This window comes from Anser brachyrhynchus (genome assembly GCF_964034855.1).
Source record: "Anser brachyrhynchus genome assembly, chromosome: 2".
Lineage (NCBI taxonomy): Eukaryota > Metazoa > Chordata > Aves > Anseriformes > Anatidae > Anser > Anser brachyrhynchus.
The window spans coordinates 79849031-80918017 of record NC_137695.1 but is presented as its reverse complement, the minus strand read 5'-3'; the positions used below and the strand labels follow the sequence as shown (position 1 = coordinate 80918017).

The 1068987-nt window shown below is 41.7% G+C and overlaps 9 protein-coding genes and 3 long non-coding RNA genes across 37 annotated transcripts; 4 read left to right on the top strand and 8 right to left on the bottom strand.

Moving 5' to 3' along the window:
• Positions 1 to 11787: 11787 nt before the first annotated feature.
• On the bottom strand, positions 11788 to 143954 carry PHLPP1 (PH domain and leucine rich repeat protein phosphatase 1). The gene is made up of 17 exons (XM_080578372.1): positions 142515 to 143954; positions 73260 to 73456; positions 70812 to 70937; positions 56445 to 56611; positions 48113 to 48259; positions 47329 to 47559; positions 44540 to 44742; positions 42873 to 42933; positions 41544 to 41639; positions 37566 to 37721; positions 28567 to 28767; positions 27414 to 27576; positions 22956 to 23086; positions 19385 to 19489; positions 18239 to 18433; positions 15782 to 16010; positions 11788 to 13854 (listed from the first exon to the last, which is right to left on the bottom strand). The coding sequence occupies exons 1-17, from the start codon at positions 143749 to 143751 to the stop codon at positions 12730 to 12732; spliced, it is 4770 nt and encodes a 1589-aa protein (XP_080434498.1). The 5' UTR covers positions 143752 to 143954; the 3' UTR covers positions 11788 to 12729.
• Positions 73469 to 105960, top strand: LOC308188879. Its single transcript, XR_013945828.1, has 2 exons — positions 73469 to 79339; positions 80776 to 105960. It is a non-coding gene; the product is annotated as an uncharacterized lncRNA (long non-coding RNA).
• Positions 143955 to 174160: 30206 nt separating the features above from the next.
• On the bottom strand, positions 174161 to 218724 carry ZCCHC2 (zinc finger CCHC-type containing 2). 4 transcript variants are annotated; one of them, XM_080580388.1, is made up of 14 exons: positions 216365 to 218724; positions 204244 to 204355; positions 200278 to 200354; positions 197950 to 198021; positions 194574 to 194686; positions 192579 to 192673; positions 188938 to 189021; positions 187146 to 187203; positions 184309 to 184444; positions 182666 to 182730; positions 181693 to 181787; positions 178940 to 179068; positions 176694 to 178202; positions 174161 to 175676 (listed from the first exon to the last, which is right to left on the bottom strand). In XM_080580388.1, the coding sequence occupies exons 1-14, from the start codon at positions 217328 to 217330 to the stop codon at positions 175609 to 175611; spliced, it is 3579 nt and encodes a 1192-aa protein (XP_080436514.1). In that variant the 5' UTR covers positions 217331 to 218724; the 3' UTR covers positions 174161 to 175608. The 4 variants fall into 4 exon arrangements, with proteins under 4 accessions (XP_080436514.1, XP_080436513.1, XP_080436516.1 ...); XM_080580387.1 differs by having other exon boundaries at positions 184309 to 184447; positions 216365 to 218721; XM_080580390.1 differs by lacking the exon at positions 188938 to 189021.
• A 16241-nt stretch (positions 218725 to 234965) lies between these two features.
• On the bottom strand, positions 234966 to 241264 carry LOC308189845. 2 transcript variants are annotated; one of them, XR_013946638.1, is made up of 3 exons: positions 240996 to 241264; positions 238252 to 238384; positions 234966 to 235829 (listed from the first exon to the last, which is right to left on the bottom strand). It is a non-coding gene; the product is annotated as an uncharacterized lncRNA (long non-coding RNA). The 2 variants fall into 2 exon arrangements; XR_013946639.1 differs by lacking the exon at positions 240996 to 241264 and adding an exon at positions 238704 to 239302.
• Positions 241265 to 251292: 10028 nt separating this feature from the next.
• Positions 251293 to 278082, bottom strand: TNFRSF11A (TNF receptor superfamily member 11a). The gene is made up of 10 exons (XM_080579282.1): positions 277667 to 278082; positions 266515 to 266596; positions 265924 to 266049; positions 265274 to 265417; positions 264086 to 264179; positions 263632 to 263726; positions 262654 to 262761; positions 260771 to 260823; positions 258380 to 259223; positions 251293 to 254177 (listed from the first exon to the last, which is right to left on the bottom strand). Exons 1-10 carry the CDS (start codon positions 277724 to 277726, stop codon positions 253813 to 253815), a joined length of 1971 nt encoding a protein of 656 aa, XP_080435408.1. The 5' UTR covers positions 277727 to 278082; the 3' UTR covers positions 251293 to 253812.
• On the top strand, positions 277782 to 278597 carry LOC308189346. Its single transcript, XR_013946311.1, has 2 exons — positions 277782 to 277978; positions 278113 to 278597. It is a non-coding gene; the product is annotated as an uncharacterized lncRNA (long non-coding RNA).
• Positions 278598 to 284864: 6267 nt separating this feature from the next.
• On the bottom strand, positions 284865 to 360283 carry RELCH (RAB11 binding and LisH domain, coiled-coil and HEAT repeat containing). Of its 2 annotated transcripts, none has more exons than XM_080579275.1 (29): positions 359657 to 360283; positions 343644 to 343733; positions 335529 to 335600; positions 335363 to 335418; positions 335136 to 335249; positions 331409 to 331612; positions 331231 to 331322; positions 329927 to 330235; positions 325619 to 325694; positions 325129 to 325224; positions 317525 to 317637; positions 312511 to 312601; positions 308268 to 308339; positions 307314 to 307454; positions 306455 to 306619; positions 305468 to 305615; positions 303134 to 303290; positions 302608 to 302731; positions 301447 to 301495; positions 300997 to 301076; positions 300012 to 300118; positions 299304 to 299403; positions 294455 to 294537; positions 294206 to 294269; positions 292463 to 292601; positions 291380 to 291496; positions 290858 to 290946; positions 287952 to 288022; positions 284865 to 286647 (listed from the first exon to the last, which is right to left on the bottom strand). In XM_080579275.1, the coding sequence occupies exons 1-29, from the start codon at positions 360150 to 360152 to the stop codon at positions 286527 to 286529; spliced, it is 3636 nt and encodes a 1211-aa protein (XP_080435401.1). In that variant the 5' UTR covers positions 360153 to 360283; the 3' UTR covers positions 284865 to 286526. The 2 variants fall into 2 exon arrangements, with proteins under 2 accessions (XP_080435401.1, XP_080435400.1); XM_080579274.1 differs by lacking the exon at positions 294455 to 294537 and adding an exon at positions 295220 to 295302 and having other exon boundaries at positions 359657 to 360282.
• Positions 360284 to 360432: 149 nt separating this feature from the next.
• PIGN (phosphatidylinositol glycan anchor biosynthesis class N) lies at positions 360433 to 471747 on the top strand. 2 transcript variants are annotated; one of them, XM_080579277.1, is made up of 29 exons: positions 360433 to 360499; positions 375925 to 376184; positions 379919 to 380040; positions 381130 to 381228; positions 385428 to 385534; positions 391565 to 391689; positions 393204 to 393334; positions 398880 to 398996; positions 403619 to 403659; positions 405390 to 405449; positions 406524 to 406616; positions 408520 to 408575; positions 424215 to 424293; positions 430540 to 430722; positions 433948 to 434084; positions 435117 to 435216; positions 435336 to 435428; positions 437039 to 437130; positions 440583 to 440694; positions 446294 to 446402; positions 450039 to 450141; positions 452508 to 452610; positions 454761 to 454847; positions 457309 to 457364; positions 457835 to 457910; positions 459281 to 459354; positions 462129 to 462171; positions 463915 to 463967; positions 471336 to 471747. In XM_080579277.1, exons 2-29 carry the CDS (start codon positions 375958 to 375960, stop codon positions 471457 to 471459), a joined length of 2802 nt encoding a protein of 933 aa, XP_080435403.1. In that variant the 5' UTR covers positions 360433 to 360499; positions 375925 to 375957; the 3' UTR covers positions 471460 to 471747. The 2 variants fall into 2 exon arrangements, with proteins under 2 accessions (XP_080435403.1, XP_080435402.1); XM_080579276.1 differs by lacking the exon at positions 360433 to 360499 and adding an exon at positions 364652 to 373776.
• Positions 424301 to 765709, bottom strand: LOC308190706 (uncharacterized protein; the record flags this gene model as incomplete). The annotated part of the gene is made up of 3 exons (XM_080582360.1): positions 424301 to 429579; positions 738070 to 765394; positions 765663 to 765709. The coding sequence occupies 2 exons, from the start codon at positions 765707 to 765709 to the stop codon at positions 764059 to 764061; spliced, it is 1383 nt and encodes a 460-aa protein (XP_080438486.1). The 3' UTR covers positions 424301 to 429579; positions 738070 to 764058.
• RNF152 (ring finger protein 152) lies at positions 525378 to 567909 on the top strand. 11 transcript variants are annotated; one of them, XR_013946305.1, is made up of 5 exons: positions 527288 to 532286; positions 537380 to 537425; positions 538930 to 539179; positions 549723 to 549815; positions 563316 to 563459. XR_013946305.1 is itself a non-coding variant. In XM_080579284.1 (3 exons), exon 3 carries the CDS (start codon positions 563456 to 563458, stop codon positions 564065 to 564067), a length of 612 nt encoding a protein of 203 aa, XP_080435410.1. In that variant the 5' UTR covers positions 525410 to 525544; positions 549723 to 549815; positions 563316 to 563455; the 3' UTR covers positions 564068 to 567909. The 11 variants fall into 11 exon arrangements, 6 of the variants coding, with proteins under 6 accessions (XP_080435409.1, XP_080435410.1, XP_080435414.1 ...); XR_013946306.1 differs by lacking the exons at positions 527288 to 532286; positions 537380 to 537425; positions 538930 to 539179; positions 563316 to 563459 and adding exons at positions 525378 to 525544; positions 550720 to 554330; XM_080579284.1 differs by lacking the exons at positions 527288 to 532286; positions 537380 to 537425; positions 538930 to 539179 and adding an exon at positions 525410 to 525544 and having other exon boundaries at positions 563316 to 567909.
• On the bottom strand, positions 649710 to 991517 carry CDH20 (cadherin 20). 4 transcript variants are annotated; one of them, XM_080579278.1, is made up of 16 exons: positions 990408 to 991517; positions 937824 to 937973; positions 877349 to 877444; positions 767224 to 767300; positions 702979 to 703104; positions 687351 to 687718; positions 680270 to 680564; positions 678453 to 678572; positions 675085 to 675252; positions 672835 to 673022; positions 667897 to 668150; positions 663709 to 663845; positions 661069 to 661190; positions 659118 to 659235; positions 652442 to 652693; positions 649710 to 651898 (listed from the first exon to the last, which is right to left on the bottom strand). In XM_080579278.1, exons 6-16 carry the CDS (start codon positions 687591 to 687593, stop codon positions 651399 to 651401), a joined length of 2397 nt encoding a protein of 798 aa, XP_080435404.1. In that variant the 5' UTR covers positions 687594 to 687718; positions 702979 to 703104; positions 767224 to 767300; positions 877349 to 877444; positions 937824 to 937973; positions 990408 to 991517; the 3' UTR covers positions 649710 to 651398. The 4 variants fall into 4 exon arrangements, with proteins under 4 accessions (XP_080435404.1, XP_080435407.1, XP_080435406.1 ...); XM_080579281.1 differs by lacking the exons at positions 767224 to 767300; positions 877349 to 877444; positions 937824 to 937973; positions 990408 to 991517 and adding exons at positions 756793 to 756884; positions 765012 to 765086; XM_080579280.1 differs by lacking the exons at positions 767224 to 767300; positions 877349 to 877444; positions 937824 to 937973; positions 990408 to 991517 and adding an exon at positions 765012 to 765097.
• A 5764-nt stretch (positions 991518 to 997281) lies between these two features.
• Positions 997282 to 1051135, bottom strand: LOC308189344 (uncharacterized protein). Of its 7 annotated transcripts, XR_013946309.1 has the most exons (6): positions 1049959 to 1051132; positions 1041653 to 1041686; positions 1029280 to 1029398; positions 1020880 to 1020945; positions 1010099 to 1010229; positions 997282 to 998711 (listed from the first exon to the last, which is right to left on the bottom strand). XR_013946309.1 is itself a non-coding variant. In XM_080579292.1 (5 exons), the coding sequence occupies exons 1-5, from the start codon at positions 1049967 to 1049969 to the stop codon at positions 1010211 to 1010213; spliced, it is 249 nt and encodes an 82-aa protein (XP_080435418.1). In that variant the 5' UTR covers positions 1049970 to 1051132; the 3' UTR covers positions 1008437 to 1010210. The 7 variants fall into 7 exon arrangements, 5 of the variants coding, with proteins under 5 accessions (XP_080435418.1, XP_080435419.1, XP_080435415.1 ...); XM_080579292.1 differs by lacking the exon at positions 997282 to 998711 and having other exon boundaries at positions 1008437 to 1010229; XM_080579293.1 differs by lacking the exons at positions 997282 to 998711; positions 1010099 to 1010229 and adding an exon at positions 1017227 to 1017350 and having other exon boundaries at positions 1049959 to 1051135.
• Between the last annotated feature and the right edge of the window lie 17852 nt (positions 1051136 to 1068987).

Genomic DNA, 1068987 nt, shown 5'->3' with positions numbered 1-1068987 from the left:
CCTACTGACTTAAGCCACAATACTCACAAAGCAGGGGACTTGCAAGTGCCTTTCTGAATCTCAACCTGAGCTACACTTGTGACCTGTTTCTCTTGGCGTAATGAAGCTTTTTATCTGTTGAGTCATGGGGGTCATCACAAGGTAATCACGCACTCCCTGAGGAAAGTTGCTGAGAGGAACTAGCTGCAACTTCAAAACCAGCATCTGGGTCCTGCTCCAGGTCTCTGCTGTTCCGATCTGAGCAGAGATCAGAACCTGAGAGGCAGCACATTTGTCAGCTATCAGCTTAATGAAGATACCTCTTGCTTCTGTAACCATCTCAAGAAGGTTTGGCTGGCTGACTACAGCTGACCGTGAGCAGAACCCAAGTCAGGAACATGCTGGCTGCCACTGATTTTTCATGGGAATGTTGCAACAGTGACAAAGAATACATGCATCCTTCCAGTATCTAAACACGAAAAGCATGGGTGAGCAGCAGTAATTATATGGCCCCAGGGTTGAGAAAATAAATTTAAGAGACCATCTTTTAAGAGTCCTTCGTTTGAGGCAGATGAAATAGGTCACTGGACTTCATCGATGAGAGAATGAGAAGAAAAAGGCTATTAATGAAGTACCTCAGATTTTTCAGCATGTGGGGAGGGAAGAGGCAATTTTGATTCTGGCTGTGGCCTTTCAGCTTTGTCTGCTCAGAATCATTGCCCAGATGAGGCTCTTTTGAACCGTAACAGAGCTTGTTTGTGGTATACTTTATATACCTATATGTAGACACACACACAAAAACATATCTCAAAGGATTATGTTTGAGGTTATATAAGCCTAGCAAGAAAATGTGATTACAATAAGTATTTGGCATTGATATAATACTGTAAACATATCTTTAATAATTTGAACATAAGCTTCAGAGCATTACTGTGCTTATAAGGAGACATGAGTGAAAGTGTTTTCAAAACTTGCTGTGACCCACATTAGCAATAGAGGCTTCAGTTTCCAGGTCTTTGCCCAGAACCAGGCCTTCACTGGTAAGCCCTAACAGGCTGGGAAGTGTGCTACAGGGATGTCTGGCACGCAGCTAGAGCCACAGCTGACCGCTAGCAGCTCAGAATCACGTTAGGTGTTACTGCCTGCACACTTGTTCCTGCACCACTGCCACGTCTCGCACGTGTTGAGTGCAGGCTTAGTTACATGGCAGACTAACTTAAGAACAAAAAAAAAAGCACCGTGAAGTGACGCGTTCAAAAGATTGGAAAAGGCTGCAGAAAAGAATGTATAAATCTTAATTCAGTCCTTAAATGCGTGTATGTTACGAACCTTAATCTTGCGGCTTCTTACTCAGCCCCATTTCATTCATTTTTGAATGCTTGCCTGCCATCTCTGAGCAATAGGAGCAGTCCTCCATGAGCACTGTTGTTTTTTTCTTCTTGTGTACATGATAACGGCTTCATTTGTTGCAAGTTAATTCAGTCTTTAGAAAAAGGTGTGAAGAATTTCCCCAGGGACTCTTCTGTAGTGTCTCCCCCTGGGCCCATTGCGTTCGCCGCAGTCAATCCATTTCACATCCCTTTCCTGTTAATAATAGGAGCAATTTGACACTTTTTATGAAGAGAGTCAGAAAGGAGCTCCTAGCCTGCTTACAGGCGCTGGGTTGGAGGCTCCTGCCTCAAGCATCCCGTTGGTCCCAGTCACGTTTGCTCAGCTCCTCACCCAGCTCCTTCCCCGCACTCACCACTCCCCCATGTTTCAAATCTCAGGACTCAAAACTGCTGCAAGTAGTCCAGCCCCGATGCCTCCTTTAAAAGAGCGAGAGGTGGGAAGTGATAAAGCTTCCTGGGAGCTTCTAGGCCTCCTGCTTAACCTCCTGCTTGAGGCTCCGGCTGCCTCAGGTTCCCATCTGCATCCATCCTCACCTGAACCCTAATCCCAGCTGTTCTGTCAATTTAGCTGTATATCTGTCTTTTCTCCCAGTCCTCACTCTTGTATGTGCACAAACACTTTCTTCCTAAAGCAAAGTTGCTACTGTTTGATTTTTTTTTAACTTTTTTTAATCTGACAAACATCATTCATCCAGCTTTCTGGCCAGAGGTAACAGACCCTTAGTAAAACTCATTTATCCAGACCTACTGAAAACAAGAGTCCAAATGATTTGGCTTGCTAAACTCTTAAACAAATGAGAACCAACTTTTAATAGTTACCTTCAACCTGGTTAGCAATGACTGTCAGCTCTGGCTATACTTCCACTTTCTACGGTAAATTCATTAATGCCACCGTGTGATTGCCTCTTTCTCTAGCCCAGGGAATACCCAGGGTCCCAGATTCCTCCATTTTTCATGGCATTTGCAGGGTCTGGTGACTCCCTTGGATGCAGAACTTGCCTGGGGATGCCTCTCGAGTCTCGGCCCAAATTTCTAGACGCGGTTTGGCCCACTGTGTCCTGTGTCCCAGGACACGCAATCTGTTTTGAGTAGACTTTCTCCACAAAACCTCTATTATCCCTTGTAAGAAGCAGGTTGGGTTGCAGCCAGCAGTGCTGCAGCAAGCAGCGTGCCCTGCAAGCAGCCCCGGCAGTACCTGGTAAGTCACGAACGAGGACGGGTCACTCGGGGCCTCCCAGGCCCCCACGGCAGGAAAGTGCCCCCGACAGAGGCCTGGAGACCGTGGCACCATGAAGAGAGACCCCTATGAAATAATGCCAAAAAGGAAACAAACACCAGCTCTGCTTCCTCCGCTCGCCTTCGTGGAGAGATGCGTGGCAGAGGAAAGTGGAAAATCCCAGAAAGGCTCCTCAGAGGACTATGGCAGGGAAGAGGAAGCTTTCCTTTCCCTCGGGGCGAGCCATATACCACCAGAGGAACCAAACAGCCCTGTCTGCAACAAGCTGAGCCTTGGCGGTCTGTGAGCGCCCTGACAATCCTCACCGTGCAGGCTGGGAAGGTGTCATACGGGAGACGGATTTTCTGCCTGGCACAGATGACAAAGGCTGCAACAGGCTGTCGTCCCCAGCTGCCGCTGCAGGTGGTCGTGTCCTCTGGGTCAGATGAGTGTCCCCACCTCCCGCTGCTTCAGCACAGTGGCTGCCAGCTGGTACAGGACGAGAAGCCGCATGAGCACCAGAAAACAAAGCAGGGCACCCGGCTCCTGCCAGCCCCATCACTTCTTTTAGCCTTTCCCTGCTCTGTGCATGCATGCATGCATGCAAAGCCTGCGTGAAGCTTCCAAGGTCAGCACTGGGGTAAAATCATCCCTTCCCCTTCACTGCTTTGGAGCTGTCCCTGCAGCCAAATTTTGCCTCAAGTAGCCAGGCCTTTAGCAACTCAAGGACCGCACGTGGCCATTGCCCCAAGTCGCTCTGGTATGAGGGGTGTTCAGGGCACATCCAGCCTGCCTGTTGTGACCACCACCAGCTTCTCACCTCCTGCACTGATAGCAAAGGTCAAACCTGCGCTTCTCAGAGGCTGTTGTGACTAAGCAGTACGGCCTCTCTCCACCTAAAAAGCCTTGAGGGCAACACCCCCAATACAGTAGGAGGCCTTCTGGCAAGCCTATTCAGAAGCTTCAGAAAAGAGGATTAAAATAACTGCTATCCCGACCTCTGGAGATGCAGGTGGCAGGGTGAAGTGGAGCTGACCAGCTGGAGAAAAGCCCTGCTGCAGATGGCTGCCAGTGCAAGGTGCTGGGCTGACTTCAGTAGCTCATTTATCTCAGTTACCTGCCGGCCCCTCTTGGGTTTAAACCATCAATTTGCACCTGTCGCTGGTGCGGGAGCAAACAAGCTTCAGTCAGTCCAAGAGCAAAAACTCCAGCTGAGCTCACCAGGCATTCATCATCCACAGAGGAACCCCGTCCTTGCAGACTTGGAGAGAGACTATCTCAATCAAAGCACGGAAATGTGAAGCCTTTTTTTGACAAAATGCCTCTCCATGCCCTAGTTCTGAGGGGAAAATGGAGGGCATAAGGTATTTGGGATTATTATGTTAAAAAGAAAAACTCCACGCCACTGATTCTGCATCCCACTGCTGCATAAACTGCTGTGAAATTTTCATCCTGGTAGGCTTTTGTCTCTTTGAACACACGTTTTCCTGAATGTCTTCTTTTATGAACTATTATTTGAATAAAGTATTTCAGTCTGGGGAAAATCTTTTCCAAAACAGAGCAAATTAGCATCCCAAGATGCAGGCTTCTTCTGTTTCAATATAAAAGGTTAAACTGTGGGGGATAGGGTCAGTGGAGGAAGAACGTATTTACTCCTCCAAATACACGTAACCTTTACATTTACCAATTAGTTCAGTCATCTGGAAGCATAAGGCCACTGCTGGTCATGTTAGGGCGTTACGCTCCTGCTGCTGACCAGCTACACAGAGGAGCAACTTTTGTATCCACCCACAGAAAGGAAATTTTCAGGTACAAACAATGAGTTTTCTTATTTTCTTAGTAAGTTTAAGAAAATGTTCCCAGAATATATTAACTTTTATCATGAATCGGCCTTTTTTCCTCTTTCTGCCTTTCAGAGCAGTTTAAATAGAGCTGATGTGGAGAAAAAAAAAACAAACCTACAAACAGGTTGTACAACAGCAGAAACGGAAGTCAAAGCTTAGTTTTAAGAAAACCTGGGATCTCAGTTTACGTGAGAAACTGCTTCAAAGTGATGAGAATACATATGGGGATTAGAGTACCAAAGAACAGTTTGAAGGGAAATTGTTCTTTCGTAATCCATGTATTTTACTCCCAGTGCAGTTTTGTCTTCATTAAGATTTGCCTTCCTGTAGTTTTCCACTGCAACTTAGATTCACCGTAAGTTGAGCTCTAAATACAAAGCGGACCAGCTGTAACTCTGATCTCTCAGTTACGTTTGCAGAACTTGTACGTCTTCTTTTCTAAGGCCCCGATAAGTTATTAAATGGGACTACAACCACATTGTTTATGACAGCCGTGACACCCGTCATTACTCACCTCTTTCACAACATCCACCTCCGAGAAAAGGTGGCATTCAATACATTACAGCAGCTTAATGCCAGCACAGCATAAAAGTGTCACAGATGCTCACCATCACCCATCATAAATAAAACATTAGGCCCTGTGCAAGGTCTGCAGATCATCAGTGTGTTTGATGTAATTGGTTTTGGCGCGTGACAGTGCAGAACTGGCAAGTCGCAGGATGCCCTTCATTGCTACAAATGGGCTATTGATTTCCAGCCACGCCGTTTGCACCCAGACCTGCACCTGCTACTGGACTTTGTGAAACTCGCAGGACATGTGGAAAAGCTTAAGTGAGAGAAACGCATCCAGCCATTTTACAGGTAATTAGTCTTTCAACACAATGTAAAAAGGCTCAGGAGACAGGTACACCCAGGAAAGGACCATATGTTTTAAACAGGCTTTGAAAAGCTCAGTTATGGTCTGGGTATATTACTTTCAATATTGCAAGACAAACTGTTTAGCAGAGTTGTTCAGACATTTATGCGTATATGAAAACCTTGAATTTTTTTTGCTATCCAATACTGTCTTTGAAGTTAAATATGGACAGTTGAAGTGCAGGAAGAAAAAATTTAAGAGCTTCCATTGCCCAGCTGTTTATTGAAAATTGGAATTTCATTAGCTATGAAGACACTGTGTGCGTTGCATATACATTATTCATAGGCTTCCCACTGTACCCAGATTTATAGTACAAAGCTGTGCCTAAATCTGTCATCTGCACACCCACGACACTTCTCGCCTACACCACAGCAGCCCTTATCTGCAAATGCAAAGGACCCAACACAGTGACTTCCCAATCCTAAATATTTTGGGGCAGGATTCTCAGCACAGAGCGATGGAAGCCACGTGACACTAGGAGAGCTGGTGATGGAAAATTAGCTGCCATGTGTAGTCACCATAGGGGTGCACAGCTGAAAGGGTGTTTTTCCTTCCTTCAGATCACAGAAATAACTCACCCACAAGACAGCCCCGTGTCCTTGGCAACTTGAATTAGATTCAGCTTTTTACACTGTTGCGGATCAGCCCTGGTGGTCAAGATCAGGCAATTTATTAACCCAAACAAAGACGACGCGGTTTTGTTTTGTTTTTTGTTGTTGTTGTTGTTGTTGTTGGTTTTTTTTTTTTTTTTTTTTGTCCTGGATGGTGTGTGCAAGATCACTAATTTCACTTGGGTCGGTGAAAGAGGAGGCTGTGGCCATCGTTTTCCTGGCCTGCGGTAACGCAAGGGGGAGCCCGTGCAGTTTTCAAGTAACAAAGGCAGCAGTAGTACGGGTTTTTCTACCGCAAATGCAAAGGCTCAGTCTCCAATAAGGAAAAAAAAAAAAAAAAAAAAAGAGAGAGAGAGAGAGAGGCCTTAAAGCCATTTCTTACCCTCTTCACAAGGAAACCACTTCTGGTTCGAAAAGGGACAGGCCACAGATCTCCAGGAGAGGGAAGCTGGACTTCTGTCTCATTTTTCCCTGTTCTTACCTCATTTGTTCTTTCAAGGCACTACAAGAGTCTCATAGAAAGACTTCGTTGATACCTGAGTTAACTCTGAGTGGCCTCATGGTCAAATTTTGGCCACTATGAGGGAACGGGATGATCCCTATACCCCTCATGAAATGACTCTACCACAGGAGACTTGTCAACAGGGCTCTGAGCGCGGTATTTCATATACCTTTGCTTGCATTCAAGAAGAGAGTTTTGGCCCCTGGGGCATGAGCATCAATTTGTTTTCATCTTTGAAAAGACACGGCATTTTTTGCTCTCCCTTGCCACCCAGTTTTCAATAGAGTACCCCATTATATATTCTGTGTGTTCAAGTTTTCCAGGATCAAGATAAGCACTGACTGAAACACTGAAACTGTTTTCCCTTTCTCTGCTTCGTAGGGATTACAATGAAAAAGCATCTTACAAGTCACTGACTCGCATACTTCTGCTTCCTCCATAGTTCTGTGTCCTAATTTTAAAGCACTCCACAGCATATATTTAATTAGCGAAAGAGCTCCATCTGCTCTGTGAGTCAGTACTGACAACTTCACTGTTAAAACGCACGGATGTCTCCCAGTGCAGCTGTGCTTAATCTGACAGGAGAGGAGAAGGGCCTGCTGTGCTCAGAGCACCACCTCCCGACAAGCTCCACGGCACCGGGACTGAGACACCAAAGGGGAAGGGGGCAGCAATGGCAGGCACTAGGCCCCAACCTTGGCACTGCCGACTTCAGCCACCCCATAGCCCGAGGCGCGGGAAGCCATGCTCTCCAGTTCCCCTACAGCAGAAAGGCTCAGTGGCTCATAGGATCACAGAACGGTTTGGGTTGGAAGGGACCTTAAAGATCACCCAGTTCCAGCCCCCTGCCATGGGCAGGGACACCTCCCACCAGACCAGGTTGCCCAAGGCCCATCCAGCCTGGCCTTGAGCACCTCCAGGGATGGGGCATCCACAGCTTCTCTGGGCAGCCTGTGCCAGGGCCTCACCACCCTCATCTTCTCTCAGGTGTCCCTGCTGGGGAGCCCTGCCTTGCACCTAACAGGTCTTGGTCCCATCCCATTTACCACACAACAGCTTCCTCAGCACTGCGGTGCCATCAGGCTCCTGACCAGCTCTTGTAATCATCTCCCTCAAGCCCACAGTGTTAAGGTAATACGGAAGACGACAGAATGGCATCCTCCCCATTCAGGTCCTGCCTCAATCATAACCTAGAGGACAGGCTTAGCTGACCACACGAGATAAACACAGAAGAGGTAGGAGGAGGTAGCTGAGTCAACAGAAGGTGAATCTCAACTTTTCAGATTGAGAAAGAAAGGTGCAAAGGATGAACTGTTGAACTCAACAGGAGGGGAAGTATAAACAAAAGACTGGAGAAAAGTAGGGATCAATTATCTAAAGCTGTTTTCCCCGCTGAAGTCCTAGATAAGCAGTATACCAATTCTGACCTGGGGCTGCTGTTAATCGAAATAATGTTTAGGCTTTTTTCCCCTCCACCTTTTGATTGAAATGGTTATGACAGTTTTACTTGCCCTCAGGCAGCAATTTAATTTTAACTTTTATTTCTCCATAGAAGCATCAGTCTTGTTAGGAAGGGCATTTGGACGTTTACACCATCAGCACGGGACGCAGCTCAACCTCCACCAAAGCGCAGGCAAACCAGAGGAAGGCGGGTTCAGGCAGCACCCCACAGGATCCTCACCGCAAGCATGTGCCAGCATGCAGGTAGCAACTAAATCAGTGAGAAACAAATCAGTTAGTCCGGCAATACTGCAATAAATTGGCCCTGAAGCAAGTCGATTCAATTAATGAGGCAGGAGAGTAATGCAGGTTAACCAAGGAAAGCATAAATGCAGTCATTTAACAGACACTTTGAAGTGCTGGTTGCAGCTGCCAGCAAAAGATTTAATTTTTTTGGCCAACTTCTGGCCATGCAGCTCTCCCTCAAGCCAAAGCTCTGAGAGACCTAACTGCAGAGCAGAGCTCAGACCTGCTCAGCTTAAGACTTGAGGGCCTACTCCTCTTAGAAAAGCTCATCTCTTCATCAACTGCAGGCAAATCAGGCTGACTAGGCTGAAGTTACTGTTTTGTTTACTCCTTTAAATCCCTTTGCTCTGCTAGAAATATTTCAGGCCCTGATCTGTAAGCTGGTCACTAGGTTATTCCAAACAACCTACACAAGTGAGCATTTTCAACCTGGACTTGCAAGGCCGAACCCAAAAGACACCATCCATGAGCAGTGCTGAGATGCAGGCAGAGGGGCACAGGGTCACTCAGGGACACTGTATATGTGCTTCTCTGTAACTGCATCTGGAAAGACACCCTCTTACAGAGATGGGTGGATGCCACTGTTCTCCAATGTTATCTTATGTCAGAATCCAGATTTTACTTCGTCTTGGCTTATCCACCATTGCCTTGGTGGGGCTAACTGAAGTCATTCAGGGAACGTGTCTCTCAACACAAAAGAGAGGCAAACTACTTAAATATAACTAAGGGACAGCTGACTGCCAGGGGAGTTCTTAGAAATAACTTCGGAAGTTGGGTGTGATACTCTGTTAACACCTACCCCCACCTGGATGGGCTTCCAAAGTGAAAGTCATACTGCAGAAAATATATAAATACAGTTTGCTAGAAAATTGTGCTTGAGTTAAAAGCACGACAGCTAGTGATCAGGCTGAGATCATTATGAAGGAAATGCTTTAAAGGTAACTTATGGGGCATTACAGTAGCACTGTGACAGCATTCTGGTAATGAGGGAGATGAGCTACACGGATATTTGGCTCATTCTAAAAGCAGTAAGCCACGGGAAGGCAGCAACACTACAGCACTGGTTACCAGAGGAGGTTGTGCCATGCTCTGAATGCACAAGCAGAATGCCAATGGGTTGCTCATGCACAACAAAATGCATTATGTAAGAGCACTAGGGCAGAAAGCAAGGTAAAAAAGCTTTTATGCCACCAAAAAGGCTTGCATTTAAGCATCTGAGTTATTCCTCAATACCATCATAGCTTCCTATTTGAAGTTACCTTCCAGAAAACAATGTAAATACGTTCATTTTTCTGCCACCAGCTATCTACCTCCTCCTGTTCATGCATTTCTGCTAGTCGCAGATATGGCTATCAGCAAGTTTCAAAGGACATGAAAGGTTGGATTATAAAGGTAGTGTGGCTCTTCTTTTTTCTTCAGTTGAAAGCCTTCCTTTCATTTTAGTCCGCAACCTTTGCCCCTGCTACAGCTGCCAAATTCTGCAAACAAATCCACTTCTCTTTTTGAGTTGGATAGTTCCTGGTTGTGCAAAATTGTGTAAAATATACCATGCACTTAATCATAAACTCACATACGATAGTAATGCACCAAAATGAAATCAATGACTTTAGCTTCAGTCCTCGCAAGGTAAGAGCATGCTAACACCCTTTGTGAAAGGATGGAGATGTCCTGAAAAGTCATGAGTTGCAAAAACTGTACCTTGCTTTCCAAGTCCCAGTTTAAAGCGAGAACAAAATAACCTTTACCCTTGGTTTAAAAAATAAATGCTAAACTTTCCAAAGATGCTCCCAGCCAGGCAACCTACTGATCCAGTTCAGTAGGTTATAGGGAACCCAGTAGGGGGAACAAAACATCCCTACGAATGCATCAATCCCTCACATTATGACTCGTAAGGAAGGCTACTAATGCAAACATCTTCAGACAAACCAGAAATCCAAAACGTACAGGTCCTCAGCCAAAGTCCTGTCACTTCGATGCTATGAAAGCTCTGAGTCCAGAATGCAGTTGCTAACTTTATAAAAGGGACCATGCTGAAAGTGGCAGGCTCTGATGGACTCTGAGTTTTGACCATCTACGCTTCAAGGAAAGGCAACAAGGAGCAAAACTGAATTGCTCCCTGTAACCTGTTACTGCCGTGGCTGATGGACTAATCCTTCAAATGAAGGGAGGGGAAATTCTTTATGAAGCCTGCCAATGTACATATATTCCTCTTCAAACAAGGAAGGGGTACAGCAGGGAGTAAGAATTCTCAGTAATTTCTCTGCAGGGGGACAAACTTTAGCTCGCATGACATGGTGCCCCAGAGGCACCACAAATTCAGTACACCAGAGGCACGTTAGCATGAATAGAGACAGCAGCAGCAGCAAGATTACTCCTCTACTAGCAACGGGTGTTACACAGAGAATTTTCCAGCCTGCTTAGGAAATCCTAAACCTGTAATCAGTTGCCTAGGCCATGGTAGTGCCCATGCTAATTATCACCTTCAGTCTCAAAAACAACTGAAAAGAAAAAAAAACACTTCCCATGGACACCAAGGAAAAACAAGTCATTCAACAAAATTAGAAATATAGAAACTGTTACTAAAGAACACCTGAGTTACTTGCCAACAAAACTTTTCTTTCGATACATTATTTAATGATTTTTCTTTAAGAAAGTGGTATTTTGAAGCTCAAATTACAATACGATACAATCTTCTAGCTCTATAGTAGGCAGTACTATAAGCATTTATCAAACTGTGTATTTCTGTATTTGTTCCTCTGTTGTTATTATTTAAGAAGAACCTCAGAATGTCTTATCAATGACAATCCTGCCCTAACTTGGCTGTTGCATCCTGGAACGGAGTAAGGACAACTGCCTGTTACCATAGGCCGCTCCCAAAATACAGACCAAATGTTATGAAGGAACAAGACACTGTTGTGATCAGGCACTAATTCAACTTTTTAGAGACTGACAAGGAGAATGAAGCAATTGGTTGGAGGCAATACTGAGAAAGGGTGTGGGTCCCTTCCCAGAGGAATGAGCAAAACACACCCTTTTGCTACCAAAGTCAAACTGCCATTAAACTCATCTTCATTTAACGTGTTCAACCACATCTTAGTTTATGTAGGTAGCTTTGAGTTCACTTTTCCACCTTCTCTTTACATTTTTCCTCTTCTCTCCAAATCCAATGTTTTCCTTCTCCCTTTTGTTAGTCCACATCATCCCTTCATCATTTCTACCCTCAGTCACTCAGTCCCAGTGGCGGAGTCAGAGCACCGCTCCTCTTCAATCTTCTGGCATTGTCAATACCACCGTGAAGGGCAAATCAATAGTGCTGAATTCACACCGAGAAAGAAAAAAAAGTGTGTTAATTCCTTGGTGTTTAGTATCTTTTAAAGAGCATTTGACATTTTGAGCAACTACTGGGTGAACTGCTTACTAAAAATTCTAAGAGTACACGTGAGCTTCTGTGGTTCTTGTAAAAATGCACACCAAATTGAAGAAGTTTTAACACTTCGCAGTTTAAACAGACTGCAACATGCTGATGAACCACAGCAAGCTATTTGAAAGCTGCTGCTCAGCTATTCAGACAAAAACAGACACTGTTTGTAAATTTCATATTTATTATAACAAAAATTATGACATGTTCATTTGTGCATTCGGCTTTAATATAACTCTTGGTATGTAAATGTTCTACAGCAAATGAGCTCTATACAATCATGCTGGTTGTGGCAGCAATAAGGAACACAAATAAAACATGTCTGCAAAAGTAAGGAAAGAAAGAGACCAGAGGAAAAAGTGGGTTTCTTTCAATGGTCTATACCATCTAAACTCTAGCTAACTTGTACGCAGTCACTCAGTCCGTTATGTTTAATGACCATGGCCCAAAGAGTTGCTTAAGAAAAAGGTCAGTTTTTCACGTTGTGTCCTTAATGCCAAGGCTACAAAACATGTAAGCGTCACTATACAACACTGAGCTATTTACAGTAGTTTCCCAATCAACTGTTCTCTCAGAGAAAATTAGTGAATCTCAGTGACTTAAGTCACCTGAAAGAGTAAAGCAACTCCTAGGAGTTAGTCTCCATATTCTACAAATGTCTATCATTTTCAAGACCAAAAAAAGCCTTTTCTCTCAAAGAAATACAGTATTACAATATTACTTAAATCATTTAGCACTGGCTACTGCCCTGCTTTTCAAACAAAACAAACAAGCCATTTTAAAAAATATTACATCATCATCTGTTTCTCAGCAATATATTAAACCTTTTTATTATTTTTTTGTTTTTGTTTTTTTTTGTTTTTACACTTGATATGTTAAGGGAATATTAACTATTTTAAACTTTACTGGTAAAGCGTCTCTAGAAGAAAGTCCACGAATATTAAACCTAAGAAACCGAAAAGCTGCAGTTATCTGTAGTGGCAGGATAAGGAAAAGGAAGTGTATAAAGGAAAAGGAGAAGGAAAACCCCTGCTGTAGCGTGAGCCCACTGGGTCCTGCACTCAAGTCTCCTTGTTTGTTAGTTTAATTGCGAGCAGTAGAGTGGGTCATAGTGGTGTATCGTAATAGTCTGCCAGGTGGTCCATCTGATACTGCCGCTGCTGCTGCTGCTGTTGCTGCTGCTGCTGCTCCTGGTGCTGTTTCATGATCTCCTTGACCTCTTCTTCAAGCTCTGGGGGGATGATGAACTGGTCATCCGGATCTGGCTGTGCCGGAGCAGCAAAGTATCCCCCTGTTTTTCTGAGAGGTGCATCCGTCGCGACTTCGATCAAGTTATGGCTCCTCTCTTGCGGCGCCACTGAGCCGTTGCCCCGTCGGCGCCCTATTGTGCCCGTGGCAGAATACTCAGCTTTCCTGGGAAGACCGGGCTCATCCTCGTTGGCACTGATGACGATACCTTCATCACTGGCTTCCACAGGCACTTGGAGAAGCTGCTTCTCCTTCGCTCGGCTGCAGTGGATGTCCACCTCCACTTCCACGCGGCTGCCGTTGGTGAACACCCCCTCTATGGGCTCCTCATCATCGCTGTCAAGGCCGTTGTCGGAGAAGGCGCTGGAGAAAGTGGCACTGGAGAGCTGCCGCTGGAAAGAATTGGACAGGCAGACGGGGTGCAGCATGCAGCGCTGCTCCCCAGGGTAGGCTGGGCTGTTCTCGTTCATGGCGACCTGCGGAGGCTCGTCGGAGGCTGTGGACCCCACCTCGCTGCTCATCTCTGAGGTGGAGATCTCGCTGCTGATCTCGGAAGCCATGCCGCTGCTCGAAGACGGCATCCCGAGAGCATCCGCAGGCCTGTCCTTGATGACCACGTTGACGGACTGGGGGAAGATGCCAGGGCTGGGGGGTGGGACCCCATTAAGCTCACAGCAGCAGAAGCTGTCCTCCGTCACATTGAGCTGGACCACAACGGCGCTGATGCTGTCGTTGCAGCCGTAACTCTGGGCCAAAGTGCAAAGCTTCTTCGCAGCTGCCAGCGCATCAGGCACGTTTCTGACTGCTTCCACTGCCTCATCCATCGAGAGGCTGTCCCACAGCCCCTTGCTCCCCAGAATGAAGAACTCATCTTGCGGAGTTAAGGTAATGGACTGGACGTGAGGACGCGGCACAACACTCGGGTGAAGGAACGTGTATCCCAGGATTCTTGTTGAATCCGTCACACCATTCACTTTGCCATCCTGAAATGAGAGAGGAGACAAAATTGAAAACAACACAAAGACACATGGCACTCACATCTCCTCCGTGTGTCTTACCAGTGTCTGTTCCGCAGTACCCCAGACACAGCCATTTACAGGTAAGAATATGGAAAAGAGGTGACTTGCAAGAAAGTGACAGAGCTGGGATCAGAACACAGCAATGGCTGGTTTCCAGCCTTGCACTGAGCCTCCTACACCCTACTGATTTGTCATCAGCATCACCTATCCAGACCAACAAAGCAGAAGCCTGCAACAAAGAAACATCTATTCTGCTTCTGCAGCTGTGGGAGCCAACTGGACTAATGTTTTACCCATGAGTCAGACTTATCCCTCCTCCACCCACGATATCTGGCTTTATGCAGTGCAAAGTCACACACAGCTCCATTTGATATAGGGGCAGGTCATTCAGTTATGACTCTTCTCTTGCAGCTGTAACAATTGTAGGTTTCATCTTGGCTCATCACTCTGGAAACAAAAGTTCGTTTAAAAAAAAGGCTTTAAATGAAGCATGCAAGTCAAATGCAGCAGAGAGCAAGTCTGCATTTCTCAGTCAGCTGCACTGTAGTGAAATGTTTTACATGCCCCAATTACTTACTGTGCTTCCACTTAGATATGACATTTCCAAGGGGAGGCAGAGTAATATCTGAAGGGAAAACACCAGTAAAAATGGGCATATTTGAGAAGTAAATCCCTTGCACGTCCAAATCCCAGGCTCCTGTCCTGGTTAGAATCTGAGCTGCCAGAATAAGCAGAGCAAGCATCTGAAACAGCAGGTCTGGTTATCTGTCAGCCTGTTGGGGATAGCTGCAGCCTACTAATTGTGTGTTGGAGACCAACAACAAAGGTGAGGATTTATGCTCCTTTGGTCCAGATGATGACAGCAGTGGTTATTATACAACAACAAAAAAAAACACAGAAAAGCAAACCAAGAGTAAAAAAGCTTCCCCTTTAAAGCCACTCAAAAGAAAAAAACCTTGTCGGCTTGTTAACTTCCCCATTAGGAGCCTGACAGAAGTGATAAGCCATCAACATGCATGAAATCAGTGAGTCATCTTAAGAGTCTGTGCAGAAATTTCCCTTTTCCTTTACAGAACAGCATAACGAGCATGCCTCAGTGATGCACACTATGTTGGAGTGACTCCCTTCTAACTTGTCACATTTGAGATTCCAATCATCACCTTTTCCTGGCAAGATTAATGGGCACACGATTTATTACACACACACACAAACCTCCTCACGGCTGTACAGCAGTGAGTATTGTGCCCTTTCCTCCCCCATTAAGAGGATACAATATTTCTCTGTTCCTATGCATGTGTCACACAAGGCAAAGCACAGCTGACAGTAGTGGCTTTAAGCTTGTAGAAAGGGAGCAAATAGCTTCCTCCTCTCTCGTGGCTCTTCAGCTGAGCATAGGACGGGTTTTCCTTTGGGGCAATGCTCTCTTCGAGAGCGGTCTGTCAGAGGACAGCTCTGAGAACACAGGAGCTCAGACAGCAAAGTCATCCTGGCAGGATTAAGTCGTCTCCCAAGGGAAGGACAGCATTGTTCTGAGTGCTCAGCCCTCATCTTTCTGGATTGGAGGGGCTCTTCATGACAGCACCAACACAGCACTCCCCCACAACAGGAGGAGGGCCTCGGCTTTCCTGTGTCACCACGACATGCTCACAGCTGCTCAGGCTCTGAAGCTAACTGAAATCTGGCTTGGCAATGGGATGGAAAAACAACTTGATTGCATGATATGAATCACCTTGAAAGGAAAAGTGCTACTCTGGAACCCATGCTATTAACAACACCTCTTAGAGGTTTCTAATACAGATGTGTAATTTCATATACCATCATGCAAATGTCCTCAAAGGAAGCTGCAGCTTGCAGCAGTCCTCCTTTCACATCAACATCCGAGTTCTCTAACCTCTGTGATAATGGCCTTATGCTGCTTAATCCTCTTCAGTTCTTCTTCACAACTCATCACATAACACCTGGACAAAGACAGAGGTTTCCCATTCCGGCAGAGAACAGTTTGGCACTTCCCCACATTTGCTGAGGTTAACGTGAAGCATCCGCCAGGGTCCATGGGATCATGTTTTATATGGCAAAGAACAGCAGAGCCTCCAAGTTTTTGTCCAGCTGTTCCAAGTTTCCTGGAATTTAAACAAAACAATGATTGTTCTTTAATTGAAAAACAAGTGTTATGGGTACTAAGGAGAAACAACTGCTATTCTGCAACCACAAGCACTCAGGGCATTGACTCTACTGGATCACTGGGACAGAAACGAACGTCTTCACTGAAGACGATAGCAACACTGCAGAGTAATCACGTACAACTCTCAGGCAGTGTGCTATTTACAGCAAGATGCAGATACTCAAGTCTACTCAATTTTAGAAAGAAAAATCTTTGCACTTGTAAGAGTCACACAGTCAGCACTCTTTCTCTACATCTTAAAGAAGTCTGATTTAAAGGTCAGCTGCAGGGAAGCAAAGAGGGTTAGAAAAGTATTGAAGGCTACTAAGTGAGTACAGGTAGGGCTTAAAAAGGGGGTCATATTATCCAGACAGAGCTTTGGAATAGTAAAGTCTTTAGCTTCAGGAGACGAACAGTAATTTTAACTCTAGAAATTCCAGTTTTGAGCAAAAATAGATGTTAGAGGTTCATTGTTTTGTGATGCCTTCAGAATAATGCTTTTAAAGTATCAAACAACGACCAAAAAAACCACAGTAGTTGTTAATTCCACTAAAAGAAGGCAGACTTTTCATTTACCACATAAAACAGGTTCTTTGAAATATTTAAGTCTGGTGTTTTAGCAGGGGTCACAGTAAAAACAGAAACAGAACAAAATAGATAAAACTAAAGTTTTCAGAATCTTGTCATTAGAATGTACGCTTATTTTAATACTATTCATTTTACTTGTTTAAATTGAAATACGACTGTGAAGAAAATTCTGTCCTTCCCAGTTGCTTGTTTATCAGGGCCTCCACCTAGAGTAATTAAGAACTAGAACAATTAGAAAGCTGATTACAGAGGCTACTAAAATTTATATTAAGGCTAGGTATAGCTAGCAAGAAGTTTTGATTCAAAATGGTGTGGAAATAATGCACAACTAAACTCGTACCAAGGCTTCAATATGCTTTTCTATTTTTTTTAAAGGCACTTCAAGAATGTTGCATAGTATCTGTAGTAATTCCTCAAGGAATGGTAACATGCAACTAGAATGAGTATTATTTCTGTTTCTCCAAGGGAGTGATTAGCTTATTTTGATTTGAATCTCCCCTCCCACTCCCCTTCAAATGCAGTGGGTTTTTTTTCCAGGAATACCACATTCCTGCGAAAGCCTGCGAGTAGTAAAAAAAACAGCCAACACGGTAAGTACTTTCAATATGTAAATTTATATCATTTTGATGATTTTAAGTATATGGCAACCTTCTTCTCAGCTACTAGTCTAACCAAGGCACTAAGTAATTGTGGGAAATCAGCTTTTTTTTTCCTCTTGTGTTTGTAAGGTTCAATACCATCCTAATGCTTCTCTTTCCCAATATCAGAGTTGGAATGCTTTCCCTTCCAAAACTGCAGCCATTGAACGACTAGTGATCCTACTTTCAACTTGATCCATTTCCTTCATCTCTGAGCTGCTTATTTGCTTTCTCCTTTGTTTCCCTGACCTCTTTGTGCGCTTTTGTTCAGTTCCCTTCATACTCCTTCCTCACTCAGTGTCTCCCCAGGCACAATTTCTTGTTCTGTCAAGAACAGCACGCATACACACAGATCTCCCAACCACCACACATAGCTGCTATTACACTCACAGCTATTGTATCACAATCTCTTCGGATGAGTCGTGCACAAATAATATTCTAAGGTCAAAGGAATGACATGAAACAGACATTTTTCAGGAAGTCAGAATATATATTTTTAAATATTTGCGTGGCCTTAAATAACCTGTATTGGTACAGAAAAAAACAGCAAGGATCAGCCCAGGCTTTGCAGGGAATAGTAATAAGGGAAGTTTAAAAGATGATCAAGAAATTTACACTACTGTCTTGGCTATTGCAAATTTTGAGTCATAAGACTTAAAGAAGATACCAGATAGGAGTGAAACCACTCAGACATAAACATTCAGTGATTTTGAGGGTGTTTTTTTGTTTGTTTGTTTAGATAGGTGGGAAAGGGTTGGGGTTTTTCTCCTCACAGCTGAAAGCAACAGAAGGCAATTTTTCACAAAGCAAGCAATAAAAGAATACACAATTGCCAGATACTAAGTCTTGCCCCCTCCACTCCCATTTTTGAAGCAAGAAAAGAGCAAGTGCTTAACCTGAAAGCTAACTGCTCAGGAAGCATACACGAGGTTAAAAAAAATGCTTCAGATCCAAGACTCACCTCTGCATAACGATGAACGTGTTGATCATGTATTCCTCTTCATTTTTTGTTTTCTGTAGCTCTTCTGCCAAGATGTCACTCATAGTGCATTGCAGGAGATACGGCACTTCCACATTGCGGTCACCGTCAAAAACACCATAAAGTGCCTCCCTGTTGTCGCAGAAGTTATTGGCCGAGAGTGCTGCCACACACAGCCTGGTAAAGGCAAACAGGAGAACATCAAGATTGTTATCCAGTACTAATTTCTCATATTATTCAGAAAAAAAAAGGTGCAGCCCGGTCTGAGAGCCAGTTTTAACCAACTCTGTTCCAAGGTCTTCAAAACTGCTTTCTGAGCTGTGTGGAAGTCAGACCCATCTAGCAGTGTAAAACATGGAGAGAACTGTGCTGGAAATTCAAGCCAAGCCCTAAGGAATCTTCCTCCTTTTCAGCATGCGAACAGATCTCCTATTTGTAGAGAAAGGGGAACAAACTTAGGGGAGAAAAGTATGCCCGAAACAACAGCAGTTGAGGGGCACTTGCCCCTCCAAGAGCCATCTTTATGATTTAACTTGCTGATGACCAAGTTGAGTTAAATTACTTAACAGTAAGCAAAAGTTTGCTGGCACTTGCTAGGGAAACCTAGGTAGCTGAAGATTTCTGAAGAGGTATTTAGGGAACAAAGAAAGATTCATCACATTGCCAGCAACACAGAGACTAGCAGACTCTTGGTACATTATTTGTCAAGTGCTGCCTTAGTCACAGAAGCTTCACATACTATGAATATTCAGAGTTTTGGCCATTCTACCTCTTCCTTTAGTATCTCCGCTTTGCTTGGTAAACATCCTTTAGCTGAAGATAAAGAAGCTTTGCAAAGAGGAAAATGCTTTTAAACACTCAGATCTTTTGCAAGTACTGGAGGCTCGCACAGACAAAATGTGTCGGTTACACTTGTATCTTAGCAACATTCCTAACAAAGAAAAAAGTTGAGAGCCAGGCAGGGGCCCAGTATACAAATATAGAGTCATGGCATGGCCTCTGCCTTTGTGAGGCCCAAAACGTCCCCAAACTTTCACTGAAAAAAAAAAAAAAAGGATTTCTTTGTATCAGCATAGAGGCTCTCTGCTGCTAGGATGCTTGTATAATAAAAACAACGCCAGGTCTTACTTGTTCTTAACTCCTGATGCTTCTGTGTAACCATGACTCCACACTGCTGGAGCTCCTGAAGCATCACCAGCCGAGGGCTGGTCGATCTTGAAACAACGGATATTGCTGTAAAGAGAAACGAAAAGGGAAAGATGCACTGGATTAACATACTGACATGATCCAGCATAAAACAGAGATAGAAAAAAGAGAAGCTTCTTTCCTCCCAGTTCTTTAGCAACACATTCAAAAGCAGGACATCCAAAGTGGTTTACTTTTATGTGCCTGTACACAAAGAACAAAAAAGCAATAAATAACAGCCTCTATGAGGGTGTCAGCTGCACTCTTTTGCTTACCCAGCTTTTCTTCTCCCTTCCCTCACCCCGAGCTATTTATTTTCACCCTGGCCCAGGGCGAATACAAGGCAAATTTGTCACTGACTTGATGGAAGCCGGTATGGGGAGTGATTTTCTAACTTACATCTCTCTCCCACCCATGTTAAGAGTAAGTCTCTGGGCTCTTTTCATTATACTCTAATGAAACCTACTCTGTGAGCCACACCATCCCCTAAATTAAAAAAAAAAGTCTTTAGAAACAGCAACATGTAGTAACAGACTTCCATGAAAATGCCCACGAGTCAGACATCAGCTCTATCCTGGGGCTGCTCTGACTTGCAAGAGCAGGTCTGCAGTCCAGGCAGCAAGCACAGCCCTTCTGCAATTTTGCAGTCCGGTTTTTACCGAGGCCCTTGATCCTCTACCCTCCAATTTACTACCAACATGGCCTTTAGCCTGAATTTCAAATATCTCACATAGCACAGTAAAGACTTAAAAAGGGACCAACCCTATCTGTTTATGTGCTTCTCTTCGTAGCCCTGCTTTGGTAGGGAGAAATGACCTCCCCTGCGCTCCCCACTGCTCTCTTCCAAAGGCAGCAAAAGCAAGCTCCCCACACGCTCCAGAAACTTCAAAGGCACCCAAACCTTTCATGAACTGAATGAATCATAAAAGGACACAGGCAGAAAGGTCTAACTGTTCACTCCGAGGATTCATTTTTTCTCTGTCCAACCCCCCACCTGACCTGAACACACAAGAAAAAGTCTTCTCCGCATTTCACAGCCTTCCTCAAATAACCTGAAGAACTGTCACATCCAGATTGATTTCTTTTAATGCTAATAGTCAGGACATACATCAGCTAGGGCACATTACAAGCAAACAAATTACATAAATAATGTTAGAACCATTGGTGTTTCAAGCCCTTGGTTTTGCAGCCCTCTGTGAGGCAAATATAAGGAAGACACCTCACCAAGAGCATTACAAAAGAAGTTTGATTCAAACTGGAAAACTGGATCTGTTCTAAAGTAGCAGAGATTTTCAATTTGTCATGTAAAACACTGCATGCACAAGCAAAGACACTTTCTTCACAGGCTTCTTGTACAAGGCATTTATCCTCTAGGGCAAAGGAACTTGGATCAAAAGGGTTTTTTCTGTTTCTTTTTTAACTGGGTTGACTGACCCCTTGTTCCTGGGCAGGTCAAGGACCCGGAGATGCCTCAACGCTTCCCAGCAGTGGTGAATAAAGCTACCTCAGCGCATCGCCTTCAGCTTCCTCAGCGGTACAATTACACTACTAGACCATGCGCCCAGAAAGAAATGATATCCAGCAGCACATCCTATACAAGGAAGATGGGCTAGGGCTTCCATACTGCATGGGTTACTTTCCTCCTAATTTATAATTGAACCAGATGCTCTTTCCTCAAAAATTCACAGTAGCTAGCAACCACAGATTTTCCTTTTTTCATTATAATTGCTACTGAAATTCTTACATCCTATAAATCACTTGGCAACATTCTTGTAAGCATGCAAGCCTCCCTTAAGACCTCCACACATATGAAAAAAAGCAAGCATGCACGACAGGACTCTTCTCAGCAGAACAGAGACTACATATTAACCTACTACCAGCTTAAATCCTGCCAGGGCACAGATGGAGAGCTGCCTTTCACATGCAGAAGGAAGATATAAAAAGCACCAAGTGCACAAGTATTTTTGTGCCTGCCACAAAAAGAAATGTACGGAGCATCTCCTTCCTCACATTCCGTTGTGGCAGTACACTGTGGAAGTCACTGTAGTGTATCAATAGAGACAACCACTAAGAAGTCCTGAAGGAGACCTGAAAGTCCTGACCACAGCTAAAGAGTATTTACAAGGATGAGAATAGGCCTGAAATTGTAAGAAGAAATTGTTTATTTAAAAAAAAAAACATATACAAGAAGAAAAAAGTTTTCTGTGAATTAAAGACAATGCACATGTCAGTGAAAATACAGCGTGCCACTGGGCAACACTACTTTTCTACTGCTTAGGACTGAAATTTGTGCAATACTGCTATGAGGCATGAAGCCTGAATATTGAATGGGCAAGAGATTAGTTTGCCTGCCTTGTCTGCTGGTCATACAGCATGAAAAGCTGATCTTTCACTTTAAGTTCAGGTGCCATTCAGTTAGCTTTGATTTTTTATATAAAGACACACACACTCTACAAATCAGAGCAGCATTACACACTGCTTCTTCAGGAAGGTTTCCTACACACAATCAGCAGCTCTTAAAAAAGACAAACACCCCTCCTGCTTTTTTTCCTCCTTGTATGCTGTGAAACAGACTCTTGCTTTCTATCTGTAAAAACTCATTATTCACATTTCCATTTAAATTTTACAATATCCATTGATTCAAGCTAAAAGCAAACTCACACCAAGATTCCCTTGCTTTCACAACAGATGAGATTTAATACTTCAGTGCCAGATCTTAACCATTTAAAAGCAAACCACATGAAGCAACTGCTCAGCCCTTGGAAGGATATCAGCCCTTCTTGGAATCACTCAGTATTTAAGCATCAAAGGGACTCAGAATGAAACTCAGAGCTGGTGCAGTTCCCTACAGGAAATAAGAAAGGCTTAAGGCAGCACCGCTATCCACAGATTATCTGTTTGACTGCAACAATATCACAACACACTACGGGAGGCAGCAGAAGGCACTTGGTGTATTTCAGTTATGGATGGCACTTGAGTCATGGAGCAGGAAACAAACAGGCAGACAGGAAGGAAACAGAGCATCTCAAAGCTAGGTAACTGGCTTTGCTGCAAGCAGAGTGGGAGATGCAAGCCTTCAGGACATGTTTTAATATGCAAAAAAAGAAAAAAGGACAAAAGCAGAGAGGTATGATGGATAACAAAAAATGTTACGTGAAGAGGTAACAAGGATCACAGTGAATGAAGTTCACAGATGAATGTAAGAAAAAAATAAGCAGCTATTGGCATCTCAACAGTGGAACATTTTGGTTGAATCTAATGTCAGAAGTAAAACGGAGATCCAACTGGCCCAACAGACCCCTTCAGGAGTTAGAGCTGAAAGCAACCGCACTGAAGTAGGTTAGTCATGCTCTTTAACAAGGATGAGTGTTAATTTCTGAACTGTACAGTCTTATTTTTTGATCCACTGTCAACAAGGAGTCACATGTCTTGAGCAAAACTACACTTCTGTATATTGTCACATATTAATGACAGGAGTCATTCTGCACCCTCTCTACTCTGTAAATTAACTTACTTCAGCAGCTCCAGGGTTTTGTGATCCAAGGCTAATCTGGGATTTCCAGTCAGGTCCAGCTCTTGCAGTTTTGGAGGCAGGTTTTCAGGCAACGTGATTTCACTCAGTTCGTTGCAGCTTAGATCCACACACTGCAAAAAGAAAGCAACTAAATAAGCAAGAGAATTCAGATGTCATTAAGATCAAACCGTGATTAAATGTAGTAATGCACATTTCATGAATAAGGGAGCCTGCAGCCAAAACCTAAAATTATTCATTTAAGTAAGTGGTTCTTCACTGGCATTTAGCCTTCTTCACAGATGTCTGGGACACCTAGAAGTATGTTCATCCCATTTCCATTTCTAGCCAGGTGTAATCATGCTGCAAAACCAGTAAGGTTTGTCTGCTCTTTGCAGACAGAAAGATGGTCACTACTTTCATTAACAAATAAGTATTAAAGAAAAAATGTTACTGATGAAAACAGTTGCCAGCCTTTTAACAGATAAAGGAAACAAAAATGAGGCTAGGGATTCTAAGGCACTATCACAGCAGTCCCTCCTCTGAAGTCCATATAAGCCAGCACAAGTATAAACACACTCAGGAATTTGATACTTACTGAGGGATATCAAAAATAAGCACTTATAAATGCACAGGGCAGGGAGGAGTAGAGGGAGGAAAAGGAAAGAAATATCAGAGCAGTTTTCAATATGGTTTTAATTTGTATTATCTTAGAAGGATTCATATTTAAATCTGAATTAAAATAAGTAAAAAAACTAAAGCTGAAATATTTCAGAGAAAATGAGATACTAAACCAGCAGAAAAACATGCTGGCTATCCTCCAGCTAAGCACGAATTAGCTAGAACAAGTGCCCTAGAATGACAAAATCCCAAGCCAAACATAGTTAAAGCTGCATATCCAGACGAAAGTCAGTACACAAAACCACGACATTTTAGAGAAAACAACTCTTCAAACCCTATTACAGGACCACAGGTATAGCATATACCAAAAACAGTAAAAAAAATTAGAGCATGAACAGCTTGATATTTAACTGAGGACAGAAGAATTATCCACATACTTCAGAAAGGAGTTTCTTATTTTCAGCCCTGAAAGAAAAGAGACTTCAAAAATTCTAGTAGAACCAAAGTCTGAATAGCTAGGGTAGGTTGCGGGAGGGGGTGGGGGGGGGAACAACTTTCCTAGCTGCATGTTTTGATCAATATGTAATTTCCATTGATACAAGCAAGAGACTTATTTTTCTATGTATATTCAAAGACATAGGGTCCTGAGCTGGAGGAAGACATAAGATAACCTAGTAAAATTTGGAAAAGAAAAATCTAACACTTGATTATATATATGCAATGCAGATAATGACCACATCTTGAATCCTAACATTGTCTGCTATGGAGGCCTCATTATCTAGGAAGAACAAACTGCTGACATTACCTAAGCCTGATAAAGAAATCAGAATTTAAATCCATCATACAAACTAAACAGTAGACAGCTTAACAGAAGAGTTATTCCAGCGAGTTGTTTTTCTTCTGCACTACTTCTTGCTGCTTCCAGAGAGGCAGTAATTACTTCTCAGATTAACAAAGCTAACAGCAGGCCTTGCTGGGTTCAACACCCCAATGCCATTGCAAATTTGATGTAAGAGAATGCTGGAATAAGGAGCACAAAATCAGTAAAATCATCTCATTGCTCTCAGTAGATGCCCAATATGCGGAGGGCAGCAACAGTCTAGAGCAGATCCCTCGGTTCCTAGGTACTAGGGAATACAGCTTATTCATCAGGTCAGGGTTTCTCAGGTTTCATTTGTACCGCTTGAAGAATAGGTTAGCAGGGACTTTCTGTATACCTATGTTAAATTTAGTCCGTATTCTACTCCCCAGGCAAGCAGGAAAGCCTATTTCCTAACCGGTCCTGATTTCCTTGTGCGTCATTTTAATGTAAGCTGGCTAGCCCCACCCAGGCAGCACCAGAAGAAGAACTGCAACTGCACACAGGACACAGACCAGGTGGTGGACAGAGTTTAATATTCAGCATTTGCTTACGCTGCATTTATGGCATTGCAACTGTCCTGTCTGTAGCTGACAGAGGCTTGAGTTATCTCCAGTTGAGACTGAAGGTGGGCGTATCAAAACTCACCGAACTAGGAGAAAAACTATCAAACACTGAGAACTTCAGCCTTAAGATGCTATTGCTACCAGATCTTCTTGGTTCACTTTGTACCCGTAATGATCTTTTAATACACAAGAATGTACACAAAACAGCCTTTTCAAAATTTATTTTTAGGGAAAAATTTTAAAAATGTATCACACAAGTTATCTCAGGGATATCCGCTGGGCTTTTTAACGCACAGAACACCACAAAACTTCTGTAGCCTTAACTGTAGCGTGTAAAATCAGCTCAGAAACAACTGTATCACTAAAATGACCTTGTGCTTAGAAATCCTGAAGTTACTCTAAGTACAAAAGCATCATATCTCTTATATTAGCCTTCCTTCTGAAATTATTTCAGACATCGTAACTGCCACTACTAACTGTTCCAGTATCACTGACTCAAAAAATGTACTATGTCACCCTCTCAGGCTAATTAAATACAAAGCAGAGCAGCTATTACCTCAGGTAACAGTTTACCAAGAAGTTTAGAATATATGAATGCCACCTCAATTAAGATTAATGATCAAGTATGACAATCACTGGCATGAGACTGCAACTCTGTGCTTTGCTACAAGCAAGCTTATTTCACCGAACTACCAACCCCTACCTCAAATTCCAGTTTCTTACCTTGCTTTGGCACATTTTGAATGCTTTCAGACATCCAAGGAGGACCTCCAGTCACGCTTAGTAATGGATAAAGCCAGGCTGTACAAGCTCCAAGCCCTGACCCAGAGAAATCTCCAAGAGGCCAGAAGACGCCCTGTGCCCACCAAGGCTACGGCACAGGTATCTGGCAACGGTATGAACTCCTAAGTTTCACCTAAGTCAAAACCAGACGTGGGTACTGACGAGACATTTTCTTTCCACAAAGGTGAAGCCCTAGAGCACTGCAACCTCTCTGATTAAGACATGCACACTATTCCTCCAGTTGCAAAACAGTTAATGACACCCATGCCTTTTTTCTTTTGCTAGAAAGAACTAAATAACTGTACGGAGCCATTAGGAAGAAAAACCACCAGGTCTTCCATGAACATTTTTCTGCTAAGCTTTGTAGCAGAGAGGCATTCTAAATACTGCTACTTCTAAAAAACACATTCAGCTATCCCCAAGATGTCAGAACAAAAAGGAGAAAGTTGCTTATTCGTTATCCACGTTTACATTATCCTCCTTTTTTGGTTAAAAATGCCCTCATATTTTAAAGAAATGTTTACTGTGCAGAGCCTCAGTCCCCCACCCCAATTCTTCCTCTAAGAAGAAAAGCTTTACTTCTAATCGATTCTAAATGGCCCTCAGTTTCCTCTGGCCATTGTTCCGAAGAGGGAGGAGTATTCAAAAAGCCACAAGTTTGTTTGAGATTTCCTGGCTAAAACCACAAAGCTCATCTTTACGTGTACTCACTGTCCAAAAAAAGTATTCCTCCTGCTGCTCTGCATGACCCCAGACACTGTAGCACAGAGACCAGGCTGGGAACTTAGCCTTTTGACTCTGCAGAGTGTGCAAAGGACACAAGTTGTTTTGATCCCATGAATAGGTAATCAGTTCTCAAACACAGGGAATGAAAGATAGTTTTTTTGATCGTACCACAAGATTCGTACGCTGTGAGTTAACCATCTCCCAGCAGTGGAAATAGCATGCAATCAGAAATATTCTGCATTGTGGCCAGGAGGGACACAAACTTAATTTACAAAAGGTAAGCGGTATTGCTCTCGGCATGGTCAAGCAAAGAACGTGTCTCACAAAAAAGAACTGTCAGGAAAAGCTCAGAATTATTTCTGGTAACACACACAAGAGACGGATTAAGCGTTCCTCCAGTTGTGCAAAATATGACTGCAATTAGGAAAACTGAAGTAGCTTGCCTAACTACTCAAATCCTGCGCTCCTGGAATTTATCTCTGTCCCCAAGGCCTATCCTATTTTGCAGCTTCAGCAGTTTTTAAACACATGCTGAAAACAAAGTCCATTCCTACAGAATTAACCAACTGCCAAGGCAGCAAGAGTTAATTGTGTATAGCTCTTGGCAAATGTTTAAGTCGTATCATAACAGACTGCCACAGGAAGACGATTAGCACTTATTTGGCAAAGAAAATGGGATGTGGTGAAGGTGAGTGTAAAAATCAGATTTTGAGGACCTTCCTCCCTTCCACTATGAGGCAGCACAGGGGTGAATGCTTTACATATGACCTCAGGCAAAAAAGCAGCTGTCAGATCTCCACGATTTTTGAGAATATACTATCCTGCAGCAATGACAGACCTGAGGGGAGAACAGAATTGGTAAAGCATGCATTACTTTGCATCTTTCACAGCACATTCATGTCTTACCTTTATTTCAGACAGCTGCATGACTTCTGGGAAGACTTCGATGCAGTTGGAATGAGCAATTACAGTATGCATGCGTCTACAGTTCATGATGGTTGTTGGAATGGCTTTCAGTTTGTTCCCACTAATATCAATTTCCTCCAACTCTTCCAGCTTGGCCATTTTACTACAAGAGTTTGAGAAATTTGCTGTTAATATGCATACGTGTTTTATTTTGAAATGGTGATAAGAGCAGTGGTTTTCATGATTTTAAGAAAATACAACGGCAGACTTTGGCCCTTGCTCACAGCAGTGCTTGTCACCTCTCCTCCCGTCAGATGCTAACAGCTGTGGAACCAAGATCTGTGTTGCTTCTGCCAATTTTTGTTAATTCTACTTTTGAAGTGACTTATTTTGCCTACATTCTTTCTGCTTACCAGCTCGCTTTCACTTTTTCCTCCTTTCTTCCAACCCTAGCTTTCCACTTCATCCCAGAATTTTCCCTCCACCTTCTGGCATCCTGCTCAGCCCCAGCCCCGTTATTCATCTCCCTCCCTCTCCATCTCTCCTTGCCACTGAAGCCCAGTTGCTCAGAACATCCCACAAGGACAGAGATGTCTCTTCCTTTATTTATTGGCATCTCCTTTCCAAGGTTGTACCCCATCAGCTTTACAGCACATCTTACACTTGAAAGATTTCTGATTAAACCAGAGTGAATTGAAAGTACAGTAGTTCATCTAAATTGCTGCCAAGGGAGAATCTCCTTTGGGAGAGAGAGGATTTTTTCCCAGTGTAGCTTAGTCCACTGCCGAAGGACATTTTCAGACTGTTATGCTTACAAATCTCCTGTAAGGAGAAGTCCATCAGGTGTGAGCAAAGTGACCAAACTGGGAAAAACAGATCTCCTTGATTGACTTCAGAAGCATACTGCAGCCATGCTACATTAGTCTAGCTGAAAAGAATTCCAAGTGCAATCAGAAGGCACCAACAAACGCTGTGCAATGCAAGAGAGGGTAGCAATGTGCAACAGGGCAGAGCAGATGCATCCACCCACTGCAATATCACGACATTCAAAATACAACCTGCGCCGCCAGATTTCTGTGCAACTTAGTTCTCACTGTGAAAATATTTCACACGGCCCACTGGTGGGCCAGCGGCAGTAAAACCAGTTACTTACCTTGCAGGGAAGCTCTGTAGGCGATTGTAGGCCATGTGCAAGATTTTTAGGTGGGGATGGCCTGTTAGCAAGGGTACGCATTTATCTGTGAGGTTGTTATTGGTCAGATACAACTCCTGTAAGATGCTATGGGTCTCTTCGGAAAGAGTGGCTGGAGGGAGCATTTCCAGTTTGTTGGCAGAGGCATTAAGAAATCTCAGGCTGCAAAGAAATGTTGCATAAGGGAGTTCAGTGAAACATCCTGCAGGTTTTGTCTAAAAGTATAAATAAAATTTCTGTTTATAAGATAGTTATAAAGATCAAAAGCACAATGATGGACAGAAAGACCAGAAGTCTAGTATCATACAAACAAAACTTCTGATCCCATTTTTAAATTAACCGATTTCTATGAACATAAAATCAGCAAAATAAGTATGTCAAAATGCCTCTGTCCTTTTATGAAAACCTCATACTGCTGACATTACTACAGAAGTACCTACAGCTAACAGCAATAACAAACCACATCATTTCCGTATTTGTTCCACATAAAAATGAATTCTGAACTCATTATCAATGAACCATGAGAGCATAGCTGCCCTTCAAATAACTAAAAAAAGTCACTGGTAAAAAAGCCAGCCAATTTTTCAGTACTTTAAATACTGGCTAGGATACAGAGAGTTTTTGTTTGTTTGTTTTAACCTGCAGGCCTGAAAACATCTACAAAATATGAAAAAGTTCTCTGTGAATATTTGGACAGCTAAAGACATACCGATCACACACAACAAACCACACCCGGAGACCCAAGCAGTAATTTACCTCTTATGTTTTAAAGAGAAACAGAGCCAATGCTCAATTAAATTGAAGAAGTTAGATGCTTGCTGACCTATGCAGCAAGCTAGCCAGATCTCTCTATAGATCCGGAGTGTCCTTCCCCTAGCAGAAGCCCTTGTCAATATTTTCTGCTACTCCACTACAAGCAGCAAGGACTGAAGATGCATAGAAATGAAGTTACTCTTTCTCCCTCAGAGGATCCTTGCCAGGGTGGGAACAAGACCTGCTGAAGAATAGGCACTGCCCACTCTAGCCGGTGACATTCTGCACAGACGATTCACGTTCCTTTAAGGGAGTTTTGTGACTGCAGAACTTCTGGAAGGATGCACGCTGTTAGCATCTCAAGGGCTAGAACAGGCAATTCCAAAGAAATGGAAAAATAAGGCCATTTAGCCTTTAGTAACCAACTGGCCATGTCTTTTCAAGAGAATTAAGATCTCTCTTCCTTCCTCCCCGTTTCAGAGAAGGCTGCCTTAGAGAACTTGTGGTACAGCAGTAAATGTGTGGCTGCCAGCCTGCAGCGAGCGTGTTGAAATCAGGCTGTACTGCTCCTACCAACCAACAGCAAAAGGCAGCTGCAACAGTCACAGTTGCATTCAAGACACAGGACTCAGAAATGAGCTGGCTGAAACCTGTAACGCCAGCGATCAGGACACAAAAGGTATGTGCGTTCTTGTCATCGATCTTAAGAGAAAGTGATAAAATATTGATGGCTCTTCCCCCGCTTCGCCTAAGTGCACGGGAATTCATGCTGACCTTTAAGGTCTGCTAATGAATGAGATGGATTTGCATGAGTTGCAGCTGGTTGCAACTTGCTCAGCAGCAAATAAGGGTCAGGCATGCTACAGAGAAGTCACATGGGATGTCAAAGGATTTAAAAATATTTCCATTAGAAGCAAAAATCTCTCAGCACTGCACAGAACTGAAACTAGGTTAGCTGTTCTACACAGACCGAGGAGTCCACTACGGAGAAACAGTTTAATCCTGAGGCTCATTCATTATTCACAAGGGTGGTAAAACTCCAGAGGAGGAGGGGAGGAGAGGGAGGATTAATAGAGAAGGGAATAAGCATTTGAAAGGGTTTTTAACATTATTTACTTATTCTAAAAAAGAGGCTGCTCAGTTTTGCCCTTCAGGTATAAACTAAAAATATATTAAGCGCTTTCAAAGTTGGATTATTAAACTGAAGCATACCACATCAACAGTTCCTGTACTTAATTACACACCAGCAAGCACACCTATTGCTAAAGTATAGACAATTATTACTTGGGCAACTTCATTCTAATATCCACGACAATCTCTCTCTCTCCACAAAAAGGCACTTTCATTAACATTAAAGCCACGGTGCCTTTTGTACTGCTCATAGTATAAAATGGTCATCTTCAGCTCAGTCTGGAAAGGTTTAAGTAATAAAAAGGCTTAAGGCTGCAGGGAAGCCTTTCCCAGGAATATGACAGGGATGAGAACGTAACAGCAAAACACCAAAGACATCTTCCACTTGAAGAGGAAATGTGTATTTTCCTTATGTTCCTGTAGGATGCAGCAGAATAAATTGCAGTGGTTCACAGATACCTTCCTTTAATTACCAAATGGAGCCTAACGGATAACCTATAGAGGATCCTATGGCTATGAGGTTCTTAATGCACAAAAGAATTTAGGTTTGCTCAAATACAGCTAGTCCAAAACACAGATGAAGTCTTCAAGAAAATGTATATTGTTCTGATAATGCTGACATTGATACAATCCACTATATGATACAATCTACTATACAGAAGTCATCCTAAATCCAAAAGAAAAATTAATCAAGAAGTGTTCCGTTTCTAATAGATTTTCAACATTGGTAGAATACAACAAGAATTCTTAAGCTGTCCCCTTCACTGGCATTAAAAGTGGTTGAAATTTGCATATTCCTGCCAAAAACAGGTTTTGAACACACATTTTCCAATGGGGAAAGCAGAGAGGTTAGTTGTTGCCCTGTATCCTTCCACCTCCCCACCTTTTGCCAAATCTTCCAGAGAGTGATATGAAAATACAGGAAATAAATCCCCAGCATCCTGACCTACCGTTTAGTGCCGTGATGTTAACAATGCTTAGGTGGCTAGCAACATCTTGCCAGCAGTCTAGGATGGGAACCCTGTGGTAGCAGGGTACCTCACCCTCACCACGCCTAGCAAACACCTCCATGTGCACACTCACAGCCACACAGCACCCAGATTCAGGATAGTCACATAGTAATCTCCATCTGTAGCTTAATTCTAATGATATCAGCTATTTTTTGAGAAAAGAGTATGCTGCTTATTTACATGTTCCTTTTGACCAGCTGTTACATTAAAAATGGTAAAAAAAAAAAACCAACCTTCTCCAAAGATCCTTTTTTCAATATATTCTTTGGATTAAAAAAGAGACACCATTCTTTGGGCACAGAACAGAATGAACTAGCAGATTGCTGCTGCATAAAGCTTTGTTGATTCTGTGCTAGATTCTTCTGTCCAAAAAATCTATACTTGCCCATCAGTTTTTCCCTCTGATTTAACACAAAAGTCCTCCACTGGGTTATTTCCACTCCCCTGTTTCTTCACCCTCATGCACTGTGCCAGCCGCCAGCTCAGAAGGCGCATCTTACAAATGCCCTCTGGAGGAGAGGAAATTTACTTGGGCACAATTGTTCCCATCTCTCTTGTGCATGGACCTTAACTGATTCATGTTCCTTGAAGATATCCCACTCGTATTGCTTATCAGATGGAAGCAGAATGTCAAGTATTAAAGCTCAGTCCAAAATTAATTGTTTCCCCTTCCAATTCCGCCCACACACTATACCACAAGCTCATGAAAAAAGTACAGCATCACTACAAAAACCTGAATTCAGCAGCCCATGCACATACCAGAGTATAATATAGCAAGGGGAGCATGAATTAACAAGTACTAGAAGAGTGTCAGGGATTAAGAAAGAAAGAAAAGCATTGGCAGGAAGATGCCAGAATTCGTCAGCTTTGACAAGGTGCAAATTCTCCTCTGGAGTAATAACATAAACATTGAACTCTGGCTGGAATAAGTCACCTTCAGTTTTACGGGGTATTAAAATAAAATCCCTTGCTAGACTTAACTTCTCCAAGAAGAAAATAAAGACTGTCCCAAAGAATACACTAAAATCAAGGGCATGGATCTAATTCAACAAAACAGACCTAATATGCATGCAGCATTCACATGCCTTCCCTATTTAAATCCAGAGGACTCTGAACTGAATTTGAACTTCCAAAAGCAGAGGAAGAAAATCTATGGTAAATTGCAAAAGGTTCAAAATCTTCTTTTTTCCCTTTAACACCGATGTCTACCTCCAGCACACACAAAGGCTACATATAGCCAATTGTTAGGTCTCACTTATATAGCATCTCCCAATTCCTCAACATCTTCTGAGGTAGCTTGGCAAACTTGGCTTGCCATTAAGGCACAGCCACCACAGGAATAATTTAAGTACTCCAAAATGCTTACAAATGTTCAACTTTAGTAAGAGCAACACAGAAAACTGTATCCAATGACCAAGCAACAGCAAGTCAAAACCACTGAGCTTAGCTTAAAAACATTGATAAATGTTGGAAAGAACGTTGCAGCTGTAAAATAAAATACGTGCAGAAATCAAAATCTTCAGCTTGGCCTGTGCCCCAAGATCTCCATCAGCACAGAGCAATCAAAACAGAAAATTTCTTCTTCAGTCCCTTCTGCAGAGACATGCCCTCAATTTCTCATCGCCTAATCCTGAAATAATTTACGATTGCAGTAGTGTGTGAGAAGAAACCTTGATTGGTGTGTCTGGGGGGAAAAAATGACCAAGGAAGTTTTGCAAACCAATGCAAAGAACTTCTGCTCCTTAAAAAAAAAAAAAGGACAAAAACACTCAAGTGAATCCCCTTCCTGTTGATGAACTGCCAAAAAAGCAAGCCAACTACATTTGACTGCTTTTGCCACCTCAGCTCTTACTTTCTAACCTATCTTCAGCTGTTTCATTAACTGAGACATCCCCAGTTTCTAATATATCTGCTTGCAAACCCTGACCTATCAACAATGAAACAACTGCAGGTAAGCATTTCTGCAACCAAAGTACGTGCGTCAAACACTCTTTGCATTCATTTGAATTTGTTTCCTCTCTCACTTTTGTTGTATCCACGATATGTACGAGTACTTGCATAAAAAGGCAGCAGCCACAGTGGGTGGAAATGGCAAATATCAAACAAGTTTAACTGGGTCACTTTCCAGAACTCCGGCAAAAAAAAAAAACAATAACAAACAAAAACTACAGATCAAAACCACCACCAACAACAAAATCAAAACAGGTAAGAACAGCTGAACAAAGCTGAAAACAAGAATCATGCAGAAAAGAGCCTAGAGGATGGGCTCTGAATACCTGACACTGGCTTAGCCTCCACAGCTAGCCACTGCCAGACACCACAAACCAACAGAAAGCTCAAGATTTAATCCAGGCAGATCACAGTTACAGATCTTCACCATATAACTGCTTTAAATAAGCCAGGGGCTCTTTTAAAGGTCTGCCTATAGCTACAACATTCACAGCAACTGGAAAGGAAGTTTAGGCAAGAAGCAAAACCCTTGACCTTCATCACTGTCTCTCCACTTTTAAACCCACCTGACCCACTGCCACTGTTTTTCTACTGAACTCAGCGAAGCTCTTAAATGCCTGCCCATCTTATCTGAAGGACATTTTGTAGAACTGCTTTCATGGCCTTACACTGTTAGTTTTGCTGCAAGCTGGTCGAGGAAGGCACCAAAAAGGCTGTATGAGAACTGGAGAGGGTGGGAAAGGCATCTGCCAACACAACAAATGAAGCAGCGAGTAGAAACAAAAGGCTGTGGGGTTGCAGGTGTGCAAAAAAAAAAAAAAGAAAGGTTAAGGACTCTGCTTGGGAGTTTTTCCCATCAGCTATAGCACTTGCATGAGTTCTCTATTTTCGCAGCATCTGGTAATGAAAAATGAACAGATTATCTGGCTGTCTCTGTGGCGCTCGTCTTGCCAAGAAAATCCCCACCCAACAGGAGAAATCCTTGCTAACATGATCAAGATGTGCATACTTTCAGCAGAATAAACAGAACCAAGTTCAGTCTTGGTCAGAGCAATGTTTCACAGAACGTCCTCCATTTCTTCTCAAATAACAGTTTAAAACAGAAGAAAAATAAAAAAGCAGACAAAGTAACTGTAAATTATACTCTTCATCAGAGAATCAAACTTTTTAATTGTCTTTGAAGGATTAATAGAGAAAAACTGATGTCCATACATTTTATGAAGAGAACAAAGAGGTTTTTCAGGTTTTTTTTTTGTTGTTGTTTTGGTGAAAGTGATATTCCCTCTATGCGCACCGATGCCCTGGTTTCCCTGCCTTTCTCGGGTCTTCTAGATGTCAAAGCTCACCAGTGTTTGCACTGACATTTGCCCAATGCACTTCAGAGACACATAGTTAAATATTCGGGACTGAGAAGGAGAAAGCGTTTATAATTCACAATGTGAGACTTCATATTGAGACACGATTATCATCTGCCAACTGCATAGACTTGAGTACATTTCCCCCAAAATAAACTAATTTTTTCATGTTGCAGAAGATAAGTCATTTTATGGAGAGATAAGGGTTTTGTAAAGTGATTTGTCCAACATTACACACTGGAAAAAGACCATGGCAGACTGCTCAGGGAACCCAGTTCTCTTCACATGTCTGGCAGCACAGATTATGCTTCCCAGGGAATGCTTTGAGAAGAGAAACATTTTACCTTTCCTAAAAAACAAACAAACAAAAGCCCTAAACACCTTTCCCCAGCCCAGACCCATAGCTCCTGACAGAAGCAAACATTTGAAAGCAAAGTGAAGGAAAAAATGTTTGCTGTAGAAAATTCCAAACTTAAAAACTCTTTCATTGTGGACTGCTATTTTCCTTCACGGGTATCACTTTTGCAGCAGGAATAGGAGCACCAGCATGGACAAACTGTTTTTAAGCCAAGTCTTCCAAAGCAGTAACAGGGTAGGCGACATGGGAAAGCTCCACAAGCTAACTGCTTCTGTTATCATCACAAACGAGGGAGGCTGCAGCCGTGATGAAATCCCAGAATGGGAAGCTGTGTTCACCTCTTGTTTTGTTAACACCTGTAGAAAAGTTTAAACACATTCCCTGCGCTGCTTGGAAGCTGCATCATGTCAAAGGTGGAGATTTTTCCCATCTGCAAGTCGGAAGCAGCCATTTAATACGCTATTCAAAGCAGGTTTTAGATTCTACCTCTTTTCAGCCAACATTTTGCCAACTTCTGAAAGTCTAGCCCCAATTCTAGTTTTAGCCTGTGCTTGTTCCTTTTGGCATCATGAAAAAAGGGGGGAGGGGAGGGGGGAAGAAAAGCTGTCTACAGTTTTGTAGCTCATTTTAAAAAGGTGAGTTGCAGCCCAAGAATTTTTATCCAGGTTCTCTCTGCCAGAATTGCACTAATCTGCATTCAAGACGTACAACTTGTAAATAAATTTACAGAAGTATTGCTCTCTTTGCTTTCTCAGATGCCAGTAGCTTTCTGAATCTTACTTAAGAGTTTCTTTCCTTTCCAAGTTGACAGGAATTTCAACTTAGGACCTGTAAATAGGATTGTTTTATTTTAAATTGACCTAATTTCGCAGCCTTCATGAAAAAACTTCTACAAGGTTTGACTTCTGAAGTTCTTACAATATCTAATGTACAAGAGTTTGAGAAAGTCATCCACAAGACGATTACGGCCGCTGCTGTTAAACATCTTTCCCATACGACTTTCATCACATTTAAACAGAAACATAAGCAGTAACTGCAATTATTACAACAGCAGCATTGCTAAATTTGATCATTTTGACTGCATTTTTATGTAAAGTCCCAACTGTAACGGTAATTAATATCAGAACAACTTTGCTGATGATTTTTTTTTCAAAGGTGGTACCCTACCCACAGCTGAATGCAGACAGGTATGCAATAGTTTAAAACAAAATAAAAATTAAAGTACAAAAACTACTTTAAAGTTTTTTTTAAAGCAAATCAAGACTGAAATGCCATACTGGGAGAATCAAAACCTTGTCCTAATAAAGTCCATGCTTTGGAAGACAATTTTTCAACTAAAAGATAATTTCCTTCTTATTCTTTGACCAAGACACTGTTCAAAAGCCAAGTTTACACAGAAACCATCTCAACCAACCCAATTCTGCAGCTCTGATGCCCTGAATCTCAGGAAGTTTAAACAAAGGTTCACAACAGAATGAACAGTATAAAAGCAGGAGATTTGCACTATTCTTGACTAGGTGATGATCTGTGACAGAGATCACCAGTCCTCTTGCTTCTTCACCTCTCAAGAAACCCAGGGGCTGTGTGTTCCTTTTGTCACCATTAATATTAGAAATAAAACCCCACAGCAGAAAATCTCACTGTTAAGTTATACATGGGTTAGAATATTCAGAAATCCCACAACAATTTGTTGAAGTGCAGAGGTGCAAGGAACACTGACATCAAGCGTGGCAAGCCCATCCACCACCCCAGCGATGCCATGAATCCCTGGTATTTTAATCACAGTCACTTTACAGGATATGTTTAGATCAGGGAAGAAAGATTATGAAGACTTTGAGACTAAAGGAACAGCAGTATAAAAATAAGAAGCCAAAAAATCAGATCAAGCAGTGACACCAGCTAAATTAGCGACAAACCTTTGAAAGGCATAAGAAATTCACAAAGCAAGGACACAGGAATAACTGAGTTATTCTGTCAGCCTTATGCACAGATTTTGTTTTGTTTGACAGGTATAAATAAGTTCTAGCCTATGACTGAAGTGGGGGGGGAGAATTTTTCACACTTCATCAAGCAAACCTAAGAAATATATATTTAAAGAAACTGCCACTAACTCATCTCAGTGTATGTAGTAGAAAATAGCATGTGCTTCACTTTACAGCTAGATTTCAAGAAGTAGGTGTACAGCAGGAGCTTAGTAGGGGAAAAAAAAGTAACCATATAAGGCAACAAAACCAGAATAAAAAGAATTTGTGTTTTGCTGATTTGGGCAGACATCTGTTCTTATCACCCAAGGTTTGACAACTTTCAAATTAGGGGAACCTCAAATTACCCTTTCATCTAGGAAATAAAACACAAAGCAAGGTTCCTCACACACAAGTTGAAGTCAAATTCCTTTACATTTACCTGTCTGCTTTCAAAAGCAGGTTAGATGGCAGTTCAACGAGCTGGTTATGTTGCACATCCAGGACCTCCACTTGTGTTCGTTCAAGCCGATCTGGTAGCCTTCCTAACAAGTTATGTCCCGCCAGCAGCTTACGCAAGCTACTATTGTAAAACAACCTGAGAAAAAGAAAGAGCACCAAAAATAAGAAAAATCTCAGCTGAAGATTTGCTTTGTGAATTTAAGTGTGATATCACAGTTCATTACCAGAAAGTGATTCAGCCAACTGATTAGCAGACATGGTATTAGTTACGCACGGATCTGAGAACATCTTCCCACTCTCCACCAACTTCTTAAAAAGGTTGTTCAGAGACAGGGGAGGAGACTTAAGGATGATTAAGGAGGGAAAGTAGCAAGGAAGGGTTATCTTATTGCAGTGCATAGGACATGAATATTGAAACACGACTATGAAGTAGGTAATTACTAACAATGGCTGCAGAAATGGCACTTGTGGGATCCCTCAAGATAGCTGAAGAACTTAAGAAGTGTGGGTGAAATCACCAGTCACCCCACAAACTTCACTGTACTCTATTCATCACGTGCTGATTCAATCTCCAATGCAATTCCCCACCCCCCATTTTCCTTTTCCCTTAATACCAGACTAACATAAAGCCTCCTTTCCAGTTCTACAGTGAATGAAATTTATCTAATCGGCTTTCCTTTCTTGAGCTTTTACAAATGATAGATGACCCACAGTCCCATCCCCCTGCTCCATTTCTGTATGAGGTAAGGATATAGTGGGAGAGATGGAAGAAGAAAGCAATATAAGGAAAAAGGAAAGAATGGCTATTTTAATCAAATAGTAAAGCTAAAATTTGCAGTACGAAGAACTTAGTAAGGAGTTTAAAAATCTGCACTCAATGACCTCAAAAAAGGAACAAGTCTATTTTGAAGAGAAACCCCTTTCAATAAATTAGGAAAAAAGCTTCATCTGCCACCTGTCTTACATTCTTGCTACTGTACTGTTTAATCCGGCGAGCCTGTGCATATTACTGACCAGTTTCAAAGATTTTTGAATTACTCAGCAGTAATGCAAAAAACCTCCTTCCCTTTGTTACAATGAACTATATACACAAAGAACCCCCCCCCCCCACAATACATCAGAGGTCATTAGATTATTGTGCCAAAATAATCAATGAAGTATGCCGACTATTTTCCCCTTGACAGATACAGTCATACTCTGTATCTGTGTGCCAGCGTTAACAGTTATCTCAGTTGGCTCGATCATCTGCACTATGACCATGGATACAGGTCAACAGCCAGCCATATCATTCCAGAAGACTCAACACAGGGTAAAAAGATTTATCATCCAGTGATAAGCATATCTATTGCATGTTTGGTATTTGACCATTTTTTATTTCTTTCTGCATTTACTTGAAAATCTCTCTCATCTATGGATTTGCTTTTCTCTTCTACTTTCTTTCCGAAAAATCAAGACTGGCCAGTATCATCAAGCCAAACATTAAAGGAAAAAGCAGAGTTAGATGCGAACACCTCCAAAAAAAATAATAATCATATTTAGGGCTTTTTGGATGAGTTGGGGCGGTGACATTTTGAAATCAGAGAAGTACAAATCACGGTGAAGACCTTAACAGGCCACTTTTCTATGGAAATGCATTGTATAAATAATTCAGAAAAACTGAATGAGTCCTTAGGAGGTTGTGTGTTTTTTTTTTCTTCTTGTTTTCCAAGTTACACAAGCACCAGAGGAACTGGGCTCCCTGAAGAAATCTTGAACCACCAGTGTTCAACCAAGCAAGCTCCTGATGAGCCTGGGACACTTGGTTCTCAGGCTGGGTAGGGAACCAGGACACCAGGACTTCTCTTCCCTATGGGCAGCTTTCCCACTTGCCTGACTCCCACTGGAAGCTCTGATGGGATCAAAATTTCTAAGGGCAGGCATGCCACTTAGCATCAGCATCTTGGGAGAAAACATGGGTTAGTGAAAACACCCAACCAATTCCTTCAGTAAGCAACTGTTAAAAAAAGCACCACGTTGCATACAAATAGATCTGTTCAAAAATGGACAAAAAAACAAGAACACATACAAACATCTGCTCATTGGTGGCAGCAAGGTCATTTTGGCAACCTTTAATTGAAGCATTTACGTTTTCTTTGGGGAATTCCCTGGCAATGTCAGTTTTATGATAATGAGTTTACTCTGCATAGCTGAGACTTAAGTACCCTTTTTGTTGTTTTTCAGTACTTTTAAAGCAGAAATGGCTGCATTACAGTCCAACAGTATACACTGTTCCCATTTTCTTTGAGGAAAATATTAGTACACAGTCCTTTATCTAAAAGTGCTTCAGCTTTCGGGCTTCAAGGCTGCTTTTCTGTGTAAGAAGCAAATACAAACAGCTTCAACTGTAGTCTGTTTAGATTAGGTGCAACCTTCAGCCTTCCAGGATACTGCTGGTCAAGGCTTGAACATTTAGTGGTTCAGGTTGCAAGCATTCCCCTAGGAAAGTGCTGTTCATTTACTTGACAGATTTTCAGAGTGCTATTCTATATACAAGTAGAAGCAAGAAACAGTGCATGTGAATCCACTTACTGGGCACTTTTTTTTTTTTGATACTTACAGTAAGTCTGTACGCCTGAGCCATTTGCATTTGAACCCAGACCCAAGTTTCTCTAAAGATTAATGGATGTTCAAAGCCTGTGTTTTGAACTGGGCCCTAAAACTGAGCTGACTTATTAGGAGCTAAGCTATCTAGACACATACTACAAAGAAGGGCTTTCAAAGATAAGCTGTTTCCTGAGGTTAATGATAAGATGGCAGGAGAGACAAGTGGGATGTTGACTGTACCTAATTTCAAGCTAATCATTAATCTCCCAAAGATATCCGGTATGCCTTGATATTCCTTGCTGTTATGAAGTGCAAATGAAAGGCAAATGAACTTTGGCTCCCCCCACTTCTGAGTAGGTGCAAGTTTCATTTTGTGTGGAAAAAACAGAGGGATTAATAGTCTGCATGTTATGCTGTTAACTTGCTTAGTAAGTCTCCTCACATCCTGTTCTGCCCGTATTTCTGAAATCTATTCTCTTCCCATCTCCAACACTAAATCCCCAGACCCAGACAAAACTATTCTTTTTGGTTTCTGATGCTCTTCTGTTCTGTACAGCTTTGGAAGGAAAATATTTAATAGCTCATCATATAGTAGCTGTCCACAATTTTCAATAGCTCTGTACTTCCCCATGTAATTTACCTATTTGTGGCCAGCATGTTCTCCCTCTTTCACAACATGCCTTTTGAAGTGTACGGAGCAGCCAGAAATGACAGCTCTCTTCCACTAAGTCAGGCACTTAAAAATTCTCAATACCACCACCTGACTGGTATTTGGACTGGGTCTCTCTAGACAAAAGTTGCTAACAGCCCTTCATTATTTAAACCCAACTCCTATTTTCCTTCCTACTCACTTGCTTTCCTACCACTTTATCAATTTAAAGTTCAGATTCCTGGAAGGGAGATCATCCTTGTAGTACAGACAATTGCTCTACTTGCAAAAGCTTACTTGTTTCATGCAGCTTTACTTTCTACTCTCAATCCTTTTTCTTATCTGCAACTCAAATGAAGCTCATGAGGCAGAGTACCTAGGCACTGCTGAAACAGAAATAAGTCACAGCTCCTGGATCTCTAAACTGTCGTGCAAAGTTATGGCTGTAAATATTTAATATTCAGTGTTAAAAATGAAGGGCTTTCCTCCTTGAACAGCTTCAAAATTTCCAACCTGAGTTCAAAGGCACTGATTTCTTTGCATAAAAGTAAAAGAAGAAAGGCTGGGTGGAAGCTTGTGGTATAATGACACCCCACAACGTAAAAATAAAATCAAAACAGAAGATAAAAGGGGTCTGATCACTGGAACAAGCTAAACACTGAATCAGCAATTATTTCTGAATTGCTTATCCTGTTCCAAATCTTGCAACTGGTCTGCAAAACTCACCGGGCAGGCAGCTCACGTATCCGATTGTGGCCAACATCCAACACTTCCAGTTTTCTGCTGTCACATACCCACTCAGGTAGGTTTTCCAGGCAATTTCTATGAATAAAGAACACACAAGGTATATACTAAACCATAATCCAGATGTAAAGTTAGCATACACAGATACAAAACTGGGCATCAAATCATGATCAGGCACTTGCAGATTTGAAGTTCATGAATAGGACCCTTGCACAGCATGAACATAAATCAATGTTCTTGCTCATTCGTGTAACTTGTATCCTCTGGATTATTCATACAGTAGGCATCCACCAAAACGTGACAGTAACCAAACCTCTCTCATCCTCAAATAGCTTCCTTTTTAATCTCAAAAACATTTCCCAAATTCCAAGCGAGCCAAGAAGCTAAAGATACCCCATCCATTTAGTTACAATGCCATCAAAGCACAGAAACGGTTTTGTGATCAACATCACACATTCATCACACATTATAACTAAATGGAGAACACAGCTTTACAAAGAACACTTAAACAGCACTTATTTAGTCACACCTGTATGTTACAGTTAGGTGCACAATAAGAGTAACTCATGGTTAATGAAACTTTGAAGCTGTTGGCCACTAACCCAGGTTAACTCAGTAACTGCTACAATCACCTTGGACAGTTAGAGTGCTTTAAGCAGGCTTTTTAATGAATGAAATTACACCACAATATGCAGATGAGTAATTCCTTAAATAAGAGAGACATTAAGCACATGTATAAAACGCTTTCCTAAAAAAAAAAAAGCCACAAATTAAAATAGCTCCTTTTGCATTTTTTCCTTACCCCACCTCCCTTTTGAAGCTGAGAATATGCATACATTCAAATAGCAACTGCAGACAGCCCTGCGACAGCCAGGGCTGTGGACAACGATGCGCTGCAGCAGCCACACAACTAGTAAGCAGACTAACAAACTGTCACCTATGCTGGGACTGATACAGACATGTCCAGAAAGGAACTTCTCTACATGTCTCACATCGGTGCACGGTTGAATAATCCTGTGTAGTCTGTATAAGACAGGGAATCTTTAAAACAGGACAATTATTTTCCGGTAACTACAAAGGCACGTAATGCTTTTAATGCTAAAAATAAAAATAAATAAAAATAAATGAAAAGGAAACAGGGAAGAGCTGGCCAGTAGGAAAAAGCCCAAGGACTGACTTTGAGAATCAGCACTCTCATACATCAAGGTCCATTTCCTGCTTCCACTTCCACTCAGTAAAACACCAGTGAACCTTCTTATTCCATAAACTTCGTATGTTTAAAAAATAAAAATAATAGTAAACAACTCTTACCTAGAAATATCCATATAAGCCAAGTAATTAGGAACTGGATACACATCAAGGTGAGCAAGTTCTAGGGGGCGAAAAATAAACAAACGTGATGATAAAGCTTTTCACTTTTGCTATTCTGTACAAAGTATTTCAAGCAGCTAACACCCATAGATTTCTGAGTCAGTCAGTAAACTAAAAGAGCTTCTCAAGATTTGGGCCTTTTTTTCCTCTTTATTATATATGAGTATGCCAGCTACATCAGGTTGTACTTGCTATGACAGACACTACATAACTGAACAGAAAAGAGAAAATGGAGAATTAAAAAAATTCACAGCAAATTTTTATTTCTCCATTTTTGTCCCAGAGGTGTAACTTCACTTCTGTCACCCTACTTCGTCTTCTTTAGCCAGAACAGTCAGTACTCTGTTTTTTTTGACCAGGTCACCAATAGTACAGACAAAGAAGGAAGATCCCCCACTCTGGAACTACAAGCTACAGAATACCCCAGAGTCCTCCAGGTCATGGCAAGACATGGAGGGTTTTTCAACACACTGTACGAGCCTTTGCATTGCTGTGGAGCTTCTGCACTCAAGTAGCCCTACAGACCTCCCAGAGCTTCTCATCTACAGGTAGTAATAATATGTTTTGATTGCTTCAATAATGTTTCATATCCTAAGCTTTTAGGTAGCTAATGCTTAGCGTTGAGCTTGAAATAAAACCAGCAGACGTGTATTTAAGCCTACAGAAAATTCACCACAGTGAAAATGTAACGAACATCACAGTCCCTATGGATGTTGAGATTAAAACATGGTGGCTGAGGGTGCAAAGAAGAGAGTGCCTTGCTCTTCCTGCCGGCTATCCGACCAAACAGGCTGTTGCTTGCAAGATCCAGGCCGACTTGGGTTCTCAGCTCACATTGCACAGCACATGCTCAGATTATGTTAACTTTTCTTAGCTACAAAGATCCTGGCATGAATACTTAATGAAGGCACAGGCCTGGATATCGTTAGGATGACAGCCTTTTAAAGACAGTGCAGACTGTTCAGCAAATTCACAGCTCTCTGAGCTTGTGTTTTGTTTATTCCACACCAAACTACTCCAAACAATAAAAATGGTGGTGAAAACTGAGTATTTTAAGTAACAGCAGCTTCTACAGACAGATTAAACAAATCCTATTAATGGAACACAGGACTTATTCAACTGGAAAAGGCCACGTAATTTTTATTATACAATACAAATGAAGTTACTCATAGATTTTGTAGCTTTCTGGCCAGAGTAAGTACCTAGAAGTAGTAGCAAAAATATATAGTTTTCATTTGTCTCAAAAACAGCCACTTGTTCAAACTTTATGTCCAGAGAGAAGCAATAAATTCCTTATTATCCTTGGTAAAGCAACATATTAATATAGCCCAAAGAAACAAAAACTTCAAGACCCCTCCCTGCTGACAAAGAGGGGAATTTAGGTCTAAATTTTAAGATTTCACAGTTTTGAGAGCTCCAAATCAGTAGCACAGTGTTATTCAAAAGTCATGACACACCATATGTAAAACTTTTATCCTGGAATCATGTCAAGAGCCTCCTGACTCCTCTCAATTACTTGCATTGTACTCCACAAGCATCCCACTGAGAACCAGTTACAGAAACCCAGAAATTGTCTGAGAAGACAGCTGCCCTGGAAACACACTTACCATTCGAGGAAGCATACAGGGCTTTAAGAAAATATCCGCTGATTTTGAGAGTTACCAGTTGATTTCGTTCACAGTGTAACACTTCAACATTGTTAAAAACTGTCGCATCCAGCTCTCCAAGTTTGTTGTCTCTGAGATCCAATTGGGTCACATGGTGCAGAAAGTCTGTTTCATCAGCCTCCAATCTCCTAATTGAATTTAGTCTTGCAGACAAAAAGGGAGATTAAATGTAGCTACATGACAGGACCCTGCTGACAAACTAATGCTCACTCTACAATTGGTTGCATTGGATTAAACTAGCATGCTTCAAGGTTCTGATCAAGTTTGACCGTACATATTTTTCTCTACATCATGTGATTTTAAAAGCAAGATGGATCAGTTCCGTTGTTTTATCCATCATGACAAACGAACGATGACACTGAGCTCCTTTCTAAACTACTTTGAAAAACATTGATAAAAAGCTCTGCAAGAAGGTAAGTATTATTTTTATTGTGTCTGGAAAAATAAAAGATGATCTGGCTGTTACTTGTGCCTGATACTATGGAAAAGAAAATAAAACTGCAGGTGTATCATGAGCGTCAGCTGGAAAGGTCTGGTAGATATGAGAAATCTGCAAATATTGGTGTCTCCTGCCTTATTAAAAGGCCAAACTGAGATTTATGAATTCCCATACTTGCCTCTTGCTTCACCATGTTCCACAGTGAGCAAATTCAGAGACCTGAAAAAGGGGGTTGAAAGAAAAAGCAAAAACCCAAGACAAGGCCGTCAGAGAGAACAGGTTTTATCATAGCTTCACTGCAGTGCATTAAAGCTGCCAAATAGTCAGCAATTTCTGGGGAAGTTACAAGCGAAATAGTACTATTTGTAACAGCAACATTTGAGATGGCAGAGCACTTCAAAGAGTGCCGTTTCAAATTCTCAGATCTGACCAGAACACTAAAATCAGTCTATCAGCTTCTGTTGGCCCATTATGCCTCCCTAGTGAGGATGAGGGCACCTACCTAGGGTTTTGCTGTTGCTCTTTCTTTCAGAAGTTGTCCTCTGCATAACAGCTTTATAATTTCAAAGTAACTACATTTTTCCATTAAAATAAATCAGGGAATTTGCCCCCTCCACCATCACAGGCTTCTTTTTCTGCTTGCAATTTACAAGGCAGTGCTTACTTCTGATTTCACTAAAGCAAAACACTTCACAGTACAGCAAGTACAGTTTACAAACATATTTGACATGAAATAGCCAGGGCAGCTTTACAAAGAACTAATGTTCTCTGCTTGGTGCAGAAAGGATGCGGCAGACAATGAAAGGGCTCTATAAACTGCACAGCTGGAACTCAAGGCAATCTCAACCACAGCATCTCTACTCCAAGGCCAAAAGCTAACACTATTGAAACCCTGATCAGTACTGCTACATTAACTAAAAGCTGAACCACTGAAATAGCTGGTGTAGATTTCAAGATTCTCTTTGCTTTTTACAACCTTCAGACCTCACACAAATGGGAAGCAGATGATCTTTGAAAAAAGCACCAACACCACAATGCCACAATGGGCCTAGGATGTGAAAGCTTCTGTTTTCCCTTGTGTGATCAGAGGCTTCTTTTCCTGTCCCCTGTTCCTCAAACAACAGCTTGTAAAAAAAAAGTGATTAAAAACACAAGGCGCTTCACAGATGTCTCTGAACGCGTTCAAAATGAACTAAAACATACATGGTTTAATTTTGACTAGAAAGACAACAAAGATAATTTAGGGATAAAAATCAAAGTTTCTTATATTTTTCTTCTATGCTTCTCCTGACCGTTGATATCAGGCTCTAGAATCAGGTGGTTGACACCTTGAAGAAGTCATACACCTGCTTTTATACTTTCACAATATATGGCCTTTGACTGCACAAAGGTGAACTGCATCAATTAAACACTGGACTTTAATGAAGGACACAAGAAAGTGAATCAAAAAAAAGCTAAAACTGTAAGGGAGCTGACTCTGTCTTTTCTTTTAACATACAAGCTCACAGACATGTTTTAACCCTACCAAATACACTTAAGAATTCATTAGTCTATCTCAGCTATTTTCTTAGCTAACACATACTTATGCTGGCCTTTCCTTGAATCCAAAGTCTAACAGCTACGCAACAGTACAGTACACTAAGTTTTAGGTTCAACAGCTTAATTTAACAAAACAGTTCCAAAATACATTATTATTTGGACCTCAGGGTCCAGGCTGAGCCTCACTCAGCTGATTGCAGAATCTGGTTTGTCCAAGGACAGTAAGAAGAAAGAACCAACACAGACCAGAGCCTTTTGCAATAAGGATCTCTTCACAATCTGCTGAAAGCATCGATAAAATACTAATTGTGGACTAGGCTTTGTAACATACCAAGGAGCATTAAGCCATCTATTTTTGTCTTCTCAATTTACCTTTTCATCATCTTACACATCTGTAATATTTCAAATTGAAGCTTTTGGGATCAAGGGCTATCATTTATATTATCCTAATAGTGCACCAACTAGAACTGCAGAAGTCAACAGTGTCCCAGGCTCTGTTTCATTTGAACTTTCAGTGTAAATATTATTTTCCTCCAAAATTCATTTGCCTAACCATCAATTGCCCTAAATATTACCTCTTCCTCAAAGAAGAGGGCTAAGTCTCTGCAAGTACTGTGAGTTAACAGCACAGTCCACGGTTCAATGGATTCACACAACGGATTCATACCCAGGGGATATTATGACATAGGAGAAACTGTTTCAACACCAGTGATTTAGATTCACTTATTCTGCCTCATTTTCAAATACCTACCTTAGGTCCACGTGTTTAATATGAGGCATCCTTTTTAATGCTTGTAAGTTGAGGGTATCCACACAGTTTCCTGACATGCAGAGTTTATCCATGGCAGTCAGCTTTTCTAATACTCCTGGAATGTCAGTGAATTCATTGAAGGACAGACTCACATAGCTGAGCTGATGCATATGCTCCAATTCATCAGGAAGGGACTGGAGAAAGTTACCATCCAGCAAAAATGTCTGCAAGCTATTACAGGCAGGGGAGGGAAAGGGAGAATGAAGGAAGTGAGTGACCTGTTAAATCCCATTTCCTTCCTATAAACACACAAATCTGCTGTGGTTACAGTGAAATAAAATATACAAAAAGGCAGAAGAAATAAAAACAAAGGAATACTGCTTTAACATCTGCTACAGAAAATACTGAGCAATTAAAAGCCTTGGTAACTACAAAATGCAGGCCACGCTAGTAGGAACATCACATCTTCAAACATCTCCACCCACAACTGTGGCCTGTGTGGTGACTGAAGCACATAATCAAGGACATTTAAAGATCCTCTTCACCATGAAAGGTGACACTTGTGTCAAATACTGGGGACTGGAAGAGCTTCAAGACACAAAAGGTGCTTCCTCTCTACCTGCAGCTCACAACTGCTTCAATACAGATCTACAAGACAGTTCGCTGTGACACAACCCAGTTAAGTTTAAATCACTTTTCATAGCAAGATTACATACAGAGTCATGAAAGTGTTGGTTGCCTTTACTATCAGGCAGTGTATGTTAAGTTTTAAGAAAGTACTTGCTTGTGCATCTCGCCTACAGCTGCTGGAACATTTCTAAGGGCATTGCAGGACACGTTGAGTTCAGTCAGGGTTGGGATGCTGCAGACCGCCAGTGGGAAGTCTCCTAAATTATTATTGGAGAGGTTAAGGCTCTTCAACTTAGTGAATCTACAGAGAGATAAGAAAAAAAGAGAAAGAAGTGAAGCATAAAACATACCAAGTTGCCTTACAATAATTAATACAAGGTAAGTTTGGTTATTTAAATAAAAATGACATGCATTTTTAGTTTATGTACTCAGAACAAGCATGGAAACTTCTAGACACTCAAGTTCAATGCCACTTGCAAGAGTTCACTCATGTGAAGCTGGCATGGGAGAAACAGGCCCTCCTGAACTAAATGTCTACAAGTAACACAGAACAGACCCTTGCCATCCTTACTATGTATGTCATTTCCGAAGAGGTCTTCCATTGCATCTGATCCCATACTGAAACACTGCTGTATCTCTGAACACATTCCTTGCTACTAAGACTGTTAACAGTAATTTGCTAGTAAGACAGTAACACTGGTTACAAGGTGCAGGAACTTTTCCACCTATTTCAACAGTACATTTTTGTGGTTCAGTTCAGCTCCATTTGTGCAAATAGATACTGCCTTTCAGCCAAAAATGTCATCAAAATAGGTTGGTCCGAACAGAAATTGAAAGTGTACTGAATTAAAGCAATAGTTAGCAAGACTTCTACAGCAATCGAGTTAAATCCTTAGGGTTTTGATTATGTACTATTCGTTGGGATGGCACACTAATTCCAAAATTTTGTCCTCAATGTGTCTCAGAACTCTTAAAATCCCCTTGATTTATCTAGTAGCAAAGAAGTAACTTGCATGTGCTTGCCTTATTAGAAATGACCAAAAAGACTGTTTGAACCAAAAAAACACACATACAAGAAGAGGACAATCCAATTAGCCAGCCTGAATGTTCAGCAACGTTATTATGGTTGCCTAACAACCACTGGAGGTATGCCTAAAGGCAAGTAAATGGATGAATGAAAAGATCTGTGTCGGGTTCCGATAGATGAGAGGAAGTTTCTTCTCTGGCACGGTTTATGCCAGGACATTTTATTTAGACTTAATTTTCCCTTCATTAACTCTCAAGTCCTTTATTTGTGCGAGCAGGCTTTTATATAACACAGTAATGGAAGCAAAACTGTACCTATGAAGTCTTTTATTTCACGAAAGTGACCTCTGATAGTAGGTGCCAATGCATTCACAGCCTCTGCATTGCCCAACGTATTCTCATCTCAAAACACTTTGCTCTCCCCCAGCCAGAAAACAAGGACAGAAAACGCATCAAGTGTTGAACAGGTTACAAAGTTTTAACACAAGAAGACTCTTAAAAACCCTCACCAGCTATTTCAATTAACTGGTACACAACCTTCGGTATCGGCCAGATCAAACTCATGCCACTAAATAAAACTCAACATGAAAATGTTAATTATTGCCTTTGGATCTCTTATCAATGGGGGCGTGGATTTAACCCCAAAGTACAGACTGTAAATACACTTAATATTTACAAAGCCTTCCAACAAACATGGGAATGCTGTGCTCTCTATTGCTATTTCGGTGCAAAGATGGGAGAAGAAAATAAGGAAAAATCACGGCCAGTTATCACAGATTTTGAACAAGCTGTGCTATGCTGGAGGCAGAAGTTTGGAACAGAGTTAGACGGAAACTAAATGAAATCCTGCAATCAGATTACCGCTGCAGGGAAAAAAATGCTACTGTGCAGAAACAATGACTAATGCATCTCTAGAGGGAGAACTATAAAATAAAAAAAGGAGGCTAGGGTAAGCCAGCTAACGTTAATGAGGGGTACTAGCCAGAAAAAAAAAGAAAGAAAAAGAAACATTTTGAATAAAATACCTTCCTATTCCTCTATTTTAGAGAAGGGGCTTAAAAATCCTGAACCTAGAACTAAAGCTCACAATACTGCATTTATCTTGAAGACAACTGTAGAGTTCAGCCAAAGATGCATCATTGCTCTGAAACCTGGGGTGATTCTGTGACAGAACAGCTGTCCCACAGCTTCCTCAAAGTCAGGCTCAAATACAGTATGAGTGCTCCAAGCAGGAGAAGTGAGGGCCTATAGAAACGACGTTTCAAATGAGAATTTTTCAGTATTCAAGTAAGTGCAAAAGTAGTGGTGAACACGAGGTCAAAAATAAGTAAAAGCTGCTGGAGAAGCCACAAAATGCAAACATTCCAGCTTTCAAGTCAACCATGAAAAAAAGAATTAACTGATTTAATAACCAGCATTGAGACTACAGACTTTACTCGTGCCACTCTGGAGTCTCAAGAACAGTTCAGGGCTTTTGCTCACTAAACAAGTGAAAACCACAAGCTACTAGAAGACTCCAAATACAATCTCGAGATAAAATTACCAAAGATCAAGCTGTGACATAGAGGAAAGAGGATTTGGGGTGGAGAGATAGGAAGGGAGGAGGCTAAAGAAAAAATTTGTTTACATCAAGAAATTCCAATGCAGTGTTCAGCTTCAAGATTTTCTGCATTCTTGTGGAAAATTATCTTATGTCAAAGGAAAAAAATTATTTGTCTGTGTATTACATCTTTACTATCCTAGTGTATGTTTTAACGTGTTTATTAAGGGTCTTTTGTGAGTTAATTTGTTACGTTAAACTTTTAGTTAACCTGATTACTAAGGACATGAACCAGACTGGTCAACTGATCTATATAACATGTAAGGGAGGATGCGCAGTACTGCCAGTACTGGGTATTCACTGAAAATGCACATATAATGCTTCTGTCAAATAATCCACAGAGGTGACTTTAAATGAGGTGATGTTAAATAATATTTAAAGGAAATCTGAAAGACAGACACAAACTTGGTTAGTATTAAATGGCTAATTTAAGACAACTGACAGGACATTTTCTTCTTACTCTGCAAACATGTTCACTTGCAAGATGTTAAAGACACATTTCTTCTCACGGAGCAGTGTCAATTACAAAACTATTCTAAGCAGAACAGGCAGGTACGTGCCCGAAGTTAAAATCTTTAGTCTGCCTCTCATCTCTGGTCACTCACTTCATGCTATCCACACCACAAACAGAACAGTGTAGTCCCATTATGGAGCACTGCCATGCCGCATATTAAAATTCTGAATTGTTTATAGTGCTTATTCTATTTGGATAGATTTATAGTCAGTAGCACCAGTAGCACTTGTAGCTTGGATATAAATAAGGTACGAGAAAAGTATTTTACAGACTCCAGTTTTCTCTTGCTGCTGAGTTTGCAGCGGTGGGCTTCAATCATTTTACAGAACAACATCCCTGCTGTTTTCTCACCCCCAAATCTTGATTCCTCCCAGAAGCAGGGGAACACATCAATGTTGTCCCCACATGTGTTGTTTGTGGGAAAGAATTGCTCATTTGAGGCATGACAGTGTAATCTTCTTCCACCTTCCCTAGTTCTACATTTTGTTAACCTTTAAAAAAAAAAAGCACTGCTTGACATGTTACGTTCAGTTAGCTTGCTAGACCTTCTATTGTAATGACCAGTACAGAAATACTCGCTCCTCTGGCATAAAAGAGTCCTATTTTAAGGCAGAGCAAATTGTTACACGTCAACCTTTTCCTTTAAACATGCAACATGACTGAACACTAATTGCCGTAACTGAGCCCAAAAATGCCCAATAACTTAATCCTGAAGCTGCCACTTCAGGAGTGGCTTTAGTTTGACATATGCAAAATGAGGAAAGGGGCTAACAAGAGCAGTTCCTATCATGGCAAAGCAACACGCTGATACGTCAACTTCAAATTCAGGTCTACTTGGTGTACACAGGAGAGGAAACACACAGTACAGCGCTTGTGTTCCAGTATGCTTGGAGGGGGGAAAAAGTGTATTTGAGATGACCATACACAGTTACTGGAAGACAGCCATAAAAGCCTAGCCTGACAAAACCAGTCTTACCTCACTCTTACCAAAAGCATTTAAACATTGGTGATTACTGCACCCAAAACAGAACACATGGCTCAATAAGGAGCTCAGCCGAAGGAAAGCAATTGCTTTCCCAGTCCTAACTCCAGTATTTAGGGTGTGGTGGCAGTTGAACACCATTTCAAGCAGCAGCACTGTCCCCCAGCTCCAGCATCGCTTACTAGCACAACTATCGCGCTCACTTGCCCAGCAACACCCTGGCAAGCATTGGCACTGAACTACGAGTTTCCACCTTCATAAACACCACATCATTAAACCATTTGACTATTCTGTAACCTCAGTTTCATGCACTAAATGTGATAATCTCAAGCAGCATGTCACTGCACTTTAAGACCAAGCAATTGGCAGGCTGGAAAATTTCTTCCCTACTCCTCAACCTCCAGGGTCGAGCTAGGATTTAACTACATCCCACCCTGACTTACGATAAGCCTAGCTGCTGGGTTCACACCAGTCAGGTCGCTAACACTGCTCCTGCCTCACTGTCTAGGAACATGAATGTTCTCCGAGCGATGACTGCATTTCAAAGCACCTATTTACTGCACTCTGAGTTTGTAAGGAGAGCATGGGGATGCCTAAGTTATGGGTTTTCAGATTAAAAGCAGCTATCTTATGGTTGGAAGTAAGCAGGAATTTCAGAAACACTTGCATTGGTATCTTTAAGTTCTCTAGCCTTCTCATACCCTACGGAAGCAACTTCAAATTATTGCCACTAGCCCAGAAGAATTCCAACTGAGATGCCAGAGAGGACAGATGATTTCTAAAGGGGCTCTAGGAAAGAAAAGGTACCCATTGATCTTGAGATAAAAACCCACATAATCACTGTTAATAATTAACAGCCACAATCAGAAGAATAATTTGTTATTCTGACAAAATTGGCAAGCATCATTTTGTTATTGTTAAAGCAAACTTCTTGGTTTATTACATCCCCCTCTTTTTCTTTATTTTTTATTTTTTAAATCAGTGCTGAAGTCTGTGATAGGCTTATACTGGAAATCCACACACTGGCAACTTCCTTTTCAATATTAGCAAGGAAACAGTACTCTTGATGTAAACGGTCTTTTCCAACAGTGACTGAAACAATTATGTATAAAATGGGCCTAGCCCACTGAAACAGAGCAACAGTAAATAATGACTGCAGTTTATTAACTTGCTTGAAACCTAGAGTGATAGTACTATAGTATATAGTATAGTACTATAGATAGTGCAAAACTACTAATCCTCAATTCTTGTTCACGTTTCAGAAAAGGAAATGTGAAGTTTCGCTGTAGATTAGGGAAAAAAGTTTGGAAACAGTGTACACAACTCTTAACTTCATGGTTAAAATGTATCAACCAGTATAAAAAAGTGTAACCAATAAAGTTTTTGACAACTTAAGACAACAGAATGTCTTCAGTTGTTCCACCTGTAGGATACAGTGGCTAAAACCCCAAGGGCTTTAAGACAAACTCTGACTCTGTTGGGATATTATCACAGAATATGTCATTAACTTCTAGTAAGTCACCAACTGGGGAATCTTTCAACTAAGACCCCTCTTCTACCCCCAAAATCACCATTACTTTATTTAGAAAAAAACTACAGTGAGGGAGAACAAGGATCAAAACTTGCTGTGTTGTTCTTCAAACACACAAATTTTCAGACTACTTTCACATGTAGTATGAAATATGTATTTTCCCTGGTAAGAAAAAAATACAGATGCTGTATATACTTTTCAACATTCAGACAGTTCAGCACAGAAATTCACAGCACCTCACTACTACAACCAAGCTGCTTCTGAGAGTTTACTCAGTGGGTCACTGAAAAGCTGCTATTTTTTTCTTTGACATGCCTTTTGTTTTGACATTTAGCATCCCTGCACATCTACTAAATTACCACCGAAGGTATTTTATTACGAGGAACAGCTAGCACCGAGCGCTGGTTATAGCGAGACAAGTTTTCCTAGACTGCCTTGCCAACCAGATTCTATTAAAAATTGTACCAGGAAGACTAGGTATATGAAATGCCAATACATTTTGTTCACAACATCTAAGCACATGGATATTTCTAGAGCCTTAAATACTTCTGGGCTTGATTCATTGGTGCTGTGCCCTGTGTGTGGCTGCAATTAAAATTGACAATTTTGTATAAAAGCCAACAGTACCAGACCAGAACAACAGAGATTTTACAGTTGCTTTGCAATGGTTTGAGAGAACAAGAGTGAGGAAAAATGATTTTTGGTTTATCCAGTCTACTTTTACCTCATAAAACCCCCAACAGTTTGAATATTATATTATTAAATTAGAGGAAAAAGGGGAAAACGTCAGACAACTAGCAACCTGTGTTTCCATGAATGATTGACTTTCCCTTGTTTTGCACATGCTTTCACTATTAGGACTCACTAATAATTTCAAAGGCAGTGCTCCCTTCTTGCTAGGTATTTGTGGTTTTACTCACTGTTTTAAGGTAGACTTACAGCAGTAGACAAGCTGGCTCAAAACTTTCTTGCAGCACAAGGAAAACTCAAGTTTTTCCACCTCAAAGAGGAAGATAACTGATAGAGCACTGAAAGAACTGGAAAAATCTAACATTCAGCAGGAGCTATCATCTTACAAAATCCTTTCCTCTTGCACAGCAATGGGAACAGCAGCAGCAGCTTCCAGCTACTTACTTCCTGGCTAAGTAGCTTCCAAACTTACTTCCTGCCACCTGTGCTGGATGAAAATAAGGCTGGAGAACATCAGCAGTGGTAAAAGGAAGGTCAGAGCCAAAGGGTAAGAGCTTGTGAGGCATTGCTCTGATCCACTGAAATACTCCCAGCTACCCTTCCTAATCACTCAGACCTTTGCTCCAGAAGTTCATGGATCTTCCAGTGCCTTCTTGGCAAGGTCAAAGCAGTGGAGGTAGAGCAGACTATCAGACACTGACAGAATGGGACCAGTTCTTCTTCAAAAAAAAAAAAGAGGCTTATCTGTTTCATGCTACCTGTTTTGCTATTTCTCCAGAATTTCCTTATGCAGAATCACAGAAAACAGGAGAGGTTTTTTTTTTTTGGTAAACTGAACCCCTTCACACTTTCACATTTAGGCCCACATTACTGATGAAAATTTTAATAATTTATTAATGCTTTCAGCAAGACTTATTTGCTGTTCCTACAATTGCAGCACTAAGAAAATATTAAACAAAGAACATCATCCACCATGTTATTTATAAATGCTTTCAAATCCCAGACAGAATTAGCTGTATATACATGGACAGAAATATTTAAGTATTTACTGTACAATTTCTAATACTTAAAAAAGGAAAATGATAAAAATTAAAATAAAAATATTCATTGTCTTTGTTCACCATCTGACTTCTGCTAAAATTCCACTTCTTATTTGGAGATCTATACCAATATTCACAGAACATTTAATCCAGTATTCCTCTCCAGACTGTTCATAAACTTGGAAGCACTGCCTGCTTTGTTTGTAAAGCAGACCTGCTGGGTTCATTCATCTTCCGTTATGCCAAATTTTTGTTTTTCTAGAAGAAAACTAGAATTATATAAAATACAACAGCCCACATAATTCATCTTGCATTTTTTGGTTCTTTTTCTAAGATGAAGGGATGTAGAAACGTGGTTGAAAACATTTCATTTGAACAGGACTATGCACAAATACAATCCGGAGGTACTCTGCAATTCAGTTACTACTGAAATTAAAATCACAGGCTTATATTTACTATGGAAACATTAATCTTCCAGCATACAGAAAGACTGCTGATTTCACAGTTCTGGGACACACACATTAAATCATTCAGATCACTAGTAGGGCTGCTGTCCATCCATTTCTTACATTCTTGATGAGCTGCAATGGACAGAACACCTGGAAGGTCACAGTTACTAGGAAAAGATGAGGTTTGAACAGAGAAGACAGATGACAGGAATCTGGCTTAATTTATTAAATCAGGGCTTTCTTTGCTTGAGAGAAAAAAACTCTGAAGCGAACTCGCACACAGCATTGTCCCTACCTAGAATGCTGCTGATGGACAACTCAGCAACTCATTCTCTCACATGAGTAACAGATTGAAGGATTACAGCCTAGCCTCAGTAGGTAGGTGTACAGCAACACATTCTGAAAACTGCATTTCTGCATTTTATATCGAAAATAGTTTTCATAAAAAAGAAAAACATTGAGTTTCTTACGAAAGCTGGTCTGTTCCTAGCCAGCACACAGTTAACCGATTTCTGAAGCATTACAGTCTGTCCATTCCTCCACAAGAGGAGGTACTCTTTTTATAAACCAGCATCACTTTGGGAAAGTTCTTGCAGACCAGTGGTTACTTGGCTCCAAGGGCAGAGGAAGACCAGTAGAACCAGTAGACCTTACCTTTGCAATTCATTAAGCACTCTACTTGTAGATGGGCTAGGGTTTAGCCTCAGGAAGTTCTGCTTTAAATTGAGATGAGTGAGGTCTTGGCTATAAAACAGGTTGGCAGGCAGTTGCTCCAGGCTGCAGCATGAAAGATCCACTGAGCTTATGCGCTGTGATGCAACCTGGAAGTCAAGAGGTACACCAATACATTAATACTGTAACAAATCAAGAGCATTTCCTTCAGCCCTACTAGCATGAGATAAACTGGTTTTAACCACAACACAACTCAGTGTCAGCATATGCAGCTAATTCAACCGTTTACATCACTTGTAGAAGTTAACCCACAATCTTGTTCCAACTCGGTGCTAAAACCAGGTCCACAGATGGCCAGCAGGGGGAAAGGACAAAGGTTTGTCAAACTAATATGCAAAAGGAATTTATTTTCATCTATGAAAGTTATGCGATACTCTGTGACCAGAAAAACAGGTAAGAGATTTGACATAAACTTTAGTCCTTTGGTTAGCAAGTAACAGCAGCAAAAATGTACGTGCACTAGTCCTCTATATCGTGCTATGGTTGGTCAGTATATCGAGGCAAAAGGTGAGCAGAGGTAAGGGGATAACAGTCATCAACCTATCTCAGTATTACACGTCAGAAAACAAAACAATTCGTCACATTTACATCTTACTGGGAAAACAGTATCTGACCAGCAGCAAAGCACTGAGCACTCTGTTCTTCTCGCTAAATTAGAAAACTGGCCAAGGGTAACTGATAAAAATGTGATGAGAACAAAACAGATTTGGGAGCTTACCACTCCTCCAGAAAGAAGACAGAAGTCTGCAGATGCCAAAGAAATCATACTACCTAGCACTACGAAAGGGCTAGCGTCATTCCACAGAGATCTATAGGCAGCAAATTCAAACAGGAACTCCGTACCTTACCAAATCTCCAAGATACGACTGAGTGAACTACAACCTGCCACTTTATTTACTTAATTAAAAAAAAACAAACAACAGAACACTGCCATTGAGAATTGTTACTTGTATTTTCTGTCCAATACTATTAAGCAAATCCTTTCAAAGTCTTGGGAGTCATGGAGTTACCTCCATCAGAAAGTATGAAATACAGTACAGTGAGGATGGTGGGCTAGGAGGAGCAATCACGTGCTAGAAGAGTAAGAGATGCTTTTGGAGCAGACATGGCTTAGATCAAAGGAGAGAAAGCAAAGAAGTTCGCTACTATCTTAGACTTGTGGGGCTGCACAACCAGGGCTCAAACAGTGACGCGTTCTGTCGGCTGCTCACTGCAAGAGAAGCAATCATTTTTGCCACTGGCACTTTGATTGGCCTCGCATGCTATGATTCTGGAAGTACAAACACCACATCTAAGGGACAAGAAAGAAAAACAAACAAGAAATCCTCAAACAAAGCCCAGTGGCAGTTTATAAGAGCCTCGGAACTCCAGTAAAGGAGATATCATCTAATCTTGTGGGCAGAGATACAGCCTTTTCCATGAAGGACCCTGAACACAGAAACAAATCATTTTTTTTCTGGCATAAGTGAAGTAGTTTGCCACTGAAAGGAAGGCCAAGGACTTTTTTTCCCCTCTCTAATGCAAGCTACACAGGCCTCAGGATAAGTGGGCTCTATTACAAACACACGGCCATAAGCTTCAAGAGGAACAGACGGTGCAGTGTTTTTCTCTAATGTGACCGTTAATAATTCAGTCCTCCCACATCCATTAAAATGCTTGAATTTCTGTTACTCAATTAGTTCAGTCCTTTTGTCACCGTAGCTACTATTTTTCTTCCTCTTGTAGTATTAGACAAAAATTATTCATAGGCTATTCTCAGCCGTCATTTCTGAAAGGTAGGTATTCGGTCTATTTGCGGTGCCAGAACCTGCCCAGCAGGGCACGCTTCTCCTCACACAGAAAACAACTGATGAAAAAGCACTGACACCCATTAAATTAAAAAGGACAACGTGTAATTTCAGGTGCAATGTTTACACATACTGTTGCTTCAACTGCTTGTTTGGAATGCAGTGTGAACAGTAATAAGCAACCCAGCAGAGCTCAGCAAGGCCTGTCACTCTAAAATGTTTAAAATACCAGAACTGATATCTCCAAGTGAGCCAACAAACCCAAATTCTGCTGTGGTCTCAAAAAAAATTCAAGTACTTTGTTAAAGCCTTCCACCTCTGTGGAAAAAAAAAAAACTGTTAAAAGTAATTTTGTTTTTACAAGTTATAGCTCCTGTTTGTGTGTGGTTTTATTTTTGTTGGTTTTGTTTTTTAAAAGCAGTCACCTTGTTATAAAAAAAATTTCATTAATCATAAAACTGATACATATTCCACGATGGCTCTACCACAGATAATTGTGAAAGTTAAATATATTTTAAAAGGAGTTAGTTCTGAAATCAACTGTAATTTTATTGCAGTCTTTTTTGTTACCAAGGCAGTATGCTAAGAATTAACTTCTGAATCATTACAAGGAACAGTCATATAAACAAATACAGTTATTCTCATAGGCACAGATAAATCTTTACTCTTCTCATTGCTCAGTACTTCTCTGTAACAAATTCCTAGAGAACAGAGGAAAAAGATGAAAAACAAGGAGTGGCAAAGAAAAACAATAAAGGGATATTTCAATCTTGCTTTTCAACTGACTTAAATGCAGTAAGACTGTGCATGCGTTTGCTATCGTTTATTAAGAGCACATGTGTTTGTTTGCTATTGTTTATTGCAAAGCATTCTTCTAAAACACAGTAGAGTGTATAATAAAGCATTGGGTTTCTCCAGCTCACTGTGGGGAATCACTGCAGAGAAATGCTGAAAATAGGTAAGAAATCTCTGGCTAGAATACCCCTCACAGTCAAAGAATAAAGAGCATCCTTAGGAACATTAGGAACATCCTTAGGACATTATCTGCAGCAAGTAGGGTTTCTACCAGAAGAAAGAAAAATGAGACGTTCCACTGTAAACAAATACCCCAACAATTTATCTGGGCTGAGTTCAACAGGCCTGTGCTCTAACAAAAATAGTGGAGTCAGTGTGACAGCACGATGTGAGAGAAGTACTTTCTGGATAGATGGGGAACAAACACAAAGCTCTCATTATGGCTTGTTAGGTGTTTTCTTTGGGAAAAATTTATGAATAGAAGTATAACTGTTTTATACACTTGATGGATGCGTACACATACAGGCACAAAAATAAGTAACACCGACACCAGAAGCACAGTTCATGGCTTCCCCAAGCAGGGTGAAGCCGCTGTCCAGACCAATCCCTCTGGAATGTCTTCTAAACACATCCAAATCTGAATACATCCTTGACACTTGTTTTCACATGAAATCCCTGTTGCATTTCCTATACTAATAAAATGGGGAAGGTGGCTGGGGGAATGACCTTCTTGATGATGGTGTGTGACAGCGTCTCAGCCACTGTGCCAGAGAAGCTGTAGAATCCTTGCCTGTCTTCGCCAGAAAGGGAAGACTTGCAACAGCTTCACAACAGTGTAGCCTAAACACATCACAAGCTCTGTGCTTCTGAAGTACTAGTTTTCTGTTGGTTTTTCATCATTGAAAATACAAAGAAACAGGAGCAAACACGTGGCTCTTCTCCATTTCCTGATTTCCTGATTTTTAAACACTCTACAGTCAATCACTTCATCGTGAAGTCTCCCATTTTAATACTAGAGTAGTAGTAATACGGTATGGCCAAGTGCAACCTCAGTTGTGCAGCCCTGGCCTACAGTATTTGAAGTTCTTTTTTGGGTCTCCATGTGAGTCCAGCATACTGAAATAGAGTTTCAAATTAGTGGTATCAACCTATAGTACCTGTATGACAGAGCCTTGTATCTACACACTGCAACTATCAAGAAAACCTGTTGTCACGATTTTAAATTTTCTCCAGCAGCACTGAAGTACAGCTTTATTCTGCAAACACCACTACAAGTGATGCTGCTGGAGAACTCTGCCCCCTGCATGTGTCCCGCTGCTGCCCATCTGAGATCTGCACAAGTGGATAAGAACTAGGAGTCTCCCAGGTACAAAACCTCATTTTTGAACACATTATTTGTGTCACAATGGTGCTTCCAAGTATGAACAACAACTCATGTTTGCCAACACTACCTTAAAGGAAAAAGGTAGTATCGAGGTATTTATTTTTAAAAATATAAACTATTTTAGAATTAACGAAAACGTAGCGTAGGTTCACTGTGACTCTTTAGCAGCTGGCAATAAAAATACAGACAAATATTTGTATCAACCAATATTCTTGCCTCTTCTGGCTACACAGGGCTAAAAAACTGCTTTGCTTTGTCCAACAGTATAATACTACCTCTGTCACCGAGCTACGCAACACATCTTATTACAGCCTTTGTTTTAAAGCTTTGGCTTTATTACAAAAATGATCTGTCGCTGACAATGGATGTCAGCAATGGATGCAGCTGAACCCAGCTGTATGGACAAACACAAGCCTTGTTTACACAAGCCCATCTTTTGGTGTGACCTGTGGTGCGAATTTAAACCAATGTAATTATGTCTTTTTCCTGTTTACCCTCAGCCCATTCCCTACAGTTCTATTCAGATAAGAAATTACTATTTAGGACTTCAACAGAAGACAATTAAAATAACTAAACAGCCCACACTGTAAAGGCAGCCAAATTCTCAGTCTGTTTGAACTGAGTTGATGATGTTAAATTACACCTGCTATAGACATGCTAATACAGAAGTAGCATAATTTTTATCCTCTAAGATTTGTTTTTAAACAGCTTGATAACCGTCACATCCCACCAACACATGCGTAAGGCTTAACTAAACAGTGGTACATACACTTGAAGTATCTAAGCTAACCACTTAGAGCACACAAGTTCTCCTCAAAACTGACCTTGTTTCAAATCTTAATCCTACTCCCTGCTCAAGTGCCACAGCCCCACTCAGCAGCGGGGCCCCACGGGTCCGACTGCACAGCAAGGGAGCAGATCCATGCCCCGCTGCACCCTCAAGAGCCAAGGGAGCACGCAGACTGGCGAACAAACTAATGCCAAAAAACCTTAACGAGGGGGGGAATAAAAAGGTTTCCTGTTGCTTCAAAGCCTTATACTTCCATTTTTAAAAGACTACTTTGAAAATCGAGGCAGTCCAAAGGGTGAGAAGATTACAGCTTTTCTTGCCTCTCCTTTTTGTTTTCTTTCAGACACCAAACTAGATGCATAACAACTCAAGCTAAGGGCCTTGAAAGGAGAAAATGGAGCTCAGCAGAAGCTTGAGAACCCCTCAGTCATTCACATAACCAACCAACAGGCAATGGCATGGGTAAGAGCAGTAGCTGCCTACCGAGATGGGAGTAGCAGCACAACTCACAGCCCAAAGCCTCTAGCGAACTCCTCGTGCTGACGAGACTCAGGGATACAAAACTCATTCTGCTCGCCCCCGCTCTCCTCTCCCTACCTCTAAACGAAGACATATACAGCATGCGGAAACAGCTTGCTTTGACTTCTGGACATTACACACAGCCGTAGGAACTTAAATGAAAACAGTAGTAACAAGCGTGAGTGTACGTGGAGGGAGGATATATGGAGATAACGAAGCAGAAGCTGCATTCCTTTATCCTGCATGATACAAGCCCAGAAAAAAGGGTTCTTAGATGTGGAAGTCAATGACCCAGGTTAAGCGTCATAACCTTGAAAGTGAGAATTTGTCAGTAAGATGACATTAGCCACCTGTCATTTCAGTATGTTGGAACTATCTGAAGTCATTTATTCCAGAGCACGAGTGGTTTTTTGCTCCCTCACAAGGAAAACTGCTCTTCTTTGAGAGACCCTAATACTGCACAGTGATATCAACACCACCACCTTGGTGGTAAGTCACCCCAGGATGTTCACATTGATAAGACCCCTGCAAGGACAAGGCTTAAGATGCAACTCAGAGTTAAGGGACAGTAATTAGCTGTAGCATTAAGCTTCTTATAACTCAGGCATGTGAATCTCCATTTGGTGGAGCAAGGAATATTAACATCCTTAAAACAGCTTGACTGAAAGCAATCTGTTACTCAACGGAAACATTGAAAAACAGGTCATTCTCACAAAAACTGAGAAATACCTCCTTTTCTTTTGTGTTAGACTAAAGTTTTTAACTGTACAAACAGCCGTACAGAGAGTAAGCAGGCTTTGCAATGAGCAGCTCTCCAGCAAAGGTTTTCTTTCAGTGTTTGCTACAGATTTCAGACTCACCAGTGGGACTGTCAGCATTTCCCATAGGTCTTCACTTGCCCACATCCCCCCCGTCCCGCAAGTAGAGGGCTTTTTCGTTTGCCTTTGGTGGGTTTGTTGTTGGGTTTTGTCTGTCAAGTAAGCCATTATGCTAGGCCGCCATTTTCTGACATAGGTTCTGCTACATAGCTGCAAACACTATCATATGGATTAATTCTACAATAAGATAAACTGTTCTCATGCCATTATTCCATGGCAACTTTTAAAGGCCTTCTGACCCAAGTATTTTGTAATACAAACAAAGAATATAGCTCTATTGGCCCGGGGCCTAAAACTAGTCTGCAGCACTCATTCCCTCTTCTCCGTGGAGACCTTCCTCCTTCTCCCTGAACAACATAAGCCACCTAAAGAGACCAAACATCCTTAAGATTAGTTTTTGCTGGTAATGCCTCTCCTTTCTTTGCCCTCCCTGCTAGACTTTGGTTGGAAAGGCTCTCAGTGCTACAGTCATTCACTTTCAAGACCAACTTAGTTATCACCTTAGAATCATAGAATATCCTGAGTTGGAAGGGACCCTTAAGGATCATCAAGTCCAACTCTTGACACCGCACAGGTCTACCCAAAAGTTCAGACCATGTGACTAAGTGCACAGTCCAATCTCTTCTTAAATTCAGACAGGCTCGGTGCAGTGACCACTTCCCTGGGGAGCCTGTTCCAGTGTGCAACCACCCTCTCTGTGAAGAACCCCCTCCTGATGTCAAGCCTAAATTTCCCCTGCCTCAGCTTAACCCCGTTCCCGCGGGTCCTGTCACTGGTGTTAAAGGAGAAAAGGTCTCCTGCCTCTCGACACCCCCTTACGAGGAAGTTGTAGACTGTAATGAGGTCTCCCCTCAGCCTCCTCTTCTCCAGGCTGAACAGGCCCAGTGACCTCAGCCGTTCCTTGTATGTAAGGAAGTACTGCGCAGTATGCCAGTCCCTGCAGCCTCCCCCAGTCTCATGGGATCTGTCCACCACAGACATTTTGCTCTTAATGAAGCTCCGGGGAACTAAGTTACACTCCCCTGCTCACTCCCACCTCCTACCACAAGAGGCTACTGAAAATAATTTGGGAACCTCCTGAAATGAACATACCTTAAAAGGTAACAACTGCAACACCTCATGGAGCTGCTAGCTGTAAGCCATGGTTAAACTTCCCTGCATTTATGCAGGAACCTCACAAACTCAGCTTCAATATCAGAACCTGATTTAGAGGCTTCAAAGGACATTACTTGAATGATATTTCCATATGTGTGGGCGAAACCTAGTTTTCCGTTCTCACTTGTGGCTGCAAAACTCCAATAGCTACCCTTAACTGAAGGCAACAAGTCCAAAACAAGGACCACAGACTCTAAATTTCAGCACAAAAAAGTGAAGCTACAGCTTGGCTAGAACCAAAATTAAGGGAAAACCTTGGTCACTAGTTATACCTCTTTGGAGTCAGCTGAACAACTCTAATGCGGAAAACTAACCAGCAGAGCCAAAGTACAAAGCTTCCCCCTGAACTATTAAAAGAGATGCTACAATGAACAGAAGTTAACTTCCAAAACACAACTGACCTCTAACAACAAAAGGCACAAAAGGATAGGTTTTGCAGGGAAAGAGGAGGAGGAATACTTTCAAGTGTTATAATCAAAAGAGAAACCAAATTGGCCTCAGGCTTGCATTGCCTCATCTGCTTTCAGGCTTGAGTTGACAAGAAGCCACCTACAGCAAGAATGCCCAGATATCACTGCAGAGCAAAGGTCCCAGATATTGAAGATTTCACACATACACAAAAAAGGAAGTCAAATTCCACACAGAAATGAGAGGTTTGTTTATGACAGTAGTTGTAATCACTGCTAAAAGGAAGCTGTGGTTTTATTTTTAGGGATCTATTTTTAGAGAAGGCATTATCTCAATATTGTCATTTTATGGTATTAGAGGGAAAAATGGTTTCCTTTTTGCAGAGTCACTACATTTCCTATAAGTAAGGGAAAACAAAAGAAAACAACAAAACCCACCAGCCACAGCAAAAAATGAGAAAAAACTCTCAAAGTGAATAAAAAAGATCCCTAAGTTGAACGAACAGTTACAAACATGTTACTAATGCTACTTAGCCTCACAAATTTAAAGAAACCTAGATAGTTGTTCTTAAAACAAGCCTTTTGCAGAGCCTTGGATTTGATGAAAGGCTATTTCCAGACTGGGTCACTGATGTTGGCATTATACTACACTCACTCTTAGGTCATGTGGGTAGAAAGACTCATTTTCAAGCCTCCAAGCACTTCTGGCATAAGAAGCCAGCTACAGCAGTCGCCCTTTCAGTGATTAGCACATCCCTCACCTCCAACCCATCCCCAGCATGCACACGAACATAGTAACCCCAGATCATTATGGCATACTCAAACACATGGAGCAAGACAAAATTATAAAAAAAGTCAGAAAGGAATAACAAGAATAGTGTTTGTTGTGTACAACAGTTCTCTGTAGAGTTTCCCATATATATACACACATCTATATTTAGATGCATATATTCAGAGCTGTTTCTGAACAGTGTTAGAAATGCCTGTCCTTAATACCTCCAGAGAAAATTGAGGTTTGGTAATAAAAATCCCTCCAATGATAGATTCTGTAAGGATGGTACAGCTCCTTAGAGTATCCAGGAACACATATGAAACAGGTCACTCAGAGTAGGCAAGCCAAGGAAGGTACAATGTAGGACTAATTTAACCATGAGACTATTGGCTTCAAGTCTTTAGAGGCTGAAGGCCATATTTCATATGAAAAAGCTCCACAAAGTTTATTTTCCACCCTAAACTTGGAATCCACACTTTAGTCTTTCTGCTGGTTGACCATGCCTATATGAACAAATAATCTGTTAATATCTGGCAGTATCTGAAATAAAGACGGAGCTATATGCACAAGCAGATGTTGCTTATTACACATCACTAATTAATGAGCGGAATCTTCTGCACTGGAGGAAAAGGCAGTCCCACAACTGACTATCTTCCAGTACCTCAAAGGTGGATGAGGGTACATCTCTCAGTAACACTGAATTGCTGCTCATTGCATTCCCTCAGCACCATTCCTGTAAAACACTCGCACAAGCCAATCATTTTGTTCTCCTATTTTGGAAATACATTTGCAGAATTGCAACCAGGCTCAGAGTTATTCTTTATGTTCTATAGAATTTCTTGTTTATATAAATATTGTCTACAGCACCAAGATTGTATGTAGTCAGAACTCAAACCATTTTTCCTCAGCAGAAATAAGATCGTATTACTGGAGTAACAGATCAATTTTGCCTGCATCGCATAGCTCAGACTCACACTGAAAAATGTACTCTCCTATCATGAAACTGTTGTACCAAAAAAATACCTAGAATAATGAGCAAGACAGCTGGTCAGAGCAGGACAACTTTAGAGATAAAAATGCTAAAAAGTTCATTCTGTGCTGCTATTTCAGATAAGTTTCTACAACAAGTTCAAGAAAGATGGATACAACTGCTGCAGGGGCTCCTTCACTACTTATTTGTATAGGATAAATTAAATTGAAATTTGTTTTCTGCCAGTTTCACAGCGCAAATGAATTTATGAACAGCGTGTTCTGCACTGACATGAAAAAAGTAAGACCAATATGGCAGCGTGCCCTTCTCCCTTGAATTTGCTATTCTTAGAACTTTTTAAACATCGTGTACACTGACATCATCATTTACTCTATCCTTTTTAACAGCAGGCTTTGATCATCTGGAACAGCACAGACATTTCCACTGCAGACTTGTAGACAGAGGTGACTGAAACAGAGAAGGGAAAACACAAAGGCTCAGAGGAGAAAACTCATAAATTTGAATCTTTATTAATCAAGGATCGCTTTGGACATTCATAATTTTTTAAGCAGCCTTTTTTTTTGTGTGTGTGTAGGTACAAATCTACCCTGGCATCTAAGCCGTGCACAACAGCTTATTCTCCACTAAATAAGCTGTCACTACAGCAGCTGTTGTACAATTCAGCTTGAGAAGAGCTCAGTAAAGGACCAGTAAAGTGACATGTGCCTACACATCTTGATCTACCTGTATTTCATCTGGCCTTGCACAAGCAGCTTACGTGAAGCAGTCGTGCATTATTTAGTCCTCGTCTCTCATCACCTCTCCTCCCCTACTTGCCCCACTGAGCAGACCACTACATCAGGAAATAATTGTTGCAAGAAGCTGTCAACACACTTCCTGGTCTACCAGAGAAGAGGTGGGGTTAGTTCTGCACAGTCAGATAACCAATCTCAGTGTGCACAGTGGTGCTCACTGTTTCCAAGAAAAGAAAATCCTGTACTATGTCTCTACTTAAGCTATGCAATACTACATTTCCAAGATAGATGTTGATGTCCCCTTTTAATTGTATGCCTTGGAACGTGGAGGACTGATAATCCTTTTTCCACTAGCTAAATAATCCATGTCATTAGTCACGTAGTAGTCAACTCTTACAGAGCAATTTCACATATTGAAAAACGTTAAACTTAGTTTAGCTGTTTTAGTGTCAAACAGCAGGAGCACGTCACCACACCACAAATACAAGCCTTGTGACAGCAAGTTCCACCACTCAATAACACTTTATACAGAAAAAACTTTCTTCTACTACATTAAGGGCATAGATTCTTTCTTTTGTTCAAGCACCCACCTTCAACAATTTTGGAAGTAGCAAATGAGGAAAGCCCTCATCATGTATTCTTCACTGTTAACTGCACATTCTTCTTTTGTCCTTCTGCAGTTTACATTCAAGTAGTAAACAGTGGCAGATCAGAATTACTCTGCAAGTAATTGCGCGAGTTCCAGCACCATCATGCCAACTTTATGCGGAAAAAGGAGTTCTTTAAAGCCATGAAGACGTCCCTTTCTTCCCCTCCACTCCCCCCTGCGGTTGCATAAGCTTATTTTTCAACATTTGGCAACAGAATGAACACATTAGATCACAAAGGACCAAATTTGTTGTTGTTGTTTTCCTTTTGAGCTTCCTTAATTAGGACTCCAGTATTTGGAAGTTAAAAGGAAAGAAAATGCGCTGTGGTACAGAAAACTATCAATATTAACGAACAAGCCACATTTCCAGCTTTTAAAAATATTCTGTTTGAGGATAAATCAGCATATCTAAAAGTGACCTATTTGGAGTAAGTATGTCACCAAGTTCGATATTTAGGTCACTATTTGTGCAATGATTTTAGTCAGTCCTGAAAACAAGAGTTCTGTTCACCTCAAGACACGTACGCATACAAGAGAGCCTATCGAAAAACCTATTCATAAGCCCCATCCTAAAATATACTGGGGCAAACCATCAGATTTCTCTTGGCTAAGATATATTTGACTGTTAGAATGAATCAGACTATACACGAGTGATGTTCATTTTTAATTAAACTAAGCCCAAGTCTCTGCAAACATGAATTCAAATCTTTTCTAGCATACATTTATTTATTGTAGAAGTGATGTGTTAAGAATTGTCTCATTCTGGAACACTCCTAAAAAATCAACACTGCCAATATTCTGTGGGGAGAAAGACTGCAGAGCAAGCATTCTTTGTAAAATCTTTTAAGATTACGCTTGTTATTTAAAAGTTGAAATAACGTCATCTGGCTCTTTTGAGGTATATAAAATACACTTTTTTCATAGTTAAAAACTGAATTGAGAAGTTTTAATGAAACATTTTACCCATGATTGCCTTCTGTATTAAAATTCATATCAAAGCTTTAATTACACTTGTAAGCATCAGCAACCTCAGTTTTCAGCAGCATGTGTCAATCAGGAGCATGAAGGACTGCAGAAAAAGCTATCAACGAACATAACTAAGTTAACGTTAAGTGCCAGTTTCGAGAGAAATGCCATTAAATATGAACTATGTTTAAAATATGCTCGTAGATATGATTCATAGAAGTGCAAGTGTTGCATACAGAACCACAACTAAACAAGAACCTGTATCATGTAACCCAGCCCACAGAAAGCAACTAGAAACTGAAAGTTGGGGAAAAACATTTCCATTCCTAAGTTTACTTCCCTTTAGACATACAACACTTCATGCAGTGTTTTCTTGGTTAGAAAGAAGATTTCCATTTCGCTGAACTCAAGTAGCTTCCACATTCACAACACTCAAAGCAGACTACCTTATATAAATGTCTTTCCCCCCCAACCCCCCGCGTGAGAACTCTACCTTGCCTGAACTACAGAACTGAAAATGAACCTTCCTTATTTGTACGTGAAAATCAGGAATGATTTACCCTACAATTAAAAATTCGGACAGGGATAGATAGCATCAGCTGCAAGAAGTCTGAGTTACTTTGCAGCATTACTAGTTTCTCTGTTTCTATTCTTTAGAAACTGTTACAGCACAGTGCTTCCCACACAACTGCCTTGCATACAATCATGCTCATGTCTGTCTTTCAGTCTAAGGATAGAAAACCCAAACATTAAAAAAGCAACTTGAAGTGGCAACATACAGTCTCAAAATCCACAAATCACAGTTTTGGGGGCTGGAGGAGGGGTGAGTTGGGGAAAATTAGGCTTCATTTTTTCCTTGAAGCATGTCTTACCAGCAAGTAGAGCAAGTTTCCTCAGTTCTGAGGGTCTGAAAAGACACTTTAAACTATGTATTTCCTTTCTACTCTTACATAAGAAAAATAGGAGGATCTCATGAGTGCATGGGGATATGTTCTCATGCTGGCTACCTTCCCAATGCTGTTAGTCATTTGGGTGAACCAGAGAGAAAGAGAGAAGCACAGCATGGCACAGAATAAGCTTATGCTGCCAGTAATTCAGAGGGACTTTCTGGCCATTTATCTCTACTTCTGAAGTTCATTGTTTTACACTGTTTTTCTCACTCGTTAGATTTGCCTTTCATTTATCTAATGTCAAAGCCTCTGGAGATGAAAGGACACTACTCTCCCAGGCAGAACCACAAAGCTGCAAGAACTCAAGAATCTGGCAGACCATACCTTAGTGTCTCATAAAACACGCACTGGCGATTTTTACCTTGAGCCTTAACAGACCCGAGTAGGGATGCCAAAACTGAGTCTTTAAGAAGAATTTAAAACTTAGTAGAGAAAACACAAAGGACATTTTAAATGATGCATGTGTTGGGAGGTGCAGTAGTTATTGCTCAAAGAAAGTTTGACATAATAACCAAACCTCTTAAAAATAAAATAAAAAACATGCAAGCCAGCTGTACCAGCGGCAGTAGGCTGAATAATGCATTATTGCAATCTAAAGAGACAGAACAGCTCTAGTGTGCCATAAATATCTTTGAGTAGTACTATATAAAAACAAGTTGCTTTAACACAGCAAAGAACATGAACAGCCCTGTCAAGTAAAAACTAATGGATAGTTTAGGCACCACTAGAAAATCAGAGTGCTGAAAACACAACAAAAGAACTTGTGCGGTAAAAATCAAAAATCAATGGGTCAAGATATACAAATTACTTAAGAGAGGATTTATCCAGAAGTGGCAGGGATTAAGAGATAAACCAGGTAACTGCAAAAACAGGCTTTCAACAACATATAGGAGAACTGAAAAGTCAAATGAAATAATGCAGGACCTAAATTCCAGTTAAAAAGTGCTCTAAACATGGTATGAAGTTTACTAATTAATCCCTTCCTAAACTAAAATTTTTAATAGCTGACATGTTTGCATATAAAAAAAATAATAAAACTAAAGAGTGATTCTGCAACATTTACCAAGCACGGAAACAACCCCTTAATTCTAGCAACGTAGGCTTTGGGTTCTGTGTAGGGAGCTAATTAAAAAAGATCCGACACGATTTTAGGTTTTATTAACACAGCCTTTTAAATTCTAATTTTGACAGTTATATTTGTCACCATTTCTGTTCTAATGATCTCACTCCATCCGTCCAGCTGGATCAAGATGACAAAAGGGAGAAAGTTTAACACAGAACTTTGCTTACACAACCTCAGTACACAGAAGTTTCAGTATAAACGCAAAAAAAAAATCACCTTGCTATTGTCTGTTATCAAGAACTCCCAAATTGAGCCTTTTTGTGCACTACTAACAGCAGCAGCAGAAGTTCCTAATAATGTGAACCTGGAAGAGGGACTACGTTGCAGCAGAGGACAGAACTGGGGGTAACACTGCCAACATCCCATTCAGGAATTAATATTCTTCTTACCTTTGATGCTTGTCGAAGCCATCGCAAGTATTCAGTGAAGTTATCAAAACAAATGTAGTAGGTCTGGCTTTGAGGTCCAGAGGAGCTAAATGCTAAACAGTGCTGGTGCTTTTTCACTTCTTCCACCTACAATAAAGGCACAAAAACCGTTAGCAAAAAAGAATCTAGAACCTCTCTACAGAACTCCTCAGGGAAAAGATAAAACGTGTCCAAGAGGAGCTCTTCAAGTAGAATTGTACTAACTCCCTCAAGTACTCAGCTAGGTCTTGACTGTCAAACATCCATGAAATCTACACAAGCAAGACATTAGAACAGAACAAGAACCTTTAAGCTTGCTCATCTCCATTTTCCAGAAAAAACTTCTAAAACAAAGAACACATCTGACAAAAATTCCTAGCCACATGACTTAATCTCATGTCATACAAACAAAAGGTATGCAAAAATTGGAGATGCTGCAGGCAGATAAATTTGGCAACAATTCGAGTTTGAACTGAAAGTTGATGGTGATATTGAAATAAAATACGTTGCTGCTATTTTCAGTATTTAAGGTTTCTCTGTGGGTTGCTTCCTTGTAACTTTATTTTTTTTCCCCAGGTATTTACAACCTTCTTCTGGGTAGCTATCTTCAGTATGCAAGATATAAAGAATCCATCAAAGGAGGAAAACACCAAGAACAACAACATTTTAAGAGAGACTGAGCACCATAAAAGGTTTCCTAAGGAAACGTATCTCAGGCTATCTTTAATACAACCTAAAGGAGCACGATTTATACTCATTATTAAAAACAGGCTTAACAAAATGCTTCTCTTACACCCCAATTAATTCTTTGGCATTTCTCAACTTGCTAAAAACTCCCCAGAATACATCATTCTGATACCATACACGCGCAGTCCCACACAACTTATGGTCTCAATGTCTCAGTACTGCATTCTGGAAAGCCTTTCAAACCAGGAAGTGCAGTGTATTTATGGGGTTGAGGAAGAATATTTTTTGAGTGATGATTTAAAAAAACACTTAATTCTGTGCCAAGCATCCTCCACCCAAGCTTTGTCAGCAGAAGCCCTCAGTACATTTTTTTCTCAGCTTGGTTCTCCTTTTCTTTTAAAATTTGCTGTCAACTTTCAGCTTAACAGTCTTCATATTTTATGTTACGTGAGGCGTTTCTTTGAAAAATAATTTAAATTCTATATAAAACAATTTAAAAAAAGAGAATTCTTTTCAATTAAATAAAATCTTGTTCCTCTTAAAGAGAAAGTTAACAGGGAACCTCTCAAGTGCGCTGCAGCCAGGAATACAATTCACTGTCAGAGTTCACACACTACTACTAAAAGAGAGGAAAGTGTCTCTACTTCAGCATGTCCAGGAAAGAGTCAAAGAATCGTGGAATCGTATAGGAGAAAACTCCTAGAAATTACTGCTTTCCACACTACTAGTACAGAATGTTAATGCATCAACTCCAGTCTGCATATATGACCAAGCTTTTTCCTCTCCTAATAATTCTTAAGAATCAAACTTATCAGCATGCAAAGTAAAACAGCAGTATTTCAGGTGTAAATTCATCCTCAGACTAATGGTTCTCTTCCCATTACCTTGGCTAATCAAGCCAATAATAGTGTTCTGAAACACTATTTAAGCTGAAATAGTAATGGTGTAAATCTTAATGTCTTATTAAAGTTCCACAGACCAATGAGCAGTTGAGGTTGGAAGGGATTGCTGGAGGCCATTTGGTCCAAAATCCCTGCACAAGCAGGGCCACCTAGAGCCAGTTGCCCAGGACAACATCCACACAGCTTTTGAAATGAAAATTTCACAGAGTGGAAAAAAAATTCCTTGTGTTCTGACAGAATCTCTTATGTTTCAGACAGAATTAGTCAGAAAAAAAATCTTGTTTCAGCTTTTTGCGATTAAAAACATTTCTTGCTGTTAGGTTACATTAGACCACTACTACTCTTACAGTCCCCTTCTCCCGAAAACAAGAACAAACCACAAACAAGAACAATCCACCAAACAAAAGAAATCAAACCAAACTGATATTCAAAATAAGACCATCCCCTTACTGTTTACTTTTGAGAACAGAGTAACATAGCACAGATAAAAACTGGATGAAGAGGCTTGGTACATTTCATACACAATACAGGTGTGTGTATCCTTCGATTGTGTGCCATTTTGCATATAAGATGCTAATTATGCATATAAAACACTGAACACAAAAGGAAACTGAATGTGTTTCCCCTCACTTTTCCTTAGTATTTCAATCCAAACATTGTAAATCATTAAGTATGGATCTGACTGCAATCAAAAGTCATTTATATACTCTGATTATCTCTTTAACAGAAACAAGATTTGGGGAGGTTAGAAATCATCATAATTGAATGTGATCTCCTCCATGTAAAGAGGCAGGGATTAAGCACACAAATACATAAAATAAAAGTAAAAATCAAATCTTACTTTTCCACCAATTAAAGGGAGGACATGCATCTTTCCAGTCTGGCTTTCTTTTACTGATGAGACAATTAGGCATGTTCCACAAAGGATAGCTTGACGTCTTGTCCATCTGTTGACTGGCAAATGTATTTTCCCTTTTCGAACATTGTACATTCCTGAGAGCTGAATCCGTTCGGAGCTGCCAGTGCTGTGGGGCTTTCCTGAAATGGAAACAAAAGCATCCACTTAATCACAGAAAATCATTGCCTCTTTCACTCAAGCCATCCCAAGACTTTATCAACAAATTCTTAAGGTATGGGTCACACTGAGGCAAATGAAACAGGTTCAGAACCATGCAAGCAGGTAATGGAGTATCAACTTCAGTACGGGTATCTTTCATGGGTAGAAGTATATGACCAGTTGCTATCACAGAGCAGATGACTGCCTTGCAATATGTGAAATAATCCACAATAGTCGCAGAAGTACCAATCAGTGGTATCAGTCTTCTATCCCGGACCTGGAAACATTCATCCTCAACAGTAAGAAACCATGGTTACTGCTGAGTTCAAAGATCACCCTTTGGTAACTGCAAAAGGAGGAAGTACTGCATGCTCACTCACACCTTTGCACTTCCATTTCTCTTCCTGCCATCCTTAAGGTCCTGATTTGAATAGCTTCAGTAGCTGCCCAAAGAATACAGTTCCTACTCCTTTTCCAGCCCACCCTGTTTGGTCCAAACCCCACAGCAGAGGCAGTACCCAACGTAAGCCACAACGTGAACAGATGAAATCTCTCAAAGACCCTGCTTCAGACTGAGTAGAGCTTCAGAAACAGCAAAGTTACTTCTGCCTGTATTACAATGAATTCACTGTAACTCAGATTATTAGCAAGGCTAGCAATTACACCAAATTTGTTAAATGATTTTTCGTCTTTAAGTGGCTCAGACTCTACTAATCTATTAAAAATACTCTGCTCTATAGAAACTGTCATTAACAAGGACAACACAAAGACAAGCACCTCTCGTCTTCATTCTGACAGGACCAAGCCCTGAACAACCCAGCCCAGAACCAACTCATCCAAATATACTAACAGAGACAAAAGGCAATCATGTTCAAGTTAAACCAGTTGAGATTTCTGCAAGAACGCCAGTGCTAGTGAGACTTTGAAAGGGAGTTCCCCTGGATGAAGAACCAAAGGCTATGATAACTTCGGGTAGCTTCCTGATCATGAGGCAAGATAAATCATTCATTTTCCCACACTAATCTTTAACAAATTTCTTCAGAAATCAATGAACTACTAACTGGTTGGGTCTCCACAAAAGCAGGGAGTTGATCCTGTTTTCTAACCCCAATATTTCAGAACAATTTGTCTCAATGAGTCTGCTCTTGCCCCCAGATCACCCAAGTGCAGACAGAAGACACCTACCACGCAGCCTACCCACCGTAGTTCTGTCACCCTCACGCACCTCGCGCCAACTCTTGCCCTTATCTTTAAAAGCAGCCTTCCTGAATCTTCCTGCCAGTTTAATGAGCCAAGACTTGGCATAGTTAGCCTCAAGCCTTGCTCTGCTCTAATAAACACTAGCATTGAGGCTACCAATGCCTGCCAGTTTGGATCTGCAGGAACGTTACTGTTGCTTGAAGCTAAGAGACAAACTTCAGTGCTCACAGGGTATTGGCATCTAGTGAAAAATAGGTGCCCCAAGAAAGCAAGAATTTCACTGCCAAACAAATTCATATCCAACAACAGAAGCTGCAGATAAACACTTCTCTCATGCCCAACAGAACAGAAGGAATAGAGAATACCCATTCCTTACAAAGCCACAGGACTGATAGGGAATACAAGTGAGTAGAATAGAGCAACTCAGCCTTAATTAAGCACAGAAACCCTATCAAACTTTATATTTGGAATATGGAAAGTGTGGTTGCTGAAGTAACTGATTATTTATCTAGTCTGTGCAGAACAATGGACTTCATACCACAAAGCATTGATTAAATAATCAGACAAAAAACCCACACAATCAAATCTCTGTAATGGAGTAAAATGTGCCTGGTATGTATAAAAAGTATGGTTGTATATTAAACAGCTGTCAGGTGTACGGTTTCAACTGAAAAGTGATGTTTTAAATAAGGTTATCTCCCAGCACCTGTTTCTGGCTACCTGCTCCCTAACTTCCTTGGAAAAGCACAACCCATTGCTGATGGAACTCTTTAGGATGGCGAAGCACAATTATCCCTCATAAAGCCAAGTTCATTTAGCAACGTGTATTTCATTACAGCCAAACGCAACCTTACCCATCTAGGAAGAAACAGTAATTCACACTTAATAGGGGCAGACCTATGTCCTGGAAAATACCAGCCCTCAGAAGTTCTTTGGGATTATGGTGGATAAAGAGCGTGAGATCCCACTGCAGCACTGCAGCCAAAAGCCTTGGCATGAAACATGAAAACATTCAGAAGCAATACAAAATTAACGTTACCCTGTCTAATGTACTGGCAAAATGATTACTGGAATACCGTACCAGGTGCCCGCACTTCACAGAGGGTGCAGAAAAATTAGCAAATCTTCAGAAAAGCTAGATGAAAGTAGTCAGGAGCCTGAAAAACCTGCTTCCTTGGACCAGACTGAACAGTTCACTTTCCTGGACTAGCTCCATGAAGTTAGGTACAGCTGGACCTGTAAAACTACCCAGTAATCTCTAAATGGCAGTTCTTCAAACTTCAGGTAAATTCACAGAGATCCTAAGTTGCAAGTCACAGTAAGAATTAGTATCCTTAGTAAACGTGTACTAGAAAAACAAGAACAGAGCTGTCATTTTAAGTCTTCATGCTAGGTATGAACTCTACTTTCTCTCAAACCTCAGATTTGATGGAAAAATTACCAAGGTAAAAATCTTCAGCTATTCCTACAAAGATTTTTTTTAAACAACCCATTCAAATTATAAGGCTTTAAGACATTTTTTCCTAGCAAGTACTGCCCCTTGCTACATGAAAGCTAAAAGATTCCTGATGAGAACATACAACACTAAAATATTGAGCCTACTTTATAAAAGCAAAAGGTTTCTCTTCCTATTCTTCTCTATACCACTAAAAAACTTTAAAAAAATCTACATTTAATGTTGGATCACATTGTTGCCTAAGACACAATCTGCTCACAAATCGTTCAGTTTTCTTCCTGCTAAAGGGTTGTAATTGTTGAGATTTTATAGTATCAAGATGTTTTATCATGCAAAAAAAAACTACAAAAACTGACGACTTATTCCAGTTGTAAGTAAAGGTCCCTAAACCCACTAAAGTTTTGCACATTTTTCAGTGCAAAGACTGTTCGACATGAATCAACCTTGTCTACTGAAAGCTTACCTAAACAGAATGCAGTGTTAAAGAGGTCAGAAATTTGATGACAGAACACCATAAAGGCAAGCAAAGCTGAAACAACACTAAGTTAGGAAGCTACTGCGACAACAGGAGAGAGATATAACTTGAGAAGTGTGCAAAGTGATCCTAATACTCACTGCTCCTCACTTCACTAAGGAGAGCAACAGGTGGCAGAGTCTGTTGCTGCCCCACAGCATGGCTCCTACAAGAGAGTGCATCACTGCCACTGAGGGAGCAGAAAGAAAAAGAAAAGTAAACGTCCCCTACGTATTTTACAACTCGAAAAATAATCAAAGGAAAAGGCATCAGCAATTGGTACAAATGACCTTTTCCTTGAACATTTACAAGGGATGGCACCATCAGAACTTCATCTGAATGTTTTCAGGCAAAGGATCGAAGAGCACAAGTTATGCCATAACTGGAGTGCCACCGCCAAAAATCAATTACTACCTACCAGTGCTGATGAAAATCCTGTTTCCAGTAAAAGGATCAGCAGTTCTGAAATTACCTTCCTCAATCTGTCTCACAGACCTCCCACTTGAGATTCAGTAGATAGTGAGATTCATATTCAGATTTTTCTTCAGTTTTAACTATACCCAGAGGGGGCAGATAAGTTTTCAGTGGGGCCTGTGATATTGCATTGAAGCTGACAGTTGTGCACATAAAAAAGGTAATGATGATCCGTTGTGACTTGAAACACAAATTCAAATCCTGCCAAAAACTTGAAGGTAATTATTGTTGCCTCGATCAGAGTGGAGGCAAATATGCCAGAACATCTAGAAGACTTGCATACCAGAAAATGTTTTTCAAATGCTAAGCCCAACCAGAACAGTTCAAGTGTTTTAGCAAGAAACCATAAAAAGATTATTTTTCATTCTTGTCAGGACTCCAAGACTACAGCAACTCCTAAGCACACCCACAACAGGACTTTTGTTCTGCACAAGGCATTAGAGGAGATGCCCCAAGGAATTATGAACAGACCACTCATTTGGCTATCTTGACATTCATGGTTGAATTCCCCTCGGTTTTAGTTTGTCCAAAGTCCTGGAGGGAAGCTAGTGGTATTTAGAACAAGGACAGAGAAAAGCAAGGAATTTGATTGAAATGGCAGGACTGCTGTCTAGAACCATGAGCCGTTCACAGGAAGCATGTATGGGACACCAGCCGCCCTCCCGTGATCTTAAAACACGAAGTCCTTGCCACGAGCAGCATGAGGAAGCTATGGGTGCATAACGTACTGGACTCCTGCCTAGTGCAAAGACTTCAAACCTTACTAAATACCCACACCCACTTGCTTTGGATGCTGCAGTAAAGCTCTTCATCCTAGCAATAGAAGGCATATGGAATACATTACCATCAGAAGTTATAAAATACCAGCTCATTATGGGACATAAAAGTATCTGGAAGAGAAAGCTCTCTTGAAGCTATATGGCTGATTAAGTTGCAAGTACTTATTATTCCACCCTGTTTGAAAAGTATAGCCAATAAAGTCTGCCTCTAAAGAACTATTTAAGACATTACAAAAATAAGAGTGGGGAAAAGCGTTGACATAAGGAACGCGTTCACTTCTGTGCAGCGGGTTTTATTTTAATTGCTAATACTGGCCTGACAGAACAACAGCTAACAACTCTGGGGTCTGTGCGGCGCAGACAGCCGCCTAACTGGAGGGACCGCCCTCAGGTACGAACAGCAGCCGCTGGTTGTTCAACTGGAACGATGTCCGAGCCCAAGGCATTTCACAAGTGACCAAAGGACTTGGTCTGAGCACCTAATCTGGGGATGTCCTTTCTCAGCTACAGATGGGCCAGCGACAGAGGTCGTCATTCTCATCTGCACACTGCCGGGCCCTTGGCCTGAGGCCAGCGTCGCATCAACCCTACTACATCAACTGTTCGCCATAAGCTGTCCCCAAGCCCTTTCAAGCAAACCCGAGTGCTTTAATTTCTTGTTTCCCTCTGACTGAAAGGCCACAGGGACAGCTCAGGGCGAGCAGCTCAGCACGGAGAACAGAGGAATGGCATGCGGGGGCCAGGCCCGCAACATGGTTGCTGCTGCCGGAGAGGATATGTAATTAAGCCCACCTACGGCTTTCACCAAGCAATTTCAGAAATAAGATACTTCCCACACTGACACTTTATGAACATCAGGACTCATACACACTGGAGATGAGGAAAAAACTGAAGACCAGCAGTCAGATTGAAGAGAAAAGCTGGCTTGTTTCCTGGCAAAGCTGTCAAAAATCATCAGAGCAGTCGGATGCCTTGGTCCCTAGTGGCAGCAGCACCTCAGGCATGCCTCTGATGGGAAATGGGGGAGACCTTGCCCCAGCCCTGCCCACAGGCCCCAGCACGCAACACTGTGGTCAGGTAGCCAAGGCACTCATCTTGATGAGCCGTAAGCACAGACTGGCCCCTCATTAACACACTGAAAGACCTCAGGTGTCTTTATCCACCTTCGGGAGACCTGAACAGGAAGAGATGGTGCTGAGCCCCTGCTGATCCTGCTGCAGAGTTCTGCTTTTGTCCAAAACATTTCACTAAGAACAGAGAATGCTATAGCTTGCAATGGTTTTGAAGCTTTTCAGCCATTTAAGGCTCCTTCCCCTTGCTCTGAAGTTAAAATAAGCACAGCGCAGATGACTTCAGGCAAGGCCCCAGTGCAACAAGATGTGTAAAAATAAAGCAGCAAGTTGGATTGAAAAAAGGAAGAGAGCAAAGGAAGCACAAAAACGTGAGTAAAAAATCCTGAAACTACTGCACTACTCTCATTTTCATTTCAACCTTATGAAGAAAGCCTACTTATATGTGCTTGTTAGAAGTGTTTTTCCTTGCTGAAGGTACCACACATAATTTAAGAACAAAGGTACAAAATTAGCAAGTTTTACATCTAACTAAGACCAAGGATTCATCTAGTAGTCTCTACCAGCAGTCAGAGGATGTTTTTGAAAAGATAACAGACCAAGAATATATAAAGCAAAGTTTTACATAACAAACCATTCGGAAAAGGAGGACTTCAATTTTTGCACTCAAATCTGCTTAGACTCTTATGAATTCCTAAAAGAGTTAACACGCAGCTGTTGACTGATTCTGTATTGCTCTTTGGAACAGAGACTCGGACACCATCATGCTGTTTTTATGGGCACATAACTATTAGCATAGATGCCATTCATTATACTCATTTTGCTGTTCTCTGTATTAATAGGGGGCTGGGGGAAGCTCTGAAGTGGTTATGTTTCTTTTAGATATTAGCAGTTCGAGTTCTCACACTTAAAGACACAACAGTTGAATTTTATCGAACCGCCTTAACTCAGCTTTTTCTTCAAAGAAATATTCACTATGAGACAAAACAGAGTAGAAGACAGACAAGCCTCCAGTTTTTGTGAGGCATATTCCCACTTTACAGGAAGATCATCCTTAAGGAGAGGCATCATCTCTATCACATGATGCAATAAAAGAGTTACTGGTTTTATAGCAATAATCTTGCCTTCCATTTAAATTAAACACTCTCTGGAGGAAAGGTTTGTATGAATTTCATAATGCAGAAAATATTCCTCTTTTTTCCCCACTGAGAGTTCAATTTATGTTCATTCGATCATTCCCTGCATCTTGTTCTCACAAGACTCACCACCTCCACACAAGGGGCCTGAAAACATGGCATCAACACCTGAAAAGATACTGCAGGCAAAATTTAACAGCATTTCTATCAGGTGTTGCATGTTTATCAGTGGAAAATGGTTGCAACAGTGTCAAAAGCTAAATATCAAACTGCATAAGCCAAAATCTTTTGAAGAAAAAAAAGAACAGTGAATCAGCAGAACTCATTTAAGATTCATTGTTAACCTAGCACAATTTCTGTGCTGGGACAACTTAATGAAGGTAACAGGCTATAAAGTAGGACGTGCAATGGTGAATAGGATGCTGCTTGCAATTAAAAGCAAGCAATCATGGAAGTTCATCTGGATTACTGTTTAGAGGCAGCAGACCCCAAGTATTGGACTCCAACTGTTAGTTACCGTAACAAGTGAACTGCAGATCTAGCTGCTCCAATGTATTTTGAGAACTCATACCAGTTAAGTATACCATGTGTAAGCAAAACGCAAAAAACACCCCAAAAACATATTTATAACTCACATGTCCTTAATCTCTTCCTCCCATCTTTTCCTACAGAGTACTCCCCTCTGGTTGAAAAACAGGTCCTTCACATTCAAACTCTCAGCCCAAAGCACTTGCATTCCTCACTTGGAAATTTAAGCAAGTTACATGAAGGCAGGCAGAGCTGTTTGAGAAAAAGAAGTGCTCTTGATATCCTCACTTTCACTTGCATCAGAAACACAATGGTGTGCAAGTTGAATTCTACTGTTATAACAAATATTTGTTTGAAGAAAGCTCATAAAGGGGAGGAGAGTCTCCTAGCCTTCAGCAGTAAAACTCAGTATCAACTCCTTTCAGAAACAACCATAATCCCACCTCTGCAGGGAAAAATAATTGCAGTATCATAAGGAAAAGGAATCATCAAGAGAAAAAATAAGTCATCTCCTTTCTCTTGTTCTTTAACAGGGTTATAAAAAGCTACAGTATTGGTCTAGAAGCTTCCTGGAAGTACCATCTAAAACAACTTTCTCACCTTGAACTTCAGATTCACTGAAGGAAGATGCTGAAGAAGTTCCTTAGTGAGATCTACCAAATTTTCTTGCTTAAAAGTAAATTTTAAACAGAGTAAGTCTAACATTGAGAAGACTTATGCCATTATCTGATCACACCTCAAATATATTTCATAAGAATATTTTAGCAGCATTTCATACTATCCCTTACTAAGATGGAAATTCAACTTTGCACCATTTTACAATCATATGCACTAAAATTAATGAAGTGAAAATTGAACAGATAGGGTGAGAAAGTTATGCTTTACAAATATGCCAGTAGTACTACAACTTGCAAAAGAGCACATACATCTTCAGCAGGATAGGACCCAATGATTGCTCAACTGATCTTTCCCCTTTCTCCCCCAGCTCGGTCATCATAAAGCACAGCTGAACAGAAAACTGGAAATGCACATTTATTTTTGTGAAGTCATGCAAAATTGACTTCTACTTATCACACTCCCAACACACAATAAAGCCACAAGCACAGTAAAATCCCTGGCATCCCAAAGGATACTTATCCTGTCTAATGTAATCGCTGTATTGGCAAAAGCTCTGAGCTAACCAACCGTTTTAGACAAAGCTGGAGTCTTGGTGGAATTCAAGAACAAAATTGCTCGGATGACTCCACTAAAGTTAACAGCAGATTTCAGGTTTTATCAGCGTTAGATGCTCAACATGAAGTGCAGCAATGTAAGCTCAAAATAACTACTTGAACACACACTCCTCTGAGAAGGAACAATGACAGCCCCTGGCAGAAGTTCATCTGTATGCCTTAATACTATGACGGAAAGACGGAAACCTGTGCTCTTTACCAGCAAAACTCCCCATGATCCTGTACCTACCTGCCTGGTCCTGAGGCTGGTAGATGTCAATAGTTAAATGTTTAAAAAAACAAAAGCTACGGAGGAACAAACACACTGTGCACGCTAGATCAATGAACGTTTCATATGAATTTCATGTATAACACATGCTCTTTGTCAATGTATTCTAGACTAAAATGCCATCCACCTCAAAATCATTAAGCTATTTTTGTGCATCAAATGTATTCAGGTTGTAAGTACAGTGATTTTTCTCCTTGCTCTTTCATCAGAAGAAACCAAATCTGGTATTGTACAACATATCTAAAAGAATATGGTAATCTACATTCCTATAAAGGTAAAGCATTTTAAGTATGACATTTCCTACAATAGACTACTGTACTAGCGTTATTGTGTAGATCAAAATCTAAATGTAAGTTTTATTATAGGACCCAGCTGATAAGCAGCTCATGTCAAAACAATTCTGTACAGTATTACAAAGCTATTACTCGCATGGCTTAATTAGGTCTAGTACAAAAATCAAAATTTTGATATGCAACAATACTTAAAGATGTTATACACTGTTTGGTAAACCCCCTTCAAAATTTAGGGCTGTAAAACGAAGGTCAGAAGGCTGAATTTAAAATTGTTAACACCTACAAGCATTACCTAATCAAAAAAAGAAACTAGTAGATTAAAAAAGTGACTACTTCAAGATACAGAAAGACAAAAAAATACAAAACCCAGTAAAAATAGCATGAACACGTTAGAGAGTATCTGTCAGTCTTAAAAACTAAGCATTTCAAATTCAGCTTCGCCAACACAAGATTTCCATGCTATGACTAGAAGGAATTCTGGCTGGGCAATGACCCTATTGACCGATCTTGTTCTAACCTATACTGTTATATCCTATAAGCCAGTCTGCTCAACTGCTATATAAACTTAGTTGGAACATTTTGTATACCGTGGCTTCTTCCCACATAACAGTAGCCAACATTTGTGCATGCACACATTTTTGTAACATGTTTTTACAAACGTTTTCTATTTATTTATTTTTTAAACAGCAAATTTTAAACAGCAAAATTTAAGAGCCTTTTTGGTTGGCAGCTTTCATTTCAGTAAATGGGATGGAGCACACCTTCAGCCAAAAGCAAGACCTGCAGCAGGGCAGGACTTTGGCTGGCCACACGTTTCCCCCTTCTCTCCTATGACTCCACAGCTAGAGATCGCTCCTACTAGCAGCTGTACCAGCCCCTCATTTCCACTTAACCACAACAGCAGCTTTAAAGAGTCGTGCAGAAGTCTAGATGATGGAAATGCAGGGAAAGGATCAAGATACCCTCAGAAAGCTTCACAACCTTGATTTCTGCCTGCTCAGAGCTGACAAGGTGTTTTTCTTCAAGAACGCACCTGTTGATTCTCTCCCAATCAATTTGTCAATTCAAGTGTTTGTTTTTATTTTACATGACAAAGATGGGATTATGTCAACGTACATTAAATTTCTATGTAAACGTATGGAAACATGGACCAATAAAAAGCAACTTAAATAAAAGCCCTGTACTTCAGAGCACATTTCTGAGAAAAAGAAAAAAAGAAAGGAGAGCTGATTTTCTAAAGCACTAGAACAAGGAAACAGTGGGGAGTGGAAGATATGTATCACGAAGAAACATGAAAGGGAACATTTTTCTCAATGCCTTTCTACCCTTGGAAACAGAGGCAGAAAGATTTATCGCATGCCCACAGATATCAGGTTTGACACTTTCTTCTCTTTTCTACCACAGAGACTAGAAGTAACTGGATAGCATATGGGAATTGTCTAGGAGTGCATGTCATACTTTTTTATTACAAAAGGCAGGAAAAAAACCAGAAGAGATCAGCTTTTTCCATTCCTTCTTTAAATTAAAATCAACTATCACACATCTGAGTCATCCCAAACCCATCACTTTTCTGTCCACAGCACTCCAAGGGTCTGTGAAAGGACAATCACAAGTGCTACCTAATAAGGCTGACTACACAGGGATTCTTGTTTCATGTTACACTCCTCTGTTAAAAAAAAAAGTTGAAAATTTCCACGCTCACAGCAAGAGAAGAAAAAGCCTGTGCATGGGTCCAGTTTTACAATTCTGATTTAGAGCTCCTGAAGCCACTTTTAAGTCAGGAAGTTACCTAAGATATATCACAACTAGTTCAAAATTCAGCTTTGACAGGAAAGCGAGTGTGCTAAAAACAACCCCAGGAACTTAAAAAGTCAGAGCATGACTTTAACTCTGGCTCACGATAATTTTAGACAGCAATCCCTAAGTGCTCCCCACAAGTACTTTGCACAACACTTGCAGGATCAATTTGAAGCTGGGGCTACTTGTCTAAGCTTCATCCTCTTGGTGAAAACGCCATCACCCACGAGTCTGAAGTGTCCATTGACATACCTGAGAAACCCGTTCTGAATGTTGAGCACCTTCTTCACTGGCGTTTGAATCCAAGACGTTTCAACACCAAGAGAGAAGAGCAGACCAGTTGGACAATGTTTAGTATGATACAGAGCACAAGTCTGCCTGTTTATGGATATTGATTGCGGTCTGACCGTAATATTTCATTTTTCTGTCACAGAAATGAATGCTTTCTGTACCATTGGAAAAAATATTGTGGCTGAAAAGACACTGTACTTAAATTGTTTACCCAAAAAGCAGAGCAACTTGAACTTTTCCAACCCCCATCCACGTCTAATACTGGCATCTAACCACCACCCACTCCCCACTTCCCAAAAAATCCCCCCCCCAAAAAAGTACAGCATTTTAAGTTCAACATATTTTAATCTTATTAAATCTGTATTGAAGCCTCCACCCTGTAATCAAGGAAAAAAACTAAAATATGCAAGATCTTATTTAAGCAGGCTCTCTATTTTGATCCACCCACTCTGACAGCCCGGTTGTCTTCTTAGTATTTGGGTTCTTACAAAGTAACAGATCATATCACATTTATTTTTCTGAAAGTTGTATTTCATAAGTTATTTCGATGTTGGGGAATGCAAATGGCCTGGATTTTACAGACATATCCTTAACAGCAGAAATCCCCTCCTGTGCTAGCTCTGCAACCCATTTATTAAACTCAGAGAGAAGGAAGTGGCCGTGGATCAGAATCCTCTTCTGTGCCTTGCCTTTCCACAGCTCTGCTGTATTACTGGATACAACAATACAATATAAAGGCATCCTGTAAAGATCACTGCTAGAGCTGATGCCTCTAAAACATGTATGAAGCTCACTGTCAGGAAAAAAACACACAGGAAAAGTTCACGAGGTCATCTCATTCACAGACATACACAGGATTAAGTTTTAAAAGCATTTGGATATATTTTGAAAATAATCCAAAATACTATCTTTGATTTCTCTGCCTAGTCACACTCCTTTAAGACAGAACTGAGACTCCTGAAGATTTTTTTTGACGGAGTCTATGTTCTAAATATTTTCATCTCCACCCCAGCAAAAAAAAAAAAAAAGGAAGAGGTCAAGGATGTATTATGCTAGCAAGCTGGTTTTTTTAATTTCTTTTTTTTTTTTTTTTAATCCTATGGATTGTCAGTGCTTACTTTAATTTATAATACTAGAGAAACAAAAATCTGTTCAGTGAAATTTATTATTGGGGCAAAACAATCACTAAAATTGATTGCAACTGAACTATTTACTTTGCACAAGGGAATTGGTACAAAATGCCAAGCATGTTGCCAATCTCCAAATTGATGCTAATCTATTTTACTTCAGATCAGTAATAACATCTTGCTAATTTATTTATTCTTTTTTTTTTTAATGTAAGGTGTTGCCAGCTGAACTGAGTTAATAGATGATCTAATTGATTTTCAGGCACCTGAAGTAGCAAAAGATTTCCTGGAGCTGTTCACATTTGGCTATGGAAAGGAGACTTGAGCTGAAACACCACAAAATTGTTCAACTGAATGCTTTTACTAGAAATATTGAAAGACTAAAAAAGCAATCACATTTGTTTTTCCTGCATTCATCACTACTCTGGATATGCACAAATGTAAAAATGAAGGAAACGTGCTTGAAAGCACCTTCCCCTAAATCTTAAGCAAAAACAAGCAAGAGAAAAGCAGCTCAGATCATTCACGCTGGCTAGCACACTACATGTGAAGGCATACACAGAATGAGATAGCACACCAAGAAAGGACACTGCAAGAAGAGGAACCAGACAAACTTCTTTTACCAGCAGCAGCTGAACTTCAGCCTGCTCCTCCACTCTTACCAGAAGGTTACCAGAAGGCTGATGCAGCTCGCAGCACTCTGTGGGACACAGGGAACCCAGTAGGTCCCCAGAGCAGCTCCATTACTCTGCCCGCACAGGAATCTCACAAGGCTCAATCGGCACTGGCAAACGCATCTTGTGGCATTGGGAGCAGGCCAAGTTTGCTCAGTCCCCCCCCAGCTCCCTGCCAGTGCCAGTTCCCCGAAGAAAATGGGGAACAGCTGCTCAGGCAGCTACTGCTGCCCAAATAACCAAATCTGTTCTCTGTTATAACTGGGCTGGGAACTGCTGCTGTCATCTTCATGTGCACTTGTGTGCGCGTGTATGGGGAGAAGGATCAGGCCCCAAAAGCATGCTTTCTCTGTTTCAAGGAGGGGGTTGGTGCTGCTGCCACCAGCTGAAGCATCTTTTATGAGAAGCTGGGGAGCCACGTGCTTGACGACACAAGAAAAAGGCAACTATGGACACAGATTCTTGCTTTCAACTTCAAGGGACGCTAGCACTGATATTTTGGCTTTGCCATCAAATCCAGATGACGAGAGGAAGACTTCCAAACATCCATACACCACTGGAAGGTCTGCAAAGATTTAGCAGGAAATACAGCAGGAGGGAGAGATGCCCCTTCACGGCAGAAAAGCCAAACACTTCCCGATTGCCCCAGTTTGTCTTGCTCAAATTCTGACTCACAAATCTGAGTTTTTATACTGGCCTCCTGCTGGTTTTTGAAGCAAAGTAAGCCAATGACCTGGAATGTAATTAAGGGAAAGGAACTGTGTAGTTTACCTCATCCAATTTGCATTTTGCATACTAAATCATAGCATAAAAAGCTGTTTAGACATATTTTGTCTTGCTGCTCCACTGAACTATTTGTCATGAGAATTGCTAAGATAGCGGGAAAATCCATGAGGTGACTTTAAAAACCTTTTGGTTCACATTTACTTTAATTATTTTTCTTTTTCCTATAAAAGCACACACTTGTCTTGACTGTTTACAAATAGAGAGGCTTTGAGCAAGCACTGTAACTGAACTCAACCATTTATACAACTCAGCATTTGAACAAAAATCATTCACACAAGTTTCTTAGCCTCTGTTCTTAGGGAAAATTTTTTCCTATGATTTTTCCTAATTTTTCCTATGATTATGGTTAGTTAATACTTCTATTTTCCTCCCATAAACACTTTCGCTATTCCTCTGTCTCAGGTTTTGTTAGTTTCAGGGATGAATTCACTATTGTCTCCAGAAGCTGACTACGGCAGTCATTCATGTTTTTTACAAGGATGAAATGAACCAACCCAAGTCCTGTAAAGTAAAGCTTATAAAAAACAAGATCACCGTTAATTAACATGGCAGAGATTGTTTTCCTGAAGCTACTGCAAAATTATGAAAAAATGATGCAAAACCCATTATGAATATTAGGCCACTGCTCAGTCAGGAACCTAGAGTGCTGTAATTGTCATCACAAGACAAAAAGGAAGCAGAAATATTTAGCAAAGCTTTGAGGAAAAAAAAGTGCTAACATCCGTAAGACACCTCTGAAAAGTGCACTGCAAACCAACCAGAACTTGCTAAGATGATAAAGCCAACCACTTCTCCAAAAAAAGAGTGGGCATTGCCTGAACGTTTGACTTAGACTTGGAGATTTCAGCTCCAGGGAGGTGATGAGTTAGAAGCTGTCATGAGGTTTTGTCTTACTGAATCATGAGGCAGTTAAGAGTCCAAGGACTTCACAGAGTTTCAAAATCATCTGACCATCTTTGGAAAACAAGCTCATCGATCCACCAGCACCTGATCATTAGAGCAAACACCTAGCTTTTACTGGATTAACTTCTTTGCTTCTTAATCAAGCCACTTTATTCTTCTTCCAAGTCTAAACTGAAAGAGATATTGGTCTTACCAACTCAATTTGAAACAGCCAAATCTACATAACTTAGTCATTTTAAAATAAGAACGTAGACCACTTCTACTCAAAAAAAAATCCCTATACTTTTTTTTTTTTTATCCCGAAGCAGTTACTTTGTAACAAGCACAAAGGTACTCCTTTCCCAAGGCTTCTGAAGCTAATACAAAAAAAGACATTCTGAATCCACAGGTGGTATCAAGTTTTCACCACAGAGGATTCAATGCATGGAAAATAAATTCTCATGTTCCCTTACTAAAGTTTGCTTGTGGAGAGCATGGAAATGATCTGAATGTACTGTGCTAGACCTCAGGATACTGGACTGAAACGCAAACTTCTATCCCCAGCTTTTCTTGCCTTCTAGATTTTATGCTTTATTCATCATTTTACGAAAAAAGAAATCCACATTCAAAATTACTTTTAAAACTTTCTACACAAGCTGCAAGTAGAGCAGCCGTGTTCATCCAACTCTCATTAGGGGAAAACCTGTTTGGGAGCAAAGTAAATATGGTTCAACTCACAGTCAGATTTTCTTCAAAATCTATTTGCAAACTTAATAGTCCTAACTAGGAACTGTCACAGTGATAACCTCAGTACAGTAGCTCAGGATTACTCTTACGTTTCTTGGAAATAGTTGCAACAGATAGTTTCCCCATGACTAAATATAACCTTCCCAGAGATGGATCAGAGAGTCATAACTCTTTCATAAAGGACGTCTGCTGAAAGCTAAAAATGTTACAAGCAGCAGTTTCAGGGACAGATTTGGCCAAAAGATTGCAATAATGAAAAAAAGTGAATTCTGAAAGTCTATCCTTTCAAAGTACAGGACTCCTTATCAAGCCACCTTCAGCTTTACCTACACAACTCTGAAGCAAATAATATTCCTGTTGAGTAAGGCCAAATACACAATATTTGGCGTTCTCTCCTAACTTTCTCCTTATGCGTAAGAAGAGCAATGCTCCAAGAAAACAAAATAGAAACAAAACCACTTACGATTAATTCTCCTACATGTATCACTGACAGATAAAAGATGCTACCAAGTACAGGACTTACATAGCTTCTTGCTGCAGATGTACCCCTGGCAAAAATAAAATAAGAGACGTACCAGACAGGAAAAATTGGGAATGCTGCAGGCTCCTTTGCTGCTGCATGCTTCCACCTAACCAGGAAAAGTCAGCCTCCATCCGGTATGTTGTCTTGTTATGAGGCTTCAGTTTCAAGAGGAATACAAAGCAACAGTACCACTCTTACTGACAAAGAGAACTTCAGTTTAGTAAAATTCTGTAGATATGACTGATGCTCATACTTTTATGCTAAGTTAACTGGTTTTATTGTCTCCTCTACTGAGTCAGCCAGCACTCAGAACGCATCAGAAGTGACATGTTACAGTAGACACACAAACAGTATTACACCAATCTGTGGAGGAAAAAGTGGATTCAGTCTAAGCATTACTCAATCTTCTATGTTACCTATTCTACTAAAGGAGTAGCACCAGCAGTATGCACACAAAAGGTTAAAAAAAGTCGGAATTCACAAAACAGAAAAATACCCAGCCCCTGGATTGCACAGCATGGGACTAACACAAGTTTTCCTAGAGCCTGTGAAAAAGCAAGTGCACTAAAACTTAGGGCTTTTAATTCATTGTTTCTTTAGTAGTTTAAGGGTAAATTATCACAAACCTAAATAATTTCAGGTGAAAGGTGCCAAACTTTCTATATGTGGCCATTAGCAGTTTTATCTATCCCCCAAATACACCTCCTGCATCACCATGCATCCCCAGTGCTATCCTCTCTCTCTCTTCTGTATCCACAGATGATCATCCAAATAACATTTTCCAGCCTGCAATTATAATCAAGTTCAGATGATTTCCCCCCCACTTTTTAAAATTTTTTTTTTAAGCATTGCCCCAAGACTTGACATCCCACTGCTCTGAAACAAAAATAGTACTCTCTTGAAGAGAACCTAGCCACTTGTTCTTATAAAAGAGATTATCATGCCAACACAAAGGTTGTTGTTTCTAACAGAGTTACTCAAGCATCCTGCAATAAGCCATTCAGGAGTTCATCGTTACTTGTCCAAATAGATTAGTCATATTAGTGCTGAAGCAATGGCATTATGTAAAAGGCTGCTTCTCTGATGTGCTTCATTAGCTCCAAATCATATTCGCAAAAACACAACATGCTACTTCAGCACGTCTGTGGCAATCTGCTAAAAACAATTTATTTTACCGTTGTCCATGATATGGGTAGCCAAAGTATAGCCCATGGGTGCCAGGCTGACACAAATACCTGCTCCTTTAGAGCACGAAAGGTGCAGAGCCCACAGAAACCAGGAGCCGCAGTTCTCACCACTTCGTCTCAGTTTTAGTAGCTCTGCACAGAGGGGTAGCTCACAGACAGGCAAAGGCAGCAACAATGTGCTGCTCCATTTTCTAGAAATTGTGGGTCATTTATATCTGCTGATGAAACTGAGCAATTCTCCAGTGGACTGAATTTAGATATTTATTCAACCTGACAGAATCAAGCTATTTAACAATGGGAGGAGAGCAGGGATAAAATAATGGGACTAGGATGTTATTAAGTAGAGAAGAGGTAGAACAAATACTGACATACCCCATTGTCCATCTCAAACGCACAGGATTGAAGTCAGCCTTTGGAAACTAGGACAAGTGACCTGAATCATGAAAAGGGGCTTTCAAATATATACTGTCTGGTCTTTTGTTTGGATTTGAAGAAAGCAAGCAGCTTCCCTTAGCTGGTGAGTACATTCTCAGAGCTCTTCTGTTAAGAAGCATTTCAATTTACCTATTTGAAATGTAAAGTTTTCCACAGAAAACAAGCTACAAGTTAGCGTCTGGACTTGTTTCCTGTGAGAAACCAAGCAGGTTATGATGTGCAGTCAGTACATTGCAGTATGTAGGCCAGACAATGTTTTTTCAGTAAGTCTTTAAATTAAAATGTGGTATTGTTTGTAGGGTGACCATATTCAGGATCCTAACCCTGGGTCCCATAGTTCAGTATATATATTACACAATAAGCAAACTGTCTCTGTGGTTGTTCCCTACCTGATATATAAAGAGGAAAACCTGCTCTTGCAACCAGCTCAGAAAATGTTTGGCTGTGGGCCAAACCACACTGACAAATGTAACCGAGTCATTCCTGTCCTTGCCCATTTGTGAAGCAAACAGTATTTTCAAAGTCACTAAGATTTCTGATTCATAATCCTGTGAACCTAGCTGTCATGAGCCGTGTGGCAGCCTCAGTGCCGATGCCTCCTGCCCCGCCAGCCCTGCATGCTGGCTCACTTGCACTGCTCCCCAAGGAGACTCATAAAGACTACTGGGGCCCCAAGCCTGGCCTAAACCTACTTACCTGCCTACAGGCATTTTTCAACACCATTTATCATTGTAAGAGTTTCCCATACACGTACTGATGCATACTGTGGTTCAAAGATTTGGAAGTTACCATGTTGGTTTGTATTTGAGGAGGAACGCATGCTGCTTATCAGAAAACTCCCTCAAGCCTACTGTGCCGGTTGCACAGGAGTCATCCCTGTCAAGGCTGTGATACGTCTTTGGTCAATGCAATAAACCACACACAAGACTCTGCACTGCCAGTAAAGACTTGCTTTCCCTAACGAATCCCTACTGACTTTAGAGGAGTTAGTTCCTCTCTTGTGCCAGTACTCATGAATAAAATTCCTCCAGCTTCAGTTTTTTACCGGAGAAAGAAAATGCTGTTCAGAAGATAAGGCTAGCAAACAGTTAACATTAAATGACACTGTGGAACAAAGGAGTGCTCTTCCAGGGGGCTCCAGTCCATCCCTTGAAGCACTAAGCACTGCTCCCACCATTATTACCCACACAACAGGACTAGAGCTGCCTAAGTGTGCAAGTCAAAACCTCTAAAACCTTTGAAGTAAGGTTCTACCCTCACTAACTCTATGCAACATCCCAGGGGTTCTCTTTAAAAAGAACCAAATCTATAAGATGCAAGACACGCAGTTTCAGGAATTCCCTTCCTGTGATACTAAAAACCAAAAATAAGGCTCCATATTCAGTGCTTATTCTTTCTGTTCAGGATGAAGAACTTGGGAAGAAAAGGCTTAGCCTCAGAAATTGGTGGACAGTGATTCAAGACTAGATGACTTACTTTATTTCATAACTTGAAGAAATTTTTGATGCTTCAATTAAAGCACGAGACTCCCCAGTTTAAATGCACCCATACACAGCCTCTGTCAATTCAGTAACTTCAGCCAGGATGCCACAAATAAAGCAAAAAAACCCTACTCCAAACCCCCAAACAAACAAAAAAACCCAAAACACGCTATTTTACTTTATTTTTAATTAGTAAAAGAGACAGACATATGCCAGACAAGCATCTTAAATACCGACTCTCTGACCAGCCTGGCCTATTTCTGGATCTCTCCTTTTGGTATGCTCTATTCTCGTAAGCACATGAAACTATTTTCCACATGCCTCAGGACACAGCCCAGCACCTGGAATACAAATGCTGCGTCAGATCACGTGGTACCAAGACAAAAGTAGTAATATCACACCAAAATTAATCACAGTGCAATAGACCTTTCATAAACATGATCTCTTCCCTCTGTTTCCTTTTTTCGCTTTCTTGGCATTACCAGGAATTCCCAAGATCTGCCACCTTGGTGTAACGTTCCATGCCCTTGTTAGGGCTCAATGATGCTATAGGTAGATCTATTATAAGAACATTGCTTCAGATTTACGAGCACTGGTTAAGTTTCTCTGTACATGGTTTACATGAGCTTTGTTTTGCTTCTAAACCCCATATCTTTCAGTACAGCCCAAGTTTTGCTGTTCAAGATCGTGCTGTCACTGTCCCACAGAGATCACCAGGAGGGCACGAAGGAGCCAGCAATCCCCCACCACACACAACGGGAGATGCATGCCATGATGAGAGAAGTGGCACTCAGACAACAGGTAACAACACCCACATGATTTCAGCTATCAGAAAAGCACACAGATCAAGACCTATTTGTAGACTCTACCCTGTGTGGCATACTAACATGTTATCTTGTTCCTCAGGCATATGGAAGTAGATATTAAACTGTTACAAGAAGGTGAGAAAATGAGAAGTCACCTGCTTTGAAATAAAGCTCTCCTCAAGATCGATTGCCTATTTTTTTTGCAAAACCTACACAAAAAGAATTAAACAGAGCCAGAAGGACTAAAGTCATTTTGCACATACTTATTTCTTGACCAAGAATCACAAGGAACAGCTCCTACATCTTACTTGCACACTTTTCTACTTGCTCTAGAAATACCAGTAAAAGACAAGCTCTGAATCAAACAGCTCCATCCTTAGATGAAAGATGCCTTTACTTCAGACCAGACTCCACAGCACACCTTGTGGTTTTGAGGAACAGAGTAAATCTGTCATTTAGAGACAGATAAGCCCGTCTTCCAAAGGGCCCTGACACTGACAAACTTCAGCAGCTAAGAACACAGCTCAGATAAGATTTCTCTTCCTAAAGTATGCTACCTCAAAGCTGAGCATGAAATGTGCTTGCAGCAGAACCTCAAAGTGGCTGTATTAAAGAAAAAACATTTCTGTACCAAAAACAGCCTATGTGTAACTCTTATGCCTGAGTTTAGGGATTATGTAAGAGCACAGTCTCAACATTTGGAGCATGTTATTTTATTAAGGATTAGGAAAATAAAGCTATTTTAGTTCCAACTTAGAAATTGATTTATTCAGTAAAACACAAGAAAAAAGAATCACCTGCAAGTTTAAGTGCTCCAATACCTTTACCTATAGTTTCCTGAAGATAAAGTTCCTCTGTAACATCCACAAACCATTTTGTCCCCAAGTACCTGCACATTGTTAAGCCAGAAGATCAGTAGTGAGCCACAGCCCTAACTGAAAATTCCTAAAACTATGCTGGCAACTTCAAAATGGTGATCAACTTCACCACCTTAAAAGGGAAAAAAGACAAAAGCTGAAGGCTGCTGATGCTCAGTATTTTCAGAGCCAACTCAACTGGCTTCAGCAAACTGGTCACAGCAAAAACAGCTGATCCCCTCTGCAGCAGAGGAAGATGAGTTCACAGCTGAGAAGTGACAACATGACTCCCACACTTGAGTTAACATCTATTGCAGCCAGAGCTTACAAGGACATGAATGCATACAATCCTTATTTACACCCCACCTGAATGCTACAAATCAGGAAACAAAAATACACTGAAGCAAATACAACAAAAATTTTGCCAAGTTTGGGTTGCTGCTGTCCATTTACCTTTACTTTGGAATCCTTCCTCAATGACTCAGGTATTTCCTACCAGCTTCAGCTTAACTTCAACATTGGGCTTGATGTCAAAGGGAAAGAATACAGCTTTCATAGATGGAAAAAGGCAGATTGTTTTCACATGACCTAAAATCCCGCAAGTCCCATAGCCTGTTGTTTCCCTTTTAGAGCCTAAAATCTAACAGAGAAACTCCATGACCAGAGGACATCTTGAAGATATTTTATCTCATAGATTTTTCAGGCTTTGTTATTAAAGCACCATTAATTGTTGATTAAATTAACATGATTATAAATATATAACCATATATATTACACATTTATATGTATATATTGCACTATGATATATATATTATGTCAAAATATAGTTATGTTAATATATAGTTTATATTATATGAAATATATATCTTAGTATAAATTAGCAATTAAATGGCATCAGCATGACTCGGAGGCAAACATCAGGAACAACAGTACTAGTGAGACATGCTTCATGTACAAGGTGAGAAAGTTGGTATATTTATGAACAAGTATCAAAGTCTCAGGAGATTTAACAAGGGTTAGCAAAATCACAAGGGAGAAGAAAAAACACTTTTCCTGAGTTTTAGTTCATCAGTGGCTTCAGAATGATGGGGAAAATAACTGCAGTGCTGCGTTCTTTGTCTAAATGAAAAGGTTTTTCTGCCTTGTCACATGAATTGCAAACTTAACAAAAATGCAGTAAATGGCTACAAGATAAAGAAGTAAAGTATAAATAAGACATTTATTACTCCAAATGCCAAGCCAAAAAAAAATCATGCCAATAGACAGCATTAAACAGTTGCTCTCCTTTGGTACTTACAACTGCTAAACATTTTTAAGTCTCTCAAAAAATACAGGTTACTACTTTTGGCACTCTGCCTGGGCCTTGGGTTTGCCCATTTAATTTCCAAGGGCTGATCAACTTTACCGAAGTCTCACTTCTTCTAGTTAGAACTGCAATAAATCCTGCATGCTCAGTATTTATAGCAACAGTTCTCTACATCCATGTAACAGCTTGCAGGGTGAGCAACAATGCCATCTCCCTTGAACTGAAAATCATTTTCATTAAGGGAGGAAGGGAAGGAATTAAAAAACCTCTGTGTCTGGTAATGAATTACTAATTTAGCAGCTTTTTTTTTTTTCTTTTTTACAGTACAGTCATCCTAATTCATCTTCCTATATAAGGAAGAAGTTATTTTAAAATGACATGCTCTTAACACTCCTGACAACATTTTTTCTGAAGCAGTGAACTAATATTTTAAGTAGTTTCACTTTAATGCAACGTATAGAGAAGCCACTCTTCATCTGCTAGCAGGGATGAGCATTTGATATGTTCAGCTTCAGCTATAGCTGACAGAAAATATGCCAGCAACTCAATACTTTTCATATTCAAAGAAAAAAACTATGTTTATGCTGTTGCATGTATTTGGTAGTCTGGGTTGTTCTATCATTGCTACAGGGCTGTTTTGTCAACATCAATGAAGCATTATATTAATCTTCTAATAATGTTTTAACAGTCAAACATGCAAGCTAGGTCTCTGTAGAGCATCATCAACAATGTTAACAGGAGTTTTGGAAATTGCCGCAGTCACTTGTCTTTATGCCCAGGCAAACAGAGTCACGTGGGCTCTGCAGAGAGGTGACTTGTGTCTGGTTCTCTCGTCCATGCAAGCACTTTTGTTTCGCCACAGGGTTGCCATCTCCCAGACTCACCTCTGAAACACTTGCCCCTTCCCCTCCTGTCCCAAAGGACTGCAAGCAGTGGTTTCACTCCCTACAACATACAACCATGTTACATTGCACGCTGCCACTGCACCCTGAATACATGAGCAACCACTCCCTTTACCTTCCTCCTCAGACCATGGTTTCTTTTAATACACCTTGTGCCCGCTTCAGAAATAGAATTGTCTTAAGGTATTCTCATCCCTTCCACTCCCATTTCTGCAGTGTTCCTTTCCCTGACACCCAGTCACAACAGCACTCTTGTTTGTGGGAATGTGCTGCTGGCCAGACCATGCAATTACCCTGCTGTAAAACAGCTTTTTCTTTTGAGAATTTTCTAAGCCAGTATTGCTTGTAGAATCCTTTATAATCCAACGCTTTGCCCATCTCCTTCCCACCTTGTAATTTCCAAGCTTGAAGCTAACAGGCAACTTCTCCCACACGTAAAAATTCAGATACAAAGCAACAGGTCATGTGGTAAACATATGAACAGAATACTTTTGAACTAAATCCCCAAACAAACCATAATTGCTACACAAGGAGTTTCATTCCACCCTTCCCACCGTACAAAATTATAATGCTGCAATCAGGCTGCAGAAGTGATGGTAATGTGCGGTTTTAAGAGGCAACACTAGGAAAAGATGCAGGAGAGGCTTAACTGGGCATGTAGCAGGAAAAAAGCAGGGCAAGAAATTCTATAGGTACATGCAATTAGTCACACATTCACATGTCAGCATCCAAAGCTGTTTTCCACCATTGAAATCTGTTTTCCACCACTGAAATAACATCATAAAGATCTGGGAACAAGCTCACACAAAAGGTAAAGAGTAACAGCCAGTTGAACGCAGAATACCCAAACCACGTGGGCTACATCTGAACCTATCCCATGGCAAAACACTGCTTGGGACGTGTATAAAGCACACACTGATCTCCAAACTACAGCTAGGGAAACTCCCAAGCACTTCCACAGAAGACGTTTCAGATTAAAATGACTCATCTATACAAGAGGATCACAAAACCTAAGCAACACAGTGTCTCAAAAAGGAAGAAATCAACCACAGCTCTTCATTATCCTATAGGCTGCATTTATTTGAGAAAACTTGTTCAACAAGCTGTTTGCCTATGAAACAAAGCATCAATGAATGCGCGGGCATGAAAACTGGCCCAGCGCATTCCAGGCCTCAGCTCCAGCGTCGCTTCCCTCCTTAGCAAGCGAAGCCTCCCGATCCCTCTCCTCAAACGGCCAACCCCCCCAGCCGATACGCCACACCACAGCTTGCCCATTAAAGCACCTGTCAAAGCATGCTCTGAGGTAAAAAGGTTGCTGAGCTGAGGCCTCTGTGATGAAAACAGCGATACAGAGAGTTACACTGCATGGAAGCGCTAAAAGGAACCCGTGGCCTGCTTTGTCAGTGCTCTGAGGGCTCCCGGCCCAAAGGCTCAGTGCCCTGACGAGTGCTGTGCCTGAGCTGTGTTAATTGGCCAGGAGAAAAAACAACAACAGCTATAAGTCACTGAAAAGCGAGGCTGTGAAAGTTAAACCTAACAGTTTACTGTCTCCAACAGGTAGCTCAGAGTAGCTTGACATCATTTGGCCGTCAGGGAAGTATGAGATGTTTAAACTTTGGTTTATATTCTCAGATAAACAGAAACTTCATATTGTCGATGTAAAAATGATATAAAGGGCAAAGTACTGTCCACGTAAGAATGATATAAAGGGCAGAGTTGCAGATACACTCCCACCATAGCAAAGTGCGTCCTGACGTGGATACTTTCACGCTCCTATAAACAGATGCATTGCATCCCACGTGCAGGGTCATGGGTGGCACCTCCACGCTGCCTTACACATTCGTTTCTGTTCTAGATTTGCTTCAAGCTGGCTTTCGTTCTGAGTATCTTGCAAAGAGTTTAGAGCTCACTGGTCTCAGTTCAGAAACTGATGCGGTAGAAAAGCAGCTGGTTTCACGTAACAGCTCCCAAAATGACTGATACCTTGCACTGTACGCTCAGTATTGTTTTTTGTTTTGTTGTTTTTGTTGTGTTTTGGTTTTTATTTAAGTCACTTAGGAGCAAACTATACAGTCTGCAATTCTGTTTGGCTACCTACCATCAGTTCTGGCTCCAGGCTCCACAGAAGAACAGCGGCAAGCTTGTTACACGTGCTTGAGTGCCCTTTGCACAGTCTGGAGACGCATTAAGCCAGAAAAACTGAAGGGGGCAGGGAAGAGTGTGATACTGTCTGTCCTTTGACAAGGGAAGAAGAAAGGCTAAGAAACACAGCAAAAATACTAAATTCCTTATTTTTCTTGTAGCCTCAAAATGGTTTTCTTAATATCAACTGAGTGGCTAGGTGGTAAGAATTGTCATGGAAATTAAGCACTGATGATACCTTGATGACTTCCTCCACTGGTATACTCACCTTACTTTATTCACTGTTCTGTGTGAATCAGTTTACAGAAGCTTTATAAAAAGATGCCAAAGTCAGTCTCCAATTTTTATTTTTTAACCTTAGAAAGCCTGAAACAAGTGCTTGCTGTCTTCCACACATGGTGCAAAACCATGGAATCTGACCAAGTGCCTTGAAATTCAACCAAAGCTTCTCTCTCCCACCTAGATAATTTCGTTGTCAAATTGCTGGGATTATGAGAAAAAAACTACCAATGAATTCAGATAAAATTCTGAAATGCCAAACCCAATGACATGGTGCCAAACAAAAATTAACGCCAATATCAAGAGAAAAGCTAGGCTTTCATTTATTCTAGCAAGGCTCAAGCATGTAACTCCCTTCCCCCAAGAGTCAAAATTCTTAAAATATCACTTCTCAATTTGCAATTTGTTGTTTGAGCCCCTAAGGCTGCACACTCTCAAACCGCTTTCCAGCTTTAGAATTAATTCAGAAAAGCCAGATGGAACAGCCACAGCTCCCTAGTGGTATATCCCATTCTTAGGGAAGTTTGGGGGCTTATATTTTTTATTGTAATTTAGCCTAGTGCAAGCAGAACAACATAGCAGACTGCTTTACTGTCACACACACTCTTGGGCCAATTACACTCCTGTAACTCCTCCTTCCAAGGGGCTCAGGCTGATCTACAGCAAGCAGGCTGAAGAAAAGCAGAAAAACTCTTATCAGGATTAGTGTTTTCTCTGCCAGAGGCTTGGGTACCCATAACACACAGAAGGCTGACAGCAATGACTTTGAGGCCTTTTCTACCCTGCAGCAAAACTGCCTGAGTAGAGCCACAGCACGCTCCTATGTTGCAAGATAGAGGTGAACCTGCATTAGTACTTTCACTGCAGACATCTCCAAAATGCATACATCTCCAAAAACCCTCTTATGTGACCAGATGTTTGTTTGCTACTCACATGCCTTGCCCTGCCGTCCCCCCCAACCTAAGGTACAAGCATGAGTAATAAAAGGAAAATGCAACATTACTAATACTCTGAGATTCACTGCTTTGTTAGTTAAGACCCTCTGCCTATCCTTGGCACTGCTACCTATAGCACATTTTGGACAACTGCAAGGGGACTGTTTGAAATTCCCTTCTTCCTTCCATAGACTAACCAGGTGCTTCTCAGTCATTTCACAGCTGGAGATATTTAATTACCTCATTGTACTTACACTAAAATCATTCCACAAGATAACTTTAAAATTGGAGTCAATTCCTCTTTAGAGACTAACTCATCACCTTTGCTTTCCAACACCTATGAAATCTGTCCTGAAATCTCACTCTTCCCCACTAGTTTTGGGATGACAGTAAGCCTCGGACACAGAAAAATTACGTCAAACCTAGAGCAGAGGGTGGCAGAACTTACAGAAGGCTCCCTGCATATTGTCTGCCTCACTTCTCAAGAACACAATTCAAATAAGAAATGTCAGTCACGTTCAAGGTAGCTTGCACAAACCAATTTCAAACACTACTTTAAATGCACCCAGTAGTGTAATATCCATCATTTCCCATTCTTGGGGAAATTAAGGGTCAGAAGTATATGCAGTGGGTATTTTGTCATCTCTCAGATATTGCATATTATATCATTACTATTACTGAAGGCAGACCTTGAAATCCTTAGTTTGAGACTTCCTCATCCTTGATTCACAATCTTCTTCTCACCCCGATGATTATAAAAGCTCAAACTTCATCTCCTGTCCCAATTATTCACCTTGGGACTTCACCACCCAAGTAGGTGCATGCCATATTTGCATAAAGACAAAGAAGCTACTACAAACCTACAGAAAAGCAAATGACACTAATTATTCTGGGTACTCTGAACGGTTACCTCTTCAGTTAAATAAAATAGACTTAGGCTGTCCAATGCATTCAGAGTCAGCAGGCTTTGCTCCTCTCAGTTCACAGCATCTGCACTGTCAGCGAGTGATGCTGCATTAACTAGATATATTGTAAATTACAGATGATAAATATTAGCATCACTCAGAATAAATAAGTTAAATAAGAAAATTACCTTAAGACATTTCAGCAGCGATTAGGTAACATTTTAATGACTCATCTTATTATGGTAAACCACAGGAGACCAGTGTTCCATCATTAGCAAGGCAATAATGATTCACAGCCACCACAAGAGGGACAGTTGTGATTCAGACGTAGCCCGCTTAAAGAAGAGATGCTCCAGGGAAATCTCCACATCCTACAGAAGACAGGCACCGCTGGTTCACTGGTGGTACAACGGAGCTAGGCGGGGATGCAGACAACAGGGAGAATTCCATTTTTTTCATCCTTACACACATCACATTGGTCTACCTCTGCCAGTTAATGCATGTGCTTTAGGAACGTCCTAGTCGCAAAGAAACCACTTGTAAAATGAGCAGGGGAGAAGACATTTATTTTTTCAAATTTCAGAGAGTGAGGAAATGGAGAAAGGGTTGCAGGGGATCCACGGGAATAAACAATTGCTTTTAATCACACCAGGAAATGCATACGAACAACTTGTAAGTAGTATAATCGCTGCCTCTGCTTCTCATAAAGGATTAGTTTTTCTAATTACCGCAAATATTTTTATTGCCACAATGCACACTGAAGAGCAAACAAAGCTGGGAGACAGCTCTCGCTGTCCAGAGGACAGAAGGAACACATCTCACAGCGCAGGCATTTCAGACCATAAAGAAGTTGCTGGCCTCATGAGTTAGTCCGACCCTCGCTTCCCTTTCTCCTACTGTGATGGAAGACCACAGCTTGGCTCTTAACTACAGCAGCGATTTCTCCCCAGCTCGTTCCATCAAGCTGATAGCAACATTACTCCCACCCCTCCCTCATGCTCCCCTGCAATTTGCCTTCACCTCTTTCCATTAAGTCAATCCAGACTTAATCAAGGCCAGAAAGTACAGCAGCTGGGAAACAAATATGCCTGCCCCACTACATTACTACTCTGCTTGTTCACGCCTGCTCCAACTACCTTGTTTTTGTCTTGTCTATACAGAGATCTCAAGGGCAGGAATTAATATTTTGCACAATGACTAACATTATAGGAACCCAATTCCAATTACTCAAAAGTACTGCTGTAGCATACATTATTAAATGTCAGCTTGCTTATGCACCGATTTTGTTGCTATTAACGCAAAAGCAACATTCCTGACTGGTTATTGAAAATGCCAACTTACACTGTAAAGCTTCTTGAAAAGACTTTTCTCCTCCAAGTCTTAGATCAATCCCCTTGCTCTAAAGATTCTTCCATTTCTCTCCCATTTTTACAGCTATTGTTTATTTAAATGCTATTGAATTAGAAGAAATTAAAGAAAGAGTCAGGAAAGCTCTGAGTCACTGGAGGAAAGCCACGATTTTACCCACGTGAACCAGGTATTGAAGGCTTTCTAGGCTGAAATCAACAGCTTCCATGCATACTGCTTTGGGACATGGTAAAAATAAGCACGTTCATACAAAATCAACGTGTTTTTAATCAAAATGGATTCAAAATATCAGCATTTCTAGAGGGATAAACTTACAAGAACAGTCGAAGATAATTCTGCTAGTCAAAAAAGATAATTCTGAGGGGAGTCCAGCCAAAGGGAGAGATATGGTGCCTATGGAGGGCTGAGGCAATGAATGAAGGGGGAGGAAACAAACAAAAAAGGTGTTTCTTAGGGGTAAGTTTACCAGTACAGCTGAAAAACAATTCTGCAAAAAGTAACAGATCCTGGCTTCCAGAAAACCATTAAAAGATCTAGACGAAGTTCAGATCTTTTTGCCTAATGAAGGATGGCCAGCCATCAATCAGTAAAATGAACTACTTTGAAGCTTTTCAATTCAGAAAGACCGGGACTTCCATCCCCATCCAGCTGTGGAAAAACTAGCGCAGAACATACTTGCAGTAGCAAACCTCAGGGACACATGGAGGTCGTGACAACAGGTCAGGGGCTCTTACATCCCTGTATAACGATTTTGGCCACATGAGTCTGGCTTGTTTTCCCACCTGAATCAGAAAAGCTCTGTGCTGCTAGGTCAAAGGGGCTGACTTTATCCTTGAGAATATAAATAGACAATACAAATAGGATTAAAAGTGTTGTATTACTGGTGCAACTGCTACTGAAATACTACAGCTAGTTCTGGAATCCACAGCTCAAAGACTGAAATGAGATCTGATTCATGAAAAGATGCAAAAGTAAGAAGATGGAAGATGTACCTTTAAGTTCAATTTAGTATGTTTGTCTTATTTAGGTCCATTAAAAGGTAAAAGGGGCTATTTAGTCTTCAAGTTCTCTCCATAGTGGATGAAAAATTCAAGAACTAGCTTCAAGTTCAGCAAATATGTACCAATTTAAAATAACGGAAGTTGAAACTATGCATATTTAGACTACACAAAGCAAAATACTTGCTTTTTAATAACAAAATTCCTGAAAATCTCTTTATTAATCTCAGAGAGGACAGAGGTACGTTTCTCCACATACACAAGCACTGTAATTTTGAGCGGGTATATAGGTATTAGGTATATTCTTTTCTAAAAGAAGGAAAACATTTAAATCAGTACTACAACTTAAACAAGGTGGACTAGATCATTGTAAATTCTTTCTAGCTTGTAGTTGATCACTTGTTGCAGTGTCATGGCAAAGAACCCTGTTTATCAGCAGGGAGCTGAAAACATGTGAAGTCATGTTAATGCAAATACAAAATTGAAGTCCAGGCACTCTGCAGATCCTCAAAGGAGGGGCTGCCAAGAAAACATCTCAACCTAAAAGTCATTACCAACCAAACCAACGATTGAGGTTGTTGCAACGATTTTTAACACACACTAAAAAGATTCACTGTATGGAGATGTGCATTCTCCCAAGCATATAATGCCTAACAGCCCCAAAACATCCATTTGGCTCTAACAACTTTATTCGCAAAGCACATCTGGATTATCATACCTCTGAACGCTTACTTTCAGGAACCTACACCATTGCAAACTGTGATGGCAACGGTAGCCAGATACCACTTAAAATAACTGAAAGGAAGCAATCTAGGAGGTCACTGAAATTTGGAAACAAGCTGTGATATCTGCCCTACCTGCATGGCTGATTACAATTTTGCACTTCAATTTCCACCCCCCCCCAATCAGATTTGAACTTAATACTCCACTTAAATAAAATGGTGATAGCACAACTCATAACTTCTAGTATTTCCCCTTTCATTTTTTTTTTTCAAATACTGCAATGAAAATCTTTTTGGACAAGATAAAACACACAGGTATGTTGTTAGAATTTAGAAGACTTAATCTCCTTATCAACCTTCTTATCTAAGCAGCATACAGTACCATTTCTGTTTCTTGTTCCAGCAAGCAGAAGATAGCAGTAGCCCCTCTGCTTTCATATCACATTGGTCTGATGCAAGAAAGAACCCAGTGCCTTTCAGTTATCAGCAAAGCATTTTTTTCCTTTATTTTCTAAGTGAAGGACATTGTGGAAAAGCAGGGTCTCACAAACTCCATTTTCTGAGAACCCAGATTAGAAAAGGGAAAACAGTAGTAGCAACCAGGGAAAACCACATAGCACAGACAATTTACAACTAGTACCAAAGCTGCCATAAGAGTCACGGAATACTCCAGGTAAAATTTCATTCAAAATAAATACATCGCCTTCCATTAATGTAACAGAATTTACATTCCATCTCTCTTCCTCAGTGCTTTTCTATCGAGTGTGTTTTAGGTTAAGAGCATGCAAGAATGCCAGGAGCCTAAAAGAAACCCCAAACAGCTCGAGGCAAGTCTCATACCTTTCCATTTGGTTTTGTGAAGCCAAGAAACAATACTCCCTGCCACAGAGACTAAACTCCACTGAGCCACTAATTTTCTTTACATAGATTGTCTGTTTTTGGAAACTGCTGTGATCGTGTACAAAATGACAACAGGGTTTTGGAGGATGCAGTTTCTATATTCAGAATCCCATAGAAGTAAGTAACTTTAAATAATTGCAAACCAGCTCAGAACTCTTCTGATCTCTTTAGCAAAGAAAAAAAACACACACTAGCAAGAAGTTTTAGATATTTCACTACTCTTACCCGCTGCACTCTCACCACATTGCTGATGCCTCCTCTGTTCCCAACAGTTCTCATCTAAGCCATCTGCTTCAACTGTTTCTATGCGTTTATTTCTCTTTGTAACACCTTGGAATCCTAGTCATAGCACTGGAACCCACTAGGCTAGGTGATATCTAAATACAGGCAGAAAACTTACGCCCACAAAGAGAAAAAAAAAACAAGGCCCTTGCACACACACAGCGCAAACCTGTCCCAAACAGCTTGCTTCTCCCATGCGGCCACCCATTCCCCAGAAGGCCTCCTGTGACAAACATGACAAACTTGGATCGTCATGAATGTCAGAACCATCAAATTGTCAGACAAAAACAAGCCTAGTTTGTACTTACTGTTTTTACATCCCCTGACTTCGGTCACACTCTGAACGCATTCTGAGAAATCCAGAACAGCGGGGAAGCAAACACACCATTTCACACTTTTCATCCACTACATTACATTAAAGAGCTGTCCACCTTTCTCAGAAAACAAGGCTTCTTCCCAGCAACTACAACTTTCTAAAGTTGCTGCTGATGAGATCTTGGAACGAGTCAATTGTCATTTTTAGGAGCTGGAATTTGGATTGAGATTAGAAATACACTACAAACCTGGTGTGGCCTACCATCTGCCATCAGTTATGCTTCCTGAGGACAGTTTTGAAAACATTCATTTCAACTTCTGGTCAGAGCAGTGTGATGAGGGTCAAAGCAGCAGTCAGTTAAAAGTTGTTCTTAGAGCAACTCTCTCGATATCAAGGAAAAAAAACTTTCCTACTACCTAGATGTCTGACAGACTTGATATATGCAGAAACAGTAAGGCTCTCACTACGCGCTGAATGTTGCATACAGTTCCTTCCTCTCACAAGGATCATAGCTGTCATCCCCTGTTCTTCAACTTTGTTATGTGCTGCTCAATGAAAGATCACCACAAACTTTGCTAAGTATCAACAGAAGCCACTAGACTTGTAAATAATGCCACAAACACTCAAATTAAAATCACACGCCATACTGAGTAGTGGTTAACACATGGAGGCTGCGTTGCCAGGCCTTCAAAACCCTTACAAATATCAGCTAAAACTTAATGCAAGCACATGAGGGAGAGACTGGAAAAGAAAGGATGCATGGAGAAATTGTTCCACTCTAAAAAAGAGCATTCACACCACTGAAGGAGGGAGCTTACCTGTGTACGGCACTAACTTCAGAAAAGGGAGGTCTTACTCTGGAAATGTGACAAAATTATCTTCCTCCAGATAGCAGCCTCTGCCTTATTTACTCCCCAGATGCACTGAACAGTTCATTTCTCCAATACCACATTAACTCGCACATGCTTGCAATTACCACCACGAGACAAGTATCATCATCATCATCCTGCAGATGGTTAAGATGAGAGACAGCCTTGCCTTAGGCCACAATGAGTCAGCCGTAGAAGTAGGTTCTCATCTCTCATTTCTCAGCTCCTTCCTTCAGACAGCAAAGTTTTCCTACTCCCACTGTCTTAAGAATTGATACTGTAACTTGCTAAAGTGCATCTAATTAAAAAGAAAGATCTAGAAAGCAGGAAACAAACAAGTGTCCATCTGCAAAAACAAACAAAAAAGTGGTTTAAGTAAATCGATAAGTGCCTTAACAGAAAGTAAGGATATAGAAGAATTCATTCCTATTTGATTAACTACAAAACCACTCTCTTCTCTGCAGTCCCAGCTTTAGCTGTCATTGCATCTCTAACCTTTATTAGAAATAAAATATCAGCTCTACAAGCTATCCCCTTGACAATACAGGCCTGATCTGTGCACGGATCCTCTACACTACCTACAGAAGGTGGACAATGATGGAACACGCACACCAAAACCAAAAATTAGTATTTGCTTCCCTTTTAGCTTTCGAAGTGCTGACTGCAACAGTAATATTTTTAGTGCCACTTATATAATAAGTGGAAGAAACCTGAGCATTTCAGCACTCCACGACAGCAACGGTTTCTTTCTGGTGACGATTTAAGTGCAAGTCTGTATACGTCGTTCTTGCACCTCTGTAATTCCTCTGCAGTGGAGAAACAGGGGACTAAAAAACAAAGCAGCAAAGCCTCCCTCTAAACAAACACCGAACATTTCAAATGAAGGTTTTGTTGTCTTTTTAAGATGTAAAATACGCTATTATTGGGAAGACGCTTTCAGCTCTTCAAAGATGGCACCCCAATTCACTCTTTCCAACACACATTAAGACGGCAATTGTTTTGCATATGACTGGGTTGACAAGGCTTGCAGCATTGATGTAGCAGTAAAGCTTTTACCAGCTGATTTACAGCTTTGTCAGGGAAGCTCCTGTAGTCTGAGCCACATCAGAGTGCAACAATGATGTGTCTGCTGACAGAAATAGCAGGAGTCCGTCCCTTCAGCTGCAGACTTTGGCTGGTCCATTCTAAACTGTAGTCTCCATGGTAGGATTTCCTCCTCAGCATTAGACTCTTCTGTTGGCAGCGCGCAGAAAAAGGCTTAAAAGGGATATTATGCACAGTATTTAAAGCGCTGCAAACTGGACTTCTTCCCTCTTTAAATTACAAAGTTGAAAATAAGTACCAACTGTTTTCATTGTCTCTAAAATAAGAGGAGGAAAGCCTGTCAAGCAAAATGCTGCAACTTGGGACAAACAACAAGCTAAATATTTACAGTTGGTTTTGAAGTGTGTGTGGCCCTTGTGCTACAGGAATCGCATACATTTAGTGCAACTGGAGGAAGGGGGGGGAAGAGGTGGCAAGAATTTTCACGCTTACGTCCGTTCCCTTTCATCTTTCCTGTCTGCTCTCTTCCATACCCTTCGTAGCAGTTTTCCTGCTTTTTAGAGTCCCAGCTGCTACGAGAGAAACACCAGAAGTTACCCTAGTCTTCCAGCTATGACTGTCAACCTTTGTTTTCCCCATCTGCTCTCAGTACAACATTGTGTGTGTTAAAAAAACGATGATCATCTTAAACAGAGATCAGGGTTTTAACTCCTGCTACTTCTCAAACAGACGTTTGCTATTTGCAACAGATGAAGTCAAATGATGCACGTTTAAAAGCAAGCAAGCCACACAAGTCAGCTGCATTACTTCAATCCCAACTTGCCTTCATATATGGTCTATTAAGGTTTTCTTCAGTTAAAATCTGCATTACGAGACACGGCAGGCATACCAGTCACAAGTTCCCAGAGGGGTGAAGGCATTTTTAAGGAGCTTGTTTCTTCTCCTTCAACTCTGCCATGACCATACATGTGCTCTCACCCATGACAGGAGTACAAACACACATGGGCACAGAGACATGTCTCCTCCTATTTGCCAAAAAGCCAACCTGGCCCTGCACAGAAAGCCAGTAACAGGGGCAGTGCTCCCCACACTGCTAAATACCACTTGTACTTACTTCACGTTGTGCCTTTAGACACCGGGTGACCGCTCCAGGTCTGCCTGCCACGTGCCAGCAGCCCGTGTAATGGTTATGAAAATCTAAGCTCTATGTGCCTTTAAGAGCAAGTAGGTGACATTCAGACCGAAGCCTTCTACAAAGGGCTGCAGAAGGTTTCCTAGTAAGTGATTTCATGACTTACATGAAAAAAATTTGTCACCCAATCAAGCAATCCAGATGGATTACCAGAGGACAGAAGCCTCTATTAAAAGTTAATATTAGAAGTGTCAGCTAGAGACCCACTGTTGAATAATTCATAGCAAGAAAAGGTCTCTCCCACCTCTCCTCACCTGCTTCAAGCAATCCTTTGTCAAGATGAAACAGCCAGTTCCTGCAATCGATGGCAGGGCTGAACACAGAACAAAAAGGAACATAGAAAATAAAAATAAAATGAAAGAAGGAGAGAGAAGCTTAGTTGCATAAGGCCTATGTCCATGACTGGAAGCAGGGGAAGCTGTTTTTAGCCACTGCGTCTGAGAATCGACTTGTAGAATTGGAAGACTAGCAAACTGCAGTCTTCCACTCCCACAGCGCTCCTCTGCCCTACGAAACAAGGTCAAAGTTTTAGAAATGAGGACTTAAGGTACTTTTTTGGACAAAAGCAGAGTTCGCTTGGAGCTACAAGCAAGCTCCAGAGTAGTCATATTTTCAACATTTCTTCCATCTGTGACTAAGTAAAGTATACTTGCCATTCCTCTTTACAATTCCACTTTACAATTACATCCACCTATTCAAGCCACAACACTTTCAGGCCTAAAAAAGTTATGCTTACAACTTTCCAAGCCTGGTCAGCTCACTATATTTCTTCATTTTCAGTATTAGCAGCCTTCCCAGTAAGTAAAAGATGATAAACCACGAAATGGGTTAAGAATTTGCCCAATATTGGCTTAGTCATCTTTGCAAGTTCTATGAAATCTGGTCTTTATATTATGTCATAACAAAAGCTGAAGCTACTATTTGATACGAAAAAAACTAATCTAACAACAGGGAGAAAATTAGGAGGAGCTCACACAGTTTTTCTACACTCCCTGCTGAAGATTTTGCTGAGACCCATCCAAGTTTCTCTCACCCTGCTCATAAAATACGATCTTTAGGACTCTCTGCATAGCAGTCAATGCGTCATTGTTGGCAAAACTTCATCTTGTACGAGAGAAACCACTATCCCAGCAGCTTGCAGTACTAAAGAGTTCTTTAAGAACATTCAGACATGGCTTTGCAATTAAATTTAAAAACCTGTCATCAGTCTTTGTAAGCCTAAATAGGAAAGGTACCAATTACTAGAACTCCCCATTATTCTGTACACTGCTAACCAAGCACGAGCACGCACTGTAAAAATTCCAATCGACATCAAATACGATTCTTTTCATACCGAAGAGCTGCAGAGAAGCTGAAAGGAGTGATTTTCCCTGCATACCTCTCTTCTCCATGATTTCATGACTCAATTTCTCAAAGCAGTCCCATTCAATTTTCCAAATTATACAAGCTACCTCTGAAAAGAAACCACACAATTATTTAACAAAAACAGAACCATATAATCTGCTCATTTTGTGTGCCAGGGAGAGCGTAGTTACATTCGGAAGTCTAATCCGCTCACTCTGTGGTTAATACGCTAGTATTTTTACAGGTTTGTGTATAAAGAAAATTACTTCTGGAAGCTCCACTGAGTACCACACAATAAACAACACAGAAAAACCACCTATCACCTTCAACGGGACCACCTGTCTTATGGAGGGCTGGAATCAACTGCTCTGTGCTCAAATTATTAAATTTGCTTGAAACATTTCACATAGCAAGACAATTCCTCCCCTTCCCCTAAGATCTCAAGACACTACCACAGCCTAAAAGCTCAAGAGGAGATTTTTAAAACATAAATGAAAGATCTCAATTCGAAACTCCAGCAACAATACAAACCCAAAAATACCCTAAATGAAATAGCCTAACTTAGCAAAAAAAATCTCATTTGAAATTTCTTTAGCTGAAGCCTACACCGACTTCTTTATTTTGTGGTACAGAAAACTAGGCTTAAATTCCAGTCTGATAATAAGTACCAGGGGAACCTCTCTCACAATAAACATGTATCAAGCTCACTCGTTTTGTAACACTGCATTAAGTATTTGGCCAGAAATCACACAGGGACTCCTCCTGTTTTAGGCCGAAGCATCCGTTACTCCACGGAGCCCAACAGCTACAGCAGGAGAAGGAGTTTATCACTTGGACACACTGTTTGAAGCCTGCAAGTAGTGTAAGTCATTTCCTAACCCCAAAATATGCATCACAGTTAATGAGATTCCAATATGGGCAAGGCACAGTACTGCAGACATTTCATCCAAGGAAACTGATTACACCTCAAAGCCTTTGCTGAACACTCAAGTAAACAAAAAAGATGAAAATACAGGGAGAGAATATACACATTTTGGAAACGAAGATGTACAACTGACAGAGTCTTGCAATGGAACACCAGCCATAAAAACACAACACGTGTCAAAAACACCTCTAATTTAGAGGCAATACCAAGATGGTTTCTAATCACCTATTGTAAGCAAGTCAAACTTGTAACCTCTCAATATTGCCTTTGAACAGTTTAAAAAAGAAAAAGAGGATATCCTTGTTTTCACTTCTTGCATCATATACCAAAGCAGCACTTTTTATATCCTGTATGTAGTCAGAGAAATCCTTTTAGTGTCTCAGGGGGCCAGAAGCTCAAATGTTTCACACAGCTGCTATCTTCCAAGAACACAGTTTCCAAGCTACACTTATTCCAAGTATGCACACAGTATGATTTTTAGTTCCTTGAAGGACGAAAGAAATCTGCAGATTTGCACTGAAAGAGTCAGATACATACTGCCCAACAAGTTTTTATTTCCCCAGAATACAGAAGTGCTAAGCTGTTAACGCTCTTCCCCTCACCATATGCACATACAACGCTACCGCTTCCATGGGAGCAAAATTTAATTCCCTTAATATTTCCTAAACGTGATTTAAATATTTTTCTTGAGGTTTTCTGAAAATAATTCAGCATTGAGTAGACACTGTATGGAAATTTTAAGCCCAAACAGTTTGACCGTCTTACCAGCAACTGCATTAGTCTATCTTGTAATAGAATGCTGTCCAAGAAATAAATGCCGGATCTCTAACATTTTTGGCTGTATCATATAAGCCATATAAATGGAAATGTTTTACTCATTTAATTGCTTCAGAGACCCCTGAGTTGGTTTTTTGTTTTTTTGTTTTGTTTTGTTTTTCGTTTTCTTTTTTTTGTCTTTTGTTGTAGAGGATGTAAATCCAGACGTCATGGTCTATGTTTATTAAGAAGCCTTCTTTATTACTTTTTTTCCCTCCTTCTCTTCAACTTACAGAATGAAATCAATCAAAATAGAAAAAAGTACTTATGAATCAGATGACCTAAAGAGAGGATCAGCCCTTAATTACCTAATATAAAAACAGAAGCATCTTCTGAGAGAGCAAATGTAGCTCACAAACAGCGTTACCAGTATGGACATCTCACCATTAACACGAAATGTTAAATGTATATATATATATATATAAACAAAATACCAAACACAAACAACCCACCCACCACCACAAACCTCTTTTACCTCTGAGTTACATGCTAAGTTGCCAAAGCCTGTAATAACTACGATAAAAACCTAAGCACTAAGGTCAAATGCCTCCAGCAACAAAGCAATGCTTTAGAACAAGATCCACAGCTCATCTTGACCATGCCAGACTGGTGAGCAAGAGGCAGATTACTTAAGGTTGCCAGCTGCAGAATCTGAAGCCCTCCCTCAGTTAGATGAGCACTTGGAAACTGTGAAATCTAGAGGAGCTGAGCTACTTGCTGGAAAAGAAAAAAAGCTTCTTAGCAAGCTACACATTATCTTTCGGGAGGCATGATGAAATATTCATTTTCGGTCTGTGCAAGGCATCCATTGTGCCATCTGCATGCCCATTAGTTCTTGCACAGATAACAGCTAAGAAAAAAACCAGAACACTGGGAAGGAGAAAACCAAATTCCCAGCTATTAAATAGCTTTTGTGAATGCTGTCAAAAGCCATTTCCCTCCTCCCCTCATACCACACTCAATACCTTTTTCAACTGAAAGTACAAACGAATGCCTAAGATTTAAGATGAATGCACGCACCCAACACCTTGACTGCTTCTGGGAAGAGAGGTCTGTCACACTGTTTCACAGAGGTACCAAAGATATTCTGACTAGCAACACTCATTGAAGATAATAAGCCCGAAGTCCTGATGCTCACTTCAACTGTCCTGATGCAGAACTCTTGCATCATCATATCTCATTCCTTCAGAGCAGCAAAAGGTTGTCCCGTGCTTGTCTATCATAGACTATCATAGGCTTCCTGCAACTCCAGATGAAACCACACATCGATGTGGAAGACACAGGAACAGAATCACTCAGACAAGAATATTTGTTCAGGTCTAGGCCACAGCAGAAGTTACAAGATAGTTTTCTTACGGGCACATTACATGTAGCTTGCGAGCTAACACACTTCAAAAAATATTGACAAAACACAAACTTCCTTGATTACGTCAAGGTCTCTGCTAGACTAATTGAGCAGAGTAGACCAGAACAAACCTGGATCACACTATTCTGCATGAAGTGACAACACTAGCTCCCTCCACAGCCTGGATGATGTTACCCAGGAAGAGGATGGAAAAGAAAGCAGAAAACGGCTTACTTTTGAGAACTCGAGTGTCCTCTTTTACCCTAGTAATTACAGAACACAGCACCCATTCATCCTGAAGAGCAGAGTACAACAGTTGTTTGTTGTCATCAGTGTTACAATCTAGCATTTATCTAGGCCTATCACAAGCAGAACAGTGCAAAAACGCTTAAGGAAGAACTGGAAGTACTATTAGCCGTAAAAAATTACAGCCAAGAAAACAAGTACCAGGACTGAGGCTCTGTCCACAACTCACGATTTAACCACCTGGGAATCTATTTATTGAGCCTATATTTATCCAAACCTTATCTAAGAAGCAATGGACTTAGCTGGTCAGAGAACGGGCAGCAGAAAAACATTTAAATCATTGTAAATTTACTGCTAGTAAGGAAAGTGTCTGACTGAGGAGAGGCACGGGCTTGGTGAAGAGGAAGAGCATCCAGACACTTATCATCAGAAATGGACTACCGCTATGAACTCAGAAGTCTGAAACCAAAAGAAACAGAGGAACTAGTTTGCATTTACCCAAGTCTTTCCTTCCACTGGGGTACCTCGCCAAGTCCTCCACGCTGAAGTCCAATCTCAAATTTAAAAAGCAACACATTACCTTTCCACACCCTTCCCACCCGAGGGGTTCCCACTCTTAAGTGTCGATGCACCCCAAAGCAGTGCCAATCGAGATTTTCCTAAATTACAGATTTCCACACGTTAGTACAAATTCTCCCAAAGCCCGTGTTGTTTCAAAAGCATCACCAGGTTTACCTATGCTAGAGTTCAAACTGAGCAAACTGTTACCTGACATCACCAGACAGAATTTCAGAAGGCAGACTGATCTTCCAAGAGAGCACATAACATTTTAAGAGACCAAACAGCGCTAGGTAAACCAGCCTGAGCTGCCAGTCCCCTCAAGACTTGCCTGCCTCAGCATCTGCGAAGGAGAGCAGTCCAAAAACACTGAGGTACTGCATGGGAAACATGAAAAAGCAGCACCTATCCCACGCTACAAGGATTCACGTCCCATCTTCAGAGGATGACAGAAACTACAGGATTTCAGAAACACCCCTGGGTAACCTCCCACGTAGACAGTAAGAACCTCAAATAATATCAATAAATACTTCATCCCTCTCCTCTGGTACAGAAACACACGTAATGTTTTTAAGCATTTTTCTAGACCTACTCTGTTCCAAATGATGAGACTAACTGTTCTACTGAATTTACTGTAGTACTACCTTTTTCTTTTTAAAAAAGATATTGCACATTGACTAAAGCAATCAGCTGAATACAGATCCTTGTTTGGACTCCTGCAGAACAGCAACATGTATTTTTCCAAACAGGCACGCTGGTTTGAACACGCAATTACAAGCTCAACTGTAGCAATGCAGACTAAACTAGCACTGTTCAAGTTACTCATGTTCACCTTTGAAAGTTTGACCCCCTGAAGCCAGCATTACATTCACGGAAGAGAAGCCATTTTTTCTACATAGTCAGAAATATAAACAGTTTAGAGCAACCTTACAAATCGTGAAAAATCAAAACCAGAGTACCCTTAGCCAAGGGTAATTTCTCTATCTCAAAAGTTTCAGCTCAGGCACAGAAGTTTTATTTCCCTTCCCAACACTTATACTTCTTAATAGCCTACTGTATCAACTGCACCACTAACGGACAGTTACTCCATTTGCGTCACCAAATATACACTTTATTTTTTATAAAGAAGCTAGACTTCCCCAGTTATAGTTCCCTTCTCCCCAAGAAGGGTCCCGAGATCTTGTAACTCTCCTTGCTCACAGCTTTCTACCAGGGAACGGTCACAGCTTCAGAAGACAACTGTCTGTGTTTTGGTTCTTCCTATAAAGAAATACACTCAGAGCCAAACCACCTGTAGCTACAGCTCTTAAGACCTTATGCAGTGCAGGTACAATTTCCATACTGTACTTTTAGCTAGCACAAGTTACTACTTGCAGCAGCATACACATATAGATCTTTGATCAAAGTCCACTCTCTATACCCTTTATCGTAGGTCCAAAGCAAGCTACTTTTCTATTTAGCAATAATTCAGCTCCAGAGGTTTTATGGGAGAACTCTGACTCCACACTAAATCTGTGCAAGGGTTATCTTCTCAGTGAACCCAAACACTGGTAAAATTAGATGCCCAAGAGAAGAGCTCTGCTATTCCAGAGCCAGTTCGCAGATAACAAAATAAACCTCAAAAAAAAAAGCATCCGAGAAGCTGACCCTGCACTCACATCCTGACTCTATTCTCGGTCAAGACGAGGGTCTGTACAAAGTGGATGGTGTTTGCTGTAGTTTAAGCAAACCCTTTTGTTGGGTCTCCCATAGCATCTTCGATTAGCTTCAATTAGTTTCAGCAGACAAAACAAACTAAGAGCCACATCAGGAGAAAAAAAAAGCACTGTGGAAATGGACAGCTCTGCTTGAAAGATACACAAACCCGTTTTGTTAGATATATGTTTAATATATTTAAACTGTGAAGAAAAAGAAAAAAAAGAGCTCCTGGTTTTCAGTCCAGACCCCCAAAAGCAGAAAGGTCCCAAAACAGATGCATAAAAGAAATCCCTACACACCACCCTTGACTGACTGCATACCCAGAGATAAAATTAAGCATCTTAAAAGGGCACAGATAAAAAGTTTCCATGTTACATTTTAAATTGACAGCAGTGTCTTATCAGGACAGCTAAAACAGAACAGATACCACTCCAGATCCTTCCCCTCCCTGTTTGTATTAATTCCCGCAGAAAAACTCTACCATAAGATATTAAGCACCAGAAGTAAGAGAAGTCATGGCATCATTTGCTGGACAGAGGCCAGGATCTCATATATCCACTCAAGCTTGCATCTCTGGAGACACTGTTTGTTCCTACCATAATTGAGTTATGTTCTGTGCAATGAGAAGGTGAATCAATTACGTTCACCACTAAACAGACAAGCTTAAGTATTCTCTCAAGAGCTCAAGATTTGCGCAATGACACCTCCAAATTACTCCATTTGTTTTTCTCCCCCTCCCTCTTTAAAAAAAATAAATAAGTAAGGGATGCTGATTCAATTCTCTTCCTGGAAATTCCTGAGCTCGCAAACCAAGAACATCCAAGTGTTAACCCATTAGGGTCAGGCAGCTGGGACTCCCTATCTCAAGTCCACAGTAGGCAGCATCAGATACAACTGACATCCAAGCTTTTGCTAAGACTGAACAGAAAGCAAGGAGCAAACAATCATCATCATCTCAGACATTACTTCAGAGCCCCCATCAAATGGAATATTTTCGTGCAGTGTTACTACTGCAGATTCCATAGCAATTCACAGAATTTTAGAGGTTAGTGTTCCATGTTTGCAGTAAAATTGTCTCATTGCTTGGGAGCATGGATACAAATCGAATGAAACCACTGCAGCAGGACGTTGGGGGCTCTCATCAGGTCTTATCCCACTGCACTTCTTCACATGGGATACACGGGTTACCATAACTCACAAAATAAACAAAAACGCCATTAAATTAGAGAGATTTCTGTACTTGATCATGCATCACAATTAAAATTTTTGTCTAGTCACAGAAGTCATCAAGCACCAGTCCTTGAGCATTTCCTGACACAGTCCCACCGATGCAAACTTTGTCATGTATGCAAAGACAACCTATGCAGGTATACATATTTTGAGGCCTTTTTTTTTTTTAAGCTAGAGAAAGAAGGCACACAAGCCCTTCAGTCTGTGAGTTTTCAAGTGTTTTTTGAAAAAAATTAGACTGAATTCACCTATTTTTAGATTAAACATCATTACTATCATATCTATCAAACAATCCAGTACCATTTCTATTGCAGTGAATATGCATTTTCTTTAAACTATTCATCTTATTTATCTAATTACCACAGCTCACACAGGGGACTATGCCGTTCATGCTACCTAAGAGAAATCTTACAGGAAACCTAGCCCTGCTAAAGATTTGATAACCCTTTATTAAGGGTTGTACAAGCTATTCCGAAGAATAGACCAAACATTTGTAAATGAAAAACCAAGGGTAGCTACTTGGAAGGAAACAGATTCTTACACTATATTTGCAGTCCGCATTGATCTCCTTTCCGTTTCTGCTAAGGATCCTTTCCACAGAATTGGAAGTCATTAAAAAAAAATGTTAATTCCCTACGAATCTTATGAATTAAAAGTATCTAAACAGGGTCATCTAGAGCAGCTAAACATCAGTTTCATAAGATGTAGTACTCTCAGAACAGAAGTTACTTGTCTAGGTTCTCCAGTTGAACCTTCTGCTATTTAAACCTACGTCCTGTGTATATTTTTGAGTAATAGAAATGGAGAACAAGGGCTCTACAGGAGATGCTGGTGAACTTCAATATACAAATGACTCACAGCGTTCCTCTCAACTCCCTTACTCCAATAAAACAGCTGCAGAATAAGAGAAGACCTACTATACCTGCGTGCTGGAGAATGAGCCCTGCAGTTCTGCAGCAGATTACTGCTGCAAAAACAGCAAACCCAAATGCCTTTGCAAGGTTTGTCAGTGTTGCACAAACTTATTTCAGATCTCTTCGCGATACTTGCTCTTCAACTCTGAAATAGTTAATTTCTTCCTAAGGCAGAACACCATGTTCTAAAAATACCAAGAAATGAATCCACTGACATAGGCAGTTTTGCTTAAAACAGCTTGAAAGAAATTTTGCACATTCAAACACATACAGACTAACTTGGACAGAAAATATATTTTCATGCAGAAATGCTAATGAATCTTAACTTTTAATTCACGAGAGAGACTTCATTTCCAAATCACCAGTACAAACATGAGTAACACGGCAAAGATTTTTCTCTCTAATATGCAGCTTCCACATTCTCAGTTAAGAGAATTATTTTTTAACATTAGATAGTGTTTACATGTACAAACCAGGTTAGAAGCCCCACCACTAGTCAGTACGACTTAGACCTTTAAGGACACCTCATATCTAGTTTCTTCTCATCTAGCATCCTGTCTTCCCTCAGCTCCACAGATACAAACCATTTTCTTTCCTCTTGCTTTCTATTCTTGGAAGACTCTCAAAACAGTCTGTCCAATTCTGCTTCCAATTCTTCTGGCATTATATTCAGCCAGCTTCCATATACACACACGATTCATTTGTGAGGAGTCAGTTGAAAAGTAAGTCTACTTTCACAAACCCAAGTTATCACGCCCATCTGCTTTCACTGTGCAGGACCCCTTCTTTATAATCTTTCATTACAATTTACTTCCAGCTCTAGAGTTTTTTGTACAGCCTCTACGTAGTAAACTCATCCCCTCAGCTAGCAACATCCACCACTCATATCAATTAGTCTCCTTCCCCTTAAAATAATGTATTTTTAACAGTGATTTAGAATCTAGTTGGAGGTATTTCTGAGTCCACACCTGAACTGATGGCCTCAAGGATGCGTTTGCCCTATCACATTAGTAACAAAGGGTAACCTTTTAAGCACCAAACAAACATAAAATAAAGGAGAAACAAGACAACAGAATATATTTCATTTCATTCCATCTTTGAACAATTAATTCAAGAGCCTCACTAGAGAAAGATACTGTGAGAAACCTTCCAGTTGCAGAACTGTACCTATCCAGAGATCCTCAGAAGCCTATCAGATTTTAATGTTCTATGAGTACAAGACTTGCACTGCATGAAGCCTTTGAGATCAGCAAGAAAGAGCAAAGAGAGCCAGCTAACTCGTAATGAAACAAGCACACAAGTTCGATGCTAATAGCGATGTAGCATCTGAGTAACCTCTGTTCTAAAACTAAAGGCACAGTGGGCCTAGGAAGCAAAGCAGAACTAGTTCAAGAGAACAAGTAAGCTCATAAAGACTCATAAAGACTTCTGTTTTTCCAGTCTCGCTTTCTTGCAGAACACCATTCTCCATATTACAAAGAACCTCTCCAAAGATACATTTCTCCAATCACTGTCTAGAACATCCAGTGTAATGAGAAACACTTCCAGAAGGAAGCATTTTCTCCCTGCCTGGCTTGAAAAGAGAGGCAGAGAATATTCTGCATGATCATACATAAATTCTGGTGCTTTAAGTGCTTGACTCACCACAAAGCATAGCATAGGCAAAGGAGAAAGAAAGGAAAGCGAAAACAAGTCTAGAATGCACTTCCAGCTTTGCAAAACCAGTTTGATGCCACACATTATCTGAATACTCTGGCCTGTCATTGCTTCACTTCCCCCGAGTTAAACCCATTCTCTTCTGCATCAACTTGAGACAGTCAGACCCTCACCTCTGACCCCAAGGGAAATGACTCTGCATCTGTCGAGAAGGTATTTGCCTATGTCACCAAATCTATTACCCTTCACAGATAGTAGACACCTAGATTAAAAAAAGTTAAAAACTAAACAAACCATGGTATAAGCCACAAGAAATATTAATACCTATACAAGTATTATTGGAAGAAAAAAAATAAAAAAAAACTTTGTCCTCCTTTTCCTAAAGAGCTCTAGGTTCCCTCACAGTAAGTCTAATGCCCAGGGTAACCCTAGCTCCTAAGGCATTACTAAGACAACTGAAGATGTTAAAATCAGATAAGCTTATATTTGTATTTTTATTCCTCCATAAGCATGTATATACACAAATTTTTAAAATACGCAGGGTTGCAGGGTGCTACACTACCTCCCTCTATTACTAAGTTTCATGAAGTTCACCCTCCTATCACAGTTCTGGTACATTTTAATGTAATGGCTTCATGTGTTGTACAGGAGACCAAAGCCAGGCTAATACCTGGATACCAATCCAGCAGGGAGCATTTTGCCCCCACAACACTCAACTGTTAAGACATTTTGTACGCTGCCTTCTTCCTCCCTCAATCATTCAAAATAAGAAGACTGAACAAAGTCTTCAAAAGCTAATCAAGATCAATGGGTTTTAAAAAAATACTGTTACACAAGAGGCAAACTACACTGGGGGACAGGGGAAAGGAGTAAGCAAAACATGAAATTAGTTACCAATTAGTGCCTGTAGGAGGGCAAAAAGAAACACAAGTGAACTGCTAAATGTATCTAGCAAATCTACAACAGTAGTAGAATATTTCTGTTCTAAATTCTCACAAGTAAATCTGATATCCAGATGCTTCCAATGCTGTTTCTCCAGAGAGGGGTGGGCATCAGAAATACTTGCAAAGGAACTCAGATATAAAATGTGATGTCCCAAATTCGGTCACTTCAGGGATGCTTCAGTACACGTGTACCTATCACTCACCAGTGTGATTCACTGAAGAAGAGCTGGCAGCAACCAACAGCAACCGTGGTTGTGGTGACCATGAAACGCTTGAGTCCAGGATCCTGAGGGGAGCAAGGAAGGAGAGCAGCGGAGTACAGACCCTCGGCTTCAGGCGAGCAAGCTGACTTATTCAAGAAACCAGCCACAGGAGGCAGAGGAGCTCAGGAAAGCTAGCAGGGCTTTAACAGCTGCACACCCAAGCACAAGCACAGTCCATCCCCATACTCAGGAGAACAAGGAGATTTGTTTAAGCAAGGAAGTCCTAATAAAGCTCCAAAGGAGGAATTTCAAAACACTGCCCAGAGAAGGAATAATCATGGTTATTCTTTCCCAGAAAACACATGTGCAGTGATACAGACTGGGGACAGACTGGCCGAGGAGCAGGTCTGCTGAAAAGGAGCTGGGGACCTTGGCAGACAAACCAAACGAGACAGCAGCACATCCTGGTAGCTGAGATGGCCAGCAACATCCTGCACTGCTTTAACTGGAGTGCAGCCAGCAGATACAATACGCCTGTAATCACAGACAGTTAGATGCAACTGGAATACTACATCCAGTTTTTAGCCCACCAGTAAAGACTGTGAGCTGAAAATTAAAATAAAAGGGGAGAGAGTGTTCAGCAGAGGGCCACCATGAAGGTCATGAGCGTTTGCCCTGTGATGGCAGGGAACAAGCAGCCCACTTGTCTCCAGGACAGACTAATTCTGAAGATCTCATTACAAGACATGGCTGAGAAACTTTAGAAACTTTGAGACAAACGGACTCCTAACAAGCGTTCACTTACACCAGAGTCAAACCATGTTTATTGCTTACGTTTCAGCACAGTTCACAGTTCAGAGATGGCTGAAATGACATGATACTAGATGGGGTGAAAGCTCCAAGCATTTAGGTTTAGATCAAATCTTCCTCAACCTCCATTTTGCTAGCATCTAATGTAACCCCCGACCCAAATTGTATATTCCTTTCTCAACTACCTGAAGCGTTCCTTTCCTCTGACAGTCACCTGCATTCAAGGAAGAGGGCCCACAAGTAGCACTATGTGTAGTACTTCTGCAGGGATCAGTATACTTGTGCCTTTTCCCCTGTTGTACGTGAACACCCTAACCAATACTTTTTTAGGAGGGTGTTTGCTTCCAGACTTCCCAAGTGAGCTTACAATGGAGACAAAGGAAGACGTGACACCTTCCCCCCATCTGCACATCAACAAAACTGCTGCAAAAGAAGTTAATTTTATACAGCAACACCACTTTGTAAATGGTAAGCTTGCACAAAGTGATGAAATTTAAACCTCAGCAAGATAATATTTATCAAGATAAGGCTGTTTTAATCCCTCAAACAGAAAAACCACACAAAACTACACAAAACACCACCACAAATCATAAATATCACAAATATCACCCAAAACATTTATTGGTAAATCTGCACCTTTGTCCAGTTGGACCTTGCAGAGCCATGAAAGTCGACCTTATATCTGTCCTGGAGATCTACAGACAACATCCTAGAAGTCGAATGCTACACCATGCGTGTTTATAGGGAAACAATAGCATATCCTAGGTGAAATATCACATTCCAGAAGATTTAATAGAGACAAATTATCTTTCTACAGAACCATCTACTAGCTGCTCTTTCTTTTTCAGCAAGGCAAGCCTTCTGAAAGGCAAACCTTTCTTTTCCCTGAGACCTGTTGAGGAAGAAAACCCTACAAAGCAAAAGGACTTCTTCAAAACATGGCCATCTGCACAGTGAAGAAACAAAAGTGAAAAATGAGGTACCAGCAGTAGCGTAAAACACTTAATCGGTCTCCTAATTTATCTATTTCTCCTACCTTTGAGTATTTTCTACCAAACTCTAGATCCAGATAACACCAGCAGATATGTAAACACGATACTACCACTACTTTGTAAATTACCCTAAAGCCATTCTCTAATCTGCACCAAGAGTGCTACTTTGGAGAAGAATAGGGTAGGATGGTTTGTTTTGTTTATGCCTGGAGCGTAAGTCTTTAAAAATTATGCAAGTAAGGGTATCCAGGCTTAACCTTCAATTTTTGTGCTTAAAAGCGTAGTCTTCCTTATTTAAAATTCCTCCATGGCACTAGTTCATTTTTAATTGATATTTAAGAATTTTGAAAGTGTCTTCTTAAGCTGTAACACATACTACATTCTGTAGTAAGAAATCCCTCTACAGAGTTGAGTACATTTCAAAATGCTCATCAGACACCTAACAAAACTTCTGTGCAAGGTGACAATACAGCACCTGGAAAGAGAAGGAAAAGATCAGCTTTCTCCTTGATGAGATTTTGTTTGTTTTAGAAACAGGAAGACACTCCTTTACCCAATATACAAATACAGTTCCCTTTGTTTCAGGGAGGGAGCCTCACGTACAGCCTTTACACACATTTTATGATTCCTATGCAAAAAAGGCCTAGTTAACACAGGTGCCTCAAACTTAAGGCAGCAAAAACTTTATGAACAATCAACTTTGTCCCTTGTATCTGATCAGGAGCTAGCCACAGAAGTGCATGCAATTCATTTTTTCAGCATCCAGGCAGTAAAATCAAAGGTGAAGGAACCTGGAGTTGGAAGTTTCTGCTCTTAGTGCAAAAATCACACCATAATAATAATTAATATATAATAAATGCAGAGGTTCAATACATTACTAACTATAGCCTGTAATACATGGGTTGGAAAGTATACAGCAAGAGACATAGGCCACTCACTGAGGAAAGGTATCACAAATATTTACACATTTATTCTGAAGAAGTATTAAGTTAGAACTTGTGAGAGTTCAGCAACTGCTAGAAATAGAGGCAAACTCATTTATGATACTTCAAAAATAAGATTTTAAGATATTTTAAGAACAAGATGTCACATCAGTACCATCAGTGCATTTGCAGTCCCAGAACAACGCACATTATACAGAACCTTTTTAATAAAAAAAAGGTACACGCACAAGAGGGCACTGACACCACCAATCCTTGCTCAGCTATGCAGACGTCCACAGGCACAGGTAATGGTACCGACATGCACTGATCTTATTTTAGGATTTCTCTGTAGCCCTCAAGTACCAATACTGCAAAAAGGAGATGAAGAGAAGCGCTGCCTGCTGAATGCTACACATTTGACCCTCTAAAACGTGCTTTTCAGCCTCAGTGTTTACAAAAACTAGGATATAAGAACTTCAAGACTCCAAGGCTTGAGTGCTGTCCTCTAGTTGAGAGCCTGTAAGAGGCAACCCTACAAGTGGCATGCCCCAGTGAGCAGTGTCGGACCCATGCCAACACGTAAGCTCAACTGCACCAACCTCAATACGAGGCAACACTTCTAGGTGACTCCAGAGCATGGCAGTGTTAAAGACTCCTTGATGCAGAATTCTGGTATCATCCAGAATAAAGACCAACCAATCTTGGAAAAAGAGTATCTCTTGTTAATCCACAGTGAAGAGGAAAAAAGACTACGGTAGCAGAGCACAGAATTTTTACCACAGCAAACATCAAGCAAGCACTGCCACATGCACCCACTCAAAGAGCCTTCTTCCAGAAGGCTTCTCCTGCTCCTGTCTATTTTCTGTGGGCTGAAGAATCTCATTAGTGTTCATTATTTCTTTCAAGTCTCAGCCTAGAGCACAGAAGACAGTGTCCATTTTGTTTTCACGGCTATCCAGAAGAATTGAACAAAAAAGCCCCACCTCAAACCAGGCCTTAGGAAAGCTGCTGCTTCACGAGGTCTTCTAGAAGTGCAACGGCACTGTCTTCAGTACAGAACCCCCTTGGAAAGGAAACAGATTTCGTTCTCATTCAGCACAGACCAGCCCTTTGGCACTCGTGGGTCAGATTTCCCTGAAGCTGTGCAAACACTGACAGGCTCCCTAGGGCCTCCAAGAGCAGCAGGTCAGCACAGTGCATAAGAACTCTTTAGAAATGAAAAAAATAAAATAATCAAGAACCCTTCCCTTGATGGAAAAAACAAGCCGCATTTAAAAAAAAGAGGATGATCTGTTCTTCTAGTTAATTAAAAATTAGTGATTTTTAACAGGCGATACAGCAATCAAGACAGCAGAGCAGTGACTGAGCCACTGCACAACTTCCCCCCCCAGGAAGTCCTGTATTTGCTTTCAGACTACTTCGCATCCCCCTGGGTCTGCCCCAAAAACCACTACAACAGGAACATAGTTGCCTGGGACTATTTTTTTCTTCTGCAGTAGAAAGAACACGCAGCCAAAAACAACTGTGGTAGAACTCCAACAATCACAAATATGTAATCTCAGTAATCTAGATAATTGCCTCTGAGCTTGAAAGCAACACTCTGAAGTCTGATTAAGGTTTAAAGTGTACAAAAATTAGAACAACACACTTTATCAGTATTGTTTACCCAGCTTGTTACGAAAGCTTGGCAAAATAGAGCTTTAAGATAAAGATGTTAGAACAAGACTTATTTTCTTTCTCTTGAATTAGGGTCTTGGACCAATTTCCGCCTTTCAAATCCCTCCCCCCCCTCCATTTTTGAAATTTATAATATTTAAATTCTACGTTTAGAATCTTTAATTTCCTAAATCTAAACTTCCTGTTTTTTATAAAGAAGTGAAGGGAAAGGAAGAGCAGAGTTCTTCCAGCAATAACCTGATTCCTGCACAAATCAGAAGACTCAGGAAAAGGGCTCCAATGAGTTCTCACAGCTAAACACACACTGACTTAGCAGCTAACAGGAGGCTAAGAGTTTTATTAACACAAGCGATTCATGGCCACTGAAGTTTCAGATATTTCCTCCAGCCATCTGCTAATTCAAGCTATTACAAGTTCCAGCACCAGGGGCACCTCAAGTGTCTGCATCAATGCAATGTGAATGCAGCTCGGGACCAAGGTTGGTTAAAATGGAAGGATGTCTGACTGCTTTAGGCAACCATGCCCAACCCATTTTGTCAGAAGGCTTCCTCAGAGGACAGGTGAATGGCTCTTGCTTGCAGCATTGCCCACCTGCATACTGCAGGGACCAAAAGGCAGCCACTCTGAGACAGTGTCATACCACACTGAGGGGTGAAAAATCCTTACACTAGACAGAATGACAGACCGCATACACATCGGGTGAGAAACTTCAGTGCAGAATGAACTTTGCGCTCAAGCACTCTCGGGACAAAGGATTTTGATGCTTATATTTGCAGCAGTCAAAGTTGAGCGGTGTGTGTAACCTAGAGAGACGGCTCTTTCATCGCCGTCACGCTTTACCAATGCCATCTGGAATCCACCTTGCTTGTGGCTGCAACTGCTCGCTCAAGCCATCACGTTCTCTCTTTCACATAAAGCCTTCAGAAAACAATACCTTGTCACCTCACTTTCTCTACTACACAATTGCTCAAGAAGATGACTTTACCTTTTTTGTTTTGGAAGAATGTTTGCTTTTAGAGATGAAATAAAGAAAGGCAACAGAAAAAGCAATTCACCATTTCCCACTGCAGTTTTAAGGTCATAACTGTGAAAGAAATGCATGTCCTAAAACAATGTTATTCACAATTTTCAGCAATTGAGGCGGGGGGGTGGGGGGGAGGACCAGAAGCCACAAATTTTGCCCATCTAGCCAAAAGCTTTCCTACATACTTCCTAACCTCAAGACAGTTAAGCAAAGCATAATTTAATAAAAATAAATAAAAGCAGACAATATGGTCCATCCCCTGGAGCTGCCTACATGATTTTTTCCACAAAAATAAGTAGAACAAAAGAAGAAATGGTACTATTGTATCAGTAAGATTATACAGTTAAATTTTATCCTGCGTGGACTTGATAATCCTAAAACAATTTTGAGTCCCAGCTAGATCAGTGTCTACCATATTCATTAGTCACAAAGGATACCAATTCTGAAGACAAGTAAAAGGAATATATGCTTGCAATGCTGTACTTTCCAACAAGGGTTGAAGGGTATAAATATTAAAAAGTTTTCAAGAAAGATGCTACACAAGTTGTCAAACTTGCACAAAAGTTGAAGAAACGAAGGAAGCTTGCCAGATGCTAGAACATAAGAGCATAGCCTCCAGCTGACTGTCCTGATTTGCACCAACCCAACCATGTAATGGTTTGCACATTACGCTCTTGCAAAGGACAGTGCAACGTTGACATTAAAAGTAAAACAGCAATGGCAGATAACCATTATCACCATAATAAAAGCGTGTCTACGAGTTAACTAAGTTAAACAGGACCAGAGGGAAATTCCAAAGCCTAATTTTATCCTCTTAAGTATCTAGATACATAGACATGTTTGCAGAAATATTTTCCATTCACATGATGGCTACAGCATTAATTACTATCTTACAACATTCTGCTAAACATAAGCACACTGGCAAGTTTAATCTTACAAAGGCATATGCTTGAGCAGAGCAAATCCTACACCGCTGATGGGGAGGAGACAAGTGAAAGTGCTTTCATCAAAAACCAAGACGTCTTTATGCATAAAGCTCATCCACACAGCAAGTCTGTGACTCCTAGTCACCTCTGCAAGGGGTGCCTAGTTCCAGATTAGGAACAGCAGGATCCTATGAAACTTGTATTTACAGGTGGCTGTGCACTGCACCAAGCACCTTGCAGCAAATGCTCACTTACATAAACCAGAAGCTAAACAAAAAAACTTGGCATTACAGGAGATAGGGTAACTTTTGAGCATCAATCAACTCACGTCTCATAGCTAGGCGGAGCCAGAGTATAATTTCAAGTGTTCTAACACCCTATTTTGTAATAGCAGTCATTAACTCACCATGACATACTATATTAAAAAAAATGAAGAGAATTAGACTTTCAGTGTAGTCCAGCTCTCTTCTTACAATAGTCATAGGCTTTCCAAGATAGCTACCTTCCTTTCAATATTGTGTGTTCTGGAAGCAGAAACAAGCTAATTTAAAAGCATTCAAGTTTCTTTCTTTTTCTATTTCTCCATTGTCCACACTGCTCCAACATCAACCCACAATCTACTCTCATTTTCAAGTATTTTCAAGTGATGCCAACTCACTTCTTGGGCTGCCTGGCAACAACAGTTTTATTTAACTTGCAAACCTTCCCTCAATCGACATACTCCCTTCCTCCACTACTCAAGAATGTGTGGAATAGCTGGTGCTATTTATCTTTGTTTTGCTAAAGACTTTCACAAGTTGCTAAAAAAAATTGACCAAAATACAACCTTGAAGCAAACATGTACTTCCATATATTTTTAAGCCTTGTTATGAAATTGGGTTCACAAAGTATGTGCCTCTCAAAGTATGTGTAATGGCCTTCTAAACTCTGAAGAGAACATACAAAATATAATTATATGGAGAGAGAAACAGAAGGCTTTATATATTATATACATGCACATATATGTAAAAAGCCAAGCTGTCACAGTTTAAAATGGTAAATTTAAAATACCTTAAAATGGTAAATATAAAAAACTGCCACCAATATTCAGCACCATTGCTTGTAATAAAAAGCAGAAATCAGAACTCAGAGTTCTAAATTAAAGGCGGAAAAAAAGCAATGAAGACACTATCCAGTGACTGTGATTTCACACTCCTTGTTTCCTTGTTTTTGCTAGAACAGTCCAGACAATTTGGCATCACTTTGGCATCACGTGTGGTAACGTATGCCATGATCCACAAGTACATGTTCTTAACAGACTGGGATTCTAGAAACAACAGCACCATAAGAAACTGTTTAATTCATGACAACTTATCTCAGAAAGAAGACTTCAAACAGATCTCAAAAATACGCAGCTAGAGAATAGAAAGAGAAAAGGTCAAAAAGAGCCCAAGTACTTATTGTGGACAAACAGAACTATACCAGAACCTAAGGGAAATGCCTTCTCGTACAGAAATCACAAAGGAGAGGAACACAGCCTCAACACCCATTTTGGTTTTCAGGAGAACGGGAAGTTGTAGGTCAACATCACAGTGGCAGATTAAGCCTCCTAGCAGAGGGAGTCATTAAGTCCTATGCATGCCAGCATCCCAGTAAAAGCAGAACATTATGAAGGAATTACACTGCCTTAAGATAATCCAAGTTAAAAACATTTTTTCTAAGGGTACACTGGCTGGCAAGTTTTATACCCCAGAACAGAAAGGTGCAATTCAGCACATCCTAAGAGACGAACTTTGGGTTCCTCACCTCCAATTCAGCTTCCAGCAGGAACTCGGTATATACAGCTTGCCTTGTATGCATTAAAAGGTTTCCAGCTGAGGACTTTCCTGCTCATTCACAGCTACTCAGTGCTGTATGCCAACTTTACTGTCAAGCACCTCTCTTTCAAGTGTGGAACAGAGGATCCAGGCACAGAACTTTACAAACGAACACCAAATCTGCAGAGTCTGTATTACTACAATTATGCTTGTTTTGGTGAAAATGCAACCTGCTTGCAGATTATCTGCTGTATTTACCTACCTGCATACTTCCCAAGACCTGTCATTTTCATCAGCAGAAAACCTACACCAAAAAGTCACTTTCCTTTCTGCTATGCACTTTACACATGTCAATTACGTCTATCACTGTGGTATCTGGTTATAAAGATTAGATACCACAGATTAGAGATGTGGGACAGTTCCTGGGAAGTGAAGTGAATGCTTAAGCTTGCAAATCATTTTCTGCTTCCTTTTTGCTTGCTTTGATTTTTTTTCATTGCTTTCTCAGTTTTGTTTTACCTTTTCCTCTCTCTGGCTTTCCTTTGGACAAGGGAAAGGTAATATTCCACCAGCTCTGCTCTCACCGGGCAGCAAATACACTTCCTCACCCTCTCCTCAAGGGAGCATTAGTAGCCGTCTGCAAGAGAACATGAACATATTGGCTAGAGCATTAAGACTCCAGCAGAGAAAGAATTATTTAACTTGAGCAAGCATAAGCAGCCAGCTAGCACATGCCAGAGTAACGTTTTCCTCATCAAACCTAGTACTTCAGAATATATTAGATTACGTGTGCTAACAGAAAAGTACTGGTCTATCCCTGTTCAGACAAATCCTAACATACCAAAGCATTCAGCTATCTTGGGGCTGTGGACTGTGAACTTCTCATGATTCTTTGCTCTTTCTCAAGAGCTGCCAAGTGTATAAACTGTTCCCATTATTTACTCACAGATTAACAGTTGGTAAATTGGTCCCAGGGAATCACTGAAGAATTTTCCTTATAACCATTTCCCTTGCTTTAAGAAAAAAAGAAGTAAAAAAAAAAAGCCAAGCACACAACGCCTCCCACCCACCCCCACCCCCAGTCCTGAATGAATGTGAGAACTTCCTGCACTCAGAACAGCATGAATAGACCTGGCAAGTAGTCAGGGAGATAGTACAGGCCCATGAATGCTCTGAATTCAGCTTCTGTGCTGCCGCTAAATTAAAGGAATTCAGGAGCCTCACAAAGGCTTGGTTATTTAATTATATTATAAAATAAAAGGCTGAATCCATTAGACAGCACGCGAAAGGAGCCCCTTCCCAAGTGCCTGCGCGGAGCACGCAGCCCCGGTGCCTTGGCCCAGCCTTCTCCCTCTCCTCAGGGTGAGCCACCACGGGGCCCTGCCAGCATCCAGAGGAGATGGTGATGGCGTTGGAGTACTGTCCCACCTGCGGAGACCAGTCTTCGCTAGTCAGATTGCTGACAAGCCAGGCTTCCTTACCATGTCCAATTTTCACCTTTGCTCTTCGTTTACTGGGAAACTCGCGACATTTCCAGGCAAAGCTACAACGCCGGCACCGCACCTTCACCCCTGACTAGATTTATGCTGCAGCATTCAACAGATCCTCGTTTCGCCTCAGCAAAAATTAAAGCACACACATGGTAACAGGAATAACTACAGTGAGATTTTAAAACCTCTACTTCTTTCCAACCATGAAAATGGAAGTACTTGCCATCTTCCCTGCCTTTGTAACTAGCAAGGAACAAATCCACTCTGCAATTTGCTTTAGAAGTGACTGGAAAACAAAATCACAGCAGCTTCCCTTACTGAGGGCTCTGCTTCTCACCAAATCTCTCAACAGCCTCACAGAAACAGCCTCACAGAACAGGCTCCTCGGTAGAAGGGATATGGACAAACCACAAGATGAAGGGACTGCAGCACCTCTCCTATGAGCAGACGTGAAAGAGCTGGGGCTGTTCAGCCTGGAGGAGAGGATGCTCGGGATGCGGGTGACTGAGCACTGGTGTAGGTTTCCCAGAGAGGTTGTGGAGTCTCCTCCTTGGAGGTATTCAAATGTTGCCCGGACATGGTTCTGGGCAACCTGCTCTAATTGGCCTTGCTTGAGCAGGGGGCTGGATCAGATGACCTCCAGAGGTCCTTTCCAACCCTCAGCCGTTCTCTGACTGTGATACATATGCAGGAAAATAAGAATGAGACAGGATGAGAACAGCACATGCAGGCAAAGGTTAGGGTGACCCAGAGCACAGCGTACTCATTCTCAAGGTTCAGCAAGCCTTGCTTATGATTCAGGAACTCAGCCTGTTACCTGACATCTCTACTGATAACAGCACCTCGTCCTCATGCCTTACCAGAAAGATGCCAGCCATCCACCGACTCACATCAATTGGAAATGCTCAGACTAGTGGCCATGACGATACTGCTTAATGCGACTTCTAACTATCTATGACCATGCTTTTCATAACCTAGCAAGAAAGAGAAGCAAACAGATATTCACATTCAGAGCAAGAAAGCCAGGCATGCTTGTCTGTGAACAGATACTCACTGGGGTATATTCCTCTGAGCGTGAACTGCCAGAAGGAGCAGAGTAACTCCAGCGCTGAGAAGCAAATGCTCAAGAGAGTCCAACAAGCCAAAACAGGACATTTATGTTAAGACAAGGTCTGCATGATCTTTCATTAGGGAAATAGCATGGTATCATTATCTCCTTGCTACTGAGGATGAAGACACGACAATATTCAGACATTTCTACTACAAAAAGATTAGTGGGCATTAACTTTACGCCATGTCATTTGCTTCGGTATGGGCAGCATCTACATTAGGTAAGGAGGTTAGACAATCTCCGACCATCTTTGGATGCCTACACGTTTTGCTGCAAAGCAGTATAGCCATGTCTACAGAGAAAGGTTCGAAGGATTTTCAAACGAGTATATGCCCTACATGTTTAGAAAAATCAGGGAATATGAGCTACAAAAGAGCTCAGCAAAAGTGCCAGCAACAACACACAGAGTGCCAAGACACAATGGCCAAAGGACCTATGGAAGACAGTCTCCAATAACACCTCTGATTAAGGCTTGTCAATATGAGAAGACTTGAAGGCAGAATACCGTGTCTGGAAAGGCAATTCACCAACTCTTTAAGCGTGATATGCTTAAGAACCTTGCAGAATGAAGACAAAGGCATAAGGAAACAAAATGAAGACGTATAGGCATAAGGACAGGCACCCCTATTGAAATTACAGCTGTTTTTGCATTTAGCATCAAGTACACATACGCAATCTCCTCCTGGACAGAAGTCTGCAGTTCCCAGAACCTGCTTTCCAGGAATACATCCTTTCACAGGGTTACAAGAGGAGACTAGACTTGTTCTGTAGCATATTCCTCAGCAGCACCTTCCTTCACAATTCAGAAAGGACAGCGATTGCTAACTGCATTTTTTAACTTGACCTGTTGAATGTACTCAGCTTAGCTGGTGACAGCAAGTAGGAGAGCATTGCCAAATGCCCAAACTCCTCCCTGGTTGTTGTACACACTCCTAAAAAGTATAAGCATTTCTGAAGTGCTGTATGTAATACCACTGTTTACAAGTCAGTCTGATGTTAAAAATTCAATACACCCAGTTTTAGGTTCAAAGATTTTAACAGCATGAATTCTTCTACTATCAGCCACAATTCTTACTACGCGTGATTAAGCTTTTTTCTTTCTTTCTAACCAGTTTACAAATTCTTCTCATAGAAGAGAACTTTGAGAACAATATGCAGGCTACAGCCTTTGCCTCAAAATCCTATATTTGCAAGAGATGCACTGCTGTGTAAAGAACATACATTTGACACACAATTTTTTTATATTTGAATTTTTCCACATGCTTGTTTCTATAATAAGAGGTCAAATATACCTTAAACTCCTTTAAAGGTCTGTTCTATCTGCTACATCATTGCCAGATCCTACACTGTTAACACACAGACACAGCAATTTTGTTGTAGCTATGTACTGTGACTTTCTGGAGAAAATTTTAGTTGTTTTGGCAGCCCCACATTACCTACGCTATAATGAACGCTCTTCTCCACAATAACTCAGTGGCACTGTTTTTTACATAGACTCATAGATGCATGGAAAAGGGAAAAAAAAAAAAACACAAAGAGCCATACTGATAAGTGGCTATTGCAGAGAAACACCCTAAGATATTTAAGAACTAAAAGTTTTCTTGTACAAAATTAACGAGTTGGTAAATACAGCCAAGAATGCCCCAAAACTTCCTGCAGAAAAAGAGCTAAGCTGCATATTCTGGGCTAAAAGGATCCCTCACTCCCACGGTGCAATATATGCTATTTGCCATCAGTACAAAATATGCTTCCTATTAATGCCAAACTGAAGAAGCAAGAGATGCTGAAACTGCTCACACTCCAGTGGTGCATTACACAAAGAATCACAACACACAGTGTCACAAATTAAATACATATAACATATACCCCAGGCTCTAGTAGACCGTTTTCTCTGGACACTTATTTTGGCACTGACAAAAGGGACATGACTTAGTCCACTGCAGACTACAAAGCCTCTTAATCTTTTTGCTACGATATCTAGCAATACTGATCTGCGTGTTTTCACTCTAGGTTTTATTTATGAAGGAAAAAGCTGGAACCTGATAAATAAACGAGGATCTTTTATCGCATGGATTCAGAAAACAAACATCCCAAAAGATATTTCTTACAAGAGACATTCCCAAGATGGAATCTGCAAATCAAAAGAAAGCAAAATAATGTAGTGTAGTCTTCTCGTATTAGCAGGAATTAAAGTTGTCACTTGATTAAGAAGATTAAAGAGACATGAACCAAGCAGTCCTTAGTGCTATAGTCTAATCTCAAGTGGAATGAAGACACTTATACAGATGATTCCATTGTTCTTGAAGTTATGAAATGGAAAAACTTTCTGTATTTAATAGTCTGAAATGTATCACATTAATCTTCAGTTGATTCACATGGAAGATAGAGACTTTGGATTCTATTTTGGTTGATACAGACAGGAGACATGATTTTCATGCCACCAAAAGAGAAGAGATAAGACACGTCCACAGCCACTTCACAGCGTTTGGACACTTCAAAGAGTTCAGATTCCCATTTTCAGCCAGTCCTTTCTTTTATTAGCTACAACACCCAAGAGGGAAAAAAAAGTTAGCTACTTGCTTGGAAAGGATAAAAGCTCTGGTCTACTTTTAATCTTTAAATTTTAATCGACACAACCACACTCTGAGCTCTACACTTTCACCAAGCCAGTATATTAAAAATCCTCAACTCTGTGACTGAAACAGGAAAAAAAATCCCTGTCATATAATCACAACAGTCTGCTGACGGTATTTCGGAAAACATTAAGTTGCAGCTCCCGCACACATGATTAACTTTACTTTTAGAAGCATCCCATTTGCAACTTGCATATTATTCTGCTTTTGTGTTTGTAACCTTGTGGTATTGGTATAAGAAACCAAAAGCTCCTAGCCTATTAAATTCAGTACATTATACCTGCAAGCCTTCTTCCAGGAGTTTCACACTTCATTCATAACAGGCTTTGTCATTACATTTTGTATTATACCAGGCAAGCTTTACAGCATGAAAGCCAAATACATGTAGATGCAGTAAGCCAATAATGACACACAATATTAGGCTGTCTCAGATATAATTAAGTTTCATAAATAAAATGACTGCTCACTGAGACTGTTGTCCCCTAGAGGTCTGTTTGTCCTAGTAAGTAATATACAATAGAAGGAAAAATATGTTCCTCCATCATTTACAATTTGAGTCAATAAGCATCATAAAATATCTGGTGATAAACAGTCACTTGTAGATCTGACCAACCATCCGACAAATGAGCAGACTGCACATACAGCTAAATTTGCTGCTTGCAGGACTCTCCTCACCAGGCCAGTGCTACTGCCTATTATCTGCTTTTAAAAGGATAGAGAAGATCAGACAAGAGGAAAAAGCAAGCATTTGAGACAACAAAATGTCATCGCTTAGCATTCTGATGAGGAAACTTGCTGTCTAGTTAGAAACTTACTCGTTTCAAGGTAGCTCTAAAACCGAGGAGAGCTCCTTACAGACCCTCCTACGGCTTATACGAAAGCAAAATCACTGCTAGTAGGAACTTCAAGCTTTTCTATACCGTTTATTTTAGAACAAATAATAGGCTGAACTGGGCATAGTTATTGTTTAAAGAAGCATGCAGCTTTTTGAAAGGAAAGGACTTGGTTTTATGCTCATCGGCTGAAGGTGCCTGAATCGCAGGTTTTGTTCTCCTCGAATGCTGCTTCAAAAATTCTCTCCTCACCAGAGCACACATTCAGAAGAGGAGCGGCCTGCTACTTATCTTAATTGCGGGTCTTACTATCTCTTTCTCTTTGGGCACAAAGATTCAAAAATTGAACAAACAGGAAGAGAAACTGCATTCAGATTACATAATTAGGTTTATGTAAATTGCACCTACAGCCTAGGCTCCTGAACTTCAAAGGCATTCCAGCTCCTCATTACTCCCTTGGAACAAGGCCCATTGTTTTGTTTTTATTTAAATAAGTTGGCATGGCACCCCCAGTGCTCGCAGATGAGAGCAACTGGTTAATGCAGCAATTATGTTTTTTCTGAGAATTACGAACACAATTCGGTGGCTGCTGAAGTTGGTTTGAAGATCCCTGTTGCCACTGGACAAGGCAACGAGCAGGTAATGGCCTATGAAGTTCAAAGGGTCAAATGTACCTTTGGCCCACGAAAAATTCGAGTTAAACTTTAAAAGACTTCTCCACTCCAGTTGGATGTTTGCATCTATGTCTCTTACACAACTTCATTTCATTTTCCTTCTGAGAACTAAGCTAGATAAGACTGGACAGAAAAATTCCCCGAAACTTCATATTTTAAATCAATATGTAAATGGTTATTCCTAACTGTCAAATCAAGGAACACACAGTTAGTTCGGCAATGAGTATTTTGAGCATCCCTCCAAATAAGTCAAAGCCAGCTGGAAGAAATTTTACTTCCCCATCAACAGAAAAAGCTTCAAAGACGCTATGCAATGTTGTGAAATTAAATGACTCTTCACTCCAGGAGGTCTTTTTTCTTGATTTAACAGTTGTCATTGGTAAACAAAATGTTCTTCAAAGAATAATTTTTGCCCCTTAAATAATGGGGGGTAGAGGGAAATAACAACAACAACAAAAAAACAGCGCAAGAGATTCTGCAACATTCCCATTCTTCCACATACTTTAACCACAACCACAAGAGCAGAAAGTCTCAGCAGTAAAATTAAAAGGCAGGTCTGTCTAGCTAGCTAGCTAAATAGGGAAGCACGAAGAATCCAGATTGTGGCAACCAACACACAAAAACTGGACTATCGACCTACATAGCTAAAGGATTCTGCATGACAGCGGCAGGGGGTATGGAAGGGGACACCATGCCCATACTATCAGAGAAAAGACACTGAACTATGATCACTGCCAGCGCACACCGAAGTGGGTGTGACAACCAAATACCACAGAACATTGTTTTTACTATTAATTTTGCCTACCTGAAATCCTGATTGGCATTTCAGCTGGACACAATAGCACTACTCATTTGCTACCCACATACGCCTCTCCATGCTGTTAGGACAGCTGCTGCATTTCAAGAGGCAAGTGATGCATATCATAAAAAGTGATGCTTTGCATGTAACATTTTATCACGTAACAGACATAGAAAAGTAAATAAAGAGTCAATTAAAATACACCATAAATAAAAAGATTTAAATCTAAAATTATCTAATACCTAAGATGGCTTCAGTATTTAGCAGCAATTAATTGGAAGACATTCAACAAGAATGTCACTAGTTACTTTTGGAAAAATTAAGATAGCATAATTGGTCAAATGCCAGCCCAACTGGGAAAAATATTCTACAGCAAATAATTTATTTTATAGTGAAAAATATAAAAATTTTTCTCTCCAAAAAGGTAGTGCTACAGCTAACACAACAGAAAACCTATGTGAAGGGCAAAAATTACACAAAGAATAAAACTAGGGGGACTGTTGGGTGAAGCAGAAAGCTAAAAATCTAGAATTTTCACAAGAACATTTTCTGACAAGATTTGCAGTGCTTAACTACCTCAGATCTATACACAATTCAGTCATTACCATGCAGCTGGAATTTCAACTTCAGTTTCCAATCTTACTCATGAGTATCATAAGGAAGAGATTGTTGATTATTTTTAAATGAGGATGTTGTGTCCCTGTGAAGTTTCTTAAATATCTTGTTAAAAGCTAAGTGTTTCAGAACTCCTGTCTTAAAGCCAAATCTAGAAAAAAAAATGTTAAGACATCCACTCTTGAGTTTAAATCTTTTCAGCTTTTTACAAGGGTTGGTTGCATTTCTCTCAAACATCTTTGAGAAGGAAAAAATAAGCCGGAGTTACACAGCCAAGATAGTGATGCTTACAAAACAAACTTTTGTACTTCCGCCCCTTTTACTTTGGTTGGCTTACCCAAACAAACTGCGACTGACTCCAAACATCAAAGTCTATTCCATTTGAATACACAGAAATGCAAAAAAATAAAAATAAAAACAAAACAGACCTCACAAAAAAATATTTAGAGATAAATGCAACATTCAGTGCTCTGGGTCTAAAAATAAAATTATTAGCAGTCTATTTCAGACATACAGCTTCCCATAGTGCAAATCCCCACCTGAGTAAAGGTTCTAAAATACAGCAATAAAATTATGTTGAGGGAAGCTGAAAACAGACACATGCAGAGATTTTACCATGTCACCTAAAATGCCAGCGTGCCACATCCCACAAGCAATGAAATAATGAAACATTGAAGAGTTAGTCAAAGCATCTTTGCATTTACTGTCCAAGGCAAATAGAAAGCTACAAGTCATTTTTGCCTTTTTTTTTGTCTACAAATTGACACACTAATAACTTAAACAATTAATTCACAATGAGAATCCCTTAAGCCCACTGGAAAATACAGCTGTTAGCATTCAAGGTACAGGTTCCCTCCAAATTAAATGGAGGAGTGTAACAAGAAACACTCTAGGATTTCTCTCTAAGCTTCTGTTCTGTGAAACTGCATATGCATATACTCTTACTGGCCTTCTCAGGCATGTTTCCTAGCTCTTCCTCTTCCAGAAGACCACCAGGATAACAAAGAAATCTCTCTTTACATTGTTTTATTAAACCACAAACTAATTTTAAGTAGATCAGAAGCACACACCAGTTTCTAACACTGTTTCAAATTAGCGGTTGCTTTTTTGTTGTTGTTGTTTTGGTTTTTTGTACTATTCAGTAGTACCTTCCAAGAACCATGTAGCGCTTTAGATGCATAGCAGTCTGCCAGTGTCCTAACAGAACAGATGGACGTTCTTAATTGCACAAAGGCTTTTAGGTATATCAACAGTGCCACGATCAAGAGGATGTTTATGTACAGTTTCAGAAAGAAAAAAAAGAAGGAAATAGCTGGTGAGATAGAGGGATAGTATCAAAACACATAAAAAGGATGGGAAAAAAAAAAGAAGGAGAATGCTGCACTCCATGCTGCAGCAGTGAGGAAATGCAGCTCCTGGGTGCACCAGTTTAGGTACCATATATTTAGTACATATAGTAACTTATGCATATGACACTGAAATCTCCCATGTTGATACTTCACAAGTACTTAAGTTATGGATGCTAGCCAGGAGCATGAGAGAATTTAAAAGCCGCGAGACCCATTGTGCTTAACAGGTGTTACATACCAAGGCTCAGCTGCAAGTCCCACCAGCATTCCAGCTTTATCTGCTGGGCTCCTCCCGTGCAGGAGGACGGCCGAGGAGCACTCGCAGCCCCGGAGCCTCAGGAAATCGCCTGCCTTCGAGAGACCCCCTTCCAACTGGGGCTCGATAAGCACAAGGCTATTGCTGCCCACGGGCAGGTGGAGCAAGCCCAGCACCGCAGCCATTTTACGCTTCCCTGCGGAACAGGGCTGGAAATGCCCCCGGTTTGGCCACGCCAAGACTGCCTGCTCGGATTCGATGTCGTTGAAATGAGATGAAAACTTCCCAAAGTGGGAAGTTTTCGGTATTGCTTCCCCTTGCAGGAGATGCAAACACACAAATGATTACACGGTAAACAGGGCGTATACACAAGTCACGCAGGGAAGAAAAAGAAAATCAGGATCATGGCAGCCCCAGGCAGAGGTTATTTTTCCTTTCGGTTTCAGACAGTTCGCACACCAAGACCTCACCTTTCCAATCACAGCTGTAGAAAAAGACATCCAGCCACAATAAGGAGAACTATTTTTTCACTTTAAACAGGATGCTGGATCTCAGAACTACGTCGGAGCTCCAAAGGCAGAAGCTTCTCTGCAGCACAGCTGTTGTCCTACCCCAAGTTAAAAAACACGTCTGTCTTTGGCACGTTTCCCTCCCTTAAACATCAGTCATCTTGAATCGAGTTTACCAATGTATTAAATAGCTGAACTGAGCTATTCACCAAGTAGTGCAGCAAACGGCTGGCGATTCAACAGATGTCATCTTCCAGAGCTCAGCACTGCCTGGCCTTCCGTGTTTTCACTCAACCCTAAGCATCCAAAACCCTGCCTCCATCCATACAGCTGGAAGCCTTCACGTGACCCCAATTGCCAAGCATGCTTTTAAAAAAATTTCTTAGGCCACCACAAATGATCCTGCTGGTAGATCTTCCCACCCTTATCTCCATGCTGGACAGACCAACATTTTATGTAACCAGCTCTAATACAGATCTGGATGGGTTTCTCCTCACAGCTTGAGGAGAGCAAGAAGCCTCTCTTCCGAGAGAGAGCCTGACAGCCAGTTGCAAAATTAACACCCCTAATTACATCTGGCATTCCTTAGTACTCTGCCCATAGGCAAGCACCTCCTGCAAAGTGATATATTTGATGACACCAGCAGGTGCAGAAGCCCTATGTCACTTCAAAGAGCAGACGATTTACTGACGGCCGAGTGCCAGAAGCACAAATAACATCACCTTGAGGTCGTAAAACAAAAAAGCCTCAAACATCCATTGTCCCGCAGCAGTCTTCAAGACCAAGATCAAATTGCTCATGCGGCTCGCCACGTAAATGCTCCGGAGCACAGCACTGAACAGAATTCCCCACTCGCCTCTGACCTGAAGTCTCAAAACAAGCAAGCAGTCCTGCAGTTTTTAAGTGACTAGATTGGTGCATTAGTCTGTTTTTCCTTCGACATGCAAATTACAGAGAAGGCAAGGCCACGGGGAGAAGTTATGTTTTACAAGAATTATTTTTACAGAGCAATAAGGAATACTATAACTTGTTTTCGAGAGGCCTTCTGGATCACAGCCACTCTTATGGTTTTAGGAATAGTTTAGTAAGTCTGACCTAATCGGTCTCCCAGCTACAATATCACGGCTGTAATTGCACTATGGATTCCTACACAGTTCCATAACCAGTCAAGTAGTATCTCAGCAGAAAGCTATTTAACCATATCCTTTTAAATAGAGATTAGGCATTTCAAACTTTGAAGACGGTATATTTTCTTGAGACAGATTTCAACAGAGGGAGAAGTTGACACACACAATTAGCCACTAACGTCCAATCCTGCTCAAACTGATGTTAGAGGGAGCAGAATCAGATCCTGAAATCTGTAAGGAATGTTGTTTCAGCAACAGCATCATCTCAGAGCAAGGCTCAGTCAAGAGACCGAAGAAATCAACCGCACGCTCACAGTAAGAAAAGTAGGGGAGATACCAAAATAAATACGCGCTAACCACATTTTGAAGCGAGTCAAAACAGCATACAAGAAGGACTCTTACATTCCTAGTGTCACATTTTATTTTCTGGGCCGTTTAAATTTGGAATGCTGCGTTTAAAGAACAGGCATTTCATTTACAGAATGTTTGTGAGCAGCTAAACATCAAGAAAGCTATTTTGTCACAGTGAAAACCCTGATGCTCTGCAGTTCTTCTAGTTATTTTTTTCTAAAATGCTTTTTTTTTTAAACAGATGACACAACTAGAGAAATCACCGACATACAGCAATCACTGAAATCATTGGCTGTATCGCATTACCTTGATCGGAATTTTTAACATTACATTTCAGTACTGAAATCTTCCAGTTTTAAAGCTGTCTCTCCCCAGAAATAGAAAAGCCCAGAAGTCACCAACACGCTCTCTCCTCTCCCCACTTCAAGGGGATTAGACAAAAGAATTCTTTCTAGAAGCAGTGCAATAAATCCAGTCTAGGTTTATGCCATTTTACATCAGTACAAGGCCAGAATCACCAAATCCTGCTGAGACAGCCTGCAGGAAATTACAGGGATAGAGATGCTAGTTGTTCTCTATCCATTGGGACAAGCCAGTCTGCTTAAACCAATGAAGTCCGGCGCAAACAGGAAATCACTGTTTGAAAGCATTCCTTAGGGTATTCCTGGAGGATCATTTATCAAAAAGGTACTTCTCCTAACCAAAACACCCTGACTTTGGGGCCAAAACACACTCCCCTTTCCAAGTCTAATTTGATGTGCATTCTTTAAGTCTTCCTCCTTCCCTCCCTTTCATCATCCGGTAGGAAAAAAAAAATTACAATAAGGAAGCCGAGAAGTTGCCAGGACGGTTATAGAAAATCAGTATGATGACACGTCAATAATATTTTCTTAGCTCTTTTTGGCTGGTCTGGCACATTAGATGCTGGAACCACTCTGCTACAAGCACCTGATCACAGGTGTTTTAGATGTTGATCACAGATCCCCCCAAAGAGATAAAGATTTCAAAAAAAACACTGCACTTTTGAAGTGCAGAGACATACTGCTTAGTATATGAAATTGCGTAACAAATTTGCATTCATTTAATTGTATGTGTGCTTACAGATTTAAATTTCTATTTAGAAGCCTTGTACAAGGAAGTCCAGAACGCACGAACTATGTTAGCAGTCAAGTTGAGACACTAAAATAAGACAGTTGGAACAGCTGCATTGAGCAGATAGAATTAATCACTTAATGCATAAAGGCTACATGCAAACAGGCTTAACTGTATAGAAGGCTTAGCAATGTTTTCTGATTGTATTTTCTTTAGCATGCATCCTGTTGGGAAAGGAGGCGCACGGTCGCCCCGTTTTGAAACGTGCCCGTGCATTCCCACTGGGCTGTGGGAATGGAAATAATGGAAGCAGCATTCCTTCCAACACCACCTGCTGAACTCCACCCTCACCAGCACGGCCAAAGCAACACGCAGACCACCCTCAGCACCTGAAAAAAAAGATTTTATCTCCTTTCTGACCCCAGCATACCTAACCTTCTCCTGTCGTTTCCTTGACCGAGCACCGCTTGTGCTGGGGTCGTTAATACAGCTAACCTAGAAAACCGAAGAAAAGAGGAATTGACCGCTCGCCGTCACTCCCACATTCTCTGAATAAGAAGGGGCACTCACGCAGCGTACCGCTCTCCCTCCCGGCCTGCCATTACCGCCTCTATTTTACATCCACAGGAATTCACTAGAGGGAGGAATCTCAGTATTTTTAGCATTAAAGCGCTGAATTCTCACGGTTCAGTGGAGTACCACTCTGTTAAGCCAGCCCTGCGAGGGAATGTCATTCGCTGCTTTACCGGCGGGACCTGATCTTTGGGCACTACGTTGACCTATTCCAGAGGAAAACTCGCTGGGTATTTGAACGCTTTGCTGGACATTAAACACTCCCCTCCTCGGAGGGCTGGGCGAGACGGTTAAAACCCAAGGAGCTCCAAGATGGCAATAGGTATTTTCACCAAGCACTTCAGCCGCCCGGGAAGATATTTTTAAAGCACTACAGAACGGCAACGTTGCGTAACGGCAACGTGGGAGCTAACTTTCCCACCCCACGCTCCCCACGCTCCGTACCCAAAGTCGCCTCGGCGAGGCCGCGTTTGCGAGCTCCTGCCTTTCGCGCTCACGGTTCTGACAGCCCGTTTCCAAAGGCTGCGTCCCGCGTTTGGCACGCTTTCGCTGCTTACAGCCTCGATCCCTGGGTTGAGCCCTGCACCTCTGACAAACAGCGAGCGATGAAACCCAAAGGGCGAGCGACGCGGGAGGCTGAGCAGAGGGCTGCGCTCGCAGGACGGAGCTGCGAGGAGCCTCTTTCCCTAAGCAGCCCAGCTCCGGAGGGCGACGGGGCGATGCAATTCAGGGAGGGCAGGGCTGCACAGCGCTGAAACCCTACAAGCGCGGAACCCCACGGCGGCCTCAGGCCAGCACCTGCAGCCGCCGTTCACCCTCCCAGCCCGGCGTAACCCCGACGGGGCGCCCCGGGCTGCCCCCCCCCCCCCCGGCTCAGTCCCGACGGCGGCGTCTCACCGGCGTAGAAGCGGATGAGGCAGCCGGTCTCCGCGTCCATGCCCTCCTCCTGCACCCGCCACAGGTCCCGGTAGCCCAGCTGGCAGAGGTAGTCGTTCTGGAGCTGCAGCGGCTTCTCGTGGGCCTCCAGCCGCCGGCTGGTCTCCCCGTGCAGCTGCACGTAGAGGGCGGGCGGCCCCGACGGCGGCTCCCGGCCGACGGCTTCGCCCCCCGGAGCCCCCCCGGCCCTCGGCGGCTCCCCCGGCCCCGGGGGGCTCCGTGCCGGCCCCGCGGCCTCCCCCGCGCCGTCGGGGGGCGCCGGCTCCGCTTCCAGCTCCTCCGAGGAGGACGAGCCGCCGCCGCCGCCGCTGCTGTAGGGGTCCAGGCGGTCGGAGACGCTCTCGGCGCTGGGGCTGAAGCTCTCCGTGTCGGAGCCGGCCGGCCCCAGCTCGCCCAGCAGCGACGGGCAGGACAGCGGCGGCCCCGCCAGGTACAGCTCGCCGGCGGGGGGCGGCGCCGCGGGGCTCCGCTCGAAGGGCGCCGGGCTCGGCCTGCCGCCGGCCGCCTCGCTCTCGTCGGCGCTGCCGTCCCCCCCGGCTGCCGGGGCCGGCCCGCTCCGAGCTCCCCGGCGGCTCCTCGGCCTCTCCCCGGCCGCTTCGGGCGGGGGTCTCCGCTGCTGCGGAGGAGCGGGAGGAGGAGGAGGCGGCGGCGGGGGCGTCGCGGCGCCCGGCTTGCCCAGCACCCGCACCACGCCGCTGCCGCCGCGGTGCCCCAGCTGCTGCAGGCGGGCGGCCACCTCGTCGGCCGTGGTGTCCAGCGTGCAGAGCACCGGGCGCAGGTAGCAGGCGGCGTGCCGCTCGTAGACGTGCACGCAGCCCCGCCGCACGTCCCGCCGCACCCAGTCCCGCTCCGGGGGCTGCAGCGGCTGCAGCTGCCGGGGGGGCTTGGGCAGCAGCAGCAGCGCCTTCCTGTCCAGGCTGCGGGTGCCCGCCGGGGCGGCCGAGGACGACGAGGAGGAGGCGGAGAGGTTCCTCTTCAGCCTCCCCCGCCGCAGCAGCAGCGAGTTGGCGGCGCCGGGGGTCGCCAGCACGGCGAGGGGCGCCGAGCCGCCGCCTCCACCGCCGCCTCCGCCGCCGCCGGCCGCTCTCCTCCTCCGCGGGCCGCCGCTCTCCGCCCGGCTGCCGCTGCCCGGCGGGCTCCTGCCGGGCTCTGCCCGCCCGCCGCCGGCCGGCGGGGCGTCTCCGGCTCGCTGCTCCATCGCCTGCTGGAAGGGAGCGGGGGAAGGAGGGACGCCGCGTCCCGGCGGGGCTCAGGGCTCAGGGCGCGGCGGGCAGCGCAGCTCCGCGCAGGGGCCCCCGCGCCGCCCGCCTCAGCCCCAGCCCCGCTCCCCGCCCGGCGCCGCCGCCATTAGGGAGGGAGGGCGGGAGGGAGGGCGGCGGGGAGGGGAGGGGCAAGGGAGGGAGGGAGGGGGAGGCCGCCTCATGAATATTAATCAGCCCGCCCCGGTGACGCCACCGCTGGGGGGGTGGGAAATGGAGTCCGGCGGGGACTACAAGTCCCGGCAGCGCCCGCTGTGGGGGGGGTGGATTGCCGTGACGGAGGGGTGCTCGCCCGCCCGCCGGTTCGAGAAAACATTCCAGGACTTTGTCCTGCTCCCGGTAGCCGCGTTCCCGAACTGTTATCGGGAGGTTTCGCTGGAGCAGCTGAGCTAGGGAATCCGCACGGCCCGGGGGACTGAGGCCGGTGTCAGGTCGCCCTCCGTCGGTGCCGAAGGGTGGCCGTTGGCTAACGGTCCGCCTCGGCGTGCTGAGGGGGTTTCACGGCTTCACCGGCCCTAATGACCCTGTAATTACGTGGTTCTGTGGTTCCGTGACCAGCCGTCCCCTCTCGGTTCAGTCAGAGTGGGCTCAGGAGCCGAGCACCGAGCCTGGGCGATCTCTCCTCACAGATGGGATGCAAGGGGACATAAAAATGCATGGGGCACATTTATACATAAAACACATGCACACACACAGAGAACGGCTTTGTGAGAAGGTTCACAGAGAAAAAGTTTCAGCATTGCTATCCTGTCACTGTATTTCATTGCTAAAACTACTGAAAATGTGTATTTCAGACCCTAAAACTACTGAAAATACTTCCTAAAAATTGTTTAGGAGCAGCGACCAGATACCAACACTTCCCCCCAAATCTGATTTTAAATTAATTACTGAAAAGATAAATTACAATCAGATAAATGAGTTTTCACACCATAAGGACATAACAGTATTTATTCGGAGAATCCTCTTAACGCTCCTGAGGATGTTTTAGCTGAGTAATGTAGGTTGGACAGGGCTGTAACTGCTTGAGATTGTTCCTTTTTAGTACATTTTGTAAAAACACAGCGAAACGTCTTGCCAGATACTCATCAGAAATGCTATGGGCTGCAGCAAAGTGGGAGTTCTGGGCAATTAACCAGTTGCGCCAATGTTAGGGGAGATAAATCTTCATTGCTGAGAACCCCGAGACAAACACTCAGTGTCAATGAAGCAGCACTTTTAGTTGTGTTTTTTTTTAAGTTTTTTTAGTGTATATATATAAATGAACCAGAACCATAATAAAACAAAAGTTTATGTCTCCTAATAAAACGCTCCTCCAGACTTGCACATTATTTTCTTTATACCTCATACAAGCAGGTGAAACAGACCACAGAAAACAGGAATTCCCCGGGAAACTCGCGATGGAAACGTGTCTACCTTTTATAAGGTTTATAACAATGAAGCTGTCGTTTTACCTTTGTATGGAAACCACCCCCTTTTTGAATGGAACAATCTGTAAATTAATTATATTCTGACTGTGCAGTTTGCTGGCCTGTATCTGGATTTGCAGTAACCAGCAAGAACATCACTGGAATTCCTTCTGGGCGAGAGACCCAGGACCAGATCCAGAGCACGCACTAACAGAAGATGACGGCAACGCTTGGCCATTAAAGGCTTAAACCGGTGCCCAAAACCTCCTTTAACAGTAGCAGCGCACAATAAAAGTGCAGCGTTGAGTGTACTGCAGCCTGATTCTGTCTACTTCGTGCATTCCGTTTTAATTATTTCTACTGATTCACACCACCCTCATGCCACCTACTTCATGAAGGTTACTCCAGGTCTCCTGATTTAAATGCGTGAGAGAAATACTTTATGTGCAAACACACACAGACACACTCAGAAGAGGGATTCGGTAAGCTCGAGAGGCATTATTGTTAGCAGTAATACTTGAAATAAAATACTGTTTCTAGAAAACAGCTTGCTACCCTTGAAAGCAGTCTTTCCTTGGAGGGAGGCAGGAAGAGAGGAGCTGTACTCCAATTGTTCAGACAGCTGACTGTTTGTGCACACACACAGAAAAATCCAAACCAGAGATTATCAGATATTTCTTAGGAACGTGAAGCAGGAAGGTAAGTCCCCTGGGACACCAAATTTTCTCCCTTCTGACTGGAGATACCACATCCTATAGCGCTGCGTGCTACTGAGGTCTCCCAAAATAGCTGAACATCAACTGGAAGTGAGTGAGCCGAGTGGATTTGTCCTCAGCTCTCAGTGGAGCAGCACTGCCCTTGTGGTCAGGAACTTTCTTCCAGTTTTCAGTCTACATTTACGGTTGGGTGGTCTACACCCCTGTGTTCACATACACGCCAGCAGTGCCCTTTGACTCAAATCCCCCCTTTTTTTTTTCTTTTTTCACTCCTGATTGTTTACCCCCAGTGTACTTTCAGGCAGCCGTTGTATCCCTGAGCAGTCTTCATATTCTCCCGGCTAGACCAAACAAGCCCTTCTTGTCTCCCGTGGCAAGACAGACACATGGTACAAGAACACACGGTTAAGGCCATTCCAGGAGCCTCGGTGGGGTGAAGCTGGAGCAGCTCCTGCTCCGGCCCCGCAGCCTCCCGGGTCCCGGCGGAGAGCAGCCGCACTGTGCCGCGGTGCTGCGAGCTGGCGAGGCACTGGGCTGACCTCGCTCCTCCTGTTGCTAGGCTGACTTACCACTGCCGGGGGGGCCTCACTGATGAAGGGCTTTATGCAATTATATATATAAAAAAAATTACAACACAACCAAGTAGCAGCACTGAAGTCCCGAGGGTGGAAAATTGCCAGATTTATCACTGCTCTGTGAAATTTGCTCGGGGGCAGGAGGCTGCGGTGAGGCTCCCAGCATCCTGGAAGCCCTGCGTTGTGCCGTGAGGAGAAAAGGCATCACGTTGTAGCTCTTTGCAGTTTCCTGAATATGCAGGCAGTGATTTCTGTGAAGACCCGGCATCTCCAAACGTCGGTGGTACGAAGCCAGGTTGCTTTTGCTTTATGCAGAGAAGTGCATCTGAAGTCTGTAATTATATGCATGTTCAAATTGAACTCTCAGGCTTATGAGAAAACTATGCTGTTCTCTGTTTCCCAGTAACTGATAGATGCTTTTTAACTCTCCTGAAATTGTGAATTTTGCTGTGGATTAACTGCTGCCACGAGACGTGGGAATGGAGCTTATGAAATTCGTTTATGTCGGGAGGAAGTGGAAGGGTGAAATACACATCTTCCTTTTCTAGAGTTTGATTGATGACAGCTATTTGGAAGAACGGTAAAATGAAACAGGAGAGTTTGCAATCTGCAGTTTTCTGACCGGAGTCTGGCAATCTTGAAGAAGAGTGATCTGATTATAGGAGCTTTCCACAAAAAAAAAAAAATAAGGGAATAAAAAGTAATTTATCACAGATTACTGTAAATGATTCCATACCACAACTCTTTATACCGAATGAACGAATTACACGCTCCCACAGCGGCAGGAAAGTGCCAGAAGGCCTTGAAACCCCCAAGGTGGGCAATGTTACACACCCAGTTACCAGAGACCGAGAGACCCCTGGGCAGCAGAGCAGGCCAAAGAGCAGCCGAAGTCCTTGTGGGTGCTGGAGCTGCTGAGGTGGTGCTGGCCACAGCTCCGCCTCGAGCAGCTAGCACAGCTACAGCAGGATGGGTCCAGCTACCACCCGCGTAATCCCTTGTTCTAACCTTAATTAATATTTTGCTGGGCAATTCATAAAATGGTTGAGGACCCCTGGAGACCACCTGGTCCAACCCCCTGCTCAAGCCACCCAGAGCAGGCTGCCCAGGAGCACCACGTCCAGGAGGCTTTTGAAGATCTCCAAGGAGGGAGGCCCCACAGCCCCTCTGGGCAACTAACGCAGGGATGCCTTATTGGTTCTGTCTAATTTTTCTGAGACACCTGCTGCAATGGGACAACACAAACACCATACTGCCTTTGTAGAATCAGTTTTGCCATGAACGGTATTCAAAGAGGATTTTTAAATTGTATCAAATAAGCAATGATTACCCAACTTGGGTTTTGTTTTTAAAGATACCATTTCAAAATAGCATGCCCTCATTAAACGGGAATTACTTAATCCCCAGCCCTCGACTACAGAAAACTTGACTGACAAGTCAGTTCTGGATGAAAAGCTGATGAGCACTGAGAAATGCTAATGTGGGAAAAATTATATTTATACTTTGTCTGTTATAAGTCACCATCAATGGTGCCGTTGAATGTTCATCCGTGTTTTCAGAGGGTATGTATGAATCACCTTAGTGATTCCTGTTAACGTGTGAAGGTGGGGGGGGAGTTTAGAAAGAAGGAATTTAATGCCCTTTAGCCCTGCAACATGTTAGGGATCTTATTCAGCTCTCTTGTTTAGTACCATGTTTTTTCTAGCAAGGGAGATTTCCCCTACAGACAAGGAAGCAAGAGACTAATGTCAATGTCAGAATACTGAAGCAAAAGACAAAACATTTGCCACCGTAAAAATAATTCAAAGAGCAGGAGAAGGATGAGCAAAGGGACTTTTTCAAATTTAACAATATAATAATATCCTTCTTTGTAAAGAGAAATTGAACGTCTTCATACGGAAGCTCTTCTGAAAATAATACCTAATTTTATCAGTAATGATGATTTCCAGCCTTCAAAATGCTAGGTGTGCACCTGTATCCCTCATCCATCCGTGGGCTTGTCACAACTGTAGGAGCAAATTGGGTATGAAGATAACAAGGAACAGAAAATGTACGCTGATTGCTGCTCCAGCTGTGAGCTTAAGCGCAACAATGTCTGCATGTTCTGGGCTGGTTGTGTTCCTCCTGGAGAGTAGGGCCTTTGGCGTAGCAAGGCATTTAAGACGGTGCTTATTCAAGGAAACTCTTAATTATAAATGCGCTTTTAGATTGAGCGTAAAATTAAGAACCATTCTTGAACTGAGAAGTTTCCATTAATTGATGCCTGAAATAGAATTGGGCTGTAAATTATCTAACAGGTCGTGCTTGTGTTTATGTATTCAGGAGCACATTCAGAGTTGCATTGCCTGGAAGGTTATTTGTATTTACATCCCCCTAAAAAATGTTCAGCAAGGGTTGATCTGTATTTCTAACTCCAAAACCAATTCCAGCAAGGTAATATCAATGCTACTAAATGCTCTTTAGCTTTGCACCTCAAAGCACTGTACAGAAGTGGGTAAGTGTGATTATTTCCATGTTACAGAGAGAGGAGAAAAGAGGCAAGTACCTCCCCAGTTGCCCATCAAGCCCCCGTCAAGGCAACGGGGAGAACTTGAGTCCCTGTGTCCTGCATGTGGAGCTTCGGGCTGCGAATCACAGAACCATGGAATGGCTCCGGTTGGAAAGGGCCTTAAAGATCACCCAGCTCCAACCCCCTGCCATGGGCAGGGACACTTCCCACCAGACCAGGTTGCTCAGGGCCCCATCCAGCCTGGCCTTGAACGCTTCCAGGGATGGGACAACCACAACTTCTCTGGGCAGCCTGTGCCGGTGCCTCACCACCCGCTGAGTGAAGCTCCCTCATGGCTGAGTGAGCTGGAGGCCGCCTGAGAGCTGTCTGTGATGGCAGTGATGGCCAGCATTACCTGCCGGCAGCACATGGCCTTCCCTCGCCTGACAAGGGAGGTCTTTACTCTTGCAGCGCCCCTGGTTTCCACTTGAATTTCAGTTTCTTGCAGAGCTGAACACGGTGAGGTTTTCCTACGCAGCCGTCAGCAGCGTGGTGCCGAGATCCTTTGATGACACAAATGCTTTCCGTTGCGGCCTACGCAGGCTGCGGTATGTCAGCATTGCAGTTAAACAGCTCGGAAATGCAGCTTCATTAGCGAACTTTGGAATTTCTTCTCCAGCACAAACTTCTCCTTCCCGGCACGTATGAAGAAGGCAATTTACAGAAGTAAATACCAGCTTCCCCATCGCTGTTCAAGGTAATGAGCAGCTGACGCTGAGCTAGCTGTGCAGCTGAAAACCACGCGCCGAGGAAACAGATTAGAGAAGAAACACCAGCTTCGTTACCAGGATTGATTACAGGTCGATGGTATTTATCTAGTGTCATATTAAATCCTGCATTAAAATTAAAGAAATATTTTACAGATTTTGTTTTTAATTTGTGTTGGTATTAATTGCGAAGCCAGACCTTGTAATTGCTGAGCGGACTCAGTAACCGCTATACACTAATCCTCTTACTGCGTCTTTGGCTCTTCTGTTTTCAGCTGTGTGTTTTGTTTGTTTTTTTTCAAAAGGAAAAGAGCTTCATTTTCTCTTGGATATTAATGCACCAAAAGATTCTCTTCCAGAACCGCAGAAATCCTTCCCTGTAACTATTTCTTTTTATCTTTCGTGTTCACATGGCTTCTTCAACCCATTTTGTTCCAAAACCCTACAGCTCCTGGAGGTATTCATCACTACTGATAGAGATGGATTAATGCGGATTCATTAAGCTGTAACCAACGCAGTGACTTGGAGGCAATGGTTTTACATAATACAGGGCCCTAAATAGCACGACTGGCACATTTGAAGTGACCCAGGAGATCCGAATGTTTTCGGTATCAGTTCTTCATGAGGTTAGTCATCTCTCATTAATTCACTCCTAAGTGTCTCAGCCGAGCACGGCAGTGCCTGTTGTTAAAAGGCCGTACACGAAGGCCTTTCACGCAAGGCTGAGCATGTGTTTCTGCTGTACAGCAGGTTTGGCAACAAGGTTGGCTGGCAGAGTTCATGCCCCTACTCACTGTTATTTGCCCGTTCTGCGTGGTGTGCTGCTCGCACCAGCGCGCCGCTGCGACTCTGGGGCTGCCCTGTCAACCGGGTGATGGAAATGCTCTGCGTTAACGTGAATTATGCCTTAAGAACCTCAGGTATTGCTTCGACACGGTAAGAATCTATCACATAAATACATGTTATTTAGTTGTGAATGAATAAGCACTGACTTGAGAATGGTGTACTGGAAGATAAACTTTCAAAATAGGTATTACTGATGATTTATGCCAGTACAGAATGCTATCAGCAGCTGCATCTACAGCAATTTACTAGTAGTATAAGCAAAGATGCACCTTAACACCCTTTGAAGGAACTATTTAACTTTATTACTTGAACACGAAAGGTGAATCTTGGTAAAAGTAAACATGAAAATCCTCCAAGGAGATTAATAAAGTATACCCTTACACAATTAAAATACTGGCAGGATCAACTTAGAAGTTAATACCAAAATAGTCACTTCGTTTGTGACTGTATGATTCTACATAGCCATATGCCTGTGCACAAAAATAAGAATGCTCTTAGCAATACACCGGGACAACCTGAATGAGCCCAGTATTCACGGATGAGTCTAAACAAAACCTTCAGGAAAACGAGGCCACCATCTAGCCTATGGATAACAGGGCTCTCCAAGGAATGACCCTGGTTGCTGTAAGGCCCTGCTCCATGCTCTCTGTCAGCCTGCAGAGAAGCTGGCCTGGCACTGGCAGGGAGCAAGGTCATAGGAAGAGGGGGATCAGCTGCCCTTTCAGCATCCAGATTTCACTGGGGTGAAAATCTGCATTGTTAGCACTGCAGATGTTGGCCAAGGCACAGCAAACTGCAGCCACAGGTATTTATTTGGCAGCCTAACTGTTACAGAGGCAGCATCATCCTGCTTTCGGCTTTCCAAAGGTGTCCTCTGTTGTTCTGTGAGTGCCAAGAACAGAGCCATGTGCCCTGTGTGACTGCTCTGGCCAGAACAAGGATAACCCAGGTTCTCCAAAGGAACATGAATTCTCCTTGCTAGAGCGAAATAAGGTCTCATTTTTTCCAAGCTTGTAAGTGCCCGGGCACTGTCACCAGTTGCATGCTCTTCCAGGGTACTCAGGACCCATGACCTACCTGTTGCACAAACCAAGACATGCTTTGAGGTTAAAATATTCATTGGCCTCTTGAGACAACAGGTGATGAACTTGTAAAAACCTGTCAATGGCCCCAGCGCAGTTGGGAAATGCCATGCTTTGAAAGTCAGCTAGAGTTTTAGGAACATTGCTTCTGCCAACAGATACTGATAAGCTGTTTTCATAACAGTATCATAAACTTCAGCTTCCACCCACCTGACACATGTCTTTGCCACACCAGACAGGTCAGCCCTGCACTGACAGCAGGTCTGGAATTCAGTGCTGCAGGAACTGAAGCTTTCCAGCATGGATTCTCTGACAGAGGTGTTGCCCAGAGCACATGGTGCAGGTTTTTCTTGCAGATTTGAAAAGGTGGGGAGAGGGAGCTAGCCTGGTACCTGGGGCAGTGAACCATCAGTGTTGTGGTTTTGTTTGTTGTTTGTTTGTTTAAGTGCTGAAGTTTTCTCCATGCAGTTGTTCTGTGTTGTAGCAAATAAGACGTAGCCATGGAGCTCTTCTCCCCAGCATCTGCAGACGGGCTCCTGGCAGCGCTCCCGTCCGTGATGATTTAGCACAGCTGGCCTGCCTGGATTTCTGTGTGATAGCCGAATATTTTGTGCCACACCACTCTTGGCTGCCCCTTTATACATTCTCCATATTAGATACCACAGCGTACAAGGAGCTTTCAGTGGATTCTTGGGTGACTGGCAGAAAACCCTTTGCCACGTCACTCCCCAACACGGTGGCATTGCTTGCAAAAAGCGTCACCTAATTCCTAGTGCATGATGCTTTGTCTTCACTTCCTTTAGCCAGGGCTCTGCTGCCTCAACACCTTCAGGCGTGCCTCCTCTTTGTCACTTACTCTGAGAAGAAAAGCGTTGCACCCGCGGCCTATTACCCGAGCCAGACGGATGGTGCAGCTCTCCAAAACCGGCAGCCAGTCTCAGGAGACCTCCAGGGAGCTGTGCAGGAACATGCAGAAAGCAATGCTCAGAGGCTACGCTGATGCTCCTTCTGTCCTTGGTGGCATGGAGCAGCTTTCGAAGGAGGCGGTCACACTGAGCCAACATGACCAGGAGTGACAGGAGCAAAGACAGGCTGCTCCATGAGCAGCTGTGGAGACCGAACGAAGCCAATTAGTTTGGAAAGCCTCCATGTGAAACTTGCAGCGAACACATTTACCGCAGCGGAGTGATAGGTGATCAGAGCTAGGATGCTCTAAGATGGCTGCAAGCCTTTCCTGTAATGTCCCCACGCAGCCCTGCCTTGAAGAGAGTCATCAAAAAGGTTGGACGGGAAGAGACCTCTGGAGGTCGTCCTTCTTCGAGCAGGGCAAGTGCCAAAGTGAGATCGCATCGCCCGGGGCCTCGTCAGGCAAGACTTTACAGGCTGAAATTAGCAGCCTGACTCACAGGACGAGAAACTGGTTGTCAATGAGATGGCTGTTGAGCGAGTGTAACAGCAGATTGTCAAATACATAACCAACGGCTCCGTTTTTGCAAGAGCTGAGGAACAGAAATCATTTGTAAGACTTCCAACCTACGTTCTGTCGAGAACGTAAAAGTCACCAGAGAGGATTAAACTACTGGTCCTGCCAGACAGCGTCCTGCTGCAGAGCGGCTGCTACCACACACCCCAAGGAATGAGGCAAGGAGCATGGTGGCAGGCAGCCCTAGAAAACTTTTCCCAAAACTGCAGTGGCAGGATGCTGGCTTCTCCCCAGAAGCCGAAGAGCGTAAATCCCTTCCAGAGCCCTTGTTTATTTTTACGCGTGTATTACCGGCCCTCTTTTGAGTCCTGCTAAGCTTCTGGTTGCGACGATACTCGGGAGGAAGGAATTCTGCTGAGTAATTGCACGTTGTGCAAAAATTTATTTCCTTTTTTATCACTTTTAAATGCATCCCTTTTCAACATAATTGAACGTTCCCTCGTGTTTATACAGCGCAAGGGAAAACCAGCAGCATGTATTTTTGAGGGCATTTGCTGGACAGAGGTTGGGACTGGCTTCCCACAGCTTCAAGCCAGGGGAAATCACAACAGAGAAGAATAAGCAAATCAAGGGTTCTGTTTAATCAAACTCAACAGTAATTTGCAACAAAAGGAAAATCTTATCCTTGAGCAATTTCATAGGAAAATTGGACCTTATATCTCACCAAAGATTTTTTTCTATTTCTGTTTCCTATTTTTCATCCAGGAGCGATTTAATACAATTTCTTGCCATAAAGAAAAATCAAGCAAACACCCTCAACACTAACCCTTTGTTCCAGCTGCAAAACATACACAAAAACACCCCTTATTAAAGGGGCTAATTAAGTACGTGATCCTTTTTTTCTTCTCATAAAAGCTGCTGGAAAGCAACCCAAGCAACGTCCTTATTACAGCGGTGCTGGGAAAGTTCCCGCCTTGGCAGGGGAAGGGTACTTGCGATAGCACAATGATTCTGTTTCCAAATTCCCTGATGTGCTGGGGTCGTGTCATGTGTTTACACTCCGCCTTACCAGGAAATAACAACACGGGCAGAAGTGTTTATTTTTGGTGTCACTACATTTCAGCAGATGTTACAGCCTCAATTATCCTGGTACTTCAGCCGTAACATTGCATTACTCTCTAAGCTCCATTTATTTGGCTGAAACTGTTTTGTTGGAAGACACTGCCTTCTGTAAGCTGGAGCTTCAGCATGGTGGAGCTTGACAGATACCTTCGGTAAGCAAATTTATCTTTTTGGATTGATTTTGCAGCCTCGCTACAAATCACGTTCGACATACAGCTGAACAAAACAAGTTTCTGAACGCGGAGGATAAAACATCTGTCCATTCTAGACTATCTAGTGTCTTAACGCAGGCTCATTAGTCAAAAAGAGTCATTGCCGTTTTTCAAATCCTGTATGTTTCAGTCAGTGCCACGCTTCTGTGAGGCGGGGAAATTCTGCCTTCGGCATCCTCACGGTAAAGGTGAGCATCAGTCGCCGCGTGCAGCACCGTCGGGGAACAGAGCGACGCATCCCGCAGCTCCTGAGTCACAGCTGGGAAATGCAGCACGACAATCACCCCCTCCCGAGGCCGACCGCGATGAGCTGCAGCGGAGTGATTTCAAGAAACGGGGATCACTTGACTCGTTTTTGCTTCCTGCCTTTGCCAAGTCTTTAAGCATACCACTGTCACCGCTCATTTACTGCAACGCCTTGCACTGGAGCGACTCGTGAAAGAGGGCCGTGCATTTGTAATTTAAAGATTTTTCCCTTTGCAATAGCACAAGCATTTTACACACTTTCTGAGGAGCACGTGGAATTTAGAACGCACAAATGAAGTTGAAAATAACTGAAAATAATGTGAGTCGAGCAAACAAAACTGGCACAGAAATTGGCCAAACGGTAGCTCAAGCAAGGTAAATGAGATACTTCAGGAAGAACCGAATCAAATCATTTTCTTTTAAAATACTTTTCACACAAATACTTCTCTCTCTCTCTCATAACACATCTGCCATGTCTCCTGCTTTATGAACATGTGTACACTTTGCTTGGTAAAAAAGCAGGAGCTTTCGTTGTACCGCACTGCAATCTATATATAGCAAGACGTGGCAGCTTTGTGCTATTTCTCATCAGAAATTCAGTGGGGCTACAAGGAGAGGGGACTCGTTAAAGTTTTATTATTTCAGTAGCAGTATTCTCCAGAGACAACAGTAATAAATTCCCTATACTGTGACTGTCTAAACAGATTATCCAACAATTATGTATTAATTATTAATCATCCAGTGACTCAGAAGCCACCTCGTGGCTCTCTACTGCAGGAATCCTACGGCTTTTGCAACCTAATGGTATGATTTCCCCAACTGCAATGTTGCAACGCTAAACTATACGGAAGGTTAATAGGAGAGGGAGTGATAAAGTCACATGAATGTCTAAGGTTGCACCTTGACTTGCTGGCAGCAGGCTGTGAAAAAGTAACCTAGGCAAATTTATCAGGGAAATACAGAAAGCTAGTTAGCTTACGGATTACTACTAGAATTGAAATGGGAGTTGAATGTGTTTTAAAGGGTCTGGAGGGGGATCCATGGAAATACCTCCAAATAAGCAAGTAGGTAAGAACATCTTTTTCTCGTCTGTTTCCTCAGAGCACCTTTTCCAACCCAGTGTTTAAGTGGCAGGACTGAGAGCTGTAATTCGCATTATCTATGCGCATCCTTGGCTGCACATGTTTACCGCGCAGGAAAACAAGATTGATTTCTCGTCCTTAAGCACATTTATAATGTCTGTGCAAATGAATGTAGGGCACATCCTGGCAAGATCAATATTTATGCAGCCTACTTTGGAAAGAGCAAGGGAGTTTCTTCAGAGCAGCGGGGAACCCTGTCGTTTGTTTTCCTGCAGTTTCCTCTTTTTCCCCCTTTTAATCAGCAGTGAGCACTGAGCAGGATGCAGGCGAACTGCATGGAAAAGGAGCATTAGCTCAGGGACAGCCCTGGGCCACCTGAAGCACTGAGATGCCCTATGGACATGCAGCCAAATGCAGAGCCTGAGAGCCCCAGTTTGGGAGCCACTGCCACCGAGGAGGGCAAGGATCAGGCCCCACAGCAGGCTGGCAGAAGAGCAGCAATTAGCTATCCTAATTAAACGCAATGATGGAACATCAAATGCTGTGTGGTTTATTTCCTGCTCTAAAGGTTCACGTGTTTTGTGCGTGCGTTCCCCACACTGCTTGTCACAGCTGACCTCGTGCATTTATTTTGTGTGATAAACAGAGGTAGGTATAATAAATCAAAAGGCAGAAAGGAAACAAAACAAGCCAGCCTTCCCGCAGCATGCCAGCGTCGACGTTTAAGAGCATCCTCCCCAACAGCTGTTTCTCAGCAGCCCACCTCTCCTTGTCCTTGCACCCGGGAGGGTGCAGCTTCACCAATCCACCAGCGCAAGGTGGCTGATGTTATCTTTACTCTTCCTTCTGCGCTATTTATTGGAAGCCTTTTTTACCCTGACTTGAACAAAGTCAGAGGCCCCCAAGTGCACTGATGGCAGAGGTTCCCACATAGCTGTGTGTGTCTTTAAAAATAAACTGGAGTTCCAGATCAGTAATTTCACTATGTCCATGCCCTCTGATTCACTGAGTCAGTTTAAGCCTCTGTCTAACAAAACACATTTTAGAGATATAAAACGCATACCCAGCAAGCATTATTTTTTTTCCAAGGGGGCTCCACCACGATTCAAACGTTACAAGCTACAGGTTTTTGATGAGCCTTCATTCCTATGGCTGTGCCACTGAAATGGTGCATTAGCACAAGCAACACACTGAATGCCTCTGCTGTAAATAGTTCAATTTTTCTGAGTAAATAAGTAGGCAATAAGAGCCCTGTCACTTTTATGTTGACAAAGCATCTTAGTTACTAAGTAACTAGAGAGATGTTTCCCTTCTGCTTGACATAATTATAAAATGCCTTTCATTAGCTCGTGAAAACGTTAGGGCTCAAAGCACAGATCCTCGAACACAGGTCCCCGTTTGTAGGGAAACACAATTCACGCTGACCAGCTACAAACATTTCTTTCTTATAGGGGCCCATAGCCCCTCACAACCAGGCTCAGGTATCTGAAGCTGCCTTCCAAGTGCCCAAGGGCCGACGGTGCACGTATGATGTTTTCCCCATGACTAACCTGAAACGTCCTTGCTGCCCCACAGGCAGAGAGGAGGGCAATTCCCTTCCTCTCTGCAGCGTGTTGAAACGCTCCGCTTGCCTCCTCCGGGCGGAATAAACCCCGTGCCCTTGCTCTTGCCTTGTAGGTCATGCTCCCAGGTTGGCATCTGCGCCGCGTCCAGCCGAGGCACGTGCCCAAAACCAACCTCCAGCGTGACCTCCAGGTGCAGGAACAGGCTTCTGCCCGTGTCTTGCGAGCTGCAGCCCTGTCTGTGTGCCCCGGCGTGGCCTTCGCCTTTGTCTCAGAAACAGGCTCAGAGCACAAGCCGGAGCCTGGCCTTGCTGTCTGTGAGCCAAGCTACTGCCTGGTGTGGAAGCAGAAAGGAGCTGGCCCTAACCCAGTCCGTCCTCGTTCATTGTATCGTCAGGTGTGAGCTGCTCTGATCCTTTGCTCCATTTTCTTTTTTTTCCTGGGAGCTGAAGTAGAGCCGGCCGCTCTTTGCCTCCCCGGCTTCTTCTTCACCCCCCTGGCTTAAAGTCAGCTTCACTTGTCCTCCAGCAAGTCTTACAGACAGCTGCTGGTGGCTCAGATTTTGTTAGCCAGGTCTGCAGGCATCCAAGTTTGAAGAACAGCTGCCAACGTGCAAACAACCAGCTTCTGCCCAAACTCCTTCCCCTGTCCCTTCCTTGCAAGGGGCACGCACCTCTCTGCCGCAAACCACTAGTAGCGTCCTGCCACCTGGGGTGCAACCCGCACCCCCCTTTCTCCCTCCTTCCTGCTTATTTGTGGCAAACAAAGCCAGACAAACTCTGAATTAGTATGGTATTTTTAAATTTTGCCATGAGCGGTTTCATATAAAATGAAGTCCCTTCATAAATCTTCCACATATTTGGATCAACAAAACTCAAACGTGTGTGCTTCCCAGGAGGAAACCTGCTTTCTTTTTTAGGGAGGGATAGAAAAATACATGTGGTTCTCCATACATCCCTACACATTGCTATTCGTCCTCCCTGCTGCAAACTTCTCGTAGCGACCTGCCACTCAGTTTGTACCTTCCTTTGCCCCCAGACCATTTTCCTCTTTCTAGGGCTGCCTCTGGTTTACCTTCCTTTTTTTTGCGTCTCTTTCGGTCTTTTATTCCTTAGGCCTAAGTTTACCATTTTTTTTTTGCACGACACCATTGACCCCAAAAAGCACAAATAATACAGAAACATACACTGCTGCTGCAAAGCAGGCTGCTGGCTCTTCCAGAGCACTAAGGAAACACCCCATAAAAGCCAAGGACAGGGACAGGCTGAATGCAGGTGGGCACCACCGAGAGACCACCAAGCGTGAGGGGTCCCCCTTTGTGCACAGCAAGGCCACTCAGGCCCTTTGCTTTCTCCCCGTTTATGGGGGTCCCCACACACTGCGGCTGTCCGCGCACAGAGAGGGTCAATGCGGCTGCATGGGTGCAGCCTGTGCATTCACAAAGCATTCAGCAAGTGTGGTGCCACCAGGCAAATGCAGCCCCCATTTCTCCAATTAATATTTACAAGGGAAAAGTTAGGGGAAAATACTTATCACTGCCCGTGCAAGACATGCTTTTCCCTTTTACTTCGGGCTAAATGTATCAATGGAGTTAAACATTTATTGGCCCTTGCGCAAGCAGGGACAGAGACCTGACTGAAAGCCAAACACTTCCAAAAAGAAGCCAGCTCATGTTGACAAGAAGATGCAGCGCTCCAAGGAAATGAAGATGAGCGAGATTGCAAAACTGGGATGCCTGAGCTTGCAAATTACTTGTAACAGGTCCAGAAATTACCTGTCTGGTGCTGTTGTTTTACCTTTTGCCTACCACTGGGTATGCATCTAAACTCATTAGAGCGCGGTATCGGGACACCTAATTTGTTTGCAGCTAGTTATTGGCCATTATAATAACAATGGCATGATGCATGCAAAAGCACGCCAGCATTTTGGTGGCCGCGTGCGGGCGCGCCGGCTGGCTGCAGCATCGCCCGCCGAGAGCCCGGTTGCAAAACACTCGCCGGTCCCATTAGGAACAATTTGAGGGGCAGAGCGGGGAGCACGAGGCCTCCCTCGGCCACACGCAAACACGCCCGCTTTATGCTTGCTTCCTCCTTAATTGCGGATGAGCAGAGCCCAGGCATTTTTCTTCCCATCCGGACTGGGATATTTGAGAATAACAAAATGAGGGAGAGCGGAGATTACAACAAGCAGGTCTTTACCTCCTTCCCCAGGCGCTGTATGCATCCAGCAAGCACTGTCCAAAATCAATTTTCTAGCCTCCCCCCGTTACCACACATACTATTAAATAGCTTATTTTGTAGCAGGAGCAATTTTTCCCCCCTCCCAGCTGAGCGCTTCCCTCAGATATCAGCGCGGAGAGTTATTGCTGCAGTTTGGCCAGAACCCTCACACCCAGACGGTGCGCGGGGATAACAAAGGCCGTGAATCAGCTCGAAAAAAAAGGATGAAAGGGAAAACAAGAACTGTATCACTGGCTGAACCTCAAGTGCTAATGGGAATTTGGCCTGCATAAGGCAGACTGCAGATTTGGACTAGTACAGTGTAAATCTTGGTAACATCCTCCTCTGGCATTTGGTTCTGCTTCTAAAAAAATTCTCAGGATCTGCAAAGGATTTGCAAGGTTTTTAAGAAAAGTAATATATATATATGCAAGGAAGCTGCAAGGAAGTGAAAATAATTCAAAGCTTTTACAAAAATATGCAGAAAACCATTTCCTTTAACCAGCTTTACCAAGTACAGACAGCTGCTGATTGAGGGACATAAACTCCATAAACTCTTTTTTTTTTCTTTTCCCTCAATAGAAACACTTTTTCTGATGATTTATTGTTCTCTGGGCTTGTCATGAAACAGAACAAGTGTCAGTAGTGTGCCCTGTGAACACAAAAATACCGTGGATAACATCTTAAATCACAAGATTTTGCCTTTCAAATGTTCCTCACTGCAGCGAGCCCTGTGTTTACCAAGAAACAAAAGCTATAAAGAGAACAGGTTTTGTTTGGCACAGTAATATATCTAGAACAATTATTTTGTGGTTATGGAAAAACCCGTGCTGTTTTCCTTGTATGTCTTGAGAAAAAATTTTCTCTCCAAGACGTTTTATGAAAAGCTTGGTCTGCCCCACAAAACCATGCTGTATGCTTAATTCAATAATGGAAATCCGATGTAAAACGCAAGGGCTGCAAACGAGAGGTGAAGCCTCACGAGGCCGTGCGAGCCCTCTCCCGGGACGGAGGACAACTCCCGACTTCAGCCTCTGTTGCAGTAACGCGCCGAGTCCTGACACGCAGCGTAGATTAATATTCATTAATAATAGCTGCTCAAGTTTCGTGCTACAGCCCCAGGGGCAAGCAAACCTCACATCACAACGGCAGGCTTCGCCGTCCTCACGGCCGCCACCTCCTTAGCAGGGCATTTGCTGGCCGATTCCCTAAATCAGTGGCCAGAGGGTTTACCTGGGAGGGTGGCCTCTTCCTTGGCCTTTTCTCCCACCCGAACACAGCTCCAGGCTGTCCCCGATCTATTTTTCCCCACCAGTGCTGCCTTGCAGGGGTACGGCAGCTTCTTCTCTCCCCCCAGAAACAACCAAAGTGCTGCAGGGCATTTCCAGCAGGTCGTGAGGCCCAGATGCGCCTGACGTACCTCAGGGAAGCCAGCTTTGATGGGATTGCATACCCTGGCTGTTCAAGGGGGGGGTAATGTAGGCTTCACCATGAGCACGTGGAGAAGTTGGCTTCAGCACGGTGCCAGCACTGCCTGATGCACCCAGCAGGGCCTTCGCTGCTGTGGTTTTTAACCTGTCGCTCACAAGATGGCACCTCCACCAAGAGCTATCAGGTTCCTCACATTTCCTACCACAGCAGTCGCCAAGTATTAGTTAAGAAGTGTTCCCTGTACTATGACAAGCACATTAATCTCGATGCAGAAGAAATTAAAATGGTTTTGTCTCCGTTGGGGTGGTTTCGGTGGTGCGCATGCATGTAACGTACAAAGTTTCTCGCGGCTAGGCCGCGCTTCGTTACCTGAAATCAATTTGTCAGAGTTCCTTGATCTCCAGCACAGGATCCAGCAGTTGTGCAACTCTGGAAAAACCTTCTGTTGCACAATATTATTTGGTGTCTCCTCTTTCTGAAATACAACTGTGCAATCAAAGCTGTATTGCGAGCACCAGCCTATTTGTACATCACACACACCTCTCCCTGCCTGTCTGTGTACAGATGTACATACCAAACACTGCCTGCCTGTTGGGGCAAACAGTGAGCAACCCTCTTTTCTCCACACAGTGAAAAGCATCAGGAAAACGAGGTCAGAAGCTGAAGGTGGTCCCTGACCACCTTGATTTGTATTTGAACCACCAGTGTGAAGGCTATTTCTCAAATAGGAAAGATGGCCAGCCCGTGCCCCAAACACGTGTTCAACTCCACACATTCCTTGCCCAAAATGAATCTTTCAAAAGAAAATATGAATCATCACACGGCAATTCAACTCCGTATAATGTCCCCTAGTCAACAGAGTGCATCATTTTACAAACATGTATGGACCGGCCCTCATCTCAGAGCTCTTGCAACACCTACGAGATGAGCAGATAGCAAGTGAGAGAGAGAGAACGGAGCAAATGGACCTTCCTGAGGTGTTTAAGTTCTTACTCCCACTGAAACCCGAAGGAAGAAGTCAGCCTGGAAGATTTGGCTTACATGAAACCAGAGATGGTCACACACAACAGGTTGCATAGTGGTGGAGAAGACAGTAACCCTAAAGTCTCCTGAGTCCCAGCCTTCTGCCGTTTATTCCTAGTTTAATGCCAGAATGCTTGATCTTCCAGAAGCTTCTACTAAGATTTCTGCATTTGTTGAAATTTTTAAAATGAAACCTAATCCCCTACAGGGAAGCCTATATTGCCTTTTTTTTTTTTCCTCCCCACTGCCACAGAGGAGATGAAATATGATTTATTTATTTATTTTATATCCCTCATTGATTTTTTTCCTGGGTTTGTGAAGGGTTCACAATTGAGAATGATGGTTCTTCTGGGCATGACCATCCATTTTAAGTGACTTATTTTGCATTAAAGCGTTGGAGGACAGGCTGCAATAAGTACGGTATGGACAGATATGCCTGAGGGCTTATTCCTGCCCTACAGCCCCCCACCAGCTTCACTTAAAAATGAGCTCTCAACACAATTTGGTTACAGCAGCACAGAGGGCTGTGCGGAGCTCGCAGGCATTTTACCCAAGCATGGTGTGGTTCAGGGAGCAGAGACCTCAGAGTGACTGCGCTCTGTGGGCGGTGGAGGGAAGGACCTGCTTCCTTTTGGACCTGCTGTCCCACCCTAGTTTGTGATTGCCCAATTTGCCTTCTTGACACCACGAGGCTGGGCTCTGCCCCAGCTTGTGGATACTGAGACACTGTGTGAGCCACAGGCATCCTCTGGGCACCAAACCCTGGGGACTGGTTTTGGAGAGGGTGTAGCAGGGCTCCCACCAACACCAGCTGGCACTGAGGAACATGTTCATGGCTGTGCCTCCCCCCGGAGAAAAGGCAGTCACGTTTTGACCGCCACGGAAAGGAGACCCAGGAGCTTGGTTCAAGCGTGGACCTTGACCACCTGCATAGCCAGAGCATGAGTCACCTGATGACCCTGCAAGCCACATCTGCTGGAGATGTGTGTTGGTTTCCAAGCCACTTCCCGGCTCTTGGTCATGACTCTTTCAGTAACCTTGCTCTTAGAAATGGTTAGAGCACGTCAACTGTAACAGCAAAAGAAAAAGATGAATGTAACTGAAAGAAAAGATGCAGCGCAAAGGGTGTATCCAACAGCTACAACTTAAACACATGCTGTCTGGTCACCTGCAGCAAGCTGAAAATGGGGTCTTATCGCGGGAGATGTTGGACAACTGTGACTACAGCTGCAGTTACCTGAGCTACAGATACACATGCAAATAAAAAATAAAACCAGGTGTACCTATAAATAAAATACAGAACCACAGAATAGCTGAGGTTGAAAGAGACTGCCTGATCCATTCCCTGCTCAAACAACAGCCAGCTTCAACATCAGGGCAAGGCTTCAATGAGAGCTTGGTATCTGGGTATCTCCATGGGTGGAGAATGGGCAGCCACTATCTGGCTAACAGGCTAATAGTTTGTGTGATTTGGCTATATTCTTACTGATCTTAATAAATTTAAGAGGTTTTGCTTTTCCTATTTAAATATCATAGAATCATAGAATATCCTGAGTTGGAAGGGACCCACAAGGATCATCGAGTCCAAGTCCTGGCACCACACAAATATGCTGTTGACTAGTGTCAGGCCTACGATACTTGGAAGGATCCTTCAGCTGGTCCTACACGGCTACTCCCATCTTCTTATCTGGTTTCTAATACTGAGAGCAACAAGGCTCTGAAACAACCTTTTACCAGGAGAAGGACAAAATCCAGCCTAATTGCCTCTATAAAGGAGCTATGGTAGTCTATAAAAGAAGTTTGTAATGGGAGGTGAGTGATGATAGAAGTTGTAGTCTCTAACCCAAGAAGGCTCTTTAGACCCTGTAAATGTTTCCCTTTGAACAGCTTGACAGCAAAGACTTTTACCCTTGACAAAACTGCATTTGCAGATCATCCTCCTGTGTCACCAGGGTTTGCACACTCATGGTTCAAACCTGGGCTGGGCTTGAAATCAAACACTGGAGGTAGGCGCAGCTGCAGAGGCAGCGTTACTCCTGCCGGGCTTCAACTCCTCAGCCCTCAAGGTCTTCCAGGACAGCCCTGGATATATGGGATGTCTTAGAGCTGAACTGCACCTTGGCAAAGCTGCTTAGTATTCATCCTTTGGGGCCAAATGCTGGCTATCATACAGGGTGAGAGTGATTCATGAGGAAGAAAAGGCAACTTCTGAAAAATAGTGTGGTTTTTTTGGTTTGTTTTGTTTTTTCCAAGGAAGCCTAGAAGGCAGAGTGACAAGATGTATGAAGAGACCATTTATGCAGACAGGCAGCATGGCCTATTTAAGAGGCAAGTGAAAGAGCAATTATTCTGGACTTCCATTCTGATGTTAACCAAAAATGAGAAATGTCAGGATTTGGCAAAAGGACCACACACAGTCAAGGAAGCAGCACTGGCAGCAGGGAGGTTACGCTAGCAAATGGACTCTGAATGGGAAGCAAATGAAAGCTGAATCTCCTGCTCGCAAAATCATCAAGCCGGCACTTCCAGGAGCAATCGACACAAGCAAACGCGCTGAAACACTTCTGTGAGGCAGACTGGGGGGGATACAGAAAGTAAGCCAATTACTGCTGCACTTGCTTCCCCCTTCAGGAAAGTTGCGCACGGTGAGGGCCAGCTCTGTCCTGGATTTCTGTCCGGCCAAGGTCGCGCAGCTGAGGCGGCACTTGGGACCAAGCACAGGGTGGGGTTGCCTGTATCTGCTGTAGCACAACCCCTGAGCTCCTCAGAGGAAATTCTGGAAGAAATTTTATTTCTGTCACCGAAAGGAGCATTTCTTGTTCCATGTTCTGGAGAAGGGAAGAAGGGATGAGGTCTGGGACAGAGGCTACCAGACCAGTGCTACCAGGTCTGGTAAGCTACCAGACCCGCGGTGCAGCGGGTGACACCAGACGTGCTCGTGCTGCCCAGCACTCCAGTCAGGAAGCACCTCAGCATGGGCAGGGTGACCCAGCCCCGCGCTCCGCCCCCTCAGGTGCCACAGGCTGCACTCCTGGACTTCCTCTGACAGAGGGGATTCGTGTTCTTTCCTTAACTCACTCTCGGCATCTAACTCGGGGGCTCTCATCCCACCTGAGGTTTCCCCATGACTACATGCTGCGGCATCACCCCACCAGAGCCAAGCTGCACCCTCCCAGGCATCCCCCGCACACCTCATCTGGGGACACAGACATAGCCCTGGGCTTCTAACACGTCTTCTGCGCTTCCCTCAAAGCAAACCTCTTTGGCAGACAGCATCATTTATGCCTTCCTTCCGCCTCATACCTCTGTTTACAATCAACACAACAGGGGACAAAAGTATCTCTGTGTCTCACAGAGATGGAATTAATTATACAGCAGATTCCTAAGTGCCCAGATAATTTCATTTTTAGGACCACTCGACGTGCTGTGGCTACAGCCTTGAGGCATTGTTTGAAAACTTAGAAGGAAAAAAGCCCCAGATCACAAGTGCTCCTAGAGGAGCGCAGAGCACCGCAAGTTTCCACAGAAGGAGGTACGTGGCTGTACGCACCCCTCACGATGGGCACTTGGTTGTTTTGCCCACGTGAAGGACGTGCGAGGGGCCTGGTAAGGATTTACCGTGATCAGCCCAGCTCAGGAAGGGGACATCCCACAGATCTTGTTTTGTGTGTGTACAGAGGGCACTTGGACACAGCAGTGGTGGGGATGGGAGGTCCCTGAGTGAAGCAGGGGCTGGGACAGGGCAGGAGATGGCTCTGGTCACTGACACGTTCCTGCCTCACCAAGCTCGTAAGGAGCTGCTGAGCTGAACAACAGGAGCTGCAAGGGCTACACGAGCATAAGCCATGGGGCATCTTGAAGGGTAGGTGGGGAAGGAGCAACCTGAGTTGCTGTTCATCTGTGTATGTTCATCTGAAAGCCTTTTACTGCTCTTCTGTTTTCAGCAAGCATCTCAGCATGAGGATGTGAAATATCAGAATAAAGAAGAAATGCTCTCAGACTTTCTTCTAATATAAATGTATATTTTAATATCAGAGAGGAAGCCTGTCGAGGGATGTCACATGAGATTTCTGCCCCAGCTCACGTGTAAGCCTCGTGTTTCTCATTGGTTTAAATGCAGTCAAACTCAGCTGTGCTTTGGCCTCTGGGGCAGCAGTAGCATCTTCAACACACCACATCTCCATCTCGCGTTGTGCTCATTTACAGGTCAGTCATCCTTCTGGCACACGTCTTCAGTCACCACCTTTCCAGCACCCAAGTTTCCTCTGAAATCCTGCTACAGGCAGACACCACATCTATGCTCCCTTTCAATGCCTCCTGCCCCAGTCTGGACTTTGTCTTCCCACCACAGCTGATGGTCAGTGTGCGTGAGAAGACAGGGCCAATCTCTGGGCGTTCAAAAGAAAATGAATCCGGGGAGTGAACTTGTCCCTAATCACGTTGCCTGGACTTCTGAAGCTTTTGGAGCCAAAACATGACATCATCCTAACATGACACGATGATCAAATAAACAATGTAGAATAAAAACGCATAAATGAAAAGCCAGCTCTGAGAAATGACTTACAGCCAAGCTAACCGTGAAATCCAACAGTAGCAGATCCAGAAACAGGGATTTGGAGGTTGACCCCATTACCCCCACTAGAAGTGGGCAGGTAGAAGGAGGAACACGGGAGATGGAAGGGTTTGAGACTGAAAATGAGAAGATAGGACCCCACATAGGCAGCACTATGGAACTGGAGCTGAAGGGGCAAATGACCTTGTCTTTCATGGGGATAATTCTGCCCACCTGAAACCAAGTTGCTTACTCCAGGTGCTATCCATATACCCCACCTGTGAGCACCTGGACAAAGCTGTTGTGCTCTTAACAGATAAAACAAAGGGCAGGCAAAGTCCTGGATTGAGAACAAGCAGCCTGTAGGCTGGAGACATCTCAGCCGATAAAAAAAACCTCACTCAAAACACATTCGCATTAACATTCGTAAGCCAGTGCCACAGAATCATTGCCACTCTTTGTCTCAAAGAGGGGAAAATGACATTTCAGACCCCATGTGGTCTAAAATGCACCATCAAATGAGTTTTCAGCTGAGGCGATTTTATCTGTAAATTAGAGAAATGTAGTTTGCCTTCTCTGATACGGCAATGGCAGTCTGGAGCAAAATCTGCCCTCTTTCACCCGTCCCTGCTGCCTCGGGCTCACTGTGTAATACCTTATTTTAATAGGTCTCAAATGAGCAGCGAAATACATAACCGCACAGTTTAATGGCTTCCACACTGCTGCAAAAATACTTACATAAAAGCGTAGCTGGAAAGCCCTGTTTACATCAGGGGAGAGGCGCAGCCGGCGAAATCAGCACTGCGTTATTTTGGCTTTGCATTTGTTGCATGACTGAAGTTAGTTCAAAAGTATCTGGGACAGAAAGTGGGCCTGAACCAGCTATAAATAAACAATATTTAGTGACCCTAATGGCTACATTTTAGACTATTTTTTTTCCATCTCTTCTCTCCTCAGCTGCATGTTGCTCCTCGTTTAGGTTTTGCTGCAATTATCAAGCATCTTAAATGGTATCTTCTGCAAACTGGATGACCTCCAACCCTTCTACTTGCCACCCCGTCCTTCGGCCCACAGCTAACAAGAACCTGTAGGAAGCAAACCATCACCTGCAGGGGGGTTCATGCACCACAGCACAAGCGAGGTGAAGAGGTGAGCTTCAGGAGATGCTGAAGGCTCGCTGAGGAGCTGCAGGAGGGAGCCCAGGGTGACCTGGCTGTCCCCAGCACCTGAGCAGATCTGGTCCCACCAACAGCCCCAGGCAAGGTGGGTCGGGCCCAGGGTCCATCGCGGGGGCCCAGGCAGGAGCAGGAACGATGCAGGGGGTACCTGCATCACTCGGCCAGGATTAGGCACAGGGGTGAGATGGGGCTGCTGGCCATGGGCAGGGCCAGGCCGTTACGGCCAATTAGTGCTCTCCGGTGGCAGCTGTTCATTTTTTCCCGAGCTTTGGCTTGTATTTTTTTTGTTGTTGTCCTTCATTGGAACCGCTGGTGCTCTGCACGGAGGGTTTGTGAAGCACAGCTCCCCACCTGGGGATAGCGCAAACAGCTGCTGCGGCTCCTCCACCATCTCTCCCTTCCTTCCATCCTTTAAACTCTCGCATTTCCTTGTATCAAAGGCATGGCCAGCTGTACAAATAAAATCCTGGCACAGATAGAACAATTGCCGCACAACATGCAAACACCTAAGCAAAGCAAAGCAGCATTATGTACAGCTTGAGAAAGAGCATTGGAAACAAAATTAATTTTGCTAAAGAACTGAGGGCATTTCCCAGCTTTCAAGTGGCAACAGGAGGAGCCTGGTGTACGCCTCCATCAAAGACAGATAGAGACTGAACGAGCTCACTAACAAAAGGGAAGCAAGCGTATGGAATATGTTACCCGCATCGGTCATGGAAATCAGGAGCTTTAAAGGGTTCAGAAGGAAATTAGATACATTTCTAAACAAAGAAACTTTGAAAACTACGGGGTGGCTGACAATGCCTGGCAATGGAGGGAGAGGCCTCTGTAGCCTTCCCTTTCACCTGAGTAAGTGAAATATTCTGGATGTGAAAGTAGGCTCAAACTGGCCAGCAAAAGCTGGTTAAGGAAGCGCACTGAAGATCTGAAGGATGAAACTTTAAGGCTTCAATCAAACAGTTTTGAAAAACAGGGCCCAGACAACTGGTGAAACTTTCTAGGTACTCACACTCCGGCTGTCTATGCAATTGGTATCGTCAAACGGGCTCGACCTACTCTGTCCTAATCCTCATTGTATGTGCTTGCAAGAAGGTTATTAGTTAGGAAGGTTTCTGTTTTTAAAATTGAGCAAATAAGCATAAACGATTAAAGTCTGGAACTGAAGCTTCTGCAGCGCAGACCAGCACCGATCTCTCGAGCAGTCCTGGTCCCTCCTGTGGCTCCGGATCCCAGCGCCCTCTCCCCTGCCACCGCAAGCAGCATGGTACATGCCTGCGTCCACACACAAACGGGATTTGTGTCCTGTTCTTTGCCTCCTCCACCCGAGAAGTTGCTAGAAATGAGAGATCCTTCCTTAAAAGGGAAGAAAAAATCGGTGGCTTCAAAGTGGAATTTTAAGTCACAGTTCCCACTTTTTCGCAATGGCAGGTACTGGCACAGTCCTATGCCGAAATAGTTACCTCCTTGCACAGGTTATTTTATTTTGGGTTAGTAAGTTTTCAGCATTGTTGTCTGGGAGTTTTGCATACCATTGATTAAAGCATTTCCAACGGCCCTCTATTATGTACATGTTTCCAGTAGGCGTGTAAAAGAAATGCTAAAAGGAAAATCAGGGCATGAGAAAGATGACAAAAAAAAAAAAAAGCTAGCACATTAATGAAAATGGAAAACACATCAAAGGAAAACACCATAAAGGTGCGTTAGCTAGCTGACAACTCTGGATAGCCTTAAGAATTGTGAATGGCACAGTATTTTAAATGTATTATTACAGTCTATTCTATTATTATGCAGTCCACATAAATTAGCCCTATGTAGGTTGCAGGAAGCTCCAATTTCCTCTGTTGCGTGTGTGAGATGGTCAGCTGCACTATGATTAAATGCAGAAGTCATTTGTGTCTGTACCAAACAGATGCAATCACTTCTTCGTTCTTTGCTATGAACTGGATCTGAGCTGAGGTAAGAAATCTGGTGAAATCATCTCGTCTCAAGCACACCCCAATGCCCGCTGGTATTTTGTTGCTGTTGCTTTCCCCTCCCCTCCTCACACATTACTGATCTTTTCATTCAACATTTTTATTTCATAACACTTGCTTGACAGAGACCAAGATTTCCTGGTCTACACGTTCAGTTTGAAATACCTGGAAATCATTTCAATGTGCACCTCAGAGCTGATCTGGTCTTTAAGGAGCAACTAAAGTCTCGTGTCAAGTTTTCATCCAGAAGTCTTGCCACTGCTAAGCTGTCCACTCGTGTGCTGGGGCATGCGTGTATCCTGTAAAAAAAAATCTTTAAAAAAGGCGAATACGGTGTTTTGACAGCAAGAAAATCTTGTTTTACTGACTACTCTATTTAGACACATCATGAGTTTCAAAATTTCATTTCAGTTAAACAACAAAAAAATCCGAAGCTCTTGAAAGTGCCACTAGCTTTCAACCTATCAATGGTGTAAAATAAGAGTATTACAATGTAAACATAGTATTTTATTATGTAAAATACTATTGTTTTTTTCCTAAGGAGTCCCTACTGAGTATCTTAAAACTAAACTTAAAGTAGCAATCCCCATTTTTCATCAATCGCACCAATCAGCATCTTTTGACTTAATTCCTAACTTTATATCAGTAATCAACATCCTCTATCTCTACAAAACAATATACATTAGTAATCAATAAAAAACTGTGACTTTAAATCAAACAGGAGAATTCTAAAATGAATGTACTGATGGTACCTTCCTCGGCATGATGTTAAGAGGCTGTTACTCTATCAGTTTACCAACAATTTTTTTCAGCCCATACTTTCCTAAATCATTTTATTGACCCATTTATACAACAGTGACTCTTTACACCAGTCAGGAAGCATGTACCATTCTCAGAAAGTATGGCTTTATTACGTTCCATCTCTTGGGCAACATGCTCCTGAGCATGAGACACTCCAGACAAGTATATAATTTGAAATTAAATACTGTATTGTGGACCTTCGGACTGTGTATAGAAGACATAAATAAGATTAACTAACCTGAAAGACAGCCAGACTCCCTCAGGAATTATTCTAGTTTGCAAACAAGCTATATGGACTTAAAAAGATACTCTGAAGATACAGCTTTCACACTTGGCTGCAGTTCTCCAGGTTTTCAATACCGTCTATGAGACCTTGCCTATTTTAGCTCTAGGTAGTTAATGCTTCAGATACGCTTTCAGCATGCTTATTTTTTTGAGACGACGACTATGTGCTTCATGCTAGAAAATACATAAACATGAGACATCCCTACAGAAACTAACGTAACAAAAATCACAAGTCAAAAAAATCCCCCAAATAAGCTTACTTTCATGGCTCAAAGATGTTAAAACGAAGTGAAACCGAAGCATCTTACATGGTGTCTCAGAAGCACAAGTATATTCAACTGGTGGAGTTATGCTGCCACCTATTGTGAAGATGAACTCAAGAGATTCACTTCATTTCGCTAGGACAGCGCATATGCGAGAACTGCCATCTCTCCCTCATTAAAAACGCTTTCTTCCTAAATATCTGCTACTGATCATTGCTGCAGACAGGATGCAGGCATAGGTGAACTTTCGGTCAGACCAAATATAGCTGCTTGTATGTTTTGACCTCTAACCTACTCCAATATACAGTTTAAATAAGACTAAGGAACGCGCCTGTCTGCAGCTGTTCGTTCAAAGCCGAGATCAGAACTGGAGCTCTGCTCCTTTGCCCTAAGCAGCAACTGAGACATACAACAGCTAAGCACGGAGGGAGGTACCACTCTCTCCCTGCAATAACACTTTGACATTTGCTTTTCCTTCCCTCCTTCAAAGAGCAGAGGGCTGTTGCTTAGTGCTGGGAGCCCGTCCACGTCACCGAGCCCTAGCATGAGTCCACAGGACAGTAACCTCAGCGTGATTCCCACTGAGCAACTCTGCTCCCTTCGACAAGCTCATGGAGAGACGACACGAGGTCCAAACCAGACAGCATCTGCCTATAGCACCAGAATACACCAGCAGTAGGGGTTTGCTGACTTCTCATACTCGATGAGCAGGTTTGGGATACCAGGGTTTATACAACAAAAGGTGGCCTGACTAGGTGTTCCAGACACCTCTTCCTCCTCGCGACCACTAGTGCGATACACGACCTTTACGTATACTGTGCCAAATTCTGTACGTACCGTGCCTAATTCTGGCAGCCGTAATTATCGATGGCACTTCCACTCCTCTATGATTCAATTCACTTGGCACTGGTCTAGTTCTGCAGTTCGCAGTATGCATTTTTGCACCTTTCACTTTTCCATCTGCCTCGGCACGATGCATATGGCCTCTCTTTCCGAACAAGAGCTCCTTCACCCCCTCAATGGTACCAGCTAAGTCAAGATCGAGGCATTAGGTCATCGCTGCCACCCTAATGTCACTTAGCTGGGAAAATTAGGTCATCTGTTCACTCATAAGCAAGCTATGTGCATCGACGCACTCACCCCCTGATCCTCATCTCGCCAGTCCTGTCCGTGCCCCGCTCATTGTTCGTTTTTCCTCCCAGCTTTGGGGACAAACGCCACACTTCCACATCCGCAGCAAGCCATACAAACCAGGAGCAGCACAGAACTTGGGAGTCGCTCCTGGACAGCCTGAACAGCAGCCAGGGCCAGCCAGAGAGGGGGATTGCCTCACGGATCTTCAGGGCATTCAACTGCTTCCAAGCCACTGAATGGAAGAATCCCTGCAGTTGTAGTTAAACCTGATTGCCCAGGTGAGAGCAGGGTAGCCAGCGAGGACAGCTGGGTGAGAGTATCGTTAGGTCTCCGGCAAAACAAGCAGCAGAATAATGAGGCATTTCATACTGCTTGCAGTGCCAGAGGGCAAGCATTTTTAGATGTTTGGATTGATAGGTGCGCCCGGGATCTGTTAGTCAGGATTGCTCGCAGCATAAACAGACGGTGTCATTCAGGCACACCGGAGCATCAGCATCTCTGATGGCATGATAAGTAGCAGATCCCTTTTTCAAAGCAATATGGTTAACTCACAAATTCCTTGGACATGAGCACGCACTCCGGGAGGGATACGAGATCCTTGCAGAAACGGAATGTTTGCATAATGATGTTTTGTGTGATACCTCATTAAAATACCCGCTATTATGCAAGTTGCCCAAGGAAAAAAGGTTGGGTTTGTGGGCAGCTTTGAGCCTTCTCATGTTGGTTGGTTTCTCATGAAGTAGGTTGCTCTGGGTAGTAAGCTGGGATAAAGATCTAAGACAGTCTGTGGTCCTCAGCTCGGTAGGTAAGCTGCTGCTAAGCACTAGGAATTAGAAGCTCTGGCTGTACAGTAGAGGGAAGGGAAGGTGACAGAGCGATTATTACCCTCCTCTTTTTCAGCACTACTTGAGCACATTCGGGTATTAAACTCCTATCATACCACTCAGCTGTAATCTACACATACATAAGCTGCTTCTCTAGCCCCAAAACTCCTGCTGTCCTTCCACGTATTTTAGCAGACGGAAGAAGATCTCACCTCCCAGTTAGTGCATGACCAGCAAACACGCTGTATCGAGGAGTACAGTGGACTCAAGTTGCACTGCAGTCAAAAAAGCATGTTTAAACTGGGTTTCACCCCAACTCCAGGAGCCATCAGAATAAAACACAGGCTTAACTGCTCTGAAAGAGCTCGGGTCAAAGTCCTGGGTCTATCACAGAAGGCCATCCTCTTTCTCCCAAGAGATCTATCTGCCCTAGAGGAGCTGAAAGCAAGAGACAGTATCCTGACTGTAGTTACAAGACTGATCTTACCTTCAGTCAAATACTCTCAGCTTCATCTTAAAAGTGACAGATTCCAAGCAAAACAGTAGCTTGCCAAAACCTTCCACGTTCCCATCCTCTACCCAGAAGCAAAGTACCACTTTTATTTCATTTTTCTCAGCGATAAAGGACAGTACTTGAACACGGGTACTTTTTTTTTCTTTTTTTATTGCTGTTAAGTCAAGGAAAAAGGTTGCATAAAATCCAATCTCTTCTAGAAATATAAGTGACCTTTCCAGTACATTTCAAATATCAAAGTATATGGTAAACATACAAATAAAGAGAAGGTAACATACCTCCTATTTACAGTACAGTATTTTAAATCATAAAATAAGTTCCATAAAGTACAACTGGCAGGTAATTCACAATACAAGTCCATTGGTGGTTTAACACCCTCACTTCAACTCAAACGCAGTTCATTCATTTCAAGTGGTCCAAAAATACCCAGATCAAATAAAAATTTTAATCAAAATAATTTTCATTTACTACTTAAACTTTTTTTTTTTTTTTAAATTAAAGCTTTCATCTACCTCCCTCCCCGTTTCCCCCCCTCCAAGAAAAAAGTTTCAAAATGTACACTGGTGCTATAAATATAAATGCTACCTATGAAGAAATGTAGTAATCAAGCTTTTTTTCTTCAAGTTTTTTTTTTTTTGTTTAGCAATTTATTAGACGGCTGAACCAAAGATTGATTTTATTTCATCCCTCTACCGGACACTGGGCCTTAGTTTAAGAAAAAAGATTTCTGCCATGAACTGTGAGGAATGCCAAACCCTATGGATATACAGTGGTAGTTGTTCATCGGTGTTGAATGCAGCAGTCAAAAAATACACTCATCTTCCAGATAACCTCAGTGCACTTTAGGAAATCAAATATTACCTGGAAGCAATTTAGTACTTATATTGGCTTTTAAAAATAAAATAAAAAATACAGCAGCATTAAACTTACTTACTCATGATACTGACATGATTAATACCATCTTAACACTCATTTCAGTCTTTCACATTATACTGTAATTACGCATAGTGGTAAATTGTTATAAAATAGTGACTTTGCTATTTGGTAGACAGGTTCTAATACTAATACCTGACTATTTTGTAGAAAACCATAGCTTTTGTTCAGTTTGAAATAAAACATTTACATTCTAAGTACAATGCAACACTAATAGTTTAGGAAAAAAATATTCAATCAAGTAATGTTCATTCTGTGTTGACACGATGTAGAATAGCTTTAAAAAAGGAAAAAATGCTGTCAACTTTCATTACAAATGCAAACACACTGAGTACAACATTCATACCATTTTTTTCACCTTTTTTTTTTTTTGCTGAACATACAGGCTAAAAAGCTACAATGGAAGAAAAATCTGTCAATTTAAGCTTGTTCATTTTTAAAAATCTGTTCAAGTCCACACAGTTTCAGCCACTTCCTGCTCTATGTATTTTCATTATTTGGGACTCTCAAGAGCTGTGTATATGTATTTTTAGTAGATATAGTACACACAGTACGGTGTGTTCCTTTGGATTCTCCTAATAGGACGTTTGAACATCTCCCCTCAATTCATGAGCATTAATTTAGAGTAGGGGCAGGGTCTGTATGAACTGCTAAACACTCATGCAAGTCCAACGAATCCACGTGGACAGACAGGGAAAAGAAAATCAAACAGCAGCATAAAGAGGACAGGGAGTGGGAGGGGGAGAAGATTGTGGTGGGGAACATGACCAAGTTTCTTCTTTCACCATATGGCTGCTCCACCAGTGATGTCAGAGGTCAGAGGACTTTTTTTTTTTTTAAATGCAGTAAACATTGCACATGTCTCAAGTCTTCAGTGCAAAAGCATGGTTCGAATGCTCTTTTTGATTGTTTGGCTGTGTGTGTGAATTACATGCATTACGCAAGCCTTTTGTAGAACCAGAAGGAGACCAGGGACTCAGCTTTCTTCTTTTGTATGGAACAGAGGTGCAAAAGCAATGAAAAATTCCAAAAGAATATAAAACCGGGAATGTCCCAAAACACAAGACCACCCCCCCCTCCCACACACACCTTCCCCCAATTTCCCAAGCTTCAGTTTAAGTAGGCAATGTTTACTTGTTTCAGTCTGCAGAATCCAAGGTATCATTGGAAGGGGGAGGGGGAGGTGCGTATCTCAGTCTGTAAGTGCCTAAAACAGGAAAGAGAACTACTAAGTCACTGCTCACAATTAAAATGGATTACAAAACCACTACAAGGTATCAAAATGGACATGCTCTTCAAAAGGCACTATCATCCTCCAGTCCTTTCAAAGTAGGTCCCAAGATTTTATACTATTTTCTTTCAACTGCTCGCTAAAAATGTCAGTTTTTTTAAAAAAAACACAGACAGCAGATATAGGACTTCACCTTTGTTGGAAAAAACGCAGAGAAAAGAAGACCCCACCAAGGCTCGTCTTTCCTGTTCCAGTCCGACCAAACAAGTCAAGTCAGAGTGGGCACAGGCCAAGAACCAGGAGCAGTTCACGTTCCATGTGAACACTGCCTTTTCTCCACTGTTCTGAATGGAGAAAAAAACGGCGCGCAAGACCGAAGCCTTTGATTTTTGGTTCCAATTGGTTTCTGCCTTTTTGCTGCAACTTGTCTGAAAAGTTGAAGCGTATTTCATTTGTGTATTTCACGATGGGGCACAGAGGATGGCTGGTTGTGCAAATGTAAGCTTTACAAAAGTTAAATTATCAAATGGCCACTTCGTTTGCTTTTTTGAGTTCTCCTAAGTTTTAAGGATTCACGTTCACATTATAGACAGTAATGGATATTTTCTACACTTTTTGCCAATAAATTCTCTCCAAAAAACACTGAACAGGAATGGAAAAATTGGAACAACATGCAAATCTCAACATAAAGCCAAAAACAAACCAGTGAAAGGAATGACAAGTTAGAACAGATACAGTTTGAGTTCCCAGCTCTGAATCGTGCCCATTTTCAGCTTCGCGCTGTGAATCCCATTCCCTTGCTCTGTTCTACAAAAATTTCAGGCAGAGATAAGATACTTTGCAGTTTTAGAGCAGGTCACTAATGCACAACCATTTACACAAAACATACACACGCACGCACACCTTTCTGCAAGACCAGAAACAGCACATTCAGTAAGGTAAAGAGAAACTGCTAAACTCAAAAGCAAGTCCGCTGGGAGTTATCATGATTACCTTGTTGACTGGCCTCCATGGATGACTGCTTACAGTCCTGCGCATAGTGTCCACTTACACCACAATTGTAACATGAAACGTTCCCGTTCTTCTTGGGTCCCGACCCATTTGTGTTGGCAACTACGTTAGGTGCTGGATATACAGGATAGAACCTCCCAAATCCTGCCATCTGCTGCATACCATAGTTGGCTTGGCTCCCCATTACCGGGTCATGCATAAGCCCGTTTGCATATGGAGACTGAGGCAGGAAGAAAGGAAGTTGTGTTCCATTGCTTTGATGTGCTTGATTGAGGTAGCTGCCATTGCAAAGGGATGGCAGAGTGAAGAAAGATGGAACTCTGTAGACTTGTCCATGAAGTGGGTTATGATAAAAATAGCTATTAATCTGAAGGCTTCCGTTGGTCCCACAGCTACACCTCCGTCCGCAAGAACCGCAAGGACCAGATCCCAACTGCTGCGGAGGTAACATTGTCCCATTAGTGTTATTGTTTCCAACAGCGTTTATGTAGGATGTGCTGTCGCTCTGTGCAGTGCTGTGTGTTAAAGCAGGGCTCGGGCTAGGGGCAGGGCCTGGCGTGTGTGTAGGTATTGCGGGAGGAACGGTGGACTGCACCTGGCCAACACCTAAACCAGCGGACTGAGGTGGCGAGGAAGTTGCTACAGTGTTTAGCACGTTTGTATTCTGGTTGGGCAACACACTGGTAGCGTGAGGACTGCCTGGCAAAGCATACGAAGCTGGTGGAGGTGGTGGTGCTGCCGTGGAGAGACCAGCTGCTGGAAGAACTACCTTGAGATTGGTAGGCTGAGGGATCGCTCCTGGGTTTCCCTCAATGTGAGGCACCATTTGATTCAGTCCTACCACCTGGGATGCAGGTTTTGTGATGGGATCTGTCGTAGGAACTGGGGATCCTGGGAAACTACCTGGATTGTGGACTGGGATAAAGGCAGTATTTGGTGATCCAATACTTAAGTTTCCTGTCGGCTGCTGCGGTCCATTAACTGTGCAACTTTCTGACGATCCCTGTGGAGAGGGCATTTTCAATCTGTGTATTGCCAAATGCAAAGCAGGGCTACCAGGCTGGACAGAGTGTGGAAGGAAAGTGGATGGGACTGGCAAAGGGGAAGCCATCAGCTCAAGGCGTTTCTCAGGTTCACCAGAAGTCCCCGGGCCCATTCCACCAGGAGGTGAATTCGCAGACTCTCTCACTGGTGAGACAGCAACAGGCGTGGTAACGAGCATTCCCATCGTTTTACCATCTGCAGATATGGGCGGTGGGACAACTGCTTCAGGCTTTTGGGCAGCGCTGTGCATCACACAGTGTAAGGCAGGCATAAAGGAAATGTGTTGGAACTTTGCGTTCAAAGGATCTTCCGAAAGGCTTCCGTTTTCGTTATTCACCGCAGAGATCTGAGCAGACGATTTGTTCATGTTTGATGAACTGACAGCACTGTAGCCTGTAAACCTGGTTGCGTTTTGATTCCCAGAGTCCTCAGAATTGCTATCCGTATCTGTGGAGAAAACAGCGTTTGTCAGAGTCGGAAGAATGTATATGAAACTACATTAACTCTCACCCTGGACTCATTCACCCACATAAAACTACATTTGCCGACACAAATGATAGTTACATCTTCCTGAATTAGAACAACTTTGAGACTATTTTCATTCATCCAGATCAGGGTAGGTCAATCTCAATCACTCGCCTATACCAAACTGCCTAACAAGCTACCGTGTCTTTGACTTGTGAATATCTGCAAATGGGAACGGTGGTACACAGACCACATTAGGAATTTGCATCTACCTTGAAAGATATTAACACAGTTTACTCAAATTTGGAAGGAGTGGCAAATTCAACGGCCATTAAATACAAAGAGAAGAACCTCCCAGAAATGATGGGCATACTTTGATGTAAAACAAGTCAACTTTATGTCAAACATAAAACATTTTTTCCATATACTGTGCTGCTGAACTTAATCAAGAGACCTACATCACTGAAGTCAGAAAATACTGGTATCTTGTATGACATACATGTACGTAGCAATCTAAAACTCAACAGTATGCAAACAGTCATGCTATTTGCAAGAAGCCTTCAAATCATCCAGCCACAAAACTCACAAAACAAAACGTCATCTGTGGCGAGTTCAGAAATGAGAGCAGCTAATAAAACTGAGAAACCAGTTAAAATTAATGCAAGAAAAAGATTAGTCAAGGAATACAGAAGTTCATGCACACTCTCCACAAATCCAACCTCTGTCTTTTTCTTCTTCACTATCAAAGCTTTCCCTCCCATCATGTCGTGGACTAGAAGGAGAACTGTAACTTTCAGACGATGTTTCTCCACATGTATCATGACCAGATCCAGCGTCCAAATTCAGATCTAAAAATAAAAATTGGCATTTTTATTTTTAATCTTAGTATATCGAAGTGAGATTGTTTTGGTTTGCTGATATCACGCTAGTCCAGATTTTTGTTTGTTATACTGTGTTCCTACTTAATTGCATCTGTCCCTTCTAATGTTTTAACGCCGTGCATCAAGGGCTAGTCTTGTACCCCACATATCTGATGACTGAATCCTTCATGTTAAAGAAGGTGACACTGAAAATTCACATTTATGCAGAATAATCAAAAGAATAACCCTTCAAAAGTTTTGTGATGCTTATAAAAAGTGTACTGTAATAATAATTTCCTCTGCATGGTAGCAGTCAATTGTTTCCATTCAAGTAGGTGAAATACTCCTTGGTCACACCAGCAAAGGCAGAAAGCTAACTCAGCAGGCACAGTCCAAACAATACACCTTTTCATCACGAACTGTTCAAGAACAGGCTTTAAGCCAACTGTATCAACAAAATCAGAAAAAGAGGTGAACTACAGATGCGTAAAATTGCTTTCTAAATTTTGAAAGGGATCGTGGGAAACTCATTTGCTGGAAATGGGATTTCAGGGTGGGTTTGGATCCTATTAGTGAAGTCAAGTCTAAGCCAGAATGCTCCGGCTTTCAGGTTCAGCCTCAGAGGTGAAGTAACAAGAGAGATGTGTGCTCTCACAGAATGTAGGCCAGATGCTAGCAACAAGGAAACCCCGATGCGGCAAAACTCTGTTGGAAAAACTCCAGGACAAAACCAGAACTCTTATTTAGGTTACTATTAATTGTTATAAATTTTTAATTTATTTATAATTATTGATTCATTACTGTTACCGCAAATATAACAGGTTGGGATAAGTCATTATAAAGCTGACATAATGTTTTGATTCTTGAAACCATTTTCCCGGCTAGAGAAAACCTATACTGAAACCTATACTTGGTAAAATTATTACATATTCTAAACACTTGTTAAAATATAATGTGAAGTGGAAGTGTCAACCTCACAATGCTGGCAATTGTTCAAAAAGTCCAAAGCACTTATCACAAAATATCAAGTCTTCTAAGTTACAAGTGTAACTAAATGAGGACTCAAAAGCTAAAAATAGGGAGTGAAAAATGGAAGAAAATACGATGCAATTAAGAGCTGCTGACTCAAAAGAGGACATTTCAAACCATGCTTTCAGATACAACGCTAGGGAGACTCAGACGGCTACATGATTTTTTCTTCTTGTAGACTGCATCTCGAAAAGAGTGTATCAGATGACATTTTTATGTTTGTACGCAAACAGGTAGAAAGCTCATCCCTGAAGACTGAATTGCTTCTAAACTCTCTGGGCTGAAGCTTCTTCTTGGAGCAGCATTAACTAGCCATCTCTATCAAGGAGGCAGTTTCACATCTGTGGATTAGTGCATAGTGGGTGAACGCAAAGCACTCCTTTTTAGCATTGCACTGTATCACACAAAATTGCACAGTCTCTGAAAGTTACCATCAGTTCATAAACACTCAGTGTGTTTTGCTTAACAAGAGCAGTAAGCAATCAAACGTATACAAAAAGCTGTCCTGTATATTATTTTTCCTACTTGTACAGCTCTTACCTATAACCTTTTACAAACGTATTGTTTTTGCTAACTTTGTGAACTGTGAATTCTTAAAGTTTCTGTCAGATTTTAATACACTTTTTAGAAGATAACAAAAGCTGCCCATAAAGCACATGACACTAATTCAGATATGGGATCTACCTGGAACTCTCAAAGGTAAGAAGTGATGAGAAGAAAGAATGAAAACTTGTTCAAGACTGTACCCCAAGGAGAAGCATGAGCAAGACAAGGCACTTTGAAAGAGTGCTTTCAACACTTAGGCCAATTAGGTGGTATAGAAAAAGGTAAATTCTTTTTCAACTTTCTGTTGGGAAAACTAAATATGAGAAAGACAAGGATGCAACTGATATTAGGAGGCTGGAAAACATCAAGACATCAAAGTCAATAGGTAACATAGCCCTTCAGAAAATGATAGTAAAACCTGAAGGCTCAACTTACTAAAACAAAAATGATATTTGTGTTGCTTAACACTGACTGATGTATACAAACTCTGGCCCAGACACTAGATTTTGCTGCGTTACCTAAACTTGAAAACCCTGTTAGGGCAGCGTACGCGGTTCTGTGCTCAGTAGTCACCTGGTTTATGCACTACAGTTCACCAAAGGGTCACACCAGAGGGTTTTTATAACGGGTTCCCCATGTGCCACCCCATAGCACTAGCAATCCATGAAACTAGTGATCTGCAAAGGAAATGCTAATGACAAGACGCTGGACTTCCACACACTCAGACTGCTGAATTCCATACAGAAGAAGCCTAACTCTAACTGTTTCTGCAACTACTACTCAAGGCAATTTACGAAGACTTTACTAGAATGTTTCCAGTTTTGCACAAAAGGAGACATACCCTAATTAATTTTATACAAAATACTGTCTAGCACATTTTATCCAGAAAGTCAAAGCACAGACTAGACAGCCAACATGCTGACTTGCACTGAAAGAAACTTCAAATTTGTGATTTCCTCTTCACTGCAGAACAATGAATAAATGGGCAAAACTGGAAATTCTGTTTCTTACAAAGAGCTTAGGAGAAAACATCTTACCTTTTGCTGTCCCTGTACGTATGTGCTGTGATGCTGCAACTCTAACTCCATTAGTCCTGTTATTCAACCGGCAGTCAGTTTTCTTTGCTTTCTCCCTGTGTAAATAATTTTCACGTTTTTTTTTCCCCAAATGCATGAGCACAGATAACCAACCATGTATGAAAACAGAATGCCACTGTAAACAAAGGCAGTAACTCCAGGCCACAAATGTGTATTTAACAGATTTAACAACAAATGTAGATAATGCACTAATAGCCTTTATTTATTTGTTTAATATACCAGTAATTAAACTACCAACAGTGTTACTGAACACTTTGAATAAAGATCTAAAAGAAAACACACAAGAGTTTAAAAAAAAAAAAAAAAGAGGATGCAGCTGATTCTGCAGCCTTTCCTGAAAGCTAACGAATGTTAGTGAAGCCATACCCTAGACTATGGTAAAAGCATCTGGTTACAGAGTAATAAAATGACAAGAAGTCAAGTTGAAACCTTATTAGATAAGGTTGTAAATTTTTTCACTTCCTTACGGTGGAGGATTGTTAAGCCCACAGGAAGTTCTGAAGCCCTCTGATTCACAAATTATCTTCAATAAAACATTTCAGCAAGTTACCACCCACTGTCTGTCCTTACTTGATCTTCACCATTTTCTGGACAGCTTTTCAATTTTTAACTTTCACATAAATATAAAGGGAAAAAAAGGTAATTCTGTATCACTCAACCTGCTTCTGCTCCTTAGTCTGTTTGCTAAATGACAACTGACAATTTTAGGAAAGGAATGCATACAATTACATTCTGTTTATCGCATTACTTCTTTTCAAAAAATAAAAGGTTTTTTTATATAGCCTAGTCTCACAATATGCCAGCTCTTATTCCACGATAGTAAAACAAAGCAGCTAACTGACTGTACGCTCTGTTTATCAGAGTGAATGCACCACACGTCGTTCCTGGATTACTGGTTACGTTGGAAACCTACTTTTCCAGCTGTGGCTTTCCCTTCTTCTTGCTTACTGCAGAGAGACTTCGTTTTTCCCCTGTATGCTAAACAGAAAATACAATAATGCGAGTCATAAAAGATAATTTGTATCATGAAAACAAACAAAAAACCTTAGACTTAAAGGTCTATGAGCCCATGACTAGTGCTGCTCACAGATGCTACAGCCATACAGACAACTATTTGTATGGTGCAATCAGACCTTCAGAATCATGCATATCATCTTGCGTTTATGCTATTATTAGCAAAGGACACAGCGAATTACTACTTCCAAATATTCAGAAGATATCAGTCAAATTATTGCTATAAGTAAGCTGTAAGTCTTTCCATTTGAGGAGAAAACCAAACACTTTTCATCAAATACTCCCTAACAACTCCTTCCTCGAAAAGAAGTTATCTCATCAGAGTTAATCATAAGGCTTAAGGGGCTACAGAACTTTTGATTTAAGTGGAATTATCTGATTGGGAGGGGGAGAAGAGTACATGTGGCAAATTATTTTTACGTTGCAAGTTATATTCACATCTTGACAAAACAGGTACCTGGCCTTGATTGCTGCTAAACTAAACTCTATAAAATACCACCTAGGAGCGTATTAGAAAAAACACAACATCTGCATTTTTCTGTAAGTATATACTAGTTGCTAGTGATATCTCATATTTGGCAAAGCAGTAAAAACTGTGACAACCCAAAAATAGTCTCTGCCTACGCTGTATTTGGAAATCTTCTAAATGAGAAGTAGCTTTTACTCCTTCAGTACATCAATTTTGTCTTGCCTCAAGCTCGCGTACTTCAAGCTTTGATGCAGTCTACCATTTCTGCTTTGAAAACGAATCTCAATTCATTACCCTAGTTTGTGAAATAAGGAAACTTTGGCTTGCCATTCCCCACATAATAATCAATAGCCTAATTCTGCATGTGGAATGAAATCAATATTAAGCAATTCTAACATTCAGGGTTTTTCAAATGAAAACGTGAGCAACCTTCCTTCCCTCAATTTCAGTACCTGAATTTATTTATGAGTAATTATTCCTCCTGACCACACTCATACCGAAATTGACCACCGGAGACAAAAAAAAATAAAAATCTCACACAATGTGTATATATGCATCCAGCTATTAACTTTTTCAATGAAGATTAATACTTAAGTTACTTAGATAATGGAGGTAAGATAGATGAGGGCATGTCTAACCTGTACTCCCTGCTGCGCCGTTCATATAGTTTACTTATTAATACCACGTTGAGTTTGTTGCTTGCAACAACACAAATTCCTTAGGCCTTCTGAAATTCTCTGTTACAGAGAGTTGTAACTTATTGTACAACACGCTACAATAACAGGAAGTTCCTGCTAAGAAATTAACATTAAGACTTTTCTGATTGCACACGTCCTGTTGGGATGTTTTAGCTATAAATTCAAAACAAAATACTTAAACTTCAACAGAGTGGTAAGTGTAAAAATTATGAGGGGTTTTCTAATCAAGGTAGGTCACCTGCAACTTGAACATGGACAATTATCGCTACAATTTTAGCAGTCTTCTTCGTCTTTTATATCTAAATATAATCATGTGTAGAGGACAGTCTCATTTCAGAGTTTCAGAACATTGCTTTAAATGTAAAAACAACACACCTGGTCAAGTAGGTTTGTACAGTGCTCTGGGTGCTGCTGGGCAATACAGCTTTTTCTTCTCCAGTCCATTACCCCATTTTGCTCAGAGTGCTGTATGTTAAGGCTATCCAGTGAAGAACATTTTGCACTACTAGTGCTGCTGAAAGGAAAAAAACAAAAGCTATGCCAACGTGAACAAACTTGTGGGCTTTTCCTACCAACATACACATTTTTACATTGTGTTGGGAAACAGTTATTTTGCTTTCTGAAAACGCTAGAAATTCAAGACATTTTAAAGACAAATTACAGAAGTTCTTGCACACTAAAGTTATAATAACGACCTGAACATACATGGAGTTCCTTTTGAACGTCTACTAGAATTTGATGCAAAAGTCAGAAAAAAAACATTTGGAGAAAACAGCACTTGAGAGAAGAGTTTTCATGGATATTTCTGCACGCAGTCTTTTTGTTCGCTTATATCATACAAGATGTGGGGAAACTTTCCAGAAAGAAATGTATTCTGAATTCATTCTCTTTCTTCCTTATGATTAATGACAAAATTTGTAATTACTATTTCAGAATTCATAACACATACCAGAAAAGGAGCGCATGCCTACTTACAAATCGTGCTGCAGCTGTGTTTATTTGAATTTCAAACTAGTCCTCTTGTTTTATATGTTAACCTTGAGGGCTGCTAGATTTGAGTAGTGCTGGGAAATGAGATTTGCATTCGACATTTTCTGTGGGCCTTATAATGCCTTGCACTGATGCTTCTCTTAGCAGTTGCCAGCCAGTGGCAAGTTTTAGCTAGGTCTGAGAGCGCTTGTCAGTGAAGACTGCTGGACAAACAGTCAGGGGTCTCACAAGGTCAGTAAGGGCACATGGATCTATATAAACTTGTCATCTACCATTCGAAAACATATCCTACTATTCACTGGATGCAAAAAATAAGGGGAAAAAAAAGGAGTTAATACTTTTAACTTCTTATCAAAATACTCATGCTGGAAATTTAAAGCACCTTTTAATTCAGGGCTTTTGTCAAGGTACATGAAAATTACTGTAATATGAGGTGTTAATCAGTTCCCATGATGGCAGAAATCTACCTCACTCCAAAGCAGAAGACATGCTGAAGTTCCAGCAGCTACTTACCAAACACCTCTGCAAGTAAGTGCTCAAACTAATTTAAAAGACATGCAATAGAATATTTAAAAACAAAACAAAACAAAAAAAGCTCAGACAAACGGTGAGAACCCAAGGTGGTCCCTAAATAGAGACGTGACTCCATAATTGTAGAGATCTAAGCAAGGTCACTTTAGAAACTTCTGCCAAATAGGATTAAGTGAAGCTGCTGCTAAATTTGTTGTCATTTCGTATAAGCTGAAATACTGGTAAATATTTATTTCAGATATTCAATCTCATTCCTCCAAGCAAACTTCTGGACCTTTTCAAGAGTAAGGCTGCCATACTTAAATAACAACAGAAAACAGACGGATATAATGTATAAATTTTCCTGAAATGTACCAATGCTGTCTGAGATGAACCATTATTTACTCTAGAAAATTTTGTATACATTTAAAAGAGAAAAGTATCATTCAATGCCATTTCTTTAGAGCCTATAAATAGCAGGCATAGGTTTTAAGGAAGTCTCAGTGTGAACACAGGAGGATTAACAGGCCTTCAGTAATCAAGTGGTAAACACATTTTCCCCTCTTAAGAAGAAAATAACAGCTAGCAAAAAGATTTTCTATCACGAAGATTTGTGGAAAGACCTGTCCCAGTTCATCAAGCTGCTTCTAAAAAAACCACTTTGAAGAGAGATCCTAAACAACAGTCAGTTCTAGTATACTTTATTATAAGAGTAAGTATACTTAAGTCTATATTATAAGAGTAAGAAAAAAAAAAACTAATTCTTTTGGATTGATAACTGTATGTTAATAAGCTTGGATTGAGCTCTTATGACTTCATAGTAGTTTTCTAACCACTGGCATAATCAAAGATTTTGTTAAGATGCCATTCTCTTCTTGGACAAATTTAAGTTGAGAGTAACTTAGGAGGGTTAAAAACAAAAACAAAATGAAACCAAATCACTAAGTTGTCCAATCAGTAATTTCACAACAATCTTGTTGGTTAAGATTCACAAAACTTTGACAAATGGTTTTGCACTACGATTGTTTGTTAATTATTGTAATTTCAAGTAAATCTTTCCCCTGAGATAAATACATCTTACAGATAACGTAACAGTTAAACACAGAACAAAATTGCAAACCACAAGAAAAACTCTATTCGTTTTTTCCCGTTAATATAGTTAAAATACTGCACAACTATGCGCAAACATCTCCAAAGATTCTGGTTAAGATACATTAACAAGTGAATGGACTTAAATAAACAAGGTATACAAGCTCTAGCTGCTAAACAAGGGAAAGAATGGGCTACCTTCTCCGCTAAGATCATCTTTGAAACTATTGAAGAAAAGCTGAGAATCAACAGCACTGGAAGTTTCCGTATATGCATGTGTGCATGCACAAGGGAAAGAAAATATAAAATATATATTGATATTACCCAGACTATAAACAAAATCAAAATATCAACTTAAACAGAAGACTAACAAAATTTGTGTAAGAAGAGAATTCCAAATGACCTATACCTACAGATTCAGAAACACAATCTTTTATAATATTTTTAGTAGAGTTTTAATACAGAACTTGTCCATGTTACATAGACCTTTCTAATACAGATTAAGCTAATCGGAGAAACAACCAACTGAACAAGCTTTTATCTAGAAGGAAAAATATACTACCAAAGCACTAACAAATGAAGTTCAGAAAGGTAGCATGGGCACATTACATCCTGGTACCTACTTGGCAACAGGACTTTTTCCATTATGTTTCTTGTGGACTGTTGTGTGTTGCATTACATCTGGAAAAAAAAAAAGGCAAAAGGCATGATTCCAATAGCAGTTATTTTCTCGTTTAGATCAATCCAGAAAATTCATCTTTCCATCACTACCCGACACACTGGAAGACATCTCCATTAAATATACTAGACTGAATTTACAGTGGTGAAATTAACAGATGTTGCATAGAGGACAGATCAGTTTGTACAGACAGTAGAATCAAGACTCTTTACCTTCAATTTCACAAAAGAATGAAACAGAGAAATAGGAAGCATTAACAACCCTCTGTTTGCTCACCTCTAGATTTAGTCATAAGGACTAAATGTGTGATTGAGTATTGTCCAGTATGAAAGGGATGAAAAGAAGAAAGTGAATTAAGTCAGAAAAGTTCAGAATTCTGTAATTCTTTTTTTGGCTACTAAAATGAATCTCAAAATTCCATGTCATTCACAAGTTCTGAATAGTGAATGAAGGTAAGTCTTACACAGAAGAATTGCATTCTGACCCTCAGAAATTTCACTGTGCATGTAAAGCTTTACTGATAACATGAGACAGAAAAAGAGATACCGCCTCAAACAAGAAACAAGAACCTTGGATTCGTGGTCTGCCCATTTCTTTAAAACAATGGTTGAACTTTAACAAAAACAAGTTTTTTTTTCAATTGCAACTAGCCTTCTTGGTAGCCATCATTGGGCCTGAACTCCTGTCAATGCAACACAGAAGTCCAAATGACGACTTGAAAAAAAATAATTCAATTTTAAAACTTCTGGTAGCACTTATTAAAATGGCACACAAGGTGTTCTGCATTGCATTTGTAGCTTCATCGGTTGAACAAATTCCTTTTAAGGACAGTATATAAAACTTCTTGAGCTGTTTTTGAATATACTGTAAATTTACTTGGTGTATTCTGAACTCTACAGAAGAATATAACAAAACAATCTTAAATAAGAAAAGTCTGTCTGAACTGCATATGTGGATTACTGATTGCACATAAGATCAACTACAAGCTTATTAGTTATTAGCATGTAAGAGGATAAGAGCGGTGCCTTTCTGCGAAAGCTAGTACATCTGTGCATGTTCACCTATCAGCCCCATTTCTCATCCTTTCCACCTACCAGAAAGTTCTACTTGCTCATTACTCAAAGCAATGTGAAACTGGCTTGACATTCATTACAGAATGAAATTACTGACCAGCCACTAGACTGCTGCTTCCATTTGTGAACTGTTTCCTGAGGTATTTGGAAAACACCAGCTTTGAGACTGTAATCAATATTCACTACAGTCCCAAACAGTTAAAATCCTTATTAACTGGCCAGAGTATAAAAGCAGTGTAAGTTAAGAGGAAAAACTTCAATATCCTTTCTGTGTAAAACTAAAATCTAGACAAATTTGACACATTTATAGCAAAACAAGCTGCTGCATTCAACTTGTAACCCAAATAACTGAAGAATAGGTAAAAACATGAAAAGCTGCAAACAAACTTGGCTCAAGTAAATCGTGGAGTATTTCTTCCTGTTTCCTCAACACAGCCGTGAACTTCTGCCTCCAAGCTGTCTATGAACAATCCCACTTCTTGGATTATATAGCAACCCTCTAAGGAAACTGTAGGATGTATACAACGACTCTTCATTTATATAGCACATTTCATCCAAATCTCTCAGCTTTGTACCAATAAAGAAATTGGTCAACTGCATGATTTCCAGAACTGAGTGTGGTAAATTTTCTCAGAGAAGAACCACCTTTAAGTACACAACTACCTTCCTCCTGACTTGAAGCTTCTGAACTGTCCTCCTTGAAGTGTTCTGGTGCTTTAACCGTCTTCAAAGAGGGTTGTAAGTTACCTGCAGAGAATAAAGTTCACGTAGTAACTTTATAGATCTTGAACAACTAGACAGTTCCTGAGTTCTTGCACTAAACTGGAAGCTAGGGAAATGGAAGACTGAACTTTCTGGTTTGCATGTGGCAATAATTTGAACATCGTCTCCTTCAAAGCAGGCCATCTCCAAGAACAGAGGCTCTATGGAGATGCTTTTATTTTGAAGAAAAATGTGTGCAAAACAATTTTAAAGCTATGGTAAAATTTCAAAAGCTTTGGATTGTGATTAAATTATGAATATTTCTATCGTATTGCACATCAGATTTTTCATAAATAATATTTTCTGTTTCAGCAGGAAATAGCAGGAGACCAACTACAGTTACTAAAATTTTTACACAATAAGTTACACTCCACTGTTAAATCGTTCACCTGTCAAAGGAGACTTAATTTGGGCTGAAATCGTCTAGTGCCCTTAACACAGTCTTGATGCATCATTTTTGCCTTGTTATGCCAGACGAGGTAACAAAAAGTGGCAATAATATTTACAGTTTTGTTGCAAAAATACCAGCGCCCCACTCTGAAAGAAAACTAAGTTCAGCAATGAATTTAACTCTAGGAGTCGACTCTTTTCCTCTCAAAAAGTTCCAAGTTAGCGCAGGTAACAGCATCTGAAAGCTGCTGTTCAAGGTCTTGAAGTATTGATGGGAAGATCTTCCTGAGTATTGTTTGCATTGAACATACTAAACCCCAAGAGATCGTGTTTGAATGAAGTCTACTGGGATCAAAAATTTACCCCAGCCTGAAGAGGTGTCTAAAATAACTGATGTTATGAACCAGAAGAGAGCTAATTGATTCCCTCCTTAATGGAACTGTGACAGCATAGATAATGACGCTTACTGAACATGTTATTCAGTGTGAGATCTCAACTATTATTTAAGGTATAAAGATCCTCCACTGAATTGACAAGTTATTTCCACAAAGGTTTTACTAAAATCATACCTATAGCATTTAAGTACTTCAGAGAGTATTTTTATATTTCTGTGAATGGACATTGTATCCCCAGATCTAAAAAATGACTGAAGACCAATGTAAGCCACAGTAACTTTCTGTAATTCATTCTGCACATTTGAGTTAAGAAAAATCTCATCCCAGTTCTCAAACACATGCTTCTTCCCTCTCCCCCAGCACTGTCACCATACTCAAAATATGCCACCATGGCCTAAATTGTAATTGTAAATACTTAGCAGGATTTCAGGCTTCCCAAACACGAAATTTAGAAAAACACAGTGGCCAGCAATAAAAAACAAACAAAAAACTCAAAAAAGAGCAGGATGAGTACTTCTGTCTTAGCACAGAACGTATTAGTCTGCTCTACAGTAAATGTGATGGTGAACCTGAACCATCCCAGAGGAGTTATCCAGTCTCCCTTATCAACAGATAAACAACTACACTTAAATGTATCATGCTATTTGTCTTCATCAAAGCTTTCCTTACTATCTATCCCAATGTCAGGGCCCTGAACCACACCAGTGATCTTTACAGCCTCTTCTGTCCTCCCAAGGACCACACCTGCCTGCGTTCGAGACCAGCTCTGGTACAGGGCAGTTATGCAATCTCGGGTGAGACTGCTGGGAATGAGCTGGGAGACGCCTCGTGCAGGGCCTCCATCCTTGGGCTCAGGAGCCACATTCAAGCTCAGGTCTTTGCCAGGGCTATGCTGCAGCCGTGCCTGGGCCTAGCCACGTCTCGCTGATCCTGTTCTTAACCCTGACCCACTGACTTTTCTGCCCTGACCTCAGACATGACTCACTGCTACCGACTTCTCTGGTAATCACCAGACTCTTGCCTGTCCCTGAGCCTAATCCTCCTCACAGCAAGTTAAGCCCATTACAAGTTTTCTCTCCTCTCTGCTAAACGATGAAGTTCCTCATCCTTTCTATCTGTCATGCATTTTAGATCTGACAAATCCTCATGACCTTTCATCTAGCCTATATGCACATATATACACATTTTTGTTTGTTTTTATTACAAATTATCTCCCATTTATGATCACACTATAATCTGTAAGGCATTGTCCTGCAGAATTAATGTTTTAATCTACCAACAACCCTGCAGATCATTTCTGTCCTGCACTCATGCAGTTGAGTCTACTATGATGGGACCTAGCACTGGTTCTTTTTCAGTGCATTTCTACAATTTGTGAAGATCATTTTAAATTATAATAATGTACAACAACATACCGACAACTTTTTCCCACCTAGATGTAGCCTATAGACTAATACATGCAAATCCTATGTAGTGTGTCCATCATTAATGTGGATCTTTCTGGACCTTGGAACTTCCTTCCTCCCCATGCAGCTCTTCATTACAAGAGAGTTGTCAGAATTTTTCACAGCAATAAATTCCAGCCAATTTCACAATCATCCTGGACCTCATTAGTTTAACTGATATATGAAACTTACATATAAGAATGTCCTAACTGTTACTAAAAAAAAAAAAAAATTCAAAACCACAAATAACATCTTCAGCTTCTCCCATAATAACAAGGCCCTATCTGATCATAGAAAGAACACATCTGATACACCACATGTATCGTCTCAGATTTGTGTTAACTGTCATCCCTTTATTTTCTTTCGAGTGCTCACAAGCACTCTGTTCAAAAACTCTGACTTATTCCTTACTAAGATCTTCTGCAACTTCTTAGGCTACGGTCTCACAGTCAGTACTGTAACTGTCATGGTGTATAACATGCACTGAAAGAAGAAAAGATTCAATAGAAACAAAGAGCACATCTTAAGGCAGCCATACAGAGAAGCTAAGCTTGGGTCACACCGTTTATAATACAGAAGTGCCAGGTCCACCAAGGAAATATCAGCAACGCAAATGCTCTGAACAAGTTTCTTTAAGATCTGAAGTCAGAGCCATCCTACTATTTACATACTATGTATCCAAACCAAATCTTAGTTTAAATATCAAGACAAACTCTACAAAATCTACAAAAGAAACCAAATAAATAACATGCAGTTTTTTGGGGTCAGTGCAGCAGGCTTTTTGTTCCCATGTTTACAACAGCCTCATCATTCATTTTCACAGGATTCATAAGAAAGGTAGCAGTAGCTTTAATAAAAAAGCATGCTTTTTAAAAACCTGTTTGAAGTCTTGAAGCTTTAAAGAAGTTTTTGAATGGCCAAAAGTATTTGGCTGCATTTCTATTCAATACCACTTGTCCTACTGCTGAAGTGCTAGTGAGGTCAGGGAATTCTGGCCCGTTTTCAGATTTCTTATAAGGATAAAGTCCCAAAGTGTTGCACGTGCTCAATTTATTTTTACCTATTTTAGCAGCATGATGGTACAGAGAAGAAAGAAAGAAAAGAACACAAGCTGATGCTTCACAGCACATTCCCACTGTCAAAAGCGTATGTGTCTGCTGAAAACAACTATTCATTGGCAGTGAGTTCAAGTATGACCAGTAGAATACAATGTAACATGAATACGTAATTAAAAAACATAATTAGGCATGACAGGAAGAATCATTTTTTATAGACTTTTTGTTATATAGAACAGTATTAAGATATTTCTTACTGTGAGTGTGCAAAGATTCTGATGAAATTGATTGGAAGAAGTTGTATACTCTCTGATTCTGCAGAAAAGCTTGTGATGTATTTGAAAATAGCTGCCTGAAATTTAAGTGAAATTTTGTTAAACTGTAAGTAATATTTCATAGGAAGAATAGAAAAGTACCATTTAAGAGCAAATTAGGTAGTTCTTAAAAAGACTAAACACTTTAACTTGCAAACTTGGACACTGAGCATACAGAAGATTAAAGGCTACTTCAGAGCTTTGTTGTTCAGTCCTTGTGTTCAGTCCTAATTGGAGTACAGCCAGTAAAAGAAATTGGTATGATGGATTTTTTTAAAATTAAAAACGTACGTGCTTTTGAGCCACCCTAATTCAAATATTTTCGCCACCTGTAACATTATCAGGCAGGAGCTTGGACAGATTCAAAAAAGCACTGAACCTTAAGTTTTAACTTTTTTCCTCAACTTCTTTTTTTTCCAAAGCAATGCACCTACTTGTTAAATACACTTATTTGATTAAATACAAAGTTGAATTCACTTATAAAGACAGTGTTTGAATTTCATAATTATCTCCAAGAGAAAGGGTGGGATTCTCAAAATTGCTCAGCACTGTTCTGAATCTGTTCCCAAGAGTTCAATGACTTCCTATAGCTTCAGACAAGAAAACAGTCCAAGAATAAATATTTTAAGTCTCACAACAGCTTTCCAGCTTTTGCTTGCCAGCACTACAGTTCTACTATTTTTTTTTTGGAGGGGGGGTAAAGGCAATAAAAAATTTTTTTGGCCAACCAAGCACGTACTTAAGACACCTAAATACACATTTCTGCTTAACTGACACTGTAAGAAATTTTTTTTTTACGAAGTAATGCTATTGTCAAGATTATTCACATGGTCATTTAGCATAGTCACAACTTCATTTATAAATAGTAATTACAACTCCATACTACATCATGGTTCGATATACTGAAAATATATCCTCAGTGTGTTTGTAATTATTCTGCAGTTAGGCTTTACACCTCTTCTGTACTGCAGATACTTACCAATCGACCAATATTTAAAAACATGATGCTTATTACTCAAAACTGACCTAGTTTTTACCTTGAACATCAAGCCAATAAAAGCCAAATAATGGTACAGATCAAAATAAAAGAAAATTGGGAAGGAGAGGGGAAGGGGAAGGTTGAGGCATGCAGCAGCTCTGTATCTTCTGTAGCTAAGCTATTGAGACAAAACCCTGAGATGTAAGAAGCTTGGACTCGAGTACTCATCTGCAGTATTCAGAGCAGGAGCTTGACAAGCAGTGCCTGATTACTTCAGCAAGTGTCTCAAGACACACTTGGCCTAACCTGATTAATAGTTTTAAGTTACTTTGAATAAGGTTGAACAACCCTGACAGAAAAGAACAAACCTAACAAGGTACCTATAGCAAATAAAAAGAACAAGGGAGGCATATTCAAATTCATACTGCTTTTCTGAGGTACAGGATTTAATCAAAATGGTCCACAGCTCAGCAAGCACTCTCATAACTAGATAACAGGTTATGAGGTATCCGCCCTTTTCTTACAAATGTGTAAACTGCATTTTATTTTATAGATACGCTTCATTGTTACTGTTTATTCATTTCCAAATTCTGTTGTGTCACTCTATCGTGATTTAGAATCAGAAAATAGCACTTTGCGTTATTTAGAAAAATTAAAAAGTATGTCTTTGTACAATGGAGATAAGGCCCTCCTCCCTAAAGTACCAATCATTGCTAAACAATGTTGTCCCACACTAATACTTTCTTAATTGGATGATTACTCCTTAATAAGTCCACACCACTGAAGTTTGAAAGTAGACTCTCATTTTCAAGAAAAAAGATATATTTCATCATTGCCTTCCCTTCTTCTTCATAAATTGCATTTACACAGCAGAATTTACACTGTCCCTAGCAGTCATCTAGTTTGATTGCAATCCCTTTTCAGATAATGCATTTCAGGTTATTTGCTAGAATTCTCACCTGATTATGGGCTCAAGATCAGCATGCCTTCGCTCTTCCCTCTTCTGAAAACCCTGATTTAGTGCTCTTAAAATAGTCTTGTCAAATGCTTCAGAAGACAATTCCTTTGGAAGCTGAGAAAAAGGTTAAAAATGTCAATTACTCATTTCTCATCTTAAGATTATCTTTGTTCATCATCAGTCTTTATACTTTTTGTTATCAACAGGAAACTCTACTGTTCCAACTTGAATAAAGTAATTTGCAGACGAAGTACAACAAATTATCATAATTTAATTTTGGTAGAGAAACACTTTGCTGTAAATTCTCCTATCAAGTCTAGGTGTATGAAGCTCTAAAGCTGTCTTTAAAAGAAGATGTAGATTCAGAAATTTACTGATGTTCTTTCTCAGAATAATTTACATCCTTTTTCAATTTCTTTCTTTAAAGGTTTCACACAAAAAAAGTAGGTCTGAAAATAACAACAACAAAAAATACCAGGGAGGACGACGAGCACTGTACTCACTATCATTATTTCACTAGATTAAATTATTTCAAAGAAAGAGTAGAAATGACCATTTAAAGTTACATAATGCACTGGGTTTCAGCAGGCAATACTGAGATCACTCAATAGCAAGTCCTTTTCCAGTTGCTATTACCACCAAAGCTTCTTATGAAAATTCATTCTATTTCCAATGCCAGTATCACAAAGTGATACTTCTGATGTTCTAGTGCAGAATGTAAAATTCTTGCTACCAAGGAGCTGTCAATTTTAAATGAAAAATTTTCCCTAGAACAAAATTTTCTCACATTTGTAACTTCCAGAACGATGTCCTACAGTATATGAAAGGCTGGTGAAATTAGTTAATTTATTTAGAAAAAATAATAAAAGTATTTTTTTTTAATTTTGGTACAGTTAAAAGAAAACAGCCACAGCAGATATGCTTTCTCCTAAACTTAAAAGCTATTGCTGATCTGGTTTACATCTACCATCAGTTTTGATCAACAACACTAAGCAACTTATACTATAGCGGCATCCTCCTCTCATATATCTGTAATATGCCCAATCCAGAGCGCCAGCTGGATATACCATGCTGCTAGTGGTATAACAGCAAAGCACTAAGTAATTCTTTCACTGATTGAAGTGCTACTAATAAACAGACACTATGTCTAATGTAGATAATTGCTGGGTAACATGCAAAAATAGGAACTTCTGGAATTCAGATAGACAGATACTGTTAGTATTAGTACAACGCCATAGCACCTGAAGTGCATTAGATACGAAAACAGACAGAAATGCTTCTGAACAGAAAGTAGGTTTTCTGAACACTTTGGCTTTAATATGTGTTACTGAGTATCTCTGACTGAAGAATTTGTCAGTATTAAACAAATGGTTTACTCATGCTACTCCAAAAGCATGGGGAGGTGCAAACTTCCTGTCACAATGTTCTGTATATAATTTTGCCTCAAGAAACAGCCACAACTTTTTTTTCCTTTAAAGCTTTCATTAAAAGGGATTCAAATCCTCTTGTAGATTAAGATTCAGAGTTATACAAACCAAAGTGTAGGTGCTTACTATCTTAACTCCAGGTAATGAGATAGCCTTGTTACCACAAGCATGTTAGTCCTTCCACATATGTGGGTAACTTCCTACACACAAATAACTTCTTATGCTTATCACCCAAGAGAAGGTGCTCTTCAAATAAAAGGAAAAGTTACCCCATTTACTACACCTCAGCTTTTCTCATCAATGCTGCTACTCTGTAACAAGTTTTATACAATTATCTTACTCCTACCACCCACAAACTTGTAATTTCCTATCAAGTAGTTTGCCCATTCCTTTCTGCCCTAGGAAACAGAGCGTACTACTTAACAATGCTATGCAGACTGGAAATGAGAATAACAGAAAGCCAGAATGCAACGACGGGTGAACTTGACAGCATTCATACTTCCATGGTGCTTTTTAAAGCAAGACAAATTCCTCCTATTGTGTTTAACAATTTCCTTTCTTCTGCTGGCTATCAAACCAATAGAAACCAAAATGCTTTTTCAGCTGCGCACATTCTCCACAGAGCCACCACTGCAAGCTTGTAACAGCTTTTAGTTATCTCCCTCCCGCCCTGCCATCTTCTATATATCCAGACTCCGCCAGAGCCAGAGCAATCAGCCAGCACACGGAACATTCCACGTCTGAAGAGCTGCCCATCAGTCCGACTCAACAGCTCTACAAATGAACATTTTGGATCCTGTTTGCCTGACTCCTCCTTGCAGTGAGTAGGTACTAGAAGGTCCATTTCAGAAGCCGGTGTGTTTCTTTACTTTGCAGGTAGGAGAACATGAGGCATGCAGTTCAGCACTCATCCCATGAGCTGCAGAGGATCTCATACGACAACCCTGCTTTTAAGGTTCTCTTCATGAATAGAGGGATTTCATGGACACGCTGTCCACAACTAGATATTCCACCCATAATTCAAACCCTCACAAATCAAGCTGTGGGAACTCTCAGAACTAGATATCCCAACTGGATTACAGCAGCAGCAAATACTCTCCTTCATTTTTATAACACTAGAAAACACCGTTTTGATAACAAACGGTGAACAAGACTGTGGCCTTTGTACAGTAACAGGTGTTCCACTTGCAATTAACACCGCAGTAAGAGCTTCAGATGCTATCGAAACATGCCTAAAACAGAGCTCTCCTTAGTACCCTGAACGGTGAGGAGTTTAAATATAGAATTTCCCAGAACAGACAGAACCCCAAATATTAGGCACTGACAATGAAACACACAGTTCAAGGTCATCACACTCTGGGGATCCACATGTTGTCTCTGCACACGAATACATTCCCTGCTTTGGGAGGAGGGAGAGGGGCTTAGAGAATATCTACTTCTTGTAAACATACACGTGCACGCATAAGCAGTTTGTAGAGTTTCTCAAGTTTAACTCCTGACAGTAAATATGCCTGCCTTTGTTCTGCTGAAGAATACAACAGTAAGATTAAAAGCTGTTATGCTCGTGGATCTGCATCATTAATTAAAATAAAAAAATATATATTCTTAAGGTTATTCTAATAGGGTACAAATTAGCAAATTAGCAGTGCTTGCCCCTATATATTAATTCTGTGGGTATGTTGTACAGTCAATTTTAAGGCAGCTCAGTTAAAGCTGCCAGACAAGTTTGAGTCATTTGAAACTCCTCAAACTTTCTGTTGAACTTCTTCATCTGTCAAGTTGCTCCACCACAATAAACATAATTTAAATGGTTAATAAAATTCTGTAGTAAAAAAGCCGGTAGCCTGCTTTTGTTTTTGTAATTACATCCTAGAAATCACAGATCTCCTAAACTACATCTGAAGTTACAAATCTGATGTATAAACACTACTTTTGTATTTCAATACATACTTTTAGCAGGAATTCCTGAAGCTCCTGGTGTGTTTTTGTTACACATGTTACCGAAAGATCGGACCAGGTTACCTGAATAATGAAAGAGAAGAGAATGAGTAAAGTTTCTTTTTTCCAAAGATCATACCAGTTAGTCAACTTCAACATTTTTATTGAGATCATCAGACTTCACATTAGCAGCTAAGTAAATACCAGGCAAAATAGAGATAACAGTGTACCTTTTAGAGACGTACACTAATTTTGAGTGCACATTTTGAGATCATTTTAATGTTATTTGTGGCTAAAAGCAATATGAACAAATTCAGGTCAATGCAATCAAGTCCCTGAAGATTACTTAGTGACTCCAAAATAAGCCAGGCAGAAGGCTGTGTAATTACAGGATTTCTATCAAACAGTCGTCATTAACTTCAAAAAACAGAGCGAAGAACTATAGGTCAGATATACTGGATTTTGTTCTTGCTGCCATTATCATTAGTCAATAAATAAATGAACAAAAATCTTTCTGCTTCTCTTGCATATAAAATAATTTTATCTGCCTCAGGTTTGATACTAATATGGTCATACTAAACTTCTCGTAGGATACAATTCATAAAAAATATTGCAAGTTACTAAAGAAGTTACTTGAGTATGACAGCATATTGGTATATGCTATCAAATGTTCAATAGCTTATTGTTCTGACACAACATGCAAGCATTAAAACAGCACCTTCACGTGCATATTTTGAGAAAAAAGCAGCTTGGTTAGATGAGTGCTGCCTGGCTTTTAGTCAACCTCTGTGCTTAAGATTCCCATTACATGCATGGGAAGATTCTGTGTAATGGGAGCAGACAAGGCAATTATAAACATTAATTTACTCCAAAGAGCAGACAGGAAAATGTCAACCACCAACTGCCTTCATCTTAGTCCACTGAAATGCCAGCTACTGTTGGTGACCTTGGTTGGGAAGCCATGACTGTAAATTGCTGTTAAAACCTTAAGAAGCAGTGTCTGGGCAAGCATAAAATGATCCACAGTGAGGAACACGGTATATACCTGCACAGATGAGGAGAGGAAACTGTTTTCTAAAAGAACTGAGGTGGAGGAGATTCAAGCTTACTCAAATACTTCCCAGAATATCTCCAAACATTCCCCCTTTAACAAAGAAATTCAAAACCACTGTCAAATCCATCTACATGCTGAACTTCTAAAATAGTTTTGTGATTTTAAATATTAATAATCCATATGGGCATTCTGTATGAACCTCCTGTATCTACTATTGCATTTTACTTAGTACCTAGTTCACAGACTATTTGGCCAAAATATCAATGACAAGGCTGAAATACTTGGGCAAGTTAATCTAAGAATTGAAGGCTAAATTCTATATTAACGTCCTCTGCAAAAGAAGAGTGTTTTTTTTGTTTTGGTTTCATTTTTTGATTGTTTTTTTCCTCCAAATTTCAGCTTCAGACACGTCCAACATCAAACCTCTTTTTACCTCTTCAAAGAGCTCCCATGACGCACATCAAATGACCAATTACATTAGTTATAATGTTTGATCTACAGCATTCTTTTGTTTGGGGAAAAATGCTAAGACCAAATCTGGTATACCAGATCTGCATCTACTGACCAAATGACTCATGTTAGTCAATCCTTGCTAAGAAAATTATGACTTCGACTCAACCAGAATATCACCGCCAACAGCCTTAGCAGCTATTATTTAAACACCTACAGCCTTTAATAGCAGACTTCAATACTGAAAGCTTCTTTTCCAAAGTAGTGTGAAGTAGTGTTTCAGTTTTGCTTAAAATTCACTTTTGATTGTTTGATATGTTGCCTCTGGTTATTATTATACATGAAGACTATACTAGGAAGGCCTTCAAATTTATTAGCATCATTTTAGTTTGTTTTTTTCAGTAAATGAAAAAACAAACACCCAAGCCACAAAAAAACAGTTTTGTCATTCACGAATGATATCTAAGATGAATATATGACTCCAAGTAATACGTAGCTGCAGACAAGAACTGTACTTCTTTGTCACTCGAGCAAACAATCAGCTAGTTTTAGAATTCTTTGCAACGCTTGCCCCAAAACAGCATAGGCCAAGTTTACTGAAGTAACGTCACACTCAACCGCTGCTGGTGTTTTACACTTTCCCATCTTATGCCCACAATTACATAAAAAAAACCTGCTCTGCACACCGAATCCAAAAGAATTACAGGGTAATACCAGGAATCTCTGAAGAGCCTCATGTAATTAAAAATGGTCTCTGAGCAGGTATTTGAAACAAGCTGTATACCTCTACAATAGATATCATGAAGATACCAACGTTCCAGGGGTTATTTGCTTACTTTGAATGTGTACTCCAAATGTTTGTCAGCCCTTTTTCTTGGTACTCCTTTCAGGGTTATCTTCTCAATGTGCACAGCTGAAAGAAAAACAGTTTATCGTGCATACTAAAATTATAGTTTGAAAACATACCTACTTACCTAGCCACTCTGAGAACTGCCATACATTATTTACTGACTCACATAACCCAGCTCCCTCTCAGAAGCTATTTTACCGTAACTAACTGCAGGGGGCAGGTGGAACCTTGTTCTCTACAAAGCGTTTCTCAGACCTGACCACAACCCTTTAATTGCAGATCACAGGAATCTGGGCATTAACCAAGAGGTTACTTGAACCTAAAGTCACATAAACACACCGTTAACCACTGAGTGAAAAGGCAATGAAAATTGATCAAGTTGCTTCTTTATTCCAAGAAGTAATGAGCGCTGAAAAAGAACAGTGACAGTGTCTTCTACATCTGTTTCTGAAATGTCAAGTAGTAGCGAGAGAAAACTGAATTCCACATTTCTGAAAGGCATTTAGGTGGAAGAAACACTTGGTGAAGGAGTAAAGGAGTCAGAAGTGAGTATCAGCAAACTGGAAATCATAGAATCACAGAATGGTTTGGGTTGGAAGGGACATTAAACCCCCCCTGCCATGGGCAGGGACACCTCCCACCACACCAGGTTGCCCAAAGCCCCAGCCAGCCTGGCCTTGAACACTCCGAGGGATGGGGCATCCACAGCTTCGCTGGGCAGCTTGTGCCAGGGCCTCACCACCCTCTGAGTAAAGAATTTATTCCTAATATCTAATTTAAATCTACCCTATTTTAGTTTAAAGTCATTCCTCCTTGTCCTATCAGTACACCCCCTGGCAAAGAGTCCCTCCCCAGCTCTCCTGAGCCCCCTTTAGGTACTGGAAGGCTGCTGTTAGGTCTCCCTGGAGCCTTCTCTTCTCCAGGCTGAACATCCCCAACTTCCTCTGCCCGTCTTTGTAGGAGAGGTGCTCCAGCCCTCTGATTATCCTCATGGCCCTCCTCTGGACTCGCTCTATTACATCCATGTCCTTTTGTGCTGGGCGCAGCAGAGCTGAGCAGAGGGGGACAATCACCTCCCTCGCCCTGCTGGCCACGCTGCTTTTGATGCAGCCCAGGATACGGTTGGCCTTCTGGGCTGCAAGTGCACATTGCCAAATGAAGAGCAGAAGCAGAAGGCTACTACGATCATACCACACAGAGTATCATTAGATTGAACTGAAAAGGAAGAAGGGTACTTTAAAGTACATACTACTTAAACTTTCCTTCCCCACAGTCTGCTTTGTTCATAGCTGTGACATAGCAGCAGCTATGTATGGCCTTCAGGATCTGGAGATACTCTTCAGAGCACAAAATATTATTCAGGCAATACTGTATATAAAAATCCTCGTAGAGCTGAGATGGGCTTTACACTTTTCCTGCTATGCTGTTCTAACAACTCAACCGAATTTTGTTCCCTTACAAGCATGATCATGACATGTAAAAATTTTTATTCAAAAACAGCTCTGCCAACTCTGCACCATGCATGCTTCTTTTCAGTGCTTTTGAAGCTCTTTTTGAAGGGTATTACCAGTTAACATTTTCCTTTCAATTCTTAACTGCCCTTTTTTTTTTTTTTTTAAAACAGGGGATACGTATTGGGAACTACTCATAACAATTAAAATTACCAACTTCTTACAAGTATGTGTTACAAAGGTTATCCTTGGAATTTAACTAATTACCATTTCATCCAACTTCAACACTTTTAATGAATCCTGTTAGAGTTACAATTAAAGTATCATCCCCATCTGAATATGCCAGTCCTGGGAAAACTAAGTATTAGCAACTTAACAAATCTAAAAATCAGAATAATAAACAGGCATACAAGCCTAGTGATAGTATTCAGCTCCCAATTCTTTTCTTGGGAAGAGTGACAAACGCTGGGTTGGAATGGTGTACATTGGCTGTAACCCTTTACCTGGGAGTTACAAGAACTGGACAACCAGTTCATTTTGATCAATTACTGAAGACTATTTATTGCAAAATCAAAAAAAATCTGAGACGAGCTAAGGATGCCAAATAATAACATACAACTATATATCATGGAAAACTGAATTTTTACCTCTCTGGTATAGATAGAAGCACTGTTAGAAAAAGGGCTATGGCCTAACATCAGTTTTAGTGCATTAAAGTTCCTTAACAGCCAATGTTAAAATCAATACCATCAGCTGGACTGATATTCAGAAGCTAATTAAAAAGTTGATTCCCATAACTGGAATTGAGAATAATGTTTTAAGTTCCATTATTTCACCATACGCATATATTTAATTATGGAAACTAATCAGCATCATTAACATTCACATAGAGACAAGATTTTTTCTAACTAGACTGTGGCTATTTTAAACTATTGAATGTTATCGATGCTAAATAGATTTGTCTTCTAATATAAAGAAATTTTATTACACAATGTAGTACCTTCAACTTCCTTAACTTCTTTTGCTGCTGTTAAACGCTCAATTTTATTAAGTTATACACAACAGATAATTACCGCGTAATTGCCTTACAACCTTAGTTTCACAGATTCAATAGCCTACTTTAAAATCCAGTTTCCACAATCACATTTTAAATACTCTAAATGGCTAGACCAAGATGAAATGTTTGAACATGCAAGCTAACAAGGTGCGTTGCATCTCTAAATCTGTTCTGAATGCAACACACATTCAATTCAATTAAATTAAACCTAAGTGATACTGCTTCCATTTTATTTTAAGTATCAATTGAGATTTCTAAGAATCAAAATCAACAAAGCTGAGAATAAAAAAAAAAAAGTTTTACCGTCAGTGCTATTTCTAACCCAGTTTGGAGATTACTGTAGCTGGCACCCTCTATCATAAATCTAATATAACAAATATCACAAAATTATTCTGATCCTTCCCTGTAGTTTCTAAATACAATACAAATACTGAGAAATATTTAAGTACTTTGCTAGACTCGTTTATTCATCTTTGCTTTGCTTCTGTTATTTAATTCAGGAATGTCACTTATGAGTCTCCCATTTCTGTTTCTAATTTGTGAATACGAACACTTTGTTCTTAAAACTCTGTAAAAGGTTTTCAAATACGTTTGTTGTCTGTAATCTGCCATAATCTTTTTTTTTTTTTTGGTAAGGAATTAAAACTTGCAAATTGCCTGTCTTCAAAGTGTAATTAAATCTCCACAATATAGACAAAAGGATATTTATCAGGACAAAAGAATAGCAATGGTTTTCCCAGATTGCTAGCTCTTCACTAACCGGAAGATAGTGTAAGCTTATTTTGAGTAGACAAGTGATCTGCTAATCTTGTTGGAGAATAAAGAGTAAGAAGAAATCTGTTTTCAATAATGCTCATTTCTTCAAACTGTTCTGGCAATTGTACAAACGAATTCTGTTTGTGCTCTGAAGTCTTATCCTTATTCTTCCCTGTACATCCAAAATACAACCTACTTCTGTATGGAAAGCCTCCCACTTCTCTGAACTACCACTTCTATAAAACCTCCTTTCTTTCTTCTTTTTTTTTTTTTTTTTTTTTTTTAAGGCTAATCAAATACAACTAAATTGATTAGCAAAAGCTATTCATGGCTTCACAGTATGCTTAAATTTGTTTCAAAAAATTAAACAACACTAATACAGTGGCATTAAGTTTTTTTGCCTTCTTCCAAATGCCATAGCACTTTTTTTCAGGAGGACACTCATTTGCAATTGGTTTTCATGCATGCAGTCACAAGCATTTAGCAGCTAACAAGGATGACAACCTGCCATAACAAAGATAAGACCGAGTAGGCAGCAGAGAAGCTATTATACCTACCCACCATTGCAGTTTCTCATTCAGATGAGCAGCAAGAAAAAAGTAAGATTTCTACAACTCCAAGGTGAGTTTAGCCTTAAAAAAAAAACACACCTCAAAATACTCCTGAAAAGAAACTTCAGAATACATACCTTCTCGCTGAGGTCTATGGGAAGCCATCGGTAGTCCGTCATGAGGTGCTGTGGTTCGTTCTAGCAAACTGGTCTCATTACTCGACATGCAGTCACTATGGGAAAAGTCATTCTAAATCGAGAAGGAAAGAAAAACGAAGTATATTAATATAATGCCTACAATCAAAACATACTCTTTACAGCAGAAGATACCCCAAAACAGTTATTTTGTATTCTACAGGAAAAAAATAGAAATAGAGGCTCTTGAGAGGAGTCAAAATGATCACTAGCAATTTCAATTCTTACTTTTTTTTTCCCCCGTCAACTATCACCTCCACTGTAACAATGACTTTATTTTAAAAGCAGAATGATGTGGGGGACAGATCGTGTGCCTTTAGTCTATCTCAGGGTGGACAATTCAAGATGAGTAACTCAGAACTTCAGTGCTAATTTACTATTAGTATGAACTCTTTCGGTTACTAATCTGTGAAGTAATCTACTCACAGCTTTGCAAACATATGCTCCCTAGTTACATTCATGCACTGTATCTTCAGCCTGCCACCTCTTCTGCATAGGAAATCATGAATATCTGTTTGGACAGTCTACCGGGACATACGATCCTAACAGCCAAATCCGTGCACCTCCAGCTAACCAGACATTCAGAACACAACCGGTTGCCATCAACACCCTCTCCTTCACAGAGAAAAGGAAAGGACCCAGAGCTCATTACCCCCCATATCTGCATGCAGACTTCAAAATGATATGCCAAGAATTTTTACTCCTTTAATACACTGCGTAAGGAGGGACAGTACAGCAAGTCATACCGCTCAGATAACGCAGATGGATCTCTCAGAGTAAAAGGACAAACTCCCAGAGTAAAAGAACAAACAATGACACATGGATAACCTAGCAGAAAAGTATCAGATGAGCATGAACTTCAAGTGTTGGTGTTTTTTTGTTTTTAATGGTAACATGAACCTGTATAATTTTTCCCAAATTGAGATAAAATGTTAATGTAACTGTTTACATGCCTTTCAATGACCAGGTCTTGTTATAAACCAAACCAGCTAACCAACATAAAACTCAGAAACACTGTAAACCCTCCAGTTGACCAATGTAATTTTACATTTCAAGGAAAGACACTAAATGAGACCTTAAAAAAGCCATGCGTGTAGAATTAGAAAATGTTAGAAGTTACTAGCGAGTTTCTAGATTTATCTATTAAGTGAGACATCTGGTTTTGCCTGTAGCATGTAGTATAACATATGAGCTTAGTATATGCATGCAAGTACCATCAATATGCAAATATCTTGACCTCTGTGGCATGGTGGATTGGTGTGGGGGGCAGTGGCAGCACACAGAGGGAGAGAAGGTTCTCTGTCTCACACACATCAATGAAATGCTATTTTTGTTTGGTTGTTTTTTACTGAGTACTGGATGCTAGAGCAAAAGTTAGTTTTCTCAGGAAAGCTTTCAGAAGAAGGAAGTTAGATGGGGGCATTCACTGCACCCTGAATCTTAGCAGAACGTCTTAAAACAAATGAAGTTTCTGGGAGAAATGGACACTTTTTGTTGTAGATGTATACTAAAAGTTCAAAGTTTATTCCTCTCATTCAGGATGAAGAGCATTACTCCATTAAAGACCTTCATAAGAGAAAGGCAGAGGGAAAAGATAAATCTTCAGACAGTATTCTTACCATTTTTAAATACAGGAAGCATAAGATATTTGAAAATAAGTACCAGAATGTGAAAGAATCTTTTTTTTTTCCCTGAAGGACTCCTGACGGGACAAACCAGCTGCCAGGACAGACCCAAGACCATCACAAAAAATACACCAGAATGAGGAAGCACAGGCATTGAAATGCATCAAAATTCCCTTACAGAATGAGCTTTTTAAGATTTTGCAGATGTCCCAATTACAGCTTGCTTCATTTTACTAAACCAGCTTTACAGCATCTGTGGCTTGGGTACAAACTGAGGCAACTCCTAACAAAACACATAACTCTTTTAGGACCCAGGTAATCACACTGACATCAAGCCTGCCCCGGGCATACTGTTAATCCAACTTTCATCAGTCTCATCCACAGCGGTACAAAATCAGCAGCTGAACATCTAACGTGCCCTTTAGATTGCACTACAAACGGTCAGAGGAATTGAAAGACATTTCAGCTGTTTCATCCAAAGCAGCGTATGGTTCGTGTTCTGCACTGAATGTCAGTAATTTCAGGTTTCAAAGCAGTCTGCCTTAAAATACAGAGCACTTGTTGTTTCCTCAAGATAAAACTCACACCAATCCCTAGTCACTCAGTAGATGATCTCAGCAAACTTCTTTACTGACCAAAACATCACTTCATGCTTTAAATGTCTAATAAACTGTGAGCATAATGTCAGACCTGGAACAAGAAAGGAAAATAGCTGCATATCTGTGAGATTGCATTTTAACAGCTCTAAGCCAATTTGCAAACTTATTTTACTAAACAGAAATTCACAAGCATGCCCTGGAGAGAGCCACTTTAAGATCTCTTCAAGACTTCCAACGACACCGTTTCACCAGATATTTCGTAATATCCAAGGACAGAGCCAAAAGCAAGCATTTCAGTTTTTAAGTGTTAACTCCTGGTCATGCGTTATTGGCAGAACTGTTGGCATTTGGGAATTAAATTTATCCTGTTAAAACAGTGATTCATTTAAGACTGTCCATGCAAAGCATCACTACTATGATTAAGCAGCTGTATCCAGACTACGTTAAGTTAACAATTTCAGCAAACATTTTAGAATAAGAGTGAATGTCTTCCTGTAGAGATGGTCAGCGTTAATTATCTAAGTAAGGTCCTTCCTTAAACTACATCCACATGCTTTGCCATCATCCACATCCCATGTAGAAGACAACAGACTTTTGGATGAACTCTGACAGTGGATATTAACTCTGCTCTACTTTCAGATGTCTTTTTCCACCTTTGAAATCATGATTGTAAGAGCTGAAGGCAGTGCTCCACTCACTTTAAGGTGTCAGCTAGGATTTCCACCTAATCATCAATTGCCTTTTCTTTAGCTCACAAACAGATCTACTACTGAATTTGAAGTCACACCTTCTCTTGCTTTTCAAGTCAAGCTATTTCTTTTGATTATCAGAAAAATAAACTACAATTCTAATAAGTAACTAATAGCTAAGAAGTCCAAGAAATTGGAAGCACTTTTTAGAAGAGGGGTTTAGAAATAAAATTTGTTTCAAAGATATATTTTGCTCACCTTATATCAGAGAAGCAGTAAACATTATTGCCACACCTCCTATGCTAGACTGCTGCTTTTCACTTACAATATATATGAGTGTTTTAATAGTGTTGAAATATTTTTGCAGAGTCTTATTCTGGAGTGGTTACTTTCCTACACATGGCAGCTTTCTCTGTATGAGGTGAACTACATCCACATTTGAAGGCTCCCTCTACTCTGCAATATATTATGTGGTTCAAGCTTGTATTTAGACAAGTCCTGACACTGATAATTTTATAAATTATCGTAACTGTAAATAGATCATAATTCAATCAAAAAATTCTTCACCTAGCAAGTTGAACCAGTAATATGTACTACATGTATTCGGTGAATGATAGCTTTCACAGCACGTGCTGGAATACAGGAGGTAGACGGTAGGCTATCTAGGGCAGTCATAGCTTTACCTTGCAGCTTACTGTCTGCAAACATTGTTTCTGTGCCAGCTACAGATCCTGTGCTTAAGCTGCATTACAACTCTTCGTTAGCTACTATGAGAGTCCTACATCAAGCACTCACAAGGAAGGAAGACTTAAGTGCCACTGCCAGAGTGGCCTGCGAGTGACTGGAAGGTCCAGGCAGTCCAGAGGGCCAACAAATATTAAATGGCTGCTACCTGCTGCTAGTCACACCACAGCCACAAGCCCTTTAACACTGCCTATGCCGCTCAGGAGTTCCTGTCAATGGTCAGCAAGTTTAGTGCTAGTTGTACTCATCATTTCCTGTTGTATAGGGTTTACTGGCAAGGTTGTGGTAGCAGGGGGGCCGCAAGGGTGGCCTCTGTGAGGAGCCAAGAACGTGCCCCGCGTTAGGTAAAAGCCAGCTCCAGAAGGACCTGCCACTGGCCAATGCTGTTTATGCCTTCACGATAACATATTTAAGAAAGGAGAAAAAATGCTGTGCAGCAGCTGTGAGAAAAAGGAGTGAGAAAAACATGAGAAGCAGCCTGGCAGCCCCCAAGGTCAGTGCAGCAGGAGATGCTCCAGGCACTGGAGCAGCAGTTCCCCTGCAGCCTGTGGAGGAGCCCCCGGTAGAGCAGGGGGACGTGGCCTGGAGGAGGCTGCGGCCCATGGAGAGGCCAGGCACAGAGCCTGCCCTGGCAGCAACTGCAGCCCATGGGGGACCCACACTGGAGCAGAGGCAGAGTGTGAGGAGGAAGGAGCAGCAGAGACGAAGTGTTATGGACTCACCGCAACCCCAATTCCCCATCCCCCTTCACTGCTTTGTGGGAAAAGGGTCAAAGAGTCAAGACTGAAGTTGAGCCTGGTTTGAAGGAGGTGGTGGAATGAAGGTGCTTTTCATTTTGTGGGTTGGGTTTTTTTTTGGTTGCTTTTAGTTCTCAGTGCCTTCCTGTTATCAGCTGGCAATACATCCAAGTGACCTTCCCCAAGCTGAGTCTATTTTGCCCGTAGTGGTAATTTGTGAGCCATCTCCCAGTCCTTATCAGAACCTTAGAAGTTTTTTCATCCGATTTTCTCCCTGCTCTGCCTTGCTGAGGAGGGGGATAGAGAGTGGCTTGAGGGGCACTTGGTGACCAGCAAGGTTAACCCACCACACCTGCTGATGAATAAAATGGATTCACACAACACATGCAAGCATAAGATTAATTCCTGCAAAGGCTTTTATCACTGCAAGGCTTTCACATGCAAGGATTCTGTGCGGTTCGTAGTGCTGCTGATTAAATACAGTGAAGCAAGTAACGTGGGTGGCCCCAAACGAGTTGCCAAATAATTGATCTGATTATCTCACAGATCTTTGTGACAGGCTAGAGCATTAGCTACATTTCTCCTTGAAAGCTAACTGAAATAAAACAGTGCTCTAAGGTATGTCTGCTCTCACTACCTAGACCAGAGTTTTGTAGCTGGAACGTCATTGCTCATATGGCTGAAACCAAGCACCTTATTAAAGAAAACACCTATCACTTGAGATGTCTTTTTAGTCACAGGAAACCAGCATCAGCTGCTCAAAACGGAGAGCCCTGCTCAAAAAGACATTACTCTGCATAGCTAACACATGAGAGCTGAGAAAGTCTCAGCTAATCTACGTGCGGCAAGTGTCCACGCTCTGCCTTCTATTAGTGCAGACTGCCGATGAGAAAGTGTCGTGCTGGTATTCGTTTGGCAATCTGTAATGAAATCTGTTACTGGATAACCTACTAATCATCAAGAGTAATGCACATAAATCTTCTGATGTTTGCGTTGCCCTTTCATAAAAGAGCTATTCATGCATCAGCTCTGATGAGCACTAACAAGGGAAACCTGCTTGCAGCAGTTGGATGGCTTGATTAGTTCTAACCACCCAAAAAGGAAAGCCTATTTTTCTGCAAGATTTCAGTCAACGTGCTGGTAGGGACAGCACTGCTTAGCCTTGCAGGCTGTGCATATGTAAAGCAGCGCAGCTTATCCGTTCACGTACACGTGGGAGTTGGCAAACAAAACCAGATGCCAAGTAACAAACATTGAAGAAAGCATCCTGGAAGAACCAAGGTCTAACTTGTGACCACACTTTCTCAACTGCAGCATCCGTACCTTAGAGAAATTTGTGTAACACCAGAATAATCTTTATTAGATTAGAGACTCACAGAACACCCTGAGTTGGAAGATTTGGTGCCAGTTACAGGACTAAAGCCATGATTTGCTCAACACGATCCTTGCAAGCTACCATCCTCAGTGCTTCACAGCTACGCAGCAGATACACGGCCACGTAGCCATGGTGGCACAGAGGCCGTACCACCTCTTGAGAAGCAAGTCAGGTGAAACTCCACACGCACACATACCTGTATCTGTGCTCTATCGCTTAATTCTTGCTGTAGTTTGCATAGAGGGATAGAACATTTATGCTGTCGTATACTTTAATGGAAATCCAGCACGTGCACTTAATACCAATGCAAAAACACAGGGCAGCAGCAGACCCAATTCTTCCAGATCAGCTAATGTTGACAACTGTTGATGCAACAGATTGTCTCCCATGCAAAAAACCCGCTACTGCCTTGAACGAGCTGCTTGCCAAATGCAAGGTCGAGACTGAAGGCAGCTGCCCAACTGACATTGCTAAGTTACACTTCTGTTTGCCAGCTTTCCCCTAAGCAACTGCACTAACTGCCCTACTGATTTGAGATGCAGAGAGCTGTGGGACAAGTCCAAGAACAGAATCAACCTCAAGATCTAACACCATGAAGATCTACACAATTAACTCTCTTTTGGCCACAGCCAGCAAACAAAGGCTTCCTTCTTAACTCAGTTTTCAGGTGCAGAATCAAGTTACAGAGGAATAATGCTTATCCTACTTATTATCGCAGGCTGGAGACATTGGCTGACACAAGCCTTCATGAAGTTCAGCAACGGGAACTGTGAAGTCCTGCAACCTGGGGAGAAACAAGCACGCTGAGGGGGGCGATCCCTTGATAGGACAAGGGGGAATGGTTTTAAATTCAGTAAAAAATTTGGATTAGATATAAGGAAGATATTCTTCACTCAGAGGGTGGTGAGGCACCCAAACAGGTTGCCCAGAGAAGCTGTGGATGCCCCATCCCTGGAAGCGCTCAAGGCCAGGTTCTTCACTGATGTTTAGAGTGAAACTATTTTAAGAGCTCACCTCCAAGAGGCAGCAATAAAGCATGGTGAGACAGACAAAACTTCTGAAAAATCACCAGTTGATTCACGGTGGAAAAGTACACCGCAGAAAAGCTTCAGCAATCACATACTGATCAACCTGAAGCACTGCGAAGCCATGACAATTTTGAGACAAAGGGTATACCGACCTCTAATGCAGGATTATTAAATCTGGCTGTCAAGGCCTACGACAACTAACCTTGAAGAGCCAGACACGTCAGCTACAGCAGGGATTTACAATGCTGGCAGAAGACTGCACCTTGTGTTTGCTAGAGACACAGCAAGTTCTTGAAGTCTCATCTGCATCACACTTTTTACCTGGATTTAAACCACAGCTTAACCTAGCTAGCCTGTCTCAAAACAGAGATCTTGAAGCTACAGCCAGTAATGCAGCAGTTTAGATGTTACTGCATCTCCAGTCGGTTGCTCATCCCACAGCTTCACGTAGCTTCAGTACTAAGAAAATTACTTGAACATGTTAGTTCAGACTGATACACAAAAGTTATTCTCACGACCACCTAGGGTGACAGAAAGATTCAAAAAAATATTTGCCCCTTAAGACTAGTTCAAGCACAACTAGTTCTGAGAGGAGACAATGCCTTCATGGCCACTGCTAACTACTGACAGAGAATAATACATCTAAGAAGCATGGTTTAAAAGTTTTCTTTCATGTATGTTGTTCAAGTTCTGAACAGAAAGTCTGCCATTTTCTTATCTTCGCTCTTAAGACACTTCCCAGGGCATCAAATCCCCTTTCACAGTTAAATGTGTTTTTACTTTCATCTACCAAAAGGACAAGATTAAGAGGCCAAGGAAAGGCAACAAGCTCACAAAGGAGTGTGATTTCCAGCCAGATCTCGGAGCCTGTACTCTGCAAGCTTCAGTCTCTCCAAGTATAAATGATTAAGACTTGGAAGATACTACAAAAATTTACCCAAATCTTGGAGGAAACGTGGACAAGAAAATGTGGTAACAAACTTAAGTAGAGATAAACCTACAGACTTCCTACGGAAGACTAGAGATAAAGCTACAGACCTTCTATGGAAGAGTGTGCTTCCATAGATACAGCCATCTTACCGCTGCTGTCCGCGTCCTTTTCTTTAGAAAGAACAGAGAGCCCTCAGTACCCCAAGCCCTGGGAGATCCTGCTGTCGACAGGTAAGTCAACCCTGAGTGACACTGGAAACCCAGCCACGGCTTAACAGCAGCAATGCAAGTGTTAGGAAGCCATGGGTACATCTGCAGTCCCCCCGGTGCTTATTTAAGACAACAGAGAAAAAATTGACACGGAAACCAGGGGGAGGCCGATGAAGGCTGGCATAAAGGGACTGGGCAAGGCTACAATCTTGTCTTAATACCTCAAAATTAGAGCTGAACAATGACTAAAGCAACTGAAAGCCATGTAAGTTTTCCATCTGCAGTTTCCTGGAGCATTAACATGTACATTTAAACAGAGGTCTTTCATTTTAGGAGCTGCTTTTATCTATCCATGACTTCCTTCCCAGAAGACTTCCAGTAATGTTTCTGGACATCCCCAACTCCTGTTTCAAGTCAGAGAAATTTCTGCTCAGAGACAAGGATGTTACAGTCACTGAGACAGAATACTTTGTATCTCAATATGCAAAACATGTAAAACTCTAGTAGTTTGCTGGACCATCCACAATTTAAAAGATTCTTGCCAACAATAAAAAGTCATCTTTATCCTTCTGTCTCTTATTTAAACCAGACACCATGATACTTAAAGGAGTATTTGAGTACACTGTAGTTTCGAAATGGGATTGTGTGCATTTTTCTTCTCTCAGAGCTCTCAGGATCTAAAATTAAGTTCTAGTACCTGGTGCTGCTGCAAGTCACTGAAGATCAATCATAAAAGCACTCTTCTAATTTGCAGACAAAATAAACTATAAATAGAAGCCTACTAAACAAAATACCCTGTAAATAGAAACTTTCCCTTTATTTTTAAGTAGGGACTTTTTGTGTGAAGAATCCTCAAGCCAGGTAATTATAAAACTATTCAGCAAGCCATTATCTGCAGGAGACTGCTTATTTCAGTAGAACCTTAGTTCTATTACCATCAAGTATTCCTGATTAAATGCTCCCGCGTATTACGCAAGCCACATTTATCATGTTTGTATGTACTCAGACCTCCTTCGCTATTTCAGCATTCAGACCATAGATCTGGGTTCGAGCAAGATAGGCCATGAACAGGTTTGATCCTGATGGACTTATTAAACATATATAATCAACACCAGAATTAAGCTGTTCTGCTACTTAAACTGATATACGTTAGTGGTATCAGTATACTTTTTGGTCATTAGTAAGGTTGTTTATGACTACAGATGTGAATGCTGCTGCCTTCTTTTTATACACCAACTCCAGATTCAAAGTCCATATTCTGCACAGCTTAATGCGTCGATGACTTTTTTTTCCCTACATCTTCATTTAGAAATCTGCCAATTATATCAGGTGTTTCTACCTTAAATAAACACAGTATTTCAGAACACAAGTTTATGCAATTATAAGGCAATCCTACCTCTGCCCATCCCACTCCAACAGTGCTAACCCTCACAAGTTTTGAGCCTATTATTTCCATCTGAATTTGTAAAAGGGTATCGTTACAAAGCGTTAGGTTCTTAAAGAACCATTAGAATAGGATCGCTGCTCTTCTTGGTCTCCCGTTAGATCCTTGTCAAGAAGCAACTTCCACGTGAGCTCCATGTTACCGGGCAGCGCAGACCCTAACCAGAAAACACAGTCCCAAGCATGAGAAAAAAGTAAGCTACCTGACATCCCTAAAGACCGCCCGGTTCCAGCCCCCTCCCACGGGGGGGGACACCTCCCACCAGCCCAGGCTGCCCAAGGCCCATCCGGCCTGGCCTTGAGCACCCCCGGGGATGGGGATGGGGCACCCACAGCTTCTCTGGGCAGCCTGTGCCAGGGCCTCACCGCACCTAACGCCCCCCCCCCCCCCCCGGGGAGCCGCACGCGCCCCCACGGCGCGCTGCCATTGGCCGCCCGCGAGCCTCCCCGTTACGCAACGCCCCCCCCCCCCGTGCGGGCCGGGGAGGATCCCGCCCTGCGGGCACGTGACGCCGAGCGCAGGCCGCGCCGCCGCCATCTTGGAGGGGGCGGGAAGCGGCGGGGCCGGCGGGCCCGCAGCGCCGCCGGGGGGGCGCCATGATGGGGGCCGGGGGCGGGGGCGGGCCGCAGCCGCGGGGCCCGGCCCTCACAGCCGCCGCGGGGCGGCGGGCACCGACCCTGCGCGGGGTGCGGCGGGGGGAACGAGCACGCGGGCGCCTGACGGGATTTTAAATCCGGCCCCGTGTAACGGAACAGCGGCATTTTGTGAGGGAAGCCTTGAGCCACGCTGACGCCGTCACCTTCCATTTTCACCTGTCAGGGTCCCTGCAAACCTGAACTGAACAGCCTCGGCAGAAACACATCAGTCCCTCTGTGCCCTGTCGGCCGCTGCTTCCCAGAAGAGGCTCTGCTCTATTTACAGTTTAACCAATAAGAAAAAAAAAAACCTTGCACAAGGCATGCAGTTGAGCCCTGCGCAGACCAGGCAGTATGTGACATGCATGTTCAGCCAAGCTGGTTCGGATCTCTCCGTGTTCCCTCTGCAGAAGAAACCACCACAACTTGGAAGCCTGCTTTTACGCCGAAGCCAGAACGCCACACGGAGCAGACTGCAATTCCAGTAGTTCATGGGAGCCTGCTCTCCCAGTGCCTTTGGTGGGGCACGCTGAGCACTTAGAGCTGGTGTGCCAGCTTCAGCCAGGAAGCGTGCTTCTAGTTATTAGCACTTCAAACCCAGCAAGGGCAGCGTCCAGCCTTACCGCTTCCTGTAACCCCATCTTCCCCCCCTCTACAGGGACTTGCAGGACTCATTTTGGGAGAGCTAGACTCGATACAGCTCAGTGAGCCAAAATAAACACTTTTTGGACTTATGCTATGAATTCAGTATGATTTCAGTACCATAACATCCACCCACTAGTTTATGACCTGCCAAATGTGCTTTGGCCTTAAAATGGTACAAGCGTGTACTTAGCATATTGGAAGTCTTAAAAATCCCTGTCTCCTTTCAGTAGTCCTCAAAAGCACATCCTGTCTTTACCAAGCAGATCAAGGGCCATTCCTTTAGAATCACAGCAGTTTTCTGTGAGTGGATGAACTGGACAGCATCAAAAGTAAATTTAAAAAAAAAATGTTTGTACCTTTTTCTGTTAAGCCCCTGACGAATGTGTTGGTTTTAACAGCCTATCTGCATTGTAAGTACCTATCTTCCAGCCCTTTCTTCCTCTTTGCACGAGAGGCCATCTATAGACCAAAAACTGCAGAGCTCCAAGACGATGACTTGGTTGCATAAATATGGGGCGGATTTTTTTTAAAGCAAACATTCACCAAAAGGGCAGCAATGGGTGGCCAGGGGGGAAAAACCCACGTTTAGATATTGCTGCTGCATATGAGAATGCTTCAGTGCCACTCATGGAGAGTCCTCGCTCTATGACAGCCACCTTCCAGCAACAAGTGGCACATCTGCTTTCAAGATGTGCTCTGCTGCTTCCTGACAGCCACCCAGAAATTAAGCTTTTCTCTGAACAGAAGTTGCAGTTGTGACATTTTAATTTGCTCGTTTAGTAAAACGATTACCACCCCTTCCCAAAGGCCTTCAACCACCTCACGGAACGCGGCTTTTGAGAACCAGCCTCGCGGCCGCTGACCCTTGACTACAGCCCTGATCCTTGCCAAGTCTCATTTTTGGGGGGAGAGAGCAGCTTCCACGTGAAAATTGCCCCAACACCTTCTATTGTTTGGAGCCCCTGCAGCAAGCTCTCTCAGGCCGTATGGTTTCGATCTGGCGTTATGATTATTTTTACGAGTTTAGCCAAGCTGCCGCTTGCACTTCTGCATCGTGCAACTTCTTCAGCGGCCTGCAGCGTACGAGGCAGCCACTCGAGCTTTACAGGCACTCTGCATCCTACGCTCTAGCAACACGGGGGCTCAAAAGGCAGCGCACCAGAAAGCATGGCTGGCCAGAAAAAGCCCCCCCCCCCCCACTACGTCATACCGGGCAGTATTACGTCACAGCCCCACATTCGCAGCAGGCACTACAGAGAAGGGGGGGCAGGGCTCTCTGGGTGCCCTTTGCCCATCCCACGGGGGTGGGGGGGCTTCGCCTCGGCTCCTAGAAAATCACGGGGAGGGGGCGAAGAAAGGGGAGGGCGCCCAGCGGGAGGGCAGGGCGCGGGGCACGCCGTTACCTGGGCTCGGGGGCGGCCGAAGCCCTCCTCGTCCTGGTCCCCGCACAGGGCCCTCCGCAGGCGCTCCAGGTGCTCCCTCAGGGTGACCCGCTGGTGGAAGGAGAAGGCCGGGTGCAGCGAGGCCATGGTGAAGAGCAGCAGCAGCTCCTCCTGCGCGCCGAAGCCCAGGCCCTGGGCAGCGGGGAGGGGAGCCTGGCCGTTCTCCCCGGCGCCGTCCATCACCACCACCACGTCGTCGTCGTCGTCGTCCTCCTCCTCCTCGGCCGCCTCCTCCTCGGCAGCGCCCGCCGGGGGCCGCCTTGCCGGGCAGCTCTGCAGGATGGAGTCCACCTGGGGCAGCAGGCGGTGCAGGCGGCCGGCGGCCTCGCGGTTCTCGGAGCCCAGCAGGGCCAGGTAGACGATGAGCTTGGAGCGCACGGCCGGGTCGCGGAAGTCGCCGAGCTGCCCGGGGTCGCTCAGCCCGTTGGCCTTGGCCTCCGAGTCGCGGAGGCAGTGGTAGTCCTTGCGGGCCAGGTCCTCCAGGCACGAGCCGAGGAACCGCAGCTCCAGCGGGTTGCACAGGTCCAGCAGCCCCACCATGAACTCCAGCCGCTGCGCCGAGCCCAGCACCAGCCCGAACCACTCGTACACCGTCTCCTTGTCGGTGCGGGCCGCCGCCGCGCCGGGCCCACCGCCGGCACCGCCACCGGCAGCGCTCGGCGTGGCGGCGGCGGCGGCGGGGGGAGGCGGCGGGCCGGGCCCGGGCCCCGTCCCGGTTCCCAAGCCGTGCAGCTGGCTCGGCCTGTCCGGCCCGCACCCCCTCCCCGCGGCGGCTCCCCCGCGGGCCGGCGGCCGGGGCAGCTGCTGCAGCTGGAGGTGACAGTCCAGGGCCGCGCCGGGCTCCTTCAGCCCCAGCCCCGCGGCCGCCGCCTCTTCCGCCGCCGCCTTGTGGCTCGTCTGCTTGAGGGGCAGCTTCATCTTCAGCATCCTCGGCGAGGGGCGGCCGCCAGCGTCCCGCGGGGCCCGGCTGCGGGGCTGGGCGCGGAGGGGAAGGGGAGGAAGGGGGGTGGCGGCGGCGCTCAGGCGGAGCCGCCGCTCATCGCCGCCGCGGCCCTGCCGGCGCGGGAGAGGCGCGCGCGGGGGCAACGCTCCGGTGCGTGCCGGGAAACGGGGGGGGCCGGAGGGCGGGAGGGAGGGAAGGAGGGCGGCGGCTCCCGCAGCGCCCCCCCGGCCGCCGCCTCCTCCTCCTGCCGCTGCCCCTATCGGCGCCGCCGACGTCAGCGCGCTCGCGACCGCGGGGCGGGGCGGCCGTTGGGGCCGTTAGGGCCGCTGCGGGGGGTGTGTGGCGTGCTGAGGGGGGCGCCGCCAGGAGGAAGGGTTCCCTAAGGGTGGGCGCTGTGAGGGCGCTGCCGCCGCCCTGCTCTGTTCCCAGACCTGCGGGGAGCCCGCAATTATCGGATTGAACAGCCTGAGCAATCTTGCTTCTTGCTCCGGCTCCCGCACGTTTACATAAAGACGGCGTAACTGAAAACAGAATCGCAAAACCCGTCCCATCACGGTGAAGAACAAAATGTGGCCCGCTAATTAGAATTATGCAAAGCAGCGTCCCTAAACAGCTTACAGCAACAAAGTACGAAGGGCCGCTGCTAACCCCCCCCCTTATCTGTCTGTCCGGGAGCTGATTGTGCTGCCATGAAAGAGCCTATTTATTAAACAACCAAGTAAATGTCATGCAGATTGTAATAATCTTGCATGCATCATTCAGATTTGACACAGACCTTCAATGTACTCTTCAGTGGTGGTTACAGACTAAACCATATCCTGATTTCTTATATGTATTCAGTGAGTACATATACTCACATACATACATTCTATTTAAAAATAAACTTTTAGGTAGTATATGTTAGGTTTATACTTTCCTAATGGCTGCTTTGTCCTCTTCTAGTAACACAAATAGACTTGAACCCGATTCAGCTAACTCCACTCTTTCATTACCTTCACAGACCATGGTCACTGCCATCACGGCCTCTTCCAAGGCTTGTGACAGCAGAAATGTAGCAGGGAGCAGGAAGTTCTTCTACTGTTTTCTCCCAGATTGCTAGCAGTTCTTCATCAGTCCCAGAACCAGGAAGGTGAAGAGTAGGTGTAAGAGGTCTCATAAACCCCTTTATTCTTCCATTTTCTCTTCCTATGCTGTTCACTGGTTAGGGCCTGGCTGGACCGATGAATCACTCCAAATACTTACAGTTAATAGAACAGTTATCATAATATCCCAAGATAATATTTTCTTACCATTATGAAGCAATAATTCTTGTCTCATTATTACGAGTTTTCTGTTTTGTTTTGTTTCCAAATAAAATCAGCCATGACTATCACAGCAGATATACTAAGCTGAAATCATGGATTTACTGAAACATGACCAGAGGCCTCTACTTTGAACGGCTGTTTCATCTGAATAGAATTTGCAGGATCAGAATTAAAATTGTATGGGTGTTAGAAATAACATTTCTCATATTTTAACAATATGTGATTCGAATAAAACGTGACATAGTTCCAAACAGATGACACCATGGAGGGGGGAAAATGAATTTAATTTTGGTGGGAGGGAAGAAGGCAATGAGAGAAAGAGAAAGTCCACTGAACCATTCATAAGTCCACAAAGGTATGAAAAATTGCACATGCATGAGGGTAATGGTTGAAAGTACACTCCCCAAGTCCAGAAAATACTTGAGCATGTGCCTACATCCATCCCGATGTGATAGTTCCCAAGCTGATGCTAAGTTTCACAACTAAGCTGAAGAACCTGATTAACTCAGCCCCTTTGTATCTCTGGTTTTCTAATGGTTTAAATTATGATACCTGAGGAAAACAGATTTGCAATATAGGAAAAACAAAACAAAACAAGAAAAAAAAAACCAGGAAAGGGACTGGTGTGAGAAGGCAAAAAGAAAACAAAGATACTCTAAGTGGGCTTAGAAGCATTTCAGTAGCTCAGGGAGTTGGCAGCAAGAAGAAACAGGACAATGTGGAACAAGGACTCTGAGTATCCAGAGGAAATGAAAGTGAAACTCAGGGCTGGGAATGGAAGAAGAAAGCAGCGGGGCAATGCACGAACACTGCTGTGATACGCAGCCCTTGAGATGTTCTAATCTGATTTTCTTAATAGCATGTTAGAGGAGATGGGAGAAAGAACTGCGACTTCTGCATGATGCATGCCATAGACTTGCAGGAAAACAAGGGCAAATCACTCAAAGCAGCTACACACCAGCTAGTTATGGTGCGGTACATATGGAGGGAATAGCCTAACTAGAGCAGCAAGTAAAGATCCCCAATAAAGGTTTGGAGCAGTTTTGCTCACTCATGATTTGCCATTTATCTTATGAGAGTTGGCGTTTTTTTGAGTAGCTTACCTTTTGTGAAACAGGTGATCATTACCTTTTAGTCAGGACTCTCTGGAAGAAAAAAGTCTTGAGAACACGACAATTTGAAATTCACTGAAAACAAAACCTGACAAATCAATATGTTATTACATTGAAAAAAAAAATCTTATTGCTTTAATGGTTTTTGAATATTTGAGCTCATTTATTCTTTCCTTTGTCCTCTTTTTCAGGATGAGCTGAACAAGCTTATATTCCTCTGTGCATAATGGGTGCAGATGGGGTCTAGTGGCTTGGAGCAAGGCAGCCTGATGGTATGTGGAAGGGTTAGGGTGTCAGTATCACCTCTAAGGTTGGATCTCAGTCAAAAACCAAGTCAACTGATAAAATGGCGACATTTACTTAGCCATCTTCCCAAACACATAATTTGCAGCCTGATTATATTTTCAATAACGGAAAAATGTATTTAAGTGCTTGCTTTAATACTGATTTTTAAAATCTGATACCATAACTTCCTCTTCAAGTAAATTTAAAATGGTATTGGCAGGAAGTCTTTATCATTTAAGATTAGACATGATGGATAGATCATTTCATGGTACGTTATTAGACAGTTTTGAAAGCTAAAGCTATGTTTAAGGAATGAGATTTTTTTCAATACGCGTGTGCGGAATGAAGACATGCATTTTTCAGACTTAATGTACCTAGTGAAATTCAGAAGATGACCCATAGTCCTGATTTCATTTGCACCCTGTGCAGGAATAAATATACTGTATTAAACACAGTTTAAATAGTTTACACATAGCTTTGGATTTAAAGTTACTGGAAAATAAGTTCAGTGTAGGCTGAGGGTGTGTCCCTGGGATTAACATCGTTATGAAAGCCTATTTCTAAAGTCAAAGTTGTTGGTTATTCATTTGCAAAGGTCACCTGTCCCAGGACTCTGTGGCAAGCTGGCCAATAAAGACAATGTTACGAAACACGGTTGCAAATTTCAGTTCACCGTTCAAGGGAAGCTGAACTGAGGCCACAACCCTTTTTTTACATTGCTGTCAAAGGTGAATTATTACTATTTTCAGCTGGATGCAGACGAGAAATGTACGAAAGACTGAAACATTACCAAGCTGCTAAGATTTCAGCTTATGTGTGAACAGAGCAGGCTGCCTACCTGCACGGGGTTCCAACCCATGGTACAAATGGCAGTCTGTATTGGTTTGCTCTTATCCGTGTAAAATAGTAAATAACAGTTAGCAAGAGAATTTAGGGAGAGCAAAGAATATACTAGCACTGGGATACTCATATCATTTGCATCTTCTGGCCAGCACTTTCCCTACGCTGATGGAAATTCCACCACCACAGAGGACAGTCTGCATTGATTTGGATCACAGTGATTTGAAGTAAGAATGAATCGTGCTGATGAATTATACATTGTACCTGGAACTGGGATATGCACAGAAAGCTACTGCCTGATCTAGGTGAGAAATCACTTTGGGGAGAACAAAGTGATGGGATTTCCAAAAGCATTCAGCTTTGGGCTTTCGGATATTGCAGAGAGGCCAGTGACTGCAGGGAATTTCAGGTGAACCATTGCTGTGGGCTTTCACAATGAGCCCATGGACATGTGCATACAAGCAATCTGTGTGCACAGTTCTGCCAACACTGGGGTTTTGCTGTCTTGGGAAGTCCTACTTAAGTTAGACCATTGGGCACAAGGCCATTCGAGCATGCCCAAATCAGCCCCTGTTCTGGTTCGCAGTGAAGTACATCCTTAAGCGTAGGGCAGTGAAATTTAAACACCTACACGCAGAAGAAAAGACCTAGGCCACCTTAAACATCTGATTAAAGTTAATTGAAATCTGCTCTTAAACGAGGGCCTGCAGGAGGAATGTAGGTGTGGCTCCGACACGCCAGAGCCCAAGCACCAGGCCTGCCTGGAGTTAGTCATGTACATGATAATTGTGTATGCAACGAGCGCCCGGGAATCAAACTCTCCTGAGAGATTTATTGGCTGGATTATTTCACCATCTCTACATTTATGCCAGCAGGAGAAGAACAAAATCCCGATCAGGCTGTAAGGAGCTACCGTGTGCACCAAACGCCCTTCAGAATAAATACGGACTCAGAGGTGCTTGGCGAAGAAGCTTTACATCCTGACCTTTAAAATGTGCAGTCACGGTTATGGAGACCAAGTGATGCCAGCGTGAGCTGCAGAAGAGTCATGAGTCACTTGTGAAATCTCTGCTGCAGAAGGAACACGTTATCCCTTCACTCTGCTGGTAGTGCCAGTCTCTTGCTGTCTTAAGAGACCCATCTGCTGCTGCCCAAATTAGACACACAGCTCTCGCCATCACCATGCAAAGCAGTCAGTGCTCAGAGCGTAGCATTCTCCTCAGCCTGAGCCTTGCTTAGCATCTTACCTACAGCAAGGGAAACCCCCTCCTGCCAAGCGTGGCTTACGTCCCATGCACGGCCTCCAGAGAGGAACGGCTGCTGTGCAACTGCCAGAGCTGATTTCTCAGCTCTGGGACTCTGCAGGTCTTTGCCAGCAAGCCCCGCTGTAGGACAAAAGGAGAGAGCTTCCTTTGGGGCAGAAGTTGCTATCATGAGCCGATGGATGAGATGGGGGTCTGGTGAAGAACTGAGCACCTCAGCTGCACAGTTCACGGTATTACCTGAGGAATTTGCTACTACTCATTTGTCTTCAGCTCTGCACACTTAGTCTGGCTCACGGCGCACAACATTGCTGTTGAAAAAAAAGCTCAAGCTTCAGCTGACCTCAGTGTGCCATTGCTGCTTGTTTGAATCCACAGTGTGTGCCTTAACCTGAAAATAATGCAGGAAGGCTTACCAGAGCAGATGTTACACTGCCATTCGGTTATTTTAAAGTAGGTTGTGAAAATATGTAAATCCAAAGAAAAAAAACCTTCACTTTAGCCATGCATGTCTCCTGCAGTGTATGTATATATGTTGAGATGCTCTTAGTTCAAATTACCAGTCCTTGGAAGCTTCGACATTTTCCCTTCTGGGATGTCCAGTACTTCGTTCAGGTGTGAAGCCCTGCTCCTAAAGTGGGACTTCTCCATTTGGCAACCCTCTCGAAAATAGAACAAGCAATTGGAAATCTCTTGATGGGTAGGTGTTTCAGACTGGAGATGTTTCTCATTTTCTGCTTCTGAAGAATGAGTAGGTTGCATTGAAATAGTGACATCTGTGGGAGCTTTTTAAGTCTGATATGTATTTATTAGGACTTTATGGCACATAAGTGGGATGTCTTACAATCTGTGATATTTGAGGGAAAGCATCACAGAAATCATTCTGGAAAAAAAAAAGTAATTCAATTAATCAATAGAGTCAATAACTCCTCAGGAAAAAAAAAAAAAAAAAGAATAAATTCCTGGTCCTACTGAAATTAACAGCCCCACTTCAGAGATCTTCAAAGGGCCAAGGCATCAAATTTGGTATTTAGTATCAAGCTCAGGAACCTTGAGCAAACCTGAAGTGGGGATCTGTTGTACAGAAAATATCTACAGCATCTCTGGGCACCGAGCACCAGCATGGCTCCTTGGAGCTACTAAGTGCAGCCCATGGGAAGATGGATGTGTCACCAGCGCTGCCCTCAGCTCAGCCAGTCTCCAGCCTTACCCCTCGGGGCATCGCAAGTTCCCACCTTTCTTCCTTTGGTTGGGTGTTTTGTTTTTGTTTTTTGGTGGCGTCCAGTCTCAGGGGCAGCTGTGCTTCTTTTTCATAAGGAAGAAGAGTAGTTCCTACATGGAAGACATAGGGCACCTTTCACATGTACATGGACACTCAAATCATTCTCACTTAGAGCTCAGCGCCTGCCCCTCCGCTCCCCTCGTGAGGGAGCTGCAGGCCGCCATGAGGCCTCCCCTCAGCCTGCTCTGCTCTGGGCTGAACAAGCCAAGGGACCTCAGCCACTCCTCATGTGTCTTGCCCTCTAGACCTTTCACCATCTTCTTAGTCCTCCTTTGGACACTCTAATAGTTTTATGTCCTTCTCATATTGTGGCACCCAAAATTGTGCACAGAACTTGGGGTGAGGCCGCACCAGGCAGAGCAGAGTGTGCGTTCAGGCATACGTGTAGCTTGAACTTACACGTAAAAGTGACGAGACTTGTGCTTTGCTTAGCAGACAGAGACATTTCACGTGGTTGAAGCCCAAAGCATCATTCATTTTTTTTTTGTCCTCAGTTACAGGCTGTCCTTAATAACTGAAGACAAGTGAAGGGTCACAAAATTACCCCGTTTCACCCTGCTTCCATTTCATCCCTACCTCTAGGGAAGTTTTTAACAGGATATAATTATCATCCATAATCATCTACTAACTCTTGAATATAATAGGCTGGTCATGCCTTGCTTTCTCTAACATGTGTTGAACAAGCAATCAGAATTTCAAAGAGGAATAGCCTTTCTTTCTCAGGAATCTGGAAAATATTACAGGCTCTGAAAAGGAGAGGAGAGAGGAGAGAGGAGAGAGGAGAGAGGAGAGAGGAGAGAGGGGGGAGGGGAGAGGAGAGCGGAGGGGGGAGGGGAGGGGAGGGGAGGGGAGGGGAGGGGAGGGGAGGGGAGGGGAGGGGAGGGGAGGGGAGGGGAGGGGAGAGGAGAGGAGAGGAGAGGAGAGGAGAGGAGAGGAGAGGAGAGGCGAGGCGAGGCGAGGCGAGGCGAGGCGAGGCGAGGCGAGGCGAGGCGAGGCGAGGCGAGGCGAGGAGAAAGAAAAGCCTGGCTGAAGAAGCATTGGTGAAAGGCTGCTTTTTAATGAATAATTTTGAAACTTTTCTGTCAAAAAAACCTCTTAACGTCTTCCTCTACATTAAGTAGTTCCAGATTTACTGAACTGCATTTATCCTGTTTTTCTCCTCTTCATGCCATTTGATTCATAGCCACTCTTATGCCCTAAATACCTACTGTTACATACCAATGGGCATCAGGTGCCTTTTGATGGCCTTTGAAAGGCATGCCTTTAACAAATCTGTTCTTAGCCCAGATGATGTTTTCTTGCTGTGACCCATGTCAGATCTCTTAGTCCCCCCCAGTTCCCACCTCGCTGTAACTCAAGAGCAACCCTGAAGTGGGCTTTAGAAGAGATTTGGAAGTGGTCTGTAAAAGATGACTGCCAGTGGCCCACTTGGTTCTGAGGAGAGCCCAGACCCATGCTTGAAGAGGGCCGGTAGCGTTTATTCGAATGCATGCCTACGCAGAGTGGTGACCAGCCCTTGCAACTCTCAGGGGCCTCCATTGACTCCTATCGCTGTACCCCTTCTGGTCCTGCCACATGGGCCAAACGAGGTTGCTTCATGTCCCTTCCCCAGAGGTCCCAGGATTGCCTGCTGCAAGGGAAGACATCATCTGTAGAAGCCAGGCTGCCTAAAGGACAACATGGATAATGTCTGGAGTGTTTCCAAGATGGGCAGTGATGCTGTTTCCAGAGCTGGTCGGCTCAGGACTCGTGCAGACTAGTGTGTTTGCCTGAGGTCCCCATTCAAGGGCTTCCTTTTCTTCTGCCATACACCTGAGACATCTGTTTACCATCTGTGGGAAACTCGTCCTGCCACGAATGAGCCTTTCTCTGTATTTGTGCAGCAGCCAAGGCATTGATTGAGGCCTCTAGAAAGTAATATAATACATAATAAAATACATAATTAAGAAATCCTCTCTTAGTCAGGGACACGTTTTGCTTTTTATATCTTTAATATTCCTGGTGTACTTTGAGACACTAAATGAATAACAAACTTTAATACTTTGAGTTTGCCTAAAGATGATAAAAAAGCCCTGACGATAGAAGGCTTAAATTGGAAAACGTTGTGAACATGCAGTCCACAGTGCAGCTCTCTTATCTGTCTTGACAACTGGCTTTGTCACCTCCCAGAGAAAAGGTGGAAAAATCAATTAAATCAAATGAATTACACTGTTGAAACCTTTTGTGGGATCCCTAAAAAGGCACTCCAGTTCCTTGGGAAAGGATGTTCTATACCTGGGTTTTAAATCATTTCACCAATTTAACTTTTTACCAATTTAATTACTAATCTGTGTTGGAAGCTAGATGCAAGATAATTTTGCCCAATTCTTTCTTTCTCTTCCTTTCCTGTTTTAAAGGCTCTCCAGGGGTCGCCTTTCTTCAGCTCTGAACATTCTGTTTAAATACTTCAAAAAAAACTTTGAAATGTGAACATCTAGCTTGGATATGTAGCTTAAATCCAGCATCTAATGAATTCCAAGGGGTTCCCAGCTCCCTAAATTTCTCTGAATATCACACTCCGGTTAATTTTAAAATTATATTGCCCTAGGAACTCGTGTTTTTAAGCACTTAGAGAGCATAGTAATGAACATGAGAGAAAAGCCAAAGAAACGTGACAGAGACATGAGTTTCAAACTCCAAGTGCCAGAGACATGAACATCTTTTCCTTTTAAATAAGCTCTCAACCATAAAAGAAAAAAAAAATCTGCTGAAGCTGATTTGAGACATGCAGCCTAACAAGAGGTTTCCTCTCACTAGAGCTCTGAAAATACTTGGACTTTTTTTTTGCCATCTGCCAAGCACTTTTCAAATACTGTTTACTTAATTTTAACCCTCTCCTGAGGGACCAGTAAAAAATTACTGCGTTCTTTTCCAAGGTGCAGAAATTGAAACAAACATGGTTAGACCCTGTTATTTAGGAATTTATTCCCAGCAGATGTAATCTCTTTAGCAATACTGTCTTCAGGATTAATGGTTGGAGGGAGCAACAAGAGAGGACAAGAACTGGGAGATTAGAAGTTTTCCAAAGGAAATGAACAGAGATGAAGGAAGAAGAATACGTAAACTGGAATCATACTCTGGAGTGGGAACAAATATTTATAAGCTCTGTAAAATGCCTGGGAAATAAGGTGAAATCCATAGGCCCAGCATGGTAACAGGAGGTGAAGACGGAGCCTTCAAGCAGCATGTTTGCTCTGGTGGAAGCGAGGGGCAAGACACACTGCCCATGCCAGCCCTGTGTTTCACTCAGCCCATTGCCAGGGCACAAAACCTTCCTTATCTCTATCTTCATTTCTCCTGTCTGCAAATGGACCTCATACCTTGAGCACAGGAGGGTGTTTAATGACAGAACTGAGAAACACGGCTGAACCTCATTGCCTCCAGCTAACCAAATGCTGACACATAACTTTCTACCATCACCACTGCAAGATATATATAATTGGTACATGTTTTAGCACTGTCAGTTCTCTTGTTTTGTCTTACGTCAAAGTATTTGTTGCAGTGGGTAAGTCTTAATTACACATCTGAAGAATACATGCTCATACCATGCACCATACCATGCAACATCATCCAGGCATTCAGAACAGCGGTGGTTTTCTTGTTGGTCATAAGACCCAGTAGCTAAAGCCTAATAGCTTGCTTCCCACTGGCTTTTCTCTCCTGTGGCCATCTCAAAGCTTTAGCCTGAGAAGCATGGTGGAATTGGTCCATAGAGTACAATTAATTGTAGATTATAAATATAGCTTCAGGAACTTTGCCAACGTGATAATATTAGGCAGCGCTCTTAGGCACTCAAGTAGCGTCATTTAACCCTAAGTAGTATCCACATTTCCAAAAATGATTAGAGCTGACACATTTTGACTTAAAAAAAAAAAAGTCAAAAACTATGCTTTTGAAAATTATGCTGCATTGCATTCAGTGTGAATTAGAGAACAATGTCAAACCTGAGAAACATTGCTTTTCATAAAAAAGTATTGTTTGAAATAAATTCTCTATCAACTCATATTGCAAAGAAGGCAGCAGAAACGGGACATTATGTTAGGAGTTCTGTATTTCTAAACTGCATTGCCTGACCCTGCCAACAGTCAACATGAAGATCCATTTTACTGCACCGTACCACTATAAAAAGAAGCTTAAAATGGAAGCAAAATAATTGGAACCAGTCAGAACTTCCAACAAAATGTATTTGCATTGAAAAATGTTGTTTTGCCAAGGCTCAAGTGATATGTTGGGATACATTATTTGTGATTAAATCCTTAATGGTGTCTGAAAACTGGCATTATCTTCCTACTGCCAAGCAGGCATAAGCAGAAATGGGATTTTTCAATCTTGCAATAGATGCTTCAGCACAGTTCTGCTGCATAAATATAGTTTCCAAACCTAATGCAGATTGATAACATTTCCAAACGATGGGAGAAATTCTTGTCCTGAGGCTAGCTACAAATTTTGCTAATGTCTTCTTCAAAGTCCATTTACATGATTAGAAGGGTGCAAAGTTGCTGTTGTATAAATGAGAGTAACTCAGAACATTGGGAATATCATCTCAAATGAAGCTTTCATATACACCCACAGCATAAGTATTTTATAAACTTTGCTGTCACAACCTTCTTGGCACTGAAAGTCACATCTATAAAGGAGACCAGCATAGGTGCCATCAAGGATCAGATAATAAAGCAAGAACCACTGAAAGAAATAGACCTTGTCCCATCCTTTGGATGAGCATTTTACATGTCAGAACTTCTGTCCTTCTTGGAAGTCCAGAAAAGCAGTAAGTTCTGAATACTGTTTATTTTGCAGATGTAATGTGCATGCATATTGTGGTGGAAAATGCTGCCTATTAGCCTCATGCTGTCTAACACAAAGGAGGGGAAAAGTCTTGCGAAGTGCTGCCTTGGACCTTACTGGAGGGAGAAGTAGCAGAAAGGAAAACAGGTTGCAGTGGTTGCAGGAGACAGTTACGGGGAACAGCGTGAACCAAAGCACATGAAGTGTAGTTAACAGGTTTCAGCCACACAGAGGGAGGCAAGACAGAAAGGCTGTGAAGAGGAGAGGGCAAGGTTAAGAAGAAAGTGCAGGCCAACTACTGTCTAGTGCTCAGGAAAGAGGCCTGAAGAGTGCTCCCACACTCAACCTGTCTGGATGTAAGTGTGCTCTGGGACAACAGCGTGAGCTGCTCCAACCCCACTTCGGCATGGCCCCACCTTGTCCTAGGTGGAAGGCTCCCACCTTGTCTTCTCCGTCACCACTGCTGCTTTTCTGATCCCACTGCAAATGGGTTCAGGCAGCTGAGCGTGCAAAAAAAAATAAATTACTGTTTCATTTTATTTTAAACTTGGCAATTATAGTTTTGCATCCATTACTTTTCTGTTTTGATTTTTGAACTCTCTCACCATCAGACAAACTTTATGTTGAGGCAAAGCAAGTGTCTGGCTAGGACTAGAACTGCACTTGTTCCAGCTCCGACTTACACCAGCTTAAACCATCATGGACATGCGTCGTGAATGTATTCCAAGCCTAGCATGAAATCTGCAGGTTTGGGACAATGTTAGTCAATTTAGAGCTATTGCTAGCTATACCCTGGAGATCTCTTCAAGGTCAAAACTAATTCTTTGCAGAGACGACCAAGCAGACATCACTGATATAAGAATAATTAGATACCACATTGCAGTTTACTTTAACTGACAATTTGTTTGGCAAAGAGCACATCTTCTACTATGCATATCTTGAACTACTCAATCTCTGTTTTCAATGTTCTTTGCTTAAATCCAAGCAAAACCAAAGTTTTTTCTGAATCCCAGCCCACCCATAATACTGAACTATCAGAGAAAAATTAAATATTTTCATTTGTGCTCCCTTTTAAGAGAAATAAACAGAAGAGCATAAATATACCATATTTGTATGTGCTGGCACTCAGGGAAGTCATCCTGCTCTACTTAAAGAGCAGCAAAGGCAGGGTTTCTTGGTTTAGATAATTAATGCACGTGTAGCCATCCTTAGAGGTACCCACTACCTTTTGGCTGGCATCATACCTCCCCCTGCATCCCTGTCTGAACCTCCCTTTCCACCTGTTGGCAGGCAGGGACGTGGCAACGGTGGCGCTGCAGTGGGACTTGAGAGCAGGTGATGGGACACCAAAGCCCTTGACGGTGCTCAAGTGATGTGGGTTTTGCATCAGGGACAAGGGTAAACTAACTGAGCAGTTGGACAGAGGTCATGGATATGTCCCATGGGGATAGAGGGTAGAAAACACACAAGGCATGCTGTCACAGACAAAGTTGTTGGGTCCCCTTCACTGGGTTTCCCTCACGTTTAGCTGTGCAATTTGAGCACAAAATGGTTGCCACCATTCACCTTTGCTGACTTCTACACTGGTTATTAACTTGTGTAAATATAAGTGGCTACGAAAACTGCACCGCTAATCCACTAACAACACACAGAAAGAACAGGTACATTCCTGCAAGACCTTAGGATATTCTATGATTCTATGAGTTGGAAGAGACCCACAAGGATCATAAAGTCCAATTCCTGGCTCCACACAGGACCACCCAAAAATCAGACTGTGTGTCTAAGAGCGTTGTCCAAACACTTCTTGAGCTCCAGCAGGCTGGGTGCTGTGACCACTGCCCTGGGGAGCCTGTCCCAGTGCCCGACCACCTTCTGGGTGCAAAACCTTTCCCTAACACCCAGCCTGACCCTTCCCTGTCCCAGCCCCATGCCGTTCCCTCGGGTCCTGTCGCTATCCCCAGAGAGCAGAGCTCAGCGCCTGCCCCTCCGCTCCCCTCGTGAGGGAGCTGCAGGCCGCCATGAGGCCTCCCCTCAGCCTGCTCTGCTCTGGGCTGAACAAACCAAGGGACCTCGGCTGCTCCACATAGGTCTTCCCCTCCAGATCCTTCACCATCTTCATCATCCTCCTTTGGACAAGACTAATGGCTTAAGACTTTGGACAACTCTCTAACTACTTTACGTCCTTCTCATATTGGTGAACCTTCCACTCTAAGATCTTAAAACATTTTACAAACAGCAATATGGTAAAGCCCAGCACATTTTAGTCAGGTCATCCTTTTTTCACCTCCTGCTGCAGACAAAAAGTTGAGGTGCTGAGAGATTGAAGTGCCTTGCTCAAGCTGTAGAGGCACAACCCAAACCAGCAACTCCTAGCCCTCAGACTTCCCAACAGGCACACCCTTCTTCCCTGAAATAATGTCTTGAAATGGGAAGCAAGAAAAGAAAGCTGCTTCAACAAAATTGTAAGCTCAATTTTAAATTGGAGTAAGTAGGTAATGGGAATACTAGGAACTGGGTAACACACATGAAAACAGTGAAGGAAGGTAACTAAAGAAGGGTGGTGGGATTAAACTGGTGAGATGTTCTCCTACTCATTGTACCAATTAACTGTCTGGCAGAAATGTAAAGGGGACAAATATTATATGACATGCACCAGCCAACTCCAATGTGGGTAATAACATCACCAGAAGCGCATGGGTGTGAGCTGAGAATCAGGACTGGCGGGTGGAGACCCGCTGTCCCCGCAGGGCCTGCTGCTGGAGGGTGACACCAGCCCTGGGCAGGAACATGGCGGGGCCTTCATCGCGCAGCCCAGGTGTCCTCACAGAAATGGCGGCCCAGGCCCTGGCTGGAGAAGGACTTCACTGTAGGACAGCCCAGGAAAAAAAAATAATCCAGACCTGCAGGCCAATTGATAAGAGAAATGAGTGTTTTGTTGTTTTTTTTTTTTTCCCTCCCCTATCTTTGAGGGAGGATCCTTGCCTGTCACTTTTAATTAGCCAAATTATGGCTGTCATTGCATTATGCAGCTCATTAAGTTCTAGGAGTCTGCCTCAGATATTATAGGGAAATTACAGAGCCAGACCTGATAAGATTCCTTCTCCTAACCAGAAGAATATGATATTTCCCTGAAGCAAACCTTTGTTTCATCCCAGCTCATTTTTAATCCTGCTTTACATCTTTCTAATAATAACTAAGGACTTCAGTTTAGTGGTGCTGTTCTCAGAAAACAATAAATAAATCAATAGATGGACAGGCCTCTATTACCAAGCATACTGACCTCTCGCTCTTATGGCCAGGATGGTCAAGTACTACATACCTTTGCCTCAAGATACCTTGCACAGAATGTCTTAATATTTTTCTATCAAAGGCATACAACCGTTTACTTCTGCAATGGAAATTCCTCCCCCTTGCTGGGGTTTATGAGGTTTTGCTTATAAATGTGGCACATGTCACTGTTGTAATTCTTTCCCTGTATAACAATTTATCTATCTATTGGAGACAGCTGTCAGACAGGCTCCAGTTCAAATACAGCGTGTTACAGAAACAGGCTATACCTTCCCACAATGACCATATTTTTCCTTACCTCGCTGTTGCTCTAAAGAAATCATAGATCCAAACCTATCTAAACCATTCCTACTGTCGCACACGTTTATACACAAAAAAAATAAAAAATAACCACTGAATAAAAGTGTTTTTTGAATTCTGTATTAAAATCTTATTCCATCCACAAGAGTTGATAATGGATAGCTTTCAGCTACTCTTACTCTCCCTAAGTATTTAATTACAGAAGCCTTTGGGATCTCAGGCAGGTGTGCGGGTCCTGTTGTATTCAGCACAAACACAGAACAAAAGGATGGCGAGTGCGAAGCATGGGTGTAAGGCCAGATGCAATGGACAATCAATGGGTAAATATATGGAGGCAATGAAGTGATATTCATCAGCGCAAGATGTCCTGATCTCAGCGCCCTGGTGGCCTAGCCCTTATAATTTCTTTTTATCAACATCGTAAAAAGGCAGGATGTTTTAAGGTGACCAGTGAAAGCAGTTAATAGAACAGCTGTATACATTCCTTCATTAAACTCCACTACAGTAGGAAGATTGGCATTGGAGAAAATCTGATGGTGTTTATTTAACTAACATTTTCAAAAGTGGAGACAGCAAGGTCTGGGGGACACCAACTTGAGGGGCTTGTCCTTTTCGTAGGGACAGGGATGGTGTGGCTCCCAGCATGAGTGCAGGAGGTGGCAGAGGGAGGGAGGAAGCATTCCTGAACCAAGACTGGGGAGGACGGCCAAGGGGGAGCAGCTGGAAGGGAGGTGGAAGATGGACAACATATGGCAATAATATTGAAGGGGGTGGGAGCGAAGTGCTGTGTAATGCAGGAAAAGGAGCACAGAGGAGAGAGGTCAGGTGGTGCAGACCCTGGGGAGAAGCTCAGCTCGCCCAGCACTTTTCAGTCTGAAGAAAGGATGACACACAAGACGATGGGTGCAAGGACACTGATCAAGGCTGCGTCCACGTTGCATAAGATCAAAGAGCAATACGGCTATACCTGTGAGGGGCATAGTGGCCACCTGTATCTCTGAAGCTTTGCCTGTATTCCAAATGCATTTCCAGGGCTTGCTACTGAAAACAAACATACTGTTTACTTTCTCTTTCCCCTTAGACATACCAAGTCTCCCTGGGAAAATACGGTTAACTTCCCTAAAACCATCAGCATGCTGTTTAGTAATTTTAGTCCCATCCAAGTCCTGCTATGCAGTTAAAAACTGGACCACGTGCTTCCTGTTAAAGCAGAACATCATGTCCCACCTTGGAAAATACACTACATTTGACTGTCCACATTTAGTGGGGCAAACTAATAGGTCTGGCAGGGCAACAAATGTGAGACCGCTACTACACAAGCCACTAATTTACCAGTCTTCTAAATAAGATACAGACCAGTCAATAAAGCACATTTCAATTTAGTTTTCTTCAGGGGAGAAAAATCAAAAGAAGAAACCCAGAAGAAGAAAACAAAAGAAAAAAAAGAGAGATTTTGGCTCCTGGACATCTATCCGTTCATTTTCAAAGTCTGCTTTTATTTATCCTCTGGTTTTCATTGATCTGTGGCGATAAATGTGCCAGCTGAGAGAATTTAGTTTTAACAGACAATTTTTCTTCCCTCTGCCAAAAGTGATCAGGTTTCCTCTGTGAGCAGTGCTCAAGAGTCTTCAGTCAAGTTGAAATATATCTCAGTTCAGAGGATTATAACCAAATTAAATACAGCTTTGCTCTCAAAGATTATTATTATTTTTTTAGGATCTCTAGAATACATTTTCATTCCTTTTCACCCTAAGACATACAGATTTATTGTCAGCATATGAAACCCAGCACAAGTTTTGTACTGCACCTTCACATACTACAAACCCTCCTTCTCCTCTTCCTTCAGCCTGCCTGTGACTTCCTTCCTCACCCTCCTCTGCCAAACACCTCCCGGTCGCCCTGCCCTCACCTTCTGCTGCCATTTCCAGACCCAAGTATTCATCCCCCAGCCTGCTGGCACCGTCACCCTCACGTGCTCATCCCTACAGTTCCCTAGCATGGGACAGGATGAGTCCAGAAGCCTCCACAAGACCCTTATCCTACAGCAGATATCACCTGGGCCCTGCAGGCTGCTGGGTTGCTGCTCAGGAGCCTCCCACCTGACTGGCACGAGGTGAAAATTAGCTACTCACCAATCTGCAAATCAAAAAAAGTGTAAAACTACTGCTTAAAAACAACCCACCTCCTCCTTTCTGCTGCTAGTGAATCACTTTTCCTCTTTCCCCGTTTGTTTGTTTGTTTTTGTTGTGTGCTTTTTTTTTCCCTCCTCAGCCTCTCTCAAGATATATTTGGGTATTTTCTGACTGCAAGCATCTCAGAGCAAGCTTCCTCCCATCCCAAAGCTTTGAAGCTCCCTTTTACAACATAGGAGTTAATTCAGTGGCAAATCCCAAGGAGCAACTGATTTAAACATTGTTTATTGAAGGAAAGTGCTTCTTTTAGCTTAGATTTGATGCATCTGTGTGTAGCCATTCCCACCCACCCCCCCAAAAAAAACCCCGTGCACTCAGTAGTTGAAACAGCACACCACAGCGTGCCACATTTGCAGTGTGGGCACCGGCACTTTTCATCTAAATGCTGCGAAGGGGGAGCCCACGTACTAGAGCTCTGGCATTTGCATACCAGTGCTTTTGGGTTCTCGCACTGGGACTTGTGAATTTCCCACGTGACTGACATATATAAAGTGTAGGTGCATGCAGGAAGGGAAACACTTGCCAGGAACGTATTTCCACGTGGGCTTTCCCCGCTTTGTCTATTTTCTATCCCCTGTAATGAAACCTCCCAACCTGTTTAAATCAGCAGGCTTATGTTTTAGTGGGTCAAGTGGCCCAGTATACAAAGCAATGGGTAAGTTAAGCATTGATTGTGCTTCGGTAAATCAGGAATTAGTTGGGGGTAATTAGCTAAACATCACCTAGTCTTTACTGAAAGGGAGTTGCTAGCTCAGACCACAAAGGGAATGAGGACTTTGTGCAGAAGTGGCTACTTTTGCAGTTCTATTACCGTTATTGCCTGGTTGGTTAATGCAATTAGTAGCATAAATCACATTAATTTCATGTAGCAATGGTGAGTTAATGCATCTGTAAATAATGCTTAATACTGTATGTAAAAATATTTAAAAAAAAAAAAGTATGAAATTAAACTTCCTGCCATTATAGAAATTCAATTTTAGTGTACTGGTGGAAACCTGACAAGAAAAGCTATAAAATTAGTGTGAGCAGGTTACTAAAAAATTCCTATGACACCACCAAATGTTTCAGTTTTAGAAGGAAAACATGTTCAGCTCGCAACTTGACTGTCTCTGCTTCTGGCTGCTTAATACCGCAACCTAAATATCACTTGATCAGGGCTAATTGGGCTTTTTGTATGCAAATTCCCGCAGTTCAAGTAGGAAAGTGCGAGCACTTCATAGCACATGCAGCCAGGAGCACTCAAGCATCAGACATCGCGGGGGCGAGTCGAAGCCACAAGGCTCAACACCAAGCATAGGGGGGTCCCTGGCCCCACAGCCAGGGGGGAGACGAGCAGGGTGCCCCCACCCCAGCCACACATCGGAGGGCTGCTGCTCCCCGCCATCCTCCCGAGGAGGAGGAGGAGGAGGAAGAAGAGGACGACATGGGCCCAGACAGCAGTTGTTTAGCTTGGCCACCCTCACCTCCCGCCGTTTTCCCTGGCAGCATCCAGTCATTCCCACAGTAAGCCCGGTCTGGGCATGAGATGCTGGTGTTCGGCTGCTGCTCTGGGTGTAGCTGAAGTTTTCCTGAGGAGTTCAAGCCCATGTTTCAAAACCCTTTACAGCTTTGGCCAGACAGGAGCAGGTCTCCCTGGCAGGGGGATGGAAGTGGCTGCCCAGCATCCAGCCCTTCTGCTCGCTGAATGGCGAGGGCCGCGTAGGAGAAGGTGCAAGGGCTCTTCACAAAAACCCACAAGAATCTCACAGCGCAAAGTGTTCAGCAGCCGGAAACACAGGACTGGAGCCAGCTCCCCTGGACGCGAAAACCATTACTTAACAATTTCATTCCCTTCTTTATGGAGGTAGACAGAGATGTCCAAAAGCGCAGAGCAAATCAGTCATTCACATAAAAAAAAAAAAAACAACAACAAAAAAAAAATACACAAAACCCTCAAGATTTTAATGAAATCGATAAAACGTAAAAAAAAAAAAAAAAAAAAGGCACATTTGTCTGTAAAAATGTTTTCATAGGATCACTGTGTGAGCCGTGACTCCTGCTGATGTTTTTTAGGTCCATGAGCAGACCGTGGACTTACAGTGAGCCCTCCTTCTCTGAGGAGCCACATCGCGGAGAATCGCTTGGACAGAAGGAAACACAGCTCGGATACTGACAACTTGACCTAAAATGGGTTTCCTCCATTTCTTATTTCTGGGTGACTTAAGCCTTTGAATTTTGACAACAATTGGCTCATAACTTGTTTTACTTAAGTCACCACATCTCCTTTTCGTGTAAGAGATGCAGAAGACAAATCTATGGTCCGCTTTATCATTCCTCAAAGAAATAAAGAGGGGAAAAAAGTATCTTGTTGCATTTCAAAATGCACAGTCTCTTAAAAAAATATTTCAAAAAAGTAAACAATGGGTAGACTCACATCCTTGCTCAAAGCCCATAACAAACAGCACATGTACACACACAAACAAACCTGCAAAATGATGCAGCAACCAAACCAACACAAATTATTACTAGCAGCGGCTCCGAATCATCTGGGGAAATGTATGTCAGGATCGCTCCCAGAGCAAGCATCTGTAGCTGCTCGGCTCTTTTATTATCAGAGAAGAGTTTGATGGCAGTAGAGCGAGCCACACTTTTATTATTTGTTGCACAGATCCCCCGTGGCACCGTTTTATGTAGCCATCCCCGTTAAGTTTACGCACAGAGATACCACGTCACTCAATACCTGCACCCTTGCAGTATCAGAGATAGGCCAGTAGGATGGAAGGCATAACTTCGTTAGCTCAGCCAGCAGAGGGAACTGCTGATCGGCACTAATTGCTTGCACTGGTCTCGTGTACATCCTACCCAGCCCAGTAAACACCTTAAGTTATTGTAGTTTTTGTGTATGTAGCTTATTTCCCTGTGTGCCAGACAGCACGTCACTCAGCCTGTGCCAGCGCCACAGCGCCCCTGGGGCCCTCATCTTCTTTCACCTTCACCCCATGGCTTCCTCCTTGGAGCACAGCAAGCTCCGGAGCCCGTCATGTACCAATGACATTTCTGTGCCTTTCTGACCATTTGAGTATTTTAGCCAGAACTTGAACTTGGCTGAACGTGCAGAGTCCTTTCCCTCACCCCCCTTTTCTTGCCCTCCTGCCCTGCTCCCTGCCCGATGCAATGCAACCAGCACTTACACAGAGAGTTAAATCCGGCAACTCTCGTCCAGCCAAAACGCCACAGAGCCAGTGGCAGGTTTAACCTACACGTACTGCAGCTCTAAGGGACGGGGTTTAGCGATGGGACTCAGTAGGTGAGGCTGATGGATGGACTGGATGATCTTGAAGGTCTTTTCCAACCCAGATGATCCTGTGATACCCGGCATGCAACCAGACTGCGAGCTCCTTCCCCACCTCGCCAACACACTTGACATCTTCCAATAGCACCAAGGGCTTCCCAAGGGTTTTTTGCCACCAATGCTGCTTTCATGGCAGAAGAGCAGGTGGGCTGTGGCCATGTCAGCTACACCTCTTCGATGGAGGGCATGCAGGAACCCTGCAGCAGCTCCCTGCCACCCCATTTCCTGCACCTAGAGCAGAATAACAAAAAGGCATAGGTGGGCAGAGGGCCTGGCCTCCTGCTTTCAAGTAAAGTCAGCAGGGGAGCTCAGTTTGGAATAATAGAATGAATTAGCCTGGAACTGGGCCAGGATTCAAGTTATGCTAATTGTGGGTTTAAAATTAGTGTAATGCTCAACACCTGCTTCCTTCAGTCTTGAGAAAGGTGCCTGGGAAGGGTGTTATGTCTGATTTGTGCTTTTACAGCCTTGAGAGAAAGGTGCTTTTACCACGTGAAATTAATTGCTCGGGAGCTCTCCCTGGGCCCTCGCAAGGAATTGGAGGGAGTTAAAAGGCAACAGCTGTAGAGTGAATAAAGGCAGGAATAAAGCGAATAAAGGTGGAATAAAGGCAGCACCTTGCAGGAGTAGTTTTAATTTTCCTCGTAATGCAGCTGTGCTTAGCCTAGGAGTTTCCCATCTCCTTAACCCTTCCTTTTCCATTACATTTTATGTAAAACAAAAAACCTGCATGTGCCAAAGCCCTTCGAGGGTTTTTGGGGACAGCTCTGTCTGCAGTCTGGTGGCAGCTGCCACCCACCGCGTGGCAGAGCACGCGAGGCTCTCCTACCTGACCCTCCTGCCTTGTAGCCATGGACTGGCTTACGGCTAGTAAATATTACTCACCCAGAGTAGCTGTTCTGGTGCAGGTGTAGTCGTTGTCTTTCTTATTTCTTGCAGCACATTGGTGTGCTTCTGAGCGCCTCCCATGCACTCTTCCACGCCTGAGTTCTTTGCCTTTTGGGGTGGCTTGGAGCAGCTGCCATTTTATAAAGGAAAATAACGAAACCTAAGAAACATTTTTATTTGCTCTTTGCAAGCTTGGCAGGATCCTTGGTCAGGAGGGAACAGGGATTAACAGCCTGGTGTTTTGAGTCTGGCAAGTCTATACCCCAAAACCACAACACGTTAATGTCCTGGAGGCTGTCAGGTAGCCCAATGCTGGACTTTAGGCAGTGGAAACCACCTGACTTGCTGTAAATGCCCCTCACTCACCCCTGCTGCATTAATGGCCTTAAACTGAAAGAGGGTAGCTTCAGATTAGATATAAGGAAGAAATTTTTAACTCAGAATTTTACCTACTAATTCTTTGCTGTTCAGCCTGGCCTTGATCATTTCCGGGGATGGGGCATCCACAACTTCTCGGGGCAACCTGCTCTGTGAGGCCCTGGCACAGGCTGCCCGGAGAAGCTGTGGGTGCCCCATCCCTGGAGGTTTTAAGGCCAGGCTGGCTGGGGCTTTGGGCCATCGTGTTTTGTCAGAGGAGGTGGCACAGGACAGAGCTGGGAGGGAAACTGCCCCCGGTGGCTTAACCCGGGCCAGCTAGTTAAAGCACTTGTGATTTTTACACTTGTTGATGCTATTTCAGTGCTCCGTCTGTAACATCTGGTTGCCTTAGATACACGAGGTAACTACGGCAACTAGATATTACAGGGAGAGGGATGAGAAACGCAACAACACTGCTGAATTTGTCAGGCTCTAAAACAGCTTTTCTGTGAAGCAGGGGCAGGTGCAGAAGGCACGGCAGTGCTGCGGGGCAGCGAGTGGCAAAGGTGTAGTTGTGGCCTGAGGATCTCCAGCACTGGGCTGCGTAAACCTCTGGAGGCATCAGCCCTTGACTCCTGTTTGCAGCCAGACTGCTGGCCAAAGTGAGTTAGCAATGCTGGCAGAGCTCAAAGGGAGGTGCCCAGCATTCATATTGGAGCTATTTCCATGGCAAGAACATCAGTCCCCATCATTCCCCCCAGAAAAGGAAGGAGCTGGGAGCTGCAAATTTTCCTCCCCAGTTTTCTGTCTAAGGGGAGGAAGAGGAGAAGGGAAAGGGTTGTGCTAAATGGAGTCACCGTGAACTTGAACATGCTCACGTCCCAAATACCACTGCTTTAATGATGCCTTGGTGACAACGTAATGCCACAAAACCGATCACAAAATCACGCACAGTTGTCATTTACTGATTATTTTGGTGCTTTTTGGAACAATTAGTTATATGCTAGGAGGCGAGCAGCTCTCAGGGTGCGCCTTGTGTGCTGTCGCCCCTGCAGATGCGGTTGTTAAAGTGCACTGAAACACCCCCGTGGCCTCTCTGCTCTAGACAGTAGGGAGGAGTGGGTGTTCGCAGATTTCAGAGCGAACCACCCAAGATTTCCAGAAAGACGTGTTTATGCCCAAAATGTCTGACTTTTTTTTTCTCTGTCTTGAAGGAAAAGCTTTTTTAATAAATCCATGTGAAAATTTGGATCCACATGCTGCATGAATATCCTTCACCAGGGTTATTCCTACGCAAAAATTTTCCCTGCGTGGTTAGGACAAAACATTTTTTACTTGACTCGATGTTATAGTCATTGGGAAGCAGAAGAAAGCTAGCGCCGTGGCTCCATCTGATGCATTTCACTAAAAGTACCTGTCAGATTAGGGTGTTAAAATAGCTAACCGGCACCAGTTCTGCAAATGAAGTCATCACTCATTAATCCTGGCGACACTGCCTTCAGAGCACAAAGGGCACAGCCTTATTATGTTGCTTACATAGGAAATCCGAGTGTCTAAAACAGACAGCCCCCCACTTTTCACCTCAGCATGCTCCCCGAGTGAAGCTTGAACAGACTCCTGTTTCCCTCATTGCACAGGCTAGCTGGTAACTAACATAGAGCCATACTTTTCCTGGTAAAGTGCTCTCCTGGAATTCTTCGCTATTATCTTCAGAGATGTGAACTAGTTAGATGAGCAGAAATGAAATTCGGTGTCAGTAAATGTAAAGCAATACAGGCTGGAGGTGTAATGAGAGCATTTCAAGCACCTTAAGGGCTCTAAATTAACTGTCTCGATTTCATAAAGTGACCCGGGTGGCATTACAGAACTCAGTGAAAATCATTGCTCAATGTGCAATCAAAAATGTTGACAAGATATAAGGAAGTTTAAAGAATGGGCTGCAAGTTAGAAAAAGGAAAGGATTTTAAGACCATTTCAAATAACCAAGCACAGGGCAGGCCCAGGAATAACACCGTGCATTCACTGGTCAACAGATTTCACAAAAGGTATCATCACAAGGGTCTGGAGGAATTTTGTAAGACAAAGCAAGTACAAAACCTTCCCAATCAAAGCGAGGTTTGAAGGAGTCAGACTGTATTCCCTAGAAAGCAGAAAACTAGGAGGGGACCTTAATACGAGCCTGGGCAATGAGAAATGATGTGAAGAAGAGATCAGGGGCTTCTCTTTTTCCTACTTTGCAAAATGAGGGAATATTCATCAAATTGAAAGATGGGAAGTGCACACATTAAAAAAAAGGAGATACTTTTTCACAGTATAAATCCCTGGAGATGGCTGTGAAGGCAGCCTAGGAGGTTACTGCCCAGACACCCTTCCCTATTTGGTACCTGCAGGTGCTGGCTCCTTGGTCACCCCACATCACCGTCTGACACATTAGCTTAAAACCAGGGTGAAAATGTCCACGTAGCAAGGTGTATGAGGTCTGGCAGCTAGCAGCTGAAGTACACGATCCACTCTGCTTCATTACGGGGTTGAAAGCCACCAGCAGAGGTGTAGTAACAACTACATGGTGATAAAGAGCTGCAGCTGCTGGCTTAATGAATGTAGGTCAGAGCTGCAAAACCTTAATCTACAGAGGAAGTATGAATGTCACAAGCATAATGAGATTCATGCAGGACTGCAAGTTGTGGGGGTAGCCTGCACTCTCAGAGCTCACCAAAATTAACTGACGGCAAATGTATCTATTCTTGTGTAGATGCACACAAACTAAGCAGCAAGACCTTCTGAAAACATGGTGACCTTGTCAGGTGCTGGTGAAAGATTACAAACTTTTCCCACTCAGCTGGCAGCATAGGGCTGGGACCTTTCAACAGACTGCAGCATCACGAGGCCTTGACAAGAGCATTTTTCCTGATATGTGCCAAAACTCCTATGTGATCCAGTCACGTAACCAGTGCTGCTTGGTGAAGAATATCTAGTGAGTTCAATGGGAACATCCTATCTGGGCGGCTTGCAGCATGTGGGAGCCTTGAGCTGCATGCAGTGTCTTTGGTACTGTGTCAGCCTTAGTATGGGATAAGCTGCTCTAATCGGACATCCATTCAGGGAGGGAAAAGAGAGCCTTCAAGACTTGCTCTTTGCAGACACTTGTCTTTCTCACTATTAATCTGAAAAGTGACATCGATTATTTCGTCTGTGTTGGAGCCATGATTACTTCATTTCTATATACTGAGGTCTACAGCAAAAACGTTTTGTGAAAAGAACCATAAATTTCACAGGTGACTTGAAAACTAACACCTGGGTGACTTGAAAACTAACACGGGGACAGGAAGAAGACCCAAGTCTAAAACTCAGCAAACAATTGACATGGTTGTATTCTACTGGGATGAGGGCTTATGAGCTCTCTCTCAAGGAACAGGCTGGAGTAAGGCTGTACCTTGGAGAGCTGTTTTGTCTCTTCATAGAGCCATGCACAGTGGTTTGAACACTGTACCCACCTTTGGTCATTCCCTGATATTCAGGACATTAAACCCTGCTTTGGTCTACAGAAGCGAAAGTAGCCTGGGCTTTGTGTGATGAGACCTGGTTTTTATAGAAATGGGTTATCAAAACTGGTTTCAACACAAAGAAGTCAACTGATTTATTTTTGTTTAACCTACCAGGCAACAGAAACGGAACTGAAAATGCTCCTGATCATCTCCTGTTATACAAGGAAGTGTGGTGGTCTGTGGTGATGAACAAAACAGCCTGGGTGTCAGAGCAGGAGCGTGGTGGTAGCTCAGATGGTTCCCATGCGGACGTGCCCCATTCTAGGAGCCTGTAAATGCTCCAAGGTGTGGCTGGTTCGGTTAGTGATTTAGGTGATCTGGTCATTTAAAATGGGTTGCTGTATGTAAAAGCAGAAGAGGAAGGAATAATCTGCTCCAAACCCAAGTGCTGTGTAACCAAGTCACACCTCCGTGAGCGCTGCCCAGCACGCTCCCTCCTCTCAGAGGACACGCCTGGAGACCCACCTCTGGGCACAGCCACACGGCTGAGAGGATGTGCTGCTATTGCTCCCTCCAGAGAGATTCCTCCTATTTTGGCGTACAAACTTTGGAAATGCTGGTCTTTCTCTAGGAGCACCGATCCTGAGGGCCATACCAGACAGGGGCCTGAACAACCGACAAAGCCTATGACTGATTCACTGAGCCCCATCCAGCCTGGCCTTGAACACCTCCAGGGATGGGGCATCCACAGCTTCTCTGGGCAGCCTGTGCCAGGGCCTCACCACCCTCACAGTGACGAATTTCTTCCTTATATCTAATCTAAACCTACGCTCTTTTACTTTAAAACTGCCATGCCTTGTCCTATCATCTCCTCATCCACATTCAACTACCTCATCTCCTGCTCTGCTTCCCCTGGGTACCTGATATCTTGCTCTCTGCCTTACCATTCCTCCTTCTGTCCTTCCGGACTTCCCCACAGCCCCCCATATTTGTGGCTCCCCGGCTTCCTGTGAGACACCAAACATCTCGTCCATCCTTCCCCAGCCTCCCTGGGCTCTGTCACTTGTCTGCTGCACTCATCTTGCCTGGCTCCATCCGTACCACTACCTCTGGTCTGCCTGCCAAGCCTCAGGCATTTCTCACCCCCAGGCACAGAAGGACCTCGTCCCCTGCACATGGGCCTAGGGGGTGGCTTGAGTTCCTGTCACCCCAGGGTGTCAAGAAGATACTGTGAGAAAAGCCAGGATATATTGCTGATGCCTTCCTCTTTACACTGATATGCATGTAAAGCTGGGGAAAACGGGGAAGAAATTCTTTTAGAATTTCTTTCTTTAGCATTTAGTACTATGTATTTGTTACAAATTATTAATATCAGAACAGCATCACATTACACACTCTTTAACCTACAATATGTAAAGCCGTTGTGTTGTTAAAAGCTATCATAGGCAAAACCAAGTCCTGTTTGCGTTGTTTACAGAGATGTTTCAATCTGAACACGTATTCTACCAGTTTCTGACACTGTGTGGAAGCTACTAGTGCAAAAGAAGTCTATAAGACTTCCAATATTTCCTTAAAAAATACATTTTACAGCAGCTGTATTACATTTACATGCGTTCTTTGTGTGTGTCCCAAGAAGCAATCTTTGTTCACAAACCAAAAATCTTACACTGATGCTTTTTTTAGGCTTTAAATTGTATATACACTTACAGAGAAACTAAGTTTTATGGATATGTTGTATTTTAGAGAAATGTCGATGGGAAAAATACAAGTATATTCCACCTCTAATACTATAAATGTCATAATTCAGACTCTGCAGAAGTTATAGGAGGTATTTCATAAATTGAATTGATTTCCTTGTGTTGAGTGAGAATGCAATTCTTACCCTGCGCTTTGGAGAAGTATGTAAATGTAAGACTCAATAAGCAAAAACTATTTCCGTATTGTAATTTTCAATACATTAAACTTCAGGGATCCTTTTTCTCCTTTAAGGACTTTTTTTTTCCAGAGTACTCTCAAAGGCAGTTCAGAAATGAGAAGACTTCTAGGAAAGGATTGCAAAAGGAGGCAACTCTCGCCGCAGCGCAAGAGTCAGAAAAGAAAGCTTTAATACTAGCACAAAACGGTCTTTGACTTCAAAGGCTTAATTTCTGGCAGGCACAAGATGGATAAAACCAATCATTTCCTCTTCAGATTTTGTTTTCTACTAATTGAATGTCTGTTCTTGTAAAGCGTGCTAGTGAATGGCACATAGTGCTGGCTACAGCCCAGCTCTCTGAGGTCCTGAGTTTATCCATTTGATAAAATACATAATTAAGCTCATTGTGTGCGCACAACCCAAGGTCCCACTGACTTTGACAGCTGATAAGATCGCACTTGGAGACAGTCAGCATCTGTTCGTAAGTTATTATTCCTCCCACTCCAATTTCAGTTGCGTTATTTGTTGCGGCTGTTTATCCGCATTGACTAAGGATTTCACAGCAGCTCCAAGGATTTGGATACATTTTCCATTTTATGTCTGTATTCTTTACATTTCCTTGAATCATCCCAGTTACCCTATTTCTACAGCAGGGCTGTTGTGGTGAGCAGGCTGGACCTTGCTTTGCTCTCCCTGCAGCGGGGCCTCGGTCTTCATCTGCTCGCTCGTTGAGGCGATAGGAAACGAGGCAAGGAGAAATCACGCTTAACGAGGAGTCTTTGGCGAAAGGGGTTTGTAACTAAAAATACAACCCGCTCCTCCCCCCGGCTTCTACAGTTTGTAAAAGCAGCGGAGACAGTATTTGTGCAGGCGCTTCCCCACGGCTCCATCTGGTGGCCTTGGTCCCAGCCGAGGGAGAAGGGATCGGCGGGCAGCGGGCGCACGCCTTCGCTTAACGAAGCCTGCGGAGCACGGGGCAGAAAGGTGCTGGTGGACCTGTACCTACCCCGCGCATACGGGCTGCGATAAACCTGGCAGCCGAACAGTGCGCTACTACATGCTATGCTGAAATCAGAGGAGACGGGGGATTTGTTTTCTTTTGCTTTGCCTTTTGCCTCTTGGCACCGTTCTTCTGCCCTCCGAATCAGCGAAACCCTTTTGTGTGGATGGAGGGTGGGGGAACAGACGGGTGCAGAGCTAGCACGGAAATCTCTCCCGACAGGGTAGGAGCAGTCAAGGGCAGGCTGGACAGGCATTTCTGGTGGCTGCAGGAGCTCCGGATTTGGGTCGTTTTCATAGGGCTGAGTGATTCCCAGTTGGTCTGAGGGTGGTTGTAAAAGGCTGTGGTTCAGTGAGCTGACTTAAGGTCCGTGAGCCTGAAGGATCATTCTGGGCACCTTCACAAACTACAAGGAGAGCCAAAGCAATAGGTGTCACCACAGTAGCTGAGGAGGGATTGCTTGGTTGATCCCAGCCTTGCGGAGCCAGCTAAATACTAGTCATACTCTAATACCCCATGTGTACACATATATGTGGCTGTTAAATGTTATATGTATATACACCCAATGGCGAAAAGTAATCCGCTTATTTTGATACAGCGCTGTCAGGTTAAAAGCATTTTCTTTGATCTAGCACACAGTCAGGAATCCGTAAGCAATCATACGTGATGCTGGCACTGCTCAGGATAGCTGACATCCACAGAGACTTCTTTTCGTGCACGCTGCCTGCAGGGAATACATACCACACTGGGATTTCTCTGTTTCCATTTTGATCACATTGCTCAAACATGAGAATGAGTCATCCACCATACTGAAAACCACGACCTTTGTATTTACACCAAAAAAGGGATGATAAGCTTAGGAGAGGGAAAGAATACTAGGGGAAAAAAAAATAATCCAAGCACGTCTTTGCTGTTTGAAACGTATTCAGCTGCTCTCATCTGGATGTACGTTAAAGAAGTTGTGATTGGGTTTGTTTTCTCTATCTGCATGAACTGTGAGGGACTCATGTCAGCAGCACCGCAGTCCCTGCAGCAGGTGTATCCTGATCTCAGTAAAGCAAAGCAAAGCTTTGTGTGTCCGTCCAGCAAAGGAACCACAGGATAGTTTTATTTAGAAACAGGCTCCATCTTTAACTTAGGGCAATTGTGCTCTTCAGCCACCTCCAGCAGAAAAATGGCGCTGGGAGAGAACAAAATAGTGGCATGGAAGAGTGCTTACTATCAAAGTAAAATCTCAGCGAAACATGGAGATCCAAAATCAATTGAACGTCAACGCTTTTAGAAATATTTACTAGGAAAGAATTCTTGAGTATGTTTTTCTCATATTAAGTCTCCTCCTAAAGAAGAATAAAAATACTTGTCTGATTTCTAGTAGTTTTTATCAAAGAAGCATCAGCTGCAAAATTTACTATAGAGTAGATAAAAGTATAATGCAGTAGATCCAAATGGGACCTGATAAAGAACCTGACTCTGAAAAGAAAAGCCTTAAAGCGCATCAACATTTACATATGGCAGGCTAGCCTGACTGACAAACCTGCGCATTGAAGTGGATTTATTTTTATGTCTCTCTCTATACTGTGCTTGCAGCATCCTTTCAGACAAAGGAGACAACCCCCTTTCAATGATGATTTGTGTAAATGAAGATGATGAACTGGACAAGCTTCTAACGAGCCCGTGAAGCGCTGCCCATTCAGCAGACACGGCGGACCCACGGGGTGAGGATGAAAAGAGCAGGGGTTGCAGGAAGCATTTATGAGAAGCCTGCTGAGAAGATCATTAGAGCCACTTGCATCTATCCCATTCTGCAGCACACTCAAAGGGTGGCCTCAGAAGGAAGTTTGGCTGTGCACCAGTGGGCAGCTGCATTTTTAAGTGGACACCCATGTTAAAGAAACACTTTCCATGTTACAGCATGAGCTCTGCCATCTGTTGCCTAGCTCATTTATCACCAACTAAGCTTGCAAAAAAAAACCCGAGGAACTGAAATGATGCAAAAAGCAAATGTCCTTGGGGAAACAGCATTTTGTATTTCCCACAGGGAGCAAGAACTTCTGTACTTTAGAAGTGCCTGCAACACTAAAAGAGAGAGAATAAATGTTAGAACGGATCAAAACCATAGAAAGTAAAGAAAGCAAGCTGCTTCATAAAGGCTAAGTAATTGAGATTTTTAATGTCAAGCCTGCATGCTGAAAAACACCTCCTAAATCCTCATTTAAGGAGCTTCAAATAATTGAGGCTTTATTTAAATAGCCTGCCATTAAAATCCAGTGAAGATCAATAGGAAAAGCCTATTAGGGCCGTGGATCCTGCATCTGAAATGGTCGGTCCCACTTTGTGATTTGTCTCCCCCATGGCTGCCTACGGCAAATTTCACTTCATTTTTTACACGCCGATTTTTTATTTTTTTTTCAGAGAGACACAGACAGGGCTGGTTTCCTCTGATGGAAACCCTGGACCACCGGCCAGCTGCTCAGCCATCACTCCTTCCCCTGGGGGAGAGAGGGCAGCGGGGTCCCAGCGGGCTGCAGAGCACGGGGGTGGCGAAGCCTCCGGGATGCTGCCGCCTGCCTCGCCGCTGCTGGAGGAGCAGGGTCCCCGCCGGCAGCAACAAGTCGCTGCCGTGCCTCCTGCAGGGCTGTGAGAAGAGGGAACACGCTCTTTTGGACTCTTTGCACCAGCCCCAGACCTTGCCTCTCGCCCTCCCCACCCTACGGTGGGAAATGTGAAGGCCCATCCCCGGGCACAGGACAAAGCTTTCGGTCCTGTAACTGGATGCAGGCACAGCAGTGGGGAGCTAGCTGAAACACCATTTCTTTTTCCGTCATTTTCGAAGCTGACTAAGGAAATAGCTGTGTTAGAGTGAAAGCAACAGCCTGCAAGCTTTTGAGGAAAGGCAGGAAGTGTAGAAGGTGTGGAGGGATTGTGCTCTATGTAAAAGAGCAATGTGAGAACACGGGCATGAGGACAGGTCTGTTGAGCGCCTTTGGGTCAAAATCAGAGGTGTCACCCCCAAGGGAAAGCTCTCGGTGGATTTCTGCTGTGGACCAACTTATCAAGAAAAAGAAATGGGTGAAACCTTCTTCAGACCACTCCGAGACTGACTGCGGCAGCCTTGGCTGCAGTGATGATAAGGGCCCAGAGGTTAACATCCTCAGGGGAGTGACAAAGGTAAGTAGCAGAATCAAGGCCCAGATCTTCAGAAGCGCAGATTTCAGCTTGCTGAGGGTGCTCTTAGGAAGGATCCCAGGAGGGCCTAGGGGCCAAAGGAGTTCAGGAGTGTTGGGAGACTTCTGGACACAGCATTCTCCAAGTACAAGAGCAGTTCATTCACATAAAGTGGAAAAGGAACCAGCACAGAAACCAGTCTGGTTAAATAGTGAGCTACTGAGAGAACGGAACTGAAACAAAACAAAACAAAACAAAACAAAATCAACCAAACAACCAAACAGAAAAACATCTGGAACGCAAACTTCGACGGGATGTCAAGAGCAACAAGAAAGTACTAACATAGTTAGTTACAAATAGAGAAAAACCTGACGGTTTTCCTTCATGCCTTCTTTGCCTTGATCTTCATGAGTAAGGTCAGCCTCCCACGTCTCTATGGAAGCAATGATGAAGCAAATGGTGAACTCCTGACAGTGGAAGAGGGCTGAGTTAGCTGAGGTAGGTATTGGCTTTTCCTGGCTTTCTTCTTGTCCTTCATGCCTGGAAACAGCTTCTAAGAGAACCTGTTCCATAATTTTTCCAGAGACTCATGTGAGGCTGACTCATACGTGCTTTCCCAAATCTTCTTTTTTTTGCACTTTTTGTAGATGGGTGTAATATTTGCCCTTTTCCAGTCATCTGGGACTTCCCCTGAATGCCATGACCTATTAAAAATGTTAAAAGTGTGACTTTGTAGGGATGTTGGCCTCCTAGCAGCCTCAGACACATGCTGCCAAGTCCCATTGACTCGTGTAGTATGTCCAGCTTGTACAGGTCAACCCTGGCACTCCTGAGCTCCTTTGCTCACCTTGGCAGACTTACTTGGGAACCTTACAAACACTTTCCTGGAACTTGAAATTGGGTGCAACTTTGTGTATGATCAGCTGCATATAATGTACAGAAATCCGAGACTGTCAGCAGAGACATACGATGCCACAGACCTGTCAACTTCGAAGCTAGCAAAAGCTAGTGCAACACCCGGACACCAATCAAGTGGTCAAGCAGGCTAAAGAATGTGGTCATCTTCAGCCAAAATAAAGGAACCAAAAGTCAGCTATCCAAAAGAAGAAGAAAAATGCAGTTATAAAACACGTCCAATCAGACACTCTGGGGTACTCAGCCACCGCAACAGGGTCCCTTAATGTTCCTAAGGGCCCTGGAGGATACACACAAAAACTGCCCACTGCCCATCGCCGATTATTAAATTGCTGGGTAGAATGGGCTTGTAGACATAACAAAGGCTGAAAACATTTATTCAGCTTAAGTAAATCTTCCCATATGTGATGAAATTGGAAAGGACATAAGGTATGACAAAAAAAATAAAAGAACAGGAAAAAAGGAAAAAGAGAGAGGAATTTCTCCTGCGCTATCTCCTCGGGTAAGGACACTGTGTGTGATCAGCCACGCCATTTACACAGCAGCAGTTCCTCCTCTTGGCTTGAGGGGGAATTGCTGCTTTTTGATTTGTCCCTCACAATTTTGCTAACGTGGACTCAGCAATCGTACGTAAAGCAGTCTCTTTTAATATGCAATTGGGTTAGACAAACTGGAATTACACGGAGCTGAAGTGTGTTCTCCGCTTCCGCCTTCCCACTCAGCAAGATGACTGACACCGCGGCGCAGCGGCAGAGTGAACTCGTATGGCAGAGCTCTGGGAGAAATAATCTATTGTACAGAAACAATTCACTCTTCGCTCTAGCAATGAGGACAGCACCACGGAAGAGAGGAGAAACACGCTGACGATAATCTTTTAGCCTGAAGCGGTGCTCAGTCCCATCGGCACCTGGCATCCTAAGGCCCCTGCTTCGGCAGCCTTGTGGGTGCTGTCACCGCGAGCGTCACGAGATTATCAGCTTGGGTTTTGCCGGAGATGCTGAGCCAAAGGGAAAGTGAATCGCTGGCATCTAGCACCTCGGGGTGGCAGCGAATCCTCACAGACCAGACCGTGCCAGGCAGAGCTCCCAGGTGCCCACATCTGCGAGCGGGAGCGCTGCAAGGCGCTGCCCTGGGCAGGCTGTGGGGAGGTGGCCCCACACCTGCCTTTGGGGTCCGTGTGGAGGTATCCCCGAGGGACTGCGACAGGCAACAGCCATTGGGAAGGAGGCTTGGAGAACGAACAGGCTTGTAAAGCACAGAGTGGTTCAGCCTTCCTCGCAAAAACCTCAGGAAACTTGGCCGAATACATTTCAATTTTCCAGTGGCTATAATTAAGCGTCTATTAATAATATATATTACATGCTCCAGAAATAACTTCTCCACACAGAGAATTTGCAGCCATTTTACCACGTCCACTGGCATGTGCTGACAGCAAGGAATTCTCCAAATGTTGTAGATGGCTTTTAAGGAGGGTTTGGGGGGGAGACTGCTGCCTAATTTGAGCGGATGTCTCTGAAAAAACTATAGCCCTATTACAACACCCGAGCAGCACAGAGCCATCCTTCAGCAGGGTTCTCTCTTATAAAAGACACAGGGCTGTAGTTGCTCAGGTATCATTGCTATGATAAGAGGAGGGGAACCTCAATGGACAGGTAGAAATTATGATGTTTTAGGGATGCTGCTCCCAGGTATGCTGTAGCCCCGCCAAATGATTTCCAATCTCTGCGTGAATGCGCAGTAAAGCACGCAGATGAGCAGCAGCTATTGTGCATATTGATCTTTAATCCCATACTGGTTTTCATGGGGATAAGAAGGGCTGCTCCAGCACCTTTGAGCAAAAGACTGCTCCTCGTTTTCCCATGGATAGTACACAGAGGTATTGCTGCCTTTCCAGGCCTCAAGTGGCTGCTTTTCAAAAGCACCTAGCATATCTGCCATAGATAATGCATGTTGTGGGCTCCTCAGACTGAAAGACTTTCAAAAATGCATGCTGTGCAGGATGAAACTTCAGGAATAAATTGGAAGGAGTGTCCAGTTCTTAGCAGTAAAACCACATTCGACGTGTGAAAGCTCCTGCTCGATTCCGTGCGTGTGCCTGGCCGCACTTACTCTCTGTTGCAGAACGTACTGGGGAAGGGAGGAGCACTTTTTCTTAAAACGATTCCACACACAAAGAAAGGTTATGAAAATCTAGCCAGGAATGTTTTTATATTCACAATTTATTTATTTGTTTATGTCAAAATGAGCATGGGCATATAATAATGCATTTGATTCTCCCCATTATTTCAAATCTTCACTCTTTCTTCTGTAGATCTTCAAGATTTTTATTGTCATTAATTACATGTATTACTATAGCAGCCAGAAGCCTCCAAATTTTTGCCCAGTGCATAGGGCAGCATTGTACAAACAGGTGTTAAAAACCAGCCCTTGCTCCAAAGTGACAACAAATGAAATCACGAGGGTACAGAAGTCCCTGTGGGGTCCACGTCTACACAGCCAGGCAGAGACCCAGGGAACATGCAGCGTGCTGATGAGGGTGACATGGTTTCTTCGCTTTTGGGTAGGCTCTGGAGGAAGAAGAATCGGATCTACCGTTTCCTAGAAGGGAGTGGCCACAGTGCTGAGATCATGACGACCCTTTTCTTCATGCCTGCTGATGAACCTAGTGTCAAACCCTGCTCAGTAGGATTCTGCAATTTGGGAGGTGAAAAATGTGCCCTTACTGAGAAGTGGTGTCCTGGATTAATTCTTTTCAGGAAAATGTGACTGAAAACATGAAGTGGGAAAACACTTGCACTATCTTGCATGAACCTGATGTGTAGCTCTGCTTCCTTGTCCCTATTGCACCAGGATACAGAAACAGGCCTGAAGAGGCTACAAGGAGGTTGTTACAGGATCCAGCAGGAAAAACAAAACAATACCACAGATAACACAGCCTCAGTTGCACACCTTCTTCAAAGAGGCAGAGGTAGTTTAGGCCGTCACTCAACAGGACAACCTACCTGCCTGGCTGAGTCCAGGGTAGGACGGTCTGGTTCTCTGAAGGCCACAGAGAGGTGAAAAGGAGCCTGGCTGTTTGCACACCCTTTCCCCCAGCCACCCAAGAGACAGTTGCACGTCTGTGCCAAGCTTTACATCCCAGATATACAAATAATGCAGAATTATTTTCCTGAGAGGTGAAGGTGGCTTAGCCCATCCTTCTGTTTCCTGGATGAGTAGTTCATCCAGATGATCTTTTCCAACGTTAATGATTCTATGATTCATCGTGGCACAGTGGTCACCCTGTTAGCTTCCTAATTTCTCTTCACCCCCAGAGCAGTACTACTGCAAACAGGGCAGCTAGGTGATAAACCTCTCAGCTTTAAAACCTTCATGAAGAGGAGCCCTCCCTGCCAGAGATCTTTTCAGTCAGGGCGGATGAGATCACACTCAACAAGAGACCCCTTTGCTGTCTAGTACGAAATACAGCACTGATCCTCCTGAAGGCTCAGGCTGAAGAAAACCTCCTGCAGCACTCACAAAATGCAGGAGAATATCAGAAAATTACGCCATGTCAGGAAAACATTAAAAATATCAACATCTCCTCCTGGGATTTCCCTGAGTCTCTGTTCCCTTCACCTTTCTCTCCATGGTGGCTGGTGGAGGAGGCTGAAGGATACAGGACCTGAACAAAAGCCAACCGAGCAGCTGAGACCCTACTAACGACAGCTACTACTGTTCTTTAAATCCAGCCCCCTGGTCCCATAGCTTGTCAGCGCTTAGTGTGACAGTGGTTATGCTCCGATTTCAGCTCAGACAGGCCAAGCTCTGGAAACAGTTTCGTGCTGCCCAAATAATGTTCTGCTTACTAATTAAAATATCAAGGGGAAAGACAAAATTTGTTTGGGCAGATGACGGAACACGTGTCTGACCCTGACCAAATTCTCCATCTTCAGGCGCTCTCCTGTCACTCAGGAAATGTCTGCAGCTACTTGCCCTAGATCCTTCCCCCACCTGCTAGCAGTTCTGTGGCTTAAACCTCAGTGACATGATTTGTGCTACAGCATGCCAGGCACATGTCGCTCATCTTTAGCTTCAGGGGTCTGAGTTCCTCTGGGGAGATGCAGTAAGGCAGAGGTGAATCAGGGTTCAGAACTATAAATGCTCTTTGCTCAGGATTAATCTGATACGCTTTCAAGGCATATCAGTGCTAATGTGCCTGTTACCGTAACGCGGGCGGCACTACACACAATCACACCCACAAGTTAGCAAGGGGCAGGCACAGATCCTGACTTTTGCACTGGTTTAGGACTGGAGCGCCTGTTCCTTTGGGGAAAGATGGGAAGGGCTGGAGCCACGCACCCGATCCCTGCCAGGAGTAGAGGTGGCTGTCGCTTCCTTCTACCACCAGAGGTATCGAGGAGGACCAAGGCCCCGTGAAACGGTTCACCTGATACAGCTACTAAATTCCTGCCCAGAGGAAAAAAAAAAACAACACCTGGGCAGTGCTTGGGGCCCCTTCCAGCACGCTGCCCCCTCTCCAGGAGGGGACGTCCGGTGATTCACGCTCTCCCCCTGGCCAAGTCCCCCAGCCTGAGGGTTTCCCTCGGCCGTCCTTCGCTGCTGCCCGGGGAGGAACACAGGGGGAGTCCCTCAGCGCTCTCCCAGGGGACCCCAGCGGCCTCCGAAGAAACGAATCCGTCGCAACAACCGGGATTCGGGGTTGACCCCCTTGCGGGCCGTCAGTTCAACACCTTCTCCGAGGAGTGTCCCAGCCTCCCCTCCTCCTGCACGGGCTGCGAGGCCTCATGGCGTAGGCCCGGGCTCGGCACCGTGGCCGTGTGGTGGTGCCGCGGCCCGGCGGCCCCCCCGGCGTGCAGCTCGGCGCACTTCTCCTTGTAGTGCTGCGCGTTGCCGGCGAAGGTCTCGCAGCGGCTGGGGTTCTCCTCCTGCACCGGGCTGCCCACGTTCTCCGAGGCCGCCCCTGACGAGGCCGTTGCCCCCTCCTGGGAGTTTTGGCTAAGGTAGACGACGATGATGTCTCCCTTGAAATTCATTACTTGTCCGCTGGAAATAAACGTGGAGTTACTGTTTCCAGTCACATTTCCTGGGGAAGGAGCGGGGGAGAAAAGAAGACAGGCGTGATTAATATTTTCTCTCATGAGGCGGGTGTTTAGCGCGGTGAATGTAATCCGCCGCGATAGCTTTACTTTTGTTCCATTATTTTTATCCCGTGACATAGGGATGCTCTTATAATCAATGCCTTCCACGGGGCTCTCTCATGATTTCCACTTGTGCCGCCTCGGGACGACGCCTGTCACCCTCGGGGAGCCTGTCTGCAGCATTTGGAAAAGTTTTCTCTCTACACTGCTCTCCTGCAAGCAAGAGCACGCGAGATAACCTCATCTTCCCATGGCCTCTGGATGCTTGAGCTGCTCCCAGGCCGCCTCCACACGCGGTTTGTGAGGAAACAGCTATCATTTCTAATTCTTAGATGCGTTTTAGAGCCCCAGGCATCACATTGCCTTTTCCCCCTTGGTAAGCAATCACTCCTATGGTGAGGGCTAGGCAGCAGGTTTATTGAATAAGTCCTGAATGACTTAATGTCAGGCCTTGCAGTCACAGCGTCCAAATGACACAGAGCTTATACGATTATCTTGTATTGTCCCATCTCCCACGTAGGCACACTCCAGCCCTCATCCAGTGCCCTCATGGATTTAACGGGATATATGTTGGCTACGGGGAAAAGAGAGTCTATAATACAGCAGCCTAACAGAGTTACGGCTTCAGTAAGTCTGCCTGCGGCTAGAGATTTCTCAGTATAAATCCAATCTTTCTCTCACTCAAGGACTGGGTCACTGACTCAAGCGACAGCAGGACCAGGCTCTGGGAATTAATAAACTTCCCTTGGAGTGGAAAGAAAATAACTGAGAACAAAGTTTCAACAACAAACTAACAAACTTCCCTGAAATTAAACAAAGTTGACCAAAACAACCAAATAAATAACTCTTGTAGCCTATGAACACTTCTCCTTAGAAATGTTTTTTTCCTGCTGAGCTTCGCTTAACCATGACTTGCAGATTGACCGTGCCCCTCACAGACATTTTGTGCATTTTCTCAATGCTCTCCTCAACACTTGAGACCTTCACAGTTTGGTTGCAGCTGAGCCCGGAGAAAAGCTGTTTTCCCAGCAGCCGATGGTGCTGTTTACACACCAGCAGTGCACATTGGGTGCCAGCAGTGCCGACTGAAGGCCTCACACAAAGCACTCATAGCTGAGTCTGGGTAGCACTGGAGCATCTAACAGCCCCCCTCAAGCAATCCTATTTATCTGAGCTGAACCACCTCACTGATAGCTCTCTGCCGTCTTTCCAAGTACTGCTGATTACCGTGAGGTGTCAGTAAGAGTGCTCACCGCAGGGACTTCTCCCTGTCTGCCTCTTCCCCTGCGTTCAGGTTGTTTGCTGTCAGCACGGCTCTGTTAGGCACCACGGGAGGACAGCAATAACTTTTTGCTTTCATACGGATTGCCTGCCACTCAGAAAAAGGCACTGCAAAAGTTCACCAGTGCTCGGCACGAGATTCAAAGTTTGGAAATATAAGTGATGGAGTAAAAAAAAAAAAAAAAAAGTGGATAAACACATTTAAATTGTTTAGTTGAATGTTGCTAGCAATTCTTCACTGCTTCCTGTTTATGCTGAAACAAAAGTAAATGTGAAGCACAGAAGCACAGAAAATGGACCTAGGAGCTTCCTGGATTGCACTAAGAAACGTGCTTCCAACCTGAAAAGTATAAGGGACACCTTCAGAGGGTAAGTGAAGGCAGACTTCTCTGCAGAATTTCAGCCTTTCGATCTCTTCGTACTACCTGATGATATTAATTACAATGACAGATTAATTTCTGTGGTAATTATTCACTGGGAACTGGAACGATGTAGGCGATTAATTTCCTCAGAGCCATCTAATGGCATCTGGGTGGTAGGAGCTGGTTGTTGCAGCTGAACCAGGCTGGTTTGGGCTCTGGAAGCAAAAGTCTCCACAAAACCACCCCTAGTCCCCTGTCACATGAATCTTCAACCACTCGTGTTTTATGCTGAAGCCCTACACGAGACGTGAGGTGGCTGTGATCCATGTCCTGACTGCTGCATCTTCTGACTGCCTCCAGGGAGATTTCGGAGGGTGCTTGAAGGCTTCCCTCAATTGCTGTCCATGACCCCTGTAATGGCACCTGTCCAGAGGTTTACTTTGGCCCTCTCAGGTTATTTCACAGTAGGGGCAGAGTCTGCAACTTCTGTTGTCATTCTGAATGCTAAGGAACCAAAACCAAAACTTCATGGAATTACCCATGGCATTTTTCTTCCCATTTCTTCACCCACCCACTTCCAGGCAGTTCTGTCTTAGCACAACTGTGTGCAAAGCCTGGTGGCTACAGCTGCTTTGAGAAGCTTCACAGAAAGTTATTTTCCACATTTGTCCCATCCGGGCACCTCACAGGGCCCAGCAAAACGACTGATGCTGCTACAGCTCCACACACAGCCCCAAATGTGAGCTGGGGCGCTTCAGCGAGGAAGCTACTACTGCTAAGCCCGCTCCCCCTTCTCATGCAACCAGGAGTGACCAGCAGGGCACAGCCACTCCACGGGCTGAAAAACCCTCTGCCAGCAAGGCACCTTAGCTCCCTACCAACTAAACCCATGCTCTCATACTGCCCACTGCTCGGTCAGTGCCTCCACCGTCACGCCGCGGTGACGGCGAATTAGGAACGCTGAATCTGTGCTCAGGTGACAGCAGATGGCACTGTAGCACGTACACACCCGAAGGCACAGATGCAATTAAAATCACACAGAAAGAATTGTGCCGTCGAGTTAAGATGGCACTTCCCAGCATGTCACTTACATCCAAACTCTCCTGCTTGCCTTAACGTTTCTTAATATTTTCTCTTCCTCTTCTTGAGAGATTTAGAAAGAAAAGCAGTACTTCTGCAGGGCCAGATAAGACTTGACTTTCAGTATTACCTCAGAGTCACCTTCCACAAAAATAAAATCTGTCTGCTCTTTACTACTGTTAAGTTTTGTACAGATCAGGGAGCGAAACTGTTTCGAGATTTCAGGAAACTGAAGCAGTAGAAAGAGTATCTGCTCTTAGAAAGATCAACACTGCACGCTTTCAGGTTCTTGCACAGCTTGTATGCTTAGAAGGGAAGGGCCCTCAAAATGTCACTTGCGGGTCTTCAAAGTGTCACTTTTGGGCTTTGGCAGATTGACAAGAAGGTCTGCGTAAGAAGCCTTAAGGCATGATGTGGTTTTAAAGAAGAGCAACCGCTTACGATTGCTGTGTGTATTACAGTAATACTCAGATGTCCCAGTCAAAGCTAAGGTCCCATTACGCCCGGCAGCACATAGATGCAAAAGCAGAGCATCTGTCTTTAAGAGGTTATAATCTAAAATGACTAATAACACATGACAAGACAATTGCAGACTTTTATACTGAAAAGTCTGAGGGAGGAAGGTTTTATCCAGAAAATGCTCATAACTTCCCTTCTGCTAGTTTTGCTTCACTGATTTTTCTCCCTGCTTTCGTTCGACTATTTTGCAATATTCACTCGATTTGTAAATTAGTAGCCAAGTAGTAAACTGGTGACATCAGTGTTTCAGAGCTGTTTTTGGGACAAAGTGCTTGCATGTGAAGAAACAAATGTATGTATGAAATTATCTTTAGGTGAATGTTTATATATTAGCAAATTAAAACAAAGAGAAAGAGCTAAAGGCAAAAAATTGATCACAGTCTCTTAGACCCTACCCTGGCCACCAGGTAACAGCTCCAGCTGGAGTTTTACTGACGGCCACGTGACTGTAACTGGACCTCAACTTAACAGCAAGGACAAAGATGCACGTGCAGGCTGCTGAATGGAAAAACACCCATCAGAGTTACTTGTCCCTTCTCAGCTCAGCCTCTAGGTCACCATTCTCTCCTAAGTTTTCTGTCATACAAAGGCCCGTGCCACAGCAAAGATTACTGAGTTACAGGACTGGCTGGCTTTTGCAGCCACATCAGACGCTGAGTTCTGCATTGCTGGTCAGATCATGGCAGGACAATGACCCCTCACAGTGCTCGCGCTATTTGCAGAATTCACAGTGAACCAAAAGCCTTGCTAGTTCAGTTCTGTCTTTCAGGTTAGCGTCAGGGCAATTAAGCAAAAAGGCACCATGCCATTTTTCTCTACTCCTAGATCAGACCCTCTGGATGATACCAAGCTAGCACGGAGAACAGTCTATACAACTGCGTACAGGTCAAGCCTAATGGACTCACCAGATGCTGGAGGGAGGTCTGAAGTGCTGCTGTTTGTCCCTGAAGTGCTTCTGCTTGTGTTCTGGTACTTCGTGCTGGTACCGTCAGAAGATGCATCTTCCATACCATGGTCACTTGCTAGAGTGCTCTGACCAGCAGAGAGAAAATTCAAGCCACAGGTGCACTGTGCATAGGATCCAGTTTCTGGGGAGGTGGAGGCACTGTCAACTGCAGCACAACAGGGTTTGCTCCACTTTCTGGGAGATTCCCGGTATGAAATGCCACACCTTACACAGATCTTCTCTGAGTCATGGTTCGTTGCAAAACGATCTGTGTCTTTGCTGTCTGTTTCCTTTGGACAACTGTGGACACGTTGGTAAGATTTCTGAAGATATTTGTCCATGGCAGCGTGTGCACCATCTGCATCGGAGAAGGAGTCAGAGCCTTGAGAGATGGACACGTCCTCTGTACTCCCAACCCCCGAAAAGCACTGATTCAAGCTATCGTTCTCCCCGATCTCCACCGGTTCTGAAAACGACGACACAGTTTTACTGTCAGGCCGACTCAGCAAAGATAAATAATCAGCAGCATTGAGATCTTTATCCATATATTCGTCTTCTGTGGGAACAGGTGGGAAATGGTCGTGATCGGTCTCTGTTACCACAGAAAGCTGCTGGAGGTTCCCCCCGGCCTCGCAGGGTGCCGTGCTGGGGCTGCTGTGACTGCACGAGGTGTGAGCGCCGGCACAGGATGAGCTCCCGGGGCCAGGACAGGCAGCAGGGCCCAGGAGACGCATGTCTTCAGAGCCCTGGGGGGCAACGGCGTTCGGTATGTTTACAGCAACGAACGCATCTCTGGGGGGCTCCTGAAAGACACACAAAAGAAAAACGTATTTGATGCAGAAGGTTGTCTTCTGAACAAAGGAGGAATAGGCAATGTCTTGGTGTTTCCTTGGTGTGGAGCTGGTGGGGCTGAGCAGCACTGACGCATTTGAATCTTGAGAAGTGTAATTCTGTTCTGCTGTGAAACTGTGACTGGCTGGCTGAACTCTGCCAGTAATCAGAAAAAAATCTGGGGACAGTAACAATGGTGGGAGAAGACTGTTCCTAGCTTTTAAAGATCACAGAATCATCTAGGTTGGAAAAGACTTTCAAGATCATTGAGTCCATCCATCAACCAGCCATCAAGAGGGCACTTGAGGGTAAATAAACCTAGAAGTTGCTAGATTCTGCTGTTCCTTGTAGACCATCCAAAAGCCCTACGTAACCTAACTGCTTGTAAGGTTTATAACCTCCCTGAACAACCTATGCCTTTCTTGATCTGTGGAGGCCTCTCTGGAAGCAGAATCTTAATTATCAGATTAAAAAAAAAATCACACCAACACAAGGCTGCTTTAACCTGGAAAAGGCTAAGACAACAAATACAAAAGCCCATGACGTTACCTTCCAACTATGTTTCACATGAAGCTATGTTTTTGGTTGGAGATCCACAAAAAAAGGTTTGGGAAATACTTCAAGGGTTCCCTTCAGTTCCTGCCAGTCATGCCGTAATGATGGGTATTTGGGATCTGCTACCTTTCATTTCTAGCATCTGTTTGCTTCTTCCAGGATGGAGGAGAGTAAATGCCACCAGCCACTAATTGCTGTTGATTCACTCCTCTGTCCTGGGGGATCTAAACTGCTGCCAATGCAGGGCGTTACATGAACATTTATGAGAAAAAAGAGGAACTGCCTGCTCAATTTTTTTTTTTTTTTTTTTTGGTAGCAATAGGATTTGAGTGTTGCCACAACTAAGCTAGACAGAGCTCCTAGACTGGCAGGTGGGATGGTGGGGACAGCATGCACCTGGGACACAGGGAACCTCAGTCCACATCCCATGTGGATCAGGCAGCGCATAAGCGTGTGAACAAGGATTTCAGCATGTGCTAGAATAAAAGGGACTCGTGGCCATTTTCTTTAGCTGATGGCTGTGTGCTTAGTACTTTGCATGTCTGGCATTCTTGGCATTGCCTCAGATCCAGGTTTCTCTTTCATGAGGACTCTGGTATGTAAAAAGGTGCAAACACAACTAAAGTTTCTTCTAATCTTAGGAGAGAGCCTTTCTAAATCCTAGGTAGAATCTCAGGGCTCATGTTCAACCTTCTCCTCTTATAAACATTTAATCTTCAAAGAGACTGTTACCGCTGTTAAAGCTGGCTGAAACCAGAGAGCAGGTTCAGAAGCTATATGAGAATGGTGATTTCATAACCCTCACATTTACAGAAAACCAGACTAAAAAAGCCAAAGCTGTGAGTGGTTTTTGAGGAACTCAAAACTTTTTTTCTAGCCAAACATTATCATGGACTCTGAAGTAAGGAGGAGTGTCAGGAATATTGTCAGAAAGCCATAAAAATTTTAATGTCCCTGACTTTACCTTTGTTCCTTTTATTTGGCTGCACACTTCATTAGCCCAATTCTGTAGATCTGCTGTAGGGAAAAGAAAAGAGTAGCTGTAACATATAGCAGGCGCTGAAGCTAGCCACAGACCTAAACACCCACAGTCATGCACTCACAATCCATAATATTACATTAAATAAAACCCAGCAAGACTGTTGTTTTTACTGACTGTTCAAGTGTCCCAGCATCAGTCTAGCTCAGGACTCATTGTAACTGGAACAGAGAGATATTTCTGTGGAATAAATGTTTCCAAGCTCCTAAAATAGACTACGGTTAAACTGTGTTCCACATCAAATGGGGTTTCTTTCCTGGTCATATGTCACCACGCTATGACTAGCCTGATACCGACCCGCTTACAACTGTACAGTCTATTTCAAGAGAAGTCACATGGATGGCCCAAAGACCATTCCCAGAAAGGAGTGAGGAGACTGGAGAGAAGAGGGTAAGCCACTGAAACCACGGGATGGCAGACTGGAATACAGCGTATTCCACTTAATCAAGATGTATTTAATTGGGAAACTCACTTAATCAGAGTATCTCCCAAGGAAAAGCTTCAAGTCTAGTAACACTTTACAGCAGGGACTGCTGCTTAATAGAGTGAGCAACTCTTCTTGTTTTCTATTCATGCTTTCAGGAAATTTTGCAGGGCTCAGGTCTTGTGTACACTTTAGGCTCGTGCTGGTTTTGTATGTCTGAAGATAGATCAGCTACATAGCCACTGGCACTTCCCAGCAATGACTCTGTTCCTCTGAAGTGAGGTCTGCACATTTACCATCAGTCCCCAAGCAGGCAGAGCTTCTTCTCTGGGGCTCTGATCAGCAGGATCTACCACATGAAGGCAATGAAGGACTGCTGCTGCAGAGCAGCACGGTGATAGGAATCTCAAATAAGGAGCATTCCCCCCAACCTGCTCTGCATCGTAAGTATTTGGTTTGCAGGGAGAGTCACCATTTCCTCCAGCCCATCCCAGGAATTCCAGATTTAGCAAAACCCGTGTTTAGTGTGGCAGAGGCAGCCTATTTCTAAAATATGGGTTGAAAAATACTTTACAAGAGAGGATTGCTGTATTCCCTTCCACTGCTCCCAAAACATTTCATGAATTGCTGGGGTTTGGGAAAGGAGATGAAGGGAAAAATACAGTAGGAAAAGCTTTCCATGGGAAAGAGGGGAGAAAATAAAAAATGAAGAGAACGGTAAGCATATGTCCTTCACTGTGAAGACATAGGGCTTAACACAGAGTTGAGTAACTGTTAGAGGTACTTCTGTCATATTCATAATATATTCAATGCCCTCGTGTTATCCAGAATGTCTTTGCTAGATTTTTTTTATTTTTTCTATTTTTATTATTTGTTCTATTCCTTCTACTATTTCTGCAGTCTCTCATCAGAACTTTGTCCTTCAGACAAAACCATTGCCTCCATTATGTTTTGAAACAAACATCGGTTTTGAAATCCATATTTTAACCTACCCAGATGCGGGTTTCAGGGGAGGAAAGGAAGTGGGGAGAAGGAGATGGGAGGTGATGAAGGCCCCGTAAGTCCCTCCCTGCTTCCCTCTGACCACGGGCTCTGCCGTGCCAGGCAGCGCAGAGCAGCCCTGCTGGTACAGAAGACCCAGCACCACCCTCCACCACCCACACCGTGCCCCAGGGGCTGCAGGAGGATGCTGAGCAATATGCACTATGTGTAGGTGTAATATGCTCCCTGCCTACAGGAAAGGTTTAAGCCTGGCTTTGTGCTAGTCAAGACATCCATATGGACAGCACATCCAAAAGTTTCACCTCCTGGTGGTTACCTGCAAAACCAGAGTGCACAAAGAGCCACGTGGCTGTCACATTCATGCATATTAGCTATCATGTACCTGTCAGCTTTTTTCCCTTATTCTTGTAGTACACGATGAAGATGACAATGCCAATTAGTGCCACAAAAAACAAGATGACAATCAACACGTATAAAATCTTGTTTGTTCCTGCAGAATATAAGAAAGATAGTACCATCAACATGCAGCGTGTTCTCAGCAGTATGACAATCCTCGCTCATTCACTTGTTTTACCACAGGAGGGGGATTTTTTTCTTCCTAATTGATTTTCAGTTTCTGTAATAACGACCACAGCTCTAGCGCCCGTGTAGCTCTGTGACAAGCAGCCTCAGCAAAGGTACCTGGTACAGAGCCATCTCAGTAAAAACTGAGCGTCTGCGAGAGGTGTGAGGCAAACATCCTTCTCTGAAAGTCTCCTTGCAATCTGTCAGCTGCCCTGGGCTGGGCTTGCTCTGCCTCCAGATAAGGGGGAAATGCAGATCACAGAGACTATGGACTTCAGCCAGCAGAACTCTGCCTTCATCTCAGATTATGAAGGATCACTGCGTGCCAGCCAAACAGCCTCTCTGGTACCATATCCTCGCTGGAGAGAGAAAAGGGCTGTTGGCAAGAAGGGAGAGCTACATTCATCTGAGACTGTGTCCACTGCTATAAAATAAGCGTGGGGAGAAGCTGGTGGCCTTTAAACAGGAGACATGCATATGGAAACTGGCAGGCTGAAAAATGAAAGAGCAGGAAACGTGATGGAGGTCAGGGGTATAACAGCAGCGCTGCTCACCACGCAGTTTCAGGGAGAGGTGTAAAGCACTGCTTAGTATTGGACATCTGGTCTAGAGCTGCTGGGCTTAAACTAATCTTTAAAAGCAAGATTTTCCAAGAGAAAAAGAGACCAATCTTGGTTTACAGCTGCTTCTCCTAGAGTCAAGTACAAAAGGAATATAGTTAAGCCAGCCAAAAACCCTTGTAAATACATCCCTTCTCGAGGGACTTTCTAATGAATGATTTCTATGAGACACATACCGTCTTCTGGTTGCTCAGGTATCTTCCGTTCTGCACAAACTGCATCTGACTTATCAGTCCCAGGGACTACTTCCGCCATTCCCAGAGCTGTACAGCTGAAAAGGAAAGACAAAGAGGCTAGAATCCCAAAGAGGGAGCTTGTCGGGGCTCCTACACTTCTGCAGAGTGGTACCTTCTGTTGTAAAGTACTCTTGCATTTCTCCACCCTTAAGAAGCTCAGGTGCCTTCTTTATGTTCAGCTACATCAACTCAGCTGATGTTACTGCTCTCTCTTGTTCCCCCCTGGGGAGCAGGACTAGAGCTCCAGCATAAGAAAGCCCTTACCACTGCACAACTAGCCAAGATGCTCTGCGCACTCCGCAGGCAAGAGGACACCCCCCTGAAAAGCGTGCTCGCTCAAGCTTCTCGCTGCCTTGTGGCTATCACAGGCCTTTTGCACGACAAACGGACTTACTTGGTCCAGGCTTTACACTCGTCGGTGGATGAAGCAACCTTTGAGAAGTAACCTCTGGGACATGGCATACACTTCGTGTCCTTGTCCTGTTGCACTGCGAGTAGTGAAGGAAGAAAAAACATTACAGCTGAGTTTCTGTGAGTTCCTCTCATGCGAGGGGAAGGTGACTATGCTCCCCCATCCTCCCACTTCACCCCCCTTCCCAAAAGCTCCCCTGAGGAGAGGATCTAAAATTACATTGGAGCTGCAATGACAGTCACACGTAAGCAGAAAGAAGTGCTCAGGTGAGACCAGCACATTCCTCTGCATGATCAGAATAAGAAATGACCAGGAGCCATTTGCAGCTACTGTGAAGTAACACACAGCTCTTATATCCTTCCACTGCCATGAACTTCCCCATGTCGATGCTATGCCACAGGCAGCGACACCAACTGGTGTTGTCACTTCTTTGAAGCCACAGTGAACACGATGCTGTATAAGGGTTTGCTAGATTGGAGGGAAAACACCACCACTGTGCTCTAGGCAGGCCCATTCAGCATTTCATCCTCTATTGCCCTATTGTGTGCTCCTTTTTTGGAGTTCCTTGCGCTTGGTACAGATGTTCCCAGTGTTCGTTACAAGTCAGAACTTGACTGTCTCTGTTTTCCACCCACAAAACACCAGCATTTTGATCTCAGTCAGAGACCTTGTACTAAATTAAATGTCTGTAATAAATCTTTGCATTACAAGTTGTCTAAAACAAAGAATGCTTGCTCTATCCGAAAGGTGTTTATCACTTTTAACTCATAACATTACAGAATGGCAAACCAAAGCCATCTGGCAAAAACTGATTTCAAATCTGACCTCAGCAACAATCCCCAGTGAACCACTTCTCCGAATCGCGGAGCAATGCACAAACTGGTGATTCACAGACTGGCACCTCAGCAAACATTACAAATGCACCAAAGACCTTGTGATTATTGCCATGCACATGTGAAAGCTTGTAAATGTCACCTCATCCAAGATATTATTTAAACTGCAGAGGCAGAAGCCTTCAAAATACAAATAGTCCTGGAGAGTTACATGCAGCAGCAATGATTTGAGAGTCTACAGTACCTGCTCTTTAACACCACAACCTACATGATGCTGGCCTTATTCTGTAGGCCTGAGCTGGACATTTTACTTTCGTACATCCTCTCTGTATCTTACCAGGGTGCCCAATTCCAAATCCTGGAGCACATATGGTATTTCGTTGACAGCAGTCACAGTCCTCATTCCAGTGGTAACCTGTGGTACAGGCACACTGCCGCTGGAATGTGCTGTTTCCCGGGTTCACTTCTTTCAAGGCTTTCCCTACAGGAGAAAGCAAACAGGAGAAAATATCTCTCTGATAACAGGCCTCGTGTATATGAACCTCCTGTTCTACCTATTTGCTTTGCTTGAAGGCCAGATGCAGAACTATTCACGTTAAAGGAAAAGCTACCTTGGGGGACCCTTGATTAGCATTAGGCACCTCACTGACTGGGCTCCTGAGCATGCTTCTCCTTGTCGCTCCTGGAGAACATAAAGAGAGGGAGTGCACAGTATGCTGGGCAAAAGGACAGCCTTTAAGATCCATCTCACAGGGAGTGAACAGCCCCAGTAAAGATAATCATATCAGCAGCATGGAGACTATGGCCATGGTATTCAGCAGGGCACAGAACCAAAACTTCCTGGTGTCTGGGGACCTCCCTATCCACCAGGTTCTTGCGCCACCTCCGTTACCATGTACCTGAACAAAGCATCTGCCCTAGGTCTGCTTGTTCGTCTTTATGCTTCGCTAATTTGGATTAAAAGGTTTTTCAGTGTGAGCAGCTCACCTTGATCGCATATTTTATGTAGCAAGCATTTGTCTTCTTCATTCCAGACATCCATATACTCGTTTGGGCCACATGGCTGACACACGCTGTCAGAAGTTGCAGTGCATTTAGCAGACATATACTTTCCTGTGAACAAGAGAAGGACAAGCAGGTCATCTGTAAGTTGCACACCAGCTGTCTGAGAAGCACAGGGAAAATAATGAGCCGGGCTAATGCTGCTGTACCACAGGGACAATCATTTCTCCCTCTCCCCCATTCATTTCCTCAGTCTGGCCCCCAGTTAGAGGACTGAAACATCTGTGAAGTTTATGGCATGGGAGCAGTCCCATGAGAATCCACGAGAATCGAGCTGTTTCCATCTCCTGCAGTGGTTAAATGCTATTCCAACACAACAGCTGCTGAGACTTTTGCTGAGGTCAGCAGGACCGCTCCTGCACTACAAGACACTTGAGGGCCTGAGATCATGCATTTGCAAGGGTATGTGCAAACAGATTTGCAGAGTCACAAGAACAAGCTGCCCTACTGACCCCCAGAGCTGTTTCTAGGGAACTTTTTCCTTTACTAAGGAAGCGCAGCCTAGTGCTCACGTACCTGGCTCACACTTGGTGCAGCACCGCCCGGAGTATTCATAGTGTTGTTCGCTGTCACACAGCAGAGTGCTTTGTAGTGACAACTGCAGTGGAGAAGGAGAGAGAGGACATGAGACCCAGCACACCCAGAAAGCTTCAGACCTGCCTTATCACAATGCTGGCAGACAGAAGGAAAACTTCTCTTCAGTGCAGCATTTTGGACAGCAGTAAAACATTACTCAACATTTACGACTTCAAAGACGCTTTGTAGACAGACTAAGAATATGTACGTGATACTGTACACACAGGGACTTGTAATGCAGCCAGGCGATAAACAAATAGCACAATCTTGCAATTTGTCATGAACTTTTAGCCTGCTGTATAATCTTTTCTTACAGTGCTCTATTATTTGAAACTCATGACTTCAAAACAATTGTAAAGAAAATTGTGTTGACATACTTCCGTAGTCTCTTCTACATATATGACCTCAGATCGAGACCTAGGCCACTGACAGTTTTAAAACACAGCATCTGGCTAACAGGTAAAGTGAATGATTTATACCCTTGAAAAATAAGTTCCCATCTTCCCACTGCGATACGCAACACCCCTAGCTAGCACCATAAAATGCTGGCCCTTATTTCTGCAGCTTTCTATGGTTCCCACTATGTTCTGCAGAGGTGACCTCATCTCACTGGGGCAGCCATCCACATGAGGGGACACAAACGAAGCCTTTTTGCTTCTCCAGAACCAAGAAAACAACACACCCGAGCCCCAACCCCACCAAACAAAACGGTTACATGAGAGGCCCCTGCTTTGGCCGCCCCGGAGTCTCCTGGCATTGGTCCTCCGGGCAAACTCAACACCTTACGTCCAGTTGGTGATCTTGTGATAGGTGAAACGACTCCAAATCAGGCCTCTAGCAAGGAACGCCTCACTCCGGTTGAACACTGCTGTTAAAATCTCATTTACAGGACACTGTAATTTTTACTTGGGGAAAGCTGCACAAGAACTTGTATTGCTGCTTAACAGGAGCTTTTGCTGTCTAATAGCATGTAAGAGCCCTGTGCCTGCTGATATCGGCTTCCATTCCTCTACTTAGTGTTCTCCCCTTGCTTCCACCAAGCCCTTGCCTCTCCTCTTTCCTCCTTGTCGTCGTCTCATCAACTGCAATATCTTGAATATAAACTACTTTTCCCTGAGCACCTTGACCTCTTCTAATGCTGGGAAGGGTCTTGCGACTTAAAGATGACCAAAGAGGTTGACATTTTTCTTTAAAACACCACCTCCTGTCTCGGAGTTTGAGCCATTTTTGTCTCGTTATTTCCTTGTCCTTCCCTGTCTTTGCACTTACTAGCAGTGTCTTGTCTGTGATGAGATTACGCATTTTTTGGAACAAAGACTGCGCTTCATGTTTGCACAGCACCTCACGCAAGGGTCACTGTCAGCACGACTGGGATCCCGACCATAACATAAATAAGCACGGACATACTTCCACAAGTTTTCCTTCTGGCTTATTCCTGACACCTTGCTCGTCTTCCCGAATATCAGGACAACGACCAGTGCTGGCAAAGCAGTAAGTGTAATGCCAGGAGCGTGTTTTTGGTGCCGTGCTTCAGCTGGCGTGCGCTGGCCAGGCCGGGGCTGAGACCACACTGCAGGACCCAGCAGCAGGAAGGACTCGAGGGACTGACTCCTATTCCCGGCCGTCCGCACTGGCAGCAAAAGCGACCAGACCAGGACGGGTCCAGTCACTTGCTTTTTATAGCAGACCGCTCTTTCTTCCTCGTTTGCCCCAGTTCGAAAGTTCCTCTTTAGAAGAAAAGGCTAAAAAACGACTGGAGTGTCAAAGAAGGGCAAATCGCCCTTTTTAAGGAAGGATATGCAAATCTGCTGAAGAACTTACCGCTACAGGGTCTGGAATGATTTCCGAAAACCAAAGCTCAGCCTGAACAGAACAAGCACCCCCCGCGCTGAGGCTCGGAGAGCAGGCTAATTGCTCAGCTACCTTTAGGAAATCGATTCGCACCTCCCTGCTTTACAGCATAAAGAGGGCTATTGTTGCAAAATACAGCTGCAGCTACGTAAATCCACGCTCTGTGTCAATAAGTATTCTCTTCTGTGACTGTGTCCTTCCCCTTTTGGGACAAGCCAATGCATTTACCAAGCTGCGATATTCCCTTCTTTGGTTTACACTTGGAGAAATAAAGACAAAGCTATCACTGTCCACGTGCTAACTAACTCCCTCCGCCCGAAGGAGAGGGATTTGGGACAGGTATTTTTTGACCTGCCGAGTGTGAAAGCTGGGTGTGGAGAGGACAGGAAAGGAAACAACAGAAACTTTGTGTTTTCTCAGGGTGGCAGCAGATCCAGCGAGCTGGGGGCCTTTTGTTAGCGGGGCGCGAGAAGCCGGCCCGAAGCACGTGCGCTGCCAGCAGTGACGCCCCGCCAGCGCGAACGCATTCCCAGCCGCAGCGCCGGCCTGAGATAGGGAAGTGCAATTCATGTCACAGAGGAGGAACTCGCACCCAGAGGCCGGACGGCTTCACAAAGGTGACAGGAAATTAGTGGCAAAGCAGGAAAGAGAACCAAGTCTCAAGCTCGCCCTGTAACCCCTAGGGCATCCTTCCTCTCCTTGGCGCTTGCCCGTAAGCAGGAGCGATCTTGACATCTCCAAGCTCATCTCTTGGAGAAAAAGTTATCCATCTCGTCTGAAGTAGCACGACAGAACGAAAAAACAAAGCCTGATCATTCCTTTAACACTCACTGTTGGTAAAGGTTTTCATTAAATCCCACCACCGTACGTGAATGAGTGCTTCAATGAGGTCTAGGTATCCTGTGTGCATTTAATTCGTCACTTAAAATGTACGCAAAGCACATGTTTGCTCCTCTTCCTAAAAAAAAGTTAGCTCTCCTGCTTAATTGGTCCTGGGCAGCCAGCCAGGGCCTTGCTGGAGCAGGAGGACTGGGCCAGGTGACCTCCAGAGGTCCCTTCCCACCTCAGGCATTCCCTGATTTGGTGATTTGTATTTCCTCAAAACAAGAATATCCAAGAGGGGAAGAATCCGGGGAGCGAAGACAAACATCCTCTGGGCTCGGCGGATTGCCACAGGTCCGGTTCGATAAAGCACGCCGACACCTCCTTGCCTTCAAGCTCATGAGTAGCATCGATGAGTTCTTTGGAAAAACAGGCATGCTCACGTCAAGGTTTGCAGGAGGACCGTGTTTTGGTGTCAGGCAACTGCAGGCAGCCTTCTCAGCCTCTTTTTATTTTTTTCCCCCCATTTCTTGCAAAAGGACGCTAAGCAAGAACGTGCTTGTAGGGTTGGAGAACGTCAATGAGTCACAGCTACAAAGCACAACTGTGTTACTCAGACCTTGAAAAAACACGCACGCAGGTGCTTCTGAAGGGGGAACCAGCAGCATTCAGATTCCTGTCCCCAGGCTTAAGGAAATATTTATTCTCGGTGCTGTTGAGCAATCGGATGACAGCAGAAGCTGTGTGTCATAGATGCTAAAATTACTTTCTCGCTCAGATGAATATTCAGACATACATTTCAGAGAAGATAAAGTTGCATGGGCCTCTTTCCTTTAAAAGAAAAAATCTGGAAGAGCAAGCTCGGGGGTTTCCACAGTCTTTTTCCCATGTCACTTCGGAACAAGAACCTGAGGCCTCAATGGGGACTGCTCGTTAGCGAAAATCTGGCTTTTGCAAAAGTTGAGACGTAAAGGGACACGTCAAGGGGTAGCTATCATAAGATGACACCTTCTTGCTCAGTGTAGTTGTTTCTGGAGAGCATTCAAGCCATCCGTCATCGTTTCACTGACCAAAGCACATTTTTTCTGCATTTAGTACTGCAGACCCAAAGCACCTATGGGAGAATGAACTCCAGCACGTCCTGCCTCGCACACCTCTTGCTCTTTGAGCTCTGGTGCCTCCTTTTACTCACACTACTTGCTTTTGAGATCCTTGGCCATGCCTGCTGCAGAAGCATAGTATTTCCATGGCTCCTTGGGCTTTATTTCTCCCTGACAAGAGGACTGAGCTTTGACCAACCAGTCTGAAGTATCCTGTGCAGCCTCAGCACCTTGACCTTCAGCAAGGCAGGCCTCTGGTCACCTGCTGCTGCTCCGGTTTCGGATGCAAGTCACTCCCTCTCCCCTTGCAGGTACCGACTGCATGCCCACAGCCCTTTCAGGCCGACCCGGTGTGGCTCAGCAGTGTTGCTAAGCAAAACCAGATTTCTTCAGCTCACCACCAGCCTCGGTGGCTCGACAAAAAATTATTTCAGAACAAACATAGGATCTGGCTGTAGCGTGGCACTGCTCCACGTGGCTGGCATTCCCAGGAGCTCTGCTGGGGCACGTAACAGTAACACTCACAGTAGACAGCTCTCAATGTTTTTACAACTGCGAGTTGGTGAGGGGGGAAGGGGAATTTTATATTAAAAAGGCTTGATCACAATCACACGGACACCGAATGCAACAGCTCCTTCACAGCCAGGCTTCGCTGCCGACACAAACTCAATCAGGACAGCCCGCAAGTCGCAGCCGCACAATTCCAGTTATTCGCTCGCAGGTCTGTAATTCAACGCAAAAATCTTAGCTTGTGAATGAAATGCTTTTGGTGATGTCAACTTTCCAGTGACCAGTAAACCACATCACAGAACTACCACCACGTGGTCAAATATAGCCGGGAAATGGCAACGGCTAAAAAACTAAATATTATTTCGCTCTTAAAAATAGGCCCTTGAAACCCTGCTAGAGCCTGAATACCTAACGAGGCCAGAAGGAACACGAAGAATAACACAGATAACACAGAGATTAAAAGAAAACCATAACTTGCAAGCAGAAAGTGGACAAACGGGGGTAAAATCCCCATCCTGGCTATTCCCACTGCCCCCCTGTTTCAACACGTGCCGAAAAGCAAACACCTGAGCGGCTGGTGCTGCCCCACCGAGGGGAAGGTCCATCCATCACTGCCAAGCCCGACGGAGCTATTTCTAGCAGGCAGACAACGTGAAGGAGAAGTGCCTCGCTGACCACGCTGGCAGCGGGGCGCGGGGGTAGGGCAGACAGGAACCTCAGGTGCATCAGATGGGAGACGAGGGGGGTGACAGGCGGGGGGGCTGCAAGCGGCCGGCGGAGCGGGGAGTCAGCCAGCTCTCCTCCGCGGGCTGAAAACTCGCCGTCACATGCACAGCACGGGTCACCCGGTGGCAAAGTCATCCCCGCACAGCACGCAGAAAGGCAGACCTCATGTTTTCACCAGCTGGTCAGCAGCATCCACGCATTACTGATAGGGAGGAAGACAGTGGTGTGTGCCGCACAGCAGGTGGCTGCCAGGTAGGGTGATTTGGAAATGGATCAAAGAAATGAAACCCGAAAGCCAACCAAACCAAAATATTTAACCAGGAGGTCTGAAAGCAACACAACGGTCCCTAAAAAGCAGCAATAAGGACTGCGGAGTAGTGACACTACCAAAGCTGCTACCTAGACAGCTTGGAGAAAGACCTGCGAAGGCAAATCCCGTCTGGATGAAGCAGGTGCCGGAGCACCGCTCAGCAGGAAGGCTCTGCAGCCTCACCCCGCCGGGTACAGCCTCGGTGACTCGCTCCCTCCACTCACCCATGCTTAATTAAAGTAATAACAATAAAAGGGCACTAAAGACACATTCACGGGCTGTTCTCTCCTCTCACATTTTAGTCCAACAGAGCATTTTTCCATCCTTCATGACCTGAAGTTGAGGCTTAATGCAGAAATAACCACGAGCGATTTCTTGGGCCTGGCTATTTCTGGATGCCAGATTAGAAGGGCTCAACATAGACTGCGTATGCCAAAAAAACATAGAAAAAACACACGTAAACAAATGTGTTTATGCATCCTTTCCTCCCAGCACGCCACCAGTGCGGAGCGTAGCAGTCTCTGGTGGTGTGGTGTGGACGGCAGGAACGGCGTGGCTGGAGCTGCCCCGTCTCGCCGTGAAGGGACTGCTGTCTGTACGAGGGGGCTCGGGACCGGGCGGAGAAACGGTTCACTGACTCTTCAGGTGCCACCACGAGGAGCCAGCTCTGCCCGTGGGCCATTTCAGCCCGCAGAAATATCCCTCCCCGATCTGGAAAGGCTTTGGCTGATCTCCGCAAGAAGCCTGTTTTACTACACGTGGTATCGCAGGGGAGAACCTTTTTCCTGGGAGGGCAGATTGAAGCAGTCGTCTCCTTGTTCTCGCTACCAGGCGATGAAAGTTAGAGAGAACATGATGCTCGCAAAGGCAGAACTACTCAGTGTGGCAAAATAACAGGCTCAAAATAGATTCCCCTGTATGCTACGTAAGCAATTTTTAGGACTTCATATGAACTTAGCAGCACATTTTCCCTATCGGTATTCCAGATTAATGGCTTGCCTAACAAAACTTCACGGTATTTTTTTTTCCATACAAGATTTTTTTTCCTTTTCCCTCCATTTTGACCACTGGCTAAATATATTCTGCACCGATCTGCAGTCACAAGTGTTGTTCTTTGTCATTCTTGAACAGACCCTATATACTTCTTTTTCTTTTGGAGTAACCACAGAGTGGTGAGGGTGAATGACCTCATTTTTTTCTTTCTTTCTTCATTTTTTATTTTTACCCCTCCTCAGCTAGTTGGCTCTCGCAGGGTGGATTGAACCGGCCAGCTCGGCTCTCTGACCGCACACGAGTGTGCCACGCGGGGATGCGGCGGGGAAGGGGCACGGGGCCAGGGGCTGTGCTCGGCCAAAATTTGTGTGGAGGCCGGAGGGGACCTGGAGAAAGAGGACGAGGGCTGGGAGACGCTGCCTGCATGACGGTAGCCAGCTGGGGGGACAGATTTGCCCCCTTCCCAGCAGACCTCCCCGTGACTTTGGTGGGAAGGGGACAGGGCTCTAACCCACGGTGATTAACGACTCTTCAGCTGTATTTGCAGCCTTGACATCCTAAGCACTGTGCAAACAGCAGGGAAAGCCAAGCCCTGGGCCCAGAGAGCTCACGCCCTGAAAAGACAAACAGAAAGGCAACCACGGGAAGCACTGCGAGGAGCAGCCGAGGTCGGTGCGCAGGCACGGGGCGAGGAGCAGGGCGTCCCGGGGCGCCTGGCGTCAGCCCCCCTGCCCCGGGGTGAGCCCCCAGGGAGCTCCTGTCGCCGATGCCGACACCACGCCGCAGATCCCACTCCCCGGAGCAGCGGCACACGGACGAGGTGACACGCGAACGACAGACCAGGGTGCTGGCGCTTCCCTGGAGGCAAGGCACCACAGCCAGCGCTGCGGCGGAGCGGGCGCGAGGGCAGACTGCCTGCCTGGGGTGCCGGGGCTCGCTCCTGCAGCCCACCCTGCAACCCGGTCCCGTGCCGGTCCGGGAACAGCCCTCCTTCCACTGCGTGAACTTTGGGCCGCGTTCAAAGAAGAGCAAGTCATAAAACGGGGCACGTCCTTGCAGGCAGGCTATTGTGCCGCACAGACCGAGGCCTACCCAAGTCCATAGTGCAACCTGGTTAAACAGCACTCGATTTTTATATCGTGTCTGTAGCACACAAATATTTGCCTTTGCGCTTTCCATCGGTAATAACGAACCGTTCTCGGAGCAGCTGCTTCTCCCTGCGAGCAGCACCCACCAACGCACGCCTCAGCCAGAGGGCGAGCAGCAGCAGCAGCAGCCAGCGGCTCAGCACGCTGGGTTTCCATCGAAAGGAAGGGGGCAGCCAGCGTGAGGAGCACGGCTGCAGCTGAGGAGGTGAAGAACCAGCCTCCCCCTTGCCCTCTCCCCCCCATGCCCACCTCCGGCACGCTAACCCAGCACCCGAAGCACCGCCGCCTCCCACGGGGCAGAGCCGAGGGCTGCATCCCGCAGCAGCAGCAGGAACCCCGCTGGCTTTGGTCGGGTCACGGTCACGGTCCTTGGGGCCACCTTTAATCCCTCTGCTTGACCCGCGTCCTCTTGTTTCCCTGCGGCACAGTGAGAAGAAAGCCCTGTGCCACAGGCGACAGGGGTTAGCACGCCGCAGATGGCAGGCTGATAAGCTCCGAATTCTACTGACTCGTGGAGCGTGGTGAAGGCCCGTTTTGGTCCTCGCTGTGGGAAAGTAGAAATTGCATCAGGAAGATGATGTTAACGTGAAAAGAGAAGCGACAACGGTTTCTTAAACTGTGAATCGGTTCGGTTTTATATGCAAGGCGTTATTCCTTTTATATGAGGTGCTGTAAAACGTTATTTCAGATTTTCACGTGATCCAGGGGGAACCTGCGATGCAACGAAAAGCTTGCCAGTTTCCCTTGCAGGACCCTTTCCTGCAGGGGCATTTTGACAAGTAAACTAACTGAATGGCAGTAACTGTTAAAATTATGCTGTTAACACCAGAATAAATCCAGGGCTTTAAGCTAGATATGATATCGTAAATTTTGCTCTACTGGGTGACTCCTTTGGCCCTGACAAGGGCAGGAACACTGGACTGGGAAAGCCTATGATCTGACAGCACGGACACGTTTATGCTCTGTTTTTCTTTCTCGCCATAAATACTGTGCATCTTAGGAAGTTTAAAGATAATCTACATGTTGGGCAAAATAAAATCCTAGATTATGAGGAATTCTGGATGCTTTCAGTGAGCAAACTTTCCCTGTAAAGTAAATATTACGGAGTAGTGGAAGAATCCATCCTGCTGCCATACAAGAAGAATCCTTGATGTTACACCCGGTAACTGAGTTACCGCATATTTGCGAATGCACGTTCTCACAGGCTTTAACACCCATCCGACAGAAACGATCTTGCTCTTCACCAGTCTGAAGCAAGGAACGGGATGTGAATATTCTGTACAAAGAAGCTGAGCGGATCACATTTGCTTTCAGATCTCAAAAAGCAAAATACTGTGCCCTCTGACATCTGCCCGGGACAAATCACTTGGAAAGATCATCTTGAGGCTGAAGCACAAGGCAAGGAGGGCTGAGCTTTGCTCCCAGTAGTTCTGCTCCATGCTTGGTATGTGACCTACAGCAAGTCACGAATTCTCTGTTCCTGTTTCCTCTTTGGTGAACATGATGACGATGATAATGTCTATTCTCAGCAGCGTTATGAGTACCTACTAACTTACAAGTTAGCAAGTGTTTCTCATTCCTCACAGGAAATGCATTGCACATATTACTGTCCTACCGCCACCCCACCATACTGTTGACTCTAACACCAAGGGCATCAGGCAAATTTCAGCCCTGCCACACTTATTCTCATAGCTTCTTCCATCAGAAAGACCACCCATAAGGGGATTATAAAAGACACAGTTCAAATCAGTCAGGTAAAGGAGAACCTGAAAGGCTGCCTGGGAGCAGCATCTATCCAGGCCTGCCTTGCATTCTCCTGCTTTGCTTTCAGGACTTGCTCACTGTGGCAGAGAAAGTATCAGATCAACCAGATTTTGACGACGTGTGGCTTTTCCCATGTAAACTTAACTACAACTTTCCTAGAGACCCTTACTATTTTGCACTGCTACTAAAACACTGGCACTGGGAAGCTGTACCCTATGCAGCCCCCTGCAGACTCAGAATTAGGCACGTGTTGAAAGCAGTGGAAAGACTTTACACACCAGTCCCAAATAAATACAAGTTCCCTGTTTTGCATCCTCTGAAAGGCTATGAACTGAAAGACAAGAAACAACGAGGGGTAACTACTGGCTCCTACACCAAGGCACCTGAAACATTGAGATGAAAAGCATGGAAATCTGAATTTATAAGGTTTGGTCAAGAGGAGCAGTTTTCAGGCAATGAGGAGATTCCAGGGGAACAACTGCCCCAAGACCAAATAGCTCCAGAAAGAAGTAAATGTCATGGCTAGTGATAACCAGGTCTGCTTGCCATGCTGCACTGAACACAGTCCTGAACACCAGTACAGAAAAACAGGTAGATACAGAAGCTGCTGAGGGACAGGACAAAGTGCCTGAAAGCTGTTATGTAAAAGTGACTTTTGAAACATGCAGGCTCGTTTGTATACATATGGAGGACACCTGGAAAGCAGCAATTTCGGAGAAGCCTAAGGAGTGAGGGTGGACAGAAAGAAACATATATTTTGGCAGGAAAAAAAGGCCTGTGTGGTTTCAGGCAACATATTTAGGAACAGGGATCCAGAAGGAAGGCTCTCAGGACTATGTGGTCAGACATTAAATTGTAAGCTGCAGACAGCAGAGTCTTTTTTTTCTTTCCTCCCTTAATCTTTCTTTCCTTGAAGCTGCACCTTGCTCTCAAGGGACGCTGACATGGCCCATGCAGCAGCACCATGTTTAAGGAGGCACTTAACATGACACTTACGCCTAATCAAGAATAATGAGACAGAGAAATAGTAGAAGTTCAACTGAAAGAAATACAGATGGCAGCGAGGCTGCCAAACATTTGATTAACGGTTGCAATAAAGCGCCTGCAGCATGGGATTAGCAGAAGACCTGCCGGCATATATGGCCCTAAGTAACCTGGAGGGAGAGGAATTATTTTTAAGCGGTCTGATGAGAAATAGCACAGCGAGATCCTGCAGACTCGAGAGGGGCTCCGTCGCGCGGTGCTGACGGGGCTGAGCGACAGCAGGCTGCAGGAGGGGGCTCGGTGGGCGCAGGGAGGCCAGCAGGCACCGCCGCGTGCGGCCGCCGCCATCCCGGGGCGCGAAGCACACACGCTCGGCCGGCGAGCGGCGGCGGGGCCGAACCCGGTGCCATCTTTCTCCTCGAAGCACGAGGGCCCTGCAGCACCTCCAAGGCTCACACGGCCACCGGGCTTGGCGCCTGGGCCACCCCAAGGGCCACGCACCCACCAGGCCCGCGTCCTCCAGCCGTGGGGCTCCCAAGGCGGCTGCGGGGCTGCGGGTGCTGGGGCCTGGCGAGACGCCCCGGGTAGAGCCGCTGGGCAGGGTGGAGCCCGCCTTATTATTTTTTTTTTTAACTCTCCATGCAAATTATACCCCTCGGCAACCTCACTGCTGGTTTCTCACACCCCGCCGCGGGCGGCTTTCCCCGCCGGTTCCCCGGCTTCGTGCGGAGGAGCTGGGCTGGAGGGCGAGGAGGAGCCGCCGAGCCGAGCCGGGCCGGGCCGGGCCGGGCCGGGCCGGGCGGCCAAGGAGGAACCGCCGGAGCGAGCAAACGGGGGAGCCGAGCCGGGAGGGGGGGCAGCGGGCAGGAGGAGGGGTCCCTTACCTGCTGGTGTCCCGCGGCGGCCAGGCAGAGCAGCGCCAGCCAGCCCGGCGGGCCCGGCATGGCTCCGGGGCCCCGCACGGCTCCGGGGCCCGGCACGGCCCGGCCCGGCCCGGCTCCGGGGCCGCGCTACCGCCGGCCAGCCGAGCCCCAGCGCCCCGGCGGCGCGGGCAGGCGCATCGGGCGGCTTACTTCTGCTTCTGCCTTTCCTTCCTCTCAGCTACGCGAGGGGAGAAGAGAGAAGGAGAAGAAGAAGAAAAAAAAAAAAGAGCCTGACTGTAGTTCCCACAGCATTTCCTCAGACTTGACATGCAGGTTTTTTTGGTTTTTGTTTTTTTTTCTTCTTTGATTTGTTGGTATGTTTTTTTTTTTTTTCCCTTCTCGTCCCTCCCTTTCCTTTCTCCACCCCCTTTTAGTCACCATACCCACGTCCCTCCTCCTGCCTCTAGGCACAGCTTTCCCCGTCCTGCCCCGCCGGGCTCCCACCTGCCTCCCGCCACCTTCTGGGCAACATCTTGGGGACGCGTCCTCCCCAAAATCCGCTGCCCACCCAGTCGTCGCCTGCTCCTTCACACCGCTTCTGGCTGTTCCCTCATGCTATCTGAAGACATCTCGGGGCTCAGCCGAGCCTCCAACAGCCTCCAGCCTCCCTCAACCCGCCTGCCTTCGTGCACCCGCGTGGCCCTCGCGCCATGCCAACCCGCACGGCCCCGGGGAGGCAGGGGGACCCTCGCTGGTGCAGCGTGAGGATGGGGCCGAGCCAGCCCTGTCGTCCTAACACCTTCCCCGTGTGCCCGTGCTCATGTTCCAGAGCAAAAAAAAGAAAAGTCAGGAGCATGATTCTGGATTGAATTAAGAAGGAAGTTGTTCTTTCACTTGTGTATTTAGATTTAACCCTTGGCTGGGGAAAAAATAAATATATATATATATATATTCATAAGCTGCTCTACATTTACAAGTAAATACGTGCTAACACCGAAGACAGAGGGTATTTAAAAACTATTCTTTACTTGGTCTGCTGTGGTCTCTTTTCTGCTGGAAGGAGCCAAGGAGAAGTCAAGGCAGGACTGGCCCCAGGATTTCTCTGATAGCTAATGCAAGGCACCTGTCCGGGTGGCAAAACGCAGCTGCCATCTTCTCCCTACCTCTGCATGATTTCTGGAGGCTGTGAAGCCAGACCCGTTTACTCTTTCTAAAGCTCCTTTCTACACTTAATACGTTCTCAGCATCCTCTGCACTGCTCGCCCTGACATGAGCTTGATGCTCCACACCACAGTGTGGTATGGAGCCAAACACGGGGTGATTCTCCGGGCCCAGGGCTGGCGGCTGGTCCTGCTGCCCCTTCACCTCAAGGGCAGTGAGGCCAGGGCTGTGCTGCGGGCTGTTAGGGAGCTGTAAAGCTTGCAATCATAGGATCAGAGCCCAGCTGAGCTGCCAGAAGAGTCAGGGCCTCTACGCACACAGGCTGGCCAGGCCGCAGCTCTTCTGCTGAACAGAACAATACGAGGACGGGGGGAAGGCCATGGCACTGGGTGTGCCCAGAGGGTGACGCACAAAGCCTCCTTCGCCCGGCGCTTCGTAAGGCAGCACGTGAGGCCTCAGTACCACAGGTGCCCAGCTGCTGAGGATGGCTTTTGCTCCTGGGGGGAGACCAGAGGAGATCCTTCTGCCAGAGCCACCTCCCCACCACCAGCAGCTCACAGCCCTGGCGTTTTGAAGTGCTTGTATTTGACGCACAAGGAAATGTTTCTTTTTAAACAGAACAAGCTGTTAAGTCTCTTCCCCTTTTCACATTTAGCACAATACCAAGGCTATGAGCAGTGTTTATTTACCAGCTGCTCACTCTAACCACAGATTTACAGGAGCAAGCTCGCTGTCACCAGCAGTTAGACGCCTTGTCCTCTCTGCCTGGGAAGGTGCTGAGGACAGCCCAGCCCTGCTCAGCGCAGAGCCGCTCCAGGCAGTTCACTGTTACACAGCAGCTTCGTTATTTTCACATTCTGATCCCCAGTCTTGCCTGAAGTATTTGCTGTTCGGGCTGAAATTTCTTCTTTTTTTTTTTTTTTTTTTTCCTTCTCTTTTTCTTTCCACTATCTGAAAACAGCCTCTTTCGGAAAGCTCAGACATTTTCCTCTGAGTTAAATTTTATGTTTCTGAGCCAAAAACCACAGAAGCCACTACTGGGTGCTTTATAGTCTTAATTATGTATTGCAGTAGATTGTTAGAAACTGAAATGCGAATGCTTGGAATTACAAACTAGAGAACATATAGAAGAAAGTGTTATCAATGCTCTTTCGTTTATTGCATTTATAATTCTATGCAGCACAAGTAAAAACCAAAAATTTACACCAAAACTGGTTTGTCAGCTCTTATTTTATAGAAAAGATACATTTTGTATTATCGAATACTGTTTTTTGTTTTTGTTTTCAGCTAGCTTTGCAAAACACATACATTGAATAAAGATGAAATACCTGAAATCTGAAAGTTTTGAACTTCTGATGGCGTCCGGGTGCCTGCTGTTTCTATTCACTACTGTGATGTGTAAGCCTCGACTGGGCTATCCTTTGCAATGCTCTTCCTAAAGAAGAGAGATGGAAAACCACGTGCAGCCTTACAGGTGCGACAGATTCAAAATACCCTATTTGGTATCAGGATCCCTTCCTTTGTGAAGTCTGCCACAGAAACAAACCATCAGAGCAGTCAATAAATTAGCAGTGGTATGGTTTGTTAGTACAGATCTCTTCTTACCTCCTTCCTAGCAAGAGAGAAGTAGAAATTGCATGCCAAAAATACGTCAAAGAAGTACAGCAGTCAATGCTGTATTGTTTTATAACTGTCTGAAAATAAAGCCATTTCAGCATTGGTGTGCAAACGCCTTTTTTCCCAGAGCTTGGATAAACAGTGACTAATTCCCAGACAACCAGCCAACTTGACTCCTGTCATTCAGACATTTTCAACCTGAAAAGCAAAGATAAAGACTGTTTTGGTAGATACAGCGATCGAATGCAAACAACACCTACACACGTGAACAGGCTCACGTTCACATCCCCAGATATGCCTTCTCTGTGTCTTAGAAGAGCCTGGGTCTTCGAAAGGATGGAAAGGAAACCTGAGCAGAGAAGCAAAACTGAAAGGCAGGGGTTTGTTTCAGCCTCTCCGTGCTGCACAGAAATGCTGTGAAGGTGCCTCACATGCAGCAAAGGGACAGAGGAATGGAAGGAGGGATTTTCCTTGGATCTAGGTCAGTGGGTTCCTTCCACTAGACGTAGTAAAGGCTGGTTGGGACTTGAGGTTCTGAACTACATACAGGCTTTGTAAATATGAGCACCCAGCCGGGTCAGGGTGAGCGAGAAACCCAGAGGATCTGCAAAGCTGCTGGGGCAGCAGCAACCCATGCAGAGAGCGTGTTGTGGGCCAGGGAGAGAGGGTGCCCCAGCTGCCTCGCCACCCACCGCAGGGAGAAGCCCCCTGTAAGGTACAGGGTCTGCAGCTTTCTGACAGTGCAAAAGAAAAAAAGACCTATTTGCACATCTTTAGCACAGGGGGCTCTAATTTCAGTTTAGGTCTCCAGCTATTAAAATAAATCCATTAAAAAATTCCATTATTTACCCCCCAAAAAATCTATACAAAAAAAACACTGTCAACTTGAAACTGTCTTCTTCCTCTGAAGTACCCATTTCCACAGCAGACTATTGCCCAATCTGCCTAAGATTTTCAAACGCACACAGTATTTTTCATGACAGAGCAATTATAAGGAAGCTTGTAAGGCACATATGGTGTGGGTTACACCAAACACACTTCTGACAATCCCACAAAAACGTACCAGAGCAGAATGCCTGTCAGAAACCTGAAGTTTGCTGCATTCAAAAGGAGCAAGCGCACAACTAGCCACTGCTAACAAGCTGAATGTTTGAAGTATGTGCAAGCACTCATTGAACTGATACGTTATCACCGACGTTATCACCTGTGGCGATAACCATGCCTACGTACTTGTGGAAGGAAATACAAACGTTGTGGTGAATTTTTAACTTTGAACATTTGTTCACACTGGTGCTGACCTCCGAGACTCAAGTCCTATGTTCATCCTTAGGACAAGAGCAGCAGCGGCAGTCCTGGGAGCTTTCCCTGTGCTGCCCAGAACACCAACCTGTGTGCAGCCTGGAGATGCGTCTTTGGGGCTGGCAAAACACCCAACAGCCCACCCCACCGTGAGGACCGGCACCTTAACACTTCTTTGAAACACTGTGCAGCACCCATCGCCAGTTTGACAGAGCCACCCTGCCACGTTATCTAACCCTGCGTGCTGAACTATCACGAACGTCTTTGAAAATTTACCAGAACGCTCAGGTGACTCATCCTTGGATCAACAGAGGGCATTCATCTCTCAGCAAAGGATCGAGCTGAAATGAAACCTTGCTGCCTAGTAAAAACTACAGCTGCCGCTTCCCTGTCCCCACGCAGCATGCTGAAAGGGAAGGTGTAACAGGCCTGGCAGAACGACACAAGGGATCCTACAGGGCACAGGCTACAGCTGCTGTAACCACTGCAGGACTCCATCATGATGTGTCCACCTCAGCTGGAAAGAAGTTTCTCAGCTTTTGGGAAACGGGAAAAGAATAGCAGCACAAGATCACAATCAACATAATTTTTGGAATGGGCATACTCAAATACACAGCAAACAGCTCTATTTGTATGCGCGAAGGACTTAAACAGTAGAATTCAAAAAGGGCATCTGCCTCTAGGACGGGAATGTTGGAGGATGTCCTGCTGGGGATGCTGATGTCCCAAAGCGTGCCTCTCGCAGGTTAGGGTACAGACCAGCCCCAAGGGCAGAAGATGAGGGAGACTGGGGGGAGTGCATACAATGCAAGTGCTGGGAAAAGAAACAGCCAGGTTCACAAGTCACATTTTCAAGACATTGATTTCTACTGTGTAACTGCTCTTGCTCGAACTTTCTACAAACCGGAAAACTTCAGCCAGAGGAAACTTTCCACTGTATGGAAAGCATGACACAAGTTCAAGCTCAGTACACAGTACAGGCGCCTCCAAAGAACCAGGCTGTTTGCCACTGACCTGCACATCTTTTTACAAACTCTGTAAGCAGAACCACCTTTCTTACAGCTTACCTGCAATACTGGAGAGCATCAAACGTAAAGGCAGAGCACTTTAGAAACAGTTTCCCTGGAAAATGATTACTCATTCGTGGTTACTTGTTGAGATTTGTTAACACCTGAGATATTACCATACACTACTGAAATCCAGGACCTGGCTAGCCAACGTACGGGAAAACAACAATCCTCCATACCTCTGACTAATTTCATTGCCTAAAACAAACTAGCTACTCCTATCTTTTTCATGACCTGAATGTTAGCTACAAATACCAGCCAAATGCACTTAGCAAGCCAACAAACCAGTTTCCTTGACGTGCTGTTGCCTGACACGTTATTGCGATCCTGCAATTCATCAGTTATTCTGTGATTCTGTCTAGGATGAATGCCATGCCAATCAGACCATTATATCAGCATATTAATGGCTTTCTACTCCGTGAAGCTTTTTCATCCTTTACTTCAGTATCAACATCAGCAAGTTTTATACAGAAAAGTACTTAAAACATCTTCAGCGTGATATCCATTTTTAGAAACTGCACTAAAACTCCTAGAACAGAAAAATCCTACTAACACCATCACAACATGGAATACAGAAACATTCCACATTCCTGCTTTTTCTGCACCATTATTAAATCTTATCTGCATGTAGCAACAAATTCCAGTACGTTCCAATAATTCTTCCCCCTTCTTCACCAGAGATATTTCACCTGTAATTTTTATCTTTCAATCTTAACATGTTAATTTGCAGTAATTAGTGTCAGGTTCCCCATTTTCTGTAGCCATGAATCCATGCAAATACTGCTATCAGTTCTCCTAACCAGACCATACTTTTACGCACAACAAGCAGCACCAGCAGGATTTTTTTCCCTCTTCTTGATGGAAAGGGGAGCTGGGAGAGAATGACAGAAGAATGCGTTGCTTTTCTCAAAGAACTCCCTTTATTCTCATTGATTAGAATATAAAGAAAGATTAATTTACCTTACTTAAAGTTTAGAAAACAATCTCTTTCAGAACAGAGTACATGCAAATAATGACTTGTATCTAATCTACACAAAACTTATTTAGATCATGAACGCTCACCCAGGCAGCCATGTGTCCTCCACCCATCAATCATCTTTGCTTAAGAGCACAGGAGTTGATCCTTTAAATTTTGTCTTTCAACATTTTGTCTTTAAACATTTTGTTTTTTTACAGAATCCTTATTTTGGCAAAATCATAAGCGATTGAAGATACATCTTTGAGGATGAATTCCTTTCCATGATGGCTATCCATCTGTCTTGTTTTAATGAAGCATTTTCACCCAAAAGGTTCACTTAACTTGTTTTGTATAATAACAGGAAGGAAAAAAGTTAATCTTAAAGAAAGGAAATACATTTTTAATTTTATTTAAGAGTTCTACCTCTTTTCTATCCCACTCCTGAGTGCTATAGTGCCACTGTTTGGAGGAAAAACAAAACCAAAACAACTACCTTCCCCCCCCTACCCCCCAGGAGAAAAAAAAAAAAAGCCCCCACACAACCTTCTGCAACCAACATACACTAAAATAGACATGAAATTTAGGAGGTTAAACTCCTGGAGACTACCTGCAAGATGTTTTTTCACCTTCACTTTTTTCAGCTCAGTGGTCATGACAATGGAGCTGGTCTTTCTGGGGTTTCTCAGTCAAATTCCTCCTTGGATCAGCTAGTATGGAGTAAAACGCTGACTACCGAAAGCTAAACTTTGCAAGTTTACAGATATTACATTTATACTCATAAACTAAGGAGACTCTCATGCCACAATCACCCATGGTTAAATTGCTGTCACAGCTTTTTGGCTTGTGCTGATCAGCAGGTTTCCAAACTCTGGCTGAAGTTCAGTGGGGGCTATGAACCACTCTCAAAGGCAGGCTGAATGCAGCTGCCCTGCTGTAAAGAGTTCAGCCGTAAAATTATTTCGGTCTCAGGACTACAGTGCTACCTCTGGCACTGCACCTACTTGTACAGATGATGAAAAAAAAAGGCTAAAGGATTTCTGTGTATTTAACATATATATAAGGGCTGTTTTGATGTGATTATCTTCTTGGAGAAGAGAGGAAGTAACAAGACACGGCAGGTATACAAAACTTTTTATTGACAACAGAACAATAGAGAGGAACATCACCACTTCCCATTCCTCAGGAATGTCTCCATTTCACAGTCAGTCTGCTAAAAGTATACTTTCATGGTAACAAGCAACAAGAAGGCATGGAGCTGTCTGTAATCTCAAGAAAAATGGTTCAGTGAAGGGTAAAGGGACTGGCAGTGTGCAAGTGTGCAGCAGGCCCTGTCACAACACAAACACGGCAGGCAACCGTATACGCAGAGCCAACAGGCACCGACACCAAGCAGTCAGAAGCCTCAAATTACCTCTATTATTTCCACCTCAGGGCACTACGTGAAGCGCTGCCATCCATATCCTGTCCCAGGAGACTGCAATTTCTCCCTTCACTCCTTTGCTTCCCTATCCTTAAAGACGTTTATGCTTCCAACTGAATGGTGTCGTCTCAGAGAGTGCCTGATCTTTTATATTTTATCACATCTTACCAGTTTATGCATGCACTTGAGTTTACTTTCAGAAGCTTACGTTGACATAAAGGAAAAAGAAAAGTGCTGCATAAGAATAAACGGATTTAGTTGTTAATGCTTCCTTGCTAAGAAAAACGCTTCATTACAAGATACTCCTTGTAATGTTTTTTCATAAAGTATGTATGCAGTCTACCTAACACTTGAAAGGAACTGCATGTCAAAACTCCTTACTATAATTTCAACTACTCTGAAATGAAATTTGAACTGAGATTCAAGCTAAACAACAAAATCTGTACACAGAACTGCACAATGAATGCAAGACGAAAACAGTCTTTCTCCTGCATAAGGTTACTCTGCCTGCAGAACTGTGTCGGGACCCTGTAGTAGTTTATACATTTGTGAATCTTCATTTATCATGTTTTGCCTTTACTTCAGCAAATGTGCCTCTGGATGTGCAACTAGTTGTTAAAGTGCTTTAAAATAAAACAAAAACTCCAACAAAACAAAACATCCCTCAAAAACCGCAACAGATGTGAGAATTTTATCTGAAGGATTTTGTACAGCATTTACAATGTCAGCATAAAGCATCTGAAACATGAGCATTCCCTGCAGACTGATGCAGTGCAAGCAGTCTTAGACATTAGATGCTGCAATTCCTCTGGATTCAAGATGCACAATACTTACAAAAACAACCCTAGAAGCACAGACAAATGCTGGTGGCTCCTCCTCTTCTTTTTAGAAACATAATAAAAAAATCTGCATTACTCTTTCATAATTTAAATACATAAGTAATCTCCACTTTTATTACTTCATGACAATGACTTCAAATTTACATTATTTTAAGTACCGTCATAATAGCTCCATGTATAATACAGATATTTGCTGATATCCTGTCAGAAAATAATAATAAAAAACAAAAACAGAAAACAAAACCCTTCCACTATATAAAAAAAATTATGCTGGAAAGACAAGAACACAGAACAAGGACTTGGTACAGACTATGATTTCAGTTTTATATCAACCACAGTTAACCCAAAATTAACAGATACACAGCGATATTCAAAAGCAGTGCAAATATCTTTGGAGGTTAGAATAAAATTATACTACAAGAACATAAGACAGAAGAAATAAAAAGGCAAGTACTTCAAGTACAGGAACCAGTCTCTGTGAGGTCCATCTTAGTGTTAGCTGGGAGCTCCTTTTCCCATCTTACTTCTTCCTCTGGAACACATTAGCCAACATTGCACCCGATGTAGTCAGCTGGCCCATTTTGTTCAAAAACTTGGTCTTTGTATCCTCACTCACAAGGCTCGCAGCAATCGACATTGAGCTAGGAAAGACAAAAATTCAGTTACAGAAGACTACAAACAAAAAGAACACCGTGCTGTTCTTTAATAAACATCTAAATTGTCTTTGCATGTTAGTGGTTTCAAGATGACAAAAGATCAGTCTATCATGAGGAATTAAAAAAACATCACCACCAAGCCCAAATACATATAATACCATTCACGTAACACCATAAAGTGAATTATCATGGCCTCTAGAACAGTCCTAGTGAAAAGTAGTAAAACGTTTTCGTGCACACTATTTTTAATTTTATTTTTTACCACCTTTGGAAGTCATCACACTAGCATTGATTAGATATTTGATGATTGCTACAGTGACAAATACCTCTGTGGAAAGATCAGCTTTACCTTCTCACCAGAAATGTCTATCTTTATCCTTCAATATTACATTTGTTTAATACAAGAACAACAGTATTGGATTAGACCAATCTAGCCCATGTATCCTGCCTCTGACAGTGACCATAAGCAGACATGCAGGGAAGAGTAAAAACAAAGAAAGTATAAATGGTGGCCCCTCTCCTTAAAACTCTCTTATTTTCCAACTGCTTCTGCCTAAGCAGAGTTTAGAATTTGCATTGTCTGTCAACTTAGTAACTCCCAAAAGATCTTTATTGCTCAGTCTTCCTTTGATACCCCATACATTTCTTGCAAAACCCACCCTTGGGCACAGCTCTATTGGTTTCACCTGGCAGAGAAGCCTTCTCCTGGTGGCTGCGAATGTGACCCCTACGACCTTTCCTCGAGCGCTCCTACTTCATACATACTGAGGAAGACAATGCAGAGTCCACGAAGTTTTCACAAACCAGACTAGAAAGAGCAACATACTGAACCTACATGATGCTACAGCTGTTCTCATGTGCTGTAGTCACATACAAGCAAAACCAGCAGTCTGGAGCAGGCTTTTAGCACTATGAGAACTTCAGCCTGCAGGCCAGCCCCATGAAAGAGGGATGTGAGATGCATGCCACATGCATTGCCCTCAGCACTTAAGCTAAGTACCTCACGCCTTCTGAGATTCTGGACAGAAGCTCAATTACTATCTTCTATGGATCAAAAACTAAGAACAAAGTCATGTGGAAAACAGGAGCTTCATTACTACGATACAAATAAAAGTGTGTTGCCTTGCGTTTTACACCAGAGAGACAGAAACAACCAAAACTGAATTAAAGTTCCTAAGATGTGCTTCAGTGCAGGATTTCTGGTCACAATCTTGGACACCATTATGGAAGATCCTCCACAGAACATTATGCTGGAGGCACAGAAAAAAAAAGAGACATGAAAGCCTTACCCCTGTGGTTCTTGGACGGTCTTGTTTTCCACTTTCTGTTCACATTCTTTTATCATGGAGCTTAAAATGACCTAAAATGAGTAAGGAAGAGATAGACATGATACTTTTTCTGTTACATCAACACTTCACACTAAATCTGCTCCCCAACTAATTTTGACACTAGCAAAACTGTTTAAAATGAATCTCCTGTGTTTTTCAAGTGCATTTAAGTAGCAACTATCTGATAATGCCCTGAGGTAGAAACAACAAAACCATTCAAAATACTTTAAGGAAGAAAAGATTTCTGAACCAGTTACAAGAGTTCAAGAGTCCCTCCTGCTTCCCTCCTATTTTTTTTTTAAAAGAGAGCCAAACAAAACTCACTTCTGTTACGCATCTCCTTATCTCCATTTTTTTTCAAACCTTACATTTATTAACAGTTAATACAAACGCTCATCTTCCCTGTATTTTCCTTTAGTTTTCAAGTATGTTTTAGAATTCTTGTAATTACCAGCATGATGCATGAAAGAAAAAGCAAGGAAAGAAAAGAAAAAAGCACGGTAGTGTGCAGAGATTACAACTTAATGGAAAGGAAATGTGAAAGCAAACTTAATACATCATTTCACTGATGTCTTCCAGGGTTACTATGGATCAAGTTTTTTTTTTTTTGTTTGTTTGTTTTTTCCTTTTACTTTAGCAATTCCAGCACTAAAGGTTTCTGCAGAATATTTACGACTAAACTTCCCCACTTGAAAGACTGACAATAGAACTGACTGGGTCTTAGAAATCTCTGTCATGGTGCCTACAAGCATCACGTCAAGGCAAGGAGCAAGGCAAGGCAATTCCAGTTCTGCAGTAAAAGCCATAGTGAGTTTTCTAGCACACTGGAGTTGGAGTAAATATTTTAAAGCTTATGTTTCCCTTGGGATAAGAAAATAAAACATTTGGCATCATGCCTGAAGACAATCTGTCATAGTGAGGCAGAATGTGATAAAGATCGCTCTCAATCCTCTGTCATTTATTTATTTATTTAAGCCTACTTCAGCCTTCAGTTCCTTCTCTGGCTACAGGACTCAAACCGAATTACATAAGCTCTTTTGGTTTAATTTAGAACTGAAAGTGTCCTTACACTTTATGAGTTCCACTAATGACTACACAAAAATGAAGTATTAATATTTGTAACAGTTATCTCATTAGTCAATACGACATAAGAAAGAAAATGAAACCCAACTTTTGCCTAGTGCACCTTTCAGGTATGTTCTTGGACTTCACAATACACAACACACCTCCCAGCTCACTCTGAACACAGAGTTGCCTTTGATTGATGCTCAGATCAGTACTGTCCCAATCTGAACGCCCTCTGAAGTCAGATTATTTCCTTATAAGGTTTGAAAGTCCTTCAAATTAATTCACATCCCCCCCAGTTCCACAGATAAATAATATAAAATGATATAATACAGAGCAAACAAGAATTAGACTATAGGTTATTAGACTAAAAATGTAACCAGAATAGATTTTGTTACCAAGTTTAAGAATTCAGGACTCCTAGAAAATATAGTCTAGCTGAATTATCTCACTTGACCAACGTAAAGAACAGTAATTACTTTTCTCAAGTACAAAGCAATCCCTGAAGAACACTATTAACCTTGAGAAAAGACATTCATAAAGACCTTTCTTCACACAGTTAGATTAAATCTTTTCTTCCATCACTTGAAGTGTTCAGACTGTCAAGATTTTCCAGCATGCAACTGAATTATTTCTCTGACTTTCAGCTACTGAATTAATCTCTGTGTATTCCAATCCCTATTAGTGTTCATCCTCTTCAAGTATTTACAAAAAAGACCAAGACACATGGCCAAAACTTTGAAGTTTCTCAAGTCAGCTTCTCTAGCTACCTCTTTGCTTTTGCTACTTTTCTGTGAGCATCCACCATGGAAGATCTTGGTAGCTCTCATGTTGTCCTGTCTACTTATTATAATCTGCTTTTTATGATTCACGGACTCACAGAATGGTTGATGTTGAAAGGGACCTCTGGCGACCATATAGTCCAACCCCACCTTCTTAATCAGGGCCACCTACAGCGTGTTGCCCCAGACCATGTCCGGATAGTTTTTGCACACCTCCAAGGTACAAGACTCCACAATCTCTCTAGGACCAGTGCTTGGTCACCCTCACAGTAAAAAAAAGTGTTTCCTGATGTTCAGATGGCACCTCCTGCGTTCCTGTTTTTTTCCCACTGCCTCTTGTCCTGTCCCTGAGCACTACTGCAAAGAGCCTGGCTCAGCCTCTTTGCAGCTTCCCTTCAAGTGTTTGTACACATGGATGAGATCCCCCTGAGTCTTCTCTTCTCCAGGTTGAACGGTTCCAGCTCTTTCACGCCTCCTCATAGAAGAGATGCTCCGGTCCATTATCTCACTGGCCCTTCATTGGACTCTCCAGTATAACACTCTCTCTTCTCTGCTGGGGAGTCCAGAACTGGAAACCGCGCTCCAGATATGAAGTTCGTCCCACATATTTCAGGACTATGTTTTCTTATCCTTTCTCTCTGCTGAATTTGCTTATCATTTGTCTCCTGAACTCCACCAATTTTCACTTCCATTTCCTTGGACATACTGTGGCCATGGATTTTAGTGTATTAATGTTTTAATGAAAAAACAGATGGTAAAAACATTTCTTTTTATTCAGTCTGTGAACATCTATGACACTAGCTGCAGTTCAATACTCTTCTTCAGGGTACTCAGCCTAAAGATATAATCAATTTTACAGATTTTAAGTTGTGGGACCAATTTCTTTCCCCCCAAATCCTCAATGCTATATACTTTGATACTATTCATGAGTAGCTTTCCTTAACTTCTGGTTTTAAATATCATTACATTTCAGCTCTTGCTGCCACCTGTATCTCATACTCAGTAAATGTTGCTGCTCACCTCATGCTCTGGTGAGAGATGTTCCATGTCATTTCGTAAACACTTAAGTCCTGGTAAAAAGTGATTGACCATTAAATCCTCTGAAATAACTAAAAATCGTGTCGTTAAGGATTGTCTTTTGAAATTATACAATTTTATTCTCTCTTCTGATACTATGCAATTTTGTCTTATCAAACACAAGGACAAGCTACAACAGCAATACACAGGAAACAACATCATTTGCTACCTTACAACTAACAAAAAAAAGTTTGAAACATTTAACTTCATATATTTCATACATCAATACCATTTTCATACATATATATATATGTATTTTTAAAGTTAGTGGTTAAGATCAAGGGATTTTTTTGCAAGTATTTTTAAGTTCCACCTTCCGTGAAAATCTCCTCTTTATACTGAGCAGATCATATTTTAGATCACACATTCAAAGACAAACTTAGTTATTTCTCAAATATTAATCTTCTCCACCCACAATAGAATTAACACCTAAACTTCCCCTAAAAATAAAAAAAAAAAGGATACAACAACAGGAAAGAGCACTGTAGGCTTCGAACAGGTGGGTGGCGATATCCAGTCTCTTAGAATCCACAGACTGCTGGTTGTTGACCAAGGCTAACTTGTGCAAGTGTGGAATAACAACTGCAAAAAGCAAATACTACCATAAGTATTTGAAATTGCTTTCCATAGACTTGCTTAGCATTAAGAGGTTGTTAAGTTACAATCGCAGGCATCTGAAACAGCACGCATCAATGTGGGATAAGAGCTGCAAATAATGGCTTTGATGGGACTGCTCATGCAGATGTAATTGACCAATTCCAATGTGAAATAAAAGTGTAGTAAGAACATCTAAAATGAAAAAGGCCCCTCAGAGTACCACCTTTGGAACAGTAACAATTTACAGAAAATATTTTGTGACATTATTATTCCCCTGTCGCTAAAGCTGTCTAAAGTATATTTCTATTTTATAAATACAGCTCATCAGCTAGCAATACAGATATTGCATGTCATGAGAAAACTTCACTGACTAGAGAGGAAGTCTTATCTGGTGAATTTAGCCTGCTAAACTCAATGCCTACAACCGTTGGTATGATCGCTCCTCATGCTTTGTTTACATCTTTAAGACAATCTAATAATGAACTTTGCTCTTCTATGTGCCTTACCTTTCTGGGCCATGAAAAAGAAACAACAGACCAAACCTCTACCTTGTTAACCTGGGATACACTCACATTTAAGATGTGTGGAATACTTGACATTTATAATGCCAGAGGGATTGGGGTGAAGAAGGGGACGGGGGTAGGGGTGAGAGGAAGGCATTTTACATGCTAAGTAATTCAGAAAAGGCAAATTCATATTTGTTCTTGTGACCAGTCCCCTTCAGCTTTGAAATTATTAAATTTCCACATGCTGATGTGCTGTAGGTACATCAACGCGAGGTCAAGTGAAAATTATATTGGCAAGGTCAAAAAAATATCTAGGGACACATCAAACTCTAAAAAATAGGAGTTTTCATGGATTTTTTTGTAAAGACAGTATCAACACAACCAGCAAACTATTAGCCTCAGGACAAGAAGAGGAAGAATTCATCTTCCCAACACTGCAACTTACATTCATCTCGAAACCTGGGCTCAGCATTAGGTCCAACTCTTCCAAACGTTTTTATGATTTCTGTATGTAGAGAATGTTGGTCTTGATACTGAGGGTCCTCCAGGAAAGATGCCAGCTGCATTTTTACCCTTTCCAGAAGCTTAAAAGTTCCCAGAGAAATAATAAGTTCACCAAAGAATGAAGATGTTAGAAACATTAAGCTCAGAGTACGTCTATAAATCTTCTGTATTTTATATGATAAACTTTGGACCTTCTGCTCACTTACAATCTTTTCTGAAAGGATGTTCCAACCTGTTTAATACAGCTCCGTATTTTAAAGACTTAACAGTGTTTTACTCTGATCTATCTTTAACTATAGGCAGGTGTTTTCACGTAGCCAGTCTCTCCTCCTGAAGTTTGCTCACAATTTTTATCTATTGTAATTTCCCTCATTACTAGTATCTTTGGAGTTTCTCTTTTTAAATACAACTGAGTTCACATTAGTTTCTTTGTAATATATCACCTAAATAAGATGAAAAAATTCCTGCAGATGCATAGATGAGCATCATAAAAGCAATGGAATTAAAAAGATTACTTCAACTAAAGGCTAGAAAAACTGAAACAAAATACAAATATGTCTAAGATGACAAATACTTAATTTGCACTCAAAGTTGTTAAAATAACATTTTCTGATACATTTTGGAAGGAGCTACCACCTTTGTTCTCTAAGGTTTATTATAATTAGTGCAATGAATACAGTCATTTTTGTGTGGTAACAAAACCGTATTCTCTCCAAACTGATTATAGACATGCAATCCAAACTACAAAATTGTAACTTAGCCATCTTCCAAGTACTTGTGAGTCATCACTGACTTCTTACTCACATTTCCTCAAATGCATTCTTTTAGAGTATGTTGAAATTACAGGAAGAATGCAAGCTCTGCAAAAAGTTGCGAGGACTTTACAAAGAAATTTGATTGTACAACTAGTACATGAAATAAAATACAGTATTTCTATAATTAGAGCAGAATCCTAGCTGTCTTGTTCAGAATTCTGATTTACTACCACTGTTTCATCATTTAGAAAACAAGGAGAAATTGCATATCTACATTGTCCTGAAGTATCATTTCATTTACTGCACTTCAATGTCTTCTCATGTCTTCTTGGGTACGACGTGCTGAGACAGTTGCAGAGGACCAGCAACATGAAGGAACTACAAGAGACTTATGCCCTTCTAAAGTAGTTGGAAGCCAACAACGATATCCTAAGCAACCTAAAATGGTGCAATGTATTTATGTGGAGGTAACCAAACCCTAACATGACTTTTTGATCATCATTTTAAAGTAAAGCCACCTATTTAATTTGGAAAAAGTGGATTTGGATTTCTCAACTGTATTAGAAAATGTTTGTTCGTTTTACATATTTTAGCCATGGGTTTCCCATCTTTTAACACAGGCCTCTCCCTTTGCATATCTGTTTTTGTGTTGTTTTTTTTTTTAGTGTTTGGCTTGATATTTAGAAGCAGATGTTTTTCTCAGTTAAAAGAGGGTTTGCTTTTTTGTATAAAAATAGCACGCAAAACAAACAAAAAATCGAAACAAACGAACAAAAAAAATGACTACAGAAAAACTGAAAAGCATTTTAAAAGAGAAAACAACCAATGAAGAAATAATTTAGAAGTTTTTTTTTTTTCCTTTCTTCTCCAAGTTCATTAATAGTAAGTTATTGGATTTATCAAACCAAGTCTGACAATAGGACTCTTACCTCTCTTTGAGTAACAGTTTCCATGATGGTCCCAAAAGCAGGAATTGTTGCAATCCTCACTGAGCTACAAGAGAAAAATGGTGTCTTTAAGATCTATTCAACATTAAGAATATAAATAATTAAAAATAGAGCAAAACTAAAAAAATTAGTACTTTAAATTACGTTAGTTTCTAGCAATGACAAAACAAAAAAAGCAGACCAGGAGAAAAGACAGACAGGATTAACTCAAGGTCTCAATCTGAAACTCACAATTCAGGATCACTGGACAAGGTTACAAGGGCCGGAGCAACCCGCTTGTCAACTAATGCTTCACTCATGCCTCGAAGAGTCAGCTGTAAACCAGTCAACATGCAATAAAAAATGGTTTGGTAAACTGGAAGGAGAACTGGGTTAGCTGTGACTGAGGATGGGCAGGCAGACTCTTGGGGTTTATCTTGTTTTAGTCACCCACACAATATATTAAACTGATTAAGACACTATTCATGCTCTAGCATTTATTGATAATAAACCTGTTAGTAAGATTAGCAAAGCATCCCTCCTTAGCTTGAAAGAAATATCACATCAGAGTATTATATTACATGTAGTCCATTGAATTGAAGTACTATGGTTGTCTACCGGAAATTAGGTACTGCCAAGACTGTTTCACATTTCAATATTGCATATGATACTTAATTTTGCAATAGTAAAGCTGGTAACATTACAGAGCACATTAATATGCAGCTTTCTACTAGAAATGATTTAAGCAAGTGTCAAAACTGAAATTATGATTTAATATAAAAATCAAAAAAGACATCAATTTAGTTTTCTACTTAAAATGTATTCTGCGATTTTATTCTGTTTAGTTCTAGGTGTTCCAATAAACCTTTCTATTTACAGATAGGTGATTTTAAAGTTACATTTGTTCAAAAGTAATACCCTTTTTTTTTTCTCTCAGCTAGAATAACAAACAGAACTGATGGTTATTTCTTCCTATTAAGAGGGATGCTAGATACATAAGACAGTCAGGAAACTTACATTTCAGGGTCACTGGAGAGAGTAATGAGAGCAGGAACAACTCTCTGAGCTACCAGAGTTTCATGTACCCCCTTCACCAACAGCTGAATGGTCGGAGCAGGGGGGTTATCACAGGTGATGCACGGAAATAGCGAGCACAGTATCATGGGAAGAAGAACGGCACAACCAAGAGAGAGAAAGAAAAAAACACAAAAAGCAAACCAAAATTAGAAGCTAAGCAAATACTGCTACACTAGTGCTTCATAAATGCAAAGGCACGAAGAAAGCTGAAGTGGTCTGGCGATCAGCACAAACCTGACAAATTCCATGACACAATGTAGTTTTCTCTATTTTCAGCTATTTTAAAACTCAAACTTTAGAAAGTTTAGGAAGTAATTTATGCATTATCATTCAAATCTTGTAAAACACTAAAATGATGCCAATTTGACAGTCTAATCTAAACAGTGTTCTACCTCAATGGAATGGTGGTTCTTACAGTATGTGACTGTCAAATGCAAAGTAAGATTTCTTTAGTTAGGCCAAATGCATGTGGTTTTCCAGCACTGAATGACACCTCTCAGACTTCTACCAAGGTGACAAACAGCATCTTCCCAGAGGCCACTAAGCTTTCCACAGTCATTATTTATTTTAGATTTAACAGCCTTCTAAGCAGTCTGTATGTGAAACAACCCAAGTTATACTTGCTGGTCTATACAGGTAGAAAATGGGTAATAATCCTTGATTTAACCATGAAATGTATTTCACCAAGTCTTTTTGAGTACTAAAAAATATGTCGCAATACATCCCAAATATTAAAAACTGAGATCACAGTGAAATTTATGTCATTATCCATAAATGTTTAAATTGTTTACACTTAGAAGTGCCTAAGTGATTTTTTTAACATTACTTATGTAGCAAATATATATGTATTTGTATATACTTGTGAAATGTGTGTATGTGTAGCAGATGCCCTCTACATGTTTTCTACATACAAGATGGCCTAATTTTTAGAAAATGTCAGATTCTAAACTTTCCTCCTCAGCGAACAGTTCTGTTTTGTTTTGCTCGTTTGTTTTCATCTGCATTAGTAAAAAAGGAAAAGCCTTGATATTTTCATCCTGCACGTTATATAAGAAAGTCTGCATGTATTTGCTGGTTTTAGGGGATAGGCATAATGGGTTTGGTGAGTAGTTTCTGAGAGAAATTTGAAGTATGTTCTCAATATTTAGCTATATTCTAATTACCCACATTCCAGCATGAACACAAAGTAAATTATCTGCTTTTTCTCCAGAAGTGTCAAAAGAGAACATGTAAGATCCACATGTGCCATGGGGAAAGCAGTACCTGGTAGTATATCATGCAGTGCTAAAATCAGGCAAAAAAATATTTACACTCTCTAATTAGAGAATTTTACCTTCTGCTATTTGATTGAGCATTCCGGTTTTACTGACTCTGAATTTAAAACATGAAGTCAATTATTAAAGACTGGAAGGAACCTGACTTTCCAGAAGCCTTCTACACAAAGGTGTGATTTTTGTTAAGCAATATTTGTGCATGTGCGTGCATGTGTGTACACATGCTGTGAACATATTGTGATTACAGATAATAACTGGAGAAGGAAGCACAGGGGAGAGAATTGTTAAACTGCGTAAGCATTACTGCTGCAAAACACCCGGGGTGGAAAGCTGCAACTTCCTATACTCATAATTTACATAGTACTAGGAGTGCACTAGCAAACTACTACATTTTAATACTAATGCTTTTCATGATTAGTTAGAGTGGCAGCAACTTAAAAAGTGCTGCTGTATTCAGCTTTAGTGGTACTCTTCAAACTGATGTTAACGACATAGCTCACTGTTCAGCCATGGTGACCTTCCTCTCATACAGTTAAGCTACACAATGCTTACTGTTTTCAATTTTGAACAAATAGGTTCTTTACTTTTTTCTTTACTAATCTTAATTTTGAGAAAAATCTGGAGGGAATGTAGCGCTTTGTAATTAGCAAACATTTTAGAATGATCTCAGTTTCATGATTATATGACCTGCTGCACTTCTAATTATGGTAAAGCATGGCAAACAGCATCATTGTCTTACAGAAAACAAAACATGCTTCATAATTCAAGTGTCATTCTGGACTTATGTTCCTAACCTTGCACCTAAACAGACCAACAAAGTTTATAACTCAACTACACACTTGTTCAAACCAGCACAGTCAAATCTGTTTGCATCAACATTTAAATGGGAAACTACTGACAGAAAACATTAACACACAGGAGCAAAAGAAACAGCTGGATGGGCAAAGCCACATAGCAGCACGTAAGGCTACAGTGAGACAGACAACACAGATTCTTAAACCTCTTTTAATTCCTACAGAACAATGTATGTTCATTACTTCAGACATACTACACCTTAGAAATTGTAGCACAAAGCTTCCTGTCCCCAAAGGCGAGCAGAGACACAGACCTCTGCGTCCTTCTTGGCCACAACAGACTATAAGGGTTTGGTAATGCGATTTCGCAGGCATAAATGGCAGAGGTCTCTGTGCTGCTGCAGACCGCTGCACTGGTCAGAATATTTATAGTACACATATAGCTGTCCTGCTGGTGACGCGCTTTTCTGTCTTACTATCAAGTCATTATTATCTACCTTATCAGAGAATTGCTGGGCTTTGCCAGTGAACCACCTCTGAGATGTCAGAAATTCCTTGAATGAAGGAATCTTCAAAAGTAAAACCAACTATTACCATCTCTTTACAGAGCTGACTTACATTGCCATGTATAAATATGTATGCTGTGGCTACTAAGTGGCAACATTATTAAAATCTATCAGTCGAGAAAAGTGTCCGCAATCAAATTGCCTCTGCATTAGTAAAAACTGAAATATATTAGGAAACAAGCAGTCAAGCAGCATGCAGAACTACCTAAAAATAACCAATATGCAGTCAGAGTAGAAAAAACTGCAACTAAGACAACAGCCTGTATTAACTGAAGTCTTTCATGAATTGACCAAAAATTGCCATCTCCTTTTCACAGGGAAAAATGAACAAACATAAAGTTGGATATTTTCAAGTGAAGTCAAACAATAGGTCTTTTCATTGTTTAGTGCTTTATCTGCAATGACTTGCAAAATTGCAGTAGAGAAAACTAATGATTTTGGTTATACTAATTGCTCTTTTTTTTTGTGATTTGTGTTTGCAAATAGCTACAAGATGGCAGATTCAGCTAGAGGTCTACAGCAAAGCTATACAATGAATCGAACTTAACAGAATCCCAAACAAAAGGAAAAGGAATGAAAAGAATAAGAAAAAAGATATTCTCTTTGTTCAGCAAGTAGAATATGTTCCAGTGTTTCTGTATATGCCTTTTTTAATCAAAACTTGATAAAACAAAGGCATGATGTAGAAATAAAATCATACTTATTAACTAAAGGCAACAGTCTATGTTAACGTTTAAAAATCAGAATAAAAAGATGAAGTTGTCAATCTAGTAAATTAAGGAATTGTATATTTAGCCAATTATGTATTTTTTGTAAAAATTAGAATGCTACCATATTTGGCGCCAATGGAAACTAGTTTGAGCTACAATGCAGGTGGACTGTTTGTATACAGAAAAGGTATTGAAAACCATTAACTTGTGAATTAGGCTACTGATGACATGTTAAATAGCAAAAGCAAATGTTACAACTTGGAGAGGGATGCTTGCTTATATTTACATACAGACCTAAGCAAACACATTTGACAATGTATTTAATTCTGGTTTGAACACAATTTTGCAATGAAATGCATTTTCATAATCAGAAAATGTTTTTCAGCATGCAGTGATCAAAATGCAAAAACCAAGTCAGTAGCAGATCAAAGAACACATACACGGTTACTACAGAAACATTTTGAAAGTGGCTAATGACAAATTGCTTAATGAAAGATGTGCTGTTGAATAAAGAACAGATACAGAAACAACTGTACAACTTCCTGCTCCATCACATAGTACACAGCTTATTGAAGCAATGTGTAATTTTTAGGCATGTATCAATTTTATCTGAATCACTACTTTTATATATATACTAAGGTTTCAAATAAGTGATCTAAAAAACTTTGGGTATCACTTACCTCAAACATTCTAGCAGCTGTGCATCGAACAAGAGCAGAAGTATGGACAACTCCATACCATAAGACAGTTAACAGCAACTCGTGATAAGCTGGGTTTGCACTACAAGGTAACAGTTGGGCAATCAAAAGAACAGGACAAAAAATATCCCCAAACCCTGCATAGGTTCTTTGCCTACAAAAAACTGTCTCAAGAATCTATTGCTCAACTAGTCTAAACCTCCAACTCTTATCCTTTATGAAGGATACATTTGCTCCATTCCTAAGAACACGCAACATTTGCTGTCTAGAAAACAGGTTGCATTTTCAAGTTCATTTAAAAAAACACCTTAAGAATATAATTTTCAGTATATTACAACACTGAACTGAATGCAAACACATACGTAGAACATACTGTAATAATATGGAAAATACTAAATGAATTCCTATTTTATCCTTAATAACATTTCTGTAGCTTGCTTTTTTTTTCCTATGTGTGTGAGCGGGTTTGGTGTTTCTTTTTTTAACTTTTTTTGTTGTTGTTGTTTTATCACTACATTTTTAATTTTTGAGATAAAATGTTTACATTTTGTGAAACACCAAGGAAAAATGTAAGGATGCTCTTCATTCATCTGAAGCATCACTGTTGATAAAATTACAGCCAGATTGGGAGCTCTTAATAAAAGCTTCTAATGCATTCAGTTCCAGTCAAATCCAATGTATATTTTTTACCCCAGTTCCACAAAGGAAGCTTTCAGGCTATCAAGAGGAGCATGTGACAGTGAAAGCATGGTCATGACATCTTCCAAGAAGCCAACTAACAGCTTGCGGTCTTCTTCCTAAAGAAATACAACATTAAATGTAGTAGAACTGCTGTCGTTGTGATGACCTACAGCTACAAAAAAGACAAACTATAAGAGAGAGAGAGAAAATTAGATTTAGCATTTAATAATCTTACGAATTTCAAAAATGTCCTTTTAGAACAAGAACCTTTTAAAGTAAACACAAGACTGTATTTTTCTATTTCATCAACTAAGCACATGCTCCTGCACAAATTCCTCTAAGAGTTTTACTAAAGAAACTTAAAGCCAATTACTTGAGCACTTTCATGGCTCCTGACAGTTTGTGATTGCTTACAGCCCACTGTGAGAAATTTAAGTCCATCTGTGAGATGATGTAGGGTTTTGTAAGCCCCATTTTCTTGCAAGCCACGTATATGCCAGTCCATAGCTTCTGCTTACTGGAGGATTAGGGAGTATTATTATGGAGTGTTTATTTTACTACTAGGTAACACTAAAATTTTATGACTCCAAACTGTGCTCAAAACAGCAATTTACCTGCTTATTTATTTCAGAGACTGTTGCAAAATTATGGCTCGCAAGGGACACAGCTAAACAGCCAAGAACCCATTTACCGAACATCACAAATATTTTTGATAAAGGCACATCACAGTTGCCAATGTCTACGAGTTAGACACTAAGGTTTAGTGAATTCAGGTTTTAACACTGGTGACTACTGCCTAAATGTAGCAGACCTACCTAGGAAACTTTAAAATGGACCTACAGCTGCCTACTTGTCTATTATCTTCAAAGCATGAGAGCATTAGAAGTTTTCAGAGAAAGTGGTGTGTTTTTTAATATATATTCTGTTTTTGTCTGGGAGAATAAATGCATAACATTATGTGAAATTTAACAAAGAAACAGAAAACCAAACCTACCTGAATATAGCACGTAAGGACCCCTGTTGCATAGATGGGAACTGTGGCTTTTGTTAGCACTCCGTTGCCTGCTGTGGAATCTAATGGAACATAGTGAAGAATTTAGTTTTCATATGTACATATATAAAGTAAAATATTTTTGCATTGTAAGAGTGTGTGCATATATATATTTTCATCTTTATATATACACATAAAGAATGTATATACATATACACACATGCTAAAATAATGCTCGACTGGTATTTGCATTTGAGATTTTATTTGCAATTTACACACACAGTGTACAACTTCAGTGTTTCATTCAGATTAAGATGAGATTTTTCAACATTTCAGAAAGATGAAAGATTTGAGAACTGTGGTGTGAAAATGTTATTTGAACAGCAGAGTAACGATTTTTTTCCAGCTGCTGCTAAGATCAATTTTTATTCATTTGAATAAAACATTACTCACCTATGTTTTCCTCAGACAGTCTTAAGATTTCTTGGAATTGTGGTTTTACCTACATAAAGGATTATGAAACGCACATTAGAAAACCTGTTGGTAGCGTCAATTAACTTTCAAAAAATTAAGACAACAAATCCAGAAAAGGACATTTTGAAGACACAGAAAGAAAAAATAAAACCTTTAAAAAGCATAGCCTTTTGCCACAATTTGAAGTGTGACATAAAGAGAATAAAAATTTCTACTGAGTACCCACTCAGTAGCTACCTTTGACGTAGCAGCATTTAGCACTCTTGCTGTTAAGAGCTGAAGTCTCTTATCACTTTGCTTAACTGGGCCTTAGGGTTTATGGTTCTACCTAGCTACATGTAAAAGAAATAAATAAAGGAATAATTTTTGTATGTTTATTTCTTTGTTGTCCATGAAGTGCTCTCCTCCAAAATATAGCTGTGGTCAACAATACTGAAGCACTTTTATGTAAGCAAGAATTGCAGAAATAACCTACAGAGGGGACTTTTTGAAGACCAGAGTGATTTTAACTTTCCCTATGGAATCTGCATATTGTAGGTTCACACGGAATGCTATCTTGTTTTTTAATTTTACCTTTAGATAATCTAGTATTTTAGCATTTCCCTTTAAAATATTTTAAATTAATATTCTGAATAAATATTCAGAAGTTATTGTATTGAGAAAAAAAATAACATATTTCCTTGATAAAAAACATTTAGATAAAACCTGTAGAAACTATTTTCAGCAGAGACTATGCATTTTAAATTACTGATCAAGTACAGGACGGAGTATTTATAAGTGCCACAAACAATGGACAGTATGCTGTTCTGAAGAAAGAAAATTGTGAAATCACTAGAATTGGAATGACCTCTCCCATTCTGTATGCCACTCACAAAACAAGTCTGAAGAACCCAGTAAAAAAACCCTTGCACGTTAGGCAAGACGAAAAGGTCATTCTGAAATGCTCATTGGCTAAAAAACATAAAACAAAAGGATGCAAAAGACGGTTTAAAAATATCAGGCTTAAAAGTACTTACAGAAAAGCATCAGTGGGGCATACAAATGTCACATAAAACATGGGTACTCAAACATACTGTAAATATGGATAGTATGTATTATCAAGGTGCTTTTTTGGCAGAGCATTTCAAGGTACTTTCTTACCTTAGTGTTTGTAAAAATTTTCCCAAATGTCCTACAAAGTCTCCAGAAAAATCTAGAGAACTCATGGACACATGCAGTTGATGCTACATTGATCTTGCCAACTATTTCTATAAGCTGTGGTAGCCTAAAAATCAGAAAAAAAAGAATATTAGACACCACTTTGATCTTTTGCTTCTCTCCAGTTATATTTGTATAGATTTACTGTTTATGCTAATAAATACACATATTAAGTGCTGCTGGTTCTAATAAAATTATCTACACGTTCTGTACAATTCCTAACCATTGAAGAAAGCAAGGGTTTAAATGTCAGAAAAATGCATTCTGTCAGGTAGCTGAATTTTCTGATTAAAATCAAAGATAATCCAGAATGCAATAAAAAAAATCTATCCTTTTCTCTTTAAAAATTAATAATTCTTAAACACAATCATACTTGAAACCTTTTTGTTTTGTACCGCTAAACAAAACCATGCTGAAGAACTATCAGTTTTGACCATTTTTAGGAATCGTAAGGTGGAAATGAACTCACAGTTGATTTACTACCCATAGCAGAGTCTCCCAGCCAGTGGTACCCTCGTGTTCTAGCTGGTAGTCGTAAAGTTGCAACAGCACCGCCAGTTGTTCACGGCTTCCAATGATGATGGCCACATCCTGAAGAGGTGATGCAGGTCGGGGAAATCTAGTGACTGTAACAGCAGAGAACAAGCAACCATGAACAAAATAAGATGAAAATACCTTGGCGGTCATCTCAATAAAGATAGACAAGGAAGTCTGAAACTCTTTAGTAACGTCTGTTTAAGTTTATCAAGTTACGTTTTAAAAATCAGTGAGTTAAATATAACTCTAAAGAGATTACACAACCCTCACTTAAGAAAAGAAAACGCAAAGATTGCGGGTGGTTCCAGAGACAACACTGCAGATTTATGGTAGAATGACTACAAGACAAGGTCTCTTGACTTCTTCTGCTAAGCTTTAATCATCAGACTGCTCCATCCTTTATACTTCAAGTAATTTTTGAGGAGATGGGGTAGTGGGTGGGCAGCATCATGTATTTGAATCATCAAAAGAGAGGAATTTACAAAGAAAAAGCAAGACCTCCAAAAATTCTAAACCATTAAAATATGTGGGGCAGAAGGTCTGCTCCACCGACGTTTCTTCTATTTCTCTTAATTTATGCCAAGTATACTTAAAATTATTCAACAATGAAGTGAGAAGTACGTAACCTTTCCTACTGTGGAATTCAAGAAAACAAACTTGCCATTCCAGCAGTGCTACTGGATTAGCGAAAAGTACGTGAGATTTTTTCTTCCTCTTACGTGGAGGAAGCAACTCTCTGACTATGTTGAAGCCTGAAATTTTTGAATTCTTTATTTAAGCACTAGCAACTCAGGGAAAATGTACTCATCTTCAAATGACTCAGGTCAGCTGGCAGAGCTTTACTGTGGCATGTCTAACATTTTTATGTTAATGCACACAACATACCACTTGCTCCTTTCCAAATTCCCTTTTAAATGTAAAGTTGTTACCCATTCTTTGAATCTTGACATATAGCACCATTAACAGCATGTAGCAGGTATTACCAGTAAAATCTTTAGAAAGTATTCACTATAGAAGAAAACATTCTATAGGCTGGGAGTGCTGATCTAAGTGCAACTTCACTAATAGGCCATTCAGTCTGCCAAGGTAATTACATAGACACATAAGAAATGGTGAAGCTCCTGAACTAGGCTGTATTTTTCCCTCTTGGTAAAATCTTTTATTTGTAAGAATTCACTGAATCTGATGACAGCTTTCTTGAACTATTATTGGCTATTTGTGGAAAACAGTTATTCGGAAACCTTTAAGAAGTCCAGTTAAGGGTTGTTTTGCTTCCTCAAAAGTTTCTTTTGAAAAGTAGACAGAAATACTCTGAGATGAAATAAAGAAAACTATTTTTGGCAATAATCAAGTGGCTTAAAGCATAGGAAAGACTGGAAAAAGGAAACATTGCTTAAGGATTTGCTAAGGGAAACCCAAATGTAAAAAAACATACAGAAGGCAAAACCTTATTTCCTTCCCTCCTTCCCCACCAATTCATGTTTTGTATTAGAACAATGAAGTATTTTACTGCAAGATTGTCACAGAATTACATAATATGACGTCACTAGGCACAGAGAAGCCATTTTGCCTATAACGTACACTAAGGAACACTGCTAAGTAACTAAAGAAATTTTAGCCAAAAAAGAGATATAATTTAGTTCTCCTTTCTTCTACTGGCAATCATTTTGTACATATTCATGTCTTACAAATTTCTTCTGTATCAATAAACTGATGTTTGTAATTAGTTAAATAGCTGAGACTTTTTTTTTCTAACACTGACTTATTTCATAGCAATAAAGTAGGAGTGGGGGGATGAGGGAAGGAAGCAGAAAGACTTTTTCCCAAAAAGGGAAAAAACAGAACAAAAAAAGTCATGACAAATCTATGTTGGAATCTAGCTTTTAAAAGAACAATAATTCACTCCATCAACTCAGTCACATTAAAGGAAGTTCATAACACGACAGAGGTTCCCTGAACTTCTTCCTCTGTTCTTGCTACATCTGAAAATACAACAAAAAACAGGTAGAGCAGAAAAAAGGTTTGGGGACAGGAACTTAGACTATCTTATAGACAGAATGAAAAAAAAAAAAACACACTAAAGTTTATGCATAAATTCTGCAGCTTATGTTTTTGTACTAACCCTAAGTATTTGAGAATTCCACGTAAATGTGGACTATGCACTATTTCTGACATTTCTTCTTTGCATTTAACACTGATTTGAGATTTGTCACTGAATTATACTTACGTTTCCCAAAATTCCACGTATCAGAAATTAATCATTTACCTTCTATCTGTGGTACTTCTCCCTGAAGTTTAGCCTTGCTTGCGAAAGGCGCATTCTGTAGCACCAATGCAAACAACGAAGGAATCAGTGACTGTAAAGCAGACAGATACATGTGGAGCTTATGTTCATCCAAGCCATGTTCTCCTTCCTGAAACAGACAGGACATTTAAAGTTTTCAGGTTGAATGCACTTGTGATGAACTACTACATAGAAATGCTAATTATATAGTAATATATTCTGACCACAAGCGTACTTTGTGTCACCATCCAAACACCCTTCTTGCCCTTAGGGTACTTCTCAAAAGAATTAAGCAACATAGCCTTTGGCATTTAGTGGTTCACATCATGGAACATAACAATATTCTGAAAGAATATTTTTCAGCACATTTTGAAAAATAGGACTCTTTCGTCTCGAGGACCAATGCATCTAAAAATTGAATAAACTAGTTACTTTTAGATTACTCTTTAAGTTACTCTTAAAATGGGCAGCCTGGTTAAGAATGTTAAATTGTATGAGATATCCTATTTTCCAGAACTCTCCAGGTATCTACCCCAGCCAACTGTGCAGACAAACAGACTCAAAACTGCAAACCACGTAATTAAACCATTCAATCATCCTTTTTCTGGTGTGCAATAAATACTGCACTTTATTAAAAGCTACACTGTGTGACACTTAAAAACAATGTAAATACAGGACAAATGTATTCAGAAAAACATGCCATCTGGTCACAGACTCAAGTAAGCTTTTTCTGAAATGCACATTGATTCTTGGGCTCTAAAACAAAATGTTAAAGAAACATCTGTTTTGTTTGTTCTTTTTTGTTTGTTTTCTTCCCATTTTGAAGCACAAATAAATGTTAAAAGTTACAAAAAAAACCCTCCAGAAAATTGCTAACATAAGTAGCAATTACTTAAATTTTTAAAAAGTCAGTGTATGTAACAAAGATAAAAAGAAAACTCTCCAGTGCAGAAACAGCTGAACACATACCCTGAGCAGTTTTTCAATTTTATTAAGCAGTGTAGGTATAAGATGGAACTGTAAATTTCCCAGTTCTGTTGTCCAGGCAGCATACGCAGGTAAAAATACCTGATGTGTTGCACTAACTACGCGTTCTGAAGGGTCTCCTAAAGCCGAAAGCAGCAGTTCAAACCCCTGGCAAAAAAAAATTAAATTAAGAATATAATGACTTTTCCTACAATTTATCCTGAAGATAGATACACAAAACATGCACAGACTAGAAAAAAATCACCTATTGTAAAACTTTTACACTAATAAAAAGTAAACCAAAGTAGTATATTGAGGCCTTTCAACAGACATTCCCACTTCATCTGCAAAGGTAAACAACACGTAGTCCAACAACCTTGCTAGCATTTTTTTACCGTCAAGTTATCAGAAATAATACAAACACATTTGACCACCCCACCTTCAAAAACTCATGACAGGAAGAGAAATTCTTTGCTTTCAAGAACTTGAAGTATTATTAGCCAGCATTAATAACAACTACAAGTAGGCTTTGTTGTAGCATATGAATCTTTGTTAGCAAATGATGATTTCAAATTGGCTAATAGTATCAGGTGGGCAATGAAGTGTTATGTTCTTGAAAGTGATTTATGAATTATTAAAGAAGCTTCTGTATGAAGCTTACACCCAAGGTCCTAATGACACTTGTATGTATATGCTTTCTTTTCAGTCTCAGCGATACAATAAAAACCAGCATTCATATAAAACATGAACATTTAAAAGTATCAAGAACTGTTTAATAAAAATATTTAAAATTATGTGTTTCCTACTCAAGAAATAAATATAGAACACATTTCATAGACACAGAACCCAACTCAAACTGTACCTGTTGATATTTGTCTGGATCATCAATATACCCCATAATGATGCCAAGGCTTTTGATCACAGCTTCTCGTACCAGATCTGCCTTATCTTCCATTAGCATTTGTTGCAGCATGGAAAGTACTAATGAACTACGAATTTCCTTCTGTTTGTAAAGAAGAAAAATTCTTGTTAAATCCGATGAAACAAGATATGCTGGTTCATATCAATTTCTATAAATAATTTGCCCTTTTATTAGTGCTCGCAAACAACAATCCCTTCCTCCAACTATGGATCCCCTTCTGAATACTATGCGTTCAGCTGCCAAGATAGCAGATGAATGAAAATAAAGTTTCAGTAGCCTCTTTAGAGAGCCTTTTGTCCTACTAAGCATAGAACTGGAGTCCTTTAACTCATATGGAAGCACGTACCAGAAATAACTGACAGCAAAATACTACTGTAGGCCTAGATTTGGAAGAGTACTTAAAACAGAATCTTTAATCACTTCATTGCTAAATTGGAGAAGCAGGTTTTTAATTTTCATTATTTTCATCTTTGTCTGAAGCTTCAAATTCTAGTTGGCCACTGACCTAATTTTGCTGCCTCTTTTGACTAGCAGCATTCTTCATGTCAAACATTACAGTGTCCAAAGAACTCTGTTACTGGGTATCATTTTTTCAGTGATGATTTACTTAATTGATCTTAACTACCTTTACTTCATGTTTTCTGAAACAAAGACGATTTTATCAGGCTACACTGGTTGTTAAGACATGTTATAGCTACACTGATCTGCTTTCCTCTATAATAATAGATATCCTCTTTATTGAGCCTCCTATGTGTGACAAAGTAGAAGATAACGTGACTGTCTACATGTGACATCCACCCTTGGCTATATTAGAAAAGGCAACATGTTTACATCAAGCAACAGATTTTATCGTTGGTTTCATGAAAAGTATTAAGAGTCATTATTAATACTTACTGGAAGGTAAGGTGCTAGAGCTCCGCAAGACTCTGCTACCAGTAGCCGTCTCTCTGGGTATTTGTGGTTGATCTGGTGAAGAGAAACAGAATGGCTATTTGCTTTGCAGAAACCAGTATTCAAAATGTGGTTAGAATGAACTGCAACACAGGGATATGTGTGCACCTCTTAGATAAACATTGGCTGTGCCTGTAGAAGTTGCATATGGGTATGAAGCTGCCTCAAATTCTTGCACTGATGCATAAAGGCAGGGCAGATATAGCCTTCTCTGTTGTCCTGTAAGTCAGAGCTTACTATAAGAGAAGCTGGGAACTATGTATGTAAACGCAGCAAAAATAAGGGTAGAAAGCAGTGCATGGGTTGCTGGACTCACAGAAAATATTCTCCATAGAATATGAGTAACTTGGGAGCTGGCAGATCCTGGAATATTTTGTCTCGTCCTCTAAGAACTACACAAGTGCCCTCTAGTGATCTGAGCCAACCATTGTAGCATAGCTGCCCAGGTCTTGCCAAGCAGTCAGGGTCAGAAGAGGACATAAATACTAAAAAAATTCTAAGCCTAAAAGTATTTGCATGGTTTTGAAGTTCTGTTCCCAAGTTCAGCATGAACATGTCACGTCTCTAAGATGCGACTGAACACAGTTCCTGTTCTCAAGAGCCTCTTACTCCTGTGCTGCCTACCTCCCCTTTCCAAAGGCCATTTGAAAATTCTGCCATAGAAATTTGATATCAACACTTCCGAAAGAAGTTTGCATTCCAGTGGAATCAGCTTTTATGATCAGTGAGAGAACAGCACTAATGGCTGAGCAATGAAAAACAGTATGTTTCAATACCCCTTGTGAATAAAAAATTTTAGGGCCAAACAATGGCAGGGAAAAGTGAATAGTTTCATCCTGTCAGGTAAAACAGGATATGCACCTGGTGCGACTATTTCTTTTTTCTCTTGCTGTGCAGATGAACAGCTATCTTAACATGGAAAAGACCAAGGTAATGCCGCCATCTGAGTCTTGGCCTTTACTGGGCAGACTTGTCTTCAGCAACCCCAGATCCCTAAAAATCATGGGAAACTTTGGAGCCAGGAAGACTTACCCTTGGGAGAGAATGATCAGGTTAGGAAACATTTAAACAAATTGGACACATGTGAGTCTATGGACCTTGGTGGGATGCACCCCTGAATGCTGAGAGAGCTGGCTGCTGTCATGGCAAGACCATTCTTGACAAACACTGAATGGCTGTTGCAACGGGGGAGGTTCCTGAGCACCGGAAGGAACCAAATGTGACCACTATCTTCAAGAAGGACAAGACAAGATCCAGGGAAATACAGATCAGTCTGCCTTACCTCACTGTCTGGAAAAGCACTGGAGCAATTAATCCCAGAAACCACAAGAACGTGATTGGGAATCATGTTCTTCAAGTCAACATGGATTTGGGTAGGAAAAACCGCACCTGATCAGCCCGATAGCCTTCTAAGATGAGATGACTGGCTCAGAGAACAAGGAGAAAGCAGGGGATTTTGTTTATCTTGACTTCAGGAAGGCTTTTGGTACTGCCTCCCATAACATCTTCACATACAAGCTGACAAAGTCTGGGCTCGACAAGCGCGCAGTGAGGCGGACAGAAAACTGGCTGAACTAATTGCAGGCTCAAACAGTTGTGACCAGAAGCACAAAGTCCAGCAGAGGGGGGTCAGTCCCCAGTGGAATGCCCCAAGAGGTGATTCCAAGGCCAATAATGGAGATGTGTAACAAAGTGTTGCACCCAGGCAGAAATAACTCCCATGCACAGGGCCAGGCTCAGGGCCAACAGGCTGGAAAGCTGCTCAGCAGAGAGTGACCTGGAGGGCCTGGTTGTGGATACCAAGCTGAGCCAGCAATGCACCCTCATAGCCAAGAAAGCATAGGGTATTCTGGGCAGCAGTAGGATGACCATGATGCGTAGGTAAGGAAAATGATGATTCTTCTCCTCTCCTCAGCACTGGTGATACCAAATCTGTGTACAGTTCTGCGTACAGTTCTGGGCTCCCCAGTGAGAGAGACATGGACATATTTTAGCAAGTCCAGCAGAAAGATAAGACGATGATTAAGAGATAGGAGTATCAGATATATGGGGGGAGACTGAGAGAGCTGGGTTTGTTTGGTCTTGAGAAGTGAAATCTCCGAAGATATATCATGCATATGAAGCAAACTTAACCATCAAGCATGAAAGAATTCCTTGAGTGTCTCTGATTTTTTTGTTTTGCATTCATACACCAACAGGGCACCTGTAATATTTTGCAAGCATGGAGATTTAGATTTCATAGATGGCAAACACTATGGGCATACATTAGACTGCTTTTAATACTTGAAACTAATGGTATCTTTGGCTTATGTGGCAGCTTTCTAAACACAAAGTCCCTAGTGGTAATAGACATATACTCCACTTCCTGAACCTTTGCCTACTCAAGGGAAATTGCAAATACTCGTTTCATCTGGTTTAGGTGGAGTGGCAAGGCAATATAAATATTGCCCCTGTTACTTCAGAGACATACTGGCATACTGGAAAGGAAAAAAGAAAAAGACCCAAGTTTCTCTAACGCTTGTTGTTCAGGGAAGATTATTATTCCATGAAAATGTAAACATAACAGTAAATTGATTATCATTTCTTTTCCTTTGTCTTTAATTAGTAGTACTACATTTTTGGAAGCCAGTTAATTGGTCACTAGCTGTTAGGGAACTTTTAGCATCCACAGAGCCTTGATCTAAACTCAGATGAGCAAGCCAGAAAATTCTACGTGTAGAGCTGTGAACAGCAGGTAGAAATATTGCAAAGACTAGCTTGAGATCCAGAGTATGCAGATAAAAATGCTGAATGTTCTGAAAGCCCAGTCCTTTGCATCTGTAAGTACATTTTGGTTGAAGCTCAACTACATTAGCCCCTTCATGATTAAGGGATTAGTGGCATCCACTGAGAAAAGATAGAAAATCATACTGTATGTGTACTTTTGAGGTCTTTCTACAAAATCAGTTTTGTGACAATGAGATTCAGCTAGTATTTTGCTGGAGAAAATGCTGACCTGGGCTCAGTACTGCAAACAAAGCCTGGCAAACTGCATTAAATAAATGCATGATGTCATATGGCTTGGCAGCCTGATATGCTGCACTGTCACAGTTGGACTGGTTTGTCTTGTGCATCAGCAATTATCAGGAAACTGGAACGATGAAGATGGGCTCTTACTGAAGTGAGACTGGTTCCTTTAAACACTGTTTAACTTTCATGAGAAGCACTAAGAAAACAAAACAAGGTTTAAGTTTAACTGCTGTGAATCTTTCCTTTAATCAACAGATAAATTAGTCATACACATAAGCACAAATGCTACATCTAATATGTACTTGCACCGTCAAAAAGCGTTAAGGCAATTAAAGATTGGACTTTATTGTGAAACAGAGATGGCTGAGTTATGCATGTGGAGAAACAGGAGACAATTATCAGACCAGAAAGACGGGGCCATCAAAACAAGCATTACAACTCTTGTCATAGCTTAATTATTCACTGTCTTTTAGGTGATGAAATCCCTTTATTTTTTCTACCATAAAGAAGGAAAGATTTTCACCCAAACTCATCTTGTTCTGTTTCTATGTCTCAGATGAAACAGAAAGAGCATCCAGTTTGGTTGTTCGGTTCTTTCTGTTAATTCAGACTATCTGTAGAAAAGGTCATTGTGATTCTAGAAGTCACACTGTAAGCTTCAGGCTGGTCTTGGAGGTATAAGCCATCTATACTTCTGACAACATTAATCTTTAATTTTCTGTTGAAGAAATGCGTATACTGCTCCAAGGTGCTCCAAGGACTTATTAATTACAATGTAAAAGTCAGCAAATTATATCTTTGAATGCAAATGGATTTCCAACAGTCTGGAAATGACTGTTTGAAATTTATAAACACACCTAGCTGGCAATAGGTTAGACAGCACTGCTGATGAATGTGTGCCTGTCTGCATTTCTATATAACATGCAGGTACGTGATGTACAGATACCTAGAATCTCCAGATACACTTGATGAAATTTTCTGTTTCTGAATTCTTTTCCATGTTCCATAAAGGTATACATAATAATGACAAAGACCATCCAAATACATCTCTGAAAAATTCCTTGAACCGACATTTATTGAAAAAGAAAACTAAAACAACCCCCACGTCAACAAATAAAACCGAACATTTATGAAGTTGCAACTAATTTACTAATGTAAAGCACAAAATAACCATTACCTGTTCCCAACACTGTGGTAAAAGCTCAGCTTCTACACGCGTTGGTCCAACATGTCGGGCAAACGCCACACAACCGGTCAGTATCATCTGTCTGAAAACATAAATTTACAAAACTTAATCTGTTTATAAAGAGAAGCTCTATAACATATGACATCCTAATTCTTTAAGTTAGGAAAAACGTGTATGGTCAGGCAACAGGTAATTATCTACAGTCAGAATCTTACTCCATACACACTGACTGACACTGACTGAAAGGCTAAATCTTAAACTGAAAGCCATTATATTGTTTTCTACTTAATATGCCTTTTCAAGAAACTAGTAGATGCAAAATGCAATGAGCCAGAGCCTGAAAATCGCTGACTGGGGAACCCCTGAGCACTCATTTCCTAATGTCTGAGATTGGGAATCTCTAAATCGCTGATACAAGTCTTAATTCTGAATACCATGACTCACCATGCAATAACAAGATCTAAGTTAATTAACACTACCTACTGCTTTTATTTAGAAGCATCTGTTGGTTTGAATGACCTTTGTTCAAAGTAATTTCATTCTTTCATGAAATGGTCTTGCAACATTCTAATATGCAAGTTACTGTCATCTCTCCCAAAATACTGGACTTTACTCTTGTCAGAAATCTTCAAAAGCCCATTACGGAAGGGACACAATCAATCAGTAGTATATATGATGACCTAATTTCTATTTATATTCTTGCTAAAAAAACCAACAACAACAAAACAAACAATTTAGGAGATTTAAAAATACTTATTCCTAAATAATTATTATTTACTATTAGGATCCAAAAAAACTTAAAGTAAAAATGTCCTTTTGACCAATCCATGCAAGCAGCTGGGTGAGTAACTTCAGGAACTATGTGAGGTCATAAATCCCTCATTATTTTTTCCACTATCTTACCTACATTTAAGACATTTGAAGAACCACCTTCCTCACAAACAGCTATACACAAAATGAGGTTCTACTGTAGGTATAGAAGTAAAATTTAACTTAAAAGTGGATATATAGGGAATGATTGAAGATAGATCACCCTGTTGCAAAATACATAGTAGGGAAGTTTGAAGGGAGGGGCGGATGTTTGTTTTTAAGTCCACTGAGGCAAAAATGAGATTAAACAATTGGCATTTGCAAAACTGTACTCAGCTGTCATTTATAATATTTTAACTTTTATTTGACGAGAGTTTATTTTGCTAGGAATTTTGAGTTTTAGTTATTTCTTCTGTTAACAGGACTGGAATGAAACCAACTTTGCATACAGTTTACCAATTTGATCTAGTTTTAGTGTTTACATCAACACTTAAGATAACCAGTTTCAAATGATAACACACAAACTTGAGACACTCATTTTATCACCTTTACAGTCAGATTAGAATACTACTGAATTTGTTCATTAATACTTTGCAGAAGGCAAGACAGAATTAATCTGATACCATTTCAGTGTAATTTCTGAACTCCTGAATATTTACTGCAGCTAACAGTATGCCCTTAAGGTTGAAAGGCAGAGATTCTGCTGATTATTTCTTAACCAGTAATACAACATACTCCTCCATCAAAAAGAGACGTGTTAACTTTCAGAATATTTTCAAGGAGAAATAGTCTACCTAAAAGATTTTTTCCCAGCATGCTTTAGGCCAAATAATACAAGCTTTTTTTTAAAAAAATATTTTTTTAGTTTCTCTACCACGTACAGTGAACTAGACCTTTGATCAAGGTAGAAGGTTTGGGGGAAAAACAAAAACATGACGATTAGATAAGACTCGAGAAATCAAAAGCTGATATTGTGATACCAATATGGAGACAAAAGACCGTGGCAATTCCAAGTTCTACAACAAACAAGAGAAATTCAAATACCTGTCTGGTTCTTGACCTACATACTGCACCTAATCACAGAACTGGGCAACAGAGCATACTTTCATAATAAATAAATAGCAAATGGCAGGATACAGTAGTCATGTGAAATCTACTGCATCAGAAAAAGGGAAAGACAAACTATTTTATTTTTAACTAAACCTCAAAAAACCTTAATGAAATCTCAAAATTAAGTCAGACTTCCCTTTTGCCTTGGCGATAAAGTTGGGAAATTTCAGATATTGCAAAACTATTCAAAATGTTTGACATATTTTACTATAACCATCCTTCAAGTATGTGACAACAGCTGGTATTTCAGGGAAAGGAAAGGTTGAAAGGAACCCAATGACAAGTTATTGAAACCAAATATGTTAACACTGAACTATTCCAAAAGTTGCTGTCTAAACTAGATATGGGGCAAAATGTATTTCCACTTATTGTCACGATGCTCTCTTTTGTTAACAAGATGTTGAGAAGGCTTTCCACAAACAGCTCTCTTCAGCTTATGTGCTTATGATCCCCTAGACAGGAACATAAAGCCAATAAGTACTACTCAGCTTCATCAGTACAAAAAACAAAGTGAAATCAAGAATCAGACTCAAGGAACACGGCAAGAGTTAGAGCAGAACACATAGCTTAACACTTCTTAGCTCTTCCTAGACGTTTTAGAAAGTGGCTGCATGTACTGGTTAGCAATTTAGTCTCACAATACACAGTTCAGAGTCTTTTGTTACACTTAAAGTTTACATTAAAAACTTGCTTACAAGAGCTTTCCATCATATGTCAACAAGTTACATGAATTCTGCACAAAGTGGCATCATATGACCCAAGAAAACTCATACTAGTCCCACTAAGTGTAATGTATTTTAATTTCTCTTCAGTAAGAGAGCTGTTTCTACATATATTACGCTTGGAGATCTTCTCAAGAGTTTACATTTCAATCTATGTTTTAACCTTGTCCTAAAAGACCCCAACAATAAACTACTTTCTTCATGGCTCCCTGGCTTCCAAAAATGATATAATTGTCCAAAAAGCAGTTTAAGTAAAGCTAACACGTATTTGCTTGCAGAAGAGAATTTGATACACATTTGGAAAAGCCAAATAGTGAATTAATGAGCAGAGCCTTGAGGATAAAAGTGGACTTGTTAAATATGACAAATGTACAAGACTACGGTGATATGTTACGTCTACAAGCACCAAAATGCCTTTCACAGGAGAAAGGACAACACAGGCTTTCTGACTAACTGTTAGCATACTTTACAAGGTCAAATATTTATAGTAAGCAGCAAGTTTATTTTAATGGGTTGTTCAGTATAAATATGATGCCATATTTCAGTCTCCTACATTTAACAAACTAAAAAAGTCAACTTATCTGCTACTTTAATGTATAATGTAGGCCTGTACAGCATAGCAGTAGGTGACTGAGTAACATAAGAGCTAATTAACATGATTGTCCTGGTGATTAAACCTGATTGTCTTTGCTCACTTGATAGCACGCAAGACTGCTAAAACATTATTTAAACTTACTTAGATAAAAATCAAGCATTAATAGTATACTTCCATAAATATATGATATAAAGAAATACTGACTGAAACAAGCTCTGAATAAGTATTTCCCAATTTTTATTCAGAATCTCTTTTCTTTGATGGAGGTTATTCTTCAGTAAGGTGCTGTGGCAACATTAAAATTGATTACAACTTACATGTGTGTAAATAAGTCATGCATACATGGCATGTACCCCTCTGCCCTCCAGGGAATATAGCAGAATACTCTTCCCAAATTTATGATGAAACCAAGTTATCATTTTTAGATATAAATTTCTATTTCACAACAAAGAATGAACAACTTTAAGGAAAAAGCAAGTTGGATTTTCTTCCTTCTTAGCTGCTGGAAATGACATACCCAACAACAGCTAAACAAATGTATGAAAAATCAACTTGACAGGCCACCGGCCTTGTGACAAATCAACTACAAGGGACTAGAATTGAGATGCAGCTTCCTGCCCTCCTCAATCACAAAACAGTTTTAGCTTCACAATCTGCATGGGATATTGAAAACGTTTTAGAGAACTGTAGATTTTTCAGAAGCAATTTTCTGATGTACCAGAAGTAGAACAAGGACTGCTTCTTTATGTCATTTCAACCTGCACAGTGCCACTGTACTACAAGTTAACTTATTTATTCATACTTTTTGTGTCTGTTTTAGTCTCCAAGCCATCTCTTTCAATTACACATCATCACTATGTTTTAACATGGGAACAATTCAAAAAGACACCAGAACACTTGGGTTTCGGAGATTTTTCAAAAGAAACGTGTTTGACTTATTTCATTAAAGCCTATTTTGTCTGAAGACAGCATAGAGAAGCAACAGATACAGATGCTTTATAACAACTCTGAATAAAATAATGGAAGAACAACAGATCACCAAATACGAAAAACTTTCCATAATTAAAGAAAACATACCAGCTAGGATACAGCCTTTCAACCTTAAGGATAATCTAACCCAGACTGGTACAAAGTCAGACATTCTGACTACTAAGAAAGAACTACATTTATAAAGCAAAATAAAAACAATATTTTGTTTCAAAGGCTTAACTAAAATAAAACAAAGCTCTTAATACTTGTCAAAACTAAATAATTTGCTTCAGTCTTCTGAATTTTTATTACTAACGTAGTAGTGAACCACAAACAAAAAGAGTACTACTTTCCTCCAATTGTTTTCCCATGCTAAATAAACACGGTATTTAGCTTACAAACATATGGGTAACTAGAACATGCTAAGACAGGAGTTTAAAAAAGCTGCTTTGATCCCTCTATCTACCACTACTAAGAAGTAGGATCCTAAACTAAGAAGTAGGATCCTAAAGTTTATTTTTACAGAAAATTCCAGTTCATCCTTAAGGAAGAGAGGAACTGAAATGTTACACTGCAGCTAACCAAGCACATTCTTGCATTTCAGTAACTAGAAAGTACAGGTTATAGAAATGGAAAGCCCCAAAGTCCACACAAATTTGTCAACATTATACCAACAAAATATCAGCTTCAGTGAAACTTGGTTAAAATCATCCAGTAATATCCAATTTCTATTAGTTCTGCTTCTCTGACAAAGAAAAAACGTTCCTTCTTGTCCTGCAAGGCACAAACACAAACACACCTTTGCTCATCATCTGGTCGTTTGATCAAATTGAACAGGATGTGTAGAAGCTGATCTCTCTCTTTGGGTTCAGGATGGAGGCAGGCCGTACACAGGATGAGTGGGATCAGTTCCTAAAAAGTTGCAGGTAGGGGAAAACCAAACAAAGTAAAAATGCTTTTGGCAAATTTTCATTAATGGAAAAAGAAACTAAGAAGATAAATCTAGTCACGTAACATCAAAAAAGTTACAGATGTTTCAGTCTTGACCTCTTATAAAAGTGACCTGAAAAAAGTGAAGGCTTACGAAAGTTAGAATTATCTTCCTGCTAGGAAAGATTAGGGGACAACCAGCACAGAAAATAAAAAGCTCAACACAAATTACAATTAACATATGCAGGTCACTTGTAACCAGAGTTACAGGACATATATGGTCTATATTTTTTCCACTACCTACTGAACTAAGAAACCTCCACAGACATCTATGGAACAATCTGTGGAGTTAGAGATAAAATGTCCAATGAAGCACGCACAAAATTTTCATGCACAAATTTGAACGAGCATCATGGAACATACACTGGTAAAGGTGACTGCAGACAAAATACGTTCTATTTTGTGTTGATTGAGAATGACATGGTTCATTAAAAGATTTTTTTCAATAAATAGGCAATATCTGAGTCTGAATTTTATCTTTAGAGCAATTCAATTTCCTTAATGAACAAACTACCAAGAAAATACCATATGAAACATTAACTAAGAGAAAATACAAGATTGTTCACAGCAGCAAAGATTTTCTTATCTATATGCCTTAAAACCTTAATGGTATTCATTCCCAGAAGAAACAAATGTTTGTAAAACACGGACTGGAAGTCCCTTTCCTTCACCCTGATAATAGGAGTCTTTACTCCAACCCAATTTGGAAACGACACAATTTCCAGTTGATTTTAATAATATATGGACGGAAATATCACAATGGGAGTTTGGGGAAGAAAAGCAACACAAACCAAGGCGTCTGCAGAGAAAACAGGCTAGTAGCCAGGAGACTGCCTCTCCCACCTTGCCCACACTTGGGAGCCAATTTCAACAGAAAAGCTCTTTGCAAATTAATAAGAAGTGACAAACAAGCAGATGACACTGGCAAAACACTTTTCATATTACCAGGAAAGATTGTACAACGCCTAGAAAAAACTGTAGTTCTCTCTAACATCGTTGCAGAGAGGTGCCAAATTCTGCTTGCAGACATTCAAAGTGACCTATTCTTGATGTTCTTGAGAAGTAAGCTCAACTTTGATTATCCTGAATAGCCAGAGCTATGTTTATTATAAGCAAAGAACAATGCTCTGTTTTAGAGCATCACCTAAGCTAGTCTCCTCCTGAGAGTTCTTGTTTTCATTAAAAAAAAAAATCTACTCAACATGCTTTTTTCCCCCTGAAGATGGCCAAGACAGGTCCTAGAATGTATTTCAATGTTCTGCGAGTCCCTTTAGCAATATTTAACCCATCAAAAGGTATGGATTAGGAAAATTACAAGACAGATGAGTGCATACAGAAATATCTCACCAACCACTTCAAAAATCTGGAAGTACAGAAAGAGAAATGAAAACTAGATTTGAGTAATTGGACACTTCTTTTTCTCAACATTTTAATATAAACCAATTTTGGATTTTGCTTTTCTATGATTTTAGCACAATGTAAAAAAATGTGAAAACCTGTATTAAAGAGAAATTTTACAAGTGTTATTGCACGAAGAGCTAAACTTTCTTCATTTGAAACCTCCCTTCCCTCTAGAATTTGCACGTTGTATGTTATTCTTTGTATCTTTAACGTTCAGTTTTTGCTCCTATTTGAAGTTCTGAGAAGGGAGGGGACTTAACCTATTTATTTTTTGGTTTTGTACTTCACAGAAGCATTTTCTCTACTGTAAACACTGTTTTAACTCAAAAAGATTCTAAAAAAATTACAATAAAAATGCCACTCTAAATACCAATACTTATACATTAAGGTAAGATCTTTCAAAAAATAAATCCAATTGCATTTTGTATATACAGAACATAATTACTAACTTCACCATAATGATTATAGCTCATGGAAAAACCTTTTTACCAAAAAATAACTACATTACTATGCTGAGACATAACTTTCTGAAGGCTACTCTAAGTTCAAATCATCCTAATAGTCTTGCAAATATTCCTAAGGATTCTTATAAAGATTATTAACATATATGTATCTCCTGTGAAACGGGACACACATAGTTTTAAGGAGGTTTTGTTTCATCTGTTGAAATCATTACACTGACTCCACTTTCTTACTATGTTTGAGTACCTACTCAAAAATCTCAACTGCTCACTCAGAACTACTAGATTTCAAAACAGTGTCATGAGGATTTTTTTTAAAGCTTCCTTTCAAATTAAAGTAAGTTAATAAAGTTGCTTTTTTCCATCTGAGTCTGTATGAAAGGAAAACACCTCTCAATATTCACCTAGACAACTGTTGATGAATTACCTAATACCACTGATATGGGGCAGATACAAGGCTAATTCTTTACCTTGCAGAAAGCTGGTTATTATAGCTGATGGAATTAGCTGTATTTTCTTGTCCATTGGTCATTCTTTCATGCATACTATGGGAGAAGAGAGTGTTCTCTGCATCGCTGCATCAGTGCTGCTACAGTTCCTTCTATTAAGGGGAGTGGAGAAAGAGTGAAAAGTCTTGAACAGTGTTGTGCGTGTTCCCTACAGACTTCATAGAAGGGAAGGTAAAACTGGAGATGAAAGGATCTTTCTCTAAAGAACAAAAACTGCTCTCATAGATGGACAGAACGGGTCAAGTGAGGTCTTCTGAAGATTTAAGAAGGGACAGATTCTTGTCTGAATATTCAAGATGATTAAGAACATAGCCGTACAACACTGACTTACAGGCAGGTTCGGGTTCATTCCTGTTTGCTGATAAAGGACATGCCTTAGACAAATCCCAGATTTTTCATTCTCAAAAAAGCCAGCAGAGGAATGCTGTAGAAAACTGCACATTTTCCAGTAACACAGAACAGAATTGGCATTTGGCTAATCAAGGAGAGGACTTCCAGTGCTAATTGAAACATTCTGCCTTCCTTGGGAAGGAATACCACTTGTGCTGACACTTAGACGTTAAGAACTTAAAATTTAAATGAAACTTCACTTCTCTATTTAATTTTGGATCCTTCCTAAACATCCTGTACATGCCTCGCAGTCGCCTTTCCCTTTTGCCTCTGACTTCAGAAAACTGTGATTAGTTTCTACTGCTGCCAGTAAACGATACCGGAAGGAGTGACTCACATAGTTTTCTCATTCGAGGGCAAGCGGACTGCTATCATATTTTCAGCGCTTGTGATTTGATGAGTGAGTCCAGAGATAAATCACACTGTACTGGAGGTCTCACCTCTACTACTGAAAAGGTAAGTTTCTTTCTGGGGCAGTTTGTATTTGTGAAATGTCCAATTGTAGAAGGGAGAGGAAAAAAAAGTTAATTTGTTTTTACTGTGAAATGAGCCACACACAGGTAAACCATGGACAAGACCACAAAGCTGACCTAGCACACTGCACAGAAGAACTGAAACCACCCAGCTTTTTGTTTTGCTTCTGGGTAACTCTCGTTTTAGGTCTCCCCAAAGAAAAAAAAATCACGTTTTTTCTACAGCATGAAATATACCATAGAACCTTTGCACAACTTCTCCCTAACTTATAACAACATATTCTGTGATCTTTGAACAGGATTCACTATTTGAGCTGACTGAAGTTCTCAATAACAACAACATTTACATAGGCATATGAAGCAGCTCTTCATTATGGTCAAAAGCAGGTGGCTTTTTAACAGGAACTGGTATTACCTCAACTAGAGGCAAAACAGTTCCTCCTACAGGTTTTTATATATATATATATATATATTATATACATATTATAGCAAGCATTTGTCTATTTTGCTGACAACTTTCTTATAAGGTAGCATGTTATTTTCCTATCAGCGTTGTTGGCCATGTTACAAGATTTTTGTTTAATGTTCTGACAAGTCTTGTACAACTGAGTTTCTTTCACTATTCATGTCTTTTGGTCAAAGTGTTCATCAGTAAAATAATCATCTCAAAGAACAAATGAAATTAGTGTTAAGTGCCAAGATTGGTTACTTTAATAGCTTGGCATAGTCACCTTCTTTATTATTTAAAATACTAAAATTAACAACATGGCAAAGAGTTGTAAACATAATTAACCAGGATGACATTATGATAGATCTCATGAATGTGTTCCTTTTATTCTTCTCTGCTAGTCAATGTTTAAGTTGTGATCGAATATTATATTATTATAACATTTTATATGATGTTAAATTATTATATTACATAACATTACAATATTATGTAATCTTTTTTTTGTGATGTAAAGCCTCTGAATATTAGTAAAGCTAACAAAATCTTGATCGAAGCAACTGATACAGCTGCAGGTGCTAGTTAAGTTACAGGTACAGAATCTCTTGTGCAAGGATGTATTTGAAGTTCAGAATTTAGACATCTTTTAGTTTTAAAATGAAAAAAATATTTAATTGTAGTGTTAATACATGACATAAACTGTAAGAGCCTACATCAGACTAAATTGTACTAAGTAGCAGAAAAAAATTAATTGCTCATTTAAATGTTTTTCTTCTCCCCTATTATATTCCTTTATTTCTCCCCTAAAAGAGGAGCAGTCTTTTAGAATACACTGATGGATGACCACTTTCATGCCTGGGAATGGGGGGGGGGGGGGGGGGAAGGGGGGGGAGCTTTTTGTTTTTTTTTTTTTTTACTTTTTGAACAAAGCCTGCATTTTATGACTTTTAAAGGATAAGACTGAGATGAAAATCTGAGGTCACATATGCAGTACAACTGTACTGAGACAGATAGCTATAAAACTAACCACAGACTAAGTGCCTCAGTAATGTCTATGTGTAGTTAACGCATGCTAATGCAAATAACTTCACATCTACAGCATTACTCTCTTCTAGCCAAGAATGGCACTCAGAGCTTGCAGATTCCGCATTATCTTTCCTTCAACTATGAAGAAATAACAGCAGAACTTGGTTCTTAGCATGTTCAACTCTATATAAATAGAAGTTTTCCAACAGAAAAATTTAGTAGAGGACATTCAATAAGCTATTGCTATTATGATTTTGCTAAGTTTGCATTACACTAATGAAAGCTAACAAGATAAACTAATCCTGGAATAACAGGGAATTGAAAGGTACCAACAGTCACGGAAGTGTTTCTTGATTAAGATCAAGTGTAACAAGATCCTGATACTAAGTCAAAAAGTTTACTCTGGCGCAAACTCTGCTCAAAGACTACAGATTGCAGAGTGTGGAAGTTGAACATGTAAGCAAGGTTATTCCTGTTACCTAACAGACACTGATTTTTAGATTTATTAAGTCTGACAAATCAGTTTTGAACTGATTTATTATTGCAAAACAAAATTTAAGTGTCTCTAACTAAAATTTAGCTAAAGGAATCTATTTATTGTATATCTCCTGGCAAACACAAGGTGGTTGATTATGTTTTTATTTTGTTTAAATAAATGTACTTCAGTACATAAAATAAGTAATTTTGGAAATGTGTCAGTCATTCTGACACTAGCTAGTTGTTCAGATGTCAACTATGATATTTAATGGACCGCTTCTTAACATGTCAGGCAGCCTGCTACTAAGGGTGAGAAGCATTCATGAAATGGCCTCTAAAACACTTGTGAAGGACAATACCTATTGAGACCATCATTCTCTACAAACACAGTTTCTCCAGAACAAAAATACACAGCACAATAATTTCAGCTTAAGATTTTGCAACTAAATAGAACGTGATGGATACTTAAGGAACTAAGATGGGGGGACATACTAGAGATTCATTACAAAATTATGTTTAATTCTCATGCTTTATACACTAACAGAGAAAGATCTTAAATACCACCATTATATATTTTCAGAGCAGACTAGTAATCATTTTTTAAGTATCTTGCTTAAGTTGGTGGTCTTTTGATACATTTTTACTTATCAATAAAATCCTGCTACAACTCTCTAACAATACAACTGTTAAGACGAGACCCAAAGCTGTACCTTGTTGAAGAGAGCCTAATTCCTATTTTGGTTTCTGTAATATTGATATTCCAAAATACTAACAGACGGTCTACCCAAGTTTTCCTTCAAATTCCATGACTACACCTGAAAGAACATTACAATAGCTACAGTAGTGGGTGGTAACTGAGAAAAGATATTTTTAAAGAAAATTTCAGTTCTTGGGACATTAAGCATCCCGTGCGATCCAGATACAAAATTCTGAATTGTGAGATCTTCAATCAAATCGAAACACGTGATTCATTTAAGATGAAAATATATGTAATCAAATCTAGCTTCAATTGTAAAACAAAGTAAGTAGGGAATAGCCTGAAAGTCACAAAACTATTAAATGCATTACACAGATTATGCTACAAGCTGTGAAAATAAGCCAAAATACCATATACTGCCAAGCAGAGGGAAGGAGAGGAGTAATTATGAAACCAGAAATTAAGCACTGATCCTGGAACATTCACAGAACTATTTTGAAAGATTATTAACATAATCTTTTCCATTGAAAAATAACAACAAAAAAACACTCACTATAAAAGGATTGGGGGAGGGGGTTACAAATTTTGACACTTTTAATTGGTACATCTCAAATTCAACATATTAACAGCTAATAATTATTTGTTACTAAACTTTAGATTATAGGATCAGTACAAATTTCTTAAGGAGTTTTCAAAGCCTTAAAATAAATTTATGCAATATGCACTAAATCTACCATACTGTAGGTCCCCTTGGCAAGAACTAAAACTTACTCAAACTATACTATTTTAAATCTCTTGTTTTGGTGTTACGTATAGGACTGTTGACTTTTCGCCTTTTTTTTTTTTTTTAACATGCTTTTGGTAACATGCAATATTTACAGTATAGCAAAAAAAAAATTTTTTTTCCCATCTTCAATCACCATCTTCCTTTTCTATATTATACAGTGTGCATGATTATGCAAAACACCAACTTCATTTACAATCAAAATAAACATTGCATTCACTACAAGTTTAAGGAAAATGTATAAGCAAAATTGGTAATTTTCTTATGAAGAGGTGCCTTTGATGAACATTGTCTTGGATGTTACACGGAGCTTCCAAAAAAGACAATAAAATCTTTTTGAAGTACATAGTGCTGTAAAAGAAACTAAACATTAATCTTCTTTGAAATTGATAGACTAAATAAACCAAACGTAGCATCTGAACTTTATATCCTCTGTTCTTTGTAACACATATCCAGCACAGTCTTCTCTAACAAAAACATTTACGCTACCACAAACAAATGGACCTACAGTAACATTTAGTAGTCCTGCTGAAAGCTAATGGGTGCCTTAAGCAAAGGAAGAAATATTAGGATACCATGCAGGTTTACTGAACTCACCTGACAGAGGTGTAAAACCATTTTCTAGGAGCAGAGATGCATGCACAAAAGTAAGAATATGATTGCAAGTAACAGACTTTCATGACAACATCTTCAAAACGAACAAGAAAGCATCCTGGTAAAAATAAAAAGCAAAATTTCAGGGTTCCTCACCTCTCGCTTTGCAAGCAGCACATTAGGAACAATATGAGGCAGGCAGCGTCCCAACATTAACATGACACTTTTTTCACTGTCTGCAATTCGAGATACCTAGAAAACCAAGTATATTAACTTACTTTTTTTTAATTGAAGCACAGGAATAGAAAAACATCTTTTTAGAGGAATAGTAAGAATTGCTGCAGGCTGATCATTTAACCAAAAATATTTAATTCGCTCACATACTAACTCATTAGTTTCTGGTCTTGCAGTTGGTACGCCAACTTCAAAAGCATGAATCCACTTGTTGAGACTCGAAACTTTCCAGTAATTACATAGTTACAGCTAGGTATCATACTTAAGCTAAAATCCCTATTTCTTAAGTTTCATGCACTTAAATTTATCTTTCTATTTACATTACGAAGTCCTGTAACAAAACAATTATTGCTAGTTTTATTGCTACCATGCAGAATAAAGGACACGCTAGTTTATGCCAACTGGAATTTACCTCTGATCCCAAACGGCTGTCTGCTGACATCCGACAGAAGGACAGTAGTGCTTGATGGAAAGCTGGTGACAATTTCCTGAAATACCATCAGAAAGGGAGGGGAAAAAAAAATAACAGATCAGAAGGGTAACTGAACAAGTCCTTTGACTCTGGTTTAACCAGCTAGATAAAATGACATTCAAAAGCTTGTTTTCCATGAAGCACATAGCAGAGCTGTTTAAAATTATCTTTGACTTTTAGGGTTTTTAGTTTGCAGCAAGGCAACAGTGGATGTACTAATTAACAAGTTACTTTTAGCTCCTAAAAAGGAAACATCTTTCAAACTGCTTCACAGACAAAAATAGGACAAAAGAAGAAAGAAAAGGAAGCTTTGGCAATACAAGAGGAAGCAGGCAATTCTGAAAAGCAAGGAAAAAATATCAAGCAAACAGCAGTTTTTGCTCAATGTTCTGATTCTGCACATTGGATAAAAATGTTTGAGTAGTCAGTCATTTATTAGCTTCAGGATTAAATCCATACTGCTAAATGGCCACTCTGAAATCTAAATGTTGGCCTTCAGACGGATAGTGAGAGCATCAAAACTAAACTTGAGTTGCTGCCTCCTCCCTGACGTGTGTCTGTAGAAGTACCACCTCATGGTCACATGCAGCACCAGCACACAGCCCAGCTACTCAAAGCCTCAAGCATATACATAAAACCCCGATAAGAGTCTCAGAACTACCTTGTCCAAGGACAATAATTTGGCAGAAGTGTTCTCAGAAAGCAATTATTGGACTGACCACTACATAAAACAGGCTAGTGTCGGCAGCAGCAGCATCCAACTTTTCCCAGTAATGAAAACTCCCTCTACCTTACCTGAAGCATGTATTTAGATGCTAATCAAACATTGCTTCATGCGCTATGCTTAAAAAGAGAACTTGTCTTCCAGAACACGCACAGAAAATAACTGACCGTCTATCACCATTTTCTGTTTGAATCCTCTAACTGTATCAGATGAGATTAAGGAAGAAGTCCTATTTCTTACGTGCAAAGTGCTTACCACCTTTTCAACTCTTAAAACTGCCATTTTGTGAGCCTAAGTGCACAAAAACCTACATGCATGTGATTGCACATGTATGGACATATATACATTTTTATTTACTGGATTGAAATATTACACTATAATAAATACATCAACCACTCTTTTCTAACAAAAACCAAAAACACCCCACACCAACATTAAGAAGCTATGTTCCTACTTAACATTGTTAGAATGAAAACAGAAGGATTTGGATAAATATACCGGGGCATTTCTCCTCTTCTGACTATTTACAAAATACGATACCTAAGAATTCACATTTATTACTTAAAATCAACTATTTTTTTTGACAATATATATTTTTTAAAAAACATGTTTTCAGTTTTAATGAAGTCAGTTTAATTCAGACCAACTTGATTTAATGAAAGGGTTTACTTTAAAAAAAGAATACTAAAAGACCTAGATGGTAGTCAGTTGTAAAGCATTTTGGTTTGATAATCTGCTAGCCCTTAATATGCAAAAGCATTATTGAATGGTGCATTTACAAACTCTACTCAAAGCCTTACAGTTTATTCACACTGGAAGAATAGGAACAGGTGTTGCAAAGCAGTACTGCAATATTAACAGACTCAGAAAGCCCTAGCCAACCTTTGTCTTGGAGGTCTTTTGTCTCAGCGCTCCATAGAAGGTCAAATCCTTATCTACCTGAAACCTTAATTAAACACCTAAATAAGGGCTAAGCTCTATCCCCATTTTGGAGAGACTGAAAAGCTAAGTGTGACAACGTGTCACTAAATTTCTCTGGGGATTAATTAACAGCAAGCTCTGGGCAACATGGATTCCATCACGCCTTCTGGCTACGTACACTCTAGAAAGCTTCTTGATGAAATCTAGTAAAATCCTTGAAGGCTTTTCCTCACAGAAATGAAGACAAACCCAGGCCTCTTGCACACAAGGCAGTGGAAAGTCTTTTCAAGGACCAATAGATGCCAGTAATGAAGATGTTCAAATACAAGGAAGTATGATGCATACAAAAATCAAGCACCACTACTCTATTCCATACATAATTAGGAAAAAAGAGTCAATTTACTGAAAAAAATAGGACTGAATGTTACATACAGAAAACACCTTGTGTTTGGTTCAAATTGCCAAACACCTAAAATGAGTTGAATAAATATATGCGGTGAAGTCTATTTAAGCTACTGCTAGTGCTTTCTCCTTCAATCTGTTATACAAGGCACTTTTCCAAGGATCTCCATGTCCTCATTTTCGGGCATGCACACACATCTGTTCTCACTGCAGTTACACAAAGCAGGCACACTTGCTCTTCTAGCCTTTCATCCCATCTGAGCAAGATTTTTGCCAAGAATCCATTCTGTAGCTCCTGCAGTAACAATCTTGCCTTTTAGAACCGCGGCTTAGCATTTATTGCAGCTTTTTAATACCCTTTGAATAAACTGTAGTGATTGTCTTCTACAAACAACTGCCCCCAGTCTGAAGGAAATAAATACACAGCACTTGAACAATGCTTCTTCTCCCACAGATCTCAAAATACTTAAGAAAGCATTTAATTCTTAATAGAACATTACTGTATTACAAGCCAAGTTTGTAACCCAGGAAGACAATTCATAGATAAAAATCTATAAAACACTATCAAACATGGCTTCCTTTGACCCTTCAATGACACGTCAAACAGAACTTTCAGTACAAAAATAGCTAAACATTACACACACATTACCTATTTCTGCAGTGAACACTGTATGAGTAGACTTTTGAAGTTAACATTCTCAATGTGAATTCAAGGTTCTCTTCAACTACTTTTCAAATAAATTCACTTGCATATAGATTTTAAAATTTCAGTTTTAACTACTTTATTTTTATTTAACTACTTATTTAGTATTTAACTATTTTTCTAAAGATGTCAGATTCCTCTGGAGATACTCATAGTTCCTTCCTCACTCACTGATCTCCCCCTATTTTGATACCTATCCTCTACTATCCCTAAAACCATCAATCTACCATTCATATTCTTAATTCCTCCTGGCACTCCCAATTACTCTAAACAAAAAAACGTGCAGAAAGTCACAGTTGAAAGTAGGCATACACATTTATAATTCATGTATGACACGTACAAATTTTGACTATTGAGGTTTACTTTCCCATTAAACGCTAGTAAGTTCAGCTAGAATAGATTAAAGTAGTAGTAATACTCTAACCCACTGTATTCAGAAATCAGACATCTTTACTGCTGCTTTATTCTAAAGAGGATATATCACTAAAAAACTGTCTCTATCCACTAGGATTGAGTGAGAGAAGTTTGGTAAATCTAGGGTGAACAGGACTTAGAATTTGCAAGAAAAGTTAATTACTAGCAAGGGTAGCAACTCACTTTTTTTTGAGTGGGTTGGGGAGGAGAGCAGGAGGCAGCGGTAATTTTCAGCCTGTATTGATTTTCCATCTTCACAGAGTATTACAAACGTGGATTTCTGCTTGGTATTATTTTCAGATACATACCTTTAGCTGTATATACTCTTAGTATCTGGGTGGCCCACATTACTTCCAATAGCTACACAGTTACTTATCTATTACTTACTGGACATCTTACTTTCTCTCTTCACTATAATGCTTAAGAAGATTGCATATTGGAGAGATTTTGTTACGAACACCCAGACACAAACCCATTGCTTCCAAGTAAAAACATGAATACTCTATTTTCATTAAAAGAATTAAAGTTACGTAAAGAAGAACTGCCCAGAATTCAAAGCTCAAAAAGCAGAATGTCATTGGTAACCTTTATTGGTTATTAAAATAAATAATAATTTTTAAAAAAAGATATATGGTTGTGTTATATACTGTAAGAATAACAATAAGCACTTGCATCTACATACGAAAAGCAAAAATTTCCCCACCCAGTCTTCAAGTAGAACAGAAGAGATTTCATTACAAAATTAAATTTTAACGGAGAACGGAAACATCCTGTCTTCTCATTCATCATATTGATTTTAGCTTTTTCTGTTGTTGTTGTTGCAAGGAACAGGGCAACTTTTAGAAACAAGTAGGAGGTGAAAATAAAGCCTTAATGTTGATGCTAAAAATTATCTTCCCTAAAACCCATCAGGAACAATATGTGAAAATACCAGCAGTACGCCCTAAAGGTATATTAAGTCTTTCATGTGTATTCAGAACATGAAGTGATCTATGCCTGCTGCAGAATTTTACTGTTAGAAAAATATCTATCCACTTTACAAAAATTTTTAATTAGAGTATTTCAGTTAAAACTTATCACCAACCTATTAGGTTTATCAAAGTGGACTGCAGCTTTAGTTGATGGAGCACAAGAGGACAGTTTCTCTGTTTCTTTACGGGGCACAGAATTTAGCTTATCATCTTTAGAAGTCCTTGAATCCACTTCAGCTGATAAAGAAAGGCTTTTCTCCTCAGTGTTTCCATGTTTATTGTCATTCTCAGAGCTCTTGATATCCAAGTACCGTCCATTGTCCTCTGAGACTGTGAGAGGCACTTGTTTTGAAGAAGGATGGGGAGCTACACCATAAACTGTTGACACAGCAAAGTTTTCATTCTTGAGGAAGTCTATTTCACTAAAAAATTAAAGCAAACAATGAAATATTTTTGTAACTTTCATGAGAAGGTTGTTGGAATCACAAGACAAGCAAGGAAATAAGGACAACATACTGAACAGCTCCCTCTTTATCTCCAGTATGTTCAAAACTTCCATTAATAGACATAATTCTGCATCACACAAGGTCTTCAAATAAGCACCAGTTTACCAGAGTTCTTTAGTCAATAATTAGCAGTAAGAAAAATGCTGCATTCAGAATAAGTGAATCAATTATATAAATGAATAAAAAGAGCTAGCATTACATGCTTCTGGCTGAACTCTAAGCACTGAAACATTGTCAAGAGACAGAAATCCATCTGGGGTGCAAAACTTAAAATGCTATAGCAGGGAATTAATACATACCATCCCACATGGCTTTCAAATGGTATCTGTGCAGATCAATAAAGCCACTGAAAAACTACATGCTTGCCCTTACGTTGTATTGATGCATCTCTTAAGAGAAATTATATTTTATTGCTTACAGAACCATATGTTTTGACCAAACATTTGAAGTCTTTTTGTTTTTGTTAAAGATACTGTCACTTCTACTAGTCTTGCACTGTAGAAGGAAAACCTATATTGAAATAAGTTATTAAAACAAACACCTTTAACAGTGTTTGCAAGCTGTACGCACTGCAGTACTGAGGAGCGAAATACAGCTGACTCAAGAGAAAACTTACACAAAACACATCAGAACTGATTCTGTTTTCAATTAGGTAAATAAAGAAGTTGCCTTGAAAGAACAAAGCTCATTACAGAATTAAATGATGTAGGTAATAAAATGCGACTACTCAGTTTGAAGCCTCGTTTTTTCCTTCAAATCAAATAGCACGTATTAAAAGGGAAGACTGCCCTGTTCCAAAGAACTCCTAGTAATCCCACTGTTATAAATTATGTTGTCATAACTGTTCTAGAAAAACACTGAGAAGTTATTTCAACATTTCTTTCCAGTCAAGCAGATTGATAAGTACATACCTCTCAAGTCTTTGGATTTGTTCCATCAAAGACCATTTCTCACTGTTTAACACACTAATTTGATCTTCTAATTTTTGCACTATTAAACATTGCTAAATACAAGACAGAAACAAAAGAGTTTAGTACAGTAAAGTAGCAATGCGAACAGCTGAAATATTTCTTCTGTACAATCTCTTACTTCTATTGATTGTGGTGTTGTTTCAAATACAGGGATGTTCCCAAGTATAGGAGTGGCAGCCTCCAATTCATCATCATCTACACCAACTGATACATCCACCACATCTCTCGCAGTAACATGATGGTTTCCAAAGTCACGATAGAGTTGTAACAGGTCAGGAGGTTTTGGAATGTTCAATCCTACATCATCCCACAGTTCAAAATCCTTCAAGGGAATAAGAGAAACCAAACTAAACCATACTTCCTCTTAGTATGTTTTTTCTTCCTCATTTAACTGTAGGTCTGTATTTGCTGTAGAACAGCAAAACAGTCGTGTCAAAGTTGCACTGTAGTAACAAGGAAATCTTGAAAGAGGTAACAAGAAACAAAAGTAGAAAAACATCTCATTTCATGAAATAAAGCATTTCACACTAAAGACAGCTCTAGGTTGTGTACTCAACAGAGATCCTTCCAAAACACACAGCACACTTTTTATTTCTTCTGGATGCAAATACTTTTGAGAATCAGATACATTGCTGATCAAACTCCAGCAGAAGTCTGTAAAGTTGGTAGAAGACTGACAGGGCTATCATTTTGTTCCCATCTCATTCACAAGTGCAGGTATAGTCTTCCAGAAGCAGACAGTCAAATAGCTCTGAAGATGACTGACAGCGTGCACGTGCTCAGCAAAATCTAGACATAATGTTATTAACTGTACATGGGTGAAAACAACAGTAGGGCCTCCCATCTCAAACCACTACTACATGACTTTACTTTTTTCATTGACATGTAACCATTCTATTACTACAAGATTATTTCACATTCCTACGTATAAGCAGGTGTACACCTTTCCACAGGAGTTGTAATGCTTGCTTTCAGGGCATTAAATCTCAAATACATATACATAGTCAAGAGTTTTTTTCTACTCTTCAAAATTTTCACTATGTTTTGTCATAGTCTAGTTATATACATGTATTTGAACAAATAATCCTTATTTTGTGAAAGAATGACATTAATCTAGAAAAAACAATGTGCATGCTATACATTAACTTAGTATGTTTATGTTTACTCTCTACAATTGAGAACTTTGTTTTTGTTAGTAACCTTACAACATAAAACATTTCTAGCTGAGAAAATGCAAAAAGCAGGGAGAAGCTATTCATCTTATCTGGTTTTGGGGCTGTACCCTCACAAGTTTATGTATGAAGACCTATTAAACTCCACTTTTAAGTGGGTGATCCAGCAAGTATTTTTAATTATTTTCTTTAGAGATGAAGGTTCGAATTGTAGGAAAAAAACCTAGGGGATTAGTTAGAGAGAGAACTGGTTGAAATTCGCATAGAAAAATATTTAATTCTACTAGAAATATTCCAGTGTTGTGCTACATATATATTGAATGTTGATGACATCACTTTCTTTACCCAGTAAGAGTTATTATGTAACTAGAACCTTCCCAAAAGAGATATAAAACTGATCATCTTAAGAAAAATGCATTAAAGCACAGCTATGTTATGAAATACCTAAGATAAGACCTTATTACAAAGAGACTGGATTCAGCGTCACAGTGTGATTAAATATACACATAAATATACGCTCAGGAGATGACAAAGAATGAGTATAATTAATCATCCCACACAAATCAACTATTTAAGGCCACGTGCTGGAGGACGGCGTTGCAAAGCTCATGGAAGCCCTGCAGTGCGGGGCTGTCTTCCTGAGCCTGCAGGACAGCAGGGCCATGCTGCAGCTGCAAGGGGAGGCCAGGCACGCTACCCTTCATCTCTTCAAGTTTTCTGTTGCTGAGGTGAGGACCCAGCTCCAAGTGCTGATGTCTGGCTTGGTGACTTGCATCAAGAACCTAGAGGAATGTCTCGAAGATCTGTGTGTGGTTGTGCAACAGGGCAAGGGGAGAAAGGAGATCAGCCTCCATCTGCTGCCGTGGTATCATCTCTCTCCCACCAAAGGTTTCCCCAAGTGAGCTGGTTCAGAGAACCACGTGAGGTGGCAGTTAAGAAGCTACGTTTTCACTCTTTGTCCCACACTTCTCTTCATAAGCTCTAGCCAGATTGGCCAGGAGAGATGCAAATGTGTGGGCTGGGCAGCAGAGGTGCTACTTCTCTTTTCCTGCTTGGGCTGGCCTGTTCCCAAAGCTGGCCAGGGCCTTCCCAGACCACCTTGGGCAGAAGAGATCCTGCATGGGACTAGAGAAAGCAGCACTGTGACAGTGTGCAGGAGCACAACTTTGCCCCCCCATGGATGACACCACACCTTCATCTGTGTGTGTGGAAGTTACCTTACGGAGGCAAGTTGCCTTTACTGTGAGGGTGACAGAGCACTGGAACAGGTTGCTGTGGAGTCTCCTTCTCTGGAGATATTCAAAACCCTACTGGATGTGATCCTGTACCACATGCTGTATGTGACCCTGCTTGGCAGGGGGGTTGGACCAGATAATCTCCAGAGGTCCCTTCCAGCCTCAGCCATTCTGTGATTCTGTGACAAAGTCATGTTCAAGATTTTATGACATCCAGATCCTTGAGTTTAACTGGAAGGACGTCCATCAGAATACAGAGAAGTGTAGAAGTACATATAACTCATAGTATAATTAAACAGTTGTAACAAAAAGTTGAAACAAAATGTATGCTTAACTTTAGTTTCAAGAAATAAGTTATTAGTGTTACTATGGCTAACTACTGGAAGCAGCTAGTTATTTGTTGCTCTAAGAACAAAGCAAAGCTATGCAATTAAGTATTATCTTAAGAATGATTACAATATTATATATATTTATTATTAAAATAGTATACGTAAGTTTGATATTAAATATATACAAAAGCCAGCAATGTGCACTTGCAGCAAATAAGCCTAACATATTCTGGACTGCACTAGGCAAAGTGTTGCCAGCAGGTCAAAGGAGGTGATTCCCTCCATTCAGCACTAGTGAGGCCACACTAGAAGTGCCATATGTGAAGTGTGGTGCCCAGTTCTGGGTTCCCCAGTACAAAGGAGACATGCGCATACCGGAGAGACGGTAAGGGCCACAAAGATGATGAAGGGATTGGAGTACCTCTCCTATGAGGAAAGGCTGAGAGAGCTGGGACTGTTCAGCTTGGGCAAGAGAAAAGTCAGGGGGATCTCACCGATGTGTATAAACACCTGACGGGAGGCTGCAAAGCAGATGGAGCCAGGCTCTTCTCAGTGGTGCCCAGTGACAGGACAAGAGTCAATGGGCACAAGTTGAAATGCAGGAGGTGCCATCTGAACAACAGGAAACACTATTTTACTGTGAGGGTGAATGAGTACTGGCACAGATTGACCAGAGAGGTTGTGGAGTCTCCATCCTTGGAAATCTTCAAAAGCCATCTAGACACAATCCTGGACAATCCACTCTACGCCAGCCCTGCTTGAGCAGGGAGCTGGACCAGATTAATTCCAGAGGTCCCTTCCAACCTCAGCCACACTCTGATATTAAGTATTTGACTTTCTAGATATGTAAGCTGAATAGTGAAATACAAATTGAGATAGTTTTCATCATCTTGTTTTGGTTCCTTTACAGAAAGCAAGCATTCTAGTTTCCTTCCTACAAATTCTGAGGATATACTCCTCTAAATGCTGTGTTTTCAGGTGATGCTTTATTTATGAAAATGCTAACATACTTAACTCTTAGAATACTCATCTTAACATTACTTACGTTCACTACAAAATCCGAATATGGGAAGCGGACATGTAAAAAAAAAAAGCACATAAGACCTTACCTGATCATGGTTTTCATCTGAAAATGTTATTGACGTAAGCTTGTAACTATTCTTCAATAAAAATTCATTAACTAGGAAGTTTAGAGCTCTTTTCTCAAGAGGTCTGATTGGCTCCTAGAAAAAAAAAGAAAACAATACACTACTTCTGTGGTTCACTCTCCTGCCATCTACTGAAGGCATGTCTGGATTAATGTCCATGCAAAGCCCAGTTATCACCAACCACCTACCTGAATTTCAGGACTTGATTTATAATTTTTTCGTTCCTGCAAAGGAACTTCATTTTCTGGGGAGGAAAAAAAGAAGTAACTAAATTTTACTCTTTCAGAGAGGATGAGCTCAGCTACTTCTACATTGTTCAAAGTAGAGACTTAAGAAAAGGTTTATGTACACCACCTGCAGCCTGAGTCAGGTTGGCTCGGAGGGCCTGTATGGTCTCCTTGGCTTTCCGTAGTTCAAATTCCAGGACTGGACAGGGATTTGGATTAAACACACACAGGCATCCAACCAAGGCAAGGGAAACAAAAAATAAAATATAAAAAGCAAGGATGGGTGTGAAAAAAAATATACAGTTCGTATTAAACAGAAAGCATGCAATCTTTATGGAACTTATGAACACATGCAGCAGAGTTGGTCTGAAAGCAAACTGGTGAACATTTTCCATAGTTCCATTGGCCTTAAGTTAGCTATATCAAAATTTCAAGCTGTCTGACAAGGACTCGCTGTAGGGTGTTTTGTTTTTGTTTTTAATTTTGTATATTAATTGGATTTTTTTTTTTTTTAATTTCTCCCCCAGTTACAGTCGGTTGATACTGTTAAGCATTTTGATTTCTAGGTGGTGGGGGACTACACGGGTGATCAGAGGACAGATCTAAAAAAAGCAAATACATGCTGGTGGCAGTGTTAGCTGTTTCCATGTAGCAATGCTGAAACCTTAATATAAATGTACTGTCCCACCAAGTATACTTTTTTTTTTTTTGAAAATGCACTTATATACTGAAATTTTACTACCTCAAATGGCAGAATTTGAAACATAGTTCATACTCTTACTAAAAACCCATCTCTTTTTAAAACCTTTTTGTTTTACTATACATTTTCAGGAGTCACAGAATAATTTCTGTTAATTAAATGTATTGAAGGGAATTCAAAACCTAAAGAGATGCACAAGACAAAAAAGCAAAATATGCAGTTCTCTCAATATTTACAGAGAAGCTTACAAAAAAAAAGTATTTGATCCATTATTCTTAAAAGTTTCTGGTGAGCCTTGATCATGCAACACTTTCAATCATCTAAGGTTATTTTAGAGACTCCAAAATACAAAATTCTAGCTGCCACTTCCACCTGCCCTCACTTCCATTACTGTTATGAATTTCTCACATTCCATTATTTCCTCTAAAAAGGGCCAGGAGTGCTTTGTTTGCACTAGAATCTCATGTGTTTTAATTTTAAACCACATCTACACTGCGGTGTCCAATTATAAAGCCTTGTACTTTTGCAAGAAACACAGTACATGCCTTTTTAATAGCCAGTTAGAGCATCTGAAGGAGCCTATTTAGGGAATTGCTAGATGATTTCCATTAATTCCCAGATTACTTTAATTACACTTAAATAAACAGTTATGATAAATAATGAGTCTTGTACTTAAATATACAAGATAAGCACAAAACAGCTACCATACCAAAGTGTTAAGCTGCTTGAAACTATTCTAACAGTTACTTAATTTTGATTCCCACACAAAACTAGAAGTGTTGCAGTTGCTTTTAACAAGAATATATTTGAGTGACTTTTAATCATTCCTGGAAATAATTTACCATGGCATTTTGAAATACTTGCAGAGGACAGTACATGGCAGAAACGCTGAATTGGCTCTTGTTTGTAAGAAATGTTACTGAAGACTACAAAAGGTGGTTTCCTTTTTGGAACATCTGTGACTAAGAATTTTTGGATCACTAAGAATTTTTTGCATGCATGGAAAAAAAGATTCACTCAGTTTGCATTTATCCATAAAAACTGAAGGAGTAACTACGGTACACCACGTTTGCTACATGAAAGGAACTTGTTTGATGCACAGAATTTTACTGCAGCGATATAAAAGCGCAACTGAGGATACAATGAATAAAATGTATAAAATCTCTCTAGTAGTCAGCAATGCTGATCTGCAAATACTTCTGTGCAACAAAGTTAGAAAATGCTCTTGTAGTAAGGTATCTGATCATTTTAGTACTTCCTTACATTTGATTTACTAATTGACAGTTACGATTCTAAGTTGAAAGCTACTAATTTTTTAGTTTTTGAAAATAGTAAAGAATTCAAATTAATTAGTTCTTCTGATGGAAATGACTTTGTGTTAACATTTTATTCTCTGAAATTTTTTTAAATGACCAGAACAGTTGCAGATCAGGAGTGCCCTGCACTAGAATGATATAAATAATAATAAAAAAAATGTTAGAAAAACAACACAAACTAGAAAAACTCAGGAATCTCATCAAGGAAAATAGGAATAAGACATGACTGAAGGCGTAGAAAGCCAAAAAACTCATGTCAGACAAACCCATGTCAGACGGCAAGAATTAATTTTTTAGTTAACTGTGACAATGCTGAAAATTCTTAGAAGCCATTAGGACTTCCCCTATTCAACCTTAAAAGATTACTCTGCTGCATGTTTCTCTTTATACAGTAGAAGATTCGGAACATAACATATTTGTGAAGAACTCACTTCAAAGCCTGTCACAACAGTTATACAATTCCACTACAAAACAGGATTGCTATAGTTGTACCTCATTTCCTTGTCTTAGCAATGTAATCATTATAATTGCCACTGTACAAACCTCAGTGTACCCAGAAGTCAACACACTTGGCTTTTATCCAAAGAAGCTTGTTTCCAAGTTTTTATTTATTTTTTGTAAAGTTACAATCTCAATAAAATTTAATTATGATTAGAAGCTCTATTTTAGAACTTATTCTGAAATACAATCTTCTGCCAAAACACATGACGATTTTTAATTCAATGTCTATACTAGTGAAATCATTTGTTGATGATCTGAGATTCTCTTCTTAAATAAAAATGCAACCCCCTATCCCCTTTCTTTCTAACCTTTTAGAAGTACTGACTTCTTTTAAAAGAAATGAGCTGGTCTCTCTCTTCCCCCTCTCCTCCTGTTGCAATGCTTGCATACCTTTGCAAACTTAACCCTTTAAAAACACTGATAAAGTCTGCTGAAGTTTAACTTCATGCTTGACTGAATTCATAACGTGTAACTAATTACAGTACTTGGTGAAAGGAGTTCACACTCCTTAAGAATGATGCATAGAAGAGCTTTATTGCAGACAGCCTAGGAAAGGAAAGAACTGAATTGATTCTCTTCTCTTCATCAGAAAAGCAGAGAGCAGAAACTGGGAGCTATGAGGTTGGTTAATCCTCCTGTAAGAGTGCATTCCGGATTTAAGTGGCTGTCTTACTTTTCCTTTTTAAAGAACTCAAATCACTACACCTGCTATTCTGAAAAATATTACTTAGCCCTACTTAAGAGTTGAATTTTCAAGCAAGCAACTAAGGATTAGACCAAGAATTAAGTGCTTCAGTTTTCATGTAGCTAATCTAACACTTAAAAAAATAAGTGCATATGAGTAATGGGTGGCTTGTCTGCTCAGCTTAGAAATTTAAAAATGACTTATTTTCAAGGATCTTATTCTATTCATTTACTTAATGACTTCAGAAGTTGTTGAACCATGGATTCATGGTTACATGAACATTAGTTATAAAGAACAACTTGTGGTTTGTGATATTGAACGATTTGAGACGTACGTGAACAGCACTCTTGTTGGGCAAAGGCAAAAAAGCTGAAGGAATAAACAGTATTTCTAAAATTTTTCAGTATTTACTTCTGTTTACATGGTGTGTTTTTTTTAACCCAATTACACATGAATTCTGAATTCTACATTAGAATTATCTTGTCAGACTTTTGCAAACTTCAGTACGAAATACTTCTGACAACACTCGGAATCTAGTTTGACGCTGTGAAGACATTGACGGCATTCCAACATTTTCATTTGAAGTAGACCTCCTCTGAAGCACAGTATCAAGGGCCCCTGTGCTTTACCTAGCTTTCTCTGAATTTGGACTTACTGTTAGAAGTTTTACTGTTGTTCAATTTCCTCCATCAATTCAAAACTATTCCAGAGGTCCTAAATTAAGCCCTCTAAAACGTGTATGACATCCCATTACATTCAATGGATTTGTGCCTACATCTTGTGTCAATGAGAAAAAATTGGTTGTCAGTGAAGCTAGTATCACAGTACACTTCAAGACCTGATGTTTCCTAATTTCCACTTCCCAGATACAAGTCCTAAGAAGAAGTGACCATATTTACTGTCAGCATGAAACATTTCAGGACATAAAACAGGTAGAACCAAAAGGCAAAGTTGTACTAGAGATGGCTATCAAGCTACAAAAATTATGATCATTCAGAGACTTGAGTGCAAGTTAACAGAGAACTTGTTATCATTCTAAGACTGGGAAGCCAACACTTAACTCATTCGCCTCATTAATGTGTCCAAGTTAACAGGACAAGACCAACTACAGAGAAGATCTGATAGAGCAGCCTGATCTTTAGATTCAACCCTTGGAGACTACCAACCTTGAAAGAAATTAAGGAGATGCACAACTGCTAAACAGGGCATAAGACAGAAAATGAGAAGACAGGAACTGGTCCATTTCCACTATGAACAAATTGAACACACAATGGTAGCAAGTGACTACAGACAAGTAGCAGCAAGTCTTACAGACTCCTATTGTGGGCTTTTGTTGTGATTTTTTTTATTTTGTTTTTGTCAATTTTTTCATTTCTGAATTGTGTTCAATATTATTTATTTTTTTAAAAAGGGCTGTACAAAAAGCAGAAACATAAGTCTAGATAACATGAAATCTTCAAAAATAAGTGAGTTTTTGAACTTCTCTTCTCTCCAAGTCCTGACAGTGACAATATTTTATTGCGCTAATCAAAAGATACACATTTTAGCCAGAAATTTACACAGAAAAAAAACAAAGAACACAAATGACTGAAATGGAATTTGATGATTTTTCATTTTATTATCACTGAAATAACAGCATCACATTTCTAAAATTATCAGAACACTAGACGTCAAAGGTAGGTTAGCAATGCTTAATACTTTAAATTACAGAAAGTAGAGTTTTTAGATCACAAATATACATGTGCAGTCAGGCTAAGATGTGGCAGAAGATTCAGTTCAGAATGTCAGATAACCTCTTTACACTGAATACTGGAGGGTATTTGATTTCAAGTTAGGAATTTTTATAGAACAACCAGAGAACAGAAGACCTATTTGGAGGAGGTTTACTAAGCCTAATAAAGCCTTCAGTACTGACCTTATCTTAGTAAGAACTGCTTCAGTACTTAGTCTTATAGAACAAGTTGTTTTTACCTAGTACATTGCAAGATCTAACAATGCATAAATTTTTTGAAACTTTGTGTATTATGAATGCATTATCCAATTAGTTACACAGCACTCTAAATCTATATTAAGATCAGGTAAATGAGAAAGAAAATAGATGTTTTCTGTCCGATTAGTTCTGCAGTGTTGATCCACACCCTGATGGGTCTTTGTGACTTGCATCTGTTCAGACAAGCTGATGATAAGAGACTCACTTCGCTTCCTTTGATCAGATTCTCCAAATGACAAGTTCACACCAACTCTTCAGAATATTTTTGCTTCTAGGCTTTTTAACTTCAGATGGAATGAGGTGGACTAACAGATTTGAAACACTGAAATCCATTTTTACCAAGACTCTGTCTAGTTATTTCCAATATATATATATTTTTTGACAGGTAAAAGAAGTCTGGCAGCTAAGTCTAACACCATCCATCAGGGCAAAAACAGAAACATGAAGGCTTTGGACAGTATACGCAGATATTTTTGATTTGGTGCTTTCCAATACAAAAAAGTATTTGTATGGGATATGTTATAACTTCATTTTTCAAGTTCCTCTGACTCAGGATTCATGTCTTTTAAATGACTGATATGACTTTTATCCTTCATTTGACATTTGACTAGGAAATTGATAATAGAAATCATGGACTGTGTCCAAATGGTTAAAAAAAACCACAAAGATAACAGCATGAGAAATGCATATAAAAAAAAGAAACTACTCAAATCTAACTTTGAGAATTATCAAAAGAACACATGACTATCCGATCATGGCCTCCAGCTTTTGCAATACATTACGATTTTACCTCCTATGGATCAAAGCTCTTTGCTAAGAAGAAAGAATATGAGAAGAAATAAGCAGAATGGACTACTTACATTTCAAAGCACATTTGCAGCTAAGGACAACTTCAAAAATAGAAGTTATTAGCCAGATTTTGTTCAAAGGAGGAGATGGATATAGAAAGGTTTTGAAATCTCTACTGAAATATTTTTAATGTGCATATTAAAAAATTTCAGTGTTCTGAAGGCACTTCCATGCAAGTCAATTTACTGCTTGGAGGCTGCATACAGAATTGATGCATGAGATTGTAAGCAATTATAATTGAACAGAAATAGGATGTTCTAAAAAACTTCCAAGTTTTCACTAACATCCAGAAATCCTATCTAGTATTGCTTTCTTTGGTAAAGTTCTTACATCAGTTTTTAACAACTCATGGAAAAATCTCTCTAAAGGAACACAGAAATGCTATGTAAATATCCTGCCAAATAATTTGCTTGTCTATTACATTAAAGTAGCCAATTAATATACCATAGTCTTCAAAAATCTCTATTTTAGTACATAATAAATTACATTTAATATTTCGTTTTAGGATATATTGATTTCATGCTGGAAACAATCAATATTTGGTAATTAATGTTCCATCGGAAGATGAAAGGTTTTACTAGATGTCAATTCTGCCTGGTCCTCACTTTCCACAAGCACCTCTAATCCAAGTCAGTTATCAAACGCAGCTCCAAGCAAAGATCAAGCCAGTTCTTTCAGTAATACTATTGCCAAGAAAGATTGTGGCATAATGACCACACAGACACCTTGTCGACCCCCATGGCTACACTCCCACAAAAGATTACCTAGAAAGATTACGTACATACTGGAATAATCTACCAAGATGATGAAAAAAAACAGGGAAACGCCTGCTTCTGCACTGTATTACAGAACATGATTCAGAAACACCTGGGTTCCTTAAAGACGTTTTGTTTAGAACAGCAACTGCGTATTTTTAGATTTTTCGCTCCTTGAAACTGACAATATACATCGCAAAAGACAAGAATTCAATCATTGTAAGAATCTGACAGTTTTCACGTAAATCAAAGAACAATAATTACCTATAGATTCAGAACAGAACACCAAAATACATGAGTCTTCATATTTGAGAATTTCACTATTCCTCTACCTCAGCAACAAAGGTCACATAAGAAAAATGACGGTTTCCCGACATCTTTGTTTCTTTTCTGTGGTTCAACACTGGTTGCTATTTCAGACTAATAGAGAGAGGAAATTTCATAACGAAGAACCTTTATAGAATTATGTTTAAGCATCCTCTTCTGTATTTTTGTACTTGCCAGTGTTTCTGCTGGGATAAAGCATGGTGGATAAAGCAGAGATAGTGATATGGAGCAGAGGTATGACAGCTTGCATCACTTCAGGTTTCATAAAGCTAAAAAATGTGAACAAAGGTCACAGCATGGACAATTTTCGGGTGGTTATGATGTTAAGCAGCATTATTTGACAGGAAGAAAAATAAGCAGCATGTTTTAGAGAGATTTTATGATTTTCTCTGGAGAAGCTGTGAATAGCTTAATATCTGGATCTTAGAAAAAAGCATGGATTATAGTAACATAGCTCACATGCAAAAGAGACTACTATAAAAATTTCAGATGTAAAAGAAAAATGTTCTCTGCCTTTGATAGTTGAAAATCCTGAAATTAAAATTCCACAGCCTTAATTTCAGTACTACATGAAGCAAAAAGACCTGTCACTTTGAAAAAATCTTATAGGATCCAGAAATCAAATGGGAAGAGAAGAAAAGCACTACAATTAAGATTTGTAGCAAAAATGACTTGTGGAACTGAGAAACCCCAAATGTTGTGTTTTTTTTTTTTTTTAAAGCATGTTTGATCTAAACATGCACTATGTTTAACCAGATGATTCACTGCAGATCTGTACATCAGAAAGCTGTTACCTAGCTCGTAGTCACAGACTACTACATGGAACACATTGTGTTTCAGCTAAATATTAGAAGGCAGTAGGTTTCTAATGTCAGAAACTGTGTCCAAGTTTCAAGAATATTGCTTGTTTAAGTCATATAGAAATACACCTGCCTGAAAATTTACAATAATTATAGTAGAAACGTCTGAAATCTGATGCATTGTTAAGTGACTAGTTAAACCACCACAGTGTGAAGTCTAGTCATCTTCAGGAATGTTCATTTAAATACACTGCTGCTACAAACAGCAAGGCAAATTGTGAAGTCAACTTCCTATTATTCCTAAATCATAAGAACTTACCTGCTACTCTTTCGTCTGTTTCCCTATTGCCATCATCAGAGTATCTTGCAAAATCTAGGGAATCAAGAGTACTGATGCTTCCAGCGCGATCTTAAGAAAAAAACAGAAAAGAAAAGACATCTTAAAAAGTCCTGAAGAGTTGATTAGCTTTAATGAAGAAAGTCAAAACATCTTATTTCAGATACTATTAATAAAAGGCTACACGTGCTGCATGACTGAAATTTCACTATGTTTTCCAAAAAGTCTGTCTCTAAGCAGGTATAAATAACCAGGATCAGAGTACATCACTAAGTTTTTTAAAATACAGCACTACACCAAGATCAGTGAACAGGCGCTACAACAGATTCCCTTTCCCCACTCCCCAAAAGACAGCCCTTCCGCCCTCCAGACAGTATGTCAAGAACAGCATATAGTAGCTCCTTCCCTTTTCCACAAGGGCCACAGACCTCTTCTTGGACTTAAATGAGTACACATAAGAAACCATGCAGATACAAACTCCTTTGTAACAAGCTGCAAGCAGTTCTGTTCCCCTTTTTAGTATTTTAAGTCACATTAACATAGCCAAACACTTTACAGTACTTCTTTTACTTCACTGTATTTTAATTTATTATATTTTCTATTTACTCAGCATTATCTCCTGACTCTAACCATTAACTCCAGTACAAACTCACTTAATACAACATTTACTAATGAATGCATTATCTAGCAAAATTAAAGCAAAACAAGCACAGTTCTTGGTACTGCAGTCATAATACTCATGTTCTAGAATTTATTTTTTAGATCATTCAAGAAATTTAGAAACTAGCATAAGGTTTTGATATGACCACTAACTTTTCCATTTCAGCAAAAGAAATGCATACTATCTTGAGAATTTCAAGTCCGTTGAAGTACACATTCACCTTTTTGTTAGAAAAAAACGTGCAATGAAATAGCTCAAACAGTGACAGAACCCAAAATAAATAGAATACATTCCTAACACAATTGAACATGCAAAATTATATTAAGTAATCTAAATCTTTCTCCTCCTTTGGAAATTAATTTCTATGTAGCTCTGCAGACATCATTTTAATTACATTAGAATTGTTGTCACTTTAACAAAGAACAAATTCCACATGGCTGTCAAAAATTGCAACTCTCAGAGGGAAGAAAAGCAATTTCATCACTTCTTTGTCACATTCTGTCACGACTAACACTATTGAAAGTATTTAAATCTAAAAGATTTATTCTGCATTGTGTCAGAAATTAAAGAATCTATTATACAGACTGATTGAAAACGTTATGCTTATCTGGAAAACTTCTGAGAATAACAAGTTTGCTAGTTCAAGCAGAGGTATTCTGCTCCAAACTACAGTGCACGGCAATCCTCATTTGTCTATTTGCATCAAGGACGTGGTAGTGTACACTGTATGTATAATAGTATCTAACCACGTTTTTTTTTGCCACAACTATGCTTTGCTACCCAGGCGAAGAAATAGATTGTTCCTCCTGAATACATCCCATTTGGTATTTAGTTTTAAAACTCACTGTTCATTTGCAGGTTCTGATCTTTCTGCAGTTTTTCCAGACGCTAACCTGATTTAAGAATTTCGTTTAGGCTGCTTCACAGTGCTTAGCATCATGAATTTTGAACGCGCGGAGAGAAAGTCTTCTCATCTGACTTTTCTGAACGCCTAACACTGTTTGGAAAGCGCTGCTGCAATTTATTTCGTTTGGGGCTGCACGTTTTCTCAGTTCAGTTTTTTGAAATCAAATTCAAGACTCAAGTTGAACAAAGAAACAGCATACAAATAAAGATCTCAATGCAAAAATGATGTTTAAGGAAAGTGACCCAGTCTCAGATATAGCGCCACTGTGGCAAAGCACAGCTCAATTTTCAATTTCTCTTACAAAGCAGGTAACATCAAAGAAGCAATTCCCAAACTTTCAGGTAAAGTCAATCACATCAGAATTATCCAAGCATCCAAAGCTGGACGCAACAAAACCTTGTTCACATGACTGGCAGCATATTTCAGAGGCAAAGGCTTCCCCAAAACTCGTAAATCAAACCCAGCCACAAAACACAAACTTATTTGCCAAAGCAACAGCCAGAGGCTTCTTGAAAAAGCAGTTGCCTAGAAAACAGCATGGTGTCATCTATGTCAGGTGTCATCCTGTATCAGCATGTATTCAATGGAGGCTATTTAAGATTGTACCAGCAGCTGTAAATCAAACAGTTCCCCGCCACTGAACACGCACCAGTTTTACAATGTTAATAGTACTTGCATAAACCAAATAAAACCATACACTCTGGCGATTTTAACGTCCATAAACTGCCTTAAGCATCATCTGCACGCACACCAGCAATTTGTGGGCTTAAAATTTGTACATTCACTGTTTAGACTTCTCATCGCCATCACAGTATTCATAACAGCAAACATCTGACACTCATATATACAGGTTGGTATACGAATCTCCCTCACATATAACTTTCCTTCTCAAAAACATAATTAAGCTTGGTGCTATCATTACTAAACCAAGTCAATCTTTGTACTTGAAGAACGCGGAGATAACGGGCTTCTATCTGTAGATACGGTTTCCAATGACAAATGACTTTACGTATCATTGTGGTGAAACCTGAAACTACACTAAGGAGTGTGTAGTAGGCCACCCAAAAACATGATGTAGGAAAAGGAACATTAGCAGTATACACACACAGGCTGCACAGGACTTGCTCAATTCAGTGTCCCTCTAGGTAATACACACTGCAGATGTTGGGAAATTACAGCTTCTACAACACAAACTAAATGGTTAGTTTGGGTAACGTAACAAGACTTGTATCACTACGTTGCTGTAGCATAATGCCTTTAAAATATGCGGTGTGGCTACAGCATGGGCTCCTATCACGGTGCCCACACGGACCTCACCGACCTCAGCTAGACCGGCAGCCTCTGCCCCGAGGCACCGACGCTCATGAGCCAAGGGGAAAGTGGGCAGCAAAGGCAGCCCCCTTCCTCCCATCCAGAGCCAAAACACTTCAACATGAAATGCAACCTCGCCCCTTACTACCTCCTTTACAGGCAGTCGTCCGTGGAGACTTACCTCCCAAGACTAATGCCACCATCCAGAAAACTATACAATAACATTTTATAACCTCAAGGTTTATGCTTCCATAAAGCATATACCTGCACAGCAAAGGATCAGATGGGGACGTCGGTACCTTCACTGCAGGCCACACAATGGCCTCATTCACCCAGAAAATTAGCAGGGTTGTTTGAAGGAGAGCAATCGGGATGGGAAGGGTTGTGCTCAGCCCATGCAGCTCACCTAAGGAATGTGAAACATCACCATTTTTCTCAAGTAGAAGTAGTTGCACTCTGAGTGGAAGTATCGCAACTAAAGCATTCGGGAGAGAGAACAACTTTTTGAACCAACTGGGAAAAACACATTTTTTTTTTTTTTTAGGAAAGACAGTATGTTTCTTTAGTTAATGTCTATTTAATGAAAAAGAAAAATCTTAGCTTCATGCTATTTGGCAAGGAAAAAATCAAAGCAGAACCCTGCAAAGTGCTAAAAAAGAGAAATATGCTTTGGCTGACCTCCGTTTCTGTTCTAGCAAAAAAAAAAGCAAGGCAGCAGTGGGAAGCCATTTTGCTGTTATTACATGCACGTTCTCACCAACAATCTTCTGCACATAGATTTTGTATTCCTTTATATGTTTTCTGAACTAAAGCACCTTTATTTTTAATCAGTAATTCCTTCCGAGTAAAAGGAAAACAAACCCTGCTGTCAGTTTCATATTTCAGAAATATCAAAACAACAGGAACAGTGCTGACAAGGAGGTATTAAAAAGCATAGCCCTGTGATGTGGCAAGACAGAGTGCCAGGGATGCACAGAAAGCAAGCAAGAGAGGGGTAGGCTTTTGATACCTCCTGCTAGTGAAACGCCAGGAAATAGACTGGGATAGTAACAGAGAGCCTGCATATGTCTTGTCTCCCACCTGAGCCACTGGAAAGGTATTAAGAAAAATCAAAAAGCAAAGAATCATACTTGATACTCAAAGCTAAGTTTTTTAAACCATCTGTTGAAAAATGGAACCGCTTTCATTTCTTTTGTGAAGTTAAAACTCAGGCTCATCATCATGTTTTGCTCACTGACTTATCTTTTAAAATATTGCTTCATTCCAAAGGAAAAAAAAAAAAATCCAATTCCCTTCTTATTCCCAGACCTGTCACCTGTATTATGTGCAGGTTTCTGCTGACAACTTCTGTTCCTTGGGCGTATTCACCTCTTTCTTTCAATGCAACCTGAGTGTAACTGTCTCAGGGAGGAAAAAACAGACAAACCAAAATCAAAACAAAGTGGTAGCTCCTTGCACTAGCATACATAAAGATAAGGCTAAGTTTTGTTCACTCTGATGGTAAAAACAGTTTATTTCAACTAATTTATCTAAAGGGATGCAACAGGAATCACATTAACCACAAGGTACAAAAATGAAGCATAAATAAATTGCCGTCTTCTACATTAGTACTTAATTAATATTCTTTATGTAAGCATAATATCACGTATCTGCTAAAGACAGACAAACCAAGCAATACTGCTTCTTGATGAAAATGCTCAAGAAATAGTATAGATCTTTTAGAAGCTATTTGCATTTACTTTGACAACAGCTGAATTTTTAAAAATACTTGTTGGTAAAGCAGCCATCAGTAAAGCAGTTGTCACATTTTCTTGATGGCAAGAAATCCTATCACTGCGTACTAGCAATTAACCAAGCAGAGCATGTGAAGACCAAGATCTTTTTCCCTGAAATTCAAGAAGTAATAAAGGTAATACCATTAGAAATTCAAAGAGGATTCGTCTTTTGCAAGCATAAGCGTTCACTTGTACTGAAAAATTTCTGTAGCAAAACTGCTACCATGCTTTAAACTGATGGGGGTAGTAAATGGCTGCTGGCAGTTTGGTTCAGATGAGCATCCATACAAAGCAGGAGGCAATGCAAAGAGAATTCTTCACCATGAAGACCAAAGGTAGCTTTTCACTAGATATTTGATACACTAGGACCAAATCTTTTCCATTTTAAGCCAGGCTTCATGTGCATCTTATGCAAGGAGATACAGCTGTAAGAAGACAGCTCATATACATGACAGGAAGATGCAAATGTTTTCAAGACAGTAAAAGTTCAAAGTTCATTAATCTAGCTTAAAACTTACGCCTATCATGCTATTATGAAACCATCATCTAGACTCTTCAGAAGCCCATCCTCACACATCATTCTTTGGAGAAGGAAAAAAACACTACATTTCACCAGAAAAGGAAACAGAAATGGAAAACAAAGAAAACACTCCTGGAAGACAATAAACCTACATGTTTAATACAGTTCCACTTGTCATTTATCGTAGCCTTACTAAGGCAGGAAGGTGGCCTGGAAACACATCACAGACCTGGAAAAAAAACATTATGGAATGTTGTTCATGCTATCAGATATCAGAAAGTATTTACACAGAATTTTGAGTATTCGAGCTTGCAGAGTTCCAGAAGCTCACCTTCCAAAAGCATGGACTTTTTTTTTTGAAACACTTCAGAGAAGGTCAAAATGCTCTGACATTGGTGTTAGAAGTATTGCACAAGCAACTTGATCTACCAGAAGTAATTTATTTGACAACACGCACTCTTCACTAAATTAAATTTTAATTACATAGGATTTCAACCTTAACGAGGCCTCCTTAACATTAGATTTCCAGGTTATATCTAAAACTGCGGAGAGGTACAAGTTACTCTTCATTCTTGAACTGAAGATAGAAAATTTGTTCTGTAGAAAACAGATAAAGAAACAGGGAATTGCTAAGGTTTATTTTTCTTATGAATTAAAAAAACATAATTCAACCAACAGACATGCTATATAATTTACTGTTATGCTACATATAACAGTAAATTAGACTCCAAATTTTATTAGCTGCAGTATAATGAAAGTAGTTGGGAATTATAAATGTCAGGAAACCATGTAATTACAATTATATTTGAGAGAATCCAAGAAAAAAATTCTGATTACAAGATACTCTCAGATCCATAAGAGATGATAAAGCTACACATGTTGACTACTGCAGCGCTTTTCAACCTACAACCCATGGACTACTATCAAGGCAAGCTTTAGGATACGTAAGGGTGTGATTGCATGCAACTTTAGAAAATATACAGAAGTTTCTCCTGTTATGAAGCTCTTCCTCCTCCTAATCTACACATTAAAGTACAGTCAAATTTTCTATCCCAAGGAAGCTAAGGTCATAAGGAAAACAAAGCTGATTTTTTTGAAGGTGTCTGTAAGTCAAAGACACTGGAAAAAAACACTCCATATCCATCTGAAGAAGCCAACAGTACAACATTTTACAGAGTACAGCTCATCTTTATATTTAGGACACCCAACATAATTTTCAGGTTCCCAAGAAGATATAGGCAAACCAGCAGACTGGCAACAGAACCCAACTGACAAGTTTCCTTAGAAACTATTCAGGTCTGCCACTTTTTTCTTTTTCTTCTGTGCTAGAGGAAAAATAGAAGAATTGCTTATGTTCAGGCCTAAGGAAATACTAGTGTCAGAATATGTATTTTAGATCTCATTCTGTTGGTGGTACAGAAGTCAGCAGACTAGGTATTACACCTACCTTAAACGTTCAAGACCTAGCCTAAACTAGCCCTTTCTGTCACACAACAGCTTGCTTGCTCTCTTCTAGAGCACTGGTCTATAGAAACATGTCCTTGAATTACTCACATCTTCGGCCGTCTTGCACAACATCACAGGCAGAAACAGCAGGAACTGAGGAAACTGGGCATGGACACCACGTGGGAGAAAGAATAAGCACGTGCAAGCGGTAAAAGAGGAAGTTTTAGCTCCAAATTAGTACCAAAATGCAAATATGTGTATGTGAATAAACCAACCGGCAAGAGGGGTACACTCACAGATGTGGAACAAGATAAAAACGCAAACAGCTTGAATGGAGATGTCTCTACACTGAAGAATCTGACATCATTAACACTTTGAAAAGCGATTATCAATTTACAGCTTATATTTGTAGCCACATTATGTAGCAACTGAAATAGGTATTTTGCGTAGTATCTTGTGCAATACATATGAATTGAACAATTTAATTCCCCATGTAGCGGCTTTCTTTACTCTAAATCTTGCCAGACTTGACAAGACGACAGTGGAGCAATATCACTTTGAGAAGTCTTAACTGGCTGCTGCATTTAGAAGTTCTGACATGTTTCAGCTTCTTCCCAGCTTCCCACTGCTGCATCAGCCAGCAGCGCAAACTAGATCCACGGCAGCAGATACGTGATCTAGCATGAAACCTATCAGGAAGGAACAGACTTAGTGGTCAAGTTTTTAAATCAATTTGAAATTTCACAGTGAACATAGCAGATCAACACGCTCCACATTGCTATGCTAACTCTGATAGGGAACTAGGAGCCTTTAAGCCATCTATTGCATCAGGCACTAAATCGTACACACCCAGTCGATGAGCGTCTCTTTTGCCCTTGCCCAGATGTTCTTTCTTTGATGAATTTTCGAAATTGCTACGTGCTCAAAAGAAGTTCTCAGAGCACCGTCAAATTAAAAGGGAAACTAAATTAAGTACAGCTCCTAGAATAAAATTAACTTTGAGCCACCAGAGCAATCCACTTACAAGTCACCTAGAATTTTAACAGGTGTTCAAGATGATCAGATCATGCTAGCCCATGACAGGAAATCCAAACCAGTGTGAAAACAGATGATCAATACATTCACCTACTTCATGCTACGAAAACTCCTGGGAAGCATGAGGGTTAAAGCCCTAAAACTACTTGGAGAACGCTTATCTATGCTTGCTGGCCACGAACAGCAGAAAAAAACAAATCACCAGTTATGTATAACAAATGCTTTGCTATATAGATTGCAATAAAAAGATAATGCTTTCTCTTACGGAAAGGCATGAGCAGAAGCTCCCGTGCAGGAAGCCACACAAGCACAAGATCGATCCCGCAGCCTAGCAGAGAAATAGCACGCTCACGAGCCACTGACTGGGGTTAAGATACAGATCCAGGCACACCCGGGCTGACCTCGCAGAGAGCCTCCCAGCAGCAAACATAGTGCTCTGGTACATCTGCTTACAGCGCAGACAGAACAGGCAGCACCCATGATACTTGAGCCCAAAAGAACTCAGTTGGCCCTGCTAAAAGCCACTGAGTGTTGCTGCAGCGAACACAAAGACCCCAGGGGCAATTTACCTTGGGGAAAGCACCAAGGCTCCAGCTGCCAGAGCCTCCCAAAAGAGAAGAGCTAAGGGAGAAGCATGGTGCTGGGGCACGACTTCCAGCCCCTGATCCCAGCTTCAGCAGAAATTAGGAAAGCATCAACAGAATCAAGTTAGCTCCATATGCTCTGTGTTGCAGCTCTGCCTTTCCCAACGCATACAAATCAGCTTGCAATACAAGGATTTTTCCTTTCTCTGCAGTAACCAGCTTTTAGTGATATTCTCTGATGCCAGGCAAAATTATCTTGCATCAATCCAGTCCTTAAGTGGCTGACTTTGACGAGGAACTACTTAACATGCACAGATGACACCCACCTTAATTCTCAAGCACCGTCTTCACTCAGTTTTCACATTATTTCACCTCCAGCATATTCTCCTTTCCCTGATTTTTACACTTATCTCAGGATAGTAGTAAATTTTCCAATTAAGTTTTAACACGTCTAAACTGATTTTATACAGAATTAAAAAAAATATTAAAAAACTAAAACCGAGAAACTAGAGACTGAAGCATCTCTCCCACAAGGAAAGGCCAAGAGAGCTGGGACTGTTCAGCCTGGAGAAGAAGAGCCTTAAGGTGGGATCTCATCCATGTGTACCAACACCTGGAGGGAGGGTGCAAAGACGAGGGACTTTACTCAGTGGTGTCTGGGGACAGGACAAGAGGCAAAGTGCACAAACTGGAACACAGGAGGTGCCATCTGAACACCAGGAAACACTTTTCTTTTTTTTTTTACTGAGCAGTGTCAGAGGTTGCCCAGCAAGGTTGTGGAACCTCCCTCCCTTCTTGAAGGTATTTGAAAGTCGCCTGTCAAACGAGTATTTGCTCATTTTTACCCTGCCCCACCAACATCAAACCAACATGAAAAAGTACTTGTTATATAAATATTTTTTTTTCCTGTGAGTTTTTATGTAATAGTATTTCCTTCAATTCAAAAGCAAAGTTACATCACCACCGTGCAGAGTTGTACTGCAGGAAGGGAGGAATTAAATTGCCCGTCCCCTGTGGTGCACAGAGGGGAAAGAGTTCGGTATTTCCCAAAGGCTTTTTCAGCTTGGTCCATTTAAAATCAACAACAAAAACAACACCTCTAAAAAAACCCTTCTTGTCCAACAAACTCAACATACACTTTATACCATGTCTTAGTCATCTGTATTGTAACTAAAAATCCAAAGCCTACAAGCTTACCTACAATTTTCAGCCTTTGCCCAAGAGGTATCAAATGCAGTTTTATCAAGCCTACACCTTTACAATATACTAGAAAATCAATGACAAGTCATACATTTAATGTGAATAGTTGTAATGCAGAACACGCAACAAAATCAGGTTTTAAGACATATCTCCATGTGCTGATAGGAAAGATACTTCTGATGCTGTACTTGCACATGACACCAAGTTAGGTGCGTGTGTCGATCTGCTCGAGGGCAGGAAGGCTCTGCAGGAGGATCTGGATAGGCTGGACCGATGGGCTGAGGTCAGCTGTATGAAGTTCAACAAGGCCAAGTGCCGGGTCCTGCACCTGGGGCGCAACAACCCCAAGCAGAGCTACAGGCTGGGAGATGAGTGGTTAGAAAGCTGCCTGGCAGAGAAGGACCTGGGAGTACTGGTTGAGAGTCAGCTGAATATGAGCCAGCAGTGTGCTCAGGTGGCCAAGAAGGCCAACAGCATCCTGGCCTGTATAAGAAGCAGTGTGGCCAGCAGGGCTAGGGAAGTGATTGTGCCCCTGTACTCGGCTCTGGTGAAGCCACACCTTGAGTACTGCGTTCAGTTTTGGGCCCCTCGCTACAAGAAGGACATGGAGGTGCTCGAGCGAGTCCAGAGAAGGGCAACGAAGCTGGTGAGGGGTCTGGAGAACAAGTCTTACGAGGAGCGGCTGAGGGAGCTGGGCTTGTTCAGCCTGGAGAAGAGGAGGCTCAGGGGCGACCTTATCGCTCTCTACAGGTACCTTAGAAGAGGCTGTAGTGAGGTGGGGGGTGGTCTATTCTCCCACGTGCCTGGTGACAGGACGAGGGGGAATGGGCGAAAGTTGCGCCAGGGGAGGTTTAGGTTGGATATTAGGAGGAACTTCTTTACCGAAAGGGTCGTTAGGCATCGGAATGGGCTGCCCAGGGAAGTGGTTGAGTCGCCATCCCGGGAGGTCTTTAAAAGACATTTAGATGTAGAGCTTAGTGATATGGTTTAGTGGAGGACTTGTTAGTGTTAGGACAGAGGTTGGACTCGGTGATCTTGGAGGTCTCTTCCAACCTAGACGATTCTGTGATTTTAAACAGTTCCAAATGTAAGAATGATTTAACTCAGAATTTGTTAGAAATCTTAATTTGGTTTGAAAGTATGAGAACTCTCTGAAACTTCTGTTTTCCATATTTTCATTAATTCTGAGTTTATAGAATACAGTTGTTAGAAACTTTAAATTAATCAGGATGGACTTTGCACGCAAGTCAGCTTCCAACACACTTGGATATCAGTACCTAATTCATCATGGCTTGCCTGCAAATACTAGACAGTTCTTTTAATATCAGGCAATGAATCTTGTGTAAATTTCCAGCAAGCGTGCTCTCGGTAGAACAGAATTTACAAGTTGCATCTTCTGTCGAAAACGACAATTCTCAGAGGAAGAAAAGCTTCAGGAAACTCCATACACTTTGCAGAGAATTGAAATTACACACAGGGAAGCTTTAGAAGCTGCCAACCGCTGGCTCTCAAACGCAATGCTCCCGCTGATGCCCTTGCTCTCCCCCTCCTCTCCACACAACCACCTCTCCCTTCCCCACCAGCAGAACTGATCGAAGGGAACGTGTGCTGCTCCAGCACCCAGTCTGCTCATTGTGATGAAACTTTCACACCAGGCACGGCTCAACTCTCCCGTGACTGCACTAGCTACAGTGCCTACACACAGGTTCACTCTGCTTTCCCCAGCACGGAAAACCAGCAGCAGCTCTGGCATAGGAACAGAAGAGAAAGCCAGGGCTCGTGCAGCTAGATTCCCCAGAGGGTACCCGCAAACATCCTAAGAGTTGAAGGGCGCACAAATAAGTTACTGCAAGGTAACGCCTGGTGTGTCCATAGGAACCCTTGTTACCCAGTGACAACCTGAGCTGTGCCTGCCTCCTCCCAGGGGATATCAGCCTGCCCTGCTTCGCCCATCTCTGCCGGACGTACCTCGTGCTGCCTGGTCGCATCACTTCTTTGTGTCACTGCACCATTACGGGCACGAACCCATCTTCAGATCCACCAAGACACCCCAGAGCGCTCCAATATAGATATCAACCAAAGATTAAACAATTCACTCCTTGGCTGTAGCTATCAAAAATTCAGTTCCTCCTTCCTTCAGCATTACATACAGGTATTTTCTGTCCTTTTGGAGAGACAACATTCAGCGTCTCCCGCCTGTACATAACAGCAGTTTTGACTCCCTCTTCACCTGCACCCTTCAATCCTTTCCTCCACAAGAGGAGGACCTTTCCTAAAACAGGTATTAAACCCACTGTCTCACCCACAAGCCATCAGATCACCATTCATAAAGAAACCAATGAAAGTTTTAAGCTGATAACGAAAGCAAAACAATACAAGGCAGAACCCTAGTCATTAGAACAGCAGATATTACATCTTCTTCTTAATTTCCAATCCTATTTAGATTGCCATTAAAGCTGTGGGAGCTCTTTTGACATAGTCCTCTTCTGAAATACCTTCATTTAAAGCAAAAATCTGATGAAACACAGATCATGACGGGGCGCGTACAGAGTCACAGCATCACTGTGCCTGTAGCTCAGGATTCAGAGCTGTGATGAAGCCTCCCCCTTCTTGTGATAGCATCATCAATGTGCTCTTCCTGCGCCCTTCTTCCAGTAGGACCTAGCTGAATTCCAAAGGCTGTAAGCAAAAACAGAGATACTTCACTGTATCTGAAACACACACACAAATCCCAAACTGCAAGAAAACCCTGCAGTTTACTGCACAGTAGCAGGATCAACTCTCTCTATATTTGTACTCACAGATTAACTTAATGTAACTGGAATCAACCCCCTGGCAAATTACAAACAATTTCACTTTTGAAATATCCAGAAAAAAATCATCCCCTGAAAAATACAAATGCAGCAGACAAGTTTAATCCCTTCATGATTTTCTTTAAAGCCATTTCAAATTTTTAAAATATTTCTCCTTTATAAAGAAGAAAATAGAAGGCAGATTTTGAGACTAAAGCTAACTCTAACAGTGTAAGCTGCATCCCTTCAGGAAACAGCATTCACCAAGCGTAATACTCACAGGGCACCATACCAAACACATAAGAAATGCAAGTCTTCATCACCTGCTATGCTCAAGCCTGAATTATGGCTGTCAAATTAAAGGACTTCTTGGCACAACATTTGAGGCTGGGCAACAAAGATGAGACATTTGAGCCACTGGATTATTTCTAATCTTTAAGTGTCTCAATTTATATGATACAACGGTGATGGGGAAGGGACCGTAATTTTACTTCTAAAACGTAGGTGCTAACCAAAGCCTCCTCAGAGATCTGGAATACCGTGTGAAGCAGGGACTTCCAAACTACACCACTCATATGACTAGCATTAGAAGAGTGGTAGCAAAATGGTCTAGCAGGTTGGTCACCACTGCTATCGAATCCAATGGAAGAAGCAAACATGCAAGTTTGGGAAGACCTAAGCAGAGATGCAGGATATGAAGGATGACTGCACACAAGTGCTTTGCGACTAAAGGAGCAGCGCTGACTCCTTCACAATGACAATTTTTTTAAAATTCCACAAACAAAAGTGTTAGACACCATACACCTTTCCCCGTTTTTCATTACGGTACAGCTTTATCTCTGTTTGCAGCTGTGACATATTGCTGCTGCAAAATGGAGGGGTGTTTTTTTCCAAAAATACAGGAGATCCTAGTCATCTGACTATCAACTGCTTTGTAACCAAGCGCTCTGAAGCACGGTTCAGAGATGAAACAGCTTCTAAGTCACTAGTTGGCCACATGATGCTAGTTCTTTAGCTGCTAGGATACTTCACTAAAACCTCTTTGTAGTAGTCCATAAAGAGAAAAGGGAAAAAAGCCCAAGACTGCATATATTATATATATATATATATATATATGTGGTTAGCACCATATATACATAACCATATAACCATATTTTAGCTTGCCTAAAACACCAAGAGCTGCCGATGAACAGTTGCAGTGAAATTCTCCCATTGTGCATATGAATGCATATACAGTGCAAAGCTGCCCATAGCTCAGTGGAAATCCTCAGGCAGCATTCCAGACATGCTTCACATTCAGTGCCAGTCACCTTTTCCACATCCACTCAGACTACGGAAAACCTCAGCATACAACCAGAGTCACCTAACTTGGGAGTAGGGGATAGCAGGTGCAGGGCCTATGCTGAGAATGAACTCTGACTTTAGGCATCAACACAACTTTTTCACGCTGAACACACGTGTTTTGTTTTTTTTCCCACTGAGGCACAAAATTCAAGTGACCTTGAAATGTCAATCATACCAAATTCTACTACCTTCTACATCAATAGTTTCTACGAAGAAAACTGCAGTTTTATGCTCAAACTCATTTTGGCATATTAACGTGAGAGCAGGTAGCTGGAATACCCACATATGAATTCTCTGCAAGTCTGCACGATTGCAGGAATAACAGACCACCTCTCAACAGCTTAACTTCACAGCTAACTTAGGAAAACACGCACTCACTGCTGGATTAGACCTGTGGTTTATTTATCTGATCAAATACAATACCAGCTGCTGAAGAAGAAAATGAAAAGAATTCCTGCAAGGACCTTACAATTTTCAGCCCATCAATCTTCTGCAATCAGTTTTAACATTTGGATATTGGCTTAAATTCAGAGATATGAGTCCTTCTCAGTTCTCGTTAACATTAAACAGGCTCAGGCTGAACAGCACCGACGCAAATCACCAGCTCTGCACTAGATCTCCACATCTCAACAAATCTGATGACAAAAAAAGTTCGAAAATCTACTTGAGCTACGCAAAAATACATTTTTCTCATTGTTCTGGATCTGACACCTGTCAACGTCAGTCAATGTTAATTGTCTTTTGAAATGCTTTTGAGACAAAAAAAGCACACAACTTCTGTTATAGACACTGGATTTCAAGACACTTCTATGTAACTTTTAACCTAAGGTCTACCATATCTATTTTTACCATGCCTCACTATTGTTACACTGCTCCAAAAATACATTTTAGCCCCTCTCCTCTCCTCACCTCCTTCCCCCCTTGTTTAATAGTTGCATACTGCTGCCGTGCATTCTGCAGGTCAGCACAATGATCATAAAGATGTTCTCACATAAACGTACATTGCTGTAGAATGCCCCAATTTCTGGGGTGTATAACACCACTTACACAGGCTGCTGTTCTCCTAATCCTACTGGAGTATGTACATCATCAACAACTGGAAACAGCATATCATGTTCGCATAGAAAGGAGAATGTTTAGTCAGTTGGATGAATTGCCTGGAAGCCCCGAGAAAGCTGCTTTTAAGGAAACAGAAGTTTTTGCTGGCCCATGGCCTTGAAGCATGAGCTTCTTCCAACGTTCACCAATCTTATCATGAAAGCAACCACACTGAAGCTCTCAGTAGGACAAAGCCAAGTATGAAATTCTAAGCATTTGTAAACAAGACAAGCAGCATATAAACAACACGGCAGGAATTGAAGAAAAATTCCATCCAGTTTTTAAAATACATTGAAAAAAACGATAAAAGCTGAAAGCCTATGTGCCTCCTACAATCCAAGTCATCCAGATACCACCAGTTCTTTCCAATTTTTAAGTCTGACTGCAGGTCTTTGCAACATTAGAAACTTTATTGTAAAGTAAACGGAAGTATAGGACTACGTGCAGAACGCCACTAGGTATCTTGGAATATACGTATAGATAACCCTTTCAACAGTCTGCTGAAAAGAACAGCGTTCATTTCAGCGCTGGCCAAGGGTTCATTAGGACCTCAAAAGTCAGGTGGCTGGGCAACTTCTCTCTCTCAGTGCCACTTCCATTAGCTACCAGGTTTTTAAAACTCTACTGTTCTCAACAGCAGTATCGTTAAATCACACAAGTAATTCTATTCTAAGACATCTGCTCTACTACTAAAACCTAAAAGCTTTTAAGGCCAGCTATGCCACACCTTTCGAAACACCCTCACCGCTTCCAGTAGGTGCGCTAGTCCAGTATACTTCCCCCCACCCCAAGTGGTGATCCCCGAAACGGGGAGCCCAAGACTGCAAGCGCCTGGAAAGCCTGGCAGCACTGGTTATCGGAAACACTGCGCTAGTGGTGTGCGACCAGGCAGTACCCGCGGAACTGAGGCCCACCCTTGGGCGCCTAAGCACCGCGCTGACAGGAACACCGCGCGGGCTCCTGACAGCCCGTTTCTGACAGCTGTTACGTGACCCTGCGCAACGTGCTCTGGGTGACCCTGCCCGAGCAGGCAGCCAGACCAGGTGGTCTCCGGAGATCCCTTCCAACCTCAGCCATCCCGTGAGACTTTAAAGGGATGGGTCGGGGGTTTCGACAGCCCTTTCGCCATGCAGCACACGCGTTCCTTCTTGAGGGGAGGTACTCGGGAGGGCACACGAGGCCCAGGGCAGCCCAGCACCCATCTCAGGAGCCACCTCAGCTCCTGCCCCGTGCCCGGCCTCCGCCGTCAGGCCGAGGCTCCCCGGGACCCGCGAGCAGGAGGGGGGCAGCCCGGCCGCCCGCCCCGTCCCCCCGGCACTTACTGAGCTGCCCGGGGCCGGGCTCCCTGCCGCCGGCCGCCCCCAGCACGCTGCCGGCCAGGCCTCCCCCGGCGCCGGGCGGCGTGCCGCTCTGCCTCTCGAAGTTGCCGGGGTTGGAGAAGAAATCCCGCAGGCGGGGCAGCTCGCGGCCGCTCTCCAGCAGCTCCGTGTGCAGCTCCAGCGCCGTCAGCAGGAACTGGTCCCGCAGCAGCTGCGCCGCCATCGCGTCCATCGACACCCGCGGCGGCTCCCCCGCCGCCCCGGCCCCGGCCCCGGCCCCGCCGCCATCGCCCGGCGCCCCCGCCGCCCGCGGGCCCGCCGGCTCCTCGGGGCTGCCCGGCTCCTCCCGCCGGGGCTCGGCCGGCCCGCCCGGCTCCGTGCTGCTGCTGCTGCCGCCGCCGCCGGGCCGCCCGCCGCCGGGCTCGTCCTCCTCCGAGTCGCTGAGGAAGGGGTTCACGCTGCTGCCGCCGCCGCCGCCCCCGCCCGCCGCCGCCGCCATCTTGCGGCGCGACGAGACCGCGGCGGGGCCCGCGCGGAGCCGCCTCGGCGGGGACGGGACCGGGGACGGACCCGCCCCGGCTGCTGCGGGCGCTGCCGCCGGCGACGCGAGGCGAGGCCCTCCCGCGCGCCCGCCCGCCCGCCGCCCACTGCGCTCCGCAGCCCGCCCCGCGGCCTCTTCCGGCTCGCCGCTCTCGCGAGCGCTGCCCGCCCGACGGCCCCGTCCCCGCCGCCGGTGGGGGCGTGGGCGGGGCTGGGGGCGTGGTTTGCGGGGGTGGGCGGGGCTTCTTGGCAGCGGGGGCCGCGGAAGCGGAAGGGGATCGCGGCCGGGCGCGCGGCGGGAGGCGAGTGAGTTGTGGCGCCTGCGCAGTGCGCGCTGCGGGGAGCGGGGCCGGGGGACAGGGGAGGGGAGGGGAGGGGAGGGGAGGGGAGGGGAGGGGGTCAGGGCAGGGCTGGGCTGGGCTGGGCTCTGGCCGCCGTCAGGGTTGGGAGCTCCGTCCTCACGGCTCATGGAGTCCTTCCCCAGCTCTCCTGGGCCCCCTTTAGGTACTGGAAGGCTGCTGTAAGGTCTCCCCAGAGCCCTCTCTTCTCCAGGCTGAACAACCCCAGCTCCCTCAGCCTGTCCCCGTAGGAGAGGGGCGGCAGCCCTCTGAGCATCCCCACGGCCCTCCTCTGGGCTCGCTCCAACAGCTCCCTGTCCGTCCTGTGCTGGGGCTTGTTCTGCACGTGTCCTGGTACAGACCCGTCAATCACAGAATCATCTAGGTTGGAAGAGACCTCCAGGATCACCTAGTCCAACCTCTGACCTAACACTAACAAGTCCTTCACTAAACCATATCACTAAGGGCTACATCTAAACATCTTTTAAATACCTCCAGGGATGGTGACTCAACCACCTCCCTGGGCAGCCCATTCCAATGCCTAACAACCCTTTCGGTAAAGAAGTTCTTCCTAATATCCAACCTAAACCTCCCCTGGCGCAACTTTAGCCCATTCCCCCTCGTCCTGTCACTAGGCATGTGGGAGAATAGACCAACCCCCACCTCGCCACAGCAGGGACACCACTTGTCACCGCTCTCCTCTTCGACATAGAGCCATTGACCGCAGCTGTCTGAATGCAACCGCCCAGCCAATGCCTTGCCCACCTGGTGGTCTGGGGGACAGAGGATGGGATACAGTTTTTTTAATCTTTTGATCATCCTATGTACCTTGTGAGAAAAATCTCAATAATTCGATGAAGAAACCCTTAGCCAAGTTCAGCTCCAGCAGTGCCTTTGCTTTCGTGATCCCCTCCCAGACCTTATCCCTGTTATCTTCTCTGGATTTGTGTCCCGCCGCCACTGCCTGTGGATTTTGGTTTTGTGTTTCAGTTTGGCTAAGATGTCCCGACTCAGCCGAGTTGGTCTCCTGCCACCCCTGCCCGACTTCTTGCATGTTGGGATTGAGAGCTCTTGTGCCCTTTGAAAAATGTCTTTCAATATTTCTGAGCTCCCATTCATTCCTTTATCTCTGGGGTCATTTTCCCAAGGGATCCTGTGCACTGGTATCCTAAGTAATGAAAAATTTGCCTTTCTGAACTTTGGGGTCTTGATTCTACTTTATGCCTGTCTCATGTCCCTCAAGACTGAGAATTAGTCAGAGTAGTAAAAAGCTTTTTATCTGGAAGTATACCATTCTCATTAAAATGATGTGAAGGTGTTACCTGGGTTGTGCACCTGACAAGGCCATCTTTTATTACGCTCTGCCTTCAATATGTGTTCATACTGAAGGAAGTTCAGCTCACTGGAAATAATGCTGAACAGGGTCAGCATTACTTTCTCTTCTGTTTCTTTGAAAACATCCTCTTTCAGTTCCTGCTACGCTCGTAGGAGTTCTGTTAGTGTCAAGCTGATTCACTGGGAGTTCTGTTGGTTGCTTTACTGAAAGCAAAACTGGGGTTGAAATCTCTAATGGAAGAGTGGCCAAATTTCAGGGAGGCACAAAGACGCGTTTCTGAGTGTTTGGAAGTGACCATTCTGCTAATTAATTGAAACCGTATCAAGACTACCTATAATCTTATTTTACTGGGCCTTACTAGATATAGGAGTACTTAGTACCATAACTGCAAACTGGTTAATTCGTGTTCTATTAGTATGCCATAAAAGAGTGGTACTCCTGTATTTAGTTTACATACATTTTCCTTATAATGCAATCAATCTGTCCTTTAATAAACTTTTTTATTCCAATAATATACTGATTTCATATTGTGTATATCATAGGAAAAGAGTAGGGGAGTGTGAATGGGTTGTAGCATAAAATGAAGCGGCAGTATATTGAAAATGGGATTTTGACTTAGATTACAATAAAAATAAGAAAAGCGTTTTCTCTTGGTACTTTGGTGGAATCAGTGTGGTGGATTTCGTTAAGGAAATCTTGTCGCTTTCCTTTCTGGAGAGTTAAAGGATGCTCAGTGTGAACTTACTAAAAGTTCACCTGCCTGTGGTCTTTTTCCCTTTTTTCCCTTACTGATGTCCTGTAGCAGCCTCTAGTGGTGATCTGCGATGTTTACAAGTGATTTGAAGTTTAAAGATGGTTTAAACAAGTCTCCGCTTCTTTTAAGGTATGCGATGCTTCTGGCTTCTGTGTAGTTTTACAATAAGGACTAAATTTTTCTCTTCTATCCTAAAATAGTGCAAAAATATTCCTCTTTTTCAGTACTTCCTAAGAGGTTTGTTTTGGCTTATTAAACTAATTGAAATATTTACACTGATGTCCCTCAGTTGCTCCAAAATACTTTATTGGCACCTAGGATAAGGTTAACGCAGCTGAAGTACATATTCCAGAGCTGAAGAACGTAGGAAGAAAAGTGTGTTTAAACTGCCTTGTGCAATAACAATATGCTTAAAAATAGTTTATTGCAGTATACAAATAGGTACTCTAAGAGTCTAATTTAAGAGACTTGAGAAGAAAGCCTCATAAGAAACATCCATCACCGTGGAGGATGTGTGAGGCAGAAAAAGATGCTGAAGCTTTGGAAACAAGGCATTAAATAAGTTTACTTGATGGAGACATCTACAAATTCATTTATTTTTCTGCCTCCAAAAGGTGTGCATTGTTTCTTACTGGAATTAAAATTTTCTTTTGCCTTTAAAGGGTGCAAGTTGTTTGTCTGAAGAATAGCTTACCTTAATATGCCTCAGAAAATGAGGTTCCAAAAATAGGTCTGTCAAGCTGGGTATCCAAAATATGGATGGCTTGTATGGAGATAAAAAACCAAACAGCCTTCAGAGGGTTTTCTTGTGTTTTTTGTTTGTTTGTTTTTGTTTTGTTTTGGTTTTTTTTTGGGGGAGGGGAGTGTATAAAACAAAACCCATTTTTTCTGCCTATGCATATTTTCTCATGGATTTTTAAACGTGCACTTCTTGAAGCAGAAAATGAGTAGAAACACATCGGTCTTTACTCTTCTTGTGTTGATTTTTGTAGGGTTGTTGAATCCTGATGTAATATAAGCTATTTTATAAATATTTTTTGTATGTTAAGTATAGCTTTACCCATAGAAACCGACTTTATAATATATCTGAAGTTGGGATCTGAAGTAAAAATAAGACAGAAGTGAGAAGGGACTCTTGGAAATATTTTCAGCCTTTACAAAAATGCGATAATGTCCCACAAAGTAAGAGGAGAACGTGTAAGTTTGCAGACAACACCAAGCTGGGGGGAAGTGTCGATCTGCCGGAGCGTGGGGAGGCCCTGCAGAGGGACCTGGACAGGATGGGTCGATGGGCACAGGCCAGCGGGGTGAGGTTCAACATGGCAGAGTGCCGGGTCCTGCGCTTTGGTCACAACAACCCCATGCAGCGCTGCAGGCCTGGGGCAGAGTGGCTGGAAAGCTGTGCAGAGGAAAAGGATCTGGGGGTGCTGGTTGATGCTTGCCTGAACGTGAGCCGGCAGTGTGCCCAGGTGGCCAAGAAGGCTGACGGCATCCTGGCTTGTGTCAGGAATAGTGCAGCCAGCAGGAGCAGGGAGGTGATCGTCCCCCTGTGCTCTGCTCTGGTGAGGCCGCACCTCAAGTACTGTGCTCAGCGTTGGGCCCCTCACTACAAGAAGGACATCGAGGCCCTGCAGCGTGCCCAGAGAAGGGCTACGAAGCTGGTGAAGGGCCTGGAACACAAGTCCTGTGAGGAGCGGCTGAGGGAACTGGGGTTGTTTGGTCTGGAGAAGAGGAGGCTCAGGGCAGACCTTATTGCTCTCTATAGGTACCTGAAAGGAAGGTGTGGGGAGCTGGGGGTCGGCCTCTTCTCACTGGTAACTAGGGATAGGGCTAGAGGGAATGGCCTCAAGTTGTGCCAGGGGAGGTTTAGGTTGGAAATGAGGAGACATTTCTTCTCAGAAAGAGCAGTCAGGCATTGGGACGGGTTGCCAGGGAAGTGGTGGAGTCACCGTCCCTGGGGGCGTTTAAGGAAAGGTGGGTCTTGTTCAATCACTTTTTTCTCTCTAGATGTGTTGTTTTGAATCATTTCTGTGAACAGTGGATGTTTGAAGAGCCTGCTGTGAGACGCATGGTGAATAAAACATTTACAGCCTGAGAAAAATTTTAGAAATTTCGGAATCAAACTTTGTTCAAATTTCGTGTCATATATTTCATATTTTTGCAAAAATGAATAGAGAGAAATGCCACTGAAGCCACAACTTGGGGATAAGAGATACGACCTTTTATACATCCACAAATCAGAGAATTGAGTCGTTGGTCTTCATTCACTCAAGTTTGGAAACCTGTGGAAGATGGGTGTATTGTCTGTAAATGTGGGCTGTGCAGAAAGAAAGTTGTGGAGGTTAACAGATGGCTGTTAAAGAAGGCATGCCTTACCATGTTGAAGGACAGTTTAGGTGGGAAAGGAAACAGTGGAAATCGAGTATGAAAATGGTCTTTGTAAAGTCATTCAGAGGTTTAAAAGTACTAAACTCACGTGAGAGGCTAGGCTATGCTGCCTGAATTTATTAACGTGTCCGTTATTGAAGCTTTCTGGAGGTGAAAACAAGGCTTGAAATTGAGAAGGTCTTATTTATTCCCGTCACTGCAGAAGCACACTCCACCAACTTGCAAAAAGATTTCTATATGTACTATGTTTTCCTTATTCTGCCTGCTGTTGTTCAGTCGAGTATTGGAGGAAAATGTGATTGAAGATATTTAAGCTAGCCTGTGGAGGAGGTCATGCGATGAAGGCAATGATGTTAATAAATGTGATATAAGTTGGAAAACAAAGTAAGAATCTGAGGACGTGCTTCGAATGTGCTAAGTTAGCACAGCTGGGAGGTGATGCAGTCCTGCCCATCTGGTGCCAACAGAGGTCTATTTTATTAATTAGAATGGGCAACTGTACTAGAGCAAACTTATTTCAGTTTCCTTCCTTTTTTTTTTTTTTCCTTTAGGTTACTTTCAGTGAATTCTCCAGTCTGTCTCGCTATGCAGTTTTACAGGCAGCTGTGCCAGTCCAACGGAGGGCTTGGCATGGGAATATGTGGATGGGAGCAGAGGACAGGACAACTCTCTGCAGCTGTCCTAGCTTGGTTTTTCTTGTGGTATTTGTGACTGTGAGGACCTCTTGTTCTTCTGACATGGCAGTAGCAGTTAGGTATTCGTGTAGCAACACCTGATGAAATATTTCCCTTGCTGGTTTTAATTATTTTGGGAAACAGATGTTTTTAATTACAAGACAGTTCCTACAGATGGTTGGATACAGGTAAATAAGTGCTACACAGATATGAATAATAGACTTTTTCTGTCACCTTAAAACTAGCTGGTTGTTTCCTCCCTGAGAGCAGGTACCTAATGTAGGTAGAACTTGTCTGTGTGTTTTTAACATGAGACTATATTTGATGTCTGTAATAATAGTGTCTGCTCTTTGTAATCTTCTACGTACCAGTGTTGCATCGCTCCGTTGTTTTGTTAGCAGAGAAATCAGTCAATGAAAAATAACTACTTGTGAAAGGAAGGCAATACAACTTCTTTGCTTGAAGAATTCTCAATAAACCTCAACATATCCGTGATCAAATACTATGTACACTTGCATTACTAGTTTAGAAGTTGAATGTTCCCTTGAAGGTCATACAGTCCATCCTTTTAATGTTTCTGTAATCTGGGCCTTGCAACTAGTTATTTCAGCTTCTTGAATCATTTCATTTGGTGATTGGAGCACTTTTCCCCCCTTGTGCTAGTTTCTTTATGATGAACCTGTACATACTGAAAGCCTGTTCTAAGATGGATCCTGCTAGGGTCTTGGTCTGTAACGGTGCCCACGTACAGTTAAAGCAGAGCCAAGATCCTTCTTAATGCTTGCATAGCCCTGAGAAAGACAGATAAGGCATCAGAAAGGGAAATTCCCTTCGGGAGCTGCCAAACAGGCAAGTTTGGGATGAGGGAGCCGGGTGGTAGGCAGGGATTGCTCTATGGGGCGTGCTGTGGGTGCGGGTTCTGTAGGTTAAGAGTTGTACAATAGCAATTACGCTAGCCAGTTGATTATACCTTATGATCAAAAGCAATTCTACTGGCTAGCAGAATTGGTTGAAATAGTACTTTTATCTCACAAGCTCGTGAGTCCTTTCTAAAACACTTTTTTTGAAAGAGCGGGAACCTGTGAAATGATTATTTGACTTACGTGTTTATTTATTATTGAAAGTGTTACTCTGTGCTTAGAAGGTTGTCTTGCAGTCCTTTTTTCCTTCAGCCTGAAACTATTGGCAAATTGACATTCGACAGCCTGTGTGCAGGAAGTAGCTGATAAGTGGCTTCTTCCATTGAAGATATTTCTTGTTTTTTGGTAGCAGTTGATACTGATCAGAAAATGTGACTTAAGACAAAACTCTCTTGTTTCAGCTTTTTTCAGTCTTAAACTAGCTTCTGTAGAGCATACTTTGAACACCATTTTCTTTGTCTAAATGTTTTCTCTGTGTATATACAGGAAAAAAATGCAAGCTGGTTCTTACTGCAAGCTTAATAGAGCTGAAGGTCGTCTTCCATCCTTTTCCCTGTGTGCTCTACCTTAATATTTGCTGTGTGACTTCGAAGAGTTCGATGCTCCCATCTTTTACTGATAAAGGGAAGAACTGTGCTGCTTGTACTGGTGCCTGTGTCTCACTGCCTGTGTTTATTGAAAATGACTTTACAAATATCTCGTGGGCTTTCAGCTTTGGATTGTCAGGGAGGTCTCCAGTGAGACAGCAAGACTGCTGTGGCAAGTGGTCTTCCGTGCGGTTGTGTTCTTGTAAGTACTGCTTCTTTACTGACCATAGCAGTCCTGGAAGCAGGTGTGCTGGGCTCTGTTAGGTGCTCCTAGGCGGAGGTTCTTTGCCCAAAAATAATCCACAAAACTTGTGAAAAATCTGTCTACGAGATCTCCAAACAGGACATGAAGAAATGAAGTCAAAACATCCATTTTCTCTGCAAGAATAGAGGTTATACAGTGTAATGCAAGTCACTTCTGGCAGGAGAAACAACTAAACAGTCTATGTTTATGAAATGATGAATATATGAATGAAATGTCCATGGAATATGATGTTAAGCTGTAGAACAGTGGTGCTCAAAGAAATCTTGCTTATAGAGTATGGCGGTATGACTCCAAAGTCAAGAAATATCCGAAAGGAATCGTGAATACTGCCTGAAAACAGACAGGCTCCCAAAGTGCTGTTGCTGATGAAATAGCTGATTCACAGCAAAAAAAGACACAGCTGTTGGGTTTGAGTTTTGTTTTTTCTGAGATCTGTACTTTTATAACGGCCTGCATGGTGAGCAAAAGTAATGCTGCGTTTCTCCCTTTCCCTTTCTCTGTATGTGGCTGACTAGTGTTTGCAGAGGATGATGCTCTTGTTCTCTTCCACGCCTCAAAGCGTGAGAAAACCACCCTTGTTCCTTCTCAGCGCCATCATCTTGTCATTGTTGTTCCTGAGTATGTTTCTGTACCTGGGAGACTTGTGGGTACTGTTCCCGTGCTCACAGGGTAATTCAGATTGAATTCTGTAGGCTGGCACTGGAGTGACTGATTTGCAGGGAAGTTCAAGTCATTCTGCCTCGTAGGCCACAGTCAGGTTTCTCCTTGGAGTGTTTTCGCAAAGGAGACTTTTCTAGGCAGGCAAAGCAATTTTGATTATCAAGAGATGTTAAAAAGAAAATTAAATATTCCTTGGGCTCTCTGCCTCAGGTTTGGATGTGCTTTACTGAACCACATTTAAAATTTAAAGCAGATGTCATTTGTTATTATAATCCATAAAATGCTCAGTGAAGATGTTGAACATAAAATAATTATAAACAGATGGTTTAAATTACAAAAGCCACTTCAGTGCAAGAGCAAGTAAAAATACTGTCATTACAGTTTCATTGTCTGGCGGAGCATATTATGCCTCAGCAGAGAAAGAAAATGAAATTTGGGAAAGGAGGAAGAGGGACTTGATCATTATCTCACTTACATTCATTGTATGTGTGAAGTCACGATGAGGTTTTTGAGTTTCCAATGTTTTAAGTATTGTGTAAAGATGCAAGTAGGCTTACTGGGAGGCTGGCTGGTAAGTCTGCTGTATAAATTTGTGCAGTCACTAGGCGTGTGCCTTGACGGCAGGAATCACTTGATTGTATTACTTGACAAGTTTAACTCTTTAAAAAAATCTAGACTAGTAAAAGAATAGGGTAAGGGCTGCTAGCGCTATCGTGGATGGAGTATAATTGCCACACCACGAAAAATACTGTCACACAGCAAAACTCCCATTTCGCTCCCCTGCCCTAAACGGAAGGATCATGTTTTATGTATGGACAAATTGTACAGTCACCAATTTGACAGTTTAAATTACATAATACACAACGCCGTTTAGTTGAAAAATGTATTCGTCAGCCAGAAACAGAGCAGACATTCCTGTCTATTTCTTTTTTCCATAAAAGATACTTACCAAGGCCATTGGTGCTTATTGAAAATGCCTTTCCAATGGATTTTCTTCATCTTAACCAACAGACTTGGCAGTATTTAGTGAGGCATGGTCCCTCTAAAAGAACTGATTAATGTGACTACAGCTCCCTCTCTTGACACTTTATTATCCTTAAAAAATATTCCTGCCAGTGAGGCATACTCCATGTAGTGTTTTGTGCTTGTTTTATTGCATATTTAGGAAAAAAAAAAAAGGCAGGGAAAGGAAAAGTTACATTTCTCACAAAGAACTATGTTATATTGCAGCACAAATATGGGTTTCTTTGCCTTATCTGTAATGCTGAGAGATTATAACTTCAGGGAAAAACAGCTTGGATGGGGATTGCTTCAGGGAAACAAGCATTTCCGTAATTATATCAGCTTTCCCGCTCAGCTTTAAGGGAGCTGATCCTTTTGGGGGGGCTGTGGATGCGGGTTGTGCAGCGGCCAGACCTGGCTGCAGGGGAAGTACTGGGCTGTGGTGCAAGGCGAAAAATGTCTTGTTAGCAGGGTATGGCTCAGCTGGAGAGGAGAGCTGATGTGGAACAGGCTGCCTGCTTCTTGTCTTCCATGGGGCTTAGGGGGCCCATCGCAGCTGTCTTGCTCCCCTGCTACTGTCCCAGTCTGGGTGTTGTAGTTCCTGCACTTACACGAGCACTGGTGAGGAACCTGCCTCTAAAGAGGGATTTCTGGGGTGGTTTTGATAGGTTTGAGTACAAAGAAAGAGGAGGCCTTCTCGGTTCCCCGGCTGGTGGCAGGTGTTGTTTTTTCTTTTTCTTAAAAAAGAAAAAAAGACCACCTCTCACGTGATCAAATCACTTTATTCTGGAAAAAAATAATTATCTGCAGCCAGGTGATCCTTGCTGCTTGTCTTTAATCTCCTAGACTTTAGGAAAGGCATCTGCTGACTCCGTCTTGTTGAAGACTCCCTGTGCACGTATGTGGTCTTTTCTCTGATCACGTACAAGATCCAATAAAGTGAGAAGCTGTGAACACAGTCTGCTGAAGCCCACGAGGCAACCCAGAACAGTGCTAATTTTCTATTTGCTCTGCTCATGTGGCCAACTCCTATTTAATGGACAGTGAACAGCTTGGTGGGTCTTTAGTACTTTTCTGTTAAGAATCCGAAACTCTGTTGTTGGCTCCAAATAGTTTAAATACAAATACATAGTTTAGTTTGTGACATACTGGAGGTTGGACAATGTCGTTATTGGCTCCGTATTTAGTTTTAGGTGGTAGTGATAGAAGGAGAGAAAATACAGAAAAAGAATAAATCAGAGCCTGATGCACTGTTTGCTGCTTGGGCTGAGTCTGTGGAGGAGATGAATTGGCTGCCTGAGCTGTATTATTGTAAGTAGCGTCTTTGGATGGACAGTAAGAAACAACAAGTGATAAATGGGTTGAAACATGCTCCTGACTCTCGCTCTATTGTCTGTAAGGCTAGAAGCTGTAATCTTTTCTCTTAGTATGTGATAGGCAGTAGCTAAATGGAATTGAGTAGAGTAATGCAATCAGGATTTGGGCAAAGCTTAAATCTTTGGATTGTGGGAGGCAGTGCACTGAGTCACTTGCTAGGGGGTTGCCTGGGAAAGCATCAGAGGACCCAAAAATGCTGACACATCCTTAACTTAAGTTTTATTGACAGCAAGATGTAAGATACATCTTCAAGGGAGAGTTTGTTTATCCACTTTTTGGGTGGCCAAGCACACGAGGGCAGAGATTTTTGCACTAGAAATAAACTTAGATTCAGTTCCTTGTCCTCCAAAGTTAAAAGGGCTATGTGTCTAATGCATTTCTTTTTTGCTTCTCTTGACAGGCTTTGGCTTTTGCTTTTTCTTATAACTTAATAGTCAATCTACTTTTCTTTTTCTCCTAGTTTTTTCGTCCTTTTAATATGTCTTGTGGGGTTGCCTTGAACCATCAAGCACCAGACTCTACAGAGAAATTTGCTTGCGATGACTCCTACAACAGGAGGAAGGAGAAGAGGAAGGGTCTCTCTCTTCTTTTGTGTGGTGCCCCATAAAAGCTGGATTCCATTTCTGTGTCTCTGAGGATGCAGAGGAACAGTACGTAGAAAAGCGTTTTTCCTGCTAGAGCAGACGTGTGCTCCTGAGAAGCATTACCTGTACTCCTCTGTGCCTGGGGGGCGTGAGGGCAGACTTCACTGGCTTGAGGGATGTCTGAGCGCCTGGAGTGTACTGGGACAGCTGCTCTCTGCTCTTCCCAGACAGACGAGCGTGCTGGAGAGCTGCTGGGCACCAAGGCGTTTGATACCGAGGCTTTGATCTGCAGCTCCTCTTTACGCTGACAGGTGTGTCAGGGCACCTCTGAGATCCTGTTCCACCTCTGGTTCCCACATTGAACCTGCAGGCTGAGACTGGCTTCTGAACAATCCTGTCAAATGGTGATGCAAAAGCACAGAGGGAGAAGAAAAGGGGCGTAGAAGAGATCTCTGTGTTGCAGATGATTCAGCTCAGTGCTCTGAAGACCTGTGCGTTTTCACATTTCGTGGTGCTGTCACCCCATTCTAGTTGTTACTGCACTGGTTGCGTGGAGGCTGTGGACTTGCAGTCCAAGGCTTTCCATTGTGTCTTTGAGAACAAGGTCAAGTTATGATTCCAGCCATCTTGGAAAAGGGGAGAGAGCAGTGTAAATTAGAGCCCATCATAGGCAGAAAAAAACCAGATGTACCAGGAGGCTGACACGGAGGCTTCTTCTGATTACAGAAGGTCACATCCAGATCTTGCAAGAGAAAACATTTTCACCATATATTTGTAGCTTTACTTTTCCACACTGATGGTCCCTGCACAAGAGCGCAGTGGAGGAGATCACCCCAGGGAACCCATTTGTATTTGAAGTGAGACGCGTTCATCTTTTTTCCTGTTTGTGCTACAAATGCTTATATTTGTAATTACACTGCTTGGCATTAGGCCTTCTTTTTCCATGGAGGTCACTTACAAATTCTGGAAGTCCCCTTGTCTTTTAACCTTTGCTTTCTTCCCTGGTGGTCTGCCTTTCATGATTCAGTGATCCATGGTAAATCAACCTTTAATAGTAAGTCCCAGCTGGTAGTGATTAAGCCAAGAAACAAATTAGTGTCAGCCAAGACCTGTTTCTGCATAGCTGTGGATTGTTTAGACAGGCAAGATCTTACTCAAAATGGAAACTGGTTTTTATGTGGAAAGTGGCCATTTCAGTCCATCATTCAACAATCTTCCACCCATGTCTGTCTTAGACTGTGGCACGTAAGTTCAGAGGGCTCTAGCAAAGGCATTTCTTTGTCAGGGTATACTTTACTTCATTAATCTGTAAATGTTCATTTCCATGTGTATTTAAGCCTCTGACAGGTTATTTCATGAGTCAACGTAACCCTGAATGTTATATTTTACCTTGGTTGCTGTTTCCTCTGCAGGTGGGGTGGTTCAGAACCTGGTCCTTATATTTGATGGTTGCAGTTTCTTCTATAGGCAGTGTGCGTATGGGACCCCTCTGACAATCTTCAGTCTCTAGGAAAAGCTTTCTGAAAATTAATTAGCCCATTTTAATTGATGCTTCTGAACCTTTTAGGCAAACTGCTGTTTCAGCATCCTGGAGTGAAAAGGGGTATTTACCTCTCTTTTCAGTCAGGAACCAAATTTTATCCCGAGCATCCTCTCTGAGAGGACTAATGTGCACAGCCCTTCTCTTCAGGTAGTCTCATTGCTCTGCTTTCTCAGATCCTGCCTGCCTGCCTTGGTTAGGTGTTGGAGAAGAGGTTGGGTCAGAGTAGTTCTTCAGCCATGACCGTGCTTAAAAGTATCTGTCACCTTTAGGCGGGTACCTGGAACCGTGCTTTTTGATGAATTAGTGCAAGAGCTGGTGTGCTGCTGAAGGGAGAGCTGCGGAGATGTCTCATTTGCTTGAAGAGCTCTATAGCTGTAATTACGTGATTTCAAGCAGAAAGATACACGGGAGTGGGGCGGACATGTACAGAAACGCTTGAAGATAAGAAAAGCAGAAATATTCAACTGCCAGTAACCAAAGCTCTACAAGAGAGGTCATCTTTGTGCCTGCTTGTTTTTCTTTCTCCTCACTTTGTAGTCAAAGATGTCGTACTGAGGGCTGAGAAGAAATGGGGATGTGCTCCAAGTGTGGTAGTGTGTGTTGAGAAGAGCTGAGAATGAGATGAGAATAGACCCGTGGAAAGCTGGGTCCAAAAAAAACCTGATCTTGGGTGTTTGTCCTGTGGGATAGAACGGGTGCTTTGATTGCTGGGAAGTCTCAAGGAAACCCAAGTTGAAAATCAGTTACTGGAAATCCTAATTCATGTGGTTCCATGATACTTCTTGTGTTTGAAGAAAACGTGTTTCATAAACAGTCTAAACAACTTCAGACACTTCAGAGTAGCAACGACCAAGTTCGGCTGTAACTTGATCAGCACAAAAAGGTGCAGAAGGTCATTGTTGCTTGTCTACAATTGCTTCCTGCTGACTCTTCTTACCAATGCTCTTTGAGCCTTCTCTAGCCACAGACGTGCTCGTTTGCAAGACCTCACAAGGGCTTAGTGGTTCAAAAACAAGACTTCAGTTAGGGCAGGGAGCTGGGTACCCATCTGTGATCCTGCTTGAGATGGTTACACATCTGCTTTGGAGCTTTGCAAGCGCTTCACATGTGTGGGAAAGTATTTGTGTGCCTGAGGAGAGGACGCTCCTCGTGGTGGTAAGTCACTGCAGTGATGCACAAGGCTGTGCATTATGGGAGCGACATAAGCTAAGCCAGAGGCAGAAGGAGCAGCTATAAGGGGTGTGATGAGGGCAGGTGGGTTGGGAGCTGCCTGTAGTGAAATCATCTAATGGTGATGAGCAATTGGATATCTTGTGCCCGGAAGAGTGGCCTACTATAGTATAATTGAACTGTGGTTGCAAATGAAGTCTTTTTTTGGACTTAATTTTGTAGATCACTGTACTCTGATGACATGGTATTAGACTTGAATTGTGTTGATTACACTCTTTTTGCTGCAACCTACGTCTCAGGCCTGGGGAGATTTAAAGCAAAGGGAAATACTTCGTGCTGTAAACAGTTTAGATTACTAATGCTGTAATTGGAAGAACTTAGAAAATGTTAAGCTATAGAATTGTAGTATTGGGAGCACCCAGCAGCAAGTATCTGATTAAAATAATGTGCTCTCATTAAGAGGGTATTTAGTTGCATCGGCTTCTAGGCATGAATAGTTCAGATTCTCTTATCAAACAGCACGACTACATCAGAAGAGAAAGCCCTTTGGAAAACAAGACTGAGTAAAATGAGGTAACGAGGTAAAGACAGAACTGTGCGAGTTCCTGCTTCAGTGATAAAACCTAACTCTGCATTGAGTAGGGCTACTAGATGGTGTCTCTTTGAAATGCCGTAATCTCGATCTTGTTACTTTTTTCTCTGTCTCTGAAGTTGGAAATCATTACTATATTAATTATTTTGATTAGGAAGAAGGCTGTTGCAGCTGTATTTCAGTAGGGAAAATTAGTGGAAATGTAACTTATAGTTAAGCTGCGCATAGGCCTGAATTTTACTTTGACGAGTATTATGACATAGATATAAAAAAAATTTTCAAATCTTGAAATCAAAACTTTCAAAACTTCAAATCTTTTTTCCCTCCCCGTGGTTTTCCTGACCCTTTAAAACTTTTATTTTAAGAAAATCTTTCAGGGTTTTTGTCAGAGTCAATTATGCTGTAGTGAAGCCTTTCTTTCCTTCCTTGATAAAAATAATCGTCTTACCATGTGGTGGCTGTCTGTGCCTGTCCGTGTTCCTGTTTCAAACTATTGGAGTTCTGTAAGTAGCAAGATAAGAAATGTGTGCTTTCTCATTCGGGAGCACTAACTAGATCCGGAATGAAGAGCTGCTTTTGGAGAGAGGTGTGTATTGATACAGACAATTGAATGTCGGCACCTTCCAGGCTATTAGGAAGATCTGTTTCTAAATTAGTGAATGGAGGTGTGGAGGTGCTGTTTGGGTAAAGTTGATAATTAGCTTATGTAAATAATGAAGTTAGTGGTTTGGACAGTGCTAATAGACTCATTCAGGCTAAGTTTCCCATTTTACCTAACTCTGTATGTGTTTGCGTTGCCTTCAGTAGGCATCGTATGAAACCCTCAGTGCATGTGGTGGATGCATGCATTTCCAGTGTATCTATTTTTAAGCATCTTTGTATCCCTAACCTGACTTCAAAGAATGAAGGCAGAAAAAACACGCTGAAAGCAGAGATTATCGTCCAGATGAACCATAATTCTTCACCTGTTGCTATTTTGTCACCTTTCTTAGAAGAGTAATAGCGATCTGCACTCACACAGAGCATCTTTGTTCGTTTAAAACAAGTTTCTAAATGGAGTATAATGAGCCCGGAATTGATGGTAAATTTACAGAAAGCACCTTTGGGTGGATGCGCGCTGTAGGATGGCTTTCCCTAGCTGACTTTGCTCCCTGTCTGCCTCAAAGCTGTCGTGCAGTCGGCCAGTAGAGGGTAGTATGTTCACGGAGACGTCGTGTTGTCCCGTCACTGCTGCAGGTAACAGAAACCGGCTGACTGTCAGAGATGCTGGCTTGATTTAATGGTCTTCTGAAGCCAGCCCGTATCCCAGTAAACGCCAGAGTGGAGGTGGTGTGACATAGCTATCTGACAGGCTGAATCAGCAATGCGATGACTTCTGACCAAAAGCAGTGCATCTGGGAAAAAGCTTCTTGTAAATAAAGTTTGCTTTTGGATCTGGGTAACCGCTCTAGTTACGGTACTCCCATTCTGTAACAAATGAAATAAATACTAATCCTAATAAGTCTCATATGACTAACTATGTTTTTCTTACTCCCTCTCAGTGTTGGACTTTGCCTTGGCAGCCCCCTGTTACCATGGGTATACCAGTCTTCATACTTGCTGGTCTCCTTGTCCATTTTGTGTTCTTGGTCTCCATTTTTGACATCTACTTCAGCTCTCCTCTGGTTCATGGTATGACCCCTCAGCAGACTCCACTGCCACCTCCAGCAAAACGTCTCGTACTCTTTGTTGCCGATGGTCTGCGGGCAGATTCGCTGTATGAATTGGATAGCAACAACACTTCCCATGCACCTTACCTACGGTAAGTCCATCCAAAAACGCTTCTGATCCAGAAGGTTTAGCTTCTGGAGACAGTTCTATGTAATGATGAAAAGTGTTCTCATAGGAACAAGAGAAACAAAGGCAACTGTGGTGGCTTGGTACTGCCTTCCCTCTGCCTTTGAAGTGACAAATTTTTGCAGTTACGCTCTGCATGGCATCAATTTTGAAACCTAAGTCATTTATTTAAGCTGCTTCCTGGATGTTCAGTTTAGCAGGAGTAGTTCATTAACGCACCTGTCTTCCAATTCTAAGCTGCTGATGAGGCTTCTTAAGGAGTGATTAAAAAAGATGGGCTGAACGGATCTAACAGCAAGCTGCCTCTTCCTGTTTGTTCCACCTTTCCTGCGTGCGTGACCCCGCTGTCTCTCTTGTGCTATCTCTAGCATCTCTCATTGCATAATGGCATGATTTGGTTTAAGATCGTGGAAAAATAATGCTGCCAGAAAGGAATGCTAAAAGTCTTGTCTTAGAGTGATTAAAGTTAACGTTCTCCAGCCTTCCTTGTTTCCTTATGTCAAGATAGTTACTTGATCATAAGACAAATAATTGCCTAAACTTGAAAAAAAGGAGACAGTGCTAAATAAGACTGCTTTTGTGTAATAGCTGAGGTCTGGCTGGCATATCAGAGCAAATCCACGTAATCAATCATCTGAAGCTGCTATGGCATTTCCAGTCTGCTATAGAAATCCAGGAAGCCTGTGCTTTAGTGCTTGCCATCCTGTGTGGGAGTACTTGTAACCGTTTCTCTGGCTGAGTTAGGGTTCTTGTAAGGTGTGCTTTATGCTACACCAGTGTGTTTTCCATACCTTCTTTTAGTGGTGGACTTCATGCCTCTTCCAGAGCAGATTCTTCTTCTTAGGACTAGAATTGTTGGTCTTTTGTAGCATCATAAGGTTGTGAATGCCATAGTGCCCCATCTCTAGGAGCAGTGGTGTGTTGGGGCCAAAATAACCTCTTTTCCAGCCATTAAGTGTCTTAAGTTCTTCAGTTTCAGAAATTCAGCAGTATTACACCTTTCTAGTAATAAGGCAAACCATATATTAGCTTGTCCAGTATTGGGAAATTTGTACTTTTCTGTCTTTGCTTTACTTTGTCCTATTCCAAAATTTGTGTAAGTAAAACCTTGTCACCTATGCTGAGAGGACCTGGGTAAGTGGAGGAAAGAGCTGCCTTAGAAGAAAAGATACTGGTAGGTCACCGGAGTAAAATGCCAGTGAGATTTGAGGTGCCATCTGTCTATCTCTAGTTCTTTCATTCTGCCTATAAATAATAAATGCATGTGTGAGCACGTATATGTGAGATGAAAGCATGCAGCGTGCTGTGCCTTCTGAAAGGTGGAAGGCAAGGCAGACCAGGGCATATCAAGTCCACTGTTCTGCACGTTCGTTCTTAAGTGTCAAGTGTGCAGTCCCTTACCTGCTTTAGTGTGCAGCATAATAGGCAGATTACTTGTCTCGTGCAGGTGGAGCACTTTGGGAGCTACTGTTTCGTTAAGGAGGAAAGATTATCTTTAAATGAGCAAGAGTTATTCATGTAGCAATGTGCCATAAATGAAAGCAAGGTGTTTTAGTAGGCATGTAAAGTTAATAAATATCCATTATGGTTGGAACAGATTGCTGGCTGATGTATACCGAGTACTCAGGCTTTTATTCTACAAATATTCTTGAAAAATCTGTTGTGTTCCAACCAAACCAGCAGTGTTCTGGTAGCTACAAGGGACGGCAGGTGGTGTGGTCTGAACTGCTGTGGTGTAGTGCTGATGAGGACTGCGAGGAGGATGTTTTATTCCTTGTCAGTCACGTTTTGTATGTATTACTATATCATATTGATCACTGTTATGGGTAGCTAATGTTTGTCCTGTCAGGGAAATGAATTTTTAAAACAGTTATTCTGAGTAAAAGGCTTTGAAATAATTCAAAATGGCTAAGTGAATTTTGAAAAGGTAAATGATATTCTGACTATATTCCTTATGTTATTGTTCACTTCAGACATATTAATGCAACCCATCAGAAACAAATGTAAAGGATTACTTTCTAACTTTGGCAAAATGGAGTTGGGAAGTAATCCAAGGGGTACAAATCAAAGTCTAATTAAAACAATTTCCTACCTGTTGTTACAGTGAAGTGAGAGGAGAGCCAAAATTGTTTTATCTGTCTTAAGTCTTCCACTAATGCTAGTGCAATATATCTTGATCAGTCTCCGGTAAGAATAAATTAGAAACCTCTTTCGCTGATACTTAAATCCTTTTTTTTCAGAATAGTACTTGTTTTCAATATGAGTTGTCTTAAAAGTTGGCTGAGGTGATAGCTAGAAATAATGTCAGAAAATTGTATTGCCTTTTTCATTTTTCTCTGTAATATTTGGGCTATTCAAAGTAGTCCCGTGAACTTTCAAGTAGGCCTGAGAATGTGAGATCCAAGATGAATATAAGCTATGAATTCCATGAGCACAGTCAAGCCTTAAATATTCTATGTTCTGGCTTGATTCTTATGTCATTCATGAGAGAAATGTGTTTAGTGTACAGAACTTGTAATTAACAACTGTATAAAACCAGATTGGTCTATCTGTTAAAAACCAAGTTACAAAACATGAACTTGGGATCTACATTCGATCACATTCAAACTCAGAGAGTTTTGTAACTTACACCTTGAACAACAAAAGTAACTTCTGGTAGATTTGATTCTTAAAATTGATTTGGATTTGTTGTTCAAAAGAATCTGCTCCTTTTTTCCTGAGCAATAGTATAAGGTACGTCATGTTGTGTTTTAATCTCTTCTCCTTCCACCCACCACCCTGACAGTGGGCAGTGAATGTTTCTCTGCTTCCAGAAGATGGAGACAAGAAAACACTCGATGATAATGCTCGCTTGCTTGCTCTCTGACAGGTTCCAGCTGTTCATATCTTTAGCAGACAAGAACAGTTTGAGCCTGTTTCTTATGCTTGAGCTTTGTCCTCTATTTTCTTTGCTTTTAATCTTACAGCTATTGTATGTGTATAATCCCTAGACAATTTCTTTATTTCTTTATATTTGGTGAGAACCTACTCTCCTTCACTTCAGCGTAACTGCAAAAGATATGAGGTTTGCCTGGATTTTCTCCGTGTTGTTCGAATGATTTGCACATTACGTTCACATTTGGTTTATATCCTCTCGTTGCTGGCTTCCAAGATTAAGCGTAGATAAAGAAGACAGACATGGTCCCAAGAACTAATTATACTTGAGCATATTTAATGAGCAAAGGAAGATTGAACTTTCAAGCTAAATGGAAAGAACAAAGAAAAGCAATGCCAGACAGCAACAATTTGTTGGGCAGGGATGGGGGAGTTAAGCCATATTAGAAAGCAGCAGGAAAAAAAACTCTACGTTACATGTAAGTGCTGTAAAACATCAGCTAAACTAGTCTCTTTGAAGTGTTGGTGGTCAACAATAGCAATGTTATCTATATATTATAATTATATATTATAATATATTGTAATATATATAATAATATATATTATAATTTAATATTATAATATTATGTAATATTATAATACAGAACTACTTTCAGTTAATGTTTGGTTTGAGTTGCTGCACAGCAGGCTAAAGCAAAAAATCTTATTTTTACTCTGGGCTTTCTGTATTCCCTGTGTAGCATCCTACCTGTCACTCTTTTTATCTGCAAAACATTTTACTTGCAAGAAGTCACAAGCATTAACAGCCTTGTATCCTGTTTCCAGGGGCATTCTGGAGAACAGTGGCAGCTGGGGCATCTCTCATACCCGGGTCCCAACAGAATCTAGACCAGGGCATGTTGCACTAATAGCTGGGTTTTATGAAGACGTCAGTGCAGTTGCTAAAGGTATGCCAGTCTTTTTAAAGTTTTAAACACTGTCCTCCAGAATAAGGAATTTTAGTGATTGATATATACTTGCATAGTGGTTTGTATAACAAGATTATATGGAAAAATCTCATTTTGGATAGTTTTCCCAGTGTTAATATTGATAGCTATGAAAATGCGTTACACAAGTTAATATTTTATAACATAGTAAAATTTAGCACCCTAAGTCTAAAAGCAGAAAAGCTTTCTGGATTTACCTTTTCATGTAACATATTTTTTTTAATTATAATTTGGGATATAATGGAAGGTGGTTAAATGTTGCAAACAAAAGTAAACTGCAGTGTTTTAGCTGAACCGTTGTCAGGTGGAGTTGAAGGATCAGTAGCAAAATGGAGTGGAAACTTCAGCTATGGTTTAGCTGGAGATAGCTGCTGTCGGTGAATGCTTGGTGGTTAATAATATGGAACAAACCTTCACATTTCTAACTTGCTGTCTTGTATGCTTCTATGCCTTCCCCCAGGAACACTTGCAATGTTGTATGTTGTTTTTGGAAAGGGGAGGGTAAGAGGAATTACCTGATCTTGTCCAGGCTTCTAGTCAGAAGGTTCTTCCTTCTGACATCTGTTATGAATGCAGGATTGGCTTGAATTGCTGTTAAGAGCATCTCTTTATATTTGTCAGCTGCCTTGTCACAGAAAGTCTTTAAGGTTTTCTTGTGAAAGGGTGGAACATGATTACTGGTAATATAATACGTGTGTGTAACTTAATGCACAATATGTTGAAAGCTGCAATCAGATAACAGGGCATTTAGAATTCAGGAAAATTTTAGCTTTGTAGAAGGTAAACCAGCTGTGTGTTGTTTGTCTGAATCCTTGCATAATGAGATTTGCTTAGGTTTTCAGCTCATTTCTTGATGAATGGGGGACTAATTGCAAATAGAGGTAAAAAGAAGTAAAACTGAGACCTACAGAGTGTGGTTCATTATGAAATAGTAGAAGGGACCTCCCCCATCCCCCACCCCCCAAAAAAAGAAATTTTGCATGGACTATTAGTCTTATAAGTCAAAGAAATCTTTTAGCAATCCAATTGAAATCTATGTATGTTTAATAGGATGGAAGGAGAATCCAGTGGAATTTGACTCTGTTTTCAATGAAAGTAAATATACCTGGAGCTGGGGAAGCCCAGATATTTTGCCAATGTTTGCAAAAGGTAAGGTTTAAATTTTGTGAATCTTTAACACATAGTTATCTGGTAATAAAATAGAAAGACTTGCAATTTTCAAGTTAGAGAAGAAGGTGAATGACATGTTTCCAGTTTATTTTTTGTACATGTGATTTCTAGTTCGTGAATTCAAGACTGGGTGGAGAAACGGTAAGCTTTAAGAAGATATCCCTATTTTATTATCCCTATTTATCATCCATTTAAATTGGCTTTACTTAATTCTGTCACCATCGTAAAGGAGAAACACCCATAACTAAAAGGACTTCATGCTTTTAATTTGGTTTAAAGTTCTTACTTCTTTTTCTGAACTCCAGTCTCTCCTCATTCCCCCCAGTATCTCCTCTGTCACACACACCTCTTTTTTTTTTCCTGTTCCTAGGTTGGTCCATATAAATTTAAGTTTATGAAAAGCTGTAAAAATATATTCTAGTAGTTTACACTTTCCCATGACCTCAGATAACAGCTTGTATTTAGAAATATTTTGATGGTGGCTGGGGAGAGAGGAAAGGTAGTATACTGCCCTTGCACAGATTATTTACATTTCTAGGGATGTATCCTTGGGAAAATATTTGGGGAATTCAAGAATTTTACAAAGCCCTGTCCTTTTGTTAGTTTTCTTTGAGTAAGAAGATAAGCAGGGGACTGGAAGCAGCTTTGATGTTTTCTGCAGGGGTGTGCAAGGGTAATTCCATACAGTTGTCTCGTGTCTCAATATGGCTTCTTCTGAGTGACACCAATGTAGCTGTATAGTTTTTGTTTTGTTTTGTTTTTAGAATCCTCCAGAAATGAACTGTCCTTGAAGGCATGTGGCTGCACTGCTTGAGAAAGGTTTAGTGAAGCACTGTTTGAGAAGTAGATGTTATCTGGGAAGCAGTTTCTTGTGATATAAAGCTGATTTAACTTTTTATTGGAAAAAGTGTTTTTTCCCTTCTTCCTTCTCTCCAATATAAGCTTTATCTATAAACAATCTATTTTTGATCATGTATAGAATAAAGACATTGACCATTTCTTTGTTACGAGTTTCCAAAGAAGAGGTGAAGTGGGAAAGTTTGGCTTCTATAACAAAGAAAGGAATGGAGTCAAGTAGCTGTTAACTTTAGCTTCGCTTTCACATAAAGCTGAAAAGAAGATGAGTGGAGCATAGCTTAAACTCTCTCCTCCTTTCCATATTGAAAATTAGTAAGGTCACATGAGTATTGTATTTTTTTTATCATGCCAAAATATTCAGAATTCTTTTAACTGTTTCACCACTCTCGTTGGATGACAAATGAAGAATATATAGTACCCGCTGGGTTTTGTCAAGGAGTGAAAAATCCTGTTTGCTGGCATTATTTATCTTCAGGTCTTTTTTCTGTCATAAAATAAATATTTCAGTCAGATCAGTGTGGATTCTATAGAGAAGGTAAATAAAATGCTGTTGGATGTCGATATCAAAATACTTCATATGCATGATGTCTGAAGGAGGGAAGTGGTTGGTCCACTTTGTGCTGGTGAGGCCTCACCTCAAGTTCTGTGTACGTTTTTGAGCACCACAATATATCAGGACATAAAACTATTAGAGTGTGAAGGAGGTCTGTGAAGATGGTGAAGGGTCTAGAGAGCAAGACGTGTGAGGAACGGCAGAGGTCCCTTGGTTTGTTCAGCCCCGAGCAGAGCAGGCTGAGGGGAGGCCTCATGGCGGCCTGCAGCTCCCTCACGAGGGGAGCGGAGGGGCAGGCGCTGAGCTCTGCTCTCTGGGGACAGCGACAGGACCCGAGGGAACGGCATGGGGCTGGGACAGGGGAGGGTCAGGCTGGGTGGTAGGGAAAGGCTCTTCACTGAGAAGGTGGTCAGGCACTGGGACAGGCTCCCCAGGGCAGTGGTCACAGCACCCAGCCTGCTGGTGTTCAAGGAGCATTTTTGGACAAGGCTCTCAGGCATATTATTTGGTTTTTGGGTGGTCTTGTGTGGAGCCAAGAGTTGGACTTGATGTTCCTTGTGGATCCCTTCCAATTTGGGGTATGCTATGATTTTAAGAGTACCCTTTCTTGGAAACCAGCTGCAATGCTAGGGTCATTGTTTCTTGGGCCCTGAGAAGGATATCCTCAAGACCATGAGGACAACCCTGTGCCAGGGTTATTGTGAAGAGTTTGTGCCTCCTCAGTATTTACATTCAGATTGAAACAGACCTTTCCATCACCTCCTCTTGTTCCTACAGCACACCAAGGAACTGGAAAAAAGCAGAATTTTTCACATTCCTCACCTGGCTCTGTTTGGTGCCAGTTGTCTGTTGCCTGTGTACTCTATTGGCTCCATATCTGACTGTCCTTGTGCCTTCATTAGCTCTTTGCCTCCTTTGTACATGTAAAATTTGCCAGCCAAAGTCTCCTGCTAGTGTAGGCTCTGGTGTCCCGTGACAGACTTGTCAGACACAGAACTGTCTCGCTAACAGAATGAGAAGTTTGATTTCCAAAGGATGTAATCTTACTGTAGGAGGATAACTCTATTCCTAACCCTACTATTTGAATCTTGATATTAAGGGCTGAGACAACGTGCCAGGCAGAAGTCTGCAGTAAGAACAGCTGGTATCTGGTGTGGGGGTTTCTGGCATCTCCGTGTTATTTCCATTAGTGTAATGGCACCACTAAACACAGTAGAGCTCTGTGCTTCTTAAGGATGTTTTCATCCTTGGCTGTCATCTATTTCTCTGTCACATCTTTGCTTCCTCCTTGCCTTGTCCCCACATTTAAAAGAAGTATCAGGCATACTGTTGCCTATCACCTCTCAAAATACAGAAATATAAAATATTATTAAATAATATTGTATAGCTGGTTGTTTCCTTGTTTCTTAAATCATTTTATATCTTCCCAGCACTCCAAAGCTTTCCTTATGTGGCCTCATTTAGCCACTGTGTTTCTCTTTAACAATGCAGGGTTAGTGTTTTTTTTGCTCTGGTGGAAATTAGAATAGGTAACTAGTAGCATTCCCTTACTCAGTCTGCAAGCTACATGCTTTTTGTGTAGCTTTTTTGGTATTGTACCTCACAAAAACAGGTCTTGTCCGATGTTCTGTAATGCTACAGAAAAAACAGTACAGCACTCTAACCTCTTTGAACATCAGTCGTTCTTACAGTGATCACCAGGGCTTATTTCTTCTTTTGAGCTCCTTTATCCACCAATTTGAACTCCTTAATTCACTTTTAAGTGCCCTGGAGTATTTTGTTCTTTTCTTTCAGACTGAGAAGTGCAGCGTGTGTTCTGGGTTATAAGTAGTAGTAACATCTCCTGAGGGACAGCAGGGGGAACTGCACCAGATCTGTGCCAGCTTTCATCTTTCTGGCCTGAAATACCTGCATCACTTGCGTAGGTTTGGATGTAATCTTGGTTAAACAGCTCCCTTATACTGGGATGTTAGTCCATTCACAAGCCTGGAAGCTTACGAAATGGCGTTATACAATTGACATCCAGAAAATCAGCTACATGCTGACTGGCAATCAACTGATAGAAGAATGTCTCCCCTTTGGGATTTTATGTAGTCAAAGTAGAAATAGCATTCCCAAGCTGTTAACAGCTCAGCCACTGACTGAATAGTTCATTAAACTGCACCTAATTTCAGATCTTTCCAGGACTTCAGAAGTTTACTTTCTTCTAGGTCTTCATTATCTTTCCCCCCCTCTTTTTCTGCTTTGCTTTGTGGACAGTGAATGCAGAATGAAATCATCTTGTTCAGATGCTGTGTGTTTGCATCAGTGGACCTCATGTTTTACCCCATGCTGTTGCCTGCCTTGTATGTAATATATGATGGTTTCCTGTATAAAAGGCCTACATGATATCCTGTTGTCTTGTATGATTCACTTTAACAACCGAAAGCTAAGTACAATTTACTAAACAAATAACAAAAGAAAAAAAACAACTTGTGTGCTAAAATAAGGCTCTAGGTGTCTAGTTTTCTGTTAGAAGTTTTAGTGAAGTTGTTGCTCAACCTCCTCAAAGATGCTGATAAGCTAATGAGATAAAAATGGTATCCAGACTTAAAAACATAAATGGTGGAATAATTTAAGGAGAGATCCTTCTTTGAATTCTCTCAGGATTGTCATTCTTGATGGATTTGTGTTCCTATGCATTAATATTCATGTATTTTTTACTAAGGGAAAAGGATGAAAACTTTTCTTTCTGTTGTCTCTTATTCCATCTATATTGTTTTTGCAGGTGCTTCTGGAGATCATGTCTATACGTTTTGTTACACAGCAGAAAGTGAAGACTTTGGAGCACAAGATGCATCCAAGCTTGATACTTGGGTTTTTGACCATGTTAAGGTGAGCAAAGAATCTTCTTATGCTACCTGTGTATAAAACATAGGTAACGTTTATTTTACTATAGATCTGGAAAATAAGAAATTTTTGAAAGAGATATCAGAGATATCATTTGAGGCAGTAAGTATTAAAAAAAAAAGGCTTGAATTGATTATCATGAGTCATGTAATAGAATAGAGGAAGTGTGTCATTCAATACTAATTAAAATGCTGATAAACGTACCCTTTTAACAAATACTCTTGGCTTTCCTTAGACTTAAATTTGCATTTTATCTGAAACCTATCTTTTTAGAGTACTACAGACTGTTTAAAATTTTGTGTGATTAGTTAAGAATTTCCTAACAAGTATCTGGATATTAGGAAAAATTTCTTTACTGAAAGGGTCTTGCAGCATTGGAACAGGCTGCCCAGGGAAATGGTTGAGTCACCATCCCTGAAGGTCTTCAGGAAACATTTAGAGGTAGAACTTAGTAGGATGGTTTCGTGGTGGACTTGTCAATACTACATTAAAGGCTGGACTTAGATGATATCTTAGAGGTGTTTTCCTACCTGAATGAGGTAGGGAGAAACAGGACTTCGTTATGGAAAAAAAAATGGGCAGTATTATTCGCTTAATTTCTGTCAGGACTCGACCTACACCAAGTATAGTGTTGCTTGTTCTGATGCGTGTAGATGACTCCTGATTATCTGCTGAGGCTGATGCTATGCTGTGACTGCCAGAGGAGCCATGGTTAGTTTTGTTAAAAAGGCAATTTAGGCCCTGAAGCAGGATTACTCATTCACATGATGCTCAGCTCAGCTAGACAGTCTTCTGTGATATTACCATTGTTTGTATTAATATCCAATGCACATAGTACTTAATTTGTGAATTCCTGTGTTCATGTTATGCTGTGCTGCTTCAGTTGTCCTGAATTAAGAAATGCTGTTAGTGGGTGTTGGTGCATAAGTCTGTACGTCAATGGAGTGATTAGGTGGGGTTTGACTTTCTGTGTCTCATAACAATGTTAAATGCAGTTCAAGTCTTAATAAACTTCTTCCACATGATCTTTGGGCTGGATACATTAACATTAGCTGCAGTGTAAATCAAATCAAACCTAAATAAAAAGAAATAAACCGATATATAAACCAAATCAGCATCAGTGGTAGGAAGCCAAGGGTGGGCCTGCTTAAAACGATGATGTAGGGTTGAAAAGTTTATTACAAGTCACCAGTGTTCAAAGGAAGTGATTTTCTGAGTTTGCAAGCAGAAAGATGATTTTTGTTTTGTTTTTTAACCATCGCCCTCTCTGAACTTGCACCTGTGCCAGGTTGTTTGTTGTAATATGTATGAATAATACAAATCAAATTAGGCTGTCAGTTACCCTTGAACAGTTGCCTTAAAGTTACACCCTGCTGTCATTTAGAGTTGCACAGGTATGAGGGTGGTGCTACCTTTCTCTTGTTTTAAAACACACAATGACATTTCTTATTTCAAACTATAATGATATGCTTAACATATGTCATTGCTAATGACTTTTTCCTTGGAACCAGCACCCACCGTTATTGTAAAGGCTTATTTTGCCTTCTGAATTTCATGCTGTGAATGGGTAGGACTTGATTGACTAGTGTAAAATACTTATTTCGTTAATCATCTCTTCAGTTACACATCAGCGATTGCTTCAGAAGCATGAAACTTGAGGCTGCCTGAAACAGGTCACTCTTCTACTATAACTCCAGCATCTGTCTCAGCCATGCTGGTGTGAATATATGGGTAACAAAGATAATGTGCTGAAATCTGAAGTCTACTTCTTCTGCAACGTGTGTTTGAGTTAAAATTAAAGGCAGGAAAATGCTTAACAACATATCATTTGACTTTGTCTTGCATTTCTGGTCCCTGAATTTGTGTCTCCTGCTCTAGGAAGTAAAAGACGAAGGGTGTACCCCCTCTTTGCTGTGTAGTTAGCAGGTCCCAAACATCACGAGGCCTTTTGCGGTTTCCTCTGCCTCCCGAAAAGATGGGGATAAAACGGAGAATGGCCGACTAATGTTATAATGTAATGTTAATGGCTGTTAGCTCTGTCTCTGTGGAATTGCTTATTCTCTTCAAAAGCGCTAAGTAGCAGAAACTCAATTAGTCAGGAGGTATGTAAACTCTGACTAGTATTTGTGTATACGTTGGAAGCAGATTTCTTAAGTCATGAGTGGAGGAAAAAACGTAAGATTCTTTATAGTTCCTACAACGTCTATTTATGGTATAAGGACATCCTAGCCCGTTCCGAGAACAGAGGAAGCGAGGTATAGACTAGATGATGTGAGTGGTTATCTGCAGCTCGATTAAAGCTTTGTGGCATGTTAATGTGTGGTAGTAGTTTGTGGGTGCTACTACCACCCACCTAGGCCACTTAGGTATGGGGTTATTGGACTTCTCCAGAAACCTTCAAAAATAACTAGCAGACCAACTGGAATGTGGCAGGATGTGACCCAACAATTTTCAGTTAATGACCTTTACCTGGATCATACTTTGACTTTGCGCTGAAAAAAAAAAAGGGAACAATTGCTATAAGACTAGGTTAACAGTAATAAATAAATATTTCAAAATGCATTTCTGATTTTTTTAAAAAATGTTGGGGAAAAACGCTTTTATAAGATTGAACCTAATCATATTTAGTATAAAATGATTAAAATATTCCAAGTATTCATACAGTCTCTTGAAGATGAGTCTCAGTAGTGGTCTGACCACAATTTATTATGACCACAGGGTCAAAATACTTTTAAAATATTAAGTTGATGTCTTCTGATTTAAATGGACATGTAGATGCAGATAGCAAGCTTCTCTCTCTTTTCATTTTGCCCATAGTATTTCTTCCTTTGGCCCCTTTCTGCCAGAAACAGGCCACCCAAGCCTTCAGACTGTTCCTTGTATGTTTGCTGGAGGTTGGAGTCCAGAACTGGATCATGTTAACCTTTGAAGTTCTGCAAGCCGTGTGCCGTGACCTGATGTGGATTTCAATACAAATAGCTTTGTTTTAATTAGCAGTATGATGGTTGAATGATTTATTTAAATGTATAACGCTGCTGTGCATAAGCATGCTCTATGGATATAAGCCTGACATACATATTTTTATCCTGCCTTTTTAGTTTGCATCTAAAAATTGGCATAACCATTTAAACTCTCGCATGAGCACACATCAGTGTGCACAACTTTAATCAGCCAATTTAATTAAGTTGTCCTGGATTTGTGTGTGAAGAAGCTTTGTGGCAGGAGGAAGTTTGTTTAGTCTCTTTCTTCTTGTGCATCCATGCAGTCAGCAGCAGTTTATGAACTCTACGAAAGGATTGTGCTTCCAAGGAAGGCTCTGTTTTGGGGGGAACAAGGTAGCCTCAACAACTTGGTAGATATCAGTGAAGTCTATATTTTGTTCAGACATCAGTAAAGCAGGTATTTGCTAGACCTTCTAGGTACACTTCTTTGCTTTTTCCAATACAAGGAGGGGTGTGACACTAACATTTCTTATGATACTAAGATTTACAGATGTTAAAACCCAACTTCTCTTTTAAATGTTATGTTTTAAGCATTATAAACAACTTTTCAGTTTATTGTGAAAGTTTTTAGTGGAAAATTTATTATCAATCTTCCTAAACTGTTCAGTTGTAGCCAGCATATTTATTTACCAGAAAAACAGAAAAGTTAGCTGGATTCTGGGAATGGAATTATCTATTCCTTGTAAAGCTTGTCATTAGTATAACTCAGAATCAAAGGAAAATCAAGTTGGAAGAGAGCTCTAGTGGTATGTAGTCTAGCTCCCTGCATGAAGGAATTCCAGTTACAGCAGGTTGCTCAGGCCTTCCCACTCAAGTTTTGAGCATCTTGGAGGGCAGAAATATTCCAGCCTCTTTAGGTACCTGTTCAAAGATCTGGCTGCACTCATGGTTTTGAAAGTAATAAAAACAAGTAGTAAGTCCCTATCTTACTGGCATTTCCTGTGTTTCAATTTGTCCTTTGCCCTATTGTCAAATGTTTCTGAGAAGTCTGGCTCCATATCCTCTTCAGCTTCCTAGTAAAGAGTTGTAGGCCAAGTTTCTCTCAGCCTCATTGTTTATTCCCACCCCAAAACTTCATGGGGACACTTAGCTTAAATATACAAAGGAGATAATATCACTCAACAGAGCAAATAAAAGCTAAATGAAAAAAATAGAGACAAATATGTAGTTAACGTTCAGTGGTGGCTTGGCAACTAGTGGCCACAGGTTTCAAGTTTTGTGAATGGGTACTAAAACCAGGAGGCATTTAGAAGGCTATGAGGATAGTGTTGGGCACACAGTACAGCAACCACTTGAGCAAGGTTATTTGTTTTTTCCCCAAATGTTTAGTCTCCTGTTTATCAGCTCGTCAGGTTTAGCAGCCTAAGATAATTCCTTGCAGTGAATTTTCTATTTGCTTTTCGGAGCATGCGATTTTAAAAATGTTCCATGGGATAAAAGTTTGCATTTGCTCTTTGAAGAGATGCTGTCTCTCAAGTTACACTCTCCTTCCCTTTGCCATATTCTTAATTAGCCTGAGGTTATGCAAGCAGTTCTGGCTGCTGCTGCTTAGGGTTAAGAGGTGGCTGGTGCTGGGGGAGCGGGGCATTTTTGGAGCATCACAGGAACTTCTCTAAAATAAAGCCTTGTTTTCCTCTTAGAGTTTTCTTTTGCTTTGTTAAGCCTTGATGTAAAGTACCTTTCTTCTAATATTCATCTATGTTTTAAGATATAAGTCCAGTAATTTCCTGTTTCTGTACTGATATTTAATTAAAAATAAAACAGAACTATACAGTATCCTGTAAATTATTGGTGTGTTCTGGGAGGCTTCTTCAGTTTGTGGTCAAATATGTGTAGGTGGACAGACACGTGGGAAATGGAAACACCTATAAAAATAATTATACTGCTTTCAAAACAATGCAATCAGATGGCTTTTTTTTTTTCTCATGTACCTTCATTTGAAACATCTCTGGGCTTGGGTAAGACTTTTTTTGTTTGGAGAAGAGATGGAGCATGCAAATATCAGTCTGTGGCTAGGCTATATTCAGGGGGAAAAAGGGTGGAATTGAGTACTACCATGGTATCCTGACACAGCTTACCATGGTGGTCTTGCTGCCGGCTTGGTTTACTTCTTGGTACAATGACTTTAGTTTACCCAAGGTGTGAGCTTTAATTTTTAGCAGCTGCACCGCCATCACAGGTATGTGATAGGTTGCTTTTCCCTTTGGCGACAGAAATGGTTCGTTGTGTCTACCAGCATTTTCCCTAGGCACCTGTGTGAAATTCAAAGACACTTTTCTCTATGTTCCTGTTACTGAAAGGTCCTCTGGATGCTCTTTGAACTGAAATCCTACCCAACCTTGTTTCCTTGGGCAGTTCTGTTTCTAGGGAGATCATGCTGAAATAGCTGTCGGCCTGCATTTTGCATTGCTGTAATATGGCTGGTCTAACTCTGAATAGCCATGTCAAGACTCATACAATCTCAGGGGAAAATCCCCCCCCCCCGGCATCTGCCTCGGGGATGCTTAAGTAGGACATGTGCAAGGCAGATGTATGTTCTGTAGCGCTTGTATTTGCAAAGCGTGTCTTGTTTTGTTCTGTTTTAATATGGTTTCTGCAAATGTGTTGTAGCTTGGTATCTCAGTCCTGCAGAATCTGCTTCCAAAGCAGCAGTATTGAGAACTTCACTCCCAGCTTAAAAATCGATAGAAATATGAAGCTGTAAGTGGAGCTCACGAATGGTGCGTAGTTGTGTACATGTAGGAGGCAAAGAAGGGTTGATACAGTCATCTGGTATGTCTCCCTACTGAAACTAGGAAAAAAAATACTTAAGTGTTGCCTGTCCTAGATAAGCTGAAACCTTGGACTGACTATATTGATGGTAGTAAGTAAAGTAAGTAAATTGGGAAGCAATTTTTCCTTCATAACTACTGGTATTTTGATGCAAAACCAGCTGCATTTTAGTTTTAATAGGCTTCCTGTCATATTTATCCATTCCTCTCAGATTAACATCTTAATGGCTTATTCCATACAGAGCTTCTTTAATTCTTCAAGAAGTAATCAAACATTGTTCTCTGCACTAAATGAAGAAAAAGTGGTTCTGTTCCTGCATTTGCTAGGCATAGACACGAATGGACATGCTCATCGGCCAAACTCAAGGTAATTGGAGAGGTTAAGTATATCTTTCTAGTGTTGAGTGTATACAGTAACTCCTTCTTTTCTTGACCTTGCTCTTTATCAAGCCCCAAACAAGACTTGCAGTCCTGAGGGTTTCTACAATAGGCCATGTATGTCACCATGATTACTTATGCTCTGAATTTTGAGGGGTTTCTTGTTTTAAGGTCTTCTGTATAGAAGTGTTTTGTTGTCTGTTTTTTGTTTGTTTGTTGTTGGTTTTTGCTATATGCCTTATGCTTGGTTCCAGTTCTCTACTCAGATCTGATTTTTTAGCAGGTCCTTTAATTTATACATGATCTAGAGGATGTGTAGGGACTTGCACTTTCGCATGTAAAATGTAAACAGATTTTGGATTCTGCGTGGCTGAAAGTTTGTAAGGCTGGTTCTGTAGAAAAAAGTAAGATCAGAAATAATGATGCTGAAATTTGTCAGCCATCCTTTACCTTTCCTAGGGCACTTGAATGAAGAGTTTAGATTATTAACAGTATTCATCATCAGTTCACCTTGCAGTAGGGTATTTGAGAGATTTACTTTTGTTTAGACAAATGTTTTGTATATAGGATTTTATATTTTTTCTGTTCTCTTGATCCTTGCAGAATCCTTGTTCTGATTTTCTATGTCGTTCCAAAGTTTATATTTGTTGTATGTCTCATGTTCTTTTCTATTTTGGTGTTTTCAACTTGACTTTAGCAACAGCACAAATAGAAAATCGGTTGGCCAATAGTTAATCTTGGTCACTGTCTCTAAAAAATATATGATTTTTTAGGTTTAGACTCTGACTCAAACTCTGGGATCTGTGCTGATCTATGAATAGTCTCAAAACAGTTCTTGCATTGTGAAGTCTTAGTTACTAGCTTTAAATTAGAAGTTTCAGAAGTTATTTTATGTTTGAATTTTCCAGAATTCCTTAATTATGATTCTTAATTGTTAGAATCACAGAATGGTTTGGGTTGGACCCTTAAGGATCACCTGGTTCCAACCCCCTGCCACGGGCAGGGACACCTCCCACCAGACCAGGCTGCCCAAGGCCCCATCCGGCCTGGCCTTGAGCACCTCCAGGGATGGGGCATCCACAGCTTCTCTGGGCAGCCTGTGCCAGGGCCTCACTGCACTCTGAGTGAAGCGTTTCTTCCTTGTATCTAATCTAAGCCTACCCTTTTCTGGTTTAAAACCATTCCCCCTTGTCCTGTCACTACACTCCCTGGTAAATTTGCTTCATTACTGTGGGTAATAAGCTGTCCACAATCAAGGACCGGTTAGATTTGCAATACAAACAGAAAGCCATTGAGACTGTAGTTCAAGGGACTTTCCAACTGCAATGTGACAATTTAGTATCTCACATTAGACTTAGAGGAGAGGGAGTTTTACATCTAGAATGCCTTTTGTTAGCTTGAGGTTCTGTGAGGAGTAAAGTTGGGCATAATTACTGTGGATAACTTGCTTTATACCAAACGCAAAAGCTACCTTGAATCTAATAACTTTTTTTTTCTCTCCAGGGAATACAAGGAGAATATTAGAAAAGTTGATGAGGGTGTAAAAGAAATTGCTTCAATGCTTGAAAGCTTTTATGGAAATGATGGAAAAACTGCATTTATCTTAACTTCTGACCATGGAATGACAGATTGGGGTGAGCATTTTTAAATGTTGACAGTCAGCTGAGTTTATGGGTGGGAGTTGGGTGTGGGATATATATCTGGAGTGGGATTAGAGCTCTGTCCCATTAGAAGCTTTGGAGCTTCTGCTTTGATCTGATAAGTACTGCTTGTGTATGAACCCCATGTGAATTAGGAAATGGTTAATGGGGACTGCAGGGGCCCTCATCAGTCCTGTGACAGCTGAGTTGCATATCTGAACAGAACAGACAAAAAAAAAAAAAAAAAGGTTAAGCTCAACTCCAATTCTCTTAGTGGCTGCTAAGGGGGAGAAAAAGCCCTGAATACCAATTCTGTCAGTACCTCTTTGAGGAAAATGAGTCCAAACAGGAGACTTATTTGGTTGCCAATAGCAAAGGTGGTCATGTTCAAGTCCAGGTGGGACAGAAAGTCATCACTTTGGTCCTGTGAGTACCTGGGAAAGGTGGTGAATCAGACTGGGAGCTGGCGACCAAGTTTTCTGGGGTGGTCTGTCTTCCCACTTGTGCTTTCAGGTACACCAGAAAGGATGGGACTGCTGCGCGATCTTTTTAGAAGAGGCTGGTGCTGGAGAGTAGGAGGAGCAGCGGTGAGGACAGGAGAGCGAGGCAGGTGGCCAGCCAGGCTGGTACTCACAGAGGGCACTTGTGAAGGGCACAACCATAGCTGCTGAAGGACTGGAGGCAATTCTGATATAACAAGATTTAGGGCAGATGAGGAGAGTTTCCTGAGGTCAACTCCTTTAGACAAATCTTTTCCCCTTTCTTTTTTCCTCCAGTAATATTAAGAACATTGCTGTCCTTGCATGCTACCAACTGGAGGGATAAGTCCGTCTTACTATGCTGTGTGTGCTCATAGCTATTAATTGTGACACTTCTGAATCAAGGTGTGGTCATGCCAAAATTCAGCATCTTATACCATGTGAAATCCTGAACTTTTCTAGCGGACGCTATTCAAGCTTTCTGTTATCAGAGATGACAAAAGCATTCATATCTATTCAAAATCAGCCTAATTGCCATCTGCTCATTTGCAAAATGGTCTGCTTTGAGTATTATTTATTGTTGAGCTGGCTGCCACTTAAAATAAAATTGAAATTTGATTTTTTTGTTTAAAGTAATAATTTTTAAATATATGTATATGCAAGTGTCTGTGTGTATATATACATAAAGACAGATATTGTATGATATATATGATCAGAGGGACCTCAGGAGGTCCAACCACCCACTCAAAGCAGGCTCAGCTTTGGGATCAGATGAGGCTGCTTGGGCTTTATCCAGCAGGGCCTTGAAAACCTCAAAGGATGGAGCCTGCTCATCCCCTTTGGGCAGCCTTTTCCATTCCTTGGCTGTCTTTATGGAGGGGGGGAATACACTTCCATTATCTGCAGTCTGAACATCCTCTGTTTCAACTCATGCCTGTTGTCTCTCATCCTTCTGTCGTATAGCACAGCGTAGACCTGGTTCCATCATCTTGCAAACTCACTGGCACTGCGGTACAAGCAGGCTGCTGTTGTGTGTCCCGCTACAAACACACGCCACACACACACACTGTGGTGGTTTTACTCAGGTGGGCGGCTGAGCTCCACCACAACCGCTCTCTCACTCCCCCTCCTCAAAGAGGAACAGGGAGAAAATACGATGAAAAGGGCTCAAGGGTTGAGATAAGGACAGGGAGATCGCACAGTAATTATTGTGACGGGCAAAACAGACTCAGCGTAGGGAGATAGTGAGATTTATTGCTTATTACTAACAAGCTAGAGAAGTGAGAAACAAAGGAAAGAAACCAAAAGCACCTTCGCTCCCATCCACCCTCTTCCACCTCCTCCCCCCGAGCAGCGCAGCGGAATGGGGGAATAGGGGTTATGGTCAGTCTATAGCGCTTCTTTGCCGCCGCTCCTTCTCGGTTGCTCTTGTCCCCTGTGCTGTGGGGTCCCTCCCACGGGATGCAGTCCTTGGTGAACTGATCCGGCGTGGGCTGCCCACAGGCAGCAGCTCTTCAAGAACTGCTCCAGATATGGGTCCGTACCACGGGGTCCATCCCTCAGGAGCAAACTGCTCCAACCTGGATCCCCTATGGGCAGCAGCTCCTGCCAGGTCACCTGCTCCTGCGTGGGCTCCTCTCCATGGGCTACAGGTCCGGCCTGGAATCTGCTCCGGCAGGGGTCTTCCACAGGCCGCAGCCTCCGTCGGTGCAGGTCCACCTGCTCCACCGTGATCTCCTCCATGGGCTGCAGTGTGGAACCCTGCTCCACCGTGGTACTCCATGGGCTGCAGGGGGACAGCCCGCTTCACCGTGGTCCTCACCACAGGCCGCAGGGGACTTCTGCTCCGGCGCCTGGAGCACCTCTCCCCCTCCTTCTTCACTGACCTTGGCGCCTGCAAGGCTGTTCCTCACTGCTCTCACTCTCCCAGATGCTATGTGGCGCAGCAGTTTTTTTCCCCTTTCTTATATCTGTTCTCACAGAGGCACAAAACAACATCACTTATCGGCTCAGCTCTGGTCAGCAGTGGGGCCCTTCCCAAATATGGGGCAGCTTCTAGATCCTTCTCACAGAAGCCACCCCTATAGCCCCCTGCTACCAAAACCTTGCCACGTAAACCCACTACACGCACACACAAATCTCTTGTCCAGGTTAAACAAATCCCAGCATCTCAGCCTCTCCTCACAAGGCATGTGCTCTTCTGGCCAGTTTGGTGGCCTTTCACTGAACTTGTGCTAGAGGAGGGCCATGAAGATGATCAGAGGGCTGGAGCACCTCTCCTACGAAGAAAGGGCTGAAAGAGCTGGGGCTGTTCAGCCTAAAGAATAGAAGGCTCCTGGGTGACCTCGTTGCAGCTTTTCAATACGTAAAGGGGATGTACAAAAAAGATGGAGAACAACTCTTCGCTCTGTCAAAGACAGGACAAGAGGGAATAAACAGCTTTAAACTAAAAGAGGGGAGATTTAGATTAGATTTTCAGAAGAAATTCTTCACTCAGAGTGCAGTGAGGCGCTGGCACAGGCTGCCCAGAGAAGCTGTGGATGCCCCATCCCTGGAGGTGCTCAAGGCCAGGCTGAATGGGGCTTTGGGCAGCCTGGTCTGGTGGGAGGTGTCCCTGCCCATGGCAGGGGGTTGGAGCTGGGTGATCTTTAAGGTCCTTTCCAACAGAAACCATTCTGTGATTCATTCCAGTTGGTGATGTCTTTCCTCTTCTGGGGGAGTCCAAAATTGGATGCAGTGCCTAGAGGCTATCTCAGAAGGCCTTACTGGGGGAGAGTAATCCCTTGCTTGGATCTATTCCCTGGTAATGCAGCCCAGGGTGCTGTTGGCCTTTCTTGCTGCAAGAGCATGCTGCTGGCTCATCAACAGCTTGCTTTCTACCGAGTGTCCTGTGTACTCTTCAGCAGGTGTGCATGTGAATATAAAATGGATGCCATGTTAAGGTATTCAAAGACCTGTCTTTCATCTGCATTAGCCTGGATTAGTTTTCCAGTTAGTGCATGTGTTTGTTTCAGTAGGTGAAAACAGATCAGCTTTGCTGTTAGTTTGTCTGGAAGAGTAGGTAGTCTTGTTAATAAAATATATTTGTATATATTCGGAGGTGTTCTCATTATGTACTGGAACGTTTGAAGGGGGAATGAAAGGTGACAGGAGTAAGACTTCAGGCTTTGAGAACTACTGGTCTGCCACAGTTTTCTGTCATTCCTTCCTGTCAGAAGTGAAAGCTTGATCTTCAGCCAGAAGTGACAGTAACTTTAAAGCTGACCTGAGTGAATACAAGAACAAACCTAAAGAAGAGGCAGAGGCCCATAGTCAGCCTTCTGAGGCTACTTCAGTAGTTTTTTATTCAAGCTTGTGGTATCCACAACTGCTGCAGTCTTTCAGTGACCATTTGCAGAACAGGATGGGCACCAGATTTAAATAAATAATTAAGAGGGTTGTGAGGATTTCCAGTCGTTGTTAGCAAAGGCTGATAAAAATCACTTGCTTTCTCAGTCTGACTCCATGATCTTGCTTTAAGCTGACCTCAGAGGGGATTCCTGACTGCTAACACAGGTAGTCCCACACCAACCCTCATGGCCTCTTGTTCCTGCTGCCCTCCTGACAAACATACTGCTGTGTGGTATGCTGGACAGGAGAACAGAAACCTAAACCAGCAGTACCATCTCCTTCCCTTTCCCTTGAAAAAAGTGTCTGTTTGGGGGTGCTGATGGGTGGAACAGGGAACTGACCCAGCTGAAATAATTCAGTTTAAGTTTGGATTCGACTGAAACCTGGTCCTTAAAATAGGAAGGGCGGGTACAGCTGCCTCTCTCAGCTACATCTGTCTTGCAGTGTTAATGGAGGCACACTGTCACTAAAATGCTGATAGAGCTGGTGGCTCAGGTAAAATGAAAGCTCACCAAAAACTGTACTTTCCTCCTGTGATACAAGGAAATAGCTGATGCATGGAGGATGGAGGAAGCGTGACCTCCATCTGTTCTTTTCCCAAATTCCGTGAGGAGGAATATTTGCTGCTTTTGAGCCCAGAGAATGCCTTCCAAGGGATTTCTGTATGTCTGAAATCTTATTTGCAGACCAGTGTGGCTATTTAAAGAAAGCAGAGCTGGCTTTTCAGTTCTGCCATAGCAATTGTACAGGCAACCTCAGTGCTATTTCCAAATTTATATCAAATTGTTTTTTTTTTCTTTTAAAAAATCTGCCCTTGAAGCAATGCATTTTTCTCTATCCTCTTGAATGATTAAAATATACGTACAGAGGGGCTGTGTGTCTACACACACATAAAAATAAAGCGTATAGTCTTGTAGCGTGTGCCCTGACCAGCATAGTTTGTATAACCATCTCATTACTTTTGAGACTGGATTGTGTCACTGCTGTTGCACCTCACCCACTGAATCCAATGACCAAAGTTTCTTTCAAGCTTGTGTGGCTTCTGCTTCAGTGCAGCTGTGTTGAGATGTTGCAGTTTTAGTTTTCTCCTTTGGGCAGCTGATATGTTAGTCTGGAGGGAATTCAATTTCTCAGGGAACGACCTGCTGTTTCATCAATTCTTAAACTGTGCTACCAGGCTTTAAAGCCTTAAAAATGAACTTGCATCACTGGGAAAGGATGGCAGATGCTATGTATCTTGTCTCCTGTTTTTGAAATTGAAGTTTAATCCTTATTTGAGTACCACAGAGATCAATTCTGTGTGATTTCTAGGCACATAGCTAACTAACTGCTCAAATCAACCAGCTCTGGTTTCCATGGAGCACTCAGGAACAGGCACGTGCAACAGGATTTGAACAGGTGACTTTCTGTGCCTTAAGGCTTTTGAACGCTTTGGCTTTAGTTTCTGTATTAAGCTGCTTCTTCTTTCTTTTTTTTTTTTCATATTCAACATTGTATTTGTATAGGCTTGACCTAAGTGATACCAGTTTCCCAACTTAATTCAACCTCGAATTTTGTTCCTATAACAGAATCTTAGCATACGTTCAATAATAAAAACTGTGTGTGTAAACATTTATTTATTACACTATGCATGTTAAAGCTTACATTGTTTTTGTTTTGGTGTATTTTAGGTTCCCATGGAGCTGGTCATCCCTCAGAGACTTTAACACCACTGATCGTTTGGGGTGCTGGAGTGAATTATCCACAGAAAGTCACATCTCAGTTCTTTGAAGACAATTTTTTGAAAGGTATGTAAAATGCGAAACTTAAGTGTGAGGTTTTAGTGGAAAGGGCAGTGTTCAACAGTTATATCTGTTAAGCTTCACTGACTTCTGTTCCATTGCAGTAAATGTAACCTGCTTTGTGCGAGAAAGTGTAGAAGGCAAAGGTGACAGGACAAACATATGGGGGATGTAGCAAAACTGGATAGATAATATCAGAGTAATTTCTTCTTGAGTCATGGAACTGAGGACTTTCTCTTTGCATATGGAAGACTATTAACACCCTTAAAATTTAGTTCCAGAGGAGACTTACTTCTTCAGAAGACTCCTAGAGGTTAAAAGTTATCTGTACAGAAACATTAGTTGACATGTCCTGGGACCTCTTTCTAGCTCCACAGTAGAATCCTGGGAACTTGCCTAGAGCATCTTATCTCACATTCATCCTTGTGGCTGTTGAGGAAATGTAAACAGTCTTTCTCAATGAAAAACTGTGACTATTTTACTGTTAATTTTCCCCTTTGTAACTTATTTAAGGAAAGTAAACACTGCTATTAAAAAAAATATATATTTCAAAGCTATAAATACTGGTTTATTGAAATTTCCTTGGGATTTGAAAATCAGATGTGATTAACTGCATAAGCTCTTCCTTTTTCATGTGTTTGACTTCTGTAGCCTGCTCTGTTTCTTAAGATGCCTTGAATCTCTCATGGTGTTTCTTGGGATCAAATGACTTCATATTTTATTGGATTGTTTGTCAAGCTGCATTAGAGAAGAGAAAATGGGCAAAAATGACTTGAGACATGAGGTTTTAACCCCACCCTGCTCTTGAGAAGGTATTTGGTAACAGATTAAACAGGACGTGTCCAGCGTAGACAACGTACATGTTGTGCTCATTATTCCCTGCTGTAAAATTACAACATGTCAGATAAAATTGAAAATTAGTTGTACAATAAACAATGGAAAAAAATGAAAACAACAGAGTTTGGTGTCTGGTGGCTTACGTGCTAGACTTTTAAGGACACTTAGTGTCTTTGTTTATCCATAATAGATGATTTTTACAGCTGTTGCAGTTTTGATTCTTAGCAGCTTTAGTACAAACACCAGCATTTGATTTCAAGTAATGATGAAAATGGTGTGAGAGCACTTCAAAGAAGATGACTGTTGAGCTGACGTCTAGGTACAAAATAGAAAAAGGGGGTGGCTGCTACCAGTTAGGAAATGTTTATTTTCTTAAAGCAGGGAATATGTCTGCACCCTGCTGTGCCTGCTTCATGTTTTCCTTGTAGTGGTGTTTTGTTTGTCTGTTTGTTGATTTAAAAAAAAAAAAAAAAGCCCTTCATTCTGACCTTATTCTGCAGCCTTCCATCTGAAAATCACGGTGCTATTTGGCTTAGGCACTGGTTACAGGTTCTTAATTGTCAGGAATAATCTCTCTTTGAGTTCTGAGTGTCTTTGAATATATTGAGAGTTGTAATCTCTATTTGAGTAATAACTATCTTCTAAAAAGTGAATACGCTCTCTACGGTAGCATATTACATTCTGGCAGTGTATTACAGCTTCCAGTAGGCTGTGCAGCATAAAAGAAAAGAAAAAATTGTTGAAATGGAACTTGACACTTTCTCAGGTCAGTACAGTTCAGCTACTCCATTAAGTTACAAACCCGTATGTTTTCATAAAACTGCGATATGCAAGAAAAAATGATTAAAATAATTTTCTTGAAAAGTTCTCTGAATTTGCCTTTCCTGCTCCATAGAAAAGAAGCTGAAACCATGCGCAGGTAAAGAGAGATTGCTTTATTACTGATGTATGCAGGTGTCAGATTTATACTTGAGTTTGCATGTGCCAGCGTTCAAGTTCTTGCATCTACTGACAAAATCCTTCCTAAGTTCTGAGTTACAAGTTCTTGGAAACAGCACAGTATTTTCAACGCTGGCCTACCTGAGCTCTGTTCAATGCAAGTGGGCTCTAGGCAGCTCAGTGAATTGTCTCTCCTCTCATCGCCATCAAGGGTAGGTGCCCCCAGAGGCAGTGCTGGCAGTCAGGACTCGGTCCATCTAATTTGACACGCGATGATTAGCGTGCTCCCTGGGTACTCTGAAGGACACGACGCCCGCTCCGGATGGGCAGCCTTCTCCTCATCAGTCCATTCACCTGTGCGTTGCCTTCGCTCAAGGCTGCCCGTGCAATCCTTGTGGAAGGATTCACGACGGCAGAGCCCCATCCTGCAGGCAGTGTGTAGTGTTACCAGTTTGGCTGTTGCCTTGGCCCCTCAGGGAAGAGAGAAAATGGAGCTGCTCTCCAGCTCCTCAGCATGCACACACCCTGCCAGGTGGCCTTCAGATGCCCGTCCAGAGAAGCCTGTAAGTGCATGCTAGTGGCTTTCACCCACAGGCTTCCCTTTTTCAAAGGAAGCTCAGCCTGCTTTGCTGCACATGAGGTTTCGCTTCCGTGAGGTTTTATGAGAGGCTTGGTTTGGTCCATGCAGCCTCGTGCTAGTCTCTCTTCAGCTGGCACCTCCCTGCGGTTTCCTCTGGACTGTTTGCAACTGACTGCCCTGCAGGCTGCAGGGCAAGGGAAGGAAAATGTCAAACAAACTGGAAACTGCTGAACGCTGTACAGGAAACTTAAACAGAGAGCTTGAAACACAAAACCAGCTAGGGCAGCATCTAGATTCACCGTGTCTCATTCCCAGGAGTGCAACCCAGCTTGGCCAGTGTGTAGGTGTGTCCTGTTCTTTGGGAACACTTGGATTTCATATCTTACAGTGCCTGGTCCAAGCCTTGTGGCTCAAATTATTCTCCTCTTGAAAATATATAAACAAGGGAAGCAGAGAAGTAAAAGTTTCTAGGTTTGCTAGAAGCTTCTCCAGCAGAGCTACAGTTTCTTCCTTCCCTAGACACGTTGTATGTGTATAGACTGTTTTTCCACGTTTTTGATTGGGAAATGTTATTTAAAAGGGAAAAAACATTGCTTTTATATAATAAAAATATAGGAGAGAATCTGTCTCTAGAAATACAAACCTGCTTCCTGCTCTGGGAAGCAAAAGGAAACAAACTTGCTCATTTTGGTGCAAGTTTAATACAGGATTCATGATAAATGCTGATAATACTTCCCCCGTGTTGCTATGGGAACTCACTGCAACTATTTCTTACTGCTGTTAAGATGCATGGCTGCTGTTCAGGGTGCTCTTAGCACATAAATAACAGTGAACTCGCAATCGGGTCCCTGAAGCTTGCAGTGGTACGAGCTAATTGCTGAAAATAAGTGTGGTACATGCAATATTCAAAATAGGAATGTTTGGGTCTGGTGCTGACAGGGTATAGTGAAAGACGAAAAGGATACAGTCCGGATTTGAATGCTTATTGTTGTTTGGAAAAATAATGAGGTTGAGCCAGAACTTTGAAATACGGCTTACCAGCGCTCTTAACAAAATCTGTTTCTGCTGCCCTTAAACTTTCATTCACTTAAACCCAGAGGATGATTGTAGACAAAGTGCTTATACTGGAAGTGGTGTAAGTGAGGCAGCTGCAATTCGGAGATGCTGGGCAGAGCCCTGCTTGCATCTGTGCTGTTTCTGTGGTGCCGTTTGGGCAAATAGCATTAGCAGGGCAGCGACTGGTCCACTTAGCTTTGTGTGTTTGTTTGGGAAAGGTGGCTGTGTCCCTGTGGCTAACATTACGTTGGGTTCCCCAGTTGAGGATAAGTTGCCCTGAATTCTTTACTGCTGTAATCAAGGTCTGCTCTAGGTACATAGCTGACAGCATTTTAAGTACTGTGAGCAAGCCTTTCTCAGCCCCTACCATTTTTCTCCTGTGTATCTGATTTTTTTTAAACTTGAGTTACCAAAATTGTAGGGTTGGTGGGTTTTTTCTTTCTTTTTTTTTTTTTTTTCTCGTGTTATTGTTGTAGGTATTGGGTGAGCTAATTTAAACACCAGGAGAAGGCATGAAAAAAAACACCTCAACTTTGTTTTGAAATAGCTCTCTACCCCCAGTGAAAACAGAAAATTTCCTCTTCATTTCCTTAGAGGTTAATGGAGAGCAGGAAAATGCTGTTTTCAACCAGATTTTTGTATGATGCACCATAGCTTCAGGGGTTTGTCTCTGTCTCTGTCTTCATTGTAGTTGTTCTGATTACTAAATTGTTGAACTTTTCCCTTGAGCTTGCTTTTAGCCAGTATTGCATATGGCACATATGAAGTATGGTTGTACCACTCTGTACTGGTACAGTAGAAACCTTTGGTTAACCTTAAAAAAAAAAAAAAAGGCACTTGAAGAGATTTAAACAGTCTTCCTAAACCTGAGTTTGATTCTTTTAGTTGGTACAGAAGATAACACATCACTTTCTGTGCTGTGCTGAAAAAAAATAAAAGGCTTGGACTTTCTTCAACTGATCTGGGTCACAATTGCAGGCAGCAATTTATCCTGGTGGATAAAAGAAAATGTGAACTGAAATGAACGCATTTTATTGTTTCTGCCTGTTGTGTTCCATCCATAACCTCTCCTGAGCTAGCATCCTAAAGCCAAATTATAATTTTCTTTAGTAACAACACTGTTCAGAAAATGCCAACAAGACATTAAATGTCATTTGAATTATCCCTTTCAAATCTATTTAGACTATTTGTTCACGTGCTCTGTTATTTCTTGCAGAGTGGAAACTGGAGAACCTGAAGAGGCTGGATGTCAATCAGGTATCAAATATACCTAATTTAAGAACTCATAAGCTTTCAAATGGAGTTTTGTGTGATTTAAACTAATTGAGGGAACTTGAATGAATCATCACACTGACTTGGCATTTCCGTGGAACGTGCAGGAACTGCCCCCATACTGACCATAAGTGATCTAAGCTTCTTCATGTTAACACACAGCAGCTAGGTACGACTTCTTTTCCTGAAGATGCATTTTCACGCCATTTTTAATTGCGATAATATGCCTTTTTGGAAGGAGTGCAGTACAATATGTCAGTTATTCCTTGCAAGCTCAGTGTCAGTTATCTGATTGTAACTGGAATAGCATCTGTTTTCAGAGTGGGATGTTTTTGCAAGCTTTTAGAAATAGCTTGTGATGCCTTCCTTCAACTTTCTGCTTTTTAAAATATTTTGGATCTGAGCTATTGCCTACTCCTATGTAAGGTGCCTGGCTAAACAAAGAAAGTATAGTCTGATGGCCATGCTTCCTAAGCTAGTGAACATCTGCATGCTTTTTGCTACATTGAAGTTAACCAGTTTTATGTTTAGCGTCGTTTTTCAGAGCTATTTTGATGTCTGTATTTTTGTCACTTTTTTCAGAAGTTGCTATCACTTATGAATCAAAACCAATTCTTACTGTACCATTGAACTGTTTTTTTTAACAAAGTCTGTAGTTATGGCCCAGCCACTTGGCTGTTTAGACAAATATGTAGCATTGCACTGTGAAGGAAGAAGAAAAGGACAACTTAACCCTTGATACTAAATCAGCCAATCTTTTATAAATCAAGGAGATAATGTACATCTGTGCAACTTGATTCTTCCTTTATCCCGTCCTATGAAACCCAATGTATGAATAAGACTCCAAACATGATAAAACAATGGAAAGAAACTTTTACTGGAAGGTTAAAGTTGGGAAAGCTTTGGATAAGCTGCTTTCAGCAAAACCCTAGTATGAAATTAGAGATGGATTTCTGCTTATATTATACTACATACTCTCTGACTACAAACAAATGATGTTTTGGAGTCTGCATCTGCACAGTAAACATGAGGCTGCAGCAGTGCCTTTGATTTCAGCATAGCTTCTTCAGATTTATGGTGGAGAAATAAAAAATCTTAGTGTATAGTTATATACTGTAGAAAAATGTAAACCTAGTGAAAATCCAGTGTTTATCATCATAAGTAGAAGGTAATGGTAACTTATTTTCTGAGAAGCCTCGATGTAGGTAAAGGGACCTTCTTGAGGGTTAAGGGCTAAGTGGACACAAGAAAAAATATAGAGCCCCTCTGTGAAGGGGAGAAGTTGAGTAATCCTCACTGTGAAAACTTGGGAGGAGCGTTTTGAAAAGCAAAAATTGTGCAAAAAATTGGTGTATTGCTTAAAACTGTAAATATGAAATGAGTGCTTTCTGTGGTATGTTGTCATAAAGCAGTATGCTTCTGAGCGCAGTGAAGAAGGTACTGAATTCCTGTGAATAAACACCTTTTTTATTTTGCTTTTTAAACTAAATATATAGTCTTGAAACTTTATCAGTAGTGGAGTCTGAACGTTTTGAATCTAATCATTTCATGATGGCTACAGGAAAGAGTAAACGAAATATTATGAAGTAGTGATGTTATAACTTCACAGTTTTATACCATTTACTGTTACAAATGTAGATACGTTAAAATTAAACTGAACTTATTAGTTCTAGAAGCTGGAATTGTGTTAAAACGGGATGTTTCTGTTTGCACAGGCTGATATAGCACCGCTGATGGCTTCCCTTATTGGTGTTCCTTTCCCCCTGAATTCTGTGGTAAGTAGTACAAATGTCTTAACATATTATGGGAATCTGCATGTCTTAAAGGAAGAGATTTTGGGGACGAGATAGAAGGGGAAAGATTACAGTTCTGGGAAATTGCTCGAGGGTATGAGACTGCTTCTAGTTTTAATTTTATGTGCATATATTTTCACTTTGGAGCATAAACTTAATCTTTTTATGTATTATATAGTACTTTAATTTGCAAAGGCAGTCGATCCTTTTATAACCTGCAACCTTACACTGTTGAGCTATGTAAAAGGTTTTTGTTTGTTTTTTAGGGATGGTAAAAATGCAATATGGTTTGAATAACATTTGATTTTGATCAAGAAAGCTGAATATGTAAACAAGATAGTTCTTGCAATCTAATGTTTAATTATTTCTTGTGTAATTTAGTATGATGAGTTTTTTTCAGATGGTATCTTGTGCTTTTAATTTCACGAACAGTGAGAGAACAGTCTTCACTGAGATAGCTTTTTCTTTGAATTTGCTTCCTATGTTTTTGTGTAGCCCAAAGGTTGTCTAATAAATACCTAATTGGCAATTAGCATTGCATCAGCATGCTCTGATGCTTCTCATTTTCCATTTAAAACATCAAAATACAACACACTTTCAAAATATTTCTTCTGCAAGCTCTGCCCCAGTCCCCCTGTCTTGCAGTGATTGCTGGACTTGCAAACCAACCTGAGAAAAGTGTCCTAACACTCATTTTCTCATCCTTAGTACGGGGCAAGTCAGGACCAAGCAAGGGTTTGAATGGAAACCTTCTAGATATTTAAAAAAAAAATGGCATATGATGAGTGGTTGAGGCTTTATTACTATATAATATGTAGTTTAATTAACAGTTTGCATTATGTGCCTTTGTGTTCCTGTGAGAGCTGGGATAATATGAGCAGTCTTTGCAATGCTGAGAAATGATGTAAGAGCATTGTTAAGGTGTTACAGTAGTTATTTAAGTAGTAATTTGAAGCACTCTTACTGCTCATTTGGCCCACCATACAGTTGGAGAAATTCCGTTGTCTCCCCGTAAATTTTTAAGATTTACTTATATATTTATTTATTCTTCCCCAGGGAACCCTGCCTCTGGAATATCTGAACAATAGTGCTCATTTCAAAGCAGAGAGCATGTTTACCAATGCTGTTCAGGTTCTCGAGCAATTTAAGGTAATTAAACATGGTGGAAAAGACAAATATCTCTTTGAATAATAATTATTATTGTTCCGTGTGAAATAATTATAGCGGGCCATGCAGTGTATATGGCACGCTGTGATTCAAAGGACTAAAATTGTACGCACGTACTAGGTGGTGCTAGCTGTGAACTGTATCTGAAGAGGTTTGAAAGACTTCAATAAAACATCTCCTTAGTAAGGAAAATGAGCAACTTTTTCTTGCTTCAGATCTTAATGCTGATGTTTATTGATGTTAGTGTAAACCTGCAGCAGTGTGTAGGTAGGCCTGAAGCTGAGCACTGATTTCTGCTATTGGTAAAGGAAAATTTCCTTTTCAGCAGTGGTTGGGAGCGAAGGCTCTAAGGCAGACCAGTAAACAGATCAAAAAGTAACAGGCACATGTCCATTAAAGAAATTAAATTAGTGTGTTAATTAACCTTTAGATTATGCTTAATATCTGTTGTATGCTTTGTAAGCATTTATCTCTGCTTTCTATCTTGATTCGTCTCATATTGGATATTATAAGAACATATATGTGGTTCAAAAGGGAGGGGTGAAGGATTTTGTTTCACTAGATGCTGTTTAACTGTGGAGTAAAATCCTAAAAAGAAACAAATCCCAGAAGTTTTAGTTTTGGCAAGACATAGAAATGCTTTGAAGGAAATTTATCATCTCCACAGATAGGAAGCAGAGTCATGCAGAACTGTTGGGAAAGCATGTGACGGTGTCAGAGCGAGGAATTCACTTGAGATGACCTGTAACATGATGATTAGTGCCTTCAGCACCTTCTGTCCCTTGAGCGCACAGGTTCCCAAACACAGTTTGTGTGGATATCAAATTGGCCATGTCAACAGCAGAGTTGCTTTCCAGTCTCTGGTGGTGGAGAGCTGGCATGTAGCAGAGGAAGTGACTGGCTGTTGGGATGTGAAGTTGAAGTATGCTGGCAGAGCCTCCACAGTTGGAAGACCTCTGCTCTATGTATTGAACATGTAAATTGTCTCTTTTCAGTTAAATTGTTGTCTCAGGGAATGTTTAAGAAAAAAGTAGTTCTAGTCCTCCTTGTCTTTATTTTTATTCTGTAATTTTGTAGTGTTGAGCTATTTTCTTGTTGGGTAGCTTGTTTCTAGAATTGTTTTGGAAGGTTTGTTTGTGATTTTTGTTTGCATTTCTTTGCTGAAGCAGAAGTAGCACACTGCCTTAGACATGCCAAGTGGGTTTTTACTTTTCCTGTGATGGACTGACCAGACCACAGTTTGTACTCCCTGGAGAGAGGATGTTGTGTTGGATGGATAGGATGAGACATGTGGGTTGCTACTTCAAGCTGTCAGATTCTGGAAGCAGTGTGCTAGAGAGTTCTTTCCTCTGCTTTATGCCAGCAGTCAAACTCAAGTCAAACTGGTGCAGGAGACCTTAAAGATGCTTTGAAGGGCCTTGGGCAAAGTGACTCTGGCATCCAAACCTTCTATTTTTATCCAAGTGCAGGTTAATCGATCTAACAGTATTGCTTCAGCACTGTTGCAGCAGCGTTCCAGTTCCTGTCCAGCATAAATAATGCCACTTTCACAGGAGACTGTCACTAAAGTCTGTTAGGATTTCTAGCCATTTCTTTCCTTTCTCCTGAAAACTGTAGAAGTCCTGTAAAAAAATCACTGCTGTAGAGAGGGAGCTGTATTTTACCTACTTTGGAGCAGCTCCGGCTTCCCGAAAAACACTGATTCAGCACCGAGGAGTTACACAGACAAACGTTTAACACCTGGTTTCTTGGACACTATATTGGCAACTTGATTTAATTCCTTTTCCGTAGTCTTAGAACTTTTCTGTGGCTTAGTTTAATGCCTGACATAATTTTTGTTCTTGTTGCAACTTACATTTAATGGTTTAATTTTTTTCTTATGCAGGTTAAGATGAATCAGAAAAAGGCAACTACATTGTCATTTCTGTTCACACCATTTAAGTAAGTGCGTGTAAAAGCTTACCTTGATTGTTTTAACGCTTTGGTATTTCAGTGAAATCCAGTGACAGAGAAATCTGGCCTCTTCCTTCCTTGTTAAATGATAATGTTTATCTAACTATGAAACTTCGCATTAGAATGAAGATTTTGTGCAATAAATTTCTGTTTAAAAGTTCTGGTTAGAAGTAGATCTAAAAAAATAATAATCCATTCCTTACACTTAATCTTTGGTTAAGGGTTATTTACTTAACTTTTTTGACAATATAGCTATATAGAGACTGCATGGTAACTCTCCCTGATTTCTTTTTTGCTATGTTCTTTTATCATTCCTGATGAAAGGTGCTATAGGGCTAGGAAATACAAACGAGAAAGAGAACAGATTGTATGTATATCAAAGTTGGACTAAGAATTGTTTCTTCTGCAATTTAAATTCTAATGAATAGCCAACAAACAAAACCCCTTGCAGCCAGAAATCAGGCTCAAACTCTTTGTGTTGTCTAGTATTTGTTTCCAAGGCCATGAAGGAATTTTGAAAAAGATTTGTGTATCTGTGAGCTCTGTGTTCCAGTGTACGCAGCCGCTACTGACCTACTCACCCATCAGTCTTATCCAGCTAAAGCTGCTTTATCCTATTGCCCTCTTCCTGCCCCAGAAGTTTTGAGAGAGCTTTGCTATGGGTGCGCATGATCGGTTCTGCCTTTAGTGTGTGGAGTGCTCCAAAAATGCTTTGTCATTGAGCGCAGCTGTTTTCCTTTGGGAAATAAAACCGATGTTAATTAAGATCTTTAAATCATAGGAGCAGTAAAGTACTAGACTCTTTTCCTGTGAAGTACATTTAACTGCTAAATAAGATTGCTGTCTTTCCGAATAGAGATTTATTGTGTGAGTTTTATACCACTAGCTTCTTCAAAGGGCAGGGCTCCAAGACACTTAGTTTCTGAGACCCCAGTTAAGTCAATCACGGGCACATAACAAATGCTTTGATTTAAATTCTGATTGAGAATGAATGACAATTGCATTACCTAATAACTTACTGATCTGTATGGAACAAAAATGCCATATGCAAAGGACAGTCAGTCATCTTTGGTTCTGTGGGGAAAGCTGTTAGATTGTCTTCACAGCTTTTCTTTAAATTTCACCTTTCTGCAAGAAGTGTCTGATTCTGTAAAATAGGGTGTATTTTCTTAACATTGAGGTTACCTGTAAGAGAACTAAGAGCTGCTAATGAATTGGTGTTTTCATCTTTTTTTTTTTTGGGGGGGGGGGGGAGAAGGTGTGTTTTGGGTTGAAATGTTCTTGAAATGCTTGAGACATTTATCACTTTGAAAATATAACTAAAACTTGGTATAAAAATATTGTTACTTTTTAGCATGGCGCATTGCAAAAATACGTTTATTCTACTTTCTCTATATATTCTTAAATAGTTTCTGAATCAGAATTCGGGGTAGTGGTTTCAAGGGAAAGGTGTGTGAAACCAAAACCGTTCCTTGGATGTGTGGATTAGCTTACAGAAGGTGTTAGCATGTTGTGTGTATAAAGACTGGCCTTGGTTCCTCAAGAAGATCTTGTTTCTCTTCGCTCTAGGAAAGCAGGAAAAGATTCATATCACAGACCTTCCCCTGCTTCATGGGGATGTGACTGTGAGAGCAGTGATTGTGAGCCTGAGTGTCAGCTGCCGTTGCTGATCTGATGCGTTGGTGTAAGCCAGCTTTCACCCGTTGTCCAAACAAACTTTGCTTGAACTAGAGTGAGATGCTCGGGGAAAGGCGTGTATCCCCTTTTGCTGGCTTTACTGTGTAGGTCAGGCAGCGTGTGTGTTTGGGGGCAGAGAGGAGATGGGCATTTCAAGTCTTCGCAGCTAGCCTTGTCCGTGTTAACTGTCAGAACCCTCAAATTTGTTAACACATGTAAGTAGTTTTTCTGCTGTGTGCTACCGAGCATGTTTTGAAGGAGAGAAGCCCAGAAGGCAGCAGCATTATTGCCCACATGATCCAGTTTCAAATCCGGCAATACAATACATGTTGTTCCACTGATACCACTACGCTAAATAAAATTGTGTGAAAGGAAGAGTAAGTACAATTTTGTATTAGCAGTCTCTTCAAAGATAGCAAAAATCTCCACAGATACAATACAGGACTAAATTACCCCATCTTTGGGTATCTGAAGCAGGAGATCTCTTGGTATACTGTTTCAAAATAGTTGGTAGTATTATAGAGATTCCATTCCTGCACAGCTATACACTATTTGGACTTGTCAGCATAGGTGTAATGAGAGGTTTGGCCACAAATTTATGTTAATCTATGATTGGCCTGGTGCACTGTTGAGCACAGTTCTGTATTGTTACTTCTGACCACTACTGGCCTTTCATTAAGGTGAGAATAGCTTCTTCCACCACTACTCATTGTTTTGAATTTTGTACAAAGGAGTTATATATCCTTTTTTAATCTTTCTGGTGCATGAAATGTGTAACTTGATGCTCAGAAACTGTAATGCTTTATTCCTCCCTAGTTTGTGGGAGGTTAGTGAAGCATAGTTCATGGCTTTGGGACCATCAACTTTATGTGGAAATTTGAAAAGTAAATAGTCTTGGAATATTACACATTCTGTTTCAGTACCATGATAACCCGAAAGTAAACAAAAATGCCTTAGAATTGCGCTCCTTAAATTACTTAAGTTAAATGGTGTAACTGAATAAATGTTGTTTAAGTCTGTGTAACTGAAATGTGGATGTGAATTCCAGAAGAAATATGAATGTAAAATTTCAGACGGAGACGTTCTATTTCCATAGAAGTTGATACAATTACTATTAAAGCTTTGTTTATACAGAGGGAGATACATTCACAGACAATGCGTTCTGTAGAAAGAAAACTTTCCAGAAAAACTCAGCTTATTTTTTCAGCAAGAAATAGCATAAAAAGGTATTCTTATATTCTAAGGGGAAAATCCTGTTTCTGAGCTTGAATTTTCAAGGTGGATCATTGCCACGTGACTAGAAAACTCTTCATGACCTCTGATGCAATGACTCAAAAACTAGCGTTTGAGTTGCACATTGAATCTCTCACACCAAAAGCATTAAGCTAGTTTATCTATACGACAAGCCTGTTTGTATGCCTTATTTATACAATGCTGGCAACAGAGAGGAAGTCTCTTGAAGTGATAAAAGTCTCCTGATTTCCACAAGGAATCTATCCTCTAGTAGAAACGTGGCTAGCGCAATGGGTGGAGAGTAAAGGAGGCCATTGGAAATGTGCCTTTCTCACTTGGATCCAAATTGCATCTCTGAAATCATCTGTCAAATTTGTAAGGATGGGGAGGATGGATCTGGTCGTTGTTATGCAATGGAAGCTTCCCTAAGTGTCTACTTGACCACCTTTGAGGCCGGTCAGAATTTGGGTAGCTGTATCTATTAATAGGGATGTGTCTGGCTGTTAGTGTCGTTTTCATTTAGTTAAAGTCTCTTCATCAAGGAACAAATCTGTATAAAAGTGTGTCCTGAGGCTACCTGTGAAACTGAGTATACATTTTGGAAGGAGCTCAGCTGCAAGGGTCTGATTCTGCAAGGCAAGGTGCACAACCTGCTCCTAGAGGGGTGAATACACAAGAGCAGAAGCGTCCCCTGCTTATGTGCAAGTCACTTGTGAGGCTTATGTTGAATAATTCTTTAGAATATTTATAGGCAATTCCAGTTGGATATCTGAAGGGATTACTGTCTGAAATGAGTTTTCCTCCCACTTCCTTCCACTCCCTGCATTTTTCTCCAGCTGTGAAAAGCAAGTCGTCAGAGGTTACTTGTGTAACAAAATCTTGCCGCGTTCCTGAGACATAGGCACAGTGCCCTGACCTTTGTAAGTAAGAAAGGCAGGTACCAAAATACCAGATGCTTTGAAGAAAGACAGAGGGAGGACAAATCTGAAGACTGCGGAGAGAAAGACCGATGTCCAGGATAGTGAATTATCTTAGCATTCTGACCACTTGATGTACCTTAAAGCAACTGCAGAGCTGGCACTGTTTGAAGAGGAGTGTGCCAAGGGGCCAGATGCTGCTGTTGCAAAAGCATTCCCAAAGCTAGCATCTCCAGACTCTGCAAGAAATCCTAAAAGGAGTAGCTGGAGGACAGTTGTAGTGAGGTGAGTAGATGGGACATCAGTGTTGCATTGAAATCATCTTAAACCAGTTAAAACAACTTGATTATTCCAACAGGTGCAAGAGATTTAAGATATTAAATTACACAGAAGCACAGGAGTGCATTTTGTGTATGGCTGGCATACGCAATGCTTTCAGGCAAGACTCTGCTTCCAGCTGTTCAGGTTCTGGTTGACCCATGGTAAGACAGCAGGAGCAGTAGGTTAAGAACCACCACGTACAAAGAAGAGATGGGCAGCTGGATTATGAGTGCTTCATTTCCTCTAGCTGTGCTTTTTTGAATGTCTTTGGCAGTTTATATCAACAAGAAAGGTGGTGTTTTTTTCTTCAGGAAACAGCATAACTATTACTCAAGGTCATGGTAGTATCTTCTCATATATGAAAAACCTCATACCACCTTGATGTTGCATTCTTAAAGTAATTTAAGTATTCTTAAGTAATTTCACTGCTTGAATGCTAAATTTTAATAATCCAGGAGTTATTGGTATGTATAATCAAGCTATGACTTCCATAACTATAGTTCTACAGGAAGTCCCTGCATTGTAGTGTGTGCGGTGTTCTGCAGTTAGGACATGTTTCTCCCTCACTGTGCTAAAATGTAACATTTCCTTCCCCCCTACTCTCCCATATAAATTGAGATATGACTGCCTTAAACATTTGTAAGGATTTAATTCAAGGATGCATCAGTCATGTAGACTGAGTCTTTGCACGTAGTTATGCATCGTGTATTTGTGCTCTGCCCTTGTGAGGCCCCACCTGGAGCCCTGCGCTCAGCTCTGGGGCCCCCAGCACAAGAAGGACGTGGGTTTGTTAGAGTGGGTCCAGAGGAGGACCACGAAGTTGCTCAGAGGGCTGGAGCACCTCTCCTATGAAAAAAGGCTGAGAGAGCTGGGGCTGTTCAGCCTAAAGAATAGAAGGCTCCGGGGTGACCTCATTGCAGCTTTTCAGTACTTACCTGGCTTATAAGAAAAGATGGAGAGCACCTTTTTGCTTGGGCAGATAATGACAGGACAAAGGGGAATGGCTGTAGACTAAAAGAGGGGAGATTTAGATTAGGTTTTCAGAAGAAATTCTTCACTCAGAGTGCAGTGAGGCCCTGGCACAGGCTGCCCGGAGAAGCTGTGGGTGCCCCATCCCTGGAGGTGCTCAAGGCCAGGCTGGCTGGGGCCTTGGGCAACCTGCTTTGGTGGGAGGTGTCCCTGCCCAGGGCAGGGGGTGGAACTTTATGGGTTTTAAGGTCCCTTCCAACCCAAACCATTCTGTGATCCTATGTTCTGTGATTTGCCATGGCAATAGAAAATAGCTCTTTCATAATGTGGAGTGTCTGTGAAGATGTACAGCAATTTCAAAGAAAGGCCATATGCACAAATATCTCTTTTCTTCTTCCTTTCTGTGACTGAAGATACAGCACTCCATTGTTCCCTCTGTCTGATGGCCTTTCAAAACTGAACTAAGAAATATTTTGACAAAATTGACATTTGGATCAAAGTGAAATGAGTGATTTCTCCTCCACCATTAGGTGGGGCAGGGTCCCTTAAGGTCAGTAAACACAGTGCATCCTTTAAAGCATCAAGTTCTTGTTTTGTTTAAATAAATGGCATTTATTTAAGTAAATGGCGGTACCTGAGATGCATGTGGTTATATACATTAAGGATTGTTAGATGTATTAGAAATTACTGTCTACTATAAAACGCATGTTCTTTGGCAAAAAAACAAAAAAGGTCAGCTTCTGTTTCACTGAATGTGCTGTGTCTGAATCGCTCTGAACGTTGATCAGGGAGGATGCAGTCCTCTTCGAAAGCAGGCACCCTGCTGGTCGCAGGTTTCAGCACACTCAAAAGCTTTCAGTTTTTACATACAGAGCTTACTGGCGGTGCTTTCTGCACAGAAGGACTGGACATAATTGGATTTATTATCAAGTGGGAAGGAGGTCTTTAGAAGAATCTAAGAGGCTAATGTGTAAGATAAAAGTATCGCAAGATTTGTATGTATTTGCCTGTCGCCTTGTGTAAATCTCATTGGCCTTTTCTGGGAGATTACGAGGCTTCGTGTAATGAGGATGGCGGGGGGTGTGCAGGGCAGGCAGCGGGGTGGGAAAGGCAGAGGATGTTCGTCACTGGGGGAGTCAAGTGGGAAAAAGAGCACAGGGTTCTTTGGATCTCACTAAGAAAGGCACAACAACAAATAGGGTAAAATAGCTGCTTTAATAAGATAAGATTTACTCATTATCTATATTCTTTTTACTTTAAGTCCCTTTGGATGCTGGGCACCCCACCTCATGTTCCTGTAGCATCAGGCAGAGCCCAGATGGATTTTCCCACAGCATTGCACAGATCCTGCCCATGGAGAGGTTCCTTCTCTTTGGTCATTGAAACTGTTATGTGATTTGCTTACAGTAAATCAATTTTATTTATTATTCCTACTGTCAAACAAAACAGAGGTTCACATGAGAACTTCCTGCTGCACTGTGAGATAAAGGCCAGGCTGTGCAGGCAGTATAAGCACTGGGTGCGAGCTGCCCGTGGCTCCTCTGTTACAGCCATCTGGCTGAGCTTGGCCAAGGGGTTTGTGCAGCACCACACAGCCTGAAGGCCATGCTGGACGTGCAGTGCAGGCCTCGGGTGCCTTGATTCAACTCAGCAGCTCGGTGGATCACTGACTCCCCTATGTACGATGGTCTCCAGGTCAGGATTACTGCAGGGAGGCAGGCCCTAGCGAGCAGGGTTACCCAAAAGTGCATTTCTGTGCCCAGGGGACCCTGTTATTAGGTGCCTGCCTCAATCTACGACATGTTGTGTCCACGGCTGCATGCCTCAGATGCAACTGGTAGGAAAAGGGTAGCTGCGGTTTGGGTGTTCGGCACGTGGGACCGTGGAGCAGAAGACCTGTGGCACAACACAGCAGGCCCATAATACTGCAGCTATCTAAATGTAGCTCAGTGCATGACATAAATCCATCGTGCATCTTGCAGAGGAAAGGACTGGCTTGCAGTATAGGTAGGGCATTATCATTTAGTCTGCGTATCCCCTGCACTACCAAAATAGAGGAGATTAAAAATAGTTCATTTTCATTCCTTCGAGCATCTGCATCTTCCCTATTAAGCTGCTTCCTTTTCCGAGGCTGCTGCACTATGTCCCGCTGACTCCTCAAGCAAAACACCCCGTCCCTGTGAGATTCCCGCTCCGGTTCCTCAGTTCCGCTTCGAAGCGTCCGGAGGGACCGCATCCGAGTGGCCTCTGCCTGTCTGCAGCTCTTGCAGTAGTAGTTTGCATGCAAACTCGGGCTGTACGCTGCCCGGTTATCTTAATTGTTTCTGTTCAGTGAATTGGCAGCTGGCAGTTAGCTTGCCTTCTCCTTTTTCTCTCATCTTTGCTATCTAAAGGATTTACATAAATATCCTAAGGCACTTTGCTGTAGAATATTTGAATGCGCTTCATCGGGGATGCTGATTTGTGGAAATAAAGGCTGTTTTAGTTTTTAGCATTTGGTAGCCTAGGATTAAGCCATTAGCAGTCAGACCCCTTCCTGTGGTTTCATTTGTGTCCTATTTCTTCATTTGCACGTTCGTAAATCTGAATGTGAAAGCATAGGTTTTTGAACTTTATCACTAGAGATGCTTTTTGGTATCTTTAGCCTATGGAAGTGTATATTCTGTAATTTCATTATGCTTTACAGCTTAAAAAACTCAGGACTTAGAAGTGTCTTATTACCCTTCTTACTCCTCCTCTTTATTTTTTCAGAGTGCCTGATGTGGTGCTTTTAATATTTATTAAAAGAAAAAAGTTTGCAAAGGCAGCTGATGACAGCCCTACAGCCAGACTGGCTGACTTACTCTAGCACAGTAGTTGGAGAACTCAGAAGCCACAAAAACCTAGCTGAATTGTAGCCACTACAGAGCTGGAACTCCTGGCAGTGGAATAGCAGGAGGCGAGAGGTTGGATCAGGAGGAGGTGGAATATTGAGGGTCCTGGGCCTTTAGCAGCAGCATCAGAGGTACTTAACTCTTTAGTGTGGGTTAACTCTTTAGTGTATCATTTTCTTTAGCACTGCCTTATCACACTAAAATGTTACTGTATTTTTTCCACGTGTAAATTAGTTGCATCTTCTAAACTACCAAAACTAAATTTCCTAGGACTCGCCTCTTTAGTAGCGTAGGCTAAATTTTAACATTTTACTAAAACGTTTTCAGCTGTCTCTACAGATTAAGCATCACAAAGTTGCCCACTGAATCATTTAATCTTTGGTATTTCATTATTTGATCAACACTGAAATAAGTTTCTGTATCTCACAGTATGTGCTTTCTGTCTGTCTTTTGAAGATACAGTAAGACAACTCTTTTTTTTGAACAGGCACATCTAAAGAACTAGAGCAAACGCATTTTAAAAATGGAGAAAATCAGCTTCTGAATGTTAAAATGAATGTGTAATTTGGTAAAGTCCATGAAACTATAACACCCTATTTTTTCCTGATCATTACTTCTAGTAGCATCATGTACTCTGTACTTTACAGCGAGTTCAGTGAAAAGTAAACATCGTGGTTCCAGACTTTGATTTCTGAAATATCTATTTGGTTGATTTCCTCCATGGCCCACTGAATGAACTCACGACTTTGCATCGTTTGCTATTCACTTTCTGATAATTTTCTGCTCTTGATAGGGAATTGTGAGGGCTTTGTATTATGCATTTCATTCTCTTGCTACAAGGGTATGCACCATGCCTTTAAAAGAAATGATAGGATGATAAGGTTAGGCTTGATTCTGATTGCACTATCATTAATATCAAATCTCTGCACTCAGATTGCTTGTTAGTACGAATTTGATGTGAATCAGGAATAGGCATGCAATCACATTTCTTGTGATTGATCCTCATCACGCACTGTAAGTATCTTGCTTTGTCCTTTCCCACCTGATCTCTTCTGAGATGCTCTCTGTTGTACGGTGGGAGTGTTTGAAGGCAGCTCTCGTAGGAGACTGGCTTTGTTTTGGGATCCTCTTGCTGCTCCGAAAAGGCTGTGAAAAAGTGTTGTTCCATTACTTGTACATCTTTTGAATAGCAGCCCTGCAAAAGCACCGGGCTAGTTTTATATCTGCACTTCCAAGATGCCATTTCGTCAGCAGCAGTGGTGTGGATCAAAATAATAATAGTTGGTCCTCTAAGTACTATTTCAGCTGATTGCAGAATTGCTGAACTGGAAGCAATCTGTCCTTCTTAGTATGACTCCCTCACAGTGGGAGAGTTGGTAAACAGTCTGAATATATTCAACTGCTTCTGTTGCTGGCTGTTTTCTCTCCTGGTGAGAGCAGAGAGATGTTAGTGCTGGCCCCACTCAGCATGACGAGAATGCAGGTGTGTGGCAGAGACCTGGGCTGCTCCGTGGGTGGGATGGTGCCAGCGGGAGAATCTGATGATGAGAGGGGCAGCGTTACTCCAGGGGATTCCTTTCAGGTTGCAAATTACCAAAATGCCAGCAATTTTGTTGAGAAGAGGACAAGGATCTGTGACCGCTCAGCCTTTTGAAGGAAGAGGTTGCTGGGACTGTTTGGAAAGCGTCAGTCTGGTGCCTCTTTCATTGCAAACTGTTTGGGAGTTTGAAATTTCGTAGCAAAGCAGGTGAGAAGGTCTGCCGTGTGTGATGTTGCCATATGTGCTGGATCGACATGAGCTGGCAATGTGCGCTTGCAGCCCAGAAAGCCACCTGTATCCTGGGCCGCACCAAAAGCAGCATGGCCAGCAGGGCGAGGGAGGGGATTGTCCCCCTCTGCTCTGCTCTCGTGAGACCCTACCTGGAGACCAGTCTTGAGCTCTGGGGTCTCCAGCACAAGAAGGACAGGGCACCTCTCCTATGGAGACAGGCTGAGGGAGTTGGGGTTGTTCAGCTTGGAGAAGAGAGGGCTCTGGGGAGACCTTACAGCAGCCTTCCAGTGCCTATAGGGGGCCTACAGGAAAGCTGGGGAGGGACTCTGTGTCAGGGATTGTAGTGACAGGACAAGAAGTAATGGCTTTAAACTAAAAGAGGGTATGTTTAGATTAGATATTAGGAAGAAATTCTTTTCTCAGAGGGTGGTGAGGCCCTGGCACAGGCTGCCCAGAGAAGCTGTGGATGCCCCATCCCTGGAGGTGTTCAAGGCCAGGCTGGATGGGGCTTTGGGCAGCCTGGTCTGGTGGGAGGTGTCCCTGCCCATGGCAGGGGGGTGGAACCAGATGGTCCTTAAGGTGCTTTCCAACCCAAACCATCTGTGATTCTGTGTTCAGGAGAAGCTGACACATACAAAATCCTAGTAGGCTTTATTCAGGTGGCCTTTCCACATCTCTTTGGGGTTCATCATGAGGTTCAAGGGATGTATATCCTTACCCTCGAGATTTTTGTTTCCCTTCAATGGAAAAAGTTGGTCTTTTTCCCCATTTCCTAATACCTAATATGCAAAGTTAGATGATGGATGTCTGCTGAGCAGCTATTGCTGCTGGTGGGGTATGGGTTGTAGAAATGTGATCACTGTTTTCTGCAAATCTTGTCATTCTGAAAGTGTTGCAGAATGCACAGGTTTCAGTGTTTGTTTTTGCTAACGGGGAGAGTAAAAAAGGAGTGATGGATGTAATGTGTATGAGCTGATGGTGGTGAGGTACGTGGAGTTTGTCCTGGAGAGATCGAGTTCTCATGTAATAAATTAAGCTCTCAAGCACGAGTAGTCTATTAGTTTTACATACAGGGATGCGTGTGTGTTTGAGGGAACTGAAAACAAATTTGTTTCAACTGCTTGACAGCAAGCTTTAAAAAAGAAAAAAGAAACTCAGCATTTTTCTTCATACATTGCATCTGCCAGTCTGTGATGCTTCCTTGACTTTCATGATGAAATCTGGAGCACTTTAAATGTTAAACTACTACAGATCCTAAGGGCTGTGGGTTTTTTATAGCATAATTCTGGAAAATTTACTGTACGATATAATGACTATAAATCATTATCCAAATAACCAGACATAATAAAATTACCATACTAGTAGTAGAGGGTACAGATGTCATTGTCAGATGTCTCTCTCCGTTCTGTTTCATGGCTTGGCTGTAGCATGCTGTGTATGCTGTTGGGGATGGTAATTCTGTAGCGTGATGATAAATAAGATTCGTTGGCCAAAGAGAGGTCCCCTTGACATTGCTACGGTAGCCTTGCTTCATCACAGTCTTGTTATTAGTGCTGTCAAATAGCTTAGCTTATATGAAGCGTGAATGATGTGTTAGAAAGATTAATCCTGTCAGGTATGCTTATGAGAAGGGTAGCTAACATCTCATAAGGGATAGTTTACAAGCACTTGCACAATTAGCCCAATTGTTTTCTTTCATAATTAACTATGTTTATTCACGGATGAAGCTGTGATTTCTGTCTGGAGCTAGAAAGCTAATTTCAGATAGCCATATTGAAAAACAAAATTACCCTTCTCCTGGTGCCACCATCATTTCCTGTGAAGAATGTGGAGTCCTAATGTTATTGTGAATGCATTTATATTATTTATCATATACAGGACTATTAAGTTCTTAGTTTTTTTGTTCAAGTTAAATCTCAGGGTTCTACACTTCACAGTGTGTGAGCGATGTATTTTGTAACGCTTTTTTGTTCAAAGACAGGAGGAGAGCTGAGTTGACTGACTGCGTTCTCTTTCCTATTACTAGACAAATACAGAGAAAACAAAACTTCTAGGATATTGTGTTACGGAAAAGTTTGACTTTTACTAGTTGTACTTCAAATTTGGTATTTGGTAGAACTGGATGGTGATGGGTAGCCAGAAGGAGCATGTACATTCACAACTTTAAGCTCTCTTTATAGAGTTCAGAATCTTTTTAATGATGATCAGTAAACTCACTTAATTACTATTAATATTAATTGCACATATGTACGTTAAATGACCTTGAGAATACATTAGCATGCTAGTAGTGCCTCTGGGATTGCTGCACACTGAAACACAGGGAAATAACTGGTCTGCTTATCCTTGTCTCTGACACTATCTGTTTTGTATTCCAAACCTTCTGAATGGTTTCAATTAAGTTAAAATTAATCTAACCAGTGCTAAGAATAGTTCAAGATTTAACCTGTCAGATTCACATTTGCCTTGCAGTTTTGTTTTTTGGTCACATCTAAAATGAAAACCTACCAAACAGTTTTTCCAGTTTGTGCTCTGATCATTACTATTAGAATATAGTAGCATCTCATAAATTTTGTCTGTAAAGAATGAAATTCTTGACACCTGATAAATTTTATTCTATTTCTTCTCTTGCACTGAAATCCTGTATGCGTTCAGGTAGTCAAAATTAACCATCGATCATAGTCATCTTTGAATAGATGCAATACTTGTTTAGGTATTACTTTTTCCTCTTCTCCATTCCTTCATTTTTGGGTGGTTCCTTACTGTTTGCCTCAAAAGGGTAGGTTTCAGCAGTTTACAGCTTTGTTTTTTCCTTCTCCAGAGTCTGGTTACCTTTTAATGTATAGTAGTGTACTATGGTGGAACCTCTCATTGCTGAATGCATATGGGTGGAGCTAAGTCCAGTAGTTTTCAACGTTGCCTTGAATTCTTAATACTTCTAAATATTCTTAAATTCCTCCTTTAGGTTTTCTACGGTCAGTTGTGGGATGTTTATTTAAGTCCCTGTCTTCTCCCTTCTCTAGTCAACTTTCCACTTCCGTTCATGTGTAAGCTTTACCTCTTTGATCTTTCTGCTACCTCTGGTGAGGATGCGTATCAAGATCCTTGGTGGATGATAAAGTGCTTATGGTGAACTACATTCAGCCCTTAACTGAGGGATAATCTGCATGCTTAGTAGCTCTTCTCTTCAGTCTGGTGTGAGATGTAAAAATCCTCTCATCACTTATTTTAGTTTTTGTTGAATATGGAGGCAAATAATATCTAAGATGACAATCAAACTTTGTATTCAGGATGAAACTTGCGTTTTGATACAGGTATGTGTGAACAGTCTTTGGTTTCTGGTAGAATTCATTAACTTAACACAAAAGTAATCCATAGATAATTGTAATGTCAGTACTTGAAATCCATGTGTATGGAAGTAAGGTAAAATGTGTGGTACGATGTTAGCGATTGAGAATTAACTGTGCATTTGCTAATGGCAACCCCATTTGACATAATAATTGCATTGCGCATTTGACTTACTGAACCTTTCTGCTTAAAAAAACATTTAGTCTGTTACACCGTTCCATGTGCAGAGATCCCAGGAGCTGTCATCTAAGAAGGAATAGGTAAAGACTGTAACTTGTTCATTAATATTAAAATGATTCATTGAGAGTAAAAAGATAATTAGGGGATTTATAGCTAAATGACTGTAGGAAAGATATAAAGTGAAAGGTAAAAATAAGGCTTTTCTAGCATATTAAACCTTTGCATTAAATATTATACGGATAATTGTCAGAAAGCATACATATAAAACAGTAAAAATGAGACAATGGACATAGGAACCCTTTGGATGAATTTAAGTTCTGAATGAATATTTATTAATATTAATAATTTTAAAATATTAATAATATTAATATTTATTCCAGATTCTTTAAATCCTTACCTAAAAGTTAGCACTTTTTCTTCCTGTTATTCATAAGGTGGAAACTGCCACATGGGTTTGGTTCCTTTGGCAGTTTGCCCTGCCAAAAACGTTAGCAAAACTAGACAGATCAAAGATTTCTCTGAGGCAGTGCTAGCATCTTGTTAGCCTACTTGAAGAATTGATTCCTCCTTGAATTATCACCAGCCTCGGTGCACGCTCTCTGGCTACGTGCTGGTAGCCCTTGGCCTTTGGAGCTGTAGGGTTGACGTCCATAGGGACATACCACAAAGGCGTGGAAACAACCAGCATTCATTCTGCTACTTTTCAAGGCTGTTTTCTGAAGTCTTCTGTCTTCCCCTCCAAAGTTAAGGTGATGAAATGTTCACTGTCACCATGTCATTCATCTTCCTTTCTTCCTCTGTTGCTTTTCTGTTACAGAGTGTATTGAATTCCATGGGACCTCTCACTTCCTGCTCGTTTACAGATACCACCTTTAGATTCTTCTAGATTTAAAACAGCTGAACATTTTAAATGCAGTTAGTTATTTACCTTTTTCAAAAGATAGATAGATTTTTGCTGCTATTATCTTATATGTTTTAGAAGACTCCTGCTCAATACTGCTGTGCTCTGAAATCAAAGCAATCTAGCAAAACATATCAGGGTACTATTAGTAATAAAAAGTAAAATAGTAATAAAAAAAAAAAAATTAGGTTGGTCAATCACAGAATCTTTCACATTGGTTCCATGGCTCAAAAGATAGCGTGTATGTATCATTGATGATGTATCAGCTGCTTCTGGGTGGCAGGCAGAAGTAGTTCCTACAGCTCCTATCAAATGCTCAGAAGTAAGTGTTTCCAGGCAGTGGTTGCATAACATCAAAAACTCCTCCCATGGTTCAACGGAGTGCCCACCCAGGTAATTGCTGCTGATGAAAATAATAGGAATGAGACCCCAAGGCTGGATCTGGATTTGGCACAGCCTGAAACATGAAGTTTGGATTTCTGCGTGTGGAGGAGTGTGCACAAGGGCCAATGGTACACTGCTGGGCCATCGTGCTGGGGATGCTGTGAAGATGATGCTGTGGCTCAGCAGCATTGTGGAGGGTGTGAAGGAAAACTTTCCTGTATCTGTTTATCAGCTATCATGAAGTTGGGACCCATGACAATTTTCCTCTGTGGTGCTGAGAGGGCCAGTGGCTGACAATTTGCCCAGGGGATCCTCTGCCCTGCTGCCATCCTTAACCTGGAACAAAGTGGCAAGGGATTCAGCTCCTTCCTCCTCTGTTTGGTGGGGGTTGGTTGACTGGTTTGTTCTTCCATGGTGCTGTTTCCTGTAAAGGAAGAGTTGTAGAAATGATTTTGGATGACTATCAAACTCATTAAAGTCAGAGATTTTCACCACAGGCCTCAGTGCTGTCAGGTAATTGTGCTATCCCCTGGTATGGGGACTCTGTTAACAGCTTCCTGTGGAAGAGGAGATAAACTCTTTATTTTCCTTTTTTTCTTTTTTTTTTTTTAAATAAAAGATTGTTAGGCGTCATCTATGGCCATTGTGGATCCTGAACAGTTTGTCCTGTGCTGACAGGCTTTCAAACTTCGTATAGCCATGAGTATCATCAAATCAGTTAATTTGCTTAATTCTTGCGTGTGCAGTGCTTTTTGTTCAGGGCAGTGATCAATAATAATGCACAAGGGAGAGAATTTTCACCAGCAGTATTAGGTGGGAATAAAAGATGTGTCTATTAATGCAAAATTCTTGGGGTAAGTTAGACAGCAGCAGTGTTGACTTACATGTGAAAATGAATATAGAGGTGTAGAGCGTTCCCCTAATGAAATTTGGAAAACTTGTTTTGTTTTGTTTCATTCCAGAGTCATTTTTGATTACAAAGTGAAGTTTTTCTGTCTCCTCCTCTGTTCATGAAAAGAAGCATTAATGTTAATATCTGTTTATTTTGTTGTACAGGCCACTTTCTGATTCTGAACAGATCAGCTTTTTAAAGAAAACAAGACTGTATATTCAGCAGCAAAAGTACGATGAAGCGGTAAGTGCGTCTTTGCTATCTATCTTCTAGAAAATTTGAGAACTTCTGCTATATGTAAATATATTTAGATTTGTTTAACTTAAACCAGAAAATATTTGTCCTTCTGATGCACATCTCACTTACCAACACAAATAAAATCCCATTGTAAGTCTCCAAAGTTTTGCATTTCATGACATCAGCTCTATTGAACAATACTGACTTACTCAGTTTTTTCTCATAGTTATTAAACTTTTTGCTACCATTTCACAGTATAGCAGCACACAATGTATGTTTATCTTTTCCGCTGTAAAAAAGGGTAAATTTAAAGAGATACTAAGGCATATAGATCATAATCATCCTTCCTAGGCTGCTAGTTGCATGAAAAAGTATGGTGACTTATTCTGTCGTAGACCCTGCTTTGTTTTGTATTTCTCTTACATGAACCAATTGTTCATGTTTTTAATTTTGCATTTCACTTTGTCAGAAACTGAGAGCCGTATGTGGAATCATTATGTGCTTCGCAAGTCTTGAATACCTTCCTAAGCATTTGCTGCTACTCACTGAGACAGGGTACTTGATGATTGCAATTTGCCAGTGCTTGTATTCTGACATTCACAGAAATAATTTGCAGAGCTCAATGATACAAAGAAGACTTTCATTTTAACAGGTTTAGGTTAGTTACTGACTTTTGTGTGAAAAAGCCCATGAAAAAGTTGAATCTGTACGATTGCATTTAACCTAGCAAATGCATGGAAGAATAATTCTGTTATGTGCTAAGGTTCAGCTCCTTTTTTTTTTCTTAATATGTTTCTCAGGGTTATAAACTACTGTTTCATGCACAGAACAACTAAACCTATTTTATACCTTGTACCTTTTCACTTACATCATTGTAAATTGGAAATAGCTCAGTTGACATCAATGGATTTTTTTGGTGTGAAAACAGACCTTTTTTATTTCCAAATACTACTTGTCTGTTACAGATTTACTTATAGGATGTATTTTAATCATTTTCAGTAGTCAAACCTGCAAGTTTGAGTGTTGGGTCATAGAACAGAATCATAGAAAAATTAAGGTTGGAAAAGACCTTCAAGATCATCTCGTCCAACCATCCCCCTACCACCAATGTCACACACTAAACCATGTCCCTAAGCACCAGGTCCAACCTTTCCTTGAACACCCCCAGGGATAGTGACTCAACCACTTCCCTGCGCAACCCATTACAATGCCTGACTGCTCTTTCTGAGAAGAAATGTCTCCAAATTGTTTTATTGTTGAAGAGTAGTGCTCTTTGTTCAATTCTTTGTTTTAATTGTTGAAGAGTAGGGGCATGACGTTTCCATTTTTCCACTCACCAGGGACATTGCCCAAATGCCAGGACTTTTCAACTCTGATGGAGAGAGGCTTGGTAACTCCATCAGCCAGTTCCCTCAGGACCCTGGGATTCATGTCATCAGGTCCCATAGACTTGTACCCGTTTAGATTCATCAGGTGGTCTCAAACCTCCTCTTCACTGACAGTGGGTGGGACTTTGATCCCCCAGCCTCCATCTACGGGTTCAGGGAAATGAAAGACCTGGGAAGCCCGTCTACCAGTGCAGATGGAGGCAAAGAAGTTGTTGAGTACCTCAGCCTTCTCCATGTCTGTCATTACCAATTACTCAGATATAGAAACTCACTCCTAATGTAAGAAATTAGCCACCTATAATCGCTTACACACTACTATTTTCACCCCTCAGTCTATTTTCACAAATGTTAGAGGCGCATGGTGGCCCTCGGGGACTCCTCCTGTCACCCCAGCACAGCAGCCCGAAGGAAGCTGAGTCCTCTCTTGTGCACTTCCTCAAGGCTCTGTGCAGAAGGGATGCCACCTCTCACACAAGGGCTGGGGGATGGGAAAGGAGCGCTCACACAACCCCTGAGAATCGACAACAGAGTTCTTTATTGCCAGGACATCCTGCAGGTAAGCTTGCGGGATGCCCATGGTGTTTGGTGGCTCCAAGCTAACGCTTGGGATGGAGCCTGTGCGACGAGTAGGGAGTTCGCCGGGCACTCCAGCAACACTGCTGGGGCGCTCTGATGGCACAGAGCAAAGACATGCTGGGGTAGTCGCAGGTCTGATCTGGCCAAGGTGGATCCACTTCCATCAGTTCCTCCACATCTGGTGGATCCATCTCCATGGGCTCCACGGTGTTTGGCAGAAGGCTAAGCCACTCCTTGCCTGGGACTGCCCAAATGGGATGCCTTCTGTCCGGAATGTTTTCAGGCCAGGGTGCCGAAGCAGGGGGTCGTCCAGTTCCACCCCTAGGTCCCATGCCACTGTCTGGTTGATTTTCATGCATAGGTTTGACGCTGCCGTCCATTTTACAGCCATGCCTGGGTCCCGCACTGTGTTCCGGATTTTGGGCATGCCTCTGCTCCCCACGGCTGTCTGTCTGATGCTCCTGACTTTGCCCCACGCCACTGCTGTGCCTATAGTAAGGCCCAGGCCCCCTGTTGCTGGGTGTTTGAGGGGCCGGCCTGTTCCCTGCATCGTTGCGGTACCAATGGTACCGCCTGTATCTGTGGGCTGGGCGCCAGAGGTCCCTTGGGCACTGGTGTCTCTTGTGCTGCCAGCGCTATCCCTCGGCCCACGACACATTTTTTGGTCAGGTGCATTCCTTCTTGGTGCTTCACCGGCCTGCATGGCTGTCCTCGCACACCAAGGAGGCCTGCCGCTCGCCTTGCTCTTCTAGTCTTCTTCCTGCCGCACAAACTGGCAGTCAGAGGGCCTAGATGCTCAGCAAGTGGTGGGCCAGCTGCAGGGGGCCTGTTTTATAGGGCCCAGAGCAAAGGCAGGGCAGTGGTGGCCACAGCAAGCCTCTGTGATGGAGTGGCCCCTGCATGGCCAAAGGTGGCTTTGTTGGGAGCGGCCTGGAAGATGCCCTCACGTGGAAGAAGGAGGAGGATTGGGGGGGTTGAGGGCCCCTTTTCTGGGGCTGGCTCCCCCAGGCCATTTGGCTTGCCAGAGGTTGCCCCTTGGCCACAGGGACTGCCCTTCACGTCCCATCCTGTGCCCTGGGTTTATTTTTAACACTGGTTTTTATGTAATTTCATTCTATTCTTTACAGAAAAGAACAGAAGCAAGGTGTATCTTCAGCCCCAGTGCCCATGTGCACTTTGTGCTCTGAATGAAGAATTTCTTCCTCACATCACATCTAATCTCAATCTCCCCTCCATTTGTTCAAAGCCATTACTCCTTGTTCCATCGCTACACTCCCTGAGAGAGTCCCTCTCCAGCTTTCTTTCATGTGAACTTGGAGTTGCTCAGAGGCCCTAGAGGTCTAGGGACTCAAGTCCTCTTATATACGAACTTTACTCCTTGTTTGCTTCAGGTACCCAATGTGTCCATGATCGCTCTTTTGAGTACTAACAAATTAGGGTTGTGCCTGTGCCTGTGCCCATTCTCAGCTTCCTATATAGCAAGATAGAAAGTTCTGTGCATTACCAGTGCATTCTGTGCTGGGATTTAGGAGTTTCTTTGCATTCTCAACCCTGCAACTCTTTACATTTCAAATATGTATTGATATTTGTTTTCTCAGGAATGGTGTGATTTTGGGGGGAGTTTGCCCCTTGGCAGACTCTTCAATAGTTGATACACTTTTTTCTGTTGATAGAAATTTTGTCCCAACTTTTTGGTTTAATAGGATCTCTGTCACCTGTTTTAACTGATAACAGCAAGCAGATGATATCAGCATACTCTAATTCATTTATTTTGAGGAACTTTCTGCCCTTCCAAGTGTTTTATGTGTAAGACTGCTTCTCAAAGGATTTTGACAGCGAGACAAATGTTAAATATTATTGCCCTTATCCTTGTACTTGACCTCTTATCTGATCAAGGCAGATCTGAACTTCTTTTTTCAAATTTCCTAGTACTTTGTGGGTCATAGGAAGTAATGGCACATTATTGATTGACATTTCCTCAAATTGAGCAGGAACTGGAAATCAAGTGCTCCAAGAGAAGAGAGTATTGTTTCTACTGGGAGATGGATGTGATATGTCCACTACTGTGCCTAGCCTTGAGAACCATATCAGGCGAATTAATGGAGACAATTATAATAATAACAAAGGATTTAATGGATACTTGGGCATATAAAGAAGCATCATTATGTGTGCTTAACTTCTTCTTATACCCTTCCTTAAAGATCTCTCCATCAATCAGAGAATCCTCTGTGACCATAAATTACACAGTTGTTTCCCATCTTTGGGAAAATCACTGGGGTCAGCACACCTGTGTGTAAGGAATGCAACTCACAGTGGGAATACCACCATCTTTATCATGGTGTCTCCCCAGTGGTTACTAAAGGGAAGGAGGTACTGAGCTAGAGCGACTTGTGATTTAACTTAGTACAGCCCAGTATCATCTGTATCCATAGTCATCCTCCTATTTAAATGTGGTGCTCTCAGAAGCTCGTGACTGTTTTTTTTTCAGGGGGTCACCTGTAAAGGTCAAATGCTGATGGAACAAACAAGTGGTGTGCTTTACAGAATCACAGAATCGTCTAGGTAGGAAGAGACCTCCAAGATCACCGAGTCCAACCTCTGACCTAACACAAGTCCTCCACTAAACCATATCACTAAGGGCTACATCTAAACATCTTTTAAAGACCTCCAGGGATGGTGACTCAACCACCTCCCTGGGCAGCCTGTTCCAATGCCTAACAACCCTTTCAGTAAAGAAGTTCTTCCTAATATCCAACCTAAACCTCCCCTGGCGCAACTTTAGCCCATTCCCCCTCGTCCTGTCACCAGGCACGTGGGAGAATAGACCAACCCCCACCTCGCTACAGCCTCCTTTAAGGTACCTGTAGAGTGCGATAAGGTCGCCCCTGAGCCTTCTCTTCTCCAGGCTGAACAAGCCCAGCTCCCTCAGCCGCTACTCGTAAGACTTGTTCTCCAGACCCCTCACCAGCTTCGTTGCCCTTCTCTGAACTCGCTCAAGCACCTCCATGTCCTTCTTGTAGCGAGGGTCCCAAGACTGAACACAGTACTCGAGGTGGGGCCTTACCAGAGCTGAGTACAGGGAGACAATCACTTCCCTAGACCTGCTGGCCACGATGCTTCTTATACAGGCCAGGATGCTGTTGGCCTTCTTGGCCACCTGAGCACGCTGCTGGCTCATATTCAGCCGACTGTCAACCAATACTCCCAGGTCCTTCTCGGCCAGGCAGCTTTCCAACCACTCATCTCCCAGCCTGTAGCGCTGCTTGGGGTTGTTGTGCCCCAGATGCAGGACCCGGCACTTGGCCTTGTTGAACTTCATACAGTTGACCTCAGCCCATCAGTCCAGCCTACCCAGATCCTCCTGCAGAGCCTTCCTTCCCTCGAGCAGATCAACACACGCACCTAACTTGGTGTCGTCTGCCAACTTACTGAGGGTGCACTCAAACCCCTCATCCAGATCATCGATAAAGATGTTCAAGAGAACTGGCCCCAGCACTGAGCCCTGGGGGACTCCACTAGTGACCGTCCTCCAACTGGATTTAACTCCATTCACCACGACTCTTTGGGCCCGGCCATCCAGCCAGTTTTTAACCCAACGAAGCGTACGCCAGTCCAAGCCAAGAGCAGCCAGTTTCTTGAGGAGAAAGCTGTGGGAAACGGTGTCAAAAGCCTTACTGAAGTCAAGGTAGACCACATCCACAGCCTTTCCCTCATCCACCCAGTGTGTCACTTTGTCATAGAAGGAGAGATCAGATTCGTCAAGGAGGACCTACCTTTCATAAACCCATGCTGACTGGGCCTGATCACCTGATTGCCCTGCAAGTGCCGCGTGATGACCCTCAAGATAATCTGCTCCATGAGCTTCCCTGGCACTGAGGTCAAGCTAACAGGCCTATAGTTTCCCGGGTCAATCCTCCGGCCCTTCTTGTAGATGGGCATCACATTTGCTAGCCGCCAGTTGACTGGGACCTCCCCCGATAGCCAGGGCTGCTGATAAATGATGGAAAGTGGCTTGGCCAGCTCTTCCACCGGTTCTTGCAGTATCCTCGGGTGGATCCCATCCGGCCCCATCAACTTGCGTACAGATGGCTGACTTTATGTCCAACAGGAGTCTGAAGCAGTGCACACTCCAGTAGTTGATGTTGGCCAAAACACCGTACCTGGTTGTACAGAGGACACATGCTGGGAATGGCAAAACTGCTTGAGCTGCAGTTGTTGTTTGGGTTGATTTGTGGTATGGAGCTTACGTTACTTCAAACTGTTGCTTGTATGTTTTGTCTGTCTCTAGGTATCTCTGTGCAAAACCCTGATTAACCTTGCTTTGGAAGGCCTGTCGTATTACCATACTTATGACAGATTATTCCTGGGCCTAAGTATTGCAATGGGTTTCGTGGGATGGACGACTTACGTGATTCTGGTGATTGTCAAGACCCATACCAATTTGACTAAGACTGTCCAGAGCAGTAACAAGGTAGGTCAGAAATATGCAGTGATTTCTCCCTGTTTTCAGTGTTATACGTGTGCCTGGTGCCTTTGTGCAGGAGATCAAACTGCACACATTCCACTGTTCAGTTCTTTTGACCACACATGGAAACAGCTGCTATAATCCTGCCTGGTGTTATTGTTTGGACCATTAATTAAGATCAGTATTCCAATGCATTACAAGTCAGAATATGCAATACTGTGTTTTCTGAGTTTCTTTCTTACAGTTGTGCATTTTACTAAACGCTAATGCAAATGTAATGATTTAAAACTATTAGAGAATCTATCTATAACCAGAAGTCAATTTTCAGCATTAAGTGTAATGAAGTCAGCACTCTAGTAATAGTCATTGTTATACAATGAAGAATACAGACTTTTGGCTTCCACAAGCACAGTTGTTGTAAGTTGTTGGCTTCCATTTTGATTTTTGTTTTCTACTGTAGGGACAAAAAAATTTGCATGTAGATTCTTTTGTTCCTGTCCTCAGTAGTGGTGGGTAATCAGTCTTCAGAAGCCTTGCAATTGCATGATGGCATTTTTAAAATGTATAACCTGTTTTAATTGAAAGGTGAACTGTGGTTTCACAGGTCAGCTTGCACTCTTGCCCTTTACAATTTGCAAGAGTAGAGAAGAAAATATCAAAGAGTAAGCTCTTTATAACAAGGTTAAAATGGCTCGATTTTTCACAAAGTTCAAAATCCTAGGAAATTCATTTTTGTTTCAGTCATTCATCAGAATAGAGAGACCTCAAAAAGGTGAACCAGCTAAAAGCTAGCATTTCACTAGGGGAAGATTAAAGCTTTACAGAGAGAAACAAACAAACAGACAAACCCTCCCAGACTTAAGAATTTGTTTCAGAATAAAAGAAATTGTTTAATTTGGTAATGAGTATTCCTGTAGCATCTTTACTGCCTTCAGTATATTATTCTGGGAAAATTCCCATCATGCTATCTTGGTGTTTTTACAACTGGCTGAAATTGAGAGAGTCTTGGCTTTTAATGAAGATGATCAAACAGAATTGAATCAGAAAATATTCGTAAGCGATGTGCTTCATTACTTAGTTTTTCTTTCATCAACTAATTTAGAAGAAATAGTCCAAGATGCTTATGTTAGATATGAACAAAATAATTACAAAAATTAGACTGAATATCGGACATGTTAAAAGCTTAAGCAAAAATGTAGTATTTTTAGTCAACATCAAATTTCACTTCTAAAATAATTTGTTATTTTCAACAGGTAAAATCTCAAAAATGTTATGCAAAACTTAGGCCAGCGACACTGGTGGGGAAAAAAGAGGTTCCATATGTTGCATGTAGAATTTTTCTTTTCACTGTTTTAATAACAGGCCCTTTTCTATAGATTTTTTATTTTTTTTAGTGTTCATATATATTTAGGGAGTCACAGTGTGAGCCTGACGCTTCTTACGTGGAAGTTATTTGGTTTATAGATAGTATCAGAGCTACTTAAAGAATATTGCTGAGAAACCAATCTACCATTGACAAATAGTTTTGTGCAAAGCACAGCCGTGTATATCCAGTAGCAGCCTTTGAATAATGAAACTGCATATCCTGTATATGTCATCTATAAAAGTCAGTGGCTTCTTATGCTGCTTATGAAAAAACATTTTTTTTCTTTTAGAGTGGGGTGTTGTTTCACTTAGAAAGAAGCCTAACCTTTTAATCTAATTCTAAACATTCACAGAAAATGTGAAATCAGTTTCTATCTTCAATGCATGACCAGCTATTGGATTGTATAATCTTTATCTCGATGTGGAATAAAACGTTGATTGTGTGTGTTTACTCATTCGACAATAAATTCCATTGTGTGTATATCCTATCTATACATATTCATTTTGTGTACGTGTCAGCAAATGTAAAATTTAAAACTAATGGAACCAAATTGCATTAGGTCAGCTTTCTGTATGACTTTCTTTTCCTTTAATGGCGTATCTTAGCAGAAATTGTATTTTAAAAATCATTTAGAACTTGCATTTGCTGTCAGCTTAGATCAGGGCAGTTTTATGTCAATTACGGCAGGGAGGAGAACAAAAACTGCTAACCCATCGATGTGGCCTGCTAATTGAGTGTCTTGTCTTCTCAGCATATCTAGCGTAGTCGTGTATCCTTTTAAATAACTCATTCAGAGAAACTGGCATTTCTGTTATAAAAGAAAACAGGTTTTTCAGTCATTACCTACCCATTGTGCTGAGGACTGCTCTGCTACTAAAGCTGCCTTCACAACCTCAAGTTGCAATACCAAAAGATAAAATTGTTCATTTAAAACTTGCATGTAATCTTCCTCTACCTGAATGTTCCTAAAGAAGGAAAAGTAGTTCCATGACCAAGTAAAAGGTGGATGGATTGACTGTTTAATGCTCTTCTTTGTGCAAGTGAGAGACCGCTGCTAACTGCTGATTAGTCCCCATCAGCCTGCGCTGCTTCTTCAGCAGGTGCATCAGTCTTTGCACCAGGAAAAATTGGGTTGGCTCACAGGGCAGCTCCTGCACCACCATCCTTGCTTTCATCTCCACTTTGTTAGCAGCAAATTGAATTTGGGGCTGGCTTAGCTTAATGCCCAAAGGTGGAAACTGCGGGGGATCAGGAGCAACTTAGGGGAACTTAGCTGTGGAAGGCTAGTGGCAAACCTCCTTCGGTAGCTGCCACTAAATCCTGAAGAGCTGATCGCAGTAGGAGTTGATGTCTTGTATTTTAATTTGTTTCTCTTATAAATGCCTCAAGTAGGAGAAGGAAACGTGTGCTAATGGAATTTTCATTAAATGCTTTGACCGTAATGCTGTGAACTTGAACTCAAAAGGTTATGCTTTGAGTCTATTTTTAGAATCTAAATTTAAGAGTTGTTTTTTTCCAAGACTCTTCGTGCTCTGACTTCCACTGGACTTCAAGCATCTGTTGAACTTAAATAGTGTTGCACGCATTAGGCTTCCAGATTGTACAAGTGCACTTTACCTGTGCGGAGTTTACTGCAGGACCCTACGCAGAGCAATATTTAGAAGCAGATCTTCAAATCCTTCTGCAGCTTTTAATTGGGCTGGAAACAGCATCCAGAGTTGTATTCATAGACACGAGGCAGCTTGAGTGGCTGTTCTAACATAGCATTTGCTTTAGGGTGTAACTCACAAGTGGAAAATAGCTTGTAGTTTAAACCATTTCATTGCTGTTTTAGCGTTGTTTGTCTAACAATGTTTGTTTTTCAGGAATCTACAGTGCTCTTGTACAGTTTTACATTTGTTGGGATGATGATAACGTTTTTCCTGTTGATTCAAACGTGTCCTTGGACATACTACATATATTGTCTGTTGCCGGTACCTGTGTGGTATGCAGTTATGAGAGAGTGAGTAAAGAATATGTTTTACAAATTATGTTTTTTAAAACCAGGTTCATGTGTCCTTTTTGTTGATAATTAAATTATTTCTGTAAGTTTGGGAGAAAAATAGATACAACTGTAATTAAATTTGCTGAAATGTTTTCTGAGACATTCCAGAGTACTCTGGTTTATATTTCACTTGACATATAGAAAAGTTTCCAAACAGGCTAATGCAGCTGCCAGTTCTAGCAGATATCTTTTCTTTTAGCAAAAATAAATTCATGTTATTCCAAGATGAGATGTTTTCAGTACTTTGGAACAAACAGGTGCTAAAATCTTGACCAAAAATGGGTAAAATGGAGCGGGTTGTTCCTTTTCTTAAGTTATTCTGAAATGGTCTGATTCTGGAAGTGTTAGGTATGCTGAACTCCAGCTGCTTTTGGAGAAGATGTGCTAGTCATATTGAGGATTGTGCTCTGATACTGAAGTGAACTGGTCTTGTTTGGCTTTAACTTGACTAAATACCTCATGTCCAACAAGACTTCTTCCTTTCTGTTTTCTATTACTTCCATAATCTACTGGCAATTCTGTAGATACCAACTAGGTATTATTCAGGGAAAATGAGACCAACTGCAGTTAGATAATGAGCTGCCTCATAAAACACTGGAAGAGCTAACTGTTTTTTTTTCCCTCTAAAGCATGTGAATGTTTCATCAGTTATGATGGACATTAAACACAGCATAACCAAAGATGTTCATAAACTCAGAGTCAATTTGGATAAAAAGCAATCTGAAGCTTGTCCAAATACTCATGAAGATATGCCAGAAATGGGAGGGAAAAAACTGAAGGGTTTTATTGTAGGTTTTATATCAAATAAAACTGGGCAGAAGGAGCCTCAGGCCATCACCCAATCTTAATTTCTAGCTGCAGACAGGATCTGCAATACCTTGGTCATTTCTTGTGCTCTGACCCCTCACCCCTGCCCTTCAAAGCAGTAAAAATTTATATTATTTCTGTTGTGTTACAATAATGATTATTGTGTTCCATCATTTTGAACAGACTTCATGTTATTCAAAACCTCGCTGCAAATCTCTGGTCACTTCCAATCAGTCAGTCTCTAGGATTCATCTTGATTTCTATAGTGGGAATTGAAATACTAGTAAGTATCTTATTTGTATGTATCAACAGGGTATCTCATTGCTACCATTTCTCTCTGAGGAATTGTAGGTTTTATTAATGTGCTTGGTTTTCAATCTTACGTTGAATTTTCTTTATTAGGTTTTCAGCTTTTTCTACCGCTCTACACTCACTGTGGGTCTTCTTGTGTTTGCTGGCTGGCCAGTGATCACACAGCTGTGGGTTCAAGCAAAGGTACTGTATGGCTTTTCTTGCTTTACTTAGCAACAACAACAACAACAACATTTTAAATGACTGGCAGATGATTGCAACTTAGGATGTTGGGATTCATCTCTTTTGTAATGCTGCTTCTGATTCTTTTTCAGTTATGCTCTAACTCTGATCTTTGTCAGCAGCACGTAGCAAAGCAAGGGAATTTCATGTGATTTGGGTAGAATTCTCATATACAAGACAAGCAATAGGATTGGTTAAGAATCAGAACTGATTTGACAGACATTTTGACTGACAGCTGTCATGCATTCTAGTCTACAGTGATTTTAGGCAAGAACAGTTGTAATCTCTCTAGGTTACAACTTGACAGAATTCTGTTTTTTTTCCTGGAGTCCAGTATCCTGGCTGTCACTGTCATGTATCATGCTTCTGTTCTCATTCCAGGATAGCTATGAGCTAGCTATCAGTTTTCTGTTGTTAGTGACAAAAAGAATGGTTGGTTTAAAGTCATATGAAGTGCACATCATTTATCGAATTGTCGTAGTGACAAAAGCATTGACATACATGACTGGTGAAAATGCCACCATTTAAGAAATATATTTTTTAATTGAAAAAAAAAAAGAAATAACTGAAAAATGCTTGTCATGTCTTTATTGTCCGCAGTCAAATGGCGTGTATTGTTCCTCAGAGGCAGCTTCCTCTACTGCTTTTCACAGGAAAAAAACTCCTCTGCTTCAGTAGATAAGGATGTGAAGTGGCACAATCTTTAATATAAGAGACAGTTGTTCCATTAGTTTGTTGAAACTTCTCTTACCTTGCAGAATACCTAAAACCTAGAGGTCTGGGGTAGCATTAGCATTTTAATTGAAATAAAAATTTGTACCCAAATTGCTAAGTCTTGCTTTGCAAGAACTATTGTGATGTAGGCTTCTCTTCGCTTTCTTTTATTGTATCTCAGTAATCAAGTAACACGTCTTAAAATTGGGTGTACAAAGAAGACACTTTCTAGCCCTGAAAATATGTTTTCTGTGACTAGAATCTGACAAGAGCTTGAAAATTTTAAGTGATGTATCTCTTCCTGACTATTGAAAATAAAACACCTGAGAGTTTTCTTTTTCCTCACAGCAGAGAATTTAGGGAACTAGTTAGGTGATTATGGAAGGTAAATCAAATGACATTCAGATACAAAGACTGGAAAATGTTACCATATTGCTAGAGATTGGCGACTAGTTAGCTGCTGCAATCTTCTGATGAGATTACGGTTTTATTCCTTTCTTCCATAAGGTTACTCAGCAGCTTTCTGGTTACTGCAATGTGCATGAAGGCCACGCTTTGAGAAAGCGCTTTTAAGAATAAAAATTAAAGCTTAGCTTTAATTCTCATTGTCTTTGATGGGATTTTGACAGCTGTGTAAATGAGTTTCTTTTTTGGATTAAATCAAAGCTCTGTAATTCAAATGACCTTGTGGCCTTTTACAGTTAATCTTATTATTGATATATATGTGAGGTTTTTGTCTGTTGGGAGGTGCTTGTAGCTGTTGGTAGTTCACTGAATTTTTTGTTTTTTGTCTGTCCACGTGACGATTGTCTATCCATATGGCCTCCAAAAATCCCATTTGTTTTTGTTTCTTTTAGACAACAACATCGATCTGGACTGTTCTGTGTGCACTCCTGGCAGTATTTCCTTTAATGCCTGTTGTAGGAAGAGAACCGAACATTCCTCTGGTGTAAGAATCTTGTCTTGCTGTTTAAGAGTTTTATTTCCCTCTTTGATATTCAGAATTTAGACCAACTTGATATATGTGAGGAGTTGTGTTATTGAAAGCTGGCTGAGACAGATATTGAAATTCAGAATTTAAGTAATATGATTATAGAGACGTCGGTTAGTCACTAATGTCAATGAGAAGAGACTTTTAATTCTCTTGCAGTACTTCAAAGAATGCCAAATCCATTTGCTTTTTGCATTATTCTGTGATTTCTTGTGGAGGGAAACATTTTTCACAATACCAGAATTGGCAAATTGTACATGAAAATAAAGTCATTAAAGGAGGAGCTTCACTGGGGTACAGACATGGTAAATAGCAGTGACATGTGAATATGAATATTTATTCAAAAGCAGTTTACTTTGACAGCATCTTTCTGAATTTCTCCATCTAATTTTAAATACTTTGTCTTTGAATAACTTCCTGTAACTAATGAGTTATTCAGAGAAATAGAACAAATAGGATCACGAGAGCTCTCCTATTGTGTGCTACTCTTTCATCATAGAGGCATTCTCTTTTATCTGGATGCAGTCCAGTTAGTTGGCCTGAAGGAGTTAGGCTTGTGTTATCCTTGTAGTTACTGCAGAGAGACTTGGATTGACCTGGACTGCAGGGGCTCCTTCTGCTGTCTGACAGAACATACGGTGGCCCATGGGAGTCAGGGTGCCCGATCCTCAGTAAAATATGGGTTGAGGGCAGCAATATATGATTGCAGATAGAATAAAGAGCCCATATATTTTCAAAATTATTTACGTTCTGCCTCAATATTTTTCACTGTAATTTAAATCTATCCATCGAAAACCTTTGGTGCTTGGGCATATTAGAAATATTCAAGACAGATTAGTGATGGCTGTAGTACCACCTCTTGGCTGTATATACAGATCTGTATGTCTGCTGGTTGTGAGCTTTTTTATTCTTTATAACAGTTTAGCACAGTTTAGAAATCAAAATGGAATTAAATTACCTTCAAGTCTTCCTCCCTGACACTTCTTTACATTCACCTTACCCTGGCTGTTCATCTTCCTATTTATTTCTCTAATGAAACATTGTACCTCTAATATAGCTTGTACCTGTCTGAATCTTGTCAAGGGAGTTTTGAAATTGCAAGGCCTTGAAGCAGCAATTAAAAGTATATGTTTATGTGACACTTCATGATATTGAAGATAAGGAGATACTGGAAGAGAAGATACCACAGGATGAAATTAAAGTGCCAGTGAGAAATAGGTGCATTTATTAAATCTGTTCTTGAACACTGGCACTATAGGTCAGGCCAGCGCTTCTTCAGGACATTAATAAAACTTGCACAGTATGATCCTGACTAAACTCCTTCATAAAAAGGAAGCATACAAGAGGTGAATGCGGGGTTGCATGACCCAGGAGGAACGTAGACATGATTGACTCAGTGTGCAGGGTGGGTTAGGATGCCATACAGGAGCCAAAGGAAAACTAGGGAAAATGTGGACTCTGCTGTTCATTGGGACAGGGGACCTGGTGGCAAAGGACTTGGAACAGACTAAAGCCTTCCTTGCCTCTGTTGTTATTGGTAAGACTGACCTTAAGGATCCACAGCCTTCAGGCCCTTGAGACCTGCAGGAAAGTCTGGAGCAAGGACAACTTCCTCTTAGTGGAAGAGGATCAGGTTAGGGAACACTTTATTTGGAGGATCCAGGGAGCTACAGGCTGGTTAGTCTCGCATCAATCACTGGGAAAGGCAATGAAGCAACTAATCCTGGAAACAAACCGTTTCCAAACATATGACGGAAAAGAAGGTGATTGGGAGTGGTCAACATGAATTTACGAAGGGGAAATTGTGCTTGACCAACATGACAGCCTTCAAAGATGAGATGACTGGCTGACTGAACAAGAGGAGAGCAGTGGATACAGTTTATTTTGATTTTAGCAAGCCTTTTAGTATGGTCTTCCATAACATCCTCATACAAAAACTGATAACATACAGGCTAGGTCAGTGGACAGTGAGGCGGACTGAAAACTGGCTGAACTTTCAGGTTCAAAGGGTTGTAATCAGTGACACAAAGTCCAGGTGGAGGCCAATCAGTAGTGGTGTACACTAGGGCTTGGTACTGGAGTCAATTATGTTTTGATATCTACATTATTGACCTGTTTGATGGGATAAAATGTACCCTCAACAAGTTGGCAGGGGATATAAAACTGCGAGAAGTGGTTGATTCACCAGATGGATGTGCTGCCATTCAAAGGAAGCTCAGTAGGCTGGAGAAATGAGCAGACATGTCCCTTGTGAAGTTGAGGAAAGGGAAATGCAAAGTCCTGCACCTGAAGAGTAACAACCGTATGCATCAGGCAGGCTGAGGGCTAACTGGGTTGACCATGAGCTCTCACTGTGCTCCTTGCAGCAAAGAAGGCCAGTGGTGCCCTGGGCTACTTTAGGGCGAGCATTGCCACCAGGTCAGGGATGGTGATTATTGTTCTCTGCCCAGTCCTGGTGAAACACATCTGGATTGCAGAGCCAGTGCTGGAACATCTGTCATATGAGGAGAGATTGGTAGCTGAAACCAGGTATCCTGGAGAAGACTCAGGAGGGTCTTATCCAAGTATGTGTATACTTGAATGGGGGAGAAGAGTAAAGATGACAGATTCAGATTCTTCTCAGTGGTATTCAGTGAAAAGACAAGAAATGGGCACAAATCCAGGTACACAAAATTCCATTTAAACATAAGAAACTTTTTTTTTTTTTTACACTGATTAAAATGGTCAAAGACTGGATCAGGTTGCCCAGACAGGTTGTAGAGGTTTTGTTGTTGGAATTATTCAACACTCAAGTGGACATTGCCCTTAGCAGCCTGTGGAAATTGGCACTGCTTTGAGTAGGGAGTTAGACTAAGTTGCTCTCCAGAGGTGCCTTCCAATCTTCATTCTGTAAGTGAATAGCCTGCAGTTGTGTTACTGTTCTGGCTAGATCATTACCAGAAAATTACTATTGTAATGCAATTAAGCAGACCGATTTTATTGAATATGAGCTATTTGTACTTTTTTTGTTATGCCTGAGACAACACAATGAGTGGAGAAGTCACAAACGGGCATTTTGGTCAGTAGCCTCTACATGGCGATGCCAAAAGACAAATGGTGGTAACTGAAAAACTAAAAATGATGGGTAACAAAGCAGGTATGTGGCCAAAATGGTGATTTTTGTCACTACCCAAAAAGACTGTAAGTCTGTATTTGTGGACGATAAGCTTGTGGAAAAAAAAAAAAAAAAAAAAGTACATGACTCTGAATTTTGTTTTTCCAAAGCTGGATGTTAAAATTCCTTTAATGTATTCTGTCTTGATACTGTAACAAGTTATTTTATCTTAGTGAAGAACACGTCTATGAAAAAGTTCTGATTTGTTAATTTTGGTGCAATTTCTGAGGATTTTATTGTTCTTTTGTTTTTATAGAATAGCAGCTGGTTTGCTGACTCTTTTGATCTCTGGCTTCTCCTTGGCGTCTTCCTGTAAAAGTGAAAATAAGTACAGAAATAATGAAGATATGAAAGTACATTTTTATCAGGTCAGTTGCTACTTTACAGTAATTCTCAATGTTAATGTTTCTATGTGCAATTTTTTTTTTTACTTTAAGAACCTTTTCCTACCAAAGCCACAATTTTCAAAAAGAAATTGGTTGTTGCTGAGTTTTCTCCTTAACTGCTGTCTTCGAGAGGACTGTATGCTCATGGTAATACACATTTTTAAATCTCATAATGTGTTCCCAAAAGCTCTTCCTTTATGTGCATTGGTACCTAAATGTGCATGCACATTGTGATGCTCTGCTCCAAGAATTTGATGCTCTGCTCCTGCCTTCAGTCTGTGTATTTAATTCCCACTGACCTTTGCAGGACTGTCCATGCACACTAAGGACAAGCTTGTTGGTTCAGGGGTTTATTTCCAGTTTCTGGGTGGCTGTTTGAAAAACAACTGCGAGACTGATACTGAGCTGCTTTTCTGTTCATTAAATCTTCTTTCAGATGAAAGATGAGATTTTTCTTCGCAGCTTCATAAAATAGGTAGATCTTTTCATACTTGGTGCTAATTAAGTTCTAGAGAGCTTTTAAGATTTTAATAATACTTTGCATGTCTGCAGTCCTCAATTTTTAAAAAAACTTGTTACAAGATAATGGTTTTATTTTAGGACTAACGGTGTTTCTTGAAAGCTTTATTGGTTATGACTTGTATGCTGGAATTTCCTCTTGAGCTAAGCAATGCATTCGTTATATTTTCTTTTTAGGTATGGAGCTCAAATTGTTTAAGAGGAGGTGGGGAAAGAATACTGAAGTCTTAAAATGCCTTTACCTGAGCATGCGTGTACTTATGATGTGGTGGTGGTTTCTCTTAACTTTTTCAGCTTAACGTAGGAAAGGAAGTATTGGTTCCCATCTTAAACATTTAAGGCAGACATTTCTCGTATATAATCAGCCATGGATTTCTCACTGGAAAGCTCAGAAACAACTTATATTGGGGGAGTGGGAGTGCTCTTAGGTGGGCCAAGGTCAGCCCGCCACACAACTGTGACAGCATCTCAGCAGTGTAACTTTGTGGAGAAACTCACAAACGAGGAGGAGGATGAAATAGATCAGTAGTCAAAGAGTAATGCCAGATGCTTCTTGAGCCAGCTTCAGAGATTCAGGAAATCCTGTGAGCCCTGCGATACTTAATTAGATGAAAAGGGTCTGCCTGCTTGTTCAGGGAGAAACATCTTCCTTTTAGTCCCAAGCTGTAAGAAGATCATAAAGCTCCTCAATTTGCTCCCTAATCAGGGGATATTTTTACAATAATGACATGTCATTACTGTTATCTATTAGGTTTTTATTTCAATAGCTTTCTTAGGAGTGACAAATCTGGGATCCATCATTCACTCTCTGGGTGAGGAAAGGATTGGGAAGGAAGAACATTTAGACTCAGAGGGGGAAAAGAACATTACAGAGCCGTTACATATGTTCCTCGGTTAAGAGCTTGTTTTGCGGTTAAAATTTATTTGGTTGCTCTGAAATGTACAGGAATGCTAAAGGAAAACGTCTGTCAGAACACTGGTGTCATTTCTAGACACTGGAATTCCCTTGTTCTCCCTTTACTTTTTCTTTTGAGTTGGAGTTTTCAGAGGGGCTGGGGTGGGAGGAGTCAAAAATGCTGATCTGGAGCATTTTGAGCTGTCGAGTTCAAGACACAACTCCTGGGCAGTTTTAAGGGTGAGATGCATCTTCTCATCAGACAAGGCCTATTTTATAAAGGCAGCGGTCAGGTTACTGATGCTCCTACACATAAGCACACACAATCAGGTTCTTGCTTTGCATCTGAGAAAGGATTTCTTGAGAACAGTTCCTGCAGCTCCCCCACCTGTGCTGTTTGGAAGCTGTCACTGGAAGTAATGCTTTCCTCTGATATGTGTTACTACTTAGGAGAAAAAGAGTGGTTGCTTGATGATTCTTATTCTTCATTTTGGTGAATGAAAGGATAGATTCATTTGCTATGGTTCGTTCTTCTTGGTGTGCTCCTTTCCTGTCAAGTGTTGATTGAAGTAGAAGGAAAAATATAGTGTCCCTCATGAGCAGTCTTTAAGTTATGCCTTGGGATTCCCTTAGCAACTTCGCCAACCTGTCTTTATAGGTTCAGCTCTGACCAAAAGCCTTTGAACTACCCAAGAGAGAAGGAATAACTGGAGGTTCTAGCTTTACTACTTCTTTCAGCAAAAAAAACCCTGCTGATCTGGCCTAACTTCGCTTACCAGGATCCCTTGACTCCTCTTTTTTCAATCCCTTTCTTCCTTGTTCTGGTACTGTCTGCATGCAAGACCCCTCTTTTGAATCTTTCATTTCAAATTTTCAATCGCTCATCTCAAATTTTTGCATCTGTTCATTTAGGATGAGATGCATTTTCATACAAGAAAGCGGATAATATTTCCTAAAGACTCAAGTAGTTCTTTCCATTTGCCCGAGTTGTTCGCCACAAGTTATTTTGGAATTGCATCTCAATAAAGATGCTTCCCTTTTCAGTTTTCTTCCTATGTCAGAGAAAGAAAGGGGTTCAGCATTGCTTAGGCTTTTTTTGTTGTGCTTATTTTTTTTTTCTTCAGCAGACAGCTTTCTTCTTTCTTGTCCAAGGGAGCTTCCTTTTCCATCTGAGAATTAGCCTGTAGTGAAGATGCCATGTCTGGTAAGGAACAAAGCTTGTTCCATTACGTTAATTGTTCCCCCTTTTGGCAAAAAGAGACCCACAGAGGAGACAAAACTAAAAATAATAATAATAATTTTTTTAAATGGCAGCTTGTATGTAGCCATCCCCAGAGATGATAAATATCTCGGGTCCAGTCCTGAGCTGTATATTTTTTTCTTGGTTTCTCCATGCATGGAACAGAGTATATTTCCTGGCAAATGAGTATGAACTACCTACCTGTATGGATCTGAGAGCCCATTTACAGGCTACGCATTCGTTTACTGGCTTTTGTAGGTATTCATCGTGGATTTCCAACACTGGTCTTAGCCTTAAAGAAACAAAAAAAGACAGACAACCAAACATTGTGATCAAAAAGATTTGTCAACTGAAGTGTTATAAATAAAAGTAAAAATACAGGATTAATTAATTATATGTACATTTACAGTTGTAACAGAATCTTCAGTTTTGTTCAGACCTAGTTTTGTAGTTTTGATATATGTCACTGTCTGCTTGAGGCAGAAGGATACTAATTACTTCCCTATTGTTTCTGAAAATTGTGAAGAGTTTCTTAGGTTTTCTTTTGATATCATTAATGCGGGAATAACACTTTTTCCCGAATTTGGTTTCCTGTGGCAAGGAGAGCGTTGGTTTCTGGTTAATGCCACTTCTGTCTTTTAGAAGGCTTCGGGAGTGCTTAAAAATGAGTTAGTTATAATCCTTCAGCTAGACTGCTGCAGTGCTTACTGTACGACTTCATTTTTTTGGCTGGAGTGAATGTCGGTTTAGCTCTTTGCCAGCAGTTTCATAGCTGAGGTCCAGTTCTGGTTGTACCAAAATCACTGCTGTTCCCACTGGCTGATAAGGCTGGGCCAAGCTGTTATTCCTATGAGACCTGAGCTTCCTGTGGGTCCAGGGTGGGCAGTTGATTGGTTTTCTTCTTTCAATTACTTAAAACCCCAGTAGGAATCCATGTCATATCTATGGAGTTAGGGGACAGGAGGGTATTTTCAGCCAGCCTTGTATGCAGTCCAGCAGATGATGCTGGTTCTTGGACCATCCTCTCTGTGGGCTGTTGTCACATGTGGTGCTCAGGAAAGTTGCTGGCAAGGACATGCAGGGACTGCAGATGTCACTTTTGGTTTCCTCTTTCTGGCTGAGACCCGCAGATGACCATTTCTCAGAGGCCAGCTCTCAGGCTGTTCAAGAAGAATCTCTGAACTAAAAGGAGGTGTGCAGGGGGAAGGAAGACAGGTTCTTAGCTGGAGACCTCTCTTTACATCTCCAAGTTGCTTCTGTGTTGTTCCACAGTCCTGGAGATGTCAATGAAAGCTGGGAGCACTTTGAACATCAGCTAAACTGTGAACACAAATCTCAGAAGCAGACGCTGAGCACCACCCCAGGTCTAGCATAGATCTAGCAGCAGTAAATGGGGTTTTACTGATGTGCCCAGATCATCACTAATCTTACAAGGCACAAGCTATATTATGCGTGATGACTCAAAGTGACTTCACCAGTGACTAGGAGGTAGCAGGGGGGATTACCAGAGCTCATGACACTCAAAGAAGTTGAAAAGATATGTCAAAGGGGAGAGGGGATCTGGCCTTGATGCAGTGAAAAGATCCCAAATAAACATCAGAGGTCTAAATGGGCCAATTATCTGAGCTTTTGAAGGCATAATGGTTTGACCTAGTTTGGTCACATAGAAATACAAGTTACATTTTCATGTGCTCTGAAATTAAGCAGAACCAGCAGATACTGAGCACCTCTGAAACTGGGCCAAGAAAGGGTGCTGACTGCCAAATATATCCTCTGGGCAGGTACCGCTAAATGTCAGGATGGGAAGTGGCAGCTATTCCTATGGTAAAAAGTTAAGGCTGGGAACACTGTTTAGTTGCTTTGCCTTAAAAAAAAAACACAACAGCAATTAGATCTTGCAATGCTATTTTAAAGCACGTTTGCAAAGTGCCGTGTATGCTTGATTTGCCTTTAGTGGAACTGTGGAGTTGTGAACAAATAGCAGTAATTAAAAACTTGGCTCAAACATTTTCTTGAATAATTGTCTGCTTTCAAAAATAACTGACTCATGGGGTAATGTCCCTAAGGGTGTGCTTTATGTTGTTTTTTTTTTGGGGGGGTGCTCCTACCAGATGACTGATTGGCGCCTCCTGAATTAGTCCAAAACAAAAACCCTTTCCATCTTCTGTGTTTTTCCAGAGCAGAGGCAAGTGTGCTGCCCCTGCAAAGCTCTTAACTATCCTTTCCCTTCCCCCTGGGCCTGGTCCTGCAGCAGAGCCAGAAGTTCTGCTGGTTCTTCATGGCTGCCATGCAAGGACAAATGCTCTTCTGCCTATTTGTTCTGTGTTTGGTTGGTTCTTTTTTTCACATTTGCACTTATTTTAAGAAAAATATAGGGGGAGGAGGATGTGGGAAGGTGATAAATGGGGTTAGCTTATAAAAAGGGAATTCCATGTTGAGCTTTGATTCGTTGGAGGATTCTCACAGTATCTAGCAAATACGAAACATATATACCTACGAGTGTGTAAAATATGCGAGGAAATCAGAAGAGGCATTGTTACTTGATGACTTTACAAGATATATAAGGTGTTGGCAAAAAATTGGGGGCATATATTTTGTGTGGTTTATGTGGTTGTTTAAGGAGTTACTGTTTACAGAGGGTATATCACTGCAAATTACTGATCTGGAACACTTAAGCTATTTAAAAATAGCATGAATAAGTTTTAAAATAAATTTAAAAAAAAAGACTAGAAAAGTTTTAAAGGGCATAAATTCTACAAAGGTAGAAATACTCTACTTACATGTCAGAAAGACTTCCTCAGGCTTCCCACTCTTGCATTGATTCAGATGAGGTGTTTATGCAACTCTAAAGCATATTTACATATTTAGTATGAGGTGGCAGAGATCCCTACACTAATTACGCGTTTTATTGATTTTCTTGTTTCTAGATGTTGAGTATTGCACTTTCAACATATGTTGTGAGCAATACCCATAACAGTCTGAAGAACAAACAGGGATTGCCTGTATTCAATCAAGTTATCAGTTGGACCACTCTAGGTAAGAACATCTTGCTTCCCAAACTTGTTTTCTGATAATTTGTAGTGTTAGGGGTTGGTTGGGGTATTGTTAGTATTAACATTTTACTTTTGCACATATTCCTTGATTTGAATCCTTATAGTTTGTAAATGTGTTTACTGTTCTTTTCTATTTTTTTTCTGATGAATGTGTTAGTCTTCTAAAAATTACTAATTCTAAATTAATAATTAAAATTCTAGTAATTCTAAAAATTACTTCTTTTTAAGTTTGTAATAGAATGTGAACAACTGTGACTTATAAGTAGCTTTATCTTTTGTTTTGAATATTCTGAGTATCTTGAAGATCCCTTTAGGGATATAACGGTACAAATGCCGTTTTTGCTTTACTTGAAGCCAGATAAGGGTGATCTGAGATGTTCTACAAGCAAGCCAGTTAAAGCACAGTGAAGTAATGAAAAGATTGTTGCTATATTTCAATAAAAATAAACCTGCAGCCGATGACAGAGATCCCTGGAGTATTGGGTAGGCTTTTCAGAGCTGCCTTACAAAGTACTTGTGAACTAATGATATTAGTATACATTTGATATGTTAGAACCTAACTATTAAAGAAAAAATTTACAAGACTGGATTTTTCACTGCTCTTAAATTAAAATCTTAGGATGATTAAACACAGCAAATGTAATTATCACTGGGGTTATAGACCACAGTAAAGTAATGCCTTTGGTATTTCAGCTATAAAATAATTTCTGTAGGGCTCCATTAGAAAATGTTAGGAAATATTTATCACTGACTCATTTGGAATATGGGACTTCTTTTAAAGCTAAACATATCCCCTTTTAAATTTGAAAGCAGCAGTTTCCTATAAGTCAGGACCAAGAATTTAAATACAGCTTAATGGAAGAATTATGGCTCTTGTTTTCTAGTTGCTGAATGTCAGATACTGTGTGCATTCCTGTATTGGTGACATTGCTGTAACTTAATCAGATTTTGTCTGTTTTGCCATTCTTGCTTCTGTTTGATTGAACTAATTCAAGACTGATACAACTGATTGTGATCACTATGTGTATGAGGAACACTTTTTGTAATGTAGTTCTCTTTGGAGCATTCTCTTTTCCATCATCCTTTCCTACCTCTTCATACCCTACTAAGCTAAGTGCTTGTCTCTGTGTGGATGAATTCCTTGCAGTTTTTAAAGTCAATGAAATCAATGATGTCCTGCTTGGCTTACTGTAGCAGGAATTGAGGTTAAAGGTTATCTTTCTCTCCTGTGTAATGGTGAGAGAAAAATATTTTTCATCAAAGAGATGATTTGGGAAGTCATAGAGGTCTAGAGTTATAAGGAAAAAGTATATTAGAAATTCTCTTTGCTGATGGTGTTGTGTCTATGATAGAAGCAATACTGAAAGTGAAGCAAGCTATGTGCCCTGTTTGCTGCCATGGTGGTATTGAATATTTCAGCAAAATTTTTCAGACTGGAAGTAATCATTTTAAGTGGATGTGATATTCCAGGTAGGAGCCTTATGCATTTGTTGAAGTTGCTTTACATAATTAAACACCTAAGCAGGTAAAAAGCTAAGGCATCCAACAGTATGTCCTCAATACTCCTGTTGTAGAGAGATGCCCTGTCACTTGCATAACCACAACTTAGCATCTGCCTTGTCATTAGCATCTACCATAAATGTGACATCACGTGTTTTCTAGCAAATTGTTCCCACCCCCACCCCCAGCTATTCATTCTGATGAAGTCTACGGTGTTTAAAAAAATAATAATTTTAGGCCTAAATTAAAACTTTAAAGAAAGGCTGGTTGGGGGGTAGGAGGAAATCAGGCAAGAAACTAGTCACAGGTGGGTTCCTGAAGGCCTGCAAAAGGGTCCAGCTGGCTTCAGCTGTTATGCCACGTGGTTGTTGCAGTGTACCTTAACTACAAACATACAGAGTTAAACCCAGGAGGTATAAAGTGAATCCAGCTGCTTCCACATTCTACAGAACCTTCTTTTGTGTGTTAGTAGCTTTCATTGATGGAAATCTACGATAGCAACTAGCCAAATTTTCAGTAACTTCATGCCATAATTTTGTCCTGGGACACAAACAGACTGCATAGGTCAGCCAGAAGTGTGCAGGTCTTTTGATGGCTAATATTTCATGTGACATATCAGAGATGGAAAGGGTGATTATCACCTGCCAGACACTCATCTGTTTTCATGTGTGATTGTGCACGGAAACCAATGCACATCTGATGCGTTGAGCCTAATTTACAGAGGCCCATAGCCACACTGAATTTCTTTCCACCAACTCTGGCTTGCAGTGAGTGTGCCTGGAGTTTCTCCTTGAGCCAAGCTTTCTTTAAGCACAGAAAGCTAAAAGGAATGCTGAAAGGCTGAAGCACCCTTGAAATGAAGTCACTTATTCTCTAACTGTAGCAGTGGCCCAGGCTGAAAGCCAGGAAATAAAACATGCTGACCCACAGTTTGTAGAAACTGCCTCATCTCTCTTTCATTGATATGCTTGCTATAAACACTATTATATGCTATGACAATAAGCACAACAAAACAAATGAGCTTTCCATATATTATAGTTTTATTTCTGTTCCATGATAGAATATGTATTAATTAAGACTCAATGCTGATGCAGCCTTTGAATGTTTCAGCCTAGTGAGGGGACCATAATACAACAAAGAATCACACCAATGTTATTTGTCCACTTCTTTCTTTATAAATGTATTAAATAAAATTGTTTAAAAATTATTTAAAAAAAAAGAAGCAGGTTTAAAGGGAACAGGTCATGAGGTCATGGCAATTCTTTTGCTTCTCCCTTTCCCTGCTTCAAGTGCCTGGCCGTTTTTCCTCTACCTTTCTTCTTCTTTGCTCATTCTCTTCCAGTAGCCCATTTCCACTTTTCTCAGTTTTCCTCACCTCCTGCAAGCCACTGGGACACATCCTTACCTGCAGAAGTTTCCCAGCTAGAAGACTCAGCACTGACTCAGCTAACCAGGGCTGAGCAATGGACTGTGCTAAGGAGCTACATGCAACTCCTTAGACCCTACACCTGCATTATAAAAATGCATTACAGGTTAAAGGCGAGAAGCATGAATCACAACAGATAGGTCCCCTATAGTTCCTTAAATCTTCCTGTTTTAAACCTTTCAAGCAGAGAAGCTAGTAAGTTGATACTTTCTATATCTGTAGTACCAGTATTTTCAGTTGCACCTCAAAATATGGCAGGCTACCTAGTCTCATAAAATGGAGCAGTTGTTCCCTAACTGCAGTCTTAGAGCTGTTGGTGGCCTTCAAGGCCATGGTTAGTGGTTCTCAGACTTGTAGTAAACAGTGAGGTTTGACTGGTTTTTGGGGGGGTAGTTCTTCTGTATTATCTTAAGGGAACAGCAATTCATGAGAAATTATAAAGGCTGTGGGCTAGAAAGCCAGGAGATTGTAGAGAAATGATAGAAAATGACAGCGACCAAAATTACTTTTGATAAATATTGAATGTTCCAAACACCAGTTTTCCTTTACCAGAAGTAACTTCTGAAAATAAGAGGGCATATATGACCAGTATTGAGTTTTCATACATAAATGTCAAGATTTGAAGAACGTTATCTTGTTACTGATGATGAAATGTTTTGCATGCAGTGACTGACCGATCTCTCTTCTTTGCAGTTTCTTCCTCAGTGTTGCCGTTACTGAGCCCCACGTTTCTTTTTCCGCGACTGTTCAGCATACTGCTTTCCCTGATGGCCACCTACCTACTCCTCAGCACAGGGTACTTCTTTCTTACTCTATTGCATTGACCTTGCATATGAGAATTGGGACTAAATGTGAAACTGTCTGCTGAATCTCATGTACGTTCCTTTTAAAGGTGTAAATCTTGCTTGCAGCTGTAGTCTCACTGTTTATCTCTTCGATTAGTTCCCTAAAGAAAATTTCAGGGGAACTTCCGTAGTTCTCCTTGTATTTATTGTAAGCACTCTGTTTTGTTGACATTCCTTTCAGCTAGACCAAGCAGAGGCTGAGAGGATGTGTATTCGAACAGTCTTGCACCAAATAAGAAAATCTGTTTTAGTTTCTTCTGTTGTTTTAGTACATGCTTTTCTCCTCACAAAAAAAAAAAATAACTTTCTTCTCAGTTGCCCAGCACTTGTGTGTAGCTATGGCTTAAATGACATGATGGGAAACAAGTAGCCCTAAAATGAGGGAAAATTTTATTCAGAGATATTTTCGTGGAAGTATCTTTTTTTCAACGGGATGCTAGATCCCCATAAAGAGCAGGGCTTTCTCCTTTTCAGATAAAAGGCAATTCTCCAGAGCTTGTAAAGGAAGAAAACACCATGTCAGCCAACCCACTTTTTGTCCAGAGTCAGTAGCTCTTAAAAGCATAATTAATGGGGAGTGTAGGAACCATCCCTTCTGCCTCCCCTCCCACTTATCCTCTGGATTTAATTTCACTGGAAAATTAAGTGGAATAAAATATCTTGCAGCAGACATTTTGCAATAGCTGCCTCTTGTGGGTACGCTCATTTCAGATGAAACATCTCTTTTTTTATCTCCTGCCTGCCCCTTCCTCCCACTTTCCCATTAGGTTTTTGATCCTAATCTTGCTCCTGTCAACACACGCAGTCTTGAACTCGACCTTCTTAGCCTGTCCTGGTTGCTGGATAAAGCATTAAAATTATTCTGAGGATGACGACCTCCCTCTTTGTATTATGGCCCTTCACCAAATTGCTTAAACGCTTACAGCTCTTTGCTGCCTTCCTACAATGTTCAAATAGACCAACAAATTCTAAAACAATTATTCAAAAAAAAACAAACCAAAAACCAATTGCAGCAAACCCAAGGCTCTCCATACCAAAAGCATTTTCTCCTCAGCATTCTGTTACATTATGTAATGATAGCCTGGTGCCTTACTTGGGTAACTCCAGCACCTTCCTAGGTGTAGTTAGGTGGAAGTATTGAAGCCAGCTGAATAGCATAGCTGCTTACAACAAGTTGTCACTGACTCAGTTGAAGACATTCAGTTTGTAGGCAAGTGTAGATGATTGTGAGGCTTGCAGGTACTTCTGACAACCCAAGCATTGTCATCTTCATGATAAAGTGCTTGCCACTTTGGAAATTAAAACAAATATTCAAAGTTTTTTGATCCAGTTTGAAAGCACTTTGTAGCTGCACTAGTGGGGAGATATAATATGGAGACTATATCAAGATTAACTGTTATCATTTTCTTACTTCTAGACAAATAAGTCTGAGTCTAGTGAAAAAAGGGAAAAAATTCAGTCTTTTCAGTATTAGTGTCAGAGTCATTGTCAGTTTTAGAATGCCATCCTGAAAGAAGAAAAGAAGAAGCACCCAACCTGGGACATAGAAGGCAGGGAAAAACTAGTTTTATATGAAAACAGTCTACACCCCCAAGTTATAAAGGTGTTTTAATTTCTCAAATAAATACATTCATAGTTTCCTGTGCTGGTATGCTGTAGAAGCCAGCAGTCCCCCCTCTGAGACCGGGCATCTAGCTTCTAGAAAAGCTGAGGTGACTTGATTAGAGTGTGGCTTGATGCTACTGTTGGGATGGGTGTTGCTATTGGGGTAGATCGATATGTAGCAAAGAAAAAGGACATTCAGCTTCAGTAAAATGTGATGCTCTTTTAATCATATAGATGCCTCTCTCCTGGCAGCTGGTTTGAGACCATCAGAAAGAGTTTGTGTGATTAGGTCCTAAAGAGACACACCTTCTAGATGCTAAGTTGGACTGTACCTCCTCAGTTTCAAGTAGCTCTTGTTATAAAACTTTCAGTTTTGCAGAAAACAGGTGCTGAATTTGACATTTTTTTTTCTTCCTGTTTCTTTTAAATTTCATTTGCTAGAATTTTGTTAAAATCAGTCGTGATACTGATGGGAACTCAGCCAGTGTTGTGGCAGCCATCAGATAAGGAAATGAGTACAAAACACAACTGACTAAAGCTGAAGCAGTCTGCCTCTCCTAGTTTTATAATTTAATCACTGTGTGGCTTTACAGTTCACCAGCCAACTGTGTGTACTCCTCAGAAATGGTGGGTGAAGAAAAAAAATATTGATGTTTGATGTTAAATAGTTGTTAGTGACTGCACTTACTATGATTATTACGTTGTTACTCAGGTATGAAGCTCTGTTTCCGCTGGTGCTCTCTGGTTTGATGTTTGTGTGGATACACATGGAACAAGAAGCACTGCAGCACTATGGTCTTTCACTCAAACCAAAGGTAACAGCTCCAGATAATTTTATCAAGTTAATTATCAGCTTAATCTTTTACCTTCAGGCATAATAAACAGTTCCAATAAACAATAAAGTTCCGAGTGACTTTCGCAGAGCAAAACTGTGCATTTCCTTTTTTTGAGCTTAGGAGGCCAGTAACAACTGTCTCATGAAATGGGAATGTGACCTTGTAAAAAAGATGTTTCACATCAGAGCTCCTTTCTAGGAATGCAGGAAGTCAATTTGACTTAGTGGTGTGTTCTGTTGGCTACAAGCTGTTCTTCAAATGTAGTGCTAATCAGAGTAAGGTACAGTAACTCTTCAGATCAAGTGCAATGTCACAGTACTTTCTTTCTGATGGCAGTCGTGAGTGTCCGTGTAAAGGCTGAAAAGAAATAATTTCATTTCTGAAATGACCCATAGGAAATACAAGAAATCTTGTGTGACTTTGTCCTGCCCCTCTCTTTCATCAAAGATGGCCCTTTATTTCTGATATGGCAGACAAGGAGTAGGAGACTAAATTGAAGCTGTAACATTCTTGGATTTGCCTGGAGACAGAATTTTGTAATAGGTATCGATGCAATTTCTTTCACCCTAAAATTTTCAAAGCACTTTTTAAAGCCCATGCTGCTCACGCTGCTGTTTAACTTTTAAATTAGGTCCAGGTTTTAGCAGGCTGTGGCTTTGCCATTGATTTGGGTAGAGCCCGGATGCCTGTTACAGAGCTGTCTGGGTGCTCAGAGCTAAGCAGGTGTGCAATGTGGCTCTTCTTCACTTCTCCCAATTGTGCCCTCCTTGGTGCTGGTCAGAGAGAATCTGGGTAGGGATGCACAGAAGTGGCCAGAGACGCTTGTAAGAGAAGTGGTGGCATTTATCTTCCGTGACAAAGCAGTCACTAGAGTGGATCTGACAAATGCTGTGATTTTGTCTCCTCAAGGGAGACAATTTTACAACTTGAAAGAGAACAGGTTTTACCAATTCATTGCTGGATATCGGAAATGAAAATGGGAATCACTTTTTATGTATATTGCATATACTAGCGGTATTTTGTGTGAGCAAGCTTTGTGGCATCTTAAGTGATAGAGATGGAGTCTGAATGCAAAAATGTAAAAGTAACACGCACACAGACAGAAAAAACAAACCATAGTGCAAGGCCATGATAGCGGGAAATTCTTAGCACAGCACAGTTTTCAGTGGGATCTACTTTCTCTTCTGCTCCTGAACCCACTGTACCTTTTGCATCTTGTGACAAGCCACCTGTGATGCTTGCCTGCCTGATGGTGGTCTGATATTCTGTTTGCTTTAAAATGAAATTCTATTAAAGCATTGTATTATGTAGAAGACTTGAACAGTGATGAACACTTTATTAATCAAATATAAACGACAAGAACATAAGTGAGCTATAATTATGGTTTATGTTGTCAGTATCTGTATGTCTTTTGACTTTTCTTTCGGTTTCAAGTGAACGTAACAATAACGCTCACCCCACTTCCCACTTTTAGATTAGAAAAATCATCTCTTGAATGCCTGTTAATACCTGCCATAAAGCAAACGTTGTACTTGAGAATCCACCTCAGTTCTCTGATGTGAGATCATTAATTAAAATGTTGACAGTATTGAATGTCTGTTACTTGACTTTTTTCTTTTCCTCAGTGAAAAGGAGTTCATTGGCCTCTTAAACTCCATGAAGACAGTTTCTCTTCAGGTCAAGTGATTGAGTGAAGGAGATGGAGAATATTTTAGTATTCTCATCCACAGCATAAGTCAATTAAGGATGATTGCGGTCTATTATTTCTGTGGGTCTTTATCCACATGTTCATGTGACCAGTGGAAGTGTGCGTGTGTAGGAGAAATATTTATGATGGAAAAAGAGAAGATGATAAATATAAGTCATAGAAGTTCTTTTTTAGTCTAGATAACAGTGGAAACTCCGCTTGTGTTCACTTACTTGATCATCTCACTAGTACAATCTTTCTGGCAGATTCATTGAAGTATAATGAAAATATGGGTAAGTTTGCAGTTCTCATCATAATGTCACTCTAATAACAGCTGCTAGGGAAGTAGGTTTCTTTCTCATTCATTTCAGTGAAAAATATGGTGTTTCTATTGAAGTACATCCGTTATGTTACGTATTGATTTCTTCTGCTGTCTTCCCAGCTTGCTGTTTTCAACTTCGCCTATGCCACTGATATAACTCAGTTTCGACAGCTCCACCTCGATGACATCCGCAGGTCTTTCTTCTTTGTATCCTTTTGGCTGCTGCTTTCCAGGAGAAAGATGGGTTTGTTTCAGAAGGTCCTACAATCAAAAACTTCTAGTCTGGTAGAGAAACAGAAAGCTAGCGAAGAAAAAACAAAGAAAAAGAAATAAAGAAACGAAAGCTAGTGAAGAAACGAAACAGAAGCTAGTGACGATGATCTGACTCGCGTTGCTCAGAAGACAACAGTCTTCTTGTCCATTGCTTTTTATACAGTAGTAAAAAAATAAATCTATAATGAACTGTACTTTCCTTTGAAATCTGTCTCCTTGGCCACTTTTAAAAGTTTAATCTCTTATAACTATTACAGTTAAACTCAACTTTATTCTAAGGGCACCAATTTTCAGTTTGGCTGTATTTTATTACATTTTGGCTGTAGAGAATTCATTCAGCCTTCACAAATTAGTTGGAAAAGGTGATATTAAAATTATACTTGTTTTGTTTTTTCTCTTATGGCAGTTTATTAGGAAGAAAATGTTGGCTGTGGCCAATCAGATGAGATGAGAAGGAAAGTTCCAGCAGACTCTAATGAAATACGTTGCCAGAGTCTGGCCTAGAATAAAATGTGTCACACATCTTTTCTGCTGCTAGAAAGGATTTGTGCTTGGGGGGAAGGGTTGCTTGTTCACTAGCATAGCAATTATTTTGCATTACTGTAACTGCAACTGCTGATATTTTTTTTCAATACTCTAAAAGCTTGATAAAATTACTGCTTTTCTCTTTCATCCTGGGACTGCAGTTGAAATTATTTGTTTTTACAGTATACCTGAAAACAGCCTGAGATCCTGCAGTGAGTTCATCTATTTCATTTGCTGCTTTGCTGTTTTTAACAACAAAAAAAGCTATTTTTTGTTGAAATTACTTCTGTCAGATCCTAAAAATTAGCCAAAACCAGACCCAAACAATATGATTATATTTTTTAAAGTTTCAGCGTAGTACTTCTTTAATATCAAACACTTAAGATGAGATTAAGTTACTATATTTAATTGAAAACACTTGAATGTATCCTGTTCAGCTCCTGGAAAAAAATACACAGTTTGCTAGTCTCCTTTGCGGAGGCCAGGTGTGACACATACTAGCTCAAAAGGTACTGTTTTGTTTAACTTGGGTATGTGTAACAATTAGAAACTGTGGTGTTAAAAGACTTTTCTACTAGAACAATCACATTGTACCCACAACCCTGTTAGTTGTTTATCTTAAAAAGAATTTTTAAGGTTCCTATATGGGGCACAAAAGTCAGCCTTGCACTGATTGACCTTGTAGCCTGATTTTCCAAAAGCAGATTCAGATTGCATACGCTTAGCATTTTCATTAGACATATGTGCCACTGGTATTTTTTTCTGCTTTATTAGAAAATTGTTGTTGTTATAAATCTCAACTGGCAGATTTGCATTATGCTGTTAGACTGTTGCGTTACTAAACTTGAAATGATGTGATACGCTTGGGAGGCATAATTTCTGTAGTTATGCTGACCTAATCCTTCAGAAATATTGCATACAGAATCGCGATGATTCTGCTGAGTATTTGGTAGCAAGCTGTTTATGCAGAGACTTGAATGATCGGAGGCAGTAGCTGTAACAGGAGTGGAAAGACCCAGAAGGGCCTCTAGCAGCAGGAGCCATTGTCAGTGACCCTCTGCCTGATGGGAAGAGGGGAAAAAAAAAAAAAAAGGCAGTTAAAACCATTTTTTAACCAAAGAGATGAGAGCTAGAAGGGTCCCAATGAGCTCAGGAGGTAGAAGAAATTCATCTTTCATGAACTCCTGTAGCAGCAAGTGTTGTATCTAGATGAATAAGGTAGGTTTATAAAACATTGAGCTATACAGATTGTGCCAGAGTTGTCGTCCCTCCCCGAAGCAAGGAGTAGCTGGGAGTCCTGAGTTGCAGTGGATAGACTCAGCATAATTTTTGGACAGCAAAGCTGCAGAAGGGATAACAACCTTTAGTCTTCTTTCATGGCCAACTACCTCTTCCATGGTTAATTCCTCACTAAAGCAATCTATTTTGTTTGGTGATACACAATGCTATTATTATTATTTTTTTTTTGCAAAAATGTATGTTTGTATTTCTGGGATCGTGGTCCAGGTATGTTCCTGTCTTGTTAGGGACCCAGAAAACAAACTGAAGGTTTCTGGCAGGGGATTAAGACACCCTCTAAAACGTTACATGTGCAGCTTGTCTTTCAAATTTGGTGCAATCAGGTCTGAATTCTTGAGTGGAGCTAGACAATGCTTTGGTTTTCTTAATGCCATGTAAAGCTGTAACAGTAAGTCTGCATCTTGTAGTTTCATGACAGGATTTGGGAATGAAATTGACAGGATTTGGGAATGAAATTGACAGGGTTTGGGAATGAAATTGACAGGGTTTGGGAATTGGAATAAAGGGGGAAAATGCTGGGTTTGTTTTACTACAGCTGTTTCTGCAGTGTGTTTTCCTTAAATACATCTAGGTTTTCTTCATAGTGACAGCCTTTTTTGGCACTGGAAACATAGCTTCCGTTAACAGGTAAATCTTATTCATTGATTTGAGAAACAGTAGGCTACAACAGTTCTTCCTACAGTTGGTATACTGAATATAAATTTGGTTAGCAAGATCAAGGCAGCAGAATTAAAGCAATATTCAGCAATAATAATAATAACTTACTTTTTCTGCTCTCTGTAACCTGTTCCCTAAAAGCCTGCACTGTTTGGTTACGGGGTCATCTCAATTTCCATTAGAAGCTATTGGCAGTATGAGTTGAGAAAGCTCGGCTGCTCATTAGCAGCATGACTCCCCAAAAGACACCAGCAGAGAAAAATTGTAGAGAAAGAAAAGTGTAAACAGTCCTTGCTAATTTAATATTTGAGCAAGAGGAGAGAAGGCTGGAAGCCTTGTTTAAAAATGTATATACACAGGAGTAACTAAATGGTACATTTTTTTTAATGCAAAATGCCATTTTGAGGACATGTTGTAATGTCTTTTTCATGTTTCCCTAGTTTTGATCCTGCGTCTGTCTATTGTTTCTTAACTGTGTTCAGTCCCTTTATGATGGGAGGCTTGCTTGTGCTGAAGGTTAGTAATCCTACCTTAGTGAAATTTTCTCAAAGAGCTGTTTAATAAATGACATATCGTGTACACAGTTGTTACTTTGCAATTTACAAAAACATATATATGTATTTGAGCTTCATTAGCCTTCTCAACCATGTGTGAAGCTTTCAGCCTTTGTATTGTTTCTAGAGATGGATTCTTCTGATTCTCAAAGGAGAGAAGCTAAATAGTATGGAAAGTATAATTTAACTGTATTAGATCAGTTTATTGCATTAAAATGGAAATTTTAAATGTTGAAAAGACTTCTAGATTATTTTTAAAATGGTAAGTTTTCCCTGTAGTATAATATCTACAGAAACATGGATGGAATATATGTATTTTATTAGTTCCATCTATCTACATTACATTAAGTACAGTCTTTGAATGCTCTACTGATTAGGCTGTCATTTTCACAATGAGTGCTATTTTTAATATTTTTTCTAATATCTTAATGGTCTATTAGAGATTGGATTGCACTTCTGGTTTGCAGGCAAGGTGTGGGAGCTCTGTTCTGATACTTGAGAACAGGATCCGCCAGGGGCAGAGGCAAACAGGAAGGGAAACATGGAATTTATGGATTTCTTTTAAAATATGCAGTAGCTCCTGCCTCTGCATCTCTGCTGCTTCTGTCCTTAGGTATATGCACTTAGGTATATGATGTGTAATACTCCAGGACACAAGTCAGTGCAAACTTTCTGGATCCTAGGGAAGAGCTTTTTAGCCTCTAAGAGTTGTGATGTGCTTATACTTCTAACTTAAGAAGTGCAAGTCAACTTTAGAAGGAGCAAAAGACAATGTTAATGTTTCTAACTTTTTTGGGGGCTTTGTTTTGTTCTTAGTTTACTGAACTGCTTTCATTTGCTTTACTTGGCTTTGGAGGAGCAGTGTGATCTTTTTTTTTTTTTTTGCTGAATACATGCTATACTTTAATTTTGATTTTTATTTTTGTGTGCGTGTGAGGCTAAGATAGACCTATTACACTTCACTTGGAGCTCTGCAGCCTGTCACAGGATATTAGATCTGAATAGTTCTGTCTTCTAGCCTTGCTCTAGTATTTATCATCAGTGTTAAAATGGCTAAATGAAGTGAGGATCATTAATGTGTTTTAATTATAGTTTTCCATACTGCTTCATGGTTTATTTCACTGCAGTTCAGCTATGATGATGGAAGGGGTTTTCTATTCATTTACTAAACATGCTTCCTGCAGAATGGGTCTCTACTCTTTCTTGCCAATATTTTGTTTTTGTAACATACACATTTTGTGATAATTTCAGAAGAATGAAACTGTTTCCACAACCTGCCAGGTTGTTGTGTAAATACAGTTATAAACCAAAATGTTGTTTCTGTTTTAACAGGTTGTAATCCCATTTGTTCTGGTATCATGTGCTTTTGAAGCTGTTCAAGTCACAACACAGCTATCTTCTAAGAGGTACAGCAATTGCTGTAGTTCTGCATTAGTAAGGGTTTCAAATCTATTTTGCAAGACTTCAAGATTGTCATATCTAAATTTAAAAGAAAAAAATCAGCCGATGGGTCATACTGTTACTTGTTATTACAGTTTGGTTTTCTTGTTCAGTGATTCTGCAAGCTCAGGAGTTCTTTTTGTGATAAATGATTATAAATGGAGGTGTTGGCTCTGTCTGAAGCAATCAGATATTTAATATTCCTTCTTGACAATACACAGAAGGAGCATTGTTTTCTCCGTAATATAGAAAAATGAGCAGAATCTGAAGTCTGATTTTTGTTTCATATTGCAACTCTGCTTATAGTACAATATTTTAAAAATAATCCATTTATAAGGTAACCAATTCAGAACTGTGTAGCACTGACCTCACCACAAATAACATTAAAAAAAAAAAGTATGTATGCCCTTCTATGGCAGTTTAATGCTGCTCAGGTGTCCTCAATATTATATGTTTTTTGTGGTAGGGCTAGATGGCTGCCAGCCCTTTCTCCATCTCTGAAGACTTTTCAGAGTGAATGTGAGAAGGGTCCCCAGCCTCTGTTCATCATGTGGGATTACAGATGGTGCTGAGATGTAGGAGGTCCACCAGCTAATTTTGAATTTGTCACAGTGGGATCTTGTATGGGGCCAAGGGTCTCACTGGACAGCGGCAGGGGGACCGCAGTGACTTTATCCTGCGTATTGCTCAGCGAAGATGGAGGAAGCTGCCCTTGATCACTGTGGTGTCCTGTGCCTTTCTGTTTGTTTCCACCCTGCCTGTGCTCTGCCTGTTGTCTCCTTCTGCAGTTTCACCTGGTACTTAGAGGGGAATGGCAGCCTGAAACCCAACTTCTTGTTGAAGAGGCAGCACAAGGCTTGCCTTCCCACTTACTTTTCCTGCCTCAGCTGTGCATGCAGTGTGTTGGGGCAGACCCTTGACCCCCCAGGAAGGGAAGGGTATCTGTCTTCCTTACTAAGGTTAATACAGGAGCAGGGCTGCACTGAGGAACTGGCGTTGTTCAGAAAGTCAGCTAGCAATTCACATCTGTAGGGATCAGGCATCACAAAGGTCAGCATTTCCCAACTTCCGAATGCTTTGCAACACTGGAGATATTGCAAGCTTTTGTGTAATGTGCATGTGTGTGTGTGAGAGGGGAAATTGTGTATTTTTAAAGCATGGGACACAAGTACATCTTTGCAGGTTTATGAGGCTGTGGTTGTACCTCAGGCTGGGATTTTTGCTGGCTTCATTTAGCTGCTCAGGTAACAATAGCAGTGATACCGCCACAGCATCGGCTTGGGATCAAGACAGAAACCATAAGATGTGCCCAGGTTCCCTGGAGGGGTTGTGCTCTGATTATCAGCACATCCTGGAGTCTGTGCTGTACTCTCATTATTGCTCTTGCTGCCCCTGCTAGCTAAATTAAGCCATCACAGGGGGCAATTGTGTTTTTGTAGTGTTATAAACATGCTCTGAAATTAGCGTTGTCCTTCCATTGCGAAAGGCTTCCCGCAGTTCAGAAGGGCATAAAGCAGATTTTTGTTGTTCCGTCAAATTGCTCCCAAACTCCCTGTTTATAGATTAAAGAATTATTCTTTCTTTCTTTCTTTTTTTTTTTTCTTTTTTCTGTTCATGGGGAGTATTCTGTCAGAATATGTTCTTATAACTTCCCTGTGAAAACAGCCCTCTGGCTGAGTGCTTCCTAGGCTTCCAAGATTGCAACATCTGATCTGAGCCATAGGTAAGGGGACAGATGCCTTTCAGTGAGCCTGAGACACAGTAGGTTTGTGGCATCCTGATTTACTAACGAAGCACATGCAGACTTTGGCAATACCAGAAACAACTTCTTATTTGAAGACATTGGTATGGGTGTCCTCCCAGAACAGGCTTGTGCAACACTGCTGCAGGACATTTTTTTCCCAGAAAAAGGCTTCATGGATTTACGGCGATAGTACTGATAAATTAACTGTATTATAGTTAAAGACTCCTCTGCTAATGGGTCAGTTCCTTGCTACATTGCTTCAGCATCATTAACTTAGAAACTAGTTTTAAGCAGTTATAGTAATTGCTTTCATGCAATTTAGGATTTACATAGTTTAATGAAAAGAAGAATAGGTTAATGGGGAAAAAAATAGCTCTACGTGCTCCCTTCTGGTTCATTTTATTGGCCGCAGTCTACTTTCCAGAGGTGAACTGCTGCCTGACAGACTCCAGTGAGTCTGCAAGCGTGCCACCAAAATGCTGCACCTTGTTGGAGCAGCTCACAGGTACCCAGGGCTCTGGAAGGGGGAGGCAAGCTCCTCATTCAGCAGGGATGGTTGTAGAGTAGGACTGATCAGCTCAGGTATCCGCCTGCGCAAAACAGTTCTGCTCACTCCCGAGTCCATCCCGAAGCCTCTAAATCAGCTTTCTTTGGCTTAGCTGGCACATGATTTCCCTGTGTAAGGGATGGACAGGCACTGTTTCTAACATGCTCTTGTTCTCTGCTAGTGACTCGTGTTAGGTTTCTCTGTTGCAAAATTGAAGCTGTTAATGTGAAATGTTATTTTCAAGTAGGGTGGGATTAAAAACACCAAACATTCTAGTCATATATTTTAACTGTTCTCTAATACATCGAAAAGTTGCTGAGCGATTGAAAGGCGACCACAAGAATTCACATCTTATTTTCTTTACGGGGGAGAAGGGGAGTTAGTATGCTTTGCAACATCTGTGGCCGTGAAAGAAGGTTGATCTGTTGCTGTTTTATTTTTCTTTGCAGCCTTTTCCTCATTGTTCTTGTGATTTCAGACATCATGGCTTTGGTAAGTTGTTGCACGTTCTCTTCAAATAAGATAAAGCAGAGGGCTCTGCTAACTCCAGCTAGAGATCTGAATTTGCTTCAGACTTCAAAGTTTTTGCAACTAGGGCAGTAAATTGAAATCGTAGCATAATTTAGAAATAACACTCCTGCAATCACCGCTCTTTGAATTTCGTGTAATTAAAGTTTCCAAAGAAGCAATATACTTATAATAACAAGAGACAAAAATGAAGTAACAAGTCATTCTGAGTTTTTCATGTGCTTTTCATGTGCTTTCCAATCAAATTCTTAGGAAGAGTTTAAATGAGAGTATCAGTTTTAGCTGTGTGCTAGGTTTAGTTAATTTTTCAGGAATTTGAACCTTTTCCTCACACCTTCTCCCCCTTCCCACAAAAAAAAAAAAAAGATTAAAAGGAAAAATGTGTTACCATTAGAATGGTTAGAATTATCAGCATCTGGGAGATCTGCAATACATGAAAAGGCACAGTGCCTTTTGTAATAAGCTGTTAGGAAATATATTGAGATAGATTGAATTACCTTGGTTCGTGGACACAAACAACCCAAATCTGAACAATAATAACCCAGTATAATTTTTACAGATTAAAGGTGTGTTTTCATTGTCTCCCTCTAACTGTATCAAGTAATATCAGTTGGTGCCTCTTAATATCATAAATTCAACAGAAATCTTTAAAAGCATCAGGTAGAGCTGGTGTTCTCACTTTTATGTGTTGTTTTCATTTAGTCGCTTCGGAGTTAAGTATTCCAGATGTGATGTCATTGGGCATCATAATGTACAATGCAGTGTGATCTATGGATCTTACCTTATGGGAAAAACACCACAAGTACAAAACCAAATAACGACTAATTTGTCTGTAGAGTAAAAAATGGAGAAGGTATAGTTTTGTGTAATTCCAAACAAGTATTTTGACTAAACTAGTTTTTGATAACCTTCAGAGGAAAAGGATTAAAATATCAGTAAGCCACTCTCTTAGTGTTTCACTAATAAAATAAGTCCTATTTAGACCAAGACAAAAGAGGAATGGGGGTGTGTACAGATACATAGCAAGCCCCAGTATTTTGTATCTCACATGTTCTCGTATTTTGACTTAATGATTTAAAAAAAATTAGCAAATATGTACTTGGTGTAGAAAACAAAACAAGACCAAAAAGGTTTGATATGTAGGAGCTTTGTGTACATCAAGAAATGAGAAAGCTAGCAGGAAAAAAAATGAAACAACGCTGGTTTTCTTGTCTTCCGAAGTATTTAATGTGGCCGTCAGCTATAATTCACTGATAAATAATTGTCTTCCCCTGACTTTATTGCCTTTTTGCAAATGGGAAACTGCCAGACTTGCACTAATAAATTTGTGGCAGAATTCCATGTAAACAATATGTAGTCTCCTTTTTGACATTAGGCATTACTTGGGATCCCATTATTTTGGGCAATAAGGTGAACTGTATTTTCTTATTGAAAAGGTTCTCTGCTGGTAATCTCTGCTTCGTGCAACCAGAAACAGAACTCAGTCTGTCTTTAGCTGTTTGTGTTTGATGCCATGTTAAGTCTATCTCTGGCTCCTAGAGTATTCTTTACTTTTGTCCAAATGAGCATTCCTGGAAAGGTCTTGCCCTTGTTCTACTTGAATTAGAGACTTGGAGTAAACAACCTGAAAATGTTCATTTTAATTTTAGGTTTCAAATTGTGCAATGATGATATACTAATAAAACTTGTTGGTTTTTTTTTTCCTAGCACTTTTTCTTTTTGGTTAAAGATTATGGAAGCTGGCTCGAAATAGGAACAAGGTACAGTATTTTTTTTGCCTCCATTGCATTTTAAGAAGGCTCATAGGTTAATATTGTTGTTTATCTACTCAGAACTCTTGTAATTTTTTCCAATTACTCTCCTTAATCAAATGCTTCGGTGATGTTCCCCATACTTAAAACACATATGAATACATATGTGCACACGTACACCCCAACACATGCATAGATATATCCACAGCTAAAATTACATCTTAAAATCTGTGCCAAAGCAACGTGGAGTAAGTAATTAATCTTGCATGACAAGAAATCCGGTTATTTTTAAAGAACAGTAATTACCCAAAAATATCTTAATTACTGATTTACATTGTAATTAGTTTTAATTACTGTTAAAATAATAATTTATCAAAGTTGTTAATTGTCATGAATCTAGTTAAATTTCCATATAAGATCCCCTGTGAATTCATGAACATTGTGCGAATATGTTGGTGGGTACCAATACCCATGCATTTATCCTACCTGCAGTTGGGGGAGAATAAATCTGTGGCATTTAAGATACAAATCACAATTTCAGCGAGTGAATTTGTTTTGCATTGTGAGCCCTACAGCATACATCATTGAGTAGGTTTTCAACTGTGCATTCTTATTTGTGAGTGGCCCAGAAATAGCAAATCCAAGAAATGCACGTTTCAGACTTACCTTCCCTGAGTTGTGGGAGTAGGTAGTATTCTGTAATAAGCTTAGTAGGGAATGTGGTGTTAATAATCCAGGCAATCTGGTCACTTGAAACTGTTATTTAAACAAAAGTTGAATAGTGACCCGTTGTTAATACTCTGTTTAGTCTACATTTACCCTCTGCTTTGCTGAGCCCTGCACTTCTTTGGGTGCATGCATGCATATATACACACACATTCTGCCTGTTTTCTTTTGGAGGCTGAAACTCCTGCCTACAGCTGTTGAAGGTTCCTAATGGGAGGAGATCGAGTTAGATCAAATAATGGAAACACTGCTTTAACATCACAGTTCCTTGTTGCTGTCAGGTTATGGTAGGTCAGATGGCCTCATCCTTTGGTTTGAATTCCTCTGTAGGTTAATAAGGATTTTAAAGACCTCTAAAGTGGTCTGTTCAGCTGGGCAAGAAGCTTTCTAACTGGGAGTTAGCGAGCAAGAACAAAAATTGCCACAAGTAACCCAAACCTTTGTTTCTCATGTACAGTCTTCACAGCACAGTGATTTACAGCTGGGATAGGTTGTTGGATCTATTTCAGCTGGAGGTAGGCTTTGTTCCAAAGAGCTTGGGGGAGCCTGTTATATACAAATGCAATTCTGCCTCTCATGTGTGTTTTGAACACTGAAGAAGGCATTGAAGAAGTCCTTTTTCAAAGTAATTTGTGATTAATTTTATACATGTCAATGCGTAACGCTCAGGCAGTGTTAAATTTGTCATTACTTCACCTTTGAATGCTTGACTTTACAACCTACATTATTTTATTGCAGTTTCTTTACGTATGTTGTGTGTATATATATGTGTGTGTGTGTGCATGCACATAAGATAAAACTGACTGGGCTGTGTAAGAAAAGAGGTGAAGCTGGAGGGAGAACTGAAGCAGTCCTCTTACCTAGAGTGAACAATCTTTTGACCCCCTGATCCTGAGCAGATTTTTCAACGTGCAGTCCTCAAGCTTGGCAGAATGAGCAGGCAATGGCACAAGATTTTTTTGTTTATTCCTGAAAGATGAGATTCGTGGGGTTTTGGGCAGTTCCCAAAACTGGTGGGAGATACTAATGTGCCTCTTTCCTGTCCTTTTGTTACAGACGCTGTGACAGCTCTGTAGCATTCCTGTTGCAGTGTTGTCTGTTGTTGCTTTGACAGCAAGGTCTGAAAATATCCTCTCTCAGCTGACATTTTAGGTGTTGCCAAAATTTTCCTGAGAAGACTGAGTCAGTTAAGGAAATGATGGTTGGTTTGTTTCCAACCATTTGTATCTCAACAAAACCTGTGCAGAATTTAATGGAACAAAGAATAGGAGCGCCCTTAGGACCAGCTGCTGTCTTTTTGTGTGTGTGTGGTAGTGATAGGAAGTAGTTTGAGGAGGATACAATTTTCTGGTTCATTTTATATTACTAGTTACAAGATCACCGAAATGAAACTGGAAAAGCAGCAATTTAGTTGCCTAGTGAAAAACGAGAGATTCATTCCTTTGAAGTCCTCTGAAGTGGTGTATATCCTGCATTTGGAAAGTTTCTGATGTATATTTCCATTCTTTCATCCTTTTTTGTGGTGATAGATTTCTCTGGATTTTCTAATTACCACACCTTGAAATTTTTGAATGTTCTCTCACTAAGAATATGAAAGTTGAGTAGGAAATGCTCATTAGGCAACAGCTGGGGTTTTCAATACCAGTGCTCAGTACTTTCAAATGTAAGGTCCCTTGAGGAAAAATATGACTTTCATCGCTATTTTATGGTGGTATTGTTTCCTAGTGGATCTCTCGCATCATTCAGAAGTAGCGTTTGTTTGCCTGACTGATGTATTTCCATTTTTTTATTTCACCCCTGACTCCTGCCTCTTACATCTCAGTCTACCATGCCTCAAAGCTGCCGTAACAACATGTCTGTATTCTTCTGGTTGAATACACCGTACCACTTAAGTATTGTCTCTGAATGTAAAGAGATTTTTACTTTTCCCTCTCTTCCAGTTCATTAATGAAGTGCCGAGAAACAACACACCCAACATAAAGTCCTGTAGTATCACATTCAGCAAATTATCAACCCACCATTGATTACCTCCTCTCAGGAAATTACAAATTAGCGTGATTATTTATGGCTGAAAGTTTTGATGCCCCGTTGGTTAATGGTGCTACCAAAATCAGCAGGAACTTATTTTTCAGAGGGTGTTTGCTTTTCATTGTTTTGATATAAGAACAAGGTATAATCTTTCAGTGAATATTGAATTCATAGTGTTGTCTTATGCAAGCTTCTGAGGTCTGCTAACCTTACCCTGTGCGTATATATCTCGAGGTGACCCTGAATTGTATCATGTGCTGTAGAAGAACCCGCCATTACATTTCGTAGATACACTAATGCAGTATTCACAGTATGTCTGATTTATCAGTGTGTAGTACCTGGTCATGAGAAGTTTGTTCTGACAGGTTCTTTTATTTTTGAAGAACAGATGAATAGAATAGATAGCTTTTCAACTTCTTTGTCACTAAAATATATTTCTCTATGGCTTAAAAGCTATGTTTTATCTATCTATCTATAAAAATGGAGATATATAGCCTTTAAAACCTACTATAGCTGTATAGTACGTGCGGTTTGTAAATAGCTGTATAAACAGATGGTCAAGACAGAACCCTGAAACTTCTTTATATGACAGTATTATATAGTTTTATCCAGACACACACTGTACTACTTGCTCTCTTTTTATAACAGTTGCTAGAAGATATAAAGATAGATACAGTCTGAACTGTTCTTCTGCAGTTTCAAAGTTCAGAGGAGATAGATAAAGCATAGATCAAGGGTTTAGGTTTTCATCTGATAGAAACAGTTTTAGTTTGGGGATGGTGGTGTTCTAGGGCTGTTAATTAAAACAAGGGTCTTGTGTCTAGGAGGAAAATGGTGTTTATCAACAATCTCTAAAGCAGGATCTAGAACAATGTGCTTTGTGATTTGCTTCAGATGAAATGGAGAGAGAGATGGTGAAGGATCCTGGCTGAAAATACAGGAGGCTTAAAATTCAAAACCTGTGTCTGGTCTCTGAAGTATTTCTTGGTTGTTGCTGTTTGTTTTGTTTGTTTGTTTGTTTGTTTTTTCCCAAGCACACAGAAAGCAGCATGTCCTGTAGAGATAAGGTCCTTAAACACTTCTGGAAAGAGCTCTTCCAAGTACTTGCATGAGTTACTTTATTCTATTTGTTTTAGTTCAGTCTCTGTTTTTTAATTGCTAAGGTAACTTGCTCCATCTTCCTGCCTTCCCAGTTTCCAGTCAGGTCTGCCATCTTAGCAGTTAGCCTGGCTTGAGAGACCAGGCACAGTTTGGGGCAGGATCAGTTTTTCTTGTTCTCTAGTTATGTTTGATTCCTCTTTTCTTGTTTTAGTACTTCTCCTTGATATCCACTGTCCCAAACAAAACCACGAGAGAGTAGTACCTCGTATGTTCTCCTTCTGGTTACTTGTGACCAAAATGGGTGTTGCCCTGATTCAGATTTTTCCTAGCACTAGCCTTGCCTCTTAACCTTGATCCACAGGTGGGGCAAACACCTTTCTGTTGAGTGGTGCTGCCTTACCTTAGTTTGTCCGTGTTCCCCTACACCAGCTACCTCTTCTCTTACCATTACCTGTCCCTGCCCATCTTGTCCTCCATACTCGTTGCCCCCACTGTAGGCTCACTGTGCCCCACCGTGCTCGGTGCCTTCCCTTCTTCTGCAGGGGTCTGACTTGCCTGGAGCCTGCAATCTCACTCCTTTGTCTTGTTAGCTCAGCTTTGACTTGCGATGGAGGAACCTTGTTCTGAGAATTCCCTGCTTCTCTGTAACTACAGATCCAGCCAAGGGTGTAGTTCTGGGTTGTGCAGGAATCAAGAGCTTTTTCCACTGCTGTTGTGGCACATACCTGTAAGAGTCTCGCTTTGTTTGTTTGTTTAATTACAGCATTACCCCAGCCTGAGAACTAATTTACCAAGCAGAGCTGCCTGCAGGCACTGCAGTACCAGTTGCTGATAGCCCCAGAGATGCTGGCTGTTTGCAATTATGTGACAAATAGACTGAAATTGCTTTTAATTGTGCTCTGTGGCACAATATATATTTTCTTTACTCTGAACATCAGATATTTTAATAAAGGAGCATAGCCATTCAGCCTTATGCAGTATAGCAAGAGAAAAATGTGTGCAGCGCTCTCTTCTTTATAAAAGCATGAAGAATCTAATTCCCAGACCGACAGGTGGCTAAGCAGAGTTTGCAGAGGCTTTTTCCTTTGAGAAAGCCCCTCTCTGTTCCCCCGAATAATGGATGAGCACCCACATCTGGTAAAGCCTCTTTCAGGACAGAGGGCAAGTCAGATGTCTGCTGAAGCACCATGCTGATGGCAGCAAGTCTTCAAGCAAGCCTCAGCTGACTGTCTCTGTCAGGGTGTCTGTAAGAGGAAAGGTAGGGTCCTCATTTGACTTCTCATTTTCAGATTTTGCATTTTCAAGCTTTCTTTTAGAGCTGGAGTAAAAGTATTGCTGCTACTGTACATGAGAAACAACAATTCTGGTGCCAAGTGAGTGGGAAGGCTGAGGTGTTTCCAGTAATACGTGAGACATTAAGCCACGCAGCTGTTCATCAGGGTGGCTGTTCTCTTAATAGCTATGCAAACTGCTGTACCTGGGGTGCTCGTACAAGGACACGTTACACCACAAAAACAACTGCGGCTAGGGTTTGACTTTGGCAGCGTTACGTCCTTTCCCACAGAGCACTGAAACTCGGACAGAGTCTGTAACACACCCAGGTGGACTTCCAAGGGCTGCTCTTGAGGGAGTTGCATAATCTTTGTATCATAAATTCACTGCGGGCCACGAAGTCCGAAGTGCACCGACCAGATGAAAGTGTGCTTTGTGCCTGGTTTCATGCTCTCGTTGTGCAGATTTGTACGTTCCCCACAGAAACAGAGCAGGAGACTGGCTCTGGTAGCTGTGCTGCTCTGCTTAGCTCACGCTAGAGAGGGAGATACTAGTAGGAAAGGGACGTAGGAAATATGTCTCCTGTCTGATAAATTAAACCTTCGTTTGTTCACAGTAGGGAACGTTTTCGGTTACACTGCACACAGGTGGGAGTTACGCAGAAGCAAGCTGCAGGATGTTGGGGTGGGTTATGCTTGCTGAGGCGGGAGCCCATTCGCACCGGTGGATTTTTGTAAATGATTCCTTAAATGTATGTCTTTTGAGCAAGGTATTTGTGAGAAGGTTATAATCAGCCTCAATGGAAACAGAAAAATCTTGTAGCGTGAGTCAGGTCCCTCTCAGTGCTCTCCACCCATTTTGTTCAGATGGGTTCCTTCGGTTGCTTGCATCCTGGCTGTGGGAGAGCTCCTGCTCATTAGTGAACTTTTGGATGACTTTTATTCTCTCACAGTGGTTAGTGGCCAAGCTTTGTTAAGAGCCAGCGCTTCTACGCTTCGCAGAACTAAATTACGGCGTGCCAGTGCCAAGATTGTCACAATCTCGGGGTCGTGAGGATTGATAGCATCAGTTACGAGCTTTACTGCTCTTCCGTGGCTAAACTGTCAAACAGAATGGGTCCTCAGGCAGAAATTCCAGATCATTAAACCTGCAAGTACTCCTTGCAATCCTTTTTTTCTAAATAAACTCAGGCTTCATCAAGCCTGAAGTTACCCCACGCGTCCTAAGGAGCCATCTGCTTTGAAATAGCGGAGATGGGGTTCATCGGGAGATACGAACACCTCTTGTGTCAGAATGTCAGTGTCTTCAATAGTCCTGGGGAAAAAAACAACAAAAAATAATAAAAAAAACAGCTGCACTGGTGACTCGGGATGCTGTGATGCAAACGAGTGCAGCAGTGTTTCATCTGAAACGCTAGGCTGAAATGTCATGATTTAGAAAAATACTAATTTCTTAGTGGTTACATTAACAGCCAGCATGATTCAGACACTGAATGCAGGATGCTGAATCTCCCAGGTCAAATCTCAGTCTGAACCAATAGCTGTCTGTACTGCTGGTGAGCATCAGATACTTGAGGAAGTAATGTGCGAGTTTGAGCAAGTGGAGAACAATCTGTGTGTGTGCTAAGCTTTTACTTATTAGTGACTTGAGGTCTTCCTAACCCAGAAGTTGCATCTTTGTATCATGTCTATTAGCCACTCTTGAACTGATTTGATTAATCTCTTTGAATCCATGTGTTACCACAGCAGTGAAATCTATGATTTCTAGAAACATTGAAAAAAAGTGTGTTTTCTTAAAGCAGCTTATCACTGGAGAAGTGCTTTCTCTAGAAAACTGCAGCTTGACTGACCTAAATATCTCAGTTGTCTTATTATAAAGAAATGTCTACTTCTGGGCAAGGTCTCCCTAAATTCTGCTTGATCAGTCCATAGCAAACTGCTTACAATGGTTTGTTGCATACATTGAATTATCCACTTGGATGAAGAAATACATATTTTTTATATGCATGTGTGTAAACCTAGTGCTTCTTATTCACTTGGTACACATTCAGTTGTGTTTTCTGTTGTCCCCAACTTTTTTGGTTTGCAACAGACCTGACTTTGTTTTTTTTACTTGATAGTGCTGCTGTAATCGTCTTCCTGGAGTAACATAAGTAAAGTAGGTCTAGTTTTAAAAAAATAATCAGGTAAGTCAATTTTTTCTACTCCACAAACTTGCATTTCTCTGTTTTTGTCTGTCTCGTCCTTGCAGCATTAGCCACTACGTGCTGGTGATGTCGCTGACCATATTTATGATGCTGATGAACGGACTGGCCCAGTTGCTAACTACAAAGAGACTTGAACTTTCCAGAAGGACTAAGCACCATGCCACGTGATGAAGCGATAAATGTTCCTGCCCTTCTGCCCACCCTCCAGCTTCCTTTGAACCAACCTCCATTTCTGGAATATAAATATAAATTAACAGACTTCAGTGCCAAAATCCCATCCAGGGATCAGAGGGCGCTGCTGCTGCAGATTAAATGCTGTGACTGATATTTGCGTTTGGAGGTTGCCGTTTAGACATCATGGGGCCAAAACAGCCTTAGCTCTATTCTCCAACTGTACGTATTTCTTGAAAATAAAATAAAACGCAGCAGGTAAGTCCTGTTTAAAGATACAGGAAACCTTTGGTGGTTTTTTTTTTTTTGGCTGCTGTAATTTACTTGCCAGCTGTTTGTCTCACATGCATACTCTCATTAGGAGTCTGCAAAGTCATAGCTTCATTTCATTTCTCACATAAGTATCTCACAGACAAAAGCATAAATCAAATCAGTCTGGGCAGATCACTGATTTATATGTTGCCAATGTGGCATATGCATTTGAGTATCTCTGGAACTGGCTACACTTTTTGCAAGCCGTGTAAACATGAGGCAGACTGTGTGAGGCAGGTTAAGACTGGTACGCTGCGAGGCTGTTTCTGTAAGACAATAGCTTTTAGCTAACCTCGGTGCAATCTGCGGCCTCTGACCATGCTCCCTGCTGCCTCCTCTGCCAGTGCTTGGGCGGGCTGAGCAGTAAGCCAAATGAAGTAATTGATCCAAATGGAAATGAACCTGATTAAAGAACTGTAGAATAGTATCAGACAGGTTTCCTGGTCCGGCTCGTGACAGAGGGCAGGCAGGAAGGATAGGGCTGATTGTTTCGGTGACAGCCTACAGTTAGATCAGCATAAAGAGGTCATGAAGCTGCAGCTGGAGCTGGTGGTTTGCACACAGTGATGCCTATTCTGCTGTGCGGAGGATTTTTTTTTTCCCTTGTTTCTTCATTTTTCTTTCCACTTGTGTTCTGGTCTGAATTGCAAGCGTCAGTTTGGGTAATGGCTATGCTGTGAAAAAAACACAGACACAAATCTCCTGCTTGTATGCTGATTAGAAGTGAGAGCACAAAGAGCCAGGAGACTTAGAGGCTCTGCTGTCATGGGTGCTCCTGGGGACCCAGCAACTGTAAATCCGTTGCGTGAGGCTTTGAGACAGACTTGCAGCTTCGTAGCCTTTCCAACAGCAAGCGTCAGCTTCCCTACCACTAGCCCAAAGTTAATTAAGTAGCTCAAACTGCAGCACCCACCTATACCTCGATGTTTTAGCATTCCCTAAAGTCATCTGTTGTAAGAATTAAACAAAAATGGTATCTCCTGCTCAACAAGAGGCCTGTGCAAAGCTAGGTGCCCTGCCTTTGAAACAGTGTTTTGCATCCACACCGTGGGTGAAACGGCCCATGCAGCAGGGCCCTTTGCACAGGGAAGAAACCGAGGGGAAGAAAAAATTTCTCCGTTCTGCTCCGTTGTGTGATAGCATCACCGACAAGCTGTGCTGTGCAATATCCCTGTGTCACACTCCCAAGCTGCAGCCAGGCCTTCCTGTCTGTGAGCTGATGCATATGGTACGTGGTGCTGGCAGCCAGGGCTAGACGCTCGTCACGAGGGCTGTTTCAGAGCTCTTCCCAGCCATCTGGCATTTGGCCACGGTCACAGGGCTGTTTAACGCTCTTGGAAACTAGTCATCCCCGCAGGAAGTTTGGCTGGGAGGAACCAGTCGCAAAGCTCCATCTGCTTGTTGAGTGCTCGAAAATATCCTGTCGTGGGCCTGCAGTTATCCGTGCAACCTCAGAGTGCCTCGTGAGAGTGTCTGAGCACCGGAGAGGGAGTCATTTTTCCACTAGGTAGTAGCCCGGTGGCCCTCCTGGGCATGTTGCTAGCACAGCTGGCCTCAGTCACGGAAGATATTTCACAGTTATTACAGGCTGTGCACGCAGGCTTGCGTGTTGGAAGGTGGGCATGTGCCTACTGCCAGTAGCCATGCTTTAAGGCGAAGAGCAACCACGAGCGTGTTGACAGTTGCTGCTGCAGCAAAGACAGCGTTCAGACATGGGAATCTGCCACTCTCGTTCTCCGTAAATCCGGTGAGTCTTTGCCGTGGAGAGCCATCCCACCTCAGCCCCAGACTATCAGGTATGCACGCTGGGTGCTGTATCATCAGCTCTGCGTGACCTAACCCATCTCCTGAGACCTCTGTCCACAGCTCTGTCATGTCAGCACGCACAGCTATAGGCAGCTGTGCCACTGAACACCCCAGCCTCCATCACCAGAGCGATTTCTTTGCCAGGCGACTGTTTGCAGAGCAAATTCACTGATGGGAGCAGCTGAACAGCTGGCGTTGGTGTGACATGAAGGAATTGACTCAAAAAGTAGGAACGCTGGGCCCGCAGGGCTGCCACCCTGAAGGCAGGTCTTCTGCAGGCACGTCAGAAACGCTGTCTGTCTCCGACAAGGCCAAGTGGATGTCCTACCTACCCAGTAAAAGCACCGGAGGTACGTTCTGTCTAGTGCTGCAGGCTCCCTGGGACAAGGCACAGAAACTCGAGCTTGATGTCATTTTTTATTATCTTGGGCTATTTATTCTTGGGCTATGATGGTAATACAGTGGCTCACCCCACTGTCCCCAGTGCTGCTAACATGTGGTGGCAGGCATAATCAATATATTCTGGTACGCAGGCGAGTGGAAATGGCTGTGCCAAGTGCGACCTGCATCAGTTACACTTTCTGCTTGTGGCTTCCATTGTGCCTCCTTCCACAAAGTAGGTTTTCTTACCTCCGTTCCTGTAAGAGCAGAACAGAGGCATTGAGGGGGGCATTTACAACGTGCACACTTTTTTATTTTTCCCCCAGTGCTTCTCTGAAAGGGACTGTTCCTGCTTGCCCTTTTTTAATTGGGCCGCAGTGGCAGCAACCTTAGCTCACCTTTCCCTCCCCCCTGCCAGCCCCGTGCATCCCTGTGCCATTTGCAAATTCAGTTTCTAGCGGAGGCCGCGGGAGTGCTGGAGAGCAGCTCTGGTGGAGGGGCAGGGTTGGCTGTGCTGATCCTGCTGATCCTCTTGCTGGAGTCTTGGCCTGCACGTTTGGGTTTACTCCAGCTCAGGGAGGTGTCAAAAATTCTCCCGCTCAGCTACTTTAGGCAGACCCATGGGGTGTGTGACACAGTAGACTCCTGCCTCTTACTGATACGTGTTTCCTTTTCCAAAAACAAACGTCATCTGGAATAAAAAGTCCTCGCCAACCTTAGGAGTTAAGGTAGGGAACGAAGTTCACATTTATCTGAGTTTAGGCTTTCTTCTGCTCTGCTAGTGGGTCTTCAGTCCCTCTTCATGAGCGGGGCTCTGGGCACAGAAGCAGGGACTCTGATGTTGCAGGCATCAGCTGGCTCTTGTGTTTTCAGCCAGGGACATGAAGGCAGAAGTACCCCGAGCCCTCCTGCCTCCCTTCTTTCACCTGCAGCAGAGCTGCAGCCTCTCTGACTCCACAGCAGGTGAGGCTCCAGATGGTGAAAACCTCAGGCAGGGAAAGGCAGGGAGATCGACATTATTTATCCCTGAGGCAGCGCAATTTCTTTTAACTATACTGGTAGAGTAAAAACCTCTGCAAATCTTCTATCTGCTTCCTTTCAGAGACATGGATCCCCAAAGAACAAACTGTAAACCTGGAGTACCCATCAGGTATTGCAATGCGAGGGAAGCTGCAATGTGAGAGCAGCTGATATAAAGCTCTTGTAATCTTTAGTGCTAGGAATTGTTCTCTGCTATTGTGTTATCGAGGCCATACAAAGCTTTTTGATACAAGTCCAGAGAGTGAGCTGTTTCTTCAGTGATGATGAAGCTTAGATTATATCAAAACCTCTTATGACTCAAACCAAATGATTTCCCCTTCCCTCCCCACAGAGTAAATCAGATTTTACAAGCTTTGCCAATTTCAATGCCTGCCGTAGCTGTTACGTGAAGGCTGTAGCTGCCTTACAACTTCGTGAATGACGATGTGAATACGTTCATTCATCAGCTTTGATACTTTGACCCAAACCTTGCTTTCTAGAAAGGCTGACCTCTCCTGTCTGGTTTGGCCGAGCCAAGATACAAGCATCGTTTCACCTCCCACCTCCCAGCTGGTCTGTAAGGGGTTGAAGCTCATCACTTTGCAGAATTTTCTGTCCACGTGAATCCTGCAATCCCTTTCGCCGTGTCTTACGCTTTGGGGTGGCGGGAGTTGCTTCTCAAATGCTTTTGGCAAAGAGGATATGAGCATGGAGGGTGCGCTGGGGTGTGCAGTGCATCGCAGTGGCTGGGCAGCTCTGGGCACCCCCTTCTCCATCCTCCCACAGCTTCGTCCAGCCCGAAGGCAAAAAACTTGGACTTCTGTTGTCTTTGGGCAGCTGCCTTGTGAGCTGCAGTGGCCGGGGGAGGTCTGGGAGCACACCTCGCACTGTGGCAGCAGCGCTTGTGGGACAGCCCCAGGACAGTCCTGGCCATTCAGGGGACAGGACTGGTGGCAAGGGGACATTATTTGCAGAGAGCCTCTTGCTGCAAATCCCTCCTCAGGCAGAAAAGAGTCACCCAGACCAGTTACACTATTAGGGACACCGGGGTTGGATCCAGCTCCAACTTCAGCTGCTTCCTGCAGGAGCATCTTCCTCAGCCCTGGGGCAGGGTGCAGCGTTTTGGCATTTGGGGAGGGCTGAAAAGGGGAAGGAAAATGCCGGAAGCATGGCACTCATCCCGTTCCCGTGACCTTTGAAATCAAGCTTGTCGATATTTTCTTTATTCGTTTATTTATTGACTCGTGCTTGGCAGCAAGCTCCATAACTTTCTAACTGTGACAGTGATAATATCAACTGGAAGTAAAGGAAAATAGATTTCATCTCATTTGCGTTTTATTTTGCAGGCAAGTTATAACAGCAAATGCCCTTTTTCTTTTCATTTCCTTCAGCGTTGCATAAGATGAGGCTGACGTACAGCTTTAGCGTTCGCTCGGGTCCTTACTGCTGACCAGCCTGTGAATGGCCGGACACCAGCCGGTGATTTCTGAGAGCGCCAAGAGGGCAAACCCACATCCCCAACCAAGTGTACCTGCAACGGGAACCGAGCAGCGATGGAGCCCAGCTCTGCTCTGAATTTCGTGTTATCTCGAGGTGCCATCTCTGCCCCCGTGAGGCCCCTCTTACCCGGGATCATCCTGCGATCCAGGCTGCCGAGTGCACGCCCCGTGCTCAGGTCGGTGGCTGAGAGAAGGACAGGAGCGTGCAGAATCAGGCCTGGGGATTTTAAATTTAAATCACCGCGAGTGCAGCCACAGCCGGGTCCAACATTTCTGCCTTGCAGCAAGACGGGAGAAGTACATGAAAGCCGGGCGTCACTACACAGCCCTTTGCTGTCCTCACTGCCTCCTCTTCCTTCTCCTTCCTCCTCCTTAGGGGTCTGCAGTGTGGCTCCAGCAGCGCCTGCCCAAGCCCAACCGAGTTTCATCAGACCTGAGCCGATCCAAAGGACGTGTTCAGTAACAAACGTTGCAAAATTGAACCGCTGACATTTAGGGTAGGGGAAATCTCTGACGGAGGCCTAAACTCCTCTAATTAAACTTAGCACAAACGCTAAAGGACAAGGCACGTCGAGTGCAGCTCTCGTATTGACTTCCCGCGAAGTAACCTTTTATGTGTATCTCAACAGACGTGGCCTTTTGTGCTGGACATCATTATTCTGCTTTTTTGGTGTGTGAGACAGTGCAAGAGGGAAAGCTGCAGAATGATTTCAGCTGGGGTTGAAATTTGGTGGTGTTTGTCTAAGTGAGACATGTGAGCAGAGTCAGGCTTTGAAAATACTGCCCTTTTATTTTTGTATCAATTTCCATATTAAGTTACGGGACACTAGAACTCAGTGTACAAAGAATTGCTATCCAGAGCTATATTTAGCTACTCAGATGTTTGTGTCTCCATCTCACCACAGCTCCAGAAGTGAGTGGATATTTTCCATCACTGGCCTTGAGTAGGAAGCTTGTTGTATCTGACCTGCTGTGAAAGGAAAACAAATGTTTAGCCACCATACATTTTTTCCGTGTAAAGGTACTTTTCTGCATCGCTTGTAACCTACCTTAACACCTTTCTTATAAGATAATGCAAACTTATTTTAACGTAACTTGGCATTTGACTGGTATTTAAAGCAGAAAGCAGAAACAAAGCACACAGGTCATTTTTTGAGAATGAAATCCTGAAGGAAAACCTCCTAGTATTTGGGATGACAGCCAAATCTTTATCCAGGACCTAAATCCAATGCAAGCCTTCCAAAACACTGTCCAAGACTCCTCTATTTCCGGGGGCTTTATTTCACTGCTGGTCCCCAAACAGTCTCGCAGTGAACCCTGCCTAAACTCTGCCCCTGAGTGCGGTGCGTGGCGGTCTCCCCCCTGGCCTCATCCCCACCCTGTGCCTCCTCCTGGCCAGGACCAGCGCCTCCCTGCAGCCCAAGGGGTTTGTTCAGTTCTTTTGTTTGTTTGTTCTGGATTTTTTTTTACATGATTCTTAAATCTTGGGGTTTGATTTTTTTTTTCAATTAATGCTTGGGAGACCAGCTGGCAGCATTCATTCATTTTAATATGACTCACGTCGAGAAGTGCTCAAACTTCCTCTTAGAGAAAGTGGCTGAATGCATTTATTTTTCAGGCAGTTTGCTTGGCAGAGGATAAATTCTTACTGAAATTGCTCTACAGAGCCGGGGAGTGGACTCTGACATTTTTCCTTCACGGTACTCATTTCTCGCAAAAGCGTGTGATGTTTGGGGAAAAGCAGCCTTTTCGTTAGCGGATGCGTGCAAGGCCCCACGGGCGAGAGCGCAGAATAACTGGCTCTGCAATCCACAGAAGTGCAACTGATGGCGTTTTTAAGGCTCTGTATCAGCAAGGCACCACTGCTACCTATCACTCCAACACAATGTATCGGGAGCGAATGGCTTCACCTCTATTTTCTCTCCTCGTGGCGATTTTAATTTGTGAAAAATCATGGGAGCTGCAAGCTTCCTACAGAGGAAGCAAGCCAGCGAAGGTAAGCGGAGGTGACATCCGCCGTGGTTCACAGCAATTAACGTCAGCAACAGAAGGAAAAATTAAAACGGTCGCTGATGTTTGGGAGAATTACCTTGTGATACATCGTGAATACCCTCACTCACAATAAATAAACGTTATTTAACTTAATCTGTGCCACAGTTATGCACATGTGCTCATCATGCATTTGACAGCTTGCTCCCATCCTCACTCTTTCTGGTGGCGGTGTGCGTAAGATGGATTGATGTACATGCTCCTTAAGGTGAAGTGCGTGATGCTCGTCAGGTGAGAGCTAAATGGCATTATTTATTTGTTTATTTTGCAAGCCTGCGAATGCGCCTCGCTATTAAGACTAGGAACGCTGTAATGATTCTGTTTAATTAACGGAGCAGTAACTTCCTTGCCAGCCCTAAGTGCTGTTTGATCTATCTGAGATGTCACAGGACGGGAGAACTCCTGCAAAGGGCTGAGGAAGCATTATTTGTGCTCAGCGCGTGGAGCTTTATGAAAGCAATTTACATATTTGCACGCTGAAGCATGACTACCAGCACATAAGCAAGGTGATAAATGATTAACTATAAAAGATTGACGGTTTCGGCAAAAATCCAGCCGAGCACTTAAGCATGTGCTTACCTTCAAACAACCTGGCTCTGCTGACTGCAGTGGAGCAGAGTCGGGCCCTTTCTTCAGTTCAGGAAACTGCTCGTGCACTTTAATTAGAGCTGTGCTTACGGGACCCGGAGGACCTGAGTCTGGCTAAGGGAGCTTACAAAAGGGAAAAACTTTCGTGTGGAGCATCCGTGTCAGGGTGGCGGCAGTAAGCAAGAGTAATCAGAGCTTGTCGTGGATGGAGCATCCTCAGCTGTCAGTTGGCTGGCTTTCCTCAGGCTAGGGACAAAAAAGGGAGGTATTTCAGCAAAAGGCTAACCTAGCTGCCCGTTTCAGAACAGCGTTTTGTTCTGTTTTGTTTTTAATTTGGGGGAACATAAACATATTAAATATTTTATTGTTATTCAGTGAAAATCTCGTTCTGCTTTGGCCAAATATTGCTTTCACTAAATGGCTTAATTGGAAAGGGAATGAGGCCAAGAAAAACCTAAACCCAACAGCAGCAACAAAATGTTTTTGTTTTGCAGTATCTTTAAACTCCCTTCCACCATTCGTCCTGCACCCACCTTATGCAACCAACCAGAGAACCTCTAACTTTGCTTCATCACAAGCTCCTTTCTGGCAATATTTTTGGAAGTTCCTGGAGCTGCAGGTGAAAAAAGCTGCTCTGAACCATGGGTGTTATTAAAAGCTGAAGGTCTGAATCGGGGTCGTTCTGATGAAGTTGTGTTTGGACTCCGTGTAACAAACTTTCTTCAAGTTTCATGTGCCTAGGTGAAATTTAGCAAGCCAGAACTACAGCTGAAGCCCACTGCTTTCTCCTTTTAACTTTTTTAAAGGAGAATATGTGAGTTTATATCCCTGTCAGAAACATGCTTGTTGAGTTACCGCTTCCCTCTCCAGCAGATACATAAACACAACGGCTACTTTGCATTCTCTCGAGCATGAAACCTTCCCAATGATCCCTGTGCCCTTTTACATTAGCACTAACCTGTGTACACCACTGTTGCATGTTCTTTGCTTTTTGGGATGATTTTTGACCTTTTTTTTCTCTTTATTTCTGCTAATATCATCTCTTAAAATACGTCTGAGGTTGATGCTGGTCAGGTGAAGCTTTATTGAAGCATGGCAAAGTGAAGGTGTCTTTCAGGAGATATGCAGGAAGCCAGTAATCTCCCTTTTTTGAATAAAAATGGAAATGAGTGGATTCAACCCCTAAAACACCAGCCCTGGATGATTAACAAAAAACAGAAAGGGATGTTGAAAAAAAAAATTCTAGGGTCCAAATTCAGATCTAAGAAATAAGATACTGTTCCTGGAGTGTGCATTTTCCGGAGTAACCAGGAGACAGCCAGAAAAAAAAGTTGGAAATAGGATCCCGAGATAATGGCTGAAATGTCTCTCTACAGGCTTGAGTGCTAGCTAGAAAATAATAAGGAAATTATCTCTGAATTGATTCTGTCTTCAAGGCTTTTGTACTTTCTCTCTTTTGTGCAGAATCAACAGGATTGCATAAAAAATACCTGAATCCCTCACCACTTTCTGCTTATAATGGAAACAGCTTAAAAGACAGCGAACAGTGATCAAACAGCATTACATACAACTCCTTATGAAAGTAGCCATATTTTTGTGGTCAGAGGGGAGGGGGGCCTAGAACTTTCTCCATGGCCATTTAATACACCAAAATAGATTTTACGCCCCTGCAATACACACACCTTGGATGTAAGACAGCAACCACCAAAATCTGTAGGATTTTCCCGAAGTCCATGGAAGCCAATAGATGAAGAGGTCTGTTGTAGATAGTGCACCAGAGACAATCTTTTTTTTTTTTTTTTTTTTTCCCACTGCGATGTGCGATGTCTCCGTCTATAAGCGTGGCCTTTGGGGGTGCTTGCCTTTCTGCTGAGAAGTCTCAGGCTTCATCTTCTCTACACGCTCCCAGCAGGCAGCTGGAGGCAGCTGTCAGCTCCACCCCTGAGCCTTCTCCCCTTTGTGCTGACCACGGGAGCTCCCTCAGCCTGCCCCTGTATGCTGTGTGCCCCGGCACCCCACTCCCTCCAGTGCCATCAGCTGGGCCCACTCCACACCCACCAGTACCTTTCCTGTACTGGGGAGACCAGAACAGGATGCAGGAGTCCAGACGCAGTTACTAAATTGTCCCCAAATAAGAGAGGAAAGAGGTTTTCTGGTTTTTTATTTTTTATTTTTATTTTTTATTTTTTTATTACTATTTTTTTATTGCTATTTATTGCCTGGTCTTGGAAGAGGTCCTAATGAAGCTCTTATTCATTCTTCTCTGAATGAACAGTGACGCTGCGCTCCAGCACTTCTTCCCGGCAGACCTGAAGTCTTCTGTTTCTTCAGAGGAGCAGCCGTCTCCCTGACAGTTTTGGCTGATCTGCTGCTCTTCTTTTTGCGTTGCCATGGAAGGTGCGGCTTCCTCTTCAAGCAGCCATGGGGCAGCCTTCTTGTCCTCAGACGGAGACATCGCCGGGCTCCAGGGCCCAAGGCCCACCGTGGCTCTCTGAAGGGTTCCTTCTGCCGCCCTGGTGCAGCATCCCAGAGGAAGCCAAGTCCCCTCGTGCCCACTCCTCGGGACTCCGTGCAGAAGGGATGACACCTCTGGACGAGGTGGGGGTAGGGGATAGAGGATGGGGGACGGGAAAAAGGCCACCCTGCAGGCGAGCCAGCAGGATGGCTGTGGACGGCCTTTCAGCTATTTTGAGGCGCGGAGGCCGGGCCGTGAATACGGAGCAGGTCGGGTGCTCCTGCGATGCTGCCAGTGGGACTTGATGGTAACGAGCCTGGGCACGGTGGTATTGTGCCAGCTCAGCTGGGGTGGAGCATCCACCTCCATTGGCTCATCTGGAGGTGGATCCACCTCCATGGGATCTTCATCTGGAGGTGGATCCACCTCCATGGCCTCCACATCACGAGTCGCAGCACAGGGCACTGCTCTTCTGCCCCAGGCACCGGTCCTCCTCTGCTTCCTCGTCACAAGCTGTGGCCGAGTTCTCTTTAGTTTGAGGAACGAATCCTCTCTAGACCCATGCAAGGATGGGCAGCCTTTGCCCCAGGTCCTCTTCCTGCCATCCATGATGGGTATCGTCAGAGGCCTGGAAGCTCAGCGAGTGGCAGGCCCTGCGCAGGGGCCTTTTATAGGGCTCGGAACAATACGGGGGGCAGGTGCCACTGTGACATCAGGAAGCCTCTGTGATGGTGGCCAACGCATGGCCAAACGCGGCTGTTGTTGGGAGAGGTGTCTGTGGCCTGAAAGACGCCCTCACGAGGAAGGAGGAGGGTCGGGGGGCAGAGGGCCCCTTTCCTGGGGATGGCTCTCCCTGGCCATTTTGACTGCCAGAGAGACAGGCTGCCCCTTGGGCACAGGGCCTGCCCTCCAGCCCCCTCCTCATCCTATGCCTGGGCTCCCTGTGCCACAAGATGGTGGCAGCAGTGTTTCCGGAGGGGCAGGGCCTCCACTACCCCCTGCCACCAACCGGGCTCCCTGCAAGTGGTGCAGCCCCCCATGCTGACTGCAGCTGAGAGGGGGCAAAGCACCCAGACATCCTGCAGATGGGCAATGGAGGCACGGCCAGGCAGCGCCAGGTCTCCCAGCAGTCAATAAGAGCCCTGCTGACGATCAAGTGCTGTGGGAGCCCTTCTCAGGGGCCATCTCCTACACCTACCCCTGTCCCTGGAGCATGAGGAGGTGCCATCACTTGTGCCCCGAGGCATGGGGGAGGAGAGGGCCTGGTCTCTGCACTACTGTGCTGCCACAACACGGGGAGTCTGTGGGAGGGCTGCCGAGGTCCTCGGGGCCTGGAGGTGGTGGGGGTCAGTCTGAGGTTCACCCTTGCTCTCTTCTCTAGTGTTAAGGAGAAACCTTCTCAACATTTTTGGGGCTTCCCTGCTTCCACGTTCAGAGGAAGAGGTCTCCTGTCTGGTTGGAAGAATCACCAGTAGCTCCTGACTGGGAGCCTTCAGGCACATTTCCAGGGGGAAGCTCCTGCCTGCCTGACACCTGGCGCACCCCTCCCTGCTCAAGCAGGGTCACTTACTGCACCTAGCCCAGGACCACGTCCAGGCAGGTTTTGAGTATCTCCACGGAAGGAGACTCCACAACCTTTCTGGGCAACTTATTCCAGTGCTCTGTGCCCCTCACAGTAAAGTTTTTCCTCATATTCAGATGGACCTTCCCTTGTTTCACTTTGTGCCCGCTGCTTCTCATCCTGTAACCGGGCTCCACTGAAAAGGGTCTGGCCCCCATGCTCTTAAAATATCGATATACACTGATAAGATCCCCTCTCAGCCTTCTCCAGGCTCTACAGGCCTAGCCTGTTATCCCTAGGCGCCTTTGCAAAACTACTGTGAAATGAATTCAATTCCATTCTTATTTGTAAACTCCTGCAAGATAATGTTTGCTACGGGTATCATTCGCTATAGCGTTCTTTATTGCGTTGAAGCATCACCCAGGTACGTCGTGACCCAAAATTTTGTTGTTTTCATGTAGTTGCAAGGGTCTGCAGGGTGTCATACGGAGCCATGTGGGAGCAGTTCCTGAAGAGCTGCTGCCTGTGGGCAGCCCCCGCAGGCTCAGTTCGGGAAGGACGGCATCCCGTGGGAGGGACCCCACGGGGAGCAGGGGCAGAGAGGGACCGAGAAGGAGCAGCAGAGATGAAGCGTCAGGGACTGACCGCAGCCCCCACTTCCCATTCCCCTGCGCTGTTTGGGGGGAAGATGTAGAAGAGGGTGGATGGGGGAAGGTGTTTTCAGTTTGCTTTTAGTTCTCACTGCTCTAGCCTGCTAGTGATAGGCAATAAATTTCATTAATCTCCCTATGCTGAGTCTGTTTTGCCCATGACGATAATCATTGAGTGATCTCCCTGTCCTTAGTTCAACCCTCCACCCCTTTCCATCATGCTTTCTCTCCCTTTTCCTTTGAGGTGGAGGAGAGAGGGACTGTGGTAGAGTCCAGCTGCCCGGCTGAGTAAAGGCACCATGCTCTTCCATTAGCATTATCAAATGCTTTGGGTTTGCTTTTTTTACTAAAAGGAAAATATATATTTTTAGTTCCTCTGGAGTCAGACAATTCAGAAATCAGTAAATCACACAGAATCATGCCAGAAGAGGAAGGTATGTTGTTTTCTTTTTCAACCAGTTCTATGTTTTGTCTTGCCTGCAAAATTCTTCCTGCTTCTCACATGCGTGATAATGGAGGCAGCCAGCGTTTCTCATATAAGCCAGAAAAGATGTAATGATAAATGTTTAACTGCAGTTTTCCATTTCATATTCTGAAAGTAAAAATAGGGAAAAAAAATAGACATCTTAATGATGTCCTATCATCATCACAATCTCTTCAGCTAACATGGGAGGAGGACACACAATTACCTGGACAGAGACGAAGTATACTGACTTCAGTTATTCCTCAGCTGAAGCTGCTTTTTAAGTGCGTGAGCACAAAAAGCTTTAAGGAACAATGCATAAAATGCTATTATCTTTGGAAAAAACAATATTCAACTGGCTTGGCCATTATGTAGGTGAAAGCACGATGTGTACCAAGACTGTTGAGTACATTTCCATGAGATTAGTTAAATCATCTAAGCAAAATGTCCCTGCTATCTGTCTCACCCTATGCTCCGATGCTGGGGTACTTGGAAACAAAAGCAGCAATGAGGATGCAGCGCTTCATGAGCAATGCCATTATTTTTCTGATAAAAGAAGAGGCGCAAGGAGGTGGAAAGAGGCAGATTAGTGGTAGGGAAAAGGGCAGCTCTGGACTCTGTTCTGGTTGCTGTCACAGCATGTGACCTCGGGCAACTTGATGAAGTGTCTGGGATCACTTCTTTGCACTTGATTTCATCGTGAACAAAACTTCACGACACCATAATTCCCACTGAAATCCGCAGCCTTTGGTAGGAGGTACAGTACACATCACCACTTCACCTGTGAGATGGGAGTCATTTGACAGGATGACCCACACTTTACCCTTTTTCCGCAAGGTTAATAGCCTGCCTGGACATGAGAGGCAATTTCCTACTGCTGCCTCTGTAATGGGTGCAGTGGGAACCTGATCTCAGCTGGGGTCTTTGGGAAAAGCAGCAATTCCCATAATAACCCCCGCAGCATTGTTTAAAGGATCTTTCCCAGGTTTTGATCGTCTCTGCCGATATTGTGTAATAATAATATTTGCTGGAGCTGAGACAGATGCTGGCCTTTCCAGCATAGCCCTAGGATGAGCCAGCCAGGATGGATGGGGTCTTTCTGTGGGTTGTTTTTGTGTTGTTCCAGAGCTTCGCAGGCAATTTGGAGAATATGTCCCCAGGACATTCTGCTTTGGAAAACAGGCAGAGGGGCTGGGATGTGTTAGCTCAGCTGCAGCTTTATTGGCAATACAGAACACGAAATAACACAAAGTTTTCATCTGGCCATAGAAATGACTAAATAGAAGTACTTTACGACTCTGGGAATGTTACATTCTTGTCATGTTTTAGCATTTGCAGATACAACAGATGAAGCAAATTAAACTATGTGTTCACTAAAAGAATGCATTCTTAGCCACAGTCTTTGTTAACTTGCCTGCAAATAAACACAAATAACTGGAAAATGTATTCTGAAGAGTTGGTAGCCTGGTTTGCGTTATCTTTTTTTTTGGCCTTTGGCTTACACACATGCCTATGTATGTGTGTGTGTGTGTGTGTGTGTGTGTAGCTGTAGGCAACCTATCAGCTGTGCCTGCTAAATTTGTTACCTGGTGGGTTTCTCAGCACAGGAGAAGCCACATGGCTGCACATCCCTCATTTGCATTCCAGTTGGATACAGCTTTGGCAATTTGTTTATGCAACTAAATGTATGCAATCATCAATAACACAGTCCACAATAAGTCCCAATTAACGTTGCCACAGGAACCTTCCTTCATGTTTGTGCTGGCTTCTGTAGATTTAAATGCTCAACCTTAATGATGCATTAATGTTGTTTTCTTTTCTTTTTTCTTTTTTTTTTTTTTCTTAATGCTGTGTTTGCAGTATAAGGACTACAATTTATTTTGTTCTCTTTGCCCAGCAGGGACATTTTTTCTACTGGCTGTTTAATAAGAAGCCTTCATGAGTACAAAAGCCATTTATCTTTATTAGTTGAATATTTTTGCTCATCACCTCTCTTACATTTATGAATTAAATATTTATTGATTTTTTCCACAAAGAAAAATGCCCCGCTGCTCAGTAAGAGCAATTACACCAGCTATGCACAGGAACAAGAACCGTAAGGAAAGCAAACTTACTTATGTAAGTTGTGTCAGAAATGACAGAAACTGCATGTCTTCTAATGGAGGTCCTTACTCACTTGTGGGGTCTGTTTTAATTGAAGAAATCTGTAAAATGGGCTGTGAAAGAAGGGCTTGCATCAGTTTGTTTGCTTTTTTGTTTTTGTTTGGTTTGTTTTTTCCTTCTTTGCTTTGTGATACACAGAAGAAAGATGAAGGATTTTTGTTGTCTTCCCCACTTTTTGTTTGTAATTTCATCAATAGACCTGGAGAACTGGTGAGTCTGCAGGTGTCTGTCAGATACCACATGAAACCTATCTAGTTATAACTGAAAGCGATTAGCTTACTCCCATTTTTTGACTGATGAATTACCTGTAACGCTTGAAGGACTGCTGTGGTCATCTACCCGATATTTCTGCATCAAGTTTACTTAACTACAGCAATGGAATTTGATATCGAGTCTGCATCTCCAGCACGGAAACCAACCCCCCTGGCCAACATGCCAGGTTGTCTCTGTCTCTCTGATAGCTCATGTGAACTATCAACATATTTAAGTGTTTGTGTAAGTACAGGATTGCCTCCTCAGGTTTCAATTGCAAGAAGAAAACAGTCAAGGAAAAAAACTCTAAAAATTGTTTGCCCTCCCCAGCACTTTCTGTACTGTTTGACATTATATTGCTAGGTATTGTATTATCATGAGATCAATTTCTTTTTATTTTCCCCCTATGCATAATTCAAAGATAATCCCATATACTTCAGCTTTGACACATATGGTCTGCAAATGCTACCTTTTACTCCTTTAATTCTCAAGGGTATCGCAATGATGCTTTGGATCACCACATCCTCTCAGGATAGATACCTTTGGGCACGCTGCTACCTAGTCCAAGCCTTTCTCTTCCCTGCACCGTTGAGAAGACTGGACGCCTGGGCTGGCAGCCCTTCCTGGAGGAGGCTGGACTCATCACCCTGACCACCGTATGCATCACCTGGCTGAGGCATTGGCTCTGCACAAAGATGTTTCACACCAAAGCGTGTGGTGGGAGAGACGCTGGGTGCTGTCATCCCTTTTCCGTGTGAGAGCAAGAAAAAGAGAGCAGCTCTCCCACGAGCAGAAGACCCGGTAGGGCCAGGGCTTCTGGGCAAGGCTGTGCCTGTGCCTGATCCCCTGGGAGCCCAGGCAAGGGACAGCAGGCGGGTAGCATCTGCTGACCCACCACGTGGCTGTGCCCACTCTTGGCCACCAGCTCTTTCCTGGGATCTCTTGTTCTCCCGGACCACTGTGTCTCATCAGGCTCGTAGAAATTCAATTATTTCTGGTACTTATACCTCTGAGACTCCTTTGAATTGAGCTGAAGTCACCTTCGAGAGAGAGAAAGGCAGAGTGCAGTGGAGTAGGTCTTTTCTCCTTAGGACATTAGCCTCCTCAGGCTAATGATCCTGGCCTCTGCCTGCCTGACCTTCCCCTCCTGCAGCCCTTGGCAGCTGAGATTAAAGAAAATTGGTGCCCCTGGTATAAATCATCTCCACAAATCACCTTTCCTTAGGCAAATACTGCCTCTGGGGATGCAGCCCTCTGAACCCTGTGGTCCAAATTGGCCAAAACAAAGCCAATCCCGCTCCTCATTACTGACTCCCTTAACATCTGCAGGATGCCCCGAAAACCTGAACTTCAGTTCACGTTTTTGGGATGGAGGGAGCCTGGAAAAGAAAGGGAGCTTCTGTCCCTGGGGTCTGACCTCTGCGAGGGGTTCCCTCAGCCACTTGGGGCCTGCAGTTGGGGCTTGGCTACACGAGTTGCAGGCAGTTCCTCAATGCCCAGCTGTAATTACTTCTTTTCTTCAAGGAGGCCGTGATTAAGAGCTCTTTGGTGTGGACAGCTGCCAGTGGCACCTTCAGTGGGATGAATTCTTTGCTGGTGAAGGCAAAAGTCTAGGCCTTCCTCTCCAAACTCTAACTAAGACATGAGGTTTTCCTTCCTCGCTGGGCAACAACAAACCCTGACAGAAGGACATTGATCCCAGCTGGGCTGACACCACAGGTTACGTGGGACCGCCCCAAGGAAGGACAAGCAAGCAAAAAGGCCCACGGTCCTGTTCTGCTGGGTGGCAGTAGGCCTCGGTTGGGCTCTGTGATGATCTCCTCAGGTGCACCACCAGCAGAGCACGCAGACTCCCTGGGCTTCGCTCTATATGTTTGCCTCCCAGGATAAACCTCTTTTTGGTTTGGCGTTTGCTTTTGCTTTCAACAGAAATGCTGTTTACACAGTTGCAGTTTTCATCATCTGCACTTTTTTTTTTTTTCCTGCAATAGCAGTAATGTCACCTCCCTCCCACTTCTCTGGGCACTTTTGACACGTCTGTCAAATGCCCACAGCACGTTTGTCACAAAATGCCTTTTGACAGGAATGGCAGCTCACGGCCCACAGCTACAAAGGATGTTACGAAGATCAGCATGAGGACAGTACATGGGGCAAATGCTGAGGTAATGTCAGACATCGGGGCTTACATAATATTCTTCAAAATGCTCTTTAATCAGCTCTCCTTGTGGGACTTCTCCACCTTTGGCTCTGATGGACTTGTTTTTCCCCGTGAGCTTGCAGACGTGTTTTTGCTGTTATCTCTTTCTGTTGAAACACTCCTGTAACGATCGTTTGCTCATCACTGGAGCCATGCTTCTTGGGAAACTGAATAGCAGCAGAACTGGAAGAAATTTTCTACGTCTCCTGATAGATAAGATTTAGGTTAACACTTTCTTGTCAGACACAGGCTTGCCACAGCTGTCTTCTGATCAGTTGTACTCCTGTATTTAAGCTCTGCGGATATTTCACCTTCATGTTGTTTCTGTGGCAGGTAATGCCTTTCTTTGTAACGTGCCTTCTAGCTGAGGGTATGTAACCACCCATGGAGGCGACCACGCTGCTGGGATGAGCACACCTGAGGGCCAGGAAGAGGCCAGCTGGAAGCATTGCTGCCTTTTGGTGTTAACAACTGCAGCTCGTCCAGTATTGTGAGCAACACATGTGCAAAGGTGCACGTCTTTTCTCTCTGGAGCTCCTAGAGTAAGGAATTGCAATGGGCAGACCCACTCCCCGGCGTGCTGAGATGCACTCAGGTGTGCAGAAGGTCAGCTCCATACCCACTGCTGCTGCACTCCCCTGGGTGAAAACCCCAAGGTGCCCCTGAGGTGCCCTGCAGCAGGCTCATCACTGTCAAAAACAGCCTGGCTCTGCGTGACAGTGAGTGATATTTTCTCCTGTGGTGTCAGCCAAACCTCGGCTTCACCCATGTCAGGTTCGCGATGAAAGATACTCTCCTCCTTCTCCTCCTCCTCCTCCTCAGGACTGACTCTTTGAAAACCAGGGCTGGCTTTCAAGTGCTGGCAGTTAAAAGAGATAACAACACGCCTGCCCATGAAAGCTAACCGTCCTGAATGAGCTCATGGGAAAATCTGATCTAACCTGCCTGTCTGAACAGTATTTATCAGCACTGCTACCCGAGGATTAGGCAGCCCAGCCTGGCTGCACCGAGGAAAGTCAGCGAAAGCAGATGTTTTTATTTCAAACTTTCCAATGTAGCATTTTTTTTAAAAAGTCACGCCTTCTTTTCTTTTTTTTCTTTTTTTTTTTTTTTTTTGGCAAAGCCTCTAGGGAAACAAGCAGTACTTCAAAATGCTGCTGCCTCCATTTGTTTAAACATTTCAGGATGCTGATGTCATGTCCCTGCCCCCTACCCCAACCTCAGCAAATATGAAGACTTCTGAGCTGCGGGGAAGAACAGGACCAGTGCCTTGCCTGGTGTAAATCCCTACAGTAGCACCGATGTCAGGGGAGCTGAGTTACATAGGCTCACGTGCTTGAACTGCGAGGGCAAGCCAACTCGCGTGCAGGCTTGGGGACTGTGGCCCTGATCCCAGTGCTCTGCACATCCAGCCCTCCAACGTGCCCAGCCTGGCACTAGTGTCTGCTGCTTGTGCTCCACCTGCTGCACACAAGGTGGGGGTTTTCAGCCGGGTCTGGCCAAAATACAGCTGTCATTCCCCCCCTGGGTTGTGAGCAGTTCAAACAGTGCATCCCTGGGCTATAGGCTTCAGGTGGCCTGTTTAGGCACAGGGCTTGGAAGATGATGGGAGGCAGCTGGGGGATGAAGGTCTGCCTCAGAGCTGCCTGCCAGCTGAGCCCAAGAGGTGGGACAGCTGGGACCCTCCTGGTTTCTTTCTCCATGGTGGTAGTGTTCCTCCCGCCCTGGGCTCCCTCAGGTACGTGCCCTGGGCTTGTATCATACGGGGGTTTTGTTATGGGATTTTTATTGTGAGGCAGAAAGGCTTCAAAGCTTTTGCTGGATACCAGTGAGGCTCAGGTTTGTTCCTGCTCTCCTACTGCATGTCAGGCAGGCTCCACGCCTTACTGTTGTTGGAGCAGGATTCCTCCTCTCTGCCCTAGTAGCTATGTGGAAGTCTGTGCTGCTACTTTCATGATACCCCAGGGAGTATCTTTGTCAGCTGTTGTTTATTGCAAAAGCATGCTAATCCTCTGATTCCAGCCCAGTAGGAATGGAAACTCTTGTTGCTTCGCATTACTCAAGAGTCAGCATTTTTTACTAGATGAGACTGAGGGATAAAGGATGTCCACTTAGGAGTGTAGACATGTGATACTAGAATAAAGTTAATAAAAGATAAAATAAAACAATTAAGATTGTACTTAAAAATATATATGTTTTTTCTTTTTAGCTATTCCTGCAACCCAGCTAGCTCTTTAGGGTAGTTCATTAGCTGCTGCTGCGAGGGCTGGCATATTCTGGAGTGCTTTTTGTTGCCTCTTAAAGGTGACTGTTAGAAAAATTACTCTGGTCGCCCTGTTCCTGTTCTCTACACAGGAGAACCTTCTTGTTTGATTGCCCCTTGCCTGTGATTTACCCCCTGGGATCTTTTATGGGTCCGTAAGGACTTACATTGCTTCGTTCTCACCTTTCCACCCTTTCAGGTTACTGAATGTACGTTTCTGTTGAAGAAGTAATTACCTCATTCCTGGATTCAGGCTACATCCGTTTGCTTATGAAAACAGTGTAGTGTGTCTCTATGCACGATGTATTACAAGAAATGTTAACACTACAAACTCTTTCTATGATTGATAATTGGCAGCTTGCCACGAACTTTGCACACAGCCTAAATACATAAACGCAACCAAAGGGTGATCTGAGGACATGGTTTCCAACATGGTGCAATGCTCGGCTCCCATTTTATTAGATTTTCAGGACTCCACCCCAGCCAGCTACAGAGGAGATGCTGAGTTTACCGTAGTTAATAAAAGACAAATCCCATGCTCGTTGTCATGCCCCTTTCAGCAGTATGTTGCTGCTTTTGCAGGGATTTTCCCAGCACCCAGCTGGTGGCCTTGCGGAGAAGTTTCTCCAGCTCTGCTGTGGTCAGAACCCAACAGTCCCCTGCCAAGACGATGGCGTTTTGCTGCCATGAAAAAGAGGGCATAGGCTGACGGGCTCTCCTGAGGCAGCTGGAGGAAAGAGCTTGCTGTATCTGCCAAGCATATTTCTCCCTGAGCTTTGCATGCAGGTAGGTGTGACTTGCACACAAGTTCTCTTCCTGTCCCTCTCACGTGCCCAAAAGTGTCCACAGGACTTGGGTCCTATGGACCCCATCATCCCAAGGATGTGCTGGCTGCCCTTGCTGAAGCTGCAGAGAGTGAACGCTCCCAACTTTGTTGCTTCAATTAATCTCTTGCGCCAGACTGGAAATGTCTAAAATGCATCTCCCTTATTCCCTGTCCTGGTCCCAGAGGAACCAAGTGACAAAAATACTCCTTGACATCAGCAGAGCCCATCTCAGAAATCTTACTGAAAGAACTGAGATCAGGTCTGGGCCCCAGACTGCTGATTAGAAGTAGCAGTTTGGGCTAACTTAAAGCATCTTTTTTTCAAAAATATACTTCTAAGGAGTATGAAGAGCATGGAGACTAGGTTTTTTTTTTTTTTTAATCTCTTTTGAATCAGAAAAAAGATGATAGTGAAGCTACTGGAAGTGTAAAGGATTTTTCTCTGAGAAATTATCAACCTCTTTGTTCTTTTTTAAAAAAAAGAAAATCTAATGAAAAGCCTTTCTCCTCCCCAAAAGCCCAGCCTTTCCAGAGTTCACTTTAAGATCTTTAAAAAAGTAGTTTGGAAGAACAGCTTTAATGAAAAGCAAGGCTAAAGAGAAAATGTTTGTCTGAAAAGTGACTTCTGAAAAAGTAGCTCTCTTTTGCCTAGTTTCTATATTTAAATTCTTATCAGAGAAAAAGCTATTTTTGCAGGAAAGTTTCTGTGGAAAAATGTTTTGATTGGTTCAGTGCAGGAGTCAGAATTCCAACCCAAGGGTAGCTCTTCACTGAGCTGTATTTCAAAAACAAGCCTCCAATTACTTTCCTTTTTACTGAAAAATACTCTCCTTTTCTTGCCAAGCACGTCTGGCAAATCTCAGACTAACCGTGCTGCTGGGGCTAAAGTGGGGCTTTGCATTGGAAGATGATTTGTGACCGCCCGTCCTTTTTCTCCTGCGTCCTTATAACGGATGCAAATCACTTGGATCAATTGTCAAGATGGATATGAAGGACTCGCTTGTCATATCGCTATACGTACATATGTTTGCTCTTTTCAGATAGGTACGATGTTCATGATTTGCAGCCAAGGTTTGATTTGTAGATGGTAATACAGCTCTGCAACGTGTAAGTTTTCCTGGTGTGACCTTTATAAAAAGAATACACTGGATTAGAGAAGTTCTGTCAGAAAGGCAATGAAATGGTAAAACTAATAATCTCTGCCAGGATGCTAGGCATAGGTTGTCATGCAACAAATGGGTTTTGTGGGCCCTTAAGAGCAAACATCTGCAGTACAATTCATGGGTTATTAAAACCATGATGCTCATTAGCAGAATCTTAAAAGCTTGAGGGGTGTGTGTGTGTGAGAGAGAGAAGTTAATCCAAATATCTTTTTGTTATTTACTTGAAAACAAGAGTACCCAGAGTGAACCTTCTTACTGGCCTTGAGGCTTTAAGTTGATTGTGTTAGTATGAATAATAGAGCAGTAGTTTGTGTAATGGTTAAATGCTTTATGAGGGTAACGATGTTTTTCTAATTTATAATTATCAAGCAAATTTCCATTTGAAATCATACAGCACTCCTTCCCCATAATCTCACAATGCGTTTACAATTAAAAAGGCTGAAAATGAACTGCCTTCACCTTGTGAATGAATGGATTCATGTATGCTGGAGCAGCCAGAAAGGCTCACCTTGGGCACAGGGTTTCTCAGCGATGGACAACTCCGTTCGCACTCACTGCAAATTAAAAAGTCTTGAGGGCTGCGAGAAGGCACGGGGCTCTTCATGAGATACAGTTCATGGTACAGGATGGGCTGCAAAGCCTCTCCAGAGTCCCCGCTCCCCTGCAGGATCCAAATGGGATAGAGGACAGTGGTGGCCCTGATGACCTGCAAGCTCAGGCTTTGGGTTATTGGGCAATAACACAAATTCTGCTTTGCCGTCTGGTTGATCGGGTCCAGAGCAGATACCTAGGGTGCTCATATCAGCAAAAGGCACTGTGCTGCATTCTTCCTGGAGCCATCTGGGAGTCCTGACCGGAGATGTTACAGCAGGTGCCCACCTGGCAGGCTGCTTTCGGAGGTGGGACCACAGAAAGGGAGCCCTCTGTTTCTAGCTGCTGTTGCTGTTTGCATTGGCTTTGGGGAGAGACCAAATCTGGAAGCGTGAAAAGACAAAATACAAAAACTCTTCCCCTGGTAGTGAATCAACTTTTCATCATCCAAAATATTAAGAGAGGGAATTTGCTTGTCCTGTCTCTTGATCAAATAGTTTCTTCCTTCATTCCACTTTCTGGATGACAATATTAGTAGTAAATTGTTGCCCTTTCATCCTCGCAGGTCAAAGTCATATAAAGTTTAACTCAAGTACCTGGTAAGGAAGCATGTTTTACTATAGTAGTTCTTACAGGTATTTTCAGAAATATCAGCTCCATGGATATCCACCTACTTGAGTTTTTAAATATATTTTAAATATGTTTTTTAAATCAAAAAGTCTGGACAAACCTCTCTAAAATCAGCTCTAAGTTCAGAGTAAAAAAAAAATAAATCTGAAAATGTATTCAAAGCCTTCATAATTTAACATCTCTCCATTCCTAGTGTAAAGAAAATAAATGGAGCTTACAATTTTTGGTGCTGCAGTCTCAGGGAATAACTTTCAGAAAAGCTAGGAGGAGGGATCTGAAAGCGAGTTTTGGTTTTATTTTTTTTCCCCGTTGCTCATCTTAGCATGAGGTCGCTAGTAGAGGAAGCTATGCAGTTTGTAATCTTTTGGTCTGTTTTCTGTTTGTTTGTTTTTGTGTACTTTTTTCTTAGGAAAACAGTCTTAATAAAGGGCCAGATTTATTACAACACTTGAATGTTACAAATCATGAGTGTATTGTAATACTCCATTTTGATGCAAACGTGAAAACACAAAGGCTTTTGGGGCTGGACCTGACTGCTCTGGATTATTTTCTCTCTCCTTCTCTCTCCCTCTTCCCTTCCAGAATCATTGATGCATCTCTAATAGGAAAAATGCAAAGTGTGCAAGTTGTCTTTGCGATGTGGCTCAACATCTTGTCATGTTGCACTATTATGTTGACTCTTCTGTACAGGGAGAGAGCATGAAAAAATCCCAGAAGTGCTGTTCTGATTCAGGCAACCACAAAAGCAATTCCCCTTTTTTGTTGGCTGTGGGAAAAGATTCTACAGAGATAGGCATCTCGGAGCTAATCAGCTGGTTTGACTTAAAGGGAACTGTGTGGAGGAAAGCCAGTGGCATATTGCGGACCTAACTGCTCAGACTTAGCTATTGTTTTTCTTGCCTGTTTTTTGGATGCAGAAGGGGAAGAGAAGGAGCTGCAGATTATTATGCTTCCAAAAACTGGATGTATTGAATGATCATAATTACATAAAATGTGAGAGGATGAAATGGGGAGACTTTACTCAATCAGTTTCGAGACTTCCGAGGGACGAATTTAATTATTTTGGTATATCGTGTTTATGCCCACTGAAGTACAAACTCCTTCAGCTACATGTGTCTGCCCATGTGTTTTTATTTAAGATATTTATAGAGCTCCACTATTGTGGTAGCTGTGCCTTTCACAGTCCCTAATTCAGCATGTCACTGGCATATTGGTGATGACCCCCTCCTTGCACAAAGGGAGCTGAGACAAAGCATACATGTTTTGTTGAACTCAGAGGGATTTTCTTCCTCATTTAAAGATGTGCTTCGGTATACCTTTTAGCATTATGTTCAATTTATTTGCCCAAGCCTTGAAGAAGCTCAGCACAATGATTCTGAAACATTAAACCCTATCCCAGTTGATGCTCTTATAGCTCCCACCTGCCTCATGCCCCTGTAACTCCCCTAATGCAGTCCTAGCACAGTCTGCTGCAGATAAGAAATGGGACCCAGTCCTTTCCAGAAGCAGGAAGTCCTCTGCAAAAAGGAGATAAAAAGTCTTGGCAATGAAGCAAAGGCCTTCAACTCTCTTCTTTCACTTGGTTACAGAAGGGTTCATAGCATACCTAAGGCTAAATTCTCTGATCAGAGCAAAGGCTTCCAGACTTTTTCTCTTTGGCTGTGTTTTTGTAGCAGTGCTTTATGAAAACGAGAGTGCTCTCTGTTCTACTTAACAAGAGTAGCAGCAAATCACAAGCCTGTTAAGTTGTTGGTTTACTCACATGATGTGTGCCTGCTGAAAATGCTACCCCAGGTCAAAGTAAGACTGAGTAGTAAACCGTCTATTAAAGAGCCGTGTGACTGCTCGTGGGGAGAAAGGGCGTGAAGAACAATGCAGTAGAGTATTAGAAAATACTTGCTACAGGCTTGATTGGAAAAGTGTTGCAGTTAATGGTAAAATTGTCTTCAGCAAGTTTGGATAAAGCTCTTGCAGAACAGCATTCAGGCTCATTCTGTGGTTGCTTTATACCTAGGAGATTTGTGATTTGATGATTGCAGTGGAGGGATGCCTCCAGGGATTCTATGTGAGCTGCTTTGGCATGAGCAGTAGCCTAGTTGCATGCTGTTAGAGCAGGGGCCTGGGATGATGCACTGGGGGGTCGTTCTCTGCTCTTTGCTCTCAAACCTCGCTTCAGCAGTTCTGATACTGCAGTGATTAGGTTCCCTTAGAAATTACCATAGTTACAATTGTTTTAAGCCTTGACACACTTGTTTCACTGTTAAGGTTTGTACTGGAGCAGTCAGCCCTACTTTATCTGAAAGGTCTGTCAGGTAGTTGAAGAGTCTAGATAGTATGGAAACTGGCTCTAAAAGCACTAAGCCTGTCTCTGCACCAATTTGGTGGTACAGAGACTTTGTCGAGCAACCTGCACCATCAAGCAGAAAAGGCCCCTGAAGCCATTCTTGGCTCTGCTGGAAACCATTTGGGTTCAGGAACGTTACTGTTACCTCGTTGGAGGTCTTCGGGCCTTCTGTGCCCCGTTGATCTTCAGGGGCAAATCATTCCCCCAGAGCACCCCACACCTCAGAGTTTTATTCTCCACTATGACAATACTTGTGTTTTAGTACTGGTGTGAATATGTCTGCATGGGCATGTTCTCGTATTTACAGTGTGCTCCCCGGCCTAGCAATAGCTGGGAGGGCCCAGGCCTTTGCTCCTGTCTTTTGCCTGTACTATATAAAGGTGGGACAGATTGCCAGTTTGTTTATTTTTGTGAAGAAAGAAATTTTGTGAAGAGGTTTTTTCACCACCATATTGTTACCTGGGGTCACCTTGCTTCTGCTAGGATCACACCAAGCCATCCATCTTGAGGTAGCATGGTGTTCCTGCAGGGAAGACAGAAGTCCTGAGGGATTTCAGACTACAGGGCCTCATAATGCCACTCCACTCTTGCTTTGTAAAAGGGAAATTCTTCCACATAGTCTGGTAGCTGTTCTTCTGAAATATTCAATTCCCTAATGGGAAGAGCTCGTCCTTGTAGAGATAGCCACCAAATGCAGATAACACAGCTTTGGGGATGTTGAGGGACACGCTGCTGTACAGGAGTGGATCACACCCTGGTGTTGGCAGCCATTTTGGAGCTCTCCAGGGAAGGCACCCTAGATCCATAATTCATAGGATTTAAGGCCAGAAGGGACTATTAGATCATCCAGCCTGACCTGCATAATGCAGGTCATAGCATTATGCTGAGTAATTTCTGCTTCAGCCCTGTAGCTTGTTAGAGCTACAGTGTACCTTGTAGAAAAACATGTAGTTTTAATTAAAAAATTCAGAAATGAAGATATGGTGTAATTCAGTGGTAGTTTGGTCTAGAAGCTAATTGCTCTTAATGCTTTGTGATGAATAAAATAAATTGCATCTTATTTCTAAGCTAAGTTTCCAGTTGTTAGATCTCACTGTGCTTTTGTCCACTTGAAATAAGAGCCATCGACTCTTAGATCTTGATCACTTCATCTGGACGCAATGAAAAAAAGAGAGCCTCTGTGTTCCTTAGATGGATCACACTCTTTTTTCTGTACAAATAAATATGCCCACAGAAGGGACTTGGTATTTGTGAAAATTAACAGAGCAAATCCCTTTTAATACATTAACAAACACAGCTTAAAGCCTTTCTTCAGCCAAGCGGAGGAATCGGCTCCTGCCTTGGAAAAAGATTCAGCTGAAATAAAAAATGATATTACAGCTATGCAAAACATTTGTTTAGACCTCAGATGCAGTTGAACTTGGCCCTGGGCTGGAGGCTGAGTGAATTCATGAAGCTCAGCTCAGGCTCATGATAATTCAGCTGTGAGAAATGCAGCTTCTCCTCCTTCCGCAACTTGCACCCTCTACCATGCTCCCCAAAGCCACCTGTAGAGAGAACACAGTGAGGGAGACGAGCAGGAGGAAGCAGGTTGCATCTCCTGTTACCTCTCATTTTTCCTGGGGAAGGATTTTGTTCCCCTTTCCCATTTTTTTCCTAAGTGCGTGGGGATGCTGGATGGCTGTTGTCCTTAGAAAACTACCTGACATGTCTACATTGTAGACTGTTGCCTCGTATCGTCTCTGAAGGAGTTTCTGGGATGTTGAATAGAGTCTGTCCAGATGAAGAGTAAATAAGCAAGATACTTCTGATCCCATCTGATAATGTTTGCTTGGGGTGGGGTGGAGAAGAAAATGGGGGCTTCTGCTAGAGCAAGACATCTCCATCAGAACCTCTCTGCTAGTAAAATGCTTGAGAAGTGCTCCTTATGTAAAGGCAGTTTGTAAAGAGTCCCCTAAACAAAATATACAATGACTGCAAAATCATGTTGCTGCCTCCCACAACTTCTGTTTTTAAATCATCAACTGGAGCTGCTTACTGCAACTCTGCTGGAAATTTTACATGTGGGCCTGACTTTATTTTGAGAGAATTTCTGTCGAGGTGGTTGGCCTGTCTGGTTAGCCACCATAGCAAGAAGTCAACTGTAGTTAGGCCATTCAACTGTGAGGGAAACTGATTAAGAAGTGTGTCATTTTTTAAATTATTTTTTACAGAAAGCAAATTTGGAAAGGGCAAGGGTTATTCACAGGTGTTATCTCATAAGAAAGGTGCTACATACCTACATAATTTCTGAGGTTGAAGTTTGATGCAGTAGATGGTTATGTATAGTCTTCTTAGATAGCTTTGTTTTTATGGCCACCTGCCCTAATTTCCCGTTTATTTTCCCAGTTCTTTGGCCATGTCTACACTGCAGAAATATGCTCTGATAGATCTGTTCCTGTAATGGACAGTAGAAAAGAAGCTGGTCGGCTGTGGAGCACCTGTGCGTTTCTGGGTCAGCACCAGTAGTTGACCAGCTGTATGAGGGTTTCCACCAGCAGGCCAGACATCATTGCAGCTTCATTCTGCCATGTCCTACTGTTACCATTCTACGGAGCCAAGGGGATGGTGAGAGACCTGTTAAAAACATCCCCTTTAATTGACACGTGCAGCCCTGGAGCAAAGGAACCCTTGTTGACTCTTTTGGACTTGGTCAGCATTCTCTCAGCTGGAGCTTGGTTAGCACGTTAGTCCCCACCTGCAGGTCTTGATGAGCCTGGTTGCTTCTTTTTGTTCCAGCCTAGCCTCTGCTGGCAGGCATAGCCCTTCTGAAAGAAACCAAGCCAAATGGAAGTTAGAAAAGTAGGCACGTGCATGTGTGGTGGTTTCACCTGGCTAGGCAGCTGAGCTCCACCAAAACCTCTCTCTAATTCCCCCACCTCAAAGGGAGAGGGGGAGAAAATACAATGGAAAGGGCTCAAGGGTTGAGATGAGGACAGGGAGATCACTCGGCAATTATCGTGATGGGCAAAACAGACTCAGCATAGGGAGATTAATGAAATTTATTGCCTATCACTAGCAGACTAGAGCAATGAGAAACTAAAAACAAACTACAAACACCTTCCCCCCATCCACTCTTTCTACGTCTTCCACTCAAGCAGCACAAGGGAACAGGGAATGGGGGCTGTGGTCAGTCCCTGACACTTCGTCTCCACCGCTCCTTCAGGGTCCCTCCCTGCCCCTGCTCCCCGTGGGGTCCCTCCCACGGGATGCCGTCCTGCCCGAACTGAGCCTGCGGGGGCTGCCCACAGGCAGCAGCTCTTCAAAAACTGCTCCCACACGGCTCCGTACCATGGGGTCCATCCATCCCCCAGGAGCAAACTGCTCCAGCACGGGTCCCCCACGGGCGGCAGCTCCCCCCAGACCCCCTGCTCCTGCGTGGGCTCCTCTCCACGGGCTGCAGCTCCGGCCCGGGGCCTGCTCCTGCGGGGGCTCTCCATGGGCCGCAGCCTCCTCCAGGCCACATCCACCTGCCCCACCGGGGGCTCCTCCACGGGCTGCAGCGTGGAGATCTGCTCCGTGTGGGACCCATGGGCTGCAGGGGGACAGCCTGCTCCACCAGGGGCCTCTCCACAGGCCGCAGGGGAACTGCTGCTGCCTGCCTGGAGCACCTCCTGCCCTCCTGCTGAGCTCACCTTGGGGGCTGCAGGGCTGCTTCTCACTCCTCTCTCTCAGAGACTGCTTTTGCACAGCGTTTTTTTTTTTTTTCCCTTTCTTAAATTTGCTCTCACAAAGACACATCCAGGGTCGCTCCCTGGCTCAGCTCTGGCCAGCGGCAGGTCCTTTTTGGAGCCGGTGGGAGCTGGCTCTGATCTGCCATGGGACAGCTGCTGGGCTCTGCTCACAGAGGCCACCTCAGCAGCCCCCTGCTACCAAAACCTTGCAACATAAACCCAATACAGGATCTGATACTGGAGTTTATAGGAGTGTTAGGAAGTACCGGGGAATGTGAATAGCAAGCTTGGTTGAAAAGTTTATGCCGTAGTTTTGTGAACAACCCTAAAGTTTCATTAGCCACCACAAAGGAGATATGCCTCTCTTCCTTGCGTGCTTGTTTCTGTTCTCTTCCTTGCTTTGGCACAGAAGATGATGCAGCTGGTGATCTGGGTGCTGATCTGGCTAAAACTAAATACATCAAGCCTTGTGGCTACATGCAGGAAAGCAAACCGAGATACGGAGTCCATAAATGTTTTGATAAACCAGATGGATCCCTTGCCAGGCCATCTGATTTTATTTGGTTTTATCTCCACATTTCTTTTATAGCCAATTTCTATTGCATGTCTAATGAAATGGTATTGCTACTATCTGCTTTGGTAATTGTCTTTCCCGTGCATTGACTGGCATGTTGGCAGCTGATGGATGGCCTCAGGCTGCTGTCTAATAGACTCGACGGTGGCAATACTTGCAGGACTGTAGCAGATGCTTTGATGTTGCTAACATGGGTGCTGGGTTAACATTAAACTGTAATGCACGCAAACAGAAGTGCCACTGACTTCATTGAGATGGCTGGCCTGTAGTCATCGTTCAAATCTGAATGCCTCGTGATATTACATTAGGCATTTCCCTTATCCCACTCGTAACAACTTCTTTGCAATGCGGAAGCCTGTGTAGCACTTACAGAAGGGTGTTTTATGTGGATATTTGTTTTCTATAAGTATATAAAGAGATATCCATCTAGATGTATAATAAACACCCCATAAAGCAGCTTGACTCTGCATGGAGATTTGCAGCTGTGTTTACATAGCCTGACACTGCAATATCAATACATCATCCCTTCCTCAAGGAAGTCTTGTTTCTCTCATTTCTTCTCGCCTTTTAAAGGCTCTGAGTTAGAATTTGTTTTGCTCCCACGTGACTGAAGTTTACCCTCATCATGTTGCATCTGCTTCTTAGCAGATGTTATGGAAACACGACAGCATGATAAAGAGTCGTGCTAACTTGATCTAACTGCACTTGCAAGAGGTATGCTTGAATTTCAGCACCACTGGTGGGAATATGACTTGAATTAATGAACACGTAGGTCAGCTTTAGACCTTGTTTTCCTCACACCAGCAGGCTGCTAGGCTGCTTGGGTGGGAGCCATGCTTATAGGAGATCATCACCGTGCTCTGCCCCAAACCTCTCCAAAGATGCTAGCAAACTAGCGGGAATGCTGTTCTTTGTGCTCTGCCAGTATCCCTTGCTATCAAGGAACAGATTCTGCAGAATTCATCAGTGGAAAGCAGTTCCTTGTCTCTGTAGGTGGCTCAGCACTGACGGCACGGAGCTCTGCCCTTCCAAAGGAGTTCACAGCTTCTGATCTCATTAGCAAACCTTTGACTTGCTGGGGTTTCCTGAAATCACTCCAGAAGCTTGGTTAGGCAGATCTGCGGTTACTCAGCTCTGCTCTCTTGCGTAAGGTCTCCGTAGGGATTGATTTGTTTCTTTGTAGAAATCACACAGGGCCGATGGAGCATCTCACTGTGTGTTTTTCTAGGAATACCTAAATAACACCGTTAGACCACATATGCATACATGCAGCTCAGACTCACACAGAACACATGCGTACTGCTCTAATACCAGAAGTTTCCTGGACATGGTAGGAAACTCCATATCACCACTCATTATGACAATTTGCATTACAGTGGCAGTAGATGGAAGCTCTCATCAACTTCTGTTGGGCATTTTCTGCATACAGCAGCTAAGACGATTTCTCTTTGAATAGCTGGTATGGCATTTCCTCCACGCAGTCCTTCTGCAAGGTCATCTCTTCTCCACTTTGCCACTGCCCGTTTTCCTGGCTGCAGCGAGGCAGAAGAGACCAAGGCACGGAGGAGAGGGCAGGAGCTCCCCGTGTTGGCTGCTGTGCCACAGCCCCGCTCAATGCTTCAAGCAGTGTCCGGTGTCTCCAGCTTGACGTCAGTCATCTGGAGATCCCTGCCTTCTGTACATCTCCCTGGTGGCTCCTGGGGAGGGCAGTGCGAGCCGTGGAAGAGGCTGAAGCACTGCCAGGTTTAGGCAGCGGTAATTTCCAGCAGACCAGCATGGAGCACGTGACCGAGAGCAGACTCTGTACGCCTCTTCCCAACCACCACCCCATGAGCTGTAAAGCCCTGGGTCAGGGTCACACACAGGGCATCTTGGGCTGAAGGATAAGAAAGCAATTGATCTTGGTGTGCCGGATTTTCCTATCCCTTGTACTGCTTGTGCAAACTTAATATACATGCCAAAGGCTTTGAGCGAGTCAGAGAGAAGAGCCATGTTTATTTGTTGGCAACTCTCTGGTGCAGAGCTATGTTGTATGATTCCTCTAGAAATTGCAAAATATCTTACAGGTCTTAATAGACTCATTTTTTTTTTTTTTCGGACAGACCCTGTGGTGAAGGGAAGGAGGTGCTTCCCACACAGGTGGATAAAACAACCTTAGGGGATGTCCAGAAGGAGAGGGCTATTTGTTGAGATTTAAGTCCAAAGCAATGTTTTACAGACTGAAAGCATAAACTTGCCATTAGCCTAATGTAAATAGCTCTTCCATATGTTTGGTCTACTCTTCCAGCATATTTTAAGTTACACCCATCATGCTGCTAATGCTGGGAGATGTTTGTGGAAAAAGCTTGGAGGAAAAGCAGTGCTTCCCTCCTCACCCAGGCCCAGGATATTTTTCACGCTCCTCAGAACTGCTGATAGATCTCTAAGAATTTAACTTTGGTTCCTCATCCTGTTCAGGAAATGCCCTGTCAAAAAGGATTGTCTGCAAAGTGGTTTATATCTCACAGTATGGTCTGCAGGACTTCACTTTCAAATTGCTTTATTCCAAATGTTCAGGCTTGACTTCTGCATTACTAGAACTGATTAAACTTGGATTTTACAATAGTGTGTCCTGCAGATGAGGATTTCTGGGTCCACCCCAAAGCAGCATTGTGAAAGTGGAGCACTTTGGGAAGTAGCTGCCACTACGGTCACTGTAGGCTGTCCTTGCTGGAAGCATGGGATCATGTCCACAGCAGCAAAGTTCTTAACAGTGCTATTTTTCAGTGTGGACAGGTTGCCTTGGTTGTTCAGGGTAATTCATTTATGGCTGCTCTCAAATCTCTGCACGACTGTGTCTCAGAGTATGCATGCTGCTCACGGTTCATGGCCTTTCTCATCCTTGCTGAGGCATTATGGGATGACTGTCCCTGCTTTCCCACAAAGCATCCTTCTAAAGACAACTGGGCAGCATGCAAGTCATGAAAAACATTGCAGAAAATTTCCATGGAGAATTTCCAGCAAAATCTTCCTTCTGTGCTTGCTAGATAACTATAGAGACAATTGCCAGCATAGGGCCAATTTTAGAGTTTTGTTTTTTGGATTTTCTTGTTTGTTTGTTTTTGAAACTACGTGGGCCATGTGGTTGAGTACTTGTCCATGCTGCTTTCTGTAACCAAATCGTGGTTTCTGTGCACATGGATTGGAAGGAGATTCTTCAGTCCTTTGCAATGTGCTCTTCCTTCCTGCCCTTCGGCACCCGCTCAGCAGACCTGTGCGACTCTTCCTTCCCACTCTGGTACATGGTGCAGTGACCCACCAGCCGATCGCCCTGAACTTGCTTGCACTGCTGGGACCTGACTTGCAAATGCCAGCCGTCTTTACTTGGGGAGTGGCAGCCTGGCAGCTCTCCAGTCTTCCTACTGGACCTGGTCCAGCCATTTATTGGGGAACTTTTGCTCCTCCTCTTGGACTTTGCAGCAATTTTTATCCCCCTGGGTGATTTGCCTGGTACCAGGTAGAGAAATCCAATAAAAAGTCCTGGGAATTTGCTCTGTGCTCAGCAACACACAGATGCTACTGAGCTCAATCCTGTTTCTTCTGTAGCAATATACAAGAGACTGTAAAACCAATAAAAGCTACTTTAACCTGTGGAAGTAAATAGTTTGGTGGGACTGTGTGGCAAGGAAAAAAAAAAAAAGCTTCATATACTGGGAATTGAGCCAGGTCCAGATTTGAGGATCAGTAAGAAACATAAGGCAGGTAGAGGAGCGTTAATTTCACTCTGTGCTTCATTTTGGGCCAAGACTCAACTTCTTTCTTTCCTGTGCATTGCTAAGACTCTTCTCCTTTATGCGTTTAATAAAACAAATCAAGCAAACAAAGATTCCCTGTTGTTCAGGCTAATGTCCACTGCTGCACCCTGTGTAAAACCTGCCCCCGCAATGTGGGGCCAAGCAGCATGCTCTTTGCCTACCCTTTATGCCAGTGTAAATGTCTTCAGAGGGGATAATCTCCAAGGCCATGGGAGCCAGCAGTTTAGGTGCATGTCGGTTTAAAAAGTGCCACACACCAGGTTAAAAAACCTTGTTTTCTTTGCACAGAGGGAAACATCCATCTTAATATATAGCGGCTCTGACAGAAGAAGCAGGAGTGCGTACATGCTGCTCCTCAGGATGGAAACTGCTGCTGCTGATCTGTCACCCTCACACAAGCCACCGCTTGCTCATATATATTTTAATGCAGAATGTGGGAAATCAATCAGAGGCTGAGGTAAAACAAAAACCTCTGAAGGCAGCAGGTCAACTGGAAAAACACCCTTCTCCCACGTTTCCCCGTGGCCATTTAAAGAGGTGACCTGCAACAGGGGGAAGGCAGATGGCCCAGCAATTTGACTACACACAACCTTTTGCCTCTGTAAACGTGCCTGATGTTGGAGGTGAGGATTCACCCAGTTCCCACCACTTTGTGGGAATCAGGGATTCAGCCCCTGTGGCCAAACAGCCTAGCAGGGCTGGGGGAGCTGCATCATCTCCTGCTTAGCAGAGGCAGAAGATCAGCTGGAAGGTCAACGCCAGCAGCCGTGCCCCCCATCCTGAGCCAGGGGCTTGCTGAGTGCCCATGCTCAAGGGCACATCCCTGGCTTCACCTCTGCCACACAGACCTGGGGTTGGGTGATCAGGAAGGTTCAGTGCCTATCGTGGCTGTCCTTCTTGGTCATGTCTTGCCGTGACCTTGTATCATCTTAAGCGAACGGTGGCAATTGCCCCTTCCCCATTATCCTTGATAATGTTTTATTAGTAATTGCTGAAATTACTTATAATTGCCTGTGACAACAGAGTGCCATGACTGGCAAGGTTCAGCGTAAGGTTGGTTTCTGCAGTGTGGAATCCTCTGGGTGGGGGAAAAAGTTGTTCAGTAGTTTGTCACTGCTCTCTTTCATGATAATGTGCTTCAAGTTAACTAAAGCCACAGCTTAGGACAGGGTAGTTGCATTTAGAATATTGGACTACATTCACCTTTCTGAATTAGATCTAGTGTCTCTTTTTAAGGCAATTCCAGGCCACAGAGAACTTAAAGTAGTAGCTGGGACCCCCAGGGAGTACATGCTGCATTACCCAACCAGGCTTTGAAGAAGCAGATTGTGTCCAGGAGCATGCCCGTGACTAACTGTGAGCTGAATAATTCATCCAAGTAATATCCAAGTATCAGAAAATTTATCTCACCTGAACAGGGAAGGAGTTGGCTCCTTGGTTTGATGTTCTTAGAGAACCAATGCAATGTTGTCCTAAACCGAGAATTTCTATTTCAGAAATCCTAGGCAGAGAAAGGGGTAGGACACCTGTACAAGAAGCGATTTATCACCAGGCAGGATAGAACTGCCACCCCAAAACCAGGACTCTATGGGTTGGTATGGGTTTCCTGACAGAAAACAGTGCTCCTCCTTTGACCCCAAACAATATGGGAATTGACAGAGTTGCTACTCTGGTATTTATCAGAGGTATTTCTGGACCAAGTCCATGTGTCCAGCTGCTGCAGTCTCCCCTGTGCTCAGGGAGCTTCAGATTCAGACCTCAGTTCTCACCCTTGCATTTTCTCTGCTGGACTGAACCTGGTTCTTTACAACTGCTGGATTTTTGGGATTGTTAGAAGGAGGCTTTCTGGGGAGAGATGAATGTAGAAGCTGTGCAGGAAAGGATTGTGAAAAATTGCATCAATGCAGACGCGTTTTACTGCACGCCTCTGCAGTTCTTCTCTTCAGTCTACATTAGTTTTCTTTATAGACATAAATTTAGGACTTCAGCTTGCAGTAATTTAGTATGTGTGAGGTGTGTCCGTAACGCTACCTCAAAATGCCCTTTCATGGAGTCTGATGGGCACTCGTGCTGTATGCAAACCCATATGCCTTTCAAAGCTCTGCCCCCCAGACTTGCCTCCCAGGTTATTGCAACAGGGTGACTCTGTGGTGGTTTCTGACAGGAGGCGGGTGACTGGCTGACTTGTTGAATGGAGGAGGACACAGCAGACTGACAACTGCCAGAGTGGGACCTGCGAGCAAATAGTTTAGAGCCGTTTTAATTGACACTTTATCTTCTGCCTGAGCTGACGTGGAGATCGTAGCCTGGTGTATCCTGCCAATAATATGCTATATCCTGTCCGGCTGAAGGCTGGAGGCAACTCAAAGCCTTTTGCTCAGGAAGCGGCCCTGTGGAGTCACAATGTAAACACCACAATACACATTATTTTGGGGCAGACATGACGGGCTGAAAAGATTTTTTTTTTTTTGAGAATCTGTTTTCTGGTGCTTTTAGTAATGGCATGACTTACTGCAAACAAAGAAATTGCAGAAGAGTTGAATTCACCATCTTGTATCTGCTGACCTTTTTGTCTGTTTGCTTTTAATTCATTTGGGGGTTACTCAATGAAATGTGGCTTCATTTTCTTTTCTACCTACTCTCTAGTAAGCTTTACATTGAGGACCTAGGACAAAAAAGCAAATTTCAACATTTTCCTTTGTACTGTTTCTTGGGTTTGAGAAAAGAACCACAAGCATTATGGGTATTTTTGTTTTCATGTATATTTGTGTATACAATTGTTGTTTGTATAGTATTTGCATTTTCAAACAAATTTGTCTCCCTGGTGTCTCTCTTCATCCTATTCAGTCAAACCCAGTTGTTCTGGATTCTTTTCATGGGTGTACATGTGTGCGTGGTCAGATATTTGAAGAAATGAGTCCTTCAGTTGGACACATCTGCTGATTTCATGTAACTTCACATGGCTGTGGTAGCTCTGTGTTGATGGGCTCAGTCAAAGCCACTGTAAGTGAGGCTTGAGCAATTTCAGAAAGTGCTGAGGAATCCTCCCGGTGAAAAGCAGACCTTTTATTTAAAGATTGGTCAGATCAGACACTCAGGAACTAATGAATCCCTCACACTGTATATCTCAAAACCTCTGGCTTTCCATTTGTGACACGTGGCTGCCCATAACAACGGGCAGATAAAACCTGAGTTAATGATGTAAGAGGCAATTTAGCTTACAGATTTGTGCATTTTATTTAGGTAACTGTAGGAGATGCAGTATGCTCTCTAAGAAATGTAAAGACAGGTTCGATTTACAGGCATGCCTTATGTTCATGTAAAGGAAAACTTGGAGGAATGGTGTTTAGTTCCCTGGAAACAGGCACATACAAATTGGAAGCTGAAGATCAGAGTAGCTTATAAAGGATCTCCAAACTGAAAGCAAATGCCCTGAGGAACAAATATTCTGCATGGTTTTTTTTTCCTTTTTTCTTTTTTCTTTTTTTTTTTTCCCACCGTAGCTTTTATTTAAGCCTCTCTTTGGATCCTAGCTTATTCACTCAACAGCTCCAGAAGTGGATTTTAAATTGATACTCTTTTATGAAAATGTCTGGCTTAAAATTACTCGGAGCAATTAAAAAAAAAATAATCCCCTGGCATCCTTTGATGTATAAAGCACCAGCCTTTTAGGTAATGTTTCTCCCTTAGGGCAACAGAAGAGTGTAAGAGCCTTTAACTTTAACCAAATCCACTATGGGAAATCCCGCGTGGCAGAGGCCTTTTGCTAGCATGCAGTGGCTCCTCTTGCCCCAGGCTCCCTGAAGGGGGAGGCCACCAGGCAAATGCAACCTTTTCACACTGCCCCAAAAAAACATGGGATTTTTTTTCCCCTGGTTGCCAAATTCCTGGTGAGTGGCGCAGTTTGGACGGGGCAGAAAAGCACATTTGTCCCTGACTGATGCAGGTTTAAGGTGTGCCACCATCACCCCTGGAAGGCCGGGATATGGGTATCGGGGGTATCGCTTAACACCACGAACCACGAGATGGCTATTATGACGTGCTTCGCCTGCCATAAAAAGCTGCTCGTCTCAGTTTATCGAGGTTTATTAGCTAATGGTGCTGTCGTTGGCCACTGTGTGGTTTGCACAATGTTGGCACTGGCAGCCGCGAGGCCCCAGAGGCCTGTGCCGAGGACGGGGCCCTCAGGCACCAAAGTCAGGTGCATCCAGGCCTGGTTTTTGCTGAGGGCAACAGGGTCTCTTAGCAGGGACAGAACCTGTACACCAGCTGTACAAGAGTGCTATCTGAAAGTGTGGTTGCCAGGGATTTCTTTAATCTATGTGCTTTGCGTCTGGACTTGTTTTAGTATCTGTACCATGCCTTCGCTTCTATGTGTGTGCTCTGGGGGTCCTGTAGGAAAGGGCAGTCATGGCATCATCACACCAGCTTTGGGGAGCAGATAAATGTGTTTATTGCCAGCGTGGGGCAGGGACAGGGGCCAGCTGGATGGGTACTACAGGGTTGGGATGGAGGGGGACCCAATGGAGTGCTTTACACCAACAGTAAATCTGTGGTTAGTTGGGTGTATGGAAAGCTTACTGTCCTTAGCAGTGTCTCTTGATTTCCTGAGATGTAAGTGAGCCAGGACAAACTGTAACAGTACAATTATCAGGAACTTTTTTTTTGTTTTTGTCCTACCAACAAATCAGGAGGACACTCATTACTTGCTAAAGCAGACATGAGGGCATTAAGCCATGCCTTTTTGTTGTGCAGTCTAGCCTAGACAAAAGTGCTATGCGTGTTTTCCCAGTCGTCTTACCAAGGCTCTGAGATAACTCTGTCTCCTCTGGAAAGAATAATAATAAATAGTTTTATTGTTGATGGGCACCTTCTCAGTCTCTTAGGCTAAATCTGACTTCAGACACAGTAGTAGTGTTGGTGATTTTTTTTAAGTTTTCTCCTATCAGTTATTTGGATCCAGAGCTTTGGCTCAGAGTACTACACAAGGAAATATGCACAGCAAATAGGGCCAAATAACCATGAAATCTTATCTGTTTATGCAGATTTTGTGGGTAAAGAAACTACGGGAACGAGCTGAGACCCTTCACTTGGATAAAGCCCGGGACTCATAAATACTCTGGCCTTGACACTCTTTAGCCTTGGGCAAATCATTCAGCTTTTTTTGGCTCTGCTTCCTCTAAAGATGTAGTGTGATAACACCTCACTTACCTCTCAGGCCTTTCTGTGAGCTCATTATTAGTGTCCATAAAATACCTTGCAGACGAAAAATGCCATTGACAGCATCTGAGGTTATGACACTGAACCAGCATCATTTCATGGCAATGCTTATCCACAGTTTATTGAAGCTCCAAGGGTGGAATCAGATGTTTTTTGCTGCTAGAGCACCTGCATTCTTCGTCTTTCTTTACTCTCACTCCAAAAGCAGCCCGATGCTTCCTGTAACATCTTCCTTAATTGCAAGCAAGGGCTTGAAACTCACCTATGATCAAAGGCTGCATTTTGACAATTCAAGTGCAATTAAATGTGAGTATCAAGTAGGGTGCTGCAGTTTAATATTAATTCTGTGCTCAAGTGTGGGCATAAAACCAGAGCCATAGCACCTTGATCTTGCAGATCAAGGAGTTAGATGTCTGAATGTGTCCGCTTGCAGACACAGAAGATTGTGCTCAAGCTGCTGGATGCTGGGACCAAGCCCAGCTGACACTGAATAGCCAACCACTCCTATAGAGAGGTTTTTTTTTTGATTGGACACAAACCTCTTAACTTGTAAAAAGGGAGCCAGGGGCAAGAATTCAGCAAAAAAATGTCTTTACTTGTGGACCAAATATAAGGAAGCTAGAAAACCGCTGGCTTAAATGTGGTTTTGAATCAAGAATATTTGCATTATTTTTGTTATTTACACTTAAAGGCTTCTCTCAGAGCAAATAGCTGTGGGAGCATGGAAAAGCAAGAACACATTTGCCTTTGAAATCTGTGCTCTGGAGGACTGGAAATGCAAATGTTTAATCCACTCTTTAAAAAAAAAAAAAAAAAAAGAAGTGGAGAAACTCCATTTAAGTGACATACCCGGTGGGATCCAGACAGGATGAATACCAGAAACCTCTTCAAATGTTTGTTAAGGTGGAAGTGAAAAGCAGGCATTCTTTAGTTTCCCCAACTCCAGGAAAAAAAAAAAGGCATTCTAAGCTTCTCTAATTCTTCTATAAAGGATATTGAGGGATCTTTACCATGCTCAACTACAAAAGAGCAACAGCTCTATTGATGAAAATTCCAAGAATCCAAGTTCAGTATTTCTATGGATTTTATATAGGATGTGCTTGGACATGAGAGCAGCAGGTAAGGTTCCCTCAAGAAACACGTGGTCTGCTCCATGGCTATCCACTATTGTTCCTCCTTGTCTTCCATCAGAAAATAATAATTTGTATTTCTCTCTTGTAAAAATAATGAAAATCTTTCATCTCTTGCTGCCATCTCTTTTCCTGCTGGATCGATGGGTGTTATGGACACAACTGATGTATTGTCTGAGGCTAAAACTCAATAACAAGCTCAAATTAGATTTAAGGAAATGAGTCAATAAGCAGAACAGGAAGGAAATAGGCCAATTTAAACCTAGAAAACCACACACCATAGTGTAGTACAGGAGTTTAATACTTTTCTTTTTACTGCAAAACTGGGGACATGAACTTTCAGGTGCAGTGTCTGTGAGAGGCAGCATTCCTACTCCGTCTCAAGTCAAAGAGTACTAATTACAGAAAAATCAAATTGGGATGAGGCAATTGCTTTTGATGAGGTAAAGATCAGAGAAGGTGGACGAAGGGAAAATTAAATCGGGACTGAGACGTTCAGAGACTGAAATGCCAGCCCCGCACAGAGACCACCCCACTGGAGGAACACGGGAAAGGTGCAATAGGTTTAGTCCTGCACTGGGAGTTTGCATCTGAAGTACCAAAAAAAGAGAACAGTGTGTCCTGGAAGGTTTTAAATACAAATTCCTGCTCAGCCCGTTGCCCAAGTGGTGAGGCATGGCCTGTAAATATCAAAACATCGTTTGTCTGAATGGGCTGGCTGAAGTGCTATCGCCCGAACACTGTGAGCAATGTGTTTGTCAACATTATTGCAGGGGAAAGCAAGCCAAACTAACAACAACTGCCAAAAAGTAGAGTAAAAAAGGTATGCTTTCCCTTGTGTCAAAGGCTGACTCAATGCAAGAGACTGTCAGCATGTGAAGGGAAATGTGCCCAAAGAATCCCCCTGAACCTGCCTTCATTTCCTGCTCTTAGTGCTTTATTGTATTTCTATGTAGCCAAACATAGGGGGCTGTGGTAAGAATGGATCTATTCTTTCATGGAGCATGGCGTAAGATGGAGCTGGTAGGAAAACCTATTAATTTTGATTTGGGGCACGGAGGACATTTCTTCTTCTGGTCTCAGAAGCAGCCACGGGAGCTGGGGGAAGCCTTGCTGCGCTTTCACGCCTCGGTGGTACCATCCGCTCAGGGGGCGAAGAAAGCCTAGAAGCTAATAAACAAATTCTTGAATGTGCCAGGAAGTGGCTTTTATTGTCTTTGGTTTGCATACTGCAAAATCGGGGCACAATTTTGACAGTTTGCTAGTGTTTGACACCTGTGTGAAAGGCCCGAGTTTCAGGCATGCTGCGGGAGCTCAGGAGGAACCAAGGGCACCTGCTCGTTCTCATACCTTTGAATAGCAAGTCACTCCTTAGCTAAATTTGCTGGCATGCAAATGCTGGTGAAAGTCAGCACTGAAGTTGACAGCAGAGTTTTGAATCTGTCTTCTCAGCAATAGATAATACCTCTCATTAGGCAGGGTAAAACCACAATGATAATTACTACACTAGGAATAAATCAGTGACGTGCAAACTGGCACATTTTTTGGCAAGCACAATTGCCCATTAAATTTGTATCATTTTTCTTTTTCTGCCCAGTCTGCCCACTTAACAGTGCTCCTCTTTCCCTAAGAAACTGATCCTTAATTTTGAGAGTCATTTACGGTACTAGCAAATGACTCAAAATAGCATTATGGGCAGAGATGTCTCAAAGGGCCATTTTCATCCCCTGGTCTATGAACAGGAGGCCTGGTTGCTCAGGTTGGTGTTCTGTCTCATGATGTCTCCTGGCGGGGGTGAAGCAGCGTTTCCTTGATCAGTGATTGTGTTGCAATTCGGAGCCACAAAAACTTAGGGCCAGATGTATCCCAGGTATAAACGAGGAGCTGGAGCCATGGTTACTGAAAGGAGCTGGAGGTATGGAATTTCACCTGATGTTTCTGGTAACCTTTTGGAGACAGTGGCCCAAGTTCAGGCACCCCAACAGCTATGTACATATTGCATAAACGTGTATAGCACTCTCTAAATTTTGGACAGCTGCAATACAGCGTGTGCTGCTGCTGTAGCTTTGACAGCGTTAGCTCGATGAAATTACTAATTGCGCTTGAAGTGCTGGAAATAATACAGCCATATGTGTAACTGCTGTGTGTACTTCATAAATGAGATAGTGTCACCATAAACTGTGAAAATAATGCAGCTGTATAAAATTATAGTGACGAATATGCATTGGCCTGCAGTTCTACTAGAGCAAGCCAGTGCTGGTACTAAAGTGTTCTCTCAAAACTCCAGTCATTTGAACGTGCTTTATAGGAGGCAATTGCTTAATGTGCCCTTTGTTTATGTGCAGAATACAACGCTGGTATTTCCTCCTCTCAGTGCTTGTAGATGTTCTTGGATTGTGGTGGAAATGGGAGCGTTAACTACTGACGTTTCTGTCACAGTGGTCATTCTCCAAGCGAGGTGACCTTGGCCTCAGCTGTGGAGAAAATCACCCACACGCCTGGGGATGTGAAGGATCCTCAGGGGAGGGAAGGTGGGAAGAGGAGCAAAGCAGAGCAGTGGGGAGGACGTCTCTGCTGTGTTTCTCCCCTCTTCTGCCAAAGAAAGCTCTCCGTTTAGTGGGTCGTCACCGCCACAGCACATCTGCATGCAACTCCTCGGGGACTCTGGGCAAAGGACAAGCCAGAACAACCAAAAGAAGACTTGAGCCACTAAGAGTTGACAGCAGAAAGACAAGGGGCAGGCTTACAGTCAAAGGGCACCCAAATAAGGAGACAAAGGACTGACTCACAGAGGTGGGACAGGATGGGGAGACAAAGACTGTGATTGCTATCACCTGCTGAAGGCAGCTATCAGCTCCTGAAGATGCATCCCAGGCTATCAGATGGGCACCCCGAGGGGAGAGGCTTTGAAAAAGGTGAGCGACTGTCTTTTGTCCTCCTTGTGACCACAGGGAAACCTGGTAGACTGCTGAGACATTCACACCTTGGTTACCTGGGGAAGACAGTGGTGATACAAGCAGATGAGATCAAAGGTGTTTTAGAATAAAATCCTCTGCAGTTGCTACAGCATTGCAACATTAAAGGTAAGGGTTTAGAAGGAATTAAATCTCTCGCCAGTCTGACTTGGCTGCTGGATGTTTCCCGAAAGAGGCACGTTCGGGATAAGAGTAGTTAAGCCATCTGCAGATAAGCAGAGATTCCTACACTTCCACATCCTGAGCAATCAGCATGCGGGTGTGGGTGCATCACTCGGGAGTGACTGTCACTCTTTATCCACCTTGATAAGCATGCAGAAACCTCTGGGGTTAAACAGCAGGCAAGGCTCTTATCTCCAGGGCCATAAACTGAGATTCTCCTTTTGATATGACTTTAAAAAAAAAAAAAGGCAGACTCCAAAACCGCACCCTAAATACCCCAGAAGGGGGCTTATCAATCAGTGTGCAAGAACCCTGTAGAAAATGCCAGAGTGTGCATGGAGAGCTGGATGTGGTAGTACAGTTCTCTTACCTAACAGGCTGTAAGTGGCTGAATGAGATGAGACATGCATTACGTGCACTCAGCAGATAAAGACCGTGCCTCTTGGATAGCCAGAATAACCCCACTCTTTAAATACTGTTTTTCTTACTCTCATCTTTCATGCTGTGGCAACACCATTGTGGCATCCCCTATGCCTTAAATCGCAGTGCCAACAAGAACCAACCCGCTGGTGAGGCTGCGATGGCGCTTCAGCTGCAGACATGACTACACAGCATCAGCTCCAGAGAGAGAGGTTTGTCATACTGCCATCAGCACTTTCTTGTTATATGGGATGTCTGGACAGGTAGGAGAAATATTAGGCTCTGGCAAGCAGCAACTTGCAACTGCAGCTGTTTTCACGGCTCGAAAATAATACAATGTGAGGCTACACTGAGAGCAGCAGGAGAAAGGGACCAGAGGCGAGCTCTTTCCTCACCTCAGATTTACAGTTTGGTCCTCCTCGTTCATCTGAGCGTTTCCCCCCAGCTGCCTGGCAGTCTCCTGGAGTCACTGTCACATGTCAGAGAAGTTTTCCTCATAAAATAAGAGGCAGAGCAAGCCAACTAGGGCTGGATCTGGCTGGAGCAGGGTGCTGTATTTATAACACAACAAGGATGTAGAAGCTGGTTACAAGAGTTCAGGCCAAGCAATATCCTTCATGGCAGCAGGGAAGGAATTACAGGGCATGAGCTGAAAAGAGGAAAAAAAAAAAAACAACAAAGAACACAAAACCATTCATAGGACTGAGAATGATGCTGCTTGATCTGACTTTGATAAAGCCTAAGTTAAACAAATCAAAACTACCTAGGGCAATGAATCTCGCATGGGGAGCAGCACAGTTTGCTTAATACAGCTGCAATGGGTAGGAAAAGTGAAATCCCAAGCAGGGGAAGGTTTCACTGGAGTTGGTCTGTCTCCCATGATTATGTTTGGCCATGTGCTTAAAGCATGCTGATGAGTTCAGAGCTTGCTGACCAATGGATATTTTCACTTGTGCTGTAGTCTAAAACAGAGCAGAAAATCTGTCTTTTGTCACTAGGAAGAACACAAAAATCAGTGTCAAAACACATGAAGAGAAAGCAAAACTCATGCAACTTTAAGATGCAGTTGAGCTCAGACACACTTAAGCTTTGGAAAGCTCTGTCTATAAATGTTTTCTTCATGTTCATTTACCACATTTGTGTTTTTGTTTTTGTTGTTTTTAGGCACCTGTGCCATGTAATTCAAAAGGGCCAGAGCCTGCAGCTTTCAGCCAAATCATAGTCCGGAGCCCTTCAGCAATGAATTTCTGAGCATGTGTTGACTACTATAGCAGTAACTTACTCAGTAATAGCCTTATTCCCTATAAGCTTTGGGCAGATGTGATCTAAGCGTGGACATATGTTGCTGTCACTTCTCCCATAGAGGACCTGTCACTATGAGGATCTCTGCCTCCTTAGCTGGGTTCCTGAAGTGCCTGGGGAAGAACTTCCCGAAACGGGTAGTGGCGCCTCTGTAGTTTAAGCATAAGCCAAGGGTTTGGAGTCAAAGGCTTCTCTTTGTTAAAATCCAGGAAAATGATGAAAGGAAACATTTGCTTGGAAGAGAATGAAATAAAAGGGCTTGGAGGTCTTCAAAGTGGATTGTGGAGAAATGTTGGGCCAGTTTTAAAACAAATCTGAAAGAGAGACAGAGAAATGAGTAGAAAATTAAGCAATGGAGGAGAAAGACATGCAAATAAGGTGCAAGTAGCAGTGTAGGGCTTAAAGGGAGAGAGACGGAGAGAACAACCTGTGAAGAAAAACTGAAAGTGGACAAGGTGATACGGAATATGGGGAGAATACATGAAGACACTGCAGGAAAGAGAGAATAAGAGGATGGGGGGTGCTGCTTTTCAAAGGAAAAAAAAAAGAGGAGAGGAAAAAGAAAACATAAGAAGTGGTGAAAGCCACAGACAGAGGCTAGTGGAAAAACTGAATGTTTGGAAGGGAATTCAAGTGTTAGAGAGCATGAAGAAAGCCATGTAATATTAAGACTAGCAAAATGTTTCTTATTTATTCATGTTACTCCTGGATTATTTTTCACTGGCAGCTGCTGCGGGTCCAATTGCCATGCCCTCCCCTCCCTCAGTGGAGCGCAGCCAAGCACTTCTCTTTGAGGATGATGAATGGGCAAAGCATTCTTGAGCGCTTCAGCTTTACACAAGGCTCTCCAAAGCCCCCCTCTGTCTTGGGCAGCTTCCCCACAGCCTCCCTGGTGGAAACTTGGCAGCTCTGTTACAACCCACATGTAGGCTCCCAACCTGCAATTTGGTCCATTACTAATGCTGAAATACATGTGTTGGGATAAAATATCTGAGAATCGGGCTAACCTTCCTTGAAAAGGAGATGTCATCTGTTCCCTTTTCTGCATCCTTCCTTGTCACTGGTGTGCAGGGTGTGTGCATGCTCCTCACAGACATTTAGCAACTTATTGATGGGGTAGTCCAAATCCTGTTGCAGTCGATGGAAATTCTTCTGCTAGTTTCAATGGCCTTAAAATGCTCGTCCCGTGAGGCTCACACCCAGCTGTACCCTTTGGACTTGTCAGAGAACTTGATTTGCTGAGCAATTTAATCAGTGGGAAAGTTGGGACGTTTAGAAAGCCGAGATCAGGCCTTTTAACCTTTTCTTTCCTCTCCTGAGCATGGGGAAGCCTTTTCCAAGCCTAGATAGATATTTAAAAGAAAAGCTTTTCTCAGAGGTAATTTTTATCAGTCCGGACAGTGACACAATAATTTTTTTCAAAAGCTTCCTAGTGATTTCAGGGTGTAAGTCCCATCTGACTTCAGAAATGACGCTTGGGCTCTTTTCTTGCCCTTCAGCCATGTCTTCCTGTTCTTCAGCCAGATCTCTAAGGAGAAAGAAGCAAAGAAGGGGTTTTAAACAACTCTCTTTAAATCAGAGGCATGTTTAAGAGCTGACATCTCACAGGATTGACATTAGACACATGGATCGGGCAAGTCTCACAGCCCAGAGGTCTGAACTAGGAATTCTGTACATGTTTTCCGGCAGCAAACTTAAATGTGATATAAGTGGCACTGGGCTACAAAGCATGTGCAAACTTGACAGGAGTATAGGAGCCCTAGGAAAGCAACTATTAATGAGATGGATCTATCAGCTTAGTAAGAAGCTTATTCCCTCTTGGACCATACACAGGTTGTTTGGGAAAACACACGTTAACTAAGCGAGTCGAGGAAAAGGCAGTAACTTAGAGAACACTTGCACCACCACTGCTGTAGATCACGTATAGGCTCTGCCCTGACTGTGGGTGCCCCAGAGGCAGGACCCCTACCAGCAAGGGTGCTCGCACTGCTACAGCCACAATCGCTTTCTAGATGCTTTTCCAAAATGTTCTCAGCATCGAGTTTTCAGCAGGTCAGGAGGCGGAAAGCCCATGAGGACCTGCAGCAGCAACTGTGGGCAACCAGGCTCTGTACACGCTGACACAGGGCTGAATAGCCATGCCTTGGCAGGTCTGGTCCTGAAGACATTTTTTGCATGAATAGCCCTGTTATCTGCAAATTAGACGACGTTGAAATCCCCCGAGCTTCTTTCAGGGGTGCGGGGACTGCAGGGTGAGGCCCTGAATGAGAGACTGCTGTGCAAGGATTGCCTGGGCCAGGAGAGCCTGATGAGAAATCTCTCAGAGGGACAGAAGGGTTTTTAATGCGCTTCCTGCTACAAGCAGTGCCATCCCCTCTGCTGATGCGTATATGGGGTTCTCTACAGTAGCCTCGATTTAAAAAACAAAAACCAAATAAATATTTATATACTTTTACTTCATATTCACATACTTAACTAGCCACTGTCTATCTCAGGAAATCCGTGGGATTTCCTAAGGAGCTTTGTTATCTAATTCATTTTAGATGGCGGTGAATCCACAGCTGCTGTGTTAATTATAAATGATGTCATCTTCAGGAAGTGTCGGGATGAAGTGCCTTCGCTGCTGCCATGATAGCGCTGCGCACATAAACACCCCAGCGTGCTTGTTTTCCCATGCATGCTTCAGCTTCAGCGCTGGCATTCCAGCCCTTGGTCCTAATCCTGTTAACTCTTAACCTCGTGAGCAATGCTACTCAGCTGAGCGTGCTTCCAGCTAGCTGCTCCTGCACGTGAGAGGTGGCACAATCAGGCAAAGGTGTAGTTAAAATAAGTCTGCGTAAACACACAGGCTTCCACATCTCGCTTGAATTTCTCTTCTAAACAAGATGGCAGGGCCGTTCTCACTCCCTTGATGGTTGCTGGACTTTCGTTGTGGGACATGAGCCCGGTGTTCAGCCTGTAGCAACCATGACTTAATAACACCAATCATGAGGCATAAAACACCCTAAATTGGCTGGGTGGTTTGGTGATAATGAACTGGAGTATTTACACAGAGCAATTTCATCTTCTCAAGGCCTGTGATGTGAACTGTGGACTCATACTACCCTAGGGGTAATATATATGGGACTTGCATTAGGTTAGAGAAAAAATAACCTTTCTCCTACTCGGTTTGCTTTAATTATAGTCTGAGTTGAGTTGCACCATTTTTTTCCCCCATATTCTTCAACTTGTTTAAACTGTAACCTTTTAGGCTAACATTTTCCATGCCAGGTGACTACCTCAGTCTGACTCTGGAGGGATGTTTCTAGCTGTTCCTTCTAGGAATGTTTTTCCCAGAACAGTTTCTCATGGAAGATGTAGTGAACTTTGGAAAGCCAGATGTAAGATGTGTGTAAAATCTAGTTTCAAGCATGTGTCTTTTGTACCTCCTGTGAAAAATATCCAGATTCAGCCAAGTTATAAGCCCTTGGAAAATTGCAGTTTGCACACACCTGGTAGAGGCTTGCAAGTTTGGCAGCCGCTTGATGTTTCTTCTGCACAGAGAGTGCTCTGGTCTGTGGCTGCAGGGTCTCAGCAGGAGGTTTCTGCCAATGCTCTTCTTCATGCCTGCTGGCACAGGCACAGAGACATGAGCTCTGCCACATTTAACTCCTTGACACAAAACCGTGAGGAGGAAGTGTTCTGGCCTTGATGTCTGCAGGTGGCATAAATAGGTGGACTAAAACAGCATAGAGAGAAAGATCGGGGCTGGGGACTTGGGGTGGAGAAGAAAGTAAGAAACCTGGTCTGGGAGCTGGGGTGGGAAACTGGTGCTGGAAACAGATGAGGTGAAGTGTGCCAAGGAAAGCACAAAGTGAGCTTGCCAAGGAAAACTGGGGGGATTGTGCCAAAGAGAGGAAAGAGGCCCACCGGGGGTGAGGGCACAAGGAGAGCTGGCGTGGTGGCATATGGGCAGGTCAGCAATGGGGAGCATGGTGGCAGGGTCGTGCTACCGAGGTCCCGCAGAGCAGAAGGGGAGCTCAGCATCATGTGAAAAGCAGCACGCATTCATGTGGTTGAAGAGTATGATTATGTCAGGGGGGATCAGGCTTACTTTGGGCATTTCCAAATTTTGAATGCTTGTGTTTGCTACCTTAACATTCCTTTTAATGGAGCTTTTAGTAAGCAATAGGACGAACTAAAGCAATTCTCTTGCGAGCTGGTGCCAAAGGACTGTCACAATGCTCCAGTATGGAAGTCACGAACAGTGAATGAAATAGTTTTTGCACTTAGTAAATTACGATGAAATATCTCCATGTCATTTATTTGTGTTGCATTCATATATGTATAGCTATTAAACTTACTCAGCTACCTCAGAGGAGGACAGTGAATTAACATGGATGAATGAGGGGCTGTCTGACTAATGGGCTTTCAGTATAGATAATGCCCAGCAACAAATTCAACACTGCTTTGGATAACAGAAGAGGCTTTTTTAAAAAACCATCAAGTTTTGGTAATTGAAATTCACTGATGTGAGAATATTTTTCACACAGATGTTTGCTCTTTTTTTTTTAATATACAGTGCACTATTAATTATTGAGAGGATACAGTCATGATTCTGTATTGATGTATGGTAAGAAACGAAGGATCAAGATTTGATTCATATCAGTGTATTTGTCTAAACATCGCCTAGTGATGGGGCAAGGAGAGATAAAAGCGCAGCTCAGCAGATAATTGCCAGAGCTCCTACACTGTTTTTTTCTCTTTCATTTCTCGACAGCTGCCGCAGCAAAGACAATATCCAGGACTGTAGAGAGTAACCGCTGTGGTAGCACCACTGGTGTGCTTATCCAGCGCTGTGCTCTGGCAGTAAATATTCAAAATCCAGCAGGAGACATCCCTGAGCACCCTGCTGTAGCTGACCCTGCTTTGAGCAGGAGGTTGGACAGGAGGATTTCCAGAGGTCCCTTCTGACCTCAGTCAAGCTCTGCCAATGTGAACTGGTGGCCCCATTGCAGGCACATCCCTGCAGGCTGCCCAGAATCCTGCAGGGAGGCAGCGATGGTGGTGGGACCCAGCATCTGTGGCTCCTGCAAGATGGCTTAGGCAGGGCCATGTCTTTCAGGGAGACCAGGGATGTATCAGCACACCCTCATGGATTGGGAGCCTCAGGGGGCTATTTACACTGCCAGTCTTTGGGCACTTCAATTCAGGAAGCTTTTTCCCCTATCTTGTCTTCGGAGGGAGATTAGTCCAGGCAGAAGGTGACTCAGAGAATCCAGGCTGGCCTCCTGCTCTGAATCACCTCCTGCGACATATCTCCTTTGATTATAAAGGCAGCTGATAGATACTGAAGGAGCAACTTCCCTAAGTTTTGTACCTAAAGATGTCGACGCACCTTCCTTTTTAAGGCTATAGATAATAGATAAGTGTTTACAAACCAGCAGAGGAGTAGACTATTGGTCAAATTTCTGAACGTAAACCGAGGACAAAAACTGGACTGAATGGGATACATCATAAAATCCAAGTTATTTTATGATCCTATGATACAGATGAATACAGAGTTTCTTTGTTTTGTTGCCCTTCTCTGATAAGCAGATTAACCATCTTCTCCAGCTGGAAGCCTTTAGTGTTAGCAGAGGGAAGACTCTACTCTTATCTAGAGAAAATGTATTTTTGAGGGGGTGGGGGAGCTCCAAGCAATTTCTTAAACAGTGTTACTGTGAATATGCAGCCTTTTCACATGCCCGTTTTCAGGTTAGCAGTCTGTAAAAATACTCTCTCTGCTGAATATTTTAAAACATGCAATAAAACAATATTTTATGGAAGAGAACAAGGGAATGTGTACGAGCCTGTCAGATTTTGATGAGTCAAAATATTCATCATGTTTTTATCACAGGGTATCAACGTGAGGAGTGATAATTACCTGTGACCAGTTGGGCCAGAACTGTTTTTACTGATAGATGCATTTTCTTGGTCTTCGTGGGCTGTACTTTTGCCTTGCAGTTTTAGGCAATGCCCTTTAGTGAATCTTTCATGCAAGGTGTGAGGTTTAACAGACCCTGATTCAGCAGTGATTTTATGGCAAGTGCGATTTTTTTTTTCCCCCCATTGGTCCCAGAGGTGTGAGACCATAGAAGTCTGACAAAATTAGCTGAGCAGTGGATGCTATGAAGGTTGGTTACATACTGCTATTCATGCACGTGTGCTTGCTGGCTGCCAGACAGACCGGAGAGCAGCCAAATTCTCTCTGCCTCTTGCTCAGGGGGTGTTCAAAGAAGTTTCTTTCCTATGTCCTGTTGGTGATTAAAAAAAAGAAAAAGAAAAAAAAAGGATGGGGCATTACTGTCCCTGGTTTCTCCTCCTCTGACAGTTTGGCCAACGAGTTCAAAAGCTACTGAAGGAAAACAGGAAGACAGGAAGATACACAGACTGTGATGATATAAACTCTGTTTCTCTAGGAAACTAGGCTTAAAAAAAAAGTTCCTAGGCCTCTAAGTAACAGAATAAACCTTGGGAACATGACTTAAGTCTGCGCTGTGGGCTCAGGAACTAAAAGGAATGAATCCCACATGTATTGATTATTTTTAAAATGCTTGCAAGCTCCGGTTCAGTTTTATGATTATTTGGTGACTTGCTCCTGCCTGGAGCTGAAAGTTTGACATCGAGCTCCTACAAATATATGGCCTATTAGAGGTCCCTCTGGTGATCATAACATAGAAGCCAGGAGTTAGCTGCCTCTGTTATGGGTTCCCAGCACTTCTAGGGATTTGTTCCTGTGAATAATATTTCCTCTGGACCCCACCTCACCAATCTGAGCTGCACTTGAGAGGACACATCTAGAGCAATTTGCCAGAATTGACGGTTCTACATAATCTGTTTATAAAAACTGATAGAAACATGTAGATGGAAAAAAAAAAAAAAGTCCCTCAGTGCCAAATGGGTAAGTGTACCATCTCGCAGCAGAAAACAGCACAGGACTGCTTCCAGTCCTCGTGTGCCCACAGCACTGGATGATCCCCTTTATGCAGTTTTTATGAGGTACATACTGAAAAGGGCAGTGCCAAGGAACTCGCTGCCTTTTACGAATCCGAGTCCTTGTGAACAGAGGTTTATAATAATAAACTGTGTGGAGCAATCTGAAGCTGTGCTATTGCTGAGAACTTTTCAAGATTTCTTCCCTAGAGATTTAAAGACTCTTATTCTCATAACAGGTGCAGCCTGGGGGATGACAGCAGCAACACGAGAATCCTCCTGGGAGTAATTATACTTCCTTTCTCCTTTTCTTTGTCTGTTGTATCTATTTGGCAGCACTTCTGCGAGGAGCTGTGCGCATACGTAAACTTTAATCACGTTCAGCAGAGGGAGTCAGATGATAAAATCTCAGCATGCACACCGGACCCTCCAGGACCAGGAGCACGTGTTTGCGTGCCGGTGCACGAATACTCAGTTCTCTGCTGTGCATTCAACCCGGACGGGGATGTAGGGGGTGTCCCGCTCTCAGCGGGACTGCCCGAACTCTGCTGCAACAATAAAACCACAGTAGCCGCAGCGGTAATGTAATTAACAAAGTCACCGTGCTCTTCAGCACTGCCTCGCGGGTTCCGCCTGGGCTAGGGGGTTATCTTTCTCTACGTCTGTACAGTCCCTGGCCTCTTTGGTGGACATCATTTGCAGCGGTGCTGGCCGGCGATTAGTCAGATGTTTGTTTTCATTTTGTGATGAATTTTCCTTTCCTGTGACCATGGAGATCTGGTACCATGCTACTGCTTTAGAGGCATTAGCTGCCACTTGCTTTCTAAGGAGGAAAGGGGGAACTGGCCTCGGCAAGGGCAGGGACTTGGCACACCGAGGCATGCATGGAGCTGCACCTCCAAAACGTGAAGTGTCTGTTCAAAAACCATGATGTTATACAAATACGTGATGCAAATTTACCCTAAGGATCTCCTGATCTGTGAAAACACGCCCCCCCAGCAGTCCCCTGAGTTGGAAACACGTCTGCAGCCAAGCGCCCAGGCCCAAAGTGAAGCCTGTGCCCCCATGGCCGCCATTTCGCAGGGTGCGTCCTGAGCCGCTGGGCGCAGAGGGGGAACAGCAGGGAAATTTGTGCAGTCCTCCCAGCCTCCTGTGGAGAAATGAAAGCCAGCTGCACGTGCTGAAATGTTTGTGGTGTGAATACGTCGTGAGAAGTCAGAGATGCTAATGACTGATATACTTTGGGGGCAGACGTGATTGGGGGGAATTTGGCCTCCTTGACTTCCCCAGCCTTCTCTCAATTATTTGATGAGAAAGCTTTGATCCAAGAAACACAGTGGGATCTGCAAATCTGCTTTGAACATTCATCCTGAGAGTGGTAATTGAGTTTTCAATATTTATGGCAGGACCTGGAGCTGTACTAGTGAGTGCACTATCATCTCTCCCCTGTGGTAGCCTGGCTTAAGACCCAGCTCAGCCATTAGACCCTTGCAGAGGAGAGCAGGGAGAGAGAAGGGGAGGAAACCTCACGGACTTTGGTGAGTATTGTTTATTTTGCTGATTATGGAGGTTTCTCTCCTTCACAACAAACATATTCAGCGCAGAACCGTGGCACCACGCTGACCTGCAGCTCTGCTCTCACACAATGGGCAGCTGCTTGCCCAGAACAAGGCTGGCTTTTGCAGGAGCTGGTGGTCTGCCCTCACAGTTTGTAGCTCTTTCCATCTGCCAACGCTGGCCTAGTGGGATGCTAGGAGGTACATGCACACTTTTTTTTTTTTTTTTCCTGCTGCTGTTGGAAATAAGTTTGTTTTGTCCACAGGCAGCAGGAGAATGAGTCCATGGTCCTGTGCTCTGTGCTCACAGGCCGTGATGCCCAGCACAAAATGGAAGCCCGGTTCCCTGCGGTGAGGCAGCTTGCTGGATGCACCTATGGCCTCAGGGCAGACCTTATTGCTCTCTACAACTACCTGAAAGGAAAGTGTGGGGAGATGGGGGTCGGCCTCTTCTCACTGGTAACTAGAGGGAATGGCCTCAAGTTGTGCCAGGGGAGGTTCAGGTTGGAAATGAGGAGACATTTCTTCTCAGAAGGAGCAGTCAGGCATTGGGACGGGTCACCCAGGGAGGTGGTGGAGTCACCGTCCCTGGGGGTGTTCAAGGAAAGGTGGGTCTTGGTGCTTAGGGACATGGTTTAGTGGGTGACACTGGTGGTAGGGGGATGGTCGGACCAGAGGATCCTGGAGGTCTTTCCCAACCCCACTGATTCTGTGATTCCACGCGTCCCATCCCCAAGCCCCTCAGGAGCCGTGTCGGGGGCGGCCCAGCCGCGGGGGGGCCCCGCCGCCAGCTCGGGAGCGGGGCCGGGGGGCGGCGCTGTCGGGGCGGGCCGCGGGCAAGGTCGGTGGGGTGGGAGCGAGCCGGGCGCGGGGAGAGCCGGCGGCGGCCGGGGCTGGGCCGGGCCGGGCCGGGCCGGGCAGGGCGGGGTGGGCGCGTCGCCCCCGCCGCTCCTCCCGCTGCCGCCGCTCCGCGGGGCCGGCCGGGGCGTTTCGTAACCGGCCCCGCCGCCGGCAGGACGGGGCTGGCGGCCGCCTCCCGCCGGAGACACCCGCAGCGGCTCGGCGGCAGGTAAAATGCACCGCGGTGGGGCTGAGGTACGGGGGGGGGGGGGCTCAGCCTTGCGCCTCGCCCGCGGGTGGCTTGCGGGCTGCTCCGGGATTTTATCGCCTTTTTTTTTTTTTTTCTCCGTTTTCCTCACGCCGGAGGATAGCGGGGCTGAGCCGCCTTGCCGGGTTTTTAGGAAAAAAAAAAATAAATACGAAAATCACGCTTGGATGTTTCGGTAGGGGCGAGGCGCGGAGCCCGGTCGGCGGCAGCCCGGCAGCGCGGCGGGGCTCGGAGTTTGTAGCAGCCGGGAGGGAGATGCCGCCGCCGCCGCCGCTGCCTCCTGGCCGGGGTCGAGCCGGGGAGATGTGCGGCTCGCGGGGGCTGCCGGTATCCCTCAGCCCGGCGCGTTGTTCCGACATGCCGGCCGCGGGGGAGCCGGCTCCCCCGAGGTGCGGGGCTGCCCGCCCGCCGTGTGCCTGCTCGGCCGGGGAGGCGGCGAGGGCGGGTGTTTGTAGTAGGGGCGTTAGAAAAGCCAACAGAGAGAACAAAGCGCACGGGCTTGTGATAAGGTCCCGCTGGCTCGGCTAGAGACACGGCAGTTCCCCTGTTCGTGTTTCCTCGCTGCAAACTCCTTTCCTCCTTCTCGCAGGTTTGGTCTGCGATTTTTTGCTGTGCTCCCGTTCGGAGGTGTTTTATTTCGATGCGGGTCTGCTTAGATTTTGGGGCTGAGTGAGGCTGTCGGAAAATATCTGCAACCTTCTAACTTCTCGTGCCTGTGAAGGTCTTGCTTCCAGCCTTTCTGCATCCGGGCTGAGGTCACGGGCCTTTCTGAAATGCCCACCGAGTCTGAACTAAGGCAGAACTCGTGGCATGATGATAACAGTAATTTAGAAAAAGTCTTGTGCTGAAAATGCTGTTCTCTGCTATGTAACGGTGTGCGATTGCATCTGAGCTGCTTGTTAATTGCACGAAAGGTGAAATGTAAAACTAACCGTGGCCGAGGCTTATGGGGTCGGGACAATTTGGGACCGTCACTCTCTGTGTCACCGGTGTACCATCAGCACGGGGTTGTGTGGAAAATTCCCTCCGTGCACATGCTTTTGTTGGCAGTAGAGCTAAAAAGCCGAAATCTCTGGTTCAAACCTGTAACGTCTGTCGGAGGTTTTGGACAGCCTGCCAGGTATGCAAAGACAAATGAAGAAAAATGTTTGTTTTCCGCTGCTTGTCTGGGGGAGACGGGGGGAAGTTGTGAGGGGAACACCTGATGGAAGTTTTGTGCACATTGTGAAGTCTCCTTGGAACCGGTGGTGGTGATGAGATTACATCCAGATCAGCAACGCCAGCAGGACAATAGATATTATTTTGGCCTTAGTATAATGCCTTTAAATTACACGTGTAAATGCACTAACTCGGAATGAGCCGCTCGTCCAAAGATGCGCTCTGGCTTAGCAGAGCGCGCAGGGAGCTGGCAGGTAGCTGCTTCTGGGCACTTGTCTCCGTTCCCCAACTGACTCACTCGGGCCTCCAGCTGTGCCAAAATCCCAGGGTATGTTTCTCGCCTGCTTCTGTACCTGATTCTGGCTCCAGTTCAGGGCTCTCGCTTTGACCCTTTGATGAAGCGGAGCAGGATCTCCAGCAGCCACAGCCTGACGGAGGCTTCAGCATGGTTTTACCTCTAGTCATACGTGTTGTCCTGGTGAAATTGAGGGATGTGCATAAGCAAGCTTGCGTGCAAGGGTTTTAAGCCCAGGGCTGCCTACTGCACATCCTTTTTACTTGCATGGTGCTCAGAACAAATGCCATATTGTATTTGGGTTTGGTATGGAGGAGCTGACCTTGCTTGGGACCAATACCTACAAAGTAGGTGCTCCTCTGCTGGAGTTTTATGGAGGATTAGTTTGTGCTGGAGATTTGAGGTCCTTCTGAAAACTAGTGAAGCTTCTACTTTTAAATGCTCAAACCATCATTTCAAGCAGAATTAAGTTTTCTAAGGCAGTAAAATATTTTTCAGACCATGACCTCAATCAGTTGATGGTGCCTGGGGGATACAGGTCTGCAGGGATGCATGTGACATTGATGATCGGTTGGTGTGACTCTACCAAAGACCCAGTGATTTGTATTTTGTCCATACAATGTCCAAAGTCCATTGACTTTGGGGCCTGGCGTAGGGCACCAGCCTTTTCAAAGGGTGGTCTTACACTGCCATCTGTATTTATTTGTCAGTCAGTCCTGCAGCCCTCCTAAGCATCAAGTAGCAGTTACTCAGGCAAGAAGTTCTGCTGGCGTGAGCGTGGTTGTTCAGCTGAGGAAATGGTGTGCATTTTGAGCAAAAGGTTGTGGATTTGGGGCACGAGTGCTCTTTTTTGTGTGTGTGAGGAGCATGTGGGAAATGGATTTCCAAAGCCTGTGATCCTGGCATGCCTTAAATTCTCTCCTGTTCGTAGGCTTTGCCTCTATCCGGTGGGTGGGCTGGGGGCCGGACTTTCCTCCCCTTTACAGTACGCAGAGCTTCTGGAGAAATTCCACAGCTGTTTTGGGGTCTGTCCAGAGCTGCCTGCTTGCTGTGCTGGTGCTGTTTTCTCCACAAATAGGTTTGCTGCTGCTGTGCTGGGCTCTGCGAACTCGGGTCCTAGCCCTCCAGCCCTGACAAGGCATTTCGCCCCCTTCAGGTGCAAACGACCTGGCCACCCCTTCCTTCTGGCTGCGGGAATTACCCCTGCAGGGGAACCTGCGAATGGAAATGAACTCGTAATTTGCCCCTTCCTGCCCCAGAGGCAGGAAAGCTGGGAAGTTACAGGGTCTAGCTGCAGCGCGTGCTGTGCCGCTCGCACGCTTGATGGCGCAGGGCTTCGTTTCCTGGGACAGAACCAAACGTGGAAATGCTGCTCATCGAGTGGATCACAGTTTTCATCTCCCACTCCCCCATATTTTCTTTTCTTTGTGACTTAGTTTCCCCAGGAGACGAGTGCTGTCTGTCTCCTGCCCTTCCCATTTGGCCAGCTTCAGCCAGATCACACCAGAGGCTGGCAGGCTTGAAGATCATTAATTTCCCGCTTGCTGTTGCTGAGGTTAGTGGCTGGGGAGATGGGAAATATTTGAAGCAGTGCTGCCTTTGACAGGAAGGAGGTGGGTTTCAGCCTTTCCCCGTTCTGCCACGCAGTGGTCGGACACGCAGCACCTGGCCATGCCACGAAGCGTGTGGCCCCTAGGGTCGGGGTTGGCATGAAGCGACGTTGGTGGGAGCCGTGGCGGAGGATGTGAGAGTGGAGGACGTGTACCGGAGTTGTCCTGCGTGGATGTGGCTGTGCTGACACATGGGTGTCCTGGGCGGTCTGTGCTGGGGATCTGGGAAAAGCACTGCTGGAAGGAGCAGCCTGACCCTGACCCCAGGCAGTTTTCGGTATGGGTGTGCTGGGTACGTCCCGTCCAGACCCCGACTGAAGGAGCAGAAGGGCATCTGTTGAGGCAGAGGCTATCGCAGGTGCTCTCTGCCCGCTGTGGCTGCTGGTCCTCAGGCCGTACGTCCCTGATGTCCCAGGGTGTCGAGCATAGTGACTGCTCTGCAGAGACCTCCAGCGTCGGGCTCTGATGCTGTAAGCCTCACCTAAGAGGGCTGAGCTGAATCTCAAACGCCCTTCTCAGACAGCTCGTCTGAGCGGCCTCTGTCAAGGTGAGGCGAAGGGAGAAACTGTGTCGCTGATTCCCTGTTACGACCTGTGCAACTGGGGCTGCCGGTCCCTCTTGTGCGCTTCTCCACTGCGCACCAGCAGGTGAGGAGGCACAGCAGGCACCTGTGACAGGGGCAGAGCTTTCTCCGTTATGTTTTCAAGCAGAGTGGCTTCCCTGCCAAAAGCAAGGGAGTGCGATGCTTCCGCCACAACAGATGTTTCCACGGTGGAGCCTGGGCAGAGCGTGTGAGCTGGAGAGAGCTGGGGCGGTCAGAGCGCTGCGGGCTCTGGCTGGCTGAGCCTGTGGGACCCGGCAGCTCCGCGTCCGAGGGCGGGGAAGGATGCAAGCGCAGCTCGCTTTGTTGGGAGCAGCAGCATGCAAAGGTTGTGACAGGAGCTGCCAGCGCCTGTTAGACGAAGCAGAAATACTACTTGAAAGAAAGGGAGGAGGGTGTTTACAAACAGGAGCATACAAAGACAAATAGAGTTTTATTTTTTGAAAGCGCAAAGCCTACACAGGGAGTGTGCCATCAGACACACTGCCTCTTGCCAGCTAATATCATCTGCAAATAAAACAAGTCAGGTTGTTGCTATTGCAGCTGCTTTCCCTCATGAAGCAGGGTGAGCCAGACGCGTCCGACTCTGAGAAACGTGCTGGCAAGTTGCCTGAAGTCTGAGGTGCACAGGGTAATTCACTTAAAAAAAAACAATACAACAATTATCCTCTAGGATGAGCACGTAGGACCATAATGTTTGCTTGCAGTTGTATTTTCTGTGACACACTCTTAGAAGTTGCGTGTTGGCTGCATTCACCAGCAAACACAGCCTGGAGGTGATCGGCTCCTTCCCTGACCTGCAGTTAACAGCGATAATTACCCTTAAACAAGTTTTAATGTGGGAGGTAGGAGGGATTCAGCAGCTTGGAGCTGTCAGCCGGGTTATTTGGGATCCAGGCCTTGGGAGCTTTCGTTCTGACCTTGGGCAATATGCATCAGCTGCCGTGTCCCCTGCTTTTCAAATCTGATCTGTTACGATTCATTTCCACACGATTGATTGATAGCAGTCTTGGTTTCCTCATCTGAAGCAACCCCAAAATCTCCAAATGTTTGTGCATGAAATTGAAGTTCAAGTAAGAAATCTCCCTCTCTCCTCCCTGCTCTTTACCTCTGACAGAGGTGGAAGAAAACGAATCATTCCTAGCCATCTGCTGGAGGCATCCATCACGCTGGGAGTAGTCTGCTAGTTGTTCCACATGTTATTAATGATGAAAAGATATAAACACATGAGCTCATAATTATGTTGCATTTAAATTACTTACAAAATAATGACATTAGGAGAACAATGAGGTTACAAAATCCAGCGGACAAAGGCAAGGAAATGCCAGAACTAACGTTGCACAGCTCCCCTTCGCATCTGCATTATGATACAATCTCTAATTCTACAGTTGCGTCATTTTTTCCCTTTCACGTTTTTTCCCCTCTTTCAGTAATTACTGCATAACTCATTTTCTCTCCCCCGTTTACTTTCTGCATGTGTCTCCACACCTATTCTACACCCCACCCAAGGCTCGAACCGAGCTGTGCTGTTAATTCCTTCCCGGGGGCTTCGCAGGCGGGGAAGCTCTTGCGACATCTCAGATGCTGGCACCGTGCGCGTCTTCAGGAAGGGAGGCAAAGAGCAAATAAAGCTCAAATGAATGAAACTCCTTCGATTTTTGGCTGCCTCGCAGAGATGCTCAGGGGTGATTTTGTTTTTCACTCGCCCCAGAACACCTAGCATGATGTAGCACTTCGCCAGCTGGGGGCACGAGGGCGGTTGGCCTGAGCTGTAAGTCGCAGCACTTGTGCAGGTCAGCCCTGGGTGCCCTGGGTTCGCAGAGGGTGGGGTCTGCCCCGCCAGGGGTCACCTGGAGAAAAACTGCTTTTGGTGGCTTGCTGAGCGTCTTGCAAAGACTGGAGCTGAGAGAGAGGTGAGTGCTGCCCACAGGTGGTATGCCCGACTTCCTCAAACAAGGTGGTTGTCTCCGTTTCTTCCTGCCTTGCCTCACTCACTGACTGATCTTTCTGACCCCCACTGACCAAGGCAGGGGCTGAGAGTGCCAGCCCCTTTATCACACAGCCCTATCCCTTTTTACGGCAGCAGCTGGTTTCCAGGACACAAATGGTTTGTGAGCCTGGAATTAGAGACAGCAAAATCGGTGCAGAGGCGTATGGGAGCTGGGGGGAGGTCATAGAGGCAGTCCTCGTTATGGTTCCTCTTAGCTTCGGGGTGCTCAAGTTTGCAGTCTTTGTGTTAAAAGCTAAAACATGTCGGAGTTTTAATGCACTTTTCTAACTGGAAAAAGGGGGGAGAGATGAAAAAACAGTCCTGTTATGTGAAACTGCAGTGACCCGGGTCGTCCAGAGGGCTCAGACCTTTGGGCTGCAGCATTAATTTCTAACCCCTGAGCTAACAGCCTGCGCTGCCTGGCTCTGGGTGCTGGTAGTCCCCTGAATGGGACACGCACCGTGCTGAGGGGGCTCCCTGCCCAGAGCCAGGACAGCCCCAGATCCCATCTGAGGGTGGGGTGGGCAGAGCTCTGCTGCTTCCTCGCTCATCTGGGGGGTTTCATCTTCCTTACTTCTCGCCTAGAGCTATTGCTGTGGTCATCCTCTGAGCTCAGGCAGTGGGTAAATGGCTGCTTTAGGCCAGCTCTGTAAAGTGGCTTTATTTCTAAAGAAATGCTGCCTTCTGCTCTGTTTCTGTGTTTCTTTGTATGGGGTCTCACCGGATGCCTCCTAGCTTATTCTACAGTCAAGCCTAGGTGAATATGCTGTTTTATGGGGCTGAATATGAGACTTACATTACATCAGTTCACAGCAAAATGAGGAAGACCGACTGGCCAATGACTTTTTTTTGTTGTTGTTGATTTTCTGGGAGTAGGTTCCAGAGGCTGGGATTCCAGCTGAAGTGCAAGTTGGTGCAAACTCAGGCACTTCCCGGAGAAGACGTGTGTGGTCCCAGCAAGCAATTAGATGCTTTTCAGCCTGTGCTTCATTCTTCTGGCCAATTTGCAGTCAGTGTCTTCTGAGAGCTTTGATCAGAGGACAAGGAAGGTTGGTATAAGCCTCACACTGCGGTAACAGAGGAGGATGCAGAAATTCTGATTATGCTCAAATGAACGTAACAATTGGCTTTCTTTACACACTTTGAGATTTGTTTTGTTCATTAAAATAGATGAAGAAAAGTGGATGATACCAGCAAAGAAAATAACAGTTGCCAGCAGAGTCTGGTCTTGGAACAGGCCAGCCTGACCTGCAAAGAAACAAATGGGATGAGAATGGTTTTAAAACAAGACTTGCGTTCTTGGGAATTTGTGATAGTAATCATGGCCATGATAAATATGAACAATGGCAACTTAGAATGGTAAAATAATGACAGAACAGAGAGTCTTACAAAGTTTGGGATGACTCAACAGATTGTACGTCTTTACCGATTAATTGGTAAGCCAGGTACTGAAAACTTGCTTCAGCTAATTCTCCCTGCATTACCGCTGTGCGTGAACAAATCCAAGAACTAGCGTTTCAGAGCTGAACTTCATGTGTTTGGAAAAGAGAAAAGTACACAAAGGAACATGGGATTTGTTTTCCTACATGGTCTGCAGATACTTGGGAGCCATGGATGTTGTGTAAAGAGTCTGTGGGAGATAACGGGGAAGAAATGGGTTGTGTCAAAGGAGAGAGCTACACAACTTTCAGAGGGGTAAAAAAAAAAATGGTACTGTGAATCAAAAGAAGGTTGCACATCACTGACCTGGAAGGCAGCAGTGAGCTTGTGTGCCTGGGATCTGGTCTGGGTGTGGATGGGTCGTGTTGGCTTCAGGTAGGTAATCTCTGAAACAGCCTTGTTCTGGGTAATTTGTGTGTGGGTTTTGCTTCTGAGGTAAACATATTTGGGCAAATCTCCAGGCAGCGTAAGCCATGGTAGCTCCCTGGGGACAGAGGCCGTTGCTTTGCGGGGTGGCCCCATGCTGGATGAGCTTTGCCGGCTTTGCTCTCCCCCTCCAGCTCTGCCTCCCCCTCTCCTCTTCCTCGCAGCATCTGTGGTTGGTTGGATGCTGAAAGGCATGGACAGGAGTTTGAAAAAGCTGGCTCAGCAGAAGAGGTGGAGAGCCAGCTGATGCCAGTATTAATATTCTTTCAAAATTGATGGATGAGACGATTATAAAATTGCAGAGGGAAGTGAAACTTAAAAGGAATCTGTGTTTTAATTGCTGTCTGGATTTTTTTCAGCAGCCAGCTCCTAAGGTGCAGGGCAGATCGAATGTTTTTTGGGTGAGGATGTTACCATAGACTGTACAACATATTGTTTAAAAAAAAAAAAAAAAAGCCTGTGCCAGTCTGTTTTCTTCAGTCTAGTGCTGTCTTCAGTTGCACTGCACGGTAGCTTGCCGTGTCTAGACAGTAAATCAGATCTGAAAAGCTGTCCCGATGCAGCTGGAGGAAAAAGGGATGGCACCAGTAGCTCCCTCCAGCTTCCCCCGTGGTGCTGAGGTGCCCACGCCTGCCGGAGGTACCTAGGTGGTGGACTTGCAGCTTCCCCCGTGTGCCTTACATTTCCGCTGAGAGGAGCGAGGATGCTGGAGCTGTTTGGCTTGTGGGGACGGGTGCGGTGAGTCCCCGTTTCCTCCAGGCTACGTGCCAGCCATCAGCACTGACACCATCTCACCCCTCACCTGGCGCAGAGCCTTGCCCTGCTGACGAAGCCCCTGGCTCAGAGTGCTCCTGAACGGGTGGCCTGCTTTATAATGAGAGCTTTTTGCACTTCAGTTTGTAGCCTTGCTTCTCGTTTTCCTTGCTATGCCCCTTACCGCTGCTAGGGCTGTTGTCAGCATTGGACCCCATGCTCCGAACAGTCCTGGGCTGCTGTGTGAAGGCCCTGCAAGTAGGCAGTGAAGTGTGCTTGCAGCCTCTGAGAGGCAGCGGTTGATTTTATTTGTTTGGTTGGTTTTGGTGACTTTCCCACATGGTGTTCAATAATTCTGGCAGGCTGGCTCGCATGACAGGAATGTCTTTGTGTCATACTTCGTATGGTCCTCATAGCCACTGTGGTCACACATTTTGCTCTAAGCAGCAGCGGTGTATTTAGGTGGTCCGAAAAGAAGCGAGGGAGGCTGTGATGCCAGAGAAACAACAATCACAGTTTTAGGCACGATGGATGTGGCTGAGCTGGAGGCACTAGACAGCTAACTACTGATGAATGCCAGCGTGAAAACACAGCCCAGATGTTTGTGTGCTGTGTGAGACTTTCTCATGGACAGGAGGTTTGCTGGAGTGTGTTTCATCTAGAATTGGGACAAAATGTTCTCCATACAATTCTGATTTTCTTCAGGCTTTAACAAAAGCACGGTTTTCTTGGTAGTAGTTTTCCCTAGCCCTTCTTTCCTCTGGGATTGAAGACTGCAGAATTTCCTAAACCCCAAAGCAATTTGCCCTAATTGCACTTATTTTGAAAAGTACCTGCGTAGGTGAGTTAGTTAAGAGAAGGAAGCATCAGCCTTTTTTTCTTATCTCCTCCTGCTTTCTTCCAAGTCAAAAGCTGGGAGAAGGAGGCACCTTTCAAGAAGCTCCTGACCAGGAGTGGACTCAAGCCTCAATTCAGTTCAAGCCTCAGCCTTGCCAAGTCACGGCATCTTCATCAGACCTCCCATCTGCTGCAGGTGGAGTTGTGTAAGAGGTTTGCTCAGGTGCTTGGAGGGCCGTTTGTAAAAGTGAGTAATTTGAGGCGGAGGCAGTCTTCTGTCTGAGTGCTGTAGCAAGCTGGTTTTGAAACTCCGTGCCCTCTGCCTCTCTTGGGAGGATGTCCTGAGTCCGCTTGAGCTGTGGCGAGCTCCCCCCTTTTTCCCTGCTTATCAGAGTTCCTCTGCCTGCGTTTCCTGCCCTCGTGCAGGTTGGTAGTTCAATGGCTTCAAGCTAAAATTAGGGAGAGGAGCACACCGAAGAGCATTCGGTTCTCAAGGCTGGCGTGGGCGCCAAAGCTGTCGTGTGGATGTGGCCGTGCTCACACATGTCACACGTGTGCTCACACAGGTGCGGGGGCTTCACGCTCAGCACGTGGTGAGCCCTGAAGGTGACAGCAGATCGCTGCAGCCTTCCGGCATCCCAGAGGGCTGCAATCTCTGTGGTGGTTACTCTGCGAACGCTCCTCCAGAAGCGTGCTGTGTACACGTGCGCAGGCGTTATGATTTTGCGGTGTGCTCGCTCGCGGTGGCTGTAATTCAGGCACAGCTGGCAGTGCTGGTAGGGGGATTTCTGCTGTACAAACACACACTGCTTGGAAAGTAAAAACTTGCTGATAGGGGCATTTGACGTCCAGCAACTCTCCCTTCGGCTGAGCGGGCAGCTGCTGGTGGTGGAGCTGCGCTGGCAAGAGCTCACGGCAGCAGGACAGCGGTGCTGAGCCGTTCCTGTTGCCATTCAGAATAAATTCCTCAAGACTTTTCTTCCTTGCGATGCTTTACATATATAAATATTTAGAAATAAGCCTGAGTTGTGCTATTCTGCAAATGCCTGGGAGCCTGTTTTTCTCTGTTCCCCTATGGCAGATCTATTAACATCTGACTGCAGCTACAGGTTGCTTGTCCAGGTGGTGTTTGCCTTTGCTTTTGGGGCATCAGGGTCTGCTCGGTATTTTTGATCTGATTCTGAAAGGATTTTCATTTGTTTGCTGCACTGCTCCGTCTGCCAGTTTCCCCATAAATGTTGTGAGTACTGGCGATACGGACCTGGTGCCAAGGGTGAGGGGCTAGCACAGATTTCAGTGGCGTGTGTGAGGTGTCCTGTTATTTTGGAAGCCCTGGTGACCCCCGCTAACAGGACAGTAGTTAGGTTTCACAGACAAATGCCTTTCTCATCGTGTGGCTTCAAAGCCCTGTAAGAGAGGGTCGGACCGTGGCGTGTGTCCCATTTTGCAGGTCGGTACAGCACGGGGGGGGAAGCGTTTGGTCGTACCATATGCTGCAGATTTGGGGAGCACTGGGATGGCCCCAGGCTGCTCTCACCTCGCGCTGTCCTCCATATCCAGCCCTCCCTTGCCCGGCTGGGGACAGACGGGCTCGTGAGCTGCGCCGGTGGCTGGGGGACGGATGGCCTGGGCTCAAGTACGAGGCTGCGCTGGGCAGAGCAGCCTCTGGGACTTCTGCACGCAGGGCTGTGCGATCTGAGGGCACGTTGTTTAAGCCCGAGAGATGCTTGATGAGAGGCCAAGATGGTTATTTGCATTAGTGATGAGATGATTAGTAGATGGCGTTCGTGGTTCTCATTAGAGACCTGTGGAAGATTGGGATCAAGCAGAAGGGATTTTTTCGCGTGTGTGTAATTAATTCATAAGACCTGCTGCTCAAGCCTCCGTTAATACTCTCATTTATTGTCTTCCAAACTGGCAGCGAAGCTGGAAAATGCTGATTGTATTGTGCGCTGTCAAGTGGAAACAAAGGCAGACGTTGCACAGGGGCAGCTTCGCTTCCCACGGCGGCTCGGACGCTCCTGAATGCTGGTGTCACTGCTGATCAGCAAAGTACTGCAGAGCCAGTGCAGGAAAAGTGCAGAGGGACCTCATTCTCATATCCTCTGAACATCTATTCAGAACTGATGATTAGCTGCCTTTGTATAGAAACATCTTCATTTTTACAGGTGAAATCAAAGGGCTAAGCCCTGTGGTCCAAAGCTGTTTATTCTCAGCCTTTGTCACGTGTTCAGCTGACTGAATTACTTCAAATGTAAAACGGCCTTTTCCAAACCAGAAAGCTTGCACAAAAATGTATTTCGCCCAGTCTTTCATTTAAAAGCAGAATGTGAAAAGACAGCTCTCATCTGCTCCCTTCTCTCGCACTCTTCTGTTTCTCTTAGTGGCAAAATGAGAAAAGTAAAAAGGTTGAAGAAAAAGCTTTGTGTGTATGCTCACACGTGTATGTACAGAGGATAAACTAAAATAAATGAATATTTTTGACTTACCAAAAAAAAAAAGCCAGTGAAAATCAGTGGTTTATGAAAAATTACTGTTATGAAAAAATTGTTTTAGTAGCAACTTGCAGAGCCTTGCAAGCTCTGAAGTCACCGGTGTGATGTGCTACATGCTCTTGAGATGCAGCAGCTTCTCCCTTGCACAAATCAAATCAAGCAGGGTAACATGCAGATCCACTTTGTTTCAGCATATGCCGTGGAGAGGATGCTGAGAAACACATGCAAGCATCTTAGGTGAGTGAAACTATCTTCAAATGCTTCAGTAATGTCAAATGTGACCGAAATAGTGAGCTTCTGTATTAAATAAATGCATGTCTTCCAAGGGAAAAAACCCTTAACAGTACTTACAAAAGCTCAAAAGCTGTCGGGAGATTGTGGGTTAAGTAAGTGTCTCTACGACCACATTATCATTTTATTTTCCGTTCTTGGCACTGATGTGCAGGCTAGAAGAAAAAAAGGTGGGAGGAGGTTGGGGAGAGAAGGGAACAGTTGCTTTGTTTGGGTTTTTGTTTGTTTTACTTTAGTGCATCCATCTTTACATCTGGTTCCTGGCAGTGTTTTATGACCTCCTCTGAGCAGGAGACTGCTGATGAAAGTGATCCAAAACAGCGAATCCCATCGGTGCTCTCTGTTCAGAGCCTCACGAGCAGGCAGAAACCTACTTCCAGTACTGGCCTTATTAAAATACGTTTTTGAAGTTATTGAGGATCAGCTTCATCTGAAAAGAGTACTGTAAATTGGCGGTAGTGCACCTGGGAAATGTGTCAGGATGTATGTGTTCAGGCTCTCTGGAGCTTGAGGAAATATTCTTGAAGTGAGATCTGGGAGTCATCTAGGCATTAGCTGAGGAAGAAAACAGTGTAAGCCACTTGAGGACTGAAAAGAATGAACCGAATAAAATACAAGTTGCAGTTCTATAGTGCCATATAGTAAAAAGAAACTGCTAAACATGTTTCCTTGGTAAGCAAACAAATGTTTGAACTGTATTGTATTACTTTTTCAGCTCCTGTTCTGAGATTGCTGGCACCTTCTGCAACCAGCAAGCTAAAATAAAGCTTTGTAGGAGTAGCAATTTCGGGAGATTGCTTGGAATCTCAAACTGCTTATTTAGGTTTCTTTGATTTATCGGGTGATGTATTTGGTACCTGGTAGTTTGTTTCAGGAGTACATAATGTAAATAAATTTGATTAGCGCCTACGCTTTCCATCAGTCTTTTGGCTGCACTTTCTAGCTTGTTAAAGCACAGAACTCCAGGTATTGGCAAAATCTCTTCCCGTGAAAAGCTGGTGCAAAATAATTGATTTGTAGCAGAGGGAGAGGCCGGCGGGTGTGCTGCACTGCCCAAGTCCGTGTGCCACTGTGAGGATGCACGCATGTGATCGAGCCTTCCCCGCATCGTGGCTCAAACCCCTATTTCAGTGAGCCTCAGCTGCAGCTGTATGGCCCGCTGACAGATCTCACAGCAGCAGCAGAAGGCAAACGTAGCATCAGCCTGCCCTTACTGGTGAGGAGAAGGTGCTCGGCCTCTGGGAGGCACCTGCACTTGTCTGGCAACCCCTGCGCTCCCCAGGAAGGCTGCTGCAAGTCAGGAGAGAGCCAAGAGAAGCAGGGTCTTGCAGCCCACGTATCGTTGGCTTCCTAAGTCTTGAGAGTGCAGTGGATGTTTGGAAGCAATGAAAATAGATGACCATGTGGCCAGTACAAGAAATGATTAACTCCACTGCATTTATTTTTATAGCAAAATTGCATTTTCACATCTCCACGAGGGATACTTTATCAGGATACGAACCCAGCAAAGCATTTGTTTTTGTGGACATAGCGATTTTGGCACAGATGTGATGAAATTAGCTAATCTCTCGATGAAAACACAGTGAGCTGGTAAAGCTGCAATTTTGCAAGTTTGACTGCATCCTCTCTGAGGAAATTTGGCGATGCGGCGGTGGTGGTCTGAGGTCGTATTTCTTCACGCTTCAGATTGACGGGATAAGGTACGTTGAATGGGCATAGATTTAGCAAAATGAAGTCATGGTGATTTTAGAGCAAAGCATGGGATTAATAACCAAGAAGATTGAGCATTATTTGATGGAAATTTGATTTCACTTTTTAGTGACTCAGGACAGTGAGCATTTAAGATCTGAGTCATGCTTTTTAACGGTGTTTTAACAGGACTTTCAAAGTTGTGGGTACACTTCATTGCGTTCAAATTAAAATGCATGTAAAAGCTTGTGAGTACCAAATGTTTGCGCTTGTGAATTGGACAGTTCGTTGCTTGGCCCACCTGCATTTTGTGTGTGCATGCGAAATAATCTGCATTAGCAGTAGAGCATTCTGAGTGCGCATAGATTATGTTACAGCTAATCTGTGTTCAGGCAAAGCAACTGGGAAAAGCAACTGTAGGAGGCCACTTAGGTAAGGCTGGATACTTGCTGGAGGCCATCAGGTTGTGTCTTGCTTTAAAATCAGAATGGGGATGACAACACAAGAGTGAAGAGGTTGGGGGTTACCTGGTTGTTGCAGCTAGACCCAGTCTATTCGGTCAAGGCAGTGCACTGTTTTGATAGAGAATCACACAGGGCTCTGTTTCAACTGGTTTCCACAATGACTCAGTGTAAGAACTGGCAATGAGGTCATGCGGATTTTTTTTTTAAGGACCTGTTGTACTAATTAGGTTATGTTATGTGGCTTAGTATTAGTTAAGCATGCCCAGGGTTACTGGTAGGAGTTCAACCTTTAATTTTCTGCTGGAAGCGACTTCCCTTCAACATTCAGAGATGTACAGCAGTTGTCATAAAGACTGCAACATATTAATCCCCAAAGCACTGTTTGAATTGTGAAGGAAAGGGGGGGAAGGAAACTGCAGAAAGTGGTAGGGGAATTATTGCATTGAGCAATTGCAGGGCTTAACACCAAGTGTCACAGAGAGAAGATGTGTCAATGTTTAGCAAATACTTGTATTGAGTCTGTTCATCTGCACGTAATATGTATATATAAATTAGTGGCAGCTGTGATTACGTGTAATGGCTCATTATGTAATTGTTTGAACAGGGCAACAAAGGAGGTAAGGCTTCCAGACTATTTCTTTTGCTCATAACAAACATCAAGTCCTCTCTCTCCACCTCCAGGCACTCCACACTTTGCTCACACCTTATCTACGTTTGCCCTTGCTTCCTGCTTGTTCCCTGTCCCCATCCACTGCATTTCCTCTTGTTCCTGCCCTGGCCTCTAGCTCCTGTAGGGAGTTCAGTGTTTTTTTCTTTTGCTACTTTCTGAATCCTATCTGCACCCTCCCTAATCTACAGCAACACAGTCCTTCCCTATCACATGTAAATCAGGCAGATTTTTAGCTTTGCCTAAATTTTTGTAGCAGATGTAAGTTAGAAAAGAAAGTGTTTTTTTTTTTTTCTTTCTTTTTAAACATCCTTGTCCAGTGTTAGTTCCCAGATACTGTAAAGGATGGGTGGAGACCTTAAAAACAGAGTAATGCTACAAGGAAACTCTCAGTGCAAACCTTGCTATGGCTGAAAAAAATCTTCATCTCTTGACTTGTAATTCTAGGGGTGTAATTTTACCAGGGTTCAGACTCCAAGTTTTATTTCCTAGAAAGTCTGTGGCTGCTAAGAAAGGCCTTCATCTCTCATGTGCTTTTGGCTGTTTGGAGTCCAGAGGCAAAATTCAAGTCCTGGAGTGTGAGGCCGTGTGCCTGTGGGAGGGCTAGGCCATGGCTCAGCCTGACCCAGGGGTTTGTACCACCAGATGTGTGGCAGGATGATCAGCTCGGGCAGCGCATGGAGCTGGGTGTTTCGTCTGTTTTTTTTGCTGATCATCAGAGGATGGAGGACTCCCTGACTGGGCACAAAGTCTGTTTGTTGAATTAATGTAACCAGTAAGAAGAGTTTGAACCGATGTGCTGCATGCGTTATCCTTGAAGATGCGTTGGATTCCTCAGGACCAGTTTTGCTCTGACTTGGTGATGGTCGTGTGCTAGCAAAGGTTTGGCGGTGGTATCTGTAACTCCATCTGTCCCTGCACAGCATTCAGCCTGGCATTCACCCTCCAGTGCAGGACTGGCGTGTTTTCCTGATTGGTTTTTAATCCAGAAAGAGCACCCCCGTCATCACTGAGCCGCTGGGTAGGTATGGCGTGGGTACGGCTCTTTCCCTTTGAGGCAGTGCCTGGTGTGGGAACAGCCAGAGCTAAACTCACAGTGCCTGAATGCCAGCATAGCTAGCTTGTTATTCTTTGGGACTCTTCAGTCTTCCCAGTCCAGGCAAACACAATTTCTTTCCCTTTCTCCAAAGGCTGTTGCTACTCGTTGCTTTTCTTTCTTTTTTTTTTTTTATTTTTTATTTTCCCCAGGTCTAACGACTCTCGGTGGCACCTCCAATATTGTTTCATTGCCAAGCAAAAGGAGAAAAGCACTTTGTCAGCAGCCTACTTCAGGCAGAGAAATTCATATCTGTGAGAAGCATATGTACAGAACAGCAATTACTCAGATCATCAATATTTATACAGCAGATAATAGTCATCATGGACAAGATGAATGTTGTCACAACAGCAGTAGTTGCTGGGGGGGGGAACATAATTGTTAGGTTTCTTTAACAAGGATAATTATTTAACTTTCAACTGACTCGTGAAAATAGCTTTGAGTCTGGATCAAATGCTCGGTGGAACTTCACCTCCTTCTAGAAATGGAAATGCCCCTCCTGTCTACCCTTGTGTCACACAGGGAGCGCCCTCTGGGAAGCTGGCCTTTACGTGCAGCTTCTGCTGAAGGCAATGCTGGTGCCAGTAGCTGAACAAGGACTAATGAAACAAGCAAACCAAAACCACAGAAGTCTGCAGCTTATTTCGAAAAAGTTTTCGTTATGTCCGCTGCGGACAGACACGTGTTTGTGGACGAGGCGGACGCAGCTGCGCACACTGCGTTTAAAAGCTGTCCTTAGGGCGGGCCCTCTACCAGGCCTACCAGCAGCTGTGGCAGCCTTTCCCTTCCCGTCCCATCGCCATGCCAGGCCTGGAGGCCAGGTGAGTGCCCATCCCAGCTCCTCTCGCCGCCAGGCAGAGGGAAGGCCGAGCTGGTGCCTTTACTGTTTGCATGGCAGATGCAGCTCCTGGTGGCCACAGACAGAGTGTCTCGTGCCACCCACCCTCCTTGGCCTCCCTGTGGTGGCATGGCTGTTTGGAAGAGTCATATCCACTGGCGGGAGGATCTGCTAGGTTGCCCTGCTTTCAAAATCATTAAGTCCAAAACTCTCATGTGTGCATCGTTCGCTGCAGATGATTTACGTGCTGACTTTTTTCTTCTGCTTTTGAAATACAAAAAGCATTTCAAGCATTTGAACCCCCTAGACTTCTTTCAGCTGACTGGGAACAGCGGACAGTAGGGTGCAGTACTTGGTGCTCCAAGTGAAGCTCTGTTGGGCTGGTTGTCATTTGTAACACGAATCACATGGCTTCAAGTTTTTGAAACACCACAGAATGGCTGAGGTTGGAAGGGACCTCTGGAGATCACCTAGTCCAATCCCCCTGTTGAGCAGGATCACCTACAGCACATTGCGCAGGATGGCATCCAGGCGGGTTTTGAATATCTCCAGAGAAGGAGACTCTGCAGCCTCTCTGGGTGACCTGTGTCAGTGCTCTGTCACCCTCACAGTAAAGAAGTGTCCTCTCATATTCAGCTGGAACCTCCTGTGCTTCGGTTTGTGCCCATTGCCTCTCGTCCTGTCACTGGGCACAACTGAAAAGAGACTGGCTCCATCCTCTTGACACCCTCCCCTCAGATATTTATACACCTTGATGAGGTCTCCCCTCAGTCTTCTCTTTTCCAGGCTAAACAGGCCCAGCTCTCTGTCTGTCCTTGTGCGACAGGTGCTCCAGTCCTCTCATCATCCTAGTAGCCCTCCTCTGGACTCGCTCCATGTCCCTCTTGTACTGGGGAGCCCAGAACTGGACACAGTACTCCAGGTGTAGCCTCACCAGGGCTAAGTAGAGGGGGAGGATCACCTCCGTTGACGTGCTGGCAACGCTCTTCCAAATGCACCCCAGGATCCCACTGGCCTTTTTGGCCACAAGGGCCCATTGCTGACTCACAGTCAGCTTGCTGTCCATCAGGACTCCCAGGTTCCACAGAGCTGCTCTTCAGCAGGTCAGCCCCCAGCCCGCACTGGTGCTTGGGGTAACTCCAGAGTAGCCTGAGAACATTCTCAGCAGAGCAGATCCCCCAAAGACCTGACATCCTGCAGCATCAAACTTCCAGGCACCTTCGCCTATGGGAGGGAGATAACGAGGCTCCTGGTGCAATGCCAGGAGAAAAGGAGCCCCAAGAGTAGCATTTACAAAAGCCAGCACCCCAAATGGGGAACCATGTAAGTTGGCTTCAACAAGGGAGAATCAAGAGGAGCTCTTTTAAGTCTGCAGCCCTCTTTCTGTTGCAGGGAAAGATGCTGAACAGGTCTTTTTCATTCTTTTCCAGAGTTAGGTACCTTCTCAGGTGCAAGCAATAGAAGAGAGGGCAGTTGCTCTCTGGGTATGGTCTGGTGCTCACCCACAGGAAGGTAGGGCTGTGCTCCTACCTCTGGCAGCATTTGGTCATGGTTCTTTTTCTCTGTAGGTAAAGGCGTTAGGCTGCCTGGATTCCAGCTCTTCTCCAAATGAATTTTTAATATAAAATAATTAAACATTCATTGGAACAGGGACAGGAACCCAGATCTCTCTCTTCCCCTCATACTCACTTTTCCTTTTTGACCTGAATATTGAATTATGCACTTCAAAGTAGAATGGGTTCAGCAGGAGGCATTGGCAGAGCTCTGCTGAGCTGCTGAAATTGCCGGTACTTAACATTCATCTGGGAGAAGAGTATTATTATTTGGTCAGACTCATCCTTAGTGAATGAAAGTTTCCTTCTGTGATGAGTATACCCAGGTTCTTGTGTGGGTTCGCTGAATCTGCCTGTGGCATGTGGCTTGGGGAAGTCCTGGCTCTGTTGCATGAAGATTAACTTGGACTGGATAAATATTTGACGCTAAATTTAGGCCAGCTTAGATTTTCCTGGTGCAGGTAAAGCAGACATCCAGTAATGGCAGTATTAATACTTCAGATGCTGTTTCCCAGTGTATGACTCTTATTTGAATGCTTGCTGAATTACAGATCGCAGACCCAATATTGTAGCTCTGTGTCTTTAAGCTTTTTCTTTAGTGCCCCCTATTTATTTTTTTTTAACCGATGGTGGTGTAATCTTTGTATAGAATTTAAGCTTGCAAGCAACAGGGTTTCTTAATTACCTTCCCTACATCGCTTTGAGGCAGTCACTGCATGAAGAAATCATTGCTGTTAAGATTGTTGCATGGATTGTCAGAAAGGTGTTGATCCAAATGTATTTTTTGTTTGTATTTTTTGTTGTTGTTTTGTCTGAGGTTCTGCCTTGGGTAAGGCAAGTACTGGCCACCTCTCTTGGAGATAGTGCTGCAGTTTATAAAACAGTCCCTTAAGTGGGTGAGCCAGTCCTGTATCAGCCCCATGCTCGTCACTGATTGCTTCAGTTGTACTGAAGCTCAGAATAGTTTCTTTTTTTTTTTCCTTTTTTTTTTTTTCCCAGAGTGAGGAGAAGAATAATGGACTATTGAAGAGAGCAGGTAGTCGGCACTACTGATGCTTCAGATTATTGAACTGTGTTGAAATAATGAGGTTTCTCATCAGGCTAGGTTGCCGGTACCTAAATCTCTGAACCTTTCTTTCATTGTATTAAGTTGCATTGGGATTTGGAGGTGATGAAAGGGACCACTTCCCTGTGTTTAATGAGGAGCTGCGTTTTGGCCTTCTTGTGTCCTTGCTAAGCCGTGACCCATTTGTATTCTAACTCCAGGATCAGATTTTATCGGTGGAAGGAAATGGGGTGCTTGCAGCATCCAAAAGCCAAGATCCCCTCTAATTTTGTTTCACTTCACTGTCAGGCACTGGGGCAGCTCTCAGGCTGGTGCAACCTAGCTAAAGCCTTTAGGCATTTTGGTGAATAGGGGTTTAAAGATCTCTTCCTGTGTAGAAGCATTCTTTTAATTTAAAAATGGTAAGAGTTGTATGACAAAAGGTAGAGTTAAGGATGTGGTGGTATGTAGCCTCAAGGATGTTCCTGGAGCAGGAAAACCCGTCCTCCTTAGCTTCTGACCAGCAAAAGGGTGAAGCTCTTTGCCTCTTCTGTTAGTTTTACAACTAGTTTGAAGATTTCATCCTGTGTTGCTTTCTGGAAATCTTTACTGCATCCAAATTTTGTCCAAAAGTTCATTGGTTTATTTTATGGAGAGGGGAAAAAAACAAATCTTGAACTGAAAAATCAGACGGAACACTTAGGTTTAGGAATGCTAGCACCATCTCCCACTAATTGGCATGCTTTGTTTTCCCATTCTTCCCTCTGGGCTTGACTTTGTGGCTGACTTCCATCTCTTCTGTTCACACTGAGTTGCCCATTGTGGTTGTGGCAGGTACAATCTAGCTAGGAAATCCACTCTGTGTTGGTGAATGGGGCCGTGGGTCATCCCGTGGGTCATCCCGTATGTAAAGACCTTGAGTTGTTACGGGCAGTGTTTCACAGATCTAAAAATGGGTCGCCAAATTTCCATTGTTTAGTGAAAAGGCAGCGCGTCCCTTTGTACAGGTAACATAGCTATTCATTTCACTTCCTTCAGAAGGCATTCATTTGAAAATCTACATTTCCACTGAAACTCACTTGACTGATCTTGCTTTAAATCAGAATCTTGTCATAATTTTCAAGAGTACAGTACCATTTTTAGGGGCTTGCCTTGCAATAATAAATGTGATACTAGGATATAGGAATTTCATTTAAGGTCAGCGTAGAGCAAGTAGTGATTTGATTTGCCTGAAGAGGCTCCTCTTGCTGGTCTGGCGTAAATGTTTCTGTGTGCGGAATTGAATGAGACTGGCAGAGGGAATGGGCATAAAATATACTTCAGGCTTGAGATTTTGCTTTTAACAAGGTAGATTACCTAGCGAAATAGAAATCAACAGAAATATCGGGGTTGCATCAGTTGCAGCCAACTGATTAAATAGTCGGTCTATTTAATCAGAGTAGGCAGCGTGGCAGTATATGAAGTTTCAGCATCTCTAGAAGATAAAAGCTGGTCAGTAATAGCCAATTGGTAAGAAATTAGTGAAGTAGCATTGCTCCCAAATTTGCCTTTAGTAAGCAGCCAGCTGTTTTTACAAGGACACTTACTACTGTTATGGCTGGCCTATTAGAAACTCCCCTTCAGAAAGATGACCCTCTAGCAAGACTTCAAGTGTGCAGAAACTCAGTCTTTTCATTCTCGCAATTTCACAGTGACTTCTGTCTTTCAGCTTACAACCTCTTGGAAGCTGCCACTCTCTCTGTCTGTGCGACTTCCACAGAAAACACAAGTAATAGTATTAAAAGGGAATTTTAAAATAGATAAGGAAATCTAGGGCATGTCAGGATGATTTTGAGGTGGTCTTAAAAATTCCAGTGGTTGCCTCTTTCGAAAGCTTTTGCTGAATGTTTTGAGATTTAGCCCCCCTGTTCTTTATCTAAAGGTTGGGCAGTGAGACTTTCTTCTCAGACAGAGCCAGTCACATGCATTGCATTTGCTGCAAGTGGGACTGCTTCTGGGCTGACCTGTCCTCCCGTGGAAGGGTCTGTGGAAAAGGCTAGCCTTGAACATATCTGTCCATGAGAACAATTACTGTGAAAGCGGTTTTGCCCAGTGCAGTGCAACTGGCTCATTTGTAGGGGTCACTGGCACAAAGAAATGCTGCCAGGCCTGCATCCAGGCTGTTTTGCAGCTTGAAAGAAAGGAGGCTTCAAAGAAATTGTTAATTTCTGCAAAGTCCACGTGATTACTTGTCATATATAAAGTTGTTATTTTCATATATAAAATAAATGAGTTCATGGTATCATACTGGTGTTCCTGAACATGCATGCAAAGGGGTAAAGTAAGCCATTGAAAAGCCTTTTATATAAGGAAATGTGCATTTTAAGAGGAAATTATGCCTGTACTCAGAAACAGGTTAGGGAGAAATCCTCAAACTGAGTTCCACTTTGGAGTCCTGATTTATAGTCTGTATCATCTCACTTCTGATGCAGCCACGTGCTTGGCGCAAGGAGTGAGATAGAGGGCTGGTTATGGTCTCATCTTGATAATGAGGAGTTATTTAAAGAAAGGTTACGTTTTTGTGATACTGCTTTCTTCCTTATTGTTGTTTGGAGCCAGCATGACCCAAAAATGAGTGGTTGGTGAAGGGCAATGGAAATAAGTCCCCACAACTACAGGAACTTTACTCTTGTAGCCCTTCTAGCTCATATAAGAGAAATCTTTAAGACAAAGCGAACAAAATGACTCCTTCATATTTTGGGGAAAATGATTCTTTTTTTTTCCAATGCTTGCGTTACTTTCCTCTGCTATCCTCTCCTCTCCTATGCTGGCTGAAACTCACTCTGTGGTCAGCCCATTGGAGAATTTCTTATCTTTTTATGTTAATGGGTGGTTATGAAACAAAGACAAAAAAATTAAAGATCATGCACTGGCAATTTAATGAAGCGATAAGAATCTACAACTTTGTCCTTTAATAAGTTTATAGAACTGTTGCTTTTCCAAATGAAGAGAGACACAGAGGTGGCCGTAACCTATACATGCGCAATTTTAAATCAGAATATCATGCTGAGTTGGAATTCTAAAGGTCTCAGTTTCTGGCACCGGTGCTCACTTCCTTTGTGTGATTTTAAACAATATACAACAGCATTTTTTTCCTTCAGTGAGGGCCTGTGCATTTTGGTGACCTTTACTGCATTCTTTAGAGGGGTTATGCAATCAGACATAGGGGAATGAAAAAATGTAATGATTTTTTTTTTAAAAAAAAAAGGTCTTCAGCTTAGGCCCTATTCTTATAGTTGTACTACTCACAGTTAGGCACCTGTTTTTTGCACCTGCACTCTTATTTTGGGGAGCCTGAAAGTCTACTTGCAAAATCTGTGCTTATTTGTGAAAATCAAGCTAAAAAAAGAATATATGTGGATAGGATGATAAACTTTAAGGCAAGACACTTTCTTTCTAATATTCTGTCCCTCCTTGATTCCCTAACTCCTTTAAATACGTGATATTTTCTTCTAAATTTAAATTCAGAACTTTCAAAGGGATTGACTGTTTTCATCTCCATTGACTAGTAAGCACCAGGGAATTTCGTGTGCCTTTCTGAACCCGCTTACCAGCACTTGCCTACACTTTGCTGCTCGGGAACATGAAAGCTCCCAAGAGTCCCCATTAACTGTAGTCTCCTCTATCAAGAGAGGCCACTCATTAGAGAAGGCAGCGTGCTGTACCGAGTAGAGGGGAGAGCAGCAAAGCCTGGGCACCCCTTCGTTCTGCTTCCCAATCGGTGGGTGGAACGTGGAGCAGAAGTTGCATCTGCTCGGGGAGAGCCATGGAAACAGGAGAGCCAAGTAAGTTCTTACAGCAACAACTGCACCGCTTGCTAACTTGGAAATATTTCTGATGTCTCATGATAATCACCAGACAGTTACACGCTTCATTGCTGCTTAGTGTTTAAAATTGGTATGGGTTACAGTTATGCTTCATGACTTGCTTTTCCACATATGAATATTTTATGAACCAAATCCACATCGGGATGGCTGCTAGGAAGGCAGAGTAAGCAAGAACAGTTGTCCCATTCCTCTTTCCGTGCCATCAGCCCGTTGTTGTGTACTAAGAGACACTTGCTTGAAAAACACGTAACAAGCAAACTTTTGTGCAGTGTGTGCGATGCACAGACCTTGAGCTTCTTTGGCTGGGTAATGTTAGCGACCAACAAGAAAAAAGGTATGGCTTATTGCTTGCTTATGGGCAATTGGTTTGGAATTCTAGATGTAAACGATGTCCAAAACCATAATGAATATCAAGTGGCGTTGATGGTGGAGCCTCATCTGCAAGAAGTACACGTTCCTTGTCCTGGATTTGTCTGGTTTGTGCATTGCTCATACCCACAGAGACGACCCTAAACTTTTCCCAGTTTTGTGTCTATTTATATCTGTGGTCAGTTCGTGGGGGAAAATGCCAGTGATCCACTGACATATACAGGAGACGAAGGGTAGTTACTGTCTGAGAGATCTTTCCTGCTATTTCCACATGAGCAGAAGGATCTCATGGTACGAGTTTGCCTTTAAGGAGAGTTTAAGCAGTAACTCATTTTTACATGAGGGCTAGACATTTTCAGTATTTGTATAGTTTTTAGGTAGTTCATAAGGACTTGTGATAAAAATGCAGTCTTTTTTTTTCCACCCAGTTGTATGACCTTTAATGTTTTACACTAAAATTTCCAGGGGAGGGTGGTGTAGAAATTGCATCTTTGTCAACTGCGTTGATTCTTTATGTTTCTAAAAAAACAACTGCAATGCTTGATACCTTGAGATGGGCAAAACAAGTGGCTTCCAATCTGTCTTTAAAATTTCATTTTCTAAGAGAACAGCACAATCTTCTTAGGTTTAAGGGCACCTCCTCCCATCTCCCCCAGGTTGCATGGTGTTTTCTCAGTGGCCTTTTGCAGACAGAGGGACGAGGAGGTTTCCAAACAGGAGCACAGCGAAGCGATTGCTCGTAAAGCCAGGTGAGTGTTGCAAAGACTGGGTGAGCCACAGCTCTTTGAGCTGGATTTATTTCTCGTAGCTGATGAGGCTACCAGGCGGGGGCTTTCCTGCCAGTCAGCGTTTAATTGGAAGAAGTGTCAGCTTGACTGAATCTGCTGCGGGAGGTGAGGCAGAAGGCTCAGAGGAGGGTGGGAAGCGTCAACGGCGCCTCGAGGAGCCATCTGCAGAGATGCCTCCTAGCCATGCGGGAGAGCGCTGGGGCTGTTACGTATGTGTAGGGTATAGCTAAAAATAAACAGAAGGGAAACTGGTTTCTCAGTCTTCAGGGTGTGTTTTTTGTTGGTGGTAGTGTTTTAAAGCAATACAAGGCAACATTATGTCAGCTACGTCCGAGGTTGCTGCTTGTTTGGAGGAGTGCAGGAGAGTGGTAGGAGGCAGTAAAGTGCTGCCACTTTTGCATACACAACACGGGAAAGCAAACTCAGCTTGTCCTGAGGGAGCGCTCCCCTTAGGGAGCAAGTCGTGAGCTCAGCACTTCGGGTGTGCTGCTGCCCTACGCTTCTGGACGTGATGCCTTGCACCAGCGTCGTGTTAGGGTGCTAAAAGGCAAGGCTGTGGGCGTTTGTACCCCCTCTTCGGGAGTGGGGAAGTGGAGATGGTCATCCAAGCCAAACCTCCTGCAGGCTGCTGGAGCAAGGTAGTGGCACAGCTGAGCAGAACGGGGTTTTTGGTCCTGCGAGCCCTGCTGCTTAGTGCTTTGTATTCTGGAGTGCCACCTGCTGGCCCTTGCTCTCTTAGAGCTCTCTTCTTTGGAGGCAGCTGCTCTAGGGGATGAGAGCTCACGCCAAACATCATTGGTGTTAGTAATAATAATGCCATTAACTATTTGTATTGATCATTACATTAATTTTTTCCTTGTCATAGCATTTAAGGACCCTGTTCATTGGCAAAGACCTCGCTCTGGCAGGCATTCTGCAAAGTTAATGCGAAAGAAACCGGCAGCGGTTTCACTGCTTAAAAAAAATAGAGCACAGCATGAAGGAGTGGCTTCAAGAACAGAAAAGGATTTTTCCAATCCATTTTTTTTCTAAATAGGAAATACTTTTTATTTTTGTATTGATTTAATAAAATATTTTGATCATTCCTGTGATTTGGCAAAAAAATAATTTCCTTTTCGTCAAAATGTTTGTTTTTTAAAGGAGTAATCATTAGAATGAAAGATACATGGCAAATAATATCACTTAAACAAAGATAGGACAACACTGACCCAACTCTAAAAAGTAACAATGATGTCAGTAAATTAAATGATACTGAAAATCTTTTGGATGGAAAGCTAAGGTTGTTATAGCTTGTGGCACAGTGCAGATCTGGTCCAGAGCTCATCCTAAATGAGAACTTGTTTTGGCGGTAGAAAAGAGGTATGTCTCTCAGCTGTTTTGTCACATTGATTTCTGTCTCTTGGCCAAATCCTCAAGTGGTGTGAGTCAGCATGGTTCTTCTGGCATCACCTTGGCTGTATGCATTGGTATTTCCTGTGTTTCATGCGCCACTGTAAGGCACACAGACATTGTTTTAATAAAATGGTACAAAGACCTTAGCTGATTGGAATCTGAATCCTGCACAGATATGCCTCCTCTTAGGCTGCATCTTCCAATGCAACACCAGTAGAGTGTCAAAACAGACTTTTGGCCTTTTCCCCTTTCTTTCAACAGTCTCTGTGGCACCTTTTCTTTAGAAGGGCTGTTCTGTATCATGGTACACGTAATATGCATTGGATGCATGTGGTGAAGCTTCTCTGATGTGTTCATAAGCTATTAGTGACTTTGGGATGTACTCTAGAGACCCTTGAGATGAGTGATTTTTTAGAAAGATCTGAACTACCTGCCCTTCCAAAGGATGATCCTCTAGCTCTTCTGCAAAAAACACCTCTAAAAAACAGTAATCCCCTCAAACATATAGTCCTCTTCAGGATTTGATCACATCATGGAAAGTGACTGGTCTGGTGAAAATGCCACATGTTGTGATTTATTTATTTTTGTTAGCCAACAACTAAAAGTCTGAAGGATTCTTTGTAAACATGCTGCTATGAAACTGTTGCTGATAGTTTGGGTGTATTTATCTCCTTTGCTTTCACTAGACTGGGAAAGAAAAAGAAAATGTGGGGTATTGCTATACTTAAGCATTCTGCGTTCAGCAGTAAAGCGGTGCGAGTAAGAGATGCTTCTGGCTTGCACAGTGGTTGGTTGACAACATCAGGAGAAAAGTTATTCCAGAGTCAGCACAGATAGCTTTGTTTGCTTTACCTTTTTATAAATTTCTTCCTCTGAAAGGAAATAGTTGAATTAAAATGAAAGTTGGAATGAGCTGACAATTTAATGGAAATAACCATTTTTGCCTAGGGAGAAAGTATTTGCTTAATTTGACCTGAAACTGCCAATGAATTTGTTTACCTCAAAACTACGTTTCTGTAGTTAGCTCTAATTCAGGTTCAGAGTTCCCTGAGATCATGAGACTGGTTTGCAAGTTAGAGACTAAAGTTCAGGGGCCTACCTAACCAGGATTTGGGGCTTCCAAAGTCGATGTTTTCAAGCTTTTCTTCAGAAAAAGGGGGCCAGAAACCTTTTTAATGAATACTGAGCTGTTTGTAGATAACCATGTGAGCCTAGGGGATTTACCATAGCCATATACTATCAGGATTATGATGAAATCTTGAGCATTAGCAATATTATGCTTGTTATCTTTTCAAAGTCTGTTCTGCTGTTACGTTGCAAGGACTGCAGGGCTAGGCCCAAAATTAAGCAGTTTGCTTCATTTTGATGTTTTTTTGCTCAAATGTAGCATAACACCGTCCTTTCCTAGCATCTGCACTCCCTCATGCAGTAAATGGTGTATGCTGTTGGATCAGTGCTGACAAGCGGAGGGTTTTCCACACCAGGATGTTTCCAGAGCAGCCAGGCTTTGACTGGCAGAAGTACGATGGGTGATGTCTGGCCTGAACTTTGAAACTTACTGTAAGGGATGAAATACAACCTGACAGGGCTTGGCAGGTCTGATAAACTCCTTGCAGCTACAGCCGGTGAGTGGCTCTGGAGTTGAATACCTACTATCTCTGTGAAGGAGAGCATCTGTAGGTTTCAAGTAACATGGGCAAGAATAGTTTATCTTCCCATGCCAGAGCGTTTGAGAGGCCGATTGCTGGTCCCCACCATGACATGGCTGTCGGAGCAGAGAGGCTGGCAGCTCTGCATCTTCACGCTCCGTCTCCGAGGAGCTGTAATTTATCTCAGCCCACCAGAGAAGGTTGAGACATGGCAGTGTGGGCCCAGTTGCTACCTGAGCTGTGGTCATGGGCCTCTGGAAACACCGTATTGCTTAGCTGTGAGGTGTCTTGTCTTGCAAAATGTGCTGGTTCCTGTGGGGGAAAGCGAGACTCAACGCAAATCCCCTCACCTTGTTCTAGGCTTCATCCTAGAAGACCACCCATGGGAGTCTTCTTGTTGCTCCCGTGGGCCTGCCCATGTCTGCGGGCATGAAGGAGAGGGCTGTGAGCGTTTCCTGGCATCGGCCTGTTGCCTCACTGCTAGACTCAGTTTTTCCCTGGTTGTACCAGGGCTTCAAGTCTTTACGTACCACCAGTCTGGTTAGTTGTGGCAGTTTTGGGAAGGTTGTGTCGTGTTTGCCCAGGTCACCCATTTTCAGGGTGACACAAGGTGGGTGAAAGCATCTGCACTTAGAGATTTACTGATCTGCCTGCGGCCGCTGACACTGGTTCTCTGTATTAGTTGTACTGATGGATAGTGTGTTAAATATGTAAATGTGCAACTGACCTCAGGAGCATGTATCATCCCATTAACTTCAGCGGCTAATGTCAGGCCAGGCGCTTCATTACGTGGCTGCACCGGACCTTGCAAAGCGTTGTAGTCATGCGTAGGAACATGTGCTTTGGAAAAGTATTGGAACAAGTTACTTATTCAGTATAGCCTGCTAAATCTTTTGGGGATGATTTGACTGGTGTAAAGACAGTGATATAAATCAGGATACCTGATCGCTTAGGAAGTCATCAGTATGTATGCTGCTCAGGCTCGGTTTACCTCTGCTTGTGATCCATATTTGCAGTGAGAGTTGGACCGTTCCCAAAACTCAGGAAGCGAGCGCGGTATTAATATTACTAGCTGCCAGGAGTGTTACAGGGTGAATGATTAGCTTCCAATAAGAAAGGAGCTTTTGGACTGGTTCCAGTTCCTTTTGGTGTAGTCTGCAAACCAGAATGACCAGTGCCGTGACCTGGAGTAGCTGTAGAGCTTATCAGAGGCTGCAAATGCATGAAGATCACAATTTGTCTGCGTTAGGAAATGACATCGTTAGCGGCTGACCTTGAGGGGCCATGCTAGCTGGCTATCGGCCACTCTTGTGAAGATAAGCTCTTGGAAGTCATTCTTCTGTGTTATGACATCTGTTACACCTTTTCTCTTGATAAACGGGGGACTTTACTCCCCTGTGCTGCCCATATAGTAAATTTCAGGAGAAAGGTAAAAAGATTACGCTGGGGGGGGGGGGGGGGAGCTTTTTAATCTCCCTCAAACCTTACTCTACTTCTTTATGGTCTATGAAAGAAAAGATTTTCCTTCCTTATTATTACGAGGCTTCTAATAAAATGTTTTCCAATTTCTTAATCCCATCCGTTTCAATGTAAAAAGATGTGTTATTTTGATTCCCCTTGGTCTCTTGCTTTTTTCTTTTACATGCTGAAGCAAAAAAAAAGAAACATCCCCTTCCCACACCCAAACAAAACAAAATCCAGCCCAGCCCTTGGGAGCAGCAGTGTGAACGTGGCTGTTGAGTGGTGTGGGTCTCAGCATCGCTTCCTCAGGAAGCCGTGCTTTGTGGGTACGGAGTCCCGTGTGTGAGACAGGAACACAGAACGGAGTTGCAACAATTAAACCTCTCATTTGAAGGACTGCTGTTTCCTGAGGTAAGCGTGAAATGGAGTTTTCAGTTTTTGCATTATATAGGCAATACATGAAATGTGAGTATTGATTCCTTTCTCTCTTTGGGCCAGTATGCAGGCATATTTTGACCTGGTTTATCAAAAACTGCTCAGTGACCTCAGAGAGCTGCAGTGTTTGCTCCTGTAATAATAGTTGGGTATCTTAGTGCGCTACTTCAAGCTGATTCCCAGTCAAGCACCCACTGACCTATATCAGTGAGAGGCATGTGCATTTGAGATTTATTTAAAACTATATATTTGGGGATGGTGGCATTTTGTAAGTCTAATAGCAAATTCTTGGGGGAGGAAGGGAAGAATATTTTAATTAGGTTTCTCTTCAGGTATCAGGCAAATTCAGTCAATGGCAGATGAAGCATAAAGCTGTAATGGGAGAGCAAAATTTGTCACTTCATGGTCTCTCTCAGCATTTTGAATACCACAGAATCCTGTCATGTAGCCATAAATGAAAATCTCTTTTAGAAAGAAGATGCTGCATTGCAAATAAAAGCTTTTACTGAGAGTGAGCTTAATGACCATAGCCTTACTCTTTGCTCGGGCAAAGCTATGAAGATGTGGTATTTTGGCCTTAGTGGCTTAATTTATGACCTCGCTTTAAGTTAGGGAGGCTACTTCTAAATCTGTCTTTGCCAACCATCTGCTCCTTATGTCCTGGCCATCAGTTACTACTGGTGTTGCTTTTATTAAGGGGGTGAGGGGTAGATAGCTCTTCTTATGGCCCCTCACCCCCATTCCTCTTGGTGCCAGCTTGAATGGCAAACAGTTTCGTCACTTGGTAGTGGAGAAACCTGGCTGTTAATTCCTCTCACCCTAGGGTTACAAGTGTGTCAGGCATAATTAAGAGCAGCCAACAGATCTGGAGAAGTGCTAATGGCCGTGTGAGATTTGCAGTGAGAAAGGCTATAAAAATGAGCACAGTCTCTTGGGATCTTTTGAACCCTGGAGATTTTGTTTATTTCCAAATTGAGAGGGAACCTTTTAGAATCCTGTGCGGGGCAGTTCCCAGATTTGGGATGCCTAATAACCACAGTCAGGTCTCTCATCCTGTCAGAGAATCACAGAGTGGTTTGTGTTGGAAGGAACCTGAAAGATCACCTGTTTCCAACCCCATGGGCAGGGACACCTCCCACCAGACCAGGTTGGTCAAAGCCCCATCCAACCTGGCCCTGAACATTTCCAGGCATCCCTGTCAGTGCACCCCTCATTCAGGACAAGAACTGCCAAGACTTATGGACAGCAGAAATGGTGAGGAGCACCATCACACTCCTCCTGTCCTGGGCAGCAAAGCACATGGGGTCTCCTGCACTCCCCCAGGCTGGGGGAAGCCCAGGAGCCTGTGAGATTTAGGGACCTGTAGCTCTGGGGCAGCTTGACAAGTCACCCTGTCAAAAAGCCACAAACCTGGAAGCCCTGGGCTGGTGAGGACCAGGTCAGGCTCCACAGCTTGGGCTCCACATCCAACCATGTGGAGGGCTGTTGAGGGGCTGGATGGGCAGAAGAAATGTGCCTGAAATGGGCATGTTTCTCTGGAATATTTTTATTTGAAATAGCATTTCCCACAGGAAAACACCTCGCTTGAAACTTGCTGGTGAGCATGGTTGTTCTGTTTTGACTCAGCAGTAAGAATCTGTGCCCGTCGTTTGCTGACCAGGCACATTACAGGTGATTAGTAGTGTTTGCTGTTGGAACAAAGTGCAGTTTATCCTGATCACATTTGACCAAAATAAGGTCTTTGGAGCTGGGGAGTGTGGACGTGTCAAAGTTTGCAGATAAAAGGAGGGAGCAGCAGAGCTGGTGAGGTGAGATGGAACAACGTGCAGCCAAGTGAGTCTCTCTCTGTTTTCTATAAACACCGAAGGCTGGTGTTTTCACCGGATCCATTCTTCTCCAAAAATGTAAACTTCTGCGTGTAATTACTTACATTCCTGTGGGGGACCTTTGTTTCTCCGTCTTCTGTTGTTACGGCTGGCTGGTGACGATTTCTGAGGTAAAGGTGGTGGGTTAATACCTTGCACTCAGGCTCCCTTCTCGTGCTTCATGTCTGATTGCATGGCTGCCAGAGAGGCAGGAGGCTGGCCAGCTGTTGTCCTGATTGATCTGTGCCATTGAGATCACCCACAGCAGATTCCCTATCAGCACGGATCCCCTGGCACAGGTTCGTAGGATGTTGTAGGCTCATATTTCAGTTTCACCCAGCTTTATTTTCTGTGGCTTTACACATCTGGGAGTATGTATGCTTGGTTCTCATCTTGCCAAGGGCTGGATTTCTTGGCAAGGGCTGGGCTAAAGCTGAAGGAGCAAGGTCAGCTTGCACTCGCTAAGGATTTGGCCAAATTAAAATGCGTTTTTGCTCTGAAATATTTCTGTGCAATTGTGAATAACCAAATGGAAAGAATAGTGGCTGTAGGCTGTCTGTCTCAGGGGAAGGTGCCCAGAAAATAAGTAATTCTGGAGAGAAGAATGGGTTCACTTTGTCTTATTGTTAGCTTCATGTTCCTCAAAATGCAGACAGTCTCTCAGTTGCAGTTTTCGTGATGGATAAGCTGTGTCTGTGGAGATGCTTTAAAACTTCTGGATCACAGGCTTTCGTGGTTTCATGGTCCATGGAAAAGCTGGTATGTTCGGTGAAAGCCACTGAAAACCTTGGGCAGACCACAGAGATACTGCCACCTTGGAGAGACTGGGAGAAATGCGTGGTTTTGTGAGCATTATTGATTCTCTGTTTGGGAAAAAAAAAGAATCTTTCACCCCTGTCCAGTGGCTCAAGAGGTGAGAAGTGGAGCTGCCACGAAGTTTTCCAGGAGCTTTGAGGCAACCTGGGTGGTGCTTGCATGACCTTGAACCAACTGCTTCATCTCTCAGCACTTCTTTTCTTAGATGATGAAAGGATATAATAATGATAACACTTCTCTCTTAACAAGGGTGTTGTGCTGAATAAATTAATTAATCTTTGTACTGTTTTCAGTTACTATGGTAATTAGTGCTAAAGAACAGCCTAAAAATAAATAGGATCATTTAGTGAAGGATATTCAGGGGAAATCAGGTAGTACGTCCTGCATGTTTGCAACAGCCCCGGTACATTTAGTACAAACAAATCTGTTGAAAACATTAATGGATGGTGAATTTTGTAGCAGAAATGCTCCCAAATATTAGATATGTTTCTTCCTATCCACTATCAGTTTGAAGTGACTGCAGCAGCCATTTCCTTCCATATTTTTGGGCAGATGATTCTTGCAATTAGTTCCCCTATAGAGATGAGTGCCCAGTCTGCGCCACTCCCCCCATCTCCTTTCCAGCCTAAGGGCACCCAAAATGAATGGATCTTTCTTCGTCGTAAGTCATACATACTCGGTAATACCGTCAGAGAATGCTTAATGTGTTTGGGGAGTTTGCGTAATGAACCTTCCTTGAGAAAGGTGAAGTGTCGTCAGTGCACTGCCTTGCTAAAAGTCTGTTATTAACCTTGCCATGCAGTAGGTACAGCATGCCTAAATACGTGCATAAGTCTGTGCAGAGATTTTGAGGCTTCCAGTGAATGCCCTGGAGCCAGTCTGTAAAAATGGGATATGATATTTAATCTTCTGTGAATTGTATTAAATTCCACAGGCATCATTAAAATATATTTTTGTGGCGTTCACGTTGATATCATTTTGGGCCCTAATAAGTTAGGATGTATGTGTGGAGATAGTTCTTCATTCTCCAGTGGAGGCAGCACCCCTTCAAGGCTGTGGCTTCCATTGCTTAGTCACTGGGGCTGTCCTTACGGAGAAGAAATACCATCTTAATAGGCAATGATTTGTCTTTGGTTTGTTGTTGGACTTGTTCAGCTCTCATCGTGGACGTTTAATGTCTGTCTGTGCACAGGGTTCCAAAAATAACTGCCTTTTCTGACCACTTTATAGTTAGTGTTTGTGCAGAATTTTCTCTACATCAAATCTGATTTTAATCTGACCCCTTTTCTTTCTTCTTCCTCGCACTGCATCTAGCTGTGTTATACTATCTGCAGTGCCTTCTATTCACCTCATGCAACACTTCCCTGCGTTGTGTTGGGAAGCCGTGAGTTGCAACAAATACCCTTTCCCCCTTCACCTTCTTGGGGAGCAGTAAGCCAGTGCTTTGGCATGGCGGGCCTCCTGCTCACCTGAAGAAAGAGAGCTTGGGGCCTGCCACAGCCTCTGACAAGGTGTTGACAGAACAGATGGCATGACTGCCGAGCAGCTGAAAGAAGTTGTATTCTCCGGAGCTTACTGTCTTTGTTGTTCTTGAGTTACATGGTATTTTCTCAGATCTTATGAACTCTTCAGAGGAGGGCCTTGTGTCATGCTCTGAGCCATCCAGCTGTACCTTGATCTCCTCCAGTGGATCTCATCAGCTTTGCAGCTTCGTCCCTCCGTCTCCTCTCCCGTGTGTGAATCTCATCTCGCCGACCATCAGCAGTCCTGTGGATGTGGGACAGAGCCACAGCAAGTGTGAAACAGAGAGGCAGAGAGGTTTCCTGATGCTTCTTTGCAGCTCTGTCTCTTCTCACTTCCTCTGCTGCCGCACCTGTCTGACACTTGCATTTTGGAACTCATGGATTTTCATACCCTATTAGTTTTTATTCGTATTACTGGTTAGATCTCAGCCCTGAAAAGCTGTCAGTTGCTGTCAGGTTCAGGCTAGGCAGAGTTATTAATCGCAGCTGCAGTCACCTCTGTGTGTGTGGTTTCACCGTCACGTTCCCCAGCCCTCCCCCCCCCCCCCACATGCCCATATCCACACACACGTATGCTCTCTTACCAGACCTACAGAGATCCCTGACAGTCTTTTCTGTTTTTTTTTTTTTTTCCCCTCTCTTTTCCTGTCAGTAGCCCCCCGTGTCCGTCACTGGGTGACAAGCGCAAACAATGACAAAACGAGGTTTTTGTCTGACACTGAAGTCAGCAGCGCCTTCATCTGCAGCCTGGCTGCCTCTTGGTCGTTGCGCTCGAAGCATGAAGAAGAGTGCAGTTTGAGTCAACTTTGGGCGAGGTGTTCACCTGGGATAGCTCAGTGCCCTCAGTTAGTGTGAGGGGTGTTGATCAACAACTCAGTGAGATCAACAAGTCGATGAGACATTTCAGTCCTCTGTCCACCAGAAGGTCTGCTGCAGCGTTAACTCTTCACTTCTTTATTAAAATGAAGTGATAGAAAAGTACTCAGAGCTCCCATGGCTTTTTCCTTCCTAACCATAGGCAGCAAAATGAAACAAATGGGCACTGTGCAGTTTAGTTCTGACTGTAGATGGTGGCTTGACCTTCTTCTATCTCCCCAAACCAAGCTGTGGCATAGTGCAGGAGTGTTGTGGGGCTTTCAGTATGGTTGGGAGCAAAGTTGCCTTGCTCCCATGAAACTAGATAGCAAACCTTTGGACAAGGTAAGCTCATTAGTGTCAGCAAAGGCCAAGGGGTTAGACGGATGTGGCTACTCTTTAACTTGTCCTTAGATATATTCTGAAGGAATCATTGGAGCCTCTCCGCTTATGGGATGTTAACACTGATCTGCCAAAATATATCTCTGGTTATTATTTGAGACTTACAGGAAAAGTAAGAAATGTCATAATTTGGCATAGGTACAATGCAACCTTGTAATCAAAATAATGTTTATAGTTTTGTGTTTTTTTTTTTTTCAAGGAAAATCATGTAACTTTAAGACACAGTGGAAGCAACTGTTTCCTTTATTCAACACCAGGTCAAAAAGGGGCTTTCACTAGCTTTGTGGCTTCAACAAACACACCTGTACATGCTGAACAGTATATATCATGCAGGTCCCAAGTCCCATCATGACCTCTTAATTTGTTTCCACTTTTTTTTTTCCCTTTTTCTTAGATTGCACTAATGTTTTGTAAGTTTGACCTGTTGGAGGAATGCTTCACACCATTTCTTAGCATTCAAACCCGCCAAGGTCTTCTTGCTAGAATGGATTTTTCTTTTTCCTTGATTTTCTTTGCTTGGAGGTGACTTCTATTTCATTCTTTAGTTCTGAATATCTCACCTCTTTCTTAGCACTGGTCTTCTGCTGTAAGGATGTCACTGGGATGGGGATGAAGGCTTGATAGCATATGAATATGTAGCTCCTGGGGTTGTGAGGTCAGAAAAATGAGCTTGATCCCAGTCACTTTAAAATCAATGGAAACTTGTTTGACTTTAGCACTTTAACTGGAAAGAGGTGGTTATAGGTGACAGCTAAATCAGGTCAGAGAACTTAGACACTCAGTTCCTTGACTCCGAGATCTGGAGTGCAGATCTGTACAGAGATACTGATTTACACCTACAGGAGAACTACGTTCACTCTGTTTCTAAATTAAAGCTTTACCTTCTGAATTTCCAGGCAGTAGGGCTACTTCTCATAGTAATACTGCAATATTATACCTGTTTTCTAACAGATTTGCAGATACCTAGGACTATATCTCCAGGAGATCAGAATTGCATCTTTTATTGTCTGAGCTCATTTGTCACAGGGATGACTATGAAGACTTTGTATGGACACTTCTGTGCAAAATATAAAACTGCTGGATCATGTGTGGTTGATCACTGAAAGCCGGGTATGATGACTTGAGCGATCCCTTCCTGAGTTCCCTTAACTCATTTCTAATCTGGCCTTTGCCTCTTAATGTTTTTCAGCAGGGAGTGGCCTAGCTTTGTGGATGGTGTTCTCATGTTTCTGTCTCAGTTGCATGCCAGTCTTTTGACAGCTCTTTCTGCCAGTCTTCCTTGTGCCTGCCTGTACCATAAAAATGTGAAGATGATAATGCAAAAGAGGATGAAGAAAATAAAACCTTCCCTCACTTTCTGCTGCTCTCTTTTGGTGTGGCCTTATGAATGCAAAGCCCCCTCTGTGGTGGTGCTAGGCCCCAGCTGCACGCAGAGTCTCCCTTAATGCCTTGTGCAATGTGCTGCTGCTGCCTGGGCACCTTGCCCCAGCCACTGTGCGGGTTTTACACTGGTCAGGGCCTCCCCCAGCACTGGTCTTGGGCAAAGCATCCCAGAAGTGACGTTCCCATGGCTGGAACATGCCTTTTTTCATGTGTTCACAAGCTCCCGCTTTCATAACCTCAGCCCCCACTCCCTCCTGAGTCAGGATTGTCACTGTGTATTTGCTGAAGCATCTTGTGAGCCAAAATCTGCTGCTGTTACAAAATCGGCAACAGGGCCGGTGCTGCCAGCCAAGTCGTTAGCGTCTGAAAGGATGGCATGTATTTTGTTTTTCCCAATTCAAATATTGGTACAATATAGGACAGTGTGGTCCAGAGGCCTGTCTCGTATTGCAAACCCCACATTTATGCCTGCTTTTTCTTCTTGAACCGTGGTATTTCTGTTCGACTGATGTCACCTATTGATTAGCATGTTGCAACCTAGTTGCTATGACCTAGAGGGAAGAGCAAGAAATAACTCTATGGAAAGGAAAAAGTCCTCCAACAGCTCTGGTCCTCTAGTGTTAACTCTGTTTTAGGTATAACATTGCAATAAGAGATGATCAAAGATCACCATGCAAATATTGTGGGCTTCCTTTCTTTTATTATCTATATGCAAATTTGAACTGATACTTCTTCAAATACAGCAAGGAAGGCAAAAAGCAAAAAGTTGTAAAAATGTCGCCCCTTCATATTTATCATGCGTTGGAGTGACTGAGATCAAACAGGGCTAAACAACTTGCTGTGGAAGTAAATACAGCTGCCTCTTTTTGCATAGTGGTAAGAAATAAGTGGGGAAACGCAAGGAATCCCTTTTTAATGACTAGTGCGGAACAAGGTCAGGAACAGTTTGCCTTCAGTGCCGTGCATTAACAGATGGTTCTCCATGGCACGCTGCAGTCCTGGGTCTAAGCAGAGCCTCTCACCTTGAGCAATGTCTTCCTCAGTGACAAGGTTTGCGTCAGATGGCCATGTTCAGAAGCTGTTTGTGTAACTGGGCAAACAGTTAATTTAACTGAAAAACTTGCCGTTTCTTTCTGTTGTGCACAGATGTGGGTGTTTCATTGTAAATAGGCGGTTGCTCATTCAGGCATGTATTTTACAGTCATAACGTCGGGAGCTTGTGGAAATGCATCCCTTTAAACATTTTTTTTCCTCCACCTTGCTCACAGAACTACTGGTTGAGCCAAATAGCTAAAAATCCTCAGGGGTTTAAAGGATTAAGTGAGAGCAATTGTTACGGTGCAGAAAGGGCTGCAAAGTTCTGAAAGTACAAGAGGCATATGCCGAAGGACCTGCTTCATGGACCTTTCATGGGTATAAATATGAGTGGAAGTCTGGAACGTTGGTAGTGATTTTATGACTGCACAGAAAGGGAGATCTGCTGATGGCTGACTGGAAAGTTAGACATGAGGGGGCTTGGTGAAGCTGACAAACTCACGTTTGGTTGTTTGGGATTGCAAATTGGTTTCTCCTGCTATCTTACAAAGTCAGTTCTAGTTTTTACTCACCCTTAGCCTCTGGCTCCGTTTCCTCTTGCTCCTGTAATTAATCCACTGATTCACGTTTCTCTGTTTGCCTCAGGTGCTGAAAGATCAGGACCAGAGGTTTCCCTGCGCTCTTCCCAGCCTTCCTGAGGAGAAGTAGTGGAAGGCGGCCGCGGGGTGCCGTGGCCAAACCTCCCTGCCAGGCCGGCGGTGCCTCCCCGCGTCGTGCCGGCCACCATGGAGACACTGTCCCAGGACTCCCTGCTGGAGTGCCAGATTTGCTTCAACTACTACAGCCCGCGCCGGCGGCCCAAGCTGCTGGACTGCAAGCACACGTGCTGCTCGGTGTGCCTGCAGCAGATGAGGACCAGCCAGAAGGACCTGCGGTGTCCCTGGTGCCGCGGCATCACCAAGCTGCCACCGGGCTACTCCGTGTCACAGCTGCCTGATGACCCTGAGGTGATCGCCGTCATCGCCATCCCCCATGCCTCCGAGCACACCCCTGTCTTCATCAAACTCCCCAGCAACGGGTGCTACATGCTGCCCCTTCCTCTCTCCAAGGAGAGGGCCCTGCTGCCGGGAGACATCGGCTGCCGCCTCCTGCCCGGCAGCCAGCAGAAGTCCCTGGCAGTGGTGACGATCCCGGCGGAGCAGCAGCCGCTGCAGGGCGGCCTCCCCGCTGAGGTGGGCACGGAGGAGCCCGACCGCAGAGGCGTGGTGAAGAGCTCCACCTGGTCGGGGGTTTGCACTGTGATCCTGGTGGCCTGCGTCTTGGTCTTTCTCCTGGGCATCGTCCTCCACAACATGTCATGCATTTCCAAGCGCTTCACGGTGATCTCGTGCGGCTGAGGCGTTGTGGAGGACGCCCCGGGGTGCCCACCCAGGGGTTAGGGTGGTGGTGGTGGTGGGATCGAGCAAGACAATTCACTGCAACTTTGGCCGATGGCTGCAGGACGCTTTGCTCCGAGATGGCGGTGCGCCGGCCTGGCCCCAGCTCTTGGCGGCCTGCGGAGAAAACCATGTCCCCTGTCTGATGGTAACAGCACTGAGGAGGACTGCATGCATCACCATAATCATTTATCAAAGGGACTGTAATTTACGGTGATTTTTATCGTGTTACGAGATTAAAGACATCTACATAGCTGGTTATACTGTAAAGTATGCGGTAAGAGCTCTTCTCTAACCACAGTAGATCAAAATCAAAACTGCTCCATGTAGAATTAAAGGAGAACTGGCGTGTGACTCAGTGAAAGGTGTTTGATACCAACCCACATGTGTTATTTTTTAATTGAGGGAGGGAAGGGGGAGACTTGTAGAACTGAGAAATCATTTAGCTGGCAAGGCATTTTATATGTTTTAAACTGCACATTAATTAAACTAAGTTAGGAAGTTGTATAATAGTTTTTAAAAGGAAACATTTTACAAGCAGTTGTTTGGTTCTGTGGTGTGTGTTTTTTGCCTTTCTCTTTCTCTTTGCTTTTCCCCATTGTTTTCGGCTGTAGAGAAGTGGCGCTTCAAGAATCTTCTGTGTGAAGGAGCTTCCGAGCAGGACAGCAAAGTGAGCTAGGAGGAATACCTGAAAATGCAGCCAAAACATTTCTGCCTAACCAGCTTCACGTGAAGGATGGCTTTGAACGGTGAATGTTGGACATGCTGTTTTACCTCTGATCTGGCAACAGGGCTTCCTGCAGACCTGGCCTTCATAGCCATTAGTGAAGAAATGGGTCATGAGAAGTCCTAGGACTCCTTCCTGCAAGGGCATGATAGCAAATTGTCCTTCCTTTTCTTTTTCCAGAGGTTGGGTTCTCTTAATTTTTTAGAAGAATTTAGACCTATTTTGTCTCCCTCTCTCCTAGGAGATAAAGCTTGTGCACCCATGGGTGCTGTAAAAGAGGGGTTGCTCTAAGGAAGCCTCAGCATCCCAACAGACTGAGGACCCTTTTGTGCAATTATTTAATAAGAGCCAGTGACAGAGCTGGGAGAAGAATACAGGATAACCCAACCCTCTTCTGGGTTGCACTGCACCTCCTAAATCACTGTGGATGTCCTAGTGCCAAAATGTCTGGGTGAGCGTGATGGACCTTTCCCCGCATTTCATATAAATGTTGGTGTTCATTAGGACAGAGTTGGGAAGAAACAAAACAAAAAGAAAAAGCACAGGTAATATCCCCCTCCACCTATGAATGTCCTAAAACCCCAGTCATTTGCAGTTCTCTGCTCAGAAAGAGCCAAATTCCCGAACCTGCATTTCAGCAGCACCTTCCTCCATAAAGCAGTCCCACTAGCTTTAGTAATACTGTTTGTAAGTTAAGTAGAAGTCTGTGAATTTGGGTATTTGGCAAGTCTGAAAGCTGAAATTTGTTTGAGGTTTAAGGATCAGATCAAGGGGCACATGGCAGAAAGACCTTTAATAAGGCAGAAAAAGCTATTGATTTGCACTGGTTCTTTTTGCAAGTACAAAGTGTGAGCAATTGCCTAAGCATAACCTCCCTGTAGAGTGAACTCTTGTCCTCCACCTAGTGCTCTTTCTAGTAATTAATTAGAAATTGCTCAATGCTGTATTGTAACACTGGAGAACACAATTTTGTCTATACAGTGCCCAAGTTGGCCTTGTAGATGGTGTTGGCTTTCTGATGTTGTCACAAAATCCAGTATCTGGTTCACAATAAACATTCTCAACTAGAACTTCCGTCAGCATACCTCTGACTTAGTGCTGGATTTCTTCCCCTCCTGGTTCACAACCCACCCTTTTCTTCCTCGATTTCTGTTAACTGCAGAATAGCATAAACATATGGTGCTTAATTGTTATGGTGTATGTAGGGTCATGTGTGGAGAGGAACGATTGTGCTGAATTTTATCTACTGTCATATGTATTCATAGCACAGAAAAAAAACCATAATCCTCAGATAACACATTCAATGCCTTTTTCATGTAGGTCCAAGTGCAGTATGCCTTGAACCTGACTTATAGTATTGTAATACATTGACACCTCTCAGCAGCACATCTTATTTGGTTGCAGCAGGGAACAACAGGAATTCCAAAATGTGTCTTGTAAACGTGTTAGTCCTGTCACCAGTAGGTAGCCAGATTTCTACTGACATCCACGCTATGCTGCTTGGTACGTAAAGGAAAGCCAGTTCACCAAAAAATCTTGCCTTTATAGACTCTTAAGGAAGTGACCAGACACAGGACTTGACCCTCTACTGCCTTATTCCCTGTAGCAAGCGATGCTTATACCAGGAGTGTATAGCATAGCTGGAAGATGCTCCGAGAACAGCGCGGAAGCATTTTGCACCAACTTCTGCATCTGTTTGAGTTGTCGATGGCTGCACAAAAACATGAGGCAGTCAAAGAGCAGGCCTGGGAGGTGACAGTGTTAAGGCTGGCCTCGTGCTGGCCGTACCTGCCCAACTGGAGCTCTTGAGGCCGAGGTTTCTCTGGCGTTGCAGAGAACGGTTGTCTTGAAAACTGCCTCTCTTCATCCCTACGTGGGGAGCGCGGTATGAAGGAACAATCAGAAATTAGGTTAAAATACCACGCTGCATAACACATTATGCAACAGGCAGACGTGGGGTTTATCCGGTATTAATGGAGTAAGTATTATATTAGCAGAATACCATCCTGTATTACGTGATGCAGTACGTTGTTTTGTTAATACGAATTTCCTGTACTTTTTGTGCCTGCTGAAATGCATGTTTGACCTAATTTCTGATCCAGACATTTGCCTGCTCACAGCCTTGTGTAAGAGCAATAAGTAAAACCTCAAGATTTTTGTCTGCGTGCGTGTGCGGTGTGTACGTTAATTCCTTTTTTTAAAGAAATTCTGGAGATGCTTTTTGTTCTGGCTTTAGACTGTGACTATCATTATAAATTTGCAACTGCCATATCATGTTGGATCACCTGGCGCATTTGCTGACTTGTATACAAGTGAACTGAATAGTTTGTTGTAATGTACAGTGTTAAAATGTTTCTCAAGTATGTCGATAGTCATACTACTTCAAAAATGCAGTGCAGTCTATCCCATTCCATGGTCCAGTACCTGGCATTAAAAAGTGATGCTATATACACATCTATTTTTTTTTTCTTTTAAACACACATTTCTTTGTAGGTTTTCTCCGTGGAGACATTTGGACCTGTCTAAAGCCCAGGTTCTGGGCTACTTTTTGTTCCCTGGTGTCCAGTAAGAAGTCAGTCACTGCTCAGTTCCAACAAAAAAAAAAAATAATAATAATAAAAAGACTTATGTGACTCCAGTGCTGTTTGAGCAGCCAAGGCTTAAAAAGTGGTTGTGGGAAGTACAAATGCACCTGCATTTTTAGAACAAATTACTCCATGTGAATGATGTGTATTTATTTGCTTGTTTAATGCGAAGGATGTGTGTACTGGGGTCCAGCTTCTTTATTATCCTGGGAGGTCCCAACTTCCATTTTGGGCTTGTGCTTTCCTGGCAAACAGACTTTAGGGTTCACTCTGTGAAATTTGATTCAGTGAATTTCAAAAATTCAGATATGCAATTTTGTTATGCGGGATTTTTTGGTTTTAGGAAATTGTGTTCAGTGATTCTTCACGCTTAAGCAAGATGTAAAGGAGCCTGGATGTTTTGTAAACATGGAGCAACCGTGAGTCCAAACTTTCATCTTTATTAATGAAGCTCAGCCTGAATAAAACATTAGCAGGAAAAGAATGATATCAAGTGCATTATGGTACCTCTGTTGCTTTGCCATCAAATGAAGAGCATGGATGGGAATTTGGCAGAATTGCTCTGTATTTTACGAGGGGTTGGCGGAAATTTGATTCTTAGTGTTTCAAGGCGAAGTGTTAAGTGTGTGGGATGTGGCAAGTGGTGAAAGGATTTTCACATTTCATTACCTTGGAGTACGAAATTATAGCTGAAGACTACTGAGCCACACAGCAGATTTTGTGTGTGTTTTAATCAGATGATTTACAAGTTTTAAGTAAACCGTTTGTTTATGGAAGTGAGAGATTATTGGCTTTTATTTTAAGCATGTGTTGTACAGACTGGCAGGCTGGCTCCCCCTTCGCAGTCCTGTTAGTGCTGCTGGAGCCCTGGGCAGCCAACCTTTGTAATATGGCAAATGCTTTTCTGGAACGGAGACGGCTGACTTTGTACTGGCTTTGTTACATTCAAAACAGGGCTAAAACGGAACAATTCATACATGATTTGAGCTCTACTGCCAGTGTCCAGGCATCGAAAGCTCCTGGCACCGATCTACTGCATAAACTGGTTCCAGCCTCTCTGCTCCCGGCCTCTTCTCACAGGAATGCCAAGTGGAGGACGTTGCCTCCTCCTGGGCATAGGAAGGGGCCGTGCCCGCCATGCACAGCCAAACATGCCCCCGGGAACGAGGGCTGCTAGCACGGGAGATGCTTCTGTGAGTACTGCAGGAGACATTCACAGGTGCAGTGAACACATCTCAAGTAAATTTTGGCATCGAAACATTTCCTTATCCTAATTGCACATAAAGCGAGGCTTGAAATATGTTTTTTCCCAGACTTTTTCTATGGGTGGATGAGGGCGAGGGAGGGAGGGAAGAAGGAGCTACATGGGAGCAAATGAGTCCCAGCATCGTCCAGGAGGCTGTTGAAGGATCTGCTGGCCCTGAAGGCAAAAGTTTTCATGCAAGAGCTTCAGCAGGGCAAGACTGTCTGGAAATGCTGCAGTGGGTTTACAGCATGTTAGTGACCTTTCTGGTGCTGTACACTGTCCGTGGGCCTGACAGCTGGGGCTGTTCTGTACTTTCTCTTTGTCACTTTGCCTCTTGCATGCTCGTGTCAACAAACAATGCTGCTTGCTTCATCTTCAAGTAGAACGATTTTACAGACGTTTCTCAAGTTGCCTCGAGCATCTCTAATGGAAAAAAAATACCTTCTAAGTTCAGCAAAATTTAATGCTTAATAAATGCATTTTTTCAAGCATTTCCTTATGCTTCAGTAAACTTTTTATTTTAGTTCTAAATAATTCCTACATTTTTGTTTTGTGCAAAGCATGTTCTTGCACATTTGAGGCAATTCTGAGAGATTAGGTAAGATCCACAGACAGAAGGAAATATTTCCTTGTTCCCTCCCACAGTCCCCTTCAGATCTACACAAGTCTGTGTCCTCAGCTATATCATACACCTAAGCATGGTGATGAGATGGGGACTTGTGGGCGTGCATTGAGCCCCTATATGCATTAGCAAAGAGAATTGTTACCATTTTCAGGGGAGGACAGTAAGTGTGCAACGTGCTCTCATGTAGTAGAGAGGCCAAGAGGATTAGTAAAAGGGTGTCGGGCTGTTGTATCTCAGGAAGGTCATGTAACTTTATGGTGCTGAGATGGCACAGTAGCATGAAGTGTAGGCATTGCTACCTGGTTTTCACATGTGGTGAGTTGCCGCTCCCTCTGAGCTGCCTTCTGCAAACCTAGCACCTAGTGCTGTTGCGTGGGACTAACTGCTCCAGAGGGGACACCTGGTCTGGGGCTCAGGTGAGGACCCACATCATTGCTCTGTGCCTCCAGGCTGGGTTGTCCACCTAAAAGAGAACCAAGAGGCGTAGATGTTGGGGTTTTTAGCATATTGGGGTCCTGTGTAAGCTCAAGTGAAGGTCTTTAGAAACAGCTGTATAAAACACTCCTGAAAGCTTGAATGTGACATATGGACTTGGCCTGAACAGGCTTTAAAGAGTGTAGAAGAGGTGCAGAAGAAGAAGGACACCTGGAAATGAACAAGCAATTGGGCAGTAGCCTAGAATTTCAGATTTGTATGTGCAAAACCATCTATTGGGTGCAGTTTGTAGTGGACTGCATGTGTCATTTCTGTCAAATAGTATCTCAAGAATACCTTGGCTGTGAAGCTCCAGATTTTGCTTTTTTCTTCAATATCTTTGAGATTAAAAGCTGCATACTTCAATAGCGTAGTTTTCCACCTAACTGAAAAGCTTGATGGATGGACAGAAATATTGTAGGGTGCTGAAGCATCGCTGAAGCTCAGGACTCAGATAGAGGCTAAACAGGAGTTCAACAGAAAGAAGTTGGGATAAAAAAGGCAAAGTACTGAGTCCTCAGTGTATGCAGATGTGTCCCGTTGTTTAAAATAAGCACTTTTTTATGGCCTTCTCCCAGGACAAATAATGAAGTTCACGAACAAGAGTTGGTAATGCCAAACAGCTAAGGATAGGATTTATTGAATCTGTTAGATCTGAGAAGCTGAAAACAAAAGAAGTGGGTATTTTGTACTGCTAATATCCAATTTACAAGATATAAAACAGGAAGATCAGACTAGAGGTCTGTGGCTTTCTGCTTTAGTTTTCAAGATGTAGTAAATAGAAGAACTGAGAAGCGTGAGTAGCTCCGTGCTTAAGGTTATTTATTTGCCTGTCTTGAGAACTACAAAAGGATGTGTGTGTGCTGTTACTGTGCCGATCAGTTTTGGAAGCATTGCCCCATAGGTCCCTGCATGCACTGCCTAGATCTGGGGTTTGTTTGCTTAGGAGACATCTGACCATGCATCAGCATCTGAAAAAAAACCTCCCTTCCCCTGCAAGATGGCTTGATGCTGTAGAGTATGTGACCTTGCTTTGTAGAATTTAAGAACAGAGATGTATCTTAACAGTGCTTTCAATGCAGCCTGTCATGTGGTAGATGCATGTGGCTGAATAAAAGGAAGCTCAGTTTCTAGGCATGGCCAGTTTGCTGATTGAACTGCAAATGAATAATTTTGTGCTTAAATTATTCGGAAGAATGGTCACAGATGTTTTGCAAAGATTTGCTTAAGAAATGTATTGAAATATTTGGGACGTGACTCAGGAAAATATGTTAACTGAGAAAGCACTAAAGCATTAAATCTAAGGAGGATGGATTTACTCAAACATCTTCTTGAAGAGAGGTGGACTTTACACCTAGGTGCTTGTTTCTTGATAGTAGGCTAATCTGCATGATTCTTAAAGAACATGTGAAGTAATAAGTTGTGCTTTGGGGGAAGATTTTATTTTGATATTTGAAAGCATACTGACTAGTAGAGGCTCTTTAATCCCCCAAGGCAGTTGTTTTCAAGCATTCGAGTGTAGAAACCTGTATTTCTATAACTGCTTTTTTTAATTGCTGATCGCACATAGCTGAGAATTCTTAACTCATGTTGGGGGAGAAAAAAAAGAAAAAGCAGACAGTCCAAACCCACGCCAAAACCCAGAGTGATGATGATTTAAAAAACTCGGGAGAAATAAATTGAATTCTAATCGCTTTTCTCCTTCTGTGTTGAAATGCTGAGGGATTTGCTATAAACCTACAGGTTGATACAACTGAATCCCCGCTTAATGATTATATTTGCTAAACTGGCTAACCGCAATGGTTACATATAGTGCTCGTTCTTTTCCTTACTGACCTCATCTGGTTTAGAGAAGACAAGGTTTGGACAGTTGTAGCTGGATTGAACAGCATGATAACAGTTGTAAAATGTTACCAGCAAGGAGTGTAGTTTTTGTGATAAACAAAGCATTGCAACACTGAATGTCTTTCGGCAGCCATCCAGGCAGAACAAGCATGCAGCAACTCTGACAAACCCCAGGGATCGAGAGAAATGTTGTTGAGGAGTAGTGGATAAATGAGGATATTTTTTAATACCCTAGATAGCGCCTGTGTTTGTTATTGCTGATACCTGACATCTTTGGGTATGGGTTCTTTCTTTTGTCCTTCATAACAAGGAGCCTAAAAAGCACTTTGTACTGCTTCCTTGTGAGACTGCCATCTCCCGTTTCCTTTTCTCCTGCCTATTGTTTCGCCAGCCTGTTTCCTGGCAGATTTGCAAGGAGAAACCCATCTCGGTCTATCTGAGAGACTGCAAATTTCTATGGCATTTTCAGTGATGAAAATGATAACAAGTTTCCACACAAATAGGAACATTTCCAGGGCTTTACACAGTCTTATTTGTAATAGCCCTTTCATCTGCTGTCATTATCAGCAGCCTTCTCTAAATAAATATTTTTTATTGTTATATCTTTCAAAATACTATAGCCCTACTTTTTTTTTTTTTAAGAAAAAAAAAAAAGCAATAGCAAAGTAAGAGGCAAAACAGATTGGAGACTAGAAATTATTCACACAACCTGATTTTAAAAATAAGATAAATCCTTAGTAGCTCCTTTTTGTTGCAGTTCTAGTGCATTAGTGACATTAACTTTCTGATTCCACTCTGGTGGGGGAGGGAGAAAAGGAAGAAGAAAATCCATATTCATGGCTTGGATTAGGTCTGCTGAGTTTCAAATTGTATGTATGTGCTTCTGTTTTGTAATACCTCATAAACCTCCTAACAGCTGAAAACTGCAATAGCACCAAAATCTTAATGAAATGTCACGTGCTGCCTATTAAATTTAAAATGCTTGCTGAAATGTGCAAAGCCTGGACTTTGTGGGGTTTGAGCACAGAGAGCACTACATGTGGAATTAGCTCCGACTGTCAGTTCTCCAAGATCAAACTCGGGTCTCACGCCTCATTTAGAGCAGTTAGTGGGCTCAGCCTGCGAGGATCATCCTCACATGTCCTACACGCAGTGGCAGCCCTTGCTTTGTACATCTACAAAAAGCAGCCTTTCACGAGGAGATATTTACCAATTTTGAAGGCAAATCATCCCTCTCCTTAAGAAACTGTTAAATCCTCGATGGGTTCAGCGACCTGACTTTTGCTAAAGAAGATGAGAATTTGGATAAAATTGCTTCTGTGCAGTCTGTAGCCTCGGCCACGTTTGCTTGCATGGCCCAAGGGGAGAGGGTGCCCCGGGGCAGGTATTGAACCGGCTGGAACATGACCGTGACCTTCCACAGACCTCTGCTGGAACAACAGCTCTGTAAGGACACGCAGGGAATGTTCTCCTTGCTGAAACAGTTGAGCACATCATCTCTGGTTAGACTCCGGGGTCTCATGGTTGCTTTGCTCTGGATGTGATTATTAGGTTTGAGGGGAATGTGAGACCCTTTCTGTAAGATTCCTTCAGCTTTCTGAGTTGTAATAAACACCGAGGTCTCCTGGCCGCTCTGCATCCCGTGAAATGGAAAACCTGTCCTTCTTTTATTCAGCTTCAGGTACGGAAGGTAGTCTCAAGGTGGGCTGCTTGTTGCAGGGTGCTGCATCTGCTGCTGCGCTGAGGTTTAGCACACTGGTCAGGTGCTCTTGTGGTGGGCTCTAAAAAGTGTTTCTCGTCCTTCCACTTCCCCTCCCCAGTCTCACTTTGCTTATAATTGTTTTGGAAAAACAAAAAGCAAAAACAGGCACTAGGAAAAACAAAAAAAGTAAAAGTAAAGCTGTTCTTAATTCAGGCCACGTTTATACCATCTGTTCTGGATCTATTTAAACACTGTTGGGAGAAAGCAGAGGTGCCCCTGAATTTCGGCTATGCTCCCAGTGAATCCCAGTAGGCTTCCCGTTTTGGAGCCTAAAGCTTGCTAAGCAGAAGACCTTTGAGAATAAAAATATCTGTAAGTCCTGGGAGTAAGCAGATGAGTTCCACGGCTGCTGGAAAAGGCGGAGGGAGCAGCGGCAGCCCCTGCGGCCAGGCGCTGGGCCCGATGGTTTGGCACCGGTGGGCTGGTGTGGGGAGGGGAGGGCTGACTGCACGCAGGAACATGTTCCCCAGGGGAGCTGCCTGTCAGCTTCCCAGAGGGTATTTCAGGCTCCCTGTGATTGATATCCGTTCAGGTGACTTCAGCTGCAGCAGCCCAAATCACTCCGAAGGCATTGCGAGTGAGCTGTGATCTACAGCAGCCTAAAAACCCCGTCCCACAGGGCCTGTCTTTGTGCTAGCCCTATTAGCAAAGGTTTCTGCATTACTAAGGGAGGTAGGAAGGATGGTAGGGGTGTCTTTTTTATTTTTTTTCCTTTGGGTGAAGGCAAATAAACTCTGCCAGGTGTTAAAACAGCAAAGAAATGCTGCACAGTTGTTACGTCAGCTGAAGTGTCCTCAGTGCAGCTTGGAAGCGAGAGCTCCAGCGCAGTGCCGACGGGAAGACGTGTGCACGTACTCGTGCACTTGGTCCATTAGTTAAAGCAAGAGCTGAACGAAGGTCTGGCTCTTGTTTCCAGAACAGAAGGCAGACGTGCTCCCATCAGTGGTGCCGATGTCCTCTTCCCTACCGCCCCTTAACAGCTGCACCAGAAGCCGGGAAGGTTGACTCTAGCCTCAGGCACGCAGGTCTTGCACGGCTCTCCTACAGCCCTGCCACCATCTCTGCTCCTTGTTTTACGCTCTGTTTTACATGTTCCTTTGCCCTCTGAAGGCTCCCTCCCCACCCCTTGTTAATTATATTCCAGCTAAGTGAGCGGGCTGGCGCTGTTTGGTGGCTGTGAACTGAAGTCCTTGATGCGTTTCAGAGGCAAGAACACACATAGCATAGCATTAGAAGAATTCCCCCTTTTCTTGCAAAGGGTTACCCAGCCCCTACAGATATATGAGCTGCCGGGCTGCCATGTCAAAACCTTGCCAAATATTGGCTTTATAAAGGTGAAGTTAAAGTGCTGTCAATAAATCTGAATATCTGTGGAAGCAGTCCTTGCTCGCTTTGTCTGTCCTAGAAGATATCTTAAATGTCGCTGTAACCACCCTCTTCCACAGCCCCTTCTCCCCCTCTTTTAATACATAGTATTTTTGTAGACCAATCTCTGGAGTCTTGTCCTTTGTATATGTGGATGTGCTAATTTTATGAGAACTGTTCAGACACATTTGCTATGATTAAAATTCTTTAAAATGATTTTCAATAGACTACTGTGTGATTTTCTTTTTTAATACAAAAAGTAAAATTGGCTGAGACATTCACTCATCGGTTCCACTGAGAGCTTTAATAGAGTAGCGCAGTAATAAAGGAAGAATGAGATCCTCAGCCAAGTTTCAGATGTGTGGAGGTGACTTTCAAGTGGTCCATCAGAAAGGTGCTTTTATGAGCCTGTGAAAGAGAGGGAATATAGTATCGTGTGAATGGCCATTCTTTCCCAGGGGAGCTTTGCCTCTACAAGTTTGCCCTTGACTTGGGTGCAAATCTCCATCCTTTGGGACAGGGGCTGTTGTGACATCTCCCTGTGAGTGCTCTGTGACACCTGAGTGTACGGGTGCTTGTGCACGTGCATGCCTGTGTTCACAGATGTATGTCTAGAGATACTCCCTTACCTCCTTAATGGACACATGAATTATAAACACCAACTTAATGGGCTACTGGTAATAATGAATGTAAACCAATGACTTCTGAGGAGCTCTGAGGATTTATAACACCCAAGGACCAATAGGTACAGCTAATTTTTTATATTCAGAAATCTCTGATGTTTCCAATGAATGTGTTGCTGTGAGTCCAAGTGCAGCTCATTTTCCTTGTAAATCTTCCATTTTTAAGCTTGGTTTCCTATGGCAGTAAGATATGCTCTGTGTCTGTGTGTCCGTTTCCACTGACCTTTCAAACGAAATTTAACATCGTGATAGCCATCTAAAAGATAATTAAATTTCTGTTTTGATGATGTGTAGATAGAAGAGTAAAGGGAAGAGAGAGAGCGAGATTGTGTATGTGCCAAACCAATGAAAAAGGTACAGTGTGGACTTGAATCTTATTAGAAATTAGAAATGGGAGACACTCCCCAATAAATGACTCATCCAAAAGAAAAAAATTAAATTGGAGCTTGCAGTGAACAGTGAGACACCAGTCCATGGGAAATCAGATTTTATTTATGCTTCTCTTCAAGTAATTCCTTTTTTTTTTTTTTTTTCTGTCATGCAGTCTCTCCTAGCATTTTATATATATATATACATTTATTCTTCAGTTGTGAATTTTGGTGGTACTGGCTGCCTGCATATAGCCCAGGGCAAGTAGAGCTTTGCAGCCACAAGAGGCTGAATCCCTTCATTAGCAGCGCTGCACCACAACTTTCATGACATCACTTTCCATTTAGTGACTTTGCACAATTAGGGATGGGTCACACAGTTTCACTGCGATGTGACACATACCAATTGGCAGAACTGTACAGGGTCATCGTCAAAGAAGGGAAATGCCTGAAGATGGTGTATTTGCTTGTTTATTTTAATATCAAAAGCAAAGCAAAACCATGGAGTGCTCTGTCATTTATGATAGCTTAGTAAATATGATTGTTTTAGCTGGGACGAACTACGAGTATAAATTAGGTTTGTCAGGTGAGGGAGCATGTTTTATTAGATGAAGCAATAAGCTGAAGAAAAAAAAAATAAAAAATTTTTTTTGTGCCCACAAGCTCTTCTTCTTCAAGCCTGAAATAAGAGCAGCCTGCATCAAAACTAGATACAGGCAGATGACAGCTGCCCTGAATTTACCTTAGTTATGCCACTTAGATGGAGTACTGAGAGAGTAAGGGAGACGTGATCCATGCAGGAGAGAAGAAATTTTATTGAGAGGCAGGAGAGCTCTTAGCCTCTGCAAAGAGACAGTATCACCAGTGAAAAATTCAGGTGGTTAAGGGAGAAAAGGACTGAGGGAGACTGATAATGTGGCATAAAATACGGCTATTCAGTAGATCCCCGTCTCGCTCGTGAGGAAACCTCAGTCCTGTGTGGCACCATATAACGGGGACAAGCACCTGGTCAGTGGGAACCCGCTCCGCTATTTGTGTCCCAGGCGTTGTGTGGGGCACATAGGCCGTGCTTTGAGGGAGAGCACGATGCGGTACAGGTTTGCTCTGATGATGTGCCTTTCAGTGCAATGCCTCCTTGGCTTCACCTCCCTGTGGCTGGGGTGTGCCGTGCTGTAGGTGCCCAGCTTGGAGGCCTGCTGGGCCCTGGGGCGGCGAGAAGCGCTGGGGCTGTGCCACCAGCACACCTAGCACAGGCCACGCGGCCCGAGGAGCCATCTTGTGCTAGTGCGAGGCTGGGCAGAGCTACCCAGCTCAAAGACGTAAAAGACGTTGTCCCGCCAAAACCACCCCTTCACCACCAGCTGAAGGCATTATAAAAGACTGCTGGTAGCTGAAGTCTTATGGAAGAAGACAGGTTAAATTATCACGCTACTTTTCATGGCCTCCTCAGCAATGAATCTGTGAAGCAGGGAAGTGGGCTGTCGCTTTCAGCGTGGAGGAACTTGTCACTGTAGCCAAATTAATGACTGCTGCTTGAAAGTTTCTCCTGCTACCTGAAGGACTGATTTGCTGCCTGCTTTTTGTTATCTATGGCATTTTTAAGCTTCGCCCAGGTGAGCGTATTTCTGTGTGTATTTAATGTCTGAATACAGCCTTCCTAACCTTGATGCTGCTCATCGCTCCATTTTCTTCTTTTGCTGGGGTTGATGATGGTGTTGTAACAATTTACCTTCCTAAAAGCCTGTTATTTATTTCCCTTGCAGCTATGTTAGAGTGAGTTTCCCCTGCTCCTTTGCATGGGCATGCTTGTATTGACCTTGTGGTAGGAGCAGTAAGGCTGCGATCTTTCACTGGTAGTTTAGGCTGTGCAGTCTCCGTTTGAAGATGCAGTGCAAGGTTCTCTATGGTGCCAGAGAAGGGGGAGTGAAGCAAGCAGGTCAGCTGAGTGGCTGCAAATGAGCTTGTAAAGTCATAACTGCGAGGCATAGTACCGACCAACTGATATGCTTTGCTGTCAGTGTTATGAGAATAAACGCCCTGAGCTGTGTTTAGTCAACACAGATTTTTGCTAGCACTATCCTGATCTGGGCTTATCATCACTTTTTTTTTTTTCTCTTTTTTTTTTTTTTTTCCTATGTGCTTCTATCAGCTATCAGGGGTTGAGAGGTATGGAGCAACAGTAGGGGGGCTGCAAGGCAGGGTCTGATTACAAAAAGTAATGGATTAAATTAATCCTAGAGGAAGCCTTACTGAGTAGAAGGGTGTTAGTTGTGTTCCCTGGCAGCTGTGAAAAATGTATGAGTAGAATAAATACAGTGGCATGGTTGACAATGAATATGCAGTGGTTTTCATTTTGACACTATCTGTTACCACAGAATACCAAGTCTGCTAACTCCTGTGAATTAATTTGAGCTTTTCATCAGCCTTATATACATCTCTTGCTGCTGAGACATCTGAAGATTCAGTATTGCCTTCACATTTGTTATGTCCAGGACAGACCAAAATCCCCAGACCTCAACAAATGAGATGTCTCCATGTTCCAGGCTCCTTGTCCTACCTGCATTTAGGAAGAAAAAGAAATAAAGAGCTGTGATTTAGGACATATTCAGGGGAATCAAAACACAAGAATAAATAAACAAGCCAGTATTTTCATTCCTCACTGCCCTGGTTAGAAGGCCACTACAATAGCCTGTGGCATACTAACAGCTCCCAAGTTACTGCTCAGCTCAGCAGTGTCCCCAGCCTAATTAATTGGTCACAGGTGTGGATGGGCACAATAATTGCACCAATGTATCACTTCTGAGCAGTCCCAGTCCTGCCCGTGTAACGGGAACAATGTAAGTCATGCAGCTGTTTGTGGCGGCCGTATATGGAGGGTGGATAAATCATGAAGGCCCAGTTCTGCCACCTTTTTTCTCATGGAGCAAGATTCCTTGCGAGGAGAGGTGTTTGAAGCACTGGGACTAATGGCGAATAAAATAATCTCAGCATGAGTAAGTATTGCTGAACAGCAGATTAACACACTAGGCCAAGCGCTTATCTAAAATTAAGTGTTTTTTCCTCTGCTTACGCCCTGAGATTCCTGCCTCCGATTATGTTTGTTTTGTTTGCTTTGTGTTTTTTTTTTTTTTCTGTGTGCAGTCAAATATTGATAAGAGAGCAGTCTACACAGAGACCAACGGATGGATAAGGTCTGTGTAGCACAGTAAAATAAAAGCACTTGGGTGGAGTTCAGCTGCCTAAATCTTAAGGCAATACTTAACCTATTATTGTCTTCAGCTGGGTTTGAAGTACTAATGTACCTACGCAAGAAAACAAATTTACAATGGCTTAGTTAGGAGTTCCCTCTCCAGGAAGAGCTAGAATAAGCAAAACATAGCCTGACACAAGGCCAGATTCCCTATGGACATACGGAAAGAGGCCTTGCTGAAATCCAAACAGTTGTGTGCTGTTAAATTAACACACATCCCCTTCGGCACAGGGTTGCTTCAGGCAGACATGTGGTCCCAAGGCTGCATTATGGAGGTCCGCAGCAGAGCACCCCCAGTATCCTCCCCTGTCCCAGGCTGTCTTCTGGGCTATGTTTGCTGGGACCCTGCTCCCTGGTGAAAGCCCCCAGCCTCATCCTGTATCCCTCTCCTCGATCTGCCCTTCCCTGGTGACTATTTCAGTGTTGGGTCCAAGAAGGACGTAACTTCCTGATGCCCTCAGGCCCTCTCCCTGGCTTTCTCCCATTGGTGTCTCTGTGCTGTTCTCCTACCACATTGTTCAAGGGAGGCCCTCACTTACCTTTCCTTCCACAACTGGGAGGCCCTGCATCTTTCCTCCAATGTCTCTGAGGAAAAGGAGCAGGGCTGGAGCACTGGGCTTGGTTTACCAGGAAGAAGCAAAGCAAATAGGGCTGTAGCTCTTTTGCTGTACTTGGCAGCCTGCTGCCCTAAAAAGTTGGTTACTTCAGCTATGCTTAGAGCTGGTTTTGAGAGGAAGGCAAAGGCTTCAAGTTCCTCAGCAGGCCTATTTGGAGGCTGGGAGGTGACTTTGTTAGTCACCTTTGTTGCTGGTGCTTGAACACCGTCGGGAAGCCAGTGGTAGCCCTGCTGTTTGACCCCTCTGAGATGCCTGATGGCTGTGCTCTGTCCACATGCTCTGAGCCATGCTCATCAAGAAACCTAGGGGCAGCAAGAAAATCCCCTCTGGGGTCAGATGGGTATTTATTTTATTTATTTATTTATTTTTCTTATGGGCAGGGAGGTTCAGCTGCTGGGGTCTCTGACACGCATCTGCCAAACAGGCTCAGAGACTGGAGAGCTGCCAGAGGGAGATGATACCACTTCCTTGCTTTCTACAGTCCCATAATTTGGATTTTGGAGGAATGACACATACCTGTAGCATCAGGATATTTGGTTGAAACTGGGAAATGAGAAGGGGTCAGGCTAGTCGCTTTAATGATCCCTGATTAAATTTTTATAATGCTGTATTTTTTGAGTTGTAGCATAGACTACTTCTGCGAGCCTAAGAGGGGAAAAAAAAACAAAACCCAACAACAAAAAACTACCAACCCTCCAGATTTTACTTCTTGCAGCAGATATCCTAAAATACCTCTTCTAAAATATGTTCAGGTCTTGTTTTTAAATGACCTTCATCAGTTGAGAATACATGTCTGAATTCAAAGTGAGCTGCTTAAAGTTTGTTTAAAATATTTCTGTGTATTATGTAATGTAGAAAGACATCTCAGAATGTGATTTGTATGAAAAGCACTACAAAATTTAATTGTATATTAATTTATCAATTATATATATCACTGTACTTAGAACAGCCCTCTCATTGTTTTGGAAATTATGTAGAGGTTGGTAAGTTCAAAGGCAAGCAACAGTAAAAATTTCAGACAAAACATGGTTTTGTCCTTTCCTTTGGTAATGTAGGTATCAGCATTAATGACCTGTTCCTTTTGTGTGCCTGTATAGTTTTAGTCTGACAGCAAGTATGATGGAGGAGAATTGGATCAGTTTGTTAATAACGATTATTCTTCAAAAGGTTTTGTGTGAAATTAAAAATAATTATACAAGTTTTCCTTCTCATTTACCCAGAAATCATTGTAGCTTGAGAACATGTAGTGCAAGCTGAAGCCTGTTTTATAAACGTACATATACATGTATGAATGTGTGCATATATTCATACATATGTGCATGTGTTTAGCAATAGGCATGTTGTAAAATTTCACATGGCATTCCCTGAGAAGCCTTATGAGCATGGAATATAGTTTTGTGACGATATAAAAAACTCATAGGTAAAACCTTGCAAAAATCCTTCATCTAAAATCTGAAGTTGGAGATCTTATTCTTCAGTGCAACTCACCTCAGTGTGGAGCTTTTCAGATTTGCGAGGAATGCTTTCTGCTTTCTCACTCTTTCATGCACACATACATACAGATATACTCCCCTATGATGTGACTCCAAATTACTGGGTGCCGGTACTCTAATTTTAAAAGACCATTCTGTTTCATCTTGTGAATAATGTGAATATTAGATGCAAATCAATAGTTATTATATACTGAGGTAATATGTGCATTCGAAAAACTGCAGTAATGCTTCACAAAAAAAAAAAGGACAAAAGTTACAGCATACAGCATTGCCTGTGAGCACCCCGGTGTACACTCAACTGTACTTTCTTTAGCTCAGCAGTCATCAGAAAATTATTCAGAAGTATGTGAAAGACAAAAGTATGGTGAACTCTGGATTAAACGGAGATCCTGTGCATCAGGTTTCTTTTTGCTGATTGATTTTTTTTAATTCAAAACAAAAAATGCGTTTGTTGCAACTGCACTGTTAAATGGTTGCTTCTGCTGCTCTTCCTTTGATTTGAATATACGAGGAAGCAAACACAAGCAGATGCTTGTGAACTCATCACCCAGTTAACAGAGCAACTATGGGAGTTTCTAGTGAGTTTTCACTGGTGGCTGAATGCAGCCAAGACTCATGCCCATCTCTGGCTGTTCTGTTGACTAAACTGACCTTCCTTTTTTTGGTGCAGCTTTTCTTTTTTCCTCTCATTTTTTTTTTCCTCTCAAGCTTCTCCAAAGTATAGCTGCTGCTAGAGCACCACGTTTTCACACTTACGGTCTGTACCCCTTCAAGAGCAGTGGAAACACTGCAGAGGAATAATTTGTATGGTCAGGTAACTTGCATAACTTGGAGCTGTATCCTGAAAATGTGCAAAATAGCCCATGGGAGACTATATACTGCTGTCTTACTGGATAAAAGAAATCAGGCTGTGGGGCTCGGAGGCGGGGAGGCTGCTGGGGACAAGGGCACCCTTGCGTTACCCATATGTGCACGTAACCTAAACTGTTGCTGAGTTGCGAGGATTTCTTACAGAATAGCAAGTTACTTGTACCTTTCATTATCCCCTCTGTGGGTCTTGCACTTTTTTCTCCTCACCCGCAGTGCCATGTTTCGTTTTTCTGTGCTTATGGTTGCTACCTCATGCAGGAGAAGAAAACATGTCATTTCCAGGGTAATCCTGCCAATGGAGTTTCGGTCACTGTGCAAAATGGTCCAGGTCCCTTGGGCTTCTCCAAAGCACTGCTGTGCTGCAGGGTTTATTTGAGCTGTTATTGCAGCCCGCACAGCTTCACCCCTGCTGCCGGAGCTGGCTGCTGGAGGCAGCACAGCTTATTGCCAGCCACAGGTACCCGAGCTTTGCTCCTTGTGTAGTTTGCACAGAGGAGCTGTGCTAACAGCCCATCCAGAAAGCTGGAGGATCAGATAACACCTCTCTCATTCCACACACGTAAATCATCAGGGAAAGATAGTGTTCCCCTCTGGATTTAAGACCTGTTCTTATTACAGTGTCTGTAGATTGGACTGATTGCAAAACTAAGCTGAATGTGGAAAAACAAAGACATCCCTCTGGCCTTCTGAAGTAAGTAGAGAAGCTGCCACCTAGAAACCATCAGGGATGCGTACCTTTCTCTCCTGCTTTGAGCCAAAGGGCAGTTCCTCTCCTATTAGCTTTTCCATGAGCTGACTTTCAGTGTATTGATTTTATGACCTTTCAGCCACTGTCTGTCAGTCTCCTGCACTGACAGCTTTAAGAGGATCAGTTGTATGGTCAGAGCTCAGAAAATCTTTATATCTTTGGTTCTTTCAGAGTCAGGTGGGTTCACAGAATCCTCCAGGACAGATGCTGATATCATTTCTCACCTCCAGCAGCACTGTGCTTTGCAGGCCAAATCAATGCAGCTGCTCAGTGAGTCTGAAGAATTCAGGCCACAGAATTAAACTTTGGGGTCCACTTCTGCTCTCGGTGAAGTTAGGAAGAAAATCCTCCAGGATCACAGTAGGTACTTGTGTGCGAGCTTTCCTTCATGCACTCCTCTGCTGAACTCTGGCTATATGCCACTTACGTTGAACTCTGCATCTAAATATAGCTTCCTTTGTGGAAATGAGAGGTTTGCTTTGTTCGTGTTTGTTCCTTTATCCCTGAATGATTTTTTCTGTCCCTCAGCAGCAACAAAGCCTCTTTGTTTTGGTGCTCAGAGTGGGACGTGTTAAATGGATCCTATTTTCAGAAACTGCTGAGCCTCCAAGCCCTTGAGACGCCTGCCCATTAGTGTTTCACCTTGGATGGCCCAAAATGGAGGGAGTTGCACCCATTCCCTGTAGTAGAATTGGCCTGGGTTGCAGCCTTCTGCAGCTTGGTAATTTAAGCCCATCTAGTTTGTGAATGTCAGGGAAATGGAGATAGTAGATAGCTCTTCAGATCTTTATCTTGGCTTTTTGCTGAAAATAATGCCACTTCTTTGCCAAGTGATCTCCCACTTTGCTTTGTTTTCATCCTGCTGACCATTCATCCTCCATTCCCCAGGCTTGCAGACAACCTCATTTTTCATTCCTACTTCTCCGTTTGTTGATACTTCAGGCTCCTGCTCGTTGCTCTCCCTCAGCAACAAGCTCATTCGCATTCCATATTCAAAACCCACAACGTGACTCATTGAACAGAGGAGTGCTTTAGCTTTGCACGGTTTGCTTGAGACTGACCTGGAGGATGACATTATAAATGAGCTTTTATATCTGAATTGCTTTGTCCTGCTTAGCAACGTCAGTAGAAAACGGTAAGGAGCTTTTGATTTTGAGATCATCTGCTTCTCCACAGTCAGTATTCCTGCTGATCTCATGTCTTTGCTCCCCTGTTGCTGCACGGGAGGCACCAGTTTCAGTTCTTAGGTTTATGAGGGGGATTTTGAAAAGGGCAGTTCCCTACAGGCAGCTTGCATCAGAAGAAATACAGAGTGGAGGTGGTCTTCAGGTATGAAAAGAGGCGGACAAACTGCTTCAGGCCATAGTAACAGCTAATCTGAAAACAAGCTTTTCTCTGTCTTGAAGTTCAAAGTGCGTCTAATTTTTCAAGTGTCTTTTATCAGTTCTGCTTGCTTCAGCAGCATTGGAAGTGCTGAAGCAGTGTATCACTAGGCAGACCCTCGTCCAAGTGTCTCCACCCAGGACACAGGAAATGTCCTAAACCACAAGACCCCTGCCATGGTAATCTTGCTGATTCGACAGCTTTCAGACTGTGTGCTATTCACATCAATAACGTAAGTGTAAAAGTTTGCTCCTCAGCAGTAAAGTTCAACTTATAAACTGCACATAATTATCCAAATTCTTTGTTTATTCAGACCAATGTTCCAAACCCAGACAGGTAACTGTTTTTAACGCACATCAAATGGGAATAACCTAAGGTCATCCAAATATTAATATGACATCCAAATACTAATGTGACAATATTACCCTGATGTGCTATCTGTTTTTCCGTATTTATTCATCTTTCTTTTAATTTCAGTCATATTCTATATCCATGTAATAAGGTCTCAGTCAAGCATCAAGATTTATAGAGCGGGAAAACAATACTGTGCAGGCTAAAACTTTGAGACACAATGGGTCTCAATAGTTATCTTAATAGAGATTATCGTGTGCTTTAGTACTTACAGTAGTTATTATAGTCATTCAGAACATCCCAGCTCGTGACATAAAAATGGCATTTTTTTAATGTAACATTCAGGAAAAGGATCTTAAATATGAAATCTAGAAGAAAACTCTCCTCAGGAATGGGACTGTAGCCTTCCTAGCACCCAGTGCCAGGAAGGTCATTTCCTATATTTTTATGGGGACCATTTTTGTGTATCCCCAATACTGCTCAGCTCACAGGTGGCTCACCTGACACAGGGAGAACTGCTCATAGAGTCATCACAGTTGTTTCTTACGGTGTGGCTGACAGTCTATGGAGAGGAGAAAGGTGTGAATGGTTAACATGGACAAGAATTTTCTGGAATGACAATTTAAGATAGATTTCTGAAAATATTTAAGAACTGTTGCATTTAAAATGTGCCTAAAAGTTGTGGCCTCAAGTAATTAAATCCTGTGCCCATGTACAAGTGAATATGTCTAGAGTAATGCAATTGGCTGATACATAACAAAATTGGTTCTGCTATTGGGAAAAGAAAAAAAGATGGGAGTAGAAGTGGCTAACAAGCACAGACATAGGTGAATCAGATGTCAAACTTTTGGTGGCTTAGCACCATTGAAATTCAGGACTTCTTAGTAAGTTATAATTACTGCTATAAACTGGCTTTGGTAGAGTGGAGTACTAGTCTCCAAAAATCTACTGGAGTTCAGAAATTTGAATCCCAAAGCAGGCAAAGATACAAAGAGAAAGATGATGTGAAGGCATCAGGAGTTTTTTTTTTCTTTAGTAGAGGTGAAATTTAGATAATACTTGTGACTATTTTACTGGTTAGCTAACAGTTTGTGACCTATGCCATGTATAGCCACAGTGAGACTGTTACTTTCTGGTGCCTGCCTTTTCAAAAGGACTTTGGAAAACTAAGGAAACATAAAGTAGTTGAGAGTGTTTGGGGGGAGGCGGGGAGGATGGCTTAGGAATCTGTTGTTGAAGCAAGACTGAAGAATCTCAGTTTATTTTTTTCAGCAATGAGAATCAAAAGGTGACAGGTTTACAGTGCAGATGTTTTTTCAGGAGGAGAGAGTAATGAGGTCTAGGCAAATGCGTGACACAATATTGTAGCTAGAAGTTAAAATTACACCAGTGGAAACAGCAAATAAAGCACAGATTTTTGAACTAGGAGCTCTGCATAACAACATAACAGGGAAAAAAAAAAGAAAAAGAAAAAAACACAGATCTTCCCTCATCCTTCTGATGTTTTTGTTACCTCTTTGGAAAGCGTACTTTAACAACTGCAGGATACTGGTTCCAATACAAGACTGAGTGGGTGAGCATTAATTGCTGTTAAAATACGGAGACCCATCCTGGATTGATTAATTATTGCTTTTCGTGGCCTTAAGCTCTGCGAATCTATTAGGCTCCCTCCTTTCAATCACAAAGAATTCAGAGATCAGTATCATTTTGTATTATTTGCTCAGATGTGGTATCTTCCCCCTGTGTCACTAATGTAGGATATAAAAGTGATAGATGCTCTCCTGCTTCCTTTAGCATTCAGGTCCCTCTCGCATAAGCTCACAGTTTGAGACTGAGATTGTGGATGCTGCTTTGTCATGCAGTCTGTAATTTCCATTGCTGTCTTATCATTTAGATGTACGGTTTAGTTTCCAGATGTGGATGCTATCACAGGATTTGGACATCATGCCATCATTCCTGTCTGCCTGTTCAATGCAGACATAGGCAGCACGTTAAACAGTGCTTAACTTAGTGCGGGCTTTTTCATGGCTCACACATTTGCTGCCACCTAAATTCTAAACTCCTCAGGCTTGGGTGCTGACCTTCAGACATCACTGTCTTCCGGTTAATGAATGTGTGGTTATTTCAGGCACAAGTCACATTCTGTACAACACAAACTCATTTCTATATTACAATTTCTCTTATGGGGGGAAAAAAGATGTCCTTTCAGACCTGTATTTCCTCCACTGTTATTATCTACTTTTTAATGATGAAGGATGCAGTAAAGACTGGGAAAAAGCATTTGAAATTCCAGACATAAGGTAAGAAGATACAAACATTTGCTAAAAGTACAAAGGAAGCACAAAATAGGTATTACACATATTTAGTTGCTCTTTGGTTTGGAAATTTCGAGTGGAGTCTGGGAAGTTTTCCTCCTAGATGGGTGTGGGATGGAGCTGCGCTTTCCCTGGTACATGGGACATTAATCATAGGGTCAAAGGTGTCCTGGTCTCAAGCTTGGCTGTTTATCATGTGTTTCTACCTATGAAGTGCCCCAAAGTGAATTCTGGTAATTCCATCCTTACAGAGGAAGAATGGGTGGAGGAATTCATGGGTGAGGGTTTTCTGATCAGAGTGCTATAGGGGAAGGATTGGCCAGAAAGAAGTGGAGTAAAACGAAGCATTTTGGCAGCGGGAGGTAAGGAGATGCAAGCCCGTGGAGAAAGATGGGAGGAATGAAGGACAGAGGACAGCTGATCTGAGAGGTGAGGGTATTTCATATGACTGCTTTTTCTTGTCTGCTGGGCTGAACCTAGTGCTGGCCACTCACCAAACAAGCGGTGCCTGTACGAAGGAGGAGCTATGTGAGTTACTGCTCTTGCAGCACTCATGTGCACCTGGAGGTCAAAGCCTTGAGCTGGAAGTGCAGGTACAGGTGGGCAGAGACCTCTGAGCTGCATAGACAGGGCCTGCCCCGCTGAGGGCGCATCACAGCACTTATTGCTTCATGGCACATAATGCTCGAGTCATCCCACTTCCACCTCCCGTCTGTAAAATGTTACGCCGGTAGCTGGAGTAACAGGGCTTGTACATTTCACCCAAAAGATTTTTGCTTCACTGAGGAGGAGGAGGGAATTTGTGAGTGTGTCCTGATATAAAGCCATTTTAAGCCCAAAGGAAAGATTTCTATTTATTATAATGCTGTTTAAATCTGGTCCGTAATGCCTGCTAAACAAATCGTGTTACGTTCTTTTTAAGTTATCCTTGTTATATAAAATCAGCGGAATTATTCCTATTTATTATCTCTTTCACTTAAACCTTTTGGGGGCAACAATGCATTCACTTTTAGTGATAAAGGAAACATGGTGATTAATGGCTTTGGAAAACTGCTACAGAAAAGAGTTTGTGTATGGGATTGACTCTGTTTATATCTTGATAACTAGCTATTGTGGAACAGGAGTAATTTACAGAAAAGATGTGGAGAATACCAGGTCGCAGTAGACTCTTGGTATGTCATAGCTAAATCACAGAGAAAAAGATTTTAAATTAATACAGTGATGCCAGAGGCTTTTTATAGCATGTAGGATTTGCTCCACTAAAACTGAATTTCAGTATAAACACAATTATCTTGGAGTAGACCATGCTGGGGAGTAGAAGGGAAAATCCTTTAGTGTAGAAATTGTCCCAGCTATGGCTTTAGGGAAGCACTCTTCTGGAAAGCTGGAGGTTATTTTTACAGATATTTGCAAAATTGTTGATGGAAGGAAATTAATTGCACTTTAGCTAAGGTTGCAACTTGTTTTTTCCTTAAGACCAGATTTTACTTTCTCCAGTAAGACTGTGATACACTTGAGGCTGGTGCTCTGCAGGATCATTCTTTGTTGTCATCTTGACTGCCTTCAACTGCCTCTAACACTTCAATGAGGGAACAAATCACACAGTAGATTTCCTCATATCTTTCTCTTCTGTCCTATTTTTAGTATATCCTACTACCTGAAATGGCATTACTCACAGAAACAAGTGTTACAGGTAGTGCTCTGTATAGTACATAAACCCTAACCTGTGTATTTTAGAAGAGTAGAATTGTCCTACGGTGTGGAGGCCTTGGTCATTGGTCTTCAGTCTTGCAGGACAGCTTGGGTGTAGATGGCTGCCTGATGGGTTTCTTTTTCAAACAGTGTTGTTTGAAGCTCGTGGGCATCAGAAATATTGAGATTACTGGAGCTAAACTCCCTCTATGGGCCTCATGCCACAGTAGCTAAACATCTTGTCTTTTTTTTCCCAAGAGAACTGTTTTCTCCTAATGGCAGGCTTGGAAGTTGCCTGTTCTCCCTCACGGGGGTTGGGATACTGCATGGAAGTCAGTCTGTGTGAGCTCTGCCAGTCCTGCAGGCTGGTGCAGCTAGCGGAGCAAGAAATGCTTTCCATGATGTAAATGATCCTTCCCTGACCTGTAGAAAGCTAGCACTCATCTCTGATTTTATTTTATTTTATTGGTTCATTAAAGACAGTTTCACTATTATACGCATCCATTTACAGTCTGCATATTGTAAGTCTATTCTTTCGTATGGGCTTATATAATTGGGAAGAGGTCAGGAGGAACAGCACCTCTGCTTTTCTTTTTTTAAAGTGTCTTCTTCCAAAATGCTCTGTGGATAAATGCAAAAGCATTTGTGCTCACACGCTCTGACCAGATTTGGTAGTTACCTCTCGTGGCCACTCAATAGATTGCCAACAGGGGACAGCAGCGCAGCTACTTCTGGAGGGGTTTAAGCCCATGCCACCTTGAGGTGTTGAGTGGTGATTTTGGTGTGCAAATCATCTGTCCTTGGACAAATCCATTTTCCCTAGCAGAAGCTAGTTTAGAGTTCTGAGTGATTACATTTCCAGCAACCCCACACTGTTAGGTGTGTGAACACTCTTTATGCGTTACCTTCCTAAAGAAAGGTTGGAAGTGGTACTTAGGCAAAGCAGAGTCTTACAGTTAGAGTGGAGTTTGTACTCTGACCGTGGAGTTGCTGTTCCCAGACTTGATTTGACATGTAGGTGCAGCCCCAAAATTGCTTTACTTACTCCTTGCTCCTATTTGTACTTCAGAAGGGTACTGGCTCACTGAGTGCCAGATTTTTACTGCCTTAGGAGAGAGTAATATTTCCCCCTTACAATCCAATCTTGAAGGCTTCAAGGCAAAGCTTTTCCTTGACAAAGGCAAAATATTTTATTTTGCAAGACTAAGGGACCTGGACCTTAATATATACAATCTTTTAAGCTGGCTCAGGTTTTAATGCTCACGGAACTGAAGTGCCATATGAATTACAGGCTGACATCTCCTTTATCAAACGAAATGACTAAGTTGGACTCATTCATGGAATGTTTCCCAGCACAAAACTCGCTCTGCTTTACATTTCCATCAGGAGCTGATCCACAGCATTCTGATTTGTACTCACTGCTAGCAATTTAACTCTTATCATAAAAAGAAATTTGCATGTTGCCATGTGTGGTTCAGTAGAAGCATCCTCTCCTGTGCTACAGTGATAGCTTTAGGATAAATGATGGTATTTTCAAAATAGCTTGAATTACGTAGATTCATCTACCATTTTAGCAGTAATGCACAGTGCTTTAAGATATATAAAATCATCTTTAGGCTTGGGGAGGCATGAATACAGAGAATACTCTGAAAACTCATCTGACAGGCAGATTTACTAGCAGCAAGAAAGTAAAGCAGATAAAAACCATCATAAGAAAATCCACCCTTTGATTAAGAAGGTTCATCTTTCAAATCCTTTTGAGAAGATACTTTCTAGAATTTCAGTCCAAAATTCAGCTGATGTAAATTAACATATTTCTGTTGATACACAAGAAGATGTGTGGTTTTATACCTAGTCTATTTCTAGGCTTTCTTCAGGGCATACATATGTGATTACATTAACTTTGAAGAGAGATCCATGCAGCTCAGCATTGGAAATGACAACTCCAAGTTTTTGTTTTAAAATATCACTCATCAGAAGCAATTCTGGTGTAATGTGTTACCTCTTTCCAGTTCATCTAGGGTCACTGAACTGAGTCCTTCCCAATTACAAAATAAATATATGAGGTTGCAACACTCCTAAGATGCATCTTTCTTAGACGCACACGCACATCACCCGACATAGACCTGACGTGGAACCAGGATGCCCATTAGATTTCACTGCATTTGTTTTCCAGAATTTTATTGACAGCGCACCTAATGTCAGCACTCATTTAAAAAAGTAATTTCCTTGCTTTTTGTGTTTTGACGGGGACTAGAAGTGCAACCATCTTGGCACTGATGGTGAAAATTTGTCATTGTGATTCTTCTTTAAAGTCACTCTCTGTAACTTCTACAGCTCACTAGGAAAGGCTCCTGAGGTTTGTGAAACAATCAGTAGCACGAGAAATTTACTGTACAAGTGCAGGTGGAGAAGAGCCCAGCTAGTTCTAAGCTGTGCTTCAGCTTTCCCGTAGCAGCTCATGCATTTTTTTTTTTCAGACCAATTACTTCAGGTCTAGGATTTTTCCACATTTGGACTCCAACCATATACAGTTTTGGGGAAGGCTCACTTCAGCTTGTTTGAATTCTGGGAGCTCATACCCAAACCAAGGAAATAACTCTGCTTTAAATGCCTTTCCCTATCTACACCTCAGATTTTTTTTAAGTATTATTATTTTTTTCCTGCAGACAAAGATAGTTTTCAAAACTGTAGGAGCAATTGTTTTTCTTTTCTTCTCTTATTTTTATTTTTATTGATTTATTTATTTCCCATAGTTGGTGTGTTTTGTGACAACGAGACAGAACCAGAAGGATGCCGTGGGCTGAGCACACTCCTGCTATTCCAAGCACTGGCAGCCACTAGCTCCAATCAGAAAATTTTCAATTTCCATAGTACTCTATTAAGAGATAAGTCCTGAAGTAAATTGGTTCAGCAGATAGCCATTGAAAACTTAAAATTGTCTTAATCCAGCAGTTTCTATTCAATTACAGTGTGAGTTGCTGGGGTACATTTGTATGCTTGTGAAAATTCTCTCAAGCAACAAAACAAAGCAGAGGATTCTTCAGAAATGTCACATGGTTATATTTTGCCTTTTTTGCCTTTCTGAATGCCGGACCACACTGTAATCAGAAGTATTTTTAAAGCAAATAAAAATGTTGCTTCTGCAAACATAGGTGCTTAAATATTAATCGGAGCTCTACCGCAACCCCGCTGAAATGCTTAATGATTTTGTGTCTTTCGCTCACTGTAATTCGGATGGTGGTAATTAAATGCTGGTGGCAGCCGTGCTTGTCAGTGACTTGGGAGACTGCAGCAGGTGTTGTTCCCTTTTTTAGGACAACTACGCACTGGCAACTGATTTCTTCCCATCTGGAAGTGTGGTGAGACGTAAGTAAATGCAAAGAGGGAGATAAAACATGAGCTGTCCTTTGCGGGAGCTGTGAGTGACCCCTCTCTCCCTCTGCACATGGGATCTATGAGGAACAGCGATGCACGGGCAGAAGATGTGTCCAAGCCCCCTGCCACATGAAGAGTCTGATCTGAGAACAGCTGATGCCTGAACTCTGGGATTTTCCCTTTAAAGTAGTGAGAGAGTCACAGACCATACGGCTATTTGTTAACTATGGGATCTGGATCAGAAGTGTTTGTTTTCCATAATTAAATGACATTTGAATGTACCTAATTCTGCAGACTACCTAGATTGATTGCAAAGTGTGTGAAATGTATCTTAGCCCTAAAACTTCATCTAGAGGCCCTTTTTGAAGACTTGTCAGAGTTAAGAAACAAGCAAAAAAATATTTCTCTCTACTTCTGTTTTGTTGTTAGGTCTTGAACACAGAAAGAGGAAGCAAGAATGCCATTTAGGTGCATTACCCTAGCCAAAGGAATACATATAAACAATAAAAATTCCTCAAATGGCAAACCTTTAACCTTTCACAGGGTGGGTACCAACTTCCCCTTTTTTTTTATCCCCTTAGGAAAAAACTCTTCATTTTACCATTCCATTGCCTCATTAATATATTTGGTGCATTTTTGACTATGTTAATGTCAAACAAAATGCATATATAATTGAGCTTCGTATGAATTAAAATTAAATTAAGAAAAAACTATATAAGGATGGATGGCTCTTTCTTTTCAGGTCTTAATGATAAATTTTCTGTGAGAAACACTGCCTTTTGTTGAGAACAATTTCCAGTAAACTAAGATACAAAAATATTGAGGTTTATTTTTCCTTTCTGTCTACAGATTTACTTCTGTCTTAGAGGGTCCCAAACACTTGTATGCATTTAACATATGAGCATTTACTTTCCTTAGCTGCCTCCATTTTGAAAAACGATTTCATTTATTATTATGAACTTGTAGGTACATTTTAAAAGTAATAATGAAACGCTGGCTGGAAGATTGGGTATGCCATCTGTGAGGGTTGTTCTTCTAGAAGAAGGAGATAATATACTAGGTGGTTTAAGTGTGACTGACACAAAGCACTCATGTTTCAATACCGGCACAGCATTCAGAAACTACATTAGTGAACGAGGGCCACTGGCTGTGATGGCATTGACCAGTGAATTCCTCCTTTTTTCCCCACTGACCCTTGCTGGAGGCTGGCCAAGCATGTTCTGAGGCCTCTGGGACTTCCTGCCAGGAGAAATGCAGGCACGGGGAAGCTCCTCTGTGCCCAGCTCTTGCTCAGATATGAAGATGCCACTGTTGTGATGCAGATGCACCTGTTGTCTCTGTATTATAGCAAGGCAAGGGCAATACTACAGAATAACTGAGGTTGGAAGGGCCTTCTGGAGGTCATCCGGACATCTGGATCTGCTCAAGCAGGACACCTAGAGGTGTTTGACCAGGATGATGTCTTTTGAATATCTCCAAAGAAGGAGATTCCACAACTTCTCTGGGCAACCTGTGCCAGTGCTTGGTCACCCTCAGTGAAAAAGCGCTTCCTGATGTTCAGACAGCACCTCCTGCATTTCAACTTGTGCCCATTGCCTCTTGTCCTGTCACTGGGCACCACTGAGAGGAGCCTGGCTCTGTCGTTGTTGTAGCCTCCCTTCAGGTATTTATAGACACTGATGACATGCCCCCCTGAGCCTCCTGTTGTCCTGACCTCGCTCAACTTTTCCTCATGGGAGAGGTGCTTCAGTCCCTTTATCATCTTTGTGGCCCTTTGCCAGACTACCCCCAGTACATCCAAGTCTCTCTTGTACTGGGGGGCCCAGAACTGGACACAGTAGGCCCTCAGTTAGTGTTTCTCCTGTTGCAGCACCTTAGGCCAAAATAGGTTGGAGTGATTCAGACCACCAGGCCTCTGGAGCTACTCAGCCTTCTACTCAGCCTTAGTGCTGGTAAGTCACTGGAGATGAGCCGTGGGGCTGTTTCTCCCCAGTGGTTATGGGAGGCGAAGATGGAGAACAGTTTGAGGAGCTCATGCTGATGGCTGTGTGGGGCAGGATGGCTCACTAAGACCACCCAGCTCATGTTCTGTCCCAGAGGAGATGGAGGCAGGCTCTCCAAGCAGCACATGCTGCCTGGGCAACCCATGGCTGCTCACCACCAGATGGCTCAGTACAGTGCAGGACTTGCTGCTGACATCCTTTCCTAGCAAGGCCATGCCTTGCAGCAGTTTGTCTTTTCCCTCTCTTCTTCCAACCTACAAAGTATCAACAGCAGTTTCGCCCCCCACAGCCCCAGCCATCCTGTGACCTCTCCCATCCCTCTCTCCCTGGGAACCTTGCTTTTTCTTTTTTCTAAGGATGAGAAAGGTGTTATCTGTAATTTAGTTAGCACGTGGATTCTAAATTTATTTATATTTATGAAATAACAAATAATGGTTGAAACAACAAAAAAGTTAATGCAAATGTATGTAGGGTTGTAGATGAAGCTGAGCTGCATGCTAATATATGTGCGTTTTTCTCCCTGCTAATACAGCTCTTAAAACAGCTGAAAAATAAATTGTTGAAATTAGAATTAATGTATCATTACCCTGTAAACAAGATGCTACATAAGCTTAAGGAGAAAGAAATGGTATATAGGCACACGGGAATGATAAAATAAATATATATTTCAGGGGAAAAATCTTTCAAAAATAAATACAACATTGCTATATATATATTATCTTAACAAGCTAGCACAGTATTATGTTGAGGAATGGAAATAATCTTGGATGTATGCTGAAGTTTAACAATTAACAGATGCCTTAGAAAGGATAATTTGCTGATATTAAAATGTCTTGCGTATAAGTTTGTCTGAATTACTTTTTAGTTACATGTGCATTGTAAAGTGCGTATAAGGTATATATATGTTATTAGTTGTAGAAAATATTCCTTCCCCAGTCAATCTGTGAGATACTGTTTCAAATAAAAAGCTTTCTACTTTCAATTAAATCTCAACATTCAGTATTTTTTTCCCATACTACATTTCAGAAAACAAAGGAAAGAGATTTTTCTGAGTAACCCAATTCCTCTTGCCCCTCCCTGCCCCACTCTCTAGATCTGCATCAGGTGGGAGCTATCATGGGTTGCAGCAAGAAGCTGGTGCTCAGGGTGAGTAAATGAGGGTAGGGGAAAAGGTGCAAAGCCTTAAGAGGAGGGAAGCAGAGCATAGCTATTCTGACTTCTTATAAATAGCATCACCTGGCTTTCCAGGATGGTAGGGATGTTAGATCTTTCTGTTCTGTTCATCTACTACAGGCATCCAGTCTTCACCACCCACCAGCACAGGCACTGCTTTCTCTGAGCTTGATGGAAAACATTGCCCTGACTCCCCACCCCTGAGATCTCACAAAAGGATAGAAAAGTCTTAAGGCCTCCTGACTGAGGGGTCAGGCAATGGGTTATCACAAGCAGGCTGCACAGTTGGAGCCATCCTGGTGTTGGAGTATTGCTAGCAGGAGGAGGTAAGGAGGAGCATGGTCTGGTGCTTGCATGGCTTTCTGCAAGAGGGAGAGTAGTGTGTAGAGCAGTACCCACCTGTGGTGGGTGATCTCTGCCTTCTGTAGCGGCTTGCTGCTTTATCTGGGGGTGTGAGTAGCAGAGACAGCAGTGGGGAGGAGAAGGGACCTGCTCCCTATTTGCTATCAAGGAAGGAAAAAACCTACAACAGCGGCTGAAGACCACAGTGAGCAAGAAGGCAGTTTGGGTAATTGGCACTGTGTGCTCTGCTTTTCCAAGAACCGTTTTGCTGCCTTTCAGAAGAGAAGCAGAGTTCATACATTTAAAGAGGAGGAACACAAGAATAAGGCTGATAGATTCATTTCTCAGACCATGTCGTATTTTTGGATGCTGACAGGTTTTAACATGAATTATTGTCATCTAAGTTCACTGGTTGATTGAATTGTTTTGCCTGCCCTAAATGTCCCTCAAATGTACTTGTTCCACAAGGCTTGTCACCTAAGCACCTCTGCAATAACAAAAAATCTCTGTCATATCCTCTTCGTTTGTAGTCAAGACTTGGCACTGCTGTTACTCATCAATTTGGTGGCTTCAGCACAGCTTCTAGGTACGCTCAGGAAGGACTTTTCTCAAGGTGCACCTGAGCCAAGAAATATAACAATGAGAGAAGTTGTTACATAAGTTTGCCTCTCACCTGTAGTGGGGATGTGGTTGCAATGCTCTTGCATTATATTAGTCAATACTTATCTATGGAAAGAATCAAAGCAAAAGAGAGAAGCCTTGCTTGTCTCCTAATCAGTTTATTTCATTAGTTCTGCCTTTGGCCATTTCTGTCTATGTGTGGATGACTATGCGTTATCACAGACTTTCTTAGATTTCTGCTAAGACACCTGTGTTAAGTTTTAAAAACAGTATTTCCTTTCAGTATGAAAGAGATGCCGTGGAGCTGACAGGCTGGCTTTTATAACTCACAAGCATTGAGGATGGTAGGAGGCAAATAAGACTTCCCATTTCCCACTGGATTAGCTTTTCTTTATATGTTTGTTTAGAATGTAATATTAAAGTGGTATTTAGCTTTTAATCTCCTATTGAATCAAACGAGATGTGAGTGCTGATTTTGATTAAATCCATGGTGGCAAGAGCCGTTTGCAGGAAGATATTTCTTTGCAAAAGGGCCATGACTAAATAATTAATTAAACAATGATTCATTATTTTTCTTTTGGGCAACAGCAGGAAGAGCTCAATAGGATAAACATTCAGGGTATTGCTCATTAATTTAGAAGTCCCTTTTATGAGAACAATAAAGAAATCACTTGTCAGAAGATTAGTTAGTTGTTTGCTAGTCCTTGATTCTGTAGCGACGGATTGTGCTGTCTCCAGTGGTTTATATTATGTCTTTAGATTAGAAGCACTTCTGTGTAAAGTTTGGTCTTGGAGCTTGATCGCGTAAGAATTAAACTTCCATTTAAAAAGAAAAAGAAGGGAATTTCTGCAATCTAGAGAAGAGCTCGAGAATGTCTCTTGAGTCCCAACCATGATTAGGATGAGTTTACTTTGTATAATGGGGGATGAAGGTGCCTAAGGAGTATCTGCGAGATGAATAAATCCATTGGCCCCTGCTGGTGGGGGCCAGCACTGTAGTTCAGCACCAGTACCTGCACTGTACCATCCGTGCCTAAATCACTGCCTCCGTTGCCTGGTACTTCCACCACCCCCACAACCCTGATGCAGCTTGCCTTTGTGTGTTGGATGACCATACACTCATGAATCATGGGTGGGCTCCTCTGTGGGCATAGGTCTTATTGTATTAAATTAGCCCTTTAGGTAACCTGGCAGGAAGATATTACAACCTTTGTTCAGTATGGTTGTCCATAAATTACAGCATCCCTTCTGTCTGTTTTGTTTGATGTTGCCAAGCAAGAAGTCTGTCTCAATACTGGGAGTGCAAACTTTGATGCTGTTTTTTTTTTTTATTTTTTTTCCTCCTCCTGAAAAGCTGGCTTTTTCCTAATGGATTGCTAACACGGAATACTTACCATGCTGTAAAACCCTAGTAGAAACAAGATGCCTGTATTTCTTATCCTCTGGTGGCAAGATGAGCTCAGCATTTTATGCCATACCTGTGGGTTACGCTCCTAACTTGCCTAGAAGTGAAAACTACAGGAGCTTTATCTTCACCAGAGTCTTACTGAAGATAACAAATGACAGCTTTTAAACTTCATCTCCTTTAGCAGTGAAGAGATTACCAGTCTGCAAGTACCACATGAATGCCCTGAGTATCTTTTTCCTTCATGGTGACCGTATCCTTACCCAAGCAGTTCTGTGGCAAGTCATCACTCCTGTGCCAATACCACCAGTGTGGGAGAGGGAGAAACTCGAACCTCTAAGGAGACCAGGAGTGTTAATGTCTGTAGAGGAAGTTTTTGAAGACACTGTATCACTTACAATGTGAGGAATATGGGGAGGGGACATAAGCAATGGGATGGAAATCATAGCAGAAGCTGTGACTAGCAGTATTTGCTTAATGAGTCTAGAACAAGAGTAATGAGGAAGCACTGCCTGTGAACATCTTCCCTCCCATGCAAGGAGGTTTTCAGAACAAACACAGCTGAGGCGTGCCCATGAACTGTCATGCCATCATTACTTCAGTGGCGATGTAGCTGTTGGTGGGAGTGGGGATCTGCAAGGATCTTGAGTCCCATGAAGAATGGGAGGTTTTTACCCAAATGCCCTGTTGCTCCCTGCTAACTATATAAACCTGACTTTACACCTCACAAATACCTTGATCTCTAGAGTAAGAAGTTCAGGTTGCTCTCTGCCTTCCCAAGCAGGGCTTTTGTTCAAACATGCAAATAAAAGCTTGCATTCACTCCCACAGAGAGGTAGAAGTGTGATCATCTGGTCCTTATGCTTTTCATCGCATGACTATAAACAAAATAATGAATGTTGAAAAATATTTAGGCAGAGTTTAAATAAAAAAAAATAAGTTAAAAAGATAAACCAACAAATATTTTGAACAGGGATATTTATAGTTAGGTATATATACATATCTAGTGCAGATTGCATGCCATGGAATTCAGTGCAATTATACTCTCTCATATCAGCAGTGAAGATGACTGAAAAACAAAAAGAAAAGAAACAAAAACATTTCTGGTGTGTTTGAATCAGGTTTATTTTGGTGATGGCTTCTTGCTCAGCTGTGCACAACAAAACAAAGCCATTGTTATCCTCTCAGTGAGACTTGTGTTTACATGCCGTGACATTACCAGTACTGAATCATGGTGTTCTTCCACCTCTCCCAAGAACAACAGTCTGCCTACAAGTATTTAAGAAAACACAGCTATTATTGTTTTCTTATGTGTATTCATACAGTGAATATGGGAAGACCAAAAACACAGTCAGAGTCCTGTGGACACTTGTTTTCGTACAAGTGAAACTTACTGTAATTTGCTTAGAAAGGGTGTGTGTGTGTTGTTCTCACATCATGGAAAATCAGAAGCATCTTAGTACCAGTTAAAAATAATCCTCTCTTGTGGTCAGTTGGTGGGTGGAGGGTGCTTTGGGCTTGCTTGTAAAGACATTCAAGGCCGTGATCTGCTATCTGCTGCTCACAGTTAAACAGTTAGTAGCGTGCTGTGTTCCCTGCAGGGCTTTTGCTGAGTTCTGCCTCCACCAGAGCTGTCTCTGGATGCTTTCATCACTGCTTTCGTGTGACCTTATAGCTTCCCTGACTCATCAGAACTTGTTTCATGTCAGGAGACCACTTTCTTTGGCATCTAGCCTGCATCCAAATGACTCCTCTTGAGGCCTTGTCAGAGCACTTTAGGGATATGACATTTTTGCCCATGACCTCCTTTTGGATATGCATGTATCTCTGTTTAACCAGATAAAGGCTGCTCATACTCTTTACATCTAGACAAGTGCCTCTTTCTTACCAGGTGGGCCTTTGAAGACTTTCCTTTCCACTGGGCAGCTATTTCTGCCCACCACACCTGGCCCCCACAGAAGGAACTCATCTCCTATTGCAGTGCCTACAGCTGCAGTTAGGTGTATAATTTGGGGTATATGATGGCTTCTTACTATTGAGTAGGAAGCTACATGGCAGCCTGCCAAGAGTGATAGACGATCACTGAGCAGAAATTGCCTTCTGTTTACAGCAGTCGGTTAATGGTCATAATGCTAATGTAGAAGGAGTGGCTTGACTGAGCCTTTCGTGCTGAAATGAAGCCAAGAAAAGAAGAGGTGGGGTCTGCCCTGATTCCTGTACTTTCTAGGGAATACTAGGCTTCTCCAGTGAGTTTCTTCCCAGTGAGCATCATTCATAAACCAGAGCAGCCCCTGTGGAGGGGTAAGCCCAAAGACCAAATAACTGGTTAAAGGAGAGGGATAGTCTATGCCTTGCTTTTGTCCTGCTTAATGCACTACAAACCCATGCTTACAGCTACAGATCTGTTAAGGATCTCTGACCCAGTGGAGGGTGCTGTTGTCTATGTATCATCCTTTCTCTTCCAGATGAGGGAGAGATGAAGTGCTCATCGCCATTGCTGTGTTGTTTAATATATTGCTTAATGTAGACAGTGAGTATAAAGCAGCCCTTCATTTCATCAGTGTTTGATCCAACAAAGAATGATTCCCAGACCGTCTTCGTAAAGCTGTCCAGGACCTCACCCTGAACGTGGTATGACTTCGCTTCCTTCCAACATTGAATTGTGCTTGTCTGCTTCTCCCAGGATGCACAAGCCCCATGGGTCCTGGGTCCCTCTATTACCTCCAAAACTACCGGTAGATTTTAACCATCCTCTAGCAAATTACTTGAGGAGGAGTCATCTTCCTTTCCCTTCCTGGGTTTCATACTTACAAAACAAAATTACATTACTACGACTAACGAGCCCTAGTTTGGGTCCAGTCTCTGTTGCAATGGTTACACAGAAGAGCCTGATTTTTGCGTAGTATACCTGTGTCAAAGCCTCCTGTTTCCCATCAGTTTCAATGGCTGAGGGCGCAGACTGGAGCACGGGTGTTTGCTGTGCTGGCTGATGCTCTGCACCCATGTTCACCTAGTCTCAGTAGTGCTGAGGTGTAATAGGCTGATGCTCACTAACATCGCTGATAAAATTTCCTAAGTATCTCTAACTTTTGGAGGAAGGTAGCTATACTTTCAAGCCCACGTGAACTGGTGGCACTGAGAGGTACTGCTGAATCAGTACAACACCTGGGTAAACAGGAAATCCAGCCTTAAATTTGCAGTGGATGATAACAATTAAGTCCTCACCTACCCCTGACTCTTACTGCATGTGAGCAGAGTTTTGTAACTGATTAATGGGCCAGAACAGATTGTTTTGGAGGAAACCTGAGCAGATGTGCAGTGGTGGAATATGATCCAGGGGCTTGGTGTATAAATCACCAGTCAAGTGTTGTGAGACGTGTCTGCTTGGTGGGAAATCACTTTTGACATTCTAGGTACTCCGGTTGCTCATACTGAGACACCCAGGTGCCAAAGCAGCATCTAAGTGGAATAGCTGTAGATAACAAATATCAGCCAGAGCTGATATTGTAATATATTTGTTAATCCTTGTTAATCTGTGATTTAGATCCTAAATAGCCAGAGAAAGTGGCAAGAACTTCAATGGCTATGTCTGTAAAGCTCGATAATAAGAGAGCTGTTGTTCTGGGTGTGAGATGCAGCATGCAACAGGTAAGGGTCACAACATGTATAACCCACGGGTATTACCTTTAAATAGTAATAGTTATTGGAGAAATGTAACAGATCACTGTTATGAAAGATAGACGTCGCTTTTCCCATTTGTTCAGCCTTTTATGAGAAGAGATTTATTCTGCCTCAGCTGCCCAGAGAAGCTGTGGATGCCCCATCCCTGGAGGTATTTAAGACCAGGTTGGATGAGGCCCTGGGCAACCTGGTCTGGTGGGAGGTGTCCCTGCCCACGGCAGGGGGTTGGAACTGGGTGGTCTTTAAGGTCCCTTCCAGCCTAAGCCATTCTGCGATTCTGTGATATGATTCTATGATCTGAACAACTTAGTCTTGCTTTGCTCTGGATAAAACATTCTTCTTTCACTGACCATTATAAATACCAGCACACCTTTCTGTCCCTTGTGGAATCCCTCTGGCCCCAGCTGGAAACAGTGGCAAGCTGGCAAGCTACTTACCTTGGGAGTATTTAAAAACCAACAACGCAAATCTAGGCTTTTAGCTTTCTTCTCTGTGTGAAGATGTCACCAACTTTTTCTAAGCTTACTGTTCCCCACAGAGGTCCAGAGAATAGGCTTGTGTTGTTGTACATCTCTCCTGCAGATGTTGATGTATTGTTGACGCTTAGCTGTACATTGTTCTGCTCTCTCTGATAAGTTTTAATTGAATAGCGTGAGAGAGTGATTTAGCAGGGAAAACAAAGAGCCTGTCAGCAAGGTATTTTGCTCAACTCTTTCTGACAAGAAATAGAAATTCTAGCAGCGAATCTCCTGGCATAAGGGTCAGTCCTGTGCGACTGTTTCTGGAGCCTCACCTTCCCAGCAGTGTTCTCCCACCACTCAGCCGCTCCATTACCTCTTCTGAACAGACATAAGTGGAAGGGAGAGCTGAGCTGGACTTAACCTCTTGATCACTGGCAAGTGCATGCCTGAACACAAGTCATCAGTGCCATGCCAGGCATGGTTGTTGGTTTACAGCTCTGCCATAACATAGCTCAAATTCCGTTCCAGTCCCCGTGGCTTAACCTACATAGGATCATAGGAGACTGCCTTCTGCCCCAGGCCATCGAGTCCTGCTTTTGGGGTATGAACACATCTTGGGTTCCTTTCCATGGAGTAATCAATCTCCATTTACAAGTATTTAGATCTTCCTGCTCTCTTTCCTATGTCTCCCATTAGAAAGCTAGTCTGGAATCAAGTTGCATTGACAGGCCTAATTTGCAGGCTAAGTTTATTTGTTGCCTTTCTTTTATCTTCTGGCTCTTGAGTTATTGCTCTTTGGCTTTACTAGTTATTTTCCTTATTTTGTGCTCACAATGTCTTGTGTTGAGATTAAAAAAAAAAAAGAAAAAGCTCTGGTTCTTGCCAACCTCCCACTCCCTTCCCCCTCTCTTCTTTTCTTGGCTAAGTAGGGCAATCTTGGTGTACTCTTGTAACACAGGGCTTCCACTTTCTCTGATTTTGGTATCCCGTATCTTTCTCACACATAACCGATGCTTAGTTGCTTAACCTGTGCCACACTTCCTTCAAAATTCCCCAACCTCAGCTTCTGTTCCTGATCACAACAATCCAGTGGTATTTAAGAACAGTTTAAAGCTGTACAGAAAGCTGGCTGAGTACTGCAGGTTTATCCCTGTGAATGCAAAAAGTCATTCTATGTTTTTTTTTTTTTTTTTTTTTTTTTGGTAAGGTCAATGAATGTCATTTAGAAATCGTAACCCCTGAAGACAGAAGCTTTATTGGTACTGATAGCTAACTGTGAATATAGGTAATACAACTGACCAACACAAATAGCTTACGTTTTTTCAACCAAAAAGCTATTAGAAAGCTGTTAAAGTTTTTTTTTTTTATAATTATTATTATTTATTTTTTTTTAATGTGTCAAGCACACATATGTTCATGAAAAACTTCCATTATTTATATGGGTTATCAGGTGCAGTTTGTAGGCTGATGTCTGAAAATGTGCATGTGGAAATGCTAATTTGAAAACACTAAGTCTTGCATGATAGTCAGTAAAATAACCTGTGGGCTCTCCAAATGTATATTGCCAGTCTGTCCACACGTTGACGTTGCCAGCTGAGACCCCTGGCAGTGTCTCTTTGAAACTGGAGTAAAATCTTAAGTGGAGGGACTTTCTCCTTAATTTGTGTGTAAAGCTTTGTGCAACATTTTGACACCCTTGTAAATAATATAACAGGGCTCTGCTTATTTTCTTCCTTTCTTATAAGTGAGCAGTCTTTGTCACCACAGTAGACGAAGACAAACTCAGTAATATGTGAAGATTAAGGCTGGATGTTGGGGGTTTGTCCGATGCAGATCTTTTATTCTGTGCAAGCTCTATCTGCAAGTTGCAGGTGAAACAGCTATTCTAGACACTAAAAATACTTACCTGTTTATATTTGTTCTTCTCACTCACTGGAAATCATTTAAAAGGGGCTGGCAGATGGAATTCACGCGACAAATATGACTAAAAATAACTACGAAATGAACACAGCTCCTTGAGAAAATACACATGACTCTTATTTAGAGTGGAGGAGAAGATACTGAATGGTAATTGTAGTGTTATCTTTGAAGGTCAATTGTTTTCTCATTGCTGGGCCAGCTGTCCAAGCAGTCTTCCTACAATGGCCTCTTGGCTGGGGACATAAATCTCTCTCTAGAGCTCATGCTGTTCTTAATTTTTTTTTCTTCATTGACAAGAGCAGGATAGCTTACCAACCTTTATTGTTCTTGTCAGCCCAGGAATACTGACTATAGCATTATAGATATCCTCAAGAAACAGAATTTCAGGCTGCTGTGATCTGTTTTCTGCTCTAGTGGCTTCCACCCTTGGGGTAGTTATGATGTATGACGCTGATGTATTGGGCATTAACAGTTACCTCAGCATGGTGCTAGTTATGCTGTGTGTTGAATTCAAGATCCTCTCTCATCTGCAGCATCAGATCAAATCTTCTTTTCTAATGTCTTTGCATTTAGATACTTATCAACCATGAGCCTGTGGTGGAAGAAACTGCAGGGGCACAAGAGTGCTTCTCTGCCTCTGTACTGGTGATTCTCAGCCAGCGTCGTGAGATGAGTTGCTCTATTCTGTTTTTAACTACACAGAATCTGACTACAGGGGTAGGCCGGGCATCCAAGAGGTTTTCTTTTGTGTCATTTATATGGACTTCTAACCTGTTTTTACTCTTTGTGATGTACTGCAGCAGGATGGAAAAGAATGAACGAAAAGGACTGGGTCTGTCTGGCAGGGTGTGGTGTTGTCACAGTTGCTGTCCCAATTTAATAAAGTTTATTGCCCCTGGGGTGAAATGCAGTCTCTCTCCTCAGAAGGAGCACACATCCGTGGGTGGTGCTGTGGTGAGGGCAGGGGAGACAGCCATCATTTTTTTGGACCATCAGAAGCAGCTGTGCTGGATTAGAAGATGAGTCCATGTGGGTCAGCGTCACCATTTCTGGTAGTGACCAGCCACAGACTGTCATGAAAAGACTAAGGATCGGGGCAAGCCCAGAGTGATACGTCCTTGAGAAACCTTCCCCACTTACAGCCATAAGAACTTCCCACGTCAGAGCTTATATTGTTCTCTTTTCTGTTTTATAAGTGATTGAGACATCCTAGTTTTAAGCACAGCAAGAGCAATCACAGATTCTGCAACCAAATTATGTAGGAGATTTATACCAGAGCCTTGTGCCTCCTCCGTGCTCTGTTTTTTGCTTCTGCTCTACAGCAGTTACATGCACTGTCTGTAGGGGTTCCCCTGGTCTCAGGATCTGACTTCTGTCTAGCAGGCAAAATGTACTGAGTGTGCCCAGCCTGTGAGCTATGCTGGCACATTTGCAACACTAACCACATGTCAGATGCTTTCCATAGGGGTTTGTGGGAAGAGGAATTCACTGTGGAGAATGAAAGCCCACAGCAAAGATTAGTGGAAACCTTTTTTTTTTTTTTTTCCCCACAGCTTTGGGCTTCCCTTAGGTGTCTCTTTACGAATTCAGTCGCTACAACCCTTGTAGCAGTGGTTGCTGATGGTACCAGTGCAAGGAAGATAAAAATGGAAGAAGTAACCACAGACTGCTTGGCCCTGTGTGAACTACTTATCTTCAATGGCATGGGGATTTCCCTCCTAAGTAAAAGGAGATGCTCTTAAAAGGGTTATCTGGTCTGAGTGTATATTTGACTACAGCAGTCCAGCTATTGAGGTTCTGCTGCCTTTCCATAACCCCCAGCTGCTAATTTGCAAATATTATCGACATGTGCATTAAAACACACTCTTCGCATGTAGCTGTAAAATCAGAATAGCACCTGCGCTGTGGCATTTAATCCGCAGCAGTCACTTAGCATAGCAACTTAATTGTCATTACATAAGTGAGTCAGGTCATTCCAGGCTGGCACCTAATATTTGGCTGTGTCTTACACAAAGCTGTGTGCTCTGACTGGGATTTTTATGTTCAAATGTTGCAAAAACGAAATCAAAGAGTGATTCTGGTGAATGCTGTGCTGCATTTCCTTTTTCTTCACTGTATTCAAGATGCCCCTTCCCACCCACTGTTTTTTCCCATCAGGATCTGTCACATGATAAATCTACTGAAAGACTTGCATTAATCATGCCCCTGTGAATTATCCAGCAACATATTTCCTCTGTCAGTCAGCCTCCAATTTGAAACGATAAAGCCTGCTTGCTTGTGACTACTGCATTATCACTGGTTGCCTTCTTACTGGCTTTAGTAGCAGAATGAATGGATTTAGACTGGTTCATTTGTAAGTCCACAACGCATATTTCCTCCTTTCACTAATACTTGAAAGTTGGAAGTCCAGATGAAGCACAAGCAAGCTTTTCCAGAGCTGATTTAGAAAAGCCTGCTCTTGGCTACAGCTTTGCAGCAGTGTCCTGCCCTCAGAATCATTAAGGATCCAGATGAAGTTCACCCTTGCAGTATGATGTCAGTACTGTAATATTTGCATTAAAGAATCCAAGATTTTTTTTTTTTTTTTTAAGAATAAACTGTCCTGAATTGATTGAATTAAATCAGAGAACAAACACGCTACCTGTGTTGCATGTGCGGGAAATTTATTTGCTCTTTACAAAAACAAATTAATTGAGCCAACAAGTGGGATGTCAAACCTTTAACTAAAGAGAGGAGTATGATAAGGTAGAGAGAAAAAGGGGGAAAAAAAAAAAGTTAGGTAACAGATTATTTTGATACAAACTCTAATATGTGCGTTAAGGAGACAGTTTAGGTTGCTGGATACCCTGATGCATGGTGCCAGTTTTAAAAAAAATCATACTTCTGTCTGCATGACTGTTCCTATTAATGTTACAGATTATCCAGAAGACTGTAAATTTTTTTTTTGTTACATTCCTTTTGGGTATTTTAAAGCACTTTTGTGCAGAATAATTTCAATCTTTTCCCAGTGTACTGTCAAATGATTCTCTTGTTGTTTATGTGGATTTTTCCCACAGCAATAAAGATGGAAAAATAAAGAGTAGTGTAATTATTAAAACAATAAATGTTGCCAGGGGATATGGAATGGGAGAAGTGCTACTATTGTCTTTTTAATAGATTGCAGACAGTCTGTTTACTGTCCCTTTATATATCCCTTTCCTTTCCCTCCACTTAACCTTATATTTTTCTTGTATGTGAGACTGTTTTGTACTCTCTGAAAGTTCACCTGTTGCTTTCAAAGCAAAAAGCCCTGCAAGTGCTGGTTACAGGCCTGCTTCTGAACGCAGTTAACTTGAGGGAGTGCAGGAATACCTTCATCCTCTGGGGAGTTGCACTGAAATACCATTTACTGTAAAGGTTTTTTGAAAACAATGCCCTTGGACACAGGAAAACCTTTTAGATACCTAGTAGTTTATATTTATAAGGGGCAAAACACAAAACCTCTTAAGAGTCAGCCAGCAGTGCAGCTGTGTGGGGGAAACCCTCCAAGTTTCATTTATCTATTTAGGACCCAACTGTTTAGTGGTAGACACCACAAATTGCTAACAGCTTTTCTTCCTGTTTGAGATCATCTGGAGAGGAGCACCCTGTGGAAGTCTACAGCACCCAATAGCACTGACCTTCAGTATTAAAAAAAAGTATTTAAGAAACGAGTAGTGATACCTTCTGCTAGTCCCACATATTCTGTGAAGCTGGAAGTGTAAAGTATAGTAACACTCACTCAGGACTATTTTCGCATAGAGTTAAGTGAGAATGTTTATTCCCCTTCCCACCAGTATCTTAATGGCAGGCCACCACTTTCTCTTAACCAGTTCATTCCCTTCAAACTTTCAACACAGCAGATCAGTGTTTTTTTTCTCCTCTGGCACTGTTTCCTTGTGCACTTGCCAAAATTTGAAGTTATACGCTTTCTGTTTCTAAATAGGCAACTTCTGTTAATCTCCCATTTCTCTTCAGTTGCTTTGTAGAGAGCACTTAGCAGCAGCATTTCCAGCAGCCACCTTGTCTATGCAGGGTGCGCATTACTACCCCTTTGACTATGATTATGAACTGTTCTAGTTCATAATGTTTTTCACATTCTGGTCCTTGTTTTAGGTTGTACTTTTTGTTACTCTGAAGGTTGTAACTCCAAGTGTTGCAGAACTCCTTTGATTTTTAAAGTTTTCACTGGGTGTCAGGGCCTTGAGGGCACCATCAGGCCTTAGTGTGTCTGAACAGGCTTCCCCTCATGTGGGCTCTACCTGTAGGCCAAGTCTAGGTCCAGCCCTGGGGATGGGGCTGCCCTGGTGCCCTGCTCCTGGCTGGGCTGGTGGGACAGGACCTCCTTGCTAGACCTTGTCCTGACCCACCTAGGGAGGCCCTGGTTCCTGGCCCAAGGAGCTGCAGGCCCATGGCGCCCTGATTCTGAGCCGCGTGTGGCCTTTGTTTTCCAGTTTCATTTTTAAGTCATATCTTGTTATTTCTATCATGCTCACAGTGTGAAACCATTGTCCGTGTTCCCTAAGCTCCGCTTTGCTTTGGGTTGGGTTCGTGTGTTTTGACAACTCCTCCAGAAGTTTGTTTCCCTGTGCTTGGACCTGAGCCACAAGCATGACCAGAGTCCTGTCAGTATTTCAGTCTCCCAAACCTGCCCCTGTTCTTTGCATTAAAATGTGCACAAACCTTTTGGTTTCAGGCCTCTTGCCTGAAAGCATCTCTGCCAGGTATTTATCTGGTGTGCAGGCCTCCTCCAACTCCTATAGTTGCATTTCATAACCTCCTGTACCTGAAATAACTAAAAGCTCTTTAAAATGTCAAATGATCAGAGTCAAAGCCTGTCAGGAATGGAGCTTGTCAGAGACAAAGCTATCTTCTGATTACCTTCCACTTTGCTGGCACCCATTTCTTGCTGATACAGAATGAAACTCTGTTTAAATCCTTGGCAGTAGCCTCTTATCTGTCTTTCCATTTCCCATGAGTTTCATCTCTGGCTGGGGTTTGAATTGCTCTATTCTTATAAGGTATTTTCTGGGTTTGCTTTGTCTGCAGGACCATGTGTTATTCAGCAATCACTTGTGGCCAAGGGAGTCTGCTCCATCCAGGGTGGAGCTAACAATTGTAGGCTTTTTGGGTGGCCTAATACCAGAGCACCTTAAACAGATGGTTCCTCACTAATTGCTTTTGCTTAGGAGCCCAGGCAGTTATTAGGATAGTCACTCAGAAGATCAGCTAGTGGCAAGCTGACCTTAAAGTCTGTTATTTACCCATGTGTGAAGGTTACTTCTGCACCATCCCTGTGACTTATTTTTCTTTCTACTGCTTGGAAGTGAGCAGTCAACTGACCATTTTTAATCCCTGGGGCTCAGTTCTCTAAGTAACATTGGTTTTATAGCAGTACAGTTTCTTTCCTGGTTTACATGTGAATTGCCTAGGTAAGAGAAAGATCGAAGAGCTCCTTTCCACCCATTTCTCTGTGCCTCTGGGGGAGTAACGTCTGGGTCATTCTGAGCACAAAGCCCTTCTGCCTCTGATAAAAGCAAGAGGCAGATTGAGCTCCACGAGATCAAACGAGAGATAACAACTGTTATCAATCACTTTCCTTTTCCTAGAAATAGCAATTCATCTAACCTGTCTGGGGCTTTCTAAAGACAGAAAGGTTGCGAGAAACAAAGCAGCTTCTGTCCAAATCTCAAGGCAAAATATGAATGCTGTTGATAAATGTTTCAAAACTTGGTGTCTCATTGAGGACTGCTCTACTGGCTGTTCCTGTGTAGTGTGATAGTTTTTATACAACTTTGCAGTTTTTTGACTGGGACGTTTTTCTTGACGAAATGTATTGCCCTTTGCAAGCCAAGACTTTGAGAGCGTTTATGTCCCGTTAGTTTAAGCCAGCACTGCCCTCTTCTGGAGGTGACGGCAGGCCATTTCAGCAGGCAGGGTGGTCTTTCTGAACATAAGCTTCATCCAGGACCTGGCATTGACTCAGCAAAATACTTATTCAACTCGTAAAGCACGTGAGTAGTTCTTCTGCTTAGGTGCTTAAAGACGTCAACACACCAAACTGATACCATAATACTCTGACATAATAGCTTCAGTGGAAACACTTGTACATAAAAATCACATGAATTTATACCACAATGAACTGCGTCTCTGAATCTTAAATCCTGAGGGCAGCTTCTTATTTAATACTTGCCAGAGGGTGTCACATTTCATTAGCCTATGACAATTTGCCCACACTGAGCATCTGCTCTTCAGCTGCCTTGTAACCACACTACCTCTAATCCAGTGTCCATAAATGTTTCATAAAACTCACTTCTTTCTGGCAAGGTCCAACTCACAACAGGGAATAGATGCTTGTTGTTGCTGGAGGAGGTGGCTGTGAATCTCAGCTTCCTTGTCAAGAAGAAGCCCAGGCGGCCACAATGTCAGTGCCTGTTACGTGCATGCTGGATGCGCGCTGTAAGGTGCTGCAGTGTCCTGGCCTCCTGATTATGCCCGTGAGTGGTTGAGTGTGCCTGGGACATGCACGTGGACCTGACAGCTAGCGGAAAGTACAGTGAATTGCACAGTTGAAGTCTGCCAATACTTTGTATAGGTTGTGCTTGTGGAGGCTTTGAATTTTAAGTTACCAAACAATTTGCATATATATATATATATATTTTTTTTTTGAGGGCAGTTTATCTTATGCGTTGTGATATGCTCAAGTGGTTGTAGAGTCTGAGCAGCAGAGCTAGGTTAACTTTATGACTGTCACCAAGCCCAGATTTCACTTCGAATATTTTATGTGATGCATTTGCAGCCCAGAGAAATTTGTACCTTTCTGACAGTGCTGACTTTCCTGAAAAATACGGTGTGGGGGGTTGAAAAGGAAACACCAAACTTATTCAACTAAACTGAAAAGTATGGTGCCATATCACTCTATAGCAATTTCAGTCAAGAGCTAGACAGTGCTTTTCAAGAATTAATGACAACTGATTTACAATATCCTCACAAGATCTAATGTACGTTATAATAACACCACCATGCTAAGTGACTTACACTAAGTCATTCAGTACCTCATCTATAATTCAGGTTACCTGATGTCTAATTGCATCAGAAAACATAGTCTTTTTTTGGGTGTGATTGTCTACCAGGATTGCTAAACAAATGAGAAATAAATTTTGTTGATATTTAGTAGAGTTTGAGTTAGACATTTCACATCTTTTCTTTTGATGAACTTCCTAAATTTATCTCATGAATCAAAAAATAGTGGATCTTTTAAACATTATTATGCCACTGACATACGAAAATATTGTGTAAAATACTTTCTTTGTAAGTTTTACTTCCTGATTTTTAACTCTTGGGAATTCTGAGGAATTATGCAGAAGTTTGAAAGTAGATATTTATCCAAATGAGGTTTCCAAGTTCTAAATATTTCAGTCACTTCCATTAATTGTCACTATCACTTTGTTCAACAGTACCTTGACATTGATGTATTCTGATTTTTCTTTTCAGGTTGGCCAAATTTTTCAAAGAGAGGTGTATCTGACAACATGTTTTGGAAATGTTCAGCACATTGTGATAGCCTTTCTGATTTTCCTACAGACAACAAATGTTTATTTGTCTTTGCACTATCTGTTGTGTGAGAAGATGCATACAGGGAAATCTCTCCTGCCAGTGTAAATTAGCAGTAACTCAGTCAAAAGCTGTGACTCTTGACTGGTGTGAAACTGCTCTGAAGAACTGATTCAAGGGTAATAGGAATTAATAGGAATGTTCCCATCGACTTCCACGTGCTTTGAAGTATGTCATGGGCTGATGACGGTGGTGAGCTGTAAGAGGGAGAGGAGAGAAAATTCTCAGAGGTTAATTTTAGAATGCGGAGAGCAGTTATCCTTAGTACTCCTCTAGGGTCGAAAGGGAAAACAGGGCTTCTCCTCTGGGCTTCTCTTCATTGTCACAGCTCTTTGAGTCAATAGTTTGCATTCTGCTTTAGTTCTGGCTTCCTCATGCCCTAAAAACTCCACTGAATCAGTAGTTCCCCACCCTTACTAGCAGTGTTGATCAGTTTAAATTATATTTCAATGGCTTTTGCTGCAATAGTTTAACTGAAACTACTGAAAATCCCATATAAATAGTATCCAAGTATGTTTTTTTATAGGATTAATCATACTGGGGATAATAAGGTACCTATTTCTTTCAATAAGGTCAACAATATTTTCAGAATTTTCAGTATTGAGCAATGTGAAAAAGCTATGAACATGCATAAGGAGTCAAGAACTGTGTCTCTGAGCCCATAGTTTCGTTGCTGAGATACCTGCATAAGCAATAGATTTTTAAATAAAAGTGTAATGTCTTTATGTCTTTCAGACTCAGTGTTTTTTTTTTTTTTTTCCTTAACAGTAGTTGATGTGGAAAAAATCTATAACAAGCTTCAGCAACAAAATGGCAGCTGTTCAACTCCAAGCTAAGACCCCTTGAAAACGAGCGTGGTGATACATCACGGAGCCTGTGTGCTACATGCTGCAGCTATGCTCTGCATAGGCAGGTTTTAGCATTGTGGTTTGTCATGACGTAAGTGTATTTTTCTTTTCATCTGACAGAATAGTGTTAATTTCTCCTGCAGTACCGTGCTGGAAGATGAAAAGTTTTTTGGCTCCCATGTGCTATTTTATAATACAAGTAAAAGCTGTGCAGGTTTTAAAAATTATGTTTGGCCTTCATTATGTCAAGATTTCATAGTGTTTCGTACAGATTTTTATAATATTTCTGTGGTTATTACAAGCAGGTAATTACTATGGAAATTATAGACTGTGCTTGAATGTTTAGAGTGAGAAATTATAGATAATTTCTGGTACGTTGGTCCAGTTTCTATGGTAATCTGAATAAGTGTGAATTAATTGCCTGTTGTTGCCATGGTTCTTTATGGTAATTCCAGACTGTTAATGTTTGAAATATACCAGGTTACATTTTATTCATGTCTTCAGGACTTGTTAACATGCCTCTTAGGACATTCCAAAGATTACTGTCATCTTCTTTCCCCTGTTTTTGACTATCTGAGGATGTTAACACGAGGAGTTGGAAGATAATCTTTAAGAAAAGCCTTCTAGCCACACTGGCTTTTACTTTACAGCTCAAGCAGAAGTCTATTAAGGCCAATTCCCCATTACTACTCTAGGCTCTGGTTGGGGCCCATATTCTTTTATGTGCAGCAGTGATTGGCATGCCATTATTTTTGACTTGCCTTTTTTTCCTGCTGTTGTTAACTGGTGGAACTGCTACTAGCTTCAGAAATGTCTTGGGCAAAGTAATGACCAAATCAGTGCAAAAGCATCGGATCCTGCTAAACAGGAATTTGAAAGAAAAAAAAGAAAACACTGGAAAATGAATGTGTTCACACCGAAAGAAAATAACCCTCACACTGGCATTATCCTCATGTCTGCTGGATCCGTATTCTTGGATGATGACAAAGAATTACTGTACCCTGAATGGAGAGGTATAGCAGTGAAAAATTGCAGTGCTCTTTCTTAGATGGTAATCATTGTGTCCAAGACAAGAATTCATGGGGAATGTAAGAGATCATCAAGGGGTGAAATCTATAGTCCTTTTTGTGTTTGGCAATGTGGCAGATAGGCATGTGCTATTGTGTAAATTACAAGAACATGTAGACTGCTATCCAACATGTTCTTAACTCCTAGCCCTGTGAGATTCAGAACAGACTCAGGCTCTGCTTTATTTATTATTCGGATGAAATTATGTGAAAAACTTGGCTATCTAAGCATCTATCTCTTCCCACCGTGATACTTAGATGATTATGGTTCTGTCATAATAGTCATCATTAGCTACACACAACCCCTAAATTAATTAATGCTATTCAGATTACAAAGTCAAGTATTCAGGAAATGCCAGTTGAGTTTTTATATGACAGAATTAAGGTATTTGCCTGTGCAGGCTTAACTCAATCCCCTTGTGCTTGGGCTTTGTGATCCAGCCTTTGATTACATGATTGCATACTGTTTTTCCCACATTCAGTGCCAGGATGGCCAGTGCTCTCTTTATAAGCCAGCTAATTGATATTTTTCGCTCATACTTTCTTAGTGGGTGGTGCCAGGATTATTTATGATATTCCAGTCAGACACTGTAGATGTGTTAAATTCCCTATTATCTACAAAGACAGTGAGGATGCTTATCACCAGAGCATTCTCAGAAAAATGACATATAAAGAAGAAAAAGGAAATTCAGGAAAGTTGACAGATTCACTATAGTAATCCTTCCAAATCCCCATTGTTCTGAAAAATGCGGAGCAGGGGGAAAATTTTAAATGTTTTTTTTTTTTTTTAAAAAAAAGAAAGAAAGAAAAGAAAATCCCATTTCATTTAACATTTCAAAACAAACCTTTAAATCTTCTTCTTTTGAGAGCAAGATATCTTTAGTAACTGTCTTAAAAACTAACAAGAAAAAATATTGAAATGATTAAATAACACACATACACAGTTGCACCAGACAGTTGTATTAGATTGAACAAAATGTTTTGGGTTAACCTTAAGTAAAATGTGCTCATAATTGGAAAATATCTGTTTTGACTGGATTTGAAACAGTTTTTTATTGACTTCCTCGTTTTAGCTGGTGTGTTCAAAAATCAATTATATTTGCCATAAAATATGAGAGTAACTGATAGTAGCAGTAGCTTCTCCATTCATCAAAAAGATTATGAAGTGGTCTTATCGCTGGGCATAGGTACTTATTGATGGGAAATAGCTTACTTCTGGGTAGGAGAGCTTTTCACCTCCCACAAAGGTGTAAAAAAGATCCAAAGATTAAATGAGGTAAGTTCTATCTTCAAGTAAAAGGCAATTGCTTAGTAGCGAACTTAGAAATTATTATAAAAGCTGCTCAGGGAAGTGGTGGATTCATCACTTCTCAAAGTGAAGTCGTATTTTGTTTTATTTTATATTATCTTTAAATTGAAGTTAAAGCCATTTCTGAGAGGGAAAAACTTATTCAGCTAATCCACATTTTGGGAAGAATGCTGGAGTGCCTGGATGCAGAGCAAGTTTTTCCTAAGCCATTTGGCTGGTGCATTTTGTTTGCCTGATTTGGGGTCATATTGATTGTGGTGTTTTAGGGATGACAATTTATTTGTGTCAGATGTGTTGAGAACTTGGGGGTTCTGGTCTTTCTTCCACATACATGGTCTGATGGGGACACCTTGAATAGATCCCAGGCACAAGTTGTACTTTGACTTAACACTCAAAAACATTATTCTAACTAAAATATTTAGCTTCGGTATGAGAGCTGCTTCTGTGTAGGAGAGAACATAGTGGTCCTCTCTTGCCTTGAGTTCTGTGAAAATCTGCTTTGAGTAACAGTAGGGGAAGATGGGGAAAATACCCTTTGCCAGAAGGTTTCAGAGATATTTGCTAATAGCAGGGCTCAGTAAACTTGGTCTTAGGTGGAGGCATGAATGCTTCAGTGAACAAACTCTTTCTTCCCTTCTTTTCCTGTCTTCTTGTTCCTTCTCCTCAAATCTGCCTCAAAGGGAGCCATTGTATGCTTGATAACACGGAGAATCAAGCAACGAAGTCCTGGGAGTGAAGTGTGAGTTTAAGTTAGGAGATAGGATGCCTGGGGACTATGTGGAAACTTTGGGGTCTGGAGAGATGAATTCTGGATCTGTAGGTCATAAAGACGCGGAGGTGGCTGGCTTTTGCAGCCTGGTGTCTTTCCTCGTGTGACCAGTGTTACAAGGTCTCTCTTGTGTCACTGTACTTCCTTGGCTCTTTCTGATGCTTGGTTCAAAAAGAAAACAAGACTTTAAAATCATTGTCATCTGAGGAATTTGCCCAAATGGTAAAATAAATGCTTGCAGCCAGCATTGCACAATTAACTTCTATTGTATTTCCAGATATTTTCTTAGGTTTGGGTGTTTTAGTGTGAAAGTAGAGATGCATTTTGTGGTAAAAGAATGCAATTATTTTCTTCTTTGTTTCTCATCTCCTAGGTGTCTGCTCTAAGCTTTCCTCTGTCAACCAACTTAAAAGATAATACAAATAAATAGATATTTTGAGATTATAATGCCTTATCACATTACACATCAGCTTGTTATGACACAGCTTACAACGTATCATGTTACGCACCATTTCTACTGACATAATAGAATAAAGCCAAATAAAAGTGAAATGAAGATAGACAAATAGAAAGTTGTATAGGCAAATAACGTAGTATTTTGAAATTCTTTAACAGAAGAGGGAAAAGAAGAGCTCCTAAAGGTACTGATGACTCTGGGAAAGGGTTCACCCAGTTTCACCCAGTGTTTTTATCCCCAAAGACCAGCTGGTGGCAGAAGAGTGCAACACACGGTTTCCAAACTCACTGAAGTTCTTATCTGTAGTGGAGGTGTGTTTGCTACCCCATAAAGAGACAGATGCCTGTTAGGAGATATCTCTGCCTTTCTGGTGGGTGAATTGAGAAGGACAATAAATCTGTTAATGAAAGGGAAATGTGTAAGAGGCCACAGCCATCTCTGGGATTTCCTCCTGCTGTGGACACTGTCTATCATCTGTGAGTTTCTATGAGGCCACCAAGTACAAACCACATTCTCTAGATGGGGTGACCCTGCAGAAATTCATAACTACACCCAACCCTCCTCTGCAAATTAGTTGTCCTTAGCCCTGGCTGCTCCTTTTGATCTTATAAGATAACCAGGATGCATAGTCCTAAAAGTCATCCAGCCCCCCTAACTTCAAGAGGAAAATCAAATGGTTATTTACGATCACTCTAAATAAGAAAATCAACAACAAATTGTGTACCTAATTTCTTGTTTAAATTTGTCTTCAGCTACTGGTTAGTATTTTATACTTCTCTTTTAATGGATTGCCAGTATTTTCTGTTAGGAGTCTCTTCCTCACCAAAGCAGTTACTTCTTGATCTGTTGTTACAGGGATTGAGCTCATTGCCTTTAGCACTGTACAGCTCTTGTTTTTTTTGGCAGGTTTTATTTTTGGGACCCATTTTTCAACATCCTTCAAGAAAGTTGGCCAACAGAACTGCATATGAAATGAAATGCACAGGAAATAGAGGCAATACTACCCCCTTTTCTTCCTAATTACTGTATTCTTTATGGATCAGGGTATCTTATCAACTCCCTTTATTACAGCATGGGAGTCTGCAAGGACTTGTTTGTTCGCTGTGGCCATGAGAAGTTTTTTTTCCCAGTCCTTCAACTGTGTAAGGCATAGATTGCTCTGACAGGAGGGCATGGCACTCTGCGCTTTACCTTACTGTCCCCCTCAACAAATTTAATATGCAGTGACTATTTTATATTTATTTCTGAATAATTGGTAAAAGTATTTGAAAGTAGAGTTTGTAAAAAACTCTAGAAAGTAGAGTATTACAAATGGGATCTTCTTTCAGGGTGGGAAGGGCCAGCTCACCTGCAGGTCTGGAACTTGAAAGGTGTGCATGCTTGGGAGCTCTGGTAGTCTGGGACTGTAAACTACCTATAAAATGCAAATTTGAAACAAATTTGCATTGTAAACAATTACTGTATAACTATATTCAATTGCCCTGTCTTTCAAAAAAGACATTTTGTCTTTCAAAAAATACATCTATCTTTTATTTCAATTTTATATTATTTAATACTTAGGGGAAAGTGAGCCAAATGACTACAGAGTGACTTGAAAATATCCTTAATGTGATACAGTGCCAAACCCATGAGAACTGCAGGTCTTTTGATTCCTAATCTTGGGACCCATTGCCTTGTCTTCCTTGTGTCTGTTTTCTACTTCACACATAATTCAGCTAGAAAGTTCTGTGTGTCCTTTCATCTTCTGCCATCAAAGAGAGGATATCCTGTGATCTGCCCATGAAGTTTGCCATGGACTGTCTGAGGCTCCCTAGTGGATGGTTACAAGATTAAGTGCCAAGTCCAAGTAGCACAAACTCTGTAGAAGGGCTGTCGTCTTCAAGCTGAATTCACTTCTCTCTTCACACGCAGAGTCCCTCAAATGCCCTTTCTCTTTTTTTTAAAGTACATTTTCTGCATTTCCAAGACAGTGTTGAAACATCCTAAAGTATCTGCATCCTTTCTTACAACTAACCCCTTTGGGAACCTCGTGGCTTGAAACATGGGACTTGTATTTGTGCTTGGGAAGTTCCTTTACACGACTCAAAACGGTGCAGGAGAACTACAAGTCCATGAGAACAAGGATCTGTCTGGCTGCAGCTCTCTCTTCATCCTCATGAAACAATTTCTCCTGACATTCAATAAATTAAGTCAGCATCCTTCAGTTCTTTGTCTGAGACTTCACTTTCTTTAACACTTACTTAACAGCTAATGCTACCTTTCTTCTTTCTTAGCATCCTCTGGATAATTTTCATGCCACAAATAGGTGTGGGATTACTGTTGCAAAAAGTCATTAAAAGTCAGTGATTTTGTCACAATAGCGTGCTGTGTGTGAGGATAATGCTGTTCCAGTTTGATGACCCTGAGAGGACCCTGCTCAGCTTTCTGAGCATTGCTTATTCTCGTTGCTAAGCTGAGAGTCTAAGTGACACTCAATATTGAAATCAGAAAAATGATTTACTTGAATAAGAATGACATTCCAAGAATGTACCACATTGTATCCTTACCACAGTTTTAGATAGCTAATTGTTAAGGAAAATCCGGAGAGAAAAATAATCATTTTAAAATGTACTTTTAAAAATACATTAACGCAATAAGAATCATCCAATGTATGTTCTGCAATCTGTCACAGGTGTTTTTCCTAGACATGTTATAGTTCAATCAAATGTTATATATTCAGCTGAGAGATGACATCTTCCTCCTTTCCACAGGCCAGGGCTCACTGGAATCTTCTGATTCTTGTGGTCTTCCAGTCACTTAGATGATGTGTGTCTGCAGGAGAAGCTCAGATTTACCAGAAAGTTGTATTTTTGTCTGTAGAACAACAGCAAAAAATACTGGGAAGAAAAAAAAAAAACACAGTCCATTCTTATTAAAAGACAAATGAGTAAATAAATGTGCACTTCCAACAAACTAACCAAAACTGCAGTGTTAAATGACCAGAGCCTCCCCAGGCTGGTGGAGAGCTTGTGAGCCACAGGCTGCAGACGCTTTGCAGCAGAGCTTGCACCGATGCTAATGGGAATCACATGTCTGGCAGGAGGGCAGGAGTAGTCCTAAAAAACAGTTTCTCAGAGAGATACCATTCTGGCAGTTTCTTTGTGTCGCTGTACAATGTTATGTTATGGTTTGGGGGGATGGAAAAGAGCATCAAAGAGGTTGTACAGAGGTGGAAAATGAGAAACAAGTAAAAAGGTCACAATGAAGGTGAAGACGATAGGATGTTTTAATAACTTTTCTCAGGAGAGAAAAGAAATGTTCTGTCTTGTTTGCCTCACCATGTGTGCAGCCCTGAAAAATACTGGTGCTCTTTTGGAATCAGAAATGAGTGTGCTTGTGGTAGAAAACTCCATACTTCTGAGGGTAAGCAAAAGCTGGAAGTTTTATTTTTATTTTTATTTTTTTGGTTGAAGTGGGCGGATTCTGAAAGTGCATGGAGGCAGGACCTGGTTTAAGACCTAAATGACCATCTGCAATGCCAGCCCTGATGGGTGCTATCACTGCGGTTGGGCTTAGTTCTCCATCACACAGTCTCAGGATTCCCTCTATAACTTTGGATATTTTCAAGGACATTCATGGTGTAGGTTCATGGCTCAAAACTGGGAGGGACTGTGAGCGTAAGGATGGCTAAGAAAGAAGAGAGGTGTGTGTGTGTGTACACACATACACAATCAGAGCACCTCAGAAGCATAGATTAGAAGTAATTAATGAGATAAGGTGATGAGGATGGTGGTTACAGTGACATAAAGACTAATAACAAAATGGATTACTGGAAAAATGCTAAATGAGAGACAGGATGGGAAAATAGTAGAGGGACCTTAATTTTCTTTTAGTAAGTAAACTTTCCTGCATCATTTTTTTTTTTTTTTTGCATTTAATCTGTGGATCAGAATTGTTGCTGCTTTTTTACCTTTGTGAGAAGATGAATCTATGGTGTTCATGCTTCTCTAAGGAAGCTGGCCAAGTTCTGCAGAAACTAGTGGAGAGTCACTGGCTCCAGTTCACTGTCTGAGTGAAGGAAGCAATGAAAGTTGGCTGCTTTGACGAGGAGCTGGGTCTGATGGGACAGTGTGTGTTCCTGGTGCCTGTGTTGTTACTAGCAATTACAAATCAGGCTTTCTGTCACTCTGTGATGTCAGGGTGTTAGGGCTTTTCCCCTTTCCAGTTCTCTTTCAAGCCAATCAATGAACTGAAATGTTTCTTTTCAGGTACTAGTATCCAGCAAGCCCAAAGATGAGAGGCCAGCAACAGCTTTTGCCATGCTTATCTGGATGGCATTTGTGGGCAGCTAGAAGAGAGTCCTTCCAGTTCATCTGACTGGATTTACCTCTTGGACAGCTGTGAAGAAGCTTCATACATTTTTCTATCTATTTCCAGGATATCTCAAAGATGACTTGCAATTTTATGTCAAGGGAGGGACAGAGTGTGTCCAGAGCTCTGTTATTTCTCTGTAAGAACAGGGCAACCGACTTGAAGGGAAAGCTCTCTCATAATGTTGTGCTATTGCAGAACTAATGAGTACAGCACTATCACCCCAGGAGTATAAAGCCACTTTTAAGCAGGTGATAACCTTCTTTATAACTTTCTTGTCCCCCAACTGAATTTCAGCCCTTGCTAACTTGTTCAGTGTTTTGGCTATTTACTCCAGCCACTCTTTAACATCCAAAGATCTCTGGCTTTGGCTTTCTTGCAGAAAGAAAGACAAAAAAATAATTTCATTGTTACCTATTTTTAATTCACCAACACTCGATGCTCTGCATTGCAGGCATTAAAGACTCATCTGCTGTGAGCACAAGGACATCTTTGTGATAAATGTACCCATAATACCTAACAGATGAGAAGGTAGCAAAATGGCATAAAATGATATTAAAAAGATAGTATTAAAAATGCAAAGTCAAGCTTGCGGAAATGAAGAAAGACTGGAATTCATGCTCAGTTGAAGTCTTAGTTTGGTTCCTTTCCATGGAGTATGCATTTCGATTACTATGTGGTCATGTTTTTTTCACAGTCCTCCTGCCTCACCCAGCACACTTGGTGCTCGCTCATTCGCAACGTACCTTCTAAAATACTGCTTTTTCCACTCTTCCTTGATATGGGCTCACATGCTTTCCCAGCAACACGGACTTGTTCGTTCTTCTTGGGCTTTCCTAAGGTGCTTGTGCTGGAATAACCTTATAGATTTCAAACAGTAAGGAATTTACGTCTTTCAAGTTGAGGGGATAATATTATCCACATTCTACTGACTGCTGTCTGAGACCTGAAGATTAAAGCCAGTGGCATCAAAAGCAAATCCAGCAGCAGAGAAACAGGTTGGATACTGTTCTTCAGTTTGACATTGTTTCTTTAGCTGTGAAATCTTTTTGCTCCTCCTTCAGTTTTCTACCTCCTTACCGTTCGAGTTGTCCTATGTCAGTAACAGAGGAGCTGGGCTTTCACAAACAAATGACCTTTCCACCACAAAAACTCAGTTTGTCCCCAGAACAGGTTTATTCTGTATAATTAAAAGACAAAAGGTGAATTGTGAAACTCACATTGTACATTCAAGGAAGATTCCAGCTAGCGACTACTGTGTTTGGAAACCTTGTCTGATGTGGGAGGCATTTCAGGACGCACAGCAACCAGCACAGCTGAGAAGAGTGTCGTGTAGTGCCCTCACATGGTAGCTGTACGGTGAGGAAAGTCAATGAAGACAAGACAAAATCTGCAGAAATAAGATGACAAAAGGGAATAGTGAGAGTTTTGAAACTGCAGAAAACACAGGGAAAATAATTGAAAAGTAAACAGCTAGTAAAAGGCTGGTGTGGGAGATTCAAAGACTGCAGAAAGGGCTTAGCTGTGCATTGGGAATGGACCCAGAAAAGGGGCCTATAGTATACACTCACGTAAAAACAATGAAAAACAAAGGTAATCTTAATTACGTATCAGTGAAAACTGATGTGGAACCAAGACGCTTAGAAACGTACAAAGCAGCAAAATGAGTACCGAGAGAAAACAGATGGTTACTTGCTTCTGAAGCTGGAAACAATCAGGCAGTCACACGGGAAGATGAGAAATGCCCCTGCAATACTTCTGTAGCCCCTTTGTGTAGGTTTGCAGTACTTGAGACCTATCTGGTGCGCTGGAACTTTTAGAGGAGATTTTGGGTAGCACAGTGCGCTGGAACACACTGTAAGTTCTCGTACACTTTGAAATCTACCTGTGGCAGGACAAGTAAAATAGGCTTAATGATCTTGTAGTTCTCTGCAGTCATTTGAGGGGCATAGACTTCTCTGTAAATGTCGTAGGAGTACAGGTGCTGAAGGTGGAAACGAGTTTTCCATTTAAGGGATGGAGAATGGCAGTGCATTTTTATGATGATATCTCATCTCCAAGTTACAAGGAAGCTGTGATGGGCTAAAAAGATACAACTGCTAGATTCTTGGCTGATTTTCACAATTGAAAGCAAATTGCAGCACTTTTACAGATATATGCATGATTTTCCCTTCCTGGGTTTGGTTACTGTGCATCAGGGTGAGTTCTTACAACATTTCTGATGCGAAATTTAGCTCCTCTTTCTTGCCAAAGCCTAGAACTTGTTGAAGAAAACTTTTTTAAACAGAGCACTTAATCTGGAAACTATTCTTTACCGTCACACACATGCATCCATCCTACAAGCACGTATATAACTTTGGACATAGGTTTGGCTTGCCTGTCTTGAAGAATATTCAGAACACATCACTAGGTTTTGCAGAGGGTTACCTTGTAATGAAATGGCACAAAACTATTTTGTTCATTTCCTTATCATTGGCTTACCGAATTGCAAATCAGCTGATTCTTAACCTGTCAGGACAACATATAACACAATCTATAGCCATATAACAAGCTGCCTTTTTGTACATAGGTATGTGTAACGCTCTGAAACACTGCCATCTTTTGGTCGCTGGAAAATGTGTTGTGTGATTTGTTTCAGATTCCTCACAGGTGACTGGGAGGGGAGAGAGGTGTTCATAGGCCCCTGATGATTTTATCCTATGCAGCAATGCATGGCATTGCAGGAGCGTGGAGAATCACATTTCCATCTCCATATTTTGGTGGGAACATCAGTGATTGGAAAGAGCGATGTTACTTTCCTTCCTGCCACTGTCCAGGAAATACACACAGAGTTCGCCCCTTAGGCAAAAGGAATAATGGACTTCACATAGCAGAGTTTGATGCTCTGCTGAAAAATGCTTACACGGTCCAGTAATGATGGCTTTATGAGTTCCTGTATTGAAATCCTTTAGGATATAAAGGATATGAGGTTAATAAGCTTGCTCTGAACATCGTACTTGAATATACATCTTTGGGAAATGTGCATCTAATTCCCTCTCTGAAGTTACCCATAACCCCTAATTCGTAGGATTTCTGTGCTTTTATTTATTGTACATTTATGAAGAGTTTTGAGACCCCCCTAGCATTTTGCCTAAGATGTATTTTGGTACTGCTAGGGACCTGCTTTGAGTTGGCTTTAGACTGGGCAGTTTAGAAATGAAACCTGGAAATACAGAGAATGGAGAGAGAGCCTGAAGATGTTCTGCAGGGGACAAGTCTCCCCGGGATCCTAAGACCAGACACAGGATCCACATGCTCTTCTCTCTGTGCTGAAGCTGAATACAATCAAGGAAACTGAAAGTGGTTTGAATGATTCGTGAGGGCTCTGTTGTGATTTACCGGACTGCCTTACTTGATAACTGCAGTGTTTTGGGAGATGAATAATGTGATTATAAAGTAGGACTGTAATCAGGAAAAAGAGGATAAGTTATTGACGATTGGATTCACTAGGCTTGACTTTTTTTTCCCCCTGTACAGCTTTTTGTGTGGATTTAACTATTGCTGAAGATTTATATTAGTGCAAGGAAAAGCAGGCTTAGGCACTCTGGTGCAAATGCTGCATAATTTGATAGCATCTCTCTATCAGCAGACTGGAATATGCGAATGAAGAATTAAATGCCCGGACTTACTAATAGATGCTTATTGATATATCATTGTACAAGGATACAAGTTGGTACAATTTTTCATGGCAGAGAGCCAGAAGAAATTGTCACATTAAATTAGGAGGATCTATTTTAATTTTCTCCTTCTGACATCCTCCTATCGATTAGGTCCAAGTGCCTTTATTCAATAATTCTACTAAATGAATACCAAACAGCCTAGTTGCTTAAATAGCATTTATTTATCAATACAAATTTTAAGACACGGAATCCCAGTCTATCAGCTGATTTATGAAAGTGTGTTAAAAAACTAAAATAAAATAGAATATATCTTAGCAGGTAGCCTGTCTGGGAATTAGCTGTAGCATGGAAGCACTCTGTTCTCAGGAGCAGCCAGGCTGCAATGGTACTGTCAGATACACTTTGTCTTTTACAAAGGATCTAGCTCCTCCATTTTTTGGTGTAACAGAAGTAAATAGGCATTATATGGCAGGAGGGGATGGCCATCCTATGACAACATTTTAGTCCGATGACGTTATCACTTAACCATGAAAATAATTGGAAATTAAGTGGTCATTTGTGAAACTGTTTGGAGGCACCATGTCAAAAAAAGTGACATGAATAACTTCTGCATGGGGTGACATTACGTCTACATCTTCTGTGCTGAAGTTTTATTTGGTATCTCCTCTTGAGGATTGCTTACAGTATCAGCAAAGCTTTAGTATGTCTATTGCACTATATATATTTGGAAAATGTAGGTCATGATTGTAATATCTTCTTTGGAGGAGGAGCAAAACTGAAGACTTGATAATCTGTACCACTGAATTTGAGGGGGAAGTAAGAATGGGAAGTCAGTTCTCCTCCTTTCCTGGTCAAGCTGCATTTTGTGAAATAACACTGTGCCTACTTGGACTCCTCCTGCAGCACCAGTTGGCAATGGCACATTTGTTGACTTCCTCATCTTAGCACTCTGCTCCTACAGTTTCTAAAAGCTGCAAAAGCATTTCAGGGACTGCTGTGTCTGTGTTTGTATGTGTATGCAAACATAACCATTAATAATATCTTAGGGCTTTGCAGCATTAATAGGAAATTCATTCAGGTGTTCACAGTCTATCAGTTTTGCTGGTTCAGTTTCCCTACTGCTGTAGAGAAGAACTGCTGTGAAAATGTATGGCAAAGATATGAATGTGTAATAATAGGTCGGGCCCCAAATTTGTGGAACCTTGTCTGGTGGTTGAGTACTGATCATATCCAGTAAGTTGGCCATTAAGTATTCATCAGTAGGCTGCCTAGTACACAGAAATGTGTGAGAGGAGGGGAATATTTGTATGAAAACATAGAACAATAAAGTGAAACTTCAGCAGAGTTCAAAGAAATGGGGTCTCTTTTGTGTAATTCAGATACTTCTTCACACATGCATTATTGTGCCCAGCTAACTTCAGAAGAAAACCTCTTACTTAGCCTGCCAGACACCAGAAGACACTGTATGAAGAACTTAACTACAAAGTTTAAGACTAATTAGCTCTTCTGTTACCTTAGTAGTGCTAATTCATTTAAATGGATTTGATGGAGTAGGGTTTGATCAAACAAGGATCAGAGAGAGGCAGCCATTGACGGCGGCTGATGCAAGGAACAGACGTCAGGAGATTTGTTCCTTTTTTCCCCCCAGTCCCGTTGACTCTCTGAGAATTACTGTTTGTAGTGATAAGAGGCTTCAGAAGAGGCTTGCTGCAGCAGCTAACTTATGATCCTGATTAATTTTCTATAACTCAGTAAACTGTAAATAAATGGATTAGAGCCATTTGATCTTCAAGAAGAGGTTTAAAGTGGCTTTGATGACTAAGTACCTGGGGGAATACAATGGATTATCATGGATAATTGATTAAAGAAGAGAGGACATTAAATTGTTGTATATGTGAATACATATAATCTGCAGTTTTTGTGTGTGAGTCTGTGTGTCTGTGTGTAAATACAGACACATGCATAAGAGACAAGAATGGGTGTATATAGGTATATGTGTTACTTTTCTATTTATGTTGTGTTAAAAGATGAGGCACTACTCTGTTGAATCATAATTGTGCTTGGAGATACAGCAGCAGGCTGCTAAACTACAGGTGAAGTGCAGGCACCAGGTGAATTTTTCAGACATGCCATCATTAGTAAAACTGGCTGAACGCAGAGGTGCACTGTAACTACAAGCATATGGGAGTTGAAGCATTCAATGATAATTGAGAAAATAAACAGGTGGTGGAAACATGAAAATACCTTAGAAATAGTCTCCCCATAAAAAAGAGCACTAGGGATCATGATAGCTCTCACTGTCTTCCCCAGCGTGTTTTAGCACGGATACCAACACCTCTTTCTGCTGTGGGTATGTGCTTAAATAGAGGACTCTGAGGAAAGCTTAAAAACAGGTGGGACAAATAGAAAGGGCTGAAAAGATCAAGGGGCTGCCCCCTCCAGCTTTCTTAATGGAAGGACCTAAAGGCTTGTCTCAGATTTTAAGACAGAATTTTAAAGTCAGACGTGGCCAGAAATGAAAATAATGTAAGGTAACCCCTGAGACTACTTTTGTGACCTCTTCAGATTAAACAAGTGGCTCTCCTGCTTGGTAAACTGGATTTCAGCCTGCAGTATATTAAGTCAGCAGAGCTGTATAAACCTGCTAAAAATAAGAAGTGAAATGGAAACAACGATTCAATCTTGACTTTAGCCCTGTGAAGACGAGGCTACAGGAACTGAAGTAAATCTATTCATTGTTTGTTTTCAATTGCCCTCTTTCTCTTGGATGAAATGTGTTTGATTTTTTTTTCTTTCATTTTAGTAAAGACTTTGTGGAGTAGGAAAGGGTGAATTTAGCTTTCGGAAGGGAAGAAGGAGATGATTTTTGTACCTTGTGGCAGTTACTTGATTGGACCTGCGATGGTATTTTTATTTTCCACTTTTGTAGTTTAAATGATAACTTTACGGATGATTCAAAATTGAAATGATATAAAACAATTTATTCCTTGCTTTTGCTCCTCTCCTGCATATATTCCCTGCCCAACTGTAGTTGCTCTTTAAAATTAAGTGGAGAGAGAAGGATTTATTTTGCACCAGGGCTTTGGGAAATCTAGAAAGCAGCTGTTCACTTCCACTAGAGCAACGGAGACAGCACAGGATGTCCTCTGGGAACTGACATAGAGCATAGTACTGCATTATAAATGCCATTTCCTAAATACAGACTAGGCTCCCCACGGCTGATGAATAGAGCCGTGCTGTCTTAGTACAGGGAGTTAAAGAACATTTTCCTCGCTCTTTTTCAGAGCTGGGGGAGGCGTCTCACAGCATTTCTTTTACTCCACTGGTTGTTTGTGGTGTTAGATAAACCTTTAACAATAATTTGTGGACTGACCTTTGTGCTGGTTCTGGCACCACCACTTCCAACTGAGGTGAGCTGCATTTGGGGGCGCAGATCCTTCTGAACAGGGCGAGAAGAGGGCTGTGAGTTTGGGCCCTTCTGCACTTCTAGGTTCAGGGCTGGTTTGATGTGTAGCCCTTGATAAATGGTGTCACAGCACCCTTGCATCGCGTTGCTGGTTTGTGAACTGGAGCCTGAACTTCCTCATAGTATGGCAGGGATATAATAGGCCCCGCTAAATGACTGCCAGCTTCACTGCGTGCCTGTCTTTTCTTATTCATCTGAAATAACCTTCCAGTCTCATTAGGACAATTAAACTCCTCTTGCATATAGAAAAGAATTAGCTTTGTTCAAATAATGCATAGTGAAAGAGATGTGAAATAACAGCATTAAGTTCCCACTAAATAACTGCTGGAGAATTGTCCCAGTAGGAGCTGCTGCTCACAGCCCACCTCCTTGGGTACTTTCTGCTCTCTTCATGTGTCGCCTCTGCATGAAGATATGCCCCTTCCTCTCTTTCATATTCTCGTGCACTTTTTGCCACAAGGTAGTCCCTGAGGAAGTAGGAAGGTGAAGGCAATTTGCAGCTCCCTGTATCAGCTGTGAAAAGCCTTCTGCAAAATACAATTAAACAGAGATGTACTCTCTTCCTTAGAGAAAGCAGCCTAAGAAAAGACAGTTCTTTAAGGAAACAAACAAGCTGCAGTGGTTTATTTTATTTATTTATTTATTTTGGGATACCTCTTTGGTGAGCTTTTACTGCTCTGAAGGCTTCTTAATTAATCACCAGAATGGAACTGGTTGTCAGCACTCAATATGTTCAGCTGCATGATCTTTTTGCTTCTGAAGATTTGAAATTGCAGTAGCTGGTAATACCTTAGCCTCATTAGAGCTAAATTGCAACTGAAATGTAGGAACCTCCTGTCAACATCACTTCCATGCTGTGCTGCTACCTCAGAGGACCAGAGTTTGCCACACACAGCAGCAATATGACTAGTAATGCAGGAATTAAGAGGGAATTCTGATTTTGTCCTCTGCATGAGGGAAAGATGAAGCTGAAATAGGTAAATATAAGTTTCCACGGGATGGAGCAAGGATGAGTTACAATTTCAAAGGAGACAGCGTTTTGGGAATTGAGGAAGCCTTCTGTATTCTCTTGATGCATCCCCTCAGTTAAAACTTAACAAGCAAATTCCTGAAGTTCATTCTTTCTGTCTTATTTTTCAGTCATTTGCCTGGCTATCAAAAACACAGTACCTACCGGCTGCTGTTGAAGTCAATAAAAGCAACCATTATGTTTGCTTTTTAGTAATTGCTTCTGTGCAGGAGATTCTCCCATGTGAATCTGTCCCTTCATTTTTGATTAGAAAACTGGCTATTTAGAGCAGTGCTATTTGCACATACTGTAAGAAGTGACGAACGAAATTAAATTTTTGTTTGAAAACTGTTTCCCAACATTGAGGAAACTGTAGTGTAGATGAAACATTAGGAGGAACCCACTGGAAAACAGGTGAAGATTTTCCTCACAAAGAATTTAAACAATCTGTAATAATTTGCCAAAACAGTCAGTAGACAATCTCAGCTTTTCATTGAAAAATTGAATAGTTCATTTTTTTTTCTATCAAGACAGAACAATATTCAAGGGAAAAACACAGTTTCTGTAATGATAACATTATAATAACAACAACAATGCAACAGTTTTGAGTTGAAGGAAGGGATGCTGGAACAGGAGTCAAAGCAAAATGATGGGTAGCTCTGTGTGTTGAGGTTTCCAGGTCTTGTGTCACCAAATAGCATAGCCACAGCAATTAAAATCAGAAAAAATGTTAAAAAAAAGATTCACAGAACTCTTCCCAGTTCTCTTTCATTTGCCAGTGTTGCCCCTTCTCATGTTGTGCAGCTTCTCATTGTGTACAACCAGGAATCTTTTGCCTCTGATTAGTAAACAAGTTATTTTAGAGTACTCTCTTTTCCTTTTGACTGCAGCCAACAGAACTGATGGGAAAGAGAGCTGACTGCATCACTAGATTCGGTAAGGTCACTTCGACTGCTATTGAACATGAATTTTTCAGGTTACTGTACTGTCCGTGTTCCCTATCCAAGCGTGCTGTGTTTAATATATTGTAGCCATTTCCCTTGGGAATAAAGCCAGAAACGATGATTTGAGTTATGTTTTAAAAAATGCTGATCTTGTACTTGTGGCTTTGCTACTTCCCTTGAGCTCAGGCAGAGCAGAGTTCTTAACCAGCACATGGTGGTACAGACTGTAGCACAGCATAAGCTGTGACTTGCCCCAAGGCAAATTAAGGACAAGGAAGCCTGAACGGTGCATTTCTTTTCTTGTGTGTGTCCTGTCTCTTTGGAGCAAAAGGATTTCTGGTGTAACAATGACACTAAATGAAAGTAAACAGCACTGATGGGAAACTTGCAAAGAGTTTAGCTCAGCTAAGCACTCCAGTGTTATTTCTTATTAATTATTGAGAGCAGCTTGAAATGGTGGAATACACGAAGGATAACACGAGCTAGAGAACACACAGTATAACTGAGTCACTTAGCTGTTCTTCTGCTCGATGCAGTTTACTGGGGAAGGGCAAGAAGGAGAAGCAGTTTTAGAGTTGTTTTGCCTGTGTGTCAGATGTGTGCGGATGTGGGGACTTTCAGGAGCACCCAGAGAACTCTCTTTGGGTGCATTCTTACCTCAGAAAGCCCGTGCTTTCTTGCCCTTGCTAATACCTGGCTGTCAGCTGGCATGGACAGCCACAGGCTCACCCTGCCCCCTTCTATGCCTGGTGTTGGTAGTGCTCTCAACAGTTTGCTTAAGGAAAATCTTTACCTAGAGTCTATTTTTCACCTAATTTATTCCAGCACATAGCCCTGACTGTGAGAAATTCATTCAGGACTGAGCCATACCATCCTCTTGAGCTTAACAGGACTCATATTGATGATTTAAGGGGGAAAATTGTATAGGTTATTGGCAATGTCATGTGGCATCAAGCTCTCTGCACCTATGAGAATGTATTTTAATTTTTTCTTCTTGGAAAAGCAGTGCATGAAGTAAATCATGCTTTCATAGTAGAGTCAAAGAATCTCTTCACAGGACTGTTTCATCTGGGCTAAAAATTGCCTTAGGATATAATCAGGGCAGATAGAACTGTTATAATTAAAGTGATGCGGTCAGAGAGTGCATAATGCAAATTACACATACAACAGCATGCAAATGTGTTTTGAGTAAATTGCTTTCGAAAGGTTTAAAAGAAGGGGAGTGGGGACCAGTTTTCAAAACAGGCATCTTAGCGTTGTTTCAAATGCCCTCTGTCTTATGCACTCCAGCTGCTTCTCCAGAAGAATGTGGATTTGCAGTTTCATGTCATTATCATAGAATCACAGCATATCCTGAGTTGGAAGGGACCCACAGTTGGAGTCCAAATCCTGGCTCCACACAGGACCACCCAAAAATGAGACCACGTGTCTGAGAGCACTGTCCAAATGCTTCTTGAACTCTGTCAGGCTCGGTTCCATGACCACTGCCCTGGGGAGCCTGTCCCAGTGCCCAACCACCCTCTTGGTGAAGAGACTTTCCCTAACACCCAGCCTGACCCTCCCCTGTCCCAGCTCCATGCCGTTCCCTCGGGTCCTGTCGCTGTCCCCAGAGAGCAGAGCTCAGCGCCTGCCCCTCCGCTCCCCTCGTGAGGGAGCTGCAGGCCGCCATGAGGCCTCCCCTCAGTCTCCTCTTCCCTGGGCTCAGCCACTCCTCACATGTCTTGCCTTCTAGACCCTTCACCATCTCTGTAGCCCTTTGGACTCTTTCTAATAGTTTTATGTCCTTCTTACACTGTGGTGCCCAAAACTGCATGTAGTATTCGAGGTGAGGCCGCACCAGGCAGAGCAGCGCAGGACAATCCCTTCCCTCAACCAGCTAGCAGTGCTGGGCCTGATGCACCCCAGGACACAGCTGGCCCTTTGGGCTGCCAGAGCATGCTGCTGGCTCACGTTCAACTTGTTGTCTATGAAAACACCCAGATCCCTTTCTGTGGGGCAGCTCGCCAGCCTCTCATCCCCCAGTCTCTCCATAGATCCAGGGTTGCCCCATCATAGGTGCAGGACCGGGCACTCGCTCTTGGTAAACTTCATATGGCGGGTGATTGCCCAGCCCTCTGATTTGTCAAGATCTCTCTGCAAGGCCTCTCCACCCTCAAAGGAGTCAACACCTCCTCTCAATTTAGTGTTGTCAGCAAATTTACTTAGTACACCTTCAAGTCCTGCATCCAAGTCACTTATGAAAACATTAAAAAGAAATGGCCATAAAGTGGAGCCCTGTGGAGCCCCACTAGTGACCGGCCACCAGCCTGATGGCAGTGTCAGCCCCACGTAGATGTCTCATGTATTTAAGAGCATCTAAAATGGCTCTTGATGCCTATATTCAGGGATCTGTGGAGCACGGTCCTGCTTTCAGCTCTGTAATAGCGAGTCCTATTGAGACACGTTTTTTCTGCATTGCTGTTGGCACTGAGAATGAAGTAAGAACAGCCTTTGTCAAAGGCTATTGTGCATTCCTCTCTGCCACACAGTGGGCAGAGGTAGCAGCAGTAACCCCTTCTAACTGAGATTTGAAAGGAAATAACTCCTATTGCCACATTAGGTGTGGGTGTTCTTAATCCCTGCTTGCACCACAAATTACAACTTCTGATTGCGTCAAAGGGTAGCGTCACTTATTTTAATAAATTAGGTTTTGAAAAGATCCCAAAAATGAATGTTCCAGATCATATGGAACTGCATGTAGTATTTTCAATCATTAAAATCTTGTCCACACAGTTAAAAAGAAAAAAAAAATAAAGTCTGTTGTAACTAGCTGTGTACAAATGAGTAGCTACTTAGGACAGTGGTTGAAATTACCATAAACCCTTGATAGTTCTTGGACTTGAGTTTGAATACTGAAGCATGTATGTGCTGTATCTGTATGTTCTCATTCTCTCTTCTTCTCTTTCTCTCTTTGTCTTTTCCTAACAAGGTAATAAATTCAGTTTTCTGAGAACTGTTCTGCTGCTTTTCTTCCAGAATCGTTCACGTTCCTGTCTGTGAATAATAATTGCTTTTTAAAGCAGTTGTGTGTGTAGTGGAGGGCAATGTTTTGTGTTTGGAGAATCCTAAGTTTTCTAATAATTAGAGTGAGAGAAGGATCCTTGTTTTTGTATGCCCATAAAGCAGCCAGCATACTGTTATTCTTTCTAATATGGGGTCATATGTCATTCTAGCATCTGAGTGCCTTCAGGTGCTGTGGTAAGCAGTGTGATTAGGATCTTGTGGATTCTGAATTCCTCTAGACCAAAAACAGAGCTAGAGATTGCATTTCCTTTGTTTTTCCAGCTACTCTAGGGAGCTGTGAGCACACTTTGTATTTGATACTTCCACCTGACCTTGCAAACATCAATTATAAAACCTTCTCTAGACTGGTTTGCAGTACAGTGTGTTTCTTTGGAGCTCAGAGAATCCTGGTTTTGCAAATGATTTGGACATCCTCTGAGATTTTAATGCAATTTAACAAAATAATGGTATCTTTGGGTGTTTTAATGGCTCCTACTTCCAGCTAGATGAGTTAATCTAATAATAACTATATGCTTAGAATTTGCTGGTGATCCAAAATTTGCAGGTTTACATACAGAACTATATTTTTGCTGAGGAAGCAACATTGTATGAGCTCTGAGAGCTGCCAGCTAGTCTCTGCAGCTTTCATTTGTGTGGCTGAAAGATGAATTTCTCCCTGTAAATTGTGAGCAGCTCCATGGGAATCTGTTTAATATGTGTAAAGCAGGGTGTGCACAGCAATAGCAAATGCCATAGTACCACAGTGCAAACACTTCAAAGCAGGAAAACAATGTTTTTCGCGCTGCTTTTTTTGTTTCAGCTAACTCTTGTGCGGCATCAAAAATCATATCCAAGAATAACTTTGAATTCTTGTAAACCCCTGTACTGCATTAAACTGCAGTGGTGGGATGATGAATCAGCATGAGAGAGAAGGAAATACAGCCCTGGGCATTATGCTTTGCCATGCTTTGTGCAGGGTAGGCCTTGGAGACTTGTCATGCTTTATTAACTATTTGGGGAGAAGAAAGAGGTTCTGCAATGATTGCTTGCACCAATAAGTTGTCATAGAAATGCTCTTATCAGGGCATGTTGCCAGAGCAGGAAGGCACTTCAGAGACTTCTGAGTAACAAGTTGCCGTGCTTGGGGAGCAAATTACCTGCTTTTACTGATTATCCCTGTTAAAAAAAAAAAAAAAAAAAAAAAAAAAGAAAATACTTCAATGAAGCAGCTCTTGCGCTTCAGCTGCAGTTCATCGGCCGGCCAGGTGCAGCACGAGGTACCTGCTGCTGGGCCTCCACCTTCCTCTGCTGTGAGAGCTGTAGGGCAGAACTACTGAGGCCAGAGCATGACCCTTCCTAGAGATGCTCCACTGCCTCGTGTGTCTTTGGTGTCAAACACTGAGGCACATTTGCAGTATTTCTTTTCCAGTTAAGCTTTGGGCAGTAATGACTCTGGAAAGGTTTTGGTTGCAGAGGTTGCACCAAAGCCTAGCCTTTCCATGACTGCCACGTTGCCTTTTGCCACTTGCAGATTCCACACTGTCTTTATTTTTACATTGTTGCTTCTGCTGTTTTCTCACAGAATTTGATGGGCATGCGTTGTGCTTGCTGAATCAGTTTTATGTATGTGATGTGTCTTCCAGGATACCCTAGTTCTTCAAAAACATCCCAGTAAACTTCTAGCAGTTTTGCCTTGGGTGTTCGTGCACTGTGAACAGCCTTAGATAGATGCTTTTCAGTATTCTTACTTTCTTATTCCATTTACCTTCAGGACATGATTGCCTTCTGGCATCCTGTTCCGTCTTTGAGCAGAAAGAGAAGAAAAGGGAAGACATTATAACAACCAGGGTTTTTACTCTTTCTGTCCATATATTATTCTCTGTGACTAAGTGAAGCAGAGAACTCTCTTAGCTCTCAGGCACAGCATTCCCTCTGTATGAGAGCTCTTTTTATAACCTGGATCGCCTTAATTTTTCACCATTCTCTGAACATAAACTATGAAAGTTGTCCCTTTTCTTCCTCCCTGCCTTGTGAATTCCAATTATGAATTGTGGGAGGGTTATGACCAAGGTGTACAGAATACAAGATGTTGCATTTTAAAGGTTTTACTGACACTCATTTGTCATGACCTACATAAGTCACTGGTTGCGTCATGCTTTAGAAAATTAGAAGGAATTAATTCATAAATGAAATTAATGGAAAAAAATGACCATGAATTTTAATAGAAGTGTAATATTAAAAGGAATGGAACTCATTAAGCTTTGAAATATGAGGCAGCCTCTTCATCCACTAGTCTCCACAGCTATGATTATAACTGATGGGGATTCAGGGGTATTAAATTGGCTGCATGAGGGCTTTCTAATTGGCCCGTGAATAGCTTAAGAGTAAGGGGAAAGGAGAGAGATGGTTGCAGGGGAATAGCAAAGAAAATCAGGAGTGAGAGCAAAAAATTATTGAGGTTATACCATCCCTATTCTCCAGTTCATGTTGAGTTACAGTCTTCATCAGCTGCACCACTTGGGGGGTTGCTTTCACTAACAGGAACACTAGAAGAGGTTTTCTCATCTCTTGCATCCTTGCTTGTGTGCACTTCCCAGTTAGAAGGATTCTTCTGTGCAGAGCATGCTCTCTCTCTCTTCTGCCTGTTAAGCAGCAGCCTCTGTGCAACCTGATGCTTCCCTCTGACTACAAAGGCTTCCCATCACTGAGACTAGACACAGAGGCAGCACCTTTCTCAGTTTTGCTTGTTTCAGACTAAACCACAGCTCTGTCCATTGTCTCTCATGATTTCTCTTTTTTTTTTATTTTTATTTTTATATTTTTCTGCCAGTCAATACTAAGGTGTCTAATAAATTCCTAGCGATAAGGTTTCAAAGATGTTCTCCTGGGTCAAAAGCATTCCTCTGCAGCTTGGTACTACCTTGCACATGCAGCTGAAATGTACGTGCATGTGTTGTCCATCTGTCTGTCTATCTAGTTACTAATAATTATCTAGGTGTTTAGAAAATTAAAGCTCATCTACTTCGACCAAATTCTTCCACTTGATATTGAAGTTCATTTCTTCTTTGCTTGTGCTTTTCTTGTATGTCTGATTGGTGCTTAGTTCTGGTTCACTTAACATACATTTATAAACTTTACTTTTCACTTGAACTTTTACCCGTCATGGATTGAGAGGCAAGTTATATTGCCAGCCCTCAGTTAATTACCAGTGCCATTATTTTTTTTATTTGTGGTGCCTGAGCAAGCAGGAGAACAGCAGGTTAAGCCACATTAGCAAAGAGATCACGACTCAATTAGTGCTTATGAGTAAAAAGGAAAAAAAGGCATAATTAAGGGTATGGCAGTAACACCATTATATGCTTGCCTAAATGCTCAGGAACCTGCTCAAAATTGAAGCCAAATAAAAGAACAAAGGATTAAAAAGGAAGTGTATAAAGCCTTGAATGCAACTGGGAATTTGTGTGAGAGACTCTTCACGCAGAGGAATTAGAGTTAGAGGAGCTTGTTAGAGCAGGGCAGAAAATCTTGGCTCTGGTTTTGCAAAATCAATGAACACAAATGCTCTGGTTTTGGAGGGTTTGCTGCATGGATAGTTTAATTTTGGTTGTGAAAGGAAAAATAAAAAGCACCAGACATTCAGGACCATCCCTGTCCATTACAATTAGAAAGGCACAAAAGCATCAAGGTTTTGCTTGTAAGCTCTGCTCTTTCTCACTAGGGAAGTTGCTTTTCCCTTTATGTTCAGCTATGCTTCTCCTTCCTCCAGCAATTTGTAGTAATACTAATTGACATTATCGTTAACTACTTGCCTCAAAAAGTGAAGAGTGGCAAACTCAAGAACTGAATGGATCACTGCATGGGACTTGCCCCTCCAACTTTCTGGATGGGTTGTCGGTTTTGGTCTGCATTGGACGTGCTTTTATAACCTCGTGGTGCTACCAGCAGTTGGAGCTAATTAAAGAGCTAGGTTTTTGGCATATGTGTCCTTCCCTGAAAACTATATCTCAAGGGGCATAACATACGTGCTGTTTGTTATCTAGGCAAAATCCTTCCAAATGATGTGGCAATTAAGGGATTTCTAAAGCAATTTCTGTGAAGAAATTGCTGTACACAGTAGCAGGGATATTCCACAAAAGGTTCTCTAGCTTTTAAAAGTTACGGTAAAAAACTTCTTTGCCCTTGAAATCGGTGTGCTGATTTCAGTGGGAGCAAGGGCACTGTGCCATCCCATCAGGACACTTGATTACTGTGATTTCCAGAGTCTTTCAGAGATCCAAGGGGAAATGCCTGCCCTGCTGAGCTTACAATGTTTTGATATGCTCAATTGCTACCGCATCCATTAAAAGAACAAACAAACAAAAAAACAGAAGAGGAGATTTTCTCCAGCTTTTTTCCTGATGGTATTTTCCAGCTGTCTGAGTGTGGACTCAAAGCCTTTTGCCTTTGCAAGCACATACATATTTAACTTTTGTTCTTCTGTTTGCAAGTGTGTGGCTTTGTTAACACATGTCCAGGAGAAATAAAGAAAACAGAAGCAGAGCGATGGGTTCTTCTGACTAAGCTTGATGCATTGCCATCTACCTTGGGGCTGCAGTGCAGGTCCTGCAGCACCTGTCAAGTCTCCTCTCCTCTTCATTCCCTGGGTGTAGCACTATGTTTGCTGGGTGAGAGCCCCCAGATGTCCACCATCATCACGTCACCAGATCCCACTAGTGCTTGGAGCTGCAGGGATGGAGCCACAGGCTCCGTTTTATCTACGAGGATCACCAAAAGCCACAAAACATTTCAGACCATGGTGTGCAAAAGAAGAAAGCCAGCAAAACTGTAGACCTCCTTTTCCACTAAAGAGGATGCTCTGGCTTATCCTCCACTGCTGGGCTGAGAGGAAACAGCCCCCCTGGCTGTGCCCTGCTCCTTCCCACGCTGTGTATTGGTCTTCCAGGTTTGTCAGCTTGCTCACTTGCTGGGGCAATCTGTCTCTTTGTGCGCTGTACAACTGCTTGCCATTCCTACAGGCTGCTTACTGGGAAAATAAGATGTTCTGCATGAAGAGAATCCAAACACTCTTAAACCTGGGTGCCTTTGGCTCGCTTCTTTGTGGCGCTGTTTTATCCTTCCTTCTCATTTTTTTAAAAAACCTCTGTACAGCCCCTGTGCACCCCATTCATATGAGGATATGAGGATGAGTAATTGGACTGGCAGCAATACACAGTTGGACAGTGAAGTTTCATGTACAGTGCAGTAAAAAATAATACTGGCATCACCTCAGCCTATGGCAATGACTAGAAGGTGATTTCTTTTAAGCCTGGATACATTACAGTGACAGTTTTTTCTTTCTTTGTGTGTGTGTGTGTGTACAGAGCATCACAAAAGGCAGATGATGGTAAACATGATTATTTTTTTTTTAAACTGAGTGACAGATCCATCCAGCGATACAACCCCAGAGGTTGTACTTTTTTTTTTTTCCTCATTTACCTAGCTCTCCTCCTGGGGGCAGCACACTTCGGTATCTTGATGTTCTGCCCTACCACTGCTATGAAGAAAGGATTACTGTTTTGCTCAAAATGGAATTTTAATGCATCCAGACGGCAGCCATTGAGCATGTGGACTGCTTCTATGGGATGGGAGTATCCACTAAGCTGTGGGGCCTCAGAAAGCATTTGGAAGGGAAAGATTTTGAAACAAATTTTTTGTTGTTGTTATTTTTGGTTTGGTTTGGTTTTGGTGTGAAGGAGAGAGGAAAGGTAAAATTGCATGTGTCTTTTGAAATATCTACAAATGTTTTATGAACCTGCAGAAGTGATTAGGAAGCACGTTCCTTCACAGAGGCTGTGACCCTTTGACAAGGCCCCCTGTGAGCTCAGGGCAACCCTAACCAGCTGAGGCTTGCAGTGGCGGCACTTAGTGCAGGCATTTCATGCGGATCTAAGCGGGCCTGAGGGCGTGATTACATTTGCTTTTCTTATAGAAACATTGGCACCAACCTCTTCCCTTGACGGGTAAGGCAGAGGTGGGCTAACCACCCACAGAATAAACTATAGCTCAGTGTAGGACCTGGCGCAGAGGGCAGATTATCTTAAAGGGCATGGTCCAGAGTCAGTGGGTGCTGAAGTGATCTTACTCTTGTCCATATTTTAATGGATGAGGATGAAGAATTTTTCTTGCTGTGTGTGGGAAGCACAGCAGAGAGTTGTCTACCAAGAGTGCAGGAAAGTGCATTTCCTCATCGCTGGTTTCTTTAACAGAGCAGAAGGGTGCTCTTGCACCTTCTTGCTGACCTTTGGTAGAAATGAAGTATTAAAACTCAAGAGCAAAGGAGGAGTACCAGTGTCCCAGAGTCATGGTATGCATGACCGAGAGCCTGGTGAGGAATGTTTGCTGGTGGGCATGCAGGTAATAAGGTGGGAAACACTGCTGTGCCCTCCAGAGGAGCAGGGATGTGCCGGCATCAGGGGCAGGCTCCCAGGTACTGCAAGGGAGGAGCTAGAGCTTGGCGGCTCTGAGGGACTGGGTAGGTCAGCTAGCTGTCGTTACTCATACAGAGGGTTGTGCTGGTGGTGTGTTCATGTCCAAAGCAGCAGGGGCTCACAGGGCACAGAGAGATGGTTTGGTGTGTGGTTAATCAGTTGTCAGGTGGGCTTGAGTGATTGCCTGTCTGTTAAATCTTCTGTTGATGGACTTACAACATGTATTGCTCATCTGTAAAATGATTATAATGGCTATAAATCACTTAAGGAACCTTATAATTCATTTATGAACCCATTCTTTAGAGTAAAGTGGGATTGATCTTCACCTTCATGCCCAGTATTTTTAAATTACACACATATCCTCTGCAGTGGGCAACTGAATAGAAATGATCCCGTGTGTTTCATGGTGGCTGCTTGTTTTCCTCTCCAAGCTTTGGTCCTCATCTTTGTGGCAGTTATCACTCTGCCCTCAAAGATGCTCCACTAGGTCTGGTCCAACCCCCTGTAGAGCCTTTGGAGCTGACTGGAGCATGGCCATTTGCTGCTTGGTCCGTGGGAAGCTGGTGGGATTCTCAGTGGCTTATGAGGAAAAATGTAAGCTCATGGCCAGCATTGCTTTGCTTTGACCATGGTGATGAGTAGCGTGGTACTACTTGAGAGCATTCCTGAGGTTGTGCTCACTTATATCTATTCGCAGTACTGAGGAATGTACCCAGGGACTGTGGAAACTTGGGAATGATACATGTTCCCAAACCCTCCTTCTCCCAGTAAAACTTTGTCTGATTGAGTGAGGTCTGTGGCAGCTTTGGGCCATCCGGTGATTTCCCTGCTTTTGGAGAGACACCGCAGAGGACTCTCAGGCCTTTTTGCCTGACTTGGAAGGTGTCTAGCAGGGCTGATGGTATAACTCTGGTTATGTTTATGGCACAATTTAGTGCTTCATTCATGCACTGGGACTTCTAACCCCTAAGAGAGAGATCACCTGCTGAAAACCACAGAGGTATGGAGTAAACGCAGGAGAGGGATTGCCCTGAGTCAGCTATCAGCTGCCATCTCAGGAAATGCTGCTCTTCTGCTGTCTGCATGTAGTACCAGCTATGCATTGCCTTACCAATTTAGTTGAGGTAATACAGCCATATGCAGGCTCTTGCCTGATCAGAACAGCCTCTGAGGAAAACATAATTCACCCAGGAACAGGGCTTCTTCTGGGTACCAGTGAAGATGTGCTGCTGCACTGCTTACATCTGCCTCAGCACAGAGCCCCAAAGCACAGTATCCCCATCTTGCAGGGAATAACACAAAATAAATACTATATTCCCAGTGGGCAGGATGGATCGTGGTTCCTTTTTCTGCTGGCAGCAGTGGGGCTGTGAGCCCCATGGGGCCAAGGCAGCCCCGGTGTCCCACAGCTGCTGGGTGCCCGTACGGCTCAGCAGCACCCGCATGGCTCAGCAGCACCCGCATCTCAGACTTCGCTGCCCTCTGAAGCTCTGCAGGGAAAATCACACAGGTTTTTTTATTTATTTTCTCCCCCCTGATTGACCTACAAATGTGTCATCCAGCTGGACCGCTGCTGCTGGGAAAAGACTGCCAGGGCATTTTATTTTTTTCAAATGAAGACCTAAAACGCTTCCCTCCCACCCCCTTACTTTTTATATTATCCTCTTGGAAATCAGAAATTGAAATCTGTTTTCTCCCTCAGTTTTTTTTTTCTTTTTTCTTTTTTTTTTTCCCCTTTTATCGCTTAGACTGCTTGAGCATTTGATGGCTGCTTTTTAAAGTTAGACTCTAAGTTCAAAAAAACAAACAAGCAAAGAAAAAAAAATACTATATTGGCAGTGGGAGGATGTTAATACACTTTGTGGAAATGCTTTGCAGATTTCAGACACGGATGCGAAAGCAAGGATGCTATAGGCAATATTAGCATGGACTGCCTGCCATAAATACCTCTGTGCCGCTCCAGCACAGATGTGGGTTGCCAACAAGCAGCTGGCACCAGACGATGTTGTCTGTAGACCCCGTGTGATTCCATGCAAGGCTCTACGGTGTGTGGTGAAGGAGATGCCTATGGGTGCTGGAGTGCCTCGTGTCTTTTGGGAGGTTATTCCCAGGTCTGCCCTGTGTCCTGCAGACCTCACCCACTTGAGGAGCACTTAAGAGTCCCAGCTGAAATTGTCTCATTATGGTACAGGCTATGGTACACCTGAGGTCATGTTGTCATGGAGGCTGGACATCCAAACATCGGTCCAGCAAATGATGCCCATTCCCCTCCGTACCTGGCTTGTGCGTTGGGGTGCGATGTCCTATGGTGTCTGGAGGTGATGCTGGTGATCTTTGCTTGAAAGAAAAGCAACTTAAAATGAAGATGTACAAAGGAAGTTTAAAGATTTGGGGATAGCTGACCTGTGTTTTTTGGCGGCTTGTAACTGATATAACTTCTCCCTGTTACAACACCAACCACAAGAGGTACAACAGGATTAGCTGTCCTTCACTTGTCTACTTCTAATTCCAGTGATCTACCCTTCACTTGGATACTTGGTACTAGTGACACTGAAAATATAAACAACTGATTTGTTGGTGGTGGTGGTGTGCAACAGAAGGGACAGAAGGGGCTGTCCCCTCCCTGTGCACGACCCAGCGTGCAACGACAGCCTGACACCCGATGGCACCCTCCACATGGTCTCAGTTTGGGCTCAGATGCAGTTTGATCCCTTCTGATGTTGCTGCTTCTAGATGGTGCCCACCTGCTCCGGCAGCAGTTAATTACCCTTTTCCAGGGCTATCATGAATGCAGACTAGCTGTTATTCACCGTGAACTCTTGCCTGTCCCCTGCACGACCTTACCCCCTTATTATAATCGCTTGAAGCAGCTCAGCACAGAGGGAGATCCCGAGGACAGTTGAAACAAGCAACTGAGACCTGAAGCCGGGAGCTTCCAGCCACGAAAGACTTCAGTTGTAAGCTCAGCTCATCCAGACACCAAAAATAGTCACCAGGCTCTGCAAATGCTGCTGCAGTGTGCCAGCCCCAGTTGCTTGCTGCGGGGAAAGCAGAGCTTTCTGTGTTTTCAGAGTGATGCTATTGCAGTTTCTCTAGGATTGGGGTGAACTTCATTAGCTCCATGGAGCACTAGGCAAGTCAAAAGGGATGAGGGGAGGCAGGAAGCCACTATATGCCATTGTCATGCAAGGAGTTACAGCATTAGAGTTTGGCTGTACTGTGCCTTCTGATCCCCTTGCTCACCTTCAGCAGGGGGAGATGCTCCAGCTCTTACAAGGTATTGATTAGCAATGAAAATAATGTGTGCGGTGATGGTGTCTGCAGATTCTCTCTGTGGAACCTTCCAGCCAAAACTAGGTCAGGTTTAAAAGCCTAACGTGGGCACTGAAGCACAAAGGCAGGGGGAGAGATGACTTGTTCCCAGTAATGATATTTTAAACAAAAGGAAAAGGCCGTCATTCTGTTTGTTTAATGGCTGCAAGCTGATCGGGTATTTCACCACAGCTGTGTTTTGCTTTCAGATGCTGTCAGGGTGTTTACTTGCAGAGACAGGACAATGAGTAGCAGGCAGAGCCTGGCAGGGAGAGTGTTACAGCAAAAGTAGCTAAATAGTGTAATTTTTCTTTTTATAATTCTGATACATTGCAGTGGCCATTATCCACACACAGAATGAGAGCTGCTCCCCTGGCCTTGTGGGCAGAGTAGCTAAGGTGGAGTAGGCCATTATCTCTGTTTTGTAGACAGGGATCCAATAATAACAGGATAAATGACTTGCTCTGGGTCTAAAGAAAGTCTTTAGCACAGCTGTGTACCGAACCAGTGCCATGTGCTTGCATCCTGCCTGAAGTACAAACCCTCTTTTATTTAAAAGGGAGGCTGGCCAACTTGTTTGTGCCACGTGCCAGTTTCAGCAGCAGACGTGGTGGCAACTGGTATGGCAGCAGGTATACAAATCCTCAGGCAGTGGCAGACCTCACCTCCTTTATGGTCTGTGCACCCCCATGAAGCACTACGGGGAGCCAACGCAACAATTTGGGAGCCTCTCGGATTTTACTCTTACTGTTGTCTCTCGCACTGGTGTCTCAGTGAAACCCATCTTCATCCCTGCAGGAGACAGGCAGTGAGAAACCAGGGTGCCCTTAGCAGTCCCTTGGGCACCTCTGACCGATGTGAACACCTCCTCCATGGCCAGCAGTTGATGGCCTGGGGAGAGAAATGTTCCTCCAGGGTCCAACTCTTCCTCTCCTGAGACCGGTGTCTGAGGTAGGATGGTTTCCTTGCTAGGGTAACCTCCCCTCTTTCTCTTGTCTACAGAAGGAGACTAAAAAATTAATTTTTAGATCCTGTTCTACAGTCTTCAGGAAAAGCAGAGTCTGCTGTATTACCAGTCTCAAATCCTGCTGGGCTGCACCAAGACACTGAGCTGATTTTCTTTAGCAAAAATATCAACATGTAATAGTCTCCAAGGGCTACTGATAACAGAGTCACCATACACATCAAGAATGCAGTGCTGCTTCGGTAATTCACATTTACTGTGTGCTTTTATGCTCTTGGAGGAAAGGCCTGACTAAAGGAGCAAAATATTGTGACTACAGCTCCTAAAGTGAGACAAAGGGAGGGGATTAGGATCTGGCTTGCCACTGCATTTTGCTTGAGTCTATTCTAGGGAGGCTTTAAGGGAGGCTGCATCACTGCAACCTCTGAACGCCTTCTGGTAGTGCACTAAGAGATGCTACCAACATCTGCCACTGAGTCACCCTCCTTTCCTGCTTTTCCCAGAGCTAGAACGGTGTGTGCTTTTTGTAAAGAAATATGCAGCTTTATATGCCATCTAGCGTGTGCCAGGGGCCCTAAAAATGCTTAGCAGTCTGCTTAAATAAATTCTAAAACTCTTCAGGTTGTTATGCTACTTTACAGCGGGTAGCAAAGATGGTTATCCCCACAGTATGCCGGGTGGGGAGCCAAGGCAGAGAGACTGAGAATCCACCATACAAAGCACATGGACAGCAGAGCCAAAACCAGGCACCAAGTCTCGTGGTGCCTTGGTGTTTCTTGTTAGTGACGAGCTGGGAAAGCACATTTGGCAGTACGTGGCTGATACAGGAGTCATGGTGGCACGCCAAGGTGTCGGTGGGAGATGCTTTGCTTTCTGTGAGCCCAGATATACAAATGCAATACTGGGGTCGGTGGGGAGGGCTTTCAGCCTTCCCTTCTCCTTCGCCAGGCAGGTTATTGGGGTGGCCACTGCACTGGTTTATATACACTCTGACTCGTTCTGTGGGATGGAGCCCTTTTCCTTGCTGACATTAGTTTCTCTTGTGCCAAGCCCCCATCAGAAAATGCCTGCTTTATTAGGTCTCGTTTTAAGCAAAACCAATATTTTACCCCGTCCTTGAACATGCTGCTCATTTATAAAGCAGATCCATGAGATGGCTGACATTTTTCAGGGAAGATGAAGGAGGCTCAGTATCTTATAAATCGGTCAGTTTGGAGCTTTCACTGTGAGTGATGTTTCTAAAATGCTAACGTCATCTCTAATTTCTCAAAATTACACTTAATTTATGTTTTGGTTGTTCACTACTCTGTTGGTATAGGAAAACAGTTTACAATTAACTCTGGATGATAAGATTTAATAAGAGCTTTCACACATTTTTATCCTACTCATCTGTTTTGGCTTGTAAATGCAACATTGACTTTTGATTTCTTTAGTGGTCAGACAGCTGGCTGAATAGGAGTTGAGAATTTCAAATATACAGGAATCATGAAATGAATTTTCCTTGGATTAGCAGTAGAGTTAATTTTCTGTTGCCGGACTGTATTTATCATGTTACCCATAGGCTCATTTATTTTATCAGTTTAAAAAATGACTTTGCATCATGTCACATATGCCATAGGAATAATTTATGAAGTGATAAAAGGAGGTCTGCTGAGTTAGCACAGATTGCCATTCGGTTACCAAAATTTGGTTACAGGTTACCAAATACAATGATTTCCTCTGAAATCTTAAGCATTTTGTCAGCTTCTCTGTGCTTCCATTTATTTGTCTTTAAAAAAAAAAAAAAAAGTTGTACCAGGTATTAGGGTTTTACTTAACTGAACCCTTATGCAAAGCCCTTTTCATACAGTCTACAGGCAGAATACGCATCTTCGTAACTCCTAGTGGACATCTTAAACATATGACACTTCTTCCTGGTCAGTAGGCACAAGACTAAGACTGTTGGAAGTATGTACTTGAACTAGTTAGTACTTGAACTAGTTAGTCTTTTTTTGAGAATGTGGCTCTAAGATGAAAATAAACATGATTTTTCTAAGCCAAAAGGATGCTCTGAGGTTGGAAGAGGTCATGTACAGTCTGGGAGTCTGTTTCTTTTGTTGTTGGAAGGTCACTTGATTGTTTTGTATCTCTTTTTTCCTACCTTCCCAATCCGTGATACCTGTGCCTTTAGAGAATAGTTGGGTGAGGTCCTTCAAAAAGAAGAGACCTTGCTGGACAGGTTATCTCCTTGTGGCTGATCCCAGAAGAATCCATGCAAAAAGGAAAACAAACAAGCCCAAACAATCCATTCTGTGTTAGCAGTGCTGCTTGGTAGAAGATGAGTTTTTCTCCTCTGAGCTTGGTATCACTGTTCTTGTAGAGTTACAGTGATGCATGTTATAGCTCAGGAAGGAAACGAGAAGGTTATGAAGCTGTAAAAACTCTCCTGTTCCAAAACGTATCCTGGGCTGCCCAGGGGAAAATGCCTTCATACCTGAAGGAAAAGGAGATTCATATGTTCCCTGATTTCTCCCTCATAACTGATTTAGATAAGGATGATGTCAAGAAAATCTGGGACCCTGAGAGACCCCCCAGGGGACCAGCAGTGACTCTGACTCTCTGAAGGACTGGTGTCGGTGGAGCCCCAGAGCATTAAGCTGCACTGGGAGGAACAGGGCACTGCGCATGGCTCCAGGCTCTCTGCACGCTCCAAGCAGCATCTGAATGATGTTTTCCAGGTTCTTCTTTCTCTCGACTTGGTGGAAAAGGCAAAATCTCCTATTCTACATTCATCATGGTACTTCCTTGCTGAGGAGGATCATGCTGTACTCTGGCTTAATCCTATTGCTTGGCAGGATGAACACCTGGAAATAATAAGCCTTTAACTAGGGGTTCAGCTTCCTGAGTCCCAGGATGAGTCTGGGAAATATCATCCCTCACACAGAACAGGAACAAAATCTCACCCCCAATCGTGATAGGCATTGGCTTCGTTTATTTATGTGGATTTTATGGCAAGCTCTTCTGCCTCAGTTATTAAATGTGATAGCTCATGCACTTTTCAGGAAAAAAAATTATAGGATCAGTCATTGTGGGACTGGCTGATAGATATTAAAATGCTATTTTGAAAATTCTTACTGCCCAAGAGGTCCATTCCTTAATGGTGGGCTTAATAACAAATGAGATTTGAAAATGGTATTCAGGCAGTGTACTGACTTCTACAACACCTCTTAAAAAAATCATGTGATTTTTAAAAGTCACTGTAAAGATATTTCCTTCCACCTCCTCCACCATATTACTCTAATGTCTCTTGGGAAATAGTGTGGGCACCACACTGCTTCTGCTCAGAGCCAGTGATGCAGGTGGACTGATCCCGCCACTTGTGAGGCCAACAGTAAAATATCATGTCTGTCAGTGGGGGCAGGATCTTTAGAAAGTTTACATGGAAATTAAAACAGAGACTCTGTCCCTAAGTCCTTAGTTTGGCAGTAGGACTCCCCAGCCCTTATTGCTCTCCTTGGATCGTAGCTCTCACTCCACCTGAGCTTCATTGCTGTCCCTGCTGATATTTCTCCATCTGTTTACAGTGGATGCACTGGTACAGATCGTGTCTGCATCGCAGTCCAAATGACATTCAAATCAGTGACGTCTGTGCAGGAGAACTAATCCCTTAGGTGATGCAGCTGTGTAGCAGTGGCTATCTTGGAGCACTCTGATGCTGTATGCATGGCCCTGCGAGAGACAGGGTGCCACAGGGAGAAAGCCACCTCCTCCTCTTCTGTGTGCTGCAGGTGTCAGCAGGCACAAATTAGGATGGCTTGGACGGGCCCACTCCATGTTTATACCAGCTGCATGTGAAGAAAATACACGAAGGGCTATTTCTTGAGCAGTACGCAGTGAGTTGTCTCCCACCCTGACAGGCAGGAGGAGGGAGAGAGCTGCAACACACTTATTTTACAACAGTACAGATATCCCCGCATGCCATTCTCACCTGTTGCTCCTTGCCTTCTCTCCTAGGGAGCAGCAGCCTCTCCCGGGTTTGGTCTGACTAACAGCTGAGCCAGCAGAAACCAAAGTGGTCGAGCCTGACAGCGTGGCAGTAATAAGGCCCGGGCAGCACAAAGTCAGATCCAATTGAATCTCCTCAACTTTGAATTTGTCCAGGTCAGAACTTTTCTAGAGTCTGTCAGGCACCATTTGTCTCTCTTTCACATGCCTCATTTCTCTTACTAATGGCCATCACAGGTAAAATGTGGTGCATATGCAGGACAGACCTCTGGGATCCATCTGTCCCCCTTGGTTTGATGGTTCCTGGGAGCTGCAGTCAGGCAGCGGGCAATGAAGCAGGTTCTGGTTTGCTCTACGTGAGAGATGAACCAGGGTTTTGCCTGGTAAATCGTATTTCAAGGTGACCAAAATATTACATTTGGGTCCCCAAGGATCCATGTTAACTATTGATTTTAATGAATGGTCTAAAAGGGGCTCTGTAGTTAGGCAGCAAACGTGAAGGTGGCATAAAATGATTAAGAGCAATAAAAGCTGGAGAAGAAAAGACAAAATCAAGAGGGACCTAATAAAGCTGGAATAATGGTCAATTCAGCAGCAAATGAAGCTCAGTGTTGCAAGAAAATTTATGCCATAAAGAATGATGTTAACTCTTTTTATGCATTCTTGAGTTCTGCATTTTGCTCTGAAAGGATCTGGGCTCTTGACAGACAGCTTAAAGAAAGCTGCTATTCAGAGCCTGGGTGTGATGACCGATGCAGTATGAGAGATGACAGGTCACGCAGCCTCCCTAGACGAGACAGAGATGGATGGTAGGAAGGGAAAAGGAAATCATCAGAGCCCGTAGTGCTTGCCCATGGTTGCTCATAAAGCCAAATGTAGAGTAGAGGGCTTCCAAATGTCATGCCTAGGGCCAGACTCTGAACTGCATGGATAAACCCTCAGAGGTTAGGCCATTAACTGAGAGAAAAGCACTTCCAGAGGGCCATTGCATCATATGGATGGCCGTGGTAGGGGCATGAGTCACTCTGTCTAGCTCTGTTAGTTAGAGAGCTCAGATGGGTTGTTTAGGCCACATGCTCAACTTTAGGGGTCTGGAATTAGTGAAACGACTTACACTTTCTGCTACTTTTTTCCTCTGAACCATTTAGGTTACACATAGGACTGTGGCTGTCACTTGGAGGTGTCTCCTGGTGTGGCAAAGCCCAGACCTGTGGCAAGCTGAGCTTCTGGTTGTAAATCACCACAAGCAGGCTTTATGTAGTGCTGTAAATGTCCGAGCACACTGCCAGGCCCGGCCTTGAGGAGCCCCAGGGCAGGAGACTGAGGACCTGTGTGATCAGCATATTTGTTTCATTGCCAGCACGTGGCACCGTGCATCTCCTTTGGGCTCAGTCTTCTCCCTTATTCTACTTTGGGCCCTGATGTGTCAGCAAATGGATCGTTTTTTATATCTCATCTGTAAATGCAGAGAGATCTTCAGTTTTGTTTGTGGGAGGGTGATAGATGCAAGTGTTGATTGTTTGCATAGAGATTTCACAGTCTGCAAAAACAGTCACCTGTTCCACAGAATGGGAAAAATCCAGGCTGCCAAGCATCTACTAAACACCAGCTGGTAAGTGTCACAGCATCAAGCTGTCCTAGTATTGACTGGGCTCATGAGTTTAGGCAAAACAAGGGGGTAATCAGAGAAGCCAACTGCGGCGTGCGGCTTAGGAAAGTGGAGGATTCTCCTTGGAGGGTCCCTGAAGGTGTGAGTAAGAACACCTGACAAAAGTGCCACTGGTCCTTGCCTGCTGTGTGACACACAACCTGGGAGGTTGGTCTCAGCCACTGTACAGCCTCTCTAGCAGAAGCCACTGCTGGGGGCTTCTCTGGAGTAAAAGCAGACCTTGGAACACCTTTTCCTGCGAAGAGCCTCAGTAAATGCAGTAGGTGTCTTCAAGTTGAAGGAAACGTGATTCTGGACTGCATTTCTACTTCCCTTCCTCCCACTCTACCTGCAATGGTAGAGGTGAAGCAAACTGGTCTCAGGATGTGAGGAATTATCTGGAAGCTTTTTGTTACCATAGATTGTGGCTAAAGCAAAAGATGGAAATGGTCTGTAAATACTGAACTGTAGCTCTGCAGAGGAACACAGTCATCTGAGTGCATTGTGGGCTTGTATGGCAGCAAGGGATGCTTTGCTTGTGCTCCCCAGGGAAGGCTTTCAACACTGAACATATTGATGTTGTGGAAGTTTGCCTAGAAGGCTGTGGAGCCTTAGCAGTTGGAGGTTTTCAGAATAATTAGGCATCTGCTTAAAATATATAAAATTGATTATTAATTCAGACAGGGAAGTGGTGAGATAGATGTGCTCTCTGTCTTTCTTCCTGCCCTACATTCTGTGATTCCTGTTGAATCAGGGGGGTGAGCAAGCTCTCAGAAGTCTCTCAACACCAGTTTTACATGCTGCACCTCACTTCCTTGATCATGGTGGTTACAGTTCTTTGTCTAGTGTTATAAAATCAACACAATATGTGAGGGTAAGTGCTACAGCATGAATAAAAGAATCATTATCAGGTATATTTCCTTGCTCTTTCCCCAGAGGTGTAAAGCTCCAGTTCCAGGGGTAAGCAGAACCCACGGCATATTACATTTACAAAAGCAGAGAGTTTCATCATGGTAGGTTGAATAGCCACTTTTTTATTGTTGTTGTTTGATTTGTTTTGTTTTGTTTTCTGGCTGCCTACCTAGCTCTCCAGGGTGTATGACTTTGTATGAGCCCCCGTGGAAACAATGCTGCCGTCTTACATTGGTGCAGCCTAAGATTCGGCAAAGTGGAGGCAGCAGTGTTTTGTGCATCTCCGCAACAGAAACTGAGCACAATATGACTATGGTAACCGGGTGATTATGTCTGCACATGTATTTCCTGGGTAATTTGAGATGGAGAGAGTTCTTAGCTAGAAAGACACATCATTGCAGACTGTCCTGCTTCCAGAAGTCTTTTGCCACATTTCATGGAACTTGTGTTAGTGTAATTTCCCCGTTTCTCCTGTTTACACAGGCAAACAAGATAAGATCCAGGCTCAAAACTTTGGTTGCAGAGTAAAACTGACCATCAATTAATATTGCATGTTATAGTCCATTATATTTCTGAAGGCATGAGCTTCTGTCAGAGCTATGTAACTGGCATCCAAGAGTCTCAATGCCCCAGCTCTAACATTCCAAAAAAATCAGCCAAGACTTTCTTTTGACTCAGATGGATCAGAAATGTAACTACTCTGATGGGCTACACATGAGCCGACTCACTGCTAAGGGCAGCATCCAAGTGAACATCAATAAAAGAAGCAGGCAATCTGCTCAGACCTGCAAACTGAAGTCTTGTCTCCTTGACACAATGCTGATGAGCCATTTCTTCTCGATGCCTGAGGCATGTGACAAGCCACAGATAAGCATTAACTGCTGTGTGCAAAGTAGTCAATAAATTGCCATCAGACTTTCCCTTCTGTTTAACTTTTATTAAAAGAGGTGCTAAGGTCCCGTACTGTATGCAGTACATCATATTTATTACCAAAATTAACAAATATACAAAACTTATACATGTAATTTTCTTACATCCATTTATTGGTCTATAATACTGCATTTGTTCAAGTAGGTTATCTACAGTATGTAAACATCCCTTGGATTGACCTCACACAGATTAGGAAAGCCCATCTAACCCATGTAGTTACCAAATATAGTTTTATCTTTTTTTACTTTTTTCTTTTTTTTAAATTTATTTGGCTTTCATTGGTAGAATCTAATCTTCACATTTGGCACGTGGAAGAGACATCTACAGTGCAAAAGAGGCAGATTTTCTGGTTTTGTTCTGAGCAGTTTAGCAGTGTAATGGTTTTAAAGAGTCAAGAGGAGAATAAATTTACACAAACTTGATAGGAGATGGATTAGTATTAACGTCAATGACTCATAGATCAGCCATTAAACTAGAGCAGAAATTCAAAGCCTCTTCCCCAGCCCTCTCAGCCAGGTGGAAAAAAAATCTCAGCCTTGTTCTAAAGGTTTAAAGAAAGGACTCTGATAGCAACAGAGAGAGGAGGTTTAGTTTACAAAGAGATCTCTGAGATCCCAGTTTCAATTTTCTGCTCTGAATTTTTCTCTCTTGTTAGCAAGCATTTTTTTTTCCTCCTTCTTCTTTATTTCCCCTCCTTTTTGATGGGGGGAAAAATAACCAGTGGAGTTATTTTCTTTTCTGTGCTGATAATTTCTCAGTGAGCTGGAGATTACAATTGGAGTTTACAGGTCTTTGAACCCATATGTATAGAGCTCAGTAAGCTGCCATATATAGGAGAGGGAAAGGGGAGAGAGAAGGAAAGTAATGTCATTATATTCTAGGAGTGGAGCTTTCCAATTTTTCTGTAAAAAAGCAGGAAAAACTTTATTCCTTCTGCTTCTCATTGTTTCAAAACATGACTTAATTTAACTGAGTAAAGCTGATCCAGAGAGACCTTCATTCACACCCTTCTTCCCATTCTCATTCAAGCACCGTATTGCTATTTTAGGAGGCCTCACCCATGTCCATGGAAGCATCTGATGAGAATGGACCTAATCGGACACCGTTTCGCATGGAAACCCCTCTGCAATTCCTTGCCCATTACCACAGAGCCCCGCTGCTGTCCGTGGCACCGTACATCTCGGCCAGCTTTTTGAAGCGTGGCCCCCAGTCCGTCAGGTAGTCGTAGCTCTGGTCTGAGTCTGTTGTCACCGACTGTAGGGAGCTGAGTGACTCTGCCACTGAACCATTCCCTTCAAACATGTATGTCTGGAGGGAGTCGAAGGGAGGAGCCCAGAGGTCCATGTCAGCCTCATACAGCTTGGCGAGCACATAGTTATGGACGTTGTTGTCCATGACGCACGCCTGAGGCACGTATCTGGAGAGGCTCTCTATTTCAGGGAGCATGTCCTGCCTGTTTTTTAACACAAGCTGGGCTTCCCGTGGGTTCCACATGGCGGCGATATCGAAGGCCTCCGTGTCCTCCTCCCCACCGCCTTCATCATCATACCTGACGATGTTCTCATGGATGTTCTCCTCCTCGTCAATGATGTACGGCTGCTTCCGCTGGCGCCGCATGGAGAGGATGAGGAGCACCAGCACTGCAGGAGGCAACCAAGACATAGGGCCATCAGTAAGAGGGCAGATCTTGCAGGGGCTTTAATGTGCGTTGAATGTGTGTGTGTTGAAGTAATACCTCATGAACCAAGAGCCCGAACAAGGGAACCGAAGTGCTTTTGACACCAGCAGCTAACAGGGGAAATAGAAGGTCTGGACAAGGAAAGGATGAAATACATTTGTGGAGAACAAAGGCAAGATGTCCAGCTTTCAGTACTTCCTTCTGACACACCCCTTCCTAGAAAGCAGGGCCGTACCAGATGGCCTGGCACACTGGGGATCTGCCAGACATACTTCCAGGCCATATTTTTCCCCTATCTCTACACCCCAGAGTCTGAAGCCATTTGTGGCTGACTACATCATCTGTTCCTTGACTTGGCCCTTTATGAATGTGCGTGTCTACGTGTAATTTATATACATACGTGCGTGTGTGTGTGTGCATTTGTATCCTTCACCTTTGCTGAATAAGCACCCCCTGGCCCGAACAGAAGAGCTTGTCCCCTCCCAGGAAGCAGCCAAGGCTTTACCTAGCAGGACAAAGATGCAGGCGAGGATTGCAATGAGTGCCCCTCTGCTCAGGCTGACGGGAAGGACGTAGGCCTCAGCGTTGCAGGACATCACCATGCCGTCATCGTCGCAGCTGCACACGTGCACGGTCAGCGTGCCCGTGCTGCTCAGCACGGGGCGGCCATTGTCGCTGATCAGGATGGGGAGGTAAAAGGTGTTCTGCTCATGCTGTCTGAAGCCAGAGCGCCTTGTCAAAATCCATGCCGTATTGTCTAGGGGCGGACAACAAACGGAGAGGAGAACTTATACACAGAGCAAGTACGTTCAGCAGAAAAGGAAGGTTAAAAAAAAACACTAGGCCCACATCCACTTGCTTTCCCTCCTTTTTTTAATTGTTTTTAATCAGTTTGTCACTAATCAGCATTTTGCCTCTGCATCCCTTATTCCAATATCTTCTCAGGCCATAGCTTGAAACCTCAAGGCATACACACCTTACGAGCTGTTTTTAACCTTTCTGACATAAAGTGCCCAGAGCAAAGTCACAGCCTTCAGATTTAGCTAGAAGAGCTTTCAAAAGGCAGGACAGAAATGAACAGCTGAGGGCAACTTGTTGTCCCTGTTTGTTCTTGCTCAGCAGCTTTTCTAGACATTGCTCTTAAGAGCTGCCAGCATTTTGGGGATACTGGTGTATAACCCTTGCGGACATGTTAAGGTTGTCTGTATGTTTTTTGATACATGGCATGGCCATCTGCTTGAGGCAATAAGAAGACAAAGGAAAAAAGAAACCAGCTTGCTATTCGAAAGAGCAGTGAGTTGAAAATTTTGCAACTAAACATTTTTTCAATGAAATACAAGGAATTTCATTGACGCTTTTGCCATTGAAAAAAGTCAGACTACTTTGTTGTCATTGCCAGAATTGCTCTGTTTTGATTGACCATTCTGCTTCATTTAGTGTGGCTACCACCTGTCTTCTATAAGAACTTCAAACAAAATGAATCAACATGATGCTGTGGAAACAAAAGAGCAAGAGAATGACCAAACTGCAAATTGCTTTTAATTTTCATTTCAAGGGTAATCATGTTTTTTTTTTTTTCTTTAAAAGTCAACATCTCCCAGTGGCTTTTGAATTTCTTTCTATACTCCCTCCCTCAGATTCCTCAAGCTGTGCACCAAGTTTCCTAACTAGAAAGAAATTGGATCCAGGAATTTGTCCTTCTCAAGTCTTATCTCAGAAATACCATGGCAAACCCTTTGGAGGTCTGTGATGATTTCGCCTGTGCTGACTTTCAAGTTTTGTGGCCTCAGAAACTTTTGGAAAGTGCAAGGCTGAATGTCTCCAATGTGATCTGGGCCACCAGGGTATGTAAAGGAAGCTGCAGGAAAACTGGCCCTTTACAAATATGTTTGCAAATCTTGGGCCAGCTAAGATAGATGGGGAACAAAGGTACCTCTTCCTCTTTTGGCAGACCTACAGCCCCTGACCCTGTGCGGTGATGCTGGGGGATTTTGAGGAGTTGAGTCTTGTGCACTTTCTTTTACTACTTAGTTTGTTTCCTGTTCCCTTGGTTCAAAAGTAGCTGCAGTGTGGCCATTCACTTTCAGGTTGTTACTGATGTATGTTTGCTATGCTTGGAAGCGCAGGATGCCAACCAGCTGTTCCTGGCTGGATTGGCAAGAAACTTTCTGATCACAAGTAGACTGTGAAAAAGCCCCAAACTCAACAAGTTCCATTTCCTTATTATTTCCCTGTCAATTCACCACCGAAATTTAAATCTGTGGTGATTTTCCTCAGTGCAGAGACTGACTGACTTGCAGGTAAATCAGCTGTATTATCTGCTGTTGTCTGAACATCAGAAATTATCTGATGGCTTTTAGGAGCGCTATCAGCAGTGTTACATACAGCCAGCTATGGAATATATGCAAACTCAAGCTAGGTTCTCTAGACTTCCCTGCTGGATTTTAACTATGCTGCAAGTTCCATATTTCGTGCTGCAAATCTTATGGCATGAGGCAGCAGTGGCCCACATAAGTATTGAGAATCAGGCTCCATGGTTCATCAGATTAGTTTGAATTGTGACATGTTTTTAAAAGCAATCTCAGGATCTTTTATTTCTTACACTTCAATGACATTTCAAGCTTTCACTCTGAAAGTGTAAAATACTGAAGAGTGCGTGTGTCTCTTTGTGAATATGTAATGAAATTGTATTGTCTCATTAAATCACGTAATCCCAAGAGCTAGGGCTTTGAGAAGAACCACCAAGTAGCACCAGATGCAGGCTGAAATCCCCAAAGTTGCTTAAAACTGGTAATGAGTCAGCGTTTGCTGATTTCACCACTTTTTAATACACTGTGCAGCTCTGAACATGTGCAGCTGGTATGCACAGACGTAGACAGACACATTTCCACCGATGTGTGCCAAGATGCAGTGGCGATCAGTACCCTGCGCTGCCAAGGCTCATGGGCAAGGGGTGTGTGTTCCCCTCCTGCAAGCCTCCCTCCTGGGTCACACACGTGGTTTCTCACCCTCAGGCTGTTTATGTGCCCTCTAGTAAATGCTTCCCAGTATTAAAAACACATCTTTTCATCATGGGGCCTGATTTAGCATGAGAAAAGCAGCCCAAAGGGCAGAAAATGGCAAAGATTCTGGATTTATGATGCGTCAATGGAAATGTCTGAATCAGCTTAACAGGGTCGTAGTTTGGTTGCATTTCTCTTTCCTGGGTGAAAGACTCACTTTCTTTAAACTGGCTTATAATAGAAGTCACAAATTCCATTCAGGTGACAGCAAACTTTCATTTTATGTGAAATTGCTCTTTGTGAAGGAAAAAGACTTCATTATTCTGAGCTGGTCGTACTTTGCCTGTAGAAAAAATCACAGGCAGTGAATATGACTGAAGCTGTGCAAAACCGGTTAGTGAGCGAACTCAAATGTTTTTAAGCATAATTCTCTTTTTTTTTTTTTCAGGCTGAGAAACAAGTTTCCATAATCAAATATTGAAGGAGATATATGTATGTGTATGTGTGTTATATACATATACATATTCTTGCAGTGATGTGTTGACCGTATCGTCTAGGTCTTAAATATTCTTGGCTATGTAATTCCCTTGGTGATTTTCAGCATAATGTTTCATCCTTTTTGCTTTGTTTTGCTTTGTACTAGGCAGGCATCCAAATCATCCCTAAGGAGTCACTCTACCTGTTACTCCACAACTGCAGTGTGTTGGTGCCAAAGCTTGTTGTGTGACTCATCAAAAGCCAATGTGATTTGATGTGCTGCTGCAGTGCAAAGGACATGCTGGAATGGGATGCAGCACGGTAGAAGCTGGAATACACAATTTTCTTCCAACTTTGATATCTGTTAAGCCCCAGCCATCAGCAAAATAGGGCTTGTGAGGACATGAAAGCCTCATTATATTAAAATAAAGCATGATAAGAATGCACAGTATTTTTGCATCACAGCTTCCAGTTACAGCATCTTTGTCTTGCAGAGGGCTGGATGGTAGCACATAGCTACAGCGCTGAGCAGAGACAATGAAGAGCACAGTGTGGTGGGTCCCCGTGACCCTGAGATCACCTTGAGCATGAAAACCATACTTCTTCCGGGCATGCAAGTTGGTTTGCTTGTGACAGCAAGCCCTGGAGCATCTCCTTCCTGCCGTTTTCTGCCCCAATGGAACTGATTTACCTCCCTGGAGAGGTCATGGGTAAGTAATCACTGTGTAGGTCCAAACACCAAGATCGGAACTAAGCTCTTCTCACAAGAAAGGCTTGTTTCTAATCTCTGCATGAATCTGTACAGTGACAGAGGATGGTTAGCCTAAAAGTTATGTTAATTTTTAAAACTAATTGCAATAATAATGAATGGTTATTGATAATACGACAAAATATTTCAGCAGGGGTGGGAGAAAGAGTACAAGGAAGCAGGTAATGCAGACATGACTGTTTTCAGAAGGGATCACCTTTTTTTCTGAGGGATTTTCAGGTCATTGCTTTTGTGCTCTGTCATGCCAAAGTGCGAGGTAGACCTCAGAGTCTCCCTGAAGGGTAGGAAGAAGAAGGGTAGGGAAGGAAGAAATAGCTAACAATTTTCCTAGGAAAAATTTAAATGCAATGGGGAAGACTGCTAGAGGCTTCTATTGACAGTCATGATGGTGGTACGACACTGATGCCTGCACCCATCAAGATGGCTACTACCTTCATTAATTCATGTTACCCAAAAATGGAGGAGAGCAGATAAGGGTCAACAGGAGATCAGCTCAGAGTTTAATCTGGAAATGCGGTAAGCCTATTTTGTGGCTCATCCCATTCTTACAGCAAGTCTCTTTTGCCAGCTGCTTCCCAGCATAATCTTACCTGGAGCTACAAGCAGGACGAAGACGGATCGCTGATGCCCTCGGTCAGTAACCAAAGGGACAGGAGACCCCAGCTCAATTCCCTGCTTGATCGCATATGCCCTGTATGTCCTTGAGAAGTCATTCAGGCCCAGATCTTTGCAGATCCTTTCATGTCTATTGCCCGCTGATTTTAGTGAACTCAAAGGGAACCAAGCACGTAAGTAGATTAACTTCTCCTTACCCCAGATCCCCGTCTACGAAGTGGAGACAATAGGATTTCTCTGTCTGCCAGAGATATGGGGAGAATGAATAGCCTAAAGTAGTTCTTAGAGACTATAAATGACAAGGGCCAAAGAAATATGCAAAACAGCTCATCAGAATGCAAACCGTGATCTATCTGTTGCTTGGTATAAATCAAGGTTTTAATTGTTGCCAGGAAGGCTGCATGTCTTGCAGTTTTTCTTACCACTGTATGGGATGACCAAGTAATCAGCATGATTGCTAATCTGCATAGTGTCTTCCCACAGCCTGGGAAGTATTGCTGTCTCATGGTTAGATGCACAGGCTGTGAGGAGCAAGGTGGGTTCTGTTCCTTGTCTTGCCACTCTGTGACATGCAGTATATCTAAACCCCTGTGAATAAGTCATATAATTTATATACTGCTTAGGGGTCCCTAGATGAAAATAGAAATATAATTTATTGTTACTGAAATGACTACTGCACTCCAAATTGCTGAGGCAGTAAATTAACCCTTAATATGTATAGTCAAATAGTCAGTGATTTGATACTTCACATTTTTATTTCAGATTTGTAACCAACAGTACCCTAAGCTTCTTGTGATATATATTTCTGGAAAACTGGTATTTTACAGAAAGTGGGAGGCACAGCCATTCAGTCACTGCTGTCACTATAAATTACAGCAAGTATGGCCTTAGACAGAAAAAGTGCATCTGATGCTGGGAATTTTGCGAGTTTCCTTTTTTAGAACAATGCCCTCAGGATGAAATGAGCCTAGTTTGCCAAATGTTTTAGCAGTGGTTGCGTTTTATTTGCTTATTTATTTTGGCAATATATGTTCAAAAATAAAAGAGAGAGAGATACAATGAGAGAGTGAAGGATAAACATGCAAGAAGCGGTGTGGGGAGACTTCAGGGACCCTACAGAAAAAAATGCTTTTGGGATGAAAAATCATTAGTATGCTGTGGAGGAGGGCTCCAGGGCTCTGCAAGCAGCATCTTTTAAGATGTGTTTAGTTAGTGAAGGCAGGGGCTTGTTTATTGGCCTATATGTTGCTCTTTCATATGCCTGCAGAGGCACAGATGGGGGCTTATGGAAATAAGTGTGACAAGTAGGCATGTATACTTATGTGGGAGTAGGATCAGCACTCTGCCTGGAGACTGGTCATGGATGCTGCAGGTGCCTATCTCTCCATTTATAACAGAATTGCTTGCTGATTTGTGGTGCTTTGAATACTAAACTCCTACTGACATCCAGCCCCTTCATACTGACTTTCAGTGCACCAGTTCAATCAAGGCCGTCCTTCTTCCCCACTGAAAGCTGGTGTGGACCAGTATTTGTTGCTTGGCACCGTTGTTTGCCCATGGAGGTCCTGTATCAGCAACAGTGATGTGAAGGCATGCTCACAGCAGGCTTTTCCTGCAGGCTCGAAAGCAACAAAAACTTCCCCAAAAGAAGCAAATTCCACTGGTGTGGATATGCAAATGCCAGTGTTTTGCCATGAGTCCTCCTCACTGGTATTTCAGTTTCTGCTTAACCCATCTCACATTGATGTTTAGCTGTATTCCAAGTCACCCCCCAAGGCTCTGCATCTCCTCCCTACCGCCCTCTCTTTCCTAGGCACTCAATGAGGATGTGCAAAGAGGAAGAAAAAAAGTGCTTGGGGAAAAAGATTGGAACAATACGAGAACCTCCCCTTTCAGTGCCTGGAAGAAAACATGAAGAGTACAAAAAAGAGCAATGTAATTTCCTTCAGATTTGTCTCCCTGTTCCAGTTTCTAGCCTACCTTTAAGCATCTCCTTTTGAATGAATGCAATTTCCACTCCAGTAATCTGAGATGCCTGCAGCCTGACCACAAGATCTGAATTTGCACAAAACACTGGCACATTTCCTTGAAGAAGAAAAAGGGGCCTATTGCTATAGAGTATTTATAGAGAAGGAAATATCATATAACCTTCAAGTGTATTAAGTAATATGTCATTTTATCTCTGCCTTTAAGGAGCAGGTGTCACTTGGTATTATTTGAAATGGCAGTCTTATCAAACACTGTAAGTCACAGCCTCTCAAGTCCAACTCAGACATTAGAAATTAGAGTAGCTAACTGCCCATGTCCACTCTGATTACCTTGATTGTCCCTCAGAGTAAAGTTGGGGTTGTTGGCTGCCTCCGGAGCCAGGCTGTAGTAGAAGTGCTGACCATCCTGTGGGTCATCCCGGTCGATGGCACTCACTGTCTGGATCAGCTACAGAATATGAGAACAAAGCAGAAGCAGGTGAGAAGGAAAATGTATGTAATCTAAACAAGCAAATAAGTTAATATATATATTTATATATGTAAATATAAGCAACTTGGAGCATTTGAATAAAACTTTCTTGCAGAGGTACAGCAGATGAATCAAGAAGAGACTCAGAACCTCACAGGCTTCATTTTATTTTGCTATGATCATGCAAATCACTTTAAAACAAAGGAGGAGATAGTCAGTTTTATTCAAATAACAGACACTTTTCTCCCTTGTGTCCCTATCTTCTGTTACACATTTTTCTCTTCTTTTGAGGCTCCAGGGTGTTCAGAAAATACATCATGTATTAGGGAGCTGGTAAGAAAGCCCATGCTTATTTTCAGCTTCATTTTGCAGGTAAAAAAAGACTTGAGGTTGATTTTTTATCACTCTCAATTTTAAATCAATTAAGCTCTTCACAAGAAGTCAGTGTAAAACAAAGAAAATGCAACTATGCAAATGCTTTGCATGTGCAACAAGTAATACTAAGGAAAGAAACTAAGACAATACAAAATCCAGAAAGAGTTTTGTCACCTCACTTATGGAGGCTTGGTGAAGTAGGTACAACAAATTGAAGCACGGTGAGCTGTAGCTCTGTCTCAGTAAAAATTCTAACATCTTTTCAAACAAAGAATAGGTCTTCACCTGGATTTTTGCATTCCAAGCTATTGTTGGATTCAGGGACAAATGACAGAGACGTAAAGTCTTATTTAGCACATTAGAACCGATTTCAGAACTTTTTGAAATGAGGCAGAAGTCCCACTTAGTGTGCTTTCAAAACAAGGAAAAAGGCTGGGCAATAATTTCTGTTCCCTGTATTATTAAGGGCATCTTTAAGTTAGTAGAATGAAATTATCCTGTGTAAGATTTTTAGTAGGACAGCTGTCCCAGCAGTGAATAACTATTTTATTCTGCTTCACAACAAGCTGGGAGGAGCTCCACTGAATGAGCAGTGATATTGCTAGTATAATTTTTCTCTTCGTAAATCATCAGTTGTGCATCTGTGCACTTAAACTACGTTTATCAGATGTGAATTTGGAGATACAGGTCCCCACTGTGAACCCTGTGTGGTGAAGCACCAGGTTGCATCCACACAAACTATAAGCAGTAGAAATTGTACCACCATCAGCAAGGGAGAGCTCCTGTCCATGTGTGATACAGGCAGACCTTGATCGAGGGCTTTGATGGGGTTTTAGAAGGGGTAGGAGCAAAGAGGCGTCACAGTTTGCTTGAAGGTACGGGTTTACAGTGTGTGGAGCTGGAAGTCCTGTGTTATCTGTGATTCTCCGTAATCTCCAGTTCACGGCAGAACAGATTCAGTTTGTCACCCCTTTGAAGCTGATGTAGTATATTATGTGCAGCTCCCATAAGTCAGGGTGCTTAAGGCTCTTATAAATAGGGTCTTTTAAAAGTAAGACTTGTCACTCACACACGGGCCGGGCTGACTCTGTGGCATTTCTTATAACACTTGTCCTCTATTTGTTGCTGCTACAGGACACACCGTCTGTTTGCCTGCTGGCACCTGCCCAAAGGAAGGCTTTATTTCAGCAGTGAAGTGTATGGTGGAGTGAGTTTGGAAACTACTGAAGGAGAAAAAATGGTGCTCTACTATATGACGTTAATACTGGTGTAATGCACTTGCCCTTGGAAAGCAGCACAGGTAACTGCTGAAGAGAGCTCAGGTGCACCATTTGGTTAGCTGAGCCCTGTTTTCCATGCCTAGTCTGTTTGTTGTGCTTTCTCCATGCGGGACAACCTTGCCCCCTGCCAGCCCCCATCATTACCAGCATTTCTCACCTGTCCTGCTTTGGCGTTTTCGCAGACAAAAGATTCGTAGAACCTTGCAAACTCTGGCGCGTTGTCGTTCACGTCCAGGACTTTCACCGTCACAGAGACACTGCCCACCTGCGAGGGATTGTCTGGAAGGAGGAGGGAGAACATAAAGAAAGGCAACGTGTGGCAAGGGAAAAAAAAAGATGTCTCCCTACTCTGCTGAAGAGGTAAAGCAGTGTGTTTTGCTACTGATTTGTGTTAAATTAATTTTTTCTATGAGGAACTGAGTTTGCTTGCAGGTTATGTGACTCAGAGTGAAGTTGCAAATGCTGCTTTATCTATCCTGGCTTTCCATCTGGTCACATCATTTTCAAACAAATTCCTTTGGATGCAAAAGGACCTTCAACCTGGTCCAGTCTAATGGGACTATTTCTATAACAAAAGTTTTAGACAATGCCCCCCAGTTACAGCTTTGACTGGGAAATACTGTTTTTTGAGCCTTGGTACTGGTGGCATGAGTTATGTTGAGGCTATTTTTAGGGGATAGTCTTGTTATTTAGAGCTTGTTGGAAATGGTAATTCTGCATTTCATTTTTGCTCAGAACTTATATTCCCGAACATAAAAATATTGTGTCAAGTTTTTGATACTTTGTACAGGGGGTTAAAATGCAATAACACATGAAATTGTACAGAAAAGCTTTCAATGAAGCTTAAAATCACAATGAAAATTTTACATTCTGCATGACATCATTTGTGATATTTCTGTCCCACTGGTTCATTAGCTCTCTTGCCCAGTACATCCAGACATCATTTCACATATCTTCACAGTTTCCAAACTCAGTAGCCAAAGAATATGTTTTTTTTACTGTTTTTTTTTTCCTCCCAGAACAACTTTTCCCCTTATTAAAAGATAAAAGGAAACTCTAAGAAGAGATTTAAAAAAAAATGAAAAAAATAAATTCACGATTAGGAGATAAGGAGCAAAAATCCAGAAAATTCTTAAAAGTTAAGCTTGTCTTAGCTATCCAGCCTCATGCATTTATTTCCAAATATATCTCACTTTACAGCATGAAATGATGTGTTCGTATAAACAATAGAGAATTTTCTTACACTCCGGAATTTTCTTAAAAGTTCAATGTACTGAATCCATAATGTGTGTCACATTTTATCGAGATAATATTCTTAAACTATATTGTTTCGCCCTGATTTATAATTTAGTCCTTCAGCTTCCCACATATCCATACATATCTTACTAACACACCTGTCACTGTGGCGTATGAATGTCTGCATTCACACTCAGTAATATTCATCTAACTTCTGAAACTAGAAGCTTTATTCAGGAGCCCACAGCTATGGCATTTTCAGAACTATTTACTAAATTAAAATATTGCGCTGTACATGTACAGAGCAAAACTGACAGAGGATGGGCAGAGGATGAGTCAAAGGCAGACATGCCTTCATATTGCTCTCACCCTGGAGTGCTGCTACAGGGCTGCTTCTACAGACTCGTGCGTGTAAGTGGGCCTACATGGAATTGCAATGACCGTTGGTGGCTGAAAATAAAACTAGCATTGAAACAGATGGGGTGAGATCCTGTCACGTCACCAGCCCCTCTCACTACTAAAAAGGTGACAGGAAGGCTTTGCATGCTGGAACAGCCTACAAATATGTGGCAGATTCACCCTGACTCTTGAAAAATATTCCTCCTGCTAACTTCAAATTGGTTGACTGTGTTTTGGGCCAGCTACTTAATTTTTTTCCCCTCTCAGACTGACCCATATCTCTCATACAGCCTGGATGTGTAGAAAGTGCTCTCAGACATGAGGAACAGCTCAGCTATTGGCAGCAAACTTCTAAAAATCTGCTGCCCCTCAGCAAATGAACTGAAATCCTGAGCAAAAGCTATGTGGAACAAAGAGATTTCAGGTGAAGATTGGATGAATGTTTTATTTTATTTGCTCATATATCCTTAGCTCCTTTATGAAACTCAGCAAAATTTTTTGTACTGTCACTACATAATGATCAGCATCTCCTTGTTCTCATAGCCTTGGTAAATACCTGGCACCGATGAATCCTGAGCTGAGTTTTAGCTCACTGTGAAAGCTGAAAATCTAATAAGATTCAGTTGCTCGGGGGTTTTTGTACAAGAGGATCACAAAGCACCCTCCCCAAATCATTATGCAGAGAGCAGATGGTGATGCCACTCACTCGCTACTGGCCCAGAGCAGATTTCCACCAGCAACCTAGCAGTGAAAGCATCGTTGCTGCCTGCCAGTCCCTGCACCACACAATCCTCCCAGGTAGGACTGGCAGCTGCACAGCCTTTGCAGCTTCTGCTTTTTCTGCCTAGTCCTTCTGGAGAAACAGAGCTCTTGCAGAAACATATTTCATGAAGAGTTTTAAATAAATCCCTAGAATACTAATGACAAGAAAAAGCAGCACTCTGCATTTAATTGCCAGCCTCTACTCTTCCCACCGCTCTGTGAAAAGGAGCGTAAAAAATAAATAAAATGCAGCATTTGCTTGTTGATGTCAGAAGAGTAATTCAGTTAATACGGCTTCCCACTCAATACATAAGAACATCTGAATTGCTGAATTCAGGTCTCTCAGTCTGCTTTGTCTCTTATATCTCTTTAATCTATGTACAGTCTGCATTCTCCTTACTCAGCTCCATGGCCAGCACTGTGATGTTGTGCCAAGAAACATCCTCCCGATCTAGAGGTCTCGCAGTCATCAGTGCTCCTGATGTAATGTCGACATAAAAGAACCGCCCCGGATCGCTGCTCCTGTCAATCGAGTATCTGCAAGAGTACAGATTGAAAATATTGTGCAACTCTTGTTAAAACTGGATGTTATGTACACCCAAGTACCCCAGCAAAGGGAATACTGTCGCATATAGCAGATCCACATTCTTCCACAACCTAGCTGTGTGCTCCATTGACTTATCTAGGTACAGTGAGATGCACGAAAAACTTGTAGTTCGCACGTCTAATGGAATTTAACAGCGAGCACTGCTGGGATGGAGCTGGAAGACAGGGAGATTTAATGCAAGCAGCCTCAAAGCAAGGAACAGCTCAGCACAGGAACATCTGCTTTACAGAGAAAACGTGTCAACTAGGAGCGCAAGTTCTTTTTCTAAGCTAAGTAATTATACCCTTTCCTTGGGCACAATTCAGACTCTATGAAAATGACTTTACACCAGCTCCTTCTCTGGGCACTCAGGCTGATGAGGAGGAACCGTTCCTTTCCTTGTGCTTTTGCATTCCCTCTTCCTTCAGGAGAATGAACTCCACCTGCATCCTGAGCCATCCTACTGACTGAGCCATGGCCGTGCCAGGGGGATGGTGTCTGTCTTTCTCCTATCAAGCAAGAAAAATGGGTCCCTCTGTGAGGTTGGTTCATCATAATTACTGAGCCTGCCTGGCCAGAAAACTTTGTCAGGCAGCTGACTGACAGCTGTCACTGCTGCTCTCAGTCAGAGGGACACCGTGCCCTGTGCCAGGGCTGCCTGCAGGGCAGTGGTGAAGGGGGGGTCCCTGAGAGGGGACGCCTGCTGGCTTTGCCCCTGACTTTTCCCAGAGGAGAGAAGATCTTGCATGCAACCTGAGCACCTAAACTCTGCCTCCCAGCTGCACAGCTGGGCTCGCTGCTGCTGCTGCTGCTGCCCCTCGTAAGCGCCCCCATGCAGGAGGCAGCCTTTACCTCTTGCTGGAAGAGCCGCAGACTAGGCTGCAGTACTGTACAGAACCCTGCAACGATGGGGGTGGCTGGGGGTGAGTTGGGCAACCCGAGTTTGAAAGCCCAGCTCTCAGGGCTCCTCCTTGCTTCTGCCCTGAGCCCCTTCCACAAACTAAGCCAGGGCTGATGCAGTTGGTACGTTGGTATCTTCCTGTTTTTCCTGCCTAATCTCTAACAGGTTTCTGGTTTCACTGGTAATGGCCAGCAGAAATGAGTTGCACTTGCCCTGTACGTGCCACATTTGCCATTCAGCTCCATGGATGTATTCCTTGTGTTTGATATGTCATAAATACTCTCAGGTTTTATATCAATCTGCAAGTTGCACAAATCATGTTCTGTCAGCTTTTCTTTTAGCAGATGGCAGGACTGGTGGCAAATACATTTTTGCAGGGTGTGTAAAATTCTCAGTACCCTTCAAATGTTCTTAACAGCAGTTTGTACAAGTCGCCTTCCCAGCTAATTATGTTAGCATGGTAAGAGATCCTCTGGCAAAAACCACCCATGCGCTTATGCAAATGCCACAGCCTAGAACAGAGCCCAGACTTATTCTCTCTCCTTTTTTGTTGTTGTTCTTTCTTCGAAGTTGATGGGAATTGAAAGCATTAGTCATAACAGATGCTGAATAGGGCTTGTTGTTCTGAATTTTCTCCTTTCAGCATAAGCACATTCACTGGAACGAGCATGCCAGCCCATTCTTTATATAGGGACATATTAAATTGGGATATGAAGTACTGTTAGGCTACGCTGTTGTGAAACAAACAGCATTCTTTTCCACTTTTTTCAGAAAAATGAAAGAGGGTGGAAAGGCAGGTTTGCTTCCCTTCCCCTCCCAATCCTTTGCATTTCAAATAAAGAGATTTCTGAGGCACTGGATTTATTTAGGAAATAAGTATGAATGTTGCTATATTTTGCTATAATAATTATTCTTGTATGGAGGCTATAAAAAGAATTTCTCTCTGACAGTTTAAGGCCAACGAGTATCTGAAATTTAATATGGCCTTGTGATTAGTGGTGCAGTATTAATCACCAGTGTCAAGAGGCACAGGTGGAGTCTTTGTCTGGGTTCTCCACACACCTTCTCCTGTTAATAAGACCTGCTCCTTCACAATTGTTTCCACTTTACTCTTCAGGTAATCTTCCCAAATCACTTGAAAACAATCATAATGTAGAGGACTGAAGAGTTGCCCTGCGTTTGATGAGCCCTCCTGAATTGCCACCTGACTTTTCCATAATTGAGAAGATGGCCCAGACCCCATCCAAAGGAGGGGTCAGATGTCAGTTTAAATTTCAGATGGATTCCATCTTGTGTAACAAAATGTGTTATCTGGTATTTTGTTCTTCTTATCTTGCTTTGCCCTGTGCAAAGTGAATGCACAGCAAGCCCAAAAAGTTGCCAGACAGATACTGCGCAGAGTTCTTTTGTATGGGAGATAACATTAGAGGTAAAAACAAGTACTTAACATCTGCATTTTAGTTAGCATTACAAATGGTATTCGAAGAGCATTTCCTTTTTTTTTTCCTCCCTCCTTTTTCCTTTATCCCAGTCATTTTATATGTATAACGTGTGGAGGAGGAAGGAGGGAAGAAAGGAAGGAAAGTGGGATGGGAGGAAGATGGGAAGGAAAGAAGGTGGCAAGGAACAGAGTTACAGAGAAATCTCTGAAATTTGTAACTTTTTTTTTTTTTTAATATATCTTTGGTAATGCATTCCGTGCTTTCCAGAGTACTGTTTCATCAAGGGAAGTCACTGGAAAGCTCTGAAGAAAACTAAGAAAAAATCTCATTAATATAACAATGAACACTTCTACCCTCTGATAACACCACAGAATTATTTTTATACTATTTTGAGCAGACTTGCACAAATCTGTTTGTGCTGCAGTATTTGGATAAAGCTAGACAGTAATCAGCAAAATAAGATGCGGGCAGTAAAAAAGTTTAAGGTAATGAAATCGTGATGCACACAGTATGATGCTTTAGTTTTATTGAAGAATTTGAGACGTCATGAGAAGTAAGATAACTTCATAATGTAGGTAGAAAAGGCAGGTATATTAAAACAGCAGAGATGAAAAAATTAATAAGAGCAGTAACACAGAAAGAAATAATCATTAAGAAAAACAGGCTTTGTGCCTGGTTAGATCTCCCAGCTGAAGCCCACAGAGTTGCTCATACAGATTTCACTTCCTTTGAAAACTCCAAATGCTCACTGTTTTGGCTCTCTCTGGTATTTCCCAGTGGTTGTTCTGAACGCAGAGAACTCAGAAGCTGGACCGACACCAGTTAAGGCACACAGCAGCTCAGCACCCAAAGCTTTTCTCAGATGAGAGGTGCAGCTGACCTGCTGGGAATATTAACTCGCAGACACCTGGAGCTTCTGCAGGTTATGAAAATCAGTATGTGAGCTGGCCTCGGAGAAAACCGGTCTTCCCTGATAAACTGCGCTGATTCGGCCACCACTATGGAAAAGAGCACCGCAATTGCACAAGTCTGCCCCTACAGCTCCTTGCTGAGTTGCAGCTGTGCAGCTTCCATGGCTATAAATACACCTTTTACCTTTCTTAACTCCTTATGGGGTTATCTAGCTCTACAGAACTGACCAGACACTATATAATTCAGTGGCTCATGCGTATTTATCAGCATGCATTCAAACTACTCCAAATGTAGCTGTGCATTTCAGCTGTTCACAAAGACAGGTTGCACACAGCAATGGCTTTGAAACAGAAGGGGGAGAGAGAAGAAGCAAGCTCATTACCTTCCCCTCAGTACTACAGCAGATTCTCAGCAGTGCTGTCAGGTTTTGTGTTCAGGTTGTGCTGGCAAAGGTCTGGGCTTTGTTTTTCGTGTACCCTGTCAGGGCCTGTCTGACCAGTTCATTGCAATGCTAGGTGCAGATGTCCTCCAGACCACAGACAACAGAAAGGTGAGCTCCTGCTTTGCTTCGCCAATTGCAACAAGGCCCCTCAATGCATGAGAACTGGTTTGATTAAACCTACTGATGACTACAACAGGTTGGAAAAAAGAGTCCCTCCCACCTGTCCTGTCTCAGCCCTGTCACCAGTTCATCAACTGGATGTACCAGGGAACGCTCCTGGGGGGACACACAAAGAGAGGACAGACCTGATGGAGTTGTTGGTCACGTCTGGGTCCTTGGCAGAAATGATCTGTATGGTGGTTCCAATCTCCACGTCCTCAGGCACCTCCACAAAGTAAAAGCTGGGCTCGAACACAGGAGGCTCATCCACATCCTCCACACTGATGTGAACCGTGGTGGTGTCTCGGAAAGGACCCAGGTTCAGGAATCGCATTTCCAGGTGGGGGTTGGCACCCTCTACTTTCAACGTGTAGCTTTTCTTGCTCTCAAAGCTTAGAGGCTAAGGAGAGAAAAATTAAATCTAGTATTAGGCACACTGGCCATGTGATTTAGGCCATATCTTTGTAATTTTCAGAAGTAAAAGATGCCCTCTAATATAAGATGATTCTTCCTTTTTAAAATAAATCTTAACCATGATTTTTAATTATCAGGGTAACAAAGATAAATATTTGCAGATAGAGACAAAGCACCAAATGACAGTTGTATTGGCAGTGGCACTGCCTGCATCTTTTTCTTTCATTTTTAATTTGACAGTTGAACTGAAAAAGTCAGGAGAAATATATTTGCAGCTGTGTTTAAAATATGTATTCTTTCATTCTTCTTGGTGAAATGAAGACAAAAGTGGCCGCACCACCCCCGCATTGCGATTCACAGTTTCACTCCTCTCTGGGGTTAAAACAAACAAACAAACAAAAAACAGGCAGAAACAGGTATATTGGGAGCACCTGAACAGAAGGCAAAGCTAGGAAGAGCCAGTTCCTCAGAAACAGGTCCTGGTGGCACTGATAGGGACACTTGCATATGATGTGGAGGTCCCAGTTAGGTTCCCCTTTTCTCCCTGATGAGATCTGAGTCTCATCTGCAGAGAGCCCTGGCTGCCAAGCTCCTAAATGGCTCTGGTGACTGTAGGGGACAGGGCCAGCCTCTCTTGCAGGATCCTGCTCCCGTTCGCATCAGTAATCCATCCTTCCTAGAGGTGTTTTTTTTTTTTTTTTTTTTTACTTCCTCAGTAAATGTCCTAAGCACAAGTTCCCACTCTAGGTGTGCTGAGTGCTAGAATTTGAATCTCCTCCCTGCTTAGAGAATAGTTTAATTTCAAAGCATTATGAGCTACCCCTGGCTTCTTCCTGGTGAAGCTCTTTCACTTTTCATTAAATACTCAAGTATTATTTGAAACAGGGAGCCGGAATGGCTCTTGTTCTTACTGAGATAATGGATAAAGAGAGATGAGCTTCCTCTGCTACTATTTTCATGAATTTGATTTCCTTTCTAGATAAAACTACTTATTTGGGGAACATGGATATAGAAATTATTGATGCCAACACTGAAGTTTTTAATAAATAAATCTTTCATTTTCCTCCTTTCTCCTTTTCACAGATCCCTGAAGAAAATGGAGCCTCTCCAAAACCTGCTCAGACCTAAATGGAGATCTTCATATTTCACATGCATTTTACCAGTCCTAATGAGAAATGACTAAAAGCATCTGACAACCAGAATGGCAGCATGGAAGGGTCAGCCCAAAGCATACAAAAATTTTTCACCAGATTACGTACACCTTACAGAGGACACAGTCGTACTTTCCAGGCTGCAGTTAGAAGTTACGAGCAAGCCCACTGTGGTTAAATGGTCACAACCCTTTGCTTCGACACTCCGTGAGTTTTAATGCTGGAAGCCAGCACAACTGGATCCCCTTAACCAGCACAGCTCTTGAGCAAGAAAAGCTTTGTATCAGGAAAGAAATTGCCCAATTCTCAGGTTTGTCCAGTGGGAAATTACATTAATTTTTGTTACATGGGTGGCTTTCAAAATACGTGCCTGTATTTGGACGCAGGGATTTGAGTGCTGTGTGGAACTACCACACACCCTCAGCTCCCTCAGACTCCAGTCAGACCATGGTTGCTCCCATCCAACACCTTTGCTTTTTCCTGTTCAGCTCTTTTGTTTTGAAGACCAACCACCAAAGTGGGGCAAAGAAGTGGGCACAAAAATGGAGGAGAGGGAGGATGCCAAAGGAATTGGAAGACAAAAGCACGAAGACCATTATTGAAGTAGCGAAGTCCTCCTTGGCCAGTCCCAACCCATCTCTTTTCTGCCCTGCACAATACTGCAGCTGGGCAATTCTGCAGCCACGAGACGTGCATTAGTTTAACAACATCAGTACAAGTTTCACATGCTCAGACATGGCAAGATTATATATTACAGGCCTCAAAACACCTCCTGAATTCAGTGAAGGCTTCACTTCTTCACTGCTGCAACAGCTTCTTTCTTCCGAAGTGGAAACACTGCAGTGTCATTTTATTGATTTCACAGTAAAATTACAAGTGCCAAGGTCCTGCAAATGAATGTCTGACCAAAGGCTGCAGTTCTGGCAATCACAAAGGTAAAACTGTCTCGGCATATAGTACATGAGTACTGGAGTGGGAACTGCTTTTCTTGTGCTGGGGCAGATGAAGACCCTGTATTACTGGAGATGCTGTGCAGCCATACAATACGTGCTGTGCAACCTGTGGCCGCAGGCACAAGCAGAGGATCTAAAACTTACTCCTGGTGCCCTCTGTTCCACCTGGTAAATCAGTGACTACTGCAGGCATAGCACCTGTCAGCAAGGGTTTAACTAGATCCACAAATATATTACCCATTACTACAGAGTCATTATGGTCTACCAATTGCATATTTAAGCATTGTTAAAATAGCAATAAAATATATTCAGATGATCAAGCAATAGTTATTGTCCATCTGGTGGAGAGCACGCAATGCAAAGCTTCCTAAACATATACTAAGAAAGAGGCCATTATATCTCCTGATTTCTCATGTGAAGAAAAGTGTGCGAGAAACATTGCACGTATACTAAAAAGCTGAGTTGTATAAAGAGCAGTTAAATCACAGAAACACTTAAAGCTATAAAATCCAACTACATTAGGAAAAGACTTAATTGCCTGGAGTGCTCTAGTTAGAAAGAAATGAAAAATCAAACATGTGCTAGGCCACCACACTTCTGATGCTCCTGGGCTCAGACCAGCTCAGTTTGCTTTGGGCTCCTTCACTGTCAACTGCGGCTTAAACTTCTGAACCTGTCATGTGCCAGTGCCTCAACACAGCCACCCCCTCATCAGATTTGTCTTCTGTGGGTGCGTTCAAACCTTTCCGCAACGATGCTCCCATGGGGAGAGCAAGCAGGTCGTCTCCTGTGAAGGTCACAGCTGAGAGGAGAGGCACCTCACAGAAACATCTCCCTGCCCTCATCCACTGTTCCCCAGTGCTGAGACAGGCACCAAGGGATTCACAGGTGGGATTTAGCACTGTGAGAAAGCAGTTCACTGGGCAGTGGATGGCAAGGAGGGCAGCATGGGGCTCTGTCCTGGTGGCAGGACAACCCACCTCTGCTCCGCAGCAGCATGAAAGTGAAGGCAGGGAGAAGGGAGAGGCTGTCGCTGCGGTGAGTAGCAGCCTCATGGATGGGGAGCTTTACAGGCATTGCAACTCCTCAAGAGGTGCTTAGTGTTGTGTGGGACTAGTTAGCTGAGGTAAGTGCACTTAAACAAGCGGTGGTCTTCTCTGTAACTGTGAATTCCAACTTTTTGATGTCCAGGATAAAAGCAGGATTAACGTTAGTTACTTCTTTTGGGAAATCCGTCTAGAAAAATGAAAGGGAAAGTTTCTTTCAAAGAAGATTTCTTTCTGGCTTTAGAAATTCTCTCTCTACGCTCACTGTGATATCCTTTTCTAACAATACCAATTGCGCTTTTTATTTATTTATTTATTTTACTTGTTGAGTGGATCCAAAGGACAGCTTTTCCAATGTTTGGCTATGGATAACCATAATGTTACAGACAGCTGCAGGTATATATAGTATTTTACAAACATTTATGTACAGTAGATGGATTGAGCAGTGTGATGCCAGTACATATCCTGTATGACTCATGCCACAAACTTTTATAACTTCTCCTCCTCATACAAATGGACATCTAGTAAAACTGTATTTGGAATAACCAAAGTCAAGCTTATCAACATATGTACTCCAAAGAAACTATTTTTTCCCGTCAATAAATAAGTGAAAAACTACAGTAGATTTTTCATTCAACATCTGTTTCATTCCTGCAAAGCACTTAAGCACATGCTTAACTTTAGTGACCAGTGCACATAAACAGGAGTTGAAGAGAGGAGACCATAAATACATGCTTAAATGCTTTACTGTAGAGCATGCAGACGTGCAGGGTCAAATCTATCCCATGTGTTGTTCCATTTTTGTGCACAATTTTGTCCCAGGCTATTTAAAGGGAGAATATATTTCCTTATTAGTACGCTAGATACATGTAGGCAGAAATACGGTTACAATTTCATAACCTAGAAACGGAGTTGAACTTCTAGCATTTATGTAGGATTGTAGAATAAATATCCTATAGCGGGGAGTCTAGCAAAATAGCCTATTTCTTTCTGCATAGCCTGCGGTACAGAGCACTAGCAGTTTCACAGCTGCCATTTTAGAGACAGCTTCTTCTGGCCTAATTAGCATTTATGGATCTTCAAGCAGCAATTAAAAAAAACTGCCTGGGTTTTATTGGTTTATAAATAATTCTAAGGCATGCTTTATTATTGTTTGTGGGACACCAGAGTGAAAAATGTGTACAGTTCAAATGCAAATATTGATCTAATTTCTTGCATTGTAGGATAATTAAGCTACAGAGAATATTTAAATAGATAAATAGTGAATCAGAATATTCCTTTGGTGGGAAAAGACATGTTTATGCTGATGCTGTCCCCACTTCTTAAAGGCTGTGCCTAAGAATGCGGTCTGTTTTCATATTTCAGCAATGATTGTTAAAGAAATGGTGTTTTATAGCAGGAAAGGGGCTACTGTCATGTAATGGGAACCAAGTTACTACAGGCATAAGGGAATATTGCACACATAAAATGTAACCAAGACTGTTAGACATATAAATTACTATAAAAATGAATTTTACTACCTTTCTCACAGTTATGATGCCAACTTGGTAATTAGGATCAGTGTTAATATCAAAGACATCCAGTCCATCTCCATCCACAAGGCTGTATTTCATCTCTGCATTAATGCCTTCATCCAGGTCTTTAGCAACCACGCGGCCCACAGTGGAGCTGACGGGAGCAGACTCCAGCACGCTCATCTGATAATGCTCTGGCACAAGCAGCAGAGAGGGACAGGGGAAAGGAAAGCAAGTTGTGAAAAGGAACCGAAAACTGCACAGCAGTTCAAAGAGTAGATTGGGGCAGGCCATGATACCGCCTAGTCTGCCAGGAATCTCTCCCACCTTTCTTGGAGCTGAAACAGCAGTGTGGTATTCTTTAAAAAGCCACAGCCAGACTGAATTGCTAGGGAACATTTTATTTAGGTGTTTGTCATATCAACAGGTTTATTCAAAGGGTTCTTTTCAAAACAGCAGTATACCTGAAAAAGGGAACTCTAGCTAAAAAAAAATAGGGCAATTAACACCAGTGCTGTTGCAGCCATGATATATAGCAGGGTATGAAAAAGAAAAATTAATAGGACAGGCATCTTTTATTAGATCAGCTTGCACAGCTGGAATAAACACACAAGTTCTGAGCACCACAAATCTTTCCTCAGGTCTGTCCAAACTTCTTTTTCAGCCCTGAACAATGCTTTGAGAGCTCAGAAGCTTGCCAGTTTTTTTCCAAATTTAACAGTTACTCTATTAAAATGTACTACGTCTCCCTACAAACCTTGTCTTGAGCACATTTGGTGCATCACTAATTTGCTTAGCAGCAAGCCTGGGGAAAGAAAGAAAGGCTATTTTAAAAATATGCTTTTTAAAAATATAAATGCCATATCTAAAAAACTTTCCTGCCATCATACTTCATGTCCAAACCTTCCTTGCTACACTCTGCCCAATTACTGAGTTTTACAAGGCAGAGTAATACCAAGGATAGGGTTTGATATATTCTCATTTTCCTTAATCAATACTTTGATATCAAACAGTTACAATTCATGCCATTTTCAAAAGAGGATTGGCAATGATATATTCAATAATTTGCTGTGAAGGGAGAAGAAAATTGGAGGTTGATGTTTCTTGCTGGTCTTAGTGGAGTGTTTTGTTTTAGCAATGCAACATGCAGAAACAGATGGAGAAGAATAGCAACAAAAAGAACTGCAGGAGGTTTTGTTTCTCAGCCAGATAAGAAAAACGGCAAAGCTAAAATTGCTTGAGATAGATCTATACTACCGAAAAATTGACTTTATTTAAAAATAAAAAAATTGTAGAATCTTTGAAAGCTTTAGTTCAAACAAATCTGAAATGTTTCTTTCCAATTTTTAAAAGTAATGTAGAATTATGTAGATAAATTTGATCTAAAATAATTTTACAAAAGAAAGCAAAATATTGAAAATCTTACTTTGAGACTAATTTCTGTAAATAAAAAGTAATGTTTCTGATAAGAGTGGAGGTGCCTTTCTTTCCATTGCATTAACTGTTGATGGCATATATTTTAGGGTTTAACTGTATATTGCCGAGTTTTAGATGTACTTTTACTGGAGAACAGTCTTCACAACAGCGTACTCTACGCTAACAGCACAGTGATCAGATGCTCCCCTGCAGTGGCCTGGCTGGAGTGGTGAATTAATTATCTTTCAACTTCCAGTGCTGCCACATGTCCCTGATATGATGGACATCTTTTTGGAGATAGGATGAGGAGAGAACTAGGGCAGAAATAGCAGCCAAAGGCAATGGCCATGAGCAGTCTAGGAACACAAAAGTTCTTTCCTTCTTCCTTTCCTTTCCTTCCTTTCCTTCCTTTCCTTCCTTCCTTCCTTCCTTCCTTCCTTCCTTCCTTCTTTTTTTCTTTTTCTCTTTCTTTCTCTCTTTCTTTCTTTCTTTCTTTCTTTCTTTCTTTCTTTCTTTTTTCTTTCTCTCTCTCTCTCTCTCTTTCTTTCTTTCTCCCCCCCCCGCTCCCTCCTCCCTTCTCTCTTTCTGTAAATTAATTTCCCTCCCCTTAAAAAAAGTGTTGCTTTTGATGATTTTGGCAGTTGGAAACCTTTTTTGAAAGACAAACTATTGAACGCTCTGTTTTGACATTTTCTGAAGGAAAGTTCCTTCTTTGATCTGAAATTCTGCTCATCGCCAGTTATCGCTATACTGATTTGGAAAATAGCTGTAACGAGAGCAAATAGCAGCTGTGCAGCTCAGCCACCCCTTTCTGCCCATCCTGACGTGGTGGATACTCACTCTGTGGAAATCTGGGTGGATTGTCATTGACATCAGAGAGGGTGATGTTGACTGTAGTTGTTCCAGCTAATCCTCCCAGCTGTCCACCCATATCCTTGGCCTGGATAATCACTTCGTAATATTCTTTTGCTTCTCTGTCCATGTTCATCAGAGCTGTCCTAATTAAGCCTGTGAGATTGAGAGGGGAAAGGGGTTTCGGGAAGAAAAGAAATGGCCATTATAGAGTGCACAAACAAGGCAGGGTGGTCTTGCTCCTGCATCGTACTCCCTACATAAAGAATGAGACCAGACTCTGCGTTCAGTCTCACCTTTGCTGGCACAGTAAAGTTCACCCAAATTAAATTTAGGTTAACAGAAGGTGTGAATTTTAAAGGAGCCCAGTTAAAGTGCATCAGCTGTGGGGCAGGCTGTCTGTTCAAAATTAAAAGGCTGCCTTCCAAGGGAGCTGGAAAAGTATTTCGGGAACAGAGTGCGCAGCACCGAGTTTCGGCCCTGCTCAGGCTGAAAACGTCCGCACAAAAGGTGGAAGCAACGTGATCAGTGAAAAGCTAGACCACGACGAGTTTCACAGGGCGCCCCTCCACACGCAGCACTGGAGGCAGGCCGAGGCAGGCCACGGGCCTTGCTCGCCTCCTAGGCCGGGGGCGATGGGATCGGAGTTTGCGGGGAGCTGGAAATGCCTCCCCTGTGCGAGCGAGAGGGCACGGGTGGCCGTCCCTTCGCTGAGGGGCGACACTTCTGCGACAGGCCGTGAGGTGGCAGCAACGCTTCTCCTACGGAGGCTGCCAGCAGCCGGCCCCGGGAACGGGACACTGCAGCGCTCAGGGGCCATGCCAGGCCGGGCAGGGGTGTAGGGGTGTCCCGCCACACGGCCGTGGTACGTGCTGGTGTCCCACCACACGGCTGTGGTATATATGGGTGTCCCAGCACCCGTCCCCCTCAGCCCCAGCACCTACCCTGTTCACGCATCTCAACATGCGCTGCTTGCACATCCAGACACTGCTGGCCTGAGTGATGTGTGTTTAGTCTTTATTTTTAGCAGATAGACAATGTATGGGTTTAATAAAAAAGCAGTAAAAAGATATTGCATTGGCAATTATCTCTGTATGTAAAAGGAAAGAAATAGCGACCAGAACTGAACAATTCACAGTGCACTATTTTATTCCTGCTACCTGGAGTCCTTAAGAGTCTCATTTTGCAAAGTTGAGCGACTCCAATGAAGTGCTGTAGCTCTCAATTCCCATGAATGTAAATAAGATATGAAAACGCATAGCACTTTGGAAAGTATTTTCTCCATAAACAAATACTTTGTAGGGAATTTCCACTCCTGGCTTGTCCTTAATACAGTACAAGCAAGATCTAAAAAAGACACTGGTGCCTGCATTTGGGGCCTCTTGTCCCTAGACAAAGGCCAGTTCAGCACACCTGCACTCAGAGCCACATCAGAGTCCCACACTCCCTCTTCTCCCACATCTAGGTCCATCCTCCTCTGAGAGGTTTGGCTTTTCTGGGAAAGCAGTGCAGATAAATGGCATTTTTTTAAAGGAAAATGTAGGTTCCTACAAGGTCCCCATCACCTGGATGCTTGGCCTCCCTATGTAATGTCTGGTGGAGGGGGATCATACTTCTCCAAGCAGGACACAGAGTAGTGGCCATGCAGAGCAGGGAGTCTCCTATGCTGCTGCACACAACTGGTCGGTAAAGGAATAATCCCGTCCTTTGGGGAGGGCTCAGATCCTCCAAAATTAGGTGCAGGTATCATTTCTTTCAGCAGACTGAGTGGGGCTCACTCTTGAAAAAATAGTAAAGAGCAGAGGCAATGTCCCTTCTTTTATATAACAGACAAATGGTTTCTTGGGATGAGGGAGACTCAGGTGCCTTTGCCTACTACACTTGAGGGGATTTAAATCCACATTTTTTTACCTTCTAGGGGAATATGATCACGGATAGGCCATAAAAGTACTCTGGGAAAAAGTAGGAGGAGAATCTCAGCCTGTCTTTAAAGTGATTTACATATACATTAATACGACACCTGTGAGGCTAGCAGCAGAATAAGAACAGGAACACTGTTCTTGAGCTAGTTTATGTTGGGAGGTGAACGATAAAGCCCCCAAGTGCTGCTAGCAGATGAATGTATTGAAATGGGTTACCCACCACCAGGTGCTTTGCTCACTAGCCGTCACTACAAAGGAATTGGTGATGATTTATGGACCAGTTCTGCTTTAGGAAAATGTGAGAGGGACAACTGCATTTTGTGGGTTAGTGAATGCTGCAAGTCGGTTTGGGAAACTCGATTTAAGTTCTGTGCCTGTGATGGGAGAACAGTTTCTGGATCACAACTGTATGCAGCCTAAATGGGTGCCTTGATGACTGCTAGTGAAGGCTGAGGCTGCCCTGAATGTGTCCTGAGATGCAGGACTAAGTGATTGGGAAATTTCTAAATGGATAAAGAGGACATTTTCTGGGTTAAATGGCAACCAAGTACATGATTTTGTACTTAGGGACCTATTTTCTGCCTAAATTGCACTCCAGTTGTTAAATCTATACTGGATCTGAAGCTCAGTATTGCCTCTGCTTTCTTAGAAATCATTCAACACTAACAAAAATTATGCCCTTATTTGTCTGTGTTTTATAACCTGATTCCAAAATGAACATTACTGTTTTGCTTATATGGCATAGGGCTGACTTGCCACATACAAGTTTATCTTTGGATAATGCACCTACTCCATAAACTGCTAACTTTCAGAAGTGGATTATGTAGTTTTTTTCCTTTTTTTTTTTTTTCCTTTTTCTTATTTTGTACCCTACGGCTCAGCAGTGACTATCATCTCATGATTTTCTGACCTTAGCACTACAGATGCCCTTTAGAAACTGTCAAAACCTGTCAGATTCCTCTTCTGGATACAATCCTTAGATATATAAAGAAAAAGAGTGAGAAAGCAAGTAAAGCAGAGAGGTTGTCTTGTAGATAAATTTAAGGTTATTAACAAGAACACCCTTAGGTAAAACTACTCCAGATAACTGCATCCTTCAACTTGTACTTTCCAGTTCTGGTTACCAACTAGATCTGTTGAAGTCATCATTGCAGTGATAAAAGCCAACAAGGATGTTTGCAGCATCGAACACACACAACTCCCTAACGAATGAATATGGTCATTCAGATGAACATATCACTGCAGAGAGCACATCCTTCTTCTGGGGTTCATTACAGCAGTCTTGTTCTAACCCTTTGAGTGCTGCCCTATGTTGGCTCCAAGCCATAGAAACATGTTTCTGTCGCCACAGTCATGGTGCACTGCTTTTTCTTTCTGCTTTAAATGTTTTCTTTCAGTTTTTACATTGGCTCATTCCCTGGTTAAATGATATACCTGTCCGAGAGTCCACCGAGAAATATGGTTGTCCTTGGAGAATACTGTACACTACTCTTGCACTGTTCCCATAGGTTGGGTCATCAGCATCTGTTGCTGTCACCTGGATAACAGAAGTGCCTGAAAAAATAAAACAACAAAACAAAACCAAACAAAACCGAACATGAGGTAAGACCTTGTGGGATAAAGAGCTATCTTGAAAAGTACACAGTTCAAAACAAATTGAAACATCTAACAAGCTTTCTAACATCTAACCAAGTTTCTCCATTTGATGCTGGAAGTGTTTGTCCTTATTGCTCATACTTGTATCTCATTAGCACTAGAGATTAATAGGCATAAATTCATCAAGCATCTTTAAGAAGATATAAAAGTGCAAGTACTCTATGTACCATAGTTGCAAAATTGCTGATCTAACAGTACTTTGTGGTGGTTTGCATACAGTGATTAGTAATGAACTATTTGCTTCTTTCCCCCCTTTTTTTTGCTTTAAAATGTTATTTAAAATCATTTCAAATAACATCTATAGCTATTCTGACATAAAACATGAATTGCCATGGATGCTGTAGGTTGACTAAAGGATGTAAATTGTCCACAAATATTGAGCACGAAGGGGTGGATGTCTCTCTGAGATAATCTCTCTGCAGCATTGCAGTTTACATTGCATGGACTAGAGATTATACCCTGCTTAAGTGCCTTGTGGACCCTGCATAGATTCATATACTTTTTTTTTTCCTTCAATTGGTTTTCAAGGTCTGCTTCCTCTAAAGCTAATAATGGCTTGTAGGTGATGTAATTCATCAAGAGCAACGAGAAGGTGAGACAACTGTTTGAAATATATGAGAGTTTTGACTCCTTAAAATGTCAGACAATGCCTTTATGAATGTATCTACTCTTCTACATAATGTTTTGTGTTAGAAACAAATCTAGTGTTACTATATACACATTGGAAAATAACCATGAATTCAAACTACTTGCTAATATTAACAAACGTTATTTCTGAATGGAGCTTTTGAATTTGATACTTGTCTCTAGCTTTATGTCAACATTATATTGAAGAATGAGAAGTTGAAGCATATCGGTAACTTCAGAACATGTGATTTATCTCATGATATCTCTGTAACGATGTCACTGGGACAGAAAGCAATATGCATCTCCAAAAGAAAGAAAAAAATCCAGGAAAAATAGTATTTTATGTGACTATTGGAATCATTATATAGTAACAGTGTAGGTAGGTAGGCTGCTATTTGCCTTCTGTCAGCACTGCAGTAACAGGACTGTCTTTGACATGATCCCGCTTTCTAAGAAAGTGCAGAGCAAATAGCACCAGATCTTTGGGATGCAGGCTTACAGGTTTAGAAGAAGCAAAGTTGCTAAAAATTGTTGTCATGTCTTTAGGATTTCAAGGGCTCCTGGACAGTATTTCGGCTCTCAGTATGACCTAGCATAGGTTTCTAGAATTGTGTTATTTTCTGGCTGGTAATGGACGTCTAATGGTCATTACTATTACTACCATCTGATGGCAGGGGAAAAGTGGCACTACATTACTGCAAGTTGTCTGAGGATGACATGTTCAAATTACACCCTTTTTCAGCTCTCCAGCTCCCTTTCACATATTTCCTTTTAGAGGTGCCCAGTGGATGGTGATGTAAAGCCTAGATTCCTTGTTCTGAGGCAGCCAGGCACCCCTGGGGAAGCTCTCCTGTCCTGCAGCTTTCACAAAGGGCAAAAGCTGAGTCCAAGGAGTCAGGGAACTGATGTTTTGGTGACCATCTCTAGTTTGGTTATAGGGGGACAAGACTCCACAAAATCTGTCTTACCCACAGGTGACATTTCTGGTACAGAGGCTACATATGGTCCATCCAGGAATTTGGGCTCATTGTCATTGATGTCTTGGATTTTGATGATGAACTCTGACTCCGGTTCCATTGGCCTGCCTGTTCTCCTGTCCAGCGCCTGTGCCCTCAGGGTGTACTGCGACCTTTCTTCCCGGTCCAGTCTCTGAATGGCATGAATGTCCCCTGTGGTATCATCGATTGTAAACACAATGCCTGCTCCCTCTCCCGAGAGGATGTATTTGATGGAACCATCTCCTCTATCCATGTCAGAGTGAAGCTGTGGAAAAGAACAGGACTCAATTAGACCGTGAGCGGGGAAAGCAGATGCTGAGAGACGCTAAGCACATGAGCGTCCTGAGCATTTTGGTCTCGCTGTTGGGACTCACAAGCTGGTTTTAATGAACTTGTTTTGCTGAAAGAGGAAATGCTTAGTAAAGTCTGTGTCACAGAGTTGCAATTAAAAACCCTCTCCTATCTTCCCATTTCTGTACCCACAGCTGTGCCAGAAGAAAAGAGAGATACCCAATGAGGAACAGGCTTGGTGCCCTTTTCAAATTTCACTCAGCAGAAGAATTGTCTTTTGCCCAGTTGCAGTGGCCATTGAGAAGGACTCAGTGCCAGGCTTGGGATAAGGGGAGGTCAGCAAAAATACAAACTGCTTGCTCATGTGACTTAAGAGAAGTCAGATATTCCACAGGTAGCATAACATTGGGCAAATGAGGTAACTCTGTTTGGGATCAAGGGGGAAGCAGTATGGAAGAGCTATTCAGCTACTGTCATGACTCAGAAATCTGAAAATGTCACATGAAAATTGTAGCAAGAAAAATTAAGCTGGACCATTACATCTTCAGGAAAGAATTATTATCAAACAGTATGTAAGGTAAGCAACAAGGAACATTTGATTGTGGCCATAGCAGGATATTCAGATGAAAGGCATCCCAGATATTCTAGGGAATTAGCAAATGGATTTATTGCATGACTGCTAATTAGTTCTGAGCAGCCACAGATTGCTGGGAATGCAATAGAACAGAGGAAAAGTAAATGCAGTTCTAATTATCATCTAAAACAGAGAAACAAATCATCCTGGGGACTACCATTCTGTTAGACACCTGGTTCCCTCTGAAATACTGGAATGACTATCAAAAGACAAACAAATCACTTAATTTCACTCACACTATGAGGCTGCTTAACAGTATGCTCTTGCTTCTGTGCTTTTGAGGAACAGAGCACAAAAGCCTGACCGATGCTCAGAGTATGATACTGGTTCAGTCCTAATGAGCAGGATGGTAATAGAACTGAGGAGCAAGAATGAAAATGAGATTTTAAAGAATGGCTCAGGTGTGAATACCGTTCTCAAATGAGATTATCATATTGGGAAATAAATAAGAAATAAATTATTATTATTATTAATAACCATAATAATAATGAAAAACACCCAGTCATCAAAGTGGCCTCACTTCAGTTAAGCACATTTTAAAATGCACACGAGCTAATTTTCTCAAGAGATGTGGTCAGAAATAAGTGTAAATAAGTATGTGTTTAATGCTTTGGTGAATTCAAAGGACATATGGGAACAATTGTGGAGGAAAAATCTTGGAATAATAAACTGGATATATGAACACAGGATTGGTGGGATTTGAAGAATGAATCCTGGTAGAAATGGAAAATTTATGTGGAAAAGCAGAAGTCAAACCACATGCATTTGGTTACAGGCTATTCTCTCAAGCAAGCACGAACAAATATCATCTGTGAGTTGAGACATGGAAACACAGACAGAGCTATACAAAACTTTATAATTGAGGAAGAAGTTCTGTGGAGATGTAGATAAATTGTATTATCAGACCTAAGCATTTCTAATGCTAGTGGACCAGCTTTTTAGCTGTTACAGGGCACATGATCCTATCAGCTTGAGAGAGACCATTTCCCCAGTGATGGGTCTGGCTGGAAGATGCTCATTCTCTGGCGGTTGTTTTCCTTACTTGCCTCTCAGTGCAGCACAATACTTACACAAAATTTGGGCCTTGAGCTGTTTTTAGGGTAAGTCTGAGGTGGGATCTATGGATTTTCTATGGCACTTGCCACCCTGGAGAGGGGGTCTGGACTTAGTGGCACATTGGCTCTTAAAGACTGATGTGATGACGATTGTTAAAGGCAGGTACCCATCTGCCACAGGAGAACTCCAAAGTGGCTGTAAGAGCTAAAGGTATGGATTGTGACAAGTGTCTTGTCAGGTAATTGATACTTCATTTCATCGCTTTTCTCCTGGTCTGCGTGGCTACTGCATCTGAGAAACATTAGTCCTTTGGAGGAATGCTGGCAGCTCTCAGGTGATGGATCAGCTAAATGCAGGAAGAGCAAGCCCAGAGAATATTGGCAAAAACAGCTAAATTTAGATGACTGCCATGTGTATTAATTCTTACATAGGCGCCAGAACTGCAAACTGGCATATCTTCAGGAAACAGCATTTTGTGATTAATTTAAAGAAAAACCTAGTGGTTGTCATTATTTACCCTAAGCACTCATAACTCAGAGATTATCATTGTTGTAGCTAGTAAACAAGATGCTTCCAGAAGGAGGACACTATTATAGCTTTTCAAATTGATTCAGAACCACTAAGCTACATCTTGGGCATTTATTTTAGTGCATCAGTGCGTCAGTGAGAGACTGCAGCTGCTCAGACAGATACAGATGTTAGACCTGACTGGGGAATTATAACTGGGCCTGATAGAAGAAAATGTGTTTTGGAACATCAACGAGTCTTCATTAAATTGGAAAAAGGAAAGAAAAAGTAAAAGGCAAAGGCAAAGAAAAGGCACAGGAAAAGAAAAATGAGAAGAGGAAGAGGAAGAGGAAGAGGAAGAGGAAGAGGAAGAGGAAGAGGAAGAGGAAGAGGAAGAGGAAGAGGAAGAGGAAGAGGAAGGGAGAAGAAAGGAAAAAGAAAGAAAAAAACAAGAAAAATAGAAAAAGAAAAAAAAAGAAAACGAAAACTAAAAAGAAAATGAAAACGAAAAAGAAAATGAAAAAGAAAAAGAAAAAGAAAAAGAAAAAGAAAAAGAAAAAGAAAAAGAAAAAGAAAAAGAAAAAGAAAAAGAAAAAGAAAAAGAAAAAGAAAAAGAAAAAGAAAAAGAAAAAGAAAAAGAAAAAGAAAAAGAAGAAAGAAAACATTTTAAAACAGCAGAAGGTGTTCTGGAAAGTTCAAAAGACTTAGAAGAAGATACTGAATAAAATAACGGGTTAAATTACACCTCTGTCCAAAGCCCTATTTGGACTGAATGCATTTGTGTAGGGAGCAAACAAGGAATGACCATGGCACACTAATAAGAACATGGGAATACAAGAAGATCTCTGTCTAACTGTGATTTGTTAAAAGCATTGGGTCTCAACCAAGTCTAGGCAATAAGAAATGTTGGCAATATTTTTGCAACTTCTCATATAGCCTGCTCTTTCTAGACAAAACAAAAAAGGATAAGAGTTAATAATTACAGACTGTAATAAATCAGAAAGAATTTGGTGTCTAACAGGATTGAAGCTCACACCGTTGCAATGACAAGCCCAATATCAGAACAGTACAGTTTTGAAGTGTATGTAGAAGTCACTGTACTGGAAAGGTGATCCAGTTTTAAGCTGGCTCTGTTTTATGGGTGGTACAATAAATTGTGCTGCCATGTGGCTGACACAGAAGTAGGAGGAATTCATTTGTACTTTCTCCTCTACATTAAAGAATGAACTATGGGAGGAATGAAAGAGATAAACCTTGAGAAATTGTTACCTGCGTCAACCCAAGCTGCTGCTTTTGATAAGGATAGTACAAAGATTAAGGAGGCTGTATCTGCACCTAAACGACATGTTTTTCTGGCAAAGAGCACGTGCAAGAGAGTGGTGCTTCCAGGGGCAGCTCAGGGAAGGACTCATGCAGATCCTCTAAACAGGCTGTGATTCTGTCCTTGACATGCTCTCCCATCTTTGCCTCCACAGAGGTAGCACCTGCAGGGGATTTTTGTGAGGATGCATGAGAGTATTTGGTTGATCTGGAGTGATAGTCTGTAGAAAGGATGCATTTTATTCACTCATTCAGCTGCTGTGGTTCAAATGCCTTGTTCCTTTGAAACAGGGCTAGAGAGTGTCTGGCACTGCAAAGTGGTGAAATCTGTCACCAATTCAATTACTGAAGCAGTTTGGGATGCTGGATAAATGTGGAAAATACCTGTTGAAGCACATGTGGGGGCTTTGGTTTCCCTAGTTCATCCTATTAGCCAATAATAGCCACCTATAAGAAAGCTGAAGTCTGGTATTTATCTGTTATGGGGAAACCTCTGAAGCTAAGATACTTTACGTTAGAATAATGAGCACTGGAGAAAGGCAAAAATTGTACTGACTTCACCTCAGGAAGTTTCCTTTCATTTCCCTGCCCGATAGATATTTTGCACCATGCCTCATAGGTACGTAGGAAAGAACATTTTTTACAGCAGACCTGAAAATTGTATTAGGCAAGCCTGGACCCAGGGTTCAAGTCAAAGTTATTTTTGGTTTGCTCCAGTATTGCGTAGCTAGCCAGAAACAGCCATACAAGAGCATCAGAGGAGCTACTCTCTTACGGGAAGCCTTCAGAGTATGAAATAAATATAACTGGATCAACGCTGTATGCTGTTTCCTTCTGACATGGGCTGGAGAAAGCAGACAGACAACAGCAAGGCCCAGCTAGCAGGACGTTGCAGGGTGCTGTGGGTGTTACGGGTTAGGGGAGGCTCTGCCTGTCCAGCAGGAGACTCAGGGTGGTTTCAAGGGCTGGTGCTTGCACTGAGGCTGTGGGCCTGAGGTCCTTCTGCATAGCTCCGCGCGAGCTATTTCTGAGCCTGCCTGGGGGGACTTGGGCTGAAAGATTTCTGTCCTGCCAGAACAATTAATTCAGCGCACAGCCTATTCCCTGCTGACCCCTTTCCTAAGGATCCCTAAGGAACAGGCAGCATGGATGCAGCAAGGATGATGGCCTGTGGTAGGCTGCAGCTTCTTCCGAGGCCTGCGCCTTCAGCTGCTTGGCGAGAGGGGAGGCCTTTCCCTCCCGGCAGCCACCACCCTTCAACACACCGCTCCCCTGGCTGCTCTGTGCCCAGCTTAGGGATGGGAGAGGATATCTGAGCCCCAAAGGCCCATTTTGGCAGCACGATTCCCTGGTGGTGGGTCTACATGGAGCAGACGTAGGAGGCCTACGGAGCAGCCAGCAGCTCACAAGTGTGTGGGGGTTAATTGGCCCTGTTAACCCTGAGAGATAATGAGCCCTTCTTGCCCCTGTGCCAACCCAGCTGTTGTGTAGGCCATCCTGGAGAGAGAGAGCTCACTCAGGGCGGCTTGGCCCTTTGTGTAGTGGACCTAGAGCATGAAGAGTCATCACTGCTTCCCCCAGTTCGTCAGAGCTCAGTGGGAGCAAGCTCAGGAGCACTGCTGTCTGCGCCAAGTTTTTGTGCTCCTAATGACACAAGTCTAAAGAAAAGATGATTTGGCTTCTTCCAGTACTTGCTGTAGCTAAAATTCAGCTCACAGTGTGAGTCTGGATTTGTTTCAGATGAAATTGAGTATGTGAAATAATATGTTTGGCCATTGTTCCAAAGCTGTGAATTGCATGAAAATAAATATTAATTTCTTTAATCAATAGAGATATCATGAGCAGAAAAGCTAGGTACAGAGATGAATGAAGACTGATGTGGTCTCATTTGATGGCAATCACTAATAATACCACTGCTATGAGAGGAAGGAAGGAGAGCACATCTTGCTGTCAGTCACACAGAATAAATCAGGAGGAGGTCCTCTGAAGCCAGTGGATTCATTTTGATTTATACTGGTGTGACTGAGGGCACAGTTTAGCTCTTTGTGGGTGTAAAACCATAAATACAAGTCCAAAATTGGCCTCTGGATTTGTAATACTTTTTTTTTTTTTTTTTTCCTTTCCCTGCAGATGGATAGCTTGGAAGGAAAAAAAGATCTGTGATCATATAAAAATAAGCAATGAAATCTGAAGGAATTGTTTTTTGACGTAATTTCTTAGTTCTTAATCTATAATATCTACCTATATTGTAGTCTGTGTTTATCATCTAGACATGTAAAATCATAACTGTGTTGTTCAAACACTTAACTACACTAACACTCTCCCTCCCACTTTTCCCACATTTGTCACCTCCGTTTTAACTAGACGCAAACGTAGTGCTGCCAATAAGTCTTTGAATAGTAGGTCAATATGTTAAACAGTTCAGAGTCTTTACAAATGTTGGGAAAGCAGAATAAGGAGGACGGATATAGTGAAGTAGACTGTGATGGCAGACACTACTAAGCCTGATTTCCATCAGCTTGTATCTCAAGGAGCTACAGAAAAGTGAATGCAAAGTACTACCAGGTAGATGGGGTAAGTTTAGCAATCCATTTTGCAAATATCTGTAGTGATGTATGGATTCTTAGTGTGTAAGGGATCTGAAAATTTGGCTCTGCCAATTGGATTTAATAAGCTGTCCTTCTATCTTTCTATATTTGGAGCAACTTCTCTGTAGTCCACAGAATTAACCTGGGGTCAAGCTGTGGTTAGCAAGGAGATATTCTGACCCTAGAGATCTTCAGAAAACAAAACCTGAAATGTCAGTTTTCATGAGATACTGGCTATTTCATTTGACTGTGAATTTCATCTTCCAGCTGACTTGATCACAGACAGAAGCATGATCACAAATGCTTCCTTTCTTTCCTAATCCTCCTATGTCAATATAACCTTGCTTTGTCTTGACATTGTAAGAGTCCCTGGAAAGATCACTGCAGATTTTCTAACACTACCTCAATTACAGCTGATGATGGTAACAGAAGATCTCTTTGAAATAGGCAAATATATTGACAGCACCTTTAAACAGAAATTCCTCACAACTGAAGGCGACACTGGTCAAAAGCTCTTGGGAGCTGAAGTGAAATTAATGTGGGTGGATTCACTGCCAGAAAGAAGGTAGAGACAAGGCACTTAGAGAAAATTCCCATGTCTGCAGGTACACAGAAGCATACACTGTGCTAGATATCCTCCTGGTGCAGCTCTTACCTTCCCAACGTACAGAGGGTCGGTTCCTGTGTACTCCTCCAGAACGAAGAACTGGTTCCACACCCAGCTCCTCTTCATACGCTGATGCAGCTTGTCTGACAGGTTGTCTTCTGGCCCTTCAGTGAGTGGCCTGGCACTTCCTGACAGCACAGTTGTAGTAAGGTCCATCAGTCCCCACAAATACAAGGAGACTCCAAGTCCAAGCAAGTTCTTTGCATTTCTCATTCTACCTGAAGTCCACATCTGTGTACTAGGGTTGACTTAGCAGTCAAAGCACAGTATCTTAGGTCCTGTGAGAAGAAAGTAGGTCCTTTTTGTAGTCCTTTGAAATGTCCAAGAGAGTTCCTGGTTCTGGGAACGACAGCCTCCTGTAAAGTTAAAGGAAATTCATAGGAGGATGTTTTTTTCCCCAAGGAAAAAAGAGTTTCCTCGATAGGCAAATGTGCTATAAAATATTTAATCTTCAATATAAAAATATAATAACAGGATGCACAAATTCCGAAGCTAGGAATACTATTACCATATAAGCTGCAGAACTGGAACCTCAGATACAAGAATTGCCAGGGCTTAGTCAATAAGTAAGAGCGCTCTACTTTGCTAACTTAGCTGTAGTGTTGCTTTATAGTATTGATTGGCATGAGTTAAGTGCGTACTCTTTAGAAATATTTATGACCAGAAGTCATTAGAGAATATTTAAAAACTGTTCACTCTGGAAATTTATAATAGCTAGTGAACACTTTTTGGCAACTGGCTTTTTCTTTTTGTTTAGAAACCAGGGCATTGTCATTACACACACGTGCACGCAAACATGTCTACTTAAATACACATATTGCTACATTGCAAACCTTGAATTTCATTTCCAGCAGCTGCAAGTTATTTCTGTTTTTAATTATTCTTTAAACCTCCCCTGTTTCTTGAATTCAGTTTTCACACTCTGCTGCCTCCTCTCTGAGGAGCTGATTGCTGCTACAAATCCAACATTTCTGGAATTTGAATGGTCAGTTAATCATTTTATAACCCACAAAAGGTTTCAGAGTGCTGACGGTCACATGCTATTGTGTGATATGTCCAACCAAGTCAAGCTAACACATTTTTCCTCCGCAAGCCTGAAAGACCTGTTTAGGCTGAGGAATGCTGACCTCTATCAGAGGACACTTTCTCATCAGTCTAGGATCTTTTGTTGTCATGAAGTCACATTAGTTGGTGACCTCACTCCAGGCTATGGATTGGAGCAACCCTTTCCTTCACCATTTTCCTGGGTTTAATGATGTGATGCTGCACTCAAGCTACTCTGCCAAAACACTCCATACATCCTCTGTGGGCCCAGTGTTTTTGCTCGGCTCTCAATTCTCTTCGAGACAAATGGACTCATTAGGAAAGGCATATTGGGCTCTGAGGCTTAAGCGAGTAGTATAATTTCATTTTACTGCCATTCTATAGTTAAGTCTTTAGGCTTAATTAATTGTTTTATCCTGTGGAAATAAAAAGCAGTAGAAGACATCTGTCAAATATTCCTAATTGAAATTCATGAAAGATTTCAGAATCTTAAAAAGTATTTTAAACATTTGCACAATAATATTTTGAAGTGAAGACTGAGACAGTACAATGCTCTCAACAGAGAAGAAGAGAGTGTTAGAAAATCCCCCAGCATCCAAGCTGATATAACTGGAGGCCTGGGACCCTTAGAAATCTACTGAAACAGCAATTCAGAATTTAATTCAGAAGTTCACTGAAGTCTGAAAAAGGCAGCTTAAGTCTGGAGTAAACGTCCACAAGGGAAGTAAACCCAAAATAACTATCTTAGACTGATTTCTGTACACAACCATGTTTCCAAGTATGAAGTCCAGAAGGAATATGATTACACAGTGCTGCTAGTAGTGAAGCATAAAAAACAACTAGCATGCTCTTATCTTGAAAAGTTTAAAACTTAAGGTTAGGCACAAGAAAGAAAGGACAAACTACGACCACAACCACAGAACACGGTAGATCTCTCCTAAGCACAGCAATTTACAGAACTGCTAGTTCTTTAGATATGGGCTACATAATATGCTAGGGTTTATTGTCTGAAAAGCCAAAGAATGTGGATTTATCTAAGCAGTACAGGCCTAGAAGGACAACCGTAATCTCTGTGTGTCTGTCACTTCATGAAGAAGCTGGCAGTTCTGTGAGAGAGACAGGGACAAGGCTCAGCTTGCTGGTGCCCACCATCCAAGGAGTCCAAAGGCAGCGCATGGAGTGCTTACCTCTCTGCACTGCAAGTCCTTAGCTCCCAATAGCCAAAATACAGTTACAGTTGGGGAATGGAGGCTGAAGTCCATATCATATAATAGGTACATACACCTTGCTCTTAGCATGTTGTCAACAGCAAGTTTTTCTCAGCAAAGACATTATTGATAGTCAGTGTTTTACTGGTGAATAAAGGTGGGGAGAAGCCTCCCACCACCACTGTCCACAATCTGAGGGAACCCATCACTGCCTCCACCGTGTGACAGGAAGGGAGAGCAGAGGCTGGCAGGGGCTAAAGGTCCCACCTTGAGTTTTTACTTTAAGAAGTTCCATCTCCTGTATGTCAGTTATATTTTTGTCTGTACGACCAAAGAAGTGACACTACATGATGAACCAATTCCTGTGGCAATGAGAATCATGTTTATAGGTGAATGCCCAAACCATGAATTCAGAACTAATGGTGCTAGGTGTCTCCTGCAATTAAATTTGGCCAACAAGGGTCAATAGCTCTCAGTCAAGGTAGTATTGAGATATGGATAAATAAACTCACAGAACTTCCTATTCCCAGTGCAATCCTACTTAAAGTAGGGTGACTATTAGGAAACTTACCATAATGCAATAAAAAATTTTGTAGAAGGATGTTCCTTCCCTGAATAATGGTAGTTTCCCAATTTAATGCCAGCCCACAGTGATATGGTCATATATTTTTATAGGCAGGGAAGATCACAGCAGAGGTGAGGTGGCACAGATTGTTTGTGTGTTTGGTGTGCTAGTACCAGAGTTTCTGGTTGTCTCATTCCTTTCCAAAACTTGAACAAGCAGGCTCAAAGTTGTCACATTTTCCTTCTTGCCTAAAGGCAAATTACTACTATTAATAACAGTGTTTAATCACAAATAGTTCCTCTATCTCTGAAATTGAAAGAGAATTACCTTTTTTTTTTTTTTTTTTTCCTGTCTCAGGTTTTCAGCTCATATTAAAAGAATGAAAATGACTTTTGTGAACTTCTGGCCTGTGGTGCTGTTGATCTCTTTGGGGCTCCTTTTCCTCAGCTTCACCTACCGTTGGCCCCTGGATGTGCAAGGGGTACTATTTCTCTAGCAAGGTATTTCTCAGTAGCATAAAAGGCACTGATGTACAGGTAGGGTTTGAACTGTGTGTTAGTACAAGAGATAGCTGAGGTACAGTTAAGGTCATGGAAGACTGGGTCCTTCAGAGGACTTGTGCAGATGGCTGCTTCACCAGCTGAGTGTGATGGATGAGGATGGGGTCACTTGGACTGTAGATACAACAGTTGGTGAGGATGATGGCCATATGCTTTGAATGTGCTAACTTGGTGGGGTCTCTAGCTTTAAGTAAACCTTGGAGTTTTTTGCCACAGATGGATGACACAAACATTGAGGCAGAGTCTGTGCTGCCCCAGGCTGGGTAGTTCTTTGCAGGGAGATCAGGAGGACTGGTCATACAGCAAGGCACTTGTTGGCATGACTGAGTGAGACCTCTAATGTTCTCTTAATTCAAGTTGTTTCCTGGAACCCTCCAAAACAGGTTCTGAAGAATATCTGTGGATATCTGCAAAGATGGAATTGATATTGTCATATGACTCTTTGTCATATGAAATACGTTATAGACACTCATGTTTCACGGCTCAGAATGGGGATGGGCAAAGGATTTTAAAGCAGTAAAGGGAGGGATATGTTGTTTTGCTTGTTCACACACACACACAAAAGCTAAGCTATTAAGCCTAAGAAGATTGCATGGCCACAGCCCGCACAGGGTATTTTATTTTTCAAGAAAAATTGAAGTGTGTTTCAGAACCTGGTTTGTTACCCACAGCTGAGTACCCCATTATAATAAGCTTAGCTGCATCTGTGCAGTTTAGATCCCTGACCCAAAGGGAACACCTTTCTTGGCCCTGCTTCTGTGATGAATATTTGATTACTAGCTCAGTTGTTTAGGTTACTTTTTTCCTGCTCTTGCCTTGCAGATGTTGCTGAAAATCTTTTTTCTTGCCACTCAACAGTAACAAATATGGCTTTTGGCTTCATAAAGACCTGTGAAGACCTAATTGAACCCTGGGCAACTGGTGGCCTATACACAACCCAAAGGAGACATCTAATTGTTCTACACAAAAGAGTCACAATAATGCACTTTCCACTGTTGAAAATACAAATTTATCTCTCAGCACATACTATGCAAGTAAAATAGGCATATTCCAAATGTAAGCTCCTGTTCATGCTCCATTTTTAAAGACTCCCCCACTCCCCCTCCCCTCCATATTTGTACAGTAATTAAATTATTCTTAATTTAATATCTAATTCTGGTCAAAGATGAAAAGGAAAAAAAAATATCTGCCAGAACTTACTTCTAGCATTTCTTGCATGTGACCCATTTATCATGTTGATTCTGAAGAGAACAGCACTCCCGAAGAAATGATAAAAATATTAATAGTTTGGATGACCATGTGGGCATGCAGAGAGTTCCACTGGGATTGAAATGCATTGTGCTTAATACATATTTACATAAATGCCAAGGATTTTATAGTCAAAAAGCTGATACTTGAAAAGGTTTATACACATGCTTAGTGCATTTGTCATTTTGAGCAAGTGGTATCCCAGCAAGTCAGTGGACTATTTGCATTCATAAAATTAATTACATGCTTGCATCTTTTGTCCTTGGTCCTTCCAATGGATTTTGTTGTGTGGACCCAGCACTCATGTAGAATGCTACAGAGTTTACTGGATCCCATGCGGGTACATTGCCGGAGCAGAGGCAATTGACTTACAGGAGACATATTACATTGAAAAAAGTGGGGTAGAAAGAGGCAATCACTTTCGAATTCAGTCCCCAACTTTCTCTGTACATAAATACACAAATATGTGTGATAAATTTTCTCTGTACATAAATGCATGTGATATTTTATATATATATATATAAATGTTTCTTAGCAGCATATACACTGCACTAAGAATATGTTAATGGAAAATGATTTTTGTGCTTAATGACACCTTTAAAAGAGCCCCCCCCCCCCCATTTTGTCAAAAGAAACCAAACTATTTGGTAATAAACCCAGTAGGGAGGAACTGAAGTTGAATGAAAAGAATCTCCAAGTGTGATATTTGCTTAGTTCCTTGAATTTCTTGTGATATTTTGAACCCAAGGTGGGAGTGTAAGTACTGTGTATTTTATTTTCCCTCATTGAATGAATTATTCTTTTAGGTTTTTCCAGATTACGTCTTAGGTTTTTGTACCCTTACTTGCTCACAGCTTTGTCATAAGATGCCTTTGCAACAACCCTACAGGAGTGCCAGCCATTAAGGTGTAGGCTGTGTTCTGCACTAGGCAGACCACCTGCAAAAGGTGCCTAACAGCAGCCTCCAAGGCCACTCTCCTCCACACAGCCAGGATCTAAAATCTCTTGGGCAATTTTTGTAATCCTGGTCTCATTTGAGAGATCTAATGCTTTCAATACCTGAGTTATGTACCTCTAAACAGGCTGATTACAGTCCTAAATGAATTTGTACTACTTTCAGAACTGCATATGTTTTATCTCTGTCCCAGACCAGTCCTACTGTTATTATTACCTATCATATTTACTGGGCAAATTCAAATTAAAAATAAAAATCTAGAGGAGTTCGTTACTGAAAATAGACTAGGCCTGAACATGTATTTTTATTTTTACCTCTTTTTACTGAGATCTTCATAAATACAACAAAACTTGACAACATACCATATGGTGCATAAACTTTAACTCACAATACAATCCATTGTCATAAAATTACATCCACAGACCAGTCAACAGTCTCTCCTGGGACACATCAGTGAACTCATTTTACTCAAGATCTGAAGTCCTTCAAAGCCACAGAGTGCATGCAGAGCAAAAATTCCCACAGAGTGACAGAGGGAGTCCCATCTTATAAATCCCAGCCCTATCATTACAGGCTCATAAAAAGATCAAAAAGAATGAAACATGCACACAATCACAAAGTAAACATTTTCAAATAAAATGATGCTGGTAACTTAAATCAGGTGAGGATCTGATCCCCAGCTTCTTCTCAATGGGAGGTACTGTAAATGCTACATTAAAAAAAGCAGGACAGAAGGAAGAGGAGGTTTCAAAAGCTCCACGCTGGTCTAACTGACTCTGCTGAAGTCAGCCTCAGCAGGAACTAATGAGGCATCACAAGTACATTGGGAAATCCAAACAAATGCCAGATAAGACAACCCCAGTCCAATCAAGGACATACAAAAATATATAAAAATGGTACTAATTAAACTATCATTTTGAAAGCAAAACTCTTTAGTTTTCACAGACTTCTGACTACTTTTGCCATCCTGTCAAGAAAAAAAACACATATACAGGCAACCCTGAGTTGTTACTTGATGGTCACATAAACTGTGACAATCCTCTCAAACAGGTAGCATTTAAAAAAAATACAAACCTCCTCCTCGCCCTCAAAATGTGACCTTTCTTGTTTGCTATGCAACTGTACCAGAAGCCTTTGCTCAGACCTCTCCCAAGCCTTCCAAGCAATGTAAGCAAAATCTGTTGTTTCCTGCCACAGAGCGAGAGGGCTGGGTGGGGATGGTGGAATTTCCTGTGCTATCAAAAAGGAAGAAGTATGGGTTAGGTGTGGTGTGAAGAGCTGGTGCCTGTTAGAGAACCAGGGCTTCTGTGAAGGCCATGAGAAAATAAGATCGTAGTGCTGGGTTAGTCTGCCCTCCCCTGTGAATGCTGCAGTGCCCTCCTGAGCTCGGAGAGGCCAGCAGGGATATAGCCCAGTGATACATCCCGGTGTCCTAGCCTGTGGGGTACTTATGGCCAGAACAGGATCTACTCAAAACCGTGACAATCCTCTTGGAGAAAAACAACCCAAAACCTAAAAAACTAGTTCCTTCCTTCTTTCTTTATTTTATTTTATTTTAATTAATTTTAATTTTATTTTATTTTCATTTGCTTCCTTCTGCCAATGTCCCTCCACTCTTCCCGTTCCTGAGCAGATGCCTAACCCGATCCCTCTCATTCCCCTGCAATGGGGTAAAACCCATTGCTGTCATAGGCTTGGAACACATTTTGAACCTGAAGTGTCCCTGCCTGTGCTGCATGGTGTCTATGGAAGCAGACCATGTCCTTTAGCTACTAAATATTGCACTTTGGGTATGCTAGTCCTCAGAATATGACAGATTTCCATGTAGCAATGAAAACCGGACTCTTTCTTATCCCACAGCTGCTGGATAGATAATAAGGCTCACTGATATCCCCTAAGTACCAAAGATGGAAGAAGTGTTATCTCATATCTGGAGACAGATAAGAGAAGCAGCTGTCTGGCTGGAACAGATAGAGGTCTTTCAGGTAACATTTTTTCTCATGCATGATGATTGAAAGTAATGATGGGTCAGGGCCTATGTGCTGTCATAGGTGAAGACAACTTCCTAGTTTCATTATGACTGTATTCCTAGTTAGCTTGGTATTTCATAAAGTATTTTGATGTATTAAAAATGGTCCCCAAACATCCCACATCCAAAAGCAGCTTCTGAAGGCAAAGAATTGAACAGGGAATTTTCTTTGTTTGTTTTTCTTTTTTTCAGCCAGAAAACAGTATTTAGTTATCTATCAAAATATGGGTATGCAAGGACTGGCATGTAATGTGGCTTTTTTTCTTTTTTTTTGGTGTGGCAGGATGGAGGGCTTAAAATTGTCCCTGTATTCATAGAGAAAGGGCCATATATTAGCTTAGGAATAGCTGCAGGCGCTATAAGAGGTGTAAATCTTTTCTCTGTTTCATATTCCTTAAGTCTGACATTGATTCAACTGTCCAAAACTGGCATCCATACCTTGTCTTGACTTCACAGACTTCCCTGTCTGAACATGAAGACATGCTACTAACCAACAGGATGAACATTTCCAAGCCTACTTTGAGCTGCTGCCTATGAAATGAAAACAGCAAAAGAAACAGAAGTCTTACAACCTTTCTCTATCTGAACTGTTAGAGTGCTGCCTTGTTCTTATCACCCAGCTTCAAAGTGTTTCTAGAAATACAGAATATGAGTGTCTGGCCTTCACAGGACACTTTCAAGCGGAAAGAATAAAAGGAATAAAGATGTGCTGACCTCATTTGTCCCAGAACTGTTTCTAATACAGCAAGAATAAGGTTCATAAAGCCTGAAAAACAAGATATTTTGCATGTCAACTTCTAGATTTTGGTCTTCAAAGTCAACTGTTGTAGTCTCCACAGGAAGTGTATCTAAGTGGCTTTTGTGAATGTGACATGCACTAATAATACACCTTAAGAAGATGATTCCATTATCTATTTTCTGTCTTCTTCATAATCCACTGTTGGGACATGTTCCCTGAACTGATGACCCTGGCCACATAAACATGAGAAGACCCTACTGACAACAACTGCATGGGATATCAAGGCCCATTTCTCCCACTGTGGGTAGTCACTTCACATAATCCCTCAAATAGTTTAATGATTCTTTCTTAATTCTCAAGAATTCAGTCAAAGTAATGCATATATGTAATCAAAAGAGAGCAAGGAAATGCAGAAAATGTAGGAGGGCTTAAAGGAAAGCAAATTAAAATACATTGCAGAAGAACTCAGATGAGATTGCAACTTTGCTATTAGTCCATCTGTGTGCATTGCAGCTAAAAAGATTATTTATTTATTTAGTTATTTCTATTCTTTCTTACTTGTGGATCTGCATTTTTATTAAGTACTACACAGTATCTTTTTGAGACATCAGGATTACCCTGCCAAACCAGATCTTTGCTCCTAATGTTGAGATTTTTGCCTTTGGAAATTGCCAATAAGTGATACTTCTAAGTAGCTAAAGTCCCTCTCAGTATGCTTTAAATGTGGTAGTTTAGACATGAAGGAAATTCTGAAAAAAAAGAAACTTGGCATCAGAATAGCTGCAGTTAATAGAAACAAATGATTATACCAAGAAGCTGGAGAGACAGTGGAAATGGAGTGGGCTTCTAGTCTGACACAAGTGAAATCCTAACCAGAGAAGGTGCAAGGAAAGGAGAAAAAGAGGTATTTTTCTTAGATATTGAGTTATGGATTGCTGGGAAGACGTTTGAGACTTGAAAGACCAGTGCATGCAAATTTAAATGATTTGCTTGAAAGATGGTTGCTCAAAGAAACTTTGCTTGCAGGTGAAGCAGAAACCTACAGTCTTGGTATCATGTTGTTTCTTTCTCTTTGTGGGAGAAATCTAATTGATTAAATATTTTCTATTTGAAATTTCAGAGAGGGGAAAGAGGAGAAGTGGAAAATAAAGAGCAATGGGAATAAGCACCAGTGCTTATAAGAGGTCAATATTATGATACTGCATGATACATCATCTTTAGTTAATAATAATGAAAAAGAAGGCTCTACTGTTGTGAGGTGCCGGAATAAGGTGAGAATTCCTTGCTGACCCTTGTGATTAGATTAAGCACTGAAGCATGAGTTTTATTTTCCTCCTTTTGACTAAAGAATTATTTGGTCTCTTTAAAAAATCTAGCAGTAAATATCTCCTTCAATTTCTTCAAAATTTTCCAGTATTTTACTCCATCTTTTCTTTTTAAATTTGGGGGAAGCATAAAGAAAAAGGATGGATCTATTTTTACTCCATCAACACAGTTCGATCTCAGCCAAAAGCCAAAAGATCTAGTGCCCAGTGAAAAATGATGGGATACCTAGGTATTATGTTCTGCTTTCTCTCAGGCTGCATAACCTACATTTTTGAAATCTCTTGCCAGATCAATCAATCCACATGGAATTTACTCTCAGGTACTTCAGAAACCAGCAATAGCTAAAACCTTTGTGATTATCTTCATGAGCTTATAGAAGATGAGCAAGTTCCTAGAGGACTGGCAGAGAAGTCATTATACCTACATTTAAAGGGGGGTGAGAGGGATGGGAGTAGGGGGAAGCAATCCAGTGAATTATAGGGCCTTCAGCCTAACTGCAGTACTTGGAAATTTACTGGAACAAACAACCAGTTTTTCTGTATCTAGAGGATAATGAGGTACTAAGGAATGGATAGCTTGGCTTTGCAAAGAACAAGTTGACAACAAACCAGCCTGATCTCCCTCTTTTTGGTAAGATAACTAGCCTAGCAGATGCAAGATGAAGAAAATGCAACACATCTTGATTTTCCTAGGATATTTTACACAGCTCCCCAACTCATTGTCAAAGGCAAGATAGAGGAATATGGCCAAGGTGAAATAAGAGTAAGGCAGACTGGAAAATAACTCAAAGAGCAGCTAGCAGTAACTCAATTTCTCAGCTACTGGGAGTCAACACCAAGTGGCCCCCCAGGATTTTGAGCAGGTTAGATTTAGATTAAATATAAGGAAGAAATTCTTCACTCAGAGGATGGTGATGCACTGGAACAGGTTGCCCAGAGAAGCTGTGGATGCCCCATCCCTGGGAGTGTTCAAGGCCAGGCTGGATGGGGCTTTGGGCAACCTGATCTAGTGGGTGGTGTCCCTGCCCATGGCAGGGGGAGTGGAACTGGATGATCTTTAAGGCCCTTCCAACCCAAACCATTCTATGATTCTATGATGATTTTGCTTCATGTCCACTACTATTCAATATTTATGTTAACAGCATGGATGATGCAGTATAAAATATGAGGATGACATCAGGCTGGGAGATGTTGTAAGCACTTGGGAAGATGGGGTTAGAATTCAAAATGATCTTGAAAAATTGTAGAAAGGGTAGGAAATCAATATGAGAAAATTCAATAAGAACAAGTAGAAAATGCAAGCCTTAGAATAGCAAAATCAAATGCCTAGGCATATGGAGATGAATAATGGCCTAGGAATCAGCACTGTAGGAAAGAAGCTGACCAAACACTGAATAGGAACCAGCACCTTGATGCGTGGGTTGTGGTAAAGAAGGAAAATGCCATTCTGTTTTCTATCAACAGAACGTCATGTGTGTTGTGTGTTTCATTTGTGAAGCACTTGTGAAGCATCCACAGCATAGAAAGTCAGCATATCACAGATTAAAGATGTGGCCAGACTCCCAAGCTGCTCCCAGGAAGAAAGCAAGAAATTGGAACAGTAGTCTGGAAAACTAGGACTTGTGAATAGGTTATAAAATTGTATTTTCTGAGTCCAGAAAAAGAAGATTTGGAACATGGAATAAAAGCAGACTTTAAAAAAGTGTAATATATATTAACAAGTGTAATAAGAAGAATGGTGATCTACTTTTTTTCTTAGTTTCCAGGAACAGTGGAAGGTGCAGTAAACCTACTTTGAAACAAGAGGAATTTAAGTTAGAAGCAAATCAAACCTTTAGTATAAGGTGGGTAAAGTATTGGAAGAGATGACTGATAGAAACAGTGAAATCTGCACTTTTGTAGCTTTTAAGAAAAGGTTAGAGAGTAGGCTATTGGATGTTCTTTTGTTGACTTTTGATCTTGTATCAGAAGCAAAAGACAGAAAGAATTTAGAAAAGTCCTACATTTCTATGACCCCAAAACTTATAGAATCACATCTTACAGTGCAAAAAGAAAACACACACAAAAAGAAAAAAAAATAAAAACACAAACACACCCAAAAAACACTTTTGAGTGCTCTAGTCTTCCTCTGTCACCCTTTCCCTCCCTCCGCAGTTAGCCTGAATCCACATCTGCTGTGAATAGCCTTTACTAGGTAAGTACTCAAACCAGTTGCTTTTACTAGGTTGTAGAGGCGTGGATAATACTTTTAAGCATATGTGAACATAACAGATGAACCCTAGGATGATCAGAGCTTCTCATGATAATTAGAAAAAATATGAAGAAAAAAACCTCATGCTTTACTTGATCATTGTAAGTAACTGGTCTTTCAAGGAGGGGAGATGACCAGAAGGTGCTTGGCTGTGATTGCTTTACTGTGGGGCTGACTGGGAAGAGTGCCTTCACCCCATCTGCACTCTGATTGCTCCCACAGGTCTCCACTTCTATAAAGCACTAATTTCATGACAGTCAAATCAGATCCAGAACCTTGTATGCCTAAATGCCTTTTTTTTTTTTTAAATTATCCCTTCAAGTAGGAGGTTGTACCCTTGTTCCCTGTATAAGTATTTTTGTGGTGTACTCCGTAATCTCTCTATCCACACTAAGCTGTCGCCTTATTTCATAAAATGATCATCAAATGATGTTGTATTGATTCAGAAGAGGCTTCTCTTTCTGTATGTGTTAACTGAAACTCTAATAAAGTCTGAGTTAACATACAAAAGTGCTAGCTAGGCTGAACTCCCTGCAGCTTTGTAAAAGACCATTCTTCCCTGTCACCTTCCAAATCCCTGTATGAGAAGATAAGGACTACCCGCCCACTTTTCTTATTGATTCCTGCCTCAGAATATAAGTTCACGGTCTAAGTATCCAAGTGAAAACAATAAACCAACCCTTCCTGTTAAGTAAAACAGATTTTCAATAAAACAAAGTTTGAGCCCCAGTGACTCCATTATAACCTGTACAACATCACGGGGTACACTAAGACAGTCCCCTTTCCATTAGTCAGTTAAAATATCAGAGAGCCCCTAGCTATTTCTGCATTTTAAAAATGATCAGAACTTACTGTAATGGTAGGTGCTCTTTCTCATGTCCTATAAACCCACTTTTCTGTTTATCTAAATTCACTTACAGCTGGCATTGATTCACTTTTGGCCTATACAGTCTTAGAGCAACGCTCTAGATTATTGCATTTGATCTTGGATGAGCCTCGTTTCCATAGCAAGCAAAGTGGTTTTTTGTGCAGAAGACCAAATTTTCCCCCAGAGTCTCTGACCTAGTCTCTAGGTTTGAACAGATTTTGCACAGCACAAATCTTACATGCTTTGCCTATTTGCACCTTCCAGTACGAATATTCATGTGAACAGAACCATGAAGATATGACCTGCACTTCCACAGAGGCACATAAAAGAATTACAACACCTCACCATATACTTTGTAGGCACAAATGTAGCTTTTGCATTCAAAAGGCAGAGTTAAATGCCTATATTATATCATTTGTGTCCATTAGCCTATTAGTTGTCTCATTAGCAAGAATGAATAACTGCAGGCATAAAATAGGTCTGAAGAAACTAAAATTTTATTCGGGTACTATTTATATTACTGTGACATTCTTTGGGATCGAAATGCAGTATAAATTCATAGTATTACCTGTCAAAAATCTATCACCTCATCTCCAGCCACTAGAATATCTTTCCTTCAAGAAATACTTTTCCTGCCAATCAGAAGATAATAAGCAAAATACAGCCTAAATGAAATTTTCTACTTTTTAATGTCAGAATGATCTCAACTTGCATAATAGAAGGGGACTGGGTTTCTTAATCAATATTTGATTCACCTAAAATAAAATAGTATAATATAATGTAATAAAATATACTATTAAGTAATGTAATGCAATATAATATGACACATATGGAATGCATAGTGCCTGCTTTCCCTAGAAGATATGACACGCTTATGAATATGCATCATTTGGTAATACTAGGAAGGGCAAACCCAACACACATGCAACTCACATCCATAACTACTTGGACAGCTTCAATGCATGGGGACTGTAAGTCACCTTTAAGTCCAGGGTTTGAGACACATTCAGGAAATGATCGGATTTGATTAAAGTCAGTTGCTTCTGATTTCTAGATAAATATTGAAGGTAGAGTAATAAACCAGTGAATGCGACTGACTCAGGAAGCTACAGAGAAAAGCTGTATTTTCAGGATTTAAATAGAGAAGCGTTACCTTGCAAAACGCATCCAGGGAGAGCATTGCAGACTGCTGGTGTGACGTGTTGACATGGTGGATTGGGCTGTCGTGTTTCTGCTCAGAGACAGCCTCAAGCATAACACTGTACAAGGCTGGAACAAGGTTTTCTGCTTGTCCCCTGTTTTCTACAAGACCTCTGTGCTTACCTACATGTTCCACCTGTCCCAGCTGGCAGAGGTGCTATCTGGGGTCCCAGAAGACCCTCTTCTCCAACCATTTTGAGAGATGAAGGATCCTCTTGCTGCTGCTCTGGGCAAAAGTTGGGCACTCTGGGGAGTTCGTACACTTAATATTCAGGCAGAGGAAGGCTTTCCTCACCAGGAGCTGACCCAAGGGCTGTGCATCCCTGCCTGCTCTGGCCTGTGGAGGTCTCACGGTCCCCCTGTGACAGGGTCACTGCACCATGTGGGGCAGGTGGCTGGCTGGGAAGCCGGAGAGATAGCCCCAGCTGAGCAGACAGTGCAAAATAATCACTGCTCCTTGTCCCGTGCCAGAGGAGGGAGGAGGAAGGCGAATACTTTCTCATGTGCAAGAGCCGCACTGCTCCGCTTGTGGAGGCTTTCACCTGTCTCTGCAGCTTTCCTTATAGGACAAAGGAATTTTTCTTTAATGACCTTCCCCACACACCATTAATTTCAGTGGGTGGGCTCTATAGGAGTAGTTACTAGTCATTTTGCTATGAAGAAAAATTGAATAAACTACAAAAATGTGAACAGTGATTTGGAAAGAAATACATCAAGGACAATAAAACTTTTGATTTCTGGTTTAACATTCATTCAGTATTTCAAGATTAGCTGTAGTGTCTGTCTAATGCTGTTAGTTAGCATAACTGAGCTTCATTCACTGTAACTATTATTTTCAAACACATATATTGCTATATATCCCCCATTTTGTTTTCCCACAAGGCACATTTCAAAACAACATGTGCTGTTTCGGATGCAATACCATATCAATCTGATTATTTCGTACATAATAAGATATGCCCTAAGATAGAGCACTGCAAGATATTTATTTAGAAGGACACCTTTGATGTTATGTGAACTAAAGAAATCTTTAAATTCTACTGAAATAAAAGTGAAATTCAATGTCACTATAATCAATCTTGATCCACTGCAGGAGTCAGGGCTCCGTACGAGTGCCATTCTAATCTACTTCCAAACACAAGTTTCCAACTAGACAGTCAAGACACGCGGATTAGCTCTTTGAACAGGAATTTTCTGAAAGCACAAATAGAAATGTATGTGCCTAACGCCTATTTTACAAATCAACTTTTCAATTAGAAGAGTTTTACAACTTGTTTAAGAATAACTTGTCCATGTCACTGTCAGTCTTAAGTAATGTATGGGTTTAAAATTAGAGCCTGCTTGAACAGACTTTGAAGAGCAAATAATGGAATTATTCCAGAGCCTTTTATATGGATACCGATGACTGCAACAGACAGCTACTTAATATTTCTGAAGAACTGTTTCAGACAGCTTGTCCAGATCTTAGAGAACACAGCAGAATCATTTGTTTCTTACCAAGACAAAAGTACAATGCTTTCTAGATCTTTCCAGTTTTCAAGCAACCCACCATATTCAATGAGAAGCAATGTAGAAAATGAACTTTTTGCCACAGAGAAAAAGAAATAGTAGCTTTACAACATACCTTTCGCGATGTTTGCACTTCTCTGTGCTCCTGCCACTCAGTTTACACACTGCCTTTCTCTTGTGCACTCCTGGGCAGTACAACAGGCTCTTCAGCAGCTCTGTCCTCTTTTGAACACAATCATCTCTAAAGAAAAAGTTTCATTTGTATTATAGTATGCGGCAACTTTCAAGGAAAAAAGAAAAAAAAAAGACATCACCACAAACCAATCAGAATATTCTTTGTCTGAAGATCTAGCCTCTTTCTCAACTGATGCACTAATATGTGAATGAGGCCAGTAATCCATGAGGTGAGGTATACAGAAGCCATTCACTAGAAAAGATGCCAGGAGAACATAAGCTACATGGGTGGATGGTGGGAACAATAGCAAACATTTCAAGTTGAGGTGGCTGGGAATGAATAATGCATGTGTTGGGGAAACAGTTGCCCCATTCTGGCATGGGGAGGATGGAAAGAGTGGGCGTGGGAGGTATTTTCCTGATCAAGTTAGCATTTCCAATTAAAATCATCATCTGCATAGACCCAGAAGACATGGTATGCCGATAAAACAATGCACAAATATCCGAGGGGGAACCAATTACCGTTATGTGAACCCACAAAGAAAGCAGCTCAGATGCAAAAATAATATTTTACATAGGGAGGCAGACATGCACAAATGAAATGAAAGGATGAAGAGAAATGTTAGCATGCTACGTGTTCTTTTGATCTGATGTTTTTTAGATATGCCGTATAAATGAATGCTTCGTATTAGCTGAACCACCCTTTCAAATTATTGTTAATTAAGTAATAATCCCTGAGAAATCTGTCATTACCAACAGTTAGGAACTGGTTTATTATGTTTGCCCCAGGCTATTAATGCTCAGACACAATGGCCACTAATTGCAATAAGAACGAATTTCCCTAGATTTATACATGCATCTTCTCACTATCTGGAGGCATATTTTTGTTTTAAAACTTTGCTTTTTAACTTGTGTAACTGGAGCAATGGTCAGTCAGAAATTCTCTAATCATTCCTCACAGAAATCATCATTAATGAAAAGAAAGCAGGTTTTCATTAATGTTTTACATTATTAATTTTTTGTTGCAGACAACAACAGCAGAGGTTATAATCCCTATAAACAATGCATCAGCTCCAAATCCAGCAGTGCTAGCAAAAGCATTTTCAATCAATGCAATGAGCTTTGGATCAGTCCCAACAATTCCTTTAAAAACAAGGGAGGGGAGGGGTGTCAGTTGTTATTTTCTGAGCTTGCATTACCGCTCTTCTTCCGTAACACATTATTAAAGTAGTGAGAACCCATTTCTGGGATGTCAATGACCGAACTATGACATTTATTTCTGTCAGTTGTTTTCCATGTAGACAGGCCAGCTGGCCATATGAATTATTACTAAGTATTGTTAAAGAGATAAATTGAGAAAATTAATCCAGAGGCAGGGAAAAAATCTACCTGGAATGTAAAGTGATTCGCTCCACAAACACTTTTCCCCTCTGCTCAGGAGCAGAGTGTAAGGAAAAAGCCTTAAAGAAAAGGTGCCATTGTCATTGCATTTTAAAAGCATCCACATGACAATTTTAAAAGAACTGCCATTTCAGCTATTTCTTAAATAACCTCTTTCTTCCTCCATAATCATGTAATGTATTTCTTTCACCTTTTGACTAGCAATTTTTTTTTTTTAATAAACTTACACACTCATTTTGCAGGAAATTATATTTTAAAATGCTTCTCAGAGATGTTTTATCCTTACAGTTTCATTTGGGTTGAATTAATGCTGAATCCTGATTTGCAAAAATAGAGAGAGAGGAAGAGAGGGAGAGAAAGAGAAAAAAAAAAGCTTAGCTTGTACCCCAGCTCCAAAATGCACTTATCTTCAATTCACATTTCCAAATCAATCTTATGGTAACCTTTATCTGTAATAACAGAATTATTCTGATACTTCTAAAACACATACAGCAGCAGTATAGTTATCTACCGGACTAGATAGTCAAATGACTTTCCTCCCCCTTTCTTTGCCAGTTCAGAGTTTGTTTTCAAGCCTTCAGTGCTGGTTCTCACTTGATAGTTTTTATTCTTTTATTTTCTTTTTTCTCTTTTTTTTTTTTTTTTTTTTTAAGGTTCTCATCTCTCTTTTTTCCCCATTAAGATTCGAATGGGCTGGTACCTCAGCCAATATGTCTATACATGCCTGAATAGACTTGCAGAAAAGCGGGGTCTCCTTTTGTCTGGGCCCGTATGGCTGTATGTCATTCCGCACCGATAGGCAAGGGCTTCTCTCTCTGTGGGAGATTTCCAATAATTGCCAGAACAAATTAAACTGGGGCTTATCTGTTCCTCTCTCTTTTCAGCTTGAAAACGGAGGGAACTGAGAAACAAGACCAATTTTAACTGGTGACAATGCACCATAGAAATAGATTGGATACAGCTTGTGTGAAGTCATGTTGTAGTCAGCAGTGGCAGGACACTGCTTTGAGGAGTGAGGTGGTGTCGGGCTTCATGGACCCAGCCGGTCCTCCGATCTGACAAAGAATAAAAAATGAGTTGGGAGGTTACGAGCAGTCCAGATAATCACCATTGTGACAGGCAGAGAAGACGGGAGGAGTATCTCTGGTCATTCTTGAGTGGACTGGGCAGCCCAGAGAAGCAGAGACAGAGTGGACTGCAGTGTGTAAAGAGGACAGACATGGCGTATCTTGAAAAAAAGACATGAGGTGTCCAAACAAGTTCCGATATTTCCCTCCCCCCAGCCACTGCCATCTACATAGTTTCCCACCATTTTCCCACATCTTATGCCTCAGCCTTTGGGCAAGTGTCATAAAGTACAATGTTAAACCTCAACAGACAGGGAGAGGAATGAGGATGAGTTCTGCCCCGCCTCTGTGGTGAGCACTTGGCTGTCTGGGGCTGAAAAGGGTGTTTTAGGAGATAATATAGTTATCAGACACATATTTTCTATAGCAAAGAGCTGTCATCTTCCTTTGCAGATGAGATAAAGTGAGTTCAAAGTGCTTTCTCCAGGCAAAGATAGACTCAAAGCTGTGCAGAGGAAATGAATTCTTTGACAGTGTCTGACAGACAGAAATGTGAACCATCAGATTTGAAAGGGACCTTTAATTCTTGGGTCTTCTGAATGCCAATGAGAAATATTAGGATCTTCTCTTGACCAACATGATTACTGCTATCACACAAGAATATGTCAAACACCTTTCAACACACTGTTGTCAGTCAAGCTCTAAAAAGCCATCACTCACTGTAAACTATCTTCTTAGCTACCACTCTGCCTCAGTCAGGCTCTGCCAGCCTCATAGTCAATGAAAAACTAATATGAAAAAAAAATAATAATCCAGAAGCACTTAGTGTTAGGTTTTCTTTTCTTTTTCCCTCAAGCTCTCATGTTCCTGATCCGTATCAGAAAATCAAGAAAGAAATTGTGATACAGTCATTAATGCAGACCAGGGGGTGTAACTTCAGGCTACAGGAACTGGATGCAACATCTATTGGTAAGGTCATCATACAATTCGTAGGAAAATACACATATTTATATTTTTCCCTTAGGAAAATCTTTTTAAGGCATTGCCATAATTGAACCATCTGAATTAGAAAGGGAAAGGGCAAACATTAGACCTAAAGGCAATAAGGAAATAGGGAGTAAACTGACGGTTGATATGGCACAGAAAAGGGGATTGAAGGATGAATGTGGGAAGAGATGTGGTGGGAGATAATGGTGGGCAAGAGTAAGGTTCTTTTCTGAGAGTAGACAGAGAGGCTGGTCTGTAAAGCCTCTACACCACTCACAGCTGATTTGGAAGATGTGGGTAAGATGAACAGTTGATATGATGTACAAAGCCCCTCTGTTTTAATGCTACAGTCCCTTAACCCAATCCTTTTTTAGGCAGCTCCTAACTGTTCAACATTTTCTAGGTTTAAGATTCACCACCCTCTGGTATGATTTGCCAAACAGCTGATCATCTTCTGCTCATGTCAGATGGATTCTGAATATACGCAGTGTTTAAACTACCAAAAATTCTGAAGCAGCTTGAATAGGGCATCCAAAACCAATGACCTCAGTGTCTCAGTTCCTCATTTACAAGGTAGGAATAATGTGGTAAGAGCACCTCATCTCACCTGAGCAACGAAAAGATGCACCTAAAATGGTGATGCCAAAATCACTAGTCATTTTGTCCATTTTGTTATAAAGGTAGGCAGAGGCAGAGGATTTGAAAACAGTTACAAACTTACACCTATAGCTGGATAAAATGTTTAAAACTTCAGAAGAGGAAGTAGACCACTTCAAGAGTCATATCAAATTTATTGAGATTATTAAGACATAAAATCTTCATTTGGATTCCTTCTTTGGGGGGAGCAAAGATATGGAAAGTCTATATTATTGAGCTTTTATGGACTTTGGAGACCACTTATAATTGCAAGTAATTGCAGAATGGCATGAATTACAACACTGGTTGGAGGCCAGATCAGTCCATACTCTTTACAAAACCTCTTTGGTATCATATTTGGTGGAGAACTCGGGACAAGTGTTATCCTAACAAAAAAAAGCGCTAGGATTTTGCTATATATTTGCTTTTATACTGGTAAGATCATTCTAACATTATATGCAAAAAAAACAAACAACAAAACAAACAAAAACATAGTAAAAGAAGTGAAATCATCAGGAAAAATCAGAGGGATTGAAAAAAGTCACATTTTCAGTTTGTAATGTCAATCCTGTGAATGGCTCTTGGACTTAATTACTTTTCTAACTTGTGAATCTTAAACAAGCAATTTTGTTTCTTAAACAGCCCATAACTAAAATAATTACTTAAAGAGATGTTTTAATTTTAGATCATTTAAAAACGTCTCTGGAGGAAGCTATGGAAAATTCTTAACAGGTTCACTTTCCATTAGGTACTCAAGAAAAAAATTAGCAAAGTGCAAGTTTTACAGTGTGATTTTCAGTTCTAAAAACTGTGAACAGTCAGCAAAACTGGAATAGCAAATCCATTCTGAATTGACTTTTTTTATAGTCATAAGCCCAAGAATTCAGCTTTTTCAGAAGCACACACTTCAGAGATTCTGCACAATTTTAGCCCCATACGTTCTTGTTTCTAGCCATTCTTCTTAATTGGGGCAGATAGGAGCTAGCCACCATCCAACAGGCTTACATTGGAAAGGGGTATTTTTTAAAACTCTACAGAAATCATCTTCTGTTTCCCTCTGGAAAACACAGCAAAGTCAATAAAACCAACACTCCTGCAAACAAAATAAGAACTGAGGCTCTAGGATCAATTTCAGACATTATTTATATTTAGGAAGCCTCCTTACTTAGGAGGAGTAAAAGGGGGATTTCATGTCTGTAAAAGGGGCTAGACTGTCATTGGACTTTAATCAGTGCCATGGTAGAGAAATCTGAATATGGAATAAATATGTCCTTTATCAATAGGCAAATACATGCATAGAAGTAAACTTTTGCAGAAAAATAAAGTTCAGAAAGTAATTGCATGCCAGGGTGAAGTTAAGAATGACTTCTGAAGTCAATACACAGCGAAGAACAGGCAGTGCTCACTGGAGGAATGGGTACCCCTTTGCCTGCCCATGACATCAGAGCCTCAGGAACAGAGGGCTGTCACTGCTCCTTGTGGCACTCCGTCTGCCTGGCCCGCTGCTCTAAACTGGAACACAGCTGACGGCTTCAAAAGGTGCAAGATGCCTCGCCAACCAGCCACGTGGCTTGGAAGAGGGCAAAGCTTTCCTGAACCAGCCATGTTCACCTTGCAGTCCTTTATTCTCTTACTATGGCTGTCAAAGTCTTAAAATGCCTACTTGCATTCAGACCAAGTGCCGCAGCAGCCTGGCTACTTGGGTGCTGGCTGCCCTGCTGCTCCCTGTGCTCGGACACGGCTGGTCCCACCAGAGGACTCCCCAGCCTGGGGCTTTCCTCTATACTGGCAGTCCTGGGAGGAGATGTTGGGTGCCCCTGCAATGGGGCAGCACCACCAGCCACATCAGAGGAGGTGAGAGGGAGAAGAGCCAGCACCCATCGCGCCCCGTTCCTCCTTACCCTATGCTGCTGATGGGCTGGATCTTTTCTTGTACAGTCTTTCCCTTCAAAAACTGGGAAACTGGGGGTGATGGCACAGGTAGCGGGGTCTCCGTTACAGTGGGTTGGAGCGAGGGATGCTGATCAGCTGGAGAGCCTGACCTTCAGTGCATCACTTGTGCCTAAGGGCCCAGCTCTCCTTCCCCTGTGATTGTGCTGCTTCTCTCAGCTGGCTGCTCCACAACCACTTAATTCATCAGCTGTTTGGCTTGGCCTCGATTGCAAACGAATCCAAAACCCCCTTCCCCTCTGCAGCTTTGAATTGCTTATTTTTGAACACTGGACCGAAGAGGCTTCTCTTGTTCGGACACCCTAATCCCTTCTCCCGTCTGTCGAGGACCTCCTGTTCTGCTGTTTGTTGTGCTGGGGCAGAACTGACACCCTGCTGATCTCGACTGTCTTTGTGGCTGCTGGCCTCATGCTCAGAGCACCGAGCTCTGCAAAGGCCACTGCAGCCGCTCTCATTTTCTCTTCATACGTTCATGACAAATTTTTCCTGATTCAGCAAACATACGGTGCCCACATAGAAAGAGACCCCTTTCTAGATGTGTCCTGTGGTAGCTTTTAAGCACTCGTGTCACTCTGCATTATGGTGCCTGGGGCTTTTAAAAGCTAGGGAAGGACTGGAAAATGTTGTGAGTGGGAAATCCCTAAGGAACACCCACTTGCCACAGATACTTCTTGCTAATTCTGCAGATGGCATGTTCCTTCTTCTGAATAGGACATTAAAATGAGCTCTTGCTTACGTGAGGCTATTAAAAGATGCAGTAGTCCTTCCAGCAAGGGCAGTGGTGAAGTCTTCTCTGTTCTTTCCAGATTCCAATTCAGTTAATTACACGTGTAAGGCACATTGCAAAGCTCCATCACTAGATGCTTGATTCCCACTAATACTTTCTGCCTAGCTAAATTCTGTCTGCTTTTTCATCTCTGTGTAGCAGTCATCTTCAGTTCCTACACTGGACTATTTGAGAGCGTACAGCCTCTTTAACCGCTGCTCTGTTTTATTCCAGATGTGATCTGGGGACAAATGAAATGATTCTTGCACATATAAAATCCATAAAGATGAAAGGTGTTATAACTGTATGTTAATTATTCATTACTAGTATTTCACATACTAATGTTTTCCTCAAAGTACAATGCACCCCACAGAGCTGTAAACATGTTAAAGAGCTGTAGTTTTTCATTTAAATTTGGCACAGAACTCAAATGAATTTCACCAAAGAGGTAGGATCAAGATCAGATTTTGTGAATATAAAATCCCTTCCTCACCTAGGGATGAGTTTAGAGATGGAAGGAACAAAGAGTTCAAACATATGCGTTGTTGATAGCTTCTGGAGTGCCATGAAGTCTTCGCATCAGATAGAGCACTATTCAAAGCCACCTACTAAAGCACATCCCCATACACACAGCAAGGATGCTGAAATCTCTGCTGAGCACAGAACTGCTTAACACTGGCTGCAAAATTACCCTGTAGGCTGTCCAGCCTGATTAACTACTGACGTCAACAAAAATAGCAACTGGAATTTCCTGCAGCTAAATATATATTTTTTTTCCCTATAAAGCTGTTTTGGGTCTAAATACAAAGATCTCTGCACAACCGTGTGAAACAATCAACTACCAGCAATAACGTTTAATGGCTCTGTTCAATGTAAACTGTGCACTTAGGAGTGATCACGGTATAATTATAGGAAAAATGCATTAACAAATAAAACTTTAAAGGAAAAAAAAAACCTCAAAATTAGACAGTAAGTTGGAAATGAAGTTGTGAATCTCAGGTAAATTCAATACAAACTGCAGTCACTCTAAATAGGAATAGCAATAAAAAAAGCCTTGGTATTATATTGTTATGAATGAATTGGCGAGCGTTCTCCTGTTGTTTCACTATTTCTAAATTCTGCCAACAGATGCTATTAAAAGGAAATAAGATTAAGTTGTAAAATGGAATCTTCTGCAGTGGTAATCACAACAGACTAAATGACTGTCCCAAGTTCCTAACAGGAGGCAGCAAGGAGCTTTTCCCTTACGAAAGGGATATTAATGCTGGAATTTTCTTTCCTTGCAAGTCTGACAAAGCCCAAGGTTGAAGTGAAAGGATGTGAGCGGAGAGGTGAGATAGGGTGCTGGATGTGATCCTATCGCTAGATGAAACGTGTCTATGAATGTGAACGTTTGTGTACCTGGATGTACATGCACATATATGTTTAATTTGCCTAATGTCAGGAAAAAGAATATATTTATGCTTCATAATATATAATCCAGTTATATAATGGAAATACATGAAATAACTGCTGCCCAAAAAGGGGAGATCAGATGGGAACAGTGACTGGCAGCTGCTGGGAGGAAGGAGAAGGGGTCAGTGTTAGGACACCTGGGACAAGTTCTGTCCTGGGATGTAAACTGGCAAAGGCAGCTTCCAGCTCCAGCCAGAGGGTACATCCAGGGCTCGAGTCCCATGCTGTAAAGTCTCATCCACCCCAGAGCTGCCAAGCGTTCATTTTCTAGGAGGCGGGACATGGCAGTTCCCCAAGCACGTGTGGTGTAAAAGGCAGAGCTGGGAGCTGCTGCAGGCCAGCCAGGAAACCTCACCTGTGTGGCCCTGCATAAATCCAGCTTGTACGTCACTGGCCTTTTCTTTCCTGCTGACTGGAAAATACAATGATCACTGCAAGCAGGAGATAAGTGCAGCAAGTTCAAAACCGTTTTATGTTTTGGATGTAGCACTGCATTAACATGAAGAAAATCACAGGAGCTCAAGCTCAATTATTTAGATTTGTCTCATCTGTCCAGACCGAAGAACTCTATAGGGTCACAGAGCCGTTATCTTTGTCTCTCATGTCAACAGATGACAAGATTTTTGTTACACGGGAAAACTGGAGATATGTACATCTTCTGGGGTTTGATCGCTATGCAGCCTGGCTGCACTCTCCAGCAGCACATGAAATATGCAGCCCATGTCACCTTCTCAGCAGCGTCCCTGGCAGTTCTCTTGAGCTCCAGTCTCAGCAGGAGGTAAGATGCTATACATCGTTAAATCAGCACCAATCAGCCACCTATTACTGGTGCAGGAGAAAGGCTCATTCAACAAGTGTTCCCAGTAAGGAATAATCACTAATAATGAACACTGCATGAAATTCTACATTATCTGTTGAAACATAGGCCAGAGTACCACAAAAACATCTTCCGTGCTACTGAAACTTGAGCACAAGCACTAGAATAACATGCCAAAAGCTGTTTGAAATTAGATACTTGGATTAATATTTATGCACTTTTTTAAGGGCCCTCAGCTCCGACAGCCCCTAGATGAAGTAGACAATATGGCTTTGGCTTTGAAAAAATTAGCATGCATCTTAGTAGGGCATTTTAGTCTCCAGTTAATGTGACTGGAAAACATAATTTTCCCATAATATAAGACATATTTGGGGGATTAATTTTTGGCTGAAACACTTTCCTCCAGGCTTCCTGTAAGAAATTAAATCTTTGATTTTTTTTTTTTTTTTTACAGTTGGTTATTGGGAGGTGGGCGGGATAAACAGAGGGCAACAAAAATGGAAGGTTAAACAATACCAGGTTTCTCAGGCTATGCTGGAAACACTAGACAATGCCCTCTCTGCTCTGCTCAGACACACAGTTGCTGTTCTGAAGAGCTGCCCATATGGAAAATTCCTCTTTTTGACCAAGGAGGCTCTGTGCTAATTCCTACTCTCTGGGAGCACTTCTGCCCTGCCTCACTACCATCACTAAGGCGGACTGCTGCATCTTCTCTTTGGGTTTCTCCGAGCCTCTCTTGAATTCTCACTCCACGCAAGACAAGGTTTTTAGGCAGTGTTCGTGCACCTTCCGCTGGACTCCCAAACATTCAGCACCCTCTCAATGCAGACAAAAATGTTTCTTTCTTCAGCCTTTTGTGAGTCTCAGAGTTCACTTGACTTACAGAGCAGTGGGGGCACTGATGTCTGACTCTAAGTTATGGCATGCAATGTTTGCTGGCACCCATTATGCCCATTTGCAACATCCCCAGGCTCTGCAGATGTTCAGAGGGCTTGGGGATGCCCAGGGCTTGTTCAGCCAGCAAGAGGGCAGCCTCTGATAGACAACATCTGTGTAGACTCACATTTTTTTTGTAGCTTTTCAGCTTCAAAATAGAGCTGCAAATCACATTGCTGGGAGTAATATCAGTTGTATCATCAACCTTAAGAATAAAGGGTTTTAGCTGGATTTCCCAAAGAAATGGGTGTACAGTACTTTCTGCCTGCCTGTCAGTCCTCATCTAATACAATTGGAATCCATTTAGCCAATTTCAACCCTTTTTGACAGAGAAGATATTATAGAAGATAAGGAAGAGGATTATATGTGATATACACAAAGGACTGCTTTTTTTTTTTCACAGAAACTTTGTGTACAAGCTTTTCTACAAGCATATTTGCTTCTTTAATGTGCCACATACATGTTGTTTGCACGGTTGTTTAATGGATGTCATCTTTTTAATGTGTATTTACAGAGAGTTTAAAATATGCTCTGAGATCTTAATTTGGCATGAGAATGATAGTATGCAATTAAAACCTGAAATGAAATATAGCAAGAACATTGTAGGTTGTAACTGCAATTATTACCAGTAGAAGATGACGTGCCTGAGATACGGTCTGTCTATCGTTTTGTGAGCGCAAGTTCTTCAGGGAAAGAACTGCTATTTGTTATGAGGTTGCACGCTGCCAATCAAGATGGTCACCTTGATCCACTCTGCTAACATCAGAAAGTAAGATAAGATAAGATAAGATAAGATAAAACCACGCAGTATCATCTGCACCATGAGTGACACTGAAGTACTTCCCCTGGCTTTAGAGGATGGCGCCAACACTGCACCTTCAGCAAGCCCTGTGTGGTAAAAGTTAGTGACCTTTTAATGGTGACAGTTATATGAAGTGGTTTGAATAATTACCCATGAAAAGATCCTTTTATATATCTTTACAGACATCTTGCAATGAGATGCTCTTTTGTGGCATTTTCATTTCCATTCTAAACCACATTAATGATTCACTGAGTTGGAGAATCGGATGGGAAAAAAAAATAAATATAATAACAATTTGCTGCTTCCAGCTCTATTGCCTGGAGGCTCTGCCTCGCAGGACACCAGCCAACCTCTGCAGCCATGGTGGGTGAGGGCACCTCCAACAGAGCAGGGAATTTGGGGTGGGGTGCTCCACCTCACACTGGACCATCTCACCCCACTGCAACTGCTCCCACCCAGATGATGAGGAGAGATCATCTGAAACAGCTGCAAACAGCTGTAAACAAGCTGCAAACAAACCTACTGAGGGAGATTCTCATTTGGTGTCGCTGACTTTATCATCTGCACCTAAAAGTTTGCAATTCATTGCTCTTATTTAATTCAGCATATACCATACTGCAGCAGAACAGCAAAATGGGGGTGGAAAGAGAAGATGAAAATTGGAGAAAAGGACACTGTGTGACAAAGAAAATGAGAGATTTTAAAGCTGCAATGCAGTTAAAACATTAGTTTTTTTTTTCTTTTTTACAGCTGTTTTCTTTTTTTCTCACAGATGTTCAAGGCAGTATCTACCGAGCAAGAAATATCCTGCCCATACAGGAGAGGAATATTAGCTTAATTACATCTGTGTGCTTTTGCAGGAAATCACTGAGGTGATGGACCCACTTGTATTAATCTCATCAAATTCTTCTGCATTATCATCATCCTGCAGGAAAGTTAAACCCACACAGACCTAAACCCTTTTCATTCAGAAATAGATCCCAAATCAGCATTTCTTTTCTATTTTGCACTTTCAGCATGACAGACAGAATAAAACATATGTTTAGAGAATAGAAGCAGGCTCCACAATGCCCACACAGACCTATACAGAATATGAAGTGGAATTGAGAAGCATTCTATGTCACGTGTCTCTTTTAGCCTGTTGGTGAAACCTAAGACAATAGTGATGACAACAGATAACAAATATCAATATTCATCTTTTCAGGGGAAAGTAACCTCAGATCATTATGAAGTAGAGGCTGAACCTCAGTTTTGTGAAATTCAGAGGTGGCATCCTCAGAGGTCTGAAAGAGTCTCAATCAACCTTAATTTTTCTCTGCAGTTTGTTCATGGCTACATATTATCAGATAAATTCTCTAAGCTCTGCTGCAGGTGGAGATGGTTCTACAGACTTCAGGGTGCTTACATGAGGTGATTAAGGGCACCCCAAAAATAGACTTAAGTAGCAATCAAACAATCATAGCTTTCCCAAGATTTGAAACACTCTTAGAAACAAAAACAAAAAAAACAACACCCCAAGTGAGAACAGCATTTTAACATCAACTTTCCTAGTATTTCAATTGACTCATTCTTGTAGGAAACAAACAGGTAGGGTGGAAGGAGGCAACACACGATTTTTCCATGGTAGAAGTAGCTGTCACAAAGAACACAAGAACATGAGAATGAGAAATCTAGGACCTTGTGACAAAATGAGAATAATGAGGTTATTTCCTGATGGTTTTTTAATCAATATTTTCACAAATTCACTTGATATGATACCTTCTGTCTTTAATTAAGATATTGGCAGGTATGGTTTGTTTGAATTTATGCCAGAGGATTTATTCTAATCTCCTCCTTTTATACTACGCTCATTTGCAAGAGCAGAAAAGATGTTTCACCATTTCTAGCGAAGGGGACTCTATCTGATACTCCTGTAATTGTGTTGGAAATCCCTGTGAATCTGGGCAGAAGAGAAACATTACCCAGACATGTCACCTCTCAAATATTAGTGCTGGTTGTCTGCAGCACGTTCTGACTCCCTGGCTTGCAGTGAGTGGGACTGAAATTAATGAGCAGGGCTGGAAGTCAGTGCTGCAGTGTCTAGAGCTGAGGGAGATCACTTCGGAAGGTCTGAGTCAAAAGAACAGAACTGGTCTATACGTCGTGGGCCATATTCATCAGAAAGTCACAAGTGGAAGAAAAGCATCAGTCTAGACCATTCCTAACACAGCTACTCAACCAGGACCAAATTTGCCATTGATGCATATTAAGAAAGTACTTCACGAATAGCTCACAGAATAAGGTTGCCCTCAGCATGAATACATGTATTGCAAACTGGCCACAAGCAGGGAAAAATGATGCTTGAACAATATCCGGTGAATATGTTAATCAGCTGATTTGTATGGTTGTTGTTTAAAAAAAAATCAACAAGAACTCCCCTTCTATTCCCACTATTCAGATTGCTCCGTTCGCCACAAATGGCACAATGTGTCCCTGCCATTGTGCGCACCCAGCCCATGTGGATGGTACATCTGGGGCACAGCACGTCCCATAACCAAGGGCTCCCGGTGCTGCACGACCACTTGCAGTGCTCTCTGTAGCTGCTGTTGGTACAAAGGACTAACAGGAGATGCCCCTCTCCCTCACCTAGCTCCCCATCCTTGCTTCTCCCTTCGTGCCCTGCTGCCCATTGCCCCTCTGAGCAGATCACAAAGTCACTCAGGATTTCCCTTTCTTTCACATTTTGACTGCTGCAGCACTTTCCTGCCCTCCTCTCTTTTGCTCCGGCTCTGTAGGCCATTTGTTCATGGTCTGGTTTATCTTTGTGAGCTAAATGGGAGGTGGTTTTGGTGCATTCAGCCAGGGACACACAGAAAGAGCCCAGCTGCAGCCTGATGGCATTGGCATTGTCCACGGAGCGGGTCCATCACCTCACCACCCCCTTACACTCTCAGGACTGAAATACCTGCCTTCATCAGATGCTGTGAGCATGTTTGGCTTTAATTAATTCCAACAAAGATACGTCGGGGCTCAGTAGGCTTGTATTTTAGATGCTAAGCTGTGAAGGTACAGCATTGTTCCATTCCACGCATTAAAATGAGGATTCAGCATGAACTGCGTAATTAAGGACTGAAAGGAGGAAAAAAATGTGATTGAATTAAACCTGACAGCATAATGCAAGAAATCAATAGCTTTATTTGCTGTTTAATGATGATGATACCGTTTTTATTTCATTATATATGAATCACAAACAGCTTTGTGCTGGCTTAATTGTATTCCGCGGCAAGTAAACTGAGGCATGCAATTTGCACCTATTAAAGAAAGCTTATTTAAGACTATCATAAATTGGTCCTGAGCAATGAAATCAATTTGCTTCCAATCCAGCACAACAGATCATTTAAGCATGATACTATTTTATTTTTTTTAAAGACAAATAACACAATGAAGATTTCCTTTGACTGACAGGGCAGAAAAACCAAAGGGGCTGTAGGAATGCATCTTGTGATCCGAGCCCCACAATGGCCTGCTTCAATTTTCACATGTTCGGGATTACACAGTAAACCTAGATTCCTGTCTCTCCGGCTTTTGGCAGTGGTTGAATGTATTTACTGCCTTTCCTTTTCATGGCCTCTCTACCAAAAATATCACATAAAAGAAGCAGAAAGAGGAACAGAAGTGGGTGAGGAAAGAACTCAAAGGAGCCAGCAGAGGAAGGGATGGCTGTCACAAGACTGAGGTCATTGTAGGTGTTTTTCTTAAGCAAAGTAGCGATGAGGAACACTCCACTCATTCGTATTTCCTGAAGTCTTAGGAGTGGTTCAGCCTTGAAGAGGTTTGGCCATAGTATATCTGGAAAGGGACAGAGCTGCAAATGAGTTTCAGTAGACTGCGGATGCAAGGATACACTGGCAAAATGAGAAGTCTTGGGCTGCCACCCGTGACCAGCTCCTTTGTCTTTATTTGTCGTCTTCTCATGGTCTATTTTGCCTATAGTTCCTCTTTCTCCTCGCTGTCTGCCTCTTTGTTGGTCTGGGTCTTTCTAGCGGCCTCTATTTTTTCCCAGCATCCCGGTGAGGTCCAGGTGAGCTGTGTTTGTCATGGTCCAGGTGAGAGTTGAGTGGCATGGAGCCTCCCAGGAACCTGGGGTGCCCAGTGACCTCTGGACCCAACACAGTGCCCACAGTGGGGTGTGCACAGAAGGTGCAGGCACAGCCCAGTCCAGCCCAGGCTGAGTGGAACCTTGAAGTGGAGGTGAGGTTGGGAGGTGCTGGGGACCATTCCGGCTCTTGTTCTCCCTCCAGGAGAAGGGATGCAAGTGCTACTTCTGCTCCTCAGCTTTGCCCTGAAGGGGCAGCTTTGCCAAACTGAAATTGATTTGGTTTTCTTTTTTCCTAGTGATCACTTTTCCCTCCTTCTTCATCCTAAAGCACCTGTACCGCTGCCGTATATTCAGTAGTTCATTTTCAGGGAAGTGGGGGGACTCATAATTATTATTGCCATTCCCAAGTTGCTTTTGCTTCAACGGTCTGTCCTTAATTCTGGTCTCAATTACAAGGGATTGCACGTTTTAATATTAGTCTGAATTGCCAAAGTGAGGAGCTTTGAACAGCTCAACCATCACATAACAGCTGAGGCCTAATATTGTTTTCCTCTAATCAAGAAATGTTAGCTGTGGAGAGGTGTTGAGGTGGGCCTGACAATAACATCTCTGCATGGTAAAAGCAGATTTTCATGGCTTTGTGTAGAACCTGCAGATTTCCTTGGGGACCTAATGAATTAAACATTAAGCCTACGTATACTATGGTAGATATAATTCCATGATTAAATTCAGAAAGAAAAAAAAAAAAAAGCAAAAATGCATCTACATGTGAAGACCTCCAAGACCTTTATTTCCCACAGCGTCATTGGGAGTGTTAAAATGCGATGTTATCCTAAGAAGTTCTTCTACAACAAAAATCACATTATGGGTGTCTATTATTTCACATTGATTTTCTGCATAAAATACATTCGGCTTGAGAGCAAAATGAGTATTTATTTCCTGACTGCAGACCTTGAAAACTGTACATAGATCCGTATGGGCAATGTCTTTTTCCCAGCTACCAGGCATGAATGGCTAATGGGCCAAACTGTGCCGCTGTTGAACCTTGTGCAGTTCTGTTGGCCGCCCTGCAATTAGGCAGGTTGTGACTAATTAGATGTCTGTAAACACTTCTGAGGATGATAGAAAGACGAAATAGAAACCTCAGTTTCTGGCTGCCTATCTGCATTGAGTCTGCAGGGCAAAATGAAGACAAAGCAGCCAAAGGAACTCAAGAGTTTTGTTAGACCCCCCTGAGCAAGAAGGTGTTTTTTTAAGTGGAAATTTTTGAGAGTAAAGTTACATACAAATAGAAAAAATCCCTCTCCTTCCCTCTTCCCTTTGGGCTACTGAATGCCTTATTAGATGCTTTTCTCAGTGTAAGATGAATCCTTGACAGAGGACTGTCAGCCTCTTGGAATGGTAATTCGGGATTTCAAGCATTCACAAGCCCTTTCCTCATACGACAGAGCCGAGGCCAACTGTGTAACACAAGACGAGGAAGGATTTTAAGGGAACTGCAGATTAAGATGTGTTCTCTGCTTCTTCCCGTGATAGCTTCTGAGAGTAACCAAGGAAAGTGCTTTGTGTGTAATTTGCTTCCATACCCCTCCGTCCCCGTCCATTAAGAGGATCATACACAGCCTGGAGGTAAGAACAACACTTGGCCATGGGGACCTTTGGAAAACAGCACACCTTCTCTTCAGGCTGCTCTCAGATAACTTTTCCTACTTCCTTTACATGAAGACAGAATGATTGCTTTTGTTTTGTCTCTTGTGTAAGATTTGGGAAACACAATTTCTACCGTCTACCAGGTTGACCACCAGGTCCTGGGCAGACTTTGTGGCCTTCCTTACCTCCGGCTCCAGTGGGAAATGGGGGTAAGGGCACTACCCAAACTCCTAGGGAGGCCATGAGGACAAATAAATACATCAAAGCTTGCCAACAGTTTGGATACTATGCAGACCAGATATATGGAGACCACACAGCACTGTGCCATTTACCCAGAGTTGCTATTTCAGTCCTGGCACACATGAAGCCCTTTCATCCTGGGGAAGTATCCAAATCTAACAGCCGGGATGGGATGTATGACTTCTGAGGGCCTGCCTAGCCCAGAGAACCACAGGTGTTTTCTCCAAGTGGAGGCCTAATGCCTGACTACATAATAGTTTAGGGCTGTTTTGGGGGGGATTTCTACTTTGCAACTTGTATTGCTTTAAACACAAAGGAAAGTTTTGTTTTGTTTTCCTCCTTTTGATCTTTAAACAAGGAAGAAATTGCAGAGTTAGAAAGAACCTTTATGTTCAAAACAAGAGGCTAGACTCACTTTGAATAAATACTAAAGCCTTGTGCTTAAAGATCCATTAAGTAAAATCAAGTTGCAAGGTCCTGATTGTGATCAGATAGCTGCAGTATGTTAACAGCCTTTGTCTGTACATGAGTGGGAGTACAGAGAGGGAAATGCTTTCATAGAAAACAAAGCAAACAGCCCTGTCATGTCTGGTTTATTAGAATATTAGGGGTCTGCAGACGAGTGAGGTAAACAACTGCCTTTATTAAAAGTAGCAGATCAATGCTACTAGATTAGCAGGAACTGAGAACAAAGCAGAAAAAGAGAAGAGCATTTCTGCCTAGCTGCACTCCCTCTCCCACACTGTTGAGCACAATCCCTGGTTATGAACAGTAGCAGCAACACACCCTGCCAAGTGGGCGATCAAATTTTAAGACCCAATTAAAAATTTCCCCAAATTTAAAGCCTAAATGGAAATGCAGCCATCTGTCTATGCTGAGGAAGGGCACATATCTGTGCTGATGTAAGAGCAGATGAATGAGTGAATGACTCAGAGAGGGGAACAGCTCCTCTTTGGCTCTCCGCTTAGTTTTCTGCGAAGAATAAGCTAATCGAACCCAAGAGAGGTTGGCTTTCTGTCTTGTCTTGGCCAGGGAACAGCTTTCTGCTCCAGCTGCTTCTTCCTCCTCATGGAGGAAGGTAGGAGGTGGGAGTCAAGAGCTCCTGATCTTCCTCCCAGGCTGGGGCCAGAAAATGATCAGAGCTGACCGGGAAGCAGAGGTGTGGAGGTGTGAGTGGTGGCTGGGAGCTCTGAAGGGCTCCTGGGAGCTCATTTCCAGGCTGAAAGTCAACGATTATGTGGGTATCATCTTTGGGCTTGCCTCTGCATTGGTCTTGGAGAGCTTTAAATCTTGCAAGATAGAAATGGCTGTATGAACCTCTGTACTTCTGCCGGCACCCCAGTATAAAAGCTTCCACGAAGAGAGGAAAATGAGTTACTTCATGTGACCAGCTGAATATCAATTTAGGGGTGGTTGTACCAGACCTTTTGCCCATGTATCTACCTAAGAAAATCTCATGCTCACTGTAGGTTACACAGCCGTGTCATTTGGAAAGCAAAGGCAAAATTCAGGCCTCTACTTCATCAATGTTTAAAAACTTTTCTCTACAGAATTAGCAAGAATCATATTTGGAAATTAAAAAAGTAAATAAATGGTGTAACTTCTGAAAATTTTAGTTCAAGACATTAACTAATAATTAGAAAACTGTTCTCTTGATAGTCTATTACATTTTGAGTATGTGTTTTTTAGACTCAGCATCTATCATGACATTAACACATCTGAGAATTTCCATGTAGGTTCTATACATCACTGCTATATTAGTGACAAAACTTCTGCTCATATCTGGTCAAAACACTCATTTAATGATTTGATACATTTCTGTTTATCTTTTCTAGAAGATCAATATTCATCAGCTCCTGAGAGGAGTTAACTAGTCAGCTCACATATTTCTGTAAGACTATTGCTGATTTCTGTGAAAGCTGAAAAAGGAAGTCATTCTGGTTTCTGTTTTGTAAATCCACACACAACCAAATTTTACAATACTGCAAAAAGTTGTCATGAAATTCTTTATGACTAAGACTTCACTACTGGATTCTATGAGTAGATGATTTGCTATTGTAATAAATAAGGAAAGCTAAATTACACTTAGCAAATGAACAAATGAGCTCTTTAAGTGATCCATTATCCTCTTTATATTATTCTGTTCATGTGATATATTACGAAACTCAGTCATTCAAAATGGGTATCCTATTTCTTGCTTTACAGTGAATGTAATCAGGTGAGGTAAGGTATGTACTTTCTGTGGGTTAATCAGCTGCACTTGTCCAGGGGCAAAATAATTTGCAACGTGCTGTTCTAGGGAAAAAACTGAGAGGTTGTAATGGACCACAAACTGAACAGGACTCAGAAATGTCGTGCTGGTACAAGAAAAGCAAACACCATACTGGGATGTATGAACAGGGTAACAGCAAGACATCTGAAACAGCCCTTCTCATTACACTTGGCGCTGAGAAGGCTTCATGTGGGGCTGCGTCCAGGTTTGAGCACTACGCTTCAACCATTGTGTGGCTCAACTGGAGGCAGGGCAGAGGCAAGCACCGAGACAGATTACAGGTCTGGAAAATGCGACTTCAGAGGAAAGCTTTAACAAATTGCAGTTAATTAGCCTAAAGAAGAAAGAACTAAGGAAGCAGCACTGAAACAGCCATTGCATTATACAACATAAAAGGATGTTGTGAAGAAGAAAGGCACAGTCTGCTCCCCATGCCCATGGGGGATAGCCTACTCAGGAGGCCTCTGTTCCAGCAAGGAAGAGTCAGGTCAGGGATGGGTGGACTTAGGAATGAGGGACACCTCATGAAGACGAGCCTTGTCAAGCATCACGGCAGGCTGCATGGGGAGGATCTTGTATCTCTGTTCCCAGACAGGATAAGCTGGAGGTACAATTGATCCCGTGTCCAGGAAGGGTTAGCCTCTTGACATTGCAGCCCTGCTTTCTTTTATTTTAGAGATGGACAAACCCTGGCAAGCCAATGGAGAGCACTGACACCCCTCACCGGGCCTCCTGCCTTTACCAGTGGCTGGCCACAGAGGTTTCAGAGTCTGTGCAAAAACCTCTGTAACTTACAGTGGGGGAACAAACTGCATGACAAAATCACATCAGTGTTTTGTTCCCTCCTGGAAGAATAGAGCTTTATGGTCTGATTATGTTTTTAAGCTGATCCAGGGTAACAACTGACATTCTCAACCTACATAAACATTTGTAAACTTTTTAAAAATTTTACTAGACTCTTAGCATCAGTGATAATTAGCGACAATGTATTTTAGAATTGATTGCACTCTTGAGTAAAAAGTATAACCTCTCCTAGCAGTTTGTTGTATATTATTAAGAACAGGTAACTGGAATTTCCTAAATTACCTTCTCTATGACATTCATTACTTGGTATAACTCTATCAAGCTCCATGTTATTTTTTTAATCTCCAGACTAAGCAGCTTCAAGATCTGCACTGTCTCTTCGTATGGAAGTCTTTTTGTGTCTCCAGCAATTTTCATCAACAGTCCCTGAATCATCTCTGCTGGACTAAGCAGCATATGCAAACCTTTTTCTTCTAACTGAGGCAATGGAAACAAATGCACATTTGGGGAGGGAGCAGGGGAGGGGAGAGAGAAGAATTTATGATCACATTTGTTTTTAGAACATTTTTTGCACATCTGATTTTCTGCAGCTTTCACAAGACAGGGCTACAATGGAGGAATTACAGACAGTTCTGAGAGTTTGTTCTGAACTTAGGAAACAGTGCATGCAAGGCATATTGATTTCTTTGTCTATATTGATCTTTCTTCATTACTTAACTCTCAAGCCCATAAAAGCTGATGGACAGAAAAAATACCGATAGCTTATTATTGGCTTATTAGAATTTCTATTACAGGTGGTATGTGTTTTTCCATTTTAAAGGAATAACAAAAAAGTGAAGTCAAATTTTTTTTTTCTCTCATAGAATTAGAAGTTAATCTACATAAACACAAAGAAATAAGGAAAAGAATCCAAGGTACTGTAAGTTCTGTTCTGCTTGCCCACTATATATGAGTAGGAGCCTTGTATTTCTTGTCCTTGTTCTGTCTATTCAAGAGCTGCTAGATTTTTCAACCAAAATGTGGTGCATGGCAATAATTTACACATTTGCTTCAATGCTGCATTTCTGCTTCAAAGCAAATTGCTAGTCAGTCTTGACTCCTAGCACAGCTAGACAGAGGCTGAGAAGATATAACCGCATCCCAAACTCAACACCACCTCCATACCCTTGCTAGAGAGCTGACTGGCAATGTAGGAAGTACAAAGCTTCCCCCATCCGCAGAAGCAGCAGTGGCAGGAAGGTTTGATAAGGTCAAGGAGGTGAGGAAGGTTCCTGTAAGGCAGAATGTCCCAAGGCCATCTTCAAGGAGAAAGTGGATTTCAAGCTTTCTCAGCACATGGATGCATCTCCAAGAGGTATCAAACCCTGCCTTTTGAGGTAATAAATTATGGCATTTAAAAAATATTTCAATGACAATGTTACCATTGCAAAAAGTGATCAGCTCGGCATACTCACTTTGTCTGCCTTCGGGTCCTTTTGTCACAGAATTACAGCATAAAAGATGACATTTTGTTGGAACTTTTTACTGATTTGCATTAATGGCTAGAGGTAGACAGAGAATTCTAATATTGTCTATGGGTTGCCTGGCATTTGAGGGCTTATGTCAGATCTTTTGGGTTATATGAATTTTTCCTTTGATGTAATGATATTCTTTATTCTTACAAGAGCAAAGAAAATTCTCTTTTCAAAATGTGCAGTTAATGAAATAACAGTCCATATCACCTAATGCATTGTGCATTTCATAAATATATATTGCAAGTTAGGACAGACAGCTTTTAACAATTCCCTTGCTCATCTCAGTCTAATTCTTTGAGATCTTCTGGGTCACTGTAGATTTCTTTGAGAAATATGGATGTAGTGCTGTCGCTGATCTGCGTTTTGGATCTCACATCAACGCAGATAATTCATAAAGAGAGTACATGGACTCAGAACTCCCAATCTTTGAGCATTTTGCAAGTATACTTATTATTAACTTGGTGATACATGTGTTAAGCTACAGTTTTGAACAGACTCAAGCATCACTGTCTTCTCCTTCTAAATCTCTATAGACACACTCTAACTGTGTGCATGCTCAACTGCAATTTGTGTCTGTTCAGATCTGGTAGGGCTGTGTTTCTTCATTTTCTTATCTTTGATAGAGTACTTGAGCAACCATAGGCAAAAAAATACTTTTTCTAAAGTAGCATGTATGCAATTCATCCTGTTACACAAAGCTGACAGTAAGAGTCAGCAAAAGTGATGGAAAACAATGAGGTGTCCAACTGTTAGGACTGGGAACTCTGCTGAAGTGTGAGCAACAGGCATGAGAAAAATAAGAGAGAAATTAATAGTATAATACAGTGTGCTGGGAAACACGCTAACAAAATAAAGAGAGGACATGCCATTCAACCTACCACTCCCTTTGGGAGGGCTGTATTTGGATAGCCGATTGGAAGGAAGTACAATTAGACACTAAGGCCAAGAATACAAGTAGGCAGATGATAGCAGTGTGTGTGATGGGGACACCTCCTCTGATCACAGGATGCATTCTAACACCGTAGGATCTTGTTTTCCCTGATCCTGAAAAATGATGAGATTGAACCAAGGAAGTCAGAGGGATCCAGAGGACATCAGAAGCTCTTTTGCCTCAGAATAAGCTCTGGCAAGCTCTATTGCTATTGTTATGAACAAATTCCTGGTTCTCTCTCTTCTTTTTGTGCTTCTTTCCAGCTCCAACCCTGTTCTTTTTCTTACTCCCCATTTGCCTTCTTCGTGATTGTGATGTTCTTACACGCATTTGTGTGCATTTTGGCATGCCTGTGTCTCTTTGTGTGTTTCTCATGTGCTTGGCTAAGATGGCAGCTTTTGTTGATCCATTGAGCATCCTGTCAAACAGAGAGCTACCAGCAAATTGGCCCAACAAAAGCCCAAAGACTGAACTCCTGAACTGGCCAAGATGAGAGTGTGCCATGCCTGCCATTCATCAGAAGCACTGTTGCCCATCTCAGAAACTAAATCCTTTTTTTTTTTTTTCTTTTTTTTTTCTGTCCTTGGTGCTTTTTGCTCCTTCTTTGGTGCATGCTTGTCCTTTTTGTCTTGTCTTCAGGGAACCAAGATGTGACAAAACTGCTCCAGTCCAGCTCAGCTGACGTTTTGTCTTTTCTTTAACAAGAACAATTACTGTAATCTCTAACATCAGCCAAAGGGTTGCCAAATGGTCTCTCTAGAGCTAAAGTTTAAGGAAATGTGGTATATTGCTAAAACCAAGTTACTTCGCTGTTTATATGTCAGACGCATTAATCTTTTTCTTTTCTTATTCTGCATCTTTAATAAAGGATGATAGATTTTTAAGCTAGTTGTTTACCATGGTATTACGCAGACTGAGATTTCTCTGTCAAAAACATGAGTGTATTTAATTTTCTAATGTTCTGCAGTGACAAGGTCATGTTAACACCATTGTGCCTCTAGACCCATTAACCCATTGAAACCAACACGGAATTCAGTTGTTTTCCCCTTCATGCCAGGCTGTGTCCCAGGGGGCACAGAGGGTGTTTTACATAAAGCCCAGCAGTGATTTGTCAGCAAATTTTCCACTTCCTAACTTCTCACAGTGCTCACACCCAGGTAACTTTCCCAGTTCTCCTTTCAAGATGTATCTGGGTGGATTGAGTATCACCATCCTTCTATCCCACAAAACAGACTTTGGGCATGAAACTAAGGCTACTCCTCCTCACCCAAACCCAGGCAGAGCTTCCACTGGCTGACTTTTTTGCCAGACAGACAGGTTTCCCCTCCTTACAAGTCTAGTCTACCCACTCATTCCTGGCTGAAGACGTTCCTCTGCTCCTCCTTGTCCTGGGTGCACCTGGAAGGCCCACCTTTGACACTGCAGAGCTGGCTCCCCATCGGCCTTCAACACAGGGAGCTGAAACTCAAAAGAAAGGCCATGCCTGCACTCTGGATGAGCTGAGCTGCTCCTCCATCTGGAAAGCTGGGTGCAGGGAGTCTGGATACAGTCCAGACGCAACCAGGAGCTACACTGCAGCATCCACGGGGAAGGGAGCTGCAGGGGAACAACAGCTACTAATCCAAGAGCCCTTATACTGCTTCTGGGAACAAGCAGGTAAATCTGCAGGGCACCACAAGCTGCTGCTGAAGTTATGGGGGTATGCTCTCAAAATGCAAACTGTTAGGCTGTCTTTACCTCAGTAAATTAAATCATGATGGGAACATGCCTAGGCAGTGGACAGTGGTCATCTGTCTTTCAATACTGTAAGAACGGTCCCCAGCCTCACAGGCTGTTTCACGCCTACTGGTTCCAGTGCTGGAGAGCAGTCCTGGGCATGTTTAATTAAGTAGGATAGATGTAGCCTCTGGTTGCTTTTACCAGCTGCCCACACTTCTCCCAGATTCTGTTACACCTGAATATTTTCATCAGGTCGGTGCTGCCTCCTCACAGGAAAACAAAGCAAAACAAAACAAAACACTCAGCAGTACCTGAACTGACCATGAATTCAAAACTGATAGAAAGAAACAGGAATGATTTTGTAAATAAAAATGATGTTGTAACTAACTTATTCAATAGGAGTGTGCACATGTGTGCAGTGTCTTCTGAAACCTACCTCCTAAGCTCCTGATAAACCCATGCAATCATCTTCTGTTACCTACGGTTTTGCTAAAGCCTAACTTTAGATAAAATGTGTCTGATACAGAAAGACTGAGCTTATGGAAATCTAGAAAGTTATGCACATGTGAAACCTACGTATTTTTTACAGATGATGTTGGCAGATATATATAACTTATCAACTCTTGATGTGAAGCACTTATGGTGATAATACATTCACGTCCATTATACAGTTCTGAAATGAATGCAGCTAATATGTTTGCACTGGCCAGCACTCAGATATTCACAACTCAGAAATTTAAAATTGAAGAGAACAAGAAAAAACGGGCTCATCTAAACCATTAACTGATGTTACACAACATTTCATTTTGAAGAAAAAACTATTAGGATTCTTGAAAAATAGCCAAAACTCGAATTTCTTCTTTCCCACACTAGAACCAACACATGAGAACCAAGATGAGAAGTAGTTTACGTGAGCTTTTTTGCTTTGGATTTTAATGGTTTAACAGCATGTACAAAATAAGCACTCTCTGAAGGACAGGAAATAACTGCTGCAAGGATGGGTCTAACTATGGAGCTTTAACAATGCTACAAACTGTCATCTGGCCACACTCTAACCTTTTTTTTCTTTAATACTCATTGAAAAAGTACCAGATCAGTAACAACAGGAGCAGAGCATCTCTGGTCAGTTATACAAACCAGTCAACAAAGAAACTGGCTTTCCCCATCTACCATAAAAATGCTTCACCTGTGCATCAAATTGCAAAGGTTTTTGCAGCCACTCAGTGTTTTTTTCTCTCTCGTAAGATTGCACAGAAAGTCAGGCCAGCTGAAAAGCTGGAGATTTTGTTCTTCTAGTTATATATAAAAGAGCAGCTACAAAACATCAAGCTGTTCTGAGAGGTTTTTTATTTTTTTGAACAGCCAAACCAAAACAAAAGAACTACTTCAAGCCACAATTATTTTTGCACTCTTCACCACTGAAATGGACAAAAATCAATCAAAACACCCCACTTCACTCTTCCTCCTCCCATTCTTTTCGCTTTGATAGAAGAGAGATTTCAGTGCCACTTGAGCTTTTTGGGAAAAAAAAAAAGGCAAATCAATAAAAATTAAAGCTCTAATAATATACTTTGGAGCATTTTATGTGGTCTTAAAGAAGTGGGAAAACAGGCTTCAAAACTCTGTTTTGAGACAGGGAGAGAATGGATTTCAGATCGGACTTCTAAAGCCAAGGGAATCATAAGAAATTTAGTTATACGTCTTCTTTAATCTCCCACATTTATTTTATGCCACTTTGCATAAATAATTAAGAATCCATGAATACAAATGAGAAATGAGAGGGGCTTTATAGCTTTGTGGTCAGGATACTCACCTGAGAGCTTGGAAACCTGCTTGCCATCTCCATTGCAAACACAGCATGGAGCACCCAGGGCCCTTTCGCAGGTTTCGGAGAAGGCAGGCTCTCAAAGGAGGTGAGACTGACTGGGACCGCTGGGATCTTCTCACTGGACATCAGTGACAATTGCACAGCCCCTTCTCTTTTGGCTAACACACCGCCACCTTTCAACTATTTTTTTGTCCAAACCAGTCCCCAAATACAGCATAGATGCACGGTTATGCCTGGAAACTGTGTATTTTGGAGGGGGAGTCATTACTTTATATATTTAGATAGGTAGATTTTCATCCTCATTGACACCAAACATTTTTGAAGACAGACAAAAAAGATTATTTTTGTCTGTCTTTCCACATCTGCCCACCACCACGTCTGTACACAAGGTGGCCACCTGCCATTTTGCACCTCCTGTGCAAGACTTGGTTAAACTTCAGGCAAGTTGAGGCCAGCTGTACGTGCCTTCAGGCTGCTGACACACTGTCAGCTGCATGAGCACCAGTAAAGAAAATTATAATTTCTCAATACAGGTCTCTAAAACACACACACACTCTAAAATAAATTGACTGAACATTTAAACCTGCTTAATTTTGGAATCAATTCCACGTTTGAAATAATCTACAAGTTGGAGCAGCTGAAGCATAAAATGTGTTTGAAACTGAACAAGTTTAAATATTGAATCAATTTTGACATAAATGTGTTTGCATATTAAGGCATTAAAAATGAATCCAGTTTAAATATTAAGCTGATGAGAGAAAGAGCTGCGCTAGGGAAAAAAAGATTAAGGATGACCACTAAAATTACAACACACTCAAATATTAGAAAATCCTGGAGTTTGTTATTTAATCTTAGCGAGACAGCTCTGGCCAACGGAAAAAGAAAAATCCTGTCGACATCAGTATGTAAAAGAGTTAGTAGCACAGTATGGCAGTAGGTGGAGAGTTTCTAATTCGGATTTTGTTTGGAGTTTTGTCTTTATCTGCTTTCAAGGGCCTTCTTGCAAGATACCCTTCTGCTCACAACTCTGGTCTCTGTGGCTTTTTGTTTTGTTTTGTTTTGTCTTTTTTTTTTTTCTTTCCCTGGGAGCAATGGAAGGGCCCACAAGCTGCATCCTTCCACCCCACACATATTCTCTTGTGTCTTTTTGCCTCTTCCCTTCCCTGAATTCCCACTCCACTCACTTGCCATAATACTTCCAAATGAGCTAGCAGTGGTTGGCTGGGACTCCAAGCATGGGTTTCAGTCTGGTCAAACCTGCCACATAACCCTCTCCACAGTCTGCTGCAACCCAAGGGGGAGCTGCCTGCCCCTTCTGCCCCTCTCTCCAAGCAGACAATGATTGCAGCTCATGGCATGGTCCTGGCCATCCCTTGCCTATACCAGTGCCTGCAGGAGGCACTGGGGCAAGCAGGAGGGGAAGGAAAGGGAAGGAAGAGCAGGGTACAAAGTTCTGCCTGTAAAAGGAAAATAAGCTAGTGGGGCAAATGTGCTCAGGCAACACAAAATCACATGCTGCCATAAACAATTTCCTAAGCCTGGCATGAGGAAAAGCATTTTACTGAGCAGGTTCAGTAGCTCAGTCTACGTTTTTCACCTGAATTCAGATGACTGCGTATTGCCAGATTTCATGCTATTTAGCCAATTATTCACTTGGGCCGCTCATCCTCTGTTGAGAAAGCCCCACCTACCTCGCTCTGCATGTTGTTCTGAGAGCTCATGTGGCTGGAGATGCTGCTCGCCCTCGCAAAGCATTCAGGGGCATGCGGCTGTAAGCTGCCCACGTTTTCCAGAGGCGGCCCCTATGCACCTGAGGTCTAGTGCTCTCTTTGTGACTCTTCCACCAAGCTGGCTCTGCATCAGGATCCATCGACCAGCTTACATTCTGCCTCCAATGCTAATTCCACAGCCAGAGGGAGATGACTCTTGCTTAACCACTTTACCTGTGAAATTGTCCCTCCCTCCACCTCGCCACCCGGCACTGTTCCTGCTGCAGGGCTCGAGCAGCACGGAAGCTCCAGGTGAGGGGTGCGCTACGCAGGCAGCCACACAGCCTCCGGGAGGACACCCTCTGATCATTAGCTACTGTTGTGAGCTTTGGTACTCACAACCAAAATTACAGAAGGATCAGTCTCTGGAGACACGGTTGTCATTTCTGCTAGGCTGCACAGAGATGATGTTAACTAACCTCAGTAGCAAAGCCCATACACCACCTCCGCATCTCTCCCCACCATCCCCAGGACAAGACAGTGACATTTTTGTAAGAACGAATGAAACCTGGGGCTGAAGACTTGAACGCCTTGAACGTTCAGTCTGTACTCACCAAAAAAAAAAAAAAACAAACCACCACTGCTGTTAGCATTAATAGTCCATGAGCTAAATCATTTCTCAAGGAGAACATTAAATACTTAGAAGTCTGGAACTGAGTCTCCTTGCTGCTGAAGTTTCAAAGAGGATGGCAGTTTTAGCTCTTTGTCCTCTCTGTGTGGAAATCTCAAAGAATACATTTTTTACTGGAATTTTATTTTAATAATGGAAAAGTTTATGCATGACAAGAACTATTGGCTGATTATGTCAATCTGAAGGCCATCAAGCTGTGGTTATCAAAAGATAATGTTAAAGAAGCATTGCCTGTAGTTCTGCAGTGTGCATCAAAAATGTAATCTTCAGAGAAAAGCAAACAGGGATGCTTGATGACAGCAGGCACAGAACCAAGGCCCGCTCAGCCTCCCGCCCCACAGCTATGAAATTCCTCATCACTGCGAGAGCAAGGCACACCGATGCTGTCACACCTGCCTGTTCTGGCACTTGCTCACATCTTCTCAAAAAAATACTGGAACCTGGATACACTATTTTCTGGAACCTGGACTGTGCTATTAGTCACGTGAATTTTTGGGTAGACCTGTATGGTGCCAGGAGTTGGACTCGATGATCCTTGTGGGTCCCTTCCAACTCGGGATATTGTGTGTTTCTGTGATTCTCATTTTCTTTCCTTCTCTCCTCTCGCCCATGAGGATGGAAGACAATTTTATTCTGTGACATGTTTTATGTCCCTTGAACACTCCGACTGGAGTTCACCAGTGAGCTGCCTCTCTCCATATGCTTCTGTGAGAGAAGTTCCTCACAGAGCTCATCTTGGCTATGTAAAGTGAAATTCTTTCAAGTTGCCGGGATTTTTACCTTTAACTTTACTGGAGGTAAAATCTAATGCAGCAGTTTCACCATCCCTAGCTGTAAGGACCAAGAGGAACAGCAGTGCTGGAGCACAGGACAAACCCCCACTTTGTGGATTTTATTAATTTCCTTTATTTATTTGCCATCAACCTTTCCTTTATCACATGCAAAGGATTTTCTGCGTAAAAGGACAGAAGAAACTCTGTCCTGCTTCTTCCCATCTCAACCTGAATAGGTTAAATTGCCATGGTTACCTCTCCTGTACCACTAGACTTTGAAATACTTCTCTATTTCACTCCAGCTTCCCAAGCTAAAAGCTGAGCTCTAGACAAATTTAGGAGGATTTTTCATCAGGATATTAGCTCCCATCCCAGAAGTCCCCTTTTGGGTTTCGTTCATGCCTCCAGCTTCCTTCTGTGCCTGTTTAAACCAACAGTTGCAGCAAACCTCCAAATCAACAGCCTTGTCAGGATGAATAATCTAAAATTAATGTGCACTTGTCGACACGCATTACTGTTCCTGACAGAGACGCGTTGCCTGTGCTGGCTACAAACCGACAATCCTTCAGAAGAAGTTTGCTCACCGCAGTCTCAGAGCTGATGGAGAGCAGGGATAAGGCTGGGAGTTGGGTTGCAGCTGATAAGTACAATGGCTCCTGACACGTCAAGCTCGGAGTGAATTCACCAAAGACCAGGCTGCTTACTTTTTTTTTTTTTTTCTTCCCTGCTGTTTGCTTTATTCTCACTGGTGATGGTTATCACGTTTGTACAGCACCCCCTGAGAAATCATCCAGATCGGTTCTGAACATCTTGTTTTTACCACCCTCCGCTTCAAGTGGAGGAGCAGGCGCCTGAGTAATCCAGCGCACCACAGACACATCAGAAACACACACTTTAACCCTTAAGTTTGTGCCGGGCTCTCCTGTTCCCACCTTGTTTTTTTGTTAGCTTAGCTCTTAAAGTCCCACGTGAGGTGTTGTGGGCAAACCGCAGCGAGTGAAGGGGGCTCCACAGAGGGACACGGGGGGGAGTTCATAAGAGCAAGTGTAGGGCTGCAGCTATTAGTGCTGTGCCCGCTGAAGTAATGAAACCAGCTTGGAATGAAAATAACAGAATTAAATATTGCTCTCATTCTGCCCCCCTTTTTCACACAGCTTGGTAATCAGCATTCAGCATATTGCTGCATTTTTAAAGCTGGCTGTTACGGAATTCATGAATTCTTCTTCATGAATACCAAAGGATGCCATCTTTTGCAATTTAATAGGTAACAGAGTCCCTTTAAAAAAAATTGTTGCTAAGCTTTTGTACGTCAACACAGTTATACAAAAATTGAGAGAGAGGCTTTTATTTCTGGTTTTGCTTGAACCTCGTCACTCCCTCGCCCTCTCCACCCGGTCACAACTCAGGGCTGGTGAGGCACCCCAAATGCTCTTCAGGAGGAAGGGAGAGGATGCCTGCGCCTCCTGTGCTGTGCACCCTTTGAAACAGCAGGGGATATTTGCGGAGACCAGAGCGCTGCCATCCTCACCCACCCACCTCACACTGGCTCCCATCCAGCTCTCGTCTCCCGGTGAACCTCACGTCCGCCTCCCCGGCCGCTCAAACCATCCAGGCTTTCGCCCTGGGAAATGCCGGCCAACCCCTCCGACCTCGAGTCCTCATCTCGGAGAAGCCTGCCCCCAGGAAGCACTGCTCCCCTTCACCGACGCCACTCGTGAGGTGACGTGGCAGGCTGGCTCCCTGCCCCAGCCACCAGGGCAGCAGTGGCACGTGGTGGCTCTGCAGGCAGAGCGGGGCATCCCCTGACGCTCCTCCCGAGGGATGGCTCTGGGGAATTGCGGATTATTTCGCTTTATTGTTTTCCCCTACTCTCTTTCCAACTCTCCAAGAAGAAAATTACCTAGAATTTACTAAGCTGCACAAACAGCTGGTTGGCAGCTTTCAGTGTATTTGCAAAAAACATTTCCTTGGCAAAACGGTATACAGGTTTGTAACGCTGGGACGATACTGTCATAATATGTCGCGGGGCTCGGAGTGGCATACCAGCAGATTAAACGTAAAAGCATGCCTGCCTCCTCACAAGGGACTTATTGCCTGAGAAATACACGTCCTGGGCTGGTGCTGAAGAACAAACACCTCTGCAGCCCTCGGCTGACGCTGCGTGCCCTATCTACTCATCCTGTGCTGACTGCAAACAAAGCTGTGGGCCGGGTGTAAGGCATGCCTTTATCTCTTGCTTTTGCCTTTGGACTCTTGTCTAGCCAGGGAGGAGCATGCTAGAAGAGATCTGAATTTGAGCTGGAAGAATCATGCGTGTGGGAAATGGGGGTGAGAAATAAAGCTTCAGGAATTAGCTCCTGGTATATGGTGGAGCTTCATGGCTAGGCACGCTCATTTCTACTGCAAATGTTCCTACAAAAGTGCTGGGAAGTAAAAATGTATCTGCATTTTAATAGCAAAAATAGCCAACTTTTGCACTCAGAAGAACTTTTACCTACAAGGTTTCAGCAAAGGTATGACACACAGGGAACAAAGGTCAGGGAACCCTGTTTATGTAAAATGGGAACAGAGCCAATTTACACCCAGGTGGAGCTTGAGGCTTCTGAGCCCCCAGATCACCGACTGTCTCGAGCACCCAGCTAACAAGCCTTGCCTGGGAGGCCACAGCCTCAGGTGTATACCTGTCCTCTTCATCTGCTCCCCATCCTGCAGGCACTGGGGACACACTACAGGGGGAGGATTTTGAAAGCAGAAAAGGTCCCTGGCAACTACTTCCCATAGCGAGCATCAGGCCCTTAATGACACACACCCCACCGGAGGTAGCGCTGGTTTTTTGTGCCTTGCCATCTGAGCCAGGTGAACCAAACTGCCTTTTCTTTCCCTTTTTTTTTCCCCCCTTTCCCGATGTTCTCTGAAGACAGGCTGCTGGGAGGCATCGTCAGCATACTGACTCCCCGCTGCCGATTAGAGAACAGGTTACGTCTCATCAGGTTATGCCGCGGCACGTGTCTGTGAAGACAACATGAGGTGCGATCATGCCACAGAAATTAACAATGCAGAAAGACATTTTCTTGATTCACAGTGTGGCATCAACCGATACATCTGAGGAGTGGATTAAGGGCTTCCAGCAGTGAGGTGGGGAGGAAGTAAGGGAACAAGCTGCCAACTGGTAAATATCCACACTAATTTTGCAAATGCAGGTATTTCATGTCTTTCCTAATCTAATCGTGAATGCAAACTGGATTACTGCATCTGACATGACAAGAATAAAACAGCATCAACAGGCTCTTGAAATGAGCAGAGTGAGTTTGCTGGAGGAAATACATTGCTGTCACTCTCGTAATAAAGGGCACTCCTAAAATGGGGGGAAAAGAAGTGGGAAGGGCAGAAAAAAAGCAAAGAGAGGCACGATTTTTCCCTTATACAGAGGCATGATTAAGTTAACTCTGCACTAAGAACAGAAGATTTTTCCTTCTGACACTCAGTACAGCATGGAAATTAGGTGAGACAATCTACGCTCTGCTGACAAGAGAATTTAGGGAAGGAAGCCACAGATACTGAAGGTGGTGGTAGCACTTTCCCAGGGACTGTCAATGACGTGCCTGGGGAGATGCCTGGAGGCTCGAGGAGAAATCTGTGAAAGTGCAGAGGGTAAGGAGAGGAGCTGCAACCTGGCGCACCAGGACAGATAGGCATAAAAAGGGCTATTGCCTGCCCTCCCTGTGCCCTCAGCCTTGGACAATCGTTTAAAGCACCACTGTAAAGAGAAACCATTTAAAACTCTTTCATGTTGTTTATCATGGCTGTATAGAAATGCAGAGGAGTAGAGATCTTGCTCTGTGTCATTTTCAGGTTATTGTTAACAAAGCCCTTACAACTAGCAAAGCTTCGCTATTTCCCCAAGCTCCTATTTTCTGTCTGCAGCATGGCTCAGGTGATCTCAAAACTGCTTAAAACTCAGGTCCAGAAGAAGAGGAGCTGCACCTCACCCTACCCTGCAGGCTATTTCCTGGCTGCAGCATATGTAAAAGGGGAAAAAAAAGAGGAGAAAACATGCTAAGAGAATGGTTGCAAAGAGAAAAGCTTTAAAGCAGAAAGGCAGAAAGAAAAACAAAATAACAACAACAACAAACAACAAAGCAGGTCTGAGAAAGCTGAAGTACTACTAAAAAAAATAAAAAATAGAATAAAAAAAATAAATCTCCTTTTACAGGTGCTGTCTGTGGAGAAAGTGGGCTGAAAGACAAAATGAAAAAGCTGTCACTGCAAGGAGGAGCAGATCCCACAGAGCCAAAACCTTCCCAAGCAAGGAAGCTCTGCCTCGGCTGATGGATGAGCATGGATGAGGTGTAGAGGCTGCCTTCAGGGAGCTTTGCATGGTACCAAGGCTTCCTGGAGAGACGTCAGCCCCTGTGGCTGGTGGCAGCAGGGCACCTCCACTGGGGCAGCTGGGACCAGCCACAGTGGGATGGAGAAAGAGAATGGGAGGACACTGAGTGCAGCCCGGAGAGGTGAGGGACAGGAGCAGCAGTGATGGAGGATGTGGGGATAGGAAGGAGACAGTGGAAAAAAATGTGGAATTACCACCCCCAACTTGCCTTGCACTCTAGCGTATGGAAAACCTGCCTTCAGCACTGAAGTGTCAAAGGAAGCGACAAAGGAAAAAATGAATCAGGCCTGAAGCAAAGAGAAAAGAAAATGCCAGAGTCAAAGAGAAGGAGATGGAAAAGACCAAGCCTCTAGGCTGAAATGAGTAAGTTTAAGGCTACAGAAGAATAAATTTAGGCAGGAAAAAGGAAAGCAGAGAATATAATGGAAGAGAGCCAAGTGACTATGGGGGCAGGCTCATCGCTGTCTGCTTTAGCTGCGTACTCTGGTGTTAAGAACTCTTTCTGGAATTAAATAGCAAAGGCGTTTTGAGAGGAAAGCCAAAGTGTTAATGCTGGTTGTCTCACTGCACCCAGAAGCCGCTTTGCCATCTCCCTAACGAAGGATTCACCTCTGCTGCGTCTCGCTGCCTTTCTGCGCAGACCGCAACAGCACCGAGGCACGAGAGGTACTCTCATCTTCAAGTACCACCAGGGATAATTTGCCTTGGATGAAAATGTTACTGCCTACTTCTGCTTCTCTCTCCACTGGCAATTGCTTAAGTAACTACATTTTTAGCTTCGCCACAGCAAGCCTCCAGTTACAAACTTCTCATCCTAATATGTCACTGACATTAATAATGTCTCTGACTACTACTGAAATAGCGAAAGATTGTACTTTTTGGCATTTTTTTCTCAGAAATAAAGCCTTAACCAATTTCATTTCAGTCACACAATTCATTCTAAAATCTCCCTCCTCTGCTGCCTTCAATCAAAGCAGTATGTTGTTTCTGGGACATGAAAGGGAAGCAAGGGATGTCCTGATAGCCCCCCATTTTCCCAGCAAGAGAGATCTAACTTAAGTAGGAGTAGTGAAGGAACCAAAGTACGGGGAAATAAAACAATAACAACCATGAAAGCAAAGTAATCTGGCTTTAGCTCAGTTTAATGAAAGAAAAACTTGCCCCTAAGCTTTCAAAGTATTGCATAGGCTCAAAAGACAACTCCTTCCCATTTTATTTTTTTTCCAGACATTAATGGAGCTACAATTCTGCCCTACTTAGAAACTGTAGAGGCAAGAGACAGGCTGCTGCTTGAACAGTAATGGAGCTTTAATTCCTGGAAATCAAATGCTTTTTGTTGATATTCAAATAATCACAAAAGGCGCTGTCTTAAATCCTAGGAGCCCACGAGAGCAGCAACAAAGTGGCTTTGTCTGTGTATGAAGAAAATACTTCCTAGTCCGTGTCCCAGAATTTCTGAAGAATTTGCTCTCCCGAGCAAACCTTTCCAGATGCTGGCATGAGGTGGCATCAAGCAAATCCCACCCATTTTCATCCCTTATCCCTTTAATGTTCATCACATTCCCTTATCACAGAGGATGAGCCATACCTTTCCTTATGACATTTTGCTTCTGGACTGATGAGAAGCCCGACTTGGCCACAACCACTGTGAAGCTGAGATGTGGGTCTTGGGATCTGTCCCAGAGCCTGGTGTTCCCCTGACTCTGCAGAAGATGGTCGTGCTCATCAGCATGGTGCCACCAGCACACTGCATCCTCACAGGGACTGAAAGTTGTTTAGCCAGTTGATTTCATCAGTTAACTCTTAACTAGTGAAAAGACTAATGACAAAACACATCACACAAAGGCTACCACAATATTCTGACCTTTGTGTAGTCTGTGTTTGAACCCCTGGTCATTAGGTCAAAGGCCTTCTGTCTCCTAGCAATCTCTAAAATAATGTAATTGCCCATATAGATGTATTGAACACTTAGTTTTGTCTTATGGGGGGAGAAAAGGAAAATATGAGAGAAAGCAAAGGGAGGGAAAGAGAGGTGGAAAAGGGAAAGGGCAAAGCAGAAGGGGAAGGGAGCACTTTAGTCCAAACTAATAAAGTCAAAGTGTGCTGGATGGAATCTGCACTCCAAAAATGTAAGTGCTGCAATATGATGATTTTATGCCATCATCTTAGCACGAATTTACAGCCCTAGCTTGGGCTCAGTACCCATCCCAGTAACACCACTGTGTCCCTCTCCAGCAAAACCCATCTCTGTGTCCGGAGTCCATCCATAAAGAAGGGGAAGGGGAAGGAGAAGGACGACCCTTTGTCTTTGCACTGGGCTGCTCCTGCCCGCTTGCACGCTGCGTTTGTAACACCGTGGCATTTTGCAAAGCCGCATCGCCTGATGATGCCAGATGGAAGCATTACAAGGGGAGGATGTAGCTCAGGTTGGGGCTGCCTAATAGTACTGGCTGTAATTCAAATGCAAGCACTGTCCGGCCAACTCACTCGTCCCGATGAAAGGTCAAGGCCTTACATGGCACGGCCCCCACTGATCTGTGCGTCGCCCAGCCACCGGGGGAGGACGGTCAGCGCATGCAGCAGTCCTTCAGGAGGCACTGGTGCAGAAGAAGCTCCTCTGGTGAAACTTAAAGGAGACTGATTAGACAACGCAAGTTAATAGAACTGATTTAAAATGCTCTTAATTGTATTATTCCTGGTAATTATTTCTTCCAGTAGGAAAGGGGAAAAACAAAAAGTTGACCAGCCAGAACTAATGAAGAAATATTTTATGGTAACTGTTTGCATTAATAATAATATGGAGTGTTATGATTAATCAGAGGGGCACAAACACAGCAAGTTAATTGCAGGTTGCTGATTATAGATTCTGAGATTCAGACTAATGGGTAAGTGGACATTGAGCCAGATTTAAATATGAAACATCACTACTGATTGCCCTGAAGTTTTCAGCAGCGTAACACAGATCCAAATCTGACCCATGGCCTTCTTTTTCTACTTGGTTAGCTCTGTTTGGACAGGTAATTAGATCAGCTGAATACCCCATTCTTTGACTTTCCAGCATAAATGGAAAAGCTTTGTTCACCAGCTCATTGTAAGCCTAGCAAGTGAGCATTCAGTCATTGATGCCAAGAAGTTAATGACTCAGCCCTGTGTTTTCTGGAGAGAAAACCTGGCTGTTTATCTGAGGGGCAATGCAAGTTCCCCAAAAGAAGGAAAGTGATGGTCACTGAAAGGGACAGGCTAAGGTGAGCAGTATGAAAAAGTTTCTGTCAGTTTTGGACTGTGGGCATTGCTAGGACAGAAAAGCAATTGCTATTTAAACAAGCATCAGATCCAAGTCAGGGACTTTGAGTTTCATCTCCAGGCCAAACAATTAATTACCAAGAGCATGAGCATAAGAAAGAATTTATTCTTCACCTCCTCCCGCACCTCCTCCACAGTATTTTATAATTGAATGACTCCATTGGAGAGGTTTTGCTTTCCAGCTTACTATTTTGCCAGTTTTGGAAGAAGGATAACAGACTACAGGATTGTTCAAGTTTTGCAGTGCACACTCTTGCACTACAAAAGCTTTTCCAGTGGCATCAGTGTATAGTACAACTCTAATATACACAGATTTTAATGACAGGTAAGCATTAGTTATACTGTTATCCAATAGTTATTAATAAATTATTAAATAATAGTGTATTATCCTGTTAACTGCATAGCAATTAGACCTCATAAATATCTGTAATGAAATGCACAGTTCAATGCACTTTCATTCAAAGTAGATGTCTCTGTACTTGAGATGATGATCTGCTTCAGGAGTGGATTATAGCAGATACTTGGGGACTTTCTAAAAGTTAAGCAGGTACTTAACCACTGTCCTGCAGTGGGATGGACTTCAGTACCATTAAATTCACCCTGGCAGAAACGTGCATCTTTTATTAAGCATGTCCTTTACTGAATAGAGACAGTGTCAGAGGATAGGGTGCTAGTGAAAAACAGGGTCAGGCTTCTGTCTCGGTTTTACTGAATATGCCTCACATTCATTTTTCAAATGGACCGGTCCTGAATTCAGTCTATTTTAGAACAAAAAAGAGGAATATTATCTGCAGTTTAGGCAAGAGATTTCTTGCCTTGCTGATGTATCTCTGCTCTCTCATCCTTCTGGAAATATTATCCCTTTAAGCGATTGCACCATTTCAAGCACAGTCTCATAAAGAAACGATCCAATTTTACCATCTCTCTGTCCGTGGCTGAGCCACCATAGCAATGCTGAAGGACAGTTCTGACTGGGGACCTCCACAAGTCTGGATAAATACATGTTACATGAGGAGAATGGCTCCCCAGTGCCTGTGCAGCAGGGTCTGGGCAGGCCTGCTGCCCATGGGAGACATAGCCTCTCTGCAGATGCAGACTACATCAGATTTACAGCCCACGTCCGACTTATCTGCAAGCAAACAGCAGTCATCTGCTGGACATGCAGCAGCCTGGGGTGCTGAGCATCTGGGTAAGCATCTTGCTGCCACAAAAATACAGAAAATACCTGTCCCATCAAGAGGTTTTCCCATATGAGACCTGGGACTGGATCATCTATACAGGACTACATAATACAGGATCATCTCTATTATCAAACACAATCCTAGCATTGACTGGTGGGTCTCCAGGGCCTTTTCAAAGCTGGGGCCATGGGAGCTTACGTGCTCACAGTGTGTTCCTTAAGACATGGCTCTGTATCTACATCTGTCCATCCGAGCTGCACATAATTAGTTTAAAATATGTTGGCTTATTTCAGTTTCATTTATTTCAGCCAGTTTCAGCTGGCTTATTTCAGAACTGACAGCATCAGAAATTACAAAGGTCCTACACATATTATATAAAATTGCAGCTAAGAGAAGAGAGACTCATATGAATGTCCCATGGAGAGAAAACCTGTATGAAGTTCTCCCCAGTTAGTTATGGTTTTGTGCTTGGCCTATACCAGGCAGCCTGTGGTCATGGCTGGCTGACTAGCACATGGGTGACTTGAGCCTTGTCATGGAGCACATCCCTGGGGGCCTTGAAAGAGCCTGGAGTTTTGTCTGGATGCTTATGGGACATGGGGAGGCAAACAGGAGATGTTGTGGGGGTGGCCCAGAAATAGGAGCTAGAACAGAGGCAACAGGCTACTGCAGAAGAAGGACAGGCATCTGTGGGTGTAGAAAACAAATCTTAGGACACCAGGTTTTTTTCAATTGAGCTGATCCTGGAGCAACTTATTCTTAAATTTCATGGTACTGACTGTTCCTCTGCTTCTTACTTGGAAGTTATACAAAACAAGTCCCAGATGAGCTCTCACATCTCACCATGAGCATCTAAGAGTCAGGAATTTATTTTACCTGTGCAATCCCTAGTGACTTTATTCAGTATTCTTGTGAGCCTCATGGCTACTGCCTAAAATATTCTGTGATAATTCATCACCATTATCTGGTGTTTTACTAATGTTACTTAGGTAAATTATTATAATCACAGTAAAAATATTTTAGTATTTCATTTACAACTTTGTTCAAAGTAGTCTAACGAAAGTTAGATTAATAAAACATCTGTCTTCCAATATAGTTCAAAGTATCCTAGCAAGGTATGTGTATGCCAATTAATTCTGCCATAAGAAGCAGAGTTTACAAAAGGCTGATTTAAGCTATCAGGACATGTAGCCACATCTTCCATTTTTCCTGAAAATCTGTCTGTAATGGAGGGGGTTCAAGTCAGCCCCCAAATGAAACATCCTGGCCTCAGATGACAATGTATTTCACTAAGCAAAAGTGCTAACACTAAAGGCATGCTGGGATCAATAATCTTCTTTTGCCTTAAAGATCCTAAAATGTTTTGCTTTCCTATGTCACTTCCCATTTTCTGCATCTGCACTGCTTCTATTTCTCTGCTAGTCTGGGACCACACGTACCCTGGTCCCCCACAGCTGCCTCCATGGCTCACAAAAGAAACAGCCTCCAGTTTACAGTCAGATAACTCCCGAAGGCTGAATTCCGGTTGCTCATTGGCATCTAATAACACTGAGCCTAATGGGCAATGAAGCATATTCTATTTATTCTCAGGTGCTTGTTTTCAAGAAAAAAACATACATTATGTTATCGAGGAGTACATTACCAATATTACGTTATCATTACCATGACATGTTGCTGTCTTAACTCTTCTCTTTCCTGTATCCCTTGAATGAACAAAGCATCCATGCAGGTTCTCCGCTCATAGGAATATCAACCTTGCTTTTTTTGTTTGTTCCTCCAGCACCCACACCAGTCTACATGCTAGCTTAATTTAATGACAACAGTAATAGAGCACTGCAATGGAAAACTAAAAGATTCAAGAATCAGACTGTGCCCCCTGCAGCAATTCAAAAACAGTGCTATTTAAATTGATACCCAGTACTTATTAAGAACAGTTCCTACACCTTTTTTTTTTTTTTTCTAACACACCATATTTTAATGGTACTTTGAAAAAAATTTATGTGTATAAAAATGTGGGAAAAAAATACTACATTTTGTTTATATTTTGCTCTATATTTGGGATACAGAGCTGTTGGGAAGAAGAACATACCACACCTATTCCTGTGCATACAGAACTTGACCAGAAGATCTGTGACTATTTATTGTTCAGGTCAAATATAAGGGGAAAAAAAATGAAGTTCTTAATTCTTTGAAAAAGCTTTCCACAGGGACCTAGACCTGTCATTGTAGAGTCTGAAGCTCTCCGCTACAGGGGTTGTCTTCCTACATGTTTCTGTGGAGTGTGTCATCAAAGTACCCAGCACCCCTTGGGAGATAGCCCTTAATAATAAATAATAGTGGTGTAGGACGTAGGGTAGCTCATTTTCCTCCATGACCCACTGATATTGTCTACCTTTTCCTGTATATATTAGTGGGTATAACACTTCAAAGGAATTCAGTGCTAAAAATCCCATCAAAGTTAGTGGAGTTGGATTCAGATCTGATGCTGAAGATACGTTTGATAATTTTCAATCCTACCTTTAGTAGCAAATATTTCATATTCCAAGACTGGCAGCAGCAGTGACTGAAGTCTATTATCAAAAGAGACATTTCTGCACTTCCACTCCAATAGTATTTCCCTGTAATGTTTTCAAGACATTCCCACTCCAGAGAAGGGGAAAGGCAAAGGACACTGAGAAGAATAAACACAACTGCTACACACTCCCACTGCTACCTTTCTGTGGCAAATACTGCCTGAACTGCAATAGGTTACTTGTGCTGGTACAACGTACAAGCTAGGTATGTAGCTATCACATTTAGCCAGTTGAGATTTTGTTTTCTTGCAGTCTATCAATCACTTCCATGAAACAATTGGTTTTACTAGCATCCTGTGTGATGCACTTCATAAATTGGGAAGAAATCCTCCTGAATGCCTGAAGCTAGACTGAACACAACTTTAGAGACTTTTTTTTATAAGTAAGATCAACAATCCACATTAGGCTATTAGGAATACAAGGTGGAATTTCTATCCTAGAAAAAAATGTATTTTGAACACTCTAGATTCAAAGTCTGCTATTGTTCTGGAAGGGAAGAAGGACCACATCACTTAAGAAAGACAACACTATTTTATTTTCTGCAGGTCTGCCTTATCTTCTTGTCCCAACCCTGAAACATCTATACCAGGTCCCCACAAAGGGATTTCAGTGTTATTGCGGGAACTCGTCAGAAGAGTGCAGTGTATAGCAAGAGAGAGTAGCACTGGTGTCATGCAACAAGTCTTGTGAGCAGAATTAATACCCTTCATTAGATAGGCTGGTTTAGTTGAATAAAAGTTATGGGACCAAAAGCGTGCCTGACTATATCATCTGGTCCAACAACAGTTATTAATTCTTCTTAGAAACATTGCTTTGCCAATTAAAGTTGCTGTAATCACCTTCCATCAGGAGGCTGGACTAGGTGTTCTCCATAATGCACGGTGTGCAGACCGCCTACAGTGCTTGATGCCACGACGCCTCATAAAATTACCTCCATGTTAAGAACTCTATGGAAGTTTTATAGCAGAGCACATCTAATGGATGCTTGTAAAAAACTCCACTTACTTTGTCACAAGAAGTAAATAGGGTGAGAACTTGTTCAACATTTAAGTACTTTCATTCTGCTCTAATTCTAAACTAATGTACTTAGTATATAATTTTGCAACCAAGAAATGTAATAGAATTGAATGTTCTAATGCATAACACTTTTCATCCTGTATACTGTAGCCAGACAGCTTTTTACAATTAGTACGACTACTGCTTTTTTTGTTTTTAGCAAAGTAATACATGTACAGTCATTAAGACCTGCAATGTAATACATTGGATGCCCACAGTTTTTCTTTACCTTTATCTCCAGCATGAAGAAAAAGGAAAGAAAAAAGATTACCTAATGTGACTAGAAGATGCATGCATAGCTAAGAATGAATACAGACTGTGTGCTCAGAAAAAAACATTAAAGCATTAGGGCAGGCATTAGTAATCCCACACTATGTACTTTAGAATAACTTGCTGCCATAAAGATAGATAGTCGAGATAAAAATAAAATAAAACAAACAAACAAGCAAAAAGTGTAAGAAATTTTGTAAATTCCTCATACAAGCTAACTGAAATCTTTGTAGCACAATTATGGGGATGTTTCAGTCAGTCACAGAACAGCCTGATTGAATGATAATCAAATTAATTATCTACATTAACTGAACAGTTGAGAGCCCAGGTTGAAATTTAATAAACCACACTGCATGAGGATGTTTAAAGATAAATCATAGCTTGTGATTGTGTGAGCATCATTTATTTTAAAACACTGTGCTGTTTCTACAAATTGTATTTACTAAAGCTGTGCAAAGCTTCAAATCTTTTCCAAGGTGAGTACAATTTTATCGTGGTGGTTCTTGTAATTTAACATCCACTTATGCAGTTACTCACATTTCCACACCCTACCCAGTAATTCTTGGCCAGAGGTGCTTGGCCCAGACATGCTGTGGGGAGCCACACGGGTCCAGCTGTTTGCCCAAGCTTGATCCTGCCTTCCCCAAGCTTCCCTCTTTATCTCATGGCCCCACACACACTTGCACCATTTGTTTGCCCAGTGTCTGCGGGACAGCACTGCCTGGGCTCCGCAGGGGCTGGGGGCACAGCCCCTGCCCTGGCTGGCGAGCAGCCCCTGGGGTGGCTTTGTGGGGGAGACCCCACTCCTGTCCCACACATGGACTCAGCACACGTGTGCAGCAGGGTTAATTATAATGTCACCTGTGGAGGTGCTTTTCCTCCAATATTAACCTTCTGTTTTTCCCATATGTTCCCATACGGGCCAAGTTTTCTTTGTAAGCAGAGCACTAAGAATTGCTTCATACTAGCGCTAAGAAATGACAGCTGAGCTTTACTCACGTGATGTCAAAGCCATAAGTCACCTGACTTTGATAAATCACTTAAAAATAATAGTAATTTTAATTTAAATAAATTGCACTTTTTTCTCCCATACCATAACTTCTTAGGAATAATTTGCATTCACAAGATAAATGCAGTTTGGTAGTCTTTCTCATGAAACATCATCATCTATGCCCAGCAGTAATCAGTGAGAAGACTCAGATTGCCTTAGCTCAGCATCCTTTCTGCAGCCTTCCCACTCCACATCCTTGCTGCAGTCCAAATATGCCCAGTTCTACATATGTTGAAAGCATTACAGAATTCAGATGCAATCTCTGTTAATCTTGGGAAGAGCAGAAGAACCAGCTGTATTGAGATATAATGCAAAACATGGCATTAGTAACTCAAACAACAGGTGAAGTAAGCACACACAGTCTTAATCAATTCCTATTAATTCTTATCAAGAATAATAATAATAAAAAAAAACAGACAATAAAAATGCTTGACATTTCTCAGTTTCTCTACACATTGTCTGAAAAGAAGACTTTGTCAGTGAATTGGCTGAAATCTTACCAGTCCTAGAGATGTGCAAATGATTGTGAAGGATGCCCTAAAAAAATCATTTTTAGAGGAGCTTTAAAGAATAAAGGGCCTCTGGTTTCAAGTGAGTTGTGCATATGCACACAAACGCTCATCCACAATGTGAATTTAAAATAATCCTGATGGGAGCGAGGGAAGGGGAGGGAAGGGACAAATGGAAATAATGAGACAGACTTTGTCCCTTTGTGTCAGAAAACAAAGCCTTCTGGTTCGAATCTGAGATAGCGGCTCCCATTTGACATGGTTTCAACAAACATACGCGCATTCTGGCTTGAGCCTGTCCCTAAAGGATACTAAGACCAAGCAAAGCTTGCTTACAAGTCACCCAAGCACAACATGATGGTTTTAAGTGGAAACAAATGAATGGAATAGATGTAATTAAAAAGCCAAACCGAATTAGACAAAATTGCTACAGCTTCACCTTACAAAGTCAGTGAAGGGCAGCAGTGGAGCATCTGAAATGGTTATTTGGCATAGGGTCGCTATGAAGATGAATTAGGGTTAATTTTCTACTGGAGCGTAGGTCAGGTGCTGTGCTGTGGCAGAGCGCTCATTTTACTGGATATGTTTTGGCCTACTCACAACTTTAGAAAATAAATATTACAATGTTAAATTAAATATGCTCTGTGACAAGGACTTGCAAGATTGGGAGAATGTGATTTATATGCAATTGGCTCATATACACCATCTAATATGATATGCACAGTGTAACGAAAGCTCAGGGGTCTGATCTGCAGTGCAGAAATGCTTTACAATCCTCTTTCAGGTTGCATGTTGTTTTTCCTTCCTCTTCTTTTTTTTTTTTTTTTTAATTTTAATGACTACATGAGTTAATTAGCGGTTATGTACTCTGTCTCTTTGCCTGGCCTAGCTTATCCCTACTGCAATAAATCTCTTTTCTTTCCCTCTCCCAAGGATCATTACAACATTAGGCAGCACTGTCAACAAAACTAATTGAAAGCCACCTGCTTTTAGGATCACCTTAATGAAAAACAGCAAAGTTAAGAAACAAGATTCAATCAACTTTTTAATAGTCTGTAATTTCCTATTAATTTACACAAATAGGGAGGCAGAAAAAAAACCCCATAAGATCCTTTTTTTTCACTGCTGGCCTTATTGTACACCCCTCTTTACATCTGTATAATTAGAAATGATTATTTTTGGTACCTAAATCTCCCATCACTCCTTAAAGTGGAACTAATAGTATTACATTTTGTCTTTTCCACTGCAGCTGTGTAAAAAGTACTTGCAAATACCCTTCCAACTATAAGCGATCTGTTCACTTTGCTAAACATTTGGGCCCTTTTTAATCAGGTAGGCCCAGATTCAGCAAAGCTTTTATAGATGTCTAAGTCCACGTAAGCACCTACACAAATGTTCTACATCTCATTGTCTTTGATATCTTTTAAATTCAAGTACCTGCAGAAACCTGGGGAAAGGCTGAATGTGCAGGACTGAATCGGTATATATTTCTGGAAGGGGGCCTTAGTCCCAAAACGTGCAAAGCCCTTCAGCACATGCTGAACCTCAGGCAGGTGATTAAGTGCTATTGAAGTCAATAGGAAATAAGCATGTCCTTGAAGATAAGTACTTTGCTACCATTCCACGGGAGCACACAATTTAGTCAAGTGATTGTCAGTAAGGAAAACATTCTTGATGGCTAAACTGTTTCCCGTAAGTAGTTTCCCTGCTCATCCTTAACTGTGGAGAAAAAAGCCTAGAGAAGGATAAAAGCGACTGATCTATTTCTGGTAGGCCAACTGAATAAAAATACTGAGGAAAGAAAAGAAAATGGAAAGCACAAGATCAACAGTACTAATGACTATTTGTGTTACAGCAGGGCTTAGATGTCCCAGCAAAGATGAGGATCCCACTGTGGTAGATGCTGTGCAAACAAGTCAGAGAGGGTGTTCAGTAAAGGAGAGCTGCCTGTAAACACAACATGTGGAAGTCCCTTTGAAGTCAGTCAAAATCCAAGCATGCAAACAGTTTGTACTGTGGGGTCATAAATTTCAAGCTACATGATTAATTGCTATCAAGTGTGCTGAAGCAGAAGACAAGGTCTCTCATGGCCACCACATATATAAAGACGTATGAAAAAAAATAAGGTCACAGATAATATATTGGTGGCATTTAATAGACCACTATTTACTTCTCAGGACTGTAAACATATTGTTATTTTTTCTTCTTCAAAAGAATAAAAGCATTATTGAAATGAAATACATTTAAAACAATGCAGGTGACAATGCAGTATGGAATCAATTCTACCTTCATGCAAATGTATGCATCTCTCATTGATTATAGTAATGAGATATGCAAAGAAGATCAGAGGAATATAATTTGATCTTTTCTGGAAGCTACTCAGAAATTCATGCTGGATGTAGTGTGTGTGCATACACAGAAGAGGAAGAAGAGTGAGGAGTCGTATTGTGGAGCCTTCCTGAAGAGGGCAAATTCCTGCTGATTCAGAAGCAGTCTGATGCCTATAGGAGGTTAGGGGACCTAGGAAGAAGAAGAGCTCCCCAGTTTGTGATCCCGCAGTTTCAACAGTGCTATGAGTATTACAGCAAGCAGAAAAGGCTTAAAAATAAAGAAGTACAGAAGAGCGAAAGGAAGGAAAAAATACCAGTCAGGAATAATTATCACAGTGTATAAAACTTTCCGCTCCTTTATTATCATAAATTGCAAAGTTTTATTGATGCATATTTTATCACAGCACTCTTGCCATATGTGATCTGAAGATTCAGAGCCTGTCCCCAGGGACAACGGTACTGATATAGATAATCAAGAATTCCTTTTATGCTTCTCTCAACGCAGCCACAGCTCAGATTGAAATTAACATCTTTTACAATGAAACACCAGTTTGCTGCCACAACCAGACATGACAGCTGGAGAGAGAGGCCTGCTTATCCAGTTACTCGTTCAAGTCTCGGTTTCATTACGGCCTGTGAAGATGTAAACTACGTACAAAGCAATGTGGATGGTCACTGAATACCAGAAAAAGGAACCGGCATGCAACCTGCTGCATGAAGAAATGGGAGAGATTTCTCAAGATAAAGTCAGGGATGAAAAGCCAAGATCAGAGGCAGCCCCTAAAAAAGCAACGAAGAGGAATCCAACAGCTTTGAACTTCTGCAGTTTACACTGCCTAGATTACTTTGGATGATGCTCACACACACATGCACACACAAGGATGGAATCCGTGCCCAAGAAGAGAGCCAGCACAGGGCACTATTCCACTTAACTCCTCCAAAACAAGGATTTTAACCGCTCTTCTACATACTAGGGAGCATAGGGTCATGTATGCACTGTGGGAACACCAAGGCTGGTTCATCTGGAAGGCACTCGCTCCTCGTCATCTTTTTAGGTTTACTGCTTCCACCTGCAGACAGGCTCCGTTTCTCAGGCTGCTGAGAAGAGAGGCATGGAAGTTGTCTTGCTCTGTTCCCCACGGGGTCATATGCCATTGCAGAATCAGAGTGTCTTCCTGTAGAGCATTAAATGACCGACATCTGCCATGTGTGGTTCATTCTCCCTCTCATCCTCTTCCCAAGGGAGAACGAGGTATGCAGTGTAGTGTTTTGTTTTGGCAGGGCTTTGTTTTTGTTGTTTTAAATCTACATGCTGCCATATGTTAGGAAAAAAAAAAAAAAAGCAGCACCTTTCTTTTGAAGGAGAAGGTGGTAGGTTCTGCGATGGTCATTGCTTTCTGAGGCAGTTAGTGCCAGGGTCTCGGGGTGGCTTCCCAAAAGGTGCAGCTTCACCCTGGCTGCTAGAACTTCACATATTGTCACAGGGAGCAAGAAATGGTAACACAATGGAATCACATCTCTTCATGTGCAAAATTGCTTCAAACCCAGCTTTGAGCATGTCTATGTACCACAACATTTTATGCCTGTTGCTTTGGCATGTTATGTGCTGGGACGAATAGTAAAGCCTACTCTATTGACATTTTTTTCCTGATTAATATCATATATTTACAGGTTATTTCCCAACAGTCACCAGAGAAGAACAGAAAAGACAATATCAATGTAAGTTTTGAACCATGTAAGTGGACAAATGTGCTGATAGAGGTGCAAAGACCTTCAGGAAACATTTGAAGTATATTGCATGCCTCCAGTAAAGACCAGGAAAGAAGTGCGGAAAGGACAGCAACTACAGTGCTATTTTACTGCCTTGTGTCTTTGAATTCCTGCAGGTTCCACAAAACAGTACTTCTGCAGTTGAATACTATGGACAAGCTCAGGCTAAAACATGCATAACAGCAAGCCCGCTTTATGATCATAACCAAGTAAGACAAGGAAACAGAAGGCTATGAAAAGAAGATGGGTATATGGCAGAACAGCAGCGTAAAGATCTAACTTATATCAGCAACAGAAAAAATTGCACTAATGGGTTACATAGATGAGTGTTCAGTGAACAAAAAGGACAGGGCAGGATCTCCAGCCCTAGATTAAGAGACAGTCACTTTTGCTCTCCTAAAGCTAAGGAATTTGGGGAATTTCCTGGTCCTTACCCCACTGGAGGGGAACATCTCACTGGCAAGGGCTGATTCCCAAGCCCTCAAATCTTTGCTCAGTCACAAAGAACACTCTTCTGGGGACTGTCCATTCTCTTTTATGTTTGTAATTTATACTTTTCCCAGATTTCACTTTTATAGGATGCTAATACTGAAGGGATTTAATATTGAAGACATTCTTCTGCACCATAAAGAGAACCCACAGGTTCAGATGCCCAGGATTTTTTCAGTCTTGTGTGCACCCGCACACACACACAGCGATGACTGCAACCTCAGTCACACTGTGAAGTCTAGATTAGCTAAGGACCATTTGAAGAGAAATGTAGCAGTATGTATTATTTTTTCCTTTTATAAGAGATTTAAGATATTTACTATGACCATACAATTTTAATGTCAGATTGAAAAACAAAATTTCTGTCTCACAAGAAGTTACAGTATTTGGCATTTCTCCCGAGTCAGGCTAAAATGCCAAAATAATACAATTTCTCTACCTATAAACATTTAAAGAATCAGTTTCAGGAGACAAAAATGCTAACTTCTATGTTATGAAATAAGTCATTGTGAAGTTTCTGAAATAAAATGTTTAGTGCTGGGGGCAGAAAGGTTGTGGTGGCATTGCTCCTTGATGCCACCTAAATGGCCACAACTGTGAGCTGATACTCTTGGTCTGCTTGTTTCTACCTAACCCATGGATCCTTCTTCCTAGTCAGACTTAGAGCCCTACCAGACACAACAGTCTTATTGTGCTGCTGTTCTCAAGATGCTTCACACCTGTGCAAAACACAAAATCTGTCAGCCACATTTTCCTTTGTGGAACAATTTACCAAAGGGTCCATTTTCCCTAAAAATATTTCAATATTTAATGAAGTCCCTTTTCCAAAAGGAAAATACTTAATTTGACATGTTTATGATCAAACCTAGTTGTTTTATTACAGCTTGCCTTTTGAATCCTTTGAGTGGGACTATCAAGGCAGAATAACTGGTAAGGACACTACTATAAAGCTAGTGTCTCAGTGTGATGTCTAGCTAAAGAACAACTTTGAAAACCTTTTCAGATTAATCTTTCTTCAGAACAGCAAGTTTTTAAAGTACTGTTTATAAGCAACCTTTTGCATCATTCTTTTTATAATAGCGTTGGTTTAAAAATTATTTTACACTTGGGCATCAAGAAGCACACTGGGAATAAAAGCCTTCCTATAAGCCTCCTAATAAGGCACAGACCTCATCAGGAGTCTGTACAAGGTCTGCTATGACGGATAGAACCCCTGAGCCAAAGGGGTCATCACAGTACCACAACAATATCAGTAAACTAGTTAAAATAAAATAATAATAATAAGTAAAAAAACCAAAAACAAACAAACAAAAAAAACCAGATCATCAATCAAGCAGAAATCAGTTGCTTGTTGTGAACTAAATTCAGATCCTCTTTGAGTGAAACTTGATTCTAATTTAACCATTATAACACCACTGAAAACAGTAAACTTGCACTGGTCTATTAAAGCATAATAACATAGAGACACGCCACACTGTTAAGATCTTTTACATCTTTCTTTGAAATATCTGACATGGGTCATTTTTCCAGACAAGACGCCAGAGCTATTAGACCACCAGTCTGTCCTGAGACAGTAAATCCCAGATCTTTAAGATAGATAGGGTGTAACTGAAACTAGAATTTGGCCTGTGGGGCTAGATCTGTCCCCACTTAAATCACATTGCTTTCAATGCTCTACTGGTGTAAATGGTATTTTTATGTATGTGTCCAGAAGAGAATTCAACTGCAATATTTCTTTCTACTGCTGAAATATTAGCATTAAAAAAGCAGTATTTTACAAAAGTCATATAAACATAGTGCCTATAATACAATCAATTTTGTTGGAATTGTTTTATACAAACCTTCATCTTTGAAATGATATGCCTTCCTTTGTGGAATATCTTAAAACCTAAAAACGTTATTTGAAGTAAGACGTGACAGTACATTAACCAGTAAAAAATCAAAGTACTCCTTTTTTTCCTCAAGTCCAGAAGAATTAATTGTGTTGCCACTAAAAAGTACAGGCACCCAACTTTTGAATAGGAACTGACCTAGTATTTCTGAAAACCCTGCATGCAATTAGCTTCGTGTAAGAGCCATCTTTCAAGCCGTCTTTTTTCTGCCTCTGAACTCTGAAAGCTGCTCATCAGATACAGGAAAATTAGGATATTAATAGAGAACCATTTATCAAGCTTGATAGGTTTGTTAGAGGCACACTTGCCCAGTTAACCAACATTGTCAAAGTTTCTTTTAAAGCAGAATGTTCTTCCCAGTCATCTTAAAGATATTGTGAAGGTCTTCCTGATGTGTTTATCCCTACATGACGCCTTCCCCATCAGCATTTCTCCAGCGGTGGGCTGGAAGCTGCCCTGCCCCAGGAAATGGTGCTTGGCTGGCGGAAGATGTCTTTGGCTATGGTGCGATGCCGTGGCCTTGTCCCTACCATATATGACAAGATGTCCAAAGAGACGCCTGTTGCAAGAGGGGTTACACCGCACCCCTTAGAGCCTTGTGCACAGGGCATTTTTTGTGGGTCCCCAAAGCAAAGAGTGCTGCCATCCCCCTGACTCTAGGGTTTGTAACCCATGACTCAGAAACTCTGGCCTAGGTTGGCAGGAGGAAGATGTTCAGCAACATCTGTATTTTCTAGATAAATTCTCCTTCAAGTAAATAAAGCAATATTTATTTCTTTATTTATTTATTTTGCAGCAGAAACATATCAACTGCAACATTTCCCAAGGAAAGATTTCTCACATCAGGGCTATTTCTTGTGTCCTTCTTAGAGACACAAATCAAAAATCTTTACCTATTCATTCCTAAATGTGAAGGCTCTGACAACTTTTTTGTCTGTACATTTTCTAAGGGCTTTGGTTTCTTTCTAAAACATGGTGATTATGAAATCTAAGCTTTGGCAGAACCAAACTGTGATCTCCCAGCTCTGATATTTGGCTTGCAAGCACTTCAATACAATGCTATTTCCTATGTGTTTGCACAGCACAGGGGTCTGCATCACACACAGCACCTGTAGGCGCCTCTAAAGCACATATTAGAGCTACTAATAAAAGTTTTACCTTTGCCTGGTGCTTCAGTCTCAGAAACCTAAAACCCATGTATTTCCTCAAGCTCCCAGATCCACTGTGTAGACAAAAGCAACCAAAATCCCTGTTGTTTTCAGGAGATTCAGAGCCAAACTCAAACACTGCATTTACCTAGATATATAATGTCATCAGAGAGTGAACTGGCTTTGCTAATAGGGTGTCCAGCAGTGGAAGAAGATATGCAAAGGCTTGAGCCTTCTCGCACCTCCTCCCTCCCAGCCTCCTTTTCCCCCCAGCCTCAAATGCCTCTGCTTGAGGTTCTCATTTATTGGCACCAGTATTGTACAAGTTTCAGATGGGGCAGCACCATTCCTTCCTTTCATTTTCTTTAAAAATTTAATATGTCACGTCTGTGATTCTTCTAGCTCCAGCGGTTTGTGAGACGGGAATATTGAGGTTATCTCATGGACGTTGACAATACCCCACACGTGGCTGGGGACAAGAGCATAAAACACTGGGTATGGTTGGTGTCTGCCTCTTTCCCCTCTCCCTCTTTTTTTTTTACATCCTGTAAACATTACTGGAAGAGATTGTACTGCAAAGTCATAAATAAAGTATACTTGTCAGAAGCTACAGTCTTAAAATATTCTAACGGTTTGTTTGTGCTCTTTCCATAAATTGTTTATTGGTCAATATGGCTAGAACTTTCAAATGTATCCTCCTTTGCAGTTTACTGATATTATCTCTGTTCTAAATACTTTCATCTAGTATAGAGCCTTCAAGAAAAACAGTTTCTACCTTTTTTCATTGATGACAGAGAGATTTTTCCAATGCTGAACATTCAGATTATTCAGCATTACATTACTCTGTGCTTCTTATCCTTACAGAGATTGCTAGCAGACCGTTAAAGGAGAACTGTATGATTATTTCTGAAGTTACCATCAGCAGTGGGGTTATGCAGCAGGGGGATGCTTTTCAAGTGGTCTCTATCTATGCAGTAAAGCAAATCAGAAAAGAAAGATCTCTGTATAAAATATTGCTCTAATTTGTATTCTACTTCACTACGTCATGTAAATGTTCTTCAAGTAACAGTTTGACATTGTGAAATGGTACCCTGATGAGTAAATTATCATAGAAAGAAGTTCATCAAAGCAATGATTTCAGACATGTGTCTGAGTAGCCTGTGAGCATGTAGAACCGAAGCTATCTCTTCAGCCAGAGATGACACCAATCACTGACATATGAGAAAACAGACTTTCTTCTAACTCTCCTGGAGCTCTGCAATGCAGGGGGTCTCCCTTGAAAACAATCATCCTGCACAGGATGATATTTTAAACTGGAAATTAATCAGTTCAGTCCCTTCTTTATAGTGTCTAAAAAGACAGACCTAAGAAAAGTTTAAATGCAGATAATGGCTGATAGATTGGATATTTACAGCTAGTAAGTCAAATATGTTATGACATTTGATAATTGTTTCTTCAATAAATAACTTGGTGAGTTCCGGGGGAGAGGAAGAAGGTAATTTATCTCAGAATAAAAACAGCTTTGGTCCACCAATTCTCTGAGGACAATTTGGTAGGTAGCAGTAGCTACTTGTGGAATTTTGATACTCAGTGATTATTAAAAGTAATAGGAATATAGAGTCCAGATCTGAAAGTAGCTTCAAAAAGCTTAGCCACGCACTCCTGAGGCAATCATGTTTTGCCCACTGCACACATATTAACACTGAAGCACTCATATCTTAGAAAAGAATAAGAACAAGAGGATAAAATATTTCAAATTGTTATCTAAGACCATTTTACTGATGCTTTATTAAATTAGCACGTGAAGAATAAAACAAGTAGCACACTCTGCAAGTTATTTTGATATAATTACTGAGGTTTCAATTAAATAAGGACCTCATAACCAAAGAGATAAAATTAGCAACAGATTTTAAACAAAATTAGTTTTTCAAGGTTGGGAATTTCTATTAAAAAATAAGTGCCTAGCTGTCACACATCATTATATATATTTATTCTACATAATGCATAATGCAACGGAGCTCAACTCCAGTGAACAGTGGGTCCTTTGGAGAACCCAAAGGTGAGAAAAGAATGTGATGAAGATAGGGACTAGTTAATAATGAACAGTTAATAGTCTTGCAAGGTATCACTACTGCTAACCATGGTTCATTCACTGCCTTACTAATAGTCAAGTGTTTAACAGGCATCATAACATAAATGAGTTTCAATGTGAGCTCCTCCTACTGCCCCAGAACAGCATGACAGCAAGTGAGAAGGTACTTGAAGAGTAGCATGGGGCAAACAGGCAAGAAAACAGATAGGTAGAAACTAAAAACCGAGCTGCTGGTTTTATAGTTTTTTTGGTTGGTTTGTTTGTTTTGGTGGGGGGGTCATTATCTCCTCTACAAGTTTGAGCCTAACATCTCATTCCTTAGTCCTTGCATTCATGTTGAGATGTACCATGTACGTGAGCCATAACAATTAGCCCACCTCAACCACAGCATACTTGATAGAGCACGGTTCCACCGTGCCCTTAGCAGTGCCTCTGAACTCAGCCTAATTAGGATTAACTTTTCCGAAGTCTAGACTACCAAGAAAAGCTTAGCCTCACCTCAGTCCAGAATGCCTATATAGTGGCTCCAGCTCTAAGGTATATAACCCTAGCATCTAAGACACTCCAGTGACAAATACCTTTCTCTTGGCTTATTGATGAGCAATTACCCGAAACTCCACATGCAAAATTAGGAACCGATTTTCTTATAAAACACTTCCAATATCCAGTACTCACCCTAGAGACTTCTTGTGGGATCTAGGATCTGTTCCTCCAATCTCTCCTTTTACCACACACTGCTCTGCTTTCTGCCATGCTTGTTCACAAGCCTGCAAAAGTTATTTGTGTTTCTTTTGTATTGGTCGCTCTCCAAGCCTCAGCCAAATTCTATTTCCGCCACTGATCCAATCTGTCCTTTTTTGTCTCTGTTATTTTATTAAGACATTTGTCATTTCTTTTGCTCTACCTCTCTATTCAAATCCTCCATTTTCTTGCTCTCCTGCAGCTTCATCCTCTGTTCAGTCTCTGCAAGGTTTTGTTGCTATTATCATTTTCTCTCAACATGCTCTCTGTCCTCTTAAAGCCTGCTTTGACAGATCCTCTCTTGTCATCTGCATGAAAGCTGATTTCAGCTCTTCCTTAAAGCACCGTGCCTATGCGCCTCCTCCACTACAAGTGCTTAGTGTGGAGCTTCTCCTACCAGGGCTATTTGTCTGCTCCTCATGGCCCTTCCTCCCAAGGAGGGCTGAAGGGATGTAAGGTGTGCAGGGCTGTGGGCCAGGGGCACTAGTCTGATAATGTCAGTAGTTCACTGATGTCTTTCCAGTGGTCTAGGAGCTCTTCCTGTTGCCACTATCAAGAATGCATTCTAGTTACTTGACAAGAACCCACTTGGGTGTCCATGGGGTGCCCAGAAGAGAGGATGTTTGGGAGCAAGCTTGCCATTACAATAAATTTACCGGCCAGTGTTCATTCCCCCTTGCCTTAGCAAGACATGTTCATGAGGAGTAGGCACCTCTAATTGCTTGCGTGGTGCTTGCCCATCTCTGCAACACTTTCTGAAGGAAACACGTAAGTAAAGCAAATCCACATGGGAAGCACAAACCAAAGAGGCAAGTGTAGTGGGTCCTGTCAAGAGACACAGTAGTGGTAGATGCATGCTGCCTTCCTTGGACACTAAAAGAAACTGAGTGGCCAACTAAAATAGACATGCACCACTGATCCATGCTCCCCCCAAACCCTCCTTTCTGAGGAGGCATTTTTCTACCCTAAGTAGCTTCACACGTCCTTTATCAGCCACCCTGATTTCTCTCTTATTCCTTTACTCTGTTCCTTAAAAACATATTTTTCTTGAGAAGCAAGGCCTTAAGTCAAGCAATAAGTAATATATACTTGAACGGTTGGTTAATATCCTCTAGATTATATTTGGATTGGGGGACGCTTGGGACAAAACTTTAAATTTTCTGCAAGGAAGCACTTTTAAACCATTTAGGAGCTCTCTTTTCTGTAAGTTTGTCTCCTAATTCTCACCACTCAGGTGGAACTTCACCTGTTAAATCACCTCTCTCCTTTTCAAATGTATCTTGCAATTACAGAATAGGCTAATTTCAGCAATGGGCTAAGCACACGGAAGACACTCCATATATAATAACCTAGTGAGGTACCTATATTCTTCTTAACAGGTTTGCCAAGTAGTGATCTACTACCGCTATTTTAACTTGCTTTACATCATGACTGCAATTCTAAATTAAACTCACACAAGCAAGGAGATTTATAGTTAAGTCTTTCACTCAATCTTTAACTTGCTTCTCTGTAACAAAGTTGCATATTGCGAGGGATCTTAGGCATGTGTCACAATACCTAGGTATGAAGAAAGGTTAATTGTATACACTAATTCTTTACCTTCGATTTGTTTCTGTAGTAGACTTAACGGAATCATGTAGAACAATTCAGCCCCACTGTGCTGTCAATCTGAAAGCTGTCAGGACCTCTTGGGCTATGTTGTTGGGTGCTGCATACTTCAGCAGGACAAACCCTAGACAGTTTGCTGAGTGCCTGCTGAGCTTGCTCCCATCAGGTATCTATCTACAGAGAAGTTCAGAAGCATGAAGGGCTTCTGTCCTTCTGAGAAAAGTGAAATAATTTGAAGGAAGGCCCTTCTCAGAAACAAGTCCGCATGTGGTTCCCAGTGGCCCCACAGCAGCCCAAACGAGCCCTGTTCCTTCCCTCCTTGGTGAGGACGTGGACATGAACTAATGGCACAGACCTAACCAAGAGCACTTCAGTGCTGTCACCATTAGAAAAAGGAGGAGTCCCTAATCCAAATGGTAAAAAAAAAGAGAAATTCAAGAGAGGAATTCAGAAGGCGGTCCTGTAACCTGAAGACTATGGTGTTTTGCTGATTCCAGTCTAAGTTTGGACTGGTTAGGGTCTGGGGTATCACCCCCTGCATACTCAGACTTTTTTGAAGAGCTATTACAAAAACAACAGAGACAAACATTTCAAATATACAGAATGCATTTGACATTGTACCTTCACCTTTAGTATCTGAAATCCCTTTAAAATATTTCTTAGCATGTGAACTATACTTATGCTTTCAAAGTAAAACAAGTAGTTTAAAAGACGGAACCCCCTGTGACTGCATAAAATGCTCCTTACATCCATAAATTCTTTAAATGAGGACCCAAGTTAATTCTTCCACATCAATTATGGTTTCTCAAGTCTGCAAATATTTTTCAAAGCGGGGGGGGGTGGCTTTACCTTTTGGAATATTATCACGACAAGCTTGGTAGTGTCAGAACTGGTGAATTTTAAGTGTTTAATTTTCAGATGAAATGTATGTAACTATGTTAAAAATTCCTGTGAAAAAGTAGGTTTTACACATGTACTGCAGTCAGTCTTCACAGTTCTATCCTTTTTTAATTACCCAAGGCATTCTGATTAAAGAGCTACAAAGCAGTCTATTTAAAATTGGTTTTTACAGTGATTTAATAGGCACAAAAAGCATATGGAATTAGAAAACATTTACTTCTCTTCCCCTTCTTATATTGCCAAATATAGTTAAATCAAACTTGTATTAAAAAAAACAAATATTCCCATGGTGAGGACTTTCATATCAACTTCCAGTTTCAAGCAAGTTGCTACTGCTGAATTAGAAACCTCTGGCAATTTTTTCCTAAAGAAATGTAAATGATGACATCCCGTTAACTAGCAGCGTTACACCACTAAAAGACTACGACATGTCTTGCTTGCCTCAAACTTCCCTTTCCTTCAGTACAATGCCTTAGAGGCAGCAGTGTTTAAATGGTACAAAGTACTCCACTACCACCAGCCTGAATCTTTATTTAGGAGAACAAGCTTCACATTCTTCCCCACTAATGCAGTACATGGGCTTGTTTGGCTCCTCCATAAAACACGCTCACACGCTATTCCTGTCTAAAACAAGGTACAGTACTGACATGACAGATTCATGTTCCCAGCTGTGACATAAGGGTTCTTTCACAATACCACAGTGAAAGCCCTATTAAGACAACATGTGCCGGACAGTGCATCTGATGCAGTTAAATGCTATAAAAGATTTTCCAGGTGTTAATGAGTTCCATGGGTAGAATGAAAATGAGATAGATCCGTGCACTTGGAAACTCTCAAGAAACAGGACTCAGACTCTCACAGAGACAGACAAACAGCGCTTTATAAGTATCACTGGCCAAACTCTGCACCTGACCGCACGAGGTGATGAGCGACCCTGACTATTCACTGAGGGAACTGTTCCTTTTGGACTGCTTGCATGGGAAAAGACAGACTTTCATGTCTTCCTGCAGTTTATTGCATCCTTCTTGCTTTGCTCAATTGGTGAAAAAGCACTAGTTATTTTGCTCTTTTTGTGTCTTTTTTTTCTTCCCCTAAAGAGAAGGAAAACATTATGCCTGCTACTTCATTTCTCATCCTGAGTTGTATGAGAGATCCAGCTTGACCCAGTACAGATAAGAAACTGTAATTGTAATTTAACCCATGTTAAAGTGTCATAACTGACAGTTTGTGCTTTTAAAGGACAGAAATTAACTCTTTTCCATACTTTGAAACAGCAGTGGTTGTAATTTTTCATGGCAATGTTGGGGCTAAAAAGCCTACATATAAAATAATATGCATGGACTGCCCTGAAAATTTCAACCACTGATATTTCAGATTATATTATCTTGAACATAGGTATCTATAATAGCACTGTTTATTTGTATCACCTGTTGACTTGGTAAAAGGTTGTTTCATTTCCTTAGGGTGTGTGACTTTTATGGTTACTGTCCTTTGGGAGCTAAGTTTTGTTTTATCTACAGATGACAGGTACAGTGTGGGAAGGCTGCAATGCAGATTTTTCCATGCTGTTGTGACCACAACCTCATCCTTTATACCAGCATACATTTCTATGTAGAAAAAAAAAAAAAAAAGAAGATAATTTTGTCTCAGCTCTAATTCCAGCCTGATTTTCCTTAAAGAGGAACCTCCCAGTACTAGGGGGACCAATGGAGTCTCCTCTCAGAAATGGATTAAGACCCACCTAGTTTACTTCCCACAATGACAAGTCAGCGCTATTTTATCTTTCATTTCCAATCTAACATCCCAAGTTCCCTTCCCACTCTTCCCCTATTCCAAGAGAGTTTCTCACTTAAATAACTCGGAGAACTAAATTTTCTTAAATGCATAAGACAAGCAGGTGAAGAGAATGAGCAGGCAAATCTAATAGTACCTTGACATAGATCCTTGAAATTAATGTCTTAAGGGTTAAAATTCCTCTGGCTTGCCAGGTGTTCTGTGCAAATGTTGCATTCATACAATGTATTATCTGACCATTTAACCATATGTCAAACAAACTCTGCTATGACAACCAGATGTAGACATTACCATGGAATGAAATTATCTTTTTATTAATTACCCTTTAATTAGTTGATACAGCAGAGAACATGCAGTAATTTAGTCATAATTGGCCTGACTGAGATTCAATACTTACAGGGATGGAATCTGTTTGTGAGACTACTTATTATGAATAACAATTATGTCTGTGACAATGCAATTTTATTATGAAGATGTACTATGCATTTCAAACAACTTTTAGGTATAAGATGGTATCCAGTATTTGACTACAATTCAATAGTAAATGGTTTCCTTGAATAACAGCATATAATCCTCTGCACATTTTGCTAACCATGCTGTAAGAATGCAAGAAAGACCTCTTCCCGAACTTACTGTAGTACCCAAAGTGTGTTTTCAATGCATTTTATTATAGAAATGAGGAGCCATTTGGTAAATTTTATGTTTGGGAACACAGGAAAAAACACTCTGGACTCCTCTCAAAATCTTGTTTCTGGTCTGCAAATTATTCTCAAATTTAACGTGGTATTTGTGTAAGGGAAACACTATGCAGATTTTTAGAAACATTCTCTGTCAGAACATCACTAGCAGAAGCTTGAGCAGGGTCTCTTATGCGATAACTTGATCACTCCACTTTTTGAACTTCTTTAAGAAAAAGAGAACATTCTTAGGCTCTTGGACTGGACAGGTGCAAATAAAGTTGGCAATATCCTCCTCTAGACTGTACTACTAAGCAAAATGCCTGGAAGACTTTCTTTTGACACAGCTTGCCTTTAAATCAGGAATACTCTTCCTAGACAGAATACCAAGTATCACTGTGGTAGGACAAAGTACATTCAACAACTTAACAAAAATGTGAGTAAAGCAGATTTTAACTGTGGCACTTACATACCTAGATGTTATGATTTTTTTTTTTTACCATCACTTTGGATAAAACTCTGGAGACACCATGCTGTCCTTGTTGTCCTACACTCTGTGACCTGAGCAAAGACTGCAGTGTTTTGTGTTAGTTATATCCTGTTGGATTGGCAGAACTCTTTGTGTTTTCTCCACATTTATTCCCACAAAAATCTCCCAAGGTGCAGACCAAAATCTCCAACAAACTTGTCAACAAGATATAGCAAATCGCTGTACTTTTCAAAGTTGAATGAAAACTCCCTTTCTGTTTTTCTGCATGGGCAGTGACAGAAAATTATACTTCACTGAATTTCTCTGTACACCTTGCTCAATTCCAGCCCATTTATTTATTTATTTATACAGCAGATGGGCAGGCTACATGGATGTCTCTGAGTGAAATGAATCTTTCATATAACTTCTCTGAAGTCAGGTAAGTCATATGAAGGATGTCCCCTTTACAGTTAGACTTTAAAACACTCTTTTTGCTCAAATGGCTACAGACTTCTTCTGGAAGTTTTCTTTGTTTTAAACATAGCATTTTTCCACCCTTCCTGATTATTAATCCACTATGATGTTTCCCTACCACACACAAGTATGTATGGAAAAGGATGCTATACAGGAAAGAAAACAAAATTTTTTGCCTATGGTGCCATCTTTCAGTTAATACCAGCAAGTCATATCCCAGTGCTTGTAAGCGCGTCTTGCTTGACAACTTACAACCTCCTCTGGTACAACCACGCACAGGTTGCGTTTTCCTGCTGTGTCACAGGGAGTAGCTAACACAGTGTAACAGGAGATCATTTCATTAGATTACCATGAAAGAGTCACTGCTTCAAGGAACTTGATTTGAACGGGGACACAATTACAGTGTTAAAAACTCAAAACAGTTTACCAATAAAACCTTGTGTGCCTGCTTGAAAAATGTCTTGGAGCAGCACAAAAGCTGGCACCATTAGCTTTCATCCCTGCTGAGTTGGCAATAAAGTGTACAAATAAGTAAAATGCATTAATTGGTATCAGTCAGTCTAGTTAAGATGTTCATTCTCCAGGCATCTTCAGATTTCACTTCCATAAAATGGGATTTCTTTAAGTCCCATAATTTGATTTTGTCCAGCCCAAAATGATGTTGACACACTGGCAGCAAAAGCACAATTACTTTAGAAAGGTGTTCTCTCTCTAAATAGACCGGGACCCACGTGCTCCCAGTCCCAAAAAGAAAAAAGAAAAAAGAAAAAAAAACAAACCTGCGGAAGAGGAAAAAGTGATATATTTTCCTATCATTTTCCATTTGCTATTTTTTGCTCCCTTTCCCCCGTATTTTTCCTACTGTGCACTACTGATTACTGCACTTTAAGATCAGAATGAACAATTAAGTGCCTAATTATTCCAGTCACACCAAGCCACAATGAAATCTTTATTCAGTGTTTACAGCAATCTTTGGCAGAGACTGTCTTGCTGTTTTTAAACCGAGAAGAACTGCTCCCTTTGGCTCCCCTCAGCATCAGCTGCCTGGGTTTCGGCTCTGGATGCCAATAATCAGCCTCCTTTTTCTCTTCCAAAGTGGCTATTTTTTTTTTTAAGGGTGAAAAGACCTATTCTCACCGACTGCCCATATACTCCGCCTGATTTATGTCCCAGCCACTGGGTCTCTTCCTTCCGTATCTTTTACCATTTGTCCCCCTCCGTCCCGCTCCCGGAGACCCCCGGGGGGGCCCCGCTTCTCCCTCGGGAGTGAGGAAAGGGTTAGCACCCCCATCCCCACAGCCGCCCCTTCTCCTGCAGCCCCCCAGGGGTGAGCCGTGCCCCGGAAAGTTGGAGGGAGCCGCTCCGGCCCCTCCGAGCCGGGAGGGATCGTCCCGAGCAAAGTCCTCGTGCGCTTTGCTCCGGCCCCCTCCCCTGGTCCTTGCCCTCCCCGCCGGCTTCATCCTGGCTCTCGGATAGCGGCTGAGGGAAAGAAGGGGATGGGAGGAGGGGAAAAAAAAAAAGGAAAAGAAAAAAAAATGAAAAGAAAAAAAAGTGAAAAAGAGAAAAAAGAAGGGGAAAAAGAAAAGGGGAAAAAAGGGGAGAAAAGGGAAAAAGGGAAAAAGGGGGAAAAGAGAAAATGTAAAAAAAAAAAAGTGGGAAATGGAAGAGAAAAGAGAAGGGGGAAAGAGAAACGGAAAAAAAAAGGAGGGACAAGAAAGGGAAAAAAAGGGGAAAAGAGAAAAGGGGAAAAAAGGAGGAAAATGAAAAAATGAGAAAATGAAAAAACGGGGGGGAAGAAAAGGAAAAAAGGGGGAAGAGAAAAGGAAAAAAGGGGAAAGAGAAAAGAAAAAAAGAAGAAAGAGAAAAAAATAAGAGGAAAAGAGAAAAGGAAAAAGGGGGGGGGGAAGAAAAAGGAAAAGAAAAAAGAAAAGAAAAAAGAAAAAATAGAAAAGGGGAGAAAAGGGAAAATAGAAAAGGAAAAAAAAGTAAAGAGGAAAAAGAAAAGAAAAATTGGAAAAATGTAAAAAGGTGAGAAAAGAGAAAAGGGGAAACAGAGAAAAGGGAAAAAGAGAAAAAGAAAAAGGTTAAAAAAATGAAAATAAGGAAAAAGAAAATGAGAAGAAAAAATGAAGAGCAAAAAAGGGAAAAAAAGACAAGATAAAGGGGGAGGACAAAGAGGGAAGGAAGGGGAAAAGCAGAGCAGAAACTCCCCGAAGGGCAGGACGCGTTACCTTGCTGCGCGCAGGAGCTCCGGCTGCCTTCCCGGCGACGGGGCTGCGCTCCGCTCCCTCCCTCCTCTCCCCCTTCCCTTCCTTCCCTCTCCTCTCCCCTCCTCTCTCCCTCTCCCTCCTCTCTCCTCTCCCTTCCCTCTCCCTCCCCTCCTCTCCTCCGCCGGCTGCGCCCTCTCGCCGCCGCCCCCCGCCGCTCCCACCGCGCAGCGCCGCCCGCCCCCGCCTCCGGCTGCGCGGGGCTTGCGCGGGGCTTGCGCGGGGCTTGCGCGCGATCCCTGCTGCAGCCGCGGGGACCTGCGGGACGCAACCGGTGCTCGCCCCCGGGACCCCCCTCCTGCCCATTTTTCCCCCGCCAGGGGCTGAGTCTTGGGGGGCTCCAAGTGCTGCCGGGGGATTAATGGAGAAGGGGGGGGGCTTTGCTTCCTTTCAGGGCAGGGGAAGGGGGTGATTTTCTATCGAAGGCTCACTTTTAGTTAATAAACGTCCCCGGACTAATGTCAGAGCTACTTTTATGAGGGTAAACAGTACGCTTTCCTGGAGGGTTTGTGTAATACTTTGGAAAAACAACCAAATAGTAAAGGGGCTTTACATCCACTTTTAAAGATCATTTTAGTGTTCATAAAAGCTGCCAGACGCGCTGAAATACTCTACCCACGGAACGGAACGACAGCCGCAACGGCAGCAGCAGGACGAGGCATCCTCTCTGCTACCCACCTGCCCCAAAATCGACCTGAAGAGAGGAGGAGGGCAGACGTTGCCCACGCGGCCCTGCGCGAGCCCTCATCTTTCCACAGATGAAATGGAAAAGGAGCAAACTTGTGCCAACCCCAACCCCACCGACGTGTGTACGTGAGATGGAAAATCCTCCACCTGGGTTACGAGGAGGTTATCATGCCTGTAACAGCTCCCCGTGGCAATAACTTCGTGTCACTACCAGTGCAGAGCCCGTTCCCCTCCCAGCTGAACTGGGAGGTCTGAAGCACCTCTGCCAGGCTGGGAGCAGAGCGGTGCCCCCGCAGTCTGCAGCCAAGCTGGAGACTGGCAGTGGGAGACTCTAAATCTCATTATCAATTCCTTGGGACTCTGCCAGTCCCTCAGCAATTAGATCTTGAGATGAAGATTCAGATTATATGGTCAAGATTTTTTTTTTTTTTTTTTTCCACCCTCCAGATTTGCACTAATGATTATTTGCAGGACTAAGGTCACCCTGGCTAGTTTCTGGCCCTGCATTTTTCATATTGACCACAACTTTGTCGTTTCAGCATTACAAAAGAAAAAGAGCAGGCAAATCTCTTGAGAGAAGTTGTTGGAAGTTTGGACCCTGGCATGGTGCCCCAAATGATGAATTACAGCTGTGATAAATGAATACTTTGATATGTTGGGAAGCAACACGATGTCTTCCCCGTTTCCTCTATTGCATGTTCATCTCTGGACTCGATTTTAGTGTAAGAGTCCAAGGAGGCAGGATTGGCTCTCTTGTTATCAGTACACCATGACTGTTGGGATTCTGATTACAGGAGAAATGACCTCTTGCTAGAATCCAGCTGGCTATTGAATCAATGTGTAAATTTTTCCAGGCTAGGATTTTATTCACAATACGTTATTTCTTGCAGAGTATATACACATCTCTATTTCTGTACTTCAATATAGTACATTCAGGATATGTCTGCTTTTAATTTAAAAGGGTAAACAGATGCCACTTCTTTGAAAAGTTTGCATCTCAGTTTGAGTGTAGTCTGTGAGTTTGCTTTTTTTCCCACAAGTAGAACTGCAGTAAGGGGAAAAAAAATCAGAATAAAACACATATGACAGATTTAATGGAATGGAGGCTGCAGTGAATGCTCTTTGATTACTGCATATGCCACAGCACCATGAAAATAAATGGAGATACTCTCTATTGTTAAAGGTTATAATTTAGGATTAATATACAGTACATAATGCAGCACTCATATATATGACACAGAAAACTCAGGAGAATTTTATAATATACAGTGTGAGCACTGGAAAAAATAACACACATTTAATACATGAGCTCCTCGGTTTCACATATACAGCAGAATGGATTATCCAAACACTGTGTTTTACTCTAACAGGTGTGGCTGAATACTCTAATTTCTCCCTTGCGTGTTGTCTTCCTTACGTTTTAGTGACTGTGACTATCTTTTCTAAGAGCTGTTGTGTGATGTACAGTAAAATAAGAGGAGGAACTTACGTTTCTCACTGGATGTCTTGTGCTCCCCTCTAGTACAGGGCTGAGTCATGCAAACCGAAGAGTGCTCTCACACGCCTCTGAAATCAGAATTGAGAGTACATTGCATAAAATATGTCCGTCAACTCACCTGTCTCAGTATTATTTGCGTGATATCAACCACCTGGCTTTTTCAGGAAAAAAAGGAGAGAAGGTTTAAAACGTTCTCGCGCAGAATGCACGTATTATGTACAGAACAGGTGGGTGAAAATATATGCCACCTCCTTTCCTCAAAAAAAAAATTATACAAAAAAATGCAATTTTAAATTAAAAAACTGACCCGAGCTCTCAAACCTTACATGAACCATAAAAATCAGTTCCTGAATATAGATTATTTTATTAAGCGTAGCTGCGGTTAAATGCTCTTACATGAAAGGACTGAATATTTTTTCTCCAACACTTGATGTTCTCCCTGCCACCATATTACACATAATGCTAAAACCATGCAAAACAGAGTAAAAAATACTAAAGAATGCAGCATGCTGAGTAGTTTTAAAATTTAGAGGCTTTCGGAGAGATGAAAGAAACATTTTGCTATCACTGTTTGAACAAGAGAATTTTGTATGCTGCAAGCTATTTACATTGTTCCCCTACAAGGAAAACTTGGACGCAGCAGCATTTTACATGAATATTGCTTACGGGTTCATATAGTTGTCTGTCTTGCAGGACTGAAATCAGGAGTGGGTTACAAGTAACCTAAATGACAGAGCTGAAGAAACGATAGAGAAGAAAGCTGAAAAACAACTATTTTCAACTTTTGTGTTGTCATTTTATGTCATACAACAGCTTTTGTGTTTCTGTCTCACTTACATCCCTGCCTCATTTTATCCAACTCTGTTCATGACTCTTCCGACAAAAGACATTTTTTAAGTTTTGCAGATGTGGGCTGTGTTGTGGTATTACTTTGCAGGTGGTATCACTAACAGGAAACTCGTTCTTTAGAAATACTAGAACCAGATACTCACACCACAAAGGGTTGGAGCACTTGACTGGATGTAGGTTTTGTTGCACTTTTATGACTTTTTCAAATACTGGGTACTCATTTAACTGTTGGTTTGCTTTTGTGGTTAATCTTGACCTAAATTGCATTGATTTTTATTGTCCAGTAAATCATGATTTTGCAAGGGCAACAAAGTGTAAGGGTGCTACAGAGCCTTTTTGAGGAAGGCAAAAAGTGAACATCAACAAAAAAGGTTTGTGTATACTAAGTGATAAAATGAGGCTGTCACCCAAAAACAAGAAAGTTCCAAAGCAATGAAACAAAACTGCGCACTGCTGAAGAAGTGACGTACAGAGACAACACATCTATTACAGCAGGAATGGTGAAAGAAGTACACAGTCATAAAACTGTATCCACTTTCATAAAATTTCACTAAACCAGTAATAGAACAGCTTTCAATTGTCAGGTTCATGGGTGAGAATACCAGTTCTGCTTTTAGCTGTGAAAGCCCCAAATGTCACATGCCACAACGGTGAAACTCCTGAACGCTACAGCCTGTTTAAAAAGTCTGCATGCACACGAAATCCAGCGGGGAGCTTAAAATGATTGCAGCACAGCTGAAGCAAACACACATATCTGTGGATGCACTTGGTCATTCGGCAGGCTCCACAACCTGAATTGCTCTGTTCCATGCCTTTTGGCTTGCCTCCACTCTCCCTGTCTTCCAGGTAACCTGTGATTAGTCTCCCCAGGCATAGCTCACTCCTGAGTTTTCATCTGTTTTAGGGGGCTACCTGAGCTTAACACTGTCAAGCAAACATTTTAGAGATCTCCTCCCTCAGAACTCTGTGTTCTCTGCTTCTTTCCTTGATTTGCATCACCCAGTCATTTAATAGTGTTCATGGAGAGTAGGGCAAATCACACAAGGCTTTCTTCTTAGTCAACATTCCTTCTATCTTAGTCAACTTTCCCTTTTACCTTAGTTAATGACAACTTTATTCAAACACATGCTCAAACCTGGCCATTTGGCAGCACAGCTGTTTCAGACTATCTTCTGCTCTTTAAAATAACGCTTTTACCTGTCTCTTGAACCTCCTGTTAAACCTAATTTTCAGTTCATCACTTCAGTTGTTTTAGTCTATCATCTCCTTGAAGGGAGGTAGCATTCAGCATCTTGTGGAATGTGGAATTTTAAAATCTAAAATACATGGAACTTTATTATTGCTACTTTATTTACTTCTAAAAGCATTCCTCAAACAGCAGTTCTGATGCAATGCTCATGAGCAGATTTTTGGTCTTCCAGTTATTTAGTAAAACTGAGTATCTGTAGCTGCACCAGCTGCACCAAGGACCGAACTGTTTGCTGTGTGTATCTGTCGCAGGGTACGGTGTATGTACTATGGACAAGCCATGGGTAGTATACTGGCTGGTGTACAAGCAATTGACCAGTTGGTAGCTACACCCTTGTCTGCAGCGAGAGAAGGTAATGAAGGATTGTCTTCTCCCCATGCATAATGACAGGGACTAATGGGAAAGGAATAAGGTGAAGAAGGAAAACCACCTCAAATCTCTCTCCGTATGAATATTAAAAGGAACAGACTTCTATTGTCAGAAGTCAGTGACGTCTGTGCTTGGGCTGCTTTTCCTGATTGCACTGCATGTCACAATACAAAATGCAGCATAACTCTGATTGCCCAGCGCTGTTCATATTCTCTCTATGGGAACTGGGCAGCGATTTTTCTTTGAATACATCATTTACAGCTTGCTACAGTGATTTTACAAAGTCAATACATATCCTTAACACAAAGCAAAGAATGAGGGGCATTATGGAGACAGAGAAAGATACTACAGAGAAAGATGAATTCCATTGCACAAGCACATTACAAGTTCCATTCATAGCAATAAAAAATATATATTTTTTGAAACACAAAGTAATTTTTTTCAAAATACATGTAATACAGTTTATATTTAAAGAGATCTTGTGTGCAGCCTACATGTCACTACTGACAAAGTCTCTGGCAGTGAATTATCATATGCTTATTTCTTGTGCAATGAAGATCTATTTATTGATTCAAGTCACATATATTTGCATGGCAAGGTTTGTAGACATAGGTAATATTTTCTATTAGACCAACTGATTAGAATGGAAAGATGGATCAGGCACACAAGTCCTTCCCAGAGCAAAAGCTGATCTATTTTTTTCCCCTAGGTATTCAAGCTTGCTTCATGGAAGGCATTATGTCTCCTCACAAACTTAACTTCTGTTACAGCCTCAGATCACTGTGACTATTACAATGCTGCTACTTATGTAATTATAAACTCCCTATCTGGGAAGCTGGTCACTTGTCTACAATATTAGCAGTCTGACATGTTTTCACTACTGTATTGGGAACACACTTCAAAATCTTCTCCTGACCACATGAAGTAATCAAATTGTAGCGTACGAGTGTCGAAGCTTGTGGAAAACAATCTTCAGCAGCAGGGTATTAAGCTGGGGTAGGAGTAGTCTACCAGAAAGCAGTTACATCCCTTGGACTTGCAATAGTTACACCCTGTCACTACTGTGTCTTACTTCCACGGACAACATAAAGAGTTATTAGGCAATCCACCAGTCTTTTATTTCTGTATTCCTTGAGATCACTGCTGCTGCAGGGCATGGTTTGCAGTCCATGCTTCCTGAGTGGACTTCAGGACTGAATAGAGAATGACGAAAGATTAGCCAGACAGGGTCCTCAGTCTGTCCTCCTGACCCAGGTAAGACAAGATTTTCAGTGAGTGCTTGGCTTGAGCTACAGGAATCCACCTCATTTCTGAAATCTACACAGTAACCTCTAAGTAATTTCCTTAGGTTTTAGAGGGATCTTATCAACTGTGTTCTTTCCTTGTTTTTCACACGTCCTGCTTCTGGACTTCTGGTTCTGCTGAGAGCCAAATAGCCCAGGGATCCCCTGAACAGAGCTGCTGGACACACCTCAGCAGAGCGTAAGGACATCCCTCAGTGCCCCTGGTCCTGGGTGGTGGCTCTGGGGGTGACGCTCTGCACCGCGGCCAGTAAAGGTTCCCCGAGCAGGAATTGGAGCACGGAAGGTTCCCAGGGCACAAAAATGTGTGTGTTGGACTTCTCTGCAGAAATCACACTTTGAAGAATGCTCGCCAACCTGCTGTAAGCAGCGCAGTGCAGGCAACGCCGAACTGCCAAGCACATCAGTAAGGAGAAGTTTTATTCTCATCTCGCCCCTCCGTGATCAACGCTGACAGCCAAAAATTGAACACGTCCTTAACACTAGGAGAGAGGAATATATTCTGTAGTGTGCTACCAGCATGATCTAGACAAATTGCACCAATATTTTATTTGAACCCATCACAATGCAACATAACAAGGCATTTCAATTACCTCAACAAGCTACCAATACAACTTTATCATTTCAATTTTTCATCCCTTTTCTCTGACTCGGCGTTTCTTCTATATATCACTGTAAATCTCATCAGTCCCAGCCCAGTTTAGGCTAATAAATTTCAGTCACCACCTCAGACCGAATGAAGAGAAGGAAGCTCGCAGCGAAGGAAGCCAACACCTCCAGTTTTGAAGCCTGGGGCCTAGCGCTGGCTCCTCGGGGCAGCGAGGCGGATGGGCTCCGAGACGGGCACAGCCCAGAGGCAGGCAGTCCTGCTGCAGCAAGGGGGGTGGCACTGCACCCCAGAAACACCCTCGTGTCTCCGGGAAGTGAAATTTAGGCAACAGTTGGAAGCAAGCCGTGCCAGAGTACAGTTTTGGCTGGCATACGTAGAGCCTGAAGCACACTAGAGCTCTGCATGCAGGTTGGGCCACAATAACTATTATGTACTTCTGCCATGCTATTGCTGTCTTCGAGGAGGGGAAAAAGTTAAGCAGGAAAACAGTTATTTGCATATTAGCTAGAAGTGCACCGAGATCCCCACAGACAGAGGGAGAGAAAACTAATTTCACACCATGATTGTGTTTTTTCTAAGTGACAGTGATAAAGCCCAAGGTTTTCAAAGATTTTATGAACACACAGAAGAGGCAAACAAGATAAAATAATACCGGAAATCAACGTACTTATATGTGTATTAATTTTGACTAAAATTCGCCATCTGTGACGGAGTGTTTTACTAAATAAACCCAACAAATTATAGATTATTCTAGCTAAGAATCTTCATGGCAGCGTTTCTCAAGCTCTGGCACTGAAATAGCTCCACTGTAAATGAATATTTACAATAAAAGTATGCTCATAAAAGTTCCAAAGCATTTTCTAGTGACAGTCTGTTCAACTATTTAGTGATTCAAACGAAAACTCTTCAAGAAAGGCTCCATATCAGTGCAGTACATAAAATATAGAAAGGTATGAAAAATGACAAAGGCAGTATGTTACTATTGAGGTGCCTCTAACTTGATTGCTAAGCTAGTCGAAGGAGCTTTTCATAAATGAAATACGTCGTCAGTTTTCCTGGAATAGATAGAATAAGAGCAAAGTCAACAAAAAGTCTCTTCTTTATTTTCCTTTGAAGATATTACTTCCTCTGAATATAGTAAAAATCTGTGTTCAGGGCACGTTAGCTAATTCTGGGGCATGCGTTCACAAGTAGACATATAAGAGGCTAATTTACATGCTTAAAGGCAACTGAAACTTTGTTTTGCATATGTAAATATACCTGTCTAGAGGAATCCTGCGGACCTTACTCAAGCAAAAAATCCTGTTGATGTCAACAAACATTTTCCCCAAAGAATTTATACACAATTGAGCCTTCATCATACATTCATATTTTAGTATCATTGAAAATCTGCAACAAAAATAGAATGGGCTTTCTTCTTTAACTCAGACAGGGCATTTGGGAATAGAAAGTAAAAAAAATTCCCTCTTTCCAATCCAGGATAGGGACTACTTTTGTAATTTCAGGATCCCTTTGGAAAGGTCTGAGTTTTTGGGTGAGTATAGACAACTGTTTGAAGAGCAAGTTGCTGTAAAGACAAGCTACAGTGGTCAGCTACATAGGTATTAACCACTCAGAATCCATTTTGAAAAGGTAGCCTCTGCCTCTTTTCCTATCAAGCAATCACTTTAATGTGAGAAGCATGCACTTAATGTCCTGTGGGTTCAAATACTATCCACTAGTAAACAAGCCTGTCTCTCGGGTGCTTTTTTTTATGATTAATTGCTTAGGACTTCACCCAGACCAGGGCCCATTCTGTCAGAACAGTTGTAATTCTAGCTGGGGTCTGCTTGATGGAAATGTCATACGCTTCAATTTCTTCCCTACCATATGGTTCCAGTTTAGAGTTTTAAGGTGAACAAACCATGTGTGTCATGGCACTGAGAGTTTCAACCTTGATGGCACCTTTGGGTGTGAGATCTGCAGAGAAGAGAGAAGGCCCCAGTAACCTTCTGGTGGAGGAAGGGTGCCTGCTAGAGATAAATCTAAGAGGAGAAAAGGGAACATTTTCAGGAAGCATCTTAGTGGTTATCATAGTCAGAGCCTAGCTGAAAAATCATAAAAAAGTGTTTCCAGAGAGTTCAACCTACTTTCAATTCAGAAGACATTTTTAGCAACAATAAAGAGGAGATAGGTCTGGACATTTTCAAATGGTTTCAGAAATACTGGAATAGTCTATAGTCCAAAACAGCACTGAACATTTGAAGGTAACATTTGTGTATGTTTGGAAATGAAAGGAAATTAAGGAAGAAAATTAAAAGACAAAGGATTAAAAAATATTCAATAACTTCTAAGGGAACTAAAACATTTATTTCAAAGTATCTGTAGAAGAGATCACTGTTTACTAAACTCGACCAGCTATTAATTTATCATAATGTAAATGGTTTAATTAATATTTAATGATACAGCACTTTCCACGAGAACTGATCTCCAAATACACCACTTTAGAAAAGGGATATGGTGCCCTGAGAACCACATTTACATGAGATGGGACAAATGCATGGTTCACGTAAATTGCTTTAGCTCCAACAAAGTCATGAGAATACACCGATTTCTGTAAGTTTACTACCTGCAAATGATATTACAAATAACATATAATCTTAGTGCTTATCTTATACATCTGTGAATGTATATGTCTTGGTAGCTCTGTTTTCTGGTAACCCAGACTGACTTTGTGAAATCACTGAACTACATTGCTTGAGACAAGAACTTGTAAACTGTAATTTTGCAGCACTGCCCTCTCACACTGTGCTATCTGATGGCAAACATCACCTGTGTACTAGTTGCTCAGTTATGCAGCAAAGCTCACACTAGATAAAATGAAGAGACTGTATGAGAACTCGGACTCCGTAATGTCACTCTGTTAATTAATGAGGTGACTTACTAAAGGAACCCACAAACTCCAACCACTAAACTCTATACAGATGTAGGAAGAGGAAATTTATGCATAAGATTCATATTGAAATATCTTCTCCAATCATATCATCAGTAAAAGAAAAAATTGAGCAGCCTTTAAAGCTTTTCTTGCTTGATTTGGTATTTTTCCTCCAAAGTGTAGAGTTTCAAACAGATGATAACATTTTCCAAGTCCTTTGGAGCTGTGTCAGTCACAGGGCTATTCTTAGTATAGCCACTGGCAATACAGAATGACTTCTGGAGCAAGAGGAAGACCAAATACCTCCAAGTCAAATTTTAACTAGGTGAAATTACCTGTAGGAAAGAATTACTAAATCAAACTATAACAGGGTTTGGCACAGGACTGTCTGGCAAGTAGTGAGATACAAATTAATCAAAGTGCTAGGGTGTGGTTTGTTTGTGTTTTTTTTTTTTGAGATGTACCTTTAAATATCAAGAGTGTCTGACTTTTTACATTGTTCTTTTTGATTTTGTTAGCTTCTGCAGATGTAGGAATGTTGTTTTCAGCCATAACAAATTTGCTGCTCCTATAGCTTTAGCTCAACTACCGCCTAAAGTGGCACTACTGCAATTCAACAAAACACTGAAGTTCATCATCTGCTTAACTGTTTTCTGAATTAGTTACCTACATGCAGATTTATAATTTGCCTTCAGTTTCTTCACTGGTTCCATCACATGGTACATGTACTTCAGACAATTTAAGCTAACTCAGCCAGTTTATCTCCTGCAATGAAGGGCCCATTTCCTTCAGTGACAATTTATGTTAATGATAATCAGATGCTTTTTTAATTAACAATGACCTACAAGCATCCTAATATATTTCTCCCTCTCCCTGATGGTAGTTTTTACAAGACTGTGTCACTCCATTTCATTTGAAACTTGGGGGCTCTTATATTTGTTCAGACAGCATAGGTCCCACAGCCCCTTCATTTTTGCTTTTGCAGCATTTGTGTTCATATTTCCCTGTCAGTGTGTGTAGCTCTAGAAGTGATAGCACAGTGGGGGGCTTGAGGGGGGGCGGCATTGCTCCAGCAGTGCAGAATTGATCTTTACGTGTGCAACAGCTCTGAAATTGCTCAGATTCACTAGACTGCCTACACATTCTTAAAGTGGCTCCATATCACATGTACAGAAGTAGGGCTGTCTTGGCCGCACCACCAAAAAGGCACCGTTATATGCTACCAGTAATAGCCATGGTGTAGAAGACAACCAGTAAAAATAGGTAGCAGAGACAGCAGACATATATATACCAAAGCCTGCAACGTAAAATGCAATTCCTTTTATTGTATACTATATATATTTCTAACAAATAGACTGATTTATAAATTGCTTCAACGCAGAAAGATACAGTCCCTAATCTTGTCTCCTCCACAGAAAAAAAAAAAAAAAAAGCAACTAGGCTTGTAGCTCAGAATGGTTATAACTTCCTTTCCAAAGCCTTTTTTTCTGCACTTCTTGTCAGGGCTATCACTACCCACACGACAGCGCAGGCAGCCATCTAGGACAGCAGGCTACAAGGGGCAGCAAAAACGTGCCTGTATCTCAGCTGTCCCATGCCACACTCTGGCATGTTACGACAAATCTGCCTTCCTCTTTGACTTCTGCTAAGAATGCAGGGGTGTGACCTGTGGTGGTGGAGGCACTGTGCACGTGGCGCTCCCTGCCTTTCCCGCTACAAATGCACCAGCCTCCTGCAGACACACATCTGACTCTAATGCAGCGGGGATTCGGACATCGGCTACAGGTCAGTAGCATCAAGCAGGGAGCCAGCATCTCTTCATGCTGTCTGATCATAGCCCGATGACTTCTCTAGAAGTCTTGTTCTGAAGTCTTTAGAATACAGCTCTCCAGTTGGTGCCATCTCCAAGGCATGACTACATGGAATTAGTGGTCTTCCTCTGGTAGGATGGAGGGCATTCATGGGATGTGAGGGCATTCATGTCTTATGGCACTTTTTAAGAAGAAAGGTAGACAGAATTGGATGTGATGGTATGCTGACTCCAAATTCAGGGTCAAACCCCTTCTCAGATCCATGTATCCTTACTCTAGCCTGTAGATACCATTGTTTTTAAGTGTTTGGACTGCAGTTCAGAAACCTGGGACTCTTTCAAATACCACACCTGTAAATCAGAACTATAATAATAAAAGTCCCAGCTGATGTCATGCAATCCTTACCATGGTCATTATAATATAAAAACATCACTTAGCAAGGAGAGTTTGGAATATTTCCAGACAGTGATCAGACTCTGGAGGCAGCAGAAAGCTGAGTTTTGTGGCCGCTGGAGCTGATGTGTTGCTTTAGGAGTGGGGAATTTTTGTTAACCCAGGTAGGAACTGATAAATACCTGATCTGGATGACAGGAACCAGACATACTCAGGTGAAAGGATCAGTGTGTCCTTGAAATCTAAAGCTGAAATACATTGTGTGTGTGTGTTTCTTTTGTGATCATTGGCACTAGCTGATCATCCAAGCTTAGGTGATGATTTAGATAACACCTCAAGGTTTTATCCCATTCTGACAAGTCAGCTGTATCCTTCACAGACAGGTGGTGTGCATTATGCTTTTTATTTTTTATTTGGTTTAATTTACCAACCATGGATAAGCAATGCGTAATTTGTGAATATGTAAATAAGTCTGTCTTTTTTTTTTTCTATTATTATTATTAACAGGAAGACTAGAGAAACACAGACTTTATGTACCAGCCTGATAATAATTTTATATGAAGCATGTAAGAAGCTCAGATTATGGACAAGCAGTTGAAATTCAAACAAAATTACTGCAGATAATTCCTGGTACTAGGAATCAGGAGGAGGTATTAAGAATCAGAGAAGAACAATCAGAACCATGAGGACTGAAGATTAAGGACTTCAGAGTGTCAAATGGATGCACTAGCTGATATGTTATCATTTATTCTGAGTGCTGGGGCTGTTATATGACATGAGCAGAGCACAGTTTTATGTTATCTAAAATTCATCCAAGAAATACTTTGCATTTTGCCAGACCAGACTAATCTATTCTGTTTTCACTTTTCTGCCAGCTTTGTCACCTATATAAAATAAAGCTCTTCCTGAAGAAAAAGCTGAATGCTAAGCAGCAACTACGAACTTCAGTGTTTTTTCCCTGGCACCATATTTGCCTGCCAGCCTGCTGGAAAGGAGCTGCTGATGCGGAAAGGGAAGGAAGGAGACTATGGACAAGCAGTCCTCAAGCAAAAAGGGAAATCCAGCAAACTGCACTATAGACTTCTGCCTGAGCTCTACCTGAGACAGGACAGCACACTGGCTCATGGACATGCCTGCTCTCTTCAGGATATTGTCCTTCTCTTTTTGCCTATGTTTAGCCCTGTGGGAGGTAAGCAGAAAGAAGGACGTGGCGCTGAAGGCTGACAGCAGCTTGGCTTTGCCTTTTTTTTTGTCCTTGGACTGGGCAGAGGATGTTACGACTGTTGAGAGACTTACATGGAACTGGAGTATTTAAGCTCTTCAAGGTGTTCCTTAGACTTTCCTTAAGCTCATCTTTCATTCTACAAAGCATTCAAACTTTCACTTCAGCTCCACTAACACTAAAACAAGTTTTGGCTGACACATAAGCGTCTGAGTTCTGTTGTGACAAAAGGTTCCAGACTGAGTGCAGTAGACGAAATGTCCTTCATAACCCTAAACTCCTGCAGTTGTAAGCAGGTCTGGTACAGACATCAAGACCATAGAATCATAGAATCCTTTACGTTGGAAAAGACCTCTAAGAGCATCAGGTCCAACCATTAACTTAGCACTGCCGAGTCCACCACTAAACCATGTCCCTATGCACCACATCTATGTGTCTTCTGAATACCTCCAGGGGTGGTGACTCAGCCACTTCCCTGGGCAGCCTGTTCCAGTGCCTCACAACTCTTTCAGCAAAGACATTTTTCCTAATATCCAACCACGTTTTAGTTCAGATTCATGAGGACCACTTTGTAGGAATAAGAGTGCTTATTTGTGTTCTTTCATGCCTCAAATCACTCAGGGCTTAATATTCTATAACCTAACTTTGGGTTTAATTGATTTTCTGAACTACGGCACTTCACTGAATCAAGGTGTCAATTCAGAGCCATCAGGAGTTTATGACATTGGCAATTGTTGTTTTGTTGCAATAATAAAGTTTGTTAAAGATACTAAACCAAGACATTCAGATAGGCAGGTAAATACTACACATGAACATGAAAAGATATGAACATGAATAAAATTTAAACAATTGACTTGATATGTCAAAGTCAATCTAAGATTTTCCTTCCTTCCTTCCTTCCTTCCTTCCTTCCTTCCTTCCTTCCTTCCTTCCTTCCTTCCTTCCTTCCTTCCTTCCTTCCTTCCTTCCTTCCTTCCTTCCTTCCTTCCTTCCTTCCTTCCTTCCTTCCTTCCTTCCTTCCTTCCTTCCTTCCTTCCCTCCCTCCCTCCCTTCCTCCCTCCCTCCCTCCCTCCTTCCCTCCTGCCTGCCTGCCCTCCTGCCTTCCTGCCTTACCTCCTGCCTGCCTTCCCTCCTGCCTGCCTGCCTGCCCTTCTTGCCTCCCTACCTTCCTGCCTTCCCGCCTTCCCACAATCCTGCCTTCAATCCTGCCTGTCTGCTTGCCTGCCTTCCTTCTTTCCTGCTTGCCTCCCCATCTTCCTGAGCAGACAGCTAGGCTGTATGGCTTGTAGTGTTTATGATCTTGTCTTCTATAATGAAATTAACTGAAACACACAACTTCATAGCTGCAATGTGGAATTGCTTCTTCACTTAAACTGCTATACAAACACTCTAACGAGAAGCTTCTTTGACTTTTTGACTGGATATATTTCTTCTGATTCCTCAAGAGAATCAAAAATAAATCACACCAATATGTACATCAGCACTTTTCCTTACACACTTGCAAACATTTTTGCAAACTAGAGCTTTCAGGGAGTGCTACTGGCCCTTTCCTTTAAAAGAGCAGGCAGCATACTGTAGTGCTCTTCTGTAGAGATCAATTTGCAGATAGATGACAACTTGTAGGATCTGATCCTCAACAGGCATTCCAAAATATCCCTTTGCCTTCTGCACAGCTAAGAAAAATGTAGTTTTCAAAAGCTTATCAAAGTATTTTTATTTGGTATTGCTTTTCTTTTTCTTTTTCTTTTTCTTTTTTTTTTAATTATTTTTTATTATTATTTATTCTTTAAGCTAACAGACACCACTCAATATTTCCCAAGTGCCCTTACCAGGGAATACTCCCCTGTTCACAAATACCAAATGGGCTTACAAGACTGAGGACATCATAAGGAGAAGGGGACATCCAAACGGCAGAAAAAATGGGTATTATAATAACTTCCTTAGTGACCAGTGAATTTCACTCCCAGAGTAACTTTCCCTGTAGTCTGTCGTCTTTTATTTTTCATGTGCTGGTGTGAATATGCAAATGACAAGGGTAATTTATTGTATCATGTCCCAGTTCCCATGCCGCAAACATTACTGATGGTTTAGTGACAGTAGGTAATGTGGTGAACCCTCCCTTGGGAAGTGTTATCTAGTTTTGCTTTGAGGGACCTGCAATTAACATATCTCTGATGATTTTTGTTTTGTTGCACAAAAAGGCAGGAGGAGCATCAGAGAATTCACTGAGCTCCACTCTCGTCCTCTGCAGTTTGCAGTGTGTCTCACTGGGAGGACAATTTAAGTCGTCCCTGACTGAGGAGTTGATCTTGGCCATCTTATACCGAACAATGCTCCCAGCTGTTCAAAGTCTTTCAAGGGAAACAGCCAGCCTGCCAAGAACAGAAGTCCTCCTTGGAGAATAGAAGCATTTCTCTTGCTCTCAGTTTAACTGAATTCCCCAGCCCATTCCGCTTTTGTATGTAGCTAGGGTGGGTGCCACCATATCATCAGTGGAAACTCAGAAGGAAGTTTATACAGAAGAAACACTTGCTCTACTGACTTCTCTAATCTGTGAACAGGAATAAGCAAAGAATTCCTCTCTTCCTGAATTTTCTGCTCATTTCAAGTTCTGGGTAAATAAGCTGAGAAACTGTCCCTCCATATTTTATTTCTTCTGCCCAATAATACATAGAAGCAGAGAGATTGCTACACACCACATCTCATTTAGAGCTGGTGTCCTGAGGGTCACAGGGCTAGGAGAAAGCAAGTGACCTATAAATGTGACTCCCTATTTTGAAGGACATATGAGTCTTTTTTGATGAGATTTTTTTTTTCTTTTTCTTTTTACCCCCCCCTCCCCCCCCACTATTTTCTGGTTTATCTTGATATGAATTCCGTCACTTCCACAGTACGAGCTTTCTATTGCTTCTTCCCAGCTTTCCTGTCTATGACGGTTTCCATTTACTTCATCCCAAAGACCACAGACTCCAAAGCCTACCATCTGAAAGGAAGGCTTCTCTATGTTTTGACCAGTCCCCCTCATTGGGCTACTGCAAAAGGAGGCACTTCCTTTCTCTCCAGTACAAGGCTTAGCAAACATCAAGTCTGTGGTGCCTGAATGTGGTTCGGTAGATAGTACGGGCGTATGAAAGAATCACTTCACTGGGAGACTGTTCCCAGGGACCTGTGGATGAATGTTGCCTTTTGTCCCATGGAAATCCCCAGGAGTTTGGGTACTAAGTGGACTGAAAACATGGGAGAACTGAGGCAAGCACACCAGCTGATGTTACAGTTGTTTCTCAAAGTAACAGAAATTCAGCTGCCTTTTTCTGGGGAGTGAGGTCTCCATCTCTACTGCAGTGAGCAGTAGCTGGTGGGTGCCCTGGGCTCATGTGGGACACCACAGAGATGTCTCATCACACACTTCTTAGGGCAGGATAAAGCCCTCTGGAAAGCACTTCAGGTTAGTGTTTTTGAAGGGACTCCTTTAAAGGTTATACAACAATAAGAAACTGGAAAACCAGAGTGTTTACTGTGTTTTAAGATACAAGGTTTTCATATTATTATTAGTATTCACAAACATCTCTGCAACTATGTTGATACTGTCCACATCCAGATTGTTTTGAAATAAATTACCAGAAAATTAAATGCCAGAATTTACATAACTCTGGAGCATTTATTGTACTACATTACTTCGCCCTTCAATTGCCAAACACATGCCACTTGCCTGAGACAGTTTAATGTGATCTGGAATAGTTTTGCATTAATATCCTCTTTGGCTAGATTTACATTAGCAAACAGTAACGCACAATAGCAGTGCATCTCACCCTACGATCTGAAGAGTGAAACAGCTGATACAGAAGATCTGGCAGCAGCACTGAACACATTTTGGAAAGGGTTTGCTTTGGACTAGGTCTAGTCCGGTCCTATGACCAGAATGCCTGCTACTGGTTGGAGCATATCAGGTGTGCGCCCAGAGCTTATCTTTCAGTTTATTTTCATCCAAAAGTTAGCATGTTTTCAATACCAATACAAAACAGAGCAGAGTAAGTGTGACAAGTGAGAAATTCGCTTAAAAACTCACTCCTTATCTGAAATAAAACTCTTAGGAAGAAGTACTTTAGAGACCAATTGTTTACCATCTAAGAAATCAAAAAGAAAACCTTACCAAAGTCAGGGAATTCATACTATGAGGCCTTAGCTGATGAATTTTAAAGCTGAAAACAAGTGACAGGATCACATGGGAATTTTAAGACAAGTCTCATGTGGCTGTGTCTACATTCAGCTCTGGTATGTGCACCATCTGGAAGGAAAGGCAGGAAGGGGGCCGTGGCCAGACAGTGGGGCTGGTGGGGAGGTGGGATCCGTGCGACCCAAGAGAGAGCACACCTGCACCTCTCAGAGGCAGCAGATCTGGTCAAGGCCACGGTGTTTTGTGAGGAAGAGAAAAATTGGGATTTAACATTGAGCACGTCAGCTTCATAGGCTGTAAGTAAGGGCAGGCTGCGACCCTCTGTATAAATGAGATACACCAACATACACTTCTGAATAGGTGAGAGCTGCCTGAAATACTCCAGCTTGTGAAACACTTGGAATTTGGGTGATAGACTGCAGGAAATAAAACTTTAAAAATTGTAGCACAAAAAGAGGAGAAAATAAAAATGCTCTTAGTCATTCCCGGGAGCACAAACAGCCATTCAAACAATATTCTGAGTAAAGATGAGATTTAAGGCTCAGTGCATGGGGCAGACATTGTAAAAATCAAGGAAGAATTCCAATCTCCATCTATTTCTGTTGTTAAAGGCTTGCTGTTGACTAGCATAAAGCCTCATCAGCAGAGGAAAAATGAAGCTTTTGGACTCCCAAGCATAAATAAACTTTAATAGGTGTAGTAAAACATATCACTATTATAGGAACATTGGTACTGATATACTTGGTCAGATCATTTCTGAGGCGCAGATCACCAGAACCAGAGATAATACCAAGGGTGAAGGCATGCTACCGATATCTAAAACAGCAGTAAAGTATTTTCAGGTTTATTCTCCTGACTTTTCTTAATGCAGCCAGTTTTATTTTTATGCTTTTTTATCTCTTGTGCTTACTTTTTGGCTGAGGTATTTCACTCGGCTGATGTTTTTATTAAGCTGGCCACTATGACAAATAGTTTTGTTAGGATTCATCTACCTAGAGTCCATCAGAGGCTATGTGGTATACAAAATGTATCCTTTGCACACATTTTACTCTTACAAGACATTATTACCCAAATGCTTACCACTGGCTTGGATTATTTTCTTCAAATTTGCATTGAGACCTCTACAAAGAACCCACACTTCTGGATTGTCAAGTCCAGTTATTCTGAAGGACTGTGTTGTCGCATGAGTGCGAAGGGCCACATGAGGACCTCATTCAAAGACAGTGGGGTCCTTTATATTGACTTCAACAGCCTTCAGATCATGAGCCAAGCAATAAATTCCTGCAAGTTCTAAGCTACATCAAGCACATCATGTAAGCCTGATGGAAGCACACCAACCTACATTCCAGGTCCCTTCTGGAGAAGAAGACTTCTTAAATGCCCCTAATATAAAGGTGCAGCCAAAAAGACCCAAAATAAAGCAGCCAAATACAGGTTTCCTCATTCTCCAGTGATAAGAAAGAAGAAAAAGAGTTATAAAAAACATGTACTCAGTATATCACATAAACAAGATTAACTTGTTCATGTTGATACCGTCATTTCAAGTTTATATCATCTTGGCTGAGAACAGTATCTTACCTGTAGTTCATATTAAAAAGAATTCAGCTGTAGTAATTGCAGCTATGTAGATGTGCCAAAAACGAGAGATTTCTAACAGACTGCCATGCTGCCAGTGTTGCTGGTGGCTCAAACCCTTTACTTTAAAATCTAAATGGCAAAACTTTCTATTACTTCCTTCCTGACTGAATCTCATGATGTTAAGGTGCTTTTCTACTTGCTAAAAATGTCATATTCTTGATCTTCTGTTTTACTGAATTTGCACCTTTGGTACATTTCTTCCCCCCTATTAACTCACTTCACAGACATGAAGGTCTTCATAATAACCTTTTCATCACTGAACCTCAGGGTTTCTATCTTATTTGTAAAAATCAGTTGGTGAGTTATGTTAAATAAAACCAAACAAAAAAGAAACAAACAAACCAATGAAACTGCTGGTAATTATCTTTGAGAACCCAGAACAGCTTTCTCATCTTTTTCTGCACCACCCAGTGACTTAAGGGCAACCTTGAAGAAAGCAAGTGAGAAACAGTGTCTGAAATGATATGCCTTGTTTTACAGCACCTGCTTTACTGAAGTCTTGCTCCTTGGCCTTTGCTATTTGCAAATGCCTTTGTATATTCTCATTTGAAGCAACTCCCATCCCTTTGCCTTCTGGTTCATGATCAGTATCTTTATAAGCTGATGGTCAGGCATGTTTGCACACCTTTTCCATTCCAGTCTCCAACAAGCTGACCTGATGATGTCTGTGCATATACATATTTACATGCTAGTCTTCCTTCCTCCTCTCCATCCCTGCACCCATAAGGGCCCTCAACATCTGGGTGCTGCCTACGGTGCTTCTTCCCTGCTCTGTGGAGGTGCCACTACTAGCAGGGTGCAATGTTCGTTAGTCATTCAGGGTTTAAGACTCCTGAGAGAGCCACCTCCTGCATCTGTGACCAGTACCAAAGAGCTTTGCATTGCTTCAGCAGTACCTCAGACCTCTGCATAAGCTCTGTCTTGGGAGCTGAGCATGCTTCTCACCAACTTCCCTTGGAACATAAAGGCTTACCATTAAACTGCCCAGCTGTAACACTTTTACCACCCAGCCCTAGAGAACCGCTGCCAGACTAACACCTACACCTACTCCAGGGGCTCAGACAGCATGCTGCAGTGTTGCTCAAACTCTCAGACTTCCCCTCCAACCTCAGCACCGCTTGCCTAAGGAGGCAGTATGCCTCATGATAAAAGTCTGGTGCCCATGTCCTGTATGTCCCCACTGCCTCAGCCTGCTGGGCTCGCTGCCTGGCTGAGGAGCCCTCAGAGAGCAGGCCGACCCCAGGTGGCCCCAGCCTCTCTCCTCCTCAAAACTCCAAGGTGACATTCCTGCCGGGGCTAACAATTTCAGGCAACTGCAGATAACCACTACCTCTCGTGATACTGTGGCAATCCACAGCCAGCATTACTGACGTGGGTAGGTACAGTTTCTTTTTGTGAGGTAGTGGTGGCCCTAGGGCCTCCAACTCCCATCAATCAGGGGGTTTGTTTTGCCTTAACTGTCACTTTGCATATATGTAATTTCCCAGAGTCTCTGGCATCTGTTCCTAACAGCCCAAGCATTCTTGTTTTCAGCACAACAAAATGTTATGCCTACAGACTAGCCACTGTCAAAACCAGTTACCTTCTGAATGTCTCTCTTTTTTAATGCACCTGTGGATGCTGTTTGCATCCACAGTCAAATGCTGTCTCACTTTCTTCCCCGTGTTTTGCACAATTCCAGGCAACCTCCGGACTCTCATTTTTAGCTTCTTCCTCTTCTTCCACTCAGCACAACACATATTCTGATTGCTTTTTACTTCTGGAAGCATGGGGCTTTCAGAGCTCACTTAGTGCCCAAACTGCTTCAGAATGATTGGCTCCAGCCTTTGTTATTTAGGTTGCTCATTAAATCAGCAAGAGTTTATGAGCTCCTGGCTCAGGCTCACTGAATTCATCCTGCTTAGCCGAAACACCTTCCGGAGGAATTTTGTCTCTTTACACTTCTTCCTGTAGCTAATGGCAAAGGTGAGGAGGATGAGCGCTGTTCTCTGCAATTGTCTATCCCTCATTTTCCCCCCTTCACTGGCTGCAGGAGGAGATAATGAATGTAAGGGGATTGGGTTCCTCCTGGAGGTATCTTGGGGAAGTGAAATGGATCTGGGCCTGTAAGCTATCCAGATTTTAAGTGGTTTTTTTTTTTTTTTTTCATAGAACTGCTCTTCTATTGAGCAAATGTAACCGGAAACAAACTAACCCTGACTGACACAGTTAAATACCTTGCTGCATCAACCATTTATAAAAATCTTCATTAGGTGTTTGGATTACTGAGGGTGAGGAGACAGGAGGTGCTTTTCTGGTTTCTTAGGAGCAGTCAGACCTTTCCCAAGGAAAAAGTTATAAATCAAAATGAGTAGGAGATACACAGGATTTGTTATCTTAGCAAGCATATTGCTACCTTCGGTTAGACTAGGCAACATATCAGACAGATTTTTGGATGAAAAAAAAAAAAGTTTCCTGTGGATGGAGACAAATTCAAAGAACTGTGCATTCCCTGTAGCAAAGAGGACTAAGACTCAATTACACTATAATTCTGCTGTTATCCCTGATGTCTCAAGACAGCAAGAATCTGACACATGGAACCTTCTCTCTCCTTCGCAGTATGGAAGAACAACTACAGAGGAGAGAGATACATCCCGCTAGCTGTGTGCACATCAGAACACTGCAAAACCAGAACACTAAACACTAATAAATCCTTTCGTTTTCTAAAAACAAAACAACAAACCTAACAAATACTTCCTGGTAGAGTCCCTTCCTCCTTTTCAAAGAAGCATATTCTTCTTGCCCATTGGAGGTACTCTGGACTCTGCAGCCTGCTGGGCAAGAAGGACTGCTTTTATGTAGCTGTCTTGTGGACTTTCACACAGGGACAAGAGCAAGTCTTCACCTGACACCTCTCACTGTGGACTGAGAAAACTCCCTCCTTACACCAGTGCCTCTGCGACAGTGTCAGACAAAAGCCTTCCTGTTTTCTTCCATGTTATTTGGCAGGTTTTAGAAGAGCTCCCTTTTCAGACACAAAGTTCCCTCAGCTTACTTTCTCAAACGTATAAGTTGCAAACCATCTCTTTTTGGGATTCTGACAGATGATTGCGCAAAGGTTGGGCTGATGTTCTGCAGCTTGTGCCCCTCTGCCTCATAAATGCTGAATTTTGTACAACAATCAAATTCTCAAGGGTAATTTGAGACAATAAGCAGCTTCTTCTTCTACGGTTAAACACCACAGTCAGCAAGGTACACCCTGAGGCCCTAGCAAATCATTTGCTGCTGTGAGACTGTGGTGGGTTACCTGGGCTGGCTGCCAGGCTCCCACCCAGCCACTCTCCCACTGCCCCTCCTCAGAAGGACAGGGGGAGAAAATGAGGTGGAAAAGCTCCTGGGTCTGGATAGAGACAGTGACATACCATTGCGGGCGAAACTGCCTCTCCCCTGGGTGCTGGCAGGGCTGTTTCTCCCCTTTTCTTCCTTTCTTTCTGCCGGCTGCCGGGCAGCGCTGTGCCCTCCTTTCTTCCCCAGGCTGTCCCTGAGGCGAGGCGCCGCCATCGTGGCTGCTGGGCCCAGCCGTGCCCTGTGGTGGGGCTGTTGGGGCCGGCACGGGGCAGCCCCGGCATCGCCCCACGCTGTGGCAGCAACACAGCCACGGGCACCCTCACCGAAGCCTCTCTTTGTTTAGGGAGCTAACAAACATTGTTTCTCTCTTCCAGATTAGCTCTTCTTTAAGTAACGAGACAGACCCCAGCTCTTACAAATTGGGCACAAACACAATCATGCGCATTCACAGTGCAATCATGAAGAAATGGGCCTCTAGAAGTAGCGCTTGAGTTAGGAGCTAAATCAAGATGAAGTACCCTTCTTCTTTTTACTGACTACTTAGGTAGCTCGCCTGAGGATTATTTGATCCACTACAAATGTTCAGTTACATCTTTTATTTCAGGATATCAGTTGTTTTTCCAAGACAGTATGATCTCTAGAAACTGCACATGGAATATTTGTGTTTCTATACTAACTCTTACATCAACATCCCAAACTCCCAGGTTGTTATTTTTATCTACAGTTTAGCTCCACAGAATTTAGAGACGGAAAAAAATATATTATCCAGCATATTTCCTGCAAATGAGCCTTTGTTCCCTGAAGTGCCTTGAATAGGCTTTTTTTTTTTTTTCTTTTTTAACCTCTTTAAACACACACAAAACGTAAGCCTTTCTGATGGAGAATGTAGATAAGTTTTCAGACTGTTCAGTGTTTTTGATGAGATTTCGTTTTCCCGGGGCACGTGGTTCACAACTGCTTTGTGCCTAATATCCATTTGGTCTGGGCAAGACATAACTTACAGGTGAGAAGCTGTCCCCTTCAAGCTCCAGACTCTTGGCTTCCCAGTTGCTTATGCTGGGACCAGTTTAGAGAAGGCAGCAGCTTTCTGCATCCCTGAGTTTCCTTCCCAGAATGGTTCACATCAGGTCCCATTCTACTGACATCAATGCACAGCAGCAAAGTGCCACAGAAAATGAGAAGTGTCACAAGGCCCAGAGCTTAGGAACAGCCCTAGCAGATTTAGGATCCAGCCCTTTACATCCCATTTAAAAGCATTTATCTGATAAACTTTTTGGTGCCAAGATCTACCCTTTTTCAGGCTTGTGATCTCTTAAAGGATGAAGGGGACGCTTGAAGGTAGAAAAATATGGTGCTTTTGTTATGCACAAATAAGAAGAGTTACTTTTTTTCTTAAAATCATCTTTCTTTTTCAGTTGAGAAATGCAGCAAGAATTAAGGCGCACAATATCTGCTTGAGAACTGAGAGTGCTGATGTGCAGCATACTCTTATTTTTCATGCTTAAACTGCTGTAATTCTCTTTTAACTGGTCTTCCCACCAGGCAAATTTAACGCCTTCAAGCTGCACAAAACTATGCAGCTCATCTTCCCATTGGGAGTAAGCCAAATCTACATATTTTTTCTTCGTGGCAGTAAAGTTCTGCAGTGATTTCAAAATGTTATCACTCACATTTTTTAAAGCTCTCTGTGGTCTGTCTCCAGGACCTGCTGATAGCATATTCCCAACAGTTCAAGCAAGAAGAACCTCTCAAGTATCCTCAGACTTAATCAGAAAGACTTGTCAAAGCTTCCTCATTTGATGCACAGACACAGGAATATTTTTTAAACCACAGAATATTTGACAGCTGATTTCCTCTTTGCATTCCACTCTTAGATGAAAGGACTTTTTCATTATTTTTATTTAGCCTTGGGTATTTTAACTTATAAGTGGCCTAACATATTTTTTAATGTGGTTTGAAATATACTTATGCGCTAAGAACCTCTCTGCCAACTTTTAGCCCAGATTAAATTTTTATGGTTTGGTGCAGTTTATAATGAAGACGTTGACACAACCTTAACTTGGTACCACAAATAAACCTCTCAGATACTTTCCCCCACAAAAGTGAATCTGAGGCTTACGAAAACATACTGTATTGAAAAATGTATGAAAATTCAGTCCTCTCTTTATTCAGAGAAAGAAGCAAACTGCAAGCACTAGCACTGCAGTGCTCCTCACACTGCCTGAATAATCTGTTTTATCTCTGTTTTGGAAAGACCCACTATAGTTCTTTCATAAGAGATTAATTCCACCTCTGTGCCCAGTCTGTCTTTGGCTTCTGCATTGAGGCTTATGTGAAGACTGCCAAATGTAATGATGGGATTTTTTTGATGGCACAGACATCTGTCAACTAGAAATTAGGCTAGAACCACCGTTCATTTCACATAGGCCACCCAAAGGTAATAACTCTCAGTTAGTATTGATTCAGAATACATTTGAACCCTTGACCTCTGAGATGAGAGTCCTCATACCAAATCCCAACCCACTCAGGTGTCTATTCAATCACTGGTAAAATGAGACAACTTGACTATTTTTAACCATGATATTGATGACATGTGTAGTATAGGGGTATATTTTATGTGTAAACAGTGTATACAAATGTCTTAGAAATAGTGGAAACTTAAACTAAAGTCAGGAGCACTTAGAGTTTAAGCAACTACACCACTACATTCAGTGCAAAGATCACTACGGTAGATGAAATTACTCCATTAATGTCTGTCTGTACCAAATGGGATTATCTTGTTTTAATCAAGTCAGTCTAAATAAATAAAGACCTGCTCATCCTTGTGGATGGCTCTGAACCTTTGCAAAAGTCTACATTTTCTTCAGTACTGAGGCTGATTGAAGAGTTCTCTTTTTCCCTTCTTCCTCATCACTTTTACTCCCACTTACCCACCACCACTGGTCCTTCTCTCTTCAGTTGCACTGACAGCCGTTCTTCAGGTTACATTACAAGTATAATTATCTAAACAATAATTAAAAAACACTACTTTAAAAAAAATAGATTTTAAACCTCTCTCCCCCCCAATTACTTTTGTGTTCTGATTTAGCTCGCATGGGGTAGTTGGGATGGTGATGGAATGGGTGATCAGTGAGAAAAGAAGGTGAAATTTCTTAAATGAAGAAGTTTCGGTTTGCCACTGAATAAAATGTGAACCTTTGAAAGAAAAAAAAAAAACCACACATGAACATCTTTGTTCTCCTATATGCCAGCTCCCGAGACAACTGTGACCCCATCTAAAGCAAATTAGGGGACAAAAGGTATGAACAGATGTTAAGTAAAGCCCCATGACATCTGAAACTTCATTCCTTTAAGAATTACAAGCTGAGACATTTTTGCACTAAATTATAGCTTAATTTTCAAAAATGTAATTTTGAAGACAAAGGAAGTGAAATAAAATAAAATGTAAAAAAATGCTTTTGGAAAGGCTGAAAAGACCCATTTTAGGGCGTTTGAATGTTTTATTCCAATCTTCACTTTTAAACCAGACTATAAAATTATTATAATTAAAAGAAACACCATGCTGATAATGTTCAGAAACACTTCAAAACACAATGTTTTGATACCACTGAAAGGATTCATTTACTGCCCCTCCTTCCCATTTTGTCATAATTGACATTTTCCCGCAGAGATTGTTTTGCTCTGAGGAAATATTATTCTCTGACAGGAAATGTTGCAGTAAAAAGTTCCTGACCATCTCTAACACCCAGAGGAAAAAGTCTATGAATATTAAGTTTCACTTGTCTTTTACTTTTCAGTTCACCTGCTCTACCTATTTTTTTTTCTTAATTTGTTGTCCATAGTTATTTTTAAATAACTCATTTAATATTAAACAAGTACTTTGAGAAAAAAAAGTGCTGCAATTTAATTTAATTACCTTTGCCTTTTTTTCCAGTCCATTTCTGGCTTTCATAATGTTGTATTTAAAAGTAATTATTTTATGCAAGCTACCTGAATGCCCAGCTTCTTATTTTTTTTTTTTTTTAATGAGAATACAAGCACTAAGTAATATGTTCCATACCTCATGCAGTGCTCCCTGGCATGAATTTTTCTTATATAAATGGGTTAGGGGTTGCACCTGCTTGCTGCCTCACTGGCTTCCCTGGAATTTTACGTATTCATAGACTTCTTCCTCACATCCTCTTTGGTCATCTCCCCTATCCTACCAAGAGTCTTCTCATTCTTGGATAGAAAAGGTAACACATCTGTCAGCAAAAACTGACCGCTGACTCCAACAATCAAGGTCATTGCCTCATTTGAGCTGAGGACAACTTGCAATGACTACGTATCTGACTAGGGTATCTTAATTAAGGTCTGATGCATCGCTCTTCAGGAAAAAAAAAAAGAGATTTTACAAGCAGGTTAAACAGGTCTAATTCTAAACCATACATAGTTCTAGGTTCACCAAGGCTGTTTGAGATATGACTAGGCAGCAGAATTCAGATGAAGCTATTTCCCCAAGCACCATTTTGATCGGTGGGGGTTAGCCCAGAGGTGTGATCTATATATGGAGAGATTTGTCCTTGGAGAGTCAAGCTCTGAGGAAGCTCTGAGTGCTCTTCCATAGTCACTTGTCCATGCACACAGCTAAACAGGCTAGGTACAGCTAGAACCAGTACAGTATTTCTAGTGCTACATTTCCCATGTGTTGTGCAGAGATCCATACTTGATGGGGGAAGACACAATCATAGAACTGTAGAATCATAGAAAGGCTTGTGTTGGAAGGGACCTTTAAAGTTCACCTTATCCACCCCCCCCGCCGTGGCAGTAACATCTTTCACTAGATCAGGTTGCTCAAAGCCCCATCCAACATGAGAGACTCACAGAGGACCACATTAAGGTCACAAAATCAGAAAATGCTGATAGCAACAGTGGGGAAAAGGAAAAGAGCACATCAACAGTCCTGTTTCCTTGGAAGAGAGGCACAAATAAAATGGAGATGTTGCTTTTTTGTACTGCTTGGTCTTGAGTATGGACTTCCAAGATTTCTAGTGTTGTTCAGCTGCCAGATCTAAGTAAACAAAAGGTAACTATTATTTCAATATTATGCAGCTTATTTTCCAGAATAAATAAACAAGTGGTTTCATACTGGTGTTACAATAGAGTGTTTCATCTTTGCCCTGGAGGAAACACTCTTTGATTTGCCCAAATAAGCATCAGGTGTTTTTTCTGTGGTATCTGAAGACATTTGAGGAAAGTCTTCATTGTTCAGGCTGATGTGGGAGGAAAAAGGGAGTGTGGTAACTTGGATAAAGCAAAACCCCAGGCACCTTAAGTGTAAATGAAGTTTCAGAGGTATACAGTTAAGTAATAAGAGCAACAAGAAAGTGTAGTGATGTTGCTGCCATGGAACATCGAGATCTCTAGGCTAGCAGTAAATTTAAGCAGGTTTGTCCACGTAGTCTGCCTAATATACTTCCAGATCCTACCTGGCCTGGATGGAGACAGCTAGGGGTCGTAGAGCTTGGCAGATAGATTAGCTTCAATGTGTATAATCTCTCCTTAAATAATTCATAAAATTCATAGGTAATGGACAGACCAAAAATCTCTTTTTTTTTTTTTCTTTTTGTTTTTTTTTTTTTTCTTCAGACAACACCCACCACATCTGCTTCTCTGGAAGTTTTTGAAAGATCTTTACAACAGTTAGTACTGCCAATCAGCATGGGTTAATACAACAATAATCTCTAACTTTCCTCTTATGTCTTGAGGCTGCTTGTATCATAATTTTTTTAGATTTTAACTCTTTGCACTGGTCCCATATCTATGGAAAGGCACAGGAAAGACTAAGGCATGTACATGTAGAGAAAACTTGCAGATAGGCCTTGTTTTCCAAATAGCCTTTAAATGATAGACATAAATAAGGATAATAGATATCTATCTGATTTGTGGATGAAAACAAGAACTGCATTGACAAATCAGGCATTTAAATCCTATCATTTGCTTCTACAATACATTGTGCCTGCATAATTGAGGTCCATTTAAAAATCTGCTTCAAGAAATATGGTGATTATGAAGAAATACATCAGAAATTTATTGTAATACTTTTTTTTGTTAATTCAGAAAAACCCACAAACTTTTCAATAGATCTGTCTTTAAATGGGTTCTATGTAATACAGTTGTCTTGGGCTGATTAATTCTAGGAAGGCTGCTAGTAAACAAAATCCTGACTCTTAAGATCTATAACGTGCACCAGTATTGGCAAAGATTTGTGCATTCTTAATTTCTAAAAACGTCAGGTATCTGTGTGCACAAAATCTATGGGTTTTGTAGACAGTGACTGAAGGAAAGCTGTACACAGAAATGTTTTTGTAGGGCCCGTTTCAGGAACGTTCCCAAAAGACTAAATAAAGACTACCTATAATCAACAGGATTTGGTTCAATGAGACTAGAAATCTTTTCATCAGTTTTCTGTGTGCATTTAAGATCTCCCATTAAGAACTGCAATTCATGAAGTCTGCATTATAAAAGTATACATATAGCTTTTCATGTAGAAGTTACTCATGAAACTTTACTCAAATACTCAAACTTGATTTACTTGTACCTATGTTTTCTTTCACACCACGTCCAAATAGGATTGGCCACAGAAATCACTTGAACTCTCAGAGTTCAGAGAGACACCCTTCCTAATATAAAATCTTGGATGAATATCAGCTCTCAAAATAAAGGATCAAATACTTCCCTGCCCACCTCTATAATCCTTACAAAAAATGCTGAAGGGTACTCAGCTAAACTTGGAAAAGCATAAACCCTTTTACAACCTTCTGTTTTAAAGAGTTATCCAGTTACTAAAGAGAAACATCTGCAGACAACTTTTTTTTTTTTTTGAAAATTATGCTATTGAGCAACAAGTATAATACTGATAGCTAACTGATTTATTTAGTGCCATTTCCTCACTTCCGAGTGCTTCATTGATTTCAGATTACAGCACACACTGCACTCTTTACCCAAAATGCAGCCCTTTCTGGAGAGAAAGCTGATCCACAAAGCACCAGAAAAAAAAGATACTGGATGGGAAACTGGAGGGGAATAGGAGTGAGTGGGATTTTTTGCCTGTTGGGACCTCAAGGGTGGCTGTCACCAGCCCGGAGCAAAGCAGCAACAAACTGGAATAAGCTTGAGTCACGGAGAGACAGAGCCCATGCTTGTTCTGCCCAGCTCCCACCTCACTGCATTTCGGCACACCTCCCAGTCCTGCACATCCCCTCCTGGGTGGCTGGCAGGGGAAGCTGAGGCTGCCTTGCTCCTCAAATTTGCCTTGCCCCTTCTCTTCCATAACTAAGTGAAATGTAATGAAACTTGTGACCCTGTAGTTGCTAACGTTACTGCAGGCTTTGTTCTACAGTGATCTTGCATCCAATAAATAATATGAGGAGAGGTGATTAACATGAATTTTATACTGTTATCGGCTTCTTTAATGAATGACTGAAATTCTGCTACGGAGAAAGGTTAGGAAAACAGGCTTCTGCTCAGCATTACCTATCACTCTGTAATTCACCATTCTAACAAGAAAGGCAGAGCTTTCCCATTAAAAACACATTGATAATTCTGTAATTTCACATAGGAGACAAATGGGAATAAAATATTGACACAAGCAAAAAATACAGAAAACAGAGTTTGAGAGCAATTATTCCTGAGAAGGAGTTGGAAGAAGAAACTCCAGAAGGGAAATTCTTTTCAGACAGTACTCCCCTGAACCATGCTCTTCCTCAGATTTTCCCAAATTAGGTACAAACAGGAAAATGCTGTCATTTTGGAGGTGATGCTGATAACTTTAATAAATCATCTCTTTACGGCTGAAGGCACAACTGTTATGTTCCTTGTACAGCAAATAGCAGTTAGCTTTTGACCAAGTGTTGTCAGAGAACATCAAACCATCTGCCTGCCTTCACCATGCCTAGTTAACTTGAAACAGATATCCCAACAGTTATTAATAACGTCTAATGAATGTCCTTCAGTTAATTTTGTCGTATCTGTCAAAAGGGAAGATGATCAGAATAAATTTATAATGTATATATTTGTAAGAAACATTCTGTGCATATGTGTGTGAGCGTGTCTGGGTGCGTGTGTGCATACCTAACACAGATTATGCATTTTGGCATACATGTAAGCCCAGGAAGAGAAAAAAGGAAACTGAAAAAGATGTAATTTACTTTTGTTTGCAATGGTATTTACTTAACTGTTAGCTAATTTATGGACATAATTCAATAAGCATGTTAAAAAAAAGTAAAATCAATGCCTGCATTTTGTGCCCGAATAAAGAAAAAGTCAGTGACAAATAATCACACGCTGATTTGCAGGAAAAAACACCAAAAACAAACAAACAAGAAACAACATGAAAACCAGACCAAACTGGAATGATCCAGATCAGTGTTTTCCCTTCGAATGAAAACCAAAAATTTAGCAGAGAGCATTATGCTGTGCTATAATTAATATGAGACCAAGCAAAGCCAATATTGCACTTGTTTCAGTATTGGATTGCTTTTTATGAAGCATGATTAAAAGGTTCCTTCTAATGCACGACTCTCTTCACTCCAAATGATTGTCTAAGATCGGTAAAACGATCTCCACCAATGCTTGTATCACTTTTTATCTGTTTTGAGTATTTCTGGCAAATGACATTTTGTTTGCAACACCCAGCGTACTGTGAGAGAAACAAGAAGTAGGAGAAAGCTTTAATTCTACCTTATCTCAAATCCTGTGGGTGTAAATTGTATGGTAAATGAGTCAAATATGGCTGTGACTTGGCAAATGCAGAAACATCTTTCAAATTGCAGAAGCAAGCATGGTAGTTTATCTTTTTTTTTTTTCTTTTTCTTTTTTTTTCGTTATCTATAGACAATGTTCACAAATAATTGCCCTAATTTACCTTAGTTGAAGGTACAACTAATGCACCTTACTGTAGCAGGAGGCACAGATACTTTTTCTGGCTGTAATTATTTGTAAAAGGACAAAACTTCATAAACCATCATTTGCACAGATCAGAGCAGCCTGGATTGTCAAAATCACCTAAATTCAAAAAAAGAAAAAAAAAAAGAAGAAAGTCTTACTACAGAAGTTCTGCTAGGAAGAATGACTATTTTTACTGTATTAGACAGCATTTGTTTAGGCTTCCATCCTCATCAGTCTGACTACTGATGCATGTAAGCTGCTACACATTGCTTTAGTCTTTTCAGGCTCAAAGAAACTTGGTTAGAAGGTAAGATTAAATCTACAGAATAGCTTCAGTCCTGAAACTCCGAGGCCTATTCTGCAAGACACATGGGCTTAAATAGCAACAAGGGAGATTAAAGTTAGATGTTATGAAAACATTTCTAGCAGCAAGATTTGGAACTGACTTTTTACGGGGGAGGAATCATCAACAACAGAGGTTTTCAAGATATCAGACAGACTTCTGCTAGGGATGACTGAGGCATCGCTGCTCTTGTCTCAGGATGGACAGATGTACAAAAGAACTTGGGATTTCTTCCAGCCCAATTTTCTCCAATTCTTTTGCGTTAAAGCAGCACCACATCAACAGGAAAAAATCACACAGAAGACTGATAAACATTAAGGGGAAACATCTCACAGGAGTTCATTATGCACCTCACTAACCACTTTAATTATGCATTAATTTATTATTGATGAAAAAATCAGTACTATATCTCAGCATCTTTTCTGACAGAGAGGGCTATATAAAATGCCTCCAAGCCTAAAATAAATGGTAATACGAGCGTTTTTTTTTTTTTTTTTCCTCAGCAAAGATAAAGCATCTCATCATTATCAATTAAAGAACTAGGGAAGTCTTTGAAAAGAGGACTTGTTTGCTTAAAGTACGTGAAGGTCATATTCACCCTGTAATACTTGATGAAGAGTAGTCATTTGTTATTTTTAAGCAGGCTGTCATTTAGCCATTATGAAGATGAATAACATTTGTTATTACCTAATAATCCTCCTGTTGATTACGGAGAAAAGACACTTGCAGACACCTTATGTGCCTTGCTTAGGTTTAGCAGATTATTAATGTATTCTGATTAAACTTTGTAAACAAAAAATTACGATCCCAGTTCTCTGGATATAGTGACTGACATGTAATGCAAGATACAAGAACATGTCCAATCCCTTGCATTTTGTTCTGCCTATGTTATTGGCCTAATACTCGTGTAACATAGTAAAAACAAAGTTCATTTTTTAATATCAAACAGATTGTCAATGGATCATATGCTGCTCTATTAAGGTTAGTGTTTGGATGCTTGCCTTCCCGAAGAGAGTTAATGAAGCTATAAGTTACCTGTGTGGCTTCATTTGGAGTCAGGCCTAATTATCTGGATCATGGCCACATTTTGGAAAGTCCGAGCCTCATTTCCAAAGCAGATGGAGTCACTCAGGAATGACTTCATTTGTATTAATTTGTTACACTGTCTTCTGCTATTCATCTCAGGGAATGTTGCTGCCTTTGCAGTCTAGCAGGAACAGAATTTAAAAGTTTCGATTTGGGAATTTTTATTTTATTTCTTAAAATAAATCCATTATCTTCACAATTATCAGTGGTGAAGCGCAAAAGTGATTAAGCAGGGTCCAACCCATGGCCATCAGATGCTGCATAGTGGTTATTATGTCAGCAGAGGTTTACGAGGCTTTCACTTCTAGGAACAAGTGAAGTGATGAAAACAGTGACCCAACAGCTTTATCAGGACAACTTACGGAGCAATTCTGACTGGGCTTCATAAGTGGAAGGTTTTTGATGTCAACTGTACCACAGCAAGAAAATCAAAAGAAAAAAAAAAAGAAAAAAAACGAGAAATGGTGAAGAGCTTAGGAAGAAGGGTAGTTTTACTGACACTTTAATGTATTTGTTAGAGAAAGGTTAAATTATTCCAGTAGGGAAATTATACCAGGATTTCTGATTTGATACAGTTGTTTATGCACTGAGCAGTGGAATTACATGAAATAGAGATTGGATGACTCCAAAGTCATTGCACTGCATTGCTAAGGTTAGGAGCATAATGCAGACTAAAGCCAGGGGAGTTTAAAGGTGCCTGTGGTACAATTACTGTGCTGTATCATAGCTGACATAGCCTGGCCTGTCCCCCTATTAAATGAGGGCAACACTCAGCACCGTTAATCCTTGAAATACTTTGCCAATAAGCATTACTATTACCATTTTGTACAATTTGTAAAGAGCAAAATGAGCAAGGACAAATGAAAGCAGAGTATCACATGGAAAAATAGAGAGACTCTTTTTGTATCATATCACCACATCTTTATCACAGCACCTCTGTCTAATCAAATTATTATCCGCCAATTATTTTCTGCAGTGAGCATAAGTGCTAGTCTACTTTCCTTAAGCTTAAAAAGTGGACAAGTATATTAATATGCGGTAAATTGCAGGCAAATAGTTCATTTTGGTTTTCTCTCGCTCTGGCATTGTGGCAGCAACTTTTACTGATTAGGTGTGATTGAGGACCCGGGGTACCTGTGATGCTCTCAGGTGACAACAGGCTGCTCAGGAGCCACCTGAGTGATTCCCACCCAGTGCTCTGCGAGATGCCGCAGGGCTACTTCAGTGGCTGAGCGGAGTAGTGAAGGAGGAACTGAACCAAGCAAAAGGAAATATTCAAAGCTTCCAAGTTTGTCACTTCCAGGCTCTTTTGAAGTCCTGGGGGCAGGGAGAGGGAGGGCAGGACTGAGGCTGCCCTAAGTATGCTCCCTTGCATGATACCTGGGGAAAGGAAAGGCAGGAGCAGAGGAAGAACATCCTCTTCATTGTGAGGAATGCTGATAGAAAGAAAAGATAAAGTTTCTCACAGGAGGCTAACAATTTCACTGATAAAATGTACATGCTGACTATGACACAGTAATATGAAGCAAAGGAGGCCTGAGGGTAGGATCCAAAATGATGGAGTCATGTGGGGTGGGAAGAGGAAAGAGGAAAGAGGCACTTGCAGGGAAATTGAGCCCCAAAGTTGTTGCAGGCTCATTTATGTCTCCAGGAAAGGTCAGTTGTCATTTCTACTCCCTTATATCATAAACATCCTGTGCCTATTGGCACCAAGTACCTCCTGCAGGTTTTTAATCACACAGAAACAGAGTTACAAGCCTCCAGCTCTTTGTGTTTGCACATCAATAATATTATTCATGTCTCCTGACTATCAAGGCAAAAAGCAGAGGGCATTCCTTTGGTCTGGCATATTCTTTCCAAAATGAAATATTAAAGCTTTGATTTACATAGGAAGAAAAAATCAGCCATATGTCTTTTCCTGTTTCTGACATGATTAATTATACACACACACTTCAAATTGTTGACTATTGCAAGTACAAGGAATAAGACATTTCAAAGTGTTCAGAAGTACCCTAGTATGTCGAAGAACAGAAAAAAAACTTTCTGGCCTGAACAGTAGCCAGGCCAAACAGTAGAAAATGCTAATGCATGTTAATCAGTTATTTTCCATGTCTGTAGGAATAAAGGCCAGATTCCTCAGCTGAAGTCAACAAGCATTAGACATGTTTTTTAAACTCTGATTTAAAGACATGGAAGTAGTGAAAGAAACAAAGGAAATGTTAGGTGATTAAATGGGGAATAGATTACTGTAAGAATAAGGTCATGTATCCTGAAGGCTGCTAAAAATACCAAACCTGTAGCAGTAAACACTGTTCTGAAATATTTCTGGACTGTCCATCAAAATGAGTATGGATGGATTTTGATAGAAAAAAAACAAGAGATTAAATTATGGTAAGCTCCACTTTGAGTGCTTGAATGAGGCTGACCCAGTACAAGAAGATAGGTATGACCTTCTCCAAAGAAACTAAGCCTACCTTTCTAAAGTACTGGAATTTATTTTGTGTTCTGTTGGGTCACTTTCTTAGTGTTCTTTTTTATTTTATAAATTGATATGTTGAAGTCTCAGGCACTTCCCAAAGGACAACAACTTCATTTTACTGAGTACTATACGACTTAGGACACTACATAGCCACTACTTATTTATAGGCTGAGGCCTTAATCCTGCAAAGGATTTAGAGAAGTATTTCTGTCATGTGAGTGGATGCACTGGCCAAGGGACTGATGCCTAAATAAACATAAGATAATATCTGAAAAGAGTTTAGAGTATACTTGTTTCTAGAATCAATGGGAAAAAATAGTAACAGTAATATGAAGACATAAGTTTAATCAAGTTTTAGTGAAATTAATAAAATAAGCATCTTGAACTCTTTTATGTTGCTTTTCTTTTTAATTGGGTCACAACAACAGATTCTTAGTGGGAGAAACAAGATAGAGGAATTAGAAAACTTCTATTTTTAAATGTGTCAGAACTTATTTTCAATACTGGGCTGATTTTTTATGATTTTTATGTAGCCAGATATGTGAAATGTAATTTTGCATTTTAGAGTTCCTTAACAACTGTGAACCAGTACCTGAACTGGAACTTCAAAGTTGTTTGCACTTAAATTACCTCATGTAGAGCCTGTCAATACAATGACAAAGTTTGCTTTGCCATGAAAAGGTTTGTTGACTCATTTCCAATTTTTCAGAGCCAAAATATATGTGAATGAGAGAGTGAATTTAAAGTAATATCTGTTTCAACATTTTCTTAGTAATACATTCTAGTTGTTGGTTCAAAATGTCAAGTTAAACTTTAAGATAATTTATGTTAAAGGGCAGCCAAACATAAAAAGAGCTTCAAAATAGTCAAAACCAACCCAAACATGTCACATCAAAAGAAATAATTTTAATTCAGCTTTTAAAATGTTTATTAGAATTATTAGTTATAGACGTATTTTTTTTTCTTTTTTTAATGTTTTGTATAGAGGCATGAAAGGAAGCATTTCCTCAAAGCAGAACTGCCTCACTCAATTCAACCTGCAGGAGACACTCATTCTGCCACTGGGCCAAGTGGGTTTCTGTTTCATGTGAACATGAAGTAGTTCAATATTTTTTCTTTTCCAAATGAATAATGGGGAACAGTTATTGAGGGGTGTGAAAGCAGATTTTATTAGCTAACACTTTTTATTTGGAGGCAAAAATCATCTAATCTGCACCTAGATGTTAGGAGTTCCTTGTAATAGATTTTCTCCAAACCTCTTAAAGCAGAATTGAGGAACGTGGATCAAGTGACAGGAGAGTGGGAGTAAAATCTCTCATAAACGTGACCTCTGGTGTCAAGGAAGACTGAGGATGGCAGTATTTCAGCTATCATATTATACTGTAATATGGAACTCCTCATATTGCTACATTGGTTGTGTATTGATTTTAAAGGAAGATTGCTTATTAAAGTTATGAAGTTCAGCAGAGATTGGGCTGGCTCTCTTTTGGCTGGTAAGGGAATCTGGAGAACTTTTTTTGGACTTTCCTTATTTTTTTTTTTTGTCTTGGTCACATAACACTTTGGAAAAAAAAAATAAACAAACAAACAAACAAAAAACGGTACTTGACTAATTTTATATTTCCAGTACCCAGTACAGACATAACCTGCATTTAGGACTTGCTACCCAGCTTATGTTATGCTCATGCTTATGCTACCCAGTCCCTGCACAGATTACTCTGCCCCTCAGAGCATGAGCACATAAACAGTTATTTGAAGTTTGTCACAACTGAAGGAGTTAGATGAAAGGGGTAAGAAGAGAGGCAGTGGCATGAACTTCCTAAAGCAAATATGCTGATGCTGAACTAGAAACTCCCTCATTTGCTGCAGCAAGACTTTGGGCAGTCCCCCTCCCGCTGGCGGTACTTCCAGCTGCCCTTCTGCACCCAGCCCAGTTTCTGCCAGGGAGGATCTCCACCTCTTTCTGTAGCAAATGCCAGATCAGCTGTTGGTGCATGGAGATGCTCTGAGTGGGCAATGATTTCCTGCAGGGGCTGGGTGGGAACAATGACCTTATTATTTTTTTTTTCCTTTCCAAATCAGTTACTGGTTGCACTCAAAAGGCAAAATTAACATCTGTACTCCCATCATCACAAGTAATTTTAGCGCATGAATTGCATCAATATTCAGACAGAAGGTAAATTTACACAGGCGCAGATCAGTCGTGTGTGTGCATGGCAAAAGTGAGATACTTCCATCTGGAAGGCACATATCCATCTAAGTATGGTGTTGAGTCCAACCCTACTGAGCAGACTGAGGTCTAGTGTCTCATTAGCACAGTTACATGCATTTTTAACTGACTTGGAGAACAGCTGGGTATTTCTCCCAGCTCTTAGGTGTCTGAATTACTTTTGAAAATATGTTCTTAGTTCTTATATGCTTTTGAAAACTGAACCCATTATGCTCATTGTGCATACTGAAAATGGACAGAAAAAAAAGAAAATATGCGAAGTTAAAATCTGTGTGTTCCAAGTAAAATCTGTGTTGCCCTATTTGGGGTTTGTATCTCAGTTGTGTACAAAAATCTCTGAAACAGCAGAGAATCAGCTGTATCTAAGTTTTTGGTGTGCTGCTTTTATATACATGAATTCTTGGAGATCTGTTTCTGAAGTGCACGGGTAACATCACGATTTTTGGACACTTACTGAGGTGACTAGTTACTTTACTGTCACGTTTGTAGAAAAACAGTATAGCTCAGACACTTTAATTTTTACTTGTCATCTGTTCACCTCAAAATTTAGAGGGGGAAAATACAGATTGGGAAAAAAGACCTATAATTTTAGAAAAAAAAGAAAGGAAAAAGAAATTGGTTCCCCTAATTTTGTCTGAAATTAGCATTCCATAAAAAAACAAGACAGAGAATATGTGTTAAATAGCCTTTTAGCTGGTGGGTTGGTTTCTGTTTTGCTTTGTTTTGTTTGGAATTGGAGCTCTTTCTTTAATGTTGTTTCACCAAGGGGTGATACAGGCAAAAAAAAACCAAACCCAAACACATTAAATTCAAGGAACATTGCCTGAATGATATAGATACATAGATGTACACAGTTCATATGCATTATTACAGCAGAAGCTGTAGGAGAATCTGGTGCTGTATTATATGGCAAGGTCCTTCCAAATAACTAGGAAACAACATAAAAAGCACTTCATTCATACTTATTTGGCAGTCCTTTGTTCATCTTTCTTCATGCTACTTTCACACACAAAGCTACTTGGGCATTCATGATGAATGGGGACTAAACTGATTTTGTACAGCACCTTTTCAGGCATATCCTAATTGCTTAAAGATGCAGAGTAGCATTGCGATAGAAGTGCCAAGTGTTGTATTTACTGTGGGAGCACTCCGTAAATACATGGTAGTTTGTCAGCACATCACTATACGGCTCTTTCTTGAAACTGTTTACATGATTATTTGTTATGCTCTGTTTTTATCAGGGCACAGTACAATTGTTTGCACAATTCTACGTAACCTATAAGAAGTCAAGAAATAGCAAAAAGAAAAAAAATACCCAGCTAGTCTAAAATGGCAAGAAATATAGCTACCAGACCGGATTAAATCTCTCTCATCCAGTCTCTGGCCTCGGAGAGCATCCTGTACTAGGTGCTTCAGGAGAAGGTACATGACAGTTGTGGCTTAACATGCTCACAGCTCAGCTTGCTTCCTACCTACCTGTGTTAGCTTGAAGTTGGCACATGCCCTGAAGCATGAGATTGTATTTCCCTAATTTAATGTTATCCTACCTAATATTGGATTATCAGTTTTTAAAACCTCAGGGGAAATTTTGGCTTTCAGAACTCTACTGCAAATACTTGACTTGGTTCAGCAAACATTAGGCACCGCAGAGAGTAAATGGTGTTTGGGTTTCTGACAGGTGAACTCTGGTGAACAGAGCTGCAGTGGCTTGCTGGGTTATTACCCAGACTCTGCTAGGGGCTCCTGCCCTACAGCTGCATCGGATGTGTACTGGGGTGTCACCTGCATCCCTTCACCGGATGCTCTCTCAGCACAAACTTTACTAACAAAATCCTAGTCTTCTGAGCTATTAGGTTAGACTGTGATGTGAAGCCTTCTGCAGATTCCTTTACCAGGTGTGTAACGTGTCATGGGAGGAGGGTGAGAGCTTGGAGGGTAACATCTCATGCTACATCCTGGAGCCCACCTGTAGGAACTCTTCAGCTTCTCTAGCTCGGCATGCTTAACAAGGAAGATACCAAACCCAAAGTTGAATTTCAGATAATCATTAAAGTTTGCAAGTCACAACATCAAAGCAAAAGACTGGCAAATTTGGCCACTGTATTTCCTGTATGGCATAGAAGTGCAGGGAGCAGCTGTGCATACGGATGCGCGGTGTCAAGATACAGTAAGACTGGGACAGAAATAGCCATGAAATATCATTCCCTGCTCACCCAACAGCCAGTGGTCTCTCCACCATCTCTCATTTTCACAGCCCGGTTTTTGGTCCCCATGTTGCCTGACCCAGTTGTATCTCCTGCATGTGCAAGCTTCTGATCCTTGTTGCTCTTTTTTTTTCTTTTTTTTTTTCTTTTATCAAGAAAATCTAGGGCTTACATAGATCACTAAATATTACTTTCACCTTATTAGATAGGTACTCCAATCTTTCTGTATTTTACACAATTTAGCCTCTATTCATGGCACATCAGTACTGGTAATTCCCTCGACAGAGATCCACATGCAGTGTTTTGGGTGTTTTCTATCCATGGTCTATAATGGAGTTTTCTCCATCTGGCTATTGCACACAGACTGTCTGCCAAGCAGGTTTCCACCACCTGAAAGCCATATTGACTTTATTGCAAACAAAATCTCTTGGATATAATGCTTTCCATCAACTAGAGGCAGGCTTTTCTGGAAGAGGAAAGTGAATTTTGAGACCGTATCCTGTTGGAGCTACAGGCATCAATTTGCCAAGCCATCCCGTAGCACAACTGTGATGGTTATGCTGCCTGTGGTTACTTCCTCTGACACGTACATTTTACTAGTTGTTTCCTTGCTTCAGGATTAAGGAATTCTTCAATGTGGGAAGTAAAACAGGTGGCCTTGGAGAACACAATATCTATTAGTCTCTCTTTTATATTGCTCAGAAGTATGTTAGACACACTGCAGGAAGCACATGCAAGATTTGCCCTTCCTTGGGTAACTTACAACTTCACTGAAGAGCAGAACAAATAAATACGGGTGAAGGAAGAGGTGGAATACAAGAGGAAGGATACAGTCTAGATAAAGAGAGATAAATATTTCATAACTGTAGGCTAGAACTTTTCCTGCTATCAGCTGGTGGAGATTTATAGATAAGATCATGAAAACATAGGAAATATCTTACTGGTCAGATCAATGGTCCATTTAGCCCCGGATTCTGTTCCAGCCAAGGGAATACACGGTGCTATTTAGAGAAAGGACATAAGCTTGGCCACTCTCTGCTGTCTATATAAAACCACAGGGGACAACAGTGTGCCTCCAGTCTGACCTACATGACATAAAACTAGAGAGCTTCACTGAATTAATTTCTCTTTGAACTAGAAGAAGACATCATGCACCTCAGTGACACTCTGCCACTTAACACCAGTTGTGGATTTTCTCAGAGATTTTTGTGGCTTTGTTTTCCTGTTGTTTAATGTGTTTGAAATGTTAATATGCTCTTTTTTTTTTTTTTAATAAGTCATCATCACCAGCATCAGCACTATTTTTTCTTTGCTAGCTCTCACAACCAAACGGTTCAAAGAAGAGAAAGAGCTACGATAACGCTCCATGTGTCAAATGACAGAGGCTCCTTAGTAGCAAAAGTTGGGGGAGAGGGAAATGCACACCCTTCCCTAGTCTGGAATATTTTATGTTTACAACCCAGTGTCCGTCCCACTCCTAGCCCAGTGGGTTAAAGTCAGTCTTACTTATCATTTTGGAGGAGGGATGCTTCACCCATGCTTCTGTGTGCCCAGTTTTTATATAATGTATATTTCAATTTTTTGAATCTGTGAGTATGTCTGTGCCTGTGTGTATACATCCATCCATATATATATATTATATATTAATAAGTGTTTTATGCCAACAGATACTTAAATACACGGTGGTTCACCAACAAAAGCACATAATGTTACATCTTAAGGGGAGCTTTCTGCTTCTACTAACCCCACAGAAAAGGGCTATGCATTTCTTGAACAACCCTGAAAACTGCATGCCAGTAATGTAACCAGTTTGATGTAACCTGGCTTAGTGCTGCTGAGGTAAATGAAGCCTGCTGAATAATGGCAGCTGGGGCACCGCAGACATAGCAAATGAAGTGTTACACACAAATGCACAGTGCACAGAAGCACTGCAATCCCTGTACAAAAGGGTAATAAGCATCTGCAAGGGTTTTCTGCAGATATTTGTGATTACCTCGTGGAAACTCTTCACCCCGCAGTTTGCTGAACTTCTCTTAAGTTTTCTCTCTTTCTTTTCTCATTCCATACTGAACACGGTTACTGGACAGAAAGAAGGCCATTTTCAAAAAAACTCCTCATCAAACTGTAAAGCAAGTGAAAGGTAATGTAACCTTTGCTCTCTTGGCAACTTGCTTAAACAGCTACATAGCATAAACATCTCAGGAAATATTATTTTGTCCTCAAGAAAGTAAATCACGCAGCATGAGAAACAGCTATAATATTTCAGCTCTGTCATGATTTACTAGATGCAAACTCGAAGTATTTATAGTTTCCTTGATGGGTTTACATTTCTTTTCTTGATGCTAGGGGAAAAGCTTACTGTAAATAATATAAACTGCTCAGATATATCCAAACACGATTGCTCAGAATTTCCAACATTCTTTGCATCCTGCAAAGATGCTTTGATTTACACTTTGACATGAAGGGATATATTTCCAAATTGTGCAGTATGTTAGGTTCACTGTTGTTAGATTTTTAATTTGCATATTTTCAACATGTTTACTGTAAAAATGTCTACGTATTTATTTATTTTGAATATGGAAGTATGGAAGTGCTTAGAGGCCATGCAACGCATAAAGCTATCACGTTATTATTTGTACACAAAACTGTCAGTGTTTCCTGCCTATGTAGAAACCACTGGCATGCTAAGCTTTGAGCAGATACTTAAGTAAGTTCCTAACGGAATATCAGGGCCCTTCTCAGCAAGGCCACGACAGAGGTGGGGAGAGGGGCTGCTGCACGGAGCACCCCACGGATGCCCCCGAGCACTGAGAACAGCTGCGCTCCTCCCTCAGCCACACAGAGCATCTCAAAGCCCACAGCAGCAGCCAGCCAATGAAAGCTAAGATTCAAGTGCCAAAGTGCCTTTCTATGTCTCGGGCAACCCCGACTTTTTCCTTTCTTTTCTAGACAGTTTACTTAGAAATGTGTGTATATGGAGTAGCTCTACATTTTTTTTTTTGGTGTTATTTTGTAAGGCAGCAACACTTGCATGAAGCCCAGCTATTAATCTTGCAGTTCATGTCATCCCTGTATTTATAGTTGCTGAATCTGGAACATTTCATCATTCCGATTTTAGCCGTCTGTTCAAAACAAAATAGATGTCGAGGGCTTTGGCTCAGGGTTTACATAATCTCTGCTAACTGTGGAAAAACTGCTCTGACTTCCGGGTTTGCATCTTTGCAGCTGTCTCCCTCGCAGGGAGGGTATACCCAATTATTAGCTCGCGCCTGTTGCAAGGCTGCAATGTATCATCTGGGTTGCAGTGCCATGGTCCCTTGGAGCTCAGCATTACATGTCGAGTCCTTGTGGAAACCCATTAATAACCAGGAGGGCTTAGTTACAAGCCAGGCTGAGGCGTTTTAACTCCGTTTTTCCCATGCAGTGGCTGTGGAGACATTCCAGTCACGCGATGCATCTACGAAGAGCGAGGCTGTAAAGAGCAGTTGGGCTCCAGGCTCCAAACACAAATGCTGCAATCTGTTGCTCACTGGTAGGTCTGCGCATGGGTGGCATCCGCAGGCACGGCCCCACTGCATGCAGCAGTGTGACAGGAGATGAGAAGGAGACCACGAGAACAAGCTGTTGGTTCCTGCGGTCCACCTGGACCAAAAGAGGGTTTCTCAGCAGAAGCTGCTGGCAGTGCAGTGGGAAACCAATGCTGGAGCTGGTCCTGCTTTTAAACTGATGGTTATTTGTGGCCAAATGTCTTCTCTGTTGACCAGAGCACAATAAAACTTCTCTAATGAGAATATATTAACGCTAGCAAATTCCCATCTAGTCAGTCATGCTCATAAATTGGCCATTAGCTTTTTATTTAGATTTTTTTTTTTAATAAATAAAATGAAATATCCCTGTGTAAAACTCAGGGCATGGACAAGCAAGACATTTTAATAGGTGTGCTGATGGTCTTACTGCAAGTCTCCTGGCATACCAACCCTAAAGCCTTTCCTCGCAACTCAGTTATTTCCATTCACTCCATCTGCGGGGAGAGGCAAGAGAAATAGGCGAGCTTAAGCACATTTGGAAAATCAGCAGTTTTGAGCTCTGTCAGCTCAGGGTTGGGGGAGTGAATCTCCGAAGACGCACTGCAGATAATGCCCTCCCCCGTCTGTCCCAGCTCTCTGTTTAAACCTTGGGCCATCAGATACGGCAGCTCTGATGCCGTCCAACAGCGGCAGAGAAAAGCCAAGAGAGGGAAGGTCTCTGAGATGTCCGAGGCTCAGGCAGGCTGGAGCTGTATATGCATTTATTTGCTGCATGGAAGGCTGCTCAGCCCAGAAACAAAATGGAAGGCAAAGCAAGATCCCCATCTCATGACAGCTTTATTACTTTTCTCCCCCGGAGGCATTACAACACTTATTGCAGCATTTTTGGGAGACTTTGAAGTTCCTTTACTTCTAATTGCAGAACTCATGTCATTTGGGGAATTTGAAAATAACCTCTTTTCATCTTTTCCAACAGTCAAATGTTACATGCTAACGTTTTATTCCGCACATTAAGAATTCACAGATACAGAAATGACTGGCATTTCGTTCCGCATCTTGTCTCGATTTTCTCAGCTTACAAATGCCTATTCTAACCCAGTGCCGTCACCCTGCCAGCGGAGGTGCGTTCCCAAAGTGCCCTTCGGAGTCAAACCTCACATGCCGTAGCCTCTCAGCCCCCAGACATGCCCCTGCTTCTGGACCCGTTCCTCCTGACCTCGGCGCCTGTGTGTGGTCCCCATGCCAGGCTCCTGTGGGAACAGACACAGAGGAGCTCAGGGAAAATGCCTGCTGCCGCCATCCCCATGCCGGGTTTGCCACCGTACAAAGCACGGACCAGATTGTGATGACATCCCTGAGGCAGGGACTCTGCCTTCAGCTGAGTTGGGGCTGTAACAGAGCAAAACGTGGCTATCAGTGGAATGTAAATGATAGAAGGAATAACAAATCACAAAAGCAAGCCCTCTAATGAAAAAATAAATAATCTAGATAGAATGTCTTGGAGTGTCTAAGCCTGATTTATTAGCAATTCTGGCTGACCGTTATTGTTATTAGGTGAGCAAGTTGCAGTGATTTTTCACCTGATGCTCTGCAAATTAACTGTGCTACTGGATGAATGCAGGAGATTTGTGTTTATTGTTTTATGAAATTATGCAGTAGGTAAAAATTCACTTGGAACATCAACATCATCACTTTGCAGCTTTATGACCGATAGCGCATCTGACATACAGTAGTACCGCTGCTCAGCACAGATTAACAACAACATCAGTATCACTGGTCATCTGGAGCAGTGAATAATAGCAACAGGAGCAGAGCCAAAGCTTATTTCAGGCTGGCACAGAAATGCACTCACCTGCAGGTTATTCTCATGTTTATTCCATGTGAAAGAGCAGAGGGAGACTTTAGCTTTTCTGACACATTGTGTGCTAATGTTTTCCAGGCCAAAATTCTGTGCCAAGTGCCCTAATTATGAACAAATTCCCTCACACCCATCCGCTTTGCAGTGACAGGGGTATCACTGTCTGTGTTTATTTGCCCTCCTCAAACTGGATGTAACTGTGACCCTGAGGAAAAAAATGTATTTGCATATGCAGAAGAAGCCAATGGCAATTTCTATTCTAGTTTAGCTATTATTGTAGTAAATGACATTACCGTAGAGTCCAAATATTTCTTTTGTGTCAGATTCCACTTACTAGTTTCTATTTCCTAGAGTCAATACAGAAATCAATCATGTCAAAAGAAAAATTCAATAAGAAAGTCCTTTATGCTATAAGCTTAATTATAGATATGTTTTCTTTTGTAAAAATAAAAGAAATCCAAATACCAGAGCCCTTTACAGATCATTCACCACTATGAGAAGCAGCTGTATTTATACATAAAAAAATTATGAGCAAACTTTTATTATTCCTTACATAAAAAAAAAAAGGGAAACGCCTGAAAACATTTTGCTCCTGACTAAATCACTGCAAGATTGCACATCTTAACTGTGCTGACAGAAAAGGAAAAGCATTGCAAATTAAGTGTGATACAGCAATACTTTAAAATCTCGATGTCCTTCCTGCAACACATTGATTCTGTCATTAAAGCCCACATACTGAAACCAGTTGAGAAAAATATTGGTAACTGAGCTGTCCCTGATGTCCTCAGATCTATAGAAAATATGTTTTCAGTCTTCATTATCTAGTTAATGAACTGGACTTCAGAATAATGTTTAATATGAATTCTGCAGGAACATACCGCAAGTGTTGGTGGCTCTTACACAAGGAGGGACGAGGTGCTCACCTTGAGCTGGATTCTAACATTTCATTATTCTTTATTATGAGCTTTTCTGTGTTTCTGAGTGAACTAAGTACATTATGAGCTATTACTGGCATGAAGCAGAGCATCAGAACCTAGCCCAGCAGGAGATACGTATTTTATGTGATGATAAAATGGTTTCCCTAGGAGAATTTAGATCTCAAAAAAACAACAAAACAAACAAACAAAAATAAGACACCGAAAACTAACAAAGCAACTAACAGCTAACAAAAGTAACCAAAAAACGCTGCAGCACAGTAGGCTGTATAAGAGCAGAAGGCTGAAAACAAAATTTTTTCAACAGATCTAGATTCAAATATCAGACATACATGTTTTAGAAGATTAGGTTATTATTTTCTTTTGCAAATATCAGGATGTTGCGATTTAATTTCATCTCAAGAACAACCCCTACGACGTGAATTCCTCTATACCCTCCTCCCCTTTCTTTGCAAGATTTCCCCCTCCTGTTAACAGGATTATCACGTTCACAATTTCCCCCTACCATTCCCAGAGCAGTAACCCAACACTAAATGGCTTCCTCCTTATAAAATCTAGGTAGTGTAACACAAGGATGGAATACGGGTTTGTAACTCCACTCCTTTGCATTGCCTGTTGTCGGATTTTATGTGGGATAGCTAGTTCAGCATGAACGCACACTTTCCCTGTTCACTGAAGACACAGTGCCAGATTTTAATATCTTAATTTTGAAACTGCACATGCCGCCTAGAAAAAGTAGGGAATGAGCTCTGCGCCTCCGGTGCGCAGATCTGTGCTAGGGGTAGTAAGTTAGATTCAGCAGAACAGGCTCTGAAAATTACAGCTTGTTCCCAGACCAGTGCTTAATTTTCCCCTCCAGCAAGCTCTGTCAGTGATGCTCAGCCGTGCTTCAGGGCCTGCCTCTTCCCTGCTCTGCTTGCTGAGGTGCCCACCCCACCTTGCCCCGAGGTACCAGCTGCTGCTCAGCCTGCAGCACTGCCCTGCCCCTGATGGAGACACATGCAGCCCAGATTTATTCAGTTAATCCCGCCGGTGAGAGCAGAAGCAGAAGGAAGGCAAATGCAGCAGCCCTTAGTAGTCTTTCTTCTTCTCTATGATGCCGCTGTCAGTAAGGAACAGAGCAAAACCCAATGATTTTTCTTAACGGGAACTGGAGGAACTCAATACCTAATTAATTTCTGCCCTTCAGTTCCTGAAACTGCTAACAATGCTGGATGCAACATAACCAGAGTTGTTACTATGATTTTTTTTTTTTTTCAGTGTCTCTGGTCTCCTACGCTTATACACCTTTCTTATATCCCCTTTTTATACCCATGGTTTTCCCATTTGTACCTTTCTTATTAACCTCCAGATACTTCCCACCAAGCTTTATGTTGGCTAATCATCACTAAGACTTCATGCAGACTACGAAACTCTTAGCTGCATCTCTGCCCAGAGGCAGGTTAGCCACCACCATCAGAAGCACCCTTTGTAAATAAAGGCATAACAGCACATTCAAAAAGCCAAACTTGATGTGTCTCAGATCAAAAGATAAGACTGTATTCTTTGGGGTGTTTTCACCAGTGTTTTTTTCCCTCCTGCTTCCATCTTGGTACTGTATTGATACACAATGCACTATTTAAAATGACTATGCTGCATCTAAATACACTGCGTTTTCAGTTCAAAAGTGCTGGCAGTCATACAATTTTAGTAATTCACCTAGTGAACTCCACAGGGTTGTCTCTGAGGGGCTATTGAAAACCCATTAACTTCATCAATACCCTTCCAAGTCCTCTGCTGTGAGCTGGTGAGCTACAACTGTGTGTACTTGCCTCTATTGAAAAAAAACAACACCTTTTATTCTGACTTGGAAATGCAATAGTAAACTTTTTATTCCTTGACATAGGCAGGATCACTTTTCTTTCCACCAAAATAAGTGAAGTAACTTTGTCTGTGAGGCTTTGAGTGTGACTTAATTTTTAATACTTGAAGTGTACTAGATAGGATACTTAATTAATTTTTCAGATAAGCTATGCTGACTGGTTTTTCTAGATTATTAGAGAGGTGCTTGAAAAAAAAATTATGCACACATGCATACGTTGAAAGCAAGACTGAATTTTTGCATTTGCAAATTACTGAATAAGACAGTACCTTGACAGCCAATCTAAGGGCTCTGAAGAAAGTCTGATTTCATCAAAATCCAATACAGAAGCTTCCAGAAACTAAAATAAATAAATAAATAAATAAAGGACAGAGAGACAGAGAACTTTGTCTGATGGAAAAAGCAAATACTGCTCTTTCAAAAATGATGAACCACAAATGAAAAGAAAAATAATAAGGTGTAGAAGTAAACCCTTTGCTCAACAGCCTGTCTACCGACATTCACACAGCTCTGACAACACCTGCTGAAGCAAGGTGGAATGTGACAACAGCCTTGAACAGCACTACTAACACGTCACATACCTTTACTAACGATAATGCATGTGCAGAATACATCATTAATCTTCTTTTAAAGCCTCTTCAAGAGCAAATATAATGTGGCAAAGTATTTAAATGGAACCAGTGAATTATCACTTGTAGACGTTCAGTTAAGTGAGAAAGGGCTTGGTTATTAGCACCCTGGGCTACTCATTGCCCAGGCTGCAGCTGCTCCAGCCCCATGTAGGATAATGCCAGGCAGCAGGGAGGCTGCAACATGAGTCCTTCCTGCAGGACATTCCGACTCTTGGACAGTTTCCATCCTGAATGGCAATGAAAAGTCAACACAGAGAATAAAAAATGGAAGCGAGGAACCCTGCAAGTCTTTATTTATTTATTTATTTATTATTATTATTATTTTTTTTTTCATTTAAACATGTCAAAGTATTCTGCTTTTGCATGGAGTGACAACTAAAATCTGCTTTTCTGAATCCTCACAGAGCTTTTTGCAGGTATAATTTCTTAATCGCACAGTCCTGTCCTCTCACACATTTTGGTCCCTCTGGCATGACTACCTCTCCTAACGCTATGTTTTAGTCAGAGGTTTCACTGCTTCATTACAGTGGGGAAATGGAATAGAGCAGAGGGAAAAGCAGCTATTCAGTGCAGAGATGTACTGAATTTCAACTGAATGCATTAATTTGGCTTAATTATATGGTAACTGCAATATTTACAGCAACTCTTTGATTTACAAAGACTGTTCAGAGCCCTGTTTACCAGAAGGGTGATAGGGGTGAATCACCCTGCCGGAGACCATGGTCATACTTCTGAGCTCCTCTCAGAGCACAATGCATCCAAAATAAATCCTGTAGATATTCTTTCTTGGACTTCTGTCACTAGACTGTGTTATGGGTGTTTTTTTTCCTCCTTATATGCACCTGCCCCAGTGATGGTGTCCTACTGCAAGCTCTTCCACTACCCTCCTCCTGCCCCACATGTCCAGGTCCTCTCTGCCCAAACCAGCACACATCCCCCCAGGATACACATTATTCCGTCTTGGATGCTAACGTGGTGCCTCTCTGCCTCTCAGGAGCTGAGCTATTTCTTATGACTATGTCGAGAAGAAACAGACTGCTGATGTTTTGGCTGAATCATAAACTCTTAAAAAACATCAACACGTACCTTATGCTATTATGTATTTTTATAAAAATGCTCTGAAAAAAAGCAAGAGAAAAAATGTATAAAAAGGAGAGGGGTGAAAATCCAGTGAGGTGAAGTAGTTTGAGAGCTGGTTGTACATGCTTACAGAAGGGTAGAGAAGCCTGACAAGCTCGTTGTTGCCATTGTAGCAGCAGGAGGCTGAGCCGTGCAACCCCAGCTCCACCACAGTGACCCTTGATGCACAGCTGGTCCCTTCCTCGTTCGAGTGATCAAACTTCAGAGGGGATGGAGCCACCTCCTTCACAGCCACTCAAAATGTGCTGCTGTGGAAGCAACGAGGGAGCTGCAGTAAGTGCACAGGAGTGAGAACTTGGAGGCTGCCCGCCCTGGATGGCATGGGTATGGAAAAGAGTGGTGAAGGGAGAAGCAGGATAGAGGGGACCAGGGAGTGAATGAGGGGAAGAGCTGGCCAGAACTCAAAGGCCATAAAGAGCTTGAAATTTTCCAAACTTCTTTTTTTTTTTTTTTTTTTTTTTTTGAGGAAACGCTGGTGAAAGAGCTGAGCTGACATAAAAATATGTTTTGCAAGGAGCAGCACATTTCCCTTATTTCCAAATCACAGGAGTCCTTTTTTACTATTATGGAAATACTAATAAAGCCTATTATCACAACTCACATCATTCCTGTTACATCTTAACACAGTTTTATTTTGTTTAGCATAACTTTATTGATCTGTGCTTCATTGCGGGCAACATGGGCCTTACTCACCTTTTCAGTCATGGTAGAAAAGTTATTTATTTCTCAATTACTGCTCTTGTATGAATACTGAACTGGAGTTCCACATAATCGCACAGGGCAGGCACGTATGGCTATGTCTGTTCTAGTAAATTAAACATGCCCAGTATTGTTCCTAGGCACTGAATCCAGCTACATGACACGTCCCAGATTTATGCTACTAAATTCTCTTAATCTCTAAGAGGTAGTGACCACAAATTACCTATTGGGAATAGTGCCTGGTAAATCCCAACTCCCAGAACTTGGCTGGGAATTGTTTGGGAGGAGTGGATATGGATCAAAAAGCATGTATGGTGATATTGTCTAACAACTGAAGACTACAGATGATTGCTTTCCAGTGCTCAGAAATGTTCCTGGGCAGTATTTTAGTAATATAATTATGGGCTGTGATTAGTTATCTTCCACGTCAATGAAGCAGACTCTGATACTACTGAATCTTTGGACATTTACACAGATTGAAGTCTATTCAAAACAGGACAAGAATCTATTATATTCCTTGCATTCCTATCATGCCAGTTCCTTCACAACATGGTTCTTATTGTTGCTGTTCTAAAATAAGGACACGACTTAGTTTATTTAATGTGTAGATTAAAATAGCAATAGAAAGCCAAACCTCTCAATTTTGTTAGTAAATATATATATATAAGCAAGCTTACTGGACCCCACTGCACTGAGTGCTGTGCAAACATATACTATGAGACAGTCTCCTGGAGATTACACAGAGCTCTCACTTCAAATTGACAGAGACGCTGAAACAGCAGGGATAAGGGGCACGTGCAAATAAAATTAATGACTCGAGAAAGAGCAAACAGCAAGTTACCGGCAGATAGACATGACAAAGAGAATGACTTGAGGGTTATGGCAGATGTCAAGTTAAGGATGTGGCAATGGAGTCATTGCAAACCAGGCACTGGGCTGCTTTAGGAGGAGCTGTGGAAAACTCTTGTCCTCCTCTGCTCAGCAGTGGTGAAGCAGCTGTGGGATGCTGCATCAAGACCCAGGGCTCCCAGTTGGAAAAGGATGGGAAGAAACTGGAGAGGGTCCTGCAGAGAGCTACCATGATGGGCTGGGGCCATGGACATGTGCCCTGCAAGGAGAAGCAGAGGGAGCTGGAGTAAAGTCTGATGAAGATGGTAAGAAGTGAAATGGTAGGAGCCTGAGTGTACTTGAAGGGAAAGTGCAAAGGTGTCTGACCCAAAGTTCTGTCTGCATCAGCAGATGGTATAACAACCTAGAAAAAAATCCCTCTTCACCATGAGAGTAGTGTAGCACAGGAACAGGCTAGCTAGAGAGGCTGCTGAATCTCTGCCCCTGACGTCTGCAAGGCTTAGCTAGACAAAGCAATAACAAATGTCTGAGTGGAAGTGAGCTGGATTGACCTGGTGACCTGCAGACATGCTTTCCAGACAGCGCTACTGTTTCTGTGAGGAAGAAGCCAAGTGCCCCAATGCTGGGCATGAGCACCATCCAGAAGACAATCATGTCTCCCACAAGCTATGCAGGAGCTTCTACTATATTCCAGCTCAACGTATGATATTTTTGATAAACAAGGATTGCTATTACCATAATTACTTTCTCTTCTTTGTTTAATGTTCTGCCCTGGCAGACCAGCAGTGCTGTTTACATTTTGAAGAAGTATATTCTAGTTATTAGTAGAGATGATTTCTTTCATATGCTGGGAAGTAAGTTTACTTAATCTGCAGTCTAGATACTGAAGGTCATCATATATTTCAGCTATTTCTTCTTTCTAATAAGTGGTATGCAATTGCAGTTTTCATCTTTACAGGCTTTTTTTGCACTCCTATTATGAAATGTGAATATGACCTGAAGGAGACCCAAATTTTGCCTATGTGCACAGAAAATACTTGAATCTGCTGACAAATATATGTCAGTACTTTATGAGAACTTGGTACGCACTGATGGTAGGATATACTTGACAAGATTAATCAGAGACCAGCTCATGGAGATATTAGCCAGACTGCACAAGTATGAGTGAAAACCACTCAAACCCAAATTAACTTAATAGAAACACTGTTGCTAACACAGCACAGTCTACTAAAGATAAAATACAGTGACTGGTCCAAGAGGAGAGCATAGCTAAGCACTCAGTCCATTAACTCTGCAACTCTCACTCTGGTGGCACAGTGTGACAGGCAACAGTGGTTTGTATGTATAAAGCACCCATGGAACAGCATGGTCCACTACCAAAGCCACAGTCCTGTTTTGCTGAAGAGTTACGTACCTGGTGTAGAGTACCCAAAAAAGTGTGCTGGAAGTTGCTAGTTGTCCAGACTGGACAGGCACACCACAAAATTCAGCTTTGGCTTCTTTTCCTGATGCCTGCCGGGAGACTGAGTTCAGCCTGGTTGAATATTAGGGGAGCTGGTGGACTGTCTCAGCAGTAAGCATAATATCAGTTTAGAAAACTGATAAAAATACACACGTTCACCTTACTATACACCTTTTCCAGAAGTCATTTTGCATATAGACATTTGCACAGCAGAAGGGAAGCCCTGCCATTACCCCAATACAAACTCCTGGTCTGTAGACATCATCTTACCTCACTCTGCATACCAGCCTCTCTGACACAGCTATTCTAGAAAATCCTAACTTGCATTTCAAAATGGGATCAGATTTAGTCTCTTCTCCCATTTGAATCAATATTAAACTTAGGATTGATTGGAAGTTATTTTTCATATATGTGAAAAATGCTCTCATTTCCTCTCAAATCTGCTTCTTAATTAAAAAATAATAATTAAAAGAATTCTTTAAACTGAAGAATTCGCTATCCTTCAGCTTGTGGCCACTGAATAAAAGACTGAGTATCTGGGGAGTCTCAAAACCTAGTTTGAACTGATTATCGTGTTGTTGACACAGTCTTCACATTCCCCTTAGAATGTAAGGCAGAAAAAAAAAATAGACATTTCATAAAGAAACAAATTAGATAAACAACAAAAACATGCTAGTGGAAACTATTTTACCAGCCCTAAGACTTCCATTGACTTAAAAAAAGTGCAGTGATAAATCAACCCTGAGCAATTCTGTAAGAAGTGGAGAAAGGTTTTATTTCATCGGTGTTGCACAGACAGCATTTAGCATATTTGCTGCATTGTGCCTTATATGAGCTTATACTTTTTGTTTTTGGAAAACAATAATCTTGTTATTTCAAAAGTGTTTCCTAGCTTGGTTCCCCACAGAAACAGAGGTTATACATTCATTTACGTATGTGCACTGCATCCATCTCCCCAGTATTGCTCTGAAACCACTGGTCTGTCAAATCAAGTCAAAACCACTCTCAGAAATACTAAGCTCCTACAAGCTATATGAAAACAGGTGGCTGGGACAAGAACGATCCTATTAGCATCCCCACAGAGGGGAAGGTTGCAAGATAACTTCACCTTTTATTCAACGCTGGAATTCAGCAAGGCAGAAACATTTGATTGAAAAATGGCTCCCTCCATGGAAGAGACATCTTCAAGTGGCACCCAGGCCTTATTAGATGCTGCGGAATCTGACCATGAGATCTGACACCACGGGAAAAAGGCTCCACTTTGTTCAACAAGTTTCTTGTTAAGGGATGCATTTCTCCCTCAGGGTTGCTCTTTGTTTAACCTCTCACCGTACGTTCAGAAAGTGACACATGGAGCAATGCGACTGCAGCTGCGCATCAAACAGCATTTGGAAGAAAAATGACAACCAAATACTTAAAGCTCTACATAAAATTGGCTGTGGGGAGACAACTCTAAAGGGAAGAAGGCAGGCTTGGCGGAAAACATGCAGCTATTACACTGTAAAACACCCTTGGAGAGAGTGGTCATTACTGCATTGGGAAATAGGTTTGCCCTTGTGATGGCCAATGCATTGGTGGGCATGGGGCAGATCCTCTCAGAAACCTGCTCTCCCCTCACCCATGGCAGGAGCAACAGGAGTCCAAGCCATCGCCATTCCCCCACACTTCTTCTTGTGGAAGCAGCAGCTTAGCCCTAACTTCCTCCCCAGCTGCTTGCAGCCCTCGTAGCAGCAAAACTGGTCTTCCCCACACCCCTGAAAACCCTCGAGCCAGGTCAGGACACGGTACAATGGAGAAAACCCCATTTCAGAGGGGAAGTACTGGGAACAACAGGAGCTGTCTTCTCTTGACTGTGTACACTAGAACACTTGCCACTTTTAACCGCTCTGAAGTTGTGCTAGCTGCTGCAGCAGTGCTGAAACATGGGACCTGATCCTGTATCACCGACCTCAGATAAAGCTTTGCCACCACATTGGATGATGGCAGCTTAAAAGCATAAGCATTTAAGACATACTTTGCAAATTCAGATTGTAAATACGTAAACTCTGCGGACACTTATTTCTTGCATCTGTTGTAATATGAAGGCTTCGGTAGCTGAAAATATTACTGTTTATCTCTGTGACTAGGTTGTTTCAAGCATCATGGCCTGATATTCGTGCAAAAGTTGAGCAGAGGTATTTGCAGAACGTGGTCTGTTAAGTGAAGGAATCCTTTTCATTACACATAAAAGACCATTCTTATCCTAAAGATGTTACCGGTCCTCCTGGCACTCCAATTTTATGCACCGGTACCTTAGTGGAATCAGTCATCTCTCTGAAACTGGAACAAGCTGTACAAGTAAACCCCATGGGAGAAATATGCAGTATCGTAGCCTTGGGGAAAAAACTGCAGAGATGAACCAGACATACTTCTTCCAGTATAAGCTATCTGCAAAACAGGAATCCAAAAACCCAAAAAAGCAGGAATAAAACAACATCCTTTGAATCACCTCTCCAGGTGTGCACAGAAGAGGTCTCCTCATACGGTGAGAAGGGCTTTCTCTTGCCAAATACAAGTAGCCAGAGGATAAAGCTGGGGAGAGGAGCTGACCTGATTCCAGCTGTGAGGAGAAGCTGCAAAAGCTGCCTGAGCTGAAGCCTGAGGCACTGGGGGAGCTTCTCACCGTGCCAGTTGGCCTCTGGCTGCCCTGTGCCTCTACCTCTGTTCCCAGCCTCAGCCTTCCTTGCCCTCTGTGCACCAGGGCTGCAGAGATGCTCAGACGTGTTACAGGCTTTTTGCCTGAGAGCTGGACTTGCAGACGAGTACATTTCTATGCAAGAGGAACATGCTGATGTGTGTGAAAAAGTGAGTTTTCTCTCAAAAGAGAAGACTTCGGGGCTAGAAGTGAAAAGTTACGTTCTTACTTCTTCAGTGAAGGAATAAGTCTTTGGGGGAGGGGAGGATGCGAGGGTGGTAGCACGTGGAAAAGGGCTATTTTTTGACCAGCAGTATATTTGGAATAAGATCTTGAGTTTCAAACTCCAGTAACAGAGACATGTTTTAAATATAGGAAGACTGATTGTCTCTTCTAATTACAGTATGCACCAGAATCATTACAATATTAAAATCTGATTTATGAAGTGTAAAAATTGATAGAGTAAGGTGATCTGTTTTCCACTGAGTCTTACCTTTATGCTTAGCTGCGTATGAGATATGTGTAAGGTATATATTATCAAATAATGCATGTAAAACCAGTTACTATTGACAACTAATAACACATTTATTTAATGATCTCAAGCAAACTGTGCTAGCTAATGTTACATCAAATCAGTCATGAAATGCTGTAAGGACCACTTTTGTGGGATGTACTGGTATCATACTAAACCCCCTATTTAATGACTTAGCAGTTTCATTTTTTACAGGAAAAAAGCTGCTGGTGTCTACTTGCTGCAGAAGAGCAATTGAGATTTAGTTTCCTTTCCTGTATGAAATATAGGCTTTTACTTTTCTCAAAAAAAGTTATAATCTACAATATATAATTTTCTATCAGTTCATCTGCATCAGCATACAGACAGGACGTGGGTAGGCACTTAGTAGCTCATGATTAACACTCACGCAGCTACAAATTCTCATTTACTAATAAAAAGAGAGGAAAAGAAAAATACGTCCCCTGCTGTAACTTCAGTGAAACCAAATTTTATTATTAATTTAATAACGTAGCTTATTCATTCGTGCACACAGAGAATTACTGAATGCATGATGGCTGAGAGCTGTGAAGACGTTTACATTCATCTTCACGAGTGAGCGAAGTGATAACTCATAACTGGTATAGCCAAGAGTGAGTTATTAGATCACTCCTCACAGATAAAAGGTTAGAGCAGATTGCAGCCATCAGATCTTTTAATGTCTCTGTGTACATCCAACACTGAATATGAAAAGATATGCCATTTTTTTTGTTTCATGCTCCAACAAGCTGCTCTGCAACTTTTTCACAACTGCCCTTGGTTTTCCCTATATTTTCCGCTCACATCATGCTGACTTTGCCACTCAGAGTTTTGTCTTTGTGTCTCAACATCTGTATGAAGTAGTTATTCAGCTGAGTAGAAGATCAACAACTATTTTTTTTTCCCCAAGACAGATTAATAGCTTGATTTCTAGTGGCACTAAAGAGCACCCATCTATGGAAACTTCCCCTTGGCTTAATCACTTTGTTCAGGGAAAGGATAATTAACGTGTGTGGCTAGCCTGACCCTTTCACTTTGGCGTCCTTTTTGTTCTAGCTGCATGGTGACTCTTGAGCAAAGGCAGCCAAGCAGAGCCAGTTCTGTCACACAGCATGGCCGCTGTGAATGCTCGTTGGACACGCAGCACTCAGGACCAAACAGCCCAGAAGGGGACAGATCTGCAGCACCGGTATTAAACTGGTAAGCACATTTGCTATTCTGCCTGAAGTCACAAGTTTGATTATAGATGTCCAAAGATAACATCAATGATGCAGACGCTTGCAGTAGTTATTTTGGCAGGCTTGCCACAGCCTGACCAAAGGGAAAAGAAAATTTTCTACAGCTGAAGCTGAAGAGACACACCTTCCTTGTAGGCACTGCAAAGGACTTGGCTGTCCTGGAGCTCCCGCACTGACAGATCTGACGCACTCACAAATGCATTGCACAATCAAGAAGTCACCTAGCTTTCCCCAACCTTATTAGTTTGTATTAAATCAGTTGTTTACAATTATCATAAATAAGGGAATCTGTTAGTGCAACCCTGTTATTAGCAACTTTTGTATTTCTGGTACTTATTAATAAAACGTAGGTGAAATTGTTACCTCAACCAGGGTTTGTGCATTGGACACGCAGGTTGTTTTCTTAAATCATTAACTTTGACTAATATAAAGGAGATTCCCCAGGGTTTAAAGAAAGGGACCGAGAACATGGACTCCCAATTTACATCTAATGATGATTAACATAGCTGGATTGATTGCAGCTCTATTGATTTCTGCTAGTGGACTTTCTAAACCACAGAATGTAATCCTCCGGCTTGTCAGGACTCATGCTGGCTGTGTCCCGAGCAGCAGTTAGACAAAATTGTGTGCATCTGTTCTTTATTAAAAGAAACAATCTGCTTACGAAAACATTTGTGTATCTATGAAAAATAAGCTTTGGTTTCCAGTTGCGAAAACAGGGCAATGCTTTACAGAAAACCTTTCCTGGAAAAATAAAAGTGGTATGTACTATAAATTAAAAAAATAGTGGTAGAAGCACATTTCACTTTTCTGCAAGTGATGCATGTGTATGCATTTCCCATCAAGGGCTTTCAGTCATAAAGCTAAAAATACAGGCAGAGAGAGACAGGAGAGAAAGGATGAGATTAAAAACTAAACCAAAACACGCTATAAGATGTGATTAGAAGAACAAAGCAGGGTTGACAAGGTTTATTAACTATCAGCCTTCCTGCAACAATACTTCAGCCCCAAAGGCTTTTGGCAAAATTTCTTATAAAAAGGTGGGGGAGGGGGGGGTCTCATTTTCAGAAATTGCCAACATGCCCAACTTCAACAGGAGCTGCAGGTGCTTGGAAAATGAACTCCATGGTCTAGTAGGTTCCAGTTGCCTCTGTTCCTGTCTGCAGGTCATGCTGTAAAGTTACTGCATTCATGCATAGAAGTATAACACCGAGAGGAATTGACAGGGGAGCACAAAAACTGTCGGGTCCAAACAGGTTTCTGTAAGGCTCTAGATTATCAACTATTCACAGTGAAAAATGAAAGGAGAGAGGAAATCTTATCTCCAGGATTTGGCACCAGTCAATAGAAAATCTTAAATTGGAATACAAAGCCCCAACAGTGAATAAATCGTTAGAAGCCTTATTATGTGTATCCATTCTGGGTGGGCTTTTCACACAGATCCAAAGCAACTCATTTTTTCCAATATGCTCTTCTATAATGCACTGTATTGGACCTAAACCCTGCATGAAAACAAGGAGGATCTCAAATCCATTTGCTTCAAAATCTGTGGGAGGATTTACTGAATCAGTTTTTCCACCACCGTGTTTGCACGGTGGCCAAACAGTGGCCCTATCCATTTGGGACTGGCACTTGGTATAAAAAGCATAAACCACAGCAGAAAGAAATTAAAAACCTTCTATCCCAGAAGAAAATACAACAGAGCCTAAGAAGTGCAAAACAGCCTGGTGTTACCTTTGTTTTTGGGAGAGGAATGTTTAGCCCTTACTCCTCCTGGCTGTGTGTGTTTAGGGTGGAGCAGAACCAGCTAGTAAAAAAAAAAAAAAAAAAAAAGTATTATTTTTCGATTTCTGAAAAATGTTATTGATTTTTTAAATGTTGAGAGGACTGATTTTTCAGATCCAATGTAGAACTTCTTGCCAATGAAGGATGCAATCTTCTTGTTTCTTCAAAAACCAGTGACTCTGCGGCTAATGAATACACACATGAGCCAAAACAAATCATTGCTTTCTGGTTCAGGCCAGAGGTTTGATCTGAAGTCACTGAGCTCCAAGATGAACGCCCAAGTCATTCGGTTATGATGCTCCAGTCCTCTGTTCCAGGTGGGTGCATCTCGGCTTCTCATGGGTGAGCTACCCCATTTTCTACCACACAGAAGCTTAACATCCTGGCTTTCCCCACCCCATGTGCACAGCATAAGCAGTGGGCTGAGAAGCCAGTTTTTGCTTCACTGAGCATTGCAGTAATACAAAACGACGGAGCCTTGACAGTGACAAGCAAGAACTCTTCACTGCTCAGTAGTCAATAGCTTGATTGCTCTCAGCATCAACGAGTGATGGATCACCTAAGAAAGAGTACCTTTTTCTTCTCCCACCTGAGAAATAGTAATAGTAGAGCTTCTTTTCCTGATATTGAGAGTATTAGTATTAGTGCAGTCAAGTTGGGAGGGTGCTTAGGAAGGTGGCTAGCCACGCATGCGATTAAAATGATTTTCCAAGCAGCACTATTACCAAGATGCAGCTATTAAGCATTGTGCTGGCCAAGACCTAGCCAAAAATCCATGGCTGCAGCTGCATTATGCATAAACAAGAACTTGCTGATCAATTAGCAGAGAATAAAGCAAGAGAATCATTGCTGTAATCAAGCTCCAAGGTCACAGAACATGAAGCCTAATCTTTAAATTATCCTTTTTTTGAAGACCATATTCTACCAAAGTTTCTAAATGATAGAAATACACTTTGTGGGCATTCATCAAGAAGTGTAAAGTAAACCAGTGGCTGGTTTTACCGTGCCACCTTTGTGCCTGATTTACCCTGGCACTAAGATGATCAGGGCTCTAAAAGAGGAGATTGTCACATTATCATAGTTATCAAAAAGAAAATGGGAAAGCAGTTGGGAATTTTCCAATGAGACAAGCTTGCGTCAGAAGTTGTCAATTCTTTGATACAGAAATATCTCTCAGAAATATCATTTAATGAGCTGCCAATGAGCCACAAAAAGGATTTCTGTCACAAATCTGTCTGACTTTTTGCCAGCTCATCTAAACAGTTGCTGGGGCCTGGGTTTCCTGGGCATACAAAGGCAGGAAGGCCCCTCTGTGGAGCATCACTAATGTATGGCTGTTGGGCTTTCTGCACAGAGCTTGGAAGTCCCGAGAAGACCACCTTTAGCTCCTCTTGAAGCTCAGATCCTCTGTCAAAGGTTTGTTGCTGCACATTTTTTTCTGTAAATGACGGGAAACTGGAACCCTGGAGTACCTTGTTACCATGGAAAAAGAAAAGATCTAGACTGTCAAATCTGGACATTTTCTGAAGTCAGAGTACTTGCCCCTCTCCCCAGAAACAATTAAAAAAAATTGTGCTTTTTGCTCTGTAAAGAAAACCATTTTTCCCCTCTTTGTTCACTTACAAGAACTCCTGGCTGCAATTGTTGCTGGATGAACCAGGCAGTGCTGCAGCGCAGGAGTTAATTTCCTCATTTGTAGCTGCAGTCCATCATGCAGGGATTTAAATGTGTGTTGTTCAACAGCTATGATGTGCTATTTAATTTCTGAAGTAGGTGCATATCAGTGTTAGGTAAATTGATCCCTTTATCACCTAATTTGCAGTACCTGAGCGAGATATTTTGAGACTTAATTGATAAATACTTGAAAATACACTCACGTCCTTTGGTAAGGATAGAGTGGGTGATAATACATGATCAGGATGAGTATTTACTGGGGCTCAGAGTGGCAGCTGGGGTTTTGTTGATGTTCAGCTGTAATTTACGTGTGACCTCTGCAAGGTCTCTGCCGAGACAGAGCCCAGGCCACAGTCTCTCACAGAGGTTGTACTGTCAGTAAGAGGCAGAACAACTGAGCTGCAGCTACACAGCACTGACATGAGAAAATGCACCGATTGAGAACCATCCCCCAAAGCAGCATATTTAAAGCTTTTAAACAGCATGGGGCCCAAGAATAATGCTCCCCCTAAAGAGTTTGAGTAAGTCCTGCAACGACGTTCCCCAAAGTGCAAACACTTTTATACAAAAACATGACAGAGAAGGCTGACATTCAGAACCTGTCAAGAAGAGCAGCACCAGATCTGCATGAGTCATTGAGCGATCGGAGAGGAGTTGCCCAGCCCCTATGTCAAGAGCGGCAGAGGACTCGAAGAGAATTAGAGGGGAGAGATGAGCATGGAGGAAACAGCTGGCAAAGCAGTTTTGGGGCTGGGAAAGGGTTCCAAATCCCTCTCTGAAATGGATTGAAACTGGCATTCCCACAGAGGTGTGACTACAGCTGAAGTACAATTTTCCAGGATCTTGGACAGAAACAGTAAATTAGACTTCAGGCTACATTTTAAAGGCTTTTCAGAGGGTGGGTGTCGGGGTTGATGTTCCTCAAACCTGGAGTGACAGTGCTGTGTAAGAAGAGGTGGCGAATCACTCTTAACATGCAAGAGCATTACGCTAAAATGTTGTGAAGTGGAAAAGTGAAACACTGAAAACAGTTTTAGTATGCCAGAAATAAGACCACCAGCTGCTGGCCCAGGGGGGATCTTCTTTGTCTGATTTGGATGAGCAGGGTTCTGCAGGAAAAACAGCATGTGATCCTGCGATGAAAGATCATCTCAAAGTCCCCCCACACAGCTGAACTGAAATAAGGGTGTGCGTACAAACTTTTACTTTGCTGTGGAACTTCCTGACTTGTCTGTATGACCCAGCAACCTCAGTTTGGATGGTGGATGCTGGCTTTTTAACACACCGGCTTTCTTCATGTGTACTTCATTATATGAAGATGAAAAGAGAGTAACACAAAAAGGTTTTGATACCTGAAAACCTGTCTAAGCATACTGGTTAGAATAATAAAAAGGTCTCTTTTCTTTCCACAGCCTTAGTTATGAAAGCCCCAGGATATAGACTAGAAAAAAGTAGCACAGATATTAATACTCTGATATTCATAAGACAGCATAAGTTGCTGATACCTACAATCCCACACACATTCATAAGACTGCTCCTTGTCTTCACTGTAAATAACTACCAGGGACTGTATCAGATGCAATGCTAACGTGCAGCATTGTTCTTTGTCCCAAAACCAAGCAAAAAGTCTTCCTCTGCTCACCAAGCCATATTTTCCTCTCATCACTTCACCTTTGCACAGATGCAGGACTTTGCACCTTGTAGACCAAGCAACTTCCTACTGTGGTTCAGGACTTTGAGAAAAGCTCAGGCTGGCCTTGGCAAAGACAAAGGAATTCCCTTACGTTTCTTCTTCACTAACATAAGGAACTCCGGGTGGAGAAAATTTTCATTTCTCCAAGACAAAAGGGATAATTTGCATGAAAAATAGTGTTCATTTATATATATATGTATACATATACATATATATATAGTGAAATACTAATGGAGACCTGCCGATTGTGATTTGAGCCCGTGCCACTTGGCTGATAGCAGCATGCAGTCACAGTGGGATTCTGCTGAGCAGAGTCTCTTGATAATACTAATGGAGAAGTTTATTTTGTAGTTCAAGCCTGAGAGAGCAGCACCCTCCATTTCCTCCAGTCTGGAGATGATCAACTTCACCTGTGAGACAGTACTGTGTGCCAGGGACAAGTCTGGAAAGTCCAGTTACCTGACAGGACAGCAGCTGCCTGCAGCTGGAGAAGGCCTCCCCCGGTGGCACCCTTCCCCCGAGGAGATCTCCCTCCTCCTGTGTGGCCTCATACAGCTGGGCCAGCCTGTTACAGTGGGCACCCCAGGGTGCCCAGCCAGAAACAGGCTCTGATGCTGCACTGTAGCGCATGAGGTACCAACCCGGCTAGAGAAGTGGGCACAAAATGTGTGATTTTCAGACAGGTGTGTGACATTTACAGGTTTTTGATCAGAAAGGTAGGATAAACTCTAATTTCAAGTAATATATATTATTAAAAAAAAGTGTTTAGAAATAGTAATTGAAAAGTTTATGAACCTATTCATACAGGGGGGAGTATGTGTCCTTTTCCCAACTATTTTGGTGAAGGTTCTTGATTCTGTACATGCACATGCTATGTCTCCAATAGAAGATGTAAGAGTGAAAACAACACATGAATGCCTCCTGCAAATGTCTCAGTGCCCACAGTCTGCACCTTAGCTGGGGAGGGAAAGCAAAAAAAAGAGGGAGAGAACATCACGGTTTACAACACTTGCAAACTTCCAGGTCTGGGCTGTACAGCACGTAGTAAACAAAGCCTGAGTTATATCTGATAATCTACTTGGTTTCTGTCCAGAGCACCTGAAAGCTCAGGACAGAAAAGGGCATGTAGCCCCTGCCTCACTCAGTAAGTCCCATCTGTCATTTGCACTGGGTGAGGTAACAGGACGACGGAAGAGGCCACTGTTGCCCATTGGGTGAAGAAGAACTTCTCTCTCTTGACATGTTTCATCATGGCAGATGATTCTGCAGTGCTTTAATAGCAGCTACTCACGCCCAGCTGCATCATGTAGCTATTACACTATCAGAGAGAGGAAAGGGCAGGTGAGCTTGATGAGAGCTTGCACGAGCTTGTTCCAAAATGGCATCAGAATCTGCAGGGAAATATCTGCAGAGAAATATGAACTTGGTGGCAAAGGAGACCACAGGAAACTACAGATGTAATGAGCCCTCTGAAGGGTCAGTGTGGAGGAGGGCAGGAGGAAGGATGACAACCAAGAATAGCCACCAGCAAGGAAAGAGCCTGAGGAGTGGGTGATAGCTGTGAAAAAATTCTGCCCAAGTAAATGGAGGAAAGGCAATCTTGAGGTGATGTTACTGCCTACTGGAAGCAATACTAAGGGGGCAAAGAAGGGAAGAGGACACGATGGACTCCAACAGCAGAAATTAACTCAAAAGGTTCCTTCAAGGGAAGGTTCCTTTATGGAGTGCAAACTAACAAAAAACATGAGGTCTCAAGAGAGAAGATAAGGTAGGGATGAGAATGATTCATCCCTCATCAAGGGGTGGGCTTCATGGGATGAAGAAAGATGAAAGCTTATTCCACATATTCCTTGTGATGGATGTCACAGCTGAAGGGAGTAATGACCATCTCTCTGCATAGGAGCCATGGATGCCTTTCTGCACTCTTCCCTTGCTAGCCTGGGGCTTTACTTTGAACTAGTGGGTAGGCTCTTCTCTGCTGTTTTACTCCTAAAAGAAATGGCACTGAAAACTTCCTTTTTTTTTTTTTTTTTTTTCAATGGTGGTTTCACAGGCAACTCTCTTGTGAGGTTTTATAAAAACAGATTTTTTCCTCAGTTGGTAAATTTTTTTTTTTTTTTTTTTTTTTACAGATTTCACTTCATTAATTCAGGGGCTGCATGTAGAAGAACATCTCCATGGCCCTGAACATCATTGCCCTTTGCTGTGTGCAGAAAGGTGGTTGCACATCCCTTAGGTGCTGTTGAGCAATGTCTACCTTGCAACTCTAACAGAAAACAGAAGTAGGGTGGAAAGCCTTTATGGAGTCCAAATTGCACTGGATATAGCCTTCTTCATGCTCTCGTGCAAAAGATCGATCTTTACAGGAGAATAATTGCAAAGAAGAAATGCTGATACTTCAAAAATGTCTTCCATCCTACGTCATAATTAAATGTTTAAACATCATAATTCTTTGTAGGTCGTAATTTTCAAATATTTTCATCTGATGAATCATTTGTGTTTTTGCAGTGAAATGTCAGTGTGTGACTTGCTTTCATACACTTATCTTCCTTCCTTTTTTCCTCAACCCTTAGATAAAAATGTTTGCTATGTCATAAGAGTCATATTCATCATATTCAAGTTCCACATCCCCTGAATAAGTGATATTTTCCATGATATGCTCCATGTAGCTGTATTCTATTGGATCTCATAATGCAAAATAATTTCTGAGACCATCAAATGCAGAGCATAGTGCTAAACTCTCTTGTCCTTCAAAACAGGATAGCCACATACTAACTGCCTACTAGGGATGGTCCCTGGCCCATACAACTGTTCAGAAAAAGTGCTAATCGGCTCAGGACAAAGTTGTGCCAAGAAATATTTTTACAATTTTATGATATAGACAACAGCATTTTTCTGTCTGAGAACATTCCCAGGCACTCCTAATTTATTAGCATAGGACCATATGCAGCCCCAAATTACAATTCCTTTAAGACAGGATTCCACACTATGCTGTTTAAAGCTGAAGGGATTTATTGTTTAGGTTTTCCCTGAGAAACAATTGAAAAATGTTGAAGTAATGGATATTTTCTCACAGAGAACATTGATTCTGCAGATGTTGCACTTTTGGTTTTAAAATCATGAATGAGCAACTCCTACTTAGCATGAGACCCAAATTTTAATTGAACAATGAATTCTTTAGGCCCTTTTCTTTGTCAGCTTTACTACAGCTTTTTTTTTTTCCCACACTTTTTTTTTTAAAGTGTTTCAGAAATACTCATTGTCAACACTTCTGTGAGCACACAGTAGTATTTCGTAAGCGGGAAAAAGAAGTTCAACAAGATCAAAGAAAGAAGCATGCCAGTGTTGTGCAGGCTAACTCCTATTTAGCTAGATAGCAGCTATAAATGATTGTCTCTTCTACTGATAAGATTTCAGGACCAAAATTTAAAACAACACCATCCCGAAAAAATGAGAAACGTAACAAGAGAGACAAATAACTCTGGTGACTTGCCAAATGACATGCTGGGACTCCAGGCAGAAGTACAACTACATTCAAATCTCTAGGTGCCCTTCAGCCTCCTTAATCACAAGACAATCTCCTTCCTTTAGTCCCTAATTTCATACAGCTCATACATCTGATTTTCCACAACAAACCTTCAAGGACTCTAAGAGAAAAGAGACAATTCCACTGTGCAGCTCCAGCTCACTTCCAGGGCATGCTGCAGCCTATACACAAGTGAAGCAGCAGTGCTATGGAAAATCTATTTGGTGATAAATCTGTGAAAGAGTATCACTACATATAACAGTTAATTTGCAAGGCTAAGTAAAGTCGAGAGGAATGTAATTTTTGGTACCTCCTCAATTCTCAGTGCATGATTTTGCAGTAAAAACATTTATTTAACATAGCTTTATGACTGTAAAATGTTTTGTATTGGAGTGTGACTATGTAAGAAGCATTTGGCATAGCAGTTCTGATTACTTCTTTTAAAAAACGTGAATACTTGTGAATAAACTTCAGGACCGAGGGTTTTAAACAAAGTATATAAAATATAAATACAGAAGACTAAAGTAAGGTAAGGGAAACCATGTTATCGAGATGAGACATTGTCTGAATGCAAAAAGCAGCAGATGTAGCTAATAATTCAAAGGTTACTCAAGCAGGGATAAACGAACTAGATTTCTGATGTAATGATAATATGCATTTCATGTTCAAACTCTGAAGAGCAGAGTTGTTCATATAGACTCAAATATCACCGACTTACTAAGAAGATTCTGAATCTTCTTCACAGCCTTTTCCAGGACATAACAGTTGTTTCTTCTCAATTAAAAGTTGGTAGTAGCACTCAGAAGCACCCATTCAATGCTTACAAAGAACAGGCACTAAATGGGCGACTGAGAGCCAAACTCAAGTCTCCAATGGTCAGTAAGCAAGCTATGGAATTTGTGATTAGCAGAAATCAGGAATAAAATCTTGCCTCCATCAACCAAGGGCCTTTTACCAATGAATTAAACAGAATTTAGATTCCCCATTAAAGCTCACCCATACACAGCATGAAACGCAGCCTTGTAAAGGTAACTTGATACACAGCTGTGGGCTAAAGGTCAACTCACTTGGAATTTATTGCTATATATTTGCAGGTCTTCTGAGTTTCAGAAACAGGTTTGCAGGTTCACCTTGCAGAGAGGAGACTGAGAAAGAAAGGTACGATAAAAGGTTTCCTTTAACATTAAGGAAAAAAATGCAGAGTCTGAGAGAAGAGCTTAGGCCTGGTCTGCAATTGAAAGTGCTTAGGAGATGGGTTATGCTGTGCAGAACACTATTGACTTGTAGCTGTTACATTGTGGATGCAGCAGTCGATCCACACAGATCCCACCTCAGAAGCATGAGGGCTCTGCCTTTCCATCATCCAAAAGGAAACTGTGGTTTTAAAATGTTTGTGTTAAAAGACACTGCATTTAGTGTTTTTTGTACTTATATTTTAAACAGCCATTATAGTAGAAAGTTTTCCCGTAAGATTTTTACAAACCTGGGAATCATTAGGAGTGTGGAAAAATGCAAAGGGAAGAACACGCTCACAAGCAGTCTGACTTTCCCCTCCAGCTGCTACCGTGAACAGTGACCAAGAGAATCCGTAACATGTAAAAAGAGTGAACTCTTCACATGTGAGAATAAAATGAATAAACATAGTTTTACACTAATTTTACAATCACTAATAACACTAGTCACCATTCTCCAAGCTTTTTAATCTATCTCAAATGTAACAGAAATAAGTTCCATTATTCTAGCATTTTAAAAATCTTTACTGAATGGTCTTTGCTAATAGGAGAGAGACTCCATGTTTTAGTTTCCCCTTTTATTTTATTTTTCAGATTGAAAAGGTACATGAAGGTTGCTACAATATCACTGAGGATTTTTGAAGGTTAAAGTTTTGTTCGGTTTTTACTTTTACTTCTATTTACATGGCTTTTACGTTATACTGCCCAAAAGGGAGAGGAGGAGGGAAAAATCTGATCTGAATGAACTTTGCCTGCTGCTAGCACATGGCAGAGCTCTGAATGCTCCAGCTACTTTCTGAACCCTATAAATACAGATTGAGCAAACCAGGATTGGTTCAATCAGCAGGATTTTTTTTTTCCTTGAATCAAAGAATCAAAATGAAAGATGATCTAAATTTGGATACTGTTTTTTCCTAAGTTCCTACATTCTGGAAAGTGCCTAGATGTTGGTGATCATTCCAAGCAGGAACTGTTTGTCCATAAGTGATCCACCTCAGCTGCGCACCATCTGTAGACATGTAGCAGTGAACTGCTTTGCATATTGAGGCTACGGAGGGAGAAGAAACCCTCCCTGTAGGCTCTCAGAGCCAGTTAACCATATATAGTGTGAAATACAGACACTCAAATGGCCATGCAACTGCTAAAATTATCAGATATGAAAGACTTTGAACAGCAGGAAGAGGTAAAGAGATGCAGTCAGCCATGAAGTGTCGATTCTATATAGTTTTCCTTATCACCCTTCATAGCCCTAAAAGGGGGACCATGACTATGAAGGAAGTCTTTCAAAGATAAGGAATGTCTTATTTTATTTAACACAAGCACGTGTATAAGCAAAATGATTTATGTTTGCCATTCAGCCATATCAGAAATTTATGTAATCATCTTGTTTTCCTCATTCGAATCCTCTCAGGCTCTTATGCACTCTCCCTGCCATACATTAGAGAGAGCTTTTCAGTCTCATTTCTTGTTCTCACTCTCCTACTTCTTGCTGCCCTGAGTAGGTTTAACTACCTTCCTGCTTCCCATATTCTTATTACCTTTCTTTCTCTCTCCTTTCCGCTACAATCCCTCTTCCTTATTCCAGTGTTCCGTCAGGCTCCCAGGACATTGCTCTCCACTCACAAGACTCCGGGTTCTCTTCCTCTACCACTTTCTCCCACACTTTATAGTCTCTCGTCTTTTAGCAATCACTACTATACACAGTTGTGCATTTATGATTGTAAACAGCCCCATTCTTTTCTGCTCCCAGCACTTCCAAAAAAAAGAAAAAAAACGGAAAAAAAATAAATTCCCCTTTTTCTCCCTACCATCATAGCCTAGAGAAGAAATAAATAGCTTGATTAGACTAAATTTGTGGGTTTATTTTTTTTAATTTACTTTTTTTTTTAGATCTAGTTTAGCAGATAGTGTGTGAGTATAAGTGTATGCTTTTTGATGGAAAATGACAGAGAAGAAATGTTTTATAGAAATGTTTCGTGTTCACCTTGAAAGGAGCCAGCTCCATTTGGTGTTCTGCTTCCTGGAAGCAGGAGTACAGACGTCCACTGTGGTGAAAGCTCTGCCACTACACAAGTCTCTTCTTATCTGCTTCATGTTTTCCCAGGTAAGAGCAGAGACTAGGGAAAAGAGAGATCTCTGTGATCATCAGGGCACTCTCATGGGTTTTCTTGACTGCTGGCAGCGGGTGCAGAGCAAGTGGAGAGCAGAGGCAGGAGGCAGAGCACTGGGATGGTGTGACCACCATGGCCAGGTCACACAACTTCATGTGGGCAAGACTAACCACTGAGGGCTTCTTTGTTCAGCAGACCCCAGTCTTTGCTGAGTCTGGCACATTGCAGATTAAGAGACTTGGTTGCTGTTCATACCAATTTGGCTTGCACTGGCATAAATATCAACTATAAAATTCATGAAGTTGTTCTAAAACTCCTTCCCCATTAAATATAGTATGACAAGCTTATTTGAACACATTTGGTGACTAACATATGCAGCTTAAATACTATTCAGCTCTCTTTGGCCTCCTGTACTTGCAGTAGTGCAGTTCATTATGATGTAGTTTATTTGTCATACTAGAGGACAGAATGAAGAGGCAGGACTGATTAATTGTTATAGGGACCTTTTTAAATTTCCAATACTTCAGCCAAGTCTTCCACCCCCTTTTCCTTCTCTGCCTAAATGATCTGAGGCTGTTTCTCATCACGTGCAAATCCCACCATCTCTCTGGAGACAACTCATGGAAAGCACAACAACATCACTTTTGTGCTAATCCAAACCTTTTCCCAGAAGGGCTGAACATCTTTTTGGCAGATCAGCACTAGTTATTGTGCAGTTTTGCATTATGTTATCCTGTCCCTCTCCTTTGCCTTTTGGCAGGTTGTCAGATATCATTAAGATGATCTTAGTGATGTAGCATTATACATTTAGTTTTGCCTTTTCTTTGCTTAATAATAAAGACACAGGAGGATATAAGTTGGGCATGGAAAGGGCTGAAGAGCATTAGCCTTTTCTTCTCCATTCAGTGAAATGATGTTTCATGTGTGTACCTGTGATGTACAAACATGCATCAATATATGTGCCAACACGAAGGTTAAAGAGCTGGGGAATCCTAAGGTGCCTTCTGATCCTCCAGAATTTTCAGCTGTTTGGGCCAGGAAAGACCCAATAAATATGCTAGGAAGCTAGTGAGGTCACATTTCCAAGCAAGTTAATCTGTTTTCTGTGGCACTGCTTTTATAGGAAGGCAATATTTCTTCTGTAGGGCCTACCTTCTTCAGAAACAGAAACTGATGTAGCATCCCATAGTGTTAAGCATGTATCTGAGAGGTCAGTCAAGATGGCTAGGAAAGCTTCAAGCAAGAGCTATAGCTAATATCATTAATTGTTGCAAATGCATTTCCAATCTACTGAAATAATGTTGCTTTAATTTGAATAATTTTCTTTAGCATGTGATTGGGAATTTTGCAATTTAACTTCATTTTTTGGGAAATAGAGAAACTCAAAAATATTCAGATAAAATGAAAGATTTCATTCTGGTACAATAAGTTCCTTTACCCCTTTATGTTATACCATTAAAACCACACTTGTAAGTTTTCTAGTGGAACTGAAGGAGAACATGCAAAAAAAAGCTTTTAAAATATGAAACTATTTATTTAGAAAATGTCAGAACAAAGCATTCTTGCATTTTCTGTCATCCTTGAAGTATTCACCCCACTGAACAGTTAAAAAACCAGACTCATACAGGTTCATGAAAGGTTTTAGCATCATAAAATCTGCATTGTTTTGCCCTCAAAGTCTTTAATATGAACATATTTGCAAAGGCCTTCCTCTTACTAGATAGAAGACTGCATTCCACTCCTGAAGGTCTAACTCACACCCACTTCCTCTGCAGAGGGGCTCAGATTATGCAAACTAATTTTTTTTTTTGACTGCTATTTAATTAGATACATATTTACAAGCTTTTTGCTTGTTCCTGAATTTCATCGTCCACGTTACAGTACAAGACCTTTATAATAGACTCAGTTCAAGGAGCTATACTCGTCACCTCACATATAGCACAACATCACTGGTTTCTCATCTGCCTTCACGTTTATTGGCAAACGAAGTGACCCTTGCAATTAAACCATGACATTACAAAATACTGTTGTCAGAGGGGATCTCTGCCCCACCACTGTGCTCCCATGAAGGTCACAGGCTCTGTTGTGTGGGCAGCTTCAAACATGACCTGAATACAGTCAAAGGACAATCCTTTCTACTGTGTAAAAAGCCTCAATCATATTCCCAAACCATGCTATAACCTTGAATAAAGAGGCTTTAGCATGGTCGAAGACAGAATTTAGGTCCCTTCTATGCTGCAGAAATGGAGTCATGCTTTAATTGTATTTCAGGGATAAAGATATTGTAATTGGGTCCCATGGAATACATTTTTCTTTAGATATAGCTAAACAGAAGGCCTTAAATCTCTCAAGGACATAAGATGCCATTCTATCTTTTTTCAGCACTTGTATGAGACTAAAGGACTGTGAAAAATGAAATGGGAAGGACAAGAAAGACTTCAACAGATGTATGTTGATTTATACAAGTTGAAAATTTGACCCTTCAAGAGACGGTAAGGTCATTTGATCCAACCAAACATAAAACCATGATTTTCAGTAAGATCATTTTTTGTTAAGCTTTAAGATATATGTTTGTCCTTCACCTTCAGAAAACTACAGAAACAAACATATTTACTTAAGTATATATTTACAAGACCGAAAACTTTAACTTAGACTATATCCTAGCTCTGTGAGTTCACAGTACAGAGGATTCATCATCTTTATACTCTGAGGAATCTGTGTTAATATATATATTTTTTCAGTTTTCCATAGTGGCTCCAGATGGTCTTCCACCTTACACTTTTGCTCATTAGCATAGTGGAATCTGTCTTATTTGACAATTTTTTCCCGATCCTTCTGTACCTCAATATGAAGTCCACCAATATCGTATCCCTCTCTATCATATCCACCACCTTAAGAATCTAATCCAGCTGAGAAACAGACTGAATCAGAATCAGACAGCTCTTGATTATTCTTTTATACAAAATATACTGGAATAAAAATTAAAGGACTGTCCACATGTCTACTTCAAAAAATTTTCACTCTTTCATAAGAACATTTTTAATGCTGCTTTAGTCAAAAGAAAAAAAAATCCAGGAGCTATAAACCGAGTTATGCTTCTGGCTAATGATGGGATTCATCTCACCTAACCTTAGCCATCTAGAAACTAGACATTTAGCTTAACCTAGGTGTCAAGACTGCTGTTATTGCCAAAAGTCAGAATTTTGACATCTCACTAACTGAGACACTTATCTTAAGGTGGGAAAAATGTCTTTTGGAGATGCCTTTCTCTCTGAAGCAACTACAGAAGGAGCTTGGATAACTAGCTTATAGCAGGTACCTTTTTAAAGACATCTCACCTGCCTCTGAGTCTGTAACTGGGCACTTATTCTGAAGCAAACTTTTCTCAAACATATCACCATTAAAAGCTGAGCCCTAAACAGAAATAAGAGCCTTCTAACAGAAGCCAGAGCCTTGATGTTATTTGTTTTATATCAGGAATAGCACTTCTACCAAGCTAAAAATAGGAATGAATCTCCCCATCTCTTTGTCAGTACAGCAACAACCAAAAAGACAGGTCAGTAAAACAAACTCCTAGGGCTTGAAGAAATAAGAGATAGGATTTTCAAGAGACAATGTTTTTAAAGAGTCTCTTTTCTGCTCATAAATGCATCAAATCCTTCACTTTCTTTAAGATGTTTTTAAATCTGATTCTCTGCATTATTTGCTACAAGTGCAGTGGATTGCCTTTTTAACCTCTTTTCCATTTCACCTCTGATTTTTATTTTGATGCTGTAGACAACTCACAGCTCTGTAAATACCAGGGATCCTGAGGTGGCTTTTTACTTCTTCCTACAGGTAGCAAAATGCCTGGTGACTCTTTGTGTTCAGCCTCAGAACACATCCCTCAGAACTGAGGGATGCACAGTCTCCAGTTTGCCTAGAGTATAAACATGAAATAAAACATACCGGAGCTTATACTGTTGAATAAAACAAATAGGGTCATAACCATCTCTACTGTGCACTTCCACAGCAGGACCAAACAAAGACTTTAAATAGGAAAGGTGTGATGGGGACAAATCATGCTGGCAGTCACGTGTATGCTACTGCCCGCTGTTGCATTAAAAGAGACGTTATTGTGTGACTTTTCCCTCCTCTCCTCAAACTCAAACCAGTTGTGCTCTCAGGTGGTTGGCAGAAGTTCCCTATCCACCCTCCAAACTACAAAGTTGTCACATACATTTCCTCAGAACATCACAGGAAGATTTCTGGCAAGCAATCTGAAGACTCCTGCACATGCCAGCAATCCAGATACCAGCAGCACTACACCTCAAGTGCCAGAGAGAATCCATTCATCCAGCAGTGACTGTATCTGTTTGCAAATTAATTTCCTTGAATATATTCCCATTACCCAAAGAAAACAAATTCACAGAGAAATGTGTGCCCTGTAGATAATCCAAACAAAGCATGCTTTACAGATGGGAGATTAGCTAACAGAATCTGAGATAATGCTGTCTCAGCTCAGTGCTAGATTACTTGTGTGCATCCCTTTCTTACAAATTAACACAGGAAACAATTACAAGATTTAAAAGTATGCCTCCTTTTTCTAAACTGTCCTTGACAGATTTTGTATATTGGCTCTTGGTATAAATCTGTGTATTTCCACTGAAGACAGTTATGCTGCTTAGAGTCTCCGAGGAGCTAAGTATAAGATTTTTAGTCAAGTCTTTATTGTAGAGCTACTTAGAGAATTGTAAAGCTCTTCACAAGGAGCTACCTGGTCTAGCCATCAAAGCACTAAGTTGACTATCAGGAGAACTGGTCTCCATCCCAGCACAAACTTGGATGCATCACTTGATCTTCTTGTGCCTCTATTTCTTTCCTGAGAACCAAAACTGATTACTCATTTCATAGACTTTTAAAGGCAAAAAACCATGACAGAAGCCAAACTACCTCCTGCTATCACACAAGGAAGTCTGCATTAGAAAAGCTGCATCAAATATCTAACTTTCAGTTGAGTGGCAAAGCATCTTTTTCAAAGATGTCCAGTCTTTATTTAAAAATCTAATTAACAGAGGATCAAACGCATTGATAGGCTAGTCATTTCTTTGTTTAGTTACCCCTCTTAAAAAACATATACCTGTTTTTTGGTCTGAATTTTATATTTTATATTTTATATCAGATTCCTGTCATCAGACCTCATAATGTCTTTGGAAATGTTTCTGCTCTTTATTATATCATACAAGCATGAATAAATACTTCTTTTTACAAGCAAACATGTTAAGTGTTTTAGAGTATGTCTGGAGAGGAAAATTCAATTGCATGTTTGCCTACATGCCATCTGCTTTACCTAATGAAAAGAAGGATATGATATCTTTGACTCAGTGTCTTCACAACAAGGCTACCAGAACATATGCAGTAAACACAACAGGCGGCATCCATCCTCACAGATGAAATCTTAGCCTTCTAAAGTCAAGCTGGCTTTCTGATCTAAATTGTTCTTTATGTCTTGTTTATTATATATATATTTATTTTTATTTTTTTCAGAGAAACAGCATTTTTTCAACATATTTCCAATGTATTTCCAGAAAAAAAGGGAAGGGAAGGGAAGGGAAGGGAAGGGAAGGGAAGGGAAGGGAAGGGAAGGGAAGGGAAGGGAAGGGAAGGGAAGGGAAGGGAAGGGAAGGGAAGGGAAGGGAAGGGAAGGGAAGGGAAGGGAAGGGAAGGGAAGGGAAGGGAAGGGAAGGGAAGGGAAGGGAAGGGAAGGGAAGGGAAGGGAAGGGAAGGGAAGGGAAGGGAAGGGAAGGGAAGGGAAGGGAAGGGAAGGGAAGGGAAGGGAAGGGAAATTTAGTCAACTTAAGTCAATCATCCAGGTCTTGTTGCAGTTACGAAGTACTGCTAGAGGCTGACTCAGCCCTGCCTGGGGTTGGTATTTAAAATGGAGACCAACCCAGCCCACTGTATTCGCCAGTGTCCAAAACCAAGTAAGTTGAGTATAAAACACAAGGTCTGAGTATAAAACACAAGGAACTTATATATGCTGCTCTCTGAAATACCATTTCAGCTTTCAACAACTTGCAACTACAGATCTCCTCAGAAAAATGTAGTCTTATACATATGTAAAATTTCTCCTTTAAATTTATCCTATTCTTGAACCCATGCCGACTTTGAGCTATGATGACGACTGCTGTGACAAAGAATGAGACACCTAACCTCGCATGCTGAGAAGATCTACCTTCCTGTGTTTGTTTTGAAACAGCCACATGTTATTCTCATTTGATGTCCCCTGGATCATGTGTTGGACGCAATGAGTAATCAGTCACACATACTCACCCAATCTGCTATTTTTATAGGCATTTACCCTCACATCAATCAGCTGTCTTAGACTGAACCAACTGTCCTATTTTCCAGGTTGAAGAATGCTAAGTTACTAAGTAGTTCCCCGTGAGGAAGCCACTCCATTCTTTTCATCACAGAGGAAACCTCAGTTATTTGTTGTCTAAATTTTAGATGGCAAAGGTCAGTAGAGTTGAATACCACCGTACATACTCAGAGTTTCCAAGCCACATGAGTACCTCATTACATTTGAGAGGGAGAGTTCCGGAACAAAAACGTTTGAGCTTTAAATGGAAAAGATACATACAAAGAGACTACATGAGGCTTAGTTCATCAGGAAAGTTTTAAGATATACAACAGCAAGTGCTTTGGGAACTGATTCTACCCTTATTCATGCCAGTGTGCATCTGTTTATTCCCTGAGATGTCAGCAGTGGTGCAGTGTTGTAAAAGACAGAAGAATCAGGCTCATAAAGTTTATATTTTATGACCTTGCAAGAACATGCAGACTTAAGTTCCAATAACAAACATTTCTAGCAAGCATGCTTTGAAATGTGTTTGACCTCCCTAACTGCTTCCCTCCAGCAGACAACGCTGCATGATGCACACCTACAAAGTGCCATCAGCCAAGCCATTGCTTCTCCCTCTGGTGAAGATCTAACCATCAGTTGCCAAATGAGGATCCAGAAATTATTTTATTTATATGCAAACACCATGTCCCAGATAGAAAGAAGACAGCTTGTGTTTTCTTGATTTTCTTCTGAAACTAATGGAAGGAAAGAATCAAAGATAATTATCCAGAGTACTTATTTAAAAGGAAATTTTGCATTGCTATAGAAATGACATATGAACAAAATCAGGCAAAAAGCTTAGCAAAAGAGAAAAACTGGGCTTATTCTATGGCAAAGTCAGAAAGTTATTAAATAGACAGGCATTGTATAAAGACATTGATTGTTGCTCAATGTGCCAGGTGATTTAATACGTTCCCCTGGCTTCCAGCCACCACTGTCTTATCTGGAGATGACTAAGTGAAAGAGTTGCAAGCATGCAAAGGAAGAGCTCAAAGTGGGATATCACCTTCCCAAATGAAACAGCTATAGACATGGCCAAAGACACAGCTACATCAAGTCCACCGGACTGAGTCAGCTAGCTCCTGAAAAGTAGGTCTGATCACTCCTGCTTTAACTACACACTCTGGAAGTGAACAAGCATATGCAGTCATATTAATATTCATCCCTTTCTGAAGTCCTCACTCACTCTATCAGCAGCCAAAAAAGCACCAAAAGCTATTGCCTGGGTGCAGAATTTCCATCTGCTACTATTTTCTACCTGTTTCCTTCCACATTAATCAAATCTTAGCATTGACAGAGTGACAACCGGTATAAAGGATGACAAGGTCTTTGAGGAGGAAAATATCTAGTGCACAAAGCTCTACACAAGCATTTTTTCATAGACAGACTTGTACATCCATCCGTCTGTCCTTCCTTCCTTTACTTCTTTCTTTGAAAAGGATGTACACTATTTGATTACTGTAATCTAGTAAATATGTGTCTTGGCCATGTTAAAAGATACAATTAATGTCTCTCTTTTCTTTTCTGTTCAATGGCCTAAAGCACACAGCTGCAGCAATATTTGCTGAAGCTCAGGGGATAAATCACACTGAAATTTTACCCAAGTGAATTCTGTTGTCAGATACGATAGGTAAATAAACATTTTAGTTCAATAGCTTGCTGTATTAGTGCTGTATCAAATGGCACAAGATTTGTATTCTTGAGAGAACTTGAGGATAGTAAGTGATTGAAAATTTATTAAAAATTGTTTCCATTTTTTTTTCCAATAAAATACATGGGGGAAAATCTACCAACACTGTCAATTTTTAGTGAAACACATATTTTTAATAAATAAATAAATAAATAAAGTCTTTCCTTTCCCAAAATGGTTTGGAAATAATTCATTGAGTGGTTTTCCCCTTCTAAATTCTTCAAGTGAAATATCACTCTAGATCTTTTTCATTGATTTTAATTTACTTTTTAATAAATTAATACTAGTCTTTGTAGTTTCCATACTGTTGAATCCCAAGAAAGCCTCTATTTACCAGATGCTTATGGAAATCACATATGCAAAAATGCATTGGTTCAGATGGAAGGTTTGGTATTTTCCAGGGGAAAATATCCTCCAATTGCTGATTTATTTTCATGCCAAGTATGTGTTCTTCCACTATAATCCTCTGATTAGGCCACATAAAATGGCCTTTAGTTTCAACTGCTTGTTTTCTCCTTGCCTTACTAACAGTATTAGGTTTGCAGAGAAACAGGCCTCAAGCTAATATAAATCAGTAAATTACATTTCAAGCCATCGTCCTTTATCGTTCCACACTGGGCATACACAACAAGGACAGCTCAAAAGGCTGGTTAATTGCCTTAGGAATTGCAAGATCAAAGTCAGGCTCAGAGAACCCAGCATTGCAGGAAGAAGGAAATCTGCAATCCCCCCTTTTTAAAAGCCTTGACTACCCTGGGCTGAGATTTCCTTATGATCTTCCTTCGATTTACTGGTGCTGGTGCACCACTGCTGTTGCTAGAGAGATGAAATTCTAACATCACCCAGGGGTCTTATCCCAGTGCCATGTACATTATTATGTGCAGGGCCAGAAAATGGAGACTTAAAAATGCCAAGAACTTGCTTAAATTAGACACTCAGAAAATCATAGAAAAATTGAGGTTGGAAGGGACATCTCCACCACTATCCTCTGCTTGAAGCAGGATTTACTTTAAAACTAGACCAGGTTCCCTGTGGCCAATGCTAACTGAGTTATAAATATCTCCAAGGATGGAGATGCCATGATGTCTCTGAATGCTTTATCTGATGCTTGACCAGCTTCAGCAGAACGTTTTCCCCTTATATCCAGTTGGAGTTTCCTTTGCTGTAGCTTGTGAACATTGCTCCTTGTCCTTTTGCACTGTACCTCTGAGGGAAGTATGGCTCAGTATTCTCTACAAGCTCTTGCAGGACCCCCTTTGTGCACAGCTGCTGCCCCATAACCAGTCCGTACCCAGCCTGTACTGCTAGGGATCATTCTGTCCCCAGTGTGGCACTATTTTTTTGGGGTTGTTGAACACCATGAGGTAGCACAATAGGGCGTGAAGCTTCTCATGACTCCTCTAGCAAATATCTTGCATCTACTGCCAAAACCCAGAACAAGGCCATCTCTACCTGTCACCGTCAAAGTCAGCCCACACGTACAGAGAATAACGTTGTTAATATTCATTAAGATCATATCTTCCACACACAGGCAAACTTGATATATATTCAGTGTCTTGGAAGTTCAAATAAGCAAATCAAAAGCTCAGCCTGTTCTGTACCCATGAAAAAGGTGTTAACTAAAGCTTTAATATTTTTCTTGTCAGCAGCAACAAACTGAATAAATCCAGTTAATGAACTCATCCGGTTTATCCCTGACATTAATAGGAAGTGAAAATTACCTCTAGACCTATCAGTGTTTACAATAGAGCACTATGAATCTTAAGTATTGTTAATGATCATTTCTTTACGCAGAAGAGCAGTTATAAGCGTCAGCTTTATAGCTGGCACCATGCAACAGCCGAGTCTCACAGACAAGAGTCAGCATCAATAAGCAAACATCATTCTACAGAGCAGGTGATGGTAACCTCTCCGTGCTGCCTGAGACTAAACCGTCATCTGCATGAATATTAACATTATCGATATTCACAACCATATTGCATAGGCCATTCAGCTATCGCAGGGCTTGGGCAAGATTCCCAGGGTCAACACAGCATTGGTACAAGAAGACAATGCAAAAATATGGTAGTAAAGTGCAATAACATCTCAAGTATAGGGCAGGGTGGAAATGTGCAGTTCTGCAAAGGAAATTGTAGTGAAGCACTCAGATTGTAAAATCTTTGGCAAACCAACAGTTTGAAGGAAGTTGCAAGGTGAAAAAGAAGTTTTCTACAGAGTCATTGCAGCATCGAGTGCCTTTTGGGTAATCCCATTTCTGTTTCTTGATTGAGCAATACAAAGCAAAGCAATCGCACATTCACAGACACATTTAAGACAGATCAGTTATGCATCCTGGCACTAGTTATCCTCTCTCTAACAGCACCAAGATAGTATCACTGCTCTGTTTGCAGAAATCACTTCTTGTCCTTAATGTAAAGCTGACAACTATTCTGTAGAGCCTCTATGAATAAAAATGTGCTCTTGGACACGTCTTTTTTTTAAGAGATGGAAGCAAGATTTGGAAATGAAGAACTGCAGTTATTCCTTATCATCAAGTTTTTGCCATCATAACCATAACCAACATCATTTAAGCTATACTTCGTGTGAAGCAGAACAATGGTCACCCCATAATGATTCATACATGCAAATCAATGTGGTGAGATCTGAGTAAATAAAGGCTAAATGCCCACAGCTGTCAGAGCACACTGGTAACAAGAAGCAGTCCAGGAGAATAAAAGTATGAGATATTCAAGCAATTGCACTGCAGTACAGAACATAGATCTTGTGTCTTAAGCTCAGCATTGTGAACCTTCTCAGGCTGCTGAACTCCACACTGAGCAGCAAGCCCTTAGGCTTTATTAGCCCTTTCTATATAGTACGTTCTTCTTGTACAGGTTATGAGCCTTTCTCATAACCTTTGAGTTATGGCAAACAGGTAAAATACCTCAGCTCTTGGGAGCTCACAGAGGAGGTAGCCAAGGCAGTGGATTTCAGTCTTCATGCATTTGCATGACTAAAAGTTTAATTACAATTGTGGGCACCTGAACAGTAAATGTACGGTTACCAACAGCCTCTTTACAAGAAGAGCAGAGGTGGAAAACTGAGGAGGTAGGTCAAATCTCTCCTAAGGCAGGTAATCCACTAAAACACCTTGCCAGCTGAAACATACTTAGAAAAATTGTCAGACGTTAGACATTTCCATGACAATGTGAAATTTTCAACAAAGCTATAACTGGGGTTAGGCACCCAGAAGTATCCTTGCGGTACTTGAGTTAGCTGGCTATCAGAAAGCCAAATGGGCACATGGAACAGAAAGCCAGTGCCATGCATTCAAGAGCTCTCTGAGCATCATTTCCAGCAGCAGCAGCCCTGGCAGCAGGCTGTTCACAGAGCACTGCTTCAGCAGTTTGCCTACAGTGTTTATATTTGCAAATTCCTGGCTGCAAGCAGCAGGCTTCTTTTGTGATTAAGAAGGTAAGCATTAGGACAAGTGGCATATTACTTCCCTGCTTCCAAGAAAGGGGATTTTCTATTAAAAAAACAATTTCTTGTATAAATCTCCCTTTCCTCTCCTCCCCTCCAACCTCCCTCTCACCATCATGGGATTCCCAAGATATGCAACCCAACAGGCCTCAGAAAGGGTTGTTTTAATGCTTGATGGATGCTGTGACTTTCGGCACTGTGGGAACCGCTTTCCTCTCCCTGTGGATAATATCCTGAGAAGACCTGGTGTGAAGAATGTTTCTCATAGCAGCAGGAGCAGGGCAAATGGGGCCAATCTGAGAGATAAATGACTCTTTTGTTTTGCTTTCCCGAAATGCACGTTTTAATTTAGAGTTCTCTCCTTGTGTAGTCTAGGCTCAGCTTTGACATCTTAAATGCGAGTATTTGTAGGGGAAGCAATGAGATCCTCAGATGCTCTATTTAGTTATACTGTGGTTAGAGAGATCAGTTGCTTGAGCTTTCTCAAGGCTCTCGTTCAGCTGGGATTCTCCCAGAACAGAAAACACAATTAAAAGACATTTGCAACCTTAAACAGTTTTTCTTAGATCCTCAGAGGCATTTAATTGGACTTATGCTGCTCTCTATAAGAGGTTATGTCAGACCTCGATTTCAAAAATTATTTTTCAGCTTTATACACTTGAGACAAAATTTCCCAGTCAAAAAGGGACTTAAGGGATAAAGGATTTAGCTTATAAATCATGGCTGCCTATAAATCAAGACTGTAGCTCAACTGGAAACAGAGGACTTTATGACAGTTTCCACTTCTTTATGATCCAGTCCAAAGACAGTCACAGGCATGGGAAGTCCTTCCTTTGTTCAGAGGAGAACAATCTCTCTGGAAACACCAGAAGAGAACATGAGTGGAGTAGCAGCAGCAAGATTTCCCCTCTTCAGCAGGGTGGGTTTGCTCTGAGTTATATTTATGTAATCCATTGATAGCAGGATGGGGCTTAATAGGTTAATCAAGGACAGAATTGGCCCACTTGCTCACAACAGCATTTAGAATTCAAGGCCTTCACTTGTAGCAAGCAGCCAGGATAACTTCAGAGGATTTTAATATCATGTTGAGAATAAACTATGCTGGAGTATATCTTAGCCGTATTTGCTAATGTGAGTTTGGATTTAGGACACTTCACTGAAACCTACAGCATGACTTTCTCCAGGGTTTTGGCCCTCCCAGACCTACCCCTCACTGTGCCAGTTACTCCAGAAAGGCAGAGCTTATGCTTTTAAAATCATCTACCAGTAATTAGAAGACAAAATTTGAAAACTGGGCACAATTTAAGCTACCTAAAATCCTACAATGAGCTCATAGCTTCTTAACATCTAAGTTTTCAAGACAGCAATAACAGGAAACAAAAGAAAATGGTGTTATGGCAAAAGGATAGAAATTAATAGTAATGAGACGCAGTCAAAAAGGCTATATTTAAATAGGAAAATGAGCAGGATTCATTAAAATAGGAGTTATTTCCCAGAGGAAATCATGAAAATCTCATGGCTTGAGAAAGTCACAATTTATAATAGGTGAAGTTTTAGAAAAGGCCCTGCAGAGACCTTCTTCCATTGCACTGAGAAGAGCTGAAGAACACACCTATGATTTTAGTCTTTTCTGCCTACAGATATAATGTTTGGGCATGAATGTTTGTTTTACCACTAGAACAGGCAACACTACATCCTATGTGTTATTCCTCCAAAAGAAGAAAGGTGCTTCTTGATGGACATGTTCACTATTGATTTTTTTTTTTTCTTGGGGAGTGGTTGCTGGTGGGAGGGGTGGGGAACTGAAAAATGAGCCAGAAAGGAATAATGAAGAGATTTTTATTGCTAGTTCAGCTGAAAGAAATTCAGGAAGATTTTGCTAGGTGCTATAGATAGGAAAAGTGGTTGAAAGTAACAGAACAGAAAACAGTATAGTAAGGCAGGAGGCTAAAGGTGCCCACTTAATTGATCTTATTATTATAGAGGCAGGCAAAAAGAGATGGAAACTGTCTGTAGCACTTCTTTAGGGGGTAGTGAGACTGTGTCCTTCCTAAGAGAAAAAAGAAAGAAAAAAACAAATACAAAAGCCCTTGTCCTTTTTTTTTTTTTTTTTAAACAGCAATACAGTTGATGTATATTAGCCATATCTTTCAGTAGAAGTCCCAGTCAAGATAACGTACTGGAATTTTTTTCAGTGACATAATCCAAGCAAGATGAACCTAGAAGGGAAGTGTATATAATTTTGTATTGAACTTGTGGTAGAAACTATAGGTGTCTTGTTTGTGCAGGGTTTTACAGCCGGATAGTTAATACAAACTTGTTATCTTGGGAAAAGTACACACTATTTTTTCCCCTCCTTTTCTGGCACTGAGGACAAAGCCTCTGTCTGACTCTGCCCTGAGCTCCAGCAGCACTTGTAAACATAAAATTCAAGCCCCTGGCTCTGTTCCATTTTGCTACCTTGCAGCTGCTCCTCAAACCCCCTGCTTAATGCTCTTCTTCCAACTTTGTGTGCTGGGTTGGGAGCATGGTGTTCAGCAGCCTCACAAGCTCCTGTCCTCCACATGCATGCCAAGACTGTCCCACTGCTATTTCCCAGCCCTCTGCTCTGTGCCCTGCACAGGGAGAAATATGGATAATCCTATAGTTAACGAGGTCAATGGGAGGACTCACTGACAGAAGATATTGGCTGGCACAATGAAATACTGTCTGTATTTCTAAAACAACCACTCCAAGAGGGCTAGGGAGGACACTACTCTTGGTCATTCGGGATTATTGTGCAGAGATAGGGGGAAAAACACACGTAAAGTGAGAACTAATTCTTGAATTAAATCTCATTACTAGAGTACAAAGCCTAACTCATTAGTCATACAGATATGGAGTCATATATGTTAGATTTCACTGAATGTAAAGGAATTGTATGTGGATCATGCCCTACTTCCACTTCAAGATGAAAAGCATATTTGAACAAAATGATCGCAGACTAACTCCAGGCTATTACCAAGAACTATTTTCTGATTTCCCTGCTTTGTGAGCAGAAATGAGGCATTTTAAAATAACATGTAGATGTCATATGCTAATACAGAGCTCCCATATTATAAAAATACATTCATAACAAAACTGCAATGTAAACATGTTTGTGGATCCAACATTTAGTTATTGTACCTCTGCTGACTTATTAAGCCTCCTGTTCTTACAACTCTAGCTATCTGGGGTGGGTTGCATACTTTCTTAAGAAGTGGGCATTACAAGATCTGTTTGCAAATACTTCATTAACAAATGTAAAAAAATTCCTCCAGTCTTTACATTCTTTCCATACAGATGCAATCTGGAAAACAAAACGGTTCAGAAAAGAAAGAATATCTATCTTCTATTAGCAGACAATGGGGGATGTGGCATCATTCAAAACAAAAAGGAGTGGCCTGAATGTTCAGATTTCCACCTGAACTTGGTGTAATATAAACTGCTGAAAATCCAGTTACTTTCTTCCTTCCCTTCTGGAAAAAAAACTATATTGAAATGTTATTATGCAAGTCACCTTAGATTGGCATTACTGAGAAAAGAATAAAGAATTCTCTTAAGTTTTTTTGATCGATAGAAATGACTGTGTATTTCCAAAGAAAACTTGGTATTAAAAGCAAGCAGTAATAAGAGAAATTGAAAAAAGGTGATTATCCCCATCTGGAACTGCTTTTTTTTTTTTTTTTAAATAATAAAGCACATCCACATGTACCTCTTTTTTTTTCTTTCAACGTGTATTTTCAACACAATTTTAATCAAGCTGTAATAAACATCTTGCATAATACATCCAGAACACAGCATTTTGCAGTAACGTCATCCATTCAAGCTCTCTCCCTAGGAAGATGAGCAGGTAATTCAAATACTATTGCCATTTATGTAGTTCCCACTCTTTCTGCATTTACAGCAGTAAGAATCATAGCTTCCTGGACCAAACCTTGAAGGAAACTTGCTCTCCAGACCACAGGTGTCCCAGCAAAATCTCACACTAATTTGAACCAACATTAGACCAATCCATGGTGAGCAGCTAGCTCTATTTATAACCTGTGCCAGAAACAGATACACAATATATAATCTCTGCATCACACTTGTAAAGCTCTTCTCCTTTCTCTGACCATGACAATAAACTTTATTTCTGACCAACACCAGAAGTATCACTGGGCTTTTGTTTTCCCAGTTCTGAGTGGCTTCAGGAAAGATATGAGTAGAAGAAAAATGAATGCTACATTTTCCCTGCTGGCACCATGCAGATTGCTTCAGCTTGCTTATGTATTTTAGAGTTAACTCAAAGGACAGAAATATATGCCATTTCAAAATATTAATTCAATAATATGAGAAAAAGCTTCATGCAAAATGTTTCTATGGCACAGGGCTAAGGACAATTACCCACCTTCCTGGCAAAAATCCCCTGTTTCCTTTTCCAGGCACATCTTAAACGTGCTTCCTTGGCACGCGAAGTTCTCCTGTCCACCATAATTAAACAAAGCAAACCCCGGGGTTCTGCTGCCACTTTTTCCTCCTCCTCTGTTTGAGCCAGCTGTCGAAAGGCCCATATGCTCACTGCTCTATGGAAGATACAGCACTCCCCTAGCAGCATGCAGACCAGCAATTGGCTGGAGCCACAGGCAGCTGTGTTGATGGCTTGTGTCCAGTCAGTCCAAAGTGGTCGGCTTGTTCTCTGGGAAGTCATTTCCTTTGGATCCATTTTTAATTTTAGGGACCTGGCACACAAGCCTTCTATTTAAGAGTTGAACTCCAAGAAGAGTCAGTTGTTACACTGCTGCAAGCCCTATTTGCCACAAGTTTCATTTCTTACTTCTCCACCTTCTCCCACTGATGTCACTTTTTTTTTTTTTTTTTTTTGTGAGGGTTATTGGAAAATGCTGTCTACAAGGTAGTCTCCAGGTGTTCAGAATGCAATTCCTACTCAAAAAATGTACTGCATGTTATTGTCAAGGTGCGCTGTAAAATTGATTCACCATGTTATTAGAAACTGCTGCTGAGAATAAAAAAGTCCTCAGGCTTCCTTCCTCTTCGGTTAGCTCAGTCTTTAGGCAATGCCTGAATCTTCCTTAAGCTGCCATCTTTCCTTCCAAAACAGACTGATACTCATTCTTAACTGGCTTGCAGAGATGCTCAGTCTTCCACTACTGCATCTTCTGAAACCTCATCACTTTCTGAAGATTTCACAAGAAACAGCAGTGTATATAGAGCTTCCTTTATGCAAACTTGAAAATGAGAGCTAACCCCATGTGCAATTGCTAATTTACACACAGAAACTAGTGAAAAATAGGGGAGAAAAATCAAATCAATGGGAAGTGGGTGCATTACTTACAGGTGCCTGTGCAAGAGATGTCATGGTGTGGGCAGGAAGGATGCTGCGAGGTTTTTGCTATATTCTCTGCAGACATTTTCCATACAGTCTGTTTTTTTAACCTTTTCATTCCAGTATAAGAAAAAGAATCGGGGACTCTTCCACCCAGCCAATTCACTGAAATATGGAGGAAAAGAATTTGGACTGAATTTTTCTATTGACTTTGTAAGAACAGTGGCTGTGCCAAGGGCAATGTACTGTATTGTGAGTTTATAGGCACAGTGGATGGTTTCTTTACATTCATGCACTTTTCCCTATTCACACCAATGTCGTTCAAATAAATAGGCCAAAACTTTCCCAATAATGAAAGAGAGAGAGGAAAAGTTATGCCATTATTCTTACTGTAACAGCTTGGAAATTGACTTTATTATACATGCTCATTGGGCGATACTGGTGAGACTACGGAGGACTAGAATGCCTGATAAAAATCTTGTCAACATTGAAATGTTTGATTTATATGACTCTTCCCATAACAATTATATGATTTTTAAATTAAACCACGTTTCCCAACCAAGTAGACTGCAATCTTTTTTAGTCTCCTTCCATATCATTTTTCTCTAAAGTGTCTGTCTTTGTAATGTGTCCATCATTAGAATAATGCATATTTGATGAAAACTTGCAATAAATAACATGTTGGACACTGTTTCCAGTCGTTGATTGATGTGCATATTATTTTGTCTGCAGTATTTAACTGACGTGTCTCAATTTTTCCAATATCCGAGGGGCACATAGAGTATAGTAATGGAGAATTCAGATGACCTATTTTCAGTTTCTCTTGCAGGAATAAAAGATTCACTAAGTTGTAATTCTGTACAAGGAAAAGCAGTGTAATTCACCTGCAAATCCAAGCTCACCAATTTTCAGAAATGCTTAGAGACCAGCACACACAGTATATCAAAAAAGAATCTGGCCATTTTTCATATTTTTAAAAACACTTCAATTTATGGGTGCACATAAGAGAAAGCAAGACCAGCATCACTCCATTTGCAGTGGTAGAAGCATGATTGCACATGATGACTTTGAGATTTATTGGACACCAAGAGGTTTGTCCCTATCCTAGAGGTGTCAGAGAGCTCACCAGCAGAACAGTCTTTGCTTTTCTGTAAGAAGTGGCAGGCAAAAATTAAATATACAGAGTGGTGGATATTTTAACTTTTACTGTACCACTGAGATGAGTCCAATCATGTTTCTTCCTAGATTACCGTGGATATGGGTCTTTGCCTGTAGTTGGTGAATCAGATGTGTTCAGATACCATCCTGTATAAGCTCCAAGTTGCAAGCTCTGTAGTCAATGAGGAGGAGAGCACCTTTTGCCCATATTCCTGTAAAAGTCACCTATGGCAACTTTGATTCTCCAAATTTATGCTGATAAAATGATTTATTTTAAAAAGTGACCAGTACCTGAGTGAAATGGGCTCCTCCCTTAAGGGCACAGAACAAATATAGGTGCAGCTTTGTAACTTGTGTTTGGCAGAAGAAAGTTGTAAAGACAAGGAAATGAAGAATGGTAAGGAAATGTATATACTTTATATAAATATACATGGTTTTGTGTATGACAGGACTTCTACAACTCTGCCTACTTTTGAACTGCTGTCAAAAACTGCCTAAAGTACATGACCACTTGCAGCCTCTTCCCAATCCAGTTCATTTGAAAATGGTGACTATTTTTTGAAACACAGAAGCCTGCATAATTCTGGCTGTTCTGCATGGAGCAAAAAGGTATTTATACCAAACTGTCTGGTTTATCCTTTCAGCTACTATCTAGGGCAGCTCTTGTACCTGAGTGCTATACCAGATTTTTCCCAGACAACTCATGTAGCAAAAAATAAAATGCAAGCTGCATATTGCCTATATGTATGTATTTTTGCCAGCAGTCTAATATTCTGAACCCAATTGTTTTTGTACAGGGCTTTTGGTGCAAGTAAATCAATACTAACAAACTTTTAAGAACATGCACTCAGTGACTCAGATGAGCACTAAACATATCAACCCTTTTTCTGCTAAGGCCTCTCTCACTCAACGTGATGGAGAGTGCCTGGATTAAAAGCATGACTAAGTTATATTTATTGTTATACCCAGAACTGGCTTTGTAGCACAAACATCAAAGGCTTAATGGATATGCTCTTTTTTTTTTTTTTGAGCTTGTATATTAAAAATCTAATGCTTCTGGATATTACATTATCTTTGCAACTTGCAAATAAACACTAGTATACCCTTAAAAAAAATTGCATCCCTAAAAAGGTCCATTTAGCCAGGCACTCTGCAAGTATGAATTGGAGTTCTTCAGTAATAGAACACAGAGAAAAGCAGGGGCACAGGAATGCTTTGCTTGAAAACGAAAAAGTGGTGTGTTTTTTCTCATTCGAAGGAAGTAAAATTGTCTGTTTTGGAGATAAAACAAATTATAGCATCTGACCTTCATGCTTACAGATGCTCAGGCAAATCTCCAGCTTGGTCCTACAGCTGAAGAACTACAGAAGAAGCAGGTAGCCCCTGCACGGTTGAATTAGGCTCTAAGGCTAAGGAGGCTTATTAAGTGATCTTGCCAGAAAGGTGATTTCAGTTTTCTTTCAAATGAATGTGAAGTGTAGGGGACAAGAATAAAAGTTAATGCCCACCATGAGAGTGGAGCTAGGCATCAATATATTGGCAGGATCCCACAGAGCTACTCAATGCAGAATAAAACAGGTAATTTGTCCAGGGCTCCCCTGGAGGGGAACAAATAAATAAAATAAAATAATAATAATTACAAAAATAAAAATAAAAGAGCACTGTGAGAAGCCAGGTGTCCAAGTGGGAGATCTTCACATCATTATAACATAGTGTAGTAATAACACACTCCTAGCCTTTCTGCCCCTAAATCAATTTTATTAGGTCATTGATTGATGAGTGTCAGGAAAGCTTCCAATTTCTTGCTTACTTTGACCAATGTACTGTCAAAAAAATAAATCCTTTTTTTTTTATTTTAGTCCATTAAATTTCAGTGCACACACATGCAGAGTAAGTCCCTAAAACATGGCCACAGAAATTGAGTCTTTGATGTTCCTTTACAGAATATTTTGCAAAGGTGATTATAATTGTTATATCTTCAATGAATATAACAGTCCAAACTCCTAAATAGTTTGGGGGAAATACTGCAGGAAAAGACTGATTTGGAACAAATTCATCCACTCCCCCCAGTAACAAAGGTCTTAAAGTAAACCGTAAGTTGCATGTTTGGCCATAATGAAACATCACACCTCAGGCCATTATGAGCCACAAAACCTCAGCAGAGGTTATGGTACTCTAGGGTGTACCTACAGAGCACAGATTTGTTAACTCATGTTATGATAACCATTACTTGAGAGAATTTTATTTCCAGTGGTAAGAGACTTTTACAGATGGCAAAAAGATAAGGTTGCATATACTTCTGTGAAGAAAAATGAAGAAAAATCAAGTTATCCAAGACTTATTGGCTAACGAACATTCTAAAGGAACAGACTAATATCCTCTATGTAAGTGCTAAGCAGAGAGGAAGAGCTTAAAGTTTTGCTTATCGGTCACCACACCTTACTCTCTACATTACCTAACTAAAAACACAAACAAACAAAACAAAAAAAAACACAAAAGAAATCAGAGACTATTTCTTATTGTTGTTTTTACTAATTCCTCAGTGAAGTGTTGAGCACTCATGGCAGATGTTAGCTACTTGTACCCACCAGAAAATAGTGAATAAATATTTCTTCTAAGACATCCATCAAGTACCTAATCATCCAAATAGGGAGTTAAAAAAAAAAAAAGACAGAACCTATTCCATGAAACACTTCATTCTCTTTATAGCAGCAAAAGTTCTCCTCTTTTTTTTTTTTTTATTATTTTTGTTGTTGTTTGTTTTCTAACCTGAGTAACAGAGCTAGCTGGAGGATACAGATGACAAAAGGAAGGCATGTGGGAGACTGGCACAAGAAGGCTTGATTTCCCACCAAAATCCAGATGGTTTGCTTGATTTAAATAGCCTGTGGTTTCCCACACTCCAAGTAGGCGCTTTGATTACCCTGCTCTTGGTGTAGCTGGGGGCAAGGGTAAGGAGGAGAAGATGCAAGGAGCACTTCTCTCTCTGTGAGGAACTTAAGGAAACATTCTGAAAATCTGGAAAGAATTTCTCAGGATAGAGATATTGCTTCCAGCACTAGTCTACAGCTCAGTTCTCCACTTGTTGTTTTATCTCACTGCCGCCAAGGTTCAAGGAAATAAAGCAGACATTTTACTTCTCAGGCAAGAGAAATTTAGAAATAAGTGGGCTATTGAAATTGCCATTTATTAAGATTCTTTTCTTTTGGAAAAGTTTGAGTTTGTGTGTATATCTTCAATTTGTATAATACATTCAAGAGCTATGTGAAAAATAATGACTTGTTCAGGGTAAAAGTATTTTCCTCTGGGAAATTTAGCAGACCTGGTATTTGGCTTTCTGGTAGAAGTTGTATATTAGAAACAGAGTAGTGGATGTCTCTGATTTTGTATAGAAAGAAAACAAAGGAGCAACTGTCAGAAGCATAGTAAAAACACCTGCCATACAGAAGTGTTTAAGCATAAATGAAGGCGGTCTTTCGTTGCATTTAACAGAAGACTTTTGGAAAGCATATCAGCCATGGAACTATTCCAAGCATTAAGCAACAAACAAAGTGAAGGCATAATTCCAAAGCATTTTTAAGGAGATATGCACCTCAGTACTGATGATGCATCAAAATGTCTTCTGGCCTAGACTTTCACCAGTTCTCTTACTTTAGTCTTTAAGGATCAGCTAAGACATTAGTAGACATGACTTCTGCAGGATAAGCATTGCATATGCACCTGCCAGAGAGCCGAAGACTGTCAAAAAGAGGTTTAAGACAAATTTATTTGCCTTGTCCAATAACATAATATCTTCTTCAGCAGAGAATGCCAAACCTATTTCTGAGAGTACTTGAGACATCATACATTTATCATAGTTCTTCTGTTTTCTTTCTAATGAATCACTCTCAGCCTCCCCTTCTTCCTTCCCTCCTCCTTGTCGATAGAAACAAGCAACAAAACCCTCACATAGCTTTGTAGGCTGAGGCTTTCAATTCATGGGTTGTGTACAGCTTTATACTTTCAACTTCCCCCTGCTGAACAATGAACCATAAAACAAAGTAATACCTTTCCTTCTCCCTCAAGGTACTTCCTATCGTGTTGTTTCAACTAGAAACAGAATAAAATATTTAAACAAGCAAACGAGCAGAAAAGAAGGAAACAAAGCAAGGGTAAACATGGGAGCCCTTCTTACAGCAATTTCACCATTACCAAACAGCCCAAGCTTCCCCTATATATCAGTTCTCCATCGCATACCCACATGTGGTATGTGGTAATCAAAAGAAACCAGAAGGCATTGCCTTTTTTTGGAGTGAAAACTGGTCTTACCTCACGAGACAGAGGCATACAGCAATGCAGGTATTCAGCAGAAAAATACCTGGAAGCAGACAAAGGGGACTTTACAGTCACATGTCAAAATTCCCTTAACGGAGTGCAAAAAGCACTTGATAAATAATATTCCAATGGTATTATATTTTTCATTTTAGAATGTGGGGAAAAATGTAGGTGTAAGCGTACATCTATGTATAAAGCACCAGCAGTGAACGGCTCTGAAGAGAGGTTTTCACCCTTTTTGTGTGATTTCTCTGTGTCTGATAGCAAATACAAGCATTGCCCACCAAGGCTGATTTCCATCGTCCTAAGCCTCTGTTGTTTGGAGAGAAAACAGGCAGCTTCCTACAGCCCCTCTAGTCTAGTGGGCTGAACTGGGAGGTAGAAAAAAAATAGCACAAAGCATCAGACCTTAGCACCCTTCAGTGTAATAAACATTCAAATGGAGGGAAGAGAGAATGAAAGAACGATGTGCCCACGGCTGACTTCTGTATTGCCCAGTGATCAGAAATCTTCATGATAAAACACCATTTCTTTTCGTATTTCCAGTTTCACGCTGAATACTTCAATGCCTAGGCTTAGTGAAGCCTGCGTCATGCATCTTCTTTCCGAGAAACACAGACCTCAAACTGGAGATCCCAATTAGCCCTGCCCCTTCTGAACATTTCTGCCATGTTGGCAGTATCCAAACCGGAAAGACCTGAAAAGGAGAATTGATGCTCCACCTGCCAAGAATTCAAGCTGATGTGGCATCTGTAGATGGATCTTGGTTTCTGTGCTGAAACCAGCGCATTAAGTACATTCTGGGAGCTCCTGTGCAAACGGTTTCAAGTACCTGATGCATCAGTACACTGGGAACAGTACTCAAAACCTTTCGCCCCTGCTTAGGTTCCCCTGCTGCTGGTCTGGAAAATACCTGTAGCATTTTTGGCTTCACGCAAAATCTAAGTTTTGACTAAACCTGCAGCTGGAAGTGCTGCCCAGCCGATATTTGCCTCTTGCACACTCCATCTATGGTACATTTGCACATTCTTGCTGTACCTGTGCTATCTCTAGCCTTTGCTAAAGTCTCCTGGAAAGATTAATGGGGCTCCATTCTTCAGCACTGTCATTTCAGCACCTCTTATAAAGGTCATTTGCACTTAAAAATGAGGCAGTTAGAAAACAGTTAAGCATCCCTGGCAGAATGACTTTTAGGTCACAGGATGCATAAGGCCTCGGCTCAGGCATGCGTCACTCCCATAAAAACCTAGTAATTTACTGATAACTAAAATTGGTATAAAAATTCATGCATGCAAATTAAATAGAAAACAGAAGTATTTTAGGAGGATAACATCCATTATTACAACACTGTATATGCCTGGGACAAAGCTGACAAGTTTCATGGTGAAAATATTACATTTTATGGTTAGTCACAGATTAATGAGAAAATACTTTTAAGTGCGGTTTTAATATTGAGAAATTAGCAGAGATTTAACGGTCCTTATTTAGTGGAGTTAAGCAAAAGAAGAAAGCCCTTGAACAACTACAAACATCAGTTTGTGATCTGTGCCTCATTAATTCCTTTCACACAGCTAGAAAGAGGGTGAAGCAAAGACAGCATCCAGCAACAAGTGCCTTTGTATGAAGATTGATTTTTTTGTTGTTTGGTTTTTAATGCAGAATGTGAATAGAATCCATGGAATCAGAATCCCAATAAACTGAATTGACCTAGCCTAAATTTTATTCTGGAAAACCACAAAGCCAGCCACCCAAAGCAAAACACAGGGATCTGATGCAATGTGCACAGAAAGCAAACACCAATTCATTGCAGTAACTGTTAACACTTTTTCCCATCTTTGGAAGATCATGTCGGTGTCATTCACCAGGAAACAGTAGAAAATTGTTGAGGTGAAATATAAATTTTGCCTCTCTCAACACTGAAGTGTCATTTACAACTATAAACTTGACAGTGCAGCATTCCTATCTGTCAGCTCAAAGAGTTATGCAAAGTTGCAGCTTCTAGGTTTAGCATCACCTCCTAACAATGCAATGAAAAAGTATATGGCTCCCTTCCAGAAGTGGCAGCAAAATAGCCTCTACAGAGTGAAACATGGAGGTTTCCATCTCCAAGACCACAGGATTTCAGAAAGTAGCAATTTCACCCTGACTGCATGGACCAGCCAACAAACTGGTGACTGGCTGCATAGCTACTGCATCTAGGATTTCCAGAGGTTTGGCAGCCCTTTTTTGGAGATGTGGGATTTGGAGCCTTGTACCATATCCTTTCAACCCACCCCTACAGCTTTGAACATCATGAGTGTTTGCAAGCCCTACATCTGAACAGGAAAACTCTCGTGCCTTCCTCTTTCTTTGAAAGACTTATGCCCCCAAAATAAGATATTATATGGCTCTTGAAAGATGTCAGTTATGCTAAAACCTTCTCTGTGGTTCTGGATAGATGAAGACAGGAATAAATTCACATAATTCAAATCTGTGTCCTGCCAGTTAGGACACACCATGTTGCAATTTAAGTGCCTATTTAAATGCCACTGCTTTTGATTCATAATCAAAGAAGTGCTTTATGGCACCAGAATTGCTTTGTCATTAGAAAATTTTAATTCACCACAGAGGGAGAGAAGAAATTTTCTTCGCATCAGGCTTCCAACAAGGATAAAACTACCAGAGAAGTGACCACTGGGGACTCTTCAAGAATCTTTTTGGTTCCTCTGGTTCCTTCCAGGTGGATTTTTATAGCAAAGCCACAGAGACAAAGTGACCAGCTTGATGTGCTTGTCTGACTCCACGCAGGGGGATGAATCTGAGCGACCCACAAACTTACTGCCTGCTTTAGCAGCAGGATCTTAGTTGTTTATATAGGAATTTGTAGAGACAAGAATAGCAGTCAAGCAGTTCAACATCCATCTGAATTGCAGGACAGTGACTACTTATATTCTATTCTTACATCCCAAATGATTAACACTACCCATACACTAACAGCTATTCCAGTATATGTGTTTCTCTGTGTCTATCATCCCCATTTTACAAGCTTTACGATATTAGTAATTCTGCTCACAGAAGCTAGTTTTACTGTACAACTTAAAATTTTAATGAAATATTTGCATGTATGTGTTGCCACTGCATTATGCATTATGATTAATAGGAAGACTTACACACTTGGATATGGTAGTAGGCAAGAGGAAAGCACCTTATGAAGGGTGCATAAGTGCTCTGGATAAGATAGAGTCTAAGAGAACATATTATAATTAAACAAATCTATCATTTTTTGCAGTTATACTTAAGTTCTTAAGTTAGATTAAAACACGGCTCAACAGATTCTTATCATGGACATCACTGGTTTAAAGTATAGCCAGGTCAGTTCCCCGCTGCTCTACTTTTCCCCATCATTGATTTTTTTTTTTTCTCCCAGAGGAGAGAGAAATACTAAAATACAGTATTTGAACAGAGCTCTCCGGCTCTTAGTCTGAACGAGCACAGGGAGGCACTCGAAGGAGGGAAGGCTAGGATGAAAATAAGGACAAGGGACATGTAATGATCACCAGGCAAGGCCACTACTTATTTTGTTATACAGTGATTTAGGGCACCCTAAACAAGCCCTTCCAGTTCTCAAATCCACTTCTTATGTATAGCACTACTAGCAAATCAGATCGTTCAAATGTTTGCACAAAAGGGATGTGCAAAAGGTTTGAAGACATCAGCAGTCATAAATCCAGATACTCTAATGCACAGACAAAGAATATTTCCCGCCCTGCACACAGTGTTTGCTCACTCCAGATAGGAACTCAATACCTGCTCTGTGAGAAAGCTTCAAATCAGCCCTTGTATTTCAAGGCAAATGCTGTGGGTCAGACGGTGAGCAGTTAAAGTGCTGTAAATCCTCAAATGAGTCCACAATAATTTATCTCCTCTCTTCACACAGAAGTTTGTTCAGGAGTTACTAAGATTAAAGGTTAAGGTTTCAAAGGCTTCCCTTTAAAGGAAAAAAGCCACAAAACAAAAACCAACACTTCCCACTCAAACTGAGATACTAAAAATCGAATCCCAGTTTTCAGGGGCTGGATGCTCAGGAGTTTTGGAAGATCCAGCCCAGTCATGAGACTCAAGCTGGGTGTTTCGAAGCAGCTGAGGTCAGTAGTTATTTCAGAGTTTTTCTGCTGAGAGGCTGTAATCAGACAGGCTCTGCCACAGACACCTGAGTCTCGTCAGGTCCAAACATCAAACAAAATCACAGCTGGCTCTTTTACAGAATTGTCTTTTACAGTTTGTCCTCAGCTCCCCCCCTCTCCTAGCTACTACAAGCTACTACACTCTGCTACCCAAATGCCCCCTTCCTGCTACCCAAGCTCCCTTCTCAGGCCTGCACTGACCGTGTCCATCCTTGCAGGAAGTTATTCCTTCCCCAGGTCATTCAGCATCAGACACAGCAGTCTGCCCCCAGACTCCCCACCAGCTTTTTTTCTGCTTGCTGCTAAACCAGAGGGTTTGGAAAGGATTACATAGCCCTAGGTGCCTGTCTCACACCCATCAGAAAGGGCAGACACTACTAACAAGGTCTTCAAGATGATCTATGAGTGCCTTTATGAAAACAGCATTCAGAGGTAGAAATGAATGCCCTGGTAATCTAAAGACAGGTAATATCTCCACTGCATAAATATTAGAGCACCAGATCATGCAGGTTAAATTAATCAGTTTGATGGAATTAAATAGGTTATATCCAGAGTCATTTTAAAAAAGTTTCCACACGTCACTTAACAGACAACCTCCTTCTTCTCCCGTTCACACTCCTGAAAGACCAAGCAGAACAGATTATCAGTTTCAATTTAAGCTAGCCCTGCCAGGCTATAGTAGCTCACTGAGGCTCTTCTACATTCATCACTTTGCTGGGAACTGCAGGGGATTTTATGTGGAGTACTCTAACACAGCCATGTGCTGCAGGTAACAAATATGCCTCGGCCCATCTCTCATTCACGTGGAAACACCAGCAGGTTTGGGAGATGAACCTGTAGCACGAAGAGCATCACAGACTTTTCTCAGGTACATGCTAAGATCTCATTCAAACAACAACATTAGGGGGTCTTTCGTCATATGTCCAGAGCAGCCACTAAAACGTGATATCTCTCCATGCAACGGGTGCTGAGTTAATGTTACATACATCCAATGCTAAGAAAAACTTCCTTCCTGCCATCTCAGTCTCTTCAGCAGAGAAAGACTTCAGTCCTCTTAGTTGTCTTTACCCACTTTTTTCCTCCTTTAAAAGGTCTTCGACATGTACTTATAGTTAAACAACAGGACACACTGCTTATTAAAAAAAACAAAACCTCCAGCCTGCCATCGCCTTGAACAGAAAACATCCAGGGAAGAATAAAACAATCAATTATGGGGCAAAAAAAATAAAAAATCCACTTACCACAAACATGAAAAACCCCAGACTGATTGGCTTTATTGCTTTCCTTAAATATACTACTTCTCCTTGATACTCACTGCAGTTCACAGTACATCTACAGTGCTTCCCAGTCAGTCTTTCCTAGTGCCTACTGCATCAGGAATAACAAAACATAGAAGAGGTGAATAGTCTGATTGCAATTGTAAACAGCTGCCTTTAGCAGAAAAGAGCTGCTGAGGTGTGGTGAAGTACCAGCTTTCTGGAATTAATGGAGTGACCATAACATTTCAGCAGATGGTTTGTATTGATAAAAACAGTCTTATCTTTTGGGGATAAGGAGATGAATATGGTGTCCACTTCATGTGCCGAAAAAAAGGCTTCACTGAAACACAGTACAAATACCCTCTTTTGTAGTGTCAAGAGATAAGACATGAAAGTTTTGTTGTTTTTTTCGGGAGTCATGTGGTGAACAGGAAGGACAATCCAAGTGTGACAGTAGGGTCAAACAATACCAGTATTGAAATTAGAACTGAAAACAGATCTGAAAGCAGATCCAAAATTAGGTTTTAGAGCTACTTGGGTAATACACTCTCCTTTAGATTCTGATCTTGTAAATACTTATGTAGGTACTTAGCTTTAAACACACACAAAGTGCCGTGGTTTTCAATAGAGCTATTCATGTGTTTAAAGGCCTGGAGCTTTAGAGTGTTTACTCCTTGGGTCTGGGATTAGCTAAAATTTATAGCACCTGTAATTCTCAAGAAAGGCACAATCACTTGTCTGGTCTTATTTAGACTAGCATTTCCTCCAGGTGAAGGGAATTCCTTTAGAACAGAAATTACTTATACTAAAAAGCCAAATGATCTCTTTGTAATACTGGTGTGGCCTGCAACCAAAATAAACTGGAAAAAGATCAAGACCACAGACATAAAATTGGACTAAAATGAAAGAATATTGGTTTGGTTTCATTTCCCCATTTCTTCCCACAATAGCCCATTATAGCTCATCATTTAGAAGGATGGCTAGCACTCCAAAATGCTAACAGAAACAACATGCTACCGATAAAAAAACAGAAGCATTTATTTCTAACACAGTAGGAAGGACTTCGGTGGCAATTTCACTTCAAGAATTTTGTCCTTTATTGTGCTATCTGCATCTGTATTGATACTCGTTGCTGGGGACACAGGATGTAAAAGGATAAAAATCAATCTGTTTATGTTTTTTCTTTTTACTTCACTTAATGAGTTCAAAACTCATAGGAAGTTCTTCCACCTATGAGGATTTTTTTTTTTTAATGAACAAGAGTCTTTTTGAAGCAGACTTTTCTAATTTGGGGGGAACATTTGGGAGGCAGCTCCCACTAACCAGGTTTGCTGCCATTTCCCTTCTACCACCAGAAGCCATTAATTTGGGGATGGACAATAAGGGGCTCCTCATGCAACTGCCTGTACTGATACTCCATCCCCCACAGCTAAAACTGATGCTTTATTTCAGCCATCTCCAGGCTGAAACAGGTAACTCCATATCCAACAGTGGTTACCTACTCAAACTTCATAGTGTAAGCCAGGCTGTGGAAACATGGATGTTGTTGGGTATCATGGCACACCATGTCCTCTTTCAGGACTGCAAGAATTGCTGAATCAATATATATATTTTTTTGCCTGTGTAAGGTTTCCAGCATTGCTGTCTCTCAGAACAATATGCGTCAATTCACACGGTGATATGAAAAAATGCAGCGGTTAGTATTTTAACCTATCCATAGAAAAAAAATTAAAAAAATACATTAACAATTTCTATGGATAATTCATTTTTCATCTGGTGTTCTAGGATAAATATATTGGATAACTGGGCTGAGAAGATTGTCTTCTGCCCATTGTATTTTCTAATATCTTTGTAATTTGTATTAAAAATAAACCTGAGGTAAGAATCAGCTTATAAGCAAATGCCAAGTCACGCAAAATGGTAGTGAACAATTTGTGCCGATAAGGTCTGGCAGTAGTTTATTGACTCCGGAAGGCTTCATCACGAAAATTAATATTTAATCCTCTAAGGACAAAATATTTCCCATTTCTCAAAATATCTCCTTTTACACTTTAAGTTGAAGAAAACAATCCCCAAACTCTGTTCTCAGCAACTTTTGTGTCAGAGACAGAGTGAAAGCCATTGAAAGCTTCACTCTCCCTCTAACAAGGTTAATCACTTTAACAACTTCCATGACATTTGCCAGTTCTAGTACCTTCCCACATGAAGCTTTTCGTTGCCTCATTCATTGAAAAGGTAGGAAGTTCACTCCATATTTCTTTTTAAGTAAACCAATAAAGCTGTTGACTCCCCCCACACACAGCTGGAGAGCCGTCAGTCACCACAGCTGTTATTTTGTCAAAGCCACCAAAGCAATTCACAGTGCCCTTCACAGGATTAAAAATAAAATGCTTTTTTATAGTGCCGTGCAGGGATAACAGCCTCAGTCATTCCTCATGAACCTTAAAATCCTTGTTAATCATATAAAAAAAATCAACAGTTGATTTAAAGTACAGCAGTTACTTCTGCACTTTTCACTAAGTGCCAAAGAATAAACAACTCCATTATCCATTTCCAGTTTCAGATTTTCAGTCAAAATCACACATATAGCTAACTCAGGTGGCATTTGTCACAAGAGGGACACAGATTCAATTTCTGTTGTTGTTACTAGTGCTTTCTCATCTTCAGGCACTGTGACAGATGCTACGGCATTGCTATATGACAAATTCTGCATCAGCTAAATCTATCCTTTGGCTGCACGACTGATACATTTTACAATGTTAGATGCAGTAGTTTTCTGGCATGAAATCCTGGCTTCCTTGAAGTCAAAGGCAAAAATCCCATATCCTTCAAACCCTGAACAGAGCCAGGCTTTCACCTCTGGCTTATGCCATCCCCATATTGTTGAAGCTCCCACTCCGAAGCGCGAGCATCTCTGTCACTGACAAACAAGCTCCGCTTCCTCTATGTTCATTAGATTTCTCCAGTCTTAATGAAAATAACCTGTCACAGCCGGCTGCAGACCTTCTGCCCATGAATAACAGGCCCAGTAGTTCTGTGCTACAGCAGCTCAAGATGTATGTTTTTTTCCTCTCCTGATACTACAGCTGTCTAAAAGCTTTTTTTTTTTTTACTTCAAGATTTCCCTGTCTGTTATAACTTTGCTCACTCGTAAAGCAATGATGGCCATTCGGCTGTTAAATGACCTTGCCCACAGCTACTCTCTATTGGCTCATTAGAAACCAACCTTAGGAGCAAACCCACGTTTCCCTCAGATTTGACTGGGAGAATGATGGCCGAATTATCAAACTGTCTAAAACCTTACTGCAACCTGGAAAGTGCCTATATACCCTTCTTAGCATATATCATAACAGTAGATGTCTCAGTGAGTGAGGAACTGAGCTCTAGAATAAACACTCTTGCTGGAGTTTGCCCACCCCTGTCAACATTTGTTTAAAAATATGTCGACATTTTGGACAAGGTTACAAAGATTTCCCTTTTGAGCAGAAAAAAAAAATGTGCTGGATGAATCTGTGAGTACTAATTCTGTTTCCATTTTCATCCTTCCCCATTTTTTTGGCCTGTGGCTCACTTCTGAGTAGGCTGGAGAAAAGAAGGAAAGGTCACCAGAATAGCAGTAGGTTACAAAAAGATGGAAGCAGCATGATGCACTGCACACCAGCAGCCAGAAAAGGATGTAAAAGGGAATGTGGACCTGTACTGTGAATCCCTGAACCTTGGCTGAGGAACACCCAGTCAGGACAGTTTAAAGAAAGAGTGGGGACAAAGATATCCTCCTCCCCATTCTGAGTATGTGTTGTTGTTTATTTTTTTTTTAAACACAATACTTGATAAAATATAAATGTCTCAGTGCGGTCTTTTTTATTATTATTATTTCAGTGGTGATTAAAATGAATAATAAAAAAAAGTACGTTGTACTCTTGCCTATAGCACTTACAATTCAAATGCTGCCAGTACATGAAAACCCAGACTTAGAAATGATAGAGAATAATACGCAGTAAATTTATCAACCCTTACCGGCTGGAATAAAGCAAAGCAAAATAACTAAAACAGAAAAAGTATAAATAAAATTAAATTGATTTTAATAATTATTTAAGCAATCCAGGGTTTTCAAGGTAATAAGTAAGAGCATCTTGCTTTTAACAATAGGATTTTTTAAAACCCAAGACTAACTCTTTTTCCTCAGAACTGTACTTTGAAATATCAAAAGATGAGAAGGACACCTTTCAGCATTAATATACTGAGGGATATTTATGAGAATTAGCCTGGCATTTTCTTTGAAGCGCGAGACCCCTGAGATGAATACGATAGGTACAACGCATACCTATTATCAGCATGAGAGATGCTTCAGAATTTGTGATGTGGCGTAATTCCAAGGGCACGTTGGCACACAGCAATGAACGAACTCACTGCAGTTCAAGACACGCCTGACATTAATCCTCACAGCAAGAGTAGCCCAAATGAGGGTGCTGAAGTCAGGGCAGGCTTCTGGGGAGGGCAGTTGTGTCTATGCAGGCACATTAGCACATACTGTTATTTGATGGCTTTACAGTGCTCCAACAAAGGAAGCAGACTGAAACAGAAACTCACCTCTCTAGCAAGTGGGAGAGATGAAGAATGAGAATAAAGTATGTAATTAAACCTGATTAAAAACGATTACATTGCCATTGCATTATCCATGATAATAGGAAAGAAAACAGAAAATAGAGGAAACCTGAATACCACCTGTGATTAAAAAAAATAATAATAATGGACTGTCATTGTCTGACTTCCACTTAATATGAAAGATGAGCTGTTTGGCTTGTAGTATATTGGGCTCTTTTTCTGCACCACACCATGGAGTGCTGAGAACACCAAGAAGAAATCTAAATAACCTGCTCACAAGAAAAAGAAAAAAAATGCTGATGACCTTTCAGTATTTTTTGGGAATGAACTGTAAGCAGCAGTTTGAAGATGAAAAGTAATTGGCATTGAGCCTTCTTAATTATTTTTCCAGTTTCAGGCCTTTAATATAGTTCTGGCTCTTGCTGACACATCTAAATGAGGTTTACAGAACCTAGAGTGTGAATTCTGTGCTCATTAATGGAGAGACGACAGCACAAAGGCTGCAGGTATTTTTTTCTTCTTTCACCCAGTTTAAATTGCCACCCACCCATGATTTAGACTTCATGTGTGTGTGGGTGGGCCACTGAAATGGAAATCCTTTAAAGCAGCTCCGGGCAAATGTAAAACTGGAAGAAAGATGGCAGGCAAGATGACCCCTTTGAAACATTTTGAGTAACTAATATGTAAAAAGCTGTGACCTCAGTGTCCATCAGAGCATGGTAAAATAAACAACACCAGAGGGAAACAAATGATGCGGTTTCCAGGGAAAAAAAAATAAACAAAGCAGAAATCACAAAAACAGACCAGTCCTCTGAACAGAGTGTTTAGAGACCAGCACTGTCTTTGTGTGGATCAGGAAAAAGATATCCTGGCTAAAAAAAAAAAAAAAAAAAAAGAAAAAAAACAGCTGTTGGAAAACAAACTGGCTGATTTGGGGCAGGAATCACGACAAACAGGAGAGCAGTGGAAGGAATCATGCCTCTAACTATTACGTAAAGATGCTGGAGATCATAATCACCTTCCACATTTCTCAGGTGGCAACAGAGTCCTTAGAGTGCCCAGCTGGCCTCCAAAGATTCTCCTGCTGCTGGGAAATAAGATACCTTCCTCTCCCGAAGCCTACTGACTCTGGAAGGTACTCGTACTTCATCAGCGCGGGAGCAGCCGTGCCTCTGCTGGGATGTCAGCCTGACAGCCGTGTGACCTTCCTGCCCAGAAGCACCCTTCTGAGGAACTTCCCCTCACACAGCTCATGGAGAGAATTAACCTCAACTGGGTTAATGAATTACCTCCGTTATGTGAGCTGCGTGCCTAAAACTAGACTATGCAAGTACTCACCTCTCTCTGTCCTTTGTGTAAGTAGCTATAGGTGCTATGGCAGAGAATGCATCAGTGCCCAAATTATCACCAGTTTATTTGGGCTGAGTACCAGTGACAACGGACCAAGGTCAGCAGAGTCTCGAGTGCTGGATATACTGCACAACAGCAAAAACTCTGTTATGTGCTCCAGTGGCCAACCTGAGACAGTGTTCAGTTGCCTTGGTTTTACTCTACTGGTGCTGGAGCCAGCTGAACATCGCCTTGTTCAGTTGTGCTGGAATATGAAAACCTCCTGCCTTTGATTAACTTGTGGATGGGCCATCGTTGTCTTTCACAGGTACCATGGCCCAGTGATGGGCAGCAGGCAGATCTGAGCTCACCCAGAAGCAGCAAACAACCTGCCAGTGCTGGCCAGTGCGGAGGAGAGCAGAATGGGGCCATCCGCATTGGCGACAGGAACAAGCAGGACACCTTGGTGTAGCAGGAGTGTGATAACAACAACTTTTGTGTGTTTTCCAACATTTCATACTTTTTTTTTTTTATTTCTCAAACTTCTTTCAACCTTTCTGACCCTTTCTGAGGAAGCAACAGATGAAAGTTTGCTGCTGTTTGCTCACCAAGGAGCTCAGGGCAAACCATATCCTTCTGCAATGGAGTGTGCTGCTTTGGTCGAGGAAGGCTGGAAGAAAGCTGCACTTGGACAGGCAGGTAGGTAGGTGTCTCACAATAAATTCAAATAGGGCTAGGGTGTGATAGGGCTACAGTAGTCAAAACGTAAGTGCTGAAATACAATTTATCGTCTATCCAAATACTTGAACAACATACAAGAAGTGCTCAGGAAATAGTAATACATTACAATCGCAACCTTCAGTAAGACACTAATAGATGAAATGCTAGAAGAAAGAATACATTTGGAAGATTCAGAAAACAAAAAAATAGTTTAGCATCACCTGCCTTTCTGGTGGTAACACAGGTTTGAATACCTTTCAATTCTTGTGTCTGTTCTATTTGTTAAAAGCATGTGTGTGGGGGAGAAGTATGCAAGAGTAAGACATGTGGCAGGCAGCCTTCAAGACTTTCATGTATTTTGAATAAATTCTGGTCTGGAAGATGCTAGAAAAAATAATAAGAGATTGCATGATCAACTGAACTCCTTCATAGCACTTATGACAAAATGTGGTGTATGTACCAGAAGGAAATAATGTTGAATATCCTCTGCTTGGTTGAATGCTCCAGTATATTCTCATTCACAGAAAATGATTGGGAACAACTGGCATCTCACTACATCTTGCCAAAAGCCCAAAGGGAGCTTTTGTAATGAAATCTCTGCCTTTAGCTTTCCTCCGTATTGAAATGTCAGTGCTGAAAGTGCTACCGTGAGCAGCACATGTAGAAATAGCATCAACTGAGATGATGGGAGGCATTATTTGGAAGGAGATTATGTCATATGAAAAAATAAAACTAAACAGATAGCCAGCCTGCTGATGCCTGTACTCTGAAACACAAAACCTGTCATTGCCCAAATCTGTTTGGGCAGAATCAAGAAAATTCTGCCTCTGAGCCAAAGCAGCTCTGTTGAGTGAGCGGGTGCAATGGAGGTTCTTTCTTTCATTCCCCTCCTTCATGTGTAAAAAAATAAAGAGAAGAGAAAGAAAAGAATAATAGAGGATAAACACTATTTTTTCTGCTTGTTGGCTTTACTTGTTTGGCTCTCACAGCATGACCCATAGCTGTGAGAGGCAAAGCTGACCATGCGGTTAGATGCCAGGAGCTGGCTCGCTGTGATCTGGTTTTGGGTCCTTTCTGCTCCCAAGAAGGGTGGAATACAGGCAAGACAGTGTTAATGCTGCTCACTGTGTCCTTAAAGGTTCAGTGGCTGAGGGACAGTCTTCAGCCTCAAAACACGAGATGCTAGAGGACCTGTGAAGAGCATGATTTTCAGGTGACCCGCTGAAAAAACAACGACAGGAGCTGTGACAGCCCAGTAGGGGATAGGGCTCAGGGAATGGTGAATACTCTTCTCCTACTTCACTCAAAATGGTAAAAATTTATTCTAAAAACTGAGTCTAATGTAGCTGGTCAAGGTTTTATTTGGTTGCCTTCCTTGTACTATTTTTTTTAGATATTATTCTCAGAAGAATAGAACTAACTAGATTGTTTTGGTATACATTGGTGTCATCCCTGGAAGGAAAAAATCTCATTCTGTGGCAAAGACCATACATTTATTTTTCTTGTATTTAATATCTACTGTAGTGCTACATCTTAAAAAGCATGCTGCTAAATTGTGCAGCCTGTAAAACAGGCATCAGGAGTTATGTGCACAGTGTGAAATATCCCACTATTTAATTTGCATTTGCACCATTACGGAGACACTTGTGCAATTATGTGCTGCATTACAGTTTTAGCTGGAGCCCAGAGATGGTGGTTCAGAAAAACCTACAGAGCAACCACAGTGTTTAAAATCTGAGTGGCCACTGGAGGCCCCAGAGCTTTGAAAGAATCCTGTTCAAGAGAAGCCAGGGAAATGGGGCAAAAAGAAAGATTTGCTCAAAACCTTGTGAAAACGATCCCTTCTAACTTACCTCAAGCTGGACATCCTGAAGTAACAGGCACTTCTGAGAGTTTGTGTCCATGGAAAAATACAGACCTCAGTCTGACTGTAGACCTTGCAATGATACTTGAACATGCACAGTGTGTGCCCACACTGTGGTCAGAGCTGACCAAAAAGCAGACAGAGACCCACCTCCAGCCCTGTCCATCTCTCTGGGAAGGCAGGGGACATGGAGGTTGCCGTCCTCCTCAGGCTGCCATCCTGGACTTCAGTAGGTGACACAGAGGAAAGAAGAGGATCTAGCACTGTATTCTCTTGTACCCCTTGCAAACCAAGCTACAATGTGTCCCTTAATTCGAAGTCACCTTTTTCTCATGATTTCCTATTTTCCCTCAGTTTTACACAATAATGATGATTATTATTTTCTAATATTAAAGAGACTGTATCATTTATTCTGTGAGGGGAAAGGAAAGGTTTAAGTCCAGCGGAAGAGGCATTTAATAACTCTCATGAGTTGGACAGCCTCTTCTATTATGGCATCATTTTGTTTGAACTGTGGGGCCAGAGTGCAGCAAAAAGATGTCTGCTGCTTGACAGACAAACGGCGGGCATAAAAAACATCCAGTGTGATGTGAACGATCACTTCTTCTAAGGGCAATGTGGACTCTTTCTCTCTGACTCAGTTTTATCTCTGAAGGTGAATGCCTACTCACCTGCAATATATTCTGCCTGCAAATTGGCGTGTGCCATTGTAATGGTTCTCATTTTATCTTTTTCTATTAAGCCTGAGGAAAGAAGTTATGAGGAAGAGAGACATTTTTGTTTTCTCTTCAGAATCCCCTATATAAGCAAGAGTTATCAAAGGGCACTGTTTATCATTTGATTTGGAAATAATTTGCCTTTCAACATTCCCTGCGTATGTCAAGAGGAATAGAGGCTTGCAGGAAAAGGAGATGAAATATCCCCGTATTGTTATTTATTGATTTTGTACAGCTCAGCATAGAAGCTTCATATAACAAAGCCAGCAGCTTAAGAAAGATGACCAAGTCATCAAGAGCCACTTAGACACACAACAGCTGAAACAGAAAAACTCACAAGGCGTCACAAGGTGACTGTGAGAGGAACACTTTCCTGCATGCACAAACACCCTTGTGCACATGCGTGCGCTTCCGTGTAAGGGGTGAGCAAGCTGCGTGAAGCTGAAACCTCCCCTGTGATGTGACAAGCAGCGAGGCAGTTTTGCCTAGTCCTCAGCAGTGGCAGAACTCATGGATACCCATCCTCAAGGCATGTCCTCCCAGAGTGGAGGATCTGGATGGTCACAATCAGTATTGCCTCCCTCGGCTGGTAGGCAGGTGCCCCTGAGCTGTGCCAGCACCAGGCACCTCGCCACACCGTGCAGAGAGCGGTGAGCTGCCTCTCTCTGCTCAGACTATGCATGTCTGCATGGGCTACACCTGAGGTGGAACCGTTTCACTCTTTCACATTTAAATCAGAACCTGGCATAAAATCACTATTGAGCAAACAAGAATCAAACCAAAGGGAGTTCTGTCCAGCAGTGCACTGCTTTGCAGGTCATACTCTTTGATACTGCCTACCTACCCACAACATGAAAACACATTTACATTAGATGCTTGCATTGGCTGCAAGTATCTTTTCCTGGTGAACTATTTTAAACACAGAATGAAATTAGTCCGAAATCTGTAGAGGTTTTAGTCTAGTTTTAGTGGCTGGATAAAGGTATGTTGAAAGAGTTAAAACAACAACAACAGAACATAAACCGAAACACCCCTATGCCAGAGCAGGAAAGTGGCAATGGTACAATCCTGCTATTTTATTCGACAATAATACGGTTCCCTCATCAAGACAAACTACCCAGCCTTCAGCCTTGTAGTTTATCTGCTCAGGAACTGGATTACTGCCTCATAAAACAGTGCAATGGTGCAATTATCACTTCAGTATTAGGTAGGTACTGCAAGGTGCTCACATTCTGTGTTAGGTGGGACATTTTATGGTACCATAAAGCTGATGTGGCTTCAAGAATTTGATACAGTGTTAAATTAATGAATCACACCATGGGACACATCTTTAACAAAATGGAATAGCTCCTTTTTCTTCCAACAGGCACTGGAGGCATGTGAGGTTGTATGCAAGAGGTATGGACATCACACTGGAGATGAAATGAGGTGGTAGATGCAAGTGTCCGCAATTGCTGTATGTGCAGTGTGATGCTGAGATAGAGGTATGTGTTTGAGACTTGACTAACGTGCATTTCTACTGAACTTTACATCTCAAAGCATTTTCCCTGGAAATACAGTATTTTTGCTACTGTGTTTTCCCTATGCCTTCATTTGGGAATGACCAGGTGCTAACTCTTGTACAGCACCATATGGAAGTCTTTGGATGAGAGATGTACCAGCTCCTTTCATTTGGAGCTCCCAGGCAGTAGGAACAGATCTGCGAGGACAGCAAGGGAGTGCTCCCACACTTGGAGATGCAGCTGGGTTGGGAACAAACACCAGCGAGTTCCTTTTTTGATGCTAGGAAGCATTGCAAAGGAGAAAAGGGAGTTTTACTAATTGGAAAAAAAAAGGGGGGGGGGGGGGGGGAGAAACAAAAAGTATCATTCCTTGCAGACTGGGTGGATGCAGAGGGATGAGGATGTGCAGGGAAGAACATCACACTGCAAAGTTTAATGGACTGGAAGTGATGGTGATGGAGACCTCTTCTGTGTGGGGGTTGGCTAGCTGCTGCAGTGGAAAGAACACCAGTGCTGCAGATGGAAATGTTTCTGGATTGACACGTAACAACATCACATGCCAAAGGGAGAGGTAAAATACATTCAGAGCAGGTACATGGAAAACAGATTGAGGTAAGCTAGAATCCTCCCTACTACTTTTCATTCTGTTGCCAAGGATATTGGCTGCCTTCATGGACATAGTGAGAGTGAGTATTTGGGGTTTTCCTTCACATTTTCCTCCCCCACAGTCTTGAGATGTTCTGGAAGCAAATATTCTTTTTTTTTTTTTTTTTCTTTTTAAAAAGAATTTTCAGGTGAAAATATTGTCATAATCATTTAAAACAAAATACTTAAGAATTATCTTTTAATCTCACATCACCTTAACGGGCATCGGAAGAACATTTACCAGAACTAGATATTTGTTTCAGGGTAAATAGAGAACAGAATCAAATAGACTGGAAATCATTTTAAGAGTTTTGCTGATTAAAAAAAAAAAAAAAAAAAAGAGAAAGTGATCAAAAACACCCTCAAGATTTTTAGTTGAACATAAAAGAATCGATTTTTAATAGCCTCAAGTGAGAAAATTCAATACTCCTTGTTTCCACTAAGTTTTTCTTTTCTATTTTAATAAATAAAAATAACTCGGAGAGTAGGAGTGTGGGTGTTTCAGATGAACTAGTAACTAAACTGCCATTGAGATCTGGCCTTCACAGCCGTAGTTTAGAGTGAAAGCTTGTCAACTTCATATGCTCCCTTAACTTGGGACTTGTTCAAACACTCCCTACCTCTTAACTACAATATGCATAAAGATTTTAATGGCAGTTATTGATCCTGAATACATTACACCCAGAGATGTCAGCACTCATAAGGAATGTAACAAGATGCTGTAAATACGCAACATACAAGTGTATCAGACCGGGCTGGCTCCAAGCCTCTCAGTAACGCAACACACGCCGCTTTGCTGCCAGTAGGCTGAGGAGCAGACGCGGCGGGGCTGCAGATGGGCTTCTCCTGCCAAAACGGAGGGAGAGATGAGGGCAAAGGGTTGTGCTGGGGCTGTGGAGGAAGGGCTGGGTACCCAAACAGCAGGACCTGCCACACTGTCCTTGGAGGGTCGCTCCCGTTCCGTCCCACGCCTGCTTGTGCACCCGCATGGCTCCGCTGCCGTGGGAACGCAGCACTGCAGCCCCCAAGGACAGGGGCAGGGTGCGGCACGACCCAGTGCTGAGCCTGGGACTGGCCCCAGCATGAAGCACGGAGACACTGCACATAGCATTTCCAGCACTGGATGGACTGGGATAGTATTCTGAAAGACGCAAGAGTCCTGTATGGCATCGGAGGACAAACAAACTACAGCTCTGCAATTTTCTTTCCAGTTTTCTTTTGGAGGACACAAGCAAGTGATCTCTCAAGCTGTCCTAATACCCTATTACCCACAAGCTGAAACACACTCAGCCATTAGACAGACCTCCCATTAGTTTAAACACCGCATAAGCCTCTCATCCTTCCGTAGTTCTTATGTACAAATCCTCTGAGAGGAAACATGCTGCTCGGGCATTTTAAAATACTGCAGTGAACTTGACCCCATGATCAGACTGGTGTGATTCCCACCACCTGTAAGTCCTTGCAGGACTCAGACCTAAGTTTTAAACTGCCTAAAACACTTCTTAAAATCGAGCAATGAAGGGCAACCATGGATTGCATTCGGCTGTAAGCTTCCCCTTGCATGTGGGTTTCTGCTCGCAGACAGCGAGGAAGCCTTGCAGAACAAGAGGGACCCACTATGTGGTGGAAATGACTGCCCTCCACACTGGCCATGGAGAAGCAGGATCGTTCCCTGATTGACTTTATATTCTTTCCAGGAGCAGTTACTCCAGAAATTGCTCCATGGTTAGTCCTTTTAAAGTCAGTTGAAAAACTAGTGTCCCTCTCTGCTTCTATAATTTTCAAGAAATGGGCTTTCTTAATTATATTAAATTAGGTTTCAACTATGCAATTACCTCCTTCACTAATTAGTAGCTGGAAATATCAGGCTCTTAAGGTCAATTTACCTCATTTTTCCACTTCTTGCCCACCTTCCTTTCTCATTCTTACTAACCCCATGCCATGTTTCTAGAAATCACTCCCTGTGGTTGCTTTTGCTTTCTCTGCCTCGGATAGCAACAGCACCAGAAAGCCCTATCACAAATTTAAAAACAATCTTTTGAGATGAGCTAAATCTGGTAAATGCTGAATAAGCAGAAGTAGAGAAGCCTTTATTTTTGTTGCTATGTACGTTTGATTGTTATTACAACTGATTAAAAGAAACATACACATCATGGAGCTGAAAATGACCCTTTTGATCTCTTCCCCTGGGCATGAATCTTCACATGCTTTCCTTCTCAGCCTCTTTGTCTTTGCTACCAAACCCACGATTGAGAAAGACTGAGAAAGAAGTACTAACGTAGCTCACCTCACTCCTCTGCTCTGACCTCTGAGTAGATACTGTCCACGCATGCAAATTGGGAACAGGCCATTAATCAGTTGAGGGGATTGAGCTTCTCTCTTTGCAGTAAAATCAACGCTTAAACACTAGAGGTAAGTCTGATGAGAACAGTAATCTCATGTAGCTTTTCATTTATTTCAGGTTAATTCCTAATAATGTCAATGAGAAAACACTGCTTCAAATTGAAGGAGAATCCATTCAGAAATTCTCTTGTTCTGTTGATCAGAACACAGCTACGGAAAAATTACTAGCTCTGCTGTGCAGTAGTTATCATAAGATAACCAAAGAAAAGAAAGCTTTGGGTAAGAAATAGACCTTTTAATATTCACACTCAGTTCCATGCCAAATACTATAAACACAGAACATGCTATAAAAACTGACAAGACAGATGGGATTTATTTACCCTAAAAAAGAAAAAAAAAGAAAGAAAAAGAAAGAAAGAAAGGAAGAAAGGAAGAAAGGAAGAAAGGAAGAAAGGAAGAAAGGAAGAAAGGAAGAAAGGAAGAAAGGAAGAAAGGAAGAAAGGAAGAAAGGAAGAAAGGAAGAAAGGAAGAAAGGAAGAAAGGAAGAACAAACAAAACCTGAAAGTGAGAGTATTAAGCAAGGCACTTAAAAGTAGTGGGTCAGATTCATCAGCTTTTTTTTGGTTGTTTTGGGGTTTTCCAAAAGAGCAAAGCAGCTGGACACTTAGTTGAAACCCCTGACATAAGTGGAGTTGTACTTTCTTCTACACAATCCTAATTTTGTGCAGACTGATGTCAAATGCTAGCATTAGAAATTCTGTTCCCATCCTCCACTTTGTACTTCTGCCTCTTTTACAAATTTCCAAGTGCAGCCTTGTTACAACCTGGCTGTACCTCCAGCTACCATCAGCAAATCCAGCTCTAATTCACACAAGCTCACTTAATGGCTAGTAAAGTCTTGACCTAAATGTAAACCCTTCAGTGGCAGAAACACACTTTCTTTTGTAAAGTGCCAAGCACAGCACGGATAATGGAAATGAAACTCCTAATCCCATCATACGTGCTAGAGACGAACCAGACCTGAACGACACCTCCCACATACAGTCTGCACAAGACCCTGCTGCCATCCTTTGAGAAGCTGCATATACTGCTCTTCCCTTTTTACTCCTCTAATTGAAACCCCTACAGCCTCTGGTCTCTTGAGGAAGGAGACTTCAAATAATCTATATTTTATACCATATTATATGATATGCAACCAACAGAAAGGAAGTTGTGAAAGATTGCTTTGCAAGAGCATTTAGTTGGCTCCCTCTCTCCTCTCATGTTGATGTGATTTATTTACAAAACATGTAATAAATCATGCAGCAACCGGCAGGTTTTTAATGAATAGAACAGACTTAGAGTTCACACTTCCAGTATGAATTGTATGTTTTCTGCTTACTTTCAAATACATCTCTACGTAGCTAATTCAGTTTGTAATCTCACAAATGTCGTTATCAAGGCATTCTAACTGAGGTTATGAGAGCCTGTTTCCAACCTATTCAGAGCAGTCAATCTGCCTTAACATAATTTTTGTTTGGAAACAGACATTGCTTTTAAGCAACAGGCAAAATCTCCTTCAAGAGATGCCATTCTTTTCATTGCCTGCTTTGTGTAGAAGCATGCTCTGCTTGGGCTCCAGGAAATATGACAGACAAAAGGGAAGGAGATAATTATACGTATACTTCCTAGTAAATTAAATCAACCCAAAGCAAAGCAAACAAGTGTGGCTGGTTTCCAGTATGGAAAGAAACCTACTATCATATTCATATTTTTTAAGAACAGCAATAAAATCGTCTTCAAAGATATCATACTCTATTTGATCTAGACTCCAAGCTTGAAAAACAGAATCATTATATAATGCTGCTTTATTATTGAAGTGTGTGCACCACAAGGAGATATCATATGCTGAATTAAACAGCACAACTGACTTGTTAACTTAATTAGGAACATAAATGCAAAGGCTTAACGAAATGGATAGTAAAGAAGTGAGTAAGGAGAAAAAGGCTAACCTTTATGTTTTCTTACAGAAACTTTCACAGGCAGGATAGTCTCCTGCACTTAACAACAGCCCTGTGCTGCTCACCTGCATCTCCTGCGAGTGGTATTCCATGAATCCAGTGAGTAAGGGGCATCTCCATCTGGATACAATCATCATGGCTCAGCCCCTTTTCTCTGTCAACTGCACAAAATGCAAGTGATTTAATTAGCATATTGCTGTGAATTAACGCCATTTATCAGAAAAGGCCTAAGTGATAATCAGACTGCTTGAGAGCTAATTAAATGCAGAATACTTGAGTACAAGCCCAACGTGAACTCAGTTCAGTGTGAAAGTTTGGTGTGCGGTGCCGCAGGCTCTTCCCCCCGGGCAAGGAAGTGCACACAACTCAGAAGGTGCAGGAATACTGCACCACACCCTGCTGGAGAAAGGGATCCTTCAGCTGGGGTGGACCACATGGGCCTGATGTTGGGCTCACAGCCAGAATTGTGTTTCTTGTCTTGCAATGACCAGGTATCTGGGCACAGCGTGGGGGCACCCAGAAAACTGCCAGGAGGAAGCAGGCTACCTGCACAGCCTTGTCCCCATCTGGCTTTTCAGCTTTTTTAGCTGGAAGGCTTGCGTGGCTAAGATGGTGCAGGAGCTGCACCCATGGGACACAGCACTAGACCATCCTGGCCAAATCTTTTCATGCAGGTAGGGCAGGGGCTATTGTCCTCCATATCCCCTGTCCTCTCTCTTTAACCCTGCACTTGCTCTGTGCTGGGAATCTATGAAAGCAGACCTTAGAGGGGCAGCAACAGCACAGTGCTGTTTTGTTTTCTCACAGAGGACTGCTGGGCTGTAGGCTTAATATATCTAGGTACACTAAGTGTACTACAGTGCACTAAGGAAGGACTTTTGAAGGGGGGATGAATGGTACCTAAAAATGGAGAAAAATAGGCTGGCTCTATCTGTGTGCTGGTCTGAGTTTGTCTCTCAGTGGCTGGTGCTAGCCTAAGGAACTGCATCGTCTGTAGCAAAAATGCAAAGGCCAGCACTCACTCTTTAGCTTCCTCACTGCCTCCTGCTGCCCAGTGCAGAAGACATTAATGAGGACCCCAGGAACTGGATGATAACCTTCATCCTGCCTGATGGAAATGGGAACCAGCAAACCAGAATCTGCAGACGCCACAGCATGGCAGTGCTTCCCTTCACCCTCATTTACTGAAACACCAGGACTCACAGTGTTTGTTCATTTGTAATCCGTGTGCATGAAGTGAGACATATTCTGGACAGAGGCAGGTGTAAGGACACATTTTGGCAGGAGAGATTTCTGGTCATGTTTCCCCTAATGGAAAGTGAGAGAAGTGTAGCCAGAAACGTGGTAATCACCAATATGCTTGCTTCTCTGCTACCCACAGGCAATCTGGCAGTCAGGGTTTCCTGGCTGTTCCAGGTTAACAGAGATGCTTAAAATGTTAATGACTCTCCATGTGATTAAATAAGTACGGACTCCTACATTTACTGCCCTGGATCAATAGCAAAGTTCATTGGAAAGAATTGGTTTACTTAAAGCTTCTGAACAGCACAACTATACACACAGTGGCAGACAGCTTTGGTGCATCTGGCTTGGTTTCCTACCCTATAGTTCTCCTGCCAGGAGAAAAAAACCCAACTGCTACACCCCATGGCAGTCCATCTTTGTATTCACGGGAAGAAAAGCTCATCTTGTACTCCCATCTTGTAGATGCAGAGCCTCTGAAGCGTTCCCAAACCAAGTGAGCACACCAGCTTTTTGAAAACAGGAACATTTCTAGTTTTCAGACATCAAGCATGTAACTGAGGGCAAATATTGTCCACTTCTAACATGCTGTAGGAAGACCCTGGGTGGTATAGTTGCAGCCCCTAGGGCTGATAAAAGAAAAAGTTCCTTCAGGCTGACTATACAAAACAGCCAGATGCTCATACACTTTATTGTTTCACTGTTTGTCTGTAGCAGACTGTGTTTCCTCAAAGTGTTGTGTTGCACTGCCAGAAAAAACTCATTTTGAGTTCTCCTCAAATTTGAGTATTGCAAGAGTCTGGAGGAAGGGAGTGAGTCACTTTTTTCCATTACTTTTTAAGGGTTCTTTTATGCAAATCTTCTCCCTTCCTCTAACCTTTGAAATAACATCACTGGTGGAAAGCTAGGAATACTAAAGTTTTTCTTTACCGAACTGGAAACAGAGCCTTTAGGTATGAAGGATGTGAAGGCAGAAGGACTACTAAGCAATAAGGAGACTGACTTTTTCCTCTGTTTCCTAGGACAAAGTTTACCTAGAAAAGGCTATTCAGTCACTAATGTAAAAGCGTGCTCCTTGTTTAACAATTAGGCATAACACAGGCTGAAAATGAGGTGGCTGAAACTGCTCAGAGAAAAGGTGTTCCCTGTAATTTATCTGTGTTAATCATGTCCCTTTATCTAGTCTTTGGCATTTACTTTAAACACAAACTGCAGGAATAAAAAGCATCGTTGTACTGAGCTACTTAAAGCAATTAATGACATCAAATGTGGAAATATGGGTATTTCTTCCACTCCGTTGGAATTTATCTCAATCTGCGTCCACCAAAAGGATTTTAAAAACTGAAAAACACCTTTACACACAAAGAAATGTTCATAAACACAATAAATTGAGGTAATTATATCCTGTAGTCAGCTAAATTCAAAGTGATTCACATATGATAGTCACTTGAACCTCTCTCTGCATTTGCTCCGAATGACACATTTCTGACTTGAAATCATTTTTGTTCCAAGCTGTTATGAAACCATTTACACTAAATGATGGCAGCACTTAGGAGGGTGGCTCAGAGTGAGTTTCTACTGCAAATACTGCTCTCATTAAGCAAAATCATGGTTTGTGGGTGTGTATGTGGCAGGGCTTTTTTTGTGCTTGTTTTGTTTGTTTCTGTATCTAGAGGAAGAATTGCTCAGCATAGGTAACATTGTAGAAAGATTGCAGTTCACCTAGAAGGTCAGTGACATGCCATTATTTGACCTCAAATCTAGTATTTCTGAAAATACATTCTCTTCTAAACCTCCCACCCCCAAACAGCAGCAATGGATTATTTGACAGACACCCACACGGCCAGCAAACCATCCTGAACCGCTACAGCATCTCTGGGACATGCTTCACACCCACCTGAATCTCTCGCATACATGTCCTAGGACCTCACTGAGACAGTGCTCAGCTGTCCTGACCCTGCTGCAGCAGCACCCTGCACGGGGGCACTGGCAGTGTGCATGCTCTGCCTGACTGCAAGTGCTTGCCTGAGCCAGACTCAAAGCTTTGCACCAGCTGAGCGACGGGTGATGCTGAGGAGCCTTACAACACCTGAGGCTTGTCCTTGGACCAAAGTCAAAACCAGAATCCTTTCTCAAATTCTTTGTGTATCCAGAGTGGGAGGAGGAATGTGTAGAAGGATTTTTAGTAAAGAAATACTTCATTTATTCTCATTATGGCTTCCTTTTTTTTTTTTTTTTTCTCAAATATTTAAAGAAGAAAATGGGTAAAAAAGAATATTCATCAGCCATCAGTATCAGTAATTCTACAAGAGCATTAATGTCTGTCTATAGGACTGAAGTAGGACCGACTTGCCCTACATTATGCTAGTTTATCAGATGATACACAAATGGTATTTCCTTTTGTTGCTAAATTCAACAATAAAAGGCAGCCAACACTTGGGATGAAGCACAATATGGCACCAAAAATATGTTGTGACTCTCTCCTCCTTCAAGAATGTGATGTTTCTGGCATACTTAAAGTTGGCATTGGGCTTATCTTTAAAGATTGAAAGAGTATACATTTTCATGAGAAATGAGCTATGTTGCTGTTACAGCAAGAATTGTATGTGCATTAGCATTGTATGTGTGTAAAAGGTACCTGTATGAACAAATAAAAGATAGAAAACAATCTCTCTATGTAAAACATTTCTTCTTCTTCCCCACAACTTGTCATTATATTGAGTATGGTAATTAACAAATGTGGGGCAAAGGAGATAAAAGGTAGAGTTTGACAGAAATTTAACCAGAACTTCAGGGCAACATTTTCTTCTAAACCTGAAACGATCCACTGAGGGTGGATGACTAGCTCTGATCATCTGCAATTGATGACCACCCTCTGCTCTCTGCTTTTCAAAGTAATGGTGAGCAGCTCTTCCAGATGAGCACAGCAAGGGGGTAAGAGTGCTCCTTACAGTCTTTTCTTTGCTCCTGAGAAGTAACACTTATACTCTGCATAAGCCCTCTCTTGCCTGTAAGTTCCCCATTTAGCACGGGGGCTCCCGCAGGGTCCAAGAGAACAAGAGAGATTCCATCCCAAGCAAGATCAGCCAGAAACAGACACCAGTTCTAGGGAGAATATTTTAAAAGAAGATCCATGCATTACTTGGTAATATCAAAACATATTTAACACTGATTTTTAAGTTTATGTGTGAAAATCACAACACACAAACATTTTATCTTGCATCTACCTTGACTGCCACCTGTGCCTCTTCTGAAATGGTATGAGTCCTTGGGCCATGATAGCAATTAAACAATGAAATGATAATTATCAACTCACTTCATCTAGGACTTATGTTCTCTTCAGGTTAGGTGTTGGGTGTTTATTATGATGTTAAAAGAGGGCTACGAAGATGGTGGTGGGTCTGGAAGGGAAGATGTGTGAGGAGCGGCTGAGGTGCCTTGGTTTGTTCGGCCCCGAGCAGAGCAGGCTGAGGGGAGGCCTCATGGCGGCCTGCAGCTCCCTCACGAGGGGAGCGGAGGGGCAGGCGCTGAGCTCTGCTCTCTGGGGACAGCGACAGGACCCGAGGGAACGGCATGGGGCTGGGACAGGGGAGGGTCAGGCTGGGGGTTAGGGAAAGGTTCTGCACCCAGAGGGTGGCTGGGCACTGGGACAGGCTCCCCAGGGCAGTGGTCACAGCACCCAGCCTGCTGGTGTTCAAGAAGTGTTTGGAGAAGGCTCTCAGACCCAGGAGTTGGGTCCCTTCCAACTCGGGATATTCTATGATTCTATGTTTTTGTGATGGGTTCACACAGTAAAGGAATCGTGGATTTACTATTTTTTTCAAGAAGGGACTGGTAACTTCTCGTTTATGGACACAACAGCTAGTAGCATCCACTGTTTCTTTCATCTTTAAAGCGGTACTGACATGGGGAAAGTGAGGTGATACCTACACTCCCCCTTCCCACAGATTCTAACTCATCCTTAACATTAAGGATTCAAGCTGTCCCACTGAAGTCAATGCTATTTTTTGTATGCTTAGAAGTAGAGCAAGTCCATTGATTCAAATTAAGGTGACCTGGTTTAATAACAGGACACTTCACTGTTGAGCTTGGTTGGATTCTAACACTGTTCCTCATGCATATTCACATTTCTTTGCTTCTAGATCTTGCACAATCTACCTCCTAAACGCAAAAATACGAGACTGTCCTAAACCATGCCCACTATTGATTGTGTGCGTTCTTTAAAAAACTAAAAAAACCACACACCTCTATTTGAGCAAAGATTGCAAAGGAATTTGACAGAAAGTTATACGTGAATAGATGGTTACATTGCCTGTCCTTCTCTTCTGGGCTACCTCTGTAAAGGTGCTGGGCCAGAGTTCAGCCCAGAATCAGGCAGTGCCTCCACTGCAACGTGGTTGGCAGCTGCAACTGGTGTAAGCATTCCGCATTGTACAGACTGAACGCTTCAGAGTTACCTGTGCTGGATTCTGCCAGACACCAAGTCTCTTTTGGGAGGTGATTCAGCCTTTCCTTCCTTCTTCTGTAAAGCCTGGCCTCAGCAAAGGCTGAACTGCCAGAAGGTTCATCCCCTCAACCCTCCAAGAGGTAGGCTAGAACTTGGCTACCAGAGCACAGGCAGCACTGAAACTCATATGCCCAGCAGGAAAAGAGTAGCCAAAAGGATTTCATCATGTTTTTCAGATAAAAATATTAAGTAATTAATCCATCTAAGGACAGAATGTTTTTAGAATCTATTAGGAGGATGATAAAAGCTCCAAAAGCAATCTCAACTTTCAGGTGCTTGCTGGAATGATACCATAGGCAATCAAAGGTTTTGTGTCTGATATGGGACTTGTATGGTTACTTTTTTTTACCTTGACTCAACATCAAGACTTTCTTATACTCTCTACCCTACAAAAAGCACTGCTTTCAGGTATCCTTAGACATATGTTTATCTCCTCTTCCATGGCTATTCAGATTTTATGCCAATAAACGATTTTTAAGAACACCATCAAAATGCATAAAAATGGCACTAAAGTATTCCTCCCTACTTAAACTGTCCCAGTCTGCGGGCTCCAAAAATACCACATATTTTTGCCTGACATTATCTTTGCCTTGCAAGCCCATGGCTGAGAGCTTTTTCAGAGCTCTGAGACTAATAACAGCCACCCAAACCACACAAGTCAGAAGGGTGTATCTCACTGGAACAGTGTCACTTAACTAGTTAATGTTAGAGAGCCTTTTGATATCCACAGATGAAAGGCACTGTATCAGTGCAAGACATTCATGTCATTACCTGCAGACGGTAAGAAATTCTCCCACAGCTACGGTGCATACATCACTAAAATCTGAAGGCTGGTAAACTTCCTGTAACTTCATAAAAGGAGCTGTGATGGCCTTCTACTTAGTCCATGTCTGTACAGTGAAGGTTTTAAAGGGCTTGAATCTTTAAAAAATCCTATAAGCAGCAGTTTCCCAGAGCAGACCCAAAGAAATACAAGTAATCTATCTTGCTTTGTAAACTGCATTAGTGTCAGACCTTCAACTAGTGGTTTCAGTACTTCTGTTGTACTAAGGAAGAAGCCAAATTCTGGAGCTGGACCTTAACTGGAAACAGATTTCCACTGCACCTTAAGGTACATGACATAGTCAGGAACACAGATGCCATCTTGTTTGCATAGGCCTTGATACAAGGAGAAAGGAGAGAATATCATCTCTGGGTAACAAGTTTTGTAGTCTAGGGATGCCAGAAGTGATAATGAAGAAACAGTGCTCAAGTCTTAAATGAGTTCCACTTGCATCACTTATGGAGTCAGCCAAATGGCAAAGAGCAATCCTGTCCAAATGTTAACGTGAACTGCTGAGTAGATGCAGTGGACCAACTGTCCTGGAGCTCTAAATGGCCTTTAAAAAAATAATAATAAAAAAATATATATATTCTTTTTAAGCATATGGCACAGGTGTGATTTAATTCTACCACAGAAAAAGTCAAAAGGTAGTGCCCTCTGTGGGTATGGAAAGTTATTATTTTGGTTTCTCAAGCCATTCGGATATGCATGTTTTTAAAGATCAGCCCTATGTAGAAACCAATCAAACTGATCTGGCCTGGAGAGCCAAGATGGCAGTGTGAGAGGCAGCTTGGTCTAGTGGACTGAAAGGCAGCAATTCCTGAGGTCTAATTCTGGCTGACACAGAGTCACTACATGGCCTTGGGCAAGCTCCTTAAAAAGACATGTCAGGTCAACTTAGGCCTGAAATTAAAGTTTCACAAATATACGGATTTGCAAATACTTACATCAGTAGAAATGAATGTCACCTTTTTTTATTTTTAGTTTCATTGGGTGAAGGAAAGGAAGCAGTATTTCCGGTTAGGTCTTGGAGATCTTGTTTTCTGCACTGTTTGTAGAGACAGAGCGTGAAAGCAAAACTGGTCAAAAATTGCTTCAGCAAGAAGCAAAATCCTCTGGCTACAAGACAGCAAAGCCTTGATCCAGAGATCTCCTGAGCAGTGTGGTGCTTCTAAGTGTTAAAAACTCACTGTCATTCAAGGAACACTAAGTACTAATTAATTATATGCTAAGTAATAACTGCAGTTCAAGGCTCCAGGCTCTGCCCTCCAGAGAGTGCTTTCCATCACCCTTGCCAGCTTGAATTAGAAGTATACTTTAAGGCCTGTGCAACTACCCATGCTCCTCAATTCAAGGGCAGGCACAGGCACTGTTTTAGAGCTGATAGAAGTGTGTAAGATGAGTTATGCCCCATGTGATACTAACTTATTAATATTTATCAAGTCACTACAGCTTTCTATGATTCTGTTTTCCTGCAAACTGCTTCATCATAATGACCACTACTGTTAGACCAGCCAGCAATGAATTATGAATGGCCCTTATTTAGAGAGAGTCTAGATCTGTGAGACATCTCTATTTGTGCGGTGCAATTACTGCGATGCTACTGCACTCCCTCAAGTGATGAGACTGCCTGAGATAACACTGCTTTGTTTGCTGGCTTTTGGGATGCTCTGGAGGCAAGCCTTCCTCCACCACTGGCAAGGGCAGCTTCGTGTTACTGTTTTGTGCAACTCTGTGCTGCTCATGGGCTTCCTAGAGGGACCATGGAATTTAGGGGAAGGATTTGCCTTGGGAAGGAGGCCAAGCCTACTGCCCTGCAGGAGTCAGGAACAGCTGCAGGTGGCCTCGTATCTATAGCTTATATGACAAGAGAAAATTAGCTGCCATACAGGGAGGCACTAAAGGATTGAATACCTCTCTATGTCTTACAGGTACAGTGGGAAACACAAAATCAGAACTAAAGTCCGCCACTGGATAGAAACTGGCTGTGAGGCAGAAATTAAAGGGAAGGAATAATGGTCAAATTAAAGTGTGTCAAAAGTTGTCAGTAGCTGCCTCAAAGTCCCACGGTGAGGTAGGTTTGTTCAGATGAACCATGGAGAGATCCATGAGAGTTGCAAGGTGGCAAAAACCTGCAGATGCCACAAAGTTATGCAGGATAATTAAGACTAGAGAGACTATGGTACTCCAGTGGGATCCAATAAAGCTGGCTGAACGGAGAACACAACAACACATAAAATGCAAGGTAACACAAATTGCAACAAAGAATTTGACCTACTTGTGCACACTGTTGACTTCTAAATTATTTCTGGTGGTTCTAGAAGATGATTCAGACAACATCACCCCCCCCTCAAATAAAAAGACAATAAAAAGAAAACCCACTTCTTGGCATACAGTGGTGACCCACTATGCCAAGAAAATTATTGAGAAAAGGTACATGAGAAGTGGGGACATGGGTAACAGACACAAAAAGACTTTTGTAGGAGGAGAGTGAAGATGGCTCATTTAGGAAGAACAAAGGTGACAGTAATATGTAATGACTAATGGCTTATAGAAAATAAACCAGGTAAACCTTTTCTTAGACAAAAGAACAAGAGAATGAAACTGAAAACAATACAGCAATTTAATCTCTTAGGTGGTGAACTTTGTGTTGCAAGAAATATTCGAAGCAAAGAATTCATTGGATTTTTTTTTTTTAAGCTGGACATTATTCTACGGATAATGAGATCCTTTCGCAATAGCATCTCAGATGAGGAGATACAGGAATATATACCACAGTTAACTTAACCACTAAAATGTCAAATGTTAGGAGAGAATTTCCTGATTTTCCTAAATTGTCCAAGACACTATTTCTTTCCCTTTAGAATATAAACTTTAGAATATTCCTTTATTCTTTTATTCCTTTTAGAATATTCCCTTTAGAATATAAACTGTTGGCTACTTTCTTGTTTTCTGGACAATGAGAATTGCTGTACTGGGTTGGAGCATGTCTTGCTGGTTTACTGTCTGAGAGTTGTTATTAAAAAAGCAAGCAGAACCATATTGAAATGTAAAACTTTAAAGCCACTTAAATACCCTAAAAGCACCTCTATTTAGACAATTAGCATCTCCATGAAGAGCTGTTGTTGTTGTTGTTAAATATCAATAGATTTGAATGCATTTCTCCAGAGAAAGAGACAGAAATGACATTATGAGACATACTTTTTTAAATGAAATGGGAGGGATAGGAGACAGGTGTTCTGCACATGAAAAAAAAACATTTGAAGAGTGTTGCTCTAGGCATAGTTTCATCTATCTGACTCAGCATAAATGCCCAAGTATGAAGGAGAAATGAACCAGAAGAATCAGCTCTGTGCTGCCTGGGGTCTGTTCACAGGGCTGTACGTATTAGCTTGCCCCCCCCCCCCCTTTTTTTTTTTTTTTTAATTAATGCTTTCACTTTCTACATTACACTAGAGACTATGACTGAACTTTATTTCTCAACAGTAGCCTATGGCAACTGACGAAGTCCTCTGGGAAAATAGCCTGCCCAGAAGTGCTGAGCAGAAACCAGAAGAAAAATGGATGGAGAAGAAAAGATTCTACCTAAGAGCAAATTATTTATTGCAGACTATTCCTTGAATTTAGCCCCTTCTCCTGACTGTGTATAGCCCACAGGAAGATGGTGTGATATGTATGAGTTGATCTGCCATTCATATATTGCCTGACAGATGCTTGGTGAGAGCATGTTTCATCCAGGCAGTTGTTTATGAGCTACTTTACTTGAGTGAGGTTCATTCCTGAAGCGTCTCAGTCAGTCATTAAAACCATGTGGTGGCATTTTTGCTCCTTGACTGGCTCACCTATAAAACTTAGACAAGACAGGCTCCTGGAAATTCAATAGACAATAGCAAAACAGTACCAAGTCTTTCATTCTCTTAAGAAGGAAGGGGCTGAGAACAAAAAAGACACACCAGGAAAGAAAATAAAAACAGGTTGTTTGAAATCTTGTCTTGCTCCCTTATGTAACGGGATCACACCCAAGTGGAATTCCGCCATATGGCATTAAGTGCCTCTCCAGAATTTACAGGCTTTTGGGATGGTGCCTACTCACTATCCCTAAACACCCTGAAGAATGGCAATTTCTTTCATGTTTTTGACATCTAAAGTATTCATTCATATTGGAGAGTATGTCCACTGAGAACATCACAGGGAGTCACACACAAGTGCTGTCTGTGCTCCGAACTGGCAGAGCATGAGCCAGTGCCCGTCTGGAAGCTATTTAACCTAAGGTCAGAGTGGATGCAACTAACAAGTGCCTGCACTGAACCACAGAGATGTATCCTGACAGATAACATGAAGGGAACTGTTCACTCTAACCTATTGTTTGGGCAAAATCAGCCAGACACCCTTGCGTCTGAAATGGCCTGAAACAACATTCAAAAGAAGAAAGATAAGTGGAGGAGTGCTGACAAGTCCTTTACTTTTTCCAGACAAGATCAGCTCATAGTTAGGATCGTTCTGTGTTATATTCCTTTCTCTTCCTGTTCTTAGTTGTGGTGATGGAAGGGAATGGGAATGCAAATGTCTTCGCAGAAGTCTTCCTGACCTCCGATTGCTCTGAACTTTTACTTTAGAAATCCTTCATCATGCAAGAGATGAAAAATAGTATCTCTCGTTCATGATGAAGATCTAGTTTTCTGTCTTGTACTTCCCAGAAAGTAGTAGACAAAAAAAGATGTTTCAGTGTCCCTCAAGTCCTAGTTAGGAGCTCACTTTCTCTTAACTTTTCCTTTAAACAAGCTCAGAACACAGCTTTAAGCACAAACAGGGGATACTTACCTTGCTGAATTCACACACTTGCACAATGCAAAAGCAGGTTATTGGTGATTATTAAAGATCACACAGACCTTTACTTGCACTTTGCCAGCAGAATCCCAAAAAGGGATGTCTTTCGCCTATGCTGTTCTCCCCACCATGAGGCAGGTTAAATCTGCACTGGTATCTCCAGCACAAAGTAGCTCAAGACATCCATTATTTGTTTTTGTGTTTGAAGTATAACTTAGGACTGCAAAGCTCACCCAGTTTTAAAGTCAGGCCCAAATACGTGTTACTTTGAGTTGCGTGTTCTGTTTTAGAAGGATTGCTTTGGTATCCATGGAACCTTTGAAGCAATAATGAAGTAAAATTTCACATAAATATATATAATCTAATTCTAAATTAGATATAAATGTGTGAGATTTTCACATCTGTTATCTCTACCACCCATCTTCATAGCTTCAAAGCTAGTAATATCTGACGAGTCAGAGAGAAATTAATTTTTGGTTAGTATAACCTGTGCTCTTAGGAAGATTACACTTGTTTACTAAACATTGTGTTCAAATTCAGATTCCAGTTTTCTTACAGGATAAGAATTTAATTAATATTTTATATCTGATATATTTGTAAATATAAAATCGTACATGTGATTCACAGCATGATGCTCATTCTTCCCTGCCCTTCCCCCTCCCCACTCCAGCAAACACAGATGAAACACATGGCTCACAGTCTGAATTTCAGTTCTGGGTGTTCATGTATTAGGTAATGGCATTGACCTCATCCTTACTTTCCATAGTAGTATCTGCAGTTTGCACCCTCTGGCCATTTCAGCTTCACAATCCTTCTTTTCTTCCTCTCCTTTCTACCCCCACCTGAGAGTGGTACATCTGTGTGTATGGGAAGAATGTTAGCTGAGACCTTAGGGTGAAACCTAAGAATTGTGTTGAAATAGCGGTATTGCAATTTCCCCAAACAAAGCAGCTAGAACTGCAGCAAAAACTGGGCCTGAATCTGATTTTCTTGGAACCAAAGACAAAGTTCTTAACGGAGGAGGAGGACAAAGAAAAGGTCCACCAAAATAAAACACCCCCCAGAAAAATCACAAATTAAAATATTTTGGCTCCTATGAGTTGATTTACATACGTGCATTGAAACTGGACTAGCATCACTTTGAAAACTGTAACTTTTACCTAGCACTTCAACATTTAAGTTTGTGACATCCATTACACGTGGACCTAGCTAAAAGACATTGACATTCCTTGAGGGAACAAGAACCAAGGTAATGAACTGAACTGTTGAGTGAGCATCTACATTTTGCACACAGGATTGTGAATTTTGCCCTCAGGTATTCTCTCAATGAATCAATGTTACGTGTTAGCTGTAGCCCTCTCAATGCATCCACATTCCTTTGGTTGAAAATTGGTAATTTGATATTACCTATTTATGGAGTTATTTTTAATTTCCAGGAGTTTTATGGTTGTACATTCCCCTCTATCACAGAAAATATCTCAGTAAACCACCAAGAGCCGGAAGTGACGGTCAGCTATTTTTCACTTCCATAAGTAACAGCATGGTTCTTTTTATTTTTCAGATAAACTTAATGGATGTAGCTTTTCCACTGCCACTTTTATAAACAGCTTGGTTTAGGGAATGTTAAAGAATACTTGTAAAATATAATTTAGAGAAAAAAAAAGTATAATTTTTATACCAATGTAGTGTTCATTTCTGTGGAATGACAGACGTGGTGTTTAAGGAGATGTTGCTTTTCTGTCAAAAATTAAGCATTTGTTTATGCTGTACACTTATTCACTCACTCGGTGGTAATTGTTACTTAAGTATCTCCTGTCCAATCTCTGTATACAGACCTTGGGAGCTGGCTTGAGAGCCAGCAGAGATGTCTAGTATCATTTGCTGAGAAATAATAGTAGCTCTTGGTTCACTCCTCTGCCAGGGCAACCTAAATATCATATTGATGTGTTTTTTATATATAAATAACCATCCTTCTTCCCCTTGGTTATACTTTCCCTACTGAATCATTCTGTCAGATTTTCTTATATGTCTTGTTCATTTAGCTTTACAATCACTTGTGTACATGTACCCACCTCTATTAAAAGATACTTTATAAACACATATAATTACTAGTAGGGGAGTCCTAAATGTCCATTGGGCTTTTATAAATTATCTATGAAGTTGCACCTGCCAAAGTCTGTCTTATTATACTCAAGAAAGAGTCAGTCCAGTGTAAATAAAGAGTTGTTTTATTGCCCTTATTGTTGATTAAACCACTAGTAGCTAGGCTGGAAGGAATGTTTATGAAAAAGCTGTTTAAAAAGAAAACATAGTTGCATCTCTGATAAACTGCACTTGTTCCACAGTACCCAGGTAAATCCTCAGACAACCACGTCAAACACTGAAGAGAAAGAGAAATGGGGATATAAGAACATGTAGGGTAGAGTGGGAAAGAAGGTTGGGCTGGCTGTGTTATCAGGGAAAAAAAGGAGCAAACAGTGGAGAGCATGAGGAGCAAAGTATAGCTAGATCACCCAAGCATACGTTTGTTTGCATGGCTGCTGAGATACAGCTTTTTTTCTTTTGCTTTTAACAGCTAATTCACAAGGTAACCACATAAAAAAATAGGAATTTCTTCTGAGGCATAATCTCCTTTTACTGAGAAGACAAATCAAGCCCCTGAGTATTTAATCATTTAACAACAAAACATCATGATTTCCATGGGATGTTTTGAAGATAGTACAACATTTTGGCCATTTGAAATCAGATCAAGTTGCATCTTAGTTTACAAGCTGTCAGTCCAGATCCACATTCTTTTTAATAACAATAAAAACATGTTCAGTTCATCAGGCTTTTGCTTTTTATTTTTGCTTTGTCATAAAGACTCAATTTGGACTAGGTTTTGGATGTTTTCTCTCCCCTTAAGCGCTTCTACAGAAAAAAATGGTTTAGATTTAACAACAACATGTTAATATATGCAGTTTGCCTGCTGTCCATACAACAGCTTTAATGCATAACTGCAGAGGTTCTCTAAGACACAAACTTAAAAATCAGAAACTATATGGCACCCAAGATCCTCATCTTGTTTAAATTAGCATCCAGAGAGTATGCTGATTCATACGAATTCAGGTTTTTCACTCTCCTATTCTGCACATTAGGCTCAGAAAGAATATTTCAAAATAAAATATCTTAAATTCCTTTGCTCTGTCATTTACGTGCTAGCTACTTAAGTATTGATCAATTGTACAGAGAAATAGACTGAGAAGTGGGAGTGATCTGTAATATATGACAGTATTGGAACAGAAAAGTAGATCCCATAAAATTGTAATGATCTCTAATATTGGAGAGTATCACATCTCACTGTTGGTTCCTAACAGTTTTGCTAATACAGCGCACCAAGGGGAGGGACAGAGGAAGCATACTACTTGGTGGCATGGAGAGAGTGAAAGCAATAGCAGAAAAGGAAAAATCTCCTAATGGAGGGAATTTTCATCAAGGTTAGCTTTGCTGGAGGAGAGTTGTGGAAACAGCAGATGTGGAACCTTGGTCCAGAGCTTACAACTTTAGGAAGGAGAATATTCTAAACAAAAGTAAAAGCAGAGGTTATGTATTTTTTTTTTTCCTAGGGAACTCCTCTGTGCTCAGAGCAAACCAACTGGGAAACAGGATTTCACTGTAAACAGCTGTTCTCAGTGTCTAAGTCACTCTCCTGTTGGGACTAAAATACATCATATGCCAGCTGCAAAAATCAACTGGTATTACAATGTACTTCAGCATATTTGCAAAATGGAAACAAGTACTGCAAAATACATGCTCTAAAGTCCCTGTAGCAAACCACATATCAGAGGGCACATATTAGAGAAGGATAGTAAGAGCACAGGATCCTGCAGTGAAAACTGTTATTAGGGAAGCAAAAAAGAGGTTCATTACTAAGGAGCAAACGGGCATTTCTTAGTAACAGGAAGGACGATCTTTGTCTCCAAAACATCTAGTCCCAGATAGAGTTACGTGAGGATGAGCAAAAAAAATAATCCAACAGTACCATCACTGCTCCATCTATCCCTATCATTTATACTCACTAAAAGGAAGTTTGTAGAAAGTTATAATGCTCATTAGAAAATACGCCTCTCAAACATCTACAAATTCTAGCCCCAAGTATGCACAAGCATACTGAATGCATAGTTGTCTGTTTTAATGCTGTAGAAGATCAAATTTTCCAGGAAAAAGAAAACAACTTTAGCAGCAGGTGGCTGAAGCATAGCCTTCAGAAAGCTGTTAAGAACCATTTCTGTCTGGGAAATAAAACATGGTTGCAAGCTATGTTATTTGCACTTATCGATTCAGTGAAAGAAGTTACCTTATGTTTAATTCAAATCGCAGTCCTGGGTTGGACAGGCTTAGAACATTTGAGTTTTACAAATCCATTTGTTTAAGTGACTCTCATGTTGGTTGTTCACATCATCCCCTATGCTCGTTTTTAGATTAGCTCTCCTCTTACTGATGGAGGCAAGGACTGAAACAGATGTGAGATCTGGGGGAAGGAGAAAGGTACTGGCATCCATTGGTAAGGACCACATATGATGGCAGCATGTAGGGCTATGGATCAGTGGCAGATCAGGTAACCAGCATCTCCAAAAGCTTGAGAAGCGGCACCATCCTTCTCAACCACCCAGCTTCATCAATGAGCTCAATGCAGGCTGTATTACAAGTCAATAAATATATATTTTTTACTCACTGGTAAAACATTAAAAAACAAACAAACAAAAAAACTAAATTACATTCTTAAGCTTCTTTCCCTCTATTTTCTTTTTAAGGAGAACCACCACAAGTGATAGACAGTCAAAAGAAAATACATCCCTCAGGCAGCTGTTCCTTTTACAGTCTGGTGAGCCCGTTTGTTAGGTGATCAGCTTTCCGTTACCTGAGTGGTCATGTTTTTGCCGGTTACTGACATCTGTCAAACGTGGGCACTGATGATTCATAGGAATGTGTTAATTTCACAGAAAAAGGTAATTCTGAGAAAGCTACAACATTAATTTGCTAAACTGGTTGGGTCAAGAGCCCTTGGAAACAAGGTGCCTGCTTTGTCATTAGTGGAAAAATGCAATTCTACGTCAAGGTTTCAGATGTATTTCTGTTCCAAGAAAGAAATACTTTGGAAATAAAACAAAACCACACTATGTACCCACTATATATATTTGCATTTGAATATGAATGCAAAATCCCATCCAGAGGTTCTTACAGAAATTTGCATCAACACATAATGTTATTCCCAAATACCCTTCCTCTGCTAAAACCAGTTGGATCCCTTCCAGCTTACCCCAAGACTTTGTACAGAGTGGGAAATAGACGGTTCTAGTCATGTTTCAGTTCATTTTATATTTTCTCACTTTTCCTTCCTCACATTATTTAATGGAAGAAAGAAGCAAGATGGGTTACAAACAGGCGCAACCCTGCCCTTCACCAGCTCCTAGGGAGCACACAAACACTATGCTGGACAGAGGACCTCTGCTCTGCCCCCAGACAGGGCAGCAGGTGCTCTCCTTTTTGCTATCAGCACAAAAACTAACGACAAACTTCCAGCTCTTTCATACATTTTCTGGCATCTCCCTCAGCAACGTTTTAGGGAAGTAAGTGACTAACAGCGCACCCTCATGACAATGTCAGTTAAAATAAACAGCGTGCTATCACTTGATGTTTTGCCAGCCTCCCTTGGGAATGTGATGCTGGAGGTTACATAGTAAAAGGCAGGCTCAGCAGTTCACACGAAGGCACAAAACACTTCAAAACAAAACCCTGCACAGTGTTCCGGGGTTTTAATGCTGACAGAAGAATATGGAGTCAAAGACTGGAGACTGAGATGAGAACCGTGATGAGATTTCACTCGACAAAACAAAAATATTTGAGAAATTGCACTAGATAACACCAATGATGTGGCTATGTAGCAACAACAAACTATGGTGAGCATTGTGCCAAGACTTTCACCCTCCGAACAGTCTGGGACTGAAGCGACAGTGCAAATAAACACCATGCATTTAAACTCGAAGGGGAGACCTTCCGCCACATGCACATACATTACCTTTGTCTCCAAAACATCTAGTCCCAGCTAAAGATGAGTGGGGATGAGCAAAAATGTGCACATGTGCATGCAAGGCAGCTTACAAGCAGTCCCCCTCTCCTGGCCCTTGCCCTGCTGCCTGCTGGAGTAGGCCCAGCCCAGGTGGGCTCTCGATGTTAATGAGCAATTTTGTTAAGCACCAGCCTCAATCTCAGCAGCAGGGTTAGTACTTAGTCCTCACTGGAAGTACTGTAGGACCTTTAATATTCTCCAGGGAAGGCAACACTGCTATCAGCTATGCAATTCTCTCCACGTGTGGCATTTCTAACCAGGGAGCACTGCAGTGCAGAGCCCACCGTGGTGGGGAGATCTCGGAACAGAGCAGAGATGTAGGCAGCACCCTGGAGGCACCGGGATAAAGCATCAGGTCTTGTCACATCTTTTACAGAGAGCAGGTCACGCTAGCACCATGAAGCAGTGATGAAGGTTGTACATGTCACTGCCATAGACATGCCAAACCATGTCGTCACTGATACAATTCTGGGCAAGGAGAGGAGCGTCTGGGTCTGCAGGCTACTTTGGCTCTTTTAAGGCCTTTTGTAGCCCCCTGGACAACCGTGAAGACTCTGAGGTCTCACAAGACACCACGAGGCTCAAAGCACGCTCCACCGTGGACCCTGCACGCTGTGCTCTGCTCCAGTACCTGAGAACTGTGGTCTACAACAAACAGCCAAGGTTTTCTGGGACAGGCTGTGCAATACTCCAGGCCTGGTCCGTCAATCATCAAATCAAGCCACAAGAACTTGGAACCAGGCACAGAAGCTCGCCTAAAGCCTGGCCCCTGAAAACTCCATAAAAATAATTATTTTGGAGATAGTCCACTGATAAAAAGCAATCGGGCATACGATCAATTCTAAATTATGAAGTGGGTAATAGTAACAGCGCTTTAATTAGGGCTTTTTCACTCCTCATGTAGCTATTCTGTATAAAGTACATTTTCTTAGTGATTAGCCATGACCTTTTAAGAGGTATGCTACCCAGATGATTCATACTTCTTAGTACACTTGCAAAGGTAGAGCTTTTGTGCCTTTTATGCTGGAAAACAGACAAAATCAAACAGAGTGGAGAGAAGTGCTAAGGCTATATGGCTACAATTTTCGATAGTGATTTTTGGATGTCACTGATGAAGCTTTGTCAAGAGTCACTTAGCTCAATTTTGAAAAAGCTACTTGAGCATTGTTTATCCAAATATATTTTGTCTGATTTTCCATCTGCTCAATCAAAACCAGTCAGAATTTAACAGTTTAAATCGGTAAATATATATATATATAAAAATAGTGGAACACATTACAAGATAAAGATCACAGGAATCTTCTTAATCCCAACCACATACCAGCAGATGTTCCACTCAAACTATGCTCCAAGGCGTAAATAAGGAATAAACTGTTCAAAGATATGTACAAAATAACAGGAAAACAATCTTTCTATTTATGCATATTATATTCTGTCAGCATCCTCAGAAACACTTTCTTTGTCTTTGGGTTGGAAAAATGCAAGATGGACTAAGACACTAATTGTCTTAAAGATTATTTCAATAAAGAAAAAGTAAAAGTATAACAGGAATGTCAGTAGAACTGCTTTCAACTTGGACTGATTTTTTACTACAGGAGTTTAAAAGGCCTTATATTTTGGGGATGACTACCTGATAGGCCACGAGCACTAAAAAGCCTCAAGGCAAAATTAGCTCCCAGTTTAAATAAATGCAGAGAAGTCCAGAGTACTTAGGAAAAAAAAAAAAAAGTGGGCATTGTTATAACTTTAATTCTTCAAGGAGTCTAGTAATGCTGCTCTGATTTTTTATTTTTTTAAAGAAAGTTCTGTTATACATAGCACAGGTAGGTACATATTCAAGAGAATGTATCTGTAATCCAATTTGACTAGACTTCACTAGATTAAAACATCATGGTGTAAATTCCACGTCCTCCCCACCTGAATGGATGCTGTACTAGGATTAGGTTCTAATTAAGTCTAGAACTGATGTAAGAAAGCCTAGTAATGGTTTAACCCACCCAGACCTCAGCTAAGGTTATGATCAGAGGTGAAATTCCTGTTGTCTGAGATTCTATATTGTGAGTGGTGTAAAGAGGGAAATTATGCGTGATTGAGAAGTCAAAGTCAATAGGAATATCAAATATTCCCCATTTTACTTCACAGCAGCACAAATGGTAAAATCAGACAGGCACTGATCAGGTGTCATCACTAGGAGGAAAACGCTGCAGCAAGTCTTTATTTGTCAAATAAAAGGAATGAAAACATCAGGCAGATTTGGTTTTGGCTTGGCAGCAGGCTGAAAACAGCTCATGCTGGAAGTACAGTTCAAAATTTCTCTCTAATCAAAATGTTACCAGAATAATAACAAAAATGCTAAAAAAATAAACAGGCTGTTAATAAAACACCAAGACCACACAGCAGAACACTCAAGTGAGGAGCGGAGACTCTCCAAGGCCTCTTGTGCACTTGTACACAGCTCAGAATAGGTGTGAGCTCAGATTCACATTTGTATCCAAGGGAACTGCTCATGGGTTGTTCAATTGCAAGCTTTTCTCTTATTCTTAAGGAGGCTGTTTGTATGGTCTTGAAGCAATGCAACATCAGATAGCTGACAAAAAATTTCTTACACAAGCACAAGAGACTATGACCCCTGAATAGTACTTCAAAACTTAAGACTAGCAGCAACCACTTCGGTCTTTTATAAGCAAACCATTGTGGTATGGCTTCTCTGATCTTCAAATTTTATTTTATTTTTTCTTAGGAAAGCAGCAGATTGCTGAAAATAATTATTAAAGAAGTTTCCTTGTGGTACTACTGCTGTAAGAAGAAGCCAGTCTGTATTTAGACAGTGGTCATAACATAAATCTAAGGTATAACGAAGTGCAGTTATCCAGGTTACAAAAAAGTTTTATTGAAATCCTATGTCTGTTCTATACCACACACAGAAAAACAGTGCAGAAAGAGCACAAAAACTTATTTTCAGAAAATGCAGAAGAGAACATGGTTAAGCTAAATTTCTGACACTTTCTTCATTCACTTGGGTGCAAGTACTAGGATACCATCTCCTCTCAGGTATCACATGTACTTTTGTACTTAGGAAATAAGAAGATCTCACAGATTATGTAAGAGAAGATGTGAACAGCTGCCCATTCTTCTTCATGGAGAGTAACAGCTTCTTATTAGCTGCACATGAATTCTCAAAGCAAACTAGTTTCTTCCATTTTCTCCAAGGACAGAGAAAACCCTGTTGCAGCTGTTGCCCAAATACTTGGGTAGCTAAATGGAAAACTTAAGCTTGTCATGCTAATGTGGACGTAAAGATCAGTACTACTGGTTTGCTCACTTCACCACTGAATGAGAAAGTGAAGAGGAATCTATTGTACATTCTCAAAAATCAATTTCAACTGCTAAATTGGCCAGATTAAAACCAATATCCTTCCTATTCCCTTCAGTAAGTGTAATCTCTGTAAAAAATGTCAGCTTTTAAAATTCAGCAATTTTGCTTATTTAAAACACCCTCTTTTTATTACAGAGTATATTTTCCTCCCCAGTTTTCTTCAGCTTACAAAGAAAAGTCTGTTTTCTAAGCTCAGACACTAAAAACAAAGTATTTATGTTTAGGAAGGGATGAATAATGAAGTTTCAGTCAAGAAGGTTCATATTTTTGAAAAGTTGCTAGTAATTGAAAACCAGAGGTCAGGTCATTCAGAGCTAATGACAGCAGTCACTGTTTTTTTTTTTTTTTTTTCTTCATGTCTTGCTTAAAAGAACATCTGTACTTCCTTACCAAGAGTTTCTATATTTATATACTCTTCCTAGAACTGTCCAGAGCCATCCACATGTTTTACAAGACAGGATTTTCCTCTCCCTTCTCAGGCTTTCTGATTTGCATGATTGCAGGCCTAAAGAAAACTTCTATCTTTCTGAAGCAGGTTAATCCATTTTCAAATAGGTTATGACCTCGGTGTGAGGTCATGCAAGATGGCTCATTGTGGAGATGTCTTAAGTCCAACAGGATATATCATACCACATGCACCCCAGTGCAAGGAAGGCTATACTGTTTCCACTGTGCATTGCCTTTAAATTACTTGGGGTAAACCAGTTACTTCCTCAATCTTCTATTATTCCAGTCTCCAGCAAGTTTACTATAAAGACTGTATGTTTTTAAAGGAGACAGCCTATACACATAAGCAATTCTCATGAATCACTCCTTTGTGGTAGATAATGAGATCTCACATTTCATTTAATTGATCAGAGAATCAGGGATTTAAGTGCCCTTGTCAGAGCACACAATGAAGCTTAGTGAAAAGAGGTGCAGTTTTATTTGTAAAAACATAAATCAGAATATTTTTGCTCAAAAAAATCTGCCACAAACACATGATGACATGCCGGACAAGATGGTTCCTTTTCTTGCACCTTAGTTTGCACTCATCTTCAGTAAAAAGTTAATGGAATGTGACTGCCAGATAGATACAATGGCATTTCCTTCCCATGCAATAAGAATTAAAATAAGATGAGGGCGAATACTGGAACTTACAGAAACATTACAAAGGGGTTTTAGTGCTCTGCCTCTTGCCCACCCCCTTGATACCAAATGCAGAGCCCAGGAAGCGTTTTCAAATTAATATCCTGTTTCCCAAGTTGTTTTGTAAGTAAGGGTAGTTCCGAGTCATTCAGCAGATGAAGGGAATGTACAGATTTGGTGTTCTGCTGTCAAGTAACACATCCACCTCCCTTAATAGTCCTAATCTAATGAAGACATAGATGAGAATTTAGAAATTGTGTACCTTGAAGAGCTTTTCATGGTCCAATTTGGGAACATTTACTTGTCCTAAGAAGCCACTAGCCCAAGTAGCACTGTTCACAACATGAAAACAATGTTTGACTTAACTTGAATTCCTTAGTTTAATTACATTTTGTAGAGAGCAGGACACCCACAGTTAATTACATATGTAAGTGTATACTTTCTCAAAGTATACACTTCATGCTACAGCCTTCAGAGGAAATAACGATGTTTTACAGCATGGAGAGCTGGACCTTCATCAATGCTAGGAGTACAGTCCACTGTGCACTCTCAAGACATCCAAACTCTAATAAATCAAAATAATTTTTCTAAGAAACAAGACTTCTTGCTGAATTTCAACTTTTAATCCCAGCAAAAGAACTGTTCATTAAAGTAAAGGAGGGAGTAATTTAGCACAATAATAAGAAAAGTATGTAATTTTCTCCTTTTATTCAGAAACATCTTAATTGCATTTAAACTAACAAATAAAGCAAATGTCTTTGGGCAGAGAAAGAGAAAAAGAGTATTATTGAAAGGGATGGGCATTTTCAGCTTGCAAAATCTGGGATTCTAGATAGGAGGGAACACATAAACCATGCACTTAAAATTGAAATCATTATACAACCCCATCTACAGCACTTGTAGCCAGCATGCTCTTGACAAATGTAGTGTTTCAGTATGAGTATGCAGAGCTGCATGGCACATTATGTGTCATTGTCTTTATTTATTTACTTTACACCCTGTTCCGTCCCTCATTTAGATTTACTTTTGGTTTGAAAGGAAACAATTACTAGTTAAAGGACTTAGTATGGACAGGATCCCTTGCATTAAAATGTCTGTATATTCAGTCATCAAAGGAAAACACCCCTTTAGCCATGGCCAAGACTTTGTCACATTGGTCTTATTTTGGACTCATCTTCCAACTAATCTGTCCTCCAAAATGTGTTATAAAGCCTACTGAAACTGGAGAAATGTACCAGGCAGGAAGAGGTAGACTACTCGCTAAAGTATAGACACTTTGTTTGGTATTCTCTTTAACTAATGATACCATTCTTAAATTGATAGGGTAATTAAAAACCCAAACTGCTGGAAAAGCAATTTCATATATATATATATATGTATATATATATATATATATTTTTCATTTTTTTTAAGCAGTCAGATTGCTGGTCTTCAGCTTGAAAGGACTGGCGAGGGATGGGAGGCCAAGAGGCTCCTTTCCAAACTGCATGTAAGTAGTTTATGTTTGTAGGCATTCAGTGTTACCTCTTGGCTCAGGAAGAAATTTTCAGATACTTGTATTTTTAAATCAAAGGGATGAAAACATGCATTTTATTTTTGCAAAATAAAATAAAATAAAATCCAGTATTTATATATATATAGACACTAGCCTATTAGCAGTACTTTTTCTCTACTGTCTGGGAAGTTAGTCCCTAATGGCCATAAATGCTTGTAGTAATCTCTCTAATTAATATTAGAGAAATCTCTATCCACAGTTATTTTTATGTATGGGATAAATAATCAAGTTGAATTTTGTACTAAAGACAAAGGAAAAGATATAGATACACCCACACAATTGCTACAGTCATTTAAAAAATATAAAAACTCTGAGCTGATACACGTCTTTCAAACAAAAGAAGTATTATGCTTGTTATGGTTTCTCTTTCTTTCAAATGAACATCATGGAAAAGTCACATATATATATCAATGAGATGCAATCCCATAAGGAGAAAGACACTATTAAATGAGACAAATTCAGCTGCTGACACTGAGAATATCAAAGTATTTAAATGACAGCAGAGCTGGAGTTAAAATAGCTGAGACACAAGAGTTTAAGAGATGACCTTCTCTTGAAAGGTGACATGATTTGTCAATTATCCATCAAGCTCTGCGTAGCTATTTGATGCATTCATCACATATAAAACCATTCATTTTAATATAGTGGAGAACAAGGCTTTATTCATTGTGAGCTAGCCTCATTATCCCATAGTGCATTATTACAGAGACAGCAAAGCCACCTTCTAATGCTTCACCTCTAACGGCCTTTGAGTGAAAGATGCTCACCTGTCCTAGCTCTCTAACACCTTCATAAAAAAGGATGCCCGTTTATAGCAGAGGAGTAACTGCATACCAAAATGAACATATGATTACTAAGTATGACAGTTACACCCTTCCCAATTACATTTTCACTTCTGGACACACCACACATCCTTAGCTTAGTGGTAAGGGTCATTTATTTCTGTCTGAAGACTACTTTAATTTCTCATTCCCTATGCGAATAGCCATTGAGCAATGTCACAAATGCATTGTAAACGTGACTGTCAGAGGCTGGTGTACATGCAACAAAAAAAACACAATGGACCGCCATCATGGAGAGACCAATCTGCGCTATGTAGTTGGAGCAAAAAGTAGAAATCAATCTACCGGTAGGACAGGCAGTGACTACTTGTAGGAAGAGGACATGAGTTTTATTTCCTCTAAAATTGTGAGTGTGTTTAGAGCACGTAAGACACGTTTGCTTTTTAAATTTCTCTAAAGAATCATTATTTATATATGACTGATAAAGAAAAAAGAGATAAGTCAGACTCACAGGACTTCTGAATATTGGCTAGATAACCACCGGTTTATGCAAATCCCATCTAACTATAATCAATACAAACACTGAATGTCTGAAGGTGGCGAAGATGACTGGAGGGAGGCGGATTTATATTGAAACAAGAAAGGATATAAGAAGCATTATTAAGATATGAGAAGGAGGCCAGATGTCAGGAAAACACAGAGGATCTCAGGAGCTTAGAAAGAGAACAAGAGTGAGTACATGGAGGTAAAATAGGATTATGCTGGAAACCAAATTAGCAGTTGTAGTCCCGCCCCACTATACCCATGACTACAGAGATACATTCTTTGATTATAGATGATCAGTGCCCAAGGAACTCATTTCTCTACAGAAAAGTGATAACTGAATCAATGAGAAGAAAGAACAAAAATCCTAATGAAGCAATTGAACAATAACAAAACCGAAATGAAACTCGGTTTGCATAACTGCTGCATTGACTTCATTTTCTGTTACCAGAAAAAATAAAGTAGTCCAAGGACAAATAAGATGGAAAAAGAGAATGTACAAAGGGCCTAAAATACAAAGTGGATGTCTAGAAGAAGAGGAGATATTGCAAAAATGCAGAAAAAGGCATATCTCATACTGTAAATTTAAAGCAGTGATATAGAAAGTGGTGAAGGGATAACTGAATGCCAGTAAACTACTTTATTATAGTGTAAAAATGCCAGGTTTCAAGGACTTGAGGAGTTAACAGGCGTCTCCTTTATCCTGAATGAACTAGATGGTTTTCCCCATTCACTTTCAAATTGTTAACGCATAGAGAAAATCCAGCAACAACAACTCTTCTACAACAATATTGCAAGTTTGCAGGACTAGAAGGCTATATGGTTTTCAAGGCTGACATACTCATAAAAGCATATCTTGCTTTTGAACTGTACCAGGTTCATCAGCAACTCACAAGAGAAAAAGATATGATGGATAGCAATTATAAGAGAAGGATCCAGGCCACCTTCCTTTATCAACCACAGCCTCGAACAGGCCACCTATGATGACATGTGAAAATACTTAATAGGCTGACAAGCACCTTTCAGAACTTCTGGAAATTCTGCAAGCCTCTCCGTCAGAGAGAAGCAGTCATATGTTGTCCCTGTCTTTGCTTCTCTGGCAGTGCATCTGCAAGATGTTCGACTTGCCAGACTTTATAAGGCCCTTGAAACAAGCTCATTATAAATTGCATTTAAAGAAAATTTCTTATATTCCAAACCTTTCCATAGTATATCCTGTCGATTTGATGTTGGTACCTCCATATTTGTTTATATTTTCACCTTCTTACACACGATGTGCTGACAACACTGCTAATCAATAGTGGCCCAGAATTATGGCATTGTTGTTTGAGGTGTTTAGCTTGGGTCCAAACAAAGTTTCCATCAGAATTTGGAAATATCTGGCTAAGAAATTTTATTTCATATCCATCTCCGTTTGCTAATTTTATCACTTTTGAAGGAGCAGACAAACTAAAAAAAATTCTTACCATGCTTAGTGTAAGGTGGTCTATTGATACTTGTTTTCTGGAATTCATTGTTACTCATGGTCCTAGTAGTCAAGTTCAGGGACTTGTGGAAAATGCCTTCTTTTTTTTTTTTTTTTTTTCTGCACTTGGCAACATTTTCTTACTGAAACCGAAAATTTAAAAATAATATTATATATATATAGAAAAAATCACATGGGAATTTCTGAATTGCAGCCTAAAATATGAAAGTCTGCCAAAAATGGAATACTTAACAAGAGTAAAGGAGAGCAAGAGGAAGAGGTAAGAATACTAATGAGTAATTTTAAAAAGAAATGCAGAGTCCCTCTTTTTTCTCATAGAACGGTAGTTATGACTACTGAAGACAATAAAAAGGTTCAGTTCAGATAAAAATCCCCAAACACTGAATCCTATACACACACACAGAGAGGATGAGAAATGATTGCTGCCTCAAGCACTTGTGCTCTAAGAGGACAGGACAAAGGACAGAAGATGAAATGGAGGTACAGAGAGCTTCCTCTTGAAAGATGCTGTATTATTTAGGTGCTGAATCGACACAGCTCTTAAATATGCAAACTGTTTCTTTGAAGACCTAGTTCTACATAACTATTTCAAGACAAGTACGTGCTTAAGTGTGTTGGTGGACCACAGCCAGGTTGCTTGGCAATTGACAGGCCCGAGCCCAGAAGATGTTTCCCCCGTGATTGTGTAGAAGACAGATACAGGAATAATTACAGCCCATTGATCCCATTGACACAGAATCACAGAATCATTAAGGATTGGAAAAGACCTCTAAGATCATCTAGTCTAACCATCCACCTACCACCAATATTGCCCCTTAAACTATGTCCCTAAGCACCACGTCCAACCTTTCCTTAAACATCTCCAGGAACGGTGACTCTACCACTTCCCCTGGGCAATCTGTTCTAGTATCTCTGCTACAGTCTATTATCAGATCCACCCATAGGCACATGCAGAGCGTCAGGCCCACATACATCTTCAGAGCTGCTCCTTTTTATAAATTCTAAAAAAGCAGAAGAATTACGGAATTACATTATGAAGTATGGAAAACTTCACCTTCCAGCAATGTTTCTATGCTGTGCATGCTGTAAAGCTGAGAAAAATAACCCAAATATATATAATCTCCCCGAGAGAAGTTTGAACACTTGAAAACACTAAATTGTCAGGTTACACCATCCAATCTTACAAACATGGTTGTGCAGGGCAACAGCAAAGATGGCAGAGAGCCAAGCTGCCCAGTGGGTGGCATAAATTAGCAAAGTAACATTTCAAAGAGACATAAATATAGAAAACATTCCACAGTTTTCTTACTTAACTCAAAACTGTCACAAATACTGTTGTATACTAGCATGTTTTTTTAGCTGTACCAGCTGAGCAGTTTGAAGAATTGAAGTTACATCAGGATGCTGAATACATCTGGAGAAAACAGTATGCACGCTATCCAAGACGCAAAAGAGTCACGGTATATCTCCGGTGAGCAGAGGTTTCCTTAACAAAGACACAAACTGCACAGAATACAACACCCTGACAAAATGTGCCCTGCAACAACCCAGTCCCATCGCTGGGGAGCACACACACAGATGGAGGTGTGGGGGAAATCAGTTACTTGCAAATGAGCCCACTATTGCAGAGAAAAGCCAGACTCTTCATCGATAGAGGGTGTTGCTCAGCAATCACTATCAGCTGGGGATGTGACTTGCTCTGTGAAATCAGCTTTTCCTCAGGCGGATTAGAAATGGTTTTCTTAAATAAATTCCAAGATTGGCCAAAAACAAAATTAATTCTGGGTTGCTCAGCTACTCTGGACCATATATATTTTCTCCTCAGTTATTTGGTCCTTTGAAACTGTGTCTTTCACAAGCGCGTAAGTACAACGTATCTGCATGCAATAACTGCTGTGAACCCACAGCAAGACTTTCATAGACAATATATCACACTTTCATAGGATCATTAAGGTTGGAAGAGACCTCCAAGATCATCTGGTCCAACCATCCCCCTACTAGCAATGCCACCCGCTAAACCATGTCCCTAAGCACCACATACAACCTTTCCTTAAACACCCCCAAGGATGGTGACACCACCACCTCCCTGGGCAACCTGTTCCAATGCCTAAAAATGTCTTTCTGAGAAGAAATTTCTCCTAATTTTTGACAGACATCTGTTTCGTCTATACCAGAGCAAATAAAGGCTAGACAGTCTACCTATGTGTCACCCTGCTTGTTCTCTCTCGGGGTACCTGCAGCCAGAGATGTCTTCCGGGGAGGGGAACTAGAAGCAGATGATTGCTGTTGAAAGCTCTGAGCTCCAATGGGAGGCAACACCTCTGAAAGGCTGGGCAGCAGCATTCTGCACCCTTGAAAGCCCCTCTCCACATAGAACTGGAAAAGTTTGATATTCAGCTTCTTCCATGGCTACCTGATGGACTTTGTACCTGTCGTAGCTTAGAAGATTTCAGAAGTGGTGCCAGCCACTTTCTCTTTGAATAGGAGATATTTAGAAAGAACTGTGTAAGGAGCTGAAGGAAATACAGGGGTTTCTTGTTACTTGAGAGAATTATATGAAAGAATGAAAAAAAAAAGGCACAAACAAAATAAATAGCTGATGGGAAACTTAAGTATCAAGAGGAAACAAAATCTTAGCATTAAATTCACCTGAATACTATTGCCTGTGGGATTTCTTCTAGCCTTTATCTTTTTATTTTCTGTCTTCTGAATAATAACGATGCCACAGACCAGTAATAACAGACTCACGGGACTGAGATTCCTTCCTTTATAGTTTTCCCTTGGACATTACACGATCTGCATTGCTTCTAGTTTATAGGAGTTTGTAAGAAGCACCCTTCACCTCCCTGCACACTTCATGTTGGGACAGGAAAGAAATGAATGAAATGCATTGTGAGATCCACTAGCACAGAGGAAGAGGATGTGAAATGAGTAGTATATATGTGTCCCTGAAGGAAAGCACACTGCTAAAAATAAAGATTAAAAAAATGAGCAGTTTTCAAAACTACTCAAACATACAAGGTTGCTGTATTAAACACGAGAAGAAACACATCCCCAGGTTTTCTTACTTTTACTTTTTTAACTTTGCAACAATTTCTCTGCTAGTAGAAGCATACATTTCTAATAAAACAATTCCACTTAACATTAGAAACCTGCCTTTCACCCATGGCCCCAAAGCTGCTTCACTAGATGTAGTTCTCACAGTTGGTCATATTTAGATGAATTAGGTAGTTTAGTTAGGCCCATCTCATGAAAGTAGAAAGAAGAAAGGGGAGATGAAAAACCCATCTTCCAAATACTTGTGTTGAGTCTTGACTTTGAATTTATTACTACCCATTCAGAAAGTGGTGCAGTTCAAATTCCTGGCACAAGCATTTTAACCAGAGGTGGAATAGAAAGTAAATACTGATTTGTCTAGAGATATCAGTTTGGGGGAAATCCAAATTCAATTTGTTATTTTGCTGCAGGTATTCCAGTATCTCAGGCAAGGTAGTCTCTGGGCTTATGATAGTCATAAGCCTGGTAGCATTATGAGTGTAATTACATTAAACATTACAAGTTCCTTAGGGACTTCTGCAACTCACTGACAAGGACTCTGGGCTTAATTAATGGGACTTTAACTGTAGGGACCTTCTGATAATCCTCACTGATGACATGGTAACAAAGAAGCTAACATGCAAGGCTCTTGACCCTCGGTCTTTTGCTCTCCATGAGGCTACTTTTCAATAATTACTTGCTCTAGACATCTAGCCCCCATTTAATCATATGTATCAAAGGATCTATCAGCCTGGAGTAGTTTAGCTTACCAGGCTAACACTGTCACTGCTAACTACTATTCCTCAAGACAACAGCCCTCAAGCTGCCATCCTTCTGTTGGTGTTACCTGTAGGCAACACAGTCGAGTTTCAAGATCACTACTCTGCAATTGTACCTTGCTGCCCTCCTCTTTCAACTTGTTCATACAGTTACCCATTCTGAAGCAGTGCACCTGCTCCACTGTCCGATACTTGGACACTGAACTGCAAGAAGCCAAGAAGTCCTGGATAACTCTTTCCCTCTAGCAGGCGATGCTACTCTGACCACTGAAACCATTTGAGCAGGGAAATGCCATGGTGAGATCACAATAGATAGTTTTCCCTTCCTCATCCATTATTTTGGCCCAGTGAGATTAAGATGAACATGAGCGCCAAACATACATCTGTCTGATTTTCAACAGCTTCCACGTACTTTAGAAAAAGCTCCAGAGACTGTTCTGAAACTCCTGAAGTAACACACACATTAAAAAAAAAAAAAGGAAAAAAGGAAGAAAAACAAAACAAAAAAAACAAAACCTCCCCAGCACTTTTCTTCAATTACACAGTACTATTGATTTTTTTTCTTTTTAATTATATCTGTCAATAAAAATGTCTAGGAAAAATATCCCAAGGAACATCACCAAAATGTAGATGAGATACATTTATGTGAGGCCAATTTTACTTACAAAAATGAGAAAAAATAAAGATCATATTTGTCCCACTGAATCTGACATAATTTTTTGCAGTCCTTATGAACGTACTGAAGGTGAGAGACAGGATCATAACATTGGTCTCATCCTCTAACATTAGAGATTTTGATTTTTATTGTCAATAATTATTACAAGGGCAGAGGAAAAAAAGGCAGAGTGGGAATTTTACTGTATAAATATATTCACAAGGCAAAAATCATATGGTAGTCTACTGCACAAGGCATTAGCTTACACTGTATTTCATTGCCTAAACGGCAAGAAATTGAAATGAGACTTCCCATAGGATTAAAAGTACGTGTTGAATTTATCCATATTTAAGTTACCAACAAGGCAGATAAAAGTTTGCGATGCCACGGGACTATAAAGGAAAAAGAAAATCAGAGAAAGGTCATTGGAGGCCAGCAAGCGAGAGACTAAAGACAGCTTGCAGAACAAGAAGTTCATTTAAACACAGTAATTTGAAAACAGGCACAACAGGAGACGATCTATATTATCTTTTATTTGCTGAATCTTTTTGCTTTTACTACTGCCAATTCCACCCCTGTAGTTCAGACCTGGCAGCTAAATCTCGGTTGCTTTCCAGCAGCTTTCAGAAAACAGATAAGGAACCAAGCTAGCAAAGAAATAGGCTAAAGTACTCTCTCTTTCTCTCTCACTGTTCAAGTACAGTGAGTGAATCTTTCTTTACAGCATCATCTAGAGTCTTGGGAACTCTTGACAGCGGAAATCTTACACTGACCTAAAAACGTCTGCGTCTATGACTGCCATAAACTTTGTGTTAATAGTTTCCTAAGTTATTATATACTTTTCAGCAGTATTGTGTATATCTTGGCAAAATAATGAGACTTAGTCAGTTCATCCTCAGGACCGCAAAGGTGATAATGTCTTGATATGTGAGACTCCAGGGTGGTTTGGCTTCTGCAGAGAGAAAAAGGAGGAGAGACCTCTAGCTATTATCTAGATGGCACAGTTTCTACAGAGGAAAACCCATCATGTCTTGCAAGAGAAAGTATACACAAAAGATGATTTAGAAAAAGAAAGCATATAGACTACTTTGTTGCCATGCATTTGTTGTCAGACTTTTATTTTTCATAAATTTCTAGTAAGCCCAAATGTTCACAACCTACTTTGAAATATTTTCCTCACATCCATTTTAAAGGCAGCTGCAGCATTCTATGTGGACTACAAAACCAATCTTTTTAAGCTATCGGTGCCTGCATTTGGATCCAGTTATTTTTGTACTTTGTTGACTCTGCTTTAGGGTCTTAAAAATAAATGATCAATTCATTCTACACATCTCTACACCTTAGAAAATAGTTGAAATGCTATAATGAGAAGACAGAATTGGAGAGCGTGTACTGTGTTATATGTACTGTGTGATCACTGACTTCAGTGTGAATGCTATGCATTGTCCTTGCTTTATACAAAAGTAAACTTTGAGCTTGCATCCCACTGCCTATCGTGGTACAGCACTGGAAAGCAAAACCTTGCTTAGAGCTCTGGAGGCTGCCTGTTCCTTTCTCCCTCAGTGGTAAGTTAGTCTGTTACTAAATCTACTGAACTTTACAGTCCACCCAAGCCAAAGTCCAAAATGAGATCCAACTTCAGAACTCTCATCAGTTTCTTGATGGTGACTTGCAGTTGAAGTTCTCTAACTTCAGGAACCCCAGCCTCAGACTTTGGCTGGTGAATGGGCATGACCCCTACTTGCTTCTCGTCCTTCAAGAATCTCCTCCTATGTCTGATACCTTCCTTACCAGTAAAAATATGCCTATGGGTTTTTATTAAAATGTTACCCTTTCTTTTTGAGGTAGTTTTACTCCAACCATCAAAATAAAGTGTACCGACAGATTTTCAGCTCCTGTGATTGAAGAGACCCAGACATCCATCTCTATCATTGGTTTCTACAACAAAAAGAAAAAGAAGAGTTTCTAGAGTCCCTTTGCCATCACAACTTACTATTTCACCATCCTTGAGAAGGAAGTCTCAGAACTCATTCCCAAGCACACTTCTGTGTGTGTATTCATACTGAAACACAACTGGTTATCCAGCTTTACTACTGTTGATAGCTATGTTTATATGGCCCATCCCGCAAACTTACTAATTATTTCAGTAGAACAGTGGGATAGGACTGGTTCCATGACCTACAGTTATGTGTGCCAGAGGAGACCTGGAACTGGAGATCAAACATTTCTCATGAAAAGTCTATTTCAGTAAGACATAAAATTACTCTGGAACATAAAGCTCAAGCTGCTCTCTCAGACAGGAGAGGCTGGACAAGAAATATCTGCTATTTGGCACACTTAAAAAAAAATATCCTAAAAGCCTCTCTTACCTACCCCAAAAGGCACAAACAGGCTTTTAACCAAAGCATGAAAAAATTTCTTCATATTCCAGGTGTCAAATCATGAACTCATTAATAACAAAGCTTCCAGAAGCTGTAATGAGAGTGAACTTTTTTTTCCCAGCATTTCTGAAAGAGGTATGCAATCAACTTCAAAACAAAATTAATTCAAAGACTAATTCTGAAAGCATATTGATACAAAAGGACCAATGCAAACACCTACTGAAGTCTGGAGGAGTCTTTCAATTGTGTAATTTTTACAGACCACAACTCGATTTGAATTCAGGCTTTGGTCTTAATTTAGGACAAACTTCAGGAAACAATGAAAGAATGAGCTAATGTTATAGCTGTAGAGGCCTAAGATCTGAATGAGACTTAACATGCCCCAAATCTGCCTATTAATAGTATGAATAAGTTCGATGATGATATTAGTATCAGACCAGGAGAAAAATAATGAGACTGTACACGTATAACCAATGCATTAAAAAAATTAATTTCATTAAGCAATATTGAAATTTAAAAGATTGATTTCACTCACATCACTGAAATTTATGAACAGAACACTCAAAACATTTTATATATTTCTCATGACGGAAAGTGAAAACTAAAACAGTATCACTTGCAGAATAAGGTTTCCAAAGCTAATACTGTAAATATCAACTAGGGTGATGTACATTAGTCAGTAACTTCATTTTGGCATGGAGAAGGAATAAATAAATACATCAATAAGAGGCACCTATTGAATCATTTCACACTTACTTGTGCTATACATTTCTTAAGTAAATCAGCAAATTTTTGTTGCATTGTGACAGCTATAAATCTTGGAAATGCATTTTGTGAGTGGGTCAATGCATTAGCTGTGCAAGCTCAATTAGCTATGCTACCACCAAGCTGTGATAATCTACAATAAAAATAAAACAACTCTAGCCCATTAGATTAAAAGTGACTATAAATATTAAGTGTTGTTGTAAATGGGTCCAACTTTTGGATATGTCATCCAATCTTTGAAGCCTCATTTAAGATTTAATATTTAAAAGACATTGGGTTATTTTCGTGTTACAGAGTACTAAAATCTCATGAGAAAGCATTTAAAAATGAATTGGGGGCACCTATTAGCAATAAAATACAGTTTTGTTCAAACTCTATTTGCATTTTGTTTTATTTAATTTTCTGTTGTATTTCTAAAAAAGTTATTTGCTTTGAAAAACACAGACTTGGACACTAACAGATATGATTTCAGTAACAAAATGTAGACTTTGAATGGGATGCTTATAAATCAAATATACAACCAAATAAATTTTAACAAGAGAACTTTGATTAATATATAACCTTTTCAAATTCATGCTTCAAATCTGAACACAAAGCATTACTACAAAATAATACAAAATAAAAATTTTTTAAAAATGTTTCCTCCCCCTGCTGCCTTCACGGAAACCTATTATGGAAGCAGTGATATTTCTTAAAAAAACAGAACCAGCTTTTCAATGTTCTGAATAGTCTCAATGAAGAGGAAATCATTTATACACATAGATACTCAATTTATCTGAACTTCTATGGTGTAATCCCATACACAAAATTGTGAATTACCATCTCAGCAGTTTAACAAAAAACACGAAAACCAGTTTGTTACACTTGCTGGTAATATTGAACAGAAAGGTCAGAGTGAGTTTTTTTTATCCATCTGTAAATTAGAGGAGAGACTTGAAGAAACTTGAGTACCCTTTGCATGAAGCCTAGCTCTGTTTAAAGAGGTAAAGAAGTCTTCAGTGCGCAGTGCTAGTAATTACCTGTGGGCAGAGGTGCAAGACACCCATAGAAATCTGAAATCGCTGCTTCATGCTCCATAACTGTGCATGCAATGCAAGCCAGCTTTGATCTGGCTGTGATGTTAGCAGAGGAACATTTTAGCAAACAAAATGATTCTTCTGTGCGCTGACTAGCTCTCTTCCAACCTATTCATACAGGGGCTCTGTGCCTGCTTTGAAACTGCCCTGTGCCAGTTTCACAGGTTTGTAAGTATTGCAAATCTACTTGTCTAAGTCATTGAATTGTGCCCATCACTGAGGTAGCCAAACATATTCCCCTGTTATGGTCAGCTGTTCTGTGGCACTTGTTCTAATTCATCTATTTCATACAAACTGAGTTATATTTAGACAGCTCTGCCTCAAAGCTTCAAAATTTGCCTGTACATACATTTAAGTCATGTTACTGTGGAGAAGCTGACAAAGATTTTGTTATCCTTTTTGTTCTTCCCTCATGATTAATAGTGACAGTCAAAAACAACTGGCAGAAGGCCAAATAATCAAAGGGTATAGCAATAACAGTTCTGTTTTCCTGCAATTCTCAAATTATTTCATTATCTTCTGACATTGCAGTTGGGGTGCAAATCCAACACTGTACCAGCTACCTGGGTTACAGATACTCAGGTAGGTTTGATCTGATTGAGTAATACCCCCCTTCCCTTCCAAAAATGTTTTTTTCTAATTCTAAGAGTAGACAGACCACTGGAAAATTTGTTATTTTGTCTTCAGAGGCCATGTCAACGTGCTTGACTGCAAAGAAATCATTCCTGTCTAAGCAATGCAGTCTTCTCAGTTTGAAAGATATGAATGCTCATGTTTTGCATCCGTTAAAAAATGGAACGCATTTTTCTACCTACTTTATAAGATGATTGTCAATGTACTTCAAAAAAGACAAGTGGAAAAATGTATTTCATGATGTTTTTAAATCATCTTCATATGGGTTTGCTGAGATTGACAGCTCTGCAGAAGAAAGAAAAATTCTTCATTTGAAATTAAATAGAATAACTTGAAATATCTGAAATTGTCAGGAGGCTTTTTGAAAAGATGCCCTTATGCACGTAACTGCAAGTCCATCTGTTGTTTTAATTTTTCTCTCTAATAATTCCCTGGAGTTTCACTTGGTTTGAATGTTAGAATAAATAGAAAGGAATCAAACCATGCATTCTTTAAACAAAATTTACCCCAAAATACAGCTCTGTACATTAACTCTTGCCTGTGCCAGCTTCATTTCAAGTTTCACTGTTTTCATTAACATTTACTGAGCTCCTATTTAAAGCAAATGTATTCATTCCAACAGTTGCTCTGCCTTAAACAGAACTTTATACAGTTTAGAACTTAAACTAATTGAAGTATGAAGCCTAGTTAAAACATACTAGCTGTATTAACTACATCATCTATTTGTACTTCCGGATGTTCTTCAACAGTCAAATGTTCACTAAACATGTATTTTAAGTTTCCAAATAGTAAGCAACAAGAATGATGTGTTACTAGTTCTGAAAAAAATAAAAACATTAAAGCAATTTGTTTACCTGATTTCAAATAATTCTTTTTTATTTGGATAAACAAACAGTAACGTACTGCATATTAACAATTTTTCTAGCACTGATGCATGATTCATCTTGCTGTGCACAAACTAGTGAAATGTGAAAATTGATACATCTTTTTCAAAGTCTTAGAAAATACTAGCTAGCTCCACTTCACTGCTATAAACATGCAGAATGCAAGCCAATTCTGTCCTGATTTAAGAGAAAGAACCATGGTCTCCAATTACATTTCAATAGCAATTAAATGCTAAGTATAAACTGATTATTTACATTATATAAACTGTTTATCTGCAACTACAAAAATCAGCCTACAGCATAAAAGTCTGAAGAGGCATTCTGTGAAATCCTCGAGTTTTTCCTCAAGCCTATATCCTACAATTTGTGTATATAAATTGGATGTTTCAGGCTCTAGCCAAATCCTGTTCCTTCAAATTCATAGAAATCCATTAGTACCAATTTGTTCATGATCATTATATGTGCAAATTTTATCTCAATTTGAGAATTTGAGTATCATCGCACTCAGTTAATACTGACACTTGGAATGAATATGATGGAATTGGTCCCTAAAATTGTGTACTAAAACAAAAGTGGTGCTTATTTTTTTTTTCCCTCCATGTATTAAGGTCAATTGTTTCTGCATCAGACTAGAAAAATCCTACAGGACCCAATGAAGGTCTGCCATAAAATCTTAAAACGGCTACAAAATAAAAATAAATAAATAAAAATTTAAAAAAAGTGGTGACTGAAGACCCTTATTTATGTTTTTAAAGCCTTTTTCAAAACCCAGCCTAATTTCTGAGGAGTCATTCCAGATTTTACCTGCCCACTTCCACAAACAATGTTGCTGCCTTTAATTTGTTCCCATTGCTTTTATCCAGTGTCCAAATCAGTTACTGGTGACTCTTGCACTGCATTGGGATTGGCCTCTCAGAGGCCTCTGCATGTGCCTGTTCTGTTTCGCCTCACTATGGACACCAGGGAAAGGAGGGGACATTCATACAGAAAGTCAAAGCATTTAACAGATTCTCAGGAACCTGGGCTATGATTGCCCCTTTCAGGGTCCAACTTTCACCAGGTGTAAACTGGCACAGTTTTGGCATAACCTGCAGATAAAAATATTAGAGGACAGAGAAAGCAAGAGACAAGAAGTAAGCCCCTGACTTGAGGTTCTATTAAATCTTTGTTCCCTAAGTCACACAAAGATGAGATAATTGCTAAGTTTATTCTGTATACAGGGGAGGACAGAAGAAAACCTACCATATGCTAAAGAGCATTTCTTAGTTCCTCCTCTAGGTTATCCTTGCAGTTTCATGAACTCCATGAGCTGAGAAGTTGCCTTCCCCTCACTTCTGTGGAGGCCAACATGTTCTCCAGTCTCCACCCGTGCTTGCTAAAGAGCTCACCTGTCTGTCTTGCCCCACAATACCCACAGCAGGCTAGCAAGTTCCACTAATAACTCCATTCAGTAGGTAAAAGCCAAGACAGGTCAGCTGGCACATGAGGGGTGCTGGCAGAGTCTTGCAGGACTAAGCATAGAGGAGATGGACATGGCCCCATGGACAATAGCTTCTTTTGATTGTGCAGAAGTTTGCAAGATACATCCTAAGAAGTATTTTAGAATAAAATGCAAGCTGGCTAGAGATTATTATTTTTGCATTCCCTGTTTTTCCAAAACTCATCCAGCAATGTCTATAGTCATGTCTGAGTTTTGACTCCTTTCTACCAAAGCCTTTCTTATTCAATGCCATTATGACTAAAGCACATCATTTCATTGTTTTTGCAGTACATCGACAACCTAAGCACCTTATTCTTCAAAGGCATTACTCATAACTGCTTTAATTTTTCCATCCAGTATCACCATATTCCACTGTCTGTTCTTAAATCATCAGCTTACCAATGGATAACACCTCTTCCCCAATCTCCATCACGTAAAACTATTATCAAAAATGTGAATGGTGATTTATGTCAAAATGGTAGGCAGTCCAGGTTGGCATATGTACTCCAGTGGAGTAATTTTTTCTGCTCTGAAAGACATAAGCACTGTGGCCTCTGCCAAATGACAACAAAAACTGCGTGCTGATGTTCTAAGACAAGATTTCTCCCCTTCCATCCCTACCAGTTTTTTAAATGTTTGTTACCTGAAGTAAGGTGCTATCTACCACTGGGTGCATAGAATCACAGAATGGCTGGAAGGGACATGAAAGATCATCTAACTCCAAGCCCCAAGCACATGCATAACACATACAGGAACACCAACAATCAGCTGCCTGACAAAGATACTAATGGTTCCCAAAGACAAAAGGACAGTATTTGGGATTGTCACCAACATGGCTGCTTTAGGTTGCCAGAGAATGTAAAATAGGCTTCACTCCTTCCTGAGGCTAATGTAGATGTGGGAAAGGCAACATGATGTGAAATAACAAGGGAAGAATCATGCTTCTTCCATCATAAGGGGCCGCTCATCAGCAGCCAGCATGAAGTTTCACAGAACTACATCACCTCCTTGAGAAAGCACAGACTGCTCCTGCCAGAAGGAAATCATCAGGGAATGCAACAGAGAAAGGCTGAATTTAAGTTCTATTGTTTCCCTGTTTCCTTTCGAAGCCGCATGCCTATTTGGTGCCTCTTATGGGCTGCCGTGACTACAGCCATAGTCAAGTATGCAAAGTTCTTCAAAGACCTAAAACCAGCATAGATCCTGTTAAAAACACATACATCTCCCCCTCTCGGGGAGGATATTTGGGAGTGTGCTACATTCTGTGCAACCCTAAGGCAAATGAACACTCAGATTTTAATAGCGGCAACATATTAACATTAAAAATCACTGAAGTGCCCTTGGCTGGAGGCCACCCAGCCTAATCATTAGCACTCATTGCCTCAGGGAGGGCTCAGGACTCTAGTTCCCCAATATTTCTGTATTAAGCCTTTCAAAAAACATAAACCCTAAGCAAAAGCAAGACAAAATCTCTAAGTCGCTCAAATACTCTCCCAGAGATATAAAATCCCTGCAGCAAGAAATATCCTTTAGTTGTTAGTTATGCCTCTAGTAACTAGGAAAACACCCTCTGAATAAGCAGTAAGTGGCAGAAAATTCTGACAGAAGAGACAAAAGCTTCCTATGCCTAGGCGCTACCAAGTAAAAATCTGCAGAAAAGTACACGGACATTAAACTCCACCTAATTCCCCCACGGAAACATTTCTCGCGTGTTTCATTGGTTTCATTCATGAGGAATGCTTTGCCAGATTTTCATGTTCTTTTGGGACAAATTCCAGGGCTCTCACTGTCAGCTGCTGTGCTGATGGGGACCCAGTGGACTAGGAAGTTATGCTGCATCATGCACAGAGAGTACGTAAAGGGAGTTTAAGACCAAGTAAACTTTGCAAATACCATCACTGGGTTTAAATTACATGCTTGGTAAATTCAGCTGTTTTTGTTAGATCTAATCTAAAGAGGATTTTTCTCCTTTCCTTCCTGAAGGATTCATTCGCCCCTGCTGCTTATTACTCATCAAAAGTCATCATTTTCTATCTGTGACATCCTGATAGGCTGTTGCCGTGGAAAGGATTATGAAGCTGAAAACAAGCAAGCTGATTTGCATTAAGAAGTGAGTTTCAAAGTGTGCAACTTTTGTTCACAGAGAGACTTAGGACACATTTGATCAGGCAAAGATAATGTCATAGGGGAGAAAGAAAAGAAGATTTGTTTGAGAGACCTTTAGCTTTTTTTACATAGTGGGATGATTGGTATCACAGAGCAAACTGTGAAATCAAATTATTGAAATCACTCTTTTTAAATACCCCTTTCCTGGTGTTCTCCAGTTTATCTTTCCCTTTTAGAGAGCTCTGTAATAAAAATTTTCCCACTGGCCAAATCTTCAACTGGTGTGGCTCACCATAGCTCCATTAACTTCAGGGTAGCTATGTCATTGTATCAGCAAAGGATCTGAGCCTCTGCTTCAGAGCAGAAATAACGTAGCACAATAAGAAAAGGAACCTCTCTGTGCAGAAAAGATGATTTGAGGAAAATCAGTACTGAGTGTACTGACAACTGAGTGTATCTCAGTGTAGCTGAAAAATCTACAGCTTCATGGCATTTACAGCATGCCAGACATCAACAGTTAATTGACTGGAGCAGGAGATAAAAGTCTGTTTATAATCAGACCTAACAACATTCACACACCTTGATTTAGAACGAAAGCATCCTCTTACCTCCCCACTCCCATTCACATAATAAACAGCACTCCAGATGTCAGGCTTAGCCATAGAAAATTCTGCCAGCGCAAGGAAGTGAACTATTTATTGCCCCGTAACACAGGAATTACATGGGATACAGTGCTGCTTTCCTTTTTGTGCTTTTCTTAGGCAAGGAAAGAAAGCCTAGTTACCTTTGGAGCCTACAAGGACAGCTGGATTTCTGTTCTTTGATACACCACAGTTTTTTCTTCCAGATACCAAGTATACGAATCAGGTCCAGAACACCCGAAGGTGCCTCCAGAAGTCACAGGGACAACCCTCTGAAGTTAACACCACCCATCTACAAGACAGTGCTGGATAACTGCTGTGGTATTAAAAGGGGTGTTCATATAGACCTGTGACTGTACCCTGCTATACATTTGATTAATCGCAGCTTACACCATGGTGAACACTGGTCTCCAGCAGCACAGGCTGTTGTCTTAGCTACATCTGCCACCTGGGCAAACGTCACCTCCCAGTTAGTTCAGGAAGGTGCAGGTAGCTTTGTTAATTTGCTTTTTCTGGCAGCTGCCACTCTGAGGCTTCAGTAGGAGTCTGCAGGGTTTTTAAATTCAGCCTTAGATTTTATTGTGACTTTAGCTCCTGCAGCAGCACAGTAATCAACTCTACCACTTATTTATTCATTTACAGAACACTAAAAAGTGATGAATTTTAAAACTCAGTGGCTTAATTATTTTTTCTCCTGCTTTTTCCTACTTTCTTTCATTATCTTTGTTCATTAAAACTAATATTCCTTGATGATAATATTAAAGCACGACACAACATTAATTTTACAGCAGTTTCCCTATGAATATAATAAATTAGCTCGTAATAGACCCAGAACATTTTCATTTTAAATAGCATATTACAACACATCTTACTGAATTCATCATTATATTACTGTTAATCAGTTAACAAAGTAGTGTTGAATTTGCTTGTTGAACTTAAATAATAACCTTTAACTATAACGTTAACCTTATCTTAGGACGTCCTATAACTTTGAATTTGTTCCAACATTTTGGGGAATCCTCCTAGAATGCTTGCATTGCCAGGTCAGTGGCTATATTTCTTCAGGAGGTGTTAATCTGTGCTATGAAGTATGAAGGCGATGGGCAACATAGCCCAGGAATTGTAGAGATGTTTTAATAAACTGAATATTTGGCGTATTCATTAAGTACTGGAATTAAGTATTCTGGGCTCTAGATTCTGCCATTGAATTCAAAGGCACAGTCAAGCAAATCAAATGAACATTACAGAACATTACACCCAAGGGCAAAGGGACTGAAACTCAGGAGATGAAAGACCCCATGACCCTCCACTTTAGCTACTACAAAGTACATACCTAACAACCGTTCCTCACTGCCTGTGAGACCCACACTGACCCCTCAACTCTGCCGAGTCCTATCCCCACTCCGAGCTAGAAAGTGGGGCATCACCCACCTCCAGCGTATCATGTGGCAGGGTGTCACACAGCTGCATGCCATGATGTCTCCACTGGCACATGTGAGCTGCACTAGAAAAGAAGGATCTTAGGAAGCCCAGAATCAGTGGCCATTTTTCACCTGCATTGCTCTTTTCCGGAGGAACATGGTGTTCAGTGTGGTCACCTGACAGTAAAACTCCTTTCAAAGGACAGACTAGTTTTCAAGCCATTAATAAAGAAAATAGCCTGTTCACATCAGTAAGGATTTGCAGTAAGGTAAAAGACATATACAGCACTAAGTAAATGGTTTTTAATATAATAAATATTTTATCCTCTCTGCAAGCCTCTCCTAGTTCTGCAAAATAACCATACTCCAATGTGACACAATGAAAAGGAAAAAATCCCTCCAAGATGAAATGAGGTAGTAAAGGGAAACAGGGTAGGAAAAGAAATAAAGCCTTTGATGGCAGCCTTTTCCTTCTCCATCTTGCCTACAAATTTCTGCTACAAATATTACAAGAACAGCAGACAAGGATCTAAAATAAAAATCCAAGTGCTTATTAGATTTGTTAATCACCTGGTTAATGATTCTATCTATCTTGACAAAGCAAAGAAATTCAGCCTCCACTATTCAAGGTCTTAACTCCTCCACCACCGGCAACAGCAATGCTGCTGTTGCATGTTCTATCCCTAGAAGCGTTATTATAAAGCCCAATCTCTTCCTACAAGTGATGGTGCAAGTATGGATTTGTTTTGCTGGTTTTTAGACTCTCATCTCTGTAAAACGTAAGAATACATAAATGCAAGTTAAAAGTTGGACTACTTCCTGAATATCTTTTGCTATACTTTATTTACAAGTGTTTTGACACCATTTTGTCTGTTTAGTCCCTGCAACAAGTTGGGAGTATTTGCCTGAATATTATAATTTAGCTACATTTACAGTCTTCCAAAAGGAATTTGGTGCTATTTTTTCTCTTTAGTCCTTGCATCAAGTGTTAAGATCATCAGTGTTTCTAATATGCTGCAAAGTTATTCTTCTCCAGCTTGCACCAGTACTATACGTCTCTATCTGTGCAGTTAAGTTCTAGACTACACCCACTTCTCACCTCCTTGATTTAGACTGGCACAGATGCAAAAGTTGCAAACCATTTTGGTTTTGTGCTGGCTGGTGTTGGTCACAGTACGTGTATGTAGGAGAATATGTAGAAACAATATATAAGAAAAAAAAAAGAATCAACTGAAACATTTAAAAATCCTTTCTTCCCATCCTTTAAAACACAGGTCAGTTTTCCAATGAGAAATTAAAGCTTTTTTCTACTAAAAAATAGTTGAAATGTGTAGTATCCTGAAACACTTCGCTCCTTCTTTGGGCAGAATCTAGTTTCTGAATTTGATCTGCACTCATGGAGTTTTGATAACCTTGAAACAGAATTTTGCATAAATAAAAATCTGTCATTCAGAAGTGCAATTTTATAAAGCTGTAGGAATGAGTTAGAAAACAAGGAAGTAGTGAGTAGGACGCAGAAAATAATTTTACCTTTGTATATAGCTTTTGAGAAATTTAAACAAGAATACTGCAAATAACTCTGGCATCCTCATTTCTTAAAAGTTGCTGACAAATTGAAGAACTTGAGAAAAAGAAGCCAGACAAATTAGTTTAGGTCTGGAGAAAGTGCCTTACACTGAGAAACAAAGATCTCAATCTGTTTAACTTATCAGAAAGAAAATTGAAAGGTAGCTTGATTACAGTCTACAAATGTCTTAAATAAGGAAAAATACTGGGTTGCACAAAGCTGCTTAATCTAGCAGGAAAAGGCAAAACCAAAGTCAAGAGCTAGAACTTAAAAATGAATTGAAATAAAATGAAATGAAAAATAATGAGTATAAAGAAAAAAAAAAAAAAGAAGCAAAAGAAGACCTGGAATATCCACCTCTTTTTAACCCTATATCAAAATGAATGCTTTTAGAAGACTAGCTTTAGCTAAGACACATTTTTTTAAACTCCAGCATTTTATCAGGGTCAATACTAGGGGACCTGATTGAAAGTTAAGGCCAGTAGTATTCAGGAAATCAGACTGGGAGAAAGTATGCTTGTTGCTAACTAATGAGGTAAGTCTTACTAATAAAGCAGAAAGCAAGACCAGACCGAAATGCCACAGAGGGCATTAGTCTGGGCTTTGCTCCAGCATGGCAGAGGTAATGATGGGGATGGAGAAGGCAGAGGAAAGGCTTATGAAGTGCTGCGCTTCAGCTTTCTCCAGGATCTTTGGTCTGAGAGTCTCTTGGCTTCAACCTCTACATAAGACAGGCCCAAATACCGCTAATCTGTGAAGACAGTGCATAACAGCTTTGGTTGTAATAAAACTGCTGCATAATGACAACATTCAGCATTTACAAAGAATTTCATTAGCATCTCTGTGTACACTTCAAGGTTAAGTGCATCAAGGAACAGCACTTGAATTGGGAAGTCATCAAAAAATTACTGCTGGCTTCAGTTCCTCCAGGAATATCAGCTATCCCAAGTGAAGGCCTCTCCAGCTGATTGCGGACACCAGTGAGTAAGTATATAAATAGACTACTAGACATTTGTAAACACTTCTGATTTACTCTCCTCCCTTCACCCCCTCCAAACCTGACAAAGAAAAATCATCAACAATAGCGACATTTATGCTCTGTGCACGAGTTTGTGCAGCTTGCTCACAGAGAACATCAGGCCCAGCAGATAAGAGATCACAGATATTTTAAAGGCCTGAAGGCAGGCCCTGAACTGAAATACCAAGACAAAAAAGATCATTTTGCAAAGTACACCACAACAGTAGAGATTCAAAGATCCCATACATGTCTGGCTACAGATGGACCAGAGGAAGTGGAGACATTGAAGGCTGATGATTTCATCACATCAACCTTTGCCATGAAACTTAGCAGAAGAAGTTGTAAAACAAGGTGCACCTTTAAAAGCAATAACTTTTAGGTTTTATATGCACACATACACAAATACAAATTCATAAAACACATGCTCACTCACAGGAAAAAAAATCATGATCTAGCAAGAATGAATCATTTCCAGAGAGAGATGTTATTAAAGCATAGGGTTTTAATTAAAACGAAAATAAGATAAGGTGTAAATAATGAGAATTATATGGCACTGAAATCAAGACTCCTAACACTAATGAATAAACTGGAATAGACTGGCCAGTTGGTGAACTGAGGAAACGAATAAGCTTGTATCGGGCTTTTCACATGTAAAGAACCATTTTTAGTACTTTGAAAGAAACTTCACAAGCTCCAATGCCTTACTTGCGAAATCTTTAATCTATGTGATGAGAATATTATTCTTTTCAGGTTATCAACCCATCTTTCGTGATTACAGTGTTTTCTGTCTAGTTCTGGATACATACAGGCCCAAGGAAAACCTGACTGATGCCCCAGACTAACGGTGCTCAAATTCTCTAGTAACGACTCTATGCATGAGATGACATTTTGGTGGCCACACAGCTGAATCTGACAAACAGGTAAGGAAAGCACAGTTAACATCCCTCTGTTGAGAGATCTCTCTTCTCTTCCCTGCTTACGTCCCATCACAAGGTCTTTCAGGACTTAAAGAGGCCCTGTGCTATCAAGGCAAATAACAATGTGAGATTGTCATACGTTAGATGAATGATGCCTATTACAAAGGGTCTATTTAGCCCTGATATATAGACAAGACAGAAAAAAATATAAGAACCTAAGTGGTACGCATAGAACTTTCTGATTCCTGAACATGTTTGTTATCAACTCTCGATATCAGTATTCGCATTAGCCTTCTCTAAGATTTGAAAAATGAAAGACCAACACAAAAATTATAAAAAGGGCTTCTCCTCCCCCTCCTAGCAAAGCTGAGGAGAGGTGCTATAGGAAAACCCCTAACTGAACATACTGAAATATATGAAAATAAACAAAAAATGACTATAAAGATATGAAATAGCTCTAGAATTAGTTTACTAGCATTCAAAACAAAACTTTTTAATTTGTAGATTAATAAAAAGAAAGATCGTGGATATTTTTCTAAGCCCATACTTCTTAGTAAAAATTGATGAGGTAAGTGTGCATTATGAAAATTTTCATTCCGTCATTAGAAATATTTTTAATTATTTTACCACAAGGTGGAATTTGTTCCCCATTTCCCCCAAAAAAGAAAGAACATTTCTAACACTGAATAGGTAGCTAAGTTTTAATTCTACAATAAATAAATAAAATCTAGTTCTTCCTCGGTGTTAGAGAAAAGCTTTAAAAATATATTTACAGACGTGTACGACGTATACTACACAAAATGTATCTATAATATACTCTTTTTACGTACACAATGTGTACACAACCTATTTAAAAGTGAAGAAGAAACTGCTCATCACTCTTGTTTTATTTGAAGACTCTACAGTGTGATAAATACATCACTGGCAGTTGAGGCCACCTTAACTTTAGCTAAGTACCGTTCCAGTTTTAGAGAAGAACTTAAGCACGTGCCTAACTACTTTCAGAATTTCATGAAGCTGTAAGACACCTCTGTATGTATGGAGATGTGTTGATTTACTGCATCTAAGGATCTGGCCCGTTGACTACAGACTTTCCTTCATCTACCTAAAGCATGTAGGAATACATCTAATTCTCTTGATTAAGCTGATTATTTAGTATGCCTTGCTTCATTAAATGTGTATCAGAGATATCAACTATCTGAATAGCATAGTTTTTGCAGACAATTCAGATCTATACCTACATCAGTAGTTTTTTTCATTCCTCCCACTTAGTCCTTGACAGAAGTTTTGTGTTTGCTAAGGGCCTGTTAGAACTGCTGTTCCCATTGAAACAGAAACAGCAAAGTGTCTTCAAAGGATGACAACCCAAGAACAACAAAGGCAACTTTTTTTTTTCAAACTGCATTGTATTTCCATGTGGAAGCCCCAGGATCTGTACCTGTATTTTCACTTCTTACTGGCAGATATACAAAACCTCTTACCATTTTACTGGAGGTTTTTTTTTTTTTTTTTTTTTTTTATATATTAATGTAAATTCAACAGAAACTTTTCATTTTGCAGGCAGAAAAGAAAACTGTGCTTTTCAGTTACATTTTGGAAGAGCTTGATTTTGATAAGTTCACCTTATTATTTTCCCACAGGTTTCAGGTAAACTATTTTTCAGTTGCTGCTTGATTTATCTAAGGTGTGACAATTTCATTTCTGGACAGTGTTACCTAAACAAGGATTTTAGAGAGGATTCAGATTAGTCCCAGTCTTTGTACAGCTATCCCAATTTTGGCAGTTTCATCTCATAGCCACTTAAATTACACTGCCAGGATATTAAAGAAAAACAAAAATGTTGTATTCCTTTTACAATGTGCACATACTATCCATTGTATATAACCATTTTCACAGGAATGAGAAAGTACATTTCCACTACATGGGGTTTATGACTGACAGGTACATTGTTTTTATGACACATCCAATCCTTCCATAACTCCTGGATCCAAAAATTCATAGAGAGACTTGCTTTTCACTAAGGACTTTGATACTGCTGCTTCCACTTCCAGTAAATTTGGGAATTAGTTATGAAAAAGAAGATTCTCTGAAGATAAAAACAGCTGAATTTGCACCATCTTTAAACCCAATACCATGCCCTTAAGATGCCCATTTCTTTGCTCTTGAACTGTTGCAGAATCAGCTCAGAGATGTGAGACAAAGGATACTACAGAAATGCCTCCATATACGTGCTACAGGCTTCTGAACACCACTTGCAACACCTCTCTGCCCACGAGACCTCAAGTCTGAAGCTTATGCAACAAATACAAAGAATTAATCCCATCATCATTTTTTTACAACTGAGCTATGAAGACAGTTCACAAGACCCAAAGGTTTCCTGATAAGATCTAGGCATTTTTCAGATTTTTCAAATCAAAATTTATTATTTTTCAAAATGAAATTTTACAAATCATCTACAGTATGTATGTACATCTACAGTTCCCAAGGATGACAAAAAATTAGCAGAGCTTAACAAACTTTATGCTTGACTTACTATTGGCACTATCTAAAGGAAAACAAATAAAGTAATCAGTTCTCCTTAGGAAAGCATCTCTAAGTTAGTGTTGCATGAAATAAGACGTGCTCATATTGTAATGGATAGAGCTGTAAAAAATATCCCTGGAACTCAAAAAAAAAATATCTCCTTTAACTCAGAAACAGTTTCAGCATCTCAGGTTTTCAAAAAATATCACAGATTTGTCACTGAATTTTGCACATCAGAAATATTCAGAGTTGTAATTTAACCTTTTATTTGCTTTCCATTTGATGATGCACGGAAGCTGGAATGTAAGCAGAGCAGTGATGTTCCTTGAGTTGGGATTTAGCTCTGTTTGCATACAACAAATCACAGTATATAAATGAGACAAACCTCTCAGGACACGAATCCAATTTCACCTCTTATGTTTAGCATCAGTGTAATTACTCAAATGATTAAAGTTATACATGAGTTTAAGCACTCACTAAATCGGGGCTATAATGCTTTAAAATACTAGGATCCAATCAGGCAGCACTAGTACGGTCATGATCAAGGGAGGAAGGTATTTTTCTGGTCCACTGTTTCCTTCCCATGTAATTGGGTAACATCTCAATCAGGGGGCTCTGCCTGATGAGCTCAGAGAAGTAGCTACAAATTAAATAAAAAAACAATTCAATTTCAACAAAAATATCTCAGTTTTGTTTGGATCAATCTCCTTGCTAAGAGAAATGAAGACAGACAAAAAAAATACAGAAAAAATAGCCAGCCTTTTGCAATTATGTGCAAGTTCTCAGTAAATACAGGATCACTTTGCATAACATAATGGCCTACAAAAGCCCACAACATTGTGTTAAATGCATTCTTTATGTCTCTGGTAGCTCAAGTAACACTTACTCCAGCTATCATTGACGAAATAAAACTGGTAAATATTTGGGTTTTCATATTTGAGGGTTTTTTCACCTAAAATGCTTTCTCCTTTGAAAACCAAGAAAAAAATTCTATTTATAAGCCTGAGATAGGTGAGCATAGAGACTCCAACCATAACAATCCCCTTAGTGGGAAAAATGCTAAATAAACAAATGATAATCAGTACTGGTAGCTGACATAACAAGGGACAACAGCCATAAATTGCAGCTTCGAAGGTTTGGATTGGACAAAAGCAAAAACTATTTCACCATGACAGTAGTAAGTACTGGAACAGGTTGTCCTAGGACACATGCATTTTGGGGCTTTTTCATGTAATTAAATGATGACCTGAAGAATATATTGTTCATCCCTGGGAGGCTGGGTGAGATACAGGAAGACCAGATGAGAGAAAGTACAGTAACTATCCCTAAAAGGAAAAACAAAAAACAAAAAACAAAAAAAGGAAGGAAAAAAGGGTGAGTCAAGTTTGATTTCAATTCCCATTTGAATACTCAGATACATTTAATATTTGAAAACACCTGGAAGAAAAATAAAACAAGCCACAAAACATAACAGGGAAATGAATGACAGATTTTAGATATATTATAAATCAGACCAGACCAAATTTTCCTTCTCTGACAGAAAAACAGATGTTGCAGACTGGTGCATCTTGGCTTTAGTAAGGATTTACTTCACATGACATTTTATCAGCCAACTCAGGAGGTACTAAAATGTCTAGAGAAATATGCCAAAGCTGCAAAGTTGGTTAGAAAAATCAAAGTAGTTATTGAAAACTTAATGTTAAAATTGAGGGCATCATTACATGGCAACTCACAGGACTCCTTCTTAGGTACAGTATCAATCTATATCTTTAATAACTGCTTGATGACTGAATATAGCATTTGCTTATTAAATATTATTTATGGCATCAAACTGTGAAGGACACAGCATACAGGGTAGAGTACAGAATTCAAAAAGATCCTGGCAAATCAGACATAAGATTTTGAGGGTAAGGGAGATTACAATTCAACAGGAGCAAGCGAAAATCGATTGTAACAGACTTATAACAAGATTATTACAACAGAATTATAATCATCACAAACTGCCTTCCCGTCAACAATGTCATGCTATTACAACACTGTGTAAAGACTGCTCGTACTGGGAGGTATTAATAGACATACGGACTGCAAGACACAGAATACAACACATCAGCCTTACCCAACCTCAGATGGCTTCAAAGTATTGGGTGTACACAAATACCTCACTAAAAGGTGTAACTAACTGGAAAACTCAGGGGAAAAACATTGAGAAGACTCTGAGGTGTAAAAATAGGAATTAAATGGCAGGTTAAACAAATTGGTCCTTGTTTTACTCTACTTAAAAAAAAATGCTGGGGTAAAGGACTGCTTATATAATAGTGCTAAATATACAAAAAGCTATTGTTCTCATCATCTTCTTTACAGTATGGTCCCCACATTCATAACCATTAGAAGATGAAATAACAATGAAGTGATTCTTGGGATTTTCAGATTTGCAGAGAAAAACTTGTAAAGGTAAGGATGGTGAAGTACAAGAGTCTGCCTTCAGAAGCTATGGAGTTTCCACAGGAAATGTTAGGAAATATTTTAGGGCAAAACATACAAGCATCTCTCAGGACCGACACAGATATAATTGTTTCTGCCTTAGAGTAAGAGGAAGAATTTAACGACCTCTCCAGGTCCTTTCTAGTAACCTGATGGCACAAGCAATCAAACACGCTTCAAAAGGGACCCAAGGAACAGACATCAAAATCAGATTTTTTGAGAAATAGTGGGAGAAAACTGGCTGTGGCAAGCATAAGGTTGCCTTCAATGTCATGGTAAGCAGGTTATATTTGAATGCTCATGGGGAGGAATGGTTAAGCATTTACCATTCAGGCAGAAAGATGCAGACTTACAGAGAAATACACTGACAAAAAATGGGGGAGAAAAGAAAATAAATGTATTGAGATAGAAAGTGCCAAGTACAGGGTTAAAATAATTCTTCTCCATTATTCCATATGAAGTGTAAACTCAACAGAAGAACAGAGGACTGAAACTAAAGAACTAAGGACTAAGGACTAAAGGACTAAGAAACATATCTAAAGATGTTCTGAGGGGCTATGAACACTCAGATACATATCAACTTGCTCATCTCCATTTTGTGATTCCCTATACTGGTCTTCTCAAGACCAACTGGCTAGGTTCATTGAGTTACTTGCTGTTTGACTCACCAGTTAAGACAGACACTGTACACTGTGCACAACAAGATCTCATATATGCATTCAAACTAAATGGGGGAGAGCATAGAATATTTTATTCTAGCTACTGAGATGGGAAAGTCTACAAGAAACAATTGATACAAACTGCTGTCCATCTCTTGATCGGGTTACAGATATCTACTACAAATTTTGAGAGGAAAAAATGAAACAAACAAACAAACAAATCCCACCAAAAAGCACTTTTGCTGCTGGTTGGGAGGCATAATTTCCTCTTCCCGCAGTTCATACTATTACTAGTAACAGTTTCATCAGAGAACAACCAATTTTTGATTATATAAAGGGATATCACCTGTATGACATTCTGATTTGTAGGTTCAAAAGAAGAACTGGATTAAGTATTCTAGGTAGCTCAAGCAGAGGAGTAAGTGAGTGGGAAACAAGGGAGAACAAAATATACTAAGAAAGAAATCTAATAGGCAGAAGATAAACAAAACATGACTCGCCTGTAACAGAAGCAATATAATAAGGAAAGAAGATAGCTCAACAAAAAGGCACAATATTTGGAGGCCAGTGCTGTACATGCATTTCCCAACAGCAGGTATAAGGAAGTAATGAACAGACTCCTTGGAGTATAAATTCAGTTTGCCAACTTTGGATCTCATAGAGCTATTTGAACCACTACTGAGGATGTCTTAACATCCAGGTCCAATGAATGAGGCAATCTTGAGTTAAGGTGCCATTCAGTTTCTCAGACTATGGGAGTATCCCAGATAGCCGAAAGGTACAACAAACTCAGAGGCAAATTTTTACAGACACAAAGGAATTCATGTCATCATACAGGCTTTCAGCAGCGTGGCCAGAACTGGAGACCAATGCCGTCTTTTTCTTTTAGTGTCTGAAATGCGTAAGTGTGCAAAGTATGTGCGCAAAAAGAAAAAGCCTCTTTGGCCTTAGTCAATGAGTGTAAAAGGTTTCACATCTTTATTTATGGGAGGCCACTGTTAGATGAAATTGACCATAAACTACTTATTGCTGTTGCCAAAAAAGGTCTGACAAACACTCCCACTGAGAACAGAGAGAGCTTTTTTTTTTTCTTTCTTTTTTTTTTTCAGCTACAAATATAGGATTTGCAAATTGAACACAAACTTGGAAAGATTTGTGGCTGTAGGCTCACCCTCTAGAGCATTTCGGCAACACAAAGCAGCTGAACAAAGTCCAGAACTAAATTAAATACATGTCAGTTTGAGGAAAAGGAAATGTGTACACATCAACCACTACCTGTCCAATCTCAGATAAAATACAAATGGCAATTGTCAGAGCTACGTCTAAGGACGCAGAGAGTAATGAAAGCTGTGATCACTGTCCCATTATTGATTTGAAAGACAGCAGTAAGTGAGGTTTTATTTAAGGGCATAAGTGGCAATTCCTAAAGGGATACTGTTTAAAGACCTATAGGAATACAGGAAATTTCTTCCTCACTGAAGCAGACCAAAAGCTCCATTAACCTGTGTCTAACTATGGTCACAGCACATGTTTAGCAAAGAGAAGACACACTCTGCCTTTATGTTGTTGCCAAATCTTCTAGAAATCAATAGTTTAGGGGCCTTTGGAGCCCAAGTCTGTAAGTAGACCATCGTGTCTGATTCCAGCCAATGATTCTATTCACTATTAATTTAGCCATTTAATTTTCACATCATTTATGCTTTCCAGCTTTACTCATTGAGTTCTGTTAGTTTGTTTTAAAGCTGACAATTTCAAGTCTGGTAACTTCTTTTGGTACCCTCAACCTCTTGTATTGTGAAGGACAGTGAATAATCATTCCTTATGTACCACCTTTCCAACTTCCAACATACCTTATCATATCCCTCCTTAGTCATACCGCTTTTTTTCACGATGAAGTGCAATAGTCTGTTCAATCCATCTCACAACTCTGGTCATCTCTGCTGCTCTTATCTATGACTTTTTTATTCTACTAGCTCATTTCTGAGGTGGAATAACAAGAATGCTATATTGTATTCAGGCATGAAAAACATTATTTATACAGTGGCATACCACTTCCAGTTCTGCTCACTGTGCCTTTACTAATGGTCTCTAATATTGTGCTTTTCTTTCTCGACCACATTTGAGCACTGACTGGCTCCCATTCCTGCATAATAACAGCTCATTCAGATGCCATCACTAAGGAGAGAGAATTATTTTTCTCTAATCATTTAATTTGTATGCGAGCCATTTACAAATTTAAAAAAAAATCCAGAACAAAAGAAGAGAGAAGAAAGGACAGCCTTCCTTCCTTCCTGGCCATAAAAAAAAAATACTATAGTGGCCTCAAAGGTGAATAATTGAAAAAATCAAATGTCAGATCTCTTATATGAAATATCTAAACATAACAAACACTGCTGAAATAGTATGGTTACCTCAAGACCAAGGATCTCTGAAACAATGTAGATTTATATTTTGGGCTCAAGTCAATCACATCTCAAAATGAAAACAGCCCTTAGGTCATTATCTGAGCTCTTTTAAGATAACCTTACAAGAAACTGCTGTCTAAGTGAACCATATGAGTTTAAATGGTCACATCAAATTCATTTTCTGTAGACACAGCTGTTTCTGACAGTGAGAGCTCAGACCTATACAGATCTCCTTCTTTCAGGTTCATCCCTGAACAAAACAATTTACTGAAGTCTCTTCATACAGCATGAACATACTTGTTTCATAGCTTGTTCACAGAGTTAGTAACGTAATCTTAGGCTATTTTGCTGTTAAGAACTGTGTATCTGTGTGGCATTTAAATGCTCTGTTTTCCTATCATACATTTAGAAGGTTTCATTTTTCATCATGCTGAGGTTACCTTTTATTTTTTTTCTTTTTCTCCCCCTAACAATAATCCAAACTCTTTTCTGTAGGCAGAAAAATGGAAAAGACGATGTATTCAGTGTGATCCCCTTAGAACTCCAGTCTTTGTGCTTGGGGATAAAAAGAAAAGGTATGGGACTCATTTTCAGACACCAAGAACAGAGTCACAGGTCATCTAAATGCTTATAGATTAAAGAAGGTTAAAAGAAAACATGAACTGAATAACTGCTTGTTGGAAAAAAGACAGTGGTGTCAGGTGCCAGTTGTAGTAAATATTCTGACTTAAAATTTGTGGAGTCTTTCCTAGTGCATGGGTAAAAGCAACCATTTGGTTTCATTCTGATATTTCATATGAATCCCATCCCTCCAGCCAATCAGCTGTACTCTCACAGCAGATCTCATATCAGAGTGTAAAACAGACTCTGCATCCTGTGGGCAATGCAAAGTTATCTCAGCTGTGAATTTGTGACTTCACACAACCAACGATCTAAAAGACTGCGATGTTCTCATCTCCTCAAAGCATCAGCCACTTGCAAATTCAGTGCGGTAGGAAAGGACCCTCCTAAGACACAACTTTGGCGCATCAGTTGCATGAAAATACAATTTCAGAAAAAGGTACAAAATTGCTGAAGAGTTTAGAGACATATAATAACCTTGTACATTTTCAAAATGATTAAGAAATGTTTTTCTGTACCTCCCACACAATGTTTTGTAAATGGATTCTTGAACATCTCTGAAGTCTGCATTTTGTGCAAGTTATATTGAATCCTCCCATGGAAAAGACAGAGACAGTCTAGCAACTACAGAAAAAAGTAATGACACCAAAAATCTGCACTAATAATCATATTGATAACTCTAAGAGAAACAGGATAAGAATCAAAACAGGTAACGTCTAGGTTAGATATGAAATTGTCTTCCTATTTTAAGTATTAAAATAACTGGTTAAGTTTTTCCATATCAAAGATAGAAACCAAAAGTTTATATAATTCCACATAGCGTATAAATTCATTTTTCATTTTTAGGAACAAGTATTTTGGCCTATATACTTGACAAAGTTTTTTTCCTTGCTCTATGAATGTAACACATTCAAAGCTAGCAAATGCTGAAAAATTATTTGGTACGGTATCATCTGTAACAGTATCTTTTGCTTGCAAAAGAGATAAAAGATAATAAGAAGGGTTTTTTTAAGTATGTAAACAGTAAAAGGAAGACTAGGGATAATGTGGGTCCCTTACTGAATGAGGGGGCTGTCCTGGTAACGGGAGACACCGAGAAGGCAGAGATATTTAATGCTTTCTTTGCTTCAGTCTTTGCTTCAAGGACTCCCCCACAGGACTCCTCGACCCTGGCAGGAGGCTGGGAAATGGAGGGCTCCCACCTGGTTGACGAGAGAGTGGTTCGGGAGTGTCGAGTGGGCTCAGTGCACACAAATCCATGGGTCCCGATGGGATGCATCCACGTGTGCTAAGGGAGTTGACAGAGGTGATCGCCGAACCGCTCTCTATCATCTTTGAAAGGTCCTGGAGAACAGGAGAGGTGCCTGAAGACTGGAGGATAGCCAATGTCACTCCGGTCTTCAAGAAGGGCAAGAAAGAGGATCGGGGAAACTACAGGCCAGTCAGTCTCACCTCTGTCCCTGGAAAGGTGTTGGAACAGCTTGTTCTGGATGCCATCTCCAAGAAATTGGAAGAGAAGAATGTTATGAGCAGTAGTCAGCATGGATTCACCAAGAGGAAGTCGTGCTCGACCAACCTCGTTACCTTCTATGATGGCATCACCAGCTGGGTAGATGGGGGGAGAGCAGTGGATGTCATCTACCTTGACTTCAGCAAGGCTTTCGATACTGTCTCCCATGACATCCTGCTAGCAAAGCTGAGAAAGTGTGGGATAGAGGAATGGACAGTAGGGTGGGTTGAGAACTGGCTGACTGGCCGAGCTCAGAGGGTGATGATCGGCGGTGCAGAGTCCAGCTGGAGACTTGTGACTAGTGGTGTTCCCCAGGGGTCGGTGCTGGGTCCGGTCTTGTTCAACATATTCATCGATGACCTTGATGAGGGAATAGTGTCTGCCATCAGCAAGTACGCCGATGACACAAAGCTGGGAGGAGTGGCCGACACGCCAGAAGGCTGTGCTGCCATTCAGCGAGACCTGGACTGGCTGGGGAGATGGGTGGGAAGAAACCAAATGAGGTTTAATAAGAGCAAGTGTAGAGTCCTGCACCTGGGAAGGAACAACCGGGCATATCAGTACAGGCTGGGGGATGACCTGCTGGAAAGGAGCTCTGAGGAGAAGGACCTGGGGGTCCTGGTGGACGGCAGGTTGACCATGAGCCAGCAGTGTGCCCTCGCGGCCAAGAGGGCCAATGGGATCCTGGCGTGCGTTAAAAGGAGTGTGGCCAGCAGGTCAAGGGAGGTGATCCTCCCCCTCTACTCTGCCCTGGTCAGGCCTCACCTGGAGTGCCGTGTCCAGTTCTGGGCTCCCCGCTACAAAAAAGACAGGGATCTCCTGGAACGAGTCCAGCGGAGGGCCACAAAGATGATACAGGGCCTGGAGCATATTCCCTATGAAGAAAGGCTGAGAGACCTGGGTCTATTCAGCCTGGAGAAAAGAAGACTGAGAGGGGATCTCATCAATGTGTATAAATACCTGAGGTGTGGGAGACAGAGGGATTTGGCCAACCTCTTTTCAGTGGTTTGTGGGGACAGGACAAGGGGTAATGGCCACAAAATGGAGCACGGGAAGTTCCGCACCAACATGCGAAAGAACTTCTTCACAGTGAGGGTGATGGAGCACTGGAACAGGCTGCACAGGGAGGTTGTGGAGTCTCCTTCTCTGGAGATATTCAAGGCCCGTCTGTACGCCTACCTGGGCAGCCTGGTCTAAGGAACCTGCTTTGGCAGGGGGGTTGGACCCGATGATCTTTCGAGGTCCCTTCCAACCCCTTTAATTCTGTGATTCTGTGATTCTGTGTGATCATTGTGCATCTGCCATGCAGATCTTTGGGGGAGGGACCAACAGTTTTTAAAATTATTATATTGCAAAACAGAGTGCATGTAGTCAAGCAATACACTGTGCTTAATCCATAACAGCAGCACACTATACACATTGCTCATCACCTGTAGTAGTTTTTTTAGTTGGCCCTCATTAATTTCCTCTCAGCTAAGCCAATATGGCCAAAAGAATTGAAAAGAAGGCATTTTTCAGAACTTACCACTGTCAGAGGAAATATTCAGAAACAGTGGTAAGAGACTCTAAACATCCAAAGAAGCTAATAAACTGACTTACACCACTGCAGATCACAGCCTCAGAAACTGTTGTGTGCTAACAGCTGGCAGGTGAATGATTTGCTAATCTGACTTCATCTGTTTCTGTGGGCATTCATCCCCCAGGGCATCAAATTACCTCAGGGACTGCTTACCAATATACAGCTACTAATCAAAGTGATTGCTCAATGTTTGAGATGTGTAGCTAACACAGCAATGTTTTGAACATTTAGGAACAACTAACCTTTTGATAAGGTAATAACAGTGACCTTTAAGTACAACCTTCCATTAAAGATGCTCTCTAAACTTATTTAGGCAGCTTTGACAACATAACAAGCTTAAAATATTTTTTCTCTCACCCACCCATATTTACAGTGTTGAAAAAATATCTGCTTATGGCTGCATTTTAATCAAATTAATCTTGAAAATTTATGTTATGCATTTGGATGCCATTTGAAGGTGAAACTTCTGGTGAATTTTAAGTTGTCTTTAGACGGCTTTACATCCACTTTATTATCACCATTATAAATATTAAATTATAGTGAAATACTACAGTATTTTTTTTTCCTCTAAATGTTTATTTTATTTTCCAAAATACTTACAGGAAAAAAACTTTGAAAGACAATGTTCTCTACAAAGCACTCTGGGAAGAACAAGAGAGTACTGCTCACATATACTTTAGATAAATACTACTCAAAATATGAAGGACTGAGTATCAGAGAGAAACAGTTTATAGATGATTTTGAGACTGTATTCCCAATTCAAATCTTCTTCTTTTCAACCTTATTAACAGAGTGCTTCAGAGGTCTGCCCAGAGACCAAGACCTGTTGTTCTAGGAAAACATCAGATCAAAAGAAGACCTCTGCTCCAGAAGAGCAGACCACATGCATTGAGCTTTTTTTTTTTTCTTTTTCTTTTTTTTCTGATAACAAGAGCATTCCAGTTCTGCTGACCCTTGCAAGAGAAAAAGTGTGAAATAGATCAAACACAGAAGATGACAACAATACCTCCTGATTTTATTCAAATTAACCCTGCTTTAAAAATACCATTTATGTTTTCCATTTAAAAAAATCAAAAATACAAGGATGAAAGTTAAGAAAAAAGCATATAAAATGATGGTTGCTGTGACAATTAAAGCCACCACTGAAAACCTGTCAAAGGACTTTTTTTTTTTTTTAATTAAAACTTAGCTATCTTACAGTCGTTCATCATGGAGGTGCGACATGAAGACAATAAGTCTGGCATTATATTTTACTTTTAAGCCCTATGCTCATAGGAAAAATTATTAACAATATCTCAAGTTTGACATTTTTCAGCATTTACTCAGCTGCAACGATGCTGTTAGTTTATGGTGACATAATGGTGTGGATGTACCATTCTACTTGTCACAGTAAAGTATTTGCTTTGCTTTTTTTTTTTGAGCATATATTTAAAATATCAGTAGTAAAACACAAAGGAAAAAAGTGCAGAAGAAACAAAAAGCCTTCCCACGGAATATCTGAAATTTCAGCCAACAGCAAAATAATATAAATGGAAGAATAAGACTGTAAATTGTACTCTACTTTTGGGCAAAATCATGACAGACAGAAAACAATTGATTTTTCACCAACATGTAATTTAAAAGTAGCCTGTGTACAATTTTCCTCATTATCTTGGCAAGCAACACTGTAAGCATACAATTAGTAATATTAGCAAGATATGTTTTTTTTTTTTTTTTTAGAAGACAGTCATATTGTATTTGTTCAGGAATATATTCAATATTTTTTCAGTGTTTCAGCAATTATACAATACAGCATGTTAAGGATTCATGCAAATAAGCAATTACTATTTAGAGAGAACATTTTTGAAGGTAGTAGACTGTCATCCCTTTTCAAGGACTATAATGATAGTGAAGAGGAAATTACAATTTGAAAAAATGCCACAGTCACATTAAGTGTTTGCGTGAATCCAAAATCACAACTGGCTCTCACAAGCTGCCTATTTTGTTTTTTTCTGTGTGATGCTTTCGGTCCCTTAGTCAGTACCTGATGTGCTGCCCTTTGTGTGCTGTTTATCAGTCCCTTAGACCAGTGTAATGTGGATTCCAAGCATTAACTTTCCTTTAGGAATTCTGCACTGACAATGGTGACTGTACAAATTGCCCAGTCGGGCCTTATCCATGAGGTACTGCACACCTGTAATTTCTGTTCACTTCACTGGAGTTGAGAGAGGTGCTCAGGAGTCCCATCAATGCCTCAGTGTATTTAAGAGATCATCCTTATTATTCAGCTGGTCACAGCTGGCTGTACCTTAAAGTAACAGAAGTCTCACAGCATCTTGCCGAAACTGTTGAGGATGCTCAGTTTTACAATTCCAGTCTCAAATACTCTCACAAAGTCTCCCAGGACCAACCCACGTTCATCCAGCACAGAATGGGAACCAAACTATCACCCTGGGCACTTCCTACATTTTGAGGGCACTGCTATGTTTTCCAGGTTCCAGTACAGTAAGCAACTAGTACCAAACCAAACAACTAAACGCCACCAAATGGACTTCAGTGGCTGCAACAGCTACACCCTGTGATCAAGATTCTAATCCTGGACAGATATGAAGTGTAAGGTGATAAAGTAAATTTTCATTACTGAAAATGAATACTTTGGGAAATGGAAGGCAACCAATTTCTTTCTCATTATGTGTTCATTTCTTAATTTGCAAAGGATGAGTTTTGTCTTCTTTGTAAAACCTTGCTGAATATAACAGGATTTGCAGAGGTGTAAAGGAGGGCAAGATGTGTCCAATTATTTTAGGTTTTAAAATTAAAAAAGGAATTACTACTAGATTTCTGTAACCCTTCATTTTGCATAACCACCAGCTTATCACATGTTTTCTTTAAGAGAGTTTTTGTACTTTTGTTCTAAGAATAAGTACTCAGCATTGATTTACAGCCAGATGACTAGAAAAGAATCATTTTCATTCTGGAGGGAGATTCCAGACTTGTAAAGACAAGGAGTGTTAAAGAGAGGTACATTCAATTTAGCATAGCTTACCTTCAGTTTTCTTAAGAGCACTTACTCTTTTGTTTAGTTCAGGATGATAATAATGTCTCAGAAGATGCAGATCAGTTGTGATCAGAACCCCTGCTCCTTCCACACTCCTGACCTTAGGACAAATCTCAGATTTCACAGCACTGCCACTACCTAATGGGAGGGGAAAAAAAGACAGTTGGATGGAATAACTGGTAAAGGGGACAAAAGTGTGGCAATGACTTTAAAGAGATGGTATATTTTAAGCAAATATCCCCACCTGAAAACTTTTCTAATCAAGTTCTGAAGCTTTCCAAACATACTTAGCTTTGATTAAAATGAAAATGTTTTTGGCAAGAATACCAAAACCCTGATGATTATTTATGGCAATAACCTTTTACAGTACCTTAGAAGCACAAAGCGGCCTAAAATATTGAAAAAGGCAAACAATGCCATCCTAGAAGATCTAATGAGGAAATGCAATTCTAGTATGAATTCAATTTCTAGATTCGCCCTTAAAGAACATGCAGCAACTTAATCACTAAACATTATGCTATTATTAACCTTGTGAACTCTGAAAAGAAGAACATCACATTCCTTCTCCTTTCTTTTGTCATTGAGAGGCTTTATACCCTCCCAAGCTGCTACCAGTCCAACATTCAGATTCAGTTGATGTCCCTGTCCCTTATTTTATTTTCTATGCCTCAAGTCTCCTGTGTTGTCCTCCTAATCCTCTAGAGTCCACTTACATAGACAACATTGACTTCACCTCCTTCATCCAGCTGGAAAACAATTTTAGAGTTAGAAAAAGTGGAAGGGCCTTTTTTATCCAACCCCTTTGATATCAGGGATCTTGTCCAGAGAGAGCCCTAAATTACCCCCTATTCTGCTGGGGTAGGGTTGTTCAATTCATAGGTAAACACTATAAGCAAACTGGAGAAACCACAGAGGGAAGAGAGAGGGAGAAGAGGCAGGAACCCAGACGGGCCATTGTATACCAAGCTATCCCCACTGTGATGCTATAGCATATTTAAGGACTGCACACACCACCGTGGAGGATGAGAAAGCTGTCCTAGGCTGCACTCTAGCCAATGGTTCATTTGCTCACTTGTAAAATAGGTAATATGGGCTCAAAATTCCTCAAGCAAAGGAACAACCCAACAGTACAGGTGGAATTCCTTCTACCCTCTCTCTGACTTACTTGTTTAGGATCAGTTCTATGGTCAGGAGAGATCTCAGCCAGGCTAGCAATGCTCACTGCTCTGGTCCAGGGTGCTTTGCCCGCCACTCTATTAACAACTTATTCACTGTCTAGAAAAGGAAACCAGGAGACTTGTTCTAATACCGTTTGCTTACACTGTAGACATCCATGGTTATTTTGAAAAATCCATCTCACCCTCTCACACGTTGATGGAGTTCCTTACCCAGGCAGCCGGTGGGGACAATATGACATTTCTCTTTCCCGCATTTAGTGCAAAGAATTTTTCATTTTCTCTAACTACTTTACAAAGATGCCAAAAGTAAATAATTTGTGTTGGTTCCAATAACTCATAATAGCTTGGTAAGAAACTTATTTTAGATCTTTGAAGGGAAATGGTTACTTCTAGACCAAGAAAAATAATCTTGATACTAGGAATCATGAAGTTTGAATGACAAAACAATACTGATGGAGAAACAAATCACTGAGCAGCAATATGCCTCTTGGTTAGATACCTTTCAGTACAGGGTAGTACACCTTACCTCTAATACATACCGTCATGGAGAAAAGTCTTTGGCTGTTACCATAAAACAGGTAAAGCAGAGTGCATTATTATGACACAAATTGTACTTGCATCAAAATTATTAGAAAAAAGCTCTGTTATTTGATCTGACTCGCCTGTCTGGGTTATCTGAGTCTCCCTGTTCATGCCCTCCTATAGTTTCTCTTCCAATTCTCACTTTGATATCTTGTTCCAATTCCATTCACCTTTTCTGTTGAACCTGCAGTTAATTATCAGTAGCCACCTGTGGCACATCACCCCTCACTCTGTCTCCTGTTTTATCTTCATTTTCCTTATGCTGCACCTGCTATTCCTGTCCAGCCCCCTCTAGTTCCCTAGATTTCCGAGAACTGTGTCTATATTCCCCTCAGTGAACACCTAACTGTGTGCATTCTCAAGAAACAACAAACTGAGACATCCACTGAACTCCATCAAGCTTCCGCATCTGCTGCCTTTTTAGTAGTAAGCGCAAATACGACAGAAGAACAAAGCCTGGTGATGTTTTCTGAGACCTGGCATGTCCAGCTTTGTTTGGGCTATTATTTCAGATGTCCCAACAATACAAATGGCTGCAAAAATTCACAAATAAAAGCATGTGCTCTATCCTCCCAATTCATCTTCCAGGCTTCTTCCTTTCTCTAACACCCATTAATTTATTCCTTCATATCTCACCACTTTGAAATGCAAACATTACTTGTGATATCACCTGTCTTCATTCACCTCTTTAATACAGAGCAGTCAAGTAAATGGTGATCCACAAAGGAAGTAGAAGATGGGGCATATGAAACTAACAGCACCATCTGTACTATGTAGATCTTCATGTTGCATCAGCTGTAACAAGGGCACCTTTGTATTGTTTATGTGCCTATTTCCTCAAGGTTATCGATTCTTTCTGTAAAGCCCATATCTTCATCTATGCCTTGAATTGGGTGGCCTGGATTGAACATACTTTAGTATATACTCAAATAACAGTAGCACCCATTTCTACTATTAGTTGAAATTTAGAAGTGGTTATTGTAGTTCTGAATCGAGTTAGGCAGACAATACAAAAAGCAAGTACTCATCACTTTTTGTCAAAGGCAGGCAGATAAAAATCTAGCAATGCCTTGAACGGTTACCAGAGAACACAAGTATGAGATGTTTAATGTTTGGATTTGTTTTTTGAAGAAGAAAAGCTTATTCAGAAACAGTTTAAGAAGCAACACGGAGGAAATCAGATTGCCAGACAGGGTGACAATTCCTTCTTTTGTGTTTTGTTTCTACTGTTTCATTCGGTACTTTAAAAGCACTTTCCTGTAATTATACCTAGAGGAAGGATTCAAAAATTTATTACATATTTAAACTGTGAGTGTCAGGTCAACAATACATCAGGACCTGCAAGCAGAACTACAATGAGGATAAAATAAAATTTGTCTAAAGCCAAGAAAAGCTCCATGGAGGCCATGAGCTTCCATTTAGCATGATTCCCCATGTCCCCACAGTGACATGGCTCTTCAGGACTTGTTGAACAGAATTTGTCCACTTACAGGCTATACCTGTGTCTGTGTGATCCCAACATACATCTCCTCTACAGTCTTGTTCTTCCTTCTGCACCTGTCAGAGACTGCAGTGAGTAATTCAGGAAACTCACAGAGGCTCTGCAAGGGCTTTACTTCACAGGACTACAGTGGAAAACATTCTTCTGTAAATACTCTTGGCTCCCCAGACTGCTGACTCCCTCTGTCTTTTCCTGCCCACTCTATGTGCCTAGAACCCCTGCTCCACAACTACCAATACCTCTTTGAATAGGGGTAGAAGGAAAGAAACAATACCATCACAGTCGCTCATCAATACTCTCTCTCTCCACTTTCTTCATAGGATGTAAGTACTCCACATGGGGAACGCTCCACTAACCTGGGTGTAATATTAACTCTATGTCATTGGTTAGTTAAGGAAAATCTTATTTTAAATAAATAAATCCAATCTTTAACTTTTTTTTTCTGTTCTGTATAAATTTTGCACTATAGTCTAACTCAAAGTTGAACTAGAAAATAAAGAATTTATTACCTGCACCTTGTCTGAAACACTCTGTGTTCAGAAGAGAAACTTGTGGCAAAGGTGCTCACACTTTGCTTTCAAATTACCTGTTTCTTCTGCATGAAAACAGAAGAGAAGGAAAGCTGCACAACTGTAGAGAAATAAAGCACCAAATGCACCTCTCCTAACTGTTCAACGAAAAATGATTACATTCTGTGCAGTTAAAAAAGGAAAATCATGCAATTGGCACAGCTAGAAACGACAAAATTAATACATACAAATTTCTGATCTCTGCTACTGAAGCTTCTGTAGATGAACACTGCAATTTATACTGAATTACCTTAAATCCAGCCCTTTCTCTTTTTAGTGCACTATCCAGAAATTTGTAGAGACATTACTGGAGATACCAAAAACAAATTCAGAAATAGCCCAACAGGAGAACAGGATTTTATTTATTGCATGTGTCTTTAACCAGATAAAAAACAGCTGAAACCCATGCTGTTGCAGATACCTCTTTTGAGTCTCTTGTACCTAGTACAGCAAAGAGCTCAGATTTTCAGCAGGAGGATTGCATGCACACAGAGCAAATATGCTGATTGACATAAGTGCCAAAGAATGGTCTTATTTAATTGAGGTCTCGAAACAAAAAAAAAAAATCATTTCAACCTTCTGGACAGCACTGGCATCACCTTTTGAAACGCACACCCTGGGCTTGCTCTCCGCACAGTGACATGAAAGGCCCAGGCCTGCTTCTCATTATAACCAGCCTAGAAGTTCCAGACTAGACACTAGCTAGCCTGTCTCACCCTGAGCAGGACTTTGAAGGAAGAAATGACTGGAAAAAAAAAAAAAGCCTTCCAGAGGCAAGTCTTTCACTCTTAAATGTAGCAATTAGAGAGCCAGTGTCAAATCAAATTGAGAACAGACGCAAATATGCAGGATTTTGCTCACTTCAATCAGGTAAGCTGTTCTTTTGGGGGGTTTAGCCTGGTCGCTGATCTTCCAGACCAACTATGGCTTTTTGCTTCTGTACCTCTGCTTCCATATTACCATTTCTTCAGGGTCTGCACAACTGTTTTATTTTGTCAGAACATATCACATTCCCTTTAGTACATCTCTATTTGGATAGCAAGTTGCAGCTTAGCTCTCTCTTTTCTCTTTAACCATTCACACAGCACTGCTGGAGATAGCAATAACTCCTGCCATTCTACTAGACAAAAATAAAAGATTATACCTATATTTAGTTTAATTAATATTTGAAGTAGAAAAAGCAGAGAGTTGGTTTTCCTGCATCTGATGAGTGCTGTGCATGTGTCATAATTTTACAGTAGAGACAGCTTTTATGCCCCATGTGTTCTTCCACTTCCAAGGATTACAGCAGTTTAAACACAACAGGAAGCTTTATAGGGAAAAATAAATAAAATGACTAGCTACCATCTATGCATAGTAATTTACAGTTCCAAACAGCAACCCTAGCTACTGCTAGTAGCTCATAATTTGGAATAGATTACTAAAGTTCACCCTTTTACTTGTGAAGTGTTGTTTTTCAGGGAGTGCGGGGAATCAGAAGGCCAATATTTGTTACTGCGAAATGCATAAAAGACCATGCATACTTTTTACTATGCTACTGACATAACTGAATGTGCTAAACCGCTCCACACAGAGAGCTATTCCACTAACAAATGGTGGTAAAGCTCATGTCCAAAATTTCACTTACCAGAGGTCGCTAAGTGTGGCCACACAAAACTGGGTGTTAAAGCTGATGCTGCACAAATCCAGCCATGGATGTGGGGTAACCTGGGCTGGCTGCCAGGCACCCACCAGCCACTCTCCCACTGCCCTGCCTCAGCAGGAGAGGGGGAGAAAATGGGGTGGAAAAGCTCATGGGTCTGGATAGAGACAGCGTATTGGGCAAAATTGCCTCTCCCCTGGGTGCCGGCAGGGCTGTTTCTCCCCTTCTTCCTTTCTTTCTGCTGGCTGCCGGGCAGCGCTGTGCCCTCCTTTCTTCCCCAGGCTGTCCCTGAGGCGAGGCGCTGCCATCGTGGCTGCTGGGCCCAGCCGTGCCTTGCAGTGGGGCCGCTGGGGCCAGCATGGGGCAGCCCCGGCATCGCCCCACGCAGCAATAACGTGGGTGATGCTTAGGAGGGGATCGGGCAGGGGGCTTGGGCAGGGTACTACACAGCCTGGGGACACCGGTAACCCCATGGCTCGCCTGGACCGGTTTTAGTAGCGTGTCAGTAAGCAAAGTGCCTTCATTGGCTCGGCGGGCAACTAATACATAAATAGGGCAAGTATGAGGAGTTGTTATTACCATGTGTGGTATTTGTGTAAATCCTTCTTCGCTTGCAGGGATGGAAATTGCATGATAATTTTGATAAGTGGAAGTGCAATTGCAGTTGGTAGCTCATAATAGAACATCATCGTGAAATCTGTTTGCATTTTAAAGAGCTTCTAAACAAGTCATTATGAAAGCCAAACATGGTCTTGTTTTAGTAGTAAAGCGGGCTTTAGGTGAAAAGAAGATGATAGAAAGTTTTTGCTAATATCAGCACATTAGTCAAGAATATTTAGCTAACTTCAAATATTTCAGACTTTTGAAGTTTAAACGGATAACTATTGCAAGAAATTAGGCCTGTTTCTCAAACTGTTTTGCTATTAATTTATTTTCTCCCAAAGCAGTTGCAAATGTCATGTAGGATGTTTTAAATTGCTCCCCTTCAGATCAGATCTCTGGATTTGCATTTTGGTTGCTCTTAGCAGAGTATATTAGGAAAAAAGCTTGGAAGCATGCTTTCAACCTGCTAACAGTTTTTAGGCAGGACTAGTCAGAATTCAGATCAGTCATGCTCCAAAAGGATCACTTCGTAGCACAGACCCCGTAGGCACCTCAAATTTTGGTTTCCATATTCTCCAGGCCAGTGCAGGCAGTGCTCTGGCCATAAATGTAAAGCACAATTCATTGTCCATCTTGTGCCTTTATGCTTTATCAGACTCAAGAAAATATAAGTTCTTGTTCCTATATTTTCTGAAGGAGTTAATCCAGGATTCATTCTCAAAAGATAATTTATGGATAGGACTGTCGCAGATACCACAGTGATTGCCACCATATTAAAACAGGAGAAAGCAAGAACACTTGGAAAAAAAAAGAGTTTGTTGTTGTTGCTGTTGTTTGTTTGTTTACGTAAAAAGCCTATGATTAGAACATTTCTGTGGGAAAAGGATGACTTCTGGAATAAATTTCTCTCTTCACTTGCAGATGCAGACACATATTTCTTTCAAGAAAGAGACATGGATGTGAAGACTAGTGGTTATACATGTTGATGGCATACAACACGTCCTGTTGAGGATATTCTAACAAACAGAAGAGAATTCATCGTATCTTGTGCTGCAGAAAGTACAAAACAGAGCTTGATAGTGTAGCCTCAGGATTAGGATACTCATTTGGAAAGGAAAGTTTGTGGTAGAAATTCCTGCTCCAAGGACCAGCATTTTATTCAATGATTATATCATGTGATAGGAAAGATATGGATTGGATTGGAATTGGGTTTCCCCTCCTTTTCCTTACAGATTTTTCTGGAGCCATAACTCAGTTTTGACTGTGAATCAAGTCAAATTAGATTGGTATCCAACAGACCATGTCTGTACCTGACTAAAAGTTTAAACATTCTCAGGTTCAAGGAAGCAGTGAGGTCCCATTAGGAATACTAATGGGATCCTGGATCCCATAACTGCCTGCCACACTAGAGTATTTTAACACTAAAGTATTAAAAAATGTCATTTGTATGGCAAATATACATAAGATATACTTTCACGAGATCAATACAGGTAAAATATATGTTTTGAAAGATTGAAGGCTTCCTCAGATTTGCAATGTTAGCTCTAAGATCTGTGAAATCTCCTGATCTCCAAGGAAACAAAAAGATTTATTCTAAGCTTGCTCATTTCTAGTGTAGTTGGAGAATTTCAGAAGAAGGCCTAGCTTTAGCTGAACATATGGTCCAGTTACACAGATTATACCATAATGAAACGCAAATAGAAATGCTTGTGTGACACTTTTAAGAACAAACTGGCTTGAAAATTTTGAGTGCAGCATTTTTATTGATTGAAGGACACAATGAATTCTAGCATCCCTCTGCATTGCCAATGGATAATTATGATTATTACGAGGAGCATGCTTTGACTGAAAAGTTAAGCAAGCTTATTTTCTATAGCTCTGAAAGACTACTGCCCTCAAGAGGCCACATGCAGAAGCACAAGGCAGTTTTATATTACAATGTTCATTTTGCCTTTTTTTTTTTTAATTAATTAAAATGAACATGAATTATATCTTTCACCCCCTCCAATATAATTAAGAGGAGAAAGCAGCCCTAGAATACAGAAGTACTTCAAGTGGAATATGGTATTCATACAGCCAGGTGCATCCGTTTAAAGTCACCGAAAAAAAAGCTTGAACAACAGCTGGATGCAAAGAAAACCAACTCTCCTAAACTTACTGGCTGAACTCCACAGATCACTATTCACTATTGCAAGAACAGAAAAAAAAGTGACTTGTAAGAGGTGAAATTGCATGCGTACAATATTACCAGATTACAGACTGGAATGTGAATTCCCTTATTTCGAGGGGGGAAAAAAAATAAAAATCTATGTTAATTTTTTGAGGTCAAGTTTCCTCAAATGATTTCCACTGAATGAGCAGAACTGTTTAATATTTTAATTTGAATGTTTAAAGAGTGTGTCCCTACACAGTTTGCCATGCAGCATATTCCACATACAGCTTTATCCATTTTCTCACAGGCTGTTCTAGGAAGTCTATAATTATAGTAACCAAGTGCTTCATAAACCTTAATTTATCTTCACAATAACCCTTTGAGATTACTGTCAAAAGTACACACTGATTTAAATTACTAATAAGAAATGCTAACAGCCTTCTTTCTCAAAGCACTCTTTAAACAGAGTTTTTGATAGCATACTCACAAACTTAAAAAGCAAACTAAAATAAATGTCAAGACCAGAAACTGCACCCTACATTCCCTAATTCACTCCCACATGCATCAGACTGCAGGGTGGAAACCCTCACATCTGCCACACAAACCTGTGCCACTTGAGTAAATGGACTGCTTAAAGCTTTGAGATCAGGTTGATCTCCACAGCTGGAGAATAGGCATGGTTTTGGGCATCTTTCCTCTCTTCTTCATATCACAGCCATTTTGTCAAGCAATGCAATGGTGAATTGTTTTGTTATTGTTGTTTTTACTTTCCAGTCTTACTGGATGAGTGATGAGTGGCAGCTTTTTCTTTCCCATCATTTCCAAGCTTCATTCCTTACTCCTTCTATACAGCCTTTGCCTGTATTCAGTCCCACATCCTTTCCAAAGCTTTTCAGCCCAACATCCCCCTCATCCTGTGCGTCCTACCTAAGTGAAATCCAGTGAGCTTCTTTCTACTCTATATTCCCTGCATACCAAACCCGTCCCACTGAATGTGTTCGTCATCTGGTCGTATATCCTCACTGCCAGCCATCAGACCCCTGCTCTGCTTTTTAATCTAGGAGTCTCTTGGCATGTTGGTGGCTTATGGGAGCTCCTTGGAGCACCTCCTCCCAACTCCACAAAGCCTCTTGCCAGTCGCTTTCCCTAGCACCCAGTCCTGATACTTGAGGCTCTCTGTTGTACATTAAGAAAGTCATTTTCTCCTGCAAGTATAAGTCTTCTGGTATAAACTTTTCTGGAGATGTGAGAGAAAAGATTCATACAGGAAAAAGGAGAGGCAACACATATGGTTTCTGAACACACAATTGGTTTCTTCCTAAAACTAAAGCTAAGCAATAGAGATGATTAGGTGAATTCACACACTGCTTAAAATTAATTCCCCTCTGTTAGATATTCCTGGATGGATGTGGGAGATCCAGCTTTATTTAAGAAGAAGGATGCCCTTTAATTCAGTGTGCATATGGAAATCTCTCTTCAGTTTCCTCAGCAAAATCAAAGGCTACTAGAGGTGGACCCAGGTCTTTCAGGCTGACCAAAGATCTGTCTTCTATAACATTTATTTTCTTTATTACAGTCTTTCAGACCCATGTTTTGTTCTGCAGAGTCCTTTGACAGCAAGATCAGCTGTTCCTTCTCCAGCTCACCTCTGTACACCTGTACCTCCTGTCACTATTCCAGACTGGACTCCAGGGTCTCTTCTGTATTTTTCCAGTGACTATCCATATTCATTTTTTCTTGCTTTCCATATGAAAGTTAGGACAAATCAGCTTCCTACTCCCAGCAATCTCTTCATAAGATTTATTGCTGTTCAAAGCGTCACCATTAAAAACAAGCATGATAAGACTGCCATAGTCTGAAATTATGTATTGAAAGGCCAGGAACATATACTAGCAGAGTCATTTGTAACACAGTCTTTTTGATAGCACCACTATAGGAAGCTTACAGTAAAAGAGAATTGTACAAACATAAATTATGCAGACAACCTTGCCAAATCACCATGCTGTTTTACTCTTGTTCTTTCACCTGCATGGGAAATTTTGTTCACTTTCGAAATCTTATCCTAAGGCCTCCTGGGTAGAAGACAGAATATTCATGGCTCATCTCCTCCAGTAGGCAGGAGAGGAGTGAGCATGCTCAGTGAAGGCAAAACACTGAGATTAGTTTTCCAAGTCTATTAAACACAGAGTTTTTAAGCAAAGTATAACCTAAGCAAACTATGACAGACACAAACACCTTGATAACCATGCAAAATTTGCTTCTGAAAAGCACGTACGTATTGCAGCTTTTCAGTGAAGTAGCTGTGACAAATTATCCTAAGTAAAACAACTTATTTTAATCTTGCTGTCAAAAACAAACCAAAACCTCCAAAATGGAAGTGTTCAGAGTGAAAAAAAAAATCAATGTAATAGTTACAGTTTGGTAAAATTATACTGTTATTCCTCCCCACCCCCCATAGGCTATTGCAGACTTTACCACCTATGCCATCTGCAATAACCTTGCGTTTGACTATCACATCTGTGAATGTAGATGCATGACCCAGATCAATTATAGCTTGCTGGAGCCTGATACATAAACTTGCTGATTGAAACGTGTCCATTTCAGCTGGCAACGCTTGAAGCATTTACTTAATAAGCAGTATGAATCATACCGACAATTTATGCAATTCCCTTAAGCCCCCAGGAAGCAACCTCATGAAAGTTGAGTCAGGCAATGTATGTTATGTTGTACCAAGAAACCTTGATGAGGGATCTGGGCCTCTTTACGTGGGGTATCCTGAACAGCAGCAATGCCAAAAATGTATTCTGAATTTAAAAAAAATAAAATGAAAAAAAACCTGCAAAGCTCACAGACAGTTCATGACTTGAAGCAACCCCTAGCATTACTTTTCCCCTCCCTTCTGCATTTGCTACTATGTATACCATAAGGATTCACTTTATTTAATTTACTAGATAAGTAGCTAATTAGAAGCTGCTCTTCAGCCAACTGAGAAGAGGCTGAAACAGCTTTTACAGCTTGTTACATACACTTAGATGGGTCACAGAGGAAGGCACGCACTCGTTTCCAACTGGTTCCTTTCCATTTTCAGGGCTATGTTAATTCAATTTGCAGTGAAAGAAAATGAGGCACGTACAGAACATTACTCACTATTTTGTTCCTCTTATGGGTCATCTTTGGTATCAAGGACACTGAGAAGGACAAGGTAGTCTTCATATGACACTATTGTTTCATGGGCCATGGCACTATAAAAGCAGTAGTGTCTTCTAATTGATCACTGGTAGTACATCTTTCCAATTGCAGCAGTGAAAACAGGATTGATGACAGCAGGGATGATTTAAGTTAGCTCTTACTACAACTTACAGAAAAAAGGTCTCCAAGAAGTTATTTGAGGTGCAGAAGGCTGAACTTGATCAGACACTTTTGTTTTCTTGCTATTTGCTTTGACAGTTGTAGCTCAGATTTCTAGTTCATTGAGTTGCTCATTATCTATTTCTTTGCCTTTCTAACTTTTGTCATAAATACCTTTATGATTCAAAAATACTGAATTGGTTGAGACTTTTTCCATGTAAAAGAAGCATTTTCTTTTCCAAAACAAACATTCTCACAATCTCTCATACCACTTCTATAGAAAACTATATGTGAAACCAGCTGTTACTTTTGTGAGACAGATTAAACCTTCACATCTATCACTACACGTCTGAAATAGAAACAAACGTCCTTGTCTAACTGTGCTTTTGCTGGAGATGCAACAGCCTGATTATTGAAAAGGCAAGCGTTTTTTTCCTTAATATTAACCATACTTGCACAGCAAGGCAATTGCAGTTCATGGACTCAGTCCCTGAATGTGTCCTGACATGTCAAAATGAAATTCGGGTGCATGAACTTCCTTTTCACTCTTGTTCTTGTTCAAAACAACAAAATAAAACAAAACACCACCTGCATTATCATTAACAATTATGTAGAGAGGAAGGTAGGCCATATTGTAACTTGCGCCCCAGTCTGGATGATGGGGCTCAGAAACACAAGGCATGAAGAGCAGTGAACCTGCTGCGTGGGTGAGCACAACCACTGAGATTACCACTGCTGGCTTGCTATAAACTGAAATCCAAGTTACAGCTCAGTCACACAGCAGCACTGAGGCAGTCGAAATCCCCTTGCTGGGTGCTTTCTGTGAACAAGGTGCAGCCCGAGGTGCTCTGCTCAGTAACTCTTCCTTGTGACTTAGAATCAATTTTTGAGCTCTCAGCTGCTGTTTTTGCCCCACTAGTTGCTTCTCTCTTAGAAGCAATTGCGTTTCTTTTTGCTCTATCCCTTCCCTATTCCAGGACAGGTAGTTGAAGGCTGGGCAGAATTCCAAGCCAAATAATAAAATGACAAAAGAACCAGGTCTGAAGTACTTGAACCAACCATTCAATAGTAAGTTTTACTGGTAAGGCACAGGGTTTTCAGTATGCTGTTTTCCTTGGTCTCAGTTCACGTGTACTGGCTTATCATCTATACATTTCAAAATGTAATTTAGAAGTGAAATTCTTCCCTGTTCAGAGGTACCTAATTCTTTTAAAAAGAACCACCAAAATTATAATGGAGGACTTACTGGCAGAAAGAGAAGAGCTAATGAGGTTGTGCACAACATACACCTTTCCCCCTCATTCCCTGCTGTGGTTTGTCAGCTCCAGGTAATGTGGCTGAGCAGTCTCTTAGCTGGTCACTCCCAAACCTAAACTGCACTTGCATCCAGCACCAGTAAATAAACTTTTTCAAATAGCCTTGTGATGATCAGGACAGTTGCTTGAGTCTTGGGATTTGCTCATCTAAAATATCACTGGACATGGGAGGAACTACCTAAGAATCGAGTGAAATGCACGTGTGACCTTTCAGATTTTAACGCAGGGTTTTGTTTTTCCTCTCCCTCTTTTATGCTGTTTTATACTTCATTCATAACACACAAAGGAGTGACAAAGAACTGAATTGCATGTTATGATTTTAATTCCATTTAATTCAATCAAAGAATGGCTATTTTTTTATAACCTTTATGTCTTTTATTCATAGAATATCAATTATCTTCAAATTCTTCAAGTATTTAACAGATTATAGTGGTTCAATTGAACTTTCCAGATTTAATAAACGAAGTTATTTTCTTCTAAAAAATTACCCTGGGATGACCTAATGCTATAATTACATATAAAAGAGTAGAATACAAAATACTGTTAGAGTTTTAGTAATTCAGTTATGAAAGGAATGACAGATGCATTAAAAGCTACTTTAAAGACTCTTCAAAATTCTTTCACTTATGATTTAGGTATCCTGGCTTAGAGAAAATAACTCATCTTAACCACACGAGACTAAGATTCATATTTGGCTTATTTTGGGTGTTTTTTGTCTAAACCTGAAGTTGGAGCCAGTATTCCTAAAAGAAGTAAATGATGTTTTGAAAATTTCAGTGATGTGCAGAGACAGTGCATTATTTCATGCCTGCCTGGGGTATATGGTGTTTGTAGGCCCAATTTAACTCTACTGCTCATTTCAGAAAGGCTGAAAATCTAGAATTGAGAGGGAGAGAGTCAAAGGTAGTAGCCAAGACTAATGGCACACGTACACAGTGCCAGGGAGAGAGGGTGTTAAGCAGGGAAAAAGATGTACCAACATGGTTCCACCATGTGAGAGAAAGGACCGATATCCTTAGCTGGTAGGTGCAGTACACTGGTTTCCTCTAAGTGAAATCACCAGAGGGGAAACAAGTCATATCATACAGGAGTTTAAACATGCTATGTAGTTAAAAAGTTAACAAAAGATCTCCAGAGGGCCTATTCCCAGTTTTAAAAAGATGTGTCAGGGTTCACTGCAGAGAGCTCCACCTCGGAGATAAAAGACCGCAGCCTGTTTCCTGCAGGAGAGGGGAGCTGGTAAGTATTAACTGCCTTGGCCTCCAGATAGAGGAATATTATCTCGTACAATAGATAATAGAGCATATCCTTTCAAATTAAAGGCATAGACACAAACAACTCTGTACTGTTGTCTCCCAGTCCATAAACATAGCATCAATCAGCTTGAATTTCAACAGGCAGCCTTCATCCACGCTCTCATATCCACTATGCAGTAGGTATATCACTAAGCTGTGTAATGCAGGCATCACAGCAATCTCTCTTCATTATCCCTTCTAACAGCACCACATAGGCATGGGCCAGGACGAGCGATAAGAGGAGATCCATCAGGATCCTATCTAAGCATCTCCTTGGAACAAAAGAACAATCACAGAGGATGACCCTGACAGGATCAGGGTAATATTACTTATTCCTCCTAGTCTAACTGAACACCAAAATACAGTCACTGTTAAGAGGAAGATGACAAATTTTCTTCAAACAGGGTCACGAAGCGAGAAGTCTTTAGGAGCCTTATTCATTAACATTTCCAGTTATGAACATTAAAAAAAAAAAAAAAACTACAAAAAAAAAACCAAAACAACACTTTTCTGTAGCATGTTGATGTGAAACGAAGAACTATCCAATTGCTCCAACAAATCTGGGGCTCTCATATCTAATATATATTGGGCTTAACTGAAATTATTTGCAATGTCTGGTTGACTTCTCTCTTGTCCAGTCCCTTCCAGCAGGTATGAAACACAGGAGAATAACAACAGCAGCATTTTAAAGCCAAGTTGCACAGATGTAAATGGCTACTCCATATACAAAACAGCGGATCGTTTTGAGCATCCGAGCTAACGCTGCCTTGGACTAGAAGTGAATTTTTTTCCCCTGAAATTCAAGGTAAAAAAGAAAAATGCAAGCCCTGGAGTATGTTCTTCTCAGATATGTAATCTGCTTGCATTTTTAAATAAACAATCTGAGTTTTGAAAATTAAAAGAAGCCCTTTAGGCTATCAAAAGCCGACTGTACAATTCCTTGCCTCCAGATGCCATCAATATAAATAAACAAGTTGAAAAGGTTCAACCCTGACAGACGTATAAATGATGCAGCCTGTATGCTTCTCTATAATTCAGCTCCTCCTTGGCACTACATAGGCTCTTCAGTAACCAGTCAATGGGGCAAGGCTGGTGAAGAAAGCTTCATTAGCTGCTTTGCCTCTAAGACAATTAATTAATTACCCTGAAAGAGATTGTCTGGGGGAGAATAGAACAGGGCAAGCAAAGCAGTCATGGTGGAGATTTCACCATGTTATTATGCTGTGTTGTTGCTGCTTTGTTTTTCAGACCAGCATGGCTGCAATATTACTTCTGAGAGAGTCAAGGGCATGTTGGGATGGAGTCACTGAACATACGCATAACCAGAATCTGATGAATCTCACAAGGATACGCACATAAAAACTGTCAAACCTCCTCTCTAGACCCTGAGATATAGTATATTATTTATTTTTCTTAACAGAGAAAATTCACGGCAGAGCATCAGATACAAAACTGCTGATCTGAATTTAAACAAAAACATCTATGCAACAAGACAAGCTCTTCAAGAAATAACACGATTAATTGCTATTGAGATGAATGTCACAGGGCAGCTTCTCAAACACTAATGACATTGTGTGGAAGGGATATGCTGAGTTTGTGGCTGACTCATGGTCAAAGTGATACGCATCACCTGCCTCTGGAGACAGCGTAACTTGCACAAAGTACAGCTACAGGTAAAACTTGCCACATACATTATGTCTCAAAAGCAAAATTAGTTGTGTCATCTACACGGTGTTACAGGCTGCCAATAGCCTGGTTATAATTACATGTATAGCATTTTACTTAATCTTCCTGTCACTTGTAAAAGGTGACATTCATGTAGCAGGAGGAATCCTCCTTCAGAAATTATAGCAAAGCAACTGGGAACATAAATTTAAGTGCCTATGATGTGTAGGGAGAAGGGAGGGAAAAGGGAAAAGCTTACTTGGTTCATGACCAATGATTATAATACTACAAATGCTTACTGGAGCACTTCGTTGGATTGAATGGGTTAACAAGCAACAGGTTTTCTTGTTTTACTTATTATTAATGATGTACTATACTGACTACAGATCTTGTCTAGAGAGTCCTTAGTTTTTCTTAGCAATAAAGTCATTAATTCCCAAAGAGAGAAAGTTTGCATTGCACACACTGAGAGCAAACAAAACGTAAAATCAGATTTTGTCATTCCAAATGATAAAAGTACGAAGCCTTGCTGCCTCCTTCAAAGTTGCCTAACACCACTGTTGTCACTCCTAGACCACAACACACGTCTGTGTTTGACTAAAGAGTGTGCTCTCCAAGCACGGGGTGTACGAAGGTGAATAACTTCAAAAGCATCAGAGGTACAGATGTGTATTGGGTTTACTTATTTATACAGTGTCACCACCAATGATAATGGACCATGTTTACCTGCCCTTGAATGAGATGTGGATTATTCCTAGTGTTTTAAAATGTCCTGAAACCTCCCAGAAGCTGTCCAGCAATGAACAACCCTGCACACAGCTCATCTTCTAAAAAAGCCCCTACTTGTGTATCGCAGGTATTCTTACCCAGAGCTGCAGCTGGTGTCAGCTCTGTTACTTAATATAACTTTCACTTTTCTTCTATATATCTGGCAAGTTAAAAAAAAATAAATAAAAGGTCATAAGACTGAGAACTTGCCTAGCTGTACCCCCACTCCCTGTGCAGTATCCACATCCCTCCCAAGCATCCGTTTGATCTCAGAGCACCACAGTTAGGCAGGAAAGTGATTTGTTAAAAGTCACAAAACCCTCCAAGAGAACCAGGAACTGACCCTGAGTCCCCTGACTCCCAATTTAATGCCTTACCTGCAGTTACTCTTCTTCCTCGGTAAAAGCAGAGGGAACACTGCTCCTTTCAGATACACTTGCTGCTAAATTTAAAATGGGATGTGGATTTGTTGGATTATAAGGAATGAGTCTCCCCACTCCATGCATAGTAGTCAGATATTAGCAGCTCTACAGCTGAGGCGAAAAACAACCTATATTTCCATTGTTTCACAGGTATTTAACATATGAAGAACAGGATGTTCATTAGCTTCCTATGCTCCCAGCATCAAGAAGTGAACCGTTTAACTGGCTCTCTTGTCCATGTTCAGGGCAATCTGTCATTGTGTAGTAAGAAAAGGGGAAATCCAAGATATTTGCAGTGACTGAAAAAGAAATGTGTGGCAGCAGGTAGATCAGCAAGAAGATTCTCCCAGAACAACTTGTTAGCAAGTGATGTGGCATTTGTAGGAAGATGTCGGTGACAAAAGTTCTTTCTGAAAGCAAAATAACTGCTAACTATTTGCCAGAGTTTTCTCCTCCCCTGCTAGGTGAAGTATCAATTAGATCAGCACCATTTAGAGTTACACAGTTCGACACTTCTAGTCCCTTGAAGGCTGCTCTTGTGACTTCTCTGCTTGCTTGTGTACGAATTACAAGTTCCATGTCAGCTTGAATAATCCTTTTCTTATTTAAAGGTTAAAAAACAAAAACAAAAACAACAACAAAAAAGAAAGGTTTCACTTTGAAACACAGAGAAATTGTTCTGGAGGCAGTGAAGAAGAGAAAATTTATCCTCCAAAATCCTTCTGAATCTTAATCAGATCAGATCAGAACCAACACCAAATGCATAGTCATGACATGTTTTTTCTGTAATCTTTTCAGAAGCTGATTCTCTTAGTTTATTTGGTAAGTGGCTGAAAAGTGGAGGGCTATGGTCTCACAGGAAAAGTGTGGCTCTGCAAAACAAATTGACAAAAGTCACTGAAAGATGTTCAGTGAACTGCAAGTGGATGATCCTGGAGGGAAAAGCAAGGTTCTCAGAGGAAGTACCTTGGTTACGTCTCTCCAGCATTGGAGCTGGTTGACATCACTGGTGGAAATATGCAAGATTAGACTTAAAGGTACTTAAGAGATTATTGAGTATTAGGTATTTTTTTCTGTCTTATGATGCTAGGGCACAACACATTCAGATCTTGTTTAGATGCTCATAGCTGTTCCGAGCTGTCCATCTGGCCTCTACAAGTGGAGCTCGGGTGGCTTGACCTGTTAGTTCCCCTCCAAGCCATTTCTGTGTCAGATAACACAGTTGTTACAGATGAGAGCGGTCGAACAGGAAAATTAATATTGAATCTCAATTATGTCACAGTTGTTACCAGGGCTACGATGTAATTGCAGCTGCTGCTTGATAAATTTCTGGTAACTGATATTCAGTTTGGGGGACACACCGAACACCCTGCACATTCAGAATGCTTCGTGTTACGTGAAAGGAAGGACATTTTTCTTGGAGACTGACAGCTCATGTTTCTGCTTGCTTTCAGAAGACTTATAAATCAATTTGAACAAGATCTTCTAAAGCCACCTGCAGCATACATGGAACCAGAAAGTCTCTATGGAAAGAACAGACGTACAAACTGTGCAACCTGTCCATATTATCAGAGTTCTGAGAAAGAAAAAAATGCAGAAGATTTGTACACCTGTTTTAAACACCTGCCGAAATGCAAAGCTGTGGTAAACCAGGTCACAACAATATGCATGCTAATGAGCATCCTGTTGTGCTATTGAGGTGTTCAGGAGGAATCATGAAAAGCATCTGATGTTCTCTTTTCTATCCCTTCACAGCATGTGATTATAGCTAAACCTTCCTTAGATTTTTTTTTTTTTAGTTCCTCTCTTTTTCCAATAGGCTTAGAAGAATGCAAATGGTCTTTTTAATTGTTCATGAGATCTCATTAAATTTTCCTTTTACACTTAGATTTCATTCTTTTAATCAGCTGTTTGGTCCCTTCCAGACATTTTTTTTGGTCTGTAATAGAAAATGAAACTTGAAAGTGAAATGATTAGAGATTTTAATTTAAAAAAAAAAGAAAAAAGTGTACACTTGGTGGGTTAATTAGCATTTTAAAATGGACTTTTTTTATCAAAGCTAAACTATCTGACCTCAGCTTTGTATGTTCATTGTGAATTCAGATTTCCTGAAAGAGACCAATTTATAGTATATTATTTTTTTCTACCTTCCTTTTGCTGCCTGCAAACCATCACAATGGATCAACACTCGAAAAAAAACACATGAAAATTAATGACCCTGTTCCCAGAATTAACAGATAAATTTAAGTAGACGAGGAGATGCTAACACCACCCTTTTTCTTCTTTCTCTGGAAAGGAGAAAACCTACTCTTCTCAAACTCTTTTTAGGGTGGGGGAAAAAATACCGTAAGTCAGCTTTGAAACAATAACTGTGGGAATGTTCTGTTTGAGTACAAATGCTCAGAGGAGTTAGCAGCAAGACTACTGGCAAATACGATTTGTTTTCAGAATTTCAGATGCCAGCTTTATGATGACACCTCCCAAACATTTGTCAGACTTGAGAATGATAGGAGAGGAAGCACTTCTCTTAAAGCCAGGCAAAGGTGAGAAGTACCTCTCAGTTCAAGTGGCAAGGTTATGAATACTTCAAATAGAAAACAAATATTTAACACCAATGGAACATGCAAAGCCCCTGTGCATGTGTGCCTGTGTTTTTTGGATTAGACTCTCAAGGGACTCTATTTTATAAGTCACTTCAATCTCCTATAAATACGAGCCTGATGACCTTATCCAGTTCTTATTTGTGGACATCATAAGGCACAGCGCAATCAAAAACCAGGCCCAGAAAACATGAATTGTTCTTTGGTGCTGCCAGCATGTAAGAGCCCTTGCAAAATGCCTAGCCGTGCACTGCTAGCTGAAATCCAACCTGGTTAACCTCAAAGCCAGCAGTTCCTAAAGTCTTACAGTCCAGGAATATTAAAACTGTTCTACCTTTAAGGTATCTATGAATGACAGTGAGTGTGTTTGGCAGCATTTTTCCTTCTCTCTCAAAACTAAATAAAAACAAATAATTAAAAAGCCATCCTCATGCTACCAGACTAGAGGGCTGGTAAAGAGGACTGAAGTAGTATGCAGATTTAATACAGTAAAGAATAATATCTCTGCTGGTGAATTGCCACTGGTAGGTTAAGCACTACACAGGCATCTTCTGATTGCTTGCAGAGAGGCAGGGCAGCTCAGAGTTGACATTAAAGGTTAAGCTCCCAAAACACTGAATCACACATCACTGTGATTAACCCAGGTCCATCGGCATAAGCAGACACTTACAGATAGGCCCCACAACGTCCCTAAAGACATCATGGTGTGCAGGAATACATTGCTACCTGTACAGGTACAGATAGAAATCAAGTACGCCACTACAGCCTGAAACAGAAATAGGATTTGATCACACGAGGCTGGGAAAAAAATAAAGAGAGTGCAAACCACAGACAAGTGATACTACATGTTAGGTTGGCTGACATCTTCAGTAATCATCCTGAAAATAATTAAATCAAAGACACGTACTACTTGTCTTTCTCCTTGATACTTCCCTCCCCCCCCCCCCCCCCCCAGATATTTCTTATTTTGATATGAATTTATCAGGCAACAGAATGAATATCGGTTCCAATAATAGTATGCTGATGCTCAAACATTCCTACCTCTATAGATTAGACTTCCAGGCCTGGTCCAGAGCATTCACTTGGATTAGTTACACTGGCTGAAACAAGACCAAACACATTGGTACACCTGATTTTACAGCATTTTGTGCGCATCCATAAGGTTAATGGAGTTCACTATAATATAGGAAGTACCAGGCAAGTTCCTACAGGGTTCATAAATACTTTTCAAAAGTTCCTTATAATATTTATAAAATCTATAATGGTCTTCATTTCTATGAAGAATATTAAAAACCCATCTATATTAAATCCACCCCCCCTCCCCATTTTTTTTTTTCTAGCACTCTGGAGTATCTGAGGTGTTTCACAGAAACAGCTCACTTGTGTTCTACCTGTGATTTCACACCTCTTAAATTCTGCTACCTAGGGGCAGCAGAATATATAAATGGCTCAGGATGCCCGTAAAGAACCCTATACATTGCTTAGAAAATTAATCTCAAACTTTACTGAAAAGAATAAAACATACTCAATGTTTCAGTCATCTTTTTTTTAATAAAATAAAAAAAAAAAGGAAGGTTTCCCAACTACCACTGCTGCAGTCAACTTTTCAATACTGCCCAGCAGCTGGCCATAAATGCAAAACTGCAAAAGCAGAAATGCAGTTTCCCACTGCTGAGGTTATACTCTTGCCACAAAGCCATGGGCTGTGAGTCAGCTTAGTCCATTCAGAACCACAGGAAATCGCAGCCCTGATGGGTGTAGGATCTGTTCTGAGCTAAGCTGGCCACATAATTATCCTGTCCAAGCCTCGCACCATGATGGGACGATACTCAGAAACATGCCCTTCCTCCCCAAAATATGTTTTCCTCAGCACAGGAAAACAGGCTTGCAAGCTGGAGTTCAGCATGTTAATGAGCATTACAGAAGCAGACAGGTCAGGAAACACTAAAAGGCTGAAGTTTACACAGCATAATAGCGAATTTTTATTTTTCAGAGTAAGACATGCTCTCCAACCTTTTGTGATCTATAAGTGAGATTTCTAGTATGTCTATTACAAGAGTCAAAATATTGCAGGCAACAAAATTGCGGCTCAGCCTACCAAACACTAACTTATAGAAGTGATTCCTGAACCCCAGCCTTGGCAAAAATAGGATGCATTTTTCTCATCACTTCTACAAAGTTAGCTAATATGAATGACAAGCTCTCCTGGGAGATAAACATCTGTAGCTGTGTTATTGACTTGTGCATTAGCTAGGTGACTGACAAAATGTACAGCTTTTTGCATGTTGAGTACATCATTTGAAATCTGCCTCTAACATCTTAATATTCACTCTTTGCTAACCTTGGAGATGATCTGTTTTTCAGTATCACAAAATCCAAAGCTCAGACCATATGTTGAGAACATAATATCTTCCCAATAGAGAAATCTCTTTTTCAATGTCTCCAGGCTCATGTAGTCATAAGCCCATTAGTCATTAATTGAGTATTTTGTAATTAAATGGGACATATTGGCAGATAGCTAAATCTAAGTTGAGACAGCCTATAACAACTACAACAACAAAACCACAAAAATCATCAGGAAACCAGGCAAAGAAGACTATTCTAACCTATTTTCAAACTACTCAGTAATAACTGATATGCATTTTTCTACAGAGATTTGATAATTCAGACAAGAAACAATGATTAAAACTTTAGCAATAATTACTTGGAAGGGAATTAAAATTTCATGGTGTACCATGATACCACTAAAAGAGAAAGCACAGATTTTCTTAAAAGAAAAAAAAAAAACAAAAAAAACCAAAACAACAACAACAAAAAACAGCTAGAATAAAGGCATTTTCATTTTATAGTTTTTAAACCAAATTATTTTAGAGAAACCCATACCTTGCATTAATACCATAAAGATAATGGTGTAATACTAGTGGGAATATAGTCTGTGGTATTTGAAAGCCAATAATCTTAAGGGGTAAGCATAGTCTTCCAACTCAACAAGACCTCCTATGCAACACCATCAACTTCAAATCTTTCTGCCTATTTCTGTTCCCCACCTTTGTTTTCTCTGATTAGACTGTAAGCTATTTCACTGCCTCTCACTAGGCGTTTGTGTTATGACTCGAGAAGTGGGCTTGAGAGGTGGGCCTGTGCAAACCTCATGAAGTTCAACAAGGCCAAGTGCAAGGTCCTGCAATCACAAGGACAAATACAGGCTGGGTGGAGAATGGACTGAGAGCAGCCCTGAGGAGAAGGACCTGGAAGTATTGGTTGGTGAGAAGTTTGACATCAGACCCTCTAAGTACATGCATCTCTCATCTTTCCTTCCCACTCTCAACTCCTACCATGATAGATAAGTATTCCCACTCATTTTACAGACAAGAAGACACTACAAAGACAACTCATTTGAAGACAGTCATGGAAGAAATCTCTGAGAGAGTGGGACAGGAAACAGATCAGCTAACTTCCAGATTTGCAAGATGCCATAACAGTCCCAATTTGGTAGACTCACCTACCATCTGTGCACTTTATCCTCATTGCTATAGCATCACAGAATGTCTGGGGTTGTAAGAGATCTTAAAGACCATCTGGTTCCAACCCCCCTGCCATAGGCAGGGATGCCACCCACTAGATCAGCTTGCCCAAAGCCCCATCCAACCTGGCCTTGAACACCTCCAGGGATGGGGCACCCACAGCTTCTCTGGGCAGCCTGTTCCAGTGCCTCACCACCCTCTGAGTGAAGAATTTCCTCCTAAACTCTAATCTAAATCTCCCCTCTTCCCATTTAAAACCATTCCCCCTTGTCCCATGACTATCTGTTTGTGCAAAAAGTCGCTCTCCATCTTTTTTATAAGCCCCTTTTAAGTACTGGAAGGAAAGGTCCTATAAATGGACTTTAAGTACTGAACTCAATGTCTGTCTTTCTTTTCTAATGAAGAGGTTAATTTACAACAAACTGGGTATTAGCAATTGTCACCTCAAATACCAAGAATCATGGCCACCTCTGGTATGGTATCCATTTCAGCAATATCCTATTAGACTTGCCCCCTAAAAAGTCTTACACGAATATATATTTAAAAAGAGAAAAACTAAATATGAAAGCAGAAGCAAAACAATCCATCCCCAATATGCCCTTAAAACCAAAAACAATCTACTCAGCCTGCACTTTCCCAAAGACCATAAATATCCAAATAATTCATAGTGCTTTCAGTCATTATCTCCTGACTGATCTTCTAACAGCAATGTCAGTTCTTTATATGTACCCAATTGCACATGTGATTTTGTAGACTGTTTTCAAACACGGAGTTCATGATATGTAGTAGACCTGAAGTTTCTAAGGAGCAAACTTGCAAAAGAAACAGGAATACAACTTAAAATCAATTTTGATACTCTATTGTCTGTCATTGCAGAGACAGATTTCAAGGTATAGGCATAAACTGTGAACAAGTGAGAGAAACAACTGATAAGATTAATTCAGGCTGTTTGGAACAACCACAACAAACAAAATCTAAATGGCCATTGAGAAGTTTTCTACCTCAACAGGTATCTTGAATAGGATTTGGAATTAGATTTGCAGGGATGTGGAACAGCAGAGCACACCATGCAGTAGAGATTTAATTTGTGAGAGAGGGGGCTGGCATCAAGTTAGTATATTGAGTAGGAAGTGCCTGCCTGGATAAGCTGAAAAAGGCTGCACATGGGACCATTCCAGCCATAAGTCTGTAGCAAGCTAGCCTTAGTGTCATCAAATTTAAAAAATCCCATTGCTATCAGACACATTTTTGAAAGCAAATAATGCAGTGGTTTTGACTTTGCACATCAACTTGACTTGTTAATGTTTAAGGAAAACAAAAGTGGTTCAGATCCAAGTTCAAGAGAATCCCCACCCTTGTCCTTAAAGTTTGGAGAGGAAAAACAACAACAACAACTAAACAAAAAAACAAACAAACAAAACAGAAGAGAATGCAGCAAGAGAGTCTCTAGCTTGTTTCAAACCATGAATTATAAGTGACTAAGTACAGTAGGCATCAGGTCTGCATCACGCATTAATACAATTCTCTTGAAATAATGAAGATATTAAATAGTTTATGGCAACCTTCTGTTTTTATTCTAGATTTAAGAAGTTTATGAGAAAGCAGACAGTACTTTGCCTGATAGAAGGTTAAGCTGTACATTCACCTCAAATAAACAAACAAACCAGTTCAAAGCTTTGGGTCACGTGAGATGTTTGGGATGTATTTAACTGGCAAATGAAAGCCCTAGTCTAGATTTATTGTAGCATCAAACCACAAATTCTGATCTATTCTTGTGAATAGATAATTTCACAACTGGTTAATTTCTCATTCCTGAGAAGGCTCTGTAGAGAACACAAATAGTTTAAAAGGTAGTTCTGATGACATAATCCCTCCTATGCTGAATAAATATCATACATACCATGATATTGTTATAAGTAATAGGACTCGAACAAAATAGAACGTACAATAAATACAGATTATCTACCTTACTATCCCTTTCAACACTCATGCATCAGCAAAACAAAATAATAATCTTGTGTTGTTGAAAGAGTGTTCAGCATATGTAAATGGATAGCACTCCACTGACTTCAGTGGAGTTTTTCCATTTACATCAAAATATCATTTGAGATGATTTTGAGGAGCTGTCAGCTACATGAGTAGTGAGAAGGGAGTATTCGGTGGTGGCTTTCCCACCCACGAGACCTACCCACTGAAGGCTTCTACAGATCTGTCTCTCAATAACCCTAACTCCAGTTGCAGGTAGGGTGCATGTGTGCACAGGGACTGGGAAAGGCTGTTTGCCTTCTTTTTTTTGACAATTCTTGATAAATCTGGAGCTTGTGATAATACAGATCCACAACACTCATTTTTCTGTCTCTGCTGTGGCTTTCCCCTAAAGCCTTAGCTAACAAACATATCCTAGCTAGCTTAAACAGAGCAACCGTCTGACGGAGAAAGCTAGCTTTCCAGCTCGGCCTCCCCAGGTACCAGCACAGTGGCTGTTTGTCCCCTCAGGTCACTCGGCAGCCCACATCGGCAAGCAGGCTGCCAGCCAAACATCTGGACCACTGGGGCAGCGGCAAACATTGGAGAGGGGGGCAGCTAACTGGGGTGGTGACAGAAGGACCTCCCGAAATGCTGACAAGCATATTTTCAGCCAGAAGCACTTAATTTGTTCTTCCACCCAATTAATAAATTGCATTTATTTTCTGACAACACTAGAATGTTTTTGCTTCCCCCTCCCCAGCATCCTGAGGTGGTTTTTTTTGTTTGTTTGTTTGTTTTGTTGTTGTTTGTTTGTTTGAAACACCAAAAACTTTGGTCTCTGATCATCTCTATGTACTTCTATACATCCTCTCTCATGTGTATTTTTTTTCCTTGTTTGTATTTTGCCTAGCACAATGAAACACTAATTTTAGCTGGAACGTGCAGGAAGTACTGTAATGTGAACAAATAATTGTTGTTATGAATATTTAATCAGGAATAAGATGAGCCTTGTCTCACATACACGGCCATGTCTTAATCCCTGTGTAAAACAACAAGAAGCCAGAATCCCTGCTCACTCTGTCTTACTGTTCTTGGAAGCAATTTGGAAAAGGAACAAAACAGAAATGTACAAGGCCAGATAACTTCCCTCTGGGTTGACATGGAGTCATTAACACACAGAACATCTGCAAAAAACAAGCATAATCACACTTCAGTTTCTTTAGGGAGCAGCAAAGGCAGGCTGCTCTTTATGGAGAAGCGAGCCCAGGGCTGAGGATGAAAGAGAGCACGGCAGGCATGGGTAGTGTCCTCGTGGATCAGGGTCAGAGCCATGCAGGAAGCTGAGCACAATGAACAAAGGGGGCCGGAGCAGCGACAGCAGGCGGGATCAGCCAAGAGCCCAGATTGCCAGGAGACCATTAGAGATGAGGCAGGCCTGAGGTCAAGTCAGGAAGACAACAAGTGAGCTCAGGTCAGGGTCAGCAGAGTCCATGGCCAGCCACAGCTGCAGCGCAGCTCAGGCAAGGGGCTGAGCACAAACACAGCACCTGATTGAGAGGGATGAGCAGAGAGGCTCCTAAGGTAACACCAGTCGCTGCTGTGAGCACAAGTGGCTGAACTTGGATGAGAGCCCTGAGAAGATGTGCACTTCAATCTTCTGCATCTATATAAAGCTGAAAGCTACCACCCTTTTGTGGTCCCAGCATTACGGAGGGAGAGCACTCACCAGGACGTGTGTTCAGGTTAGGCACTGGAAGTATTTTGCAGCTCTGTGTACATCCACAGAGATGAGTTTAAACACATCTCCAGGGGCACAAGCAGTCTAGCGCAATAAACTTCAAGGTAACAGAGTTTGTTTGTTTTAATTTTCCCCTGTTGGTTTTCATTAAATTGCACATGGTGTTCTAATGAGGCTGGATATCAGGAAAAGGCTCTGCACCAAGAGGGTGGTTGGGCACTGGGACGGGCTCCCCACGGCAGTGGTCACAGCACCGAGCCTGATGGAGTTCAAGAAGCATTTGGACAATGGTCTCAGACACATGGTCTGGTTTCTGGGCGGTCCTGTGTGGAATCAGTTGCTACTAACAAAAGTAGCAAGATTGAAGGAAAAATTGGAACCCTTTATTAGAGGCTGTAGTCCCTTTTGGAGGCTATACTGAGCTTCCAGCCTCCACTGCAAAACAAGATATGGTAGTTTGTTAGCAGAAATACTGTAGGCAGACTAAATAATACTCCAATTACCAACTGTTTTGCAGAGAGAAGTAAGCTTCCGTACTTTTTGTGCAGCTTCTTCCCATTAACTTATTTCAGAGCCTAGCAAAACAAACAAACAAACAACAACAAAACACAAATGTACATGCGATGCAGCTAATTCCCAACTCCCCTCTCGCACTTCTAATCCCCAGTATTCTTACGAAAGAGAAAATGAAAGAATTTAATAGAGGTTCAATGAAAAACTTTTTATGGAAATTTAGTAGGATTGATAAAAATGCTTGTAAATAAATGACATTTATTAACAAATGAAATTTTACACTTAGGGCACTTCCTGTGCCAGATCCTAGCCCTGTCTAAACTCACCAGCTCAAGGGAGCTAAATCAGCAGCAGCTGAGGCTCTAAATCCACAGAATTATACACTTATTGCAAGCCTGCTTTCAAAATCTCCAGATAGGTAATATTTTGTTATATATTTTGTATGATTTTGCTTTTCTCACAACCAAATTTAATGATATTAAATAAAAGAATATTCAAAATTAAAGCTGAACAATCATCATCAACAGCAGCTTCATTTCATAGTGTAGCTGATGCAGGGAGGTTAAGATTTTAAAACACTTAAGATTCAGATACATCATCTGATTAATGTCCAAATTTAAGTTGAATTTATATCCCTCCAAAGCTTTGTAGCAAATGCATATCACACAGTGGAACAAAACTCATGTATTCCTCGTGGCAGTAAACAGCAACCCAAATACTTCACTATTTGCCTGTCAGCTGGTTCTGCACCCTCCCAAAGGTAAAGTCTTGATTCTAGTGAAATCGAGACAAAATGCCCTTTGAATTTGAAGAGGAAAGACTTATCTCACTTGTTTGCTACTTTGTGAGAGGAAAAGAGGACAAACTAGAGTTGTTGTCATATCTTCCCCTCCCCCCAGCCTTTTTTTTTTTTTTCTTCTGCAATTCAGAAACAAACACACTGCAGAGATGGTGACAGTTGATACCATTTTGATTTTAAAAAGTTTTCAAAGACGCGTGAAAAAGATCATTCAGAAATGCAAATACCAAGATGGATGGAAAATCCTTTAACATATATAAGTAATAGTATATAACATAAGAATCACAACTTTGGACAAAGTTTCTGCTAATGGACAGAATGTATAAACTCAGCCTGTTCTGAAGCTGAAGTGCTACTTCAGCTTTGTGATGGCACAATAAAATTAACCATCAGATGTACTTCCAGCACATACAAAAAATAATTAAATAAAATAGGAAAAGCATTGCCATGAATACGAAACGCTCACCTCCTTATCTGTACCTTCCTCAACTTTATTCCCCTCCATTCAGGATAGAAATTCTTGATTTTTTTAAGCTCCTGCCTCATACTAATAGTCTTTGCATCTCCATATGTGCTGTAGTATTCCTGCTCATTAAGCATCTGAAAGTGAAAGCCATAGAATTTAAAGTTAAAATTTAAAGTTAAAATTTAATAAATGAACAAAACCTTTTCTCTATGCATAACCACAAAACTGCACCCGTCTGCAGGTGCATCCATCCCCTATACTTGAATGAATGCACCCATGTGTCAAAATCCAGTTTTACAGTTACAAAAGAGGAATGTTTTTATTAACTAATCTGTAGGTGCAAACATGATTGTGCCAGGCACACACAACGTTTTGAACTTTTCTTTTCTAAAGACAGCCTGTTCTATAAAAACACTGGTGCTCTTCTACTGCCAGGGAAGAAACTACTGGCTGCCCAGTCCTTATGGAACTCTTCAGGGCAACCCTACACACCCTCAGGCACACAAACGTCTTTGGTGAAACAGTGGTTCTGCAGCATGGTCACACATGCACGTCTGTAGGTAACACAGGTGGATATGCAGGTGGAAATTGCGGCATCTTCACTGTAACTCCCTTTGGAAACAACCTGAGAAAGATAGATTTGATTGTCATTCTTCTCCTTAAAATGCTTGGGGTCTGATTTTCCTTCCATTTGCATTGGTGTAAACTAAGGGGAAATCTATTAAAGTTATTGGATTTTCATTAAAATAAAGCTGCTGTAATGAATGGAAAAATTACCTCGTGGCCTAGCCTTTTCATCATAGAGGGTTCCATCTTAGAGAGTTCCACAGACAACGTGATCCAGACACACATACAGGTTGGGCTTGACTCACTGATGCTGCCTTTCAAAGTAATTTCGTGCCTTAATTGCAGAATCCAGATTATATTACTTATATCTGGGACTTGATTGTGACAACCTAAGTCAACACTGAAAGCAGTAGCAAAATTGCTAACTGATTTATATATATATATATTTCGGTAGAAATATGAAAAGAGATATGGTTATTGCAATTTGAACACTAGGGTTTCATTTTCTCCTTAAAGGAAAAAAAAAGTTATGGAGGAAGACTAGAGCTGTGGATGTGATGAGGAAAAAAAAAAAAAAGTAGAACTGGAGCTGGCTATAATATTTGGTCTCATAAAAGTATGAGTCATAGTAATATATGATCTCAAAGACAATAAAATCAGGTTGACTGTTCAAATTTCATTTTAGAAGACACCTTGTAAGTAATTCTAGTAAAGCCAGGACGACTGTTCTGACACTTTCAGAATGAGGTAGTTTATTCTGAATTGACTTTATTTAAAAGCTATAGCATACAGTTAAAAAAGAAAGCAAACAGACATCAGCCAGTTGTTTCACGTGATCCAGAGCAATCTTCTGGATTTCATTGCAATTTGGAAGAACAGTGAGTTTATAAACCCTTGGCTGGTACTTCTCCAGAATTACTGTTTTTAATTGCCTTTTTCTCTCCCCTCTGACACACACATTTTCAATAAAAATCCTTAGAAGAGTTAAGATCTGGGGCTTGCACAGATTTGAGGGGCAAGAGACAGCACTATGGGTACTTCAACTAACTTTCTCTGTAACACAAAGCCCTTTGTAGTAATTTCCACATCAGGCCCATGCCAAAATTCCTGTTTGAGTAATAGGCTATCTTCTAGAAAGATTTAGAACCCTCAAGGGATGGAGTTATGATCTTTCTAGTTAATTTTTCTAACAGCATTGCACTCACCAAAAAGTATGCTTTGTTTTTCTGTTGATGTATTATTGTCTACCCATTTTTGCGTAGCCTCTCATTGATCTTCCATATTGCAGATTTCCCATTTAGTTCTCCATGTCCCCAAAGTCTCTTTCAGTTTTAATGAAGATTAGAATAGCTACCAAACATCACTTTTGAGCTATTTCCTTTCCTTCAATTGCAGACATTACATTTGCCAGTGTTAAAATGTATACTGTTCAAATTAGACCCTTTGACCACTGCCCCAGATGGGTTTGTATGAGTAATTGTCATTATTTACCACTTCAAGACTTGTGACATGTGTGAGTTTTACCATCAATATTTCTACATCTGATTTCCAAGCATTAAATAGGATATATCCTGTTGTTTACTGAAACTGTCTCTCTTAAAATATCTACTATCAAAGTCTTCTAATAAAAATATTCTGATAACACCCTCTAGTCTACTTATTATTCACCTTTTAACATGGACTACATTGATCCCAAAATTTGCTAACAACAAAATAGCAAACCACCACCAACAAAAAGACTGCCACGTCAGACTTAACATCAGAAACAGCTTACAAAAACTGATAACCAAATTTATATCTAATCACCATTTCTCTGCCTTGGCTAAAACTAGTAACTTATAAGAAAGATGCATGCACTTGTTTCCCCACAGAAGTCTGTGGAAGTCAAGGCATTCATCTTAACATGATAAGTTCAAGCCCTTAATAAGATCATATGAAGACACAGTGACTTCAGCATTTTCAAAAAGTTTCAGTACATTTTGGAATTTGTTTAGACATTCATCCATCTCTTGCACATTATTTTTTCCTGCAGCACATATATCTTACTTGCAAACCCCAGTTGCAGACTTAAACCTGACCCAGCATCATTCTTGCACTGCACTGTGATAAGGAATCATTGTGCCGACAGCGCTGAGAAACCGCTGACCTCAGAGGCATGAGTTGGCAGGGCTAATGGACGTCCACACGGCTTACTGGAGAGTAGCCAAGAGGTACTCTAACAAAGTGATATTTCACATAGGTTTTAAATCTCTATTTATTAACCAGTCTTGTTAAAGCTTAGGTGAATGGCTTGGCATTTAGTTGCAGAGGTACAGAGATTAGGGTGTGTGTAAGGGAGATAGATGCATATGGTTTATGCTTATCTACTTTATTTCTGGTATTTCACTTGTAAAAAAAATTATAACAAATGCGAAAAAAATATGTCTACGTCTATATTTTGTCAGTCTTTGATGACTTCTTCCTAGGTGGTTACTGAAAAGCTTGAGAAATCCAAGCAATAGATATAGGACCAATTTACACAGTTTGCTTAGCAAATGTTAACAATTCATGGGAAATTTCTACTCAAATATTAGCCTCTTAGCACTCTCTCAAAGGGTGAAAACTGCTCTGAAATTTAACATCAGAACAGGAGACATTACACAGAAGAAAAGCATCATTGGTTCCCATGCTGTCTGCTTGTTCAACTTGTTCAGCCTAAGGCATTCTGTAGGAGCCTCATGACTGCCAGCCACTTTTCTGAACAACAAGCCCCAGGCACCCAGTGCCTGCAGGGCTTAGGCACATCAGGGCAGCCTTCCAGTGTGCACTGCTGACCTGGGGCTCTCCATCTCCAAACCTCCTGCCCTTCAACTGTGTTTTGGCCAGCAGCAGCAGCACTGCCACCCGAGGGCCCAGAGTCTCCAGCATATACTGAGGTTTTCAGAACATCCCATGTACCTCCCAGAGGAAGCTCCTGGCATGGCAGCATGCCCTCCAGCATTATCTTTCATTGTGCAGGCTTCTTCGTGCCCCCAAACAGCCAGCTGCCAAGAAAGGCACTCCCACAGACCTCCAGCCTCCGCTGGCCAGGGTGGACTCAGAAGCCTAACAAGCTTTAAAATCTGACAAATTCAGTGACAAGCACTTGCACTCTTCACGGTTTCACCCCTGCTAGTGTTGGCCAGCAGATAGGGGAGGTGTCTTTCACACAGGGAAAAGAAATGGGAATGAATGGGAAATGTTTGAGCCTCTCACAGAGTGCACAGGGAATTGATTCACTCTGAATTCAAATAAAACCAGTGTTGCAAGAAAGCACTCCCAACTCAGGGAATTTTACTTATTGACGATTAACACAACACTTCAGTTACAGATCCTGGCATTGAGGGAAAACAAACTATTTGACACTTAGAAAAACACCTTTCCTTCCCCTTCCTAAGGCTCAATTCAAATCCTCTCCTCCTCCTGATCCTAGCTGCACCTTACCTCACTTTTGCCCCCACTACATTCAGTCCCTTGGACGTGGCAATGGGTGGCACTGGAAAGTTTGCGATCATTTTCTGTCTGCCTCTCCTCCATGCTCCTTGCTTCTTGCTGTTCCTCTGCCCCAGCACAGGACACACGTGGGCTACAGTCCCTCAGGGTAACCACTCCCCAAAGCACATCACTAGATGTGTCCCCATTGCCCTCCCAAACATGCCTCCTCCCTCACACTAAGTCTAACCTGGACGAAGAGGCAGATGTTCACAGAATATCCTGAGTTGGAAGGGACCCATAAGGATCATTGAGTCCAAGTACTAAAAAAATTTATCCTTATAAGAGAGATGCTTGGCTCTCCTAATCATCTTTGTAGCCCTCTGCTGGACTCTATGAACCCTCCTCACTCGGAGGGCTCCTGTCTGTCTTCTTGGAAAGCTCATGATGATCAAAGAAGGTTCCTGTCCAGAAGTTCCAGAGCAGGTTGGTGGGGCTTTGGGCAACATGGTGTAGAGGGAGCTGTCCCTGTCCATGGCATGGGCACAGGAAGAGGATAGTCTTTAAGGTCCCTTCCAATGCCAACCATTTAGTGATTCCATGACTGAAACACCCAGCCTTGTGCACTCAAGGTCAGCTGCCTCCCAGGACAGAGACTCCACAGCCTTTCTGGACACCGGTTCTGCATAAGCACCCTTGTGGGGACCATCTTTTCCCTTTTGCTAGCTGGGCTGCCTCCACCTGCAAGCGTGGGCCTGATGCCACTCACCTTTCTGCCACAGAGCCCCTCAGAGAAGGCACAGGCATCATCTTCTCTACTCCCCCTCCCAGCAGTCAGCTGGAGGCAGCTGTCAGCTCCACCCCTGAGCCTTCTCTCCTTCATGCTGACCACGGGAGATCCCTCAGCCTGCCCTTGTATGCTGTGTGCCCCAGCCCCTCACTCCCTCCAGTGCCATCAGCTGGGCCCACTCCACACCCATCAGGATCTTTCCTGTACTGGGGAGAACAGGACGGGACACCGGAGCCCAGGGGCAGTTGAAAAAATGACACCAAAGAAGAGGGGAAGTGCTTTCACTGGTTGTTGTTTATTCTTATTTTGGTTGTTGTTGCAACGTCTATCTTTCTTATTCTTACTAGGATCATTCTATGGGTTTGTTGCCCAGTCTTGGCAAGAACTGGTAACCAAGCATCTTGAATGGACTTTACGCTGCACTCCTGCACTTCTTCCTGGCAGAGCTGAAGACTTGTTCTTCTTCAGAGGAACAGCTGTCTGCGTCACCATTTTGAGGGATCTGCTGCTCTCTCTGTGCACCACCACGCAGGGTGTGGCTTCGTCTTCAAGCACCTCTTGGGCAGCCTTCTCGTCCTCAGACCGAGACACCCTGTGCTCAGCATGGCCTTCGGAGGGCTTCTCCTGTCGCCCTGCTGCAGCAGCCCAAAGGAAGCCAAGTGCACTCTTGTCCACTGCTTGGGACTCCATGCAGAAGAGATGACACCTCCACACGAGAGGAGGGGATGGGGAATGGGGAGTGGGGGAAGAGGCCATTGTGCAGGCAGTCCTGCCAGATGGTAAACTGATGGCCTCTCCCCCCTAGTTGTGGAGGCGGAGGCAGGGCCAGGAGTAAGGAGCAGACCGGGCAGTTCTGCGACAACGGAGGTGTTATCTCACAGGTGGGAGCCCTGGCACGATGACACTGTGCCACATCAGAGGGCTTGGAGGTGGATCCACCTCCATGGGCTCCACACCATCCGCTGTGGCTGCTCCACCTCTGCTCTTGCTCCTCTGCCTCCACTTCTTCTTGGGTTCAGTCACCCAGCTCGCACTGGTCCCACAAAGGCGTGGGCAGCTGTCACCCTAGGAGCTCTTAAGGACAACCATGGCTGCCATTCGCTAGAGGGCCTGGGAGATCAGCAAGTGGTGGGCCAAGCGCAGAGACTTTTATAAGCCCCAGGACACAGCAGGGGGCGGATGCCACAGTGACATCAGGAAGCCTCTGTGATACCCCTGTGATGGCGCACCACGCACCAGGCCCAATGTGGCCGTGTTGGGAGGGGGCTTGCGGGGCCTGAAAGAGGCCCTCATGTGGAAGGAGGACATGGGGGCTGAGGGCCCCTTTCCTGGCGGTGGCTCTCCCAGGCCGTTTTGCGTGCCAGAGAGACAGGCTGCCCCTTGGGCACAAGGAGTGTCCTCCACTTCCCCTTCTGCTTGGCTTCCATGAACTGCTCAGTCCCATGGACTTTGGGCTGCAGCTCCCCCAGGACCTCTCAGCTCCACGGTGGCACTCTGTTACTCCCACAGGAACCTTTTTTTTTTTTTTTCCCTCTCCTCAGACTGAACTTGCTGTGTTGCAGTTTGCGCCTGTTGCTTCTCGCCTTGTCACCGGGCACCACCAAAAAGAGTCCAGAGGATAAGAGGAGTCTTATCAATATAGAGGGAGAAGATCCCCTCTCAGCCTTCTCTTCTCCAGGCTAAACAAGCTCAGCTCCCTCAGCCTTGCCTCCTAACAGAGATGCTTGGCTCTCCTAATCATCTTTGTAGCCCTCTGCTGGACTCTGCAGGAGCTCCAGGTCTCTCTTGTACTGTGGAGCCCAGCACTGGACACAGCCTTCCAGGTGTGGCATCAGCAGGGCTGAGTAGAGGGGCAGGATCACCTCACCTGACGTGCTGGCAACGCCCATCCCAGCACACCCCAGGATCCCACTGGCCTTCCTGGCCACAGGGGCCCTTTGCTGGCTCACACTTAACCTGTTGTCTGCCAGGACTCCCCAGTCCTTCTCCACAGGGCTGCTTTCTATCAGGCCAGCCCCCAACCTGCCCTGGTGCATGGCGTGATTCCTCCGTAGGCACAGGACACCGCATTTGCCTCTGTTGAGCTTCATGAGGTTCCTCTCTGCCCAACTCTACAGCCTGTCCAGGTCTCTCTGAATGGCAGCACAGCCTTGCGATGGATCGGCCACTCCTCCCACTTCTGGGTCACCAGCAGCCTTGCTGCAGGACTGGAAGCAGGGCACATGTGTATAGAATTAAGAAGCCAGTAGTGCCAGCACACTGCTATGCCACTGCTGTTCAGGACGTTTGGCTGGTATCTCTGCATGGCATGTGGCTATACTGTGCACACACGACAGGTTGTTCCAAACCAGCCCACCTTGTGGGAAAGGACACGTGTGAGCCTGGGGCTCTTCCTTCTGCAGAGCTGGAGGCGCTGCAAGTGCCTCCCATGTAATGGGAGATAGACTGCAAAGAGAAGGCAGTTCTTAAATGAGAGAAGCGACAGTGCATGCAATGGCTCAGTTAGATGAATACGAAATGAAAACTCAACTCCAGTGGTCTGGCTCAACAGCTGGAGCACAGCACTTGGAGATTTCCCTCCCTCCTGCTCCCAGCCTGACTGCTGGCCCATGTGATTCAGCTGCTGCCTCCTGTGGTGACACATAACAACCAGGAATTGCCAGAAAGAAAGAAGCTCTCTGCAAACAAAGCTGTGCTACGTGTCCCCTACCTCATGGAGGGCTCTTGCAAGGTTCAGCATGAAAGCGGATCATACAGCAAAGCTGATGTCCAGATATGGAGAACTGAGTTCAATTGCACCTCACGCTCACAGAAGGGAAACAAATGGTATGTAATGCAGTTGTTGCTGCAGCAACACACATAAAAACATGGGATTTCTTTACCTCTCCCCCCCACCTTCTTTTTGTTATTAAATTTTTGATGAGAAACCCAACCATAACAATTGTATTTAATTTAGATACATGATATTAATTACACTGCTCAATAAAACAATTGATACAAATCAATTGCTCTTGAGCTTTCTCTTTGTTTTAAAAGAAATAGATAACTCATCATCACCAGGTCAATTTGTTCTCATTGCAGAATTCAGCAGGGGTGGGAACACACACACCAGCATTGAACCCTCACAGGGCGTGGAAAGCCTTCACACAGCTAAATGTCTTCATGGGGAGCAGTTCCAGACCACTCAATTGCAATTGTGGAGTTGCTGGTGTGGTGTAGTGAGGCATGAGCAAACAGCATTGCATAGCCTCGGGACACATTTTTGAAGCCCTAAACCAAGAGGTGAAGAAAGAAGAGTAAAGATGGTTAAAGTAGCATTCCTCTCCCACTGATTTTATGTGCTGGGAGAAACCTATCAATGGTTTTCCCCCAAAAGGCCATGTTCCACCCCCCCCCCCCCCTTTTTTTTTCCCCAAAAAAGTCTTTGCCCTCAATGTTGCTATAGAAAATGTATATGGAATAGGTATTATTGAGGGCTTTGCCCTGAAAATATGCTCACTCTTTCTGAGGAGAGAAGCGGTCAGACCATACCCTGTTGGGTCGAAACATCAGCTCCAGAGATCAGAAAGCTAAACCAATATTATCACAGCTGAAATGTCCACACTGTTCTGACACAGCGTTGGAAACAGGCAACATGATGGAGATTTGGAAGACATGCAGAAAGCAATTCCAAAATAGAGGCACTCTACGCATAACTATGAACAAATACATCACAAAATATTTGAGCCAAAATCATGATTATAAAAGGGAATCTGAACCAACAAAGTATTCTGTATTTTTTTCCTGATTTCTCATTAAACTCTGCTAGGTTAATTTGGAATGTCTCTTGCTACCACAGAAGTAAAAGACCTAGATACACTGAAGTCAAGGGATACTTTCTATTGACAATAATAAGACTTTCCTTGAAGGTTCAAAATAGTAAAACTAAAACCTGTAGAATTCCCTGCCTATATAGGACCTACAAGGACCTATATTGTAGTCACATACAGTCCTGGGATGACAGGCCCATCTAGCCCAGTAGATGGTCTCCAGCAATGGCTGTTAGAGAAGTTTTGGGAAAAGAGCATGAGAAGAAGTAAGACAAATACAGGATGACTTTCCCTCTGATAGCCTTTTAATATTCATCAAACGCTGTATTTCCACAAAAGCCTTGAAATCATCTGAACTTAACACCAGCATCTTTCTTCCAGGCAATTCTGTTTTCCATTCCTCATTCATTCAGTTTAGCTTCCTGCCACTGAACCCGTCAGGTCCCAATGAGAGACGTTTAGGTATGCCAGTAAGCAAATCCAAGTACAATGTAGTCACGTACCCTGCTGGGGCTTTTCCTTTTCCTTCTGCCTTTGCTCTATGTTTGGGTCTCCAAACCCAGAGGGCTGTAAGTACTTCCCTCACCTTTATCTTGCTGAGAAACAAGAAGGGAAGAGGAGAAAAAGTCTCCCCCAGATCCTCTCTTTCTTCTTCACACAAACTGCCCTGTGCCTGTCATTGTCATTTATGTCACCTGTAGGTTTGGATTGTGTTGATACATTAATGTTGCCATAGAAAATGTAAATGCAGTAGCACACTACAGTATAGAAGGGGGTGTTTTCAGAGTAAGTAATTCAGAACTGAATATCATTTTCAAAGTAGAGTTTATTATTTAGCATAATGTATAATTATGCAACTGGAGCATTTTTTTTTCCCCACATTGATAGTATAGACTGACAGATGGGGCCTGCATTTACAAAGATGAAGGGAAGCCCCAAGTTTTCATGTTTTTGAAACAATTGGATATACAATATAATTTTTCTATTTAATTAGTACAGCCATCTTAAAGGCAGTGTCATGAAGAACAGGCCAAAAATCTCAGCTGAAATACATTGGCATAAATTGAGTAAAGCCAGTGCTGTCATAGATTAAATAATTGCAGAGGTGTAGAAAAACTTAAGAATATTTATAAATGCTACCCATAGGGACATGGGCACATACAATTGAAACTAATAATTAAAAAACACCTAAATCTGTATAGTCTGTACTCCAGTTTTGCGAAGAGGAATATATAATTAGAGAAACAACTCACAAGCATCCTTTTTGTCTCACACTAATCATCTTAGGTCAGATTCTTTCAGAATGTGTGAGCTTCCTCTCATCCATTTCCCAAAAGAGTATTACTCTGCAAGCTACCTCTGACTTCGCTTGAGAGATAAGATTTGAAAACACAGCTAGATAGGACAACTAAGATCAATTCAAAGTCACCATTATAAGACTCCTTAGCCCAACCCAAGAGACTCTCAACTCCTAAAACTGGGACAACCCTGATACCAGTTAATTTGAAGTGTTCTATAAATGTGTGTTCTGTGTTCGACTGTTTCAAAGTTCTCTGTATTTAAAGAATAAAGATTGATTTGTAGGAATGTTTTATGTGAATACTCTTTTGCCCCTGCTCACATGGGAACAGGGATATTTGTTACTCTTGTTGTCCACCACTGATTGTTCTGCTTTAGAAGTTTCAGACATCCAAGCTGAACCAACAGTAAACACTGGATGTAAAGAAAAGTCTGTAATCAGAACAAACAGACTGAAGAGACCTATCAGTCTGAACACTGTTTGATCAAGCTACTTGGTAAAGTCTTGCAGACATTGGAAGAATCCAAAATGTGGATCAACCTGCAACCAGAAAAGAATGTCCCTCAATTAAGCAATAAATCGACCAGACTTCCCTACCAGGTTTCAGAAGTATCCTTACTTGAAAAGTACCACAGCAACACCAAGGAGATAAGACCCTGCCAGAATCCTCACCTGGAGCAGATCAGCATCTCCTTTCACTATGCCTCTTCCTTACCTGAAACTTGAGGTCAGCACAGTGGGACGCGGAGCCCCTATTAATGCAGCAAGTTGCCTCCTTTCTGATACTCCCTGAGATATTACCCTGCCTTATCACACAGTCAAGCTCTCCTCTTTTGGCGTATTGTCTCCATCCATACAGGACCTGCATATGTCAACATATCAAGAGAACAATTTCACCTTCAGTCTCGAGTGATTTCTGCTTCAGCTGACCAGACTGAAGAGAACAGTTTTGCAATACTTAACGAGCAGGACCGTCACTTCTCTCTTATCTTCCATGAAAGCAAGATTTGTAAGCAACTGTCCATTCAGTGTGCAAATACAGACTAAGCTCTGCTTCTTTAACTGTCTTTCTTGAACATATCCTCCATGCCAAAAACATTTTCTTTAATGAAGCCAGCAATGGGAATTGTTTACTATTTACTAATAAATCTTATTCCTGTATAATACTTGACATGTGGAATATGTTCTAGCAAATCACACTTCATTTGCATGATATTAACTGAAGCGTTAAGTTGATCTCATTAAATTGGAATGCTGCCGTATCGTGTAAATTAATGTTGGTAAAGACCTTGGAAAAAATTTCAAGGTTATCTACCTAAAGTTTTAAGCACATGCAGCCATACTCATGAACCCTGGGAAAAGCACCCTCTGTTCTTTCTGATGAGGGTTCAAAGCATCAAATGCATGCATGAAGTTAAAGGGAACTGTAGCTGCTTTTGGAGCAGGGAGACAGCCCACAGGACAGACAGCAATGGCTTTCAGGCTTAGAGCCTTCGAATCTGTGGAGTGAAGCCTCAAATGCCTTTATTTATTTAATAAATCTGGACCTAATTTCAGTTGGGCAATCTTGCTTAAGGTGACCACCTATACTGTACTACCTTATTTTTGCAAATGTCATCAGTAAACATGATACAGAGTGGGAGAAAGCAACTCAAAAGTAAACTACTGCTAGTATTTTCCTCATCTCATTCCTTACCAAACTTTCAATTTATATCTCCTCCTTATGAGCATCATCTCTCACTGTAGCTGTTTACATGCAATATATTGCACACACACGCACACACAAAAAAAAACAAAACAGAAAGTACCTGAGGATAAAGTGTGTATTCCCACATTTGACGGTAACTACTGCGGTAGGAGTGGAATTGATGTTTTGCTGTAATTGGAATGCACAACTCTAAATATTTACCACTTATTCTATCTACCTCCACCCCAACAGTTAAGCACTATGGTTCAGACCAACCTGCCAATTATTATATCATTATGGCATTGATTTGCATTTTCACTGCAAGATTCAATTTTAAAGTGAAAGAGCAAAAAGAATTCCACAATTATTAAGGTAGGAAATTGCATCTTTCAGGCATAGCAGTTGCTGCCATTAGCCTTATTCATTCCAAACAAATGCAGGGAAACTCTTTGCCTCTAAAACACAGACATATGGACTGGCTTTTATTCTGTTCCCCCACCACTCTGGGAATAGTTTGGGCTAAACGCTGATGCCCACAACAGTCAAGCAAAAATACTCTCCTTCTGGTCTGCTACACAATTGCTACTCCTTGCTGGCACCCTCAGGTTAGCGTACAAGTCAGGAGGAGGGAAAACAAAGAAGTTAAAGGACAGTTCTAGTAAGGATGACATGGAAGGTCACACTGAAATTGTGTTATTTATTTCCATACTGCTTTTTTGCAGATGGGACTGGATGTAGCAGGGCAGATCTCAGAATCTTCTACACCTTCACCTTCTACATCTCAGGTGAAGGGTCTGAAAAATCTGGCTCTCATCTGTTTTTTTTGTTTGTTTTCTTTTTGTTTGTTTGTTTTTTTTAAAAAAAAAGATTCTGCTATTTATCACAGAATCAGAATGGTTTGTAATGGGAAGAACTCTAAGGATCATCTTGTTCCAACTCCCGCCACAGGCAGGGACACCTCCCACTAGATCAGGTCACCCAATTTATGACCTGGCATTTTCCAGTCTAATGTTAGTTCCTAAGTAATTTCCTACCCAAGGGACAATACATCAATAAAAATTGGATGCTAAGCATGCTCGGGAGCTGTACCTCTGTTACAACACATCAGCATGATTTGCACTCCCATACATTGATCTGATCACAGAGCACTCACACTCATGTTCCCAGGATCACCCCCACCAGGAGTTCATTTGCACCTCCTGTGCTTCAGTTTGTGCCCGTTGCCTCTCATCCTTTCTCTGGGCACAGCTGAAAAGAGACCCTCTCCATCTTCTTGACACCCTCCCCTCAGATATTTACATGCATTGATGAGGTCTCCCCTCTGTTTTCTCTTTTCCAGGCTAAACAGGCCCAGCTCTGTCTGTCCCTGGGGCTCCCCCCCAGGCCCTCCCAAAATCCAGTGCTATTTATTCCAAGAAATCTGAACCACCATGGAAGGGTTTCTCTATTCTGCTTACTACTGTACACAAGCTTCTTTCAGTTACAACATTTTTTTGCTTTACTACAGGATATTCTAGAGCAGGAGCTGAACCTAATCCAAAAATTCTTTTATTACATGGCCTTGAATTTTGAGATTCAGACCTGAAATTCAGAAATGGACCATATTCAATAGGTCAGTGCATATGACTTCAATTCAATGCATACATACTTCAATTAATGGAGAATAACAACACTGACATTTTAAAAAATAATCTAGATTTGACTACTGTAGATGTCTTTAAACCAGACAAAGCCATAAATAGCATGAAGTTAAAGTCTAATCCTTCTCCTCAAATCACTTACATACTGTTTCTCACTGAAACGTAAAAGTAATACTAATATCCAAATCAGTAAATTCACGATATCAACAAGAGTCTACAAAAATACAAAAAGGGTCCTAATGCGTAAACCAGGAATTTTAATTCATTACAAAATAGATCAGTAATACAGGACATGCATGCAAGATACTGTACGGCAATAGGAAAGGAGCGCTCAATACACAAGGAAGTTGCAGCTGTTACAAGCCACATATGTACACACAACCAGAAACTCTGAAGCAGAAAAAAACTGTCTTCTACTATTTTTCTAGTTGTTTTGAAACTGTGAGGCCAAAGTCATGCTCACATGCACATGCAGGTGTGCAGGATCCTAGCTTGGAGCAGTAAGAAGTACTGAGAATAGCATTTCTCTGTTCTATTGTTCTATGGATGGAAACAATGTTTTATTGTTCCACCTTTGCCAACACCCCCAGTCCTTGACATATGTGAAAACTACATAGCGTACTAAGATACTAGAAGGTCACATAGGAAATTACAGCATTCAAGGAGAGGTAAGAATCTTCCTGCAAGTTTCAGATGAGTGTTACAGACCTCTCAGATTTTGTCTACGCACACAAGTTTGTACCAAATCAATTCAGAGTGGAGAGTTTTAAGCATTGATTTAAGCCGGAATAAATCCCTACAAATGCATTGTTTAAAACTGGGATATAATGCATCAGTTTAACTCAGTGAGCTACCAAGATCAGCTTAGTCAATATTTTATTTATTTTGATTTAAATACCTGAAGACACCTCTCCAGCATGTTCAGCACCTAATATACTATTAACAGTGTATTTTAAAATTCAACATCATAAAACAATCGATCCAGGGAAACTCACCCAGCTGCCTATTGAAAACTGCTTTTTCCTTTTTGTCATTTCTGAAGTAGACCTTAGCATGCCTAAGGAGCCACTTTCTGAAAGAGGTTTTGCAGCAGGTCAGAAGCTCAGTGAAACCTCTACTCTTAAGACAGATGTGTCAGCAGCAATTTAATTCCAGTTAATTAGGAATTGCAAAAATAAAATGGTCTCAGCTGAACTAGCTAAACTTGTGTATTCAGCTGTTGAGAGCAAATGTATCTAGGATAGGATAATATTCCAACTTTTTACTGAGATTCAAGTGGCTTTTAGATAATGTGCAGCCAGCTAATGAATAATCATGCTTCTCAGAGAATTTAAATTGGCTCTAGTGATATCATTCCAACTAAATAGATAATTTGCTTTACATATGAGCTTGATATTGTAAAACACCATAGTTACTACTGCATGAATATGTTACTAGGAAACACAGGCTTTGTAATTACTCATCTTAATTATGTCTCTATAATCAAAGTGAATGCGTAAGTTGCGCAAATGAATTAAAAACCTGAAGTTTTATCTCTTGGTCTATTAATAATAAAATATAAGCACTTGTTTTAACATCTGTTATATCGTGAAGATAGTATTATATAAAGGAAAAATTTAATGTTAACATAAAACTTAGCAATATCTTGAAATGAGAGCAATAACTGCTTCTTTCTCAGTAGTCCTGACAGTCAGAGGACAGCTTTTCTATTGTCTTGTGAGCCATCAGACCTCACATGGGATAATTTCCTTGCACAGCCCTTGTTCACAAGGCTAATAACATCAAGATGATAAAGAGAAGCTCCGAAGCAGTGCATTTACTCAGTTGTTGCTCCAAGAGATGATTTCTCTGCCGGCACAGCTGCCCCACATTACCTCAACATCTGCAGATTCTAGTGGAGGAAAGCTTTCTGTCCTGATGTCAAACATGAAGTGCTGCAAGTCTGTTTTTTGTTGTTGTTGTTGTTGTTGTTGTTTTAGGAAAGCTGAGATGCAGATGTGCCAAAGCTGAAAATTTCAGTGTCACCTCAAGGATTTGCAGACCCAGGTACCATTTAGTTTTGATTCAAATTGAGTCTTCAGGCCCTTCTAGGCAGTTATGAAACAATCTCAGCCTACACAGCAGCAGCAGCAACTACTCTTTGTCTGCAGAAAATAAATGTGCCCTGAGCATACCAAAAGTCAATCTTCTTTTCATTGCCACAGATGCTAATCGCAGTCTTGCTGTCTGAGTTAAGCAAGAGGCAGTGCTTGCTTGTACCACACAGGGAGCACAGAAATAACCAAGCTGTTAGTCAGGCAGTTCAGTTAGGCTTCTTCAGTGCGCGATGGGGTAAGTAACCAACAACACCCATATTTGTGTGCTTTGCTGGGGGAAGGCCAACACTCTTCACTTGTATTAAAGAAGATTATTTACATCACAGAAATATCCCAATACAGTGTTAGCATTCCTCCTGAATATTATAGCTCTTCCACCTTTTCAACATGCAATATTTAGCTTCTGCAATCCAAATTTCTCCCCCAGAAGGATGAAAGATATGCACTCGAGAAATAATCTCAACTATCAATAAACCATTTTAAGCACACAATTCTCACAGAAAACATTGTGTTGAGTCCTATTGCTCCTGTTGTAGCCCCCCCAACCCACCAACACCACACAAACAGCCCTCTCACATGAAGCAATGCATCCCCTCATCGCTCCCTTGTTCAAAACCAAGTAGTAGAGTGCCACTATTAATGGAAAAAATAAAACCATGATCTCCAAATCCTAGAATTAAAGTTAGGCCTCAAGGGGAAAAAAAAAAAATCAGCTGTGGTCATTTCACCTTCAAATTCTCTGCCAAGCGTTAACTACTGTGCCTGATGGAGTTTTACATTTTGCTGTATTTTAACCGGCAGTGTTTACCTCTGATGCAACAGTCTTCCAAGCCACCAGCTCATATTTTATTCTTTCTGATCTCTGCTCTGGGATGTGGCACATAGGAGCCTATTACTTGCATTTTACGTCCTGTATTTCCTTTAACTATCTCCTACCATTCCTAATTCTTCTCCGTTAGAATTGGTCATAGGACATGCAGCTCTGCCGTGAAGATATATCCCAAACTTCTCTAGATTAGACTGGTTACACAGATATATTTCCCACTTCTAATGCACTTTATTTCAGAGAGATCTGTAGTTTTGAAACATACCAACACAACTCGAAGAAGTTAATTACTGCTTTAATGTTGAGGTGGCAAAGGAAAAGGGTATACTGATGAAAAAACTGTACTCTTCGCACAAGCTCTACAGAGTGGAGTTCTTTGAATGGTTGAGCTCCATGGCAGCAGGATACACTGGACTGTGAGGAAATTAATGGGATACCTATGCATACCTCCTCTATGCTCTTTGAAAACAACAGCATGAGTTCATTTGTGGGATATGTTAAAATTTTCTATGCTATACTGAGAATCAGGCTTTAGGAGTTATGACTCAGACTCCTGTTACACGTCACAGATTCTTCAATTTAAAGCTAACATCACAATTATATATATATATTTATATATGTATGTATATATATATATATACACACACACATGTAGTTTAATAAAGAGGATTGAAACTGTGGAAAGCATTATCTTGCTGTGGAATAACACACGTTCCCTAGGCATTTTGGACTCATGCCTTTTCTAACCAAGATATACCACAGGTCAGAAGTCCACAGAGACATGTAGTAAAAATGATTTGCTACAAAACCACTAGCACGTCATTAAAGGTGGCTTTCATTAGGTCTGAGCACTGAGTGAAAACTGGAAGAAGGATTTCACCATGAGGCCACTTAAAAATGACTGGCAGAGTCAGACCCTTTTCTTTTACAGTGCTGGCAAATATAAGTTGTTAACCTTGAATTATATTTACAGAAGTTAAAAAAATAGATTTATTTACATAGTTCATATGTGGTTGCAAAATTCTTTTAAGTAGGAGTACTCTGTGAGGATGTTAAGAGAGACTTTATAATTAGGTAATCTCATTAGTGCCACAAAGGTTTGCAAACAAAATCATTTCCTACCACAGTTGAAAGCATCAGTAGATTGCCTCTTGAGACGGCAGAGAACATTGCTGCTTGTCTTCAGAAAGCATAAGCTGGTTCAGTATCTTTTGAAAGCATTTACCAAATGTAATGAGGAGGGCATGACACAATTCTTGGCAGAACAACTCTAGAGAATACAGAGGCCAACCTTCAGGTACTCGTTGGAATTGCACCATCTAAACTCATCCACAGGAGACCAACATATCATCAGCATAGTCAATCACTACCACCAAAAAAAAAATTTTTTTTTTTTCTCAATTTCCTTGTATTTCCTTGACTGAGCATAATCATTGTAAACACTGTCTGCAGCAGTCATTTTCTAAAATGAATATGCATAATATAATAGTCAACCGTTAGGAAGATCAGATATAAGTGGGTCGTGTCTCCTATTTCAAGTCAGCTCTTGTCACACAAGCAGACTTGCCAGTGAAAGTTCTTCCATCAGATTTGCTTAAAAACAGCAGATAATGTAGAAGGTGTCACCCCGATCATGTCTTCCAGTGCTTCCCTGGAGCAGCTGCCTTCTTTCTCCCCCCAGCTCATTTCTTACCAGGGGTTTCCCTTGGGTCCTCACACGACAATCCACTGAGAAATATAGACAGTTTAACTGATCTTGATAGGGATCTAAAGCAAAACTTTAACCATGGGCCAACCATTATAGATAAAGAAAATTAAATTAGGTCAATCTAGGATGATAAAGACTATGTCTTTATGGTGTCAAGCTGAAGCAGGGGAGGTTTAGGCTAGACATCAGGAAGAGATTCTTCACCGAGAGGGTGGTCGCACACTGGAACAGGCTCCCCAGGGAAGTAGTCAGTGCACCAAGCCTGTCTGAATTTAAGAAGAGATTGGACTGTGCACTTAGTCACATGGTCTAAACTTTTGGGTAGACCTGTGCGGTGCCAGGAGTTGGACTCGATGATCCTTGAGGGTCCCTTCCAACTCGGGATATTCTATGATTCTATGTCATGATAGCAGTTTACTGGCCTTTCCATGAAAACATGAGGTTTTGCAAACTGGGTTCTCAAACACAAGAGAGGAAAGAGGCATGAGGTCTGATTATTTTGTAAGTTGGAGAAATATATATATTGCTTATACTATAAATCTGGAGTATACTGACACAATCAGACTAGGTCAATAATTTCTTTCAGAACTCTTTACTCAACAGCAAAAAGGCAAGCTCTGCTAGTGTTCTCATAACTCCCACTGAGCTAGAGGTGACATTAAAAACCAAAAAGACAGATCAACAGCAGTTGAAAGTGTCAGGCATTATAAACAGTGGCTATCATGGTTAAGAAGTCAGAATGAAAGTTTGGTGGTATAGTCACCATAGGAGCTCTGTATCACACCTGGACTTTCCCCTTACAGTAGGAGGGAAAAAAAAATCTTCAACTATCCAGGTACGTGAAGTAGGAAGACTGCACTCTGCCTTTGGGTGTAGAGGAAAAACTTCATACAATAAACTGATACAGTTATTCTGCATACACAAATCAGATAAAGCAAATCAGGTGGTGGCACATACATAAAGGACTAGTGTTTAGTTATTTTTAAATAAATTTTATTCACATGAAAAAGCAAGGGGGGCAGGTACAAATCAAGCATGTTGCATACCTGATCTTAAAAAAAATATCTATGTACAGAGAACCACATGTAGACATCAGAAGCAGTAAAAGCAGCCATAAGGAGGCATAAATCTATAAGGAGCAAGTTAACTGGAGTGCTAAATAGCAGATGATGCAAGATTACTGGATGAAGGAAAAGAGTGCTAAAACATTCAACTGGACGATCAAATGGAAGAGAATAAAATTTAAATACTAATGTAAAGAAGGAAGAGCAACTACACAACCATAACATATGGGTAAGGGTAAAAATAAAAAATAAAAAAAATGACAACTACAAGACTATTTCACCTACAATCAAGGAAAAAGATCAGAAGAATTTCTTTATGCCAGGATTCTCTAAGACAAAGCATATCAGCTAAGCTGTCTAAAAGAAGAGAATGCACCATTAAAGAATGCTAAGCGAGTGAATGTTGATATGAGAGGGTACAACATGTTTTGATTTTGATATAGAACAAGAAAAAAGAAGAGGGATAATAATGGGAAAAATAAATCTAAGAAGAGAATAAAACTGAGACAGATTGTGAAGTAAAAGAAAAGAATAATGACAATATAGCTGATGGCAAATGAAAAAGAAATAAAGAGTTACCAATGTGCTGAGCCATAATGTCAAGTCCTAAGATATTTTCGGGGTAAAGACAGATGATTAATAGGAGAAGCAAATTAGGGGACATATAGTAATATTTTTGTGCACCTTTCTCTGCTTAGCTCAGATAAATAAATCTACCCAAGTACTATAAGTCTCTACTATTTACAAAGCCTCTGCAAAACAAAGGGAAAGAATACTTTCTTGGCTGAGTGTATGTATCTAGGGCAGTTCACCAGATCAACAGGTGAACAAACTACATTGGTGAAATTTCCCTCTAGTGCAAAAAAAGGAATGGGGAAAATCCACTCCAGCCTTGTTCAACATCTTCCATGTACAGCCAAGTAAATAGGTACTAATTGCTCCCTCACTCCCCAAAACCAACCAACCAACCAACCAACAACAAAAAAAAAAAGGTCTTTTCCTGAAAACAGATGTTTTCACCTCAGACAAAATGATAACTTCCTGATTTCTTTTGTTATTTACATCAGCATCGGATCGTGCTTAGTCACAGCATATGCTTCTACAGGAAACGTTGACAAAAAGTCTTTCCAAAAAGTGCAAGTTTTGTTCATTAACACACCTTTCGCTAGTCAAGTGCACTCAGATCAGATTAGTATTTTGTTGTTGTTCCCCACCCTGCACCCATATTTTCCTTCCAGAAGCTGCTTCAATTACCTTCACCCATTAGATGAACAAGTTATCATCAGCAACTTACCACGGTTCAAATGACTGCTTCCTAATGAGCCTCAAGTAGCTGCTAATATTTAAGATATTAATTCCTGCTCCAAAATAGTAGCATGACTTCTGCTCAATTTCTCCACAGGCAGTACATTTTTTTTTTCTCCCCACACGTCCTTTCCTTGCCCACATCACTCCCTCTCAATCTCACCACCAGATGGCTTCCTCGACTTAACTGGACCTAAACCAGGCAGGTTTAGTTCAAGTTTCCTCCTGTACACGTTAGTTCTATTATCAACACCTCTCATCCTCCTGTAGGTTTTGTGCCACACCTGAGGCAAATGCCAGTGTTGGCATTTCATCTTGCAAACCTGGCCAAGTGACACAATACTCATTTCCCTACAATATGCCAACCTTGTGACAGGCACAGTTGTTATTTATAAAGAACAATCACACTTGTGTGTGTGTTTGTTTTGTTTGTTTTTAAAGTACCAGTTTCTTCTTGTGGCTTTCCTTTGCTCAGTGTAAATTTCATGCCTCTTTTTTTTTTTTTAATCAACTACTTGTATTAATAGACATACTTCAGTATACTTTCTATTGCATGTTGTACAGTAGATTTTACCACAGTGAAAAAAATTCTATGCATGTATACATGTATACAGAACAGTTAGAGGCAACAGAGGATTTGCTGTCTGTGCAAAGTGGAACATATTTTGTTAAAACTTTGAAGTACCATTATGTTAAGCAAAATGTATCATGATGCAGAGATTAAAATGCATTTTCAATTGATTCACATTTCCAATTAAATTTATGGGCAGTGAAGACATAATGATATTATCCACAAAATTGTATCAGATATGATAATAGCACCCAACTGCATCTGTGCTGTAAAAAGTATAACAATAGTGCACTATCACTGGTTCTAATTACCTCCTATCCTTTAGAGTGGCAGGTGGCCAATGAAATGTGGATATAAAACCAGAATATAATCAGATGAAGGGAGATGAATCTGTTATTGGCTTTTAGTTATGTAAATTAAGAATTTTACTCAACAAGTTATTTAGTCATCCTGATGAGTGGAAACATTCATTTGGAAGACTAATTATACAGTACTTACTATGATTAGAACACCCAATTGTACTTTATACTCTTTGCAATGGAAACATCTTGAATTACATTAAGTTAGCGGTGAGAATGAATGCTGCTAATTTCTTTCACAGGAAATCTCCAAAGAAAACTGAGTACAGAAAAAAGCAATTGGCACCATGGTGAACCTGTAGGAAATGCTCTCTTTTCTAAATTGGGTCTCTTTTACCCTGCCTTTCAGACCTACTTGGAGTCAATCTTACACACAGATGTACCCAACTACTAGAGAGTCTTTCAAATGAAGCACAAATGGAGGTCCTGATCACTTGTGGTCTCTTGAGATCGTAGAATTGTATCATGGAATGGCTCAGGTTGAAAAGGACCTTAAAGACCATCTGTTTCCAACCCTCCTGCCATGGGCAGGGATGCCACCCACCAGCCCAGGTTGCCCAGGGCCCCATCCAACCTGGCCTTGAACACCTCCAGGGATGGGGCATCCACAGCTTCTCTGGGCAGACTGTGCCAGTGCCTCACCACCCTCTGAGTGAAGAATTTCCTCCTAAACTCTAATCTAAATCTCCCTCTTTTAGTTTAAAACCATTCCCCCTCATCCTGTCAATATCTGATTGAGCAAAGAGTTGCTCTCCACCTTTTTTTAAGCCCCTTCTAAGTACTGAAAAGCTGCAATGAGGTCACCCCAGAGCCTTCTCTTCTTCAGGCTGAACATCCCCAGCTCTCTCAGTCTTTCTTCATAGGAGAGGTGCTCCAGCCCTATTATCATCTTTGTGGCCCTCCTCTGGACCTGCTTTAACAGATCCACACTCTTCTTGTGCTGGGAATGCTAGACCTGGATGCAGCAGGACTTCAATTTGGGCCTCACAAGAGCAGAGCAGAGGGGCACAATCACTTCCCTCCACCTGCTGGCCTCTCCTCTTTTGATGCAGCCCAGGATGCATTTGGCCTTCTGGGCTGCAACCACACATTGCTGGCTCATTTCAAGCTTTTTGTCCACCAGAACCCCCAAGTCTCTCAGCACAGTACATGGCAAGGATCACAGTTCATATCCTACTAGGATTCCTTAGCTGCTTGGCTGAGCAAATAGCAGACCTGTTTCTTCTGCAAATATTTGATTGATGTATAAAATAAACTGACTTACACTGTGCCCAGGACCATCTCACATATATTTTATACAAACGTGTGTTTCCTATCAGGAAAACTCACAGAAAGGACAATTTTTGCTCAAACTTTGCTAAAGGGGAAAAGCCTACATTATGCTTATTGTTAAATGCTCTGTTACTTAACTATATGAGTCACTCAAAGAAGCAAGAATAATAGCATTTCATGATTTAACAGATTGGTGTGTCATGAAATGAATTACACAGGTGTGTAAAGTACACATGAACCACACGACAAAAATCATTGATCAAGATGTTTTCTGTAGATTTCATATGACAAATAAAAAACTATTGTGATAGTTCATCTTCATTCATAAGGGAAAGAAATGAAACTTCTGACATATCTGACTAACACTGAATATTGTGGAATTGTGGCAGATGAGAGAGATGGGAGTAAAGATAACGAAAACAATGAAGTACATAGAGGTTTATATCCCCAGAGGACAACAATTTCTATCAAGACCACTGTGCCAATTTATACTGATTTTGTAAAGAAGATGCTAAAATGCTTTAGATTGTAGAAAAAGAAATGCTAACAGAGTAAGGAAATTTGTTACTTCTCATTACCTTGGGTAGTTTAAATACAATTATCCTACTTCATCTTCCCGCTGACAAATACTAACTTCAAAAAGAAAACAATTTTTCATCTGTAGGATTCTATAGCATCGTATAATGTTTTTGTTAAGTAGTCAAAATTACATTGCAATTTTTTTTAAGTCATTACTCTTTGTCTTCCTATCAGAATTGCTTATCTGAATCAACACTTCAATCAACTTTCAGATTTTTTGCCTAGCTTTTCCCCTCTACTTCTTTACAGAAAGAAGCAAGAAGGTTTCCTAGTAGTTAGTATCTGATGAGTATACAGCTTTTAAGCTTGAAGCAAAGGTGAGGTAGAAGTTGTCCTCATTTACAGATATTCTCTCCTCTCTACCTTTTGTATAAGCTAATATACAACAGGATTTCAACTCCTCCGCACCACTTCTTACTTGTTTAGAATAAAGAAAGCCTACTTTAGCATCACAACACTGTTGATGCTCACTTTGTCTAGGAAACACTGCCACCTGCTCACTCCAAGTTGGGACTGTGAGAGGCAGAGAAAAGATCTGCAGTTCTGCTTTACACGGCAACATGACAACACCATCAGCCCATAAGCTGCCACAGTCAGAGGAGGGATGCACAGCAGAATCATGGCAGGAAAGCTGAGGACAGCTCTCCTACTGCATGTGAACCGTGTTTGAGTACAAGGTGGGAATGGGACAAACAGCTTTTGACTTGGTTAGTGACTATGCAAGAGACCTCTCTCAGAATGCCAAGGGAATAGCTTCAGAGAGCACTACAGCCCTTGCAGAAGGGAGACAGGTGATGCTTATCATCTCTCCTCTGAGTCCGTTACCCAAGCTCCGTAAGTAGCCTCACACACATGCTTCCTTTCTCCCATAAAACATTTAAAGAACACCATCACACCTACCAGGACTGCAGCATAGGATGCTTCCAGAGGATGCTCTGAATGCTGAGTGGAGAAGGAAGCAGGCCAGGGGACTGTCCCTGAATGTATCTGCATAGGGGTCTTTTTCCAGGTCCCAGCATGCACAGGCTCCTCTGAACTGTCCAACAGAGTGGCCCTGGGATCCAGGGTGTCCACCCATCTGGTAAGGCTGGTAGTGTTTTTCCATCTAAAGAGCAGTTGTAGGTCTCTATAATGGGACACACCTGCTGGATCCCACACAAAGGGCGGTCATCACATCTCCAAGTACATGACCTCCATCTACCTCCTCAAGTTCCCAAAATTGCTCATCAGTCTTCTTGCAACCAGTACCAGTTGTAAGGTTAAGAGCCTTGTGACTCCCCCACGAAGTTCTCTGATGCTGGAGAGGCTTTCTTTTCAAAATCTTTTTGATAGTCTCAGGCACAGCAGGACGTAGGGCTGGGGACAGGACTACAACATGAGTCCCAGATTCATCCAGGGAGCAGGGCCAGAGACAGGCACTGCAGCGTAGCTCAGGCCTGGCCAATGGTCCCCAGCTGAGCTGAAATGGGGCACCTGGGCCCAGGGGTGGGGTGAGTGGAGGGCCCAGGTGAGGCTGGTCAGCACCAGTGCCCTCATGGCCCTGACAAACAGAAGCTTAACTTTAAAATCATAAAACAAAAACACTAACATGAATGGGGACATTAGGGATATCTGGAGGCGAACTGTGTAGAAAAGAAGAGTAAAACTATGTAGTTGCATTCTGCCTCACAGCTCTGACCAAAAAATAAATAAATAAATAAAAATTTTTTAGCCTTAATCTTCTAATTCTGTGTAGAACTGAAGAAAGACACGTGAATAACTCAGAAAACCCTCTATAGAATCATGTCATTAAATAATAATCCCATCAGACACAATAAACATAATACTTATCTATTGAGCTTGCATTCTGCCTCAAATAGTAACTTTAGGGTGAACAAGCTAAAGCTGAATCTCAGAGATTTTCCAGTTCAGTGGCACAAGACTTGCACTGAAATTGCATCCCTGAACTTACATGTTGCTCCTTACAATAACTACCAGGCCATCTGTCTGCCAAGGCTCCCACTTTGCTTCCTGAAACAATGAAAGAAAATAGATTTGAAGTTGTGTAAAAGTGGTGACCTTTTCAAATCAAATATAAAAGGAGCACAAACAAATTGACATATCATTTTTGCTATGCATTTATTTCTTGTCCTTTTTTTTTTTTTTTTTTATAAAGAAGGAAACCTGAAGTCAATCTAAGACACTTTTTGATTTTCCAAACAGAAGTTATTTAAACAGTTAGAGCTGGGTCAAACTAAGATTTTGTTTCTGAACTCTCAAAATCCATGGGAGAGGCCAGAGTCAGACCCCATAATTAGAGGACGTCTCTAGGTCTTCAGTGGGACGGAGAAAATCTATTATCAAGCTGAACATCGGGATGTTTGGATTCAAATCAAGACCAAAGTGTTGCAGTGTAGGTTATAGTCTAACAATCATTTAGGAAGATTTTACTAGTATCTACAAAATCAGAGACATCTCTTGTAGCCAACAGTTATCTGAAGTTCCTTATCTGGACTTCCACCTATTTCAAATACTGTTCCTGCTCTGACTTTCAGGTAAGTAAAATGGGTGTTCTACTGACACCAACAGGTAGAAATAAGAAATGTACCATGTGTATCTGCAGACAGAAAACAGGATAGTGATTTGCAACCTGCTTCTTAATTATGTATTTGCTCACATCTGCGTGCATTGTTTGTACTCTGTTGGAAGGCAAAAGGGAAGAAAAAAGAATAAGCGTTCACTAGGTCAACTATTGATATAAGAGTCTGAGCAAGCAACTGCAAAATTCACTACGGTAATTTATCTGCATGGGTCAATGGCCATTGACTGCCTGAAAATAAATGTTGATCACAGTGATAGATTTCAATGCTATTGCTATGAACATATATTAATAAACACAGCACAGAAGTGATTTTTGGCTCTATGGTGGAAAGGACAGGTAATCAATATCCTTGTGTCCTTGCACAGGCTGAACTTTGTACTTGGATTATGCTAATTAAAACTAAACAAAGTGCTGATGTTTTCATATAATTAAGAGATGGAGGAAAATAATAAAGTGGTAAGTGGCTTTTGTTTGTTATTTCATGCTGAAATGAGCAAACAAAACATCTAAGCCACTAGAGAAAAGCCACACTTCTTGTTTGCAAGCACCCTCTTCTGTCCTATTTCCACTATATGCTTGTCACAAGAGCAGATTCAGCACTTTGTGCTGGAAACAGGCATGGATGAGAGGTTTGGATTTTTTTTATTTTTTTTTTTGTACAAGAGCCCAGAAGGTCTGGACCACTGTTTTGTCTGAACAGGTGGCCAAGCCATAAAGGTCCACTCAGCCTTGGATGTTTCAGACAGTTCAAGCACTGTTTCCCAGACGTGAAACATGTGAAACTCCTCTTCAGATAGAAGCAGAAAAAAACAACAACAACAAAAAACCAAAAAAACAGATTCCTGGCAGCCTGACCCCACCAGCAGTCTCCTTCCCCTGGTTCACATCCCCTCACTCCCTCCCCAGTGGTTGGACTTGTACAGCTGAGCTGGATGAGGCAGCTAATTAGACTGAAATCTCACCACTTGATTTGGTAGGGCTAGGTGCAGCTGGAGCAACTCCCCTCTCCCCACATGCTCTCACAAATGTCACAAAGCTGGGAGTGGGACCACAAAACCAGTACAGGACTCAGCAACCTGGACTTGAGCAAACATGAACTATGGTGGGTCTACCTGGCAACTACAAAGGCTAAATATGCATCTTGTCATGTGTAATCTGTTGTTCTGTGAAATGGTTGAGTTACAGTAACTCAGCACAACGACCAACACAACAGGTATTCTATTACACCATTTGACTGCTCTGTCTGGTCCTTACATGAAATGCCTATATTATTCAGGTACTTCATGAAATACCTGGCATTAATATTGCAGCCATACTGTGAAACCAGTCATTGAGTGAAATGACTAAAATTTCCATTCATTTGAAGAACAGATGCATTATAAAAGTAAGTCCTAATTTTCTGAAATGATATGTAGCATTCTATGGGACTTGGGGTGAGTAAAAAGACTACACAGCATTACAAGTAGGCATAGTAGAAATAGTTTTCTTCTCCTTTTGAGTTTGAAATTCAAAATAATCAGGAACCAGGTATTTTGCACAATATCTACCTATTATATTCAACATTTTCCTGATATAAATAAAAACCTTTAGCAATTCTAAAAACGTTTAGGTTTCGAATATGAACAGTAACATGGCTCTTTTCTTTTTTTTAATATACAAGTCCTAAGAAAACCTTGAATGCAAAATAAGAAGTTTGATTACATATAAATATCTACAGCAAAAACAGCAGATTCCTAGATTATTCTAGGTGAACCTGGCTTTTAAATTTGTAAACTCAGCTCTACACCTACACTTGAAAGCAGACAAAGTGGCAGCTGCTATTAAACTTTAGTTTCTCTTCAAGCCAGCTGTTTCAAATTTGAATGCACTTAGACAAGGTTGCACCTGGGTGGTAGCTACGCTTGACACTAACCAGGTAGTGAGTATGCTCGAACTTCCATTCCTTACACAGAAGAAGGCCATTTTACTCTTGCTTTGTGCTCCATCTTGGTTTCTATGATGATTCCATGATTAACCTGATTATTCTTTCACTGTACAAAAGTTTGCATCCTTTTCTGAGGCACAGAACAACGCCTATCCAAATGAAAACAGCCACGTAAAAAGTACTGACAGAGATATGTAAATAATAGTGGCTATGAAATCAATCAGAATTGAATCAGCTAACTACTTCTCTTTAATTCTTTTATTTTCTTGACACTTCTCTATACTCAAGTTTTTAACTTTTTTTTTTTTTTCCTCTGAATTGAACCACAGCAGCAAGCTAATTGGCCTCCTAGTGGCCCCATCAGTGAGAGTTTTAATTCAGTTGCTGAAACAAAAAGTAATTCTTAGTTAGTTATTCAGGATACCCCTTCTCCTCCCCAAAAGAGTTGAATTTTTCCTGAATCATTAATCTTGATACTATCTGCTTTTATTTTCTGTGCTAGCTTTAGCTGCATTTGACCTTCAAGTTTAAATTAGAAATGTGGATTTTCCAAATGTTTTTCAGTTCTCTTTTTCACTGAAACCAGAGGTCAAATTTAAACTGAGTTTATGAATAGTTTTACTTGGCTTTGAAAGGAACTTAGTTGTCTCAGAAGACTTGTCCCTGCACCAGTAGTAATACATATTTTCAAATGAGTATTTTAATCCTTGCTGCCTGATGACTGATCATTTCCCCAAAAAGTAATAAGGTGACTGAGGTTTTGCAAACACCTACATTGCATGAGTTGTAAAGACTTTATTTTATCGTCTGTGAGGATAGATTTAAATCTGTGCTTAGAGACTAAACTTTTTGTCTTTATACTTTGAATTAATATTCAAAGTTTGTAGTTGGTGCTCTTTAATATTTGCTGTTTATTTCTCCTGTCAAATGACTGTACATATTTCAAAGTACATTGTAAAGCCTGAGTACAACATAGCATTATCTATATGTATGCAAAGTACCCTGTACATTTCCATATTTCCATCGAGTAGACTGGCAGGATTCACAACAGCTAAAGCTGTTAGAAGCATAATAGATTTCTTAGTTCTCTGACCAGTTTTCCCACCCACTCACTCAAGAAAAGGAGGTTTCTTATCAGCTGAACCTCTTGCATCTCCCACCTTCCCATCCATTTGCTTCCCCTGTGTACTCTCAAAAAGGGGAGTTCAAATCAGTTGAACCACTTAATTTCTCTGTAAGTAAAGGTTTTAGGTGTCTTAATCATTGTTTCCCTTCCTTTCCCTCCTCTGCCTTTGCACACACTTTTCCCAAATTTCCTTTTGAAAGTGTCAAAATAACAGTTGAGACCTTTCAAGTATTTTCATCTTTTAAATAGTCCAAACTATCTTCTGGCTGTAACACCGATCAGTGGGTTTCACTGACTTCCTGGTAATTGCTCTAAGTGGATACATATCATTCATTTAAATAAATGGATCTGCAACCTTGAATGTGGCAATAGTCATTACACAGTATAAAATTAGATTAAAGAAATAATTTCCAGACTTATCTCATTGGTAGAATTTCCACCAGACAATATTTAGGTGTCACAGTGATATCAAGAAGAGCAGCTGTGGTATAAAGACTGGCATTAATCTACCAGTCCTTTAAATCAGGCACCTGGCCGCAGAACCCCAGAGCCCTTCTGGCTCACATACCCGGACCTCTTCCCCATGGATGAGGCATTTTGGAGAGCACCCAGCTCTCACTCGGGGGTGTGTAGCCAGGGTCTTGGGTACCTCAGTTTAGAAGAAAGTTATCTTTGTGTACTCATTGTAAATCAAACATTAAAAGTTGCAGAAAAGTATTTATAGTTTTAATCTGAAAGCATTTCCTCTTTAAAATGACTTGGTGTTTCTTAAGGCTAATTAAGCAGAATGATAACATACGTCATATTACCTTTCTTAATATCAGGAGCCCAGCTTCCTTTTCAAATGTACGTGGTCCCTAAGATGATTATATGACATCAAATGAGAATAAAGAAGTAGAGCACGTACAACTCTGTCATGACAACTCCAAACCAAACAATGTTGTCTTAACTCTTATTGTAATATTCATCACAATGGTTATTCAAGACGGTTCTAGAGGTGTACATAAACACTTTGGAGACCACAATTACACACTTACTATTCTCTTTATTACTAAAACATTACAACTATTTAATACCAAATACTTTCTTTTTTTTTTTATTTTTATTTTTTTCCAAAAGGCACAGTGGAACTCTACTCCCACTGGTTTAGTTAGGTAGTCTGAGCATGAACTCATGCTGGAAGTTTGGTTCAAGCTAACACCTCTAAACACTGCAGTTTTCATAATCTCTTAATTAATTTCTACAGTAACAAGTGGATTAAAAATTACTGAGAGTGGTTCCAAGATATCCCTTGAAATTTCCTTCAAGATAGAGTAGGACACATTGAGAGCTGTAATTTCACTTCACAGATGCTGTCTCTGACTCCGTCAATCTCAGTAGGAAAAAAATGGTGACATTTGTAGCATGCTCCTGGCATCACTTTTCCACAAGAGCACTTGAGAAGTCACAGGGGGGCTGAACAGGTCATTTAGATGGTGGAAACCTGCTCCAGGCTCACTGGACAAACCTCTTTGCTCTGCTCTAATCGAGGTTTTTCATTTTCTTTGAGTTTCTCCTCAGATTTTTTGAGTAGCCACACCAGGGCAACGCCCAACGTGTGAGACACATCCTTGGCCAATCTCCGGGGTCTACCAACCCGGCAGCAGACTCCACTCCCTTGGGCTGAGCAGGCAGAGGCAAAGGCCAAGGGGCTTTGGCTGCTACAAGCGGGCAGGTTGCATTAGGTTTGGAGCTATTTTTTTTTAATTATTATTTTTATTGCTTGACTGTGTTGTTTGTGTGTTTCAGTCACTGCTCATCATTTTACAAGTACTGAAATTAATGACTTAATGCCACCTAGGTATTAATTCAAACAGCCAGTGCATTAATTTAGTGCCTCCCAAGTAGTTAAAGGCATTAATACAAATATTAGTGTTTAGCTTCTCCCACAGCTTGGAAAAGAATCAGTTTGTTTACCTTCTGTGTGACTCCATGCAAGTTAAAGGGAAAAAAATGTATGGCAAGGCTTTAGGTTAGGACAACTTCAGGTTGGACAGTCCAACGTAGGAAGCTGCAAGGCTGTTTCCTCCCTCTGCCTTTTGGAGGCAAACTTATACCCCTTGAGCTTTCATGGGAGTAATTTTTATTTTGCATTATGGTGGGAAAGGTGAGAAAATCCTGGGACTTCCCCATTTATCAGAAATAACCACATTTGTTAAGTCTCTACAGGCATCAAACAACACAAAGGAATCTTAAATGACTTACAATGTTAATTAAGCAGAGAAGGTCAGATATTTGCTGCCAAAACATTTTAAGTAGAGTTGACAGAATTGGTGATGAGAAAAAGATCATTTTTAATGAGTCTCTAGATTAAACAGGGATTTTTTAATATTAAAAAAATAAAGTTGATATGCCCCAGTATTACAGTTTCAAAAGGAAATATTTTATTTTTCTGTGTCTTCTTGTCTAGACATTTCAGCACACTAATACTGGGGAAAAAAATGCAACAGAAAAATGTTTCAAAATCAGAATAGTTTGATTGATTCAACTATTTATCTACTAGCAATTTAAGAACATTTTCAACTTCTTAACCCTTAAAGGATTCTCCTGAAAGAAAAAACAGCTCCTTAGCCACCAATAATTCACATTAATATTTCATATGAAATGAAGCAAGAATAAGGATTCTGTCTAGCCTCTCTGTGTCTCAGTATTGTTTTGATGTTTTTATTTTTTTGAACTCTGCCTGCATCATTTTTGCTCAAGGGTTTGAGCTTTTTTCTTCCCCCTCTTCCACCATCCCTGTTCTTCTCAGCCTTTTCCCTCATCATTGCCACCACACAGAACAAGGATGAGCCTCCAAAGGGCCTGGGTGGCAGTGGTCTCAGTAACGTTGATGGAAACATGTCCTCATCTTCCTACTGGAGGGCCAAGTGGCCTGGACAAGGAGGCACAAGCATTAACTCGTCTTTCTTTTGAGAAGGACACTGGGTGGGGGAACTGGGGGTATAAATCTAATATCAACCCCCAGCAGGACCAGATTCTGCTCTTGGTAACATCACAGGTCTAGAGAAGAGCAAAACAGCAGGGCCAGACCTTCTTTCCCCACGGCACCAGGAAATGCCAGATCAAGAGCTTTCTGTGCAAGACAGAACCTGAGGCTTATTTCCTTAAGATAAGGACTACAGAGAGAAGAGGAGATTTAGGAAGAAGGAGCATTTCCCAACCCAAAGAGAGCTGCAGAGATTTACAGCCTTGTTTTACTGGCACTTGGTACAGCACAAGACAATGCCACTAACTTCACAACCCAGTCTCAAAACCTCCTCATAGGTACATTGGTGGAAACCAGGTCTACATTTTAAGATCCTGAAGTCCAAAATGAAGTCTCTTAGGAGATGCAGCTTTACTTCTCAGTGACTTTCTTTTCCTGTAAATCAAGCCTTTTGCTGCTGCTGGGAAAGATACAGACAATGACTATCAAGCCTTCAGATTTCCACTGCTGAGGGGGCTGCAGACAGACCCACAATACGCACTTAGCATGCAGGACTGGCAACGTGCAACGTTTGCTTCATGGAACAGCATCATTACACAGCAACACTGCAGAGGAGCAAATCAATGCCAGCTCCCACTGATGTGATGTCTTTTGTACCTGGATTCATAGGTGGAGATTTTATCTTCCTCTAGAAAGTTACAGAAGCAGAAGTTTTTCCTACTGTCCCCCAATTGCTTGCAGGTATTGTTTACAGAGTGAGAGAACAAATTTGGAAAACAGCTAAGGTTTAACCACTTCAACAAGGAGAAGTAAAAATTTGACTATATAGAATCCACTGCTAACATTACTTTTCAAAAACATTTTTTCCTTGAGAAACGTATCATCAGTATTACAAGTATTGCAAGGAGGCACTGGAGGGTCCAGAAGGTAAAGGGGGATTCAACAGGCAGCAGCACCCTGCACACTTTCCAGTCTCATAGCTAGCTAATAGGACGTTTCCAGATTTTAAATTGCCAGGTTTTCTTCCCCCTGCAGCCCGATGGAGGGGTTTGTTAGAGTGAACCGTCTGTGCCACCATGTGGAAGCTTGCAAGAAGTACAGGAGTACAAGCATCCAGAGTTGGTAGCATTCCTGTGCCAAGCCTCATCATTTAAGTAAAAAACCCGGCCAGTATTGCAATTCCCTGCCAGCCTGGCTGCCTGTAGGGAATCACCCCAAATGACACGCGGTCAGGGAAGAAGCTTAATTTCTTCGGTCTGATCTGCCAGTGGGTTAACATAACAATACACCACCACATTCCCAAAATTTACTCCCGAGTTTGAGTACACCCGGACTTAGTGGTATTTGTAATCTGGAGCTGTGTTTGCTACCCTCACATCCTCTATAAATTGCTGTTGACTAATGAGCAGAAAGGCAAGTGTTTTTTCAATAAAATACACATAACAAAATGGTGAAGGAGGAACTGTCAGCAGATACAGCTCAAATGCATTAACTAAAAGCAGTTTAGCTGCTTGAAAACCATCTGCATCTCAATGCAGGCAGTTGTAGGCAATCCCAGGGCAGTACACATACATTTTTAAACCATTCAAGGACTACATGCAGTCAGAGTTAGAGGAAAAAAAAATGCAGACACTAAAATATATAATTTTTGCATAGACTAGAATATTAATGCCAAAAAAGAAATGAGCATCTCAGCCCTGAGTACTCTGTGAAGCTTTTCAGCCATTTATGCCCTATGAACTGTTGTGGATATGCAACTTACCTAAACAATGTACTTGGTACTGCTAATACATAATTCAGAAGAGAAAGCTTGTCATGAGTACCGTTCCAAAAATATTTGTTTGCTGTACTGTATGCTTGTTTAAGCTATCAGAAAGGTTTCTGCACTTATCACATACTCCAAAGAGGAGCTAGGTGGAAAAGAAATGAGTTTAGCAGGGATGCATGCATATTAACATAACCATTGTTTATTTCTGCACCTTTCTCTGTTTTTATGCATTAAAAACAAAGCAAAGAAAATCCCTAGCCCTTCATAAAGACTAGCGCAATAGCATAAAACATAGGGAAAAGTAATCAAAGTTGTTAATTGTCGCTCCCTAGTTATGTTCTTACACACATATATATGCACAGATTTATGTGTACATACATAAATGAATATACATTTATATCTACTATTCCTTACACTCATGAGAAAGGGAAAAAATACTCTGAGACCTTCCTAGTTCTCTATGGGAAGAGCTGTCATTTTAACATCTACTAATAGGAGTCTACTGTGGCTTCCCTGGGAGGCCTGGGTTAAAGACTGTTGACAGCACTCTCTGACAGCAATGAAGCCTTCAGTTCCCAACCTGGGCATGCAGAAAGCAAGGGACAGTGAAATGAGGGACAATGATATTGTCCTGAAGTTTTCCAGCATTACTGGAAGGTAAACATTTTGACGCAGTTTTATACAGACCGAGTGAGGTCCTATGAAATTTAATCTGATTATCACTAAAAGAGTAGGCTGTCTCCATATTAATTATACATATTAAAAAACTTCAGAGGTGCACAAATATCACTACATTGTAGTCATCATTAAGTCATCCAAATTAAGTAAGATGTAAGTAGTACTATTAACCTTCTAAGTCTGACTTTCTATGCAATAGCCCACCTTTAGCTAACATTTATGTCCTGACTGTTTTCTGAGCAACATTTGAGACTGATTAGTTACATACGGACATAGAGACCATATTAAAAAAATGAATTTAGAAAACTGACATTAGAACTTCCTCTCCTTCCCATGATGTCCAAAAAAAAAAAAATCAGCTGTAGGCACCTTGCATAGGAAACCAAACTTCTTGCAGGATAGAGATCCTGTACATTCCCAAGAATGAATTTAGGCTGTATAGTGACTGCTATGGGAAGCTGAGCCACAGATCCTACAACAACTGCAGCATGAGACCCTGCAGGCATAAGGAGCTCTGGTGCCTGGTGTACTGAGATGGAAGCCAGGAGATTCAAGATTTCACTCCCTGATCAGCCAAAGACTGTCTGGTCTTGAGTCCCACACTTTCTACCACCTATTTTGGTTGTAAGACACAAAGGGCAAAGAAAATACCCAAAGTTCCCGGGCTTGCACAGTGCCAAGTAAACTAAGTCAAGCTCAGTGTCATGCCTCAGTATGCTAATGCAATGCACTCAGAAGCAAGTTGCTTATAGCACGAGAGCTGTCACCACTTTTATCCTTGCTGCCTACAGTGGAGGCCAAAGGGGTCCTTAGACCCCTCCATGTACGAACACTGGCTGCTGTAGCTCCAGCTCCATGCAACGTGTCACTGCTGCTTTATCCTTGCCAAGATCAGGACCCATGTCATTCAGCATGTGAGCCTCTGCCTCTTGGCTGCACGCCATCCAGACCTTCTTCAATCTCACAAGTCAGGAGTGCTCAGTCCCAGCTCATGTTGCTCATACTCACACTGCTCATACAGCAGCCAGAACCTGGCCCAGGGTGAAGCACAGAGCCTGAAGAGCAGCCTCTTCCTGAACACAATGCCAGGCGCCTGCTCTGCTTTGGCTGGGCTCTTCCTCCCAACCCAGGGCAGAGCAGCAGCACCACGCCAGGGGCACCCTCAATCCCTGCTGACTCCAAACACATCCCATAACCCCCAGCCAGCCTCTGGCCAAGCATCATGAGGAGATGGAGGAGAGCCTATGACACATCATAGTGTCTGCTGGTGGTTAGCTTCAGTTTTACCATGCCATTGCACTGCATTTGTCCAGGCATGGACACTATTTCATTTCCAAGTGCACCAAGGGGACCAGGGAGAGATTCCTCATTTCTCCTGCCTAGTCCAGCAAAGTAGATGGAGACATGATGTAAGATATCATATGCTCTCTCATATCTGAGGTTTCGGAAAGAAGTGAGGCATGCTGCAGGCCTCACTTTAACAGCCCAGTCATGCCCTGAATGAGGTGAAAGTCGGCACAAGCGGCAGTTGCTAAGTAAGAACAGTGAAATCCTATCTGTGCATGCAGGAATTGGCCTGGGAGTTCAGACCAAAGCCTCTTCTTTTCAAGGTAACTCTAGCAAGGATGAAATAAAGTAGAAGACATTTAATGCTAAGGAAGATAATTATGCTGCTTTTTACTATTATTGAAACAACACATCTATTAAAACAGACTCAATGAAAGTTAAACAAGCTCACTAACATCTTCAATTTCATTTGGTAATCTAAATTCTGGAGACTTATGGGAAACAGCAGAGAGAAGCTCTCTACCTCCATTAATGTTTTATGTCAGAGTTAAATTTTATTCCAGAACTGCCTTGTTTCAGTCTCAGAGTAGTATTGTAACATCGTAGAGGCGACTGTGTAGAGTAGTTTAATTACTATCAGATGGTTAGATCAGTGTGAAAGCACAGAGCTGGCATTGATGAACAAGCCAACAAAATTAAACCACTCACTGGAAGCTGTTCCTTAAATACTTCTGCAATGGCAGAAGAGAATTGAATTCATAGATTAAAATTTCAAGCAATGCTTACTATCTTTCTTTAAAAAAAAAAAAATCACTAGAAAATAGGTGGGATTTTCAGAGTTACTTCAGCAACTAGGGTTCCTACACCTCATTTGCAGAAAAGCCTTAAGTGCCAGGAAGCCTGTATTTGATAAACTCAGGTATGTTTCCTCCAGATACACTGAAACATTAGAAGGTATTTAAAAAAATCTCCTGAACTATTTCAGCAAAGACAAGATGGATTAAACTTCAAATTAGTTTTCCTGAGATTTACAAACAGGGTGCAGGGGTCTTCTCACAATGTAGAGACTGGCTTCCAGAATTACTAAAGTAGTTTCTAATAAAGCCCCTGCAATCTCAGGTTTTTCAGCTACAAGAGTATAAAATTAAGGTATGTGAAAATGTATGATACAAGCCGTGGCTAGCAACATTCCTAGAGAGCTCATTTCAATGGTTACATGGAAATGACCACCCTAAGATGACTGGAGAAAAGAACTTCACAACCTAGAGTCCTTCCAACCTGATTTCTCATGTTTCTAAGGGATAAAATAAGTTTTCATAGCTGCAAGTTCCTTCCTGCAACTCTATGAACTCGGCAGAAACTGCCATGAAAAACAAGAGATGTGGAACCCCACATAACGACAGAGCCTCAGGATGCAGGACTGAGGGAAGAATGACTGCCTGTTAGCTAGTCCAGTAGACATTAGAGGAAGAGTTGAAGCACTCACAAGGTGTAATTTCCAACAGGCATCCTGTTAGCAATTGATTCATTGTGGACCCAACAATAAACCTGAACCAGCACCAAGCTCTCACAGCCCAGCTTGTGGGAACATGTTTTCTTGCTTCCCTGCATGGACACAAGGTCCTCGAGAGCCCAGAGCCAGCACTGCTCTCCGTGCTGGGCAGTGTCAGAACTGCTGTTCATTAATGTAGTAAAAATCTCATTTATTGATTTTCTTCCTGAGCAATGCAACACAGAAGGAAGTTACAACTCTTTTCATATTCGTGAACAGTGAGTAAACTGGGGCTGTGCTGAAGGCAGTCTGCTTTGCTGTTCAGATCAAAATTATCTCTAGCCAGTTTTACTGCATGGCAGTGTCATGAGGCCAGGACGGCTTACATTTGATACCAGGATCCCCTACCAGCCCACGCTTTATCACTGCCTCAAGTTTTCATCCCTTTCTTGCAGGCTCACTGCTTGTGGCCCACTACCTTCACACCCCCGGCACAGCCAACAGAACAAGCAGGTGTTCTCTTGACGATGAATTGCTGGACAGACTTGTCCAGTGGTAATGTAAACCTCTGCTTCCTAGAATCACTAATAATGCAAGGCACTTCCACATATAGGGTATCAAAGTCAATATGTTTTAGAACACCTTTCTTCTCCAAACGTGCCAAGAATCAAGTCTCTCAGGGGTAAGCTTCAAAGACCTCCAAAATGAGAAGTATCCAAAGCTATCACTTACTTTTGAAATCTGAATGGAATCTAGTTTTATGACCACTGTTGGTATTGGAAAACAGAAGTGTCTCTGTTCATCTAGAGTCATAGCATGTATTCTGCCAATAGCTCAATTTCAACTTTTTTTTTTTTTACTTGAAATGCGTATTAAGTGAGATGTTCCTAGTTTTATTGTTGGAGTAATTTAACTGAGCAGCAAATCATTGTGTAAACTTAAGATACTACTGACAATGCAGGCTTTTGAAAAAAATTAGATTTGATGCACTGAATTATAGGAGAGCTGAATTAGTCTGCTTACGAGAAACACTAACATTTCATATAAATGGCCCAAAAGAAGAAGAATTATGTTAAGACTCTCAGTGGGTAGACAAAACAGGTTTTTAACAGCATGAAACGTTCCTCTGAACAGGCAATTTCTTAGTCCTACCCTGCTGAAATTAATGAGCCTACTTAGAGGCAAAGAGGAAAAGGAATCCACTTTTTGTTTTCCATTTGGCATTTAGGAACAAATGAAATCTACTTGTATGATAATTCAAGGAATAAAACAATGATTTGCCAGCTTTTCTCACATCTTAATAAAACACAGTAATTAAATCCACTATGGTGATGACAGCATTCATTGGGTAGTTTTTTGAATAGTTAATTTTATCTTGCATATTTTGGAGTGCCAAACAATGATAAGTAAAATTGTTTATAATAATCTGAGTATGGGGAGGATATAAAAACATTAAAAAACTTTTTAATGACAGAATACAAGTGAGGACAGTAAAATAACCTTCAATATGGCAATCTCCCTCCAAACTATGAGGGTGCCTGAAGGGAGATCATTTTTTCAAAGCAGTAAGTGAGAGGAGAAGATCTTTCTCCACTCAGACATGTTACAGGGCAGTCTAGGTCTGCCTCCACTGAGGGGATGGAAAGGCACTGGGGTTTAACTGAAACACAAAACAATGTGATGAGCAAGAGCACTAGGTGGAGCAGGTGGGAAGGAAAGGATAAAAACAGGAGGCAGAGAGGGATGGAAACAGTGGTGCTGAGGAGCAGATGCAAACTGTTGAAAGAAAAGGAAAGATGATAACATCCCAACAGAGCTGAATCCAGGTCAGGATGAGTAACATTTAAAGCCCACACAATTCTCTGTACAAGTCGTATGTAAAATTGCCATAGGGCTATAAAATGTCTCCTCTTCTCCTTTTACTGTTCACTACTAGAGTTTGAACAACTTCAGTGTGAGGGAGAGGCATAGCCTGGCAGGTTTCAGAACAGGACCAGAACCATCTGCATCAACATCCCGAAAGAGACCGATGGACATTCATACTGAAAGCAAGAAATAAGATTTTTTCACTGCTGCCTAAGAATGACAGATGAAAGTATACTAGAAGACTTTGCTTAATATTACCCCTTGATACAGTTTTCACAAATCATTACGCACTTTTACAAGAGAGTAAGCAGTTCTAAAAGAACCTCTGTGGTCTTTCATCACCATCTCTAACCCACATCATACAAACTGTATTTACCTTTATATTCTGAATGTACATATTAACCAGCAAGTGGTCCTGTACAAATTGAAATGACCCCTGAAATACCCCTTTGCTTCTAATTACAAAGTACATTTTGCCAGGAAATCTATCCAAGTTACGAGAATCATGGACTTAAATAGCACAGATTAAAAAAGAAAATCTTTTCTTGGAAACTAGTTTAGAAATGATTTACTGTTTTGTACACCTGCAAGAGATGTGATAAGATTTTTTCCAGGCCCTAAGTGATCTGTACCCTTGATCATTTAGGCATCTCCTATTAAGGAATCTAAATTAAATTAGCTTTTAAAACACAGGGTTTGTTTTCTATGTTTATTTCAGTAAATCGAATTTGCTCTCTTGCTGTTAGAGTACAAATAGGTCAATAAAGAGAAGGCAGGGGTAGTACTGGGAGTTATACCCATTGCAAGATAAGGGAAAGAGAGCACCTAGTGGGTGAGAACCATATCATGCTGGTGTCATATCCCAAAGGACATAGCTAACACTGTATTGACGGAATAAATTAAAGTGAGCCTAGAAAACCTGTTTGAAGTAAATAGTCACAATAGCATTCAGGGGATGGAGTAGGTTATTCCAGGTCACAATTCTGTTGCCATTAGTTTCTATCATTCAGTTCTCCCGTTCGTTTACAATACAAATTTTGTTATTTAAACAGATCTGCATGCTACCTATCATACACATACCACTGCTTAAGAGAAGGGTAACAACTTCCAAAGAGAAACAATTAGAGCTTTAATCACTTTAATATTAGGACACTTAATGAAGCAATCCAACAGTAGCATCATTTTACAGCAGAGACGACTGTACTCTGACACCCATCTGCCAAGTGCCAAGGGAAATGATGATATTTTCCAACTCTTTGATGAAGCAACACGAAATACATGGACTCTCCTACAGGGCAGCTGTTATGTTCTCCTCAGATGGGCATTCAGCAGTAAAATATATGAGCTTGAGGAGAAATATTAGGGTATACATCGCAAAAGTTTTTTTTTCTCTCTCTCGCCTTCACTGAGTTGCCTCCAGGTGGCGCAAATCTTTCTCAAAAGGAAACGCAAAGGAGCAGACATGAAACTATCTGAATCATTTCTAACACTATGTAAACGTAATGGTAATGTTTCTAATACCTGTGCAATTAGTCCCAACCGCCTTAGTAGCTTTAAGTTGATCTACCTTTGCTCATCTGCAAAGACAGAGCTGGAGCCCACTGGAAAATAAACAATTTGAATAACTGCGAAGGGAAGCCTTACACTGGAACACAGACATGCAAGACAGCCTACAAGACTCAGCCAGTGCTGCAGACATAAATTGCAGATGAGAGCATATGAACACATCAGAAAGCACAGGAGACCTGAAGTATTCAAACTAAAAAGATGCAACGATATTTGCTACAAAGACATGACACAGCGCAGCAGAAAACAGCCAAGAACACAGACAAACTGCCAAGCACACCTTCAAAGCTCCAGTTTAATGGTAAAGAAGAAAGCTGCAAATAAAGGCCTCTTAAGCTCTCTCTATTCTACCTACTTTGCTGATGAGAAGGGGAATGCTCTTTTTATAGTACTCAGTTCCAGCTACTGGGCTCAGAACAAGAAACTAGATCTTAGCTGCAAAGCAAAGGTAGTCTTTACATCAATTTACAAGAATTAAAGTTTAAGACACCACCACAAAAATGAGAAACTCAGCTGAAGATGCAGCATGCAGTGAATTTGGGACTTTGCAAAGTAGTAATGAATCTCACAGGTAAGGCAAGTGCTGAAAAAACCTGTGCTTTTTCTAGCACATACTAAAGACTACAGTGTATTTCTAATCTTAGAAGGAGTGATAACATTTGGCTAATACAAAGTAGGAAATTACTGCCGTATTTAGGTACCTCTAAGTCAAGAGATTAATTATCACAAATCTTTGCCAAGTCTTTCAGTTTCTTCAAGGAAGAAGTCAACATCTGGTTTCCTGGTTACTGGTTTGGAGAAAACCATTCTGAAAGAGTTGGTTTTGTCACCTTGTGGCTGGTAGTTAACTATTTTCATTCCTTCTTGTATCATCAGTGGTTTGATCTTGGGAGCAATCTTAATACAAGGTGGGAATGGAGTGTGGTCATTTTACCTTTTCCCAAAAAAGGAGGAAAATAATTTTCTCCCTCCCCACTACATCTGACTTTGCAGTATAATCTAGGATACAGTTCAACCCAGATCAAAACATTTCACAGGGAAGTGTCCAATGGAAGAAAGGATTTGCTGGGAGAAGATCAATGCATTATTTTAACCGCTTAGTTACATGTGTCCTATGGTCTTTACTGATGCCAGAAAGATTTCTGTCTGAAGAAGGGGGTAGGTGGGTTGGGAGTGAATAATCAATACAAAGAAATAAAGTAGGCCCCTGCATCTGAAATCATCCGATAAAGGATTAATGCCAGTGTTTCATTCTGAGGATTATCTGATGAGTATTTGATGTGACTAATGCTTTCAGTAGTAATATTTCAGTATTACAGCTCTGTGACTACTCAGATTACCATTTCTTTATTAGTTCCAAACCCCGATAAGTTTTAGCATTGGTAAAACAAACAAGGGAGGTACCTCACATGGGCATGCTGTCCTACCCCACTGCAGTAAGAGATCACTTACTCCAACACATTCTTCCTACCTCTCCTTCCCTGCCTCATCTTGCAGACTCCTGCTGATCCCATTGATGCAGAGGCTATGCACTTCTTTCCACTCTTTCCTGACTCTTCCAAAGCACCACAGAAGGTGATCATAAATCATCTTTAGTCCCCCACTTGTAGACCACTGCAGAGGTGAAGAGGTGCATGGTTAATGCACCATGATGACTTTGCTGGCTAGGTGATTTAGGCAGCAACTCAGGACAAATTACAGAAGACCGGTTGTATCAACAATTTTTTGTAATGTTAATCTAACACACTCAGACTTGTGCTACTTCTGGGGTATTAAAGCAAACTTTTCTACCATCACAACCACTTTCAGAACTGTTTCTCATTTTATTTGGAAAATTAATGTATGAGGTTTCATTTCTCTTTGGATTTGTCCAGTTCTACTTCTGACACTGTTGCTCTTTACACACAACCCAAACACACACTGCTCAGTTTTCTCTTGAACTCTGTTCCTTGTAAAGGTACCCAGCAAGTTCAACAAATCTGTTATCAGTCTCTTGAATATCAACACATTTAGAGAAGCAGCTATTGCAATGACAAACATTCACTATATATTCCATAAATGGTAGAAAATTACAGGTTACACTGGCCTGAGAACTTTGTGTTACGCAGAACATGCCAGTCTAGAGTATGTCAGCAATATCTTTATGAGAGTAAAAAGCTGTTATGAAATAACGCCATTTCTTGAATAATCATTGCTTTTGTTTGCCTTTTTATTATTATTTAATTAAAACAGCACAAGATCTATAAGGAATCTAGCCAGCTAAGATTGCCAGTGATGCACGTCCACTTTGGTTTTGCCTTTTAACTAATGTATTAATCACTAAATGGGAAATTATACTAAATCAGTCCTTCAGCTCTTTTGGTTTAGATTTCAGGGTTTTAGGACTTTGCCTTACACCCTGCCTTAAGTATTCCTTGATTTTTTTATTTTTTTGAATATATCCAACTTGTTTTCATGGATTATAAATCAAGAAAATTAGAATATTGAAGTGCATAGATTTTACTATAGATCACAATATAACACGATTACGTCTCTACTATGTAAAAAGAAAGATTAGAGCAGAAATGCCTTTTTCTTTTTTAAATATGATGTACTTTTTCACAACAGTTGTCATTGTGATTAAATTATAAAAAAGCAAGCATGCACATTTTACTCCTCATGTTTTCTATGTCAGCCTCTTTATGCAGTGTATGCTACTATGTATGGGAAATGTGGTTATCTAACAAACAAAAAGCTACTGTATTCTAAATAAAACTCAAGTTCCATACATACACAGAATTATTTGGAAAATTAAAACTGGCAACATCCTCTCAAGGAAAGGGACAAGATGTTTTAAGTTTTAAAGGCTGGAGATGTTTGGAAAACAAAGCTACACAAATAGAAGCATGGACTATTGCTATCATGAAGCTGAGAAAAATAGAAGATTATCATGGAGCTTTTCAGCTGCTCATGGGTTCCATACAAACTGTAGGATTTCAATAGGAACCTATGGTTTCAAACTGAGTTCACCTACATTTAGTCACAAGTTCCACTTGTCTTCAAAATTACTTTAGGATCTCTGAACAGTTAAAGGAAAGATATTTGCAGAATGTTTAGCTTCACCATTTGGGAAACAGGAAACCTACATGCTTAAATTTAAACAGGACAATTAATTCAAGTAACTCTGGAGAGAGAAGATGAAGTCCCTAGCCATATAATTCTAACATGAATGAGACTCATAATAAAATATCTCCTGCAACACTAAAATTTACTTCTATTTTTGGTTCTAAATATTTAGTATCAGTGATTAAAAAAAAAATCTAGAATAAATCTGTGTTTTCAGAGTCCTTTCCTACCTTTGCTTTCCATGTTAGCCAAAGCTTTAAGACATCAATGTCAGCTACACTGAATTGTCTCGTCCCATGTCAAAAGCTGTATCACGCTATTCGTCCTTCTGCACACATCTGGTTACAGGTTTGTAGAAGACCTAGTAAAGCAATATGATAGTCATTTTTGAAATGGCATATGTACAAATAACTAGGACTATTTATTTTTTTACAGTTTAAAAGACAAACAGGATTAAAATCTCTCCTTGCTCAAAGTCATACCTTCATAAACTGAAGAAAAATAAACCTTAATGAAGCAGTAAGTAGATCTGGCTTAAAACTATGAAGATTAACAGAAAAACATGTGAGAAGGAATCACATGATGTTAGAAATGATCATTCTCATATCTGTGTTTCAGGCATTTGATTTTACCATTAAAACAACAGGTTTCCCATTGTTCCTGTTGCTAAGAATGACAGCACATATCTTGGTAAACTGAACTACTAAATAAGCAAACCTCTTTACTTCTCATAACAGCTTCTCATAGGCACATTGAATGCATTTGCCATATAATGCCAAGGTTACAAATATAGAGCTCCAAACCCCCACTGGTAGTTAATCAAAACCAACGGAAGCCACATTCCCTGTGTGGGCTTCAAGCATCTCCATGAGAGGTTGGTTGCTGCATTTTGAAAGCTGCCTCATGCTGAGTACTGCAAGAATTATTTGCATAAAGGAATAGTGAAAAGTAACTAAAATGCTCTAAATTTACACCTTTCTTTGCTGCCTGTTGACTTCTGCTGTAAATAAAACACACACACATACTCAACTCTGCATACTGTAGTAAAGCACCTAGCAGCACGAGGAACGATTTAATTTTTACTGAGGTATATTCTGCTTGCCAGGCATTCATGTGGCAAGCAAGCTTTGCTGTCAGAAGAACAGCAGCTTCCATAGATATTTTAATGAAGAGATGGGTGCGGTGAATAGTCTATTATTTTGATTTATACAAAAAAAAAGAATACTTAGAATAACAAGTAACTCTTGGGATGTGATAAATCCCCTTTTAAATCTCTCCATTCAGTCTACTTCCAAATATTTGCAACAGCTCAGAAAAAGAAGCCTGGGCTTGTTGGAAAAATCCCAAATTCAAATATTATACCATACAAACTCAGCAATTCTGTCTTTCAATTATAAATCTTTAAATTTATAAATGCATATTTAAATCTAAGCTTGGCTAATACCACTTTGCGGAACTATTTGCTCTTCTTAGGGGGAGAGTTTTCCAAAATCTAGAACCAGTCTCAAAAGACATCACCTTACTTTTCAGGTGTTTCCCAACAAAATAACATCTTATGTGTCTAAATCATTGAAAGACATGCATCCGTTTTATGCTGTTTTTGAATATTCTCTGTCTTTTTGAAACTGTTGAGATCTGATCAATGTCCTCACACATCTCTCCTCTCTGGAGCACACCCACATGGTAGGATGTCAGGGAGGCTCCCAGGAACATGGCTCTCTACTCATTTGACCCCAACAGAATAGGAAAGCTTCTCCTCTTGACTACATGAGGGCTCTGGAGCAGGAAACAAACCAGAAGATGCAAATAGCTACACAAGCTATCAGAAAGCTGAAAAAACCCAAGTAGTTGAACTGGTTTTGCTCTGCCCTGATGCTTGTCTGAGCTGCAATCCAGCTTTCATGCTTGTAGCATTAATGGGATCTCAAGGCTGCTCACAGGAGCCACCCAAAGCACGGTGTGAGAGAAGGGGTGGCCTGCTCAGGTTACCTTTTCACAGACAAAGAAGACTGGGCACTGATGGGCACTGCCCCCATCAGCCTGGGCAGCTTCTAAGTAACAGACAGGGCCCTAAAGATCAAATATAATGCAAAGCAGTAACCAGATGTTCATGACTGAGTACTCCAAATTGTTCCTGTGTAGATAGAAGCTTACTAAGCAGTTATGCCTAACCACCAGTTAGCATAGCATTTAATTTGTGCTATTCATTATGGCTATGCTATTTACCACAGCGCAGTACAGATTTCCCAGACAGTATTAGGAACCTACCTTCAGCAGCACCCTGGGTTAATTTGCCCTGATTCTGTGATTTAAACTAGTTGCATATACCCATATGGCACTGCAGTCCTTAGTACAATTAGAACTGCAAGCTTTTTCAGAGTGTAAACTGGGGACACAGGATAACAAGTGAGGGTACAGAAATGGGGATGTATCGCTCTTATGAGGAAAATACTTCCAGAATTTTGAAGGAAAAAAAAAAAAAGAGGGCCAATGGTCATTAAGGAAATATGTTATTGTGAAATATTTTAACCAGAAACATCAGCTTGATAAGCTATAATGCAGCAGGAAAAGGACATACATGAAAGGTATTCTAGAAAATGAATGCAACTTAGGGCAAAGAAATCAAAGAGATGGGCTAGATTTATTCATTTATTTTAAAGGAGAGGCCAGGATAAAACACCTCCTCCACCCCCCCCTTCTCTGTCATAGTATAGAGACAGGAAAAAGAGAGATTCAAAACAGCAGCAACATGGTGAGAATGACAAGAAAAAAAAGAACTACTCTGAATGAAAAAGGTACACAGTGCACTTGTGCTCACCTTTCAATGCTGTTGAGTTTAAGAGTGTTTCTTAGACACCTGCAGGCCACCACCCCATGCCGCCTGCATAAAATGATTGACTTATGCTCATAATAGAAGGGGGAAAGATTTGCAACCATCATTAAACGTTTAATTTTAGGAATGAAATCTGTTCAATGAATCATTCACATATTACACAGATAGAAACTAAAAAAGGAAAAGGAACTCACAGCTTACCGTCTTCCTCCAGAACAATGATAGAGAGGAGGAAAATATATTAAAAAAGAAAAGAGACTGATGACATAGAGTAAGTGTTATAAAGGGCTGCACCATGCCAGTGTTTTTCTGCACTATTCTAATATTTAGCATAGCAGATAATAAAACAGTTGCATTTGACTTGGTTTTAAGTTATATAGAGTGTCTCACTGGCTCCAGTATGGTTTAATATATCAAGTAAGATGAGCATTGTGGTGCCATTAAAAGAACCAAAAAAGTTTATACTGGTCACCCTCATACCAATCCACATTTCCCTGTTTTCAACAAAAAACACAATTTCATCTGAAATTAAGTTAGGTCTTTAGCTACAACTAGTTGGGTTATGTGGGTACAGGAAAAGAATTTGCCCCTGTATCCACTCTACATTCTTTATTTGCTGTAATCTTCAGTTTCAAATATCCTGACCTCCCACCTCTGAAGTGCCAAATAGCAGCTACCCGAACAAGGCTCCTCTACACCAAAGTTTGGTAATTTTTCTCACATTAGACTGAAATCCTTTTCATAGTTAGTAGATGTTTGAGTATATTTACTGGACACAGACATTTCAGTGGAGTAAGTTCATTATAGTTCTATTATAAAATGTAATTGTACTGTGGAAGAAGTGAGTGCTACACACATCAGATACAACTGCTTACGTGTAACAGACATTTCCCTAAAATGACTTCCTAATACTAGGCATGCAAGCCTAATTACAGAATCTAGAATTTTCAGTAGGAGCTGACAGTCTAGAGCTCCTGTAAACTTCAAAACATGAAAAAGTTGAGATATTCAGTAACCACAATACCAGAGTTGGTTAAAGATGTAAGCCGTAACTATTTATACCACTTCAAAACAAAAGCAACCCCCTAACAAGAAAGCTAGCTACTTCCCACCACCACCAAGTTCAAGAATTTGATTTAGGAAGTATAATCAATCTTATTTTGTTCCAAGCCATCTGTTTGATGTCAAATACCCTGAAATACAAGGACAACAAACTGAACAAACTGAAGCTCCAAAGATGACAGACAGTACCTCAGGAGCTCAAGTTACATGCTGCACAGGTGGTGTGCTTAATATTTGGAGCTGGCTGAGCTGATGCAAGAAGAACCGCCTTAGAAGTGTCGTGCATTGTATTACTTATTGCATGAACGCACCCTCCCTTTTTGTAAACTATCACAACCCATACCAAAGGATGACATTCTCCTGCATTATTTCCCAACACGCACCAACAGCACCCATTCAGTCAAATAAGGCCATTTGTTTCATAATCTCAGGAAAGTGGTTCCTACAGGGCTAATTTCAGTCTTTAAGCCTACAAGAATGCCAGGCACTTTCTCCAGAAAACCTGACATCCATATGCATCCAGAGCTTTGCTTCTCACGTCAGCAATGCCAGAGAGGGAAGTCCAAAGGCTCCATAAACAGTGGTGTCAGCAGCGGCACTGACAAAGTGGGGAAGTGACCCTGAAAGCAATATGGGACTGTACAAGTCCACATCAGCTCAAAACATCTCAAAAACATTCTGCTCTCCTCACATCTCAAGCAGAACTTACCTCTGTAATTAATAATGAAGTATGTTTTTTTTACTATCCGGTCTCTTTCTAAGATCCCTATTTCATTTCAGAATGGATTGGAAAAAAGGGCTATCTTCCAAAAAAAGATTTAAAACAAACATATATTGCATTTTTATCTGCAATACTGCTTCTGTCCTCTGCTTGTGAAACAAGCCCACAGTAACATCCACCATAGAACACAACTGAAGTATTATCATCCATCAGAAAACTTCCATTATTTTTAGAATAGAAACTATCCAAAGAAACCACAAGCTCAAGTGTTTCTGCAAATGTAGACCCTGTTCCTGCTGTGGTGGTAATGTACCTGAAGAGCATATTCTGAGCTTTCTTGGCTCTCCTCCCAAACACATACAGGTTTTTCAGTAATGGAGAAAAAAACTGAACAATAACAGAAGCCCTCATTTCAGATCTACCTGAAATGATATACTTAGGCATCAAGTACCATAATAATCTTTAAGTTACTTTTTGAAATAACCTAGCTGTGAGCCAACAGAGTCAACATATTTAGTTTAAAATATTATCAAAGAAAAGTATTTCAAATTTTCCTCCATTTGGAGGAAACTGGCTGAAACAGCAGGCCAGAATTTGACACAAATTAGCAGATAGTTCTCAGTGTCTTCAAAAATAAATTTTCAGCTATTTTATTTCCTGAGGGAATATATATATATCCTGCTCTGTCTTTTGGAATCAGTATCAATGACAATTTTATGTGAGTTAATGCTGCCAGATTTCATATAGTGTTGTCAGATTCAACTGAATATTAACATTAAAAATAAGTGAAAACAACAACCTGTCTTTTGATTTTCAGTATTTCTGTCTCCAAATCAGATGGAATCATTTTCCCCCTCTATCAAATATTGAGAGAAAAACGTGAACAAAGAGTAATGTTGACATTAATTCTTCTGATTACTCTAAAGATACAGGCAATCGGTTATCATCACATCCTGCTTCCAAGTATTTATAGTAACCTGCAACTATGTTCCTTATTATTTACCAGGCTACTAAGTTCATATCATATGCAAATTCTATCAGATAATTTCACATCAAAGCTGTTGAGGAAAAAACCACCAGAGGAAGAACCGATTGCCGAGATCCTTTTCCTCAGCCCTCTCACCCTAGAACTACCTGAACTATTGTAGAAAGTGATCGCATGCTGCTTCTGCTCAGATATCCTTATAACTCTTCTGAAGCTATTTTGTGGCTCACCTGATGCCCTCGGTCATGCACAGTTTTGGGGGGATCTGAGTGTGCCTAGGGCCCAGCCCTCCCCTCCTGGGGCAGAGCAGTGCCTGCAGCAGCCGTCCTCGCCTCAGCACCAACCTGAGGTGTGCCAGCAGTACTGAGCTGGAACACTGGCTCACTCATCAACACTGCCTCAGGACCAATCCAACTTTTTCTTAATATTTACCTTACAAGCAATTGTGTTTGCTAATGAACCGCTTTTTAAACCCACCTACAAGATAAAGGTATGCTTCCCCCAGTCAAGGGGGAGAGAGAAGGCTGAAAAAGTAGTTTTACCATATTCTATGGTATTTTTCAATTGTCACAATTTGCGTTGAAGTAAGTATTTTTTAAAAAAAAAAAAAAACAACAACAAAAAACCACCACAACCACAAAGTTAATCTGCCTTCAAAACAGTTCCACTGATTGCATTGAGATTAAAATTAAAGTTCAAGTTATTGCTTATTTATCTTAACACAATGTATTTTGCCCTCCCTCTCCAAAATACATCTTCCTCTAGAGTGTGATGCCAGATAAAAATAGCCTCTCTCAGTTCAGTGGGGCTGAAAGACTTCACAGGCTGACACAATCCATGAACAGGGATAATTACCCTGCTGTAGTTACCAGGAGAAAATATACCATCTGCTTAAAATTCTGGTCATCCAACTATTTCATGCATTTTCTTGAGAAGAATCTGCTCCATGACAATGAACAGCGGAGTTATTTCATATATAAACCTATATATACAAACACCTCTTTGAAAAAGCAACACCTTATTTTAAAATTATTCCCAGATGCAGAAAAAAGAAAAAAAAATCAACCAAATGGAGATTTTGGAAGACCATGGAGCACTAGTATTTGCCTTTCTATAGCAAAGAAAAGATGCTGCATTTCTGATAGCCCCAAAAGAAAAGGAGATCATTGTCCAGTCTGTGATTTTACCTATTATTTCTAAAAACTGTAGTTTACATTCTGATTTTTGCTACTAGATTTATTTAATATACAAGCAAGTAAACTCTACACTACCGCACTGTAGACTGAAATATTCCAGTTTCAGAGGCATAGCTCAAGTTATTTTTTCTGCAAATTAACACTGGACTGAGTAGCACATTTTTTGTGCCACACCACTGCATTCAAGACATTCTGTGTGGGGTCCAAAGTGATGCAGGGTGACTACAACAGCCCTAAAGCATTGATTACTGATTTAAGGCAAAGTTACAGTTCCGTCAAATTATGACCTGTGGGGCTATAGCATTTAACAACTCCCTGACGCCTCTTGCAGAGGGAGTTAAACATTCTGTAACCAAAATTGACCGGTAGGACAGTCAGAAAACCAGTACTGTCCAGTAAGTTCCATTTAGTTCACAGACAATATCATACAGTACCAGCACAGTTCACCATACAGTTCCAAATAAGCGTGAAGACTAGCAAGTAGCATTGGTATTTATGTAACTGAGAAAGGCTTACAAGCAGTTTTTTGTCCCCTGTAAAGCAGTGGAGAATGCACTGCATTTGGCAAAAGTGAATTACCTTACATGCAAAAACACTACACCATTTGATGGCTTGCATGCAATTTTCATCATCTTTACATAGCTCATGCTGCTCTATCAGATCAGAAAATGATCCAGATTCTTACCTGAAAAGAGATATGAGAAAGGTGCTTTAAGGTATAGTTATACAGTATTGTTTAGTACTAGAGCCAAAGGGAATATTTTCTGCCTTTCCTTTAACCGACGTTTCCTAGAAGCTTTCTACCTTTCCATCATTTAAAAATATATGGCTGCAACCAGCCCAATATAACAAGTTTATTTAATTCAGACTTACTAGACATGATACTAAAGCACTCATCTTTTCTAGTTAAACAAACCAAAGTCTGTAACACAACAGTCCTATATAATAGAATTTGAGCTAAATTTAATCTCACCAGCCTGGATTAATATATTGCACCACCAACTGAGCTGAAAACCAGACCAGAATAGCCTCAGCCTTTAGGTAACAAGCAGCAACATTAATTTTCTTTGGAGGACAGAAATCAGAAGCTGAGTTTTAATGCAAGAACGAAGTTTGAAGCTTCAGGAAGAATTCCGGGTGACAGCATTTTCCCCCCATATGGCCAAGTTTGACTAGGGTACAAAAATTTAGGCTAATAAGCAATAAACTATGTTTGCACGCCAGACTGTCCAAATGATGCTCAAGTTAATTATAAAGAATGGCTTTGCTACTTCTGATGAAGCCAAATACATGCTTAATTTAATTACAAACATCAGAAGCAAGAAATGGTGGCTCACACACCATATGACACTACTCACATTTTTTCCTCTGCGAATTATAGCATAGCCTATCAGAGGGGACTGACAGACATTCAGGCCTTTGTAAAATAAAACAAAACATGGTCCTTATACCCAATGTAAGCTATATACATAGAATACTAGAGAATTACAGGAGGCAAGGTAACATTGCTAGACAAAAATGACCACATCATTATCTTAAGATAAAAGATGTTGTCACATGTATACTGCATACATACCCTTTTATATATACCATGTACACTTCCACATACCCTTCCTAAACGGGATCAGATATACTAGAGTTGTCCAAACCTCTCTGCTGTGATGTGTTCCATTTTTGTACACATACTAAAAAGCTAAAGGATATCCTGATTGGAAAACAAGAGTAGGAACATTGTTTATTGAAACCTAAAAGCCACCAGCTACTTCCATGAAGCTATTCCAGCATCTCAAAAAGTTTTTAAGAATCCTCTCCTCACAAGTAAAAATACACTGCCTTCCCCTTCAATACATTACAAACTACTCTTGAGATACATGTCCGAGAACACAGGATATAATTATAGATGGGTCAGAACATCCTGTTGGTACACCAGCTAAGCCTAAAGCCATCAAATCTTTCCTGTTTCCCATAGCAGCTGTGGAAGCACTTCTCATTAACCCTGTGATTTCTTTAAAGACTTGCATCTCATACTCCTTTTTATTTACACTATTTATTAGCACTGTTCCTTTCCTGCAAGTAGAACATTTTGCTAATGCTCCCAAGGCCACTCTTGCTACATTCTAACCCTTTCCCCAGTTCTCAAAAGCTCTATTTTCAGTCCTGAATCCTATGAAAGTATGTTTGACAAAAGCTTTCCTTTTTTTTTTTCATGATTACTTCATAGAAATGAAAAAAGGAAGGGAATTTAGTGCAAGTATCTATCAAGTCTCATATTGCAAATATTTTTTTTTCCTGATAAGCCAGAAGCTAGTATCACAAAGAAAATATTTTGAGAGGCAAAAATGCATTTCTACATATATGCTTCCTCTAGCCATATATATCTGGGGCTTTTACAGAGAATTCATTTTAAAATATGTTTTTGGTATACAGAATCATACCAGAATCAGTCAGAAAGCCTGCAGTTCAGATTTCTTAGTAGTCACTGATTCCCTGAGCAGACGTCCTGCAGGAAATGAATGGGGTGAACTTTGGGAAGCTGCTGCTCTCGGCAAAGCTGAGGACTTGCCTGTACCACTTGGCCATGCCCCTTGCTGAGCAGGGGAGAAGCTGGAATATAGCTAAGAAGGGAATGCTTTATTGATGTTGGACAGCATCTGTTTGAGAAACAGATGTGTGACCACATCTTGGGTTTCTATGCACTAACAACATCAAGAAATAGAAGTCATTGATATGATTTCACTTCCTACAAAAAAAAAAAAGTCAATTTACAATAAATACATGTTAGTATTCATTGTAGCTGTGAGCCATTCCCCAGCCAGACCAGTAAAGTCAAGGCCAGTAGCAAGCTGACTGAAGTAGCCACTGAAAGTAGCCACAGTAGTATCCGAATGACATGCAAGTGAATCAAACTATGTAATAAATAGTTTTTGCGAAGTGATTAGTTAAAAGGCAAGAAAAACAATATGGGACACAAGGCTATCATTAGGAAGGACAGACATCCCTGTGAGAGAAATATAACAGAGGCTATAAAGCACTAGGCACCACTAAAAAATAAACTAACCAGTTAAATTTACTATCCATGCCAGAATAGCACATAAGTATTTGCTAAGCATTCATCTTGGCAGATGTTCAAAAAAATTGTATTAACTTTAGAGATAGAGCTTCATATGGCCTTGAATATCTTGACAAAACCAATTGGTTTTGTTCTGATGCATTTTGCTACTTCCTGGACTGTGCTGCTCCACTCAATTCCTCTGTAAATACAGCAAAGATCAGATGAAGATATGGACAGAAAATGGATATGGGAAATCAGGTATGCATCTCAAATGATATCTTATTGAAGGAGGTGCGCTGGTGCGGCCTCACCTCGAGCACTGTGTGCAGTTCTGGGCACCACAGCACAAAAAGGACACTAAACTTGGAGAGTGGCCAGAGGAGGGCGACGAAGATGGTGAAGGGCCTAGAGGGGAAGACATATGAGGAGCATCTGAGGTCACTTGGCCTGTTCAGCCTGGAGAAGAGGAGGCTGAGGGGAGACCTCATCGCAGTCTACAACTTCCTCACGAGGGGGAGTGGAGAGGCAGGTGACCTATTCTCCGTAATCACCAGTGACAGGACCCGTGGGAATGGTGTCAAGCTGAGGCAGGGGAAGTTTAGGCTAGACATCAGGAAGAGGTTCTTCACCGAGAGGGTGGTCGCACATTGGAACAGGCTCCCCAGTGAAGTAGTCACTGCACCAAGCCTGTCTGAATTTAAGAAGCGATTGGACTGTGCACTTAGTCACATGGTATAAACTTTTGGGCAGACCTGTGCGGTGCCAGGAGTTGGACTTGATGACTCTCAGGGGTCCCTTCCAACTCGGGATATTCTCTGATTCTATGAGGTGTGTGGAAAATGAAATGGAAAAAAAAAATCCAGTCTTGCAATAACAGTATTGTTTCAACAACATTGTCATTAATGCAGGAGTAAAAGGGGCATTTTCTTCCCTCATTTATATGTACATATCAAACTTACCTATATAGGGAAGTAACATTTAAATTATTACTCTAAAAATAGGCTCCTGGATTGAGACCCTATTTTTTTTTTCCACTGACCAGGTGGAGACCCCAGAACAGGACTGCAGTACTATGTTCCTTCCCACCGTCTTCTATAACAAAGCCACTTCCAAAGATGAGTATTACTGAAAACACAGAATTGCTACAAGATATATATCTCACCTCTTAAAACCCAGATTCTTCATACAAATCCCATCCAATCCATGAACTGAGTAGCGTTCCATGTATCTGTAAAACAATGCAACCTTGAAACACATTTTTGCCACTTTACCCGTTTTTAACTGTATTTTAAGGTCTCCCTACCATCAACTAGTATTTGTTCTGTGGGCTCTGCCTAGTGCTGTTTAAGCCTTCCAGAAGCTGCTGGTGGAAGTACAGAACTTTATTTCCACCATCATATGTTCTCTTTATGTAGCTAAATCTCTACCTACTCAATCAAGAAGTGCTCCATGAAGCCTTTGCCATTCTTCACAGGTTAGAAGTCCAGGCAGAAGTGAGGAGAAAGTGTTCAGCTTTATCAGTGCTCAGGCAGACTAGTGAGAAACTGTTGCAACAACTGAATATCCTGCTGAGTTTCTCCCTGTATATCCATTTCACAGACAAACAGGAATGGAGTTATAACAAAACAGTAAGGAAAGGCAAAGATATGGTTAAGAAGGTTGGGCCTTCACACACAACTCTTTTTGCAAATATGCTGTATTTCTTGCTTCTGGCATAAGTAGAGCTAGAGAGTACAAACCTGGCTTATGAGTGGCTAGTCATTTTGCTTAGTAGCCACCTTCCAGCAGGTAAAAATGGAAGCAGTAGCTCCCTGCTTATCCCTCTTCACAGCCATTCCCAAGATACAAGCTGTACTGAGCCTTCCCAACTCCTCAAAGTGGAAAGCACAGACGATGAACATCCCTTCTTCCTCAGTGAGATCCTGACAGGGCCTTTAGTCATATTTGCAGGGAAAGGAGGGAGAAAGTTACAGCTGAGAGATGGGAAAAGATTTACATGTCCTGGCTAATCTCTCTCAATCCTCTGCACAGCTCTTAGGAATCCATCATGATTCCACACCACTTGCAGCTTTCAGTCTCTGTGAGACAGCAACCTCAACAAATACTTGTCTTTGATCTTGTCTGATGAGAAGACGATTTGTTTCCTGGGTAAGTTTTAAAGAGGAGCAAACTATAGCAATTGTGAAAAGAGACTGAGCGTCACTATAAAGAGCAATAAAGCACAGAGGCAGAAAGTATGGAAAAGGGATCTTCATGTTTGGCATCTGTCAGTCTTCCTTCTCAGTCACACATGGTGCTGGTCACTAAGAAGTCCCCAGAGCAGCTCCACAGTATTATTCAGGGCTGTGAGATCTTCCTCAGAGTACGGGGTGAATGCTCAGCAACATTTAAAAACAGATGCAATAGTCACAAATTATGATTATTTTATATTGACCTTACTTGATTTGAAAAATAATTCACAAAGGTCTCAGTGCAAGTCTTCTCCTCACATTCTTGCCAGAGACTGCAAACGTGTTTTCTTTGTGATTCTAGGTTTAGAATGAATGCCTTCATCTGCAGAAACACCATCAGGAGAAGGGAGGAAATCAGGAAAAAAAATTGTTACTAAGAAGAACATAAGAACTTCTGTACCTGTGAGATTAGCTCTCCATGAAGATAGGATCTGTTATTTGGCTATGGAGGTAACTTTTTGGTTTTACACAGCATATGCTGAAAAAAAGCCTCAGCGAGATATGAAGATTGATTCTGAAAAAGAAACCACATGACCCACACCAATGTCTCAGGTGAGATTGCTGTACTTGGCAAGGCAGGGTGGCCTGACCCAGAGGATTGTAGTGCTTTGTCTGAGCACCTGCTTTAGCTGTAAGAAGTCCCAGATCTGATTCTTAGCTGAGAGGGAGAGGAGGGAAGGGTAAGACAGCCTGTGGTTTGAGAAGTCACCAAGTCCCAGGATACTGGAAGCTGGTAGGGTGTGCTGGGGGTGAGGGAGGTGGGGAAGATCACTGCAGGGTTCTCCTGCATTATGTTTATTACTAGGGGTAGACTGTAGAGAAGGGGCAGTCACAAGATAATGGGACAGAGAAACGTAGGTCAGTGAACCATTCTCCTGTTCTTATTAGTACTAAAATTTGTTTTATTAAGAAAATAGAACAGAAGCTAAGCCCTAGTTTTGCTTAAATTTCAGACTGAACTAAGGCTTAAAATTTACAAAGGAATAAGCAGCCAGCTATTCTGAAAGTCAATAATAAAAAAGAAGAGTGCTTATATTCATTAACAGCCATCTCTGCTTCTGTAAAGGAAAAGCTACACTGTCATGGGGTTTACAGACAGGACTGAGTTACACAAGATTTTATTAAATAATTATACTCGATGGAACTTCAGATTACGTTCACAGTGCAGGTAAGGAATAAAACTCACGTCCACTTGGCTTTTAAGCTAATGACTGAATCAAGTGTTACTTTTTTGTCCTCTGTCACAATGATACCACAATCCTTACCATATAGTTTATCTACATCGCTCCTAGAGTTTTGGATGTAAAAACAACATTATAGTAAGCAACCTTCAAGCACTTCCTTCACCAGAATCGGCAGAGTGCTGGCCTACAAAGACCCTGGTAAATCTGAAAGTCCTTGGAAAACCAGACATGCAGTATCCAAAGCAGCTGCTACAGAATTTTCTCACCCCTAAATGCAATAAATTTGCGTCCTGTCATCTGGAAATTTCAAGTGGAATTTTAATTTCAGTTTCTTTGAATATGTAAGTCAGATTATTCAAATTTCTTTGCAATCTGTATTTTAGAATATCAGAATGTTTTTTCTTAAGACATATAAGCATCATAAACATCTTGCTTTGGAACTAGGGCTTCAGATTTTGTAGTACTGTTTTCAGGCATGAATTGCAACATCCATAAGTCTAACAACATAACTGTGCCCACAAATCAGTCATGGATGGAGATAAAAATGAAGTATTAAGTTATTTACACTTATTTCATGTACTTGGGAAGAGGGTAGTCTTTATGGATAAAGTTGGAACTGTGCAAGTACTGTTTACCTCAATTATATAGAATTGTGGTATTTTGCAATCTGTCCTCCAGCTTTTTGAATAAATCAGTTCTAACTTGTCTCTAGTTCTAAGTTTTACTTTGCAAAACAAGGCTTATAACTAAATTTCTGTAGATATAGGAAAAATAGTCTTTTGCATGAACCTACTTTTTGGCACACCATTTCTTGCAAGCTGCAAGAATAGTCTTTAATAAATACTTATTTAGTTTTTCTGACTACCTAAACAGAAGGGCTTCGTTTTCTTTTTCCTTAGGATGATCTGTATACAGTTCTGTTTTATCAGCTCTCCTTCTCATGACTCCTTGCACAATGCAGCTTTCCTGTGGCTTTAGACTCTGCTTTCTAATTAACGGTGTATTTGCTAACCATGAAAATTTAACAGCACTACTTGGGAAACTCAACCTTTAGAGAGTGAAACCCACAGAAGATGTTTCAGCATCACGACACGGAGCATTGTGGTATCAAAAATCTCTCTCCTAGCAGAGTCCACACTGCTGGGTTTGACACGCAACTGCTCACACTAAGGTTCAAAGAACTAAAAGGTCCCCAAAACATCCTGGATAACTCATGCACAGAGCTGTTTAGAGTAATCAGGAAAAACGGTCCCACTTAAATCTTAACCCAGCTCAGCCCCATGGATTTGGTAACACTTTCCCCTACGGAAAAAATACTCAACCCTGAACTCCATTTTAGAGGAAGGTGCATATAAAGGTGCCCTGAAAAAAAAAAAAAAGTGTCAAGCTTAGAGAGCAGAGAGCAACTTGGTATCTTTCCTTTATTTGGTATTTCAGAAGGCAGATAGTAGAAGACCTGTTTTTAAAGCTTATCTCTGCCTTGTCACCAAGCAAGGGATGAATAATTTGGGAATGGAAGTAAGCAGAGAATGATCATGCTCTCTAAACTGTCAAATCAAGGACTGGTCTTCAAAGGGCAGGGAACCAGGGTACTACTCTTACACCATTAACTGTTTGGGCATTTATTATTGAAACTTACCTTAGCTATGTGCTTTCCCATGTTCATTTTCCGTATCTGAAAATATTTTATGTTTTCTCATTTAAGAATACATATTTAATCTGTCAATAATAATATCTGTAACATTATATTGACTGTCTTACACAGATAATTGGCAGCAAGCCTATTCCAAAGATAACCTCTGTAGTAGACACCCTAAACTTTCTAATTTAACTTAGGATGGAAATACGCCAATTGTCCTTGTCATGTTAATGAAAGGCAGATTTATCAGGCTGGGCTAAAAGATCTGTAGGCTCCCAGTTGCTGACAGACTTGTTTTCTGGGTTCATGTGCCAAGAAGGCAGCTGTACCACTTCATAGCACCATCCTCAGTGCGCAGAGTGCCTTGCATCCAGCACTGCCATATCTATGCTGTCAGCTTTTCCTGCTTCATCCAGCAATGTGTTGTCCCACAGAGAGGTGTGGTCAAGCATATGTGCACTGACAGCCACAGGAAAGAGCTGGTCCGGTGGCACATCCATCTGGTCCTAAATCTTATCCTCATACCGCAACAGAAACGTGCATCGATGCTGACCCACACCTGTTTCCCCCACAGGATGGGGAACAGACAGCTTCTGGGAGACTGAAATACACCTTGGCAGTGCATCTTGGCATGTGCATGGTTCCACGCTGACAGCAGAGGGCTAAGCCTATGGCTTGCAGGCAGGCAAAGGATGCAGGAAGGTTTTCAAAGTGGGAAAGGTTGGACTACCCTGGTAGACAATGTTGATAGTTAGCTACGTAAGCAAAGTCAGGTTAGAAGACTGCAAATTCTTGCAGCTCATCGTGGAAAATATTCTGGTAGGACTGAGGCAGGCTACCATCAAAGAGGCACTTCTGCCCTCCCTTTCCTCAAACCTTGGATGAACATTTCCTGTGAAAATTTCTGTCAGCATTAGATACCATGTAGCCTTGCAGCAAGTCACCTCAGATCACTGATGCAGCTAAAAAACTGATTCTTCAGGAGAGTAAATTAAAAAACAACACAAAAGAGCCGGGGCTCAGCAGCTGACTGTTCCCTGCACTACAAAGCTGCTGAAATAGAGGTTGAAGAGAGGATGAAGGCATGACAGCCCTTTCAGCAGCACAGGCACTTGGATCAGCTTTTGCCAAATGCTAAATTGCACTAGCACTGCACCAGAAAGAAACACAGATATGGTTTGCAAGATTAAAGATATCAATACATTTCACCTCAATTCTATATTATTCCCAACAGTTATTTTTGTTTCTATGAACTGTCTGCTTAATAACTTAAGTAAAATAATGTCTATAATACTCACTCCAGACTAATTGGGAATAATAAGGGGCTATCACTACAACTTCAACAGGATTAAACTATTTTCCTACCGTGAACCAGCAATTGTCAAATGGAATTCCTTTTGCTGTAAATTACTCAATGGAAGTCACACAAAACCACTCTAGGCAGGTCACTGCATATGCCAGCTTTCAGCAGTTTTTCTCTTCATAGCTTACCCTGGTGGCAAAGCCCAAAGGGTCTGTTTTTCTCCATTTGTACAGCAATCAGGGGGCTTGCTCCACAAGCAAGGTCCCTAGAGTGGATGTCACACCAAGGTTTACCTGTAATTAGTCTTACAAGTCTTGGACTTTGTACAAAACACTAATACTTTGATGTTGAAGAATTTACCTCTCACCTGCAGTCCTAGAAAATCTGGAAAGGAGGAAAAGGTACCAGTTTACACAATCTAACCCTAATTCAGCTTATTTCTGTGGCTGAATAAGTAAAGTGCATAGAAGCAGTGGACCCCTCACAAGGCAACTCGAACCACCCAAGACACTTATAATTAGGCAGCATCTGTACACTCCAAAGCAAGGTAGAGTCGTGCCCCATATATTATTTATCAGTACACCAATTTTATGAATGCCTTCTGTTTCAAATTACTTCAGTGCAACTGCAATGACCCTGTGGGAGTTATTACTGAATTTGCTGGGGAGCCACCAGTTGGGCCACTGTCCCTTAAATGATTCAGCAATTCTGTCCGGACATATGGCATATTTCTTATATTGATGTCCATTGGAATGACATCGTGGTGTTTAATAAAGTTGGGTCTTTTTTTTTTTTCCCTGAGAAATTCACCAACAGAGATACGTTTAACGACCTTAAAAACTGAAGGCCAAGTCTTGAGTACAATAAAAATGCAGAGTTTTGGTAAGAGATTGGGTGCATAACTGAACCTGTCCACAAAAAGCATTCAAGTTTATTATCCAAACAGAAGTACAACTCAGTGAACACAGGGTATTATTTAGCTTTCCAGAGTTTAGCTTCAAACAGTAACCCAGCAGGACTTTCAGAAATGCATTCTGCTTCAATAATTTATGATTTTTATGACTTTCTGCAATAAACAGAAGTACATTTGTTATCATTTGGCTGGTTTCTTTGTTTTTTTGACAAGAGTAAGCAATATGTCAAAAAAACAAATCACCTGACCACCTACTTGCTTTTGCTGTTTTTTTCATCTCTATCATTTCACTGTCTCAGAATGCAAAGAAAAGGTCTTAAAGAGTTGTTAGGATCTGTTTAAGAAATTGAGGGGATGAAATAAACCTCTGCTTTTACTCAAGTAAACAGATGATGCAAAAATAACCCATATTATCTGCACACAATTTAAGTCATTTTAAGAAATAATAATATGCCTCATTACTTTCCTACTTGACTCTAAGTGTTACGAATGGCAGTGATTATTTAAGAGTGTTAAAGACTAAATAGATTGTAGAAAGATTATAGAAAGATTATTTAATGACATTTTAAAACTTGTTTTTATTTGTAGCTAGCTGCCTTGTGATCCATGCCTGTGCTTCTCTAGATAACAGTGCAGAGCAGGGAACGGTAGGAGCCCTGTGCACACAGTTTTGGAGAAGGGACGAGGAGGCAATGTTAGCTTCAGACTTGTCTGCATCTGGACCGCTATCTCACATGTAAAATTTATATTCTCCTGATCTAATGAAAGCTCAGGGTCATGGATGATAGCTAAATGGATTTCTGGATCTCTTTTTTTACTGTGGCCGGACCCAGTCAGTCTTCGGAGCGAGCTCTCACCCGTAGAAAATCTTCCTTAGGACAGCTCTTTCTCTCGGTACTGACAGCTCTTTCCCTCAGTACCTCCACCCTTTTGTGTTTAGGCAAACAAGAAATGGTGCTTCTCATGCCTGATGTTAAACAAATACTTGAAAATGCAGTGCTCATCTGCGGCTGAAACTTGACAAACATTGACTGCTTTCTACTCTCAATGTGTTCGATGGGAGCTGATAATGTTCAGGAATTTATGGGATCTAGCCCTACAAAGAACATTCCATGTTTGTGGAAGTCCCAATACAGTCTCCTTTCCCACCAGCACAGTTCCTGCAACCCCTTTTGTGATCAGTTGGACTAAGGCACTTGACGTGGCATTGCCTCACTTTTTGTCTGACTCCCCAAAGCACTCCCCAGTCCTGACTTAGCTGCTAAATATTAAATAAGCAAAAGAGAAGCTTTATGCTTGAGATAGCATTCCCAAAAGCCCAAACGAGATGTGGACAACCAAATAAAGTAGCTGGAAGTGGGCTGAGGTATCTGAAATATCTTGCTTCACAAACAGACCTGTCTAGGTAATGGATGGTACTTTTTGAACTTTTTTGTTGTTGTAAGGATAAAGACTGAATGAAGAGATGAGATTGAGCTTTATATAAGCAGCAAAGATAAAACCTCCTGGAATCTTTAAAATTCTTTCTGTCCTTAGGGCTTTGATCAATGATCTAATGCCTGTGAAATTCTCTTTGACTAGTTTTGTATGCAAGAACAATGCCTTTCTCAATGTGCTATATTTTTAACATACATGTGGAATTAGCAGATCCATTATCAGGTAGGTATTAATAGAGCCAGACTTACTACTGAATCATAGAAAAAGGATGCCAAACACAAGGCACAAAAATTTAGTAAAATCACCTTTTGCAGCCATTACCTTTCATTTTGAGAAAGGACATCTTGTACTCTGACATCAATGAGGCATAGAATCAAATACAGTGCTATCAGAAACAACATACTGCACTTTGAGGAGTACGATCAATATTTCACAAATTCAAAATAAGGACTATTTTAGCTTCCTTAGTTCTGTTTCATTCATGAAAACAAGAATAGAGGAGACTTCAAAAAAGGCTTTACTTGCTTTCCTTTTTTCCAGTCTTTCAGCAAGAAATATTTCTCCACTGAAAAAAAAGAAAAAAAAAGGAAAACACTTGCCATTTACATCTCACTGGGTTCTAGATATTTTATAGATGTTCAGTTTACTTTCCTCACCGATTTGTCAAATATTATCAATTTGTACAGTGTTTTTTTTTTTTTTTTTCTTCCCTCTTTCTGGCATGAGTGTTTTTCCTCACTGCAGGAAATAAGGCAGAAAAAAGTTTGCAGACTTCTACCCCAGCTGTGCAACTTACAACATATGCACAGACAAGATCATAGCTTTTAGACAGAGTTGCCATCAGTTAGTTCCTACCTTATGGAGACGTCTGTGCATACTACTAAGACGTAATACTTCTGATGTATGCTTGGGTTTTTCAGTGAAATATAAACTCTCTCACATGCAGGTTTTCTTGCTCTCTTCTCCATTATAAACTATGAAGACAGAACACACACACACCCCAGTTACTGAAAGTTTCAAAGAAAGTACATTATTTTAAAATCAAGCTTTTCCCTAAAACCCAAAACATTTCTGTCTTTCACTGAGGTATCTCACTGGTAGTTTGCTTAAGCTCCCACTCTTTCACCAGCAGGCTGTTAGACTAAGCCACAGCTCTCAGGATGTAATTCTTTCCTGCCACATCTTTCCCTACTTGCATTATGAGAAGTGTATTTATGACACCTGTACTACAAAAGCATTTCAGGTAGATGAGAAAGGCAAAGTATGGTTTCAGAGACAACTCTGAAGTATAGCTTTCGACCTTACTATTTTGGAATTTGACAGAACTTCAAGAGGGCAGACCACAACCTCCTAAATCAGTTAATTTTCATTTTTAAAATTTCCACTGCATTTGCATTTGTTCTGCCAGCCAGTATATTTGCCAGTCTAGAGATGTGACAGCACAATCAGGAGCCCACATAGTCCTACAATGTTGTGTTGTGTGCTACACACCACTTTCTTCACACATCTGAGCCAAACACTAAGCAAACAGGTGCTTTGAATTCTCCTAAGCACAAGAATTCTGCCAAATTAGCACTGCTGGTCCTACACAGAAAAAGAACAAGAAAAACGGGCATAAAAAACATGTACTTTTTTTTTTTTTAAAGTGATATAAAGCATCTTTCATCCACCCCCAACATAAGACCCTTTCTTCATGGTTTAGTGCATCCTGCTAACCTTTACAACTGGAGTAATGTATCAGTAGTGTACCTGTAAGCACGAAAGATAAATGTGGAACAAGAAGCTTGCTTTCCTTCTGAATTCATTTGTACAGAAAGGTTGGAGAGGTAAGAGGAAAGCATTTGAAATCTCATCATTCTTGAGGCACAGGCTAGCACCCCATTTAGCATGTTGAAGGGAGGCTGAGAGGACTGAAGAAGTTTTTAAAGTGTCTCCTCGGTTTCAATTTCCTCAGAAAAAGGAAAGATAAGGACCCCAGTAAAGCCTGTTACAACTGCTTTGGAAGCTACAAAAATTACATTTGCTTTTTAAACAAATCCTTTGAGCACATCACGTTTTAAACAACGGTAATTGAAAGAAAGCTTCCACAGCTTCTGAAATGCTTGTTCCTGTTCCCTCTTTACACAGATCAAGGACAGTAAGAGGGTAATTACCAACTCCCTGAAAATATACAGCCCAACAAAGGCTTGAAAACGAGTATGAAAGGTTAAAAGACACACAAATGTGCCTTTTTCCTATCCTTACCCTGTTCCTTAATTTGCTAAAATAAACTGGCTGAATAGGGCTTATGAAGACATTGGCTCTTCACCTTTGTCAAATATTTATTTTGCAAGACTTAATTTTCCCCTTTGATCCTCCTCTGCTACTTGCATTGCCTTGTAGTGACTTAAAACTAGCCTACTTGATCACAGGAGGATCATCCTCACTTAGATACCACTCCTGTTTCTGCAGAAGGTCTTGTGATTGCATCCATATTGTCTTTTCTCTGGGCAACAAGGAGCAGACTCCTCTAGCCCTCACATCTACGCTGCTTCAGGCTTCTGCCTCGCCAGATCTTCAGTTCTCTATCTGACAAGGACAAATGGTGCCCACACTTTAAATGGGCGGATTTGACCCCATCCACAAGCACAGGGTTACCTACCCTGCAATGTCCACAGCATCTACCTTCGTTCCTCTTTATACCACTACCACAGTACTCTGTAGAAGGCCACATGAGATGCTGGACCTAAATTACTGCCCAAATCCTGCCCATTCCTCTCACCCTCCCTTTGGCCAACAGGTAGATTATAACACCATGAATGGGTTCCTTTTAGGGAAATAGATAGGACAGAGACAAGACTGCTTCATCAGCTCCAGCAGCAATTTCTGTTGCTTTAAAATGACCATGCAACAATGGCCTAAGGTTATTAAAGGTTTGTGTATAAGATGAGCGTCCCATTCATGCACACGCACACACAAGTACCTAGAGTGCACGTGGTTATAAGCAAAACGAGCTGGAACAAATCTGCCTGTGCAGTGATGCCCATGCTGTTTAGGATACCCCGACCCACAGACTAATAAAAACAATGGAAAACCCAGCCCTGTTTTAGATAAAGGCCTAACTTCCCCCCTTCAAAATCTCCTTTTTCATCATGCACTAAGGTTGGTGAGCACAGTTTCTTCATCAGCAGGGCACAGGGAGCCGAAGAGGCTTTGGCAAGATCTTTCACTTTGTTTTGCATTACCCAGTTGTTATCCTCAGACTAGGAATTAGCTGCAGAATAGGGCTCCCTCTTCCAGCTGGTTAGTTGGCTTCATTTGTTAAACTACCTCATTTGGAAGGTGCAATGACATTTGCAAAGCCATCACTTGTTGCATTTGTTATTGTGTATGCAATGCCCACATAAATAGATACAATCAAGCATCGTGTACCATACTGCTTTCTTTGTCCTCTCAACTGATGGTCTCTTATATTTGTGTGCATATTTATAAGTATAAAATATATTATTAATATATATTTTTAATATATAAAAGTATATATTTCCCCTTGTATATAATCTGTGGCTAGGACTGCTGATAGATAACTCAATGCTGAAGGCCTGGTTTGCAAAAACAGCTTCTGATTTCCTGCAAATCTCAGAAGTGGAAAATTTTAGAAAGTTGCTTGAATGGCACACATATGGGCTTCATCTGCACACGTTAATTATAACTGAACCTGTATGAACTATCTTGCTATATTGCCTTTTATGCTAATATCCAGAAAACAGTGCCATTAACAGCAAAGTGCAAAAAAATAAAATAAAATAAAATACAGATGATAGAGAGGTTCCTTTCATTACTTAAAATATGGCCCTCAAGCTTTGATGAAATAATCAAATCTCTTCACACAATTATGTCCTTGATTAAAAGCATGCATGAGTCATTTCTGAACACTTTACCCTGATATTGGGAATGCTATTTGTATAAATCACAAAAGGGGAGCTCTCATTTCTGCATTACAACAAGCTACTTCAAAACCAACCCAAACCAAACAATAAGCATTCAGTGAAAGGCTGAAATACAGAAAACAAAAAGGAAGCTACAATTAGTGATGTCCCTAGCATATGACTTGCAGGCAAAGTCCCAAAGCCACCCAAAAATATCTCTGGAGAATGCCGAACTGTTCTTAATGTCTTTCTGCTGAGGACAAGCATTTGTCTCATCTGTGCGATAGATCAGTCCCACGTAGGCTGATAACTATTTGCTTCAACCAGAAAAAAAATAGCTTTTGTTATAATCACTGGGAAATGTTCCAGAAAAAAAATGTTTTCAAATGGAGAGGGAAGGTGGAAAAGACGAAGAGGAAAATGAGAGAAATCCAGACAAAACTCTACACCCAAATAATCAAAGAGAACAGTAGAGATTTGGCTGGCTAAGTGAACGTGAAGAGGGAAGACAAAACAGTGTGCACAGACTGGAACAATGGAAGACTAGTGTGTACAAGTAATAAAGAAAACCCCAACCTTTATAAATGCAGGAAGGTCACATCTCAAGTTAAATGCATGCCAACCATTTCAAAGTACCTGTGGGTTGTTAATAACAAGACAACTATGAAAGAATTCTTAAGGAAAATAATATAGGTTGCGGACTAAGAACCGAATGAAGCCCTGGCTTCAGCAGTCAAGGCTTATACCTCAGGGACTTACACCCACAGATTTCATTTTGTGTCTACTTCTCGAAAGGGAAAACAGCTGTCCTGACTCTATGTTGGTGGGGTGGGGGCAGAGAACCAGGCATGGGGACTGTATCCCTGGGCAAGGACATCTTCCCCCCTTTATCCCCAGGGGGGTGTCCTGGGGCACAGCCTGGCTCCCCCACAGCCAGTTGCCTAGCTGATGCTGTGGATCATCCAGAGAAGTGAAACACTACGGAGCTGCTCTCACTGATGTACTAAGCTATTTATTCATACACTTCTGAAGCTTTAAACGATGCAAATCAGTAGTTTACCTATAATTGAGTTAGGCGTGGCAGAGGCAGTATGTTTTCTGAAAGTTCATTGGAGAGTGATGCTACTAATCTGGAGAACTAGTGTTGCTTAGAAAAACAGCACGCACACTGGATTACACTGCACAGCATTTTTCTCCTTGGTGTATGAATTCAGCCCATTTCAATCAGCACACATGTACAAGCAGCTGGAAACAACGAATCAAAGCCACTAATCATGCATTAACAGAAGCTAAATAAAAATATTGTGTGCTTTATGTTAATACAAACTTAGCAGTGACCTCAGCCAGAAAGAAATTAAACAGCTAACAAAAAAAAAGCATTTCTGCAAGGGAAAACTGCATGTTTCCTTGTAGGGCTCAGTTTTCAATCATTTAAAACAAATATTTTAAGTTTCCCTAAAAGTCAATTATGCCCCCCGAAGTCTTATAATCACAATATTTTATATAATTCTAATCGCTGGGATGCAAAATCTTTTCAAGTCTAAGTAATTTTTTCCCTTTTTTTTTTTGGGGGGGGGGGGGGGGGGGTGGGGCGTGAGGGAAGATGTGGATTCTTAGACTTGAAACTTGCTGGGAAGGTTTCTCAGAGCTAGGCTTGCATTTCTTATCAGAACAAGGAACCAAAGCATTGCAGCCCGCAGGTGAGGGCATTCTTCAGCAGTGAATGTGAACCATGCTGTGGAGCCTGTTAGAAATAAAGGACTTAACCTAAGGTGTCCCTCAGGCACGTTTGCGCCCAGTGCTGCCTGGTAGGGCACGTTGTTTTTCCCTAAGAGAAGGCATGACTGTTGGAGGGCACAGATGCTGCCATCAGTACAACATGCCAAGCACAAGTTGCTGAACAATCTGGCATAAAATGGCATAATCCTCTCTTCCACATACATCCTCAATCTCCATAAGCCAAAGAATTTAACATAGAAGATGCCACCCAAGCCTAGGTACCACACAGCTGTAAAGATGATCCTTCAGAAAGCAAAACAGACCTTGATTAATGATCCTGATCTTGAAATAAACCACAGAATTTACTTGTGAATAGCCTCAATACATCCACAACTTGTTATAGACATTTCTCCTAAATAAGGATCCACTCTGATCTGAGTTGATATCAACATAGAATTGCATACATAGATGGATGGAAGAGGTTTTGTTGTTCTTGTGAAGAATGCAGACAAAAATCATGAGTTGTTCTTCCCTTTTGCTTTCTTGGGAAGTTCACACTTTCTGCACAGAAAGAGTTCCAAAGGAAGCTATGATTTAAAACAAAGCATTCAGTTTATGCTGGTGGAAAGCAGAGGTATCAATGCTGAAATTAAATCCACACCTCACAAGGAGCATGCTACACAGCATCTCCAGGCTGGAAGGGCTTTTTTCAGTCACTGTTGCTTTTGTGAGCACAGAGCACTCAACACTTTTGTCTGCTTCCTCTTATTTACATTCTTAAATAGGAATGAACCCAGAGTCTTTTCTGAGCTTTTTCCTTCTTTTCTGAGGAGTTTGCAAAGCACAATTTTCCTCTCTCGTATGGTTTGGCTACTGTTAACTATAACCTCATAACATTAAAATGCAAGATATAAGATGCAGTAGAACTATGCATACGTTAATACAATACTAATCATAAATGTATTTCAGTCTTCCATATCTGAAAGCATGAATGGCCTCTTCACTTTGTTGATGAGCAAGAGATGTTCCTGACACCCTGACTCTCATAATACTTAAGTTACCCACTTCAAAGCAGCTGTTAGCACATAAATCAGCTGAGCTAGAGGGCATGGGGGCAGTGGTGAGAAAGTATTGAAAGATGTTAAGTATACTGAAATTAATTGGGAAGAAACCCATGGAGAGAAACACTTTAAAGTTACCTAAGGAGAAAAATGAAAGTTCTCAAAATATGAATGTGTTGCAGGGAATTAAATACTGTCTTTGTTTAGCCTGTGACCCAAGTGTTCAGAGCTTCCACGTTCTGTGCTTCCTCACTTCAAAATGTATTGGACTCATCCAAGTGTTTTCTTCAGTTTTAATCTAAGTCTGTCCACATCTCCCCCCAGCCCCTCTCCCTAAAATTTCAACCCTAAAGCCATCCAACTGTACACAGTATTTTTTGTTTGGCTAGACTGTAGCTTTCTGTTGTGCAGTTATTCAATATAGTGTTTCCCTTCTTTTGAACAACTCTAATAAGAAGATACTAAACAAATATTTAGGAAAATGCCTAGAGAGGAAAAGTCAAAGTAGTTTTCTGAATGTATTCCAGGCACAACCTGATTTAGTCTGTTATACACCAGCACTATAGAGGTCATCAAAAAGAATTAGCACATTTCCTCAGAGCTGTACTAACAGTCAATTCCCAGAGGCTTCTGCTCCAAGAAAAAAAAAACAAAACACAAACTCTAATAAGAGCATTAAAACAGCAGGTAGGCAGATAACAGCTTTGGAGGCAGGAACTGTTCTACTAAAGTTCAGGACATCGTGGAGCAGTTTTCCCAACTCTGACATGCAAGACCATACAGCACCATGTCGTGAACTTCCTCGAAAAGTACTCTTGGAGAGACTACAGACACCATCAGAAGCCATCCAAGCACCTGATCAGACGTAGAGACTTGGCTAACAAAATGAGCAAAGGCTCTGAAGCATGGCTTCAACACACGTGGGGTTATACCAAGTGTCCTGGTTAGGGTTCATTAGGAGCTTAGAGTAGTTTTCCGTTCATGTTCTTGGATTTAGGTTTGATGAGAAGAGCGCTGATAACATGCTGATGTTTTAATTGTTGCAGAGCGTGTGTTTACACCAAGCCAAGGACTTTTCAGCTTCTCGCTCTGTCCTGCCAGCGGGGAGGCTAGGGGTGCAGCAGGAGCTGGGAGGGGACAGACCCAGGACAGCTGACCCAAACTGGCCAAAGGGGTATTCCATACCATCTGACGTCATGCTAAACAATATATAGGGGTGGCTGGCCGGGGTGGGGGGCCGGCTGCTCGGGGATAGGCTGGGCATCGGTCAGCGGGTGGTGAGCAATTGCATTGTGCATCACTTGTTTCATACACATTATTATTAGTAATACTGTTATTATTATTTTCCTGTCTTAATAAACTGTCTTTATCTCAACTCACCGGCTTCACTTTCCCGTTTCTCTCCCCCATCCCAGAGAGGGAGGGGGGAGGGTGAGCAAATGGCTGTGTGGTGTTTAGCTTCCAGCCAGGTTAAACCACAACACCAAGTCAGCTAAAAATCAGATGACGTTCAAAAAGAATGCATTTCAAAGGAACAGACAAAGACCAGAAAAATCACCCCCGTGTGTATTAAATAGGTAATTACTGGGAGTATTACAAATGTTCTTTACAACAGGTTCTGCCAGCACTTCTCAATAATGGCCAAATCTTCAGAACTATCTTCCTGACCTCACCGTGAATGGATGAAGCCTGCCCCACTGGTGGGGCCAACATCCTGCTCTGAATAAAGTGACAGAAACCTTAGATGGCTTCTGCTACTTTGGTCCAAGAACAAATACTCCCCTTTTGGAAATGGGCAAGCAAAAAGTACAGCCATTCATTCCTCACACAGTGCACCATCAGGAAAAATGCAGTCTGTATAGAGAATTTTTTTGTATGTGGAAATAATGGAAGAAACCCTGATGCAACTATAAATATACAAGTGTAAGAGTTCCTTGGAATGATGCAGCTTACTCTTCCCTTGAATAAAAGGAAGCCAACGCCAGCTCAGTGAAATCGTATCAAGGCTAGAGCTACAGAACTTTAACCTAGCACCTCATTTGTAACTTCTGAGATAGAAATACAGGCAGCTGATTATTGCAGAGTTGGGTCACTTAGAATATGGCTGGTCCCAGAATACTGTTTTACAGAGGAGGAAGCCCTGCTACGTATCCTTCAGTGAAAAGCTTTGCTTATCAAAAAGATATTCAGGAAGAAACACTGGCAATAGCTTCAGCTGCTGTTTGAAGGGTGGTTCTAATACCTATAAACAAAATCAGTGGGTAAAAAAAAAAAAAGGTTGACAACTTTCATGCCTTCTGTCCTTTCTATAGCTCTGAGGTTTTGTCCTTTAGTCTCCACACCAAAAACAGAGTAAGAGAAGAACTACTAAAGCAGAATAATGGTGATGTTGATTTCTCCAAGTTAACTTAATGGTTAGCTTTGACCTTTTTTTTATTCAGAGTAAAGTCAAGAGAAAGTGTCATGTGGTTTATATATACATTTAAGAATTCATTTAAGAATAAATTCTCAAGTAGCTCATATTAAGTTAAATATGAAGATCCACATTTTACAGTCTAATAAAAACAGACTAGCAAGCCTTTGTTTCCTTCAGAAAACAAATTTTCTTTTCCCACTAATCCCTTTTTCCTCACGTTGTTCCAGTCCAATTTCACTTATTTTAAAGACGTGACTGTAATTAGATTGCATGCCAGACAGAGTTTTAACAGTGTCTTATACACAGTGTAATAGAAAGGGAAAGTAATATTCCCTATTTCTGCTGAAATAATGTGTTCAGTATAGCCTAGAACTACATTTGCCATTTTTTTCCTGGTGCCTCCTGTGTCTTGTGAAGGAGTACTATACTCAGGTAATTTTCCAAGTAACTTTCCTCCAGCATTCTATTATCATTTCATTAAAACTCACTGTTGTGTCCCCTTTGACCCTTCATCCTAGTGCCTGTACTAATTCCTATCTTCTGTAAGTTGCTGATAACTTTTCACAAGACATCATACCAAATCCTTTACTGAACTTAACATGAACTATACTCTTTCAATTCCTTTGCCTGGACTGTTTTTTTTTGTTGTTGTTGTTACAGAGGAAAGAAAAGAAGCTTGCCTTCACCACCTGTTATTCTTGTTCTCCATGACTTTAATTACTCTTGCTTGATATTTGCTTTTAACATCTGTGTGCTATTAAGGTCAGAGGAAAAGCTGCCCAGAAAATATATCATCAATAGCATTACCACCTGACCCAGCTCACCTGAGTGAGGGATGTACTCAGATGTACTTAAATTCATAGGATGTAGAGGGTGCTATTGCACCGAGCATCTAACATTCATTTTAGCATAGCTCTGGGAAGATCATGGCTTGTATGTTTTTACTGGCTCTTATATAGCTGAAACTCAGGAAGTTTACTGTCATTTGCTAAAAGCAAATACCATTAAAAATCATAACTTACTTTTAGTCTTGTAAAAATAAAAATGAGCTGATGGCAGTGTCATTGTTTTAACAGCAATCTGATTTCTATTTTATAAGTCCAACAGTGAAACATTGATTTCACTGCCTGATATCAACTGTAAGTTTTAAGCATCATGGGAATTATAAGATCAACTCATGTTACAGAGAGCCTAGCACGGAAACTTTGTTTGTTCAGTCTCATTTTTTAAACCACAAATCAAATAAAGTTTGGCCTCTTCCAGGTGTCAATAGCACCCTTAAAGCAGGGGAAAGTGGCAGGAGAAAGTATTCAGGCTGATAGATGGATAGTTGAAAGTGAATAAGCACTTTTGAAATATTTTCTACTACATATTTCATCCCATTTTTCAAGTGAGCCTAATTTTAGTCTTGTAATAAACAAGTTAAAACTTTCACCCTGTCTTGCTCAGGTTTCTAGTACATTTCTTCCAAATCAGTATATATCACTGCAGAGGTACAAAGGAAGCCAGATTGCTTCTAATGGATTCACATTTTTGTTTAAGAAAGATCCCATATTTTCCTAATATGAACATAACTTTGATCTCATTCAACAGAAGGTGTTATTTAAGACTTCAGTTTAGGTACTTTAAATAGCAGACCTTTGCTCATTTCACAGAAATAGAATTAAGCCATGTAGCATATTATTATTAGCAGTAAGCCTTTATTCATCTCACCTAAATATTAGTAAGCTAAGTTTGTAAGCCATTGAAACATCAAAACAGAGCAGGCAGACATTGCCTCAAGACAGCTGGGAGCATCTCTCTACATAAAATGGAGTCTATAACTTTTTAATCATTTCTTGCATGCAAATCTCATGTTAAGGCCAAACTTTTTGTCCATGTGGTTCTTACCAAGAAGAGGACCAAACCAGTCTGGGACCGGAGCTGACTTGTCATAGACAAGCTTTCTTCACTTGCAAGACAAAAGAAAAAAAGAAAAAGGAAAATCAATACTTGCAACACTATGCTGTTTTAGGAGGTCAGAAAATCCAGGACCCTGTGACCAAATCCTTTCATCAGCTGTGACTAAACCAGTTTTCCCTCAGAGAGGATTCCTAAGAGAAATAATCATATCACTGGTGACAAGCTCCTATTGCTGCACTCATCAGTACCTTTTAAATAAATGTCATGACAAAAAAAGCAGGGTGGAAGATTGTTTCTCAGACATGCCTAGAAGTGTCTCCACACATTTAGTTAGTTAATATGAACACATGAGGGGGGAGAAAAAAACAGTACTGATAGATACTATCAAATTAGGTCTCAGAAAGCTGAGGATGCGATTTCTCACCATTGCGGATTAAAGAAACAAGTCCCCTCTCCATACACTTTTTTCTACCTAGCTTACTTGGTTTGTCTGCCCAGATGACTATATTGTGGCTATTAATAGCATGCATTTAGAACAACAGAACCGTTATTTGTGTGTCAATGCAGATAACATACCCAGTCAAAGTAACAATAAATGCCCAATTTTATTTTGCAGGCATTTGAAGGGTAGCTAAGATGACTCACTCATCCCTACCATTTTTTCAGTGCCTGACTTTTAAGACCTGTTAGATGGACAAAGAACTGCTATAAGTTGATCTGGCAGGAAAAAAAGTCTTGAAGAAATATGCATATTGTGTATATATACATATTTCTTCAGTACAGCATGAGTGAAACATCAGGGAAAGCATGTGGAGACATAGAAAGGCATATTAATCCAAATATGTAGAAATCATTGTTTGTGTACCAGCAGATGCAGATTTTAAGACTCCACGAGTTTATGTCCCAACTGAAAATATCAGAGAATGCTTCCTCAGGTAGTAGTTTCTTTACTAGATGTACTGCCAAGTCCTGTTTCCCTGAGTAGCTGAGGTAGCAAGTTGTCCCATTGGCTTGGCTGCAGCAGGTCAGCACCTTCTGGGCTCCCATGGCAAGCAGCAACTGCTGCTTCCTTCTCCCAGACCCCCAAGCATCCAAATGTACATATACACCCACACCCCTCACCTCCAGGAGGACGCACCCCATTGCCTACAAGCACTTCTGTAAGCTTTTTCCTTCTTCAGTGTCTCAGAGCCCCTCAAACCCCCATGAAAGAGAGGGTCTGCAAAAAGCCAAAAATTTTCCCACAGTAGGAAGCTAGAAGACACTTAAGGGAGCAGACAGATGAGTGCTTTCAACTGCACATTAATAGCTGTTCTCAGATCTTCCTGCTGGGAAAACTCAATCCTGAATGCTTCAGCCATGAGCTATCCATTCACAATTTTGGTGTTTAAGTAAGCGCTTACATTTACCCAGGAAAGCTGAGCAGCAGTCTGATATTCCTTCACCTCCCACTGTCTTTGTCAATAGTTGCAGCTGAGGTTGTTGGTGGTGCACAAAACTACACTGAAGGTTGAGGGCCAAAAGCTGAAGATGGATGAGAAAATAGCAAAACACAAATAAGTGTAAAGGAATGGTGTTCCCATTCTCTAAGATAAGGCTTACTCTGCCTTCATGTGAGGTTTTGTAAGTTTAATCTTACCTGGGTTTGAATATTTACAACACCCAAGAATTCAGAAAAGAAAGGTAAAGACTGTGCTATAGTGCTTAGCTATCTTGGCTGGATAAATGGTCACACAAGTGTGCCATGTTGAATTGTTTCCAGGGCAGTACTTTTTGTCCTCAAGACATGTTGCCTTTTATTATTACTTTTAAAGTAGGAGATAAATACTAGATTAAAAACAGGAAAAGAAAAAAACATTTTTAAGTGTCAGTTTCATATTCTCTTCTGTACTGGTATAGATATAAAGGAGAAGCAAAGAGCCCTGACTGATAAGAAGGCTGAAATATATGAATCTGCTACAGCCGTCACTAAGAGACTTTAGTAACCATTATCTCCACATTTTTCTGAAAGAAAACTGGAAGAAGGTTTGCCTGCTAGCTGCCTAGCATGACCTGAGAAGAACAAAATTATGTTTTTACACACTTCTCAGTAGTGTCATACTTCAAAGACAGAGCATTTTACGCTTGTTTATTTGTACTCCCTGACAAATCTGGTTATTGAGATCATAAGCTTCCTGGGACATGAACTTCACCAGTTTTAATGTCTAGCCCCCCACAACACGTACCTCAGTGATGACAGAAATCCTTTGACAAACCATGCTGCAAAAATAAATAAATACAGAAGATTCAGTTCAATGGTTTCAGGATGAGCATAATCATAGCATTAATGTAATGCCTAAGTTTTAAATCAAATATTTAATAAAGCAAAAAGGATGAAAAAAGGATGAAAAACATCATTATTTGATTGTCTCCAACAACATGTTCAGCTCGTTAAAAGAAAGAGCAAAGGATATTTGCCGAGGCGACCGGCTCCGGGGCAGACGCGTGCTGCAGCGGAGCGCGGGATCGGGACAGGCAGGGCTATTTTTCGGGCATCGAGCCTACGTGAGGGAGCCGCCAGGCACCGGCAGCCCTCGTGAGGGAGGCTGACGAGGCGTAGGCGGAGCCAGCAGCGTCAGCGACAGCTCCTCCCCCCGGCCGTTCAAAGGCAGCCCTTAGGGAGCGCGAGCGACCAGGAGCGCGGCGACCAGGGCCGGCAAACAGGGAGTGACGCGGCAGTTAGCGAGGCAGTGAGCGCGGGCAGGAAGGGCGGGGACCCATCGTCGCTCTGTTGCAGCTGCCTCTCCCTTCGGTGCTTGTAACCTGCTTGCGTAGAACCTGACCATGGTATCAACCAGGCAGAAAACCGTGGCCTCCGCATCTCGTGCGGCATCTCCAGCCACGGTCACCACGGTGGCTACTCAGACGGAGGGATCCGGGAAACACGCAGCCGTCCAGGTCCTGGGCTGCAGAGTGTGCCCCAGCCTTCTGTCGGTCTCCGACAGCAGTGGTGGGTATGCCTGTGGGAGGTGTGCCCAGGTTGAAGAACTGCTCAGCCAGGTAGCGGTGCTCCGGGAGGAGGTGAACAGGCTCAGAAGCATCAGGGAATCGGAGATGGAAATTGACTGGTGGCGGTGCACTCTACCCTCTCTGAGGCAGGCTCACGAGCCTGCCACAGCACAGGCGTCTCCTGTTATGCAGAAGACGGAGGTTCCCTCCTCCTGCCAGGCAGCGGGAGGAGACCTAGATCAAGGGGAGGAATGGAGGCAGGTGCCTATTCGGGGTGGTAGGCGAGCCCTCTCTCTGCCCACCTCACCTTCTCATCTACCCTTAAATAATCGATATGAAGGACTAGAACAAGACAACCCGAATGACAAAGTAGATAAAAACCCGTCCCAGCTGGAGGGGGCGCCTAAGACAAGGCGACCTACACACCGCATGGCCACATCATCCTTCAAAAAAGAAAGAAGGGCTATTGTTATGGGGGGCTCCCTTCTGAAAGGGACAGAGGGACCGATATGCCGACCGGACCCAACCCACAGAGAAGTCTGTTGCCTCCCTGGGGCTCGGGTGAGAGACTTCGCCAAGAAAGTCCAGCGCCTGGTACGGCCCACTGACTACTACCCGCTACTGGTCTTTCAGGCTGGTAGCGATGAAGTAGCAACGAGAAGTCCGAAGGCGATCAAAAGAGACTTTAGGGATTTGGGGCGACTACTTAGAGGATCAGGGGCGCAGGTTGTGTTTGCGTCTGTCCTTCCGATAGGGGGGATCGAAGCTGAAAGGCGTGCTGTTCACATAAACTCGTGGCTTCGAGACTGGTGTGACCGGCAGAACTTTGGGTTCTTTGATCACGGGAAGGTCTATGCTACACAGGGCCTGATGGCACCTGATGGGATGTGCCTCTCTCGGAGAGGGATAAGGATCTTTGGTCAGGAGTTGGCAGGGCTGATAGATAGGGCTTTAAACTAGAGTCGAAGGGGGAAGGGGCTAAAACCAGGCACGCCGGTGAAGACCTAAGGGAAGGTACGCTAGAATCAGAGGAGCTGGGTGCCAGTGAGGTCCTTCGGGCAGATCCACAAGGTGCTGAGTGTAAGGAGACGCACCTGAAGTGCTTCTACACGAACGCACGCAGTATGAGGAATAAAATGGATGAGCTAGAAGTCCTGGCCCAGTCCCGCAACTACGATATCATCGGCATAAGCGAAACCTGGTGGGATGAGTCCTGTGACTGGGGTGTTGCAATAGATGGTTACAGGCTCTTCAGGAGGGACAGGCAGGGTAGGCGAGGTGGTGGGGTGGCGATATATGTGAAGCAGGGGCTGGACTGTGTGGAACTTCAGGTCGGCGATGGCAAAGTTGAGAGCCTCTGGGTAAGGATCAAGGGACGAACGAATAAAGGGGATGTCGTTGTGGGAGTCTATTACAGACCGCCTGGCCAGGACGATAGCGCCGATAAATTACTCTTTACAGAACTAAGAGAGGCCTCGAGATTAACTCCCCTTGTCCTTATGGGGGACTTCAACTTGCCAGACGTTAACTGGGAGTGCCACACGGCTGACACGAGCAAGTCCAGGAGGTTCATGAAGCACCTAGATGATAACTTCTTGGTGCAGGTGCTAAGAGAGCCAACTAGGAAAGGTGCCCTCCTAGACCTGTTGCTAGAAAACAGAGAGGGTCTGGTGGGAGATGTGGTGATTGGTGGCCGCCTTGGTCAAAGCGACCATGAAGTGGTTGAGTTCAAAATTTACGGTGACAGAAGGAAAAGTGCCACCAAAACCTCATCCCTAGATATGGGGAAAACGGACTTCAGGCTGCTCAGGGAACTAGTCAGCAAGGTCCCCTGGGAAACTGCTCTTGAAGGCCTCGATGTCCACCAGTGCTGGTCATTCTTTAAGCGATGCCTCCTAGAAGCACAAGATCAGGCAATTCCTAAATATCGCAAGTCAGGCAGGCGGGGCAGGAGGCCGGCGTGGCTGACCAGGAACATTCTAATGGAGATTAGGCGGAAACAGAGAGTGTTTCGCTACTGGAAGGAGGGCCAGGTGTCATGGAAAGAATACAGGGATGCTGTTCGTGTTTGTAGGCAGAAAATTTGTGTGGCCAAAGCACACCTAGAGTTGAAGCTGGCTGTGTCTGTGAGAGAAAATAAAAAGGGCTTTTTCAGATATGTGAATGGAAAAAGGAGAACTAAAGAATACATAGGGCCGCTCCTTGATAGGGAAGGTCTCCTCACAGACAATGACATAGGCAAAGCAGAGACGCTTAACGCCTTCTTTGCCTCAGTCTTCAATGCTGATGATGGGCTTCGGGACCCAGGGTGCCCTGAGCTAGAGGACCGGGACGGTGGGGATGACAAACTCCCAACCGACCCTGAACGTGTGCGGGATTTGCTACTCCACCTGGATCCCTACAAGTCCATGGGTCCGGATGGGATTCATCCCCGGGTGCTGAAAGAGCTGGCGGACGTCATCGCGGAACCTCTCTCAATTATTTTTCAACGATCCTGGGAATTTGGAGAGGTCCCGGTAGACTGGAAGCTGGCAAATGTTGTGCCGATTTACAAGAAGGGTCAGAAAGAAGACCCTAGCAATTACAGGCCTGTCAGTCTCACGTCAGTGCCTGGTAAAATCATGGAGAAGATGGTTCTCGAACTTATTGAGGCGCACCTGGGGGACAAAGCAGTCATTGGTCCCAGCCAGCATGGGTTTGTGAAGGGCAGGTCCTGCCTAACTAACCTGATTTCCTTTTATGATAAGATCACCCGTATGATGGACCAAGGGAAACCAGCTGATGTGATTTTTTTGGACTTCAGCAAGGCTTTTGACACGGTTTCCCATAGGATCCTACTGGACAAAATGTCCACCATACAGCTAAATAAAAACATCATACGATGGGTGAGCAATTGGCTAACGGGCAGGGCCCAAAGGGTTATGGTAAATGGGGCTGTGTCAGGCTGGCGGGCGGTCACCAGTGGGGTCCCTCAAGGCTCCATTTTAGGGCCGGTACTTTTCAATATTTTTATAAACGATCTGGATGTAGGAATAGAAGGTATTTTGAGCAAGTTTGCTGATGACACCAAACTTGGAGGAGTTGTGGACTCGAATGAGGGTGGAAAGGCCTTGCAGAGGGATCTGGATAGGTTGGAGAGCTGGGCGATCACCAACCGCATGAAGTTCAATAAGAGCAAGTGCCGGGTCCTGCACCTGGGACGGGGAAACCCTGGCTGCACATACAGACTGGGCGATGAGACGCTGGAGAGCAGCCTAGAAGAGAGGGATCTGGGGGTCGTGGTAGACAGCAAGTTGAATATGAGCCAGCAGTGTGCCCTGGCGGCCAGGAGGGCCAACCGTGTCCTGGGGTGCATCAAGCACGGCATCGCTAGTACGTCAAGGGAGGTGATTGTCCCGCTCTACTCTGCGCTGGTGCGGCCTCACCTCGAGTACTGTGTGCAGTTCTGGGCACCACAGTATAAAAAGGACATGAAACTGTTGGAGAGTGTACAGAGGAGGGCTACGAAGATGGTGAAAGGCCTGGAGGGGAAGACGTACGAGGAACGGCTGAGGTCACTGGGCCTGTTCAGCCTGGAGAAGAGGAGGCTGAGGGGAGACCTCATCACAGTCTACAACTTCCTCGTAAGGGGGTGTCGAGAGGCAGGAGACCTTTTCTCCATTAACACCAGTGACAGGACCTGCGGGAACGGGGTTAAGCTGAGGCAGGGGAAATTTAGGCTTGACATCAGGAGGGGGTTCTTCACAGAGAGGGTGGTTGCACACTGGAACAGGCTCCCCCGGGAAGTGGTCACTGCACCGAGCCTGTCTGAATTTAAGAAGAGATTGGACTGTGCACTTAGTCACATGGTCTGAACTTTTGGGTAGACCTGTGCGGTATCAAGAGTTGGACTTGATGATCCTTAAGGGTCCCTTCCAACTCAGGATATTCTATGATTCTATGATATGTTGGCAACTCAAAGTTCAGCACTGAAATGCAGCTACTTCCATTATGACTTTTTGAAGTATACATTTTGATGTCTGTTTGCTGAGAACAAGGGAAGGGGAAAGATGACTCAGCTCCAGAAAACAAGATGCTTATTAGTTCTTATGGGGATAGCTGAAGTGATGAGCCATAAGATCAGAAAACTGATAGTTGTCCATCAGGGCAAGGGACCAATTTTCAGTGTAACAGAAGAACACAAATGGCTGTACAGATGAGAACTCACTAACAGTTTGTTACTGAGGAACAGCAGTTCAATACGCTGATACTAACACTTACAGGCTTGCAGATACTATAATTGCAATAAGCAGATTCACTGGCACCTACAAATTATCATCTAAAACCAATGAGAAAACAAAGGTCAGGCTGACATAAGGTACTCTGAAGTTCAGCCAGTTCATGATTTTGATTCATGGCAGAGCTATGTCTCCCTGCATTTCTTCCTTTGAAGTTGCTGTAGGTTCCAGGATGCCTTCGTTTATAGCCGCCTCTTTTTGCTGATGCACAGCTTAACTACAGGCAGGTCTGAGGGCAAGTCAACCCAACCAGTACTCACTTTTGGAGCTCCGCCTCACCTGCACCAGGGAGCTGAACCAGCTCAGCAGCTTGTCTTGCAGAGAAATACTCAGCCCTCTAACATCAGAGCAGCTCATGGGAGAGATGCACTTGCAGCCCCCTTGCTTGGTCTCTCTGGGTACACCCTGAGCAAAATGCAGCCTGAAGCTTTCTCCTGTATATACATGTAAAGTTGTGGTTTCATTCACACTTGTGACAGGCCTGGGTTTCCCTGACCTTCCTCATGGCAGGAGGCCCAGGTGGAAAGCCTCTTTGGAAAGTGAGGATGCAGAACTTTTATTGGAAATGCAGTATCGTACACTCCTTTCACTTGGAGATGCAGAGCACTCAATGCTGAGATCTGAACGTGGGCAGACTCTTGCCTCTGTGGTGAGCTCAGCTTTGCTTTATTCATCTGAGGCCTAACAACAGCTAGACATGCTTGCAGTTTCCCCCCCGCTTTGAAGAGGTCCTGCCATAATATCAGCGTCTCCCTAACCTTTCAGCTGATTGTCTTTTGATCTTCACTTTGGCTAATAACCAGGTTTGTGCTGGTGTGCCTGATGTCCTATTTTGTTTGAAGAAGCGGACCTTGACAGCACTTTAGCTTTCTACTGAGTTTCTGTAACACCTTCTGACTGATCTCAGTGTGTCTCACATAGTCTGTAGCCACATCCCAGCTCCCTGGAGCTTCTCTCTATGATATAAGCAGTTTCCACTCACAGTTTTAACCCTTTCTACCTGATATGTACAGTAGGTTTGTACATACTTTTAGCCAGCTATACTTTTATAAAGAAATACAAGCATGCATATAGCTACGACCTGGGATAAAATGTTTTAAGCTTCTAAACAGAGACCTACAGGGAAGAAACAACAAAAGATAAACACAGAAATGGAACTTTCCCTTCTCCCTGAGCCTCACACTCCAGGCTTTGACCAGGGGAAGTAGCAGTCCATGAGATACCATGCAGGTCGGATAGCTGGAACACCTCTGGAAGGTTCTGCTGTGGTAGTACACTGTTGTGGCAACCTGAAACAGGAACAGACTGAACAGGAGGCATGGCTTTTTATCTGGGATAACTTTCCTCTCGAGCGCCCTGAAATTCAGTATACAGTGCATCTGACCAAACAGCTCCGAAAACTTAAAAAACCTTTGGGTAGTGTGTGAGATTGAAACAGGGAGTTCATATTTAGTCTTCAAGATTGAGGTACAAAATGAAGCAATGATTTCAGTACAGAAGGTACAGACACAGCACTAGAGAGGGCTTCCGTACAGCACACAAAACAATTGCCACAGTGTTGAAGCTAGAAGATTTGCTACTGTAAAAGACAATTATTTCCAACAACGGTTGTAGACAAACACAATTATGGCAAGAGCTTTACTACTACTTGAAATGGGATTGTAAGACATACGTTGTGACACAGCGACAGCATAGTGAGCTCAGAATCAGAAGAAATTTGTTGCTGGCACTGTTGAGGTAGGACAATAAGGTTTACTAGCTGTCTCATGTTATGAAACATTTCATATTTTGCCATCTGTAACAGGAAAGTATTTGCCATATCTGTACAGCCTATTTTTCCCACCTCAGAAACAGAAGGAAAGGTTTGATGTCAAAGTACTACCTAAATGGAAGTTAGCACATTTTCTTCTTTCTTTTCCTGAGGGAGAAAAAGAAAGCTGTACCTCCTCTACCTCCTTGCTTGCAGTAGGAAAACTGCACAGAGACAGGCTACTTTTCTGAGATAGCACCACTCTGAGTTTGTGCTGGAAGAGCACATCAGACCCCACCTGAATAGCTTGCTTCCCAATAGGATGCCTACATCTGCTGCTGCTTCTCCTAACAGTCACAGCTCATTTGCCAGAGCATACAGATTTCATACACCAGTAACCCCAGGAGCATTCCTAGCCTGTGGATGGTGTGAATTTTTTACAGCTGTAAAATGAGATATTTTTGTTTCCCCTCACTTAAAGACAGCTCAGCAAAGGCACCTGGAAATAATCCTTTGTGTTAAGCACCTTCCAGTGGCTCTAATCATTCTTTAGCTGCATATAACTTATCTGAACAGGCAAGCAAAGGAAATATAATTCCCCAGATTAAACCCTCCAGTAATTTTTATTTTGAGTACAGAAGCTGGTTTGGATAAAAAGAAGGGAGGAGAGATATCAAGGGAAAAAAATAGAACAGGAAGGCAGGGATAAGAGAAGAGCAGAAACTATGCAGAAAAAAAAAAACAGACTGTCCATACTTCAGAACTGATATTAATGGTGTTTTATCACTAGCTACAGACACCAGTTCATGCAAGGATGGCTCTGCCACTCCAAACTCCTTATCTTTCTTTCTAGCAATCCTGTGCTAGGAAGAGGCAGGTAGCTGAGGGCGGTGATGTGATACATACAGCCTCCTTGAACAGCTCATGAGCCACAGTTATCACACAATTGACAGTAGTAACCCAGGAAGGGGCCCAGTGATAGTCCAGGTCCATACCTAGGGGGAAAAGCAAGTCAGCAGGAGCTGCTGTGGCCACGTCACCCCAGGACCATGTACTTGTCCCTGCCCGGTCTCCTCCAGTAGTCGGAGGAAGGTTGGTGGAGGCTGTCTCCTCCATGAAAACTTCTCTCAAAGCCTCTCTCCTCAGGAAACTTGAGATATATAGCAGTGTTGGTCAGGGATGGCAGCTCATGGAGAGCCAATTCAAGCACAGGCAGCAGTAGTAGATGATTTGACATTTATAAGAAAATAATTGGATAAGCAAAGCAGACTCACTCCCTCTCCCAGCATGTACATGCTAATCTACCCACTTTATATAACATCTTTCCACTGCTTACAGCTGCGGTCATGACTTTCATATTTTTTCTGTGTGTCAGCAAAACTTCAAGATATAAGAGTCTGGAGAAGGGGTCCTGTTGCCTATGAACTTCTACAAGACAATCAAAAAAAACAATAGTTTTCTGAGGAAAAAAAAAATGTTTCTGATATTTCCTAAAATTCCGTATCAGTTTACTTACCTCCTGCTCATTCTTCTTGGAACTTATGTCAAAGCATTTCCTTTCTTCCAAAGGAGGATAAAAGCCATATTAACTCATTGAATCTCCCTCTTTATAACTTCTTGTCAGCTAATCTTAGAATATATATGCAGCACTATGTTATCCATCTTTGATGACCCAGGAGATACAGCATTCTTCAGCTTGGCAAGAGCAGATCTGCTGAGAAGGAAGAGGAAGGCACGAAAAGTACAAGCCTCATAGTGCAGTCAGATAGCTTCTCTCCCTACATGTGTATTAAGGTAGCACCTACTGCTAATTTTCTACCCAGTACTGAAGTAGGGTTACAAAAAATGCTTAAGCATCCCTTTTTGCCTTTGCCAAACAATTAATAAGCAGGCTAAATCTGTAAATTGGTTGTCATTGCCACACACCTGCTGACCATCCTGCAATCACCTGAACAGCTGGGCATTCAGGAGACACCTACCTCCATTCTCAGATTGCACCTGCTTTTCTGATTAAGATTGAAAGCAAACATCAAAATGATGAGGAAATACACAACATTTACTGAATCATACATTCTTTGGGGCTATCTTTTTATCATAAACAGGTCATTTTGAGAAAATTCAACCTCCTGTTCCCCAAGAGTAGTGCCTAAGGAAACCCACTGATAGCAAATGGCAACCTGCAGTTTTTCTGCTGTAAAAAGTTTATTTTCCCATTTACATTAATACACCATGTGCTAGCACGAGCACACAACTAGAAGTCTTCTCACAGAAGTGCTCTTCACATCATCATCCTTTAGTTCTGCCCCTTTCTTACAAATAATGCTGATAAATTTGATCTAATTCAATCCAGTTACATTCTTGTGTGTTTCTGCACCCAAAAGCACCTTCTTTTTTTTTTCTTTTTTTTTTCTTTTTTTTTTCTTTTTTTTCCTTTTATTTCTTTTATTTCTGCTGTATCAGCTGATACACTAAAGAAGTTACTTTCCCCCCTACAAATTTTACTTCCTGGCTGCAAGAAAACCCCTGCTGCACTTATATGCACAAACAAGCAGAAAGTGAGTTTTGCCATATACACGGCTGTTTATTTCACCAGTGGAGATCACAGAAGACGGTGAAGGCACCTCAGTCGGTCACCCTCATTATAGTCATCAGACAGGCAGGTCCTGTGTGTGCTCAGCAGGAAAAACACAGCAGCACAAAGATAGTTATGGAAATGAAACACTCTGCCAAAAGCTTCAACCTGCTGTCAGCTCTGGTAAGATAAAGCACAAGCATAATTAGATTTTCAGTGGCACAGGCTAGTTAGCTCTCAAGCTACTGTATGCCTTCTCAAGTAGAAAGGGCATCTGATTGTAACTATGTCAGGGCCCAGCAGGGTGTGAAGTGCAGAACTGCGTTTTAAGGATCATGCAGAGTTGGGGATGGATGTGCCTTTCACGTGTGGTATCAAACACTCACGTAACTTTCCAATGTGATGATAAGTTATTTACAACAGAATTAACCCCCATGGTTTATGAAGTGAAATTCGCCACTAAGCAGGGAAAAATATTCACCCCCCTCCAACTTCAACAACTGTGGTAAGGTCAGAGACATAGGGGGCACGTGCTTTCCTCAGCTGCAGATTACCAGGATTGCTCCATCCCTCTCTGCAGACCTTATGTCCCTGTTATGTTCCCCTCCGGGCACTGCCAGGGTGCAGGCTGCTTTGCCTAGGTACACATCACCCCTAGATGCGTCTGGCTCATCCTTCAGCTTGTAGCAGGAGATGCAGACTGTGAAGCCAACTATACCTCCAGCTGATGTCTGAAATGCTCTTCGCTCATCAGCACAGGGGCTTTGCCCCCGCCCCAGGTCTCTTTTCCTGCAGCCAAGTTTCTTTCAGCTTTCAGAGGAGCGCATATGATGCCATCAGCCTCTCTTTTTGGCTTTCAGTTTTCAGCTCCATAAAGCTATGCTGTCCAGTATATTTCATTACAGCACTCGTTTGACAAATGATACATTTTATTTTTGTACCTGGCATGAAGCAGACACTACAGTCTTCATATGAATGGAACAGGATGCTAATTTCCTTCCTTTGGAAATCCCACAAAAACTTCTATTACTTTCCCATCATGAATAGATCATTATTGAATTTTAAACAATTTTCAGAGGATTCTGCATCATTAAAACCAAGACATTGAAAAAAACATTTTGTTCCAAAGTATTTGAACAGCTAGTTTTGATTCAGATTAGGAAATGGAACACAATAGTGCATCCTTGCCATTTACATCTGAGCACACTTAAATAAGAAACAAGACTAATTGTATTTCCTGAAAATGTAGAAGTGCATGGATAAAGAAAGACTTTGTGAAATCTGAGATTTACTTACTTTGCATTATACCATTCAGGTCCCAACATGTTTTAAAGCAAGCATACTTTTAGTGTTTTAACTGTTTCTCTTCAAAAGCTTTTTTAAATTTTGTGTAAATGCAATACCCTTATTACATGCTTTCTTACTGCCTTTTTTTTACTATTCTAGGCAACTGAGAAAGATGCAGAAAATACTGAGTGGTGGTAAAGAAGTCTTACAGAGGAAGCTGAATAGATTGTACTCCTTAGGTTTAGCACAGAGAAATCAAAGAGTAATTTTAAGTACTCAGTGTCTAATTCTACAGTAAGAAAATGCTAAAGAATTTAGAATACTAAAAATATTAAAGAATTATTCAGTCTAATGTAAAATATATACAAGCAGTAAATGGATTTCAGTAGCACCCATTAAAGTGAAATTTCAGCGAAACTGACTGAATAATTTGCTTAAACCACTAACCATGCAGTATAATAAGGGTAACAGCAAATCTGGCATCTCTAGCTATTTTAACATCAGATGAAATGCCTTTTTTTGGAAACCATTTAGTTAAGCAAGTTGTTCTGAGCCCAAGAGGAGCCAAGTTACAGTTTTAGTTGCTCAAAAGCTGAGTAACCATTGTTTCTTCCTGGGGAAAAAAAATAATAGTAAAAAAATCAGGTAAGCAGGTGATCAAATAAGTATTATAATACTAGCATAGCATCCATTCACACAAAACAAACAGGGTAGATGGTAATTAGTTTCCCCAGACTCCAAACTTTTAGATTCTACACTCAGGCTAATTTTGAGCTAGTAAATTCTTACAAGTATAAACACAGAAAATGGATACTCAGAAAGACATGGATCTGGCTACAGTACTTATTCTCCTGTTTGTAAGAAACCTGTTGTGTCCTCCAACAGATGAAGGGAGGCTTATTGCCTTCCTTCCTCTAAGTTTTCTCCACTGGGGATATAACTAAGGCTGGGATGGGACAGAAGCACATTTTAAAATATATCAGAAAAATACCATAGATTTAAATTCCTCTTACATAGTATTAGAATGTTTGTCTCTTAATTAAGTAAAATAAACTAAAAATATTTTGAAATCATTTACCTCAAAATCAGACCAGGCTGCTCATCCACTATGGTTATACAAAACTGTATGGTTATATGAAACTACAGTTCATATGAGAAAAGCTAATTTTTTACATTCATGGCTACATTGATTTCAGCAAGATGATGAAAAGTCAAGTAACAAATCTTCTTTAAATTAACATACACACAGGTTTTTTTATTTGTTGTTAAACACTGATTAGCATAGGTACCTGAATACTTTTCCGACAAGGAGAGGAAAGCCACATGTCCTGCTGTAGCTTAAGGTTCAGCCAGGAGCGATGTTCCCACCACCCTGTTCCAGTCTCAGGTCCTTCAACCTTGGTTCCTCCATAGATTTGCCAAGTGGATCATTTTACTTAATGTTATCAGTCAGCTCAAATATATTTCCTGTTTCTTTTGAGTCTAATAGCTGAGCAGTGAAGGCTCCCTGTTGAGAAGATGTGCTTGTTATCCCTGGTCCTGCCTGTGGTGAGGCAAGGGCAGAGCTCTTTATTGCTTGATATTAATTTCCAGTACATCAGGAAATTATATCTGGAAATATTATTTAGATGTTACCATATTACTAATGCTCACCAAGAATTTTTATTGAGTGCAAATGAAGTGATCTGACTGGTAGACACAATTTGGAAAAGGGTAAGTGGCCTAAAGCCACTTGAATTATGGCTCTTACTTGGGTGGGCATCTAGGATAGGTTTTGGACACTTAAGGCACATCCTGCCAAACCCAGGAACAAGGAAGCATCTCCTGTCACTTCAGCAAATCCAGGTGAGATATTTTGGTGCCAGCTTTTCACATTCTGACCCATATGTTTCTCAGAAGTTCTCATGCACTCCATGCTTCCAGTGTTCTAATTTCTTCTACCTCAATTTGGAGAAAAATAACAATCTCTGAAAACACTTTGGGGATGGAAGTTCTAGATATTCAAATGACTCTCACAGCTGCAATTATTTTTCTCGGTGCTGCATGGTCCAATTTCATAGTCGAAAGGGTATTTATTCTGAGTGCTACTCAAGTGCCACCCAAATGAAAGAAAAAAGCAGAACATAGAATTGAACGCAATCATAGTTTGATAAAACTGGGAATATTTAATCTACAGAAAAGACAGACACAATATTAGTACACAAATAAATAAAAAGTTGCCTAGCCACAGATTATGGCCACTGTAATCAGTCACTGCAGGCAGAACAAGGCCAGGAAGCGAACTTATTGCAGGGAATACTGAAGTTAAGTGATAGGGAGGGAACTTGACTCACTGTAAACAAAACAAAACAAAACAAAACAAAAACAGGAAAACAAAACCACAAATCCACTCAAAACCACTTACATAAGTAAATAACTTTTCCAGAGCAGCAAGGATAAGAGAGAAAACACAAACTAGGCATGACTTGCATTGTACACTTCCTGAACACCTTGGCAGTGAAAGATGTTTAGATAATTCCCTGATGAAATAGAAATCTGACTTCTGGCATGTGAAGGAAGTTTTCTCAGTTATGGTTTACTTTAAACTAAAACATCACACAGCAAGTGATTTATGACACTTTTAAAGTGGACAGATATATTTGTAATTCTAATATGGTAAAATGTGATATGCACATATAGATAAATATTTAAGATTCATGTAAAAAAAAAAAAAAAGGAAAGGAAAGAAAGAAAAAAAGAGCCCCAAAGCATATTTTCTCCAAAACAGTCTTTCTAGCTATCAAAATATTATGGATCTTGCAGAATTTAAGAAATCAGTAGTTCCTATGAAATATTATGATTTCATCAACTTAATATTTCTTGACTGAAACTTTCAACTGAAAATTTTAGCTTCATTCTAATAGTACCAGAGTCCACAGATATGAATTTGCAAGATCAAAAGACATAACTTTTTTTTTGTGGGGGAGCAGGGGAGGGACAATCACAGAGGAAAGAAAGAAAATGTTTTGAAATAGTAAGGTAATTCAGCACAGTGTTTGGGGAAAAATCCCTATGACAAGAAAAAAGGTTCAAGAATAGCTCAGAACTGTCAGCATTAGTGACCGTCAGAGTGTGAGGTGGGCAGAGGCAGAAAAGAGAAGATTTCAAAGGGATGATAGAAGCTAAAGATTAGGTTGACTGCTCTGACGCAACATTGGAAACATTGCTTATAGTGAGAGGTTCTATAGCATGGGGAACGTCCCAAATTAAAAAGATTGATGTGGGAAATGACAGTATTCAAGAACTTTACAAGTCTTCATAAAGTGACTTGCAGACATTGATAAAGAAAGGAAACAGGAGCTGAAGATAGCCTAACCACATACTGAAGTACTACCTGTGTTAAAACTTTTAATAAAAGCATTGTTAATTTACTTGCAAGTATTTTTGCTTTGTATTTTGAGACAGATATCACTTCAGTGACAGCAGTAGAGCTTTATTATTTACATCAACACAACTCTTGAACATTTCCTCTAATAAATGAGAGAATTATATGTAAGCATAGCAGTTATGCATATACAAAATAAGGGATATATGCAGAGGATGGTTACAGTATTGCTACATATGATTCCAATGCTTACAGTGTTTGCATCAAATTCTGTGTTTTTCCCTGTACACTTTTTGGAATGACAATGCATGGTTAAATTTTCTTTTTATTTAACATGTAAGAGTAAGCCCTGGTATTGTACTGACAGTTCTTTTGTGAACTTTGAAAGTCAATATAATAATTTCTAGATTTTAGGGAAAAAAAAAGAAAAAGTTCAAGTATATGATAAAACTTTAATATGAGGAAAAAAAAACACATCAGAAAATACTACATAAATTAATTAAATTAAGATTTTTTTTTTTTAGAAGGAAACCTTTCTATCAGCCTAGAAGTCAAATTATATAAATTATATAGCTGTCATTTAAAATAAGCAGCTCCTGTGTGGGTCTGCAGTAAAAAAATGCTGCAATTCATCATAGCAAAAATTTGGTGAATATTCACTTTTTCTATTAGACAGGTTATCTCTTATGGAGGGATAGCAACTTCTTATATTATTCCACCTAAATCCACAGCCTGATTGACAGATATATATATATTTGTATATATGTGTGTATTTGTATATATATTTGTAAGTGATCATGTTAAGGAAGCTAAACACATAAATAGCAAGCAAGAAAAAAATCAATCAGTAAATAAATATGTATTCAATTAAAATACACTGAATATGTTTGATACAGTGAACTTTTCTGGAATTATTTTTTTTTCTGAGTCACAGTTGCTGTAAAAGATTCAAGCATAGGTGTAGGGTTCTTCAGGGTTCTAGATCATGATAGATTTTTACATGCTAATGGCCTAAAAATGGAGGTGGAATTTTCTTGTGGGGATTTCACCTAGAAAAAGTAATTCTGAAATTTTAAAAATTCTATATGTTTAAATAAAAACCCATTAAAACAAACAAACAAACAACAACAACAAAATAAAATAAAAACAGATTTGAGCAATGAATGGTTTCATGTATATTGTCACTACTTCATAATCTGTTCTCCTGACCACCCCACCAGCTTTGCAGCAGGAACTTGATCTTCATAGTTTATGTTAGAATTAAGTGGAAACTAGTGTAATCATTCTAAATTCAAACTTGCATTCTCAGGATACATTGCTCCAAGTCTCCTTTTTTGTTGCTTAACAAAATAGTTAAAAGTATTCAATAGTAAAACCCAGCAATGCTTTCATAAATCTGAACTACTGTTTGCCCAAAATATTTGCAAGTACCAGACAGATAATCTATTTCAAGTGCATGGGTGTTGGAAATCTGAGATTCTGACATTTATCTTTCACAGCCTTAGATAAGGCTTTTAATTCTTTACAAGTCTTGCAGTTAACACACACGGCTGACCATCCATCAAGAGTATATTTCAATTAATAAATTGGATTCAAGGTAAAAGTAAAATTAAGCGCAGTTTAGCATGCTATGATTAAAGACAGCATAAGAAAGAGAGGTGAGACATTCACAGCCTCTAGACAAACCTTACTGCTTTTTATTTTATAAACAGCATGATGGTTTTGAAATAATCCATGGGAACTGCTCTTTGGTATTACTTGACTCTCCACAACAATTCAGCCAGCCTCAGGTGTTTTAGCTAATTTTGCTTATGACCACAGAAGGATTTCTTAGAAAATATCAGTTATCTCAAGTGAAAGAAAGTTTAGGATTACATAAATTGGTCTCTACAATAAAGGTAAATGTTTCCAGGAAATGTTACTGTGTATTTTTACCTGCAGCAGCAGACCATGACTGTAGTCCTTGGAACATGAGTTCTGCACAGAAAGTCATTCCTGAACAGCAGCATGATACACTGAAGGATGAGCACACGTCTCTAGGGCAGATGGCCAGTTCCTGGAACTTGAGAGACAAGAAGCAGTCAATAAAAGACCAGGCGAATCAAAGAAAAAGAGTCAGGCAACACATCATGCTGAGGACTGTTGCATCTGATGACACAGCTAGAAGAACAGAAAGTCATGGTCTGAAGAGGACCTCCCCAGTACAGGCACCATGCTGTCCCAGCCAGGTGAAGGGGCTGGAGGACACACGGCCAGGGCAGCGCTGCAGGCAGCCTGGAGAGCTCCGGGGCACACGGCACAGCATCCGTGCCTCTGCCCCGACCTCTGTGGCTGTGGCAAGGTCCCATCTGCTAGGGCTTGCTGTGAGTCAGAGAGTTCCCATCAGCTGTAAGAGCTTCCTGGAACTGCTGGGTCAGTCTCAACCTAGACCCAGACCTACACAGCCTGCTTTTAGCTGCTCTGTGTTTTGTTCAGGCTGCTGAGAGCAACATCTCACCCTCAGGACTTGACAGCAATGTGAGTTAGGTCTAGTGTCCATTAGCACCAGGTAAAATGTCTTTCATTATGCTTAGGAGCACAGGAACTGAAGGACGTCTGAGTCACTGAATGACAGATATCCTGTAACATCTTTGCACTGCTGTATGTCCTCCTTTTCATCAGCTAATCTTGTTGAACACTTAACAGTTTTGTTTCTTATGAATGAAGGTTTTTTTATCGATGAGGTTAACAGTTCTTTTTTTCTTTTCTCTCTCAAGCAGATTGTTTAAATCATGATGCTTCTGATTTATGGTCTTAATCTATAGATAGCCTGTTCATAGCCACTTGTTCCTGGGGTGACAGTGTTCTTTACTTCAGTTAAAGCCTGATGTTTAATCCATTTATGGACAACAATCATTTCCCCTCGCAGAGCTGTTTATGACGAGGTCAGTAACTCCTCTTCTAACAGAAATACTTATTTCCACACATTTCAGAACTCTAATAGCATTTTTCATGTCTATACTTGTTGGCCAATGTGTCATTAAGGCCATACACCTGGGTCTTTTCCACCTCAGGTGTTTCCTGCTGAGGTCCTCACAGCTTATAAAGAGTTTTAGCTCACAAACATAAAACCTTCTGGTTGTGTACTGCTGATCTGAGTTCTGCTTTCATAAGACAATCCTGAGCCCAGTCTTCTGCTTCCTCCTCAACACCTCAGTGCTCCCACATATTGACCATACCTCTTTGGCACCAGCACATGCCAAGTTCACTACTTCTGACCGGAGCAATACTTAGCATTTGTGTCCTATGTTTGACAGACTGATAATACTGATGCATTTTCTCTGTACAAAACTGAATCAAGTGCTTTACCCCAGTAATTCAGATTCCTCCATTTTTTCTCTATTCCCCTGGCATCTGTACAGTTCATTCTTGCTGACCACACCTATGTTCTAACCTGGTGAGGAACTATCACTAGTACTGTACGTTCAAAACAAAAAATAAATCAAGTATAGTAAAACTACACTTGCATCTTCATTTGCACAGTTTTAAGCCTTCTGTATACTAAAACCAAATGCAGAAGTTGCATTGAGCTGTTATAAGTCTCTCCTACTTTAAAACTCATTTTACTGCTCATCACAGCTTCAGCCAGAGCATTTTCCCTGTAACTCACCCCTTCAGGAGACTCTTTCTTCACTGCATACACTCTGCAGCTGGGCATTTCAGCTCTACCCCTAATCTTTAACCTTTCCATAGATCTTAATCAGCATCCTCTTCCTCCTCCTCTGGGAAGTGGAAAAAGCATGCCAAAGCCTACCTCTTTGAACACTTGCCTACCTCATAGGACTACATGACTCACTTGAGTGGACATCTTTCACCTTCCCATGAGAAAAGGTCACTGGATTCTTCTTTCAGCTCTTTCAGGATCCTTTCCAACACCACTTCATGCCCTTGTCACTATTAGCAAACAGCTACTCTGTTTCCAGATCTGTTTTGGTCACCAACTTTCAGCACGCTATTCTTGCTCCTACACACTGTAACTGACCTCTGTGCCTCCTGTGGTCTTGCTATCAAATTAAATTCAGGATGATTAGAGAGGGTTTCTTTTCAACTACTGCAAGCTGAATGTTAATATACCCTCAACCACAAACATCAGATCTATACATGCAGACAGACATTTTCACCAGATTTCAGGGCTGGTCAGTCTTTGACATAACAACTCTACTGACAGCAGCTTTGCCAGAGAGAGATTTTGTGAGAAGACCTATAGCAAGGACAGGGAAGGAGGGACTCACCTCTGCAGAGAGAGCATGAAATGAGAGCAAATACACCAACAAGTCCAGAGCAAAGAGTGGTGGGAGTGAACTTCAGGAAGCCACGTCAAATATATTCAAAACACATAAAACAGACCTGGCAGAGCAACATCCACCCATCAGCCACAGTTTACCGTGCAGGAGTCACAGTGCAGTGAATTTAGATATCTCATCTCTGGTACCCTGATAAAAATGAGGTGGTGGAAATATCAAAGTCAATACTATTAAACCATTCCATGTCACCACACATACAAGAAAACAAAGGTCTGTGGTTAGCAGCACTATGTTACAGAACAGAAGCAATGAAACATGGTTGTCATTTTCTGGTATTTATTGAACCAAAAGCCAAAAATCAAAATGCTTCCAGGGCTAACAAATGATGAGGGAGTTATTGGGAACTAGTGGATCTATTAAAAGACAACACAGTCAAAAAATTAGCAGACAAAACAAAACCTCCTTTGGGATCTCAGGATCCATAAGGAATCTGTCCTACTTTTATAGGAGTGGGGGGAGGATGTTGAAAGAAGAATCACAGAATCACAGAATCATCTAGGTTGGAAGAGACCTCCAAGATCACCTAGTCCAACCTCTGACCTAACACTAACAAGCCCTCCACTAAACCATATCACTAAGCTCTAAATCTAAACGTCTTATAAAGAGCACCAGGGATGGTGGCTCAACCACTTCCCTGGGCAGCCTATTCCAATGCCTAACAATCCTTTCAGTAAAGAATTTCTTCCTAATATCCAACCTAAACCTCCCCTGGCGCAACTTTAGCCCATTCCCCCTCATCCTGTCACCAGGGACGCAGGAGAATAGACCAACCCCCACCTCGCTACAGACTCCCTTAAGGTACCTGTAAAGTTCAATAAGGTCGCCCCTGAGCCTCCCCTTCTCCAGGCTGAACAATCCCAGCTCCCTCTGCCACTCCTCATATGACTTGTTCTCCAGACCCCTCACCAGCTTCTCTGGACCCGCTCGAGCACCTCCATGTCCTTCTTGTAGCGAGGGGCCCAAAACTGAACACAGTACTCGAGGTGCGGCCTCACCAGAGCCGAGTACAGGGGGACAATCACTTCCCTAGACCTGCTGGCCACACTGTTTCTTATGCAAGCCAGGATGCTGTTGGCCACCTGAGCACACTGCTGGCTCATATTCAGCCGACTATCAACCAATACTCCCAGGTCCTCCTCTGCCAGGCAGCTTTCTAACCACTCACCTCCCAGCCTCTAGCGCTGCTTGGGGTTGTTGTGCCCCTTGATCCAGGACCCGGCACTTGGCCTTGTTGAACTTCATGCAGTTGGCCTCAGCCCATCAGACCAGCTTATCCAGATCCTCCTGCAGAGCCTTCCTACCCTCAAGCAGATCGACACACGCACCTAACTTGTTGTCGTCTGCAAACTTACTGAGGGTGCACTCGATCCCCTCATCCAGATCATCGATAAAGATATTAAAGAGAACTGGCCCTAGTACTGAGCCCTGGGGGATGCCACTAATGACTGGCCTCCAACTGGATTTAACTCCATTCACCACGACTCTTTGGGCCCAGCTACCTGGCCAGTTTCTAACCCAACAAAGCGTACGCCAGTCCAAGCCAAGAGCAGCCAGTTTCTCGAGGAGAATGTTGTGGGAAACGGTGTCAAAAGCCTTACTGAAGTCAAGGTAGACCACAACCACAGCCTTTCCCTCATCTACCAAGCACGTCACTTTGTCATAGAAGGAGATCAAGTTCGTCAAGCAGGACCTGCCTTTCATAAACCCATGCTGACTGGGCCTGATCGCCTGGTTGCCCTGCAAGTGCCGCAAAAAACTAGATACTTGTGTTTGTCATCCAGCAGAAAAACAGATAAATGAATCCAGGCAAGGTGAGCCACGTTGTCCCCATCGTTTAGCCTGAAAGCACCTGAATCATGTTTTTTTTTTGTTTGTTTGGTTGTTTTTTTAATCTGCTTAGCCTTAACTGGAACTCGTGTAGTTAAAAATGAGGGATAGGAAACCACTTTTTAATTTTTTAACACTCTGTATTTTAAAAGCTACTTTATGAAGGGGGGGTGGTGGTGGTGAGAGAAGGTGTGTTGATTCATAGATCCATTCTGATCCTGCCTGATCCATTCCTAGTGCAGAAAATATTTGGAGGCAAGACATTGTCTAGATTACTGATTGGCACACATTCAATTCACTTTCTCAGTCACACTGACACAGGAAGAAAATTAAATTCATGTAGGTGGGTAATGACTCAAGATTACACTTTCTGAATTTCTGAGTTCTCCAAGTGCCAGCTCACTACAATGTAATCACACTTGATTTGATTCTGGGTGTGTTCAGTTGAGCTGTGCAATAACCTTTGGGTTCATTTATAAAATGATATTTCTATTGCAGTTTATTACAGTACTGAGACAAACTCTTGGGTAGAAAACAATCAAAGTCTGCCAAGAAGTTCCTCGAATCTGACAGGGATAAAAAACACCTTCTTCTTCAGTAGAGATAATTTAATCAGACCAGAGAATCATGATGAACAGGTATTTCCATGGAGACACTCAAGGTATAAGCTGGTTTTGTTGGGAGATGGTAGTGAAAACAACCACAGCTTCAACCAAAACATGATCTTAACCTTGGGGAACTGTTATCCAAGTAAACTGATACAACATAAGGTGGACTCTGTAAGTTCTCTAGTTGTGATCATGCCACATGGTAAAACAGCTGAGCTGGTGTGGAGCTAGGGCCTCTTGCCCTGTAAGCTGACTACAGAGCTCCTGCAAAGCTTAAATATGAAGCACGAAGCTGAAAACTCATACTGTTGCATCAGCCAGTGTTTCACAAAGGATCCAAATAGCAGAGAACAAAAAAGGCTAATTTTCTTAGAAATACATTCTGTAATAAAATTAATGTCTGAGATCATGGGAGATACAGAAAAATTCAGAACAAATGGAAACTACAAAGTACTGTTTGGAGAAGAAACACAGGATGATAGTTGATCGAAAATGAGAACAAATCCTAGAGTCGATAGGGCTGGATTTGTGTATCCTCTCACAGGGACCAGTGGCAAAGAGAAACATGCTTTATTTTCATATGCTGTATGTGGCACTTAAAGACTCACTACAGAAATATACAATATCTGAAACATCAGTGCCTGTTCAAATTGAGAAGCCAGACATTATTGGTAGCCATTAGACATTTTTTAAAAAGCCTGGAGTTCAATTCTCCTCAAAACCTACCCTTCAGTGTATGACATGCTCTAGCAATTCCCAGAATATAGACCTGACTGCTAAAACCTGGCTATCTCACACCAAAATCTTATCTGAGAGATGCAGAGTGAGGTGTCTTTGGCAGGAGATCAGTTGTACTGATACCAGCTAAATGACATTAAAGTTTTCTCAACACAAATAACTGAACGTAGTTGACTTTTATGACATCCATGTTGAATGTCATACACAAAGCACAGTCTGTTCTTTTGCTCTGTTCTTAGCAGGGTCAGCTAAAGACAAAGGAAAAAAAAATCTGCCAGGAAGTGATACTTGAACAGGCATCTAGGATGCAGGTAGAAACCCTGCTAGAAGAGTGTAAAGTCTATGTGGAGTTTCAGTTAATCTGAAACAAAGCAGAATTTGTTCAGGCAGGCAGAAGTAAAAACCAATCAAGTTACAATCAGCACCAGACATGTGCAGTGTCACAAGGTCACGAAGTGAATCACAAGTTCTTGCTAGATGTTAAGCCAACAGAGCAAGATACATGCCTGGATGAAGAAAATGAGGGGACTGAAAGAGGTGGGACCACTCCTGATTCTACCTGAACACCATCTCTAAAAGAAACATACATCGAGGCACTGAGAGTGACATAAAACTGTTATACCAAGCTTTATCAAGTGCCAGAAACTGTCCTGGCAGTTCCAACAGCACAGATGAGGGCTGAAAAAATATCAGGGCTCAGCTTGACTGTTTAATCACAGAGCTCCACTATGACAAAAAGAGCATTAAGAACTGTGATTTAATTTATCCAAACAAGTTGTCTGTTGTAAAACTGTGCTTGGCAACACAAACATTTTGGGAACATTCCAATAAAGTAAAATGTCAAGAGCTGAAATCTAAAAAACAGAAACAGTCAAAACAGAAGGTGATCTGAGTATTTTCTAAACAGCAACCTTATCATGTCCATGTGAGGTGGGAAGGGGGTGATCCTGAATTGACCAGTATAAAGCACACTAAATAACCAAAAAATAGCTACATAAAAATCAAACTAAATTGGACCAAAATACACATCAAATCAAATTCTTGTGTACTACAAGAAACATTTTTAATGCTAGGCAGGCAGATATTACAGAAGAAAAAGATATCACCTTCTCCAAGTTCAAGAAGAGGTGAAAGCAATAAGGAGTGAGTCAACCATTTTGCCTATCAAAGTTTGAGAGAAATTGCAGCCAGAACGTACTGGAAAAGGGAAGCCCCTGGGCATGAGATGACCTCCTGAATATCACACTGATTTTATACATCCTGAGAAACTCTGTGTTGTACTGACTATTAGGTGTTCCTGCAAGAAATCTGGAGGGCACCACACCTTTACTACACATTTCTGTGTTGGGCAGAGGCTCGCTCTTCACCACTGCAGTCAGGTACAGCCGAGGCAGGAGGCAGCCAAGCGGCTCTCCAGCCCCACGCAATGCCCACTGCAGCCGCAGCAGCAACAGCAGACACAAAGAACAATTTTGTGGGTGCCATTTGGTTTGTGACATTAATTTATTGCTAGTCTGATCTTTCAATTACCTGCTTTAAAATACAAATTCAGGTCGTAGCTGGCAAGCTTCTGAAATGATTCCTTCTTGTTTCTCCTTTAATTCCATGATCCCACAATTGCCTCTCCCACTTAAGCCAATGACAGTTTGATTTTGCAGTGACAAATTTCTCCAAAATATTTTCAAAGCCTCCACAAGCTTGCCTGACATATAGATTAATTCCTTAATTCCTGTCCCAAATTAAATAAATCACAGTGGCTTAACCACAAAGAAGGAAAGGCTTGCACTTGCTTCTTCAGAGTATCACCATTATTTCTCCAGGTTTGCTCCATTCTTTGCACCTGCCTTCCCTAACACCACCTCTTCCTACTCTCAGTGAGATACCCCCTAAGTGGCAAGGATCAGTGGAGCATCAGAAAGACGGGGAGGTCTGCATGGCGGCAGGCTGAACGGATATCTTGCTGTCTAGGTCCTGCCCTGGTTTCTTCTCCCCTTGTCTGTGTTTGAAATCCCACTTCACAAAGTCTCCTAGGAAGAAGTTTTAAAAAGACTACCCACAATATAAAGCATTAGTTTGTCTTCTGTGTGTGCTGAACCCAGGAAAAGGCTGTACCATAGCTTCAGGTATTAAGCAGCTATGTTCATCCTATTTGCCAATCACAGGACAAGAGGTTGCAGGCCTAGAAAATGGGCATGATGAAGAATAAAATGTTGTCAAAAGGTTTTGCTATATATATTTAATATCTAGGTAGGCTTGCAAATGTAGAGGGAGAAAACAACTATTTACCTCTGTTTATTTGAAAGTAAATTGTAGGAGACGATAGTTTTTTTCTCAACATCAAATCTAATCAGGTTTGCATCATAGGAAACAAAAGCCTGTGGAAGCAACATAAGTGCATAGAAGGACCCCAGATGAGATGGCAGTAAGCTCTTCATTGGAGTAAGCAGAAAGAGACACAAACAGCACTCTTTGAGTCACAGCCACAAATATTTCCCAGAAATAGCAATTAGATTCTGACCTTCCACTAGGACAAGCCAGCACGTGATCCTGCGCTCAAAGGACCATAAGGCAATCAGACGAAACAGCAGAGGAAGGTCAGGCTTTTCAAAAAAGTGATGTTGGTACCTAGTAACCCACCCACGTTCACAAGCCAGGCCAGGCTGCCTGCAGAGTACCTGGTGGTGTGTGAGGGCAGCCAGCATGGCCCGAGGGCTGCAAGCAGCGCTCTGCGAGCAAGTGGCAAGGAGAACCAAGCCTCGGTGACTTGTCTGTCCTTGTATGATGATCCCTGGGAATAGATGGGTTTCTAAGTTGGTTCAAACCTGGCATTATTTTCTCTTTAAATTAAAAAAAAAAAAAAAAAAAAAAAGAATGCCTCCAAAAATAATTTGCAAATACCCTTCATTTTGAATTCTCATTATGGTGAGAGAAATCCTTTTTTTGTGTGTGTGAAACTAAAATGAAAAATATTTCTGCACTGGTGTTCAGTTTGGCAGGCTTTGAGCTTAATCTGAGAAAATGCAGAAGCAGACTGACGAAAACACATAAAAGAGATATAAGTTCAAATCACTAAAGCCTATGCTAAATTCATAGGCAGTCCTACACTTTTAGAAATACTTCAGTTTAAACATGCTTTTAACGGTCTAATTTCTCATAAAACCCGTTTAATTTTCAAATTTTAACTTTAAAAAATGTTATTTTTTTACTTTAAAAAATGTTATCTTTTTATTCAAAAAATTTTTTTTACTATTTTGAAGACATTATTTAACAAAAACTAGCATTCTTTTACACCAGAACACTTACAGAATTTATTGTAGGTTGGAGTTATTCTTTGCCTCTGTCTGGAGCCCTTATATCTGATCAACTTTAATGAACTTCCAACACACGCTTCCCAACTTCAGATGTATTTTATGTAATTCAGGGATCTAAGCATATCTTTTCATGGAAAAAGAGCTGTTTAAATGTGTAAATGAAAAATTGCCGTGTTTTTAACTGACACAGCAAGAAAAATGATGCCAGGATTTTTATTTTTTTTAATTCACTTTTCTTTTTCTGCAAGCAGTCTTATGAAACCTAATATTATACAACAATTTTGCCACATTAATTGAAATGAGGTAATATCAAGATAAATTAGCATGAAATTAGGCCCGTAGGGTTGCAGTGAACTTAACAATCACAGTAGCATGTCTCATTTTCTGATGGTTTTTGCAATCTCATACTGCACTGAGTTTATTAGGGAAGAAAGTCTGATTGATATATCAAGTGTACCTGTACAAAGATGCAGTTTCTTATTTATATTTAAGTAGCTATGTAATGTCTCTATATCCATCATTTTCATTCTTTAAATTACCTATCGTGTTCCTGGCAACGAATTCTTTCACTCCTATTTTCAAAAAAAGAAATACAATAGATATCTAAAAGAGAGACTAATAATAAGGCAAGGCTGGCCTTAAGAGATTTGCACAAGTCTGACTGCAGTTTAGCTACTAGCCAAGAATTAAGGCGACAGAGAGGTTGGAGTTTACCTGCCTGCTGAAGATAAGCCATGCACATCAGCAAAAGTGCCACTCCGAAGACCCATATTCCACACAGGCAATTAGCTGCTGTGGAGGGAAACTTGCTTTTTGTGATTGAGCAGCTGGGAGGTACAAGTGAGATGCTGGCCATAGAGAGGCAAGAGCCCTAAGGTAACACCATGCAACCCACAAGAGCCCATTTAACACATTCACAGATGGCCAGAGCTCACAGTCACAGGACCAGCTGATGCATCGCTGGCCCCCACTTTGTCCTTTATGGTCACCTGTGCCCAGTATCACACTTCACACGTGCCCAAATGGGGCCCAAAGAAAGGAAACGAACCGTCTCGTCTCACGGCGAGGCCAATTCCGTAGCCAGGCAAGCCCGTAGAAGGAGAGCAGTGCTGGGCAGGATGGGAGCGCTGATCTGCGGTCGGCAATTACTCCGCAATATCCTCTACAAGAAAAAACAAGTTGGAAGGACACAATGTACTCAGAATGGTAATAACTGCAATTATGAAATGGGGAAATGGAAGCTCTAGAGAGAGAAAGAATTTTTTTCTTCTTTTTTTATTGTGTCCAGAATCAGCCAGACAACAAGCCTCTTCCAGAGGAAGGCAACACAAAATGTTTTCATCATAATCTCTCTGAGTTCCTTTTACAAACTATATCTGGTTGTTGTTCACTTTGAAAAACACCAGACTCTCGTTGTACCAGACAGTCCAGGCCAATTGCCGTAGCCTTTCACATCTACTTGTACTGAGGATCAATGGCTCTTCCACAACCAGTGGATTATAGCAGGATATTTCTTCGACACCTTGTATTTAGCTAGGACATGATGCAAGGCAGAAGTTCGTAATTCCAACACATATTCCTAAGAGAATAAGTAAAGCAAATTAACCTCTCTTTTTAGTCATGTGAAGGCACCTATTCAGGAGTCCCATGTGTTTTATTTTACATATTTTGTCTAAATGAGAGGTGATGCGAACCAAAGCTTATCTAATTACTTAGTAAAACCCCCGTTTTTCATGTAATCATCTCTGAAGGTCTTACCTCATTCTAGGGAATAAATTCACTAATATTTGAAAGCTGATAAAAAAGTACTAAACTATCATCTTCAAACTTGTCTTTCATGAGAGTTTTGAGATCATGTAATCAGTAACTGAAGCTGTAACATGGCCTTTGTAAAGTACAATTTATTTTCAAATTCTGTTGCACATATTCCAAAAGTAGTCTTTTTTTTCCCGAATTTTGTGTGTAATTCTCTGAAGATTCCAGGTAAAACTGGGGGGAATCCAGCTCTATGGTGCTTCCTTCTCCTAGTTCTCTTTTGTGTGTGGGGAGGTCTACTGGAACTGCTGTCACTCAGAAAGATGATAAAAAATAAAGACTTTTTTGTTTAAAGATTTTCTACAGTGAATGGAGACATTCATTAGTATTTCTAAAAGATATGTTTACTAAAAAATGTAGCTCATTTATCTCATGGAAAGATATATACCAGCCCTTGTTCTACACGATACAAAGATTTGCAGTGTGGGGGTGGAGGAGGCATGTGGTGTACTGAAAAAACATTAGTGTGAAGTCTATCATTTCTCTCACTTTTAATTTACATTCCTTTAAAAATCTAGCAAGTTCCTTTAAATAAATGCTGTATCCAATGAAAACATTTGTGCATTTTCATTAAGCAGAAATTACCAAAGCAGATAAACAGCAGGATATACATAACTGGCCTGCAGAAAATTAGCAGAGAGATAATTCCTGCTATCACCTCAGAAGCATTAGAAAGTTAG

Bases quoted from the DNA above. Each gene is read 5' to 3' on its own strand.
- CDH20 (XM_080579278.1), bottom strand. From the start codon at position 687,593: ATGTGGACTTCAGGTAGAATGAGAAATGCAAAGAACTTGCTTGGACTT. The intron at 661,191-663,708 runs GTAAGGAGAATG...TCCTCCTTCCAG, and splicing joins AGTGCTGGCCATGGAGCTGA to ACAATCCCTCGCAGGTGGGC. The intron at 652,694-659,117 runs GTAATCAGAGTG...GTCCGCCCCTAG, and splicing joins TACTCTGAGGGACAATCAAG to ACAATACGGCATGGATTTTG.
- ZCCHC2 (XM_080580387.1), bottom strand. From the start codon at position 217,330: ATGCTGAAGATGAAGCTGCCCCTCAAGCAGACGAGCCACAAGGCGGCG. The intron at 194,687-197,949 runs GTATGTATTGAA...CCTTTTTCTCAG, and splicing joins TTCAGGAATTCCTGCTAAAA to CTTCCAAAGGAATTGTCTTC. The intron at 179,069-181,692 runs GTAAGATGTTTT...TTTTATTTTTAG, and splicing joins ACGTACAGGGACAGCAAAAG to ATCTGAATTTGGACGCTGGA.
- RNF152 (XM_080579283.1), top strand. From the start codon at position 563,456: ATGGAGACACTGTCCCAGGACTCCCTGCTGGAGTGCCAGATTTGCTTC.
- PIGN (XM_080579276.1), top strand. From the start codon at position 373,561: ATGCTCTTTGAGCCTTCTCTAGCCACAGACGTGCTCGTTTGCAAGACC. The intron at 398,997-403,618 runs GTATGTAAAATG...TATTTCTTGCAG, and splicing joins TGAAGACAATTTTTTGAAAG to AGTGGAAACTGGAGAACCTG. The intron at 459,355-462,128 runs GTACAGCAATTG...TTTTCTTTGCAG, and splicing joins ACACAGCTATCTTCTAAGAG to CCTTTTCCTCATTGTTCTTG.
- RELCH (XM_080579275.1), bottom strand. From the start codon at position 360,152: ATGGCGGCGGCGGCGGGCGGGGGCGGCGGCGGCGGCAGCAGCGTGAAC. The intron at 325,225-325,618 runs GTAAATTCCAGT...TTGGTTTTCTAG, and splicing joins ACAGCCGTTTGGGATCAGAG to GTATCTCGAATTGCAGACAG. The intron at 299,404-300,011 runs GTAAAAAATATA...GTTACCTTGTAG, and splicing joins GCTTCCTTTGTGGAACTGGG to TGCAAACCCAGCTTATCACG.
- TNFRSF11A (XM_080579282.1), bottom strand. From the start codon at position 277,726: ATGCCGGGCCCGCCGGGCTGGCTGGCGCTGCTCTGCCTGGCCGCCGCG. The intron at 266,597-277,666 runs GTAAGGGACCCC...TCTCCACTGCAG, and splicing joins CCGCCGCGGGACACCAGCAG to TTGTCACTACAAAGCACTCT. The intron at 263,727-264,085 runs GTAAGTCCGTTT...TTTCCTTTTCAG, and splicing joins GAGTGTAAAGCCTGGACCAA to CTGTACAGCTCTGGGAATGG.
- PHLPP1 (XM_080578372.1), bottom strand. From the start codon at position 143,751: ATGGAGCAGCGAGCCGGAGACGCCCCGCCGGCCGGCGGCGGGCGGGCA. The intron at 44,743-47,328 runs GTAGGTATTTGA...TTTGTCTGCAAG, and splicing joins ATTAAACACGTGGACCTAAG to ACTAAATTCAATTAGGAGAT. The intron at 42,934-44,539 runs GTAAGTGTGTTT...TTCGCCCCCTAG, and splicing joins CCTGTATGCTTCCTCGAATG to AACTTGCTCACCTTGATGTG.
- LOC308189344 (XM_080579289.1), bottom strand. The intron at 1,029,399-1,041,652 runs GTACGTGTTGTG...CTGTCTTCATAG, and splicing joins GGATTTCTGTCATCACTGAG to TTTATAATGGAGAAGAGAGC. The intron at 1,026,340-1,029,279 runs GTAGGAACTAAC...CATCCACTCTAG, and splicing joins TGCACAGACGTCTCCATAAG to GGACCTTGCTTGTGGAGCAA.